The sequence below is a fragment of the Lonchura striata genome, chromosome 7, assembly GCF_050655825.1.
Source record: "Lonchura striata isolate lonStrDom1 chromosome 7, ASM5065582v1, whole genome shotgun sequence".
In the NCBI taxonomy this organism is placed as follows: Eukaryota; Metazoa; Chordata; class Aves; order Passeriformes; family Estrildidae; genus Lonchura; species Lonchura striata.
Genome location: NC_140709.1, coordinates 33,900,528 through 35,053,960, shown reverse-complemented (window position 1 = coordinate 35,053,960; position 1,153,433 = coordinate 33,900,528). Strand labels below are relative to the sequence as shown.

At 43.4% G+C, this 1,153,433-nt stretch overlaps 7 protein-coding genes, 5 long non-coding RNA genes and 1 pseudogene across 45 annotated transcripts; 7 read left to right on the top strand and 6 right to left on the bottom strand.

The window, feature by feature from the left end:
• Window positions 1-714: 714 nt before the first annotated feature.
• Window positions 715-118,847, top strand: IKZF2 (IKAROS family zinc finger 2). Of its 14 annotated transcripts, XM_085585475.1 has the most exons (10): window positions 718-1,408; window positions 2,257-2,334; window positions 2,759-2,794; window positions 4,081-4,129; window positions 4,833-4,937; window positions 63,074-63,340; window positions 73,178-73,345; window positions 96,165-96,302; window positions 103,785-103,928; window positions 108,830-118,847. In XM_085585475.1, the coding sequence occupies exons 4-10, from the start codon at window positions 4,096-4,098 to the stop codon at window positions 109,552-109,554; spliced, it is 1,581 nt and encodes a 526-aa protein (XP_085441601.1). In that variant the 5' UTR covers window positions 718-1,408; window positions 2,257-2,334; window positions 2,759-2,794; window positions 4,081-4,095; the 3' UTR covers window positions 109,555-118,847. The 14 variants fall into 14 exon arrangements, with proteins under 14 accessions (XP_021392890.1, XP_085441608.1, XP_085441601.1 ...); XM_077785191.2 differs by lacking the exon at window positions 2,257-2,334; XM_085585473.1 differs by lacking the exon at window positions 2,759-2,794 and having other exon boundaries at window positions 719-1,408.
• Window positions 118,848-131,396: 12,549 nt separating this feature from the next.
• On the top strand, window positions 131,397-168,475 carry LOC110474095 (uncharacterized). 3 transcript variants are annotated; one of them, XR_014956814.1, is made up of 9 exons: window positions 131,397-134,008; window positions 136,147-136,421; window positions 137,206-137,372; window positions 149,708-149,861; window positions 150,017-151,059; window positions 151,796-151,958; window positions 152,790-152,977; window positions 158,499-160,349; window positions 160,848-168,475. It is a non-coding gene; the product is annotated as an uncharacterized LOC110474095 (long non-coding RNA). The 3 variants fall into 3 exon arrangements; XR_014956815.1 differs by lacking the exon at window positions 131,397-134,008 and adding an exon at window positions 135,711-135,949; XR_014956816.1 differs by lacking the exons at window positions 131,397-134,008; window positions 136,147-136,421; window positions 137,206-137,372 and having other exon boundaries at window positions 149,070-149,861; window positions 150,017-150,088.
• On the bottom strand, window positions 134,570-148,435 carry LOC146766951 (uncharacterized). The gene is made up of 2 exons (XR_014956818.1): window positions 141,887-148,435; window positions 134,570-136,397 (listed from the first exon to the last, which is right to left on the bottom strand). It is a non-coding gene; the product is annotated as an uncharacterized LOC146766951 (long non-coding RNA).
• Window positions 168,476-171,819: 3,344 nt separating the features above from the next.
• LOC146766950 (uncharacterized) lies at window positions 171,820-176,841 on the top strand. The gene is made up of 3 exons (XR_014956817.1): window positions 171,820-171,967; window positions 175,145-176,012; window positions 176,596-176,841. It is a non-coding gene; the product is annotated as an uncharacterized LOC146766950 (long non-coding RNA).
• Window positions 176,842-209,280: 32,439 nt separating this feature from the next.
• On the top strand, window positions 209,281-804,321 carry ERBB4 (erb-b2 receptor tyrosine kinase 4). 9 transcript variants are annotated; one of them, XM_085584638.1, is made up of 28 exons: window positions 209,282-209,478; window positions 434,740-434,891; window positions 516,484-516,670; window positions 605,096-605,230; window positions 623,889-623,954; window positions 631,201-631,319; window positions 635,195-635,336; window positions 636,765-636,878; window positions 638,684-638,810; window positions 641,448-641,521; window positions 642,698-642,788; window positions 644,267-644,466; window positions 653,611-653,743; window positions 656,315-656,408; window positions 657,901-658,055; window positions 664,570-664,644; window positions 682,528-682,660; window positions 685,254-685,376; window positions 687,386-687,484; window positions 708,280-708,465; window positions 772,462-772,617; window positions 775,644-775,719; window positions 778,287-778,433; window positions 779,671-779,768; window positions 781,215-781,385; window positions 793,736-793,783; window positions 794,840-795,131; window positions 796,749-804,321. In XM_085584638.1, the coding sequence occupies exons 1-28, from the start codon at window positions 209,385-209,387 to the stop codon at window positions 797,183-797,185; spliced, it is 3,924 nt and encodes a 1,307-aa protein (XP_085440764.1). In that variant the 5' UTR covers window positions 209,282-209,384; the 3' UTR covers window positions 797,186-804,321. The 9 variants fall into 9 exon arrangements, with proteins under 9 accessions (XP_085440771.1, XP_085440764.1, XP_085440765.1 ...); XM_085584639.1 differs by lacking the exon at window positions 664,570-664,644 and adding an exon at window positions 664,412-664,456; XM_085584641.1 differs by lacking the exon at window positions 209,282-209,478 and adding an exon at window positions 212,088-213,176.
• LOC146766949 (uncharacterized) lies at window positions 281,004-290,304 on the bottom strand. The gene is made up of 2 exons (XR_014956612.1): window positions 284,254-290,304; window positions 281,004-284,101 (listed from the first exon to the last, which is right to left on the bottom strand). It is a non-coding gene; the product is annotated as an uncharacterized LOC146766949 (long non-coding RNA).
• On the bottom strand, window positions 729,912-733,352 carry LOC146766948 (carboxy-terminal kinesin 2-like; annotated as a pseudogene).
• Window positions 804,322-863,164: 58,843 nt separating the features above from the next.
• On the bottom strand, window positions 863,165-864,339 carry LOC146766947 (uncharacterized). The gene is made up of 2 exons (XR_014956813.1): window positions 863,402-864,339; window positions 863,165-863,255 (listed from the first exon to the last, which is right to left on the bottom strand). It is a non-coding gene; the product is annotated as an uncharacterized LOC146766947 (long non-coding RNA).
• Window positions 864,340-928,578: 64,239 nt separating this feature from the next.
• On the top strand, window positions 928,579-930,542 carry LOC146766946 (uncharacterized). Its single transcript, XM_085585470.1, has 4 exons — window positions 928,579-929,561; window positions 929,773-929,875; window positions 929,975-930,031; window positions 930,337-930,542. The coding sequence occupies exons 1-4, from the start codon at window positions 929,193-929,195 to the stop codon at window positions 930,540-930,542; spliced, it is 735 nt and encodes a 244-aa protein (XP_085441596.1). The 5' UTR covers window positions 928,579-929,192.
• A 31,194-nt stretch (window positions 930,543-961,736) lies between these two features.
• On the bottom strand, window positions 961,737-1,087,235 carry CPS1 (carbamoyl-phosphate synthase 1). 6 transcript variants are annotated; one of them, XM_085585462.1, is made up of 41 exons: window positions 1,087,075-1,087,235; window positions 1,085,955-1,086,246; window positions 1,074,546-1,074,678; window positions 1,065,579-1,065,723; window positions 1,059,244-1,059,353; window positions 1,055,211-1,055,355; window positions 1,054,535-1,054,624; window positions 1,054,076-1,054,132; window positions 1,051,637-1,051,729; window positions 1,046,160-1,046,249; window positions 1,044,971-1,045,099; window positions 1,044,310-1,044,416; window positions 1,043,790-1,043,931; window positions 1,041,517-1,041,594; window positions 1,039,944-1,040,042; window positions 1,039,152-1,039,247; window positions 1,035,169-1,035,358; window positions 1,033,971-1,034,128; window positions 1,033,081-1,033,209; window positions 1,030,412-1,030,556; window positions 1,029,834-1,030,044; window positions 1,028,567-1,028,765; window positions 1,026,324-1,026,500; window positions 1,021,851-1,021,969; window positions 1,009,348-1,009,489; window positions 1,007,543-1,007,608; window positions 1,006,932-1,006,995; window positions 1,003,444-1,003,625; window positions 997,547-997,741; window positions 996,921-996,988; window positions 994,660-994,735; window positions 991,724-991,801; window positions 990,651-990,758; window positions 989,410-989,499; window positions 987,938-988,108; window positions 985,215-985,289; window positions 982,338-982,436; window positions 976,447-976,506; window positions 975,416-975,528; window positions 974,711-974,840; window positions 961,737-973,428 (listed from the first exon to the last, which is right to left on the bottom strand). In XM_085585462.1, exons 3-41 carry the CDS (start codon window positions 1,074,557-1,074,559, stop codon window positions 973,330-973,332), a joined length of 4,539 nt encoding a protein of 1,512 aa, XP_085441588.1. In that variant the 5' UTR covers window positions 1,074,560-1,074,678; window positions 1,085,955-1,086,246; window positions 1,087,075-1,087,235; the 3' UTR covers window positions 961,737-973,329. The 6 variants fall into 6 exon arrangements, 5 of the variants coding, with proteins under 5 accessions (XP_085441588.1, XP_085441587.1, XP_085441590.1 ...); XM_085585461.1 differs by having other exon boundaries at window positions 1,085,955-1,087,235; XM_085585464.1 differs by having other exon boundaries at window positions 1,065,602-1,065,723; window positions 1,085,955-1,087,235.
• A 55-nt stretch (window positions 1,087,236-1,087,290) lies between these two features.
• On the top strand, window positions 1,087,291-1,106,673 carry LANCL1 (LanC like glutathione S-transferase 1). The gene is made up of 9 exons (XM_021532497.4): window positions 1,087,291-1,087,409; window positions 1,087,565-1,087,682; window positions 1,096,056-1,096,263; window positions 1,100,324-1,100,459; window positions 1,100,785-1,100,931; window positions 1,102,816-1,102,998; window positions 1,103,397-1,103,573; window positions 1,103,726-1,103,798; window positions 1,104,678-1,106,673. Exons 1-9 carry the CDS (start codon window positions 1,087,326-1,087,328, stop codon window positions 1,104,752-1,104,754), a joined length of 1,203 nt encoding a protein of 400 aa, XP_021388172.1. The 5' UTR covers window positions 1,087,291-1,087,325; the 3' UTR covers window positions 1,104,755-1,106,673.
• LOC146766945 (uncharacterized) lies at window positions 1,100,988-1,125,260 on the bottom strand. 4 transcript variants are annotated; one of them, XR_014956810.1, is made up of 5 exons: window positions 1,123,169-1,125,260; window positions 1,116,280-1,121,096; window positions 1,110,283-1,110,614; window positions 1,108,530-1,109,874; window positions 1,100,988-1,107,487 (listed from the first exon to the last, which is right to left on the bottom strand). XR_014956810.1 is itself a non-coding variant. In XM_085585468.1 (5 exons), the coding sequence occupies exons 2-5, from the start codon at window positions 1,110,412-1,110,414 to the stop codon at window positions 1,107,371-1,107,373; spliced, it is 366 nt and encodes a 121-aa protein (XP_085441594.1). In that variant the 5' UTR covers window positions 1,110,415-1,110,614; window positions 1,116,280-1,123,157; the 3' UTR covers window positions 1,100,988-1,107,370. The 4 variants fall into 4 exon arrangements, 1 of the variants encoding a protein (XP_085441594.1); XM_085585468.1 differs by lacking the exon at window positions 1,123,169-1,125,260 and having other exon boundaries at window positions 1,108,530-1,108,586; window positions 1,109,815-1,109,874; window positions 1,116,280-1,123,157; XR_014956811.1 differs by lacking the exon at window positions 1,116,280-1,121,096.
• A 1,293-nt stretch (window positions 1,125,261-1,126,553) lies between these two features.
• Window positions 1,126,554-1,144,962, top strand: MYL1 (myosin light chain 1). Of its 3 annotated transcripts, XM_021532500.3 has the most exons (8): window positions 1,136,340-1,136,411; window positions 1,137,227-1,137,251; window positions 1,137,493-1,137,520; window positions 1,140,643-1,140,786; window positions 1,142,447-1,142,620; window positions 1,143,138-1,143,215; window positions 1,143,694-1,143,746; window positions 1,144,519-1,144,962. In XM_021532500.3, exons 2-7 carry the CDS (start codon window positions 1,137,240-1,137,242, stop codon window positions 1,143,720-1,143,722), a joined length of 465 nt encoding a protein of 154 aa, XP_021388175.1. In that variant the 5' UTR covers window positions 1,136,340-1,136,411; window positions 1,137,227-1,137,239; the 3' UTR covers window positions 1,143,723-1,143,746; window positions 1,144,519-1,144,962. The 3 variants fall into 3 exon arrangements, with proteins under 3 accessions (XP_021388173.1, XP_085441593.1, XP_021388175.1); XM_021532498.4 differs by lacking the exons at window positions 1,136,340-1,136,411; window positions 1,137,227-1,137,251 and adding an exon at window positions 1,126,554-1,126,837; XM_085585467.1 differs by lacking the exons at window positions 1,136,340-1,136,411; window positions 1,137,227-1,137,251 and adding an exon at window positions 1,126,554-1,126,837 and having other exon boundaries at window positions 1,144,478-1,144,962.
• The last annotated feature ends 8,471 nt before the right edge of the window (window positions 1,144,963-1,153,433 follow it).

Sequence of the window (1,153,433 nt, the reverse complement as noted above, 5' to 3'; positions counted from 1 at the left end):
GAGCGGGACGATGCTGTGGCACTGGTCCAGGAGCTGCGGAAAGCAGGGAAAACTTCTGTGAGGAAGCACATCGAACATTCACCCTCGGACGAGAGTGCTGGGCTGGGGCAAGCCCCAGAGTGGGTCTGTGGGTGTTTCTCAGTGTGCCGATGTCCCCTCGCCGTGGGAAGCCCTCGGGGCCACTCCTTCGGCCGCGGCTGTAAGGCAGCGACAGGATTTCCCTCAGGGTATTAAGGCTCGTTTTTACACATTTCCCAGCACACCGTCTTCTCGGGACCGGGGTGGAATGCCGTATAGAGGCTTTACTTGCACCCGGGCCGTCTCCACGCGGAAACTCCGCTCATATCGTGAATGTTTAATTAAGTAACGAGCCGGGCCGCCCCCCCTCCGGGCGGTTATAAATAGAAGTGCTGAATCATGACTCCTCCGGTCCCTCCGGCCGGCCGGCGGGAGTCCCGGGGCGGCGGCCGCCGGCGAGCGAGGGGGGTGCCGCCCTGAGGGGCCGCGGCCGTGCCCTGAGGGGGCGCGCGCCCGCCCGCGTGAGGCGCGGGGCGCGCACCGTGGCGGCGGCCGCACTTGTCCTGTAATCGATTGCCGAGCGCGCTGAGCGGCCTCGCGCCGGCTGCGGGCACCCGCCCCCCGCCGCGCCGGCCCCGCGGGGGCTGAGGCGCTGCGGGGCGGGAAAGGGCCTGAGGGGGGCAGCGAGGGCGTGAGGGACCGAGCGTGAGTGTGAGTGCGTGTGTGTGAGGGACTGAGTGCGAGCGAGGCTGCGAGCGTGTCCGTGTGAGGGACTGTGAGGGAAGAGCTGAGTGTGGGGGAGTGCGTGTGCAGGGCTGAGTGGGAGTGAGGCGGTGAGAATGTGTGCGGGGCTGGCCGTGCGTGAGGGAGAGAGCGTGAGTCCGTGCGGGGGGGGGGGAAACTGAGTGTGAGGGAGTGAATGAACGTGTGTGGGTTTGAGCCTGAGGGAGGGACAGTGTGTGTGTGTGGAGGAGGAGGTGTGTATGAGTGTTCGCGTATCTGTGAGGGAGTGTGTGTGTGAGAGAGAGGCAGGGTGTGCGCGTATGTGTGTGTGAGGCAGGGAAGGGAGCGTGTGAAGGAGGGAGCGAATGAGTGTGTGTCTGTGTGTGTGTCTGTGGGAGGGAGCGAGGGAGGGAGGGAGAGCGGCCGCCGCCGCCGCCGCCGGATCGGTTTCTCGGGGTTTGACCAGCTGTCCCAGGCTAACCCTCTGCTCTCTGAAGATGGAGGAAGTAAAAACAGGATTACCCTTAGCTACGGCTCCTCCGCCGCCTTAGTCCCCCCACAGCCAACTGCCGTGCACAAACACACCTCCACTGGGCAGAGGGAGCCGACACTAATAAACACACAAACAAAAGGGGGATGGAACTGACTCACTGCCTGCGCGGCTGAGGTAAATCTGCGCCTGGCTTCTTATTATTTCTTTCTTTTTCTTTCCCCGCTCCCTTCCTCCCCTCCCCTCCTCTCCCTCCCTGGTGCCCCCTTCCCCGGCGGGAGGAGGGACAGCTCCGTTCCGGGGCCGGCGGGACGCGGGGCTCAGTCCGTGCGGGTCTGTGTGTGCCGAGGGTCCCCGAGCCGAGCGCGGCTCTGCAGCATCCCCGCGGGCGCCGATGACTTGTTGCTGTTAGCCCGAAATATACATATTAAAAAAAAATAATAATAAAAAAAACCCAAAAAAGCAGCCAAACGGAAAAGCCCCCAGGAAGACCAGAAGAAAGCAGGGGCAGAAGCCGCGGCGGGTCTCGCCGGTCCGTTACCCAGCCCGGCCCCGCTGCCATTTCCCTCAGCGCCCGCCGCCACCTGCGCGCCCCCGGGGGGCTGCGGCCTGCGGCGGGAGAAGGGGGAAAGGGAATGAAATGACAAGCGAGGCAGGACTTCCATGACTTTGACAGGTTGTGGCAGGGGCGGGGAGAGGCAGGATGAGCCGCGGAGCCCGGCGTCGCCCAGGGCCGGAGCGGCGCTCCGGGGAAGTTGGCCCGGGTTTGCTGCGCGGGGTGTGAGTGCGCCCACCGGGCCCCCCTCTTCCCATCCCGCCCCTCATTCCCTCTTCTCATCCCGCCCCGCAATCCCTCCGCTCCCCCCGATCCCGTGGAATCCGTAAGGAACCGGTGGATCAAGTTTTCCTCTCTCTCTCTCTCTCTCCGCGCTAGTTAATCGCATTGCTGTAGCACCGGCTGACCTCCCTCCCTCCCTCTCCCTCTTTTTTTTTTTTTTTTTTTCGTTCTTCATCTTCCTTCAAAGTATGTGCCATTCCTGAGCGAGTTTCCCCGCCGGCTCATCCCGGGGCTTCCCGGCTCCCCGGCTCCGCATGCCCCACCTGTAAGTGGCGGGGCGAGTTTCTCTCCCATATCCCGCTCCCCTTTCCCGTCTCTCTTTCTCCCCTTCTTCTCCCCCTGCCTTTTAAAAAAACCCGTTTTTTAAAACTTTCTCCATCTTTCCGTGTCTTCAGCTCGAGCAAAACTCTCTTCCTCCATTCCTTGTGGAGGGGCTCAGCAGCTGGGATTTGCCATCACCAGCCTAAAAATGGTGACCAACCTTTTTTTTCCCTCTCCTCTTCCTCTCCCCATTGAAGAAATAAAAAAAATAAAATTCAAGCTATGTTTTAATTTAGATTATGGATGTTTCTGTGTTTCTTTTTGTCTTCCCTTCTCTTCCTCCTCCCTTCCTCCCCTTTCTTTCCTTCCTCTTCATTGGCTGGGATGATCTTTCCCTGTTGCTTCTGATGTTTCTTTCTTTTTCTCAGTGTGTGCCTGCCTACCTGGACTAGGGGGAAGATAAGGTAATTTTGAAGGGCTTGAGGAAGTGGCTTACCTGTTCTGAAAACTTTTTTGCGGTTTTTTTTTTTTTTGGTTTTTTTTTTGAGATTTCTTTTTAAGAGTTGTGAAAATCAGTAATTGAAGAGAGTTTGGTAGCAGCTAGGCAGGTTGAAATTTAAGTGTTATGTGCTGAATGCCTTGGGAATTTGATCTGCTTTATACCAAAGAAGAGCACAGAGAAAAGTATTTATTTATTGGGGGAAAGGCAGAGAGTGTGTGGGGGGGAGGGAAGGAAAGAGGGTTAAGGGAGGGGGAGGGAAGTGGTTTTGGAGACAAGAAGTGAAGCTGCCTGTTTTCCAGTAAGTAATGGAGAAATTCCAGGAGCCAGGGCTAAATATACTTGGCGATCAATACAGAAATGGCTCATTGTGAATAATTTAGCTGCCTGGTGCAGTGAGAGTTTTGAAACTAAAGGCAAAAAAAGAGGCCATGGAGGGAGAGAGGAAATAAAATTTTCCTCTGGTCATGTCAGATTCTTAACTTTTCTACTTAAAAGAACATAGTTATGATTATTGATCTTTTTTTTTTTTTTTCACCCCCACAATATATATCAAATGATAGCTAGGGGGTGTCATTCTATACAGTTACTTGGGTTTCGGGAAAGTAATAGCTTGTTCTGTGTCAGCAAAGTGCTTCCAGAAACTTTAAGATTGCTTCACACCACAAAATGTGTGATCTGGGAGTATGAAAGTGATGTTTGGCCCTGTGCTGTGGCAGATAAGTAGGGTTAGAGTGAACAGGTGTGTGTACAGGTGTGTGTGCACACAGAGGTGCGAGACAAAGCTGCAACAACTGTGTCCAAGGGGAATGGACACGGGAGGGTTTATCTTGTTTAGACCAGGAGGCAGTCTCTTGTAGTGTGTGAAAAGAGCAATTGTTAGTAGTATCCATATCCTCAAAGTCTGTTCTGACTGCAGATAGAGCAGATAATTGATAAAGCATCCCAGCTTGAAGAAAGTTGGGGAAAAACTCTCAGATCAGGCAAAAATGTGAGTGGGGCACAGAGAGAGAGGTATGGTCAGACCAGGATGATCCACCTGGCCGGGAGGCAGCTGCATGTCTACTCACAGAATTTACAAGAAGAGTTCGGTGATTTGCAAACGAGCGCATGCAGTGCACTTGGGTGTTTCGCTAGGCAGTGGTTGCAACAGCAATAAAATGGGCAACTACTTAGGGCTTTAAGTAAGTTTAATCATTTAATGGTTGATACTGACAGGCGTCTCTGAGGGTGTACTTTTCTGCCTTGCAGCACTGCACTTTGACTATGGAAGCAGAAGCTGTTGATGGATATATTACATGTAAGTACTTATTTTGTTTGATTATTCTAAATTACTTTTCTTTCCCTACTCCTTTGAATAATGCAGAAACCTGAAAGTTTGGCTTCCTTGTGTGCAGTGTCTGCACTGACACTGAATTAGTAGCATTTAAAGTCTCTGTATGACTGAGAGATGTATGGGGATGGGTGTATGGGTGATTAGGTTTAAATATTTGCTGAGGGTGAATGAACTTTGCAAATGAGAGAGTTCCTCTCCAGAAATTCAAACTGCAGCCAAAAACTTTTTATGCCTTTCCCTATGTATTTCTCTTGTTTTCAGTGTGGGGGGGTTGTGCTTTGTTTAACTGTCAGTTAACCCAGAGGTTTTGGAGGAAGGTCTGTATGGTGAATTACTGTTCCAGTCTTCCCTTGCCCAGCCTGGATTGTCCCTGTCTGCTAATGGAAAAGGAATCCTAACTCGCTTAAAACCAAGCAGCTGGGACAAGGTTGGCCACAGGAGTGCGAGTAAAAGATTGGTGACAATAGCTTTGAGAGGACTCTTAAAATCAGCCAGATGTTTACAAGGGGCCACTGAGAGTCGAGATCTGACAGGCTCTGGAAGACCCCACCAGTAAAGGAGGGAAGGGCAGGGGCAAAGGGAGCAGGTGGGTTGTGGTTCTTAATCTTTGTGTATCTCTGCTGAAGAAGGGGACACAAACTTACGGGGACCTGTGTTGTGCTCGCAGGTGACAATGACTATTCGCCTGAAAGGGAGCACTGCGGCATGGCCATCGACCTCACCTCTAGCACTCCCAATGGGCAGCACACCTCCCCCTGTCACATGGCAGGCAGTAAGTCTCCTCTTAAGCCTGTTTCTCTCTAGCTGAGGGTTGGGTTGGTCTGGTCCTCCCTGGTCCTTGGTTTGCTTACCAGGTCTTAGCCACTGCTGTTGGCATTGCCAGTAACAGAGGAGGACAGGGAAGATTTTCTTTATTTTTTTGGTTCTTGTTTGTGCTGGTGTCTCATCTAAACATGAATGGGATTACTAGTCTGAACTATCCCAAGGTGGCATTTGAGAGCTGGTCCTTACCCGCTCCAGGTAGGAAAACGCTAGGCTTGACATGTGCTGGTTTTGTTTCCTCAGGTTCTGAAATCCAAATACAAATTGTTGTTATTATTATTGTTGCTATTACTTACTTTGCTTCCCAAAACAGCTTGAAGTAGCTTTATCTGAAAACAAACAAAATTATTTACAGAACTGTAGTTGATTTTAACAAACTGAAAGGAGTTTGGTTTAGAATGTTAGGCAGAAACTGAGAGTTTAGTGAGTCTGCACAGTAAGTCTCAAGAGCTGATAATACTTATAGAATTATTTTCCTGTTATATATGGGAGGTGGATAAATGTAGCTTACACAATTTCATAAAAACAGCAATCTTCATTTTCTGTGTGTGTGAGTGCCCTACCTTGTTTAAGTGTTGGTTACACTGTTACATCAAGATATTTACCTTAATGTAACCTCTGCACTTATAGTCCTGAAAAAATGTAGTGCACTTTTCTTTCAACATACTTAGTGTTTCTTTCTATGTGATACTAATTTTGTTTCTGTTTTTTGTATACTACAGATACATATTTATCTATTTAAACCAAGGGTTAGTAATATGCTCTCCTGAAATCTGTGAAAGAAAGAGAGCTTCTAGGATTACTTGCTTAAAAATGCACAGTGTATTGCCTTCAGAGCCTTTCTGAGAAAAAGATGTTACTTTCCTTTAGAATTCTTTCCTCGTGCAAATTACGGGTAAAGCGCAGTTTTATGAGCCTTTAAACTGAGGGTTATTATGAAGATCTCTCAATTATATACATGTTGCTGGAGAATATGATTTCTAATACCGTGGACTGAACTTTATATGACAACCACCCATAATTTAGCATCTTTAGACAATTCCAATTGTGCTGCACTGGGATTCTGATATACTTTATTATGTTGTAAAAGTTTTACTACTCACTTTCTTCGTTTTCTTTGTTTCCCTTTTATTAATGGGAAGGCTTCATTGGAAGGGGAAAAAGTATCTGTGTTTTAAATCTTCTTTATAATCTAGACTGAAAACCAAAGTCAAATTAGGAATTAAAAGATCTAGAATGAAGTCATGCAAAAGGCTTTAACACACTCAGTATTTTCATGTTCATGGTGTTAACATTTTCAATGGTTTTTAAGCTTCATTAGTTCTTTGCAACACATAGTATCTGCAGCCTTGATGAATATCTTAGGGTTTTTTTAAGAGGGGTTTTTTGGCCTGTCATAGGTGTCTCAAATGCTTTGAGATTAGGATGTGCTGCTGTTGAAAAATTAAGGGTTCTGCCTGGGTTTCCTAAGCCAAACAAAACTCAAGCTTCTTAAATTTATTGTAATTTATTTACTCTTTGCAGGCTTAGGATTGTTTTGCAGAGAGGAAGCTTGTACTGCCTTAAACATGGAAGATATTGATCAGAGGTTGTCGGCTTTTGTGGCAGCTGTTACATTGGTTCATTTAAGGTTTTTGGCCAAATCTTGAATCTGGCACGTGTAGGCTAAATCGCCAGGCTGGGCTTTTGAGCTGTCCACCTGTTTTGTGGGGCACAGGAAATCCTTTTAATGGTTTGGTAACTCAGGGGCCTGCACCTCTTTTTAAAAACTCTTTTGGGTTTGTTTTTTTTTTGTGTGTGTGTGTTTTAAAAGGAAAGATGGGGGTGGAATAGCCATTTGAAATATTTTGTATGAATTTAGTAGCTCCCAGTGGATTGACCCATCATCCATTGTTTTAGGTAGAGACAGTGGCTGTGTTGTATTTCAGACTGGATTGATTTCCAGTGGGTTGATGGAGATTAGGTGATGTTGGCTGCCATTACAGCAGCCATGTCATCCTGGCTGGGTAGGACTTGGGAATGGAGGAGTTGATGCAGGGAGCAGACCCAAAATATTTTATTTCCTGATTGGTTGCCAGTCACTGCCAGAAGCACATGTCCCTCTTTGGCTGTGTGCTCTGGATGTGCACCTGCAAGGCAGAGATCAAAGTTTTGACCTTTGTTCTTCTTGCCTTCTACTGAATTGTTTTGAACCACAGCTCTTAATTTAGTCAGAATTTGTGCCTGGCTCAGAAGGAGAAACACCAAAAGAAGGAAATTTCTTGGATCTGTGCTGAAATGACTGAGTAGTGCTCTCCCAGCAACAGCAAAATTATGTGCTGGGTAAAGAGTCTTCTATGTTCATTAGCCCCTGGCAATCTGTGTTAGTAGTTCTGTCTGGATTACTGATGTTTTCAGGTTCTATTCCAAAAGGGTTTGGGTCAAATATTTTGGCTGCTGCATCCTTTAACCTATTGTCATTTTCAAGTATCTAGATGGTATTTGTAGGTTATGGATGGGGATGACACTCAATTTTCCTCGTGAATGAGATGATCCTGAAAGATGAATCACACTAAATCACCTGTCATAGCTAACTGATGATCTTACATATACCTGCCTTTAGCAGAAACTGCATGTGTGTTGGCAGATGCTCTGTTCTAAAATACTTCACTGTAGTTTTATGTAAGCAAAGATTTAAAATACATGTAAATAGTCAAACCAAAGAGGTTGATAGATCATCTCACTTTTCTCTACAGCAAAAGATGAATTAGTGTTACACCTGCTGAGTACAGATGATATATTTACATAGCCCCAAATCTGGAAGTCCAGATTTTCTTTTGATCTTCCATAGGAAAACTCTTACAAAGGCTGACACCTAGGGCTGGGTGTCACAGGCTTGCTCAATTAACTCTGTGTTGGTACTAGAGAGTTCCCTGCGTGGCCCTAAGCCCCCCCACAGACCGCACTGAGTTCAAGGGAGTCTGTCTTGTTCCCGTCCGTGAATGTTGAACTGGGCTATAAGTGATCAGAAACCTCCGAATAGGAACTGGCATGCTAATTAAAGGCTAATGGGGAATCCTTATAAAAGAGGCTTTAAAAGGAAATAATTCCCAGTCACCTCCCCACAATGCCACACTGAGTTCTTACTACAGTTATTAGAGGTATTTTTCTCCTGTAGGTTAAAATGGACTTAGAGGAATGTCTGCTTTAGAAACTGCAGGGGCACAGTTGTTCAATTAGTTGACTCAATCATTGCTTTGTATAGGATGAAGGACACTTCTCTAAGATCACTGGCCTGGTATCATAGGGAAAATAGCAGCAGCAGCTATTAGCATCTGATAGTCAGTGACAAAGGCAATTTCCCCTTAAATTAGAGGCTTGACAGTGGGTGTCCCAGTTAACTTTCTTATCTTTGCTTTTATAGACAAAAGGAGCCCTTAAATGAAACAGAGTCAGAACAATCATAAATATCAAACCCAACATCTGATGTTTGAAACCGATTAAAATTGTGGTATGCTTTCAAGAGGTGTTTATAGTAGCTTGAAGCGTTAGTAAGTTATGAGAATTAATTCATTAAGAGAATAAGCCACGTCGGCTGACTCTGCTGCTGAAAATAATGAGGCGATCGCGTTTTCTGCGTGGTGGGGAACGATCGCGCTCTCTGACGAGATCACTAATTGGGACAGCAGCACTAAGTGGGAATGATTTCAGCAGTGGTGTTTAAAGAGAACTTGGGCAAAGTTTTATTATAATGTAGCCAATACTGTATTCCAAGTGATCAGGGTGGACTGTCGGTTGCACTTTTTTTTTGTGGCATAAGAGCCCCAAATCTTTCCTGATCACTTTCATTTTTCAAGCTGAGTTGTCATAGTACTCCTGTTTTGTCACAGTTGTGTTGTCCTGAGCAGAGATTTACATGTACCGCAGCTGTATTGGCAAATTGTAGGGATAAAGAAATGTAGTTTTGAAGCCTGACTTTTGGACTGAAACCACATAGAGTTAAAAAGTTGCTCCGTGCTTCAGTTCTATGGCAAACAAGTCTTTGCACACCCCGAAATTTACTCCCAGGCATGTGAGGCTGGACCTTGCTCTGGGATTCTTTCCTGGCTCAGTATGTGTTGTGGACTTTTTAGTAGGATGAGGTGATGGAGGCTTTCCTTTAGGGAGGGTGGTTGAAGCTGTCTGGGCTGGGCTGCAGAGGGGGACTGAATTAGTGCTTTGAGGCAGTTACTCCCCTGATGTGTGCACTGGGGCATGAAGAATTCTGGCAGCCAAACTGCTGTGCTCTGAACTGGGGATTCAGGTCTCCATTTCTTCCAAATATCTTGGAAAGTGCTAAAAACCGAGACCTGATCACCTTGAGATGCTGAGGAATCTTCCTTCCTCAGCAGCCTTTAAGGAGTATGGTAGGCAGCATTTATTGGTCTGGGTATCTTCTGTGTCAGTGCAGGGAGGTGGACTTTTGACAGTCACTTGAGATGCCCTCTAGTCCTTTGTGTCCGACTGCAGTCTTGATGCTTAGATTTTTTAGAGCTCAGCTATGGAATTGCTTGTTGATGCCCAATACAGATGTACCTGTGGTTTGGCAGGTTGAAGGACAGTGAAGATGGACTTTGCCAAGATGAGCTCAGACATGAGGGATGAGCTCAATAAAGTGTGGCAGGGAACTGTAAGAAGTGAGCTCCTTAGGCACTTACTAGAGCACGGTCTTTGCTTCAGTCTTTTATCCTCAGACTTCCTGAGAATTGCCAGGGCAGTAGTAGTAATCAAGGTTTTAGCCAATGCATTTTGCTTTCTTGGAGTTTAAGAAGAAAAATTATTAAATGGAAAGGCAATAATCAGGGTTTTAACATAAATAGAGGAGTTTTCCACACCTAAGAAACCAAAGCTCTGCAAAGTAGTGCTGCACTGTGTTTCTTGGAAAAAAAAACTCCAACCCAAACAGAGGAAAGGGTTAACTGGGAATTAAGCAATTCCTGGGATGTACCTTGAATTGTTATAGTTTTATCTGCATCAGCTCAGATTTTTCACACTGGTGTGGTTAAAATAATGAAATAGCTTCTCTGACATGAACTCTGTAAACCAACACAGAGTAGCCACTGAAATGAGTTGGTGTTTGAGTATCTGTGGCCCACACTGCAATGGTGAAGGGCTCCCCTGTGTGTTTTTCCTGTCTTCTGTCACAGTCCTGGCATTCCCTATGGAGCCACATACTTGGCCGAAAAAACATTCCTCCCTCTCAGTGAGTGCTATAACGTGGGTGGAGTGAAATGATCAGCTAATCTCATTAAATAGGTTTTTATTCATTCTGATGGAAGTCCCTTGAAAGGTCATCTGCCAGGGCTTTGTTGCAGCACACACCTTTCTTGGGAAGCTTCTGTTATTCTCTTGGACTGTCAGGTTCAGTTAACTTTCCCTGGTACACACCCTGTTACAACACTGTGCTCTTGCTAGCTTTGTAGTCAGCAAATTTTCAGTGTTTGCTTCTGGAATTTCAGTTCCTTTTCAGACATGCCAACGAAAAGAGAAATCCTCATCTTCCATGAAATATGACACTTTGATGGCAGCTGGATGACAAGATACCTGTTGGAGAGTGTTCTGTGTTTCCCATTCCTGAATCTGGGGGAAGGTGCAACTGTTGAAATCAATGGATACCTTCTCTCAGGAAATTGGTTCAAAGACTTGTTTCCAGTTCCTGTGGGTACAGACTCTGTCTAGTCCTTCAGCTAAGTGATGTAGGTTTCCAGGTTGGCAGGACTAAGTTTTAGAGGTGGAAATGCAGCTGCCTGTGCTACCTTTGTGCAGTACTGAGGATGAGCAGTGCTTGTCCTTCCAGTACCAAGAGGGCACCTCGAAGGAGTGATGCCATTCTATCTGGGAGGAAAAGGCAGAGCCTCCTTTTGTGCCTTTTGCTTCAGTAATGCCAGTGAATGAAAATCCTTGAAGAGCCCACCTTGAAACAGGTCTAAAATTGACCCGTTCTAAAAATTCTGTAGAAAATTGAAGAGAAGGCTGAGCCACTGCTCTGTGTAGTATCAAGACCTGTTACCAGCCCAGGTGAGGAGCCTGTGCTGCAGTGTGTTGTCCCTTCCCTAGGGTAGTGGGTGCTTGTTTGGAGTCCAGGCAACTGACTGCTGCATCCCAATGGAAGGAAGCAGAGCTGGATTATCACTGAGAAGCAAGGAACATGACAGATACGGCTCTGGGCTAAGTCACCAGAGGCCCAGTTTTTCTCCAAATTTTGGTCATTGTAGGGAGGCCCTTCATGTTTATGTATTTTTTTTCCCCTCTTGCCTTTTATTTTCTGAATCACAGAAGCCGTAGATCACTTAGGATGGACACTTGGATGGTACATGTTAGCCTTTGTCAAAAGCAGGATTTTTTTACAATATCTTCTTTGCTTAGGGGTTATTTTGCATTTAATTTTTGCAACCCCACAATGGGATGCATTCAGAAGTACCTTAATACCAGTGCAGCTTATTTCCTGTCCTGCACAGGAATAATTGTGGTGGTCCTAAGTACCCTGTTGTGTCGTGATTACATTACAGCAACCACGGAATTTTAACTCTTCTCACACCACTGAGCATTGCCAGGTCTGTGTGTGGACGAGCCCCTATTCACACTGCCCAGAAAAATGTGCCCTTGATCTGGAGCCAGGTCTATATTAGTGGCTTCTGCTGGCACTGCTGTGTCAGCCTGTGGCTTTCAAGAACTGTAATCCCTCACAGGCAGAGAGATGCTGGCATAAGCTCCAATTCTGAGCATAGCCCTGGCTGGCAGGGTCACCTGCAAGTGCTGTTACAGGTGTTACGTTGGAAAGGACCGTAAAACAGCAGACACTGTTCCTGGAAAAGCATGGGCTTGATTGATCCCCCTCATTTCTGTGCTGATAGGTCATGTCAACTTCTGTGAATTAGAATGTCTTTTTTGGGTTTTTAAACTGACTTTTGCTTTTTCTCTGCCTCTTACTTTCAAAAAATCTTTCCAGTTTGGGGGTTGATTCCTGTAGTGCTGTGTGGCCAAGGCATAGCACCACAGAGGTAGTGAGCTCTATGTGGATTGTATGAGCTCCATTAGCTCATGGTTGCTGTGTTTGTCCTGTCCAGAGAGGTCACAGGACTCTTGGTCTTCACTTTGGTGAAGCTCAGGTTGGTGGTCAGATCCCTGTGTCCTATGGGTGTAGGCACTCAGTTTGTGGTGATTGGGATGGGGCTGGGCTGTGGCACTCGGTGTGTGGGATTGGGATTGGGATGGGGCTGGGCTGTGGCACTCGGTGTGTGGGATTGGGATTGGGATGGGGCTGGGCTGTGGCACTCGGTGTGTGGGATTGGGATTGGGATGGGGCTGGGCTGTGGCACTCGGTGTGTGGGATTGGGATTGGGATGGGGCTGGGCTGTGGCACTCGGTGTGTGGGATTGGGATTGGGATGGGGCTGGGCTGTGGCACTCGGTGTGTGGGATTGGGATGGGGCTGCAGCCCAGCCTCATCCCCAGTGGGCTCAGCTGTGAGCAGCAGGTGAGCAGCACTGACAGCAATGAGCCAGGGAGTGCCCAGGGGCACTGAGCAACCTCCAAAGGGCACAGAGGGCACACAGGGGCACTGCAGCAACATCAGGGGATAAAAGGCTGGGCTGAAGGACAAGAAGGGCAAAACCTTGCAGCCTTCTGATGTGCCCTGATGTTGCTCTGTATGGGCAGGTGCCTGAAGCCTTCTGATGTGGTGAGGTGTTACTGTGTATGGGCAAATGCTTAAAGCCTTCTGAAATTGTGTGGTGATACTCTGTGTATTGTGGCCGTCTCAACTGTGGCATATGCTGCGACATATGGGGGGGAGGTCAGTCCTAGGGCCAAACCATGTTCCCACCCCCAGTGTGGATGGTGTGAATATCTGTGTCTACCAGCTGGTAGTGAAAAAAAAAGAGGAGCTGGAGTGTATCATTCTCCTACACAGGTAGGAGCCCCTCTTCTTAGCAGACTGTGGGTTTTACACAAGGCATGAGCCAAGGAATCTGATTCACTGCAGACCTGTCTGCTCTCCCCACCATGGTTTCATGTTACTTGGAGAAGCTGCACAGACTTTTTTTCTAGACTCTTTTCCTGCTGTGTTATTGGTACCTACCACCTGTGAGGTTGCTCTGGGCACAGGTGTAGTCAATGCAGTAGGGGAGAGAGAAAGGGAAGATCAGTGTGAATATTCAGGTCCGTGCCTTGTCTCTGACTTGGAGAAGGCTTTCGGAGGACTTGGTGCTAGTGTTCACCCTGAAACTTCATGTGGAGGGGTAGAAGATTCAGCTGCATCTTGGTGCTGCTGTTGTCAGGCCCTTTGTCCTGGGGGTTGGATGCCTCAAATGTTGTTCAAAGGTGGTAGGCCATCCTGAAGTACATAAACCTTGTTTATCCATTCACCTTGTTGCCTGTCCCACCTATCATATGTTTTTGTTATGAATCTTCTCGTGTGAGGAGGCAAAGGTGGGCTGTGTTTCCTCTCCAGCGGATGGAAGGGCTTACGGGAGAAATGCTCCGTTAGCAGTTAAACCGCATTCACGACAAAGCTTGACGTTCCGATGGGGGGATTTTCTTGTTTATCACCTCTGTTCCTCCACTTGAACAAAACAAGTATTAGACGAAAGATGCTGTGAACTTCAGCATCAGGCTGGAGTTTTCTCAGCTTTTTTTAGTGATGTTTTCCTTGCATTCCACCCCAGCCTTTAAAACCTCTCAGTTCCGTCAGAAGAAAGTGATGTTGTCCTGGTTTTTCTCAAGGGGCATGTGTTCCCTCAGACCATGAAAATTCATGTTGGTGAGTGTCACAGAATGCTGGCTGCAGAGCCCTATGATATGCTCAAGTCTATGGTAATTTTTCTCATAATTGCTCATGGATTTGGGAATGCCTATGTGCAATTCTATGACAATTCATACCTAATCTTTCCTAGACATCAACTCGGCTTTTGGACATTTCATGATTCCTTTTGCAAGCAAATTTCATTTTTTAGGTAATGATCTGGCCATAAAACACCAACTGAGAGAGTTTTTGGTAACTCTATCTGTGCATAATTTAAACTTCAGCAGTGTGAAGAACAACTGCTTTATTCCAAGGAGCGGCAAACAGGATGGTGTGAATTCCCTTATTTTGAAAATGAAAGAAGTTGCTTCTTTCTGTATGAAAACAGCAAGTCTTTTTACTCAGAAGAGATTAAGTTTATTCATTTGAGGAAGAGTAGCTGTTCTCTTAAAGTTGTGGATAGTTTTAAAGCTTCCAGGAAAGAGTGGCAGTAGATTGAAGACCTTGTTCTGGTTAGCATCCAGGTCTGTGATAGAGAGAGACAGCTCAGGCGAAGGAATAAAATGGTGTTTGGTTTTTAATCTTGCTTTTTGAGAAATTGATATCCTGCAGGGTTTTCCTTGTCAAGATAACGGCCCCTGAAGGAGAATAAATCTTACTAATTAGCAGTTTTGCATACTGCTTTTAATTGTTTTTTCCTAGGTACAGACTTTGTATTGCATGTGCACTGTTGTGGGGAGGGGCCTTTCTCCTGCAGTCCTGGAGGGACTACCTGAGTATAGAAATATTTCAGAATACACCATTGAGCCTTAAATTTACTCAGTGCCTTAATCCTCCTCACCTTTCAGATTTAGGCATGTCCTAAATGCAGTTGTAAGTAATAGTTTTACAGTTTAATCTCCCAAAATTGGGTCAAACTTACCAGTTGTTTTGACCTTGTTACCAGTACAGGTAGTTCCTGGGCGTGTCAAATGCATCTTCATGCAGCTGTGTGGAACAGTCTGGGGTATCAGCTTTACTTGAAACCCCCTATTTTAAATTTACCCCTACCTTAAATGCACAGGCCTCTCTCTCTATCACTATAGGGTATTATCCTTTGGATAATCTAGTCTTCTAGAGAGTAATATCACAATATTTCCTTGTTATTTTGTGCTTTTTCAGTTTTAAGAGCTTTACAAAGGATACCACTTGAAGAGATAAAATGAGTGGACAGAATTTTAGGCTGAAGAGGTGGAGAAAAAGTAGGGAAATTAATCTTAGAAGAAGTGAGCTCCTGTAGGTGGAAGACAGTCAGCTTCATAATTTGTGTATGTGACTGCAAATTGTCAGAGTATAGGTAGCTCTCAGGAGTTCAGAAGAATGATGTGCTAGTTGTGTATGTAAGGGTCAAGTAGTATCTAACGTTAGCAGACTGAGAGCTCTGTGAGTTTATTCTTGGCCTTCTTTTAAATTCGCATTCTACGAATTGCACAATTTATTTTGCCACAATCCCATGTACCAACATGTGAATCGCAGAGTGTTCTCATAGTCTAAATGCTATGACCCATCAGTTGCCCCCAAATTACCTAATATCAAGTAGAGAAGGTTGGCAGCCAAAGAAAATGATAGGAAAATGTGTCCAGCTCTGGTTTCTGACAAGCCTGTACATGTGTAGTTCAGGAATACAAATGGAAGGCACTTAGAGAGGGTTTCAGCCACATACAGCAGAGAAGTGCAGGCTTGAAAAATACTAGGAAAGTGCAATTCTTATGAAACGAGGAAGCCAGAAAGAGGAGAAATAGGTATGGGAATTGTGCCTTGGCTGAAGGAAAAACTATTTAGCACCACCCTTTTCAAATGTCAAATGCATGGGAAAAAGTTGTTGAAAGCCAGTCTCTGCTAAGTTTGCTGCTTGCAAAACCTACTTTTTGTGAGATGTTTGTGCAAAAGCACATCTCTGGTCTGCCTGTGAGACCAGACATGACTCAGGCTATCAGCATGTAACATGGTTTCAGGTTGCTGTCTTACTGCTCTTGGTCTAAAATGCTGGAAAGAAGCGTTTGCTTTTTTTCTCACTTTTCAAGTGCTTCATTCATTTAATGTCATTAGTGCTATTGTCACTTAAATTTACCTTCTGACTGGTAACCATTAAATATTTATAGAGAAATCAATAGTAGTGAGATTTTTGTTCAAGTAAATATATATCACATATGTACTCAAAACCAAAGCAAACTGCAGTGCATTCCAGGAAATAATCTATAGTGCTGCTCTGTAATGTTCTCACTCATCTTCATGTCAGGATGTTTTATATGTGTCCCAGCTCACCCATTCCTGCCCCAGAACTCTGGCTGTTCTTTTTAACAGCTAGAGCCTTAGGAAAAGAGTAGAAGTGTTTTCACAGTAGAAATGTGAATGATAATTGCCATAAAATTATCCAAGGTTCCTTAATGACTGGATGCAGGGAGATCCTTAGCTTTGATGTTGTATCTGGTGGACAGCGCCCCAGCCAGAGACTGCTGTACTGGAAGAAAAGAATGGAACTGGCTGGAGGCAAACCCAACCCTTCCCAGCATTTGGAAAGGGAAAAGTATTTTTGAGAGAAGGTGGTGATGTGGCAATGGAAGATGATGGTTTAAAACCATTTCAAACCAATGCCTCATTAAAAAAAAAAAAATAGGACTGGGCTTAAAGTGGCTTTGGAACCAGGCTTAAGTTCATTGGAGGGGAATAGACAAAGGTGTGATATGGACAACACAGCCAATGTGCACAGGGCAGTTTATTCTCCATATTGGGTCTCTGCAGCATTTTCTTGTGCAACTATAGATGGAATAAATCTTTGCATACCATCCAAGAGATGACCTTAATAAATTGTTCTGGCCAGGTGTTTTGGAAGAGGGAAAGCTTCCTTATGAGTCAGTGATGAAATTTCAATTTATAATTATGACTGTAGTTTATAATAATAATTCTAATTATATATATAAACAGTTTAACCTACTACAATGTAAAATGGTAACATTTGCTGAGCTTTGGCTGCTTTCAGATGGTGAAAATGTGCTGGTGGTTGTTGGCTGGATTTCAGAAATATTTGTCAAAATTTTGTGTGCTATGTGAACAACAAAATTTTGTGTGGATTAAGCAATTATTAATTCTCTCCCATTATCCGTCAGATAAAACTACAACTAGCTCATTAACTAAAATTAATTGTAAATAAAGCCGATCTGTTGTTGAGGAAACTAGTTAGAATGGTAATTGGATAATGATGATGCATTTAATTTTGAACTGCAGATTTAAAAGCTACTCCTTTTGGCAGTGATAGAGCAAGGTGTTCTGAAATGAAGCCCGGTGCTTGTCACTGTCATTGTCCTCTTAATTAATGCCACCAGGACTGCCTGTGTTTTGAATCTAATTAGTGTCCCCTGCAGAGCACTTGGAAATGTCCTGATTCTGCTCACACTGAAGCCTGTGGTTAAACTGTTTAGTGACCTCTGTGGGCAGGAGGTAACACAGGGGGCAGTGTGGAAGTGGTGGTGTAGGACATTGTGCACTGCTGGCTTTCCTCCTGCAGCAGCACAGCCTCATGTCTGAGCTCTGGGAATAGTGGCTGTGCTTTGGGATTTGCTACTCACTTGCCATGGAGATAGATCTGGAGTTTCAGGCCAACAAAACTGAATTGTGACTCAATGTTTTAAAAATGATTGAGTGAGTAATTTTCTATGCAGCTTTATTACAGTATCTTTTGCCCCAAGTATTATTTACTGTAGAGTAACTTCCAGCATGTTTTCACTGCTATTTGTAATGTTGAATTTTAATAAGAAAGGATTTGTTTAAATAGGATAATGTTTTTGTCCCAAATTGCCCAGTTCTAATGGTAAAATTGGCTTCATGAGTAAAATCAGCATTCATACCTACTAGCTTACATGCACAATTTCTTGATTATTTTTTCTCTGTTTTCAAAATTTATTAAATGCTATTACGAGATGAGCACAGTGTGTTTGAATTTAGCCAACTACAATTTCAATCATTAACAAAGAAAGGGCCATTGGGTACAGAATATATCATTCAGGAGAACACCAAGTAGTTCAGAGGGATGGAGCAACTCTGCCATGAGGAGAGGCTGAGAGAATTTGGATTGTTCAGCTGGGAGAAGAGAAGGATGTGGGGTGACCTAATTGTGGCAAGAAAAATGGAGAGAGACTATTTACAAGGGTCTGAAGTGACAGAACAATGGGGAATGGCTTCCCAGTGCCAGAGAGCAGGGTTAGATTGAACAGTAGAAACAAATTCCTGACTGTGAGGGTGGTGAGGTCCTGGCACAGGGTGCCCAGAGCAGCTGTGACTGACCCTGATCCCTGGAAGTGTCCAAAGCAGGTTGGAGAGTGCTTGGAGCAAGCTGGGATAGAGGAAGGTGTCCCTGCCCATGGAAGGGGCTGGGATGGGATGGGTTTTAAGGTCTCCTCCAACCCAAACTATTCTCCTATTCTCCTATTCTCCTTGTCCTGTCATTTATAATCACTCTACTGATTTTTTTTTTCCTTCTGACTTGCTTTAGAGGGAATTACAGAACTAAGGCATTGACTTAATCTTTAATGTTCCTACTTACCAGACATTAAGGGAATATAGAATAAATATATTTTACCTGTTTTATTTTTAACATTTTTCTCCGTGAGGTTTCTTTCTTTTGTGCTTCCTGGTCCATGGGGAGAAAAACCCTTCAAGCATGTTTTAGTTACATCACTAATATTAGAACTGAGTAATCGGGTGGCTTTGGCAGCAGTCTCGTTTATAAATTGTTGGTGAGCAGATGGCTCACCAAGTTGGCATGCCAGCTCCAAACTTTCACAATCATGAGTCAAGTTTTAAATCCCAAGATTGCCTTACATACCATGATTTTTTTTTTTTATTTTTAATGTGTGTTTGTTTAATAAATGTAACTCTCGATGTGTCTTCTCATTCCTGAGCTGTGTTTTGTACTGAAGCATGGCTTTTCAGCAGTCTCTGGCTTTGGGAAGGCCGTTTTTTCTTAATTTAATGAAAGTGGAGACTTTTTTTGTCACATATCTGAAAATCTTGCTGCTAAGAAAAACTAATAAATGGCAGTGTAAGGGACATAAAAGTGATACTTGTCAGTTCTGGCTAATGTCAAACAGTTCAAATGATTGAGATCATTCACAAATGAACGTATAACAACTTTTGGTTTGTATGCACAAGTATTTTTTAGGAATAATTTGCTGGCATTTGTTATCCTGGGTATGTAGTTCTATGCCAATTTGCTTGTTTTCTGAGTGCAGGGCTTAAGTCATTAGGCAGCATGGAGTACAAATGTTACATTTTGAAATGCAAGAGTGAATATTTTCTCTAAGCAAAATGTAGCAATAAGGAAACTGGGCCGAGCAAGAGTGTTCAGACATCCACCCTGTGAGCACAGTGAAGTTCCAAAAGGGTCGGCTCTTGATCCACTTGAGAATTTGGACTAATATTACTGGAAGGATTTCTGCTTTTTTCTTTTTCCTTTTCAAGCTATTCCTTTAAGTAAAATTAATATGCTATATGTGGGTTATAATGCATTGTGGGACCTGTTATGAAATGATAATTAGACCTTATTTCTAAATGATTCCACACAAAGTGTGCTGTTGTAAATGCTAAACAACTGTGTTTCATCCATAATCATGTAATTGGTGTGTGCAGCTAATTAGTGTGTGTTCAGTTTAGGCCCAGATTTTTTGGAAATGTCTCCTGTTCTGGTCCTGATTTAGCAAAGCTCTTAAACAGATGATTAACTTCCATTGGCTTTAATAGGACTTAAGCACATTCTTAATCAGGGCCATTGTGTCAAATCATGTCTCTTGGTGACAATCAGAACAACCTGCCAGAGCTGTAGTAAAAATATCTGTAGGTCCTTCTTAAATTTAGATTAATTATTTCTTTAATTCATGAAGCATTTTGTTTCAGAATCTGAAACTGTGTAGCTACCTTTCTCTCTCTCTCTTTTTAAGCAAATGGTTATTGCCACAATCTAATTGTATGTGTAAAGTTTAAAGATTTTAACTAGCTTGGCAGGCTGTTTACATCAAATCTGTTCAATACACCTTTGAGATGGAGAACAAGAAAATAGGCATCTGAGAGTGCCTCACTGGAATATAAATGTCAGTGCTGATAGATATCTATGATAGAAAATTTGTGTGGGAGTAATAATTTAGTAATAAAATAGGTCAAATTAATTTCTATGCTGAAGGGGATACCTTACAATAACCATTTTGTAATTTTATGTTTGACAGTTTGCTCTGCATTATGTGGATAGGTGGAGCTGAGATAATGTAATCCATTTCCAGTTGTAAACAAGATTGCTTTAAGAGCTGCAGTAGTAAGATGCATGTTGGCTGACTTTAAGCTGAAAGGTAATTGCCTCTGAATATTAATGTGCATGTGGGGATTTTGTTTTTAATTCTGGGATTTCATATTTGCCCTATAGCAGCTCTGAAGAGGCCCTTGTTTTCCCAAACCCCACTTTGTTGCTAATTGAAGCTCATGGCAAGTGTTGAATTTTGGGTCCTTTGCTTCTATTTGATATGGCCTGTGTTCCTTGGAGAACGCTGCTTCCCTTGGCTGTTACTTTTTTTTGTGTAACCACCTTTCAAGTTGAGGGTTTTTGGAGATGCTCTTGTCCTACAGCAGCTGTGAGTAGTTCCTGGGATGGAGGAGGAAGGATGGAATTGTAGGTTATGGAAAAGGGGGTAAGTTTTTGCACTAACTAAATTGGAGCCTCTTAAAGAAGTGAGAGTTAAGGTGCTGATCCATGTGCTCTGTAGCTGTCAGGCTTTCTCATCAGTAATTTAAGACCTATCCAAAGCCCACTGTACTCTGTGGGAGATTCTCTAATTCCACACACTTGTGGATCAGACCCCTATCATGGGGACAAGCTGTAGGTAGTGACAACCACAGGCTGGGGGAACATCAACTGGCTGTGTTTGTATTTGAAATAGTTTTAGGCATGGAAAGCTACAGCCAGATTACAAGCAAGCTGTACCTCAGCTTTCCATTTAAATTCCAGCCCTTGGCTTGTACAAGCTGTTCCATTACCACTGCTTACAGCAAGGCCCAGCACTGGGAACAGCAGGATTGGTGTTGAGCAGGGTGTAACTGCAGCTCTGCTCTGGAGCAATCTGCAGCTGAGCAGTGCTGCAGGAGCTTGGAAATCTGTTGTGTGCAGGGTTTTAACCTGCACACGTTTTAATTGCACCGGCTGTGTGGGCTGTCATTAGTTAGGACTGTTTAAAGGTGTTATAACTGGCAGGTGCCCCAGATGCCCTTCTAGCTGAGATGACTATTCCTGAGACAAGCATTCAAAGCAGAGTTCAGCATTCCTTGTTCTCTGTGGCAATGCCAGCATTTTCTTCTGGAAAAGAAAAGCCAAATAACAAAAAGAGGTATTTTTAGCTTGGATCGATTTGCTGATCCAGTTTAGTGCACGGTCTCACACAGTGAGAGGGTGGTGTCTGAGCAGGGATGGGAGCTCCTAGCTCTTTTTCTGTGTCTGCAGAGGAAAAGGCACTGAGCTGCACTGATACCTCACACGGGTCATCAACTGTGTGGTCAACAAGGCAGGCAGTTGGCTTTTCTGCTGCCTCTAACCCAGTGCAAAGGGTGGTTGCCTCTTGCAGAGGGATGGGGCCAGCAGCTCAGAGATGCTGGGTTCACAACCAGCCCTTTCACAGGTTGCCTTTATCTCACAGCTCACATTTGGACTGTAACCTCCTATAATACCTTTATTAAACAGTGGTGGTGGTATGAGTGGGAACCACTGAACAGAGATAGACTTGAATCTTTCACACTCCTGCACCTTGCATAAACTTTGGGGTATTGAGCTTTTTGGCTCAGAATGATTTTTAAATTTCCATAGTGCCCCGTCTCCAGTGATTTGGTCTGACACTTCCTGAAGTTATGGGGAGTCTTGGTGGTATTTCCGTCATTTTTGCAACATGATGCTTCTTGTAGCAAAGCTGTTCTATGGATGCATTTGCTAAAAAATTACTTAGCTACAGAAACATTTGACTGTAGGCTGGTAAGCAGAAAAAGTGAGGGTGTGTGGGTTTGTGAATGTATGTTGCCCATTAAGGAGTCTCACTCAATGCTGGGTGCTTCATTACAATGAGAAAAATAACATAAAAGGATTCTAATAGCTAATTAACTTGTTCCCTAATGGATCAGGCACTGTCTTAAGGGCAGTAGTTTAAAAGAGTCTGTTTAATGAAAGTTGACTGGAGGTATGTCCTGTGGCTATTACAAACTTTGTTTTATAATAGCATGTATTTTTCAGTAGCTCCTTGCCATGCTATAATGTGGTTGGAGTGGGAGAAATTAGAAAACTGACCATTTCCCGGCAGATAGCGATAAGTTTCTACTCAGTCAGAATGCTCTATACACTGTGATAGGTTTATAATTATTATCCTAAGATTGATGTTTTTAGGGAGGAGTGTAAATTTGTGCAGCAGTAATCCATTAAGAAATCAATAATCATTCCATCCTGAAATGCAGTTTCTCTACAACATTATAAATACACACCAAAGATTTGAAACTCTGCCGGTTTCCCCTTCTCCACCCCCTTCCTCCTGCTTCCCTGAACTCCAAGTTCAATGCCCTTTGTTGTGTTGGAGAAGCAATTCTGTGGTGGGACTCTTCTGTCAGGAAAAACAGGGCTAATGGTATCAGCAGGACCCTGAGAGCCAGTAATGCTTTTTAGTGCAAACTTGCTTTCCCACCAAAAGTACCCTTTTTATCTTAGGGAAATTCTCCCTCTCCTCTGCCAGGGTTTTATCCCTGCTAGATGGGGATGATGAAGATTCATACTTTGTTCCTCTGTAGAGAACAGTGGCGAGGAAGTATTGTAGAAGTGCAAAGTCGTTGTATGTGTACATTTCCTTTTCCTTATTCAGACTTGGTTCTTCATGTAACAGTTTAGAGGTTTAGCTATCACAGACCAGCACATCCTGCAGGACTTCCCTTTTTGCTCTTAATTCTCCCTAGCTGGGCAAACACATTTTTGAATTGCTTCTATAAGTTATCCCCTGATATAGAGAGCTGGAAACATACTTTATCTAGGAGTGAGGGTGATTATAACTGATAAATAGTAGCTGAGCGAGGAAGAGTGGGAGTATTATTTATGTTTCTTTGTGGAGGAATAAATTATATGGGGTGAGGTGCTGGGTCATCTTGGTTTTGATCGTGCAAGGAAAATTGTGGATGGAGCAGGGAGATGCTATTGCTGTAGCAAGAGCCACAAAACACAGAGTATATCTAATATTGCATTTCCATGTCTTTTACTTCCATTATTCCTCTACTTTCTTTTTATTAGAGCTGGTTGAAAAATAATTTATAATAAAAATCTCATTTTTCCATTTCAATTTAAATTACTATTATTTTTAGCCAGCTCTGCTGTTAGTTGAAAAGAAAGGTGCATTTGTTAATGACAGAGTTGTTTTTTAAACCCATCATAGTTGTTTAGGCCTAAATTCCCTCTTCCTCATCTGCCTCCCAAAAAGCATGATTGGCTTGGTATGGGTAACTCAGATATGTCTTTTCCTCCTCTGAGAACGCTGTTATCCAATTTATGGATGGTCACCAGCTCTTCAGCTTTGAGAGGGAGAAGAAACAGTATTTATCACACCTTTGCTTTTGAGATTTGAGAATCTCAGGTTATGTCCAGAGGTCTAACAGGTATAAAGTGTGAGTTTTGACTGTGATTTGGTACATGTGTGCCTTGGCTTATTTGTGAACACCCACATGGATAGAATCATACATGTGTTTTAGTGTTTGCAGACAGGGAGTGTGGGTGAGCTGGTGATGAACAAAACTGGACACCAAGAAGCCAAACACTGATTCTTACCTCTGTAAGTTGCTCTAGAAGAATCCAAGGCTATTGTCATGGTAAATTCTCTCACTGTGATCCTGTATGGAAAGAGCTTTCACACATACCTTGACTGTGGGGACACTTGCCTTTTACTGGTTCACACTGGAAAGTGCAAAGTTGGATGCTAACAGGAAAAGACCCAGATACCAGCAAAAGAAAGATCTTGTCAATTGTGTTCAGCAGATTTTCATTCAGCATTGACTTCTTGTCTGGTGAATTTGAGTTGGTTTTTTTTTTCTGTAAGGCCATGAGCCCTATACTGGGTACTTTCAATAAAGAACAGTTCTTCATTTACCTAAACTGTCCCTCTTGCTCAGATGCTGGTAGCATATGAGTTTAGCAAGTATTGACACTTCATGGGTTTTGACTCTTATTTCAGTACCTTGTACCTGGCTTCACTTCTTTGGTCTTCACACTAATTAATGCTTTTATACATCACTAATGCTTAATTTTGAAAAAAACCTTTTTTTCCTCTTTTCCATCAACTTGTGATACAGAGGCAGCAGCTGATTGACACCTGTTTTTTTCTGCAATGCTTTGCTAAAAGTTCGTGCCAGTGACATGTGGCTTTTCAGTGAAATAAAAAGACTTTATCACATCTTCTTGTTTTACCCATTACCTTTTTTTTCCAGTGGTTTGCAGAACAGTGAGTGCTAAAAGCCCAGTATCAGCTCACAGGATGCCGAGTTTAACAGATAGGGCTTTATTAGCTCTTGGTTGCATTTGTCTCTACTTCACAAGTCTCTATTTAGAATTACCTGTAAGTGGTTATTTTCCAGTGTGGTTTTCAAAGACAAACCACTTTTTTTCTTATTGTTGTTGCTGTTGGTTTCTTTAACTGCTAAAAGCTCATCACCATGTATATAACTCTTATGTGTCCACTGATTGAGTGGCAAGTTACAGAAATTGGTGTAAGTGGCTTTTTGGAAAGAAAATTCTTCAAAGAGAAATATTAAACAAACCGAACAATTAAGAGATGCCATCTCAATCAATAAGTTAGAGTTAACTGGCTGTGTACAAAGCATTTTTAAACAACTTCCCTGAAGAGTCTGTGTGTTGAGCTTAGAGTGCCTTTTTAGTGAGGCTATTTTCAAAGGCTGGTTTCTTCTGAAAAGGTGCTTATTTTCAATATTTTTTAAAATTTCCATACTGAATGCCATCTTGCATATGGGTCTCATTGAGTGAATATAAGACTATTTAATAACATATTTTCATTTCTTTCTTTGTGCGTGTGTGCCCCCCCAGGAGTATCCCATGTTCTAGTGACGGCAAACTGCTGGTCTAAAAAACAGTCAGCAGCTGCTCTCAGCCTGTGGGCAATAACAGCACTTCACATGTGCTGTATTCAGGCATCTGTGTTACCTCATTTTTCTATTTCTGTTAACTTTATCAAAGTCGCCCGAGTGTGAGACATTGGCCACAAGCCACATGTTGGGACAAACGGACTTAAACTGATAGTTAAACTTCATACTTGTAAGAGGTGTCATAAATCCTATTGGAATTAAAAGGAGAAAACTCCAAAACCCCCTTATTAGCACCCTCAGGTTATGATGCATTTCCAAAAGGTATTTTATGCCAAGCTTTCAAAATTCTCTTCGATGATGAACAGGTATCATTTGCTGAACCTTCAGAGACTGGAGGTGGAAGAAGAGCTTCCTCTCTCTTAGCAAGAGCCACCTGTGTCTTTGGAGTGCCTCCCTTGGGATGTTGTAGGCCTTTTAGAGATGGCAGAGATCGCTAGACCACGTCCGAGTGGATTGGGAATTTGTGCAGTTGGACATTGGAAGAGTTGCCTCAGTCAGTGTCACGCGGTGAGACAGCACCCAAGCCTCACACCTGCTGTAACGCCTGCCTTCTATCTAAAAGTTCATTTCACCAGACCCATGTTTCTTGCTTTGTGGGTTGTGTAAAGCTGTTAAATGTATATAATGAAGCTGCCTCCCTAATTTTTTTTCCTTGACCCAAATGTCACCTGTAAAAGTCAAGGTAAATGGTAAGAAAGGAAGAAATCGCTAGCATGAAATCTGGAGAAATAAGTAGTTCAAAGCAAAATACTTTCTTAATGCTTTTCCTGAAAATTGTTCTTCCCTTTTGACCCACAAAAGGTCCTCACTGTGACTTGCAAGCTAAAGGACTGTAATTCTGGGTAATAGTTCTCAAATAATTTGAGCAGTGCTGCATTCAGATGAAGAAATGTTAACAGGTCTTCTTCAAGCTGATTCTCCCTTGTGTGGTTGGGTAAAGGAGTGGGGAGTAAATCATTGAGTAGGTATATCTTCCATTCAGCAGGAGCTGCACATGATGAGATTATTAGTATTTCTAAACTAAAGCCCCTGACAGATCCTTGGATGCTTAAAGCTGTTGTGATGCTTTACCAGATGGTTCAGAAACTCAGACTAGAATATCTCATTGGCTGGTGCTAAACAATGACATTTCAAACCCACACGTTTGTTTGGATTTTAATTTTCAGGAGGATTAAAGCTTTTTGGGATATGGGCTGTCTCTTTCCATATATATGCTCAGCACCTTATGTAGTTTAGATGCTTTTGCAGTGTCTTTATAATTCATCATATTACAGATTATTTGGAACTGTTGCACATTTTTAGCCATGTGGTCCAGCAAAGTGCAGACAGGGATAAGTGTGCAAGTCATTTAATGCAATGAGTGTGATGACTGCGACTGCTTTGTCTTGAATCTGGTAATTGTGTGAGCAGGTGATTATGCTGAAATGCGCCACTTTTGATTCTGTATCCCTCTGTTCTTTTCACTTCTCAAATCTTGTCTTTGAAGCCTCTGTTCTGTAAATACTAATGTGTTTGCATAACTTGTATTCAGTGCAGTGTTGATGCTTATTCCTCTTAGAGGTTGAACTGTTCAGTCCTGACTCTACTAAATACATTGAATGAGACCCCGCTGCTCTTGGGGAGGAGATGAAAGGAAACTCGTTGGGTTTTATTCCCTTTCAGTCCTGTGACATTTTGAAAACTGGATGGAGTGTCCCTCTGGCAAAATCTAAAAAATTTTTAGGGCCTTCCAAATTAGGCAGTCCTCCCTGGCTGCCAACATGTCTGTCCTGGTTAAAACTACGATCTTTCTGCTATTTCCGAACTGCCTTGGAGCGGGAATGGAAATATTACTATGAAATTCCATTTTTAATTCCTTAGGGCAAAGATTGCTGTTTTGTTGTGTGCAGATAATACTGGGTAGAGGCAGGCTACTATGTGAAAATGTGTACAGATAATTTTGGGATCAGGGGAAGGATTTGAGATAAGTGTTTGAGGAATGGAGGACTCATTTATAATGCTTGTTTAAACAACAGTGTTGATGTACATTCTAGAGAGCAGTGAACCACGATGCTTTGTTGACAAGTCTGGGAGGTTTGGCCTTTTTTTGTCCCCCTCTTACCCTTGACAACTCAATTAAGAGAATAGCATCAGTGGGAAAAGAGTTCAGCTATGTTGAAATAAAGAATGAAGAAAAAGGACAGTTGACATAATTATTTTTGTGTTAGACTGGTACGTTCTATCCCACTGTTCTCCATATGATTCATTCTATTTGTGCATGATTGTTGCACAGTATTAAATAATGTGCTTTTTTTTCTGTTAAATAAGTATTCCCTAGCTTGTCTCAAAAGCTGACACATGTTCATTCTTCACTCAGGGAGTTCTGCATCTGTCGACACTTCAGACATAATCAGTTTAGATTTCAGCAGCTGATTAGTGCTCACCTCTAACCAAACTCAGAAGCTGTTCCTCCAAATGGTAACAAATAATATCCTAATTAGTCTGCTGCATAATGATAGCAGGGGCCGTAGCTGAAAGCTACTGCTCTCCGAGGCCTTCCTGTTCTAGTCCACTGGCCTTACAGGCTGTTGGATCAGCATTTATGCTGAGCTTTTCTTCCCCCACCTTAAAATGCCTTGCAGAGCAATTAATTTTGCACCTGAAGATAGGCATTCAGCACGCAAGAGTATTCCACACACAGCAATGAAGGTTTCATTAGAGGCAGGTGTAATTTCTGTGTGGTTATGAAAGCGGGAGCAGGAATGCCGGGCAGCACTCCAGGATTATCCTATAGCGCCTGGAGCCGGTGCGTGTCCCTGCGAACCTGTTTGACCTGGCCGGCTGATGGAGCCGAGCGCGGCTCACGCTGCCTTAAACACTGCCTTAAACACTGCCTTAAACACTGCCTTAAACACTGCCTTAAACACTGCCTTAAATACTGCCTTTAATACTGCCTCAAACGGGAGCCCGCCGAGTGCACGGAGCAGCAGCTGCGGAGGGGAGCACAGCGTGGAGAGACTCCTGGCTAGTTATGACAGCAACAAGCTTTACCAGGAAGTTTTATATGGGTTTATGCTTTTCTGAGTCTGATTAGCTAGTTAGCAAAACATGCCCGTCCCTGTCCATTAAACTCTTGTGTACTTCCTCTTAGCTAACACTTATTTTGCACAAGCCTGGGGATTTTTTTTAAATAAATCTATGTCTACAGAGGCGTAATTTAATAAGTACCACTCACCGGGATGGTACAGTAGCCACTGGCATCGCTCAGAACAAAAGTCATGTGAGCAACTATAGCTGGATTAGTGTGACCTCAATAGTACAGAGAATTGAGGAAAGAAAAGAGAGAGGATAAGGGGGAAAATGCCTTAAGATGCCTTCAGGAAGCTGTGCAACTAAAGTTGTCCGAAGGCAGGCTGAGCCAGCTGAATACCAGAGTACATAAATACCCGTTAGTTTAAAAAGGAAGTTTTAAAATGTCAATTGGATTTTCAGGTTTGATTCAATAACTTTTTTAAAACCTGCTTAACTTTGAAATTGAGAGGGTCTATTTTAAAACATAAATCAACAGTAACAGAAAAATCACTTAAATAACAGCAAAAGTGCTGCTTAAATATTTGCTGCTGAAATGTTAGAGTGTCTAGCTACTAAAATTGGGAATGTCACAAAATCAGCACCTAAAAGCAGAGCTTATTGCTGAAAGTGTTTTATTACTGTAGCTGTTGCTTTTTCTGTTGGTATGGGGATATTTTCTTCAGTTTATTCAGAGTTCAGTCAAAGTGGGTAAGGCGGCTAGTAGGTGGAAAAGCAAAAAGATTTGTTCTCCTCTGCAAGCTGGTGCATAAAAACTGGTTTGAGAGGTTGAGGCCAATTCCATTTTGCATTCAGGATAAGGCTGACATGAGTGATGAATTTAAAAATCACTTAGAAAATGAAGCTGTTAATTATCTTTAATGTATTAACATGTAAAACAAATGTGTGAATAAATGAATGTTAAGCTTTTTAAATAAGTGCACAGTCTATCCCCTGAGGTAATAAAAAGTGCCTAATCTACTATAAAGCTTTCATTTATTTGCAAAATCACTGGTTTCTGTGGCTAATAGTTTTTGTTTAGAAAGCAGCTGAGAAGTCCAAATACAAGATTTAGCTACAGTATTTAAACTGAAGTTTCCTGGTTGCTTTATTAAACTCCAACTTTAAAATACTATTACATCGCCTTGAGTCTGAATTGACTCAGCATGTCTTCCTCTTTTATAAAATATATTTATCTTGGAAACAAGGGCTAGAGTATACCTAATCTATCTGCTTTGGTGCTGTAGCTGCTATGCTTTCTTGAGAAAGTTATTAGCTTAACTAAGATAGAAATTGATACAGCTTTTTCAGAGTGCATGAGAAAATGTCTAAATGAAAGATTGTGGAAGGCTATAAAAGATGGGACTACAAGGAGGTGGCAAGCTCTTTCAGTCCCAAACCAGATTTGTTTCAAATATTCATTAAGGAATTGCCATTAAAAATGGGGAGGTACTTATGACTCTTCTAATTCACATCGAATGACAATATCAATGTGAAAAAAAGCAGAAAATTGTACAGGAAGAGTTGCCTCATTTGGGCTGGAACACTGAAAGTGAGATGAAACGTGAGAGTGTGTGATGCAGGGTCGGAGGCTGGGGACTGAATTTCCACTGTAACCTGCATGGCTGGAAATGACAGAGGAGGAATAGGCTGGGTTTAGGGGATGTGAGATGTCTCTCAGGCAGCATCACGATAAAGTTAGGAAAAAGGCACGTGTTATGACGTGATCTTGCAGGTAAAGTGTTTCCAGTGGAGAAGGGAAATATTGATGCTGTTTCACCAGCCTGAGCAGCAGGGTAGCTTGGCCCACGCAGAGGTCTGCGCTTCAGCCATGAGACATCTTCTGTTTCAGAAGCTCCCTTTTCAGACTAGTCTGGAAATCTCTGTCAGGAAATGAAGGTCTGTTCTGCCATGTCCAGTCCACCTGGTAAAGTAAACCTTTTGAAAGGGCATGGGATCAGACCCATTGAGCAGTACAGGAAGGGGTAAATACCAGGCAGGGTGGCAGGTTATTTAAATGTACAAAATTGTCACAAGAAGCAGCAGACTAGGAATGAAGCAGTTACCCTTTTGGTTGTGCCAGAATGTGGGCAGCAGTCTGACACATTTCTGAATGGGATCATATGGCACGATGGCCTGACAGTGGAGGGCTGAGAGTCACGTAGGGCAACGAGGCACCTTTTACCTCTATAGGGGTCACCAATTATGTGCCTATCTGAGCCCTAGGCAGCACCTTCCTCATCTTCTCATATTTGCACTCCAAGGCTTGTGGCAGCCCCTCCCTACTCTGAAGTCCAAGCCAAGGCCTGCAAAGGCTGTTCATGTACACCAGCACTCCCTTTGTGTGGATCACAGTGCGGTTGTGCAGCAGCAGAAATGTCTTTTCCATGTTCTTTTTGTGACTCTGTGGAGCTCCAGCTTGAGTTTGCTACCCTGTTGATTGGCATGAGCTTCAGTAGGAAAACCAAGATTTTCCTTGGCATGACCTATGCTAGGCCTATAGCAAGGAAACAGTTGCCTACAGGAAGTCCTGGGATGTGTGAAGGTATGGTTATGAACTCCCTTTAGTTGGATGAGCTGTTCTGTATTTTACTACAGAGTTGGGGTAACTTGGAGTTAGTGAGGACTAAAAGTTTGTTCTTCTTTGCATTTGCTTTGCCACAAGGCAGCACAAAAATGAAAGTCTTCAGACTGTCTGCACTTCAGATGAATGAGTAGCAGCAGCAATCAATGCTCAGACTTATGTCTGAACCACTGGAAATTTAACTCTCCCTTGGCTAACTGAAATTCTCACGGCTATGAGAGTTTTGGCTGAACCACTTACTGTTTTTCATAAAACCTCCTGCAAGTTTTGTGTAAGTATGCTGGCAAGTTTGCTTTGATTTTTATGGAAGATGCTTGTAGAGATCAAAACCCTTCAGCTGGTGCCAAATTTTCATTTGGCATAAAGTGCCATAAGTATGGATCTAATAAGGGCTTCTGATTTAGAGCATCTGATATTCTAGTTTGCTACTGGTTTTGGATTTTTTTAATATGTGCAATCATTTTTATTTAATGTAAAGCTCCATGATAAAACTTGGTTTTGTTTCCTTTCCCATGTGCTTATCATAAGAGGAAAACAAATGCTATTCTTCTGCAATACGATTGAAAGAATGAATTTACTCCAATGATCAAAATTCAGTTTGGTCATTCCTTCACTGTGAATTCTGTCAGACAAACAAGGTGTGTTGCCCGGGTAGAAGATGAGACAAGGGATTAATTGGAGCTGGCTACCTGGAATTTTCAGACAGTAGTTAGTAGAAAGAATAAGTTTTAATGTTTTTGAGATCTGTAAATTTGCCTGCTAATGCCAAAATAGTCTGGGATATATTTTAAAAGTGCAGTTCACTAATCCTGCTATCAAATAATGGGATTTATGCATGTACCTCCCATGAACTGCTTTGAAAACATACCTTTAAGTGTCAACAGTTTTCTGGATGCACATTTAAAACTTACTGAATTCTTTAATTGCTATGAGTAGGAATTTGCCAATGCTCTCAGCTTTGATCACATCTGAGGTACATACTGGAAGAAACTACTACAAGAGAATTTTTGGTATATATGGCCTAGAAAAGCTGGGCTTTTCTAGGAGATGTATTTCTGTAGATCTATCTATAGTGCTCTTCAGGAGAGGCCATTCCAACCACCCTTACCTCAAGATATCTTGTCTGTCAGACCTGAACAACATGAACTTGTTCGTGGATATATGCACTGAATATAATTTGGTGGTTTGGTGGGTTTTTGAGGGCATAAGATTTGCCACAGATTAGTACGTGCTCACCTTGAGATGGGTTCTTGGGATGTGATTATTCATTATCTTATGGATAGTGTGACAAATGGGAATCAGTCCTTCCAAATTAATTTCCATGACTACACCTATTTTGGCTGCTGGTTTACTATCACTGCAAGGGCTGCTTGGCAAGAGGAATGAAGAGTCTGGCTGAAAAAAATTGCTGACTTTTTACCTGCTTCCTTGGAATGGAATTTTGAGCATCACATATATTTTTTCTTCTTATCAAGGAATTTGTTTCCTGGAGGCAGTCTGAAAAATGGCACCTGGTATCCCTGTGTGCAAACAGACCTCAGTGTAAGGAAGCATCCTGTAAACACCACATTAGCAATACTGGGAAGACCTGGTGGCTTCAGGATTTTTCTGCAGTAAAACTGGAGGAAATAGAACAGTTGAGTCGGGAAAGATGTATTTAAAAGCCAGGAAACAGAGAAGTGTCTTCCTTTGTTCTCTTGATAGTTCTGTGGAATAATCACTTTGGAAGCAGCTGTAACAAATTAGAGGAGCTCATGATTGCTGTTTAGATACAGGATATTGTGAGAGACCAAGGGCTTCCCTAATATTTTGCTAGATATAGGACATGCTGTGTGATAAGAATGGTAAATTTCCTGTTTTTCTTAAACCCTCTCAGTGATCTGTAGCATTTGAGGTTCTTAGCTCAATGCAAATGAGCAAAGTTGATGGTTTTGTCTGCTTGATGGTGGTGTAACTAGCAAAATTGAGGACATTTTAGGGAAAGGAAGGCAGTCTTTGGAATAATTTTGTTTCTCACTTTTCTGAAAGGAGTATCAGGTGGCCTATGCTCACTGTCATTTACTCTTTCTGAGCTCCTGGATGTGGAATTTTTGCTGACTGTTGCTTTTCAGCAGCAACTGGTCCAACACAAACCACTAGATCCAGGAGCTTTGGCAGACTCATCCAGGACTGCCATTTAGTAAGTCTCCTCTAAGCTCAGTTAAAAACTTCAGTTTTCTTCTCCAAGTTACATTTGCCTGTGTTAACCAGGCAGTGAAACAAATCTGTGTACTTCTGTTCATTTTACACTGCTGCTTCATTTCTGGACCTTTTAGCCCTGTGAAACAGTTGGCGTGTGAACAATGTCTGTCCCTCCTCTACTGATTAAAAAAAACTCAAAAAGGTCTCCTCAAAATTGTCTCTGCTGCTGGGAATCAACCTGCCTCCTTCAGTTGTTCTTGATAATACGTAGGGTTTGGTATTTGGCATTTCCCTGATTGTTTTTCACTGGACTGTTTCTGGAATAGTAATAATATGGCCTTGAGAAAGTGAATTGGGACTTATACAAGTTCATCACTATTAGCAAATGGCTGAGATCTCATTTTGGAAACACAGTAAAAGCAGTGTGGGCAGAAGAGGTGGGGGGAGAATCTGTCCCTCTGCCCCTTCAGGTGAGACCCCACCTGCAGAGCTGCCTCCAGCCCTCGGGGCCCAGCACAGGAAGAACATGGCTCTGTTGAAGCCAGCCCAGAGGAAGCCACTGAGATGATCAGCGGGATGGAGCTGCTCTGCTGTGAGGGAAGGCTGGGAGAACGGGGATTGCTCAGCCTGAGAAAGGGAAGCTTTAAAGGAGACCTTTTTGCAGTCTTCCAGTACTAGAAGTGAGCTGACAAGGAAGATGGAGAGAGATTATTTACTAGGGCCTGGAGTGACATGACAAGGGGGAATGGCTTCAAACCTACAGGGGGCAAGGTTAGATGCGATATTGTGAAGACATTTTTCCCTGTGAGGGTGGTGATGTTCTGGCACAGGTTGCCCAGAGAAGCTGTGGCTGCCCCATACCTGGAAGTTTTCCAGGCCAGGCTGGGTGGAGCTTGGAGCACTCTGGGATAGTGGAAAGTGTCCCTGCCATGGCAGGGGGTTGGAGCCATATGGTCTTTAAGGACCCTTACAACACAAGCTGTTCTTTGAATATATGAACATTTATGTGCTTGTTTACCTTGGTGTAACACTCTCCTCGTTCCCCAGGGCTCTGAAGACACTAGCAAGCCCCTTGGGCTGGTACCAGACTTGAGTGTGCACGTAAGAGCGTTGTTGAATGATGCTTTCTAGATGTATTAACCCCATACTTTGCTTTTTTACTGGTTCCCATGTGTGGTACTGGCATATCTCAGCCACATTTCTGCCATGATCTGTGGTTAGGACTCTAATCCTGGAGGGGGCAATTCTGTCTCAGTTTCCTTAAACCCCATCTTAAACTTTGCTATATTTTTGTCCTCTTCTCTGCAGCTTTTCTATTGTTGTAGTTTGCAGAGCAAAGATCTTTAAGTGTGACCCTCATCTGGGTTTTTTGCTCTGTCTGGTGTGCTGAGCTGTGGTTTTGAGCACTTGTGCACACTAAACCCCAAGCATGAACAGTGTAGGCACATATAGCTGTAAACTGATGAAGCTATTTCAAACTCACATCTATCAAACATCACTTGACATATGATGGCTCTGTTCCTTCAGTGATCTAGTCCTCTTTCAATTTAATTTCATTACTTTGCTTTTTAGCAACTGTAAAATGATGTGCAAACGTTATACACTGAAGCATGGTGAGGAGAGAGTGGACCACAACCACATTTTGGTCTTGCTCAATACATAAATAGGCAAGAAGAGCTTTTATAAGTAAATAACTAACTATATATTTTTAAATAGAGGTTTAAACTGACTCCTGGAGTCATCTTGTTATTTCATTCCAACATGAAATATTTTCACTTTGGCACCCTTTGGCTCCAGCCCTTATCTCTATTTACTGTATAGGCTCCTCCTTAGAACTTTTTCCAAAACGTTTCACCTTAGCTGTTGCTGTCTGGTGCAGAATCTTCTGCTTTTTAGCACTCTGGGTATACAACATCCCGCGAAATTCCTTCATGTCGCTGCAGTACCATCCCTGGGAATTCCAGAGGCTTTGCTAAGCATGACCTCTTCTGCCTCGGTCCAGCTGCCGCAGTCTTAAGCACATTGCTGTCCACATTATGCTAGCATTTAATTCCTGTGGCATGCAGTTTCCAAAACTTTCCCACCACAGTTCATTTTCTGCATTAGTGCTAATAATATTACCTCTTATCTCTTTACCAGATGTAAAGTGATATTAAACTGAAGGCCTTTCTAACATAATTCACTGGAAATTAAGTCTGTGTTGTAGAAATTTTGGTAGAGGGTCATTTCTGTGACAGCGTAATTCTTGTGATAGATGAGAGTTAAGCTCCTTTCTATACAATAGGTTATATTCCTTGTAAAAGTTTGATGTGAATAAAAAAGGGTTTGGGTTTGTTATTCATGAGATGCAAGTTTGTGGCATTCCTTCTTTTTTTTTTTTTTTTTTTGATGGTATTATCTAAAAACAACGTAATAGGCTTATTTCTGGTTTGCAGAGAAAGCATTTTTAGTGCTAGCTGATAGTGAGCCAAAGTCTCTGAAACCTTAAAGTTGTGGTTAGCAGACAGCCAGTCTAGGAAATTAGGTCACCATTACCTCACTATTCGGTTTTCTCTTTTTTTTTTTTTTAAATTCTGTAGTATATCCTGTAGTTGACACTGCTGCTGTCTTTCCAGTGACACCCAATATGGATTGCATCCCAAGCTGGCAGCGAGAAGGGCCTGAAGGCAGAGTCTGAGGCATCACAGGGGTGAATTTGGAGTGTGAAATTGGTGCCAGGTGTGAAGAGCAGTGGGGGATGGCTGCCTTATTCCAGAAAAGTCTGGGCACAAACTAGGAGGAGTGTCAGTGTTGGGTCTGGGGGGTAACAGAGCTCAGGGCTGCAGTTGCTTCCCTGAGGACTGTGGCTTGGCCGGGAGGCTGGGTGTGGTCTGGCCCTTGGAGAGGCAGCTGTAGGTGCTCCTCCTGCCTGAGTGGGTATTTGCCCCTGCACTCTCAGCTGTTGCAGCCTCCACTGCAGCAGAATCATCCCTGTGTGGGTTGGTGGGATGAAGTGGGAGCCAAAGTAACTTGAAAACCCATACCTATTTATATAAATATAAAAAAATTTGATTTTTCTTCTCTTAGAAATGCTATTAGTGGAGTCTGGGAGTAGCTGAAAGCTTTATCCCCATCTGTTACACTATGCATGGCTCTTCTAAGGTGTGACCTTATCAAAGCTGGAATCAAAACACACAGTAAAACTCAAGGCAGGCTTGATCTAGTTGAGATTCCCTCCAGTAGACCATGGCAATGGGGAACAATGGATGTTCATTCTTTCCTTAAATGTGGTTTTATCAGCAATTAGTGTGTAAAAATAGTGCTTCCTGGCTTCAGGATCCATCTCCCTGCTTTCAAATTTGTATTTGTTCACTTAACCTAAAATAAGGAAGGTTTCTACGCCAACTTCAGTAGTGACTGAACCAGTGGAGTCACAGCAGCTACGTTAGAAGAGCAGGTATTTGTTCCTTGTCAGTGGGATTATTTGTTAAGTTCCAGCTGCAGATCTTTTACTGTTGAGTTTTCTTCACAGGCCAGCAGAAGAACAATTTATTGTTGGATTAGTCTTCCAGGCCCAGGGCAAAAAACCTTTCTAACATATCATTATACAGGGCTGGATTTTTTTTTTTTTTTTTTTTTTTTTTTTTTTTTTTGATTGCTTTTCAGGTGTGCTTTTCCTGCTTTGGGAGGGCTTTCATGAGTCAGTGGGAATATTGTGACTAACTCAGTTCAGGACATGTTACAGAGAGAGAAGAGACTGGAAAGGGGAAAGAGAGATCCAGTGGTCAGACTTTGTAGTTGTCTCTAAGCCCCAGACTCCAGCAGAGGAGCAGATGACTTGAGTAGATCAAAGCAAAACTGGCATCTCCCGCCTTAACCTGAGTCTCTTAGCCTGACTTAGTGCCTAGGGAGAATGTTCAACCATGAAGGTTTGGGTTTTTGGCAGGGGTGGTTGTTTTTGGGGGAGGCAGCTCCTGATGCAAGTTGAAAGGTGGGAACTGTAATTTATATATTGTTGAATTAGCTTGCAGGATTTTAATAAATACTACAGCATCAGTTTTGTTTTTTTTTTCCTCTCTCTCCTCCTTCACCTGTGAAAGCTTCAGTTTACAGACTGTTCTTCTTGTGGAAATTTTATTGTGTGACCGTTTCCTTGTTTAGTAATACAGTGGCTTGGGAGGAAGCAACTTCATACTTTTGATCTAATTTTAAAGCCTTAGAATAGGTCATTCACTCCTCCAAACAATTTCTGAAGATTTTTCAAATAAGGCATAACTTGATTTAGAAGGTGAGGAGTAAATTGTCAGGGCCAAAACTTTGAAGGAGCTTTTATGTGTAACCTTATTGGGATTTTTAATGGGCTAAATACAGCACTGTAGGCAGAAGCTGTAAGCTGAGAAGCCCTCCATCTCAGCAGATCCTTGGGGATATGCCCTTGGGAGGGTTTCAGACTGCAAGAAAATGTGGAAAAACAAGAAGATTGCTCTGCAGGGATGGACATAATGTAGGGAGAGGTTGGGAAAGATAAATCCTTCTGGCCCCCTTCATTATGAGAGTAAAACGACACTTTTGGCTAGAAGCCAGTGAAACCTGGGAGATCTAGGATGGTGCAGACAGGACTAGCAACAAGTTTTGTCAGGGAATGGATTGGATGAGTGCAGATCTGCCTCAGCTCTGTGGTTTTTGTTCTGAATACAGAGCATTAACCCCTCTGTTCCTGCTGCTTTCCAGAAGCAAAACATGGCTGAGCCACTCAACCCCTCAGAGCAGATGGGAAAAAAACTGCAGCGGATTTTAATTAAACTTGGAAAAACAAGCGGAGGTAGAGGAATGCTGTGACAGGAGGTGTAGGATTGCTGGAGGAGCATGTTGTTGTGATGCTGACCCGATGATACAGAGGTTAACAGCCGTCCCATTTTCCCCACGCAATCAAAATTCAGCTGTAGCGTGGAGAGGGAGGGGGCTGCCAGCCAGATTGGCTCCCTCGTAAGGAGCATTAAAACAAACAAAAACTGTACTTTTTAATCAAAAGAAACTGAAAATTATTTTCAGCAAGAAATGCTGCACTCTATTGTCCCAACAGGTGATTTTGAGTACAATCTGACATTTTGGTTGCACCTGTGTTGGCCCACCATGGGATATCTGAGACAGTGCTTTCAAGGAGACAGGAAAAATGCCAGTCATCTTGAAAGCCTTAACTCTTAAACAAACTGAAGTGCAGCACATTCCTTATTTCTGTAGAAACACATTTTTCTGTAACTGGTAATTTATCAGGTCTGTGATAAGCACAAAGTTTGACTTTGAAATTAGACTTCAAGGGCTAGTTTTTCAAAAGCTTTTGGGGTTGTTCTGCTCCTCTCAGAGTACATCTGCAGTGTGGTCAGAGACATGAATGAGGCTTCTGGGCTGGCTCAAAATGAGCTGTGTACAGGCAGGGAGGGCCAGCAGTGCACAGGTTTTGGCTATCAAGCCTCCCTGGCACCACGGCTGTGTCCCAGCACCCAGGAGAGCAAGGGAGCAGCAGATGCTGCTCAGAGGAACCTCCAGGCTGAACATGCTCAAGAGCCTTTGGGCACTTGCATAATCCCATGATCTTCAGTGGATGGTACTTAATTTTTTTTATGGAAGTTGCATGTAAACAAAACAGGGTAGAATTTTGACCTGTAAATAGGATCTATTTGAGAATAAGCCTTTTCCAGAGGTATATAATGATAGCTTTCATTTCTTCAGTTAGAAACAAATGAGGGCCACAATCCTAAAAAGGCTCATGTGGAGTCTTTATTTAAGATACACCAAGTACTGAAATTAGCCTGTAACTTCAGGGCTCTGAAGTTCAGTGTGCTCTTTTTGAGAGCCTCTGACCATGGTGTGTTTTACCTGGAAATTTCTGTGCTAACTGCTGTAAGTCTAGCCATGATATCTTTTTTGTTTCTAGAACCTACAATTTAGTGTCAAGTCCAACTTTTTACAGCCAGGAGTTAGCAAGGAGCATTACTTTATAATGATATGAGGTAGAGCTGTCAGGTTTATTAAAATATCCTTTTTCTAACGTGGAGAAATTAGCAGTTGTGTTTTAGAATAGGAGGTCAGAATGATGAAAACACCCACGAAGGGTAACTCTGAACAGCCTGATGTCACTGAAGCTTTCAGTAACCAAAACCCCTCAAAAATACTTTACAAGATTTAAGGACACCAGGCATTTAATTTTACATCCCTTGGGATTCTGTGCTGGCAATGCCCTAAGGAATGATACCATTGATAAAATTGGGATATTTTTGATGAAACTTATAACTAATCTTTTCCTGCGTAGGAGACAAAATATGGGAAAAGGGTGCTGAGGTGTTGACTGTTGTAGTACCAAGGAATCGTGAATGAAATCCAAATTGCCTTGTGTCTGAAGGCTTCTGAGGGCACTGGGGAAGTGTGAAAGGAGTTGCTGTTTGCAGTCAGGTCATCACACTTAGAACAGCATCTTAGATCCAGTTCTAATTTTATGCTCTTACTTTGCTTGCTTTCAAATATTATCAGCCTCTACCGTTCCCAGGGTGCTGGTTATAAATCACACCAAACCTTTGAATCCTCGAGTCCCTTTTCTCTATGACTTTTCCTCTGGGGTATGAAGTACATGAGTGTTATCTGCCCACCTGGAGCAGATCTGAGAGATGCTGTGGTCTGCAGGAATGAGAACTGGGTAGGAAGGCAGGAGGTGATGAAATCTACTTCTGGTTCACAGGGCAGACTTAAGCTGCTTTACCTTTGTGTTTTATTTTCCTCCCCAAGGAAGTAAAGGGTTAAGGATGTTTCCCTGCCTGCCTCCAGGATGGGTGGTAGGCAGACAGTTGATTAAATCCCACCTAAATCCAGGACAGGAATGTCCTTTAGAGGCAGTTAATAGTGGGCTGGTACAACCACAGTGGTCTTTCTATGTGGTTGCTCTGTGTGGTGTGTGTGTGATCTGTGCTTTCTGCATTCCTGACCGTGTTTACTTGTGGCTCTGGAGAAGGAGATGTCCCAAAGGTCAGCAGCCAGCTCTGTGCATTTTCACACAGGCGTCTCCAACCCCGGGTTTCTTGTGGGGTGCCCTGGTGCCCTGAGGACACTTCCTTGTTTAGACGTGGTCAAAAGCTGTGTGTCCACTGAACACCAAAAAGTCACTTACGGGAATCCTGCCTCTCGCTTTTGGCTTTTCTCCTGCAGGGTTACTTTATGAGCACCTTTCCTCCAGTTGGGGGAAAGGCTGGCAAACAAACACCCTCTCACCTGCCAGCAAGGACCACACCTTGGCCTTCCTGAGAGTCAGAGCAGTCAATAATTTATTGCAGGGAGTAAAAATCTGTTTTCCAGTTCTGCTCAGGCAGCAACCAAAGAACTCAAACCAATTGGTGATAATGTCTGTTGGAGTAACCTCTAACCTGAGAGCAGCTGTTCTTAATAAAAGCCAACTAGTCTTTTCTTTTTTGTATTTTTAAAAATTCCTTAAATAGTACAGAAAACCTGTTGATCCTTCACAGTTTTGCTGTAGGAAGAAGTGATTGTTTTTCTGTCCCTCAGGTAAGAATCCAGGCTCACATGGTGTGTTCCATTCCAGCAAGGAAAGGATAGGACCCTAATCCTTTGCCTGCTTGTTCTCATGTCCTTGCTACCACAGGCTGTGTGTTCCTCTTCTGGCTGAGTGCTGTGACCAGGCTGGGCTTCAAAAAACCTAGAGCTGTGAAAAACCAAGAATTCAAAAGCTAAAACAGTGTTTTCTGCAAGAGGATTTATTAATTTTCCAGTTTTTATGTGGCTGTTCTGATTTAAACATAACCAATACATCTCTCCTGAGCAGTAACTAGCTTTTATAAAAATTATTTAGTAAGAATCTTTTAAATTTAAGCAAGTGATTTTTTCCATTACTTTTCTTAAATTTTTTTTTAAAGTCCTAGAAAATTTCCAAGCGTGTGTTTCTTTAGTTTTTTTTTTTTCCTTTCAGCAAACCTGTAGGTTTTCTTTTCTGTTTTAGTTAATAGGTCTTCGAGAAGATTGTTTCTTTCAGGGCGGGTGGGGAACTGTGTGAGTCAGCCTCCAGGACTTCAGCCCTAGCAATATTTGTGGAGTGAGGAGCAACTCCAGTTTCTGTTAATCCCCTTTTTTCCAGCAGTATGCTCTCATGCACACTCATAACCTGGGATTAAACCTGGCCTTGCTCAGTGTCCTGGTTGGAAGCTTGATGGGAAGGAAGGCTTTGCGTGACGGATGACCAAGTGCAGCCCTGTGTCCTGGCATTTTCAGGGCAGATCACGACATGCCTGTAATGAGTTCTGAGTTAATTACTGTGGTCACACCATGGGAGCTCAAGCCTGCCCCCATAAGTGCAGGGTATGTAAGGGGCTGTTGTTTACTAGGCAGTGAAACAACCTGATTAGAAGCCTTCAAGCTCCCTGCCCTGTCTTCAGTGGAGAGAGCATCAGTGCTTTGGGAGAGGTAACAGCCAACAAGCTGTGGCTGCTGTGCAGGCATGGACAGGAGTCCATGGGGGTGGAATGGTCAGACCAGGAGATCCTAACAATCTTTCCTTGTCCTAATATGTCCAAATCCTGCCATTCTCTGGACTCCTTAAACCATCCTATCCCCTTTGTTAGTGGTGTTTTTCCATTTGCTGTTACAGGGAGTTAACAGTAGGTTCTGCCTTGCTGTAGAATGCTCTGCATGAATACACATAACCTTGTTGTAAAATTGTAGTCTATGTAAGCTTTCCTAGCTTAGTCTGTCTCTCCCTGTCTTTCCCCCTCCTGCTCTTTCTCGGTAGTTGTTTCTCTCATGGGAATGGGAGAAAGAAGAGGGTCAGTTTTTACCACTACAGAGCATAAGAGTGGATCTTGGGCATTATAAAACAGCATCAATGGAAAGATTTTGACTGTATGTGAAATACAAGTGCATGTTATCTTTCCTTTTTCCCAGCTTGAGTTTGTATTTTTTTTTCCCAAGAATCAATAAAGTAATTAAGATAAGTACAGGATTTTCTTCTCTCATAAATTAATCTGTAAAAGGGAATTTTCTATAAGCAATTCCAGTAACATAAAACACTCTTGACTAAAACTTTCTCAATGCCAGACAAGGCTTATAATATTGCAAGAACATGACTTGAACATCACGTGTAAAACATGGAAATGAAGGCACAGGTAAGACATGTGATTTTAGGATTTTTGAAGGACCAAAATAAGCAAGAAAGTAGAACAGGGGGGTAGTGGGCCATCTGAATGTCCCCTCACAAAACTGGGGAGTCATAGCAAATGGTCCAGCTTTACTTGTTATCTGCCAAGAATGACTTGCTCTGAAGATGATTAAGGACCAATGTCTTAGTAATAAATGGATTCAGCTGGAATGGCTGATAAAAGATTGTCCAGCTTCTATGTGGAAGGATCTGTGAAGTTTTGCACTGAATAATGCCATCCACGTGGAGTTCGTTTTGAGGAACTTCAGCTTTGCAGAGGTGAGGTATCTAGTCCAAACTAGTAATTGTAGGCTTTTCCAGAAACCATCATCTCACAGTACAAGTGGGATGAAGTTATTTGCCCTCTGGAGATGCTTATTTCTTTGGATTGACTTCACAGGCAACCTAGACAGTGCTAGCAGGGACTTGGATAACTAGCTGTTAGATCTGTAAAATTAGGTGGCATAAACTTGCCCTTGCAGCAGTAAATGGTGAAGTGATGGTTTAACTCCCGATGGGGAAGGACCAAGAGAGATGGGAATGTGTGCCTAAAACCATTTTGGAATTTGAGTATGGTGAGGCCACCTCTCATGTTGGTTACTTCAAATGCAGTGGTTGTTTTGATATATATGCTCATAACAGTAAGGATCTTTGTAGCAGTATCCAGGGTGCTGTCTGCTAGTGGAACTCTTGTGCTCTAGAGTGAGGAATTTGGTTAAATACACACACCGCCAGATGATTATGTCTGAGATTAAACTGGATAAAAATTACAGACTTCAGTATGTTTGCTCAAATAACAGAGATATAGTAACTGCTGTACAAGCTTGATAGTACTTTTTATTCCTTCTGGTATTACTGTGGTACCTGGAATCCTCACTGAGGAGCAAAGTCCTGAGAATATTTATGGAACTCATAAATATGAAACACTTTCACTTTCCTCTGCTTATTTTGCTGTTTTGACAAACTAAACTAACCAACTCTGCTGAAACATTAGCACTGCTTATGCAACACTCCACTCAGGCTTATTGCTTTCTGTCTCCCATTGCCCATCTCCCTTCTCATTACTTCATCTGTGGATTTTGTGGAGTTTTGTGTGACTTTTACGGAATGGAGAAAAGGATCTCAGTCTGGAAAGTACTTCAGCTTACATTATGGTCAGAATTATGTCAAGGATATTCCTTGTTCTTAGGTGGAAGAACACCTCCCTGAGTAGTAGTACCAGCTTGCATCTCCTTGAGGAAGTGACTGGACCAGCATCACACCCTTGGTTAGAACAGATACTCATCCACAGCTCAACTGAGTCACACTGGCTTTAAACTTTGAGGCTTCAGTGGCTGTCTCTGGACCCGTCCTTGGGCAGCACAGCTGCTAACAAAGGGCTGGCTTCACTCGAGAAGCCTTTGTGGGTTAAGAGCCAATTTAGCATTTCTGAGGTTGTCACAAGTGATAGTACAGCCTGACAAACAGCAAAGTGGATAAAAGGATGCAGTCCCTCTACTGCAGTTCTCTGCCCTAGATGAGGTGCAGAGTCCAATTTTGAAGTTACTAGGTCTGAAGCTTCTCTTGATCACATCTTGATCACATGATCATTCTTTTGAACAGCTCTTGCAAAAGAGCTGTTCAAAAAATGTAGAACGTATAAGGCTTTATTTAAATGCATCTCAGGCATTGCCTCAATCTTCCCCCTTTTCTGTTTATCCAAGAGGGATTTCCGAGTGTGATGTGTTCTCTTAATGATTGCTTGACTTGTGGGAGAGTATGGAATGCCAAAGGTGTGATGAACACCCCAATCCATTAAAAATGTGGCTAGCTTTTTCCCTGTCAATACAGAAAAACTGAAGACAGCAGGATGTAGGGGATGTGTAAGACCTGCCAGTGCCAAATCTGGGCTTGTGAGTGCTGTTCCTGAGTGTGAATGGTAGAGAGCTTGCTTTATATTAGCTCATAAAATAGTATCTTGCTTTCTGCTGCCCACAGCTATTATTTTTTTTGTTGTTGTTTTTTTTTTTTAACATGGATTTTTGTCTGAAAACATGAAAAGTTTGAATAAACACTGAAATATTAAGTCAGTCTGTTATATTCAGTGTGTTCCCCACTATCTATGTTGCATCTCCAGATACATAATATTGCAGGCTGACTAGACCTTTCCTCCCCCTGTGCCCCCTAATCCATCAAGTCACATCCAGACTGCTACAATTCTGAAGTTTTCTGTTATTGTTTGGTTTGTTGTTTTGGGGTTGTTTGTCTTTTTTTTTTTTAATATGAACAAGTCCATGTATTCAGTAACAAATGCCCTGACGCCCAGCCAACACAAGTATAGAGCCCTGGCTACTGGTTAGTTACCATTTCTTGTAAACTATTTTTTTGTAAAGTTTCTTCACTAGATCCACAGTTAATAGAGGAACTGGGTGTTAATCCAGTAAGCTGAAGGGTGCAGAGAAGCTGCTGCAGCCTTTGACCAGCAAGGAGCAGTCCTGATAGCATCTGTTGTGCGAGGATAAGGACTGGAAATGACAAGGCCAGTTTTGGAGCAAGCAATGGTATCCGTGTTTCTCTACCCTTGAGGACGAGGGGGACAAGTGCCTACATGTGTTGGATTTTGTTAGCTGGATCCAGTTGCTGTGTTGAGTTAATGAAGGTCATGCTATTCTGTGGAATGTTGGGAAAGCAGGAGAAGCCGAAACTGAGCTGGCCCATCCCCAGGCAAACTGGTTTTAACCAGGAAAAAGTCAGAGAATGCTAAGAAACTTCTTGTACATCACCTCAGGCAGTTATGTATTCTGTTTCCTAGTTACATTTTTTTTTTCCTGGTATCAATTCCAAAACAAACAAATGGAGAGAGAGAGAGAAGGGAGAAAGAGAAAAGCATTCCTTAAAATAACCCTTTAACATCTTGGGCCAAATTCTCTTCTCCTCGGGCCTGAAGATGCAGCCTGTCTGTGCTGATACTGATAGGGAGCACCCCAGATCTGTGCTGCAATGATTGTAAAATTAAACACTGATCCCATTTTCTTCATTCAGAAGTAGTGTCATAGGGCTGTAGCCCATCTTAGGCACTACAGTAAATAACAGCACAGATGAGTAGCCAGTGCAGGTACAGACTTCCTGACAGACCTTTCTTCTGTCTCTTGGGTAAAACAGCACTGGGCAAGAAGGAACCCTGGCACTGTTTAGGATCTGCAGGCACAGGCTTTAATGTTCTAGCAATAGCTTGGGTATTCAGAAGTAGTTGTTCAGCACTAGTGTTTCCTGTTGGGCTTACTGGGAGAAATGGCACGACCATAGGCCACTCCCAGAGTGCTGCAGTTTACTGCCCTGCCTTGGGAATGCTGAAACCTCAGGCTCCAGGGCTGACTGCACATTTTCACTTCACTGGGGCATTTGCATTGCATGATTGTCATACTGCAATGCTTGAATAAACCTTCTTTTTTTGTCTGTGGGTGAGCACATCCACTTCCACTCCTACTCTGTGTTATTCTAGTCTTTCAGCTACTTTTGCCTCCAAAAAGTTACGGAGTTGATCATGCCCCACTTTGGAACTGACCATTTGATCTGCTTGAGAGCAAAAGTAGAAGACATTTCTCAACTTCCCTGCACCGCTGCCCTCTGTGTCATCCTGTTTTGAGCTCCTCTATACAGCTCTTAAAGTGCTATATAAGGTTCTGAAAAGTATCACGTTGCTTGGCTGGGTGCTGGAGGCAGGAGGGCACACAGTCTCTTTGGCGTGCTCCAGCAGCCAGTGGAAACAAGGGTAAGCCAGCTCGTGTACGTCTTAGCTTTGGCAGGGATGATCAGAGCCGTAGCTCAGCAAGAAATCAGCATTCCCTCTGCAAGTGAAAGGTCAGGAATGCAGAAAGCTCACTGCCTTTTTAAGAAGGTTGAAAGTTTTGAAAGTTTGCCCTCTGTTTTTTGGTTTTTTTTTTTTTTCCAAAAAGAGAACGAATCCGAGGATAACAGTCCCATTTTCTGGTGTATGTTTGGCTGAGAATGTGTCATCTAATCTGCTTAAGAAATGGTTGCATGTAATATTTTGAAAAATTGGTAACCTCTGGATCAAATCCATTCCATTCAGCCCTGCTGTTTGCTTGATGATTGACCAGTGGCCAGTGATGTTTGGTATCTAGCTGACATGCAAGTCCTTTCCTGAATTCTCCTGCCAACAGTTAAAGGTACAGTAGAAACAAAAGCTATCAGCAGATATTTCCTCATTAAAACCTGTGCTGCTGGGCTCAGGGCAGACTGATGAGTTCAGGCTGCTGCAATGTTTTTCAATCAAGGACATCCAAACCCAAGCTAAGAAAAGAGCAGAGCTTCACCAGCAGCAGCACATGTATCTGCATTTATATATGTGTGTGTGTGTGTGTGTGTACCTCTTCTATCAAAAGCACTGGCACAAATGCACTGTTATCAGTCTTGCTGTGAGAGTGGGTGGGAAACTATTCAGAGCAGCTTTTTCCCACTGGAAGTCTTTGGTGTCTAGAAATCAAAGCTCTCTGCAGATGTGTGTGAGTCTTGATGAGATCTAAATTGAGAATTCTAAAATCCAGATGGAATTTGTGATGAAAACAGATGCGTGATCAACACCCTTGCCAGCTTAGAAGGCAGAGGCTGCAGCAGAGCCATGAAGAGCTTGGGCTCCATCAGCCTGAGTAAGTGCTCAAAGTGTCTGGCAGGTTCCAAGGGGAGGCAGAGGTTCTTCCTTCCACCTGAATCAGTGTCTGCTCATCTTCATGACTTTAACAATGTCAGCCTTGATATTTTCTGTTCATTCAACCTCTCTTTAAAGCTGGTGCTCGTCATGTTGTTTATAGAGAATAAAATGGATTGAATACTAGATAAGATTTTGTTCCCCGTCTCTTCAAAGAAATGCTACTTTAGTGGATATTGTTTCTTCTTCTTTCCAAATTACTATTAATTACCTATTTTGCCTTAAATCCTCATCCAGATTCTGTGTGCTTTAATCAATGCATTCTGTTTGCAATATAAGAAAAAATTACTGTAGTGTCACAAAATAATTTCCCTTCTTAGTATGGTACCCAGCCATACTTTTAACATTTGAAATAATGAGTCATGGAATCAACAACACGTGATGTGGTCTTTGTGAAAGACATCTCAACTGGCATGGGGTCATATTATAAGGCATCAGCCTTAGAAATTTCTTCCCACTTGCTCATACAATTTCTCTATTGAGCAAACATATGTGAAGTCCTGCCTGCCTTTCTCTTCCTTGCAGCCTGTGTTAAACTTCAGTTGTCACTTGGATTTATGTTCCAAGCTTTTCTTCATCAAATTCATTGAACCCAACAGTAGATAATTTAAAGGCTGTACAGAGATATTTTTTTCTGAAGGGCTCATAAAAGAGGCAGACTGCTACTTCTAGCTTGAGCCAAAATATATGGTGTGAATATTGTGCAAGTTTCTTTGTAAGCAGATGTATCTTGTCCGTGACAGAGAAGGTACTGGCTTTACAAATGCTGGGAGTCCTGTAAGTGCTCTATGTCACCCTGAATTAAGATTTCTTTCTGCTTCCATTGACTTAAGCACATGAACATTAATCTCCAATGTTAATCAATTTATTGTCTCTGAGCCCCCATAAGATAAAGAATTACAATCTCTATTTTGTAGATGAACTGAGTTGCAAGTGATTTAGATTCCTGTTTAAACATGTGTTTAGGCACCTAAGGATGCAACTAGATGCCAAGTGAGATTTATGAAAGTGTCTTAACTGATCTTGAGTGGAAGTTTAGAGAAGTGAAGGGATTTATAAATTCAGGAAGGCACTGGAGTGTTTTTAAGAGCCTCGTTCAGACTTCCCTGGTCTGACCTGTGTCTGGGAGCAGAGCTGGAGCGAGCCCAGGTAGGCAGGAAGCGCAGTAGGAGAGGGAAGCTGGATCCTGGAAGAGCCTGAGCACTGCTCACACAGACACTCAGCCGTTCTGTTTGTTCCAGCCTTGTCATTCCATCACTGTCCCCTTGCCACCCCAGGGTAGTTTTCAGATGCTTTCTTTCCAGGCACAGCAGAGGGTGCAGCTCCAGGACCATAGAGGTGTAGTGGCTGCAGAGCTGCTTTGTCCTGTTGTGCCTGGGCAGCCAGTGAAGGCCTCTGAATGAACCATCTGTGCTGAAGAACAGGATAGGTGGCTTAGCTGTATCACTCCCCAAAATATTATGTATATTATCACATATAGTATAGTTAAGGACGTGCAGAGGTTTCAAATGTTTGCTTGTTTAATTTTTTTAATTTTAAAAAAATTATTTAAACAATGCCCATTTCAGAAAGACTTCCTTTGCTCCTGATGCAAAAGACTGACTTGAGACTTTTTTGCATCCTTACAGCCTGCTGGGAATGAGCTTGTTGTGGAAACCACTAGGTGGAAATGACAAATAATAAATTTGTTGAAAAAGGCAGCTTGTAAGCAGGAACCAGAATGAAATATGAGTCAAGTAAGATGAAAACGTTGGGGGAGAAAATGCTTCAGCAACACTAAAATGGCTTTTGATGTTTGAAAGTAGAAAGCATTTCCATGTTTGTTTCAAAAATATGTATTTCAGCTCAAAAAGGCCAGCACTAGAAAGGGGGAGGTGACACAACTTCAGAAAGGTTTTATTTTCTTTTTGCCCAAACAAATTTCTTGAGTCAACTCAAATGATTTTCATAGCAAATCAAACATATCGGTTTGTTTGACCCATATGATTATTTCTTTGTGTTTGTAGTCATTGTGAAAACTCTGTTTTTCCTATGTCTCCTACCAGAACTGCAAGTTGGAGACTGGAATATTCCACCTCCGTGTGTGCGGGGTGCAGCTGCCTGAAATAAATCTCCAAGTTTTAAACATCTCAGGCTCTGCCTCTTGGTAGATGCTTTATTCTTACCCTGGAGTGAGAATCCCCTGTTGATGGTATCTTTAAGGAAGCTGCTGATCCCAAAGCCCCAGGCCAGAAACCTGGCAACAGAGTAGTAACAAGGCATTGTTACGTGAGCAAGTCACTTTGTGCAGAGTCTTTAGCATATATGCACGAATAAAAGTGGTTGTGAATGTTCCAGAACTTTAAAAGTAGTCGGTGAGCTCACTGTTCGTATGCAAGCAGATAAATGAAGCATGGCATGTGATATATAAAATTATATGTCCCTCCTGGGAGTACTCACACTGCCTTCCTGAACCCCTCAGATCAGATTTGGCACAGGGGTAGTTGAATCTAACATGGCTGTGACTGTAGCTTTCACAACCAGAATTGTGCAGGTACATACACTTGATGGGAACGTGACAAGGGAAAATTGAAGGTAAAGTCTGCTAGACAACCAATAAATTTCCTTTATATCTTTATCTTTTCCTTGCTTGGCAATTATTTCAGCAGGTGCTGAACTACTTTCTGCCTGCTGTAAATGAGGGGGACTCAAACGACCTACTGTAAATTCTTGATATTTCCTGTACTTATGAGAAGACATAATCATCTGAAGAACTTGTATATTTAGTGTGGAATTAGATGATTTTTAAATAATGCTTTTTTTTTAAAGCCCAAGATTGGTCATAACTAGTGTTAGGTTGCTTGGTACTATATAACTGAGATGTTTTCATATTGTCATGAAATAGGTAACAATCAGTTTTTAAAATGGCAGGGTGGAGTTGCTGCTCAGGTTGTTCCACATTATTTGTTGTAATTCAGTAGCCAGTTAATGACAGCATATCACTATTAGGTTATAGCCCTCCTAGGTTATGGTTTTTTAGAACCGTAAAGCAAGAGTTGCATGGTTTCAGGGGTTGATTACAGAGAGGTTTATTGTTATTTTTTACACTTAAATCTGCTAGGTAGGTTAAAACATCCAAGTAGGAGTTCTGGAATAGCAATGATGTGCAGTTAAACACTGAAAAATGCCTACATCTTCTACAGAGTAGAGCTATTAAAGTATTGCTTATTGTACAGTAGTATTCTGTATTCATTACCTGCAGAGCTGCTACAGGCAGTAGAGTGAGCAGGCTGTACCATTTGTGACTTCATGCTACAGCATTCTCGCTTACCTGCACAGTTGACCCGATCCTGTATGTCATCAGGGAGGAGATGTTTAACTTGTGACACTGCTAATCCTTTCCTGAAGGCTTTTCGTTCTTCCTGCACGTTGTCCTTTCGTTGCTTTTGTGAACTGGAACATGCTTGCTCAGCCCAGTGATGAATTCATGTAATTACCTATGGATGTACCCAAGTCCTGTTGACTTTAACATTAAAGATCAGTGATTGCCTAAGTATTGCACTGAATCAGGACCCCCAGGCATTTTCACATGCACAGGCTAACTTGGGAATTGGTGCACCTTATTGTAGTCCTCCACTGCTGGGAAGGGAGAGCATGTGGGGGACAGCCAGGAGCACAGCAGCCAACAGGGTGCTCATCTGCCCCAGGAAATCCCTAGTCCACACAAGTGGGATGCATGGAAACAAACTGTGATGGTAGACAAAGTTCAGAGTGTGTATTTGGTTAATCCAGTTTGAGAGAGTTGGGCTGCGTGCAGGTGGGAGTTCACAAAAGCACACGTCCCTGCAAGGAAGCTGCAGGGTACTGCTGTGTGTGTAGTGTGTACCTCTGCAGGACCCCCCTTTGCAGGAGCTCTGGGGGACAGAGCCCTTCCTGGCTCAGACAGGTTCTCATGCAAGGGTAGGGGTGATTTGTAGGTGCTCTTGGTAAATGTGCTTGTCTCCATGTTTTTATTTTGCTACTAGAAATGCAGCTAGTGAATGTATTGTGATAGTGCTGTGTTTTACAGGGAACATTTCAGTACTGTCAAGCCCAAAGAGTTTGGGTTGAACTTGGTATATGTGGAGGCATCAAGCCTTCAGAGAAGATGATTGTCCTCAGGTGGAATGACTGACATTCCTGGGAATCACAGTTACAAAAAACCTTGAGTCTCCAGTTCATGTATTGTTCCAACCCAGTAGACACATTATATATTCCCTGTAGGGGCTCATTTGTGATCCTTTCTGGTACAGTTTGCACCCACAGGAGTGCTCGCTCCTTAACAAGAGGGGAGATGTTGCTGTTAGAGCAGTGCCAGCCTGGGCTTCTGCTGAAGCTCTGTGGCATTGTTTTCCCAGGCTGGTGATGGAGGAGTGGACCTTTCTCTATCCCTTCAGAAACCATCCGTGCTGCTTCCTCAGTGCTTTGATATTCTGCCAGCTGAGGGAGGGAAGAGCCATTTATAAATATTTCTGGTAATACAGTAAGTACTCTCACATGTTTTGCTCACTCATTTTCCGTATCCAGAAATCTATCCGACCAGAATCAGTTCACTCTCTTTTATTAGCAGAAATAGATCCACAACAATTAAAATTGATTTAAAAAAAAAAAGAAGAAAAAAAAGAGAAGCAGTAGCAAGCACATAATATTGACTGTGTGTATATTCACACTGCCTTCCAATCCATGGATAATTACCCCTCAGAGATCGTGTACTATGTACAGTATGATGATGGAATTATGCACTTTAAAGAGCTTCAGTGAGCCTCTTAGGATGCCAATTTCTTTCCCCTTTTCTTCTTTTTTTTTTCCTTATTTTCATTGCAGAGAGTAATGATTTTTAAATGCACATGACCTGTCCTCAAAACCAAAGTCATGTCAGTGATGTTTTGTCTCTGGGTCTGACTTTCCTTGAACTGATGCAATAAAGGTGTACCCATGAGATGAAGTTGCATGGTCAGGGGATCTCTTGGGATTGCTGATCCTCATTAATGAGGGGAAAGGCGAGTGGAACTTAGCTGTACTCGTTCTGTTTGGCAGCAGGCACCCAAATTGCACTTCCTGGAAGGGAAGAGGGCTTGAATGAGGCTGTGGGTACAAATCCACAGGAAAGCAGGCTTTGTTATTTTGGCTGATTGTGGGCCACCTGACCTGAACACTAAGAACCAGGGGTAGTGGTTTCTCTGAACTGGTCGGAGCCAGTTCAACTGTTTTGATTTGCAGTTTCATGCACACTCACAAAATTAAAATATTGTCTATACATTTCAGCTTAACTTGTTTTTGGCAAAGTGATAAGCAAGTAAAAAACAGGGCCTCATCGTAGGAAGTGTCAAGCCATCTTAATTTTAGGCAGAAATACCAGCTCCTCCTAGAGGAAAAGAGCCAGTCCGTAAATAGCTCCCAACAGATCCTTTACCCAAGAAGACAAAAGGGTGTGACGTGCAGGAATTGCTGCTAATGCCAGATTTCATCTTTCCACTGGTAATGTGTCACCTGGGTTTGAGTTTGTCTAAGGTGTGACTTGGTGTTCAGGCAGGAGTGTTCATTGATACTTGGTGAACTGCTCCCCAAATCCTTGGGAGAACATCTCTAAAGGAGTTGAAAGGGGAGGTACCTATTGAACCATGGCCATGAGGACTGAGGTTGCAGGGCTGCTGGTCTCTGTTCTGTGACTGCAGCTCTATTTACAGATTTTTATCTTTTGTTGACATCTTTAATAAATGTTTGGTAACAGCAAGTGGTGCTGCATCCTGTTCCACCAGCCTGGACCAGTAGGCTCTTGTGTTAAAGGGAGAGCTCCCAGACACAGCTTATTGCCCAAAATGAGTCTTTTTAACTGGGACTAGAGCAGCTGTGATGTCCTCACAGCTGCCCTGCTCCTGTTCAAGGATGAATGAAGGGGAGCTTGGCAGTGCTCCCAGGAGTAGGCTGGTGTGTACAAGCAAGCCCTCTCCTGCCATCCCTCCTTCCTCAGGGCTCTGTGTCCCAGGAGGTGCAGTGTCCTTGCTGTCCCCCTGTAACTCTTGCTTCTTTCAGAAGCCAGAACTCCTTCCACCATCCACCAGAGCTTGTATGTGTGGCTCTGTGGGGTATTTGGACACGTGGTTCCCGTGGAGCAGCTGAGTTTATGGGACATGTTTGGGAAAGGCCTGAGGAAGTACCAGATGCTTTAGTCAACGCAGCTCTTATGTCTCTGACTTCCTGATTCCCCTGGGTAATGGTGAGTGGTGCTCAAAGGCACTGACAGCACCTTTCCATGTGCTTGGGGATGGCCTGAGCTCCTCAGCAGCCTGAGCTGTTCTGCCTCAGCCACCAGTCCTGCATTCCCTGCTCTGTCTGAGCACTACAGTCTGTGGGAAATCTGCTCAGGACTCCTGGGTGCTCTGTTGAAAATGGGGGGGGTGGGTGCTTTTTGTGCTTCAGTGGGCAATAGGAGAAAATGTCTGTTTGTGTCCCTGTTCTTGTTTTAATCTAACTTGGGGAGTCATTCATTACTCGTTAAAGATGTAAATTTTAGGTGCCTAATTACGTGTTTTACTTGCCAACTCTCTTCCATCCCCTTTCTTCCATGATCCCATTACCCTCTTCCCTTCTCATTCCTTTAAATGTATGTAGATGATGAATAGCAAATCTTCTCATAGAATTCTTCAGGAATCTTTAGTGTAGGGTTTTGCTTTTGTTTGCTTTTCTGGTGACTTGGAGATGGCATGGTGAGAAAAGAAACATGTGAGCTAAACCTGTTGGTTTGAACATTGTGTCAGAAAATATCCATAAATTGCAAGTTACTACACAGATGTATAGATTTAATGAGACTGTGTAATGCCATTTATTTATGCTAAAGAATCTGACACATACGGTACTGAAAAAAGTTAATACTCTAAGAGTTATTTTATATTTTTCCATTGCCATCTGTCACTGCCTACATAATAATGATACAGGTGAAAGCCTAGCACTGCTTTAAAAAAAATCAGAATGAATAGTCATTTAAATGTCTTGCTGCTTTAATAGCTGGTGTGTTTTAAGTTGTGGGAAGGAGGCAGCAGAGATACCCTCCCCCTGTTTTTAGTATATTAAAATTTGAGTTTAAACAGTTTTGGATTATTGAAGTGACTTATGAACATGGAAAATGACTATAAACTCTACTGTCCTTTACATTTGGAAAAGTTAAGGGACTAAACCAGATGCTGCCATCCTTGTAACATACCGTAAGTGCCTCTTGGAGCAGCCCTTTCATGTGCATCTTGAGATGTGGGTAAATTTTTATGCTCTAAGTTCTGCCTTAATGGGCTGAACTCAGTACTGCTGGGATCTCTGAACTGTGAGCAGGTATTTCCAGATCCCTAAATCCTCATCTTCCATCTCAAATAATTAAAAATTAAACCATGTAAGGACATACAATTTATTTCCTTTAGCTGCCTCAGGTAAAAATACATATTTCAAGGCAGCAGCAAGCTGACAGAAGTCAGCATTGACGAAGACACTGGCTTTTAAGAGGTCTCCTTGTATGTTGTGTAGTCATACTGTGGTTAGGCAAAGCTGCTTTCCCTTTTATTTCTTGGAGTCGCGCAGGACTCCAGCCCAGCAGTGGCTGTGAGGCGCACGGGGAGAAGTCCCTGTGCTCGGGCATCTGCAGAGATCCAGGGCTGCACATGGACCTGGGGACCTGCCCATTGCTTTGCAGCAGCCACCTGCCTCCCAGGGTGCAGACAAGGCTTGGGCTCCAACAAAAACAGGTTTTGTTGTTCGTCTGCTTTTTACAATATAGTGACAAAGACAGAAAATATTTTTGTGGCAGGTGCTTATCCTATAATTTTCCATGGGTTGATGAGTTGGGGAGGTGCCTTATTTAGAGGAGGGCATGGCTAGGTCAAGTTGCATTAAGATGATTTAGAGTTTATATAATGAGAAATAAATAAAACTTTTCCTGAAAGCTGTGAATGATGATGTATAACTTGATAATGAAAGCCTTTCACTGATTTAAGATAATGTCTTTAGTGGTAAAAATGCCAGAAAATGGAGCAAGGTCCTGACCCAGAGAAGTGGTTCCACTGGTTTCAAACAATTTCTTCAGGTGTATTTTCAAGTACAGTGTAGATTCCTGATGGAAAGTTCCTTATAAATGAAATAATCATTACTGTTATAATTAAGATCCTTTGTGTATGCTGGAAAGCATTTTAGGAAGTCCTGCACTTTTTAAGAAGCAGAGACAACAATGAGTGAGCCAATAAGGTTTTAGTCTCTTCAAATGGATGTTATCAATCACTTTATTTTTGTTTATAAGGGATGATCCATATATAGCTGTAGTTTGTCAGCATTTTCCATTACAAACTTCTTGTTTTTGTACCATATAGAGGTCTCATCAGCCTTTAGGGGTGAGTGTTGTGTCACTCCTCAGCGAGTGTTTCTTCTGCTCCCTCATCAGAATCTGAATTGGTCTTAAAAAAGTAGTCATGGTTTTATGTTTTGAGAGACAGCGTGGTTCATTACAGGACTGAGCCTTTATTTTTCCTCCCCTCTCTGCTTTTCTGTGTGCATCAGAAATAGCTCTACTGAAGTAAAGAAGAGCTGTGGTAGGAGAGGAGACTGACAGTATTTAACGTACATGGTGCAGGCAGTAAGAGACTTGCTTTCGGTCGGCGAGGGAAAGGCTGTGGGAGACCACCCACAGCACCAAACCTGCCTCCTGCACTGCACAGCCACTGGGACATGGAACTGCACAATGGAGGGGACCCTGGAGAAAAGCACCTCCTGGGCACCACCGCCCCCAGCATCACCTGCCCCTTGGAAACAAGTGGGAAATCATTCACATGAAGGCACAAGTCCCAATGGCTGCAGCATGCAGGAGGAGAGAGCAGGGGAGCACAAGGGCTTGGCAGGTCTTGTGTAAAGACAGAGTTTGCCAGATGACATTTCTCAAAAAAAACATGTCTTGTACAACAGCAAAAGGACAGGAAAAAGGAACATCCTTCTGCCTCTCTCCCCATCAAAACAGAAAAAAAAAAAAAAAAAAAAAAAGAACAATATGTTGGATATAAAGATATATCCAGCAATTGCTCTTAGTTTGACCTTAGGGAAAAATCTGAGTCCAAGACTATCATCTGAGTTAGCATAAGCATCTGTAGAGGGGGCAGCAGCTAGGAGCAGTCCTGCTGTATTCACTCATCTTGCATAGGGATCAGGTTCTGGCCCTGCAAAAGGGATGGGGGAATGGGAAAGGCAAACTCTCCCTTGCACCTATGGGGAATTGGCAGAAACCTTGTGTTATGTTAAGCACAACATTTGTTGCACTATATTGCTTTGTAAGTACAGGCACAAAGGGAGGGGGAGGCTGGGTCATCAGGAGTACTTTTCCTACCCTGGGATATGAATACATGACTCTGGCTTGTGTAAGTGCCGCTTGCGTAGATGCATTTGTGGGTGAAATTTGGCCTGAGGCCTTTCTGGAGAGGAATCTTGCGACACTGAGCAATCATATATATTCAATTAGGATTTCATACTCTTGCCAGATGGAGGTATGCAGCATGGGTGACTTGTGGTGAGCAAACAGTCATGCCTGAAGGCCGGGCACCTGGGGCAGATTCTGGGCTAGGTACTGCCATGCTTACTTACACCAGGGAACTCCTTACTCAATGTCCCAGCCTTTGGACTTCACCAAGAATCTCACTGAATGTGGCCTTGTGGGAGACTGGAAGGATTGCTGGCTCGAAACATTTCTGGCATGTGTGTCACTGAAACCATCAAAACTGGGCCCTGTGATAAAAAAAAGATCTCAGCCCTTAATGCTGCTCTTGCTGGGATGCTGTTTGCTTAAATCAGAGCCCTTCCAACTTTAACTGTGGTCTTTTCAGCTTCATATTTACATAAGCTTGTATGGCCATTTGAGCTTAAAAGTTATTTCATGCATTTTAGTACTGTAGTCTTCATTCCTTGTGTCTGGCCCTGGAGAGCTGCGTTGGGAGAAGCCACCTGGTGATTTAGAACCATTGCTGCTGAAAGTGTGTGGTGACATCAGGGGTGCTGCTCCACGTGAGCCAAAGCTGGTTGTTGTGATGGCACAGTGTGCCTGGTCAGGAGCCTGATCCAGCTGAAAAGGGTTGATTTTCCTCAGGAACACTGGTTTTCAACCAGCTTGGTGTAGCACCCAGTTCCATGATCACTGGTGCCAATGTAAAAGATGGAAGGGGTGGGGATTGAGGGAGGATGGCAACCACAGTTTGTGTCAGCTAAAACCTGACTGAAGCTTGGCTTAGCTATGCAACAGCATCCTAATTTAAACTAAACTTGGGTGTAACAGACCTGTTAGTCTACACTTACTGCACATACCACCTCCAGAAGATATGAAATAAGTCTTCTGTTGCATTTAGTGAGAGTTTAAATTGACTTCAGAGGTAGCAGGCTTAAACTGAGATTCTTCAATGTGAAAACTAAAAATTTCTAAGGATCCCTAAATAAGCCGATCAGTTCTCACTGAATTTCTGGCGCATTAAGCACCTCCTTGTGGGCTTGAAGAATCCCGTTTGTGGCATGCAGAAAAGGACTCAGCACAAAGTTTCTAAAACATTTCTTTCTCTTTTTTATTAGTTGTGAACTGTTTGGTTTGATTGAACTGTTGTGAATGAACATAACCCTGCAGAACCTGAACAGAACTCATGACAAGATGGTATCACCATCTACCATTGCCCTGGTTCAGTGGCCAAAAGCTAAAGTCTTTAGAGCTTTCAATAAAGAAATTTGACATCCAGCATTGGGAACGTCTGTGATCTTGCATTTTGGTACTTGAGTCAAGAAAAGAGTTAGGTAATTTCCCTGTTTTGCAGGTGACATTCACCCTCATTTGTTCCATCCAGAGTCAGCTTTACTTCTCTCTAAGCCTCCAGAAAGCTTCAATCTACTGTGAAAGCAAAACTGGCTCCCTTGAAATACATCTTTCTAACTCTTGACTGAAACATCTTCCATTTCAGTGTTGGAAGGACAGCACAGGTGCCATTGAAGAGATGTCTTCCTTTCTCCTGAGCAGCAGATGTGCTGCTGGTGCCTTGAGCAGATCGCACTATGCTTGTTCAGCCTCACAGCTTTGGAGTGATACCTGTTCCTCAGGAGAAGGGGGGACCTGCTTGTTTCTCAGGAACTAAATAGTATTTGCTAAAGCTATTTGTTTTTTAATGTCAACCTGTTAGCTAAGTACTCTGTGGCTATGAGGTGACAACAGAGCCAATTCTGTGCTCTGTTCTGCCGCTGCTTGGCTGGCATTCTCACCACTTGTGTGTGTGCCTTTTTAAAAAGGGGAGACTTGCTGGTGCTCCCTTGTTTACACATTTAATAGCTCACAATTAAACTGAAATGAACTTGAAAAGAGTCATTAACTATGGCCGAATTCTATCAGCAACAAGAAACTCAAAGATTAAGTTTTTTTTTCACCCAAGACTATTTTGTACTATTTCAGGAGGAAAGTGTGTTTGAACATGCATTAAAATCTCACTACACTTCTGGAGTGATGTAAACACCTTCTTTAAGGACCCTTTTTACTACCAGAGTGCTCTTAGATTGAACAAGAGCCAGGGATCATTGTTTCCAACTTCTGGTGTTCCCTGCCTTGAACTTTCAAAATCCATCAAGATAGAAGGGTTCTCCCCCCTCATCCTTTAATTTTCATCTTACAAAACACTCATCAGTTTGCCATGCTGGTTCTTAAAATTAATTGTATTACACTTACCCTTGCTGAGTGCTTTTGATAGTGTAGAAACAGGGAATTTAATAGTATAGGGACACACCAACTCCATGCCTTGTGATGTGTAAGAATTGGGTTCAAAACCTGTTAGAAACTGGGTCATTTTCTATTTGTCTGTAGCTGCCAATTAGCAATGTCATTAATCCACTGCCTAGGAGAAGTGCATGCTTAAAATAGACAGTGTCACTGGCCACTGACAGGATGATACGCACAAGGCTGTACTGTAGCTGCCTGTCATTGTGCTGCTGTAGGTAAGGCTCAGCCTTGTTTTCCAGAGGAAAGTAATGATTTCATAATTTCTTTGCATCTGGGTGTAAAGACAGATGCATCATCTGGACTTTGAATGCTGTTTTTTGTTGTGTTCTGGACAGGGAACCTGAGTCAGACCCTGGGATTGCTGGTGCCCCACCTGGCACCCACTCTCTGGCCACTTTGATTAGGGAACACATTGTGTCTGTGAATGTCCTTCGCCCACGGAGCCATCCAAGGCTCCTCGGGGGTGGCAGATTTGAATTTTGCCTCCTCAAGGATGAATATCTGAGGCTGGGCCAAATCTTTGTTTTCTGCTGGTGAGAGAAAGGGTGATGGGGGAAGAGGTGTGGGAGGCCTTGAGAGGTCTGGCTTGACTTGCTGCTGCTCTGGGTGCAGCAGGAAGGGGCTGGTGGTGCATGGCTGCTGCCAGGAAAGGCCAACCTCCAACTGGAGACCACAAACCCTCAGTGGCAGTGGCCAGCCTGGTTTTCCCAAGGCCACAGATAAAATAAGCATTGACCTAGGACAGCAGACAGTGGAGGAGGGTGTACAGTCCTGCTGCCTTCTCCCTGGTGTGTTGGATAGGAGGAATTTTGTTTCTTAGTGGGAACTGTGCTCTTGTTGCTTGCTTAAGATGTCCAGTGCTTTAATTTAAGCTCCACCTGAGGATCAAATCTCTCAGAAAGACAGAAGGGTTTTTTTCCCCCCATTTCACTTTTGAGGGAAAAACATTCCATGACAGAGGATGAAATACCAGGAATGTTTTTTTAGGTGAACCTTCCAACTTCTGGTTTGTAGCCACAATAATTTGTGGGTGAAGGAAATATTTTTATACTGAAAATTTCCCAGGAAACTGTTTAACAGGGAATTGGAGTTTAATTGGCACTTATGAGACATTAGCAATAATTGTATTCAATTTGGCCACTCAGCATAAAGTGTGATTCGGTATCAGCTGATTTATGTGCTGAACAAAAAGGGAAAAAAAAAGCCCCCAACCAACCCAAAAAAGTAAATAAAAATGAAAAAGAAAGCAAATTAAATGTGTGGACTGGCAAATATATGCCATTAGCTTTGTATTCCTAGGCAGAAGTCATATGTGGTGCTTGTCATATGTTTTTCCCCACAAGGTGTTTTGCCGGACTGGAAGAAGTAGAAGGAGCATATATTAGCTGGAGGGAAATGGTTTGGCTTCAAGTTCATGCTTTTGCAGTGAGCTGGCTTAGTTTTATCCCTGCTATCTCTTTTGCTGTAATTTTTTTTTTTTTAGGAATGTCCCAAAAACTTAAAAAGACCCCAACAAAATCCATTTACATGTTTATACTTTTACCATGCATGTGAACAAAAAATGCAAGGGAACATATTTGATGTGGGGTCTTGTGTATGATGCAGGATAGCAATCAACATCCCTTGAACATTTTTTTTTCCCTTTGCAGCAGAGTTCATTGTGCTCCCTCAGTGCTGTAGGTGAAAACAAAGGCAGTGGCACTACTAAATGATTGCAGCTTCCGAGGCTGGCTGAGAACAGAGAACACAAACTATATGCAATTTAAGTGCCTGTTTGTTTGCAAGCTGCCACACAGCCTAATATATACACACGAGTGATGTAAGGCAGAAGAGGTGACCTGATTAGCAAAACCTTTGCAATGAGCCAAGGAGATCCCTGCTCCCCTCCTTGGAGACCTGGTCCCAGCTGGAGGAAACCTTCCAGCAGCTACCAGAGGGTTTCTGAAATGGCAGTGCCAGTGCTCTGTGTGCATGAAGGTGAGGGAAGCAGGAAGAGCAAACAGCCTGCACAGCTCATGGAATAGCTGGGATGTTTTGAAGGATGTAGCTTGAATTCCTTGGGCTCTGTGAGCTCGGTGTGCATGGGGAGGATGCGCTCCAGCAAACGGCTCGCACCGCTTGGTTGTGCTGCTTATCCTGTTACGTGAAAGCATCATTCAGCAGAAAGAAGTGCTAGGGGAAGGAAGAAAAAGTAAGTGGTCTTCCCATTTGTAAGCTCTCCCAGCCTTGTTCTCATGTCTGCTGAGCAGGCACAGCTCCACAGCTGTGAATGTGATGATCAGCACTAATTGCACTCGTGTTTATTAATCCAAATCAGAGAAACAGATGAAATTTTATATAGGTAAGAAGACACGTTTGATCTGAGACTTTCTCTTGTGAGTACATGCACAGTTAGGATGTGGCTTTTGGATATTTTGTGCAGTACTGTGCCAGGACAGCATGCAGGCTCGTGGCAGCAACCTGGGATTTTAGATGAGGAGCCCAGGGCACTATTTCTGGCTCTGCTGTAGCTACTTGTGTGGCCGAGTGTATTAAATCCTGCTCCTAAAGCCAGCGAACCGTTTCTTTGGGCTTCATTCTTAGACTTGCTGAATGCCCCGAAAGGCTGCTATTATTAGAGGGAACTGCCATTCCTTTGCTCTGAAAGTGGGCTGTCCATAAATCACCAGTGTGTGTTTTCCATGGGGAGGTGGGTCTGGGACCTCAGCTCTCTCCCTGACAGCCCATGGAGCTGCCAGAGCTCTGCTCTTCCTCCTTTCTGCTCAGCCCCTCCACAAGGGTAGATTCTCCCGGTCAGAATGCTGTTGGCTGTGCCACTTGGGCTTGGCACCAGGACAGTATGGTTTCCCATGGCTTCTCTTGCTGCCCTGGTGGGGCCAGTCCCCTCCTGCTGCCCCATGCAAACTGCCTCCTCTTGACCTGTTTCTACCCCAGCGCACTGCCTGGGGCCACATCCGAGATGACCTCTCAGTTTGGGCTATTTTTTACTCTTTTAAGAACAATAAATGCATCTCTGTGGCAGCAAAGACATTAATTCCCTTCTGTAAGTGATGCACTCAAATGTTTTGTAGTTACAGACCATTTAGATGGCAGTGCTTGTGCTGATACTGGTCTGCTGTGATCTGATGCAGCAATGTCCTTGCTCTGGATGGGCCTTGCCATAATAGTACTTTTTTGTCATTTCTTAGCTCCCATTAGTGCCTTGATAAGTGGTGGAAGATGTTTCAACAGTTTTATGATTAAAAAGAAACATCTTACCATTGCTTGGTCTCTGGTTCCTTTACTCTGTTCATTATGCTTTCCTTGGTAGTAAAGCAGTGATTTAGAATTGCAGTGTCAACATCAGTCTCTGAGCCCTGTGTTTTCTGGGAAGGGGAAGAAGGGAAGATGAAGGAGGAACTCTAAATAGTAGAGTTTTTTCTTCTGACATTTCCAGGCCAGCTGTTTGAAACTGTGATTCCTCAGAGTGTTTACTTAAAATTCTGTCATTGGGTTCATGTATGGGGACCCCTGGGCAGTTGCCAAGGAGTACATGTGGCCAGAGTTTGGTGATGCTGGGCCAGGCCCAGGGCGCTGATTTGTGCTCCAGGTCCGCTGCAGTCACGGCACTCGTGCCAATGGCCTTAATACAGAGGTCAAAGACTGCTTAGATATGAAGGCTGAATCACCTCCTTGTTAAACCCCTCAGCAGGATCAAGGCTTAGGGAAGCAGACACGTGGGCTTGCCTTCTGGCTGACACTGTGGATGGAGGCTCTGACTCTGGGACAGGCCCTTCCGCAGGTTTGACCAACTCTTGAGGCGTTAAATTGAGGGCATTTGATGATTAAAACACCCCTGCACTGACACCCCTTTGTGAAAACCAGTACATTTGTTTCCTTTAAAGACTTACTGATCCCACAAGCTCTCAGTGGTTAGAGGAGGTTTATCCTGTCACCTGAGGATCTCAGAAATCAGTAGTGAGCCTGCCAGTCTCACCAGGCAGATGTGAAAGTTCTTCAACTGCACGTATTTCTCTTGCAAATATAAATAATCCAGCAATGTAGGCTTTGCTGCAGCCCTGTTTGCCTTGGCAGTGTCCCATTGACATGAATCAGAAGGTGGGAGCAAAAAAGCACTGGAAGCTCATCCTGAGACTCCCCTCCATCAGGGAACCTGTCTGTGCAGGCAGGGTGATTGGAAGATTACTGGCACAGCCCACAAGCCTGGTTTCACTAGATCTTTGCATTTGGAGCAGTCCTGCTTTGTTTCCTTGTGCTGTGCCTTTGGGAACCTTGCCTCTCAGGCACTGGGCAGGAGAGGCCTGGAAGGAGCAGCTCTGGCTTTGGCCTTTGCTCCTGTAGCTTTGGCTCTTTGAGAAGAAGGCAATTCTCGTAGTTCAAATTGAGAAGCAGGAGGTTGGTTCTTAATCCTGCTGCATCTCTGCAACTTTTGGCAGGTGTCTGGGTCACACTGTACCAGAGTTCTTAAGATTTAAAATAGGGATAGAAATTAGGAATTGAAAAAAACAAAAACAAAAAAAAATGAAAGGCTTAAATGAGACTCATGATGGTTTGATCTTCAAGGCTGTGATTTAATATTGATAACGATAAAAAGTTTATCGTGGTATTAGTAGTTGGGAATGTGGAAAATACATGGGTTTAACTTTTTTTTTTTTTCTTAATTTCAGCAAATTCAGTAAAGCTAGAAATGCAAAGTGATGAGGAATTTGACAGGAAGCCCCTGATTCATGAAGATATTATCAGAGCTCATGATGGAGGAAGCAGCCTGGAAGATCCCTTCATTGGGAGTAACGAGATGGTGGATAACAGAAAGATGCAGGAGCTATCAAGCGAGGGAGGAATCCGGCTTCCGAATGGTAAACTGAAATGTGACGTCTGTGGCATGGTTTGCATTGGGCCCAATGTGCTAATGGTACATAAAAGGAGCCACACTGGTAAGCAGCTGAAAGAAAATCTGTGGCGATGTTGATGTTACCTGACAACTCTTATCTCTTCCCTTTTCATTCTTGGGGTAGCAGGAGGCTGGGGAGGGGGGAAATGGGCTTCATTGGTTTTGTTTTTCTTCCTGTTTTCCACACTCTGGTGCTGCTCTCTTGCTGGCAAGCATGGTGCTTCCTTTACTTTGATTTCCAGCCTTCCATTCTTAAAAACAGTGCAAAAGTCTGGAAATTGCTTTTCTTACTGTTCTTGACTGGAGCAAGATGGTGGGAGTCATTCTCTGGCACGGTGTCGGGTGGGTCGTGTTGTTTGTGCGTGTGCAGTGCAAAGCTTTTGAGCTTTTAAGAGGAGTGTTAGATGTTCTTCCATTGGAGGTGCTCACAGGTGGACAAGACCAGCAGCTTCCTGGGGATCTCTCACTTCTTTTGGAAGTGGCTGGGCCTGGGATGAGCAAACCCTGGAGGGGACACTCATTACCCAGTGATCCTGATGCCAGGGTGGGCTTGCTGCTCACTGTGTGACAGCTCCCTCAGGGGGACCTCAGCTGAGCCCCTCTCCTGGCTCCCTCACACCATCTCAATACCATTCTGGAGGAAACTTTTAGTGCTTGGTCTCTCCCAGCACTTGTATTTTTATTACCATTTAGAGTCCCAAACAACAAGCTTGTAGGTTTGAGATCTTAAGAGGCAAAGGGAACTTCTGCAATATGCTGATTGGGCGGGTCTTTGTGGTTTGAAAAATGAGGCCCTGGGCTTAAACTGGGGTATTTCAGGGGACCTGTGGCTAATGTGGTAAAACAGTGTGCCCAGGAAGCTGGTACTCGCTCCTCTGTGCTGCCCACTCCTCAGGTGGGAGCAATAGTCACCTCCTACAGAAGTACAGGTGGTGCCAGAAGATGATGCTCTCTGGTCTTGCAGCAGTCTACCTTCGATTCAAAAAAGCACTTAAGCTTGTGCTTAACTTTTATGAGATTTAAGCACATGTAAGTCACCTGAAGGGCTTCAAGATATGCTTAACTTCGGATACACACTTAAATCTTATTACGGTTAAGCACAGGTTTTTGTGGTGGAGCCTCAGCAGGTGTTTGTTGTTTGAACTTTTTGGATAGTTTGCTTTTTATCTTTGCTGTTATTTAATGGGATGAGAGACTCACACTGGCTGAGATCTGTGAAAATATAAAAAGAAAGGTGGAGTTTTAGAGCAGAGTTAAGAGAGACTGTGTAATCCCTTTGTAAACCTGGTAGTTTGTAGTCCAGTAGTGTGCTCTTGATGGGCAAGAAATCAATAGAATTTCTGTACAGAGAAATAATAAATATATATTACATAGTTAATCTCCTGTATATGAGTTGTATTGATAAAAACTTGACCTAAGTGTGTAATGCAAAGCATGGCAGTATCATTTATGATGCACTCAGGATTTTAGACAGGAATTATGAGAGGGGAAAAGCATTAACTGGAGAATCAAAACCTTGATTAACAATTTGACGTGCTGTTACTAGAAGATGGGAAGAGAAACAAACATGTACCAGACTGAGTCTCCAGTTTTCAACCTCCCAAAAAGTTTTCGCTGGTGCTTGCATGTATCTGAGCATATGTATTGTAGGTGCATCGGAGTCCATGTATTTGAACTCGAGCAGCTAAGCTAGCTGTGCTAAATTTAGATTTAGGTACTTAATTAAACGGCCTGCATTTCTGAGATACTAAATAGCTGGTGCATCTTTTAAATGCAGGCAAGCTGCCTTTTTCATGTTAAAAGAAAGATGTGTAAATTCAAAGTGAAAGAAACAAAATCTCCTCTGCGTGCGGGCAAGAAGGCCGTCTGCGGGTGCATGGGCAGCAATTGCATAACTGGTAGCTTTTTCCTTCGGGCTACTGCTGGTTCCTCAGAGAGCTCTGACTCTTTTCCCATCAGAGCAGAGGAGCTGGGATGTGCTGTTCTATACAGATGATTTCAAGCATATAGAAATGGCATTTTTCTTAATGCACAACTCGGTGCTCTGTTCTCGGTAAACCAGTTGGGAAATTTTACAGAGGATTTTTTTCCCCTCCACTTTGTTTGTTTGTTTTTTAATACATGCTGCTACTTTGCTGTCCACAACAGAAGGAGAAGTTTGCTTGGATTTCCACATCCTGGATTTTGAGGCATATTTTTAACATACTGCTGGTATCTATCTTGTAAAGCACAGTATTTTAAAATATATTGCCACTTCCTCAGCAGCGGGGCGTGATGGGCTGGCCCCAGCTCTGGAATGAGCCCTGACCTGTGGGTAGTCTGGTTTTGCAGCCCGAGGGAGAATGGTGGAGAGAAGGGAGGTTGTCCCTAGTGAGTGGAAACAGATGACATTCTTTATCAGCTAATCCAACCGGCATGTACATCCCTACCTCTCAAAACCAATTTAAGTATGTTTTGGGAGCTGAATCCTGCTTTATTCTCCTCTTTAGCTGCACACAACCAGATCTGGCCAGTTGTTTACATTGGCAAAAACTGAAGTGCTTTTCCCTTCCCCGAAAACCTGTCAGCATTTTATGTAAATCACCCAAAATGCTGTGGTCCATAGCAGAAGCTGTAATTTGTGTGTGTGTGCTGGGATGAGTGCAGCTTTCCTTGCACTGGGGATTGAGTCTTGGCAAGAAGCTGTGCTGTGGGCTCTGGCTGTGCTATGCACAGAGAGGGGCATTTCTCCAGCATTATTCCTTTGTTCCTGAAGAGCAGTTGTCTTCCGTGCCAGATTATGGTAGTTCAGTCAGACAGATACAGGGATGGGGAAAATAATCTGTATCATGGATGAGGCCAGAGTAGGTGAGCTCAGTGTCCCATCTCTGATCCTGGTGTGCAGTCACCCCTTCCTGTGATAGATCAAGCTGGGGATTGTCCATTCATCCCTCAGATGGTGCTCCAAGTGATGCTCTGGTCTGCAACCCCTCCATCACGAGGCCCGTGGCACTGCTGATTGTGCCAAACACAGCATTTCTCTGAAAAACTGACAATTGAGGTGAAGTGGTTTTGTACTCTGCCTGGGCACCAGGAGAAGGCCTTTCTATTTATTTGCAATTGCTGACAGAAAATAAATTAAATGCTTGGTATGGGAATTAAGAGTGATGCAATCTCTGCATTAGTGAGCAGGTTAACCCTCTCCCTCATGTGCCACATCCTTGTGTCAGAAAAATAGCATAAGATGGATTCATTTCTCTCTTTTCCCATACTGTGTTCTTTTGGTCCAAATTTCATGCTCCACAGCCTATTCCTCAAGTTGCAGGATCTCTGTCAGTTTTTTGTTACTGCAGGCGATGGCTTGGTCATAGAATATTGCCATTGGATACTGAGATTTATTCTTAGGGATGGAGAGGGAAGAGGGGCAAGGAGAAGAAGCAAATAATCCAGGTTTTCTATGATCATGAGAAGGAATCTCAGTGATTTCTCACCTCTTTGTTTTCTGCTGTGGGCCTGAATTAAAATTTCCTTGCTCCTGGTTTCTGGTAAAGGAGGAACCATATTCTGCTACAGCTGTCCTGATACTTCTGTGCTCTGCAAGGCCCACATGTTGTTCTCCCTTTTGCTGTCAGTTGTGACCCTTTTTAAATTTTTTTTTCCTCTGCTGTAACATCCAGTCCCTTGTCTAGTTCACATCTAGATTTTTAAATGTTTTTTATTTCTAAGGGAAGGCTGGTATCACAGAATCATGGAATGGTTTGGGTGGGAAGGGACCTTAAAGTTCATCCCATTCCACCCTCTGCCATGGGCAGGGACACCTTACACAAGTCCAGGTTGCTCTAAGCCCCATGCAGCCTGGCCTTGAATGCCTCTGGAGACTGGGCTTCCACAGCTTCTCATCCTCATTGTTTTATGAAGCACAGAGGTTAAATGCTTTTTCTGTGTGGGAGCAGCAGCAGCACATGGCAAAGCACAGCCTGGGCAGAGGCAGTGGGGATCAGCCTTGCCCCACTCTTACCTTGGGCTGCTGGTATGTTGCTTTTAGGCTTTTTTTGGGGTGTTAACTACAGGACAGTCTCAGATCTTTGCTTGGGCTCCACAAGCAGTTTGATACCGTAAGTCAGTGAAATGTGTTGTGTGCCCATGAGGGGATGTTCAGCCTCTGCTTTAGCACCCTTAGTGTTACAACTGAACTTATGAACCCTGGAACTCTGAATGCAATTTAACTTTTTTTTCCCATGCAGAGTTCAAGTTTCTAGGACAGAAGTAATAAATGAGGAAAAACCCAGTTGTGTTGTTCCATAGGCTTAGGCATGTATGCCTAAGCAGCTAACCAGAAGCAAATTTAAACAAATGGTCATATAAACACATTTTGATCAATTCCACTGGACTGCCTCTCTCATTTTGCTGGCAGAAAGGTTGTTTTTTTTTTTTTTTTGTTTCATTTCTAATTTGTAACCTACTGCAGCCTTCCTGTCCCTAGCAATGTTAATAGATTTGGCATTGAATCAAAAAATGTAGGGCTGAATTTCTCAAAGACCAGTTTTCTACCTAGGTTCTGAAGTGTAACTTTCTGAAAAGTCATCTCTTTTCCTACTTAAGCATAAGAAAGAGAAGCTGAAATTTTGAAATTGCTCTGGGCATAAGGATGTGTTTTACTTACAGTTCTCAATAACCAAAATCTTCTGATAGTTTTGCCAAGTTCAATTACAAGATTTTTCTGTCTTAAGGATGCAGTCATAAATTTGTGCAGAGGACAATTAGAAATCACCCAGGATTTCCCAGGAATTTTTCACAAGAGATTTGTCACTACTGTTTTATAATAAACTGCCCTATCGGGAAGCAGGTTTTTTCCAAAAAAAAAAACCAAAAACAAACCCTACTAAAATCACTGATTTCATGTGATGTGCAGGCCGTTGAATGAATCAGATAGAACAGTAAGGAGGTAATTATGGTCCCTGGAATAACAGAGAAATGGAGCAAAGTCTGCTGCTTTGTGTCTCACTTAGGTAAATGCAGGTTGAAGCTGACTGCTGTCGCTGTGTTGGGAGCACTGCTGATAATTCCCTTGTGTTCTGGGACAGAGCAGAATCACAGCATTTGCAGCATCTGATGCATTGGGAGAAATGTTTCATTTTAACAAAGTGAATATTAACAAAAAGCCTATTGTGGAAGGGTGAAAATCGGTATTGTTAGTAAGAGCAAATACTTTCTGATGGCAGCATGGGCACAGTAATTTTGTATTAAGAGGCTAGAAAGGAAAAATCCCGTTTGAGAAGTACTTAAGCCGTACTTTGCATATCAAAAGTATCTGCCACACAAAAAAGGTTGAGTTCCCAGATATACATTTAACCAGAGAAGATGTTGAAGCCCCTGTGGACCTAGTTTTTATGTAGCAGGACTGCTGCTCTAGGAATGCCCTGTGTTATTGAGAACCAGTGCCTTAATTTGTGAGTCACTCCCCGTTTGATTTCAAAAAGACAACTGCTACCAGCCAAGGGCTAGGAAAATGGAAATCTCCTTGGCTGCCAGGTCTGTGGGCTCCACATCCTCAGACAAATTTCTGTTTTAATACAGAAAATATCCCAGCTTTACAGCGAAAAGATCAGTGTTTTACACTGGTTTGAGATTCAAAGAAGGTTAACTCATACTGAAACTTCTGCACAGCACTTCCGTGCCAAGGCGGGAAAAGAGTGCTGTTGTGCAGGGAAGCTTCCAATTAAGCAGAAGAAGGAGCTGGTTTGCTTTTTGAAACAACATTTGACATCTGTGAAATGTATTAGTAGGAAGTTCATCGGTTCATTTGCCTGGTTTCAGGTTGTATCAGCCTGCCAGCACTCGTAGCTCGTGCAGGAAAGTCTCCATCCAGCTGTCATGTCTGAAAGGTGCTGTGAAAGAAAGGCCCATGTCTAGTTTGTCCTGTCTTCAGGGGGCCACTTCACCATTTGTCCCAGGATTTGTTTACACGAGAGCAGGTTAACCTGTGCACTTCAGATACTTGTAACTCAAGAGCAGTAATATTTCATTGCTTTTGATTCATTATTAGTTTTCCTGGAGGAGGCACAGCAGTAATGGATGCATGTTAAACAGCGAACTGTGAGGTTTCAGCAGTATTTTACTGTAATTTCAAGGTAAATATTGAAATAATACCTTTTAATTAATATTTTATTTAACTATACAATGATAAAACTCTATGGATGATTTATTTATTTATTTATTTATTTAATTCTTCTCTAGCACAAGCCCTTCTTACAAAGCCTTTAGGAAAGATAATACTTGGCAGCTCTGGCTTATCTTGCTTTGTCCATTCCTGAAGTAACTTAGGTAATTAAATTCCCTCTGCTGGAGAGCAAGGGTTTTTAGACATTCCTGGTTTTGTCTGGCTTTAGACTCTAAATCTGGAGTTGAAAAGAAACATCTTTTTTGTTTGGTTGGCTCTCCCTCCCCCTCTTGCCTCTCTGAAAGTCACTGAGTTGGAGGCATTTCTACACTGGTTTAGCTCAATAATAGAGAAGAGGTTTAACACTTAAAGCAGACGAAAAGTTTTTTGTATTTACGTTGCAGTCGCATAGTTTCCAGTGCTGAAAAGCACAAAGCTTGCTTGTGCAAAATCACCTTTCAGCAGAGTTCTTTTTTTATTAAATCAGTGTAAGTACACAGAGTCAAGCAGGAAATACTTAGCTGTAAGTGATGAGGAAGTGCACGGTGCTTAAAATTGTCATTACTGTCTTGGAGTTGTGTGTGCTACCTTTAATAGGTCCATAGTTCTGGTTATGTCTGTGTTGCCATCACCCCCCAAAAACACTTTAAGCACAGTCAGGGACCATCATGTAGAGAAAAGCTGTGTTTAAAGACTTTTTGTGAGTGGATGTTTAGTTTGAAGTATGATTGATTTCAGCTTATGGATGAAACCTCCGAGTTTTCGCAGAAAAGTGAGGGGGGTGAATAAGGATGTCAAGGTTGTTATGTTGTTACTGGAAAGTAATAATTCTGGAGAACAGCTCACAAAACTACCAGGAAAAGGCAGCAGGAGAAGTAATTGGAACACAGTCTTTTTAAGGCATCGCAGTGATAAAAAAGGCTTGTTTGCTAGTATCTGGGGTGGGCATCAGACAGCACAGTTCTTGGAAAACCAAAAGAATCTTCTTGCTATGCAGTCCTTACTTCTCTTTGCACCCTTCTATTGGATAATGGCCTCTCAGATTAGCTGTGCTAAATGTAAAAGCTGCTAATCAATAGCACGAAGGTGTGACCAAAATTGCATCCCTCAAGCCTGCGGCTTAAACAAGGAGCTGGAATCGAGTGATTGGACAAAAGTGTAACAAACACATCAAAGCAGCTATTTACCCAGAATGAAGCCAGTAGGAGAAATGAATTCAGGCTGCCTTTAAATAGATCCAAAGGTTATTTAAGGTAAAGTGTGCTATTGGAGCGGATCTGTCTGCTGCAAGAGAGGAGCAGACTACGGGTGATTTTGTGGTGAGTGTTTTCATGTCGTCTTTGCCATCAAACTGTGGTGCAGTGGCTATTTGAATTCCTGACTGAAAGCTTTCAGCATCTCTAGAACAGACAGTTTTTGGAGGAGTAATACCTGCTCATATGTGGCCTCCAAAATGTCAGAGATAAGTGGGTGATGTGCTGGGTAAAATGCAGTAACTGCATAATTTTAAATACAGCAGGAGTAAAAGGAAAGACTTTAGACTTGGTAAGAAACGTGCAACCTTCTTTCATGTTGTCATCCTGAAACTGAAGCTATCATTCCAGAATACTCAGAAATGTGTCAAAGAAAAGGGTTTTGCCTGTTTTCTCAGACAGCGAAAGCAAAACAGAAAAAAAAAAACAAAAAACAACCCATGTATTTTTCTACTGCAGACTCTTTACAGATCTCTGTTATAGACATTTCGAAATTATAGAAAAGAAGATAATGGCTAATCAGATCATTTAAGTATAGTGTGGGAGTTTGAAAGGGAAACCACAAACTCTTTATCAATTCTAATGAGCTCGTGTTCAGTGTATTGGAAGAAGAGCTTTATGCTGTGATTTTTTTATTATTATTACTCCATAATGTTCTCAGTGAGACTGTAGGAACCTTAGTATCTCCTTGAGTACCTCTGTGGCGGCCTCAGATGTGATTTCCATCTCCCACGTGTGAAATAAAGTTGCAGAGTATGGCATATACGTGGCACACCTTGTGCTGCCCTCCTGGAACCATCGTAGTCCTGGCAGTGATTTGAACCACTAACACAAGAATTGCTTGTGGAAATCTGTAAGAGCTCTCTCCCTCCCTCTCCTTCCATTCGAATCTCCAGATGTGTTTTAGACTTCACCCTAGACAGACACATGAACTACTTTGATACAAAGGTAGCATTCATTTTGTCCAGCAAGGGAGTAATTGTTTTAAAGCAATTGTAAAAGGCTTTGAAGAGATGTGAGAGATCACAAAATGTGTTTGTTTTTCACAAGGTCTGTGCTTCAGGCTACTAAATTCAAACTCAGAAGGTCCCAGCAGGATTTGGCCAAGATTCTGTAATAGGTGATACACTGAAAAATGTGGATGAGGTTGCTTACATCTGAAATCTGATGATCAAGACCTTGTTGAGCTGTGGCCGTGCTTAGTGTAGACATTGGGTAATGCTTTAATTTGAAAGAGGGTTTTAAAATCAGGTATATATGGAAGAAATTCTTCCCTATGAAGGCAGAGAGACCCTGGCACAGGTTGCCCAGAGAAGCTGTGGCTGTCCCGTCCCTGAAAGTATTCAAAGTCAGGTTGGATGGGATTTAGTGCAATCTAGGATAGTAGAAGGTGTTCCTGGCTATATCAGGGGGTGGAGCTGGATGGGCTTTAACATCCCTTCCAACCCAAACTGTTCTGGAATTCTGTGATCTAAAATCCAGCTGCAGTAAGGCACTTGGATAAGTGACTAGCACAAGTATGTGTTTGTGTTCAATTGATCTGCTCAGCAGGACATAAGCAGGTGCTTAGAGCTGACTGCCTGTGCAAGGCTGCTGGAACACTCTGACTGTCCTCAACAAATGTTGATATAGAGTATGGTTTTGATAATGTTCCAGAAGGCCTGTGTGAGTTCATCAGGGGTTTTCCTCGAAATATTTTTTTTTTTTAAAAGGTGGGTTTTTTTAATGGACCCAATCCCTACTGTCTAAGGCAAATATGAAGGCTTAACATTAAAATAAGTTCTGGATGTGTGTGAGAGTGTGTGTGAACACACTGGATGAAGTCATAGGGTAAGGTCTAGGGTTTCTGTTAGTTTTTCATAAAATCAGTCTTTTTAATTTGTTTTATGTAGAATGCAAATTTGCTTGCTTTACAGTTGAATGGTATAAGATTTTTCTCCACTTTCAGTACTGCCCAGAGCTTGCAACCTTGATCCTCACTCGCATCCATGCCCTCCATGTCACTCTAGCAATGCAAAACAGCCTTTAAAAAGGACTGTCAGTTAAAGTATAACGCAAGCGAAAGGTTTGGTTTGAACCAAAGAACACCTTTGCTAAGGTCCAGTTGTTATGATGAGTTCTGAATACTTATATGGATTGGACCTATATTAAAAATAAGTGCAAAACCATAGAAGTAAATACTGCAAAACCACAGCTATGGATCTAAATTTTCAGCAGAGCTCATCTTTTATGAAGAATAGAAGCTCTGAGGTGAAGAACTTTCAAGAAAACCAGGAAGCATTTCTCACCTCAAGGAAAGAGCCTCAAATCACTATTGGAGGCTTTGCCCATTGTGCAAAAGAAACGGCCTCTGACTTTAGAAGTGCCGTGTGATGGTGGTGGTGGGGACTGTACCCATGTGCAATGGCACTGGTACAGAGTGGGAAAGTGGCCTCTGTGCATCCTCCGATGTGTGTTGACAGCTCTCTCCCTTCCCCTTCCCTTCCAGGTGAACGCCCCTTCCACTGTAACCAATGTGGAGCTTCTTTTACCCAGAAGGGGAACCTGCTGAGGCACATCAAGTTGCACTCTGGGGAGAAACCGTTCAAATGTCCCTTCTGTAGCTACGCCTGCCGGCGGAGGGACGCCCTCACAGGACACCTCAGGACACACTCTGGTGAGCCCACCTTGGCTTCTCCTCACACCTCTTCCTTCCTTTATCACTACAGTCCCAGTGCAGCAGGTAGTGAAAATAAAGTGTAGCTCTGGGTCTGTACCGTCCTCTTTAGAGAGTGCAGCTCTCAACTTTGGGAAAGCCTTGATGTGAATCAGAAAAGTTGTGGTTCAGCCACACCTCTCCTTTTGTGTAACTGAGCTCCTCTGCTGATGCTATCGCATTTCCCTCTCAGTGTCTCCTTGGGTGTATCCCGGCTTCGCTGGCAGATTGTTTTGACATTCTGGGCCCCAAAGTGGCTGTGAAATTCCAGAGATCACAAAGAATAACTGTGGGCTCTTGGAAGTCAGCTTTGCAGTTCATACCCATTTCTTCATCTAATAAATGCCATATGCTGGTTGAGTTCAAACTTGTTCATCTTTCAAAGCCCTCTAAATTGCATTTTTGATTCAGTTAGATCTTGCTGTAAAGTCCTAGCTCATGGCAGCCACGGCAATCGCCTTTAGAGCTGAAGTTGGTCAAGAGAGACTGGGTTTCCTTGTTAAGTCATAGGATCATGTCTGTACCAAGTCTACATGATACAGTTCCTTGAGAAGTTGTTCAGAAGTGCCTGTCTCATAGCTGCGTGCTGGTGGTCGTGTGGGAGCCCCAGCTGTGGTTTTAGTCCCTGTCCCTGCACCAGGGGGCTGCATTCTGCCCATTCACTCATCTGTGCAGGACTCCTGAGTAAGAGCTTCCCTTTCTGCGTTTGTATCTCATGAATGTTCAGCTTGTGTGTTTGGGCCATTTATAAGAGGCTGTGTGTTCAACTGTTGAATTAGCAGAGATAATTGGACTGGTTGCAAGTGGCAGCATTACAGATAAACTTCTTTGAGGTGTTAGCAAGTGTGTGACTACTGAAATACAGTGGTGGAAGTACAACTGCAGGCAGAAATCCTGCACGAGTTTCCTGACTCTTTATATGTATTCTTCTCCAGAGTCAGCCTCACTTCAGTAGGTGTTTCTGTTTTAGGAGCATTGAGTTGGTCTTAGGATACAGAGTTGCTTTTGGCATTTCCATGAGTAGGAAAGGGTAAGTTAGTAAGCTTCTTCAAGTAGATTTGGGAGCATGCAGGATGCTGTATTGATGGAAAATGCTGACAGAAAGCTTTCAACTTCCAGGGGAGTACAAGAGTCGGGACTAGGCTGTGAGAGAATTGCTGGAGCTGGATTTGATTTGTAGGGAAAATGTCAGTAAGGAAAATGTCTGTGGAACTGTGACATTTTCACACATCTGACAATAACTGTAGTTTCAACTGGAAATTTAAAAAGAAAACAGAACACAATGCAAATGTTCACAATTAAAACAAAAAGGGAGTTGTGACAAAAGCATATCCCATATTACCAAACACAAACATTGCAGCTGAAGACTTCACAATATGAATATAGATTTTGTTACCTAGATACTGCCATTGACAGAGATTGTTCTTCCTGTGGGAAGAATAAGTGTGTTCTGATGGTTCTGTCTTTTGTGTGAGGATGAAATGTAAAAGTGTGTGATTTTCAGAAGGCACCTAAGCAGCTTGGCACGAGTTCCCCTAGAGCTCCTTCCCTGACTTAGCCATGCTCAACTCTGCTGAGTTTGTAACTTTAGGCTTTGTTTTCAGTGGAGAAAGCGTCACCCCTCTAAGCACTCAGATACAGCAGGTTTCAGCACAGGGCCAGCAGGAACAGACAAGTGCTCTCACAATACTCTCTAAGGCAGTTCTTAGAATTCTTAGCATTCATAGGTGAAGAGTTAAAGCCTGCATTATTACCCTAAAACCTGGTATCCCCCTGCACAAAGGTGAAATGCCACTCTGACCACGGGCATGGAAGTTAAGGTGTCTGTCCCTGCCATGTAAGCACGTTGGGCTGGCTTATGCACACCTGGATCATGGAGAAGATGGGTAGATGTCCCCAAGGGACTTTAAACAGTTTGATATCAGTGTGCTAAACAAGCATTCTGTGCTTTCATAAAGTACACATCAAAGTCTGTATGTAGGCCTGGAAGGTGGAGCAGATCCAGCAGCTGTAGTGAAGATCTTTTCCAACCCAGATGATTCTATGACTCTGTCAATGTTTACATCTTCTGCTATTTCTGACAAGAAAAGAGGATATCTGATAAAATATAGAAAGAAGAGGTTGAAAACTGTTTTGAAATATGAGACTTCAAGACAGTTTCAATCTGGTACACTTAGTGTCTACATTGAGGTGAGTCTGAATATATTTTTGTAAGAGGAAAGCTCTTTAGATCACATCCTCAGCTGATGGAGATTGGAATTACAACCTCTAAGTAAGGAGAGTACTTCTGTTTTGCACCAGCTGAGAATCTGGTGCACAATTTCATAAATACAACACCAATTCCCTTTTTTGTTAATGTATGTATATTATTTTCCTACTTAAATAAGACTTCTTTTAATTAAAAGAAAACAACAAAAAAAAAAACAAACCAAACAAAACAAAAAAAAACAAGCAAAACCCCTTGATCTTTTCTCTTCCCAAGAAGGTTTAAAATACTATGGGAGGCAAATTATGCAATAAAGGAATTGAAGAATTCTGTCTTAGCTCTTTTTTTTTCTCAGTTAGTTTGACTTGTGGATTTCAGAGTACTTTTCTTGTGTCACCACTTAGTCAGTGACATCTTCTCACTGCTGCTTTTTAGTCAGTTCTTCCTGTGCTTAGTGAAGTTTTCAAACAGTACAACAGGAAAAGTAAAAAAAATAAGGAAATGTAGATGCAAATAGAAATTAGTTGAAGCATCTCTGAGATATCTGAAGTAGCCAATACTTACTAGTAAGTTAAAAATAATTACATTTTTTTTATTTGGATTGATGTTTGTTCATGATTTTTAATGTTATTTCCTGTTAGTTTGAAAATGTTTCTGAGCATCACAATCTACGTTTTACCTCCTCTTCTTGTGCAGAATCATCTTACCATGTAAGTGTTCCCAGGTTAACAAAATATTGCTTTGTATCTGTAATGTATCTGTAATGCTGCTACTGCTGTTTAGTCCTAAATAATTAAGGACTTATCTTGCAGTGATTTACTCCTGCAGTTATTTACCTTTTATGGACATACAGAGTTCTGATGAACTTTGTCTGTATTTTCCTCCCACATGCAGCTGCTTTGGTTTCAGGAATATAATGATGCCTTCAGGACATCAGTAGGATAATGCCTGGGGAGAGATTCATGTGCAGAATTACACTAAGAGTGGGCATGTACCTCAAGGTACTTACAGGACTTTCAGGTGTTTTCAGAATTAACTCCATAGTTCCACAACCTACCTAATGTAAGAGAAGTTCCAGAGAGAGCTTCCAGAATGGAAATGTAAGGCTGTGGAGTGCTGGGGCAGAAGTTGATAGCCCCTTCCTGCAGGATGCACTGGATAAATCAGCAGGGATTGGCTTCACCTTGCCTGGCTTTTACTATGTTAAAGGGAAAAACATCCAGGCAAAGCCAATCTGCTGATGGCATTCACAGAGTACCTGCTATCTCAGCCCGAGACATGCCTGTCTTCTCCATCCCCTCTGGAACTGCACATCAAAACAATAGCAAAGACAAACTATATGAGAAGAATTCTGCTGTAGGCAGTTAATGAGCAAGCTGTTTTAAGGAAGGCAGCTGAATCTGACAGGTCAATCTGATGGTTAAAACCATCCAGATGCTGACCTCTATACTTCGAAAGGTATGACAGCCTGATGCTGTTTACCCCCAAAAGCCAGGCATCCTCAGATGGGCACATAAACTTAGCAGTTAGGTTTTGGCATGGATTTCTCTTGTGTCTAAAATGGAGCTGAGTCGGCCCTCCCCTCATAATGCTATTGTAAACATAAATGTTCTGACAGGGCTTGAAAAAGTCAAGGCTGCAGTGATGAGCAATGTGGAAGAGCCCATAGCAAACACAGGCACCTGAGTTTTCAGAGCAGGACTTGGGCAGTAAGTGAGACATGGGGGATGGGATCACTTGCTAAGGAGAAAACAAAACTCGGAATCAGTTTTGAGTGAGTGAGAATCATCCATCCATTGCACTGTGTAAGGATGATCCTGTGTGCCAATTGTTTAGTGCTTAAAAGGCTGTCTCATCATGTTTGTCCACACAGACTGTCCACATGGACTTTAATTCTAGAATTTCCTGATTTTTCTTTTTAATTGGCAGCTTCAGTCATATTTGTTACTGTGGGAGTATGTAAGTGTTATTCATATATGAATGCAGTTTTACTGTCTGTTTCTTCCTAAAAAAATGGGTAGTCAGTTTATTTTTTTTCACAGAAGATTGTCCTCACAAAACATTTCAGAATTTGCTTTGAAGCTACTACTTCCCTGTTCAGAAAGTGTCCCCTCCAAACAATTTTTTTGCTTTTAAGAAATATTTTTCTTCCCCATCTTCCTCCTGCATTGCTGCTGCATGTTGTTTGTTTGCTCTCCAATAGCACTGAACTAATGGTACCCCTTTATTTGCAAAAGAAAAGCAGAAAGCCTTTGTTTTGAAAAGAAGAGCTTAGGCAAAAACTCAAAAAAGCACAATCTTACCAAACCACATACACTGTGCAAGATGAAAGGTACATATAATTAAACAGGAAAATGCCTCATTCATGGAAACTCTTTCTATATTTGTTAGTTAGCCAGTCCATCTTTATCATGTCTTCTTTTCCACAAGGACTTTCCTTTCAGCCCTGCTTGGGTGGCAGTGAGCCATCCCAGGTGTGCCCACACGCCTGGTGTTGGATGGCAGACCTGAGGAGTGCAATCTGTGTGTGCAGCTGTGACCAGAGGCAGAAGGAGCCTGTTCCTCAATCCTGATGACATGCCTGTGTCAATACATGTCTGGGGGAGCCCCACTTCTGAGCAGCTCATTTTGGCTGTCCATGAGTTCCCCCCTGTGAAAAGACTGTGAGAATTACTGAAACAGTAGCAAGCATGGTTATTAAGAGTAATTAAGTCAATGCTTTAAACTGCTCTTTTTCATCATGAGGGAACTTTTGCCACTATTAACATCTACACTCTTAAAAGGCCCAGTTTCTACTCTGTGACCATGTTTTTGAGGATGGGAATGTCATAATTATATTAATCTTGTGATCTCAAGTTCTCATTACAGTCTGAACTGGACTGACTCAAACACTTTGTGAATGGGGAAAAAATTCAAAGCAGACACACAGGATACTATCTGAAAAATCAAACATGTATGTGAAGAGGCAAGGGGCTATTCTGTATACAAATGTGATTTCTCCAAATAGGTTAGCAAACAGCATCTTCCCTCAGTTGTGATGAGCTGGTGGGTATTTATGCTGTTGATCTGGTACTTAGAGCTCTATTTAATCAGTCAGAGCTGCTCTTCCTCTCAGGTTTTCTTATGCTGTTTCAGTTAAACTCAGTGGAATTACCCTCGACACAAAATCATTTTGGGTTTTCCTTATCAGGCTGCAGGTTCCAAAGCGCTGTGAGCATGTGCACAATCCTGCAGCAGCCCTGCTTCTCATTACTGCTTCCAGCACCTAGAGGCCTTCACTGCATGCTGGAGAGAGTCTAAAATCTCTGATATTCTGCTTTGCTTTTATTTGTGTGTGCATTTTTAGAGGTAAGCTCAAAATATGTACGGGGTAGGAGTTTGCTATGCCAAGGTTTTATGCCCTGGGGATCCTTGTTTAAAATTGAATCCTCTGTGGAGCCTTCTTGTATCCCATGCATTGCTAGAGCCCCACCTGGACTTGATCCTTGGGGTGGAGGGGTCTTCATCTCCAGAGCAACTACTGTAATAAATAACTGGTATTGACTATATGGAATGATTATCTTTTATGCTCAGGATTATCTCAGTATAGAAGCTTGGTCTTTTCTACATAATTACCACTGAGAAATCATGAATCAAAGAAATCTTTAATTTAAAGATGCTGTAGGTTCTTGATCATTCCAGGAAAAGTACATTTGGTCTTTGTTTTCAGGGCAACTTGTGAAAAGATATGGTTCCACCCAGAGCAAGGAGTGTTCACTTTTATGTTTTGGTCTTGAAATTCCATGAAGATTCCCCCTTATCTGCTGTTGTTTAGGAATCAGTCTTTAACTCTTGATCTTCCTTCTATTCCAACAAGAGGCGTAAATTTGGGAAATCTGCTTTTGACAGATGAAACAGAGAAACAGGAGTGGTCCTGGCAAACAAAGGTAGATGGGCTGTGTACCAACCTCATGAATCCCTCTCTCTCTTAGGACTAGGTATCAACTTTTCTTCCATTCCCGTCTGGAGTGTGTGACTGAGACAGCAGGAGCAGGTGCCCTGCAGCTCTCTGTAACCTGTGGTGCTCCAGTGCAAGCAGATGAGGTGGTGGCACTTTCAGTGCCTCAGTGCTCCCTTGTAAATTGGCTCCTTAGGGACTTCCCCCTCTCCTAGAGATCACAGGCACCAGCTCCATGGAAGCATTCTTGTTCTTGGTGTCAGTTCACAGCAAGATCAGCGGGTGCTAGGGTTTGTCCTGATGTTTTTAAGACAGGTCCCTCCTGCTGCCTCTCTCAGTGGACCATAGCTTTGCCAGGTCTACCAGCAAGTCCTCTGCAGGGCTTGGAGGTAACCAGGCTCTTGTTTAGGCAGGAGCATCGCAGTGTAAGATTCACATGGGGTTCTCTCTCATCAGTTGTGACCGGTTCATTCCTGATGAATTACCCATGCAAGGATGGAAGCTTGTGTTTGGGATGAAACTGCTGACATCAGTTTTCTGTGTGTCTCCCATCTCCCCTCCATGTTAGCAATTCACATCCTGGCATCTTTACCCGGATTTGTCCCTCTCTGTGTTGCCTCAGGCTGCATGGAATGGAACAAAGCACCTGGTCCTGCACTTCTAGGGTACAATTTGGAGAGTGCACAGGCCTTTCTCTGCTGCTGCCAATTCCTAGGCCAGCCTTGCTGTTCTGGCACAGCAAAGAGAGTGCTTTCTTTTTCCTCTGGGCTTTTATTCTGCCACAGTACTATATGTGGGATTTCACTGGCATCAAAAAAGCATGAATGTGGTAAGACTTCTGCATATAGAGCAGCAATGCTTCTAAACACCATGCCTAACCTGTTTTTTAAACATCCAGAGAGACTGCTTCTGTTGCCTCCCTAGGGAGACAGTTCTACTTCCCATCTGCTTTTTATAACTGTGACTCTTGTCCTGATATTTGACCTTAACTATTCTTTATTTTGGTGCAGATTATTGCTCTTTCTAACACTGTCTTTTGTGACTCTTGAGTAATTCCTGTGCTCAGTTTGCACTATGATAGGCTGTAGTCATACATGTAGCATTGATTCTGTTCTAGTCTGTCTTTATCTTCTAATCCTCTAGTCTCTTTTTTATTACTAATTTTGAATGTTTTTGCTACCCTTATTCACTTGTTTATGAGGGAACTAAATTACAAAGTCATTTGATGCTTTGGAAACGGGGGCCAGTACAGATGCAGACCCCTTAACCTTATCTCTGCCTCAGTTGCCTGCCAGTAAAATGGAAATAAAGAGCATTTCTCCACCTAGCTGAGATGGTGAGAGGGCAGCACGTGGGAATTGTGGCAAGGCACAAATGTATGCTGCAATGAAGGTCATGTAAGTACATCGTAGAGTACTCAGTGGTGCTGGTGCCCCAGCTGCACAGTGCTGTACATGATCTCCTTAGGTTCACTTAGCCTTTGTGTAGTAGTGAAACGAGATAATTACAAAGTGGAAGGAATAATAACTTTGTATTGTTACCATAACCACTGAGGTATTAGACCCTGATACCAGTGTGATTATCTCAGACACAATAGTAAGGTGATTATTAATAATACTAAAGGACTTACTACTTAGCCTGCAATTTTTGCGTCATTTCTTTAAAAACCTCTATCTATTCCATCAGCCTCGGGCCTGTGTGAAGTTGGTATGAGTTGTTGCCTCCTTGTTATCTGTTTTTCAGTGATGAGAAAATGAAGCAGGAAAACCCCCATGAGACCCAATTTGCAAATTCAGGGACCTAAGCACCAAGGTAGCTTTGTGTGCATCACTTGTCTTTGTGCACCAGAACTGCTGCGGACAGGCTGGCAGGTGAGACTCTAGTAGCTCAGGTATTTAAAGATCTGTAGTCCTTTGCTCCTTTTAGTTCCAGCTAGAAACAGTTCCCTTGTTTTTCTTATCACCAGGGATTGTTTCAGAAATGCAGTATTTTTATGCTCAAGTTAGCACATGTACATACAAACCCAGGATTTAAGATGCAGGTGTTGCTTCTGCAAGGATTTGGGTGTCTCATTGTGTTAGGATAAGCTGGAGGGACATGATGCAGCACACCAGGAGCCCTCCTGGTCCAGAGCCAGCCACTGAGGTATCTGCAGTGGGTTTTGCAGAGATTCAAGAGGTGACAGAGAGTTTTCTCATGCAGTTGAGATGTAAACATGGTTTAGATGTGACTAAGGCACATCTCAGCAAAGCCTAGACCAGTTTTGAGCTGCAAATATCACAGCAGCTCTAAGGAGCAAATGCTTGTTGGGTTCTTTTTGCTCCCTGAGAAAATTATTTTCAAGGGCAACAGGCTTCTGCATATCGTCTGGGGGGAGAGGAGACACAGCATTTGGAGATGGCCTTTGTCAGTTACTGAAGGAGTTTGTGAAACCTTTCAGCTTGAGACTGTTTGAGCTTGGAACCCTGCAGTGGTGTGAGGCCTTCTTTCATTGATATCTTGGAGCAGTGTTACAGGGCAGTGTGACAGGGAGAACCACCCCTGACATTTTTGACGGCATATGTTTTAAGGTGTAAAGAGGTATTTTTGCCATCTGGAAAGGAACCCAAGAGAAACTAAAGGGGGACAAAAATAACCCATAACCCACGCCACAGCAGAGTTGAGGAAAGATGCTCCTGATATACTCTCCTGAGCTCTCAGCAGCCTGTAATTATGAATTGGCTTACAGCTAAGATATTGATGGATATCACTCAAGAAGGAAAATGAGAATGTCTAGATTTTTTTTAGAGTGAACCTGTACTGAACTCTGTGTGACTCTCCTCCTATTTATAACCCTGTGTGAAGTTCAAGGAAACTTGTCCTGGAGGTTTCCCATGAGAGGGAACTGTGTTTTTACCTGACTAAAGCTCTCTGGATATTTTCCCATTTTTTATTTGATCTAAGTGTGAACTTTCTCCACCCTCTGCCCCTCCTTCCCTTCTGGAGTGGTTAGAGAGGTTGATTGCAGCCAGGATTACACAAGAGATGCCAGTTGCACACATGTTTTGCATAACTGCACTGTGTTGATTTCAGACAGGGTGCCCCAAGTTCCCTCCCTGCCTTGCAACAGCAAGTCAAGATCTCTATCTTCATTCCTGAAGCTGGAGAAATGCTGGTGAGGCCCTGACTATTGAACCTTTGACAAAGAGCACCTGGATGGGACAGAGCTATCCCTGTGGAAGGGCCTCTACTTAGAATTTCTTTGGGCTCTTTGTGCAAGAGGTACTGCCACTGGGAAGGGCTGCAAGTGATCTGTGCCAGCTGCTCTGTGTTAAGGGAATGTGCTCCCCAAGCACATGTTCTTTCCTTCTATTCCAGCAAGAGGCATAAATGTTCTCATGTACTCCGAGAAGGCCAAGAACCTCTCCTGGGGAGAATCCTAACTGGAAAATTAAGACAGGCTCATCCCAGTGTTCATTTTGGGACGAGTTCAGATGTGGCTTTTATCTTTAGAAGCAGTGAGGTCTTCTTGGTTTCAGTGAGAATCAGGGGCTTTGACAGCCTAAGCCCTAACCTGTGTTCCTGTTCCTTTTGCCAGGAAATAGGTAGATACTTTCCTCCTCCTGCCTCATTTATTTGGAGTGTAAGTCAGGACCAAACTGGATGGGGCTTTGAGCAATCTGGTCTAGTGAAAGGTGTGCCTGCCCATGGCAGGGGGGTTGGAATGGGATGATTTTCCATCCCAAACCATTCTGTGATTCCGTGACAACAGCACAGCGTCCCCCCCCAGCCAAACAGAGCTGGGGACAGAGCTGGCCTTACAGCTGGCCAGAGCCCAGATGATTTAAGGGCTTCAAGGTCTTTCTAAAAAATAAATCACATGCAAAAAATACACTGTGGAGAATCCAATGTTGAGATTTTTGTATAGAAAAGTGACATGGGCCATAGACTCTCTCTCACTTGGATACCCTTCATGTGCCTGCTTTTTGCTTGTTTCCTTGGAGACAGTGTCTTGTCTGAGAGCAGTTAGCCTTGGCTAGGAAAGGCCTGACATTTCTGGTTTGTGGGATAAAGCTGTGCTGATGAATTTTCCAACAACCACAGAGGCAGGATTTAGTACAAACATAAGCAGTTCTCTGAGCAGGGTTATCATGTGGGCATCTCTAATACCCCTCTGGGGACACCACTGAAGTCCCTGGTGTGAAAGCAGGGTTCAAAGATCCTCGAGGAGAGCCCAGAGATTCCTGTCCCCCAGGTATCAGGAACGTTTGACAAATTTCTCCCTTCCCTTTCCTTCTTCCAAAGAGCTGAGTCAGCTGGACTGGCATGTCTGGAACTCTGTGGCAGCGGAGCAGGCAGTCTGCCAGCAGCATTACACACTGCATCCAAAGGAACACGTCACTCCTCTCTCTCTATTTTTTTTTTTCCCTTTGCAATCCCCACCCTCTCCCTTTTATTTTTCCTTGTTGATCCGTGTAGGTGAGTCAGAGAAACCTGCTCATCCACAGCCTGTTCCTTCTTGCCAAATCCTGGAGCAGCACTCCCAGTTCTTGTTGGGTGTCAGGAATAGGTTATGAAAACAAAAATTGATACAGTCAGTGTACTGGGTATGGAGCCCATAGTCTAAATTCACACTGAATGTGCCACTTAGAATAGCTTCCTAATCTTTTATAGGAGACACCTTATTCTGTAGTTCATATAAAATATTAGTTTTATTCCTATAAAGCACCAGGATGGAACAGGGAGATTATTTAAGGCATAAATTGGAGAACATCTGGGGAGAAAATCCATCTTAATTCTGAAGTTTGAAGCAATGGAAGAGTGGAAAATTTCAAGTAGGAAATCAGGTAGTTCATGGAACTGGTTTTCACTGATGTTTTGGTATCAATTGTAGTTTTACTAATCTGAAGAAATTCCATGGATAGTGCCACATTTCCTCAGAGTTTGCACTATTGGATGAGTTTCTGACCCCAGGAATTCAAACATCACGAATCTGGGTTCCCATATCAGATTCTTACAAATAAGAATGCAAGGTGATAAACTGCCTTTTTATTGACTTTACAATATTTATTTCATGAGTGGGAAGGGAGTGAGCAAGCAAACATGCAAGGTAACTTTTCCTCTTTGGTCAGCTGACTCAGGAGCCAGGTGTCTAACTTGGGGTGAAATTCCAGGTGTTGGTAAGGCTGTAGGGCCAGGTGTGTCTCACTATCCATAGCTACATTTCTATCAGGCAGCATCAAACCTTGATTTTTGGCATCTCGTGTTGGAATGAAGCTGTTCAGCTGCAGGAAAAGTGCTTTGTTGGACTTTTATGTGCCATAGTAAAATGTCCATGTTAGCTATATTGTGAAAAAGGTATCCATTATGTTCATATGGTCTTCTACAAGTAGGAAGTTTGTTCCAAGAGCTAAAAATGAGCCAACTTTGAGAGGCTGCAAGTACAGTTCTGGCTGAGACGCACAAGATTTCTGCCTTGATCAGCATGAAATGCTGGAGTGCAGGCCCTGGGACAGGATCACACCATGGTGAAGAGAAGGGAAAGGCCATTTTGTGTCAGGTCACCAAGATGACTTTGTGTCAGGTCACCAAGGTGACTCTTGGTGAGATGCAGTCATTTCTCTGCATTCCAACCCAAGAAAAGAGGAGAGGAAGGTTTACTGTCCAGCCACCTTCTGTAGGGGGAGGAACCCAGAGGGCCAGCAGAAAGGGACTTAACAAAGGCAAGACATCAGTGTCGCAGGTGGGAATGAACTTCTAAATTCCCGTCTGCTGACTCATAAGATTTTCCACACAAATTAAAATAATAGATGTAAAAAAGATTTTTTTTTTTCTTCTAGGTATTGAGGAACAGGAGAATTTACATATTTTCACTCTTGATTCAGACTTCTGGGTGAAATCACATATTTCAAAGAGCCTAGTGTAGCCTTCAGTTTGATTTTTTTTTCCTCATCAAATGTAGTTAAGTATATTCAAGAGTTTCCTAAATTCCCTGCTTTTGTAGGAAACCTTCTTAAAGTATTTTTGGATGCTTAGAAAGCTATTTTCTGTTGTCCAGCTTTTCTGTCTTTACTTTCAGCCTAAACAGCTACTTTTTCTTCCCTTCTTTTCTTTTTCTTCCTTTTTAATTTCACACCCATATTTAATTCCCTTACATTTTGTCAGCCTCCCTTTCAGTCACAATTAGTTTCTGAATCTATCCAGGACTTGTAGTGCAAAGCTAATTGCACCAAAAAGGAAACATCCTAAACCCCCAAATCTTTCCTTCCTTCCTCCCTTTCTACTCATTCTCTCTGCTGAACAAACCTAAAAAATCCTGGGTATTAAGAAGTACTCTGAAATTGTTGGTTTTTATTTTTTGTATCGGAACAAACAACTAACAACCCCCTCCCCCCAAAAAAAAACCAAAACCCACAAACAACAACACCATGTAGGAAAAATATTGAGACTAATGGGAATTGCAAAATTTTATTACTTAGAAAATATTAATCTAGCTGCAATATCAGACCTCGATACTTGATGTAGAGGTTTGTGCTAGAACAGAAGCTGTCCAGTATCTCAGATTCCTCTCCTAAAGGACCCCATCATCCTTTAACGGATACCTTTAATGTTTTTTTTGCTGTGCTGAGATCTGTTTTTACAAAATGGTCATGATTTCCTCCTGCCAAATACTGTGGTTAATTTTGACTGTGGAGCAGTAAAGACCACTGGAGTGGGTGAGAAAAGTCCCACCTTTATTTCAAGCAGCTCTTCATTGTTGGTGATAAACACACATGTTGTGAGGCAGAGAGCACGAGCAGGGGATGGGAAAGCTGCACAGGTGGAAGGAGAGAGTCAGCTCTCCTGCTGTTTGACCTCATTTGACCCTGGTGCAAGACATGGCCAAACTGCCTGCCTGAACAGCAGATCTTGATGAGGGTAGCATGAAGGCATGGGCCACACTGATTCCTGGGCAGCTAGAAAAGTGTGAATAACAATTTTCATGTCCCAAAGGAGCCCATTAGTTTCACAGCCTGACCTGCTTTTGGAAACAAGGTTTCCTTCAATGTTGGCCTTGATCAAAATAAATGAAAACTCCCAACATCAGTGGTGAGGAAAAGAAGAAGAGCTGTCAGTATTACTCTTCCCAAGTTGCTGTTATCTTCATGACAGCTTGGTCTTAATTGTCTGTTTCCAAAACTTTGTTTCTGACAGTGACAAGAAAAGGGAAAACTTGCAGGAAGGGAGTATGTTCTTCCTACCTGCTAATACAAGACATAAAACTGAAAGGTGCCAGGTGCTAAAAGATGCTTTTTCTCACACAGGAGCATGTAGGTGGAACAGGGGAAATCATTGCCACAGGATGAGAAGAAATGAGTTAAAGGGCTTGCTCAGAGATTTTATGCAGGAGAAAACTTACTTATTGTTATAGTGAAAGCCAAACATGATGTCTCTCTATCTCCTGTTGTTTATGTAGTATAGGATACCTGGTAGCACTCTGACACTGCCTGCTCCAAATAATTCTTAGATTCTGTTGGCTTTGTAATGCTCAGGGGTTTCTTCAGGATATGCAAAGGGGCTGCGCTTGGGATAAATGCAAACTGCACACAGCTGATAGGAATTGGCTTCAGGTTATTGCTTCCATAAAGAAATCTGGCCCAAAATCTACATTAGTTTTACCCAAAGAGGAAACAAAAACCCCCCCAAACAAAAGCTCTTGTGAAGGGAGTGTTTGTCCAGCAGCATTCCTGATCTGCACCGAGGTGCCCACACCCTGCGCTGTCCCTGGGAGCTGTTCCTCCCCACCTGCAGTGGCACTGGGCTTGTGATGGATGACGTGTGGATCTCCAGGCACCTCCTGACATTCCTGCTGAGCTGTGGCACTGACAGGGAGTGGACAGGACAGGGCAGAGAGGAGCAACAGGCCAACTTCACTTGTTTTCATTTTACCTGCTCACTTTGTTGCTGGGGCAGGGTTAAAATGAAGACTAACCAACAAGCACATTTTGGAAGGTTAGCCTTGTGAACCAATTAATACTCTTCTTTATCAAGTCAACTTTATATAATGTTAAAGGTTTGAAGTGGAATGGAAAGTCACAGAGTTAAGGTTTAACCTCTTTCTTCAGCCTGTTCCCACCCACATCCAGATAGCACGGAGACATTGCAGGGTGGACTTTCCAAAGTGACCTCTTGTATTCCGTGGAAGGCCTCTACCCCATTTAAAAGTTAATGATGATAAACCTGGCTGCTTGTAAGTCACTTCGAAGCCAACCATGTGATAAAACACCAATTATTTGGTGGACTTCCTGGTTTGTGTTAGTTCATCTCAGCACCAGAGTACAATCTAAACAGAGTCCTTTTCTGATGTTATTTAAACATTTCAGAATCCATGTAGAATTCCTAGCAACCCCATCAGTGCTGGGGTTCTGGACTTTCTGGGACATGTTGGTGTGGGACTTGGACAGTGCGTCTGGGTCAGTGGCCTCACAGCATTAAGTGCAGAGCATTTGCACTTGAAATGTCCAAATATATGTGGGGAGGGAAATTAGAATGCTTTGTTGACATTAATATAAACTAAAAATTGAGTGTTAGGTTCCTTTTGTCAGATGTGAATGAAGCAGTTAAACAATGAGAAATATATGAGAGCTTCTATGTAGTTCAATACGTGTTTCTTGAGCCATAGAATTGGAGCACGTATCCATGAATTTCATCTCTTTCAAAACTAAATGCAACATTATTGTCCCTATCTGTGTTTTCCTTGATTTGGTGCATAGTTTATTTACATGTTTTCACATAGACAGGTACATTTTCCTTTGTTTTTTGCACATACACAGATATAACATACAAACCTGCAAAGTGAACAGGTGCTGCAGGAAAAAAATGTGCTGCATCTTCTGTTCTGCAAAAGAAAAAAAAATAGAGTGTAAGATTCTTGATTTTTCTTGGTTTGAATGGGTGCTGCAAGATTGCAGCAGGAGCTGTGTGAATGTTTGGGCAATTTGGAAGATTTCAGTAATTCTGTGACTGTGCCAATGAAACAGGAGTTTGTTTGTTTGTTTATTTGTTAGACTTCTGGCACAAAAAGGGCACCTATTTATTTATAACTCTGGTGGCAGATTGAAACATTGTTTTATCTGTAAATTTCTGCAGATTAGTTAATAAGTAAATACAATCTAGTGAATCATATAACACAGCCACTAATAGCTGGAAAATAAATTAAAACATCTATTAAAGTAATAACAGGCAACGGGCAGAATCTCCTGAAGGTACAGATAAGGACCCAACCCTTTAAATGTTGTACCTGAGCACTGATATTTACAGATTTACTCTAGATTCTGGCTGTGTGGTTCCTATAGGAAGTGTATGGATAGGAAAAGTTTCTCCTGACTAGTGCATTTACTTCTAGCCAAGCTGTAGCTTGCATGAAGTCCTCAGGGTTTATGTATAATCTGGTGTTCAGCACTTGTTGTGGCAGATTGGGGGAGAGCTGAACACTGGTACAGTGCTCACTGCTTGCTGCTTATTTGACAGTGCTGTAAACAACTGGCAGGTGGATGCAGGTGTCAAGCTGCTGGTTTGTGCCCTGGAGGTGTTTACAGGAGAGGCAGGCGTGTCTGGAGAGCACCGGGGTTGGAGGTGCAATGTTTTGCCGTTGTTTCACTGGGTGCTGATGTCCCACGAGTATCCAGCTGTGTTTCACTGCCAGCTGCAATAGGATGTGGTAGCTGTCGACACAAATCAGTTATCATTGACTGCCACTCTGCAAAAACCTGCTTTTTGTTTGCTGAGAACCTCACAAAATGTTGTGGCTGTTGAACAGCCACGTATATATTAATTGCAATTGATAATAATGTTGACTGAGAGGCATTGGACCATGAGGTCATGAAGTCAGTTGAGTGCTCTGTTGTGAGCCCCAAGTCAAGACCTGTATGTAGGCTTCTCCTGTTGTACTGCTACCTTTTGGGTTTTGAACCTTTTGAGGTGTCCAGAAACCTTATTAAAAGCAAACCTACTTGTGTGATCTTCTCTACTGCATGATCTGGTGGTGACCCAGCCCTTTACCACATGGCCTCATGAACCCTAATACTTGGACCAAAATACATTCATCTAAAAGGTCCTTGTGAAATGGAGACATCAGAATTCCATGAGGTACAGAAATGTATCCGCATTACTTGAAACATACCCCAGGTATTGCTGCCTGTTCTTGGACTGGGAAAATTAATGTACAACTTTCATAATATGACTAGAGATTTTGTTCTTTATGAAAATTAGATTTTTTTAAGATGTTGCAGGTTGGGCTCTTATGAGAGGATGCACTTGACACTGTATGTCTCCAGTCCATGTGTTTGTGTCCTCTAGCCTTTATTTCAGATGTTTACGTGCTGTGACTTCTGCATGCAGGTTGCCTTGGACAATCTTGTCCTGACTGTGGGACTTGACCTTATTTCTGAAGTCCAGTATGTATGAGTATTGTGTGTGTGTGTAATCTCAAAGCATAAAAAAAAAAAAAGAAAAAGAAAAAAAAGGCAACGCATCAAAGAGCCCCCATGAATTTCAATTAACACATTTACAGTCATTAAGCACAGCAGTGAGATACAGCTTCAGAGTGGGAGGCAGTTCCCTTTGCAAAGCTACGTGCTGTTCAGAGCCAGCATGGGCTTAGGTCTCACTCTAATTTTTTTTTGTGATTAGCTCGTTCAGGGGTCTGTTATTCATGTAAATATTTTTGTGTGTGAGACTTTGAGCCAGGCAGCTCTAGACAAGCCGAGGTGCAGTGTTTAATTACAGTAGCGAGGCACAGCCACCGTGTAGCGTCTCCAGAGCCTCAGCCCTCCTGCTGCAGCCTCAGCTCTGCCTCGGCCCTCTCTGCCCCTCAGATCCTTGGCATGGGGAGCTGGAGGTGGCAAGGACAACAGCAGCTTTTCTTGCCACCTTCCTGCAGCTATTGCACCCTCTCTTTTTTGTCCCATGTGGGGTAAATGTCATCAAGCTCAGAGCATTTGACATCCCCCTGCGCTCAGTTTCCCAGTCTGAAAGGCCTCTGTGCCTCACCATGCCACATGTTGTTTCATTCCTGATTTGATTTTCTTATTGTTCCTCTGTTCTGTGCCATCCTAAGTATCTCCTCCCACTCTTTAATGTTCACTCCCATATCTAATATAATCACAGTGTATTATTAAGTCCTTCATTTCTCAGTAGAGGTACCAGTGCTATTTTTCTATGTCTCCCTACTTGTGAGTGCTCCGCAAAATTAGCCTCTGTGCATTTGGCAAAGTGCACAAGTTCATTTACACGCTGTGAAGAAGGGAATTATTACCTTAATCACACGTATGAATAATTGAAGCCCAGGAAATCAGAATAACTTGCCTGCAGTCACAAATTTGTAGTAACCAAGAGGTGAACTGTATGCTCCCTTGTCCCAACCCAGTGCCTTAAATCACATTTCCTACCTCTGTGTTAAAGCTGATTGTGCTCTGATAAGTCCCATGCAAGGCAAAGGGCTGCTTTGTAAGCCCTGTGTTACTGCAGAACAGTTCCCTTCACTTAGGCACCTTCCAGTTTGAGGGAAGAAAACAATTAGTGAATTAATAAAGTTGATGGAGGACTCACTGATATGCTGAGATGCTCAAATGCATCCAGGAAAGGGCGACAAGGCTGGTGAAGGGTCTAGAACACAACACCTGTGGAGAAGTGAGTGAAGGAACTGGGGTTGTTTAGCCTGGAAAAAAAGGAGGCTCAGGGGAGACCTAATTGCTCTCTAGAACTCCCTGAAAGGTGGCTGTAGTCAGGTGGGAATTGGTCTTCTCTCAGGCAACCACTGATGGGACAAGAGGACACAGCCTTAAGCTGTGCTAGGGGAAGTTCAGGCTGGACATCAAGAAAAAATTCTTCACAGAAGGAAGTGATTGAGCATTGGGATGCCCAGGGAGGTGGTGGAGTCGCTGACCCTGGAGGTGTTTAAGAAAAGATTGGACGTGGCACTCAGTGCCATGGTTTAGTTGATAAGGTGTTGTTAGGTCAAGAGGTTGGACTTGATGATCTCAAAGGTCTTTTCCAGCCTAGCTCATTCTGTGATTTTGTGATTCCATGAAGTATCAGCTCAAAAGAACATTTTAACACAGCTCCAGAAAGCTTCAGTCAGAGAATACTTGTGTTTGCTTCAGCTCTGGTGTGCTGGGAGCTGAGCAGAAGTTCAGATTTTACAGAAGTAAGTCCCACTCAGTGCACTGCTGTCAGAGGGTCTCTTGGTCTGAGCCAAAAGTAGCTGTGTTAGATGGTCATGGAGTGCAAAAATCCTGGCTGGCTCCACTTCCATGGTCTGGCTGGGGCAACAGAGCAAAAGTAATGGAAATCTGGGGCAAGCCTCTGCTCCTGGGACCGGGCCAGCCCACGTCACACGGGCAGCGGTGCCCAGCCCTGCCCGAACAGCACGTGTGAGTCCTCGAGCTGTGGCCATGGACCTCAGCAAATGGACAGGGAGGAATTCTGCTCTTCCTTGCTGCAGAGGACAGTGTGCTGCCCAAAACAGGGAGTGTAGTGTCAGTGCTCCTAAAGGGAGTCAGGATTTTAGCTCACTTAAGTGTACTGCAGCTCTGAACCCATTCCATAAGCCTTTCTTGCTCTTTATGCTTATGGCAAGGTGGTACCTGGGATGCCTTGTTGTTTTCCTTTGACTTACTTTATATTCTGCTATTCACTCCCATCTCTTTTGAGAGCAAAATGCTGTGTGAATGCCTTGCGGGCTCTTTCTCTTTCACTGACCTTTTTATGACTGTAAAGAAGTTTCCTTAGGCCCAAGTCTGCTTTCTGTCTTGAATATTGACCTTAGAGTTAAACCATCTCGTTGTCGCTGCATGCAGACTTCCCAGCTATCAAAGTTCACCCACAGGACTCAAAGTATTCCTAACTCAAAAACACCTAGCTTTTATGTCCTCCTCCTCTTTCCCCTCCTCCCTCCACATGAGCATTTTAATTTCACAAGCAAAATCCATTTTGCTGTGAATTTTGATGAGTGGTTCACCTGTTTCCAGGGTAAAAATTGTACTTCAAATTTAAATGTCTTTTTCACTGTGACTGTCATAATATTTTCCATTTGAGGCTGAGATTCCACCGTGGGTTTTCTGTGCCATGTTGTCATCTGTCCAAATCTGCGCTTAAATGTGTGGAAATTCTGACATTTCAGTAAGAAATATAAAGTGGGTTTTTTATGTTCTTCAAGTTAGCTGTTTCATAGGTGTGGCCGCTGGGTTTTGCCCAGCACTCTGGTCTTTCCCACTTCAACAACAGATCAAAGATTTGTCAGGTTTTTTGGGCTTGTTTGCATTGACTGTGCCGTGTCATTTTTGTGAGAATAAGTGACGGTGATTTTTTATCTGATTGTTGATCCTGAAAAGCTGATAACAGACTAATTACCCCAAACCAGGCATTTCCAGCCTGACTTCACTTGGCAGGAGATGGTTGCATGTGACGCCGAGTGTGGTGTCCCTGTACGTGAGGATGTTGGAGAAGGCAGTTTCAAATCCAGCAAACTTGGAGCCGTTTCCCAATGAAAATCACCCTGTGGTACAAAGCCCCATCTTTAGTGGGGGTTTTGAGAGGGGTTTAGTAGGTATAGTGCTGTTGGACTCCTTCCCCTCGAGTCAATGCCCTTTAGTCAGATCCTGCTTATGCCCAGTAGTTTGAGCTACGTGTTTTGGGGCAAATTTTGAATATCGCTGTTTACCTACACTCAAATAGTGGACAAAGGCTGAAATACTTTTCTTCAGTCATGTGGTTTCTTGTCAGGTTGTTTTGTGGAACAAAGTATGCTGTTGAGATTATCACTGAAATTGAATTCTCTAAAAGGCTTTTTGCAGCTTTCTATCAGGTAATATGAAATACATAGAAATATACACCCACTGGCAACATTCACTTCCTTTTTTTTTTTTGTTGTCATTAACTTCTTTGAGAATACAAGGGGATATTTGCAGCTGTTTCAGTGGCTTGACATTTGTCACAATGATACAATTTCTAAAATGTTGACTGTAATTGCTGCCTCAGCTCACTGAACCTCTTACCAAACGGGCTGTGAGAATTGCTGGTGACACAAACTCCTGCTGTCAGAACTGATTCCGTTGTGGTCTGACCTGATCAATTGCTCTTTAACGCAAGTCCCAGTCACTCTGTAATTTTATAGTGTAAATCCCTGTGTGATTTTATAATGTAATATTTTACACCTTCGGGGCTATGATGTGATTGCATCTCTAGAGCCAAGGGGAGCACAGTTGAGAAATTAACCCAAGGGAGTTGTGCTTGATGCTACTCAACTGGTGCTCACAAATGTCATTCTTCACAGCTGTGTATTAAGCAACATGACCAACACTTGCCACATGTTGTTTATTCTCTTATTTTCCCCCCACAGAAGGGAATGTGTGTACTGGGCCAATTTCTTTCCTTGAGGAATTATGTTCCTCAAATCCCATATTGTAGAAATCATGTCTTTATCATTAAATTTTATCCTGTCTATTAACCTTCAAATTTTATGGAATTTTGGTAGCTGACCATCACAGATATCGTTGGAAAAGCTCTGCCATTTTGTATGTGAATAGTTACTGAAATGGTTGCAATGCAGGGAGCACCCATTTGAAGAGGTCTAGTAAAACCTCTTTTTTGACTGTTAATTATTAATTTTTTATGATACGAGCTTGTAGCAGAATATTTCTCTCTTAAATGATAATAATGTAATTTATTGTAGCTGCCTAAAATAGCTATAAGCAATCACCCTTTTTCCTTGTGTCTTACAATTTATCTAAGTTGCTTGATAGCTTAGAATAGCCAAACTGGGTGGGCTAATTCAGCCCTGCTTCAGCTCAGTTAACATAATTCCTTCCATTGCACTGGATTTTTTTATTGTACACCACATTAGCTTCTAATGAAGGTGTCAGACTGACAGACATTGATGCCATCTAGATGCAAAATGAAGCATTGTAATGGTGATTATAGAAGCCTCTCCATCCTGGGGAACCTCTGGTGTGTTTTCCTAAAGGTGCCTCCAGAATGAGCTGGCTGGTTTATGTTTAAGAGCTGGGTCTTGATCCAGATCGTTCACATCAAGGGCAATTATTCTGGGAATGATAATGAGTCTCACACTGGGCCTCCACTGAGAATTCCATTACCAGCATCAGTTATGGCAGCAGTGTAAGCAAGCGAGCAAACTAAAAGGAAGGCCACAACCACTCTTTGGTCTAAGGCACACTTTCTTGAGGATAAACCTTACCTCAAAACAAAGAAATTCACAGTTTGGATAATTACTAACAGCAGGGTTTTTTTTTCCCTTGGTGGAAAACTTGGTTGTGCCACTAAAATGTGCATACAAACTTTTTGGGAAAACTCAAAACTTTCTGCAAGCATGTTCTTTTCATCAAATTCCTTTTTTCATGTTTGAGCCCTCTGCCCAGCTCATTTTGGCTGTGCCTGTCCCCCCACAGCTTCCCTGCGTTTCCCCATCCCAACAGTGACAATGCAGTTTGGCTTCAATTAGTACAGCTCAGATTTCATTTAGTAAATGACTGTGAAAAGCTTTCAATATTGGGACAAACCCAATAGAAACATGTAGATTACCCAACAGAGGATGTTCTCAATTGCTTTGGCCAGAAACTAAAAATCTTACTTAAGATTTTCAAACTCTGGAAGAAGTTTGACCTTCCCCTTCCTTCAACCAGCTCTGAAGTTTGCAGCTGATGGTGTTTTACTAGACTTGCAGCACTGACTTAATAGCTCTTTAGTTATTAGAGGATAAATGTTCATGTTCTACAAGTTTAAATTATATTAAAAGCCTTTATTAGCACCACTTGGCAAAATACCTTCTGGCTAGCTTTCTGGCCTTGGGCTAGGCCATTCTTGTGGTTTCTTAATGACATACTATGAAACGGATATAATTTATGAGAATTTGGTGCCAGGTTTTGCGTGTATTAAGAAGCATTTGCCGTTTGTGTTTAATGCTGCTGAGCAAAATGAGAAAGATTAAAAACTCGAGTTATGTCTTGCATTCATCTGGCTTGCTTTTCACTGTACATAGCCTTTTGTATTTTTATGTATATATATTTATACTATATATTTTTTATATTATCTGCTCTCTGAATTACTGGTGGATGTTCAGTTCTGGCACACAGCAGTGCTGTTACCAAAGTTACTTTCAATTTATTTTCCAACCTTCCCTGAGTAATTTTGGCAAAGTAATCTCAATGAAAGAACTCTGAGCCACGTAATAGGTTTCTCCACAGTTGGGAGAAGAATTAGGCCACTGGGGCAGCTCATTTTTGTGACAGCAGCTGTGCCATGGGCCAAAGGCCTCAGAAGTTTCTTTCCCACGAGACTTGGTGCTGGGGTGTGATTCAGCTGGTTGGTATTTTCCCCCTCTCAGCATCTGTTTATTTGCTTTGCCACCAAGGCCGCCTCCTTTTCCTTCTGCTGATAGAGCGTCAGTGTGAAAAACGGATGGGGCAAAGCAGCCAGCGGGTGGGAGGAGGCGTGTGCGGTGGGAAAATGGGCCTGGGAGGAAGACCTGGGGCTCGAGTAACCAGTAACCTTTCTTAGGTGTCTTTCCACCGCAAGAGTTGTTTGTGGCAGAGGTGTAAGCTTTGGTGATTGCAGAAACGGGCTGCCATGGATCTGACCCGATGCTCTCATTCTTTCCGCAGTGGGGAAGCCTCACAAGTGCAACTACTGTGGCCGGAGCTACAAGCAGCGCAGTTCTCTGGAGGAGCACAAGGAACGCTGCCACAACTATCTGCAGAATGTCAGTCTGGAGGCTGCCGGGCAGGTCATGAGTCACCATGGTGGGTGCAAACTGCCTCCAGAGCTCCCTTGGACTTGGAGTGTCTCACACAGCTTTCTTTCCATCTCCTTTTCCTCCTTCCTCTCGTCTTCGCATCGCTTCCATCTTAGAGGTTGTTTACACTCAGAGGGACAGGAGGAGAAAAGATGGGCTGAAGTCCTCACTCTGTCCAGTTTAACAGCCCTATTTGTGCATAACTCATTATTTCACTTTTTAGTATGTGTACATATGCAGACATGAAAATAAAGCCAAGTCACCTATACGGAATTACCCAAAAGGTCATGTCATAGAATCTTAGAATGGTTTGGGTTGGAAGGGTCCTTAAAGACTCTCCAGTTCCACCCCCTGCCTTCAGCAGGGACACCTTCCACTATCCCAGGTTGCTCCAAGCCCCATCCAATCTGGCCTTGGACACTCCCAGGAATGGGGCAGCCACAGCTTCTCTGGGAGACCTGTGCCAGGGCATCACCACCCTCACAGGGAACAATTCCTTCCCAACATCCCATCTGTCCCTGCCCTCTGGCAGTGGGAAGCCATTGTCCTTTGTCCTGTCCCTCCATCCCTTCTCCCAAGTTCCTCTCCAGCCCTTCTGGAGCTCCTTTAGGCACTGGAAGGGCTCTAAAGGTCTCCCTGGAGCCTTCTTTTCTCCAGGTGAGCACCCCCAGCTCTCCCAGTCTGGCTCCAGAGCAGAGGAGCTCCAGCCCTTGGAGTATCTCCAAGGCTTCCTCTGGACTCACTCCAAAAGCTCCATGCCTTTTTCATGTTGGGATCGAAGCCATGTATAAAATGTGTGATTCTCTTCCCCTTCCTTTCTGATAGTGAGTAATAATTAGAAAAAATAAGGATAGCAGAGGTATTCAGAAGTCATTATTTCTACACTCTGTAATACTATCTTATTCCTCCGAAAAAGGGAGGGATGGATGTAAAAATCTCTAGAGCAGTATGGAATTCAATAGTGTTGTAGAAAGTAATTATAACAAAAAAAAAAAAATGTTTGTATGCATTTACATTTGCTAGTATTAATATGTTAACTAACACTGCATGTGTTAATATACATAAGGGCTGAAGATTGCCAAAGAGATTGTTGAAAGCAAGAAATGTCAAACTCTGTGAATTTGTTTTCAGAAATTTCTGGAGTTATTAGTATGGATAATGAGCATAATGTCTCAGACTGCAGGGTTGAAGGCTTATCTGTAGCACTAAATGCTAAATGGTAGCTCTCCAAAAACAGTTATAATTTTATTCAAAGTTAGAGTCTCACAAGCTCTTCTAAAATGGAACTTCTTTTAACTTTTCAAAGTTGTCTTTAGATGTTTGATAGTTGAAGACTTCAATTTTTTTTACTATTCAGAAAATATAAAACTGGAATGTTTTCCATTTTGATTTAAAATTACCATATACCTACCAATACCAAAGAAAGTTTGTGGGTAAATGAAAAGGCAAAAGAACACTTCCAATTTTTTTTTTCAATTTTGCTTATCATGACTGAGTGGAGACATTCATCTGGGAATAATTTCTGTAAAACCATTTTTAAAACCCTGAAAATGCAAGCTGAAATAAAATCTATTCAGCATTGCTACTATAGGCTATATTTTGGTGACAGAAATCTCCAGAAAATTTTAAATAGTACTTTCCCATGACCAATTTAAGCCTATAAAGGCACATTAGACAGTTTTAGTACACATTGCCAAAATATTCATACAGCTCTATTAAGTAATTGCTCTCTTGTAGACACCCTGGAGACTAAAGTCAACATTTAAAATGTCATGGATGTTTCAAAGATATTGACACAAGTGATAATGTGCCTGAGGTGACTTTTTTCAGTGAAAAGGCAGATTTGAGGGCTTTGCTCTTTGGGAGGTACCTGTTGTGGGCTTGGTCAAGGAGTGGGAGGCTTAGGTAGAAATTGAATCTCTGAATTGATTCCCAACAAGATACCCACTCCTTGTGCCTCTCTTGTTAAGCAGGGAGGGATGCTTCAGTCAGCCTTTCTTTAGGGAATAAGAAGAGCCTGCCCATAGCTCTGACAGCCAGGATGTTTGAGATCCTGTTGTGGAGGAGCTTCCCAAATGCCGCTCAATGTCTGGCTTTATTAGACAGTTATTTATTAAAATAATAAATTAAATTAATTGAAATTTCTGAGGAAATCTAAAGCTTTTTCTAAGCTGCCTAATGCCATGACAGGGTAACTCCTTAACCTTGTCTGCCCAAAGAAGCAGCAGTGATTGACCTTGCATTGATTTTTCTACCACCTGAAGTTAAACCAGTGCAAATCCCATGTGGACAGTTCTTTTATTTACAGCCTGACTGACTTTGCTTGGGCTTAAAATAGAAGTGTTCACACAACCACTTCACTTTTCTCAACAAAATTAGCTTAAAGCAGCACTTTGAATTCAACTAGTGCCTCTTTCTCCTCCGGGCAAATATGTCTGTGCCTCCCCTGGTGAATGTTTAAGGGGATGTTTGATTCACTGTCTTCATTTAGTTCTTTAGTGAGGGAAGTGAGGACAGGCAGTGACAGGGAGCTCCAGATTCAGCTGGGACCAGACATAAATCTCAGCTCCCATCCCAGCACCACTCACACCAGTGAAGCTCAGCCTGAGGGTCAGGAGCACCAACCTCTGGAGGTCTGCAGCAAAGTCCTTTTTCCTGGCACTGAAAACACACCAGGGAAGAGTACAAAAATGGTTACTCAGCATAATGCTAGGCCTTTTACTAACCCTGAAAAAACTGTGTTCATTTCCTTGTCTCCCATGTCACACATGGAAATTATATTCCTGAGGATGACTAAGAGTATGTTTTGGAGACTTTTATTTTGCATCCCACTGGGGTGAGCTTTCCTAACTCTCTTTCCAAATACTTGGTGTTTTGTTTTTGCTGGGCATTTTGAAGCACTGGACTTCGTTTTGGTGTCTATCCTGCTCACAACTTCACCACTGCACACAGAACAGACGTGGGGATTTTCTGATCCCTACCAGCATCCTGCTCCTCTTGCTCTTAACAACACCAGCATTGGCCAACACTAAGCATTGATCCAAATTATTGCTGCAGAGACTAATTGTTCCAGAAAACTGGAAGCAGCCCCTAGAGGGTTTGGATTTTTTTCAAGCATTGTGCTCAAGCCCATCAGTTTACAGTCATGCTACAGACATCTACTTTGGTGCTTTCAATTATCTCTGTCTTGCAGATGGCTGGATCACCTGACTGAAGCCACAGGGGGAAACAAGAGAGGAGGAAGGAGGGCTTGTTTTTGGGGATGGGTAGGAATATACAAATCTCTGGGTCTTGCTCCATCCTCTTGCAGGGTGCCAGTTGCTTGTTGAGCTACCCCTCCTTGTGTTCCTGTTCCCTGCTCAGCAGGACAGATGCTGCAAGACAGATCCCATGATTTTGTTGTTGAATTTTTTCAGCTAAGCAGTGCTGGCTCTGGAAGGAGAAATTAGTCTCCAGTCTCCTAGCTCACAGTGTGCTGGGGGTGCAAAATGGACAGAACACGCCCTTTGCAGGAAAGAACAGGGAGAAATGTTGAAGGCTAGTTGTGATTTGCACCTAGTTATGTCTTCTCCTTCACTGCCACAAAGCCAAAAGTCCAGAGAGATTCTTCCAGGAATGGAGAAGGGTACTCTTTTCAGGAGAAGGAGAAAGAAGCCTAGCCCTAGGCTGTGTGAGGCTCAAAGGCCAGCTCCACATAAAACACACAATGGCCTTGTGTCTTTCCCTCTTACATAGTCGCTTAAAACATCGTTAAAATGCTGGTCCCACAGGACACTTCCCACCAGGGTCCATGGGAATATTTCCTGTCATTTCTCTGCACACACACACTTCTTTTAAATAGCAATATTGTGAGCCTTAGAAAGGAAATTGAGGTTGATGGAGTAATACTAATTTATACCAGCTGAGACTAAGCCTAGTGTCTGGTGTCTGCACACAAAATATTTATCAGCAAAACACACACTGGGTAGGTTTTTGCTTCTCTTTTTTCCCCTATTCTTTTCTCACTGGTACAGCATAAATTCTTTTAATAGTTCAATGTTGTTTCTTACAAATTAAGAAGTAAAAAGTTAAAGATATTCACTCTAATTGAAAAAACAATGTCTTCAGGAAAAGAAAGACCGTTCTGAAGATTATCCAAGTTTATGAATTGAGAGTTTAGCTCAGAAACAATACTTTGTATTAACTAAAATTTAAGTATTGACAGTGTCAGAGGCAGTGAACTCTTCCATGGGCAATCCAGGAGCACACCCTGACAGGTGATGAAGAACATCCCTGAACAGAAACATACTCAAGCGTGGGCTTTTCCTGGGCTGGAAGTTTGATTTTTTAGAATAAAAAAGTCTTCCTGAGCTGAGACTGTAAATGCTCAGCATAAAATGAGTTGCTGTATGTGAGCTAGTTATATCTTGTCAGCTGTTCAAGGTAATGAAGTAGGATGTACTACAACAAAAAAGGAATTGCATTTATTGCTGAGTAAATGTGTACACGAGCTTGTACTACAGAGCAGCTGGTTGTTGAGAACTGGTAGTTTTGTGTGATCAGTTTGGTTTCCCTCTTTCTTATTTTGTTTTTCCTTAAAAAAAAAAAAATACAGGCTGGGCTATGTGTCCTTTTTTTGTGTGTTTTTTAAATTGTAATGAGAACGAATGTACCTGGAATTGTCAATGTGATATTTAGCTTTTTGGGTTTCTGAAATGTGACATCTCATCTGTTTGGTCCAGTTTTGTGTACTGTTTAAATTATTTCAGAAAGTAGACAATTCTGTATAACAAAACACACTCTGGTAACATATTTCCATCATAACACAAATATTGGTGTGATTCAGTGATTCTGTTGCAAAAGACAAATGCCCTGGATTATAGACTTGGGTTCTGGGGTGTGGAAAAGTACCTTCAGCATGAAGGATGGAAAAGAAAATGCTTTTATTGTTGATGATTTTAGTTTTAAAATGAGTCCAAGCAGGATTTTTGTCTGACTTAGAGAAGAGCAGATGTCTTTTTTAGCACTATTCATTTTTCATGGAAGAAAGGTTTCAAATTATGTGTAGGAAATTTTACACACATATGCCCAGCAGCAGAATTATTTAATTATTACCTAATTGTTATGAGACCATACAAATGTCACTACATTTGGGGCTTATTCACATGGCTTTAAAAGTAATGAGGAGCTTTGAACTGTTTCAGGATGCTTTGCACAGGTGTTCCTAGGAGGGATTGAGCACCTTCTTAGTACCACACCACCAGCCTTGTGTGTCCTGTGCACCAAGGGCTGGAAATCCTTGAAATTGCACCCAGGTGGACATAGCCCATGGCAGTCACATCCCAGGATTCACACCCTGTGTGCATGCATCCACTGAGCCTTGGGAAGCCAAAAAAGACAGTCAGATGCCAGTTCCCAGTGAAAATCAGCAGACAGCATTTTTTATTTGTGCCCAAATCTCCTTGGTAAATACTTGAGTAGTGCAGATAGCTCCTGACCAAGTACAGTATTTAATTAACCTTAAAACTTTACCCTTAGCTATTGAAGTATTCCAAGCCTCCCAGTCTGCACTGGGCATTAATTAGGTCACTTGAACACTGCATCCCATTTTGTTGCAACATTAGATTCATTTCATATTTACGCTTTTTTCCCCTCCCTTTCAGTGATGCCAGCAGGACTGCCTTGTAAATGAGAAACCATTGTGTTTCTCAGGGGGAGCATCCTGTACAAATAAAAAAGCAGCAGAGTAAATCATTTTACAGCATATGGTAGATTCTAAGCTTCAAAGTACTCAAGCTTTCCATAGCAGCAGAGGCTCAAATGGAATCAAATGAATAAATTGCCATGTTTTCTTATTATGATGATGTCTGAATTGGGAAGTTCACCTGAGCAGATATTCTGTTTTGTAATTGCCTGGTATTTGCTCTTCCCTACTAGAAAGAAGGCAGAGACAAGGCTTTTATCCCCCCATTTTTGGTGTATTATGTGCTAGCAAACAGCTGTGTTTAGGAACAGGGGGGTGATTATTCCATGCCAGGATCCTGGAGGTAGTGCAGTTCCACGGGAGGAAGGTGGGCTGGTGGTGTTCATTTATGGCACTGTCTGGGAGAAGGTGTCTGTGACACAAAAGGCTGCCATGGTGAGAGACCGGAGGAGGGCTGGCAGAACACGAAGGTGCCAGGCATTCTCTGCCACCCCTGCAATATCCAGCACTTTGCTGGGAGCCTGATCTAAGACTCCGAATGCAATGGGTTCCTCACAGTTTACAACCTGTAGGAACTCTGTGCCCCAGCACCCCAGTTTCTGTTTTTCTGTCATCCATTTCATCCATTCTTTATACCCCAGCCATCCCATTAGCACATGGCCTAGTGGCTGATCCCTCTCAGGTTTTTCTTGCTACCTTCTGAGGATGAATGCAGGGACAATTAGGCCTGGTATTAAACTCATAACAGCAGAGCAGAGCTACACACTTGATAGATGTTACAAATGACTGGGACTCTCCAGGCCTGATCCACAGTCTGGTACCGCTGATTAGAAGAGGATGCTCAACAAAACCAAAGTACGTTGTAGGTGTTTAAGAATGGCTATATCAGCAAGTGGCATAAAACCCTGTGCAAGTGGCTCACTACCCTGGTTAGAAGTCTGTGGAATTCCTACATTTTAGTTTTATCACCTTATTCCCTAAACCAACAAATGAGAGGAGTGAAATGAGTAAGGACAGAAGTTACTGATGTTTTGGTTTTGTCTCAAATATAGTATATGAGCATTCCCCCTCCCTGATGTAGTTAGCACAGGAATGCTCCCTGCTGATCCCTGCTCCCTGATGTGAAGTAAGATGCAGAAAACCTCTGTTTGCAGACTGTTGGATCTGAGGGGATAAAATATTAATCAAAAAATGGGTAGTTTCTGGGTCTGATTCTGAAGGGAATTTCCATGTGATGTTAATCTTGTGATTCCAGTACAGTGTGTGTTGATTTTACAATCTTATTACAGTAAGAAGAGAGGAAATATGCTTCAGCAAACTGATCCTTCGAGAACCTTTGTCTTAGGGAACACACAGCCAGGCCCAGCAAACTGCTCATCAATGCCATGTGTTAAAAGATAATACTAAGAGTAATTATGTTGTGTGTGTGAAGGGAATACACAAAGAATGATTACTAAAGATCTACATTGGTGACAGGTGACCATTTTGAAGAGTAATTAATACAAAATGTCACCTACAGAGTGAGTTTTCTAAAGTTTTCCTCTCCTCACTGTTGATCTTGAGTGTCCAGAATAAAACAACTCCTTTTATAAATGCTAAAATTTGGGTTTCTGCTAAATAAGATGTCCCAGGGAAGGATGTTTTGTGGATGTGGCTCTGCTTACAGGTGACTGCTGTCTTGATGCCCAAAGTGTTCTCATACCTTGCTTTATGTTGTGTTGCACAATCAGCAGGGCTCAAATTATTTGTGTTGTCTGTGAAGTGTAGACCAGACCTGTCTGATGCCATTTTTTTGGTTTTCTGTAGTACCTCCTCTGGAAGATTGTAAGGAACAAGAGCCTGTGATGGACAACAATATTTCTGTGGTGCCTTTTGAGAGACCTGCTGTTATAGAGAAGCTGACGAGCAACATGGGAAAGCGTAAAAGCTCCACCCCACAGAAGTTTGTGGGTAAGCTGGAAATGAGCCTTTTATTCTTTTTTGTGCATGGGTGTAGGTTATGTGCTATTTGTAATAGCCAGAAGAACAAGGGGAAAAGTAGCACTCTCACAACTTGGTTCTGATACAGCAATGGAGGTGGTTGAATCACGGCAAGAAATCATGATAATTATTGAATTCATTTTACCAGTCCAGAGAATTCAAAAGTGAAATCCGCTATAATGAAAATGCCTCAGAAAACCTTTAGCTTTTTACTTAATGCTGTTTTGTTTGTGGTTTTTTTTAAACTTCTCTCTAGCCCTTTTGAGATTTAGACTTGTCATCTTTCCTCTCCTTGCTCCAGAAAAACAAAAACAAACTAAGACTGTCATATAATTATCTGTCTCCATATGTGTTAAAAAAATAAACAACAAGTATCTCAAGACTTCTAATTTGTATTAAATTCCTGGCACTTGGCAACAACTGGTCTGATAACACTGGAATGAGGAAGTAAATCACATCCCTTGTGTTGGAAGAAGAAGTTCTTGCTCCGAGTACAGCACTCTGTACACACAGTAAACTTATTAATCCATGAATATGAAACAGCATTGGGTGGCTTTTAGTTACTAGAGTTAGAATCCTAGGTCAATAATTCATATTTTGCTTTGTGTCTTGACATATTAAAATCACTCAGCTTGTAACAGGTGACAGTATGGGGTATTTTACTTGGTTTGAGCTGTAACTTAAAGCTTCTTTTTACTGCTACTGAAACAATGCAAAACTTCTTAGGAGGGAAGCTGAAACAGATTTTTTTGGGGTAAGTGTCAGACTCTGAAGTCACGTAATAGGTATTTTCCTTTCCATGCTGGGTCCCTGAAGGGCAGTCACACAGAACTTAAGGGTGTCTCATTCTGCCTACACTAAGGACCCTTACAGAGAGCATCACAGGACTGTAAGTAATTAGCACAGCCATTTAGAAAAAATGTTGCCCCTCAGCTAAATGGAGATTCAGATGGATTTGTTAAATCACCCCTGAAGGTGGCTGTAAGTAAGCTGCATGCCTTGGAATAGCAGGGGACCAGCAGTGTGCAGCAGCTCACCTGGGGGGACTGACACACTGACCTGGCTGCTCTCAGTCAGCTGACCATTCCCAAATATCAGTGCTGAGCCAAGGTTAGGCCAGCAATGATCCATCCCACATGGGGAACTCTGGGACATCAGTATTTCCTCTGTTGACCATATATTATTCTTGTGTTCAGAGATAAATTTACTGATTGGAAGTCTTTGCCCAAGAGATGCTATGCTACATTATTATTCTCTTCAGCAGGTTATACTACTTTTTTTTTAGATAAATCGGGGTTTTTCTATAGGTGTAACATATCACTGTCCATATGTAGGAAAAAACGTACCCCCTTTCACTTTTACCATATCTTAATTTTCTGATCTTTAGTGGCATTCCAGTGTTTAGATTGAATAACAGCAGTCTTCACTTGGCTGCCTTTCTTTTTTTTTTCTCCCCTCCACCATGACCTCACTTTTCTTCCCCTTTTCTCCCCAATTAAATATTGTTCAGCTCTATCAGGAAGAATGTGTAATGGTTTTGTTGCTTGCAGGAAATTTTCCTGTGCATACTGCAAGTATGGCACCTGTCCAAAACAACTTAATGGTGTTTATGAGAAGGTCATGTAAGCATAAGCTAAAATCTTTGCATGCTACATCTATCAGTGCCTTACTGCTCTTTCTGATCAGCAATCTCCAAGGGACTGTGGTTATGGACCACAGTCTCTCCTATGGCTGACTTTTCAGGAGGAAAGGAAGCAGCATACAGCAAATAGAATAAATTCATTTCTGAATGAGCAACTTGTTTATATATCTGCACTTGAGGTACTAGTCTTACCAAACCAGTTGAAACAGTGGAGGCAGAGAGTACAATTTGTGATGTGCAGCAGTGCGAGTACTTCATTTTGCTTCTTGTTCAATGAGAGAGAGGCAGACACCAGTTAAATTAAAAGCAGTCATCTTCAGGGAGGTCATGTGGAGCAGATTCACATATTTTCAGTTGGAATTTGGAGCTTCCTCTCAGAATGTCACCGAGGTTAAGAAGTGGCAGGATGCAAAAGGAGACATTTATGTGGCTTACGATAAGACCATGGTTGTTAGAGTAAGAATTAAAAATACACAGCGTCTCAGAACAGATGAAGATCAGCCGGCTGCCAAATTACACTCAGCTTCTGGTTAATGGGGGTCAGGGAGAAACTTCCCCAGGGGGAAATGCTGGAACAGCTTCCTCCAAGGTTTCTTGGAGCTCTCTCCCAAGCGTCCCGCATTGCAGCTGCTTTAGATACTCGATGAGATGAACTACAGGTATCACAGGACAGCTGTGTCTGTGCGCTTTGATCTAGCTTCAAATACCTGTTTTGGGGTTTATTTGAATGTCATATGGCCAGAGGGGAGGAAGTTTTTTCTTCTACTTCACTAATGTAGGGCAAGGATAAATAGACTTTGAGCATAGTTTAAATGAAAATTGAGGATGATTGGTCTAATTAGCTGATTTTAAGTATAGAATTGGCTGAAAAGGAATTTAATTTGGAAACCACATTGTACTGGTCTATTGGACTGTTTATTGGTTACTTCTGAGCTCTGCGTTTTACGCCCTCTCCTTCCCATGTTATAATTTATTTTGCTTTTTTATGTCACACTCCATTTCTCTGACTCTGACATCTTTGGAACTGGTTCATAATTAAAGGAATAAATAATTCAGGTCACTGGCAATTTACAGCTTTCTTTGCTGTCTGTGCTGGAGTAACTAAACATGGATGATGAAAGGAATCAAAATAAGGTTTGCATCATTTATCCAAGTAGCCCATAGAGGATGGGTAATATTTCTTCATCTGTAAAGCCTACAAAGGACTGACAGTGTGTTTGGCAGCTGGATCAGGCCCTCACCAGATCCACTTCTTTATCCAAACACAAGAATGACACAGGAGGCCAGAGCAGGTGACAGGTACCAGTAGGCACAAGACACACTTGCCTCCTAGAGCTGTTCTCCAGTCCTCCTTTGGCCCTACTTGGGAAGGAGCTGCTCTGTTTCACAGGAGGCTGGAGCCACGTCCAGTTGCAGAGCTGTCCATCCTGTCTGTGGCAGCACAGCCATCACAGGCAGCCAGACCACAGCACAACACTGAAAGGAGGATGTTTGATGGCAAGAATCATCCAGCAGTCGTGTCAGATTACCAGGACCATCGTTGAGTACACATCAGAGGTACACAAGCATGGTATGGTGTCCAGCCATGTGAACAGTATTGCTCAACAGAGGAGGAATATTCATGTGCTTCACTTTAGACTTACGTGTAATTACCTTAATAATCAGGGCTAAGTTACCCAGCAGAAGTGATGCATCATCATCTCTAAGGACATCATGGTTGCTCTCTATGCATCGCTTTAGAATAAGTCACGCTAAGTGGAATGAATTATTATAGTCAAAAATAAAATGCTGAGTGATAGCTGTGTTGAAATGTACTAATGCAATTTGGAAGAGATTTGGGATTACAGTTCTGTTTCTTATAGTGGTTTATACACATTGTGTTCCAAGCAATTTTGGCAAAAGGTGATAGAAAAAGCTTCTTGAGTAATTTAATTCTTGAGTAGCCAAACTACTTGTAAGTAGTGACTTCTTGAATATATTAACTACTGGAAAAAAAGTCTGGTTTTATGTACCAAGGAAGTGAAGTAACAAAGACAATGAAAACCAACCAATATTATTTATCAGACTTCATAAAATCAGCTTTAAACATTAGCTGTCAACAACCACATAATTGCATGTGTGAACACATAGGAGCATGTGCATCTTGTATCATACACATATAACCTTTCCTGTTTAAAAAGAAGTTATTCTATGAGCTTTGCCTCGCCTGACTCTCCAAAGCCACCACTGAAAATGCAGTGCTGCTGAGCTGAGCCCTGGTGTAAGCAGTGGTCAATTTGTTCACCTCCAAGGAGAGCTGTGATGTGTAATATAGTGCCTTGTGACTGCCATAATGTACCAGCATGTGGTTCTGGTTTTGCACATCTGTCATGGAATTGATGTTAAAAGGTTACAAGGATGTGAGTTAGGATTCACAGTGATGAACCAGCCAGCTTCAGCATCATTAGGTATAAATTTATGCTGTGTCAATGAAAGGTGCATTACTCTAATTTGTTTTCTTACCTAATTAGACACTGGGAAGGGAGTGGTGTGTATGTCTTTTTTTTTTTCTTAGTCCAAAAAGGATAGAATTTTTTTTTTTTTTTTTTGAGGGAGGAAAACTGCAAAGATCAGCCTCCACTGCTCCTGTAAATGGCTTCATTCTTGGCCACATGCTCTCATTCAATGTTTGGGGGTTTCTTCTGCTGGTTAAAAGGATTTACATATTGTGGCTCTAAAGGTGCCACCATAACAAGCCCTCCTACCTGTTGTTTGGGTTTCTCACTGTTCAGCCATGTTGTAAGGTAGGTGTGAGGCACCTCAGGCTGTGGGCCACTTGTGAAATGGTCCCTTGAATTTTGGGGAGAGTATGTCTAATGGTATACTCTGTCAGAACTTCAGTGGCCTCAATATTTCAATCCAGTTAACATGTACTTCCTAACTTGAAGTGTGGGCACAGTCAGGCTCAGTTGAAGATTTGGAATTGCTCTGGAAGTTTCTGCAGCCACATGTTTCACCTGTAATAAATTAAAAAAAAAAAAAGAAGAAAGCTCTCGGTGAGGTTACTGTTTTACCCACTACAGGACAGGAACTTTATAGGAGGTCAGTAATAAATTAGAAGGATGTTAACTTTAGACTCTAGAATAATTTCACCCAAGTCAGGGGGTTTCTGTCCCTCCCCACCCCTTTTGCAGTGAAACATTGCAGTGATTATGTTGATTTTGCTTATGGTTTTGCTTCTATCTCTTAGGTGAAAAGTTCATGAGATTTGGCTATCCAGATATCCCCTTTGATATGAACCTAAGCTATGACAAGGAGGCTGAGCTGATGCAGTCTCACATGATGGACCAAGCCATCACCAATGCAATCACCTACCTTGGAGCTGAGGCACTTCACCCCCTGATGCAGCACACACCGAGCACAATTGCAGAGGTGGCTCCGGTCATCAGCTCAGCTTACGCTCAGGTCTATCATCCCAGCAGGATAGAGAGGCCCATCAGCAGGGAAACGGCCGACAGCCACGAGAACAACATGGATGGCCCCATCTCCCTCATCAGACCAAAGAGTCGAATCCAGGATAGAGAGGGCTCCCCCAGCAATAGCTGCCTGGATTCTACTGACTCAGACAGCAGCCACGACGACCGCCAGTCCTACCCAGGAAACGCTGCCTTAACCCCCAAGATCAAGCCAAACCCGGCTTATGTGAAGGAAGAGGCCAAGCCTTTGGATGTCACAAAAGCTTCTAAGGGCTCTTTAAAGGATATGTACAAGGTGATCAACGGAGAAGGGGAGCAGATCAGGGCTTTCAAGTGCGAGCACTGTCGCGTCCTCTTCCTGGACCATGTCATGTACACCATCCACATGGGCTGCCATGGCTACCGGGACCCGCTGGAGTGCAACATCTGTGGCTACCGGAGCCAGGACCGCTATGAGTTCTCGTCGCACATAGTCCGGGGGGAGCACACATTCCGCTAGGCCTTCTCATCCAAAGGGGACTCGTATGAAGTAGAAGAACTGCACATGAAGAAATACTGCACTTACAATCCCACTTTTCTTCGGACATTGAGACGCCTATTTTGTTGTTGTTGCTGTTGTTGTTGTTGCCGTTGTTTAATTATTATTATTAACCTTATTTTTTGTGGACCCAACCTCATTTGCTCTGCCCAGCTTAAGAATGGAAAGAAGGAAGGGAATGGATAAAAGAGGGTTTTGTTGTGGCAATCAGTTTTTGGGGAGTGACCCGCCTTGCTCTCTGTGGGAATTGGAAGGCAGTCCGTGTCCGTCTCAGTCAGTTGTACACCATGTCCTCTTTTGGGATGTCGCTCAACCATACCAGGTGCTTTCAAGTCCCAACAAGATGCCACTCATTTGGAATTTCAGAGGAATAGGTAGAAACATTTCAGAGGAGAGCCTTTTTCTAATGTGAACATATGGTGTGAGCTTTTGGTGGCTGGAGGAAAGGGGGGGGAACTTTGTGCTGCAGAATGAACAATTATTTTTAAAGCAAAACTCGTAGGGAGTTAGGAGCATGAATCAAAGTCAATATTCCTCTCAAAACTACTTTCAAGGGTGAGCTGTTTTCCTGGGTTCAGTGTGTATTGCCCCTCTAGAATGTAAATAAATGAAAAAAAAAAAGAAATGTATGTCTTAACACTGTACCACATTACAGCAGTTTAGTTTCATAAGTCTGAGGGCCTTCTGTGGTAAGTTTGAGGCTTTGTGTTTTTATTTTTCTTAACTTATGAAGCACCTTTTTTTAGAATTGTTTATATTCTGTTACTCCATGCCTATGTGTTGTCTCACTGGCTTCTTAGAGACTCTTGGGAGCCTTATTTCTTTAGTTGCACCCTAAGTTTTAAGAAAGAACATTTAGAAATAACATTTAAACTTGCTTCTAGGACAGTAAGTGGCCTAGGAGTGGATGAGAGTCTGTAGTTTACTCAAGAGGTTCTGCTGCTCTTCAGAAATACTTTTGGGTTAAAATTATGGATTTAAAAATGACGAAAGTACTAGTAGCAAATTGTTCTTTAAATATAGGTATATATAGATACATAATTATGTAAATACTTTCTCATTCTACTATCACAGTGTTAACCTCTTGGCAGCAGCCTAAACTAAGACTTGCAGCTGGGAAGGCGTTAGGAGCCAGATCCTTGGCCAGCATTAATCCTCTTGGCTCCATTGGATTAAATGGAACTGCCCCAACTACTTCAGCTACATCAAGATCTGAATCTTGACTGTTTTTTCTCTTGTTGACTCCTTACTTGGTAATCTGCTGAACCACTGACTTCCTTTTGTTTGTATGTCATCAATTCTGCTTAATTTAGGGGTGAAAGTATTAGCAGGTTTTGCTGGATAGCCTTGGCTCCTGGGGAGCACAGAAGCCTGGTAAATCAACAGGTCACATACAACCATCCCTACTTCTTCAGAAAGAGATAAGTGGAGATGTAGGTGCTGTGTATTGATTGGACTTAAAGATTTCGTTTTTATTCCTAATTTAATAATTTCCCTGTAGGGAATGCAAATGGAGAAATACACTCTGGAGAGAGTCCTTGACCTACAGACTGGACAAGAAAGCAAGTCCACTGATACGTTTTTTTTCCTTTCTTTCTCTCTCAGTAAATAACAAAGCCAGCAACCACCCAGCAAGTTCCATCAGTAAAAACTGGGCTTAAACCTACAGGACAGATTGCAATTGAAACCCAACTGTTTGTACCAATCACAATTGAAATGTTGTTGTTTGGCAACAAGAGCACAGCTTGAGAATGGAAAGATCTGGATGGGTTTAACCCCCTCCACACACACGGTCTCCATGCGCTTGGGGAGACCTTTTCCAAAGGATAAAGTTACTAAAGTATAAAAGAGAGAGCAAGATCAGGCCATAATGAATTCCCATCTGCTCCCTCCAATCTGTGCACTTGATGCATATGCCAGTTTGCTGTTCGTTTTGAGGGTACTGGATTTTTTTTCTTCTTCTTCTCTTCCTAGACCTGGAGCATTTGAAAGTAGGAGCTGAAAGCTATTGATTGAAATCTTTTTATGGTGACATTCTTGGCAGCTAGAACCTGTGTTTAGAAAGAATACAGTAGATCATGGCCAGATTACCTGATGACTGCTTCCCAGCACTGCAATGCTATTAAGTAGGAGCTGGTAAAGTCTTGCAGTAGCCTATTAATTATAATACAATATGGAGAGAAATGTCATCTTGTGTAATGTGAGCCCTATCAAGGCTGGGAATATGAAGGCTTTGGAGAGACAGATTTAAAGATCTATTCCCAACATTGTTCTTAATGTCCTTGGGTTCTTCCCCCTCCTTCTTTCTTCACCCTAATGTAGAAGAAACTGGGGCAAACGAACCGGTGCCATCCTCTGGACCATTCTCATTGTCTTGTGCCTGGTGCAGTCAAGAGTTTGTGCAGGAGAAAAGCAGGGCGATGCTGGAGGGCATCGCTTTTATTCTGTGTGGCTGATTCTCTGCAGCAAGGGAGGCGGGCGGCCGTGCTTTGTGTCAGGATGTGCCTGGAAATTAAGAAAAGAAAAAGGTGGTGGTGATTTGCTGAGGCAGGAAAGGTCCTTTAAGAACAAGGTGGAAAGGGAAAGGTTCTTGTGCCTTGAGAGTTGCTGGGCTTTCCTGGGCCTCCAGAAAAACACATGCCCAAGCTATAGAGAAAGGTTGCCGGCAAATCCCTTCAGTCTCCGGGGGAAACACTCCGTTCTCCCCTCTGTGGTCAGTGAAAGACCATTGGGCTGTGGTTTCTTGGAATAGCTAGCACTAGGGAAAAAGTGTTTAAAATTTCTGCCTTTGTTTGGGAAAGCACCGGAATACGGGAAAGGTAGAGAATCTCTTGTGTATCCACAGATCAGTTGGCTGCAATTACATCTGCAGTTCGTTAGTGTGCACTTGGGTTCACTGATGACTCACTGATGCCTCCGGTAAGGTGTATTCTGTGGGAGAATAAAGGATCACATGGGGACGCCCACTGATTTTGGACCTGGCTTCAGTTAAATCCAGCTTCTTGATCTAATGGTAGCAGCTGAGGTCTGTATGTCCTGGTGTCACAGGCAGAGGGAACTGGGGAGGCACTGGGGAGTTACCTTAGAGAAACTACATTTTTTGGAGAGGAAGAAACTTGAGGGGTCACATTGATTTTTTTATTATCAATGTCCTTTTCTAAACATTCACAGAAGACTTTTATCCTAGAGTTAGGAAAAGAAGAAAGATTAAATTCTAGTTAAAATTTTGAACAAAATTTTGAATTATCACATACTTTTAAATTCACTTCCTACTGAAAATTATTAGAGAGCTTTATGTAATGCAGTTTGTTCCTTCAGAAAAGTGAGCAAAATGGGGCAGCAGAGATTTCTTTGGGTGTTTTTTCTTGCTTGCTCTCTGCAAGAATTGGATTTCTAAGAAAAGCTCTTGTATTTCATCAAGTTCATTAGTCATTCATAGTGTACTAGGAATTTCAGTAGTTAATCCTTGGCCTCTAAATCCGTTTGTTCTGAGTATTTGGTGCTGGAAATCAAATCTGGCTGATTTTTATTGGACTCTTTTGAAATTCTTGGAATCAGGTTTCCGGTTAGAAACATGCATTTGCAAATTTAGAGTTGGCTTCCTGTGAGCATTCCCCATTTTCATTAAAAAAAAAAACCTGTGCACTTCTCTGCCAGTAAACCCTTTTGCTTCTTTCACATCAAAAATGGCAATATTCTGACTCAGTTTAGAGGATTACAATCCTATTAATTTAAAAAGAAGTGTGACTGCTTATTCTGCTCTTGGTGTGATCCATATCCTTGGAGCAAAGGGCATTATCTATATATCTGTAGTTATGACTGATTAATTTTACAGCCACCTCTCTTTGTAATCTATTAGGAGTGCACATCAAAATATATTGCATTTTTCAGTAAAGCCTGCTCTTTACTCAGTAATTTATGGGATTAAAATAATTTTATTCTCTTTAAAAAGTGCTTTCATCTATGATGTGATGTGAAAGGTGTCTAGGCATTAACCTGTAGTGGTCTGTAGCAGAGAGGAAGATTTGAAATGGGTTAATGGGCTTGATTTTTAGTGGTACTGGTTTCTACAGTGTTAGGACACAGCTCACAAAGTAGCCACGTGGACCTAAAGTATGTTTACTGCAAGGTGAAGAAATTCTCAATTGTCAGAGTTTGCAAATTTCTTTCTGTTTACAAGGGCTTCCCTAAATTTGTGCTGTCAGGCAGGAGGTCAGTAATGAAACCCAACCCTTCAAAACTGTGCTTTCATGGGGCATTATTAGTGTTGCCCAGGCCCTGGGCTAGCTTGTTCTGATTTGAAAGAAGCCAGACAACAGACACTCCTTCCTCCAGAGAGAACCTTTGGAGACAACTGCAGCAAAGGTGCTTATTTCAGCCAAGGGCAGGAGCTACAGTAATGCAGCTCCTTCACTGGATAAATTCCTTTCCTTAACTCTTGCTGTGCTTTTTAATGTAATGAGAGGGGATGAGGGAGGCTGCCAGAGTCACCTGAAGTCAGTGTGGGATTTTAGGAAAAGGGTGATGAAATTGGCTTTTCTGCTAGTAATTCACATCTTAGCTTGGCTTAATAGCATTTAAAAACAAAAGTGGATGGCCTGCGGGGGCAGCTGGAGAGCTTGAGAAAGTACATTTATATATATATATATGGTATTGTGTAGTTAGAGATATGCTTTATTGTATATGTGCCTTTTCCAAATGCATTTTGGGAGATCCTGATGTCGTTTGTGATATCCTACCAGACCCTTTCAGAATGCACAACAAAAACCAACCCAAAGGAAACATCCCTTCTCTTGCTCTGCACCCTCCTTGGCAGCTTGACCCAGAGAGAGGACCCCATTCAGTACTTTGCTGTGAGATTTCTTGGAGTCACACAGCTTTTAGGAGTGGGAAGGGCTGAAAATTACCCCAGCAAAGCACATTCCAGCTATCCAGCCAGAGCTGGTCTGTAGCTAGTCCCAGGGAGCACAGCATCCCCAGCACAATGCCAAGGCTTGCCGTGGCAGCCCCCAGCTGATCCGTGCCCTGCGGAGAGCCAGGGAAGCGTCTCCTGTTTCCTCCCTCTCAGCGCTTTAAGTGAAGCACCTTTGGAAGTGGACTTTGCTCTGCTTTAGAGTTCCCACGTAGGTCTGGGAGCAGACTTTAAAGCACTTGCTTCTTGCTTCAGCCTGGGAAAACAAATGTGGTGAGTCCTTTGGAAGTGGTTTGCAAGTTTGCCTGTCCCGCTGCTGCCACCGCAGGAATTGGCATAGAGATGAGAAAAGCTCATCAGGAGGAGGCATTCAGGGGGCTCACGAGGTGGAGCACCGTGGTGACGAGCACAGTGCCGGTTCTGGGACTTTCCCAGCGGGTTGGTGACCTGGTTTCAGGTGCAGTTGTTCTCCCTGCAGGGCTGCAGAGCTGAGTGTGCCAGCACAGCCAAGGCAGGAGTGTCACCGTGGGCGAGGTGGCTGGGCCAGCAGGCTTTGGGCAGACCCTGTGCCCAGCCCAGAGCCACCCCCTTGGCAATGCTCTGCTGGGCCCAGGCCAGAGCAGCCAAAGAGGGGTGGTGAGGGGAGCAATTAGGTGGAAAAGAGCTAGCATTTCCTTCATTGTGAGTAGATTCCCGTATATCCAATTGATGTGTTCTGAGATAAAAGCAAAGGAGAACATCACTGGTTTCCAATTTAGTTTCTAATTTGACCTCCTACAACAGCACCTTAAAAGGTGGGTTGTGTCTTTCTCGTACCCAGCTCTGAAATGTGCAGAGGACAGTCAGGAGGAGGGCTGGGCTCAGGCTTTGCCATGCTGCATGCTTAACAGGCCAAGAAAACAGTAAAACCAGTGTCTGTTTAATTCACCTACCTTCACAGTTGATCATGCAGATTCCTGGTTCCTGTTTGCTTCCAGCCTTTGGAAAGGTATTTATCAGTGTGCACACTTGGGTCCTCATCTTGGAAGATAACTTCCCATGCTATCTCCTTCTTTACAAACTTCTCCTTTTCATCTTGGGGCCTAATTACTCAGTGGACAGAAACAACCATTTCAACAGAAACCTGCATAGTTGTAGTAAAACTAATATTTTTTTACCGTTGAAAAAAACCACAAAAAAACTGTGATATTTTAACTAGCAGTACGTGAAGTATTTCAACAGAGTGAATGACAGTGAAGCTAATCAGATCATGTCTTGAGAGAGGCTTGTACCATGTGGACCCTGTTGGGAGAAAGGGAGCAGCCTGGCCCAGAGCCGGGGCCAGCGCTTCCTTTCCATAGCAGGCGCTGGTTTAGGCGACTGCACTGCAGCCCAGGAAAACATTTGAGCACCATCAGCCTCGTGCCATCCCTTTGGCTGGATGTGGACATGCACAGGAGCCTTGCAGCTGACCATGTGTCTGATGACTCCCATCACCTGTGGGATCAGGGTGCAGCGCAGCAGCTCTGGGCAGGCCTGGCTGGCGGCACTGAAGGCGTTCCCTTATTCCGTGTAGCAGCCTTAATCCCTGGCCCTCGGCGGTACCTGGGCACCCACAGCCTCTGTCTCTGTCACCCGGCTGGCTAAAGGATGGGGGGAGCACGGCTCCTTACGGGCACAACGGGGCCAGTTTGCAGTAAATTGGCCCATTTAGTTTTACCTCAAATGACATCGAGTAAGAAAAGCTTCTTTGCAGGGGTGGAGGTCACTGAGTCCCTACTATGCACTTACTGGGATTTGACATTGCTTACTGGAAATGGATGTTCGTTCCTGAACACACTGTAACAAGGGAAGGACTTTTTTTGGCTGTTTTTGTAGTCATTCAGATTCTGAAACTGTGATCAATTATTTGACGAATTGTCAAGTGTCCTCAGAGCTTGAACACATTCAATTCCTCACCATGTAGCAGTCTCCTCTGGCTTTCTGTGCTTTTCTCTGTCCCCCTTTTCCTTCTCAGAGCTTTAAGTCTGGGCCTGCTCTTATCTCCTGTAGCTTTGGGCTGTCTAGGGGTTTGGGGGGGTGGTTTTTGGGGTTTTTTTTTTGTTCATTGGCTGTACAGTCTGTTTACATATTTTTGTACTCAAGTGTAGTTTTTTATTAAAAACAGAAAAAAGAAAAAAAAGTTGATTTGAGAAAAAAAATAAGGTACGTACTCTTTGTAATACTTTAAAGATCTAGGGTACCTTCGAGATGACTCTACAGTGATGTAATTATAATACTGTATATTTGCCTTCCTTTTTAGTTGGTTTTATTTTCTGTTTTGTTTTGGTTTTTTTTTCCTAAAATATATATCTTTTTATGAGAAACTGGAAACTTTTAATGCAAATGTTTAGAAAGATTTAAAATTGTAAAGTTAAAAAAAAAGGTCATATAATTTTTTTTTTCCTCTTGGAAGAAAATGCTTTAAAAAAAAATTTTACTACTGTTATATTCCAGGGTGGGGGTTACCAACCCCAAATTTGCTTCTTATGCTTCATTCTTGGATCCTGCTTTCTAAACGTGATCATTGCAGACATGGATGATTTGTTTGTATTAATTCTAAAAGCAAAAATCACCAACATTTGGGTTATTTTTCTGTTCAAGTGCAATACTTACCCTGACATCTTATTAATATACAGTGGTTTCTGTGTTCCTTCCTCAGTCCACACAAATCAGTGAAACAAAGTGCTCTGCCCTAAATGCATGTAAAGGTTCAAGTAAACTGATTGCGACTGACAAAAGATGAGAAACTGTAAATTAAGGCGAAAGCCCGTAATTTACCCCCTGCTTACCGTTGGCATTGAAACACATCCACATCCAGAATTAAGGACATAGCTGTTCTTGACTCTTCCTTCCTCTTCTTTTCTAATTGCAGCTTTTTTAAGAAAAGCACTTAATATTGGTGTTTATTTAAAATGACAAAAAAATAAAAAAGATCTTTTGGTCTGATCCAAAACCCACTCAGTGGAGACTCCTGTTGACTTTGACGATGGATTTTGGATTAGGCCTAATCTCTTAGCTAGGGCAAAACTGCCATTTACTCTAGGGAGAGATTTGCCTGCGTAAGAATTACAGGACTCATGTCCTTTATCTACCTGAGAGACCAGAAAAGCTTCTTTAGAGTTGTCCTTGTCTTATATAAGTTTAGATGGAACTTGTTTTACATACCATACGTATTTATATATAGTGTATTTTTAATGCCTTCCCTCCCGCCCCCCAGTAGACTGAAGCCGCTGTTGTGTAAATATGTATTTAGGTACGTCATAAAAAAAAGGAATAAAATCCCATTGAGATTTCTTGGAAAGGCAGTTACTGCGCATGCACAGTAGCCACTTTTGTCTTTTAAATTTGTATTTAAGAGATTTCTTTTTAATAATAACAAAGGCGAGGAGACTCTCCCCTTCTGATTGATTGCCAAAATCGTTGCCCAGCCCCGGTGTCCGAGCTGAAGAAGAACAACGCGTTCGGTGGGCGACTGTGGCGGTGCCCGCTGGTCTCACCCCCTGGGCCAGATTTTGGGAGCCTCCCATGGGTGGCCCGGCCGGGGAGCGGGGCTCAGCAGCGCCCGCTCGCCGGGCATCGCCCCGGCCGCTCTGGGGCTGCGCTCTGCCCACCTCACTGCTCTTCTCCTGGCCACAGCCGCCCGACTGACCTGGGAAATGACCCCAGTTTTCCTCCCAGGTGTGAGAATTTTTAGTTCTGTGATAGATCTTCTGAGCTCAAAATGAGGAATCTTTTAAATTTAAGAAAAATGCATAAAAAATTTACATCAGAGTTTACTCGAAAAGCCAGTGAAGGCACTGGGAATTGTCCCACTTTTTTATGTGTTCATTGGAAGGTGCTCTTATAAAAGGAGTTCAGAAACAATCCCTTTGACAGTGGTGCATGTGAGCAACCCTAATGTAAACCTGTATTCCCCTGCTAAAAAAGTTTTGCCGCTATAGACTGAACTATGGGACTTGTTGTTATTTTTATTTTCTTCTTAGCATACATGCATACATATGGTTGCACATCTGTATGTGTGTGCTCTGTACCTGTGTGAGTGTTGTACAGCCATGTGAGAGTGGGAGTCCGTGTGTGTGTGCGTGTATAAATAAAAGAAGCTGCAGAAACTTTGTAATACTTTGTGAAAAGGATTATATTATAAAGGTTTGTACTGTCTTGAGTGCACAGCTACTGGAATAAATGTAGGGAATCTCAGGAACAAGCATATAATTTGTCCAAGAATTATTTCTTCTCAGAAGTGTAAGTGCAGTTTTTAATTCTGTATATTATTTAATATTTTACCAATAAAAATAAACTTCTGACATGAAAGGGTTTTCCATTCAAGCTTTCTGGACACATTGGTGTGTGTGTACACTTTTCTTTCTTGCAGCAGGAAACACGTGGTGGTTTGGCCCCTCCCAGGAATCGTATTTCTACCTGCTCACTAATCCTGTTAATTACCTAGAGAGACTGGCTGTATTATGGGTTGGGGTTCTGAGCATGGGTTATGAGAGAGGGGAGTTGAGCACAGATCTGCTTTTAATATTCATTGGAGCTAAAGAAATGCCTTCTATTGGCTTCAGCATCCATAAGAGACGTGTCCACGGGGGTCCTACTGTGTCAAATGGTGGCACCGGTCACCTGCCAATGGCTCTGTCATGTTTTTGAAATCAATTAGTGGCCTAAGATTTTTCTGGAAACTCTTGGACTGCACACACATTTCCTTTGAACCCTTCCCTCAGCATGGGATTTTGGCTGAATTTGCTCTGTCATATCCAGAGATGGTGTTCCCAGTAGGGATTTGTTGGGCATTTCACATTGCCCAGCTTGTCCTTCCTTTCCTAATGCAGCTATCGACCTGGTAGCATCGCAGTACAAACTCTTCCGACTAAAAGGAAGATCTCATGAAGCTTCATAAATTGTTTGTTGTTTGTTTTACAAATCTCTTGTAAATTCTTGGTTAAAGATTAACCAGCCTCTCCTCGTAATAAAAGTGTTCATCATTCACATGAGAATGGAAATTCCTTAAGATATCATCTGAATAAAAGTTAACCTTCCTTTAAGTCATGTTTGATGTATGCTGTCTCCAAGGAATGTTTCTGTTCAGTGAACAGAATTTCCCAATTCCTTTCATACAGGATTGTTGGATTACTGATTTTGCTTCAAAAAGCCCTCAAAATTCAGCTAATGGGACAGTCTGAATCTATACTGCATGGAGCAGAAATCCCCTTATGCCATTGTAGGATGGAAATGACTGGCTTGATGGATTCAGGGTCCTGTCTCAAAACTTATTTGAGAAGGGTGATGCTCTTTTCATCAACTTCAGCTAAGGGTGTGAGATGATCAGGGGAGAGCTCATAGGCAGAAATTAAATGACTTTATAATCCTTAGGACTGCTGAGTCATTTTCAGGGGTGAGACTGTGCGTGGCCTCACATTATTAAGAGGCTCTTAGAAATCTCCAGGCCCTGATTCAGGGCCAGCATGGTGGTATGCCTTGTCTGGGCAAGAGTCACACCATGGGATGCCATTGCCTTTCCCTTTAGATCACCCTGTCAGCAGCTGCAAGCAGAGGGCAGCTTGACCTCACCCATTCATCTCTTATGTAAGCAACAGGGAATCATGTCTGATCCCTCCTCTGCATGGCTTTTGCTGGGAAACTCTTGCTGTATCAAAACCAGCCTCTTTATAGCAACAAATGCTTAAAAATTACTCCAGTGACCAGTGTCGGTGATGCTGCCGTCACCCAGTCTTCCTTTGGTCTGCTGAATTATTTTCTTTGTTGCCACATCAAATGATGCACCTTCAGCAGTCTTTGAACTGCATCATCACACCTCACATTGATAACTGGATCAGTCTTGCAGGCAGGTAAGTGTTTGTATTTCTCATCTCCCAGTCCAGCCCTGCATTCTGCCAGTTGGCCTTCTCCAGCTTTACCAAAACCTGTATCATTTTCCCAGTTAATAAAGGTTAAGCCTTGGTTTCTGGCTTTGGCTTCTATAGCACTAATATTTTTATTTTTATGCTGTACTTTCAAGAATTTACTGGAGTTTCTTCTGAGGGTGAGTTTGTTTTTAAAACGTGAGGAATCAAAGCACATTTTCCTCCATCTCTGTGCTCAAATGTCAAATCCCAGCCCTGCCATGAATCATTTCCCACCATGACACTGTGGAATATATAACAGAGCCTTTGTTAATGGGAGACAACGGCAAGGCCTCAAAATCCCATTATGAAACTTGCAATAATCGAGGGACTAAAAATAAATTTTGCTTGGATTGCAGTTTGAACATGCTTGGGTTGTTTTTTTCTTTCTTTTTAGTCGATTCTAATGTAGTTAGTCCTCAATAAACCCAGCTTTACCCTTGTGCCCTTCAGTGCTTATTTTTGTCTCCTCTTGGTGCATCATATAAACATTGTCATAACTTCCAGCATGCAATTATAACTGTTTGTTTTGGGTTTTTTCACTGCAGAGTACCTCAGGAGCCACAATGACTTCTGGATTCAATGAAATATGAGTTGAAAGGATTACTGTGTAAATGCAGAGTCGCCTAAAATTTTAGACTAAGAATGAAAGCTCTTTTCAAAGGAATATACTTGTGAAATAGCCTTTGTGTTTCCCGTTAATTCCTGGTACAAAGATTAGGAATGGAGTCCCAAAGTACAGTATTTTCCAGGGATTTCTGTCAGTGGAGAAACAGAGTTCTTGTAATGAGACTATAGAAGTGCTCAATATTATCTCATTATTTTTCATTAATCCGCGCACACCAGCCCGCCTCCGCATGCTGTAATTCCATGTTACCACCCATGTTCACATTAAAATAGGAACAGATTATTCAAGACTCCCACACAAATCGTGAACCTCTATCCCTTCTGATCTGTCACCGGCCATCCCTGAGACAGAGGAACCTCTTCCCTAGGCAAGGAGTCGTCTTTAAACCTGGCAACCCAGCCCTTCAGAGCTAAATGCCTATTTTTATTCCTGGCAAATGCTCCTGTGGTATCCAGCATCCAAGCCTGGATGAAACTAGCCTGTCAGAACTGATTTTTAACAGAAAATTGCTTTTCAATGAACCCATTCTCTATGGAAAGTGTATGCTTTTCATAGATTTGGGGGATTTGGGGATTTTTTTCCCTCAATAAGAAAGCCTGAAACTCTAAACCCTTGGAACGTTTCTGTGCAAATTTTTTTTTTTTTTTTTTTTTTTTTTTTTTTTTTGGTTTCAAGAGGAAATACTTCCCTGCCCTCAACTCCTGTTTTCATATCAGTTCAAATAATGTCAAGACACTCTTTGCTGCTCTTTCCCATTATTTTTGTTACTTTTCCTGTTTCAGGCTGCCTGCGTGTAGTTGATAGGGTGTGGTGAGGAATGTAAATTATTATTTTTATGTAGGTGTGGTAGCTATTCAGTTGTAAATCCTGTTTTCAATCCTTCTGACTATTTTATTTGTGATCTGTAATATTGATTTGTCTTCTGAGCAGAGAATGCTGCAATCTATCAGGAGCAGGGACATTTTATTCCTTGCTAAAATAATTCAAAGCACTCCCAGAAATCTGCAAGATAGGAAAAAAAGAGATCTTCCTTGAAGCCTTTTTTTTTTTTTCCCCTCTTTGAAATGAGTTGAGGAATTTGTTTCTGCGGTTGATTTGTTTTTATCAGTTAGTTGCAAAATCTGACCAGCCTCGCCTTTCAAACCCATCTCCCATGATAACCTGCCCCTGGCTGTCACTTGATAAGCGACTTAAAAAAAAAAAACAGTTAAAAGGTTTGCATCTGAACGCAGCTCAGGCTGGTGGAGGAACAGGGCTGAGCTACACCGGGCAGCTCTGCAGTCGCTGTTGGAGTCGAGTGAAGTTGTCAAGCTGTTCCCACTTCCACACAAGCCGTAGCAGCCGTGCCTGGAACACAGCTGTATTTTCCCACAAGCTGTGAGGCCTTTTGGCAGCTGCAGATGCTCGGGCTCTCCAAAGCCTTCCCAGCTGCTCCTGCCTTGGGAAGGAGGAGCTGCTGGGCCAGGCACCAGAGGTACCTCACCCGTGGAGCCAACCCTCTGCCCGAGCAGCCTGGGGGAAGCTAAGCTGATCTGCCCCATCTCTGCCAGTCATGCCTCAGGTTTTAGCTCTTACATTTGCCACATTCTGCACTACTTTAGTGTGTGGGTCTGCGCTTCATATTAGGGGATGGTGAGCTCTCTTCATCCCCTAATACAATTCCTTCTCTAGCTGGGGACCAAGGACAACCAATCCAAATCTCAGGCCCAAGAGCACAAGCAATGGTGTAAGGAATAGAGAAAAAACAAGGAGGATGGGACTTCATGGGCTAAAGCTGGAATTGGACAGTTAACTCCAATATGCAAATAGGCCAAAACTTATAAAACCGTGAGACCCCGTGACCAGTTGTCCATTTTGTGATCATTCTGGGTCCATCTTGGGTGTAGCCCTGGCTGGGCTCTTGTGCTGCCCAAGGTGGATCCATTGAGGCCTTTTCATAAATCCCTGCTTTATTCTGTAATTCTGTCTAGCCTCTGTTCTAGGTCAGCCTTCACAAGGCATCACCAGTGTTGTTTTTAGCCCCCAGGGCTGCTGTGTGAGTTCCTCTGGCTGTGCCCTCCTCTGTGCTCAGCCCCTCCTGAGTACCTGTCCAGGTAATAGCTATTATAGCCAAAACCATTGTTACAGCTTCTGCCTGTGTTAGTGCAACTTGGCTTCTACCTGTCAGTTCAACCTATCTCATTTTGGGATAAAGCTGGAACATAGGAGTAAAATCACTGCTGATTTTTTAAAAAAATATTTATATATTTATGTCTAGCTTTAGCCCTGTAGCATTCTTGTGCCTGAGGCTGACTAGCAAGAGTTGATGGTGTCTGTGAAAACTGAAGTTTAAGTGTCACACGCTGCACACCCAAAGCTGATGGCCTGTTCTGGCCAGTGTACTATGAAAAGCCTGGAGTACAGTTGTCCTTGGATATCTCTGCATATTGTTCTCTGTCAAAAAGATGTTTCGAAGGCTGACCTGAAAACAACCCATGTCCTTGCAGCTTGAAAGGCTTCTCCTTTCCCTGAAGTGGCAGAAGTGTTTGGGCACAGGTTGCATTTCCCAAGCAGTGAGTGCATGGTTGGGATGTCTGCAGCACATACCGAGTGCTATGCTGCTGCTGTGTGGCCATCAGGAGGCATTTAAAGTGCTTTTTCTTGGGAGTTCTTTTCAAAAATGTATTCCTTTGGTCAAGTGTTCTCCTTATTTGTCTTCAACTTTCCTCTCCATTTCTTCCAGTAAGAAAACAGAAGTTGTCGGTAGACATTAGAACACAACAAGGTTTAAGTCAAGGTGGGTTAATATTGATGTTTCTTTCTAGAAGCCCTTCTGAACTAGGTGGTGTTCTAGCACTGAGCAAAAATAAGTCCTGGCTCACACTAATTATAAAAAGAAAACAAGCTTCTTCTCATTTTCAGAAGTCCAAAGACCTTTCTGTAATGCTCCTTTCCTTTATTTGTCCGAGCCTGGTTAGCATATTTGGAGACAGTATTCCTGTAACGTCCCTCTGGCATTTTGCTGCTCCTTGAGACTATTCCCTTTGTAGCTCCATATGGCTGTACACAGAGCTGGATCTCCTTGTGTCCCCAGAGCAGCTCCACAGGATTTGTGGAGCAGTGGGCTGAGCTCCCAGCTGTGCCCTGTGGTAGCTGAGCTCAGAGCCTTGGCTCCATCCCTGCTCTCAGGGATGCTCCCTGCCCATAACCAGCATCACCTGGCTGCTGGATCTGAGGCTGGGATGTGCTGAAACACGTGCTGGTCAAATGAGCCCAGCTGCCCAGCAGATCCGGATGGCTTTGGATAACTGACATCCTGATCTTTATCAGGGCTGCCTCATCTCTGAACGTTATCTGCTCTGTTTCTCTGTTTTTTTTTTTTCTTAGATCTTTTGATAAGATATTAAATTATCTGAGTCTAAACCAGATCTGTGTTGCTCAGAACACTGCAGCTGGATGATGTCCTGGTTGTTGGTCCTGGGTGAAACTCACTGGTAGAAAGATGGGCTTTGATCCTTTTAATATGTGAGCACTGACTTTTTGTTTTCTGCAAAAGTAAAAGAGAGGGGGAATGCACTAACAGTGTCAAACAGATACAGGTTTTACCCTGGTCTTATCTGCTGGAAAGGCAATCTCAAAGCTGAAGCTGGTGTGATGCACCCTGTACGAGACACTTCAGCTGCTCTTAGGAGACAATTTTATGTAAGAGGAAATGTAAAGGACGTTCAGCGTTTGATACAGACTCAGTTATAGAAGAAACCCTAAGCTCTTAAGGAAGAGGAGGTTTTGAAGATAACATCCCTAGCCAGTTGGTTGAGCCTCACATGAAATTGCTGATATTTTAGTGATCTCTGGCTCACCTGTTCTGGCACATTGAGATGACAGTAAGACTGCTCACACACTTCATTTCATTGCATAAATGACTGCGATGCCAAGACTTCTTTGAGACCCAGGCTGCCAATAGAGAAACCTCTGCTGTTATTTCAGGCTAATCTGTGCATGTCTAGGCAAGGCTGAATAAACCACAGATAACCTCTGGTGTAATTTTTCCTTTAGTCATCTGCCCCATTCCACTGCCAAGCTTGCACACACAATCTCCAAACCTGGAGATTTTTTTAAGGGCAAAATAGTGGTGGAATGAGCCAAATGGGGATTTTCACAGCAAGGTAATTCTCACACTGCTGCCCTGACAGGGTATCCTCTGATTCATCATTCCCAGAGCCTTTGCACCACTTGGCTTATCCCTGAGCAGAGGGTTTAGTGCAGGCACTGCCTATCTGTGTCAGGAGGTATTTGGGTAGGAGTATTCCACAACAGCTATTTTGGGCTATTTCCCCACATTGAGAAGCTCTAGTGCTTATCTCAATGGAACGAAAGTCAAGCCTGTTCTTCTAGATAAAATGCTTTCTCCTCCAACTGCCTGATGCCTTATCTCTGGTCTTGCAGCATCACCCATAACCCCTCTCCTGACCCACTTAACTTTCTGCTTTCAGCAGAGCTGGGCTGGGGGCAGGGAGACTTGATTAATGAATAATATTCACTTTCTTCTAATGCGAAAACTCTTCAAATGGTCCATGCTCACATAATTAGGAGAGAAATCTCTATTCTTAATCAGCTGATAAATTATCTATGGGCAGACCTTTAAGAATGTAATTCAGGTAGCTTTGGTTCACATAAGTTATTGGGTTTTAAGTGTTTTTCAGAATCTCCTGATGAAGAAAAGAACTTTAATGATATTATTTGACACTCATCACCTTGTTTTTCTTTGCCTGTTTAAAAAACAAACCAGGACTGTGTTATCTCTTTTCCATAACCAAAATAATTTCTACAAAATCAATATTTTTGCAAGCATAGTAATAAGCTAATTCTTGCTTCTTGAGTTTCAAAAATTAGATAGAGGCTGAATATAGGCAGTCAAAGCAGCGAATGTGTTGACTCTTACATTCCAATTTCAGCAGCAGGTACAGCCAAGGCAAGCTTGTTTGTTAATTTATTTGGAATTAAGCTGATACTTTAAAACTGTTTCCTAGTGAATGATTATCTATCAAAATGTTTTTACCAGCTGGAACTGACTGATGTTCATTCAGATAGTTTCTTGGAGAACCAGCATGTGTGTAGTTAAACAGAATTCAGTCTAGTTTCTGTTTGATTTTTTTTTTTTATTGCCTCCATTCTTTGCAGTGTGACAGGGACTGCTCAGCAAATGCTCTTCTCGCTGAATGTCTATGCAAAGAAGCCCATTGGTGTGAGCAATCCTGTTCATTTGTTGTCACTGGATGGTCTGGTGAAACCAGGAAGGATAAAAATTCTGGCCGTTGTGAGTAAGTTTGCTAAATGTGGGGTCTCTGGACCTTCCAGGGTGGAGTTCTGGAGAGGACACCATGGACGCTGCAGTTGCAAATATGATCAGGAGGTGGGACTGACATAAGGGTCTCCCCCCTGCTCCCCACATCAATTTAGGGCACTGGTGAGTGCCTTAGAGAGGCTGAGCCCTGCCAAAGCACCGGTGACCAGACTCTTGTTTGACTTCATCATTTCAGCTCCAAGGAGAGTGAGAAAGGGGTGTGATCCCTTCCCCACATCCAGGAGTTGTCACTGGGTTCTGCTATGGGGAAATGGCAGAAGGAGCAAACAGAGTTAATGGAAGTCTTCACAGGGCACACAGCCTCTCGTGCTCATGCCTTTGCCTTCATTGCTGCCACTATGTGAGGTGTCACTGTCACATCTGCTGCTTCCCAAGGACAATTTCACCACATCACCTCTGGTTTTTGAATTTTTTTCCGTGCATTCATTCACAGGTGGGGAGGAAGAAAAGTCTGCCATACTTGGCCAGCGTGGAGCTTTGATTTCACTGTGCTGGCATATTGCGTTGCAGCCATGTGTCACAGATCTTTTGCTTGTCATCTCCCATGTTCTCACTATTCCCTGTCACTTTAAAATAAATTCATTGTTAATCACTTACTCCACCCAGATGATACCCATATTCTTCTACTTGCAAGGCACCACCTGATGCTTCATTTGGAGAGAATGGAGGGAGGGACAAACAAAGGCTGACAATTGTACTGTGAACCAGTAGAATTAATTTGTCCCATATGTAAAATGCATTTTGAACAGTATGAATAATTAAGTTCTTTGGTCAGAGCACTGCTTCTCTGGATACCACCGTGCAGTTTTTCTGTACAAGGGAACGGAAAGACAAAAGGAGTGAAATTTTCCTTTCCAAGTTTGTATGGGATACTGCACTCCCAGCTCTTGTTGGATGACTGGGGGAAATTGGCATTAACTGTGGTTATGTTCAAGGGTAACCATCTTCTCAGTGCCATTGCCTGAGTCACTTCTGGTAGAATCACAGAATCATGGCATGGTTTGGGTAGGAAGGGACCTTAAAGCCCATCCAGTTCCACCCCCCACCATGAGCAGGGACACCTTCCACCACACCAGGCTGCTCCAAGCCCTGTCCAACCTGGCACTGGACACTTCCAGAGAGGAGCAGCCACAGCTACTTTGGGCAACAGTTCCAATGCCTCACGCCCTGAGTAAAGAATTCCTTTCTACCATCTAATCTAAATCTCTTCTCTTTCTGTTTGAAACCATTCCCCCTTGTGTAAAAAGTCACTCTCCCTCTTTTTTTACAGCTGTGCTCTGAGTCAGGCAGGAGTTTTCTGAGTCACAGAATGCTTGAGGTTGGCAGGAACCTCAAAAGATCACCTGGGACAACTCCATCCTCAAGCAGGGCCACCTAGGGCAGGTTGCCCAGGGCTTTTGAATGCCTCCAAGTGTGGAGCCATTGCCACCTCCCTGAGCAGCCCGTGCTGGTGTGTGACCACCCCCAGAGTTGCAAACACGTTTTTTCTGGTGCAAAGCTCCCATTGGGAAACAGGATATCCGTGTGGAGCAGGGTGGATAAGATCAGGGCAGAGTTCTCCCCATCTTGGCCAGCCTCTGGGCTCTAAGGAACCACCTCATCAGCCAGCCCCCAGCAAGGAAGCCTCAAACCATGGCTGGGAACATTTTGAAACAGATTTTTGTCACCACAGCATCGTGGGGGGAGAATAGGCCCTTGTAGCTGTGAACTACCAATGACAAGACAAAGGCACCCAGCTCATCCTCTGTACCTGTCCAAGGAATTTCAATCCCTTCCTTTCAGGATGTGCTGGAGCTGGGCCATTTCTCTTTCACAGCTCTCCTCACTCTTTTGTTTCCTAATGTAATGTATATACACACCTATTTTTTAATGTATGTATATGTAGAGGGTCTGGCAAAGTGGGATGTGATAAAATGGTGATTTTTGGTGCACTGTTTGAGAAAACACAGCCATGAAAGTCTACAGAAGGATTCCTACTGCACCTTGTGGTTCATCTCGGGTACCATTAAGAGCCCAGAGCTTTGCTGGGCTTGGTTGATGTTTGACATCAAGCCAAATCCCTTTGTACCTTCACCAGCTCACAGGAGGCCTTCTGCTTGCAGAGGAGCTGCAGAAGAACACAAGAGTCACGAGGTGCCCAGAGAGTGCAAAGTGTGGTGCAGGAGGGGCTCTTCAGGTGGCAGCTTGGTGGTCTGGTGAGTGATCAGGTAACTCTGCCATCCTCCTTGAAAGAAGGAACTAAGTGTTAAATCCCTCTGGAGAACTGAAAAAAGGGAAGCCAGAAAATCCCCCACAGGTGGAATGAGATCATATAAAATGCTGCAGAATTCCAAATGAAATTGATTCACTTTGCTCCCAAATGAGCACCTGAATCAGTACGAATCAATACAAATGGCATCAATAAATGTATCTTGTTTTCTTCCAGTTTAACATCTGTTTCAGAGGGTTTCTCAGCATTTTGATACATCAGTGCATGAAATACTGCTGTCAGATAAATTCAGATTATCCTGGACCACTACAGGGTATTATATCACAGAATGAAAACAGGCAGCAGAGATATAAAAGCAAAGAAACTGTTAGTGCTGATTTCTTGGGAAATGTCAAAAATGCTGATTTGAGAGGTGGTGGTGTTTGAATCCCAGCACACACTAACATTAGTTTTGCTGCTGTTTGCCCTGAACTTCGGCAGCACTAGCAGAGAGAGCTCAGTCTCCAGCAATGCCAAATAATACTGTTTTATTCAATTTTGTGAATTTTTCCAATAAATAAGAAGTATGACTTGGTTTTTTTCAGAACTTAGTCAAGTCATCTCTGGCATACCTGGCACTACTTCTGTTTTGAAAAAGGTGGTATCATTACCCAAATTGTAATGACTCCTGAATTCTTTGAAACTTAATTGCGGAGTATGTTAATCTAGTTTTTAAGCTGTTTTCTAACATGAATTGGTGTTGGTACATGTTTCTACCCAATATGTGATGAGCGCCACCTAAAAAAACATGAAGTTAACATGAAAACCAACCAAAAGCTGGAGTAATGAAAAGGTCAAATACATTATTAAGCATTAAAATTCTAAGAAGTCCCTGTTGTGCAGGAGATCGTAACAAGAAGAGGAAACAGCACAACATGAGCGATCTCTCGTGATAAAGATCTGGTGGGCAGAGAAGAGCAGAGGAAGTGGAGCACGTGTGATGATTCCTCTTACAGGACGTGGCCCTCCTCCCCATCAGGTGGTGTGCTCAGGGCTTTGGCTGAAATATTCTGGAATTTGGTTAAGCTCTAGAAATAACGTTATATTTTTGTTTCTTTTGTCAAGCAAACGGGAACCTTTGTTTTTGTAGTTCTAGAAAGGCATCTGAGGTTGAAGTTGTCCCATCCCAGTAAAGAACCCTCTTCTCCTGTGCCTCTCAGGCCTGAGCTGGAAGGAGATGGTGCCACGTGTGCAGGGTCAATGTACCGTGCCTCGTGTGTAACTCAGAACCCTGTGCTCTGAGACCTGGGGTGGGCCTCACTGTCCCATTTTGACACCAAGCAGGTCCCCCATTGCTCGTGACAAGTAGCACTACAACAAAGACTCCTATTAAGCTCTTGTGAAAAGCTGGAAATGTTTTGATGCTTCCATTGCCATTTTAAAGGTTCTGTAGTGCTTGAGCAAGTCTGTGGTATAGAGATGCACCGTTGAAGGGATGAGCAAAAGTTGGTTAAATTTCCTCAATTATAAAGAAGTAAATGTTTGTTCCTGTCACTCAGGATAATCTGCTGTGTGCCTCCACCACGAAGGCTTGGTTTTTGTGTCTCTTAATCATTACCCTCTGCCTTCAGCCGCAGGTAAAGCCGCTGAAGAGGGGGAGGTGCCAGATGTTCCCCACGTCCCTTTGTGCCTCATCTGGAGCATCCCAATATCCCAGAGGACAAGAGTGAGAGGGCATCTCCTGGGATACCTGCCCCAGAGTGGCCCTGGGCATGGCTGTGCCCTGGAGGAGTCACTGGATGTGCTCCTCCCATGAGGACAGAGGGGCAGGGGCAGGGGCAGGGGCAGGGGCAGGGGCAGGGGCAGGAGAAGGGACAGGAGCAGGAGCAGAGCAGGGGCAGGGGCAGGAGCAGGGGCAGGGGCAGGATGGTTTTCCCCGTGCCTGCAGGTGCTGGCATTGCTGCTGGGCTCTTGCAGCACTGCTGAAATGCACAGCTGCAGAGGGGGCATCGGTGTTCCTTGGTTTTATCTCTAGTGTGGGCACACGAAGACAAAAAAAAGAGAATTGAGGAGAGGAGAAAAGCCGTCCAGTTTCCCAAAGCTCTCTGAAGAGCCGTGGGTGATTGAGAGCTGGGAGCGCTCAGGCAGATTGGGTGGGGTTTGTTAATTCAGCCATGAGTGCAGTCTCACCGGGGAGGGGGTGAGGACAGGTGATGGCATGGGAATGTGGCATGAAAGTCACTGAGGGAGCGAGGAGCCAGGGAAAAACCTGCTGTGAGCCGGGAGAGGACGGGCAGCACGTCAGACACTGCCTTTGGGAAGTGCTGCTGCATGCACAGAGATGCAGGCAGGAGCCCACGTTGGCTCCGGGGAGTTTTTGACTTAATTCACTCTATAATTCCATCAACCAAAAAATAAAAAGAAAAAAAACCCAAAAAAAACTTCACCAGCTTCACTCCCCACACAAGTTTTATCTAGCTCCACTAATAAGTTAGAAGCACAGAAGTACAGACCTGAAATGGGCTGTAGGAGACCAAGCAGTCTAAGAACACCACAGAGAGACAACAAGTTTAACTACCATGGTAAAGAAAAAAAAAAAAAAAGCTTAAATCAGGGTAATATTTATTGAAGTCTTCATGCAGATGATATTCACATATTAGTGTGCAAGGTAGGTGAGGCCCATCTCAGCCTGTCTGGCTCAGGTAAATTCTGGCCGTGTGTGGTTCATCTCCCCAGCACGCTGAAGAGCAGCTGGTCCCTGCTTTGTGTCTCCCCATCCTGCCCCAGCAAAGGCCAGGAGGGGTGGCAGGGCAGGAGGGGTGGCTCACCCACCTTTGTGTTAGAGCCAGCATGCAGAAGGCCTGGGATAACACAAACGGGCACTTTCGGTGCTGTCATGCTAATTAGTCAGCACTCATCAAGATAGCTGGAAAAATAATTTTGCAGATCGTATCAGACTAGTTTGTGGTTGGCTTGAACTGGTGCTTTATTCTGCAGATACAGAAATCTGCAGCATTTTTAAAAGGCCGGACTTTTTAAAAATGTTGACTTAGGAGTTTTCTTTTTTCCCATTCACCACCAAAAGGAACAAAAAAAAACAACCCAAAAGCCTAATCAGTGCCTGTTGATTTGCTTCCTTCCATCACTTTATTTCTCCTTTTTGCTTGTTACCTGGTGTTTTCCCTGCTTTTTGAGATCCCTGTGAATCAAAAGGGGCAATGAAACTGGCAATGCAATATTTTCTAGCTATGTCTATGCTTTGCTGTGCTGATGTGAAAAGGTAAAATGTAAATCCAGCCCTGAGATGTTCCTGTTTCAGGCCTCCAAATAATGTTCTAACCCTCTTGCAAGCACACCAGGACAGCAACTGCCTTGCTTTGTGTGTAGGTTGCAAAGAAATTATCCTTTGCTGACAGTACTGTGGGAACCCCTCAGTTGATGCTGTTCTACCCCTCACGCAGCTGGTTTGAAGATCCTTGGGATTTAATCTCGGGGAAAAAAAAAAAAAAATCATTCAAAAAACAAAGAGCTTCCTTTTCACTGCTTCTCACTCATTTCTAACAAGGGGCAGCGATGGAGCCATCCCAGCAGTCCCATCCAGCTCTGTTTCCTCTGTTTCTCCAAGCCCTCTGCTGTCGGCTGCCTGTTTCCTTCAAGTTTTTTTTCCCCCCTAGCCTCTGTTATTTTTTTTTCGCTCGGGGGATTATCTGTGGGTGACAGCGAATGGGGAAACTGAGGCATCTGGCTGCAGAGTGTGTCGTGTGAAATATGTCAGCGGGGCTTCAGTGCTAAACGGGGAGAAGATGCCACCAGGCTGGCAGCTCAGAAGGAGATCAGGGTGCTGATAGCACTCCCCTCTCTCCAAGCAGGAGAGATGGGCCGGGGCTAAAAATCTGACACAGCCCAAGGGACAATAGGGGTTTCTCCAAGGCTTTTGCACTTAGAGAAAAAAATCAGGGAGAAAGATGAGAAGCAGTGCTTAAGTTTGATTCTGGAGATAAACAAGGTTTAGGTGCTCAGAATCAGCTTCCCCCCAATAAATGGTACGTGTGAAGCTGAGGTGTCTGTTGAGCTGGCCCGTGTCTGTCGGTCTGGCTGCAGGCACAGGTCTGCAGAGACAATGCCAGGGGATGTGCCTGATCCAAGGCCTGATCCAAGCTCTGACAGCTCTGAAATCACCCTGTCAGCTGCACTGGGTGGGGGAGATGCAGCACAGACCTCGCAAGGAGATAATATTTTAGGTTGTTATCAAGGTAGGAGCTGGGCTCCAAACAGAGTCACTCATTTCTAATGTTGGCATGTTATTAGCATTGTCCTGTTTGGGCTTAGCAAGATTCAAAGTCTCTCTTGTGGCAGGAGTGATGGCAGGTGTGAATGGCCAAGGCTGGGGTCTGGCTTTGAAGGTAAAATATGGTGTGGTTCTCCCTGCTGGGGCTGGAGACTTCCCAAGGAGGGGAAGGAGGACATGGGGACATGGGGACATGACTGCAGAAGGGCCTGGACAAGGGATGGCAGTGCTGCAGTTTGGGCTGAGCACAGAGGAACATGGATGTGACAGGGAAGCTGTCATGACTATGCTGAAGAGGCCAAGCTTTGGTCCAGCCAGAAAACCATGCCTGGGTAAATGCCAGGCTGGTTAAAAAAAAAAAAAAAAAAAAAAAAAAAAAAAAAAAAAAAAAGCCAATTAAAGAAAAGGTAATAGGTCTTGGTGGGTGTGACTGGGGATTCTGCCACTTGTGGAGCATCTGGCTTTAAGTCACTTGGGATAGAATCCATCACACTTTTCCCTTGTAGAGAGAGGAAGATCTAGAGTCCATCAACACAAACTCTGCTGGATGGTCCCACACATGAAGTCTGAAGAGGAGTATCCTCAAGGCTTTTAGTGAAGCAGGTGGTTAAAATGCAGAGTGTTCATAGGCTGTGCTGATGGCATCCAGAGGGTATTTCCATTCTGGCATCCATAGGGTGTTCCTCTGAGAAGAGTGTCTAAGGGACTTGGCCACCAGAGTTTCACTTGGTTTTTTTCCTGACAACTTTGTGCTTCTCAGTTTCTGCAAACATTGCCATCATTTGTCTGGATGATGAGTGCTCATGTTCCATGTTAGATCACCCAGTCTCACTGAGGGATGGTGGCTCCACAGGAAAAGAAGCCTTTTCTCCTGGATGAGATAGTCCCAAGTGACAATTTCACTCTGCAGAAAAGATTCACCTCATCTTCAGAAAGAGGTTGAAATTAGGTCCCATGTTGGGTAAAAATACCTTAACCAATGAGATACTGAGTTAAGGCTTTTGATTTTACTTTCTCCTTCTCCTGTTTTTTTTTCTTTTTCAAAGGAGAAATTCTTCAGTACCCAAGTTCTTGATTTGAAAGATCAAAGTGCTGCACTGAGGAGCAAATTCAGACTTATGGGGAGGTGAGGTAAGGTAAAACATCTCCATCCTCATCATTCAGTGGTGGCTTCCTGGTCCTTTTGTTGAGCTGGGGACACTGCCACTCAGTGTGGTGCTTAAAATTACCTTGTCTTAAGATGTGCAGCTCTTCATACCTGTTCACAGCCCAGGGAATACTCCATCCACTCCATAGATTTCTGCTGTGGGGATCAGCCTTTTGGGAGCTCCAGTAAGTCTCAAGGCTGCAGCTGAAGCAGCCCTTCAGCCTCTTTTCAAGAGCCTGACCTAGTAAAGTCAATTAAAGTGTAGCCACGGCCCGTGAGAGCCTTTGGACTCACACAGATATAAAACAGAACTGTAAAAACTGATGCACTGAATAAAATATAATAGCACTCATTCTGGAATAGAAGCTGATTTATTTTAACTTGACTTAATACATTTTCTTATTCTAGCTTAAGAGCATCCAGAAAAGTTCCTCCAGTCAATTTTCAAGTGTCAACAAGCTGTTTTTCTTGGTCTCACACACTCATCTTTGAAATGGGAATAACTTAGTCTCCCATATGGTGTTGAAAGCTACTTCATAGCGGAAATCTCCTGTATATTCATACAGAATTTTAGAGGAGCAGGTGGAAATTATCTGGCAATTAAAGTTAGTGCTATGGAGCTAGGACTTGGAATGACATAGCCAATCTATTCAAAGACCTCATCTCCTACTGTCAGCAGTTGGTTACGTGACTGTTCGTGGTGCTGCTCCTCATGGGGGGGAAAAGCCCTTGAGGAGATGGAAAAAGATTTCAGCTGATTTCTGATAAGTGGGTTTGAGCTGATGGTGACATTTATCTGAAAGGAAATGGTTAAAAGAAGGTCTTTAGCAGCTCTGGTTCTGACATTGTTCTGCAGACTTATTGGGGTATTAATGAAGAAAAGTACCTTCTGTGAATGCAGGAAGTGGCCTCCAATAAAGTTTGAAAATTTCACAGAAAAAGGGACATAAAAAGGTCAAGACTCTCCTCCGACATTTTGTCTAATTTTATTTTGAGCAATAGATTTCTCTACTCACTTAAAATACTCAGGTCTGAGCAATAGCAGAGGATGGTGGCCACCATCCCAAGGGGAAGCGTTCAACACCCTCTTGCAGCAGCAGTCCAAGGTTTATCCCTCACCATTTTTCAGAATTGCTCAATATTTTTGTGACTGTTTGTAGCTGGCGTTAGATCACCAGCTTTTCCTCCATTGCAGAAATTCAAAACTTCAGAGCTTTTTTTTGTTTATTTCTCTGACTTTTTTCAAATTATGCAGAACTCTCCTACTTCCCTCAAAGGGTTTGCTCAAACGTTCTAAACTTGACTGGAAGACCTGAAGAACTACTTTACCTCCAGAGTGCATGGTAGGGAGGTATAGGCATGTGCAAACAGCTGTTTTGGCTGAAAACTGATTTGAAATGTTGTTTCAAATATATATAAAAATGAAACCCAGCACTTCATGGAGACACTGTCAATGGAGAGGAAGATTTGCAGCCTCTTTCTTTTAGACGCTGCTCCTGTTTAAATTTCCCTCTGATGTTAAGGTGAGGAGCATTGTGGCATTGCTGTGAAATCTCTGCTGTGCAGAGAATCCCAGGTGAGAGCAGTTCCCTGTGAAGGAGATGCCCAGGTGACATTCCAGAGCCATTGAGGGCCTGGTGCTCAGGGAGCTTTCTCCATCCTGCTGAGGCCAGGAGGTGAGCAGGGAATTCAGTGCTTGGCATCAGGAGTCTTGGAAGGGGAGTGAGCTCAGCTGCCTTAAAATTAAGCAATCAAAATTAAAAGGAAACACACTTGACCTCAGCTGGAAGTTGGTGCATTTAAAATAGGGGATGGTGCTTTTTTGCAGCCTGCCTAAGAAGTTTGCTAATGCCCCTGATTTATTATAGAGGCTGAGAGAAACAGCTTTGCACAGCAGGATAAGCATGCTTTTGACTTGGTTCCAGGTATGACAATAGCTGAGAGCCATCAAAAGTAGGAAGAAAATAGCTGCCAACAGTTCTGGCTGACTTGGATGATCCTGATTTTCCTCTTGCTGTGTCAAACCCTGCTCACTCAGTCCTTTCTGATGGAATTGAGGACAGAACATCCTTCTGAGAGCAGCTTTTGTTGCTATCAGCATTGAGCTGTGCTTTCCTTGTAGGATATGCAGAGTCCTGGGAAGAGAACTCTCTCCTCTGCCTTCCTGTGCTTCTCCAAGAGGGAGTGCTGGGTGCTGAGCACAGGCAGTGGGTTGCACCTCTGAGTTTCACAGGATGCCAGCAGACAGCAGCAATATTCACAGACAATATTCAGGAAAAAGGTTTGCCACTGGAACTTACTGAAGAAATATTGCCTCCTGCTCCCGACTATGGCAACTGGAATTAGCAGAGCAATCCTTTTCTTCCCTTCTCCCTGAAAAGGACAGTGGGAGGCCAGGTAAGCCTTCACCAGACCTTGGCAAGGAAATACCTGAGCTGGGGGAATTAGCTGGAAAATCATGCTAGAAAATGTGGAGTATCAGACTACAGGATTCTGGTCTGAAATAAAGCCAGAACCAGAGTTTTGGGGGTTTTGTGACACTGGAAAGGAGTATTTTTGCAATGTTTGTGAGGGGGGTGATGGGTGGGCTGTGCAGTTGTGGAGTTTTGTTTCACATGCTCACGTCCCATTGCAGCTTCAGCTTTACAGAGCTTGTCTTCTTCTGGGAGAGGTAAAGGACACATACCTGTTTGGATGACCAAACAGGTAAGGTGGTGTATAAAACAAGATTGAAAAATATGACCTTCTCACTGAAAAAATACAAACTTCAGGCATTTGGGCACTTTCCTAGTCCTTTTAGAAAACTTGGAAGCAAATGGTTAAAATTTGGCTAAGAATATTTACCTCTAGCCACAAATTAAACAAAACGTCAATTTTTTTGCCTGTTTTCCCCCATCATGCTCTTTAAACATGCTAAGAAAATAATTTTCCTATGAATTTCCTATGAATTTTCATGCATAATTTGGGTTGCACGCACAGGGGTTTTTTCCTTCTAGTATGTAAAAGAATTGGATTTTGAGCAATGTTGTATGTTTGAAGCTATTACTACGTGTAACTAATGGGTATGAAATTTGAAGGAGGGTGCAGCTCGTTCTTTGAAGGTAAAGATGCCACCATTTGCATAAGTTCAGTTCATGTACTTTGTCAGCTGCAGCTTTTGCTCTGTCCTTTGAATTTCCAGGACACCACCTTTATCTGAAGGCTTATATTGAAACTGAACAAGCAGTCCATGATTTTGAAGGAGAGGATGAGGGCTTTTTCCCTTACCTGAGGAATCTGCTCTGAACTGAAGACCACATCCTTCAAAAGCCTGGAGTGGTGATGTCTGTCTCTCAGAAATCTATGCAGGTGTGTAACTCATTACTTTTGTACCCAAAGGCATTTCTCCATGTATTTCTTCACTAGCACTCAAAAATTCCACACTGGAATGCAATCATATTGCTTAAAGAAACTGGAGATTGCCTTGCCTTGAAATAAATCCTGTCCCCTCGCTGCTAGAAGTGCCTGAAGGTGTGTGCACTCCCTGTCCTTAGAGTCATAAGCTATTTAATCATAAACCTTGGGTAGGGATGAGTAGCCATAAACAACTTGGATACACTAAAAACTGCAGAAGTGGAAAGGATTGAACGTTTCAGGAGGGCAGAAAGGGCCACATCTGCCCTGGTACCCCTGGACATGCTGGAGGGAAGAGGGAGCTGGGAGAGGAGCCCCAGCTGGGGGACGTGCTGCTGCCCCAGGCTGCTGTCCAGCTTCAGCAGGGCCCAGCTCATTTGCTGCTCTTGGAAGGTCTGTGTCTGTTTTGGAGGGGATTTTTCAAGGCAGTGCAGGGTGTGAGGGTGGCTGGTTTTTGCTGTTAAGGAGAGCAGTGTGTTTGTCCACAGCTGCTGACAGCTCTGTCAGGGCAAACGGAGGGGGACAGGGCGTGTGAGTTTGGGGATGAATCCCTTTCCAGACTATCCTGCCTTGGCCAGCAGTTTCTGTAGCTTTATAGCAGGTGTAGAGTGTGTGAAGGGGTGGGGATTTTTTTTTCCCTCCTCCCCAGCAAGATCCATCTGTCCCCAACTCCTTTCCCCTCCAAAATCCTTGTGCTGCACTCACCTGCCCTGCACTAGGGCACTTTGCAGCCCCTTACTTTTTCTTCCTCCACACCTTTCCAAGGGCTCTCAAGTTTGGGACATAGGTCTCTTTTTCCCCTCCCCTCCTCTCCTGTGGTGGATCCATCCCAGTTCAGACCTGGAGCTTGGGGTGGCACTGAGGTGGGCACAAGGAGATTGAACTCGTGGCGCTGTGGGTCAGCTTGGGCTGACAAATCTGAATCTGAAATCACACTGCACTGTGCTGGCTGGCAGGGAAGGGGGGACAGGTGATAAATGAGTCCCAAAAATTCTGTTCTGAGTGCACAGTAAAGTGCCACAGGGCTGCAGAGAGATCTGAAAACACAACCACTGGGTCCATGCAAGCTGTCTGTCCCGAGGCTGGGAGCAGCTCCTCCCTCTCTGGCAGCCCAGAAACAGCTGGGGAAGATGGAGTAGTCACAGTTATTATTTTATGGCACATCTGTAAAACTCCTGTGGGAACAGACAAGCAGGCTGCCCAGCTTTTCACCCATCAGTGCTTTTAAAAACACAACATCCTCTTCTGAGGCCCCAGCAAGAGGGTCTGCACACCTTTTCAGGTGCTTGCCATTGGTCTTGAAGATGCCAATTGGCAGCAAGTGAGGAGATTTTGTTTTTCCTGAGGTTGGAAGTGTTGTGTCAACTTTAAATTAAGACAGGTTTTGTCTGGGTGGTATCTGACACGCAGCTTGCCACTTGCTAAATCTGAAATTAAGATGTTTGGACCAAAACAAAATGCCCTTATATTAAGATATTTTAGCTCTGTTGTCTTCTGTAGGATACTGAATAGAAGCTGCTATTTAAAGGTATTTTAGTGGGAAGCATCCATGGATGCTGATGGCAGCTCTCTCCACTATCTGCTTATAGGATGCAGACATTCTTCTTCAGCTTCTAGACACTACATCTGTTTGTTAAAAAGACTGGGTTTTTCTCAAGCCTTTTCAGTCTGACTCACATTGCTCAGGGATCATGGTGCAAATGCTGCTGCTCTTGTGCAAGATCAGTGCAGGCAGGCCATGTGGTCTGGCTGTGCTCTGAAATGAGTGGTCACACTGCTCCTCCCTGAGTGTCACTGTCTCATGGCAGAGGTGCATTAGGCTCCTTTGGGTATTGGTGCTGACAGTCTGTGTTACCCAATGGCCACAAGGTTTGTGCAGGAGTGTTTCTTTGATATCTAACCACACTTTTAAGGAGAGGGCTTGCAGTTCATGCTTGATGTTTGCTTATTTTCAAATGCAACACTTCAGCACGAAGAGGAGACCCTTAATATGGAAAAAGTCAAATTCCAGTGAATGCAACAGTGGATCTGGCCCAGATTTCTGGCCAGAAACTCTGATCAGAGTGAAGTAGCAATCCTGAAGTTCCTTCTCTCCAATTAGGAAGATGTCAGGGCCAAGCAGCAAACTTAGGGATGTTTTTATTAAACAGCTTTGGGATGCAGAACTATTTACACTGACCTTGTTTTTCAACTCTTCAGAGGGCCAAGGAGGAAGCTGGAGGTTATGTAGGAAATAATCCTCCTTCATTATATTGCTTCCCATCTGTTGGGTTAGTTTTTAGGGTTTATATGTATTCATCTCTCAGGGAGCACTGGGAATTTCACAGGTAGGAAACTTTATCAGGGAAGTATCTCAGAGCACTTCTGTGTGGCATGGACAGGAGCTCAGTGCCAGGTGAGGGGTTCCTGGGGGGCCAGCAAGCTCACCCCAGTCCTGTGCTGTACCACACAGCCTGGGTGGATGGGGCAGGAGGGTGAAGTGGGGCCTCAGGTCCATGTGCAGGGAAGTCAAAGCCTTTGTGCTGCATGAGACAGGAGAGGTGAGCTGAGTTCTCTCCTCAGTGTCATGGTGATAGCTTCCCAAAACCATCATCTGCACTTGTGATTATCTGCAGTGCTGGAGAGGATGACAGGCAGTCAGAGCTCTGGTGGTGTCACCAGTCCTCAGCCAGGACAGAGGGTACAATTTCCCCAAGCACTTGAGAGACTCCTCATTTCCACTTCAATCCTATGATAGCTCAAGGGGATGTTTCCCATTTTCCTTTTTGGTGCCCAGTAAAATGGTCAGTGAGTTAAAGCAGGAGCACGCACCACATCTGAAATGCAGAGTGCCACATGTCCACAGCCACAAAGGGCTGTGAGTCAGCTCCTGACAGGATCAGGTGGGCAGAAGGCTGTGAGGAGCAACCTGGGCTCCCAAATCTGCTGTGGCACTAAGCAGGATGACTTGCAAGAGCTGAGGTGATGCCAGGCTTGACAAGCAAGCACCTGGTGGTTTGTGTGTGCTTTAATGGAACTATTTATAACCTTTTGGAAAATGTAATTAAAAGTGAAATCACCCATTTGACTTATGGTCCCATCTAATTCAAGTGGGAGAAGAATTTCCAGGAGAAAAGTGCTGCGGTGAGTGCAGGTGGGATCCAGTGAAACGGGATAAATGACACTGGCTGCAGGAAATGCTTGGAATGGTTTCCTGTCACACCCAGCATGCTTCTCCTCATTGCCACCCCCAGTGGATGGAGGCAGGGCTAGGGTAGTGCTGCACTCAGGATGTGATCCTTGGGCCATTCTTGGAGCTGGCAAACATGTTTTTGCCACCCTTCTGCTCAAGGGACAGTGACCTGTGTGTGCTGCAGGGTTCTTGACTTCTTTTATTGAAGGACCTTGAAATGAAGGCAGTGCTGAGTCCTTTAGCAGTAGACTGATGTGAGTTAGGAAATAGCCTCATAAAAGCAAAAAATCATATACATCCCATTCTGTAGTATTCCCTACTCAAATTGGAATACATTATAGGACTTCAAAGAAACATGGTGTGGAGCCATGGAAATTATGTTCATCAGCCTTTTCCTAAACAGACTTTGGCTATCTGGGCACAAATGCCATGGTCTTACAACAGGGGAACTGGGCATCACTAGGACAAACTAATTTTCATTTCAGAATTGCCCTCACAGGGTTTTTTCCTGTGAGGCTCTGCCAGTGCCTGGTGTTTCACCTAACACCTGGCTCCAGATAATTTATGGAGCCTGGAAGACTTCTGCTCCCATTTGGAAAGCTTGGGTTTGTTCAGGTGGCTGCAGGGTCACTTGGCACGAGTGGAAGCCTTGCTAAAGCAGGAGACAAGTCACCTCCCTTGCCTGGTTCATGAGTTTCAAGGCAGTGTTGGACTCGCTGAGGAACAAGGGGTTGTTAGCTCTTACAGGGAGTTATTCCATTCTGTGCCCATCTCCTCAGAGCCAAAGCAGCCACGGCACCTCATCCTCCAGTACCAAGCCCTGTTGAGTCTTTCCCATGGCTCTCCCCAGTTCTCCATGGCCAGGCTGCTCCAGGCTAAAGCAAAGCCTGGAAGGAGCGTGAGGGAGGGCTCTGCAAAGGCGCCGTGGCGGAGCAGGGAGAGCTTTCCTTGTGCTTGCTGCAGAGCTGGGCTCCTGGCACCCCCTCCATGAACCCCTGCTCTCACACCTGTTCTCGCTCAGGAGACACTTCTTGCACCTCCCACAAGTGCACATGCTTGGGCTCCAAGAGCCTCCCTGGATTTCGGACCTTCGTGTGATCAGAATGAATTAGACTTGGCTGAGGGATGGGATTATTGCAGACCTGTCACTTCACAGTATGTTCCTGTTACAGCCCACACTCGTGTCTGCTAGTATTTTAAAGTAAACTTTAATTAGCATTTTCCTAAGAGTGTGAATAAATTGTTTTATTGTTGTTTTGGTGTTGGTTTTGTTTTAAGGAAAAGAGTGTTTACTCACCAAGGACGTGTTTCCAAACTCTCCATCCGCACCAGTGCTGGTTTTTATTGTATCTCTGGAAAGCTCTCTGTGGGGCTGGTGCTGGGAGCAGGGCTCCTTGGTGGTGGGGTAAGATGTGCCCTGGAGGCCCATGCAAGTGCTGGAGTGTTTCTGAGTCGTGTTGGAGCAATGCTGTCAGACTCCTGATGGCCACGTGGCACACGTTTACAGCAGACTATTTCAGGAGAGTTTTTCCAATCTAAGTAAAGCTGTGTCTGCCATGGTTTGGTTACCTGTGGGCTCAGCTTGGGCTCAGTGACCTCAAAAGTCCTGATGAACTCCTGACTAACAGAATCCAGCAGCACTGAGCAGATCTCCTCTTATTGTAAATAATACCTGAGATGCTCTTTGCAGGGGATGTTGAGCAGGTTTTCCAGCCCTCAGTCCAGGAAGGCTGAAGCAGGTGCCTGATGTGCTCCAGAGATCTGCTCACAGACAGCAAAGCAATGGAAAGAACATTTTGTACATGGCTGAATTCCTGCAGAATTACTTTACTGCTGAAAATAAGCACACTAATAATGTGTGAAGGTTTCTACCCACCCAACCCATCTATTGGATGGAATTTGTGAAAGTGGTGGAATAAGGGATGAGCTACAGACCTGTTTGTCCTCTTTCTCAGGAGAGTGTTAATGAAGGGCTGGGAAATGGGGCTGGAGCTGGTTACCTGTGAGTGCTGGCACAGACTGGGATCCCCAGCCCATCCCACCAGTTTTAAAAGGTTCTGTGTTCTGTGAGGAAGGTAAAACCACTGCCTGGAATACTAGAGACAGGGAGAAGTAAATCAGCAGCTGGGTTAAAAAAAAAAAAAAAAAAAAAAAGAGTAGATTTAAAAGCCTGGGTGGTAAGGAAAATTTTTTTGGAGGGAAAAAGTGCTGCCTTGGGTGAGCCACGAGGACTCCACTGGCTTTTGCACTGCAGGAAAACACACTTGAGCAAATGTGCTGGTGTGAAGTGTTCAGGCACAGAGACTGACTCCTTTTAGCTTCACCCATGCATGGCTTCGGTTCCACCCATCTTGTTTAAACAAATACACTCCGTGGGGATGAGGCAAGGAAAATCCTGTTCTCCACTCGCATTTCTGCTTCCCTCTGCTCCTCCAGCAGGGACACTCAAAACACAGATGGAGATCAAGGCGTTAGGTTTTAACAGATCCAAATCAATTTGATGTGTCCTTAAAAAATCCCACAGTCATTCCCAGTGGCATCGGCAGAGCTGCTAACAGCTGAGCGTGTGCCCAGTCACTTGTTGCTGCATGTACTGGTTTTCTCACAATGAAACCATTCTTTCCCTGTCATGTGAAGACTCCAAGTGTGGCTTTTTGGTGGCAGCGACACAGGAGCATCTTTAGAAGTTACAAAGTGGGTTATCTGGAGTGTCACCATGGGAGCAGCAAAGCCGGGTTGTCATCTTGTGCTTCTGAGCAGGGCTTGTTCCCAGCTGCCTGGTGAGACCTCGGTCAGTGAGTGCCACATAAAAAGGCTCCATGCAGGTGATCAAAAAAAGGATAATGGGTAATGCCTGGGAATCAAAACACCCAAGTCTTTGACCTGTCAGTAGTGAAAATGGCCCTCCCAGCAGTTCTCCAGAAGGAACAATCTACTTATCAAAGGAGACCCCTGTGCCTACTGGGAAGGAGCTGGCCCCCATTGCTTCCTAACATGAGATAGGGGATGCAAGAGAACTGGGAGCCCACGCTGTACTTACCCACTGGTGTGTGGCAGTGTCCTCATTTGTGTGAAAAATACATACTTGGTGACTTGCAAAATCCCAACAGGCTTCAAAATAGGAAGGATTTTTCTTTTTATGCCATTTTTCCTTTATTCCTTCCCCTAGGGCCTCATAGGGGGATGGTGGGAGCAGAGCTCTGTATTCCAGCTTCCCGTCTGGAGCAGGACTGTCTCCAATACCAGATCACATCACTGCTGTGGGTGACCTGTTCCTGCTCTGTCTACCCTCCTAGTCCATTCTTTTTTTTCATAATATCCAATCTGAACCTCGTAAGCCACAATATGGGGTCATTGCCCTTACCTGACAATATCAAGAGCAGTGGCCCTCTCATCATCACAAACCCCTGTCAAACCTGTAGAATTTGCCACCAATTTCCCTTTTTTACTGGTTTTGTGTTCAGGAATCGCTCTTTTTACTCCTGGGCATTGCTACTGAAGGAGAAAGGGGTTTCCTGTGGCCATGATCTCCCCATCTGGGGAAAAGCAGTGTCAGGCTCAAGCCCTGAGGAGAGGTGGGAATGTCCAATCCATGCAAATCCATAGGGCAAACTGTTTCTTCGAAGAAGAGTTCATTTGCTTTTCCCTGTGGCTTAGTCTACCAAACTTGAAGAAAGAGAATTCAGAAGTTGTTTGCATCAATTTTTAGTATAAAAGATTACAAGGGACTGAGTGCTGATGCACATTCCAGGTCTCTCCTATTATCGTACCCTTCTCCTGACTCACCTGGTCTGGTTGCTTTGTGTTGCTCCATCCTGGGGGAAGCAAAGCACTCAACATGTTGCTCACCTCTCCTGTGACCTCTCTGATGCCACACCTTTGTTGGATGACAGCAACAAAAACAGCCCAGAGAATTCCCAAAAGGGTGAGGACTCCTTAATCCCTTCAGAAAACCAACCTGATACTTCGTGGGTGGGTCCCTGCTAGTCTCAGGGTAAATTAAAATCTCCTTCCTCATCCACAGCTCCCAGCCTTTCAGATCACACTAAATGTGAGGGCAAATCCCACATGCCTCTGGCCCTTTTTGCCCCCTTGTTTGCAGAGGTGGTGCCTCATGGGGACAAGGGTCTCACCCTCTTAAAATCCCAGCTGTCTTCCCTTTTCCTAATTCCACACGTGGCTGTCTAATCCATGGGTCAATGGTTTGCCTGGAAGCCAGCAAGACAGTCCCCTCATGGCCACTGGCTTAGCTCAGCTGACACTTTTGCAGCTTCTCCAGTGACCTCCCTCCATGTTTTCCACAGCTCTGTTTCTCTCTGGACTGAATTCTTTGTCTATTTATTTAGCATCTTTCTTCCATCCTGTGTTTTGCGCAGACACATCACCATGGTACCGAGGTTCCCTGTGGTCAGTATTAGATATTAATCATTGAGATGTTGGAGGATTTGTCTCCATTTTCACAGGAAAAATTCACAGGATAAAAGAATTCAGTTGTCTGTGTTCTGGGATAGATTGTGAGTGAGACCAGACTCTTGGACCCCATTCCTGTCTGGTCAGGCCATCCTTTCCATTTGGGGCTTAAAGAAAGACACGTTCCACAGGACAGACCCCAAACCCTGTGTTAGGAAATCTTGACATTTTCCTGCCTTCCCTGGACTTGTAAGGTTGTGATTTATCAAGCAAGAACACAGCAAACCAACACCTTGTTCTACAGCCTCACTGCAGGGATGATTCATATGGGCTGCTGATGGCAGGCACCTGAGACTGCATTTTGGCTGCTCTTCTGGAAACAGTGAGCCCTTTGTGGATATCTGGTCATTAGATGATGAATTTTTGTTTGCTCCCACCTGAGCTTACTTCAGGCTCAGATGCCACACATCTTCATTAATCCTCTTAGCCCTCCCTGATTTGGCTGCACCTTGTTACCTGAAAGAAAGGAATTTGATAATGCACCAGTGAAATGAGCTGCAGTGATCTGACATCCAAACCCAGAAGCAGACAACACTTTCTCCAGAGAAAAGCCCCACCAGTTTCTCTGTCAGTTGTATTTACCTGGTACAGTGCCAGACCACCCCAAGGCTGGGACGTGTGCTGGGCAGTGCCTGCTGGCTGCTGGGATGGACTGGGGGCACACAGAGGGGTTTCTGTGGGCTGCATGGGGCTGTGGCAATGCTGAGGAGCAAAGTCTCCAGCACACAGCAGCCACAAAATCTGTCTGAGCTCAGAAAAGCATATTCTGGAAGCTTGGGCTTGTTTAATGGGAAAAAAAAAATCAAAAATTTTAAAAAGGGAAGGAAAAAAAAAGAATGGAAGGGATAAAAAAAAGAAGGAACCTGCTGGAAAAGAGGAGTTTCCAGGCTCCATGGCTGTGGGAGGTGCAGACAGCCCAGATCCCATCATGTCATGGGATTCCCACAGGGATCCTTTCACCCTCAGCACACGGTCAGTGGTCAGGGCTGTGCCTCCACATGCAGCACCTCAGGGATTTCTGAGAGAGGCTTCACCCCTCTGAATCTGATGGCTTAATGGTTATGGCTTACTTATGGTTTCGTGATATATAATGATGTAATTCTTCTGTTTTAACAATTTTCCCTGAAAGGCCGGGGTGACAGTAAATACACTTTGCTCTCAGCTCCTGGGGCACGGCAGCTGTTTGTTTGCAGCCTGCATAATAAAGCCTGTCCCAGCCCTGTCTCCCAGGGCATGGCAGGGCCAGCCTGTGAATCCCCAGCAGGGAATTCCCTGCTGGTCCAAAGGAATTGGGGATTTCTGATGGATTTTAGGTCCATGTAAAAGGCGTATGCCCAAACAGGAATTCACTGAGGTTTTTCCTAGCAATCTCCTTAAACCTTTCAGGAAAAATAAAACTTTGGTGCAGCAATAGGAAAAATGCAACTTTTTAAAACTTTCTGCAAGCGTGGCAAAAATTTGTCCTTTCATAAAAAACCAGCTGCATCCTTAACTCTTGGAAAGTCTGTATCCCTCTGTTTTGGTAACTAATATCCCATCCCTGGTATGTTGTATCGATCTTCCCAGCTGCCCTGAAGCCAGGGCTGCTGCAGAGTCTGAGGGCCAAACCTTGGATCAGCTTGCCTTGGTATCATACACAGCAGACATGCAATGGCTTTTCCTCATCATGACTCATGAAAATGGGTGTGCCCTCAACTTCTTTTGGAGCACTTAACTGGAATAACTCAAATGGAGAGGGAACACCTTGTACCTTGCCTTGTGTGCTTGTGCTGGCCTTGCCACAGCCCTGGAGGAAACCAGGGATACTTGTCCTGCCTTAGAGAGGTCCTGGGCACAACATTTGTAGGTTTTCAAGGTGCCACACCCATGCCCTTCTGGATCATAGAAATAGAATATCTCGTGTTGGAAGGGACCCTCAAGGATCAGAGAAGTCCTGACTCTGATGTGGTGAATAGCAAAGTCCCCATGAAGCTGAGATTTCACAGGACTCTCCCAGAAATACAACTCATCAGATTTATGGTGTGCTTCTTTTCCTTTGGTGCAACGTTGTGGGGGGAGATTTCACTAAAAATTACCTTTTCCGTGTGCGCATCTGCCTTCTACCCCAGATCTTGGGATTTATGTATCAGGCTACTGACAAACAAGCTGTTCTGGCTGAAAACCAAAGTATTTTTGTGCAAAAAGCATTAGCATTTCCCACGGGAACTGTGGTTTTCCAGTACCTTCTGCTTTCATTCTCCTTTCAGGACCAACTTTGGTTGCAGACCAACCTGCAGCTCCCAGGGTGTGCTCCCAGCTTTCCCAGACAGAGAGTGGCTGTGCTAAGCTAGGAAAGTCTTTTGATTTCCAGGTCTTATGAATTTGGGTGAAAAAAACTTAGGCTGCAAAACAAAATGTGGAAAACATAAAGGCTTTAAAGGACAAAAACTGAAACCCAGTAGTACATTTTTGAGTCATGGTATTTTGCTGAATTTTTTTTTTTCTCCCGTGTGGAATTCTGATAAAACCAAAATTGCGTATCAGCACTTTCTGAAGGTAAATACCTTTTCCTCCTAATTTCAGTCTAGTCTACTCCTATAACAAGAAGGACGTTTTCACAGTAGTTGGCTTATGTGGGATTGTAACAACCTGACCAAATGCACCAAAAGCAACTTTTTAAAATTTAGGTTTTTTTAAAAAATATATTTGTTGCCACAGTAGTGGTTTTCTGGTATTAACTGAGTTTTGTAAATGATAGCACCTCTGCTGACTGATAATTGGGTGTATTCTAGTCCACCTCAGAAGAAAACGGGCTGTTTTGTTTTATTTTTTTTTTTTTCAATTGCAAAGTTCCTCCCGGAGTCAGAAAACAATGCACCCAGCTATGCCAATCCATGGAAATCACTGGTTGTGTTTATCCAGCAATTAAAGGGGGATTACAGCCGCTTCAGAGCTCGGCATCCCGTCCCCTCCCCTGCACACACCGGGAGCCTCAAAGCCGCATTGTTCCCGCAGCGCCGGCGGCAGCCCCGGGACAAGGATGGGAGAGGGCAGCTCCTGCCGGGAGCGGCTACGGAAAGCCAACAAACAGCGAAACGAAGGGCAAAGCGCGGGGCAAGGAACCAGGGGCACGCTCTCTTCTTCCAGAGGTGTTTCCCTGCCCATCCTCGCTACAGGGCGGCTGGAAGGGAAACGTCCCCGCCAAGCCCCCCTGGCAGTCGTCCCGCGGGGGATGTGCCGGGCAGGGCTGGCCCGGTGCTGGGAGCGCTGGTTTACCGGGAAGGATCCCTTTGGAAGTGGCATCCCCAGGGCCAGGGCCCCTGCTCTGCTCGGAGCTCCGGCTGGGACGAAGCAGGGGCAAACGCGTGTCCCTTTGAGAGGATCCCTTTGAGGGGATCCCTTTGAGAGGGTCCCTTTGGGAGGATCCCTTTGAGCAGGATCCCTTTGAGAGGGTCCCTTTGGGAGGATCCCTTTGAGCAGGATCCCTTTGAGAGGATCCCTTTGGGAGGATCCCTTTGAAGGGATCCCTTTGAAGGGATCCCTTTGGGAGGATCCTTTTGAAGGGATCCCTTTGGGAGGATCCCTTTGGGAGGATCCCTTTGAAGGGATCCCTTTGGGAGGATCCCTTTGGGAGGATCCTTTTGAAGGGATCCCTTTGAGGGGATCCATTTGTGGGGATCCCTTTGGGAGGATCCCTTTGGGAAGATCCCTTTGAGCAGGATCCCTTTGAGATTATCCCTTTGGGATGATCCCTTTGAAGGGATCCCTTTGGGAGGATCCCTTTGGGAGGATCCTTTTGAAGGGATCCCTTTGAGGGGATCCATTTGTGGGGATCCCTTTGGGAGGATCCCTTTGGGAAGATCCCTTTGAGCAGGATCCCTTTGAGATTATCCCTTTGAGATTATCCCTTTGAGAGGATCCCTTTGAGAGGATCCCTTTGAGCAGGATCCCTTTGAGATTATCCCTTTGAGAGGATCCCTTTGAGTAGGACCCTTTGAGCAGGATCCCTTTGGGAGGATCCCTTTGGGATGATCCCTTTGAAGGGATCCCTTTGGGAGGATCCCTTTGGGATGATCCTTTTGAAGGGATCCCTTTGGGAGGATCCCTTTGAGTGGCTCCGAGCGGCTCCGTGATTGGGATCCCCAGGCTCCTACGGCCACCAGCGGAGCCGGATTCCTGCTCCCCATGGAAACAGCCTCCCGTAGCGCCCATCCCTGCCCAGACACCCTAATCCTCTGCAGTCACCCTGAGCAGCCTCTGGCTCTCTTATCACGAGGATCTATTTTTGGCAAATATTTACATGAGGCTGTGTTGCGGAGGGGGCAGTGTGACAAGGAGGGTGACGGGGCCCACGGTGCTGGCAGGGACAGACTGGGGGGCATGGCGTGGGGTCCCTGTGGCGTGTCCCCTGCCACCCTCCTGTGTTGGGGAGACGTGGCCGTGCTCCCACAGGTAGCAGAGGACGAGGCACAAGGTGCTGGGGACAAGGACACAATGCACACACAGTGCCACCGAGTGCCACAGAGAGACTCCAGGCGTGGGACTGTGGGAAATGGATGCTCCGGCCAGGAGCAGCGTGGGCAGAGCAGGAGAGCCCAAGGGGATCAGGAGGTGCTTCCTGGCCAGCCCCTCCATGGAGCTGCAGCTCCTGGAACTCCCTCACTCCCAGGGCTCCCAGAAACCCATGCCTGCCCCACCCACAAGGACACGCAGGGTTTGGACAATCTCGGCAAGAAACAGAGACCTGCAAAGCCATTGAAGAAGAAAACAGCACCGCCGAAAAGATGAAACCCAAGCTCCCCACCAAAACAGGCTTTGTGAAGGTAACGTGTTCCATCCCTGCTCTTGGTTTGACCTTGGTCATGGCCACAGCTGCACCAAACCTGAGTGCCTCACTCCTCAAAGTGACAGCACCTAGGGCCAGAAGTACCTGTGCACACAGGTGTAAGCTTGCTTTTCCTTTCTTTTCCCTCTGTAGCGAGGAGCCAGTAATTCCTCATGAAGGAAAGATGAATGCAAAAGCTGAAGGGACTTCGTTACCCTGCTAATGGTACGTAAAATATATGGGGGCCTGAGAAGCATTGAGCTGGGAGCAATAATCAGCCCATGTGATGACATCCCACTCCCTGGGCAGAGCATCTGTGGGAATGGGTTGATGCTACACCATGCAAGAAAGGATATCTGAAGCCTTTTGCAGCATTTGTTGGATTTTTCTGTCTCCCTGTGTGGCTCTTCTGCACTGTAAAGTGGCCAGTGCAAAAGGAGATGTGCACTGGCACAGGGGCAGAGCAAGGCCCATTGGGTTTTGGGTTGGTTCCGAAGCCCTTTTGCACCCCCATGGAATCATGCATTAGTCTGTGCTGGAACAGACCTCTGAAGGCCATCTAGTCCAATACCATCTCCAACCAGACCGGGCTGCTCCGAGCCCAGTCCAACCTGACCGGGAATGATTCCAGGGATGAGGTGGTCGATGATGATGATGATGATGATGATGATGATGATGATGATGATGATGATGACGATGACGATGATGATGATCCATCACCACTCTGGGCCGTCCCGTGTCCCTTGCTATAACGCGGCAGTGCTGGTTACAGAGGTGACACTTGCTGCCAAAAGCCCTGGCAAGGAACAGACTCCATCTTTTCCTTGGGCTTTGCCTCAGCTTTGTCTCCTGCTGCGGCAGCCGGCGCTGCCCCGCAGACTGCGCGGCTTGCAGGGGCATCTAGTGGCCGAACGCTGCCGGAGAGATGGGGCAGCGCAGAGGTTCCCGTGCCCTCTCCCACACCGGGGACTGTCCCACAACCAGCTCCTGCAGAAATGCTGCCAGTAATCCGCTGTAAAAGAGACCCGTTTTCCCCCAGCCCTTCCCAAAATTCCTGTTTTGGAGAAGCAGGTGGCATCGATCCTCCTTGCGCTGGACACGTGGCACTGATGCTTAGTGGCAGTGGCACCCTGCACACATCACTGCGGCTTCCTGGGTGCAAGCAGCACTTCGGAGGGACCTGGACCACTCCACAGGTTTTGGTTGGGTGATTTCTTTAGCTCGGGCATAGCTTAAAAAGACCAAAGGAATCTCAGCGTTGGGTGGGAGGAAGAAAAGCCATTCCGTGCTGTTTTGCAGAGCCAGAATTTCCTAGCGTGGTACAGGTGACCAGAACTGAATCTGCTGCTGCCCAGGGGGATGTGGGCACAGCCTGGCCTCAGGAGTGGGAGGGGGACGGGGAGGAGCCAAGCACACTGCAGTGGCACCGAGTGCTGCTTTCACTGGCTTTAAATGTTCAGAGAATGATACCAAAAACTTTTGAATTATGGCAAAAACTCCCTGGAAGTAAAAGTGCAGTATGGTGTATTGGATGCTGATAAAAAAGGCTCTTTTTTAATGCCCTGTGACTCATTTCTCCTGGATTTTATAGGAAAATGCACATAAAAGCAATTACTGGGGTGTGAATTATTTAGTTTCTTAATGGCCTGACAGCTTTGACAGCTCCTAGCTTGTTATCTAAGCTGTTATCACAAACCCTCTTGATCTCCCAACTTTAACATGACTTTTAATTATGCTTTCATAAGAGTAAAAGGACAGACAATCTGCAGTCTGGTTTCCATTCAGTCAAACTTATTTAAACGAGAGAAACTTTTCCTCCTAGTGAGTAAAAAGGGTGATTTGGATGTGTAGAGAGGTTTAAATATGTGTCTGAAGAGATGTCTAAAAACAATTACACAGATAGGTTAGAGTCTGTTCCTTGTATGATTGCAGGCTGGAAAAAGAAGGAAAAGTCAATTTAAGAGAACTTGGAGAACTTGGCAGCAATGGTGATGGACATCATATACACTGAGAGATGTCAGCTGGAAATACAGTGTTCAAGTTAGGAAGATTAGACTAAAATTACAGTCAAAGAGACAATGAACAATGTTACAAAGTAAGTTTTCATTATTCTTCCAGATCTGTCATCAGACAGGTGGGAGGGACCAGGTCAGGGGTGTTTGTACAACCCATTTTCTTTCTCCCTGTGCATGTGCATTGAAACACGTTCCTTAATGCAAACATCATATATTTATTTTTCTATATGACCTATTATAAGCATGTCTTATTGGAAAAGAGCAGCCTATATGATCAGAAGGGCTCTGGAGTTGCAGAGGTATTAAATAGATCCCATACATCAGTTGTTTGTTGGTCTGTCCAGTGACAGGCTGCTGTTCATCTTAAGATAAAACAGCATGTTAGGGAAATGCCTCTCTCAACTGCATTTCTATGGAAAATGTTTTTGTAGAGGGAAAATATAAGGAAAAGGTAAGATGAGAAAAGGAAAAAAAAGTAACTTGAGAAATTCAGGGCAATAAATCAGCACACCAGATGGTATTCATCTGTGAATGCCGTGCAGAGCTACCAATTTGTAAAAACTGCACGGGAGTGTGCCATTAAAATGCAGACATAATATCTGCCCAGTCTCACTGCCCTTCTTTGTGGTGCCTGGGCAGGTGCAAGGTGACTTGGTTCTACCTGCCCAGGTGTCTTCAGAGTCCACTTGGCATCCCCACTGCAGCCTTGGAAAGTTTTATGTGTCTTGGAAAATATGTGTCTGTTTACTGACTAATTCACTTAATCGCAGCGAGGAAGTGCAACGAAGTTGTTCTGAATAATCTCCTCAAAATCCAAGAGACTGATTTGCAACGATCTTTCTGCCAGGTGACACTCCTGCAGAGGAAAATGCTTTGTGTTGAGCTCACATGCCTTTCATCCTGGGTTGTAGGTGGCTTTTGGATGCCTTGGCCCTGTGTAGAGCAGACAGCTCGTGATCCAGCTGCTCCTGGAGGTCAGCAGGGAAGTTTCACGGTGCTGTCAGGCTGTGATCCAGCAGTGTGTGATCCAGCAGAGGCTGCTCCTGCTGTCAGGACCCCACTGGAGACCATCCTGGCCATGCTGAGTGGGGCTCTACAGGTAATTCTCCAGGCTGGGGTGCACTGGGTGGGAAATAAATGGCTTGATCCAGTTTTGGGTCTGCAGCACAGGGGATCATCGTGAGAGAGCATTCCCAGCTGGCTGGAGGGAGCTGCTTGCACTCCCAGGGAAAAATGCCAAGTAAGGACCAAGCTGTGAAATACTGGGAAGGTGCACTCAGTGTGCCAGCTCTGAGGAAAACAACACCCTTTTGTCTAATTTGGGATTTTTAGCAATTCTTGGAAAGCAAAATAATAGGAACAGTGTGTGAAAAAAGGATAGCAGGTAGGTTACAAAACCCATATTGAGAGCTTGGGAAATTGCAGCCTGCACAAACTGGGAGGTCAGTGACATTAAGCAAACCCCCCTGAATCCTATTTTCACTCTTTCTTGCCTTGAGATTAAATTCTGCAAAAGTGTGAAGCTGTGGCAGGTACACAGGTGCATAAGACGGGACTTTTTTGGTTTGGGGATGAGCCACACATATTTCCCCTCTTTTAGATTAAATGGAGATGCTGACTGTGAGTCCTGCTTAGAATATATTCAGAGTGTGGGTACCTTTTTTTTTATACTTAATTAAAAAAAAAAATAGAGAGTGTTGTTTCATTCTCCAGTCTGAAAATTATGATTTGTAAAGAAAAGAAAATTGATTCAAAGGCCACAGAAACAAATTGAGGGGTCAATTTTGATTTTAATTCCAACAATTAATTAAAGAACTCTTCTGGAGAGGTTTGTAAAATTAATATTGATCTCAGATACCAGGCACTCTGCAGTCATGTCTCCGTCCTGGTTTCAGTCCTAGCCTTTTGATTAATGGATGGGCTTCAGCAGCAGCAGAGCTCTGTGACAGGGCAGCTCAGCAGTGCTGTGCTGGGACTCATCCCAGGAGCACAGAGCTCATCCTGACAGCAGAGCTGGCACATTTTAGCCACATTTAGCCACACCAGTGTCATGTTCAGTGGGTGCTTTGGTGGCCAGGTGTCAAATCCTGCTCTCCTGCCCCAGCTCATCCTCCTGGCTTCTAGTAAATGTCCATCTGAATAATATTTTTATCTGTACAGCAGTGCGAAGTGAACTAAATTCTTCATTTTTGGGAAGGCAAGAGCACATTTGATACTGGAAGAAGCAGCACTGGTTGGTGGCCACTTGGAAGGGCCTGGAGCACCAGTCTGATGAGGAAGGGCAGAGACAGCTGGGAGTGCTCACCATGGAGAACAGGGGGCTCCAGGTGGACCTACAGCTCTACAATTCCATGGAAGGAGGTCGCAGTGAGGTGGGGGTCGGTCTCTTCTCTGATGTGACAATAACAGGACATGAGGAGACAGCCCCAGGTTGCACCAGAGGAGGTTTGGATCAGATGTTAGAAAATATTTCTTCTCCCAAAGGGCTGTTGAGCACTCCAACAGGCTGTCCAGGGCAGTGGTGGAGTCACCATCCCTGGAGGGATTTGGAGGATGTGGCACTCAGGGTCCTGGGATCTCATTTGGCTCGGGAGGATCTTAGAGGCCCTTTCCAAATGTAACAATTCAATGATTTTAAAGGAAAATTGTCTGTAGAAGGATTGCCAAAATTGCTTCACGTTTTTGAGTTGTTTTGGGCAGCTGGGTTGGGATTCCCTCACGGGCAGGGGTTTTTTACCACCAGGTATCTGATGGCCAAAGAGGAGATGCTCAGTGTAGGTGCAGGGGCCAGAAAGGCTCCTCCTGCTAATAATGGGCTTTGTTCCATCTGGATGTCCTTTTCCACAGGCTGGGCACTGCAATGGGCAGAAGTACAGCCCTGAGGAATGTGCCTTAGCCTGCCAAGATCTCATCCTACCCTGTGGTAATACAAGGGAGGATACTGAAATACTTACAGAAAATTGAAAAAAAACAAAACAACTAGGTGATATTTTCCCTTTTGTTCTCTTTTCTTTATTCTCTCTTTTTCCCATTCCTTATGAACACTTGTTTTAAGCCAGCAGATTTCAGAGGCACAGAGATGGGTGAAGGGCATAGTTCTGTTTCTGACCTCTGCTGTGCCATAAACACAAAAATTTAGGAAGGGTCCAGCTGAACAGCTGCCTATAGCAGTCCCCCAGTTCCCCTTCTCCTTGCAGATGCTCTTTATACCAACTACAAACCACACGTTTCTCCAGCTGTGTGACAAAAGTTTGCCAGGAAAATCACCTCTGTCCTGGGAGTTTGGTGAGACAAAAGCCACCTCAGTATTTGCAATCCTACAGTGACAACAAATGGATTTCTAGTGTCACCTGGACCTAAACCAAGTAGCATCAGCTTAAACAACATTACTGAATGTACAAGCCTGGGAAGTGAATTTCCAGCCTCAGAAAATGTTTCTACCTGCTCAATATTAGTCACGTCCACTTTATGAGAGGGTAGTCACATTAACAGGTGAGAGGTATTTAGCATAACATTAAGAGATTAGGTGTAATTCTAGTCACAATGTAGCATGTAAAACAAAAATCAAGGTTTTCAATGTTGGGAATTGCTGCATGGCTGAAAAAGTATCCCTGACAATGAAATACAGCTGATATTTAGTACCTTATTGTTTTATTTACTACTGCCTTTACAGCACACCCAGCTAGTTAGCCAGCTACTTATAAAACATATTTAATGTTTGGAGACACTCAGTACAGCTATAAAATGATTTTTAAAGGCGTGCAAACATCATGTTTTAATGACTACAGGCACACTCAAGTTCCCTCTGAAAAAAAAAACCCAAATAAACCCCCATTTTCTGAGCAAACTCAATTGTGTCATCCTGAGTTTTGTAGATGAGCTACACATCTCAAACTGGTTGACTTCCCGGCACTTGATGGGAACCATTTAGAAGGATAAACGTGGAGAGATCAATACCCCTCACATCCTGTAAGTGATGCAGCACCGAGTACTCCAGGGCTGTTAAAACCCTGTCGTGAACGACTGCTCAGAAATCAAACAAGAGGGGGAAAAAATCAGCAAGGCTGCACTGTGGTTTTAGGGACTTAGTCCCATTTTGTTGCACGGGGGTTTTACTTGCAGAGCTGGTGGTAACCTTTCAGGCAGGTTTTCCTTGGTTTTACTCACAGATTACAGGAGATGGAAGGAAGAGAGTATCCTAGTGAGCAGGCAGAGATGGGAAGAGGCAGCCGTGTGTGTTTATCTGGTTGTGGGAATGGGGAATCCAGAGGCAAAGAGGCTCAGCAGTCCCTGGGTGCAGTAATTTAAAGTGAGTGCTGAAAGTGTTTCCTGCTCCAAGGGTTAATACTCTTCTGGGGCACTTAAGACCAAGCTCCTTGGAGAGCCTATCCCTACTGCCATTACTTTGTTTCTCCTTTCAGTAAGTTCTGATTATTTAGGACAGGATAGGTTGGGTTTTTTTGTTTGTTTGGTTGGTTTTTTTGGTTTTTTTTTTTTTTTTTTTTTTTTTTTTTCTCCGTGGCAGACTCATGCTGGCTCACCCTTTGCATATTATATTCATCAAGAGGTTTTACTGCATTCCCTAAGGATCTGTGCTTTTTCCTGGTAGTGTGAGGAGGGACTGGGAGTCTTGGGAGAACCATTAGTTCATTTTGAAAGGATTGATATGGATCTGGCCTTCTTCCAGTGCCTCCACTGTAGAAATTATAATTTATCATTGAAAAGCACGCATATTTTTTTTGTTAGCAGATCAGCTACTTCAGTCTCAACTTTTCTGGACGGGTGCCATGGAAACCCAAATGATTTATTATCATTTAGAGGTTGGGATTGAACAAGAACCTCTTTATCTCTCTCTGTACATCTCCACTGACTCTGAGCTGTCCTGTGGATGTAGGAACACTCCACGTGCTACACCAGGGAATTTATAAACCAGACTAATGCTACAGGTGTGCTGCTGCCTCTCACCTGCAGGTTCCTGTGGGCAGGTAATGTGTGGCACTTGTGAAGCTAGCTGCCTTATGTTATCAGCATGGTGGCCAAATAATACAGAACAGCAAACTTTCTCTCCTGTGATTATGTTACTGGTGTAGATACCAAGAATGATATTTAAAGGAGAAGATACATATCCCTGAGGCTGAACATAAAATATTTATATGAAGAGGCCGTGGACTAATAAATTTCAGTTATAAATGTTTACAGCTGAAGGTAGTAATAAATAACCTTCCAAAAGCAATATTTCAATTTGCACTTATTGGACTTTACTACACTTTATATTTTCAGGAAACAATAATAATTATAACAGGACATGGAATTAGCTTATGTTTAATGAATGTGTTTAACTGTGATCATGGTAACATCAGGGCACAATTAAAACTGGGAAATGCTGTTTATTCTGGAGAGACATGGAACAGTATCTCCATGTATACATCCAACTAATGCATAATCTGTTCATTAAGTTGGGATTGAGGTGGGTACACTTTAATAAATTTTTCAGATGACTCCCCAGCTTCAGCTGTGCAGGCTTCACATGGTCTTTAGAAACAGAGGGTTAAAGCCAGGATAGAATTTCATCCTCAGTGACCTCAGTGTCCATCTCCTCTGATTTCCTAGAACCCAGCATTCTACTCTGGTGTTCACTGCATCCAGCCTGGCTGCTCTCTCCTCATTCCTTAGGGCAATACTGTTGTCATCTTTAACCTGTGTGTGCCTTGTAGCTTTGCTTCGAGCTGTCACCTTGCAATTAAATGTTTGGGATGGGCTTCAAAGAGAAATACCTTACCTGGTGGCATGGATGGAAATGCTGCACTGACATCTCTGTTGGGTTGGTTCAGCCTGGAGTGGTGCAAGTGGAGTGGTTGATACTGCCTAAAAATGAGTCACTCGGTGCAAAGCAAGCACCTGCTAATAAATGTGATTGTCTCATCTTATGGTGACAACAGGGACCAGTGACAGGGACCAGGAAGATCTGTCCAGAAGGGGAGAGCTCCTGGGTTGTCTGTCTGGCACATCAGCCTCAGACAGGAGGGAGATAATAGTTACAAATAACTGGATGCTGCCTTGGCATGCAAGCTGGAGGACTCCTACCTAAGCCAAACCCCTGACAGATGGGCTTCACCTTGTCTTAGGAGGGGCAGCTGTACAAAATTGTTAAATACAAATTGTTAAATCCTGTGGGCAATGCAGAGACAGGGAGAGGCTTCTATTAAGGATGATTTCACAGAATGACAGAATATTTTGAGTGGGAAGGGGCTCATAAAGATCATCAAGTTCAACTCCTAATTGAACAGCCCATACAAAAATCAAGCCCACAACCTGCTATTCTTAGCACCCCTGTGGCTATTTACTCACCCTTGTCACAGGGAGCTGTGGCTCTCCTAGGGGGGCTTCTGGGGGCTTCTGACTTGTTGCTGACTGTGGCCAGCCCTCTCCAGTGGCCTCTGCTTGGCTTTCACTCAGCAGGCAGCTCTCATGTGGCTAAACATGGTGAGATGACATCTCTCTTCTCTAATGTTTCTGATGCCCTTCAAATGAGTGTCTGCTCTCTAGCTACACACCGTGTTAATTTTTCCTCTTCTGTTTTTTTTTCTGTCTTTCCTCTGTGTCTTTCTGCCTTTCTCCAGCCCACGTGCCTCTGTGGAAAAAAGACTGACCTTGGCAGGAAACATGTTCTTGGCCCTTCCCAGAGAGGACATGATGTACTGCAAGGATAGACTGGAGCTGCAGCCAGGCTGAACCACGGTGCAAGATGCCTCCAAAGCTCTCTACAGATAAGTCTCAGAAATGTTTTGGCCAGTGTGGTATTCAGGACACCCCTTGGAATATAGAGATGCCTGTGATGGGAATCACCTCTCTAACATCAAGGCATGGGTCTTGGTGGTGGTGCTGCCACTGTGCTGGGTGAAAGACCTGGCTGAGACAAGGGCTGCAAGGAGCAGGCAGTGAAATGAAGAGGCTGCCACAGCCAGCAGGAGAAAAGAGAGGAGCCTCGGGCCTTGCAAGCAGAGAGCAGAAACAGCTTGTCAATAAAACCTGCACCTCTCAGTGCTAAGTGCAAGCTGAGTTCCTCCATGTCTGGTTGGACGAGCTGAGGGAAAACAGGATGGGCACACGTACAGGAGAGGAGGCTGTTTCCTGAGGGAAAGGTGCCAGCCCTTTATAATCTTTGTACTGGACAATTCTGTACTGCTCTTTCCACTTAATAAATGAAAGGAGTGTTTCCCAGGCACTGTCTAGCCCCACTTGGGAGGTGTTGGACTGCTGCACCTGCCCCTCCTGAAGGCTGGCATCCACCAGAAAGCTGTCCAGAGATGGGATGGGGCAGCACTGGAAAAACATTGAGACAGAGTTCACTTTTCTTAGATTCTCCCTGGCCTCATGTGCTTGGTGAGCTTCCTTGTGTTATCCTTTTCTTTGCTAGGGGGGGGGTATGAGAAATCTGACAAATTTCTCATAGTTCTCAAACTCCCCTCATAGTTTGCAAATCCCTGAGATGAATTTAGCCGGGAAACCAAACCTGTCGGGTTGGCTTTTCAGGGAAAGCAGCCCATCTGGAGGCTTTGATCTCCACTGCAATGCTTGGAATGTGCAAGAGACAAAGAAAGAGAACTGGGCAAATACTTGAAGGCCCTCTGTGACAGCTCCCTTTAGCAGGCACTTCACCCAGGAGCCCTTTGGAGAGCTTGCAGCTGCCTTGTCTCAGGAGTGGCCCTGAAATGGGCAGGGGAAGACAGCAGAGGCAAGACTGAAATCAGGAGGTGGCTGCTAAGGATGCGCAGTGTTTGCACGCTCCCCTCTCCACTTCTGGACAAGCTCCTGTACGAGGTTGTGACCCTTGCACCCAAAAATCGTATTTCAGACAAATTTTTCCCATTGTGAAAGCAGGAGGAGTATTTCCCAAGGCACGTGGGCTGCTCTTGAAGTCAAGAGCACAGTTGAGCATTTCTGTGTGTTGGCACCTTGGAGTAGATTTGAGGCCCTGTGCTCTGCACCTGCCCGCAGGAAATGCATCACTTCAGGCCCCTGCTCACCTGCTTTGCAGGAGTTTTGTGCAGGACAGCCAGACAGATGGAAAAATGGGCAAAAATTATAAAAATATTCATACATATTAAGGTTCCCATTAATTATTGAATTACCAATTCACTTATTGAAGAGTAATTATTAATATTTATAGCATCCAGATTGCTGGTGATAGATTAACTCTGATGACATAATTTAGCAAATATTTTTAAAATAAAACATTTAACAAATAACATTTCCACCATTTTTCCATCTTAAAAAAAGTGTGAAGGCCTCATGAATATATGCAATCCTTTCTGATTTTAAAGCATGCTTTTGAATATTTTATTATTATTATGGATTGCCTTATTGCAGATTTTATCCTCAGGTTGTTTCCCAATGAACTTCTACACTCTAAGGCAGAAAGAAACCTATGGCAAAATAAGCTTATGGTAACAGCACTATAAATCCACTGTGTAAGTACGGTAGTAAGTAAATGCATTATATGACTATTTCATTCTACTGATTTATCTTTCTGAAATCTCTGTAGAACAATAATTGATGTATATAAAAACCATTTAGCACATATTAAACCGGGGAGTCAAAATATTATTTTTAAATTTTCCAAGATCCATTGATCCAAATTTATGTCAGAATCTCCAGAAAGGTTACATTGGCCCATGTTTTGCAGTATTCATTTTTCACTGTAGAAGTTCCTACGTGATATTGCAGCAAAATCTAACATATATACGGTTGCCAAAATGCAAAATTCCACAATTTTCAGAAACAAAACAACAAGGGAAATTTGCAGGTTTTGTAAATGTCAGATTTTATAAGGCTTGTTTGGGCTTCTTTTTTAAAAACTATTTGCTTGTATTTTTATACCTGAAAGGTTTATTTTATTGGAAAAATGGTATTGGGGCAGATCTTTCCACCTGATCTTACAACAAACCTATGCCTGCCATATTTTTCAGGCAGGATCTCTTCCACCAGATGTTTGCTGTGAGTGAAGCTGTAATGTTTTCTCAAAAGTACTTAACTGCAGTTCATCAGGAAAAATGATTCCTTGGCTTCCTTGACAAAAACATCGTGTCGAAAATAGATGTGAGATCTCGTTATTTATATTGCTGAAGTGCTGAACGGCCTTGCCTGAGAACAGTCTGTTCCTGCATCAGGAGCTAGGCTGGGAGATGGCCTTCCACTGAAGAACCAGCTCTTGAAGGAGACAAATGGAGCATCCTAAACTGCTGCACAGAAGTGCTGGTGGAATACCAGTGCTGTTTCCAAGAGAATCCCACCATTTTCTGTTCATTCATCTCTCCTCCCCATCCTTCCTCTCTGACAGACAGGATGGGCCTGGGACATGTTCCTGGTCAATAGAAATAGAAAATTCCTACTTTGCTTCAGTGTTTGTGCTGAAAAATGAGCTTTTTAAGGAAGCAGATCTAGAAATGTCCTGGGCTGTACCTTGTGGCTCAGCTGAAGATGAGCTGATAGGCAATGAGGATGACTAAATTTATTCAGTCAGTGGGTGGACATTCCTGTCTTGCAAAACCATGATGACTGATCCATCATAAAAAGTTGGGCTATCAAATTGCTATTTAGCAAATACAAAGTGAAAAATCCTCCTGTACATCTGAAAAGATGCCTCCCTGCAAGGTGCGAGGGTCCAGCTGCCCCACCTGCCTGTGGGATTGCTTTAGGTACCACTTCATAGGCCTGGCTACTGAGGCAGGTCATCCACCCTGAAGCTCAAAAAGGAAGCTGGCTTGCAGGTTCACATTGTTTAAATGTGTCTGTTGTAATTTATTTATTCAGGGTAAAAATAGGAAAAATAAAAAAGAAAAAAAAAAAAGGTGCAGTTTTTCCAAAGCACTGGAATATGATGGTAATTTCTTTGTTAGTGCCCTTTTCAAGGTGCAAGTACCACTCCATGAGACTGCTCTGGACATCAGTTTCTTCTGCCCAGGGTCATTTTGCAGCTGTAACCTCCCTTCCATTTTCTTTTTTCCTGGGGAATATGTAGAGTTTACAAATAATATTTCCTTGCCTAAAGACAAGACGGTGCTTCTTTAGTAGCTGCTGTTCTTTGAAGTGTGTGCAAGGGCTTTGCCATCAAGCAAGCTCTCCTTGGGATTCTGCTTCCTCGGGTGTGTCAGAGGCTATTTCTTGGCACGGAGTAATTGGAGGCGAGGCAGTTTTACAGCGGGAGGCAGGGGTTGCTCGCTGATGGCAGCCTCCTCCCCGCTCCAGTGCTGTGCCTGCTGACAAACCCTGCTTGCTGGAGGCACTTGTGTTTGCTGGGGCAAATCAGGTCAGCGGGATCTGCAGCTGCCTCGTGGCTAAAGCAATCAGCTGGAGCTCCAGGAGCCGGGAGCCAGGGCAGCGCTCAGCGCGGGGCAGTGCGGCACCCTGCGAGGCCGAGCTGGCCATTGCCTGCCCACCTGGCAGGGCTGGGAGCTGCTCTGCCACGCTGCTCATGCTTGTGCCCGTCCAGGTGTGAGGAGAGAATAGGGAGATCTTCTCTGGAGCAAAAGGCTTGGCAGCAGAGTTTAAAGGTAGGTGAACTTTCACAGTGCCCGAGCACCCGTGGAGGGGAAACAGCCACGCGAGGCTGGCACATGTTCCACGGACAGCACTGGCTTTCCTCAAACCACTGAGCATTTTAGAAACACCTCTGAATGACCAGGGTGGTGATTTCAAATCCTTTTACCCGTGAGTGTAAATGCAAATTGAGATCTCCGTTGTACAGGATGTAAGTGAAACTCAGACGTGATGCACTGAGTGTCTGAAAAGCCTGACCTATTTATCTCCCTCTGCAATTCAGGTCATGGTGATCTTCCAAAAGCAAAGCTCTTCTCATTCGGACACGCAGAGCTTGAAGCTGCTGCTTGTGTCAGGCACAGGACTAGGATGGGTCTGTGTCATGCAAAGAGCTTGTTTTCTGAGAAGTGGTTTCTGGGCACATACAGCTTCTCCAAAGGGACAGCAGCTCCCTTCCTCATCTTTGTCACCACAGCTGGAAGCCAAAACAGATTATTTCATTTTCTCCAAGTCTTAGGTTCCTGCAAAGGAGATTCAAGTGGAGCTTCACTTGGTAGGACCTCAGTGTCATTTTAGGTTTTCCATGGAGAAGCTGCTGGGCTTATCCTGCTTCCCTACTCACACCAAGGTTGCTGGTGCAGCACTTGGGCGTGGCTGATGGATGGAGCTGTCATTCAAGACCTGCAGTTCCTCAAAGGCTGCTGCTCAGGGGCAGATGCATGGCAAAACAGAAGTTTCCTTTGGAAATGGGGGAAGGGAGACAGGCAAACATGGTGGCAGTGGCATAGCAGGCTTTCCTGCTTGCACCTGTTCTTTTTCTCAAAGTTAAAATCTACCATCCTTGCAGGGGGGAGCAATGCAGGACTGAGCAGTGCCTTATCCTTTACTGGTGGAGTCACACCTGGTGAGGAAGGAAACCATCAACAAAATGGTTTTCCTGGAGAAAAGATGTCTTCCTGGAAGATGGCTTGGCCAGCCAGCAGGGATTACAAACCTCTCTGGGAACCTTTTCTTTATGGCTAGTGAGAAGGTGATATTGCTTGTGACAGCGCAGAAAGATTGGCTGAAATAAAATAAAGAGGTTTCCATGGTGATCCCTTCATATTGCAGTAAATTTTCATCTTGCAGTCAGCTGGGTTATACTTCTTCCCCCAGAGGAAGAGTCCTTGGCTCCCCCTGCATTATTAGTTCCTGCTGGTGCTAAGGGAAGGCTGGCAGGCCCTGAGCAGAGCCATTGACATGGACAGCTCTGTGGTGGCCTTGTTAATTATCCTAAAGAGGTGGGGCTGCCCAGACAGCCTGCAGGTGCTTCAGAAACAATCCTGCTTTCTGGCTTGAACTGCAAACAGATAAGGAAGAGATGTACAGATGTAGCTGTGGCTAAAGGCAACAGGAAGGAAGTAGGTTTCTTCCCATTTTACAGCTGGGGAAAGAACCACAGTCAAATTGGGCGACTGCCCCAAAACCAGAGCCCAGGTGCTGTTAGGGGAGGGAATTGAATGTCTAATTCCCAGATGGCACAGATGACACCTTTTCTCCTGAGGTTAATACTGGGGAAAGCACTGAGCTGCAGAGGGCTGGAAGGGAGGGCAAGAGAAAGGAAAGGGAAAGGGAAAGGGAAAGGGAAAGGGAAAGGGAAAGGGAAAGGGAAAGGGAAAGGGAAAGGGAAAGGGAAAGGGAAAGGAAGCTCTTTACAAGATCACATGTGGGAGCACCACAAAAGGAAAAGGCCAGGGATGCTCCCAGGCTGTGGCTGCCAGGGGTGCAAACTGCCCAGCAAAAGTGACCTTTCATTTCAGGAGACAGGGAAACCCCCTCAGCTGTGGAAGGCAGTGACTCACGGGTTCCCCATAAGTGTGATCTCTCCTGCCGTGCTGCAGAAATGAGCAGCAGCAAGACATGTCTCACTGTGGGTAGGCTCAGCAGAGACTTTCCCAGCTCCTTCCCGGGATGACGGCATCTTTCCATCTGCATCTGAACTTGAGAGTCATGCACACAGTGCTAGTCAAGCTCTGCCACCCAAAACATGCTTAATATGAAAAGCATTCCCTGAGAAGGTGTGTCATTGAATGCAAATGAATGCTGCCTTGAGATGGTGTTAATTTATGCTACAGAGCAAAACTCTCCTGTCTGCTTCATGCACCACAAAGCCAAAATAACCCTGACCCACTTGTGGCCTCACTCAAACCTCCGTGTCTTTGGGCTGTTGTTGTGTATTATATACAGCTCCTAATGGGCTGGAGACTTGAGAAGCAAAGAGGGATGTGCAGGAGGGATGCTCTGATTGTGGCTACCTGGAATGGTCCAGGGTGTGTGGGCACCCTTGGGAGAACAGAATGTGGGGATGAGTTGCTCCTAAACATCAAAATCGCTGGGGTCAGTCACCCGCTCCTGTTCTGCTGGGAACTCATCACACAGAATGATAAAATGAAGCCTCTGAAGACTCTCTCCTCATTTCCCTTGAAGTTATTATTTCTTCCAGAGCTTGGGAAAGCTGGGAATTTTTTTTGTCTTTTGGCAGGACACAGGACAAAAGGGAGCTTTGGTGGGGGAAAGGAGCAGGCATGAAGTAGCCACTCTGAGCAAGAAAGTCATCCTATTTCCTGCCACTGCAAACTTGGGCTCAAGCCTTTAGCTTGGTAACTGCAGTAGGACAGCTATTAAAGCCTGTTTGGCAGCCAGCTTTTAATGTGCAAGCAGTGAGGTTCTTGTTATGAAGTTAACAAAAAGCTGTGATTCTTTCTGTAAAGGAAGGAGATATTAATAAGAAAACAACAACCAAAAAAACCCCAAAAAACCCAAAACACAAGAATAAGGGGAAAAAAAACACAGAGAGAGATCACAAGCTGACTAACTCTGCAGGGAGAGGTTGAGAAAGTCTCATTTTAATAAGAAATAAAAAGACATGTAAGAAAATAGAAGACATACATTGGAGGCAGTGCTGTTGAGCTGCAGTGCATCAGGTCCCAGGTAATCTGTTTGGGGTGATTGCCCCCATCTTCCCAGGAGTAACACGTGGGTTTTGCCAGGGTAAATTTGCTTTGCAGATCTACCTTTGTGTCTTTGGATTAGCTTTATTTACTCAAGAATTCTGGAGATAATGTGGAGGAATATTCATGGTTCTATTAGTTAAAAATCTTGTCTTCTTGTTAACATCATTTCAGCATGTCATTCAAGGCAAGCACCTAAAGCAGATATTTTGGGGATTAGAAATGCATTTTCCCCCTTTTGTTTTGAAATAGTCTCTCTCCAAGTTAGGTATTTAGTTGCTTAGCTTTTCCAGAGAAGACTTGTAATGCTCTGCCACCATCCAGTTTTATTCCAGCAGAAAGGTTTATAGTATATTTCTTTATTTAAAGCAAAGTGGAAACTCCTTTCTGTAGGATTTTTTACCTCAGACCAGCCCTGCCTCACATCTGCTGCACGTCCAAATTACCCTGGACAGCCTAACAACATCAGCACCTTGCACCTTGTAAACAGCATTTTCCATCAAAGACCACAGGCACAGTCAAACACACTGAAGCTGCATGAAATGGTGACTCCAGATCTCAAAACTGTCTTTGGCTATGTGGCCAAAAGTCATCTTTTTTACCAGCAGCACTTGCTGAAGATGGACTAGAGCTCAGTTTCACCTGTTCTGCAGGTCACAGGCGCTCCAGGGCTCTGCTCCCTGTGGGATCCATCCAGCAGAAGGCACAAGGAACATGCTCAGAAATCTCATTGAGGCTGGCGGCCACCAACCCCAACGACATGGCAGCTGCAGGAATTTGTTACTCTTTATTAAAAAGAAACGGAGGAAGTTTTTTTTACAATCCCCGTTTGTTAAAAAGCGTTGGAGCACCTCATTAACTCTGATGGTGTGGTATTTTTGGCTGGATGCATTGCTGAGCATGTGTTAAGCGCCCATGAAGTGCAAGAAATTACCTTTGTAACAGCAGTGGTGTCTTCTGAATGCAGTTATCACCTCCCCAGCGCTGATAAGGTGTGAAAAATGATCTTCCCATCTACAGTTGTGTCAACTGAATGCAATTAGCACCTCTACATGTGTTTAAAATCATGACCGCAGGTTATAAGTTTGCAATACATTAGCACTTAGTCCCATCTTTGTGAATTGAGGGGGAAAAAAAATATCTCGGCAAAACTGGTGCAGTGAATACAACTAAGTACCACTAACATTCCATTAACTATTTTTAATGAAGTAAATCCAGCCCCAGATGAGTGAACGATAGGTTAGGGACCTTCCTTAGCCCAGGACAGGAGTTGCCTGCTATATAGACATGTGTCAGAGGAAAGTCTACTCCTGCTAGGTTAAACAGCTCTGTTGAGTGGACAAGCCGGGCTCTTCCCTTTGTTCTTAGGCTAGAGGCACACCAGGATGCTGCATGGAGTGCAGGATGTGCCTTCTTAAAATGCTGCCTTCTTTGAAGGGAAAAAGAGAGAGGAAGAGGCTGAAAAAACCCAAGTAACTAGTTTTTTTTCCTTTGCTGCAAGTAGCCAAGTCCCAGAGTATTGATCATTTATTACATCCTTCTCAGGATATTAATCTCTAACTGCACTAAAAGAGAGCCTGACTATGTCTCTGTATGGAAATCTCTTCTGGGGGAAATAATTGTTGCCAGCAGTCTCCAAACTTCTTGTCTTGCTGTTTTCCTTCCAAGTTTGACTGAATAAAACTTATTATATGGAGGCTCAGTGTGACTTACACAAGAGCTTCAGTAATTCTTTCATGGCATACAGAATGGTCATCTTCAGACACCAAACACTTGCACTTTGCAAAGGAATAATTGAAAGGTGCAGGTAAGAATCAGTGCAGACACCCCTCTCAATGGGACTGAAAGGTGTTCTTTGGTGATGTGGATGAGTCCAGACCAGTCTCTGTGCTTGGACTTGTCCAGCCTTCTTTGCCCAAAGCCATACTTTGCAAGAAGTTTCTCTGCTATCACTGACAATGCTCCACAACAGTGACAAATCCCCTTGTCGGGGCTTGGGATGGAAGATGGATGAAACAGCATCAGCTTCTCTACCTCACCTCTATTTATTTTTAAAAAACTATTGATTTTTAACTTTCCAGATGGATCTGGAACAGCTGTGACTTCTTATTTTTATTTATATTTAAATTTTATTTTCCTTTTTCACTAAATTTGTAATTGAAAGGGACAGATCCTCATCTGGGACACCTGGCAGTGGATGTGCAGGGCTCTTCCCATTGCTGGCAGCAGTCCCATGCTGGCACAGACCCTGTGTCTTATTAGGGTAGAAGGGAACCCCATGGCCATGTGTTTCTCCCCCCACATCACACAGGACATAAAGTTTTACTCAGTGATCCCTGCACAGAGCCAAATAACTTGTGGCTGAGCTAGGGCATATCTTTGAGAAAAAAATAATCTACTACTGACCTTGCCTTGTTTTCTCTGATTTCCACACTGCAGGGCAATCTGCACAACCATAACTGCTCTGAGAATGATGAGCACCTGCAGAGAGCTCTCTGACAGCGATGTTGGCCTGGTTCTTCACCAAAATCCAGTCCAAGGAAGCAGGAGAGATTGGCTCTCTTAGTGCATCAGTGGTTAGGTTTGGCTGGGGATGGCTTTGCTGTTGGTTTTTTTTTTTACTATCTGGTTATAGGAAATCTACAGGTCCCAGCATGAAAATTGTCTGTTGGGGATTCACACCTGTACTTTCTGTTTTATTAAATCATGTCTTCTAGTAGTTCCCATACTGCACGGGATAAATGCCTCTCTGCTATATATTGTCCACACGTAGCAATACCCTACAGTGCCTCAGCCCTGTTTTTCACTGGCCTGGCACTGATGAGAGCTGCAACATCAATCTGCTCCTTTTCTCGGGGCAATTCCTGCTGGCTCCAGGCTCCAGGAGTCACTGTGGTTGTCGCAGTGGGAGCTGCCAGCAGGAAACAGCATCCAGACAAGATGAGGATGCACCCCGTAGGCAGAGCAGAGCACAGACCCTGCCGGCTGTGGGGAAATCCGAGGGACAAAGGGGCTGTGCCGGGTGTTTGTCTCCTCTCCGAAAGGCACCGACACCTTGGTGGGCACCAAGGTGGGTCAGGAAGGAATGAATGTGTTTGAAGGAAAAGGCTGAAAGCTGGAGGTGAGAAGAGGCAAACCAGGGTAATTAGGAGTAAGTGGGTCTGGGGCCGGAGCCGGCGCGTCCTGCGGCGCTGACAGCCATCCATCCTGGAAATGAAATTCCACTCCCTCAGCCGGCCTGGCCTGCGGCCCCACGCTCCCGATGGAGCATTGCTGATGGTGCACATTGCTGCAGGCTGAGTCCCGAGCCTGGGAGATCAGCCAGAGAGGCTTCAGCAGCCCCGGGAAGGAGCTGGGGACTCCAGGAGTGGGGTTCAGCTCATGCGGACATGAGGGGTGCTGGAGCACTCGGTGTGTGGGGATTGGGATTGGGATTGGGATGGGCTGTGGCACTCAGTGTGTGGGATTGGGATTGGGATGGGGCTGGGCTGTGGCACTCGGTGTGTGGGATTGGGATTGGGATGGGGCTGGGCTGTGGCACTCAGTGTGTGGGATTGGGATTGGGATGGGGCTGGGCTGTGGCACTCGGTGTGTGGGATTGGGATTGGGATGGGGCTGGGCTGTGGCACTCGGTGTGTGGGATTGGGATTGGGATTGGGATGGGGCTGGGCTGTGGCACTCGGTGTGTGGGATTGGGATGGGGCTGCAGCCCAGCCTCATCCCCATGGGCTCAGCTGTGAGCAGCAGGTGAGCAGCACTGACAGCAATGAGCCAGGGAGTGCCCAGGGGCACTGAGCAACCACCAAAGGGCACAGAGGGCACACAGGGGCACTGCAGCAACATCAGGGGATAAAAGGTTGGGCTGAAGGACAAGAAGGGCAAAACCTTGCAGCCTTCTGAAGTGCCCTGATGTTGCTCTGTATGGGCAGGTGCCTGAAGCCTTCTGATGTGGTGAGGTGTTACTGTGTATGGGCAAATGCTAACAGCCTTCTGAAATTGTGTGGTGATACTCTGTGTATCGTGGCTGTCTCAACTGTGACAGGGTGGGGTGAAACTGAGGCCTTTCCTTGGCTGCTGGAGGGCTGCAGGTCAGCCTATAAACCATGGGATGTTGTGGGATGCAGGAGCTGATCCTAATGTCCTGCTGCTGTGAGGACAGGACAGGAAATATTTCCCTGGAGCCCGCCTGGCTTCTGTTTTCATTCATCCCAGCCTTTCCAAAAGGGCTGAACGAATGGACCACAGAGCCCAAAACATCTTGTTGAAGCAATGGGAGGGGGCTGTAATCAGCCATAGGGTGAAGTGTCCCTTCCTGAGCCAAGGTGCAAATCCTCACTACACTCTCCCATCTCTGTGAGCTGAGCTCCAGGTATCTGAGGGGAGGAGAGGAAAAGTGGCCAGTAAACTGAGGCTGGGAGAGCACCTCTGTGTCAGCAGGGTCCTCCTCCTCTGAGGACCTCCTGGCCTCAAGAAGCAGAAAATTCCAAAATCAAAAAGCGTGATCCTCACTTGGGAGTCCTGCTGGGTTTTCCAGTGGTACACTGGGGAAAACCAGTTCATTTAGGTTAATTGCACAGTGCGGATATTTATAAATGGTATCTGTTTAAACAGAGGAATGTGCCTCTGCCCGATGAGGTCTCTGCAAAAACAGCAGTGTGTCACTTGACCCAGGCCTTTAACTGGAACCGTCTTGGCAATTTAATGAAATTAAATGGGTGGACTGTGGGGAGTTCATTAGTAAGTAATCCAAAGGCTAAAGCTCTGTGAGCTAGTTCAGCTCTCAAGTGCTTATTTGTGTTTGCCAGATCCAGTAAAGTGAAACCCCTTAATAGGTACTGGCAGTATTTGTAACATACTCTCCTCTGGTCTGGAGACTGTCACACACAGGCACTAGTGTGATTTCATGTTTCTGTGTGATTTTTTTTTTTATAAAAAGCACCTCCAGGACAGCCACAGGGTCCCCTGTGTGTCAGGTGGCTTTGCAGAGGCACTTCTGTTCCTGATGGCAGGAACCTCTTTCTTCTGGCAAAGCGAGCAAGGGAATCTCATTTCTTTCCAAAAAAGCTTTCAGAGGTGGCTGCTGCTGCCAGCAGTGCAGTGCTGAACCTAGGAGGGGCTCAGGTTTCCTTGTCATGCTGGGCCATGGCTGGGATTACGGGCAGATTATTTTGTGCCATTTGCCCAAGGGTGGGGACCAGGGACGTAAAGTGACTCTGGGATTCTGGCAGGTTGTTTAAGAGGATGCTGAATTGCTGCTTATTTCTTGTGAGTGAGGATTTAGGGGAGTGAAGAGGGTATGGATCTTCCTCTTGCTGTGTAAAAGACTTCTGGGTTTCCAGAAGAGAAGTTACTAAAGTTTCACTCTTTAATTCACCAGATATAAGCAAGATTTACAAATGAGTGAATTGTGGCACCACTAAAAGTTGTTTGGCAGAATTCACTGAAGGATGTTTTAGATAATCAAAGGAAAAGCCTAACTCCAAGATACCTGAATTTATTTTTCATCTGAACTCTGTGCTGGCCCTTAAGGGGCACCCACCATGAAAGCCCTCAGGGAAGGTTCCTCTATCCCACATCCTAGAAGCATCACTTCATTTTTAAAAAACTGTTCAAAACTTCTTGGTGTGAATTTGGTACAAGTCCAACACCACCATGTGGTCAAGCACATGGGCTGGAGTTGAAGGGCTGTGGATTAGATCCATGGAGGAAAATTTCCCTGACCTGAAATCCTATGAAAACATGGGGTTTTCATTAATGAACTGCATTTTGTGTGAAAATTCCTGCTGGGATTTACTGTAGCTGCTGCATGAGTTCTTTTAAAAGTAAATAATGTGATTGGACAGGTGGTCCTACCAAAGAAAGGTATTAGTATTGAAAGGTATGAATATTATAAAGGGAAAAACCATCAATCTAAGCAATAGATATCCCAAACATTGTCAGATCAGCAGCACAGTTTTTGTCTTGGAGCATGTGAAGTGCCTATGGAAGCAAATAGATTTTGAAAGAATGGTCACTGCCACACATGCAGGAGACCTGTGTCTGGTTACTTACAGCATGGCAGTTCCAAAAAAGCTTCTGCTAAATTGGGCATTGCAAATGGAACTTAAATTTACACCACAGAAAAAGACTGGAGATTTTATCCACAGATGGATGTGAAAGGTCCCGTGGCAGCTACAGGAAACTTTAAGTTCAGCTTTAGCCCTTGTAACAATCCTGTCTTGTCTTCTCTTCTGCGGGCTTGGGCAGCTGCTGACCTTTGCAGGTACCTGTTCTCCTTCTCCTCCTGGCTCAGCGAGTTCAGGAGCTGATAAAGATCCAGAACCAGCCACAGCTGTGAAAATCTCCATTTCCAGCGTGGCTGGGAAGAGCGCCGCTGTGCCCCTCCCCAGCGGGGCTGCGGCTGGGGCTGTATTCCTGAGCGCTGCTTTCCACGTGGAGCAGCATCCCGGCACCGCATCCGAGCCCCTCTGCGCTGGGAGTGCTGCTCTCAGCAGGCAGGACCAGCTCCGTGGCACGGGGGCACCCACGAACACCCGCTCGCACACGGGGACAAGCAGAAGGTGGGTGCTTCCCTGCCAGGCTGGAGTTTCTTAGCGAGAGAAACGCGCCCAGAGCTGTCAGAGGAGGTGTGGAGCGCTCCCGCCGGGCTTGGGGTGGGAAAGGTGGAGCTCTTCCCAGCGAGGGAAGCAGGGATGGGCAGGAGGGACAAAAGCAGCACGGCAACGACACCTCGTGCTGCGCAGCGGCGGCTGCATGTGCCTGCGGGAGAGCCGGGTGCCGCTCCGGCAGCGCCTCGCTCCCCCTGCCAGCCGGGACACTCCCTGGGACGGACAGACAGAGGAGCCTGTCCACGGGACAAGGATTTTGGCAGCAGCCGATGAGGAGGGGGAGTGAAAAGGCTATGAAGGAAACTTCTGTGTATTGCGCTCCCTTTTTCCATTTTTCTTCGACCGTGGCATTGCTGCAAAGCAATGGGATATCCACTGAGTGCTCTTGTGGAAACCTGTGCCTCGCCCACCTGATGATATCAGGTACCCCAGCAACATTTCATTTTCTTACTGCAAGAAGCTTGTTAGTGCAAATATTCTGTCATATCTGAGGATCACTGTGGCTGAAGACCTATTTTGAAGATTCAGACTGGCATTTTATCCCAAACAAGGGCAGTAGTACCCATCCCTCACCACTTTGCACCAAAATTCCTCCAGACTTGCACCCTGGGACTCAAAATTCAAGGTTTCTAGTGGAGAGGGGGCAGCAAAGTCTGAGAGCAGGTTGGGTTGGTGCCTCACCCCTGCCCAAGAGAAGCCTCTGTGAGGTGCCAACCCAGCCCCCTAAATGGACAGTTCATTCTGAGACCCTTCAGTTGTAACCCTCGTTGAATTGTGACCGTGTTTATACTGAATTTATGCCAAATCAGCCAGTTTTGGAACAATGGTGGATGAATTTCTTTTTGAAGCTTTGTCTTTGCCCACACCGGTGCCTCTTTGCAGAGCTTTCCAGAGGGAGGCCATGCTCCAAGATGTGTCAGAAATATAAAAAATCCTGCAGCATCTAACTGCTGTGCTGAAGGTGGCCATGAGCAGAAAGCAGCTCCTGCCTGGCCTGTGCTTCTTTATGTCTCTGGGCAGGATTTTTGGAGACACCTGCAGCATGCAGCAGCAGAATGGCTGCCCAAAGTCAATGAGACTTTGTTCAGAACAGCCTCGGGTGCTTTTGAAAGTCTTGGCCTCTTGTGAGCCTCTTTAAAGAGTTGTAAATTACAGTTAATTCCTGTGGTTTAGGTGTATTAGTTGATACAGCCCAGGATTACATTCCTGTCCTCCTCAGGATCCCAATTTGACAGCCTGACTTGAAGGGTTGACAGGGTTCAGGAGCAGCAGCTCCTGCTTTTAACTTCAGTGTCCCATTCCCCAGCCTGAAGGGACAGGTCTGCCCGCTGCAGCTGGGACAGTGCTCCTCCTGCACTGCACTAGAACTGAAATTCATCTAACATAACTTACTGGGGAACAAAATAAAGTCCACCAAGATATGTTCATCATCCTCCAGGTCACCTCCAGCTGAGAAATGGGGCTACTGGCAGGGCATCTCTGCAGGAAAAATAAAAAGAGCAGCTGTGGTTTTATGTGGTTTGTGATGCCAGCTTCTCTCTTTCATGTGGAAGTGGAGTGCCTGTTGCACCCCTGCTGAAAGGAAAACCAGGATTGTACCCAGGCCACCTGCCCACAGAGCCACCATGCCATTACATGGGTGTGAGGGTTTTCTCACTGACTTTGATTTTTTTTTGTTAAGGAATATTGGTCCTTTTCATGCTATTTATAGACCCTCCCCCCCGCAAAATGAGTTAAAAAACTTGACAAGAGCCTATCTGACCTGTTATTCATTTTGGAGCAACTTCTGGAATTGGCTGTGGGTATTGAACCAGCTGCAAGGTTTAATCTACCCAATCACTGGGTTTTCCAAATTATTCTGATCACAAGGAGCTTGCTGCCTCCCATAGTCAAGGCTGTTGGCTTCAGGGGCAGATTAAATAATCCTGGCCTGTAGGTCAAGCAGGTCTGCAAGAAATAGTAGGGGACTCTAGAATATGGAAGGTGTGTCATAGAAATATTTTCAGAAAAGTCACTGGTTTTGTCCAAAAAGCAGTGTCACAGCTCAAAGAACCATAGACAAGGAATACTATTTTCCTCTGGGTGCTTGTGCAGCACCTTGCCTGTGGAGCCATGAGATTCCATGATTTTTGTTGTGGTGTTGGGCTTTGGTGCTGGACTCCATCAAAGAGGAGGCACAGTTGTGCCTGTCCTCTGGGTCTGATGGAAATGTTAATCTCCCAGTGATGGCACATCTCAATTCTGCTGAGATTTCACAGAAAATAAAAATAACTCAGAAGAACCTTGTCTGCTTCAATGTCTTCTCAGGCAGGTTCAAAATGGAGATCAGGGTTGTCCCCTTTGTGCATAGTACAATAAAAATTAAATTCAGAAATATATCCAGGTGGTTTGCTGCTCTGAATCTTCCTCTGCTGGACTGGGAAAAGGTATGTATAATTTAATTGCTGAGCAGAAGACAAGGGGCTCCTGTCTACATCCTGGGCTGTAGACCAACAGCCCTGAAGGTGACTTCAGGGAATTGTGTAATGGAGCTGTAAGTCAGCACTGCCATCAGATCCTGGTTTGGAAACTTCTTTGGAGGCTGCCTCAGCACTGCCTCGGCCAAAGCAGAGGGAGAGCAATGGCCATGGCTGCTCCCTCTTCTCTTTGGTTTTCACAGAGGATGTTTGAGAAGCTGTGGCTGCTCCATCCCTGGAACTATCCAAGGCCAGGTTGGATGGGGCTTGGGGCAACCTGGGCACATGGAAGATGTCCATGGCAGGGGTGCAGCTGGGTGGGCTTTAAGGTCCCTTCTCACCCAAACCATTCTGGGATTTTTTTGCTCACCCCAGAAAGCAGGTTGGCTGACATCATACTGGGGATGCAGCATATCAAAGGTTAGCTGTGTCACCTTCTCTTTCTGGATCTCTGCACACAAACAGCCTGGTGAATCAGGGAACAGTGACTGAGAGTGGAAATAGCTTTGCACCGAGAAGAAGCCAATACTGTCTTCACTTTGCCCACACTGAAGGCTAAAACATTTCCACTTAAACTGGGAATGATGGTTGGATTGCTCTTAGTCATCTCCAATGCCTGTGTAGGTGGGGGCAAGGATTTTTAATTATTTTTCTTTTTCCCTTTCACCTGCAGACTGAAGTGTCTGCAGTGTTGCTGCTCATAGCAGCTCAAGGGGCACCTCACAACAGTGCTGGATGGTCCACAAGTGCTCAGACTTGCTCTTGAGGCAGCAGGGAAATAAATGAAGGAAGGCAGGAGAGGAAGAAGCCAAGCTGTAAGTGCACAGGGTGTTGTGGAACAAAAGGGGGCTTGGCTGACCCTGGCATGCTTGTTGAGGAGATGCCTATGTTGGTGCAGTGTAAAAAACATTGTTAAATGAAGTACTTTTGAACTATTTTTAGGTGGTGGTGGCATTGTTCATCTTACAGTATAACTGAAGTGTGAAACCCCTTGAGTATTTTTAATCTTTTAAAGTTGCTCTTTAGGTGCTGGGTTTGCTGCTAATCAATTCAAAAAATGATGTTAACATATAATACATCAGCTAATATCAAAGAGAGGCTGTCTGTTGAGTATAGGATTTGGGCAACAGCTGCTGGTATGATTTTTGTGAACAAGAAGTCTTGTCTGTATGAAACCTCTCTGTCATTCTCTGGGCAGATGTGAGCTCCTTGGCTGATCTCTGTCCCATCTCGTGGTTCCTCCAGGCCTTATGAGGGGATGTTGGCAGAAGGAGCACTCCCCAGAGTAAATCCCCAGGGAGTGACCAGCTCCTGGTACAGGTTCACCTTTTATTAGTTTCCAACACTTTCAGCAGCGTGTTAAAGCAGAGGAGACTTCAGTTATTTTGCTGCTCATGGAACAGACTACTGAAACTGCCCAGGAGGACAAACCCTCTCACAGCTCTCTGCGCTGACTGACATCTATAAAAAGATCTTGACAACCTCTCCTGTGAAAAGCTCTCACACCTCCCCTCTGCAGCATGCCTTTGATGCTTGAGCAGGTGGGTAGTCCTCAGGATACTGAAGTGCCTTTCCTTTGTCTTCCATGCTGCTCTGTTCCTGCCCACCCACGAGTGGCTCTGTGAAGGTGGCAGGGGACCCTCTGGAAGTGTTGGAGCCCTCACTCTCAAGGAGCAGGAACAAGGAGGTGCTTGAGAAGTCCTTTTTTTGCTTGAATGCTACAGGTTTGTCACTGTGGTGAATATAATCTGTAGATCCTCAGGTTTCTGGGAAAAGGAAGAAGATACTTAGCACTGAAACTAAGCTTGGGTCAGATCCTCCATCCTTCCCCAGGCAGGAGTTCATGAGCACTCCCTTCTCCCCAGCTCCTGCTTCATATTTGACTGATATAAAGGAAAAATCATCCAGTGGTGTAATGGGATCACAGAAACCCAATGAGGCGTGAAATTATTTTCCTTCTTTCCCAAATAAATCCCTTGCTGTAAATTAAACAGTTTACCCATTTAACTACAGGTGGATCAATGTCTGTGTCAGTCTGCAGTTAATAAGGAGGGAGATTATCCAGGACAAACTTGCAGATCTCTTGGGTCTCTCTTGCTAATGATGAAGGAATGTTCTTCACAGGTTGTGTTACCACCGAGATCCTGGAGAAGCTGGGAAAGGAGCACAGCGTCAGCAGTTCTCAGAGTGGGGGATCTGCATGGAGCGAGATCCGCACACTTTGGGTTCTCCGTGCACAAAAAGAAGTTTCCATTCCAAAGAAACTTGGGGTTAGCACAGGATCAAGCTGTCCATGGTGGTAGACCTTGGAGCAGGTGGAAAGACAGCTACCCCGAGCCAACAGGAGTAACCTCTGTGCCCTCTGGGCAGGGACAAGGTATCCTTTCAGCAGCTTGGCACAGAGAGCTTTGTATTTGTGAACCTCCTCAGCAAAATCTGAAATTGCGTCCACACTATAGCAGAAGCAATCAAGTATAACTAAGCCAACTGAAAGACAGGACTCATCTGGATTTTCACTGAATTGTCTTTCCAAAATGATTTTGAAATACTGTTTGTTTCCACACTGTGGATATAAATTCTTTTTCAAAGGGCTTGAAGCATGGTGAGAGTTTTATTCCCATGCTTTACCCCCTGAGAAGGCATGACTGTGTGATAAAAGGAGTAGGTGATGGGAAACTTAAAAGTAAGAAGAAAAAGAGTTGAGCTTCTCAGACTGCTGAGTGCAGGAGTCACTGAAGGTTGGATGGGGTTTGGAGGAACCTGGTCTAGAGGAAGGTGTCCCTGCCCATGGCAGGGGGTTGGAACAAGATGATTTTTAAAGTCCCTTCCAACCCAAATAATTCTGTGACTCTATAAAAGCCATTTTGAGTCACAACAGGCCAGAAGAGGTCTGGGTACAGGAATAAAACATGAACCTGTTACTTCCATCACCCTACTGCTTGCATCTTCTTTGTTAGGATGCTGACCAGTCAGAATCACAGGGGAAAAAAAAATATTAGTTTGGGCTGGAAGGGACCTTGAATATCATCTTGTTCCACCCCTCTGCCATGACCATGGACACCTCCCACAAGACCAAATTGCTCCAAGCCTTGACCAGCCTGAGCTGGACACCTTCAAGGATGTGGCATCCACAATTTCCCTGGGCAGCCTGTGCCTCACTGCCCTCACAGTAAACAATTTTTCCTTTATATCTAATATAAACCTACTCTTTTTCAATTTTAACCCTATTTCCCCTTGCCCTGGCACTACAGGCTTTTGAGATAGTCTTGCCCCATTTTTCTTCTAGGTTCCCTTCAGGGACTGGAAGGCCACAATTGTGTCACCCCTGTACTGCCCTGTCCTGCTCGCTAGGTTGAGGGCAAGGTGGTTGGATTTACTCTGGGCAGTGTCAGGCAAAACAACAAAATTCTCAGAGTATTCAGAAGTATCATGCTCACAGGATGCCTAAATCACAGCCTTCTCAGGGGTCACCCACTCCCTCTCTGCTGAGGCACCATCTGTCAGATCAAACATCCACCAGGGATGGGTCCAAAGAAGGCTCCTCACCCTCCCCAGCCACCTGGTGTTTCTCACTCTCATCATCATCAATCTCCTTCTTGATCTAAGCTTAAACCTTTGGACACTTCCAACATTCATGAGCATCTTCAAGAAATCATTTATTTCCTGTCAATAGAAGTAATTTCTATATTGTCTCCTCTTCCTCTTGTCTGATCTTCCACTCTTCTCCTGGGTCCTATTTTCTGGACATGTTCTCTTGCCTGTGCTCTTCTGCAGTCTATACCTTTGCCTTGAAGTCAATGCAGCACTTATCCAAGGACTGCTTCATTTCTTAATGATGACATTTAAGCTGCAGTAATCCTGAAAGGGCTTCTTCTACCTCATATCAAAGGCAAATTGTTCAAATTTTGATCCTCTTGTTAGAACCAGCCTCCTCTTTCACAAAAGCTGCAGTCAGCACGAGATATTTAAGTTAAACACCACTTTTCCTATTACCTAACACATTTTAACTTTGGACTGGGAGTAGAATTAGTTCTGCAGTTATCACTAAAATAATGCAATCTTTCTGCCTAAGTTAGCAAAAAAATACCTGATTAGTGCTCTAAAAACTGGCTGAGTGCTTATAACTCATGGTCATGGTTGGCAGGGTTCAGATGCAGCTCTGTAACAAACTGCAGGGAAAACCCTGCCCCACTGCCTCTGACTGCTTTCAGATCATTCCCCACATCTCCAATTTCATTTGATCTAACTATAGCTCACTGGCAAATGACAATTCATAGCTAGGTGGTGTTCAAAGTCTAATTGCTCCACAGTTTTCTCAGTACTTCAGAATTTCTTAATTGCATTAGCCAAGGTGAGAATAATTGCTGCTTTCATATCCTTGAAACTTCTCATACAAAAGAGGCTTATGCAAGAATCTGCTCATTCTCTCCAATAAATGATCTCTCTGTTATTACAGAGAATGTTTTGCAGGACTGCTGGGAAGCATTCCACCACACCATTATGCACCTGAACAAAACCTGAAACTTGCAGGCACAAGACTAAATTATAGTCTGGGGCAATCATCAGAACACACTTTGGGTTTGAGTTTTTTTGGGGTTTTTTTCTTTCTTTTTTTTTTTTTTTTTCTGGAAGTTGCTTTTTCAGAAGAAGAGCAAAGCCCAAACCTAGAAATACCCAGTATTTTGCATTTGGGGATCTTCTGGCTAGAGGAAGTCTGCTATTTGCAGGTCACTGGTGCTCTGACATTGCTCCTGGTCACAGATGCTGATGTGGAACTCCTAGTCTGTGCCAGTCACTGTCCTTATTTTTCCTTTGTTCATGAAATCCTTGATGAGGGACCATTTCTCCCCCTGGTTTGTGCATCTTCAGGATCTTGAGCTGTATTCAAAGCTTCTAGATGTCTTGGTATTGTAGCTGTGTGGGTGTGCCTCGAGTGCAATAAAGCCACTCAGGCGGGGAATTAGACATAATGTTCTCTCTTAAGCTCCAGCAATTAAGTATAAACATAGGCATACACAATAAAATGTCATCCATCCCTTCTGAGGTTATGACTACCATCAGAACAAGAAAAAAGAACCATGTATTTCCTAACATGCCAATTGGATACACTTAGTGTGAGAAGAAAGTATTCAGTAAGCCAAGCACTTAATCCAAGAAGCAAGTTGTACACAAATTTCTGATAAGGTAGATGAATTTCACACCCTGTTCTGGGGAGAATATTACATTTCATGGTGCTTTACAGATGATGACAAATCCTATTAAAATCCTGAAAAAAAATGTATACAAGTTAAACATGGATATTTTAAATGATCCATTTTTCTGGATGCAGGAAAATAAGTGAAATGGGCATTTTGTAGGAATAACAGCAAGTACCATTTACACAGGGTCCTTGGCAAGAAGTAATCTGATTATAGCTACAGGGCCAATTTCTCTTGCACCACATGAAATAATGCTCAGAAATAGTCCTTCTTCCAGTTGCTAGACAAACTCAGAGGATAAATAGGATGCAGACTCTAATGGTGGGGTTTGAAGGACTGCAAGAATATCAAACCTTTCAGGTTTGCTCCAGGGCTGTAAATCAAGGTGGGTTATGCCATCATTCTGAGGCAGCTGAGCTATAATTTAGGAGCTTTTCCCAGCTACTGTGACTGGCTGAAGTACAGTGGCAGGAGCTTTGCAGTGGTTTAAGTGATTGATTGCTTTTTAAGATGAGATGCCAGAGCTGTGGGTGCAGACCAGAATGTGCTGTATGCCATGTCCATCCCATCTGGGCTGGGGCAGACCCACACCCCCTGGGACCCAGCAGCTCTGCCTTCTGTGTCAGTTTTGCTACAGGTGCTTCCAAATCCTCCACATGGATTCTGTCTCTCCAGGACTAGATGGGTCTCAAAGTAGCTCTAAAGGTCTGGGTAGCAATGTGACATCACGTTCCTGGGAGTTAGTGCCACGTAATGGCCCAAGAGAGAAGCTCTGATCCTGAAGGACAGAGGTTTGTGAAGCCACAGCCAACATCTTGGGGAACTTTCCCAGTGCTTTTTGACAACCAAGTGATACGGAGCAAGAAATTCTGCTCTAAGAGTGCGGCATGCTTTGGTAGGGAATACAAATATGGACCCAATCCAGATGTGCACTGTTTCCTTGCTATAAACCAGGTGATGCTGAATTCCTGAATTTCTCTGAGCTGTAGTGCTTAGAGAAAACAAAACATATTGCAAGACATGATTCCTAGTGGTGTGACAAAGACCCTGGCAGATGAGCTCAATGGCTCTATCTGCCATGTATCCAGGAGATCCTGGTTTCTCACAGGCTTGTCCTGCTCCTTGGCACCTCAGCATGTTCCTAAGTCCAACCAGGTGTCATTTCTTCCCTGTGACCTAATATGAAACCAATATTCTGGAACAATTTGTCTTGGAAACTTAATGACAACTTATTTACTGAACTTCAATAATGCCCATCATTTCTTCATGAGAGGTAAGTACTGGGAGGTGCTGAAATGGCCATAAGTGACCTTCTCTGGTGAAGGATGACAAATGATCACCTTGTGGGGACTGTGCTGGTTATCAAACACCCAGAAATATTTGAGGGGGAAAATTGCCTCCAAACACAGATTAGTTTACTAAAAATAGCATCAGGAATGACTCTTATGTCAGATGGTGTGAAATGATGTAAGAAACAAAGCCTTTTTGAGAGCCTCTATTACAAGGGATGTATGGGATGCTGCTAAAATAGTAATTTATATGGTTTCCTGCTAGCAGATCCATAAATTTGTTACCTACAAAGAGTATCCATGATCTTGGAGGGAAAAGACTGAAATTTTGTCAAAAACTTCTTTGGAAAAGACAGGAAAATTTGTTCTCAAATTCTGACAAAATAGGTTGTCCATTTCAGAAGGAGGGAGGGGCTCTCAAAGGAGAATTTTATTCCCAGTTGCTCCTTCTGTGAGGTTTCATGGGCCACATTGACTTTGGGAGTGGGAAGAGGACACAAGGTTTTCAATTCTGACTGTCAAGGTTTGGACATGAAATTCTGGTTGAACCAAAGGAGACGAGACAGGCAAGCTTACAGATGCAGCTCCAGGAGGGTGGGAAAGACATCCTGGAAGAACTGGAAAATCACCCCTGGAAATGAAAAGGAGACATGAAACAACTTTCAGAATTGATACTCGCTGTTCAGGTGTGAAAATGCAAGACTGCAGTGAAGATGCACTTTTTGATTAGTATTTTCAACTAAAAGCTAGCTGAATGATAAGTGGCAGGAGAAAGCAACATGATGTGGTTCCCAAGTCTGTGAACACACACTTAACATGCCCCTGGACACAAGGGGTAAAAGAAGATCAAGGCTGGCACGAAGTAGCAAGAAAACCAACACCTGCCTTTCGTCAAGGGAGCTGTTGCCATCATCATCAAACAGAAAATCCTAAGAATTGGTTTTGCTCTCAGGACATGTAGCGTTTGTTCTTATAAACATGCTCAGAAATATGTTTTAAGGTGTTCATATGAAGTGAAAGAGGCAACTGTGGGAGAAACTGGAAACCCACTTCACAACTCTTACTCCTGTTTTCAAAGGCAGCTGAGTGCAAACTGGGACCAGAGGAGATTTGTGGCTAATTTGGGATCCAAACGTGTGCTCAGGGCCAAAGGCTGGTATAATTTCCTGGCATTCACTGACTCAGTAGCAATGCACAAGGTATATGGAAACGCCCTTCCCTGCCATTTTTCTGGCAAACAGAAGGGATGGGTTCATTTTCCTGGGAATAAGACCCTAAATTTTCTGTGTCATTTCCCTGTAAGTATTGAGAAATTACTCAGGTGCAGTCCCCTGCTGGAGAGGCAGCCTTAGCTAAAAGACTAAGGAGGATAAAAGAGCTGCTTGTGTGATTTAAATGGGTTACAGCTTCCTTCCCTTCCAGGAATTTGGAAAAACCACATCCTCCTGCCAGGAGTGCTCCTGAGCCCCTTGCAGAGCTGCTGGAGAATTTCTGAGAGCCCAAAGCAGGGCTGACAGCCTTCCCACTGAAACTTCTCACGCTGAAGAAGCTGGGTTTGCTGCTCATCAACTCTGCCATTTCAGCAAATGACATTCTCAAGGGTTTCTTCTTTGGTCTTTCTCTTTTAATAGTATTTTTCCTACACCACCAGAGGTACTTTCTGTTCCCCGTTAAATCTCCTGAAATGTCGCTCTCCCCAGGGTGAAACAGGGAACCCATTAATGCTTCAGGAGGCTTCACATGGTCCTTGCTGATATGCCATGCAACAAGATGTGTGGATGTGGCACTTGGAGACCTGATTTAGTGGTGGACCTGGCAGAGATGGACTCAATGATCTCAAGGGACTCTCCCAAACTACATGATCTGTCATTCTAAGATGATGTGAGATCTCTGCTAGGAGAAGAGGGAAGGCCAGGACTCCTGACTGGGAGCTGGTTGTATGTGAAAGTGATTTGAAAATTACCTGATGGGAAATGTCATGTGAGGATAAAAGGAACAGGTGGGGCTACTTATTCTTTGTTGTCTGTGTGAGTTTTAAGCTGAGGGATCTTTCTGTGGCTTTGACCTAAGACTTTCAGTCTTTTTTTTTCTGTATGATCCTCTGAAATGTGTGTCCTTCAGCTCCTGAATTTTTGCCTTTCCATTGTATCTCTTCAGTAGAAGTGGATGAGCTGATACAGACCCGGCTTTTCCTGGCAGCCTGCTCAGAAGGTGCAGCTGTGAAAGAGGAAACATCTCCTTACCTGGTACAAGGTCTTATGCTATGGGGCTACAGACTTCCCTTCTGTTTCTTGTCAGCCTCAGAGGTGGGCAGAAATAGTGTGGTGTGGCCTGATGCTGTTGAGGGAACTGACCCCAAACCAGATTTTACAGAGGCACACTAACAAGGCTTGCAGGAGGACTGGGAGCTTGGGGATATGAGCAGCCCGAGTGCCTGCTCCCACCGCTGGGATTTGGGGTGTGTTGCAACACTTCCTGCAAGTGTTTAGATAACTTAATGGTGCCTTTATGGTGTCTGAGGAGACAGGATTTGACACACCTTAGCCAGTGCTTTGACGAGGAGAACGTTTGTATTTAATTAACTCTTCCCTACAGTACTGGGTGCAAGGCTGTGGAAGGCTGAGCAGGGAGAGGAACAATGTTGTCCAAGTCCAGAAATGCAGAAAGAAATTATGCGTTTAATGGGGCATGAAATTATCCATTCTGTTTTCTTCAGAGTTAATTGTAGTTCACTACATAGTCTGACAAAACCCTGTCAGAAACCCAAAAACATTTACCTCCAGTGCAGGATGCTGATGTGTAGCTCTGAGGGCTGTTAGCAAATTACTTGCCCCAGACGCCAAAAGCTCCCTGTTCCTCAGAAGAGTTACAGATGCAGATGGAAAACCTAGAACATGCTGAATTTCTGAGTGCCAGTGATGCAGGAAGTGAGAAATTCCATGGCTCTCTTAGAGCTGACAAATGTTAGTTATCAGGGAATTCATGGATGACAGTATGATGATCTAAGAAATTGGTTTTAATCCTTCCCAGGGAGGGGAATTTTGGGTCTGGGTTCCTGGGCTGCTTTGGATATACAGGTGTGAGCATGGGACAAGGATATTGCTCCAAATGCTAGGCAGACTTCTGTGTCTGCATCCTCATTTTGTCTTGTTCAAATGGTTGAACATTTGCTCAAATGCAGAACTGCTTCAGAATAAAATTCTTTATGTTCAAGAAGTCTTAAAATTTAGATGATCACATGAATGTTTGGAGGTCTAGTAGCAGGAGGGAAAAAGGAGTGAACAGAAATGCCCCCAGTCCAAACCATACCAGGATCTCAGACTCCTGCAGTCAATTTGTGTTTGAATATAAGCAAATAAAAAAACTTTACAAGTACTTACTTTTACCTCAGACTTGTTAACTGTCCCATTCCCAGCTCATTTGAAGCCCACACCAGCTATTCCTGGCCCAGCATCCTTTACCTCTGCTGCCTTCTCTTTGTCATTGGTGGGAAGTTCTTCAGGCTTAATGACAGAAAGATTTATTTCTTTTGCTGTTGTGCAGATGAAAAATTGGCTGCTCATCCAGTGTTATTTAGGTGTGGCTCAGTGGCAAGTGATCCCTTTCTGAAGTTCTGCCACAAAGAGAGACGCTGTTGAATGGGATAGAAAGGGGAAGAATGTTTAAAGCTAAAATATAAAGGTAAAACACTAGCAAATACATGTCAGTGGGCCGAAATGAAACCTGTTAATGGCTTTATATGGAGTGATTGAGAATCAACCCTTTGAGTATCAGTAATTGTTCTGTCACTGGTTTCCTGGGACCAGGAAAGAAGGCAAATATTTTCTATTTGCTGGAGACTGTAGCTGAACCATGAGCAGCTTTAAAAAGGAGGGAGTAAAACCCTGGGGCTGATCTGCCTGTGTTTTTACCTTGAATTTCACAGGGCAATACTGATTTCTGTCTGCATCTGTTACAGAGGCGTTGCCAGCTCTTATTTCTTCTATGCTTTTGTGGTCTCCAAACGAGGGGACTGTTTTATGAACAATGTCTTTAGACAAAAGTGACATGTCTGAGGGCTGTCCATGAGTTGCATCCTGTCCAAATTACACTGACTTTAGGGAGAAGTTTGAGGAGCAAATAGCCTGCAGTACACAAATCCATCCTGCTCTGCCTGGTAGCAGTAGCTGCAAACCAAAAGCTCATGGCTGATGTCTCAGTCACAAGTCTTGACAGCTTTGGGTCCTTCTTCTTTGGAGTGAGAGGCTGCCACAGTCACAGTTTTCCTTCAGCACCACTTTGTTCTGATGGGGCAATTTTTGATGTCTTTGGGAGCTGTGGCTGTGGCAAGCCACACACCAGGTGCTGACAAGTGCTCCTGACACAGTTTAAAAATAAACTTGTTGTGGATTGTTAGACTCTTGCAGTGCCTGTCTGCTGGCTCTCCTTTTTCTCCCAGTAAGATGAATTGGCTTTTCAACAGAGACCAGATTACACCACAACAAATTCATGTTTTGTCCTGTGCTTTAAATGTATTTTATAATTGATTGTGTGGTTTATTGCTTCCAGCCAATCAACAGTTGAAATGTCAATTTGTATTATCCTTCCTTCAAACCTGTATTAACAGTGACCCTCTGAGCCACTGTTAAAGCAGCAGAACAAAAGACATCTGGGAGACATCTCCAGTCACCTGCTGTGACAGTGGGACACTGGGCTCTGAAAGCTCTGAGCCACTGTGCTTTCCACCTATTTCTCTGGAGAAACCAGTGTGTGAAAAGGTGCTTAAATAAAAAGCTGTGCTTCATGTTAAAAAGGGAGGAAATTCCTGTTTCCTTGCTTGTGTGCCATCCTGGGTCTGCCTGACAGATGCATTCCTCCCTGAAAACCTCCCTGCTAATTGTGAGTAGCAGATGCCAGTCTTCCTCAGCACATGTTGGGATGTAATGTAGCCCACAGCGATAAGATTTGCTTTGACTCGTTCATACCACACTGATTCAACACAGATCCTTCAGGCTGAGGCAACACTAATGACTTTTCAACATATGGGATATGATGGATCATTAGATGGTCACTGATAGTTTCACTTTGGTTTTGTTGTTTTGTTTTGGTTTTTTTTCCATATTCTTCAGGAAATAGACCAGAAAATTGTGATTTTTTTTTTTTATTTTACCCAGGCTTTGTCTAAAAATAAGCCATAAATATATCATTGTATTTGGCTGTTTATTATTTGAAGTACAAAGGTCTTTGATTTATTCTTCTAGAGGGCAGCTTAGCCTTAGATTTTATTTAAATTAGAAGTGTATCCTCTTCCTTTTAGTAAAGTTTTATAATTTTCCAGACTTGTTTGGAATCTGTGTGATCTTTGCAACACTTCATTTATGAACAGTGACATGACATAACAAGATTAACACTGACATTTCCATAGCAAAAGCACCCCCTACCTTTCCCCCAAGACCCATAAGCTGCTGTTGGGTACAGCTACCACCTCATACTTGGAATTCCTTATTGGTTATAATGTGTAGGCAGACTGGAGGAAAAAAAAAGGAGGATTTACTTATTTTGTGGAGCACAATTTCTCATTCAATTAACATATGCAAAGCGAGATAGAGCTTATATGTAGAGTGATGGACAAAAGTCATCACAAAAACTACCCTTCAAGTTTGCAGATGGTGGTGTTCATCTTTCACTATGTTGGTTGGCTGTTTTAGTTGCTTCACTTTTTCTGATGTATGAATGCTCTGAAGGGCAAAGGAAAACATGCTGTGGTTGTCCAGCATGGAGCACCTGTGGGAATCAAAGAGGGAGTTGAGAGGATCCTCCCCTTCATCCCTGTGTTGGGGAAAAAATGGGAGCAAAGAGAGGAGAGGACCAGAAATGTGATATATCAGAGACAGGACCACCTGGAAGGCAAGGGGAGCTCCTAATCCCTGCAGTTACTGCTGTCTCAGGAGTTTGCATGGGCTAATTTAAACTGCATTTGTGCTACTTTAAATGATATTTAAATGATATTTTTAGAAGTGATTTGTGCACACAGACTGCATGCACAAGGAGTAGGGGTAGAACTGTATTTTGAACTATGTAATTTACTGTTAATCTGATATTGAGATGACAGTGGAATACAACAATCCTAGGTACAATTTTTCTTAATAGCTTCATTTGAGACATTTTTGATTTTTCTAATTCAAACCTAAAGTAGAGATGACACGAACCAAATGTTGAAGTTACCATCTTTAGTTCATGTTGTAAATATGTTTGATCCCGTTTTGTCACCTGAACTTAAAAGCAGTTTAAGAACTCAGTGAAATTGCTTCTGACAAAATTATGGGTTTTTTTCCCAATAGCTAAAAAAACCCCACATTTTCTCAGTTTCTTTTTCAGGATGAAATGTGTATTATACAGTGTAGAAAAAGTGGTTTCAAAGAAATGGGTGCATTTCCTTCTGAATATTAAAACTTCTTGGCCAGATCTGTTTGCAGCTCTTAGCAAACACAGGAATATTTTATATTATATAAAATACACTTATATAATATATGTATATCTCAAGGTACTTTTGGTATCATGCATGTGTTTGACTCAAACTGTTTCTGGGCATAAACAAACTGGGGAGAAGGGAAAGTTGACTTCCTTTTGGGCACCTGAGAGGAGGAGAGGTTGGGCTTTGGTACTGCAGATGCTTTACAGTGTTTATTTATTTATATATATATTTATTTATTGTTACTTCTGCATTCCCAGTGACTGGAAATTTCTGTAAATGTAGGTAAAACACTGACATCTAGTGCCCAGAACAAAGCAGCCAAACATGCTCCTAGGCTCCAGCTTTGGGCCGCCTGGGCTGGGTTTAGCTGCTCAGTAGTAATATGGACTGCAGTATATTATGGGTATTTTATTAATGTTTCTAAGTTGAGACTTAACACATTTGGGGCCATCTAGACTGACATACTCTCTTGCCCTTGCTAATCATGCCTTTCTCCAGGAGGCAGAAGGAGAAGTTGGGCTAAACACCAGCTGACAGAAGCAGCTCCTTCAAGTGAGCTGTCTCACCACGACTTTCAGTATTTTCCCATCTCCTCTGAAAAAAAAAAAAAAAAAGCCTCCTGATCGCTTTTGGGAGGTTTTTTGTCTTTTTTTGTAGCAGTCTCATGCTGGTGAGACTGCCTCATCCAGAGGCAGCCTACAGATCCTTGATGAGCCATCAGAAGCTTCCTTTTCTCAATTTTCATCTGATGGACTCCTGCTGTTAGCAGAGCTGCAAAGTAAGTTACTTATGATTTTATGCCTTTATTATTATACAGGTCCTTAGAATTATTTACTTCTTTCTGCTTCTGATGATCTGTTTTAATAATGACTTCCAGCAAATGCTTTCAAAGAATCTCAAAGACCCACATTGCCCAAAACCAAAAACTTAAAATAATTGGCAATTCCTGGCAATAGGACTGCTCTCTCTGATTTCATTCTATAGGCCGCCCTGAAGTACAAAAATCCCCCAACCAGCTAAACAAAAACCCATCCAAAAACCCCAAACTACAACCAAAAAACCCAACCTCTTTAAACACGGTTATCCCCCTAGATTTGACAATTTTTCCCCCACTACAAAGAAAGAAGTCTATGCAAAATCTGCTTAAAACAGTATTCTTGCCAAGTGGATTTTAAAAACTTCTTACTTTTCAATTTTTTATGCTTCTTTTTGTAATCTTAACCAGGACTGCCTACTGACTTTTAACTGGCATTTAAAATTATTATTATTTTTAGTAGTAATTTCTTGGCCGTTTTAAAGATGACAGAAGAAAACTCTGGTTTGCTTTGCTGTCACTGCCCCCTCATGCCCTTAACCCCAGTCCCCATTTTTTAAATGCTTAATCAGATTTTTTTTTTTAGTCATTCTGCAGGCTGAGTAGTGCAGACATGTTCAGCTAGGGCCATCAAGGGGGAGCAAAAATGCAATGAGTGCTACAGGGCTCATTTCTGTAGGTCAGGCTTTGGTGACTGGACCAGTTCAAAACACATTATTCTGCTCCAGATGATAAAGAAAACATTTGAAATTCACATTCAGACTGATAATGTACCAACTTAAATGTATTTAAACAAAGCAAAAAATGAAAAGCAAAAATATTTGTCTGGAATTTCCATGTGCAGCAGGGCAAATATGAATTTGTGTTATTTCTACAGGCGACTCTGGTGTTTTCAGGTATAAAAATAATGAAGCCAAGTTGGTTTTGGGTAGACACTTTCCTAAAAAAAGGTTTATCAGACTTCATAGATGCAGCACTACAAAGATCCTTCACTTTGCTCCTGCCATACTGTGCTGATGGGACAACAGAAGCAGAAATGCAAGCCCATAGCACAGGCTGGGAGCCACAGTGAGTGGGCTATTAAAACATGTATATATACACTAATGATTGGCTCTTCTTATTTCTCCAGAGGAGGCAGTTAAGCCTTTAAATCAGCTAAGAAACCAGCTCAACAGTGTGGAATAATTATAGGGCATTTCTTACTTATTTTTTTATAATCCATTAAGTATTTCCTAGATTTATCTTCCTATCTCTTCTGCTATATGTCATTTGCAGTTTCTAGTCTAAACAACTATATTTATGGGATTAGCTAGCAGACAGGCTGATGAGATTTGGTATCTGGGATCTAAACTCAGTATTTCTTTCGATCTACCATGACTAAACCTTTTTTTTTTTTTTTTGCATCGCTTGTTGTCTAAAATGAAAGAGTGAGTATGTTCTAGATAATTTTGCTTTATTCAGGCTGCTAAAATATAGGAATTACAGAATGAAGTTCTATGCCAACCTGTCTTTTAGAAAACCTGAAATCATATCTAAGCTATTAAAGTTTAATAGCTAGAAGGGGGGGAGAGAAGTAATTACTTCCCATAACATCTTTCTCTATCAAGAATTTCATTGTAACATTGATGCAAAATTATTCCACTGGCATTATAAACTGCCATGTAATGTCTGATAATGACACCTCTTACTACCACAGAGAAACCTTTGTTATGACTTAGATTACACATTCATACCCTGCACCAATATGAAGATGAATAAAATGAAAGTAGATAGCTAATATATCAAGGTGGCGTTTGAGCTGAGAGTTATCATTTTTTAAATACATATGTGAGAACATGGAATAAATTAGCCAGATTTTTGTCTTGCCAAAAAGGGGCAAAACTCAATTGTCTGCATAGGCATTTTAGCCAATTCCCATCAATAGGAACAGTGTTAGCAAAGCTCAAATTTCCTTTTGCCTTCACTGTTGGCTCTGTAGTGAATTTTCTGACATAGCTGCTGGTGATTTTCCTTATGCCATTTGTTTTGACAGGACAGGAAAAGGCTGAAGTTTGTTTTACCCTTCCTTTTTCAAACTGATAGACCCTAGTTTAAAGTCTCCCTCCATCCTTTGCTTTTCCACCCTTCCTCATACCACAGTGTCCAGTGCCATTCCTCTGGAATCAAGCCTAGCCAGGCATGAGTAGGATGGCAGTGAAGAGGTTCCCAGAAATTGTTTTGCTGGTGGAAAATATGGGCTTTGTTGAAATCTAACAAAATGAAGGAATGTAGATTCCTTCAGATGCAAATTTTTGTTACCTGTACACTCTAATATTGAAAAGCCTGGCTCGAACTTTCTGTAATTTAGTTTTGACTTTGTGCTTCCTTTTTGTTTTAACCTTAAATGTAGGATGTTGCAAAAATTTCATAACATAGGGAAATAGGATTTTATGTATAAAATTTCAGCTTTCTAATTAAAGAAATTATTTGGTATTTTTGAATTTGTGACCTTTCGTGTCCCTTTGGACCTTTGATATATCTTTAAATGCTATATTCTTGGGATGAAGAGTTAATTTATGACTTTTTCTGGTCAACCACACTTGTATGGGAGCTGAATTCTTCTAAGGGACTTGAAACACATCACCTCTAAATTCTTCAGATTTTCAGACTGAGCGTGGTTTTTCTCTCTGACAGCTAGAGCCTGAATTACTTTTTAAAATTTTTCAATTAAAATTTTAATTTTAATTTAATTTTTCTGATTTTTTTCTCAATCATATTACAGCAAGGTTGTTTTCCTTGCTAAAAGTTTCACTAATGCCCATCATCAGGGACAGGTTCCTAACACATGGGGTGCTTCTGCTGATGGTATTTCAAGTGACCCTTGTAGTCACTGAGCATCAATTGGCAGTGAAGTTTCAGCATTAAACTTTCGCTTGTTGAAAATCAACAAGTTGGGATCTTTATTGTGCTTTGAAATGTTTGATGATTTGGCTGACCTTTCTCTGGGTTAACTGAAGACTGAGATTTGTCTGCCAGGAGGGACCTGCTGAGGAGACCTTGGAGCCTAGCACTTGATTGGTGTCACTGAGACAGCTTGTTCTGGTATCTCCAGGGTTAAAAATACCTCTGAACTTGTTATGGGTTTTAACTGGAGCTATAGAAAAGGAAAATGTTTGGAATGCCAGGAATTTTACAAAGAGTAGGTGATGAGTATAAATTGAAGAGCCACTTTACATTAAATGCAGGGATTGGATGCTATAATCCCTTTTTGCATTTCCAAAGCATTTCTAACCCTTCCTTTCCCCATAGGAAATCTCCCAGGGGAGCAGTGAATTTCCCTATTAGTGGAAAAATCCAGCACTGCCATCGTTCCCAGGCTGCTTTCCTGCTGCCATGCAGCAAGGTCGCCCCAGGTAGGACTGGGGCAAGGCCTTTGCTCAAAATCCTCAGTTTGCACATTCCCCCTCTCCTGACTTGAAGCTATTCTGGAGATCTGCAGTTTTCACCAAAACTAGCAATTTAATCATTTTTTTCTTTAGGTCTGCTTCAATACTACATAGAGGGCCAGATGATGCCCACAATGAGTGCAGATACTGCATCTGCAGACTTTCTCCTGCCTCTGTGAATACTCCTGATTTCCAGGCTGGCCTTATGGCTCTGTGCTGACATTTGTTCAGCCAGTCCCTGTGGAACCTGGCACTGTGTCCTGAACCACCTGCCTCTCATCTCTATGTAATTAGTCTGAGAGCCACGAGACAGAAACCCTTTCTGGCCGTGTTTGTGCAGGAGGCCAAGGGCAATACCAAACTCAGAAGGTGAGCAGTGGGGCAGGGAGGTGAATTCAAGATCTTGAGGGATTTGGTGCGGTGTTTGCAGGGTGTTGGTGTCGGAGATGGGTTGGGGAAGGAGTTGTCTGGGAGGTGAGAGGTCTTTGCTGGAGTTTGAGTCCATTTGAAGGCAGCATCTGTAGTTTGGCACAGCCTTGGTTATGGGGTGCAGAAAGAATATCTGTGACTGTGTTAACGGTCCTGATTCTGCTGCAGGGAGAGAGCTGTACTTATTGGCCACTAAGATGTCTGTAGCAGGGGAAGGATTAGCCCTTTATCCATCTACTCATTTGTTTGGGCTACTTTTGTAAGAATGAGTAGACTTTAATTTCTTGAGAACTTTTATTCCTTAAGAGTATTAGGAGATTATAATACCTTCATTGAAAACTATTTGCAAATCAAAGGATGACCTTCTTTCTGCCTCTGTATAGTGCTATGTTTTGTAAAGTGACTTTCAATGGATGACATTACTGCAAATGAGTTGCTGCTTTTAGATGGAAGCAAACATCCAAACCATTCACAGTCTTAGGCCATCCCAATTAATTTGGGAAGTTTGCAAATTTTGGAACTTTATGAATTCAGCAATAGGAAGTGAAGGTTCCCTGAAGTGAGGATTCCTTAATGCCAGATTTTTCTGTGTCTTCACAGCAATGATGTTTTTGTGCTGCAGGGAATTACTTCAATGACACTGGAAAAGTCTGGGAGAGGAAGGTGCCTAGAAGGGGCTGCCTCCACAAAGCGCCCACATCCCCTCCAGGGATGCTGGGGAAAGGCCTGGACCTCTGTGAGTCACTCCTGGGAGAGGTTTGCTCCCCCTGCCTCAGGGCCTTGGTGCCTTTTTTCTCCTGACAGGGAGATGTGGCTCCCTTTGTGTTCTCGAAGTGTGATGAAACTGATTTGGGGCAGTGTGACTCATTTCAGGGGTCTGCAGTACCTACATGTCACACCAAAGAGACGAGCCATCCTTTGGACTGTTGCTCTTCAGCCTCTTTTCTTGATAGCAAAAGGGAATTTGGTGCCTGAAACAAGTCCTCTGCAGTAAGGCTCATCCCAGGCTGCAGACAAGTGTCCATATTCCCACCGTGAGTGCTCTCATTAGCAGGACCTGGGGGCTCTGGATCAGACCCTGGTAGGGAGGGTAGAGTGAGGAAGAACATAAGGGCCAGTTTCTTTCCAGCCTGTGGAAGAGGAATGTTGTTAGGAATGACAGGAGGGATATGGCACATTTTGACAGAGATTATGAAATCAACTGATATAAACCTATCATCTTTTCTGGGGCTCCCCAACAGTCCCACTCTCAGCATAGTATCCCCATGCATTTAAAAGCCTGTCCCCTTGGCTGATACCTTGTTAAATTCAGACTCCTACAATAATATTTTATCTTGTAATTATCATCCTAGACCATGCAAAAGAAATACCAAGATGAATACATGTTGCCATGTGAGACTGGCTCCGGGCGAGCACCGGCGGGACACGGCAGGAGGGGGGAGAGGCGGCGGCTGCTCTTCCCCTTCGGCTCTGCGAGGCTCAGTCCTAGCGCGGGAACAGATGAAATGGCGACACGGGGCTCGGGTGCAAACACGTGTTTATTATGGGAGCGTGTTCCCGAGACACGGGCACCGACTGGGGGTCTCCTCAGTGGTGGAAAATCGCGCTAAGATGAGGACGTATTCTTTCGCAGTTTGGCTCTCCCAGAGACCTGGGTGTTCCTGTTAACCCACAGTTCATCCCCTGAATCTCTGGGTTCAGCCACTGTCAGCCTCTGGTCTCCATTCAGATGCCATCCCCTGACAGGCCACTCTTCGAGCTCAGTCCATCGAGCCTCTGCCAAACTCTCCTCTTTGTCCTCGGGTAAGTCTACCCGGTTCCCGGCCCCTGCAGTCCGGCTGTCCCCGCAGCGCGGCTGCTCCCGGGCGGGTTAGAGAGTACGCGGCGAAGATGAAGAGGGTCTCGGAACTTCGGGTTTGTTTTCCGCCTGGTGTGTCAACTCCTTTCTCTCTCCCCCCTTTCACAAATCAATGGAAATAGCTATCCTCTGCTACCATTTGTTGCCGTGCGAGACCGGCTCCAGGCGAGCGCCGGTGGGACACAGCGGGAGGAGGGGAAAGGCGGCGGCCGCTTTTCCCCTTCGGCTCTGCGAGGCTCAGTTCTAGCGCGGGAACAGACGAAATGGCGACACGGGGCTGGGTGCAAACACGTGTTTATTATGGGAGCGTGTCCCCGAGACACCGGGGCACCGACCGGGGTTGGTTATATCCCGTGCTGGGGTGGGGGGAACCTGAGCTGCGGCCAATGGGACGGGAGGCAGGGGAGAGGGGCAGGGAAACCCTGGGGATAGCGATGGGAAAGGCGGTGGGGCAGGGACAGACCGCGTGGCAAGGGGGAGTGATAAGGGAACCCAGGAGAAAGAGGGGGAACACGTGGGAAGGGGGAATGGCGGGGGAAGAAGAGAAAATTACAGATCCCGCAAATATAGTCTATTACCTTACCTTCATCCTTTAGAGCATTGAGTTAACCCCAGCCACTGAATAATCGACCTGCAAAATAGGTTTTATTGGGAGAAACAAGAGCAGGAGGACTCTGCAGCCATGAGAGATCAAGACTGGTTGCCTCTGCAAAGCCATTTCAAGCCTCTTGGCTTGAGACTATGTCATTAGCTTCTGTCAGTGATTAATTTGAGAAGTATATATTCAGTAATGGACTATTTAGTGTACAAAGCTTAGTGCATAATCTATTTACTTACCACTGCCAGCACATCGCACAGTAGCATTGCAGCTAATATTGAACAAAACCCTGAGCAATGCAGTATCACCTTTTGATTTCTTCACATACCATTTATTTTTCTTACCAGGGGTAAGTCCTGCAGACCTTGGTCTCTCAGCAAACCCATGCTGGTAATTTTTCCTGCTTTGCCAGGCCTTGGCCCTCAGCTCACTGGTGATGCTCAGTTAAGACATGGTTTAAGCACCATCCAGTCAGGACCACTGAGGAGCACGACAGTGATAGAAGCTGAGGTGGAAAGGAACAGGGCTGGAGGCCAAAAGTCTGCAACAGGAAGGTAAATGTTGAGGGCCAAAATTGTTCAGTGAGATGCAGATCAGCAGAGAACTGGAGTGGATAGACTGAATCTTTCTGGGTTGCTGTTAGGCTGTCAGAATGTAAATGTAGCTCATGTTTGTACCAGCCAGTTGTATTTGCAGCTCAGGTGCATGAGCTCTGCAACAGAAAGTGGATGCATTGTCCATATTTAGTAGGATCTTGCATTTTTTTGTTGGGGGGTGGGGTAAGGAGGGCAGATAAAAATGCTTGAGGAGGCCAGGGTGTGTGAATTCAGAAGCTGCTTACATTGAACTGAAAATGCCTCATTTGGTACAGGCACAGTTGATATGCCTGGGCCAGAGGGCGTATCAGCTTCTGGGGAAGGGGAACGAGAAATGCCCTGGAGACCTCTCATCCCTCCTTAGTGCCAGACTGAAGGGACAGGGAGACCATCCTTCTTTATTTCCTTCCATCCCAACTGTGTCTGCTGCCTACACACCCTGAGCCATCTTCAAGGGTCTTGGGGCAGCATCGGCTTTTCCCAGTGTCTGCAGTGGCAAACCTGCTGCCTTGTCACCTATCGAGGACACCTGCTCTGGGCAACTATCTGCTTTACTGGGCTTAAAGTCATCTGGATGGCTTTTTTTCCATCTCGATGGAAATTCTTCCATGTTGAGAAGGAAAACAATCTCTTTCCAATGTCTGTGCCGAAGTCAAAACAAGGAGAACGCAAGGCGTCCGCAGCAGTCGATGTGCTGAGGTGCTCTTCTGGGATTTTCATGTGGGTGTAAACCTGGTGTGAAGGCGGCTCAGTGTGGACACAGGGTGCAGCCAGGGCTGGGTAATCGGCTCCCCTCTGATTCCAAGTCCCCCCGTGTCCGTGATGAGCGGCCCAGGGCAGGAACCCACCCCGGCTCCCCCAGCTCCAGCCGGGGTGCGGCTGGCCGGGTCCCCGCAGCGCTCCGCCGCCGTGGGACACGGGGCGCGCCCCAGCGACGTCGGGGCTGTGGCAGGGTGGAATGGGTGCCGTGGGTCGCGGCAGGAGCTGGCTGCGCGGCCCCGAGCAGCGGGGCTCCGGCAGCAGCGGGGTTCCGGCAGAGCGGGGCCGTGAGAGGGCGGTGTTGGACCGCGGCTGCGGCGGCCGCACGGGCAGCGCCGGGCTCCGGAGCGGCTCCGCTGCTGCTGGGGAGCTCCGGCCTTCGTATTTCGCAGCAGGGATTCGTTGCTACAAAATCTCCTTTCCTCCTTTCTCCTTTTTTCTTTTTAATTTTCTGCCTTTTTTTTTTTTTCTTTTCTACTCTTCTTTCCCATTTCTCTTTTTCTTTTGAGCTGTTTCCCACACCTTCCGAGCAGTGTTTGTGACATCTTTCCCAGACTTTCCCGCAGTTTATGAAGCATGCCAGCGCTGGAAGGGTGACTCTTTGCCAATTGAGCATCCCTGCAATCACAGGTGGGAAGCTGATGCAGCCAAGAGCTCCGTGATGCCCCACCACACCCGTCGTGTTCCTGAGAGGACTCCCAGCCAAAGCTCAGCATCACGGCCACCTCTGCCACATGCTCCCTAAGGTGACTCCACTTGATATCGAGCCCTGGAGGACAGGTTGCACCTCATGTTTTGTCTGGCTTGAAGAGAATAAAAAGCCCCGTTGGTGACAGCAACATCAACAGGTAAAAATCTGCCATGTTGTTTTGCTTTGCACAGTTTCCCTTTCCCTACACTGCTTTGTTTTATCTCATTTTTCATGGTTGCAAATTATCTTCTTTTCTTTCCCAAACTCCAAAACTTTCTCTAGATGCAAACTAGGGAGTGAGTGTGAAAGTGAGCTGCCTTCACCTTTACCTGCTGCTGTTGGACAGAGGAATCCACACTACAGCAGAGCACTTGCAGATTACTCTCCTTTTTCTGTGAAAGTTTGCCTATCAGTGTAAGCGGCATCTGGAGATGGGAAAACTGAACTTCAGGTACTCCACCTTTCTTTCACCAGGTCAACAAGGAGATTGATTTTTCTTCTGCTATGCTAGCAAAGCTACAGGCTTGTTTTTGATTCCTATTCTTTATGACAAGGACAGGAGCTGGGAGTAGGGGGGAAGGAAGAAAACTTTGAGGGACCAGCTCTGCCCCTTGCAGTCACTGAAGGGATGCCTACCAAGGGGGGTGAAGGGAGAGGTCTTGCCAAGGCAGACAGTGCAATCATCTCTTTGTCTCACATAGAATCAGTGGGTCATTAGTGTTTGAGCCAGCCTCTTATTTCACTGCAGTTGTCTGCATTGTCAAGGCTTTCCTCAATACATCAAAAACCTGAAGGATTTAACAGCCCCCAGCAATGGCTGGAACAGGAGTTATTCCTGATCTAAAGGAAACCCTGCTGATGGCCCCTCTTTCTGTGATATTTGTGACACTGAGCAAAGGTATTGACCAACAAGAGATGATTACTTTTCCTTTTGTGCTCCCTTAGGTTAAAGTTTTGAGAGGACAAGGATTACCTCCAGTTTAGAATCCTGCTTTTGAGCTGATGGATTCATTGCAGGCTCTGCTCCCTTTGCACCCTCAGCTTCCCCCAAAAGAGGAGTAGATGTGTGAGAGCCAGAAAACCAAGCATTGGCAGCCCTGTATTGTGTGAGATATTTTATTTACAAAGGTAAATAAAATACATTTTATTTACATTTACATTTGTACCATCACCTTCCTTTGATGGCTCCCCAAGTCTTGCTCTGCTAATAGAGCTCAATGCAGAGAGGTCATTAGGAAGACTAACGTGAATGCCTTGTGAAGGCCAGGAGACTCTTCTGAAGAAAGTCCCTTCCAGCACTGAATTTTGCAGTGGTCCAATGGGTTGGCAGGTGCAGTTTGTTTTACCTGGTTGCTAGGTTGCTTTGATCCTTAAAAAGTCTTGTAAATGCCTAAGAAGAAGAAAGTTGTTCACCTGTTCTGCATAGTGGGGAAAAAAAAAAACACCCCAAATTGCACAATGGAGGAAATATCTCTCTGTGTCAGTGATGCTAAACTGGCTCAGCCCTGGACAGGTTTTCCAGGTTAATTGAAAGGAATATGGTGATATCTGAAATGCTACTTGCTCCATGTGCTTGTGGCTTTGTTTAGCATGGAGATAACAGAAATGCATAGGTAACATCTCTCTTTACACCTGAGCCTGTGAAGAGAGGGTGAGCTACTTTAATGGCTCTCTATTTTTATTGAAATCTCTCTTTGTTGGGTATCCTGGGGTTTACACTGACTAGGACCTTTCCGTAAGACATCTCTCAATCAACAGAGACAACCAAGTTTACAGGACAACATTTTTCCCCTGCTTGTCAGCATGTCAAGCAGTACCAAAACACACAATCTCCTCCTGAATCCCACAGCAAATCATTCCTTTTTTAAAACTTCATCTACTGTCAGTAATGGTGTTGGAGATGGGTTAAGACAGCCACATTTCTGCTTCCTACCTATGGAGAGAGGAGAGCTTACAGCAGCTACCTGAGAGGAGCTGCTGTTTAGGAGGGAGACCCTTCTCGGCACTGTTCTGCTGTTTGGGTTTGTTCCTTGCAGTTAACTGTAGATACACTTGAAAAGGAAAACAGAAAAACCAAACCAGTGGGCTATTAATAAGTGAGTTTAATGTTGACAATGGCACTTTGCAGTGGGAGTGTGATCTGCTTAATGTTCCAGAGCAGAGCAGCCCATCAGTTCACGTCCCTTTCCTTGGCAGCGGTGGCAACGCTTCCCCCAGAAGTTAAAGCCATGTGTCTCATTTCTGAGAGAGGCTTATTCACAAAAAGGGAGGAAAAATTGATTGTCTGATCCACAGAAGGAAAAAACACACAAGAGGATAAATTATGAGAATTAAGATGGGCAGGCAGATTTCCACAACTTGTGTATGTAAAAATCTGATCCTGGTAGGCTTGAGCTGTGTCATTTTAGATGCATTTCTCTAACCCACGTAAATATTTCTGTCAAAAAGTCAAATCTGGAAAAGAAGGAAATCTCATTTTTCATCAAAGCTCTACAGTGATCTCATTATTAAAAACAGGAAAAAGATATATCAGGAAGGCAAAGCAGTTGCAGCCACATAGTTATTTTCAATAATCCAGTGAGTCACTACATAGAAGAGCCTTTCATTTCTCCCTGTGGTTCAGACAAAATAGTTTATTAAGATTTTGGTGCATTATTTAAAAGAAAAAAAAAAAAAGAAAGAGAAAATGGTACCTCTTTATTTTAAAAACTGTTGCAATAAAAATTCAGATTATTCAAATTTATTAAGTGCATTTTATAAGGCAGTATGCACAGCAATTTTTTCTTCATACCACAAGATATTCCCTGGCTTTTCCATCTCATTCATAGTCATATGTAAGGCGGCTGTTTACAAGGCATTGCTACAGCGAGAAAAAAATATTACAGAAATGAAAACTTGATCCAGCCAATGGCTGGATTTGTAATGAAAGACCTAAGTGGAAGATAAACAGAAGCCTAATGTAACACTTTAAAGGCAATTCTTTAAAAGTGATGTATAATAGATTCAAAGGGGATCTGTACTTCAGATTTTCACCCATGCAGAGGTGTGGAATAGAAGCTGATTGCATATGTAGCTATAATGCACACTGAGCAGCCAGAACAGACAGATGCAAATATTTAAGATATTTAACTTTTTCTAAAATCACAAGGTTGTGAACTTGCATTTTGTTTTGGTTTCTTTTTCTCCAGGAAATTGGACAGGAGGCTGGCTGAAAGTGTACCAGTGCTCTACAGGGATTTCTTGTGCATTTTCAAGAAAGGATTTGCGGTGTTCTAGAATGTGCAAATATTGTTTGGGGCTTGTTTTGTTTTGTTTTTTATCTCAAATGCTTGCCAAGGAAATCGAACTGTACAAACATAATTAGCCAGGGGCTGAACATTTAATCTTAAATTCTGAGTCTTCATTAAGTCTTAATTTAAAAACCCTACGAGGGAAGCTTGCAACCATTCCTGTTCATAAGGTTGGATGGAATTTGTGGCAGGTTTTATGGCAGAAGAGGAAAACAACTAAAATGGGGAAAGCTCAGCAAACTGTCTGAAGCCAGTTAGTGGTCAAGTGGTCGTGTCATGGATAATGGGACAAGATCTGGATTCAAGGCACCTCTTGTGTGGTCAAAGCTGGCCGTGGTGGATGTGGCTCTGGGCAGCCTGATCTGGTGGCAGGTGTCCGTGTTTGTGGGGTTGGGGTCAGATGGGCTTTCAGGTCCCTTCCAGCACAAACCATTCTGTGGCTAGGAATTTAAGAAGGCTGTGGGAGAACTGGATGGCTTGTGGGGTGAAAAAACAGAAGCTTTCCCTTTGTGTGAGAGTTACTCCAAATTAGAACGGGGTCTTGGGTGTTTGGGGATAATTTTTTTTCCATGGCTGATCTTCCAATGGCATTGTTATTTTAACCTGAAAAAGGGAGTATTTCTTAATTTGAATCACTTTTAGTCTATCAAGATAAAATAAACTGCAAGTACCTTTTATTTTTATCTCAATTTACTGAGAAAAACTTCTACACTAGGCATGATAGGGAAAAAAAAACTGGGAGGGAGAAAAATTAAATAAAACAAATCCTTTTATTCCTTCTACAAGTATTTTTATAAGCTGGGAAGCTGTGGAGAAAAGTGAAAGTGCTGTGATTTCTCCTACACCTTCCTTTGCCCTTTTTCAGTGAAAGAGCTATGAAATGACATCTTTGTGAGGAACATGCCAGACCCTCTGCACATCGAAAAAAGTCCAAAAAGCAGCAGCATTAATTCCTGTGAGTGTTCATACCAAAGCTGTTCTTTTGTTTAGTCTTCTCAGGGGGGTGGGACCTTTGTCATAATTTGAAGTAGTCGTCTTTTTTTTTTCTGATCACCAAATAGTCAGAAAAGCAGTAAAAGTATTTTTTAATTAAAAACTATTTTTTAATTTAAAAAAATAAATATGAAAATCTATCTTAAACCTTAATAAAAAGATTTATATAGTACCTAGTACTTCCTGAAAGTTTATTTTTCAAGTTCATACTTTCAAAACAACAACAACAAAAAAAAAGTAGTGCAAGAAGAGAGCATTCACCTTGCAAATGGCTAGATTCCAGCAAAGAATAAAAAAATTAAAAAGAAGAAGGCAAGAACAGGAAAATTCGGGCAGACTTGCATGGCTGCCCGCAGACAAGGCAGCCCACTGGCCTGCTGCCTGCTGCCAGCAGAAGTTTTGCCCTTGCCTTGGCAGCAGCACCCCGAAATGCTGCTCGGCTTCGTGCCGTGGTTCCTGGTGGGCTCTGGCCCCAGGGAAGGCAAGGAGGGGGTGTCCTGCAAGGAGAAGCACCTCCATGTGAGCCACCTGCCAAGCAGTGCCCACACCCCCAGATACCACCTCAGCCTCATCACTCCTGCTCTTGCCACTCGGGTGAGAGAAGTGAGTCCAGTCCCTGAGTTTATAACAAGTTGGGCTGTAAATCCTCTTTGCTGCAGTCTGCTGTTATTGAGTGCTTCTGCTCACCTCGGCAGCTTCACAACTCCTACAGCTACATGGGAAATTTAGAATAACAGAACTATTTCACATGGCAACAGCAACCTGGAAGGATCTGACTGGTGCATTCCTACAAATCAATCCAGTGTGAGCTTCTAAGCCAACGGGCTGGTCCCCTGTGAGCGACCGAACATCTCGTCCTGGGCGTGTTAACAGCAAAGCTTGAATCACGGTGACTTCTGGAAACCAGTTTTGATAAACAGACTCTATTTGTAAGGTATCTGGAGCTAATAAAGCTACTGTGGTCTTGGGAGTGTCCTTTTCCTTGAGCACAATGGGAAACTCTTCCTGTCAGGATTGCTATAGAAACAATGACTTATCAGGCAAACGGGACTATCCAGCAAATTGTGCCAGACAGGGGATGTGTGCTGATAACGCAGCAGCATTAATTTGATCTACTTTGTTATAAGCAGAGCTTGCAATGCCTATAGAAATGTAAAGAGGCAGGTGAGCTGGAGTGTCTATTATTTATAGACACAATTTGTGCTGTATAAATGAATTTTTCATAGGAAGACTTTTTAGGAAAAGAAACGCTTGAGAAACTGCTTCATAAATAATTATGACTGGGAGCTTCAAATGTGCTTTGAAGAATGGGTGGGTATCCTTTAGTCCCCCTTAACATTTTTCAGATGCAACCTTGAACATGTTGTAAAGAGGGGGGTGCTTTGACCATGTGTGAGGTATCCCAGCCCCATTACTGACAGCCTTTAGCACGATAATGCTGAACCATGGCTGCTATTGCCTTCTGTCATCTCACAAAACTGAGCCACCCATAAGCAAATGCAAATATTATTAGTATGTTGATGTGCTTGTACTGTGTGGCTTGAGAAGTCAGCACCAGTCTGAAGTATGATCCAACAACAACAACAAGAAAGAAAGAAGCAGAAACTCCTCAGTATCAAGTGGATCACATCTACATTTTCTTTATTGCATTTGTTCAATGCCACTTGGGAGGATGTTCTTCTATTTTTAAAAAGGAAGAAGGCATGAACTATGGCAGGAAATCATTGAGCTGAGGGGAGTTTGGCTACAGATGTGAGACACACCACCAGAATCACAGAGAAGGTAAGGGAGAGTGGGAAAGAAGGATGAGTGAGAGAGGACTAGGCAAGAGAATTCTGTGCTTGGATGTCATGTATGAGTTGGGAAGGAAACAAAAATGCCCATGTTTTTGCATGTGGGTAATGGGAAAAACACTGCATCTTGTACTGGGCTGAATGAATTAGGGTTGTGAGGCTCTGGCACAGGTTTCCCAGAGAGGTGGTGGACGCCCCAGCCCTGGAAACATTCAGGGTCAGGTTGGATGGGCTTCTGAGCAACCTGATCTAGTTGAAAATGTCCCTGCTCATTGCAGGGAGTTTGAAAGTACCTTTAAATCCAACCTAAACTATTCCATGATTCTGTGAAATAAGGCCCTTGGAAAAGGAGGTTGCCAAGGAGTTTGATATATAAAGGAGAAGGACCCAAAACAACAACAACAACAACAACAACAACAACAACAAAAACACCCAGAAAAGCGAATAGGATACTCTAATTCAGAGTGGACAACATAGACCTGTTTTAGGACTCTTACAATAACTGAGAGTGTACTTAAATCTTTTTGCTATGAATGAGATATAAACACCACTAAAACCCAAGTATGGTCTAAAATGTTTCTTGAGATCAGCCTTTAGTTACATAAAATACAATTACGAAACCTGTGTTGTATTGACAGTTTCTGCAATTTTGTCTTTTTAAGATATTTTTTTCTATTATCGAATTGGGTGGCTTCTTTCAGGTTCACAGAGTACTCTTCTTTGTGCTTCAGGGGAATTTTTGTTGCTCTTCAAACAATAATTCTGAAAAAAACCCCACAGACACAAAAGAAAAGACAAAGTAGTGCATTACACCACCCCACAACGGGCCCAGTGTTGCTGCTGGATTAACTGTCCCCAGTGAGTGGCTGAGCTCACATCTCCCTGCCTGCCTGGAGCTCGAGTCTGCTCTGCTCTGGGGTTATGATCTCATCTCTGAAGTGCTGCAAACACAGCTGAGCTCCACACTGCTCCCACTGTAGGTCCCACTTCTGGAAACGTGGAGCTGGGGACCTCGGCCACGCAGCAGAGAATCTCTGCAGGAGATGGAGGAGGTGGGCACCCCCATGCCACTCTTTCTCCCCACAGATGTTCACCACAGCTATCTGCAAAGGCCATGGACTTCCAAAGAGCTGCTCGCCCGGCTGTGCGTATATGGAGCCTGCTTTTTTCCTTCTGCTTCTCCAGGTGGGAACTGAAAAGCTTGCACCTATAAAGAAGCCCCCATCATTGTCCTGACATCAGTTTGAGGTGGGCTAGTAGGTATTTCCAAGGGTCTCAGCTGTTTGCAGGTGAGAATTCATTTTTTCCTGCACAAGCTTTCTTCTTGCATGGGCTTCTGGCTGCTTGTCACGTGTGAGGCTGTGCTGGCAGGCAAGAGGAGACCCAACTGAATATTTCTGTCACACCAAGTGTTTGTATTTGTTTCAGGGTGGCTCACTCTGTGCAGAGATGCCTGCTTCCAGCTTTGTGCACTCTGGCACGTGTTGCCTAATGGACCAGGGCTTCTCGTTCAGCACGGCTGACAAGGAGCATCTCTGTCACCACAGCTGACACACGTTTGCTTTGTTAAATGACATAAGATGCTGCAGTGCAAGGCACAAGTTCTCTCATGCTTTCAGCTAAACAATTTACTGCTGTGATGTATATACCCTTTGGTCCAACGAGGGAGGGCCCAGAGCTGGTCAGACGTGTCCCAGTGGCCAGCTCTGTCCCCCTTGACATTGCAAGGAGCAGTGGAAACCAAGTGACATGTTGACCTAATGTCCTACCTGTAGGGCATTCATACCTACCCTGCCTGACAGCTCCCAAACTGCCTGCTGAGGTTCAGCCCCACGTGGCATTTTCTGCTCTGCTACGTCCCAGCTTCTCCAGTCCTCCTGCCTCTGCACCATCCTGGGTGTAAGCAAAGCCAGGGCTTTGGAATGTGTGTTTCAGCTGCAAACTGAGGTATTTTCTGTGCATCAAATGCTCATCGGCAACTGGGAACACAACCAAGGAGGTTGTGGAGGAGAGGAGGAAGCCACACTTGATCCCACAGAAACCACAAACCTAATTTCACACCGCAGGCAATTAGCCAGCACACTTTTGGTTAGGGTGGCTGTGCTACTTTGTAAAACGTGACCTTGTAATGAGCTGGGGCAATGGATCTGAGTTTCAGCTAGTCTAGACTGGCAAAGGAGAACCACCAGCAGTTAAATATCATCAGGAGAGGGGAGCAGGGTGAAGTGGCCCTCAAAACCATCTCTGTGCACTTCCAAGTCCTGCTTTGCACGACGGGATCACATCCCTGACTCCATGCCGTCACACTCAGGCTCCCTCCTGAAGCCAGCAGGATGCTGCAGCATCCTTGGCTGGGCAGTGCTGACTCAGGCACAGGGTCCTGTGCCTGCTCCCTGGCACTGCTGTCCCCCAGATATTTCACCACTAGATATAAAAATCCCCGAGTCAGGCGCTTGCGGTTGCGCTCCCTGCAAGGGAAAGCAGTAAAAGGCTGATTTATGCTCTGAACCACAAAAGCCTTTTATTGCTGCTTTTTTTTTTTAATGTAACTCTCTTGCCCTTAAATGTGTAATCCCTTTCTAACAGTCTTGTGGAAGTGGCAGGGCTCTCCACGGGTTAAAGGCGGTGTTTTTCAAGAGGATCAAGTTGTCCACCAGGTCCCCGAAGCCACTCTTGCCCTGGCATAGCCAGTCCTCCCGTCAGCAAGGGAGGAGAGCAGCAGTAAGCTACGTGCTGCCAGCATGGTCCACCACATACCCCCAGCCCTCAGCTTCCTGGGGTTGTTGGAGAGTTATTCCATCACTTGGAGTATTCCCTGACAGTCTTGGGCACTGCTGCTCCTTCAGGGGAGAATAAAACCCCAAGCTGATCTAACAGCAACAGGGATTTAGGAATTTGACCCAAGGCATATACATTTAAAGACATTGCCCAATTATTTCTTCATTTTTATTAATTACTATTAGTCATTTATGGCCCCTTTTAAATTCAACTTCTCAAGAAAAATATTGCTTTAAAAAAAAAAAAAAAAGGTCAGTCATTAAATGAACAATTAGCAAAAGCTACAGCTGCACCATAAAAGAGAAATACTGGGGGGTGAGGAATATTTCAAATTGACTGGGGCATGCAAGTTGTTGAATGGCTGGAAAGCCAGCCGAGATCCTAAGGAAGGGGTGGATGCTGAAGAGGAGGAAAAGTACACCGTGTGGCATTGCTAGGTTCATTGTCAGGCCTGCTGTTAATTACTTGCTTTATTAATGATTTGGAAGCAATTATTGCTTCCAATTAATTGCATCAGCAAATGATGCTACATTGGGAAGAGCTGAAAGCAGAGGTGAGAGCAGAAGAAAGAACAGCGAGAGAGGCATGGAGGGCTGAGGGGTGTAAGAGGGATTTGGTTTCATTCAGGCTCTGGGGGCTTTTCTACAGTTTCCCCTAGTTAAAGAGCACCAATAATGTCTGTGGACAAGGAAAGGGCCCAAAGAGGTCAGACAGGAGGGTTTGGTTTGAAGCAGGAACCATGGAGACCCTTCCTGTCCCGCTCAAGGGAGGAACAGAGACTTAGACTTCCCTGTGGTGTGAGGCAGGCAGAGTCCCTGCACAGCAAAACTGATCAGCCTGGAGGGGCAGCTGACTTCAGAAGATCCCAGACTGTGTAGCAGGGCGTGTTTAAAAGAAAACACTAAACAGACAATACCTTGTTCTGCCTGCTTTGCAGCCTAACTGAAGGAAGGGGGAAAACAAAGCCCAGATTAATGTAGAAATTGCATTTAATGATCATCTTGAGAAGCCATAGGACAAAATCAAGGGAGTGAGCTGCCACAAGCTGTTAAGGAGGAAACCCTCTGCCCACCGGATGCCAGTGTTGCCCGACATTAAATCACATGGAGAAAACTCCTCTGGCAAGAGAATATTTGGTGCTTAAAGACACCCATCCCTCCAGCTACCCAAACACCACCACGTTCAAAAGCGCACTTGCAACTTACTTGGTGGCACAGTTAAATCTATTTGCAACTCATCATTCTGGAGGTAGGCAAAGGTGACAAAGCCAAGGACGAAGCACTGTGTAAAATTTTACTTTTACTGAGCGGACCCTAAAGAAGCCCAAGCAGAGTTTTATTGTGCGGCTCCTCGGGCTGACAGTCTCCATTAACCATCGGTTAATACTGCAGCGTCAGAGCAAACCCAGAGTCACAGCCCTGTGCTGTTAGAAAGTGTCCTTATCCCAGCAAGAGACCTCAGGGTGAGAATATTTTGCATGAAGAGCCACTGGTGTAAGAGCTGAGCCTCTCAGCTCTGCATTGCAGTCAGCGTGTCGTGTGCCATCCCTCCACGCCACAAATAAATCTACAATTTCTCAGCTGGGTGCCTTTGGAAGCCACATACTAATACGCTTATATGGGAAGAGAGACCAGACAAGGTTCCAATAAAGAGCTCATGTAATAAATAAACATGAGGTCAGTATGGGAACAGCAATAATTGCTTTGTATGACAAGATTTGCATAGCAAACATTCATGATTAATGTACAGCCGGTGTCAGGTAAGGAGCCTTCACTATCGTTGTTCCATCTGCACCTTCCAATCTAGAAGGTACAGCAACTCCAGCCAGAGCAATTAGTCACTGTTTACTGAGAGGCAGATCGAGCAAAATTTTTCTAGTTCAATATTTGAGCGAGTTTCGCCTCACAGCCTCTCGCTGGATCCATTTCTGCGCCAGGCAGGGATCACGCTTCTTTCCTGGGGGTGGCAAGGAGGGATGATCGCACTGCTGCTAATCTGCTCAGCAAGGGCACAGGCTGGCTCCCAGCCTCTCCCAGGTGGTGTTCTCAGGGAACACCTAAGAAAGGCTGAAGACCCTGCATGTCAGGGCTCTGCTTCCTGGCTGCCTTTTCTTTCACCTGCCTCTGCCTGCCAGTTTCACGGCCCCTTGGCCACCACTGATGCAGGCAGGGGGATGCAGCACCAAGGGCAACAACGCCTCCTTCTTTGCAGCCTCCTTTCTGCAAGGCCTGCCTAATAAGTTCCAGCTAAACTTCCAGATCTTTGGCCAAAGAGCAATAATCCCACTTGAAATACTGTCTTGATTTGGGGATATTTTTCTTTTTTTCTTAAAGGCATGCAAGCCTCTGGCTTCCCTGGAAAGGAGGCAGTTTGGCTGGAGGGACTGGGGTTATTCCTCTGAGGGTAATTCCTATGGGAAAACCATTCCACTGGAGCTGGTTGGAGGCAAGGCACTTGCTGCTGCAGTCTTCCACCTTAACTGCTTGGGGGTGCCAGGTAGAGCTGTTAGCATCACTGGGAAGTCACTCCGGGAAGTACTGCACAGAAGAGCTGGACAGGCATAAGGAGAGTTCCTTCATGTTTCCAGAAGGGCTTGATCGGGGTAAGCAGGCTTCAAAACCTAGGGCATGCATTTTGGGAACATGAAGTGAAGAACTGAAGGTGTTTTTCTCTTGTGCGCTCGCAGAATTCAGTTACGACTGAGGATGCCAATCAACTCCTCAAGAGTGATAAATGGCAGCTGCTGTCTCCCACCTGTGATGAGATGTTGAGATTTTCAGTGTCTGTCTTTCCAAGACAAGTCTTGATGAGACGCTGTTCCCCAGGATCTGTTAGGGGGGATGTCTGTGTTGGCATTTCACCCTTGTGCTGGGGTGGGTGGTGGTGAGGGGAGGTACTGGGCTGATGCTTGCAGGACCCTGGCACTGCAGCTGTCGCCAGAGCATCTAGGAGGTGCCACCAGGCTGGCAGGGGACATCAGGATGGGGAGTGCATTGGTGGGAGATGCCATTACACCTCTGTGCCCCTCAGAGCTGCAGGCAGGCTGGAAAACGCGGCTCTCATCAGCTACTTCAGCGCCAAGTCCACCCAGCAGCACAGTGAAGAGTGATCTCCGAGGTGCTGCCGACCCGCCCTGCTGCCCTGAAAACCTCTCTCCGTCCCTTGCAGCCCTTCCACCCTAAAGCTCCCCAGCTGCCTGGGCTGGGCGCTGGGAAGCCCTGCACTCGCCTTGGTGCTGAGAGCGCCGCTGGGGCGCTCATGGCCGCATGAGCGGCTGCGAGCATTCAGGGGAGCGGGTGTTCGGGGCAGAACCCAGGGAGGAGAGTGACACGCCCTGTCCTTGTCCGGATCAGGTGCACGGGGGCTCCCACGGCGGAGAGCTTCACGCTGCCCAGGATGCTCTTCACGTTTCGGCCGCGGCCGCCGGCGGGACGGGCTCGGCTGGGGCCGCTGCCGTTTCGGGGCTGTGTGGGGAGGTGTCCCCGGCCCGCCCGGGGCAGGGTCGCTCCCGGTGCCGCCTCCTCGGGGCCGCTCCCTCAGGCCGGGCGCGCGGGCACGGGCGCGCGCGGCTCCGCAGGTGCGGAGCGTCCGCGTGGGGAGGGGGGGGCGCGGGGCGGTCCCGCGCGGCGCCGGCCCCGCCCGCCCCTCGCTCCGGCCCGCCGCCCCTCCTCCCTCACCCCCTCGCTCCTTCCTCCTCCTCCTCCTCCTCCTCCTCGTCCTCGCCGCGCTCCCGCCGCTCCGCTCCGCGCGTGCTGGCGGCGCAGCGCCCCGCGGCCCGGCAGCGGCGCGGCCGCCCCGTCGGCGCCGCGGCGCGCCCGCGGAGGGGCGGCGCTGGGGGCGGCGGCTCGGCGGCGGCAACTTTTGGGAGCCGGCGGCGGCAGCGCGGAGGCTGCGCGGGGGATGGCGGCGGCCGGGCAGCGGCGGCGCTGAGGCAGCGGCGGCGGCGCGATGCCGGCGGCGGCCGGGGGGCTGCTGTGGTGGAGCTGCTGCGTGCTGGCGGCGGCGGCCGGGGCCCCGCGGGCCGCCGCGGCGGCGCAGGCAGGTGGGTGAGCGGCCGCGTCCGTCGGCAGCGGCCGGAGCGGCGCCTTCCCGACAACTTCTCCGCGTCCCGGTGCCCGGCGCGGGGTGCGGGAGTTCGTGCGGGTCCCGCGGAGCGGCGGCGGCCAGAGGGCGACAGTCCCCCGCGGGAAGCGGAGCGGGGCCGGCGGTCGCGGATCCGCCGCGCAGCAGCGCTCCGCGTCCCGCTCGCTGTCCCCGCCCGGCCCCGGGGCCGCCCTCGCCGCCGGGCGCCGTTCGTGTCCCCGCAGGTGCCGCCGCCGTCCCGACGGGGCCGCGCTCCCGGACTTGGCATCGCGGAGCGCCGGGCGGCCGGGGCGCCGCTCGTGCCCCGCACACCCGCGCGTCCGGCCCCGCGGCGCAAACACCGCGCCGAGCTGTCTGCGCTCGGGGGAGGGCGAGCGGGCGGCTTGGAAATTAACGCTGGAATCGGCGCTTCTTCCTCCGGCAGGGTCTGCCCGGAATTTTTAACTTTCTGGAGGGAAACTTGCAGCGCTGGCTTGAATTTTGTTTTCCTCTTGGCATCCGAGCAGCGCTTTCTGCCGCCGTAGTACGAGATGTGCCGGCTCAGTCGCCCGGGGAGGGCACGGGGAATCGCCCCCCGCTGCATCGCCCCTTTGCTGTGAATAAAACATTAAAAGGAAATTTCTTCAGTCTTTGTAACTTCGCTTTTTTTTCTTTTTCTTTCTTTTTTTTCTTTTTTTTTTTTTCCCTCCCTTCCCTCCCCGGTGATGCAAAATTTATGCTGTTTGGGCGGCATTGGTGCAACAGCTCCTCGTTGTCACAATTTAGTTTATATTTTGGGGCTTTATGTAACAGAGAGAAGGAAGGATGCGTTTTGTGAGAAGCGAAAGGAGCGTGTCCTGGCTTTGCCTGTCTGACTGGGCTTTGAAGGCGGTTTTTGATCTTGGGACGCAGTTTACTTTTTCGCTGTGTGATTGTTTCCTAACCCTCGAAATCGGGAGGGGTGAAATGCTGGGCTGCTGCTTTCTTTTGTATATTCTCTTCCTGCGGTTTGAATCGGTAAATCCCCGCTGAAGAAGAATGGCACTCCTCGTTTCACAGGCGCTGCTTCTCTGTATCTTTTTGCCTGCCTCCCTGTTTACAGGCAGCCGCTTTGCCTCACTTGATACTTTTCTGTCTCACACTTTTCCCGTAGCCTGCCCCGGTTTTGGGCAGCAGCCGTCCCCACTGGGATGCTCCCGTGCTCTCCAGCAATCCTTCCCACCGCTCGGACCGGGCTGTTGGCGTGGACGATCACAAAGACCCTTCATTGCTGGATTTATACCCCAGTGAAAATAAAAAGCATCGGTCCAGGGTTGCTCGCCTGCCTTCCTGTCTTCTCTGGGGAAGCCTCCTGGATCGGTGCTGCTGAAAAGCCTCTGTGCCCTGCACTGTGCAAAACAGAAAATCGGTTTATTAAAATAGAGGGGTTGGAGTGACATTTCCTATTTGGAGAGGTTCAGGCACTGCTGTGGGCACTGGCAGCTAGTAATGATTGAGCCTCGCTACTTGGTGCTTGCTGGAATAGCAGGGCAGGCTGGACAGGGAGCCATGATTTGCAAGTGTTTAGGATCCCCCGGAATGTGGGCTCTCTTGGCTTTTGGGGGGCAATAAGACGGTGCTCTGGCCGCTGCCTTCATTTTCAGTGCATCGAGAGAGATGGTGATGCCGTTGCTCGTGCAAGCAAGCTCTTGGCCAAACTTTTGATTTCATTATCCTGTGTGTAAATATGTAAACAGGTTGGGGTTTTCTGATTTCTTCTGTCTCCGTGCTTGGGCATATAATGTTTGCAGTGCACAGCTCAGGCGGGGTCACGTGAGCCAAACAGCTTGGGCTGTTACCTGGAAGCTGGCGAGTCTTTGTTCTGCTTGAAAATAGCTGATAAATTAACTCCATTTTCTGATATGTGGGGTTGGTGAGTTGTTAAATAATTACAGCCAAATTAACTTAGTCCTGTTTGAAGTATTCACTATTCAGCTGTTCTGAGAATAATTGTACTTCAAATATCTTTTCAGTTTTTTTTCTTTTTTAAAATGTCCATTTAAAAAAATTTTTTTTTTTTTTTTTTTTATTTCCCAGTGAGAAGCATGCTCAGGCTGATGTATGGGCAGTCTTTAATTTCATGCCTTTACTCCTCTCTGGGCCGTGTCGGATGGGACATGCTACACGCCTTCAGAGAGATGCAGCTCCTTTCCTTTGCTACAGCCCTCCTTGGCACCTCTCCCGTTTATTCTGCCACGATGTCTATTTGATGGTTAAAATTAGGCTGAGCTTGGAGTGCCTTTCCAAAGGCACGATAAATATTGCCTGGGAGTTTCAGCCCGTCACTGCCATCAGAGAACCTGGCCCTTGCACGAGGGTTCTCTGTCGCTCTGTCTGGGCCTTCTCACCAAAGGGGAGCGGGCGCTGCTGTGGGCTCAGCACGTCCTGGCTGTGCCTCCCGTGCCACACAGCCCTTCAGGTGTCTGCAGGGACATCTCTGCATGGTGGGCAGGGCAGCCTGCTGCTGTCCCTGCCTGTCCCCTGAGAGCACTGTGAGCCAGCGCTGCTGCAGGGCAGAGGAGCCTGGTTCTGGTGCCGCTCTTGGGGCATCCCCAGGGATCCTGGGGCAGCTCCAGCACGGGGCTGCACCACGCAGGCTCCGTGCCTGCACCTGCCCTGCTGAGAGCGGCACTGCTGCGTGCCCCAGTGACTGAGTTGTGACTTCGCTTTTAAAAAAAGAGATGGTAATTGATGTTTATGTGTATGGAATTTGGCACTAGGAGCTGTGCTTGTAATTAACATGAAAACAGTAATAATAAGGACCTGAAATACATGCCTTATGAGTAAAGCAAATGAGACTTGGCAGTAGCAGCTCATGAAGGGGAAAGCCTTTCTCCTGAGCCTGCACGGCAGTGAAGTGGGATGGGAAGCAAAGAAAGGCATGTTTGGTCCATGGCAACAAAGGGCCCAGCACCCTGTGGGTGCTCCTGGCTGAGCCCCAAGTGCTGCATTGCTCTCCTGACCGTAAGGTCAAGTTGTTCTGAAATGTGCCCTCAGTATTCTAGCAGGGCATTAGCCACACACCTTAATGGAATTAACTGTTTTATTCTAGTTTTCAGGAGGTTTTAGTTTGGTTGGGTTTTTTGTTGTTTTGTTTTTCAATTAAATTTAAGCAAACCGCAGCACGTTGACTCGCCCTGTATCTGGAAGCGCAGCCTGTGATCCAGAGCGTGCACATCTTCCAAAGGCTTTTTTGGAGAAACACCTTTCCGTGGGTCACTGGCCAGAGCCGGGGAGCTGCTGGGCTGGGAGCTGAGCCTTTCCTGGGCGGTGATGGTGGGGCTTGCAGAGTGGCCAGCCCGCAGCCTGGCTCTGTGAGCATCTCTAGGTGGCAGCAGCCCCCAGGAGCTCCCGGCATGAGGACGAACCGCCCGGAGCCGGGGCTGTGATTTCCCAGGCTCTGGTCCTCCTGCTCAGCTCTCCTCCACACCCCTTTCCCAGGCTGAGGAGCAGCTTTTTTAGGTGGCTAGTGGGGAATGAGCCGTCCCCGGAGTCCTGTCCCTACCTCTTGTGTCCCTGCATGTGTGACAGGGGAGGTCTAAGAGCGCACTGGGAGAGTGACCCAAACACTGAAGTGCTTAATATGAGCAACCAGAGGAGCTCAGGTGACTTGTTGTGGACGACTTGTTAAGATAAACAGTAAGTCAATACCAGACCAGTGACTGGGTGCTGAAGGTGAATGAGTTCAAGCTGGGAATAAAGTGCTTGGTCCTAATAGTATAGGAACTGTTGTGTTAAACTAGGAAAGAAAATAGGACATAGTCACTCAGCAGCACGGGCTCAGATCAGATGGTCCTTCTGCAGTATGTATTCTTGCTCAAAAAGATGATGTAGCCCATAGGTTTTATTTATTTTTTGTGGTGTTTTGCAAGACAACAACCCCTTTCTTATTTCCTTAGGACAGTAAGGGTGAGCCAGTATGTGGTGGGGCAATAGGATGGTTCCCTGGAAGCTTCTGAACTTTGTGTCCTGCCTGTGTAGGTTGGGGTTTAGTGCTGTGCAACCAGGCATTCATGCTCTTAAGTGACGGCAGCTCCGTGGAAAGAGCTAAGCCAGGTCTGCCTTGTGGGCTCTACACACTCTCAATGCACTGAGGCAATTTTGCTGGGAAAGGAGAGGGGGTTTGTTCCTGGGATTTGTTTTTTACTGTGGCAGGAGCGAAGGCAGGTGAGTGCAGCTGGGCTGTTTCCTGTGAATCACTTGTGTGCTGACAAGTCCTCAGGGTGTGCAACAGGCTCTGATTTTCACTGACTTGAAGGTTTTGCTTTTGCAAACAAGTGCAGGCTGCTGGTGGATTTTTTGTGTGCCCACGTAGCCAAAGCTGAATTATCCCATGGGGGTACACAATCTGCCAGAGAGATTCATCATTTCAGCAACTTTAGTTAATGTTTGTTTAGCGACTTCTTGTTTTGGAGGAGCAGTTTAAGCCGTGCTCGGTGGCAGCTCCCTTGTGATGAGCTGTGTGTCCACGTGATAAATGGTCTCATTTCTACTGTCCGCTACCTCTGCTGGGCATATGGGCACATGCCAAGCCTCCTGAAGTCTTTGAACAGCTGCTGCTATATATATCTCCTTATTTTCTTTTTTTCCCGGCCTGCCAGGGGAACTTGTCCTTCTTCCCACTTTGTATAAAGGGTGTGCAAAGTCCAGGGCAGATGAATATTTGCTCGTGCATCAGTGATTCGTGAGGGTCTGATGTTGGCTGATGTTTGGGCAGCAAAGTCAATAATTCAAACTGCAGGAGCACATACTGGTCATACCATAAGCTTGTGCTGAATACCAAGAATATAAATATATATGAGGAATAGAAATTCATACTGCAAAGAGTATCAAAAAATATTTTTCTTTTATGGTGGTAACTGCTTTTTGTTTCTATGCCTGAAGCCTATAAACTCCAGCTTCTGACAAAGGAGGTAGGAAAATCAAGTAAATAAAAGGCAAAGTAAGCCTCAGACTTGCAGCAGATACAGTTCTTTTTGAACTATAAAAAAATGATCAGTCATTGTATAAGTGTTCTTGTAAAGTCCTTTTTAGTGACTTCTAAGATTATACTCATGTTCAGCTCCTTTCTCTCCCAATGTCTGTGCAGCTACATGTACAATAGCTGAATGGGCATTTATAGCTTGATCTTCCCTAATCTCCTAATAAGTCAGCAGTGCAATGTGGGCTCTTGTCACATGGTGACATGCTCCTGTGTCTCATCACCAGCTGCTGTTGAGCTTACAGAAATACAGAGCTTGCAGAAATCTTCCAAAATCCCACTGGGAACCACACCAAGCTCAGAGCAGTGCTGGCTGGAGCTACCCCATGGCAGGCAGGTCTCCCTCCTAGGCTGTGTTCCCAGAGGAACTGAGGAGGAAGCTGGGCTGTGGGACGTGCTGCTGCTGGGCTTTAAATTCATGTGCAGAGGCTACTGTGGCACTGCAAGGCATTATGTGACCCTGCCTGCAGCTGCTTGACTAAACTGCCTAATAAATGTCTATTAAAGAGAGTTGTGATACCTGACCTCTCTCTTTCTCGCCCCTCCCGATTGTGATTCATGTAAGGAATGGATCCTGCCAGAGGAGGATTGGATAAAAAAAGCTTGCATGCTGTAAGAAACAAACTTCTGAACAAAATTGGGTTATGGAAAAGTTGTAAAAGCCCAAAACTGTGAAACAGTGGCCCAGCCTTCCCTGTTGCATTGCTGCAAGGGCAGGACACTCTTGTCCCAGGCTGGTGATGAGATGCTGTATAAAACTCTGAAACCTGTGCCTGTCTTACTGACTTGAGCTGTGGCTTGGCTCTTTCTGCTCTGCTGAGACTCTCCAAATGGTGCTTCCATCTCTTTGGCTCCTGTTTTTCCCAAGAAAGCCTCTCCTAGGGGCAGGCACCTCTCAATTGCTGCCTCTTGCTGAGGTCCCTGAGCAGATATTGCAGATGTGATTGCATGCTTTGCATTTCAGCATATGCTTAAATAACCTTGGTGTGCAGAGCTGAATGTGCAGGGAAGAGATTAGTGGAGGTGTTTGGCTCATTTGAAGCCCTGTGAGCTGCTGAGGACTTTCTCCTGTGGACATGGCTCCCGTGGCAGGAGCTGGTACGGGCAGGTTGGAGCTGCTTTGGTGCACGCACGGCAAGAAAAACCATTACACTTAACTTGATACATATCCCAGTGTTCAATTTCCATTAATTGAAATTACGTTGAAATATTGAACATTTTAAACATAAAAGTTTATGTACCGTGGTTAGTATGCTAATGGAATATTTTAGTAGTCTTTTAAGGTTAATGTCGCAGCCAGATGCAATGATAAGCATTTGTTCCTAAGAATTATTTTGCTTTAACCCCTTTTCCAGGATTGTCCGTATTCTGGTGAGTGCTCATCGGCTGCGCTGTGCGTGCCAGCCAGCTGTCATTTTAAGGTGGTCTTTTTGTCATCCAATCCACTATGCAAAGTTGAATTGTAGTTATTTTTGCTCATTATCTTTGGCAGTAAAAATGTATTTATCTAAATTTAAATTGCTGTTTGCTGAGGATATGTGGCAGTATTTAGAATTCAGTATTATTTTATTATATCTTTGAAAGGATAAAAGAGGCTCATTTATTTCAAGAGATATTTCTGCAAGCATGTAAAAATACCAGTGAAGTAGCTAACGTTTTCCAGTTGTTGTTCACTTCAAATTTAGCAACCATTGTCCCTGTTGATATATTTGATGCTCTAAAAATGTACTTGCCATTAAGTAGGAAGCTGAAGTGATTGGTAGGCAGATAATATTCTTCAGTAGCTATTAATAATGCTCAGAGGACATATGCATTGGAGTGTATGGAAAAAGCCATGGAACTGTGTAGGACGGAGGCAAAAATAATGCGTGTAGCTGTTTGATTTGAAAGCCATCCTTCTGTACGGCAGCGGCTGCTGCCTGAATGAGCAAGTTGTGAACAGCAGAAACCGATATGCAAACAGAATGGTGTGCAGCTAATTTGGTTTAGAAAATTGAGGTTCGATCCCTGCTCTTTCACTTCTTCCACGAGCTGACTCAGGCCCGGTGCAGCGTGTGGGGACCCCATTCTGTCGGGAGCTTTGGTGGTGGGAGCTGGGAGTTGTTCCTCTCAGAGCCAGCTTTGCTCATGGGAACAAGGGAGTTAATAGCCCATTAAGAGAAAATGGAAATTTTCAAAACAAATACAGAGTCATTGCCACTCTTCTCTCTTCCTTTGTCTGTTCCTTTAGCCACAGGAGGACTTCTGTGCCAGCGCTTCGAGTTTCTCCCTGGATTTCTCAGCATAGAGTATTTCTTTGTCTCCTGGAGTTTTGAACTGCTCTTAAAATCATTCATGCTTGGATCCTCTCGTGCAACATGTTTTAAACTGCTGCCAGCTCACGCAGCTGCGCAGCCCTGGTGTCACCTGGGGCTGCGCTGTGTATTGGGAAGATCATATTAGAAAAATGTGGAATTATTAGAGCCTATAAATAGTGGTGATAACTTGTACAGCATTTATGTTGCCCTCATGCTGCATAACACACTGAAATCCTGGGCTAGGTTTGCTTCTTGTGTTGCTTCACGTGCTGCTGTGAAACTTCATTATATCACGATATAACAAGCAGCTGCTGTGTGAGTAATGTGGTGCCTGCAGCACAGGTGGGGGGTTCTTTCTGGAGCAGCCAACAACTGTAGTGATGCTTCACATTTTCCCTGCCTTGGTCCAGCTTCTTAAAAAGGAAACAAAATCAGGTCTCTGCTGAATGTTTCTCCTGTCCGAGAGTTTTGGTGTTCAGCTTGAACTGTTAATAAAATTGCTAATAAAAGATTATTTGAGAAGCTTTCACTTTCTTGTGGTAGTCAGAGACTGGGGACAGGAAGAGACTCCTAATCTTCCAAAAACAGAAGGAAAAATAGCAAACAGATACACACAGTGTTATTTGCTGCAAATTTCTTCGTGTTAATTTAAATCAAATATCTTGGATTGTGAGACTTTCAGTCTTCATGAAAAGAAGAAGAAAAAATCTTTAGCTCCTCTGTATGCAGAGAAAAGTCAAAACTCATGCAGCTTAAGAAATGGGAGAAAAATTCCAGTGATTGTTTTTAAGCCATCTTTTTAAAACCCTTTGTAGTATTTTATACAGAGGCTGATTGAATTGTGGTTTTGCAGTGTCTTGCAAATATTGCTGGTGAAATTGGCGATGGAAACATGGGTTCATTAAGACTTAATAGCTTTGGTCCAATTGCTGCCACGACATGTGGTTAAGGCATTAAAATATGTGGGCTATTCCTCATGCTACAGTACAGTAATTACTGGGTAGGTGTCCTTTGATACTGGAAAACAGTCTTGCCAGATGTTGCTGTTGATTTGAATAACTCCACTCTTGCTGAAAGCCCATGGAAATGAGAAAAAACATGGCAAATAGTGACTTTTGCAAAAAAAAGACTGTAGAGCGTGTGTGATTTCTGTAGGTCCTCTCTGTCCCAGATGGATCTTGTCCTTGTGGGTGTAAACCTTCTGCTCCAACACTCTGTACCTTGGACTTTTCCTGTGTTAGAAGTGTCCAAATTGTTCCAGGCTTTGTGAGAATTGCTGTGACACTTGTTTCCTTTTGGGGTTTTTTGGCCCTAGTCTGATTTTTTCATTGATGTGACGAAATGACATCAACTCCTGGTACATTCCTGACATAGGCTTTTGGGTGTCCATCCTTTTTGACTTACTGGTGACTGGGTCCTTGTGTTGGGTAGCCCCTGTCAGGTTTAGATTTGTTTGTGTTGCTTTTTGGGGCCAGTGTCAGGTTTTCATTGTTTGTCCTGAGCTTTAATTCTGGTGTTTCCTTTGGGCACGGATGGTGTTTCAGTACTTTATGAGGCAGTGCTGCTGCAGGCTGGTGAAGGATGAGCACTGGAGCAATGCCAGCAAGGAGGAGGGATGCACTGCTACCTGCCTCGTTACTCCTCAATTTGGGTAGTGCTGATGTGAGCCAAAGTGCCAGGCTTTCTTGGGGTCCCAGCTGACTCTTGCAGAACATCACCGAAGCTCATCTTGTGTGTTCCTTAAACCAGCAGTTGAATAAATTCTCTGAGAACTAGTATGAACTGCAGCATGCCTGTTTTTCTAGGAATATCTGGAACAAACCCCCTGTTTATTTGGTGGCACAGTCTGAGGCTTATTCTGGTGGGTAAAATAAAGCTTTACTTGGGAGACATCAGTATGAGGTGCTACAGCAATATCATTTTTTGATGACATTTTACTGGCTTAGTAATATTAAGGAGGGTGTATCTGGATGCCACAACACAGGACTTTAGGATCTTGTGGAGATGTAATAAAGAAAACTGTCAGTGTAAATGATATGTAAATATAAATATAGAAAACTATCCAAAGTATCAGGGAAGGGCAGAGAGGAGCAAAGGCCACCTCAGAGCCTCTGTGGTTTGGGTATAGCTGTGGGGGATGAACTGCATAATGAAAATGCCTGAGGGACTTGGAGTTGCTTTTCCCTGGATCTCTGCAAGTGCCTGTGGCTCAGGGACTGTGATATCAGGTCATCCTGCTGGTGTTCTTCTTGAGTGAGGTGGCAGTGACTACTTCAGACTGGTAGTCTTTGTTTTTAACACTCTAGTTAGTTTCTTTCCCACTAAGTTTAGGTTTCCAGCAATATAATTACTTATGGATTTGTAAGTCAGAAATGGCTTGGTAATTTCTATGTTCCTCTGCCCCCAGTAGCAACAAGTATCTTAAATTTAATGCATCATCCGCACAGAAAATTGATATTTGGCCAAAACTCACAGGCTCTGACAGCTAATCTTACAGAGCTTTTGCTTGACATGTAAAATAGAGACTTGGGGTTGACATGCACAGGAAAATTGATGGTATTAAGGATTATTCCATAAAAGAAAAATACTCCTTACTATTGACTGAAAATAGTTGAGGATGATTAAATTTAGATAAAAACCTTTCCCTAGAGGTCAGCAACGCAAAGGCCTGGGACATCAACCACTTGGATCATGTGCAGAAAGCCCTGCAAAACCTCATAATTCAAAGCTGGATTTTCCTTTATCTTCAGGATTTGTCTAAAGAAACTGTACTCATGAGCTGCTGACCAGCTTGCTAAGAATAGGTTTCTTTTAATGTGTTTGTACTTTGATTTTCCTCCCTAGAATACATCCTGAATCGCAAGAAAGTCCCAGATGTCTTTCACTGAATTACAATAGGTAACTTCCTGGTGCTTCTGATGGAGATACCTCGCATGTTTGTATAGATATTTGGCTCTGAGTTGCAATTTAAAGGACTAAAGTTTCAGCAGAGAAACTTGTGGCTCAGTTTGATGGCCATTACGCATTACACGCAGGTTACATGGTGCTCTTTTTTGGGTAAATAACCATTTCAGCATCTTTCAATGTTTGGTTTAGAGGTCAGTAGGTCTGGATGACTGGGCTTCAAAACCACTCAATATATATTTATTAAATTGAGCATTTGTGTTCTGCAGGAAATGCAAGACCCAATTTAAAAATTAGGCCCACGCAATTATGCAGTCAGGTAATGCACATGTAATTGCTTGCACAAATGGTCAGTTGGATGTGTAGCTGTCCATTTGCATGCAAAATTAACCTGCTTTGCAGATTGGGCTTGGAATATTCATGGTAGAAAACGTGGCTTTCTGGAGATGGCTGTGTTGTCACACCTTACCCTTCCATTGGTGTCTTCCTTTTATGGGACTGGTGTGATTTAGTCTTCACCTGTGTTAGAAACAGGCTCCTGAGTAAGTCCAGTGCCCTTGGGCTCCACTTTTTTGTGCTTCAGATCTGTGCCAACTGTTGAAAAGATTGTGAGGGGAATGTGTGTATTACACCCATGCATGTCTTAAACTTAAGAACTGCTAACACACGTATGAGCAAATTGCTCTGGAATTTACTGTTTTGATGACATTTAATGTGATGCTTTCACAGTGGCAAAAGATGATAGTTTGATTTGTATATTTTTATGTGTGTATTTTCACATACACTTCAGAGTTACTTTTTATTTTCCTTTTTTATCTGGTGTGCTGTCAAAGCACTTCAATGAAAGAGTTCAAAGCAACAGCTGAAGAATCTGTAGAAATACAGTCATCACTTTGCAGTTAGTGCAAAGACTTGTTCCTCTGGTACAGCCCTTGGGTGCTCACATGGGCAAGGCTTTTTGTGTCTCTGTTGCCACTCCATGTGTTTGAACAGTAATTCTCCTTTTCCTTAAAATCCAGCATAATTGTGTAGCTGGCTCAAGGTGTGTGGGCTTTATCCTTCAGACAGAGGTGGTGGTGATTTTTTATCAAAATTTGGTGCTTTTTCTGAAGAGGGTGTACTTGTTTGTACCTTTAGAAAAAGGTGTGTGCTTGTTCTTCTCTCCAGACTAGGATGCAGGTAATATTGTTGTTCAAGTTGTTCTCATAGAGCAGAGAGCCTTGCTGCCACCCATGGCATCATCTAACTGTGCACATTTTAGGGCTTGGTCTGGCACCTTCTCATGCCTGAAAAATTAAATTTGGCAGAAACCTTCAGTTGTTGTTGTCTGGGACCTCAGAGTTTTGAAGCTCTGAACAGCTGAAACCACAGGCTAGACAAAGCCTTCAGGCCTGACCTGGGGCAGTGGAGAGGGGAGCGCAAGAGGGCATTATAAATTAAATCTCTCTTATTTAAGATGCTTTGAATGCAGTTTTTCCTCACAGCTTCAATGGCAGTGGTGTCGTGGGGCACTGCCTGTGTGGGTTCTGCTGAGCAAAGTGCCCACTGCTGCTGTGTCGGTGGGTAGAGGAGCAAAAGCGGTTTCTCAGCTGGCCCTGTGAGCCAAATCCTGCAGCTTTTCCCTGAGAATCAGCAGGCTGGAGTGGTTATCTGCACATCAGATCGGCTGCTGATGGTCCAGGTGTGGATGCAGTGTGCTGCTCCTGGTGGCTCTGCTCCTGCTGTGCTGCTGCTCCCTCCCAAGGAGGGATTTTCCACAAGCAGTGCCCCAGTGCACGTGTGGGGAGGATGCTGGTGCTGAAGGGCGAGGTGGCACCTTGCTTTCATGCTGGGCTGTCTCCCCAAAGCGATGGCACGCTGAGCCCAAGAAGGATTAAGCAGGAGCATATTGAGGTCACTTTTTATTCCTGAGCTAGAGGTTTATGTCCTCTGTGCATATTAATTTCACAGCTTGAGATACGGTAGAAAGGAGAGCAAATAAGAGTACAAGTGTGTTGGGTAGCCTCAGCAATTGAGCTGCAAGAGAGAGCAAAAGCTAACAAGCTGCTTTTCCTTTCCATGCTGCATTAGCATGAATGCTGTAAAAACGGTGGAAAGATCCAAGGCAAAACTCCAAAATTACTAGCATTATATTTTGATTTTGTTTGTGTCTGCGTGGCATTTAATTAATTTTGGCTAATGTTTGTGGGAGGTTATGGGGAGAAAGAACAGAGAGTTGCATGTTGCTGTATGCAAAACTAAAATCTTTTATGTCTTACATGCTCATAAAACAGAGGTTGCAAAACTCTTCCTTACACCTTCCCAGTAGCTTTGATGAGGGTTACACACCCACAGAGGGTGAGGGAGATGGTGTCAGAAAAGCACAGTTTGTAGTTGACCTGCAGCCAAAAACACAGGTGGAGGATTGCCCTGATGGGGTGCTTGAAAGAGGCAGCCGGGAGTGGGAGTGGTGTCAGAGCACAGGAGGCTCTTTGAGCTCTGTCCTGGCAGCTTTGATAAATTGAAAATCCTTTGACTTTTTGTGGGATGCACAGGCAGTCTTTTCAAATTCCAGTGTGAGTGATTGCATTTTCTTTATTCTTCTGTGTAGGACCCATCAGCCTTTGGGGAAGGTGGGAGGTGGATAGGGGGTTTATGGGCAGGACCTGCTGGCTCTGTGATGTTAAATGTGGGGTAGTCCTTGCTGGGCTTCCCAGTGCATTTAGATATTGCTGGGAAAGTTTTTGTGGCCATTGGTTACCACCTGCTCTCTTTTCTGCTGTGGGAAACATGGTTCTGAAGACCTGTATGCTCTCCAAAGCCATGGATTTCTAATCCATGGTGTCAGTTCAGCTTCATGAGATGATCAGCCTTCTGAGTAAAAGTATAAATCCATAAAGCATTCCAGGATAAGAAGGGATAACAAAATGTGCTGTGGAAATTATAATACTAATTATATTGCATTAGTGCAGAGGAGCTAATAGCTCTCCTTGCTCCATAGCAACTGCTGTGCTTTGTCACAGGTACTGCTGTGGGAAAAGGCAGATGAAGGGGTTAAATTGTGTTATCCAGGAGCAGCCAGACCTGCTCCCTTCCCAGTCTTGTTCTGGAGCTGTGTGACCTGAAGCACTGTGGGGTCAGTGGTTGGGCAGGCTTGACCCCACGGCTGGAGAGGGGCTGAAAGCCAGTCCCACTGTGGGCATCCAAAGCCTTTTTACACTCCTGTTGGGGTCCCTCTGCCTCCTCCTGAGTCACCACTACAACTTCCACAGCCTCCGGTACAGCCTGGTTTATCTCTTAATCTCCACATGTAATAAGATATTGCAGGTGAATTAAAAGATGCTTTTATTAGGGCAGTTTTGGCTTACTGTGAGCAACCTAAAAATAGACTGTGGATATTCTTGATCTTTAGAGACATTAGCCTATCTTTAAAAAACAAGTAAGGAATGAGGTATTTTATACACAGCTCTCAGAGCTGTATGAAAAAAAGCAGACTACAAAGCACAGCGCAGGAAAATTGATTCATCATCAATTTATTGCATGGAGCTCTAGGCAAGCTCATCTCAAGACAGAACAGAGATCTATAAAATCTTTTCATCTGAAACTATGAATTAAATTGGGAGGAACTGCTGATGATGAGAGGACAGAACCAACTCTTAAACCAGACATTCTTTTGGGAATGGGTCTTCTGCTGCAGCAAGATTTTCACCAGCCAGGGATGTGGGGCTTAATTCTTATTACCCTGTTTCTCTCCTTACAGTGAATCTAGCTAATGTGGGAGCAAACCTGTAATACTCCCCCTGTTCTCCTCACCTTTGATTTCAATATCAGTGAATTTCTTCATCAGTGTGTCTTCTTAATCTTGCAGTTTCTTTTCCTGACATGTTCTTCTCTTCTTCTGTTGTGTGTGTGGATTCTTTAAACCTCCTACTGATAAGGAAACTTGACTTTTTCAGCTGGAAGCTTCTGAAAACAAGCAGATGCATCTCCATTGTAAGATCACAAGATCACTATATCAATAAATTAAACTTCTTCATATATTCTCTTCAAAGAAGTGAGTGAGAAATGTTCAAGAAGTCCTGCCTGCTTTTTTTTTTTTTTTTTTTAGCATAGGGGAAAGCTGTATTATGTCAGCGACCTGTAATAAATAGCACTGCAATGAGAAGCGACAGCCTCATTCACTTTGCATCCATGCAGAAACAGCTAAGCTCTCTTCCCATGCCACGGGAAAGAAGAAAAACAAAAAGTGAGAAAGAAGGGACTTAAAGAAAATAATTGACCTTGACTTGCAGTTGCTCTGGTACTAGCAGGAAGCAGTCTACCGGTGAGACACCGAAGTTTTGTGGTCGCATTGCCTGTGTTACTGCAGACTGTGCAGCCCAGAGTGCAGCCTGTGTCTTCCTCCTGCTGCCTGGAAGTGTAGTTAGCCAAGCTCTTATCTGCCAGAAGACAGTGGTTTGGAAGGCTGAAGTATTTTGACAGAGGGTGGGGAGGGAAGGAGGAAGGACTTACACAAGAGTGAGGTGCGGTATAGTCAGGCCAACTCTCTGCAACTGGTTATTTTTTCGTCTCCTGGATTTGTCAGAATTTATGGTGATGTTATGCTAATTTGGAGGTTTTCTTGCAAATAATATATGCTAAATAGAAGGGGGATGTAAAAGGCCTTTAAGAGTACTGGTTGAAAGCAGACTTAAGGAAATGTACTTTTGTACATCTTTCTGTTTGTACCACTTGCTGTTAAATCTCTACATGGTTTTTGTTACTGCTTTCTCATTGGGGTGTTTGATTTTTGAAGTTTCTAAAACATCTACCAAAAAAACCCTACTTTTATTATGCCAGAAAGTTTCTGGAGATTTGGAACAGCAAGCTCCACTGGCTTTGGGGTGCTCTGGGTCTGGATCCAGCACTCCCCATCCCCTCTCCTGGTAGCTTTTCATGGGAGCTGCTCATCCCACTGTGGTAGCCTGGTTCTGCTGTGGGATCCAGCAGGTTGGGATGGCTAAAGCCCTCCTTTGCTTTGCCTGGGAGAGGGGAATGGCAGCTGGCACACTGTTTGTGTCAGGCTGCTGCTGAGCACAGTGCTGGTGTTCCTTTCAGTGTGTCTGTGTGTCCAGCTGTGTTGGCTGCTGTGTCTATGGGGCTTCACAGGCCTGCACTGGAGACATGGGAGAAGAGCTCTTGCCTGCAGAAGTGTGGTTTCCCATGGCAAGGTGAGGAAGGTGGAAGGATGCAGCAGGAAGAGGGCAACAGGGGAAAGAGAGTACCCAAACCAGTTTTGTTTGGTTACAGTTAAGGTTTTTTTATGGTGTTGTTTGTTTGTTTTGTTTGGTGTTTTTTTAGGAGTCCTTTCAGGCAAGCCTCACTTGCCCAACATCATCATCTGCTGGGGTCATCCTGCAGTAAATACAGTTATTGGCCCTGCCCCTTGCTGAGCAGGGGAGGTGTTGGTGAAATTGCACTCAGTTATCTCCTCCAGCAGTGTGCCTGGTCAAGGCTCCTCATGGTAAGAAAATGCAGGTCTTGTAGCAGGAAAAACTCACTTCCCACTTTTGGGAAGGGGTCTGGTCCCTGTGGGCTTGTCAGAAGAAACACATGTGCATTCCATTGGGGGCTGCATGCTTTGGTGAAGTACATCTTGTTCATGTGGAGGTGCCATGCCCCAAAAACCACACAAAACCTCCAGCTGGGATTTTGTATGGGCTGACCAGCCACATCATTTCCCACCGGCAAGGAGCAGAGATGCTCTCTGGACAGGAGTTGGCACCATCCCAAACTTCAGTGGGGGCAGCAGCAACACAGGGTGTCTGGTGAAAAGTGGGGAAGCAGGGTAGAAGACATGCTGGTGGCACTGCACCAGAGAGGCTTTGGGACAGAAATGCAGGGAGGAAAAGAGCTTGTTTTGTATTTAAGCCTCAATGTGAAGAGTGGGACACTTAACCCTTTCCTTCTGTACTTTCCAAGATCCAGGGAATGGGAAGATGTGCAGTAAAAGCAGTTGTGATGCTTCTGTTTCTTTGTGGGACAAAGTTTTCTTGCAGCTGTTTCTTTATTATAAATTAATTTGATATTCAGTGTATAAGCAGTAAAAATAATTAAGCCATTCAGTATTCCTGCAGATACCCTGTGTACTTTGGGAAGTATTTTGTTATATTTCAGCATTAGTTAATGGATGCTTACAATAAATTGTCACTTGGATTGCCTCTCATTTCTTTCTGCTGAGTATTTTTCTTCTAAAACATTGAGTGCCACCCAGTTGTAGTTGATGGTTAATGGATCAATACACATGTGTACTGCTGGCATGATGCTGCCTGCCCCTCTCTGTGACCAGGTTTAGGTTGGGATGAGGAGGTGGTCATTGCTGTCTCACCAGAGGGCCTGGGAAGAAGTTGCCCATGTTGTGCTGAACTCCCTGGCTGTGAAGATGATTGTTTCTCTGTTCTTGGCTTCATGGCTGGGCAGCCTCTCTGGGTATCTCTTCCTTTCTGCCTAGTTGGACCTGTGGTAACTTCAGTGTCAGGTTGAGCAGTTGAACTTGGCCCAGAAGTGCCAGGATTTGGAGCACTTAGACAGATAAAACCTGTTTTACAGCCATCCAAAATCCAGTTTCTGAAGGAACTTGGTGAAAAGTGAATAGGAGAGGTTGTCTGCCTGTGTTTGGTTTTTTTTGATATAGTGCTTTTAGGAGGTCAAGCCACTTTGTTTTGTTATCTAACTATTCTTTCCAGTGTTTCATTGTAAAGCTTTTGTTAATTGACATTTAATTACTGGTTATGATGGAACCATGGGAGTCTTATCTGAAAGCAAAGCAATTGGCATATGGATTCATTATGATCAGAGCAACCCTAATGAATGCCAAATTAATTCATAATAATGTGACACTAAAATGTTAGGCATATTGTTAATAATTACAGATGTGCTTTTACCTTATCCACTTTTAGTGTTATTGCTTTTTACTATGTATACCAGAGAGCCAGCTTTCCACTACCTATCTTTTTACACTGGTAATTCCACAGTCTGCTTTAGCTGCAAATAGCTTAATTATCTGTTCGTCTCTTTCACAGTAATTAGATACAGCATGAAAGCCAGGAAGTTGATGTAAATAAATGTAATTTATTTTGGAGATTCTGTAACTGTGGGTTGTTACATAAAAGTGACAATGTAAATAATGAGGATGGTCTGTTGCTTGCTGTCTTTCATGGGAGAAAGGGGAGGGGAAATATGTCAAACATTGTCACACTTGTGACTTGTACAATTTCTGTGGTTACTTGTAACTGTTATTTGAGAACACACAGTGATTAATTTTAAATAAAAATCTATATTTGATTCTTGGTTTTAACACAAAATACCTAAAACCAGTTTTCTGTGTTAAACATGGCTCTGAGTTTTCTAGCTTGTATTTTATGGCTTTGCAGCCATATTTATTTTATTGGTTTAATTTTCTTGCACTTTCAGAATAGGAATTCTTGAAATAAAAAAAATCACTGTCCTAATGTCTGTGCGATACAGTGGTGGGAGGACAACAGGCACATTTTCATAAGGTGTGATAGGAGGACAGTATAGTTTGTCAGGCTTTGTTTTTATTGCTTAAAAACACCTATTTCACCATGCTCCAGAATTCAAAGGTGTTTATTAATACTCGCTCACCTACCCAAATCACTTCAGTGTTCTCCTTTCCCTGGTCACAAAATACTTGCAGTGAGGCTGCAAGTGTGTAAAAATTTGCCATGTGAAAATTTGATGAAGATATCATGTTTGTGTTTCTCACCACTGCTCGCCCTACCTGCCTTAGAACTTGGAGTCTGGGGGATGTTTCTGGAACAACAAGAAAAATAAAATAAAACATTTCTAAAAAGTGGAATTTCAACCTGGCTAGAATGAGTGTAAAGTTACTGAGAGCCTCTGTGGGTATCTGTGCAGGGCTCAGGCTTCACTGCATCATCACGGATCTCACGCTTCGCTCTGCGTACAGATCTGTGTGGATGTGCAGGTTAGGTTGAACTGGTGGTAGTGCTGAGGCATGCCATGGTCCATTGCATCCTGCTGAAGCAGTAATGTCCCAGCATGGTTTTGTCTGGCTAAATAAAGTTGGTTTTGAGCAGAATGCATCACCCTTGGGTTGAGTTGCTGTGTCACAGCCGTGCTCCTCCACCGAGAGCAGCAGAAGTGGATTTTGTTCAGCTCAGTTTCAGCAAAAGGTTGTATTTTTTTTTTTTTTGTGCAGAAGAAAACAAACTGAATGCGTTTTGTGTTGGTGGAAAATAGTGATCAATTTTAATTAACTTGCACCATCTACTTTCTTTTCCCTCTGTGAGGAGTGCCTTACTATTGTTTTTGTGGAGCCGCGGGAGGTGCAGTGGTGCTGCTTCCTGCTCCAACAGTTCTTCACTCTTTGCTTTGGCAAAATAACCTCTGCCAAGAAGCTGGCTCGAAATCCCTTGAGTTCCAGGTGCTGCGAGGCAGCCCCTCGGAGGGATGTTTCTATTTTATCTTCTCTTTTCCCCGCTGCAAACAGTGGTGGTGTGGAAGCGAGAAGGAAGGTTTCCATGGGCTGCGCCTCCAAAGGTCATATAACACTTTATGTTTTCTCCAACATGACACAGCGTGACAGAACAAAGTATTTATCTTGTGTACTTGTCAGCTTCGTTCTGCCAGCTCCGAAATGATGAAATACTACCGAATATGCTGCTGCTTGTTTCCTTTAGGGACTTGTGCTGATTTGTTTAAAGTGTCGTCTGCACCCAGTAAATGCTTCATTTATTACAGCTGACACCTGAAAAATATCTGAGGGAAATAGATCAAGGCATCACACAGATATTATTTTCGTTATTTGTTGTTGTGTACTTATGTCTTATCACGAATAAAGTTCCCTAATGGTTAGTTGTGTTTTTTGAGGGTGCCACCTGTGTGTGTGTGTGCTGTGATGGGGTTTCTGGAGATGCGCTCCAGTTCCGTGACAAAAATACATTTTGACTCCTGACAGGGTCAGCTTAACTGTTAATTATTGTGGTGAGTCACTAATGAGCTCTCGCCTCAGGAACTTCGTACAGCCTCTCCTCAAACTTTTCCCCATTACTTGTTCTGATGCTTAAGCAAAATTAAAAATAGATCTCTTGCAAAAGGGGTGGGTGGGGAAGTGAATGTTTGAGATGGTTAAGTGACCCTTGTAATGGTAATATGTGATGCAAAGGCTTTCAGATATAGCTCTCAGTATCATATTAGGCTTTGTGGATGATTTTTTAGAATATTTTTGTTTTACATAAGTATTTCTCCATTGTCCCTGAAGAATAATGTGAAATTGAAATTCCTCTCTTAGCAAAACAATCAGTGTAAAAATAACAAACATCAAAGAGAGAGGAAAGCAGTTTGCTCACAGTACTAATTGCTAACATTATCATGTGTCAAAGTGAAGAATTAAAATGTGACTCTAAGTTCCAAAAAGTGCACTTGCTGTGAGTTCAAAGGCCATGTAAGGTTGAAGATGTATGGGCTAGCAGGGCTACAGACAGTATTAGGACCTCTTGCAGTTCACTGATGAGTGCAAATAGGAGCTTTGGTCATGCAGAGGAGCCCCTCTGATTGCTGCTTCAGCAGCACAGCTTTGCCTGGGTTTAGAAAATGCACAGCACAATGTGTTTGCAATTTCCTGCGTCCTGCTCTGCATGCAGGACATCTCTGCAGTCACTGTACAGCGTGTGTGTGCACCTATGCAACACCCAGTGCTGTGTATTGGCAGGGGAAGTGATGGGGTCTGGGTTTTGGATGTTTTATGCTATTGAGCCTGAGCCATCTGCACAGGGTGTGCCACAGAAGCTGTGATTGCACTGGAAAAATCCAAATCGAGGAGAAATATAAGGATATTTATAGGTTTTCCTTACCCCTAGGTAAATAAGCAATGCTGGGGAAAAAAAGCCTTCTCTATACAGTGGGAAGTTGTAAATGGCAAGTATATTGCATGCTTTAATGTTGTTTTGCTTCACAGCCATTGTAACAATTTTAGTTAGTGAAATTAGATTCCTTGCTTGAGTAGCATCCTAGTTTTAATTTACTGTGATGTGCTTTCTACTGGGTGCGTGCAGGTTGGAGAGGAAGAAGGGCCCCACTCCTCAGCTTTTTTTCTTACTGTGGCTCTGGACAGGGCAGCTGAAGAGAGCTTTGCAGTGATGCTCTAAGCTGGTCCTAGGGTTTACTGGCATAGCCCTGTGCCAGCCACTTCTTCCCTGCCTTGGTTTTCATTCCTTTCTCTGTTTTCTTCTTATGGAAAGATTGTTTTGGATGCAGGGACTGTTTTTTGTCCCCCATGTGGCTGTGCACAGTGGCACCTAGATTTTAATTTCAAGTGGGAGCATTAGGGAAACGGTTGCCATGATGGTTGTACAAGTCTCATGAAGATGGGGCTGAGGAGCTGAGCTGCTGTGTTATCTCCGTGTCGTGCTGAGCAGTGTTTGCTGCAGTTTTCTGCTTGGCAGTGTGATGTGCGTGCCCAAGGTTTTCCTGACTTCAGATGCTCCTTGTGTGTGTTTGCTTCCAGAGGTGTGAGGTGGTGGGGCTGACAGGTTGCTGCTGAAGTGGCCAAGTTTCTACCCCAGATGGGGAGGATTTGGCTTGAGTGGGAATTGCCAAAGGAAGCAGGTGATGCAGCCCTGATGCAGCCTTCTGATCTGACATAAAGCAGGGATGGTATTTCTGTCCCTGTCCTAGGTGAGCCAGGCAGAGCTTGTGACAGTTCCTTTCTCCACCAAAATTTGGCTAATCACAGTGAATTAAGAAGCTACCCTAGGTATGGGGCTGCATTTGTCATATGTGAAGCTGAACATCTTCCTGGAGAGGAGGATCTGAGTGCCCCTGCAGGAAGGATGAGTGCTTTCTTGAGGCAATGAGAACTGGTGCTGGTTCCATTAAATTGAATATGCTGGGGAAAACCATCACCAGTAAGCTACTGGTTTTATGCTGAGGAAAGTTTGGCTGCATCTCAGTCTTATCCCTTTCAAACAGAAATTGCCTCTCATTGCAGGGAGAGCTTCAGTGAGGTGGTGAAGTGTCTTCTGTGTAAAGGCAAACTCCTTAAAATCTAATTGGTGTCAGTCATTTCTATGCTGGTATTTCACTGCTGCTAATTTAGCAAACAGATGGTGGTCTATATTATGGCATATGAGTTGGGCTTTTCCCAGGGCCAAATTATTACCTCCCTGGTTTTCAATTAGGAGAGCTTGCCAGTTACCTGGAGTGGTTTTCCTTTTAATTATGCACCTATTAGGGCAGGTCGGTAGCCAGCCTAGGGGAAAAAGCAGAGAACTCAGTGGCATGAGCAAATTCTTATTGGGAAAAACCCATAAAACCAAACACAAAACTGAAAAGCCACATGATGGGAAAGAGGAGGAGGTGTACAACAGGGGCAGCATGATGCACAAGTATTTTTTTCTGCTACTGTGAGCATTGATAAATAGCTTTGAAATGCCTCTTTGGCAGGTTGTGGCACATAGGTGGCTGTAGCACATGGGAGGAAAGGTGAGGTCTGGAAGATGCTGTCTGCAGGCTGTATGCTTATTTTTAGCTCAACAGAGTTTGCTGGTTGAAGGAGACAAGCCAGGAGGAAAGGCAGCCCCTGAGCAACCTGCAGGAGCCTGCTGTCTCCCCGTGCTGGTGCAGGTGAGGGCAGATGTTTGTTTAATGCCAAGGAGCAGCAACACGTGGTGCTGACCCATTTATGAAGTCTCTGATTTTCATCTTGTTTCCTATCCCAGGTAATAACAGTCCAGGCAATGAAAAGATACTTCTCTCATAATTATGAATATCTCATTTTCCCTTTGAGTCTCGTGTTTAAATCATCAGGTCTCCTCTTAATCTGAATTGTTTCCTCAAGCTTATTTTCCTCTGTGGATCAGGCTTTTATTGTATTTTATTTTGACGAGACCATTCATCTTCCCTCTGCTCTGCTGCTACCCAAACCTGTTTCCTCATTGTCCTCAAGGACCAGGAAAGGAGATGAAAGAGGCTTTGGGCTTGAATTAGCCAGTGATGAAGTTTGGTGTCTTTTGGGATGGAGACATTAATACAGCATCATGAAATATGAGTTCTGTCTTCACTTTGGGTGACTCTGATAATGTAAGAACACAGTTAATCATATTTGGCTCTGCAGAGGGTGTCTAATCTGGGAAAAACACCTGCCCTGAAGATGGCAGGAATATGTGAGAGGAGCAACAAAATGGAAGGAGGAGCTCTAGCAGCACACACCACTTGTGTAGGAGGATGCAGCACTGCCTGGGGCAGCCCTAATTGACAGGATGTTGCAAATGTCACAGATTCTCCATTTGTTGATGTGTGCAGCTCTTGAGTGTGCACCTTCTTTGAAGTCTTCCTCAGATGAGCAAAACCTGCTACTTGGTGCAGTTTATGGCCTATTAAAAGGCAGCACTTTGTTGCTGAAGTGCAGCAAAGTGCTGGGTTTGAGCTTTGTTTGGCTTTATATTGTAAATGGGGAGCCACTCAGAACTCTCAACTTACTCAAAAGCAGTTGTTTTGGTTACTTGAGTAGCTGATTCAGGCCCCAAATAATTACCTTTTATTCATTAGCGTGTTAAAATGCCTTTAATTGGGTTTTATTGCAGTATCTTCAGTCTTTTAACTTGAAAGTTTTTTCTCAGTCATAACTCTGCAGTCAATCCTTTGGTGTGGTGTCACAGCTCTGCAGATAATGTGTGGAGGTAATTAAGTAATAACGATTGAGGTGCAGGGTATTTCCTTGGGATTAATGACTGTCTGGGAGGAGTTGATGGCCCAAGGTGTAGCCAAGGGCCATTAACACCAGCCAACTAATAATTGTAGGAAAATGCCATGTGCCAAGGTCATTACTGCTATTAGAAGTTGAGGGCAGTGAGGAGGTAGGTGTGGGGGGAGATGAAGTAACATAGGAAGTATATGGATTTTGGAAAATGTAATATGGTCTTAATGGGTATCTGCATGATGTACTTGTTGATTAGCCAGTCTGCTCCTTCCCTCCATTCCTCACTGTTCTGTCCAAAGCTTAATGGCGAGGAGCAGGGTGAGCAAGGATGATGCTTTTCTTGTCTGGTGCCCTTTTTCTTAATGGTGCCTCATATTTGGTCCACTTTAGAGGACGCTTTATGCATATTACTAATGTCATTTTTTTCCTCTAAGAGGAAGTTTTCAAAACCCAGCCTAGCAGCTGCCAAAAGCATTGGGAATACCATGGCTTAGTGGGATGAAATGCTGATTTGTCTGTATGAATAGAAGGGAGAAAATTGGTGCTTTTGAAAAACCTACGGGTTGCCCAAGTGCAAACGTTATAGTGTGCCAAAGCACTCAGGTTTTGTAGCAAAGGGACTGTGTTTTGAAGCTGAAGTGCAGCTGCAGTGTGGCAGACAGCATTTTGGGGGTTAGCTAAACCTAACTGCCCCCCAAAGGCTGTAGGACATAAAGATAAATCTTCAGATAACATATTGTGTATATAGTAAGTTAGAAGCTTAAGAGGTTGGGTGCACACAGCTTGAATTCTTGTTGTTGCTTGACTTCAGTTACGAACTTAAAATTTGTGACAGAGGAAGAGACCTGTTTTGCACAGATTATTTTCTTTAGCTTAATATTCCCAGCATCAGAGGAGTAGGGCTTTTGTTTACATGAGGCTGTTGTAGATAGTTGAATTTTCTCTGTGCTCTTCCCCTGAAGGGTAAGCTTTGATAGGACTACTTACTTTTTTCTCAGTCCTAATATATCACTGATCTCCAGCAACTGGCACTTGGATTTATGCTTTCAAAGGTTCAGAACCTTTTCCTGAGTGGTGGATCTCTCATGGTTGGAAGCATTCAACCATCTTTATCATGACATGGTGGTTTGTATGAGTGAGTAACTAAAAAAAATAAAATAGTGCAAGTAGAGTGCTGTAGGAAAACTCATTAGAGGGATCCATCTCAGGTGGTGAAGGATGGAGCCAGATATGTTGACATCCATGGTGGTATCCATATCCATATCTGGTATGTTGGTATCCATGGTGTAAACAACTGATTATTCCCTGCCAAACTGTGGTCTTTGCTGCAGCAATGTGCTTGCCACTGTTTAACAATGAGGTTCAGGATGCCTCTTCCAGTTGATTTCTCTGTTATTATTCACTGTGAATCCTGCACATTCTGTGTTTTCTCATTAGGTAGGACTTCAAGGTGTCCTTTTCAAAGGGGCTTTATTGAAAAAAATTATGGGATCCAAGCAGTCTTGTAATAGTTGAGCATGCTTCCTACCTTGGGAGAGGCTCCCAGCAGCTCAGGTGAGCAGCAATGCAAAAATCAGCTTTGGAAAACTTCCTATTGCTGACCTCTTTCCACAGTCTCTGGTCATGCCCCAAAATAGGTAGGTCTGGTTGATTAAATGGGTTTCTTTTTAGGTAGGTGGATTTTTTTTTTTTTTAACTCTTTAGTTAATATATCTAAGAAAAGTTTTGAACAGAGTGGGGGAATATGCAAATGAAAAATCATGTTTTTCTTAACTTCGTAATTTTCTTGCATATCATTGTAATCTTAATGATGAATAATCTGTTAAAATCAATTATGGCCTGAATAATAATCCTAACAATAAACACAATGTACTGTTTAATTTTGGTTGTTTTCAGCCATCTGGTTCCAGTCTTACTAATTGACTTAAAGCATAGCAACAATGTCAGCAACATACACTGTTCAATTCAGCTGAAGTTCCTGAGCAGGCATTCCTTACAGAAATCTACTGGGTTTTTTTTGAATAAAAAATAAATCAATACATCAAAATTATTGCTAGCTCTATAACAGCAGCACAGATCATGAATCCATCAGTACTGTCTTCCACTGAGCTCAAAAAACCTTTATTTATAATGATTTGATTGTGTATGGTTTCATTATATTCTAGTGAAACTGCAACTGAATGTATCCAGGGATCTAAATTCGTGCTGGCAGTTACTTCTGAAGCTGCCAGAATTGAAATGTTTTCAGTGTTGACTGGACTTAAGGTGTCTCTTAAAACTCAAGCTCTCCCTTTGGTTGGTTGCTATTTGCAGTTTGCGTTTTTTTTTTTTTTTGATTAATGCACATCATTGCTGAAATTTCCAAGGTTTTCACTCAAGACTTTTAGACCCCTCAGTTTAATGGGCCAAAATGAAGCTGTGTGCTTATCTTTGGTTTTTTTTTTTAAATATAATAGTTTGCCAACTTGGAGCTGGTTATTTTTTTTTCTTACTTACTGCAGAGGTGATTTTCTTCTATTTTTCCTAGCCAAAAGCGCAGAGTAGTGACTTTGTGGCTAGTTTGGCTCATTCTGGGTGCTTGAGGTCTGTTTTAATTACTGTGATGAAGTATTTATAACCATGCCAGTGCCCAGCTTCACCACTGCACCCTATCCCTGGGAATTAGGGTGCTTTGCAGTGGGTGGGCCTTTGTGGGGCAGGGAGTTAGTGAGAGGAGAGCTGAGTGCTGAGGTGGGATCAGCCTGTGGTTGCCCTGATGGAGTTTTTGGGTTTGGTTTTTTCAAAGCACTGCAGGCAGAGCTTTGGTGGGCCCCATGAGCAGAGCAGGGTCCCTGTTGGTCACGAGCCTGTCCTTCACATCACCGTGTCCTCCCCTTTCATCTGAGCCATGGCTGCCCTGTTAAGTGTCTGTTCTTGGGAGGACATGGATAATTGCCTGGATTTGCATAATGAAGCAAATACCCTGGTTTGCAATTCCAGCCACTAGCATTTTCTGCATAGTTGGCCAAATTTGCTTATGCCATTTGGACAAGTTCTTAGACTTACACACTCTTAGAACAATGGTTTCAAGAAGTGGAAAGATATGAATTGTAGATTGAGCCCTCAATTTTGTGGAATAAGCTGTGGTTAAAGGAATTACATGGCATACTGACTACTTGCTTGTTTATTTTCACCTATATTACTGTGTATAATCATAGCTGCACTCAAATACTGTCCCCTGTCCCTTGACATGTATCATTAGAATAACATTCACCTGTTTGAGGGGTTGGATTTGTTGTAAGCTTTCAGTAAATAATGATGTGAAGGGTTAGTAAGGCAGAAATGCAATTTCTGTGAGGTCTGGTAAGGATGCACTGGTAAAGACTTGAAGTTCAGAGGGACCTCTGCAGTCTGATCCATGTTTTTAGATGTCTGTTTATGGATCTAGATGAATTGGTGGCTAATCCCAAATTTTGTAGCCCTCTGAATAGGAGCAAAGAGCCCCTTTGGTTCAAGAAAAAACCTTTGGGTCAAAGCCATGTGTGGGATGTGTGCCAAATGAAAGTTGTCTCATTTTGGGCTGAGGCAATAAGATGCTCCCTGCCAGTATTTTTAGATGGTTTGTGAGTGAACCTGTCCTCCCTGCTGTGCAGAGAAGGTTGGATTCCAGTCAACATCTATTCTGGGTTTTGTGGAGGGTTTTTTTTTGATTGGGTTTTCTTTTTGTTGTTGTGTGGGGTTTTGGGTTTTTGTTTTGTTTTATTTGTTGTTTTTTGGTTTTTTTTTATTTTTTTTAGTACAATCTGCTAAATTATTCCCTGTTTGAGGAGCAGACTATATTGGTGTGGTTTTGATCAGTGTAAAACCAGAGATCTGCTGGGAATACTCTATTAAAGTGAATAATTTTTTTTTTTTAACTAAAAGCTGTATTTGCAGCGTGGGGCACTCAGTCTGTGCCTGACAGGGACATGTGAAAGCCCTTGCTTAGGTTGATTGCTTTATGATATGCTCGATCTGAGTTAACTTGTTTTCTGTACCCTCTACCATTTCATTTTGCAGTAGCAAATAAAGCTTGGATGTGGTAAATGTAATGTCTGCTGCTGCTTGATAATACAGGCCAGTGAATAAATGAACTTCCTCTGATATTCCATATCTTCTCTTAATAAACAGAAATGCTGCAGTGGGACTGTGTGTGAGTGACTTGGAATTACTTTATTCTACCTTCTCTCCTAAGAGTTGTTTTTCTCATGCACTTGCATGCTTTCAGTTTGCCAAGAAAATAACTTCTGACATAAGATTTAGGATTGGTGATTTAAAGCAGAATCAGGGTACTCCCTACATGATTGTTGACTTGGGGTCTGTGATTCTGCAGTGTTTCAGAATTTGAGAACTTTGGAAACGAAGTCATATGGATAATTGAATCTATTGAAACTAAAAATGAAGGAAGATATTTAGGAATTTTTTGTGTTGGAGAGCAAAGGGCGTAGCAACAACAGATTTTTAGATGGTTCTTGATGATGTACTGCTTCTTACAGTTTTCGGTTGTTTTCCAAACGTGCTTTTAAAAGATGTCAGTGTGGGAGGCAGTAGGGAGGCAGAGACTGTGAAGATTTTGGTACATTAAAACCCAGTCATCCTCCAGATGGATGCCTTCCCATTTGCTGCAGGTGAGGTCTGGGAGCAGGGCCTTTGCCTTGCACGGGAAGCGGAGCGATGCCCGGCGGTGCAGGTTTCCGGGAATGGCAGGATGCATTGCCATCATGCATTGGTAACACGTTCCCCATGCAATGCTGCAGCTCTCCCGTGCTTTCCACAGCGTGGGGGTCCCTGCTCACCACCTTGGTGCCCACGAGCTCCTCAGAGAACCCTTGGCGCCTGCTGCCTTGGGTCCTTCCCGGAGCAAAGAGCAGCAGTGTTCATCCTGGGTGCATCACCAACAACAGGATTTGGGGAGGAGCCTTTTGGGATTAATGCTAAAAATATTCAGGTAACCATCTGCGTGCTTGAAGTAGGTTAGTTTTGTTTTTTTTTTTTTCTTTCCCAAGGCATGGTGAGGAAGGAGATGAAGAGTCCTCATCTGTTTGCTGTCCTCATAGCACAGCCTGGCTGCTGAATAGCTGAGTGACAGGCAATCTGGCCTATCCATATGACCATATTGTTTTCCTCCCCTAATTAGCCTGGTCCTTACTGTGCTGATGAGGAAACAGATGCACTGAGCAGCAAATTACCTTCATCTTCGCTCCGCACAGAAAAGACACAGCACTTAATTGACTCATTTGATCTCCGGCAATTCAAAGCAAGTAAAGTGGAAATATTTAAAAGTGGCACTTCATTTTTGAATAGGGGGAAAGTATGTTGGGATGTATGCACTTGTGTATAATGTTGTTTTACAGTGTCAAATATGAGGGTGATGGTGAGGCCTGTGGTAGCACTGATTTTTTTAATAAGAGGCACAAGCAAAAACAGTGAAAAAGTACCCTATTACTTCCTTTGTCAACAGCAAAATATTTGCATACCTAACTGCACCAATATTTCTCTACAGATCCTTGGCTGTGAATGTTCTTTTTCTATGCTATGCTGCACATATGGCCAGCTGAAATGCCTCATTCCTGAATCTCTGAGCTCTAGTCTGTGCTCTTGCCTGGGCACTGGTGACAGTGCAAGGGTCCCCTGTTACCCCTCTTTTCTCTACTCATTTTTTCCTGCATTTACACAGATATATATGTATTTTTCCCTACTGTGGTTTGGTTTTGTTTTGGTTTTTTCCTTTTTTTGCTTGTTTTCCTTTGTTTCTAACGCAGATATATATGGGTACATTTTGAAGGTGCTGCTCAAGGGATTGAGGAGAGCCCTTGCTGGCTGTGTGTAGCTGGTGCCTGACATGTGCCCCAGCACTGGTGTGGGTGCTGTACCTGGCCACTTCCTTGTAGCCCTTGGGGTCACTGGGATGCTCTGAGCAAAGATGTACACTGCACATTTCAAAAATTCCAATGAGGACAAATAGGATGTGTCTGGCACAATGCAGTGTAGCCTTAAAGATGGGGGAGAAACTTGTTTTTTACTTTGTAGCCTGTGTGTATTTATGTCTTGGGTCCCCAGGGTGGAAGTCATCTGGTCAAGGTGAACAATCACTCCCTGAATTTACTAACTCAGTGTGGCTAAATGTTTGTAATGATGTCTCAGTCTTTCAAGGGGTGGTTTCTCCTGCTACTCTCTGCAGAAGGGAAATTGTTACCATGCTGACATTGTGGTGGCCATTCCCTTTGTTAGGACACTGTGCCTTAGGAGACCCTAAAGGATGTTTAAGGTGCAGATATTTCTTCTCCTTTGCCTCTGACCTAAGGTGGCCTTCACCATGCAGGATTGCACCACATGGATTTGCCCCTCTGCTGCACTTCAGAGAAAGTTCTTGTCTGCTTCATTTCCATTTAACCCCCGAATGTTTAGGCGGTAGCGTGAGTACTGTGAGAAGTGATATTCACTTCTAAAAGTTGTAAAAGGTTTATTAAAACCTCATCAAAAATACAACAGAATACTGAAAAGAGAAAATAATACGGTGCTGGGAGTAAAAGATTTTTTCTCACTATATGCTCATTTAGACAATGGATGTTTCACTTTTAAACTTTTTAGTTTCTCTTTAAGTTTTGCCAATAGACTCCTTCCCTCTCTAGCAGTGGAGATCACTGTTTTATATTCTGATTGGAGGTCAGGTGTTACTACAGTAACAAGCTGGCCTTCTTAAATCCCCTGACTACCCAGGCTATCCCGTGATAATGCAAGAGAGGGTAAAACATAACTATAAATCTGTAGAATTTTTCTTAACATATATGTAATATTTGTCTTTTAATTGTAAGAATCAGCTATTGCATTACTCATCTATCACAGTACCCCCCATGCTACCAGGGCATATATGGGTTTTATTCATATCAGCTTGCCTTTCTTACATGAGGGAGGTTATTTTTTAGAAATGCAATTAGAATTTAGAATACAATTTAGAAATGCTTAACTCAGTGGTCTGCATCTCATCTGCTTCTTCCCCTTTTCCTAAGCTTTCCACTTTCTGCATTTGTTACAGATGCCTGCTCAATAGAGTGCTGTTGCTGGTGGCTTTGAGATGGCTTTCAAAGACCTTTGGCTACTTGCTTTCCAGTTCTACTTAATGTTTTCATCCAGTTTATAAAGTGTAAGTGTGAAAGAAAACTTTTGGATTCCTTCAGGAAAGCTCCTGAGGGTGCACCAACCCAAAAGTGCAGTGCTAGTTCAGTAAGTAGTGACCATGCTATAAAGAAAGGCGGATGTAATTAGAAGGGATATTTTGGGAATTACAAATGCTAGATTTGCCATGGTAAGAATCCTGACATATATTAACATATATTATCTTGTAGGGCTTTTTTTTTGTTTTGTTTTGGTTTTGTTTTTGTTTTCTTTTGTAGCCATGAGGTAAGGGATACTTTTTGCAATGAAAATTACACGTGCTTATTCCAATTTACTTGAGCACAAACCTTCCACAGGAAAGAAGTGGGAGCAGGTTGTAGAGTCAAATACCTGTAAGCAGGTTTATTTTTAAAGTTTTTTTCCCCCCTCTGATTATATGATGCTGAATTTCTTACACTTGAACAAAGAAACTAGAAACAAACTGCCACAAAAGGCAGAAACTACAAAGGCAAAGACAAGGGTATCTGTAAAACAAGGGTACTGGAAACATAATTTTAATTAGTGATACAGTAAGTGGCACTATTTTACCTAGTGTGGTACTACTCTCATTTATGTCATTATCTGTTGCATTTAACATTGCACATACTATAACAGAACTGATTAAATGAGAAGTGTGTCTGCTGTCGAGTCAGACTGCTATGTTTGTGATGAGCTGTTCAGATTTAAAATAATTTATTGGAGTCCTGCAGTTCACACTAGTGTTTACATATTCTGGGTGGGAGACCATTTGAAATGCAGTTGGTGCATTATTCACCTGTGTGCTTACTGTGCATTCTTGTGAGAAAATTGGGAGTCAATGAAAGGACAGCTCTGCTAGTATCGGTTATTTTGGATTGTTTAATTTTAATTACTATTTTCCAGTGGCTGTGTTGTGCAGAATGTCCAAGGCTCGGGACTCCTGCTCTGGGGTGACATGCAGAGCACAGGAGAGGCTGTGCTGCCCTCACAGAAGGGGGATGTGTAGGGCAGTCCCTGCTGCCACATCCTGCCTGGATGATGAAACAGCTTCCCCAAGGTGCCACCCCACACCTGTGAGCATTTATGGATAATCACAGTGTAAGTGGGAAACGTGGACATGCCCTCCTGAAGTGGATGGGCTTGGTTTGTTTAGGCTCTCGGTGGGTGGTGTGCACTGCTGCTGCTCTCCAGATGTAATTGCAAGGACATCTTGAAAAGCACAGGTGAGTCAGGAACAGAGCAAAGCCACTGAAAGGTAAAGGGAGCTGCCTTGCTATGGTGCCTAAAGAAACCTATAAAACTCCTGTGGGTCTGAGCTGAGGAGGGCTGCTTATCTGAGTGGGAGTCAGAGCTGGGCTTGGAGTGCTACTCTGGGGCTCTTGTGCCTGAGAGAGGTTTTGCAGTGGGTCTGAATGTGGCTGGAGGTCTGGACTCTGCTGCTCAGAAAAATGTGGAAGGCGCTGGGGGATACAGTGGGAAACCTGTTATCTACAGGCACCAAGTGTTACCTGAGGGGCAGTCCATGAAGCCTGGACTTGAAGATTTACTCTGTTACAGCCTTTTTCAAGATATAGTCAGGATTGGATGGGTTTGGGTTTGTTTTGAGTGCGTTTTATGTTTGTTTGTTTTGTTTTGGGTTTCTTTGTTGCTTTTCTTTGTTTTCATTCTTGTTCTGCTTGGGCTGTCCTTGCTGATGGATAAACACATCTTGCCACTTCTAGGCAAGAGTTCTTTGGAAGTCTGCAAAATCGGGGCTGAGATTTCAGACCAAAGGAGCCCTTGAAATGTCTCAGATTCCTGAGTACTCAGAAATGTGTCCAATGCAGCAGAGTGTCAGAGACCCGGGGCAATGCTGGAGGCAGGTGCTGGTGCTTGGTGCCTGGCTGGGTCTGGAGCTGTATGGACAGGCAGAGTGAGCCTCCTGCAATGAGTCAGCAAAAGGGTTGAGAGCATCACTCCTAAGTTTGTTTTATGTTTATATTTATTGTCCTTCTGCTCCTCAGCCCAGGATGGAATGCCCTGAGCATCCCAAGTGGCTGATTTGTTGAAAAGCAGAGGTGTATGCTTCCCTCCCATCAAGAGAGATGTACAAAGGAAGAAGATTAAGAAGTTGTTTAACAATGTCACAAAACAATGAGAAAAAGAATTAAGAGTAGGAGGAAAAATACATTAGTCTGAAAAGAAGATTAGTGATTTTAAAATGTGGCAAAAAGGATGAGCTTTAGTGTGCAGCAGTTGCCACTCAGGGATTTTCAGGCGTTACTGACAGTGTTACTGAGGACTTGTTTTGGTGCTCTCCTGCCTGAGGTTTTGAGTGCTGATAGACAAGTATTTATGCATGTGCTGCACCACTGTGTCGGTCATCTCATCACAGAGTGGAGAATTAATTGTTCCACAATGGAGAAGATCTGAATACCAAGTGTCTTTCTCCTTCCCTCACCTCACTGCTTTTCTTCTTTCAATATTTAGCCAAGGCAGCTGAGCTTTAATATAGATTTCCCCATGTCTTTGCATACATCATTGAGGGACTGTAATTCCACAAACTAGCATAGGTCTCAAGTAATCACCTTTTGAGCTCAGTGGTGAAGCTAATTGAAGGAAACTTGCTGGGAAAGACACAAAATAATTTAGTTTGTGTCTTAGGTTGTCAGAGTGTGGCTATTGTAACAAAGTTTCATCTTCCCATCCCTCCTTTTTTATTCCCATGACTACAGTTTATGTATGTTTAAAGTATAATTAACAGGAGAGCCAAAAATGTTTTCTTTCTTGGTGGTGAAAGTGACTAATTGTTAGTTGTCAAGATAACAGGATTTCAGGAACAGGGAGATAAATACTGCATGTTTCATGGGGGGCATACTAAATGCATTTCCAGAGTGATCCAAAGGTGGGGCTTAGGGAGTGGTGAGGCTCCAGTGAGAGGGTGGCAAGATGGGGGAGACTTGGGCTAGAATTTTGTCTCATTTCTTGACCACTGGTGAGGGGGTTCCCCTCTACAAAATGAAATCTCTCCTTTGCACTTCCCAGTTTGCAAATATCATGATGGAAAGTGATAAAAATGAGGTTTCCTTGTGTTTGCAAAGTGTTTTGAGATTTATGTGTGAAACTCTTCATAACCCAAGTAGTACTCGTTAGAAATGTGGTCTAAGCTATAAGGCTTGTGGTCCTTACTTAAGTTAAATGCCTTTGATTCACTGGGAGCTGGACCCAGGAAAAAAAATGCATCGTGTTATGTGTGGCTCACATTTCTCAGTGTTTCATCCAACAGGAAAAAAATGTATAAAACTACTGAAATGATTTTTTTATTTAACTGATTGTCAGCTCCTGGTACATGCAGATCCCTTTGTGGTGCACACTGCTGCAGGGAAATCTTTGGGACATCTTCAGTGGGCAAAGCACCCCAGAGCATGAGGTGTTTTCACCTGTGTTGGTGGGGCTCTAAATGCAAATTCAAATTGAGGAAAGTGAGTTAGTGGTGATTCTTCCTACTGGCAAGGGAGATAACTGGTAGCTATTGTCAGTGCCTGTGGTAAGTTGCAGTGTTTGGAGATGGCAATTTTGCAGGACTATGGCAAGGACAGGTTTCTGTCTGGAGCCAGCCAGACGGAAATCCTCTGACAGGCTGCTCAGCTGGAGCTGGCTGCAGCCAGGGCTGCCCTGCCGACATTCCTTCCTGTCCAGCTGAAGCGTTTTCACTCACCATTCAATTCCTCTCCTCTTTTAGCAGCAAATAGATGTCATTTTGGGGACTGCCTGAACATGAGGGTGCACACAGCAAAGCTGAATGCACCATCCATCTCGCCGTGGCTGCGCTGTGCAGGTGTGCACCTGCAGGCTGGCTGCAGCAGAATAGAGACCAAGTCTGTCTAGGATGTTTCATCAATCTGAAATAGCTGCCTCTGCCAGGATCTGCCTTGCTGATTGATTTCTGGGTTTGCAGGGGTCCCAGGCCCCTCGCAGCGAGTGCTGTGTTTGCTTGTTTGCCTCCCAGCATTTTGGTCCCCTGCACCTTCTCTCAATAGCACTTTTCTTTGCAATGAAAGCTTTGCATGGTAAGGACCTCACAACAAGAGGGAGTGTTATTTCCTTTTCTTTTTTCCTTTTTTCCCCTCTCCCCGTTCTGCTGTCTGCATCCACAGATTTTGCTCTGTGCTGCTGGGTGGGAACTCCTTTGTTGTGTCAATAGGACTGGCTGAGCCCAGGGGCTGTAGCCCTCTTTCACCCATGACAGCTCACTAGCAATATGTGTGTGTTTGCCTGTATCCCTTTATTTTTTCCTCCTGTTTTCCTGTCAGAGTAATTAGCCTTGGCTTTATGGCTGAAATTGGTGAAGAGAGGAACAGTGAAATCTGTCTGCACTGAAGTGCAGCAAAGGCTTTCATTGACCTTATAATTGTGAAAAAAATCGAAATTAAGTAAGTCACGCACAGTAAGGAATGTCACAATTTGCTGCCCCTTTCGTTTTTGTAGGACAGGAGGCTGCAGGGAGGCTGAACTCTGTGGCTTGTTGTGCATTTCTAATCCTCAGCAATTTAGGGCTGCAAGGGAGTGGGGCTGCACCTTATGCTCCCATTTCCCTCTCTCCCACCACAAATCTCTATTTCCTCTCCAAAAATGAATTTGCGAAAGTTTTAGTTCAAAGTGGTGCACTTAGGAAACTGTTTTCAAATACTGTATGGGAGGTTGGGGGTCCTGTTAAAATGCATGTTTAGAAAAACTAAAGTTAGCATGATGAGAATGGACTTCTGGAAGATTTTGGCTCAGTCTCTTCATGTCTGAGAACTCATTCCTGTGAATGCCAGCTTTTCCCTTGTTGCTACCCCTGGATTTGAATACCAGTGTAATAGCCAGTTGACTTTATGCTTAGGTAACTTTCTTGTAAAATACTCAATTTTCATTAGCTTGCTTATTAGACTGCTTTTTTCCATGTGGAATTTTGTGTTATATTAATTGGACATTAGCTGAACAAATCTAAGTCAGCAGTTTTCAGCCTATGGAGTATTTTTTTTTCTTTTTTCTTTGACAGATGAAATGCTTTTTGATGAGAGGTGGTGGGTTGAATGCTAAAGGTGGTGAGCGTTCAGCTCCTGTATTTTTGTGGCTTTGAATAAATTAGTGTCAAAGATCAGAATTTAAATTCTGATTTCTCTGTTCATTCACTTAGACCAGTTATACCTGTTATATCTAGAGCTGGTCAAACTTTCTCACATTAATAACTTTCCATTAAGAATATGTTTGGTTACGTCAAAATTCTCTAGGAGAAAACTGCTCTTGTGTTTTTATTTTTATTTTTTTTCTCCTAACAGCTGGGTTTGCCTTAGTTTAAAGAAACTGTTAATTTTCTCTTCCCCACCCCCGCCCCCTTCTCATCTCCTTTCTTTGTATCTTTCTTTTTACATGAAAATGAAACATTTTAAGATCCTGAAATGGTCACGCAGAGGTTAGGAAGGGGTAACCATGTGAATACAGTTACTGCCCATGAGGAGGGAGGATGGTCAGTGTCTCCCGTGGTCCAGATTATACATCTCATGTGTTCTTTGGGGCGTCATACTCTGTATGTTTGAGCAAACAACTGCAGTTCTAACTGAGAATGACCTCGTTTGAGGTGTGTATTTAATAAGAAAATTTAAATGTCATGAGAATAGAATGCACTTTTTGTAAACAGGACTTTGAGTATTTGAATGCTTACACTTTGCTTTAAAATCTCCTATTTTGCTCATTATCCAGGGCCATATCTCTGGCATGGTATATGATTTTCAGTACTTCCCTTATAAGTGAGAACTTTTGTAAAAGAACAGGAGTTATTACAGCCCTAACTGTGTGCTAGTTAGAGAAAAAAGTAAATAAAAAGTCTAACAACCATCATCAGTCTGTAGGAGCTGGAATGAGAAGAGCTAACGATCGCTATCCAAGTGATAAATGGAGGAACCATCTGAGAGGGCTTTGGCAACAAGAGAAGACAGATGAAGGCAAAATGGCTTCTCTCTGCCTGCCTTTTGTTCTTTGAGGACTATTATGATTAAAGCTTATTTAGCAATCTAGCTCCTAACCTGGGTTTAAATGACATTGTGAGTTAGCTGGCACACAGTAATAAATTAGAGCAATTAGTGACTGCATATCGCTTTTTTCTATGGAAGTGGGTGCCCATGTGGAAAGGGAGAGCCTGATTTCAGGGCTGAGCATGTACCTGAGTGGGAAACACGTGCTGGGGTGTCTTCACTGAGGGCCTCTCCTGCCCTCTGCAGTGGGTGGACTCTGCATCATTGTCCATGGGGTTGGGATGCAGGATGTTGGAGACCAGCCTGTGTGGAGCACTCGTGCTACAAGGAGGTAAAAGGATTGAAATGGGATTTACCAAGTTCATTTTGGAAACAATTTTGATCAGATCTGAGTGCATTTGATTTGCTGTGTTTAGACTATTTTGAATGGTTCAACTAATGACAGTCCTTCTGGAGAGAAGCACTGTTCTTTTAATGCCAGACCAGCCCAGTTCAGCACGCTGGCAAGGACCAGGCTCTCCAGAGGTGCCTTAGAAAACTTCCATGGTACATAAGATGGTGCTTAAAGTTCATCATCAGTGCTTTAATGTGGAAAGATGAGCTTAAGTGTGTGTAGAAAGCTTTATGGGATTGGGCTGCAAGCAGGAGAGGGACGTGCTTTTGTCTCTGCGCTTCTGGAAAGGTCACTGACTTGGTGGGATCCTATCCTGACAGAAGCCACGGCTGTTTCCTTTGTCACATTTACCTGGAGCAGCGTTTCAGGAAGCAGGAGGTCAGGTTAGATGTGGTGGCAGGCTGCCTGCTCCTGTCAGTACCCATGAGGGGCTGCAGCCATCCCGGGGGAGAGCTGCGCGCTGTCTCACCGCTTTGTCACCACCTGGAAATGGCCTCTCGCAGGGCACGATGCTGCTGCCTCCAGTCTGAGCTGCCTGGCCTTTATGGGGCTCATTTCCCAGCTGCTCCACCCTTTAGGACATAAAGCCAAGTGCCTGTGGTGTGACTGTGGTCCTCTGGCTTTTCCCTTGCTCCCAGAGCCTGTAAAACTTCAATCCTGGAGAAGACACGTGAGTGTGAAGCTTTTAAACTGGTGGGAGTGAAACTCATTCAGTTACTCCCATATTTGCAGAAGGGTGTGCAGGGGAGCCCTGTGTGATTTTGTGCATCTCTAGGAGCGAGGACTTGAGGCAGATTTTTGTCTGGCTGTTTTTACCCAGACATTGCAATTTCTAAGCTTATTTACTGTACTGCCATACTGAGCAATAAAACTTGGAGCTGTACTGGAAAAACCCTTGTGCTCCTCTTGTATCATTGGGGCTGGAAATAGCAAAGCAAATTTGTCAGATGGAAACAGCCAGGTTTTGTTTCAACTTTTTACCATGTGAGGAGAGCACACACTAAACAGTTACACACCTTTTTTGTGTTCCTCCACAGCAGATGCAGCAGGAAGGGAGGTTTGGGCCATGGTGATGTTAGAAAAAAAGGATGTGAAGACAAAGTAAAAGCAATTGCATTCTAAGGATAGATCTTACTGGAGAGGTACCTCTGCTTTCCAAGAAGATAAAAGGCTTATATAAATAAGGTAGGCAGTGAAGTTTAACTAAGAAATGGAATACCAAATTAAAAATGCAAGTGCCAACTCACTCAACACAGTGTCAGCCCTTCTGATAATGTGCTGGTCTCTTGAACTTAGAATTGATTAATCAGTCAACTATTCCTTTCTTAAGCAAGCAGTTATACACTGGCAGGAGGAAGTATAGTGGGGTTTGATCCTGTACATCAGATAATTAACTATACATTCATATAGTGATATCTAGGCTACAATTTTATAAATCCACTGATAATAAGATCTTAAGTGCTAATTAGCTGACATCAATTTATTCTGTTAAGTTCTATAGCTGCTGCTTTGAGTGACTCATTTCCTTAGGTAGGCCTTAGTGCTGTGCTACTCTCTTGTCACAGTTCCCAATTTAGAAGTAGCTCAGTCTCACAAGATTGGCAGTGATTTGCTGTTCTCAAAGTAGGTATTTTGATGTCTTCCATAGAAAACAGAAGAGGAAAAAAGTGGCGTAAAAGGACATTTTAGAGTTATTAGTTAATACTGTGTAGTTTGATCTCCAGTGCAGTTACCAAAAGTGCTCGAGCTGCTGTAGGGGGAATGCTTTGATACTGACCATAGCCTTGGATGATCTCTCTCTGGTTTCCTCAGATTTTGTTTTGTATGTGCAGCAAGCTTCTTTCAAAGCTGTTTGTCAGCTGCTCATCACTTGTATGACCTGAGAGTATAAGGGATGTGCCATCCACCCAGCTGGCTTTGGATGCCTCTGTGTTCACAAGGATTCAAAGAAGTGGAGAATTAGGTTTGTTCTGTTGGGCATAGTAAATTAGAAAAGTGACTTGTTTTTTTGCCTCCTTTCAGGTTTCATAGGTGCTTGGTGAAGCCTTGTGGTAGCCTTGGTGTTTTTCAAATCTAGTTTATGAGAAACAGTGGAGATGCAGAGAGTGTCTGTGCTGTTTACTAACTTCAGAGATAAAAGTGCTTGACAGATGGGATCTCTGAACTGTTTACAAATTCACATTGTGCATCAGGGGACTCAGCCTGCTTAGTCTGGTGTCACATCCCTGAATTAGGTGCAGGATGCACTACTCCATCTTTGTGATTTTAGGGGAATTCACGCTTAAGAAAAATACCTAATTTTGTTACCAGAATGAACTTGTGCAAATAGGCAGTTGATTGTCCCATCAGGTGAGATGGTGCATTGTCGTGGTTTGACACTGGCCAAACACCAGGCACCCATGAAAGCCAGCTGTTTGCTTACCCTCTCCTGCTACAGCTGGGCAGAGGAGACAGAAAAAGAAATTAATGAAGGGCTCATGAGTTGATAAGAACTGTGAGAAAACGCTCTAAGGGCAAAACAGGTTCGAATTTAAGGTAAATTTATTTTTAGCAGAGTCAGAGGAGGATAATGAGAAGTAAAATAAGCCTTTAAAGCACCTTTCCCTCCAGCCCCTCCCTCTTTCCCACCGACAGCACAGGGACACACAGGGTGTGGGGGTTGGGGTCAGTTCATCACTTGAGGTTTTCTGGTTGTTCAGGGAGAGGAGTCTTTCCTCTGCTTTGCTGTGGGGTCCCTCCCATGGGACACAGCTCTCTGTGAACTGCTCCAGTGTGGATCCTCTCTGATGAGCAGCAGTCCTGCCAAAACTGCTGCAGTGCGAGTCCCTCCCACAGGCAAACTTCCCAAAACTGCTGCAGCATGGGTCACTTGTCCATGGGGTGGAGTCCTTAGAGGATAGGCTGCTCTAGTCTGGAAGCAAGGGCTTTTTCTCTCCATCTCTGGAAGGAGAGGCCTTCTCTCTCTGTTAGGTCTCCACGGCATCACAGCTTTCTGCAGCATCCACCTGCTCCAGTGTGAGCACTTCTCTCACGGGCTGCAAGTGGATCTCTGCATCCCCTATAGACTTCATGCATTACAGGGGCACAGCTGCTTCACCAGGGTCCTCACCACGGCCTGCAGAGAAATCTCAGCTCTGACACTTGAGCACCTTCTCTCCCTCCTTCTTTCCACTGACCTTGGTGCCTCCCTCTTGTTTCCCTCACATGTCCTCACTTCCTCCTCTGACTGGAAGAAAAACTGCTGCTCATGGGTACCGTTGCCAACAAGTTCCACTAATTCAAAGACTCTTGCAAGATTCCACAGTGCTGAGGAGTTGATCTCACCTAGGTTCTGTGTCAGGGAATTGCTCATCATGTTTCCACCACATTGCGCTGGCAGTGGCGTCTGTGGCAGCGCTGGCACTGTTTAATGCCTCTCCTCATGTGGGGTGCTGGGAAGGAGAAACCCCTGCCCCTGGAAAAAAATTGTCTGTGCTCTGTTTTGATTTTCTTCTTAAATATGTCATCACAGAGGAGTTACCAGCCTCTGTGCGTCCATCTTCAGAGCCATCGGAGATTGGCTCTGTCAAACATCTGGAAGCTTCCAGCAGCTTCTCACAGAAGCCACTTTTGTGGCCCTCCACCACTACCAAAAGCGAGGCTGTGCCAAATCAACACATGCATTTACTAACCAATTTTGGAGATAGACAGTAAATTCCCTTCCTTTCCACTTTTCTTTTGGAAAGGCCTGAAGTCTGGACCTAATCTTTTGCATTAATGTTATGTAATGAGTTGACTCCTCTGTTTTCTTTGAATTTCTTACCAGCCTGTTTTGGAAACCACTGCAGACTCTGAAGGTATTCTGTAGAAAAGGCATCAACCCCACTGTCACCATTAGTGACATTGCAGTGCCCTAGAACACAGATAAGTTCTCCACTCTTCAACCAAGAGGACAAATTCTCTGCCTGAAACGTAGTGTCATAAAAACAGATTCATGTCTGAGAAGGGTTGCAAGGAGGCACCAAGAAGGGGATAGTCAATTTGATCAAGAATACAGGTGAAGCTTTGGGGGAAAGTTCTGAAGGCCATGAGAGCTTGGTGACCTCCTCGAGGAGCAGGTGTGTAAGTGGCTGGCTGAAGAAGGGAGTGAGGGCACGTGGGCACAGCTGAGCACTGGCTAGGGGAACAAGAGGACTCTGCACAAGGAAAGACTTTGATGCTTGAGTATGTCTGGACAGCAAGAGGATAAGGTGCTGCTAGAAGGAAGGAGCCATAAGCCTTTGGGTTTTGAACCTATATTGTTCACATTTATTAACTCAATTTACTAAATAATCGGGGGGTGAATAATCGGGGTCAGAGATGACATTACATGGGCATAACCTTTCTGGTCCAATGGGTTGTGTACATATTGGTAAGTTGAATCACATAGTGTTTTTTTTCCTATCCTATGGTGTCCTCCTTAGCTCTCCAGCCAGAGGTGGGCTGCTCCCACTTCCCTGCAGTGGTAAGAGGCATTTGGTGAGCAGTTCTGAGTGTGGTTCTCAGCAGCCTTTTTGGGATCATGGCCTTCAGTGTGAGCAATTATCTCCTGAAGGGGGATGTTGTGAGATCTTAAATTAGAACATCTTATTAGCCACACTTCACGTACCAAGCATTCTCTATAAAAAGCTGCACCTTGCTGCTAAGACTGAGTGATTAATTTGCAAGCCAGCAAGTTGTTATTTTGTGCTAACAATTACCATATTTGATAGATTAAAGCCCACATGAGGGTATTGGTTACCTTGGGAATTTATTTACAGTTCCTGATCTGTGGCAGGCAAAGAATTTGTGGTGTGACAATGACTGTATCATATCTCAATGATCCCATCACATTTAAAAATTATGTCCAAGCTGAAAGTTCTGAAAAATGTGCCCATCTGTTTGTTATGCATGGACTCAGCCCTTTCCATTTTGAAGCTTGGCTTCTTCCTACAAGAAGCCATCAGCTGGATGTATGGTCTGTGGAGAATTTCCCTCCTGTGAAAATAAAATTAAGAATCAGGAAGCTTGTGTTTTGCCCCTAAAATGAAAATGTTACCTTTTAGACTAGAACTGTGTATATACTATGACCATCAGTCTATTTTTGTGTGTGTGTAAGCTATATGTAACTTATAGTTTGCACAAGAAGCTAAATTTTCTCTTGCTTTGGTGCCTTCAGTTTGGCACCAAAAGTGTTTAATTTTTTAGGCAGAGAAAGAACATGATTAACTTTGTGGTCCAGTGGTCTTAAAGTTTCACATTTTTCAAGGCACAGGTGAAAAAAATTGGTGGTGATGGTGGCAAAGACAAGGAGAAAGTCACTGCCTCAGTTCTTTTTCTGATCAGAAATGATGTCCTATAAAGTGATGAAATTCTCATTGTATTCTTTTTTTTTTCCAAATTGATATCCAAGCAACCAAGAGTTGTTGCACTCTTCAGGACTTGGTATGAGCATCGAAACTGATGTTAACAGCCCTCCTCTGCAGCAGTGGCACCTGGGAAGACAAAAATAGATGTGCCCCAAAACACCCATCCCTTCAGGAGATTTTTGACCTGCAACTTTGCTTATGTAAAGTTTTTTGTACCTTTTGTCTCTCTCTTTTCCAAGTGGTTTTATTCATTCTGACTTGTGATCAGGCCCTGTTTGAATAACTCCTGAGCTGCTGTTGTCCCCACGGAGCAGAGAGGAAGACTTTACACGTCAGAAACCTTCAGCGGTGGGCAGCACACAAAAGGTCATCCTCCAGCCAGTGAGATTCATGGGCCATGGCCAGCCTGGCTGCTCCCCTCCTCCTCATTCCCTGCATATCTCTGTGTCCATGTCATTGCTGGGCATTTTCCCTCTCTCCTCCCCTTGTATTTCCACTTTGTTATTTTTTTGAATGTTGACATGAATGATGGTAACCGCCTCCTGTAGAAAAGTTTTGGGGAAAAGCAGTGCTGTGAGCTCTGGCAGGCCAGGCAGTGCACTGGGAACAATGCTGCCCTTGTTCTGCTCACCCTTTTGGGCATCTGCAGCTCATCCAGCCCCGGAAGGCCGGCTCTGTCCCAGGGACACGGGACAGGCACGAGGACATGGCACGCTGTGCCAGCTTGGTGCTTGCAAAGGCTGGCATGGCCCTCTGCATCCTGCTGGTGTGGCACCTGGAACAGCACCACATCATCTGCACACGTTTAGTAGCTGTGGGGCTCAGATGAGTCACTTTTGGGTTTGTTTTTTCTTATTTGTTTGCTGTTCCAGGTCAGTCCTGCAGCCCAGTTAGATTTAACGATGCGGTTCATAGCCATTTAATCTCTGTCATCATCATGTTTATTCTGCAATTGTCACTCGGAGATCTCTTTTACTGTTTCTTTCCCTTGGCTTTTGGTAGATCTTCTGCTCCCGGTGAAGCCAGTAGCAGATAATAAAATGCTTTGAAATTATGTTAAAAGAACCACAGCTGGTATAAATAGATTTTACTTTGATGGATGTGATTTGATTTGTGTTACCTGAGGATCAGGCCCTAACTGCTTAATTCTGCTACTTTTGTTAAAAAATAGTACTCGGCAGTGGGTTCCTTTTCACTGTCAGAGCCATCTTCAGCTCAAGGTGTGAGGTAAGTGGCTGGCACTATGCCACAAAGGTGGCTCAGGTGACAGTGGTTTGGGGCTGCCCATGAGAAGGGTACAAACATGTGAGCAAAAACAACAGAGTGCTTGGCAGCATCTAAGGCATAACTGAACGAGTTCTCAATGAAACTCAGCATTTTGGTTGGAAGGGTTGATTTCTTAGGCAATGTTCATAGTCAGAATATTTGAACAGATTGGCCTGTGGTCCTTCTTCTTTCTGTTTAGATATGGGTTTTCTCCGAGGAGGACTGCCTGGTCTGTGAGAAAACCAGGTGCTTGACATAGCAGTAAGACCTGCCATGAATGATTTGTGCAGAAACCAAAAGGAAAACTGCCTAGAACAGGAAAGGAAATGGAAAATTGTGTGGGCGTTTTTCTTGGTGACAAGATGCAGAGTGGGGGCAAAAGAAGACAAGACTGTTGTTATTGCTAAGCTTCAGCATTAGTTAATTATTAGCAGTTAACAAACAGGGCAATGTTATTGACAGTAAATTGGTAGCAGACAACAAAAATCTGAGCACAAGTGCTAATTTTTCCTCCTTGCATCTGAACCCTCTGGTGGTGATACAGGCTTTGCACTTGTGTGTTGTGGCCATCCAGAGTAGTTAAGAGAAAAAAGGTGAAGATACAATCAGAGTTAGGACAGGAGAGATGCCTGCAGAGGGAAGTGTCATATAGATTTTGGTATTAAAAAAAGTTAAGGTAATTGGTCTAGACACAGAAGTGAAAGAGAGGCTATAACCTCAATGGCCATATGCTACAAAAAACAAGCAGGAGGAGGATCAGTGCAGTGCAATATGAACTGCAAACCCTCTCCAGTGCACTTAGCAGGACTTAAAATAAATGGGAAGAGAATAGTGTGCAGCAAGTACAACAGAAGGAAAAAAAAATACTCCAGTGCTACTGAAGAGATCAGCTAGTGTCTGCTTTAAAAGCTGTGATGAGCAGTGCCTCACTTTCTGAAACCATGGTCTGGAGTCCTTGGTTTGTGCCAGGATCCAGCACAGAGAGTGCACGAGCTGCTGAACTGAGACAGGAGTGCAGGAGCATTTAAAATCCCTCAGGAATGAGGGGCTGCTTGCATTGTCCACAAAGGGGAAACACTGGGAGGAAAAAAACCCTATAGCTCGACATCTGGGGGTTTACTGTTGCAAGCACGTGTGCCTCAGTTTCCCTATCTGTAAAATTACTAGAAGGGCTTCTTCATGTAATGTGTTTGGAGCTAGTTTCTCTAAAAAGCTGCAGTAAGGCTTGGGGAGATACCTGACTGTGCCCAGGAAACACTTGGGAGTTAAGCAAACATCCTCTTGAAAATTAAGCCAAATTTACATGCCTGCAAGAAAGTGGTTGTGCTTTTCCTAAAAGATTTCCTGATTTCCTGAAAGGCATTTCTGTTAATTCTCTGCAAGGGACGTGACAATGTTTGCATCATTAATGGAATTGTCTAACGGAGGAAATGTAGGACTGTTAATTGTGGGCCCTTTTTTTCTTTTGTATTTGCTTTGGTCCTTGACTGTTACATTGATATTTAGCATTTGTCTTAAGTCCATTTTAGTTCAGTCTCATTACATATACTTGTTACTTGTGATGCTGCTGATTTGAAAAGCACTCCCAAAATCCTGGGGATTTTTCTGGCTTTGTACCATTCTTTGAATTACGTGTTCTACAAGTTTTTCATGCATCACAGACTGTTTTGTTTTTTTTTTTTTTTTGGCTGTAAGTCAGAATAATGTTCCTGGGGATGATGAGAGTTCACTTTTTCACCCATTTGCTTGTCTCCAAAATGCAGCAAGATGCTTTTTTGTTGAGTGCTTGATTCCATCCTCCCACTCTTTTTCTGGCTTAAAAAGGGCAATTATCCAAAATTCACACTTGTCACCTGTAGACAAGGCATCTCTGGTGCCTGGTGCGAGCTGCTCCATCCTGTCTGACAGGCTGCTGGGCACTGAAGCTGGCATGGGGAATTTCCTGGGCTGGGAAGGAGCCCAGGAATGGACCAGGCTCCAGGACACTGAGGCAGTGTCACAACTGCAGGTGTGGGTGTGTACCTACAAATTAGGGGCTTGCAGGTTGATGGGATCCTCTGCAAAAGCTGGGCTAGAACCCTCTGTGAGGCCTCCCAGACCTGCTGGCACTGAAGCTTCCCAGCGCCTGCTGTCCTGATTGCTGCTTTGGGATTGAGGAAGGTGGGATATTAAACAGCAAATAGCACATCCAGGCTGCTCAGGAGGCTGGGAAGTCATGGTCTGTGGCTCCATGTTTGAGGAAGCCTTTCTGCTGAAGGCACTTTGGGTTTCACTTGCTGCAGCTTTGGTTCAGCTCTTCTGAACTAGAGGTCAGTGCACACCCTGAAGCACAAGAATTTGTGTTTCTTGCAAAGCTTTTAATCATAGCAGTGCTAACCCTGGTTGGTCTCCTTTTAATTTGTGAATTATTCACACGTGGTAGAAAAGGCAAAATGTGTTGAATGAGTTTTGCATGATTAATGGTTTTGTCCAGAATTATTGCTGGTGAAGATGCAGTATTTTATATTTTGGCTGTCATACAAAAGCAAGGGAGAGCTATTTTTTTTTTTTATTTGAGAGTTCTGAATGTCTGTCCCTTTATTGGCTTTATTTTTAGGGATATAGACGAAGCAGATTGTAAATTGTGAGTAATTTTAATTAGTGCTACTAAAAGCTTTATTACTCTTTCCTGTTCTCTTTCCATGAAAGTGATAGCACGGCAAATGTTTGTCATCCTGAGTGCTGTAAGAAGGTGCTGTTTTTTAGACCTCCTGGCACAGCTTGTCAGCATCTCTAAAATTCTTTGTAATCCCAAAAGCCTGCGCTTCTGAATTACTCAGCTCTGCCCAGAAAAGCTGTGACAAATGGTATCTGTGCCAGGGAGTGGGCTGAGGTTATTAAAGAATGTGCTGTTATGGTTATTTTAGCGAGTGAGTTGCTTGTTTGTAGGGGTTCCCTCCACCTCCCCCCAAGAAGCTTGTTAGATATAGATTAGCAGTGTCTGTTATCTGTAATGCTTTGAAGTTCTTCTTACCCGAAAATGAAGGAACTAAAAAGAAACAGCCAAACAATCAAAAACCTGAAAAAAAAAGAGAAGAAAACCAAAAAAATCCCCGACCCAGTGAAAGAGTAACTGCTGCCTGTTCTGAGGCAGATTTTTGTTGCTCTCCCAGCTGGTCCAGGCTCTGCTGGTGGAGGGTGGGAGAGAATGTAAACCCAGAGTTCAGCCACTTGCTCCTCTCCTTCATCTACTTTCATCAGCTTAAAATTTTGAAAATTGTCCTTCGTGGGACATCCTGCCTAAACCTCCCATTGCTGTTGTTTTATGCAGAAATTAATTTGCATTATACTAGAAAAATAGGGTACAAATTAACTCAGAAAGGAAATAGCTTTTAAAGTTGCAAGGCACAGTGATCCATGCTGGTCATTGGGCTGGCTCAGCTGGCTTGTTGAAGCCTTCTCTGGTCAGATCCTTCCAAAAAGTTGCCCCCTTTCCTGAATCTTACTGTATTTCTGTATTGCCTCCATTGCTGCTGGAGCACAGGGCAAGGACCAGGATGTGCCTGGGAACTGGTGGTGGTGCTGGAGGGCACCAGTGGTGCCTTTCCCAGGGGGCAAGGACAAACACACAGTTCTCTCTGAGCCTGCTGTGGCCCTCGGCTCCCCCTGACCAAGGTTTCCAGCTTGCCTTGAGGTTTTGTGCTGTATTTGGGTTAACCAGCAAAGGCTGTCAGATGTCCTTGCCACTGGAGAGCTGCTGCAAGGTCAGAGTTACCTCGTTTGTCACTGCTGCCCTCCACACCGTGGAATGTGCTCCCGAGGCAGCTCTGCATCCCTCACCCAGCCCTGGCCATGGAGACACCTCCTGAGGAGCTGCCCTTGGCTGGGCTGCACAACTTGTGCAGGTTGATGACTTCTGCTGGCCCTCCTGCACTTGTCCTGGCTCAGTCTGGCTCTTCCTGTGCCTTTCTCAGGGAAGACTTTGGCTGGGGCAGGTTTCTGTGTCCAAGTGATCTGTTGTGCATCCCGACATTTGGATCTCCCTGATTGCTGTGGGAGTGTTGGTTCACTCCCAGGGACGTTTGGCTTCCATTGCTGCTGCTGTTTACTTGTAGTGGCAACACAGCCAGTCTGTCTCTCTCTCACTGTTGTTGTTCCAGAAACTCATTTCCCCTTTGCTCCCCTCTCCCCTTTGCTCCCCTCTCCCCTTTGCTCCCCTCTCCTGCTCCCCTTCTCCCTTTGCTCCCCTTCCCTTTCATCTCTTTTCCCCTTTTCCCTTTCCTTTTCCTTTACATTATTTTTTTTTTCCTGGAAAAATATTATGTCCAGCCTGATCTGGCCTCCCTGGGCTCATTCTTCCTAAGCAGCACCAAAACCCACGCCCAGCTGACCAGCTGTGTGCCATGGACTTGGCTGCACAGCATGAAAATGCAGCTCAGCTGAGTGTGGTGATGGCTTTAGAAAAAAACGAGGAGGGGGAGGAAAAACCCAAATGGGATTCTCTCAGGTAATCTCACAGTGAAGCAATGTAAGTGTTAATTACTGCTCTGAGTGACAGCTGGAATTATCCAAGTGTAATGGTTGAAAAAAGAAAAAGAGCTATATTTACAAAAAGTAAGTTATTTAACACTCAACAGGGTGCATCTTGGCTAGCATTGCAATGCACCTATTAAATTTTTAGTGCCAGATTATTATTCACAGCCAGGGTACAGAAGTTGTGGAGCAGCATAACCCAAGCAACAATTATAAATTAATCAGGTGTTGTAAGTGCCTAAAGAGAGCAGTAGGCAAATGATAAGAGCCTCCCTGGGATACAATATACTTTTTTTTTTCCAGATTGCAAATTAGTTAAAGCATGTATAATAATGTGGTGTCCTCTTAGCAGATATTGCATCCATTATTCTTTCTACTCATATTAATAAACCCATTGATGAATACCCTCATTCTGTACACTGTTCCCAAAAATGATTTGCAGTTGTAAAACCTTTTAACTCTGCAACTGTTTGTACTGAAAGGCAACTTTGGGAGATACTGTAAATTATTTTGAGGGATTTGAAAATGCTGTTTATATCCATTAGTTGCTACAAATGCCAGGGTGCTGTGATTTAACTGCCTCATTCTTTCTTACCAGAAGGGGATGCGTTAGATAAATTTTGAAGTTGGTAAAGATTGAGGAAAAACTTCCTGTAAGAGAAAAACACCATGAAGTATGTGTGTAGTTTTAGTTTTCTCCCAGGTTTATAAATTAATTTTCCCTCTGGGAAGGGACTGGTGGGTCTCTGAGCATCTTGCAGAGCATGCAGTTTTGGGGAGGGAAGAGTTGCCTTTCCTATGGGAATGATGGAGGGATGGAGGGGTGGGAGAGCCAAGCCAGGGCTGCCAGAGCTTGGCATGCAAGGTGTATTATAAAGGCCATCAGTAATCCAAATGCAGGATTACTTTTGCAAAAGCAAATCAGATTTTTCAAGCTTCCCAGACTTATTTTAAGTGAGAAACTATGTGTTAGAGCTTATTATCGTGTCTTAAATGGTCATTTTTGGTGTCACACTGGCTCTGTATAGCTCATAGTTTTCAATGTAATTAGTTTGCTTTTTGGGAGCTCTAATGCATATGAATTTGAGCAGCTTGACCGCTCAATGTAATTTTCCTTTTTTTTTTTTTTTCTCCCTTTTTAATGCTGGCTGAAGAGTATATGTAGAAGGACAGAAGGACAAGGGGGGAAACCAGGACACTGAGGTAGAAAGTCCTGTTCCTGAAGAGCAAAGCAATATCTTTGCAGGGATATATTAAGCAGCAGCAGCACTGCTGATGCAGAGCATGGTGCTATTGCCACTCTCGCTGGGCACCAGTCAGGGGGTTTATGGCTATGTGTCATCCCTGTGGCCTGCACAGCCATTCCCCTTGCTGGAGGGTAAATGAGTTTGCAGGCAAGGCATGAAATGATCCCACCAAGTAAAAATATGCCTTTCTCTCCCCCCTCTATCTTTTTGTAGCCACAGTTGAGAGGGAGCAGCTCTGGGTGGGGAGGGATAACTCCATTAAATGCTCCCCATCACAGAGCTGGAGACTCTTCTCTGCCTGCCTTACCTATTAAAGTGGAACTTGGTTGTTAATTCCTGCCTAAAGAAGGACTCTCTGGTGTTATTCCTAGTACAAAGTCAGCATAATAGCTGCTGTTTAGCTAGAAGGCATCACTTAGCTCATGATGTTGGGATTAAAAACTGGGAGATGGGGCAGGGTTGGGTATTTCTGCCCTATGGTTGGTTTGGATGATGAGCCCCTCCTGATGCAGAGTTTTTGTTTTGCTTCCTCCTGCAGCTCTCTTGGGAAACCTGGGTCCTTTGGTGTGTGCCACAACTTAAGAAGGCAAATATAGGCCTTTTGTGGTGCAGTTCTTTTGTGACATTCATATTCTCTGGACAGAGAGGCATAATTCTGTCTCTCAGGATTTCTTGGAGAAGCACAGAGAGAAGAAGAGAAAACAATCTTTATCTCTGCTCCTTTGCTTTCCCCATGTGGAATGTGGTGTGGAGATTGTTTACCTGCAGTGATGGCTGGGCTGGATTCTGGTGAAGGGTGTTTGGGGTCAGTGACCAATGGATCCAGCTGTGGCTCGGGCTCTCAGCAGAGAGTCACAGGTTTGAGTCAGATAGGTGAGTAAGAAGTCAGTATGTAGAATAGGATAGTCTCTCTTTAAATAGTATATTAATGTAATATAGTATAGTTTTAATAAAGCAGATCCTTCAGCCTTCTGATCTGGAGCCAGACATCATAATTTCTTCCCTGAGCTGAAGTCCACCACATTTTTACTATAGTTCTTCAAGTAATTTCTTGTGATAGGTGAAATTTAGTTAGGAAACCTCCTATGCTGAGCTGGAAGCAGGCTGGGTGACACACTTGGTGTATCATAAGTCGATTTTTGGAGCCTTGCCGTGAAGTGGATGGTATTTGGAGCTGAGGAACTGTCTGGTTGTCTCATAACTGGGTATTCTGCGTGGGGGCCCTGGGAATGGCAATATGATCAATGGTCATATCTTCACCTTTCAGCTGTCATTCTTGCTTTTCATTTGCAAATGAAGATGTGGGTAACCTGCTTTTTAACATATGGCCCATTCCCTACCTCCTGCTATTCAGATGGTAATGTAGTGGACCAGTGGTGATTTAACACTCTGACTTGTATGGAAAGTAACAGATTGTTTACGCTGGTAATGACACTCATTTCCATATCAATTCCTCCTGCTAGACCAATGCCTTAAAATAAAAAAACTTACGGCAGGACAGCACTCAGACCAGCTAAAGGAAAAGCCTTGTGTTTTTCTTGGGTACTGCCTTGAATTGTTGAGGAACCAGACAAGAGGAGAAAAGGCTCTTGCAGAAAAATCATGTATATAATTCTTAGGGTGAGTTAAAAAATCCTAGCAGGAGCAATGGATGTGAGGAGTTTGAGGCTGAAACAAATAACGACTTTGAAGGATTAGTCAGAAAATACTGTTCTAGATTGCTAGCAGATAAACATCAGCAGGGGACTCTGGGGAATCTATCCATTTTTAATATGAACAGGGTTCAGATCTTCTGACTTCCCTGGACTGGCAGTGATTCCTACCAGTTGAGTATTTGAACAATTTCAATGAATGACTTGTTTTGTAGCCATACCAGCAGCATCTGAGATCTTCCTGCTGTGCTTGGTAGTCATCAAGAGATTGCCATGAAAACAGGAGCAGTTGTTTTGTTTGTTTTTTTAAAGGTTTGCGTGGCAGGTGGTTTGTGCCCATTGTTGGAGTTCTAGACATGAAGTGGCAGTGACAGGCTCGTGGACAATGCACCTGATGCTGCTCTTTGGGCAGAGACTGTCAGAAGAGAGGTTGTCAGAGTAGGTGCTTCAAAGAGGTCAGCATCAGCTGACAATTGGCAACATGAGTCCATCCAGCCCTTTCCTCCCTTGAACACTGTGACATGTGAAGTTAGTGAGCTCATGAATTAGTCAGACTCGTGTCAGCATGGCAGTGACAGATGGGACAGTCTGCCCACAGAGGTGCACCAGGACTGCTGCTGAGTATCAGCACTTGGACTGCTGAGTGTCAACACTTGCTCCAGAAACTTTGTTATATTTATTTGTTTGTTGGTGGTTTTTTTCCTTCTGATGAGGTCAACGTGTGGCAGGTGTCAGCCTGAGCACTGTTCTTGGATGGATGGTGAGTGTCCAGATGGGAAAGGGGAACTGGGCAGAGTGTGAATGGAGCAGCAAGAATAATTGGGAGCTTAGGGGACAAAGTAGTTGGTGGTTGCTGGTTGTTTAGCTTGCAGAGAAGGTAGACCTGGTGACAGCTTTGAGGTGGCAGGTTGCTGCAGAGAGAATGAGATATCCACATCAGGCAGGGTAAAGAGATATAGCCGGGAGCACTAGCAAGAGACTGTCAAGTTCCATACTAGGGGACACATTCTGTTGGAAGGAGTAGGGACATGTGGGAGACCCTGTGTTACATAGGTCCTTCAGATACTTTGCATTAGGCTTGTAGACACCGTTGGTCCTTCCACGTCTGTCTTACTCTGTGTTTTTGTTATTTTAAGCATAGAAGGGAATACCACAAAGAAAGGTGTATGTTTATTTTTAGGGAGTTGAGTACTGGTGTGAGAACAGAGAGCTTTGCAGAATTTTGGTATTACAATTGCATTCCCTTACACAGAAATAGAATGCAAATGAATAGAATAGTGAAGTGAATAGAATACATAGAATAGAATACATAGAATAGAGTAGAATGAAAGTGAATAGAATACACAGTTGCTTCCAGCATCTGAGGAAAGGTGAGACACTAAACTGGAGGGGTGAGTTGGTAACAGAGCAAGAAAGGACGCCAATATTAAGTGCAGTGAAAGAGGAATTGAGCTGGGGAGCGAGACATGTCTCAGGTTTGCTCTGAGCAAAGAACCATGTGGAGTTTTGCAGAGCTTCATGCACAGGACACCAGACACCACGTGTTTGCTTGTGCACGAGCTGCCAGGCAGGAAACTACTCGTGTCTCAGTCAGTGGAGCTGGCAGCAGTGCAGGAAAATTCACCATTATTTAACAGTAATTGATTGCAAATGGAACAAAGAAGCAAAGGGTAATAAAATGGGCCCCCCAAACCACAGAGTGGGCAGACCTGCTGCTGGGCAGGAGGTATGGGTAGGTAAGGTACAAGAGGCACAGGTTGTGGCTGTCACTTTGAAGTTCAGTTAGTTTCCTGAAGATGCCAGGTTGCCTTTACTACAAGTTGATACTTCTTACATTGTTTTTATGCAAAACATAGAAATTGCATATGTATATTCCATATGTGATGGGTGCATTATATTTTGAAATGAAAATGATCTAGAAGAGAAATAACAGAGAACAAATAGATATTACAGGACAGCTATTACAATTATTGTAAATGCTCTGCAGAACTCTTCCCTTTTCTTCCACATTTGGCTTCACAGCCATTTTCAGGAATGGAAGACAATTACTCAGGCTGAATGCTATTGTGAATAGAATAAAGACACTTGGTTAATAAGAAATCCAATAGACTACAGTTGAAATATCAGTAAGCATTTGTCCTGTGGTATTACAACACGGGTATATTTTTGAAGACATGTACAGAAATATTACTTGGCATTGCAAAGGCCAGGAGCATGTTTTTTGTTGTTAAACACTCCAAGATGTGCAACATCTGTCAGCAGGTTTTCTGTAGTAGAATATCTGATCATTTGTGGAACTTGTAGAAGACTTTACTCAAGGTATAGGAGTGCATAAACCAAATTTTTTGGACGTTAGCACGTTTTTGTTTTGAACGATATCTGTTGAGGTCTGATCTGAATTGTGTGAGACTGAAAAAGGCTGGCTATAAAACTCATCTTCACAGATTGGTTTGGGGTGATGGTTGATGTGTGGAGCATAGGGTGTGGGGGTTGCTTTAGCAAGTTGATGTGATGCTGGATGAAGAGCTGTAGATTCTTGCTTTATCTCCTCTTAAACAGGTGAATTTGAAGTTGTTGTTTCCCAGAACTGGGAAAGGGCTTTATATAAAGAGTTCCATTAACTACAGCTACTTAGATAGATATCCAACTGCAACTGCTGATGCTGCCTTGCACTATAAATTCTGAAGTCTAAAACAGAGGAGAGGAAGTAAATGCATTCCTTACAAGGAGTTGCTGAATACACATAAGTCTTAGTTGTCAGAAGGAGCTGAAAGTTGATTAATTTTTCTAAGAAATATTTTTCCACCTGTTAGTGTGCAGTTTTTATATGAGGAAAAAAGACAGCTAGAAATTTGGTGCTAGGAATATCTGGATTGTGCACTCTGTGGTAGCAGGATGCTGGAGAAAGATTAATTAAATAATTGTGCCAAAGAAGAAAAGGCAAATTGCACCATTTAATAAAAATGAAGATGGGTGATGAAAAACTCCAAAATGACAGCATGAACAGCTGCAGGCTGCCATGGAGAGCTGGTGCTAACTTACAGCATGAAGATGCAGTGAGGCATCTCACCTAGGATTTACTGTGACAGCTTTCACTTTCCTTCATCCCTGTCTCAACTCTGCTACTAAAAGCTTTCCCATAGTTACTGCTAAACTTATCTTGCCTTTCTGGAAGAAAGCCTTAGCTGCAGTTCCTTGTGAAAAGTGGGCGATTATAAATAACTTAAAGATAAGAAGTTTTAAACAACCTGGTACCCTGAATGTCTCTGTTCTTGAGACAGACGGGTTATATAGTGGAAAATGTGCAGTAAAGAAGAGGAAGGCATCAGTATCTCAATGGGAAAGCACAATCTGTGTGTAATAAAACCTGTGTATTCCATCGCCTTCTCGTCACTCACTCCTCTGGAGCAGCCTGGCAGTAAGGATTCACTTTCATGTGCATTTCCCCACTGCCAACTGTAGTAGCCAAATGTGATGCAAAAGTCACCTCGGTCTCAACAATCAGGCACTTGCAAGAGAGGAGGTATCCTTGGAGCTTGTTACAGGCCAGTTTGTGCGTTTCTGTGCACGTTCAATAGGTTTATGTAGAAACATCTTCCAAAAATAATTAGCTTGTACTTCCGTAAACCTTCTGCAGACATTAGGAGTGAGGCTGCTGTGTGTTCAGTCCTGTCAGACACTGAAGAAGAGATTCAGTCAGGTTTAATAATCCATGAATTGCCACTGTGTCTTTGTGCCTTTGCCTTGCTTGCCTTGCTCTTCTCGGGCTGAGGCCGGATGCCCGGCTGTGGCTGAGCAGGGGCCAGGCTCACGGGCTGGGAGCAGTGCCAGCCAGCAGGGCCACTTACAGCTCACATGTCTGCCTTTCCAGAGCCACAGGAGGAAGAAGAGAGGTACCCTTGGAGCTACTTTGGCTGGTTAAGCTACAAACAGAGCTCCCAACGCAATGCACAGCTCTTTGTGCCTCCCAGTAAGTCCTTTCAACATCATCATGTGAGAATTACAAGAGTTTTAATTTTCCTGGTAGCACAAGCAGTGCTGTAATTTTTTCCCCCCTGCAGCATTGCTTTCCCTGCAGGAAAAATAATCTGCGGTAAAATCTAATCAGGACTATTCCAAGCACTGCGTGGACTAAAGGAACCCAAAACAAATCCAGCTTATGGTTTCTGGTCGGAATCAGCAGAACTCAGAATGCCAATATGCTGATTTTTATCTTGGACATTAAAGAAACTGAGAAAGGCTGCTAAAAAGCACTCTTCTCCAGCTGTAATTTAGGAGCTGCATTTATTTCCACTGCAACTGTGCAGACTGGAGCTGTCTGGGGAGAGAGGCTCAAGGTTCACTACTTTGGGACCACGTTCTTCCACATCAGCCAGGCTCAAAGGGACAGAGCTTTTTCTTTGTGCTAAAGGCATAACACCAACAAGCATCCAAACTTGGCAATTTTTGTTCAGGAGCCAATAGCAGGGTGGGTTGTTGAGCCCTTTGCCTTTGGGCACTGGTTTGTGCTTGCCAAGTATTGGAAAACAGCATGATAATGGGTTAGTGGGATATTTTAAAGCCCATTGCATAGTGCACTTGGCAGGTGATTTCCTGCTGTTACATGGGTTTGTGTTCCTCAACCTAGCAGCTAATGTTAAGACTGCTGATCACATCTGAGAGGCAGTAGAATGGAAAGACAAATATTCAACACGAAATATTAGCTGCTCCACTATTGAAACCCTTTCCCAACACACATTTTCTAATTTTTTGGTTTCCCATGTCAGACTTTTGGTTTAGAGCTTGTTATGCTCTGCTCCTTTTTTAGGAGCCAAATATTTTCAACTAAACCTGAACTATTATGTTTTTCCCCTGTGTTTTATGAGAGTGCTTTTTAAGGATGAAAGGCTCACTGGAAATTTTTCTTTTCATTCAAGTACCTATATTTTATGGTAAATTAATACCTGCTGTAAGTTCCTTGCAGGTATTTATATAATCTGTATCAACAAAGGATTTTGGTATTTTTCCTGCTTTTAGCTTCATGCATGTAGATATTTCTGCTTGGGGCTTAGAATACATATGCGAAACTTGAAGGGAGGTTGAGGCTGGAGTGTTCCCTTGGCAGAGGGTCTGCCAGAAGCCTGACCTTCTGTAGAAGGTTTTGCTCAGGAAAATTGAATGTTCAGACAGAGCCAAAGGTCACTCCCAGCTTGTGGAGCTTTCTTCAGGCCATAGCTTTTGGCCTCTTTGTTTTTAAACTCGTTTTTCTAAAATGGAACAAAACAGGCACATGGGAGAACGGGCTGAGCACCGGGAAGGTTTGCCAGCAGCAGGACAACCACATAAAACCCTGCATCCTGGCTGTTAGCTGCGGCATCACAGCATCCCTGGGCAGCAATGTAAATCCATTCAGTATGCTTCTCGCTTCCCAGCCTTATGAAGTCGTCGGAAAATGAAGTGAAAAATGGTGCACTGATTTCTAGTAACTTTACTCTGCGGGAACCAATTTGGAAGCATTTGAGTGCACATTTGCAGGAGGATTTGGGCACGAGCGCCGCGAGGTCTCCAGCAGTACATTTCCTTTTAGAGACTGTAATTGGAGCCCTGAAATGTCTTTAAACGCTTTATTTTAGAAATAGCTGAGGGTTTGGAATGAAGTCATATAAAGTTATGGCAGCACTTCATGATTTTAGGAGACTTTTAGCCTGCCAAATTGGAGTGGCGGTATCGGTAGGCGCGAGCCTCTTGCTGTTGGTGGCAGTAATCAGGAGCGCTGTAAATCACAGCTGTCGGCCAGAGCAGCGCAGAGCAGAACGCAGAGCTTTATGACCTTTTCCGAGCAGGACAATGAGCGCGTCGCTTAGGAAGTTTTACGAAACATCCCCTAAAGGAAGGGAGTTTCGTTGGTGACATTTTATGTGAGCAGATATCATTAGTGAACTTGACTGCTGGTGGCTCGGGGAAACTCGCCACATTCCGTGTAGAACTGAATTTCCCAGATGTTGGCTTTTCCTCCTTACATCTTCCTTTCTTCTTTATGTAGGTGTGAATGCAGGAAAGTAGGGCATAAAGAGCTGGGCCTTCATTGGTCTCACATCACACTTTGTGATTCTTTTATGGGTATTACTTTTAACTGCTGGTTGCTTTTAACCCACTGCTTTCTTTTTTTTAGCTGATGGAGAACTATTATTTGCAGATAATTTTCCCTGATGTGGGCACCCCACCCAGTGCTGCAGGCTGAAACTCATTCTCAGGACTAGAATTGATATCAGCTCCCTGGGAGGTACCAGGGCAGATCTCAGCACCAAAAAGTACCTTCATATCTTTGGGTAAACACAAAGTAAAACCTTCGTATTCAGTTGTCATTTATACTTCTAGTAGTAATTTAAGGTCTTTATAAATTGACAACCCCCTCCCCGTGGAACCAAATCTTAGTTGACAACAAACAAATTAATGAAGTACATCAGTCGCATCCTTTGGTTGGGCTTCATGGGGAGCAGAATGGTGAAGAAAATGAAGTGAAGACCCAAGCTCGTGTGTGAGCTCCCTCCTACAGGTGTATTTGTATCCAGAGGGAATCTTTTTCTCTACAGGACCAGAAAACCAGAAATCAAATTTGAGGAAAAGCATCAGCAATTGAAATATGTTTCCAGTAAAACAAAAAAGCAAATATACCCTTTTAACCTAGAGAGTAATTTTGACTCTATCTTTCTGCTTTTTAAATGTGTTTAGGTGTCTAATGACTTAATGTGTGCAGCTGTAAATCTGTCTCAGCACTGTACTCTGATACCAGGCTTGGTTTTCCTTCTGTGCCATGGCTTTGGCAAAAACAATGCCTATGTCCCTGTAGTTCTTATTCCACTGGTGTGTAGGGGGGAGTGTTTGGTTTAGAGCAGTAGCACAGTTAGAGGGCAGATCCTCCCAGTGCCCTCACATGCATACACCAGTTTGGATCACAGCCTGTCCTTGGAGCAAGTATCCTAAATTTCCTTTCCAACAAGTAAAGTCTAATGCTTCACTTGAGGTGTGCACCAAATGCACCTCTGAGAGATCCTGAGGGTCTGAACCAGTCCTGCAGGCACTGCCAGTGCACTCATGGACTCTGGCTAGAGGGCTCATGGACCACCCTGGGCCCTCCCTCTAAAACTGTAACCAGTTCTGGTAGTAGATGGTTTTCACCTACCAATCTGCTCCTCCTCTTGCATCAAATTACTTTATTGTGTGGGTATAATTTCTGTCATTCAGTTTGGCTTTCCCAGGTTCCAGTTGCTGTGCTCTCCTGTCACATGGTCTGTTTAGCAGAATAAAAATAATGGTGAGGAGAAAAATAAAGCTCAGCATCTGTCCTGCCTCACATCTGTTTTACAAGGCAAAATGTTCTGTGTGTGCTGTTAGAATTTTTCAGAATTATTATAAATAGTAGAAAGCATTTAGAGCAGGCAAGGTTTTATCTGGAAGAGCCTTTTCTCCCTCCCAGGCGGCATTGGGCCAATGAGCTGTCACAGGGAGAGGAAACATCAACATTTTGTAACAAAAACTCTTCAGGACCTTTGTTCCAAGAAAATAATTAGATTAATTTGACATTGTTGTCTTGATCCAGGATATATGCCCTGTGTCTGGCTGGCTGGCTGCAGCACTTGGAATTTGAGAGCACCATATTCATGATCCAGTTCACACATCCTCTTAGTGTTTATAAACAGGGAGTTGAAGTCATGTGGCTGAATTTTTTTTTATTGATGAAAGTTTTCTGCTGCCAGGGTTACCCACAGTGGAAGAAATCAAATCTGAATTACACTTGACATCTTTTAAGAGTAGCCAGGAGGATGCCTCAACACATCATAATATCTCTGAAGTATTTTATTTCATGTCAGTGTTGTGGCTGATATTGTGTGTCTTCTTTTTTTTTTCCTTTGTACTCACCACTTGCTTTGCTGGTCAAAATGAAAATGATAGAAATACATTTCTGTAGCCCAAGTGACTTCAGGAACCTATAAAGCCATTGAAATTAAAAAAAAAAAAAAGGAAGAAAAGCATACTTGACTCTGACCTTCCCCCTCTTCAAGAAAAATAATAATCCTTTTTCTACATGCATTGGATTTTGAATGAAAGCTCTGATAACTTGTCCTTGAGGCTTTGGATGTTGGACACTGGGAGGGAGGTTCCTCCTTCTCCCAGGGGATATTTGGGAGTGAGTGACCCACTGCTTCCCATAGCATTATTCACAGACTTTCCTGAGTCTGAATTACCTGTTTATCTTGTCCAGTGCTGGCCCAAGCCCCTTCCTATACCTCTGTTGGTTTCAGCAGAATTTAATCTGTATCAATTTTAATCTCTAACGACCTTGTGAAGTCATTCACGCATTAACTCTGCTCCTCCTCCAACATAAATCTCATGTCCAGCTTTGTGGGGAAGGGGGGAAGGAGCACAGTGTACTCACTTCAAATGAACAGATGCCCTTGGGCAGAGGCTTTGGATCCTGGCCTGGTGCTGGGAAGCATTAGAGGAGGAAATTCCCAGTCCTTTTGGTGAGGGTGCAGTTGCACTGCTGGTTTGGGGATGTGCCTTCAGACACTGTGCCCTCTGCCCATAACTGATGCAGCAACCTGCCTGGAGAGCATCACTCTCTTTAGACCCTTAAAAAGGTCTTTGCATTCCTTGTTGTTCCTCATATATTTCTTCCTTCTACTAGCCTGTATTTTCAGTGTTTGTCAAACACAGAACAGGGCTAGTTTTTCCTGACTCAAACCCCCAGCTGGTTATATTTATTCAAAAATTCTGGCATATAAGGCGTAGGACTTGTGGAGGAATGTTGATTCTGCTCTGCAGCTTGTCTTTAGACATTAAACAAGACTTCGGAGTTGGAAAGGAAATGCAATATTTTAAAATTGTATGGAATGGCCAGTATTGAAAAAATAATTTAAAAATAATGAATCATCTCATGTGTATAAACAGAATGGCATTGAGTAAAATAAATAGAAATATAATTCAATTAATATACATGTCTAAATATAATGACAGAGTTGAAACACAGCTGCTCTGTGCTTATTGAACAGACATGTTTTGACAGTATTGAAGTGAAAAAGCAGAAGCAATTATCCTACATTTTTACCCATTACACTTTAGCTGATAATTATCTGTTCCATTTAAATACTCCTATTTTGGTGAAGGGGGATTTTGCAGTATAAACGATCTTTACTGAAAAAAACCTAAAACCCATAGTAGGATATTAGGCATTTGTGGCATGTTAAAATTCCTGCCACTAATAGGATAAAACAGTACAGGATAACCAGTGAGACTCTGCTGTTCTAAATAATGAAATACCTGTATCATTGTACCAACAGTGTCTTCTCAGGTTGAAAGAAGTGTTGGACATAAATGAAGACTTAGCTGAATGGTTGTGTTTTGGGGAATGGGGATCAAGATTCTCACCTGTCTCTTCATTGCTGCTCTCAATTACAAAAGAAGTTTCAGTGTGTTGAGGAGTCCAGCCATTCCTCAGTCAGGAATGTCATCAGAGAATCTCAGAATGGTTTGGGTTGGAAGTCACCTTTAAGGATTATCTAGTTCAGCTCCTCTGCAATGAGCAGGGACATGAGAGTTGCTCAGAGCCCTGCCCAATCTGACCTTGGATGTTTCCAGCCACTCCCTCTCTGGGCAATCTTTGCCAGTGTTTTAGCACCCTCATTGTACACAAAAAAAAAAAAAAAAAATCCAGTCCAGCTGCTGCTGGTGTGTCTTCAGATGGGGGAGCTGGTGCTGGTGAGCTTTGGAAAAGGACAGCATGTAGCAGCACATTTCAGCTTCTCCTTCAGTTCAGGGTACAAAGGCATTTCTGAGCTCCAGGGTTTAAGCCTGGAAGTAATCCGACTGGCAGTCCCTTAGTGAGCTTCCACTGGGAAACCCTGCTCTGCTTATGGCATTGGACTTTCTCTTTCTTTGAAGCCTGACTTTCATGGGATCAGTTAATGGTGAGTTAGAAAGCTGGTTGTTTTGCAAAGTCAATAAATGGAGCCAGTGTTTTGTTACAAACCTCTCATTCGTGCCCTGAGCAGACAACCCAACTTCCAGTCCTGATATTCGTTGGCAGCCAGGACCCATGGATGACCCAGTATCTTTTCCTCCTAATGTATCAGAGGAATAAATAAATCATGGGGCATGTATGAAATTATGCTGGCAGAGCTTGATAAACCTGACTGGAGGCAGCTTTTGAATGGAATATAGTAAATTAAAGTTCTGATTGCATTCGGTGATATTTGTCTTTCATGGCCACTCATTTTGGGAAAGAACCATTGGAGGACTCGAGCATGCCTAGGAGTTTGTGTGCAAGCACCTTTCACACTGCAGACTTCCATGACATAGCCACCTGTGAGTTAAATGTGTATGGCCATGTATACAGGTTCCATTTTACTGATGAGAAACAAATGCCACAGGTAAGTGCATGCTGGTGTGCAGGCCAGGGGATGACACATCTATTGCCACCTTCCTCTAGCAAGTCATTGCATCTGGTGATGTCAGGGTTGAGACCTATCCTGATCCACATTAGGAGAGGTCCATTGCATGAAAAGCAGTATTTGAAGGCTACTTTTGAAGTCTTAGGGTCTTCATACTCTTAGTTCTTCCTAAAAAGTACTGATAGTGCTATGTATTTGAAATCATAAAAACCTACAGATCCCATATCAAGGTGTTCATTAGAGAAGATCCACCATGCCTGCAGTTAGGCTTCCACCATTCCAGTCCTTATGCATCCTGTTGTCATCCCTCTGCAGCCCTCAGGGGTTTGAATTCCTGTTTTGTTTAGTTTGATAGATACATCATCCTGTGCATACTGTCAATTTTTGCATGCTGGGTGGTGGTGCGCTCTGTGATATATATGGAAATGCTTCAATAGAAAGAAAAAAGTCTCTGTACACAGGCATTAATTGCTATCAGAAACCTCATGGTTTGGGCCAAGTCATTCCTGAACAGGCACACATTTGTTTGCTCTGCTTAGGCACTAGTGAGATGCTTTAGTATCTGTCATTAATAGCAAAGGAAAATAGTTGGTTTAACTGGGGGAGAAAGCAACAGTGGGGGATGAAGGTCCAAGAGCAGTTGCCAAATTTCTTTCAACTAAATTGGCTGCCAGTGTATACTGTGAATGAAGAAAATTGAGAACGGCAGCTAAAGCTTAACTAATGCAATCCTATTTGGGGCTGCAAACAAAGGCTTTGGCCTCTGTCCACGGGATCTGACCTTTCCATTGTGGATTGAAAGTTAAAATGATGGCTGGATTCTGTTTGACTAAGAAGGTACGAGGAGAACGAGACGGAAGCAGAAACCTTGGCCAGGTGTTGCTGAAAAGTGCAATTTGTTCAATGCTGGAAAAGCAAAAAGCTCTGTCTTCATCTGCAGCTGTCACTTAGAAGCAGACTGAACAAAATCCTTCAGGATTTCAGAGGGTGATGGTGTCCATCCAATGGCACTGGCATGCTGGGCTGTTAAAATAATCCTCAGCCCTGCCAGCCTTGGGAGTTATTAACCATTGTCACAACTTGCCTCCAACTCTGTCTCTTGGGGCATCATTTTCCCATTTGCAGTTATTCATATGAAGAGCTCTTTGGGTCTTGTCCAGGCTTAGCTCTTCATTTCCCCTTTGTTGGATGTCCAGGGAAAGGCTCTCTGAGAGGAGCCTTTCATTGCTGCATTCACAGGCTGGTCTTGGCTGACTTGTTTGGAAATACACACACCAAAGAAGCAGGCCCAGCTGTTCCCTTAAAGCAAGTGATAGTAAAATTACTACTGCTGCAGCAAAGACCTGGTAAAACTAATGGTGATCTGCTGCACACACCTGTAAACCTGGGGGTGGTTCTGGGATCCCCAAACCTGCTGAGACCAGAGGGCAGCCCAGAACACCTTGGGGAAAGAGGTGGAAATAATCCTGTGGGCATGCCCTGGGTGCTGTGTCTGTCCAGGTTGGGGTGTCGCATGCACAGTAACATCAGAGGTGCTCTGGCTGGCCTTGGTGCTGCTGCTGGGTATCTAACAGCAGCATAGCTGACCTGAAACAGTGTAGGGGTTGGCTTTACCAAATATCTATGGGTTTTGAGTGCTTTTCTACGCCAGTATTTTGGATTTTTTTTACAAGGCTATGAAAGTCAGAAAATCTGGAGTTGTTTTAGAGTATTGCTCATAAAAATTGTTTTAAGAGCCCTATAACTGTAAATGCAAAAGTAGTTATTAGCAGGAATCTCTGTTAGATCCTTGCTCTAGCCAAAGCCTAAAATTGTCAAATGCAATGGCAATTAAAATATTAAAGCCAGCTTTATCTTTTTATTTCTTTAACCTTCCAGTGAGATTTTACACAGTCCACTACTGAATGTCTTTTAGTGCCATGTATGTGAGGCTTTGGGGAGGTACAGGCAGTCAGTACTTTGCTTTTCTATCAGTAATGCTGAGAAAGTGGTTTCCTTATCTGGTGACAGCACACTGCTACTTTGGTGGCACTTAGGTTGCCAAGAACCTCCCAGGCTAGTTAGGGATGAGCTGTCAGGCCATGAGCAGTTGTCTCCTTCCTGGAGGAGGTCCTTCTGTGGATCTACCTGTGCTGGGGTTGATGTTCCCTTGATGTTCCTCATCCCAGTGTGATGAGCTCCATGGCATGGCTGGCTAGCAGCTGGGAGGGCATCTCCATCAACACAAAGAATTAGGAAAGAATAATTACCTACAACAGAGTAACTGCCAGTAAACAGAAGTTATAAATAGGAGACATCCTGCTTGTAGTGAAAATCCATCTGCACGTTCAGCAACACAGCATCGTGTCCAGAGAGGATGAAACATCTTTCTCTGGTTTTTGAGAGAATGAAACATCTTTCTCTGTTTTTTTTTGCCCTAAAATGCACCATTTAAGTCAGCTTTGCAGCGTGCTGAGCGTCACAGCCATGGTACCTCTGGCAGCCTGTAGAGCTCCATGGCATTCCTGCAGAAACAGTGTGGAGGACAATTTCAGTTTGTGGGAGAGGTGATCTGCAGCTCCAGTGGGAAGATGAAACACTTGAAAGTGGAGCACTTTTTGACTCAGTTGAAGACTGACTCAGCAGGCTGTTCTTCCCTGCTGGCCCTGCCACTCCGAGGGACTCGCCTTGAGAAGAAACCATGAGGCATTGCAGCCCTACAGTGTGATCCCAATAGGGTTGGTTTTTGGGGGAGTTTTTATTCTTTTTTTTCAAAGAAAATGAACATTTTCTAGTGGGAAAACATACTCTCTTTCTGTCCAGAATGTTTTCCTTTAAAAATCAAAACAGAAGCAAAACGCAATCTGTTCTGACAGAAGCAGGGAGGGAGGGGGGAAGTACTGACTGGCTGTCTGTGTGCTATTTTTGGTTTAACTCATGGAAGATAAGTTTCTTGGAGTTTCCTTGGAATGCCTGCACATCACAGGAGGCTCCTGGGTAGAAGAGCACCCGTTCAGGGTGGAGGCAGTGGATACAGAGATGAAAGCAAGAGGAAATACTCTTGGGTCCTTGCTCAAGGAGGAGGGAAGAACAGTGGGGAAGGCTTCTTCAAGTCGTATCTGAACTCTTTCTGAGGAAAAGAGGCAAGGCTTTACTTCAAACAGAGTAGTTATGGGTTGCTTTTTTTTTTTTCCCCAATTGCTGTTTCTTTTGAAATTTCTTGGCAGTTTTAAGAATCAAAAATGTAAAAAAATCTTTAGAGTTACATTTTCTTGTTCTTTTTCCTCAGTGTTTTCCATTTTTCATTTTCCCAGAGATAAAATTAAGGAATGTTAATAGTGAGAAGAATAACTGCAAAACCCAAAACCAGTATTTGATTTTTTTTTTTCACATTGAAGAAAACCACTGAAAATTCCCTTTAGGTCCCCTTACATTTTAAGATATGATTTCACTAAACTACTCAGCATTTCTTAGCTCTTCCTCTAAAGATCTTGCTTTCCATGACATCACTGTATTTAGGAAGAGCATAAGATTGTATTGCATTCAGTGTTTCCTGATGGGTCTTGGAAATGAGATGTTTGTTTAACAGCACCACACTTCATCTGCTAATTGCTTGGGGTTTTTTTCCCTGTATGACTGAAGATCTGGGTTTTAAATGGCTGGTAAATACAAACATGCACGTGCACACCCAGACACTGGCAGGCCAATCTGCTTGCTACAAACTCACTTTTTAATGCCCCTTTTTTTTTTGGTTGTTTGAAAAATCATGTAAGCATAATAGGGATAATTAGCTTTGACTATGAGCAAATCTGGCAATAAAACACATTAGCTACAGCTTTAAATCAACATCTCAGCCTGCAGCCTTAACTCATAGTCCTGGTAAAATCTAATTAAAACTGAAATGATCATCTGGGCATTTGATTTTAATTGCATGTGCCTGTGTGTTTGGCTATTTGGCCTGCACAGCAGATTTTCGTGAAGCAGCCGAGTTTGCTGAGCGCTGCTTTGAAACCGATGCCATAATCACAGGGAAAAGACACAAAAACTTAACAGACACAGTTCAAAGCCCTCTGATGGGTGTTCTGAAAAAAATAGTCCTACAGGTAGCATGTCTGAGTTGTGCTATTAGATGCTGCCTAAGAATATTAGTCATGCATTGCAAGGAAAATACACCAGAAACTTGAGCTGAAATGTATAATAGCAGAGCTTCAGCTTTCCCCTCCCTTGAAAGAAGAGCTCTGCCTTGACTCCAGCCGTGAAAAGACATTTGTAATGCAGATTAAATCTGTTCACGTGGGCAATTTTTGGGGAATCACAGATGCATGTTGCTTTCACGCTTACAATGCCTTTGGAAGAGCACCTAAGGGTGACACCTCAGTGCTCCCTCCTGGGAATGTCACCTGGGCTCTCTAACAATAACACCAAGAGAACAAATAAAAACAATGCAAATTGTCTTGTGTATTGCAGGAAGAGCAACCCCTTTGGGATCAGGGGACCTTTCTGGGAGCATGATGGATCCTTGGGAACCTTGGAAATCTCCCAGGGTGTTCCTGGGCACCCTGAAGACAATGTAGGCTTAAATTGTGGTTGGGATTTATGCAAAATACAGCTTAAAACTGAAAGCAAGGATGTGCTACTTTGATGGGACATCACTGAATTTAAGTGAGGCTAAAGTTGAAGTGCGTTGCTCCTATTTTATTTCCCAGTGCTACCCAAAATGAGCACAAGAAACTTTCCATGTGCTTTGAAAACCCCATGCTGCAGTATTTTAATATGGAATGTCTACAATGGGCTGAGTGCACCCTGAATTGTGCAAGGTGACAAGGTCGAGGCAGTTCTGCAGAATGCAAAAAAGCCCTTTGATGCAATGGCCACAATGGTTGAAGATAAGGGGTTTTTTGAAGGTTCTCACTGATAGTAGTTTATAGGTGTGTGGAAGCTGCTGTGCTGCAAGGTGCAGTGTGAGCAGAGTGTTTGGGAAGGGCAGGAGCTCTAGGCTGAGCTTGTGCTGTGGTAGCAACCCTTACACTGAGTGAAGGTGGTTTTAGGTGTGGTGAGTGTTGGTTTGTTGGTTTAGTTTTTTTATTCATACAGGGCACTTTGTTAGGTTACTTATTCAGACAACCTGACAAACTTTAGATGTTTCTCAGGCATCCATAGGGTGTTGACCTTCTAGCTGAGGATGTGGGAGCTTTTGCCACTCACTGACTTCATCGTGGGCTCCAACCAAGATGATCCAGCTTTCGCTCTGCTGGTGAATGGCTGATCAACACAACTGACTGATTTGGCCAAGCCAAATGGCTCTGGCCTGTTTTTTCAAGACACAGTGTTGAGCTTGGGCCATAGCTCTCTCTTCTCTTGGCTGAGGGTAAGGAAGTTCTGTAGACACTCGGTGTGTGGGGATTGGGATGGGGCTGGGCTGTGGCACTCGGTGTGTGGGATTGGGATTGGGATTGGGATGGGGCTGGGCTGTGGCACTCGGTGTGTGGGATTGGGATTGGGATGGGGCTGGGCTGAGGCACTCGGTGTGTGGGATTGGGATTGGGATGGGGCTGGGCTGTGGCACTCGGTGTGTGGGATTGGGATTGGGATGGGGCTGGGCTGTGGCACTCGGTGTGTGGGATTGGGATTGGGATGGGGCTGGGCTGTGGCACTCGGTGTGTGGGATTGGGATTGGGATGGGGCTGGGCTGTGGCACTCGGTGTGTGGGATTGGGATTGGGATGGGGCTGGGCTGTGGCACTCGGTGTGTGGGATTGGGATTGGGATGGGGCTGGGCTGTGGCACTCGGTGTGTGGGATTGGGATTGGGATGGGGCTGGGCTGTGGCACTCGGTGTGTGGGATTGGGATTGGGATGGGGCTGGGCTGTGGCACTCGGTGTGTGGGATTGGGATGGGGCTGCAGCCCAGCCTCATCCCCAGTGGGCTCAGCTGTGAGCAGCAGGTGAGCAGCACTGACAGCAATGAGCCAGGGAGTGCCCAGGGGCACTGAGCAACCACCAAAGGGCACAGAGGGCACACAGGGGCACTGCAGCAACATGAGGGGATAAAAGGCTGGGCTGAAGGACAAGATGCCTGAAGCCTTCTGATGTGGTGAGGTGTTACTGTGTGGGCAAATGCTTACAGCCTTCTGAAATTGTGTGGGGATACTCTGTGTATCATGGCCATCTCAACTGTGACTTGTGTTGTAACAAAGTTCAGTCTAAATTAAGGGATAAGTGCTGGACTCAGCCCTGGAATTGGTGTTTGGTACTGCAGAGCAGGAGTTTGAAGAAGAAGGACAGGTATGGGGAGAGTTTGCTTGAGAGTTAATTTACCAGGGCAGACTGTTCAGAGCATTTCAGCTGGTGGTGCACGGTGTTCCCCAAAGACTGGTAACTCATTGCCTAAAGTCAGCTCCAGCTTGAATGCTAATGATTAATGCCTGGAGATCCCAGTGGTCTTGGAAGCAATATAGTTAAGTAAAAGGCAATGGGTTGGATAAAAGGTCTTAAATCAGACTAATGTTGGCAAATGTCGCTTGAAAGAGAGGGATTTTGGAGGGGAAAAAAAGAAAGAAAAAAGGAAAAGTAATTTAAGAATAAATTCAGAGGCGGGGAAGCAGACATTCCCACAAACTAATAAAATCTCTGCAAATGAGGAAATCAGCCTGCTCAGATTGAAATTTAATCACAGAAAGGATTTCATTGTAACAAGGAGAACTATAATTACCACTCAAGAAAGGAGAGGGCTTTCTGCCTCTCGGCTGGCATGCGGCTGCGGGAGAGATGATGTTGGGAAGGGAAGGCAGGCCCACAGCAGTTGTCCTACCAGTAACAAACACAATCCCTGCTGAAAACTGATGCAGATTTGTTACAGAGGCAGCTGTGGATGCTGCATGGGTAAGAACCCTGGAAGGATTGCTCCAGGAAGGAGCAGCCACGTTCCCCAGCACTGTGGGGCCGCCCGGGAATGCTCCTTGTTGGTTTTCATGGTGTTGTTCTTCCACCCCAGCTCCCACCTAGGCTTGACTTGGGGGGCACTTGGGCCACTGGAAATACCCATGGGGTTGTGCCACAGATGGAGTTACACTTCAGGCTCATTCAAGGCCACCTGAAAGGTCAATGAAACCAGAAATGAAGTGTGATATAAATACAGAAGTTTTTCTGTGGCCAAAAAAGGAAGTGGCGGTATGCACACCTTGTATTGCCTTTTGAAAATGAGCAGATGTTGTTATTTGTTTTTTAAGGATAAAAAATTATAAGAATCCCACCTGTTGCTCATAGTGCAGCAGCATGAATCCTTCCAGGAGCGGGCTGACCACACTGCTGGACTTTAAGCTTTATTTAGAAACAATTACAGCCTCCTCAGAGCTCAAAATATGTCCATAGTTTAACAAGTCAATATTTTCTCTGTTATTCCCCTGCTGAATAGGCTGTTGTTTCCTTCCTTGTTTTGTTATAGATGCAATTCAAGCTGGGTTGGTTTGATTGATATGTTCTGTTTCTTTTCTCTATTTATGGCATTGAGCTCCTGGAGTCTCCACTGACTTCATTAGAGTATTTTAGAAAATAAGTATCCTCAGCATTATTTTCTTTCCTTGGCCTAGTGGGGGAAGAAAAAAAGTACAATAGAAAAGCACATACTTTAAAACAGGGTATGTACTTTGGGCATACAGTAGAGTGGGGAATGATACCAACAATATTTAAAAAGTTCCCCTTCAGCGTTCTACCAACTGCAAGGTTTTTAAAAGAAATTAAGATTAACATATTTGACTGCTTTTGACCACATTTAAAATTGCTGCTGAAGTGCTTGCTGGGAAAAACTCATGTTCTGCTCCTTTAATTTGCTTTTAAAAAAATTATTTTGCATCCACCTCCTTCCTGCTGAATTTTAGAAGTGTTGTTTGCTTCATCTCAGATGCTTTCATGGCTGATCTTGTCAGGAGGAGGGGATGGATTTCAAGTGGCAGGGAGGAGAATTAGCATGTGTCTGTGCCAGCCACCTGACATGGTACAAGATAAGGAATTAATTACAGCCATTGCTGTCAAAATACATGTGGTCCCACATCAGTGGGTGCTCTGGGTCCTTCCCTGAATGTAGTGGGCCACCAGTGGATTGCTTGAAGAAAGTCCCATTAACTTTTAAAAAGGGAAACTTAATGGGAACAGATGTCTTTGTGTCAGCAGTGGAAGAGTTAATAAGATTAGGTGAAAGAAAAAAAAAATAGAACTCTTTAATTGGCCAGAATATGCAGTGCTACATCTCCAGCTCTCCATGCCAGCAGAGACATTTGACTAGTGGGAATTAAACAGAGAATTGTGCAAACATTGGGAAGTGTTGCTGAAATTATTCAGCAGTCTTTTTTTTTTTTTTTTTTTTTTTTGCTACTTTAGGATTAATTTGTAAATTTGCTCTTGATAATCATTTATAAAATAACCATAACCCTGGAATATTTTGGGTCACGTCAAGATAGTGGTTTAAACATGTTGAGCCTGGTAAAATGAAAAGTCAATCAGAATAGAAATATGACTCCTGTAGTATTTCATACTGCTTTGAAAAGACTGGTTCCAGGTAATTAAAAAAGAGAAGCGAGTCCCTGGTCTTCTACATTAATGCCTAGTGCTGCTGCTCTCAGTGAGCTGTACATCTAGGAACTGTCTAAGAACATAAATACTTGATTTTTTTTTTAATCTGTGAAAATACTGTCTTTTTTCTTAATTAACTCCACTATTAAACAAAGAGCAGTGAAACATGCTCTTATGGTGTGTATTTTTACAGCAAAGAATTTAAAGCATCCTGTTGGATAATTTCATGCTGCATTAAGTTCAGTAAGACCTTCTCATATGCATCATTTTTACTGCTTCCTATATCTTTGGCCATAAGCTTTTTAATTGCCATGCAAAGAAATATAAACCAAAATTCAGTAAGAAATATATTTTTGGCTGTTTGGCTCCATCTGAAGCAGTGTTTCTCAGATGATGGAGTGAACCTTGCTTGTGTGTTTTGTTTGGAAATCACTGGATCACCTTTGGAGTGCTGCCCTTGGCTCACCAAAGGCTCTAAAAGCAGCTGCCACATGAAGAGGAGAGGTTTCATTAGGGCAGAAGGCTCAGCCTCTGGAACAGAAGAGTGCTGGTAATTCCAGCACTCACAGCCATTTGTTAAATCTCTAGGATTTGGGAATGAGCATCCCAAAAGCACAGGGAACACACAGCTTAGATGTTGTCTCACCCACCTCATTTTCTGTCTGGGTCTTGAAACCCATAACCCAGATAAGTTTGTCTTATCCCATAATGCTTTTTGGCTTTCAAAGGCCAAAAATATCAGAGGTATTGAAATTATAGTCTTTTTTGAGCAAAGCTTTCCTCAAGACCAGCATGGTTGGGTTTTCGGGACGTGGCACTTGCAGCGAAGGAAAAATAAAACATTTTGCCAAAAAATGATTTCTGGCATGGTCTAATTTAGAGGTGCAGACTTAATCTGGGCAGGCCTGGTACACTTTCCTTGGAGGTGTTTTTGAGACTAGACCACTCCATAAATAAATACTTAGGATTACATTTCTAATGCTCACTTTCAGGGAGACTCTATGAATGCAAATACTGTGCTCATGATTGAACAACAGGTAAACTAAATAATGGAAGCTGATGTTGTATGTTTTAGACAGGGAAAGGAGAATAAAAGATGAAGACTTGGACATTTCTATCACTCCCTGAGTGCCTCAAGGCATTTCCCAGAGAGCTGCTGTCTGATGGGCCCAAGAGAGATGCTCTGAGGTTCACCCATGTGTGTTTTAGGTTGGATTGTGGCTCTGGCTTGGTGTTTTGGCATCAAATAGCTTCCACCCCATCTTTGAGATTTCTAACTTGATACTTGCCTACTGTTGCCTCATAGTGATTTTAATGTATGACAGCAAAGAGCTCCCATCTTAGCAATGTGTTTGCTAAGTGGCTGAGCTGATGGAAAAAGCAGCCTGAAAAGGCAAGATCCTCCCCAGCTTGGAACAGATCCAAGTTTAGTGTTCAATCTAGACTTTAGCTGCTGAAAGATTATATAAAAATTAGGCTTTTCTTATTGCTGTGCATTTTCTTTGCTATCTGTGAAAGGATTTTGTCAGACACACTGACCAAGAAGCTTGGGGGCTGTATTGGGTACGTGCATTTATTTGAACTCTCTGTGCTCTGGGGCTTAACCCAGTCATAGAGAACTACAGGGCTACTCCAGCACTGTCCCCTTCTCATCCTGAAATGCAGCCTATAGAGGAACTTGTGGCACTAGCTGTGGTTTGTCTTCCATGCTGAATATTAAAAATGAAGGGAGGAGAAGGGGGAGGTAGAAGTCCAGCTGTGTGAAATTGGGAGGATTGAGCTTGGAGGTCATCACCTGCAGCATGGGAAGACTGCACTGAGGCTGGAGGATTGGAGGTGGATCATTGTGCTCACTTTGGATTTTGGCCCTTTTGCATGGCTCAAAGGGCTGTGGGCTCTGTGTACACCCCAGGAGTGTAAATCTCTGCTGCTGGCTTTGTCTTTAGGATAATTATTGCAGTGTTTGGTTATATAGACTATCTGGTGATGGACAGAAATTGTTCTGTTTCCTCCTAGTGAGTTTATTATTTCTTTTTTCTTTTTTTTTTTTGTTCATTCTTTGAATTCTAGTTGAAGTAGGTGGAATATTCCTTATTTTCTTTCATTAGAAGGTAAACACAATTACTGTGATATAGCCTCTCCAATTTCTGTTATGACTGTGCTTTGAAACTATAACCTGTTTTTAGCTGAAAATCCTTAGAGGAAGTCTAAGGAGGCAGAAAATGCTTTAGTGGGAAAGCGATATGTTTAAATAAACCTTACAGAGATAGTGCTCACCCAGTAGATGAAAATATGAAGTCTGAGTATTGTTGGGTAGAAGAGTAGCTCTGAATCTCTCATTCCTTTCTATCTAAGGTAACTTGATTATCACTGTAATCTCTTTTGTTCTGTCACTTTGAAAAGACAGTATCATCTGTCATTCTGTGGGGAAAAAAAAACCCTGACAAATAATTGTAGGCAAAAGCAAATAGTCCTTATTTAAGCACTGGTTTAAAAATGAGAGTAATATTTATATAGCCAGAAGTGTACTTTATATATATGCATATATATATATATATATTATATATATTAAAAAAAAAAGGCACTGTTCTTTTGAGCCAAAGACATGGCACAAGGTTTGTGCTTCATATGGTTTCTGCAGGAGATATCTGGGTTGTTGGGACATTACCTATTAAAGGTTTTATTTTCTTAGCAGATGATCTTCTGCAAAGGGGCACTGGCACTACATGAGCATGCCAGCACATACATTTATCTTCCAGAAAGGGACTTTGGCCATCTGTAGGATTAAAGGAAATGGGAGATATTTTGTTCCACCAGCTAAGGTGCTTATGAAAATAAGATTCATTTGGGTTAAATAATAAATGAGAGGAATTCAATTATTTTTTGGTTTGTTGGTCCACCCTGTGAAAACTACCCCTAAGTCAGTAATAGTAAAATGATGTGATAGTGCATTGTGTTAATGAAGGATTTCTATGCTCAGCAAGACCAAAACCGGCGGAGTGCCTCTCCCATACCCAAGGGCTACATTAGCTGGGCAGCAGATGCACGCAGAGACACAGATTATTGTCCTGTGTGAACACCCAGCAGCTCCCAGGCCCCTCCTGATGCTCCTGGGCATCCCTGGAGCTGGATGAAGCTCTGGCTGTGCGCGAGGGTGCCCGGTTTGGGAGCGCGGGTTTTTGGCTGCGGCTGGCACAGCTGCTGCCCTTGCTGGCAGGCAGGGAGGCCACCTGTGTGCCCCTGTGAATGAAGGCAGCCTTCGCTCGGGGATGCTGCCGCGAGAGCCGTGCCCTGCGCGGAAGCGCGAAGAAAAGGCCGATGCTCTGTGCCACGCGTGCCCGGGCGCATACTAAGGAAGCGGCAGGGGAGGAATAAAAGGCACTGGCTCGTTGGCTGGCCTCGCTGCTATTCAGAGCTTGCCTGAATTAGCAAGGCTGGTGTAAAGCATTCTGCACACCACAGTAATATGGTAATCCTGGAAATGCAGGAAGGGAAATCCCCGCACTGTTAAATTCGTGGGAGCCTTTTGCGATGAGATCAGTGGAGCTTTCGTCTTGTCTGTTTAGAGTTTGGGAGAAGAAGTAGTTCCTCAGCATCTGAAACTGATTTTGTTGAAGTAAGAGTGTTATTTGTTTAAGAATGCACTATAAAAAAAACCTGTGACTTTCCAGTCTGAAACAAAACTAGGACAGTTTCTTAGTATTTCACTGCCTTTACAGCTGGTGTGAGCTCCTCTGGGCAATGCCTGTCACAGGGAGCTGGAGCACCTGGGAAAGGCTTTGAAAATCAATCAGGGCTCCCCTCTGCTCTCTCCCGCTGCTGTTTCCCCCTGGCTGGAGGAGCCTTATCCCGTTGGCAGAGGTTCAGTGGCAGAGCCCTGCTGATGTCCAGATGCGATTCGAGCGGCAGCTCCTGTGGCCACACTCAGCCCAGGTGGTTCCAGCTCTGCTCTTCGTGCTGGCCATACATTTGCCCTTGCATTCTCAGCACACACAGCAAAATATTCCAGCTGTGGCTGTCTCCAGCTAACACTGTCTGAACCTGCTTTATTCTCTTGCTGGAGAGACGTTTCCCATCAGACATTTTAAATAAGAATTTAGTATGAGTGATGTCTAGTGATCTCTTAGTAATTTCTTCAAATGCTTAATCATAGCTGTGTCCCTGAATATCTTCTTCATCTCAGACACAAGACTTTCAAACTGTGACAACTGCTTCAAGATAAGAGTAGTGTGTGTAGAATTTTTGTATTTCTTTTTACAAGAAAAAAATTATATATGTTTGCCTTATGCTTTGTTCTCTGTACTTTCCTATCTAGTGCAATTGGACCTGCAAGTGAACCACTAAACCTCTTAGATCTTTTTTTTCAGATGTTATCTGTTTTTCAAGTCATTGCTGTTCTTTCTTTGCATCACCTCAACAGAACCAAAGGATATCAGAGAGTGATAATAATCATAATTAAACAAAATCTAACTTACAGGAGCTTAAAAACCAAAGGATACTGTTCCTCAGGGGACAAGGGATTATAAATGGTTCCGTTTCCTCTTAGTGGTTGGTGTTGCTGGAGGTCTCTGTAGGCTGCAGATAATAGTGTCACAAATTTTGCTGGCAGGTGTTGATCTCTCAAGACAGAAAACAAACTCTCTCTGCCCGCCTTTGAGCCTCTGTAGTCCAGAAAATGGCTTTCAGCAACACTCTGGTGAAGCTTTCTTGCTTCATTCAAGCCTGAACTTCCTGTTAAACTGACTGTGTAAATGTCTGGATGACTGACTAGAGGGAATGAAATAGTGGGGAAAATATAATTTAAAAATTAAATATAAATACATATTTTTTTTACCTAACTGTATTTTTTCACCTTGCTTAACCACAAAGCAATTTCACAGGGTATTTCAGCAAATTAATTCTTCTGTCCTAATGGCGTACATGCATGCGTGAAGAGACTTGCCTGTTTGTAATGATATACAACAGGTACACTTACTTTCTGAAGGAATCCTCCTTACTTGGGGGGGTTTCTTGCCCTCTAGTTCTTAGCCCCAGTCCACAGGATTTGGGATTTGGCTGTTCTTTGTGCCTTCCATGACATGGACTTACTCCTGGGCTAAGTGGGATGTGTTATTTCTGGTCTCTGTTTAAAGAAGAACAACAAAAAAAAGGTTGCCTTTCCCAACATCATTGCACTTTAGCCAAATATTTGCATTGCAATTTGTGATGAATTATAAATGAATCAACAGTGTGCCATGAATTTAATATTCAAAAATATCCTGCATGTCACATTACCTTGATTTTCCCCTTTATTCCTAAAGCGTAGGCAGGCTGCTAAGATTGGCAGATTCAGAGTGTGAACGAGGTACTTTCTGAGTCAGTGGGTACAGCTCAAATTCCTTCATGAGGAATGGTGGCCCTCATTTCAAGCTGTCAAAACAGCACCTGATGGAGGCTGCAGTTGCACAAACACTGTGTGGAGAGTTGTGTGATTATTTGAGCTGTGTCTTCCTCCAGGGCTGGCTCCTCAAGGAGGATCACCTCCCTCCTCCCTCACCTGTGGACTTGCAGCAATGAGATGGCCAGCTCAGCTTGGGTGGCCCCGCCCAAGGAGGATGGAGGTGATCTGGGCCAGCCCTGGCCCCAGGTGAGGCTGACTTGGGCTTTGCTCAGGGTCCTGCTGATGAAGGCAGAGCTGGGATGCATCCAGCCCAAAGTGACCCCTCAGAAGGTGTAACAGAGAAGTCATCACTACCTGGTGCTGAGTAGTTTTCTACAAAAGTGAGTCTGGTTTTTATGCTGTCTCACAAATGATGGATGGCTTTAGGGTTGTTGGCTGGGGTGTGCAGTGGGAGCTGTCGGGCTGGTGCAGACCTTGCACTGGTGTTGTTAATAAGCAAAGGCACGTCGAGAGTCTCCGTGTAGCTCACCAAGGTCACGCTCAGGTAGTGAAATGTTTAGAGTGTCTGTGTAATTAAAAACTAGCTAAAGACAGAAATCCTGTACTGCTAATTCCAGTCTCTGCTGGAATACCCCAGTGATCAGTGCTCGGCTTTCTGAACAGTCTCAGATGATGAACTGCTGATCATGTCTTTTCTAAGCTCTCCATAGTTAGGTCTTTGTTTACCTGAACAATTCAGCTTCTATTTAATGTATTGTAAGCACAATCATTAGTTCCTGTGCTTTGCTAAGAGAAGTAAAGCAGCATGTTTTCTGCTTTGTTTTTTAATGCCATTAAGTGAGAGGTTGAGACTGGGCTTTAGGCTTTGCCCCAAGAATCAGGAAGCTCAGAAACTCGGAATACTGATATTTTTCTGTTATACAGGTTCATAACCAACATGATTTTGAAGGTGTGAAAGTTTTCAGGAGTTTTGCTGTGTACTTGGGGAGGAGGAAAGTGAAGCTTTTTTTAAGGGGTGCTGGGCTAACACTGATATCATCTGAGAGACTGTGATGTAGGAGCCTGCTTTGAAGTGGAAGTATCCTGGTACTGCTCCACAGCAGAGCAGACCTTGGTGTTCCCATGTCCATTTTTCCCTTCTGAATCATACCAGATGGATTAACTTACTTTCATAATTAATCAAAACCATGTTTTGCTGGCATTGTTGCTGAGTTGAATCCCAGTGTAACATTTCCACGGGTCCTGTTAAGTTACTGTGGAAAGATTAAAGCTCATTTAATTGTCCATTTTGTTACCATGACAGCTGTTCTAATTTTACCCTCTTGTGTCACCCACAAGATCTGCTTTCTGTTCTCAGATACCTGGGAGTCCTGAGAGTTCATATTTTTTTAGGTGCAAATGTTCTTGACTCTAAATTTCCATGCCTGTATGAAACCTATACCTCAACAGCTTTTAACCTGGGGAGTGTAACTTAAGTCTGAAGCCACAGGGCTTTGAAGGGATGCTCCAGATCAACACCAGGTATCAGACACTGATGATTCAAAGGAATCTGCCAACAAGGATCTTTTTGCTGCTGTTACTGCCAGAGCAGCCCTGTACATCACTTTGAAGGACTCTTGGTGACTTTCAGACAATTTGTGTTATAAGTGAATAGATTTTCCTGCATGAAACGAGTGATAAATACTCAATATTCAGTATGATAAGGGAGTAAGTTGATAGATACATAGAAACTGTTGGATATGTGAAGAGAGTGCTGTAGGAATATTTGAGATGGTGAAGAAAATGGAAAGTTGAAGGGGGAAAGGAAGGATAAACTGGTGCAGACTTTTTTTTTTTTCTTGTGGGTATTGTTTTCTACAAATGTACATCTTCCCCATACAGCTTTTAGAGTTCTTGACAAACGTATGTGCAGCCATGGAATCAGCAGACAGGCAGCTTTGAACTGTGCAGTGGATGCAGAAAGAATATTGATTCATCCAAGCTTTCACTGGCCTTGGTAATAAAAGACTTCAGAGTCCAGAATTTCAAATGGCCAAATTGTTCTTCAAACTTGTCTGCATTGTACTAATGACAAACTGGTTTTTGTTCAACAAAAGGCATCAGGACTTCTCTTTCCAGCAACCTTTTTAATTAAAAAGTTATGAATGTAGTAGCAAAATTCCCTCATTGTGATGAGGTTTGAGGTCTTTTCTATGTCCCTGTTTTGTCTAATGCTGTTTGTTTGGTTATCTGGGGTCCTTGGAGGGTAATTCCTGGGGAAAAAGACTCTAAAAAACCCATCTGGAGAACTAATGTAACTTGTTGCTGTTTTTCTTCTCCATTATAGCAACTATTGTGGGAATTAACTATCATTTAGATGATTTTTTTTTTTTTTTACACACAGAAGAAAGAGTTCTTTTCATTAAATCTCTCTGAGAAGAGACAATCATGATTGCAGGGCATTTTTGTGGGATTTGTTCATGCTCTTGACATTGCATCTGACAGGTGCAGTGATACAGTGAGAAAGTCATTTTTTCCTGAAGCAGTGTAGGAATTTCCCTCTTCCAGGTTTTAGGCTGGTACCCCATGCTTCTCATGCAAGGTGTGCACTCTGCTTTAGATGCAGCAGAGCAGAAGGAGAGGTAGCTGAGTAGACTTTTCTAGGTCAGAAATGTTCTGTGGTTCCACCCAAGCTTCAATATTGGCTGAAGGAATTGTGGGTTTTGCAACAGAAACACATGGAAAGGGTGATTTGTTCCATTCCTCAGCTTCACATGAGGAACTGGTAAGTACTTCTAGTAAACTTTTAGTTGTCAGCCAGCTCTGTGGCAGGAGGTTTTATCCAGGTTACCAGGGTGTATTTCAGTGTCAGAAAGGGATTGGGAAGACAGAGAAATGCAGTTGTGGTTAAAACACTGCAACATTTCCTGCCTTAAATTTTCTACTGCCACCAATGACTTTCCCAGTCATGCATCTCTCTGAAGGCTTGTTTTGGGGTGTTTGCCATGCTGTGCCACATTTGCAATGTTCTGTTGCATTTCTCTCTCCTTGGGTTGAGTTTGGACAGGGAAAACAGTCCTTGTTTTCTGGAGCGCCTGTGCACAGGAGTGTGCCTGGGTGGTGAGAGTGTGTACCTTCACCTTGGCAGCAGAAGTGAGCAAGTCTCCTTGCAGTTCTCACATTTCCTCAGCCTCTCTCATTGGGTTTCCCTGCCAGATGTTTCCCATTCAATCCATATTGGTTTCCATTACCACCTTGAAAATTGACCTGAGGTGGAAATGAATATTACAATTATACTGCTGACTTTTGCATAAATTAGTGTCATTTTCTCTTAAGTGTCCTGCCATTTTGGACAAGTGTAGTTTATCAAAAAATAATAGTAGCTGCTTGAAAGTGTTGTATATGTTCAGGGAAGGGCTTGGTTTTGTGTCCTTTAAGATGCCTGGCTCCCAAAGCAACATGCTGTTGTTGAGGCAAAAATCTGAGGAATTCCTGGCAGCACCTGGCAGGAGCAGTCCCTGGCCTGCTCCCCATGGGCATCCTGAGTGCCCCTCACATCCATGCTCCTGTGGCAGGGAAGGAGCAGCAGAGGCTGGGTGGAGGGTGCAGAAAGCAGAGGCACAGCTTTGTGTGGAGTTGTTGTTCATGGGAGCCTAATGGCAGCACACAAGAGTTAAATGGAACTCTGTAAAATCCTTAACACGGCACTTGATGTTCTCTTTAGGAATCACGAAGCATGTAACGTCCTTATGTTCTCCAAAGGGTTTATTTGGCAGCCTGTTAGCATCTCACTGTGACATGACTGAAGGGGGAGTAACCAAAATAACAAGGTGCAGGGAAAGGAGGCAGCAGGCACCAAACTGGAGTAGCAGTTTCATAGCCCAGTACCTTTGAACCTGGGACTCTTCTCCCCCTTTCCCTGCATGGGTAGCAGACTTTGATGATCTTAAAGACAACATTGTGCTGGTCAAATGGTGATGGGGACTCAGGTAATTTTCTCTAAGGTTCCCAGTTACTGCTGGATTCCAGTATGTGTGAGGATGAGTCTGTGTAATCCAACACAGATTTGCTCATTCACTTTGGTCTTCTGCAGTTACCCAGATTTTAGGCCCAGAAGTATTTTTCCAGCTAACCAAGAGCATTGTGAAGTTGCAAGGTGAATATTTCCACCATTGGGAAAGGAACTCTGCTATAGGTGGATGTGGCTGCTTATGAAGAGGCAGTAACTAATCGGGGTAGGAAAACAAAAGAAAAGGGGTGAACAAAGTAAAGGATTGGAGTATTCAAGTAGCTGTAGATTAATGGGGCACAGTGCATACCTTTGGGTCTTCACTTCTTTGATTTAAAAAACAAACCAGCTTCCAGCTCATCTGTAATATTACTTTTCATACAGATGCCTTTAATCCTACAGTTTCCATTTGCAGAGCAAACAAAGATGTGTTTATTTTCCTTATAAACCCTTTTTCCTGTCCTCAGTGCAGTATTTTTGAAGCTAATGACTGAGATAGAGAGCAGGAGTGAGTATGCAAATGACAAATTGTGTCAAAGGCAGCTTGGAACCACAGGCTGGGCAGCCCCAGCATCCCTGGGGCATCCCTGCTTGGTTCCAGCATGGTCCCTGCACCTCCAGACAGGGAGTCACTGGTGTGTGGGCTACCCCAGGCTGCACACTCTTGGACACACACACATGCATGTATTTATGTTCTACCAAGAAAGTGACTTTCTTAGCTTTGCTATCACTGTAGCAATTTTCCCCCAGGTGAGCATCTCACCCCATCTGAGCAGTCAAACCAATGCCTTGAGAGGCTGCCCTAGAACACAGGCTGGACAGAGTTAAAGAATAAAGCAGGGATTTATTAAAAGGATCTCCTCAATGGATCCACCTTGGGCAGCACAAGAGCCCAGCCAAGACTACACCCAAGATGAACCAACATGGTCACAAAATGGACAAGTGGTCACAGGGTCTCTCACTTTTATCAGTTCTGCTCCATTTTAATATTGGAGTTAATTGTCCAATTATAGCTTTAGGTTATGAGGTTCCATCCTCCTTGCTTTTCTCTCTTCAAATCACCATTGTTGATACTTTTTGGGCCTGGAGCTTGTAACAATTGTCCTTGGTTTCAAGCTGGAAAAGGATTGTTTTGTCTCCTTACCCTGTGAAGAGAGCTTGCTAACACTTAATATGAAGCTCAGAGCTACACACCAAAACATCACAGAATCTGAAAAATATGGAAGCCAAGACTTAAGGCATCACCATCCACCACACTTATTAACTTCCACACTGTCAATCTACTGGAGTTCCTTTCAGAACCACTCCATTTGGGGAAAGGTGTTGTGTGGAGTTGCGTTATGTATATGTTTTATTATCCCTGTATTATGTATTGGTTTATTCCTTTGTACCCCCGTGTGCAACTTGGTTTATCCCCAGTTTTCCCGCCTTGTCCGCCCTTCCCGCCTTCCCAGTATCTATCCATCACCCTGAAAGAGGCATTTTACCCCCCCCGGGTGCCTTGTCTGTCACTCGGTGCCCCTTCCCATCCATCCAGAAGCTTCTACTCAGGGCACCGGGTGATTGGGCGAGGACCTGGGGCTCCCCCCATATCCTTCCCCCATTGGACCCCACCATATCCCCCCATCCCGGAGCCACCCCCTATCCCTATCCCCATTGGTCGTTGGATACCCCTCCCTTACAGTTTATAAGCCAGTGCAAGCACCTTGTGCTTGTTCCTGTTGGCTGGCACCGTTCTAGGATATTTGGCCCTGTTGGCCACAATAAACTTGGACTTAGCCCCCAGCAGGATCCGCTCTTCATTTACCACCGCGAGGCTTGCCAGCGCTGCCCGGAACCCACAAAGGCACTCTCCAAACCCCAGCTGGGAGCGGCGGAGGGTGCCTCCATCGCCCGCCCTCGCCCCAGGATGAGAGCTAGCCGGGGCTGAGACAAAGGGAACCGGGGCGGGAGCGCGGCAGTGTTGCTTTGCAGAAAACCAAGAGAATTTTCCACTGTGCAGTGGAAGGGGTGCTACAATGTGAAAAATTGGTTTTGTAGGGTAACTCCAGAGAGAAGAAAGCTGTGGGAAACCTTGCAGTCCTTCCCTAATCTTCTGACCGTTCTCATTTAATTTAAATGTCTTTCCTTCCTCTCAGTTTGCTGTGGATTTGGACTGGGACAGCTTTCCCCTCATCCTGCTTCCTAGTTTTTCCTCTCCCCTTGCCCAAAGGAGTTAAGGGGCTGTAGACCTGGAAGGTCCATGTAAAACATGGCAGAGAATGACATCCCCCTTTTGTAAGCCTTTTTTGTCATCTGGGGTTTTCACAGTCTGCATCTTTTTATGCTTTTTTTTTTTTTTTTTTTTTTTTAAGGATCCCCAAAATTAATGCAGTGATTCAGTGTCTGTGTGCCTAAATATGTATGTGTGTGTGTCTTGGGGTGATTTTATGATAATGCTGTATTCCCCTATAGTCTGCTTCATGCCCAGAAATGGGTCCTGTAGCTTTCACCTGCCCAGTCAAAATAGTTCCCCAACACATCTATTGCTGAAAGAAATGACAGATGAGCTGTGTCTGAATTTCTCAGTATTTAATAATTCTATACATTATATAAAATGTATTAATATTTCATAATTATAATAGTGTATTATTTAATAATTTTAAATCTAAAAATTATAATATAATGTATAGAACTTGATAATTCTATACATTATATTGTATTATTATATACACCTGTTGTTCCAGACGAATCTTGGATTCCTTAGTGGAAGAACAAAAATCCAACTGTAGTCTCTGCAAATACTTAGGTTTGCAGTAATGTTTACAGCACAACAATTAACCAGCCCAATTTCCCCCCACTCAATTATTTTATACAGTGCCTCAGCTGATTTAATCAGCTCCCTTTCTAACAAGTTTGTTCCTTTTAAAACAAATGGATTTCCAGGAGGATCAGATTTTCTTCCCAACTCTTTTTATTGCTGGTTTCTTTAGAGATGATTTAATTGCTGTAAAAATGGTCTTCATACTTGCCATTCTTGATTATATTGCTACTTAACAAGCTGTATTAAATGCGTGAAAAAATCAAATCAGAAAATTGAGCACTAGGCAGTAACAAGGAAAGCTTTTTTTTTTTTTTTTTTTACTTCAGTACTGTTGCCACTGATGGGAAGTGTGTGTAATCAAGTTATTTTTGTGTTATCTTCAAGTTGGGAGGAAAAAGAAAACTTGGGATAATGAATGATTTGAAAGTAACTACACAGAAGTGCCACTAAAAATGATGGCTCATAAGTTGATCTTGTACAGCTCAGTCTCTGCCTCCTCAGCTGAACCATTTCCTTTACCTTGTGCTTGCAACAGGAACACGTTCATCTGGAGCCTGGCACAGTGTGGGGGTTCCCAGGTGTTTTCAATGGAGTTAGTGCTGGGGAAGGGGCCTCTCCTTGTGTCATCTTGGCAAAACTTCCCCAGACAGAGCAGTTTTAAGCAGCAGATCCACCCCACTGTGGGCACATGGGCTGCTGGGCAGCTGCCGGGGTAAGTTTTGGGTGGTTTCATGATCTAAAAAATTGCTATAAGTCCACAAAGAGCTGTGGCACATGGCTGCAGTGGTGTTCTCCAGAGAGGAGAGCCCTCCCATTCCCCTAGAATGGAAATCAGATGCCTCTGAGGTCCATAAGTGAACATCACCCTGATGTGGCTGAAGGCAATGGTGAAGCTCCAGGGGCTTCCTTGGCACATGGTTGGGGCTGGAGAGCCCCAGCCTCTTTGGCCAGCTGCTAAATATCAATAGTCCTAGCTGCCACCATGGTCTTTGTTATTCCCCCACTTTCTTTTCTGCAAGGGGAAAGACCTTGCAGGAGAGGTTGGAGCCTGACACTCCAGACTCCTCCCCTGTGGGAAACAGGAGCAAATCCCATGTGCCAGGTAGGATGCAGGTGATGGACAGCATGGGGCAAAAGTGTTGTTCTCCATCAGAAATGTGAGTGGCACCGTTGGGACCTAATAACTTGCTCATAAGGAAAAGTTTCTTTCTAATGTCCATCATTTAACGCTTGGCTTATGCCCTTGAAGTGAGATGTCTTACATCTGTAATACAGCCACGGTAATTTCATTCTAAAAGTACCCTATTTGATTAAGAACCAGCCATGAAGGCAAATATCAAATCTCCAGATGGAAACTTGGCCTGGCAGGAGAGGATGAGAAGCTGCCATTAAGCGAGGCCAAGCTGGGGCGTCCCCTCCGACCAGGGACACAGCGTGGCACGGCCCATTTCTCACAGCAGGGATATAAATTTGTTTTCTAGTACTGACATGTATTTGTCCTTTCCTTTATTGCAGCAATAATTTCTAAAAAATACCATTAGAAAAAAGACAAAAGGAAGTGTCGAGAGCATGAAACTTTGATCTTAATTTTGTCCTAACCTTTACAAAATGGATTAAATAACTCCTGCAGGTAACACCCAGCAGCATTTCTCACCTGAGTGTTGATGGCCCATCAAGGTGCTTTAGGAGCTCTTCACCTTGTGCTAGTTCTTAGAGCATGAAATGTCAGGTGCATTTAAAGAACAAAAAAAGATGATACCATGTGCTAGAAAAGCAGGGAAATGTTAAACCAGTCTTGTTGAACTTGAAATCTTTCTGCCACCGAGGTGGGTTTTCTTAACTTGTGAATTGTTATGCTACCTCTATAAAATTCTGAGATGCTCTTGTGGGATGGTCCAGCATCAAATTATCAGAGAAAGTGGAGGCAGGAAGGTGTTTTCTATTAGAGATGAAGAATTGCTTTTCCCAAAGGTTTATGGCAAAGCCTGGCAGCGTGCTGGCACCTAGGACAGAGCTCTGGGCAGGAGCCTGGGATTTAGAGAGCTTGTGTTGGTGGTTTGATGGAGCAACCTGTGCCTGTGAAATTGTGCCCCTGAAGCAGCTGGACACATTTTAAGCAAAGTGAGAACAACTGCACAGTTGTGGAAATGGCCTGGCTAAGGTGATTTTCATCCCAGCACACCTGGAGGATGTTTTTGCTCTTCCAGCTAATTAGACATTATTAAATTCAGGGAGGTGGTAGAAGGGTACAAGAATAAGATGGTTGTTTCTTGGAATGAACTCCCTTGGGTAGACCAGTGGCTTTTAAAATCAAATGAAACATTTACACCCTGTGTGTATCCACCCTAGTGACTCACAGGTCCCTCTTGAGGTGTGTCTTTTGATCTATGGAGTGGGGAACAAAGAGGGGAGGTGGGATACTGTGTGGAGAACATCATATTTATGTTTTCTGAAGCTACATAGGACTGCAATCAGGCTGATAGCTGCTAAATTGCTCCAAAAGGACTGGCCTCTCCAGTCTGGTGTGTCCTTGGCTGTATGGTCTGCTCTCAGCCTTGCCTTTATGGTCTTGGTGCCATTTCCATCCTGGAAGAAGCCACACCATGCTTCTGTCCCTGTTAAATGGCTGCAGCACATTTTGCTGTAATAAACTGGGGTGATGAACTAGTGGTGGAGAGGCTGATTTAATTGCCTTTGCAGGAAAAGAAAAAATAATTGGTTTTGTTGGTTCTGTTGTTTTCGTTCTTTTTGAAGGAGGGAAACGAAATACAAATACAATAAAATTCTGAAATACAAATACAGTTGACAAAGGGAGAATATGTATTTGTTCAGCAGCTTTTTTAGTTCTTCTCTGCAGTGTTTAGTCCCCACAAGCAGCCTGTCCTAGCCTGTGAGAGTGCTGATCAAGGATATTTTAGTAGCAAGAGGCTTGAGACAGAAGTGCATCATGTTGTTTTTAATGCATAAAACTAGGAGGGCCAATTGCAAACACCTGGGAAAGAGCATTTGTGCTTTTTTAGAAGCTCTTGGGCAGAACAGCCTGTACCTGGGAAGAGAACAGAGGCAGCAGTGCTGGGGGTGGCCTTGGGGGGGTCTCTGGGGATGCAGCAGCTCAGGCTGTTGTTTCTCAGCCCTCCAAGATGCTCCCAGGGACTTCCCTGACTCCTTTGCATTAGTCTCTGTGCATAGTTTAACTGTTCTAAGCATTTTCTGTATAAAGAGTCAAGTTGTGTGTGTGATCCTCTAAATCATTAAAAATGGGTCACTGAGCAGTTTAGCAGGAGCACGAACTGGAATCTCCCTTTTTTCTGTATATCATCATTCATCTCCACCTGCTTGCCTTCAGAAAAAAGGGCTCAGAGTAGCCCTCTGAGCTGTTCCTGCTGTTTTACTGAAACCTGCTGTGTATGGGCACTCAGACACGTGCCACCATGCTGCAGGAGAGGCAAAGGTACACATAATGCTCACACAGCTTCTGTTCAGGATTCACAAGCATCAAAACCACAATGGATGATATTTTGAAGCCCTCTATCACTGTGGTGTTCACCTGGTAAAAAGTTGTTTTGTTGTTGGCATCTCTAACAGGAGTAGGCACAACCCATTGCTGGAATCAATCACTCATTTATGGTGGTGACAGCTTTAAAGCCCAAGTTCCCAAGTTCATTTAAACACCACTAAAATCTTTGACACGTTTTAAAATACAGTGAGGAACGTGTTTGTTCCACAAGGAGTCATTAAATGCAGAGAAACAACCTGTGGCTGAGGAGGTCTGCTCCATGAGCTGCTAGGGACTGGGGCAGCATTCTGAGAAATATGGCAAAATGAATGATTGGTACCAACACATCCCTGGTGTACCTTCATCAGAACAGGATGAAACCAGCTCAGGTTTTTTGTGTGCCCTCTTGCTGCCTTTTCTGCTGATTTTGAAGCTCTGAGTGCCTCAGACTCATCTCCACACTCCTGAGTTCCCCCCCCAAAACCCTTTCTTTCAGCAGATTCCTTACCTGTTATCAAGGGAGTGTTTAGAACAGTTAAAGATCTCGAGCACCTTGTCTAGGAGACTTATGGTGATAATGAAAGCAGTGCTTTCCAGCCCTCTGCTGCTCATCCTTGGATTGCTGGAAAATGGGGAGCAGGGCTTGTGCCAGCCAAAAAAGAATCCTGGAAATCCATGTTCACTGATTGGAAATCCATGTTCACTGATCTGGTGTCTGTTATTTCTTTGGCTTGTTAGTGAGTCCTTGCTGATGGGTGCAGGTGCCTTGTGAAAACCTCCAGGTAGGGGGGGAGATTGCCCAACAATTGTAAGTCATATTTATTTTACCTTCTGTTATTAAAAAACCCCCATCATTATGTGATGTAATTGAATAAACATACTGTGAATTGATTTATTCAGTTATGGGGAAGGGAGTGGGATGTTATCTTTTGGGATTTAAAAAAATAAAGCCTACTGATTTGTCCTGTGCTACAGTAATGGATGAAGCAGCACAAAACATCCAGCTCAAAAGGCAGACACACAGGTCATGGCTGGTAATCACAGTGACACCAGAATGAGTTTTTCTAGACCAGCTGTGAAATTGTGCAGTAAATTACATTGCATGTGAGGTATTAGTCTCTGGTTTAGTAAATAAGCCTCCTGATAAAGGCCCAGCGAGGCAACTGCAGGGAGCTGTGCTGGACTTGGGTAGCCAAGTGCTCCAGGAGGTGCTGCTGAGGGCTGTGCTCACACAGCTGCAGCTGTCCTCTTTGCTGCCTCTTCCTTTATCATCCCTTCAGCTGGGTGTTTTCCCCCTCTTTTTCCATCTTATTGCAAGGCTGTTGTGTATTAAGGCTCAGCATTGCCTGTTTCTGCAGGTGAGCAAGGGCTGCTTGAGCACCACGTGCTGCCCTGTCTTCAGCTGGCTCATGGCCAGGGCATGGAGGATGCTTCACTCTCTGGTCCTTTCATCTGTCCATGGCATGGCTGATCCCAGCTCAGAACCACTCTGATCCCAGCTCAGAACCACTCTGATCCCTTCATGTGTCCATGGCATGGCTGATCCCTGCCCAGAACCACTACCCCTTCTGGGCAGAAAGAGCTGCTGCTCCTGGCCATGTCTGAGGCTGGATCCTAGGATTATCTTCATTTTTTAACCGCGGAAGCACAGAGTAACTCTCAAAGAAATTGAACTGAAGCCATCAGGGTCTGACCTCTGGATAGAAAGACAGTTTGTTGTGAAAGCAATAATGCGATGAGAACATCAAAGGCTCAGCTCGTGTGTGAAGCTATGAAGTGCATCAGGTGGCAGCTGTTTCTATAGAATGTTAACAAATCAGGTGTGCTCAGTGGTAACTTCTTCCTGCCTGGAGAGAAGGAGTGAGCAATCACCTGTCTGGAGCAGGTGTGTGCTGCTGTGGGGGTAATCACTCTGCACAGCACCTCCCTGGCAGTAGGTGCTCACCAGGAGCTGAGGAATGATATTGCAGTATCTTCAAGAGGTTTAATGACAGCATTAAAAGTGTGGTCAATATTCAGTCAACTTAAAATTTTAGCATTCAGTGATGGTTTTTGATTGCATGTAGCAGTTCTCTTCCCTGCAGTAGCTGTTAGGATTGTTGGCCAACTTTGTGGTATGGCACTGAAATCTTAGGCTGTAGTTTCTTCTCCAAATCCTATTTTCACTGAGATGCCCCCATAAGCAATGAATATAAATGTACTCATATGTTTATTTGGAGTCTTCCTTAATAAGGAGGTGTTTAATAAGCACCACCAATGGAAACAAATTGAGTTCCTTGAGTCACAGCTGGAGTTGCAACTTTTTCCCCCTTGATTATCAAGGGATATAGTCTGCGTGGAAGAATTCAGAGTTTACAATGACATCTGTTGCTAAATAATACAATTAAAGTAAATACAGCATAAGGGGGAACACTCCTGTGTTCCTAATGAACAGAAAGTAGAGTTTGGGTGAGGGGAATGCATTAGCTGATAGAGGGAAGGAAGAAGGGAAGAAAAAGAAAATATGTGGGGGAAGCCAGAGAGAAGGGGCAAAGTGAAGTGAGGAGATGAGGTGCCCTGTGCTGGAGCCTGCAGGAACACAACACCCAGGGACTGTTTGCTGCCAGGAGCAGATGATGCTGGTGCTGGAGGTAGCTGGTGATAAACAGCTGAGGGGGCACGTGGTCCCTCAGAACTTGTAGGACACTGTCTCATGAAGCATCTGGCTGCGTTACTCAAAGTTTAGAAGCTCTTTTTCTCCCTAAGTGACTGTATAAAGGGCATTTTTCTTCCTAAGTGACTGGCTTACTGTTTTTACTCCTTTACTAATTTAGAGAGCAGAAAGGCAACTTAACAGATCTGTGCACAATTCCTGTGTTCAGTTTTGGGAGACAAACTGCTTGTAAGAGCAGCCAGGTGGAAGCACTCAGCTGGGCTGACCTGCTTTTGCAAGCCTCAGTGTTGGAGCAACCACTTGGGGAAGCTCCAGAAGGGCTTTCCCACTCCTTCCAGTGGAGGACCAGCACAGAGGTAATGATGCCTTGAGCTCTCATCTCCTGATGGAATCTTTCCCAATAAGCAAAGCTCAGGTGCTTGTGGCAGGCACATTCTTCTCTCTCTCAGGATTTTTTCATAGAGGAGCACAGAGAGAAGAAAGAGAAAACAATTTCTATTTCTGCTCCTTGTTTTTCCCATGTGGAATGTGTTTGGAGAATTGTTTATCTGGGGTGAGTGCTTGATTGGATTCTGGTGAGCATTGTTTGAGCCTGATGGCCAATCCAACCCACCTGGGGCTGGATTCGAGAGAGAGGGCCAGGAGTTGTGAGTTGGTTAGATATGGTAGTTGGAAGAAGTAGGTTTGTAGTTTTAGTATGTCCTTTAAATAGTATATTAATATATTATAGTATAGTTATTGTAAAGAAATCATTCAGCCTTCTGGAGTTGGACATCATCATTTCTTCCTACTGGGTTTGCCTGCATTTACAGTAAGTGCTGCTGTTGTCTAATGCATGGGGAAGAAGGTGCCCCCTTTGCTCCATGACAAAGCCACTCTGGGAGGGGGTTCCTGTGGGGTCTCATCCCCAGGGCTTGGCTGTGTGAATATCCTGGCTGTGCTGTGTTTTGGATGTTGCTTTTGCTACCTAAGCATTGTTTTCTCGCTTGGCACCTGCAGAGTGCACAGTGGGGTCCTCTTCCTTCTTAGAATTCATCTGCACGATGATTTTCAAGAAGTATTCAGAAGTGGTTCCACTTTGGCTTTGTGTTTGCACACTGTTCAGGCATAAGGGGAAATCTGTAAGATTTGGAGGAGTCTTCAGGCCAGGGGTATTCTTCCTGCTCCATTGTAGACCTGGGTTGTTTAGGTAGAAAAACACGTTTGAGAGATCCTGGCAAGGCACAGTGTCCCGAGGATAATTTTTCAGGGGCGATGTGGAGAATCTCTGCTGAGATACTAAACCCCACGTGCATTTGCCTGCGAGCCTGTCACTGCCTGTTGGATCCTCGTTGTCTCCAGCATTGTGCCCAGCAGGAATTGAAGGCAGTTCTTACCTTGCTGTGCCAGTGGCATGCCCCTGATGATCCCAAAGAGGCTGCCCAAGGATGGAACCTCACGTTGCTGTGGAGAGTGAAGCGTGGAGAGGCCACCCCTCGGGGCTGCTGCAGGAGATGCAGCATGACAGGGATTGCTCATCTGTCCTCTCTACCTTCCACAGACAAATCACAGCCAAGGAAAGCGTGAGTGTGGGTTGGTCTTATTCTCTTATTCCCTTACTGCACTGCACCTCCTACAAAGCATTCTGTGTTTGTTATTCCTCTCCTCTTTGTTAGGAAACCACCCTGGGGTTAAGTGTTCTACCAGCTGGGAGAAAAGGTTGGGTGAGGTGATAGTGCCAGAACAAGGACTCTGGTTTTATAGAAAACAGGCAAGAACTGTCCTTATCTTTTATGCATCACTGCATGAACCTTTCATCTACTCTGCTCCAAGGAAGATTTTCCCATCTAGTACTCTGTTACTAAATATATTTTCAATGCAACCTGAAATTATATATTTCCTTACTTACTGTATGTTATTCTAATTTTTGTGTGTCTGGTTACAAGTAGTGCTGTGCTGTTTCGTGGGCACAGCATTGACATACGTGTTCTCTTGCACCAGCACTGTGCAGCTAGCAGATACAGAAATCTTTATAGTGAAACTCCCCTGTGAACTTCCAGTATGAAAGACAAAATGGCATCCAATTATCACCCAAAAAGTCTCATAGGGGGGCTTTGAGTTTTGTGCACTTTTTGAGCTGATACAAGATGGAAAGCTTTGCAAGGTCATCCTCTTTTCTCTGATACTTGTGTGATTTTTGAGCTGGTCAGACTGATGTAGGAGCAAGCAGAGATGTCTGTGTTTACAGTCACAAAATACTCAAAATACTGCCAGATAGCATCCTGGCATTCCTGGCTGCCACATTCCTCACTGTTGTGTTTTGCTGGTTCCCAAGAGGAGCAAACCTGCAGAATCAAGAAACTGAATCTTTTCTTACACATCTTTGACTGCACAGACCACAAATGGATTACATTTCCAATTACTGTAGTCCTGCATTGAAACCTTTGTGTGAGGAGCCGATTTATTTGCTGCTTAAACATGCAGAGCAGTAGCATATGTGAAAACACATGCAGGAAATGTAAGGTGCAGGTTTTGTGTTGGTTTATGTATGTTTTTTAAATGGGGTCAGTTGCCCTCATAATGGAGAACATTCGTTTACCTGGTGTTCTGGTAGCTCTGTGAGCTTCACAGGGAAAACAATTTCCCTTTGGGGACAAATGTCTAAGGATAAATTAATTTTTCAGGGTGTTCATGGCTGAGTCACAGAAGGGTAAAAATTCAGCACACTGCCTCCCAAAAACCACCCATGTGATGTCAGCTGTCTACTGCACAGATGGGGAAGAAACAATACTTTGCAAATCCCCAGCAAGGAGCTCTCTGAGCCTCTGGTGCTCACTTTATTAAATGGGCAGCCTTGCAAACCATCCAAACTTCCTGTTGGTATTGGTTTTGTAGTGTTAGGTGCCCTTTTTTGGTTTTGTTACTTTTTGTGAGGGTGTATTTTACAGGAAAATGGTGGGGATGGTTCTGACTGGGGCAGGCAAAGTGGAAGATAAGCCAGCAGCAATTGCTCTGCATGTCCAGGCAGTGTTAGCAACACTTTCTCTCACCTCTGTAGGATTTTCCAGTGCTCTTCAAAAGGCTAAGTTTGGGAAAAAGCGACACAAGAGCAATTTAAGGACTGCCGGAGGTTTTCAGTGGCATAGAGCATTGCTGTGAAGTGACATATAGAGAAAACACTGGTCCTGGAGCCAGTCTAAATTTATCACTGTGTCACAACAGATAGTTAAATTTAAATGTGTGTCCAGCAGTTGCCATTTCAGTAGGTTGCAATCAGCTTGAATTGATATTACCCAAATAAATCAAAGAGCTGAATAGTACATCCATTTCTGATACGGCAGTGCAGTGCACATTATCTGAGAGTAAAAGGACTTGGTGCAGCTCTGTTATTGTAACCCAGCTCAACACTGCAGAATAAAAGCACAAATTTTAGTGTATTCTGGACTCCTCCAAATGGCAAGTGCTTGCCACAGTGCAACTGTGCTTGCCACTGCTTGCTGCATGCCCAAGCTGGTAAATTACTGTGGTTGCTTGTACATGGATCAGTGTACAGTCTGCTGAATGGCTACATGTCATCATCTGCCCAGCCTGGTACTATTCACATGGCTGTGAATAAGGCATTCTTCATTGGAGTTAATTTACAGCCAGTTTTATGCAGCTGCATTTGGTCTTGGGACAGGTCAGCCCTGGGCAACATTCTGCAGTTGGGCATCCCTATGATGCATCTGTGCTTTTTCCTAGGGAGAAGGTTTTTCTTGTCACTATTCTAGGTCACATCACATCTGGAATGTGTTTTTGAAGAGACTTTTCTGTCCCCCCTTAGTGAGTTTGGGTTTTTGCTGTGGAATTGCCTCCAGGTACCTGTACTCAGGTACTTTCTTTGGGCTGAAACTCCACTGGCTTGCATGCTCCAAATCAGCTTTAGTTGCTCTCAACTAAAGCTCTCTAGTGGCTCAGAAGCCTTTAATCCACAGGTCTGGGTTGGATCTGGTCTGCTCTGAAATTCCCAGATGTGTGTGCTGTGGGTGTTGGGGCCTGGGTGCTGCTCTGTTTCATTTTCCAGCTCCCTCAGCTGACATGGGTGTAGGGCAGGGTGCTGTACACGTGGGAGGAAAGGAGTGACTCCAGCTGTCTCTGCTTTTCCTGCCCTGGGATGCTTCCATCCAATGGGATGTAGGATGTTGGATGTGGGAGGAGGTCTCCTTGCATGCTGGACAGCCTTTTACTGCCTGACTTCTTCTCTGAGATCCTGGGAAAACCTCCATACTAAATCCACCTGATTTGATTTTATTTGGGGTAACAAACTGCTTCCCATCTTATGGCTCCATCAGCTTTGTAAAGTCTTTAGTTTTGCTCAAGTTCAGTTCTTCTTGCAGACGTATGGAGAGATAATCACATCCCTGCTTTTCTTTCCTCTTTTCAACCCACCATGAACCTTCTGCTGCTGTCCTGCCTCATTTGTTTCTTCTTCTTATTTTCCTCATTAAATAAATTTCAGCTAGATTGTCCTGTCAGATGAACAGTAAATTAATATATTGTACCCCAAACTTCAAAAAGGAGAAAAAGATTTAATTGCAATGACTTGTGTTCTTATCTCAGCAGGGTCAGTTTTAAGATGGCTATTGACTTAATTGGGCACAAGGCATTGCTCCCTCCAATTTTGTGTTGCTTCTTAATTTTCATTAATAACTTCCTGTCCCAAATTTGTGTGGTGAGCAGTTGTGCCAGTTGCCCAAAATCTTCCCTCTTTGTTGGTAGAATGGTTAGGGGGCTGTGGGCCAGCAACCTCGCTGATTGAGCTGGTACAAGGAAGTACCACTTCCAGAAACTCTGCAATATAAGATAGGAAATAACCCAGTAAATGGCTATAAAATGCATTCATTTAGCTCTGACTTTTTTTTTTTTTTTGTTAAGTTCTGAATATAAAGCATATGGAGATTCTGGTTTATATATCGAAATACAGGAGCTCAGGGGCAGAAATGTGAATGGTGCAGTTATGAGTTTATTTTGCTACTCATAGGTATGTTTCCTTACCTTGTTATATGGCTGCTTCTAGGAATCAAATATTTGAGTTTGCATTGCACTGCTTTTGATGTCTGGAAGCCTTTGGTTTATTTTTAGATGACACTTTACATCAGGTTTACAGTTCTCCTGGTAGTTTAAAGGAAAGGGAGAATGTGATCTCACGACTCTCAACAAGGCCTTGAAAATTTGACACTCTTTTTTCCTGGAGGACAAGATACATTCTGGTCATCTACAAGCCTATGTTTTTCAATGGCAGCAGCTTTTGGTGCTGTGTGGAAAGCAAGGCTGCTCACTTTGATGGAGAGAGGGTTTCTGTTCTCCTTGACTTTTGGAGAAAGAAAGAAAACAGCACTTCATTTCTTCTTTCTTTTCCTTCAGCATATTCACTGTGTCATTATACAATAAACATATTATTCCCTTTTTCTCCTGAAAAACCTTTTCCTTTCAGTCACTTGATGCTGTGGGAGCATTTCTGGTACTGCACGCTGCAGCAACTTTGTTCTGCAGAAAGCAGTGAACCAGAGGCAACACTGGGGCTGGATTTGAAGTTCTACACTGGGAAAAGGAAAAGCCAAACTTTACACTTGTATTTTAATGTGTGAGGCATGATCTAAAGCACATCACAGACTGGATTTTTTTTTTTTTTTTTTTTTTTTTTTCCCAGTCATACATCCTAGCTCTGCCATGTTCCCATGACCTGATGGAGTAGAAATGAGTAATTTCTGTATCTGGAGGGCTTTTGCTCTAGCACCTCATTACCTGCCAGGAATGTCTTAACGCCTCTTGTGCCATTTCTGGCTTTCCAAGTGTGACTTGGAAAAGGCAGCTTTCTGCATTTCAGGGCATCAGAGGTCAGCCTGTGCTAAGGCAGGTGACATCCCACTGCTGGGGGACATGGAGTTCCCTCTGTCCTGGCTGCAGCTGGCTCCAGCAGAAGGCAGGTGCTTGCCTGCACCTCCTGGCCTTCCTCTGCACCTGAGGCATCCAGAGCTGGCTGATGTCTTTGTGCCTTGTTTGTCACCCTGAGACTAAGCCAAAGGAGGGAGAGGAAATTAATAAATGTTAATATATGCTGGTTTAATTGAGAAGCACTGTTTTCATCAACTGTTGTTTGAAGAACAGGCTTAAGTATGTTTGTAAGCCCAAACAAATGTTGGCTTTTTAAAGCTGTTGCACAAATACAGGGATCTTGCTGCTGCTGAGAGGTTTAGAGCTATGAGCCCAAACTCTATGGACGAATAATGTGGCTGGGATTCACTAAAGCCTATTAAAGATAATATTCTTCTATTCAGTAGCTTAAGCCAAGTCAGCCTTCAAATCCTGACTTGCCTTATTTTGTGTGTTGCTCCAGCACCACAGCACTCAGCATTCTGTGTTGTTTGGAACAAGCAGAAGTGATCTCCATCTTACTCTTGTTTTCAAGAGCTTGAATATGTTTTTCCTTCAGACCTTTCAGAGGGTTCACCTCTGGTTGAAGAGAAGAAATGAGATTGTTCTGCTGCTGACAGAGTTCAGTGGTTTCTCCTGTTCTTTTCACCATCTCCAAGGCAGAGGAGTCCTGGGGCAATGATTGTGACATGGGGGAGTAGGATCCCTGAAAGCAAAGTGAGACTTTTGTTCAAAACTCTTTGAGAGAAGTCTTTTTGCCTTCTTAGGAAAACCAGCTTGAGACATCCTTGCATCCTGAGGTTCACGTGACATCTGCCTTAGAAACATCTTTAGAATTGTTTTTAGGTGAAATGAAGGTCATTTCTGTAAATTAATTACACTTGAGACTTGGAGAGCACTGCAATTTAAAAGTTATAAACCAAAGCAGCCTTTTCAGATTGGTGGAAAAGCCTGAAGGCTGCAGACCTGTTTCTAAATGTAGTCATGGTTACTTGGTTCTGTCTTACAGAAAGATTTGTGCCTAATCCACCAGGCAGGTAGAAAAGATAGACGTAGAATTGACTACAATGTATAGCTGGAAGACCTTTAAGGAGTGTGCCTGGGGAGGGGATGCATATTAATAAATAAATGTTACTCCAGTAGGTGAGTTCATGCACAGCAACGTGCATGCAGAGCATGGCTGCCTTTCTCTGCATGCAGACCCAAAATAGGGTTGTTTTTTCAGAGGTGTGCTGCTCCAGGTACCAGAATTAGGATGTCTTTGACTTCAAAGTGAATTTCCTGCTTGAAAGCAGGTTATGAAGGTCTTTGTGTTCTGGTTGATTAATTCTTGTGGTCTCCTATGGAAATGGCCCTTCCTTTATTTCATCGATACCAAAATTAAAGCGTGGCCCCCACTCAGTAGCAAGAACAATGAGCTCACTGTGACACACCATATAGCACTGACCTTTCTGAAGCAGAACAGCAGATCCAGATCCATAATATTAGGCACAGCCTGCTGATTGTGCCCAGATCTCTGGGTTCCTCTAACTGAGACAAACCTGCAAAAAGTCCCTGCCGAGGATGCTCGGGCACTGCACACATTTGCGTGGTGCCCTCCACCCTCCTCGCTGCCTGAAGCAGGGTTTATTTTACCCTGCTCAGGGCTCAGTGGAGAGGGAAAAGCTTCCAGGACTGCAGCAGATGGCTGAGGCCAGGCTGGGCTGCAGTGACACGGGCTCTGTGTGCACACAGACCTCTATTGATCGGGGCGGCACAGACGCCGATTCACGGGGCAGGGCTGGCCAGCAGCACCCCTGGCTGGGGACTGCGCAGGGAACAATTTCTCCTCGGGAAAAATGGGCCAAAAGAAAGGCATTTGTGTGTCAAAGCCCAGCTGAGAGGCTGGGGAACAGAAACCCGAGTATGGGGACGTTTTTGTTTTAAAAGTGTACAAGAAGGGACTTTTTTGTGACTCTGGGCAGATTAATTTCACTTTTTTGTTGGTTTTTTTTTTTTGGTTTCCCCCCAACCACCCCTCTTACTAGTTCATTTGGCAGCATTAAATCAAAATGCAGGAAGCTGCTGGCTGTGCTCATGCTGTGTCAGGTGTTTCAGACGCCTCAGTTGTGACCACGAGCTGTTGCAAAAATCTAAACTGAGCAAAGCACTGCTGGAAGCCAGAGATTAATGGCATTTCCTGAGTAATTTTTGAGTAAATAATCCCATGTGTTTATTTTTTTTTATCACAAATAGCATCAGGAAACCTGAGAAGATATATCATCCTCATTTCCTAGGTGCTTTGATGTCCAGGTTACAGAAAAACAAGGAGGTGGAAAAGCAATCAGGTGTGCGTGTTCCTTTTAAAAGAACATTTTTTTTTTTCCTTTGGCTACATATTTTTGTTAAGGAAATATTCCTTGCACATAGGGCTCATAGTGCCAAAAGAAAATATTTCAAAAAAAAAGACAAGAGAACTATTTTCATAGATTCATCATAAGGTCACAGAATGGTCTGGGCTGGAAGGACCTTAAGGCTCATCCAGCTCCATCCCCTGCCTTGGCAGGGACACCTTCCACTGTCCCAGGCTGTTCCAAGCCCTGTCTAGACTGGCTTTGGACACTTCCAGGGATGGGACAGCCACAGTTCCCTGGGCAACCTCTGCTAGGACCTGTGCACTCTCACAGGAAGGATTTCTTTTCCATAGCTAATCTAAACCTGACCTCTGTCAGTTTGAAGCCATTCCCCTCTGTCCTGTCACTCCATGGACTTGACAGAGTCCTCCCTTGGCTTTACTGTAGTGCCCTGTAGGTACTGGAGGGTGCTCTAAGGGTATCTGAGATGGTTTGTTTATATTTGTGGATAACCAAAAACCACAATGCTCAGGTATTAATTTTGGCGTAAGTAGAGGTAAATTAAGAGTCTGGGAATGGCTTCTGTAAATGCATGGGGAAGATCTTGTTTTACTGCCTGAGGGTGATGGGGAATGGAAAGAAGTTGCTGCCTTAGGGAGATGCTGATGGTGCCTCCTGCAGTAGAAAGGATGCACAGGAGCTGCTGGAGAAGGTAGGATTTGCATTGCTCACTTTTAGGATTTGCATTGCTCATTGTCCACAACATTCAAGTCCTGAGAACAGGAGAGTAAGCACTGGCTTAAATGAAGCAAACAGCACAGTGTGGACCCTTGAACCAAAAAGTAATTAAAATTTGGAGGCTGGGAAAGATCATTTCCATTTAGGGCTGCCCTGAGAGCCTGTGTGGTCTGCTGGGCAGGAGTGGTGGTCAAAGGGGGGTGAGGGAGGAAAGGCCAGGAGGGGGAGAGAAGCAGCACTCTTGAGAGGAGTTTTAGGAAAACAGAGCAATGTGCAGTACTTGAGGGTTTGGGAATGAGGGAAGTGAACATTAGGACTATAAAACTCGATGCCTACTATGAGCCGCCTGCCACAAGTGCTCTGCAGAGAGCTGTGATGGTTATTTTCCCCGTCTGTTTTTTAATTTATTGTACCAGAAGCAGGAAGGCAATGCCCAAAGTCTAATGCAAAATAAAACAGAGCAGTTTTTGATTGTGCTGCACAGTCAAGTGGAAAAATGAGATAACTGGGACTCCAGTTTAAGGCCCCATCTGAGCCAAACCCAAGAGGAGCCTGGCTCCAGGTTGTGTGGTGGAGCCACTGGGGCTGCCTTCAGGAGGGGAGCTGGGTGAGGTTGCTCAGCAGCCTCTGACAAGGAGTGCTGATCAGAAAAAGTGAACTTTCTGTAGATTTCAGAGTGGCTGTGCTGTTTTGAATGTACCTTACGTGTCTGAAGTTCAGCTGCTTGTGATGGGCAGAGTCCTACAGCCTGGCCTTACAAGAACTGCTGGGGTTCATATAAGATTAATGGTGCTGCTGTCAGAGTTATTACCTAGGCAAAGAAAAATTGGCAGATGGAATACTGGATTATTTTAGAAAGGTTGGTAGAAAAGAAAAAAAATCCTTTGGTTTTTTTCCTTCCTCTAGGACTGAATTAGTCAGGATGCCTGGGAAATAAAACTGAGTCACGGTGTTTACTCTCTGTGAAAAGTAATGCTCTCTTTTCCCCTCCCTGAGGTTATGTTTTTACAAAGGGCAGTGCGTGAGCATTGCTCGCTCCTTTGGCATCTCCTGGTCCCGGGGGCGTGGGAATGTGCCAGCAGGAATGGGCTAGAGGAGGTGGGGCTGTTCTCCCCTCTGATGGCCTCCCATTGTGCTGCACCCTTGGCATCCAAGTGGGGAAGGAAGGATGGGAAGGGAAACTGCTGGCTGTGGCAGCTCCCCTTAGACTTGGAGTAACATGCTTTATTTATTGGTTTTGCTGATGAAATAGGCAGAAACAGAAGGTAAATAAATACCATCTTCCAGAATGTTAGAGATGCCTGTATCTGTCACTGGAAACCAGTTGTGCTCTTGGAGAGGCTTCTAGCAGGAGTGCCCAGGCCAGCCACCCACCCTCTGATATTCTGGTGAATGGCAGCACATCCCTCTTCATGAGGCAGTGCTGCATCAAGGTCTAAAACCTTGGTCACATGTGAAAAAATAGTTTTGGAAGTTGACAAGCACCAGCAACACCTGGGGAATTGTGTTAAATTCATGATTAAGAAATGGTATCAGAACTGGACTTTTGGAAGGATTTCTTTGTAAGAGAAGTGGTACAATTATCATAAAATTAATTCAGAGCAAAGGGGGAAGGTGCCCTGGCCAGGACTGGATGATTTGTGAATCTCTGACTTCCAAAAAGCTCTGGGCTCACTAGCCCCTGGAGAGAAACAGGGTGCTGTGCACGGAGGGCTTCTGACCACCATGGGCATTTATAGGTGATCCATGTGCTCTCCTTGCAGGAATCTTCCTCTGTCCCCAGGTTAAATTGGTACCAAGCTGTCTGCAGCACATCTTGGCCTCTCACATGTTGTGCAGCGTTAATTTAGTCTATGGACAAATTCACAGGAACAAAATGCTGTGTTTTTCCCGAGTTCTCCCTGAAAAAGTTATCTCTTCTTCTTTGGCAAGCCAGCTTGCAGAGATGCTGAATCCCAAGCAGTGTGAGGCAGGTATTCCCCAGAGATTTACACTTTTCAGTATCACTCCTATTCTGAGCACCCAAATGCAGAGAAACCTGAACACATTATGCAACTGCTGACCTTGATCAGGTTCAAAATTATCTTAAATGTTAATCAGTAGCAAGCACAACTTTTATTGTGGGAAGTATTTTATGTGGCATTCAAGCATGATTGTTGTAGTCTGGGGTCTGCCTTTGACTTTATTATGCTTCAGGTTTTCCCAGTTAATTTATCAAAATGACATGCAGCTCTGGGGGGCAGCTTTGTGGTATATGATTGACTAAATAACGCTCTGCATTTCTGAAAGGCTTTTAAAGTTACTGCTTTCACACCAGGTATATTTGTTGTTCTAATGCAGGTCACTTCCTCTCCTAGTTGTGCTATCCTCCAAGCAGAGCCCAGTAGAAATAGTTTCGAATGACAGAAGGTGGATTGCAGGGCTGGAGTGTCTGAAGAAGGTTGTTTTCTTACCCAAATGCTACTGAGCCAGTTGTTCAGTTTCCTTTTGACACACACATCCATTTTCAGATGCCATTAACAGATTAAATGGTGAATTTTGGTAAGAGGTTTGGAGGCAGCCATCATTTGTGAAGTGGCTGTGAGCATCATAATATTCTTCTCACTCAATTCGCAATTCCCCCATTGCTTTCAGTAGAAAACAACTTTTTAGACCGCTTAAGTATTACTCATGGCACAGCAGTTTTAATTGTTGTCAGTTCCTGGCTGCTAATGAAAGAACATGAAATTTGAGTGTCCTATATTTTTGTGTTTCAGAACAGTGGAGGAAGGATTGAAGAGGAGATGGAGCCTGGGCGGTTCTGATTAGTGCAGCAAAGCGAGGACGCTGATGCTGTTTCAGGATGGGGCTCATTTCTTTTTCTTTCCAGGGAACATTGGCATTTCTAGTTCATTAAGTTCCAAAATAGGATTTTAGGCAGAAATTCCAGTTTTTGACAAGTCATTTGTCTTTACACCTAGGAGAAGACCGTTTTCTTATTGTATTAGGAAATTTGGCAGGAGTGTATTCTCCTTCCCCAGTCATTCATAGTTGTTGCTGCGCTTTGCTATGTGATGATACAGTTGTATGTAGGGATTTCTTCCTTCCAAACATATTTTCTAATCTTTTTCTAGTAGCACACCTAAAAAGAAAATGATTATTTCAGGAATGTGCCAAGGGTTAGGTAAGGACTGAAAGGAGTAAGAAAGTCAGAGAAGAGGCATCTCAGTAACAAAAGAAGAGTCATCTCAGGAATAAAGTAGATTTTATTGGGAGAAGAAAGTGGAGTACGAAGGTTCAACGATGTGGAGAAGTGGAATTGCCTGAACCACAGATTCTTTTTCTCTCTGAGGTAAAACCCAGAGCCCAGCTCAGGTCACGTTGTGTGTTGTGTGATCTGTTGGCCAGCACTGGCTGTGTACCTTGGAAGGTCGACACAGCTTGATGACCGGGTGAAGAGCTGTATTACTGTAACCATTTCTATTTTAGAAAAGCTAATGAAGCAGTTGTGAAGGCCTGAGAACAAGGTTGAGAGGAGAGGCTGTTCAGGGAAAGCGATACACTGAACAATAAAGGAGCTCAGGGTATAGGGACACGCTGCTTTCAAAGCTGACCCAGAGCAGGAACGAAGTGCTGAGAGTGCTCGGCACTGGAACGTGATTGTTTCGGTTTGGAGGTCTGTGGTCATGGCTAAGGCAGCTTGGAAGTGAGACAAGGTGATGCAACACCATCCCTTCTTGAGTGAGTACTTCCCTCCTGTGTTTTGGAGGCTCAGCACATGCACAAACCCAGAGTTTGTGGGGCTCTGCTCTCAGTGGGATGTTACAAACATTAAATACCAGAAACTCCCTGGGCTGGATTTACGTGCCAATATCTGTCACCTACGTTGAACAGTGTGTCCCCAGCCTGAACCAACAGAAAAATGCCAACACCACAGTGAAACATGGAGGGCATGAAGAAGGAGAAAAAAGGACAAGGCACACCCAATTTCCTTCATCATGTCCTCTTTGAACCCCTTGTCTAGAATCCTAAAATTTTATTTTTGCACCCATGCCACACTTAATTATTACTTATATCAAACACTCAGAGCTGGTAATTCATCCTGTAAGATTTCAAACTCTTTTCCATGGCCAGAGATCACAGCCAGTGTCTCTGGGGGCTCTGTCCAGGGGGGTTCCTGACCCCTGCCAGGGTCCCAGGACAGCCAGAGGGAAGCCCTGGATTCCCACAAGAGTTGCTGACACTTTCAGACAAATACACTTACTAAAGGCAACAGGAAAATACAAGCTCAGAAAGAATTGTGGGAGTAGCTCTTGCAGACAGTGCACGGAGATTTAAGCTGGCTCCAGTTGACTTTAATAGGAGGGGTGTAGTAATTCTTTTCATCCCTTCTCTTAATTGCAGATGCTTTTTGCAAATCTCTCGAGGGTGACATCTGCTCCTGGTAGGAGGCTCTAAAATTGTAGGTTTTCTTTACTGCCACTGTGCACTCTGGAGTCTGCTGAATTTTTCTTGCCTAGTTGAAAATGGGAGATTATAATTCAGTGAGTGTAGGATTGGTGATGCAATGGGAGGAGCTGTACCTTGCAGGAGTCACACAAATTTCTGACCACTTTCAAGCAAACTTTTCAACATCTGTGCCTGCTGTAAATCTAAAAGTCAGTGCCCCGTGACATGCTCCACTTTGGCTCCTGTGGCATTTGTGCTGTCTGCAGCTGCTCTGGCAGAGGAGATTGTGTGACTCGAGTGGGGAGCGGGGCTGATCTGACAATAAATGTGTATTTTAATGGAGCTGTTGTGTTGCATTAACGTCGTTTATCTTGAGATGGTCGCCGTGTGTTGGCACATGACACGGGCAATGTTAATGATGTGGAAAAAGGCAGGGCTTCTGAAGGGGCTGTGCTGGTGCTAAGTCATGTGTAGTGTAATTGGAGTAGTATCTGGTCTGCTGATAAAATAAAGGCAGCTAATTGCCAGCACTTTTGTTTTCTTAGTCTTTCTTATGAAAGACTTTTCTCTGCTTAGTTAATATATTCCTTTCAGAAAGCTGTGTGCTTTCACATGCAAGGTAACTTGTGTGAAATCATTTGCAAGATTAATTTTCACTTGCTCTCAGGAGTATTGGGGAAGATAAAACAACCATGTACATTCCCATTATTTTTTGGGCTATATTTGCCCATTGGGCTCTTCCTGAGATGCAGAAGCTGTAGATAACAAAGCACGCAGCACGTTGTACAAAGTTAGCCTCTTCCCACGTACGAGGCCCATTAGGAAATTTTCAGTTATCGTTTATTGAGACAGGAGGTATGTTCTCCTTTTGCAATAATTTATTGGCCAATTTATAAAAGTTGCTAGTTAAATTAGTTGGTGTGGGAGGACTGAAAAATGGGGATGAGCAAGCAGCCAACTGAAAAGCCAGCCCTTCTTGCATGGGCCATGGTCCATCCCATTTTTCAAGCAGGAACATTAGTAAGAGTCAGTTATTTCTGTTGATTTTCTCTCATCTTGTTGGAAGTGACATGGTTCCTGTTCCACTTCACACACTTGGAGACTCCTGAATCATCTGCTAGTTAAATAAAAACTTGGAAGTCAGTTATTGTTTTAATAGAGAGGATTTGTAAGCTTGGGTTTGGAATCTCTTTAGACAGATTCATTTAGTAAGGTAAAGAAATAATTATTATGTATAGATGTGTGCTGTTATGTGGACCTCTATGAGTTTGTTATTTCTGAGGAAATAACCTGGCACTGTTAGCATCTTCCTCAAAGATTCATGCCAAGGTTCTGTTATTTATTAGATATTTTCCTTTCATTAAAAAAAAAAAAAAAAGGATTATAAGATTTTTGCCAGCCTGTATCACATTTAAGTCTGTTAAATCCCCTGTATCTCTGAGAGACAGAATACCAGAGGCTTGGAGGGAAGTGTTAAACCTGTGAAGCTGACGTAAAAGATAATATGGCCACGGGCTGCACCCCGAGCTCTAATAGTGAGAGACTGCCTTTGCCACCAAGGTTTGCAGTTTAATACTGCTCCTGAGACGTGCTGGCATTGCCCGTGCCTCTGGAACCAAATCCTGTGTCTTGTTCTAGCTTAGGGCCACTCTGAGGGCTTACAGTGTTTCTAGTGTGGAAAGCAGAGGTTTCATGGCATCATGGAGATTGCAGTTCCTTCAGTGCATTAATTCTCCTGCTCTGTCAGCTGCAGTGAGACGAGGCACAGCTCCTTCACTTGTCCTGCACTGCTGCTCTGTGAAACGCTAGAAAAACTGAGCAGAGCCTGCTCAGGATTGCTGAACTTGGGGGAAAATTACACTGCTTTTAATGGATGCTGCTTGAGTTGTTTCTGGAGGATGCAAGGTTTTGTCAGCTCCTTCTGTTACCTATCAGTGCCATAAAAATGATGCTGACTCCCTGGTAGTCCTTCCTTTATATTTTCTTCGTAACAGCCTGTGTACATTTTGCCCACTGCAGGCACCAAAGGAAGGAAGAAGGGTCACAGAGAACTCTGAAGTGGTATTTTCTGTGTTTGTGGAGCCCACACTACAAACCTCCTGTCCCTGATTAATGTCTATGAGTGCCATAAGAGTAAGAGCAAGGATCAAGTAATTTTGGAGTGTAAACCAGTTTTCAAGTTATGAAGACAACTTGCTAGGAGGCAAAAGAGAGGCAAAAGTTTAAATGACTTGAAAGTAGGGTTTAAGCTTCTGCCTGCTGTGGTTTGAGGACTTCTCTTGGGGAGGTAGCAGCCTCAATTGATGGCATCCCTCATTCTTTCTTTCTCCTGGAGAAGCTGTGCTTGTCCATGAGTGTTGTGGTCTGTGCTTCTGGGTCTAAGTCAAAACTGAAATTCTATTTACAGTCCCAACATAACTGAATAGGAGAGGCTGAAAAGCAAACCCTGGGTAGAGCTGAATGGAAATTTTGCATGTGGGATGTGGAGTTCTGCAGTGTTTAGTAATAATATAACAGGATGGAAATTAAAAAGAAGCAACTTGTGTAGGCTAGCACCTGTGACAGCTGTAGTTTTGCTCTGCTCATGAGATGATCACCGTGTAACAGGCCTTAACTCCACTTTCTAATTCTGTAATTCCTGAGCAGTTGTAGCTGTCAAGGGAGCTCGGTGTAAGCTGCTGCATAACCCTGGTAACAGGGCTGGCAAAGGCAGTGACAATGGAGGCTGGAAGCCCAGGGGATGTCTGACCCTGGCATCCCGTGTTTATATCTGCCTCAAGCCTCTTATTAACCTTCCCACGATGGATCTTCTGCCTTTCTTACTCAGGAATGTGCTTGGGCTGGTGCTCAGCTCTGAGAGTGTTTGCAAATCCAGCTGAGCCCTGTGGGAATTAACTCTTGCTGAACTGTGTGCTCAGCTGAGACCTGGATTCAAGGTCCACTCTTTTTGATCCACAAGTTTCTCTTCCACAGTCCAGAAGTTTCTCCTCTGCCATGATGTGGTGTCTGTGACTCCCACCCACAGCAAATGCCCTCTATCCCAGAATTGGTCTACCAGACTCTGCCTTTTCTCTCAGCCCAAAGAGGCTGTGGCCACTTGAGAAAAAGGAGGTTTTCCTTAGTCTTGGATCTTAGTGGTACCAGTGAGGAGCCCTCACTGCATGAAATATTTTTTGGCCACAAACTCTTGCTTTTGGCTGCCATCTGTGAAAATATAAATAGATACAGTTTACAAAAAAAAAATATTTATATTTGTTAAATTTATATTACTCATGTATTTATTATAGATAATTAGTTACATTTATGATATGTATATTTGTTTTGTTTATATATTTATGCACACATGCATATTATACATACATACTCTGTACATATATTGATTTGCACATATTCATCTATATAAACATATAAATACATATATATTGTTGCTTTTTGGTAAATAGCATTTCCTTCTTATGTTTCTGTGCACAAAGACAAGAAATGTCTACTCCAGGAGGTATCTACCTGAAGAGGATTAACATACAGAGGTCATAAATTATATAAAAAGTGTTTGTTGTTAAACTGTGATAGCCTTAGCCACAGGGAAGCAGCTGGCTTTATTGCCAGTGAGTTCCTTTGTGATCCCCTTAAGCTCCAGCCAGACAATAGCACATTTATAACTTTTTAAAAATTAAATGTAGAGTAGAAAGAGCCATGTTGGATTTGAGGTGTGAGGTGCTCTGGTGGGATTGCTCCAAAGCTACACAGCTGGTTATGCATCCAGTGGCAGCATCCTCCCTTTGTGGCTGATGAAACTGGGGGCAGTGGTAGGAATAAAAGCAGAACTTGATGAATCCTTTTCCTGGTCTCTTAGCTTTGCTCTCTATCAGCAATTAAATAGAAAACAAACCCCAGCAAATGAATCCAGCTTGCCTTGAACTACACATTTGCTATGGAATTACTTCATGGGCAGGTTTTTCTCTCCTGGAGAAAAGGCACTCAATTTGAAGTTTAGAGGCTCAAGTAATTTTTCTCTGCAGTGAGAAATGGCAGGCAATGCAGTAACCTTCAGAACATGTGAGTAACACCAGTTCTGTGTCAGGAAACCATGGAGCTGAAATGGCTTGGCCAAAGCACCTGGACTCAGAGTGCACACAAAATGTGCTTGGTCACAACTCACCTTTTATAGGTGTGTAAAAGGAATGGAGCTCCCTCTGAAGGGTTTTAAAGGCTGGTGGAGTGAGTTACTGACAAATCGTCTTGGTGCTACTAAGGCAAGTTGGAAAGTGTCTCTGGAAGGGGTGAGTGTCCTGGTTTCAGCTGGGATGGGGTTCATCATCTTGGCTGCTGGTATAGTGGTGTGTTTTGGATTTAGGGTAAGAGTAACTCATCCCAAAACTGATCTTTTAGTTGTTGCTGAGCAGTTCCTACATGAAGTCAGGGTCTTCTCAGCTTCTCATGTTGCCCTGCTGGTGAGGAGACTGGGGGGAGCACAGAGAGACAGGACAGCTGACCCAAGGGATATCCCACACCATGTAGTGCCATGCTCAGTGGATAAACCAGGAGGAAAGCTGGCCAAGGCCAATGCTTGGGCATCAATTGGTGGATAACTGCACTGTGCAACATTTGTTTTGAATATTATTATTTTATCTTTATTGTTATTATTATTTTCTGTGTCCCATTAAACTGTCTTTATCTCAGCCTACCAATTTTACTTTTTTCCCCCCAAGTTCTCTGTGCCATGCCACTGTGGGGCAGAGTGAGTGAGCAGCTGTGTGGTATTTCATTACCTGCCAGCTGCATGGGCCAGTGACTCTGAACTGAAGTATATTTGCATCTTGACCTGCTGTGACTGAGCCCCTGACTGTGGATGGGGAAGTGTGCTGTAGGAAAGCTTATCCTGAAGGCATGTTTAAGGAGAAGGAGCATGAGCAGTGAAGTGAGGGTTTCCACATTATGAAGCAGCATTGCCTTTTCTTTGAACAACACTGGGATGGTGGTGGTAGATGTGTTTATATTTGGAAAAATATGAGCTGTCACCTGATGGGGAGCAGAAGGCTGTCCAGTTTTCTCCTCAGTTCTAGCAAACTGTTGTATTGTGTAGTCCCTTCTGCAAAATTTCCTGTGCCTTGCTCTAGGGTGCTAGGTTGCCACTTTTGTTTTCCCTCTTGCTCTGGATTAAGAAACTCTCACTGCCAGTCTGAGTCTCCTCATTGCCCACATTTCTCTCACTCTGGTGCTAGCATTGTATTTAACAGGTTCAGTTTGGGGGGTTTTGTTTATTTGTTTTGTGGAAATTTATTCTATCCCTTTGGTAATGTATATGTAGGAAACAACTAAATGCCCTGCTAAACTTTACTTTCTAAATCCAAATAAGTTCCTGAGTCTACCTGCAGAACGTGGGCTCAGTGTTTACTCTGCAGACCTGTAGCTCAGCTTCTTTCTGTTTGAAACCATCCGTGGCTCCCTCACCAGACACTAACACAGGTCTTTCTTCATCTCTGGAGAGACCCTGCTTGCAAAACTGCCCAGCTGCCTCATGGTATTTGCACAAAACAAAAATCAACAAAACCAAAACTAAAACACTGCACAGCAACAAAACAGCAACAACAAAACCCCCAAACCAGAACAAAGCCAAAAAAAACCCAAATAACCAACACTCTCAAAACAAACACAAAACCTCCAAGCAAGCCCTGTTTCCTCACTTCTTCCTTGGGATTGTCTTTGCTTTCTCACTATGCTCTCTTGTGCAGCAAATTTATTCCTCCAATCAATTTCTAATTTCCTGGGTTGTTTTTCACTTTATTTTTGGTGCCATAGATGTATATTTTTTGTGTGAAACCTGCATGTAAGTGCCTGCAGGTCTCGAATCATCCACTCTGCCTCTCTGCTGTTACAGCCTTATTCCCTCTGGCTGAACTCCAGCACCTTTCCCAACACCTTCTCTAGTCTTTGTACCATTTTGATGCCAGTCTTCAAGGTGTACTTTGTGCATCATTTCTGTCAGATATTTACCCAGTGTGCATCCTATAGATCCTATATACTTTCATGTTTGTTGTAAATGTTTCCTCAACGCTGTAATCTTTTTTTCTCCTGTAGTGCTTGCTTATAGTCAGAGAGAAACGGAGCAAAATCATCAGATCTGTTTCCCTTAAGAAAATGTCCTGTTTTGCTTTCTGAAGAATCAAAACTTCTTAGGCCTAAGCCCTGTTTTTCTTGCCCTCCTGTTCCAGCACTTAAGCTCATGTCTCTGCCATAGCAGAGCTCAAAGGCAGGAGGGTGCCTTCACCTTCCACTCTTGATGTACGGCCACCACCCGAACGCACCAGCAATCCTCGAGCAGCAGAGCAGCCAAGCAGGCAGGAACCTGCTGCTGTTCATCCACACCAAAGGAATACAGAACAGGAAAGGAACAAATTCCAGGGAAGCTCCCTTGGTGATGTTGTTGTTGCTGTTCTCTGCTTTTTAACTTCTCAGCAGGGATACAGGCTTTTTGCATTCCTGCCTGGAAGCCGGCAAACCCACGCTGGTAGTTCAGGTTTCTGTTTGAGAGCCCCTCCGAGCTGGAGAGGAGCCCCGCAAATCCTGCAGACACCATCCTGGAGGCATGCATAGCTCTGTGTCTGAATTGATTTCAAACTGCCGTCCATAATCTGGGTAATAATCTACTATTCACAATTAGATGTAGTTCCAATTTCTCGAATGCTCAAGCAATCATTTTCTTTGGTAATTGAGTTCCCCGTAGAATTCTCTTATTCTGATCTCCTGCTCGGAAAACGAAGCATATTAATTTGAAAAGCTGCATCAGTGCTTGGCCAGGACAATGGCAGCAGAATAATTGCATGGAAATCTCTTACAACAGGTTTATTTTCATCTAATAAAGCTTTCCCTGGTGGTTATGCTGCATGCCATGAATATGATACAAACTCTAAGGTCTGCGTGTGTGTGCTTGCATGGGCAACTGGGTTTAGCATTTCAAGATATCTTTGTTATTTTTTTGTAAGTGTTTAAAGATTCATATTTTATGTATTTACCATTCTGTCTTTGTTTTTATGATGAATTTTGGGTAAGGGAAGGGGTCTGAGAGGAGAAGGGACTCCTTTTGCCTGCAGGATTTCTGCACATACAGTACACATCTACAACACTGGAATAAAAGTTATGTTCCAGCCTCTAAATGAAGATGTAGTTGAATTCTATGGGATGCAGAGCAAACAATTAGTAAGGGACTAGAGGTCCTTACAAAGAGCTTATAACTCAGCAGGGAAACAAAGGAAAGCAGGAAACAGGTGCAGAGGGGTGACTACCCCTAGTGTCAGGAGCTCAGCCCTGTGTCAGTGTGGTTGGGATTTGGTGACAGTATAAACCTTGATTGAGCTTGTCAGTGATCACTTTGTCTGATTTATGGTTTGTCTTGGATTTGTAGTTCTAGTTCTGCAGTTTAGGGTGTTGTCAAATACCCTTTTTTTTTTCTCCTAGGGGGTTTGCCCATGGGGAATATCTGTGTATGTTCAGACCAAGTAGCAGATGCCATTATCATGGGAGATGTGTCTAGAGAATGGTCTTCAGACATTATTAATTAGTGCTTGTCAGCTCTGGGCTGGAAGCTGGTGAATGGTGGGCCTACTGTATTTCAGATTTCATGGAGTTACTGTCAGTATTTATTATTACCATTATTATTCTGGTTATTGTTTGTTGTTTCACCTATTGAGGTATTTTGTGAATTGAATGTTTAAATAAGAGAGGATGTTAAGAAGATTTAATAATAGGTGATAGCAGGATCCCTCCCTCTTGTCTTATATTTCTAGGTAGGACTTCTGTTTTCTCCCATAACAGGGTCAAGTGGCATAGTCTGGCATTTTCAGAGGGTCTGTGTGGCCAGCTCTTTTTGAAGTTGACTGAGCTGTGTGAATCTTACACCTGAATCTTACACCTTGAGATCCCAAACACATTTTGTGCTTGCTTTCTTGCCATGTCTATTTAGTAGTTTGATGGACTTAATGAGGCCCAAGGATGCAATGGCTTGAATCAGCATAGGAGAAAAAAAAAAGAAAAAACATCAGAAATGTGTCCTACAGTGGGGCTGAAGTATTCTAGGGACGCAGAGCTAGTTATGAATGAAAGATCTTTCCATTTCAGACTTGAAGCCCCCCACTTTCCACAAAGGACAGCACAATCTGTAGATGAATGCCTCCATAAATATTCAGAATGTGTCAACAGTTATGGAGCACAGTGGTGTTAGTTTTTTGTTATTTACAAGGAGATGCTGTAGGGTTTTTACACAGTAGTCCTACAGCTGCACCATTTCATACAGAACCTTTACTTCCTGGCAATCAGATGTTTCAGATGTCAGATTTTCAAAGGAAAACTGGAAGTGCAAAGCCCTGTTCAGAACCTCTCCTTTTCTTTCCCACTAATACTGATCAGCTAAAAGTATTTCTAAAGAGGGTTTTATTTTCCTAGTGAAAACATTAAGAAATGCCAAAGAAAGATCTTCCTTATAATCTTAGCTGTATATGAATATATAAAACCAAGGAAAATACAATGTATGTGCCAAGCCACACCTTTGCAGTTACCTTTCCACTTGCTAGGTTGGATTAATGGGATGTAATGACAAGAGGATGAATATTGAGGCACTTTTGTTCTGCTTCTATCAGTGAAGTCACAGTTTCTGCATTGCCTCCCTTCCACCAGACATAAATGTCCTTGACAAAAGCACATTTAATATATATACAAAAAACAACCCATCCCTGGCATATTTATTTTCTTTTTCCTGCCTCAGTTTATTGGATAGTTAAAAAAGCTACCTGTGCCTTCCCAGGTATGTGTATAGATGTGGAATCATAAATGTTTACCTATTATTGAAGGTGGCATTTTATGTGAAGCAGAGGGTAAGCTGCAGAGGCCAAGCTGTTCTTTTTGCCAGTGGGTTTTCCCTTGTTCCTGCTGTCAGCAATGCTGATCTTCTTGGTATGTTCCACATCTCTTTCCTGTTGGTGTGTATGATCCATCCCTGCCAATCTTTACAAAACAATTTTGGAGGAGCACTTACAGTTTTCACTGCAGCAGCACCAGCAGCTTCCCTCCTTGCCCACTACTTCTCTTGGATGGATTAATTCTGTTCTCTGTGAATTGTAACGTTGTGCTCACCTGTGCAACGTGCACTTGTCTGTGTTTTTGACTCAGCAGTGGTCTCAAAACTGGATGAGTGTGGAGCAGTTCTCCTGACATGGCCCTCATGCTGGAATGAGAGTTGGCATCCTGTTTGGAGAAGCCGCCTTTGCTTTTATCTGATGGACTCCTGTGGCTCTATCCCCAAATTAATAGAGAAATGAAAAGGTTTGCACATTCTGGATTTGTGGAATCAGAGGGGATGATAGGTTAAAGAAAATTTACATTCCTTTCATCCCCTCTCTTATGTATTGGTCCCCAGAGGGTAGATGAGCTGTCCTTAGGGCTGGCAGCAGCATTCTTTCAAAGAAAAACCTGCCTTGTTCTTAGAAGAGAGACAAAGCATGTCAAGTAGGAAGGGGCACAACTGAGAGGGAGAAGAACAAATTACATGTGCAGAAATAAAAGTACTAACAAGTTCAATCAGGCCAGGCAATAATTCCTTGATGTCATCTATGGTTGTGTCAGGCCTCTGTATAAAACACTTGAACTTAACAATGGACTGTGAAGTTCAGCTGGCTGTTTGGCTTTTTTGTTGGATTTCTTTTCCCTTTCTGTTTTCTCTCTTGCTAACACAATGGTGGTGTTTTTTATAGAAAACACCAGAAACTGTGCATGTACCCTACACCAACAGAATATACTTGTTAATATATTTTGGCATTCAGAAGTAATCTGTGTCAAGTATTGAGTATCTGCTCCCCACTCTGCTGGCAAGTCCAGGGAGGTGGCAGGGCACTGGAGAAGCATTGATTTCTAGCGTATGTCATTAGGATTGCATTATCAAGCTTGGCACCAGGTCTGTCTTAATCCATCTTCTCACATCCTTTGGAGGAGAGAGAGAGAGAGAGAGATGAGGGCTGTCAAAGCACCAAGTGTTCAAAGCTCCTGCATCTGATGGCAGGAGTGCCAGGGCATGGCTGCTCTCCCCAGCCCAGCTCCGTGATCAAAAGCCAATTGAGACGCCATCCTTCCAGCCATCTGCTGCCTTTGGCACCTGCTGGGGTGAAGGATGGCCATGGACATTCTCTTCTCTCCCTCCTTGGATGCCAGGGAGTGTCACTGAGCTCCCTAACGACAGGTAGCTGTTGATTTAGCTGATGGCTCGCTTGCCATTTTCTACCATTGGGCACGCTAAGAGAGATGGAGAGGAATGCAGCAGTAAACCTGAAGGACAGGGTTGAGTGGGGGTTGGAAGACTGCTCATTACTCTTAAAAATTTGCTCATTTTGCTTTGGCTAAATGGGCTTTAGTGGGATGAATCTTGCAGGATTGAAGGAGGTAAATCCTCGTGGCTGCTCTCGTCCTGATGGTGCTGCCTGGAGTGAAGTGTGCAAACAAAACCCTGTTCAGTTTTCTGAGGTGACTCAGGGGGGTTTAAAATCAGGTTAGTTTCAGATTTGTTCTTTTTGCTTGCATTAGAAGTTATTCCACTCTATCCTTGTGTTTTACAGCTGTTCCTTAGAGGTCTGATGCTTTCGGTCATATCTTGCTCAATCTGTAGTTGTGTGTTTGTCTTTTCCAGCTTGAAGATGTATATAATGTTTAATTTCTGCCAGCATTTGTCTGCTTTACCAAAGACAACTCATTGTGCAGCCACCTTCTCAGTGGCAAGTAAGGATCAGTGGGATCCTGGCTATGAAGTGTTAATACTGATGATATAAAAATTGCCTTTACATGTGTGTGTGGATATATGTATAATATGGATATATCCATATTATACATATTATATATCCATATTATACATACATATATATATATGTATATATGGATGAATGAAGGGATGATTAAAAAGAAAAAAGTCAACTAACCAAATGTGTCTTGCAAGGGACCTAATTATAAATAGGCAACAAGCTGTTCCTAATAACACCAGATGACATGGTAACCTTAATTTTTAACACTCCTTGACTCTGTAGATCCTCAGCAGTTGTAACTTGGAGTTAATGCAAAACACACAGCTTTTGTCTTAGAATATAAGATTAGATCTAGGAGTTTCTGGAATGCCACAGTTAAAGAAGGCATATTCAAGCTACAAGAGCTATGCAACCTGTTAAACATCAACATCCACTTTCAAACAACAACAACAAAAAAAGATACCCTGCTCTTCATTAGAGAGAGAGGCCAAACTGGAATACTAAATAAAAAAATATTTTTTTACACTTATTTTTAAAACTAAACCCTCTGGGTCTGAATTAGTTCCTGACACCTAAAAATTAACCTGTTTTTGTCCAGACAAACTTTTTGCTCAGTTCCTGTCCATCATCTGACACTACATATTTCAAAGAGGGGATTTCTTCCAGCACTAAATTGACAAACCACTTTTATGGGAATGCCAGGGGTGGTGTGGGTACAGCTCTGGTCAAGAGTGATGGGGGCCCTGCTCAGTCCCCAGTCATGGGGGACTCAGGGGTAAATTTGCTGGAAAGCTTGTCTCAGCATGAGTGAGAGCTTCCAGCAGCTTGTGTACACTGAGAAGAGGAAATCTAAGGATGGGGGGCAGAGAGTGAAGTGGGAGTTGGAGTAGGTATTTGCTTGCTGCAGATCCACAGGGGTTGAGTGGTGAAAGGGTAACTCTGGGGGTGCTGGACATTTGTCACAGCAAGCCAGCCAGCTGTTTTCCCTGCACAGAAGTGGTGCTGGTGACCAAGTCATGTTTTCCTCAAAGGTGAGGCATGGTGAATTCTAAGTGCAATCCTTTGCTGAGAAAGGCTGTGAGAGCAGTGTTTGTCAGCAGATTTTGCTGGTCATGACAGTAAAAATAGGAATTAGAGACCCAAACTAGAGAAGTTGGATGCTAAAATATTCATAGAGGCCTTGGGGGACTTTGCATCTCTTGTAGAAGCTGAGGCCAGCTGGTTTGTGCAATTGGAGAGTTGATCCAGTTTGTTGCTGGCCAATGTACACAAGTGGCACAACGTTAGCAGGGTTAAATGCTATTTCCCAGGGCTCAGGCTGAGGACAGAGCTGAGCTTGATTTGACTTCAGGGTGCAGAGTTGAGATCAGCTTGGCCAGAGGCTCCCTGCTCTTGTGCAGGCTGGACAAGACATTGGGGTTGATCTCCTGTGTGATGGTTGTGCCTTGTCAGACTGGGCTGTGTAAGCACCAGGTACTACAGATAATCCTTTCTTCTCTTGGTCACATGGAAAAATGGCATTTGGGTTGGTCTTACGTACCTCCAATACCTGTTTAAATATTTTTGACTGAATAACAATTACAACTTCAGTGAGAGGGGAACCATACGGACGTCTTCCTTATTATACCAGATCAGCGTTATCACAGATATAGGGTCATTTATTAGCACTGAAGTATTTTATGTATGTGCATCTTTCTCTTCTAGAGATCTTGGGTAGCTGTTTTCCCAAAGATGTGCAAAAATACAGCATTTCAGAAAGAAATTGGTAGTGAATTTAGACACTAGACAATGGGAGTTCAGAGGTAGGACACAGGCGTTTTTTGGAAAAGTACATTTCTGTCAGTAGGTTTCATACCCACACTGAAGCCACCCAAAATAACTAGATACTGAAATGCAAATCTTGTTATTAATCTCAAAAGCAGTGGAACATCATCATCTCATCTAGAATTATGGCCCTTAACAGCTCCATCTAAGACTGCATTATTAACTGAATAGTCTCATTTTGCTGGACATTTAACCTTATATACATGTAATTTATGATGGATTAATTTAACAAGTTTTAAAACTTCCAGAGTAGAACAGAGGTTGTGATCCCAATCCTGAGTGTGAACCAGCTTTATTGCAATTTGCTGTGCTTCCCTCTCCTTTGTGCCAGTGTTGTGTGGCAGTTCACAGCACCTGGAAAAGCCAGCAGTGTATTTATTCTGTGCTCATCCCACACAGGTCCAGGCCATAGATCCACAGCAGACCTGCAGCTCATCTCAGTTACGTGGTTTCCTGCACACTGGGGTGGCCTTGATTGTTTTGGTTCTCCTTGAAATTCCCTGTGGTTTCGTGCATGTGTGATTTTTTTTGGTTGTTCTTGCTGTTTGATGCGCAGGAGGTATTCAGATAGGTGAACAGACAAGGAAAATCAGGGCTTAGTGGTGGTGGGAGGGAAGAAACACTCCAATGGAATCACTTTTGCTGTGCACCCAGCAGGGAAGTTTCATTTCTGGCAGTACTGCTTTGCATTGACTCCAGGTACTATCTGAGGCCCGTTGCCACAAAGAAAGTAGTTTTTGTGGCAGTGGGTGTCCACTGCCACAAAAGTGGCAATATCCAACCTAGTCTTTTCCCAAAAATTCCCATTTTCTCATTGGCATGCACGACTGTGTCCTGTGACAGAGCTGGAAGTCTGCAAGAACACCTCCAGCCATAAGTAACCCCTCAAAAACCTGTAAGAAATTAACTCAGATTTTCTATCTAACTTGGATCATTAATTAATTCTATCTCTGCCCCCATTACACAATTAGAAATATTGCCAGTGTCCAAATGTGCGATTGCTACATCTGTTAGGAAAGGGAAGAAACAAAAGAATTAATGTTGATGATAATTTATACTGACACACCAAGGATGGGGAAAGCACTCAAGGCACTGAAGACCTGGCTGGAGCTTTCAGCTGAGCATTTGGAACAATCTAATGATTTGGACATGGTTCTTCTTTCTTATCCTATTGTTTTTCCTTTAACCCTGCTACCTGGTGACCCAAAAGTCTTTTAAAGCACACTAGTGTACTGTCCACACATCAACACTGGAAAATGTTCCAGGGCTTTAGAAAAACTTGTTTAGCAAGGAGGTCTTTGAAATAGAAACATACAAATCTGTAACCTCTAAAAAATTATATTTGGGGTTTTTTTTTTTATTTAGCTTTTTGAAGGACCTTACAAGGTTCTTCAGTGTAGCATGTTGTGTTAATGTCACTGTGCCTGCTGGGTGAGAATCGTTTTCTGCCTCTTTGCCTTCCTGTCTGTTCTGCATGGCAGAAGGGACTGGTGCTTAGGGGGAGGAGGCAGCCTGGCCTCTCCTACAGCATCTCCCTCTACCCACAGCCCTTTTGGGGATGTGAGCTCCCTGCCTACCTATTGTCCATGAGTTATCTGGTGCCTTTTGAGTCCCCTGGTGCTGCCTGCCTCCCCAGCCCTGTGCCAGCAGCAAGTCTCAGGTATTCACCACCTCCTGTGCAAAATTTTTATTTTATCTCTTCTTAATCCTTCTCCTCCTAATTTTACCTGTCGCTCCTACTTCTTGTCCTGCAGCACTTGGCAAACTACACTTCTTTAAGCTTATCCACTGCCTCTATGTTTCTGCAAACCTTGGAACTGCAAACTCCTCAGCTTTCTGCCCACAAAGCTGGGTAGTCTGGGCCCTTGGGCAAGGTGGCAGCTACATCCCCTTATGGTGTTCCTTGGCTTTGCATAAGAACTTTGCAGCCTTCCCGAGACTGGCACTGCCCACGGGATGGGGACGTGCCAAGGGCTTGTGAAGCGGCAGAGCAGCACCTGTCCTTCTGACAGTGTTCTCCAGATGATTCACAGCTTTGTGGTGATTCTGTTCTTGGAGGCCACTGCACAATGAGCAAATGATTTCAGATAACTGTCAGTGAGGACTCCAAGATCTGAAGCTGTGGCTGCCACGATTTCAGCGTTGGGGTTTGGGTTATTTCCCTACATGTAAGCTCACCTAGTGAGGCTCAGCTGCCTCCTCCTTGCTTGCTCTCTTGACTTTTTGACTTTCTGCTGGTGTTCTTCACCGTTGCTGCAGCATTTGAGTTTCCCCCATTTAGTTTCACCTGCAGGCTCTGAGATTTCACTCTTTCTCCTTCTCCAGGCCTGTGAGGAAGGTACTGAATGAAATCTTCAAGAATATATACCCCTGGGGCACCCTGGTGCTGGCTTTTCTTGGTTCTCAACCCTTTTGCTTCCTAACCAGCTTTTAGTCCATAAAAGATACTTTTCTTCAGGCCCATGACAGCTTAGTTTCTTTAATAATCTTTTGCATGGGCTTTGTCAAAGGCTTTTTGAAAATCCAATTATTTTGAAAATCCCTTTTATTCACACACCAGTTGACTACCTTGCATGACTCCAGGTTATCAAGGCAGGATTTCTCTTTGTAGAAGACATGCTGGTTCTTTTTCAATGAGGTCTTTCTTATCCCTATGACCAGGGAGTTTTTTCTTCATAAGAAACTCTACAACTTGAGCGGGGCTGGCAATGGGACTTGGTGATCTCCAGCTCCCAGGACTTGGCCCATTTTACTGCAAAGGTGCTCCTGGTCCTTCTGGGGGTGGTGGCAGTGACCTAGCTGCTGTGAGGGGCAGTGAGATGGCTCTCTCACTGGGAAGCTGCCTCGGGGGTCTCCTCAGGAAATATTTTCAGCTGCAGATGCTGAGGGAGAGGTTTGAATCCTCTGGTGCTGCCAGACTGGCAGGTGATGTTTGTTTTGGGGTGGATTTCTGGGCAGCCCTGCAGGTGCTCACTGCTGCTTCAGCCACAACCACTAAAATGTCTGGACACAACCAGGACCCTCCACTACATTTGGGACCATTGATGGAGTTTTTTGGATCTCCTTCAGGTGTTTTCCATGTCCTTTCTCTTCTGTTTTTCCTGTGCAAGAGCTGCTCAGGGCAGTGGGACCTCAGAGGAAATGGTGGCCACTCTCCAGCTGGCTGCTCCCTTATCTCAGGGATGGGCTGCTCTGAAGGGATCTGGACAAAATGTCACCTTGGAGCGCCCTTCTCCTGAAGGGGAACATCAGTGCACCCACATGTTGCTGTCCCACAAAGGATCTGGCACTTTTGAGGCACTTCTGTCTTGAGAAGAACAGAGTGGCCATGGGTGGCCCTGGGCTGAGGCAGCTCTGAGGGGCTGGGTTTGCAACAGGCAGAGCTGGAGATCAACAAAACCACGTGTGTTTATCCACTGGGGAAAGAAACTTGTGAATCCATCCCTGAAGCCATACGTTCAATACATTGGAAAAAAAACTTAGAGATGTGGGAAGAAGAAACTTCCTGTGGCTCTGGGAAATTTGGGGTGCATGCAGAGCAGAAGGCACAGTGTCCATCAAACTTCATGGAGGCTCCAGTGATGCACCATCAGCTCTTTAGTGTGTGATGGCTGTCAGAAAAGAATTCAAATGTGTCAGGTCTCACATGTTAGCAGCTCAACAGATGCTACTGTAAACATGATGTCCCAACAAAACCATGTGATTAACGCTGCCTAACAGACTGGCACACAGAGAAATGCAAATTCAAAAAGCATTAAAATGGTGTTGTTATTGATGTACTCTGTTAATAGCAGCGGGTGGTGACTCCTGAGATTTCTGATGAGTTGTGCTCACGCACAGTTGGTACAAGAAGGTGCAGTGTGGGTAGATTTGCTGTGCTGCTCCCTTGTAGTCTTCTAAATATTTGGTAAGCAGAAGACGTATTTGTTTAGACCTTGGAGAGCAGGTTCCTGTTGTTCTGCTGCAGGCAGAGCATTTTGTTACCCTCCCATGAGTGATGGCTCATGGCATTGTGCTGGGCTGTGTGTGGTGTCCTTAATGCCACGCCTGTGGAATTTGTGGGCATGGTGGGAGAACCTGCCTGGGGTCATGCCTGTGCCCTGTGGCCTTTGTCTGAATGAGCAACTCTCCCTTTTCAATTTGGGAGCGTGGGGAGGGGAAAATCTTGATGATTAAAGATGCTGTGCTTTCCTTTTTGTCGGAATCTGTGGCATTGATGATTCCCAGATTGTAGAAAGTCTCTGTCTTTCTGCCCCGCTGCCAAAGCAGAAGCCATAATTGGTCTGTGCTGGTTTCCAGGTTGTTTATTCTGTTTATCTCTCACATGTTCTGCTGCCCTGCCCAGCTCTGTCCTGCAGGGCAGCGTGTGGGGCTCTGCCCTCAGTGGGATGTTACAAACATTAAATACCAGAAACTCCCTGGGCTGGATTTACAAGAACGTGCCAATATCTGTCACCTACGTTGGACAGTGTGTCCCCAGCCTGAACCAACAGAACAATGCCAACACCACAGTGAAACATGGAGGGCATGAAGAAGGAGAAAAAGGACAAGGTACACCCAATTTCCTCCATCTTGTCCCCTTTGGACCCCTAATCTAGAATCCTAAAATTTTACTTTTGCACCCATGCCACACTTAATTATTACTGATATCAAACACTCAGAGCTGGTAATTGATCCTGTAAGATTGCAAAGTCTTTTCCATGGGCAGAGATCACAGCCAGTGTCTCTGGGGGCTCTGTCCAGGGGGGTTCCTGACCCCTGCCAGGGTCCCAGGGCAGCCAGAGGGAAGTCTGGATTCCCACACCATTTGATTACTTCTTATCGATAACTGCTCATGATGCTGTGGCAATGTGTGTTCCCTGTGAAACATTCATGGCCACAGCTTCTCCTTACTGAGGCAGCCTTCTGATGCCTGCCAGGGGAGCCACGTACCAGCTGGCAGGCAGTGGAGCTGCAAGTCAGGATCAAGGTATTCCTGCAGATGCAGAGGATGGCTGGCCCTCTCGTGTTCTTGCATTTAATTCAGCACAACTTTAAAAAGCAGTATTGTGGATCCTTCCCAAGTCGGTCTGTGCATCAAAACCTTTTTTTGCTCCTTTAGTGAGTGTAGTTGAAGTGGTCCTTGTAAGGAGCCTGTCCAGTTTCAGGAGATGATGGAGGCTTTTGCACCGTGCTGGTCTCTGCTGCACGTGCCAGGCTGTGACTGTGCCATGCTCAGGACTGGGAGAAACTTTGCACTGATTTCAGCAGGGGCAGGATGTGCCTGATGTGTTCATACAAACTAGTGTGCTGTTCAAATGTGCCTTTTGGGTTGTGTGCATGTTCTTTGCCATTGCATATAGAGATATATAAATTAAATCAGCCATGTCAGCTTGTCAGGTGATGGTGCTGCGCTGTGACTGCTCAGGAGCTGAGTTGTTGCACTGACTTGTTATATAAGTGAATTTGCTACATGCACAGCTGTAATTGAGCTTATTGGACTAGATTTCATTGGGATAGCTTTCTTTTTTCCTTCCTTTCCTTGACTTCTTTCCAGAAAATCTGTAGTCATATGGTGAGATAAATGGGAATATTGACACTACGGAATACTTGTCTCAAGCTCTACCAGATCAAAGCTTTTAGGAGCCTCTTTCTTCCTTTTGAAACTGAGCCCGAAATTGATCTGCAAAGCTTGTTTCCTAAAATTGGAACAAAGATGGGTATCTTTATTCAAGCTGAAATTCTGATCCATAAAAATGTCCTTAATTTCAGATGGAATTTCATTGATTTTTGTATGGCAAAGTCCCAGTTGGTTCCCTAAGTTGACGGATGAAATGCAACTGAGGGAAAGTAGGCAAAACTCTAGGTTTTCAAGGACTAAGAAAATGTTTTCCCTTTTGCTGGTGCCTGTTTCCTTGTTCCCATGGTGATGGCTATTAGTGGATGGACCAGCTCTGAAGTTGTAGGACTAGTCAAGCTGTATGTTCTATGCTGCAAATTAAGAGTAATTTAGTAATACATTTTCAAAAGTATCTGCAATTTTTGGTGGCCAGCTGGAGCTACTAGAAGATTATTTTCTTTGCAGTGTCCTGAAAGGAAATTCCTTTAAAGCTTGTTATAAATCAGGTGTTCCAAACTTTCCTGCTTTAGATCTTGTAGAAGAGGTAAGCTTGCAAACAGAGATATTTGATGTCTTAAGTTTTGTTTTGATTTTTTTTAAAGTTCTCTTGCAAAAAGGCAGCTTTTGGGGGAAGTTAGTCAAAAGGAGGAATAATTTAGAGCAGATGTTTTGCACATCTATGGCTGTGTGTGCTGCTAGACAAAGTGGCTGTTTCAGAAAGGAAGCGTTTTATCAACAGATCTGCAATCTGTCAAACACAACTGACTGCTGGAGAGTCTGTCAGGAACAGCAATTTGACAACTGAGATGGACTTGCTGGATCTGTTGAAAGCAGCACCTGCTGTCAAAGGGGTAAGGAAATATTTGGGCATTGGTTAACATACAGAAATAGTGAATTTTTTCTTGGATCCTGGAGTACATATGCTCAAATTTAGAACAATCTTCATGTTCTGAAGTATCAGCATGCATCCCTCCTCCTCACATCTCCTGGCAGGTTGAAGAGCTGCATGTGGTGAATTAAGCACAGACTCTTTTTTGTTTGTTTGTTTCTAGAGGATCTGATATACAAGAATCCTGATTTCTTAATGAGCATTCATGGGGAAAAGGAACCTCATGGCTTTTTAGTTTCAGCCTGAAATTGGATAAAAATATTGACTTTCCTAATGTATGATTAATATTTTTTCTTAATGAAGAAAACAAGCAGTGAACTAAACATGGTAGGCCATAAGTGCAGCTGGCATTTCCAGTGCAGCAGGAGCAGGGGTGAGCTGGCCATGTAGGAAATGCTTTTTTGCAGAGTGGAAAGAAATCCTCCCTGCAGTGCTGGACCCAGGCAGGCACACACACATCCCCTGACACGCTGTGTGTGCTCTGGGCTGGCAGGAGGCAGGGCTCTGATGGATGGTTGCCTTGCTGGAGAAGTGGGTTGTGGATGCCCCTCACCCGTTTCATTATTTAATTACACAGCAATCTGAATGCTGGGCAGTAAAACTGCATTTTCACCCAGAGCTGATTTCCATTTAGTCTGTCATGTTAATAGTGAAATAAATTGCTCTAATTGCCTGCAAACTTCATCAAATTCATATTTCTTCCTTTTTTATTGAATATTTATTAAACTTCATGTCATGTCTTGCTTGGTTGGTAAAAGCGGTCCAGTCTGTGCATAACATTATGCTTTAAAATGCAGGGTGTCACATTTTCCCTCTTCCTCTTGAATTTTAATTCAGATTGTGAAGTTTTGCATTCATGTTGATATTAATCATGCAATTTGAAGAAAAAAGAGCCAGTGTGCAAAGCATCCTTGTCTCTACATCAGCTCTGATTCTGCTGAGCCTCTTATTTAAAGGAAGGAGCTCCACTGGGGCCAAACCTGAGGCTGGTGTGAGTTTTCCTGGCAGAGGAGTCTGCTCTTGGTGTGTATGGACTGGGAGAAGGAGGTTTTATCCAAAAATTCAGTCTACATTTTTGAAGTGCTCTTCCCCTTTGAGCTGTTCACATACTTTTCAACTGCAGACATGTGCACCAATGGTCGAGCAGTTTATGTGGGACAAAAAGAAACAACAACTGAATATTAGCATTAAGCTGTTAGTGTTTCCTATTCCAAATATCTCTTAGTTAGTCACTGACTCTTACTTACTCTTAGATAGTTTTGTCTGAGAATCTTTGTAGTTGGACTTTCTTTTCTTCCCATTTCTTGAAGGTAATTTCTGGACATCACATCCATGTAATAGAAGTAAAAAATGAAAGGCTCCAAAACCATGAGGTAAAGAAAAAAAAATGAAAGGACTAAACAGTATTTTCAGGGACTGATATTTATTTCACCATATCTCATTATTTTAGAGGGAATTGGATGGTTTTATTTATTTCTGGGCAATTGATTTGCATATTGTTTGTATCTGTGAGACTGACTTGTAAACCTCCAGGTAGTACCATACTTAAATACATAATGCTAAGCAACATGCACAAACCTTCCAAAGCCTGAGGAATTCAGATGAGATCAGGTATTTAGGGGCAGTTTTAGGTACTTTAATTGCCTGAGGAGGAAGGTAAATCACCTCAGCTCTGGTGAGTGTGGTGGAGAAACCTTGCAGTGGTTAAGAATCCTTCAGCTGCTCTGTAAAGTACCATTGGCTTTTAGCTCCTCTGGAGATTTTCTGTTTGGGTAAAGGGCCTCTGAAATTTGAGGTTGAGAACACTTCTCTGTCTCTTAGATCTTGGTCAGTGAGTGCTCACCAGCTCCTCTTGATCACCACCAGCAATGCTCTGGTGCTGCCCAGTGTTGGGCAGGTGGTGGCCATGCAGGGACATCTTCTTTCTCCTGCTTGCTTTTGTAGAAGATCTTGGAAACAATTGTAAGAGCAGTTGCATTTTTATTCTTTAGTTAAATGGTTGTGTTCAAATGCATACTTATATGGCTATATTTTGCCTCCCTTGTCAGCTCTGTCGGTTCCAAAACTCACAGGAGGTAACATTCAGCCTGTTCAGACTCCAAGGAAGGTGGTTTCATGCCAAGTGATCTTTTTTCCAAGTGCTTGTAGGTTCAAATTCCTGCATGGTCTCTTCCTTTTTCCTGCTCTTCCTTTTATCCATTGAAAACATTTCCCTTAAAAATTGTGATTAACTACCTTTTTCTTTGGTTTTTCTATTTTTTAGTTCTTTTTATTTCCTCCCCTTCCCAAGCTTTTAACCACACCAACTGGTATTATTTATAGCTATAATTAAAATACGGTACATGTACAAAATGCTGAATTGGGACTAAATCTGCATTTAAAAATATAGAGAATATAAGGAAGTATAGAAATATTGTATTATAGAAAATATTAAAAAATTAACAAGGCTATTGAAGAACCCAAGTGGCAAATGCACTGAAGTGGGTTTATCTCTATGTCAAATGCTTCTGTCAGAAGAACCCCAGTGGAATTGTATATAATGCCTTCATGCACCATTCATAGTCAGTGCTGGTGTTACAATGATACAGACTTGCTGAAGGAGTCTTAGGCCTCTTTAATTAAAAGAAAAAAAGAAAGAAAAATAGTTAAAAGTATGATTTGTATTCCAACTAAAGAAATGAACGGGTAAGTACTTATCAACAGGCACAGCTTTTGTGTTTATTCATCCGAGGACTAGAAGCACATATTTTAGCATCTGAATGATTATAAATATGTTTACTAGCTATCAAAATCAGAGCTGTTTAATTTGAGAATACCAATTCATATTCAGATGCATTTTGCTTTTCACTACTAGTATTAGATATCCTGTTCAGCATTCATAGTTCTGGCATTCATCACTTTTGGCTCACAAGATATTGAGCTGTAACTGAGGATGGGTGTCACAGTGGCTAAGGGACATGGTGTGTGTTTTGATTACTCCTACGTCAATGTGTCTTGTCAGAAGGACTGAATGGAGACATTAGGAATACATGCAGTATTACCCACTGCTTCAGGAAAGCAGCACTTTTTAATTTTTCTTGTTTCTAGTGGCGTACTTGTCCAAGGAAAAAATGAAGTACATAGTCAGTAAATAAGCCTGATGCAATTAAAAATGATTTGTGCCTGCCTTGAAATAGCCATCTCCAAAACACACCTTTTGTAGCTGGAACAAAGCTGTTGATCATCATGATCTAGCAACTACCAGGGCACACTTGTGTGATGCTGCATTTGATTCCTGTGCTGTCTCTTCCAAATAACAAAATGTTCATCTGCTGCATATCCCCAGTTTTGCTCCTTTTTAAAGTGCCTTTTCAATATGTCTTTCCCAAAAGTTCATCCAGATGGGACCTTGCATCAACAAAAAAATAAAAAGGGAAAAGGAAAGAGCACGTCATCAAGGGAGTCAGCCCAATGCTTCCATGTTCTGGATGGAGTCCTGACAGGCTTTGAGAGCAGCCTCTGATGCTGTAACCACTCCATTGAAAACAGTAGGAAGGAAACCCCTTCCTCATTTAGCATGGGTGGGTTTTGCTGTAAGACCTGTTAACAAGCTGCACTATCATTTTCAAAAGTTAGAGGCAAAACAATTATAAAAGGTCTTTTTGGGGTATAACTCCAACTTTCCTTCCTGTCTCTGTCCTAGCTGATCTCTCCTTTCTCCCTAACCCCTGTGACAGATATTGTAGTGGGTGTGATAATGGACACAGGGATGTAATAATAATAATAATGTTTAGCAGCTCACTTTCTCTAAAGCCCTTGGCTTGCCTCACAAACCAGAGCACAAATTGTACTCAGATGGTTGCACAGTGATTTGTGAACATCACTTCTCATTTCAGCAGCTCTGTCCTAGCCTCTGAGCCTGAGGGTCTTGGCAGTTCCTGTCACTCTGGTGCTGACTTTTCTAGGTCTTGGGCCTGCTGAAGTTGTAAAAATTCATGCCAGTGTTTTTGAAGTCTACCATGGGCTGCCCTTTTGGAATTGAAGGACAGCTGGAAAACAAACTGTCCCAGAGATATCATTGGACTCCAAAGAGTCACTCAAAATGCTTTGCTGGCAACTGTGAAGACCTGCTGATGTTTCATAGATGTCCTTGATGACTCACAATAATAAATATGAGCTAAATATAGGGGGTTTTATCAGGCTCTTCTACCTGTTTGGAAGTTTTTATTTTTTCTCTCCAGTTCTTTCCATGGGAGCATTCTGCTACTGAGTGGTGTGTTCATTGTTCTCTGCATGCTTACTCTGGTAGTGCCCTGCTTGCTAAGTATGGCAAAGTCTTTCTGTGCCACAGACAGTCCTTTGCTGTTCTTCCATTCCTTTCCTGGTAGTCCTTTCCAATTATTTGAGCTTTTGTTTTCTTGATGACTGATTTTTCTCTTGAAATCTTCTCCTTTAGTCAGCAGAAGTGGGCAGGGTTCTCCTCCATACATTAGACATAAAGCTGGGTCTCACTCAAACCCCTAAAGCAGGGCTTCAGATGAAATTCAAGTTTTCCTCATGTTGATGTTCTGTCTAGAATTGCCTGTCATGTTTCCAAGCTCCTTCTGGTTTCTTGCAGGTCTGGGAGATTACTCAAGGGATGCCTGTTCTCCTTCTGTACATCCACTCACAGGATAGGAAACAAAATAATGGGACTGTTTTCCTGTTGTGTAGTGAAAAGTCTGTAGCTCTATAATTTTTCTTCCTGGTAAGTTTGTTCTTACCTAGGTTGTGCATTAATCATTTTGTTTTCCAGTGTATAATGTCTTTCCTCAGGAGATTTCTCCCTTCTCCCCCATCCCTGCCTTGCATACACTCTGGTTTTGTGTGATGCCAGCAGTGGCTGAAGGCAAATACTATTCATTTGAAATCTGAGCATGCTGTGCAAAGGCTGAGGGGGGTTCCAATATGTTTGTTTTTGAAAAAAACATAGAGCTGTCTTGGGAAGTGGTGCCATGCTCTTGCGTTGCAGACTCCTCAGGGTTCACATTTTCAAGTGCCCTGTGGTTAAGAGATGGTTCTTAGGGGTGAGTGTCCAAAAGCACTTGACATCCCACAGCTCCTGTTGGCAACACTGTGGTCATGGAGGGTGACCCTTGCTGTGCTGGCAGGAGGATCACCAGGGCTTTCTCTTGCTGCCTTGGGTGTGGGGTATGTTAACCTCCTGCTGCAACATCTGTCTGGTGACATTTTGAGGAGATGGCTGATTTGATGCAAAACTCCACATGGGATAATCCATTTAAATTACCATAACTGCAGCAATGGTCTAAGTCCACTGAGTCAAAGCAAATTGTTTGTCCATTATAATTCCCACTAATTGCTATAATTTTGATACAGCAAGAAGTACATAAATTGAATAATTTTTGAAGAACCCTTGAGGTGAGCGAAGAGCTTACTGGGGGAGGGGAAGCCTTATCTTAGTAACGGATTTAATTCATAAGAATGATCGTTTTGCCAACAAAGCTTTCAGTATGCTTTGCAAGTTCCATCTGTCCTTTTAAAATCATATTCAAACACTGTTGCAGTGGTGATTTCCCAGAAACAAATCTGTTTCCTACCAGTTAACAGGAAAATTGCCCATAATGTTGGGTTTTATCTTCCTCCTCAGGTAAACCTGGTAGTTGGACCTAGTTAGTGTGTGAATAGTCACAAATGCTGCAACACCCAAATGTGGAGGCATCTACAAAGTACGTGCTCTATTTGTTTTGTAGGCAGGGGATCCTCAGCGCTTTCTGAAGATTGATCCTTTTTCTCTGTGTGGGTTTAAGTAGCAGAAGTGGTTGCTACTATAGGAAAAAATCATTTTCTTTGATATTGCCACTTGAAAGGCAAGTTACAGTATTGAGCTTAGTTATTCCCCACTTTATTTACTCTTGTATTTTTTTTTTTGATAGAAAATATGGGAGGAAAAATAATTCAGCATTTGTAGAGAGACACTTGTGTTCTTCTGCCAGATCCAGAGGCGTGAAAGAAAGCATTATGCATAACAAGATATTCTCAGGAGATCTGTTTAGCAGAAGGGCACAGTGTTAGATGTAATTTGTTTACTGACAGAGTTTCCAACAATGGTGCAATGGACCAGGAAACATCACTAAAGTAATGAGTCCTTTCCTTTTTTAAAGTGATTATGTTTGAAGAGTGCAAATTAACCCGCTTTTTGAAGCTGCTGCTTAGGTGAAACGATTTGCTGATGAAAAGGCATCCCCCAACTGGCTCCAGCAGCTGATGTGGATAAAAGGTGCAGAGGCCATGCACACATAGGAGAAAAGCTGTTTTCTGTAAATCAAATGTCACTAGCAACCAGGTTGATCTAATCCAGGACCTACTGTAGTGAAATTGTGGGGCTGAGAACAAAGGTGTTATATCCTGTCAGCAAAGTTGGCCTGACTGAAGATGAGCATAACTCCTGGGGGAAGGTAAGGATTGCCCAAATACTGCCTGATCTCCTCACCCAGCACAAGTGTCTGTCAGCTAACCCAGCTCATTGGTGCCTGGGCTGGGTGTTCCTGCAGTCCACTCTTCATCCTGGGGGCTTGCAAGGGATGGGGCACAGATATTATTGGGGATGTGATCTGAGAATAACGCAGGGTCATTATTGCTGTGTCTCAAACAGAGCACAAGTGTCTCTCTACAAATGCTGAATGCTTTCCTCCCATATTTTCTATCCCAAAAAAGAGTAAACAAAGCGGGGAATAACAATGACCCAGCTCACGTGGCTGGCAATGATCAGCCACAATCTGAGCTCTCCAGAGGAATCGCTCAGGACTCTGCAGAGCATGTGAAAATAAGTGAATGTTTCCTATGTTGTAGGCAGATGCTGTTGGTTATTCATGCCTGACAAAAGCAGAGGTGCACATTTACAGCACTTCCAGCCACCTGTGATTGTGAACTGTCCGTAGTGGCCTCTTTCCTTTCACGTCGTGTGCTTTTTGTTTGTAGCTCATGCAAGAACCACGTGCTCATCTGAAAACGAATGCACAAGCAGTATTTGGCAGTCCAGTGCAAAAAGTCATATGGGAGATTTCCATATGCCCTGCTGAGAATTAGGCTCAAGTAGCAGTGGGAACGCAGTGCCCAGCTGCCATTTGTCTCTGCTTTTAAAAGAAGTTTTTCCATAGAAACAGTGCTTTTATAGTAGATAAATCTAACATTGTTTTTAATTTGGTCGAGTGAAGGTATTTCTGGAGGAGGAATCCGGTTTGTCCTCTTAATAAATCATTACAAAATGATCTGGGCATATAGTTTTGATTTCCTTAAGTACTGGAGTTGGGCTTGAATGACTGAAACAAGCATACAGTGTTATCTGATGCACTTGAGACTCCTGACAGATAAATAATTCAGCCCTTCAACACTATGTTTTGTTAGAAATTAATGTGCCTACTGGGGATAAAGCAAATAGGTGCCATTCATAGTAATGCACACACCTCCCTGGGGTTATTGACTATTCTCAAGTGAGATCTGCTCACTTGAAATGATCACCTTTTTCAGAAAAACACATTTACTTTAATGGCTTTCAGTATCTCTAGCTTAGCTGTTTTGGTGACTGTTTCCATTTCAATGATTAATGCTGTTAATAACTATAATCAGAATTCTTTTTAATGCCATCCTCTGGTAAAATTAGTAATGCTGGAATTTCTATTTTCCATGGTTAAATGTATTTTCTGTAGAAAAATTACATGTATATCTATTTCTTTCTGAAGTAGAGCAAAGCTACCCAGGATTAATACTTGCCACAGCTTCTGCTAGAGTGTTAGAAAAGCCAAATATGAATGTGTCCCTTTTTCCTTCTCTTAGCTAAGTTGCACATGAAAAAACAGAAAGTAGATGTCAAATTCATGTTATGGAACCTTTAAAAATTGTTCTGCTTCAGGCTAAACCCAGTTTTATCCACCTCCTGGCACACTGAAGATGATGATGACCTCTCAGCAGCCTCTGAAGTATTCCATGATGTTTAATTCTCAATTAAAGACTTGGTGTTTGCCAGCAGATGATGTTCTCACGTATTTCCCTGCGTTTTGGCCTAGGTAGGGAATGCCAGGCAACATTGTGATGTTCTGCTCTGGAGTGATTTTTGGCAGTAGGTGTTGCAAGGCCATATGGATTTTACCTTTTCTAAACTCATCCTTCATCCCATTCCTCCAGTTTCATTTTTGCAGTTGTATTATTAGCTGGCAAAGAACTAGGGATTAGGTCTGTGAGAAAAACAGGAAGCTGTCAGAACAAGCACAGGAAGACAGAAAGATGGATTGAAAGTGCCTGTTCAGTGGTTCACTGCCCAGTCCAACACAAATAACACAAATTGTGGTTCTGATGCAAATAGCTCAAGCACAGGTGTAAAGAAAAAAATTAAAGAAAAAATAGCATGACTTTTCCACCACTAGTTAATAGATTTTGTGGCACTCATGTCTCTGACTTTCCCTTGGTCTTACTTTTTGGTAAGAAAACCATCTCAAGAATTGTTTTCTGAATTTCCTACTCCTTACTCTCAAGTCTGTGACTGAGAATTTCAGGGTTGGTTTGTTTGGTTTGTTTTCATTTAATATTTTTTTTTTTCTTTTGTGGCCCTATAATTTAGAAATACTTTATAAAAATCCTTAGGAATGGTTAACTCAATGAAAGTAACTTATTTTGCAGAAGAGAGTTTCACACAGGCTACAGAGCACTGTTTTGGTCACAGATAGAGTCGAGGACAACAGTGAATTAAGAATGCAATGGGTACCTGGAAAATGACCCTTGCTTCTTTTCCTAGTGGTGATGATGGTTTTGAAAAGCACCAGTTAAGTGCAATAATGATTTTTGTGTTTGTATTTTTCTTGCAATACAAGTACTGGAAAATGTTCAGAGATGTTGGTGCCATAATCTGTCTTCATTCAGACTTGTGAATTTAATAAGCAGGTGAATTCAGAAGCAGCTGAGCTGGAAAGAGGCTTTGAAGGAATCTTCCTCTTGTCTTTTTCTTTCTCACCAAAATGACAAAAGGTGCATTTATGGACCAATTTGAGATCTCATTGTGAAAATTGTCTCTCCAGAGTTCTTTCCCCAGCTCCACCTTCTTGCCCCATGGAAGCCCAACTCCCTGCAGGAGTTGGAATGTCCTTATGCAGATGATGCAGAAGATGGTTCAAGTTCAAAATGTGAGGGTTTTTTCCTTCTCCTTGGGCAACAGAGACTGCCTGATCTGTGGTGATTTGGTTCCCAGAAAAGATGTGATCAGAATCAGGAGGTGTTCATTGTAACTGAAAGTTTTCTTTTAATTTATTTTTTTTAACACTAGCATATTGTGTTTATTTTGATGTAAGTTAAATGGCTTCTCTGTAGAGATATCAAAACTTCTTCCAGTTACTGATGTTACTTCCCTTTAGCAGTAACTCATGGCAAAGCACCATAAAAGTGGTTTCTTGTAATAATCTGTAGCAGAGTTGTTTGGTTTCCATGGATCTAAGGAAGATGCCTGTGTTTGTTTGATCACTTCTCACTGCTGTATGCAGAAAGACAAGGACTAGGGAGCCAGTTACACAAGACACATCAAACTATTTCTTGCTGTTAAAAGACACTTAAGTAGCACAACAAACTTACTTTTGAACTCCTTTGTGTTGTTCTCTGATTTAAAAGGGGAAAGAGATTACACTGTGCTATCAGCAAATCAAACCAAAAATAAAGAAAAATAGACAGATTGGGTAACCGTGAGATATTCATACTTTCAATTTAAGAGTCATGGCTTTGGCCTACATTTTGTGGTACTGTTAATTTCAAGGAGAATGCCATAAAATGTAGCACATTCTCAATTTAAATTGAGATTGTTTGATTATCTATCTCAAGTACCATGCATGGCACGTAGCAATGTCTTGTTCCTTTATCCCACTCAGTAGCTGTTTATTAGGAGACTCTTCTAGAAATTGATTTCAGTGTTCAGTGTCTTCCCTTCTTTTTTGTTTGTGTTAGCACTCCAGGTGATTCCACGGGTGCAGGGTTTGTCTGCTCTGCAAGATCTGTGCATCGTATTACAGATACCACATTTCTGTGCTAGGGACTGGGTGGAAGGTGGTGATCACACACTTTCACATGGCCTTGTGAAAGGTATGTGCAAACCCACATCTGCCTCCAGAGGCTGGGATTTGTTGGGAGCTTCTGTGAAGGGAGAGGTGTTTGTGCATCTGCTCCAGCTGTGCCTGGCCTGCAGGCAGAGGCTGGGCTGCTGTCTAATGATGCTTTCAGCAGCTGGTGGTGATGCTCGACCTGCTGTCCCTGAGCTGCTGCACAGGGCTGTCTGACCTGTGTGATGGCCTGCACGGACTAAGCACTGCTGGAAGAACGTGATGGAGCCCGTGAGCTCTGGTACCTGAGTCTTGAGGCTGTCTGGGAGCTCACTGCCCACTGTTCCACCAAAATACCAGTTGTGAGAAGGCAGGATGTGAGTCTTTGGCTCTAAACTAGAGAGATGCAAAATGCTCAACCCAGTCTCTCAGAAGTATGACAAATACCGTAATGAAATCTGTTATAATTTGTTTTGCCATGAGTGCTTCTTTTTTCCCTTGTCCCAGGTAGTTAAGCGCAATACCAACTGGAACTGCTGAATGTATGTCAGTAAACTGTGGAACTGTTCACTTGTGAAGTTGTTCAGGCTGTTTTGGGGTTCTGTGTTTGTAGCTAATGACCTCTGTAGTGGTCATACTACCAAATGTCACACTCAAAAGGCTGGAAGTCAAAGAAGCATCCGGGCCACTCGATATATCAGTGTTTAATTGACAACGTGCAAGACCTGCTTTTGATTTACAGCCTGATAAAGGGACACACTTTTTATGTTCTGCCAACACAATTGGCAGAATATTTTAGGCACAGATGGCACATTAGCCTTGGACAGCTGGTTCCCTCTCTGCTGTCACATCCAAGGACCATCTAACTAATACTGTCACACATGACCCAGTTCACTGGGTAACCGAGAGGGGTTCTCACGCGTGGCTTCGTGTCAGCCTGAAGGCACATGAAAATCAATCTGCTAAAAGACTGCCTCGAAGAGGTTTCCAAGACTTAGCACCCCACCATGCCCTTCTGGCTGTTCACTTGCTGACCTCTCTCTTTCAGCTGCGTGAGCGTAACCAAGGAGTTGGTTTCTGGTGGTGGAGTGTGCACATGTGCAGCCTGCAGAGTGTGGTTCTCTCCTTGCAGTGCCCTCTACTCTGCATCTGCACAAACGTGGAGTTGAAAACACAGAAAGGCAGGAGGTAAAACACACATATGTAGCATGAATATCATTAAAGTGAGGCAAGAAGGGATCACTGGAAGGTGGCTATTTTGAAAGGTGTATCTTTAATACTTAGTAAAATGAAAAACATAATACATGGTAGAGAGACAGTATATAGTGACAGTATAAATTATGTGTAGATGATAGTGAGGATAAAAAGAACAGAGGATGAAGTAAAACTTCAAATGCTTTTGGAAAGAAAAAAATCCAAGCCCATTTTTTTTTCTAGAACACAGGCAGGAAAGGTCTGAGGTGGAAAGCTGAAAGCTATGTTTGTTGACAGACGAGACACATTTCTGAGATCAGAAACTTTGTATTTCAAGGTATGGTCCCAATAAAAATAAAACAGTTTTTCCATAATTTCTTGTTGAAATCCTATCAGAGCTTCACTGACTTTGCTGCAAACTGCTGTGCAGAAAGCCTTTAAAATGTGTTTTGGTTTACAGCATCAAATACAGAGTCCAAGAAGAGGTGATGGGATTAGTCTCAGCTTGTATTGATGCCAAGGTATTAGGCCAGAAACATTGGAGTTTTGTGTTTGTGTTTAAAGATACAGTTTTAATCAGGTAGAAGACAATTTGTCACAGGAACAGTCTTGGATTGTGGAGAGATAAACAACCAGGAGCTAGGATGGGAGGAAAGATCACCCTGCCAGGGGAGCACTCTGAAGTATCCACTTGCATTATCCCTGATCTCTTCTGTCAGCAAATTTTCACTGTCTGTGCCTGGAGAGCAGCTTGGTTTGTCTTGGAGCAAGGAACATGTGGATGGATGTCTGTGTACAACATGATGCTCACAATATGCAGGAGATGACAAAGATCCCAGTCATCCCAGATGTCTTGATCCCAGTCACATCTTGCAGAATTTCAGCTAACTGGGGCCCCAAATTGTCTAGGTGTGATTTATAGAAATTTTGTGCTGTTTTAGGGGTTAATGATAATAAAACATAGACTGAAGAACCATTCAAGTTCAGTTACTTTTCAAATTAGAACTAAGGTAAAGGCTTGGCTTTAGATTTTTCTTACAATGTTATCTGCTGTTTTCATTAGGGTTTGCCCCCAAAGGTGAGAATTTCATTGGGTTTAGTGGAGAAAACTGCCTAAACATATAATGAAGCTCTTCATTTAACATTAATGGAAGCAGACAGCAGTAGTTGAGCTCTGGTTTAAACAAAATCAGTATTAAAGTTCCTACCTCCAGGAGGAAAATCAACTCAAGACATCTCTCTGAGCTGTATATGAAATGCCATAGAAGTTGCAGACTTTCATTTTCATGGAATCTGGAATATTTCAGCATAGAATGTGTAGCTCTGGATGCGAGACCACAGTGTCAAATTTCATTTGCACTGAAGTCACTTGCAGGTGACATGTAAAAGTGGCTTTTAAATTTGCTTTCAGAGGCACTGGACTAGATTTGTAAGATTTCAAGTGTAGACTGTGTTGTGTGTATTTCTTGACTGACCATCTGTCTCTGAAGAATAGCATTTTTGAAGGCTGTGTCAGAGCCAGGTAACCTTTGAAAGGCTTTGTGCTGTAGTAACACACTGAAGTACATCACACTGATTTAGCCTCCCAAGGGATTTGGTGATCTATAATTAACAAATTAGTGCCAGTCACCAGCCTGTTTGGACATTAAGGATCGATTAGCATTGGGACTGACACTGATGTGCTCCAGAGTCCTGGTATTTCATTTAGCAGATGAAGACCTTTGTGCAGCAGAGGATGACAATCTGCTGTGGTCTCAGCATAGCGAGGAGAGTTGTTTAACCCCAGGTAGGAATTAAGAAGTAATTGGTTGTTCCCAAGCTGAGCAGGTGACTGTGGGGGCTGGAAGAGCCAGCTTTAGGGGGTGGCATGTGTTTGAGTCACCTGGGAATCCTGCAAGTGAATGACCTTCCCTCCCATTTCTTCTTTCCTTTTCACTTCTGCCTGTTGCCCTCAGTGGGGAAGTGCTGACCAGCTAGATCCATCGAATATGAGCTGTAACTTCAGGTCAGGCCATTATCTAAAATTAGAGGTTATGGTGGGGCAAAGAAATTTGCACTATGCGACAGAAAGACAGGTTTGTACCATACACCTGGAGGTGTTATTCTGCCTTTAGTCTTCTTGACTTCAAAATTAGGCTATGGGCAAAATAAGTGTGGACATGGGTGAAGAAGCATCTATTTGAGCTTGTTTGATTATTTATAATGTTGAAATCAAAAATTTTAGCCACGCTGAAACTATATATTCTATTTGGTGTAATTACAGATAGTACTTCTGATTACATACAAGCCATGGGCAAAATTATTAGCAAATGGGTACACTTCTTTGTGCTTACTGGCATGCTAGTAATTGTTTTAGTAATTGTTTTATCCTTTCAGATCATCTGTGTAATGAGAGATTGTGAAAGCCCTCGTCCTAAGCTTTTATTCCAGTAGAGGAGCTGTGCTTGATAAGGCATTATGGTTGATAAGAACCATGCAACTAAATGAGTACATGACAGTACCAAGTGGACAAGTGGATGAGTAATGGAATATCCATTCAGTGACTAAGGAAAAGCTTACTTCATTTTGAAGAGCAGGCTCTTTTCTGGTGCTTTGAATTTCCCCGTGCCTGTTCCTTATCTGTGCGAGCATTTTTATCTCTTGCTGCTGCTGAGTTTTGACTTGGAGCTTTTGCTGTGGTGTGAGAAGAGTGCCAACTGATGGAACCAGCTCTCCCAGACTGCTCTGGCAGGAGCAGTGTTGCTGTCTGGGCTTTGCACTTGTTGGGCAAGATTCCTCCATAAATGTGAGGCTCCAGGTTGCTGTCAGTGACCTGCACCAAGCATCCCTATGATTCTGGAAGGAGCCCTGGCTCACTTCGTGCTGGGTTAGACTGGCAGGGAGCACTGAGAGGCAGCTGCAGGTTGTGCAGGTGGTGGCCTCTGACAGTTTCAAAATATTGCTGCTGTTCCAGCCTGTAAAAGGGGAAATGGGAGTGACCAGGTTGGGTTTGGCACTTTTGGAATGCCCTGGGCTGCCCCGTGTGAGCTGGGAAGATTTCCTGGGGAAAAACTCAGTCAAGAGTTGACTCCATCTGAGCTGTTAAGGTTTTTGGCAAAAGAAAGATGGTATTTGGAGTGAAAGTTCACTCCAGGTGCAATTTCAAAACCTTTTTGATTACCTCCATGAGTTTCATGCAGACTTTTCTTTCCTCATGCTGTGGTAGCTAGCTTAGGAAGAAGAGGGATGTGTCAGAGTTTGTTTTGCTACAGTTGGACACTTTACCCAAGTATTGCTCTCAAACAAAAAAGTGAAGTGAAATCCAGTGTAGACATAGAACAACTCATAATGACAACTTTAAATCACTGCTCTAATTAGTTAGCACTTCCTGGGGACTCATTAGAATTATAAAAGCATTATTGTTGGTATGCAGTGGCTGGAACATGTCGAGTTTTGGGCAGTTCACCAATATTACCTTGAAGAAAAGAGTTTTGAAGCCTTTAAGAATTTTCTGTGGTTTGTGAGAAAGCCCAAATTGCAACGTCCTAGAAATCCTTTATGAATTAGGCTTTATGTTCACTCTTATAAATGAGGAGGGGTTTTGAGTTTATATGCCACAGTCTAATAGGTGTATAGTGACTGCTTAATGGGATTTACATTCGCTCAAACCAAATTAGGCTGGTAAAAGACAATGCAACACGCTGTAATGTAAATGGGACTGACGGCAGGATTAAATGTTTGTGGAAACACGGCAGCAGATCTATCAAGAGCTAATTAGACAGAGAGTTCAGAGACAGACTTGGGAGTAAACAGCACCAACAAAGAGAGAGGGAGAGCAAGAAAGAGAGAAAATGGGGTCTTTGTGCACCGATGAAAAGGAGTTATAAACAAGGTTATTTAAATTGGAAGGTCTGATGGAGCCTGTCCCGTGAGAAGGACTTGGTCTTATCTGAACCTGTTGATTAACACAAGTTGAATGGCAACTTTGATAAACCCTTTTATGTGCAAATAGTTCCTCTTTGTTGCACTTTGGTATTCATGGTATCTTCCTCTCCTACACTTTTTCCACAGGATAATGTTTCCATTTGAGCCTTTCTCTCAGGCACCAGTTTAAAAACAAGACTTTGGCCAAAATATTTCCAGCAGTGAGAGAGCAGCACCAGGGAAGAGCAGAGAATTTAGGTATGTCCTGTTCCCTGCAGGGGCATGTGCAGAGAGCCATCAGGTGAAAATGATGTGGTGGAATAAGGGCAGACTGGATGAAGTTGGCATGTAGAGGATGCTGCTTGCCTGCCATGCCATCAGCTGTGGTTTCCTTGCCATTATTGCACCATTTGGCACACCCACTGCCTTTTGCAGGCTCCTGTTGTCACATGAAGAAAGCAATATTTCTTTGAGTAGAACCCCGTGTATATTTACTTCACACACGTTCATCCATGAATTTAGCAGAAACAGGATTTGATCAATATAAATTTGTTGTAAGGAAACTTGTAGAATTGTTAATGCTGAAGTATTTAGATGGTTTTTGTTTAGTCTTCATAACTTCTTCAAACCTAGCTTAAGAAATTCTCTGGAATTAAGAAATTCAGAATAGGAAATAACATGGTAACTTTATGATTTAATATTTATCAAAGGCTTATTCAGGGCAGGCCATGGCATTTCCCTTATTACCATCTTTGGCAAGTCCCAGTTTGGGTTTGGTTGTTTTATTGTTTTTTTCTTTGAGCTGTAAATAGATGGGTCTTGCAGAATTTTGCTGGTGGGTGTTTCATGATGATATTTGTACTGGGAGGGGATCAGAAAAACCCTTGTGTTTTTGTTTTTTTTTTTTTTAATGGGAGAATTGTCCTTTCTATTTTAACAGCAGAGCTGTGATTATAAGCATGTGAGAGCTGGGATGAGAAGCTGTGCTGGTTTCTCTGACAGAAAGTGTCATTTTTTAGAGGAAACCATAAAGCCCTGCCAGGAGGGGTTGGTGAAGCAGGAGGAAGGCAGTGCCATGTTTAAGGGCCTTTCCCTGAAATTTGAGCTCAAATTTCTGTCTAAAACTAAACACACTGACTCTGAAAGCCAGATCAGATAGGAACACTCTGTGTGAAGTGTCTGACAACACAACTCTAGTTTCAACAGAAATACACCAAGTCTTGTCTTATTTGCTCAGAGATGCTGACTCTGCTGGGGACTATGATTTTATCTCTTGGGGAGTGTAATTTGATTAAAGACATCTGGGCTTGTGCCAGGAAGATGGAGCCTGTGCTGAGTCCTGGAGCTGTGGGATAGAGAAGGTGGCTCTTGCCATGCAGGCTTGGCTCAGGGTTACTCCAGCAAATCCTCCTGCATTCTCATTTTTGAAGTAATTTATGCTTTTGTTGGGATGCTGAAAATCCACCCTGCTTATAGTTTATTCCTTTCCCTGAAATAATATTCCTGCAAATATTAAAATAATCTGGGATTTTCTTTTTTATTTCATCTATGAAGAGGCATTCCCCAGGGAGAAAAAAACTGGCCTGGGTGTAGTAGTTACCCATCAGAAATCAATTACATTTTTCTTTTTTGCTTGCTTAGTGTTCTTACAAGTATAGGTCACAGTTTCTTTGCCTTTACTTCATCAGAGCAGCATCCTTGTGTTTGACAAGGTCTGTGGGAAACCATTGACTTTCATGTTCGTTTGATTGCAGTTTAAAAATGAAAGCTCTGCATTTTGGCACTGACAACAAAAGCACAGGGATATTTGGATCCCCTTTCTTTGGTGTCTCATGCAGAGAGGAAGGTGAGCTGGTGTGTTTGAGAGCTTTTTGTCAGGGATGTGATGTTTCTGCTGGGTGTGAGCTGGTGACTGAGGGGGAAGTCTCTGCAGCAGGGTGGTCAGAAAGGCACTTTTCCCAAGTCCTCAGGCAATACCCTCTGAAGAAACTTCATTTAGAAAAGATGCCCATGCTCAAATTACAGGGAAGAATCTACAGGTAAGAAGCCAAAACTTGCCATGTGGTGAATCTGAGAGATCTCTTGCTGTAATAATAATAATAATAATAGATTATAATGGCAGGCAGCACCAGTCGTGCAGTGTAAATGGCACGAGCTTTAGCATATGTTATTGCTTTGCTGGTAACTGTCACCAAGCTTGTGATTGAATGCAGAAGGATAAAACCACACACCCTTTTTACCTTGTTTCAGTCACACTAGAGCCCTTCACAAATTATATTCTTGTTTCTTGGGTTTCAGCTGAAAAACACAAAGCAACAACTCGAAATGTGTAAGGGTATTTCAGCACAATTGCACACACAGACCCCAAAGAGATCTCCTTTTGTTCTCTGGGGAAAAAAGACATAAAAAATATTAGTGCTAAACAAATATGGTTGGGTGCTTTTCCTTCCTGACTTTTAGGAAGAGTTTCCAATGACACTTTCTCAGAAGAAATGACCATTCTGAACTTGGTGCAGTGAATCCTTTGCTTGCCCACCCTGTGCTAGCCCTGGGTTCAGTTCAGTCTGGGAAATGGAAACAGAGGGGTTGCTTTGGCAGGGAGGTGCCAATTTGAGGTCTTGGGTCCAGTTTTGCTTACAGCCAGTGTCTGCAGTCACAGTCACTGGCTGTTGCAGGTTGCAGGGGACTCTCAGTTGGATTTATTATAATACTTTGAGGTTTTATGTGGATTTTTTTTCCTGTATAAAGCAAATATTTGTCCTAAAATTTCATCCCCCTCATTTTTTTTTGTACTTTTAGAACATCATAAAACGCATCAAATCATGTAATTTTGTTAATTTTGTGCTGTTACACACACTATATAATTTTAGTGCAGAGGTGTTCTTCCAACGGTTTCGTGTACAAGTTTCATTTTATTTCACAGTAGGAGAATTTCAAAAACTAAGAGTGAATTCTTGGCTGTAGAGCCCTGCCCCTTTGAAAAATCTGAGTTTCAGCTTCACAAGGCTGTGCTGAAAGCCTGGGTGGCTCTGCTGTTTTCTCTGTGGTGTTCTAGTAATACAAAAGTGTATTGATTGATTACAGTTGCCAGATGCAACTACTGTACAGGAGTAGTGTGGTTGAAAATTTCAGGTGTAAGCAGATTTCAGCCCGGGCTGCTCCTTGTCCACCCCCTCCCAGCCAGCATCCTTGCCTGCTCCCTCACGTGATAAATAACATTTCTCATCAAGGTCAGTGGGAAAGGCCCTTTTTACATATCTCATAAATTTGAGCCAGGTGCCACCGATGTGAGATTAATGTAATGGCACTCCAGCAAGCACTCAGGCTTGTCTTAATTATGCTAAGGTTGCCGGTTCACCGTTTCTCTTCATCTGTCTCCCGCTTTAGGGAACACTAAACACTATGTCATTAGATTGTCTGTTCCACAACATTGGCCCTTTGCATTTACAAAGTCATCAGATGGCTTATGACCTAGCTTTGCTAAGGTATTAAATTAAATAAATAGTGAAAACAACAACAAAAAAAAAATTAAGTAGAAAAGGAGCCTGGTGTTGGAAGGAGGGCAGGAGAGAGCTGAGGGGTTATAAATGCACCTTCATGTCTGGTTGCAGTGGAAAGGGCTGCAAGCTCGGGGGGGTTTCCTGTTTTATTATTAGGGTTTTCTTGTGGTGTTTTTTGTTTTTGGTTTTTTTTTTTTTTTGTTTTTGTTTTTTTGTTGGTGTGGGTTTTTTCCCCCTTAGGAATTAAAAAAAAATCCTCTACTGTACCTTTGGGGGGATCAGTTGAGAAGGGGTCTCTGAGGTTCAAACCAACCTTGGATGTTTTCCCTGAGCTCTGGGGACAGGGGACAGCAGGGTCCCTGAGCTCTGGAGACAGCAGTGCCATGGCAGCAAACCAGTGGTGGCTTTGCATCCTGCCATAATAAAACTCCTGTTGAGGCAAGGAGCCATTTCCTCCTACATCTGGGGCAGGATGAGTAATATTTCTTGGGCATTTGTTCCTTTCCATCTGCAGGCTCTGTTTAGCAGCCTGGAAAAAAGGCTGACCTTGATTTTTTGTTTTATTTATTTTGTGTTTTATGGCCACAATGAAAGAGACTTTTGTTTCTTGTCTGAGCGTCCTCTGCTGGCTTTGCAGGGAGGAGAGTTTGGAGATAACCAGCAAGGACTATCTGATGCACCAATTTTAATTTCTGTGAGAATAAATGCCTTGAAAGGGCCTGAACAAGGCTTGTGTTGGAGCTGCTTGGTGGCTGTACCCAGACTGGAGCAGTGTGAAACTTCCCCATGAGAAATGAGAAATGAGGGGTGTGGTATGTTCAGTGTCAGCTCTCTGTGATGTTCTAAGGTGGGTCACTCTTACTTTCTCCGGCAGTTCCTGAAAATTCACGTGGGAATTGCAGATGAGAGGAGTTTTTGTGTTGATTTGCATGCTCTGAATACGTCAGGTCCCAATTTCTGCAACCAAGGCTAAATTAGAGCGCCGTGCTCCCTTTACTACCTCATACTTCTAAAAATCTTTTAAAAAGGAAAGAAAAAGAATTCTTCACAAAGATGTGAGGCCCAGAAATCCAGGCAGCAGAGCAGAGCAGTCATGCTCTGAATAGCACACAGGGCCCGCTCTCTTCCCAGCTCAGCAAGCCAAGGGAAAGGACCCAGTGAAGAGGTGGTGAGAACAATCTGATTTTTTATCAGCCTTGTACACAAAGCTGCTGCCTTATGGCTGCTGCTGTGTGCAGGGACTTGTGTTCCAACATCTCCCTCTCTGCCTGGATTTCCTGAGCCACCACAGGACCCCGAGCTCCCTGCCTGGGTTTCCCTGCTGTTGGTAATTAATGCCACAGCCACACGTAACATGGGGTGTTTTCCTGCTGGGAGGGAAAGCACAGTTTGACCTTTTAAAAATCAAATGCAGAGGTGTAATGTTTTTAAATCCTGATCTATTCAGTCCATAGCTAAAATTGCTGAAGACAGTCCTAACGAGTCCTAAATCACTTACTGGTTACTCCACCAGCTGCTGGTGGCTCCAAGGCTCAGATCTGTCACTGGATGTCAAAGCATCAGATCAATAAAATAGGCATGGGATGTCAGCAATTACCAGTGACACAGGAATTACTGCTGCTGCTTTATTAACATAATTATGTTAACTTTTTTTTAGCCAATATACTTTCTATAGTTGACTATCCATGGAATAATTATTTTTTATAATTTATTTAATATTTATTTTTAGCCCCTAGACATTGTTTTAAATTCACCTGCAGTGTATGTGCAAACAACATATTTGAAAGCATTTTTAAAATAGTCTTAGCACCTCTGCACAGGTGTAATTCCAGTGGAAGCTTCTGTCTGCAGTAGAGTTTGCAGACACAATAACTGGAAATGTGCTTTCCAGTAATGATCTGTGCTGGTGCACTGTCACAGCATTAGAGTGAAAATAACTCCTGTCTCCACAGTAGGAAGCACACCTATGACTTCTTCTAAAATGTCTGTGAGAAGAAACATAGCCATGACAAACCCAGTCCTCATGGCACATTTCAGAGCATAGAAAGTCTTGCACCATCAGCTTCTCTTAATGGGACAAGATTTATTCCATAAAGTGATCTATTAAGCTGAAATTAATAAGCTTATACACAGCTTGGATTTTAGCTTTGTTTTGCTTGTCTACTAGACAAGAAGAAATGCTACTCTTGGTTTTGTGAGTAATGTTTTTGCAAAAATATTTTGGGGTTGGGTTTAGGTGACTGTTTTCTGGTAAGTGCTCCCACAGAAAGCAGACCCCTGTGCTTGACCACCAGAAATGTGAGCAGGATATATTGTTCTCCTCAAAACTCTTCACTTTACTGCAGGGACTATTGACAAGTGTGTGAACATCCATGCTGATAGCCCTTGGAGGAAGGCTGAAGCAAAAACATTGATTTTGTTGCCTGACTTATTCATATTTCTCAGAAGTAAAGGCAAAAGCTAGAGAGTGTAGATGTAAAATGAAATAGTGCATTGCCTTGTTTTGGTCAGGAGTGAAATGTTTAACAATCAAGTGGCAAATGTGCTTTTAAAACACCAATATTTTTCACTGAAATTTTTCAGCCTTCTGGGGGTTTTGTGTTTACCCAACTAATTTATTACTTTGATTGAGTGCAGTAATTGCATGTTTAACTGAAGAAAATTGCTTCATTTAAACTAAAGTTTTATCTCCGTGTCAAAAAGCTTGTGAGCAGTCTGGGTGGATCTGGCTCTTTTCCTTGCCCACCACCACGTTCCTGTGTTGACTGGGTTTTTTAGAGCTCCTTGCCCTTGCCAACAGGAAGAGCTCTCCCTGTTACCCAAGACCCAGGGGATCATGTAATCTTCTTTCCAGGTACCACATCCTTATTTCAAAAGGGAGACTGTGAGAAAACATTGGTGGAGAACCTGCCTAAACTTTTGCTGCAGACCATGGTGCATTGTTTTGGCCTTTGGAGTGAAAGATGTGTGTCTGAAGGAAAAGGGTGGGGTAAAAGGCAAGATGTGGAAAGCCCACCAGTGCCAATTCGAGCAGCAAGACAATTTTGGAAATGCTTTGTTCACTTAGAGGGTGCTGGAGTTAAAAAATGGAAATTGCTTTTGCAGCAAAGTGCACCATAAGGTCTGCAGGGACAGATTAGCACTTGGGCTCTGTGTAAATGCTGCTTCAGTGGTTACTCCAGGATAGGCTATGAAGGTGAGAGGAGTTAAGAATTGCTCGAGCCCCTGTGATTCACAGTTACCATCACATTAAAATATGGGGAAGCTCTGGTTTTATTAATTGGCAGAGACAGCAATGGATCAATCAGGCAGTTCAGTGCAGGGTTTTTGTGTTGCATGGCTTGTACCTTCACGAGCTATTTCTGTGCAGCTGTGACATGGGAAGCTTCCTTTTCCCCTGATAAGATGTTTTTATTCAAAACTGTCTGGATGATGGCCTGCTTTGATCCTTGCTGTACATGGGCAAAAGGAAGGGCAGGGGGGTTAATTTTGAACAGGCTGGAGAGGAGCAGAGGCAGCAGGGTTTTATCTGTGAATGCAAGATGCTGCATCTGTTATGGGCAGTGGTGGCACTGTATAATCTCCAGAGACTGAGGTTTAATTCACCCTGGTACTGAAAGTAAACCCTCAGACCATGAACAACTTGATAATCCCAAATTAGGGCCACACTATCACTATTGACTCCTTTGAGGAGATCAGAATTGCCCTTTTTGGCATACAGTGCATTTATTTATTTATTTGTGTTTGTTTTAGAGCTGCCTGAAGCATACATACCTGTGACTTGGATGGGAATTTTGCACTCAGCTTAGGAACATTGTTTATGTATTTTCTGTAAGCACTTTGTTGTCATCCCTGGTAACACAAATCTGATCTCCCTTTGATCCTAAAGCAAGAGATAGCTGAGGAATACCTATGAGAAGGCAAATCCACTTCAGGGTGTTGATGATTTGGTTTAGGCTAGCAAATAGAGAGGGTAAACTGGCAAGACAGCCAAGTGCTAGAACAGTTTCCTGCCAGGGGCACTGGGAAGAGGCATCCTGGCAGGTTTTTGTGTGAGCTAGGAAATGTGAAGCAGGTTGTGTAGCCTGATGATCTGCCATGCCAGGGGCTTGCCCAGAGGACTTGAGGGCCATTAACCCAGCTCCAGCCAGCTGCTGCCAGCTGGGAAGGTGTCTTTTGATTTTGTGCAAGTTATTCATGCAAATGCAGGTTATTCTTGGTGCAAGTTATCCAGGGTCCACGTGCTTCAGGTGGTCTAACAAGACTCTTCTCACTTCCCTGAGCTGAGGTGCAAGCACAGACCTGAGCAGGAGCCAAATCTTGGACATGAGTCAATGACCCACAGGTTTGTGCCCACCCACTTCAGCCTGCAGGCTGGCAGAGGAAAAGGGGATTTCTGCACATGCACTGGGGTCTGGGAAAATTGGGCAGCTGTGGGTCACTGCTCTGAGCTGGGGAAAGCCTGCTTGTTGAAGAATCCTATAAATGGGTTTGATACTATTAGCAGAAAGGTTATCAAAACCTATATGCAGAAGAGGAAAAGATCATAGCTGGATTTGCAGTCATAAATGAAGTGTAATTTCTTACACTGCATACGAAACAATCTTTTTCAGTAGGGAATATACTTTAACAAAGTATATTATAATATCACAGAAACCAAATATATATGTTTATATATTAAAAGAAAAAAAAAGTCCTTCTAATGTTTATTTACACTCTGTGGGTGCTGGGTGGGCCATGTTTATGGGCTGTCTCTTGCAGATTTTAGTGCCACAGAAACAAGCTGTCTCTGCTTAGGAATAGAATTTCTTGCATTTTCCAAGTCACAAAGACAGTGACTCAATATATGTTATAAATAATGAAAACTTGTACAGGATAAAATTGATGGTATGACTACAGTGTTGTCTGGAACATTCTGAAATAGGTAATTTTTTTAGTAAAAGAGACCCATCCTCTTGCAATTCTCTTCCTCTCACATTTTAGTGAGTGCCTAGTTCACTAAGCTCAGTGAGACCAGTTGCTGCCAGTTTGGCCAAGTCTGGCTTGTGCTTCATTGGCCAAATATGTGTCAAAAGTAAAGACTGACAGAGCTCTTGTCACAATGGGGACTTCTCATGAGGGTATGTAGTGACAGGACTACAAGGGGAAATGGCTTTAAGCTGAAGGAGGGCAGCTTTATATTCTATATCAGGAAGAAATTTTTTACTGTGGGGTTGGTAACACCTGGAACAGTTTTCCCAGGGAGGTTGTGGTCTTCCCATCCCTGGAAGTGTTCAAGGCCAGGTTGGATGGAGCAGCCTGGTCTAGTGAAAGGTGTCCCTGCCTGTGGTGGGGGTTGTAAGTGGAGGTTCCCTAAGGTCCCTTCCAACCCAAACTATTCTATGGTTAAATGCCTGAAGTTCTGCTATAGTGGACTTGGGGCGTGGAGGTGTAAACGGTGAATATATCAAACATCTGCCTGGAGAGACAGATTTGTTTCATTAAACAGTGAAGGAAAGTTCTTGGTACTGAGTTCTTGCCAACTTTATCCCAGTTAAATATTTGCCTCTCGTTTTAGAGAGTTTGTGTTTGCCTGCAGGTGCAGAAAAGGAAGAGAATTGCTTCATTTAAATGAACCTTTTGTTTTAAACTATAAATAGGAAGTCATCCTTGTTTCTCACTCCTTTAATCAGGCAACTTTTTATTAGTCTTATTTTGACATTTGTGTTGGAATTAATGTGATTGGCAGCAGAATCCAATAAATGAGAATTTCAGAGGTGTTTCTGTGCCGCTAAATGAACCTTTGCCTGCAGTTTGACTTGGCAGCACTTGCAGAGTTCTGCATCAGCTGGATTTTATTGTGTGGGGAGATAGATAATCAAGAAGGGAATCGTAGGTGCCTGCAAATTAAACCTTTTGCTCCGAGTGCTCGCTGCTGGTGGAGCAGCAGTGTGATGGCAGGGAGGGAGGTGGGGGAGCGCCAGCCCAGCGCTAAATGCCTCCTCGCACAAAAGCACAATGGCAAATGTTCAACAACGCACTCGTGTCAAAACAAATCAGATCATAAGCAGCACCAGCTTGCTTTGCTTTGTTTGCAGGGAACTTCTCATCCCTGCCTCGTGATGAATGGTGCTGATAAGCACAGGGGGAGTTGCTGTATATAGCTAATGTCTGCTTTAATACCTCTTTGAATATTAATTTCCTAGCAGAGATGTTCTTTACGTTTAGCCCTTTGCAAGCCTTCCAGAATAAGTCATGATACTGTTACACTAATGCTGTAATTGGTTGAATTGTGCCAGTATATGATTTTTTTTGTCTTGTTGCATTCATAAGGCTTTGCACTGTGCAGAGAATGGCAGCATCCAGCAGTGGACATGACCTCTCTCGTGCTGGGCCAGGAGTTTCAAAATCAATGGGTCACACTCTGCTTCTTAGGTACAGAGCCAGTCCTACTGAAGCACACAGTGCTAATTTGTCTGAATATTGATAATATGTTGGGAGAAGTCATCCCCTCTCACTCCCTTATCTCAATGGAACTATTGATCTTTTTGTTATGTTTCTGTAATGTATAGAATTTGGTCTGATGGTTAAAGAAAATTATCCATTGAGCAAGCTCATTTTCAATTGTGTGTGGTTGGATATGGCATAAGCCCTGTGGCTACCCAGTTGCAATAACTTTAAAGTATTTGTCTGAGTCACAGTTCCTGGAAACAAACAATATTTAAATTTTATAAAGAACTCCAGTGGTCCTTGGTGTCATTCTGGAACACTGTGTAAAAATGGAAATCATTGTTGTTGTTGCAGCTTTCCCCAGGACAGGACCAGAAGAGATGACTCACTGATTTAAGCTGGCAACAGTCAGTCTGTAACCAGGACTTTTTGCTGTATTTCTGGGAGACAGTACTTTTCCTAAAGACCCCACTTTTGCAGTCACCTTCCAGAGAAACCTGGTGCTTTTCTCCATGACGGGTGGGTCAGGAAATGGTGATGTATCCTGTAAACTTATGGTTTGGAATATTTGTGTGCTGCAAACTGGGACCACCATCCATGTTTTGGGACAGGGTGAGGAGCTTTGTGCTGTTGAAGCAAAGGAGGATTCAGATACAGAGCCTTAAAGTGCTTTGAGGTGACTGAGGGGCTTCAGGAGGTGCTGCAGGGGTAACAGGACTTGGCTGATAAAAGCAAAGTGCTGTCCTGCCCCCCTGCCCTTCACACTGATATACTGCCTGCCTGGGGGCAGCCCTGCTGGAGGCAAGACATGCCAGATGTGTTAGTTATAAATTATTAGGGTTGGTTATTAGATTATTAGGGTTGGTCCCACAGTATTCACTGAGCAGTCTTGAACCAGGGCTGAGGAGTCAACAAATGACACAGGATGGTTTTTGGTTGTTGTATTAATTGAGCAAACAGAAGGTATGGAATGGAACAAATACCCCTCACAAACCTTATTAAAAGAGCTTTATGGTGGTGGTGAGCATTTGGAAAGCACCTGAGGAACTGCACTGAGCAGGCACCTTTAAGTTGACCTTTTTTCAGATGCTCTGTGAGGCAGTCTTCAGCTACACTTTCTTTTCTCCTGAAAAAGGTTTTCCTTGGGCAGGCTCTGGTTCAGCTGGGCATTTAATGCAGTGGATTGGACATCAGTGTATGCATGTGTCTGCTGGAAGAGGGACACAAACATCCTAGTGACACTCAGGCTGCTTACACAGGGTCTGTGATGGAGAACATGGGGATAAGGGCTGTTTCCTCATTTATTTACATGTGCTGTCTATACACATACACACACATGCTTCTATTCCTTCATCAAACATCCAAAATAAACTTTATTAATCCTTTATCGAACCTGGGCTGGAAGGCATCTCCTGAGAGTTCCCAGGAAGGTTTGATCAGGCACATGGGAGATGGTTTTGATGGTGGTTTTGCTCATTACTTTGCCACAATGAGCACACTTCACAATGGGTGAAGCAAAATAAAGTAACAAAACATATGTCATGGCTTACCTTCAATAGTTTTGTTTATTTAAATAAACCCAAACCAACAAAACACTATCCTAGCCAATGTTTCAATCACATATGAGGCAGTAGGACTGAAGACTTTTCCTTACTGCCTTTTTTCTTTCAACTTACAACAAAAGCATAAATGGCAAGCAGCAAATAATGAACTGAAGCTGTGTATCCAAACAAGCAAAAAAAAAAAAAAACATCTCAAGAAAAGCCACAGGTTTGAAATCTGATTTTTGTAAATCATAAATAATGTATTTCATCTGGCTTTTCTGATCAGGTGTTTCAGCTCTAAAGGGCATGCTGGGCAGAGCTGATGGGCAGAACTGAAAAGATTAGACATGTAAATGACATGAGCTGCAAAGAGGATTTCATCTTTTCTGGAAGGTGGGGGGAATCCTTCATCAAATGTGTAAAATTTCTTTAATAACTAAACCTGGCAGGGAAATGCATGGAGTTCCAGCAGTGATAATCAGTGCTTCAAGTCTCTAGAATAGTCAGTGAACCAAAAGATTTGTGTTTACCTAATTCCTTCAGGACTTGAACAAGTGAATGTCATTGCATTAATGCCAAATAGGGGCACACAGGGAGAGAGAAAAAAAAAATCCCAAAATAAAGTAACCAAAGGGCTGGGTCTTGTCTATATATTTTGTGTGTGTGATTTAGGGACTGCTTTCTACAGCTCATTTTTAGTGCTAAGTCTGTCCAGCCCAGTGTCCCACTGCAGGCAGGGGTCAGCCTTGGATCCACTTGGGTAGTTGAAGCTGGTATTGAGCCCAAACTCCTGTTCTTTTCTCTCACTACACCAGCCCAAAATGCATGGAAGCATGCACTTACCTCCTGCATGCACCACACCCAGTGGCAGCCAGTTGAACTGGTATCTGCAGATCAGGGCTTAGAATTCTCACTCAGAGCTTGTGTTGGTTTTTTAATATGCAAACCTTTGCCAGAATTAGTCAAGATGGGCAGACCCATCCCATGAGGCAGCTCTGCTCTCTGGATGCTCCAGTTAAACACAGGGAAGTAGTTCTCCACCATCCCAGGGTGGGTCACCACCTCTGTTTTGAGGGTGCAGGTGAGGAGTGTGTCTTGGTCTTGGTTTGGAAAGACAGGAGTCTGTGAAGGAAGGCAAGAGCCTCCTGTGAAATGGAAAAGGTAAACCCCCTCCCTCTGAATTACCACAATTTTAAAAAAGGCTCTCAGGCAAAGATATGGGAATGGGAATGAATAACAGTTCTTTACTAAGAAAAAAACCTAAATAAAAATAATAATAACAAAACAAATGTAATTAGTACAAACGAAACTAGTGATGGAGTCAGAAACATGACACCCTGAGGAGTCAGGGTGTTGGTAATAATCCAGTTAAATGGTGGCTGCTCCTCCTGGAGTGGCAGATCAAATGCTGCTGAAGTGGTGATCCTGTAGAAGGGTGGGGTTTTCTCTGAAGGTCTGGTAGTAGTTGGGCCTGGTCTTCCTCTGGGAATCCAGCAGAGAAGAAGCTGCTCCTCTGGGAATTCAGCAAATTGGCTGCCAGTGTCCAAAAATGCTGATTTTATGCAGGTAGGAATGCTTGGCTCTTCCCTCTGGGTGGAGCATCTCACAATGGCATGATGGAACTTTCCCAGTCATGCAGTGAGTCATTCCATGGTCCATTAACAGAAGATATCTCCCCTAGGGAGACATTGTTCTTGGAAGAGATAAGAAAACTGCCCAACCTCCAACAGATGCAAATAGAATACATGCTTATCTTACAAACCAGGACAGAGTGCCTCTCTCAGAGTGGAGGTGTGTCCTTTTCTGTGCTTGGACACAGCATTTAGGAGGTCATGTGTCACTTGTCACCAGCTGTTTTCACCTGAGCTTGTGTTTCGCCAGACTGTGTAAATCCCAAGTTGTAAATCCCAGGTTGTGCCTCTTTTCTCTGTTTCCTTGGCTGTGGCTGCTGGCTTTATTGCTCTCCCTTTGGATGAGAGCAGTCAGGGTGAGGGAGCCTGATGTTCAAGCTGACCTGTGCTGCAGCTTTGGCACAAAGTACAGCCACCCTTCCTCCCCACTCTGCCAAAATCCACTCAAGGAGGCCTCAGCACAAAGGTTCATGCTCCAGCCTGAGAGTGTGTCAGAGCCCCGGCCTGGTTCAGGGGTTCTGTGGGGTGGAAAACCTTCTCCTCCACCCCGAGCTTCCAAAGAAAGGCTCAGCAGTCTCTGTTGTTGGGTCTCAAGGCAGTTTATTGCAAGTTATCTAAAAGATTTTCTTCTCTGCTGCTGTGGTTTGCTCAGAGCTCAGGCAGAGGCACACACACACCCTGACATCCTCTCTGACCCCGACTGCTTCTTCTCTCCCACCCAGGGCTGCTGCTGTCTTTTATATGGTACATTACGTGTTACATGGTTACAGTTTTTCCCCAATCCCTATTACCTATATTAAATGGTGCTTTTCTATCTTTTATATGATATATTACGTGTTACATGTTCACAGTTTTCCCCAATACCTACCACCTATATTAAATGGTGCTTTTCTACTCTAAACCAATCTGTGAGTGCCAACATCACCAAGAACATGGAGGTAAGGAAGAAGAAAGAGGAGGAACAGGACTGGCCTACATTCCTCCATCTTAAAACCTCTGACCCCCATGTACAAAGTAAAAACCCCCCTGTACAAACATTAAAACTCCCCTGTACAGCACTAAAAAATTCTCCCCTCTACTTTGTAACCACTTCTACTATAATATCTAAACTTTTGTGATTTCTTGTTCCACCTTCAAAGTTGGTAAATCATTCCGTGGCTCAAACCCCAAATCACAGCTGTTTCCAGCTGCCTGCCAGGGTCTCAAATGCTTCTGACCTGGGCCTGGAACCTGCAAAAATGTCTGAGGGACATTTTGACTTCCAACAAGAGTGCAGCAGAATTATCTGCTCTCTCTGCCGGGCTTGGGGGCCCTTAGCAAGAGCCATCAGGGAGAAAATGTGTGAGCTGCTGTGAGCAGCAAGAGGCTGCTCCTGAAAGGGGCCCAGGCTGAGCTGTGGTTGGGTTATTAATCAGGGCATTAATTGGGAGCAGTCTGACCTGGAAGCGAGCAGGAGCCCCTGCAGGCTCTGTGAGAAGCTGGTTTGCTGTGCACAGGATGGACTAAACCTCAGATTTAAAGGCAATTTAGAGCTCCATTGACTTGTTAAAGGGTGATGTAGGTTTGCTTCATTCCTCTCATGACTCGGACAGTGAACCAGTGCAGGGGAAATCCAAGCTGCCTTCACCAAGCACAGTCTTTACACAAAGTCTAAAGATGAGCCAGATCTTTGCAGTGCCCAAGGAAAATAGCCTTCTTTAACAGGGAGGCAAAATCTTTGTGGTAGGACCACAAAGCCTGGTCCAAGAAACCTGATGGAGGAAATGGTATTTTTTTTGCTGGAGAGTATTTTCTCTAGACTTCAAATAAAATTGTTAAGAGTAGGAAGGTGAAGGAAGAACTGCATATGCTCTGAAAAAGCTTTATGTTGTGCTCTGCCTGATGCTTCCCTCACTTTGGAGTTGGCAGAACTTGTCATGTTTCCTTCTGGTGATGTCACTATTTATTTTTTCCTCTTTCTTGAGGCAAATGGAAGTAAACCTCAGCAGTGTCTATAGAAGTTCTGGGTTACCTAATATCTAGTATCTCTGCTCTCCTAAAAACATGAGTAGCTTGGTTTTTAAAAAGTGGCACTGTTAAAAGCCAGGCAGTTTTGCATTTCTTAGAGCTGCACAAGAAGGAGTAGGAGCAGCTCATGATTGCACTTAGTTAGACAGCCTGGGGCTGGGATGGCTAAATTTGGGTGTGGTGGGTATCAACCTCAGCAGAAGGGTGTCTGCTTTTGTCCCCCTGGCAATGGCAGGGAAGGGGTTCCTTGTAGCAGTCACACTGCTGCTTCTGGTCAGCCAGCCTGCAAGATTCCATGTCAACTCTTCTTCTGCACCAGAGATGTAATGATTTGGGATTTTGCCACCAAATTATCCTGTGTGGCAGATTAACCTGCATTTGTGCTCTGGATCTGTGCAGCGCTGTGTAACCATTGCTTTTGCCTCTCGTGGAGGCTTGGGTTTTAGCTCATTTATCTTCATAATGAGTTCTGTTTCACACTTCTTCAGACAGGCACAAATGTAGAAATGAATACCATTAGGGAACGAGGAGGATCCTGGAGGCTGAACTCTCAGAGAAATCGGGTTTTTTACCTCTGGCAGTACATGGAGGGCCAGCATTTTAATACCTAGCAAGCAGCTGATGTCTTGGCTACCACAGAAGAGATGCAGCTTGTCCTCCTTCTGCTCTTCCAGACAATAGCAGTTGTCCACTGCTGGCCTGTGGGACATTGCCAGGGTAGGTCTGTTCTTCACAAAAGCTCAGCTGTTGTGTGAGATGGGGACCTGAAAGAGATGGAGTTCTCCCTCCAGTACAGGCTCAGTTTTGCAGTTTAAAGCAATGGCAGACACTGTGCTTTTTTTGCCTTTTGTCTTTTTGTTTCCTACAGCATTTCAGTAAGTCAAGTCTGAGGAAAAGAGGATTCCTCTGTGTAAAGTGTGTTGGCCTGTGCCCCCAGAAAGTGCTGTGAATCCAAAAGCTTGAGCTTTTTTTGTGAAATGAGCCAGATTGCTGCCGAGCATCTCCAGAGGACAGCTGCTGCTCCTGCTTTTCAGGGAAATTTTGTTGTGGGAGAGAGTGGCAGGAAGGGCTGGAACAAGCCCCTTGTTTACTCTTGGCACACACTCTCCTTTTGTCCTTCCCAGGCTGCAGGAGGAGGACAGGGGCTGCCAGGACAAGGCTTTGCAGAGAGCTGGCCATGGCCACCAGCCAGGGATTTGTGGCCTCAGAGGTGACTCCTTGGGAGGGTGCTCAGATTGGAGCTGCCATGTGGCTGTGGGAAAACCTTCTGCCTGCACTGGCTCTGAGATGGGTTTCCAGGAAACCTGGATTATGATTCCAGGTGTTATAATTTTATTAAAATTATAATTAATTAATTATTTTAACTATTATTGCACTCTTTGAGGCGTTCATTGATTTATTTATTTTTTTGGCACGAGACTCCTGTTGTATTATCTCGACTGGGTTGTGGTCCTGATGCCTGATGGGGCAGATTTTTGTTCAGGGGACTGATCCCTTCCTATCAAGGTCTTGCTTACAACCTGTCAGTCCCATAACTAGACTTTAGGCTATCCAAGGTAGGACTTAATGTATGTGTACTTGACACAGAAGAGCCATGATCTTCCATGGAGTGTGTAGCTGTTCCTGCAATGGAAATAACACTTTCCTTTCTCCTCTTGCATGAGCAAAGGCATGCAGAAGTGATACAGGGGTGGCCTCTCTGTGCAAAGAAGGACATGGAATCCTTGGGTATAGAAGGCTTCTCTCTTCTCTCTGTAAGCATTTTGGCCAAGCTGGTTTTTCTTGCACTTTTTGTAGTCTTCCAGGCAGTAGCACAGAGGAGGAAAAAAATAAAATTATGCTTTAAAAGAACCATGAATGTAAGGCAGAGCACTGATATCCTTTGAGCCTCAAACTGAGTAGCTGCAAGCTGAGCAGTTTGTGTTTTTTGTTTTTCTTTTTTTAAAAACCCCATCAAAATAGCACATTTTAAGTGTAAGGATACTATATATTCTGAGAGATTTTCCAGGGTTTAAGTGTATCTATTAGCTGCCTCCTTTTAAATGAGCCATTTCAGAGTGATAATCTCTCCCTATCAGATCATGATTTTGAGCAATTGCTATCTCTGATATTAGCTTTAACCTTTCCTGTGTAAGCTCATTAAGATGGAGAAAACATACACAGGGGAGACCACACAGAGCTCATCTTTCAGTGAGCAGTCCTTCCTCTTTAGCGAGGGAAACTGCTTAAAAACCAGTCAATAGAATGGTGTGGTTTTTCCCAGGAGAGCACCATGGAATAAATGAGATTGTGGAGTCATGAAAAATCATGTCACCAGTCTGTTCCAATGCTTTGGTCTGGGTTGTTGATCCCTCAGCAAAACCTGGGGGAGTGGAGCAGGTGAGAGAGTACACAGTAAGGAGGAGCAAGGAGCTTATTGGTGCTGCTGAAAGGCTGATTTTTCAGAAAAAAAACCACATATGGGGCTTGTTTCCTTTGTGCCGTGATCCCTGCAGCAGATCTGTTGCTGTTTACATTTCACCCTAATCTGTACAATGTTGATCTAGATGTTTAATGAGTGGATTGGTGTGAAATCAGGCTTTAGGCTCCCAGGCAGTGGCTTAGTAAATACAATAAGCAGCCACTGTTCTAGCCTGGAGGGGGTGTTATGAATTTTTTATCACTTTTTTTTATCACATACCATTCTGACAGCATTTGGATTCGTAGAAAGAAAATAACCCCAACCCCTCACTTTCCCAAGAAATCTCCATTTCAAATATTTACCCAGTGCAGCACAACTACTACCTAATTGTTGGTGAGTAAGCCCTTCATGTTGTTATGACAGTGGGGGAGACAGACACTTGAAAGAATCATTGCAGTATTTACTCTGACAGGCAGATTGAGACAGACCTGCTGTGAGAGGAGGGTGTCAGGAGCCCTGGGGACAGGCAGAACCTGCTGAAGGGGCTCATCAGTGTTTAACTCTCTGTCAGCTGAAGGCTGGATTTTGAGCAGTGGTGGTTTTGCCATCCCTCTCCTTTAACTATGCTCCAAATGCCTCCTGGGGATGATGGACTAGCTCTGTACAAGTGCCCCACTAGTACTCTTTCAAAACTGTTGTCTTGCTCTGACTCTCTTGCAAAGAGACTAAAAACCCACCAGAAGACTGAAAATTAAAAAAGCTCTGCTAAATCAGGAGGTGAAGCCTTTTGAGCAGGAAAGCTGAGGGCAGTGCAGGCAGCCCAGTTCTCCAACTTTTACGAGGAGATTACTTGCACTGCAGGGACACACGGTGCTGAGGGCTGAGCAAACACAGCCTTGGAGCACCAGAGTGCTCTGCAAACACAAGTGAAGGCAGAGCAGGGAGAAGGGGGTGCCCTGGCTCCCCAGAGCAGCACAGGAGGAGAGGGAACACCAAGACCTTGTGCTGGCACACCTGGGAAGGGCTGGGGGGCTGCCCTGCCAGTGGCCACCAGCTTGCAACCCTCCCCTGGGACCTGCCCTGGCCCACGGGATGTTGGTGAGGCTCCAGGTATAGTCACAGCTGTGCCAGGCTCACGGAAAATGCTTAAAACGCCCTTTGCGTTTTCACGGAATGAAATTTTCATTCCAATTTTCATTGGAATCTAGCAACGAGGGGACAGGACTCCAAAACACCTGTGCCCAGGTGTGCAGGCAGAGCCTCCTGGTTCTGTGCTGCTTGGAGATGTGGGGTTGGAGTGGCAGTGCCTGCTGCAGCACACACAGGCTGGAGAGACAGTGACTCCCTATTAAAAACAGGTAATGGGCCGTGACGTCCACTAAATGAGGTCTTGTGATAGTCACAACAAATGCAGTGTTTCAGGCAGATGAACATAATTCTGTCAGTGGGATTAAAAGGAAATGCTGCAAAATTACACAGATGGTTTTCAAGAAGTCATAAAAATTTAATTGAAATGGCTTTTTTGTTTGTTGTTGTTGTTTCTATTAGTTCTGTGCAATGTGTCCATAGAGCACGGGGTGTGTGGATTAAAAAGGGTTTTTAGGGAGGTTAGGTAAAGTGGGAAAGGATTTGATGGGAACTGCTCATAAAGAGCTCAGAGGAGGTTTCTTCTTGTCCTCTCCTGCAGCTTTGCATCTCCCCAAAAGGAGGGTCCTTCTCCTCATTCCTCCTAGCAAGGCACCTGAGGGGAAGAGGCAGGAGCAGTCCATGCAGGTGCACTCAGGGATGGGGTGGGCAGGGCTGCTGGGGTGCTCGAAGCACTGAGAGAACCTTCTCTCTTCAAGAGAAAGACCCATTTTAAATTGTTCTTTGTTGATTCTTGTCTGGGCAGTGCCATTTTGCTTGTGCTGAGGAGCTGGCCAAGCACACAGGCTGCCCTGGCAGCTTGTGCACAGAGTGGCAGTGTCCAGTTTGCCCAGCAGTCTGACTATGAAAAATGAGAGCAGTCCCAGGAACCCTCGGGTGCATATGGGCTTTCTCATCTGAGTACTTCAGCCCTTCCAACTGAGCTGCAGGCCTTGGCTTTCAGCCTTCACAGCCAATTTGGTTCCTTGAAAATTGAGTGTGTGGCCCAGATTACAACAGACTTCCATGGAGAGAGGTTTTTCCTACCTGCTGCTCCTTGCTGAGCTGGAACCTGGGCTTCTTCTTCATTGCAGAGCTGCTGATGGGTGGTGCCTGTCTGTAGAATTCACATATTTGGCAGTTTAACAAGTCAAAGGTGGCTTTGGCATTATGCTAAGATAAATCACAGAGTTCAAAATACAGTTTATTTCTCATCTGTTTTAAAAACAGCCCTGAGATGTGGGATCCTTGTGCAGGAGGAGATGTGGCAGCAACCGACAGAATGAGAGGACACAGTCTTAAGCTGTGCCAAGGGAAAATTAGGTTGGGTATTAGGAAAAAGTTTTCAAGAAAAGAGTGATAAAATTCTGGAATGGTCTGCCTGGGGAGGTGGTGGAATCACCATCCCTGGATGTGGCACTGGGTGTCAGGGTTTAGTTGAGGTGTTGGAGCTGGGTTGGACTCGATGATCTTCAAGGTCTCTTCCAACCCATTGTTTCTGTGATTCTGTGAATTCTGTGAGATGATCTCCATCCCAAACACATGCTGGGTTAGTTGGGACTTGAACCAAAAACCAGAGGCACAGAGTCCAGGCAATCTGGCTGATCCTGGGGGCAGATTCTGCTGGTAGTATTTGGGCTTCTGATGTCTGGGCTAGGGTTTTGGATACCCTGCAGATACTCACAGGGTGGTCAGTGCCCCACTGCTGTGCTGAGGGGACAGGATTGTGTGGAGGCTTCCAGCATCCCATGGGCTGTCTTGCCATGCCCTGGCCACCCTGCATGCACGATTCAGGGGGTCAGTGTCCCTGAGACATGTGACAATTGTGTGTTCTGTTCCTGTGCTGTGCCAGCACCTTTCCAGCTACCAAAGCACAGCACTGTGGGGGCTGCTATGGGCAAAGCTAACTCCAGCTCAGCCAGACCCAATGGAGTTAAAAAGAGGATTGGGAGAGCAACAGCATGGGCATGAACTGTGTACAGTGAGGGTTAGATGAAGGGGAATGCCAAAAATCATCACCTACACTTGCCAAGTGGCAAAACAGAGCTCTGGAAGTGCACTGTGTTGGCACCTCCCAGGCAGGGAGGCACTACAGGATGTTCTTGCTCTCCCAGCCCCAGGCAGGCACTGCTGCCATGGGTTTTGGCACAGACACCTCAGGTGTTCACGGGCTGGGGTGGCTCAGAGCTGCAGCATGGTGCAGATGGGGTCTGTGGAGCAGGCACTACCCAGCAGCTGTGTCTCAGCCAGAGGAAAAGGTACAAACAGACCCAACCCATGTGCCTGAGCAGGCTGGCTGAGGTGGGCAGCCTCTCCTGGAGCCTCTTTGTAAAAGTCAACACCTGAACCAGAGCAGAAATGCTTTTTCTGTAGAGATGTTACCATGAGGACAGGCTCTATCTCCATCCAGGCAGGTGAGACCTCTGCCAGGGTGCTCCTGAGCTCATCAGTGCCATGGGAAAGTTTAGTGCCACCAATGAAACACCTCCCACAACTGAAGAATTGTGTCTTTATTCAGCTTTGCACGCTGACCTCGTGTGTGGTATTCTCATCCACTCTTTGAATTCTTGTGTGGTATTTAAAGCTTAGTTCTTGGGGTGGGATTTCGGGCTCTAAAGACTTGGGTGGGGAAATGGGTTTGAAAGATTTCCAAAGGGTTACAGTGTTCTGTGCACTGTTGGAGAGTTAATTTCTCCTTTCAGTGCTCACCTGGTCTTGCTTTGCCTGTAGTTCAGCCTGTGGACAGTGCTGCAGAGATTTGCATGGGATTTGTTTGACCCTGCCATGTGGGGAGCAGGATCAGGTTTTAGTGGTTTTATCAGCCTGCCAGCATGCATCATTTTCTTTCGGGGGAAATAAGTGATCTGCTTGCCTTCCCTGCTTATTTCACATTTGACTTGATGCTCCCACTGTGGCAAAGATACCCTGAACTCTTTTAATGGTGCTCCTTTGGAGGCAGGGATAAAAGAATGTGTTCTCTGAAGACATTTCCTCTGCCTGTGGGCTAACTGGGGCCAGGGTGATTAGAAGTAAGCATCCTTGTGAATATGCCCTGACCAGGTTTTGCATTTCTGTGTCCCTAGTCTGTCCTTACCTTTTTGGGATTTTGGCCATGAAGATGAAGTCTGAGGCACCAGATCTCAGTCAGAGCTGTGCTTAAAGCAACTCCCTTCATCTCTCTAAAGCAAACTCTCTTAATTGTAAGCAAGTAAGGAGGATTAACACTTGTTAGCAATTTGTCTCTTGCTCTTTAATATGCTTGCAGCCCCATGGGGACAGGCACTGCCTCCAGTGCCTCAGAGGAGGCAAAGAGCTGGACAAACAAGGCAGCTGGAGGGCTCAAGTGGGCCTTAGGCAAGAAATAAATCTGTGCCTTTTGCTCAGGTATTCTCTCAGGCTTCCCTCTGGCTTGGTAGCTTGGAAATCTCCTTCTCCAGCAGCCCTGCAGCAGTTCTGCAGACAACTGTTGAAATCTATATCCAAACAGGAGGCAGAACTGTGCTGTTTTGTTGGAAATTCGTCCTTGAATGTTTCCTGCATCTGTGATGTACCTGGGGGATGTGTTTCAGATCTCCCACCGTAGGTTTGTCAAATTTGCTTTATGTGAACTGCTTTGAGACCGAAATGGAAGATGTGGCCTTGTCAGGCACCTTGCTTTGTGATTAGTGCTTGTTCCAGCCTCAGTCAGTAAGGAAAAACAATGGCATGAAAACACCCCACCTGAGTGAAAGCGTTTGAAAATGTGGGATGGGATGTTTCCTGCTGTACAGTGACATCCTGCTGCATGCTGGGACTTGCAGGGCCACTGGAGAGTTTTTCAGACGTTGCCTTGTGCAACCCTTTGAAGGCAGAACGTGATGCAGGAAAAGCATTCTCACCAAAAATCTTGGGAACGTCGCTGAATAAAAGGTTTAATCAAGACTGAAGAGGACTTCAGTGCTCTGAAACACTTCTGTAGAGCTTGGGTGAGTGGGGATAGACTGAAAGAAAGAACGCCTAAGGTTTTTTTTTTCTTCCTTGCACACAGACACGCAAAATCAATAGTTTCATCTTTACGGTAATTCAGGTGACAGTGTGCATAGGCACAATCAAAACACTTCACATGAAAAACTGCCACTGCTAATAGAAGCTTTTTAAACAGAGCAATTGGAAGCTACCTGCTTGGCTTGAATGAATTTATTAGAATAAATTAGCCATTTTTCTTTGTTTCCTCTACTACTGTGTTGCAGGTTTACACACAACCTCCTACGCCTTCCTGAGTATTTAAGGTGCATAAAACAGATGTGTAGAATCTGCCTCAATTCCTGGCAACTTGAGCAATTAGTTGCAATTTATTGGCAAAGAAGAGGCAACTTTCCTGTTTTCCTAGTGAGAATTTAGTTTACTGCCCTGTGTAATGGCACACAGAAGGTGCATCCCTCAGAAGTAATGTCTGTCTGGAGACTCCTCATCACTCAGACTGCTGCCACCAATCCACTGTGCTTTAGCTGTATGGGGTAAGAACCCTGCAGTGGGCCAAGGAATCCATGGAGCCTTGCTGCTTTTCTCCAAAGACTTGCAGGAGGATTTTTGGGCCAGGCAGGATGCATTGGGGTACCCATAACATAGGCAAATTTTGTGCTGGTTACATCTTGCTACTGGGAAGGGATGTGAACTGGTGGGGTTTTTGCACTGCACTCTACCAGGTGATGCCTCAGGTTGCAGCTTTTATATTTTCCAGATTCTGTGCTGCTTTAGTGTGTAAGTCTGTGCTTCATATTAGGGGATGGTGAGCTGTCTGCACAGAGCAGGGAGACAAAACAATTCCTTCTCTAGCTGGGGACCAAGGACAAATGATCCAAGTCTCAGGCCCAAAAGAATAAACAATGGTGGAACAAGGAGAGAAAAGCCAGAAGGATGGGGCTTCATAACCTAAAGCTGTAATTGAACAATGAACTCCAATATGCAAATGGAGCAGAACTTATAAAAGTGAGAGACCCTGTGACCAGTTGTCCATTTTGTGACCATTTTGGTTCATCTTTGGTGTAGCCCTGGCTGGGCTTTTGTGCTGCCCAATGTGGATCCATTGAGGCCTTTTAATAAATCCCTGCTTTATTCTTTAACTCTGTCTAGCCTCTGTTCTAGGTCAGCTTACACAAGGCACCACAGGTGCAAGAAGCCACACTGTTAATTTAGGAGAAAACCATCCTTCTGTTTAGTTTTCTTTTACCTTTATAAATCTTGTTGGTGTGTTTTGGTTTTTTTTTTTTTTCCCTCGATGCACTTCAACTTTACTGTCCTTTTTTCAGACAATTGTGGTATTTTCTGCTTTCCTCCATAGAGCCTTGGTCTCTTGCATAGCAGTGGCTGAGCAGTGAGAATGCTTGAACAGTTGCCAGGAAAGTTCAGTAACATTCAAAAGCAGCACAGAAGAAATTATTATGGATTCTGGGTGCTTCATTCCACTGCTTTCAGCACTGCTTGATCCTGTTGTTCTGCTGTGTTTTTTGGGATGACCCCGTTTTAGCTAAGATATAGTGGGATGGTGCTAGAGACCCCAGGAGATTGCAAACAGAACCTCCAACAGCTCAGGTGGGCTAATGTGTATTGAAGGAAGAACATCCAACCAACTGTAATTATCATGAAACAGCAATTAAGTTGTCTTGGTTCACTGTTGTGGGCCAGTGCTTTTTCAGATGTCAGAACAGGATTTGGGCAGCTACAACCTCAGGTTGTATTGCTGTGATAATTTTTCCTCCCTTTGTGCTGTCAGTTTTCATTTCAGGCTGTGTCATGTTCAGACAGGCAGGATGCCTTATGAAAATCCCTGTCCATGTACCTTGTTAGTGTCATTTACAGCTTGTGATTTTTTTGATGGCCTCTTCTTAATACACCCTGTAGCACAAAAGATGTTTGGTCACTTGAGCACCCTTCTCTGGTGCTTTTCTGGGCAGTCCACTGCCACGAGCATTCTGGGCTTCACCTGCATCACTGGCCTATGTGTCCAGCTGTTCCCCATCACAACTGGTATTTTTGGGAGGTACAACTTGCTGCTACATTTTCTGCTGCGGGTGGTGAAGCCCTCCACAGGGTGAGCAGAGCAGGAATGTGTCTGGTTCTGATGTAACATCTTTGGTGACAGTGTACTTGCCCTAACATTATTGTAAATGTGCTTGTTGATGCTTCATCCCTTGAACCTATGGTTGCTTGTCCTAAAACAAATCGAGGTTTTCCCTGCATTGGTGAAATGTGCACCAATTACAGCTAATGGTGGGCAATTAGTCTGAATCCAGCAGCTCTGCTGGCACAAATTGGCAGCTTAACTTTGATTCCTTTGGTTCTGCTGTCAAAGCTGTAATTGGGTCAAACACTTCAGCAAGGAATGCACTTCCATTGCCCACATCCCCCTTGGCAAAGCCTCTGTGCCACATCCAAGGTGCCAGAGAGCAGCTGGTGGCTGCCAAGCCCAGACAGGGCTGGGACTGCATGTGGCACTGCCCAGACCTACCCAGTGTGAATTGGTTTTATGACAGCCCGAGAAGCAGGAGGGAGAGGATGCAGCACCTGGCCCAGTGCTTTTTATCTTCTCTTCTCCCTGTGTGACATGGCACTGACAATGTGGAGAGGGTACCTGCCTTGTTTTAGGGCTGCTCTCTGTAATTTGAGCCCATCCCCTTTCTCAAAACTTCATGGGTTTACCTGCAGGAGCAGTAGAAATTGTTTCCATTTTTCCTGATGGGGGAACTGTGAGACAGAGCAGTGTTTGACCTCCCACATCACATTGCTGACATTTGGCACAGCTGAGTATTTTGAGCACAGATTTCTTGAATGTCAGGCCAGTGCCCTATAAACACAGGTTGCCTTTTGTTGTTTGCTGGGCACAACTGTGTGGGAGAAGCAATAAAGCCACTCCGTAGGCAGGGCACTGAGGAATGCTGCTCGATTTACATATGAAAACATTTATCCTAATACTCAGAGCTAACGGAGCTACCACTGAGGGGTTTCCATGGGCCCCGAAGTCTGGCAGAAAGAGGGTCACACCATCCTCTTCAAATGAACTGCTTTAAGTTTAATTAAGTCCACTACCTCCTGGGAAGTTGCAAGCTCCCAAATTTCTTAATTGCCTACTGTGCAACCGAAGCTCAATTGCAACGTAGGGCTTGGAGGTTTTCCCTTTCCTTCCTACTCGTAAACAGCAGCAGCGGCAGCAAGGAGCGCGTGGAGCGGTTGATGGCTGGCAGTGATGGATGAGCAGCCCATGGAGCCAGGGGTAACATGGCAGGTTGGATGTGGTTTTGGGCTGTCTGGGAAGGAGGCAGAGGTCCTGCCTGCACTCACCATCTGCATGAGGCACCGAGGGCTGCCGAGCTTCCCGCGAGCGCAGCAAGAAGAGGAGGGCGCTTTTCACTCGTCGGAGATCGGAGCTGACACTTGGATGTGCTCAGGGTGCCATCTACCCTGTCTAAATATTTATTTCTTGTGCTGTGCTCAGTCTAATGCAATCAGACTACAGTGTGGAGGGCTGCCATATCCTCTTAGCTCTGGATTTGTCTTGCAGGAAGAGGCTCTGCTGCCCCCAAAGCATGTGTGCGTATTGCAGGCGAGGAGGAAGGCTGGAGCCCAGCTCCCTTGCAGCAGCCTGGCCTTGCCTTTGCTGCTGCCAGTGGCATCCCACACTGCTGGCTCTGTGCACTGCCTTGGCCTTTGTCCCTTAGCCCACTTAGGGTCAGCCTGATGCCCTTTTCATTAGGAGGAGGATGAACGAGCCAGCGTTATCTCTTCGTTATAAATGAGAATTTATTCAGCCAGATTAAAAATAAAAAATAATTTTATTAGCGGTCAAATTCTATCTAGCCAGCCACAAGGAAAGAACAGAGCCAAGCCCGGGGTCAACCCTGGGTGTGCCACAAGGAGTCAGCCTCAGCAGAGGTTTCCCCTCATGCCCACACACCTCCATCCTGGCCCAAGCAGTTTTTATAGGGAAAATTCCGCTTGAGGCCAAGATTTTGGCAATCAGTCTTTTCTTCTATTCAGAGTCTATAGATTAATAAGATTTTCTTTTTTGGTGATGAGGAGGAATAATTCAGTGTCTGGAGTAGGTGAATCCCTGATGAGATTTACGGGAAGGCTGCATTCCCATGGATCTGTCTGAGGATTTCCATGAGATCCATCTTGGGCTGTTTATGTGATGATCAGCACCCAAGGATCAACACCTGGAGCCCCATGGAGTCTCACATGGCCCATCTTCTGGCCAAGCCACATCCTTTTACTTGTAAATCAGTTTCCAATATACACCCAGTCTCGCCTGGGAAGGTGGGAAGGAACTAATACAAACGGGCATAATCTAACAAGTATCCAATATTACATATTTCATACAAGGAATGGCATGAATTATATTTACTACACATAACATCTTGAAACATAAAAATGGACTTCTACCGGTGTTAGCTTGTTTTGCCATTTCCACAGAACAAAAATGCCCTCTGCACGTTTGCCAGGCACTCCCCCCAGCAGAAGAGCAGTGTGCTGTGGCAATGGCAGTCTGAGAACCTCTCTGCTGAGCAGAAACATGTTCACTTTGAGCCTGCTAATTCTCAGTTAAATTATCCATTGTGTGTGCACAGCGAGGGTGGGACGGAAATTCGGTTGTTTTTTTAAAAATCAGTGAGTCTCTTGGATCTGGGCAAGATACAGAGTTGAATTTGTTGAGCATAACACACCCACTGGAGCCTGTTGTCATCAGTCCTGCAGTTCCTGTGGCCTTGGTCTGCAGAGCTCTCTGTGACAGCCTTGTACAGAACTCATACACTCATTGCACAAACACACACTGATAAAGAGGGAGTAGAGTGTTTTACTTGAAAGAATGCTCATTCTGCTGACCTCAAGCATGACTGTGATAGTTTCATTTGGTTCTTTGTTCTTGCAGACTTAGTAAATTTTTTTAATGGAATGGTTAACTTGGACTCGCCACCCCATTGTGTCAGTAGTTCAGACTAAAACTGTTTCAGATCAATAACATGGAGAGCAATTGTTCAAGCTTCTCAGCATGGATGAGTTAAATCATCAAGGGTTGTTCTTGCAGCTCTGTGTTACAGCAGCATGTGGAGGGGAGAAGCTGAAGTACTGTTAAGGAGTGGCTTGACCCCTATGCAAGCAGTGCACTGTTAAGTATTCTGATTTTTTTTTAAGTAAAATTTACCTAATTTTGGCTTTATAACTCATTCTTAGTCTGTTGTAGTCATTTGATTTAATAAATTTAAAGCAGCAATGATGGATAAGAGACACCGTCCAGTTCAATAAAGGAACTACAGGAGCAATCCCTGAAAAAATTGTTTTTCATACATGCATTTACAAATCAATTTTCATGATCTTGTTTAATATGTGTATGACTGCATATGTTCACTGTGGGATTTATCGTATTTACTGAGTTGAACATCCTTTAAGTTGCTCTCACAGTTTAGTGCCAGATAAGTAAAAATGCTTGTGATTTACAGGCACCATTGGCTGAGTGAGAACTGGCGAGCCCAGCAAAGAGCAGAGGGGTGTCAGCTGTGCACTTGGTGTGTGAGTCTGTGAGTGGTGATAGATGAGGGGCATTGGGTTAAAGATTGTTGCCCTTTCAGCCAGCCATTCCCAGGAAACATTTTTTGAGATGCCATGTTGTGGTTTTTGGTTTTTTTTCCTTGTCTGAGAGAATGAATATTTTTTTAAAAAGGTTGGTGCTCTGTGTCAGGCTGGGACAGGCATCTGGAGGGGCTCAGACCCAGAGGCTCATGTGCTGCAGGACAGGCTTGACAAGCTGTGAGAGGACCTTGCCTCCTCATCCTGTGATGAGAATGAGGGTAAGAGACAGTGGAAGCAGTAGTAATACTTAATTAAAAGGTACACTGTTGTCCCCTGTGTATATTTGCAACTGTGGATAATGTAATTAACATTACTTTAAGGATGCATGGAAAAATACCTGGTCCTCTGGGGACTTGGTAAGCAGCTAAAGGACTTTGTGTGCAGTGCCACCTCCTTTCTGAAGTAGCTAAATGGAAAATCAGAGTTGAAGCAGAGCAGCAGGGCTCATTAGGTGTATAGCTGCATTACAAATTGGGCTGTATTTGTCTGAGCTGGGCTGGGGAGCAGTCTGTGCTCCTCTCCCTGCCTTGGATGCTCTGTTGGCCAGGCCAGGTCCCATGACCACGGTGCCACAGCAGATCTAGAGTCCCCTGGGTGCCAGCCCCATTGCAAGGGAGCCACAGCAACCCTCTGGCTCCTGTTGTTATTGGACATGAAATGAGTACACAGAAGCCTGGTAAGTTCAAAAGAGAAAAAGAGCCAATTTTATTTATGACTTTGCAATATATTGAACTCTAAAAGTGACAGTGGATTGGAGGATGAAATTCCCACCTCTCCAACCACACTGGTCAAGCCAACAGTCTATCAATTCTCTCTTCTCACAAAGAAGAATGCAAAACAATCATTATTTACATGAACAGTGTGTGAGAACTCCAGTAGAAATATGTAAACATTATCAGAAGGCTAAAGAAGTTTTATGAGAACTTTAAAACTTTCAAAAGAACTATAAAAGAAAACTTAATGTTTTTAAAAATCAGGGCAACACATCCTGCCTTGCCAGTGGCTCTGGGATGACAGGGTGAGATGCCCCAGCTCTTCCACTTGTCGAAAGATGGCACAGGAAACTTGCTGGATGCTCTCCCTCCCTTATCTTCAGCAGATAAACTAAAACACAGGGTGAAAGAGAGGGAATGGGGCTGCAGGAGAAGCAAGGGAAGCTTGCATGCTGCTGCTGCATGGACCTCGGGCTCTCCCTGTGGTGTCAACCTTCAGCTGTGTGGGTGGAAAAAGTATAGCAGTGATGGACAAGGTGTTCTGTGCTGTCTTTGTGGCTGAAAATTTACTGTGCTCCTTCTTTTTACGTTTGTAAAAGTTCTTAGAGAAGCCCTGACCCTGTCACCCCCCAGCAAACAAACTTTGATGCTCTTAGGATTTGCAACTAGAGCCTTTTGTAAAGCTCCCCAAAAAAAGGTGCTCTGCTTAAATGCATGTATTTTACCACTCCAATGTCTTTCTACTATCTTTGCTTAGTTTACCCCTCAGAGATTGTTTGTAATTCTTCACTTTGTTTACATGAGAGATATTTTAAAAAAAGGTGTTATTCCTAGCACTGTGTGAGATCGCCCTGTTTATGAAATCACACCAGCTTGAGACACAATTACCACAAATAATTGCCAAGAATGCTTGCTCTAAAAACAAAATCTTCTAATTATTGTTGGTAATGCTTTTTACAAGTGAAAGTTGGCTATTTAAGTCTGAATATTATATTTTAGTAATCGATTATCAGGCATTGAGACTGTGAACTCCAGTAAGATATCCTTATGTGGCATTTTTTTTTTTAACTGAAGGAATGAGAGGAGCAACGCTTTTGGTCCTTCAGGTGATGGGGACCAAGAATTTGGCAGTCATTTCATCATCATTTATATTGTCCCAGAGAGCTGCCACAGTGAACAAGAAAACCAAACACACACATCCAGAAAAACCCTGTCATTTCTGGCAAAGAAGACTTTAGAAAATATGATTCTGTAGCAGGAAACCATGTTTAGGTTATTTTTCAGCTGGACCTGGTGTTGCTGTGCTATGGGTGCCTTGTCCCTTTGCTGTGTGGTGGGTGACAAAATGGGCCCTCCACCCCGTGCCCCTGTGAAAGATTAAACTCTGCTTATTACATGGCAGAGTTGCTTTTGATTCCTTTAGTGTACTTCTCTTCAAAATCCTAATACACAAATAGACGCGTCTCAGACTTTTATCCAAGTAAGAATTAAATGGCTAAGGGCAAGCCAAAATTTCTTGGAATTGTTTTGGAAGAAAATTCTCAGGTTATACTGAAAGGCATAAACACATTCCTCTTTCATCAAGATAGATAGCAGGGCTGCAGGGAGGGGTGAGGGATAAGAAATGGAAACTGAAATAAAGGGCTTTTCATTACGCCTGCTCCCTTGAGAGACAAGGGAACATAGGAGAATCATGCTACTAATCATTGATAGTGTGGGGTCTTGCCTGTTTAATCCATCTGGTCAGATAAAAGACTGGCTTTGCTCTTTGCAGGGGTTGGGCAGAAAGGGCTGTTTCCTCTGCCATGATGAAAACTGGCAGGTTCTGGGTGGCTCTGCTGGGTGCTGCCCTTGCCCTGGGATGTTGAAACTCAAAATGTCCCTCAGACATTTTTGGAGGTTCCAGGCCCTGGTCAGAAGCATTTGAGACCCTGGCAGGCAGCTGGAAACAGCTGTGATTTTGGGTTTGAGCCATGGAATGATTTACCAACCTTGCAGGAAGAACAAGAAGTCACAAAAGCTTAGATGTTAGAGTAGAAGTAGTTACAAAGTAGAGGGAAGAATTTTTTAGTGCTGTACAGGGGGGTTTTAATGTTTGTACAGGGGGGTTTTACTTTGTACATGGGGGTCAGAGGTTTTAAAATGGAGGGATTTGGGCCTGTCCTGTTCCTCCTCTTTCTCCTTCCTTACCTCCATGTTCTTGGTGATGCTGGCACTTATGGATTGGTTTAGAGTAGAAAAGCACCATTTAATACAGGTGGTAGGCATTGGGGGAAAACTGTAACCGTGTCACACATAATGTACCATATAAAAGAAAGCAGCAGCCCTGGGCGGGGAGAGAAGAAGCAGTCGGGGTCAGAGAGGATGTCAGGGTGTGTGTGTGCCTCTGCCTGAGCTGTGAGCAAACCACAGAAGCCCCAGAAGAAAATCTTTTAGATAGCTTGCAACAAACTGCCTTGAGACCAAACAACAGAGACTGCTGAACCTTTCTTTGGAAGCATGGCTTGGAGGAGAGACTTTTCCACCACACGGAGCCACCCTGGTCCAGGGTGAGCTCAGGCACTGGGGAGCTCAGCAAAGGGCAGGATGATGCTGCACTGTGCTCCTGCACGGCTTCCTGCAGGCACTCAGCTGCTGCAAGGGTTCATGGCTTTAATCTCAATAGCATTTTGTTACTCTTTTACCCCCATCACTGGTGTGTGCTTTTATTTTTAGATATGGGTGCTGGAGGGGCCGTTTTCCCCACCCTTCCCTCAGGAAAGCCTTTCAGCCTGTCAAAATGTTAAAACCAAGTTGGACCATCTCCCTTGAAGGGAATCTGCCCTGAGCTGTATATGATGAGAGAAGTGGTCACTGGAAATGTAGGATTTTAGGAAGAATTCTGATGGAAATCAAGGCACTGGGAGAAATGCTGACCTCCAGAGATGGCTGGGTTGCTTTGATGTGTGAGGATCTGTCCCCTAGAAAAGGTGGCAAGTTTTGATCCTGCCAGTGCAGGAGCAGTGCTGACATGGTCATCTCATGGTCAGAAAAGCTCCTCGCTGTGCAAGGAAAGGTTTGGGTGCTGTAATGATAAAAGTTTCTGTGACTTCAAGCAACCACGAAGCAGAATAGCTACTTTTGTATCTTAAATTTATTTCCAAGATGCAGCGTATGAGCTCTTTTTTTAACTGTGCAAAATTATTGTGTAAGCTGTGATTTTGCCATACCAAAGCATCCAGACTAATATTCAGATGCTGAGTATCTCCAGATTCCCCTAATTCCATTTTTATTTCCTTTCAAAATCAATGTTGTAGTGTTTTGCATTCCTGAAACCCAAACTCCAGAATTGCTGTGATTTATAGGAATTTCAGCTTTGATAAAAAGAAAATTGCAGAACATAAACATTAAATGAATAAAACCAAGGAAAACTCTGAATATATATATACACACACACACACACACACAAAGATAGATATCTTGCATTCATATGTGTGTAACACAAATGATTCTGAGGAAGTCTATTCCATGGTGATGCGGATGTGGTTAAATTAAAAGCATTAAAAAAGTCACATTTGAAATGCAGTGTCTTCACTTTAGGAAATTTATTATCATGGATGCCTACAGATGTTTCACTGGGTGCAATTCCAGGTCAGAAGTTCTCTTCCTCTCACAAATACAGCATAGAGATGTAGCAGGATGTGCTTAAAAACAATTCATTTGTGGAGAATAACTAACTGAATTTACTGCAGAGAAAGCATTACTTACTGACAGAAATATGGCAGCGCTCTAGACGTGTGCTTTTGGTTGCTGAGCTAATTGAGAAAATTAAAGGATGATTCTCTTTGGCATGAAGTGCCTGCTCATGCATTGGGCTGGGAGCCTCATGCAGCCTTCTTGGAATTCCCTGGGAAGGGAAGGAGCTGGGGCTTCTGCAGGGCTGGACTCAGAATGTTTGTTTTTTTCTGTGCTGTTCTCACTGGAGTTCTTCTCTTTGAAACTGGAGAATCAGTTAACAAGTAATTTATTAACTAGACAGTTTTCTCCGTGTTTAAAAGCTTGCTCTATGCCTGTGCACGTCTTGCTCCTGCCAGCTCGGAGGCATTTGTGCATCTTAAAACATGTGAGCAGCTCCCAGAAGTCAAGGGCATTGCTCACATGCTTTGGGAGCTTACAGGACTGAGACCTCAAAGAAAACCTGGTCTAAATGTGAGACTGGCTCATCTGCCAGCCATCCTGTCACTCTGAGTAGGTGCTTTAGGTGAACTTCCTTGCGGGATGAGGCTCTAAAAAGTGGAAGGAAAGAGCCAAAGTGGTGTGCTCAAAAGCAGTATTTGATTTGGGATAAGTCCCATCTTTAGGATCCCCCCTTGGAGCTCCCCAATCTTATTGTGAGATAAATCTTCAGCCTTGTTGATGTGTGTGATCCTGAGGACTGTGAGTCAGTAGCCATTTCTGGAAGTGCTGGCTAAAAGAAAAAGGAGATGGGGAAGAAAAAGAAACAAATGGCAGGAATAAAGGGAGCAAAAGCTAGCATGAGTAAATGGTTTTAGTCAGAGAGTGAAATAAGTGATGGGCAGTTTTCCCTATTTTCATATAAGCTGCTCATCAGTGTAATAACATGACTGCTGTGGCATGGCCCTTAGCTGGAGTGGGCTGGCAGGGGGCCACTGGATCTCACTTGTTTTTTGCTTAGGCAGGGCATTGTCAAAGGACACAGAGGCCCCTCGCTGTAAATCTCACTGCTATTTATGCTGCAGTGCGTGAGCCCGGGCAGGACTCATCTTTCATCAGGATTTTTTTATCCACTGACCAATAATCCATAGGGTTTGAGCATGGTCTCTTCCCTCTCTAGTCAACATCAAAAGAAGATCCCAGTGTGCTGAATGGGGATTTTTCTCTCTGCTCTGTGGCTGGGGGTGCAAAGCAGAGCACAGTTCAAAGATCTGCGTTGCTGAAATTGCCTTGTAATGCTTTATTCATATCTTTGATACTGCCTGACAGAAGGCAAATTTATTCATTCTGTTGCCTGGCTGTGATAGAGAGCTTGAGTCCTAGAGTAAGTAAGATAAGTAGTTTGCAGAGATGCTGTTTAAAGCCTTTACCTGTTTTTGGGCTGCAGGAGGACAGGGAGGCCAGCAGAAGTGGCCCTTTGGAGATCACCCATGCTCCCCATGCCCTCCCTTCCCTAGGGATGGGGAGAAACCAGTCCTTCCCACATGTCTGGAACCTCCCACGGTCACCAGTTTTTCACAGGTGTTTTTCCAATTTTCAGTTTTACAGTTTGGATTTTTTTTTTTGTTGAGTAAGTGATGTGACACGTACACAGAGGAGATATTACAAGCTGTAAGGTTTTATGGTGTATCAGGAATGGAAGAAAGCAGATCTAGCTGTTGGCAGCAAGTATTAAAAATGAAGCAGGTTTAGAAAGGATTATTTCTGCCTTTTTATTTGGAGAAATAATCTCTCTTTAAAAGTTAGTTACTAATATGCCCCATGACTATACATTTATCTCTACCCCTAATAAAGGATTTTATCATTAATATGCATGAATTTTCACTTACATTATAATCCAATCAGAAACAAATCTCCCCCTTTAAATGCAAAGTGTTCAGCAGAACAGGGACTCTTGGATAATTTGTTGAGTAAGGTGGCTCCAACATAGCAGAGCGAGTTTAATTTTCACTCTGCTCTTTGGTGCAGCAGAAGTTGCCTTTTGCTGTGTAATTTGTGTTTTCATATGTACATTGTGGAGAGGTGGAAAAAAACTGCTGGAATACATTGGGCAGACTTGGAGGCTGAGGGGTTTGTTGGATGTGGGGAAGGAACTGATGGAGGAGCAGTGGGAAACAGGGAGGGCAGGCAGACCACAGCTGAGCCAGGCTTGTGCACAGGCGAGTGCTCTCTTGCCTTTGATATTTGGCTTATCTTTCCCTAGGGCTTCACCCATCAGAATTCAGTTTGCCAGCCTTATTTTTACTTACACTCAGCTGAATTTTGGTTTTTTTTTCAATAAATGCCAAATGATTCTGAAATTCACTTGTGCAATTTCAGAGTGGTATTTTTTCCCTCAATGTGACTCTGTTTCTCCCCACTGTTACAAATTTTAGCAAGTCAGTAAAAACAACTCCAGGATCCAGTTAATGACACAACAGCCTGAAACTGCTTTTCTTTTTTTTTTTTTTTTTTTTCTGTCACCTACCACTCTGGCCTTTCTGATGTTTGAAGTGCAGCTGCCAGAACAGACCAAGCCTGTGTGCCCACCCAGTTGGGAAGGTGAGGAAAATGCTGGGAGCAGAGTCCATCCCAAGCTATAATCGTGATACTGCTGTTTCTTACAGTTTCTAGCAGTTGAAGTGTAGTGGGCACTCAGGACCTGTGTAATGCTTCCCAGTCTCAATTGTGCCTCCTAAAGTGGTGACAGGGGAGAGGAGTAAATGCCACTCAAAGAAAGATCTCCTTTTATTAGGCCTGACCCAGGGGAATTAGGGGAATCCTTACAGAGCCCGGTTCCAAACTCTTCCCTTCCTGCATTGCCCACTGCTCATGGCAGCAGTGCAAGCATGGAGCAGATGTGGCAGCAAATCCACTAGCCCTCTCTGAAGCTCAGGAGGTCACAATTTCCCAAAGTGTGGCATTCTGGTGTACTCTAAAACCCCTGGAAGCTGAAGGGAAGAGCCGAGTGCTTTGCTTTCTGTCTACCTAGTGAAGCTCACAGGGCATCCCTCCACCACTGCTGCTTTGTTCATGAATCTGTAACTTCTTCCAAGGCAGGGATCTCCACCCATCCACCCATCCACCCATCTCCTTCCCTCCCCTTCCATCCCACCTCTCTCCATTGTTGCTGCCTCTCCTACCACCGCTGTTTGATTGGTGCCTCAGAGCTCTGTGCTGGGACTCTGCCAGCAGAATTTAAATCTCATTTTGCCTCATCTGTTTCCCTTTGGCAGAGGAAAATACTGGGGTGTCTGTTCCCCCCAGTTTTTGTGGCCTCTTGTGCTGAGCTGGAGATGTGAGGTCATTTTGGTTTTGTTTATACCTCGTGCATTGTCAGGGACTAGGGACTGGTGTAGGACTGGTGTTGCTCAGATCCTACAGGACCCTGATGCAGTAAGGGCTGTTCAGGGTGTATGTCTGGGTGTCCCATTTATTTCTTGCATTTAGGGTGTGCCTTAAAGCCTCTGGAGCCTAAAGAGGGCAACGGGATGCAAAGCAAACCTTGCCCATAAGCACTTGACTCTTCCTGCAGCTCCTCTCGAGGGTCCGTGCCTGGAGGAATGGTGGGGGTTGAAGGTCTCCATTCCTACAGAACCACTTGGAAAGGCAAAAGAAAACTAAATTTCCTGCTAAGGTTTTTGTGCACCAAAATAGCCCCAGTGGCACAGAAGTTCCAGGCAAGGATTAGAATTAGGGATTTGCCAGGTCACCTAACAGGCTCCTCCTTTTAAATTGCCTGTGCCACGCTGGTGCCTCTGGGTTTGCAGCATTTCAAAGGACCCTGGGGTGAGGGACAGTGACTTGCCAAAAGGTGAGCTGGGCTCAGGTCTGATGCTGTTTCACATAATGGGGGCAAAATTGCACGTGGGGAGAGCATTTAGAAGGAGGTAAAAATAAACCCGCTAAATATTTGGTAAACCTGTAGCTGCTCAAATTGCTGATGGCTTGATTATTTGTCTTTGTCTAGTTAAATGCTGGGTTTTTTTAATCTTTTGCTACCAAATGACTGATCTCAAAGAGGCTTACAGTAAAAAAAAATACATATTTAATTTGGAAAAAGTCTTGCAGGGAGGAATGTATTTTTGCTGGTTTGCACAATAAAAGAGCAAACCACTTTTCATTCTTGCCTGATTTCAAAGACAGAAAATTGTCATTTTGCCATGAAAGGCTGTTTTTGCTGACACAATTGGTAGTTTAGCTCTGCTTTGATTTCCTATTCTAAATATGTTGCAAGATTATAGGGTGCATCCCAAGAAATATTCAGCAATTTTTTTCCTTTTGAATTGCTTAAAAATTAAGATAATGATTATGAACATGGCATAAGTCTATGCAAGATGTATTTTGTTTCCCTCTCCTTGACACTCAGTGTGTGCACTCTTGGGATGATATTTTACTAAAGGACAGCAATTCTGGGAGGATATTTTGAGTCCATCAGTAATTAATTCAAAACTAAACCTGAGACTAGAGTCTCAACTGGTGTAAGTCAATGTCATTCCATAGAAGTCAGCAAAGCCATGCCAGTTTGTCCAAGATGGAGATGTGCCCTGTGGTTATTTTCTCCATCTGTCCATAGCACAGAGCTGGTTTTGCCACCACAGGTAAAATTTATATGTATGTGAGGAAGAGAAGAGGGGCTCAGTCATTTAAAATTGTGAGGGAGCTCTAAATTTAAATACTTGCCCCTCCAAAACAGGCAGAGACAGCTAATCGTGATTGAGATCATCTCATGTATTGATGGCTGTGTATTTCCTCAATGGTATCCCAGCTCTGGAAATCACCCATTTCTCCTTCAACTGGAGCTGGTTTGGGACAGGCTGAGCCTCTCAGTAGCTTCCCTCAAATCACTTTGTCAATGAGCACAGGTTGTGCTGCTCAGCATGGCCACAAGCATTTATTTTTTAATTGGAAAAGTGTTGCTGAGGCAGCAGGGACCACTCTGGTCTCCCTCCTCCCCAGTTGTAAGGACCTGTGACAGAAAGTGGACGCACTACACATTTTTTTTACTTTCCCAGTTTCTCAGTGAATCAGGAATAAGAATTATTTTTATAGATGAAAAACATATCTTTCTTAAATCTTATTTGTACCAATGATGAATCTGTTTTGGTATTTCCACCATGACCCTTGCAAAGGAAGAAAAGACAAGGACGTACATACAGTAAGGGAGATTGGGAGCCTGAGAAATGCTATTGGATTATAACAGGAAATGTAGAGTCAAGGTAGAGGTACAGGCCCATTGGAAATACCTCTGTTACCATGGCATTAAATTAACCTTGAGGTTTCACAAGTTCATTACATGTAGCTGTTTACATTGGCTTTTTATGAGAGGTTTTATTCAGGGTGAAATCCATAACTGTACTATTTATACAGGCAAGGAACCCCTCATGGTGAGGGTTGGGGTTTTTTGCCTACTTATTGATGGCAAATGCTTGAAAATGTGTTGCAGATCGAAAAGTAAAAAAAAAATACAGCTTTTGTTTATATGGAGTCGCTCTTGCAAATGTCATGTTTGCATATTTTGAAATTAAAAATCAATACACCATTACATATCAAGAAAGAATATTTCACAGCATCTGTTGTAAAAAGGTTATGGATTTCCTCATTAGCAGCTGGCTTGGAATGGAGTGAGAAGGAATGGGGCTGTTGGCAGGGCACTTTGGGGATGTGCTGCTGAGCCTGGGGTTGGGAAAACAAATACCCCTCTGCTTTTGGGAGGTTGGTCACTCTCTGAGTTGGTGCCTTGTATATCCCTTCTCAGGCCAAATCAGAACTGCTTGTTCTTGTTGTACTTCATGTATCAGGTGGGGGATTAGTATTTTTTTCTTGTAAGTAGCTACTGATGCTAATTTTCCAGGACAGAGCTAGAGGAATGAGTCTTAAATCCATTTTAAAAAAAGAAAAAAAAAGAAAGAAAGGTAAGACAGACAAGGAATTAAAATGATAAAACTTAAAGCATCTTTCTTTTCTTCTTGTCTTTGTTTAACCAGTCAAGGCAATTTAGTCATAAAAATGTGCTTTGCTTTATGTATTTTGCTTTCACAGAGTTTCCCTGTGTGTCAGTGGATAGGCTGGTGCAAATCAAATCCTACCTGCAGCTGTTCAGTGTGGTGGATGCAAGGGCATGTTTTTATTAAGAACAGACACCAACAACCCTTTTAGCAGAAAACCACAAATAACTGCTTGCTGGGGAATGAATTATTCTTCTTGAGTCAAAGCCAATGATAATGTATTGAAGTAAGAATTTCCTTGTTGTTACAAGAATAATGTTTTTTTGGTGGTCAGCATGTAAGATTTATGCTATGATTCACCTATTCATGTCTTTGATTTTTAGGAACACAAATTCTGTACGTGATGTGCCACTGAATACAGATTTGACTAGCCCTAAATTCCTTGTTGAATGAGTGTGTGTGACTAATTCACTGTCTGGGACAGAAGCAAACTGTTCTCTTCATTAATCATAGAGGCTCCTTATTGGCCACCAGTTCCAAGTGATCTCATTTTTGTGCATTTCTTTGAAGTTTCTGGAAGGAGCCAATGCATAGAGATATCTGTAGGCTGTGTTGGATTAGTTTAGCTGCTGGGCAGATAAGTTTGTGGCACAGCATCTTCTAGAACTGATCTGGGGTTGCAGTCTCACCTATCTTTCTTTCCAACCACTATGTATTTTATCAGCCTTCACCAATTTTATAAAATCTCCCAATCTCCTTCTTTTTATGTCTGTAGGAGATCATTGTGGAGATGAAATGAGAGAAAAGGAAAACCAATTAATTAAAATACTTGGGTAGTATCTTGGCACCCAGGCTTGAAGGTTGAGAACTTGTAGGATTTTATGTATTTTATCTCTAAAATTATTCAATGGGACTGTAAGAAAACATAAGGGTTTGAGCAGTTTGTGCTCTTCAGAAGGGTGACACCTCAGCATCATTTGGGCAGGGGTGTTTTTGGTTTGTCTGTTGAGTTTGGCCCTTGCTTTTGGTCCCTGGTCCTCAGGAGATGTGCTGGTAGCCAAAGGAGCAGGAGCAGCTACGCTGTCCTTTGGAGAGGTGATGGCAGTGAAGCCACACCTTCATAACAATGATAATAATAATAATAATAATAATAATAATAATAATAATAATAATAATAATAATAATAATAGTAATGGCTGTACCACAGCCATTATCCTGCCTTTCTGGGTTATTTACCCAACTCAATCATGTGCTTCCTTATCAGGCAGTTCCAACCAATAAATCCCTAAGCTCAGCTGTCATTAACTTTCTGCTTCTGGAAGATTAAAAAAAAAGGTACTAAAAAAAACCCCAAACATGAAAGAACAAGCACACAAATACATTTAAAACAATATATTAAAAAGAAAAAAAAAACCAACCCCTAAATGGAAAAGGGGAATTACTGCTTTTCTGCTGGAAGACAGTAAAAAGCATGGTCACACAAATGGTATTGTCAACCCCTTGAAGTAAGAGAGTTTGGTAAAATTCAAATGACCATTACTCAAAAAGCTGCTGGGAAGATAAAGTGACTGCATGTGCTGGGATAGATGGTCACTGGGTAAAGATCTGTTGTGCACTGAGTCGTGTGGCAATAAAAATAGACAGATAAATGCAGGTCAGCAGAGGAGATAAGACAGGCTATATAATGCCAAGCCACCTTCTGAGGGAATATATAAAACCACAAGAGCCTTTGCAACAGATGACATGAAAACTTACAGCACCGGTGTTTTCCACACAACAGCAGCGCAAATCTTTTTTTTATTAACTAAGTTGAACTTTAAAATTATGTTATGACCAAAAATCAATAAAGAGAAACTGATTTAAGTTCATCCAAGTGTGAAGGGGTTTATTACCAGTGCTACATCACTCTAATGATGTACTCTTAAAAATTTGGTTTTGTGATATATTACATCTATTATTGCTAAAAGGATAAAACTGCAAAGCAACAGTGGACATTAATAAATCAATTTAAAGAAAAATGGGCAGGTAGCCAGGGGAAAACGAAATCCAATTTGCAGTTTTTAAACACTGTGCAATTGTAATGTATGCAAATGACACCCACGCCAAGGCCCTGGGTTTTCAGTTGCTAATGGGATTCTCTCCTTTTGTTTGTTTGGCCTAGGATAATCCTCCTCTGAAGCTGTGCTGTGAGAGTGCACTGATATGTAATATTTCTGCAGCTAATTTTCTCACTTAACCTTCTAAATAGATCCACACTATCAAAACAGCCCTCAGGGCTTTGTTGATCAGGTTGCATGAAGCATTTCTCGGAGTTGTTAAAACACAAAACATCTGTCTTCCTGTCTCTGTTTCCATCCTTGTCCTGCCTTTCAGGCAGAGAGGTGCTGAAATTGTGCTCTCCTTCTTCTCGTTAGTTAATGCAAGAGCTAAAGTACAACCTGTGCTGGTCTGGTTTTGAACAGTAGCTAGGAAAATACTCAAAAACATACCAAAAAATGTCCTTGTTGTCTCCACCTAATTGATAACCAAGATGGACGTAGCAATGGGGTGTATTTTTGGCAAAGCAAACTTTGAATTCCTGTTGGGAAGCATTCATTGCCCCGTCCCCTGATGCTGTCTGCTTGCAGTCTGTGCTCTTCACAGAGAATTACAAAAGATCCTCTTTGCCCATGACCTTTCTTATTCTAATGGCATCTGACAGTGAAAAATGCTAGGATTTTTAAAGGAGCTTGGGAATTTAATTGGACATCCACCTCTTTAAAACTCCTTCAGCAAGCCAGGCTTATTTATTTTTGTTAATACGCTCACAACTCTAGGAGAGAGCAAGAGCCGAAGCCAACGCGCGTCCACGATGACAGAATTTGTGAAACGCAGGCACTGAAAGAAGGTGTTGGTGAATAAATGTGCTTTTGTCAGCCCTGCTCTAGCAACTCTTCAATCTGCATTTAGTCCAGGGCCTTCTTCAGTAGGGCACCGATGTAGGGGACAATGACATCCTGGCAGTGGCAGTGTCAAGCTCCACGTTGATTATTTCCTCACGATCACCGTGCCAAAAGTTCTCGGATACAGGAAGGGAGGAGTGAGGTTTCTACTCTGGTTCTGCTCCTCCTTAGAGGAGATGCTTCATCCCAGGTGGGTCAGCTCTGTCCTGCTCTCTTGTGCACATGCTCACCCTGCAGAGGTGGCGAAGATGAGGAGCTCTAAAAAAACATGTTTGCCTTTTTTTTAATGCCTGGGTTGCGAGACAGGTCTGTTGAGTATTTGTGTCTCTATTTCTTATTTGCTGAGCGCTGGCCAATATTGCGAGAGGACTCAGTGAAATTGAATTTTTAAGAGGTTGTTTGTGGGTCTTTTTAATAGCATGTAGTGCTCAAGGAATATGTATTCAAATTAGTTTCTGTAGTGTCCTCCAATTCTCCCTCTAAGCTCAGGGAAAGCGGAATAAAACGTAGATGCTTTTGGAAATTGTTTTCAGCACCAAATAGGACTGGGATGTTTGCTTTCTCTGATGTAACCTCGAGCTTGTTAGCAGCCACTTTAACTTCTTGTTAAATCAGTTTTTAATTTCTTATAAACTTGCACATTGCTAATGTGAAGTATGGACTCTGGGAATGGGAAAGTTAAGATGCTTCTATATTCAGGCATTGGCTCGAGTGGTGATTTTTGATAGCCAGAGGCTGAGGCTACAGCAGTGTGCAGATCACCTTCAGGAAGCTGGAAGGTAAAGGCAAGCCAGCAGTCAGCAGAGACGTGGCAAAGCTATTGCAGGAGGATCACTACAGTGATACTTGAGCGCACATCTTTATTAATATTGAAATGTCAATGGTATTTTTAGCCCAGCATTTATTACCCCTCTGAGCAGGGTGCCTAAATGAATCCAAATGTCTTGATAGATGTCTTTCCTTGATGCCTGCCCCAGAATAGTTGAGAACCAAACAATAATTACAATCACTTCTATACAGGCAAGAGAATCATAATCTTGAATCTTGCAATTTTCTTCTGTCTTTAGCTATCATACAAGTCTGTCATTCTTGCAAGTTTTAATTTCTGGCATCTGCTTGGCAGGGGTAAAATTAGCTTAATTGCTGTTAGATTTTTCAGGAAGTCTTCCAAGCGTTACTCCAGCAGACAAATTGTATTTGCCTCTCCACAAACAGCAGCAGTGCTAGTGCGTGTCCCAGAACGTATCACAGCCACTTACCAAGGGTTTCAAAGAGCCCTCACAGCCAGAGCACTGACAGCAGAGGTACCAAGCAGAAAATTTCCCTGTGAGTAGTGACCCCCATGATTATGGAGTCCTGGGAGGTGTTTGGATGGAGTAAAGAGGGATGACACCACAGGTGATGTAAGGGCTTTTTTATCAAAACTTGTCCTGTGAGACACTGGACTGCAGCTCGCAGGCAAGGATGAAAGATGAAGGATGAAGGTGGATCCAGTCTCTCCCAAACCTTTGGATTCTGAAGCCTTTCAGGAGCCCACTAGTGACCGCACAGCAAAGAGCAGAATGTGTCCATGTAGGAAAAGGCAAACACCCCACCTATCTACAAGAAATTGGAAGGAAATATTTATTGACTTCACACGAGTTAAGCTTTTGTGAGGAGGAACGCTTGTTGCCATTTCAGTTCAAATTACTGACATGGGTGTTGGTTTCAAAAAGGCATCTGAGTCCCCAAATCCTTGCTGTGGTCTTGGGTATGGGATAATTGAGGAACTAATACGAAGGGATGTTGTCACATGTAGGATTATTTGTGTGCTGCCAATTCTATCTGCTCTGGGAGGATTTAATAAGACAAAGAATGTGAAACTCAAGCCTAATCTATATTTTTTTTATACACCAAGGGAGAAATAGATCTAAAAGAGCATGAAGAAGTAATTTTATTTAACTTGTAATAAAGTAATGAAGTAATTTTATTTAACTTTATTTAACTAGTTTCTGTTTGCCTCTTGTGGCTGGATTGTTTATCCACAAAGGATTAATCTGTTAGTCTTTCTTAATGATGGAAATGTTTTGGTCACGAGTTTATTTAACAAGGTGTAATAAAAATAAAACCTGTGTTATTCAGTGGCATGGACAGGGCTTCAATATTTTCTTGTTTCTCATAATCTAGGGATTCAGTTTTGGGAAAACACAGTTGAACTGGGGAGAGTAAGACTTCTATAATCTCCCCTAAAGCTCAGCCTTTACACTTCATTCAATGCATCCACAGTCATGTGCTGTGTGGGTTTGCAACTGATTGATACATTTACTTTCATGTAGTGTTTTGCAAATACTGCAATACTGTTTGTACCAATGTCCTGCAGATGTATTTCAGGCACTGATTGAGCTTTTTCAGGTTTATGCATGGTGTTTCTTGTGCTGTGTTTCTTTTGGGCATTATTTCGAGTAAGTCATGTGATGCTGTCTGTCCAGCTCCTCTCACCAGGGAGCAAAATATGCTGCATTCCTCTCCTGATCCACGAGATTTTCAACTTCTTCTAAGACCTGTGTGTGAAACCTTATTTCAGTGAAAAAAAGGCAGCATTTCTGGTGTCTTCAGTGAGGCTACTCTTCATGCCATCTTAAAAAAAATCCAGATTCCAGGGAATTCAAGTGATTTTTATAGAATGTATTAAGTCAGTCCCTACTTCATCAGTCCTTCCTCTATAAGCAGAGCCTTTAAAATTGATGATAAAAGCCAAGTATCAAAAATGGTGAGATAATTAGCTTGAGCAAGCGAGGAGGAGAGTTGCTCTGCATTATGCAGGACTCCTACTTGATAAAGACTTCACTTTTATGTGTTTGTTTCTGTAAGGGCATATTGAGTGAGAATTAGATGGAGCCAGTTTGGCTGGATTTATATTGGCAGGAGATAACAACAGTAGATGAGAAACATGTTTGTCTGGGCCAGAAACCTGGTTTTGCAGAGAACAGGCCAACAATATTCACTGATGTCCAGTTTTCTTGGCATAAGCTGGTGCAATTCTTTCTTTTGAGGTACCTTCTGCTTCCCCTGGTAATTTAACATGATTGCATAATGATAGCAATTTAGTGTTAACAGACCCTTAAGTTCAAAGTCATTAGCTGCAATGAACTCGAGATGCAGTCAAGATTTATTTAATCTGCATTCTGCCAAAACTAGGAGGTAAAACCTAACATCAGTCAAATAAAGCATTGCCACTTGTCAGAATAAAACCCCCGTGGTTCTGGTTGATGGGTTAAACCAGGCTGCTGATTTGGTCACTTCTGAAAGGACGTGTCGTCTTGTACTTGAGGGATCAGAAAAGCTGTAGGTGTCATCCCTCCAAGCCATAAAGCTTTCTCCTGTCTCTTTTACAACCCCTCAAAAGCCCTTCAAAAGTTCCTCAAGCTTGTGTAGTTAGAAGTCTCTTTATCTGTCATTTTGTTTGAGTTGAAATACTTTGTGGAGCCGTCATATTTTCCACAAAGCGTTTGGGATGTAAATGTGTTTTTGTAACCTGGGATAGAAGGGACTGGAGTTCCAGTTTCTGGCTTGCCTGATATGGCAGCTTTTAATGGAGTTTTATTTCCCTGGGACTACACAGCTTGTCATTTCCCTAAGAAATTCCCAGGCTTCAACCTGTGATGTTTCAAGTGAACGTTTGGTCTTTGTTGAAGAAAGTCTGGCCAGCCTTAAGCAAAAATGGGGTCCTGCAAGTGGGCAGTTATTGTCCCAGCATTCTGGTGCAGTGCTTTATTGGTGAATATGGAGGAAGTAAGGAGTGGTGAGTGTATTGCAGCTCCCTGGGGAGATCCAGGCTGGAAGCACTCAGGACCTTTGGTGGGAAACTCCCAGCACTTGGGCAGCCCTTGGGCACTGACCTCCAGGCTGACCAGTGCTTTCCAGAGTGCCACAGATCCAATCCATACGCTGGTGTTGGTGCAAAGTACACAAAAGCTTCATCACTGGGATGATGAGAAATGGATTCTAAACCACCAAATAGCAGCACCTCCCACTGCTTGTCCTGACCCCCCATCTCACCTTCTACCCTCACCCCTCTGCAGTTTTACAGCACAACAAAGCAGATCTGCAACATACAGGGCCTGGCTACTGCTTTAAATATACTAAGATATTTTAAAGAATTTATAGTTACGTCTTTAATTACCTATTACCTTTCCCAGTCCATTATTTATTAATTTCCAAGCTTGCAAACTGGGAGGAGAAGAGCCAGCAATGTGTTTTCTGCCAGGCCTGGCGTTGCAGGAATGGCTTTGGTGTCTAACACACCGTGTCTGTTTGCATTTTCCATCTAATTTTTCTTCTCTCCATGTTGAGCAGATGATGCTGGTGTTGAAACTGATGTTGCTTTTTATTTTTCTTTGGGTTATAATGTGTTAGACCATCTCTCACAGGAGAGCTGTGTGGGAAGTTGTTTATACTTGTGAAGAAGTGTGCCTTCCCATTTAATGCCTGGTCCTTGAGTTCAGCAGCTCTTTAAGTGTAGTATTCGGTAAGTGGGACTGAATGTCACATTTAGCAAGGTAATTTCTGAAGAATGTTGTTGAAAACAAAAAAGAAATTGGCAAGAATTGTGCAGTCGGTTGCTTTTGGCCAAAGTCTGTCGACATAGATGACCTTGTTTTTGCTAAAAAGAGTAAGATTAAAAGAGCAAAACAGAAGGCAAAGTCTTTAATAATCTACACAAAGTCTCACATGGGATCTCCGTGGGCATTTTTCTCCTTTATATGTGTAAGAAAAAGACAGAAATTATGTCTGTGTGGGTATTTTTTTAACTGGTACTGCATGGCAGGAAAGCAGTTATCATTCTGCCTTGATCCTGGGGCTGTGTGATGCCTTGGCATCAAGCCAGAGCCAGTCTTGCCAAAATAACCTGGCTGGGACACCAAAGGCAAGGCTTGCAGCGTATCAGGAAACAAGGACCAGCTCAGAGATGATGGAGTGATGAGGACTCTGTGCTTGCAAACTTCTTGGCATGATTTACAGTTCCTATGTCATCTGTGCTCTTACTGGTTTCTATTGCTCTGCTTTGCTTTTGGCTCCATGCTTGTGGAGGCTGAGGTGGACTTGGCAGGGTGGCCTGGGGAAATTATCTGTGACCAGCCACTGGGCAGGCAGGCTGGGAGCAGGAGAGCTCCTGGGGGAAGCTTTGTCTGGCAGTTGGTGCTGCTTCTGGTGGTGTCTCTGCTGTAACTCTGTAAACTGGCCTGGGTTTAGTGCTCCTGGACAAGGCTCTGTTGCCACCTGAGCTCTGAGTTGCAGAAGTGGCAGCCCAGCACAGGAACTGTGTGATGGAGGTTCTCGTGCCTTACCTAATGAGGTCTGTGGTGACAGCTGATTAAATCACAAGCCTGGGGAAATAAAAATGTAATGGCTGCCTGTAAGCAACACCTTAGGTTAATTTAAATTTTTCTCCTAAGATAATCAGTGTTTATTAAAAAAAGACATAAGTAGCTGTCCCTAAGACCTTAGGGTTGTGCCAGTGTGTTCTGTGCCATGTCCACAACACTACTCTGTGGCTTTGTTGGGACAACAGAATGCAATATATGTTGTTGAGGTATATTAAGAAATCTCCATGGTTATATTCTTTTCATCAGATGGGCTTAGAAACATGGAACCTATGGCAATAACTGTGCTCTGGTTCTGATTAACAACCAGCAGTCTTGGAAAAATGCTTGGTTGGCATCTGCGTGCGTTTCTGCAGGTGAGTCAGATCATCTGATAGTGAATTGCAAACTCTAAAGGAAACCAGTCCTCAGATGCTGTGCTGTTTATTGATCTGGTACACTTGCTAGTTCTGGAATACAAAAGCAGTGAAGAAATGAGGAAATTCAGGGCTTTATCTCCAAGGATGTGTTTGACACCAGCCGTGTGTCTCATTCGAGCTTTGGTGAGCACAAGGCAGAGCCAGTCACGTGCTGGTGCCATTCTTTCCCTGAGACAGAGGGAAAGCTCTGGTATGTTAAGAAAAGTGCATGTTTACAGTTTTGTGCCTTCCATTTTTGCCTTGAAGATCACTGGTAGAAGGATTTTTTCAAAGCTGTCCCTTTGTCACATCAGAACCGTGTTCACAGAGCATACTGCATTGCTGAGCCCCACAAGGGAGTTGAAGGAGTCTTGAGTATTGCTTTCTCTTTTTTTATTTTTTTTGTAATCTTAATGTCATTTGAAACATGTCTCTGTATTTTGTCAGCTGTGTAAGAACATGTATTTATCACAAAATCCCATTAATATGAAAACCCTCCCTTTCCAGTTTGATAGAAGGCACTGCCAGCAAACTTCCAGTTTGAGTTGTGTTCCTTCTCTATTCCTGTGAGTTACTTAAAACACAACAGTTAACATAATAACTAATTTAGTTAAGGTCAGTTTATCTGATACCAAAATGAGGTCTGCAATGCTGCAGCTGCTTTGCAGCAAAACCACCTGGAAATTTGGTTGTTGTGTGTTTTGCTGTGAGTTTCCTGACATCAATGCATTTATTTCTCAATTACTTAATGGAAACACTTAAATCTGAACGATATGTATAATAACAGATCCTGTCTGGCTTCAGAGCTTAGCAAAAGAGAAAAGGAAGTCAGTCCAAAAAACTTGGTCCAATTACTTTTTTGCTCTTGAGAAGTTTGGTCCAAGGACTTCTAGAATCAAAATGAGTACTGTCAACCTCTGTGCTGAGCAGCCATCTCCTGTGTCTTCCATGGTTAGTCTGGCATTGTTCCTAAGTATGATTTCATACATTCTAATAGGGGAAAACAACACACACTGTTAATTTTTATCATTTTAAGGTAATTTGATGTAGTAGGAGCTGCGTGTTGATCAACTGATGATAAGGAGGGGAGTTAATCAACAGCCATTACGTACTTAAACATTATAACAAGTGAAGAGAGAACCTGTGGAGGAAATCAAGAGTTCTCTTTGTTGTCCTTTTTGATTTGTTTTAATTCTGGCTTCCTGTCGTTGCTTATTTGAGAGTAAAACAAACATTGTAGGTGAGACTAGTTTGATTTAAAATCATACAGCGCTGAAAATCGATTTTGTGCATATTGCAGAAAAATATTCCCCTTAACGCAACCCTCCATGAGCATTTAGTATTTACCAACGTGGAGCTCAGATTTTTCAGCTAATTTAATCCCAGAGAGAGGTTAGGTTTTTTCCCCATTTGTTTTTGTGGGGAAGCAGTGAGTGGCACAGGAGATGCCACAGTGGGCAGTCACTGTTCCAGGGGAGAGCTGGTGCTCTCTGCCACAGTCACCCCTGGCACCACAAAGGGTTTAATGCCCAACTGCCTGATCTGCAAACTGTGAACCCACCCAAACTCCTTATTTACTGCAGGTCCAGGAGGGTGGTGGAACTCCTGTTTTTGATGCCCTTTGAAATTGTAATCTACCATTTCTCTGTAGGTAATGCATGGTTTTAAAAAACACTCTTTGGTTTGTCATTTACTCAGTCTTGAGGGGAAATAACGGTGTTTTTAGATATTCAAACACTTTTGGGCTAGACCCTGCTTTATTCAAAGCTTGTTGAAAAAAAAAACAAGATGGTGCAATCAGCTAGCAGGGAGTAGGCAGGAGGAGAGAAGTAATTTTTGAGCTTTTGTGTGTTTTTGTTAATAAGAAACCTGTGATTTAACATGACCTAGAATCACATAGCATAAAAACAGATCAAGCAATCTTTTATTGGCTAAGTTATGTCGCTTTTGTTGCTTTCTTTAGCTCTGCATTTGTACAAAGATTTTGAATTGAGAAATTGAGTTTGAGTGACACTTTTCAGTGGTGTCGTTCTAAAGGGGGAAAATGAGAACTTTTGAAATGCCTTGAAGCACAACAGGCTTCACTGCTGTGAGGGTGGTGACATTGCAGCTGCTGGGGAAAGTCCCATTGGTCTCAGTGGCCTCTGGATTTCTCATGTGATTTACATCTTAGTGTAAGTGAAATTTATCTTTTAACCACTTGTTTTCTGTTTCTTTCTCTTCTTGTGTTTCTCTGTTTTTTCTCCCTCTCATATTTACTATAAAATAAAACCCATTCTATTGTCACTGGCATATGTTGTTGTTTGCACCTTAATTTGGGCAGAGGCATTTCCAAGAACTTTAACAACCGGATCATGACACAAGTGCAAGTAAGATTGGCACTATGTCCCTAAATTCAGAGGAGGATTCAAGGATGAAAAGTATTTGTCCTTTCATATACCCAAGACCCTAAAAACTCACGGGAGAGTGGGGTGAGGTGCTGGAGCTTTGTGCTTTCCAGACTTTGGTGAATGCCCTGCCTCCAGGAGATGCTGGGACTGCGCTGTGCTGTACAGAGTGCATTTCACTGAGTCCTCCATGGGTGCTGCTTTCTTGACGTAGACTTGTCTAAAAGCAATTTTGGAGACCTTTCTGAAGAGCTGGGAGGGGAGAGGAGCACCTCTAGGTATCCACGCTTGGCTGAATCATACTGGCAGCACGTTTTGGAAAAGGAGGGAAAGGCGAAGGAAGGACCAGTGGACCAAGGGACTTGTAGCCATGTGAGTGTTTATTGCCTGTTTCGGTTGGTTTCATGTTTCCAACATAGCCTGGTGGCTTGAGATCCACAGTGGCATGACACCTGTTGTGTCTGGGAGGGACTGGCAGAAAAATAGGATTTGTGAAGCAGGTAGAAAATCAGTCAGCTCGGGGCAGCCTCGGCTCCGAAGTGGGAACGCAGGACAGACACATGGCGTGACCAAGGAGAGACCCGGGGAGCACCCAGGGTCTGCTGAGCTTGGCTTTCAGTTCAAGGGGCACCAGAGGGCAAATGCAGAGTAAAATAATCTCATCGAGCTGATTTTTGTATGGAATAAATCAAAGTGCAGTTTTTAACGGAGGCTATGAAGTGAACTGTGGTGATTGAGGGCTGCAGTTGAAGCACGTCTTGTGGAAGAGGAGAATATTTCAAGGTAGACAGTACAGAGAAAATGAACATAGCTCTTTGGGGTTGTGCTTTCCTTTTCCAACTGCTTGTCTACCTTTTTTCCTGCTGCTAGGAGTCAGTCTATTAAAGGTACTGCTGTGTTTAGTATCGGGCAGAAGCTGAAAACCTCAGCACACAGTTCTGACTTCAGACTGAGCAGTTCCTCAGCTCCCCTTAGTTCACTTAAACAAGGGCTGGATTTTGAAAATTGCATGGCTCTCAGCGCTCTGTTAATAAGGATTTTTGAAATTAGAACTCTCTATTCTGCTGCCTGAACAGGCATTTATCTCATCTGAGAATGTTCCAAACGTTTTTTTCCCCAGCAGCATGCTACAGGAGGGAGTAAAAGCCTGTGGTTGCAATGGGTTTGAGTGGGACAAGTGGCTCAGACAGTGAGGGAGGTCCTGGTGGAGGCTGAGCTCTCCAGGCCTTGAACTGTGGCATTCTGCACAAGGGGATGAGCCATAAGCCCAGGGAGCTCCACAATTCCCGTGTCTGTAAAAGAACCTGTGAAACCACTGCTTGTGCTGATCTTGGAACGTGCCTGTCTCTGTGCCACCTCAACTACCAACCACGAGCACCTTTCAGCTCTGGAAGGAACACTCCTGGTTCTCCTTGGACAGTGAGTTTCTGTAGGACTGGATAGGGCAGAGCTGCTTCTGCCAGGGAAGGGAGCTCCCTGGGATGCGTTTGGATCCTGTCAGCTCCTGGAAGTGCCTGGAGGTCACCTCCCCAGCAAACCTCTGCTCCTGATTCTGACCCATCAGCCTTGTGTTCCATCCTGCAGGACTGTGGACTGTGTCTCAAGTCCTTTGCCTGTCATTGCTCTGCATTCCCAAATACTGAGCTGGCAGATTGGTTGTTCCCCGAAATATTAAGCCCTAAATCCCTCCTTACACCACTAAATGGGAAGCAATTACAATCTTTTCCCCTTCTCTGCTAATTATATTCGTTTGGAAGCAGACGTAGCAGTCTCCAAGGGCCAGCCTTTTAATTTCCCTTCCACGTGTAGCAATTAGCTGGGGGTTGTTGCTGGCTGAAACAATGAGTGCACTGAACAGGTTGGAGTATAAAGTACAGCAGGAGAGTTGTAGGACTCTAACAGGTGAACATCAGCCAGGGCTTGACATAAACATCTCATTGTCAGGTAATCAAAGCCTGGGCATGTCCAACCCCTGGGGCAAACAATGGTGGAATCCTCTTTTATTCAGATTTTAAAGGAAAAATGAATCTTTTTTTTTTTTTTTTCCCTTCACAATATATCAGATATGAGTGCTGGATTGCCCTGGGGAGACAGATGTCTGTTTTTTCAGGGCTGTACAGAGAATTCATATGGTGTAAGTAATTTTTGTATTGTCTGGACTGCTTGGTTTTTCATTGTAAAATGCACATCTCTAGCCTTTTCAATGCCTTTTTTTTTTTTTAAGTCTTTATCACTTGGCAGGGATGTAAAAAGTTAATAACAGATTTATAATTTTATTAGCATTTATGCTGCAAGTACTAGAGAGTTCCCCAACCCAAGTTTAATGCATCCTTAAAGTCCTTTTTATTAGCTTGTTAATTCCCAGCAGTACCATTTTATGGAAATGCGAATTAAATTTTTTTTCTAGGAGGAGAAACAGTGATTTAGATCCAGATGATGAAAACATGGAGGTGTGGTTTTTTTGTTTGTTTGTTTTTTTTTTTTTGGTGGGGGGGGAGGGAATGATTCTTCATTTTTATTTCTCCAAAAGTGTTTTATTGTAGCACTACAATTCCTTCTGACAGATAGAGGTGACACCACCAGGTGACAAGGAGTGGGCACCTGGTGTCATCCTTTCCAGCAGGGAGCCCTGACAGAGCCCTGGGCAGGCAGGAGCACTGTATGTGTACTGGGAGGGAATGACAAAAAGCCTCTTGGTGACCCAAACCTGCTCATTCCTTCTGCTTTCTGTCACACCTGGCCACTTCCAAACACAGGTTGGGTGGGATTTTCTTTTTTTTTTATTTTGTAGGTGTGTCTGTCAGAGATGAGGTCCCTTTCTAATATGTTTATTTTGATAAATGCCTTTTATGTTAACAAGATAGTTTTGACTGACTTTTTCCCTCTAAGGATAAGGAATTATTTTAAAAACAAAACTAATTTTCTCATTCTACTGGCGCACTAAAAATTAAATTACTTTGGAGGAGGAGCTGTGCATATATTTCAGTCTATTCAAACGGTAGTATTGTGCCCATGTTATTTTTATTTTTAGTTCATTTAATGGACAATATCGTGTAAAATAAAGATGTATGGTGGCTGTTGCACCCCATATAAGCCCTCTTCATTGCTTGTGTAGTCATCCATCCATGATTCCATGTGGGAGCGACTGAATTTGTGGTTATTGTTCTGCTCTGCACATAGCAGGAGCAGACTTGTGCAGTAAAATAGATTTCAATCGTTTCCTATATCACTAATTGTAATTTCCAGGGCTCCCTCTGTGACAGAGCGAACGAAATAGAGCTTTGAGAAAAACTATCATTAGCCTCGTGGATCAATATGGTTTAGGAAATACAAAACAACTTCAGTTGTTTAAAAATAGGAAGTGCCAGAGGGGGTTCCCACCACCCTGCTGGAAGCAAATCACAGCATTGATCTGTCTGCAGGGTAACTGCAAAATTTGCAGAAAACAGGTGAACCAGCTGGGAATATAAATGGAGGCTCTCTGCAAGCCATGCCTGCAGCAGGTCTGGCCCTCCAGGGATCAGCTGTAAGTGAGACAGTGGCTGGTTTTTGGGGGATGAGCAGGGAGGGAGGCAGTGGCAGCCCGAGGGTGCCTCTGCCAGCATAGCCTTGTAGTTCTCTTCCCATTAATATTTTCTTTTCATCTCGCTCCCTCTCTCAGATCAGAAAGATTTCTCAGGGAAGTCACAAGCCAGTTTCAAGAAGTCTACCCATGAGCACAGGACAAGTCATAAAAAGAGAGAAACCCCAGCTGAAATGACACCAGTAGCCTTAGCCCCAAGTCAAGAAAAATGGTGGGATAAAAACAGGACAGTGACCCTTTGACTGTTTAAAATATATGGAGCAGTTTTATGGGACTCATTAAAACGTTTCTTAGATAATTTGCTTAGAGGTTTCTGAAATAATCGCTGGCTGTTTCATTTCTTATTTACTTGTCAAGGTTAAACTTTTTACATCCTGCTAGGAAAGACATTTCCCCTTCTCTCCTTGCAAACTTCACCTCCAAAATGACTGTAGGGCATCGGTGCCTCTGCCAGCACATCCTCCCTGCTTTGATGGGAGGAGGGGTTGAGAAACTGGGAGCTGGTTTGGAGAAATGGAAATTTGGGAATTTGGAGAGCGTGAGCATTCATCTGTGGCAGAGCTGCCCTGTGAAGCTTTGTGGTGCCCAGCTGTGCTGGGTTTTGTGCACTCCTTGTGCACCCTGTGGGGAGAGCCCTCCCAGGATCACCCATGGCACTCGCCAGGCTTTGCAGGGATTAAGGTCTGCAGCTTTGCTTTCTGGTATTTATTAATCAATGATTTATGAGGGCAAGGCTTAGTCCTGCACTGTTAGCTCCAGATCGTGTTACACTAACGGGATCCCAGCCCCAGGGTTGGTTTGCAGGGAAAATGCAGGCAGGGGTAGGGCAGCAGCAGCACTGATTTTGCTGCATGAATTTTGCTCCTGAGAATGAATGTGAGCAGCTGTAGGTGTCTAAAGAAACTTGAATCACCGTGGGGTCCTGGGCTCTTATCTTTTCTTGACCCACTGGAACTGAAGTTTCTTTCCTATGTGTCATGTTGGTTCCAGGCAAGGAGGAATTTTTGACTGTTTGGTTTGTTCTATTTCTATCTCAGCTTGCCAGTACTGAATCTGCTACTTATTTTAACTGGTATTTTAGCTTGCCAGTAGAATCCCAAATTAAAACATCATCAGGGTTATGAAAGTCATCTTTGTCTTGACCAAGGAAGAAACTGTGGCATCCCAGGACTTAAAAAAGTAAATTTCTGTGGGCTGAGCACATGTCTGAAAGAGTTTATTTACTGAAGCAGTTGCTGGCCAGTCCTCTGAGCACAGGATTCCTCCCAGTCTGGCAATGAATGTCAAACCAGGGCGTTCAATCAGCTTCTGGGGAAACTGTCCTTGTTTGCTGCGAGTCCAGCTTGGAAAACCCCATTTGCAGGATACTAATTAATGGTTTTCACTGAGGGTGAAATCAATTACAAATTGCTGTAAAGCCCTGAGAAGCTCTTAAAGCAAAAGAACCGAAATCTAAGTAAGCCTGTATACAAAAACTACAGAGGTTGACTTCAATTAGGTTTCAACGATGCTGAAATGTAATTTTGCTTGAGTACTAAGATAGCATGCCAGGATCCTTCTTTTATAAATGGGTGCCTCTAAGGGTGATTTAATTCCAACAGGAGGAGTCATTTGCAGTAGAATTAAGTAGCCATTGCCCCTTTTTAGAAGCAGTCTCTGTCCCAGACTGCTGGCAGTACTGACTGGTGGCAAGATGTTGCATGTGTGGATGGCTAAAGATCCATAGGAGGAGCCCCACTCCTCCTTTTTTTAAGATCTCCCTATATTACTGCATTTTGAGAATCACTAGGCTAAAGACACACAAGTAAGCATGACTGCTTAATCCCTAATTAACCTCTTTACTGAATCTTCATAGGTTTTAACAATATATTAAAGCATTTCTGTGGTTTCTCAAGCTATACTTAAATATTGGATTCTCCTGCTATGTGTTCAGAGAGCTCCCTGGCATTTGTGCAATAGAGAATAGCTGAGGGAAATGCTCTTTTGTCAATTTAGAATAATTTGCTCGGAGCTGCCAGGATTTGCATCTGAAAAAGACATCTTACACAACTGTTTCTTTAAATATATGTTTTTTTTTTTTTTCTCATCTGTGCTTTGTCCATGCTGTCAGCACATTTTTGAATACTACAGCGTGGTATTTGAAGACAAAAAAGTCAGACTTTCCTACACCTCAGAAAGCTGCACAGTTAAGTTTTGCATGCCTTTCAGGAAAATACTGTATGTGTGGCAGGACTTCTATAAATGCCAGTGATGTCCCAAAGATCTGGGCTTTTGAAAATGCCTGATGTAAATCCTGAAGACTTAGTTTTCATAGAGTTGTGTTAAAACATGAAATGTTACTTTTTCCTGATCTTTCCTTTGTTACTAAAGGGCAGCCTAATAAATGATTGCTTAAATTTTTTTCTTTTCTTCTTCTAAAATTTGCATTTTCTCAGTTTGACCTGGGTTTTGCAGAGGAAACAACAAAAACACACCTTCAGTGCAAGCAGGTGGTAGAACACCTTGCTGTCCTGAAGGGTTCAACAACTGAGTCTGAGAGCTGCCTGCCCTTAGTGTTACATTGGGGTAGAAAATTCCTCATTTCTTTTGACCACTCTCTGTTTCTAGTGCCTGTAATGCAAAACTACAGCCCGGCAGGGAGGAAATAATAGCCCAGATTAAATGTTTAGAGGATGCTCTGCAGCTGGGAGGGTGGCAGATATTCCTGTTGGCAGGCTGATTATTGTAGCAGAGCACTGGAAGAGACAGGCGGTCCTGGTATTGTCACTGATGGCAGAGCATCATCTGAAATATTCAAAGAACAGCTGTGGTGTTTTGGCTGTTGCAATCTTGATTGTGTCAGCACAGATAGATTTCTCTCTGTTTTTCCTGGAGAACATAATAGTCAAATGAAACCTGGCTAACTACAGCCTTGGGGCTGAGTCGCTGTGCTCTACCTGGGATGTGATTGCAATTTTTGACAGGAAGACTAATGCGTGTTTTATTGTGTATTTAAATTTGATTTGGGGGTAGAGGGAGAGAACGTTTTATTAAAAAGAGAAGGAGAATAACTTCTTAAAATATTTCCTGTTGCTCCTCAGGCAGGCTGTGGAAGAGAAGACAGAGAACTAGGTGGTGCTTCTCTTTTCCAGGGGGTTTGGGTGCCACAGAAGTGCTTCTGTAATAATTCCAATACAATGCAGATGTAGATTAAACAAGGCAATGTAAGTAAGGGCTTAAATCAATCCTGCTTCAGCAATTCAATGAAGCTGTAAGCAAGCACTGGCTAAGTTACACCTATAATTTGCAGGAACGTTGTTTAAAATCATGGAATTCTCCCATGCAAGCATCTTGGCCCAGATGAAAGGGTGTGGTGATGCTAATCTCTTGCTCGTGATGTTTGTGGTGCTGATTTGCTGTGTTCAGTGGCAGCTGTGGCAAAAGCCCCTTTGAGCTCCTAATTTCTGAGCACACTTGCCCTCCTGGATGGGCAAAGGGAGCCTGAGATGCCCCTGGGTGCAGCAGGGAGTGTGGCACGTGCCCCTCCTCACTCTGCCTGACCCTTGGCATGGCCAGGTACAGTTTTGTGGCTCTCTTCTGCTGTGTGTAAATAAGGATGTGATTTACTCATGTGAAGAGTGAACAGGGAGAGGTTATTTCTCCCATGGAGATGGAGAAGTCCAAGATACCTTATGCTGTCACCACCCAATGTAGCTGTACCCAAAGCTGAGCTGCTGAATGAGCCAGGAAAATTCATGGGGATTTTGCAGAACAGCTTCTGAATTTGCTTATAGTTCTTTTCTTCTGCACAGCATCTGGCTTTGGAGAGAAAAGTGGGGTTTGGAGTCTTACATGCAAATAAACACTTTGCATCAAAGTTACATATGTGAGATACAGTCTGTATATCAGGGACTGGTAAACAGCTCAGGATCCCTCCAGCACAGGATTTTTAAATTGTGGTCTGTCATCTTAGGCTTCTCTGAGCATTTTGTGAGGAGGTCCATAAAACACAAGGAAAAGAAGAGCACTGACATCCATTTTCTGTACACAGTTACAAGCTTTCAGTGTGAAATTTCTGGACACCAGAAACTGAACAAGATTAAATCTGCTCTTCTGCCAGCTCTGCCAAACTTCTTATATTGCAAACCCTTGTGAGAGCCCCAGGCATGGAGGAAAAAAATATATATAATAAAAGGGAATAATGGGCAAAGTGATACCAGCTTCACAGTTTAGTTTGTATACATTTGGAGACAGACTGCCATGAACATATGTTGGCATCAGCCAAAATCATGGCAGGATTTTTATTTTTAGGTATGTGACCCTTCTGTTGATCCAGTAAAAATAAAATAAAAAAATCCTGTGTGGCTTTACACAGGCAATTTACAGCTCAGTTCAGCCACCAGTTGGGTCACCCTCAGGTGTGCAAGAAGCTCTGGAATTCTTGGTTTGGTGATTGCCACAGCACTGCAGGTGGCTCAGCTACTCTTTGTCTTGGTGTCTTAGAATTCTTTTTTTTTTTTTTTTTTTTTTTTTTTTTTTTATAATTAATGAGAAAAGGTGAATGTGGGTTGGCAGGAGGGGAGGACCTTGTGCTGTACTTGCCATTTCTATTTCACTTTCCAGAATTTTCTCAGGGCAGGGTGACCTTTAGCAGCCTCAAAATGAAGGCGTGTCGAATGAGTTTTTAATTTTTTAATTTTTTTCATTTTATATATAATACAGGTGGCTAATAAATATAATATTCTGGTGGATAAAGGACTCTCCCAGACGTAAGGCACATGAAGAACATCTTGCCAGTTGAAAACTGCTCTGTGGAGTTTGCTGTGGTTGTCAGCTGCTCCTTGTGTCAGCATGTCCATGTACGGTGGGGGAGCCAGTGGCTGAGTGAGATAAAATAGTTTCACTGCTGAAAATCATAAGGAGAGGAGAAATCGAGTGTAAACAACCCTGCAGGTTGTTCCTGTCTGTGCCATGTGGTCCTACCTGTCCCTGCCCTCGTGGTCCAGGTGCTGTGCTCAGAGTGACACGGGGAGAAGCTGTGGCAGTCATGGGTAAGAGCAGCATAAGCTCCGTAGTAAACTGCAAACAGAGAGGTGTTTGTGAGTGTATTCAGAATGAAAGGTGAGATCTGATCCCAGCTGTCTGCAGATTTGTGCATTCATTGTTTCAGCCATTGTAAAATCCTGCAGTTTCTCTGTAGATCCTCTTGGACTTAAAATTATGTTACCTGGGCATAAACTAGAGGATTTTTCACCTAAAAAACCCTCAGCAGTAGAGAGATGCACGGGTTAGTGAGAGGGATTCAGCTGTTTAGGTGCTCTGAGATCCCAGGGGAGTCCCGTGGGTGTACAGCCTCAGGTGAGTTGGAAATTGTCACTCTCCCCAAAGCTGGAGATGTCACAGAGGTGCCACCTGACAGGTCCAGAAATGAGACATTGCCATCCAATTAGTAGAACTACTTAGTGACCAGTTTTTGGGAGAAAATAAGTAGATACATGCTAGGGTTATTGCTGCAGATGGCAAAAGGGGTATCCCAGATCAAGCGTGCTTGCAGGTATAATGGGTTGGAAAAGGGAAGTGACCCCATTCTGCTTTAAATCTGGGTGCTGAGCTGATCTGACTTCTCCACATCCACTGACTTCAGGCTGCCTGTCTGCCCTTCTCTTCACTGCCTGCAGTTGTCAGCTTCTGGCAAAGCCTGTTGAAGTTGCTGGGAATTTTCTTTTTCCCTCCCGGCAAAAAAATTTTAAAGGCCTTATAAACTAAACTGGGGTCTGATGTAATTAAGTAAACATTCTCCCTAAACACCTGTTGTTTGTTTTGCCTGTTGTTTGAAAGCCTGATGGTGGTGTTTTCCTCCAGTCCTTTCTATTAGAAATGATTATGGATTCTCTTTTGATTTAGGCTGTTGTTGGGGTGGTGTACACTTGGTAGAAGTCTGACACCGTGAAAACTCCTCTATAGGGTGTCCCCTGCATTCAGCATTTTTCTTGTGTAATAATGATTAATGAATAGCACAACATTAAATTAGTTTTAGGCTTATTAGCAGAGCTGGTCGAGTGCAAAGATATTTAAAGGTGTATCATCATTAAAGAATCAAATTTGGGGCTGTAAACTGAACTTGTGTTGTCTTTAGAGTTACATGGACCTGCAGGGGCTGGTTCAGCACGAACAGCAGAGGACAGTCTTCTCTTCAGAAGGATACAGAGGAAAACAGCAGAAAAAATTCTGTTTGGGTTTTTCCTCCTTCCTTTCTTCCCCATCTCTTACCTTGGGAGCCTGCAGGCTTTCAAATGACTGTGGGCTCTAACTGGAAATTGACTCCCTTGCTTTTAAAATCTTTTCATAAGACTCTCTCCTACTTCATTAAATCATTAAATGAGTTTAGCAGGTATTAGTTTTGAGCTTTATTAATTGTGACTTGTTTTTCATTATGAGATAATTGTCAGTCACGAAACATAACTGCTGTAACATATCGAAGCAGACAAAAGTTTCCAGGAGGCAGGGAGATAAGAAATGCAGAAAGGTTGATTGTACAGAAACTTCTTGAAATAAATCCTTCCTAGAGGTATTTAAACATTCCTGGAGATACCTTGTTTGGTATGTTAAACCAGGAGCCTAGAAGCTCCAGGACTTCTGGCAAGAATTTGGTGAAGAAAGTGATGCATTTCTGGCTTGGGTTGACTGTGGATATAATATTTCCAATTTCCCAGCAGGGCAGAGATATCCAGCTTCTTGGAGGCTGTGAAAAATGAGGTTCACTCTCCTGGTAAAATTTAAAATTTTACTAAAGGCCAATAGGAGACAAAGATAATAAGTTTTAATGGCTGGGTGCTTGGCATTCAGCCAAAAGCACACCTGCCATTCTGGAGACACCCTGTACATATCTTTTGTATTGCATCAGCCTACTCCATATTCATAAGCAATTATGAATATATAAACTTTCCCCCAGACTAGCTTACGTGTTCCAAGAACTGTTTAGCACGCCTCCTCCTTGGGTCAGCCTTTTTAGAGCATGCCTGTTTCTTGGCTGTGATTTTAATACATCCTTGTTATCACCTCCAGCTTGGGCTTTGGTCCATAATTTCTATAGATAGGGAGGTGGGTGCTGAGAGTTGGCATGTCAGTACAGGAGTCTTCATCATGTGTCCATTGGATGTTACCCCAACCAAGCAGGCAGTTCAAGTACCACAAGCAGAAACATATCAGCTATTTCACTACTATGTCTAAGTTTTAATAGCAGAAATAAAAACTATATATTTATGGCAAAGTTACTTTAACATGATACATATAGAATCCATTGTTAATATTTGCAAAAAGCCAATATTATAATGTGTATTTATGACAGAGGCTCAGTGCATACTGCAGGGTGCTAATGGTGATTTGAGAAGGCAGACCTAGAACAGAGACTAGACAAAGCTAAAGAATAAAGTGGGGATTTATTAAAAGGCCTCAATGGATCAACCTTGGGCAGCACAACCCAAAATGGTCACAAAATGGACAACTGGTCATGGGGTCTTTCACTTTTATAAGTTCTGCTTCCAGCTTTAGCTTATGAAGTCCCATCCTGCTTGTTTTTCTCTCTTCAGTCCACCTTGTTTGTGCTCTTGGGTGTGAGATTTGGATCATTTGTCCTTGGTCCCCAGCTGGAGAAGGCATTGTTTTGTCTCCCTACTCTGTACAGAGAGCTCACCATCCCCTAATATGAAGCCCAGACCCACACACTAAAGCAGCACAGAATCTGGAAGATATAAAAGCTAAACCTGAGGCATCACCAAGGGAGACTTAGGCCTTCTTTCAGCCTGGGGCTGCTGGCAGCCAAAATTGCTCTTGATTTTCACAGGCTCCATGAATTGTGTGTGTTCCGTGGGTCCCCCTGAGCATCCCAAGTGCCGAGGGGGGATGAAGGCTCTGGAGTGATGCTCTGTGGGCTCGGGGCTGTCACTGGTGTGGCACAAGTGAGACTGGCACAGGGAGCACAGGGCCTGCCTGTGCTGTGCTGACAACAGCAGTGCAATTTATCTTCAGCTATTTTCCCAGAACTTCTGGGAAACAAACTATGCATCATTTTAAAGATGCTTTCATGAAACAATTAGGCTGCATTAAATTATTTCTACTTTAGTGTGTAGCACTTTCTCAGCATAGACAGACCTTGATGCACAACTCCAGGGACTGGAGAAAACATCCAAGCTGCATACACAGTTTGGAACTAATGCCTGGTAAATACATTTCAAAGTTTTTTTGGGCTAGCAGTTATTAATCTAAATGTATTTCATCCTTCCACTCAGAAGAAATTACCGTTGTAATGCCAACATTTGCAAGCAGTAGTGAGCGATACTAGTAGCCTACGAACACCCATTCTTTATTGAAAATAGATTTGCCATTGCCAAGCAATAAGATAAAATCTTTTCTGCAGATGATGGCTTCTGGAATATATATAAAAAAAAAAAATATACAGTTTCTGAGAATCCTGAGAATAAAAATTATGTGGTCTTTTAAGGGCTGTGTCTTAGAAATGACAGCACTGCTGTGATTCCAGGAGCCTGATATTTCATCTGTTGTTTAATGGGCTAACAGAGTAAAATATCACCCTGTAATGATTTTGAATGTGTGTGGGTTTCTTTATAGCCTTTCACGGAGACGCAGGCTTCAATTTTGTCCTGGAAAAGCTCCTGATAGAAATTGGTAAGAGATCAGTAAATCAGGCAGAGCTGCTGGAGGGCTGGTGCAGAGGAGAGGCCGTGCTGGTGGCTGCTTCTGCCTTCTCTTCCCTCTCCAGCTCTGGGAGCTGGTGGGCAACAGGGCACTTGTTGACTTTCCAGTGAGGCTGGAGTAAACAAATGCACCATCTCTAAACTGGGCAGCTCAAATTCACCTTTGGAGCACTCACAGGGGGATTCACCTGTTAAACTCTCTGTCTTCTGTTCTTTACTGCATTAATGGAAGTGGTTCGTTCAGGTAGTGCTGCTGCAAATGTAACCTGAAGCAAAAGCTATTACACAGAGCAAATTTCAGAATTGGAGTCTAATCCTGTGTATGGCAGGACCTTGCTGTAAAGCATTTAGCACGTTGTGTTGGAATGGATGCAGAAGCAAAGACTTTCCCTGTCACGGCCATCATTAATGCAGTGATTATGAGGATTGTAATCTGAAAGCCAGGCATGCGTTCCTGTGAAGGTAGTTAGCATAATACTTGGTGCCAGAAAATTACTATCTTCATGAGGGGATGTGAGGCTGCTCCTTGGCATTTTCCTCAGTTTTGGACAGAAAGAAAAAAGAGAGAAAGGTGAAAATTTGGTGTAGAAGAGGCCTGGGGCAGAGGAAGATCACTGGTGTCTGTGTATAAAAAGTGCTGCAGAGAAGGACATTGAGTGAGTCATGGTCTTAAATGCCAGCAGGGAGGAGAGAAGGCAGGAATTAGGGGGTATCTTTGTAGCACTGAGGATGACAAAGCATTGCAATAAATAAAATGGAGAGATCACGTTCTTCATCACGGGAAGGTGCTGGGGACAGAAATGGTTCCAGAGAGCTGTGTGTTTGTCTCAGAGATGCAGCATATCTGTGTCAGAAACCTGTAGAGGTAGAGGGGTATTAGGTATGGCTATATCTATACATAGCCTGAGCATCATGTGAGTTAGAAAAGACTTCTGCTCACTTCAGGCACAGTCCTTGAAGTGAGAAGCAGTCTCACCATTTTAAAGTTGCTTAAGAGTCACCACAAGGCAGTAAAATCATTTTGAGCATCTTCTAATGTAGCCAATGAACATTTTTGGATGACAGGATTTACTTCTCCTTCAGCTAGTTGGTGACAGAAGCTGAGTTACTAGGTTAGGATTTAAAAAAAAAAAAAAAAACCTTGCTTGTAATCTGTTCACATTCATAAACAGATGCAGTTTCTTCTTCTTCTTTGAGCTGATATATATCTTTTGCTTACAGCCCAGGAAAAGAAATAGATATTCTCCTGTGTGTACTTGCAAAGCTTCTACTACAGATTTCAATTCACTGCACTCAGTGGAGTTCAAGATTGTGCAAAGCCAAACAGCTCTTTTATGGAGTCAATGGAAATGTTTTTTAGGGCTTTTTTATCTAGCATCTTCCTAGGCAAAGTTGTAATTTTCCTTTCTGCTTACAGACTACACCAAAAGCTAAATGTTATGTGCAGGAGTTAATCAAAAGGCTGAACCTGATGGAGTTCCTGTCATCATCTTCAGCTCTCCCTAAATGATGAAGGCAGCTGGATTTAACTTAGCAGAGCGAGGAGAAGGAGCAAATACTGTGTTAGGGTTATTTTCCAAAAGATCTGTGCACCTTGGCAGGCTGATTTGTTTATAATCACCTTGCAAGAGTGCAAAGTGAGCTGTCTGGCTGCAGCACTGAAACCATTAGGAAGGAGGATTATTGTCATGGATGCAGGTTGACACGGAGAGCTCTCCCTTCCAGTCTCTTCACACAGCAACTGTGAGGGAACCCCCCAGAATATGTCTGCTTTTGGCTGGCTGTCAAATCCAAAATGAAACACCTGTGTGCAAGATAAATTCATGAGGATGAGTGCTAACTGGTCCTGACCACCTGCCAGGCTTTAGGAACTCGCAGTTCTTTGTGTGTGTGGATATTTATTACCTATTTGTGATTTGTTTGTTGTTTCTTTTTCCCTGGGTCATCTGTAGTAAGGGTCAGGCAGTCTGTGGCTATGTGATTTGTGCATAAGGTGGTGTGGCAGGGAATGGGAGTTGTAGTCATTCTTTGCTTGTTTACCTTTAATCTAGATCCCTCTGCTAATGTTTCAAGCAAGTACCTGTGGTAGTTTTGGACTTTGCAGCTTCATTTCTTATTTCAGTGAGCTTGAACTCCCCCTAAAAACCATTCCCCCCAAGAGGTACTTGGCTTACCTGGATGGCTCTCCTCCACACAGAGGGAAGGATTCAAGGTCACACTTGATGGTACTACTCCTTTTCTGCTAGTCCCATTAGCATTCACAACTGAGACTCTCTTGCATTTCAGTCTCCCTGCAGAAATATATGGGCTCTCCACGAAGAGAGGATTCCATATGCACTGCTTTTGGTGAAATCTGTTTATCCTCGCAGTTGGCCAAGAATAAATAAAACAGCCTTATGTTTCCCGTGAGTATACACTATATGCTTCAATTATTGGTGCATTATATTAGGAGCAGATGCTACATTCCCCCATATAAAAGGGAAGAAAATTTCTGAACAGTAAAACCAATTTTTTTGCTTATGCACTGTAATTATCACCATTTCTTAATTTCAAAGGCATCTGCCTGACGCACCCTCGTTGTGTTACCATTTGCATTACATTTTACTCATGAAAATAACAGTGACGGTGGTTGTTAAGGTTGGAGGGAGGATTCTGCTGTTTCAAGTACTTTGAACCTTGCCATAGCATGTATTTTTTTTAGCTTGGATCGCTTCAGGCATTTCTTCTGGGCAAGTCAAATTGCCAATTTGCCCTTAAGAGAGCTGGCATGGTACAGACCTGCTTGCTTAAGGCTCTGTGGTTTGTGCTGCTTGGGAGACGCCCAGGGCAAGGGGGTGGGCAGACAGAGCTGTGGTATCTCCAGACATCATTTGGTTTGCTTTTGCTTCTCTTTCTGCCATCTATTCTGTCTCTGTAAAGTACTTTGGTCAAGTGAACCTATGGACTCACTTCTCCTGAGACTATTCAACAGAAAAGTTTGCAGGGTGCAAAAAACCCCACAAAAGCTAGATTGGGATAGGCACTTTTGCTGATACTGGATACCTCCTGTAGACTATGGTATGAAACAAAATAGATAGTTTTCAATTATTTTTCCAGGCTTCCTTCTTAAAGAAAATAAAACTTCAGTGTTTGAGTCCTCAGCTCCAGTGTGCAGGAGTGTTACCTCTTCTCTCATGCAAAGCTGAACAGAGAGCTGCTCTGAAGCTTTGCCCTGCTTTCATTGTAGGTATTATGATGGTAACAACAAAAAAGGGAATATCAGCTGCCTTGCATTCTTGGACCTATAAAACTTTTCTAATGTATTTCTAGTTTCAGCACACTTCTAGGTGACATATTCTGGCCCCTAGGAGATCAGCTCTTGGTAATTTTTCACCTGTGTCCACTGTGAAATCGAATGTATTGCTTACCATTTGATTTTATCCGTGTTGCCTTTGGCAGATTGAACCTTACTGGAACAGGATGGCGTTTTCCCTCCTGTTTAGTGCACAACTGCATCCTGTTCTGCATCTATGAGAGCTGCTGTGACAGGGGCAGCTTGCAGGGGGACAGAACGAGGGCTGGACTATGTGAGTGGCCACAGCCCTTCCCAGAATTGCCACCTGAATTTGGCTTTCCTGGAAAAGCTCTTGTGAGCCTTTTTTAGGGTGTTTCACTCTAATTCTTGCCTCCCTGCAGTGTTCAGTCCTGCACAGGAGGCTGGCAAGCAGCAGAGCCCTCCTTGTCGGCAGTGGGAATGGGAACAGTAGCAGGCCCCGAGGTGTGTTTATACAGTCAGTCTCATTTCCTCCCTTCCCATGATATATTAACTGCTTTGGAAGGTTCCCAGCTGTTTCACAGGATAAATGATGGCAGTGGGAGCCCATATTTAACCTTCGCTGTTCAGGCTGCGTGCTTTGTACTTGTCGTCTTTTATCCGCCCGACTATCTGGGAGAGGCTTCAGACGTGTCCCTGCTGCTCCCCCTGTCCTCCTGCCGCCCTGCACACGGAGCACAGCCACTGTCTGTGTCCTTCAGAGCTCAGCCTCCATCCTCTGCATTCATGGATGCACCCCAGGCTCCCCCAGGGAGCTCCCAGAGGCTCCCCCAGCAACGCCGTGGCATCCTTTGGCTCCACGTTATTTGCTTAGTTGTGGCCTGTCACTCGCCTTTGTTGTCAGTTTGTCTTCTTGCAGCTCAAGCAGAGCTGATTGGAGCAGTTTTCCATCATTTCCGTGAACGATGGAGAGAGGTGGTTTGGGTAAATAGCAGTGAATGTCAGCTCTGAGATTCCCCACCCTTCGTACTCCCCAAAAAAGGTTCCAGCCTGGAAAAGTCCTTGTGTGAATGAATTTCAGGTATTACCTGTGACAGTTTTGCACCAGGCTGTATTGGGAGGCACATGCACCTATGCTGAGACATCTTGGTGATCCCTCCTTTAACCCCAAGTGTTATTTACCTGGGATTATTTTTCCTGATTTTCCATGGATAGAAGGGAAAGAAACGGATGAGCTGTTAGGGCAGGCTGAACTCGCCTTGGTGGTGACCCTGGGTAGGGCTGTCACTGAATGGCATATAAGCATTTAATTTAATTATTGTAGGTCTGAAACTATTAAATCCTAAACTATTTGAAAATAGACAGGAAAAAAGGGGGTTGTTCTGCACTATTTTGGACCACAGAACTGTCACTGCATATCTTGATGGACCCTAGAGCCATCAGAGGGCACTTGGGCATGTAGGGCTGGGTGTACAGTCTGCTGCTGTCACCTACCTCAAGCAGGGAGCTGGCCTTGACCCTGTAGAAGAGATTGTCCTGCTGAATGTTCAGCTGGGGTGGCTGCAGACAGGTGAGGGATGCTGTCACACACCATCAGTGAAAAGCATGTGGCACCTTTTGTCCTTAGCTGTTGTGTATGACCTGCAGTAATGAGTCACCTGGACAAAATCCAGGGGTGGGAGATGCAGGAGAAAGTTATTTTCTGACTGGTAAGATGTTATCTGTGTAAAAGCCATGAGGGGAAAAACAGGCAGTGTGTTCTTCACATTTCCAGAAGGAAAAGAATCAGTTTGGTTGCCATTCCTCTAAGTAAAAATTAAAACCTGATGGAAGGTGTCACAGGTGCTATGCAAATAATGTAGATAAAGTACAAGTCCTCAGGATCTCACAGATAGTATTTGGACAGCAACAAGTAAATAGGAACAAAGGAGACAGAAAAAGTGGCAGGATTCCAGCAGAAATTCATGGGCATAAATGTTTATTTTGACCAGGGTCTCAGTGGCTTCAGGAATTTGTGTGGCCATATAATACACCTGTATCCAATAGCTGTCTTAGTCTTTAGCAGTATGTGAGAGTACACAGAGAATTTGAAGTTCTATTAGGTAAGATTATGTGGCTGGGCAAAGAGAAGGGCTCTGTGGCCACCCAGGGCTTCCTCTAGACCTGCTGTTTTGATTCTGTGATGAAAAGTTTTCTAAGAGTATTTTGCTGCAGAATTCCCTGGTTTGTTTGTCTCGCTGCTTTACTTGCACTTCTTTAGGTTTAGTGCTGAGTGCCTCTGTCTACTCTGTTTTACCAAGGAACCAGCTCAAGGAGCCACAGGCTGGATATTCCTACTCTGGCAAAGTATGTGTGAACTTCAGGATCATTCAGAATACACAGCAAGCTTGCACATTGTTTTTTGTCTGAATCTAAATTTCAAAATGGAAAGGGTTTGTTCACAGCAGTTCAAGGGTGCTCACCTTTGTCACATTCCCAAACTGCAAACACATGCTGTTCCAAAACAAACTGACTGTCCTTGATGCAGAGATGAGTGAGGTACTGTTTTCTCGTGTCTCTGACTTGGAGGCTGTGGAATTATTGTTGCTGACTGTAAACTGTATCCTTGACTATAAATGGTGCGGGAGCATTTTGTTTTAAAGTACAAGAGAGATGGGAGATGTGCAGCTTATTCAAGACTAGCACTGCAGCCCTGCCTGGCAGTTCACAGTGGACATCTGCCAGCTAGATAGAGCCTTTTGCTTAATGAAGTTACAGGACAGGCAGTGGGAGTGTGATTTATGAGGAAATAGTCTGAAGCAAACCGATAGTGGAAAGTTTTTATGCACTTTGTGCTCTATTTGTTCTCACTCTGTCTCCCCTTAGACTCTCGGCAGTATCTGGGAAGGGGAGCTCATCTCCTGACTTGGGGTCAAGGTGCACGACCCAATTGCCCAGACAATTCAGCATGATTGTCTTCAGGCATTGCCCATTCCTAACTACATCAAAAAGATCTCTTCTCCCTCAGCTGGAAATGTACAGAGTAATGTGCACTTTCAGTTTGGGAGCAAGTTTTGACAAGCTTATTCCCTTATTTGAGTGTATTTGGTGTCCAGTCTTCCTTTAAAGCCTTAAACCAGCATCGTCACTGTCCCCAAATGATTTTGGTAACCATGTCTGAGCAATAAAGCAGTCACAATGTCTGTTCTTTTCCTTTCCACGTGCCCTCCTAAACAGGTGAGAGTTAGCAAGTGCTGCTAGATCTCTCCTTGAGTTGCTGCTTTTATTTGCCTCCAGAGGGACTGCAGTGGAGGGCACTTGCTCTGCTAATGAGTGGTGCTCAGAAGCCATGGAAGGCCCTTGGAAGCTCCACAGCTGAACAGGTATCTCCTGCTGAGGTCTGCCAGGCTGCTGCTGCCGCATCCTCCCTGCTGAGCCTGGTGATAAGGCACAGCTTGAATCTTCAAATGCCACTGGGAGGATGATCAATCTCAATCCAGCCCTTCCTCTCTCCCCCAGACGATTTCTGCCGAGGAAGAGAGGAAAACATAAAAGCTGTGGCTTTAGGGCGTGAGAATGTGGAAGTTGGTGGAGTTAAAAATCAATCGTGACCCGCAACAAAGGACTTGCAACTTCATCTGGGTCAGTGTTACTGCTGTGCCATGCCAAAAGCAAGGGAAAAACCATAAATGCAGACACCAGCAAAGATGAGAACTTTTGTATTCTTATTATTATCCTCAGTGGAGGAAAAACTGCTTATTCTATCCACTTACCAGGCAAACTGAAGTTAAAATAAAATAGGGGGGATCCTACTTATCTGATGTTTGCAGCAATGCTGTGCATACTGTAGACAACAGGGAACTGACACAACACAAAATAAAATCTAACATTAATCCCCAAGAAACATTTTACAGACCTGAACACAAGATGCTATGGTTTTTATGTAAGGAGGAAATGGAGTGTTTCCAGGAATGTATTTAATTCTGTTGCTTTCCTAAAAGAGAGTAACACTTAATGTCAGAAGGCTGTTTTTTTTTTAATTTTTATTTTTTGGGTTTTTTGTTTTGTTTTGTTTTTTCTTTTCTCACTTCAGGAATGTGTTGACACCCAGATTCTCTCAGAGGTCTTTTTCCTTTTGCGGAGATTTTCCATCACATGTGGAAAATGCTTGCACTTGTATAATGCTCTAAGATATGACCCTGTGAAGCAGATACTTTAAATATAGGATTAAAAATCCATATTTTGACATGCTTCATGTCAAAATGTTTTTTCAGGTAAGCAATGCTTCAATCTATGGGACTCAGTGCTTTGCAGTGCCTGAAATCCAGGCAGTGATTAAGTGCTTCCCTGGTCCTTAAGTACATGGGAAAAGGCTTGGAAGTTTTAAAATCAGGTGTGAATTCTTACAGGGAGGTTAATTTAGTTGATGTTGTTTAAAATAAGAAGAGAAACCCTGTTGCTCTTACTGATTGCCAGGCCTCTGAATTAAAGACTTCAAAAACAGTGATGAAAATGCTCTTATTTCAGACTTGGTGATGCCTTGTACCTTCCTGACTTTAAACCATTTTTCTTCCTTATCATGTGTTCCTCCACTGGCTTTTATTTTCCTCCTTCTTTTGGCACATCCCATATCTTTGGTTATCTGGGATTGAGAATCCCAGTTATCTCTGGACTCTTCCCCAGGTGATGGTTTAGGATCTGTGAGTCTCCCCTTTGCAGGAGCTTTGTCTCTTCTCTAGTATTTTTGAGACTGAAGGCAAAATGGACAGATATTGTAACACCCAGAATACACCTAAAATGAAAAGAAATTGTTGCCAGGGTTGCTTTCCCCTTAAGTTACAGATTCCTTCCGAATCAAGTGATCTAGCAATAGCTGGGGAAAGAAAGAAATAGCTCTGGGAAAGAAGGAGATGTCCGAGTTTCCAGTTAAGCTTCTTTTTAATGAAATGCAATGGCCTGCAAAACGTGGTAACTTCCCCTCCTCTTTGCTTTGACACCTTAGGGTTTGTTGTATGCTCCAGGTCTGCTCTTTGCAAGGTGATTTATTTGTGTCGAGTTTGATGCTTGTCTGTAACATCAGGAGCCCAGTTGGGTAAATTAGAACTGAGTGAAAAGTTTTTTTTTGTCTGGGGACCAACAAGATAAATTCACCAAACCAAACGAATCTGAATTTTTGCTGGGTAGCATTGCTTGATATTGCTTTACATTATTTCTTAGTTTGTGTGTGTGTGTGTATATATATATATATATATATATATATATATATATATGTATATGTATATGTATATATGTGTGTATATATGTGTATATATATATATATATATATATATATATATATATATATATATATATATATATATATATATATATAAGACCTTATAAGAGTCAGCTGGGAAAAAGATATTTCCCTGAGTTCATACATTTACTTTTTTTTTCCAAGTCCAACTGAACTTCTACAAATAATGGCATTACCTCCAGATCTGGAAATAGGTTTTTGTCTGCTATTCTTTGAGCTGTCACTTGCAGAGGTTTTATTTCAGGATGATGAAAAAGTACACATGCTTTCCTCCTGCACACCTGCTTTACATCTCTTGCATTGCCTCTCAAATCAAACACTGAAATGCATTTGGAGAATTTCACAGTGGAAATGCAAACCACAACTTTTGTTGTCAGTTTACTTCTGAGGTTTAAATAGGCATTTAATTAATTTCTTCCCTGAAGTTGGTCTTTGAAATGGTGCCCAAAAAAATTGATTCATTTTATCTCCTCTGATTTTTTTCAGCAACAATGAAATGTGTTGGGGAACTCCTCTGCTAATTTGTCTTTTTATGGCTGAGAATTCCATTGATTTTTGCAATTATGAGGTTGGAAAAATGTGACCAGTGTTTGCATACAACGTGGCAACAGCCTGTGAGAGGGAGGGAGGGATGGAGGGAGATGATATTGCAGAAAATCAATCCTTTCAGTCACAGTTCACTCCTCTCGCCAGAGTCCTGAGCACTTGCAGAGATTTTTCTGGACTTTGCTGAATCGCTGCCCCTGCCCCTGCCAGCACTGCAATCAGCCCAGGGCTGTTGGCATCTCCTCCTGAAGGAAGGGGCTGCTGCTCCCACCCCCAGGGCTGGGCTCTGGTGGCTCAGCTGCTGATGTTGGCAGGTTTCTCTCCCCTCCCCTGGCTGGTTTTGGCTCCCAGGAGGGGACAGGGGATGTGGCTGTAGGGATGGACCCGCTGCTGAGGCACTTCTGGGAGAGAGGGGCAGGAGGAGAGGTGATAAGGGAGAAGGAGAGATAAGGAAAGAGAAGCATTGCCAGGGGAAACCTTGAGGGCAAGGACCAGACTCTTCCCTGGTGAATGCCCCTCTCCCATGGGTGCTGTGCTCGGTGAACTCAGGCTATTGTGTGAATATATAACCAGGTAATCCAGGCCCATCAGCAGAAATTATTTACTGAACTGTCAGTGATAAGAAGATAAACCCTTGCAAGGCCTTCCGTTCCTGTGTGAATAATTCCACTTCTGTTCTGCCATCACTTTTTTTTGGTGGTGTTCTCCACCAGGTGGTACAGTAGGCACAACAGAAAGGAAATCAAAAAGACAGGACAATCCTCAAGGGTCTGTGTACAACCTTCATGCTTTAATGAAGCAAAAGTAATCTGTCTTTAAGAGAAAGATTTTATTTGTTCGGTTATACTGGACTGAAATATGTTAATATCTAATATTCTGTGTGCTGGGAATAGCTAGTGAAGGAGCTGCAGCCCCAGCCTTTTTTCAAATATGATTTCAGGGGTAGTTCTGAGACTCAGGTCCATTTCCTCAAGGAGAAGTAGCATGAGATGAGAAAGAATTTGATCAGTTTTCTTAAAGATCTATGAGAAGCCAGATTCTTGATTGAAATATGAAGTTAGTGCCTTACAGTAAATGGCAGAAGAAAATCCCAGATACCCTGGGATCAGGGAGATCTTTTCCTCTGGAAAAACCCCTGTTTGTGCTCAGACAGGCTCATTGTGGCACAGTGCTTTGCTGGAAGCAAGTTTCATGGATGTGAGAGTAAGGATGGGCCATGGCCACAGTTCTGGTTCTCAGCCTTTGTTTTCTGCCAAATATTCCTGGTACACTCAAGACTGAGATGTGCAAGTGCTGTAGTGAATTAGAGATGTTCTTGCTGTTTTGATAGAAAACGGGAGGTGTGAGTTGCAAACTGTGGGGTCCTCCATCTTCCTCTACACCCACACGACAGGTTACCTTTCTTAAAAGCATTTCTTGATTCTTCTGGTGGCCCAGAATTAGTGGGGGCAATTTGGGAGCCAGGAAAAAGAGATACAGGGAAAGGAAGGGATGTAACTGGAAGAACACAAGGAAAAGGATGAGCTGCCTGGTGCAATATCAGGTTGCATAAACTCTGTTTCTACCATGATGCATTCAGCTTTTGTTACGTGCAAATCCATGTGCTGACAACACCAGGGGAAGAACTTTTGGAAAGAAGCATCAATCTGACAGCAGGGGAGTGTGCACTGGCATCCCAGGTGGTCAGCTCTGTTAGTAAACAGGATGCAAAGAAGATGAAAAAGAAAGTAATTTTGGCACCATCATTTCTACTTCTCCCATTACAAAGAAATTACGAACAAGATGTGTTTTGAAATAAAAGTCAACCAGTTGTATAATTCTGCTACAAAGTACCTCAAGGAAGGATCATGATAGAATCAAACTGCCACAAAGAAAAGCAGTTGTGGCTGTGGAAAAATAATTTTGGTGCTTTTCCTACTCAAATACAGGTATGTGGAGGAGCATCACAGCATGACAATGAGGTGATACTTGTCATTTGTCTGACAGAGACAAATTAGAATCCAGCCATCTCAGGGTGGGAACGATTTTCTTGAAAATTAATGACTTGATTAGAAGGAGAAATGAAGCTTCTTCAAGGGGACATGCAAATAAAGGAGGAATCACTAAAACTGTCACCTGGTATAAAGCGAACATTACCCAAAGAAAGATTGGTGGGATAGTGTACAAAGACAAATTTGATGTGATATTAATCACGCAGCACCAGTGGGCACAGAGAGGAGAGGGAGAGGAAGGATTCAGCACGTGTGTGACTTGGAGAGGTGTTTCCTGCTGAAGCAGGGGGGACGAGGATCCCATTCCCCAGGTGGGTGCATCCCTGCACCCCCAGACTGGGGCAGAACACTCAGGTGAGTTTTCCAGGCCCTGTATTTTTCTGGGTGGTGCCGCCACTATCTCCAAGCCCAGTGGAAGAGGTTGGCCCCCTTTCATCTACAGACAAGGGTCACAGAGAACCATTAATTGCAGTAGGTGCTTATTGCTCCCCAGTGGCAAATCTGCAGTGTGGTGGGTACTGGGGATTTCTGCCACCTTCCAGGAGGAGTTGGTGCCTTGTGAAGGCTGCCCTAGAACATAGGCTGGACAGAGTTAAAGAATAAAATAGGGATTTACTAAAAGGATCTCCTCAATGGATCCACCTTGGGCAGCACAAGAGCCCAGCCAGGGCTACACCCAAGATGAATCAAAATGGTCACAAAATGGACAACTGGTCACAGGGTCTCTCACTTTTATCAGTTCTGCTCCATTTGCATATTGGAGTTCATTGTCCAATTCCAGCTTTAGGTTATGAAGTCCCATCCTCCTTGTTTTTCTCTCTTCAATTCACCATTTATACTTTCTGGGCCTGGAACTTTACAACAGTTGTCCTTGGTCTCAAGGAAAAGGATTGTTTTGTCTCCTTACCCTGTGAAGAGAACTTGCTAACACTTAATATGAAGCTCAAGAGTTACACACTAAAGCATCACAGAATCTGAAAAATATAAAAGCTGAAACTTAAAGCATCAGAGTGGGGCCATGAAGAACTAAATCTACAGGGGCAATTAGTTTGGAGTTCCAGCCCAACCTTACCTTCTTAGGGAAGGAACGTGACTGAGGACAACCAAGGCAACTAAACCAAAGTGGTGCTTTTCTAAAGCACAGGAATATTACCTGCATTAATGACTACAGATAAGTAGTGTGTTCACAGAAGGCTGTGGTTTGAGCTTGTTTTCTTAGGTTTTCACTGAGTCCAAGTGACCTGTAAGGTGTGTATTTTTGCGTTCTCTTCTTTCTGTGGCTGTGGAGAGTCACAGGCCTTTCAGCTCGATGTAGGTAAACACAGCAGGACCCAAAGCTGTTCATCAAACACTGTCTTGTGCAGCACTAACAAAGGGAAGGAGACTGACATCCGACTTAATTACATCAAATTTATCCAATGTAAGTTTGATGGAAATTTGTCATGGTCAAGTGAGGGATCTTGCAGAGGCTTGGGAGAAAATGAAAGTCTAGTACCATGCTCTAGCTGCAGCTGACAAAAGCAGGTATGAAGATAAGCTGGCAAACTCATGATGGGATGATTTCTCCTTCCTTGGCTGCTGAACATCAGCACCAGTGGTGCTGAGGCAGCCACGCGCTCTCCGGGTGGTGATGCCAGGGAGAAGCAGGGTGGATTTCTGCTGCTGGGAGAAGCAGATTTTTGGCCCATGTATCTGCAGGCTCTGCCAGAAGCCCTGGAAGAGTTTTCATACTTTCAGACATATTTTTACAACAAAATGGCTTAGATTTTGTAAATTATAAGAAAAGAGTGTGTTACTGAGCATATGATTTTCCTCTGGGAGGTAGGGCTCAGCTCAGGCAGGATTAAGGAAGTCTTAGGGGCAGGAGCAACTTGTTTTCATTTCCAGTGCTCACCCACATGTTCTTGGTCTGCCTACTTTAGAAAATGCCTGCTTACACTTGGTTTTCTAGCTGCATCGTACCTGTATCAGAACAATTTCCAAACATACTCCCTCCAGGTCAGGCATTACCACCTGGAATTCACTCTGCCTGCAACATGGCTGTGATATTTTCTCTTTTTTTTTTTTTGCCAGAAAATAAGTGTACTTTGCTGGTCCATATGGGACATTTATTTTCCTGAGATCAGGGTGATAGCTTCCTGCAAAGCCACAAGAAACCTTGTGAAAATCAACATCAGCGTGTGTGTGCGGTTTTCACTCTGATTGTCATGGGCTTGCACAAATGCCCTCATATGTTCACATTTCACATGCTGGGTGCACATTTCTATGCTTTTTCATGCTCTCAAAACATGATCTTGTACAGTCACTTCATGCTTTGTTTGCTTGTTTCAAGTAAGATGACACCAGGCTGGGAAAGACTGTTAACAGCAGGGCAATTTGTTCTCCAGCTAAGAATTCCTCTTGATTTCCAACAGAAAGTTTTGAAGCCTCCACCTTTTTGCTGTTGTTTGAAAACAGTCACTTGGACTGTCTTCTTATTACCCATGTATATTTGAACATAAATTACATCTGACTGCGGTGACACTAATTAAGGTGGAGGCACTCAGATGCAGCCCCCCTTGCGGGGAGCGTGGCCAATAATCCTGCCGTGACTGGCAGGTGTTTTGACCACTTTAGACAACAGCAATTTCATCAAGTGTCCTTCCCCTTCTCCTTGACAAGGAGGGGACAGCCAGGCCCCCTCTGAGGCATCCGCCACCAGGCAGGGACCAGGTGGCCTCAGGGAGCACAGAGCTGGCACCCAGCTTTTCGAGGGTGTTGCCTGCTGTCTTTTGTAATCACAGATTTCAACCCCACCCTTTCCTAAAATATAAAAGGATTTTGTATTATCTCAGTGGTTTTTTAATATCCCAGCGATGTGCACCTGAGGTATTTGACCAAATATTATTAAAACTCTGCAAGGGCTAATAATGCTGGAAGTAGTGCGACGCCTTCCTGTGACATTGCAATAATTCAGTAATTTTACAGTACATTTGAATTTTGGCATTGTTCAGCCGCTCAGTTTCCATTAACTTCGCCTGGAATTTCTTATGTCCGTGCACACAAGCAAAAGTGTCAAGTTTCTCCTTCATGCTCCAAAACGCCACCTGAATCACAATTGTGCTGCAGCTAATTGTTATTAATTAAGCTGTTCCTAGCGCTCCAAGCTGGATTGTGCTTTTCTCTGGATGTAATCAAAAGCGAAGGTATTTAGTAAGCACGGCATTTGGAGTGGAGGGGTAGAACAAGACAGCCCTGCTCTTGGGAATATCTCTGTGAGATGCTTTTGGGGAGGGTCTGGGTGTTTTTGAGGATGGGGCCACCAGCTCAGGCTCCATCACAGGAGCTCTGCTGACCTTGGCTGCCGTTTCCCCGGCACAGGCAGCAGCTCCAAGGACGTTTTGCAGCGGGTGAATTTGCACGGAGCCGCTCTGGCCGCACGTGCTCCCGCATCACTTAAGCACAAGGCCTTGGCCAGGGCCCCCAGCACAAGGTTTGCCCAGGAATCGCATGGCAGCTGCCCTGTGCCCCCCTCTGCCACCTGCCTCTGCTCTCCCAGCTTCAGCTGAAGGGGGATCGTGGAGTGGAGCAAGGGAGAGGAAGGGATTAATGAAGTGAGAACCCCAGGAGCAGCCTCTTCGCAGAGGGAAAATTGGGAAAATTGCTTCCTGGCTTTTCTTCTCAGTGAGGCTGCTGAGGAACACGCCTGCTGCTCTCTGCCCGGGCAGGAGCAGTGAGGCACCTGGCATTCATCTGCCTTCAGCGTTTGCCTGTGAAAATAAAGTCAGGTCAGGAGCACTTTGGGCAGAAATGTCATCTTCATGTGAGAGGCAGCAGTGGGAAGCTGCTTTTGGTCTGTGGGAAGGTGCCATCCGAAAAAAAACAGCAACCTGCCCTCTGCTGTGACTTCTCCTTTTGTCCCCCTTGCCTTGCATTAAGAACCAGAAAAGAGATGATTTTGGCAATCACTGCGGGCTGTTATTTTAACAGTGAGATAATGGTTACCCTGTGCAGGATGAGAGGTCAGGAATCGTCTTGGGACTTCTCCAAGTCCAAAAGGATGGGGAATGGTTTGTGTGCAGACCTTAGAAATAAGCCCAAGGGCACAGTCTGGTGGTTGCTCCAGATGATTCACTTAAAGCCTTGCTGGAGCAAGCAGGGTGGAAAGGAAGGATCCCTGGAGAATCATCACGGATAGGTGGGAGGGGGTGGGAGTCTTCTGCACCACGCTTAGTCATGGAAAGATTTTCTCCTGCCATGGTCTCCACATGCCACTGAACTGAAGCTTTCATCTGTGCACAGATCCTCCTGGTGCTGCCACCACTTTTCTGGGGTCAGCTGCAGAGTTTTATATATGGCATTAACGTTTCCTTCATCCCAACAAATTCCCTGGCATTTTGCTGCTACACATCTGTTCTTCTGCTGGTGGTGTTTGCACAAAAAATGACCAAATCTCAGCTAGCAGCCTGGGCAGGGACCTGTGAAGTCAGTGAAAGGCTTTATATGGCTGTTTGCAGGGTAAACCCCCTCACCCTGTACTTACAGCTTCCTCCCAGGACTGCTATTTGTGGCTCCAGTGATAAACTAGTGCTGCTGTTGCTGAGTGGAGGATTCTAAACTAATGGTGCTTCTGCTCCCGGGATTTACCATTTGGAAGATACTTTATTGCTATCTTGTGACATTTCCCTGCACTTTTATGCTCATTTATATAACTGATTTCTTTGATTTATGGCAGGTTTTCTTCATGTATAACAATGTCATAAATTGCACAGCACTCCTTTAAGTGGTTATGAATGTGAGATATTCAGTAAACTATGGCATAGGGGAAAGGGTAGATTCCTTTTGAAGAGGCTTTTGACCCCAATCCCAAATAAAATAACCTATTCTTCAAAAGAAATCAGAAGCAAGCATCAAAATAAGTTAGCATAGTCTGTTTGTTGACTAGCCAGCTGGTAGTGGGTTTTTTTAGCGCAAAATATGTTATTCATATAGATAAAAGAATTCATGAGGCCAAACCCACAGTGGTGGTGTTTGTGGGGTGATCCCTGGAGCTTTGTTATCCAGGATCTGTAGAGGCTTTCAGAGAAGCAGCAAATTAATGTTTCTCTTTCAATAAACCTTTCTCTTCCCTTTCTGTTGGTAAACCTGCTATTTCAGATGTTGCTATTTTTTAAGACCTTCAAACAAGCTCATATTTCCAAGGAGTGTTCAGTGGCCATCAGGGATCCAAAGCCTATCAAAGGCACTGGTCAGGCCTGTGAAATAAAGACCTTGGGTTTTGATTGTGTTGGCATCTTGCTTTGTAGAGGAACAGAAACAGCACATTTAAAAATTACTTTCTGAGTTCAGCTGTCAGAGAAGCTTTCTGTTGACCTTTACAAATTGATACCGTCACAATCAATGGACAGAATTTTAAGGGCAGCCTCTGGGGTGGGGAGGCGGGAATGAACCCAAACATTTATAAAATATATATGGAGTGTGTTTTAAAAAGCCTGAGAGAAATAACAGCAAGTATTAAAAGGGAGTATATTTGAACAAACTGCTTCATAAAGAATTTATAATACCTGGTTCTAAGTACGGTTAGTTAAAACTTAGCTATTGAGATGATTTCTGAAAGTATAGAAAACTAAAAATAAGAAATACATGTGCCTTAGGTTGGTGCAGTGCAGCAATAGGTGGGTGAGGGAAGAAGCAATTAGAGATGTTGCTTTGTGAGATTCAGTTGCAGGGATACTGCGTTTGAGGTGCAGCGTGGACTTCCTCATGCTCCCTCTGGCCTTGGGAGGCGAAAACATTTACCAAGGCTCAGGAGGAATTGTGTGAAGAGGGACAAGCCAGTCTGTGACTTCAGCTGCTGCCTTGCTAGTTTTTAAAGAATCTATGAGACGCACTGAGAAGCTCCTCGAATGCAAGCACGCAGTCCTCCTCCCCCAGGTAAAACAGGCAGAAGCTTCAGTGCTGCAGGAGCTTGCCCTGAATATTCTGCTCATGTACAGGGAGGTTATCAGCACACCAGGGACAGGCTGTGCAGAAGAGGCTGCCTCCACACTGGGGCTGCATGTTCTTATGCACAGCGCATAGAAGAAAGAAAAAAAGGTTCTTGCCTAGACTTTATGTACGGAAAGTTTGTTTTTCCTGCCTCTAAACTGCTATCTGAAAGCACCTGTTTTAATAAAACATATGGGGTTTATTACTTAGTGCAGCCACGGGCAATTAGGCAAATAGAACCTTTGGTGTAAGGAAGTCTTGTGTAAGAGAGCACATTAATTCTTTGACTTGATGACCATAGCATATACGACTCCCACAGACTCCAGGACGTGGTCTCTGTTCTTAGCCCAGAGTATTTTGGCTCTAGATGAGGTGTGGCATCCACCTGGGGGTCCAGAGAGCCTCAGCACAGCCCCTGCCTTCCCCTCATCTGCAGTACTTCCAAGTCTGAGTAATTACCATTTCAGCTGTCTTACGTGAGCTGGATTCTCCTGCCTGCTTGACAAGGTTATCGTGTTGCTTGAGAACCTGTTATTTTCATTAATGAAAAATAAACTGCATTCAGTCTCAGCTTAATAGATGTGTGTGTATTGGCTCAAATAGGGTATTTCTGTCATCACGTTCTCCTGTATTGCACAGTCACCTTGAAGCACTTGGGCAAAGCAGCTCTGAAAGTGTAGGCTCTGTTCTTGCCTGGTACTGGGGACACCCAAACCCTGTCTTGGCCATTTCAGGTGTGTCCCATGAGATACTGGTTTTCTTTAACTCCCAAGTATTTTTCCAGGCACTGTTTCAGTCCCCCTGCGGTTTTGCCTTGTCGGGTTGCCAGAAGCTGGGACGGTTGTTCTTTTCTTTAGGCGTTGAAATTTCACAAATTTCACAGTCACTTTAATCATTTTATTAGGTGGTGTTTGGGTTATGTGATAATTACTAATGTAATGCTAGGAAGATTTCTGTGGGTGATCCTGGGGAAATACCTTTTACATGTCACAAGTGGCTTGTGCTTAAGCTGTAATGAGGCGCCTCTTGCTGTGTGCTTTAGCGGTGACTAATTACCCGTGGTACAGTAGAGACATAAAAGCACCTGTCCCACCCACCCACTCCGGGCTGCATCTCTTACATAAGTGATGCTTAAATACTAGTAAGGGGGATCTGAGGGCTTTGTGAGCATCTTGCCAATCTATTTCCAATATTGTGCAGGCAGCGAGGGCTGCAATCCCTTTCCCAGCGCAGCGCTGTCGGCGCTCCCGACGGCTCTCCCAGGCTGAACGGATGCGCTCCCCCGCGCCCACACGAGCTCCGTGTGTTTGCACACTGGAATTAAAACACATCTCAGCTGAGTGAGTGCTCCTGGTATTTGGGGGCCCTCTGGGGAAGGCAGAAGCAGGGAGGGAGGCAGACAGGCCTGCGGCTGTCGGGGGCTGTGCGAGTGCCGTGCAGTGGCAGGAGCTGCCAGGGAACTGCAGCACCACTCAGCACTGCGCCAGCTGAGCACCCCTGGAGACCACTGCCAGGGGGGAAAGAGCCCTTTGTGTCCCTGCTTTGGGAGCTGGGAAATGGTTTTGGTCCAGCCTCACAGCAGATCTTACTCACTTGGCATCCCATGCCAAATTGATTTTTGTTGAATGTGTAAAAGACCAGACCAAGTGCCGGGTTCCCCTGTGCTCCTCCTGCTCCCACCTTTGGGTGTGCCCCCCTGGTGCTTGTGGGTTTGTTAGCATTCAGGAACACACATAATCACAGGATATGATTCCATGCAGGTGCTTTTATTGAGAGCTCTGGGAAGCAGGGGTACAGACCCAAATCTGACTCTGACACGGCTTTCGAGCTGAACGTATTTTATATTCTATCGTTATATGACTTACATATTAATTATTAAACTTATATTGTTCTATTGTATACATTGACATGAGTTTCTCGTGATCTTTCTTAGGTCCCTGACCACAGTTTCTCATGATTATTCTTATGATTAAACAGTAATTATATTTAATTACTAAACAATCATCGCATCTAACAATTATATAATTTCTCATGTACTAGCTACACAGGTGCAGTTCTAGTAAGTACAAGTTCTTCATGTGCTTAGGGTGTTTATTTTTCCACGGCCTACTAAGCTTATTTTTCCTGTTAACCCTAAATCCCCATGATTTTAAAACCCTTTCACTATCAGGTTCATGCTCCATCATCTTCCCCCCGCTCTTTCCCTTGGCATTGAAAAAACAATCCAAATCCTTCTCACTGCTGGGACCTGTAGAGATTTCCACCACTCTGCCCTGGTAGGGAGCCAGGGCATGCTGTGACACAGGGATAGAGGGAGACAGGCTGCCACTGCTGCTGCACTGGAGCTGCACTGGAGCAGTATTTGGATGCTCTTAGACCTTCAGCTTGGCACTGGGAAGAACGTGTGGCCTTGCATTATGGTCATTTATCTGCAGGCTTATTAGTCTTAGAAGGTATTGGTGATGGTCTGAATTTTGGTTCATGTTATTAAGGGTTAACGAAACACTTAATCTTGGGTGCTGCACTCAAGTGCCTGACTAGTGCAGGAAGAGTTAGTCTGTAATGTTCTTCTGCAGCTACATGGATGATTCCTCTACGTGGTGGTTTGGAGGAGCAATGTTTGCATGGACTAACTCTCACTCTGGAGTGGATTTCCTTGGAGAGGAAGCGTAGGTCAGGTGGAAAAAGGAAGTTGGAGATACTTCTTTTGTACTGGGAGGCCCACTAAGGAGCCCAGAATGGGATCCTGGTAAAAGGAGAAGAAGCTGGAGGACAGTGGAGACCAGTGTTGTATTTCAGAGCTGCTAGAAAATGATTTTGTTGTCTCAAAATGTGGCCTTACCTGAGCTAAGCCAGGGGCTGGGAGCAGAGACCACTCAAATCTTCTTTAGATAATATCTGCTAATTGCTTGTTTGGGCTATGTACTTCATTGGGAAGTAGCTTGCAATTTCTGAAGATATTTTGATAAACTAAGTTATTTTTTGCATCTGGTATGAAAATCCCACAGTCTCCCTAAGCTACTCCGCTGCATGAGTGGCTGTAAAAAAATGCTTTAATTTTAAATGTTTTCCTATCACAACACGTGTGCTGGTAATTTGCCAGTGTGACCACTGGAGCCACAAACATCTCCTCAAAGCCATCCTGATGGGAATGGTGGTCAGCAGCACGGGGCCACGTGTCACCCCCATGTCACCTCCATCCCTCGGCTTCCCCACCAGCTTGGAGGCTTATCTGCTGCCTCCTTGTCAGAGTGAGTGCTTCCAGATTCACAGCAAGACCTCAAGGAGAGACAGATGATAGAGCAGATGGTAGATGACTAATTTGGCAAAGTTAGATGAGTGGAAATTGTTTGCTTTAATTGCTTGTCAAGTCCAGTACCTACATTATAGTTAAGAAGTGACTATTTACCCTCAAACAGAACAAAATGTGGAGATGAGGTGTGTTTGTGTGTGTGTGTGTGTGTGTCGTGAAGAGGAGGGAGAAAAAGTGCAGAAGTACATAGACAAGAAAATTTGGTACCAAGGCTTAAGGCAGAAGAACCATTGTTAAAACTTCTTGTATTAATTTCTGCCTTTTTTCAGTGGTAGCTGTGTGATACAGGTCCTGCATATCATTATTCCTATTTATTCCTTTACAGTTGCTGTGCCATAATATAGATGTGATATAACTAGAAGAGAAACAATGCTGGAAATAATGGCATAAAACAAGCTGGTGATGATGGCTTGACACAGTCAGTACAAGTGAATATCCGTGAAATGTCTCTGTATAAATCTGATCAATGCTTTGATGGTGTTTCTTGGTTGGTATGAACAGAAAGGCACGTCAGTAAAATATGCTGTGTGCCATCCACCAAAGGGATTTGGAGAGTTTGGCACAAGGAGAAGGTTCCATCAGCTCACAAAAGCGTTATCACACATAGCTAATCCTTCTTGATGGAGTCACAGTCACTGTGGGTCTCTGCTGTGCCCAGCTGTTTCTGTTCATAAGATTTGGAATGAGCTTCCATTTGTCAGTGGCACATGATCAGCCTCTCTTGGAGGTGGGACCAGGCTGGTAACACACATCCTTGCAACTTTTCTGGAAGTGCTGGAAAGCTCTTACAAAGGCATATGAAATGATGTTTGAGATTTGAGGGACCAAATGTCAATAAATGAATGCTTTTTGTCCCTGGAACTGTCTCAGGCAGGGACTGCTTCTCCGTGCTGTGGAGAAGAAATGCTATGGGGGAAGTGTTGGTGCTGCCTGTGCTGTGTCACCTCATCCCAGTGACACCCTGACGGGCTGGGCAGCAGCTGGGTGGCCATGCTGAGCTCCTCTTGTGGCCATGTGGCTGTCCAGGGCTTCGTGGCACTCGGGTTGATTGCATGCAACTGGATTCAAATGGGATGATAATTTTCTAGTGCAGAGCAGACCTTGCGGAAGGAAAACACTTGTGCCAGGTGAGCTTTTAATTAGGAGTACAGAGAAAATGATGCTCTCCTTCATTACAGTCTCCCACCTAGGGAAAGAAAGCCTCCAATTCTAAAGCACTCTCCCAAAGCACTGGGAGATTTGCTGGTGACCTCCAGGAGTGTTTTGCCTTCTCACGGGAAACATCTGCAAGGCTCTAAGTGCAGACAACCCGCGCTTCATTAGGACGTGCCTAATTGCAAGAAAATTCAGGGCTTTTGCAGCTCATTCAAGGAGAACGGTAAAATAATAATGAAAGGATTAAAAGTGTGTTTCCCCTTCCTGTGTGCCTACGTGACAGGGTGCCCAGGCTGTTGCTGAGAGCGTGGAGCAGAAAGAAGTGAATGGGGATTGCTGGTAATTAGTTGTTCCTTAAGGGGCTCCAGTGTTCCCCCCATCTGGGGGTCTTAACAAATTGCCACGAGTGTTTGCAATTATTAATAAACAGTTCTGTTAGCTGCCTTTCAAGAAACCCTGATAATGGTGCTGTTTGTAAAAACACAGCTAATTAAGTAAACAAGTGGGAAGTATGGGAGAAGAATGTGTTAGAAAGAGATGATTGTTGTTGGGCTCATCTTTTATGGGGTGAAGGAACCTGTGATTATCCTTTTTATAAAGACATTCCTCAAACCAGTAAGTCCAAGAATTTAAGCCTCCCTTTGTGTTTTTGGCCCACTTGACAAACTGATTGACAAAGGGAGGTTGTGCTGCCTTCAGGCAGAGGCTGGTGCAGGGTAAAGGCACTGCTCTCCTGCATCCTTGCCAAAGAGATGATAATAAATGTTTTATGATTCAGAGGAAAATATATTCAGATGCTTGAGATAACTGCCTTGGAGTTGGAGACGAAGATGCCTCATCACTGCTTCTTTGAGTGTGTTTTAGGAGAGGAGTGAGACACTGGGATTTCAGGTGGGGGTGACCGTGGTGGAGATAATGGATTCCACTCTTCTTCAGTACTCCAGATGTAGGCTGATCTGGAAAGAGGTTGAAAAAGAAATTATCTCCTTCCAAAAGTTGAGCTGGGAGGATTATAAAATCCATTAGTATTAGAAGGAGCAGAACTAGATGGAGGCAAGTGTGATTTCTTAATTTAACGTATAGATTTATCATCAACAGAGCAGAGCAAAATAATGGGCTAAAAAGCAGAATCTAATGGACATTTTGAAATGTCTCCATTATTTGCCACCCTTAAGTGAGCATTTGAATGATTTGGCTATTTTATGAAAAAATGTCAATGGAAAATTAATTTCCAAGTCATGTGCATGAATATTGATGAAAAACATCATTTCAATACAGAGGATTATTATTGTTGTAATTGGGACCATTAGAAGCTGAAACACTGTCACTTGAGGTAGCTGGTGATAAGTAAACAACTGACTGTGAAGTGTGAATGTGTGAGTAGTGCCTGGAATCCACTTTTGTGATGACCAGGCAGTGCTCTGCTCCAGCACCCACCCAAAATCCCCCATGACTGGGGTGCAGGTGAGAAGTGGCCGCTGGCTTGTTGCCATCACTGCTGGTTTGGGATTTCCCAGATGGAAGAGGCATGTCCTTGAGCTTTGGGACAGCCTTAGTGGGTGACTCTGCCCATGAGCACTCTGTGAGGTTTGTTGTCAGAATGTGGGAAGAGCAGAAATGGCTGAACACATCTAGGGGGAGAGATGGGTTTGAGGGCTTGGTGGGGTGTCACTAAATCAGCTCAGACTGGACCTTCCCTCACAGACTAGGGCAAAATGTAGGGGAAGTCTGACTTTCCTGGGTGTGCATTGGAAGAGCACTGGAGGTTTCCCTCATGGAGGTTCTTCTGTAAGCACAGCAGAGTAGGTGACCAGAGATGCTCAATAATGAGAGCAGCTTCACACTGCTCCTCCTTGCCCTGTGTTAGAGACAGGGAATGAGTAATTTTTATTAACCAACAGAGGTTCTGCTGCTTGATTTTTTTTGTTTTTTTTTTTTTTTTTTTTTGCTGCTCATCCGTTCCTGGGGCTCTCGTAAGACTACACATCTAACAATATAAAACAAAGTGCTTTGAGTTCATGAAATACAGATTATGGTGGTTTTGCATGGCATGACAAGGAAATACATTTTGTTGTGCTTGTGTTTATGCCTCGAACATCCCTGCAAATATATATTATTTTGGCACTTAATTTTAAAGAGCTGCTACAACACATAGATGCCTGTTGCTGTTCCAGGAGAGGAGCAGGATGTGAGTAGGAAAAGTTCTTGCTCTGTGTTTTGCTCAGGGACAGAGGCATTGGGATTCTTGTGTGACTCTTGCTAGGTCCCACTTCACACACAGATACTTCAGTGCTTTTTAACTACCTTGGCAAATCAGACCCAGAACAATAATTTCTGCCCTGCAGTGGCTGGGAATTGCCTCATGGCTCAAAATGGGGCATAAAGCTTTTAAAGTAGGAGTTCACAGTCTGCTTGTGGCCAGTGTTCCTCCCAGGTTTGGCTCCCTGCTCTCAGTGGGCCAATATCGGAATCTGTGGCATTGATGATTCCAAAATTGCAAAAAGTCTCTGTCTTTCTGCCCCGCTGCCAAAGCAGAAGCCAGAATTGGTCTGTGCTGGTTTCCAGGTTGTTTATTCTGTTTATCTCTAACATGTTCTGCTGCCCTGCCCAGCTCTGTCCTGCAGGGCAGCGTGTGGGGCTCTGCCCTCAGTGGGATGTGACAAACATTAAATACCAGAAACTCCCTGGGCTGGATTTACAATAACGTGCCAATATCTGTCACCTATGTTGGACAGTGTGTCCCCAGCCTGAACCAACAGAACAATGCCAACACCACAGTGAAACATGGAGGGCATGAAGAAGGAGAAAAAGGACAAGACACACCCAATTTCCTCCATCTTGTCCTCTTTGGACCCCTAATCTAGAATCCTAAAATTTTACTTTTGCACCCATGCCACACTTAATTATTACTTATATCAAGCACTCAGAGCTTGTAATTCATCCTGTAAGATTGCAAACTCTTTTCCATGGGCAGAGATCACAGCCAGTGTCTCTGGGGGCTCTGTCCAGGGGGTTCCTGACCCCTGCCAGGGTCCCAGGGCAGCCAGAGGGAAGCCCTGGATTCCTACAGGCCAACAGGAGCACTTTTGTGATTGTCCATGGCAGCAGCACTTCTCTCTCATGGCAGGAATGCCTTTTTACCCCTTTAGCTGTTATTTGCCTTGAAAAACCTGCCAAGAGCATATGTTTTAAAGGATGTGATATACTTTCCCAGCCCTTCTTCCTGCAAGTGAAGGACCTAACCTGCTTTTCTTAAACACTGGCATAGTTTCCTCTTTTGTATTTTGAATGTGACATAATGATTAGGTGCATCAAAAGCATACATTGCAAAGCTGAGACAGAGAGATTAATGACTTATTGTAACAATGGATTATTAATGATCCATGATTATACCCACATTTGCTTTGTGACTTCAGCTTGTTGTGCAGGTCAGAGCTCTCTCGTGCTCTGAGTTCTGTTTCTGCATCAGCTTGCACTGCTGGTTGGGTACCATTGAAAAAAAATATGTGTACTTCTGTGCCCGTCAATTGATGTAGGATAATCACTTTTGGTGTGTGACTTCATTTGAGGCAATCTGTGACCAATTTTTTGTGGAAGGAAACTTCTCTTTTTAAGATGGACATTAAGGTTTTGGAATTGCTATGAGATAAATTTAAAGGATCAGAATGATTTATTCTAAATTAGCTTTAGAGTTTTTTTTTTGTTTGTTTGTTTTTGTTTTGTTTTTTTTTTTTTTTTTGTTTAATCCAAAAGAATTGATTACTAGCCATATCAAAAACTGGAAGAAGTCACTGCTGTGGTTTGGCTGTGCAAAATTAATCTCAGTCAAATAAAACTCATAGCCCTGGTTTACATCTGGGCTGGCTTCACCCCTGCAATCCTCTTGCAAGAACAGGCTCCAGGTGTTTCTGCCTCCTCACAGCAAACAAATTACTCCATTAGCTTTCAGGAAATGTTTGATGGGTGTGCAACATGGAATATCAGTGTTGCAGTGTATAGCTTTATTAGCTGAGCTGCAGGAATTGTTTTCTGAGCTGTGTTGGTCCTTAGCACGGATTGCAGAATGGAAAGGAAGGTATTTATTAGTCCTTGGGAGCCTTAAGACAGAATAATACTTACCTGTCTGGAAATATGATCAGTCTGTATTTAAGGAAGGAACACACCAAACCATTTTGTAACTGTTAATCAAGAATTTTTAGGTGCCCTGGCAGGCACAGGGATGTGTCTCCCTGAAGAGTTGGCACACAAGGGCAGGTCTCAATGGTTTTCTGAATAAAACTGTGCACATGAGCTAGGACAGGGCTTTGTATTTCAGAAAGAAAGGTGTGCCATCTCCTAGTTGCAATTCTTAATCCTTCCAGTGTCCCCAGTCCACCAGAGCTAAGTGAGGTCTCAATATGACCATGCCTTTCCATCTCCCAAAACAGCTGTTAAAAATATTATGAATAAAATCGTGTTTAGGTATGATTTACTCTAAGTGCTAAGATTTTACAGAAAACCTAAAAGTTGGAATGTTCACGCTTTTAAGTTAAGCCTCAAAATGAGGTGGCAACTTCTGTTTTAAAACCTGAGCAAACCAAGTAATTCTCTTTTTCTTCAGAATGATGAAGAAATGCATAATGAACATAGGTCAAATATTTCAAATTTTTAACTGTAGTAAGAACATTGAGATTTTACTTTTACCAGATCATAGAAAGAAATAATATTCCAGCATTTCCTATGGTGGGTAGACCCAAAACCTATTTGGAGAGTGGCCCTTGCAGTGCCTGTTCAGCTTTGGTCCATCCTCTTTAACCCCTGGAAACACAACCCAAAAATGATCTGATCAGCCCTTTACAGTGAATGGTTTGTGATGAAACCAGCCCATGGGAGCCAGCAGGAACTTCTACTGCCATTTTTGGGGCAGAGGGAGTTTCCTTGGAGAAAATTTTGAGTAGGTCATGGGCTTCTGACTGCCTCCTGAAGCCCTTTGCCAAGAGGCTGCTGGAAGCTCAAACTGCCCCAGCACAAGAGCAAATAATTCTGCAGCAGAGAGACCACAGAGGGAGCAGAGATTAGAATTGTTCCCATTTCTAGTGAGGAAAAGAAAAAAAAAAGAGGGGGGATGGGGGTATAGTAAATAAACAGTCAATAATTGTAGTACTCGGAAATCTAATTACTTTTGGTATTTATAAAATAGACCTGCATCATTCAAAAGAGTATGTTTTAGCCAATTTTACTGATTATGCCTCTGGTCCTGGAGAGTTTTGTTTGTATTGATCTGATCCAGAAGTGGGATTGGCTGCAGAAATGCCATTCTTGTCAGGCTCCTGTTTTGCATAATATAATGCCCATTTCAAAAGTTTAGGTATACCCAGATTAATTTTCTGACAGGTAAGAACAACTCACAAGCTGTTGATTAAGAGGAGAAATAAGTGCATTGAAACAGAAAAAACAAAACCAGCCCAGCCCCACACTTGGCCATTTCAGCAACATCTCTGTCTGAGCAGGCTGAGCAATGTGTGAAAAGCTGATCGTGTAAAATGCTGCTTCTGTATTTGTTTCACTCATTTTTCTTTTACTCATTGACAGCAGGCTGGTGCCCTGAGCTGAGCTGGGAATCTGGGTGGCTTTCAAATGGGCTTCAAAATGTAGAACAGAGCAGTGTAATATTAAAGGGTGTCCTTTGAAAACTGTGTCAAGATGGTGTTTCCTGACATATCTTTGCTGTGCATTCAGCCTGGGGACTTGTGGAAAGTCAATGTGCTTTTTGCTGTTGTTTTTCTCCTATTTAATTACCTAAAGCTGGGAAGAGCTGGGGTCTTAAGGAAAGTGATAGGGAAAGCAGTGTTGGGTGTAAGTCTTCTGCTCGGGTTGCTCTTGGCTTGTCCAAAATACTATTCAGAAGAGGGAATTTGTTGAATTATCCAGGTCAGCTTGGATGCACAGGTCTCTCCAGCCTTTTGTCCTTCAGCCCAGGGTGGGAGTGGCTCTGCCCAGTGTCTGATTCTGTCACTGGTGGAACTGGTGGGGGCTTGCTGAGGCCTGGCTTTGACCCTTTGGCTGCTGGGGTCAACCTGCTTGGCCTTTTTCCTGCATTTCTGCCTTTTCAGCTTTTCTGCATTTGGTGGTAAATACCAGCACCTCAGCCCATTTGGTGAGAGGTGTTCAAATTGCTGAGATGATCACAGGCTGTATTTCTATGTTCCTGTCTCTGCTGCTGGTATTCAAGTGTGACTTGTGTGACCCAGCCCTGTGAATCATTATAGATTTTTGTTGCAACTCCCTGTATCACTGCGTACAGACTTTACTGTGCTCCAGTGCCCCTCTTCCACAGTGGCCTGATGGATTGTGCTGTGGTTTTTTTGCAGTGTGTGCTGGCACTGAGAACAAGCTGAGCTCCCTGTCTGACCTGGAGCAGCAGTACCGGGCCCTGCGCAAGTACTATGAGAACTGTGAGGTGGTGATGGGCAACCTGGAGATCACCAGCATCGAGCACAACAGGGACCTCTCCTTCCTGAGGGTAAGCAGGCTGCTGTTATCCTTCCCTCCTCCTTCCTCCCTCCTTCCCTCTGCTTCTTTTTTGGGGGAGCAGCGATAGGTGCTGGGCTGGAAAAGACCAGGCTTCTCTCCCACCAGCTCTGCTCTGATGGAAGAGGATGATAAAATGCCAGGGATGTGCAGAGAACAAGAGCAATGTCATTGCTGTGGCAGGTGCTCTGAGTGTGAGTCATTTGGATTTATCCAGGACGTGGGGGAGAAAGCTGTGCCACTGGAAGGTGACACCTCGCAGGTCTCTCACTTTGTGTTGCCCCAGGGCAGGTTAGGTGGGGTTTAGGAAGGTCAGACAATCATGCAGATAAGCACTGGAGGACTGGCAAAGCTAATCCTAATATGTACTGATTTATAGACTAAGCAAGGGAAGAGCTCTGGGCAATGTTTGTGGAGCATTTAAGAGAAAGAAAAAAGTGATTGCTGAATCAACATGAAACGTCCTTTGGGTATGAGACTGGAGCTATGAGCCTAACAATCTCCAGCATCCAGGGGAAGTCTGTGATAGATGAAGGCTGTGCTGCTGTTGGGGAGCCTGGGTTGTGGATTCCCTCAGTCCTCTTTGCATCCAGTTTTGGATTTGTGAAGGAACATTCCAGTGTGGTTTGCAGATACCCTGTTGCCATGCTGGAGAGAGAACGGTGAACACCAAGTTCAAAGAACTTAAGCCTGTTGTTATTTGGCGTTTCATGTTCTTTATGTTTAAAGAAATATCCCCCTAAAGGAGTGATCCAGGTGGGCATCTGAGGATGCTGCAGGTGATGTGGCTGTAATATGGAAAGTAGGTCTGAGGGCTAGGGCAGAAAAAGCAGCCTGTGCCACTGTGGTTGCAGTCTGTGCTGCAATTGTACTCTCCATGGCACAGATAAGGTTTACACTGCTCATACTCTTGCCTGGACCTCTTAAAAATGCTGCTGTCATGTTGCAGGATGCGTGTCCGTGTGTCAGTGGCACGTTCACATGGCAGGAGTGGTGGAGTTTAAATGTGGCAGCAGGAAGAGGCGGTGGGAGGCAGCCCCAGCTGCTTGGCTTACCCTCACTCATTCCCTGTGCTGGGTCTCGGGTGAGCTGAGTGCTCAATTCCAGTCTGGAAAACTGTGAACTTTCCACCACGGGCTCTAGCAGAGGCAAAGCCGAGCAGCGTGTTTAGCTCTGCTTCACATTGAATTTGTTGGGGGTTTCACAGCCTTGCCACTCCATACATTGGTGTATATTTACTCGGCGTGTACACCAGATCTGTGAGCAAAATTCAGCTCCCAGACGTGTCTGGTGTAAGGTTTGGGGTGCTAATTGCACTCAGACTAACAGATTGCCTGTTAATTTGAGTGACGAATGCCTCGGAAGTGAATGCTATCCCTACATTTCACAGTTGTGACAGGTGGGGAAAACACATATGCCTTTGCTCTGAAATAGATACAGCCCTGCTGCAGCTGGAGCAGCGTTGGACAGGTGGCAGATACTCCTCCTGTGAGGGCAGGATCCCTGCTCTGACTGGGGCATCTCTGCAGTTTCAGATGCCTGCTGAAAGCCCCTGGCTGGAATTCATGGCAGGCAATCCTTCCGCTTCAGCTTTCCTTCCTCCTAACTCCTGCTGGGACGTGGGGTGCCGAAGCCCACCCTAGGTTGGAGGTGGCTCCGTGTGATGGAAAACCTTCTCCTCCAACCCGAGCTTCCAAAGAAAGGCTCAGCAGTCTCTGGTTGTTTATTGCAAGTTATCTAAAAGATTTTCTTCTCTGATGCTGCAGTTTGTTCAGCAGCTCAGGCAGAGGCACACACACACCCTGACATCCTCTCTGACTCCTGGCTGCTTCTTCTCTCCCACCCAGGGCTGCTGCTCTCTTTTATATGGTACATTACGTGTGACATAGTTACAGTTTTCCCCAATGCCTACTACCTATATTAAATGGTGCTTTTCTACTCTAAACCAATCTTGAGTGCCAACATCACCAAGAGCATGGAGGTAAGGAAGGAGAAAGAGGGAGGACAGGACAGGCCCAAATCTCTCCATCTTAAAACCTCTGACCCCCATGTACAAAACCAAAACCCCCCTGTACAGGACTTAAAACCCCCCTGTACAGCACTCAAAAATTCTTCCCTCTACTTTGTAACTACTTCTACTATAATATCTAAACTTTTGTGACTTCTTGTTCTTCCTGCAAGGTTGGTAACTCATTCCATGGCTCCAACCCAAAATCACAGCTGTTTCCAGCTGCCTGCCAGGGTCTCAAATGCTTCTGACCTGGACCCAGAACCTCCAAAAATGTCTGAGGGACATTTTGAGTTCCCACAGTGGGGAAAGCAAATGACTTGGGAATCAGGAATTAGCATTCCTCACAGAGTGCTGCCATAAGCAGCTTAAAATATTGGTGGAAAGGAGGCAGTAAAATCATCAAATGAGAACAAGAAGGAAAGGTCCTGTTTGGTAAATGAAGGGGTTTGGTCACCTGTGCTTTTTGGTGACAGCTACTATTGCTTTTTTATTAGTTTTATTACTTCTCTTACCTGCATCTGCTCCCTCACAGATGTCTCAGCAAAAAAGCAGAACTTGAAACAAAACTCAGCAAACTGAAAGGCCTAGTTAGTATGATGAATTGTAGTCATTAAAGTAGAAAACCAAACAGAAGAGAACATGTTCTCGGTGAGGCAAATAAATAAATAAATGTTGGCACATTTACGCCGATAATTCGACATTCATTAGTCAGGCAGTATTACTCCTTTTATCATATTAAAAATGGTTTTAATGGCCAAATGAAGGTGGCAGATGGGACATAACTAAGAGAAAGGCTGTTTGTCTCTCTCAGATTTAAACACGGTGAACTCTCCGTGCAGCATCACGCTCCTTCAGCCTGCTGTGGTGTTTTAGTCCCTGTTGCAGTAATTCCCCTCTTCCTCCACCAAAGCCACTTCAGGTGGATGCTGGTGCAGCCCTGGGTTATCTGTGTCCCCAGCTGATGACAACCATGGCTCTGTGTGCCCACCTGCCCTCTCTGCAGTGCTCAGCTTAGCTGGGCCACTTCGTGCTCCAGGACAGAGGGAAGACCTGGTAAGCTGTAGGCATGCTGAGCCTTTTCATCATGCAGTAATGAACAAATAGCATAAATGAATTGAAGTGAAAAAAACCCATAATTTTATTTACCCGGCGGAGGAACATTAAAAGATCAGCATCCCATCTCTCATATTTATTTAGACATTTATTCCCTAAGTAGATTTGCTTTATGTCTATGAGTTAGCTCTCTGGATATCTGCTGATGAAGACTAAAAGGGGCTGTCTGTCACCTGAATGAAGTGCTCAGCCACTTCAGCTTCCAGGCCTGCAGTCCATGAGGAGCTGGATTTCTGTAAGAAGGGATTGCACGTGCCAGTTGTTCCTTTTCCTGCTGTTCCTGTATGTGAGCAGAGCAGGAGGGCATATCACCTGTGTTACTTTAATCTATTTTGTTTTGGTTCCTGGTTGTGTTATAGTCTGGGTATTGCCTTCCTGTGAGCAACTGCAATATGAACTTGTGTTCTGCATGTGCTGCCCTCCAGCTCTGCCAGCTCTGCTCCTGCTGCTGTGCTGTGGCCACAAGGGAGTCGTGGCAGAGGAAAGGAGAACTCAGTAGCAGGAAAAATTGTGTCTAAGCCTGGGTGTTGGGTAAGGATAGATATTTGTGACATCTGTATGACAGCTGGCTTGCTTTGTCCTTCTTCTGAGGCTCAACCTACTCACAGAAAATGCACAAGGGGTCATTCAGCTTTTGAAGTCCTACCTCTGCCAGCTCTGGCAGTGAAAGGAGGCTGAGGTTAATGCAACTCATGGCTGCTGTAGTCCCACCTCCCTGTGGCAGCCAGGGCAGGCTCTCCACTGGCACAGGTGCTGCCAAGAGCGAGATTGAACTGAGCAGGGCAAATCAGAGGGTGGAAAGCAGCCCTGAGAGCTGCCTCGTGCCTGTGGGGCAGCCAGGCTCACCCAGGGAGTCAGCAGTGACAGTGTCAGGTCAGGCTCCATCTCCCACTGCTTCCCAAGCCACCAGCACGCCTCCCCTCATTGCACAGCCAGGTTTTTGCACTGGGATTTGCTCCATGAAAGCAGATAAGCTGCTGGAGCTGCTGCGTGTCTTGAGTCCTGTCCAGGCGAGAGCTGAGATTTACTTCCCTGCTTTGGACTTCAGAGAAAAAAAACCTTGAGAAAAGCTCAGGTTGTTCACTGGTTCATATTGCAAACAACTGTTTGAAGAACAGAATGGGGAACCTATTTTAGTTTAGTTTGGCAGAGCTGACAGTTCCTATTGTGGGCTGTTCTTATTTCTTAATAACATCTCCATATTCAAATTTCAAAATAATATGCACAATTAGTGTATCACATAACAATCTTCTGCAAGTACTTCTGTTAAACACATTTGGTAAATGAGAGTTATCTTTGACTAATCCCCTGGCTTTTAGCAATTCACAGTCAGTAAATTGTCTTCTCTTGCCCAGATTTTATTTAACCAATTCAGATTATTTATTTTTAAAGACATGATCAAAGTTCTGTGCTGTTCCCTGCCATAGCTCTCCCAAGTGATTATGAAACTCACTTTTAACCATGATCAACACTCTTCAAAAATTATCTCCCACTGCTTTGTGTTCTTTTTTCATTCACCTCAGCAGTGCTTGTGTAGCTCCTCCAGCCACACTTTCAGGGCAGCTAGCTGACATTGAACAGGGTGGATGTTTCATGGTGAATATTACATTTATTGCAGAGTTTAGGGCCCCATCTCCCCTCTGTCAGCACTTATAGACCTGTGCTTGGTGAGAACCCCTGCCAGCCCCACCTTAGCCTGTTCCTTGCAGTCACATCTGGATTCCTGGGGCAGGTGGGATTTGGCCATTTAGACTTTATGTTCTTTGTCATTGGTTGTGTCTGATGTTAGGAGGAAGTTTTGGTGAAGGAGACCCCTCTGCAGGGCAAGGACTGCCAGAGAGCCAGGAGAGCCAGAGAGCCAGGAGAAGAGTTGTGTTGCCAATGCTGCCTGGCCCTGTGGCATTTGGAGCTGCTGCTTGTTAAAAAAACAGAAGTAGGGGGAGGTTTTAAACCATTTTTGGTCTTATACAGCAAAACAGGGCAAAGAAGGTGGCAGAGCTGAGAGGAGATGTTGGCACAGAGAGTGTCTGCATGAGGAAGGGGTGTGCAGAGAAGGAGGCATTGCTTGGCAGAGCAGTGTGATGGTGTGTGTGGCTCCTGGAGGCCTGGCAGCACAGCTCTGCATCCCTTCTGCAGCAGAATGGGATCTGACTGCCCAGCTGACAGGCTTCAGCAATTCCCTGCTCAACAGAAAGGGCTGTGGAGCTCTGTGCCTGTCAGGAGTTCCCAGAAACAGGCTGTGGGGGTAGCAGTGTCTCTGGGGACAATCCCCAACATGTGCTAGGACAGCATTGCAGTGTGGCCCTAGCCCAGAATGGGGATCTCCAGAGTTGTGCAGTGAGTTGCAGCACTTGCCAGGGAGTGTTTTGTCCTTGGCTGGCAAGAGGCAAAGTGGCTCCCAGGTAATTACAGACATGGAAATGGAGCATGGGTATTTTTGTGTTCCTGATTGCCCTCCCAGGACCTTACCTGTTAGAAAACAGAACATAGACAGCAGAGGTGTGATGGTCAGAGCTGTGCATGCCACACTTGTGAAGGCTGGCCTAGAACAGAGACTAGATGGAGTTAAAGAATAAAGTGGGGATTTATTAAAAGGCTTCAATGGGGATCCACCTTGGGCAGCCCAAGAGCCCAGCCAGGGGTCTACCCAAGATGAACCAACATGGTCACAAAATGGACAATTGGTCACTGGGTCTCTCACTTTTATAAGTTCTGCTCCATTTTCATATTGGAGTTCCTTGTCCCATTCTAACTTTAGGTTATGAAGTCCCATCCTCCTTGTTTTTCTCTCTTCAGCCCACGTTGTTTGTGCTTTTGGGCCTGAGATTTGGATCATTTGTCCTTGATCCCCAGCTAGAGAAGGAATTGTTTTGTCTTCCTACTCTGTGCAGAGAGCCACCATCCCCTGATATGAAACTCAGACCCACATATTAATATAGCACAGAATCTGAAACATATCAAAGCTAAAACCTGAGGCATCAACACAGGGTGGAAAGAGGACACCTCCAGCTTGCTGTTGATCACAAGTGCTGTGCTGGGTGGGTTACAGGAGACCAGCTGGATGCCAGACCACGCTTCTGGCGTGGACAGAATGTTTCACACGGGCTGTGATCAGCTGCCAGCTGTGCTGGGTGAACCTGAGCTGAGTTTAAAGTGAGCTGCATCCCAGACTCAGAGGGTGGAGTGGGAGCAAAGGCTAATTGCAGAAGGCATATGTGATACAGCTCTGCTGCTCCAGGAATTAGGCTTCTTCTGCCGTTTCCCATTGCTTGTGTAGAAATAGCAGCTTAAAATGACCACAGCAGTCTCAACTCTTCTCAAAATGGCGAGGAAGCAAGGAAGGGAATGCCACAGATTTTCATGGTCCTGTTCTTGGAAGCAGGTACTGCAATGCTGCAGGCACAGTGAGTAGCTGAATACCAGGCACAGTTGTGGTAACTGGTGTTCCCATGGCCCTCATCCTTTATATTGACAGATACCATGCTCCATAGTCCCTAACATAGAGTCAACCAGCTCCATCCTGAGCCCACCACTCCCAGAGCCCCCCAGCTGCTAGGGAAAAGGCATCCAGCACTTTCTGACCTAAATGTCTTCAGAGGTGTTACATTACTTTTGTGCTGCTGTTGCTTATCCCCCTTTGTGCTATACTGACTTTCCTGTGCTGTCCCAGTCTCCACTGCAGGTATCTATAGCTCAGGCATGTCCCTGTAGCTCTGCAGGCTGGTCTTAGCAGCCCCTGTGCCTCCCTTTATGCTCAAAATCCCCTTTTTTAGCACAGCCTGTCATGGTTTCAACTCAATTTTGTAGACACAGGACATGGTGCTGTTCATCTTGTGCCAAATCCTCTGGTCTAAGCCTCAGGCTGCTGCTGCTGGATGCAGCTTGGTAGCCCAGGGTTACCTGCTCACACCTCCCCTTCCTTCTCCCTAAAAAGCTGGGTCAATATAAAATAAATCCTCAAGTTGAGTTTGCCAAGCTGTAACAAAAGATATGCTCATTAGCATATATTATTTAGCAATTATTTTTGGTGGCTTGGTATGAAAGGTACATTTGAAATGGCCAGTTGTGTTTAGGAGGAGAGTTGGTGCTGTGGGAATGCAGAGCTGGGTGCTGAGGAAATGCAGGCTCCTCTTTGGGTGCAGCAATGAACTGTGGGGTGAAAATTTGGGGTTTTTTTGGGGGGGAAGTTGTTATGGAGGATGGCTGCAGATTTCCAGGATAGCCTGAGTTTACTGGGGATGGCACTGGGCTGCTCCTCACATCCCACCTGCTGCAGGGTGAGTGCTGTAAAGCCACTGAGGCAGCAGCAGCCACATCCCCTCGTCCCCGTGGTTGATTTGCTGTATAAAACTCAGGTCATCATTCTCATGGGATGATGAGTAGGGGGTATCAGTCTGCCCCTTGCTGTGCATCCCCATGAAGAGGCAGTTCAGAGGCTCCCCTGCCAGAGCTCTTGGGGATTTTGGGGACTGATCCCACCATGGGGCTTGTTTTGCCCCTTCTCTGTGTTGGCAGTGGCCAAGAGCTTCCCCAGCTCTCCCCAGCCTTTCTTTCCCTGTGTCTCCTTTGATAAGCAGGAGCATCCTTCAGCTGCATCATGTGTAGAGAGGAGAGGTCAAGGTTTGAAGTCCAGGTTGATTAAGGAGTCTCTTTAAATTGTCTTTCAGCATTTTTCATTCAGCTCCTATTGTACAGCAGGCAGCCCATCCCCAGCTGCCTGGGAAGCCTGTCTGATTCATGTGCAAGGCAGCAGTAGCCACTCCAGATCAGGAGAGAGATCAAAGGAGCCTGACTTAAATAATTCAGAGTGGCTTAGACCCACACACATGCTCGAGATCAGCAATATCCTTTTCACTCCATCCCAGTTTTGTGTTGCAGTGAAGCTGCCCTTGGCTGGGCAGAGCAGAGCACTGGGGAGGTGATTCAGGGTGGCTCCCCCATGCCTGGGGGCTGCACCAGTCCTCCCTGTGATGTGAGGTGGAAGTCTGTCCTTCTCTCTGCTCCTCTTGAAGCTCACAGGCTCCTCTGGCAGCTTTTGGGTCTGGCAGGGGAGCCCAGGCAGGTGTGGGATGCCCACCTGGGAGTGCTCCTGTTGTGCCAGCGTGCCCTTGCACAGCACTCCCACCACCTGGCTGGGCAATTAGGAGGTGCAAGAGGCTCCAGGACAAAAACATGCCCAGGACATAAGGATCACTGCTCCAGGTGGAGTGTTACCCAGTTTTGCAGAGGTACATGCTGGATGGATCACGTGTGGAGGATGAAAATACAGACCAGGAGTCAAATATTGAACATGAACAAAACTGTTTGGATTTGTGGCTCTGTCTAGGCTTCTTACTTTTTAAAAAAAATTAAATACAGACTATCAATTTATTTCTTTTCCCATTGTTTAGTGCCTGATCAGAGTCTTCCTTCTGTCTATCCATGAAGGGTGATGCCTGGGTGTCTGTAAAATACATGTGGCTAAGCCAGAACACAGAAGCTGCAGGGATGAATACTACATATTAGTGGAGAGGAGGACATTATTAAAGATAAAACAGTGCAAACCTTCTTAATTAGGTGTTGTTTCTCTTCCAAGCTGATCTTCCCTCTAGGCCAGTAAAACCAATTATACCCTCTCTCAACCACCTTATGTTGTTAATGATCTTACTCTTTAAATGTAAACCTCTCCCCTACAAATGGGATTGGAAGTGTTGGCCTTATTGAAACTTAAGAAAAACAAACAGCAGTTTGTTAAACCAGCCACTGGAAAAAAAAAAAAACAAACCAAAAAAACAAACCACCCAAAACAACTGAAACAACTGTGATTGCAAACACTTTTAAATTATAAATGGATTTGTTGGGTTGTAAAGCAAATGAGGAGTTCTCTTTCAAGCATAGAAAGAAAGGTTATGTGGTGTAAGTGGTGAGTGCAATGAGATTTGAAGTCTTAACCCCAGCTAGAGTATGGCATAAACTCTACCATTTCACTCTGTTCACTGACAAGCTTTGCTCAGATGCCATTGAGCAAAGCTTGTTTATTCTTATTTATTCTCCTCTTTGTCCACCCACCCTCTGAAATCCTTCAGAGGAACAGGGATGCAAGCTGGGAGCACAGATGCGGTATGGAGAGGGATATAGCTACACACACACACACACACACACATATATATATATATATATATATATCAGCTATATACAGGTGTAGCAGCCTGTGCCAAGTGGAAGTGTGTTGCACTTTCCTTTGAGTAACATTTTCCTCTTTTCCTGAGCATTTAGGCAACACATTGCCAGCTTTTCCTCTAAACCTCCCTCCCTCCAATCCCATTTTACTATGGAATAAAATGAAATTAGACAAACCAACTGTGAGAGAGCTGAATAATCTTGCATTGTAATACACAGACTCAGAGTCCTGGATCAATGGGCTTGAATTACTGTTAAAATCCATATGAAAAGAAAAACAAAGTCTTTTGCTGTAAGCTGTGTCAAGGGGTGGAGGAGCAGAGGGATGGATTGAGGCTTAGCCAACAGTTTTTGTGCTAAACTGGATCAATTTGCAAGGTTTCCTCTGTAGATGCCAGCCGCAGGGCTTTTGTGGTTCCGAAATGTCAGCACAATTGTGCAGCCTGCAGAATTCAGCAACAGTGCTCCCACCCCAACCATGGCCACTAATTACAAATTGCAGCCCCACACTTGCGCAGGTCCTGGGTGCCCAGGAAGGCTGGGACAGAGGGAGAAGTCTGCCTTCCTGAGCATGCTCCTCAAAAATACCATGTCAGGGAGTGTTTTCATGGGTGTGAAAGCTGCTTCATTGCGTGGGGCTGCTCTGAGGAGCTGGGGGACTGGAGCTGGCCAGGCTGTGACACAGGATGTGTCTTTGTGGGACTGGGGACTGAGGATGGATTCACCCAACCCAACAAGCAGCCAGCAGGGATATCTCTGTTAAACACACATGAGCTGGTTCTGCAGCTCAGAATTCTGAGAAATTCTGAGACATGCTGAGACATTCTGAGAAATAAGAGCTGCAAAGTTCTGCAGCTCTTCATTCCTGCAGGGAATGAAACACTGACTTCTCAGGGGACATGTGCCCGGGGTCATACATCATCATGGGAAGGTGGAATGGGAAAAATTTGGTTAAAAAGTCAACAGTCTAGTCCTAGTTCAAGGCAGTACTTCCACAGGGTAAGCACAACCATTCTCATCCACTGGTACATGATGTTTGAAGTTAACTCAAAGGCTAATAGAGTCTGCATACTGTACTGAATGGCTTGCAGTGCTTCTTTTCCCCCTTTGGTGGTCATTAGTCCTTCCAGAGAGAAAGAATGAAGTGTTTTGAGGTATCGTCTGAACATAATAAACCTGAAAATGTCAAAAGGCAAGGCAGAAATATCACACTGATTTTGACAAACCTGCACTGTTTTGTGCAAGGAAAAATAATACTGGTAGCTTAATGCTGCTTACTGGAGAGTAGCTATACCAAAAATGAATTTTGTGAGAGAGTTTATGCTCATGCATTAAGAAAACAACTTTAATGAGCACAACATGGAGCTGAAACCCTCAAAGTAAATGCCATTCACTTTGAATATGGTAGAAGGGAGTTTTGTAGCCAAGTGATTCAAGGGCTTGAATGGTGGCCAGACCCTGATGTCACCACTTATTCAGATTTCTTATGTTTTGGGGTGCTCACTTCTGATTCTGCTGTTTTGGGATTGACTCAGATCCTAAAGTGCCAGCAAAAAACCCAGTATTACATATTGATATAATAATACAATATTACACTATGTGTAATAATGCAATATTTGACATGGGTGTCTAATTCAGGCTAACAATGGTGATGGTGGAAGTATCTGTATATTGCTGCCTCCAGACAGGGGAGCTTGAGATGTACAACAGGGTTGGCTTAAATTTTGTAAACCAAAAAACAACACCCTGGTGTAATACAACCCCAGGAATGATAATGACAGTTCAGCCTTCAGTTCAAATCTGTGGTGAAGAGTGACAGCTTAAGAAAGTAAAATCCATCCTGAATATCAGAGAAGCACATAAGATGATTAGGGGAAAAAAAAAACCAATGTTCTCCCTGTATTTCTGTCCCATTTGTGTTATGGTCTCATGAACACCTGCTACTTTAACCTAAAACAGGGAAATGTATTAAAAACATGCCTGGATTCATGTGGAAGGCACTGCGGGAAGGGACTTCAGTTCCAAATAATCATCAGCAGTATGCAAGCAGAGAGAAATGGTGTAAAAGAAAATCTTTGCAGGTATTTATGCTGTGTTATACCCACCTCAGAGAGTGGAGACAGCTGCTCAGCTTCAACCTACATCGTTTTTGCTGGTGCTGGTTGCAGTCCCAGCTCTCCAACTGGTGCTGGGCGTCCTCCCTGCCCGACTCCTCTGCCTGTTTTTTTTTTTTTCCCTGAAAATGCTGGCATTCAGAATTGAGGCCAGGTGAGGTCCAGCAGTTTAGGAAGTGGGAGCTGACCCCCCTGTGCTGTCAATTATCTCGGGTGCCTGGCAGCAGCGTGGCCGGAGGTCACGGCAGCGGTGCCCGGTAATGACAGCAGGTGCTGGAACACGCTCCCTTGTCAGCTCATCATTCCAGTGCCAAAGTAATAATTTGATCTCAGCAGAACAGCTGGTTTTAGACTACAGATTATCCACTATTTCATCTCCTCACGGAGCTGCAGAGCTGATTTGTTTCAGCTACAGATCAATTATGTCCCAAAACAACACTCAGTTCACTTGTATCGTGTGAAATGAAGATAAAATGGGTTCAGGCATTAAGGATAGATCTTGTATTACAGATCCTCTGTCCCTGCACATAAATACCCATCACCAGGGAGTGAGTATTCATTCATTCCTGGGGCCAGTCGTGCTCATTTCATTAGGAGGCAGTGAATTATTTTAGCAGAACAAAGCATAGATAAGAATGAACTGTGCTTAAAAGGGCATTTATTTCTTGCACTTCCTGTAAGTGTCCCTGGTTGGGGGATACCCTAATCACTCAAAGTGATCTAATGTGTAGTCAAATACATCTGCTTAGAGCCTGTTGGGAAGCACTGCATATTGCGTGGGAGGAGATCAGTCCTTGCAAAGTAAGTGTTTTCAGGTAGTCTTTTCCTTGATGTTATTGGCCTTTTAAGCAAAAGTTTCTCAGTGAAATTGAGAATTGTTGCTTCATTTGCAAGGAAGACCTCTCACCTTGCAAATCAATGTGGAGTGTTCTCAGCCAGCACACACCTGGACTATGCTAAGAAGCAGCAGTGTCCCAAAATCATGGAATAATGGCACAGCTAGTGGTATTCCTAGCTATGCCATTATTATGCCATCCTAGCTATTCCAGCATTTCCTTGAGCACAGTAGGTCCAGCACATGTAAATCTATACCAACATGGATATGTTGGCATCTTTCACAGCAGCCCTGCCATCTCCTGCTTGGGGATTGATTCAGCTCATGCTGGTGGCTAAATAGAGCTGGCTGCAAGTATTCACCAAGCAAATGCTGGTAAAATGTTAAAATATTGCTTTTGCTTTGGCTTTGTGAGCCCGGTGTTTGACCAAAACCTCTTCTATTTAATGGAAGAGGTAATCTGCACACACGTGCACAAACACGTTGGAGCCAGCCGAGCCTGCAGCCAGGAGTTATAAAAATCCTATTTATTTAAATGACTTTGAATAGAGTTCACCTACTCCCTGAGATTTCAGTTTAAAAATAAATCATTTTGGTTGTGTTTCTGCACCTCAGTTCCTCCCGTAAAAGGTCACCTTTCTCCAAATGTGCCTTCAGGTTGTGAGGCCTCATCATGGTTTTTCTTTTAAAGTTTCAGTTGTTGGTTAAAGCCCTTGCAGTACCTAAAGCGTTGGGTTGTTTCTTCTGGAAGGAAATTACATATCCTTTTACATCTAATAAGGGCTGAAATTTTGCTAGGTGAAGCAACTGGTAGTTTTACAATGTCTGCTGACTGAACTATCCCTGCAACTCTAAGAAGCCTAAACCCAACAGCTCCTTAAGCAATTTTCAATTTTTCTTTTCCTCCCATGAAATTTTAATGCTCCATGATGACATGAATTCATAGTGGATGCAAATGTTTATCAGATCTGCTGCAGACAACATCCACTGGATGTTAATTTGCCAGAAGCATGAATCCCATTGTGTGTGGTTAGCAGGGACTTCTCAGAAGCAAAAGGAGCCAGCCTTCATCTTGGCTTCAGGAGAGCTCCCAGTAAAGGTTTCTCTTGTTTCCCTAAATAAACATCTCCAGCTCCATCCTCCAGAGGCCTCTCGGAGTGCCCCTCTGGGGCTCTCATGAAACAGAAAGGACTCTTGTCTGATAGCACTCTTAAAAGGCAATGATTTTTCTTACCCCTCACTTAACTGTCAGGTAATCAGCCATCATCTGGTTCAATACAAGGCTTTGTTTCTATCTGTTTATTTTTTAATTGAGCTAAATGCCTCCTCTGCTTTCCCACTGCCTCTGATCTCTGCTGGAGAGAACAAACCGTAGCAGCCTGGAACATCACACATTTTCTTTTGTCTCCCATATGCTCTGCTTCAGTAACAGTTTTGGCTGATCACTGTGACAGCAAAACACCTTTTTTATTTAAGCTACAGCTTTCTAGAAATATGTCTTTGGGCTTAATCAACATAACCTTCAGCGGTTCTTTGAAACCCAGGATCTAAAAGCCATGAATGTCAGAAACACTTTATGGCTTGTGGGAGCCTTCAGTGCTTCTGACAGATAAAAGTGGAGGAGGAGGCCATCAAAAAACACACCCCATGCAGGCTGCAATGGGATCTTGCTGGTGGCTGACAGTTCTGCCCCTGCCTTGGAAAGGAAAGGCTACTGGAAGGAAAATGTATGACTAAAAGATGGGATATGCTCCACAAGACATCCGTGCGTGCCGAGCTTGGGCACTCTGCTGGCAGAAACAGTCCTCTGCCAAAAGGTCTTTTGGACATCAGAGCTGTTGGTTTATTATTAGGACAGTACTGTTGTTGTTATTTTTAAGAAGGAGAGGATAAAATGAGAATAAATTACAGTAAAATGTCAGCAACTGCTGAAAATAGAGGAATAGCAACAGTGTGTCTCTGGCATTTTTGCAGCCAGGCAAGCACACGCAGCAGGAACAGTGCCAGCGTGCAATTTCCATCAGCTCCAATTACTACCTTGGCCTGGTTTTAAATATTTAAAGTTTCATGTTTAATTTTGGATGATGTTGAATAACAAGAATCAAAATATGGAAATTCACTAAGGAGTATTGGTCGTAGCAAGTGGGTATCAATAATGTAAGCCGTGTGGGACTGAATGGCCCTGGTCTTCTAAGACTTTTCCATTTCTCTTGTGTTCCCTGTCTAAACGTGATTTATTAAACAATCCTCTGAAGGGATTGTCCTTCTCCACTATCTTTTATTGTTGGTGGGAGCCAATTTAAGGCTCACTGTGTTGTGCAAGGGACCGGCTCCCTGGTGTGATTGATGAGCCAGATGGGAAGTGATTAGACTTTTACAAGCCCATGCCGCTTGGAACAATATTACCAGGAGGGAAAAAAAAAAAAAATAGACTGTTGTTCAAATTTCAGATTCATAGGCTATTATTGTTTCTGAGGTTCTCCTTCCTTCTTTTCCGTGTCTCCTCATTTTTCGGGCTCGCTTTGCACCATCAGGAGAGCGCGTGGAGGAGCGGCCGGTGGAGGCAACCGTAGGAGGCAAAGCTGCCAGCTGCTGTGGGCAGCCACGCTTTTTTCCTTTATTGCTGCTATTTTTTACCAAGACCCATTGTGGTTTGTTCCTGATACGCTTCCCCAGAGGTTTGCCTTCAAAGAGAGGCAATAAACCAGGCAGGCTGTGGAACAAGGCTGGTAGGAGGAACAGGAGGACAGGTAGGATGTCCCTAAGCACCAGGAGGGGCAAACCACAGTCCTTTATACTGGGATTGTCAGTGTGAAACCTGTTTGCCCTCTGTCTAAGAGCATTTGCTGGATCACTCCATGGTTTGTGCAATCATGGCCAAGCAGACACTTCTCCCAGGGATCTGGTGCTGTATCATCATCTTTGCCCCTAAGGTTCCTAAATTAATTCCTCATGTTTTCATTCAGGGGTTTTCTCCTTGTTATTTTTTTTATTTTCAAAATCTTCCTCAGGAGATCTCATAAACTTTCCCACTGGAGCAATGGCAAATTGCAGCCAGCCAGCTGAAACACAGGCACTATTACAGCAGCCAGGTATTGCAGTGACTGGGGAATCCCACTCCCCTGCTACAAGTGAAATGGGTTATTCCATTTTAGCTTTAAAATTGTGCTTTTATGTACCCACCAGAGCCACGGGGGACTCTCCCCTGTCAGAGCTGTTCACTGAAGGTTAGCACTGAGGCCAGACTGAGGTGATGCCCAGCCCAGAACCTTTGGGGACAAACATGCTGGGGAGATGAGCAGGAGCACTGCTGCTGGTGGCTTCTTGGCATCTCAGTGGTGGGATTTCATCCTGGGCAGCTGGAGTGGAGCTTGGGCTGTGCCTGCTGCTGTGGTGGCACTGAAAGGATACTTGTCCTGCTGTCAATGATAAAGCTTTGCAGTAGGGGGGAAAAAAGGTAATGGGTGATGTTTTATGAGAGACCTGACAGTAGATCGCAGCACCTGGGTGAGAGAGGTGGGAAAGGAGGATTTGTGACCAAGAGAAGCAAGCTTCTGTAAAAGCCAGAGCTGTAGAAATATTTCACCCTTCAGCTGAACTGGGAAAGAATTAGAAAAGTCAGTTGGGGTTGCCCCAAGTGAGAAATCTTTTTATTTTACTCATCAAACCAAAATCCCTGCGAAGCATTTCTTTACAACAATTGAAATATTTTGTGTTCATCTCCAGGTTCCTAATTTGTTTTAAATAATGTGTGCTAGTAAACTTCAAAGCAATAAGCACCTTGATTTTTCAAGTGTGTTTTCCTTCCCCTTCCAAGGCAGAGCTATTTGCCACACTCAAGATTAATATGCATTTTACTTTGGTCAACCAAAAATTGATTTCCCCCCACCCCCTGTGCTGATACATTTATTCTTTGAAAACTTTCTCCAAACTAATAAGGATAGATTTTTCCATGGCATTTTATCAAATCTGCCTTCTCTTTTCTGGGTTAAAAATTGATAGAAACAGGTTATTCATAAAAATGGAGGTCAGATTTTGTTGTAACAAAGAGTTTTTGCCTCCATTAGAAATATTATAAATGAAAGAAAATTAAAATCATAGAAGTTGTAATAAAATTTATAAATGTGTGTATCATTGAACTTCATTGAAATTATTGTAAATGGTGCTGTTACATTGTTTAATTATGTACAATTATCCCAGGAACTGCTCAGTCCCTGCTGGAGCCTTTTCTCTTGGATTTACAATAGGTCATGTTAGAGTATTTTTCCCATTACTGTCACGGAAGCAGTAATTGAGCTGGATCTGATCTCCCACATTGACTGGCTTTATCCATAGAAGGATAATTTATATATGTACAACTAGTTGTCTTTGCCATTTTTAATGGGAGCCTGGAGCAGATATAGAAGAGATGGCAGAATTTATAGTCCACTAAGGCATTTTTCATCAAGAGTCATCTGTGAAAGCTGATTTGAGCATATAAAGCAGGAACAAGATAATTCTGGTAAGTCTTGAAAGTGCTTATCTTCTGGCTCACGGACTGGTGACTCCCTGGCCAGTGGGGTTAGGATTTGACTACCTACATGTATGCATTGGGAATCATTCTCCAGAAGAATCCAGTCCTTGCAAAGACTGATCTGGTGGTTGCAAGGATTTTGCCTTGCTAAGCATTTTCAGTGCATTTGGGGGTTTCTTCATATTGATCTGCTAAACCCGCTCAATAATATAATAAATAATTTATTTGCTGACACTTTGCCCAGCCTGCTCTCTGTGCACCTCAAAGAGAAGTGCTGTGAGAGCTGTCTGTGTTAGCTCTGCAGGCAGGGAGGGCAGTCAGAAACAAGCACAAAGTTCAGCTGAAGCCTCTCCTGTGAGCTCGGCACGTGCCAAGGAGAGAAGGATGGATCTGCTGCAGAGCCTGGAGAAGACTTTGGCTGCTGGGGAGACTGTTGGGTAAGAGATGCTGTGCAGGGGTACCAGCTCCTGCCTAGGCACAGCAGCTCCCTGTTGTGTTTGTTGGAGCTTGATCCAGATGGGACTTTGAGTTTTAGAAAAGGCCAAACCACTCAAAGCCTTTCTCTGCCCACCTGTGAGCACAGACTTGGTGCAGCTCAACGTGCACACGCCGTTCTCAGGGAGGGTAAAAGGAGTGGCTGCCTTGTGTCTCTGGACCAGGATGTCTCTTTGCCTCACCTGCTTTATGCAGCCTCCACTTTGCTCCTAAACCATCAGGCATTGCATCAGATGGAGCAACAGCACATCAGAACTCAGGCTGGCAGTTCCTGGCAGGCACGGTACCTGTGGATGGACTGGAGCTCCCTCAGCAAACACTGAGCCACATGCAAGTTTATTCAAAACTGTTTCCATCTAAGGAAGAGTACATTATTTATGATTCCATTTTCCTCTCTGTTTGGAGAGCATTTATCAAATCAATCAGAGAAATAATTAGGTCATTATTATCTTTTCATTATTTGCCTAAGCCTTGGTGTATTTACGCTACACAAATAGAAAGGCCACCAGTAAATGGGATCAGGAGCTTGAAATAACTGTTTTCTTTCCCATACTTCAGTGGAGGAGCCTGAGAGTGGCTCTACAGTATGACAGCTGGCAATGAAGTTGTGATATATAAGAAGCTATGGGATATTGTCAAATGTCATTTGTCATCTGTGTCCTGAATGAGATGGGCTCTGTTCTGTGCTGTTGGACAGGCAGAGTTGTTTTGGGCCCCATTTCACAACTGAGGCACCAAGCAGTTATAAATCAACACACGTGAAAGGCCCTGAGAGCTGTGACCCCCCCCCCCCACACACACAGCTTAACCCTTTTGCACAGGTTTCCCTGCATCTTTGTTAGCGTCCCCTCACACATCTGGTGTCACCTCCACCATCTTCTGGTTGTGGCTGGAGCTTCCCAGAGCAGTGCTAGCCACCATTCCTCTGGTCTCTCCTCAGAAACAGGTTTGTTTTTTTTATTGAGACAGACTCATTTGGTCAGCAAGAGAAGGGAGGTCATCCTTCCCCTGTGCTGGGCACTGGTGAGGGCACACCTCGAGTGCTGTGCCAGCTCTGGCCCCTCAGTTTGGGAAGGACATTGAGATGCTTGAGTGCATCCAGAGAAGGCAGCGAGGCTGGAGAGGAGCTGGGAACACAAACCCTGTGAGGAACCCCTGAGGGAGCTGGGGGTGCTCAGCCTGGAGAAAAGGAGACTCAGATGTGACCCTATCACTCTACAGCTCCTGAAAGGTGGCTGTGCTCAGGTGGGGTTGGGCTCTTTCTCCAGGCAGCACTGACAGAACCAGAGGACACAGCCTCAAACTGTGCCAAGGGAAATAGAAGTTGGATATTAGGAAAAAGTTTTCACAGAAAGAGTGATAAAGTTCTGGAGTGGCTGCCCAGGGAGGAGGTGGAGTCACCATCCCTGGATGTGTTTAAAACAAGCCTGGATGTGGCACTGGGTGCCAGGGTTGAGTTGAGGTGTTTGGGCTGGGTTGGACTTGATGATCTTGGAGGTCTCTTCCAACCCAGTGATTCTGTGAATTCTCTGGGTTTGGTGATTTTGCCCGGATGAGACCAGCAGTGGGTGGCCTGGCTGGCCACCAAGCATGGGGACTCAGAGAAGTGGGGACAGTGCTATTCCTGCCACCACTTTGCCATGGTGGCTGCACTTACAGACTCTCTGTAAGCACATGGGTTCTGTACTTTGGGATTTGCTGCTCGCTGCCCTGCATGAGAGGCAGAGAACATGTTCCTGCAGGGTGATGTTAGCTCAGGTTGACTTTAACTGCTGGACAAAACCCAGTGGTTCCAGATGTGTTTCAAGAGCATCCCAAGGAGAGGAGCCAGAATGACTGAGTGTTTTCCAAGACCCAAGCAGGATAAGGGGATGGTTGGGAATGTGATACTGCATGACCCCTGTGCCCCACCTCATCTACTCTGTGAGGCTTATTTTCTAGTAACTGTTGCATTTTGTCCTTACAGCTGCTTGGAGTGTTAATGAAAAAGCTTTGCAGTGCAATTTTCCTCCAGGTGAACCAGCTATTCTGAAAAGCACTAAGGGCCACTGAACAAAAGTGTATAATGTATAATTAATGCAATAATTGTATAATTTCATTCCCCTTTTCATCAAAGTTGCTGTACACAGTGCATGTATTAAATATGACTACAGTGCTGTTTCCCAAGACAACTGCTGAAGATGAGTTAGGAAGTTCTCAATAGGCTCTTCCATTTAAACATTTTCTTTGCAAAATAAATACAGGCTGTCTTGTGAATAAGAATGAGATTAGCTGAAGTTATTAATTAGTATGACTTTTTAAAAGGAAGCTGTAAATGGAATAATTTACCACATACAGCATCATAATTTTCTTAACTGTGAAATATTTTTCTTTTTTTATTACTTACTCTCTGATGCTGTTAAAATGTTGCTGTTCAAGGCATTTCAGAAGTTCTGAACTTTGTCTTTGGTGGTTTTGTAGCTTGTGATTTTTTTCAGCCAGTCACCCTGCTCCTGGGTTTTGGACAGAGGGAATATTATAATTGTGACCAAACCAGATTTGCCTCTCTCAGACCTTGTCCCTCTGGGAGTTTCCTATCACCAGAGGGTTCAGCTTGGTGACCAGAGCTCAGTGCCCAAGACAGTGAGTTTTGACCTGCAGCCAAATCTATTTTTCTAATAGATCAGAAAAAGAGATTACAGGGCTGGAGATCTCTGAAGGAAGGAGAGCTTGGTATGGCCATGATTGTCTCTTGGCACATGTGAGCATCATGTAAGCCCTGGCAAAGACCTGGAGACCTGAAATCCTGGAAAGGGACTCAGAAGAGCTTTGCATTAGTGTGCTGACCTCATGTTTTTTTTGTTTTCGTTATGTGGTTCAGTTTGGAAACTGTTAAGATGCATGCTGTAGGGAGATCAAAAATATCCTTTACGTTGGGTGGAAGGGGTTAAACTGAAGTTTAAAAATAAAACTTTTGAAGGGTTGTTTCATAAAGAAATTCAGAAAGATGAAATTAAGATCATTTCGTCTCAGAGCTTTTCCCTAATGCTTGGAGCAATTTGTTTAAACATTGATTTTAAGATTTATTTTCCTACTTTTTTTTTCCAGTGGTGTGATTTTCATTCCTTGTCTGGTGTGCCTGTTAATTTTGCACGCTATCACAAGCCTAATTCTTCTCTGTTTCAAGTGAATATCATATAAATTAATTGCCATATGATTACCATGTAATTACATTGTGACTCATGACAGTTTAGACAAAGTATCATAGCTGCATTTTAAGAAGTGATAAATGTTTGACTAATGTGTCAGAAAAATGTAAATATATTGTGATTATTGTGGCACTGTTAAACACATTAATTCTCTCCTGAGTTTCTGCAAGCTGTCAGTCATTCTGTGGCAAAGAGCAGTCAATCCAACTTCCTAAATTTATCTGTGTTTAGGCAACATTTAGCATTTGGGAAGATTTTTGCACTAAAGGCCATGGGGAGAGGGAGCTGGCCTGAATGGCACTGCAGGATCATGCATGGTGCTCTAGAGACACCTGTACTTCCCAAGTCAACTGCTTAATTAATAAATCTATCAAGTTCTATCTTTAGTTGAAAATTAGGAGCTTTTATCATCATATTAACTGAGTTGCTGTTCAGTAAGTTCTGTGGTCAGTGTAAATGGGCAAATCCTTTTACCAGGTGCTGTGAGGTGTCAGGCTCCTATTGATGGCAAAACCATGTTTAGCATTGAGTTCCTTAAAATAGTGTCTTTGGTTTAATTGGGTCTGAAGTTGTGGGAATTTGAAATGCAGGGAATTCTCAGAACTTTGGGCCTGTAAGCCAAAGCTTAGAATTAAGCACAGGATTTGATCTGAGACCTTGGGAAAGGCTTCCAAACTTTGGTGCTAGAAGAGAGAAAGTGGATTTATAGTTTACAGTAGAGACACATTAAGTTAAGAAGAGAAAAGTTTAGCGTTTTAGACTTTAAGATATAGAAAAAATAAAAGTAATTACAAAGGTAAACAAGAAGTTTAGAATACAGTACTACAGGTTTATATATCATAACATGATTGACTAAAAAAGTTTACGGTATCATATAAATCCATAAGATGAAATATTTAAGGATTGAATCAAAAGCATAATTAACATAAACATATTGACAGTGTTAACATTATTAACAATGTTTTATTAATCAATAAATCCTTAAAAAGGATTATAACTAAGAAGGTCTTATAACTAAGACTCCTGTAACCTGCTAAACCATACGATAAAGATGTGAGCCAAACTCACCCTTCCTGTCTATGTAGAAAAGAAGAAAATAAATCACATAATCTAAAAAACTCAGAAGTCCTGTCTCTAACACATTCAAAATTCCTTCAAAAATCCCCATATGAGGTCTTTAAAGTATTAGGAAGCTGAGCAGCCAGCCCAAGGAAGCTACTGAAAGCCAGATAGTGGGTGTTTGCTCTCAGTTATGAATGCCATCACCACTGATCTGGTCTTATCACTGAGAGTGGAGTGTCCCAAGCGAGACAGCAAGATTACAAAAGAGCACATTGCTGTTTTCCAGCTTTCTTTCATGCCTGGCTGTCAGCACCACACAGAAAGTGTGGGAAACATAGTAAAGGTGAGAAGACTTTCAGGGAGATGTGAAAGCAGGGCTTAGAAACAGAGCAGAGAACTTAGTGCTGCAAAGTCTGAAAGCAGAAAAAGTTACAATAGTACAGCAAGCAAGGACATGAAATTATAGCTTGTGTTTTAGGCTAAAATACTTTAATACTGCAGAAAAATATGATTAGCAAGATAACAGAAAGTTTTAAGCTTCATAATGAAGTATTGTGAGTTGTTAATAGAGAGCAGACAAGCATTGTGTGAAGCAGGTGTACCTGTGCTTTTAGTGAGTGGCTAGAACAACTGTGAGCTTTAGCAATGTGCTGTTGGCTAGAAAGTTTTTAAAATGCTCTGTAACAGAGAAATCTTTGGCTGCTGCTGGCTGTGCATGAGCTTTTGCCATATTTCAATTGTTTCAGCCATGCAATGAGGCTGATGCTGCTCAAGGGATGTACCCCAGCAGTCCCATCCTGTTTGTGATAAAGCACCACAAAAAGCTCAGGTAAAGCACAGTTACCCTGTCCCCCAGTGACTCAGAGAGCCTTCTGGGCTGCTGCAGGGATCTGGGCTGGGAGCTCACAAGTGCTTGTCTTGTCCTCTTTTGCTGCTCTGCCCCTGCTCCTGCCTTTACAGCATGTGCCTGTGGTACTTGAGACCCTTACCAAGGGTGTGGAAGGGCTTCAGGAGCAATTCCAGAGAGGATTTGATTCCAGATCTCATCATAGCCCCCCACCTTCCTCCCCCAAACCCTGCCTTGATACTGTGCCCTAGGGGTTTGGTATTGTCTGGATTAGCAGCATAGTTGCTGATGTTTTGCCAACTAAATTAAGCAGCCATCAGCTGAAATGGTTAATGGAACTGAGCCAGCAGGACAATGTCCTCTGCTCGTTTCAGGTCCTGCTAGAAGCAGGCTAGTAGCAGCTGACAGCAAATAAACAAGCAAATGCATTTAAAACAAAGCAAGCCGTGGAGCTGGTGAGGAGAGGGAGATATTTCTAGTGGATTTACAAGCTGGAAAATATCAGCCCTGTGGCTCAGGATCCCCTTCCTTGATGCTGAGTGACAACTGAGTCACTCATCCATCTCAGATGGGCTCTGAAAGGCAGGGACTACAGTTAGCAGGGCTGCAGGGAGCTACAGAGGATGCAGGCATTTCCCAGCCACCAATTTGCAGCTGTCCAGCTGGAAAACAGTGTCCCAATGCCCTATAAACCCACCTCTAGAGAAACTGCTTCTAGTCTGCAGCAGCAGTAAAATTGAAATGAAGCTGCCCTAATTCTGGGAAGGGTGAACTTCAAAAGCCTGCACAGAGCTTGGTTAAGTTTTAACAGCGTTGAACAGGGGAATTTTCTTTCCTCTTCTTCCTTGCTCTCCTTTATTAGCTGAGAAAAGTGAGGAAGAAAATAAATTGAAGGACTTGGTTAATGCAATGTGTGACATTAGAAATTACCTTAATAATGAAATGCATGATTAGACCAATTAGAGAAGTAGGATGGAAATGCTGTGTGTGTAGGTAGTGCATGCTTAGCATACACAACCCCTAAAACTAGGGCTGATAACAATCAGGGAGGCAAGAAAATCACTGTGTGTTTCCTCTGCTCCAGAACTCTGGTTTGATGGTCTTTTCTGTGGCCAAAGCCAGGTCACCTTTGTCCTTGATTTCAGTTATTTTTTTCTCTATGCCTTTGAGAAAAGGCATTGCTGTTTCAGTGAGTAGAGTGAAAATGAACATTTTCTGACAATTGCCAGTCTTTCCCACTAAATCTAAATGTGGTGTATAACTTTGGGAAGGTTAGAGCATATGTTGTGATTGATGCCACAGATATGTGACCACAACCATGTGTGCTTGAGCTATGTACAGCAATGGTTTGCTTGAAAATGGGAGTATTTACCTATTTGTAGAGTATATACATGTGAATCCTATAGGAAAGCAGGTTATCTGTTCCATCCTCACCCATCTCAGCAAATCACAAAAAGTTTTGTGTCTTTGCAAACTGAAAATTGATATTTTTTTTTTTTGTCTCTGAGGGGCCAAAATATAAAACCACTTTTTTTCCAGCCAAATCTTTTCACATTACCCTGTATGAACACAGCAGCACTAACATTGTGGTAAATGATGTTGAAATACAAGAAAAATCTGTAAAAGTTAATTCAGTGAGAAGTGCTGGGTAGATTTTTTAACATTGTTATTAGCATGCATGATATGAAAACCACCTACTTCTCACTATAGGAAAGACTACAAGTGGCTGACTGAGGAGGAGAATTGAAATCTGGGTTAGTTTTTCATATATCCCTTTGTATAAAATTTGAGTGTTCATGGTGTACAGCTAAGCATTTTTTCCAATGTTCCTTGAGAGACATATTTTCTGGCCTGCATTTCTCAGTATTACTTATTTCTTATCTGGCTGCCCCAGTTTCTGTGCAAATTTTGTTACTCTTCTCACAGTATGGGTGAGCTGAGAGTCAAGGCAAAGTTTTGCTTGCAGAGCTCTTTGTCCCCAGGAAAGCACGAGCATCACTTTTATTAGAAGCCCCACGCTGGTGGCAGAGGCAACATTTCTGCTGTGTTTCTCAGGGAAATATTCCTTAAATAGGATTCTTTAGGAAGAATTAAAGGGAAGAAATAGGATTCTTCCTCTTGCCTTGTGATATAGGGCACTGTCAGTTCTCCCTTTGTTTTCTGCTGCTGCAGTTTCAATCACAGGCCTGTGCTGGTATATTCTCCTTGAAGGCTGTTCTGCAGATAGCTGGGGTTTAAAAGTATAAACAGGCATAAACAAAGATGCTGTGTTGAATAATAGGGTATTCAAGGGCCTCATTTCAGATTGATGATGATGAATGAAAGAAGGGTTACAGAATAGAATAGGTAGGGGAGTCTGCTTATCCACAAGAAAATACTTGACACAGTAGAAAAGTAGGGAATTAAAAGTAATTTGCCTACCTCAAGTGCTGCACTTTCTGTATGAGCGCTACCAATTGTTTAAATAGAGGGAATTGAAATTATCCTATCTTTTGGCACAATAGGATTTAGTCTAATTTTATCAATTAGAGTATAAACTTGTCAGGAGGAATGCTGATTAGGGGCACTTGGGTTGGGGTGTGACCAGTCAGGTTCAAAGAGGTGCCAGGTGCCTGGCTGTTGGTTTTATTAAGTGGAATGTTTTGCTTAAAACATTGCCCAGAGGCTTTGAGGTTTAAAGTAAGTCCTGTGTGTGCACCTCTGGGAGTCCAAACACTCTTGCTTTAGGAGCTCTGGGTAAGAATTCAAGTCTGGCCATGGCAGAAAAACAAATATCCAACAAATACCATCACAGGCAAAGCACACTTGAGTTAGAGATATGAATTTAAGTTTTTACTAACAAAGAGCAGGATAATGAGAAGTAAAATAAACCTTAAAAACACCTTTCCCCCACTCCTCCCTCCTTCCAGCTCTGCCTCCTACCCCAGTGGAGCAGGGAGACAGGAATGGGGGTTATTACCTGTCAGTTTGTTACCTGTGGTTTCTCCTGCTGCTCAGGGAGGGGAGTTGTTCCCCTGCTTCATCATGGGCTTCCTCCCACAGGAGACAGTTCTCTGTGAGCTTCTCCAACACTAATCCATCCCATGTCAACAGTTTGCTTCAGCATGGTTCATTCTCCCGTGGGTGCAGTCCTTCAAGGACAGGCTACTCCAGGGTGGGCTTCTCTCTCCGTGGGTCTCCCACAGGGTCACAACCTCCTCTCAGGCACCCCCTGCTCTGCTGTGGGGCTCCTCCACAGGCTGGGGTGGATCTCTGCATCCCTGTAGATCCCCAGGGGATGCTCATGGATCTCTGCATCCCTGTGGATCCCCAGGGGCTGTTCATGGATCTCTGCATCCCTGTGGATCCCCAGGGGCTGTTCATGGATCTCTGCATCCCTGTGGATTCCCAGGGGCTGGTATCTGCAGAATTGTTCTTCTCACTCCATCCACTCTGGCCACAATTACAACTGTGCCATAACCTTTTGTGTTTTCTTCTTAAATCTGTTATCCCTGAGGCACCACCACCACTTGCAATTGGCCCAGCTTTGGCCAGCAGCTTGTTCATCTTTGGAGGCATCAGGGACTGGCTCTGCTGGACACAAAGGCAGCTTCCAGAGGCTTCTCAGAGAAGCCACCCCCATAGCCCATTGCCACCAGAGCTTGGCCATGGAGGCAGAGCAGTGCCTGTGCTTCAGAGCAAGCCCAGCTCTGCTGGCACGGGCAGCCTGGGCTGTGTCTGGGCGGGGAGCGTGGCTCTGTCACCTCCAAAGCCTCCAGCCACCGCTGCAACACTCGCCAGGGACCATCTGTCACTGCCCAGAGCCCTTTTCCTCTGAAGGCAGGAGGGATTTAAAAAACCAGAGGAGGAAATTGCTTTAGTTACTCTTCAAGCTGCAGCCAGCAGCCACAGCTCAGCCCAGCCGTGCTGGCCCTGCACGAGGGCCACTTTTCTCCAGCGATGGTGGCTCCTGTGTTTCTGCCCCTTCCCCTGTTTCTCTGGAGTCTTTGAACTGCCACGGCTGTTCCCCCCACACGCCAGGACATGGCCATGCCTTTGTTCCCGTGGCATCCGCCACGCTGCAGGCGCTGGCCCAGTGGCTTTTCCCATTTGTCCCAAAGGAGGGGCAGCCTTTGTCCCTGCTGCTTTCAGCATTTATCGGTTCCAGGCCTCCTGCAGGCCCTGCAGCAGGAGCTGGAAGCTCTGGCCAAGGTGTGCTGCCATGTGTGGAATGGTGGGGATGGAGAGAATTGCCTCTTTCTCCAGCCCTTGCAGCCTCACCGAGTGAGAGGGCCATGAATGCCTTTGCCTCAGAGAGCCATGCTGGTGAGGCCTTGATCTCACAGAAGTTGTGCTGGGGTGACTGTCAAACTGGTTGAGATTTTTTTAGTGTGTGTGATTTTTTTTTTTTTTTCTGTAAATGATGAGCTTTCTGCTTATTAAGACTATAGAGGTGTCGATGTGCTGTGAAAAAAATTCCCTTGGCATGGCAGGAGTGAGGAATCCCCCCCATTTCACCGTGTTGGTTATTGGAAGGAGTTGTGCACAAAGATTGGCAGTTTAACTTACTTCACTCCTCAGTTACAGCTTTACAATAAGAGGTAAAAGCCGTTTCAACACAACTTCTGGTTTTTTGTCTCAGGACTGATCATATGAATATGTGAACATGTCATCCTTAAAAACTGTAACTTATTTAATCTTGAAATGGGTCTGCCACAGTACTTTCTTGTGTGACAGTGGCCCATGTGAAAGAAATGGTGACATGACAAAAAACCCAATTAGCAGCTACAGCCCTTCCAGCTAAAGGAAGGAGTCATAGCCTGGTCACAAAAGGAGGAAGAATTGGCACAAGGATGCATTCCATTTTGCCAGTTTTCACATCTGGTGCAATTGCCAGCTAATGCAGGTGAAGCAGAGCAGGTGCAGGTATTGCATCCAGGGTGAAACCCACAAAAAGCCAAAAGTTTACCATTTTATCAGGATTCTTTTAGTATGAATCACAAGAATTTCTCTTAATTATTTTTCCTAATTTTATTGGGTGTCTAACAATTTCAGTCCCTAAACTAGCCATGTTAAGTTCATACAATCTAAAAGCTTTCTAGAACTACAAAATATGCATATCCTGATTTGTTTGGATGTCTTACAACTAGGGACACAAATTCTGTCCAAATGGAATGATTTCTGGAATTTCAGTAAATACCTTTAGGTGCTGAAGGCTCTATCTGCTGCCAGTGCAGTTGAGCTGAGCTTGACTGATGCTGTGCAAGGTTTATGTGCTAAGCAGCTGGTTTCCTTGGTGTTGGCATCCCACAAACACAACATTCAGTATGATTTCAGAGGGAACAGGGACCCTGTGCTGCTGTGAGTGTTGACAGTCTGTGCCCAAGTTTTCCCTAAGTGTTGTGTCAAAGGGTTAAGTAAATACAGAGGTGTATTTAATCCTGCAACCTGTGTATTTGAAGAGATCATCCTTGAAACTACCACCAAGTTCACCAGGAGCAAAATCCACAGCTTTGTGAAATTCAGTGGAAAATTGGCTTCAAGGAGCATTAACTCAGATTCTCAGTGAATGTCTTTCTTCTTGATTAAGAGAGAGTGGAAAAATAGGGAAAAAGAGCACCTTTAGATACTAAAGCCACTTTTTAACTTTCCCTACAAGTTTGAATTTGTTCACTACTAGGACAATTTTTATGATTTTATTTATTGATTCTGAGACAGAACTAGGTTTAGGCTTAATTCTAGGCTCCAGATGGTTTGTGAAGGCGATCACGTTTACAGTGCTGAGATTTGTGCATGGCTGTTTCCCCTTCCGTGCCTTACAGCTAAACCCCGCTCGCTCAGATGTGGAAATTCTGTGGAATTTCACAGTTTCTGTGAAGGAAAAGATCTTTTCCTGCAAAGCCTTTAGCTTGATTCCCAAGGGAGATGGCAGTGTACTTTTCCCCAGCACCCAGGGATGTATGGAGGGGTCATGGCCAGCTTTGCAGGGGCATTTTTCATCCTGTGGGGCCACAGTTCTCCCAGTCTGCCAGTGGGGCTGGGAGCCCAGAATCTCAGGCATTGTGTGGTGAACCCAAATGGCAGCTCTGCTGAGGCTTGGAAGTGATGAATGGTGCTTTTGAATCATTTGGCTTGTTTTATCAAATCATTCTGAATATTAAGTGGAGAATTCTTGCTGTTCCAGGTCTGTTCAGTGTGGGAAGGTCATGTAAAAACACCAAGGACCCTCTGGTTCCCCTCCTTGGAGCCCAGAGCTCCTGCATGGGTGCCTGCTGTATCCTCCTCCTACTATGGTGTGGGAGAGACAGGCTCTGCAGCTCCCTTCCTGCTCTGGATTGGACTTGATAGCACGTGTGATAATTTTATTTTAGGCACCATAGTATGGCCACGTGTTATTTTGTAGGAGCAGCACTGTGTCATCCAGCTGGTGGCTTTCTGTTTTGCTTTTTCTTTGCAAATACAAGCTTTAAACTCAGCTTTTACAGTAATGCAGGAGCATCAGCAAAGTGCACCAAGGCAGGATTTGCCCTTCTCATGCCCTGTTCCTGTAAACCACACTGCTAACTCTGTTTTTCATTAGGAACTAGAAGAAAATCTATCTTGTTTTAGCAAAAAGGTATGCAGGAGCTGTTTGCTTGAAGAGAGGTTTAGGCTACCAAACCCTTACTGAGTGTGGGTACCAGTGAAGGAGAAGAGCATGAGTAAACACTTGTTCCATCATTTCTTTGCATACTTGGTTTTCATCTCACTTGTGTTAAGCTTTTCAGCTTTTGCATCTGCTATGTCATTTTGCTTTCATTTTTTAAGTGTTCTGTGTACATCGAAACCCACGTGAGGATGATCTGTTTTCTCCTTTTTGATTCTTTCCAAGGCAATAAGACATCTGGCTGCTCCTAGTGTGAATTATCAAGTCTCATTCTTTTAACCCCCCTCATCACTTTATTTGTAAAGTGCTCACCCGCTGAGATACCAGGGGCCATGTGCAAACAGTTTGAAACAACACTGGGAAATAAATGGCATGGGCAAAAATGATGGGATGCTTTTTAAAGCAGAAAATCTGTGAGTGTTGGAAAAGGCATTTTGGGAAGTGGGAGAGAGAGGTCAGATCAGGCCAGCATTGCTGCAAAAGCTCAACGCTGACCCTTCTAAAAATCAAGTATAAAGTTCAGCTCTTCTCCCTGGGTGATGACTCCAGCAGGCACTGGGATGTGCCCTTAAATTTTCTTCTGGATTTGGCCAATGCTGTAAGAAAAGCCACATCCCTGACTATTTGGGAGACCAGGACCCCAGTGTTGCTGGGATGATGATCACCACACGAGGAGATTGGAAATCTTTCAAAAGCTGAGCTGCCATCCCTGGAAGTGCCCAAGGCCAGGTTGGATGGGGCTTGGAGCAACCTGGTCTAGTGAAAGGTGTCCCTGCCCAGGACAGGGGTGGGACGAGATGGGTTTTAAGGTTTCTTTCATCCAAACCCTTCTATAATTCCTCTGGAGGCAATTAGTGGGGAGTCTTTGCACGAAGGCACTGGGTGCCCTGGTGTTCAGATCTACCTGTGCCAGCTCCCTGTGCCAGGACAGTCTCCCTGGGAGCTCTGCCAGAAGTGCAATTGTGGTGTTAAAGCCTGCCTGAGCCACGTTTGTGGCTTGTGTGAAGTTCTTTGAGGGAGCTTAAGGATCGAGGCTGAGCAAATGAGCTGGCTGGCTCTGTTTGTGTGCCACACCTGCCAAATGGCTTTTTTTTTTGGGAAGAGCCCTGCCAAAAAAAAGGGCCCAAAACAGCATCATGCTGCCAAGATGTTCAACTTTCTGTGCTCGCTCCAGCAGATGGAGATACCCAGAAAGACAAAGCCCAGCTGTGATGTTCCTCCTGCCCCTCGTTCATGCATGAGGCAGCTTCCAGGTGCCCAGATGGCAGCACAAGCCTGTGGCTTCTTTGGGACTGGCATGGATGGGGTGACCTGCAAGTGCAGGGATGGGGCTTTGGGCAGATCAGAGGATGGGAAGGCATCAGCCCCACTTGCTTCTTTTCAGCAATTTGTGGCCTTTCAGCACTGTCCTGTGGTTTCACAGTATCTCTGCAAAGAATCTTGTGGAAAACAAATAGGAGCTTTCATGGAAAATAAGAGGGTGATAAAACAAATAACACGTCATTGATCTATGTAGTTTTAAAATAACTTAAATGCAAGAGAGTTGCCAGTAGATGAAAAGGAACATCCAGATCTGATCTCAGCTTTGAGTGGCTGCAGGAGCTGAGCAGTCTGTCCCTTTGCCTAGGATTAACTCAGTTCATCCTGAGCACTGTGGGAAGCAGCACTAGCATCAAAGAGGATAAAAACTGGTTTTCCTGGTGCTTTTCCATCTGACAAAGCCTTCAGACCCTCACACTCCACCCAGAAGTGTTAGGACTAATGCAAACAGGAGGGGGGTGAGCTCCAACCCTTCCTGGGAGCAGATTGCTCATGTGGAAATCTGTCCCTGCATTGGGGGTGAGGAGCTGGGGGGACAGGACTAAGCCAGGCTTTAGGAGACAGATGCCAAACACCAACAAGGGCATTATTGGTAGTGAGGTGGGTGCAGGTGTTGCAGAGATGGGGAGCCTTCAGCAAAGAGTCAAAGCAAATTTCTTTATGCCAAACTTCCATCCTCTGGATGTTTATTCAGATGCCATACATTTTTAGTAATCCTCACTGGGACAAATTTAGTCAGGTCTCCCAAGGTTTTCTTGGGTAGAGATGAAGGTAGGCACAGCCATGAGTGCTTCAAGGGCAGGTGCCTATGGGAAATGAGAAATTTTGACCAAGTAACAGCTTGAGCCTGAAGCTGAGAAATTTGGCTTTGCTGTGCTAGATGGGAATGAGAAGACTCAGTGGGTAGATCTGAAATTGAAGAATTTAATCAACATACCAAATGATGGGTTTGATTTTAAGCACTTGTCTTTGTCTTCAAATGGAAATGAAGGGTTTGTGGAGCTAAGAGAGATGGAAATAAACCCCTGAGTAAGGGAGGTGGATGTAGAAAGTCAGTGTTGTTTTGGGATAGACTTCTGGTCAGATGGCACCAGCAGGCTCTGCTGTGTGCTGTTTGTACTGAAGTGCTTTGCTGATATTTCTGTGTTACTGAATCAAAATGACTCTTTGATTACAAAGTGTTGATTGAAGAGCAGCAGCCATGGCAGGAAGGTGTGCCCGAGAGGAAGTAACAACCCCAGAATGGAAACCAGTGCCATCCAAACTGATGTGTCTGGTATTGCCACCGACACAGGGCCAGAGACATCTCACAACTACATTAAAAGGATTTCATCCAGGAGAGAGGCTGTACAGTAGTATGAGTTGCTTGAACTGATTGAAAATGAAATGGCCAATTTTCAGCCACAAAAATCAGGTGAGAGGACAAAGCAAATGAGTCCTACAAGACCGACTTATAATCAAGATAAATGCTGAAGTCTGCACAACATGATTGTGTACTGTGCAGTGTTTGTTAGATTTCCTAAATGCCATGAGAATTTCCTGGTGCTGCTGTCTAGATTGAGTCAGGCTTCTCAAATACTCACAGTGAGCATATTATCTATGCTTTCCTTTAAGGTGTTAAAGAAAAAAGTGCAAAAATGCTTCTGTTTTTTTCACTGAGATACCAAATAAATAAATAGGAGGATAACACTGATTTTGCGGGGTTTAGCCATTTCCTCCCTATTAGCAAAATCTTGTGCTATGGCTAAGAAGTGTTTCAAAGGAGTAATCCATTTATTTTTTACACAAAAGTTCCTCTAATACTTTCCTGTTCTTGTTAGCTTTTGGAAAACAAACTCAGTTTGAACTTGAGGGAAGTTTGAAATATTTTAAACAAATTAACTTCTCCTAGGACCTTAACTACCACGCTCTCTCAGAATTTTGAATTAAATCTGTTTGAATAAAGCATATGAGGTCCTTTTTTTTAAAATGGAGCAAACAAAACCCCAACCTCTGAAGCAGACCAGAGAAAAAGAAGACAATAGTGCTTGGAAAGCAACCTCTTGGCAAAGAGGAACAAGAGCAGTGGAATAATTTAATTGCTCATCAGCTAATTATACGGTATTATAATGTTAATGTGTCTTCATCATGACAATGTAATAGGTATAGATTGAAGCATATGAAAAAGAAAGTGTTGATGCAGTAATTATAACTAAGAGCAGAGCTGTTAGAGTAATTATAGCGCTTCATCAGGTAATTAACGTATTGTTCAACTTGAGATGGAGAACAAAGAGTGAAGAAGTTAAATATTGAAGGACATGCCTTCCCTGCTCCCCAGCTCCTGCTCTTGCTGCGGGAGGTGATGCTCAGTATCGATACTGTTATTTTCTTATTTCCTTGGACATCTTTTGTTGAGTGGGGGGAGCTGTGGGGTGCTTGCAGCCAAACAGGCCAACAGGCTGGCAATAGTTATTTTAAGCTGTTTATGCTTGTCTTGGTTTGAAATGACAGGTGTCTGCTAAGGAAGGCAGGAGCCTTCCTTGAAATGGAGAAATGTAAACCCCGTCCCTGCAAATTATTATAATTTTTGAAATTAAGGGGCTCACAGAAAAAGATATGGGAGTGGAAATAACAGGTTTTTATTAGGAAAATTAAAAATACAAATGCAATTGTACAAACAAACAAAAAGAACCACTGCCAGAGTCAGAACATGCCCTGACCCCCTGTGAGTCAGGGAGGTGGCAGCAGTCCCATCCCAGGGTGGCTCAGCCCTCCTGCAGTGCCAGCTGTGCTTCTGCTGGAGCAGGATCCTGCACAAGGGGGGAGTTTTCCTCTGGAGCTCCAGGGCTGGGGGAGATGGGCCTGGGCTCCCTCTGGGAATGCAGTGGGAAGAAAGCTGCTCCTCTGGGAATGCAGTGGGAAGAAAGCTGCTCCTCTGGGAATGCAGTGGGAAAAGGCTGCTGTGCTGTTCCCAGGTCAGAATATATCCAGGTAGGAATGCTTGGCACCTCCCCCTGGGCAGAGCATCTCCCCATGGGATGATGGAATTTTCTCAGCCATGCAGGGACACTCACTGACCCATGAACAGAACAGATCTCCTGGATGGAAGATTGGTTGTGGGAGAGATAAAGAAACCTGCCCCATTAACAGAAGAGAACTGCCCCACTTCTGACAATGGGAAATAGAAGAAATAGAATACATAGAATACTCCCAAACCATATCTTACAACCCAGGACAATGCTGAAGACCCTCTGGACCCTCCTTGCTCAAAGGCAGTCAGGGTGCAGCACTAAAGGGCAGCAGATGCTTCTGCAAACTGACCTGTGGTCAAAGACACTTCCTCAGCATGGGCAGAACTGATGCACAGGAGAAATCCTGGAGCAAAACATCCACCTGAAATTGAGATGGGCTTCTCCTGTCTGCCCACATGACTGTGGGGTGCCAAGGGCATCCCTGCCTGGGCACAAACAGCACTGCTCCTGTGCCCACCCCTCAGTCCCTGCAGAGAAGCAGCACTGGCCTGGCTCTCACAGGTCCCAGGTGGGGGGTTCTGCTTATTTGGGTCAAATGCAATGTGTCCTCCAGTCAGGTCTGCTGTGGGGAAGGTGCTGGGCTGCCCCTGGCACATCACACCTCCTGGCTGACAGCATCACTGGGGGAAACACTTAAAGGCTAATCAGGGTTTTCATACTGATCAGTGTTCCAAAGAGAGATGTGAGCTCTATCCAAACTGTGCAATTTGACTTATGCTGTAGGAAAAAAACCTGCTCAGGATCAAGGAACAGTGCTTGAGAGGGGGTGATATATATGGGTTTGATTTTTCATTTGCTGGTGAAGCAGACCAGGTTGTTTTCAGCTTTGTACAAAGCTGATAAGGAAGCCCTTGTATCTTGGGCAGCAAGTACTTGCAACATAAACATTACTTAAGTCGTGTTTCAATGACTTAAGTAATGTTAAGGAGTGGTTAAAGTTGCTAGACCAATGCTGTAAACATGTGGCTGCACTTAACCATGAACATATACTTCCATATATGCCTATACTGGTCTGTAAGATCTTATTCCCATCTTGCTGGGCAGATTTTGTCAGAATCAGTAACTTTTGTCAGGGTATCTCCCAGTCAAGCCTACACCTAAAGTGTGGCACGAGCACAGGGTGGGTTTGTTCCCTGTCCTTGCTCCATCAGGACATCTCAGCACTGCTGCCTTGTACCAGCCTGCACTCTGCACGCTGCCTGGAGAGCTCATGACACTGGTGGCAGCACTTTTTCATTTCTGGCTGAACTTCCCTCCTTCACCTCAACACAGTTTTCTACTGAAAATCAAACCAGCTCGCAGCTGATTGTATTGCCAACAGCATAATTTGGGATGAAATTTGGGCAACAGTGGGAGTGGGTTGGTGAGTTCATTGAGTGATGTGCTGATTTGCAGGTCAGTTTGATGCCTTGCTGCAGTTTATTTAAGCGTTGCATCCCATTGCAGGCTCTCTGGGTGCAATGTGTAGTCCTATACCCAGTCTAAGTGCTCAGAGTGTTTGCTCAGTTAGACTCAAATTGAATGTTAAAATGTTATTTTAAGGTAAATCATGTCATGCAGCAGGAAGGCGGAGGATGTTCTTCTGGTGAAAGGGGTGGAAACAGATACTGAATGGTAACAGAAAGGTGGGATCAGTGTAAGAAAATGGGATTTGGATGAGGTGAGCTGCAAGGAGCTTGGCTGCAAAGGCAGCCAATGCAGAGCCCTCAGGATCATGAGCTGAAATCACTGAAGTGCAGTAAAAGAGGGCTGAAAGGAAATTGGATTGCTGGTAGGCAAGGAATAAACCCAGAAGAGCAAAAAGAAGTATGATGGCTAAAAGGACAGAGTTAGATAAGGGTGAACTGAGTTCTAGGTTAAAAAAAGATGCCCAGGTATCAGAGCAGAAGCTTTGGAGCAGCCACATGATGATAAAGGCGAGTGGAATTTCAGGGTGGAGGTTGTTAAATTCAGAGGGGGGATTACATGCTGTAAGGCCAGCAAGAGCACCTCCCTCCACCTTCATCCTGAGCAACCTAAGTGCATCCTGCAGACAGTGGCTGAGGGTTTTGGAGGGGGATGAGAGAGGAGCTGGAGCTCTTGTGCCTCCAGTGACCATGCCCTGGCATATGTGGGTGCATTAAACTGACTCTGCCTCAGGAGTGAAGTAAAGAAGTGTGATTAAATATATATATATATATAAAGATATAAATCTCTTTTATCCTCATCTATGGAGTGCCATAGTTTAGGACCTCGATTCATTATTGTTTAGGAACAGTGTTACTCAGGTCATGGATTAGCAGCAGGCTGTGTCTCAGTGCAGCTAACCCAGTCTGCCTGAGTACAGCTTCAGTTACTCTTCAAAATGAATGAAAAACAGACACCTATGTATTTTGAATATCTCTGGAAAAAAATAGCCTTAAAATACAGTTATAATTACACACCTCATATGCAACCAACTGTAGGCAAAATGGAATAAAGCTATGGGATCAAAAAAAAGTACATTTTAATAAACTTTAATATTTTGTTAGATTGAATTTCCCATGTTCTGCAGAAGAAAAACCTTTTATTGAGCAGAACGATGTATTAAATTTGGTTGGCCCTTTGCTGTTAGAAGCTGGGGAAGTTTGTTCCCTGTTAAAAAGCACTTTTCTATGTCTTGAAAATATTTAATTGTATTTTCCATGTAGACCTCTGTCACAGGCATGGAAGATGTGTTCTCTCTTAACAAGTCTGTCTGCTTAGGCTCCAGAGTGTAATATCAATAGCACTGAGGAAAAGCTCCTTTCAGTGAAACAGGAGAGCTCAGTGTGATTGTGTGGCAGTGATGGATGCATGTGGAGTATCTCCTGCTGGATTGCAGCTGCCACTGTGCCAATAGCTCAGGACTTGCTCAGCACCCTGTTTCCAGCTCAAGGGAATCTGATCCAAATGGAGCCCCTCGAGAACTGGCACTGCTCAGCTCAGCTTGAGGATCTGCTCTTAGCCTGGGGGTCCCAAAATCCTGCCAGGGTGAAGCTGCCACAGCACAGCCAGTACGAGTGATCCTGTTAATCCACCCACAGTGGCTCCTTAGGCTTGGTGAGATTCCTTCTGGAGGGCTGGACTTGTTGGTTTTAAATACTCATCATTCAGCTTCTTTACTTCCACAGTTCTGGTTTTGGGCCAAACCTAGCACTTGAAATGTGGGAATGGAAGTAGGAGAGGTGGTTGCAGGAAGCAGCAGGAGCAGCAGAGGAAGTCAAAGGTGGTTCTCCAGGGGAAGTCAAAGGTGTGCCAGGCAGGCACTGACTCCTTCCCCCATCCTTCTTGGCCCTGATCACAGGCATAGCTCAGTGCCCCAGACCTGGCTGTTGTATTTACACCTTGAAAAGATTTGCTTTTATACCTGAGAATACTCTGCTCATCTCTTTGGGATCCTGGCTGGTCTCCTTTCCTAAATGCATGAATTCAATGATACCTTAGACTGGCAAGAGTCACAGATACCTGGGCCTTGGAATTAATATTTTAGATAAATTTACCAGGTTTAATTTGGTGGCTTTTGCATCTTTTTATTGTTGGTTGTGTTTGAAGTGGGGCTGAACAGGATTTTGCAATCCACCTCCTCTCCACCAATTAGTCTTGGAAATCTTTTTATCATTTCTCCTCTCTGTTTCAGTGGTCACCCTTTTATTGTGTTCTTCTTTATTTTTACTTTATCCTTGCTAGTTGTAACCACCATGTCCCATGTGGTTCTGGACTGCCTGCAGAGTGTGTTGCAGCATCCCTTTGGTATTCACTTGCCTGTTAATCCTCCTGATATTTTGCATTCTGTTCTAATGCACTTAGATCTGGGGTTTTGGCCAGGGCTGCCCTGCTCAGAAGTGCTTGGTTTACATTTGCAAAAGGGAATGAGACCCTGGGTCAGACACAGTGGCAGGTGGGAAGTGCTGCCTCTCTCCTCTGTAGGTAACCATGGGCCTGCCCCATGTCCCCTTGCCCCTCTGGAAAATGTCATCCAGCATCACCAGGGCCTAATGTTCATGTCCTCCTCCCCAGCACCATGCACCTTTTTAATTTCTCTTCTTTTCTTGGAAGTCATCCATTCAGATTTCCTGGGAGTGGAGAGTTATTGACTGTCTTCTCATGAGCTGTTATGAAGCAGTAAATAGAGGCAAAAGACAAATGCAGCCACATCCAGGAAAAGAAAAATTATAATTAATATCTCACTAGAATGAAGTGTCTTTATAAGGGCAGAAGGGGTAATGAAAGGAGAAAGAGATATTAGCTTGACATATATCAGTGTTTAGCTAGATATATATTCACTGCAGTTGTGACTAGCAAGTGATGGACTAATAAGGGAACACATACACAGCAATGAAATACACAGAAATGAAGCCTTTGAATGAACTAAAGAGTTTTCATTAATTGACAGAGATGAAAATAAATCTTGGATGTCAAAATCGTGGGAGTCACGCAGTTGCATTTCCTTGTGGTGGGGATGCTGTGAATACTTGGAAGCTGAGTTTTTAACTAACTGCTATTAAAAATACTATAAATGCAGTGTATTAAGTGCATGTATCACAATGCAATGGGTAGCTGTGGTCCTCTTGAAAAGGGTTGCTCTTTGCAAAAAAGAGTTGGCATTTATATCAATAACAAGAGTAACTCCATGTATGGTGGGCTCTGCTGAAAGAGAGGTCTCAGCCTTCAGCACATGTGTTAAAGGTGAGAAGGCACAGGACATATTCAAAAGCTGAGACATCTGCCCCTAATTTATGTAATCATTTGAGAATGTAGGCCTGAAGCCAAGAACAGATGAATTGCTCAGGCAGTACCCAATGAGTTACAGCTGATGTGTGACTACTAATAATTGTGGGGTCTTTTACAAGATCCATGTCTTGCACAAATACAATTGCTGTATTTTACAGCAGTCAGTGCAAATCACACATTTCCATATTGCATTCCAACGTTGTATTTGATTAGCACTAAATTCAATTTGTGTTAATAAGCCTAAGGCAAAATTAGCTCGAGACAGTGTCATTTAGCAGCACTTAGACATGAAAATCAAGTTGTTTTGTTTTGCTTTGTGTAGGTGTTCTGTGGTACTGCAAACAAGGGGATCCAGAGTGTTAGCCTGAAAGATTTTTCTCTCTAGGAAAGATGGTTTCTGTTACCAGAGAGGCTGGAGGTGTGAATGTTGACATTACAGAGGGTATGACAGTCACAAACTCAGGCCTCTGAGCTCTGAGGGAAGAGTTCAGTCAAAATAATATGAGAGTATCAATGGAATTTTTCTTAGGAGTCCAAGAAGCCCATGGTACAACTCAATCATACATTTCTAAATGCCAGCAGTAGTTGCCTTTGGTGGTGTGTTGGACTTAGGTACTTAAACCTTAACATGATTTAGGAAATATTATCAAAGTGTAGCCCACAACACAAAGTTGCTAGAGGGGACACTTTTCCTGCTCCTGAGCCCTGCAAAATGCTGTCTTTAATTGTACCTGAGAAACCCCATTGATGTTGGACATGATAGTTTTGTTTTGCCAAGTCAGCTGTTCCCAGCAGGATTAGCCATAGCTGCACCTGTGTTCACTAATACTGTGTGAAATGCCTTTTAAAAGGGTAATATTAATCCCTTTTAGTGGCAATTTTCATATGCAAATCCATTCGGAGTGCACAAATCCCTTGGCTGTTTGTGAACCCTCAGCACTCCTGTAAGGTTATTTTTTTCTTTTCCCTTTGAGCTGTCCCTCCTGATGCTTCCCAGTTTGCTGCTGTACCAAACCTGATATCCTCCCTAATTCTACTGGGGGGAAAAAAGTTTTTCACCGGAGCTGAGTCTTTGCTTGGCTTTCAGGAACCTGAAAAAATAACTTAATGTTGTGCCTCTCCATTTGTGTATGCACTTAATTAAAGATAATACACTGTTACCCCCATAGAAACTGTGAAGTGGCCCAAAATATTTTTTTTCCCTGTGTAATGAGCACGCTGCTCTGCTTGTTTTATTAGATATCTGCTGATTTACACTTGCTAAGGATTCAGCCTGGACCTCCTTCCAGTCAGATGGGTGTGAAACTGCCTGCAGGACCTTGATTGTCAGTAAAAAGCCAATGTTAGCAATTTTCATCAGGCAGCATGGAAATTAATTAGCCCAATTTTATGGAAATTAGCTCATTATAAATAATTTTAGTTGGCCCATTCACAAAGCACTTTACACATTAGGGAAAAAAAAAAAAAAAAGGAAAAAGGAAAAAGCAAAGCTTTGTGAATTGGATACCGAAAAAACCCTTTCTAAAAACAAATGCTCTTCAGCAGCTGTGCCATTGGCAGGGGAGGGGTGGCACCCACAGATTGAGCCTCTAGACTGCTTTTTTCCCACTCAGAGCCTGAAAGAGCAGCAGGGAGGGATTTGTTGGGGGCTGCAGATGTCCTTGCGCAGCCTGAGGTTGCACATTCTGCTTCTGCAGCCTTTGGGCTTGGCCGAGGGAGGAGGAGGAGGAGGAGGAAGCAGGGTGGAGATGGACATCTCTGGGGGATGCTGGTCCTGTGGCCAGAAAAAAATCAAACATTCAGACACAAATACATGATTACAGGGGTGAGAGCAGGTCCAGGTGCTGGAGGAGCTCTGCCATCTCCTCCCTTTGGCCTTTTAGGCTGTAGGGTGTCAGCAGGAAGGGCACCTGGGCTCTGAGTGATCTCGTGCCTGTCACAGCCCCAGAAGGTCCCATGGATCAGCTTGGCCCTGTGGCATCTCCAGGCACTCCAGACCAGACAGTCCTGGGGCTGCTGTGTTTTGCTCCCCATCTTTTTTGATGGTTTCTTGGTTCTGAGGAGTGGCTGGCACAACTTCTGTCTCCTGTTTCAGTTTTTACCACTTTGGAGCTTTTGTTGAGGGGGGTTTTTGATAAAACCTGTCTTCAGACTGCTCATGGAATACACAGGTCATGCAAAGGGACAAACACCTGCACCCCAAGTGAAGCATTGTCACTTTGCTTGAGAAGTTTTCAAGATTTGCTGTCTTCCAAAAGTTTGCCTGGGACTCATAATTTTCCCTTTTGATTTACAGAACAGCCAACATGGACCAGTTGTCCTGTTGAAAACCAGTTTTTCTTCCTGAAAGTGTTCTCCCTCAGCCCTGATTTCATTCTTCTCTCAGATCTCTGTGTTCTTTGAGCTGTTGTCTTCTCTCCCTTTGGGGATGGACAGGTACATCCCCACTAAGGTACATTGGTGGGTGCCTGGTTTAAAATCTCCAACAGCATTCTTGAAATGCCTGCAAAGAAGCTGGGGGGAAAAAAACCTCCTTATTTAGGGAATGATGTGTCCTGTGTTCCCAGTGAACCAGATGTGCTCAGTTCTGCCCTTGCTCAGCCACTGCCTTTCCTGCAAATACCAGTTACAGGAGTGGATCAGGGCATTGTGTCTTGGCAGGTAGATTCCCATTTGGTTTTTGTATCTCCCTGGGCATTTTCCTGGGAATAATTAGCATCCCACTGGAGCAGCCACAGAATTTTCTTTCCTTGCAGCTCCTTCCTTGTGTGTCTGGCATTGCAGGTGGGTGACAGAGGAGCAGAGCACCCCAAAAGGCTCCTTTCTCTACCAAGAGAAGCCCTTTGTGCAGCATGTGAGGATGCTCCCAAGTGTGTGGCAGCACACAAGAATCAGTCACTTCTATAATTCTCAATTTTCTCAACCCCTGCACATAAGGAATTATGGCACAAAAGATGTGGTTCACTTTAAAGTGTGAGCTTTAAATAAATTGAAGCTGAAGGGACGTTTTTGGAGGTGAGAAAAATCTTTCTGGCATGTGACAACATCAGAATTATTACTCCTTCACAATTTGCTTAAGCAGCCACTATAAACAGCTTCTAATCAGGCTCCCTTGGTGTTTAGAGATATCTGTGGATTGATTTTAATTAGATTGGCACCTCTTTGTTAATTCTATAATGTTTGTTTGCTTATAAGTTAAGAGTATTTGGATGCTGTGAAGCTGTTTAACTTCTTTAGTTAAATTTGAATGAGTGGGCTCTTAGACATGCTGTTTTCTCTGCTAGTGGGATTTTACAAGAAATAAGTGTGGGCATCTTTTTTTCTGACACCCCAACTGTAATTTGAAGCATCTTAGGCATCATCACTGAATTTACCAACATTACCAAATTGGTAATGGCACAGACACAGGAAAAATGTCAGTGGTTGGGTGTCTTACAAGGTAATTTCTTGGTGGTTATTGCAGAGCAACGGGTTTGTGGTGTTGGTAAAAACCAAGGGATGGAAAACATATTTACAAGGTGTTTCAGAGTCATTATTGCCCAGCACTGAGCTTTATCTGGAGCACCCCAGTTCAGCCCTCCCAGAGCCCCTGCCAGCTGCTGGAGCTGCCTCTGTTGGGCTGGAGACCTGAGCCAGCATTTTTCCAGACTGAGGAAGAGTTTAGATATCTGGCAGCTGTGAAGATGCTGAAGCCACATGAATTGAGGCTGAAAGTTGGGTTTTGCACTCCCTTCTTTCTTTCTTTAGTGTGAAATTGCTTCACTGGAAAAATAGCTGATTATCTCTAACCTGTGCCTTTTCCATTAATGTTTTTTGTTGATTTACCTTGATTTCAGTTTGTTTTTCATAGTTATTACGGACTTTAGCCTACTTCCCACAGATTGTCAGAGCTTTTCCTATGCTGAACCCATTTCTGTCTGATTATGCAAGGGTGCCCCTGATGTGATCCTGATGAAAAGTACGTAGGGGGCTTGTAAATTGAAAAATGAACTTTGAAACACACCCTCCCTCCTGCCCAAAATGGAGAGTATTCTCCATAAAAAGAACATTCAGCAATGAAATACCATTTGTGCTGAACTGCCTTTATAAATCTGGGCTCAGAAAATGTGCGACAGGGCATGTTTTATCACTGATGTTATCAGGTCTGCATAATTGTTTCTGCAGCATCCTGCTGCAGCCAGGCTGAATTTGCTTAAATTCACCAAAAGAAAATAACTTAGCAGTAAAAGCTGGGCCACAGAGAAAGTGGCTATGGATTCACAGTGACTGTGGGAGCGCAGAATTGTCACACAGAGGAGCCAAGGTGTGACACAGGAGAGGAGTGAGAAGGGGCTCCCAGAGTGGAGCAGGTCAGTCTGTCAGGAGACCCAAGACTTACCTGATGCACAGAAAAGTTTCCTAAATGAAAGAGGCTGAGATTTGCATTGGAAACATTGCTCAGGGTAAGTTTCCAAAGGACAGGGGAGGGCTGCATTTAGAAATATCCCCCAAAATCTACAAACCTCCAATTAGGATTAGGCACTGGGGATGTGTGAGTTTGCAAGAGAGTGGGCAACTGCCTGGGGGCTCCCCTGAGAGGGGAGACCCTCCTGGAGCAGTTCTGTGTCAGGAAAAGCAGACACACATTGGACTTTTTCAGACTTCAGCTGTTGTTTATTGATATCTTATCAAAACTTCAGCACACTGTCTGCACCAGACTCTGCGTGCAGGAAAAACAGCACGAAAATGGCCAACAATCTCTTGTTACAAGGCCTTTTAAGTCTAATAAAAAACTAAGCTACTCAATTAAGAAGTTACACCTAAATTAGTTTTATTTCTAACCCAGTAACTGACCCATAAAGACCCGTAATGCGGATTTTTCTACCCAAATACAAGATACATCCCAAACACAAGAAGAAAGAGGAAGACAGAAACTCAAGACAACACCCAGTATCCTCCATCTTGAACCCATCTATAACATACTAAAAGTCCTAAAACCTAAATTTCCCACGCATGTGACACACTCCACTACTTTCTACAATCTCTACAATCTATTTCACACGTTTGTGTTTTCTAGTTTACCTTGAGGCTTTAGAAGTTTTCTTCATGAATGAGGGTCAAAGTCAGTGCTCCCCTGGGGGTCAGGACACCCCAGGGAAGACAGAGAAATATTCCCAGTGCTCTGGGTTTCCACAGGGATGGGCATCCCCCACCCTGGGGGTGGTGGGCTCCATCCCAACCCACGCTGCACAGCCAACCCTCTGTCTCTGGTGTTTGTTTGCCTCCAGCACAAGGTACTGGGAGAATGTTTGGGCTGGGAGCAAGCCCAGCACCATGGTGTTATCCATGCTTTACTGCCAGCACCTTTGTGCAGTTATTTGAAATCCGTGGGTTTCAGTCCTTCATCTGGCATCTCTGCCTTTCATCCTAGATCATCTCATCTCTTCTTGATCTCAAATCTGATGACAAAAACAACCCAAACTTTCTATTGCTGCAACAAGTACTTAATTCAAAGACTATCTGAAGATCAAGAGAAGAAATTTCACTTTTTGCTGAACTAGTTGATCCAAGCAGCCAAACATGGCTCAGTATTTTCTTTTAAAAAGATTGATTATAACAAGCAAGATGATTCTTCTTGCCTGTGATAATTTTGATTCTTAAATTTGAAAAAAGCACAAAATTATGTCTCATGTCTAAAAATGCTTGCACAGTATTTGCATGATGACACAATCCAAAAAGACCCACCTGAGTATAATTACAGGAAAAAATATTTCAGAAGAAGGAGTTCTTCTCTGTGGTGTTTCAGTTCAAGCAGTCCAGGGGTTGGAGAGACTGTGAGGATGATGAAGCACTGACCCAGAGGAGCTCTGCCTGTCTCTAGTGGTTTTGGTTCATCCATTTGAGATTTTTGGGCTTTTTTGGACACATCCCTGGTAGTGTCCAAGGTCAGATTGGACAGGGCTTGGAGCAACCTGGGATAGTGGAAGGTGTCCCTGCCCATGGCAAGGTCTGGAAGTAGGTGATATTTAAGGTTCCCTCCAACCCAAGCCATTCTGTGATGACTGTGATTTAGGGTCAGGATGGACAGGTACATCCCCACTGAGGTAATTGGTGGGTGCCTGGCTTATAATTCCAACATTTTGGCCATTGTGGTGTTGGTGATGGTTTCTGTATGACATGCCAAGCAGCAACCAAGCCTCCTGTCTCAGGGAGGCTCTTTGCCATGTGCCTTCACCTCCACTTTCTTCTTTCCAGTGGCAGATTTGATTTCACTTCCCTCTGTAGTCTTCGCATTGAGCCACCAGCTTGGCATTAGCTTAAAAATCCAGTGCACGGCCCTGCCATGGAGCATTTGATGCCCACCAGCTTTAATATTCTCATTCCTCTGGTGAAGGAGAGCCCACAGCCACATAGCTCATGTTTCATGTGGGCTGAGCTCTCAAACGTGGTGATATTAACCATTAACTTTTAATTAGACACACAAAATCCTGCAGAATGGGGCTCTCAGTGCCTTGCTCCCGTAAACTTCAGCTTTGAATTTAGTGATGATTTCCAATCCCCTCTCTTTGAGAAATCCCCATAGCAGTTACTACATGTGTTTCTCTATCTGAGCAGGAGGTGAGTCCCTTGGGTCCTGACTTGCAGACTAAACTGCAAGTAGAAAACGGGGATATATTCATTAGGAAATATTCAGTAGAAAATGGGGAAAAGAGGAGTCTGGTCTCAGTGCAGATGTATCCAGTGATAAATGCAGGTGTGGGACTCCCTCCTACATGAGGAGATTACCTTAAAGACAGTTGTAATAGTCTGACTTAAACCTCTAAATGCAATTAAATCCTGAGTTAAGCCTGAAAAATGTGATCTGACATCCTGTCTTTGACTCACCGGGTTTCTGTGTTTCGGTATTACGGCGAACACGCTGTAATGGATCACACACTCCAACGAGTGTGCTGAAAGGGCTGGGGTAAATCAGGGACAGCACATCAGGCTGGATTTTCAGAGTCAACCATCAATTTCCTTTTTGTAATGTGTGCTAACGTCTGACAGCTGAATATGTATTTAATGAGATTTTGAAAACATAGACTTTTGATCTATTAGAACAACATTCCTTGTGAGAAGGTGCCTGTGCTGCTGCATAGCTGAATGCTTTAGGAAAATGAACTCACTTGAAAGCTAAATAAGGCTAAAAACCAGCTTGTTAGCAGAGGAGATGCCGTCCACTCTGTCCCAAAACATTGCCTCAGCTGAGGGGGAGCCTCAGCCTTTTTTAAAGGCTCAGAAATGTTTAATTAACCTCACACTTCCCATTAGTTTTCACTTTATTATGCCATGTAACCTACGAGCCCTTGTATCCAGATGTCCCTCAGATGCTGCTTCCCACCTCTTTGGCAGAAGAGCTCTTGATGAAAGCCCAGAAAACTTCAATTTGACCTTAATTTCAACTCCCTTGAACACTCGCCACTGCCAGATCAATTCTCTCAGCACAGTAAGTGTGAATGTGTTCTCTCCAGCTGATAATGCTTTTCAGCTTCATCCCTGAGCTCTCTGTTTGCTGCTCACAGGAGATTGCTGCATTTCATGGTTTTCTCATGCCTTGGGAGTTTGGCCAGGGGAGGGACTTGCCCTTTGGGTCAGTGTTGCCCCCAGCCTCTCTACTGCAGTGCAGGTAATAAGTAGCATCCAAGAGAAATACAGCATGCAGCAAGAGGATGAAGTGAAGGATTGTTTGGTTCATCTGCCCCTGTCAAAAATACCAGATATAGCAAAAAGTAGCAGAAGTACCAAAAATCTGTCAAAGATTGCTTGTGAAGAACTGCTGCTGCAGAAGAGGCCGGGGTGATTTAGGTAAGCATCTAAACCAGCGGGATTTCTTTGAACTTCAAGCCTTGCTGCAGCCTTCGTGCTATTCCTGTGAATCAGCCCACATCAGGTTTCAGTAGAGTAAACTCATCCCTGGTATGAGAGCAGTAGTTTAGGACTGGCTCTTTAAAGTTAAGATTAGCCCTGTTTGCTGGAGATTTGCAATTATTTCCAAAATCTGGAAGGATCCTAATTATTAGCATCCTCCTTTGTGGAAAAGCATGATAAAGTTGGCTATAGAGCAGTGCCTGGGCTATCAGTTTCCATAAATATTTAGAGGTGCTGGAATAAAGGAGAGCAGAGAGTGAGGTGATGTGCTCTTACTCTATCCCATTTCATGGTTATGATAAGGGCTGGTGTGGCACTTTCACCAGAGGAAATGTGGCAGTTGGAACCATCTGGAGGGATTACTCTATTAATTTCCATTGTGCCTTTAGATATCTTTTCCTTTTCTCTGCCTCTGCCTGTGACTGAGCCAGCTGAAATTAATTTACCTTTAGTGACAGGCTGGTACCTAAACAGGCATCTGCTTCCAGCCTGTTGCAAGTTTTTTTTTAAGCTGCACCAACAATGTTTTTGGGGGGGAAACGATCGATAGAAGCAATGACAAGCTTCAAGCTGCCCACATTGTGAGGCAGTAATGGAAGTGAATGGTAAATCGTGTTGCACTTCACCTGAAACACTGCCAGCTTAAATAACTCCTGGTGTTTTCCCTCTCTGATTGTTTGTGGATCTTTATTCGTTCTGCTGAGGTTGGGAGGGAGATCTGAGCTGAAAAGTTGGGAAGGGCTGTGAGCAGCCACTTGCTAAGTGGCCATTGCTACGAGTGGGGCGAGTGGGATTTCTCTTGCTTTGTGAAATGTTCCTTTGTCAGGGTTATGTCTTGCCAAACAGTATAAAACAAGAGCCCAGTAATTGCAGACAAGGTGCAATTTAAAATCTTGTGTTTTCCAAAGGCAGAAAGCTGAGTAACGTAGAAAACAGTCAGAAAAAACACTGTAGAGGTGTCATGTAATGAGATAATTTTATTTTTCTTTCAAGCACTTCTGTCTTGCCTTGGTGGGCAAAAAATATTTACTAAACACAATACATTTTATGTTTTTCTCAGATCCTGCAAGAGAACAGCAAGTAGTCACAAAAAGGGGGTCAGCTAAAGGCTCAGGGCAGCAGATCAAGCAAGTGCAAGTTCTCTGTCTGCAGAGGATGTACTTTGATGGAGAGGAGTTGGGAAAGGTGTCACAGGGTTTCATAGTGCAGGCAGCACTTTACAGTAATTATTATTTTTTGTATTTGATGCAAAATTTTTGCCATAGTCCTCACCCAAAGAGTAGGGAGCAGATTTCCAATTTTTCCCAGCTACAGGTCTCCCAGAGGTAGCTGGAGGGGTAGAAGGCAGCACCATCAACTGCAGCATAGCTCAGGGTCTCCAGAATAGCTCAGCTGATGTGCTTCAAAGCTGACCAAGTGATCTTGGCTTGGGTGAGCAAGATTGAAATAAGGAATACCCACTTGGATGATTTTTTTCCCTCCATGTTTCCAATGCAACTTTTTTTTTTTTTTTTTCCTTAACAAAGCAGAGGTTTCTAAAAGTGCCTCTATTATCAGATTTTGTGTTTGTTAAGGAAATACTGCAGTATTCCTTTGAAGGTCTTTGCCTTTCATAATTTTGTGTGTTGTTTCTAACATTGCTGTTTCCTGGCCAGCTGTGTTTCTGGCAGTGTCTCCTTTTCTCTGGTTGGATATTGCTCTCACCCTTCTGAAACCTTTTTCACATGGTGGGGTGAGGGAATTCCCACAATTCCTTATCAAATTGCCATGTTAGAAATTGTGATTCTGGCTAGCAAGAGGCATGAATCCCAGCCATTCCCTTGGCACAAAATCACATCACCTGAACTCAAGCCTGCCTTCAAACCCATAAAGAAATGTCTGTTCCAGGATGTAATACACTTTAACTTAATTTTAGGGACTCGACTTTCACGTTTCTCACTTTTTTGTATGCAAGCTTTGTGTAGGTACAAAAGGGTTTGTTTATAAATGCTGACAGTATATCTCTGTATCAGATCCATAGAGAAGCCTCTGTTATGGGGTGTAGGAAATATATCTGCTAGAGATAGGGGCACTGAAGGAGTCTCCAGTCTTTTTTTGAAGTCTCTGTCCTTGTAGGTGAGACAAAATCTCTGATAAAACAGTGCAGGACAGATTGGAACTTGTGCCAATTGTAGTGACTGGGGAGAGATTTCAGGGGAATCAGTTTGTGTCTACAAAGTCTTAAGTCCCACCTCAAAAAACCAAAAATAAACAAAAAAAACCCCATAAAAACCTTAGAAGTTTTACTACTCAAACTTCCACAGATTCTAAAGCCAAGAAGTATAAATAAAATCCCTCCCAGCTTTATCCAGTGTGGTTTTTTTTCTTTCATCTTTTAAAGTGTCTTGAAGATGCCCAAAGACCGTGATTTCTAAGGCAGGTAAAATTTTCTTGGAGCATAATAAAAATAGTTATTCAAAAACCTTCTTCAGCTATGGAAAAAACGGTTAGTGGATTTTTAAAAAAATAGTTCAAAGTTCTCTAATCCTTGCCTCAATATTTGTACCAAGTTTGTTGATGAGTTTTTGCAGAGGGTTCTGTGATGTCTGCTTCTGCCAATCCTACATTATTTTGGGAAGGATTTCCATGTCACTGACACTTTCCCTTTGCCTGAGCAAGCAGTTGAGCTGGCTTTGTGTTTGAGTTAAAAGGGTCCCAAAATGTGTTGTAGTTTCATGTACTCTGTCAGACTCAGTTTTGCTTGTGGAAGCCCAAGAGCTGCTTTTATTTTGTGTGTTTGTGTTCTGAGAAAACAGTGAGCAAGTCTTCAAGAAGCCCATGGGGAGATTTTAGCCACAGCAGAGGCTTCCAGAGCTGGATAAATGGAAGGCCAGGCCTTTCTAATCTGAGTACAAGCCAAACTTCTCCAGGGGATCCTGCAAGGGAGATTATTTACCCTCATATTGGTATCCTGGAAGTGACCCACCATGGTGAAAAGAAAACATTATGGTGCTTCAGTCAAGGTTTGAGGCTTAGAGGTCAGTCCCTTCAGAGATGAATGGGATGAGACACTTTGCCCTTGTGTCTCTTCTGAGAAAAGGCCTTGAGACCTAGAGAGTGTATTAATTTAAGCTTGAGAAAAAGCTCCCAATGTTCATGTTATATTCTTGTAATATGCTAACAAGACCACAGACAAAATAAAAATTCACTATAGGACACGTGAAAGCATGATGCGAGCCGCTGCTATTGCAAAGGTGAAAAAGAGGGAGTTTATTTCCTCACTCCAACATTTATACTTTTCCAAAGGTGACAGTGGATTGGAGGGTGAATGTGCCACCTCTCCAATGACACTGGACAAATTACCAGTACTTCAAGTTTCTCTGCCTCTATGGAGGAATGGTAAGCAATAGATTGTTTACAGAAAGTTGTGTGAGAAAGTTCTCTACAAGAATGTAAACTCAGAAGGCTTTAAAAAATCTTAAGAATCAGGGCAACAATAAAATGCAATTACCCCTGTTTGTTTCACAAACTAGTGAAGAATTTAGGAGGCTGTGAGAAGCAGCAGTGAATCATGCAAAAGTGTTTGTGGTTAAAATCAAATCTGCTCCTTTCCAAAGAAAAGGGCCTCTACACCTTAAGGCAAGACTCAGGGGAGAGAGCTTTGGTCTGGTGTCAGCAATGCTTAGGCTGATCCTGGGTGGGTGTAGGTCAGGACTTGGATTACATTTATATAATCATAAATCAACACAAATTAACCCAGATTGGCTTTTGGTTTATTTGTTGACTGGACCTAATTTTTGGCACTTGAAGGTGATTTAACCCTGAAGTGAGTGGTGGTGAGTGGTAGCCCTAAAAGTTTAAGAGGGGACTTGGATGTGCTGCTGACGTGACCTGCAGTGAAGCTTCAAAATGTGCGTCCTGGGGAAGTCATCTACCTCCTGATTTAGTCTTCTTCTCCAAGTGCCTCTCTTGGTGTGCCAAGATAACCTTCAAGAAGCATGAGTTTGAGGCATGGAGAGGATGATAACACTTAGCATGGATGATGCTCTCAAATCACTCCAAAGAGATTTGGCCTTTGGATGTTTCTTAAAAAGAGTATGACAAGCTGAAGTTTTTCTGGTAGGAATACATGGCTTGAGGGAAGACCACATATATCAAAAGCTTCACAGCACTGGCTTAGTTGTTGTGTCTTCTATTCAAAGCTTTCTCCGATCAAATTTGGCTTTGAATCCATGCCAGCCTCATAAATCTGGTTGGTGGTTCTCCCCTGCCCCTAAAATTAAAAATAAAAAAAAATTACAAAGATTTTCAAACTGTGCTATAATGACATGAATAAACAGTTCTTGTGTACTTAATATAAAAACAGTTAAGAGCTTTCTTTTTCCATAGATTAAAAAATAGCCAGAAAGGAAATTCATTGAGCAAATTTATTGCCTTGAAATATTTCAAGGAACTTGCAGGCTGTAAACATTTCCCCTGTTTATGCTGGTGACCCTTGTGATGCCTGAAGGAAATTTTAGTGTTGAGAGAAACTTTGAAGCATCGAAGAAATACTGTGGACTTAAGCAAGAGTCTCTAGTGGATTAAATTGTTAGGTCTTCATTCTTACTTGGAGATGGGCCCTATCCCAGAGATTTTGGGAATGTACAGTATGAAGTCATACTAGGCATTTTTAATACTATTCAAAATAAGCTTTTTAGTTCTTAGAAGATGAAATACTATTTTTAATACTATTCAAAATAAGCTATGTAGTTCTTAGAAGATGTAATACTTTTCTATTCACTTGCTTATTTTCCTAGGGAACATGTTCTCTAAAGCAAGAAAACTGCTGCTTAAACCTTCCTACTGAAAGTCAATGCCCTTTGTGAGACTTCTTGGAATGCTGCACAAAATCCCTCCTCTGGGCCAGGGATGCAGCAGACTGTGTAGATTGCCAAGAACTTGTCCAACACCTTTGACTTTTGAACACCATATTTGCATGCTGTTATCTCTTCTGAATGTCACTGTGTTGCTGTTTCCCATCACTGATCGTGCCTGGAGTCCTTCTTGTAGATGCATCAACCCTTCTTTCCTCCCTGTAGTCCATGGCTGACCATCCAGCAAAGCTTTCTGACTGGACCTAATTTTTTAAAGAGATTTTTTAAAGAGATTTTTTTAAAAAAACTCTTTAACTCAGAGCACGTGGGTAAATGTCTTTGGCTTGCAGGACTCAAGTACATGCTTCACTGTGCTAAATATAGATGAACTCTTAAGTATCTGCTTGTTTAAAGTGATAGTTTTCTAATGACGTGAGGTTTCTTCTCTTTATGTGGTTAACAAATTGCTGATGGCCAGTTTCATATTCTTCACACACATCTAATATTTGCAAGAATTTGCCATCTACTGTACTTTGGAAAAATGCCATGAGTTGGCACTGAACTATTCTGAGGGATATTTTTGCAAATAAGTTGTGTTCAAGCACATCAGTCTTCGTTACCATCCACATACATCACCCTTAATAATTTCTGTTCTCTTACTGAGGGACTGGCACTAATTTTTAAAATTATTTTCATGAGTTACCGAAGACAAATAATGTTTATCTTATGAATCATCAAATGGAGTTTTTGTGCTAAAACTATGTAACTATTAAATATGTAAATAGGTCTTTTGACAGAATTCAAATTCTCCTAAAACTTGACTCAATAAATGAAGGTGAATCAAACTTATGGTTATGATTCACGAAATTACGTGTGAACCTCATAATATGTATTTAAACTGTGCCTACTCTTAGGAATAGAAATCACAGAGCCAAGTTGCAAACTGGTTTCCAGAGAGCTGTGACCAGCTTCTCCTGTGCTTTGCCCTTCCTGCAGCTCCTGGTTTGGATGCCTGTGTCAGAAATCTGACACTGTGCATCAGTTTACCAGAATTTCTGACTTTGCCTTCAGTGGGAGCTCTGTCCTCATGTGGCTTTTATGTAGCTGTGCTTTGCACTGTGGCTGTGGATATTTTCTGCCATGTAAATATGCTGTTTTATTGGTGCCGGTGTGTGAAAGTCTGGTTTTTTGAGGAATCTGAATTGGCACAGTCACCACTACCAGTGCTCCCACAGGATGATTGATCTTGAGCCTCAAATATGAAATTGAGTAGCTTTTCAAATTGCTCCAGTCCTTAACATTTCAGTGACATTCTAGAGCCTGTAAATATAAATTCAAATACCTTGAATCATCTAATGCATTACAGACTCTGTATTGTTGGGCACAAGCTTGTCATTTTTCCCCAGAAAGTGCTGTCACAATTAGGTCGTATAAGCTTTTTCTGTAAATCAATCTGTTGAGCTCCATATTGAAGGGTGACATAAATAAATGCCTGGCATTCGCTTGTTGCTGCTTGGTAATATTGAACCTAAATCTTAGCATTCAAAAGATGAATAAATTATAGACCTGTTAGTTTTAGGGTTTTTTTCCAGCTTGCTGGTAGCAATCCCATCATCCTGCACAGCTGCTCTGCCTTTGTCTTGTTCCACCAATAGTGACATCCAGTGCCTTGGCTCATTGTCTTTTTTTCAGCCTTTCTCCCTCCAGCCCTGTCTTGGTTTGAAAGACAGGTGTCTGCCAAGGAAGGTTCCATTGGAACAGAAAATGTGAACCCCCCCTTCACCCCGAATTATTATGACTGTGAAATTACAGGGCTTTCATGCAAAGACGTGGGGAAAGGAATAACAGATCATTGCTAGAATGCATACATATAACAAGACAAAGAAAAAAAAGCAACAACAAGCAAGAACAGAAACCCCCAACCAAACCAGAAAAGCCCTTTTAAATTATTTCAATGTATTTTAACTAGTTGTGCAAAATTTTGTCTTCCTTATGCACTTGCCTCTTTTGAGATGCACCATTCCTCTGGCAGTGCATGGAACATTCACAGGGCTCTGGTCCAGGGCTCCCTGGTGAGTTCATCAAGAGCTCTCTTGAAGGACGATGGTGGAGGAAGGCTCAGTAATGGTGATTATATTTTTATTAGGCACTTACACATTTCTGGTGAGGAATCTGTTCACTGGGGAGCTGTTCTAAAGGAGGATGACAGAACATCCATGTGGTTGTCCTGGTTCCTTTTATAATGCCATTTCTGCTTCGTGGAAGGAGTCTAAAATCTGTTCATTTCCCAGAATCTCATTAAAGACTAATTTGAAAAGCTGGAAAAGAAAATACCTACTTTGGATTAATCTACCTACATTTAAAATAATTGCAGTTGTTGAAGTGACCAAAAGCTCTTCACTTCAGGTAGTTCATTGGCACTTTCTGTTTCCAGAGATTCAGCAGTCAGGGTGAGGAAAGAGAGGAGACAAGAAGGGAATTACTATTCCTTCTGTTATAATAAGGCCTTGATTATTCTTGCATGAAACAGATTTTATTTATCTCCTTGAGCATTTCATAGATTTCCTTTTATAAGGTTAGTAGAGGTGCTTTTTCATCTTGTCACAGCTCATTCCTCCCACCCTTCTTGGTGTTGATTTTCGCTAGCTGCAGGGTCAGTGAGTCCAAGTGTATTTTGTCTTTCAACTCTTTGATCATTCAATCTTGGCAGAGTTATTTTGAAGGTTTGGGGCTTTTTTAATATATTTTAAGTCATTGCCAAATGATTTTGGATAATGAGCTATTGAAGAGCAGCAGAAGACTTCCTCACCACTACCAGCAGCAGGATAAAACAAAGATAAATGCAGCCTTGATATTCCTGCCTTTTGGGAAAGTTCTGCTCCTCCAACGTTTGTGGTAACCCTGATATGGGATGACAAGTTAAAGTATCCAGAAATTCAGCAGAATTAAATGCCCAAAATGCAGAAACATATTGACAGTGACAGAGGGAATTGTGCTGGGAGATGTGACGGCACGAGCTCGCCACCGCGTTGTCTGAGCTGCAAGCTCAGCTTCGAAATCTGCAAAGGGATAAACCAAAAGTGCCACAAAGAAACACGTTGGCAAGCTGAGGATGAACTGAACTGAATCTGGTCATTCCACTCAGCTCCTCAGAAATATTTCAATCTGAGCTCACAGAAATGTTCTGCATTCTTTCAGGATTTTCAAAGTATTTGCAAAGGGGAAAAAAAACCACAACATTAGGGAAAAAGAAAATATTATCAGTTAAATAAATGAATAAAAGGAAGAGCAAGAGGCACTGCCGGGAAGCTGGGCTTGGATCAGTGGAGCATTTCTGGCTCAAAGCTTGAAATCCATCTCTGTTGCCTTTCCCTCCTTTAGAAAAGCTGTGACTGTCATTTCTGGGCTGAACAACTGTGAAATGGTTGCTGCAATTTCAGGGTATGAGGTTTTTGTCATCATTCTTGTCCTATTTTATGTAATCTGTAACAGAGCAGGTATGGATTTTATTCATCCTTATTGTTCAGAGGAACATTTAGGTGGGAACCAAAACTGAGCAGAAACAGGTAAGAAATGGTAGGTGACATCATCATTCATTCCCCCATCAGGACAAGAGACAAGCACATTGCCAGGGTTTTCTATGGCTCCTAAGGAGGGCAGTGGGAATAATGAAAAAGTCTGAAACATGTGCAACAAAAGGCAATGGATTTTCTCAAACTGCCTGCTTTCGTGGTGGCTTAGTTCAAATATGCCCAGAATTCCAGGTTATGCCTATCACAAATCATCAAACAAATCCTTTGGGGTGTGAATTTCTGTGTAATAGATCAGGGATCACTGGCAAAGTCCTCCAGGGCTACTCTTCTGCAAATAACAAGTGGTTTTCAGGAGGAGACAACCTTTTGAAAACATCTTATGTCCAAGGGAACTGTTACCAAGTGCTGACCGCTGGACATAAGCATAAGGAAGGTTTGAGAAAAGCAGTGAAAGATTTACAATTCTGTTGAAAGAATGATCTGGTAGGAAAAGCAATTCCCAGAGCAATTATAATTCACCTCTGGGGTGTCCAAAGTTCACAGAGAGGCAAAGACAGCCCTAGATCTTGGCAACAGATAGAAATATGTCTTGTGTTGACAATGAAAAAGTAGCAGCTTGAAAACCAACGTTTAGAATATACAAAATTCCATAATAAAAAAGGTTAGTAAGGTGGAACAGTTAAAAAGAAGATATCTGTTCATAAATCTTTCTGATGTCCCCACCACAGGAGCTAAATTTGGTGTTCAGTTTGCTTTGAATTTAGACATCCTGCTTCATCCTACAGGGCCAGGTCCATGGTGTGCCTGGGGTCGGGTTTGGATGCTGTTGTTCAGACCACCTTCTTCAGTGAGATACTTGCCTTAGGAGTGTTCATGGTACGATGCAGAGGAGCTCCCAGGGGTGGATTCCTGTTGGTTTTCCATAGTCTAGAAGATTCCTCAGGATGCATGGTTTAGGTAGCAAAGGTTGTGTGCAGATCTAAGAGCAGCCTTCCAGTATCTCAAGGGGGCCTGCAAGGCCAAGGACTCTTCCTCAGCAGCTGCAGTGGTAGAACAAGGAGTAATGGGTTCAAACTGATTGAAACAGAGAAAATTTGGGTTAGATATGCAGAAGAAATTATTCTCTGTGAGAGTGCTGAGGCCATGGTGCAGGTTGCCCAGAGAAGCTGTGGCTGCCCCATCCCTGGAAGCTTCCAAGGCCAGGCTGGATGGAGCTTGGAACAACACGGGATAGTGGAAGGTGTCGCTGCCATGGCAGGGGGTAGAACAAGATGGGCTTTAAGGTCCCTTCCAATTCCAACCATTCAGTGATTATAAAGGCTATAAAATCTGTTCTGCTCCACTTCACATCCACCAGCAGCAAAATCTCTCTCAGATGCTGCACTGCCTCAGAAAGAGATTCTCAAATGGAAGCCTGGCAACCCTTGAGTGCCTGCTGTGCAGGGTCTATCCCTGTGTTTGACACTGTGTTAAGACCCTTATGCACTTCACAGGGATGTGTGCTTGTGTTGCCACGATTCTTAAGATTTTCTAAAGCCTTCTGAGTTTGCATTCTTGTAGACAACTTTCTCACACAACTTTCTGTAAACAATCTATTGCTTACCATTCCTCCATAGAGGCAGAGAAACTTGAAGTACTGGTAATTTGTCCAGTGTCATTGGAGAGGTGGCACATTCACCCTCCAATCCACTGTCACCTTTGGAAAAGTATAAATGTTGGAGTGAGGAAATAAACTCCCTCTTTTTCACCTTTGCAATAGCAGCGGCTCACGTCGTGCTTCCACGTGTCCTGTAGTGACATGCTTGATTTGAGGATTTCACAGTAAAAGAGAAGTGTGAGGTACTGGGAATGGGGAAAAAAATCCTTAATTTTATAGAGTGTGCATGACACTCCCAGTAGGCAAATTATTATAGCTTAAGACTATAATTAAATTAAAATGCAACATCTTAGTATTTCCTAGGCAGCACCTCCATGAAACACCAAACTATTTATTTTAGGGAGAGGTTGTGTAAATTGCGTGGTGATGACTGGATAGAGATGCATGAATAATCTGGGGTGATGAAGGAGTGATTGGAATTCTAAACCCTGTTCCCGGAGGCACTGGGATGAGGGGACACCCTCTGTGGACACCCTGAAAAAGAAGCATTGCTGTTTTACCTCTCCTGCCCTAAGGGCATGGCTTCTGACTGGTACAGAATGACAGCTGAAGGAAAAATTACATATGCTAATTACTCCAAAATGAATTAATTGCTATCAATTATTTTATCACAAAATCAATTAATATTGTACTGCAACCCATTTTTAATTAAAGGAGTCGATAAAAATCAGATAAATGGTGGACACAGAAAAATTGTGGCAAAACTCCAAAGTTAGTCCCTAATAAGAAATGAAGCCCCAAAGAGCTCAGCACTGAGATTGAATTAGATGTTATTTTTATTAAAAAATAAGAGCCCAAAGCAAAAACATGAAAGCAGAAGCTTCTTTGTGAGGGAAGATAAAGCTTTTTGTGGTCATGAATGAAGCTGAAAAGGACACGAGTAGCTATGGGTTTTTGTAACTGTCTACATGCTTCTGAGGTAATTTTAATCTTCATTTAAAGGGAAAAAAAAGAAGAATCACTGTGTTCTAGTGTTTAAGTTATTGTGCTTAAAGTGATGCTTGAAAAGGAATAGATCTTCAATACTTAATCACTCCTTGAATAAAAGCATGCTTTATATTCTGCACCTCCAGTTAAACAAACTCTCAGTAGTTTTGGTCCTAGTCTCAGCTTAAGGAGGTTTCTAAGGGTAAGAAAATAAATGCAAAAAAAAAACCAAAAACACCTTGGTTCTGTGGAAGTATCTGGGTAGAAATGTGACTGAAGGGATTGTATGTAATAAATTCCAGGCCAGGTCTCATGGTGATGAAACTCAGCACTGCTCTGTTGGCATTCCTGGGGTTTGTGCTGTGCCCATCTGAGAGCCACAGCTGAAAAAGGCTTCTGGGAATTCAGGGACACCAATCATTCACAACTGGATAATGGCAAGAACAAAACCTGGAGAACATCAGAGGCATGATTAATCCACTGCCTTTGCTTTTGAGTCATTATGTGGGGTATGTGAGTGGGTGGAAGTTTGCATTAGAAAGGAAGATGCTATACTGCTGTCTAGAAAAGGATGTGGATGTCTGGTGTGTGGCAAAAACATGCAGGTGTTTGGATGCTGGTATCTTATTTTTGGAATGATTTCCTGGCTGGTTAATGATGGCAGCCAGGAGAAATGGGTACGGGCTTCCAGAGGATGGGTGGGTTTTGTGGGGAGATGCAGGGGTGCTGTAATGTGTGTGCCTAATAGAGATAAAAGTTATCTGGCCTAAATTTTTCAAACTCATGAGCAGAATTTAATGTTTGGGTCTTCGTTGACTAATGCACAAAGCAATTTGAGTAATGAAAAACTGCTCTTTGTCAAGCAAAAGCAAGAGGCATTGATGGAAAAGCTAATTTATTTACTCTTTTATGGAGAGAACATGCTTAGCTGAAGTTCAAAACTGACTGTGCAGCTATTGATGACTATTCCTGTGAGTAAAATGGCTAATGAAAGCACTGACACTCTCCCTGTGCCTCTCTTTTGAAACCTGAAAGTTGCAGCTTTGCTGAACATTTGTAAAGGAAGGACTCACAAGTGTTCGTTGTTGTTGTGTGGTTAAAACTTGAATTTTTCAAGCATTAAGTGCTAGAAATGGTTTGTTTCAGAGCACTGAATTGCTGGAAGGCTTTGGTTATTGATGGGGCTGTCCTGGCTGCCCATCCTTACCCACAGCAATCTGCCCTCTCCTAAAGCCCTCTGTGGTCCACAGCTTGGGGGCAAAGGAAAACTTGCTCACTTTCCCTCCAGCTGAAAGAAGAGGGTCATTGTCAAAATTCACCCTGCCCCACGTTTCATCAGCAGTCCTGGCATTGTTGTGTATTTATGAGTCCCTATCTGATGTGCTGTTTAGGAGCACTTTGGTTCATAATTCCTGATTCTAGAGTCTCGTACAATTTTACCAGTTGTAACACCCATGTGGGGAATTGCCGGGTGAGTTCTTTACTTCATCTGACTAAAGACAAGTCCATCTTCCTCCCTAAGGCTGTGTCCATAACTTGCTTACACCAGGCTGGTTGCCTGACCATAGGAGTGCTGTGTGTTGCTGTCAATTTGAAGTCAAAGTATGAATCAGGAATTTTGCTAAAGCTTGATTGAGAAGCTGTGGTTTTGCTCTTCTCTGTGCCACGAGTCTGAACTGAGATTTTAAGCTGCAGCTTTTGCCCAAAGCCATTAAATGGGAGATGTTGGGGGCCTGTTTGCTTAAAGGAAGGGAAATAGTGTTTGGAAGATGGAAGGAGAGAAGGGGAGGAGCTGAGATTTGGGTACTTTAGTGTCTGCTCTGACAAATTAACCCCCTTAATGAATGGGGATTTGAATCCTCACGTGATAATTCTCTTAGACTCACTGTATCACATCCCTGAGGTCTTGTTGTTGTAAAGCTTAAGAAGTTCTGTTGTATGACAACGATATTGCAGTGTGTGTTAAAAGGTATCAGCTTTTTATAAAGACAGAGAGGCCTTTGAGTAAAAAATGTTAAAAGTCTGACAATCCTTTCTCTTGAAATCAGGGGGCGATTTGCCTGAGGAGACTTTTGCCTATGGTCCTGTAAAATTAACTTCCCCCTGTACAAACTCCTACGTCCACGTTCAAAAATGGAATGCCAGCTGAACAGTGCACACACACACACAAAAGTATGCTGGAATGGCACGAGTGCCTACAGTCTAAACTATGTCAATCCCACAGACATTTTTGGTGGAATTGTATCCCAGTGACCTGTGGTGGTTTTGTGCCCACACTGGAAAGCCACACTCATGTTTGGTGTGGGGAAAGCCTGTCCAGACTCCCACACACCACGCAGTGCCAGGCAGCTGACTGGATTGAAAGGAAACTATGGGAACATACCAGTGTAAAACATACCTTGTAATGTTAATATTCTTTTTCTATTGACCTCCTAAAAATAAAGTTGCCACCTGAGCTAACAAATATGGATTTTAATGATGTGCCTTAAAACCAATAGCAAAATGTGTTATTTTCATGTCACCCACACAGAAGTCAGTAATGTCTCCCTGTCTGGATACTCCAAGATATGGGCTTTTTGCAAAAAACTGTGCAATTTTTAAAAGAAAGATATGTCTAGAGCTTTCTCATTCTGTTTTACACTTCATGTAGTTATCAGTGTGTTGTTCCTTCCTGTTGCGTAGCATGATGTAAGAGGACAAGTGCAGTTATGTGCTCACTGTGTAGATGGTGAATCTGAAGAGATGGAAGGTGGCTGGGCTTCAGTCATGGATTTTTTTAAAGATTTTTTTTCATGCTTCACTTTCTGCAAAGGTCAGTCTGTCTGCAGAAAAGTGACATTTCTATGAGAAACACAATCTGGCAGACATGTACAGAAAAAATGAAATGCAGACCACACCACATCCTCTTTGTTAGTGCTCTTGAGTATACACACTCAGCTTTGAAGGTCTCCAAATCACATTCCTGATGATAGGGGTTGCTTCAGAGGAGTCGGGATCCTGCTTGGCACATGCTGAAGCATCCCTTATCCAAGGGTCTCAGATGTTAGGCAGAATCCTAAGGTGTTAGGCAGAATGTTACAGAGAGTAAACAAGCAGAGATGAAATGTTCTGACTGACCATTTGATGAAGGTGAGGCCATGAAGTACCAGTTCAGCTTTCTGGCTTTCAGACATTTTCTTGCTCTGCTGTCTCGAACGTGTTTGTGTGCCCTGGCCTCCTCCTCCTCCTTGCCTTTGATCGATTTTTCATGAGCTTTGTGCAGAGGGTGACTCATGTCCAAAACATGAGCACAGCTGTTTACTACTGAGACCTGTGTGTACTTCACAGAGGGGTGTTTTCTCTATTTCTATAAATCTGGCAGAGCTTCCTTTTATCCATGGCAATGTTTGTTCAGAAGATGGAAGGTTATTTAGAGAAAGCAATCAAGGGACATAACCTTTTTTCCCCCCTTATTATCAGAGGTTTATGCAACATGACTTTGAGAGTCTTTATGACAGTTTTCTGCATTTAATCCACTTAGGTTGGAAGGAAGCAACCAGGAGAGGAGCAAGTGCTGCACAGTATCCCAGAGATTCTAGTGAAACCAGAGATTGTCCCCAGAGCAGGATGTCTCCTGGTGCTTTATCTCCCTTCAAAATAATGCTGACTTTAAGTATAGGGCAACAGGCAGGGAGTGGAGGTGATGTGCTGGCTGTTCCTTGGATTTGAGGGAGGAGGTATTTGTGGTAGGGTGCCCAAGGTAGGTACTCTTAGGACCTCTTTTTTCACCTGGGGTTTAGCACCTGGTGAAAAATAGGTCCTGGTTTTGGTGTGTGTATGTGTGATCAAATGGTGGCTCTGAAAAATACCAGCACATTTCCTATAAATTCCAAAGATCCTGTGCTTTCCACGTGCATTGATGTGACTTATGGAAAAGCTGTGAGTGTTGATGCCACAGCACCTAAGCTGTGGTCCATGGACCTTGGTGGTCACTGGCCTCATTATTCTTGAGGGCATCCTGGTTTTGAGTATTAATTACAAACAGGTGAATATTCCCCTGCATTCTGATTCTCACCTGCCCTTCAGCGGGGTGGCTCAGCGAGGCAGCCTGGCAGGGCTTCTGACCATTTCATGGGGGCTTCTGGTCAGAGCTACCCAGCAAGACTGCTCCGTATCTCCTGCCTGGTGCTGCCCATGGAGTGATATCCTTAGGGACACCTTCCTGTGGGTCTGTTAGTCCAGGGACCAGGTGCTGTCCCCTGCCACATGCCTGGGGACAGGGGGAGAGCAGCAGCAGAAGCTGACAGGCCGTGCTTTGCGCTGGCCCAGACGGCCAGTCTCGGCAGCCGTGCTTGTAAAGCACTTCCTAATGAAGGGAAAAGAAGCCAGAGAGTTATTTTCTAAGAATAAAAATCCCTTTATGGTTTTTTGAAAACTACTTCACACTTTGCACAAATGATCGCCTAGCATCTGGCAGGCTGGGTTTTTGCCATGTGTGGCAGAGGATACAGTTTGTGTAGTTGCAAGCAATCAACTCAAAAAGCTTTTGTGTGGTCCTGGAGCCCAGGAACTTGTTAATTTTGAGCAGTCGTTTTCTGCATTTAGCCCATTAGAGACTCTATTTTTGGTGACCTAGTTTGAGCTCTTTAAAAAATAATCAAGCAGCATTTTTCAGATCTGATTTGTAATGGGACTGTGGATTGGTTTTGCAGCTTGAAATGAAAGTTAGGGGAGGGGGTAGAACTTTTATCTGCTTGGTCCTTCAGAGCCAACATTTGCAATTGATTTTAGAGGCCCTCTAGGAAGGTTAATCTGACAAAGACTGTGGCTTGGCTTCACCACTTCAAGGGTTATTGTTTGACTTGCCGCTGGGAAAATAATAAAGTAGCCAGGTTTAAATAATACTTTCTGTGCAATAACCTCCAGGAGTGCTAGCAAGTATTACTGGGCATCATCCAAACACTGTCAGAGGCTGTGGATTTGCCTGCTCCCCAGCGTGTAGATGGGGTTTGGGCTGGAGAGCAGCAATTGGAGCACATGGCAGAATGTCTAGCCGTGGGTTTCAGGCTGACTGCCGTGGCAGAGCTGGGGTCAGGGCTTGCACACAGAGATGCTGTGCTCTGCTCAGCTCTGGGAATTAGTGCCCTGCAGGAGAACTGCTGGCCTCTGCCTGCCTCTGGCTGCAGGGGGTCCCTGGGCACCACAGACTTTCAGTTCCTGTGAGAGGAGAGGGATGCTCACAGCTGAGAGCAGCCCAGGACGGGTGACAGCGCTTTCAGGTGTGCCCTTGGGACAATTCCAGGGGAATCTAAAGCAAAGAAAAAGACCTACAAATAAATCTCACTTTCTGACTTTATTTATGAATTGTTTTTGCATTTTCTGGCCATTCAAGACTATGTTCCCAAATACCAGGTTGCCTGGAGTGGCATTGCAGTGGAAACATACTTTTTTAACTTGTTTGTTTTTCAGTTTCTCTGGATACCCCTTTTCCTCACTGTGCCAGGAAGCTGCTTGGGGAGCAGATCCCAATTTCAGGCTCCCTTCTGAGGGAGAGCAGCCTGGTGAAACTGGCATTGCAAACACAGGCACAGAGTGATCCTCTGAATCCCCATGAAGAGTCTCTGTGGTATTTCTAAGGATCTGCAAATTAGAGATTAAATCTTCCAGCTCTGAAGGAAGGGAGAAGACAGCTCCCCCTCTCTTGGAGAGCCAGCAGTCCCTGGTGTGGAAAGGTTCCCAGGCTGTTGAGGTGCCTACAGGACAAATGTGATGCATGTGTGCACCTCATGGCCATTGTCCTCTGAAAATCCTTCATTGGGGCACAGGGAATAATGGGAAGGGTAGAGCTGAAACATGCAGAATTACACCAAAGCTTTGGAGCAGCTGTGAAACTCTTGCTTGGGCCAGCTGAGCCTTCTTGTTATTTGGGTTAGAACTCATCCTTTGTCCTTCTTGATCCCTGCTCAAAGGCCAGGTTGTGTGGGGCAGAGTACAAGTCTGGTTTAAATTGGAGTTTCTTCCTGTTGAATGCTCCGTGCCTCTCTTTTCTCAGCATAAATATTCTTCCAGGGGCCACAAATTGTCAAAGATGAGAGTATAATTCAGTTGACATTGGATTGTAATTAAAAATGTTTGGCCTATTAGAAATATGAAAATCCTATATTTAATTTATATTTGATTTTTTCTTAAAAGAAGAAAATCAGTAATTTACCGTTTCCATGGCCATTTTTCTGTTTCTGTAGCTCAAAAGTGTCTTGATCCAGCAAACAAGATGTGGCAAATGTTCTAAATAGTGTTCAATTTTATTTTTTTTTACTGAAAAAATATGTAAATGCCTGAGAAATTATACTTTGAAAAGTGGCTACTGCAAATTAACAGCATTTCACATGGATCTTACTTTGCATTTTTAATGCCCATAATGGGTGTCCCAAATTACATGATTTGCATTATAAACCAGAACAACTCCTGTGTCGCTGCTGCTGTCCAACAGTTGAATAACAAGGCTTTTCTTTCCAAACTGTATAAATACATATTTACCCAAATGATGCAATTTAGGGCTCTGTTATTTACGTTTTCCTGGTCAGTCAATCACGCTGACATCTTTAATTGCCAATGCTTTTTAAATGCATCTGAGTGAGTCTGGTGTTTGAGGAATGGAAGTGCCAGGCATAGGCTGGGGGTGATAATTTTGTTATTACACTGACATTTTTGCTCTTGGGTTGGTGCCTTCTCTTTCTCTGCCTTTGTCTTTTGGGAACTGCTGGGTTATTGTGTTGTTCCATGTTCAGCAGTGATGGTTTTACCTTTCCCCACTGGGCCCATGGCATTAAGGGAAGGGCTGGGGACATGCTGGCTCCTTGGGCCACTCCTGTCCCAGGCTTTGTTCTGCAGGTGGGTTTTCCCATGTTTCATCAGAAACCCAGGATGCAATGTCCAGCTACTTAAGGCAGGAGCACCTTTGATGTCTTTGTCCTCCTCGTCCTGCTTTGTTTCTCCAGGTTCCTGCTGTCTGAAGCCTCTGGAGAAAGAGTTGAATGATCTCCATCACATAATCCTGCCATCATCAATGTTATTGATTGTTCAAAGTCCTAGCTTGGGTCATCTGCACCTGCCTTCAGTAGTTTTTTGGGATTGCTGATCCTCTTTGTCCACGGAGATTCAATGTAATTTGGTTCCTGCATCATTAGTGTGGTGCCCCCAGTGCTTGAATTTCACTCCAGGTTGGTGGCCAGAATCATAAATGAGTGAACTCTTTCCAGTCAGCTTGAGCCAGCATGTGTTGACTTCTGGCTCAGATATCAGGAGGGAGCAGGTAAATGGATGGATAAATTTAGTTTCTTTAGTGATGTCTCCCTTACCCAGACAGGTTCCTGAAGCATCCAAGAGTTGTGTGTACCTGTTACTCAGTGACTTTCCCTGATGACTGTCATTTTCTGGTTTCAAACAGATTTATCAGGTTCCAGTGCCAGCAGATTCCAGCAAGGATTGGAAAGTGATCAGAGGGTAGATGGCAGGGACCCAAATTAATTGATATCTGATGGGATATCTTGTGGCCTCCCCACAGAGATTTACTGGAATTCATCTTCACCACATGGTCTGAAGACCATTTCCCCAAGAAAGCATTAGGAGAAACCAGCAGCTGTGCTTTTTTTGTTGTTCATGAACCTGCTGCTCTCCCCCACCTCTGGGCCCTGCAGTCTCCCCAGCTTTTCTTGTCCGTCCCTGTGCCACTCACAGAAGAGGTTTGTTGTGGTGGGCGAGGGGGGTGATGCCAATGGAACAGTTTAAATAGATTTTACTTCAATGAAATAAACCCTGGAGAAAGGTAGGAGTTGTGTGTTGTGCCTTAGTACCTCATAAGCAGGTGTGATATCTGCTGTTGGAGTCAATCCTGTAGCTCTGCAGCTTGTGAACTGATGTTCACTGACAAATGGGCTTCAGGAGGAGGGGGAAAGGCCAGTGCCACAAATCTAGCCATTGCTGAAACACCCAGGATCTGAGGCTTTTCAGAGAAAGAAATGTGATTATGATGAATGATGGAGGCAACAGCACTTTGTGCTGTTCTAATAATACCTAGCCAAGTGAAAAAAATCCAATAAATGCCTGTGGTTCCCTGGCTGTGCAGGAGCTGTGCTGGTGCCAGGCAGTGTCAAACACAGCCCTTTCAGCCCGTGGGGGATCAGGGAGGAGAGCTGGTTGATGTGTTGGGGGCTCAGGGGATCATTTCCCACGCAGGAGCTGTGGGTGCAGGAGCTGTCACGGCACCCAGCAAACACCATTGCCTCCAGAGGGCTGGGGGAAAGCAGCTGCTTTGTGTCAGCCTTTGTCCTCCATCAGAGGTCTGAGTGCCTCACAGAAGAAAGCTGCTAAAACCTCTGGGTTTTCCAGGAGCTGCCACGCTGAGCCTCAGGAGAGCTGAAGGTGGAAGGAAGGGAGTTGTGGTGGCTCCAGCAGTGAGGGCTGTGCTGGACAGTCTCACCTGGGGATTGCCAGGTGAGCTGCCAGCTTCAGGGGATGCTCATCAGTGACACAGCACAGGATCAAAGGTTTTCCAGAACTTTTCTTCTGCACTTGCCTGCATTATGAAAACAGGCATATTCTTGACTCACTCCCTGACACCACTGGGTTTTGTTTTTAGTTTTTTGGTTTTTTTTTTTTTTTTTTTTTTTTTTTTTCACAAAGAGAAGCAATGTTCTGCTTTCAATCAACATTTTCCTGGCATCCTGTTTCTTGTGCTGACCTCAGTGCAGCAGTGCAGAATGGAGGGCTCATTCTGCCTGGCTGTCATTTGCTATTTCCATATTACATGGGCCTGACCTCCTTCCCCTGTGTCCCAGTCCCTGATGATGTTTGACACCTTGCAGCAATTCCAGACCTCTGGTAAAAGGCTGTGCACTGCATTTCATGCATCTGTGGAAGGCTGTGTCCTTTTGGAGTGTGTAATTAAATCCAGAGCTGCCAAAGGTGTCACTGTGAGCCACATTGCTGATTACAATGGAGGAACTGCAGGAACTGCCCATGGTGTCCCAGACTTTGTCCCCAGCCTGTGCCCATGGCCTGGTGAGCAGGAGCTTACCTGCTGAGCAAAATGCTCAAGTATAAAGGATATAAAGGAGCAGAGCTGCAAGCTGCATCGGCAGCAGCACACGTGCACTATTGTAAATGCAGACGAACCCAGTGGGAAGAAATGACCATGTCTGACTCAATTCAGAAGGCTAAATGATTTCTTTATTATAACTATGCTAAAATACTATATAAAAGGAGGATACTAAAACTAAATACTACTTTATCTGATTCTAACTCTCCACAACTTGTGACCCTCTCTCAAGAGCCCAGCCCCAGGTGGGTTGGATTGGCCTCCAGGCTCAAACAATCCTCACCAGAATCCAATCAAGCACTCACCCCAGGTAAACAATTCTCCAAATACATTCCACATGGGAAAAACAAGGAGCATAAATAGAAATTGTTTTCTCTTTCATTTCTCTCTGTGCACCTCTATGAAAGTCCTGAGAGGGAGAGAAATGTGCTTGCCACAGTGCACCTCTAAGGTATGGAGAGGGTGGGAATAGCAGCAGTGGGATTCAGACAGATCAGGAACTGAAGATACATAACATAAACAGCACATATGCCAGATGAAAACCCAGCAGGATGATGATAAAGTGCACAATGTTTATTGATATCTGAATGACTATTTGTGTTAAAAAAAAAATGCATTTTAGAACTTAGCATAAACTCTGTTATTTGATTCTAGCACAGCTTACTATTTATTAGGAAATATATCGGGGTTTTATAGCCATAGTTCACCCTAGGGAGAAAATAAAAAAAAAAAAAAGAGAGAGACTTTTATATATAGTACTGACTATATATATATATATATATAGTCAGTACTATCTAAAAAATATAATAATAGTAATAGTATTATTATAAGTATTATTATAATAATAGTACTGACTTCTAATCTAAGCACTCTTAGCAGCTTGGCTGCAGAGTGAAAAGAAATGGTGGATATTTCCACTTATCCTTTGTTATGGAACACTATCACCTCTCTCTATCTCCATCAGCAGAGCTAGGTAATAATTTACTGCAGTGGACACTGAGGGATATCAGCTCCAAGCCGCTCCAGTCCAGGTAGTTTGTCATCATGAGCTTTCAAGAAGTTAAATTAAGTTGATTAAGGGAGAAGATCTGTCATGTCAGCATTTTTGCCCACCTAGAAGGCAGCACTCCTTCCCTCCCTCCTTATCCCAGCCTGTCTTCCTTCTGCTGAGTTTCCTTGTGTATGGAAGTAGCTTTGAAGAGCTGCTTTCTTAGCTGTGCCTCAGAAATAGCAAATGTTGTATATATGGAAATGTAAATGATGCTGATTAGCCAAGTGTTGTAGTTTGAGGCAAAAAGTTCAATGAGAACATGAAGAGCAGGAAGGGTATTTGGCCACTATGCATGATCAGCCCTTCAGCAGCTGCCAGAGACATTCATCCTAAAGCTTAGGAAAGCAGGGCCTAGGAAAGGCAGTCAGTAGCTGTAAAAGATGAACACACATGCCTGGTATAACACTGTCTTTCTGGAAATATTAACATCTTGACCCACAGCAAAATTCCATCGTCCATCCTTGATCTGCTTCAGGAGCCTGTTGGGTGGTGACCCAGCACAATGTTTGGTGCTGAATCAGAGTTCAGAGCCCTCAGTGGCTGCCTCACTGAAGTCCTCAGGCTGTGGATGACTTTTCCTGTGGCTCTTTGTCCTCCTGCCCCCACCAAGGCTGAGCCTCGGCCAGGGACGATGGACATCACGGAGGAGGACGTGGCTATGGCAGTGACAAGTACAGCAAAGCCTCTGGTGACATCAAAGGGAGTTCCTGGTCTTAACCCAGCACTTCAGGAACTCTCCAGATTAGTCCTGAGCTTGTTTTTTTTTTTTCTCTGATAGGAAAATATTTCCTTTTTCTTGACTTGTCGCATAACTGCTAATATTAAAATAAACATTCGGTGTTTTTGGTACAGCTGAAGTTAATCCCAGCACAACTTCCCTAGAAGGAAAATACCTGTTGTGAGGAGCCCTGGAATAAGGCAAATATTTTTGTCTGTCCTCCTGTGGGCACACACACATGCAATCCCACCAGCAGCTCTATCCAGTCCCATTCCCTGTGTGTCCTGCAGTGCAGGAAGGGATGACTTGCTGGCAAAGATACTTCCAGTTCCATGACAGAATACAGCATGAAGATAATTAATTAAAACTATTGGGAGTTCCTGTGAAACAGCCTGTGATTAAACATAAGGATTTCTCGTGGAACAATTAGATGAATTTGGCCTCAGGTGTCTCCCCCGAATTCATGGCCACTGGTGAGCAATACTGAAATTGTTGGAGTTCTGTCTGTTTTAATGGATTGAGCTTTAGTTATGAATCTCATCAAGAACAGCCAAAGCAAAGGACACTTTAATTTAATTTAATTTGTAGGTGTCCTGTGAGTTAACTTTGACTACAACAGAAAAGGAAAATGCAGTTTGCCTTGCTTTTGGCAACACCAACATGTGAAGAGACATGAGGATGAGCCTCCAGTGCCTTCCAGATCCTTGTCTCACACCTGTGTCTCCAGTCTCATACTTGCAGGGAGAGTGGCAAAGGCTGTGATAGTGAAGTTCCTCAAGCAAACATTATCCCTTAGAGCCAAAGCTGGGTCAGGAGCCAATTCTTTGTTCCCTGCAGTTTGCTGTGAAGACAGCCATTGGGATTTTTGGGGTTCTATTGTAGCCATTGTCCCATTCTGATCGATATTCTGGCAAGGGAAAGCATCGGAGTACCAGGGCTGCAGTGATCTCTTTAGCCAGGGAATGCCAGGGCTGTAGTGATCTCTTTAGCCAGAGGAATGCCAGTGCCAGGGCTGTAGTGATCTCTTTAGCCAGAGGGATGCCTTCTGACAGTTTGGTGCTGGTGAGACACACAGATTTTGGCTCAGTGCAAGTCAAATGGGATCTGCTGGCAAGGGAAGCACGCCTAGGCCAGTGAAGCTTGCCTGGAAATGGCACAGACCTTACCATCAGCTCTGTTTTAATGAGTAATTTGAAAGTAATGCTTGAATGGAGCAGCGACTTTCAGCTCTTTTCACTAAGCCCTTAGCATTGGCTTGCAATAACCATGGCTGTTTCTCTGCAACTACAGATAATTTGTGTTTTCCTCTTGACTTTTCAACTTCATTTCAGTTAAAAATTCCATTACACAGTGTGAGGGCACTGTGTGACACAGACCTTTCCCTTTTCTGGAAAGCATGCAGTCTAAATGCACAAGAGATGGCAAGAAGGCTGGCAGTTTTCTGAAAGCAAAGGAAAATTTGCTAAATCCTTTCTTGGGGACCAGAGAAGGAGAGAGATGAACTGATGGGCTGGTGGAAAGGGAACAGAGTCTCTAAAGGTGGAGGAAAGAGAAGAGCTGAGCTTGGCTTGTTTTGTGTAGAGAACAAAAGCTTAAATGGACTACTAATTGCTGCCAATACCTGGGAGGAGTTCCAGCTGAAGGATAGTGGCAGCACTCACGCACATGCCAAGTAAAATAAACCCCCCTGGCTTTTGAGAAGGCTTGGGCAGGTGATAGTTCCGTTCTTTCTCAAGCTCTGGTTCAACAGAAGCCAAACCCCACAGCTCTTGCAGTGTCAGGTCTTTAACATTCACACCACCAAATGTAATTAAGCTCTGCGAGGGCTGCACTCTGGGTAGAATTTATCTCTTGGTTTGTAATGCTTTAATTTAGTATCAAATATTCATGGACTGGCAGGGTCAAGTGAGGATAGAAAAGTACTGTAACAGGCATAGGCAAAGTAGGATGAGAAAGAATTCAGCTTAAAGGTTAGTCATCCATGGAAACCCATTAGGAAAAATACTGTAAATAACTTCCTGCATCTGTGAGTCTCAGAGCTAAACATGAGCCACTCCTGCCCCCACCCATGGAACTGCCAGAGCATGGGGTGTGCCAGCTCACACACAGAATTCAAAGCAGAATTATATAGTTATATTTCCAAACTCTTCCAAATCCTGAAGCACGTTGGGTGTGCTCTGCACTGAACAAGTCTGTTGCATGTCACAGGTTTGAGACATCTTGTAAATATCTATGAAGGGTTTTTGTGAGACCAAATGATTTTTTTGGGAATACCCTGCCTGTTTAAGGACATGGTTCAAAGCCTGTAAAATTATGCTTATTGGATTCAAAGGATCAGGATCGACACTGTCCAATTTAATATTCACAAAACTAATTTATTCAACAAATGAAATCACTGAATTGAGAAAAATGAATGGATTTCTTCATTCAGGAAGATGTTTATGGGGCCTGAAAGGTGTGTTTGGTGTGTCTGGTAGGGAGTTCTCAGGTGGGGCAGACTGGGTTGGGAGGAAGGACAAGCACCTGAATCCATGGGACCATGCAGGGAAATAACTGAAATTCAGAGCAGCTGGGAATAAATAATGAGCTGGTCGAAACCTAAGTGCCTTCTTTTGTCTGGCACCAGGTGAGAAAAGAGGGAGGAGAAAAATAACTGGGTGAGCAGGTCATGGAGCAATGTGGAAAGAGGAGCTGCAACATCTGGAAGCTGTGGGACTTTAGGGAGTGTGTGGACACAGGGAGCTGCTGCTGAGTACAGAGTGGATGCTCCATCTCCAGCAGTGAAACACCCATGCTATCTTCTGCTTTCCCAATTGCCTCTCCAAAGCACTGGTAGCTACAAGCAGAAGAGAATTGGGTAAAAAAAGAAAAGTAATTTCGTGCCAGAAATGCCTGCAACTTAAACCTGGTGCTGGAGCTGCCAATTTGAGCTTTCTAGCCAGGCAGGGTGCTGGGAGAATGAGAACTGAGAAAAACCTGTCATTTGAGCCAGGATTTCCCCCTTATCTCACAGCAGCATGCAGTGAGGAAACTACCTAAGGACTGCATTTCTAGACACCCAAAAAATCCAAAGGCAAGAAATGCTGCAAGAATACAGCACGCAAACAGACTTTTAAAAAACATATGTGTATCTGTAAATATGTAAAAAACCATCTATAGCTCAACTCACACACCTGCGTTGTGCAGAAGGTTTGAAATTTCTGAAAACTCCACAGGTGCTAAACTTAATTCTGCAAAATCCTCAGGCACCTTTTAGAGTTAAATTAATACTGATGTAATTAAAATGGTAATACTGTTTGTTAAAAAAAAAAAAAAAGGGTATTTAAATAATTCATTTTCCTATTGGTTCTGTGGAGTGTGCTTAGGTTTAGCAATTATATGCTAACTAAAATCAGCCTCTCCTGTAATGATTTCATGATAATCTGACCTTTGATGGTCCTGGCTCACAGCAGCTGGCACTTTCTGCAGAGTTTACAGACTGTAAAGTAATTAATAGCAATGAAATACCACTGCTGGTCCTTTGATGTGTTTGGGTCCTTGAACACTCCCTTTTCTCTCTCTCTTGAGCATTTTTTTTTCCCTGATGTCCCTGACTCTTGGGAGTCTGGCCACTGGAGTGCTCCTGGTGAAGGGCACATCCCAGCTGAGGGGTGCACTGCTGAGCACCCTCTCTTTTGGGGTTCAGAAGGCATAACTGACAATATGCCAGGTTTAATTTGATTTAATATTAAGCACAATAATAGCTCTTGAAAAGCTGTCTTTCAGGGAAAGGTAATAAGGGTATTAATAAAAACAGGTGAGGAGAGATGCCCTGGTTTTAGCTTTCTGCATTATTTCATTACTGTCAGTCAGCACAGAACTCCCTTGAGATTATTCCTGTGTAGTTAATAACATTGTTTCTGTGATAACTTTAATGACTGAGCCTTTCTTCCGTCCTTAGCTGTGACAATAACCACTCTGCTTTCTTTCCTTCAACAAGCTATTGTGTGGGATTCAGCATATTAAGAAACATTTTTGACTATAGAGGTTTCCTCTAATTAAGTTATTGGCAAAAGATTGCTTGTCCACTCATTTGCTGGTGATGAGTACTGAAAGAAATTATATCTTGTAGAGAGTATTACACTTTTCCTGCCATATTTTCCCTAAAAAAAGAACAAAATGGTATTAAAATAAACAGTAAGATTGCAAACTCAGGCACTCAGAAATTAGTGCCAGCATGATGGGTGTCTGGATCTGTCCTTCCCCACTCCTGATCATGAGCTTTTCCTCTTTCTTCTCTTATCTCTTGCCCTGTACCCCATTTTTTTTTCCCTTTCATAAAATCACCATTTCTCCAAAAGTCTTAATTCTTAACCTTTTTAGAATTTTTATGTCAAGACCAAATGTCTTTTTCTGCCTCTTGTGTCTTAGAAATAATTTTCCTCTACAACTTTTGCAACACCGCTCTCCCTAAACTCACCTGTAATTAAAAAAAAAAAAAAAAAAGTGTTTGCACACCTTGAGGGAGCCACTGTTTGTTCGTTGGTGCAGTAATTGTATGTAGTAATAATGCTACATTTAAGTTGTCTGGTCATTCTGGGCATGAGTTAAAAGTTCCTGTTTCCTATAAGATTGTGCATCCAGCTTGGTTCAGAAACCACACAGAAAGTGCAATGAGTGGGAGAAGTTTTAATGTGCCCCCTTGAAGAAAAGTAGTGGAATTAATGCAGAGAAAAATCTTATTTTAGGGTTAGTGCAGTCACTGCAGATTTATGATGGTTCCCCTGGTTGGTGGCACCCTGCATAACCTCAAAAAGTGGAGTTTACATTTCTTTCTTAAAGTAAACCTCTGCATTTGAAAATCAGATCATTTGCTAATTGCTCACATCTTATAAATTATGAATCTATCCTTGAAGGAGATTTTAACAATCTATTAAAGCCTGAGTAACAGAGTTACTCTCCAGCTTCCAGATAAACAAAACAAAAACACAGCTTTGAAAACAAGAAGCCTCTTCACTTTTTATCTAAATGGAAATAAAGCCAGCCAGCCTAATCAAAAGCCAGCGATTAATGAATCTCTTCAGGGTTTCTATTCTTGAAGAGATTAGAGTTTAAAAGGCTGAAATTGTTTCAATAGGTAGGTGTAATGTGGAGCTCAGATGTTGTATTTATATATATATGCTCAGCTAGAAATAAGAGTTGCTAAAATTCAGTTATCTGGATGCAGATTCTTTTCTTCGGTGGAACCAGACAAACAGTTAAGAACTCCAATATTCACTAATTTCCGTGTGCAAAAATGTCCTAGAGCACCAATAAAATAGTTTCCTACAAGGAAATGCTTATAAAATACTCATTAAAAAGTGGATGTTACATGTATGAAACAAACTGAAAGTGGGGTTTTAGGAAACTTATTTTCTTGGAAAAGGGAAGCAAAGCTCTCCAAAAATAATCAAGCTGTTTTTCCAGGATTGGACAGCCAGCTATTTGCTTCTTGCAAAAATGCAGACTGAGAATGTTGAGCTGAAATTTGGCAAGGTTAACACATTTTCACTGTGTGTAGTAAGTTCCTGTGTCCAGAAATAGAAACAGCCTTTTGCTTGCAGGAGTGGTGGGGCACCTTCACCTGCAATTTAAGTAGAAAAAAATAGAAAAGTCCTGTTGTTCAGCTCCACCTCTGTACCAGATCTCTGGGATGTTTAATTCAATCTGCATTATTCCAAAGAGTAGGAATTACGACAGCCAAGAGCTCCCATTGCTTCCACAGTAGAGACTGAAAAAATGTTAATAAATGCATTTAATTTACTTGTCTAACTATAGATTTTCCTGTAATTCATACCAACTGGCCTGGCTGTGTAGTAGGAAAAAAGCAATCACAATATCTGATGTACAAAGCCTGTCACTCACCATATATCAAATGAACAAATAAAGGTCCCTTGTTCCATTAAATAACCACAAAACATTCCTGGGGTCTTCACAGGCACCTTGCTTCCCATGGCATGCACTTCTGGACACCCTTAGAGCTTGCACTGCTTTTGTCATGAGTCCTCTCCCATCTGACTTCTGGTCAGACACTTGACCTCTCAAACCCATGGTGGGGAAGGCATCCTTCTTCACCTCTGCTCTTTGTGGGGTTTTTGTGAGTTTTGTTCCTCTTCAGCCACGGGCTGTAAGCTGGAGAAGCTGGGAGTGCTTCTGAGCTGTGAGAGACTATGAATTCATCCTCTTCCTCCTCCCTTTCTTCCATTTTCTCCCCTTGGGAATGGATAGATGGGCTCCCTGAGGTGCTCCAACCAGCCTCGTGAGCCAGATGACCAAGTAAGCAGCCTGCTAGTTCAGCTTAGCCATGAGCAAAAACATGAGGGGACAGTGGAGAATTTAATGCTCTCTTCTTCTTTGGTACGGGATGCCTCGTTCTGCCAAAATAAATGCATCACCATGGTCCAGCCCACTGCCATCTCAGGATGCCTGTGGCAGTGCAGCCAGTGTAAATGTGACCGTGGAGTTCTGACAGCACAGCCCTCATATTGGCTTTTCCACTGGAAGTGTCATGAGACCCTTGAATGCACTCAGCTCCTCATGGGCTGTGGTTCTCAGAGGGAAATTGATAAAAAAGGATGTCTTTGCAAACGGTTATTACTTTCCTAAAATCCTTCCAGAGTGTTGATATTATTTAGTTTATGAAGGAGCAGTTTGTGCAATTTTACGTCGCCCGGAAAGAAGCCGCGATTTACTCGATTTGAAGCTCCCAAAAGCAGAAGAGGCAAAAGGCATCAATCTGTGCTGTTGGAAATTCTCTAACTGGGCACCTATAAGCTGCTGTGCTTCGAGTGGCTGCAAAATGCAGCATCCACTGAACGGCCTGAGTGCTAAAGCATTTTGTAACAGCATAATGCTCTCATTGTAGTCTTTGCAATCTCATTTAGGACTAAGCTTTCCCTTGGGAGATGATACAATAAACTCCTGAAAACCGTGCTGCAAATACATCAAAGACAATCAGGGAATGCAGTGTAATGTCAAAAGTCTTACTGGCTGGCTAAACATTCATATTGCACAGCATTCCGCAGGACAGACAGATGTGAGCTGTGAAGGTGGGCTTCTTACAGAGTGCAGCCTTTGTCTAGGTCATAATGTTGCTCAAATAAACAGTTCAGGGTTTATTGTGTCCTCTCAGCCAGCCTGGGCACCTCAAACTTCTCAGCAGACACTTCTAAGCAGATATACAAACAGGAATTGTGTATTAGACTGGAAACATTGGGAAGACTCTCAGATACTGATGTAACCCTGCTCATTTTCTCTGTTCAGAGGATGTTTTCATCTGAAAAGTCGTCAGAGGCACAGGGGGCAAGCTGACACCTGAGCTTCATTTGAAGAAGTATTAGGCAGGCAGAATATTTGTGTACATCATCAAAAACTGTATTTCAAAATTTGAAAGCAAAAGGATTTGGGTTTTTGGTCCTGTTATTTGCCTATTTCTACCTAATGTTCCCATTCCCACATTATTTTATTATTTTGTTATTATTTTGTTTTTCAAGTCCCAAATTGTTTTCTCATCACTACTTTAAAAATGAATCAATATACGTATTTCAAAGGCTCCCCATGATTTTACTCCTCACCTTTCTTTCCAAATGCCAGATTTGGACACTGTCCTGCAGTTTAAAGGTTTCTAGACTGGTATTTGTTTTTCTTCCAAGACCTCCCTAGACCCTGCTGTAATGTACATGAGCTCAGACACAGCCAAACTTACCTCAGATCAGCAACGTGTTTCCTACATCAAGCTCAGTAAATAAATAACTACACAGCTAATCCTTCTTTTTTTTTTTTTTTTTTTTTTGATGTATGAAAAGTTCCACTCTTGGAATAATGCAATATAAAGACCAGCCATTCAGAAAACAGAGCTTTAGTTCAACAACTCCCAAGGTGGGTTCTGTAAATTATGTAGCAAAATCTGTACAAATTTCCAGTGGCCTTAAGAAAAGATGCATCTGACTAACTGCTGCTTCAGAGGGAATTGAGTGCTGTGTTCAGTTCACTGATCTCTGCTGCTCAGGATGTTTTGTAAGCATATTACCAAAGAAGACCAGATGTCTGTGAGGAAAAGAGTATGAGTTAAAAGTTCCTACCAACCGAATAATAGTAACTGAAAATCCTGCAGCATGCAGCAGTGCAAGTACAGCTCTTAACAACATTAAATCCAAGCTTTTCCTTTGCTGTTAATGCAAAGTGAAAGACTACTACAAGATCCTCTTTCTTTATTAACCAATTTGAATAAAAACTGCATCTTTAGTGCTGTGGACAGTAATCTTTCTGCAGCTGCCAGGGCAGCTCTAGTTAGGACACACTGCTTGCTCCTGACCAGGCACTAGAAAAGGTTTTCTACAAGCTGTGTTCTGGTATTGATCAGCATGCTCAAACTTAAGGGAATTTTACTGAAGCTTGTATGGAGTACCTGGGAAACCACTGGAGGGCTTAACATCACAATTCCTTACACAAGTGTTGATGTAATTAAAGGATGCACAGTGTGGAAGGAGGTAAGACATGAGCTTGTAGTGGGACAAAATTCCTTACATGCATGCCATGTTAGCTCTGACATAGTCTCAAGCAGGAGAAATGTCAGTGTGTGCCACATACTTCTCATCTGAGAGAAGCTGGCAAAGGCTGGATCCCCTCCATACCTGAACTGCTTTGAAAAATCTCAGCTTCTCGTGTCATTAGAAATTCAGAACTCTCAATGAGCAATGCATGGAACAGCTAATTGGGCTCCATAAATTGCTGTTTCCACATTTTGGTTGCTATTGTTTCTCCCAGAGTTAGAATTGCAAGTGACGTAGCTGCTTAGAGACTACTTTATGGTAATTCAGTAAACATTAATTTTTTTAATTGTGACTGTGACAGGTGTGGTGCACTGCATGGGTAAAAAGGTATGGGGAAAAATTAATTGATGGCTACCAGCATGCTCATAAACGTGCCTGACTGAATTTTTGAACTTATTTAAAGTTAGGCAGGTGTTGACTTTGCTGTACTGTAGGTTTTTTTGGTGTAATAACATTTGTTTCCTCAAAATTTGGCCAGTCGGATGTTGGGCAGGTCTCAGCAGATATAAATGCATACTTTGTAAGTGATAAAAAAAGGAAAATGGGAGATACTCTGATCAAGTCTGCTTGAGATGTGAAGAGTTCTTCCTTTTTTTAATGTTTGTGAATTAAACACACTTATTCTTCAGGTGATCCTCCCCTCCTGCTCTAGTGTTTTCAAGTGAGATGGAAGCGGATCAAAAAGTTCTTAGCTTTTATGGAAAAAGTAAAAAAAAACACCCTAGAAGAGAATTAATTGTCAGTGGTCCCAGAGGTGTGAGCTGAGCCCTGTGACAGGTTTTTGTTGCTCTGACTCCGTGCTGGGGACGGTGTCTGATCAGCCGAGGCAGCAGGGACGTTACCAGATCAGGCTCAGCTCCTGGATAAATGTGTGTGCAGCTGAAATAAACCCCAAATAGAGTTCTCTTTGGTGCCTCTGCTGCAGCCCAGCCTTCCTGATGGATGTTAAGAAGCCTTAGTAGTGTTTATAAGAAACATCAGCTTCCCTAATCGTTCATTGATCTGTTGTTCTGGGTGGAATGATGAAGCTTTCGCTGTTATTTTGCTCTGCTTCACTCAGATTCCCTTGATCCGAACCAAAGGACGATTTAAGATGGCAGGGCACAATTTTACTCTCATTTACTCCCAGCTGACAGGATAATTCTGGTTTTGCTGTTGGGAGCTTCAAGTGCTTCATCTGTGCTCAGCTAGTATTAGTTGTAATTAAGGGAATGGGCTGTCTAAAGCTCATTTTTATAGTTCATCACCTGAAAAAGAACCTCCAAAAAGAATCCTTTTGCTTTCAGTGTCATTTTGAGTTTCTTCCTCGCCCTCTGCAGGACTGCCCATCTTGGGGCAGACCTCTGGGGAGGGCAACACCTTCACTGACTCTGTTCTTATCTCAGGGTAGCTATTTGTAGGTTTAAAAACAAAAAAATTGGCTATGTTTGGGCTCATAGAGTCTGTTAGGAGACTGGTTTATAGACTGACATGGCTCTTCCTGGGGTGCAGGACACTGCTGGACACAGGGACAGCAAAATGTGGAGTACAAGTGCTCATCTCCTGTCTGAGAAGGGGGATAAAAGGCTTTTTTCCTGGTAAATATATCAGAACCCTGTGGTTTGGGGTGTTTTTTAAGCAGTTTGTGAGGCATTAGATATGTCAAGTGTATGTACACGGTGTGTGGGGATTGGGATTGGGATGGGGCTGGGCCATGGCTCCACTGCCAATCCCTACAAACTGTGTGCCACGGCCCAGCCCCATCCCCAGTGGGTTCAGCTGTGCAGGACAGGTGAATGATATTGAAGGTAACGAGCCATGGAGTGCCCAGGAGCACTGAGCAACCTCCAAAGGGCACAGAGGCACACAGGTGCCATGCATCAACATGAGGGGATAAAAGGTTGGGCTGAAGAATGAGAAGGGCAGATGCTGCAGCTTTCTGAAGTGGTAAGGTATTACTGTGTATGGGTTGAAGCTTTCTGAAATTGTCATATTCTGTGTATTGTGGCCATCTCAACTGTGTTGTATGCTGTGACAGTCAAGGATTGATACTTTTCCCCTGACCTTCCTTTTGTTTCTGCTGGAATCTTGTTCTTACCCAGGGGCTGATGCCTGATAGTCTCAATTCCCTTTTTGTTCTTCCTGAGGGACAGACTCATGGGAAATGTGTTTTTGCAAGTGCCTGCAAGCCCTAGCAGGAGAATCAGGCTGGGAGATGGCACTCATTGTTGTGAGCCACTCCACCTTGCTGGGAACACAGATGGAAGCTGGAGCAAAACAGCTCAAACAGAGCATTAGGATAGCTGAGTCCAGGATACGTGCCCAGGAAAATGTCCGACCTCAAGTTCAAGGGATGAGAAGGTTAAATCATGCCTGACCTTGGCACGAGGTGCAGGGGAGGAGAAGTGCTGGTCCCTTCTGGCACGAGGATTGGTGAGTCGGAAGCCAGCAGGCACCTTTGCAGTGACTGCAGCAGGGCTGGGAGTGAGCTCCAAGTGGGCAGGTGTCCATTTTCAGTGACAGCCACGTTAAAACTTGCAGTGCCTAGCCAAGTGACAGTGTTGGCTGGGAGTGGCTGAAGCTTGAGATGCCTTCTGCCTTCCCAGTGTATCTCCTTCAAGATGGACTGGTCAGAAAACACCCTGCAAACCAGAAACCATCCTGCAAAGCAGCTTTTTGTCCTGCATTTTTCATTCCTATTTGAATTTAAACCCAAATGAAGCCCTGTCTTAATATATCAAACCACTAGATTTGGTTCATCAGGTGGTTGTTTCCTAGGAAATTAGAAACCCTTTGGGGTTCATTTTCATAATTTTGTCTTGCAAGCACGAATATGGCAGTGTCTCCAGAAAATGAATGTGTGTTGCAATATGGTGGCAGCCATGGGACTGCAAAGAAGCTTGTGATTTGTCAAAATACTTGCCATAATTTGCTATTTCGGTTGGTTAAGCCTGACAAAGTGCAGGGCTTCTGAGGCAATTCACAATTACCAGCAACAGGACTTTGTCGTTTTCTCTGGTGGGCTAGTGTTTTGTTTTGGACTTTTTTTGCCTTTTTTTCTCCCCCAAGTTTAGAATGAAGACTTGCTGCTCTGTGTGTGTGTGACATTTCAGTCCTGTTCTGAATTGCAGCCCTTTCAGGTGGAATTGCTATTTGGCAGTAAGACATACCCTAAAAATAGAAAATGTGGTTATAAGTGACAACAATTGGCAGGGAGGACCTATTCAGATGCAATTTTGGAACCGCTTTTAATTTTTTCCACTCAATTCCAAGTTAAACATCCATTTAAATTAATTAGAGCAATCATAGTATCCCTAGAATATCAGTGGAGAAACTGAAGCCACGAGTGTAATTTAAGTATTTCTTGAATTCTGAGGAGATGCTAAAAAAGGCTGCTTAACAAAATTTTTGCATATGATGAAAAGCAAATTCCTGACCAAACTGGCTAAGCTCAAATATCTGAAGGCAAAGAGTTATGATGAAAGTGCTGTAAAGCTTCTGATTATAATGGAATCGGTGTCCCAGGGTATAATGCAGATCTACACTTAATCCTTAGCTGCTGAACCCTACTTCTCAACCTGCCTCCACTCACTGGGCTCTCATCAGAGTCCTGTCAGGATGCTGGGCTTTGTTTAGATGCCAAGCCAGTCTGCAAATGGCTTTTTCAGCAGCTTCAGCTGAGTACAAACGCTTGACATCAGAAGGACAGCTAGTACCTAGATTCTGTGGCCCAGAAACCATTCCTTATGTACACTGCCACACGTATTAATAACCTCACAGGCTTTTATAAGCCTAATTAAAAGGCTTGTGCACACTTAAATGTGAAATCATGGCAGAGTGCTGAAGCAGCAAAGCAAGAATCCTGTCCTTGGTGCTGCAAATCCATTGCTGCCTTTCTTTATTAATGATCTGTACATGACAAGTTGAATTCTCTGCCTGCTGTTGCTTGTCGGGCTGTTTTTATTACAGTATCGACTGGAGTCCCCCTCATGTTGGTTGTAGTCTGGGCACGTTACTCCGAGCAGAATTTTTCTTTCAGTGTTTTGTTTAAGGTATTGACTTTGCCAAAGGGAAGGGAAAAGTGTGTGCAGCCACTTAAGTACACAAGTAGTGGTATCAATTTCCATCCATTAAAATATGCACATGCACACAAACTCACGGCTCTGTGCAGTGGTCACAGGCACGGGCTGAGGTGAGCTTTGAAAAACAGACTCAAGAGACCCTCTCCAATATTGAGATTCTGCTGCCAGGAGCATCCTTCAGCCTGTGCCAAGTCCTGCTGAGGATGGTGGGGTTGTTGTGAGTGTTGGAATGACATTTTTCAAAGGCATTTGTGTATTTCATGTAGGCCATTTCTTTCAATTCCTTAGAATGAACTTTATTTTCTAAGGGAGCATATTTCTATTTTTTTTTTTTTTTTTTTTTTTTTTTTTTTTCCCTATCCACTTCTTAGTTCAGTTAATCTTTCGGACTTTGAAAAAGTATTTTTAGTTATTGGGTTTTGGGGGTTTTTTTCCCTTTCCAGCCCAGGCAATCAATTCCAGAATATGAGCAGGAGGGTTACTGAACTGTTCCTCTAGAGCCAGCAAAGATTTCAGCCAACTCAAAGGTGCAGCAATCATTTTGCTAAAGTTTGGTTTGCAGTTTTGATCCAAGACTGGGATATATGTGCATGGATGGTTCCAGCACTGCCAGATGAAACTTGGAGATGAATCTTTGCAAATATTCAGTGATCAGTTGCATTTGAAAATACACAAAATGGGTGTTAGTACAGATGTGTGTTATCTTTGTTTTCCCTTCCAAAGTGGCCCCCCGTCTTCTATCCATTCCTGTTTGATGGTGAGCTCTTTCAGAGGTGTTTTCCATGTAATGTCCCTGCAGTCCCACCCTGAAATACACTGTACAACACAGTGTTACTTGCAGACAGACAAATCTCATCTGAACTGTGGCATTGCCCCAGTGGATTCTGTTCATGTACTGCAAAGGCCTTTGACCTGCTCTCTGCTTTGAGTCGTGCAAAGTCATCCTTTTGTGAATCCTTAGTACCTTACAGTGAATTTCTGTTTGAGTTTCAATAAACTGATAAAAATGGCTACCTCTTTATTTTCTACCTTTTAAACAACTATGTCCAGTAAACTCACTAAAATGAAAACAGAAATGTGCTTGAAATCATTAAGTTGAAACAGAATTTGTTTTTCACATGATCTGGGTTTTTTTTTTTTGTCTTGGGTAGCAGTGTCTTGTCCTAAAGCACCCACCGTCTGGGAAATTGAGGACAATTCAAGATGGGCCATGTCTGATGTGTTTGTTTCATTTGTGCCTTTCAGTCTATCCGAGAAGTGACGGGCTACGTGCTGGTGGCTTTGAACCAGTTTGAGTACCTGCCCCTGGAGAACCTGCGCATCGTCCGCGGCACCAAGCTCTACGAGGAGCGCTACGCCCTGGCCATATTCCTCAACTACAGGAAGGATGGCAACTTCGGGCTCAGGGAACTTGGCTTGAGGAACCTGACAGGTAAGCCAGACTTGGGAATGTGGTGTATTAGTCGCAAGGAAAAAAATGAGCCTGTTGAGTATGTCCCCAGTGCCATCGGTCACTTGCATTCCGCAGGAGATTGAGGTACCACAGGAGCCTGGCAGCTGTGTGTTCATTCTTTTTTTGGTTCACAAAACTACTTCTCTCCATAATGATCCATGAGATGTGTGGCAAGAGCATATTTGAAACAAAAACAGTTATTGAAAGAGTATGTGAACTTTTTTGTGTGTTGATATCACGAGCATGTTGGTGATCCTTGATTACTGCACACGTGTTCCTTCAGGTGCTGGCTATTTTCTGCCAGATAACCTTAGCTTTAGCATCCCCTGTGCCTCTGTATCTTTGGTTTATTCAATTTTAGAACTCCCTTTTCTAAGCAAAAATAGTGCAAACAGTGAGAAAAGTGCTTTTTTTTTTTTTTTTTTTTTTTTTTTAGCCAAAAATGTAAGCAAAATCCACAGCTTCATGTTTACCTGTAAATTCAGGGCTGGATCATGCTGTGGAATAGATCAACCATTCATTTACTGCATCTGAGGATCCAAAGTCAGTGCTTTGGGAGATTAAAACTTGCTGAATATCAATGAGCTGTAACTTAATAAAGAGCAGGCAGTGGCTCTTAGGAACTTCACTAAAAGTATTTTATTTATACCTTGTTCTTCATCACCTGTGATAATTTCTACACTAAATTTTGGTAATTTTGATGTGGCTTTGTATCTGCTAGTGGCTGAAAGCTGACTTAAAATCACAGAGCTGGCTGTGGAGATTGATCCTTAGTATGGAGAGGTGGGAGACTTCTGAGCTATGTTTAGGCACCCTTCCCTCTCTGCTTCTTTTGTCTGTCAGTATTTAGAGTAGCACAAGTGCTTACAGTTCCCTGTTCAGCCTCACTAGGCTGCACAGCAAGGCTTTTAAAACCAGGAGAGAAAAGGTCTGAAATATTTTACAAAAAAAAACAAATTTTGGATGACTCTGATTGGGCTCTTTGCTCTGGTCATATTTTTGACAATTTTCTCTACTGAGAGCATCATGCCAATATCAGAGTGCTTCCCAAATGTCTCTAAATCCCTGCCATCTACTACTCTTCACTCTGTCACTGTCATAATCCAATTTCTTCCTCTTCTGTTCCCATATTTCTTCCCACCTTTCTGATATAGGGAGTTCATTGTGACTGTCTATGCCTTCACATCATATAGAGCCACAGCACTGGGTGATATACAAAGAAAAAGACAATGCTGTTTTCTGGTCTTTGAGTCTCAAAATGCCTTGCCAAGACACTAGGCTGGGTAAAACTGAGACAGAGAGGTGAGGTGAGGCCAAGGCCAGAAAAGGATGGAAGTCTTTCCTCTTGGGTTTGAGGTGTTTGTGCCAGGGGAGTGTTTTACTCCTAGGGCTCGTTTAGCCAGCTTAGCTGCTCAGTAGGGTAAAAACACTTATCCTGTATGCTTTTGCTCCAGTTTTGGTCATGAAACAGCTTCCCTGTGCTATTTGGCAGCTCCTCAGACTCCAGAGATGCCCTCTGGGAGCTGTTGTGATGTGACAGACACAGCACCAAAACTGCCCAGCAAGTGGTTTCATTTTCTTTTGAAAGGTCTTAAGAAAACTGGCCTTAGCTCAGCCTGTGAATCTCTCCCAATATGAGATCATCACAGCCACTTCTTCTGATTTAGGTGTTTACAAAGGCCTCTGATAGGATTATTTGACTTGAAATGAATTGTTGTCTTCTGGAAGAAAAGTGCCCTAATAACACCAGCTTGTCTCCAGGGAGCATTTAAAATAGCTTCTGGGTGCTGAACGTGAGCCAGTGTGTGCTTGAAAATGCTCTTAATGTTTTCTAGACACCATGCCAGGGCCTCATGAGTCTCTCCAGCAGCTGTTCTCTGGCTGTTTTGTGCACTGGTGAAGATGCACTGGGCTATTTTAACCCCCAGCCCACCTCTTGTTGTGCATGTTCATCTTTCATGAATTTTCCTGACACATCCTTAGCACCAGCAGCTGCATAAATAGAACTGCTGGATGTGGGAGTCGGTGGTGTTGCAAGGCAGTGATGGATCAGCAGTATCTGAACCAATTCTTTAGTTTTACCCCAGAAACCATGGGTGAGCTGCTAAACTGAAGAAGAAGCAGCCCCCATGGGCTCACATTCTTCAAGTCCACTGCAGATTTGAAGAGAATCTGGCTTTGAATCGTGCATCCCTTCCACTTGAGTAAAATATTACATGGCTCTTGTCTTGCATGTGACGAATTGTCATTCCAGGGCTTATGCCTTGTTCTTGAGAGTCTGGGAAATTCTGGTTTTATTTGTGCAGTGCTGGATTGATAGGGTCCTGAGGGTATTTCTGCCTAGTGCTGTGCAGTATACAAACACAAGCCCTACTCCCTGTGTTAAATAAATGAGGAAGCTGCTCTCACCTGCAGCTTCTCCTCAAGACACAGAATTTCCATCTCCTGTGCTGTACCACTGCAGCATTTTCTGTGTGCTGTTAACAGCTGTGTTTTTATTGCCAGATATGTCTATCAAGTTTTCATATTTAAATGTTACTTTAAATGCTTGAATTTCCTCCCTTGCACTATAAAAAAAATGACAGCTGTGAAGGCAGTAAGTTTTATCTCACACAGAAAACATGATCTAATTCTCACTCATGATGTCTGTCAAACCACAAGGGAGTTTTGTTTGTATAGCTCAGCCCAGGACTATGTCCTAAAATGCATGTGACAGTTGCAAAAAATCTTAGCTATAAAAATTCTGTTCTCACTTTCTACAAAAACTTAGTAAGTCCACAAATGTGTCAAAACTGAACTGACACTGAACTAATGAAGTGGCTGCTGCCATCTCAGCTGGACTCGTCTCAGTGTGCAGCTTCAGCTGCCAAGGAACCTCTCGGTGAAAAGGAGGGTTTGACATCCTGGCTGTGTTCTTCAGCCTGAGATGAGCAGAGTTGGTGGTGCTGAGGGAGGTGCTGAGCCAGCTTCTTCCAGCCATTGCCCAGGAGTCACTGAAGGTCACCAGGCAGTCAACCTCAGCTTGCCCAGGGAAAGGAAACCATTGGTACTCACATTTGGAGCCCTCCAAACAGAGAGGGAACCTGATGGCTGCATTGCATTTCTGCCTGAGAGGGGAAAGAGGGATAACTCACAAGTGCCAGAACCATTTAGGAAGTGTCTTGGTTAGAAAAGACAGGTGTCTGCTAAGGAAGGCAGAAGCCTCCCCTGAAATGGAAAATGTAAACCCCCTCCCTATGACTTATTATAATTTTGAAATTAAGGGGCTCTTGGGCAAAGATATGGGAGTAAGAATAACAGTTCTTTGTTAGGGAAGAAAATAAAAATAAAATTTAAAAATGCAGTAATACAAAACAACACTGCCAGAGTGTGACTATGACCTGGCACCCTGTGGGTCAGGGAGGTGGCAGCAGTCCCATCCCAGGGTGGCTCAGCCCTCCTGCGGTGCCAGCTGTGCTTCTGCTGGAGCAGGATCCTGCACAAGGGGGGAGTTTTCCTCTGGAGCTCCAGGGCTGGGCGAGATGGGCCTGGGCTCCCTCTGGGAATGCAGTGGGGAAGAAAGCTGCTCCTCTGGGAATGCAGTGGGGAAGAAAGCTGCTCCTCTGGGAATGCAGTGGGCAAAGGCTGCTGTGGGGCTTCCAAAAGTCAGATTGTATCCAGGTAGGAATGCTTGGCACCTCCCCCTGGGCAGAGCATCTCCCCATGGGATGATGGAATTTTCTCAGCCATGCAGGGACACTCACTGGCCATGAACAGAAGAGATCTCCTGGAGAGAGGATTGGTTGTGGAAGAGAGAAAAAAACTGTCCCACTTCTAACAGATGGGAAACAGAATACACAGCCCCAGACCACATATCACAAGTCAGGAGAGAATTATCCCATATTTTCCTCTGTGAAGATGAGTAAGAGAGATCTACAGCAAATTGTGGTTTTGAGCAGTGTCAACCTCATCTTCCCTTTTGCCTTGGGGACAGCAGGTTCCGTGCATCCCTTGAATTCTTTGTATATATTAGAATGAAGTCAACTTAGCAGTGAGAAGTGCAGTAACACAAACAAGAAACAAGCCCACAGCAAAATACTTAGGAGTTTTCATTGTTTGTTTTTTGGGAATGCAGATGGATGATAAATTAAGGTAACTGAGGTTCAAGTGAGGAATAGATACTGGAGGCTAAAGGATTTGATCAGTGGTAGCCATACACAGGGAATCTAATTTGATGAGCAGGAGAATCATAAAGAAAGGACCATTTTCTCAGGTGTAGAAAGTAAAATTTGCAAAATTGTAAATTTCCCCTTCAACAGATGTTTGCAATTTATTTTCTACCTTTTAATTTTTGATTAAATTTTGTATTTATTTTTCTGCAGAGCAAAATTTTAATATTTGATGCTTATAGTATTTTTCCCCCACCACAGGAAACTAAAAATTTTAAATGGTACCTTGGAGTAGCATCACTCCTTAAAAAGGCTGCTTTTCAAGCAGTTTTTTTTTTTTTTCCTTTTGGTTTTTTCCTTAAGAAGCTCATTTACTGGAATTATAATGCAGCTCAGTCAGGTTGGAGGGAAGGACATGGGAGGAGTTTTGTTCAGTGCACCTTTGAACTTAAAATTCTTTTGGAAGTCGTGCTTGGAGGACTGCGCAGGACCCGAGTGATGGCAGGTTTTTGTGGCAGGGATGGCACATTTTTGTGGCAGGGATGAAGGCCACCCCCTTTTTCTTGCCTTGATCACAAAGCCCTTTCCTCAGAGGACATGCAGGAGCCAGTCCTGGTGTCCAGGGGTGCCTGTGTGGCACGTTCCTGCATTCCTTAACAGGGATGAGCTGGGAAGAAAGCCACGTGTGACTTGCCTCAGGCTGGCTGTGCAACAGGTGGGCGAGGCACAGCATCTGTAACCTCGGAGAGGGGTTGCTAGGATACCTGGAGGTGTGAGAAATTGGTTTAAACATCCCCGTGGTCCCTTTGTAGGAGTTCCCCCTAGGAGAAGCTGCAGTGGCTCTGGGGCTGCCCAGGCATGCTCCCCTCCTGGATCCTGCCCACCCAGGCATCTGGATCCCAGCACAGCTTTGTGGCTGGCCAGTGGGGAGGAGAAGAGGGAGGAACACCTCCTTTCCCAAGGGAAGTGTGGCTGTGGAGGATTCTCTGTGTGCTACTAATTCCTCAGGTTTAGCTTTTATATTTTTCAGACTCTGTGCTGCTTTAGTGTGCACTTCTGAGCTTCATATTAGGGGATGGTGAGCTCTCTGCACAGAATAGGGAGACAAAACAATTCCTTCTCTAGCTGGGGACCAAGGACAAATGATCCAAATCTCAGGCCCAAGAGCACAAACAGTGGTGAATTGAAGAGAGATAAACAAGGAGGATGGGAGTTCATGGGCTAAAGCTGGAACTGGACAATGAACTCCAATATGCAAATGGAGCAGAACTGATAAAAGTGAGAGACCCCATGACCAGTTGTCCATTTTGTGACCATGCTGGTTCATCTTGGGTGCAGCCCTGGCTGGGCTCTTGTGCTGCCCAAGGTGGATCCATGGAGGCCTTTTAATAAATCCCTGCTTTATTCTTTAGCTCCATCCAGCCTCTGTTATAGGTAAGCCTTCATAAAGCACCAGTACCACAGACTTCAGGGGCATGCAGAGAACCAACCCTGAGTCCCCCTGGCTCATCCTGTCCCTATGGAGAGAGGGAAGGAGGCTTGTGGCTGCCTCCAGGCTCATAAATGCAAGTGTGCCTGCTAGAGCATGTCTGTCTTTTCTTCCCCTGTTAGACTCTTTCCAAAGGGGGAAAAAACCCCCATCCAATTCCAGCTGCTGCTCTCCTCAGACAACACAGGTGTGATCTAACAGCTGGGAGAGCCCAGGTCCCATCCCTGGTGGCAGTGGGAGCATGGGCTCACTTGGCATCAATGCCTGGGAATGCTTCCAGGCTGCAGATGTGGCCCTGAGGAATCCCAGATAAGGAACCTGCAGCCTGAGGAGCAACTGCCTCCAGCTGGCAGAAAATTGCTCTCAGGGCTTAGCAAGGCAAAAAACTGTGTTTTATACAGCCAGAAATAAATACTGATTTTGAGCTTTGTGAGATTTATATTCATGAGTTTTTTTTTTGTCCAGTAACAAAGGTGGGACATTGGTTTTTAAATTTCAGCAATGCTAGAATTTTGCACAGCGTCTCTGAAGGGTTTTGGATATGCCTTTTTCATGCTAAGTAGTATAACTAATGTCTGTGGTTCTTTTCAACTCATTGATCAACAAATTATACTCAGTTTTCTTTATTTCAGAGCACTTCACTGTTTTCAAATCTGTAGTGTTAGAAATGTGCAACCTGGTTTGGAATGACTATGGCAAGGATTTAAGCAAAAAGCTCATCTTTATAATGATATACTGGTAAATGTTTTTAACTGGAAATTCAAAGGATCCCCCATGTATGTTGTTCCCCTTCCCACCAGTGCTATCACATGATCAAGGAATCACATCTATTGCAAATGGTCTAAATCAGCTTGCTGAAAGTAATGCACAGAATTATTGATGTGAGCCAGTACTGTCTCATGCAGCAGGATAACTTCATGTCACACAGCCTCTCCTGCAACAAAACAGGGCTTAAAATCAAGGGAAAGAGAAACGCGGCCTTATCCTTATCTGGTGTAAATTGGCTTACTTGCTTTGACTTTGTAACGAACTGAAATTTAAATTGCCATTTACTTCCTCCAGTGGATAATTTAATTCATACTTTAATCTATGAGTTAACTAGTGCCTAACATCCACTTAAGACCTCTTAAGGATGTTGTGTAGAGGGTGCTCTGCCAGGATTAATGACAGCTGACTCGAGGCATGTCTGCCCTGGGAGCTCTGGGCAGGGATCCTTGAGCCAGCATCCAGACTTGCTGGCTTTGGGAATGGTGCTGGCCACAGCACTTGGGCCCTGTGCTTGCTCTGAATAACCCAGCAGATCATTCCTGCTGAACTATGGACTCTGCAGACAGAAGCACATTTCCCTGGGCTTTCAGGGTTTTAATTATGTGGCTGCTGGGTAAAGAAGGGTCTGCAGGTAAAGACTTGCCTCTAGGGTAGATGGAGAAAATCCTTCCTAGCCCTGCAGTAATCTCCACATCTGCTGCTTTATTTTGTGAATCATACCACTTGTACAACAGAGCAAATAATGCTTGCCTGCTTTAATTAGACCAATTTTGAGGGTGTCATTGAAAATGGTATTCAGAGAGGATCTGGTACGATGTGGGATTCAACTTTAACACTGTCAAACATTAGTTTAAATGTCATTAAAAATGCATCCAGGTATGTTGCCATTGTTACCTGATAATGCCATGTAAAATAATAACACCACTCGTTCTATTTTTCCTTGGCAATTTTTCTCTTTCACCTCTCTGCAGTAGTTCTATCTGTGCATTTTTCAATTATGAAGCACGAAATTCTCCCAGTTCTGGAGGTGTGAAACACCCTTTAGCTTTCTGGAAATGTGGGCAATCGAGATAAATCCAGTAATACTGAAGCCTTGTGGTAATGGAGTAGCTTTGCCTGGTTTCTGTGACTGGAGAGCTTCAGCAGCATGGGGATTTGTCTGTCTGCATGCTTTGCAGGGAGTTAAACATCTGAACAGAGTAATCCCTCCATTTCAGTCACACAGGTCAGGAATGGGAGACATTGCAAAATATCCAGCTTGGACAGACAGAGCTGTTCTGAGCTGCACTATAACTTAAGTAAAGAGCAGTAAGTGTTACAGTCAGGAAGGGTCTTGCAGTTTATAGTGACAGCACTGCTGAACAAATGGATATCCCAGCCTCCCACTGGCTTGGGAGAGAAAGGAACAGCTGGGCTGTTCTCCCCAGCCTAGATTAAGTCTTGACTAGGTGTTCTAGACATTTAAAGCCTTCCTGCTCCAGTACTATATCTTCTTCAGATGAATGAAAGAAGCATCAATTTCAGTGTTTGTTGTTTGAGTTTTTTATTTTTTATGTTTTCCCCCCCTTTCTCTCTACGGTCTTCTGAATATATTGATTTTCTCATTTCCTTTTGACAGGCTACAGCTGACAAGGAATTCTGTGCTTTTGTAAAGTAATTAAAGTCTTGTGTTACATGGGGAATGTAATCTATCTGCACTCCCTGGCCAAAGACAAGTTGCTGAGCACGATAGTCCAGTTGTCACCATCCACAGTGGGGACATGAGCTGTGAGCCACTGGTGGGGCAGAGGGGCCAGCCTCCAGCCCTGTGGAGCTGCTGACTTCTAGGGCTCAAAATGGCACAAAACTGTAGGGATCAGGTGTCAATCCAGTGCCACAACCTAAAGCTCAGCAGAGGCATTGCAGTGACCTGGCACACAGGTCTGGAAAGTGGCATATGCTCACAGACCTGCATTTTAACCCAAGTCCAAGAATGAGCTCCTTTTGTTCCTTTTTCTACCTTTTCTTGCCTACAGAAATAACAAGGTTGTTTTTTTTCTTTTTTTAAACCTATAGAAATAACAAGTTTGTGTTTAGGTCACTATTCATTTAAAAAAAAAAAAAAAAAAAATCCTGAGTTCAAAGAAGGATGGATCAAACCCCTACTTTTGCATATTGGAAGTAGTTGGTGTCCCTAGGATATGTTCATGCTGTTCATTTTCATGTCATTTGCTGCAGAGGGAAATTCCCTAGAAACCCTATATGGAGGGACTTTGAGGGGCAATGAACCAAAAAACTTTCCTTTGCTGCATTTAGCTCCAGGAAAGCCCCTGCAGACAGGGGAGGCAGGGCAGCCCCCAAACACTCAGCACAGGGGTGAGCATCACGTAGGCTGGTGGAGGCAAGGCTCCAGCACAGCCTGCTTGTTCCTTGGGCTATCTGCAGCTTGGGTTGGTCTGCAGCAGCCTGGAGATGTGCAGCAATGCAAGGTTAGCACTGAGCAGCAAGTCAGGGCTTACCTGAAACAGAGTTTGATCACACAAGCTGTGTCCACTGGGATGTGACAAGGATCCACTGCTGCCTCCAGCATGTGTTGGGTGTTAGTCTGTAAAAAAAAGGTTGCAACAGGCTCGGCCCCTCTGCAGTGCTGCACTGACAGGTCCTGCCTGTAGTGTCCAGGGTGAGGAGAACTCTCGGTAGCTTTGCACGCAGGTAAGAGCAGTCCCCGGTGGGGAGGAAGGGGTTTGCTGTCAGGAGCTTCTTTCTGTGACTGGGAAAAGCAAAGGGAGCTGCAATTACAATTGTCAATTGGCTGGCAAGTGCAATCGACCCTTCCTGACCCGACTCTGCATCCGAGGGCAGCAGGTCCAGGCAGCTGGTTGGGAGTGTGCTCCTGAAACTGGGAAAACACAGGAGGCATCTGCCCTGCCCCTCTGCAAAGACACCGGGGAAGGCACGGATGGGCAGGAAAAGGCAACCTCGAGGGCAAACAGAAAGAGAAAAACAAAACCGCAACCTTGTCGGAGGAAAATCAGAGGTGGGGGAGTGGGGAAGAGCCTCGCAGGCGCCCCAGGAGGAGCGGCAGAAGAGCAGGGCTCAGCTGGGCTGTACCTGCACAGGGGATGGAGGAGCAGGCAGCTGCAGCTCTCCGGGGCTCCGGGCTCATGCCTGGGACGGTGCAGTGCCAGCAGGAGGGAGGCAGGCAATGTGTGGACACGGAGCTGAGCTGTCCGGGGGCTGCAGGAGCCTTTTGTGCACCGCCAGGAAGATGCCCGCGGGCGTGGAGTGGGGGAACAAAGGTATCAGATGAGGAGAACACGCTGGAGGCCTTTTTCTTTGATGTTTGGAAATCGCTCAAGGGGCTGTCTTCTCTGAAACCCCTTTGCCTTGTCTTTTTTTTTCTTCTTTTCTATTTTATTTTATTTTTTTTTTTTCTCCTTGGTGAAACTTTCATAGATGTACTCTCGTTTCTTTAAGGCTTAGAAGTGAAAGCACATCCATCCATCCATCCAGCCCTTGTACAAATGCTGTGCTCACGCTGGAATTCCTTGGGGAGCTGACTTCTGCTTCTGCCTGTCAGAAATAGCAGAGCCACGTGCTTTGGGTTTGAAACTCTTGATTTTTGCGGGGAGGGTGCACAGAAGGAAGGGCAGCATCAAAGGCATCCCCGTCTGCCACACTGTGGAGAGAGGAGAGTGATGCTTTGGGGCTTTTTTTTTCTGTTGGTGTTTTTTAACTGGTCAGCTGGACATGCATCCAGATCGATGCTACAGGCTGTGAAAACTTTGGGTGCTTGTCCCATCAGAAGGGAGGTGGGTCACCTTCCAAAATGACTCTGGGGTATGGGTACCCAAGGGCAGGATGAGTTTATGTGGGGAGGTTCAAGATGTTCTTGCTTAAACTGCTGCTCTTCCCCTCCAGCCTCATGTGTGTAGACTTAGGGTGAGTGGAAGATTCATAGGGAGCTTTTTTAAAATTGAAAAGTGTCTGACAGGAGAATCTTCTGTGAGAAAGGAACAGTTGGAAAAACAAGGGGGAATGTGCTGAAAGTGCTAGGCACCACCTTTCTTTTAAAAATGAAAAGGTATGGCTTATTGAAGAGCTTTTCATGCTTTCTCCTAACAATTAACTTGTATTTTCAATCAAACAAATCATGTTAATTGAACAATAATAATTGAATCAGGTTTAGATTTTATAAAAGCATGCTGCTTCCTTTTTGTCAAGCCAAAGCAACGTCAAATAAGTGCACCTGAACTAGTGGTGAACTTTAGGTCATGACTGAGTTCATTCCCTGGCTTGAGGGCCCAGGCCAAATCCTGCTGAAATTACTAGCAATGTACACGAAACAGAGTGGGTGTGTAGCCCAGGAGATGGCTTTCTCATCTCTGATGGAGGTAACTGAGTTTTCATTAAATAGTCATCTTCTCCTAATATTCTTTACAAACCTCAGCCAGTTAAAGATCCATTATCCTGAGCACAGTGTTGCAAACACTAATAAAAAAAATGTAATATGGAGGTGAGTAAACCATTAATAATAGCAACAAAAAAGTCAGAGTGCAGAAAAGGATAAAACAAATACAGGGAGGATGAAGGCAAAGCACCCTGTCCCAAATGTGGTTGTTGGGGAAGCTGGGCTGGACACAGCTGAATGTGTCCTAGGCTGTGGAAGGAGTCCACAAGGGCTGATAAAAGATTTTCCTTCCTGTTGAATCAATAGGTACAAGCTGTGTTTTGGGAGAGTTGGACATTGATTGGATTGGCAGGCCATCCAAAGCCTGGAGTATCAATAGCATGGCTATGTCCTGCCAATCTCACCACGATCAAGCAGGAATTAATTGTGTTTTGCTCTGAAGTGGTGATACCACACTCCCTAATCTTTTTAAATTCCCCTCCATGGCACTCTTCAGCTGGAAGTGCAAGCCCCCATTGCAGCAGGGCTGCCTCTGGCTGGCATTTGCTGCTCTCTGGGGTGCTGACCCAGGTGTGCTCTGCAGGGCTGCTCTCACTGAAGGTGGCACTCCTGAAACACTTCAGCACCAGCCAGGCTCAGAGCCTCTCCTGCTTTAGGGAGTGCTGGTCTGTGAGTGAGGTTTGATGTCTTAAAAGCAGGCACAGAGCTCAAGTGTGCACAGGGTGAGGCTGCAAGGGCAGCATCCTCCTCTTTGTGTGTCACAGAAGAGCTGAGAGGGATATTTTAATGGCTTTGAATGAATAACAGCTTAATCCCATGGGCTGTGCAGTTAGCTCTGTGCCAGCTCCATAAACCTCACTGCAGCCCCCACCTCATCCTCAAGGAACAAGACTTGTAGATGTTCAGAGCTAGTGGTTTTGATTTAATATTCAGAAGCATTCAGCTGCCCAAATAAAGATAATAGTTTTGCTAGTTGAGAGATTTATTAATATGTTAACATGGCCTTAGTTTTAAGCCTTCTATTCCTCCCTTTCTAGAAAAATGTCTTGCCACAAACCAGCCTTGAAGTTTGGAAAAGTAATCAAAGCTCTGCTGAGCAAATTTGATGGCACTGATGGGTTGAATGAGCTATGACCTTTTCTGACCTCATTCTGCTCCATTTCTCCTTCAGGTTGGTAGCAGTGGCTGGAAGTAAATATTAATCTGCTAATTTACCCTCTGGTATAAATAGAAAAAAACCTGTTTTGTCAGTGGCCTGTCCAACCTCACTGTTTTGCTTCTGAGGATGAAGTGGCAGTGCTGCCTGTGTTTCTCTGCTTTCTCTCAGAGATACTTGGAAGGGTTGTTTCCTCTCTACTTTCTTAGGTGGGTAATTAGAGGTGTAATCTAGGGTTCAAGGATAGCCAACAAAGAAACCTTGCTCGGGTTTAAATAAAATTGCTCCTTAACGTGACTTGTTAAATTGAAACAAACCCCACATGAATGTTCTTTAAAATCCATTTACAAGTGCCTCGTATTGATTTAGCCTACTTCAGTAACTCAGATGAGCTAAATTGATGTCTGTGTGCTAAGTTAAGTACATTCTCCTGGGATTTCATACCTGGCAAACTGACTTGACTTCAAAACTGATTGCAGTTAAACCAGTGCACGCTGTGTGTGAAGAATAGACCTTTCTTATTTGTTGCTACTGGTTTGGCCAAGAGCAATGTGACACCCTGGGGGAAAAGGTGTCTTTGCCCTGTTAAGTGTGATGCTGGGGGGCCCTACTCACCCTACCCCTAAATTTGCCTTTTAAGTGATACTACCATTGCCTAAAAATCTTAGTAGCAGCCTTCCTTCTGCAAGGCAACTGTTGGAAAAAGACTGTTTAATCCTTTTTTTTCCCCCCCAAGGTGCTCTGTCCTTTGGTATCTGGAGAAGGCAAGAGAAACAAAAGGCTTGCAGACCTACTTCTCTACCTTCCTGCCTAATGCCCCCCAGCCAGACAGCAGCTAGGAGCCCTCAAGCAAAGGTTTCTTTCCATTTCTAGACAGCCCCTCTCAGCTTTGGCTAATCTTGGTGTCTCTTTGTGCCACATACCAGAGTCCCTTCAACCACTAAACTGACAGGCTCTTTTTATCTCAGCCACCTAGAGCTAATCTGAAGTGCCCAAACTGACACTTGTGGCCAAACCTCTGCTTCACTTGACAGTGTGGAAAGGATTTGAAGCCTAACCCACCATCCTGCTGAGCATGGCAGCGAGGGCCATGGTTTCCCTTTATTCCTCACAAAGACAGGACGTGGGATGTGGTTCAGGTGTGCCAGTCACCACAGATCTGTGAGCTATTTATTCTCAAATTGTCACTCAGCATTGGAGCTGTGATAGCTGGTGCTGTGTAACCCCTTTGTGCCCTAAATGGATTAAAGAAATGTGGTTTGCCTGATTTTTACATAGGGTTATTGGACCTATTACCAAGGTTTAGATGGTGAGACAGTATTAAACTGCAACAGCAAAATCTCCTCAATAAACATTGAGCTTTCTTTTACTTGTTATGAAAAGTGTTTCTGCATAGACACCTCAAAAGCAGGGGCTTTGCTTCTGTTTTAGGTAATGATTTTGCAAGTAAATCTAAACTTCTGTAAATGGTAATGTATAGACCTAAGCTAACCCCTTCTAGAGCATAAGGGTAAGCAGCACTTTCCAGTTGGAGCTCAAACTCATAGGAGAAGACTGAAAAAAAATAGCCCCTGTGCTAAATAGCACAATGTGATCAAGCAGGGGGCCACCAGCGGAGCCAGGGAGAGGAGTAAAGCAAGGACAGGGAGACAGAGCAGCTTCTCATGGAGCAGCAGTTCTGCACATCCAGAGCTCCCGAGACAGCCAAGTTTCACTTCTGTTTGAAGGCAAAGGGGGTTTGAGGGGAAGGATTTGAAAGGTCAATGTGATAACTTGCTGGATGTCCACGTCTTTGAGCTACAGCGGAGAAGAAAGAACAAAAGATGTTTGAAAATGTAGCTGGTGTTTGATGAAAGATGGCATGAGGGTCCTATTGAAGGTGGGAGAAGGCATAAATACTTTATAAGAGAATGATAGGCTCTGGAAGATCCTGAAAGTGAATAAAATTTGCTTTTATTTGATGTGATGAGGAGACATGAGATGTGAAGAGAAGGAAAAAAGATTGTTTTGAGTGGTGAGCTAGGGAAGTAGTCACACAGTGGAATTCAGATGGAAACAGAGAAGGGTGAAATTGCTTCTCTAAATGAGAGGTGCTGTCATCAAGACATGAGAAGAGCCTGGACAGGAACTGAGGATTCAGTGATAAGAAAAGAAAGGCTGTGTTAGAGAGAACAGGGGTGGCATAAATGTGTCACATAGATTGAGACTCAGAAGAAGAGGTGGGAGGAGGAGGGCTGCGGGTGGCATTGGCTGGGGCTGAAGGAGATGCTGAGTTTGTTCTCTATGCCAAAGTTACCTGCCTGGCACTTAGAAGGGTATTGTCTAGCTCTGATCTGCAGCTGCCATCTCCAGGAGTGTCTCCAAGGACCTCCTGAGAGATTTTGTCAGGAGTGGTGGATGCTGAGCAGCTGGGGAGGATTGTCCAGCCTCCCCTGCCACCGGAGGCTGTGCTTTCTTATGGCTCAGGGATGTCACCAGAAACAAACAGTGGCTTTTGTAGCACAGCCCCATTCTGAAGGAGAGCTAGGGATCCCAGAAGGGAGAGTTTCAGTAAATGCACAAGGAAGCTGCAGTGGTTGAAGTTTGCACCGTGTTTTTCTTACTATCACGTTTGGTGTAATATCTAAAGGGATCTGTGAGTGAGGTGGTAAAACAGAGCTTTTTTAATTGTACATCACCCAGCAAACTGATAAGGCAAACAAAGCAGCCAACCAAATAGCACAGGCATGAGCCACTTCAAAATAATAATGTAGCAAGAACAATAGGGGAGTAATTCACAGCTCCCTAAGAAATTTTTGCAGTTCAGAGGAGGTGAGATAGCAAGCAGCTATTGACTGTTTTCCTTTCATGTTTTCCACCTGTCTGCCATGTGCTTGGGAAATATATTACCTGAATCCTTGTGGGAGTTTTCCCAGTATTGTTTTAAAAGCCTTGCTCTGCAAGAAATAATCCTAGTGGAAACCAGGATGTGGGTATGAAATGAATGCAGAGAATGGAAGGAGAGCGACAACTGATTTAAACTAGAGTTTAAATTCTTTGTAACTTGAGTGACATGCAGATGTACAGGAGCAGCTCCAGCATTTCCCTAGCCCCTCTGGGGTGCTCTGGCCTGGCACGGTGGAAAGTGGCAACCTCAGCAGGTGAAGAATTTGGTAATTCTGCAGCCTGGTTGTGAGCCCTGCCTTGTGCACAGAGCCCAGGGATGGAAATGCCAGCTGCCTCCTGGCTCAGCTGCCCTTGGAGGTGGAGTGAGGGAACCTGGCATGAGCCACAAAGGCTTCCCCAGGCACTGAGCAAACATTTGGGCTGCTGGCCAGGAACGTTCCCCACGCTGCCAAAGTCACACTGGTGACAGGGTGAGAGCTGAGTGGCCTGAAGCCAGCCCAGAACTCCCACTTGAGACACCATGGTTGCAACACGGGTAACCTTAGGGAAAACAGACATGCTGAAACCCTGACCTGATCCAGAGCCTTGCAGCAATGCACACTTGAGCTGCTGTCCAAAACAAGGAGTAGAACAGCAAGTGAAGAACTAAAGGAATCAACCCACAGCTAGATTTCTTCTCCTTCCATTTTAGCATCTTTATTCCTAAAGGAGCCCTTACATGCTGAACAGATTTAGTAGACATACTCACTAAAAGAAATAAGATGAGAAAAAATGTTTTCTGCTTTGTTGCTTCTCTGCACGTGTCTGTCTATCCCTTCAGCTTACCATTTTTTTTTGTTGTGGCAATATTATAAGGGTCACTTTCTATAGCCAAAGATCTAAAATAATAACCCCTCTTTTAAGAAGGTGGTGATGGCCACATATTTAAAAATAGAGAAGCATGTAACTGACATTGGTAGGAGTTAGCTGTCTAAGAACATTTTAAAGGGGTATGGACTAGGAACACAAATCCAGTTTGGAAAGGGCAGGCCACAGTCCTGGAGTCTCAGGTTCCTGTGCTATTCTGAAAAAGAGATTGAACATCTTAAGTTGCATAGGCAGGTTTGTGAAAGTCAGTTTGAGGATTCTTCTGAAAACCTTAGAGGCTCAAATTTTGTGATGGCCAAAGAATTTCAGCTTCCTTTTAAAACAAAATAAATCCATTTCCAGACATCCCAAAGGCAGAGCAGAAGTGAAAAATATTAATCCTAAATTCTGAGAAGATGGACTGCACATACAAAAAATAACTGATTATTTTTAACATCTCAACATTTTTTAGTCATGATGTCTCGTGGGCTGGCCAAGATTCTGGAATGCTGGGGGCTGGTTTATCCCCCTTTTGTAAAAATAGCACATGCAAAAAAGCATGTCTAGCAAATGCAAAAAAGCTGAAGAACTTTCCACACCACCTTTTATTGTGTGCTCGCGGGGTGGGAGAGTGTAACATACTTTTGGTTTACTTTTGGAAGGTCCTCATTGGGACTTACTGACAAATGTACAAGTCATTTCTATTTCTGTGAATGCAGTGTAGAAGAGGAACCTTTCTGTTGCTGGCCACTTTCCAGGCAGCACTCTCTGTTTACTACAGGCCACGTGTGGAAATGGAGTCATAAACAACCGCTTACTCTGGCAAAACCAGAACACTAATCACTTTTGTATTAGCTCAAATAAATCCCCAAAGAAGTAAATGCTGTGGATTAAAAAGATAATAATGTGCTAATCCTTTCTGTGGTCAGTAACCATTTTAAGCTGTTCCATCTCTCATGCCTGAAGGATAAATCCTCTGGCTCTTGATGAAAGGCTAGATAGGGAAGTACGTCCGCACATCAAACACTGCACTTGTTATCAACAAACACATTTTTCTCACTCCTGCAGATAATTTTTGATCCACTTTTACCTTCAGAGATCTCTCTTTTCCTCTCCCACCCCCACCCTGGTCCCCTGTCACCAGGAGTCCTGACTGATCAGAAAGGGCCTTACAGAATGACCTTCCTGAGCTCCTGACTGGTGATGGGGTTCAGAGTTATTTCTGGCAGAAACTCTCCCCTGTGGGAACAAACAGCTGAAATTTCTGTACAATCAAAGAGACTGACAGACTTGTAGCAGTCACATCCAGACAGCCCATTTTATAGTTCAAGGGAATCAAAAAATTAACAACAGAATTGTTATGGGTGTACTCTGACACCAGTTAAAGTCAGGGAAGTGGTTTTGCAGCTTTTAAGGGGCCATTTGGCAATGGAAGTGCCCTGAGCTAGAGCCAGAAGAGGGGGCAAGGGAAGCAAAACAGCTGAAGGCTTGGAGGGGCTGCACACAGCATTCAGTTTATTTCTGCTTTTAAATAAGTTTTAAAAAAATCACAGCTCGAAAAGCTCCTGACTCCAGGAAATGCAGTAGCTGGTTGTAGCAGTTTCAGGTGCACACACCAAACTGAGACACGAAGGCAAAAACATCCTTCAGATCAGTTCCTGCTCCTAATCTCCAATAAATATTTTTAGTAGGTATATCAAACAAAGCCACAGCAAGTGCCAGCACAGCTTGTAAGCCAGTTACAGGGTTGTTCACATCATACAGCCATCAACATGCTGCTGATTTTTCATTTTTGGCACTGGAAGTTGTGTTTTTCTGTTGTAAAGTGAATATTGTTCCTTACCCAGAAATGCAGGGACCTCATTGTATGTGGAACAAGCAGTTGATTAGAGATTGGAATAGTAATGAATGTATTAAAGTGCAATGTACTTGGGTAATTGATTAATTGGTGCAGTCTAAGCTACTTGCAGAGCATTGCATTCACTCTCTGTTAAATCAATTTTTGTCTTTTGTCCAAGCCTTGTGACTGGGAGCTGCAAAGCACGAACAACTATTGAAATCATCCAGACTGGTTCTGTGGGAGCTGGGAAGTGCCCAGGATCCCATTTGCAGCCTGTTGCTTGCCTTGGATCTCTTACATTTCATTAGTATCTCAGGACTGCAGGCAGGTGGAAGATGTAATTAGTAATGCTCTTACCTTCCCACAGCCCACTTGTGCATTTCTCCCACCTTGTGCTGCATTCTTAAAATGAAAAACCCATGGTTTCATGGACAAAGAAATGGCACAGTGACATTTTAATTAATGTGTTCATCCAAGGGAATATAGGATTGTGCTGAGAAACTTCAGCCTGGGATAGGAACTACACATTCCTTAGCAACACAGGGGATACCAGAAAGGACTCCATGATTACATTTAAAAATCACAGAGTACCTGAAAGCCAGAGATTGATGTCTCTGGGCTAACACCAGAACAAGTTCTGCAAAGCAGGACTGTGTTCAGAACTAGTTATTGAGGACCAGGGAGAAGAACAAGACTGGACAGGACAAACTTCCAAGAGCCTGCTTTATGAAAAGCTTCAGTTTCCTACTTTTAACAACTGTTTGGCTATTGGTAAAGAATGATATTTTAGCATACAATTCAGTGAACTGATGGAGCACTTAAAATGTACAGCAGACCTTGTGCCTTTTATGGGCTTTCTTCTGGGCTTTTCAAGGTCTGTGCTGCCTTCTGCCATTCCGTGGCCGTGGCATTTCTGCTCTCAGCTAGAGAGTGACACAAAAACTGACACAAGGAGTGTCAGCTCTGGCACAGGGTATGCTCAGAGGATGCTGGGGCAGTCAGCAGCCCCTCAGGGATTTTGTTCTGTCAGATGTTCTAGAGAGGTGGAAAGCCCCTCTCCCAGGAATTCTCCTCCCCGATGTGCTTCTGACCACTGTGAAGAACTGCAGCTCTGTGTGCCGCCCTCCTCCCTTGTTGCTCTGTCTCTGATGGATGTTTCAGGCATCAAATCTGTTCTTCTCCCTCACAGTTTGTTGAAAACAATGAGTGAGGCTTTTAAAAACATTTGACAAACAGAAGCTGGAGGAAGGTGAACCTTTAGATTCATTCACAGGGCACAGACCCATCCCCAGAGTAACTAGCTTACCCTTGTTTTGTTTTGTTTTGTTTTGTTTTTGTTTTTTTTTGTTTTTTTTTTTTGTTTGGTTTTTTTTTGCTTAGGAGTATTTCAACAGGCTTTGAGTCTGGCGTTTAGAAAAATGCTGAAAGTGAAGCACTGACATAAAAGAGTAATTAGTAAATTAGTAACATACTGATCTCGCAGTTAGAGAAGCATATGTATAAACATTTGCAGAATTAGGGCCTAGAGTGTTTTGTTTGCTTCTAAACCCTCCAAGTATGCAGTTGTTTGAATGTCTTTCATTTTGATGCCTAAATATTCCCTTTTTAAGAGCCTTTCCTTCCAGTTGCTACTTTAAAGAAGGTTTGTATGTCTAGCTTTTTATTTCTCATACAACCTAAAGGCTCTACCAAAAGCCAGTAACACTAAACATCAGCTACTGTTGGCATCTGAAAATTAGGGCTTAATTCTCTAGCATGAATATTCAGAGTTGGGAGTCCCTAACACAGCAATATAAAAAAGACTGCAGGCTGCCTCATTCACTTGCATAGGAACTCTTTATTATCAGCAAACATGGTTGTGACAACCACTCTGAGGCAACACAGCTCTCTATCAAATATCCACAGAATTTACATGAGTTTTCCTGTTAATTGCTGGAGTGCACTGTGCTGTGTGATGGCCAGGGAATGCAGCAGGGAGGCCTGAGCTTTGCCAGTCACTTGCAAGGTAGGATTCAGCTAATGGGAGTTTATTAGCCCTGAGGAACAGCATTTAATGAGCTGCTGCCCTCACGCCAGGCCTGCTTTCCAAATGGTGAATGGTGCCTGCCACCTCATAAGAGATGTGTGAGAGAGGAGGGCACCACAAGAGGTTTCTGGTATTCTTTAAGCAAGCTCACAGAAATCCCAAATGGCAAAGTGGGTGAGCCCTTGATAATCTCTTAGAAATAGAAATAAAAGGCGTATTCCTCTGACTGGCTCTTGGTGAGTTACACTCAACAACAGTCTTAACCAAAATGCATGGGAAGGGGATGTAAACATCTGTGGGTTTAAGCTCCTGTTTTCTTCATTAGCCTTTAAAAACTTTATGATTGTGGTGTTCATTAATAGCACCATTAAAAAACGGGTGTTTCCATGCATGTATACTCTTCTGTCATAGTGGGGTAATTGTAAATTATTATATCAAACATTCATGTTATTTTGAATGTAACTGGAAAAGAAAAATCCTTGATGGTGTGCTTTCCCTCATCATTGTAATGTAAATACGTTTAATAGCATCACTGTAAAACATGATTCTCAACAGTACTTGGTGTAACATTGAGTGTAAACTGTTCCTTAATTAGTGCTGCTGTTACTTTGATTTATTCCTGTAGGATGGTTGCTAGTCTTGACAGCATACCCGCCTCTCCACTCTCTGAATTGATCATTGTGCTGGCTTATTATTTTAATCAGAACTCAGACCTGCCCTGAAAAATGAAACTAGGCCCATTTTGCAGAGTCAAATCTCTTGTCTCTGCTTCCTTTAGGTGACTCTCTGTAAGTCTCTCTGATACTGCGACACTGATTGGCAAGAACCATTTACCACTAAGGCATAATAAGGGAAAATGTAATAAAATGTCACCAGACGCTGCTCATTTACAGTTGTTTGGCTAAAAAATAGGTTTCATAAAGCTTAGGTGAACTTGGAAAGCACCTGAACACATGGCTTCCTGGATTTATGCCTCAATAAGCCTCGATAGATGCTCAGAACCACTTCAGAGTGCTGTGCCTGTTTGTCTCACCTGCAGTCCAAAATTGTGCAGAGGGTTGTACAGATCAAACGTGGCAGGGAACATCTTCCAGGTGGCAGACACTGGCCTGGAGATGTGGCTGCAGGTACAGGCACCCCATCCCTGAATGACCTTTGGGATGCTGCCCCTCTTATTGTGCTGTCCACACAGTGGAATAAAATTAGCCTACAAGTCACTAAAAGCAAGTTTCCTGGGAGTACCTAAAGCAAAGAGGGTATCAGCCTCTTGTGAGCCCTGCCCACCCTCCTGCAGGGCAAGTATTTAATGACAGTTTAATGTATTTAAAAAGTATTTAATGCCATTACTTGATGGCACTCCTGAACTCATGCTGCTATGCCTATTCCTGCAAGCACGTTAATTAATGAATTACCAAAGCAGCATGAAGAAAAGAAAAAATACTGCACTCTCAAAGGGATTACAAATTCACAAGTGGCCCCAAACTGGTTCAGTCCAGTGCTGCCCTGTGGCCCTGCATAATGTATTTTGATGCTGATATTTCAGAGCATGGACTTATCTTCAAAAGAGGGACAAAAGTGGCATCCCTGCTCAAACAGAGATTGCTCAGATTACTGCCATGGAGTCATTTCCTGCATGTCACCAGCACCCAGCAGTTCACTCTGTCCCAGAATAGCACTGAAGCTGCTCAGAAGAAATTTAAGTCTCTTGCTTCTCTTGCAATTCCAGACACCTGTAGCCCTGTCCTTACCATTTCCCTTTCCTCCTCTTCTCTGGAAAGGCAGCTCCTCACTCCTGGTCTCCTGGAGTGGAATGTTGTCCTGGCTGTGGGAGGAGGAAGGCAACAGCAGTCCCTGACAGGATAAGAAATTGAGTCATACGACAGTATTTCATTATCATTACTGATTACAGAATTCGTGTTTGAGAAGAGCTTGCTTTTCAACTTTCACTTAGTATAAAACAGATTGTTTGCACACTTTCCAACCTGGCATCGTGTGGATATTGAGAGGGAAGGAGGTGTTCTGTGGTCACAGATGTGATTTTCTTCTGATACTGTCTAAAGACAGACTATTTCTGTGTTTAGTGTAGTAAATCTGTATCTAGTTGCCCCCAGCACTTCTGTGTTCAAAGGACTTCCTTGCTTTCAAGATTCTTTGCACCTATTACTTTAAACTTCCCCCTGCTTTTATAGGGTTCTGTATGATCCTACATTCTCTGGGACTCTGTCCTGACTTACATGTGAGCTCCTTACCTTACAGGTTGCTGGTTTTACAGTTGCTTTCCTCTGGAGAAACCAGTTTGAGCTGTGTCAGGTTCTGTGTCAGGAACCTGCTCCCTTGGCAGCAGGAATTGCCTGAATCCAGTTGACAATTCCTTCCACGAGACCTGGGCTGGTCTTGTTGCCCCAGTGTTGCCCTGCCCTCTGCTCCTTTCTTTGTGGCAAGGCAGTTTAATGTCTGAGATAAAGCCAAAATAAAATTATTGGCTTTTCCTACTTGTTATCTTCTTTTGGATGAGACCTTCTGTCATTAGTCTGTGATATATTTTAATTTTTAAATTGTTTTACATTTCCCATGACAAAAGAATGATTTAAAGTGAAGATGAGAGATTTCCTTACGCAATATCACATCCTTCAGGGCTTGGCTCCAAGAAAATTGCACATTATTACAGCGTGAATCGGGTTAGATGAGCATTTGCCCAAAGGAAAGGTTTATGTCTGTGTACCCGCACACACAACCTAAAGTTTGCTTTAAAACTCTTTTCCTTACTGATCATACTTGAATTTTGAAAAGTGTATTTTTCTTAAAAGCATATGTTTGCTTTATATGCAGTACATCCCCTGGAATCTTTGCTGAAAGCCACAGATATATTGCATTCAAGATAAAGACCTGCTCAGAAAGGGTGTCTACCTGAAGTTTCCAAGGCTGAAGTGCCCCACAGCTGCCTGGTATCCTCATCACTTCTTCTTGCTGCTATCTTTCTCATCAAATCTCCCGTGAGGAAGCTGCTTCCCCTGATTTTCTGGGTGCTGTGCAGGGCTGGGGTGGGAGCTGTAGGGTGGGATGTACCTGGGAATGCACATACCATGAAGCTGTGCCTCCCCTGGTGCCAGCTTGTAAACCCCCCAGTTCAAAAAGGCCTGTGTAAAATGTGATCATAGGAAGGGAAGCATTTCTTTGAGACTATTCCTGGGAAGGTATTTTAAAAGAGTCTCTAAGCATACCGTTCCACTATATTTAATATGAAGAGCCAGGAGGGCAGAGAAGATGGAGTGCTGCAGGCACAGGCTAGGGTTGCTCTCACTACAGGCTGAAGGGAGTTGGGTTCAGCTGCTTGGCCAAGTGGCACCGTGTGAGTGACAGGAATTCTGAGGGTGTGAGGCTGGGAGATGCTTCCTGTTGGCTCCCACCTTGGCTGGATGCACTTGTGTGTGTAACTGTACACACAGAGCAGCTCGGCTGGAAAAGTGATCCCAGCGCCTGACACTGAGCTCGGAAGTGAAATTTCTCAGAACAGCAGCCAGCATGACTTGGATTGTCAGAATCTGAGGTATTGATGATTCTGAGACTGTAGAAAGTCTCTGTCTTTCTGCCCCCTGCCAAAGAAGAAGCCATAATTGGTCTGTGCTGGTTTCCAGGTTGTTTATTCTGTTTATCTCTAACATGTTCTGCTGCCCTGCCCAGCTCTGTCCTGCAGGGCAGCGTGTGGGGCTCTGCCCTCAGTGGGATGTTACAAACATTAAATACCAGAAACTCCCTGGGCTGGATTTACAATAACGTGCCAGTATCTGTCACCTACGTTGGACAGTGTGTCCCCAGCCTGAACCAACAGAACAATGCCAGCAACACAGTGAAACATGGAGGGCATGGAGAAGGAGAAAAAGGACAAGGCACACCCAATTTCCTCCATCTTGTCCCCTTTGGACCCCTAATCTAGAATCCTAAAATTTTACTTTTGCACCCATGCCACGCTTAATTATTACTCATATCAAACACTCAGAGCTGGTCATTCATCCTGTAAGATTGCAAACTCTTTTCCATGGGCAGAGATCACAGCCAGTGTCTCTGGGGGCTCTGTCCAGGGGGGTTCCTGACCCCTGCCAGGGTCCCAGGGCAGCCAGAGGGAAGCTCTGGATTCCCACATTGGATGAACTTTTAAATCTTTGAGGACAGATTTGTGTAAGGCTCGTACCATCATTTAAATTTCAGTAGGAGAGTTTGTTTAAAGATGAAAACTTTCCCTGATTTCTCAAGCATGCAGTGTGAGGCTGCATCCATACCTGTGTAAGACCATCCCCAGAGGTGCTGATGTGGTCTGACTGCACCACCTTAAATCCACACCTTAGTGGTGCTATCACAACGTGTGTGTACAAGCCCTTGGTCAGGATGCTGCCCTTGCTGAATTTGCTGTAGTGCAGCTCCCCTGAGTGTCAGTTTTTAAAGCAGGTAACACCTCCTGCTTGTAAACAGGGATTACAGACAAATGCTTGGTGTTAGAGCCACAGCTTAAAACAACTGCAAAGTTCAGTAGAGGGTGAATGGAAGTTCCTGTGGGCTTCAAACACAAGGACATTTTCCTGCTGCTCTCACAGGTTCAGAAGTGAGTGGGGGACCACTGCAATTGGTGTTGCTATGGCATTGTAATAAAATAAATTGGGGATTTGATTCCAGGACTCCAGCACTGGGATAGTTACTTGGGTACAGACTGAGGGCTGGGTGGGGGCGACACTTCTGAAGTCATGCTACATGGAGATATTCCTGATCCTTTCATTCCTCTTTAGAATTTGCTAAATAATTGTCTTTTTTGATCTAGGAATAGCAGTTAGAGTTTGCTGCTGGTCAGGGAACAGTTAAGCCTTCCTCCAGGGCTATTTTTAAATGTGGCAACAACTGTCTTCAGTGTTTGTAATCTGCCCAGAAATAGACACCACTTAACAAGAACTCAAAGCAAAGAGAAGAGCCTTTTTCAGGAATTCCCACTCTTCACAGTGGTTTTGTTTGGAGATCACTTTCAGTCCAAGGACACTTGTGGCTGCCAGCAGTCAACTCCATGCTCCTCAAGCAGGTGAGAGCAGCAGCAGGAGGGGACAGCACAAACCCACACTCGTAAAACCCAAAGTCTGTGCAGGCCAGGAGAGGGAGAACCCCCAAGGCCAGCTGGAGGTAATCCTGCATGGTTTGGCTGTGTGGACATCCCTGCCACCATGGAGTGTGCATCTTGTCGTAGTTTGTGTATGCATTTTATCACTCACGCTTAGCCTAATGGCTTATCAGCAATTCTAGTGTGAACAGCAGTTGTGTACTTCAGTGGTAGGTCCTGGTAAATTCAGACCAGCCAGGCCACACTTGTTATTCTGGGGAGAAGGGGAAAAAAATCTCCACAATTGTAAGACTTTCCCCAGCTTTCTCCCCTGCTTCAAAGCAGTTCATTCTCTGGGGGGTGGATGGCATTTGCAGGAAATGCATCTGCCTTCCCTATGCCTCATCACATGTATTGGGCTGTTCTTTATATTTTTCTATATATTTTATATTTTCATGCTGCATTGCATGCAAGAATCAAAACTAGCCTCTGGGAAATGTGTAAGTCAGCAAAGCCTGGCTCCCTTGGTCAGTGCCTGTGGTGGGCAGTGTCTGCCCCACTGCTTGCAGTAGCTGCTACCACGGAGGGAAGAGCCACTCTTCTTGTCTTCTGTATCCCTGTGTCTGTGTCACACTGTGCCCAGGAAGCTGAGCTCTGGACCTGTAATTTTAGGCAACCCAGACAGCTTTTTATGCCTGCAAGGCTGAATTAGGTTTGAAAGAGTTGAGTCTGAAAGTGGAATCAGTTGTCTTTGTAAAACCACGTGAGAATGGGAAGGTGCTCGAGTGTAACTGGAACACTGTCAGTGGAACTGAAGGGCCTGCAGCATTCAGGGAGCCTGGCAGGTTTTCAGGCTTCAGACTACAAAAAACCTGAGGTATCCATCCATAGTTACATCCCCAGGCAAAATATAAACCTGAATATTACAGGTGTGTTCTTGACTTGCTGAATCCAATGTACATTTTTGTGGGTCTCAGATTCAGTCAAAGAAAGAAACTGAGAGTTTCTAGCCAGGCAAAAAGCCTGGGAAAGTGCTGGGAAAGAATGTAAATAATTCTTTATCTCTCTTATTTTTCACATTGTTTATAGTTAAGTTCTATCACTGTGCATCAAGCACTCTGAACCAATAGTGTAAGTTGTTTTCACTTCAAAACAAATAGATTTAGTCCTTACAAAACTCTGCATAAAAGAGCGGTATATTTTAAATAAATTAAAGTTTTTAGTATTACAACCTTCTGAGTCCGTCTCTTCATTCCCGTCCTGCCTTGACAGCGACACATTTTGCCTTACTTGGGCAGGATAGAGCCCTTTAAAGTGTTATTTTTTCACTGGAGACTGGAAAATTATTATTTTAAAATAGAATAGAAAGCAGCTCTGTATAGGCAAGCCACTGTCACTTGCCAGAGACATTTCTGGTATAAGAGCAAGAAGTAGTACTTTAAGCAGGAATTGAAAATGTGGTTTTCTGTGCCAGGGGTTGAAGATTATAGCTGCCTGTGATTTCTGTGTCTGATAGTTCCGAGCTGTGAAGGGAACATTTCATTCTCAGCCAGCTCTGATACGTGAGAATCCTGAGATCTGTTCTAGAATACCCCTGAAAGTTAATACCACAGTTGCAGCAGCTTGTGAACAGCTCAGGAGGTAGAGCCAGACCTGAACTGCACACCTCATGGGACACACCAGCATTTACTGCTCTTAGCAGGAAGGCAAAGAAGTCACTTTGCAAAGTGGTGACTTACTTTTGATTAAGCAGACTAGCATATAATAGTAATTTAAAGACGAGTTTGTGACAGCGTTTCTCCCTTATGTTGCCTGTCAGCGTTCGTCCTAGTGTGTTTTTTTTATTTTAATCACTAGATACAAGTGAAAAGACTGACCTTCAAAGGAACTGAGCTTCAAAACAAGGTTATGGGAAGTGCCAGGGACTGATAAGATATCTATGAGTGTACTGCACCTTTGCATTGAGGCTCTGTGTAAAAAAAACAAAATAGAGAACCCTGCCAGGATTCTCTTGAGGGCAGGAATTTAAACCACAGGTGTGTAATGAAGATGACAGTGAATGGCTCTGTGTTGAATAAGTACAAAATAAGAAAATTGAAGGTACTTAAAAATTCTAATTGTTGCAATAGAAAGGTATAAACTATGGAATTATTTACTTATCTCATGATAGACAGATAGACAGATAGACAGATAGATAGATAGATAGATATAGAGCCTAAAAGAATTTTTAGCCAAATTGAGATGAAAAACTAGCACCCCAAAGGCTGTTAAAGGGAGTTCAGTTCAGCTGTTTGCTGGCTCCAGCCAAAGGACTAAACAAGGACAGGAGAAGTAAGTTGAGATGAAAACATTACTTTTGTTAGGTCAATATGCTACGCTATCTGTTTTTAATTAGGCCATGACAGTGAATCTCTGCCTCTCTTGCACTGCTCCTATATTCAAAGATCATCCAGAATATGCTAATGTAAGGCTTTTAGTATCCTTTTAGGGATACATTTAGCATATTAAAAGCATACTCCGGGCATTAGCAAGACATACTGAACTGGTGGTTCACAGTCAGCCAGGCCTGGAGTTTACTGAGGCCAGAGGATGCTCTGTGTCCTGTAAATTATTACTGTGTATACTTTTTAAATTGAAAAGAGGTCACTGTTTTACTTAGTAATTAAGGCTGGAAGTTTATTCCACTGTGCCCATCTGCTTTAATGTGCTGCTTAATAAAATCTCTTAAATGATTTATGCAAAATATGTAAATATTTCTTAGATTCTTTTCCATCAAGACAATAATGACCAAGTAACCATAAATGACGAGTTCATAATGTAGCCACTGTTAGTCAGAATTTGGACTTCATAGAAATTCAGACCAGAGGGAGTTGCTATGTCCACTGGACTCTAGCTATGAGGTGTTGTGTTATTAAGACCTATCATTCAGAATTGCAGCAGACTGGGGGGTCCTCATTCATTCCTCCTCCTTCCCTGAAAGCAGCCAAGCATTTTCCCTCCTCTCTGAATGAGTGGCACTCCCTTAGGATTTCCATGGCTCCCCTGTGCTGTTTCACTGCTCCCCAAGAACAGGCCACGCTTGGATGAACAATGGCCAAGAGCAAACCTGTCTGAAAGCAGGAGGAACCCTTTGACAGGATGTCCAGGGATGGGAACTATGACATGTAAACAGGAAATATCCCATATCAGAAATGGCAAAAAGCTTTGTTTGCAGGTAGATCCCATTGCAGTGTTTTAACCAGTTTCCTACACACCTCCTTCTGGGGTACCTGTTGTGTCATGAAATCTGGTTTGAGGAAAGTAGAGGAGCAAACTTTTGTTATTCACTGACTTCCAGTCCAAATTAGGAAATGGTGAATTTGGTTCTCCAGAGGAGCTAGGAAATTAATGGAAGGAGGTGCAGAAAAATTTTGCATCTCTAAGAGCTGTTAGAGATGCAGCTGGGTGGGTGGACTGCACTCCTCACTCATGTGAGGAGTGCAGTCACTGAGCCCCAAGTGCTTCTGTCCCTCTTCATTCCTCAAGTACTTCTAATGAGGAGATTCTGCCTCCTGTCCTCTGAAAATGCTTTGGGCTTCTTTGGAGGTGTGTGCTTCCTTCCCTTGTGCTTCTGTGACATTATGAGAAAGACAGTTGTTCCACCTTTGCTTGTTCACACCTCTGAGGGATTGTTTCAAGAGCCAGCTTGGAACAGGACACTAAAAACTGCAGGCGCATTATATAGAATTAAGTAATTTCAAAATTACCATAGCAATTTGCATAAATTTCAGTGCAATCACTTTAATACATTTTCAGGCTCCCCAAGGCAATGTTTTAAGGCATGTTACATAGCAAAAGTGGGATGAAACAAATGAATGCTCGTGCACGTAGGGCAGGATTTTCCGAAGCGGTGGTGGTGGTGGTGTTCCGGCAGGATTTTGCATCACTGAAGTCCTTGATGAAAAATCTCCCCAGATCCCTGCTGAAAGCCCTGCCCATGCAGAGTGGGGCTGCAGAGGGGCTGACCCCAGAGCCCTGCAGGGCAGGAGCACAGTCTAGTCAAGAGTCTCCTCTAGAAGCAGTCTATAGACTTCAGTGTTATCATTTGCATGTTTTAGTTTCAAATGTTCAGGTTCTTAGAGGGCTGAGCCTCATGTGACCCCACAGTTTCCAAAGACCATCTCACTGTGAAACCTGGGAAGGGTGTGGTTTGTGCCCAAAAATGGCCATAGACTGGTGTGCACTGGCAATGCTGTTTGGTTTCTGAAGGAAGACCTCCACAAAGGAGCTTTGCCTCAGCCCTGGCCATTTGCTGGGCTGGCTGGTATCTTTTCCCATTCAGAGCACATGGAGTATTCTTCCCTGAACTCCTGTAGTCTTACTGGTCATGTCCAGAATATTGGTCTACTAAAGTGATGAGCCTATTCCTACCCACAGTCTCTTCCCTGTCATGGTATTGGGTGGATTGTAATCAAGCCAGCACTTAACTCTATTTCAGAAAAAAAAGTGGATAGAGATTCAGAAGCCTTTCACAATAAATCATGCTTTCCAGTCATTATGGCTCATTTCTGAACCACATTCAGTACATTTTATTCAGGTTTTGTCAGTAAAACCAGACACAACACTCCAGGGTGCCACATTGGGTAGCCATGCTGAGAATCCCCTTTACACAGAGTCCTGCTCCTTGACACTTTGACAGCTCTGGCACTACTGAAACTGTTTCCTGAACCATCTTATAGGTTGTGTTGGCTCTTCAGGAGGGGTTCAGCACTTGGCAACCCCACAATTAGCATTTTCTTTTGGTTATTCCCAAGTTTAGTGTAGCTTTAGCAGGAGGGCAGAGAGAGCTCCATGCAGGTGTCTGTACACTTGGTCAGTGCCTCAAGAAATGCATCATGAGCACTGCAAAGAACCTTTTCTATGCAAATCTGGAAGTGACTTTGCTGTGCATCACAAGAGTTACTGAAGATGATCAACATCACACTAAGTGTTAGAGGAGACTACAACAATTATTTCTTTATTTCATGTGTCAGTCTCTTATTGTTCTTTGTTCTAGGCTGTTTTATTTTAAATCTCTACATTTCCAAAATGGTTTCGCTGTTCTGTCACTAAAGATTCCTCTTTCTTAGTGAAACATCAAAGAATCAGTTTCTGACTGACTTTCTGTCTTGGCAGACAAAGTGTTTACCTTTCATCTTCTTCTCAGTATAAGAAATCTACTTCATTTTCCCTTTGTTAGGATTAAAAAGAGTACAGGTTGGTAGGACCTACTGTGCAGTAAATTAATTTCAAGTCTGACACCGATAACACTTTCAACAGGAAATAAATTTTAAGAGATACACATCTGGGTATGCACTTTTTTTTTTTTTTTTTTTTTTTTTTGGATAATTAAGGTAGGCATGAATTGGCCTCAGCATTAGGTGGTTATTTCTGTTGTAGTTTCAATAGGAATTTATGTAAAATAAACTTTGTAGGCACCCAGAAATGCACACACATGGCAAGTAATTTTATGGATACTTACAAGAAGTCCTATTTAAGTTTAAAAGTGTTCATTGTAAAAGCCAGAAATGCATTTCTTCAATGATGGGTAGATCTCACTTGAAATGTAACTTGCTGCTTTCCTTATTTGAGTAAGTTTAAGACTCCTGTGCTAGTTGTTGAAAAAATTTATATTATAGCTTCAGAAGAAATTTAATTCAGCTGATTGAATAATCTCATCTTTTTGTTTATCCACGGAAGAGTTACCACTTTGTGTAGCATTGAATTTAAGGTGAGGTTTGCATATTGGCGAGGTGGTTCCACCACAGTGATCTGTGCTGTAGAAGTTTTGCTCAAATCCTCCCAGCAACCCTCCATTAACACCCACAGGCACTTTCATTTTTCTTCCAAACAAAACAGAGGAAGTGTGTGTGGGAAACTGGAGAAGTAATTAAAATGCCAAGACATAGGAAGCAATAGCATCATCAAAGCTTTACTTTATAGAATTCTCCAATTTAAAGCTGGCGCTTGCAAAGGTATAACACCGAGGTAATTAAACTTGTTTTGTAGTTTGGTCACTTTGCCTGTTATCCTGCTTATTTGGGTGGTATTTTATTAATGATCTCTCAAGGGAAAACTACTCTAGCTGGCAAATTAATGAAATATTAATAACAACCAAAGTGACGTGTGAGTGCACTCTGGAGAAGCCTGACCTGGATGTGCTCAGCACTCCTTGAGCAGGACAGGCAGCGCAGAGCCTGCCGCGAGCCCGGCGTCCCCAGGGACACTCCTGGGTGAGCAGGTGAGGATGCACAGGAAATCAGAGCCAGGGCTGGGCAGTGGAGCAGCAGCCACACACCTGCTGAGCTGGAAAGGTGAAGAATCAGCTAGAAGAGTGTTGGAACCCTGGCCTGGGTCAGGGGCTCTGTGTGGTGGAAAAGTCTCTCCTCCACCCCGAGCTTCCAAAGAAAGGCTCAGCAGTCTCTGTTGTTTGGTCTCAAGGCAGTTTGTTGCAAGTTATCTAAAAGATTTTCTTCTGGGGCTTCTGTGGTTTGCTCACAGCTCAGGCAGAGGCACACACACACCCTGACATCCTCTCTGACCCCGACTGCTTCTTCTCTCCCCGCCCAGGGCTGCTGCTGTCTTTTATATGGGACATTACGTGTTACATGGTTACAGTTTTCCCCAATGCCTATTACCTATATTAAATGGTGCTTTTCTATCTTTTTTATGGTACATTACGTGTTACATGGTTACAGTTTTTCCCCAATGCCTATTACCTATATTAAATGGTGCTTTTCTACTCTAAACCAATCTGTGAGTGCCAACATCACCAAGAACATGGAGGTAAGGAAGGAGAAAGAGTAGAAACAGGAGCGGCCTACATTCTTCCATCTTAAAACTTCTGATCCCCATGTACAAAATTAAAATCCCCCTGTACAGGTGTTAAAACCCCCCTTGTACAATACTAAAAAATTCTTCCCTCTACTTTGTAACTACTTCTACTATAATATCTAAATTTTTGTGACTTCTTGTTCCTCCTGCAAGGTTGGTAAATCATTCCATGGTTCAAATCCAAAATCACAGCTGTTTCCAGCTGCCTGCCAGGGTCTCAAATGCTTCTGACCTGGGCCTGGAACCTCCAAAAATGTCTGAGGGACATTTTGACTTCCAACAGAAGAGCACGCCTGAAAAGCATAAGTGAACAAAATCTCTGTGGAGGTCCAGAGGCAAAGAAACAGGACACAGCTGTAAACATGATTCCTGAGACTCTGGCAGAGAAGAGGAAGTGACAGAGAAGCTCATCTTGGTCCTGGGACAACAAAAGTATCCCAGTGCAGCAGATACCCCTGCAAGCACCTTTTTTAAAAAGTCCATCCCCTGTTGCTTCAGGGGAAGAGTTGCTGTGTGGTAATAAATCATATGAGACTCCTATTTCTTCATGGTGGAAAAAGCCCATTCTTTATTCACATAACTCCTTTGTATACAGTTTTACAGACCTGTGTGTGACTCCAATTGGTTAGCAGCTTTCTTGCCAATTACTTAATTGGTAAGTAACAAGTTACCCTCTATTGATTGTGTGTACATGCAGGAAACGTGAGAGATAGTTTTCATTTTTCTGTCTAAGGGTATAAAAACAGTTTATACAGGTGGTTTTTCACCCAGGAATAGATTTTTATGCTAATGAACTTCTTTCATTAGGATTGCTTTCACATGGGAACTTGCAAAGTGCTAGCCTGACAAGGCCAGCCATTGATTTGGGAGAGTAGGCTCAATTTTAAGAGGCCTTTCTTTATAATTTTTCTACCTTACTTCAGCATTGCTGTTCTGCATTAACTGGCAGATCTCCTTTCCCTGGTGTATTTATCACAAGACATCTTTGACTTTGGCCACTTCAGGTAAATTGAGGTGAAAGCTGTTCCTGGAGTTCTTTTCCATTGCAAACCTTAGTTTGTTTGCCCTGGTCATGAGAAACACAGGTAAAGAACCTGCAGCTTTCCTGGAGCAGGCTTGAGGCAGAGGTGTAATACAGTAGCAGTTAAAATAGCTCAAACAGGGTTTGTGAAACTTGCTAGTTAAATTTTTTGCAAGGCCTCTGGTAATACAAGAGCTTTTTGGAGTCGTTCAACCTTATTAGCTCTGCAACTGTTTATGTACCTCCATGTACTTAAAACGCCAACTGTTTAAAAATAACAGCATTGGGAGGATGGCCCAGATTTTTGAAGAATAACAAGTCATTTCCAATCCCTCTGAACCCTTCTCCTCTTTCCCTGAGTGTGCAGCATTTCCTTAGTTTAGAAGCTTTTTGATCATTTCAGAAATTAACATTGCAGCGGGTTCTGAAGGGATGTGCTCATCAAGGAAACCAATTCAGATAACAAAAAGGCACAATTGTTCATTGTCTCTCTCATTATGGGGGGGGAAAGACCCTGCAGGCAGATCAGAGTCCACAGCTTCCACATAGTGCCTTCAGTCCTCTTCCCTGATGGAAAAACTTCACTTCCAGCTGGCCAGATTACCTATAGGTGAGGGTCTGAGGAAGGGGCATCAGAGAGGGAATGAAAGTGCTTGTTCTGGAGGGGTTTTCCATGCTAGATGGTTAGATTAGTAATGAAGTGAAAGGGGTCATGCAGCCTAATAGGTTGGGAGATCTTGGGCTCCCACCTTACTTCTGGCATGGGTGAGTTATGTCTACTGCTCTTCCCTTGTTTCTCCATCTGTAAAGCCGGCCAGCAGTAATCCTTTTAGGATTTCTCTTTTCTTTTTCAGTGGTAGCACTCCTCTTTGGATTTCCCTTTTCTTGTCCTTGTGCCCACACAAGTTTGGGATCAAAGGCTGTCCCTCCCCTTGGAGCTCCTGTGGTGGCTGAAGCCTTGGGTTTTCCCCAAAACAGCCTCAAGGCTGAGTGGTTGGCTTTTCCCCAGTTCTGAATATGAAGCCACAAGACAAAAGGCATTTTAGCAAGGGATATATTTGTTCAGGTACTTATGCACACACCCCAGTGGGGCAGGGAGTGAAGCTGCTGAAAAATAAGCTGTTGCCAGTACGGGCTCTTCACTTGTCTTACACCCAAGTGCACACAGCAGCGTTAGTGACTGCTGATGTGGAAATGTTCTTTCAAACCAGGCATTCATAATTAAACTCAGATCAAATACTCAGCCTTCACTCTGCTGCTAATGATGTGCAATATCTTCCTTTCCTTGTATTATTTTTTCATGTTTGTCTCTGTGTGCGTGTGTGTATTTTTGCAGCAAGCTGGAAACTATATTTTTAGTCAAGAGGACTAATTAATAATTCATTCATGAATAATGATGAAAGTAGCTGATTAAAATGTATGTATAGCTTCAAAAGGAATAATCTTCAGAAGTTATAAGTGTTTATAAAGTCCATCTCACCGCCAATCTTCTCTTCCCAGCCTCTGTGCAACAGCTGTTGCTATTCCCATTCACAGGTATCAGGTGGTAATTATACTAGGGAATGGGATCCACAGTAATAAAGTTGCATTTACAAGAGGTGGAATATGAGAGAAATCAGCTGCAAACCTTCCTTTAGCCATGTGTATTTTGGTTCAGGGGCACAGTATTGGATGGTGTTCTACCTACTAGTTCTCAGTGTCTGTATTTACTCTTTCTTTGGAAGGCAAAGAAACGAAACCCTGAAAATATAACACAAGGATAAAAACTGAAAAGAGGAGATCAAAGTCTTTAATGAACATAGTGTGTGTAAAACCACCCGCAGGGGCAGATTTCTCATGGTACGTTTTTGCAAAAATCATTAACTTGTCATGGCAAAATGGAAAAAAATAATAAAACAGCAGTGAAAACAAGTTAAATTCTGAGCCTGGAGAATCAGCTTGTCTAAAAAAATGACACTTTTTTAGGGGTCAGCTCATACTTTCTCCAATTCTGTGTGACCATGGTCCTTTCCCTTTTAGCCTAGCCCTTTTCCAGACCTTAACATTTCTGTAGTGTTTTGTATTTGACATGTTAAAGAACACTCATTATTACCCTTTCCCCTCTAGATGATCCTTTTTTTTTCTCCATCCTGGTGGTTGTACATAAAATTATAGGTTATCCCACTGTCCTAGTCCTTTTAGCTACTCTCAGCTTATATCCTCAGCTCAAAAGTACTTGAAAAAGTCCCAACAAGTTTTTAGAAGCCCTCTCCTGTTGTATCATGTCTCTGTGAGCTGCGAGTCCTTATTTTTTGTTAGTTTGGATAAGGTTATTACTCCTTGTGAAACAAAGTCACATTACATGCACAATTGGCAGTGTTCACCTCCTAATAACTCATCTGTGTTTGCATTCTGAACTAAATGACCTGAAAAATTGTGGGTTAAAATGGAAAGGAGAAGGAGGAGAGGGTAGGCACATTAGAAAGAAGAGAGGTTCAGGAATGCATCCAAAACTGAAAAATCTTAATTTTCCAGATCATCTAAAATGGGAAAGCCATTGAAATGGTAGGACTAGATGTTCATCTGGTGTAAATAGACATGGTTCACTGGTTATAAGGGAGCTATGTAAATATCTATCTGCTAAGGATGCAGGCCACAATTTTTTTAAAGGCATTTAGAAACCAAAGGAAATGTAAGAGAGCAGTTTACTTCTAGAAGCTGTGCTGGGTTCATCCCGGATGAGCAGGAGCAGGACATCAGTGCTGATGCCCTGTGAATGCAGACCTAGAACAGAGGCTAGACAGAGTTAAAGAATAAAGTAGAGATTTATTAAAAGGCCTCAATGGATCCACCTTGGGCAGCACAAGAGCCCAGCCAGGGCTACACCCAAGATGAACCAAAATGGTCACAAAATGGACAACTGGTCACGGGGTCTCTCACTTTCATAAGTTTTGGTCCATTTGCATATTGGAGTAAACTGTGCAATTACAGCTTTAGCCTGTGAAGTCCCATCCTTGTTTTTACTCTCTTCAAGTCACCATTGTTTGTGCTGTTGAGCTGAGATTTAGATCATTTGTCCTTGGTCTCCAGCTAGAGAAGGAATTGTTTTGCCTCCCTACTCTGTACAGAGAGCTCACCATCCTCTAATATGAAGCTCAGACCCACACACTAAAGCAGTACAGAATCTGAAAAATAGAAAAGCTGAAACCTGAGGCATCACCCCATTCAGCCAAACCTCTCCATTAGAATTTTCTCCTGCAGGAAGGTCCCTGCTGGCATCACTTGTGCCACAAACAACACCTTTGGTGGCTTGGACAAGTCACCGTGGAGGCAGTGGTGGCATCTTCTGCTTCTCAGCTTGGTGGGTCTCATACACTCCATCCTGCCTGGGACTCATTTCTTCCTGGAGCTCATTAAAAAACATGTGGGAAAAATGGCAGTGAGTAGCACTACAGGCATTTAGCTGGAGTAGTGAAGCATTACAAGTTAGAGTTGCTCTTGTTTATTAACTGGCTGGTTTTTTTTTTCCCCTTTTTGAAATATAACAATTTCTGTTGGTGAGAGAGCAGCAAGCAGGTAGTATGATATGACAGAGCTGCTAATGAGCTCAGGAGCCCACAGACATTAACACACACAAAATCTATTGGCTCTCTTCAGAAACAAAGTGTTCTTTTGGTTTTGATTTTTTTTTTTTTTTTTTTTTTTTTTTTTTTTTTTTTGCTAATTTGTGCCCCAGGGGTGAAGCTCCCAATTGTACTCTTATAAGTGTAAGTTCCACGTCCATTAAATTCCATTGCAAAACTTCCATTTGGTGCTGAAGGATTAAATGTTGCCTCTGCATTTCTGGTTTTAGCCCCTCTGGTGCCATGAGATCTATCCTGCACATTTCACTCCATGTGTGATGTGACAAGGTGAATGTCTTTTAAACATATATTGTGGTTTTCATCTACCAGAACCCTGAATTGCATCAAGAAAGCTTTTTGAAAAGCTCAGGAGCAACAGAAATATGTTTGTTGTGCTTGGGGGTTTTGTTAGTCCATGTAATGCAGTTTTCTTTGAACCACTTTTTTCTTGGTGGTTCCTCTGGTCCATGCTGGCTGTCCTGGGCACAGAGACAGCGTGGACTCTTCTTCAGGATGAGGAGCCTTGCAGAGACCTGAGCTACCAGGGACCAAAAAGCTGCTTTAGGACACAGGTGGTGATTCTCACATGCATGCATAGATTTTGAAATGCTAAGGTGACATTACTGTGGAAGATGCTCTTTAGCACTGTGGGTGGGAATGAATTTGGCTAATTTGATTCTGTGCCCCAAATTCCAAAATTATGTACCCCAAAATTCCAGACTGTTAGCTGATGAGAGCAGCACTTTACTAACAGTAGTAGACTAATACTTGACATCCGTGGTAGCCACTGTTTTTCTACTGCTGGTTTGACTATTTTTTATTTTCTTCTTTGATTATCAGGCCTGACTTCAATCCTCATGAGCATCCTGCCCATCTCCTACTCCTCAAACTAGCTAATCTTAGCCTCTGCCAGTTTTTCAGTAAAGATAGTGCTGCTTCCATTTCCAGCTCTTCTCTCTTTTGGCTTCAGCACCTCTTGCCCTTCAGGCACATTTATTTTCATCTCTTCTTGATCTCTCTGATGGAACAGTCCTTGTTGTTGCAATAGTCCAGGGGTCAGAGGTGGTTTTGATCTGTCATTCCAACATCTTTCTTAGTTAAAACCATGACCTGCAATATATTGCAGTTACTCTTTCTGTGAGAAATAAAGCTTTAGGGAGAGTACCAAAAGAAGGCCTGCCCTCATGGTTTAGAGTGTTTAAAGCAATACTGAAACATTCTTTGTATCAAATCAGCTCTTCTTGTTCTCCTTCAATCACACTGCCAGATTTTACTTTTATTACCTCAAAGCAATTTTTTCCTCCTTTCTTAACTTCTCCACCCTTTTTATTTTCAAAGCTTTGCTTATGTCCAAGCTTCTGCTCAAACCTCCTTCTAATTGGTGATGATCCACAGGTGGCCATAATCTGGAAAATGCTCCCATTGCTTTTTATTCTTTTAATTATTAATATTTCAGTTGCTAATATTCAATAGCATCTCATTATGCAAAGCTTATGTCATCCTGAAGAGCCACAGCTTTAGCAGGGTCCAAAGCACCAGAGTTTTCTTCTGAGAAGATGAAAATTTGTGGTATTTACTGTCAAATAAACTTGTAAGATAAAATTGTATCAGCAAGGGAGCAGAAAAGCAGAAAATTGCAGATATGTGAAGAGCTTACAGAATAAAGAATTAGTTAATTATTTTTCTAAGATGGGTAGGACAGTGTAAAATCCACAGTTAACAGTAATTGGGGTGGCTCATTCCATGTTTACTTTCTTAACCCTTAAAAAGAATAATATTTTTTAAATTGAAAGGAGCACACAAACTGGTTCCATTGGTTTCACGTAGAAGAGAGAAAACAAAAAGTGATGAGCTCAGCTGTTTTCTCCTGCTTATTTCCTGCATGCAAGATTTAATGGACATGATAGAAAAAGTTCTTCACAGAAAGGGTGATGGGGCTTGGGAACTGGCTGCCAGGGAGGTGGTGGAGTCACTGTCCCTGGAGGTGTTTAAAGACAGCCTGGATGTGGCACTCAGTGCCACAGTCTGGTGGACAGGATGGTGTTGGAGCATAGATTGGACTTGATGACCTCAAAGGTCTTTTCCAAGCCAGTTGATTCTTTAATTCTGTGATTCAGGCCTCACTGGGACTCTCTGAATCAGAACATTGCCTGGTGACTCTAAAGCAAGCAGCACCCAGCCCAGGAGGTAATTTAGGTAGTGAGGAGAAAAGCGTGATGCTCATCGAGTGACAAAGATGCTGGGAAAGGAAAGCCACAGTGCTTTTGTCCACAGCAATAAATCCCTCAGCTCTGGATCCTTATTGCCTGCAAAGGCTTCTGGTGACAGGGCTGTGATGCCCAGCACCATTGGCCTGTGGCTCCATGTTAGCTGCAATAGGGATCCTAATTGGTTTTTGACAAATCCTTAGGAAGGCTGCCAGAAGTCTTCTGGCACACACTGACAACTGGTTTATGGTTCTGCACAAATGTACAAACTCCTGATAGAGGTTAAATGCACTGCATCAGAAATTGTATTCTCTTTGATTATGTCACAGGAAGAGAGATGTGATGATTTAGTGATTCGCTTGGGAGCAGTTTGAAAATATTGCATGCTTGACAGATGGCAAAAAGATAGCTTAGCAATGTTGCATTATTCCTATGGTGTTTTAGTTTCTAACACCTGTGCTCGTTCCATGCTAAAACAAAAGCACTAGACCAGCACCTGGCATGGCTCTTTGTTGCAGATTTATCAAAGACACGGTTTCTCACCTGGGAAGGCCTTACCTTCATTTCCGTACTAGAAATCACAACATTGCCTTTCTGTGACAAACCAGGAGTGCAAGCAGGACATTCAGCTCCACTGAGTTCAAAGTGCCAGAGGAGCCCAAGTGCTGCTTGGTTTCTTTGTACTCCCCACAGGAGCTGAAATGAAAATGTGGGTGGTGGCACACAAAGCTGGTTTGTCTCACAGCCCTTCCTGCCTCTTTTCATGTGCAAGGCTTTGAAGATCTGCTAGGGGAACAGGCAGTCACAAAAACACATGCTTTCATGCAGGATCCCACCACAGAAGAGTACTAAATACTCAAGTCTCATTACTGTCGGAACTCAAAATGTCCCTCAGACATTTTTGGAGGTTCCAGGCCCAGGTCAGAAGCATTTGAGACCCTGGCAGGCAGCTGCAAACAGCTGTGATTTTGGGTTGGAGCCATGGAATGAGTTACCAACCTTGCAGGAAGAACAAGAAGTCACAAAAGTTTAGATATTAGAGTAGAAGTAGTTACAAAGCAGAGGGAAGAATTTTTTAGTATTGTACAAGGGGATTTAAACACCTGTGCAGGGGGGTTTCTGTTTTGTACATGGGGGTCACAAGTTTTAAGATGGAGGGATTTGGGCCGGTCCTGTTCCTCCTCTTTCTTCTTCCTTACCTCCATGCTCTTGGTGATGTTGGCACTCACAGATTGGTTTAGAGTAGAAAAGCACCATTTAATATAGGTGGTAGGTATTGGGGGAAAACTATAAACATGTAACACATAATGTACCATATAAAAGATAGCAGCAGCCAGGGGCTGGGGGAGAGAAGTCAAGGGACAGAGAGGATGTCAGGGTGTGTGTGTGCCTCTGTCTGAGCTGCTGAGCAAACTGCAGCAGCTCGAGGAGAAAATCTTTTAGATAACTTGCAATAAACTGCCTTAAAACCAAACAACAAGAGACTGCTGAGCCTTTCTTTGGAAGCACGGCTTGGAGGAGAAGTTTTTTCACCACATGGAGCCACCCCACAACCCAGGGTGGTCTTGGGCACATTACAAACAGCCTTAAGGTAAAGAAATAAGGAATGTGAGATCCCAGGCTGGCCCCAGCACAAGCAGGACAGCAGAGAGGCTGGCTGGGGCGCTGCTCTCAGTCCTGCTCCAAGCAGGAGGCAGTTCAGGCAGCACAGCCCTGTGGATGAGGGTCATGGGCTCACTCTTGGTCTCTCTGCCCATGCGGCTCAGCCTGGTGCCCAAAGCAAAGAGGGGAAGGGGCAGGGTTAAAACTATCCCCACATTTCTGCTCAAGGCTTTCTCTCTTTCTGGGACTCCTTACCTCCCTGTCCAGTGCAGCTGTGAACATCCCAGGCAGAGCAGGAGCCTGAGAGAGCATGGTTCAGCCCCCACAACCACCTGTGAGCCTCCAAACTCTTCATTCTTGCGTGTGGAACTGGACAAAACCCTTGGCAGATTGCCATTTCTAAAGCTACCAACGTCCATAACCTGTGTAACCACACCTGCTATGTCACAATGTGAGGTGTGTCATTCATCTTTTTCTTGGTATTTGCACTTAGTCTTGGTTGTGCCAAAAGAAACATTTTCTTTTCTCCCACCTGCAGAGTTTTTTGTCCTCTTTGCCTCCCTTTTTAAATTCTTTACACTTTCCATCTTATGAGGCAATGTTTGTAGTCTTTTCATTTTAAAAAATACGTTAAAAAAAAAAAAAGGAAAAAAATAACAAAACATGTTTTGAGGAAATTTGTGTTATTCTTCAGGGATAGTATATTTTATCCATTAAGGAAGATAATAACTTTCACACAGAGGCTTGCAAGCTTCTGTGGGATGATGGAACAAGCAGTTTCAGATATGGTAAAATCACCCATGTGAAAAACCAAACTGTTAAACGTTCCAGACAAGATAGCTTTTCAAACCCTGGCACAGAGACCAGTAAATATCCAGTAATTCTGTGACCACCAGTTGTTTGACTGAAGGCAAATGTAATCAACCTGTTGCCTTAAAGGGCCATTGTGTCACACAGGTGTCTGATTAAGATATTCTCTATTACAGGGAGCTGCTGGGAAGTGCCAGGCACTGCAGGGTGCTGGGTGAGGGTCCCCAACAGTTCCAGCAGCAAGACAGAGAGCCTCTGTTCTGTCTTCATCCTGGTTACCCAAAGCTCCGAAGGAAAGGTGGCTCAGCTGAGTCTTGTGGGAAGTGATGGAGGGAAAGGGTTTGTGGTGGCTGTGCCCATTGTCCTTTCCAGTGCTTGTTGGGGAGGAAGATTCAGAGGCCTGGAGGGAAAGGTGATGTGAATTCAGTGTTGTCTTGACAGTTAGACAACACCTGTGAGCTGTGGTGGGAAGATGGAAGGGGTCTGCTCTAGGGTGTGTTTGATGGGCTCTGGGGAAAATTGAGCTTTTCTGCTTTTTTGTTCTCGTGCATTTGCCTTATCTTCTGAAAGGCTGTGGTGACAGGAAGTGGGAGGTGATAACTCTGAGGGTGTTTTGAGTAATGATGGGGTGCTACATGGTTTTTCAGAGAAGAATGGCTCAGTCTCCTTTCTGCCTGGTGTTTCAGTGAAGGAGTGCCAGAGGATTAATCAGACGTGACTCCTCTGGAGGAGATGTGCTTCCACTGCTAACTGCAGGGTGGCTGCAGTTCTGTCTGCAGCCTTTGGCAGGTCTGGTGGGTTTGCTCTGCTCAAGCCCACAGCTGGGGCTGGGCTGTCTCTGTTCAGTAACACCCTGTGTCAGAATGCATTAGCCCAGGTCCAGCACTCACTGAAGCACATCCAGAGCTCTTGGAGCACAGATGAAGCTTGCTCATGTCTAAGAGAGTAGTATCTGTGTAGAAAGGTGCCTAACCATCTCCAAGTGAGCCAGCTCAGCCACCAAGCACAGCCCAGCAGTGCAGCACAGTAAATTGCCCCACTTGGAATGCCTGTGTGTGTGTGTGTGCCAGCCCACAGCATCCCCAAGCTGGTCCCTGCTCCTTTGGCCACCAGCCCGCAGGAGGAGTGGGGCTCTCTGTGCTTCAGGGCCAAGGAATCCTTCCTGATGCTGTGTGACAGAGCAAAACCTTTTGGTCTGCAGATGCCTGAGATGGGTATTTGGGGAAGGGGGCTCAGCTGGGTTTTGCTGGGTGTGTTTGAGAGGCTCCCTGGGTCACAGGTTAAGGCCTCACATTCAAAGGCTGTGGTGTCCCCATACCTGGTGGTGGTGTCCCCACTCTGCCCCACTCCCCTTTGTGTTTCCTTGCCTTTATTTCACCTGCCTTGTCCATCCTCTGTGCCACCTGCCCAGGGCAGAGGCAGTCACGCATACTCTGTATGCAGGAATTCTTTATGGGATGCAGAGGAGGTGGTTTTATGCTATCGTTGATAGTAAACAACATTACAAGAAAGCAACAAATTGATTTTTTAATAATTTCATCTTCTTCCCCTACTATTACATGGGATTATTCTGTTTGTTAACCTTTCAAGCTATGGTGCTAATTTGCTTTATTGCTTAAAACCCAATGTGAATTCCCCTCAGGCTGTTCCAGAAATTGCTTGCTTTGTTATCAAAGGATCAACAATTCACTGAAGACATCTGCTTTTTTTTTTCCCCCCTCAAGCTATTTTAAGAAGTATATGTACAAGATGTGTAAAAGGGAGAACTATTGAAATAGTTTAGAAAGTACTGCCCCTCCTGTAACAAGCTGTTCATGGTGCTGTGCAACAGTTGTACCATCCCAAAATGCTCATTCATCCCTGGAATGGTGTGCTGTCCCAGGCACACAATACAAATCCTGGCACGGAGACTGAAGATTTGTATTTTATTCCCTTTTGTACTATAAACTGAGCAGGAAGGAAAAGGTGAAAAGGTGCTGAGGGAGATTTCCAGTGAGTACTGGGTTGGTTGGTGGATCTGGTGATGGCATCTGTGAGCAGGCACACTAATGCTCACTGTAACTCCCCTCCTCACAGGCTCTCATCACACAGATGAGAAGGACTAACAGCACAAGCATGAAACAAGGAATAATAAATACATTTTCAGACTGCTGGCTGGTCTGTGGAAGTCCCTGCTGCAGCCAGGAATGTAGCAGGCAGCAGTAATGTTGGTGCTTTCACCTCCTCCAAGCATGAATCTGCTGCAACTCCCCACTGGCAGGAATGCATTTCCTTGAAAATCAGGCACTTCTTTCCAACAGAAAGGGAAGGACATAGGAAGAAACCCAGTCTGAGCTGTGTTGACTGTTGCTGTGCTCCTTTACTGCTCATCTTTTGTGACTGAAGCATTTTGCATTTGCTTGAGTTTCAGCTTTCAGAGTGCCCCTTTGACTGGGGGCTGGGTTTTGGGTACAAGCTATTCTTCCTGCCTTTAGATTTATGTTAGACATAGAGTTTTTCTGCCATGAAATCCTACCCAGGGTTCACTGGAGACATGTTGTAATTAGTTCATTTGTTTGACATGGTACTTTGAAACGACCTTCCATGAGAGCAGCAGTGTGCAATTGTCACCTGCTCAGGTCTGCTTTGGTTGTGTTGCTCTTCTCTTTGTTCTCACTCGTCATTATGATCTAATTGGAATTCAGCAACGACCCTGACGGAAATGAAGAGAAGGATTCAGGCAGGAGAAAGCAAGGAATGTGAAAACCAAGCATAGTATAAAGGAAGCTTTTGTAAATTGGATGCCACAGAAGGTGAAATCTAAGCAAGTTGTGTTTCCTGGGAGCATCTGATTTCATTCTTCATCTGCTTACTGAACTTAATGAGTACCACTCTTATTAAAACCAAGGCAACTTTCCATGACCCATTCTGTCTGTCTAATACCTCTGAACTGTGTAAACATCTCTGCCAGGGAAATGGGGCTGTTGGAGACCAGCTTCTGAGGGCATGGGAGAATCATTTTTCCCACCTGGTCTTTATGGCCACAACAACTCATCTGACCTTACTGCTACTCTCCTGCTTCTCATTCAGTGACTTTGGATGGCAGGGAATTAAGCAAACCCTTATCTCCCTGAAAAATTTAATAAAGATTTGAAATCACTTGCGATTTCACAAGTGATCCACCAACCTAATTGAAAAGCCCTAATGAGATCTTCATGTTCCTGACAGACTACTTTACATACAGTTTTCCAAAGTCTATAACCTTCTTCAGTTAAATTCATGAGATATTTTAATTTTCTAATTTTAAAAAAAATCACTACTTTTGCAAGGGAATTTTTAGAAGTAAGAAGTATTTTCCTGTGTCTATAAACCAGGAATAGCCCTTTCCATGTGTGACAGTAATAACCTAGCAGCTGAAAAAGCTAAAATTTTCATCATGGGGAAAGAACTCAGGCTCTGAGCTATTGGTTTTAGCTACATGGAACCATTTTATCAAAGAACTCTTTCTGTATTTAGGAGATTTTATATATGTTCTGTTTTACACTTACAAACATGCAGGAATCAATATATATATATATATATTTATTACAAATTTTCCTGAATTTTGCTTGCACTGCTGCTGATACATCTGTGTTGGAAAGGAGGCATTCTCCTTCTTCTCTATGTATGATTTCAGCTATGATATAAAAAAAGTGGTTTTATTAAACTCATTGTAGAACTATTTGCTTGGAGACCTAAGGTCTCCTTCTGATTCAGTGTTTTTGCAAACAAAAGGAAAACAGAAGAGAATTACAGAACAGCAGTAGTTTCTTTAACTGGAAGCAATGTACCAGTTATTCCATCTGGCTATGTTGACACCTTTTTATGGTTTGTAGCTCATTTGGAAATGATAGTCACAATTCCCTGTGCAGAATGCTCTCATCCTTCTCATCAGAAGAGCTGACAAGAAAGCCCAGATCTCACAGGGCTTCGGGGCAGCTCTGGGCTGGGTTGGCTCCTCTATGCCCCTTCTCTGCAGCCAGGAGAGAAATGTGTTGGAACAGAGAGCCACAGTGGCCCTGCACCCCCCAAAATTGTCAGTGCCACCAAATCAAATTTTTTATGTAGATTGGGGCTGATGTTGATGGATTTCTTTCATTTAATGGAGGGAATTGGATCATTGTCAACAAATACTTTAAACTAAGGAAATGAACATCACCCAAAATTACCTTTATTTCCAAATAAGTTGTTCTAGGAGATGGAATGGAAATGCCAATACTCTCAATTCAAGCTAACAAAACACTTGATATGATACCATATCATTATCTCAAAAAATATTTTTTTTTTCAAAATTAACCTTCCAGTTGGCTTTAACTTTATTAATATGTACTGTTGGGAAAACTCTAAAACCTTCAGAAATCTCTCTTCCAACATTCCCAGCTGGTGGTGTGTTGCAGTAGACAGCCCAGGAAGAGAAATGCAGTTGTGTCAGCTGGAAGAGGGTGCATCAGTGAGCCTCTGAGGCGTTGAAAATCTGACTTTGTAGGTTTTGAAGACCCTTGAAGGACACTAAGAGCCTTTAAGGTGGCTGATGCCCTGTGCCTGCAAACTGGGGACGGGAACACTGCTGGAAGTGGAAGGAGTTTGGTGCTCAGACACAGCTGCTTCACACAGATCCCACTCCCTTCCACACTTCCAAGCTCTGGTGTTCCAGCCACTGGATGGTGACAGCTGTCAGACAAACTCAGCTGAGTGCCAGCTGGCAAAATGCCACTGTACACTGCTGCTTGTAGCAGTACAGAACTGTGCCCAATTTTCATAAAAGACAGCAAATTTAAAGCATCTCACAGAAAAGAAGAAATGGTGGGGATGATGCCTCCTGAAGGCTGACCCAGAACAGAGGCTAGACGGAGTTAAAGAATAAAGCAGGGATTTATTAAAAGGCCTCCATGGATCCACCTTGGGCAGCACAAGAGCCCAGCCAGGGCTACACCCAAGATGGACCAAAATGATCACAAAATGGACAACTGGTCATGAGGTCTGTCACTTCTACAAGTTCTGCTCCATTTGCATATTGGAGTTCATTGTCCAATTCCAGCTTTAGCCCATGAAGTCCCATCCTCCTTGTTTTTCTTTCTTAAGTCACCATTGTTTGTGCTCTTGGGCCTGAGATTTGGATCATTTGTCCTTGGTCCCCAGCTAGAGAAGGAATTGTTTTGTCTCCCTGCTCTGTGCAGAGAGCTCACCATCCCCTAATATGAAGCCCAGACTCACACACTTAAGCAGCACAGAATCTGAAAAATATAAAAGCTGAAACCTGAGGCATCAGGGAGAGCAGTGTACAGGGCTATGAAGGCTTGGTTAGTTATTGCCTCTGCACCACGGAGCAACCCAGATCATCATGGAATTCTTCATGTATTTGCAGGGGAAATCCCACTCATGCTCTGCTTGATGCTGTCCAAGCCAGTCCTAAAAACAGGAGGAGTGGGGGGAGAAAAGGGGGTGTGTTATTGTCCCTTACCCCCCAAGAAAAGATGCATTTTCTCAAGAAGTTCTGGTTTAAACGGGCTGGCATTCTCCCAAGAAACATCCATTGGGTTCAAAATTTTCCAGAGATCTCTGGTGCAAAACAAGGTGATTACATTTCAGAACTCCTTTGAAACTGCAGGATGGGGGGAAATGCTCACACAGAGGTGCAGGCAGACACATGGAGTTGCTTTGGAAAGGGAATTCAAGAAGGAACTCACTTGACAACTACTTATTAAAGCCATAGCTGCGGAATCTTCAATTCTGAAATTAGCCTCCCTGTTCCAGTAGAAATGTCTTTGCTCCCTGTCTTATTTGTCTTTTTGTCTCCACAGGAGTGGTCTTGTGCAGGAATTTCTAACCAGCTATCTCCCACCATGTTTTGTGTATGTTTTGGGCAAAAGGACTTTAGCCTAGGGATCAGATGATTTACAGAGTGGAAAAATACTGCTTTATAATAAAAGGAGGATATTGAATAAACCCTAGATTTAATACCTGACCTAACAGAACACCCTGATGAATGTAATTGCATTTTAAGCATTCTGATTGAATTTTTGATCCATATTGCATTTGTTTTGCTTGTGAATCTTTTATGGGGGGAAAAAAGTGTCTGGAGATTAAAGGATTACCGAGTTCTTAAGAAGCCAAGGCAGCTGCTAAAGCATCTGAATATTCTTGCCAAAATTTGGTGGGAAAGCTTTATTAATACCTTCTATTCTAGCAAGCCCAAATAGCCCAAGGGAAGGGGGACAAGGGAGAAGAGCTGTAAGGGACAATTGCTTCTACAGGTGAACAAACTGCAGGGTATTAGCAAGAGCTGGAAGAAAACAGTGCTGTAATTGAAATAAGAACTCATCTGAAATGATTATGGGGGAGGATGAGGCTTTTCTTTTTTTCTCTCTAATTTTCTGATGAGGTGGAAAGAGTGAGCAGTACACTCAGTTTATAAGAGTTACTCATTTCTGTTCTCTCTTAGTGGCAGGGAGTGTGGGCAAAGTGCTGCAGCCTTTAACCCCTAGAAGTTAGGTTCCTCCTGCAGGAGACATGGAGGCAACAGGAATGTTTAAAAAAGGGGTTTCAGCAGGAGATAAGGCTCCAGCAGCCACCTTCAGCACAGAGTGTGAGTGCCAGGTTTACCCAGAGGACATGATTAAAGTCTTTTAGGGTCAGGCTGTGTCTTCAGGCAGGCAGAGCACAACATGGCTTTGCTGTATATAGACACACAGAGCTATGGGCAGCTGTGAAACTCTGGCTGTGCAGAACACCCCTAATTATTAGGGCCAAATGGCCACTGCATGGGCATGTAAAATGAAGCCAATATGCTACGTTGATTTGGCTGCACACAGGAGCAAAGTCATCATCTCCCAAGGACAGATAAAAGCCTACTGTGAGATCCAGGGGGGACTTCCAGGCTTTAGTGGGCTCTCCCAAATTTATGGTGTGTTTTAGCAAATGCTGCCTCTTGAAAGCTGCTTCTAGCTTTCAACATTTCAAGATTTTCAAAGCAAATCTTAAGAAGCCTGATCACGGCACACGATAAGCAAAAGGCAAACTCAGCAGTGCTGATGGGGAATGACTTTTGGCTGGTGGTTTTTAATCTGTGAGAACAAGAGATCACCTCGTCTGTTGCAGCTGAATTTGTTAACAGAGTGTCATAGTTGCTCTGAAATGATACCAGCAGTATTATTTTTAGTGTTCCAAAACTGTAGGTTTCATATTTTATTGGTGGCACCACTTTAAAATATGCTTAGCATAATTTCTGTGCCAGTCAAATCTTCACAAAACATTGAAAGTGAGGCCAGAACTAAGGAGCTGAACAACAAAAGGAGCATTGGGGGAAAAAAAATGCCTAGGGAAAGAACTTTTAAATTTCTTCTGTCTAGTGCTTTTGATTGGACACACAACTTGGGGCTGGGGGGAGGGTTTTTCTCCAAGTCTGGAGCAGGTGGATGAGGTTTGCAGATATTTCTAAATGCCAGACTTTCCAAATCAATTGGAGGCGGGTAAATCCCCTGAGAATATTGTAAAGTCCCAAGTGGTTTTGTTCAGGACAAAAAAACCCCTTAGGCAAGAGGACAGGGGTAAAAATCTGCATTAAACCTAGAGAGCAGTGAAACATTTCTAGAGGAAAACTGATGCCTTGGTGAACCTCTGGCTTGGATTAAAGCCAACCTGAAGTAAAGCATTTTGAGTCTTCTGCACAGTTCATGTTAGGCAAAACCCATAACCAGAGCTGCAGCTTCATGTCTGTTCCACCTTTTTTTTTTTGCCTTAAAAATCCTGTGAGGTGTTTAGGGTTGAAGTTTCAGCTGCACAGTGTATAGTGGAGGTATCTGAAGTAGTTATTCCATATACACTGACCTTTGGGCATATTTTATAAATATAATAAATTTTAATAAATATAAATATAATAAATTAGAATAAATTTTATATTCCCAGGCACATTGTTTAGGCTTGTTTTTCATTTTCTGGCAGCAGAAAGATAGACATGACCTTTAAAAATGAACTGCCTGCTTTGGTTGTAACTGGAATCTGAAATTCTCAAACCATGTGGCACTCTTGCTTTTGGTTAACTTTCCATGCCAAGTGCAGGAATTTAAAAAGTCTTTTTGTGTGTGCTGGAAATGTATTTCAGGTGTGGTTATGCCTACCCAAATCACTTGGGTTTGATAAAGTGCACTGGCACTTGGATTTGTTATTTTATCTAAATACATCTGAGAGTGCTGGGTGCCTTTACAACTCCTCACAGCAAACCCTGCACCAAATGGGAGGAGTAAGAGGCCTGGCTGCTGTGCCAGTCTCACCCACAGCTGATGGCCTAAGAGCTGCCACCTTCTAATCCCATTTCTTCCATCTCAACTCTCTTGGTTCCCATTGGATGTGCAGGAGGATCCCGTTCCAGCAGTACTCCGGGTGCATTTATGGTCTTCTTTTTTGAGGTTGTTGATGGATGGAAGCAATCAGCTTTGAAAAATTTGGCTGTCACATCTAAAGGACAACAACTGAGTGGCAAAAATGTCATTCCATCCATTCCAGGACCAGTGGGAACACCTGGATAAACCCTTTTAGCCTCCTGCATGATTCTTTCCAATGCCCAAATGGGGCAAAGGTTTTAAAAGGGGGGGGGGGGGGGGAAGAAAAAAGTGGTATCTTCTTTCATTACTTTTTTCCTCCTCATTATACATCCTTCCAACAGAGGAGTGAAGCTGTCTTGTTTTTACTGACCAGTCTGCAAATAAAGGCAGTGTGGAGTCAAAGCTCTACAAGTTATTGGGAATGCAATTGAGAATAGCCACAGTCCTCTGCTGGCTCTAGTAATTCTTAGTTGAATTTGCTTGTGTCTGTCTTTGCTTTGCTTATGATTATAATGCTTATGGAAATGGAGCTTAGCATCTCTTTTTTTTTTTTTTTGTTGGAAGAAAAAGATCCTTAAGCCCCATGTATTGAAATGAACTCGTGTAATTCATAGGAGCTAAAGGATGAAATAATACAGGATCATAGTTATTTTTGCCAAGAAAAAAAAAAGTTACATTAATCCTGCCATCCCTTCACTGCTAGCAGGAGTCACAAAAGGAAATCTCCTGGGTCCTTTGGCAGTAAATCTGTAGCGACCTTTTTGTGCTGGGAAGGGAAGGGCAGGAATGGGAGATGGCTGAGGCTGTTCCCCCACACTGGGCAGTCAGAATGAGAGACCCAAGCTGTCCCTGTCACACTCAGAGCAAAGCCAGCTCAGAGATTCCCCTTCTAAAGGCTGGAGCTGCTCCTTGGCTTCACTCTGCAGCAGTGGCATGGAGGAAACCAAACCAGCTCATGGCCTGATTCTGATGGGTCAGACTTGTTTGCTTTTCAAATAACCAACTCCTCCAGCACCACTCATAAGCAATTTACAACATCTAGTGATCAAATTAACTGTTTTGCCATTCAAAATAATGCTGCTGATCCTACTGTAGATATTAGTGGTGGGTGAAATAATCATTATTAGGTTCAGAATTCACAGTGTGACATCTTATTAAAAGCCAAGATCTGCCCAGGCTAATGTTCTAATGTTAAACTTTTTCTCAATATAATTAGATGTTTGTGTTAAACCAAGAAGCAAATCTGATGTATAATTTGTGGTCACAGATCACTGAAGTCAGTGAATGCACTTTATTAATTTCATATGGAAACTTAGAGGTCAGGCAAAGAGCATGGGAAGGGTGCCCAAATAATGCAGTTAAAAAAAACCTGTGATATATATTCAAGTCCAAATTTACTGTAAGAGAAATGTGGACTGGGGTCTCAAAATGCTTGTGAAAGCTCTCCCCCTTCTTGTTGCCTGGACCATGTGATTTTACACAAGTATAAATTGGGAGGCTGGTCAGCGAAGCCCAGGCAGCAGTGGTGGGGCTCAAGTGGTGATGCTCAGCTTTTGGATTAAAAGAAAAGGTTTTTTGGTACAGAAGGAACACAACAACATATATCTCAAAGGCTCAAAAACCAGGAGAGAAACAGAACCAATCTTCAGTGAAAAGACAAAAGGGACAAAGCCAAACCCTTCAAATTTTTGAACCATTCATGGGAGTTTGGGGGCCTTTTATACCAAAGAGTCAAGCTTGGCCTTGCTAACCCTGTTAATGGGTGTTGTTGCTCCCTGGGCTTATCTTGTTCAGCAGGAAGGGAGGAAGTGAAGCAGGCCAGAGGAGCAGCTCTGTAGGAAAAGGGATGGAAGCCACGGCCTCTCTAGGAAGGGAGGAGGTAGCAGTGCCTATCAGGTCTCTGCAGATTTCAGCCTACCCTCAAATGTAGTCTGAATTGCTCAAAATGTCAGCTTTGCAAAACAACTTCCCTCCAACTTTCCTATTCCTCAGCTGTGGCAGGCAGTGCAGCATTTGTCCTTTCCACGTCTTTTTGCGCCACAAGTTATAAAACAGTTAGGGTGAAAAGAAGGAAAAGTATTTAATTACTGGGAAATAATGAATGTCCAGGAATCAGAATATTTTAAGAGTCCCAGTCACTGTTTACAGGAAACTGGTTCTCTTTTAAAGCTTATGCTGCTTCTCATAGATACAATTAATCAGACATCTTATGTTCAGGTTCCTTTTGCCTTAATGCAAAATGGGCTTGTAAGAGCTCCACAAGTAGTATATTTTAGTCCTAAATGTAATTCAGTTTGCAGGAAAGATAAAGTGCTACAGGGAGAGGAGTTCTTGGAGCTGAGCCCAAGTTTTTTGAGGATATAACCTTGATTCTCTAAAAAGGTTCATTGCAAACTATTGAAAAGCAAATACTTGTGAGTAAAAAATTCTGTATGATTTGATTTAATTACTCTCCCTCAATCTTATTGTGATATTGTTTGATACTGTTGGCTGTGGCCCCACTTATCCTAAGGTTGCTTGTTCAAAGGCACAATTGCCAAAGTGTGATTTTCAAATTGTTAGACATGGATTATCATCTGCTCATCATTCAGGATAGCAGATTGTAGGATATTTCCTGTCTTGTTTAAGCTTATAAATAACAGTTATTCTTTTCAGAAACATTCAGCAAACTTCTGCTGTCATGAAACAGAAAATATGTCCTTTCAAATAGCTTAACACAATGACCTACTTCAGGCTTCTGTTTTCATAAGGTACTTTAATTTTTGGAGGTCAGAATTGACATTCCTCGAAGTAGTTTGTGTTTCCAAGAGCAGAGGCTATTTTCCTCACTAGAAATAGACCCCTTCTCAGCATGTCTACTTACCCCCTTCTGGTACTGTTTATTGCTCCTGAAAAATCTTGGCCCAACAACATAAATAAGAATTCTTTTGAAACCTTGGCTCTAATAAAGGTCCCCTTCCTCCTTCTGCTGCAGCTCCATGTCTGTTCAGCATGGTCAGGGAAGGAGATTATTCCCTCTGTCTATGAAGGAAAGACTTTTATCACTTTCCTCCTCCATCCTCTTCTACTTAGACCAAGCAACCCTATTTCTACCTGTCTTTATAGGTCTGCTCACCTCTGATTTTTTTTCTCTTTGGGTTTTTTCTCTGGCTTCCCCTTGTTTTGAAGTGCAGTGCTGAAACTCAGCTGCTGACTTGCCACAGCTGAGCAGTGTGAAAGGATTATCTCAGCCACTGCAGCCTCCATGCCCCTCTGCACACTGCAGAGGGCTGTTCACCTCTTCTTGTGACAAGTGCCACAGCTCGTGATGATATCTTAAGGCTGAGGATCAAAATGCTTTCCTCAAGAACTCTCTCCTTCTCCTCTTTCTCCTCCAGTGTTTGTGCAGCGGATTATTTCTGTTTAAGGATAGTCCTTGGCACTTGTCCCTGTGAATATTTTTCTTTTTAGACTATTTTTTGGATATGTCAGGACCATTGGAACTCTATTTTTATCCTCCTGTATATTTGAGGGGGTTTTACACCTCCACATTGTCAGAAAACATATGAGCATGCGTTCTTGTCTGTCCCTCAGGCAGTGGTTGCAGAGAATCAGAGTAAGGATCCTTGCAGGGCTCCATTTGGACCTCAAGACATCAGAACTGTGTTCTGTTCTGTGTTTTGACCTCAAGACATCAGCAGCTGTTCCCTGCACACAGCTACTCAACCAGCTGCCACCCACCCCCAAGGTATTCCCAAGACTGTCTTTCCATAGTTCGCTTTTAAGAATATTAGGCAGTACAACCTGATGTTCCATCTTGAGTAGAAGAATGTGTATTTGCTAAAAAGATGTGGATTTTTTTTTTGTTTTTTGGTTATTTTTTCCTGAAGTGTTGGCCTTCTGCAGGGAGCCAGAGGCTCCTGATGTGAGCACCTCTGTGAAGTTCCAGCTCTCCTGCTGGGCTGGCTGGTGGGAGGCAGCAGTCCAGGCCCAGCAGCTCTTCCCACAGGCACCTGCAGAGAACAGAAGTGCTTTAATCAGGGTTGGAGAAGGGAGTGAGTTATGGATTCTGGACTGGCACTTCTGATCTCCCACAGAGCAGCTGTTCTAACTGAGGTGGCAGTGGGGTTGGACAGACCTGCTGTTCCTCAAAAGGGGCTGGTGTTGGGGTCTGTGTGCCAAGCAGAGCTGCGGGTGTGGGGAGGGACACATGGAGCTGGACACCAGGCTTCTCCAGAGGGATTGTGCTGAGAGCTGTGAGGCACCTCTGCAAGCATGGATCCAGGCTGCAGCACTCAGGGCAGCATAAACCCACCTCATGTTGTTTTCACATGGTGGCTTCTTCTCCAGAGTAAATATTTCTGTCATACAGAAGGTTAAGGACCACAAAATGAAAGACTGGCTAACCTCACAAGGCTGTGAGTATCTGTCAGAAAATCAAGATGCTGGCTCTGCATTCGAAGTGGCACTTCAGGTTGTGTGAGCACAGGGAATCATCAGTCCGCTATTGCACTTATTCCTAGTAGGAAAAATGAGCTGTTTTGGGGTGGATGGTTGTCTTGGTTTGAAAAGACAGGTGTCTGCTAAGGAAGGCTCCTCTTGAAATGGAAAATGTAAACCCCTCCCTCCAAATTACTACTATTTTGAAATTAAGGAGCTCTCAGGCAAAGATATGGGAATAGGAATAATAGTTCTTTACTAGGAAAACTAAAATAAAAAGTGCAGTAATACAGAACAACACTGTCAGAGTGTGACTATGACCTGGCACCCTGTGGGTCAGGGAGGTGGCAGCAGCCCCATCCCAGGGTGGCTGAGCCCTCCTGCAGTGCCAGCTGTGCTTCTGCTGGAGCAGGATCCTGCACAAGGGGGGAGTTTTCCTCTGGAACTCCAGGGCTGGTGGAGATGGGCCTGGGCTCCCTCTGGGAATGCAGTGGGGAAGAAAGCTGCTCCTCTGGGAATGCAGTGGGGAGAAAGCTGCTCCTCTGGGAATGCAGTGGGCAAAGGCTGCTGTGGTGTTCCAAATTTCAGATTATATCCAGGTAGGAATGTTGGCTCCTCCCCCTGGCTTGAGCATCTCCCAATGAGATGATGGAATTTTCTCAGCCATGCAGGGACACTCACTGGCCATGAACAGAAGAGATCTCCTGGACGGAGGATTGGCTGTGGGAGAGATAAAGAAACCTGCCCCACCTGGTTTTAACAGCTGGCCCATTAACAGAAGATGTCCTCTGGACTTAGGAGGGATGAACCATGGAAAAGATATAGAACACTGCCCCAGCTGGTAATAGAATCCACACTTGTGGTTCCATCTTGCACTGCACCTCAGACAATGGTGCATTGCTAACTTCACCATCTGGGTATAACTGTTAGAAGAAAATGTTTGCAGCTGAAAATATTGGATCTGTGAAATTCCTGCTTTTGCCAACTGTTTGCTTACTTTGGGGGGGAAGTTATCAGTGCTGCATTTCTTTAGAGGAACAAAATGTGGTATTTCCCCATGAGGGTCCAGCCCCGCTGAGAGATGTGAAGCAGGCCTCTACATTTACACTGTCCTTTCCCAGTACATCCCAGCTGATAAATATTTCCACAGAATGGTGTGGGAATTGTGACTGCCACAGGTCTGGGTGCTGTGTCCCTTTGCCTTGCTGACAGTGAACTGTCACCTCCTGCAGTCTGTCCTTTGGTCACTTTTTGTGATACATCCTGTATTGAGGGATTTCCAAAGACACTGTAGGTCTCTGTGTTGCTTTGGGACAGAGTCTGTGCTCCTGAGAGCTCCTGACTCTCCAAGTTCAGTTTCACAGCCCAAAATACTGGGCTTGGAGCAAAACCCACCCCACCATGGGCAGAGGTTAAACACAGAGTGGTGTGCTGAGCAGGTGGGAAGGAGTGGTGGCCTGTTTTTATGTGGAAGGGCCAGAATAATTTTAGGAAAAACCATCCCATTCCAAGAGCAGTGGATTTTTTTTTCCATGTTTAATCTTGTGTATGAAAATGTTATTTGTCAACTGCAAGTTAAAGGAAACAATATACTCAGGGAGCTGCTGAGCAAGGAAACTGGAAAGTAGTGATGGAGATCAGCCAGTAGTTAGAGTTTGCTGCCTCAAGTGTTTCGACATGCTGCAGCTGCCATCTGAAATGGTTTATTTATCTAGAACACAATCACTCTTTTTTATTATTACTTCTTTTTTTCATCCTTGGACCAGTAATTTCAATGTCTGTGGAATCACATCCCTGATTTGGGAAGCAGGGATTGCTCCTAGGCAGGTGCTGGTGAAGCTTTTTTCACTGATGGTGTGGATCTCTGCTGGATGGCATGGTGCAGCAGAGCCATTCTCAACAGGACCTCAAGATCCATCTCTCATGGATCAAGGAATTATTCTGGAGCCTCCAGCATGTGCTGCCTTCCCTTCCCTGGCCTGATGCTGAAATATGATGGCCAGCCTTCACTCTAGAGGCTTTTCCCTTTCAAAAATCCACCCTTCCCCCTTATTCAAGTTTGTTTAGCTTTTCTTTCTAGTTTCTTTTCTCGTCTTTCTAGTTTCTACTTTTCTTTCTCTAGTTTTGAGGAGCTTTTGTAATTTTCTGTTTGTGTTTATTCTTGGTTTACTGAAAAAGCAGCAGAGGATTTTGTGTATACAGCAGCAGAGTTAAAACAATCAAAACAACAGGACTTAATTACAGGTTGGCAAGTCAATAATGTTATTTATAACACAGGTGTTGTATGAGTAATTTCTATTTGTTAGTCTAATGCTCTTTTCCTACCTGTCTGAGAGTCATTCCTGTATTTCCAAATTCTGGTTTAGCTCACTGATGATAAGTTTAGCAGTTTTTATTTGAAGGTTACACCAATATAGGAGTTCTCATTTCTTTCTTCTTTTGCAGGCATGAAAATAATAGTAATAAAAACATTTTAGCTTTACAGTGTTAAGGATGTTGGTTCATTTCTTCTGTGAGAACTGGAGAAAAATAGACAAAAGCATCAATTTCAAACTCTAGCCCCTAGGATAGCTACAGAATATTGTCTTCAATTTAAGAAGAAAAATTTTTGAAATTCCCAAGGGAGATGTCTGTATTTTTTGGACTGATTCATTGAAGTGGGAATATCAGAGTCATCATTCTGTTTTTATATTTTTAAATAAAAGAGCTCAAAAGCTTCAAGGAAATAAAACCTGTTCAATGTAGAAGAGAGTGGGGAATGCTGTAAACACAGCAGCTCTAATTTAAACCCAACTTTATACAAAGAATATTTTCTTGTGTATTTTTATTCCATTGCCTCTTGCTGCAGTAAATACTGCATTTCTCCATGTCTTGTACCAAAGTTTTCAGAAACCAAATGTTTATGCATATAGTGGATTGCAGCCTGCTTTGAGGTGTAAATCAGCTTTTGAGTAAGCCTGTGCAACACTGAATGTCTGTTTGGTGGATGAAGCTATAGGGGCATTGCTTGTTAACTGAAAGTGCAAGAAGTGCATTATTTCTCATTTTTGGCATTAGGAAGGAGCTGTGTCTGCTACTTTGTGGTAACCTTTTTTTTCTCTCTTTTTTTTTTTTTTTTTGAAAGATAGTGACTGCTTTTTTTGCCTTTGATTTTTAAGATTTGATGAAACTTTTACCAAGAGGAAATACATATTTATTTTTGAAAATATCTTGCTGTTACTCTTCTTAAGCTGCTGTTACTCTTCTTAGGCTGTGCACACAGATGACTAATCAACATATTAAAAAAAAAACAAAAACAAAACCTCAGTGATTTTTCCATAATCATAGCTAGCTTTAATCAAAACTTCAAACATTAATGTTATATTAAAAGCAATCACATTTGCCTTCCACAGGACAATGTGGGTATGAATAAACCAATTTCTTAGGGAGCTGAAGACAGCAGGATCCCTCCTGGGGCGAGGAGCCAATGCGCATATTAGCTGTTTGGCCAATGAGCAAATGTGCCAGTTAATAAAAGCACTTAGTAATTCTGTTTTGGTGGCGAAGCTGTGCTGCAGTGGTGGGAAGCCCAAGGTCTCTGTCCCTGGGCAGAGCAGGCAGCAGTGAGATGAAAGCTCCTCCCCAGAGCCGCTGCGACGAGCGCCGCCGGATCGGGGACACGGAATGATTCCTGCCCTGCACTGTCCAAGATTGGAGCACCAAGATGTTTCCTATCCCCATCCGAGCAGGAAATGCCTCTGGGCAGTTTTCCTTATCTCTTGTTAATAGGCCCATCAATGTCTTGCCACATGACTCGGATATAACACTCCCCAGGTGTCGGAATCAGAATCTGTGCTATTGATGATTCCAAGATTGTAGAAAGTCTCTGTCTTTCTGCCCCGCTGCCAAAGCAGAAGCCATAATTGGTCTGTGCTGGTTCCAAGGTTGTTTATTCTGTTTATCTCTAACATGTTCTGCTGCCCTGCCACAGCTCTGTCCTGGATGTTACAAACATTAAATACCAGAAACATCCTGTGCTGGATTTACAATAACGTGCCAATATCTGTCACCTACGTTGGACAGTGTGTCCCCAGCCTGAACCAACAGAACAATGCCAACACCACAGTGAAACATGGAGGGCATGAAGGAGGAGAAAAAGGACAAGGCACACCCAATTTCCTCCATCTTGTCCCCTTTGGACCCTCATCTAGAATCCTAAAATTTGACTTTTGCACCCATGCCACACTTAATTATTACTTATATCAAACACTCAGAGCTGGTAATTCATCCTGTAAGATTGAAAACTCTTTTCCATGGACAGAGATCACAGCCAGTGTCTCTGGGGGCTCTGTCCAGGGGGGTTCCTGACCCCTGCCAGAATCCCAGACCTGCCAGGGCAGCCAGAGGGAAGCTCTGGATTCCCACATCCAGGAGCCATTTCTGTTTAACAAGTGATTAAGAACACACCTCGTGACTCAGAATAACATCAGCCCATTGTGAGATGCTCCACCCAGGGGGAGGAGCTAGGCATTCCCACCTGGATAAATCCGAGAATTTCTAGACAGAGAGGCAGGATTTCCACAAGTTTCCAAAAAGACACAGCAACCACATCTGCCATTCCAAGAGGACTACAGCCACTCCAATTTAGACTGCTACCAACACGTTAACCAAAGAAGTGTCAAGTTATATTCTAACTTTGTCAGTAGTCTTCCTTTTATATCATTGCATGTATTTTTGTCTTTTTTCCCTTTTCCCGAAAAATTATATTTCTAACTTAGAGTCTCTCACTAATTTTGCTTTCAAACCTGAATATGCACACATCTCCCCGTGCTTCCCAGAGAACACCAGATGCTTTCTGTTCCCTGCTGCACCACCAAGTACACAGCAAATACCTTGGGCCTCAGCTCTGCGGGTTCTGGGAGATTTAACTTTGCAGACTCCTCTCAATAAGGTGAAAAGTGGTGCAAGTTCATCACTGGTGATTCCTAAAATTCCCCAAAAAAGCTGCTGTAAATCTTGTAAATTGTTGACATTGGTTCTGAGTTGTATTCTCTGCGGCCTAATTGTTTGCTCTGTGATTCTCCATCCCATGTATTTCCATGGTGAGACTTCTGGAACTTTTGATGCAGAGACTTCCAGTCCTGTGTTTTGAACTTCTGCAATCACACTATCATGAGCCTCTTTGTCTTGGTTTGAAAAGACAGGAGTCTGTGAAGGAAGTCAAGAGCCTCCTGTGAAATGGAAAAGGTAAACTCCCTCCCTCCAAATTACCACAATTTTTAAAAAGGCTCTCAGGCAAAGATATGGGAATGGGAATAACAGTTCTTTACTAGGAAAAAACTAAATTTAAAAAAATGTAATTAGTACAAACAAAACTAGTCATAGAGTCAGAAACCTGACACCCTGAGGAGTCAGGGTGTTGGGAATAGTCCAGTTAAATAGTGGCTGTTCCTCCTGGAGTGGCAGATGAAATGCTGCTGAAGTGGTGATCTGTACAAGGGTGGGGTTTTCTCTGAAGGTCTGGCGATGGAGTAGATGAGCCTGGTCTTCCTCTGGGGATCCAGCAGAGAAGAAGCTGCTCCTCAGGGAATCCAGTGAAGGGCTGCTCTGGTGTCCCAAAAATGCTGATTTTATGCAGGTAGGGCTGCTTGGCTCCTCCCTGTTGGTGGAGCATCTCACCATGGGCTGATGGAACTTTCCCAGCCATGCAGTGAGTCATTAATGGCCCATTAACAGAAGATCTCTCCCCTAGGGAGACATTGTTCTTGGAAGAGATAAGAAAACTGCCCAACCTCCAACAGATGGCAAATAGAATACATGCCTATCTTACAAGCCAGGACAGCCTCTTGCATTTCTTTGCATGTTGGCGCTGCAAAAACAGCACCCAGTAAATACCACACTCACAGGCAGCAGCTGGTTATCTAAGCAGAGGCAGGGTAAGGGTCTTTGTGTAGGTTTCCAGTGGGAATTTGTTCCACCTACACACTGGAAAGAGTCCAGGGACAAAGACAGGGAGAGCTGGAGGATGCAGGATTATACACTGGTGTAAAGAGGTGGCACCAACAGCAACAACCAAGAAGAGAAACTGTGGGTGGGAAAAGGATTGCAGTGACCAATAGGAACACACAAGGGTAAACAGAAGTACAGGCCAAGGAGGGTGCAAAGAACAAAGAAACTTCTAGAACCGTGACCATATATGGTTAGCAGGCGGTTGAGCAGCCAGCAGTGGGAGTGGCACTGGGCTTGGTTGACAGCATGTCACAGGAGCCCACGGGAGAGGTTAAAGTCTCCCAGGGGACATTCCTCCAGGGCAGAGCCCCAGGAAGTCCCCCAGCAGGCACACAGGCCTCCACGATTCCCTCCCACCATCCCCCGCAGGGTGAGGTGTTGTTCTTCCTCCGGCTCCACGGTAGCCTGTGGAACAGCCCTTCCCCAGCCACAATGTAAAGCAATACCTTGTGGTTTGAGGTTAAGATAATGTTTTTTGTTCTGCTGGCCCCAGGGAGCCTTTGACAAAGCATTTAAAGTGGAAGCCTTCAAGACTTCCCCCGCTTGCCCAATGCAGCAGCTGCTGTTGTTCTGTCTGCTGGTTTTGGCTGAGAGAGGATCTCATATTGTCAGTGTCTGTAGCTGTGCAGCACCCTCAGGAGTCAGAGACTTGCTGCTGTGTCTGCAGTGCCAATGGAGGCAAGGATAGGGATAACCTGCCCAAGGGACCAGAAAATTTTGTGGCACAGCAAGAAAATTACACCTGGGTCTTCCAGGTCCCAGATCTTGCTGCGGTCGCCAACAAATTCTGCTCTCAGAATTATTGCTCTCCCTTCCTTTTGTAGCATAGTGTCCAAAGTTACTGCATTGCCAGGTGTGTGGTAAGGTAAATTAAAAATAAAAAAACAATCCAAAAGAGACCATTACCTTGCTTTGGCAGAAGTGTTGCAGTTGCCCAGGTAAGGAGCAGGAGGTACCACCAAGTGTCTCAGGTGACCCAGCTAACCTCAGGTGGCTCCACATGTTGTTTGAGTAAAATGGAGGTGAATTTAGTAACAGTGAGAACAAATTACTGTACAAGTTATTAGAGATAATAGTTACTGTGGTCAATAAACCACAGGGCTTCTGTAAAAACTGGAGTTTTAACTTGGGAAATGAGGTTCTCTTTATCAGGTGAAGATCAGACATGGTTTGGCTTTAGCAGATGAAGACCGGGAATGCAGGAAACATGTTATTTATTTCTCTTTGAGAGATGTTCCATGATACACTTTTTGCAGTACTTTTTCAAAGGCAAGTTAGTTCAGCTGGACTATTTAGAGCTATAATTAAGAACACAAATCTGTGCTACTGGTCTTACATCCAAAGAAGGCTGTTGTAGAATTACAGCAGGTATTGAGAAAGGCAAATTATCCAGATGCATGGAGCTGCTGCTTTATAAGGAGTGTGTAAAAAGTCTGAGACTTTGGACAGTTGAAAGCTGTGTGATTATCATCTGAAAAATCAGGAAGGCAATGGATGAGTTGAATTTAGAATTACTGATCACTAAACGCTGTGATGCTAGAGCAAGAGGCACTCAGTGAAATAAGAACAAGATTGATTTCTAGGAGATAAAGGGTTTCTTTGCACAGGAGGTGGTGAATACTCACTGTCTTGTGAGTCTGGAAAGACAGGTACTGCCAGCAGGCTCAAAAGGGTTTGGCCAAGCTCAGTGAGGACAGGTTCATAAATGGCTGGAAAGGGACTGGATATCCCCAAAGCAACATCTGTGGATAGAGGGGGTCTGAAAGGAGAAGCCAGGTCACCTCCTAAAGACCATCCCTTTTGCCATATGGACTGGACTGCCAGGCTACTGGCAATGTCCCAGCTGGACATTTCTGGTACTTAATAGGCACACTGGACCCCTTCCACAAGTGCCCTATCCCCATGCAGTTAGTGTTACAAATATATGCACCTCTGCCCATGGCATTTTCATAGTGAGGGATTTGTTTTGCAGTGGGAAGGAGACAGAAGCTGCTGAGAATGCTGAAAGTTTTCTGCTTTTCTGAGTAAATCCTTATCCATTCCACAATCCATCACAAAGCCTCTTGCCCATTACCCTGCTTTTGCAGCTGCCCAGGCAGGGAGCAGGAGGTGTCTCCAAGTGTCTCAGGTGACTCAGCTGTCTCAGGTGGCTCCAGATGCTCTTTTGGTGAAATGGAGGTGAATTCAGTGAGAGTGAGAACAAATTACTCTCTAAGTTATTAGGGCCAGAAAGGCATCATCGTATTAGGAGCTTTTCTTAGCTGCCCTGACAGCTATTTTGTCTTGTCTCCTTAAAAACTTGGAAGCTTGCTGTGTAAAATTGTTGTGTATTATCTTTAACAAGTGGCTTGGAACTCACTCAGAGTGAACATGCCAAACTTCCTAAAGATTTGAAAGTTTCAGGCAAATATCATGAAAATAAGTATTCATCACACAGTGCTGTCATCCCTTGTCTTAAAGACATCAGGAAGCCCTTTCATGACCTTTCTTGTGAAAAGGTAATGAGGAAAACATTTCTTGGTTTTTTATGCATTTCTAATCAAAATGATAATGAGAAAAAGCAGTTCACTCTCTCATTGTATGTTTTATTTCAGTCCTCTCTGCTAGTTTTGTGCAGCTGCTAATATCTTGTTATCATCATATTCTCCTGTCAAGATTTCAAGGCAGGAGGGAGCTTTCTGACAGGACAACCTAACTATTGCCTGGGGAAGCATATTTTTAGTTTCCCAAGATAATGCACACTTTCTTTTTAGATTCTGCACATTTTGAGAAAAGATCTTAATTAAGAGTTAGTTATGAACATGAGGAAAATGTAAAACCTGTTTGTTTCAGTTTTCATGCACTCCACTTTTTGCAAGACATTTTGAGTACTGTAAGCTATCAAGAAAGAGCAGAAAATCCTCTTCTAATTAAGTAATATACTAAATATTCTCTTTGCAGTAATGCTCCTAGTTTAGCAGCTATCCCTTTTTCTCACTCCAAGCTGGGAACATGCTCTTCTGTTCTTCATTATGCCCTAGAGAGTGTTTTGAGCCTAATTGGTGGAAGGACAGATCATTTCAGGGCTTGTCCTCTGGGCTTTTTTTGGGCCATGAGACTGTCTAAGTGGGACCCTGGCAAAGCTGCAAGTGAATCATGTTCAGTGGCAATATGTGCTTCCCTCAGAACTGGATTGATTTTGTAGGGGAGGCTGTTTCAGCACAAGTTACTTTGGGGATTTCCTGACTCTCCCATGATAGTTCTGCTGATGCACTATCTCAGCTTTTTATTTAAAAAATATGTTTTGCTTTGAATATTTTCCTTTGTAATACATATTAAATTTTTCTCAGGCCAAATCAAAGGGAAATATTTACATTTGCTGAAATGAAATGTTTCAAGTGATCTGAAAAAGGGATCTTTTCTTTGCTAGAGGAATTTTAATTTTTGACTTTCAGCTTAAAAGACAATGAAATCAGACTTAAGAATTTCCAATCTCCTGAAAACAGGACTGGCAGGCTTCCCCTAACATGGTTATGAAACCATTTCCCATGTTTTCTCTCTGTAGCAGCTTTACAGCTGGATTATTTTCTCATCTACAACAACATGTCTTCACTTACTGGTTCAGGAAACTAGGCCAGATAATACTAATGATTTAATCCCAAATCAAAATATCACTTACAAATTTATCTCTCTCCTGCAGCAATTCAGCCCTGGGTGGTGGAGATATTTCATTGGCCAAAGCAGTCAGTGCAGAAAACAGTGTTGGGCCAGCAGAACTAGCATAGCTATTTTGGCACTCTCTGGATGCAGCAGGATTTGCCAGAGGAGCCTGTAAATACATAATAATGATAAAATCTTCCCTTCCTTTGAGGCTGTGGTCCTCATACTGCACCACTGATGTTTGCTGGGGCTTCAGCCAAAAAACAATGTTTCCTATTGTTTTTAAATGGGGTGAGCCCTAGGCAGTTGCCCTGCAGTAGTGATAGTAAAACTAAAAAAATTCTCATTTTTCTTGCTGGTTAGTGGCCAGACTGGGAGTCCCTGGAAATACTGCCTTATCTGCCTCCATTTTTTGGTTTAGGAGAGACATTCTCTTCTAAAAGAGATTCAAGATTTTTTTTTCTTTTCCCAGTGTTATAATTGATTTCAGGAATTAGTCATCTCAAGGTGGCTTGTCATTGGAGTGGTTTGTTAGATCTGAGCTTTCTGTGATGTCGCACTGGAAAATTTAATGAGGAATGTGCTGCTTCTGCTGTGAGAAGTGAGAGCACCAAGTGCTCAGTGATGGCGAAACCTTCTCTTCCATGGGGATCTGCAGCACTGGAGCCTGGGCAGGCCTGGGACAGACCATCAGATCCAAGCCTGCACCTCCCAGTGCTTTAGCAGGATTTTGCTAAATTCCATGAGAACCCAAGAAAAGCATTTTTCTAATGCCAGGCCCTTGACTTTTACCACAGCCTCCTCAACCCACTCACCCAGAAGAAGCTGCAGCTGGGCACAAGATACGGCATTCTCAAGGGATGCTCATCAGTTCCTTTGACTCTCAAAAGGCCAAAACTCTGCACTCTGCACACATCCCTTCTACCAGCTGTTACAATCTAAATTAATACAGGAGAATAAAGGAAATGAAGCCTCTGTGAATCAAATGGATTGAACCCAGAAAGGTTTGAAAGACACCCAAAAACATGATGAAAATGAAATGAGGTTAGATGTTGGTGCCAAAACACTGATATATTTTATTTAACAGTAAAAGAGGTGAGAAAGAAGGAAAGAGGGAGGAGGGAGAGGAGAGGAGAGGAGAGGAGAGGAGAGGAGAGGAGAGGAGAGGAGAGGAGAGGAGAGGAGAGGAGAGGAGAGGAGAGGAGAGGAGAGGAGAGGAGAGGAGAGGAGAGGAGAGGAGAGGAGAGGAGAGGAGAGGAGAGGAGAGGAGAGGAGAGGAGAGGAGAGGAGAGGAGAGGAGAGGAGAGGAGAGGAGAGGAGAGGAGAGGAGAGGAGAGGAGAGGAGAGGAGAGGAGAGGAGAGGAGAGGAGAGGAGAGGAGAGGAGAGGAGAGGAGAGGAGAGGAGAGGAGAGGAGAGGAGGGGAGGGGAGGGGAGGGGAGGGGAGGGGAGGGGAGGGGAGGGGAGGGGAGGGGAGGGGAGGGGAGGGGAGGGGAGGGGAGGGGAGGGGAGGGGAGGGGAGGGGAGGAGAGGAGAGGAGAGGAGCAGGTGTTGGGGGTGACAGGGGTTCAGTATCAACATGCAGTCCAGGACCCCATTCAGTGTTTTGGTGGTTTTCTCTACAGTTTTGCTATAACAGGCAAAAGTCCTTCATGAAGATGTTTAAGCTATAAATTATAAGATTTCAGTCTCCAGCAGCCTCAATTCACCTCAGATTTCACCTTGTTCTTCCTGAACTTGGCAGGGACGGGTACAGCTTTCCCTCTGCTTGGTCCTTGTTAGAGCTGAAGCATCCTGCAGCACTAAAATTGGGTGTTTGTGATGACTTGACAGGCGCAATCTCTCTGCTGGTTTATTTCTGACACCGTGTCATCAAAGCTCTCCTGAAACAATGTGCACTCACATGGGAACAGAGCATGTCACCAGTACATGGGCACACTTCTATTCCTGACATGCTCTGAGGTTTGTTCTGCCTTGTTAGAATGAACTACAAAGCAAGCAACCTGCCATTACAGAAAGGGGGTGGCAGCAGGGAATATTAGTAACTGGTTCCTGTTGGTAGGATTTTTCCAACTAAGAAAGAATCCAGATTTGGAAGGTCTTCAGTTTTTCATGAGATACTGTGGAGGAGGGCAGGGAATGCTGCAGCAACAAAAACCTAACTTCTTTCTTTGCTTTAATTCTAAAAGACAAAGCCCAGACATGGGGAATGAGCTGTTACTAGAAGTAACACACTTAACTGACCATAGAAAAAAAATTATAGGAACATTTTTCCAATAATAATGCTGCAGACTTCAGAAGTGTCAAAAATTCTTTGTCCTGATCTACTTGAATTTGCCCAGAGAAAGCAGTTGAGGAAGGGACTGTTCAGATTATTTTGCAGGTGTCAGTGTTATGCCAGCTCCATCTTCTAGATGGCCTTTCTCTGCAAACTTGCATACACAGCCTGTTCCAGAGCAGAAAAATTCATGTTCAGTTATGCTGAACAGTTAATGTTTGTTCTCTAGGAAAGTGCTTTCATGAACCATTAAGTTGACATTTCCTTTATGTAGCCCATCCGATTTTTTTTTTAAACCCTCCCAATACCCAGAAATCAAAAGCTCTGTTCCAAGCAGAATGTACTGAAAATGACCATGGTTTCACACTGCCTTTGTGCCCAGGTGTGGCATCAGGCAGTCCTGCAGCAGAGCCCACTTCCAGAGGGAACCCAGGGACCATCCAGCACAAAAGCACCTTTGCTGCAAGTATCCCTAAAGGGCAGTTGGCATTTATCCTGAAGGAGCCTCTTTATCCTGAGTGCTGACTTGTGATCTCTCACAGAAAGGTTCAGTACACAGGAAGGCAGAAATAACATGTCTGAAGGGCAGAGCTGAAGATTTGGGCAGGACTTTCAAATGCTGTAAATAAGCCCATCTCCTCATGATGCCTTGTGAAGGCAGACCTAGAGCAGAGGCTGGACAGAGTTAAAGTGGGGATTTATTAAAAGGCCTCAATGGATCCACCTTGGGCAGCACAAGAGCCCAGCCAGGGCTACACCCAAGATGAACCAACATGGTCACAAAATGGACAACTGGTCACGGGGTCTCTCACTTTTATAAGTTCTGCTCCATTTGCATATTGGAGTTCATTGTCCAATTCCAGCTTTAGCCCATGAAGTCCCATCCTCCTTGTTTTTCTCTCTGCAGCCCAAATTGTTTGTGCTCTTAGGCCTGAGATTTGGATCATTTGTCCTTGGTCCCCAGCTGGAGCAGGAATTGTTTTGTCTCCCTGCTCTGTGCAGAGAGCTCACCATCCCCTAATATGAAGCTCAGACCCACACTCTAAAGCAGCACAGAATCTGAAAAATAGAAAAGCTCAAACCTGAGGCATCACTAGGGCTGGAGTGTCATACTAAGGCCTCAGCACTGATAAAATAAGGCACTCAGGTGCTTCTGATTTCAAAGATGCTCTGATTTAAGCTGCTGGCCTCCAGTTGGCCAGATGTAGCCAAACCCCAGTGAGCCACCAGAGCTGTCTCCCCAACCCTGTTACTTGGTGATAACCCTTGGCAAGCTTATGGAAAGTTAAATTACAAACACAGAATCACTGGGTTGGAAGAGACCTCCAAGATCATCAAGTCCAACCCAGCCCCAACACCTCAATTCAACCCTGGCACCCAGTGCCACATCCAGGCTTGTTTTAAACACATCCAGGGATGGTGACTCCACCACCTCCCTGGGCAGCCATTCCAGAACTTTATCACTCTTTCTGTAAAAACTTTTTCCTAATATCCAACCTCTATTTCCCTTGGAACAGTTTGAGGCTGTGTCCTCTGGTTCTGTCAGTGCTGCCTGGAGAAAAGGACCAACCCCACCTGAGCACAGCCACCTTTCAGGAGCTGTAGAGTGATAAGGTCACCTCTGAGTCTCCTTTTCTCCAGGCTGAGCACCCCCAGCTCCCTCAGGGGTTCCTCACAGGGTTTGTGTTCCCAGCTCCTCTCCAGCCTTGCTGCCTTCTCTGGATGTGCTCGAGTGTCTCAACGTCCTTCCCAAACTGAGAAGGGTAGGGCTGCCCTGGGAATGTTGCACCACCTGAGAAATCCCTGTGAAACAGGCATCTGCTGTGAGATAATCACCTCCATGGCACAGCCCTGTAGGCACAAGTGTTCAAGGGTGCCCTAGACACAGACCAGAAGGTCTTAAAATAACTCCCTGGGCTTTGCAAGCCAAAGTTCATTGCTCCCCGACCTCATGGTGTCAGGAGCACAAAGTGTCACCTGTGACTGGAGTGCAGAGGAAGACTGAGGTTTGGAGAAAAACTCAGTCTGTTACTGGTACCTAATGATCCTTTTCCAATGCTTGGGGAATGAATAAGGGATGGGGCCTTTGTTCTGTTTGATTTGAATTTCCTTTCACATTGGAAAGTGTCACTTTTGAATCCGGGTGTATTTTCTGGGAGCAACTTAAAAACACTGTGACCCTTGGAGGAAAAGAAACCTCAATTAGAATCAGCAATATCAACAGAGGAAATTGAGAATGCAGTATCACATCTTCCAAGTGGCAAAGCATTGAGACCAGATGGCTTCAACTCAGTTTTGCAAGTATTCACGAGAACATCTGGTTCCTTGAATGCATCAGCTGTTTTACCTCCTTCTGAGCTGCAGTAAGTTACTCATTTCTCATGTTGCCACCCCTTACACAGAGTCCTAAAGAAAGGCTAAAATCAGTGTGCAATCCATGACTACTTAGGCCTGTGATTTGTCAAGAAACCAAATCTTACAAGTAACAATCAGCTTTACTTCCTTCAGTCAGTGATAGCATCAGGAAAATGCTGTACCTCAGCTGTTGGGAAAACTTTGTAAGAGCTTGGCTTTGATGAGATGAGTTCCTGGCTATAGACCCCCTCTCCCACATTCATTGGCACTGTTGACATTTCAGGAGGCTTTTTAAATTTTTAAATTGCCTTGGAGTATAAAATTCAATCTGAATTTTAAGGGGAAGAAGGGAAATCCTGTGTAGAAGCTACTTTTTGTATATCTACAGCATTTTCTCATGATGTCTGCCTTCTTTCATTGTTCATCATTGTGTACTATGCAATGAAGAGAATGCTGAGCGAGCTGGTGGTACTAGGAATTGCCTTGGATTGGTTCTCATGACCAAATGCCTTTTCTTTGTGGCCTCTGCACCAGAAATATCATGGCAGATTACTGCCAATTTTGTTTTCTGGCCTAGAAACCTCACGGGTGTGCCAAAATCAGTATGAAGCAAAAAGCCTTGGAGTGTCATGCACTACAGTTGTAGCTTTCTGTTTTAGATGTGCCATCCTGGGTGGTAATGGGATGGATTGCAGATTGCCCTGGGCTGAAGCAAGAACACACTCATTTTGCAAAATGAGTGTATATACAAGGGAGAAGGAAGAAATGGGATGTTTTATGGGGTTTTTATTACTTAAGAACCTCCAGTCATAAATAATGGGTATGGTATTTGATCCAGCAGTGCGTAGGAAGTAGGAATCAATGTGAACTTCATTCTGGAACTGCAGCCTGTGGGTTTTCCCTCTCTGTGCTATATAAATACAGAGTATTTCAGAACTCTGAGTTCCCTGCACAACTGCCCTTTTCTCTCCTTTCTCTTTTGGTAGATGTGAGTTGCTCTTTCTGCTTCTTGATATAAATAAACCAAAGAAAATGGTAACAATGGATTTGAAAGGCTTGTAAACTGTCATATTTGATTTACATATTTGATAGAAGGCAGGGGCTTGCATCCTTTGGACAATACACTTTTAGCAGAGCTTATGATGTTCTGGGTAGTGGGGGTGTTTTGAGCAGTTTTGAGGGTGTTTTGATTTACTCTTGGAATAAAGCAGAGCACATATTGTTCATACAGCCAGGAATTTATTAAGGTAGCAACACTGGCATGTGTAAGCGCATTTCACCCAGTCCTTTTGTTACAGCTACAGTGACATCTTAAACTGGAGAGGTTTTGGCAGAGGCTCCCAAGCACTGGGTGTTTATTTTGTTGTTATTTCTCCATTTGTTTTTAATGACAACCTCTGGCACTCTGACAGATGCCTTCTGTTTGCTACTCCAGAGAGCAGGCATGGCCCCTTGAGAGCTTGGCACGACAAGAAAGGGGGTCTGTGACAGGTGCTGCAGCAAAGGACATCATATCTGTACTGAGATTATCTCTACAGTATCAATCCCCTAGAGAAGCAAAGCTTTGGAAAAGACCACTTGCCTGCCTTAACCAAAAATGGGCATTTAAGCCCATGCCAGAGGCTTCTCATGTCATTTTGCATTCCCAACAACTTTTAAATTAGGTCCAATCTATTTATCTTTTTTTTTTTTTTCCCAGCTTAGACTTTTTAGAGGAATGATTTTTCATTCTTCTCAGACAGCTCAGTTGGAAATGGACTTTTGAGGATGATGGTCCTGTCAGTGATGGAGAAATATGGAGTGTCAGGGTATGATGAAATATCTTCCAGTTACCCTGGCTTTCTCTGTGGGAAGCTGGCTAAAGGCCAATTGCAGTAAGCCCTGGAATATTCTGTAATTAATGAGTGAAAGCTCCCACCCCTGAGAAGAGGCACCAGGGTAGCACGTCAGCAGGTGTGGCTTAAAATCCATCAGAAATGAAAATACTGTGTGCTTCCATGGGATTGTGGATGTGCAGAGGGGTCAGAAAAGAGAACTTGAACTCACTGAGAAGTGGGGAGACTTTCTAGTGACCTCAATTTGACTTCTAAACCCAGCAGTGCATTCTCCATCTGCCCCAGAGCCGAGGGGTTCTGAAATTCTGGATTGCCAACTGATTGCCACTAAATACAGCAATGGCTTCTAGGGAGAGGCAGCTGAAATGTCTTGCAAGTTCTGTGTCCTATAAACTTGCAAATTCTCTGGGATTGATCACCTGCCATTCTGACTGCTGTGTGTATAAAGAGATGAAATCCCTATAAAAAAGAACCCTGTTTAGTAAACTCAGGCAAACTGAAATCCAAAGAAACCAGCTCTTTGGTGGTATGATGTTGAGAATTTTGATCTTGCTGTGCTAAAGGACACAGACCCACAATAAAATACTATATTTAACATGAGGCTGTAAAAAAAACTCCCAAAATTAATTAAGAATACTAAGATTACAAATATGCAGTTTAATTTAAAGTGTGTAATATCACAAAGCAAAAAACTTAAAGTTTAAAGTTTTAGAACATAATATATAGAGAGCATAATAAAAGTTGTAGAACAGTAACTAATTATTCTTCTTCACCTTCTTCATGAGTTTAAGTAGTATTTTGTAATTAGACAAAAAAATCTACATTACAGACTTCAAGTGATCAGTTATTAAGTTATAAGTAAAAATAATTTGTGTCATTTCTTAATTAGATAGTTTAGTATTAAAAAACCTTGTAACAAAAAATAGTTAACCATTTTGTAGCTTATTAGTAAAATACTGTAAAACTCACAACTTGTAATATAAATAAAAATAATAAGCATCTAAACCTAAATACAAAATACCATCTTTCTCTCTCTATATAGTATAATATATAGTATATAGTGTGTGTGTGTATATATATATATATATATATATATATAAAGATATATATATATATAAAGATGGTATTCACTGAGACCCTTTCTAGGTTTTTCTCATTGATTACAAGTGTTATCTGCTTCATTAATTAAGTACTGTATTGTATTGTATCAATCAGGTATTTTTTCAGTTCCTAATTGCCAGGCTGGGAGCTGATAACTAAGTTATCTTGACCAAGAAACCATTCAGGAGTGCCACTTATTTGGGTATTAATTGATTTTCCTAAAGGCCTTGATTAATTTAAAATCGACATAAGTCTCTCGTATTTATATTTGTCTTTTTAAGTATTTGATTGACCTTTAAATGGGTCACTCCATTTTGTACTAGTAATATATTCATAATATACATGAGCACTGATTTTCCACAAATATAAAGTTCAGTAGTGATAGAAATATTTTCAGGTTACCCAGGATGATTTTAGGTTTGTTTCAAGTGAAAATATTTTAAAGAGCAATTCAATCAAATAAACACAGTAAGTATTTCTGCAGAAGGTGCTGATAAAAGCATTGCAGTGGAGTTCAATCTAGTTGTTATTTGAAGGGCTGCTTGTGCTGCTCATGGCATTCATTTCTGGTCCTTGGGAGAAACTCTCATAGGCCATAGGAGGTACTGAAAGACATTTCAGGTCATCCACATGGATTTTTCTGGTTTTAAGTGATACACAAGGAATTCACAGGTGCAAACACATGAAAACATTTGAGAGCAACAGCAAAACTTATTTGTAGTCTTTGAGAAATCTCACTTGCATGGAGAGTGAAGAAACTCAACGCCTAAAGTTAATTTTTCATTACAACTTTCACCCCTTACACATAACAACTGTGTGGCACCACCAAGAGCCACACTCAAACCAAAATATTGACTGTAATAATTTGTATAATTAGGCTTTGGTTGTTACAGCTGTTAAATCAGTACCATGTAAGAAGACTGAATGTGTTTTATTTAGAAGGATGCTGACACATACACAGGGTTTTCCAGAAATTCTTCAGTCAAAGGTTAATTGCACAACGTTTCAACAGGCAAACAGAAACTTCTCAAGTCAGTGCATCCTTCTGCAAATTCAGAGCTGAGTTAAAAACTCTTCTCTCTATTTAATATGTATTTTTCCAAGCAGTGAGAGAGAAGCACAGAAGAAGTTCCTGTTGACATTCCATCCAGTTTCTGCCTGTCTGACCCAACGTGCTCTTCACAAAATCCAGGCAATGCATTCACCCTGCAGCATAACCTGCAACCAGGAGAGGCACTGAAAGCTCTCAGGGCACGTCTGCTTTTTAGTTTAGTGTCTTGCTTGCTCAGGCAAAGAGTATTGGATATTTAATGAACAGTTGAAAATTATTGGGAAAAAATTCAGAGGGAAAGAACAGCATGTTTTTGGTATCCCTTATTTATATATATATCCCTATCTGCTCTCCAGCTTCTCTGCATCCAGGATACTTGCATTGAATTAATTTCTGAGCTAGATGTTACTGGAGGAATAATAATAATAATAATAATAATAATAATAATAATAATAATAATAATAATAATAATAATAATAGTAAAGCATAGTGTACCTCAGAGGGAAAAAATTCACCTTGAAGTTACCTGTATGGAACACAGTTCTTTGTTTGTGGGATAGTGGCACATGCTGCTGATAATCAAAACTTCCCTCCATCAGTGGGACGTGGGTTTATAATTTTCTGATAGGCACAGTCAGTTGTGTATATCTGTGTTCATGGCTGATTGATGGGCCACTTCAACAGCTGTATCAAGGGAAATGCTTTTGCCTATGGTGGCTTCTTCTTTATTGGATTTTTAAGATACAAATTTAATAAATCTCAGTTTTAATTAACAAAGTAAATATAAAACTGAGTTATGGGTTTAAAGGGAAAATGTACAGGAACACAATGACTACACAGATTTGATTTTTTTTTTCAGCCTTGAGACACATTTAGTCTTCTGTTTATTCTTGTCTGGCAGAAACATTTCACGTGCTAGGAAAGCTTAATTATTTCTGAAAAGAAATCAAAACCATTGAAAAAAAACCCTTAATTTTTAATTATAGGTGGTTGTTTATCAGCTTAAGGTTGTTCTCCTGTGTATTTGATATGTGGCCACATTTTTCTTCTGTCTTATTTTAAGAGAGTGCAGTGAGTCCCTTTATGGAGCTTTTTTCTTAACAGAGATTTCTTTAGATCCCTCTGAGTCCCTAATATGCATCTGGTAGGTTTAATTTGAATTTACAGTGAGGGTGCTACCTGTGGCTTGCTGGGGAGAAGCAGCTGATGGCTGGTGATTGCATTCCTCTTGACCAGCTATCATCTGTGTCTCAGAGCTGGGCAACTGAACTCAAAGTTCATATTGAAGCTTGTTTGGACTTAAAGCACCTCTTCCATAACTCAGGAGCAGGTGCAGAAGAGCAACTGCAAGAGAGGTGTCAGCACCTGTGGCAGGGTATTGTAAATGCAGGTGAAGCCAGTGGGAAGAGATGATGATGTCTGACTCAATTCAGAAGGCTGAATGATTTCTTTATTATAACTATGCTAAAATACATTAATATGCTATATAAGAGGAGGATACTAAAACTACATACTACTTTCTCTAACACAATTTGTGACCCTCTCAAGAGTCCAGCCCCAGGTGGGCTGGATTGGCCATCAGGCTCAAACAATCCTCACCAGAATCCAATCAAGCACTCACTCCAGGTAAACAATTCTCCAAACACATTCCACATGGCAAAAACAAGGAGCAGAAATAGAAATTGTTTTCTCATTCATTTCTCTCTGTGCACCTCTATGAAAATCCTGAGAGGGAGAAAAATGTGCTTGCCACAGCAGGGTCCACTGGGTCCTGGCAACACTGCCAGGGCACTCTTAGATAATATTTTGCATCCCAGACTGGTAAAAGTGTGACTCCAGAGCTCTCAGAGTGACTGCTGGAGCCCTGGGCACTTTGTGCCTCTTGTGCCAAGTGCTGGCAGGCAGTCAGGGATATTTATCCTTTTAAGCAAAGGGCTGGAGTGAGGTGCCACTCCTGCCAGTGGAAGGGTTTGGACACAGGGAGGAGCCTGAGCTGGGCTTCCTTATCCAAATTCTTGCTGTCACCCAATCCTTCTTCCCTGGTGAAGCAGCCTACCCCTTCCCAGAGAGTTTCACAGCTGGCAAATTCACTGGAGAGATGGATCCAGGGGGAGGTGGTACCCTCAGCTGAACACTGAGCCCCATCCCAAAGTGCTGCTTCTCCAGCCTTGGGAAAGGCACAGGAGGAACATTGCTTGTCACCTGCCAAAATTCCTCAGCTCCCCTGGGAAGTACCTGGCAGGTTTTGGGTGAAAAATAACCAAACATCTAAAAAATCTAAAAACTGCAGACTGGAGTTGGCAGCACATGCACCTTGTGCAGTGGCCCAGTGGGAGTTTTGTTGAACCACTGAGGGGTGTTAAGCTAAAAGGGTTAGAAGGGTTAGCTTTGCTTTCAAAAAAAAAAACCTAAAAAAAGTGTCTTGCAAACACCCAAACCTGTAATTAAGTCCATAATTACTAGGATGGTTTTTAAGTGGATGTTGGTCCAATTAATGTGAGAAAATGAGCTCTTCCCAAAATGCACATGTACCAGCACTGTCGTTTCCAGAGATCACTCAGCCAAAAATGAGGAGACAGCCTCTAAGAAGGTGTGGGGAGGGTGGTTTGGGAGCCTTTTTATTTTGCTCTCCTGTCACTGTGCTCATGGAATTGGTTATTTCCTCTGAGCACCCACCCAGGTGCTCAGCGTGTGTGGGACTGTGTCTGGGAGACTGGCTGGTAAATTTGACAGGCTTTTTATTATCTTTATTTTCATTTAAACATTGACATCACATCTCATTGCCTTCTCTTGGCTGTAATTAAAGATCCTGTGGAATTAAGAAGCATTAAATGCCTTGAGATTCCAGCCTTGGGAATTTGCCCAGAGGCACACAGCTTACAGGCCTTCACTGGGCTTCACTTTCCTGGAGTACCTCCCCCTCCCCTGCTTCATCCAAGCCTTTGTACAAAGGAACCATCTTTTCAATTTTGCTAATTAATTGCTCTTGCCAGCCAACAGATGTTTTGTAGCCTTTGAAGATCAGGCATAGCAAGGTTTATAAGTTCTGCAGCATTACACTGCCTATGCAATTTGAACAAGGACACCTGAAGCTGAAGAGAAATACAGGTTATTAAAGACAATAATTCCAAAACCACCATCCCTCCCTATAATGGATTGGATGAATATTCCCATCCCTTTACCAATATTTTTTAAGTTCTGGGCATGGTGCTCCATGGGCTGAGAATGACATTATCATTCAGGAGATCTTGTAGAATGATTTATTTGTTTATAATTTGTGATCTTAAAGGCTATGGTAAGAGAAACCACAAAGGTAACCTTGGGCAGTGCAGGGGAAGAGATTGAGGATTGAATCTGACTTGGCTGGGCCCTGAGGCTGGGAGAAGAGTTGCTTTGGTTCCCCCTCAGCAGCTCTGCTCACATCCCATGGGCTGTTCAACTGCTCCCTCTCTCTCGTGTGGGGTTATTTGGGAAGGGCTTTGGCAAAAAAATGACTAAGACTTGTTCTTCTTGCTAAGGATAGCAGTTAGTACAGCAGAATTGGTGGGTCAGGGCACTTGATCTTCCCTCCTGTTGTCTACATTATTAAAAATGGTCTCACTGAAACAAACACCATCAATCAGTGCCAGCTGCAGTTTAGCAGGGGTGTAGACAAGGACAAACCACACATTTGCTGCCTGCAGAGAGAGACTGTTTGGGCTGGTTTAACTGCAGTAAAACACTGGAAGCAAACTGATCCTTCTGCCAGGAAGAATATATATTCTGCTATCAAATATGGCCAGGAAGGCAGCCCACACTTCTGGATACTGAGCAGGAGTGGGTCAGAAAATGCCACTGCTGAGAGCTGAGGATGTCCTGTTGTTGGAGACAGATCTCACTGCAGTTTGATTTGTGTCACAACAGCATCTCTCCTGATTTCTGTGATCTCTCCTGATCTGCTGCAGCATCACTGAGAGCACTTTGGGTTCACTGCAATTCCTCTGCTGGGGGAAGAAAGGGGTGTCTTAGGAGAAGGTTTGTTACCATCAAAAGATGTGGCTGGGCCTGATCCCCAACAGGCTGCAGCTGTGAGATGACAGCAATGAGCCAGGGAGTGCCCAGGGGCACTGAGCAACCACCAAAGGGCACAGAGGGCACACAGGGGCACTACAGCAACATCAGGGGATAAAAGGTTGGGCTGAAGGACAAGAAGGACAGACCCTTGCAGCCTTCTGAAGTGCCCTGATGTTGCTCTGTATGGGCAGGTGCCTGAAGCCTTCTGATGTGGTGAGGTGTTACTGTGTATGGGCAAATGCTTAAAGTCTTCTGAAATTGTGTGGTGATACTCTGTGTATCGTGGCTGTCTCAACTGTGATATGTGCTGTGACAGGTTTTTATTGCTGCTTTTAAAAAGCCAGAATGGAGGGTGAGACATTGTTAAAATTAGGATTGGTAGAGGATGAGAAGGGCTCCTACTTAAGAACAGCTGGAAGAACTAGGGGACACTTGAGGAGAGTGATGGTGGTCTTAAAACAGGGAATGCACTCACCCTGAACTATCTCTTGTGCTTAGCACTTTGTCACCCACTGCTTAAGTTCCCTGTATCCAAAGTGGTTATTTTGGCATGAATTCACATGTGCTTATTTTCCTCACCTGAGTACCTGGTTCAAGGTTAATAGTTTGTCATGGTTTGACACTGGGCAAACTTTCAGGCACCCATGAAAGTTGTTCAGTCACCCTTCCTGCTACAGCAGGGCAGAGGAGAGGGGAAAAAATGAACAAGGTGCTTGTGAGTTGAGATAAGGACTGGGAGAAAACACTTCAAGGGCAAAACAGGCTTCACTTGAAGTTGCAAAGTGAATTTATTATTCACAGAATCAGAGGAGGAGAATGAGAAGTAAAATAAGCCTTGAAAACATCTTTGCTTTCCACAGCTCGGGGTGGATCTCTGCATCCCTGTAGATCCCCAGGGGCTGTTCATGGATCTCTGCATCCCTGTGGATGCCCAGGGGTTGTTCATGGATCTCTGCATCCCTGTGGATCCCCGGGGGCTGTTCATGGATCTCTGCATCCCTGTGGATCCCCAGGGGCTGTTCATGGATCTCTGCATCCCTGTGGATCCCCAGGGTCTGTTCATGGATCTCTGCATCCCTGTGGATGCCCAGGGGCTGTTCATGGATCTCTGCATCCCTGTGGATCCCCAGGGGCCGCAGGGGCACAGCTGCCTCACCATGCTCTCACCACAGCCTGCAGAGGAATCTCAGCTCTGGCCCCTGGAGCAGCTCCTGCCCCTCCTCTCCACTGACCTTGGTGTCTCCAGGCTGTTTCCCTCACATGTTCTCACCTCCTCCTCTTCTCTGGCTAGGAGAACAACTGTGCCCCACTTTGTTTTGATTTTCTTCTTAAATATGTTATTCCTGAGGCTTTACCATCTCTCTAATTGGCCCAGTTTTGGCCAGCAGCAGGTCCATCTTTGGAGCAATCAGGGATTGGCTCTGTCAGACATGGTGGAAACTTCCAGCAGCTTCTCACAGAAGTCACCTCTCTGGCCTCCCCCACTGCCAAAAACCAGACTGTGCAAAACCAACACATAGTTTAAAGAAAATTAGCCTGAAATCTGAATGTTTTTTTCAGTCACATTGTATTGGTTTCCACTGTTTCACTGTTACCTTATGACAGATGCACAGAAAATGGCCATAATAAGATCAAAAAGGTGTGGTCAAATGTGACATCACAGAAAGCACATGAGTTCTGGGGGCAGAGAACTGTTAGCAGGAACACATTATCTGTGTTACCACAGAGCCTGTGGCTCAGGCACACAGACAGGCTCCCTGACACCCCATCAGATCTGAAACCTGATGGAAATGTGCCTTCAAAAGCAAGCAGCAGGACTGACAGAGACCTCTTAGCAATTATGGCAGTTGAAGGGGGAAAAATAGGAGCTGGGGTAGTAGAGACTCAGACTTTCTCAAATCTATGAATTTACAAAGGAGGCCTTACTGCTGACTGTGATTAACATGCATGTGCCTCACTGTACAGGCCTTCTTTTGGTTAGCTGGCTGTCCCCAGCCACAGCTCTGGGAGGGCAAGTGCAATCTAAGGTCTTAGAGATGCCAGGAGGAGGATTTCCATGTCATTTGTCTAGTTTCAGCACAGGAGAGCCAGGGAAAGGCAGAGGCACCTCCTACCTTAGACAAATTTCAATTAAAATTCCTTTTTGAAGAGTCAGCACTGTATCTCAGGAGAGGTTAACAGCGTGGCATAGAAATGTGAGAGCATACTTGAACAGATCCCATCCAGAAATTTGAAGCTCAGCAGACACAGACTCCTCTCCTCACGGAGCCCAGAGAAAAGATGAGTTGGGTTATGCAATTGCTGGAGCTGGCATAAAACCAGCTGCATGCCAATTACTAGCCTGTATGCAAATACTTGTACTGAAATTCAGGATGCAGCTGGACGTGGGTCTGGGCACCCTTCCAGGATTATTCCCAGCCACATTATGGCAGTTTTGAAAGAGAAGGGCTCTATGGAGGCAGTAATTTTTTACAGCCTTTTAGAAAACGGAGGAAAGTATCACTACATCCAGATCTTGACTGTTTTTTTCCAAAGAGAGAAGGAATTTCTGCCTGTTGATGCCAATCAGGATGTACTTGAGGCACTGGCACTCCAAGACAGGAGGCCATCAGTCTGGTTGCCAAGTTGAAGGCCTGAGTGCCAGATGTGCTTGGGATGGAAAGCAGCCTGCTTGCTTTGTCAGGAAAGAGCTGGAGAATGCACCACCAGATAATGCCAGGGCTGAAGCTCTTGGGGGTGCTGCAGGGAAGCCCTGCTGAGGTTTCTGTTCCTGCTGCTGCTTGACTTAGTGAAAAACGCCAATCACTTGGTTTTCAAAATTTTAAAAGTTTAATAATAATAAAATGGTTATAAAAATAATAATACAATTAGAGTAATAAAGTTTAGAGTTAGGACAATTAAAAGACAATAAAAAGCAAAGAATTATGGACATCCAGATACTCTTGAACACTAAAATCATGACTTGTGAACAAAGGAATCACCCTTAAACCAATACACTTTTTGCATATTCATACATCCTTCATGATTATGCATACATTCTATTCTAAACAAGAAACTCTGTCTGTTGTATGTCAACTATTTCCTTTAATCCCCTGGCATCTTCGAGTCTGAGCAAGGCCTGAAGAAATTAGCTTCTTCTGATAAGAAGCCATAAATTCCTTTTCTCTGGAAGATTTAGGTGTTCCTCAAAGTCAGTATCTCATTCCTAAAAAAAAACTTCCCCACATACATAGTCTCTATTTTAACATTATGTTAAACCTAAAACTATATTTAACACAATACTTAAGAGAATTAATACAGCATAACTTTCTAACATTACACATATAATATTCATTGTAACATTTGCGAAAAGCCAATCATAAAATATGTATTTTTCACAACTTCCATGTGGAAAGCTGGCCTGGATGCAGCAGCCATGCCAGACAAGCTGCCCTGCAGCATTTACTCACCTGGAAAGAGCTGATGCCAGGAGAAAAGGGGTGTGGCAGCCTCACAGTTCCATATCTCAGCTGATGGAAGGGATAGATTGAGAGCTGCCACCAGGACACATCAAACATGATGTGATCATTTGATCAAAATATTATATAGCAAATGTCCTGGCAAGGAGGGCTTTTAAATGCTTGGTTCTGTCTTGGCAATACTAAAGTGAATCAGTCAAAGAATGCAGCCTCATCCTGGCTGAAGAAATGAGATGAATATCCTGTGAGCAGAGAACTTTGTGAAAACTTCAGGGGAAAAAGTAAAAGTAAGTTCTCTCAGTGCTATTTGTCAAATTTGGCCCACAGAGATGATGTGAAATGTCAGATACTCTTCAGTGGGGAGGTGGTTTCTTTCCAGGTTGTGTTTGGCTCAATGGACCTCGTATCTATTACATGAACTTGAGCATCAGTTTCCTCTTTTTCTGCCCTGAGTAGGACCCTCTCTCCAGTGCTTCCCCATATTTCTTCAGATTCTCTTGAATGTTGTCTGCCTGCCCTTGACATCAGGGAAGGAAGGAGGTGGAGTGAGTCCCTGTTGGAGCAGAGGGACAGTAAGGTTTAGGCTCCTGTGTCTTCCACCAGAACTCTGAGCTGTCAGAGGTGAAGGAGGATGGTTGAAGAATGCACCTGCAGTCTTGACACCTGGACTGGTGGCTCACTGAAGAGTTTGTGGAATAATCTGCAGCTGGTGGAAATGCCCTGGAAGCCCTAGGAAGCTCTGCTGGCAGTACCTCGTGTTGTTGTGGGGCCACTCACCTGGAGAAGCATTCCAGTCACAACAAAAGCTCTGGAGAAATGATGAGCAAAGAGTCAGGAGAGGTGGTTTGGTCATGTCTCAGCTGATCAGTGTGATGCTGTAGGGCATTTCAGGAGGGCGCACAAAGTGACACTGAGGTTTGTTCAGCCTTCACTGAACAAATTTGGAGGGTGCATGATGCAGAAAACAAGGGTTGTGTTGTGAAAGACACAGGCCAAGCAAGTGCTGATACAGCTGCTTTGGGTCATTACACCAGAGTATGTCCTGTAGGATGCTCACTGGTAAAGATAACCAGGCAGCAGGAATAAATTCCAGCACTGTCAGAGCCTCCAGGTTTTCTGGAGCCTGTTGGGATACCAAGGAGACTTTGCCCTGTTGGTGCACCCAGTGCACAACACACCATCACGTCCTGTGCTCCTTCTGTGAAAAGGGCAGGGAAAGATGGTTTGGTTTGGCTTCAGAAGGTTTTAATAATGTTTGAATACTTGGGTGTCCTGGCTGAAATCCATGCTCAGAAGTGTGGTTTTTGGAACAGCTGGAAGGAAAGCACTGCCCAGGAGTGTGTGCCATCAGAAGAGGCACACAGCAGTAGCAGCTCCCCTCTTCATCAGTGTGCTCCTGTAACTGGGACACAGGTATCCCCATCAGGGAGGGCTGAGACACCTGGGGATGAAGTCATGACTGCTGTGAAGGAGATGAGTGCTCATTCCTGTTGGCATATTGCTGCTCTCACTGGGCACAAGAGTGTCTTCTGGGGTGAGCCAGCCATGTGTCACTCTCTCCCTAGACAGTAATCTGAAATAAATCACTGATTCTCTCCAGTGACTTAAATTAATGCAATTTTCTTTTTGCTCACCAAAAATCAGAAGATTGAATGGCAGCAGTTTTGTCATTCTTAGTCCACGCGTCCCCTTTGCATGAAATGGGGGACAGTGACACAGGTTCTGTATTTCAAATGCTGGAGCATTTCTTTATACATGCACATGGTGTGCTTTTAAATACATGTCGTCTTCCAGGTGGGTGGTTTGTATCACCAAATGCTTACTAGCAGGTAAAATTTTAAAATGAAGTATGCTTTGATAAAAATTGAGGGAATTGCTAATGGAGTGTTGTGAGTACTGTGGTAGTAGATGATTAATAACTGTAGAAGGAAAAAATAATTTGGGTTGGAAGTAATATCTGGAGGTCATCTGGTCCAATCTTCTGCTCAAAGCAAGGTAACTTGAGACAAGAATCAGGTTGTTCATTGTTTATTAGACTCTCTAGAGATGGAGATAGCACCAATTCTCTGATAGGTCTGCTCCAGTGCTTAACCACACTCTAGCTGGGAACAATACTTTTCTCAATTCTAATCAGTGTTTCCCATGTTGCAGCTGGTGCCTCTTGTCCTTGGGCATTCTGAGAAGTCTGTGTTCCCTTGTAGTCTTTCTTTAGGTAGAAGCTGGCTGTAACTAGAGGTCCCCCTCCCCAGTCATCACTTCTTCAGGCTTGTTCTGCCTCTTTCCCTGACTTGGAGCAGCCCACAGGAAGCCCCTTGGATTGTTCCAGTTGTAAGGTTTATAACTGTAAGGTTTATACCTGTCAACCCCATGAATTATATTGAGCAAACAGTAAATCAAGGCACTTGGCTTCTAACACCAGGTTCAGAATTTGACTGGACAGAGTGAGGCAATTAGCATCTCATCCTGAAAATTAATATCCCTGTAACAGAGCCAGTATATTACAGGAAAGCTCCTCCTGCAAAGTCAACAGGGTCAAACAGCTTTTGAAAAGCTCATGATGGGAAAAGAATGAGGTGGGTAAAGCTGTAAACAGGTAGTGCTGCTCCTGCAGTTACCATCTGCAAAGGAAAAGGCAGGGCTGGGGCTGGTCAGACAGTGTCTGCCTGGTTATTTAGCATCAAGGACATGTAATGCTGATGGCAGGGATGTGGTTAACAAAGGGAACCTTGATTTGAAGCTCCCTCGTCAAAGCACAGTAATTACCACGGAGCAGAAAGCCTCCTGCAGAGTGGAGGGGAAGGAAATGATTTAAATGTAAAGCTGGGCCTGGGTACTCCAGGGAATCAAGATCCAAGTAGGCAGAAGCTGCTGTGCTCACTGGGAATAAAGGGAGAAACCACTAAGATCAGTGAATCTGGCAGGATTAGGGACAGAGACCATTTCCTTTAGCACAAGCCATGTGTACTGAGTGAAAAAAAACTACACTTCAGGACAGGACTGTTTCTGAGGAGCACAAGCATTGTAAAGGCAGGTGAACCCAATGGGAAGAAATGACCATGTCTGACTCAATTCAGAAGGCTGAATGATTTCTTTATTATAACTATGCTAAAATACATTAATATACTATATAAAAAGGAAGATACTAAAACTACATACTACTTTCTCTAACTCTCCACAACTCATGACCCTCTCTGAGAGCCCAGCCCCAGGTGGGTTGGATTGGCCATCAGGCTCAAACAATCCTCACCAGAATCCAATCAAGCACTCACCGCAGGTAAACAATTCTCCAAACACATTCCACATAGGAAAAACAAGGAGCAGAAATAGAAATTGTTTTCTCATTCATTTCTCCCTGTGCACCTCTATGAAAAATCCTGAGAGGGAGAAAAATGTGCTTGCCACACAGAAGCACATCTTAAACTGAGTTCACACCCAAGTGCTTTCTTCCCTTTTGGATGGGTTTGGGGCTTTTGTGTTCCTCGTTGGATTCAGATGTTGCTATTCTCTTCTGTAGTATTTTGGATCACTTTGTCCATGCACAGAACCCTCTGGGGCCATGTGTCTGACCCTCTGTGCCCAGGGGGTGCAGGGTGAAACCGTGTCCAGGAGCCTGGCACAGACTTGCACACACGTACAGGCAGTTCCCAAAGGAAAATGTGATCATGGAACATAGCTTGTAACTCTGGGATGTTCATCCCTAAGGGATGGATATTTTGCAGTGTTTTTTCCTTTTACAAAGTTAACCAGGCAAAACCAGGACACCAGGTAGATGATTTGGTGTCTTATTTTAATAAGGCATGAATCTGAGGCATGCACGCACAGAGGAATAATCCAAGTACAAATGCCTTCTCTGGCTGAACCTGTTCATGAAATAGATATTCCCTTTGGGGAGATGGCTACAGAAGAGTGGCCCAGAGCCTGTTGTCCTCTAATGAAGTGGCTGAATGGTTGCAAGAACCCTGTGAGCCTGTCTCCACACACCTCTGTGGTGAGAAGGGCACCCCATCCAACTCAGTGAAAGGTAATCATATAATCCATTTTTTATTTAAGCAGTAAAGCAGGTGGCTAGGATTAGAAGATTTATGCTCAGGCTCTACAATAAGTGGAAATAAATATTACGCTCAGGCTCTACAACCCAGTGTTCTTAGTTATTGAGCAGTTGGAAGTACAAACCCACAGGCTGCACATAACACTGATTGCTTCTGATAGAAATAAAGAATATCTTGCTGTTACCGTCAAGCCTTGAAACTGACTTCCAGCTAATGACCCAAATAAACTGTACTTGAAATTGTATAATTGAGATCGAAGGCTGTCTGGGGCTTCTGGCTTGGGATATAGATTCCACATCCATGAGCTTTTCAGTATGGTCATTGAGCTGAAATGGAGAAGGTTAAAACTCTCATTTTCATTACCAAACACCCCCATCTCCCAATACAAATGTGACATTTCAATTTTGCACAGTCCAACTCTTCTTAAATCATCTGTATAAAAACTTCAGATCTTGATTGATGATGGATGAGCTATTGTCTCCTAAAGCACCCAGTTCTCATTACCCTTTAAGACAGGGCTTATTAATGATGGACCTGAAGTGCTTTCCCAGTGGATCATCAGCAGTGAACTGTGCTGAGGGATCAAAAGACTTGGTTTGGCATGAAATTTCCAGGCCTAAGCTGTTTTCAGATGATGCATTCAGCATCTTGGGTGTGATAGCAGAAGAGATCCCCATCATCACTGGGATGTTTATGTAAAGATGCAGCACTGTCAACCTGCAAAGGTGCTTCAGCCCTAGTGAGGCTGACCTTGGAAATTCAGGTGTCATCAGCATGTGGTATATAATACATACATGCAGGATATACCTGTATATGGTGGGGTGTAAAAGACAGCTGCTTCCTTCATAGCCAGCTTGAAAGGTGTAAGATATAGTCTGGTTTGTTTTGAAGTGGTTAGAGTGGACTTACCCCAGTTTTTCCTAATTAACTCCCTCCCCTTTGCCTGCCCACTTCAGAACTAGCTCCTTTCCCTCTCACCATGCCATCTTCCAGTTCCTAGTGCCAGCTGATTTTGCAGCACCAGAGAAGAGCTTTTAATTTGCAACCTGGAATAGCAATAGCCATTTTATAACCATTTTTGCAACAATTTTAGAAACGGATTCTACAGCTAAATAGATGTTTACAACCCCCACTGCACAGACACATACATGAGTAACTTTCACTCTAGGATACATTACAGAAGGAGAACATGTTTTGCCAATTTAACCCACGTTAGAAATTGGATAGCAGAATATAAGGGATTATGCTGTACACCAAAAAAAGGTCAGCTCAATAAATTGCCCTTTTAAAAGGTGGAAGAAGAAAAGTGGTTTCCCTCTCTGATCTAAGCAGATGCCACCCTTGTAGAACCACTGTCCCCTTGCAGTGATTGTGTGCCTCGGGTGGCTGAGAATGTGTTTCCATCAAACTCTGAGTCCCTTTCTGAGCTTGGCAGCCTAAGCATGAGCTGGGTGTGGTGTACCTGTCTGTGTTCCTGGCACTTCATGTGAGGTGCTTGTGTCTCTTGCTTGCCAGAAACATTTCCATCCCTCCTGTTAGTATTGTGTTGTAGGTTACCAAAGTCTGTGGGAATGTTTCTCCAGCTAATGAAAGCAAGAAAATAGCAACAGGTAATACAGTTCTGATTTGGCTTCCTGAGTAAATAACCATTTAAGAGAATTTTAATAATATGCAGATATAAGTTCCCCACAATAATTTGAGAGTAATAAGCAAAATAATGACAGAATTCAGTGGCAAGGACACATGCTGATTTCTTTTCGTGTAACTTTGGTTGCAGAATTATACTGCTTTTAAGCCAGTAGAATAGTTCTAATAAGGAAGGTGATAAGATTTGTCATTCACTTCAGAATCAAGTGGCAGAAGCCCTTGATGCTGCTCCTTTGTAGGGGCTGCAGCCCTGGTGCCAAACCAGGAGAATGTGGTACTCTGAAGTGTTACACTTTCCAAATATGTTCAAAGTTGTCTGGCACTTCTAGGAACTCTTTTCCCTAGTGAGTCTTGTGCTTAGAAATCCCTCTTTTGTACCTTGATGTCCCTGAGCAGGGTGGATGCCCAGGGGTAGGTAGCACTTGCTGCTAGCGGGGTCAACATTTTTCCAGTGTCACAAAAAATTGTTTTAGAAGACAAAAATACTCACCCCTAAATGGTATTTAAAGTATGTTTCACTGTGAGCATTCTGGTTTGGGGCTTCTCTGGCAGGAACTGGCTTCTTTGTTTACAAAATTCACTCAGGGACTTGGCATTTTTTTCTTCTGCTCCAGCTTTGGAAAGAGTTGAGCAGAGAGGCACCTCAGGTGCTGCACACAGGAGAAGAAACCTCTTTTTGCCTGGCTTCCACTGCTGCCTGCACAGGCAGAGATCCTGCCTTCCTCCTCCCGTTCATTGTTTAACTTTATCTCTCACTTTCAGGGCTGTAAATTAAAATGAGATTATGACTTTATGATGATGAGTTCATTATACAGCAGCTCTATTGTATATTGATTACAGTTGTGCTTCATTTGCTTAACATGTAACAGAGTTTATTAGCTCTTCCCAGGCATTGTTCTTGCTAAGAGAGGGCAAAGAAGTGCAAAATGCATTTTGAGTTGAAGTCAGTGAAGCCAATGCATCTGTGCTGATTTACACACACCGAGGACTTGGTGTAAAGAAAAGGAGGTTGGGTTGGGAAGGTGGAGTGGAAATGAATCTGGGGCCCAGAGAGCAGGAAAAGTCAACCACAAGTGCTCTAAAGATTGTGCTAAACCTAAAGTTTGAATCTAAATGTTGATCTCAGTGTTACTTAATATCCACAAGAACCCACCCTGGATATTACTCAGGTGGGCTGGCACCTCAAAGCATCAATAACCCGGAAACTTTAATTCTGTCACTGGTGAAAAATGGTGCAGTGCAGGGAAATTGGGGGGACTGTATCCCATTTTTGGGAAAAAGCAGCAGAAACAGCGCTTGCTATTCAGTGATGAGGCAAGTCAGAGCATTTTTAGGCTATTTTTAGTAAACCACAGTTAAATATGTTTGTTTCCCTGAAGTATAGTGTATGATACGCTTCCTGGTCACCTTATCCTGAAAAAAAAAGTCTTTCTCCACAAATTAAAACTATTAGAATTACTTTTAGATAGAGATCCTGCTATACAAGAATGTGTCAAAGTTCCTAGCAGGAAAGAAACTTGGATAGGTATTGTCATGAGGGGGTGCTCTTGAAACCCAGAAATTATTCCAGTTCTGTGTGCCAGCTGACAGAGGAGCCAGGCAGAGTTCTGTGTGGGAAATGGACTTGTAGAGAATTTTCAAAGCTTATAATATTGTATATAATATGCATTGTAATTACAAAACAGTTGGCTTCTGATTGCAATAGCATGAATTATAGCATCTGTATTGTCTCACCCTTCACATGAGACTGAAAATAGAATAAAAATTTTTAAAACACCTCTCAGTTACCCCATGTCTAAGACAAAAAAAAGTGCTTAATCCAACAACTGTGTGTCTGTTTAAGAAGATATAAATGCAGATTTTACTGTTTTACACTGTTTTTATGTTATTTTTAATCAAAATCTGGGTCATAATAGATTAGGTAATCCAGTGTAGCTGGGACAACACAGAGAAATCATCACTAATCATGATTTTAGGTGTTTTGCTAAGTCCCTCTTCTCCCCAGAGCAAAATTGTTAACAGATGCTGTATGGTTTTTTCTGTGATCATAAGAATATTATACAGACAGATCATTGCAAGATCTCTAATCTGGACTGATTTTCTGTATCAGATTATTATCATTGTTCTCATTTATAAGCCCCTTTTCAATGAAAAGCCAAGCTTTTAAACCAGAGGTTTCTAAGAAATAGTAACACTGATTAATATGATGTATTTACAGATGATCCTTTATTTAATATATTCCTTGATTGGGGGCTGCTTCATTTGCATGCTGTGACCTGTAAACCCTGAAATTTAAAAAAGAAGCAAAACAGAGTCGTTCTTTTCATGGTGTGCGTGTAAAGGTTTGCATTCCCACTACAGCTTTTAAAGGTTTTCCTGGCAGATGAGGGTTATCAGACTACCTTAATCAGGAATTATTCTTCATGTCTCTGTGAGAAGTGTGGCACTCCTGGCTCTACAGCACCACTTCATGTCATTCCAAGGTGTCATTAGTAACTAACCTTCAGCATTTCTCTGCTGAGGCTTGAAGCTCTGACACTGAAGGTTTTAGACTCACATTTCCTGTTAACTTTCATGAAAGTCACAGATATTGTCTCCTGCTTTGGAAATAAAAGAGACAGGTTAAGTAGAGGAATTGTGAATTTGAGCAAGGGTTTAAGGGGTAAAAAATAAAAAAGCTTTTGCTCAAGAGGAAACTCTGGTGCTACAACCAATGACTGTAAAATCATTTTCATGTTGAGATTAGATGAATTTAATCTTTAGAAACAGGGCAACAGAGTGGGTTTTTAAACAAACTGCTATAAATATGAAAATAAAAAGAAAACCCAAGAACCCCAACAAAAAGCACAAAAGCCCCACAGCCAAGAAGAATCCCAGAACTTTTGCCTGTTTAAAAACCATCTCTAACACAAAGCTTCCAGCATGGCATGTCCATAGGAGTTTTGCACCACAGTGATTGAGATTTGGATCGTTGCTTGGAGTGTTTGGGTGTTTTGGATGATGGTATTACAGCAGCACAGGCTGTAACACAACATCTTCCCCAGACCTTGTGCTGAGTGGCCCCTTCTCGTGTCCCGTGGGCTCATCACAGCACAGCTCCTTATTGTAAGTTTTAAGCCTTTCTGCAAATGAATGAAATGCAGTATAGTGTGATTGATTGCTTGTGGCTTTAAAGTCATTTAAGTGTTGAAGGTTATTTTACCCACAAAATACAGAACTGTTCCATACGTGATCACACTGGAGCAAGAAGGAAACAACTGTGTGTCAGTCTTCATCAGGTTTCTTCTGAATGTGAATAAAGGGTTCCTGTTTACAAATCATGTAAGCTGCTTGTCCTCCAGTTTTCAGATTATTAAATGAGAATTTTTTTTGCATTTAAATTTCATGCTCCCTCTCCAACACATGTTTAGCAATAGATTGAATCAGCTGCCTGAAAGTCTTACAAGTACATTGTTCTCTTGTTCTTCTGCACAGAGATACTGAATGGAGGGGTCTATGTTGGCCAGAACAAATTTCTCTGCTTTGCAGACACCATCCATTGGCAAGACATCGTGCGTAACCCCTGGGCCTCCAACTTCACCCTGGTTCCAACCAACGGCAGCTCAGGATGTAAGTACTGCTTTTATTCTCAGCCTTGTCATCATGGAACTGGAGAAATATGGCCACAAGTTTTCCCTGATCCTCTGGTGGTATGGAGAATTATGTTGGTAAATTTTCCTTTCATTGTTCCCCACATTTTTCTGAGTTTGTCCACTGCTTGAAGGACCACTTAGTCTGCTCTCAAAAACAGTGTCTGTAAAGGGTATTTGTGAACATCATACATTTTCTGAATTTTCTCTCATCTGTTTTCTCTCTCCTGCATTTTCTTTTTTTTTTCCTTTATTGCTGAAGCCACTGTGGTGCTGTGGAAGCACAGACATTGATGTTTGCTTTGCATTTGTTCCTGCTGCTCAGTCTGCTCCTTGAGCCACAATGGTCTGTCTGTGGCACCATAATTAGCTGCTGGAGTAATTATGGTGAATGCTCATGGATATTCTGACTTTAGATGAGAAGTGAACCTCAAAAAATAGTTAGCCTGTTGTCTTGTGTGTATATTGTTGAAGAGAGAGAGAGAGAGAATTTGCAGAGGATGGGGTGTTCTTCACAATATAAGCAAACATTTTCTGTTCTTTACTATATTTTCTTTATTTTAATGCTTTCCATTCCAAACTTGAAATATCTGTGTGCTTAGGGTTTCTCTATTTCCTTTCCCAAGAATTATTTGCCTTCAGTGAATCATTCTTAGGATTCTTGCAGCAATAATGAGTTGTAGTGAATGGTGGTGACAGGATACAGTGTTTAAGCAAAATATTCCATAATGGAGTGAAGTGCATTCAGAATGAATGCTGTGCTGTTAAACAGTTCCAATACTGAAATTCAGAGACAGGCTGGGAAGAAGTTTATGTCACGTGTCAAAGGTGGCACCACAGTAGACATTTTGTTCTGAGCATTCCAGATTTGGGGACATTCTGGATTGCTTTCCATATCTGAAGGTGTCCCTCAAGGATGTATAAATGAAACATGGCCTCTCTAAATTTCACTACAGCCAGGAAACATTTCATTTCTTCTGTTGTATGTTGGCAACTCAGAAAAAAAAAATGTTCAGACTCTGGGTAGGGACCATTTGATGAGTCCCCATAATTTCTAAGCAGCAACTTGTTTTTAACCAGGTGCTTTGTGGTGTCATTGATTTTCTAGAAGGCTGGCTTGCTTTTGTATATCTCATCTGCTCCCCTTAATACCAGAGCACAGGTACTTGTGATGAAGCTTCCTCCAGGAGCCTGCCAGGCTGCACTGCTCCTGGACATCCCAGCTCCAGAGCTGAGCCTCCTCACTTCTGCCTTCTGCCTGGAAACTTGGGAAAAAAATAGTCTTATTTGTATCTTAAAAACCCTTATCACTGCTGATAATCAGTTCTAGGTAGAGCTGATGAAACCTTTGAAGGTGAGGGAATGCCTGTCCCCTTTTAAGAGTCATCGCTTCAAGAAAAAGTCTTGGTTCTTACTCTGTTTTGTTCTGTTATTGGGTTTTTCTTTTAACCTTTCCCAGTTCTTCAAGACAAATGCTTTTGCTCTTTTAAAAAAGCAACAAACATCAATAATATCTTTTTGGGTAACAGAAGTTTAACAGATGATTTCAGAAGAACTGGAACAAGATCCATTCTGAGTACTTTTAGAAACACACCCTTAAAGCAAAAGTGGCAGATATTAGTGCCCACACACAGCTAGATGAAAGAATGTATGGAGCAAAATCCAGTTTTCTTCAAACTTTTTTTCTTTTTAATTCCTTTTGAGTTGTTTTGAAATATAGGGAAGGAACTATTTGTGCTTTGCCATTTATACTTGATAAATAAGATAAACAGCATTATTTTGATTATCATTATAATGATTGAGAGCTATGTACCAAGTCAGCTTCATTAAGATAGCCTCCCAAATTTTACTCTGTTTTTCCTTACTTGGGATGGAGCAGTGCACAACTGGACTGTAATTTAATAAACATAAGTCTCTTCTGAGAAACCTGTTTTTATTATATCATGCATGTTTTTTATACATTCTTACAAAACTCCTAAGTTTACACTTTACTTGTTGGTCACAAGACACAAACACAAAGTGCTCATTGGAATAGGCAGTTGCAGGTTTCTCTTATTTTCCCTTCTTTCCCTCTTGGTTTCTATGTCAACGACCTAGGTAGAAAATTCTTTCAGGGGTAAACATGGATCCTCTTATCAAACGTCTCTCTGGCTCCCAGAAGTGGCTGTAAAACCTCTTGCACAGCTGGCAGTGAATGTGTGCAGGGACAGAGGCTGTGACCTGCCCTGGGTGTCAGCATCTGGCACCTCATCCAAACGCAGCACCCGGCACAGTTTGGTGCTCTGGTATGGCTGGCATTGTTTCCAGCCATCAGCAGAGGACAAAAAAACACCCCCAGAAGTGTCTACATGTCCAAAAGAGGAGTGCCCAGCCTGAGAGATGCCTGTGCTTGCTGGGCTTTGGCCATGGCCAGAGTGGCTGCAGCAGGTTGGTGTGAATGCAGTGCCACACCAGGCACAGCTGGGCACAGCCCTGCCAGGGAGCTGCCACTGCAGGTGCCCGTGCTGTCCCCGTCCCCAGCCAGCTGGGAAAGCTGATCATGCTCTGACTTTAGGGATAATTTCACTTGAACCCTCCCTCGCTGCTCCACTGCAATCAGCAGAGGAAGACAAAAGGCTGGGATGAAAGGAAGAGGCTCCCAAGTAAAATCAGTCCCCTGCCTCTGTGCCTGTGTCATGCCTTGGAGCTGGCAATCCTGGCAATCTCCTTCATTCACATCAGTGCTAGGCAGAGGAGAATATGGCCAGTGCACCCTGGGAATAAAGCTCCTCTGATTCCCTTCCTCACAGGCTTTCATTGTCACATCAGTGCTAAGGAGCCAGCTGAAAAGGCCATGGTGTCTTAAACACTGACAGAAATACTGCAGCCATGTGAATCCTGAGTGCTGCTTCTCCTTTTTTCTTCAGGTTCTGATCAAATGCATGCAGAAGAGCTGGTGCTGGAGGCCCCTGAGTGACATGGTGTCACCGTGCACAGAGGTAGTGGCTGCTGGCACAGCACTGGATAAACAAACCCTGCACCAGGGGCCACACGTGCTTCCTCTCTCCGAGGACACAGCCTCTGTGCCTGGCATTTTGACTCACACACACTGAAATATTTACTGCTTGCACAGTAAATATTATAAATATAAATATATTTCTATAAATTATATATATTTCTATAAATTATATATATTTATATATAAAACAATATATATTTATATATAAATATATTTGTATATTTATCTAGATATAAATAAAAATATATGAAATACCCACACTGGTATCTCGTAGCTGACACTTTTGGAATTAGTTGTAACTTGAAAGCAGCCTTCTTTTCTGTTTGTTGAATTCTGCACTGCCAGCCTGGGGTTTTAGGCTGAGCACATCACAGTGGGAATCTCAAAAGCACTTAACTCTCCAAGGAACAAAATTTTCCCCTTTAGGTTTGCGTTATTGAAATTGTTGCTGCAACAACGCTGAAAATCTATTTTCTCTCCTTCCAAAAATCAGCCATGAATTCAAGCATTGGCCAAACATGCTGAAGCCTTGCTTTGCAAGAGCCTATTCCCCTGTTAGCACATCCACTTTTTGGATTCAGTCCCTTAATAGAAGAGCTGGAACTCAGCTCTTCAGAGGTAGAAACCCAGGGTGCAGCTCCCAGCAGGGAAAATAAATAAAGCAGGGGAAAAAGAATGAGGCTTCTTGCCTGAAATGCCTCCAGATTAGCAGAGCTCTTTCAGCAGCTTTTGGGAGAGTCCAGTGAAAATCTGTCTGCTTTCATCTGTGTCTTCAATATTCTCCTCGGTTTTGTTTTTAGCAGGAGCTGGACAAGCCTTACATTTTGTCAGGTGATTTCTTTTACAGCATTTGACAAAGACCATAGTATTAAATCAGAATTTTCAGAGGAACTTTACTTGGATCTTTTGTTTTACAGAAAAGCTTGTAGAGTTTGAATTATTGCATTGAGGTCACTTCCATAGCCAATAGCATGTGCTCAAATCAGTCAGTAATGCTCTTATAAATATTAGAACTATGGATGTGTGTTCATCATAGAGCTGGTAACTGTTTGGGTAATACAGATGCAAAAATCACGCTAAAATTTTCAAGTTTTAAAAAAATTAAGTTGCTTCTCAAGGAGTTATTTTAAAAAATGCTGGACTTTCTTGAAATTTGATTCAAGTATTTTCTTGACACCAAGTTTCTGCTCAGACTGAAGTGTAGTGAGTTCACTGGAAAAAATTCCCTTTGTCAGTCTGGCTTTTCATCTGAGTGCCTGTCAGCTGTGAATAAAGCTGGAATTTTTTGGCAAGGTACTTTTTCAGGCAGAACAACTTCAGTTCCTTGCTCTTCACAGCGTGGTGCTCCTCTGCCATTGCTTTGTGTCTAATTGCAGCCTGTGGTGTGAGAACAGCCCTGGTCTGAGCTGTGCAGAAGCACTGCTGCAGAGTTACAGGGGGAAAAGTCTTGTTCTTCAGGGGTGTGTCATAAATCCCATGGTGTACTCCAGAGAAACGCTGCTTGAAAACTCCTCTCTTCCAAAACTTGGCTCCTTTTTTGCCTATTGGTTCACAGATTTTTCAACAGCAAAAGGAGCCTTGAAACATCATGAGCTCATATGCAGAGGCCTGGAGTATCAGCAGCTTGCCTGGTGTGGAGCTCAGTGGCTTCCCTGACCACAGCTGGCTTTGAGGGCTCTGGTGCCCTGTGCACTCTCCTGGCACTGCCCTGGAGCTTTGCAGAAGTGCAGCTGTCCCTCCAGTATTAAAAGGAATAATAGCAGCTGCCTTTATCTCCAATCTGAGCACAATTTTAAAGAACAGATGTTGCATCTTGCACTTTTGTCTAGCTAGCTCAAAGAGCTCTCCTTGCCAGCTTTTTCTCTCTGTGTACTGTGTCATCAGCTCACCTCCTGATCTTCTTCCAAAAGCTGGACAGATGGAGGCTCTCCCATCTCTCTCAAGGAGGAATTTCTTTGCAGCCCCAGAGGAATTTTCATTGCTCATCAATGTAAACTGTGTATTTTTCAGTTTGCTTTTAGAAGGCTGAAGCCAAAGTGTGCGCGGCATTTCATTCCTCATATAACCAACAGAATTAAAAATTATACCCTTTGTGTTTCAGCTTTGTGTGAGGAATTTGGTGTTCAGGATGTTCTGAGATCTGGGTGCTTTAGTGACTCCCTTTTTTCCCCCAGCAAAAACAGCCTGTGTGTTCTGGTCTGAAATCTGCAATCTTATGTTTGGCTCTATAAAAATCATTTGGTGTGAGTGACTCCATATTAGCTGCCAGCCTGGCTCACTCTCTGATACTGGCTGCTCCTCACTGTAATTTGCTGGGATTTCACTCTTCTTGTCATCTGTACACTTTATTGCCTGGCATATTTTAATAATTTCTAAACCTTTGTCTGGAATATTGAGAAGTGTCAGTCCTGGGCATCCCTAGAGAGCAACACCCCAATTGTATTATAATTGCTCATTTACAGCTACTTTTGGAGAGTCCCCAATTAGCTGGGTCTTAATGCATTTTTCATGTGTTTTATTAATATTGAAACATAGAGACAAATCTAATTAAATGTTTACCATTTAGCCAGTGCTTTGCATTTTAATTAAAGGAACAAAAAATGGACTTCCCAGCTGTGTAGCTGCTTATGAAGCCAGCCCTCAGTGCTCTTGGCAATCCAAGCTGTCAGTGACCTTACCTGGGAGCAGGGGTCTTTGGAAGCATTGCAGCTCAGTTTGACATACTTATCCCTCTGTTTGGTTGATGGGAGTCAGTGCTAGCTCTGTAAATTTTGTCTTTTTTTTTTTTTTTTTTTTTCCCCTTTCTTAATTTCTTCTGTCTCACTGTCAGTTGCTTTTTCAGGTTGACTTGCCCCCAGCCCTGGTAACTGAGCATTTGTTGGGCCATGTTCTACTGGCAGTTTTCCACATGCTAGCAAAAGGAGTAATAGGGTTTCTAAAAGAGACTTCTTTCAAATATTACAGAAATTGGAACAGTCTGGTAGAAACTAAGTTTAGCAGATGTGTCTTTATGTCAAACTAATTTAAGGCCAGAAGCTCCTTACATTTTTTTTTTAATTGTTATAGGAGAAAAATCTCACATGTGGGTATATGTATATTCTTCTCAGCATATGTACTATATTCTTGTACTGTGTTTCACAAGAAGTATGAGTTAATATTTGCATGGAATTTTCTATAAGTGATAAGCTTTATATTCTCCCTTGGGTATTAGAAGTCTCTGTTTGGAGTTGCCAGCAAGGGATGGGGGTGAATTTGTGTACAGGTGTTCATTGCAGCTACAGAATGAGGCCTGACAGGTGGGCAGCGCCTTGATTTAATGTTCAGCAGTGACCTTGTACCTCTTCACAGAGCACAGTAACTCAGCTTTTGTACCAGAAGTTGCAATATTAGAAAAGGATCATTTTTACACTCATCTGGAAATTTATACTCAGCTCAGACCACTGGGTGTTTAACTCTGAAGTAATGATGTGATAGCTATGAAGAATAGGGGTTTGTCAGATCCTTGCCATCTCTCCCAAAGCTCCTGACCTTGCACCAGTTTCAGGTGTGCTGAACTGTGCCTGAACTGGATAAAAATGCTGTTCATGCCCACCCCAGTGTTTTCAAGTGGGCCACCCAAAACAGGTTCCTGCTCAGGACCAGTCCTGCTGCCCTTGGGAAGCCACAGCCACACTGGTGAAGAAATATGGAATCTTGGATCACAGCAGGAAAAGGATGGAGTCCTTTCTCTCAGATGTAAAAAAGCCATTGTTAGTAAGGATTGAGGGAGGTGAATGCAGCAAAACTAAAAGTACAAGGAAAGCTTTCCTTCAGAGTAGTGGATGCTTCTGTAACAGGAGACAATTACATGTAAATCCTGAGTATTTGTAAACCAACCCCCCCAGCCCTCAGTACCAGGACACAGGTGAGATAGCCACATTTTGTCCAGTTATTCCTGCAAGGTATTTTGTGTTTTTTCCAAGCACGAGGATTTTGCTCTGCAGAAGGCCAGAGTAACAGCAATATATTTATGTATGCTGCTGAAAAGAAGAGAGGGAAGTGACTAATTCATGCTTAAAGCCACCTTTCAGAATAGCTAGTGTATCATTTTTGGTGTACATCTAAATTGGAAACTACCTACAGAGAAAATGGCATTGCAGAAAGTACACCCTGAAGACATTTGTTATTGCAGAGTTTGTTAAATTATAGCCTTTCATTGAGGTTATTACTTGGAGTTCAATTAACATTTTAAATGTATGTTTGGAGACCAGCAAACGGGGCCTCAGCAGACCAGAACAGTTCCCAGCCACGAGCATCACCATGGCAAAGCAAAGCCAGGAGGAGAAGCTGTTCTTTTCCACAAAAAGCCACAAACATTTTGTCAAAGCTCCTTCCATGTGGCTTCAAGCAGTGGGCTTAAAGCGCTGCACTTCAGCAGTTATGGTTTCATGGACATCTCAGCTGGAAAGAAAAATTTTATCAGACAGGAAATCCCACATCTGCCTTTTGTCCAGGCTACATGGAGGCTGCTTTTCCTTCCATTAAGGAATCTCTAGTCCAGACATCATTTATTTATTTACCTGGAACTGAAAGGCAAATACAATAACAGAAAAATTTGATTTTAAAGACTATTTTTTGCCAAGCAGATGTATCTGAAGGTGGAAGAATACATGAAATCGAGTGGTACAATAACCTTGATTTGCATTAGAGTGGCAAGCTGAACTGCTTGAAGTTGCCTGTAATGGTTTTTCCTCAGCCCAGAACAGTGTGTTTTAAATAAAGGGAATCAGTTTAGCTTTCTAGTAAATACCTTCAGCCAGCATTTTCAGAAGGGATTTCTCAATTGGTGACTGCCCTTGAAACAGATTTGAAAGGCAAGTGGACGTGGCATCTAATGGAAATACGATGCCTCTCACAGCTGAGTTACTGAATAAAAAGTAAGTAATGAACACAAATAAGAAAAAAATAATGCTGACAGAACTCCTTATGCTGCCAGACCCCAGCAAAGTAACTGCTACAGACATGGGGATTTCCAGAAATCATGGGCAGAGAGAGGAGGGCATGGAGAAAACCAGCATGAACAGTTTCTGATGAATCTTAGGCTTGGGCATCTGTTGGCACTGAGAAATGTATTTTGCAAAAATATAAACAAAAAATACTCATCTGCAGATCAACCCCATCCCTGCCACAGTGCTGAGCAGTTTCACTGAGTGCCCTCCTTCCTTCTTTTAGCAGTTGCAGGGTGAAAGTCACCCTGTGGCAGAGGTTACCATGCTGATGTATAAAATATTCCAGTGGTTCTGTAGGTACAGGACTGAAGGAGGGCTCCACGTAGTGGTGTGTAGCAACTCTTGGCAAATGCTCATCTGTTAATGGCAACCTGTGTGTGCACCATGTATTAGTGATTTGATGAGCAGATTGGTGTTTAAGCAGTGTATTGCACAAGGGATGAATGAAAGCTTTCCTCTCCCTTACAGGCAGTGTTTCTTGAAAGTGGGAAACAACCCCCAAACAGTCAGAATATTTAAAATAACCTAATTGCACGGTGATTGCCAGGTTTGTAGTGAGTACGTGGGTTGGATTGGTCTCTCACAGCAAGCTTCAGCAACCTGCCTTCAAAGAGCTGCTTAGGGAAAGGGGAAGGAAAGAAAGTATAAAATCAGCTGCTGAATGAAGAGTCTGCAGGATCTGGAAGCTGCTCCCACCCTGCATGTCCTCAGGTGGGCTCCGTTGGTGCCTCACAGGGTGGGTGTATCAAACTCAAACCCACCCCAAGCCTTTGTTGCTATCACATCTGTGGCTTTGAAGGATTTTGTTAGCTCTGTCTGTTCTGGCAGAAGCTCTCTGAACTGTCATGGGAGTTGCTGTCCTGTGGACAGCCTGGCTGAAGGGCTCTGGCCTCAGGGTCTTCCTTCTGGTCCCTTCACACCTTTGCAGCATTACACCTCTGTGACAGTCCCATCATGCCCAAAGCATCACCTCCTAGCAGATCTCTGATAACTGAAAATTGGCCAGGAAATTGCAGTTTGAAATTTGCATGATTATTTTCATTAAATTTTTGTGTATAGCAAACCCTAAATCTAAATATCAGAATATATGTCCAACCATTGTTTTCCAACAGAGAAAGGGCTTCTGTGCTCCAAGTATTGCTTTGAAATAATCAGTTTTGTTTCAAATAGCCAGAAATACATTTTGGATAAGCACATTAAGAGGCTTATCCAAACTTAAAAAGCTGACCTAAAACTGGACTCCAGATTTCATGGGAATGAGGAATTCCTTTCTAGTATGCCCATATAATTGAGTCAGAAGTTGATTGATACATTAGCAGTTCTAAATACTCCCTGCCAGACTCTAGAAATACTACATGGGATCAAGAAAGAACAAAGTGATTTTTAAAAGCCAATTCAATTTCAAGTTTTGATTTCCTTTCTTTGAGGTTATTATTTTGTTTAAAAAATGAAAACTGTATGTCCATCTGTTGGAACTTTATTACTGCTTTGGCTGCATTACAGGAACATCATAACAGGACAGGATTTTGACTGATGTGGCATTGACTTGACCTGTTTGAGGAGCTGCTGTTAAACCCACCCAAAAACTCTGAGCTCTGTGTTTGAGTTTGTTGAGAGCCTCCTCTGAAAATCTCATCCAATGGTGAAGGAATTTTTCTCCTACATCCTGTCCCCCCACTAAAAAAGCAACGTGTATGTGCATCCTTCTTTTCTCAGCTGAGCTGTGCATCAGGCAGTGAGTGCTGCTGCTCTTCTGGACAGAGACCTGGCTCCAGATTTACTGCAGGCTCTGCCACAGGTGCCCGTGTGCTCCCCTGCTGTTGGCTCCTTTGTGGGTTTGGATTTCCTGTGCTACCACCCCAGCAAAGTGCCAGGTCTGAGAGGCAGTGGGCAGTGAGGGATGCAGGGCCAGTGCTGGGCATCGCAGTCACTGCTGCTAAGGCAGGAAATGTGGGCACTGCCAGACACCCCCAAGCAGAGGGACATGCTGAAAGCATATAGAATATGTTGGCTTTCTGTGCTCTCTGCTGGAATCTGCAGTGCCTTCCTCTCACAGACCTGTCTCCTGCTCACCCTCAGATTTCCTCTGCAAGACTGACTTTTCTCCCCTTTTTCTCCACATTATCAGCTCAGGGACTCTTCAGGGTGTGGGGGAGCAGGGTTCAGTTTCCTACCTTGCATCAAGGTATTGAAATCTGTACATCCTGGCTCTCACCTCCCACTGGAAACTGCCCCAGGCTGGTCTTAGTTAGGATCTTTTCTACTTTATCTGTAGAAGTTCTGAGTGTTAAGTAACCATTAAATTAAATGCAGCAATAACCCTAGGGCTGCTCTGCTCCATGGCTCTCATTGATCCCAGGCACCGAGCTGCAGGCACAGCCCAGGGATGGCTGTGTGCTGTGCCCAGCTCTCTCCCTTTGCTCTGAGGAGTTCCCTGTGCCAGGAGAGGTGTCCTGGGGAGGGCTGGCTGCCAGCTCTGTGCTCTCCCCTTCCAGAGAGCAGCCCCAGACTGCTTCTAGCCCTGCTGACCCCAGAGGAGAGAGCCTTCATCACAGCGAGCAAAGGAGAGGAGCTGTGGCACCCTGGGTGAGAGGCCACGTACAGGTGATGGAGTAGCACCCTCTCCTTCCCCACAGAGGAAAGAGGAAAGAAGAGCGACTCCAGGGTTTGGAAGGGGGCTGGGGCTGTGATCTGTGTGCTTTGGGGATGGTTCACTAGAGGGAATGTGTTTCCCTCTGACCCCAGCGTGCAGGCACCAGGCTGCTCCTCTGCTCCTGCTGCGCTGGGGGAGGAGGGGCAGTTACCTGGGGATGGTTTTTTTAACAACAATGATTACAACGGAAGGATTCCTGAGGCTTTGTTATTCTTGATGAGCCTGCCAAGCAGCAGGTATGGCTTGACCTATCCTTTTAGCCTTCTGGCTGTGTCTCCCCATTTGCTCAGCATCCCTGTGTGCATGTTCAGGAAGGCATTTGATGCTGATTGGAACTAATTCGCCATCGCAGTGGGGGGAATTCACTTACATTGCTCTGTGCTAACAGCTATAAGCAGTGATAATTAATAGCTCCTAATTGCTTAATCAGTGTAAAGTTTTAGACTATGTCATATGTGAAGGCTTTTATTTTGTGTGGATGACTAAACCCCCAATTAATGCATCGAGTCACACAGCCTTACCAGCGCTGTCTGCTCCAGACAGAGAAAAATAACCAGTGTCTTCATTACCCCCCTCAGGTCCCTTTCTGTAGTCATTACTGTGGCCTGAAGACATTTTTCTGTAGCAGCTGCAGTAATGTTACAGTGAGCTCCCTATCAGCTCAGAGCTGTCAGCAGCAGATATGAATCCACCAGCCCGAGCCCGCTCGGTGCTGCTGACATGCTCTTCTTGACTTTCCATTTATTCCTTTACCCCTGGTGGCCAATCTCTCTTAAAATCAAAACTGTCTGCCACCAGCCTATCTGGCAATACTCTGTGATTTCGCAGCTCTCAACAGACAGCCTGTCCCTGTGCACACACAAGGCTTGTCTCCATCCCACATTACTCAGGGTAATGCATCCCTCTTTGGCATTCAGTTTTTGTTTTATTTAGTGCTGGCTAAGTTTTATCTCTGCTCCCTCTCCCTGCTCCCCTTCACGCTGTCCCTGTATCTCTTTCCATGCCTGTCTTTCAAGGCAAATCTCTTGGATTGTTTTCTTTTCCCAGATCTGTTTCCCAGGCCACTTTATTTTCAGCTGCTTGTCCCCGAGTCCCTATCCATTTGTGTTTGTCTCTTTTCTTATCTGCTGAGGAGGATGTAGGGGAGATAGAGGTGTTGACTGGCAGAACTGGAACTCCCTGTTGGAAGTGATCCTGAGCAGGAGTTTGCTCCCACCCTTACAGAGCTCCTGGCTGGATACATCCTCCTGGCTGGTAGAGTTGTGTCTGATTAGGCCATCCTTTAAAACTTATTTCTAGTTCTATTTCTCTCCCAACAATGCCTGTCTTATTCTATAACATTTCTAAGTCAGCATGTCTTATCTCAAGGCTTACATACAGATACATACTGTGTAAGTCTTCTGTCAAACCTTGAGAATTCTCTACAAATTAATTTCTCACAGGGTTGGGATGGATGGATGGATGGATGGATGGATGATGGATGGATGATGGATGGATGGATGGATGGATGGATGGATGGATGGATGGATGGATGGATGATGGATGGATGGATGGATGGATGGATGGATGGATGGATGATGGATGGATGGATGGATGGATGGATGGATGGATGGATGGATGATGGATGGATGATGGATGGATGGATGGATGGATGGATGGATGGATGGATGGATGATGGATGGATGGATGGATGGATGGATGGATGGATGGATGGATGGATCCACAACAGCTGCTGTGCTTTTCCACAGTGTAGGTGCTTGTTTATGAACCCTATGTGAGTTTTCTCTGTAAAGGGATGCCATCAATATTTGTGCAGGGTGTCTCCACTGGGCATGGAGACTTCAGGGGAGAAGCAACAATACAGAGAGGAGACAGAAAAGTCAGTTGCTGCCATTTACCACAATAAAAGTAACAATACCAGTGCAGGTACAGCTTGTTAAAAAAAAATTCTGAATTTTATGGGACTAATCCTACATTGGAAAACTATTTGGTGATAGATTATTAGGTGAATTCATCTGACATGAGTGAAATCATATAGTTTGTTAGCAGTAGAGGAACTGACCCTTAGATTTCTTCATCCCATAATGCTTCTACAGAGGAAGAGAAAATGAGTACTAGATATTTCTATAACACATTTTCTTCTTTTATGGGAAGTTTTACTTTTTCTTGCAATATGTGTCTCTCCTGCCATTAGGGAAGGAGATCCTGGGAAGTGTGAGACTCTCTTAGGTAATTAACTTTCAAATCAATAGGAGAGATCTGAAGGCTAGCACAGGGTGGGTAGGAAATGCAGAATTATTTTTACCTACCAAAGAAGTGTGAATGAATGAATGAACATGTGACAATAGGAATAGTCAGACAAGGGCAGGGAAAGCATTATGGCCTGATAAAGGCAGAACAATCCATCACAACAATAGTATCTTTAATTCCCCTTAATGCTGTGTGGCAGTGTTTGAATTACAGTTTGGTTTTGTTATCTGTGCATACATAGAACTAAGGAGTTTAGCTGCCTAGAAAAACAACACACAGGCCTATAAAAACCTTCTGTCTCACCTGAGCCATGCAAAGAACAGCCTGGGACTCTTAGCACAGAGTAAACCTGGAATTTCTTGGACTTTAGGGCTTGTTATGTCTAGAAACAGCTCTATGGCATCTCTAGCATTTTTGCAGGAATGATTTTTTTTAGGCAAAGGATGAGTTTACAAGCAGCTTACAGAGGCTAATAAATGGTTTATAGCTGTTTTGATACTTAATCAACTATTTTAGATTGTTAGGTAAGCGAAGAGGCTGCTTAAAACTGGCTTGTAACCATCTAAGTTTTTTATTTTGTCTGTGTTTATTTGCACTTCAGTATCAGTGTGTTGCAGGTGTCCTAACACTGAATGATGATTTATTAACCAGATAGAAACCATCTGTAAATGTAAGCTTTGTGCAAAGTGAGACATTTCTTCTCTTATTTCTGTTTTCCTTCTCCTACTGAGAGGGGTCTGCTCGAGGCAGCTGGCATAGCTGCTGGGCAAGAAGCAGGGTTTCTTTTCTGTATAAACTGAGCTTAGAGCTGAGAGGAGGACTTCATTTTTCTTGTCTCTTCAGTAACTTAATCCTTTGTGGTTTTACTGTTTCTGAAATAATAAAGTCAGTCTGGAGTCAAAGGAAAGCCCTTCTCAATTCTCAGGAAAACACAAGGATGAAGTAACCTTGTTCTTTCCCAAACTAGCGAGCAAACATTTTCTGCTGGTGACTTTCCCTGGCTGGGAAAGCAGAAGCATTTCCTACAAATAAAACTCTATTCTGGAAATGACAAGGAAGGTGAGAGCTCTGCCCAGAGTGCAGAATCCAGAATCTGGGAAGATCTTAGTCAAGAGCCAAGATAATTGGCCAAGAGAAGACAGCCCAGGAGACAAAACATTGGTTTTCTGTGTGCAATTTGCCAAAGCTAAATTAATTCTCGTGTTCCAGTGGGAATCTGTCTTTTCTTAACCTAGATTTCATTACAAAACCTGTGAAAATTATGGGAGCCTCCAAACTGGCACTGTGTGTGCAAAACTGCTACTGCTCAGGAACAGAAATGTACTCCAGTGTCCCAGCTGTAATAGGGAGGAGACTTTTGTGGGGTCTTTCTTTCCTTATCTTGCTTGGAAAAGGAAAACGTGCCTTCACTAACCTGGAGAATCAAGTGAATGGGCTAAGGCTGTGCCCTGCAGAGAGGTTTTTTTGTTTGTTTGTTTGTTTGTTTTGGCTTGTTGGTTTTTTTTTGTTTGTTTTTTTTTTTTTTTTTTGCCAAATTCTTTCTGCTGTGTGTTTAGAATACTTTAGACAAGGAATAACAGGAATGATTTATACCACAAATTGTTTCATAGTTTTTTCTTTTCAAATCTGTTGCCTCACAGTCTGAAAATCTTAAGAAATACATACAGGAAGATCTGTGAGGAGCAGTATAATTCCTCCAAGGGCCTTGTCAACCTTAGGGCCAATATATTTATTATTACTTAAGCCTGACATACAGATTTCATTGTGAGACCTGCTCCTCACTTGAGTGCTTGTTATGCTCCTGAGTGTGTATGTTGACTTTCACAGGACTGTGTTTCTGTCTTAATTTTGCAGAGCTGATATTTAATGGGTTTCAATCTCTCCTTATTACAGGACAGATTTTCCCTTAGTGGAGAAAACCTGGTGAAATACAGAAGGATGTGAAGGCAGAATCTGGACCAGCTCATATTGAGAGCACGGAAAGTTATTTTTCTCTTTAAACAACCAAGCCAATATAGGAGGGAGTTTGGTTTTTAATTCTCAGTATATCTGACCTTCAAAAGGACAAAAAACAATGCAATTCAGAGGTGTGCTGCCTACAAGCTCAGCTCCTGGTTGTGTCTGTACAGCTGAGAAAAGTGAAAACAATGAAACAGACACTTTTGAGTTCCCAGTGAGAAAAAAGAAAACTGGCAGCCTTTTCTTGCTTTATTGTTAAATATCTCTATTTAAATGCAAATCATCATCTGACACTGCCAAACAAAGTCATGTACCAGGCAGCAGGCATGCAAGTTAAAAAAATTTTTTAAAATGATGTTTTGAAGATGCTGAATTGCTTTTATTTCCAGGAGGAATAGAGGTGGCTGAATAAATTTTTGGCTGCATACCGAGGATCAGCTCAGCACCTAGGCGCTTCAGATATGAAGATTTGTATTTTAAGTACAGCTTTTACAGAGGTGTGGGCAGACTCTCTAGTTAGGGATCACTTGGAGGTATCACTTGGAAGTCCCTTCTGTGTTATTCCACAGCAGGTATTACAGTGGAAAGCCCAGTGTTTACAGAATGCTTTGGTAGGGGGTGGAATCCAGGGACAAAAAGGGGAAGGAGCAGCCAAATTGCTGCCTTACTGTGCCCTAGAAATGTGCTTTATGGAGCTGGATGCAGGACCTCCAGCTTCCTCCCTGAGCTCCAGAGCTCTGAGTCTGGAGAGGGATGAGACTGGACCTGGAGGAAGGGTTGGGGTAGAGGAGAGTTCTGCACGAGGAGCCCACGTTGTGGGTGGGTTGTGGCTCCTGAGCTGCCCCAGCAGGGATGCTCCAGCTCAGGGGAGGGGAGGTTCTCTGAGCATGCATCCATCCTGCTGAGCAGGAGTAGCTAGTTAATAAAACCCACCTCCAGGGGAGCATTTCTATTCAGTGCAGCAAGTCCCAAAATCAGCTAACAACCTGTATCTTATCAAGCCTCATCTGCTAAAATTCTTCCTTTAATTTGCTGTTTACCTCATCATTTTAAACTTTCATTCTTATAAATCAGTGTGGGTATATTTGCTTTCTGTGCAGGGTTCCAGTAGTCTCTTAATAATCATAATAATCGTTATTACTGATTAAAGTTGCATTATTCATGCCAGATGGAGTGCCCTCCCTGTCAGCCGGAATGAGTTTGCATTTATGTAGTTATAGTACATTTGTGATCTAAATAAACAGATGGTAGAAGGTGACAGAGAATTATGTGCTGGTGATATCAGCAACAATGTTTCCCGAGTATAATTGCTTTAAATGAGCATGAATGCAACAAGGAGCTGGTAGTTTTAACAAGGTAGTTGGCATTCAGTGTGGTAATTACCAGGCAGCATCATCAATAGCACCAGGAATGCCAAGGGAGGAATGCTGGCTTTGAAAAATTAGTGACAGACTTCACAGGACCATCAGGGTGGGTTTGCTGAGCTCTGTAACATCTCACAGGTGTGAGCACGCTGCTAGCAGAGGAGCAGTGTTTGTTTTTGGGGTGATCCAGCCTCAGCTGAGAGACATTTTGCACTTCCTCCAAGGCCGTCTCCCATCAGGGCATGTGGCAAGTATTTGATTTAGTGTAATGGAGCAGTGTTAGCAGCAGCAGCTGTTAATACACGATTGAAAGGATTGAACCTGGATCGGGTTCAAAGGGGAAATTCACTTAACAGAATCTCAGCAGTACTCAGCGATGTATAAAAGTTTAATCAAACACAAGGCTGGGTTCCTGCGATCAAAAGCGCAGCGATGAGGGCTGTGCACAATCTTCCACGAGATTTACACTGGGTGTCTCAGCTCATCCCATCAGCTCTGGCTTTGTGTCCCTCAGGCACTGCTGCTCCTGGGAATGTGCCTGCACTTTGGCCATGTCCAGGTGGCTGTGGGAATCCAGGGCTTCCCTCTGGCTGCCCTGGCAGGTCTGGGACCCTGGCAGGGGATTGGGAACCCCCCTGGACAGAGCCCCCAGAGACACTGTCTGTGATTTCTGTCCATGGAAAAGAGTTTGCAATCTTACAGGATGAATTACCAGCTCTGAGTGTTTGATATGAGTAATAATTAAGTGTGGCACAGGTGCAAAAGTAAAATTTTAGGATTCTAGATTAGGGGTCCAAAGGGGACAAGATGGAGGAAATTGAGTGTGCCTTGTCCTTTTTCTCCTTCTTCATGCCCTCCATGTCTCACTGTGGTGTTGGCATTGTTCTGTTGGTTCAGGCTGGGGACACACTGTCCAACGTAGGTGACAGATATTGGCACGTTCTTGTAAATCCAGCCCAGGGAGTTTCTGGTATTTAATGTTTGTAACATCCCACTGAGGGCAGAGCCCCACACGCTGCCCTGCAGGACAGAGCTGGGCAGGGCAGCAGAACATGTTAGAGATAAACAGAATAAACAACCTTGGAACCAGCACAGACCAATTATGGCTTCTGCTTTGGCAGCAGGGCTGACAGACAGAAACTTTCTACAGTCTCAGAATCATCAATACCTCAGATTCCAACCCTGGGTAGCCATAGGTTGGGGTCTGTCTTGCCTCACAGCCCAGACTGGCGTGGCACTGTCCAAGTGCTCTCTCCTCTGGTGCTGAAGTGCAGCCAGAGCAGAACATTCCAGCTCTCCTCCTTGCTTGCCAATCCCTCTCACATGGGTCAGTGTCTTACCATGACATGGACATGTGAACTGAACTCCCACCTCAGTCCAAGTGGATTTCAATCACTAATTACTAGGTAATTTATAAAAACCTACCATTGCTAATACTTCAGGGACTAAACCTAACAGTGTAAGCACTGAGTTTGTGGGGATTGGGATGGGGCTGGGCTGTGGCACTCGGTGTGTGGGATTGGGATTGGGATGGGGCTGGGCTGAGGCACTCGGTGTGTGGGATTGGGATTGGGATGGGGCTGGGCTGTGGCACTCGGTGTGTGGGATTGGGATTGGGATGGGGCTGGGCTGTGGCACTCGGTGTGTGGGATTGGGATGGGGCTGCAGCCCAGCCTCATCCCCAGTGGGCTCAGCTGTGAGCAGCAGGTGAGCAGCACTGACAGCAATGAGCCATGGAGTGCCCAGGGGCACTGAGCAACCACCAAAGGGCACAGAGGGCACACAGGGGCACTGCAGCAACATGAGGGGATAAAAGGCTGGGCTGAAGGACAAGAAGGGCAGACCCTTGCAGCCTTCTGAAGTGCCCTGATGTTGCTCTGTATGGGCAGGTGCCTGAAGCCTTCTGATGTGGTGAGGTGTTACTGTGCATGGGTAAATGCTTAAATCCTCCTGAAATTGTGTGATGATACTCTGTGTATTGTGGTTGTCTTGACTGTGACATGTGCTGTGAGAATTGTTCAGATGAAATTGTATAGGTACCTGTATAGCCTTTTTAGCATAGCCATCTATTCTGTGAAGGAATCAGCAGGTCTTACATAGGCTGTGGAAAGCAATAGTGATGATATTGCTCCTCAGTCCTCCAGACTTGCTCATACATCTTCTTGCTTTAAAACATCCTGGCCATTATGCATAGCAAAAAAGTATTTAGGGCATAAAGCATTTAGATAAGTACTTGTATTTCATGTAAGTTTGACACCAGGTCTGGTTATTTAGTTGAGTCTTTTTTTATAGGCACTGTTTCAACCTTGCTAAAGTAGGAAAACCTTCCAAAGACAAGATGGACTCTCATCTTTTGTGGCTGCTGGCTGTTAAAGGAATGAAAGGAAGGCACATTTACAATCTCTGTCTTTCTGTCTGTCCTGCAGGTGGTCGTTGCCACAAGTCCTGCACAGGACGGTGCTGGGGACCAACAGAGAATCACTGCCAGACCTGTAAGTGTGTGAGAGTGAGAAACAAAGGACTGCAAAACATGTAGCAGAGATCCTACTTGTTTTTTTTTTTTTTTTCCTTTCAGTTGTGAAGGGATACTATAAATTCTGGGTTCAGTGTGTATAACTCTAAAATATACAAGGGCTTATTTTTTTCTCCACGTTTGTATCAATAGCTGATTTGCTTTTTTCCCCCACCCATGTGAATGATATTTTTCTTTCCTCCCTTGTGCTTTCTAAAACTCTTTATGGTAACTTGAATTTTCTTTTCACTCATGTGGCAGTATGGAGCATGGCTCTGGAGAATATTGATGGTATATTTGGAGATCTTTAATGACCACCTAACACTGCAAAGTTTCTCACGCCAAAATACTCTGTTAATTTCGATGGTAGACTGGGAATATTAGTTATCTTGCACAAGTGTTTTCTTTATAATAACTTCAGAATATATTTGAGTTGTACTGAAAGAGAGAATAATAAGTCTTTGTGAAGAAAGTAGTAAGTGAAGGGTCACTCATAATGTTTTTCTGTCCTTGTGAATTTAGAGAGCATGAAAATTAGTTTCTTCCTTCCTGAAGGAGCTTTAAGCTCCTTCACATAGGCACAAAAGAGCCAGTCACAATATTAGCACATAATAATAAAAGAGGAGAAAATTGAGGGCTGTTTTTCCTAAATGTTTTTTTTCTTTTTCCTGCTTCCAAGAGGGTGAAAACCAGTTGCCTTTACTGGAATCACTCTTCCTGGGAAATGAAGTGGTCAGCCCAGGGTCACCTGCCTCTTTCCTGGGACTTGGTAGGAACAGTGCAGAGATGCTGCGTTTTGCTAGGGTTTTTGAGGGGGCTTTTTGAGGTTTTTGTGGGGGGGGGGGTGGGTTTGGTTTTTTTTGTTTTTTGGGGAGTTTTTTGGGGTTTTTTTTGTGGCTTTTTGGTTGGGTTTTTTTTTCTTTACTACTTGGGAGTGAGGGATAGGAGGATAAGATGGAGTTAGAACTGGCAGACAGCCTATGGTGAATGTTTCATGAGTCTGAGCAGGAAATCCAAGGGACATCTCCTTCCTTTGCTGGCAGTCTTTATGAAGGTACTGACGAAGTCAGTGCTGCTTACCAGGAAAAGAAGTAAATTCTGAGTTGTGTGCTTAAGTAGATAAAGGAAAGGGACTTAAATCCTAGCTGACCAAATTATTTTATATCATGATTAGAGTTAATGAATGTTTTTTTTTTTTTTTCCTCTGGACTAAGGAGAAGCTTGTTTGTTTAGTAAAACTAGTAACTTCATAAGAAGCTATCAAAGCCTCTCACCCATCAAACAAGTAGATTTATTCAGGCCTTTTGTGGTTATCTTATCCAAGAATAGTTTAAAATCTTGGCAGCTATGTTCTGTAGGGAACCTAAGATGCTGGTTCAGGCTGTGTCTCCAGCCTCATGGACTTTGCAGGTGCACAGCTGGACTTGCCATGTGGCAGGATCAGCTCCCATGGTCTCAGCCTCTACAACACACTGCTCTCAGATCAGGGAACTGATGTGGTGGATTAATGGAGAATTACCAGGGAGAGAAGGGCTTATCTGCAGGGCTGTGAAGGCAGGAGCTCAGCAGGGCTGCACAGAAGGCTGGTTCCAGGACTGACAGCTCTGTCCTGCCACAGGGGCTGCCCTTGCAAATCCAAACAGTGGGGACAGGCTAAGGCACAAGCAGGAGTAAAATAATAAACTAGAAAAGCTATAACCCATCCAAGTGTCAGGGAGATACACGGATCTCACTCTTCTACTTGAGTAGCTGCTCCACATCTTCTTACCTTCAAGCCCACTCTGATGGTCAGGGACAGGAATTAGTTTTACATCACAGATTTCTTCTTTGCCTCCACGATCTCGCTGCACCTTGGACAAGCAGCAGGCTTGAAGGGAAAGGCTGGCAAAGGGTGTTTCTTCGTTGGATTTTTGCACAATATGTTTCCTTCAAACTGAGTGAAGCCAAGAGGGAGAATTTGTGTAGGGACTCAAAACATAAAAATGCAAGTGGGACTATGCTTTTGCTGCCTTCATGTATGATTTTAAAAGACACGCCTGGCTTTTGGGCTCACAAATGTTGTTAGATACAAGCTGTGCTGTGCACATTGTGTCTGCCTTGACCCCATGACCTTGGATGAGCATCTTTCCAACACTCCAATATTCCAGCAGTGCTACATCCATTTTTTAAATTTTGATTCTAGAAACAACTCAGAGCTTCATTTTGATATTTTTTTTTATTGAGGATTGAAGCAAAATATTTTAATGAGCCCCCCTCCCAAGATAGGATTTAAATTATTTTCCTGGGAAAGGATAAAAAATGAAAGATCTTAATCCGTGTCTTTCATTTCAAATTACATATGGAAAAAAACCCAAATCCCTTTGTTTTTTTCATGAATATCATCTACCTAGCTGCTTCTTATGTTGCCTTCCAGCAATGTCTTTGTTGCTAACTCTGTCTGAAACACCACCTGCATCTAACTCTGTTCTAATGTCTCTCTAAATGTGACAAGAAAATTCATGTATTTAAGAAGACAATCGGAAATCTAAACCAAGCTGTTCTGTTAGGAGATGGAGAAGATAAAATTCCAGGGTACTGTTTTACACAGTTAGCATTCCTTTTTATTTTTATAATTAAACTATTAATAGTGTTAATAGGAATGAATTGAGATTATATAACTTGTTTCAGTGTCAGGAAAGGCTAATATGAAAATGCTTTTAAAAAGACACTTTTTTGAATTTATTGGGCACACACTGAATAGAATGTAACCACTTTAAGTAAAATAATAATAACAAACGTCTTTGGAAGTCACTAATAAAATTTGAAAATCTACGGTTAAGTAGTTAAAATTTTTGCTGTTCATATCTGTTAGGATTTTCATGCAGAAATGAAAACTTTTGCTATTCAATACATTATTAAAGTGACAGATTATGCACTTTTTCCCAAAGGAATGTAACTGAAAAGACAACAATCTAAATCAGAATATAGATCCTATTAAGGGAATGCAAAAAAGGCAAATATAACCCATAAATCAAACCTGAAACACAAAACATTTAGCAAATGAAAAGTGCTCCTTGACTCTGTGTGTGTACAGGAGTGTGGTCAGAGCACAACTGTATTTACACTGTCCTTATGCAGCTGGTGTTGCTGAGGAGGTGCCAAATTAGAGCAGCAAAAGACAAGCAGGAGCCTGGTGGGGCACACAGAAAGAGCTGAACCAGCAGCTGGGATCAATCAGGGAAACCCACATTTCTGCTTGCAGCCAGCATCATTAATTAAAACCCTTGTACTGTTCTAATAACTTTGCATGTTGGGAGCACTTTCATTGATTTCAGTTACTTCCCATTTTTTCCTTCATGGATTGATAGTGTCCTGACACAATTAAAGATGAAGGGAAAACATAAAGGAGACTGATAATTTGCACATGTACATGAAGTGGTCATTTCATCACAGCTTATTGCTATGAAATACTGGTAGAAGTTGACAGTCTCACCCAGAAATACATCTCAATGCAAAGCACATTTTTCAGGACTTTGGGGTTTGTCCTTTGGGGTCCTGGCCCTGACTCTGATAGTTGTGTATAGTTGAACCCTCCAAATTCTTGGGATCACACACAGGATCTGTAGGAATCCAGGCAGGTGGTTGTGCTGACCCTCAAAAGGTCTGCTTTGAAGCTTGGGGTCTCAGCTGGGATTAGTGAGGCTCTCTTCACAGTTGTGTTGGGTGAAGGTATGAGTACCTGAAATGCCATATAGTTTGACATTTTGGACAATATTTATAATTCACTCTTTCAGCTAGGTCTTGAGTTACAGTTATAAAAGCAATTGATTGTGCTTGGGGGGAAAAAGCTTGTTATCTTTTTAAACCAGTGCAGCTAGGTGTATTTTCTGTGGGGTTACCCCTGAGAAGGATTGCAGGAAGCTGAACTGGTGATGTTTTTTGACATCTGAGCAATCAGATTGTTTCAGGCCTTCAGACAATACACAGCATTGCCTTGTGGGAAAGGCGATTCTTTTCTGGGGAAAAACCTTCCTTTTAATGAAGTGCCTTAAATATGAGTCCTTAAGATCCAGAGCCCGCTAAGCTCATTAATGTCTCGGTGTGTTGGTGCCACTAAAGACACTTGACAGGTTCTCCACAGACCTGGGCCTTCAGCAGCAGCTATAATGTAAATATGGCATACAGTGAAGCATATGATATGTCCTGGCCTCTTCCTAGACCAACACGTTGGCATTGTTTGTTTTCCCTGAAAAATAAACAACTGGGGAAGAGCAGCAACAAATATTTTCTGTAATTATTAATTTTGCTTCAGGAAAACGCACAGTGTTCCCTATCCTGAGCAGTGTGGTAGAGAGCCTCCTCAAGCTGGTGTCTAACCAGAAGCAAAATATGCTTTTTGATGACATCCAGTTCAAGTATTGTGCTGAAGAGAGGACCATGTTTCTCCAGATCAGCCGTGAAGTGGATGGCCCATGCCAAGATCAACCCCAAAACCTTGGAGTTATCAGCACCATGCTCCAGCCAGCTGAGCTGCTCCTTCACCAGGAGCCAGTGGCTCTGTGGACATCATGGCCCACACCCACCAGCAGCTGGTTCTGGGGTAAATAAATCAGAGGTGGCTCACACTGATTACCCACACAGAAGGGCTTTGCACCAAAACTTCCTGGGGTTTAAGCAAAATGTCCCAGAGCTGTGGGGCAGCAGCTAGGAGTGCATTTAACACCGTGCATGGCCTCGAGGCACAGCCACAAGGCAGAGCTGGCCGTGGCCATGACAAAACACAAGGTGCCATGGGGAAGGGGAAGCAGAGCCTTTGGGTGGTGCCCCTTGGCTCCAGGATCAGCTCCCTGTGGCTCAGGAGAACACAGAGGGTTTGAGTTGTAGGGGGAATTGAGACACACACACAGAGGGTTTGGGTTGTAGGGTGAGCTGAGACACACAGAGGGTTTGGGTTGTAGAGGAAACTGAGACACACACACAGAGGGTTTGGGTTGTAGGGGGAACTGAAGCACAAACACAGAGGGTTTGGGTTGTAGGGTGAACTGAGACACAAACACAGAGGTTTTGGGTTGTAGGGTGAGCTGAGGCACAAATACAGAGGGTTTGGGTTGTAGGGGGAACTGAAACTCAAACACAGGGGGTTTGGGTTGTAGGGGGAACTGAGGCACAAATACAGAGGGTTTGGGTTGTAGAGGAAACTGAGACACACACACAGAGGGTTTGGGTTGTAGGGTGCACTGAAACTCAAACACAGAGGGTTTGGGTTGTAGGGTGAACTGAAACTCAAACACAGAGGGTTTGGGTTGTAGGGGGAACTGAATGGCCTCTGTGCCCTCCAGTGGGAATTGGGGCCCTCCCTCAAGCCAGGGTAAGGCTGGGCTGTGCCTCTCTGTCAGGCAGACAGTACAAATCCTGAGCTGCTGGAAAACAAGACATTCCCAGGCTAGGGAAGGAATTTGTTCATTTTCATGAGCCAAGACTGTCACCACAGTGTGCTGGTGGCACGTAGCCACAGGTGCCATTGTTTCACATTTGTCTTCACATTTATCAATACTGTCACTTAAATAAACAAATCTTTTTAATGTTCTTTTCAGGCAGTGTTGACAGTAAGTGCCTTCACCGAATTTCCCAAATTTCTCAAATTAGATTGCACGAGCCACAAAAGCCTTTGCTTTCTCTCTGGGGGTTTTCCTTTGGTATCAGCAAGATGAAAATGCTCTAAAAGTGCACTGTTTTATTCTGTAGATTACAAGCAATCACTTCTCTTTAGTTATTTACATTTTGATGTCCTAAATAAATACTGTATGTAGCAAGAACCTTCAGCATTACTGGCAAGTAGTGAAGGGATTTTGGATCAGAATGCACTTATAAAGGTGTTAGCTATACATTAAAATAGTAGAATCAAGCAGATAGTTGGATGGAATTTTGTTTTCTCTTGCTTCCTGAAAAGTATTTTTCATAAATAAGTAATTAAATGCTTTTAAAAAATAGAAGTTGAAGGTTAATTGCAGAAGTGCATCATCCCAGCTTTTATCAACAGACAGCTGACAGCACGGTGGGCAGTGGTGGCTGGTATAGTTTGGCTTATGCTAATTTATTTTTCCATAAAATAAAGATAAAGGTTACATCTGAGGGAGGGAGGGGAGGTGGATGGGCCACTGGGTGACCATTCTTTGCACAAGGTTAAGCCTCCAGAGGTGTGGAACAACAACCCAGCTGGTAGGTCTCATTGTTTCATTCTGTGAATGAAGGCAGGTTTCTGTAATTTAGAAATAGCAAGTGGTGTTTTCAAACATGTTCCAAGGTTGCAGTCTGCTTTGTTCCCATCTGCCAAATGGATTGCCATCGAGGGCAGAATTTCGCTGTGACATTGGTGGTCTCACTCTGAATTTCACTCATTTACTCTGTGTTGCTGTTCTTGGTGGGGAAAACTCACATTCAACTGGTGGGCTCTTCTGTTATTTTCAGGGGAGCGGGGATGAGGGTGTCATATCCTCTTTAAAAAACCTAATAACTTGAAAGTAACATTCCCCATTGGTTTTCAAGGGTAAGAGGGCACACTAAAAATTGTTTCTCCACAATCCTTGAGCAACATGTGTGCTCCTAAAGAGGGGATCATGCAGGTATTCTGGATACAGGTATTGTGCAGGTATTCTGTATGCAGGTGCCCTGCAGATATTCTGGATAAAGGTGTTATGCAGGCATTGTGGGTACAGGTGTCCTGCAGATGTTCAGGATACAAGTGCCTGGCAGGCATTCTGGATACAGATGTGCAGATGTTCTGGATGCAGGTGTCCTGCAGGCGTTCTGGATACAGCTGTGCAGGCATTCTGGATACAGCTGTGCAGGTGTCCTGCAGGCACTCTGGATACAGTTGTGCAGGCGTCCTGCAGGCATTCTGGACACAGTTGTGCAGGTGTCCTGCAGGCATTCTGCACACAGTTGTGCAAGTGTCCTGCTGGCGTTCTGGATACAGCTGTGCAGGCATTCTGGATACAGCTGTGCAGGTGTCCTGCAGGCGTTCTGGATACAGCTGTGCAGGTGTCCTTCAGGCGTTCTGGACACAGCTGTGCAGGCACTCTGGACACAGCTGTGCAGGTGTCCTGCAGGCGTTCTGGATCCGATCTCCAGCCCCTCTGAGGCCGTTCCCTGCCTGTCTGGGGCCTTTCCCAGGCTCTGCTGGGGGAGCAGCCAGGAGCTCCGTGCCTGGCCCCGCGTGTGACGCTGTCCCTTTCCTGCCCCTGCAGTGACCAAGACCGTGTGTGCGGAGCAGTGCGACGGACGCTGCTACGGGCCCTACGTCAGCGACTGCTGCCACCGCGAGTGCGCCGGGGGCTGCTCCGGACCCAAGGACACCGACTGCTTCGTACGTGCCCGTCTCCTTATCCTTCCTGCCACTCACCCTGCAGCTTCTTAATGCTCTCACCCATGAAATTCACTCTTTCGCCTCTTCTGATGTACCGCACGCACGCTCGCGGATTCAGGATGCGTTTAGGGTTTTTCGTGTTCTATTTATCTACTTAGTATTACTCATTAACAGATCTGTGAGATTTGCAAATACAGATTGGGAGCCATTAATATGCTTATCTCTGTGATTTTTTATCTTTTTCTTTTCCAAAATTAGAGGTGATAGCGGGTTTTTAAAAGTACTCGTCGCTATATTTGAACGTGGTTTTTATTAGTGCTCTGTGTGCTTTTCATATGAAAGTCAAGAATACAATTTAGATTCTCTGTGCAAGGCGTTCCCTGTTTCTGCCAGATTTAATTTATTTCCAGTTTTTTTAGTGGATGTGCTTCTTTGTGGAGATGGAAGGAAAGTTGTTCCCAAAACCCTCTCCCTCAAATGCAGGTTACTACATGTGTGCTTCAGATGGAAAGAAATAGATTTTTCTTTAAAGAAATAGACAATCTAAACATCTAGGCCTTTAGAAAATCTGTCTTGTTTTCTAAGAGTTTTAGCACCCTTAGAGCCCAAAACTGAGCTCAAAAAAATGTGTAGCTCATCACACTGGGTCAATGAGACAAGTTTTGCTAATGGTTTCAGGGGAATCAAACCTAGGTCTAAAGAAGCCTAGACCTAGAAACTGCACAGAGAGGTGAGTTTTCAAAGGCACCCACGTGTTTGAAGATACAAATACCTGTGAAGTTGACTGCCAGGTGGAGTTGGGAGGAAGGTGTGGAAAATTGCATATATTTTGAAACTGTGGGCAAGTGACTCATAATGAACTGGCAAAAATGCCTCTTTCCCTGGCTGGCCCTGGCTGCTTGATAGTGATAGCTTTTGTGCTTTAAAACCACACTCTGAATTCTGTTCTTTGGCTGCTACTGAACAACAGGATTTGCTAAAGCTGTTCTCTGTGGCTTTTCACTCAGCACCTATGGTATGGGCAATCCAACAGACATATCATATAGAAGTTCTCTGTTGGCTTTGAACTAGAGGGACAGGAAAATACCAGTCTTTCTTGTGTCATGGACAATATAAATAGGTAAAAGGAAGAGGAAAAATGCAGTCATTGTTCCCAAATGAGTGTTGAGGAGCATCCTCGCAGCTGATGTGTTGATGTAACCATTTTCAAAGGTTAAGGGCCTTTACTAAATAAAACTTTACAAAAAGGAAGGCCTTGTAAAATAATGGCTCAGGCCTATTACCTTTAGCTAAGTAGAAAAGGACTGTGGGAAAGAGACTCAGCTGAATTAGGGGTAGAAAAACAAGTTCTATAATTACCTGTTCCCATTGTGATGTATGGTGGTTGGTTGGATTTGTTATGATTTAAAACTATGTAACTGATAAAGGTCTAACTGCTTAAAAAGGCCTGGTTTTTGCAATAAGCTCTCCTTTGCACCTGCCTGGGGACTCTGCATCCCTTTGGACCCTCACCCACAAAGGACAAATTTTTGGCAGCACAATTTGGTGCTGCTTCAGCCTTAAAGTTACACTTTCTGAATTGTGGCAGCTGTGGAAATACACGTGCTAAAAATCAACTGGTATGTTTTTTCTGGTACAGCAGAGAGGCATCCAGGGTTTATTCTCATTCCCTTCTGGCCCCAGAGCAATGTAAAAGAAATTCAGCAGGGGTCTGGCAATTTTCAGGCCTAGTCATTACTTGCTTAGACACAGTGGGTGAAAAGTGTAACCCTTTAGGCTGTAGACAACTGTGCTTAGCTTTCAGCTGAGACACGTAACTTTGCTTTTTCCCTGTGCGTTTCCTGTGCTTTTATTCACAAATTAGCAGTATTTAGCACAAAGTGCTAGAAATTTGCATATATTATCAAAGCAATTACAAATGTATATAAAACATTTCAGTCATAAATTAAAAGTTTCCAGATCTTCTAGATTAATTTTTCCTGAGAATTGCCTTGTCTCCAAGGAGTATTGGTGTGCTTTGCTTTATGCATTTGCTAAACTGTTATCAGAGAATTGTCATGTACATGATGGAGTACCTTTGAAGTCAACATGTAAGAAATGGGTTGAGGAAACAAACTAAATTAGTATTTATTAATAAGCAAAAGTACAGCTTATGAAGCATTACAAATCCTTTAGAGCATTATGGGATCTTGCAGCAGCATCCTGTTCTAAATACGGTTTTAATATCTGTAGATAAAATTCATCCATCCTCCTCCATCTGCTGCCGTGCACTCATTTACATATTCAGTTCCAAAAGCAAGACAGTAATCATCATCTGACATAAATGCCAGCAAACACGCTCAAGCAAAGTTTTACTGATGCTTTTATCTTGGATTCAAAGTGGGTCTAGAACCTGAAATGCATAGGAGGGCCTGGCTGACTCCCTAGTGGAACCAGAAAAATTACACAACCCTTTTCCTCGAGTGGACTTGCAATCCAGTTCTGAGTAAAGTGTTTATCTCTGTAAGGGAGAAAAATAAAAAAATCTGTTTCTATGAAAGAAACTGTCAGGTTTTATAATAGACATTTTACAGGACCAGGCAAGGCAGGATCAGCAGTTTTGCTCAGCACATGCTCCATGTAGGACAGTGCTTTTATCACAGATCTCCCTGCTTCTTCCTTTCAGCAGCAGATTTTGTCCTTGGATAGATTATTAGCCTCTCCTTTCCAAAATCTTCTGGTATGACAGGTCCCAAGGTCCTGTTGGTCCTGCTCCAAATGGAGATGAAGACTGCTAGTAAAATCAGAAGAGGGAAATCTTTTCCTCTTTTCTCTCAGTCCCAGCCCAGCCCAGGAGGCAAGGGGACAGGACACGTATTTTATTGTTATACATGTTGACTCTTTCAAGATGCAGCACCATATGTGTTTTAACAAAGAAAAATGGAAAAAGACCAGAAGGATTCACTCCTAGACTAACAGTTGTAAAGCAGCCTGGATTACAGGTTAATGAGGAGGCAATACCCAGTAACAGTGGCTGCTTAAACTGCTAGAGGGATCCAAGCCAGGCTACAGCTTTCATATTCATACAGATTTTTCATTCATGGTATGCTCTGTGAAAATTACTCCAACAGTTTTCTTATGATCTGTAGTTAAAACCACAGACATGATGTATGCTGATAAGGAATGTCAAAAATCGGTGGGGCTTTCTACTCCTAATTACCAACCTTGCATGGTCAATTGTTTTCCCTGCATCCTATTACTTTTGTTATCCTGTCCTCTGTCAGCTGTGCAAGGCAGAGCCTGAATGCTAAGTGGGACAAAGTCCTGTTTTCCTCCCTCAGCATGGGAAGCAACTGACCTTGTTAAACTGCCACTGAGGGAAATGGCCCCCTCCTGTGCTAGCTTAAAATAAATTCTTATCCCTCTTGCCTCCTAATTGGGAATTGCAGTTTTCAGCTGGATGATGTACTTATGCTGTAAGAAATACAAAGGGTTGGACCTCTGAAAAAGTCATTAGCATTTGCTTAGACGGTGATAAATAGCTGCTCACTCTTGGCAGTTTTAGAATGCCCTATCAAGTTGAGAATTGGTTGATTGTGAGTAGTTATGAAACAAATTACTGCGTTTGTTTTGGTTTTGTAGGAAGTGTTGTAACAGGCAACTGTTGCTAATTAAAGGGGCTCACCAAACTGCCTAATTAAAAAAGTCACGTATTTGCCAAGATCCTAGCAAAAATCCAAGTAGCCAAAACGAATGTTAGAGAGCTCTGTACCACATTCCTCACTGCCACAGCAAGTCTGAACAATCAAGGCCATCTTTTGCACCAAAAAACCCACAAAACCCTAAAGCAGCTGTACGATTAAATTCCATATTATTTTTGCTCCCTTGTTTTGCAGGCCTGCATGAATTTCAATGACAGTGGTGCCTGTGTCACACAGTGCCCCCAGACCTTTGTGTACAACCCCACCACCTTCCAGCTGGAGCACAATCACAACGCCAAGTACACCTACGGGGCTTTCTGCGTCAAGAAGTGCCCGCGTGAGTGCTCTGCTGCCTGTCCTGCTATCTGCCTCCTCCTGCAGCCATGGGGGGCTGCACTGCATCCCAGCAGCCTTAAAAACATTGGGAGAATGAGAGTGCAGAGCACAATCACTCACATGTGCTTGCAGCCTGTAATAACTCAGGTGATGGCCAACGGCAGCGACATTCTGTGCTGCTGGCGGTTCCCAAGGATCCTATTGTGATTTTCCTAAAGAAAGGTGGTTTCTGGTTTCGTGGTCAACTGCTTGTTGCATTCATGCTTTAGATCAGTATTTGTAAATTCCAAAATTGTGGAAATAAGTAGTTAAAATAGCGGGGTTGCAGAAGGGTATGAATTTTTGTTTCGGAAAAATAACAGTCCACCGCCCACACCTGGAACCAAATGCTTTCATGGTGTTGATGTCCCCAACTTGGAGTAATGATGATATGACAAAAAGTTACCCTGAGAAGTTCTGTCCCAATGAGGAATAAACTTGTAATACTGACAGGAATGCAGTCTTAAAACTCCAGAGTAAAATTAGAGGGGAAGAGGGAGTTAAAAAAAGAAGAATCCCGTGCATGTAAAACCCACATGCTTCTGAGATACCAGCCAGATGATGACAAGAAACTGAAAAAATTATAGTGTCATCACTTGCACAGTCTTTGAATCTGCTGGTTTAATTGGAAAGAATAATAAAGGAGATAGTGTTCTTGCTCTCCCTTTCATTCCATGAAGGTTTGCAGTTGTGCATTAATTACTTTATCCATAAATTACATGTAAGAAGGATGGGTGATCTATATTAAATGGAGCCATAATTCAACCCAACTCAAAATCCCAATTTTGAATCTCTGTGGAGGACTGACAGCAGCCAGGGGCTGTGACTCCCAGGGCATAGTTCTGCCTGTAATAGTGGTGGATTTGTTGAAGCAACATTGGTTTGTTAAGAACCTCCTATCATGCACTACAAGAGATATAATTATTTGCCCAAATGCTTCATTGAACACTTACCATTTTTTTCCCCTTTCTTATCAGTATTAAGCATTTAGTTAAGTAGGGACAGTCTATATTACCTTTGGCTGTTGTTTTACAGGATAAAAAATTGAAATAATTGTCATTGTCCTGTTCAGATGTATATTGTATGCATTAAAAAGACAGGACAGACCATCTTGGTTTATTTCTGTCCAATTAATCTAACTTTTTTTATCCCCCCTGCAAGTAATAATAAAGCCAAAAGGGGGAGAAAGAGGGATCAGGCCTGACAACTCGTGGATTTTTATGAGTCACTGATAATGTGCCTGTTTTGCTTATACACTTCTGAAAACACAGAACTTTGAACATTAATGTCACTGGGAAAGTGCTAAGGTAACAATAGGTATTAACACAGAGTTCAAAAACATGTTCCAACTTTTATTCACTTGCTGCCAACATCTCCTTTTTCTTTTCAGACAACTTTGTGGTAGATTCCAGCTCTTGTGTCCGGGCATGTCCGAGCTCCAAGATGGAGGTTGAAGAAAATGGAATTAAGATGTGCAAGCCCTGCACTGACATTTGTCCTAAAGGTAGGCAGTGGTTCAGTATAAATCTGCTTGAAAGTAGTCTACACGGGGTTTTATTTTGGCATGAATTGCCCTACATGAGTGTGCTGTAGAATACGAATAGCCTTTGAATACCCACAAAAGTTTGAGCTATGTAGGTTGTATGTCAAGCACATACAATAGAGTGAAAATTTATTAAGTTGTAATGGTAATATAATCAAACCAATTACTTTCTATTAGATACAAATGAAGGGGATCTCTTGTTGGTTTTAGAGAAATCTGAAAGATTTCTTTGTTGTGTTATTTTAATGGCAAGTATTTCCTGGAGGCATTTTAGCATTGTCCTTTTGTCATTCCAAAGGGGGCCATAAAAAAATCTCTGACTTCAATGTCTGGGATATCTCACATTTGTCAATACAACATCAGTTTCCATTTCCTTGCTCTGTCTCTGCTTTCCCAGAATCTTCTACCTCCTTTCTCAGTGTCTCAAACACAGACCAGTGATGGTTCTGTTGAGAAGACTGAAATCTGTAGGTTACTTTGCTGTTCTAGACTCCAGCAAGGAGACTTTCTGCTCCCTCCTTGAAGCTCTGTGGTGCAAAGCATCATAGGTTTTCCTACATGGGCCTATGCCACTTCTCAGTCCTAATGGAAGCCACATTTGGCTTAATTGTGATAAATAATTTTTGTTGTTGTTGAATAGATAGTTTTATACACAGGTATGGAGTTCCTCAATTTCTCAGGAGGAAAGCTATCACATGTTTGTAAAAGCTTCTGCTGGTAGTTGTTGTTAGAGGAGCCCAGTCAGACAGAATGCATTATATGGTTGAAGTCATGAGGGATTTGTTCCTGGATGCATCCTGTGTCCCAGAAAATGCAGCTAAATTACACAGACAGACTACACAGAGATGTTTCCTCACTGGTTGCCTGTTTCTCCAGGTACCAAGCCTGCTGATTGAGCTGATAAATAAAAAGTTACTTATACAAGCTTTTAAAGGGTCTTATGGCATGGATCCATGTCCACAAATCTACCAGAGAAGGGGACCTCTCTGGTGCCTTGTATAGGCTGGCCTAGAACAGAGACTAGACAGAAATAAAGAATAAAGTGGGGATTTATTAAAAGGCCTCAATGGATCCACCTTGGGCAGCACAAGAGCCCAGCCAGGGCTACACCCAAGATGAACCAAAATGGTCACAAAATGGATGACCAGTCACGGGGTCTCTCACTTTTATAAATTCTGCTCCATTTGCATATTGGAGTTAATTGTTCAATTACAGCTTTAGCTTATGAAGTCCCATTCTGCTTGTTTTTGTCCAGTTCATGTTCTTTATGCTCTTGGGCCTGAGATTTGGATTGGTTGTCCTTGGTCCCCAGCTAGAGAAGGAATTGTTTTGTCTCCCTACTCTGTGAGGAGAGCTTACCAACCCCTAAAATGTCAGAACTACACACTAAAGCATCACGGAATCTGAAAAATATAAAAGCTATGTTAGCTTTATATTTTAAAATATAGCAATGTTAGGGCCCCTCAGTTTCTGTAGTGTATGCTGCACCAAGAAATGGCAAGACTCGGCTGAGTGGGATTTTATGTGGTTGATACTCACCCTTATATGCCATGTGAAATACCTTCACCTGTGTGCCAGGGTGCTGTGGCAGGTGCTGTAGCTCTTGTTTGGTTTAAATTGGGATGTGCTGCTTTGGGAATATGGGTCCAGGATGCTGCTTGAACACCTCTCTGCTGAATGAGCTGAAGACTCGTGTCTGTAGGGCCAATGTCTTCTGATTCAGGAATTGTTTTCCAGTTCTTTACACAAGCTCCTTGTTTTGGCAGCATGTGATGGCATTGGGACAGGCAGTTTGGTGTCGGCTCAGACAGTGGATTCCAGCAACATTGACAAGTTTGTAAACTGTACCAAGATCAATGGCAACCTTATCTTCCTTGTCACTGGGATTCATGGGTAAGTGACAAAATATTATGGTGTGGTGCCAGCTGAAACCAGTTGCATCCACCTCTTAATCATGGCTGCAGGCTTCTTTTATGCAATACCAGATCCAGAATAAATTAGTTTTCTGCCTTCCATTGTGAAGAAAACCATTGCCTTGATTCTTAAGATTCAACCTCTAGGAAAAGAAAAGGTGGATTAATTGTTTGCACTAAAAAGAGAAAAGACAACCATGATTCTCTGGTTGCTTTATGAGGTCCTCAATACTGGCTTATAATAAAGGCTGATCAGAGAATAGTAGGGAGAAAAGGAAGTTGCCTTCCATGAGTTTGTTTAAATTTTGTATGGCTGGAAGAACAATATGTAGATTATAATATGCAATAATAATATGCAGAGAGGCAGCCTCTCTTAGCATAGCTTGTCACAGTCTGGGTGGCTGCCAGTACACACACATGCACAAAAGCTGCCCTCCTGTCAATCAGTTTTGAAGAATCTATTCAAGTTTCGGTTGCAGAGGCACACAGAATTCACTGGTGTAAAAATCCAGTATTTTGGTTTAAATTTTACTCATTGTAATAGGTCCTGAAAAACCTCAGAGTATCACATGGCTCTGCTCTGGCCAAATGACCACTAAAGAGGCTGGATGGAAACCTGTTAAATCTCACAGGACAGGAAAAAATAAAGTAAATGCACAACAAGGAACTAGGGCCCATGTGCAAACTTGTGTGGATTAATCCAGTGCATTACATGAAATTTAACTTTGAGTAGGAGAACTGCCTTTGCAGGAAAAATTGTATTAGCTCATTTAATAATCTGTCTACATTAAAAGAACCAAGCCCAACCTTGAATCAAATTGTACTTGCCTGAAAAATAGCTAAATTTGTACTATAAGCAGAAAGTAAAAATATTTTATATTACAGAAGAGTAGGACATGTAATGTTGAAACTGTGTAGCACTTTGTGCCTCATTCTTGATGAAGCAAACTCACTTCAGCAAGCCTGAAATATCAGGGTGCTGAGTTCTGCAACACTAAATTTTTCTACAGCATGGATTACATTAGTAGAGGTTAAAAGAAGAGAAGATTTGAGAATGAAAGAAAATAGCTAGACTTCTGGAACAGCTTTTTTAGTTAAAATTTCAATTACATTTTGTAAATCAGCAATATGAAAGGGAAATATAAAAAATTACACTGACTACACAAGTAGTTTGTTATATAAATGGACAGTACAGAGAAACAACAATCTTACTTATTTCCTCTCCAAGTTTTACTTCACTTCTGTCATAAATTCATGTATTCACAGTGAACTGCAAATTTTAGAGTATGAATTTTTAGTGTTTTAGGGACTTAAAGTCTGGTTCTCTGTGGACTTGGAAGATTTTTGGTAGTGGCAGAAAATAATTTTCATGAAAGATGCACGATTTGTTGTTGTTTCCATTGGAAACTATGCTGCTGAAATTGATCCTGTCCTATTTTTTGATCCTGTGGTTCTGTAGCCTAGTTCTTTTCTGAACACATGAACTTCCAGTCTTTGTGAATTTGTTATAATTTATGTAAATATACATAGAATTATGAATGTTTTATGCATATCTATTTAAAGTCATTAAGATATATATACTATTCTATAGTTTTATATGTTGATAAAACAGCAGGTGTTTTGCTCTTTAAGGGGTTTATATCTGCATCTTTAAAGCTATTTTATCTTCAAAATTTAGAGGTGAAATTCAGCTGCTTCATGTTTATTGCAGGCAAGGGTTTTTCCTTTTTTTGATGGTAATGCAATTTGAAAGCAAAGTGCTGTGTTTGTGTTAGGCAGTCAACACTTGTTTTTTAGTTTTCTGAGAGCTCCACATTGTTAAAATGTGTTTGATGCCTCTGTGGCCCACTGGGCTTTTTTGTTAACGTTCTAGAACTCCTTTGTTGCTGCTCAGGGTGGTTAGAGGTGACCCCATCAGTGTGTCACCTCACAGGTTTGTCAAAGCACACAAGAAATACCATAACATACCATTGCAGAGGAATTTTGGTTTGCTTTAAACTTATGGTTGACTTTTTAAATAGGGGAGGAAAGTAACATATTTACTAAATAGTGGCACTCTCAAAATTGAGGTCAGCTTCATCTTTTTATACTATGGCATATCTAAGTTTAAAATTTTAATTTTTGGAGGTTATTTCATTTCACATTGACAAACTAGCTTGACAAGGATCCATACTTTTAGAGGTTCCTTATTCCACACCTTCTAAAAAGTGTGCCCTTTAAATGCCATGTGTCAGGAACTGTGGGCATGTTTTTAACTTAATTTTGCTTATAGCTTGTCACTCCTTTTAGGAGCAGATTTGTTATTCCTGGTATATATTCCTGGGAAAAAACACTGAAAATTCATCTTTCCTTTTGGAAGGGGACTCACGGTTGTTTAGAATTCCTTAATTTTCCATAGCTTTTGCTAAAACATCAATGGGTTGAGCCTTTATGTTCCTTCAAGTTGAGGTGGGAGAATTTTGACACATATCTGCAGGAACAACAGGCTGCAGCTTGGTGCATATCCTCATAAGAGCAAAGTTTGGAGCACCTTAATGCTGTTTCCTGCATGGAATGGCTTTGAGAACCTGATCTTTTCTTATTTAGAGTGTCACATTGTGTGATTTTAATCTTTCAGAGACCCGTATCACACGATCGCTGCCATCAATCCAGAGAAATTAAATATCTTCCAAACAGTGAGAGAGATAACAGGTAACACACTTCTGATCTCCTATAGCCTGTATTAATTAATGAATTCATTCTCACTCTGCCCTTACAGTTGTCATGTGTTGGGTTTTCTGAAGAACACAAGGTACTTTGTTTCATTAAGCTCATCATGCTGTCATTTTTATGAAAGCTTAATACAGAAAACTTCATTATCAGTTGATTTTCACAACTGTGTTGTCCTTTGAACGCAGGATACCCATTATGGCAGATGCTAAGTGGACAAAGGATCTTGGTCCCGTGTTAGCAAAGTAGGACAATTGTTGCAAGGGAAACGTGAGGAAAATGGTGCTGAAATGTAGGAAACCATTTCCTTCACCTGAAAGCATTTGAAAGTTCTAATCTGCTTTTACAGTTCATTCCCTTGGTGTAACAGAAGATGCTGCTGCAAGTTAGCTTTTGTAATTTAAAGACAGATGTATAATGTGGTGGTGAGTGGTGTGTCCTATTTTTTGTGACTTTTCAATGGGGTCATAGAACTGGGTACTCAGTACTTTGTTTTCTTGTTTCACCATGTGGGGGATAAGGAGGGAGTTACTACAGCTCTGAATTCTCATTTGGTTTCTTGATTATGTAGAGGTAGGGAAATGCAAAAGAATTGTTCTGTTTCATGCACAGAAAACCCCACCAAAATATCAAAACAAGCGCCACAGATTGTTTGTAGCTGTATAGGCTCAGCATGCTTGACCTCTGAAAAATTGTGAATTTCAGCAAACCAATGGGATTAAAAATGAAAGTAAACTCTTAATCTCTTCCTAATGAATATCAAAGATAATCTGGCACCTGGGTTATTTGTTATTCCTAAATACAGTAATTGACAGTCTCAGCCCTGCGGCTGAAGTGGAATTACCCCTGTTTGTAATTATGTGTACTGCATTTCAGCCCAGTGTTGGGGCAGAGTCCTGGGGAATTGCCCTCTCTGGAGGTTTGGGCAGCACAGAACAACTTGAGCAGAGAGTGAACAGCCCTCACCCTGGAAATCAGGACAAGTTTTCCTTCTCTTTTTTGGTGGAGATGGTGGTGAGCAGCCTGAGGGTCTGCAACTTGCCTTATTTATTGCTTTTCCTCAAACTGGCACTGTCTTTCCTTTATAAGCTAAGCCTGTCCTAGCTCACACATGGCTGAAATAATTTGTGTTCATGTGTTTGCCTTTTTTTTCCTCAGGGTATTTGAACATACAGTCATGGCCTGAGAATATGACAGACTTCAGGGTGTTTTCTAACTTGGTTACCATCGGTGGGAGAGCTCTCTATAGGTAAGGTACTTTACTGCTCTGTTGGTGGAATAATTTTTATTAGTGTTCTGTGGTTGTTCACTAGCAGAGAATGCAGCATCCTTTGGGAAGGACATAGTAAATATTTTTTTCCTCCATTACCAAGGTGTTCATTATATCAGTATCTTTGCTAATTAGTTGTTTATAATGGATAATACCTTCTCAACATAATTATTTTAAAAAACTAGTCTTGGTTCATGGCTGTAGCTATTTTATCATTGACTGGAACTTAACATTTATGGTTTAAAATACCTTGTGAAGAAACATAGTTTAAAAGGAATGAATAATAGAACTAAGACTCATTATTAGGAGTTTATATGGTTGTGATAAGGCATGCAGGCTCATGTGCCCAAACAACAAAGTGGTTTTAAGAACAGGTAAAAGGTGGAAGAACACTGAAATCACTGAGGCACCTTGCAGGTGATGTGTTTGTGAGCCCTGTAGTGCCGTTTTTGCCAGACATGTTTCATATTTCTGTGTGGAAACTCGGATGGAGAAATTGGTTTGATGAGAAGAAAGCACGGTGAGAAATGCTGGGGGAAGCACAGGGAGGTACCTGAGCAATTATACAGCACTCCCTGGATTCCCACTTTGGAGATGGAGTAAATCAGGCACGGGATTCTGCTGGCATCTTAAACAGCAGCCTGAGCAGAATGTGAAAGCAGTGAAACCTTGAGGTTGAATTACAGCCCTAAACTCTGTTCCAAGGCAGCATTTTTTATTTGGAACAGCTGGAAAACAATTATCATCATTAAAATACAATAACTTAAAGGATGCCCAGAAACTGATATTGTCTTCACTAATCTTCAGACATAAAATATGTGCAGTCATTTTCGTGTTGTGCAGACAATCATTTACTGTTCCTTTGATGAAGAAAGGTGATAACCACATCTTACAACCAAAGAAAAATGAAATGTAGAAAGTGGGCTGGGAAAAAAATCCATGAAAATAACAATTTCTTCCTGTAATACTTAAAATAACATTCATTTGATGCCTGACAGAAGATGTTTTAATACATTCTCCTTAGCATATAAACTACCATAGTATTAATAATATCATTATTATAATAAAGTATCATAGTATTAATGCTGTTGAAAGAAAAATCTGAATTTTATTCAGTTTTCCTGACAGCACATTATCTTAAAAAAAACTGTTAATGGATGAAATGAAACTGGTTGAGGAGTTCTGCTGACTTACTTGGCCTAGTGCTATGAGCATCACAGCTTCTGGTATCTCACTACTGACAGAACTCATCATTTCCTAGCCAGTAGTACTGGATTTTGACTCACAAAATATTTGTGTTATCACAAAATGAAAGTTTTCTGATCAATTTTCAGTTTTTCTAGAAAGATCATCTTGACACTTGGAACTAATTCCAGTTGGCAACTCCCTGGCAGATATAATAAGTTGTTCCTTCTGAAGCTAATTGCTATTCTCTCTCACTTTTGTCCTCATCCCAGTGGCCTTTCCTTGCTCATCCTAAAGCAACAAGGCATCACCTCCCTGCAGTTCCAGTCCTTGAAGCAGATCAGTGCTGGCAACATCTACATCACAGACAACAGCAATTTGTGCTACTACCACACTGTCAACTGGAGCAGCCTGTTCAGCACCCCCAGCCAAAAGACAGTGATCCACAGGAACAAAAGGGCAGAGAACTGCAGTAAGTACCTGCTGCGCACTGCCACCAGCTCACCTGGGGGCTCACTTACAGCATCCAGGGATTTGGTCCAGTCTGAGCAGGAAAATGAATTTTTTAAAAATTTTTCTTGGACAAAGGAAAGGGAGCAGAGAGAGAGCTGCTGCAATGATGGGAATTTTCCAGCTTCACAAATATGAAATCCAAAGGCTGTCAGTGGAGTGTTCATGACTTTACAGCCCTTTCCTTATGGAGTGGGATTAGCATCTTCTGCTTCCCCCACCCTAAGTGGCCCTATCTTAATCCAGAATGGTGCTTTTGGGACTGTTTTAGGTCACCAAGTTCTCCCTTTTCATATTTGACTTATCCGATAAAAAATACTACTTCAAGAAAGCTTACATGCCAGTACCTAGGCTGAGCTCATAGTACTGAAAAACCAAATAAAGCTCTGTAGCAGATAAAATAACTTGTTTATATAGAAATCAGACAGCAAATTGCATCAATACAGACATGTTGTAGCAGCAATGCAGTTCATTTTAAGCATCTGTTAGACTGCTTGCAGGAGAGGAGATTCATTAAATTGCTGTATGTTTAAGTGATATTGCTGATTTTTGTACTCTGACCAGCCAAAAATGTTTGCTTTGGGTTTTTTCGAGCCATGGTCCTATTTTTGAGTTGCAATTTAGTAGTTTCTTTCTGTTGGTTTGAGGACTTTTTTGTTTGCTATTTTTGAGGGATTTTATTTCTTTTTTTTTCCTCGTCCCTCCCTTTGAAGTGCTGTTCTGCTCTGTCTTGAGACAGTGAATGGCTGTGCTTATCAGTGTAGTGCAAGTGTACGTTCAGTGTTAGTGAAATACAGCTGGAGCTTTCTCTCTGCTGCTCAGTGACTTTTCTAATCTCTCCTACCATGGAAAAGCCATAAGAAGTACAAAGTCTTGTTTGGTTGATCTCCACATGGTTTTGGTTGTGTGGCATTTTGGTTATTATTATTATTATTATTAATTTTATTAGGCTATTTCTTTACATGCAAGTTAAAAAAGTGAAGTTTAAGAAAATGCTGTTACTGTGCCTAAACATGTAGGATTTTTCTTCTGCCCCTACATAGAAAGCCAGCTACAAAAATGGAGTATTTATTGGAAAATAGAGGTGCTGCCAAGAAGAAGGTCACATCTGCCCAGGGATGGAGCAGTGCTTTTTGCTTTCCCCTGCAGTGTAACAGGATCATGTGGTGAGGAACCACCTAGTTCTGCACTAGTGCTCTAGTAACAACTGTGTCTTGTATGGCAGGAAGAAAGAATTAGCCCTTCTGAGATCTCCCATATGGAATTTCTGGGCTGACAGAACAGAAAAAGGAAGAAGCTCAAGGTTTTGTTGACCACGAAAGAGTCACTAAGGTTATATTCCCAGATCTGAGTAGGTCCCATCTTTCCAGGAGATACATGATCTTGTGAACCTTCTGGAGAGCACAGGTTTCCTCCCTGCCAGATGAAAAACTGCTTACTGTGGGAGAAAAATCATGCTCTGATGTTTTCTTACACCAGATTGACTCTAGCTGTCTGATTATCATGCAGTATTTAATGAAAGAACAATCAACTACCTTCATTCCCAGACATACAAAAGGAAATGAAGCAGTTATAAGGTGGAGCCCAGGCCTCATGTCTCACATAGTAATGATTCCTATTTGCTTCAAGCTTTCTGTAACTTCTCTCCTCTGTAACATGTTAGGAGACAGTGGGAAATCACTCAGGTGAATCTTGTAAGGTGCTTTTTCCCTTCATGGAGTAGTTTCCCATTTGTTTTTGAGAGCTTTGGGACACAGCTGAACACAGCAGTTTGCAGCATCATCTTGCATTAGTTGTCAGGGTTCCTTTGTCAAATACCTCTTTGCCCTTTCCTGGGATCACTCAGTTTGAATCCCTTTGAAGCTGCCACAGCTACTGAAACATGAGATTCCATAGCAAATGGAAACTGGGATGTGCTGTCACATCATCTCTCACATGGAATGTCTTGTCACTACATTTGCACACAAAGAGAAAATGTAAACTTCATTTCACCTCTAGCTTGGTGAGGATTTGTTATAATAGACACTTATCATTTTTTCCAGGAAGAAAAATACTCCTAAAGAAGTTTTAGGAGATTTAACACTGTGGGAATCTTAAAGAGGAAAACAAATCTCATTCATTTATTTTTTTAAGCAGTCACAATATAAACTCCAGTACTAAGGGGCTGGTTTTAAAAATGGACTCTGACCTGTGTTCATTAAATGGACAGTGTATAATGAACATAAGCCAGGGGTTAAGTGGCTCCAACTGGGAGGCAGCACAGAAGCAGTGGCTTTTTCTCTCCAGCTGGGAGGCAGTGCAATCCCAACAGGAGCAGTGGATTCTTCTCTCCAGTTGGAGGCCAATGCAATCCCAACAGGAGCAGTGGTTCCCTCTCTCCAGTTGGGAGGCAGTGCAATCCCAACAGCAGCAGTGGTCTCCTCTCTTGGCACATCTGTGTGAGTGGATTGATTAATGTTTTGTGCCCTTTTGAGAGCCAGCATTAGCTGAGAAGAGCTTTGCTGCTGCTTCAGCTCTGCCTGTTGGCCAGCACCTCTCTGGGGTTTAATGGGTTTCTGCTCTCACTAAACTCTGCAGGATCACTTGGGGCAAGGCAGCCCTGGCCCATGGAGATAGATGCAATTCTCCAACACCCTCTGGAGCATCTGAGAGGATTGAGCCTTCCATTAGTGAATGTGCAGGTGACCCTGAGCTAGAGGGTGTGTCCATCTGCTGGAGGGCAGGAGGGCTCTGCAGGGAGACCTGGAATGGTTGGAGGGATGGGCAGAGTCCAATGGGATGAAATTTAATAAGTCCAAGTGCCCAGTCCTGCATTTTGGCCACAATAACCCCTGCACTGCTGTAGGCTGGGGATGGTGTGGCTGGACAGTGCCAGGCAGAAAGGGACCTGGGACACTGATGGACAGCAGCTGGACATGAGCCAGCAGTGTGCCCTGGTGGCCAAAAGCCAATGGCTCCTGGCCTGGGTCAGGAATGGTGTGGCCAGCAGGAGCAGGGAGCTCATCCTTCCCCTGTGCTGGGCACTGGTGAGGGCACACCTCGAGTGCTGTGCCAGCTCTGGCCCCTCAGTTTGGGAAGGACATTGAGATGCCCAGAGGAGGCAGCGAGGCTGGAGAGGGGCTGGGAACACAAACCCTGTGAGGAACCCCTGAGGGAGCTGGTGGAGCTCAGCCGGAGAAAAGGAGACTCAGAGGTGACCTTATCACTCTACAACTCCTGAAAGGTGGCTGTGCTCAGGTGGGGTTGGGCTCTTTCTCCAGGCAGCACTGACAGAACCAGAGGACACAGCCTCAAACTGTGCCAAGGGAAATAGAGGTTGGCTATTAGGAAAAAGTTTTCTACAGAAAGAGTGATAAACTTCTGGAATGGCTCCCCAGGGAGATGATGGAGTCACCATCCCTGGATGTGTTTAAAACAAGCCTGGATGTGGCACTGGGTGCCAGGTTTGAGTTGAGGTGTTTGGGCTGGGTTGGACTTGATGATCTTGGAGGTCTCTTCCAACCCAGTGTTTCTGTGAATCTGTCATTTCCAGGATAGACAGGCTGGAGTTCAGGAGGGTTTTCCCTGCACCTTCCAGCCCCTGACAGTGTGGGATGTGAGGGTGAGCCTCCAGGGTTTCCATTTCTGCCTTTCCCTTATTTTGCCTGTCCTGGACACTGCTCCTGCAGATGTTTGGGCACATGCCCACACCTCTTGAGTGCCAAATGAACCTCACCAGAACAGGGAAGGAGATGTGTAAGTAAATATTTAGAGGATCAGAATCCATGCTGTGCAGCAGATATTCTGTTTGCTTGCATGGTAACCGGCAGGGTGTGACTTGTTAATAAAAATATCCACCAAAGTTTGTTTTGTTTTGTTTTGTTTTTTTTTTAATGCGGCTTTCATTCAAGAAACTAGTCTAAAAAATGTTAGTTATTCCAGACATTCACTGGTATTTATTATTACTTCTTTTTGTATTTTGAGCCACTATTAGCTTGGAATTTTTTTCCTTTCTACTCAGTTATAGTTAATGGCTTAAAGCAAATTATAGCAAACTTTTTTCTATCAATGTGTAGCTTTTCTGAAAACTCATGTAAGAGCTACCAAGATCTTCTAGCCACCAATGTATTTAAGTGGCTTTTATGACCTGTCACATTTTGTTATCTTTTCCATGCTGTTTAATGCTGTGTGTTCAGCTGACTCTACATCACTGAGGAAATACTCAGAAGTTGCAGGGGGAGGAAAATTTTGTGGAAAAGTTCAGTCTGTGTTAATGCTTTATCTTTGAGATAATACTGTCAAGACAGAGTTTGGGAAAACTCTGAGATTGATAGATATATGTATATAACATTTTTTTTTTAATGAAGATAAAGACAACAGACTTCAGCAAGTGGAAAATGCTACATTTTCCAGCATGCAAAATATACTTTATATTACTCATATCCTCAATTACTTCATTTTGCTATTTACACCACTTCTTAACAACATTAAAATAGTTCCCAGTATTTCACTGCCTCCAAGATGCGACTTTATTTTTTTTTAGTAGATTAAAAGTCTAAACAGATTTCTGGTTTTTGTGGAATACTGAAAATACAGGAGCAATATATGTGTGTGTGTCTGTTTTTAATTAAAAAAAAAAAAGAAATCCATAACCCCCCAGGATATCAGGATATTTTAGTGCTTTGTGTTGTCTTTCTAAGATGGTGCCAGGCAGTGCCAGAAAGGAGGTGTACATGGAAGGGATGTGACCTCTCCCTTCTCCACTTCCCTGCTCACTTTCGGGGATAGAAATGTCCAAGCTCATGCACACAGGGAATGGAACCAACCACCAAGGAAAGGGTAGGTAGGTTTTACCTTTGCTCCATGCTGAAGTGAAAAAAAACCTGCCTTTTTTGGGTTTTTTTTTGTTTTTTTGGAACAGTCAGATGTGAGTCATGTGAAATATGAGTGCACACAAAATAAATGCAGGAAAAAAATGTTCTTTTATCCAAAGTTACTTGAACAATTCTCTCAGCTTTAGTGGCACCTGCAGTGTAAGGTGAAACCCTTCTGGGCAAAGGTTGTTAGAGATGTGATTATTATGAATTGTATCAATCTAGCCACCAATTAACAACTTGACTAAATGATTACATTAATTATCGGGCATGATGTAAAGCTAATTGAAGTCTGCAGGAGTTTTTCTATCCAGTTTATGTAGCTTTGGATCAGGCTCAGAAGCATATAACCAAATAAAAATAATATTTATTTTTTTAGGTGGTAAATTTCTTGTGTTCTATTTAAGTTGGGGAAACACATTGAACATATTGTTTCTAACCTGTGTGGCCCCAGTAATAAAGAATGAGCCTTTCTCCTAAAACTCCTGACAAAATCCAGTTCCTGCCAAGAACATTACTGTTTTTTCTTTACATACAAGGCCATGGGAGGTGCTGGAGCTGCAGAACATGCTCAGCCCATGGAATTGCCAAATAATGTCTCAAAAATTGAAATGTTCCTTTAGCCATCCCCACAATTAAAGAAGAGAAAGGCGAGAGAAATGAGTTTTTATAAGTTGTCAAAACAACCACTCCCTCCTTGCCAAGATTCTTTTATGAAACCATTTCAGGAGGAAATCATAATTTTTTTGTTTCTGTTGCCTTTTTCATAAGACTATGGGCACTGTGTTGGCTACATTTCAATGGGGTAATAATGATTTTCTTTACTGAAAACTCTCTTTTTATTTGTATACAGTTACTCACTGTATTTTTGGAGCTATCTTGTAATAATATCTCTTGTTGTTCTGACAGATATTTTATTGAAATACTGATAAATTCTGATCCCAGAGTAGTTTGAAGGGTGGAAAGAGTGAAAAGAAAGGAAATCTTTAGTAGTAATTTCAGGTTACAAAGAAGGTGAGAAAGCAAACAGGGAACTGCCTTTCTGTCATGAATATGGAAAAACAAAATCAGAAGAGCCAGCAATATTCTTAAAATTAAAAATGAGAAATAAATGGATCTCCAAACCAGGTTCAGTTTTTCTTTGTTGCATGACAAAGATTTAAAATGAGTAATTGATTAGAAAATAAAAACTATATAAAAAGTTTGTCAAATTGTGACTAGGATAGTTTCTGGGTTTGTGTTTTTTGTTGGTTTGTGGGTTTTTTTGTTTTGGGGTTTTTTTTGTTTGTTTTTGGTTTGGTTTTTTGGGGCTTTTTTGCAGGTTCAGGCAGTGGCAGCATAGTGGAACTACTGACATCTGATAGTTATTCTAAAAATGTTTCTCTGCTTAAAAGGAAGTCAGGGCAGTAATGAGAAGCTGAATTTTGTGTCTGTTCTGGTCTGGCTCATTTGACTACAGCAGCAGAGCTCAGGGAAGGAGGACAAAGCATCTCTCTGAAATGGCCCCCTGAGTCCCTCTTGCTGTGCTGGAATCTGTGATAATTAATAACTTTAAAGCACACTGAGCACCTGGAATGACTCTGAAATGAAATAACTTTGTATTTGGCTGTACCTGGTTTGAGCTTTGAGGCAAAAGAAAAACCAAAAAGATACTTCTGAATGCCTTTTGGACATCAGCATTAAAAATCATATGTGGTATAGAAAGGAAAAAAAAACTAAATCCCAACCTTGATAAAACGTGTTCAGGCTTCTCATGCCTGAGGTTATTTGTGGTGTATTGAGTAAGGAAGTATTGGAGAGGGAGGTAGAACTCAAGCAGCACATCTCCTTTTCATTTATTATTCCTCTTAAGTTGTTCCTGATGGCTTAAAAAGCAAGTGTCAGTATTGTTGCCATCTCTGATATTTCAGGTCCTTGGTGGGTTTAATTTCCTCAGTCCAGTGTGTAATCCATTCGTGTAAATCACTGCATTGTGCAAAAATAAATTCAAATAATTTCTGTCCTTTCACATGCCAGGGTTAGGTTGAAAGTGCATGCAGATCTCCTTCAGATGCTCAAGAAAATGTGTTTCCTTTTGCTCTTTGATCATTTTCTCCATCTGTCACATCATCTAGATATTTACCCAGAGAATGATTTACATACAATAGAAATACAGACTTACACTGATTGAAACAAACTTTCCCCTCTAACCCTTAGTTCATTGTATATTTTCGTGTGGGCTTTAGGGTTTTAATACAAAGGCTTTTTGGCTCTTCAGGTGCTTTTGCAGTAAATAATTTTAAAATCACAATTAATGGTGTATTTCTTCACTTATTTTCCTGTGATCCATAAGTTTTATTTCAGGGAGTCCTCAATTCATAGGTAGTATTTTATATTTTAGCTTAATAGAACTTTAGTGGATTCAGACAGTTGATTTTTTGAATCCTTTAAATTTTTGGCATTTACCGTGTCATGTGTCAGGGAATTTCACAGGTTGATCTTAACTTTCCATGAAGAAAAATCTCAGATTTTAACCCAATTGGATTCCTGTCTCTTTGAATGCCCATGAGGGACTGGGAAGAAGCAGTGAACAATTGTTTCATGCTTACTCACCTCCTCCTTGCCATGCAGGATTTTAGAAGCTTAATCGTGTCCTTTCTCCCCCACCTCTCTGGTTATTCCTGGTTCAGCAGCTCTTCTCTGGTTTTGATCACCCTTGCAGCACTTTCTTAAATCTTTTTCCTGCTCAGTTTTTCCTGAAAGGAGCACACCAGGAGTGTGTACAACACTCCAGCTGAGTGCTCTGTGTATTTGTGTTGTGGCACAATTGTGATTTGAGGCCTTTTTTTCTGTCCTGTGATTTGTGGAAAAAACTTTTTATAAAAAACCTGTAGAAGTTAGAATTAGGCATATATTTTTATTTAGTGCTGGGTGCATTCAGGGATAGTTCTTTAAAGAATGTGTGTGCCCTCTGGGGGTCTAGTTTATTTTTTTTGTCTCTTAATTTGTTGTATATGTATTAAGTTTCACAATAGGTTTATATATATTTATATTATTTATATCATTTATATAATTTTACATAAAATACAATATATATTCATATTATATTTTATATAAATAGAAACATAAAGAATAAATATATAATTATATATGTTATTAAAATAAATATATTAAATATTTTAATCTATAATAAATATAGCTATGTCAGGGAAGGTTTAGGTTGGATATTAGGAAAAAAAATTTCACTGAAAGAATAATAAAATACTGGAATTGTCTTCCCAGGGAGGTGTTGGAATCACCATCTCTGGATGTGTTTAAAAAAGACTGGACTTGGCACTCAGTGCTATAGTTTAGTTGTGGTGTTAGGGCATAGGTTGGACTTGATGATCTTAGAGGTCTCTTCCAACCTCATTATTCTGTGATTCTATAAATATATTCTATATGTATATATTTTATATAAACATAATATTTATTTAATTTCTATTATTTTATATTTATTTGCTAATTTCACATTACAATTTATTCTTTTCTTGTACAGAGAGAGCTCTTTAGTTGTCTGTTTCTTGTAGTTTCAGTTTTGGTTTGCTTTCTGTTTCAAGGTCTAAGGGACTCTTATCTTCTTCCTGTTTGAAAGTTTACATTCTTTTTATTTTGCTCGAGATAATTTTGTAAGTTACAGGTTTTTCACGATCGCAGTAAGTTAGACTAAACAAGTTAAACAATTGGAAACAGCAGACTTCACTTAAATCTGAAATGGATTTCTAACCTAAGTGAACCCTAAACTTCATGTCTCACCTGCTCCTGGGAAATGGGGACACCCCGGGTACTGTGACATTTGCATTCTTGGAGAGAGAGACAGAATTCTGTTTCTCAGGAGAAGCACAGAGAGAAGAAGAGAAAACAATCTTTATCTCTGCTCCTTTGCTTTCCCCATGTGGAAATTGTTTACCTGAGGAATGTGGTATGGAGATTGTTTACCTGCAGTGATTGCTGGGTTGGGTTCTGGTGAAGGGTGTTTGGGGTCAGTGACCAATGGATCCAGCTGTGGCTCGGGCTCTCAGCAGAGAATCACAAGTTTGAGTTAGATAGGTAGGTACAGTATAGTTTAATAAAGCAGATCCTCCAGCCTTCTGATCTGGAGCAGACCTCATCATTCCTTCCCTGAGCCGAGGCCACCGCATTTGGCTCCAAGTTGCATTTCCCAGTGCTGCTGGCATGTTCTCCCTGCTCTCGGGGAGCTGAGTGCACTCCTGACAGCTCCCCTGTCTCTGCAGCTGCTGATGGCATGGTGTGCAACGAGCTGTGCTCCAGTGACGGCTGCTGGGGGCCAGGGCCAGACCAGTGCCTGTCCTGCAAGCGCTTCCTCCGGGGCAGGACCTGCATCGACTCCTGCAACCTCTACGACGGGTAAGACTCTCCCCTTAGGCCTCTCCCCAAAGCTGCTCATTAGCATTCTTGAGGGGTAAGATTTAAGGATTTCTTAATCTGAACTTGTGTGGAACACTTTCTCTGGGAACTCAAAATGTCCCTCAGACATTTTTGGAGGTTCCAGGCCTTGGTCAGAAGCATTTTAGACCCCGGCAGGCAGCTGGAAACAGCTGTGATTTTGAGTTTGAGGCCGTGGAATGAGTTACCAACTTTGAAGGTGGAACAAGCAGTCACAAAGGGTTAGATAGTATAGTAAAAGTAATTACAAAATAGAGGGAAAATTTTTTTAGTATTGTACAGGGGAGTTTTAGCACATGTAGAGGTGGGGTTTTCCTTTGTACATGGGGGTCGGAAGTTCTAAGATGGAGGAAAGTGGGCTGACCCTGTTCTTCCTCCTTCTTCTTCCTTGCCTCCATGTTCTTGGTGATGTTGGCACTCACAGATTGGTTTAGAGTAGAAAAGCACTTGGTAATATAGGTAGTAGGTATTGGGGAATTATTGTAAACATGTAATACGTAATATATCTTATAAAAGCTAGCAGCAGCCCTGGGCGGGGAGAGAGAAGAAGAAGACAGCAGACAGAGAGGATGTCAGGGTGTGTGTGTGCCTCTGTCTGGGCTGCTAACCATACAGCAGCAGCTTGAGAAGAAAATCTTTTAGATAACTCACAATAAACTGCCTTGAGACCCAACAGCAAGAGCCTGCGCAGTTTTTCATTGGAAGCACGGGTTGGAGGAGAGACTTTACCACCATACGAGACCCCAAACCAAACCCGGGGTTCTCACAACTTTCCCTGGTTTTCTGCTGACCAAAGTTTTCATGCAGCATCATCACCTTGCACCTTTTGCATTGCTGGTAATGTGGAGAATTTGATTTAGGTGAAAAGTTACAGGAAAACCCTCATCATTTTCCCCTGCTTGATACCTTTATTGAGAACCATACAATTAAATTCTTTCAGATGAGTTGGATTCAGGCATCTGATAAAGAAACTCTCTAAATAAGGACCCCAAAGGAGAAAAACTCACTCCCTTTTTCATAATGCACCGTGTAATTAATTGTACACAGAAATACAAATTTAGAAACCCAACAGGAGTTCTTGCCCCTTTTCCTGTTGCTGTTTATACTGGAGGAATACCTCCACAACACAAGGTGGTTGAATCTGCCTTCTGACAGAAAGATAAAGCTGAACTGAACCAAATGAACTCTCACAAATGCATGAAAATATTCTCGTCTTTCCAGCTGGAAAAGGCTTGCAGAAATTACTTTTTCAGAGCAGAGTTTTATGTGCTTAAAAGCTCCTCTTCTCCCCCTTCGCCCCCCCAGTAAGGAGAGTTGCAGACCCCAGCTGTGTTGTCAGGGCATTGGAATAAGTTGGTTCTGTCATTTCTGTCCTAAATATGTGAAAATATTTATAACCTGGGATAAGGAAGAACTTTTTTTGTTTGTGGGAGAGCTCTGCATGTTGATGTTGTAGGGCAGTAACAAGGTGGGGGTCAAGCTGTATTTGACATCTCTTTTAGTCCTCAGCAGGAAAAATCCACTCCCAGAGCCAGGGAAGGGTGAGCTCCCCTGCAGCACTCAAGTGAGGTTTTCTTCAGCTCCATCCTGATGTCCTCAGCAATCCTAATGGTTGTAGAGGAATGGAGGGTGAGCAGGCACCACCTGAGCTCAGGATCTTCACCTTTTACCTGAATAAAGGTTCTGAAGCCCTCTAACATGAGTGTGCAGCACATCTGCAGCTGGTTAATGCAGCAAGATGAGATCCCCCTTCAAAGCTTGGCTTGGTCCACTCTAAACCTACTACAAAGATGCAGTCTGTCTTTAGTGGGAGAGAAACAATTTGCTCAGATGTGAATTCTTCTTAGCCTAGAAGAAGGTGGGATGGATTGTGCTGGGAGAGTGCTGGAGGTTTGTGGTGGGGGATAACTGGCAGCTGAAATGTTTGAAGGAAGAAATTCAACCAGCCATCACTACCTTTTTACCCCTTTAAAAATGGTTTTAAAAAAAAAAAAGTCGCTTGAGTGGTAGTTTCTTGTGGATCCATGAAATAAATGAGCTAAAGGATTTGTTTGGACATTTTATAGATTGAGACCTCAGTCCAGCATTATTGCTGGAAACATTATGAGCCTTTTGGAGCATGGGCTTTAAAAACATGTGTTCATAGAGCCCTACCTGCAGCAAGGGCAACTCTGTCATCAGTGCTCACATGTGGCCAGTGGCTTCCTGAATCTGAGCCATGATCCTGTAGGTGAAAATCAAGAAGCCAGCAGTTTTGTCCTGTTAATGAAGTCTATTTCTGAATGAGAGGAAGGCCTGAGGGCTATCATATAACTATAAATAAATAGCTATCATATAACTGTAAATATATGTAATATATAAATAGCTATAAATAAGTATATAGTTTTATGTTGGTGAGGAAGGTGTTTCTGCTTCACCTGGCTGTGGATGAGGTGGTGGCCTCAGTGGCCCTGAGATCACTTCCAGCCAGGTGAGCTCCGTTTTGTCCTGGAGTCAGATTTCTCCTAACCTGCCTGGGAAATATTTCCTCAGGGAATTCCGAGAGTTTGCCAATGGCTCGGTGTGTGTGGAGTGTGATCCCCAGTGTGAGAAGATGGAGGAAAACATGATCACCTGCTACGGGCCGGTAAGGACAGAGCCTGCTGTGTTTGTAGGGCTTTGCTTTGGTTTGCTTTGTTGTGGTTCAGGGTAACTTGCAAAAAATGTGCTGAAGGACAGGGTTTTCCTGCTTACAGACTGGAAAGCAGCTACTGCAAATTGGTGAAACAAAACCAGAAAAACAGAAAACGCACATATTCTGTATGTAGGGAAGGAATTCTGCTCGTGCTAAGTTGATGCTGGGATCTGCCTTGGATCTGCCTCCTTAAGAAAGTGATTTTGAAAGATCTCCTTTTCTTTTCAAGTTGTCTTAATGCTTTAGTGGTACAGAGGCACACAAGTTTTACAGACAGCATGCAGTTGGGATTTGAGTGCCCCCTTTTATCCCTATTTTCATTCTTATTACACCCCCCACCCCCCCCAACCCCCCGCCAAAAAAAATAAAAGTCTGGGAATTTGTCTCAGTCCCTCAGTTTGAACAATATGCTGGGAGGTTTTTTGTATTTAGATAGCCTTTAGGTTCTTTTGATAGATAACGTTTTTCATGCATCCTAAATGATGGTTAACTCTTTCTCACCTTTATAATGGCCACTAACTTTTCTTTCAAAGATCATGGCTCATTTTGAAGGTAGTTGTCTCTTTCTTCTAGTTTCCTGTGTATTGCCAAGATTAAAAGTCACAAATATGCTGGAATTGAGGAGTTGTATTTTAAACTCTTTGTAATTGATAAAATATAACCTTTAATTTATTTCCTTATTTCTGTGACTTACTTACTGAATGAAAAAAAGAAAGACATCATAATTTTTTCTTACAATACTGTGTTTTTCTGCAATACAGCCATAAGGCAAGAAGCTAATGTTTCAAGTGTTCAGCCTGTCGGGGAAATTTGGATTTGTAGCAGGCCTTATGGACATAAAATCCTAGGCCAATGCTCAGCCTGGACACCAGATTTAGTTATACACTGGCTTATCATCACAGCTTTAAAGTTTTACTTTTACATTGTCCAGGAGTCTTGGTTTGTTGTTCTTAACAATGTGGTCTTGGTACGTATTATGAAGAAGGAGGACTTTGTAGACATTTATCTTGTAGAATGCAGGACCTTGTAGTCCTCCTTTCTTGCTGTGACCAGATGCCATTTGGAGAATGCTTGTGGAAAGTAGTTTTGGGGTGCAGAGGTAGGAGACCCCACGGAAGGCTTTGCAAAGGTGGCTCAGTGCTGAGTAGTGCAGCAGAAAGTTTCTCAGCATTAAAGTGGGCGCTGACTTCACTGCACTAAGCACACCAATAATATTAAGAAGCTCATCAAGAAGCTGGTATTTAGTCTTGCACTCTACAGAAGAAGCTAGTGGCCAAAAGCAGCAGGATTTATCTGTCTGCAGCTCCCTGACAGAGGCTGGAACCATGCAGGGGATTCAGTGATCCTTGGGAGGAGAAGCTGCTGCAGGTGCTGCTGAGTGTGTGCTGGTGCAAAGGACAGAGTAACTTCAATGCACTGCATTTCTTTCCTCCGTGCTCTCCAGGGACCTGACCACTGCACAAAGTGTTTCCATTTTAAGGATGGTCCAAATTGTGTGGAAAAATGTCCTGATGGCTTGCAGGGGGCCAACAGCTTCATTTTCAAGTACGCCGACGAGGATCGGGAGTGCCATCCGTGTCATCCCAACTGCACCCAAGGGTGAGTGCCAGCTCTGCAGGGAGCCATCCAATCCACGTGCTGCTCCCAGCACAGGGTGCTTTATAGCTAGTTTGGCTTAGTAAACCACTTGTCCCATTCCTGAAAAGAGAGTGTGCAGTAGGAATTTAACCTTTGATTTTCAGGTCTCTCATGACGTTCAGGTTTAGTCATGAACGCCCAGCAGTTTCTCACAAAAAAACCCTTTTGAAGACCACAGAGAAGAACTTTCCACAGCAATGCTCTCAGCTTTCCTTCTACACTGGTTTGTAGCAAATGCTGCTCTTTCACTTAATTTCAGGCCTGTAAAATGACTTTTTTTTTAGTATTGCTACTTGGTATTGGTGAACTAAGCCTGCAGCACTACTGTGAGACAGAAGTGTTACTGCTCTCCTTTTCCTACAGGTACTGATGCACAGGGTTTGAAACCAGATTTTGTACAGGAGCCTGAGACTGAGCATCAGTTTCTGAAGTACCATTGAAGTGCCTATAATAATTTGCTACACTTGGAATTTGTTACACTTGGAATAATACAGCCCACGGATCAGAGCCAGAATTAAGAACCTGTACAACACAACAGCAATAGTCACATGCACACCTCTAGTTTTGCACAGGCCACATAAGTTATTCCTGCCTTTTCCATGGGGCAATTCAGAGTGTCCAACATACAAAGAGAGGAAGAGGCAGCAATGGGAAAAGGAGAAATCACCAGCCAGTGAAATAATCTTCAACAAGAGGCTCTTATTGTTTAGCAGCTAAAATTAAACCAGTAAATTATTCAATGTAATCTTGATGTCAACAGCTGTTGCCATTCAAAATGAGACCTTTTGCTGGTTTTGCAAATCTAATTACAATAGAGCCATTAGGGAAATGAGAGGGAGATCACAGAGACACAGCCAGGATCTGTTACCCATTTGTCTCCCCACAGACCATTTAAATCAGTTATGCAATAAGAAAAATGCTGCTACTGTGGAAGAAGAGGGTAAGAAGAAATGATATTTGAAGACAAGCTCACTCCAGGAGCTCTGGTCCTGGCTTTCATAGATGGAGAAGGTGCCAGTGCTGATCTAATCTGACAAAACCACAGATGTATGATGGATTTACTGTCTGCCCAGCACAGGAAGTGCCTTGCAGCTCTCCTGGCCTCCAGAGGGAAGCACTTCTCCCTATTCCCTCCTCTTTCCTGACTGTTCTAACTGTTCCAGTTGTTTCTAGTGTTTGTGGCCCAGCTGTGCTTCTCCTAGACCAGGAAGAGAGCAGAAGGTTTTCCATGCCATTCCACTTCTCCATAGGCATTCGTATTTTGCGAGTGGTTGCTTAATTTTATTTGCCTGGATTGAGAAGGGAGGTTTTTATGTCTTGTGCTGAAAATGTGACATTCTAGTTCATGCACAAATAGGAAGGGCATTAGGCAGTTCTAGCTGACCTTGGCAGTCCTCACTGGCAGCTGTTGCTGACACAGGGTTCCCTTATGCCAAGTGCTGTTGTCCTTTTAATCCTTGGACTTTGTTGTCCCTCCTTTCTGTTTTCTCCTTCTGATGAGGTGAAAGAATGTTCCACAGTGTGCCCATCCCCAGAGAAAATACAAGTAAAAGGGCCAAAGTGTCTCCCCCAGTTACATACACAAAGGCCATGATGCTCCCATCTCCCAGATGAGGAACCATCCCTCTTCCATGACACTAATTTCCCTGTGGAAATCTTTATCTTCTTTATTAAAGAGTTGATGTGTCTATTCTTAGGTATTTTATTCTTTTATTATTATTTACCTTAAAACAATGCTCTCTTCCCCCCAAGTCTGGGTAAGCATGGCTTACTGTTCTTTTTTAGTGCTCCTAGAGACTTGGTGGCATGTGATTATGTTAATGAAGCTATTACTGACTGCCCAAGATGTCTGGGGTTTGCACATTGTCCATCTTCTTGCCAACATTGTCAGGGGCTCAATATGCCCATAGAGAGAAGGGAAGTCAGTTACTCTCTCCTTTCCTCCTTCAAGGCTGAATTCTCTGATTTCATACCCTTCCCTTAGAAAGTAGTATTTAAATTCCCCTTTGTCATGATTCTTCACTGAAATAGGTTGTGGAGAGAGCACAGCTTGCTGTTTGGCTCATGGCTGAAAGGTAGAGAGAAAACTTAATTCTGCTTCATCCCTCACATCTGCTCTCCTGGCTGCCAGATCACGTGCTGGAATTACAGCAGTGCCCTCTCAGTACAGCTGGGATACCCATCCAAATGGGCTGAGCTGCTGCAGAGCAGTGTTTCCCACTGTGGTATGGTCTCATTCCTGCAGTGCTGCTCTCTATCAGCCAGGCTCCTTGATAAAATAGGTTATTAGTGACATTTACAGTCATCCCCACCAATTGTCACCAAGGCAGCATCTGTCTCACCTCTGTTTCCTGTGTTTTGCCACAAATTGTATCTTGGCATTTGCAGAGGACTGCTTTAGTGATGTTTGCTAGCACCATTCTCCTCCCTTATTCAAGTGTAATGACTGTTTCTCCTAACAGGTGGGTGATTATCCAGCCCTGTTAATGATCTTGCTTTGACCAGAAGAACTCTCAGACAGGGAATTCCTTGGGTGCAGCAACAGTGCTCCTGCCCTTGTATCCCTGTGATAAGCATCAGCTACTTGCAGCCAGTTTGGAGCAGATCTGAGGCACGTGGGACAGCTATCTCACTTAATTCAAGAGAGTTGGAAAGCTCTTCTTGCAGAGCCAGCCAAAACTGAACACTTCCACAGGAATAAAATGCTAATTACACAGCAGCAAGTGACAGCCTGCTTCCTTGCTGGGCAGGACACAAATGGGAGGTCTCACTGGACACTTCCCCTCACCATACAAACACGTTTTGTCACACAGCTTTTTGAAGAGAGGGCACTGCTCCTCACCAAAATTCTCTTTTCCTTCTAAGCCATGACCAGAGAAGTCAGGGGAGCTCCAGCAACACCGTGTGGCCCTGAAGGGATTTGAGGGCAGAATCACTGTGCTGCCTCTAAAGCTTAGGTGTATTTTTAGGAAGAAAGTTTGAATTCCAAATGAAAGAATATTGCAAACACACTCTGCTCCAGTTCAACTTTGTTCTTCTCACGTGAGTTAGTTCCTCTCACCTGTTAGCTCAGTAGTCCTTGGGTAGAGTTCTCTGACCTTATCCATGACAACAGCTGGTGACCTCCACAAAAAAAGGTTTTCTCCTGCCCAGAGATAATGCACTTACACCATTGTAAAATCAGTTTTGTTTGTTTCCAGTGACTGAGATTTTTGAGAATTCATCTGGCATGGAATGGCTTTGCTGCCTCATATCTGTGCAGTTAAAACCCCACCTTTCAATCTCATAGAAAGCTGATAAACTGCAATATTTCTGGATTGTTTCTGGGGAAAAAAAAAAAACAAAAAAACCCAGTTGTTACTGCAATTTTCACAACCCCAAATTTCCTTTCAGGGGATGATTATCCATTAAGGTAGGATGAGCTCCAAGTGTAATTTTCTGGATAAGCTGTATTGAACTTTTGTAAGGTACTACTGAATATACTGATTATATAATTAATGAATTGGCATGTATCAACTAACCACTTCATTTTACAGAGGCAACTTGGAAAAGAAAATACCATCCAGGCTCCAAGCAGCAGGAACACTGGGTGTGAACAGCGTGATGTATGATTGTGTCAGGCTTAGATGGGTCAAAAAGCCTGAAATGAGGGGAGTTCCCTTCTGGGGAAAAATACCTGATGACCTGTGGTACAAAATACCCTGTTAATAAGTATTGCCATGGCTCACACAGTGTTGTGCTTCACTGCATGTAATCAGGACAGCCACTCAGGGAACTGCTTAACTAGGAGTAAGTAATGGAATTGCACCTGGACAGAGTTTTCTCTTTGGGGAAGCCAAGTCCACTGAAGATGACACTTGAAATAAAAATCAAGGATACTTCAACTTGCACTGGGTGAGGTCCAACAGTCCCAGTTTGGATTCAGTCCTGTTCTCCAAATGAATGTGTGAAGTGACTCCAAGACACAGTCTGCCAGTTCTCTAAACCAGTGGCAGGAGCTCTCAGATGTCTAAGTTGAAGGTGCCCTTCTTTTTATTTACAGCAAGAGTCTGAGCTCAGCTTTTCTAGGCATGGTAGGAAATGGACAATTAGAGCAATTCTTCAGCCTCCTTCATTGCTGAGCTTGTTTTCTCCAAATTGCTGAGAATGCCATGAAAGGAGGAAACATTTGATGTGTTTGAGATGGATTAGAATTCAGACAGTCCTGAATTCTGAAGTGCTGATGCTCAGGACAGCTGAAATTCCAAGAGTTCTCTCTATTAAGTTTTTGAAATGTGTTTAAATCAACTCTCACATTTATGCATTATCTGGATTTTTAACACATCTGTTTTTATGTCTGCACGTATGCTGGAGGAAGTAATCATTGAGGAAATCCTTGCAGTTCGTGTTTGCATGTCAGAGTAAATGTCTTATGTGAAAATACGAATTCAAGTAAACAAACAAAGGGTAAGGTTTACTAGCTCTGCTCTCCCTGATGAGCAGGTAAGGGGAAATTGAATTCAGACTTCATTTTATAATGGCAGAGTGATACCAATTTAAATGCAGCAAAAGCTGAGGAGTGGCAAGTCATGGTGAAGCAGAAAGAAGATCTCGTGGGAGCTTATTTGAACTCTCAGATTTTTTGACATGCATATCCTTCCATCAAAACCAACCTGAAAACACAGCAAACTTTAAAAGAGTTTGGGATCACACCTTAAATTTAAAATGCCTCAACAGAAGTAAGTTGCAGTCTAGTGATGTGTCAGATCACTTCTGCTGCCTGTAGTAGATGTACAGCCAAAGGGCCTGTTAATAAAATGGCTCTGAGATCTTGTTAAAGAGTTCAAATAAATGGTTTGGTTTCCTTAAATGCCGAGGGCTAGATACTCCCCATGGCTAGAATGCCTAGCTGGGTGTGCAGCACCGAAGGGGGTCTGGTGGTTTTAACCCCAAAAAGCTCAACTTTAGGTCTCTGAGAAGCCTGACTGCTGTGTAAATGTATATTTGACTTGCTGTTTGAATGCAGGGGACCAGGAAACCAGTCGTGCTCTTCATGGGAGCAAGGGAAATTCACACATGCCACACATGTGTTCTGCAAACTCTTTTCCATGGCTGTGTTTTTTGTGGTGCTGCATTTAGTGATTCCTTGCATTGCCAGTGCCTTTGGTGGGCACCTTCTGATTGTGCAGGTGGAGGACTTCTGGCAGCATCTAAGGAAAGCAGAATAAAATGTCTGAATCAGCAGACACCTTTTTGCTGTGGTTTTTGTTGCTGGAAGTTGATCTTTGAGCTTCCCTGTTAAAAAAGGATCTTCAGCTTCCAAAATATTTCTCCAGTTACCCTGGCTGGGAACTTAGAACAAAAACAAACAATTACATCAATTACAGAAAGAAAAGCAAGTTCTGGATTGTGCTCCTGGAAATCTCGACTTGTAAATTAACAGCTTTTGTGCAGTAATCACAGGTTTGATGACTCATAAAAACACGCAGGAAAAACAACCCTGTTGTAAGGGCTCCCACGTACACAGGTGAAACCTGCCTTAAAGTGTTGTTTGAGCCAAGATATTGTAGGAATCCAGGGCTTCCCTCTGGCTGCCCTGGCAGGTTTGGGACCCTGGCAGGGGTCAGGAACCCCCTGGACAGAGCCCCCAGAGACACTGGCTGTGATCTCTGCCCATGGAAAAGAGTTTTCAATCTTACAGGATGAATTACAAGCTCTGAGGGTTTGATATAAGTAATAATTAAGTGTGGCACGAGTGCAAAAGTAAAATTTTAGGATTCTAGATTAGGGGTCCAAAGGGGACATGATGGAGGAAATTGGGTGTATCTTGTCCTTTTTCTCCTTCTTCATGCCCTCCATGTCTCACTGTGGTGTTGGCATTGTTCTGTTGGTTCAGGCTGGGGACACACTGTCCAACGTAGGTGACAGATATTGGCACTAGGTTATTGTAAATCCAGCCCAGGGAGTTTCTGGTATTTAATGTTTGTAACATCCCACTGAGGGCAGAGCCCCACACGCTGCCCTGCAGGACAGAGCTGCGGCAGGGCAGCAGAACATGTTATAAATAAGCAAAAATAAACAACCTTTAAGAACCAGCAAAAAGACAAAAACTTTTTACAATCTCAGAATCATCAATACAACAAATTCCAACATATATGGCCTGCCTTGGGATGCTGTTGCTATTGTTCTTGCCACAAGCTGTAATTTTGGGTGATATAGGCCATCCTTAGCGAGAGAAGAGCTGGAATGAAGAACGCAAAGGGGATTCCTGCTGGTCGGGTGTGTCAATAACAGCTGTCTCTCTTTCTCTCCCTGTTTCCACTCTGGATTTGCTGCAGGTGCATAGGGCCACACCTGGAGGACTGCATCGGGCTGATGGATAGGTACTGGCTGGGTGCTGGCTGCCTGTGTGTCTCCATCCTGCACGTGTGGACAAGGGCGCATGAGCGTGCATGTCCTGGTGGTTTGACGTGGTTTGTTCTGTAATTGCCTGCAGGTGTAGAGGCCCAGCTAGTCATGACTGCATTTTCTATCCATGGACACGGCAGTCCACGCTGCCACAGCACGCTAGGTAACATCCCCACCCCATCCTGCCCACCTGCCTGCCCCAGGAACGTCATAGCAGCCAGTTTGAACACACAGCTTCAGGGAGATCTGCCTCTCTGCATCCAACTTTGCCTCCTGTTTGAAGGCTAAATCAATACTCGTGCCTTTTTAAAAATTGTTTTTATTTTTGGCTTGAATCCTTACTTAAGCTTTAATTGTTAAATCAGTAAGGATTAAATTCTGAAATTTCCCGCAGATGTTCATATTTCCAGATTAAATTGTATTAGATGGTAAAAATTCTGGTAAAATTGGGATGCACTTGTTTTCTCTTTATTGGGTTTTTTGCTATTATTGTTATTGGTTTTTTGTTTACGACAAAATTTAAAAGCAAATTAATCTCTTTCTTCCATACGCCTTCCCTTAAAAAAGTTAATGTTACAGCAAAACAAAATTTCTTCCTTACTTCAAAGAAAACTATTATTTTATTTTTTGTCATTTTCTGTTTAAAAGAAAAATTGTAACCTTGCAGCAATTTTATTTTTTGGTAATGACAATTGAAACAAATTAACGTGGGCTTTATTCTGCATTCATTTTTTATGAAAGCCCTACATTGCCATTGAGTTTGTTCATTCTTAAATTCAAACTGGTTAATATGACTTCTAGTCTTTGGGATTACTCTCCTGAGCTAAGACTAGATGAAAAATACATAAATTCAATCAAACCCACCTCATTGAGATTTTCAGTCTGAGTTTTTTTGTTGTCTTTTTCATAAGGTTTTGAGGTTGCCTTTCCTTCCTAATTGTGTACATACAATGTGAATATGCCTATTTCTAGCTTATGAGGGAGAATATATTTGGACTTGAAAAACAGCGCACTATAAATGCTACCAAATGGTACATTTGTTTATTAAATGGGTATCGGTTCTGACTTAATTCATTAACCAATGAATAAGCAACAGGAGATTAATTTTTCAATATTTCCGTGTTTCAATATTTCAATCTTTCTGATCTGGGCACTTTGAGACCTCATTTTCAGGTGGACTCCTCCAAACAGAGCTGCCCCAGTTTTAAGGGCCCAAATTTCATCAACTCTACTCAAAGCACAAATACAGAAAATGTATTTTTATGATTATTACTATTTCTTTAAGGGCCTTATCAAACTACAGAAATGAGAGGAATTGTTTTATTGTGTTCAGTGGTTTTACTCCTGCTCCATTCAGTCTGAGGGGGAAGGCCCTCAAATATTTCCTGTTTCCTTTGGATCTGATGGATATTTTTTTGTTTGTTTGTTTCAGCCTTGCTGAATTTATTTTAGGGAACTTACTGCCCTGTGTTTAAATGTCAGTATGTATTCTTTCACTTTAAAGGCAAAGAAGGAAACTTCATACCTCTATATTGGATATGTGAAATTGTACCTTTTTTTTTTTTTTTATTGTGAAAATGGTTCATTCTGTTTGGGCTAAAAATGGGCAAAACTGCACTGGCAAAGTGACACTTTTTTTGTTACAGTAGGGTTGTAAATCTAAAATAGATGTGTTTAAATTTAGCTACAACCTTCTTCATGTCCCTTTAACAACTGTACACCCTCCTGAGACTTGTAAATCTTAAATTAATTAATAATCAGTCTGACCCTTATCTATTGACTTGAGTTTTTTCCATTGATGTGAATTATCAGGGAGTAGAAGGGGACAGAGTTTTCTGCTGAAAGTGAGAGCAGAGCTTTAACCCAAACAAGATTTTCCTCATCTTCTCTATTTCCATTTTCATAGCAGTGTTGCTTTCCTTTCCAGTTTTTTAGTTTGCAAATTGTTTATGCCATGATCCATTGACTTGAAGGCTTTTGCAAGAGTGTGGTAGAATAGCAAAAGAATTCTTTCTGTCATCTTTAATCAAGATGAATCAGATGTGCATCACGTGCCTTGTTTTCCAAATGGCTGGTAAAACTTCAGTTTTTCTGCTTATCTTTAGTCCTTTCAAGTTTGTGGGAAAACAGCCTTGCTTTTGGCATTGCATTTCTTTCTGTATAGTTTGGTTTTGGTTTTTTAACCCTTAGGTTCAATAGAGTTCAGTCCAAAAGAACAGCTCCTCATGCAGCTTCCTGTATGGATTATTCCTGTAGGGCTTTGGTTTTGGTTCCACCTTCCATACCAGTCTTTTCTAGAAATTGCCAAAGCAAAGATGAAAAGCAGAACAAACCTGGAATTTTCCACGATGCCCAAAGGAGTTATCCATCCTCCTTTGCTGCCTCTTATTACAAGGGCACTCCTCCTTTTGCTACTTTCTGGCAGTTGCATTCAGGTTTTTTTTTTTTTTTTTGTGGTTGGATTAGCACACAATAGAACATTCCAGCATATTCTGGAACAATCAGCAAAAAGATGAGTATGTCTGCTCCCAAGATTGGGATGACTGTTGTCTAAAAGGATGATTCAAAAGCTGTAAAAATAATGCTCTGCTGTTCATTAAGAAAATACTCCAGAGAGTCAGGAAAGGCTGGTTCCTTTCAAGTTCACCGGAAAAATTTGGCTAGTGCAGTTATTGGAGCAAGGCTGTGGAGAAAGCTCTTACCTAAAGTATGAATTTTAATTGGTTTATCCTTACTAGGCTTCATTCAAGTTAATCCTAGGAGAGATCATCAAAGGAGGAGTGAAGTTTTTGTTTTCTGGTGTGTGTGTGATTGTATATCTAAAGATGTGATCAGGAACATGTGTTGGATGTGATAGCAAAGAACCAGCACCAGCACTGATGTTCCTGGTCTGAGTAAGCTGGTGTCTGTTTATGCCTCAAGAAAATTTCATTTACATTTCCCCTTTAACTAACAGAAACTAATTAGCCAGGCTGACTATTGTCAAGTGCTTCAATAGAATGTTGTGTAGATGTTAACTCTAATTACAATGCTATTGCTAGTTTTGTATCCAAAAAGGATGTCCTCTCAACAAATCATCACTTCCTCAAAAAAAAAAAAAAAAAAAAAGCTGGTTTTATCTCCTGCTTATGTGTACAAGAGCTAATTAGCAGTAAACCCTGTGTAATGCAGGCAAATCCTTTCATAGCTGTTTTGTACCCTGCCACAGTATGACTTCAACAGAATTTCACAGCAGCTCTCAGTAGTTGGTGGGGAAGGGAAACCACCTCTAATAAACTGCTTATGTTCATGGTTTTCATGGTGCTCAGCTCCATTGCTTGGAGGAAAGCACTCCATATGCTCTCTGCTTTTATGGAATAATTATGTTATTCTGGAGGGGCAGAGGATCTCTGTATAAAATAAGAGGGAAAATAAGATCTGTGAGTAGAAGCTAAGCTATGTTACTTGGTTGGTAAAAGATGCTACTCTCAAGAGACTCTTAATATGGAGCTTTTTGAAGCTGTATCGGAGCAGAGCAGTTGAAGAAACAGGTTTATTTTTTTAAGAATCCAGACTAGAAAACCAGACCATTTCAGATCCTTCCCCAATGGGTTGCATAGATCTTACACATCATCAAAAAGGACAAATTCACAGAATCACAGAATGAGCTAGTTTGGAAAAGACCTTTGAGATCATCAAGTCCAGCCTATGACCTTAACAACACCTCATCAACTAAACCATGGCACTGAGTGCCATATCCAGTCTTTTCTTAAACACTTGCAGGGATGGTGACTCCACCACCTCCCTGGGCAGCCCATTCACCCTTTCTGTGAAGAACTTCCAAAGCCCAACCTAAACCTCCCCTGTGTCCTCCTGTCCCATTGCTTGTCTGCCTGGGAGAAGAGACCGGCCCCCATCTGGCCACAACATCCTTTGAGGTTTGTGCAAGAGATTGACAGAGAAATCCCAATTCTGTGGGTGAACATGCCTTGCTGAGCTGGTTCTGAAGCCAGACCTTTGCTGAGGTTACTTTAATTCCTGCCATGGCATTTCCCTGCCTGGAGCTTTAGGAGGAGTACATTTGGAGTACCCCTGTGGCATGAATGAAAATCACTGCGGTCAGTGATCTTGTGAGCTCCTCCATTTTGTTACCACTTCCACATTTTAAGACTGGTCTTCTTGTGAGAGGGTGTAAATGGGTATTCCTTCTTTCCTGTTGTACAGGTACAATCCTAGAAGGGTTTGGGTTGGAAATGTTATTCCTTCTTGCCTGTTGTACAGATACAATCCTAGAAGGGTTTGGGTTGGAAAGGTTATTCCTTCTTTCCTGTTGTACAGATACAATCCTAGAAGGGTTTGGGTTGAAAAGGACCTTAAAGTTCATCCAGTTCCAGCCCTCCCTGCCATAGGCTGGGACACCTTCCACTACCTGAGGTTGTTCCAAGCCCCATCTAACCTGGTCTTGAACTTTTCCAAGGATGGAGGAGCCACAGCTTCTCTGGACAACCTGTGCCAGGGCCTCACCACCCTCACAGAGAAGAATTTCTTTCTCATATCTGACCTAAATTTCCCCTCTTTCAGTCTGAGGTCTGACCACAGTTAATAAATGCTCAATGTGTTAAACTTCTGTTCTGTACCATGTTCAGAAAGATTTATCTGTGATCAGTGAGGGTTTGTGTTTCATCTGCTTTTCTCAGCAGGGTTGGCTGGCATGGACTCACGGTGTGGAAGGACTTAGTAGGGTATGCTACTATAAAGAAAAATACTCTGGTAAGGTCAGGAGAGTGAGAGAACTGGAAGCAATTCTCTCACAGTGCTGTTTGAAATCTGTTCTGTGGCTCCAGTGGTTTGAGGATCCTTTTGAGAGAGCATAGGATAGAGTAAGATCAGAAATCTGATGTTCCTAGAAGTTTGTTATACAAGGAGCAGAATGTGAGCGATAAACTTTTGCAGGATTTTGGTACTGTTGATACTCATTGACCAAGTTTCTCAGCAGCTGTGCTCATTTTTTGGTAAGAAAATTCTTTGTTTGGAAAATTGACTAAATTATCTTTACTGTAACTGTGAGCAGAAAAAATTATGAGTGATGAAGGCCAAATGTGATAGGTCACTTCTGGAAAAAAAAAGAAGCAATAGGCAATGCAAATTAATAAATGGTTTGTTAGAATGGAAAACAACACACAGTGCCATTGCAGAGGTGATTTCTTTGGTTTCTCATCACTCTTGTGTTGTGGGTTTGTATTGATTTGGCTACACATATAATACGTGATGCAGAAATAAAATTTTGTCATGGAGAAGTGACCTTATTATAAAGCAACAGTATATATATCTCACCACTCTCCAATGGGTTTCTCTCATGGCTGGAAATAAGGATTTAATTTAGATTTAATGTTTTTATAAATTAATTATCTATTATTAAATATACATTTGTAGAGCTTTAGAAATATGGAAGATGTAGGGTTGTTTAAATCTCAGTGAATGGTTCCTTAATAATTCATTAATATTTAATGCATAATAAATCAGAACTAAAGCTTGTGGTCTTACTTCCAATCTACCTGTGCAGTGTAGGATTGGTTACTCTTTCTTAGTTAGAAAAGTTTACATGACAAATGTATTTGAGTTGAGAGCCCAGCCTGGATTTAATTCTCTGCAATTTGGCTTACTCCTTGTGGCCTTACTCAGGTGTGAAGGAACTGCATGAAGCAGGAAGCTCTTGGCTGGGGTGGTTTAGAGCATTTTGCTTTTCATTGCCTTTTTAACACCACTTTTCAGAATGATGGAGCATAGACTATGTAATGCAGATGAGAATTTGTATATTGACATTACCTTTTTTGTTTGTTTTATACACCAAAATGTATGTTTACTTCTCAGTTAAATTGTTACAGCTTTTCCAGCATTGGATCAAAACTAACTCATGATGATAGTATAGTTGTCTGTCAGTCCTTTTCATTTGTTTTTGCAGGAATGGAAATACCAGTATTCAATTTGATACTTTACTAGTGTGTAGCAAACACAATGGTAAAGGAGTTAAAGTAATTAAACAAGCTTATTACTTTTAAAGAAGTTAAAGTAATTAAACAACCTTGTAGGTTTCAAGGAATTAACGAAGTCCTGACTTTGTGCTATGAGGGGTAAGTTGTACCTCAGCATTTACCAAAGGTGGAAGCATCACCACAAATACCAGCAATCATTCAGAAAGAGAGCATTAGGAAATCAAGCCATCAGACCAAATTACTTAATCTTACTATGATTTTTTTCCATATTGTAAAGTAAAGTAACAGGCTGGGAAAATGTCATGTAAATTATCTGTACCTTTGGGTAGTAGTTTCAAAAAACTAAATTCAGTTTCTAATGGGAAAGGGGGGCTAATACTAAACTCATTCGCCATGCCTTACCCTCTCTTTGTTAGTTCATCTTCCTTTGCATCTCCTTTCTGTAAATTAGAGGTATTTTTCCTCTTTTCTCCCTGGTTACAGTGGTAGTGGAGAGAGTTGAACAAGAATGTAGATCCTGTACCTTCAGAGAGAGTGGCTGTTTTCCCAGCAATGTGTGCTAGAGAGGCTTTAGAGAAGAGCCATTGGAAATAGTACCTTGTGTCTTGGAATGAAGTGTAGGAACTCAAACACCTAAAGCTTATTTTGGCTGAAAGTGAAGGTGTAGAGCCAGATTCTCCTCTAGAAGTACACAGGTAAGAAGACAAAGTTTGGTTGAGGATGGCACTGAGTCTAGCAGACTGAAAAGGAAAGTCGGGTGTCTGTGAGGTATAAAATGGGTGAAATCTGACAGACATTCAAAGCAGCAAAATGCCAGTGCATTTCTCATGAAGGTTATTAATCCCTGGAATGATTTTCTGTGATGATGTTCTGTTCTCCAGAATTAGAACTTGTGAGATCAAGACTGGGGATCTTTTCTCCAAGCAAGATGAGTTTGTGCTGAGCTTGGAGGCAGAGGGTGGTGTGGCTCCTCCTGCCGTGTGACAGGACACTTCAATGGCTGTGACAGTATCTTCCAGCTGTGATCAGCTCCTGGCTCACGTTCTAGAGCTGTCCTAGCTAGAAAGTCCTTTGAATTTTGATTCAGAGCACTGAGCTGGACACAGACCAGCAAATCCAGCTGCTGAGTCCTGGGCTTTGGCTCCTGTCAGCTGTGGGTGAGGCATAGAGTGAGAGTTCCACGTGACTTTACACAAGATTTCTGTTCTGTTCACATATGCTTGCTCATCAGCAGTTAGGTCAGGTAAAATTCTGTGTCTTCATACTGTCCTTTGCTAGGAGAGATGAGAAACTCATTTAGATCTTATCTGTTCTTTTGTCAAAAAGCCTCATGCTTTTTTTTCCAATCTGATGTAAATTTTTAATGACACCATCTTCACTTGCTGGTGAACAAGCTCTTTTACAGATGTATTGGCTGTTTCATCAATAGAAGATAATGTAGAAAATCATTTCTGTAGTTATCTGAGATTGAACAAATGATAAAACAGGCAAGGAAAGATTATGGGATAATGTGAAGAGCATGTGCTGGCTAGTTCTGGTTGAGCTTTTCTTTGGCAGAGGGTTGTGAGGAGGTAACTCTGTATTTGCCTGATGTGGTACATTTCTCAGCAGAGCTGGTAGTTTCTCATACTAGAGAGTTGTGGCATTTATGCAGAAATCTGAGAACAAATACAACCTCATCATCAGGACAAGGGCCAAGCTTTGGTTAAACATGGCCCAGTCATGATTTTTCAACGATACAAAGTTTTCTAGTAATGCCTAAAGGAAAATTCTCTGAAATGCAATCAACCTTTTTAATGAAAAGTGTGAACTTCTTCCTCATACAATTTGTCTTGGACTCCCAATACTCTGCCTGTGACATAGTGTGTCCTTTGGAAACACAGGATTTCAAAGTGATACACCAGTGTTGGACACCTCTTAAAATGCTCACTTGGATTTTTGTTACATGTTCCTATTGTATTCACTGTTCCATTTTAACTCATAGTTCCCTACATGTAAATCCAATAACGTTTACATGTGTCACTGAAATTAGGTAGTACAGATATGTCTTAGAAGGCACAGAAGCTGTAAAGCAACATAACATGAGGGAAAAGAAGTGATGACAGCAGAAAAGTAGAAACAAACAAAAGGATGGAAGATGTAGTTTTATTTGTTGCCATTTCTTTTGCTCAAGTTAATCCTGCACGGTTAGAATCTGTAGGCCTGATGTCAGAGTAGGTCTAAAGGCTGAAGAGGAGACAAAATAAAGTATGTTAATTTTCAAATTGGTCAGAAAATAATGTTGGGAACATGGACCAGGGTATGCAAATCCTGGAGGCTGGTTGGTCAGAAGCAGAGAAACTGCAGTGGTGTGGGGACTGGAGGGAAGATGTGTAATTCCAGAATTGCACATGTAATTTAGCAGCATGGCAGTGGCTAAACACATCTCCTCCAAGTTCCCAGCTGGCTTGAATCAGTCCTGGGGATATTTTCAGTTCTTGCCTGTGGTATCTGTATCCATGGGCATTACTCTGCTTGAGTGAACAGCCTTCCTTAAAAAATATGTGCAAATTTCAGCAGTAAATCACATCTTTCCCTGCCCCTAATGGACCGATGAAGGGAAAAAATTAAAAGGTAAAAAGTATTCCTGCATTAAAATGGACCACTAGTTGTTAATCTGCATAGTCTCAATCACAGCAGGGATAATAGACAAAGAACAGATTGAAGAGATAATATCCTTGCTTTAAAACTGTCCCATCTCCCATAGATCTGCTTTCCCCTCCCTCGTGGCAGTGATGTCCTCTGCATGTGAATAACTTGGATGCAGGCTAAGCTCAGCTCTGAGTGAATTCTCTCTACTTTCAGTTCCTGGATCAACCAGTGGATCAGGGCTGCAAATTCCGAACTTGGGGATGTTTGAGTCAACTTCTAATGAACAGATTTGTAAAATAGGAAAAAATTTCCTTCAGAAAACTTTCTATTTCCTTCAGGAAACTTCCAGTGAGAAGGGTATCACTCAGAAAGCAAGCAAAAACCTACAGCTGTATCAGTACGGTTGGATGTACTCTCTCAAGCTTTCATCAGCCTTTTTGTGCTGCTTAAGTATTTCAAATACATACATTTTTGAAGTGGAATGAGAAGTCATCCCTTTCTCCCTCATGACAGAGATAGGGGGAAAAAGGTTATTGAAGCCTTCTCTCTTCTTGTTTATTTTTTACTTTCTTGACCTCTAATGAGCTTCAGACTCTGTGAGACCTAAAAGGCACAAAATGTCAGCAGGATCCACTGCTGGTATTTAGGTTTGAGGATTTGCTGGAATGGGGAAAGGAAGGGGGTTGTGACTGATAGAGGAAAAAGAGATTTTTAAGCTGGATCACCGTTTCCCCAGATGCTTGGCCTGTTCTGTTCTGGAATTTTAGCAGCTGTCAGAAGATGAGTTTAGAGGAGAGCAGTGACAGTGGGTGAGTTTGGTGCTTCTGTGCTGAACTTTTTTTCTTAGAATGGCCTTTGGGGAAATGCTGGCAGTGGGATGATGACTAGAATTAAGAGGAGTTGCAAGATACTCCAGAGTTTCTCTCTGCTTCATTTGGTAACATAAGAATGACTGATAAATTATTAACATAGAAGAACATCTGGGCACAGTATCATATAAAAGATAATCCTGTATAAACTTGTGTCAGAAACAGGATATCAGTTTTATATGAGCTTTTTCCCAAGTAAGCAAATGGGGCTTTCCAATGATTGATGTAATTTGTGTAGGATGTTTAGACAGTATGCTGTTCCAGTAAAATAATAGTGATAAATCCAAAAGCAGCATCAAGCATACTCAAATAAATTCCTTATACCCTGCTCTTTATCTGCCTTCAATTTTCCTCTACATTTATGAGCATTGGCTGCATTTCTTCCCTGCTATGCCCCACAAAGATAAATTCTACATATTTAGAACTCAAGTGATGAGTAGCTAAAATCTATGTTGAAGTTAACAGCATCATGGCCATTGCTAGTGTTCTAATAAATGTATCAAATGCTGTATTTATATAAACATGTCAGTGCAGAGTGAAGTGTGACTGTTTTCATTTAGGCTTTGAAGGAAAGATTTTTAACTGTAGGTGTGCATGAATGTACATAATACATGAAAGATATAGATGCATATTTCCAAACACCCTGCTACAAATCCTCTGTGCACTCTCATCTCAAACAGGTTCAAAAGATGCTTTAATGGCACCACTTGTTAAAAAACCTCAGCTGAAACCTGCGTAAGATCTTAGTGCAGAACAAATTATTGGATATGATAAGAAACTTGAAGATGGGAACACAGTGTGATAGCTCTGTTCTCATCTGTTTGTCATGTCCCGTCTTGTTAGAGAATCAAAGAATGGTTTGGGTTGGAAGGGACCTGAAAGATCACCTTGTGGATCACCTTCCACACCTGCCATGGGTAGGGACACATTCCACTATCCCAGACTGCTCCAAGCCCTGTCCAGCCTGGCCTTGGACACTTCCAGGGATCCAGGGGCAGCCACAGCTGCTCTGGGCACCTGTGCCAGGACCACAGCACTCCCACAGGGAGGAATTTCTTCCATATATATAATCTAAATTTCCCCCCTTTCAGGTTTGATGTCCAGTGTCCATTGCTGAACCTTAGTCTGACTGTTCCCTCCTGTGCAGGGGCTTGTTCCCCTTGGAAAGGTGCTTGGGCAGAGGCTGGGGCTCTGGTCAATGTGCAGAATTTTTTCTTCATAAAGGAGAAACATAAAGTCATAAAGAATTCAGAGGAAAGAATCTGTTTCAGAATATCAGACTTGGTCCCCAAGTATGGTCTTTGGAGGCTCTGTACTGTGAAATACTCCTGGAGCTTGGCAAAGTAAATGCTTGCTGTCCCAAATGACTCAAAGCTGGAACAGGAAGCAGTTCAGTGTTCTCAACCACAAACAAAATATCTGCTCTGTGCTCCTAAAATCTTCTGAATGAGTACTTTCAGGAAAACCTGGCATTCCAAAAAAGCAGGCAGGTATAAAAAGAGAGATAAATGCATTTTTCTGAAGAAAGATTTTGATTTGGGAAATAAAGTAAAAATTAAGGACATGAGGTAGAGAAACCTTCTTGCATCTCCTTAGAGATAGACAATCATCTGTGCAGTCTACAGGCACAATCATGTGTGGGTTTGGATATTTCTTCTGTTGAATAGCTCAATTTCAGCAAACACTTAACTGAACTTAAGTGAATTATAAGCACTTTCCACCAGTGGAATTCAAAAAGTGCTTTAAAAAAAACATAATAAAAGAAGGAGCACAATATTCAAACAGTTTTTCTCCTGATAGTTATTCAAAATACTACTGAACATTCCTTCATATTCTCTATTTTTTTTTTTTTTTTTTTCATAAAAACCTATTGCAGAGCAAAATGTTCCAGTTTTGAGCTTGTCTTGGTTAGAAAAGACAGGTGTATTCTAAGGAAGGCAGGAGCCTACCTTGAAATGGAAAATGTAAACCCCTTCCCTCTGAATGATTATAATTTTGAAATTAAGGGACTCTCAGGCAAAGATATGGGAGTAGGAATAGCAGTTCTTTAATAGGAAAATTAAAAATACAAATAGAATTGTACAAACAAATCACTGCCAGAATCAGAACAGGAGCTGACACCCTGTGGGTCAGGGTGGTGGCAGCAGTCCCATCCCAGGGTTGCTCAGCCCTCCTGCAGTGCCAGCTGTGCTTTTGCTGGAGCAGGATCCTGCACAAGGGGGGAGTTTTCCTCTGGAGCTCCAGGGCTGGGGGAGATATGTTGCCCTAATTTTTCAAAGTGTCAAGTTTTCTTTTATAGTTCTTTTGAAAGTTTTAAAGTTCTCATAAAACTTCTTTAGCCTTCTGATAATATTTACATATTTCTACTGGAGTTTCTCACGCAGTGTTCATGTAAATAACGATTGTTTTGCATTCTTCTTTGTGAGGAGAATTGATAGACTGTTAGTTTGACCAGTGTGGTTGGAGAGGTGGCAATTACATCCTCCAATCCACTGTCACTTTTAGAATTCTATATATTGCAAAGTCATAAATAAAATTGGCTCTTTTTCTCGTTCGAACTTACCAAGCTTCTGTGTACTCAGTTCATGTCCAATAGCGACATAGATGGGCCTGGTCTTCCTCTGGGAATGTAGTGGAGAAGAAAGCTGCTCCTCTGGGAATGCAGTGGGAAGAAAGCTGCTCCTCTGGGAATGCAGTGGGCAAAGGCTGCTGTGGGGTCCCAAAAGTCAGATTATATCCAGGTAGGAATGCTTGGCTCCTCCCCTGGGCAGAGCATCTCCCAATGGATGATGGAATTTTCTCAGCCATGCAGGGACACTCACTGGCCATGACCAGAAGAGATCTCCTGGAGGGAGGATTGGCTGTGGGAGAGATAAAGAAACCTGCCCCGTTAGCAGCAGAGAACTGCCCCACCTATAACAGATGGTGATAGAACACACAGCCCCAGCCACATCTTCCAACCTCAGACAGAGCTACAGTGTATATTTTCCATGTGACCCAGCTGCCACTGGATGTTTTGGTTCAGATTTGATTTGGGTTCAGATTTCACGTGTTTCCCAAGCAATGTAACACGCCCTGCCACGGGTTGTGCTGCTCCCTGGTGCTCCTGGATCTGACAGTGAACGAACAGCAAACAGTGCCAGCAAGGCAGGCTGTGTTTCCACTGGAGAAAAGTGTGTTTTCTGGATGAATATTTTCATGTGCACAGGCATGATGTGGACTGCCACTGGTTGCAGAGCAGCAGGCTGAGTTGATTGCTTCTAATAGGAATTTTTTATGCAGAGAGAAACTCCTGGAGTTAATGCTGATAGTTTTGGTTTCAGAGCAGTCCATCAGCATCCGTGGTCATTACAGCTCTAGTTTCCTTATTTAATGCAAAATATTATTGTTTCCAAAGAAAATGGGAACTAATACAACTTTATGAAGCAGATTGCTCTTTTACTTGCTTTACTGGCTTCACCTGTGAGTCCAATCTAGTGGTTTTAACTGGCTTTGTGTCACAGATAAATCAATCTGCATTATATGGGGCCTGACTTGGCATATTTTAAAAAGAATGCTAGTCTGGTTATTTAAAGCACAAGCTTCAAAACACAGTCACTGTGCAAGCTCTTAACAATACCATTCCTTTTTTAAGTTGAGGCAGAAAAGAAAAATCTCAGCCTAAAAATGGCAGGGATGCAAGAGATTTTATTGGGACTTTTCAATTTTAGAGGAGGAGAAGCCCATAAAAAGCCTTGATATTGATGCTGTAATCCCTGAGATTTCGGTAATTATTCCTAGTCAGATGTATTAACAGGGAGTTAAAATTGAGAGTTCTTAGTCATTTATAGTGAAAATGTAACAGAGTGGTAGTTGTAAATTATGCCGTTCAGATTTAAAACCAGTTTTAAAGAAATCCATTGTTCTCTGTGTGTGGTAATAAAAATACCACAGATTTTGGATCAATACATATTAATGTGTAGAATCTTGGGCTGCAATAATTTTTAAAGCTATACTTAGTATTTTTTTTTTCCTTTATCCTCATTTACTTTGCTGAGTGAAATAGGGACTCCTGAGGTGTGAGTAGAACATGCCTTCACAGGTATCGATACAAGAACCAGCAAGAAAAAGCAGTTTTGTCAACAGGTTCATGTTTGTCCACATGAGCCTTGGCCAAAGTGAAAGCTGTGTCTGCTCTTTAGTGATGTTTAACTGCTGAGTGGACCCAGACACAGACTGCAACCCTCAGGTCATTTTACATATTGAAAATTTGATAGTTTGCCCACATTGAATCTCTGGATTAAATGTGGAATTGGTAGTAGTTGCCTAACTGTGAGATCACTGTGAGTTAAAATTTGTGTTTACTCATGATAAAAACTCTCAGTCTGCACATAAATAGGGCCACGTATCAGTATTCAAACACCCTCCAGTTAGGAGGGGAGAGGGGGAAGGGTGCCTTGTTCTTGAAAAGGAATATAAAGCAAAGCAGTCTTGGTGAGAATAACATCAGATGAATCCTTGCCACCCTTGGGGTGAACACCAGGCACTCTGGACCTTGTGGCTGCAACTGTTGAAACATCCAAAATTTGCTTCCCAGCCTGGTTGTTTATCTTGTATGTTAAAAATACTAAGATTATCTCTACAGGATTAGTAGAATCCATCAGATCTCTGAAAGGGCAGCTTTAAAGTTGGCTGAACCCCCACTGATGGAAGGGGTGAGGAATGCAGAGTGTGGGAAGCATCCATCAGGAAAAAATAATGCCTTGGTAACAAGGATTTGTGAGAAGGAACTGCTTAGCAAACACTCAAGGTTGTAATAAATCCTGTTTGGATATACAGATAAAAATTCCAAGCAGGAGAAAGTTGGTACAGGAACTTGGAGCCTTCTAACAGCTTGGCTCCAAAGCTGAGTTTCTTTACATCTCAGAACAGGTGGGTCAATGCCAAGGGTGGAGGAGCAGGTGGTGTTTGTCAGCTTTACTCCATGAGACACAACTCGATTTCCTCTCCCCTTTCTGCTCCACTCTGCAGTCAAGAGTATGAGACCAACCCTGTACTCATCTAAATCAGTAATTAGACTTTAATACCTGCACTCAGGGCACTGTGGGAATTGCAGATATCCTGATCTTTTGGAGTGGATGCAATGGTGTGAGCCCTGCTGCTGAGCATCTTTGTTCATCCTGGAATACTGACTTTGAACTCAATGTCAGTTTTGGTGTGTGGGAGTGAGTGTTACGTGTTTCTAAATGTGAAACACAGTACCCTTTAAAAAAGAAATACATATATATTATTCATTTCTCCTAAGGGGATACTGGAATCTTTCTTTCAACTTTTAGCCACAGATACACAGTTTCTAGTTTAAGAGGCAGGATTTTTATGTTGTGGGTTTTTTTTCCCCTCCCACAGCTCCCCTCAGCTGATGCCTTTTCCACTTATTAATTGGGTATTCTGTCCTCAGTTGAGGGAGAGATGTGGGATAGCAAATTAATTATATGGGGCTGAACTATGATTCAGGGCCATGTTTCTTGGACTGCTAAGCCTGTTTTGATGAGCATGAAAATCCAGAAACACCTAACAGAGATTGTTTCCATCCTCTGGAGTAGATTTCCAGTGTAAAGGAAATTTAAAAGTAGATTTCCAGTAAAGGAAAGCAGTGGCTATAGCAGGAGTTTCCTGTTGGTGGGTTAGTGGTGGAGCTGTAAGAAATGTGAGCCAGGATTGACTTTTGGCTGTCCATGAATTATGCTGGACAGGCAGGACTGGCATGGAACTTTTCTGAGACCTTTCAGTCCTCCGTGCTTTTAAAAATTACTTTAACATGATGGGGGCTTTTGATAGTGCATTTTTTGTCTTTTCATCAGCATTGCTCATGGAATTAGTTTTAAGTGAGGAATAGTCTGAGGGGGGCAAATGTCAGGAATTGCAGTCATGGAGGTGGCTGTGGGACAGTAATGTAACAAAAGTAAGTGGATTAAGCCCTTAATGCCACTAGAGAAAAGGAGATTTGTGTGTCCAGCTGCCTGTGAAGCCGAACAATTTGTTAGGTGCATATGCAAAAAAGGATTGGATTAAAAAAAAAACAACAAACAAAATGGGAGAAGGTTTTGAAACTTCAGCAGCAGCTCTGGTCAGTGCCACCTTGCAGGGATCCGTGTTGAACAGCCCCAGCAATGGCCCAGCAGAAAGGTAAACAGCTTAATGGAATCCATCAGGGTATTAAAGGTAAGGCTCTGCAAGCATGAAAATAAGCAGAGAACTGAGGCAGGAGAGCTGGTATTAGCAGAACAGAGAGAAAAAGCAAAGCCAACCCAACAAACCCAAGTGAAAATAACCCCAGTGATGGTGTAGCAGCCTGAAAACTGGGTTAAGGAAATAATCCATGTGTGCTTGAAAGCAGTGGGAAGTGGTAATGGAGCTGTGGCTGCAGGGACTTGGCATCTGGTCCTGGAGCAAATAAACCACAGGGCTGTTGACTTTGAGGCTTAGCTCAGCAGCAGAGAGAGGAGAAGCTGCTGGGTATGTGACCAAATCCAAGAGTTTGTGATTTACAGGATTTCATGCAAGGGTGGTGGATTTGGGAGTCAAGGCAGCTGATCGCCGTTTGAGTGGAAAATACAGGTTTTTTCTGTATTTCACTGATTTGTTTAGCATTTAAATGCATTAGTTTATTGCACATTGTACTATCCCTTTCATGCTTCCTTTTTAAGCTTACCTGATAATATTTTTAGGTGGTACCTCCTGAAAATTCAGGTATAATATAGGATATTTCACATTAGCAACTAAAATGCTTGTTTGGTGAAGTCATTGAAAATTATTTCCTTTTTTTCAATTACCTACTAAAATTGAGGACATTTTTTCAAAGTCAGTGAGAGTTCACATGAGGAATCATAAAGATACATTTTGAACCCCCTTGTACTCTGTAACAGTAGAAGGGCTACAAAATTCATTTTATTTTCTTCATTACTTATTATATCCCCTCTAGAACCATTTCTTTATTATAGTCTATCATGTAAATATTATTTGGACTACTTTTAAAGTACACAGTACTATAAAACTTCAATTACTTACTTTGACAACTGTTATGCTAGCTGTTAATAGGCACTTTAAAGCTGAGAGTTCTCCTGCCTGTTGAGTCACTCTGTGGTTTGGTGGTGTTTGTTAAAAATTATATGACTGCTCATACAGCATAAAAATGAATTTTAAAAATTCCTCTGCTCAAGAGCATTAGGCAGTGCAAGCTCCACAGGAGGCTTTTGGTGGCCAGTGTTTTTCATAATTGCCTGTTAAAGAGTTTCTTGCAATGTGGAAAGAGATGTAAATAAAGAGCAGCGTTGTTTGGGGTGGATGTGCCAGATTCTTTAAGCTCTGCACTCAAAATCACAGAGTAACCACTGGGGTGAGAAAGGGCAATGTGCTTTAAGGAGGAGGAGGTGGTACTCAACTCATGTTCCCCAAACACCACAACCCATTTCCCAGCCAGACAATATTCCCCTTCCTTTATTTGCAAGTTTGGAGTTTCCATCATAAAGTCTGTGAACTGCAATAGGCCTTTGTGCTAATGTGTTTGCCCTGGGAAAACATGGATATAAATACATTTAAATACTGGATGTGGGAGTATGAGGCTTTCTCAGAGGTGATGTAGACACGCCTTCATGCACCATACCAGGTGAGATGGCACTGCTTCAGGAAAGGTTGTAAAAACAAGAATAAAGAAAGGGTTGTATAAAACAATTCCGTATTTCTGAGGGAGACTAAAATTTTCCATAGCTGTGTGGTACATTTTTATTAATGGGCTGTAATGTACCTTTCATCATCATTCAAATGTAACTGAAGGAGGCTTTTAGAGCACAGCAGTGATGTTTCCACAATCCTGAAAACAGTTAATCTGTTTTCTGGGCTTACCAGGCAATGGTTTCAGCACCATTGTACTCTGAAGTTGTCCTGCTGTGGTTTTACCCATCTTTTCAGCAACTCTCCAGCCACTGTTGGAGGGATGTTAAATGCTCTGAGTGTGGTAAGTTGTTGGTATGCTGTGAAGATGCCTAATTTAAGGTACTGCTTTGAGTTTTTCTCTGGAGGGAGCCTGATTTCTCTATTGCCTGTGTAGATGATCTCCATATCTTGCCTGTGAAGTGAAGTTCCCTCTCACATCCTCCATACTCAGGAACACATTGTGTTTTTAATCTTGGGATTTTTCACGGGCTTGTTTTCCTCTGAATGCAGGAGCCCAGGAGTTGATAGGGGTGGAACCAAAGCCAGCACAGGCAGATCTCTTGCAGGAACCTGCAGATTCCTGTGTCCTCATTTTGCCATTGCAGATTTGCATTTGCCATCAAAGTGCATGTTGTGTTTCCTTGTCCACACAACTCCTCACACGTGCATGGGGGTTTGTAAACAAAAAAATGGAATTGGCATAATGGTTAAAAGCAAGCAAATTCCTACCATGTGTCCATGTGTTTGCCCTGACTTCCCATCTGGGCTGGAATTCATGAGGCAGTTAATGAGCTTTCCACGTGGCTGTGTTTTATACACCCAAGCATTCTTTGGTCTCTCACCCCTGGCTGAGGAAGTAAAGTCTCTGCTTCTGATTGCCAGAACCCCCCTGATTGCTGCAGGAGTCATTGGTGGCCTCTTCATCATCGTCATCATGGGCCTGACGTTCGCCGTGTACGTTCGGCGCAAAAGCATCAAGAAGAAGAGAGCACTCAGAAGGTTCCTGGAGACTGAGGTGAGCCCGGGCTGCCTCTCACAGCCTGTCTGGAGGGAAATGAAGGCTGCTCTGCTCCTATATTAGAGATGTTCAGCTCTTCCCTTACCTGTAGAAATCCTTCTGCTGACCTGTGCAGACTAAACTGGTGAAAATAACAAAGTTGTTTCAGGGTGCTGGCTTTCTGCACAGCTGTGGATTTGTGGCTTCTGAAGACCAGGAAAAGTTCCCTATGGTCACTAGAAGGTGTGTCCCACCAGATTTCTCAGCTTCCATTCTGCAATTCACTGAACTTCTGTTCCAGTTCTTCAGTACATTTAGCAGCTCTCATGGTTAACTATTACAGGGTTTCATTCTGGCCATGTTTCCATGTTAAGTTGGCTTTTAAGCCTAAAGTAAGTTCCTTCAGCAAGCTGTGCTGCAAACTTCATGCTTAAAGGCAGATGTTGTAACTTACTGTTGTTCCTAGTGCCTACAATACCTTTGTAGTCCAGATTTTGTACCTTCAGATTTTGTAGTGCAGATTTTGTCAAAGGCTGTAGTAATGATCAGTAATAATAATGTATTTTATTAAGCTGAGATATTCCACAGAGCTTAACCAACTGAAGTTCACAGTTCTGCTGGCAAGAACATGTAGCAGAGCTATAGCAGAGTGCTGTGACAGCTCCATCCTGCTCTTTGAAGTGTCATTAGTGAAAGGGGCAATCTAGGAAGTATGTTTAAATGTAACTTTAAATGTATATCTATCAGCTACTGCAGTGGTGATTACTGTCATCTCCTCAGTCCTATACTTGAGACACTTTGCAAATGATGGTACTTTTAAATTAGACTGCACCTTTGTGAGATAATAAAGCTTGGAAATGCTGTTAGCTAGTGACTCTTTGATAAGGCATTATTAACAGTGCAGTTTTCTCTTCTGTTCCAAGGGTTCTGCTCCCACTCAGCTCCACTCTAGAGCCTGGGAGTAAATGATTTATGCATCCCCAGTCTGTTTGCATGAGTATCCTGTTTGGCTAGAATTTGTGTTGCTTGTTAAACACTGTTCAGCTGAATAGAAAGCTTAACAATACTCAGTGCCTTTACATGAATAAATCTTGCCACTGTATCAACCCATACTTAAGCATAAATTATTTTAAGCAGGTGGTTCTCCTTGCATTGGCTTTGAAATCCAGATTTCATTTTTCACTGGGTCAGATAAAAGCTGTGGCTGGCAATAGTCCTGAGGGACCAGGGCCTCCTACTGAACATGTGGGGAAGCTGCTGCCTTGGGTGAGAAACTGAAGATTAAATCAGCAGCATCCTGAAATAAACACACAAGCAATTAGCTTTAGTTGAAGTCTCTCTTTCTAGCTGGAGGCTTCAACAGGACTTACTCTTTCTGTAGATCATTCTCTATAAAACCCTACAAGCCTGGTTTTAGACCCCCACAACACATCCCCTCTTCTCCCTGCCATGACTGTGGCACAGAACCTCTTTTCATCCTTCACAAACTGAAAATACAGAAGTGTGCTGCCAGTTTGCCTAATTTTCTTCTAAAACAAACCTTTTTTTCATGGTATAAATACTGAACATCTAAAGTAGGATGGAGGAAAGAGAAATCACTCAACTTGTTGCTGTTTGGATTTGTTATGTTTTCTTCCCCGTTAATTGCCAGATACTGGTATTTTCACCTGAACAAAACTAATTAGTCTGGTCAACTAATTAAGTAGTTCATGGTGCCCAAAGAGCTATAGAAGTAGATCTCAAACTGCAGAGCATGATGTGTTTAGCCTTGTAAACAGGCAGCTTTGAAGTGCTGCATTGTTTTCAAACCAATTTGAGTAGGAGAAGCTCTGAATTATTTTCCTCATCCTGTAAAGGAACAAAATGTTTTTCATGTGTTGTATTGAGTATTGTTCTCTATGTGTATTTTTAATTTATTTTTAAAGAAGCATTGTTTTTCTGGCAGAGATGGTATGAGATCTATGAGCATTTTTATCTGAATGTGCCATTGTGGCTCATTTACAAAGTTTCTTGGGACATCTTGGGCAAATTGTTTAATTGTAGTAAATTAGTTGCTGTTATAAATTAGTTGCCTGCTCTAAGGTGTTTTCTCCCTAAAGCTGTCTTCCTATGTGGTAAAACAGAATTTCAGAAAATCGTCCGTTCCTCAAAACAGAATAAGAATGTGATGAGCCGTTTAGTCCAGGCCATTAAAAAGAAATATGGCCAACTTAAAAGACACTAAAACGGGCAAAAATAGGATGTGGTACACTGATAATAAATGCTATATTTCTGTCATGTAGAAAATATTTATACTGCCTCCATTATCAGAAGTCCTTGGATGTGTTACTCTGACACCAATTCAATTTCCAGTTCATAATTCCATCACGCAGTTTCTGGTGGAAATTACTGCATTTTAGTGAGGACTTGCTTTATCAGGTCTCTTGGTTTCGTGGCGTTGCTCGTTTGCTTTTGAAGATGAAAAATCCCTCCAAGAGTTGACAGGGCAGGGGTCAATAGATCCCCACCAGTGTCTGGTTCCAGTATTTCCTTGGGTTGGTTGCTCTCAGCACAAACTCCGGATGGGTCTCCTTGCTCAGCAATGTTTGGGACTGTTGGGTTTTCCCTGCAGCTGGTGGAGCCCCTGACCCCGAGCGGCACGGCGCCCAACCAAGCCCAGCTCCGCATCCTGAAGGAGACAGAGCTGAAGAGAGTCAAGGTGCTGGGCTCTGGAGCCTTTGGAACAGTGTACAAGGTGAGAGCCTTCCCCACACAGCCCTGAGTCCCCTCTTTCACCTCTGGAGCAGGCAACTTGTGCATTGCAGCACAGCAGCCTTGTGGGGATCCAGGGCTTCCCTCTGGCTGCCCTGGGACCCTGGCAGGGGTCAGGAACCCCCCTGGACAGAGCCCCCAGAGACACTGGCTGTGATCTCTGCCCATGGAAAAGAGTTTTCAATCTTACAGGATGAATTACCAGCTCTGAGTGTTTGATATAAGTAATAATTAAGTGTGGCACGGGTGCAAAAGTCAAATTTTAGGATTCTAGATTAGGGGTCCAAAGGGGACAAGATGGAGGAAATTGGGTGTGCCTTGTCCTTTTTCTCCTTCTTCATGCCCTCCATGTCTCACTGTGGTGCTGGCATTGTTCTGTTGGTTCAGGCTGGGGACACACTGTCCAACGTAGGTGACAGATATTGGCACGTTATTGTAAATCCAGCCCAGGGAGTTTCTGGTATTGAATGTTTGTAACATCCCACTGAGGGCAGAGCCCCACACGCTGCCCTGCAGGACAGAGCTGGGCAGGGCAGCAGAACATGTTAGAGATAAACAGAATAAACAACCTGGAAACCAGCACAGACCAATTATGGCTTCTGCTTTGGCAGCGGGGCAGAAAGACAGAGAATTTCTACAGTCTCAGAATCGTCAATACCACAGATTCCAACACAGCCTGTCCCAGGGGTGGTTCCTGAGCCCTGGGAGAGAAAGGGCTCTGGAATTGTGTGCAAGGAACACATCCTCAGGATTGAGTTCAAATTGCAAATATTCTTTCTTGGTGAGCAAAAACATGTCAGCCCCAGTCATTTTTATGTGCAAGAGGGCTACACAAACTGGATTGTCCTGCTGGCAAAGTGAAGCACCAAGATTTGCCCTTCTGCTCTTACCTAAAGCATCTTTTATCATATTCCATCTTTTGGAAAGATGGATAAACGCTGTCTGTCATTTCACAAGTGTCACATGGGTCTTGCACCAGCAATAATACCTAGTAAAAGCAATGCCATCACCTAAACTGTAGCACTTCTGATTTTTTCCACTTAAAAAAAAAAGATGAGTTACTTCAGAGCATACTTGAACAACTGGGATGTGAGGGTGGAACCCAAAAAGGAGAAAGTACTTCATTTAAAGAAGTATTTATTTTTTAAGACCTGTTGGCCATGTCCAGATCTCAAAGGCATGAAGTGGGGCTTAGTGGGCATATCAAATCAATTCCCCAATCCTTTGGGAGCACCAGGTGGTAGATCAGAGCACCTGCGTGTGTCCTCAAAGAAGGGGGAAAAGAAGGAAGCACAGACCAGGTCGCTGTAGCTACAAGGTCACGGGAATAGATTTATGAATTACGAGTTTGAATGTACTTAGAATGTGCCATGAGATTGACAAGAACACAGCAGTAGTCAAGAATGATGGAAAAGTAGCCCAAGACAGTTTGTGAATTTTAATTTTAAATTTCCTATTTAGCCACCTAAGTTTTTTATTCTCAGGTATTAAGTAATTATACAAACTACAAACAGCCCCTAAATGCTTCATTCTAAATGTACTATCCTCAGGGTTTTCTGTTCCTGCATGATGTTATGATCTGGTGATAATCAGTTTTGAGAGTTTACCGATGGCTTCAAATTTGAGCATCAGAATCCAGACAGAAAATACAGATTTTTGTTTAATTATATCCGAATCAGTATCAGAATTGTATCTGAGTCACTAGAAAATGTGCATCATGTCCATGCTGCTATTACTCTTTAGAAACCCTGTTGTGGACAAGAAAATCAAGGATGTTCACTGATACAAAATGTTTCATTTTAAATCAGAGTTTAGTTTTGATGTTAGAAGCAGTTTTATGGAATTCTTTTATTTTGTAATTTTGTGTATTCTCTGTTATGAGTCCCATAACAGATCTGTATAACATGACAGAATGTGTCAAAAAGAACTGTAACTCTGAATCAAGTTTTTTCTGATTATTGTCTTCTTAGTCTTCTTTTTTTCTTTTTCTAGGGGATCTGGGTCCCTGAGGGAGAAACAGTAAAGATTCCTGTGGCCATCAAGATCCTTAATGAGACCACTGGTCCAAAAGCCAACGTGGAGTTTATGGATGTAAGTAAAACACAAGCAATGTCTTTGGATTTTGGCATGGGTGGTACCTTTCTGTAGCCCATAGAGGTTGTAAAGGGAAATTCTTGCCAGTTTTCTTTCTTTATATTTAAATAGCAGAAGGAGGCTTGTTCACAGCACCTGGTGGGGCTGGGTTTTCCACTGCATGTGCCCCAAGATACTTGGAGTTTTCTAAGAATTTGTTTTTCTGTCAGTGTAAGACTAAAACTCCTCTGTCTCATGGGCCAGATATTGTATCTTTCTGTGGCAGAAAAGCTATGGAAGAGAGAACAGGAGTTGCAGGGGAGGATCTTACCATTCATGCAGGTCTGTATTGGTGTAGAAGTCACAGGAACAGAAATTCAGCTCATTTCCCCCCACTTTGGTGTTCCAAGACTCTGGAAGCTGGCAGCAGCTGCAAAGCATAACAGGGAGAAGGGGAAAAATAAAATATGCTGGATTTAAAAGCCCTTTTGCTCTACAAATCTGAAATGCCATGGATAAGAGGTCAAGATGGTAATGTCCATGAATGGTCTATGATCACAGAGGCTTTACACTTAGTTTTCAGCTCTGTGTCAAGATCAAGGCTTACTGACACCATGAATCTCCATTTCTTATTCAGTGACAATTTTTGATAAGTCATAGAAATTTGCACTTTTTTTGTAGGTCACTCTTGTGAACTTGAAAATTGCATATGGCTTTTAAGTCTTGCTGACCTGTTCTGTGTGTAGGCCTGATTTCTTAGCATTAATGAGACTGTAAGCCACAAGGAGAAGGTACTCCCATTATATAGTCTATTCTTCCACCTAGAAGTGAACAGGAATGTGCAGCTATGGATTTAGGTGCTCCAGACAGCTGTTTTATGTCTGAGTTCTTAGGCAGTTGAAGGAAGGCTGTGTAGAGGAAGGGATTTCCTGTGTTTTTTACAGAGCACTACACATTTATGTTGGTTAGATAATTTCCAACCTCGATTATTTTATCATTCTATGGTTCTGTTGCATTCAGTAATCATTTTGCACAAACAATAAATAATAAAAAAAAGGCAGTTTTGGCACTGTTTAAAAGGAATTAATTGCACTAAAGGGATAACAAGTATTAGATATCTTTGCTTAATGGACAAATAATCTTGCTAATAATTGAGCTGCCCCAAGAGGAGAGGTGAGATCCAGTGAACTGGGTGTCAGTGGTCAGTCAGTGACACAGATTCCAGCCTAAAAGTGAGGGAATTGTTATCACTGTGTGGAACTGAGAAATTTGTGCCAGATCAGGATCTGACCCCTGATCTGATAGAGAAATAGTAGCAATAGCTCCTCCTCTGATACTGATTAACCTCGAAGCAAAGAAAACATAAGGTCCTTGACAAAAGGCAGAGTTGCTTGTGTGAGGTTTCACAGCTCAGCTCAGGTCAGTTTGGTTCACTGGACCAAACTTCCCCCCAGTGTTTGCATCAAAACATCTGATAAATGGCTCAGAAATGAAGAGCCTTTTGGGAATTCTGGAGATTTTTGGCTGTAGAGTTACAGTAGGGAAGGTTTCCCTTTAAATTAATACTTTCTCCTGAGTTTTTGACCCAGTGGCTGCAAGATGAAAGAAAAATTAAAGATGCTTTTAGTTCTTGAGGTTAAAAATAGCCCTTAGATTCTTTTTAATAACAATAAAAAAAATTAGACTTCATCATTAATTAATACAAGTGGCAATAAGGAGAAATAATGTTTTCTGTCAGTGCTGGTTTTGATATATGTGCAGTGATTTGTAATCCTTTCCCGTACTGCATTGATGAAGATAATTAAATTTCATTCTTGTGAAATAATTGCTAATCCAATTATACAGAGGTTTCTTGCCATCCATACCACCTAAACCAGTTGTTTAGCTCCTGAAACAATGCACTTTCAAAGAGAATGACCTAAGCATTATTTATGGCCTTAATGTGACTACTTCTACTTGTCCCAAAAAAGGCATAAACATTTAAAGCATTTAAGCCAAAATTTAAATTGTGAGGAGATAACCTAAATATCTTTTACTGAAATGTACATGAGAGTAAAAAAAAGTGTTTTACTGTTTTACTTATTGTCACTTCAAGACTTTAGTCAGTATGCCTATCCTGATAAAACTGAACACTGTTTACTCATTTTATGAGGAAATATTCAAATGTGCATCTGAAAGCAAAATGCATCAGTTGCACTTCAGTAAAAAGTGTTACGAATAATGGCTGTTGGTTAAAAGCACTTGTGTCAGATTTTGAAAGGAATAGAGGTGGCTAAATGCCACAGTGAACATGGTGGGGTTAATTCTTTGTTAAAAAGGGTCTGCCAGTGTTGGTAGTGAATGGAAGAGGAGGTTAGTGGGAAGGTGCCATTATATGTGTCACACCCTTGACTTTGTAGGTGTGCTTTTTGTCAGCAATTACTTCTTCCTGGGAAAGTCCTTATATCTGTAAGTAAAAATCGGCATTCCTTTTAGAAAGGCTCTGGAAAATGGAAAGGCTTTGGAAAGCAGCAGTTTGTGTGCAGAGGGAGTACTTGGGTCACTTCAGTGTCCACAGAATTGCTGCTGTGGGTATTAGTGGCACTGCCCATAGATCAGGTGAAAACTTCTGATGCTGGCAGAATGGGAGTCTAAAAGGGCTCTGCCAGCTCCTGAAATTCTGCTAAACCTTATGCTGAAGGAGTAAAGAAAATCACTTTTGGCTCCTGGGCTGTCGTTTCAGCAGCCTGGAGCCCTGCTAATGGAGCAGTAATGACTGTCATGATATAATGCCTGATGTCAGCTCTGCTGCTCTGGCCAAGCACCTCCCATCAGGAGAGGATGGATTGGCCACCATCCAAAAGCACAGCCCTTATTTGGGATTTTTCTTGAGGGAGCCGCGGCAGAGTTTGTTTTCCAGGCTTTCTCCACCCATTCCCAGCTAGCCCTTTCCCTTTGCTCCCTGTGTTTGTCCCTAGATTTGTCACTGCAGTAGGTCTGTGTCTGCTACAGCAATACAAGCTGGGATCTGCAAAGGAGCCTGGACCAGGGCAGAGCCAGGCTGCACAGGAAGCCTTGTGTGGATTTATTTTCACCACACACAGGTTGCTGTTGCTGTTCTGTCCATGAAGGTTTACCCCATTTCCCCACATCCTTGTGGGTGTGTATTGTGTATTACAAAGTCTAAAGGATATTCCCCTCAGCATGGCCATGGGTTTAAGTTGCAGGGCAGAGTTTCTGCTCTGGCAGGTGCCCAAAAGGGGGCTGGAGTTTGAATTCAGAGTGCAAGTGCTCTGCCTGCACCATCAAGACCCATGGGCACCAGCAGGGAGCTCAGTCCTGCTCCTCACCCTGAGCCTGGAACAGAATATATGATGGTTCTGAGTTTTATGGAGAGAAGAGAATATTGTGGCAAGGAAAACAGGCAAATGTGCAGCTGAGAGGCTCCTTGATAGTAGAACAGGGACTTACAGTTTCACTTGGGAAAGCAATTTCACCTCTTCAGCCTCAATTTGTTTGGCTCTTACCATGGTCTGATAAGTCAAGTAGCTATTGGTGTGGTCAGATGGTTTAACATCAGCCCAGATACTCAGCTGACAATGTAATAAATTCTAGAGACATGCTGCAGTTGGAAAGTACAGCAGTCTTTGAGGCTGAAAACATATTCTTAAAAAACTTATCATGGAGCAACAGAGAGTTGATGAGAGCCTTTCCTCCAAGCTTGATGTTTCCAGGAAGTAATCCTATGAGCTGTGGTTGTGTCCAGGATTTTGATCCACTTACAAGTTTAATCTGTCCTCCCTGAGTTTAAATGCTCCATTATCTGTTAGAATATAATTAGAGGCTGCAAGCACGAGTCAGCATACACAGAGTTCCTTGGGAGTCCCTGAGCTCATTGAGATGAAGACAGTTTGACTGATGGTGGTCAGCTGATATTGGGCCAGAAGCTAATAATAGAAGGCAGTGCTGCTTAGCTAGGTGAGAAAGTTAACTTGGGAAAAATTAAACTGAAGGCTTTGGGATTTATGGCTGGAAATAAATTTCCCATTCTCATTTGTTTCCTAGTAAGAGAGCTTCAGAGGCAGTTGGTTTCTTTTATGGTTTTATAATTAAGATCTAGAGGCTTCCTGGCTGGGTCTGTGCTCGCTGCAGTTGCTGCTTGGAGTGTGGGAGGACATTTGTCACGCCAAGTGCAGAGGTGGGGAGTGACAGTGACCTCCACCAGGCATGGAGCAAGCAAATTAAAGCTGCATGGAGGGGACTGACACCCACATCTTTTATTTATGTCCGGCCTAATGAACTAAATGAATAAATCACTCAGATGTGCTGCGGAAACAGCTTTTTCTAAATTGTATGCCTGTCTTACAGCAAAGACAAGCTCTCAGCTAGAGGATATCAATATCAAACTTATCTTCAGTTGAGAGGATTGAAGACAAAAAAAATCATGTAGCTGACTAGAGAATTCTTTCTCCTGTTCAGCTGAAACCCTGCAGATATATGGATAGGCCTAGATGCTTTCTTTGTTTCCTCAAGTATGTCTAGGTGGCAAGTACAGCTAGCCAGCTATTCAGGTGAAGAAGGTGAGAGAAGATTTACCTTTTCTTGATTTCCTTTGTTGGCTTCAATAGAAAGGTTCTAGGCTGAAGCTTTTTTTGATTTTTTGCTTGCCCCACAGTGGCATTCACAGAGCCATTGAGGCTACAGACACACTCTGTGATACACAATTCCTCAGCTGAGGAGTTGTACATTGGCCTCAGGTGCATTTGCCCTCAGCCATCTTGTGTGTCTGCTTTATGTGACTATGTGGATGACTGGTTAAATATGTTTCAATATTTTATTTATTTAAATATTATTTATTAATATTTTTAAATATTTTTAATTCCTTGTACACTTCATGCTCCTGCCCAGCCCCGTGTTTGACCCAGGTCTTCAACAGACCATGTAGATGCTCCTGAAAGTCTGAAAAGACATTGCTGCTAGCAGTGGTTGCATCCAGACACTCCACAGTCCACAGTCATTCCACTTGGGAAATACAAGAGTTAATCCTGGATCTCAGTTGAAAGGACAGGTTTAGGATCAAATGAAATCCTTTATGGCAGCTGTGAGATATTTTTCCTTATGAAGATAAGAGGTTTTGCTGTCATTTCCTTGCACATCCTCCTTTCCAGCTGCCATGAGGGGTCTGTGAGCACTGCCTGGCTCTGTGCTCCACTGCAGCTCAAACAGGTTTGCACTCCATCATGTCAAACTGCAGGAGGTGGGGGACAAGGGGTGACATGACCCCTGTGACTGTAGGAGTTAAGGACATGATCCTGTGATTGCAGGAGTTAAGGACATGACCCCTGTGACTGTAGACCTCCTTCTGTGCAGCCTCCCCCTCCTCCCCACTCGTGCACACTGTGAGTGTGAGCAGACACTCAGAGGGGAACTCTGCCTCTCAGTCCCAGGCACAGGAGCTCATTTTGATGGCAATTACAATTTCCAACTTGTCCAGAGATGCCAGAAATCCAGTTGTCCTTGAGAACAAGCAAAGGCCCCCAGAGCACTCAGCCTCTGCAGTAGCTGGAAATCTGATCTCTGATGAAGGTGAACTGCTTTTAGTCATCTGGAGATTAACTGTTTCAAGGCTACCTTTCTGTTATTTACACCTGAAGCCATGATTTTCCTTTAAATGCTGGCTTCAGTAATTTTCCCTTCAGCAGGGTGTGAGGGTAAGGTGTGTGTGTATGTGCAGGGGGGTTAATTTTCCATATGCAGGAGCACGTGGCTGTGGTGAAAGTATACACATAGAAAGGACAAGCACAGGCAGACAAGCCAGGCTGCTTGGAAACAATTCTGCTGGCATAACACTCTAACTGGAAAATGCAGTGAGGGAAAGTGAGTTTGCCTGCTGCTGGTGATGGGGGATGTCTGAGTCCTACTGAATTCAGGGGAGCTGTGAATTGGCCAGAGAATTCAGCAGAGCCAGGACCTGAATACTGAAATTTAGGGGAGCTGGGAATTGGCCAGTGAATTCAGCAGGGCCAGGACCTCACCTCTAGAGTAATCCTTCCAAGTCTGCCCCAGGTTTGAGGAAGAATCCCATGCTTTAGTGAGGGACTGACATTAGGAGTTACTCCTAAATGAATCAGGAAGTACATTCAGATGCTTTTTGTTATGGCTGTTGCAGAACTCCTTATTTCAGCTTTGCAATGCTTTATGATGTGGAAACCCTGCATAAAGCTGGGTAAATCTGTGCATGGGAAGAAGATCAGGTGGGAGTGTTCATTTATTCACAGGGAAATATAGCTGTGGATTAACTGAAAGTATTAAAGAGTCGAATCAAATTCAAATATTGAATTTGCAATATCAAATGCAAATATTCTAGCTGTAAAGTATATATAAAGGAAACATTTTTAACCGAGATCTTGTGTTACACTCTCTATTTCAATGTATATGGTAGCCCAATAACAGGGTTGATACTTGTCTCCTTGGCATGTACTTTTGGGCTTGGTTACTGGAACATGAAGTGGGTTATTTGCTTGGCTGTATATGTAATTGTTCTGAAGGTCAGGATCCCAGAGTTGCCAGTGTTTTATCAGGACACAGTAGGAGAGAGGTCTGTTGAAAAACTGTTTAGAAATTGAGCAGGTAAAGGATGGGAATACTAAAAAAAAAAAAAAAAAAAAAAAAGCTGCTGAGAGGTGGTGCTAGGAGTATCAAAAGTGGTACACAATAGTTTTATTAGGGGACTTATCAGGAGCTTATGGGATTTGTATTTCCATAATGAGTTTTCTGTTGCTCTCAGTACCATGGGGTTTTTTTCTCTTGGCACTGTGCTATATGTTTCCACCCTATACCATGGGTTAGATCTGGGTCTGGGACAGAATGCTCTCCTCCAGCTTCTTGCCTTCCCTGGATCTGCATGCTTGTATTTGGATGTGGGCTTTTAGGAGAGTAATCTTAGAGACTTCAGTAAAAATTCCTGTTGGATGCTGTAAAGCCATGAATTCTGGGGACTCATCCCAAGAGGATATAGTGCCTGCAGGTGTGGGTCTTTCCATCTGCACAGCCAGGAGTTGGTGGTATTTAAGGCAGAGGGGAGATGTTCCTCTGTAGGCACACATCCTGCTGCAGTGGAAAACTGTAGTTCAGTTTGTCCTTACAAACAGGAGAAAGTTTTCCTTAAACAGCAGCAAAGTGGCTGGGGGTACTGGGATTCTTCTCACAGTCTTGCTGGGATTCAGATGCAAAGTGCAGAAATAAAAGTGACAAAACTTGGTAAAATTATTAAATTATACAAAATAAGGTTCTTTAGTAATGCTTGATGTGTTATGAGAAGAAGGTGACACAGATATCCAGTTGTAAAGCAGAGTTTGGCACTGAAAACAGGGTGACAAGTGTTGCCTTATCACTAAAACTGAAAACCTGTAGTTAAGAAATAGCTTTGCATTTTTTGTCTGTGCCTCCAGCTCCTATTAGCAATATAAACCAGGCACATGTTAATGTTTAAGTTCCTAAAGGGCACTGTGAATGCCAGAATGTTGCCAAACTGCTTAAAAATGCAGGGTTTTATGGGACCCCTGTTAATAAAAGAGAGGTACTGTTTCCACAAGCTTAACTGTAATGCATCCCAAACAAGCCATCACTGCTTTGAGGTTAATGGCAGATCTAATGAGGTGCCAAGTCAACTTAAAGTTAAGGGACAACAAGGCTTTTTGTGTTGTAAGGAGAAAAAAAAAATCCATATATACATACAAATGATCATGCTGTGACTGTTTTTTAATAGGAATGCAAGGGTACAAAAGCACAGGATATAGGAGCTGAATTTCAAGTATCACTGTCAAAGTACATTTTACCTCCAAATATTGTAGTTTGCAGTGCTTCTCCCTCAGTACTTTGTTGCAAATAACCCCTGAAAAATTGTTTTCTGTGCCTCAGTACTGATCCAGACACCTCTGATACATCAGCAACTGTCAGAGACTTATAAAAATAATTAACATCTGTTTACATTAACACTGTACCTACTGTTTACAAGTGACAATCAGATATTCCTACTGCTGCTCATGATGGAAGAAATGAGACAGGGAAAGGTGGTTCCTGACTGGCTTGCTGGTAATATTCTGCCAAGACTTTTTGGCTATCAGTGCAATAATTGGAATAAGCAGATCCATTTGAGGTCACACTGGGGCTGGCAGTCCACAGAGCAGCAGATGCTGGTTGGAAATGCCTGGGTCCTTCTATACTGAAGCTGGAGCTCCAAAAATAAGGAGATGTTGCAGAGCAATATTTCCCACACTAACTATGATAGTGTTGTTTCTTGTTTTGGTAATACAGCATCTCTTGGACCTGTTGAAAGTGCAGTGAGATTGTCCTTGCCCTGAAAGGTGTTCAGTCAGGACAGACACAACAGATGAAGAGGAGAGGAATAATTATCACTGTAGCAGTTTATAGATGGAATTCTGAATTGCAACACAGATCCCATCACCTCTGAGAAAATTACTTAATTTTTAAAATTGATTTTTAGTCATCTTCAGGTTTTAAATTACCTCAGGATGTTTATGTAGACAAATACTTATTGTTGTTGAGGCAGGGCGGGAATGAAGTAAACTTTGATTCAGAAGGCTTGAGAGTAAAACTCCTGTTTATTTAAAATGCCCCTCTCTTTTATACAGAGCTGCACAAGGACCAAATCCATTGGTTCTGAAGTGAAAACAACCCACCACCATTGGTGCAGAGTGCTTGACACACAGTGATAGAACTGAACTATAAGCAATGTGAAAAACAAGAGAGATAAAGAATTATTTACATTCTTTCTTAGCACTTTCCCAGGCTTTTGCCTGGCTAGAAGCTCTCAGTTTCTTCCTTTGACTGAATCTGAGTCCCACAAATACTATATAAGGTTTCTTCAGACAAAGCTGTTTTATCTACTTATCTGTTCAGAATGTGTCTAAAGTGTTGATTTATTAGCTTTTTCTCAGGGTAGGTGTTGGAAAGATGCTGAATGGCACTTGATATATAAAGCAAATTGCGTATTAGCAGCAGGAGAAGGAGAATAGGTATTCTTCCCTCTTAGTTACTTGCAAGGTGATTACAAGTGTATCCTGAAGGTTTCTGCTTCATATAGAACACCAGGCTTTTAATTACAGGGGCTAATATGCATTGTTCAAAATAGAATTGCATGGGTTTCTCATAGGCCAGGGCTTGTTTTTATATTCATGTTTTACATGACAAAGGACACAGAAATGTTTAAGGAGGTATGGCTATGTGGATTTTTGAGCTGTGCTGACAAATGGAGCTTTGAAGGCTTTCTTTGATGAGCTTGCTCAGGTAAATTCTGAGATGTGGAGCAGTGCAAAGGTAGGAAACAGCTGAGGTACAAAGAACCTTTGATTATCTGAGTTATATTATCTGATTATCTGAGAGGTAATCTGAGTTTATCTGATGGAAATGTAAGCTCTCAAGGAGGCAGAGGAATGTGGGACAGGACCTGGCTGCAGGCACTTCCCAGGGTTTGATTGCCTGAGCCATGTCAGTGGATAGGCAGCCCCTGGGATGGATCCACTTGGAAACATTCCTCAGGGTCAAGGATGCTTTTGCTGACTGGGCAGTGCCCTTTGAAAGAGTTAAGTGGGATTTTTAGCATGCATAGAAGCAGAATTTAGCTTCTTGTTTTCTAAAGCCATGCAAATAGTTTTGTTTTTTTTTTAAATGCATCCTTGTTGGTTTAGATCAACAGCTAGAGTCACCAGCTAAAAACACAAGTCTGTCTGAAAAGCTATTTTAGTAACCAGAGCATTTGTAAAAAATGGTATTTAGGCTGAGGAGAGAAAATAAGTTTCCTTGTTGGAATTGTTTTCTTGGCAAAATAATGAACAAATATTTCCTGATAAAACATCTATTAACTTGCTGAAACTCAAAGGAGGAGTTTCTGCTGAAGCTTTTCAATGGGAGATGTATTCCAGTGAATTCCATAGCCAGAAGATGTGTTTTGAAATATGCTAGTGATTGAAGCACGTGGTTTTATCACTTTCTGAATGAACTCTGGTGAATCCCTCTTTTGAAGTATTTGTTGTTTCAAAATTCAGACTATGTTCATTAGGCAAGAATGCTGTCAAATCCAAATTAGAATGTTAAACACTTTGTGCATGGGGTTAAGTTGTGCACTAGAACTAGGCCATTTCTGAGGATCTGAATTCTGTGTCCTGCCTAGTTTTGAGCAGGGGTGGGAGATGTGACTGGTTGCTCTGTGACAAATCTCTTCTTCATCAGCTGAGGGGCACAGATGGGATGAAACTCCAGACCAAAAGCAACATTATTGATGTCAGAGTTAATGTGACTGCTTGGCAAGCTTTCAAAGTGTTCTGGAGCTCCAGAAAACACTTTAAACCACATTGTGTCACCTTCTAAATGTTTGTAGCTCCACTCAAACTTGCAGATCAGGCAGCCCTCTGCAAAAAAAAGTGTCTGGTACTCCTCTCAGTGACATGCTGCAGTTTTCTGGGGCTTTGGCATTTCACTGGCACAGAAGTCCTCTAGAAGTGACCCAGGAGCTGACAAGTGATGGTGTTTTGAGGTGTCCCTCAAAGGTGCAGCATCATCTTTGATCCCAGTAATGTGATCACACCATGGTGATGTTAGGTCTTATAAAGAAACAAAAATGTGAAGGCATGCAACAGGGAATAGATGGATTAATTATATGTAACCAAACTTCTGCTCTATAAAAGTCATGTCAAATAGTCTTTGTGTTGGTTAGGAAGGCTGATGGTGGAACAGCTATGGGTCCTTTTTCCTGCTTTTTATTAAATATCAGCCTCTTGGCTGCTGACCTTGGCAGTAAGATGCAAAATAGGTGCTGGCAGACAAAAGTCCCCACAGTGTGGATGGGGTTACTGCTCTGCAATCAGGCTGCAAATGGACCTGAAAGTCAGCTTTGCATGGCCCATGCACACAGCTGCTCTGGATATGTCTCTAGCACTGGCTTTGACACAGTGGCAGTGCCTTCAGCTTCCAGGTTTCCTAACAGTTCAAATGAGCTAGGTTGGAAAAGACCTTTGAGGTCAACAAGTCCAATCTGTGGTCTAACACCACATCATCAACTAAACCACGGCACTGAGTGCCATGTCCAATCTTGTTTGAAACCCCTCCAGGGACAGTGACTCCACCACCTCCCTGGGCAGCCCATTCCAATGCCCAATCACTTTTCAGTGAATGTTTTCCCCATGTCCAGCCTGAACTTCTCCTGGCACAGTTTGAGGCTGTGTCTTCTGGTTCCGTCAGTGCTGCCTGGAGAAAGAGCCCAACCCCACCTGAGCACAGCCACCTTTCAGGAGTTGTAGAGTGATAGGGTCACCTCTGAGTCTCCTTTTCTCCAGGCTGAGCACCCCCAGCTCCCTCAGGGGTTCCTCACAGGGTTTGTGTTCCCAGCTCCTCTCCAGCCTCGCTGCCTCCTCTGGGCATCTCAATGTCCTTCCCAAACTGAGGGGCCAGAGCTGGCACAGCACTCGAGGTGTGCCCTCACCAGTGCCCAGCACAGGGGCAGAACGAGCTCCCTTCTCCTGCTGGCTGCACCATTCCTGACCCAGGCCAGGAGCCATTGGCCTCCTTGGCCACCAGGGCACACTGCTGGCTCATGTCCAGCTGCTGTCCATCAGTGTCCCAGGTCCCTTCCTGCCTGGCACTGTCCAGCCACACCATCCCCAGCCTACAGCAGTGCAGGGGTTATTGTGGCCAAAATGCAGGACTGGGCACTTGGACTGATTAAATTTCATCCCATTGGATTCTGCCCATCCCTCCAACCATTCCAGGTCTCCCTGCAGAGCCCTCCTGCCCTCCAGCAGATGGACACATGCTCCAGCTCAGTGTCATCTGCACATTCACTAATGGAAGGCTCAAACCCCTCATCCAGATCATCAGGGAAGAAACTAAACAGGACTGACCCCAGCACTGATCCCTGGGGAACACCACTGGTTCTTCCTGTGCCTGGAGTTTCCCTGGCAGTCTCACTTAAAAAGAGCCTTTTTCACTTTTTTTCCTGGACAGCTGCAAGGCTGTTGAAAAGCAGATTCACTCCAGTTGGCCTTGTCAAAGTTTGCTGTAGGAAATGCTAGGAAAAAAATGTTTGGGTTTTCATTTCTAGAGTCCTATTAGTTGGATAGTTCCTTTGGAAATGTGGGATCTGTGATACCAGGCTGTCTTATGAACATAATTAATGATCTTGATATTGTGGTAATTCACAAAAGAGGATAAAAACATGACATAAATTATTATTTTGCCCTCTTTGTAGCATCTCCAAATTAGATGACTTATAAAATAGACATTTCCTCCTGCAGTACTGCAAGTTTGAACAGTGTGTATCTACAACTTCCTGCTTGAGTTTTTTAAATTCAGTGAGATTTTTCCTTTTCGAGAGCATCCACACAGGCAGAAATAAAACCTATTAAATAGAATTGTTTTTATGGATTCAACTGAGGTGTGTTTGTGTTGGTAGCAGGCAGGCACTCATTGAAACATGTTTGGTTTGGGAGTTGTTTGGCTTGCCCTGACTGATGCCAGGACCTGAGCATGGCCATACGTAAAAGACCTGATGTTGTATTTCTTCTTTCTGGGGGTTATTGCAGATACCAACAATTTATCAACATGAAAAAAAGAGTCATTATGATTATAATGTTACATATATATTACCCTGACAGCAGGCTGCCTAAATCTTGTGGAAACCCAGGGGGGAATTTAGCTGAATTTATTGCCAAGGAACATAAATATTTCGGAGCTGACCAGTTGTTAGCAATCCCACCCACACCTGCATGAGGCGTGGGCAGCCCCAGCCCCTCCCTGCCACACCCAGTCTTTTTAAAAAGTCTTTTTAAAGAGGATCTAAGCTTATCTTCAGGAGAGGAGTAGGTCAGCAGGATGTTAAAGTAGGGAAGGAAAGGTGGGAGGCAGAGCTGTAGGAAGTTAGGAGGAAAGCACAGGCAGAGCAGTGTGGATGTGACACAGGGAGCAGGACTTGGAGGACTTGGTGGCTCACTGATGCCAGCTTGGTCAGGAGAATAAAAACCCAACAGTGAGCCAAGCAGTCCAATGAAACTTGCCATGTTCAAATACCATCCCTTTGCAGTACCCAGGTCCTGAGGGTGAGGTCCTTGTGCAGCTGAATACAGATGAGGGAAAGATGGAGATGAGTCTGATTTGAATTCTCCATTGTGAGAAATTAAATACCAGGCAAAAATGTAGCTTTGATTAAAACAATTCTTAGCGTTGATTATACACTTGATGAAATTAGGCTTTAATCTGATGCTATCCCTTTAAATTTATCCTGAAGAAGGAAGGGGCTTTGAGTGTGTGATTATAAAGTCAAGCTTTTCAGTGATACCAGAAAATACCAAAGCAATGCCTGAAGACTGTTCAGAAAGGAGTGAGAACACAATAGATTTTTTTTTTTTTCATTCTAGAGACCTTACCATCACTCATCCTAAATCAAAAATCAAAGCAATAACTCCCTCCTTTGGAAAGGTATGTGCAGCCAAGGCTGACAAGACGTGTGAGCTGCTCAGTGATGTCTGTTTACCCTCCTCTTTGAGCACCACTGAAACGATTGCTTTGTTACTGCATGGTTACAACTTCAAATATTTTTGCTAGTTGCATCAAAATTGTAAGAAACAAATCACTTTGGACAGACTGCTCTGAAATAATGATGTGTGTCAAAGGCTGTAAGTAAAACATTTGTCACAATGACACAATATTTTTCTGTTAAACCACCTACTCCTCATCTCCAAAGGGGGATCCCCAGAATGAAGCCCACTGTTACTTGTCCTGACAACTTTCAATGGGAACAATTCTGGTTGCTGAGGTCCTTGGCTTCTATGCATAAAAGTGAACTGAAAATGGGCTAGATTTTGCTTTCTCATCACCATGATGATTTTTTCAGGGCAAAATTCACAGGAAATGCTGGTGGGAGCTGTCCCTGATCAGAGGTTTGATGGAAAAATCTACACTTGGTTTCTTGTGTAACAGAGTCCTGTCGCTTTTTTTTTTTTTTTTTTTTTTTTTTTCTTTTCTTTTTTGTTAGCAGAGGAAGTTTCTCCTCTGCTAACTCAGGCTCTGATGAATTGGGAGACTTAATTGGCACAAAGCATGGAGAAGGAACAACTATGTGGTGTGGGGGTCCTACAAAATTTTTCTCCTATGCTTCCAAGCATTTCAGCAATAATTCTCAGCACCTGAGCCCTGTTGGAGTCAGCACAGTGTTTGCAGGACAGGGATCACAGTACTGATTTTTGTTCCTAGTTTATTTTATGTTGCTCCAACATGCACAGTGAGCCAGCAGTGCTTCTGTAAGTGCATGGAGGTGTTTATTCCTGCATGAACAGGACCTACTGCTTCTCTGAGGTGGGCAGGAAGGTTTCACCCAGCAGTCTGCAAGTATGACCTTGAAGAAGGAGGGCTTTCACATCCCTGATTTGTGCTGGTTTTGGGTGTTTGGAGGAAAGTGGGGCATCTCTCTAATGCATTTGAGTCACATGGGACAATGGCTGGTTTTTGAATTCAGTGTCAACAAGGCAGGCAGTGCCTGTGAGGTGCCCTGTGTGCTGTGCCAGTGCTGTGCCAGGCAGGGCAGTCTCAGGGGGTTTGCCTGCTCTGAGAGATGCAGCACATTTAAAGACATATCACAGCTCCAGAAAAGGCTCTCAGCAGTGAGAGAGCAGCCTATTGTGAATGCAGGCAAACCGAATGGGAAGAGATGACCATGTCTGACTCAATTCAGAAGGCTGAATGATTTCTTTATTATAACTATGCTAAAATACATCAATATACTATATAAAAGGAGGATGCTAAAACTAAATACTACTTTCTCTGATTCTAACTCTCCACAACTCGTGACCCTCTCTGAGAGTCCAGCCCCAGGTGGGTTGGATTGGCCTCCAGGCTCAAACAATCCTCACCAGAATCCAATCAAGCACTCACCCCAGGTAAACAATTCTCCAAACACATTCCACATAGGAAAATCAAGGAGCAGAAAGAGAATTTGTTTTCTCTTTCATTTCTCTCTGTGCACCTCTATGAAAAATCCTGAGAGGGAGAGAAATGTGCTTGCCACAGCAGCCAGAGAGCAGCTCTGATGGTGGGCATGGTGGAGCACAGTGCTCCAGTGCTGTGCCATGCCTGGCTCCTCACCAGGCTGCAGGACACTGGCCTGGGGCCATCTTCTCCTGGTGGCACTGGCTTGGTAGGAGTCAAGTGAGTGGCACTTGTCTGGTGCTATTTCCATCTAATTTGTGTGTGAACAGGCTGCAGGGTGTGGTCCCTGAAATGGAATTTTAATTTTTTTTTTATTCTTAGGTTTAATTCTAGAGTAGTGGCTCACTTGACAGGTGGGTTTTCAGAACTTTCTGAACTAAGGTAGTCCCAGCATTTAATGGTGCAGCACATTGTGCTCCAGTGTAAGCATGCAGTGACTCCAGTGACTACCCAGTGAACCTCTGCTTGAGGTCCTCATTGAAAACTGAACTAAAAAAAGCTCAAATCTCTTACATCCAAAAAATATGACATCCAAAACCACCCCTTCAAAACCTGCAGCGTCCTTAATCCTAGCAGTTTGTCCTGGCTCTGAGGAAACACATGCAAACAAGACTCACAGTGTGACCTTCTCTCTTTGGTTCCACAGAGAGGTTCCCTAATGAGTCTTCCTAAAGCCAAGAGGGAGTTTCAAGGAGATGGTGTTAGTGCAAAACTCTGCCTAACAGCTCATTAAACCCCCTCAATGGCAGGGCTTTGGGGCCTCTAGTTATTTCCTGCTGTGCCAGCCAAATTCAGCATTTCCCTGTAGAAAAAGCAGCTGGCCAGGTGCGTGTGAATGCAGCATCTGGATGTGCAACCTCTGATGAACCTGAGCTTCTGTAAGCGTCCACCTTACTCTGTGTTTGGAGCATGGAGGTGGATGTGCAGACAGATTATTAATTTCTTTTAATACCTCTGTTCATTTGCTGCTGAGTCCTGCTTCTCCAGAGAGCAGCTGAGAGAATGTTGTGCACAAACCTGGGGGTGTCCCAGGAGGGTGCAGTCACTGAAACCTGTTTCCTCAGGAATACTGGCCCAAACCAGGCTTGGGTGTATAAATATAAACATAAAGATGAATAAAAATAAAATTATAAATATAAATATAAATATAAATATAAATATAAATATAAATATAAATATAAATATAAATATAAATACAAACATACAGGAGTTTAACTTAATGGAGCAGAAATACACCCAGATTGAGAAGGGGACGAAGAGAGGGATGATCAATGTGACATGATTTCCATGTCTGAGAAGGGTAGGACTGAGCTGAATGTGGAAGGCTCAGCTGAAATCACCTGTGGTGACACAGCCACAGCCCTGCCAAGCTGCCTGCAGGTTTAGCTGCCTTCTGAAAAATTGCTAAAAGCACAACACTGCTGGAAAACCATGCAAGCCCCATCCTGCATAGGCACTAGAGGGGAAATACAGCAGTGGGTGTCACTGTCCTAGCACCAGTGAGGCAATGTGTGTTGTTAAATGTGTATTTGTGCTGTCTCCCAGCCTCAGTTGTTCTGCAGACTGCACAGGCTGAGTCAGCTGCCACCTAAACAATTTGTGAGACCTAGCAGACAAACAAAAGGCTTTGAAATGTATTAAATGCTGGGCTGTTATTGGATCTGCCCTGCAGCAGGTCAAAGGTGCATTCCAGACAGGTGCTTGCCCCAGCCAGTAGAAGAATTAATATAAAATTAATGTAAAAAGCAGTGTATTCAGTGTAGTATCTCTCCTGTTAGCTCAGTTGTCCTTTCAGAAAAATGCACAGTGCACTATGAAGTCAGCTTTTAAGTACATTCATTTACTCTGCAATTAGGGAAAACATCTGAGTTGTTCTTTTCTGGCATCTTTTGTTTTGTTTTGTTTGACAGTGTTTTATGGCAGGAACATTTAGAAGCAGAAGGCCAGGAAAACAGATTTTTCAGATTTTTTGCTTACTTAACTCTTTATCAGGTGAATATCTTCATCCCATAAGATGTTCTGAAGGTGTACTCAGAGCACTCTTTCTTCTCACAGTCTTAAGAATTGAGACTTTTTTTTTCCCCATCCTGGAAGGTGAAAATAAAAACCGTGTTTTAGCTGGATTTTGAATTAGTTTTCAGATACAGCAGCCAAATTTAAGATATTTCAAACATGACTGCAGAGTATGGATAGATCAGGAAGCAGGTGCGATTTCCAAATTGCAATTGCACCTCCCTAGACCCCTTTTGACATGGCTCTGCTGACAGAAACCAGTAATAGCTTTGGTGATTGCTCACTGGGACCTGCAAACTCAACCTTCTGTGGGCTGCTGTCTTCTTCCTTAGTGCACACAGCAGGCAGATAAGTGTGAGCCATTAACATCACATTTATGTGATTGTTTAATGCTACTGCTTAATACAGGCTTGTGTGTATAAATCACAGGAGTTGAGCTTAATGGAGTAATAATGTAATAATCACATTAAGGGATGAAGAGAGGAATGATGGACGTGAATTTTTTCAGGAGAGAAAAGTAGAGTCATCTGGGCCACTGTCTCCACTTGTGCTGCAGTCTTCCCATGTGGCTTTGGTACCCTTTTGGTACCTCTGTTTCTTCTCCATTAAATTAGAATTCCAAAGTCATTCCTGTAATTTTGCCAGTTGAGTGTAGAGACGAGAGCTGGAGACCCACAGCTACCAAAAGGCCCAGAAAATTTCAAAGGCTGGTTTTGAGAGTGCCACCAGCCAAGTTTGTGAGTTTAGGTGCCTCACCTGCTTTAAATGTTTTAGACAATTATATTAGGAATTATAATAGATAAATATATTATATTATATTATATTATATTATATTATATTATATTATATTATATTATATTAATTATATTATATTGGACAATTTTATTAGTTGAGTGTCAAACTGCCACAAAGATTACAGCTCTAGGGTCTTTCATGTCCAAACAAGTTTGAAACTGGGGACTCGTATTCCTTATTTGCTGAACAGATTCTTAAAATGATGCTAAGTCATAATGCTTCTGTTGTTGTTGTTTGTTTTGTCTAATTAAGCTCTAGCAGAACAATTGCAATCTTTTACTTTGTGGTTTGCTGTGCTGGATACACAGCCCTGATTTTAGTTCTTCTCTAGAGGGAAGTTCAATAAAAATAACAATAGTTTTGCTAATGAGGATAACTGTGTGAAGCCAGGATTCATGCTAAATTAGTGTCTGTTAGTGGCTTAAATCTATGGTGAAAATTTCCTTGCCCTCTGTGTGTGTCTTAATTCATCACAGAGAAGTCCATAATATTTTATTAAAAAAAAAAACATTTTTGACTTTTTTTCCTGAAACTCTAGCCCAAAACTCTTGGAAAAGCAGGTGCTTTCCTGTACCATCAGAATGAGACAAATTTGCTTTTATTGTTGCACAGAAGTGGTTTTCCTTTGGAAACAGATAGACTTGGCAATGGAAAGTAGCTGGAGACTAATGGACACAAGTTTTAAAGCTTCCTGCGTGGGCCCCTGGAAGACAGAAAAAAAATAAAATAAACACCTCATTTCTGTTCTAATCAGTCTGGGATATAAAGAAAAGTGCTCCAGCTCCAGGCTCATGGGGAACCTCTTGCCTTTCCACAGAGGCAGAGTGGGCAGCAAGTGCTGTCCCTGTATGCCTCTGAAGGAGCAAAATGAATGGGGTAAAAAGGAAAAAAAAAATGAGGCAGAGTAGTTTTGTGCTCTGGAGACTGAGTAATTCACCTGTCTACAGGTATTTATTCTGGTGGCCTTTAGGGACATTTTCAAGACACAGCAGAAGAAAGGCTAGAATTGTTTAAATTGTTTCAAGAGTCCCCACATTTTAGAGTTAAGCAAGTGGGAACTGTATTATTTTGAATGTGAGTAAAACTAGTTAAATTCAGATCCCTTTCTGATTTGTTGCATCAAAATCTTTCTCAGATCTGCTCCTCCATTATCCCATCAAATAGCCCCTATTTATTCATTTATTTATTTCTTCACATACATTGAGGAAGACAAGGGAAGGAGTCACTCCCCCCAGTAAGGACCATCTGCTCTTTTCTTATTGGGAAGGAAAAAACCCTACAATTAGTGTCTTGTTCATCTTTTTGTTTTACCAAGAAAAAAAAAAAAAAAAAAAAAGTGGGAAAGAAAGTAAAAGAACTATTATGCAAATATCTGCAATTTGGTTTCAAATATTCTTTGTACTATGATGAGCAATTTCCTTTAGCACAAACTCAGCCTACTTGCCAGAACCTTTTTTTTTATTTTGCATTAATATAGGGAAGAGAAACCCCCCCAACCCCCCCCCCCCCACCCCCAGCTTTTATGTTCTTCTGGTGGCAAATTTGTCTCATCCTTCTTTTTTTCCTTCCTTTCTTTCTTTCTTTCTTTTCCTGGCACTATTACAGCTGCTATTCTGTAAGTTGTCAGATGTCATATTGGGATTTTCTGAGGAAAAAAAAAAAAAAGAAGACAGCCAAAATAGCCTTACAGAGCCACAATTCCATCTCACTTTTCGTTGTTCCGTTGCCATAATGAAATGGTCTTGAAACGGAGGACTCAGTGAATGAGAGAGGAAAGCTTTCTCCTTGCTAGATTTGAATGCCAGGTGCTTGTGATGGCAGCATTACCTCTAAGAACTATTATTTAGGGTTTTCATAAGGAGCTCCTGTGCTACTGGTCAGAGGTGTGAACTTTAGGGTCAAATAGCATAGCCAAGATTGAACCTTCTGGTCCTTGGTCCTGGACCAGCTTGGTCCAGCTGAAAACTTCTTATAGTCTGGAAAAGGGAAATAAAGTCTTTTCTGTGTGAAAAGCTAAAGTGTGGGAAAAACCTAAATAAACTCATCCAAGATCTGATGGCAGAGGTGATGGAACAATCAGATGCTAAGAGGCTCAGATTTAGAAAGCAAACTTGGGATAAATTACTTCATTACCTGAAGCTGTAATTGGAAGATTAAGTCCCAATATGCAAATGGATCACACTTATAAAAGTGTGAAAACCCATGAGCTATCATCCAGTTTTTGGGGGTAGCCCCTGGGTGGGTTTCCTCTGCCCTAAATGTACCTGAAGGTACTTCAATAAATATAACTGCTTTTTATTCCCTTAATTTTGTCTGGCCTCTGTTTGTAGGTAGTCCCAAAAAGGCATTAAAACAAGAGACAAAGGAGATTGTAAGTGGAGCGTGTCACACCTGCATTGTTGTTTCTGTGGCTGCTACAGGACAGGGAATGTGGGGCAGTGCAGAATTTTAGATTTGTGCACACTCCTGGTTTTGGGACTCAGAACATCAAGTGGACATTGCTTCAGCCTGGAGGTTCCCTAGGAATGCCTAGCACTGGACAGACAGGAATTCATGTTGCTGAGGGGACACTGATCCCCTTTAGCCACTGGAGTATTTCCTTCCTGGTGGGAAAAGCTCATTCTTTATTCACATAACTCCTTTTTATACAGTTTTATAGACTTTGTGTGTAACTCCAGTTGGTTAGCAGCTTTCTTGCCAATTATTTTATGGGTTAGTAAAGTTGTATTGATTGTGTGTATGTGCAGGAAATGTTGTTTTTGAGAGATAGTTTTCATTTTTCTATCTAAGGGTGTAAAAACAGTTTATACAGGTGCTAGCTGATTTTTCACCCAGGAATAGATTGTTATGTTAACGAACTGCTTTTATCAGGATTGCTTTCACATGGGAACTTGCCAAGGGCTGATAAGGAGAGCAGGCTTGATTTTATGCAGCCTTTCCCTATGGTTTTCCTGCCTTACAGCAACACCTCGAGTGCCTGGAGTCTTTGGGCATGCTGGGTAACCTTTGGGTCACTCTTGTTGTTGCAGGAAGCTCTGATCATGGCCAGCATGGACCACCCACACCTGGTGAGGCTCCTGGGTGTCTGCCTGAGCCCCACCATCCAGCTGGTCACCCAGCTGATGCCTCACGGCTGCCTCCTGGATTATGTCCATGAACATAAGGACAACATCGGCTCCCAGCTCCTGCTCAACTGGTGTGTCCAAATTGCTAAGGTATGTGGTGAACTGCTGGGCTTTTGGAATCATTTCTTATTGTTTTCCCAGCTAACTTGAAAACATGGCTTTTTATTTGTGCTGGGTTTTTTTTTTTTTTTTCAGGCCTGTTTTTGTTTCCAAGAAGGTTGGGTAGTTCTTGAAATACACACTGTTTTGGCTGCTTTACAGTATTATATGTGAGCCAAAATGCTTTTCTTAACTGTCTTTCCAACTCATTGTTAATAAGGGGTTGTTTTTTGGGGCAAGAAGTGAGGGAAGAAGCCCCCATGTGAAATCTGGGGCTGGACACAGGGTGATTTTTCAGCCCCTTCTGTTGTTCACTCTTAATGTATATACTGGTTTTCAGCCCTTCTGGATCTGCATTGCCAGCCATGTCATCAATTCTCTGCCCCCACACTGCCAGGAAGATAAACATGTCCTTCATGCCACTCCTGGGGTGTGACATGTTTTACAGCTGGTTTTAGGCATGTTTAGGTATTCGGTGTTGTACTAAGAAGAAGTATTCAGTACTAAGAAAATTGTTTGCAAAGAATAAGATCTTGCAGTGTAGAAGGCCATAACTTGCCCATTTTAAAGGTGCTTTTGAACAGCTAGGGTTGTTTACTGCAAGTGGCAATTTGGAGCCTGCCTTTTGCATTGGGTTATTTGGAAGTTGTTTAAAGTTTTAGATTATTTTGGAGAAAATGCTTGTTATAAACACATGCCCACAGACTATCTTACATTAAATCTGCAACCTTAAGTGTATTTCCTACAACATCTATTACAAAATGTTAATTCAAGTTGTAATGTTGATCTTTTAGCAGTGAGGAGAAACCTGAAGATTCAGCAGTTGTTTTGCTGGACTCAATATTAAGTAAACATTTGCCTCTTTTAACAACTTAAATACAAAAAAAAAAAGTTCTTACAAAAGTAAGAAAACATGGAAATTCAGCTAGCTCTGTGTTGTTCTTCATCATGAGGAGCATCATGAATAGGGACTGTTTTCTTTCCAGAATCAGATCTGTTGTTACACCTTCCTGAAGAAGAGAGTAGATAAAGTGACTGTAGGGCTGGGTAGAGGTGGGGGAACCCAAACTCCACAATCTGCCATTGCAGCATTTTGTAGATGTGTGACTATGCTGTGCTGTGGTGGTAAAGCAGCCAGAGCTGCTGGGAGCACTGGAGCACACCAGTGGGAATTGCCTCTATGGAGATGTGCAAAGGTTCATTTAGGGCTGACAGCAGACTAGAGGAGGTGGGAGACAAAATCCATATTCCTGTTTAAGTCCTTTCCCTCAACACAGCCTCCTCCCCATCTGTTCTCCACTCTTTTGATTGATAGTGGCTGTTATTATTTAATGCAAAACATTGACTTGGTGCCATCCTGCAGAGGCAATCCTCCGTGATTGTCACTCTGGGTGTGCCTACGGCCCTTGGCTCCTTGGAGCAGGGCTGTGCTGGCTTTGCTCTGAGCCTTGCAGTGGAGCAGAGAGGCTGAGCAGAGCTTACAGAGCTGACAGATCTCTGGGAGGGCCTGTGCAAGGCAGGTCATGGCTTTCCCGTGGTGATTCTTGCCAGAGTGTGTGTTGGTGGTTTATCACAAACAGGACGGGACTGCTGGGGTACATCCCTTGAGCTTTACTGCAGCATCAGCCTCATTGCACGGCTGAAACAACTGAAATATGGCAAAAGCTCATTCACAGCCAGCAGCAGCCAAAGATTTCTCTGTTACAGAGCATTTTAAAAACTTTCTAGCCAACAGCACATTGCTAAAGCTCACAGACGGTTGTTCTAGCCAGTCACTAAAAGCACAGGTACACCTGCTTCACACAATGCTTGTCTGCTCTCTATTAACAACTCACAATACTTCATTATGAAGCTTAAAACCTTCTACTATCTCACTAAGCATATTTTTCTGCAGTCTTAAAGTTTATCTTAGCCAAGCCTAAAACTCGAGCTATAGTTTCATGTCCTTGCTTGCTGTACTATTGTAACCTTTTCTACTGTCAAACTTTACAGCTGCAGCTAGCTCTAAGTTTTCTATTATTTCTGTTCCTAAACCGTACTTTTACAGCTTTCTAGAAATCTTTTTACCTCTACTATTTCCCACATTGGGAAGCAGCTTCTAAACTGATTGCCACTGTAGATGGCTTCAGCTTAATGTGGGGTTTGGATTTAGGGATATTCCCTGGAAAATTGTTGCCTGCTGCTTCTCTTGATCCCCCCTGTGGTGTGGGAGGAGAAGATGAGGTATCACAGCCACCTGAGGTCTGAGGTGGTAACCAAGCAGTGCAAAGAAGTGAGGTCATACATGTAATACAGTGTCAGGAAGAGAAAGGGAGTTCCTTTATATATAAAAGGTGGTCTATTATTGAGAGGATTTAGTGAAGTTTAGCTAGTTTATTGAAATTTAATTATATGTATGTTCTTTCACATTACAGTAATTAAGTCGATTGTTGTTAGAGGATGTGCACAAAAAATTGTTTCAGCTATGGTAAGTGGAAAAACCTTTGAGATCAGCAGACAAGGAGTCCCCTTATCCCAAAAAGTAGAATTAAAGTAATACTCACTTTCATTTAGCAGTGACTAGGAATCAGTCTGCTGCCTGCAAACAGGAAAGGTACCATTTGCCTTGAAGCAGACTGGTCTGCAGAGGAATGAGGGCAGCAGCAGGCACAAATTCCCATTTCCTGCAGGAAGGTGCACGTGAGTGTCCCACACTCCTGTACCCACTGTGCCCGTGGTTCAGGCACTGCCACACAGCTTGGGAGTGTCTCTCCACGTGTTGCTTTTCTAGGCCGTGGGGAATGATTGCTTGTGTCTTTCTGAAAGGTACCAAAAGCATGATTAGCAGAGTAGTAAGAGGCAAAAATCATCAGTGACTTCCCAGTGCTGCTCTCTGCTCCCTGCAGCAGCTCCTGCTATCTTTTGCTAGATGCATTGTTCTACCTTCCCTGATTTCACAGAGAGGATTTTCCCCAGCAAGAACAGCACTGAAGGCACTGGAAATGGCTCAGATCCGAAGTTCAGGCTGATTTTTAGGAATTGTTTAAAATCAAGTTGCTGCTGTGACACAGTCCCTCCCTAACTGTGCTTTTCTCCATCTGCCAGTGTGCAGGCACTTATTTATGGAAGCCATTGCTTCAGAGCCCACTTGTTCTGCCAGGCTGTTCATTTCCATATGTCTCCACTTCTGTACAGCTAGATGCAAAGCTAGTTAGCCACTGTGCCTGGTTGCCAACCCACATATGGCTCTGGAGATAGCTTCTGAAGGCTGATGACAGGGCAGTTATAAAGTATTATCTACTGCCAACTGGAAAAAGCTTGGGTGCTTTTTCTCTTTGCTTATACAGATTGTGTTGAATTTATTCTGATGTTACATCATTGTAGGGTAATTGTGTTCTCCTTCCAGAAGCTTTAGCTTCTTATTTTATGGATGAAAGCTATAAAAATAGAGTAGCCCCCAAGCATTCTGCATAAAACATGGTTGTTAGACAGCAGCTGTGTCTAAGGGGGCTCTTCCCTTCTGCTCTGCAGTTTCACAAGGCATCTCCTGGTGTCTCACTTCCATGGGGACTGTCTTCCTTGGAAATGAATATTTAACCTTTTAGCTCTGAGATCAGCACAGCAATTTTATGTGGAGTTTGCTGTCCAGTAAAGCCGTGAATTGTGCCCATGTGTCAAGGAATTTTTAGTGGGAGCAAGATTGTCCACTTTGGTGACCTCAGGGTATGGGAGGAGGGAATAATACTTCATGAACACCCATAGTGTTGGCTCCTTGAGAAGTGGATTGAAACTCCAATTCGGTATGGAGGGCACAAGCCTGGAAGTGAATTCTCAGTAGGGTGAATCTTTCTCAGCCAGGGTGTGACAGGTACAGCAAGTCAGGAAGATTCCACAAACACACAAAAAAGTGCTGTGTGCATTGATATTTCACTGTGTTTGATGCAGCTTCTCTCAGCCAGGACTGCCCCAGCACACCCACAGCACAGCTTGGAGGTGTGAGGGTGAGGACATTCTCATGGAAGTGCCTTCAAGAAGAGAAGTCACATCTGGGGGGTCTTAGTCAGGAAAGGTCCCTTAGATAACCTCACCCAGTCACCCTCTGCCACTGGGACCTCTATTTGAGGCTGTGTTTTCTCTCTGTTACTCTAGCTGAAAATAGCCCTGGCTGGAGTTCTGGAATTATGACTGTGGGCTTTTGTGCTGTGCTAAACTCTCTGTCTCTCTCAGGGGTTTACAGAAATGCAGTTTTGTTTCTGTAATGTTGCATACAACACATGCTAACTTCCACATAGACCTGGGCAGTCCCATCTCCTATTTTACTGGTTTTTGTTGGGTTTTTTTTCCTGTTACAATTATGGTTTCTTTCTGCTGCTGTTGATTTGCATTACATCTGCACTCATTTTGCTAAGCACTATTCAAGGGCAGAGGAACTTTTCCTGCCTCAAAGAATTCAAGGCAGAGGAAGAATCAGGAAGAAAACTTCCTAATAGGAGGCAGCTAGGCTGTGGTGGAAAGCTCAGCTCTTCTGAGTCTTAGCCCCATCCTGTTCTGCCCTGTACCCCTCAGGGGCTTCCAGACCTGTTTTTTGTGTTCTGAACTATAAGAATTCTTTAATAACCCCTCAGAATACTGTCGAGCTAAAGCAGTAGTAGGTGGTTACAATGGAATGTCGTGGAAGGAAAACCAAGTACTTCAGGGGATTACTTTTTATACTTTTTCAATGTAAAAGAATTCTCAAATTACCTTAACTAAAGCCCTGCACAGCATCAGTTATCCAGGTACGCAGGAAAACAATGTTTGAAAACACTCTAGGAAGGAAAAAGAGAGAACAACTTTGGGAATCCAATTTTAATGAGGCAGATGAACATCTTCAGCTCTGCCGAGTGCTACTGCAGCACACATTGCTGTGTCTAAGGATTCCCTTCCAGAGGCACAGAGCTGCAGCTGGAAGCCTCCAGGAGCCACCAAGCCAAAGTTTCTTGCAAAGCCTCCTTGCTGCTTCCTTCTGTCCCCTTTGGCTGCTGTGGGTCCCAGGGCTCTGTGCCCTCCTGCAGCTCTCCTGCCCAAGGAGGGCTTGTCCTGAAGGGGCCTCTCTCCATGCCAGGCTTTTTGGGAAGGCATATTTATCCCTGCACTTGTCAGCTGGGTGTAAACCCACAGGCTGGGTGAAGTTCAAAGGATCTATGTTGATTTTTGCAGCTGAGAAGCTGATCCAGAAGCATCCTAAATCCAGTGGGTTTGGGCCTGCACTCATTTTTGGAGACAGGGAGGCTTTGAGCAGGGAGGGCCTGTGGGGTTGCACTGTGAATTTAGGAGTCTTTCTTCTCCAGCAAGACTTGATGGATTAGCAATAACTTGTTAGACAAAGCCTTTGTTGCTCTGCTACAGGTGGGATGGGAGAGAAGCTGTGAGAAACGAGAGGAGTCAGGGGTGACTGGACAGGCTGGGGAGGAGTGGAGGACAGTGGCTGTGCTTCAAGGTCTTTCTTTTCCATGAAAGAAGCCTGCTCTGCAGCTCAGTGGCCATTTCATCCTGGAGTGAGCAGAGGAGCTTAATGACAGTCATCTCTCAGCTTCAAGATATCTTTGTTCCCACCTTGCCATGACCAGGCTGACTGTGGAGTGGCAGTGCCCTTCCAGCCCCTCCTGCCACGCTGGCCCTGGCCAGGACCAGGGCTGTGATAGTTATCACTGCAAGCAGGTCCATTAGCAGAAATTTCCTTTGCTAATGGGGCTGCTCCATGAGGAAGTGCAGTGTGCAGAAGAGAAGGCTCTAAACCAAGGGCTAATTGAAATTAAAACCATATTGAAACAAGGCTTTAATTTTGTAGAGGAGCAAAATCGAAATGCATGGGGAAAGTGTAGTTTTCCTCTCTTGAATCTCTCTACAGTTTCCTTTTTCTGAGCTGGAGAGCTTGGGTATTCCCAGATGGAAGGGAAGGATCCTTTCCTGGTGTCACTGGAGAGCTCTCACTCTCAGAAAACATTATGCCAACGAGTCTCAGAGGGGGATTACCCAACCTTGCCCATACCAGGGGCTTTTTGGTACCTGCTGGCTGGCTCCAGAGTTCAGATAAGCTTGAGAAGCCCTTGCAGCAAACTTCAAGTGGATCTTGCCAAGTTCTTCATCCCAGCTTTTAATTTGTCAGTGGTGGAAGAGTTCATATTTCTTTCCTGCTGTGATGAACTGGGCTGTCTTGGGTTTATGTGGGACAATGAGGAAGTTTCTTTTGATCCTCTCAGATATTATTTTTTTCCATGCAAGGCATGGTTGTCTGCATAACTACGTACCTATTTATAAAGAATTCTGTGCAGTTTTCTTCCCCTTTGTTCACCAGTCATTTCTTCTGGAGTATTGAACTGGTTTAGTAATTTTTTAACAAATCCAGTAGCCCACAGAGTAAACAGAGGTTTCCTATGGAAAGTATTAAAATGAAGGCAAGCATGAGAAAATTAATCAGCTTAAAGGCTGACCAAGTTCTTCTCATTTCCCTTTCTCCTTTCATCTCAGATGGACTGTCCACTCACTATGTTCCCAGTCTTCCTTTTGCTGTAATTCTCTTTTACTTTCTTTACTTCTGTCTTTCCCCTGCTTTCACAGTGCTTTGTGTCAGCACCTGTTTCTTGCTTTTTCTGCAGTGTCACCATTTCTCCTTTGCTCTCAGTCCCTGGCTGCTGGGCTCCCTTCAGCAGCACCATGTCTGCCACCCATCAGAGTTCTTATGGTGCCCTGTCTCACTCCAGGGTTTGGAAAGGACTCAGTCCCTTCATTTCTCTCATAATCATAAAGCTTTGGGTTTTGAAGGTTTTATAGTGGGGGGCAGGACGGGTTTATAATAGTTTATAATCCTAATTTCTCCGTTCTTAATCTGACTCACAGATTATGTAGGTTTCCTCTTCCCTTCTCTCTAAAAATCCAGTGATGCCAGAAGCGTGGTTCATGATTGTTAGGGGAGAAAAAAACCAAAGCAGAATTTCCAGTCATTTACAAATCACATCAGGCCTTGTGGAGGCACAGAAATGAGCGATTTATTGCACAGAGACAGACAATTTATTGTTTTGTTAAATGAAAGGTGCACTTAGCCCTGACATTTATGGGGTTTCTGATATTAGAGACCTGACAGCCCCAGGCTACAGCAGCTCTGGAGGCTTTCCTGGATGCCCTAGGGTTCTCATCAAGCACACTGAGCTGCGTTTGGGGACATGGGACACACTCAACATTCCATTTTCCCCAGCAGTCCCCAGCAGACTGGCTTGGGAAAGCATTATTGAAAACCACTCTTAAATCAAATTCAAGATATTACAGGAGCCCCTGTGAGGGTCTGTCAGGATTTCCATTATAAGCACATATTTTTCAGGTTTATAACTCAGCCATAAAATTCTGCAGGACTGTGACGTGGCATAAAATGTCTCAGCCCAAAGCTTTTATTATTATTCCAGAAATATATGTATTTGGCTATTTTTAAGTTGAAGAACTTCAGAAACAAAAGCTAGATTATTCTCTCTATATACCCATAAATTAAAATGCATTTTTCCCTAGTGAGTACCATTCTCTCAACATTGTATTTTATAACAAAACTTATGCTGCTTGGATAACTACAAAAAACAAGGGCCAAGGAACACACACACACAAATATATATATATATATATAGTGATCTAGTTGTGTGTGTTATTATTATATAAGATTATTGGATAGATTGTCATTATATATGATATGTGTTACTATATACGATATGTATTATTGTATAATAATTTATTAATATATACTATTATTATATTATGACACATCTCTCTCTCTCTCTCTCTCTCTCTCTCTCTCTCTCTCTATATATATATATATATATATATAGTCCATGGGCCAGAATAAAATCCTTGCTGCTTCTGTTTTTGTTCACTGTCTGTGTTTGCAGAGGGGATCATATTCCACACTCCTGCAACACATTAATATCTCCTGATTAGAGGGGAAATAAAACTGGGTTATGTGTCCCATGGAAAATATCAAGCATTAAGAGAATGCATTACCCTGAACTGAAACAGTTCGGAGCAGTTCCAGGTTTTCCAAATGAAGTTTTTTTTTTTTTGAGACTTTTGAAAAGTCTTTGGATTTGTATGACCCTTTTTTAAGAGCTAATGCTTAAAATTGTTTAGAAAGAGAAAAATACAGCTGTCTTTCAGAAGCAATTTGAGCTGGTTTTTTTTCCAAAACAGTATTTTTGTCAAGTTGTTTCATATGAATAAACCAGATCCCTTTTAGAAAAATAAGGTTTATTTATTTTAGAAAATAAGATTGCCTTCATTTTCCACAGCTTAGGGTTAATTTCCTAGCCATTGAACAACTTCTTCCGTCCACAAGGCCAAGACAAATGGAAAATTTGGTGTTTCTGAACTGGAGAGTGACTCTTTCTGCAGTGACTTTGTTTTGGTTTTTTTTGGTTGTTTTGGGGGATTTTTTCCACCTTTTTGGACTTAAATACAAACTTTGTAGTCTCACATAGAGGTAACTATAGGTCTAAAATACACCAGAAAGGTGTGTGGTCATCAAAACATAAAGCTCTGACTTTAGCTCATCTAGATAACAGTGAAAAGCATCCACTTATACCCAAAAAAGGAAGCCAGACTGTGAAAGGTGCAGTGGTTTGGGGGTATGTGAGGGTCACCACAAGAGAGTTTAAATGTTTGGGTGTATTTAGTCGAGCTAAATGCAGTTTTGTATGCTGAGTGCTAGCTATAGATTTAGCATGGTTAAATACCCAAGAGGAGAACAAGTGTGTAAGGTAAAAATCAGCAGTGGCATGAGAATGAATGAGTCTTAATTGGCTAGGAATAAATTTACAGTGATATTGGAAGAAAGTTATTAGCCACTGTAAGTGGTAAGGTGCTCAAACCCAGTAAAAATAATGCAAATTAGTGACTTTTAAGGTGGAGCTTGGTTTATGAGGCAAGTGTGGACTGAATGGTGCAGTGTCTTTTGAGAGGCACAATTTGATGGCACAGTTGCTTTTATTTCCCTGCTTTAAAGCTGAGCAGTGACAGGACAAGAATAAACAATGAAGGAATGTATACCCACACTCTGCTCAGAGACAGCCCAGGTCTGAAATCTGGAGCTTCAGGAGACAGAGATCAAGCTGTGCTTTGCACTTTGGATCGTTTCCTGTTTTTTCTGTTTCTCACTTTCTCACCTTACTCCTTCTTAATTCAAATTAAATCAGATTCTCATTCTGTTAGCTGAACTGAATAATGCATCACTCAGTTTTTATTGAAATCAACCAGAGTATTCATGCAATGATGATGCTCTTCTTGTGAGTAAACACATCAGAATCAATCTTGTGTGTTCAGTAGACTTCACCCTAAGAAAGAAAATGAAGCTTTCACTTCATCTCTGTTTTCCTCTTGCCTTTGCCTAGGGCTTGCTATCAGTAATTCATAAGTATGTGTACAGTAGGTGGAAAAAAAAACACATAATGGAATTATTTAATGAAGACTTTATTACATTTAAACATAAAGGTTCTAGTTTGTGTTGGAGACTACTGACTCAAAACACTCTGCAAAACTGGCAGCTCAGAGAAAAGATAAAATAACAGTGTCTCCAATTTTTGCTTCATTTAAAACCACTTCATTATAGTCCAGAGCTCACCCACCTGGGCAATATTTTAGTGAAGAGGGAATTTATTCTGTTTTCTCAGTCTCTCCCTATCTATCTTGCCTTCCAACTCTCATTGTTTCTGGTGAGATAGTCAGACCTACACATCTTTTTGGATTACCAGTATTCACAGGATAATGTCTCACTTTGTCTGTCACCATTGTTGCATCCCTCCCATTAGTTATGAATTCTTTTCTACTCTGCTTTGTACAAGTACAGCTTGTTACCTCCTTCTCTGTAATCTTTTCAATTTTGCTCTTCTTGACTTTCTTTCCTGTACTGTTCTGTCTTTCTGAGACTAAAATCTTAATAATGGTGTTATGCTCTGTACAGTTCTGTGTATCTTGAAGTATAAGACTAAGACTAATAATAAACCTTTTTACATCTCATTTTAAAACCATGAATGTCAGAAAGAAAGGAAGTTTAATCATGGAGATGATGATAGGAAAACTTTGTTTTGACAGCTCTATATTGGGGCTGTGTTGTGGGTTTGTTTTTTTTGCTTTGCCTCCCAACTGAGATAAGCATAGATTTAATTTGTGGCATTTTATTTTGGTCATGGAAAACTGCAAATTGATTTAGAACTGTGATTTCTCAAGGACCATGGCAGAGACAAGTGGTGGTCAGCCAAGAATTGCAAGAAACGCACTTATTGTAGGGTTAATTTGCAGAAAATTACAATAAATAAATGATCTGTAAAGTGAGCAGGTTTTTGGCCCTTTCTCTGTACAGTCTAACATGATGCACATTTTCTGTGCTGTCTCCTCCACACAAGTTAGGAAGGCTTCCTCTACAGGGCAGAATCATGTCCAAGATTTTGGGTGTTTTTATGTAAACTGTGGTTTAGCCGAGTTTGCCTGGTGATTTGTACTTTTGTTTGCATTTTGTTTGGCCTTCCTTGGAGCAGGTTTCAGCTTGACTGCCAGTCTTTACCTTGACTGTTGCATGAATGGGATTAAAAATAACTGATGTAAAACATATGAGGAAGCTCCTTCTGCCTGACAGAGCTGGCCACTGATCAGAACTTTAACATTTGGATAGAGAGCAAGATTATACTTTCCAAACAAAGCTGCAAAAATGCACTTGGCATATTTCATCTAGAAGTAAAATCAAGAAAGTTAGTTTTAAACACATCCATAATTTTTACTTTATTTCCTGGAAGGTGTACTGTGGAATGTCAGGTAGATCATATTATATCTTTTTCTGACAGAATATATATTGGTAAATAAAATATAAAGGCTTTTGAAGATACTCCTTAGTGCCTGTTTCATTGCAACAGCGACCAGGAGATGCTCTCAAAAAAGGAAATAAGTTGTGTCACTTTTCTTTAAGTAGTAGATGCTCTTAATGCTTGTTAATACTGCAAAATTTTGCACAAAAGAAACTGATACTACCACTATGTATTTTATTATGATATGATGTCACATTGTGATTACAGGATGTCATAAAAATTTAAAATAATGTACAGTTCCCTAAGGAAAGGGAGAAAAATTTTAAGAGAAAAGGTAAAAGACCTTTTTTTAATACATGCACGTGCTTGTTTTTGTGTTGGCAGCAAAGCATTAGGGCTCTTGGTAAAAAGACAGAACCTATATGTGGCATTCTTCAATTTGTTTTCTTGGTAAGCTCCAATGTTGTGTTGCTTCCCGTGATGAATGTATCTAAAGTGGGAATCCACAAAATGAGAAGCAGAAAAGCAGAAGCATCGCAGGGAATATTGCAGGAGTGCCCAGGGCCTGTCTCCTGCTCACACAGTGCAGCAGGGTGGGGGATTGTAGCTGAAGAGTGAAGCTTGTGAAGTCACCTGGCACTTTCACTGGAGGTGCCTGGGAGGGTTTTTCACTTCACAGCCAGTCTGTGTGCCAGACTGGCAGGAGCTGCCTTCTGCTTCCACACGGTGGCCGTGAACTGATGGCCTTGCTCTCCATCTGGGCTACACACAGGTAAAACAGGCACAGTTTTTAATCTGGAGTTTTTGCCCCAGAACAAATTAAGGTGAAGAAAAGATCACTTACAGCAAAATGCCACTGATTCCTAAGCTCAAACCTTCCTTAGCCTAACATGCCTTCTTCAGTGGCACCTGCACCCAGTGTCAGTTCAGAAGGCAGTGATTTAAATGAGACTCTGTCTTTATGGTAAAAGAAAAGATACAAGGCTAGAAAGGGCTGGATTTTATTCCTGGCTGTTTCAAATAATTTTTTATTTCTTTTTTTTAATCACATTTAGACACGTGAGGTAAACTCTTTTCAGCAAATGGGCTTGGACTCTTAATGAAGCAAAGCATTTGGAGGATCTAGTGAAAGGCACTACACACATGCCAAGTGTTACTGCTCAGCTGCTTCTAATTGAATTTCATAAGATCATGTATTCCAGACCTGTCACAGGTTTGTTTATTTACATCAGCCTGAAGTGCAGGAGTCAGATTCCAATTTCCAGGCACAGCACTCCACTTGGTTTCCTGGGAGTGTGCAAATTGATAAATGCAGCTGTATGTTACAGCTTTCTTGGCTTGCACCAACAGGGTGCTTATGGGAGCTCCCTTTTAGGTGAACTTTTTGCATGGAGCTGGTTTATGTTAACCATTCTGCTGGGCACTCACAGGGGGTGCAGCAGGCACGTATCAAATCAGAGCTGGCAGGTGGCAAATCAGAGGTGTGACAATGCCTGTCCCTATACATGTGGAATATGCATTAAAGTCAGGATGAAATCTTTGTGTTGAATACACTATGTGGCTGGTTTTCTCAAGTTACATGGGCATGCTTTTATTTTCTATTGGTTTTCTCAAGTTGCGTGGGTATGCTTTTATTTCCACCTCAACTATTTAAAAAATCATTCTCTATTTACACCAGGAGGAACGTAACTTGGCAAAGTCGAAAGCATTTGAGCCAGTTAAAATAGTCACAAACACCATGAGAAAGAATGATTAGGAACACAGATATGTCTGTGGACTTGCACTGTGTAATTTAAATCCTTGGTTTTCCAGATTCAGCTGACACGACAATCACATCATTTATGGCCCATAGTTGGTTTATGAAGCCAAAACTTACCAGAAATGGATAGCAGAGACTTACAAGTAGTCTTCTTTTTATAATTGATAACATGAGCTTTCACTGCCCTGAACAGAGGCAGCTAATGGTATTTTGAGCCCATCAGCAATTGGAGATTGTTAAAAACAGCAGGTATTTTAACCTCAGCAGATCTGTAACACACTGCTTTTTCTAATGTTTCTAATAGTCGGTTCAATAACAGAAAAGACAACTCTGTAGGTGTTTTCTGTACAGTTTCTAAAACACAGTCCCTAGCTTATTGCCAAGTACTTCCTGTGATTCTTTAGGAATAAAGAGAAAAAAACCCAAACAAACAAGTGAAAACCCAAAGGAAAGCCAGCCCTTCGTGTGGAACATCAGCAGTCTCCAGAAGAGTCACACTTTTTGCTAAGCCATATAATGAGTCAGGTAATTCTGCCTCAAGGGTGCTAATGTACTTGGGAACCATATGGAGCTGGATGCTCTTCTCTTCATTCCAATTAGCACTCAGAGGAAAACTTCCTCTGAATGTTTACATACCCAAAGCTTTTCCCATTCCAGCAGACAGATTTTCCTGGCCAGCTACAATCTTTTGAAAGTGTCTGGGCTTAAGCATGGTGATCTAATAGAAGGACTGGAACACAAGAGCCCAGGTAAATGTTATGTAATTGAATCTGTCTCTACAGTCAGATGTCTGACTGCAGAGTACATTCCCTTTTTCATCCATCACCTTGTTGATGCTCATTTACCTTGGCATTTGGAAAGGCTTCTTCTCAGATAACATCACAATTAAAGAATGAGTTCTGAAATGAAGCTAGCCTTAGTGGAAACTAGTAAAAGGCACGTAAAACCATTTCATTTATTAGGACAGCGTGCCATTTACAAGGAAAACTATAGATGGCTTTCCAAAGCTGCCATGTCTCATTAGGTTCAGCGTGGTTCAGACTGCAGTCTCTTGGCTCGTATTGTCATAGAAGCTTGAGCTGAAATTGCAACCCACAATACTAGTCCCCACAGGGACTAATTTATGTTTGCTGCAGTAACAAGCTGTATTAATATTGCCCAAATGTGTCATTATTGGCCACTGGTGTGTGTAGGTGATGCTAGCGTGTGAGTGACACTTCTGTAACATAGTTGTTGGAATATCAACAAAGTTTTAGTGCCTAAGTAACTCAGACTTTTGTGAAAACCTCAGCCTGGAGTAAGAGAAAATGTGGTGTTCTCAAATGTTGCCTTGGTGCAGCCAGTTATTTCAGTGTTCAGTTTTATTTTGAGCAGACTGCGGTAGGAAAACCTTGACTGCAAGTGGGAGTGTTATTTTTTCATGCTCAATGTAAGGTGAATAACAACTGGTCACCTCATAGATCCAGTGAAAGGCCAGCTGGAGAGAGATGTAGGATGTCTTTGTACCTCCAGGGATGGTTTAATTCACAGATCTTTACTCATTACCCATGAAGAAAGGAATCATTTAGAAAACACAATATTTGCCAATTGCTGGTTTGTTTTAAAAACACACTAAATATTTAAACAGACTCAGCACTGGTGATAGCCTTGCTTTGAGAAGGAGGTTGGAGTAGTGATCTTGAGAGGTCCTGACATTTCTGTGTCTGTTCACAGCTCTTCCCAGAGAACTTGTGGGCTGGTATAAGTTTTTCTGTTGTCTAACTTCTGTATTCCAAGCCCGGGTAATGTCCAGTAACAACCAAAGTAATATTCTGTACAGGGTTTTTCTAAGTGTTGGGTCTTTGTTCATTGTGACTTGCAACAGGCATTATTCTCTACTACTATTATAAAATATTATTAATACGGTTATTTGAGATGAGCTAAAGAAAGGTAAGAAAGTGGAGTTCCAGGCTGAGTAATTCTGACTGTTTAGTAAAGGGCAAGCAAATTACTTCTATGATCAGCACCATTAGAAATAAAAATTAGAAACTTCCAATTCATGGAAATGGTGAGGCACATTGTCAGAACTACAAAATAAAGTCGAAAAAGTACTCCTGTACTTTCATGCCTTATGCTGGCCCTGCATACTGAGCTTTACTTTGTCTGACAGCAGCCATGTGCAGAGCACAAATCTCAAAGTGAAAATTAGGAAAGGAGCAGGTGTGAGGTGAGGAACACCCAAAACATTTAAAGGGCTGAATACAGAGTTTCAAAGGAAATGTGATTTGCTTGGTAGCAGTTTGAATTCCAAGGACCAGCTCATAACACCTCTACTTGCACATGTGCAGTGTGTCCTAACCTGGCTGTTAGTGGTTTTGCCCCAATGGAAAAAAGGGGTCCAAATCCACAATTCTTCAGGGATTTTACCATTGTTCAACTTCTGCAGAGCACAGTGCCAGCTCCCAGGCAAGATGCTCTTCATTTTCTTCTCCTGCCTCCTCCATTCACTGTCCAGCCTCTCAAGCAGAGACAGAGCACAGGGAAAGTAACCTCCCCCATCTGTACTCTTGGCACTGTGGTTGCAGATGCCTCCTACGCTGTGTACAAAGGCAGGATGGCATTGCAAAGGGTGGATAAAGAGTCCTCAAGCCATGCAGAGCCAGTTAAGTACAGGTCATCTGCCATTCCAGATGTACTTGAACAGATAATGGCCATAAACAGATTTTTTCTGAATTCTCCTAACTAATAACTAGTGGGATCTGTGAGACAGGAAAGCCAGTCCATTGCAGTGAAGCACCAGTAAATTCTCTGCTGCCTCAATTGTCTTCTGCCCATACTTGACAAAAAACACATGTGCACATTTATTTCAGCTTTAGAAAGAAAAATGCACAATTCCTTTTTTTTATGCATTTGCCTACCTTCTCCCAGAGTTATTTTAAGAGGACTGTGTACTTGGGGAGTCAGAGGAGCATTTGTGAGCTCCCAGAGGCTCATGTGCTGCTGGAAGGTGGCACTTTGGGAGGAGCTAAAGCATTGGCATATTTGGACACTGAGAGGAGTTTGAATTACAGCCAAGACTGGGAGCCTTCTGGGGAGAACTGAGCAAAGAATTCAGTGTATAGCCTATTAGATTAATTAGGGGCTTTCTCCCCCCGCCCCCAGCTTCGTGAATGAAGAAAAATAAGAAAATTCTGTGCAGCTGTCTTGTTTTCATCACTGTGGTGCTGCAAAGAAAGCCTGGAGTTCCTCTTTGCTCCAGGCAGCTCTCTAGGGTGCAGGGGTTTGGAATGAATATTCCTGGGGCTGTACTGTGGGAGGGGCTTGGCTGCTGGAAAATTTGCTGGAATATTCATCCCGTGCTGGGCAGTGCATAAATGTCAGTTGGTTTATCACCGCATGGCACTGAAGGCTATTGGACTGCTAATGTTTCAAAAGTGGTGTTTGCTTTTGGTCAGAGTCCTTGACTCTTTAGGCAGAAAGGGGGTCTCTGTAAGGTAGCAAACCTTAAATCATCCTCTTCCATCTGCTTTTTCAGGCAGTTCAGTAATGGCTGCTTCAGACAGGTCCACAAAATAGCTATTTCCCGTTTAATTTTATTCAGCCCATCCTTGTAAACATATCTGAACAGAGGGCAGAATCTGTCCTGTCGTTTTTATTTATTTTGTGAGTTTTAATTTACTTTCTGCTGGCATTCAGGTCACCAAAACAGTGTTATGTTTCTTGTTCTATTTTTCATCATATAAAAATAAATGTCAGGATAATAATTTGAATAATCTTTCCTTTTTTTTTTTAATCCTGAAAGGCTAGGTACTTTCTTTCTTTAGTCTCCTGTGTGTCTTCTTTCTGTTTAATGTAACCTTTCATAGATTAAAAAGGCAATGATGTTAATAGAATTGCATAATTGTCAGGAGATAATGTTCTCACAGTGAAATATTGCCATTGAGGCTTAGCTAAGGCATTTAGAGCAAACAAGCATGCAGATAACAAAACAAAGATGTTTATTTTCAAAGTGACACATCTTTGCCATCACTGGTGTATAAATCCTCAGATTTCTCATTCAGCCTCTGTGGGACTGGGACTCCAACATTCCCAGAGCAGCACTTCCTGCTGGGAAGTGCTCACATCCTCAGTCATGACCAAAGAGGAGCAGGAATTTCAGAAATCCAACCCAAATCCAGCCATCCCAGAGATCCAAGCATGTTTGGGGGCTTGGTTATAGTGGCCACCTTGTATTTCAATTCCATATCAGTTCAACCTGTGCCAGTGCAATTACACAGGTGGGGAAAAAAGGGTAAAATAGGAGCAAATGGACTCGCACCTCATCCCTGCAAAAAACCTCCTTCCTACAAGGTTAGATTTCAAAGGTATTTGGGGCAGAGACCAGTCACTGCCAACCTAATTTCTGAAGGTTAAGTGCAGAGTGTTAGTGGATGATGGAAGTGAATTGTACAGTGTTTATGAAAATATTTTGCTAAATATTTGGATATTGGTAGCAACAGAGGAAAGGTCTGTTTGGAACTGAGCAGAGGACTGATGGCATGAAGCAGCATGATCTGTAAGGAGAGGGAGCAGAAGATGCTAAAGGCTGTACATTTGTGGAAAACCAAGGTCCAGCAATAAGAAAAAAAAAACAAGTATTGTCTCTGAAAATGCTTTTGAAAGCACTCCTAGGTTTCTCCTTTCTGGATCAAAGTATGTAGCTGAGAAGCAATTCAAGCTACTGCCAGTATCTAAGCAACAATTTAACATATAAAAGTTTACATTTTATATAAAGACATCCTTAATATTGCAGAAATATTAATCTCAGAATCTGTGAAAGTCTGAGAAAAACTGCTTCAGTTTCCTGTTGGCAGTTTCATGAGTGAAGCCATGAAATGAACGTTGAAGTGGTTAATGGGCATCTTTTATTGTACCTTCTGTGGTTGTGTTTGAGACACCGTGCACAAATGACATTAAGAAATTGGAGCTGGGAATCCATCTCAAATGCAAGTTTCCAGGTGGATGTGTGTGTAATAGAAGAGGTGATGCCAAGTGCAAGGGTTGTCCCCCCACCTTCTATTAGAGGGATTTTGAATTTCAGACAAAGCCAAACAATCATAATATAAGGTTGCATGAAGGTTAATGTTGTTTAGGCAGATGGTGAATTGCAGAGTCAACCTGTTGTCACAATAATGAATGTGTTTGAAAAGATGTTCATGTGGCAAATGGGAGAAAAATGAAACAGAATATGCACATGCTTGCACACACAGACTTAGCATTGCTGCCTGCCACTCATATCCAAACCTATACATATATGTACTTTTTTAGGGATTCTGTATTGACCCTTTGCCACAAATCAATATGAAAAGTAGGACTACAGATTCAGAAACATGCACTGTTAATACTGATGCCATAATTTTGTCTGACAGCAATGACAGAAGCATTTGATCTGAGTCAGGTGAAATTTTATATCCCTATTAAATGTAATTTCTCCCCCTTCTCCACCATGTCCATTTTTTACCCTTCTCTCTTTTCCCATTTTACAGCTTCACAGCAAAGTAGCTTACAAAAGAAGTGTTTTACAGGGGCCTGGATGCTCAGCCAGGTGTTTTGCCAGTGCTTTGAAACTGTGGCTCTTTCTCCTTAGAAGCCCTGTTAGAATATGGAGTGGCTTTTTGATGAAGCTGTATCTCCCCATTCACTCAGGTATTTAGCTAAAATAGTGTCCTAGTTTAGGGCAAATTTGGGAGAAAAAACTCTGGAAGGAGCCCCCAGAAAACAATCCCCCACAGCCCCTCCGGACTCACCTGGTTCGGGAAGAATTTTCTCAGAGAGAAGTGGAAAAGAACCTGTTTATTTAACAAACAAAACCCTTCCCAGCACTAAAAAAAATGAACAACACCAGATGACAACAAAACTCTTTCAGCACTCTGAAGAGATGACAAATCCAGAAAGTCTCTCGTGGGGGTGGTCGCCCGGGTCTTGGCGCTGGGGATTTCTCTGGCACTGGGGATGGCTGCTGCAGATCACAGAGTGCAGGCTCTGGGTGTTCCTTGTTGTTTCCCAGGTCCCAGTCCAGAGCAGGTTGGATGGTATTCAGGAAAAGGAAAGGAAAAAAAAAAAAAAAACAGTCCAGGGAAAGTGTTGGACTGCTTAGCTAAACTAACTAACAAGCAAAGGCAAAAGCAGAAGCAAGCAAGCAAAGCAAGCAAGCAAAAGTCCCATTGTCTCACTCAATCCTCTCAGGGGTACCATGCCCCCAAAGGACCTGTTTCTCAAGGCCCAGGATGGTGTTATAGGCTGTAGCATGAGACACAGGGTAGGTTTCCAACCATCCAGTGGTGGCATCTACCATGGTGAGCACGTAGTGCTTGCCATGGTGTGTCTGGGGCAGTGTGATGTAGTCAATCTGCCAGGCCTCCCCATAGCTGTACTTGGACCCCTGCCCACCATACCAGAGGGGCTTCACCCACTTGGCCTGTTTGATGGCAGCACAGGTCTCACAGTCATGGATCACTTGAGAAATACTGTCCATGGTTAGATCTACCCCTTGGTTTCATGCCCACTTATAGGCGGCATCTCTGCCCTGATGGCCTGAGGCATCATGAGCCCACCCATGGGCTAGGAACAACTCTCCCTTGTGTTCCCAATCGAGGTCTATCTTTGACACCCCTATCTTTGCAGCCATCTACCTGCTGATTGTTTTGCTGCTCTTCATTAGCTCTGCTTCTGGGGACATGGGCATCTACATGGCGAACCTTCATAGGTAGCTTCTCTACCCAGGTACCCATATCTTTCCCCTCTTCAGCAGCCCAAATAGGTTTTTCTCTACACTGCCCGTTAGCCTCTTCCTACCTCTCCAGCCACCCCCACAGAGCACTGGCTACCATCCATGAATCAGTGTAGAGGTAGAGCTTTGGCCAATTTTCCCTTTCTGCACTGTCTAGGGCCAGTTGAATGGCTTTGAGTTCAGCAAGCTGGCATGATCCACCTTCTCCTTCAGTGGCCTCTGCAACCTGTTGTGTGGGACTCCATACAGCTGCTTTCCACTTCCGATTCATCCCTACAATGTGACAGGAACCGTCGGTGAAGATAGCGTAACAGTTTCCTCTGCTGGCAGTTGGTTGTATGGTGGAGCTTCTTCAGCCTGTGTCACTGGTCCTTCTTCATCTGTAACACCAAAATTTTTACCTTCGGGCCAATTTGTAATTATTTCCAAAATCCCAGGGCGATTCAGTTTACCAATACGGGCATGCTGCATGATGAGAGCAATCCACTTGCTCCGTGTAGCACTGGTGGCATGGCAGGTGGAGGGAACCTCTCCTCTGAACATCCACCCCAGCACCGGCAGTCGGGGTGCCAGGAGGAGTTGTGCTTCCGTGCCAATCACCTCTGAGGCGGCCTGGACTCCCTCGTAGGCGGCCAAGATTTCCTTCTCTGTGGGAGTGTAGTTGGCTTCAGACCCTCTGTAGCTCCAACTCCAAAATCCCAGTGGTCAGCCTTGAGTCTCACCAGGAACCTTCTGCCAAAGGCTCCAGGACAAACCATGGTTCCCGGCTGCAGAGTAGAGCACGATCTTCACATCTGGTCCCATCCTGACCTGGCCAAGAGCTACTGCATGAGCCATTTCCTGCTTTATCTGGGTGAAATCTTGCTGCTGCTCAGGGCCCCAGTGGAAATAATTCTTCTTTCGGGTAACCAGGTAAAGACGGCTCACGATCTGACTGTACTCAGGAATATGCATTCTCCAAAAACCCATGGCTCCTACAAAAGCTTGTGTCTCCTTCTTGTTGGTTGGTGGGGACATAGCTGTGATCTTCTTGATGACATCTGTAGGCATCTGTTGCTGTCCATCTTGCCACTTCACTCCCAGGAACTGGATCTCTCGAGCAGGTCCCTTCACTTTACTCTTCCTGATGGCCAAACCAGCTTCCAGGAGGATTCCGATAATTTTCTCACCCTTCTTGAACACTTCTGCTGCTGTGTTCCTCCACACAATGATATCATCAATATATTGTAGATGTTCTGGAGCCTCACCCTTTTCTAATGCAGTCTGGATCAGTCCATGGCAGATGGTGGGGCTGTGTTTCCACCCCTGGGGCAGTTGGTTCCAGGTGTACTGCACGCCCCTCCATGTAAAGGCAAACTGAGGCCTGCATTCTGCTGCCAGAGGAATGGAGAAAAATGCATTAGCAATGTCAATAGTGGTGTACCACTTCGCTGCCTTGGACTCCAGCTCGTACTGGAGTTCCAGCATGTCCAGCACAGCAGTGCTCAGCAGTGGAGTCACTTCATTCCATGCACGGTAGTCTACTGCCCATCTCCATTCTCCTTCAGATTTACGCACAGGCCAGATGGGGCTGTTGAAGGGTGAGTGGGTTTTGCTGACCACCCCTTGGCTCTCCAGCTCTCGGATCATCTTATGGATGGGAACCACAGCATCTCGAGTTGTTCTGCACTGTCAACGATGCACTGTTGAAATGGCAATTGGTACCTGTTGCTCATCTCCCTTCAGAAGTCCTAATCTAGATGGATTCTCGGACACTCCAGGCAAGGTGTTCAATTGCTGGATGCCCTCTGTCACTACAGCTGCTATCCCAAATGCCCACCTGAGTCCCTTTGGGTCTTTAAAATATCCCCTTCGAAGGTAATCTATGCCCAAAATACATGGGGCCTCTGGGCCAGTCACAATAGGGTGTTTCTTCCACTCATTTCCTGTCAGACTTACATCAGCTTCCACCAAGGTAAAGTCCTATCATTCACCTGTCACACCAGCAATAGAGACAGATTCTGCCCCTACATGTCTCGATGGAATTAATGTGCACTCTGCACCAGTATCAACCAAAGCCTTTTATCTTTGTGGTTCCGATGTGCCAGGCCAGCGAATCCACACAGTCCCTCGCGTCTACCCGGCTAGAGGCAGGGCCCCTCTAAGCCTGGTTATCCTTCTTTCCTTGGGCACGTGTCTTAGAGGTTCCTTCAAGGGGATTGGACATGTCATCGTCATAACATCATGCCTGGAGGTTTGGCTACGGGCAACTGGAGCTTGTCTCCTTTTGGTGGCACTTCCTCTCTGAGTCTTGCCTTCCTTCAATTCATGCACCCGTTGTGCCAGAGCAGCAGTAGATTTTTCCATCCCATTTCCTCATGTTTTCTCCGCAATCGCGCAGGAAGAACCACAGCTTGTCTCCCCATCTGAGGAATGTCTGCGTTGGATACCAGAACCTCTGATCTGTACTGCCAAGATTTGGAGAAGGTCCTCTTTAATCTCCTCCCTGAGTCCCCTATGCAGATGTGTTTCCACTGCTACAATTCTGGCATGGGTTGAGCCATGTACAGCATCTGCATATGCTTGGAGTTTCTTCGCCATATCGAGCACAGTCTCATCCCGCTTCATTATTGCTAAAGCAGAAGCATATTCATGTGGCCCAAGCCGTACAAGTTTTCACCACATCACAGATGTACATGGTACCAAGCCTGGATTCCTAGTTGTTATTTCATCTGAGAAGATAATCTCTGCCACTGCCATTTGTCTCAGGCATTGGATTCCTTGTTCTGTAGTCTTCCACTGACTCTGCTGCATATAAAGATCATCTGCACACAGGTATCTTTGTGCTACGCTTTCCAGAACCCATGCCCAGAGGCTGTGAGGGTTAGCCCCCCTCATCATTCCTTGATCAATGATGGGATCATGTGACAGAGATCCCAAATGTCTTGCTTCACTACCATCCAGAACTGTAGCCTTGCCTGCAGCATCCCAAAGACGGACCAACCAACTAATTACAGACTCATCAGGTTGTCGAGTGTAATCCTTTCTTAGGCCATGAAGATCCCTTAGGGAAAAGGACTCAATATTGGCCTCTGATACTGTACCAGTTGCTTTGACTCCTGATTTTATGTCAGCAGGCATTGAGGGTCCTTCTCCTGCATTATCATCATCATCATCATCCACTGGTCGATCGGTCTTTTCTGTGCACTTTGGTGTGCCCCCCAGGCAGTTCTGCAACTAGAAGGTCAGTTTGCTGTTTCTGTATGGAATGTGTGGCTCCTTATTGCAGAGGGCACTGATGACCAGCCCCAGGGTGCTCAGGCTGGAGTTGATGCTCTGTGTGTCCCAGAGCCGGCTCCCCACAGATTCCGACTTCTCCAGGTGCTCTGAGTGCGTGCGTGATGAGCGCTCGGTGAGCCCTGTGCGTGCCACCGAGCACTGCAAGCCCGCCTGCAGCAGCAGCTCCAGCACCTGCTCCTCGCTCTCCCCGGGCACCCAGCTGAGGTTGGACACGTGCAGCTCATCGCTGCTGGGAGCCAGGCACCGGATCTCCAGCTTGGAGCTGCGCTGGCTACGGGCCAGCAGCAGGTCATGCAGGGCCTCGTTGTAGATCTCCAGGAAGCTGGCAGAGAAGCCGTGCCGCCAGCCCTTGGCTGCCAGGAACAGGTGGCGCACAGCCCACGGGATTATCCCACACGACTCCGGCACACCCTCTGGCACCGGCCCCTCCATGGTGAATGTCTTGTCACCCATAAGCGAAGACACACACCGGGTACCCGTTCAGGGCCGACTGGACCAGGAGCTGAATCTCCCAGAAGATCTCTTGCTGAGAGGCCATGGGTGGGAAGATGCAGTCAAAGCTGAAGTTATAGCGCAGCTCCCGGCCCTGCTGCGAGTCGTCTGGGCTGCAGGTGTCCTGAGGAGGGAAGTGCAGGCAGGGCATGGCCCGCTGGCACTCCCGCTCCTCAGGCAGCAGCGGCCACACGTGGTAGAACACACGGATGTTCCCCTGAGCTCCTGGATCTCATTGTGTGTCGATGTGTGTGCAGGCGGTGCCGCTCCATCTCCAGCAGGTGGATGTGCTGCTTGTGCTCGGCCAGCAGCATTCGCTGCGACGCCTCCAGCTCGCGCAGTGCCTGCAGCTCCTGCAGCTGCTCCTCAGCATTCTCCAGCTGCTCCAACAGCACCTCTGCCCAGCCCTGAGCCTTGTCCCTCTCCTGCCGCCACTGCTGCTCCTCTGCCTTCAGTTGCTGTTCCTCCGCTTTCAGAGCCTTCACCTGGCACCGGCTCTGCTCCAGCTTCTCCCGGACCTGCGACACTTCCAGCTCCAGAGAGCCAACCTGGAGCAGAGGCTGCTCTCCTGGCAGCTGCTGCAGGGCTCCCTCAGCTCCCGTTTCTCGAGCCACGAGAGCCCCAAGTGTGGCCCCAGGAGCTCGACTCACCAGATCGTCGATTGTAATCCTTTCTTAGGCCACGAAGGTCCTTTAGGGAAAAGGACTCAATATTGGTCTCTTTAACATTCAGGGGAAACTGATCATTCTCTAATAGGGAGGTAACAGATTCGGAGGAGAAGGAAAGCAAAGGCTGAAAAGCCTCGTCCCCTGCTTCCCCTCTAACAAACTGGCTGCACAACCATGACTATGAGCCCTGCATTCCTGGAACAGCCTTCAGCACCCTTATAAACCCCCTGCAAGCCATTACACCCAAGCCCAGCCCAATGGATATTCTGGTCAGTGCCCTTCTACTGCAAAAACGACCTATTAGGGACAATACTAGAGCTATTCCTGGATAAGAAAATAAACCTAGGGACTATAGAGGGATTAAGATCTCAAAAAATCCCTAGGGACCAGAAACACATGCAGGCCTCCACCCCAAGAGACACTATGAATCCAAACAACCTAGCCAGTAACTGTTCCATACCAATACAAAGTAATTGGAACCAAAATATGGTTACAACAGGGTCTTTTTCCATTCTCTCGAGCCTCACATTGGGCGCCAAAATATTTGTCCTAGTTTGGGGCAAATCTGGGAGAAAAACCTCTGGAAGGAGCCCCCAGAAAACAATCCCCCACAGCCCCTCCTGACTCACCTGGTTCGGGAAGAATTTTCTCAGAGAGAAGTGGAAAAGAACCTGTTTATTTAACAAACAAAACACTCCCCAGCACTAGAAAATTAACAAACCAGATGACAACAAAACTCTTTCAGCACTCTGAAGAGATGACAAATCCAGAAAGTCTCTCCTGGGAGTGGCTGCCCGGGTCTGGGCGCTGGGGGTGGCTGCTGCAGATCACAGAGCGCAGGCTCTGGGTGTTCCTTGGTGCTTCCCAGGTCCCAGTCCAGAGCAGGTTGGATGGTATTCAGGAAAAGGAAAAAATTGGACTGTTCAGCTAAACTAACTAACAAGCAAAAGCAGGAGCAAGAGCAAGCAAGCAAAGCCAAGCAAGCCAGCCAGCACCAGCCTCTTCTAGACAGCAGACCATCGGGGGAGGTGAACCAGCTGATAACCAGGCAAAACAAACCTTCACTTTCAGAGTCAGTTCTGAAAGCACAGAACATAATATCAAACATAAACTGAACACACGACTGGGGATACCAGCATCATTACGTCACCCCATGGCAAATAGTATAGACCCAAAGCTTTGTGTTTTGCTGTAAATCCCTTTGAAAACAGGTGAGAAAATCCCCTCTAGTTGCAGAAAAATCCTTTGGAGTTAAAGCATCTGTGGGGATTTGTTCAAACTAAATAAAAATAATATGGGAGGTCAGCTGTAGCAGGAGTGATAAATCATTTTATGAGGGACACAGCTTTCAAAAAGGATTCCTGGCCAGCCATACTTGATAAGTAGTCATCCAAATTATCTGAGCTTGTTGCTAACACCTAGTTCAGGACCCTTGCACACAAGATTAATATAAATGAGCAGGAAGGGGCATAGCCCACTGCTGCAGAATTTATTCTGTACCTGGAATCAAAAGGAAATTTAGGATGCTTGCAGCTTTTGCAGGCTGTATCAGTTACACATCACTATAATACTTCTATTTTTCTGCAGCTTTTGCTCTGAAAGAAAGACCTAGGGACATCATTACTGAAAGTTTAGGACTCATGTAGAAAATTCTCTTTGTATTTGTACAAACCAACCAATCGCTAGCTGACAAAAAATGTATTTGCTGTAGAAAGAGGCAAAGAAGAGATACAGAGGAAGCCAAAACTCTTAATATAGCCTTTGCAAGAATTGCAACTTTATCAGGCTAGGTTATGTGTCTGCTGCAGAGGTAATTCTCCATTTGGACTTTTAACAGACCTTAATGTTTTTTAGTATTTTTAGTGTAAAAATTAAAAATACTTCTCCCTTCCTCCAAAAGCCATTAAAAAACCCTTATTTTTCCACCCTTCTTTCTGCCCGTGGGGAGTTGTCATTTTCCATCAATTCCATTTTCTCCAAACTGTGTATTCAGCTCTTCTTAAATATTCATTTTTCCATTATATTTTTAACCTTACTGTGATCATCTTTTGCCTAATTACTTACCTGATTGGTTTCAGCTATATCCTGAGGGGGAATGCCAGACTAAAACCAGCAGTGTCACTAGATAATGTCTGGAAATTGGGAAGCTAGACATAGTTAACAGGGATCCAGCAGGCTCTTTTGGAGAATGACAGTCACTAGAACCAGTGGAGGCTGGAAAATGGGGGTGGTGATAATAATAATATTATTAATAATAAATATTTATTTATATTATATATATATTGTTTTATATAATATATATATTATATACTATATATAATTATGTATTGTTGTTGTTATTATTGTTATCATTATATCATGTATTACTTTTTCATGGCATCAACATTCTATGTATAATCCTACTTTCAGAAAAAATTGCTGAGGATCTCAGGACACATTAATGTGTGCTGTGTTTGTTTGTGCCAAAAGGTGGTACTGACCAGGTGTTGTGCTGGCAGCTGCAAACCCTCAGTAGGGAACCTGGGCCTTTAGCACTGTGTAACCCAAAAAACACCTTTTGGATGAAAGCTTTTTGTCTTAACCCTTCCATTGTGGCAGAAAAAAATCAGTTGGAATAAATATAAATAGCAATAGCTGTGTTTAAATTCTCGACTGTCTACTTTCCAGCTGCAAATATTTACTTCCAGTACAATCCAAATGTTCAGTGAATTGGAGAATCAAAGGTGTGTTAGCTGTGTAGACACAACTGCTTAATTTCAGAGAGCAGAGTAAACAACCTGGAATGAAATTTTGGGGAAGGAAGAAAGTATTTGAATTGATCAGCCTCATTAGCAGACTGCTGCAATAACCCTTTTTCCTCTGAAATCTTTGCTGTGTAATTAATCACACCTTGTGAGAGGGGATTGCTGATATTTATACAGGTACAGCTGTGACAAGCAAGATGTGTTTTGGCTCTCATGCATTTCCAGTGGTCGACACCATGGAGGCAGGGCCAGAAAGAATGGCAGGGCTGTTTAGAGTTTCCTCAAGAACTCCTGGCATTGCTGTCTGGCAGTGTGTACTCCTTGCTCCCCAGCAGTGTGGAACTCTCTGAAAAACCTTTTTTTTCTGTCTGTCAGTCAGAAAACTGCTTTTCACAGCCATTAAGATATCTCAGGGTCTGTATTGCTGGGATGACCCCAAGATTGTAAAAGCCCTCGTTTCCCAGCCCATGCAGCCAAAGGAGTCTGAATGCGTTGGATTGGCTTCTCAAGGGTTGTTTATTCTTCCTTCTCTATAACATTCTTTCTCTGACCAGCTGAGCTCTGTCCAGCAGGGCAGCCATGGCATTCTGCATGCTGCCTCAGGCAGCATTTACATTTTATATCAAAAATTACGTGCACTATGTTTACAATATTGTGCCAATACAATCATTTATGTTGGACAGTGTGTCTCTACCCTAAACCAATAGAAAAGTGTCACCATCACAGCAAGACATGGAGGGCAAGGAGAAGGAGAAGAAGGCCAGGACACACCCAAATCCCTCGATCTTGTACCCCCTGAACCACATTCTAAAAACCCCAAAATTCTACTTTTTCACCCTGTGTTAACTCAACTATCACATTATTCAAACCCTTGTGGCTTGTAATTCCTCTCACAGACTTGGCAATTTTTTCCACAGGCTAAAATCAAATTAAAATTAATATTGTATCTGTTATGTTGGAAAGTTATGCTGTATTCAGCTCTTTTAAGTAGTGTGGTAAATATACTTTTTTAGGCTGTAGCATAATATTAAAATAGAAACTATGTGATGGAAGGTAGTTTTTGCAACTTGCACAAGGAATGGATAAGATAACCAAGAAGTTCTTCCCATACAGATAACAGCAACAAGACACCAAAATCCAGAGAATTATTGCCTCCTTATCGGGACTGGTCAGACTTCTTCCAGACTTCTAAGAGCCCAGAAATAGATTTACAAGATTTGGGGCAGGGGGGAAGAAACTAAGCAGAAGACATCCTTTGTTTGAAAAGAATTTTTGAATCATGTATGAGATATATGGATATGCAACAGGCTGTTGCTTTTAAGGGTTAATCCTTTGTTAGCAAGGTGTGCTTTTGTGGCAGAGTGCCCAAGAGCATCTGGACGTCAGTAATTCTTTGCTTTTTATTGTCCTTTATTGTCTTAACTCTGTCCAAATTCTTATTGCCCTAATCTTTATTACTGTTTTTATAACTATTTTATTGCTATTAAACTTTTAAAATATTAAAACAAGCAATTGGTGTTTTTTACACAGACATTCCTGTAAAAACTTGCTCTTTGTGCAAGCTTTTGCAGGAAGTTTGAGTTTACATGAGTTTATAAGATTTTACTTGCCTTGTACCTGGTGCTCAGCTTCCAAATAGTCTTTATTGCAGGGATGCCCAGTGCAGATGTGGCTTCCCCAGTAATACAGATTTTGGGAGGGCCTGCACTCACTTCTAAATGCAGCTTTGTCTCAGCTCAGCCAGCACAGCTTTGTTTGGGTTGGTGTGTGACAAAGGGAAGAACAAAAGCCTCGAGTTGTAACTCGTTTTATTCCCCACCAAAACAAAGAGGAGAGAGAGAGAACAGGGCTGTTATGGAGATTATCATCATTCTTTTGAGACACGCTGGTATTTTCCCAAGGAGGCAATGACATTTCTTAATTACTCTCTTCATGGGTAGCCATGTGTAGAGATTACTGGGGGCTCAGCAGGGCATTGTTGAGCGCAGCCTCGGAGGAGGAGATTGCTGACAGCACAGGCTGCACCATGCACTGCTCCTCTCCTTCCCTCTCTCTTCATTACACCAGCTAATTACTGCAGCTCCTGCTGCCTGAGCAGCGTGGCTCAGCCCCTCTCCCCCAGCAGCCCTTGGCTGCCAGGGTAATTTGCAGGAGCAGGGCTGCTCCAGAGATGCTGTCATCCTCCTGTCAAGCTTGGCTGCCAGACCAGCAGCCTCAGAGAGGGGGTGAGCTGTGCTCTGAGCTGGGAAATTATTATATTTTTATTTATTAATATATATACATTTATTTATTTATTATATATATAAATATATATACACACATATATACACATACACACACACAGATAGATATAGATATAGATATATTATATAGATATAGATATAGATATATTATATAGATAGATATAGATATAGATAGATATAGATATAGATATAGATATAGATATAGATATAGATATAGATATAGATATAGATAGATATAGATTAGATATAGATATAGATAGATATAATAATGCTGGGAGCTCCTTAGAGCTGCCATGTCCCAAAGGGACATCTTCAAAGACTTTGACTTAAAATGCACATATAACATATTTAGGTTCGTTTCTGCTCTCGGATGTTCTTCTCCATGTCCAGAGTAGAATAAGAACAGGCAAATTTTTTTCAACTTAGCTACCTTGGTTTAATTTCCAAGGAGAAAAGTTTGAACGTGCTCGTGGGAAATGAAAAGATAGAAACTTCCACAGATACAGGAGGGTTTGATCTGAAGCCTTGGAAGGAGCTTGGATTGATGTAAAAATAAAGTACATAGATACTAAGTAGAAAAACCATAAACTAATGTTTCTACAGTTGTAAGTAAGAATATGCCCAAAGTGAGAAACTGTGTTGATAAAATAGTGAAGGGTTTATAATGTAGGGGTGTGGTTGTACAGAGTTGCCAGTGCAAGTGTTACAGATAGCTTTTTATTCAATTATGTGTATATTTATCTCTAAAACACTGAAGTTCATAGGTATGTTTTCACCTTATATAATATGTAATTATATATTATCTAATCAGCAGAAATTAATCTTCATACCTTTGAAAAACCTCACTTCCCTCCCTCCCTCCCTGTCCCACAGATACATATTTCTGTGGCTGTGTGTGGTTAGAGAGCATGAAAATAAATCCTACTGCTCTCTAGCAGTGAATTCACATTTTGATTCCACTGACAGCACACTGTGATGCTATCGTGAGATATTAAACTTCCAGTTGATAAGAAGTCTGAACACTGGTAACAGCTCTGTGTGAAATATGGTTGATTCTGGGTGTACACCAGAAAAACTGAAAATAAACTTGCTTTGAGCCACGGCCTTAACAGCTTGATAGCTGCAGACACAAAACCAAAGTCTAAAGAACTTGGCAGCTGTGACACCCACCATCAGAGTCCATCAGACATTATATTAATAGAAAAAGCAATTTTCAATATATGTAAAAAGGCAAGTCAGTCTCCTTGGTTTAAATAAACTAAAGTTAGGCTGTTGTAACAGATTTGTAAACAAAATGCCTATAGGTTTTAAGTACACAAATACTTACATAACTGGTTGTAATTATATATATATTTTCACTTACAAACTGAACATAAAATAAGCAAAATGGTTTCTTGAATGTATTCCCTGCTTAGAACCATGTTTAAGTAGCCTGTGATCCTTTGCTGAAAGTAATCTTGTAAATCTGGGGTGCAAAATTTGCTTTACAATTAAGTGATCCATCTTTGTCCTGCCATTCTTGAAGATGGGAATGGTGTCCCAGCTGTCCCCTTTGGAGTCCAGGACACGTCCCCCTTTCCTCATGTATTGAGCTGTTGCATTCAGGGGTCAATCAGATCTATTAAACACAGGCAAATGACATTTGATATATTCAGTGTATCCTGGGTACAGTTTTGCAGGCCTGCCAAGCTTCTTGTTACTGGCCTAGAGACTGTGACTCTAAATTAATATTGCCCTGGTTTTTGGCTGTTGTAGGAGACAGCCTTGTCCCAGTACCTGTGCCCTGTGCATTTATTGTTCACATTTATCAATGAATGATCTGTCAGAGATGTACATTTTAAGGCATTTCTGTTAAAGCTCTGTTCTGGAAGGAATGGCATGTCTAACAGAAGAAAGAGCTGGGAATAAGTCATTACTGGCCTGGAAGCTGTGGTGTTAGAGAGTTAACTGTCCTTAGGCTCTAATCAGCAGACTTGGTGGTAATGAGTGATTTCATGGGGCCTATTGCTTAATTCCAAAACATGGAGCTATTTAAACAGCTCTGCAGTTCATTACAAAGTTAAATGTGTTTTGCTGTTTAAATGGACAGAGGTGACTGTGAAATATAAGTGTTTCTATTTATTTCAACTAAATATGCTGTATGTAGCGAGATGAAGGAACATTGAATAATTGAAGCTCAGGATTCATCTTGGTCAGTGTTTATTTGGTGCCTGGGCTTTTTTTAGCTCACAGTTTTGTTCTGTTTGGTTTGGTTTTAATCTGATGCCGTGAGGAGAGCAGTAGTCAGGCAAGAAGAGTACAACCTTATTTCTTAATATAAAAATTTGGAGATGTAACTCTAGTTGAAGAGGAGTTTGAATAGTAAAGCGATAGAGGAATTAAAAAATAAAGAGACAAATAAGTTTACAGTTGAATTCATAATTGAAATCCCCTGAAAATAGTATATATGACTCCTATTAAATACTGTGGAGTCAGGGAGCATGCTGTGAAAGCATACTAAAAAGTAACTAAAAAGTTAAGTTGCGAAGAGTTACTAATGTTACTAAAAAGGAAACTACAGTGTAAATCAAAACCAAGGATCGCATTATTTGTTATTTACTTGTTGTAGAGGCTGTTTGGCAGAACGTGCTGTTGGTCTCAGAGGGGTTTTCCATGAAGCTGCTCTTTTCATTTTTTCTTTTCAGAAGTGCAGGAATGAAGCCCTAGGACTGCTTGGATGTGTGTCTGTGTGTGCACGCCACAGTATGGGAGCCTGGAGAGCTGCACCAAGGTGTTCAAAGCTGTGCAAGGTCCCAAAAATTCCAGGAGGTGTCAGGAAAGGGAACTTAAGCTGAGGCCCGTAGCTCTCTTGCTCCTGTTTAGTCAACAGAGATGATAATTCCAGAGGGGCAAGAAGAAGACAGAGCTCTGAACAATGCCTGTCCCTTCTGGCAGAGGAGAGCAGAGACAAAAATCACTTTAAGGTATTGTCAGTGAGTCTCCTGCTAAGTCAAGAGAACACAGAGAACCATGTGGTGCTGAGGAATAAGCCATGATCTCCCCAGGCTGGGAATGGCACTCAGAACAGCCCAAACACACCTGTGGGACAGAGGAGATCTGGTGGGATGCCATGGATGTGAGGACAAGCATTTTACAGCTTGTGTGATCTGTTTGGGGCATGCTGAGGGTGAGTGTCAAATACCCCTTGACCATGGTGAGAGCATAGAAGTGATGTTTTCGTCAAAACATCATCACCACTGGCAGAATTTCTCATGCAGAGCACTCCAGGGAACATCTGTCCTGTAGGAGTGTCCTCTTGAACTGAGTTCTTGTGGCCAGACTGGACAGGGAAAGTTAAATTGTCATGATGTTGATGCTTAAAAGGGCTATCTCATCTTTCCAGTGCAGTTTTTGGTTTGCATTTTGATTGCTTAGTTTTGCTGTAGTGCATGAATTAATTAACTATATCCAGGGGAAGGAAACAACCTTATGGTAGAACAGGGAGAACATGGCACATTAGCAAAAATAAGCAGAGCCAGAAAGGACATGAGAATGGGAACTGAGGGGTTTATTTTCATAGTGTGCACTAAAAAGCATGTACTAGGTCTGCTAACTTAGTTAAGTCTTTCAGGCTGAGCAAAGAGTGAGATTCCCTGTTCCCTCCTCTATTTCAAGTCATTTTGCAATGCTGCTAATGGAAGTAAAAGGATCTCACTCAGCACGTTAAAAAGTCCCTCTGCATCCTTTCCCTTCCTCAAGCATTTTCTAGCCTAAACTCTTGATGACTCTTCATCCTACTGCCTTTGAAGATTTTGGACAGAGGAACTTCATGAGAAGGTGCCAGGGCTTTGGAGCCCTTGTCAGCAGGGTCAGTGTGAGTGCCCTGCAGCACAGCCTTAGGGTTTTGATGGAGAAAACAGAGTCCTGGCCATCATCTTCCTTTCTGTTCTAGTACACTGTCTTTCTCCAAATTACAGCATGAAATACCCATTGATTTTGTCAGAATTATCATAATCCTCATACAGATCCTACTCACCACAAGCATGAGGCTATAAAATAATTCTTTATTTTTTTATTTCTCTTTTTTTAAATTGTTGCACAGTGACTGATTTTAATTGAGGCACACAAAGTAATGCCAATGAGGTAGTTTCCTTTACAAATCTGCATGCCACCAGCATCTCCACTCGATGCTGACTGGCAGTACTGCCTTTCCTAAGGATTTAATGTGCCTTCAAGTGGTGTTTTTGTGTCATTACTTTGCAATGCCATGGGAGAGATCACATGTCAGAACAGATAAAGCCCCAAATCACACCTGTGAATATTATAAAAATAATAAACTGTGTGTTCCTTCTCTTTCTCTGTCTCATATTGATGCTCTCCAGGTCTATGCAGATGTGTGTGTTTTAATATACATCTCTGTGTTTATTAATGCCACCTATGTGGGGGTGGTACAGCCATGCTGCAAAACACCCTCTTCTGCATTGCTGCCAGAAAGGAAGGTGACAATTCCAGGCTCATGGAATTCCAGTATGGATCAGGCTGGAAGGGCTCATCTGGTCCCACCTCCTGCTCCAGCAGGGTTACACAGGATTGTGTCCAGATGTGTTTTCCAGTGAGGAAGCACCACACCCTCTCTGGTCTCTGTTTCAGGGCTCAGTCCCTGCACAGGAGAAGTTCTTCTTCCTGTCCAGGTGGAAGTTCCTGAACATCAGTCCCTGCCCTTCCCTGGTGTGCCATTGCTGGGCCCTGCTCTGCCCCTCCCTGCACACAGGGACAGCCAGGGGTGAGGGTCCCTCCCAGCTGGGCTCCTCCCCAGGCTGAGCAGCCCCAAGCAGGGACAGCCAGGGGTGAGGGTCCCTCCCAGCTGGGCTCCTCCCCAGGCTGAGCAGCCCCAAGCAGGGACAGCCAGGGGTGAGGGTCCCTCCCAGCTGGGCTCCTCCCCAGGCTGAGCAGCCCCAAGCAGGGACAGCCAGGGCTGAGGGTCCCTCCCAGCTGGGCTCCTCCCCAGGCTGAGCAGCCCCAGCTCCCTCAGCCCCAGCAGGGAGATGCTCCAGTCACAGCTGCCACCACAGCCTCATTTGCTGGGTTGCCTCACCTGCTGGGAGGTCATGAAAAGTCTCCATCTTCCTTCAGAGCCTTTTTGGGAGAGCACTGGCAGGAGCAGGATTAAGGATTGATTGCGTTTGCTGTGTTCAGTTGTGTCAAGTGCCTGTGTTTGGTGTAGTGGTGTAGTTCCACAAGGAATGCAAGAGGTCTGCTACATGGGTACCAATTAATGCAGAATTAGACAAACCCAATGGAGTATTGCAACTGCTATATTTGCTCCTTTTTTCTTTATTTTTATTTTAATTTAATGAGGCCTAATATTCTCAGCTAGCCTGGTGCACAAGACCTTCAGCTAAAACTGTCAGTTAATGAGGATTTTCCAGTGTGCTTAACCTGAGGCATAAAAGAGGAGCACAGATATGTCAGTATTTCCTTGATGTGGCTGTCTGTTCCCTGGATTTTCTAGTAACTTGGAGTGCAGGTTGTTTTTTTTTAAAAGTATAATAAATATAATATAATATAATATAATATAATATAATATAATATAATATAATATAATATAATATAATATAATATAATATAATATAATATAATATAATATAATATAATATAATATAATATATGTAATATGTATCTATAATATATAAAATATATATTAAAATTAATATAACATACTATATGATATATAATTGAACGATAGTAATGTAATATAGTAATAGTTTAATAAATATAATAATGTATAAAAATTATAATAATATATGAATAATTATAAATAGGATAATATTATAATAATATTTAATATAATAATATTTTAATATATAATATTTTTTTATAATATACTTGAATGCATTTCTGGCAAGCAGAGCCCGGGGGTTGTGGTTCCCCTGCTCCCAGCACATTTTGGCTGTGTGAGTGGCAGGGGCAGAGGTGGGGCTCTGCACAGCCCCTCTGCAGAGCTGGCAGCTTGCTGCTCCCCGCCAACCTGCCCATGCAGCACATGAAGCTGTGGAGCACAGAGCTCTGCCACCTTAAGGCTTCTGGCTTTTTCTTCTTTGCCCCTCTGCTTGGTTTTTTCCTCTATTTTTTTTGCCAAGAGAATTGTTTTCTAGAGGAAAACAGCCTGCTTCTTATTCAGCTGCAGGTTGTAAATTACCTAAAGCTTACAAATCAAATTGGTTTTAGTAATAAATCCCCTGGTGCATTATCTGTGTTTTGCAATGTTTCACGTACGCAAGCTATTCAGCTTTCTTTTTTATAAATCTAATTTTTAATCAGTCAGTCACTAGCCTTGACCTTCCTAGTCAATTGGTGTATACTGATAACTTCTTACAGGATTCTCTTTTAACAATGCCTATCATAGATACCCCTTCTGTCCAACAAATAACCACAAAAGCAGACATCCTTATGCTCCTTCACACCTAGGAAGTGCTAGTGCTGACAACCAGGCACCTGAAGCTGTTGTTGCTATTATTATTATTGTTATTGTTATTTGGGGAGTACTTTCTGCTTTTCATACAAAATGCCTACCAACACAATGCTTCTTATTGTCAAAATAACCTTATTATTTGAACATCTTCTCATATCGTGGCAGGAATCCCACTCACAACAGGGCATTCTCTGATCCTGTTGTCATCTTTTTGTCTATTCTCACAGGCAAACATTTCATCTCTACTTCTAAAGCTGAATGGTTTTCAGCAGTACTGCAGGGTTGTTTTCTGTCATTCCTGGTTTTTCTGAGTTTTGTCCTCTGGGACAAAAAATGTGTGTGCTGTGTATGCTCCTGTGGATATTTGTGGTTTGCTGCATATTTCCTATGTGCAGCTAACTAGAATTAATAGCCCTTTGTCTCTCTCTGGGAAGTCTGGTCTGCTGTGCATCACCTGAGTTGCTAACAGACAACTTATTAAGCTACACTCTATTAAACTACAATTTATGTAGTTTAGGCAAACTCTTTACTAGGCAAGTTATTCTGTGGGTGTTTGCAAAAGTTCAGGGTACATGGGACCTGAGTACAAGAATTAAGAAGAGAGGGGAAAGCAAAATGTAGAAATGTAGATGCTGTCTACACTGTAGCTTTGCAGAACTAATTACTTAAATTACTCAGATTTCTAGAAGCAAAAGTCCAAAACTGTTTAGGATTAGTCAGCTGTTCAGAGAGCCAACTTCTGCCCAGAAAAAGGACAAGCTATTATAATGTTATAGTTATTATAATGCTATACCACATTTTTACTGAAAGTTTATAGAGAGGATATGAGCTAAAAAAGCACTCTTCTCCTCCTAAGTGTACATGTGATAAGAGCTTAAATATCTCAGCCTCTCCCTTTCCTGATGATGAAAATTGAGGGATCTTTATCAATTATTTTTAATGTAGAAACAGAACAAAAATTGCTGAGAAAGAGAAGGTGAAATCAAATGTCTGTCACTGCCAAGGAGGTGATGTCTCATAGGCAGGCAAGAGGCAGAGCTGGCAGCAGCACAGCTCTGTTCTCTGCCTCAGCATCCTCAGCCCCAGCTGAGAGGAGCTCCTGGAGCCCAGGGAGCTGCAGACACAGCATTTCCCTCCCCAGGCTGTGGCTGAGCTCCTTCAGAGCTGCATCACAGCTGCACATGGAGTGCAGCACATAAAACCACCCGTGTGCCATTGCAGGCAGGTGTTTTCCAGCTGAAATGTTTGATCTACTCAGCTCCTCTCAATGCTGGGTGACACTTTTTTACCTCTCACAGGAGGACTGCTGACCCTCAGCTCATGCTAAGTGGAGGCCATTGTGTTAAACAACGCTGACTTACAGAGGGAAAACAATTCTGTGTAAAGGTTTTATAAAATATTTCCCAAGCGCTGCTAAACCTGCCTTGTTGCAATGTTGGGTTGGTCTTTTTTTTTTTTTTTTTTTTGTTCATGGAAAGATTGGAAGTAACCCACACACACTCACAATTTCTCATGCTCTTGTACAGGACTTGCAGCTTTTAGTCTTTAGACAAATATAATGAAAAGCACTTTTGCTCAGGTCAGTACTTCTGTGGGGCAGGGTTCCTGAGAAAATGGGATCATCCTTTACTGTCTGAAGCTGGATTTGTAAACAGTAAAGTCTGAAATTGTCATGAGAGGACCTTCATTTGATACTGCTTTTTGGAGATCCCCGTTGCTCTTTAGAATATTCACATATCAAAAAAATCTTCTTCCTCAGAGGCAGAAAACTGAAGTGCACTGCAGAGTTCACATCTTCTTGGAACAGGCCATCATCTGACCACTCCAGTAACACTTTAACAGGTCCAGCTCTCTAAAAGCTTCTCTCTGAAGTATTTAATTCCTGTTCACTGATTAAAATGTAATCTTTCTGTTCATTTTCAGTAGTAGCATGCGACTTAAAAGTGGGAAGTGGGTGTTTGGCTGATAGTAAGAATGATAAGCTGATGCTTTGGAGGTTCATGTTGCCTGTCACTGCCTTGTGTCAGAAGTTTTTGTTTATCTGCAGTTTCCTCACATGCAATGGTTTGGGCATTGCAGTATTTCTCTTTTTGTAATTCAAGTGATATCAAAGTCAGCCTCTTGTTTCAGCCTAAGGATGATGTTCTGTTCTAATGGCAGCTGGTGAGTAAACACAGAATTCTGGGGTGGGTTTAAGCACAAAGAAACCTGCATGAGCCCTTGTCCATGACAGCTCAAACATGTCAGCATGTTTGACAGCCAGAACAACCAGGGATGCTTCAGAGAAAATGTCCATGATGGCTTAAATTACAAACAGAGACGTTTGGGGAGGTATAGGAATACCAATTTATTCTAAATCACCTGAAAAACTTGTTAAAAACAGGTAGCCCTGCAGGTAAGAAGAATGCCTCTCAGGGCTCTGCTGCCAGCTGGCAGCACTGTGCCATACCTTGCATTGGTGTGGGGGACAAACATGCACAGCCTGGCCCAGAAATGAGGACAGGTTCTTTCCTCACTCCATGGTAGTCATATACCTGAGGGCCATGCTCTGCATGTTTCTCTGTTTTTTGGTTTTTGGTTTTTTTTTTTTTCCTGCTGTCATTTTCTGATGGACATTCTGTTGATAAGAAAACTATATTGCCTATATTAAACATTTCAGCCCCTCTCATCTCACCAATAAAGCAATGTATAAGGGGAAGGTGGCACAGGATTGCAGCAGGGTGCCTCCTTCTGCACAGTGACAATTCCCCATCTTGCCACTTGCATGGTTTGACACTGGCACAATGTCAGCACCCCCATGAAAATACAACCCCCAGATGATTTGGTGTGAAATACAATCAGGAACAGAGCAGAGCAGGCCCAAGCTTAATAACAAAGAAGAAACTTTATTAAACTATTATTACCATAAAAGGGAAAAGAAAGAAAGAAAAAAAACTAAATCCAAAGAAATGAAAACATTCTAAAACATGCCTTCTCGCCCCACCCAATTCCAACAAACCACAGTGAGACACAACTGTGACCTCCAATCAGTTCCCACCCTCCAGATAATCAATACTCAGTCCATCAAGGGAGAGAGGAGTCTCTCCCGTGCCACAGACCCCCAAGAAACACAGCTGGAACATCCTGTGTTTCCATGTCACACGTGGGCACCACCCAGAGAAAATCTGCCAGTGTGACACTCTCTTTTCCATGTCACAGTGCCCTCACCACTGCTCTTAGGATTTTTCTTTTCAAGGATGCTTTGCCAAGAGGGAAAAACACAACAGTTCAGTTTCTCATTTTTGGGACCAGAGTCCCCCCCATTTTCTTCCTCCCCTGGGGCCGAGGGTCTCAAGAACAGAGATCATCTTCTTCCTGAAGACAGAGGGCATCACCACACCCTCCTCAGCTCTTCTCTGTTCACTCCACTCCTGTGCTGGTAGTAACTGAAGCAGGTCTCTTGTCTCATCAGACATCCCCCTAAAATGGTCTCTCTCTCGGAGAGTCTATGTTAGTCTATGGCTAACAAGAGAAAGTCCAGCCAAAAAGCCACTCCATCATCTCCTCCCACCTAGAATTTCTCCTTCTAACATCTCGGGTCCCAGACTGTCTCTCTTCTTCTCTTTCAAACCAAGGAGGAGTAATATTTCACAAAGCTTTTATCATCCAAGGAAGGGTTAAAAGTCCCAATTCCCTGGATGGCTCACTGCCCAGACTCCAGGTCCCACGCTGGACATGGACTGCCTCCTCTCCAGGATGGACAAACCCCATTTCCTCACCCTCCCCTTGTATTTTGTCTGGTTCTTTCCCCTCCCTAATCATCTTCTCTGTCCTCTCTGGGCTCTCTTTGGCCTGCTGACACCTCTCTTTTACTGCTACATATGCAATTTCAAATGAACAGGGGGGAATAATATCTTCTGAAGATGATTTCTGCTGGTTATTTCTTGCTGTACAGCTCAGGATGGGACCAGTCTTCAGGACAGCAAGAGTGCACTGCTGACTGCTGGTCAGCATTGTCCTGAAACACACTCTATGCATTCCTACCACCTGAATTGAGTATTTTCCCAAAACCCAACTATTTTACAACTTGGCATTTCTTTGCAGTGGGAATTTCCCTTCAGGTGAGAATGTGGGAAGGACTGTGAATTCGTGGCTGAAGGCTGTATCTGCTCTCCTTTCATCTGGAGCAGAGAACATCAACGATGATGGAGCATAAATAATGTTGGGACACATTATTTATGCTGACAATGAAACTGTACTGGCAGCACATTCATTTTCTGAATTCCTGTCTCCATCTGATGCTTTGCTAAGGAGCACAAAAGGGAGAAGTGAGATTAACTGTGCTTTGGCACATGTTCCTATGGCAGAGGGAGTGAGAATCCAAAGAGATTGGGATTGCTAGAGCTTGAATATTCACCCTCTGGCTAGAGCTACAGGAGTGCCTGTGATTCTGGCTGGTGATCCCTGTCTGTCTGTCCAGTCCCCTGGAGTCCCAGTCAGCACAGATCTCACAGGAGAATGCAGTGTAGGACAACAAGGAAATCTCCAGCTCTGTGGGCAACACTGTACAGAGCTTATTATTTCTGAATAATTGCATAATGAAAAAACATGCAAACTTCACTCCCATCATAAAAATTTAGCATGAGTACTAAATGGAATATATGCCAGGGATCACAGGTTATGTATTTCCATGCTAAACTCTGACAACGTGCCAAACGCCACAGAGCCAGCTCTGTCTGAAACATCTTGCAAACCTTCAAAATCAATGTCCTGGCTTGTTTATTCATTAGTCTTGATCTCTCCATCTCCTGAAACAATGTGGTAGATTTGCTGTCTTTTGAGTGGGCCTTCGAGTGGCTGTTGTGCTGATTGTTGGAGAGGGGGACTGAACTCCCAGTGCCTTGGAAGTCCAGTGTCCCTGCTGCTGATTTGATGTTGTTAACATCTCTCTGTATCAAGAGCAGGGAAGGGTGGGATGGCCTCAGACAGTGACAACAGCACAAGATTGGGGGCAGTGTTTGTGATAAACCCGTGGACTTTCTGTCCCACCTTTTGCAGGCCTCCTAATTCTGCTGCATTTCACACTCTCTGCTGTGCAGTGCCAGTGGAAATCCTAACCTAATTAGTGTATATAAGCATAAAGAAAGTGATTCATTACCTGTTTTTTTTCATATTCTCCGAGTTCATTTGTGGAGGACAATATAGGAATAGAGTGTTGCTGCCAGGATGAATTATCTGCTATCCTTTCATTCAGATTGCCCCACACTGTTCAATTAGTGCACAGGTCAGACTTGAATGTGCATTTCTGTCCCCTCCTGTGGCCAATGTCTGGCTGGCAAGGTGGCTTTAAAGAGCAGGAAGAGTTCCAGTCCCAGTCCTGCACAAAGGCAGGAGTTTGGAGTGTGTTAGGAGGGTTCACATTGCTGGTGCAGGGGGCACAGTGCTATAATTATCTTAGAGGTGCAGGTGGTCTGGGGGTGAGTGGCTGTTAGCAGTGTGATATTTTAAAATAGATACTTTCCTCCTATTATTTTTGGTCAAAAATGAGAAATAGAAATAGGGAGCAATTTTTCTTTTCAAGCCTACCACTGTCACTTGGGTTTTTGTTGATTCAAATGCTCTTCCTCAGTGACCTTCATCTCCCATGCCTGTGAGATGTGAAAGATGCTGTTGACACAAGCAAAGGCTCAAGCTCCCTCAGCTCATATCCCAGACAACACTTTAACATGGCATGTTTGATGCTGCATATTTCTGTCTTGCTGACAAAGTGGCAGTGAAAGTTATTGCATTCATCTGGGAAAGGGAATGGAGCAGAAAGAAAGCCACAGCAAACAGTGCTACCTTTCCTTTCTTCTCTGTCCTTGGCCACTAAAACCTCTGAATGTAGGAGGCAAAACAGAGGGGTCTGGGCACTTGAAACAAGGTTTAGAAAAGCACTCCATGAAAAATTAAGGCCTAAAATTAAATTATCAGGTGCATAAGAGGAAAACAATCCCAAGTCTTTATTTGCAGCAGCAGTGACTTCTGCATTTGCATTAAGAAATCAGCTTATACACACTAAAATGTGATTGCAGGTACTAGAGGTAGCACTAACCCTCCCCACCCCAATTTGTCTCACTGGACTTTCCTCAAGTGCATTACACTGCCAGAGAAATCTGGAGGAAGAAGAATCCAGCCTGTGTTGCTTCATCCACATCAGGACCACTACAAATCTCTGCAACACATTTGTTGCCAAATCAGCACAAACTAAAGCAATGAGGTTTGAAAAGGCAGTACTAGGAAAAGCACAGAATAAAGTGTTATTTTTTTTTTAATTGCAGATTTGGGTCTTTTCATTCTTTGCTTAATACTAGGCCTGCCTCCCAAAGTGGCCAGTGCTTGCTGTGCCATGGTGGTTTGTGGTTTGGATGTACCCAACAGACAAATGCTGTGCAGCAGCACATTGTCATTTCTGTGTCAGTGCAAGTGAGAGCTCATCTTCATTCTTCTGCAGCCTTTTCTTCCATCCTTCTCTATTTCTGAGCCTTTGGTGTTGGGGCACACAGTCCCATTTGGCTGTTTGTGCTCTTTGAAGAGCTCCCTGCCTCTGGGACTGTCACTGCTGCTTGTGCTGGTTTTAGGCTAAATGAGCCAAGGCATTTGGAACTGTTCAGGAAGGTGGTGGGTACTCTTCTTGCAACCTGAGAGAAATTTGGGAGCATCTGTGTGAGTAATACAGCTGTAGCAGGCTGGAGATGCAGCTGGCAGCTGGAAGGGAAGTGTCTGAGAGAGAATTGAAACCTTTCAGAGAGGATAGAGAGGGCCTTTAAAGTAAATATCAGGGAAAAAAAATCTTCCCTGTGAGTGAAGCCCTTGCACAGGTTGCCCAGGGAAGTTGTGGATGTCCCATCCCTGAAACTGTCCAAGGTCAGGTTGGATGGGGCTTGGAGCAACCTGGAATAGTGGAAGGTGTTCCTGCCCATGGCAGGGGGTTGAAGATACATGATCTTCAAGGTCTCTTCCAACCCAAACCTTTCTGTGGTCTGTGAGGAGACACGGAGTTGGTACAGAGGGAAACCTGCCCTGTTCTCTGCCGTCCACGAGTAATGGGACATCTCTCTGCCAGAGTGGGAGAATAATAAAGATAACATATGCTGTGCTCTCAGTTTTCAAAGCCAAGAATAGTTGCCTAGAGCTCATTCTGATGCCTTAAGTTTTAGCTTTTTTATTTTTCAGATTCTGTGCTGCTTTACTGTGCAGTTCTGAGCTTTATATTAAGTGTTGGTAAGCTCTCTTCACAGAGTGGGGAGACAAAACAATGCCTTCTCCAGCTGGATACCAAGGACAAATGATCCAAATTTTAGGCCCAAGAGCATAAACAATGTGGACTGAAGAGAGAAAAACAAGAAGGATGGGACTTCATAAACTAAGCTGTAATTGGACAATTATTACAATCCATATGGAAATGGACTAGAACTTATAAAAGTGAGAGACCCTGTGACCAGTTGTCCATTTTGTGACCATTTTGGGTTCATTTTGGGTGTAGCCCTGGCTGGGCTCTAGCACTGCCCAAGGTGGATCCATTGAGGCCTTTTAATAAATCCCTGCTTTATTCCTTAACTCTGTTCTAGGTCAGCCTTCACAAGGCATCAGGGCATAGGGCAAGACTTTTGGAAGGAAATTGAGGTTATTACAACCAGGGATAGGACAGGGAAAGAGGAGGACATCACCACTGTGGGTAGTGAGTGGAAATGCAGTAAGACCACAGAAGCTGGGCTTGGTCAGCTGGAAGTTTCAGAGTTTTGGGTGCTGCCATCTACTGTGGAAACCTGCCCTGGCTGGAGCTGCAGCATTCCTGCCTTCCCAGCCCTGGGACTGCAATCCTAGGGTGCATTTCTGTCTGTGTGCTCTGAGGAACAGCTCTGCCTGTGAAGTACTGCCATCATTTCCCAGGCCAGCTGGTAGGAAATCATGGTTATAAGTCTATCAGGGAATTACAGTTTAATGGCAGCCCGTAGCAGAAAGGCTGCACGGGAGTTGAGTATTTTACATGAAAGGCTGCTATTGAGAAAATGTTACCCTGCACTTGGACAGATCTGTGCTGCCAGCTGCGAGCTGCTTCAGCTCTGCTCAGCTGGCAGAGTTCAGTGATGACAGGCTGAGAACTGGCAATAAAATGTGTGCCAGTGCAGAAAGGTATTGTAAATGCAGGCGAACCCAGTGGGAAGAAATGACCATGTCTGACTCAGTTCAGAAGGCTGAATGATTTTTTTATTATAACTATGCTAAAATACGTTAATATACTATATAAAAGGAGGATACTAAAACTACATCCTACTTTCTCTAACACAACTCGTGACCCTCTCTGAGAGCCCAGCCCCAGGTGGGTTGGATTGGCCATCAGGCTCAAACAATCCTCACCAGAATCCAATCAAGCACTCACCCCAGGTAAACAATTCTCCAAACACATTCCACATGAGAAAAACAAGGAGCAGAAATAGAAATTGTTTTCTTTCATTTCTCTCTGTGCACCTCTATGAAAATCCTGAGAGGGAGAGAAATGTGCTTGCCACAGAAAGGCAACACAACAGAGGGGGTTTTAAAAGAGTCCAGGAGAGGCAGGTAGACAAGTGAGCAGGCAGGAGAGCTGGATCCTGCTAAGAGTCTGGGCTGGCAGGGGAGAGGTGAGAGAGCCATGATTGTTCACCTTTGGAAAAATGGTTTCTAGGCAGTGAGCAAACATTGATGGATTCTTCTGCCAGCCAGTCAGCAAATGCTTAAGCAAAGGAAGGGGACAGAGCAGCTCATGTGGGGCTACAAGCCCTGGGAGAACTGGTAGCTGGTTTTGTTTGCCTAACAGCTAAAGTGATTACTTCTTCCAGTCACCATGAAAAAGTTCCCAGGGCTCCTGAGGACCCCTTTCCACTAAATAATGGTAATTACCATGGTCCTGATCAAAGAGGGGCAAAGACAGAAGAGGATGCTGTTTGAGAGGAGTACGTAATTCCTGGTACATCACTTTTGCTTGGCCTTCAAAGTCTTCCTATCCATGTTCATTGGCAGCTCAAAATCAGAAAAAAGGAAAAGGAAAAAGGAAAGGGGACCAACCACTGTTCTTTGTAAGTATTCTTTGTGTTGCAAAAATTGGTCATGAATATTCTTTATATTGCAAAAATTTGTCAAGGGCCCTGAGATGTTAAATACAAAATCAGAAAGAAAAACCTAATTCACAGGAGAAAGGTGAAAAGAGAGTCAGCGTTTCTCCTGACTTGTTGTACTTTAGTAAATACAGCATAAATAAGGTCATGGCAGGCTCTTCTGCTGATTTTCTCTGTGGCTGCAAAACAGTGGGATTTTTGTAATTGAGTCTCTGAAATAAGTCCTTTCCTTTTGGTACTTCAGGGTTTCTGTAGTAGTCTTCTTTTAAATTGTGTTCCCTGCTAGCTTTTCCAGTTGCTGCTTATTTGTGAGCAGCCTTACTGGATTTGGTGAAGGAGGCTGCCCATGGAAAGAGGTGAGCAGCTGCTTGAAATACAGGAGAGCAGGTAGACAGCTCTCCAGGGCCAGAAGAAGGTTATTTCTATAAAGGAATTATTTCTCTCCTAGTGAGGTGGCCTCATTGTACAAACTCGTGCACTTTATGGAGTAAATATCTATACCAACTCCATCATCCACCTTCTATGAAAAGTAATGAGTCTGGGCTGCAGAATTGTGTTCTCTGTCCAGCAGGGGATGGATTTTGTTCCATGATTTCAGCTGGTGCTCTATTCCATGCTAGAAATGCAGTTGCATGTATTCTTTTGGAGTCTCAGGAGTTGGGTCTGATCAGCCTCTTGATCACAGCACCACTGCACAGAATTGGGATGAGGATGGAGGGTAAAGCTGAACCTGATAATTATGCAGTGTCTGAAGGTGTGCAGGATGTGAAGGTACATTATGCTCCCTCTCAGCAGCTCTCTGTCATTCTCACTTTATTCCAAAAGCCATAGAAGTTGAAAAGGTTTCATTGCTGACAGGTCAGGTTCTCAGGAAATTTTCTGTGTCAGAGTAACCATTTCATATTTGCTTTTTTGGCATGTGTGTGTATGAAAATAATTATTCAGTAAGTTGTTTGCATTGGCCACTGTTGCTCCAGTTGTTACTGTTAGAATCTGTTAATCAGGAAAGATGCATGCAAGAAGCTTTTCCCTTTCTGTAGAAGATTGTACTACTTCTAATAACATACCTGCTAGATCTTTCAGTAGTTGAACTGAATGCAATGTGACCAGGATGTGAACAAATTAAGTCCTGGTACAAGGAGTCATTAGGTATAAAAATGAATAATAGAAGAAATAATTATTTCTTTTAGTAGAAGAATCTATTTCTCTGGTTCTGGATTTATTTTAACTTGCGTATTGATTTTGCTTCATTATTAGCTTGAACTCCAGGTGTTCTTGTTGTCCTCTTTGCTTCTGTTAATACTCTTTCAAAATAGTCCTGAGTAAGCAGGAAACTTTGACCATTAACAAGATCCCTAGAGTTTCTTATCTATTTGTCTAATCAAATCTATTTCCCAGTATTGGAAGACTTAGTGCTTGGAAGCAAATGAATTTGAGTCAGGCACAGCTCTCAGACAGAAAGTTTTGGGTCTGGATTAGGAATTGGCACAAAAATCCTGACAGTTCACATCTCTTGGGTGCTGACTGTGGTCATTTGTGTTGCCTCAGAAATGCAACCAAAATGTATTTCTTTATCAAAAATATTTATCAAAATCTCAACCTGGAGGAATACTTAGATTTCATTGTAGGGTTGTAGTTTACATTTAGATTTCACTGTAAGGTTTTGCTTTACATTTGGATTTTATCCCTCACTTTATCTCCTTTTAGCTAATTTTCACTAGTTTGAAATGTGAAATATCACAGTTTATATCACTGATTACTAAAATTAAAACAAACAAAAAATACCTTTCAGCCTTTCAGTCATATACATATATATGGAGTGCACTCATCCACATCACCTCAGGCTTCCGGAATTTCCTAGTTTACATGCAAACTTGTTATATCTGAGGTGCCACATATGGCTGGACTCCAAATATTCCATTCTGGGAACATGGACATGCAATTTTTTGTTGTATCACTTGTCTCATGCTTCAGTTTGAGATCCAAAAGCCGTGGGGTCGAAATGTCCTAAATTAAGGCTGTTCATCCCTTTGAAAATCCCATCCATCATAGATCTGTATTCCTGTGGATGAGCTCTGGGTTTATTGATTCAGCTTCTGTTGTGAAAGTAGCTGAAGAAACCAGCCCAAACTAGAAATGAGACAAAGTTTGCATCTTCATCGAAACTTTCCCCACCTTGAAGAACTGTTTGGGATTAGAATCCCAGTTCATGCTCATTATAGAAATAGTTCTTTTTTAAATGCTCAGAGCTGACATCTCCCTGAACTTCTTCAAATTAGGATATGGGGATGTGCTTTGAACTCATTGTTAGGACAGTTTTAAGGGCTTCGTTCTTATGCAGACAGATGTGATGCAGTGAATTTCAGTGCGTTTAGAGCAACATAAGACCAGCTTGACAAAGGGAAAAATTAATTTCCTACCAAATCTGATCTTTACCAGAACCTGACTTTAGCAGCTGACTTGTCTGGTTTGTACCTTGTAGCTTTGTGTTAAGATTTGTATTTACAGTGTCATTAGGCACAAACTCTTCCAGAGAGAATGTTTTTGTTGGTTTTTTTCCTCGTAATTAAAACAGTGAGAATTAATGATGGACTGGGGAGGCTTGCTGTTTCTGCAGTAATTAAATGGACTGCTTTCTGTAGCTAAGGAAAAAAAGTTAATATAGTGATTATTTTGGTCTGAGCTAAGTCCTGTTGTAAAAGATAGCAGTATTAAAATTGTATTAGACATCATTGTATTAAACATCACAACCCAGAACAGTAAACATACTGCAACTAAGTAGTATAGCTTTGATTTTAATGCTCAGCTAATTACATGAGAAAATATGACAATTTCTTTCAAAATTTATCTTTCCCTGGTTTTATTATTTTTCTTTTTTTTTTTTTTTTTTTAACCTAAGAATATTTAAAGAAAAGTTACAGTCACTTCTGCTGGCTTTGCTGAGCCACATCCCTCTGCCCAAACCAGCAAATTCTGCCCATCCCTGCCTTTCCTGTGCAGTTCTTCACTGCCACCCTTCCCAGAGGGGCTGGGGCACCTCTCAGGAGTTATCCCAGCACTTATGGCAGAGCAGAGCCAGGAGAGGAGCTGGGCAAAGGGGCAGAGATTGCCCTGCTCACCCCATCAGGGAACAGCACTCGCTGAGAGTCTGGCTTTGTGCTTGAGAAACCCCATAAATGCTGGCAGCTCAGGCTGTTTGTGGGTAATCTTTTGTCCCTTTTGCTCCTGAAAAGTCTCAGTGCCTCACTCTCCCTGTCTCTTACTGTGTCACATTGCTTTGGAAGCACAGGGACACGGAGGGGTGGGAAATCAGTAACATCTGATTGACATGATCAGCCAAAAAGTGAGATCTCTTGTGCTGTTTTCATGAGCCTGGCAGATGGATCATGTGTTACAAATTTTTCTATAACGATTTGTAGTTAATTTAAGAATATATGGAAAAGTCCTTCTCCTCTGGAGACAGATCCTGACTTCCCTGTGCCTTGGATTCAATGCAGCAGCCATCACTCTCGGGTTTTCCTACAAGTCATGCTGGAAGTTCTGCTCTACTTTGGTCCCTCCTGCATGGCATTGTGCAGTCTCCTGGACATCCAGCTGGCTTTATGTCCTTCCCCTTCTCCATGGCTGTGTTTTCACCCCACTGGAGACATCTGGGCTACCTGGCTGGCCTCCTGGGGGTGAAACCTCCCCCTTTCTTCAGCCACCTAATCCATTCAGCAGACTGAATGCCTTCTCACTGAATGAAAACTGCTTTTCACTCCCATCTGGTCCCTTGTTGTCTCACACAGCTTCTGGAATAATATTCGTCATTCTCCTTTGCCGCTGTTAATTCTTTCATAAGACATGTGCAACCCAAATTCCTACTTAAAATATATGCACTGAGAAGTTTCCAAAACATTTGGTGCTTGCTAGGCCAGCTGCTTATTGTGAGGTACCTGTTTGTTCAACACATGCCAAGACTCTGCTGTCTGGGTGTTGCAAATGTAAACACAAACATTAATATTGCTCTGGGACCCTGTTTTCCTTGGCAGATGAAGGCAGCCTGGCACCGTGGGGCCAGGAGATATAAATTATCCATTGACACTGTGAATAGTGTAGCAGATATTAGAATAGATTTCAAAGATGAAATAAACATTTAGATCTGTCAGGAGCAAGTCAGATATTTGGGGAATGTTTTGAGAGTCAGATATTTGGGGAATGTTTAAGTCTTCTTGCCCCTCTATCCCATTGCCCATGGTTGTGTTGTAACCCCCATTCCTCAGGGTGTTCTGAGGTCTCCAGCTCCACGAGCTCTTCAGATTTCATTTGAAGCAAAATCAAAGATTAGGTGAGCATGCACACAGAGTTAAAGCATGCTCTGATGTCTGGAAGGCCACAAGGCAAATAAGAACAGAAGCCAGTAAGTATTTATAACTTTTTCTCTTTTTTTTCTTTTTTTTTCTTTTTTATTTTTTTCTTTTTACTTTTTTCTTTTTTTCTTTTTCTCTTTTTTCTCTTTTTTTTCTTTTTTCTTTTTTCTTTTTTCTTTTTTTTTCTTTTTTTCTCTTTTTCTCTTTTTCTCTTTTTCTCTTTTTCTCTTTTTTCTTTTTTTCTTTTTTTCTTCTTTTTCTCTTTTTCTCTTTTTTTTTCTTTCTTCTTTTCTTTTCTTCTTTTCTTCTTTTCTTCTTTTCTTCTTTTCTTCTTTTCTTCTTTTCTTCTTTTCTTCTTTTCTTCTTTTCTTCTTTTTTCTTCTTTTTTCTTCTTTTTTCTTCTTTTTTCTTCTTTTTTCTTCTTTTTTCTTCTTTTTTCTTCTTTTTTCTTTTTTTTTAAGAAAGATACTTTGGCCTTGATTGTTTCAGTGTTCAACATTGGCAATATTGTGTCTGTTATATTGGCTGCAATCCCAGTTCATCCCAAGACAAAGACATGAAATGGAGCTGTATGATAAGTGTCAAGGTGAACTTTCTGGAGTACTGAGGGCCTGACTTCTGTGGCAGTCTGCCTTCTGGGGGTTACAGCATTGCTGCTCTTACAGAAAATATCAAAAGCTTTGCCAGGCTTGCTGCCTTGGGTGTGCCAGAGTGGTCCAGTTTGTGGTGTGAAGGTGCTCCAGTGTCGTCTGTCTCCTGAGCAGCAGCTCACACCTCAGCAGAAGCAGGTGGCAGCTGTCAGAGCTATGTCAGCTTTGTCATCCATAAAATAAAGCCCAAAGTGGATTTATGTAGTGCAGGGTTTTTCCCCCTCAGGACAGGGCCGGATAGTTACTTAAATTTCCTTTAAAAACTGGAAAGGAAGCTATTTCCTGTAAAAGAAAGATATGTGTAAGGGCTTGAGTTTTCTTAGAACTTTCTGGACTTAGGCTGGTTTTCTATGGAAATTACCCTCATTGCAATCTCTGTGTCTCTCTTCAGCTTCCCTTGCAATAGCTTTTCAAAATGTTGGTTGAATTTATTCAGATTGGACAGGGGAGAAAAGGTCTCAAAGATATTATCTTTGTATGAGTTTCATAAAAAGAGGCATCTAGATAGATGAGCCTGTGATTAGTGTTCCCACTAAAGGCAAAAAAGGCACTGTAGGCTCAAGACATTATTAAACAGCTGTGAGTCCATGGGGGAGACTGCCAGGGAAAACCTGCCTTCAGGCTGTCCTGGGGAGTCCTGTTTGCATTCCCTTTGCCACACAGATTGCCCAGCACTGGGAGCAGCAGAACAAAAAGGGCCTGTGCCTTTTGTCACCCATAAAATAAAGCCCTTTTGTCCTGCAGGTTTAGAGCAGGATAGCAGTGCACCTGCAGTATCACCATGGCACAGCAGGTACCTTCAGAGTGCTGGAAAGGGATGTAAATCCCTCAAAACCAGCCCTCCACAGTTCACAGGAGACTTCTGGTGCGTTTTGGTAGAGATTCTTGAAGAGGAGTAAGTTGATTTCTGGTAGGCTTTTCTTGTGGCTGGGGACATCATCATTGCTACAAGGTCAGTTCTGCAGCTCAGTGAGCCCTGCAGATGGAAGGGGACACAGGGGTGTCCAGGGTATTGTAAATGCAGGTGAACCTGGTGGGAAGAAATGATGATGAACTCCTGTTCAGAAGGCTGAATGATTTCTTTATCATAACTATGCTATAATACATTAATATCTATTGAAAGGAGATACTAAAACTACAAACCTACTTTTTCTAACTATCATATCTAACTCACTCACAACTCGTGACCCTCTCTGAGAGCCCAGCCCCAGGTGGGTTGGATTGGCCATCAGGCTCAAACAATCCTCACCAGAATCCAACCAAGCAATCACCCCAGATAAACAATTCTCCAAATACATTCCACATGGGAAAAACAAGGAGCAGAAACAGAAATTGTTTTCTCTTTCTTTCCTCTGTGCTTCTCTATGAAAAATCCTGAAAGAAAGGAGAATGTGTCTGTGACATCCAGGGGACCTGTGGGACTCTGCAGTGCCCAGCCAGGAGTGAGAGCTGGCTGCAGATCCAGGGTCTGCCTTGCTCCTGGTGCTCCCAGGCTGAGGAGGCTGACACATCTGTTCTGCATCCAACCTTTGTAGCCACCTTAGGCTTTCCTAAGATGCATGACCCACCCTGTATTTCCCTCACTTTTAGAGAGGGAAAACTTCTCTGGTTTTGCTTTAAGTGAAATCAGGAGAGCTCATGGAGCTGGAGACCTCAGAACACCCCAAGGAATGGGGGGTTACAACACAACCATGGGCAATGGGATAGAGGGGCAAGAAGACTTAGAGATAAACATTCCCCAAATATCTGACTCTCAAACTTGCTCCTGACAGATCTAAATGTTTATTTCATCTTTGAAATCTATTCTAATATCTGCTACACTATTCACAGTGTCAATGGATAATTTATATCTCCTGGCCCCACGGTGCCAGGCTGCCTTCATCTGCCAAGGAAAACAGGGTCCCAGAGCAATATTAATGTTTGTGTTTACATTTGCAACACCCAGACAGCAGAGTCTTGGCATGTGTTGAACAAACAGGTACCTCACAATAAGCAGCTGGCCTAGCAAGCACCAATCTTCCCATTCCTGAGCACCTTCTGCCCCTCGGGGACCATGGCTACCACAAATTTGAGGCCAGGAGATTTTTAGCCTGTCTGAGGCACTGTCACAGGAATTCCCACGGAATTTCCCACAGAAATTCCCACTCTCAGTAGTTTTCCTGAAGGCAGGGTCTCTCTGACCCCTTTAGCAGCACCACGTTCAGCATTTCAAGCAAAGAGGATCCATCACCTCATGGGCAGTGGTGTGCTGGTCTGCAGCTCCCCACAGCAGGTGCAGGAAACCCTAATTTTTGTTGAGGATAAGTGGATGTAAATAGGGCTGCATTCTTTCTTCCAGGAGAACTTCATGAATTTGTGATCAACAAGGCCCCCTGGAGCTCTTTGGAAAACCAGTTCTGTGAGCAGTAGAGCTGCTGAGAGCTGGTTGCCTGTGATTTATATCTCATAATTAGGTTATCTGGAATTTAATATGTTCCTAGTACTAGTTAAAGTATCCTCAATAATGTCTCTCTCTCACATGCACTCTCTTGTGCCCAAGAAAGACTGTGATCACAATAGCAGGAAAATAATACAGCTTACTCCTCTCCTTGCCTCCCTGCTTTCAGGAAACTTAAAGGAACACAAAACTTTTGAGGCAAGTGTAGTGCCAAATCAGGTTGCAAACACTCATAAACTCTCAGAGATAGAAAAATAAATATGCATGTCACAGCTGCATCAGCCTGATTTCTTAAGGAGCCAAGCGTAGCAATGGAGTGGAAAAGGAAAATAAATGTCAATTCCAGTGCAAACAGTAATGGCCACGTATGAGCAGATGAGGTACAGCTTCTGAGAAGCTCTCACTGCCATTCATTCTGCCTGTGCTTGGCTAGGAATTTATCAATGAATATTTCTGGAATCTGGGGCTGGAAGTTCAGTGTGTCCTTGTGTGCCCAAAGTAATTGTATTATGGTGAGATTTGAAGAGGTTGTGCAAGTTAACTGGAGAGGCAGAGGCAGAATTACATGTGTGTGTGTGTTATAATCCAGTCATAATAATCTCATAGGAGTCCATGAGAGATCCCAGGCTTTCTCACCCACCTCAGTACCCCTAGAAAAGCTCTCTCCATCACAGTCTAACACCTGCTGACTGATGGGCAGCTTTTATTGACCTGGTTGTTTTATCCTGTCCTCAGAGACAACTTGATTTTCCCTGCCTTGCTCCTAAAGAACCCTTACTGTAAATACCTCCTTAAAGATATTTCTGTTGGGGGGTCGTGTTGTGCCTCTGCCTATGTTTTAATCAATGTGGTTCAGTCAAGGCAGAGAAATATTTTGAAGCTGGTGCATGTTAGTTTTAATTGGAGAGGAGAAAAAGCACAGCAAGATTGGGTCCTTGGGGAAATGGTGAATTTCTACAGCTGATCCTTTGAAAGATCTCAGCAGTTTTAAAGAGAGAGAGAAGAATTGTGAAGGAAGGAGCCAAGAGATGGAGGAACAGCTGAAAAAATGCCAGCCAAGAGAGAGTGGGAGCTGTGCTCGGGGAGTTCTCATGTTTGGATCTGATCCAAATGAACCAAAAGCAGTGTGAGACTTTTCTACTCTCCACAATGGTTTTGCTATTAGCAGACCCTTTTAGGAATCTTCTCATTTCAGTACTAAGAGGAGGGCTTCTGTGTCTGTGTGGCAGTTTTGCCAAAACCAGTTTTGGAGCATTGGCAGTGCTGGAGCAATAGTCTGAAGCATGGAAATGCTGCTTCAGGGTCACAGGAGGAACAGGGACACCTTCTTAGCCAGGGTGTTGGTGGCTGATCCACAGAAGGTCTTGGTCACAGGTCAGAGGACGAGGCTGAATCCTCTTCAAAGCCCTTTGGCCACTCCAAGCCATGTCCTGTGTGAATTCCATAGCCAGGGCTAGCACTTTGACATGGCAAATCTTAGAAAAAATCATGGCTATAGATTAGAGTGAGAGGCAAAAGGTGATGGGGTCATAGCTGGGGAGAAAGCTCCAGTGTGAGTCTTCTCAAAAAGGACTTGGGGTTCTAGAGGAGCCCAGGGATGCTGGGTTTCCTCTTCTTCTCCAGTGAAAATTCAATTTCCATTTGATTTGTATGTTCCATCTGGGTGCTGTGCAGTGGGAGCAGCACTGACCCAAGGCTGAGCCTGTCTCAGTTGTAAATAATGGAAAAAACTCCCTTCAAATTCAGAAAATCAGGAATGGAGTGTTAAGATAGTTAAAATGTTGCTATCAGTGGAAATACACCTGCCCTGATTGCTCTGTGTACCACTCAGGTCACATGTTTCACCTCAGCAGCTCTCAAAATATCCAATGTATTCACCACCCACATGCTCAGATCTCGAGATGTCAAAGTCATGAGTATTTTTCTTTTCAAATAAGTCATGGCAAAAGAAGCTGTAACTAAAGTATTTACTGTAGCTGGGAACTGTACAGAGATCAATTAGAACAGCCACTTCATGCTCACTGAGGGGTTTCTCAGGTCTGGGAACTAAATCCTCCAATGCTGGGATTCACCTCAGAATAAATGGATTTCAAAAGCTGGAGCCAAACCTCAGATATTTCTGCGATCTAGGAAAAAAAAATGTTTAGAGGTCATGATGGAAGTTTTTATTTAGATGTTTACTATATCAGAAGTAGCTTCTCCCCTGTGTGGGACTGTGGTCCTTTTTACAGAAGGTGAACCAATATATGGCACAAAATATCACTGCAATCAATGCTCCAGACCTCAAGGGATAGAATTCTACTTTATTTTCTGTGAGTATCCTGTAACAAAGGATTGTTTAAATTGCCTTGGGTGTGTTGCCCTCATATCTCCATGGGGTCGGTGTCTGAGTGGGGACAGAGGAGCAGGGGAGGGGACAGACCATGCACCCCAGTGCTCTGCTGTCCTTTGCCTTGCCCTGCCTGTGGTTTGCATTCCCAGCACCCTGAAGTGGCCAGGGGAGGGTGGCAGATGATGAAAAAAGTGATGAAACACCAGGGAAAGGTGTTTGATGATCCCACACCATGGGGTGGAAGGAGGCTCAGTCCAAAGGCAGGGAGCTCATGGGGCATGGTGGCAGCTTGACTTCCCCTCTGTGGGCTCTCACTGGCAGCACAGCAATGCTCTGGACCATTCAGAATAATGGGATGGTTTAGCTGGGGGGAAATGGGTGTCTCCTGAAAGCACATTTCTGCCTTCCACACCCCATTCCAGCACTCATCTGTATTTATTGAATAAGGTTAATGGATTATTTAGTGGGTTTCTCCAGCCAGTATCAGAGTGCAATCTCTGTTTATGTGGCTGGCCTCTCCTGTTCTGTCCCTGTCATAAGCTACTCAATTAGAAAAGCGAAAAAAAAAATTGTATGTAATGGGTAACTATGGTTACCTGTGATGTGGGTTTTTAAGAAGTGCTCAGAAACCTAGTGGCAACAGAGTTTGGGAGTTCAAAGCTGTAATTTATTCAAGAACTGTCTTGAATCAGAGTATCAGAAGCATTTAGAATAGATTCAGAACATTTTCTTTTGTGGAACAGTGTTGCAGTCCTAAGCAGAAGCCCATGTACAGCCCAGCTGCTTGCTCTGCTCAGGTGAGAAGCAAATATGAGAGGGACAGGGTGAATGTGCCTTTGTTCCACTTTTCTCCTGCAGAGCCTGGTAGCCCTGGCACGGCAACAGCTTTGTGAAAGTGGTGGTTTCTGAAAGCAGTGCTTCCATTGCCTTGTTGTTTCCCTATTTACCCTGAAATGGTGATTTTAAAAGTGGTGAAAATACAGAGCCCCAAAGCTGCCTGAGCTGCAGGGGCATCTTTCAAATAGAGGTGCCTGCCTCAGAAATTCAACCCCAGTCATGCTGTTTGCTCAGAAAAAAAAACATAAAATCCTCCATGCTTAATTTAATGAGGACACAGGATAGTGCTAACAGCTTTTAATTGGACTGAGAGTGCCCTATGAAACACATCTTGAGGTAATAAAAATCACCTCTCAAGTGTTTCAGTGGAATTCTGTACCTTTTTACTTTTTGCAAAACAGGGAGCTGTTGTGGGCTCTTCCTATGGGATTTTTGTCTGAGCACACAAAACAGGGCCACCAGTGTTCCCTGTCTGCCCCCTGGGCACTGCCCAAGAGAAGGGCAGTGTCATTTCAGCTGTCCAAAAACACTGTCCCAGCCAAAGCAGCCAAGTACACAGGGGACAGGAAAGACCTGTTTTGTCACATATTTTATTCTCATAGCATGCAACTACATCAGATGGATGCTGGAAAACCATGCATCCAGTGCATGGCATGCCAGTTTATCAACACATTTCCAGTGGAAAATTATCTGCTGCAGGGTCAGGAGTCATTTCTCAAGAAAGCTGTCTAAAAAAAAAATTGTAATTAAGAGAAGACATTGGACTGGACCCTCTGTTAGATACTTGCTGGATGCCACCTTCACACAGGTGGTTTTGCTTTGCCCTAAATTCATTTCCAGCTTAATTTCTCTGCTGCAGTAGGCCAGCAGAGAAACTCTGGAGGCTTTCCCCCAATTCCTCCTGTTTAGCCCCCTGGAAACACACAGCATGGAATAATTTGTTAAGGGTGCATCAAGTTGGGGATATTGCAGCTCAGCCAGGTGCAGGGCATGGCCATGAAAGGTCAGGGTAAGGTATGGTTGGAGTGCTGGAGAGTTTCCAGTGTTTGTTCTGAACCTGGGAGAAGGCTGTGCTTGTATCTGTTAATCTGGAGGTTCCTTATTAATAGGCTGCACACTTCATTGATTTTTAATTAATTTCTGAAGAGACACAGAGGATAAGTGCTGCAGCCCACAGACATCTCTGTACTTATTGCAGTCCACATCTCTATTGATTGCCTGCCTAAGGAGCAGAAGTAATCCATTTTAAATACACTTTCTTGGAGAGACTGAATGCACTGCACAATACTCTCTCCTGACTGTAATTGCATTGGCAAGAGGTCAGGGGCTGGCTGGGGGAGCAGCAGCCCATTGTTCCAGTGTGCTGCTGTGGGCTGCCTTCCAGGAAAGCCAAGTGATCTCCCTGCTGGGAGTTTGGAGCTGCAGGATCAGGAAAGTCACAGCTCCCCCAGTACAGCTGAAATGTAAACTTTATGGAATTTAGAAGTTTTAGAGGAGCTAAGATTTTAGTTAGAAATAAGCCTTACTAGAGTTAATTAAAATAATAATAATAAATGAGTGGGTCTTGATGAAGTTAGGAGTTAGTAGTTAACTAGTAATTGATTGCTTGTCAGCACAATGTTTGGTTAGCTGGGTTTATAATGAAGAATACACAAACTGACAAATAGCTTTTAGGAACATAAGACAATTGTGGGCCTCCTCTGTTCTGAAACCAATTGAAGACAAGGAATGGGAGTTCTACCAAGAGTTCATTTGTCATATTTGCATTGAAAAGGTAGAAAGGTCAGAACGAGGAAGACTTCATTGACTTCCTCATTTTGGGACCCCTCCCCATGAAAGGAACAGTGACCCATGTCAAGGGACAAACTTCATGCTTAATAGCTTTTGGAGTGATTAGCATACGAAGTGAGGAATGGGATGTACCAAAATGATGAATATGTATTTGTATTTTGTGTATTCAATACTTGTATGGATAAAAAGACTCTGTAATCACCTGGAAAGTGTGGTGTGTATTTGGGAGCGATCCTGCACACTGCCCGGCGTCAAATAAACATAAAACACGCACTTTCTAACTTTAAACTGTTAGAGAGTTTTTGTCTGTCACAGTTGGATATCGGTACTAGATCAATATCCATATTTTTTCAATAAATCACAGCTGCACTGGGAACTTCTTTCTAGGCTGCTTTTGGCCTTCCTGCCTCTTCAGAGGGAGGAGCTGGAGTTGGGCTCACTGAAGCAATTAATGGAATGGTATTCAGAGAGCCTGTTCAATTAATAGCTCTCTATGGTTGCCACTTTGAAAAGCATCAAACATTTTCCAGGAGTTTGTGATCCACTGGGGGCTGTAAACCTGAAGTCTCTGAGTACTCCCCAAATGAGAGGACAGGTGTGTTCCTTCTGCTGGCACGAGTAGCACAGATTACTATGATTTGCTTTTGAAACAGCAATTTGAAACAGCCTTTTTGTCATCAGGACTGTGATCCTGCCAGTCTCTAAACTGTAGCTGCTTTGCAGTAAATGTTATTGCCCAGCAAGGAGGGTTTTGCAGTGATAAGTTTGTTATTTAGGCATTTAGTTCTTGTTTAAAGGCCTCTTTCACAGAAAAAGGTGTTGTTGGTGCAGTTGCAGCCAGAACTGCACTGCTGATACACTTATTGTGTACAAGCTGCAATTTCTCTCTCCTCCTTGGGCTGAGCTGTGGTTTTCTTCAGAGCTAATGGGAGAACATCCCTGTGTTTTTCAGCAATTTGGGAATGAGGGTGAAGGGGTATGACAGCCAGTGTGACCCAGTTTGCCCACGGGATGGAGAATGGGGCTGACACAGGAGAGCACCTTGCACCCAGCTGGCTGAAGAAAGCACCTGAGTGAATTGCAAAATGGAGATTAGACCCACTCCACAGCTCCCTCCTTCAGCAATCCCTTGGGAGTGAACTTCGTAGATGTGCCTGCAGGTGGGACCACAATCAGAGCCACGTCCAGTATGGCCAGTACTGAAATAAAAACCCAGCCTGCATCTCATTGCTTATACTATTTGATAGATTTATGTAACATCTTCCATCAGAAGAATGTGAAGTGCTTCACAGACTCTTTATATTCAGCACCACCTAATCCAGAAAGCTGCATAATTTCAGGGAGTCTGGGAGACAGCTCATCTTTCCCCAGGAGCTCAGACAAAGGGCGTGTTTGATGGTGCAGTGGAACAAACTCCCCTCCTGGTGCTGCCCGAGGAGCTTCAGCACCTCCCCAGCATAAAAAGTTTTATTTCAAGGGCCCCACAAGCTCAGAATTGAGAACCAGTCAATTCAGCAGTGACCCATTTATCTGTGCCATGAGGGGGTGGGATGACATTCCCAAGATGTTAATTTAAGATTGGAGTGGGTCTGGGCCCATCAAAATGTCTGCTCAGTCCAGTCAATTAAGCATTGAAATGTCATAAGCTTATGAAATTGCTTCTCCTCTCATTTCTCTCCACTCTTTCTCCCTTTATGAATCACCTGTCATTTTGGAATAGACTGCATTTTTCCTGTAATTCTCATCTAATCAGCCTCATAGCCTCTTTCCCTTCACTTTGGCTTCTTGAGTTTGTTTTGACCTGTTGTGCTTTAGCAACATCTTTATTTTGTGTCCTGGGATGGAGTTCAGCAGTGTAGTAAATCAGGCTTTTGGACTCCTATTTCTGGAACAGATAAACTGCAGCTGCCACATGGGTGCAAAGTAAATATCAGGTGCTGACTTCTTCTTATCCAGACTTGCTCTTTTGATGTTCAGCTGGCACTCCTGTATTGCCACAGATCGTGTGTGTCCTCCTGTGGTCAGGATGGAGCCAACTCATCCCAATTTTGTGCTGCAGCTGAGCCAGCCCATGTGTGAGCAGGCAGAATTTGTACTTCTGGTGAGCCACACATGGAAAGAGTTAAAGCTGACCTAAGTTCAAAGCATCACTGCTCTTTTCCCAGCAGAACTAGCTCGAGTTACCTGTGCAGGAGTTGGCTTTTCACTGCTTGCCTTTCCATAGGGACAATAATGCAGCTGCACTGGGATCCCATCTCTTGAGTCAAGTACAGAGGTCTTGGTCTTGCTTCTGTGTACTCTGAACTGTTTAGTCTGAAAAGATTTAGCAAAGTCACAGCAGGACAGTGAGGAAAACATTATCAGCAGGGTCCCCTCTGCTCGTGTCACACCTGCTCAGATGGCAGAGCTGGCAAAGCTTCTGTCACCTGGTCCTGCTCAGGTGGACAGGACCAAAGCAACCGCAGGCAAATCCAGATAGTTGTATCAACTTGGTGCATCTGAATTTGAGATAAAAGCACTTTTACCCTGAGATACAGCTTGTTGCACATTAATGGCACATTGCTTCAAACTCAAACTGAAGATAAGTGAAACCTTGCGAGCTTGTCAAGTGAGCAGGAGATGGGAAGAAATACATGGCTATCAGATAAGCTTTCTTTGAGACAGATATTAGCTCATCCCCTATAATTGAATTGAACTCCTAAATATTTGAGCTTGCAGGGCTGGCTCTTCCTTGCCAGCTTCACCAGGGCTGGCAGAGCTGCAGACATTTTCAGGAGCCCTTGGCAGGTGAGCTGGTGGAGGGGTGAGAGAGTCCCCAGCTGGGGCTGGCAGCGTCCCCCTTCCCTCCCCTTGCCTGTGAGGTGACCTCCAGTGCCAGCTCCCAGGCCAGCCCACCCAGGGCATCCCTCTGTGGGAAACAGTAAAGGTGAGATGATTTCCAGAAAGCTGTAAAACAGGCCTTAGGAATAGAGAGAGCAGAGAAACTTAGAATCAGCTGCAGCTGCAAAGTCTGAAGGTAGAAAAAATTACAATAGTACAGCAAGCAAGCATATGAAACTATAGCTTGAGTTTTAGGCTTGGCCAAGATAGACCTTGAGACTGCAAAAAATATGCTTAGTGAGATATTAGAAGGTTTTAATACTGGAGTATTGTGAGTTGTTAATAGAGAGAAGACAAGCATTGTGTGAAGCAGGTGTACCTGTGCTTTTAGTGAGTGGCTAGAACAACTGTCTGTGAGCTTTAGCAATGTGCTGTTGGCTAGAAAGTTTTTAAAATGCTCTGTAACAGAGAAATCTTTGTCTGCTGCTGGCTGTGCATGAGCTTTTGCCATCTTTCAATTGTCTCAGCCATGCAATGAGGCTGATGCTGCTCAAGGAATGTACCCCAGCAGTCCCATCCTGTTTGTGAAAGGAAAAAACTCCACAAGCCAGCACAAATTGGTGCCCCAAATTGGTGAGGATTAATTTTAGAATGTGTGCCTAGCACGAGGTGAGTGAGTCCCCAGCTCGGTCTGGCAGCATCCCCTTCATGGGGCAGGTGAAGGCCTTGATACTTACTTTTAAAATTGGATTTGTTCTTGCAAAATGATGTCTTGTGTCATGCAAGACCGAAGACATATGTTAAACTTTAGTTAGTGATTCAACACACTTCAGTTCATCTCCAGCAATTATCCCAAAAGGACTTTGCATTTAATGACTTACATACCTGTTTGAATTCTGTCCTGAGTAATGAATATCTTTTTTCTTTTTTTTTTTTTCTGGAGATGAAATCCAGGCACTTGAATGAAGGAGCTTTCAGGCAAATTACAGCAATAGCAGGAAGTAGCACTGGTTATACTAAAGTAAAGGAACAGCAAATTATGGCCACAACTTCAAGGCAGATCTCAAACCCCTGATTTGCCAGAAAAACTTCATTTTCCATTTTTAAAAAATCCTTTTATTCTCCTGTTTTCTTCACCAGCTTAGCTTTGCTGATACTTCCACAGCACTGGAAATCCTAATTCTTTATGAACCTAATTTGATGTTTTCTCCACTGAAGTTCAGCACTTGGAAAGATCAGAAAGCTGTCCCAGATCATTGTCTTCTCTTGTGCCGTGGATTTTTTTATACAAATTCTCCTTTCCACTGTCCCACTTCCATTTATTGCCAGCACATTTTCTCATTTTCAGGTCTGATATTTTTCTTGTGAAAAGAGCAAACCTGACTGTACCTGAAGTGACCATTCCAAAGCTATCACGGTGCCAGAGAATTTATAAACACTCCTTAATAAAATTGCAAAAGATCTTTTTTCATAGCTCTTAATGAATAACTTTTAGTCTGTTCAACTCATAAAGTGTCCTCCTGGTATTCTCTCATGGGTTTTTTGGGTGGGGATGCCACCAACTGTGTATTTTTATCATACTTCTGTATCATATTAAAATATTAAATATTCATATAGAGATTTTTTTCTCCTGCCAGGTTCAAAAATGTCTTCAGATAGTGGTCCTCTGCATTAATATATGTTTAGAGAGTATTGCTGCAGTGAATACTGTAGGATTCTCTTTTTTTACATTCTTTTCCTTTCACTTGTATAGCCTCATTTGAAAAATGAGACTATTTGAAAAATATACCTACATATATATATGTATATGTATATTTTCAATATTTATATTGAAATATATAACTACATATATATAATATTTTATATATATATATTCTTTTTTACTTCTGCATCCACATTTAAAGCTTGTTGATAGGGCATCAGGAAAATCAAACGTGGTTCCACTGGGTATTCCCAAGAGGATTTACATTCCTGCAGACCATGGACTCTGCAGAGGATTTTGTAGCTGCCAACCAACCCTACAGGGGCTGATGTTGGCTTTTAGATAACACAGGTGGGAGGCAGCCCCAAGAAGGTTGTTTGACAGGGGTGTAGCAAACTGCAGTGATCCACAGACAGTTATTTTTGCCCTCTTTCTGGACAGAAAAGAAAAGAAAAGAAAACCAGCTGTGGTATTGCTGAGCAGCAATGCCAGGTGTTGGTGATTACACATATTTCTAGTTCTTGAGAGAGTGTGGGGTGAGGATGAATGAAATAGAATCTTACTAAAATGATACTATATAATAGCACAAAATTGGAAAAAAATGGAAGTGAATTAATAGAATAAAGAGTGAAATGTCCTAAAGCTTTAGCCTATAGGCTTAAAAAAAATGCTTGAAATTAGAGACAGTAAAATAAGACCAAAGAGGCGTGGTTTAGAATTTGGTTGTGTAATTCTTTCAACAAAGGATGTGTTTGCACACCTTCCCATCCATTCCTGCCATCATCAACTAGAAACAGGAGGCTAAAGCCTTGGTACAGGTCATCTGTTCTGATTTTCACAAGACAAATTCTGTATTTTCATTTTGGCCAAAAGCCATCTGCAACATTTTCATATTGTTTCAGTGCTGATAGGTACAAGTCAATCTGTTACAGATTATAATTTTATTTGGGTCTGATATATTGTGATGCCAGCAGAATTCCCTCATCAGCTGGTATCATGGTGTGATTCTTGTGTGACTCACAATTTAGCCCATGAGATTTATTTGTCTCTTTGTCTAGCACCTTTAATTTGATGTCAAAAACATTGATGTCAAAAAACATGATTCTTTTAAAGACTTACGATTCTGATGGTCAAAAGCCAAAAATACTGATTTGCACTTGGCAGGAGGGTGTGTTTACCTCAAATAGCAGTGCTTCTAAAAAATAACTTCAGTTGCTTTATGCCAAAGAGTCCCTGTGTCCTCTTTAAAAGCCCTTCATGTTGGCTGCATGAAATACTGTTTATGCCAAACATTCCCCCACCTATTTTCAGAGCTTTTTACTGGTGTTTGCACTGAAATTTTCCCCCTAAAACCAGTTAAGGGCTCCATTTGATGCTTTCATAGAATCCTAGAGGTGGAATGGACCTTAAAGCCCATCCAGTCTCACCCCCTGCCACGGGCAGGGACATCTTCCACTATCCCAGGCTGCTCCAAGCCTATTTTGATGTTTTGTGCTCCAAGCCCCATCCAGCCTGGCCTTGGGCACTTCCAGGGATGGAGCAGCCACAGCTTCCCTGGCATCCTGTGCCAGGGCTGGGGCCAGAGACCATGGGAGGCAGCTTTTGTGGGCACAGGTACCTGTGAGCTCCTCAGGCTGTGGAGGGATAATAAAATCTGGCCCATGGCACTGAGTAATCTGGTTATTTTAATCACTACATGTGACTCTCTGAATGATCATCTGTATTATGGGATAATATGATCTCTTTGGTATTCAGAAATGGCTTTTTAAAAATTATCATATATATTATACAGAGCTAATATATTAAGAGATACCTTAAAGGCAATTGTCAAGTGTGTGATTTCATTTCTAAGTTCTAATAATGGTGGTTAATGTCATAAATGCCTTTTAATGAAATTATAGGCTTGTAACCCTGCCCAACTATCCTTTGTGTGTTATATAATTAATAAGACCAAGCCTTGGTGTTGATCTCAGTGTCACAAAGCATGGTGCAAATTTCCATACTGCTGGTGGATGGTTAGTCTCCCATCAGAATAAGAATAAGGTTAAGGCCAGGCAGTTTGAGTATATGTTGCCTTATCTTTAAAGGCAGCTGGATGGGCTTGTTAACAGAATATGCTTCTAACAGAATACATATGCTCATAAAAAAGGGCCATTGATCTAATGCCTTATTATAATACTACAGGCAATATTTTCAGGGAGTGAAAAGGTGAGGGAGTTGCAGCACTTGGGATAAAGAATTGTTTTCCTTCTAATCCACTGAGGATAGTGAGAATTGAGAATTTGTGACCATCTTAAAAACCATTTGAGGATGGACAAGAATCTTTGTCTTGAATTAAAGACGCTTGTCTGGAATGTGACAGAGCTGGGATTGTTTCCCAGTGTGGTCTAATTTCGGGGGGCTTTAGCTAAATTGATTATTTTTTATGGTCATCACATTTCCTGTCTGAAGAACAAGGACCATAATATTTCTTTTCTTTGTCTCACATTTCCAGATCTTAAGCTTGATGAAGCAAAAGAGCTATCTATATGTTACTTTGTTGTTTTTTTTCTCTTTGGTAATTGAATCTTATAGAATCATTCACACTGGACTAACTCAAGGTCATCTAATCCTGCCTCTGTTCAGAGCAAGAGCAATGTTGAACTTCTGCCCTCTAAACCATTTTCTCATTGTAAATACTCAGAACAGAACCAGCCATTTTATAAGTCACCAGTGAAAGTTAGCTCTGCAGAACCATGTAAGACTTATTAGCATTATTGTACTGTTCTTATTCCTTCAGGGCATGATGTACCTGGAAGAGAGGAGACTCGTGCACCGGGACCTGGCAGCCCGAAATGTCCTGGTGAAATCACCAAACCACGTGAAAATCACTGACTTTGGCTTGGCCAGGCTTCTGGAAGGGGATGAAAAGGAGTACAATGCTGACGGGGGAAAGGTGAGCACTGAACATGTCTGGAGGTAAATCTGCCATGCTGTGACAAACCTCCTGAAGTTACTCCTTGGGTTGGTGTGGCCCTGTGGGATTTTTGTCTGTGTGAGTTTGTCAGTGACTGAGCAAAGCCCTGCCTTGCAGAAGAACTCAGTTGTGAAAGCACACATGAAGGCTGCTCGTTTTTTGCACAGTGAGCTTCTCCAGGCATTGAAATATAATTGTATGAGCAGTTTTCACACTCAGAATTAGCATTTTTTCACATGCTCCAATTTGTGTTTTGTTTTGATCACTTTGGTTCAATGAGTGCTGGATGTTCTGGGGCATTCCTGCCCAACCCCTTTCTCTGGCCAGTATACAACTCAATAACGTGCAGTCCCATTTTCCCAGACAAGTCATTTTTGTGAAAACAAAAGGGAAAACCACAGAACTTGAGAATTCAACTCTTTTATCACACTGGAAGAGCCTGCATATGTTATGTCATGTGTCCACCTCTCCAGTACCATGCTGAATGCCAGGCCAGTAAAACCCAGCCTGAGGATAATTTTGAAACCACATCTTTTCCCCTATTACTATCCAGCCAACCACACCATGGCCGTGTAGTGCCTTACCTCATATCTGCCAATTTCACATTAATGCATGATAAAATTCAGAAGGCAGTAAGTACGTGGTGCTTCCTAAACATCTTAAAATTCCCCATTTCAGTCTGTCACAGAATCCCAAAGGATTTGCTTCACCTGTCATTCCTTTTCCTGGATGTTCACTCTGCTTGCTGTCTCCTTGCTATCTGTGGTTTTTTTGTGCTCACTCGTGCCCTTGCCTGGGACAAGCAGCTGTTGCCAGCGTGTGCTGTTCTCTGGGATGAGCTGCTGCCTTGTTTGTGTGGCTGCTGCCCCTGCATCACCTGGCCAGGGCACTCAGGGAGGTGAAGAGCTTGAGAGGAGCCACCAGTGCTTTCCTATTTCCCCATGGACAGGGAAGATGGGCTTTTGGCAGCTTCTTCCTGGTTCCCTCATTTCTGTAATCCTCTTCTTGGTAAGCCCTCAGCCCCTTCCCTCCATCTGACAGTGAATGACAGAAAAAGAGTTGATCCTTGCAAACCAGCTCTTCCCTGGCAGCTGTGTCTTGGACTTGTTACCCTGCTGAGAGCTCTGGAGAAGGATTTATGGCAGATGTGTCACTCCCCAGGTCCAGAAAAGCATCCTGTGAAGCCAGTATTGAGAGCATGCTAAGGGAGGTTCAGACTGGACAATCAAGTGGTTGTCAACAGAGGTGATGCTGTTTCCATCCTGGAAGATTTTCAAGTCCAGTCTGGGTAGCTCGGCCTAATCTCCTAGGTAGCTGAACCTGCTCTGAACCTGAGGTGGGACTAGAGGCCTCCTGAATCTCTTCCAACCTGAGTTATCCCATAGTGAACAAGGCAGCTTTGCTCCTTCAGCAGCTGTTCACATCTGGGATGCGATGGGAATGAAAGCAGTGCACTTCTGCAGAGTTTAGTGGGGGAGGAGGAACTGTCTTTGCAAGAGTTAAGGCAGCCTTTATTAAAGGTGCTATTTTTGCCATAACTCTATATTTTGTGTTCATTAGTGAACTTCATGGAAGGTAGTTTCATAAGGCTTTGAATGAAGACACATCCTCTGCTTTTACACCCACCATCTGTTCAGATTTTGCCTGCAGTTACTCATCCCTTTGGTTTATTCCAGTACTTCTTCCACAGTTCCAAATTGAAGGCAACCCGTACGAGTCCCTCCCTGCCAGGTAAAAATCTCCTAAGTGCTTGTCCATGAGGAATTCACAGACTGCAAGGTGATGCCTTGTGAAGGCTGGCCTAGAACAGAGGCTGCACAGAGTTAAAGAATAAAGCAGGGATTTATTAGAAGGATCTCCTCAATGGATCCACCTTGGGCAGCACAAGAGCCCAGCCAGGGCTACACCCAAGATGAACCAACATGGTCACAAAATGGACAACTGGTCACAGGGGCTCTCACCTTTATAAGTTTTGGTCCATTTGCATATTGGAGTTAATTGTGCAATTACAGCTTTAGCCTGTGAAGTCCCATCTTGCTTGTTTTTCTCTCTTTGATTCACCATTGTTTGTGCTCTTGGGCCTGAGATTTGGATCATTTGTCCTTGGCTCCAAGCTAGAGAAGGAATTGTTTTGTTTCTACTCTGTACAGAGAGCTCACCATCCCCTGATATGAAGTCCATACCCACACACTAAAGCAGCAGAGAATCTGAAAAATAGAAAAGCTCAAACCTGAGGCATCAGCTGTGCCTGCTGGGCCCAGCTCAGGAATGGGAAACACCATGAATCCCATTTTAACAGGAACTCAAGAGGATGGGCTGGAATGCAGGAAGGAGGTTTGGTTTGCCTGCACACCCTTCTCTGCCAGGAGAGATGATTCCCTGACAGGGGAATGAAAGTGGGGCTGCTGGCTTAGTTTGGGGAGCAACTTTTCCCACTGCTGTGCTGATGCAGAGAACTGGGATGGCTAAGTTTCTAACAAATATTAGGAGTTAACAAAAAAGCACAGCAAATTCTCCTCACTGCTTGTTCACCCTGATGATGATGGGGATGGTGACGTGTTTTGGTCACTGCATTGAAACCTGGCCTCATTAGAGGACAGCTGAGATATCAGTGTTGCTATCCCAGATTGCAGAGATTGCAAACTGTGAAGGAAGAAAAGCTCCTGCATTCCACCTTCTCTGCTGCACTTCAGATTTAGGGGAATTATATGCAATTTTGTGTTGGTCCCTCTTTACAAAGGTTTGATGAAAACATGGGTTGTTCTATTACTTTCTGAATCAGTAAATATCACAACTTCTGCAGGTAACTGGTTCATCTGTCCCACCTCCAAGTTTTATGAGGCACAGCCCCATTCTAGAGGGCAGGAAAAGCCATTTCTTCTGTTTTTTTTTTTCAATCTCACCACTGAAGGAGGCAAGGAGAAAGTTGTTGTCTTCATAGAGGATTTGTTTGTATTGTTTTAATTATGTATTTCTAAGGTCACATTTCTCTTGTCCTTCCCTAGATGCCAATTAAGTGGATGGCTCTGGAGTGCATACACTACAGGAAATTTACCCATCAGAGTGATGTGTGGAGCTATGGTAAATCTTCTCATTATTCATTCAAAAATTTGTGTCTTTTAAAGCATTAAACCAAGTTGTGTTCAACTATGTTAAATATATCCTCTTTTCCCAAAGGAGTTAATTCCAGAGGCATTTGCTCTTCAGGTTTTTTGGGGTTTTTTGTTGGTTTTTTTTTTTTTTCCCTTTAAATGTGTAACTCTAAGCAGCAATTGTTACTCTCTCCTGTGTTACTTCCCTGCTCACTGAAATATATTATCATGATGTTCCCCGCTGGGGTGAGTGCCTCCAGGTCTGGTCTGGTTGCAGTTTGGCTGATTATGATGACAGAAGAAGACCTCTTTCAGCTTAGCCATGGATTCATAAAAATACAGCTGCAGGTCACAATTTTCAGCAGTCTTTGAAAAGCTCAACTCTAAAAGCCATGAATGTCAAAAAATATTTTCAGGCTTATGGGACTTTCTCTACCTAGAGTCAGATAAAAGGGAATTTGTCATAATACAGAGCAAATATGGTAAGAGAAAGAAAAGGAAGAGACAAGCTCTCCAAACTAACTAGAACAAGCATCTATTTAATTTCACAGATAACTTGGGAATTGGTGAGCTAAACACGCTGAGAAAAAGTGATATTTGAGAAATGAGGTGTTCGTTCAGTGTTGCTAATGGTTATTCAGACGAGCTGTCTGCCACATCTGCTAAGGTCTCTGCCTGTTTATCTGCTATAGCTATTACTAATAAAATCATGTATACCTTTGTAAATGGAAATTTGCAGCAATATCTGGGGCTATGGAGTCCTATTTGCATTTCCTGTTGCCATATCATTTTGAACCAGAAGGGTGTACGGCTCTATTCATTACTCATTTTTACCTGTGGGTAGCAGCAAAAGACACTGTTTGCTGTGGCTGGGTTGCTGCCCTCTTCTTGTCAGCTGAAAAGAGTCTGGGAGAGTTCAACTGATCTTGTAAAGCTGCTCTTTCTCTTCAAATTCTGTACACCCTGGATCACTCAGGAAAAAACATGTCTTCATTTATGAAATTCATTTTAAATGCAGGAAGCCCAGAACATCTATAATCAGAAAGGAAAAGACCATAAGCATTTGACAGTAGTTAACAATATTAACAACAGTTATTTCATATCAGCAAGGAGATGAATGAGGGTGAAATAAATGTGGTTTACTCATGTGGTAATTTTGCCCATCACTTTTCACATTAGCATGACAGTTGTCAAAATATAGTACTGATCTGAGGCGTGCTTAGAATGACCTTTGCAACAGAAATAAAAGTTAAACAAAACAGTGTGAGAGCAGCATTTTCAACATGTAAGATTCTGTTTGAGCACAAATTCTTTTGCTTGTGATATATGATCTTAATTTCCAGCTCTGAAGCCAAAACAAATCCTATGGCTTTTCTGCAAGAGAATCTTGGGTTTGTAGTGCAGCACTATGATAAACTCAGATCCATAAGGTGATTTAAGGGAAAAATGATAGCAGTGGCTGTGAATGGCTTCCAAGGCAAAGCCAGTGACCTAATGTTACTCAGTGCTGTACCTTTGTGGGAAATTGATGGTCTAGTTTAGGGAACATCTGTGCTTTCCCCCTTAAAATAATAGAGTACATCAGGCACTCATTTCCCTTTTTGGTAAAAGATGCATTCTTTTGTTATTGCACCCATGTGCCTCAGGTCTATCACGCCATTTCTTACACCAATAAAAATGAGGGAAGCTGCTTTTGGACATTGCCACAAAGTGCTGTTTCACCATTTTCCAGAGTTTTTAAGTGGCAGACTGTCCTGGTTTAAGCCCAGATGGCAGCTAGGCACTGCACACCCACTTGCTCATCTCTCTTGATCCAAACTTCAGTATTTTTCCAGGCACTGGTGAAGAAGAAGAGATTGCAGTGCAGACCTGGGCCAGGCTACTCTGCTGTGAGGGAATCTGAGCAGTGTGACCCTGTGGGAATCCAGAGCTTCCCTCTGGCTGCCCTGGGACCCTGGCAGGGGTCAGGAACCCCCTGGACAGAGCCCCCAGAGACACTGGCTGTGATCTCTGGCCATGGAAAAGAGTTTGCAATCTTACAGGATGAATTACAAGCTCTGAGTGTTTGATATCAGTAATAATTAAGTGTGGCACGGGTGCAAAAGTCAAATTTTAGGATTCTAGATGAGGGGTCCAAAGGGGACAAGCTGGAGGAAATTGGGTGTGCCTTGTCCTTTTTCTCCTTCTTCATGCCCTCCATGTTTCACTGTGGTGTTGGCATTGTTCTGTTGGTTCAGGCTGGGGACACACTGTCCAACGTAGGTGACAGATATTGGCACGTTATTGTAAATCCAGCCCAGGGAGTTTCTGGTATTTAATGTTTGTAACATCCCACTGAGGGCAGAGCCCCACACGCTGCCCTGCAGGACAGAGCTGGGCAGGGCAGCAGAACATGTTAGAGATAAACAGAATAAACAACCTTGAAACCAGCACAGACCAATTAAGGCTTCTGCTTTGGCAGCGGGGCAGAGAGACAGAGACTTTTACAATCTCAGAATCATCAATGCCACAGATTCCAACATGGCCCCAAACACTGACACTCTTTCTCCTTCCTAGGAGTGACCATCTGGGAGCTGATGACCTTTGGTGGGAAGCCCTACGATGGAATCCCAACCCGAGAGATCCCCGACCTGCTGGAGAAGGGAGAGCGCCTGCCCCAGCCCCCAATCTGCACCATTGATGTTTACATGGTGATGGTGAAGTGTAAGGAATTGGCACTTTTGATACCCCTGTGCTGGCTGCAAGAGGGACCCTGGTGTAGAACATCTGCATGGGTAGTCTCTGACAGAGCTGGGAAACAGGGCAAGATGCTGCTGCAAAACAAAAGCCTGCCAAGACTCTGTAAATTCCATTTAAACACTGTCTGCACATCTTCTGCAGTTTTGCAATTGTTAGCTCTGAAGGGCCGAGTTAGCTCAGCCTCTCATTACTGTCAGATGTTATCTCACATTCTTGCTGTGAAGTCAAAATTGTATGATTGTTATTGTAAACCCTTGTCATTTCCATGACAATGGAGTCTGATGTAAAAAAGATAGTATTTAAAATAATTATGGCACATGGATACCCAGCCAGAGAAGGTTGTGAGGAGAAACCCCGTTTCCAAATATTGAGGAAAGAAATCACAAAGGTTTTATTGTTAGTAGCAAGAATGATGGTTGCAATAGTAATAATAAAAAGTAAAATTAATAGAAGAAATGCTAGAGAGAGGATTATTTTTTATCACTCTTAGTCCAGTACAAAAATTTATGAATATTTTTACTCTAGTAAAAAAGGAAAAAAAGTCTGCACATGGTTCCTTCCAACTTTTTTATCTCCAAGATACCCCCTCTAATGACAGTATCCTCCAAGGTTATGCTTCTAATTTAAAAAGAATTAGAAATATCTGTCTGATATTTCTGGCTTAATTTAGGTGAGATTAACATACAGACATCTCATCCATCATATATATATTCCTTTCCCTTTTGCTTTGTACACAAAAGCCCTGGGAAAAAAAAAAGGGAAAGGACAACTACAAGTAAATTAAGTATTTTCTGAAAACTGTTGTACTGTGCACAGAGGTGGAAATTAAATTATGTAAGGGCTTTGTTGAGTGCAAAAATGTCCCATGTGGTGAGACTCATCCTTAATAAAAGTCAGTCAGTGCTGATATCCAAGTGTGCAAGATGGGGAAAATTGCAAAGTGGTGTTGCTGTCTTTGGGACAGAGAGGAGCCCAGAAAATTAAGGAAAATTCCATGTAATAAGGAACAACCTAGTCTGGCCAAAACCAGGTGTTTCCCCTTTTATGCATCATAGAATTCTGACTTTCCATTTTTCTGGGTTCTTGATTGCAACTTTTCTTTGGGCCAGAGCCATCAAGCAGTTCAACCTTGTGCATTTAAAAAACCAGAATGATTTCCACCCTTGACACTTAACTGTTTTCTTTCTCATCTTTCATCCAGGCTGGATGATTGATGCTGACAGTCGGCCAAAATTCAAGGAGCTGGCTGCTGAATTCTCCAGAATGGCTCGAGACCCTCAGAGATACCTGGTAATTCAGGTGAGCAACCCTGCAGCATCACAGGGCTGGGAAAAACATTTTTTTTTCTGCAACACCCATCTCTTAGGGGTGTTGGCTTTGAATGTTTTGAAATTCAAGGTGCTCTTGAACCTAAAGCAAACAGTGACCACAAGGTTATACCAGCATGAAGTAGAATGGACAGTGTCAGTATAAAAATAATAATAATAATAATAATAATAATAATAATAATAATAATAATAATAATAATAATAAATAAAATCTGAAATTGATTTCCTAAGCTCATGTTTATGAGCACATATACAGTCTCTGCCTTCACAAGCTGCTCAGTGCTTTGCATTCCCTCATGAACGAATTACAGATTTTGTCCACTGGCAGACAGTGGATCTATTTTTAGAGCAAGGACTTCCTCGGTTCCCTGCACTGCTGAGATCACAAGCAGGATTCTTTTCACAGCCTAAACATGAAAGTTTCTTAGAAGACAGGGAGTTGTGTCACACTGGTAGCTCTAATGCTAGGGAGGAACTTTCAGTTCTCATTACACTCTGAGGGCTCTGGAGGCTTCACATCCCCGTGACAGGGCTGGAAAAGGTTCATCCTTCATGGGTTCATCCCATGAAACTGCCCTGTGGCAGTAGGAATAACAGTTCTTTGTTAGGGAAAAAAACAAAAATAAAAATAAAATGAAAAAATAAATAAAAATAAAAATAAAAATAAAATGAAAAAATAAATAAAAATAAAAATAAAAATAAAAATAAAAATAAAAATAAAAATAAAAATAAAAATAAAAATAAAAATTGAGTAAAAGAAAATAACGTGCCAGAGTGAGAACAGGAGCTGACCCCCTGTGGGTCAGGGTGGTGGCAGCAGTCCCATTCCAGGGTGGCTCAGCCCTCCTGCAGTGCCAGCTGTGCTTCTGCTGGAGCAGGATCCTGCACAAGGGGGGAGTTTTCCTCTGGAGCTGCAGGGCTGGTGGAGATGGGCCTGGTCTTAAGTCCCTTAAAGTGCCATTTAAAATAAAGCAAACATCCAGACACAACAGTTTCCTTGTTATTCCCCACCCTTCCTATTTGAGCCTAAATGGCTGAGATATTTCACAAAATATGTCAGAACTTGGGTCAGAAGCTGATCTTGTATGGGAAAAAGAGAGAGGAAAGAATAAAAGCTCAATCACAAGAATGCCAAAAAATCATGGTTTTGCTCAATTTGTGCAGTTACTCCCTTTTTGTCATCATGTTCCCAGTAAAAAAAAAAAAAAAACAAAAAAAAACCCAAACAAACAAACAAAAAAAAAAACCACAACAAAACAAACCCACAAATTATGTGGATATAGTGCTTTTGAACAAACAAAGCAGCATGCGTGGTCCCTGCAGCCTGGCTGCCAGGGCATTAGGAAGGCTGAAATTCTCTCTTTGGGAAGTTAATCCATCTTTTGATGTTTTTCCTCTCTCAATACAATCTGTTCAGGGAGATGATCGTATGAAGCTCCCAAGCCCAAATGACAGCAAGTTCTTCCAAAATCTTCTCGATGAGGAAGACCTGGAAGATATGATGGATGCTGAAGAGTATCTTGTTCCTCAAGCCTTCAACATTCCTCCTCCCATCTACACCTCCAGGACAAGAATTGATTCCAACAGGGTAAGAGCAAGCTCTGACAGAAAATATTGGTTATTATAAAAGCACAGGTGGAGATTTAAGTACAGCAATCAAACAGAGGCCAGCACTGCCTTGGGAATTACAAGCTCCCATTGTAAGGAGAGTGGCTATAAAAATGTTGTCACTGGGCTCCCTGTTCATTGTGCCTCAGTGAATTCTGAATTAATAGCCCAGCCTTGAGTGAACAAAGGCTCAGCTTGAGCTGCCTGTCCTAGAGCACAGCTGAGGCTGCTGAAGTCAAGCAGTGTTGCATCTGCACTGTGCTGTGGCCAGGAAGTGCTCAGCCCTGCTGCTGCCATCCTGTTGTCTTGGCAGGGCTGGCACTGAAGTAACTGAGGGCACCTGGAATATGCAGATAATGCAGCTTTTGTGAGTGGAGGCAGATTTCCAGGCCAGCCCCTTTTCCTGTTTGCACGTGATGCTTTCACAGCCCTCCTTCCCAAATGTGTGCTTGTGCTGGCAGATGCTGGCAGGGGAGGAAATGCTCTTCATTTTCCTTGGGGTTTGAGGCTCAGAGAGTGTTCAGGGGAATTCAGCTCACAGAGCTCCAGCCATCTGAGGGAGAGGGATAAATCTGAGCTCTTCCCCCAGACTTCATTCCATGGTACTGGGGCAGCGTGGGGGAATATTGCTGCCTCCATAAGATAAGTTCCTTTCTGGAACTTCCTTTACCCACCAAGGCCTGAGAGCTGCAGAGGAGTCCCAGCCCTGCTGTGGGAGCTCTGGGGTGTTGAATCCTGTCCTGCATGTGTGTGCCCTGCTGCAGGTGAGGAGCTCAGTCAGATGTCTGGGATCTGTTTTCCCTCCTCTGCCTGTTCCTGTGCTTGGCTCAGTTCATTGCCACCCCTTCTCACATAAGTAAGAGATGCTGAAAGCCATGAGTAATGTGAGGGCATTCACACAGGCATCAGGTGGGTTTTGACCAGGGACTTGTTTTCTCTGCAGCCTCCTTTTGGTCCAGAGTCACAGTTTAAATACTAAGTATAGTCCCTTTGAAATGCTGTTGTTTGTTCCTCATGGTTTAGACACCTTTTGGACATTTATCCTTAGCTGAGGTAGTTCCAGATTCATACCCAGGTGTGAACTGACTACAGCATGTGAGACAGGGAAGAGGTTGAGTGAAAGAGCCAAGTGTGTGACCTGAGCCAGTGTCCATGCTCTGGCCATGCCATACCCTGCAGGAAGCTCCTTATCCTCTCCTGAGGAAATCAGTGTTTCCTGGGAGTAAGGAAGACAAAATCTGATCTCAATAGCCAGTTTGGAAGGAAATTGCTGCTGTTTTTAAGGCAAGGAAACTGGAGATGTCTGGATTAATGTGGCATTTCTCCTGCATCACTGAATGACAGCAAAGTAGGGATGATGCACAATTTAGCAATAAGTGAGAAACTTTCTTTTTGTAGCTACAAGAGTTAATTGGTGGTGATCTGAATTAAGTCAGGTTTACTACTAGCTGTTTCTGGAGAGGTTGTTTCTTTTTCTGCCAACTTCTGAGGAAAGAAGGGAAGGACAGCAGTTACCTTTGGAAGGTCCTCACTGTCACAGGGATGTCAGTCACTGCAGCTGAGTTTGCCATTTACACCAACACAGGGCTGAGAGGGCAGGGTCTGACACAGTGGGTTTGTTATCTTCATCCCACTCCCACATTTGCTGGAAACATTGGGACACACTTAAAGAAGCAAGGCTTAGTAGAAAAATGTACTTTGTTTGAAAAATGTTGGTTTTTTGAAAGCTCCCTTTGCCCTCTATCTTTGGTGCCAGCCCAGTTGAGGAGCCCACTAGAGCTGAGGGGATCCCAATAAAAATCCTAGAGTTAATATTCTGAAAGATTTATTTACAGAGAGTTATTTGAGCAGCCAGCATGGTCACTGGGATATTCGTGGAATGAAAACAGAGGCATTTATTTTTAATATTATCATTAGGGGTGGCAGTGTTATTTTATGAAAATTTAAATAACTTTCACAAAGCCTTTTCCCAGCTTCAAAGCACACCATTGCAGCTGCTTGCACACATGTGATCTTGAACTCAGCAGAGCTGCAGAAAAAGACCCCAGGCCTTATTTTTGCCATACAGAGAGACTCCATCACATTCTTGATGTGATATCTCCTTTCCTCAGCTCACAATTTCCCATCTTGGTTTGAAACTATGGTCTTGTACCACTAAGGACAGTGGGAGCTTTGCTTTGCAATTCAATTTTATGACAGTAGCAAGACTGTATCCTCTTTTCAGTGACTTGCTGGGAGTTTTTCTCTGGCATTGTACGACAATCTAACATTTATACAAAGCTGGAATTACCTTTTGCCAAAAGTTTGCAGTTTGTGAGCCAAGTTGTCTGACCCAGATCAGACAGAGAGGTCAGAGAGGGCTGAGCTGGAAGCCCTGCACTCCTGGTTTCCTTTGCAGAGGTGTTTTCTGGAGGTAATACATGTGTGCAGAAAGCCACACACATGTCTCTGTGAAGCAGTCAGTTTCTTGGTGCATTCACTATTCTTTTGGTGAGGATTGATTTAAACATAACACAATCACTCCTTTAAGGTAATAGTGCATCTGCTGTGCATAGCTCAGTACAGATGGATGTCAGCTACAGGAATCACATGGAACTGAAATGCTGTCAGAGCTCTCTACCTGCGCTTGTCTGATTCTGTCTTGGTGATTCCTTTGGATGTCTCTGATTTATGCTTGTTTAGCACAGTGCATATTGGCATTGCACAAACTCATTATGGTGCTGCTGCAGCCGTGGACACCAAATGAAAGGATGCAGCTTAGGCAGTTTGTGTTCAGTGTGCCTGGCAAATTGCATTTTATGGGAGATTGTGAGGCAGTGTGGTGAAGGAAAACACGCAGACAAGAGCTACATGAACTCCATGTCATTTTCAGGGAATAAGCAGCATGAATAATACTGTACTTCCCACCTTAGCTGTTCCAGTGGCAGCTTTAGTGGCCAAGGAGCCCATCAGGGCTCCTTCTCTGTGCTGGCAGCGTTGGTTGAACATTCCAGCAGCACAGCTCCATGGGGACAGAAGTGGGCAGGAGGAAAGCAAGGAGCTCACAAACCTTCTCACACGTAGGCTTTGAAGTTGAGGAATATCATCATTGCTGCTAGTAATGAGGGGATGGGAAGGTGTTCAGGCTAAGAACCATTTATTGCTCAGATTAACATCAGTCTCAGAGGCCCTGAGATTTTAAGGGAGCAAGGAGTTGGCCATAGCTCAGAGTAGTCACAAGTTCTTTGTTAGGAGACAATATAGAACTTTCTGATCTAATGAACACTTGCCACAAGGTTTATTTTGCTTTTCTAACCTATCACCTTTTCTTATTCCTACTGCACTGTGGATACTTTTGTCTGATAGGCATTTGTTACACTTATACAGTTTTGTTATACTTTTGTTACACATGTGCTTCTATTATAACTTCTGAACTCTTAGCTACTCTACACAACCACACCCCTACATTATGAACCCTTCACCATCTTACCAATGCAGTTTCTTATTTACTTAAGGTATATTCTTACTTACAATCATAGAAACCTAAGTTTATGATTTTTCTACTCAATATTTGTGTACTTTATTTTTCCATCACTCCAAGCTCCTTCCAAGGCTGCAGATGAAACTCTTTGGTGTCTGTAGAAGTTTCTGTTTTTCCAATTCCCACAAAGGAACAAAGAACAGGAGCATTTACTTTCTCATGAAAGCCCTCAAGTTTCCCTGTGGTGGTCTCAGGTCTAAATCCTTGCAACTTCTTGGTGGGAGAGGCAGCACTGGAGGAGGCTGGAGTAAGCCACTCCCAGCCATGGGAAGAAAAGAGCTATTTGGATGTGCATTAATACCACAGTGCTGCAGCCTGTGGATAGAAGACTGGAGAGAGGGAAGGCTTCTGGGAAGTTGCCAGCTCCCCAGCAAGTCTCACATCCTTCTTCCTCCAGGGGTTACAGAGATTTATGAAGCTACAAGGCTCAGAGAGAGCTCCAGCATTTCCATCACATCCATGCTGGCTCCCTGCTGGCATGTCCTTGGGACCTACCTGTGCACAGGCTCTGACCCTGGCCTCTCTTGTGAAGTCCACCCTGAGACTGCTGCAGCTTTTAAATAAAAATTAGCGTCCTAAGCTAAATTTAATTCTTTCACAGGATCTGAAACTCTTCAGCTGCAATTTTGTCTCTGGCTTTTTCCACTTTTTATTTTCCGCTGTCCAGAGATACCCCAGAAAAACAGAGTTTTAGAAGCTCTGTGCTTCTGAGAGATAAACTGAATCCTCAGCAGTGTTTCCATGAGCACAGGACCCCAGCTTGTGCTCGAGTGTCCTGATTTCCAACCATTAGGTGATTCATTCAGGTATTTCTAACTAGTGCTGTCCTGTGTGTGCAGAGATAATGCTAATACAGCATTATTACAATACTCTGTGTGCCCCACAATGATTTTTGCTCTAAATCCTTGGCTAATTCCAGACTAAAACTGTCTATACTGTTTATTGATGCTGTTCCTGGAATTTTATTCTACACACTGTACATCATGGAAGCACCTGCCAACCCTGTAATTAAATACCTAGCAATTTTTTTTTTTTCCAGAGATGTCTAATCCATATGTCCATGGAGACCCTGCTGCTTGGCTGAAGCAGACTGTGGGACACTGGGGGTCAGTTTTCAGTTCTCTGAGCAGGATCTGGTGTGCCACTGCAATGCTCCTGGCATGGCCTTAGGTCTGGTGGTGCAGCATCCTTGCCCCTTGGCAAAGCCAGGAGGGAGTGGTGGTCTGACCATGGTTCCTCTTGTGTCCAGGGTTTAGCATCACCTGGTCCCATCTCCTTTCCTGGAAGAGAAGGAAATCAGGTGTTCCTGCCCAGGTCATTTCTCCAGGTGTGTCCTGGCCACATGGGACTGGTGGCAGTAAAACTGCTTCATCTTGAAGTCAATCCAAAATGTATGTGAAGAGACCTCCAGGCTGTGTGGGGCCATCAAAAGCATTTTTGTCCAACCTTCTGGCATAGCATAGACAAGTGCTGAAATTCTGTTTGAGGTGGAGTTTGTCATAGAAAGATTGCCTTGATTGTGTCATGTAGGATGGAAAATACAGCCCAGTCTCGCTGGGCAATTAATGCTGACTCTTTAGCAGGGTTTGGATCCTGTTCCTGCCTGCCATGCACATTTTTTTGTGCTGGATTTAAGGAGCTGCCAGCTATCAGAAATCTCTGGTTCTCATGGTGTGATTCTTGGGGTGCCTTGTGCAGGGCCAGGAGCTGCACTTGATCCTTGTGGGTCCCTTCCAGTTCAGGATATTCTGTGATTCTCTGATTCTTCTGCTTAAAAGGCTAAAGAGGATATTAACATTTGTGTTTGCTGTTCAATGGTGACAACACAGATGTCCTTTTTCTGGTTTGTTTGTGGTGTTTGCCACCTTTCTGCTTCTGCAGAATCTTCCCAAAAAATAATATGACCAAATCTTCTCCAAAATTTGATACCTTTTTAGGGCAGTCTGTCAAGTTGTGGTCTTCTTTAGTTATTTCTATCCCTTTTCTTTAATTGCTGCTCCTTAAAAAGTGATTAAAAACTTTCTGAAAATCTTAGTAGTCATTTTTTTGCCTCTGTCACTTCCTTATGCAAGTGTGGGAATAAAGTCTCCAACGCCAGAACAGGTGGTCTTGTAAATGAACTAGACCTTGATTCAAAGCATTTCACAGTGTTTCAGATGATTACACTGAGTAACTCTGTATTTGCTCTCTTGCTTCTTTAAAACTGCATGATTACTTGCAGAAGTTTGTATGAAGCCCTTCTGTGTGTCTTTTGCTGAACACTACATTTTGTGTATTTCCCCAGGAGAGTCTAAGCCTGCATTTACTGCCTTCAGACCATCAGGGTAATTCTGAAAGTCCACCAAGCCCCCTTTCAAGAGCTTCAGTTCCTATTTTCTACTTTCCTAAGTTTTACAGATATTCTGGTGGTAGGAGGCTCCTGTCTGTTCTGCTCTGCTTTTTGCATTAAGCACTTCCCAAGAGCTCTTAGTCTTTAGTTGGTGTCTGGCACACCATCACAAGTATTTTACCTACTTACTTTTCTCTTCTAGAAAATTCTTCTGAGTCTGTTTCTAGCCTTTGTTGAAAGTGTGGATAGCACCAGGCCAACCCTGTCCATGAAAAGCAGGAGATGAACCCAGGCTAGTCAGCCTAATTTCATTGCTCAGGGTGAAGAGGTACTGAGAATAAGCATGCAAAAATACTCTCTAAAATATATTACATGAAAAATTATTTTTATAAAAAAGGAAAGCTTCTTATAAAATATGTCTATCTATAACAGGTATTTAAATACTTTTTATTTAAATATGTATTTTAATACCTTTTTAAAATGCGCTAGTCTTGCTAGAGGAGAAAGGAAGAAAATTCCTATGGAGGACTCAAATGGAATAGATAATTCCTGGGTCTTCAGAGAGAATTCTTTGAAAGTGCTTTATTGCAATTAGTTTCTTGCTGTGCAGCCAGGCTGGCTGAAATCAGTGATACCTCTCAAGGAGTAAACACTTCTCAGCCTGAACTGATCATCAGGATCAACTGGCCAAATTAACTCATGATTTTGCAGGGAAGCACCTTAAAACAAGGGTTTTTAAATGCATTAGCTATTTTCTGTCACATTCAGGCTTCTGTATTCAAGCATACAGCTTTAGAGTCAGAGGAGAGTATAAAGAGTTAAAAGGCCTAAAGAGTTGGATACTTTCCTAAAGAATTGGATGGTATTTTGGCTTTACAAATTGTAAGATGGGTTAATAACAAAACCACCACCTCACAGTACCTTCTGCAAGCTCAGTGGAACTGGTGGGAGAGGCTGGAGCTGTGCATTGCTTCCATCCTTGATGTGTGACATGTAAATTCATTGAGCTTTAATATAAACTGGTTTAAAATCAGGCAACATCTGCTTGATCCATGAATAGCTGCTGGCTGTGTTCACAGTAAAGAGAGCTCACAGCTGATCCATTTTCTTTTCTATCCTGAAAAGAAAAAGTCAATAGATAAAAAAAGAGTAAGTAATAAATATTTTTACACTGCACTGATGAGGCATTCTTGGAAAACAGCAAGCTAAACAACTCTACATAATTCAGTAGATGGAAAAGTGGACTGAGAGTCAGGAAATAATTATGAGAGCCGGGAGAAATTTTTTTTTTCTTTTGTGACGAGACATGAAGCAGAAATTGTAAGTGAAAAACATCCATTTGTGAGGAACACTATTTGTGGTTTTCTTAAAATAGTAAAAACACCTGAAAAATACAAGGGGGCATGATTTGCAAGTGCACCAGGCAGAGCTGCAGGGAGCTGCAGCTTAACAACTTAAACACCAGTCTGGCCCCCAAGGTGGGGAGTGCAGGGCAGTGGGGCTCCTGGAGTGATGCTTTGGCAGGACTCCCAGGTGGCAGGAGGGCTAGAGAGCATCCTGTGAAACCAATACTAAATACTGTACTTAGCTGCAGTGGAGCTAAATGCCAGCACAGGCTAAAAAATGCCCTTTGTTAGCCAGGGTAAAGAGTCTGTCTTTCTTGTTGAATGCTGCGGGAGGGGAGGGGAAAATAATTTTCAAAGCTATAAAAAGACTCTCCAAAAGATGCAGTTGGGAGAAGTGGGAGGAGGCACAGATGAAGTGTAGATTTAGAATGTTGAAAAATGATTATTTTATCCAAATCAGCTGGATGGTTAGTTCTTTTAGACTATTATTGCCACCAGAACCTCAGCCCTGCTCTAAATCAACTCAGCATTTCATCAAGAAGCCTATTCTTTGCTTTAAGAGACCAGGAGTGCACAATTATGGGTTTCTTTTCCCCCTTGCATAATAAAATTGGGAGATTATCATCAAGTTTCTATTCAGATTTTAGGAAGGCTTTTTATTTTATTTTTAAAACTCATCTTTGTCTGTAAAAGCTCCCTGTTCAGGCCAGCATGTGGCAATGATTACTGCTGTAAAGGCTTCGATGGAGATGTGCTCTATTTCATTCTCAATGAGGGTTGATGGCATTTTGAGAGGCTCAGAATATCCTTTGATTACTGTATAAAAAAGGCTGGGGAAGATGGCAGTGCAGCATGCACATAGGAGGGGGCTGCTGCTGCTCCCAGGATCACTCATCAACTTTCTTTTGTGCCTTTTTTTTTTTTTTTTGTCTTCCATGTCATAATCAAAAATCATGAGCATGTTGTGGTTCTGGTCTTATTCTCCATCCTTTCCCTGTTTTGGGATTTGAGGCTTGAGGTTTGTACAGAAAAGGAGATGCTGCTGGTCCTGTGTTTTGGACAGCCCAGGAGCAGGAGCAGTGCTGAGCCCTCTGTCCCACAGGGAAGTGCTGGAACAGGTGGGAAATGGTTCCTTATCCCTTTCAAATAATGAGGAATTGGCTCAGTGTTAAAAGGTGTCATTTACTGTCTTGGAGAGTGTATTAAAGAAGAGAGTGACAGAAAGCTAGTCATGGGTGACAGGAAGGATGTGGGAGTCAAGGAGATTGAAAGGAAAAGACAGGCAATGCCAGCTGTCTCTGTTCTCTCTGACACTCAGATGCATTAACACAAGGTAAAAGGCAAAGGGAATCCTTGCACCTCCATTCCTGTGTCATGCTTAGATCAAAGTGCAAATTGTGCCAGCTGAAATCTGTTTTCCAGCCCCTCTGAAGGTAGGATGGAGGATGGGTGCAGGTTTCTGAGCTCCAGAGATCAGCTGGGTTTCCAAGCCTTTGGTGCCACACAGCTGAATGCTTTTATTTCCAGCCTGGGTATCAGGCTCAAAGAGATGAGGCTACAGAAAAGCATTTTTTCTACCTTTTCCTGTCAGTGTAGCTGGATGCTGAGTTTTTTGCCCAAATTGGGCATCTCTTAAGAGATTGTTTTCATTGGTGGTGTTGTCATCTTTGACTTCTCTACTTGGTGAAGTGCTAGACTGAAAATATATGGTTTATATCTGGTATTTTCCAGTAACAGCACAGGAAATACTCTGTGCTATGTATGGGTATGTTGTTTCTCATGCCAAGGTCTTGTTTGTGATGTATGCCATTTACTGTTCACAGTCCAGACTAAATTACTCCTAGAAGGCAGTTTGGATATCCCAGTCCATGTGGAGTGCTCTAAAAGATTTAACAAGTATGAGAACAGGCAGTTGTTATGAGAGAAAATGATGCAAGAGAAAGTGGTGATGACTTATCTGAAGCTAAGTTGGTCAGTACTGAGCTGAACCCAGGGGGCAAAGTGAAAAACCCAAAATTATTTTGGACAGCTTCAGGGATGTCTTAAATCCACCATTCTGCCAGGACATGGGCTGGCATATCTCAATCTATGGGAAGTGAGTTAGAGCCCAGGCTGCCTGCAAATCCTACCTGTCCTCTGGCAAACAGCAACAAGAAAACAAACTGAAACAAAGAAAAAGACTTAATCTTTGTTTCTTCTGTGTATTTTTTTCCCTGGAGGATCTAAGCTGGATGTTTCGATGGTGGAAAGCAGCAGTTGTTGGAGACTGGAGCAAACTGATGCTTATATTGTTTCTGTACTCATGATCAACATTTAAGTTAAAACATGTGTCACATTCTGAGAAAAGGTACTGCTGGAAAAAGGGCTGGGATCTCATAATTTCCTATAAAGATTCCCCAGTCCCCACCTTTATGGCCAGGGAATGCCAGACTCGTGTCAGACACTGTGAGCTGTGGGGATGGATATGCTTGAACCTTAACAGCCCAGGGAGGTGTCAAATCCTTTCTATTTATATATGGCCTTTCTCTGAGCAGGGGCTGGGACCAGAAATGCCCAGAGGTCTGCAAAGCCTTCCAGTAACTACTATACAAACAGCATTCCATTTCTATTGAACATGACACAGGGATCTCATGGGGCGTGCTTTTCCCTTGGATTTTCCTCTCAGAAATATTTGCTGTCTGTGGCAGGGCGGAGAAATCTGCAAATTCTGTGGAAGTAGGACTGCAGCCAAGAAGAGGTGGCTGTTCTCCTGGAATGGTCTTTCCAGTTGTGAAATGCCAGGCTGCTCCCTTGGAATGTAGCTGGAATTTGCCTGGGGGCTGGCTGGACACTGCACTGTGTGCTCTGCAGACCATCCCTCATTTTATTCAGATCCACTCCCATAAATCAGAAATTGTGGTGCTTGCAGCAAGGTCTCATGTCTTAGGATGCTTTGGTTTGGTGACTGGAGCCTGGATACTCCCTTGGTTTGCAATTAGGTCAAGAGATTTTAGGGGAAGGAGGAGAACGAGTTGTTTCTGGGGGCACGCAGCCCAGGACTGAGGAATGGCACAAAGAAGTGTTGCCAGTTTTTGCTCAAAGCAGGGAATTATTGAGTTGCCTGAGGTCTGGAGCACAGGATGCCCCTGAACAGGATTTGGGAGCAGCATCCCAGTGGCAAGGCTGGAGTGTTTTATTCCTGTTTGGTGCTTTTTGTGTGTGAGAGCAGAAAGAGAGGAAAAGGGAGCTGAGTTTTGAGCAGTGTCAGAGTGGGTTCAAACGTGTGTACGTTCATGTCCTCGCTTCAGAGAGAAATCTTTCAGTCCTGTGAGTTTAGCAGGCTGCTTAAGAGCAAGAAACAGCAGTGATTGTGCAACCCTATCAATATTTCTGTGGCTGGCCAGGAAAACCAACTCTGCAGCAGCAAGGGGGCTGGACCCAACAAGGCTTAGATTTCATTGCAGTTTAAGATGCAGCCAGAAAATATTGTGTCCCTGCTATAAAGCAGGAGATATTTACCTTTAGGAGATTTTAGAAGCAAGGAATTGGAAAATGAAATTAATAAATAGAAAGCAATAACACTAGCCAATATTCACAGAAATGTTATTTACCGCTCTTGGATCAGGGCTCATTTTACACAAATATTGGCTGCTACAACAGCTGATGTGTCACTGGTATTTTGTACCTCGGAAAAAGGCTTTAGGAGACATTTTCTTGGCTTTTATTCTTTCTCCTCGTTGTCATGTTTTTGCCTAAAATTCAATCATGTGGTGTACAGAATGAAATCTTGGGCATTTCTGAGGAGGGCTGCTCGTGGGCAGTTGAAGAAGTGAGGCTCCTTCTGGAGTGTGATGAGTTCCACTGTGGATGGATGTGCACTCCACAGCTAATGGCTATAACTCACATTACAGCATCAAAAGGAGCTAGTATTGATTTTTTTTTTTTTTTTTTTTTTTTTTTTTGTGTACAAGCTGAGACTTCTTAAGTAGGCTTATGTAGTGAGGTCTTCAAGCAACCAGCCCACTAAGGTCTCTGTCTATCTCAAAAAGACAGATATGATCATTCCAGTGAGACTTTTAAGATCAAAAATTCAAAATTCTAGAGCTTTTCGCTAAAGGAACATCCTCGGATTTCAGGATAGTATTTAAAATACAAAAATAACACCACCACACCACCCCCAGCAAAAATCAACAAAGTAAATTGCATTTCACATACAAAACAAACTATGTTTTACCTGGTAAAATCCAAACATATTTTCTTCTCACATGTCCTGACCAGTAAGAATTGTTTGAGGGTAATCTTGGAAGCCTACAAAATTATGACCTCACATTGCAATTACTAGTCAATTTAAGGATACTTACACATTTATATTAATTTTTTTTATATTACATTTTTATATTAATTTTTAAAGCCAACTAAATGGCACGACAGCTGTTTTCTTTGCCTCCTGTTCTAATGGAGCAGTGGCCACAGGTTATCAGCCCATGGGGAAAAACAGTAAAGAACTAAAAAAATGTGCAGAGAGCAGTGGTGGAGAAGAGCCATGTGTAAGGTTCTGTGGTAAGGGGTGTTGCAAGACAGATATGTTTAGTACAGCACTAAAGGGGAGGCATGAAAAAAACACAATTATAGTGATCTTAGTTGGCAGGCCACTGACTGGAGAGGCTCTTGTCAGCAAAAACAGCAATAACCACATTAATGGCAGTCCATTGCCTGATGACATCTTGGGACAGGGCTGTGCTGTTATAGTTACAGAATATGTATTTAAATATTACAATCACAGCCCAGAAGAGCTAAAGATAGGACAGTGCCTTTAGCCTTTTGTGCTGGGGGTGGAGCAGAGCCCACAGACACATAATGCCATCCTGGAACAGTATTTTTTTAAGTTGCTGATCTTCTAAACTTTTACTGGCAGAAGGGTATAGCAGGAGTATGTGCAGGAGTCAAGCCTGTTGGCAAAAGCCTTGCTTTTCTAAGACACACAGCTTGTTGTTGGGGGTGAGACATTTGCCCTGACTGAATTTGAATTGTGGGTCCAGTTAGGAAATCTGCCTGGTGTGCATGTTTCTCCCAGTCAGCTCATGCAGCTCATGTGACTTGTTTCATTCATGTGGCCTCTTGTTACCTATCCATCATTCATTTTTCTTTCCTATTAGAGTGAAATTGGACACAGCCCTCCTCCTGCCTACACCCCTATGTCAGGAGTAAGTATTTCACATTCAGCCTTCATCCTTCAGGCTTTCCTCCTTTTTTCACTATTTTTTTTCCTTTTTCAAACTCCTTTTCCCTGGATAAATGACTCGAAACCAGGTAATGAAGTGTTTATATAAGGAATCAAATGGTTAAAGATATCCAGATTCAGCCTGGATTCATGTGCAAACTCTAAGGACCCACACACAAAACTCTGGCAAGTTTTCTGAAAAAGAATTTAGGTGAAAGGCTTGGATGGATCTGTACATCTTTCCTTCCTATCTGCAGGTCATGATGATGAAAGTTCCTTGCATGTCTGTGCTGACAAGCAAAATGGTAGGTTGAGTTAAACCACTGAGTTGAGGTATGAACAAACACAGTTCACCAGCCTGAAATGCAGTTCCTGATGGAATTCCACATGGCATGGGTGACCCTGAAATGTACTTCCTGATGGAATTCCACATGGTGTGGGGTGACCCTGAAATGCAGTTCCTGATGGAATTCCACATGGTGGGGTGACCCTGAAATGCAGTTCCTGATAAAATTCCACATGGCGTGGGTGACCCTGAAATGCAGTTCTTGATGGAATTCCACATGGTGTAGGTGACCCTGAAATGCAGTTCCTGATGGAATTCCACATGGTGTAGGTGACCCTGAAATGCAGTTCCTGATGGAATTCCACCTGGTGTGGTGACCCCACAATTCCCACCACAGCACACACTAGAAATATCACCCAGAATAAACAGAGGTGATAGTGGTTTCTATCCCCAGTCAGGAGATTTCCCACACGTGAGGTTTAAAGGTCTCTGATCAGAAGTCAGGGCAGGTTGCCAGAGTAATAGAGGAGGAACCACCACCTTCACCTCTTGCAGCTGTGTGTGTCCAGCCTCCACGTGCTGACCAGGAGACAAGTTTTCCTGCCCCATTTCCATCTCCACTGGGCAGAAGGATGCTCTGTGGCTCCACACCAAAGCCTGGAAGCTCAGGATGGGCAGGGCGGGCACGGGAGGCACACCACGACTTGCTGTTGAAGCTTCTCCTTTCCCATGCCGTGCTCTTTGTCCCAGCAGAACCAGTTTGTGTACCGGGACGGCGGCTACGCGGCTGAGGTGCCGATGCCCTACAGGGCTCCTGGCTGCATCCTTCCAGAAGCCCCAGCTGCTCAAGGGGCCACAGCAGAGATCTTTGAAGATGCTTGCTGCAATGGCACGATGCAGAAGCAGGTGGCAACCCTGGCAAAAGAGGACAGCAGCACCCAGAGGTACAGCGCTGACCCCACCGTCTTCATGCCCGAGCGGGTCGTGCGGGGAGAGCTGGATGAGGACGGGTACATGACACCGATGAGAGACAAACCCAAAACAGGTAAAATATTGCCTTTCCAGAGAGCCTCCTGCTCTAGCCTGGCTGCATTTCTGCTCTTTGTACGACAGCAGCTTTTCATCAAAAATGGCTTTATTTAGTTACCCGTCAGGTTGAAGCGTTCTGACTAGGATAATATTCCTTTACACGGGGATTTGGTTTTCTCTCCTTAATTTTCTACTTTGAGATGCTCAAATGTGCCAGTATGTCAAAGCTGGTAAGTCCCCCTTTTACTTTTTTTTTTTGAGAAATAACAAGAGGAATGAAAAAAAGCCAAGCCCCCTTCTTACCCAAACACAAATCTTCAGTTATTTCCAAGGAAAGGATCTATATTCAGCCAGCCATAGTCCCAACTTTGCTGTGTTTATTGATCTTCTTATTCTTGGCATTGTGCTTGGTAAATGTCATGTTGAACCTATCACGGAACTGATACACACAGCTGGCATTTTATACCCAAGAGAAGTCTAGGACTGAAAGAATAAGATGTGCTTTAAAGAGAGCATCACTGCAAGGGGAAGATTGCCTAAATCTGTTCCTGCTCAGCAATGTTGCACTTCCCAGTTTGCCCTCATTCATTTCTTCCTCTTTATATAATGATAGCAGCCATTTAGATATAAGGGGATGTGCCATTATTAATTTGCTTCCAAAGCTTTGCATTAGCTTTAAAGAAATTAATAAATGCAATTGTATTGCAAGTGACTAGTCACAAGTCACTAGTGTGTTTCTAAGAATTTGGGAGCCACTTGTCCTTTGTGTTCCATGATGGAGGAATGGAGGGAGCCCTGGGGCTGGACCCATGGCAGTAGCAGTTGTGGGGGTCTCCCTTGCAGTGATTCACCTTCAGTATGACCCCACAGTTATGTACAGGTGCACCCCGGGGACCCTCAGAGTTCTGCAGGAGCCACCTGAGCCCTCAGGGATGTGGCAGTAGCAGCTCAGGAGAGAAAGCAGCTCCTTTCTGATGCCCTGGGCACACACACAGGGCTGTCACCATGTGGCCACACGCTGTGTGTTCCATGCCAGCTGCAGGGCTCAAATCAAAGCACTGCTTGGCTGTCAACACTAAAAAAACAAATGTCCTGCTATTCAGCTCATATTCAGTGACAGCTGAGGGTTCAAAGGTGTTCACTGGGTCTTGAACTTTTGCCTTTCATAGTTTTGGCCCCGTCCAGGATAAAACCAGATGACCCCTTGCACCAGGACTCTCTGTGGAGGTGTGTGCAGAGCCCTTGAGCAGCACTGTGCTGCTGGGAATGGGATGTTAATCCACAACAAGTGCTTTGAGGCAGCTGTAGCCTGCTCCAAGTCCCGTTTTGCAGCTGATCTAAGGCTCTCTTGTTCCCTTTCTAGGAGTCATTTGTACAACCTTTTTTTCATAATGCTTCAAGGCCTTTGGAAGGTTTTTTAATCAGGCAAATAGTTCTCTTAGAAATGAAGCTGTCTTAAAAGTTAGCCCTTGGGGATAGGCTTTGTGCAGAGAGCCTAAATAAGGTTCCTGTAGAGTTTTCTGGATGGAAGGACTGCAGGGCAGAGGGTTTGCTAATAGGTCCGGGGTAGCAGGGTGCTGTGGTCCAAGTGCTTCTACACGGATAGGCTGACTTATTTTTTGTCTTTCCTTAGATTACCTAAACCCAGTGGAAGAGAACCCATTTGTTTCCCGACGAAAGAATGGAGATCTCCAAGCTGTGGACAACCCAGAGTACCACAAGGCTCCCAACGGGCAGCCCAAAGCCGAGGACGAGTACGTGAACGAGCCGTTGTACCTCAACACCTTCGCCAGCACCTTGGAAAACGCCGAGTACCTGAAGAACAATTTGCCAGAGAAAGCCAAGAAGGCCTTTGACAACCCAGACTACTGGAACCACAGCCTGCCCCCACGGAGCACCCTCCAGCACCCGGACTACCTGCAAGAGTACAGCACAAAATACTTTTACAAACAGAACGGACGGATCCGGCCCATAGTGGCAGAGAATCCTGAATACCTCTCCGAGTTCTCCCTGAAGCCTGGCACTGTGCTGCCCCCGCCGCCCTACAGACACCGGAACACCGTGGTGTAGTGGCTGTGCTCTCACTGAAGTGGAAAGGCAACCCCCTTCTAGCTGCCTCACTCATCCTCTCTCACTCCCCCCTTCTCCCTGCCCTTGCCCGTCCTTCCTCCCTCCCTTCCCTCTCTTTCTCCCACGAGCTTCCTCTTCTTGCCAGTTCACTCATTTTTGATATTTCTAAGTGAAAGGATGTCTCGGAGTTGGTTGCAGATTGGGTTGGGGAGCCTGGAAGGAAGAGACTGAAAGAAGGAGTGTCCAACCTGGCCTTCCCCACTTTTGGCAGACGCAGGGTTGGATGCCCAGAGAAGCCAGGTGGTGCTTCGAGCTCGTTCTCAGTGATCCAACTGTAGGAAATGCCACAGAAAGGCTGATTCTTTCAGCAGGAGCTGATGGGAGTCTGTACAGCATTCCTGGAAATCTCCATGCAATTTCCATCAGGGTGAAAAATGGACAATTTTTATATCCTGTGTGATAGCGTAGTAATTGAGATTGAGAATCCAATTTCTTTCTCTAACACTTTCTATCCCAGCAACTGAAAATGGCTAACATAGCTTTTCAAAAACATTCAGATCTTCATTGTGGCTTTCCAAGAAATGATTATGTGACTCCCACATACAGCTAAACACCTCTTCTGAGCCACACCGTGATTTTGTGCCAATTCCCAGCCACAGAGACTCCTGCTCAGAGCTGGTACTTGACACGACCATTTTTATATGTGTGCCAACACAGCGATCACTTTAAACACAAAATACCCTTCAGAAGAGAGTAACAAAACCACACCTTCAATATGTTCATTTGAAGCTAAAAACCAGGCCAAGAAATGAAGATTTGTATGCCAAAAGTTTTGCTTTTCTTGTTTTATACATGCTGACTGTAAACACTGCAAAAGATTGTCACTAATTCTTCCCTCTTTTTCTTCTTCATGGTCATGAAGGGAGCTGGGGATGCTGTCAGGCAGCACTGAGGACAAGACAGAGAACTGAAGAGTTTGATGTTCTGTGGGGTGGGGTGGGAAGGGTCCTTTAAACTGGAAGACAGACACTGGACTGGAGAAAACGCACATAGCGGTTCACTGGAAAGTTAGTTTGCACTTAACCTCTGATTTTATTTGAACTGTTTTCTGGATTTTGAATGAAGCAATATGGAAGTGACCAGCAAAATGCAAAATAATAATTTTAAATTAAAAAAGAAATATAAATTATTTGTAAAGGATGACTGTGGAAATGCCAAAATGAAGCAAATCAAGTCTTTGGAACAATGCCTGCCACTTCTGAGAGGCCGATGCAGTGACTGCTTCAGAGAATACAGTGACAGAGCAGCCAGCTCTTCTGCTGCTCTGTGAAGGACAGCAGAGCAAGCCCTGGAAAGGATCAGGGGAGGAAAATGTCCTCCTCTGGCTTGCAGCATAGTACAGAATACCATTTTTTCAAAAAGGAGGATTACTCTGGCACAGAAGACAGTGCATATGAGGTTTGAGAAGTCAAAATGCATGATTCGCAGAGCTTTCTGTCAAAAATGTAAATAAGTATGAGTCAGTCTCCTTGCACTTAGTTCTGCTTTTATCAACCTCAGTTTTTAGGTAGACATCCCCTGACCTGCTCCTCTTTGGAAATCTCTTTCAAAGCAGAGTTCTGGATGGTTTTAGTGATCTGGGGCAGATGGAGCTGGGAAAGGAGGCGCAAGGGCCAGAGACACCAAGGCTTGCTCCTGGCACACCAGCACCGTGTGTGTAAGAGCATTTGTGAGCCTACTTCCCACCAAACATCTTTAGGAACTGTGAGGTACCTTTGGAGATCTGCCTGTCTCTATCCACTAAGGCTTTTAAAGGGAAGAGACAATACCTGGTGGATGGCAATCCTGGGTGATGCAACAGTATTTCAGTTTATGTGCTTCAGCTCTGTTAGGGCTGGGATCTTTAGGGTGACCTAACCTGGCAACAAAACCAACAGCAAGCAGTGGTCTGGAAATGGCATCACCCTCCTCTAAATTCCTGCCATTCCATCAGCTTGCCACCTTTAATCTTAGAGAAGCAGAGGAAGGGAGTAAGAAACAAGCAACGGCTACCTGAAGCTTAGTAGGTCAGCTTGATAAAGGTTGAAAAGATGTTAAAGCTGGCTTGGTTGTTACCCTTGTAGATGGAAAACACCCTGTGATCACAAGGCTGGTTCAGCCAGCGAGCTGTTGGTGTACCAGGTGTGTCCAGATGTGCATCAGGTACACAGCTGAAGGTTCTGGAAGCAGCAACAGGCACAGAGCTTCGAGCTGGTAAAAGGAGACCTTGGGTCAAGTGGTACCAAGGTGGTTTGTGGTGACACAACCAAATGGCCACTGCCAGGGGGTAGGTGGATACCATCTGCACTGAGGGGCCTCTCCTGGTGCCTCTGGTAGCTCCTCACCATGCTGGTGGGGCAGGAGCACACAGTGGGCAGGGGCTGGGGCACAGAGGGTGGCTGCTCCAGGGAAGATTTGCCCACAGCAGTGCTCACCTGCTGTGAGGTCTGCCAGGCTGGGACAATGCTGCCAAGCTGCCTGTGGCAGGGAGCAGAGCAGGAATGTGGGTGTTCAGCACAGCAGCTGCCTGCAGGACCATAGGTAGGTGGAGAAAGGTTGATTTGTCCCTGAATAGTTCTTATAACAGAGTAACTCCTAATGGAGAAAAAATAAAAAATGAAATGCTGGCACAGCTGACGTGTTTGGATTCAGAGATGAGCTCAGAGGCTGCTGGGGCAGAGGCAGGCACACCTCCAGAGCCAGGCACGGGGATGGAGCTGCTCACACAAGGTGAGCCTGTTTGTTCCTCTGGCAAGGAAGTAGTGCTCATCTTAGAAACCAGCCCGTGGAGTAATCCAAGTGTAAATACTGGCGGGGTTTAACAGTTTAACCTTTTATTTCTTACAAGGCTTGAATTATTTATTAATTTTATTTGTTGACTGTGGGTGTGCTGTAATATATTAAGTAGCATGGAAATGCAGAGGCTCCTGCAGGTGGGGCAGCAGGAAAGCTGGAACAGGGGCTCTGCCTGGCAGCCAGGATGAGCCGTGCAGAGCCATGCTAGTGGGGTCTGGGATAACAGAGGACAGGCAGAGGCTTCATGAGCACAGTGATTTGGGATGAGGGAGAGCTCCACACGCTGCAGCTTTTCAATTTTTTTTTTTTTATTATTATTTTCTGAGCTTCTGGTTTGAGTTGCAGTTGCCAAAACTGGCCCTTGGGTTCCGTGAGCTTAGCTGGCAGGTTTGCCTCTTTGCAACAGATAGTTTAATCATGGCTAAAGAAGAAAAGAAAGGGAAACTGAGAGCAGAACTGTTTGGCTGTTTTAATTCCAGCAGAAATGCCTGGCTGTCCCTAACTCACATCTTTGTCTTTCTGGGTGTTGCTGCTGGCTTGGGGAAAGAACTTGGGCAAGTGCACATGGCAAAATCATGGCAAGCATTCCACTGGGATTCATATGGGATGAAAGATGAGGGCCAAGGTCTTTGATGGATAATGACAGGTTTGGGGGAAGAGCATACACACACACACAAACTGCATTTTGTCAGCACAAAGCAGCAGGAGAGCAGATCAGCAGAAGTACTTTGGGTGTGATTCACTCTAGTGCTACAGAGGGGTCTGGCTGGGTTTTGTGGGTTTTAGAATGCAGTTTACAAATGTTCTGTTTCCTCCTGTCACAGCCTGTGCCACAGGAGAGCAATGACCACCTTTTCAAGAGCACGTTTTTATCTGAGTGTGGCTCAGCCATTATCCAAGGCACAAAGCATCCTGCTAAAGGAAAGAGAACAACATTTATTATTGTCTCCTGATCTCTTTCAGTGTTACTTGTCCTAGCTGTCATTACCTACCTGAGGGTTATTGCAAGCAGATGCTGGGGCAGATTGACTCACTGTAGCATAATTGGCTGAAACCAACTACTTTTAACATTTACTTCTTCAGATCTTTTCAGATTTTCCTTTTTCTGCAAAACAGCCAGGAGGAATTTTTTACATGGCCATTGGCTCAGATGTAGCAGAGTATTTACAGCTATATTTCAAACAGCTTGTCTCTCTCAGGTAGCAAGTTATGGAAATAAATCTGCAATAGGAGCCACCATGTAGATCTGTTTGAGGTACCCTGAAATCCTTTTCTGTGTACAAAGAAATGTTGTATTACTCCTGGATGTACCACATACTTGGTAGAAAATGTGTTTCTTGACTGCAAGGCTCATTTGCCAGTTTCCACTGAAGATGTCACCCTCAGCCACCACTAATCCCAGCCCAGCAGGAAGGAAGTGGCAGCTCTAGAAGAGCAGCTCAGCCCCGACTCTGTGGATCCATTCTTTCCATAGCTTTAGGTAGAGCTGGGCAGCACAGGGAAGAAGTATGAGTTGTGAGGTGAGTCAGTCTAGAAATATAGCTTGGTTTTGGGGATGAAAAATCAAATATTAAAGAAAAAAAAAATCTGTTTTTGTCTGTTTAGATGTTGGGCATCATGGTGGCAGCTAACAGAACGATGGAATTGTTTGAGTTCCTTGATTCCATCTGGGAGATCAAGAGACAAGGCACAATGAGGCTGTTCATTTCATCAAACAGGGAGCTGCAGTTGTCCCACAGAGTAGCCTCAGTGAAGCACCACTGTCTGTGCAGGATTCCCTTTTTTTTTTTTTTTTTTTTTTTCTGCCTGTTGCTATAAAGGTGGAAACAGTCACTGTTACAAATGGGGCTTTCAGACTGGGAACAAATAACAAAACTAAAGCTATGTGGTTAGAAGCACCACTCTAAAATGTCCAAAAATCATGTCTCCAAGTCAGTTCTAATGTTATTTTATTTTGCCACTGTGTGGAATAGTGGTTTGTTCCAAGGAATTCACAGGCAGGTGAGGCTGTTGGTGGTGCTGCTGCAGTGATGGCTGGGATCTGCCTGCAGGTTTGGACAATGCAGAGCACTTTTTAGGGATTTTTGTGGTTGTTCAGGGCTGACTGATGGACTCAGTGGGGCTTGAACTGTAGCCAGTCTCCTCTCCTAACCAGAGCCAGAGGGACACTTCTGCCCAGGGTGTCCTCCAGCTGGGCTCTGTGGCAGCAATACAAGAAAAAGTGTGAGGGGGAAGCCCAAGGACATCCCAATGGGAAACAAGAGGCATCAAAGTCATTGTTTGGGGTTTTTTGCTCCTTTTTTATGATTCAATTGTAGAAGCGAGCTCTGTGGACCGTGGCAGAGAGAGGTTTTAAGCGGAGTTTCATGAGGCGTTAGGCAGCGTGAGTAGTTTTGTCCCAGCTCTTCTCCCCCCACCAACGAAAAAGCCATGAAATCACACTCCAGAGGTGTTGTGGATGAATCCTTCACCTGCTGGGAAGGTGCATCCTGCCCTTCAGCATCAGGCTGCTGGCTCAGGTGTGACCACAGGAGCCAGCCCTTTGGTTCCCAGCCCCACCTTGCAGCTCTCCTAGGGGGAAACACTGCATTGTCCATAGCACTCTGAAGACTAAACCCTTTTGGGATAACCACAGTAGGGAACTGTGAGTGGTATTTTCTAAGTGTAGATAGGTCTGCTGTTCTTTCGAGGTAAGGTACTCTGACATATGTAGCATAAACTGGTCCTGCTGTTAAATGGGTCGATTATTAACTGAGCAGCTGTGTAGGGGGTAGCTAACTTTGAATGCATGAAATCACTGCTCCTCTGGATTTGGGATGGGAGGTAGGTACTGGCTGCTTGTGGGGGTACTTATGGTGGGTTAATGCAAGAGGGAAAAGCAGGTGAATGAGAAAACTGGGAATTTTTTACAGCATTTTAAAGATGGAAATGGATACCCATTCAATACATTGTTCACAATTGGTTTCAATCCCTTCTTTTGCCCAGTTTTTGCTACTTCCCCAGTATTGTAAGCTGGAATTGCTAAATGGGTATCAGGGAAGGGAAACTGAAGGGAAAAGAAGTCTCTTTCTAAGAACAGAGATAGCCAAATTTCATTTCCTGACCTGGTGGTCTTGAACCACTGACTTTTCAGATGAGGCTCAAATTCAGGCCCTGGGTATGACATTACTGTCCCCTGGGAATCAGAGCCTCCCACCTGGCAGGTGACACTGGGGTAGCACCGAGCTCCTGGTGACTCCTGATCACAGTGCCAGCATGGGCCAGCCCAGAGGGACCAGCAGCACACACAGGTGGGGTGGTCTGGGTTTCTGTCAATCCTCCACGCTCTGAAAGAGCCACAGCATAAAACAACAATACTTCTGCCTTATGAAGTACCTTCAGAAGAAGAGAAGTGTCAGCAGGTTGGGGAAGACACTCATTTCTTGCAAAGTGATGCATTCAGAGTTAGCTGCCTTTCTGAAACAAAAATAAAAAGAAATTCAATACCTACTGTATGTTACTTTGAAAATGTGAATAGTATTTTTATAGCTTGTTAAAGACACAGCTAGTTGCATTTGTAAATAAGGATAATGTTGCTTTTATTTTCCTTGTGGACACCATTGTTTGGAACATAATTGTCCTTAGGGTTGATTTGTATATAGGTAATTTGCTTGTGATTTAAGCCGCTCCTCCCCTTTGCTTTCTGTCCCTTCCCACCCTCTGGTTTTGGTTAGAGGTACCATTTTCAGCATTCTGTGTGATTCTGTGTTTTAGCACTGTTGTGGTGTGTTCAGACTTTCTGCACTTGCTTACACAGTAGGGTATGCCAATCGTGTGTGGCGTAATGTTACTTTAACCTTTTGTTTCTCATACTTTAGCTGTTGAGAATAATACAATGTTAAAATACTTACAGACCTGGGTTAATATTAGGTACATATTTTAGCATAATTTCCCTTCTTTTCACGGTTTCTCGGGGTTTTTATTTTTTTTTCTTTCTTTTTTTTCTTTTTTTTTTTTTTTCCCCTTCCTTTCCCTTCCCTTTTGTCTTGTTTGGAAGCTGGGAAGAAACCTGTGGATCTTCTCTTTGTGTGGTTCTATTCCCCACTCCCGTGTGCAGCCCGGAGTTTCTCCTCATGGTCCTTGGGGTAGAGCTTTATCTGTTTGTTAAGGCAAATGTAGACTGCGACCCACCTTGCATCAACCCACGCTCATCCCAGCTGAACAATTTGAAAACTGTTCTGCCTTTTTGTTACATGAATCTGTCAGAAATATATTTTTAATTTAATATAAATGAAATTCAATAAAATACGAAACAAACTCTCTGTGCGCAAGTGAAATCTCTTGGAAGGTGGGCTTGAGTGCAGCTACAGAATCCCTGTGTCCATGGAAAGCCCTGGAAAGGGCCTGGCATGTTGGAGATGCTTCCTATGCTCAAAGTGAGTTAAAATATTCCCTCCCCAGGAGCTGCCAGGTGCCCTCAGTGCAATGCCCACTCTGTGGCTCATTTAAAACCCATGTGAGATTTGGCTGAGCCATTCCCTGCCAGTGCCACAGCTTAATTCCCATGGGGTCTGGCACACAGCCTAACTCAAGCTGGTCCCACTGCCCCCAGTCTGCCTCACTGGCTGCTGAGCACTGCCCCACATTGCCAGGCCCTTGGAAAGAATTTTAAATTTACCTAGAAACCTGTAAAGGGCATTTGGCTCTCTGAGCCACATTTTAAAACACTCCAGCCTCCCTGGACTGCAACTCTTTGTTTCACAAATGGTCTCTCCATTTTCTCCCCAGCAGCCTGGAAAGGTCATTGCAGACACACAATTCTCAGGGTTGGAATCCTGGAGCATTCCCTACAGAATTCTTGGGGTTGGAATCCTGGAGCATTCCCCACACAGTTCTGAGTGCTGGAATCCTGGAACAATCCCCACACAATTCTCAATCCTGGAATCCTGGAACAATCCCCACACAGGAGCATTCCCCACAAAATTCTCAGTGCTGGAATCCTGGAGCTTTCCTCACAGTCCTCAGTGCTGGAATCCTGGAGCTTTCCCCACACAATTCCCAGTGCTGCAATCCTGGAGCATTCCCCACACAGTTCTGAGTGCTGAAATCCTGGAGCTTTCCCCACACAATTCCCAGTGCTGCAATCCTGGAGCATTCCCCACACAGTTCTGAGTGCTGGAATCCTGGAGCATTCCCCACACAATTCCCAGTATTTTAAGACACATGCAAACACACACCTCTTTTCCCCAAGTGGGTTTTACTTAACTGCCCAAAATATGAAGGAAAGAGTAAATCAATCACCTATTTTCTAGTGAAATCCATACATTTAAAGCCCTTTGCTACTCACTCAGAGTGGCTTGGCAAAGGCCCTGTGGTTGAGAAGTTTGAAGTGGCATGGAAAGCACAGTGTAGCTTTTGCAAGCAGTTTTGTGCTGCGTTACCAGAGGTGGAGTTCTGTTCCACATCCTCACACACCAGGCTGGCCCGTGGCTGCTCAGTGCTCAGCTCACTGAGGTTTGCAGGGGCAATACTGCCCAGCTGGCACATTTTGTCCCACTGCAACGAGCCTGTGCCCTGAGCACTGGGGAAATTGGTTTTGCTCCTTCCAAATGCAAAACCAGCAGCTATTGGTAGCACTGCAACACTTCTGGGACCTTCCCAGCAGGAGAGGCTGCTTGAGCAACTTCAGTCAGAGCCCAAATCTAAAGCTTGCACTCAGTTTGCAAACCACACAAGGACTGTGAAGCTACTGAAGAGGCCAAATGAGCCCCTCATTTCCAACATGCTCTCCGATGCACTGACATGAAGTAAAACAGGAGAGCAGCAGGTAAAAATCAGCTCAGCTCCACTGATGAGGCTGAGGCTATTGCAAGGTTCAGGAGCCTTTCCTGCATAATCTCTCAGCAACTGGGCCAGCAACTATTTGGATGCTGCTGCCAGAAGCCAGGAAAAGTCAGGAGAGAGAAAAACCAAGCTTCCCTTTGGTTCCTTTAACCTGCCTATAACACCCTGCTAAGCCTAATTTCTCTGCCAGCTTTCATTGGGGTTTTTTCTTTAGCTTTTAGTTTTTTCTTTATTCCCCCCAAGCATGTTCCTAGGGATGCTTTGGAGTGTTGGTACAGCACCAGTGCATTCCCTGCTCCCTCCAGCCTGTCCCAAGTAGATAATCTGCTTTCCTGCAGTCAAAGATTCTTTCTCCCTGGGGTGAAAATGATTTTAAAAATTGACCAGAAAGGAGGCAAAGCCATCAAACAACAGCTCAGACCTTTGCTCCTCACTCACCTGAGGTGCTGCTGTTTGAGTCTGAGCCCTCTCCAGCCTCCAGTGCAGCCACCAAGGAGATGTCCCAGTCCATGGCCACCACATAACACCCAGGTTGTCTCAGCAGCCACAGAGAAAACTGACATGGGACATGGTGGTTATGACACATAAAGACAAATTGTGTGGGCAGTCATGGATACCTGTGACAAAAATTTGCCCCTAGAAGAGCCCCTGAAACCACAGGGAGCCTCCACATCCTCCAAGAGATGATACTGCTGGGAACAGCTGGGTGAAGTCCCCAGCATGGCCGCAGCCCAGCTCAGGAAGCTGGCATGAATCTTTGCAGGTGACTATTTAGAAAAAAAGAAATTAAATTATTATACTTAGAAAACTCTTTCCATGCTGTCTGCAGCTCTCCATTCCAGCCCATCTGGGCTGGCTGCATTGTTGGGTTTTTAACCCTGACCACACAAGTCTTTCCAAAGCCTTTGCTCAAGGGCACGGCCAGCAATTCCAAAGGGGCAACCACTCCAGACTCCAACCTGTCATGCCTGCTCACTGCTCCAGAAGGAGCAGCTGACAAACAGCCAGCACAACTGCAAAATTCTTCTCCCCGTGATAAATCCTCGCCACTACTCTGCTTTTTCACACCAAGAAAAGCCTTTGCTGTCATGCAAAGAAAATCTGTATGAGTTGCTTTGTGCAATACACTGGCAAGTCAACAAGATTGTGGCAACAAGGGAAGAAGTCATATTTTCCTTTCAGCCAGATTTCAGAAACCTGCTTTGTCCCTGTCACACAGGCACTGGCTGCTGTGCACCCTGCAAGGGCCTTGCACTGAGCTGCACAAAGGAGGAACAACAAAGGAAATATTTTTTCCCTACAGAATAGAAATCACCATGATTTTTCAGACCTCTTTACCAGCGTGTGTTCCTGGCAAAGCAAGGACCAAATGAGGGAGGGGATGGCCCAGGGGAGGGGAGGAGGGATGAACAAATAACTCCATGAGAAGCATCTGAACATTCTGTGCCCTGCTGCTTTGGCACCTGTGACCTCCCCTGTGTCCCTGCCTCTGACCCTGGCACAGGGAGCCAGCCTGGGAAGCCACAGCACACAGCTCCAGGGAAATCCAGCTTGCCAGCAGCAATCCAGCTCAGTCAGCAGCGAGTGCTCCTGTGCCTCTGAGAGACACAAAGCAGCACCTGGGGATGGAAACACCTGCCCTTTGCTCCTCCTTTGCCAGGGAGAGTAGCAGCTTTCCACGGAGGGGTTATTTCCCTATTCTATTACCTTCTAACATGGCAAATGGCACATTTGGGTGCCCCAGCTGTGCTGAATGCCACACCATTGCTTTCTGTTTGAATCCTGCCAAAGCAAGGGAAACAAACTTTAGTTAGGGATAGGCAGCCAAAATGACTGAACACTGAGGCCACCCTGCCTGCACTGCTGTCTGTGAGATGTGATTTACACACGAGGAGAAACCCAGCAGGAGCCTGTCCCTGCCACTGCTGCCTGTGTGAACCAGGTGTTTCTGGAAGCCCTGACTACATGGACAAAAAGCCAGAGGCGGGGGCACCTGCCCAGGAACAAAGCCATTTACCCCAGCACTGCCATGCTGTGCAGTTTGGTCTGAGTGACCTGAACAGAGCAGGGAAGCAGGAAAGGAATTGAGAAATATTTTCTTGACTGAATTTGCTGCTTTGCTAAACCAGTGTTTGGTGGGGCTGTGGTGGCTTCCAACAAGGAGCCAGGAGTTATAGAAGGAATTGGGGACCACAAAGCCTCTGAGGACCCCAGCAAATATGGTATCAGCCAGACTTAAATGGAGTGGTTTGCATGTCATGCCATTAGATGTATTGTCTTGGCCAGAAGAGAAAAATGAGGCAAGAACTTTCTTTCTCTGCTGTTTTATCTGCTCTATGCAGAATTTTCAGATTATGCAAAAGTACCAAGCATCAGCCAGTGAAATGTTTGCACTGCATTTGCATTGTTTCCAGAGCAGAGTAAAACATTCTCATTTTGATTGAAGGTATCCCTTAACCTCAAGGGAGAAAATGATTCTGCATGGAAGGCAGGACTGGTGACTGAGTAGGTTTCCAGTGCTGGTCCAGAGCTCAGTTTCCATGGCCTGAGCTGGCTCCCAAGTCCTCAGGGGCAGCAGAACCAGGAGCTGAGCCTGCCAGGCCCTGGTGTGTCAGCACCAACACCCCCATGTGCTCCCTGGCCTCAGGGGATGGGCACAGGGGATAAGGCTCACCCAGCCTGCTGTGGCAGTGCTCATTGAGGCACAGTGCACAGCTGTGCACACCAGTGGGGCTGGAGAGGTGGCTCACTTGTCTGAAGAGACCTCAGGTGTGCTGCCACTCCCCTCCCCACAGTCCTGTGCTCTCCAGCTGTTTTTAGCCCTGTTTCTGTACCAATGCCACAGTGGCCATGTGAACGCTTCAGCACACTGGGGTATGTGACATGGAAAAATAACTCAGTGTCAGGGGTTTTACTGCTCCTGCTGCTTTTCTGTTCTTTGAGCTGCACCCAGTGGCAACCAAAATCTGTGAGCAAGGAGTTTCTGATGGGTCTGATGTCACACAAAGAAGACTGCAGGTGGGTCAAAGCCAGGCATTTGTCATGTAAATGATTAAGAGCAGCTATTTGTGTCCCAGCACAGAGGCTGAAACACCCGAGGCTGCAAACCCCAGTGCTGCAGGGGTCTGCCTCCATCCCCTGCATCCAACCACCAAATGTGGGAGACATGATGGAAACATTAATCTCACAAATGATTCAGCTGATTTAATTGTGTATTTCTTTGGAATCCAAATGCTGTGCTGGGCTCTCTCTTTGTAAGTGGGGCAAAACCCCACTGAGCTTTAATGACATGGAAGAACTTTACTAGGTGGCTCTCTGAAACTGCAATAGTTAAAATAAGTTAGGCTCCAAAATTATCAGAGCTCAGAAAAGCGAATTATTCCGTGGGTACCTTTGTGCAGGGAAGCTGCTTCACTTCAGTCAAACAGAATGGAGAAACAATGGAGCATGTTTCCTGTCACATTAGAAATAGTCTTTAGCTTTTAATAAAGACAAAAAGAGGAGGAGTAGGTGGATATTTTAGAAGCTATTATTCAATAGTTTCTAATGGCATCTACAGTAATTTGAGAATAATCTTGAGGAATGACATCCATAACACAGGAGATGGGCTATGTCTCCTGCTGCTTCTTGCAGGAAGATGAGGAAACCTTGGACAGCACAATGGGCTTGGCCATCCCAGGCTTCAGTGCCTTTCTGAATGACAGATTTAAAATGCTTTTGAACTTACCAGGAGAATGAAGACTTTGGATTAAAGCCACAAGGCAGGCGAAGGATAGCAGGAGATGTTTTTCCTAAGTGCTAGAGCCAACAAACAAACCCTGATCTCCTAATTCCTGCTGAGCAGGTGAGCACCTTGTATTGAGGACCAGCATGGGCACCTAGGGCTGGGAGAGGACAAGGGACCCCAGCCAACCCAACAGATATCCCAGCCCATATGACCAGCTCACATTCAGTATATAAAACAGGGGGGTGGAAGGAGGAACACTCAGAGTGTTTTGTCTTTCCAAGTTACTGGTACATGTGAAGGGACCCTGCTCTCCTAGAGATGGCTGAACACTGCCTGCCCATGGGAAGGAGAGAATTAAGTCCTTGTTTTGTTTGTGGCAGCTTTTGCTTTAGCTGTTAAACTGCCTTTGCCTCAACTCCCAGATTTCCTCACTATTACTGTTCTGATTCTCTGCCCTGTCCCATCATGAGCAGCTGAGTTTGGGTTAAATTGTGACACACTGTTGGCAGCTGGGTGAGAAGGTATGTGGGTCTACCCTGAATTACATTACCTTTTAACTCACTGAAGAGGTGATATCTTTTGGGTTTTCATACCATCCTTTCAAAACCCACCTGCTGTGCTTGGCAAGCTGGCAGTGAGACGCCGGAAAAGTGCGTTGGGATGGCAGACAGCAAACCCAGACATCAACGTGCCACAGATCCTGCAAAGAAAGGACTTAGACCTTAACCCCAGCATGGTTTTGTTGTGTGCTAGCTCTGGAGAAAGCAGGGAGGTGCTGGTACAGCCCTGCCACCTCATATGTGGAGACAGGAGGTGCTCACAGCCACAGCTGCCTTGCAAGTCCAGCTGGAGGCCAGAGCATTGCTCCCTTGAGGAAAAGGAAAATATTTGTTCTTCACGTGTACCACCAATGACAACAGAGACTTTGGATTTACCATACCTTCCTTTGGGTGTAGACAGCCTTTGAAACCATCAGATCACACAGCTCTTCTTGTGGGTGTGACTGGCCCCAGTTTCACCATGTCTGCAAAACACATCATGGTAAATTCATTTCCTGCCCTGCCTCATTTGTGACAGGAGGCTGGGACTGCTGTGAAGAACTAACACAGGGACGTCAAATCACTTTTCAAGGGCATCAGTGCATGGGATGTTACCCCAAATGAGAACTCGTGCAAGGTGCAGTGCCTTGTGTACTGGAGGACCCCCAGGTTGAGCTGGAGTGGAATCTCTCCCCAGAGGAAAAGCCACAGTGCCTGGATTCATGCAGCAGCAGTGGAAGATCATGCAGTCTGCACTGTGTGTGCTTGTCCCACAGCAGGCTGCCATCCCCAAAAGTCACTGCAGGGTGCCACAGGGGCTGTGCAGGGATTATTGCACAGACAGGGCATCTCCTGACACTCTGGACTGGCCCTTTTTCATTAACAGCTGGACTCTGTACAAGTAGCTGCAATATTCTCATTTCCTTCTGGAGCCTGACCTGAAGGAATCAGACACATTTAGGACATCTGACATAACACTAGAAACTTTCTGATCACATGAGGGCACTGACAACTCAGTAGAAGAGGAGACAAGAGAGAAAATGTTCTTGTTCAGAAAGACTTTGTGCCCTCTTGCTGTGCTTGTGTGGTCCCACAGTGCCCATAGGGATCCCTTGATCAACAGCCACTTTTCCTTTAAAGTAACTCCAGAATTACCCTGTCAGGACACTTCCCCACCATGAGGTTAATGAAGGGTCCACCAGATGGGCAAAACAGGGGAAGTCTCAGTCTTAAAGTTCATCACTCAAATATCTCTTCACTGGAAAGCACTGATTGTTGAATAGGGAAAAAAAATTGAGTCTGCTGGGAAGTGAAGTGCCATCTATTACATTAGTTATTCCTCCCCATGCTCATTAACCAGGACACCAGAAGGAAAAGCTAGTGACATTTATATCAGCAAAAAAAAAAGCGGAGGTGTCTCTTTTCCTTTGCCCCACAGAACCGAACCTGAAAAAGAGAGAAGGATGATGACTTTTCAACTTGATTAATAATGCAAAACCTGAGGAAGGGGTGAGCTGGGCAGAATCCTGAAGAGAGATTGCAAAAAGATGGATTTGCTGATAGTACACTTCTGGCTCCTGCTATTCCTCTCTTGACACAGCGTCTGCTGCCTACCAGAGCAATCATATCCAAGTGTAATTGTCTAACAATTTTTCCACACTGAGGAAATAGTTCTGATTACAGACATTAACAAGTTTAGGCATTAAGCTTCCTCACTGTAATTACCCTTGAGCTTAGTCTCACAAATGAATTAATGTGCTGATCGCTTGGACTAATAGAACAAGCAAAAGGGTGATGAATTGCTTCCAAATCAGTTAAAATCAAGCGTGACATCATTTAATTAATTTCAAAGCTCGAGGGGAGGAGAAAGGGGGTCAGCACCATGCTGAAAAGAGAGGTCTCTCTCCCTCAGCCATTTCTCTGGAGACAGAAATATGCAAACAGGGGAGGATGGAGCTGGGGAAAGGGAAAAGGTGTGCCAGGTGAGAAGGAGGATGCTGAAGATAGAACTGTACAATTTCTGTGTTTGAGCAGGCAGACCCAGGGGCTGCATGACCAATTCAGGACAGCTGACAAAGGTGCAATGCATGGATTTCTCCTGGCTGTGAACAGATGCATTGGTCACCTCTCTCTGAATTTTAGTCACTCCTGAATTCATACACAAGCCCACTCCTGGCCTTCCCAAGGGTCCCAGCTCCTCTGTGAGTGCTGAGTGTCTGATGACAGCACTGACGAAACTCCTCACCGTGGTTGTGGATTCTGGCAGGGGATCATTTGCCAGGCTGTCAGCACAAGGCTTGGCTGGCCACTGCTACCAAAAACAGACTATTACCCTCCTTGACTTCTCCTCCCAGTCAGGTTTTTTTACAAGGGAAGAAAAGGAGTCAATGGAAAGGACCAGTTTGGCCCAGCAAAAACAAAACTGAACACTGCAACCAAATGGGGGCAGAGGTTCAAATGCTTGGCACTGATGTCTTTTGGAAACCTGGCCATGCACTGCTGGAGACCCAGATCTGCACTAGGGCTCTAGAGAACTGGAAGGGAAAGCAAAAAAAAAGTGGTCTGGTTGAGATCTGATTTTGAAGGGTAACTAAACTTCCAGCACAACCCCCCTGTCAATCACTTCCTGAAAGTCTGGTGGGCTGAACTTCTAACTCAGAGGGAATTATTCACCTGAGCACCATAGGGGATCTGGGCCTATTTTTGTATTTCTGTTCTCCAGGTTCAAAAGGTAGGAATAAAAAAAAAAACACTCATCTCTGAGGGATGAAAGGTTCACAAAATGCTCACAAACAGGGGGAGGTGCTCTCCTAAGCATCTTGCAGGGACTCCTTGGCAGCATGACAATGCCATGGTATTCTAATGGCAAGAGAGGGATTTGCTTTTACAATATGACATTTGCCAGACAATTAAGGTGAAGAGCTTGTGTGCTATAATAATTTTTAGTATTAAACACACACAGTAAAAATAAATGTTTGAAGGCACTTTTTTTTAATATAGGACACGATGCTTTGCTCATTATTGAAAGAATCCTTACTCCTACCAAATGGTTCGGTTCAAACTGTGTAATTATTTCACAGAACTTTTTTTCTCCCTTAACTGCACCTAAGAGATGCAGAAATGAAATATCTGATCTTTCCTAACTTAATTCTTGGAGAATCTGCTCCGTGTGATCCTTCTTTAACTTCTGTCATAATCAATGATGGTCTGAGAGACTAATAAAAACAAATATCTGAAATAATAAATATCTGAAACAGATAAATATCAAAAATCTAAAACATAAGAGAAACATCTGAGAGAAGTGACAGAAGAGAAATATAAGATAAATATCTGAATCAGATAAACAAATGTGTGTTATGCACTTATTGTCCAGTGTCACAGAAAGTTGCATTACATTCACAAGCTACAGGGAGAGACATGAAATCATATAATGATTCACAACTATTTTTTCAGCTTCCACAGGACTCCTCTCATCACTTCCCAGACTGGATGTAAGGTTTTGGAATTGTCATCCTGCAGCCCACAAACATCAAACAGGAGGCATCCAGGAAGATGCAGCCAAACCTGACACAGAGGCCCTCCCTTTCTATATTCAGAGGGTGTTCTTGTATTCATGTTAATTTTTTAGATCACCTCAATGCCAACAAGATTGCAGAGAGGATGTTTCGTGTACTTCCTTTTTTCAATCATATAAAACCAAAATCCTTGATGCCCTGGTCCTGATCCCAAATGAAAACCTCACCTCCTCTCCTATAAAAAGTAGCTTCCCAAGAGAAGTCCTGCTGGGAGCACAGGCTTTGGCATAGCACCAGAACTGTGGGGGTGAGATGCTGGACCTGCCATGCAGGAGTTATGTGACTTTAACCTGGTCTTTGGCTCAAATCACATGGAAGGCTGATAATCTGGATTTCTAGTTAATCTGGACCTGCAGTCATGTCCTAATGTGCAAACCCTGCCTTAGGAGGTTTAGAAGGAAATGCTCCCCAAGAGAAGAAAGCCCTTGGAGCTGGTGTCACATGGAATGCAGGAATCCTATCCCAGCAGCCATCCCCACATGTCTTCATTTCTAATTTAATATTCATGGCTAGGCAAACAAATTCCTCTAACTTCAGCTTCAGCCCAGCCAAGGTGACTGACCTTCTTCATTAAGTGCTTCCAAATTTCCAATCTAGCCAGGATGTGAAAGAGCTGTGCTAATTATAGGTTTGTTGGGAGGTCAGAAGTGCAGAGGGGAGATAAGGGGGTTTCTGATAGTTATTTAAAGGCACAGCATTAACTTCAACCGGGCTTTGGGCTTACACTGATGCACTGTGCTGATCTCTGTTATTCAGGTTGGGTTATCCAAAAGCAGAGCTAAAAATCTGGGAGGGCTTCAGATAATAGGACTTGCCACTGATTCAGATCACCGAGGTGAAGCTCAGTAGTTTCAGGGACACCCTCTCTGTGCCTCCCCCTGATTTTTGTCCCAGGCCATTCTAAATTCTGAACATCTGGGACCCTTGTAGACACCATAATTCCATCCCAAACTGTGTGTACAGCACCGACAAACAGTGCTAAAAACATAATGGCTTGTTAATATAACACATGTCACCAGAGCAATATGAGTTCTTTCCCTTTTATATCCCTTTCAGTAAAGTACATTTTGAAACTCACTGACCTTTATTCTTTCCTTCCTTTTTTTTAAGTTCCCTGGCATTATGTAGGAAAAAACCATCAGTGTGAAGAGGAATATAATGCACCTTATTACCACTAACAAGGGAATGGCCCATAATTCTAAAGGGACAGAGCCTCAAGTGAGCTATGAAGGTCATCTTGTTGCATCCAGAAGGAAAATGCAATTGTGCTACGCTTCCCATCTCAGACACATTGCAGTCTGTTTTCAGTTTTGTTGCAATAAATAGTACAAATAAAAGGTTTTTCTTTCAGATAGTGTTTCACATGGTAAGTCCTCCCCACTTTGAGGGGACTGAAGGTAAATATGCGTCTGGATTTTCCAGCACTATTTATATTCCTCTGGATTTGCTGTTTAGATTGTTCATGAATCTTCAGGACCTGACTTCATATCCAGCCACTACTTCTCCCTGCTGGAAATACTCAAACCCCTCAGTGGGTAAAGGCACAAACAGCAAACTTACAGGCTTGACCTGGGTTACCTCCAGAGCTCTCCAATAATATCTTGTTTAATTCTTGGCAGTCAGCCTCTGCTGTGATCCCCCAGTGCTTCCTGAGCCTCGGGGCCATGTGAAAGATGACAGAGCTGTGTTAAAGCCAGTGTGGCATGAACAGGTCACTGGAGGGACCAAGCTGTAGATTATCTGCTGGACAAATACTCAAGGCTGAGGAAGACATTTGAAGCCTCAGGCCATGGATGAAGATAAACAGCAGTTTACCCTCCCAGCCCTTGCTGCATCAGTGATGTGCCAGAGCCCTGCTGTGGGTGAGCACAGGGGAAGAGCATCTGTAAGAATAGAGGTTTTCTTTTTTTCCTTGCCACAAACGCATCAGAGCAGTGCTGCAGTCGCTGGTAACTGGGCTATAACTGGTATGAGACACCTTTTTCCATATCCCCCTTCCCTGGTCCACCTTTCTACAGCCCTCAGAGCCTGGGGGAGGGAAGCTGAGCTGAACTTTCCTCCTCTGTCTCAGTGCTGAGATGTTTCTATTGGACATGAAATGAGTACACAGAAGCCTGGTAAGTTCAAAAGAGAAAAAGAGCCAATTTTATTCCTAACCTAGCAATATATAGAATTCCAAAAGTGACAGTGGATTGGAGGATGAAATTCCCACTTCTCCAACCACACTTGTCAAACCAACAGTCCATCAATTCTCTCTTCCCACAAAGAAGAATGCAAAACAATCATTATTTACATGAACAGTGCATGAGGACTCCAGTAGAAATATGTAAACATCAGAAGGCATAAAAACTTAAAGGAACTTTAAAACTTTCGAAAGAACTATAAAAGAAAACTTAACACTTTTAAAAATCAGGGCAACACTGAGAAAATGTAATTTTGGCCTTGCTAAATGGCTCAGGATTTGTGCTCTACAGCTGTAGCAATATTTTTCTTGATTGTTTTCAAGAGGAACATCTTCTTTGGGTGGGATGATGTGGAAAAGTAAAAGCCAGTATTTTTCCTCACATCACTATCCTCCTTTCCAGTTGTAAACCATGTAAAACAGTGTCAGGAAGAGTTGTGGCACTACCAAAACTTCATTTTCAAAATGATAATGGAACATTAAGAAAATCCTGATCCCACTGTTTCATTCAGTCAAAGAAGGGGCACATATAAATCCATGGTCATGTTCGGGCTTGAAAGAGAAAAGAACACAGCAAAAAATATTGGACCATGACGGGCCACATATCTGAACATCAACTCCTTATCACTAACTAGTTCCTCACTGATTGATGAACAGTTGCTTTTAATTGGTTTTTTTTTTTTTTTTTAGCAGCTTTGCCAAACATTTGACCCTCCAAGTAGGAAAGACAAATTGCAATGCTGCATAAGTGACAAAACCCAGGGAGCATCCTCAAGGCTGATTTAATGATGCAGAAAGCCAAAGAAGCCAGAAGAGAAACTGTAGTGGAGCAGCATTCCTGTCCATTCCCAGAAGACCTGAGCTAATTCTTCTTGTGAGAGGGCTGGCAAGTGGCAAAACACAGCTCCAGCCTCTGAACAACAACCCTGCATGTCCCAGCCCAGAGCCACAAAATGCTTTTGGCTGAGGAGGGAAATGCTGCCAGTGGTGCTAATTATACAGCAGCTTGGACAAAAGCCAGTCCTGCTGAAGGCAGTGGCTCTGCTCTAGAAAGGTGAGCAGCAGAAAGCTCTGCCAAATCCAAAACTTTGGCCCTTTTTCCTGTTTGGCCACATCCCTCACTCACTGGTCTGAACAGTGACAGAAGGAGATGGCTAGAGAAACTGCTTCAATTTTTGAAATAACAAGCAACAATGCCAATGAGTAAAAAAATGTAATTGTGTTTCTGGTGTATGGAGATACCTTCTCCTTTCAAAAAATCACTATCTCTTCCTAGGTATTCTCCAGATGTCAGTGTTCTGTGTCAGTCCTGGCAGGGATGAAGTCTTGCAACAATATAATAGAGGAAAAAAAAAGACTTTTAGTCTCTATTAAATGGATGGATCAATTAAATCTGTTAAGATGGTTTCTAATCTGCCACCACTCTGAGACAGACAGAGGAAATGTTTCCAGTACAAACTAACAACACCAGCACTCACTCTATTCTTATTAAAGGTGTATATTTCATATGCTTAGCTTCATTTGCTGATGGATGCACTAATTTTTTATACTTATTCTATACTCATATCTCTATCTACCTGAAATATTGATCCATTACAGAAAATCTGTGCTTTTGCTCTCAGTTTTCCTTCTTCCTTAGTCAGGAACTGAACTGATTACTTCTGGGGATCACAGGGATATCTAAGCTACAAATCTGAAGGGAAAAGGCAACAGTTCCTATCCCTGCTTCACATACAGCTAGCCCCACAAATGCTCCCATGCCAGCTGGTCCAGCCTCCTGCTGCTTTTCATTTTAATTCTTTTAAATTACAGCTAAGCAACCATGCAAATTGTCCGATGCCAAGTTCCTCCCTTTCCTCTTAGAGAAGCCAGCACAGTTTTCACTGGTGCAGCTCTCAAAGGAGAGCAGAAATGGGATATCACACTAAGCACTGAGTGCTCCCTGGCTTGACAGGCCACGTTCCCTTAGAGCAAAAGAAGCAGCCAAAAAACCCCAGAGAGCATCTGCATTTGGGTTTCTGCACAGCTAAACTGTTTGAAGAGGAAAGAGCAGTTCAGCTTCCTCATCACCCTTTCAGACTTGCCTGCCCTCTCCTCTCCATAAATGTGAGCTGTGTGGAATTCTCCTCCTTTTGCTGGCACTGCAGTGGCCCACTGCAGTCTGAGCAGAGCCTCTTGGCCTTCAGCTCTGCTGCACTTCCCCAAAGACTTTGTCTAAGACATCCCCAGATGCCTAATATTCATTTTATGCACAATTGTCATTTTTTTAAAATTCAGTCTTGTTGGAAGTTTGTAGCCACGTAGGATTCTGCACCCAAATATAGACTTTGTTCTGTTATCTGGGGAAATGTCCCATATCCAAACAAAAGAAGAAACTTAAATGCCTCTGTGAGAGGCAAAGCAGCTTTTATTAAAATGTGTAACAGCCCCCCATTTTTGTGTTAGCGGGCTGAGAATGGGGCCCAGATGCTATAAATCCAGCTTTATTTGCTTACACATGGCATTTCCCTCACTGCTACCATTCTGAACCAGCCAAATCTGTCAATCTAATGGAGATACATGGGCAGTAAAAACATGCACTGGAAAACTACTGGCACGTTGTACAAAATGATCAGATTTAATCAGCTGATAAATTATTCACTTCAATGGAGAGTCAAACCTATGACTTGAATCTATTTATGGATGTCTGATTAGTGTGAGTAATTTTCCATTGCTTTATTATGTTTGCTAATACATTATGAAAACCATGTTGTGATCATACTCTTGCTTAAGTCATTTTGCTGGAGGAGCACACACCAGAAAGCTCATTCCAGCCAAGGCCAGGGACATGTTCCAGTGGGCACCACTTAGTTACACACCACTGTGCTCTTTCCAGGGGCTTCTGCAGAGCCAAGTTGCCAAGAGAGTGGGAATTTCATTTAAGGGAAGCTATTACACTGCCAGGCTCTCTAAGTGGCACTGCTCTCTTTTCAGACCCAGCTGCCACTGTGACAAAGTGCAGGAGGAGGGCTGTCCTGGCTGCCCCCCAGCCATGATGGATGTCTCTGGTGCCTGGAGGGGGAGCACAGCAGTAAATTGCATCTCACCATTGAGGGTTTGTGTCGTAGCACAAGGACACGAGAAGCAGCAGCACTGATGCAACAGAGCTTGGCAAATCAAGCCCTTGAGGCTGCAGGAGGGCCTGGGAGCCAAAGGAGTCTTAGGACTGTCACATCTAACTCCCACCTGAGAGTGGCCTGAGCATTTCATCCCATTCCACAGCTGCTTGCAGGTACAAAACAGGCACAGGCACAAGGCAGCATGATGGAGAAAAGCCTTGACCCCATCACTTCTTCTCTGCTGCTCCAGACTCACCACACATTCAGAAACAAGGCTTGCACCCCAGAAGGCCTCAAATAATTTTTCTGGCTTTAGGGAGGACTGAAAGGACTGCAGTAGCACGTGTCACACCTGCAGAGCCCCAGGTACTTTGCCCTGGTCACTTTTGAAAAAGACCAAGAAGGAAAGAAGCCAGAACTGAAGAAAGAGCTGGATGGCACACACAGGTCTGCCACCAAGACCATCCTGGGCTGTGATTTTGGAGAATGTTCATCTCAACAACCCATGGGAAAAGTCCATGGCACCAGAGCACCCTGCCACCAGCCTGACTCTTCCCTGCCCTACTGTGCTCTTCCCCATGGCACAGAGCCCCCAGCTCCAGTCCCCTCATGCCACTGTCTTTTTATTTTACACAAAGTGTAGCTCTCCCTTTCCTGCAGCCCATGGAAAGCATTGCTTGCTGAAACTGCAAGAATTGTGCTTGAAAGGAACAGGTAATAGTTATAAATGAGAGCAACAGGAGCAAGCAGAACAGGAGGAGCCCGAATTGAGCAGGCTCCTAGGTCAATCCTTCTCTGCCATAGGACAGGGAAAATTCTCCTCAAGAGGTTACCTATTTTTTACCTCTCTTCTGTGAATGCCAAGCAGGTCAGACCATCCAAGGCTTAACCTTGCAGTGACACCACAGCACTGAGAAGCCCCAGGCAGGACTGGGCTGATGCTTGAGCAGGAACAGGCCATGAGGTTCACATCCCAGAGCCAGCTGCAGGCACTGGCATGGCAGGGACCTGAACATTCTCAAATTCCTTGGCTGTTTCTGGCATTGTTTAATTTCTGGCAGTTTTTCCTTATTCTCTGTACTTTTTGACTTTTGCCAGCGTGCTGATGCAGAGGGATCCAGCTGTGCCAGGACCCAGGGTGGGGCTGTACAGCTCTCCTGTCATCCACAGGGCAATTCTGGCTGGCACTACCTCAGGTGGGCACTGCCCCCCTTTTCCCAGCCACATTGTTAGTGTTCAGGAACACACATAATCATGGGATATGATTATATGCAGGTGCTTTTATTGAGAGCTCTGGGAATCAGGGGTGCAGACCCAAATCTGACCCCAACATGGCTTTCAATCTGAACATATTTTATATTCTATCGTTATATGACTTACATATTAATTATTAAACTTATATTGTTCTATTGTATACATTGACATGAGTTTCTCGTGATCTTTCTTAGGTCCCTGACCACAGTTTCTCATGATTATCCTTATGATTAAACATTAATTATATTTAATTACTAAACAATCATCACATCTAACAATTATATCATTTATCATGTACTAGCTACACAGGTGCAGTTCCAGCAAGTACAAGTTCTTAATGTGCTTAGGGTGTTTATTTTTCCAGGGCCTACTAAGCTTATTTTTCTTGTTAACCCTAAATCCCCATGATTTAAAAACCCTTTTACTAGCAACATCACTGATACAGGGCTGTGTTTATTGACCTGGCTTAGGGTTAGCAACTGAGAAGTGCCAGATGACACTCACCCTTTTCAGACAGAGGGAACTGATCCCTACACCCCACACACTTCATCCACTGAAGATGTGAAGCAGCTCAGCTGCTGGGTGAGAAATGAGGCAAAAGCATGGCAGGGTCTATAGCTAATGGAGGTTAACTCCACACTCAACAAGCACATTGCCTCCAGCAACAGCTTCCAGCTGCAAAAAGCCCAGGATGCCTGGAAACGTGGTCTCCCAACAGCTATGCTGCCGTCTGGGGCATGGGTCCCTCTCTTAATACTACATAAATGACATTAGAGGGAGGCAGCTGGGAGTGAGGAGGCAGGGGAGAACCTTTTGTTGAGACTGCGGAAATTTTCAGTCAAATGAAAACAAATTGCTCTAAATAAACCATTTGTCACAGTCTGATTACTCTGCTGCCACTCTGGGAACACCAATTTGTCATGCTAGATCAGGATAACAGCAGGCTGACTGTAGGAGATGGCATCCGGCCGTCTGGCTTTCCTTCCTGCAACTCCTGAGAGCAGCGGGGATCTCCTGCTCTCCTTCCCAGTGCCCATCCCTCCCCATGGAGCAGCCAGATCCACACTGAGGACAGACCTTCCTCCCAGCAGCCTCTTCCATCTCCTGCTGCTGCAGCCTGAGATCTGTCCAGTATTCTGCTTTTATCTAGCCCAGTGTGTTTGCCTGGATATCTCAGGTTGCAAATGCAAGATGTGGCTGGGGGTGTGTGTTCTATTGCCATCTGTCAGAGCTGGGGCAGGTCTCTGCTGTTCATGGGGCAGGTTTCTTTATCTCTCCCTCCAGGAGATCTCTGCTCTTCATGGCCAGTGAGTGTCCCTGCATGGCTGAGAAAATTCCATCATCCCATTGGGAGATGCTCTGCCCAGGGAAGGAGCCAAGCATTCCTACCTGGATATAATCTGACTTTTGGGACACCACAGCAACCTTTGCCTACTGCATTCCCAGAGGAGCAGCTTTCTTCCCCACTGCATTCCCAGAGGAGCAGCTTTCTTCCCCACTGCATTCCCAGAGGAGCCCAGGCCCATCTCCCCCAGCCCTGGAGCTCCAGAGGAAAACTCCCCCCTTGTGCAGGATCCTGCTCCAGCAGAAGCACAGCTGGCACCGCAGGAGGGTTCAGACACCCTGGGATGGGACTGCTGCCACCTCCCTGACCCACAGGGTGTCAGCTCCTGTTCTGACTCTGTCACACTGTTTTGTATTACTACATTTTTATTTTTTTTTCCTAGTAAAGAGCTGTTATTCCTACTCCCATATCTTTGCCTGAGAGCCCCTTCATTTCCAAACTATAATAATTCAGAGGGAGGGGATTTACGTTTTCCATTTCAGGGGAAGCTCCTGCCTTCCTTAGCAGACACCTGTCTTTTCTAACCAAGACACTGGACTACAAGGTGCCCACGGCAGGGATTGCTTCTGGCACCAGTGGTTGGCATAAAATTGCCCTGGACTGAATTTTGGCACTGAAGTGACCTAGCAATACACTTATTCGTCATTATTTCCCTTTAAAAGTCCATGCCTCTTGTTAGCTACACCTTCAGGATGCTGCAGCTGAGCCTGGCCCAGTCCTGATCCACATTTCCCAATCCTTGGTAATACCTTATTAGCTTCAATATTCTGTAGGTGGAACAATTAAAAAAGAACAAATAAACAGTGGGGAAAAAAAAAATAAACTAACAAAATGCTGCCAGACTCACATTTAAAGACATGCTTAAAGAAAGAAGATTAATGTAAGCAGGCAGCAAGTAAGGATTAGCCAAAATTCATAAAGCATGGGAAAACAGCATAAAAAAATTCCAAGTCCAAGAATTAATTCCCTTAGCATCACTGTCCATAGCTAATAAACAATAATTTGAGTCCCCCCTGTCTGTATCACCCTGAAATGATGCAGCAGTTTGTAATGCTGAAACAAAACAACTCCAGTCCAAGTAAAAATATCTTTCAGCCAATAAAAAGAAGGACAAAACCCCTCAAAATGTAATTTTGGGTAAATGCTCTATTCACTCCAAAACAAAATGCTTCATCTCAGATTATTGATCCTTTTTCTAAACCTCTTCTCCTTTTAAAATGGTAAGTCAATATTTAAATTTAAAAAATGCCTCTCTGAGAGAAAAGGTAAAGAAGTTTTCTTTGCAAACCATAGGAATGACCTAGCTGAGAATTTCCTTTTATCTTCTTTTCCATTTAGGGACTATTAGGGTTTGCCAGATCTCCACTGAGCCATCAAATTATGTCTTTTCTTTTTTCTTTACTGATATATTTACTATGTTCTCAGCTTTTCCCACTGCTCCTCTGGCCAGCAGCAGATGGGGATGCCTGGACCTGTCACTCACCGCACAGTCGTGGTCCAACTCCTCCACTGAAAGTCACAAAATCTGGGAGGAAGAGGCAAGGAGAGATTCCAGAACATATCACCCCCACAGAACAGCAGAAATCAAAGCATTCAGTACTCACTGAAAGAACTGTGGGGTATTTTAAGGAATATTCCATGGCAAGGAAAGACAAAATGTTCCTGAATTATATAAATGTCTCCTTGCTCTCAGTCCCTGCTCCCAGAGCCTCAGGAATGGCCCTCGAGCTGTGAGCACAGCAATCTGCTGTGCCACATGGGTCCCCAGAAGCAGAGCTGGCAATGCCAAGTGAAGCATTTCATGGAAACTTGCTCACCACACACGCTGCTGGCCACTCTATCCCCTTTGATTTTAGAGACTGCAACATACCTTCAATATTAGCAATTTCTGTTTTAACTGAAAGGATTCCAACCCCAGGGCACCAGAAACATTATCTTGAGTGGTAAGCACAAGGAGGGAAGTGTGAGGCTGAGCAGAGAGCAGAGATGAGGCAGAATTCCCTCAGAGCCCTGGTGATGTTCTGGGGCTTTCATGTCGAGTGCTTTTTTGACTTGGGCAGCCTTTTATTTATCCACAGAGATCCAGAGCTAATTAGACATGCAACAGGTCTCTGCTGGAGCTGATATTGTTGTACAGGGTGTGATTGCTGCCAGAACATTTTTGGATTCAAGGCAGGCAGTGTGGGCACAGTACATTTATCTAAGGGCTTCCAGGGGTTGTAAACATCAGCATTATCTTTAATAAGGATGGCAGGAAGATGCAAATTCTTACCTTGTTCTAGGAAAACACCTGACAGCAGCTCTTAACAATGTAAGGTGTTGAGGAGGGCAAGAGGAAGAGCTCAGCCCATTTCACTGCTTCAGAAGGAGCCTGAGGCACAATTCAGTATTCATACATCTGCCTTCCCCATGTTTTAAAAGTATGGTTGAATCTGCTGGGGTGAACATTGCATCCTAAAGAATAAAGCAAGAAAATATCAGCTACTCTGAAAGTTAAACAGAGTAGTAACTGTGCTTTTGTTTTGTTGCTATCTAAGTGGTTTGATTTCATAGCAGAGAAAAACACTGATGCAGCAGCAAATACAGACTAAGAGTTGCATATCTGAAAAACATTTAACAGAAACGGACAGATCTGTATGTATGAGTTTCAGCTAAATGTTGTATAGCAGGCATGATAATAAAATACTGTGCCCTTCTTATGGCAATTATATAAAATATGTTCCTATGCATGTTCCAAGGACAACAAGTGAAGAAGTTCTAAGGATACTTCTAACAGACCAGAAGTAAGGAAGGGGGAAAAGGGCATACTATCAACATCCTTGTCTTTTCCAGATGGGCCACATTTCATATTAGATCAAATGTTCAGGGCTCAACAAGAAATAAACCCCTACTGCTATAAGCATTGATATTGCTGCCCGGAAAGCTGTAATACCTACAAGGAAATCATAATTTCTTAACTATTCATATTTGTCTTAATCTACTTTTATAGAGCTTTAAGTAGCTGCTTCCCAGGGATGAACATGAGTGGTTACTGCAGTTGAGAGAAAAAGTTCTATGGGGAGGAAGCTGCCTGATTATCAATATTATTTTAGGTCCTAATACAACAGCAAGAGTTGGTATCATCATCCCATCTTTGCATCAGTCCCAGACCACCACACATGCAAACCAACACAAGTGAAGTGGGAGATCAAGGTGTAAAGGGTGTCAAAATCTGAGGCATTGATGATTCCCAGATTGTAGAAAGTCTCTGTCTTTCTGCCCCGCTGCCAAAGCAGAAGCCATAATTGGTCTGTGCTGGTTCCAAGGTTGTTTATTCTGTTTATCTCTCACATGTTCTGCTGCCCTGCCCAGCTCTGTCCTGCAGGGCAGCGTGTGGGGCTCTGCCCTCAGTGGGATGTGACAAACATTAAATACCAGAAACTCCCTGGGCTGGATTTACAAGAACGTGCCAATATCTGTCACCTACGTTGGACAGTGTGTCCCCAGCCTGAACCAACAGAACAATGCCAACACCACAGTGAGACATGGAGGGCATGGAGAAGGAGAAAAAGGACAAGACACACCCAATTTCCTCCAGCTTGTCCCCTTTGGACGCCTAATCTAGAATCCTAAAATTTGACTTTTGCACCCGTGCCACACTTAATTATTACTGATATCAAACACTCAGAGCTGGTAATTCATCCTGTAAGATTGCAAACTCTTTTCCATGGACAGAGATCACAGCCAGTGTCTCTGGGGGCTCTGTCCAAGGGGGTTTCTGACCCCTGCCAGGGTCCCAGGGCAGCCAGAGGGAAGCTCTGGATTCCCACAAAGGGGATTTCTTTTTCTCTGCAAACCAACACAAGTGAAGTGGGAGATCAAGGTGCAAAGGGGATTTATTTTCCCCCAGAGACCATTTAGGTCTGTCTGGTCACTCACCAGCCTTAAGTCCCCAATTTCCCTTCAACAGCACCTGTGAATGGTGAGCCAGGGTAATGCAGAGAAAAGTGCTGGGAATTTAAAAGGCACGTTGAGCCTGTGCTTCTCCAATTCAAAGAGCACTGAGACTTTCCTTTTCACTGTGGCCCTGCAAATTCCAATTGATCCGAAACCAACTTGCATTTTCTAAACGTTGCTGCTGAGTCTGAGCTTCGGAGAGAAATCCAGTTGCTAGAAATTAAAGTTGCCAATTAAAAATCAACCTATTTATGTGGCTTAGGGGAGCTGAGAAGGAGAAAGGGAGGGAAAGGAAAAGCCAAATAACTCATTAAGTGATCTATATTGTGCCAGTACGGTTGGCAATTATAATTATCCTAATAAGACTTTCCCACTTATATAAGTCCTTCCATTCAGGGATCTCAAAACACTTTGCAACCATTAATGATGTTGGATTCATAACATTCCTGACCTCATTTACAGGAGAGGGAATTGAGGAAAAGAGAATAAACACGATTTTCTGCAACAGAGAGCTTTCATTTTATAACTGCCTGTAAAGTTTACACTTGAAACTAAATCACTCTTAAAAATCAGTGTCTGTTCTGAGTTCTTCAGCAGGCAGAAGTCCCAGACTCACCATGTGAGTGCAAAAAGCCTCCCAGAAGAATAATGAGAATTGTGTGAATTGGGACAGGCTGTCTGCAAACCTTCTGCAAAGAGCCTTTGGTCACCAGCATTTATCACCCTGGATTATGCAGAGAACTTCTTTCTGCCTCTGCTCCACACACAGAAGCATCTCTGCCCCTGCCTGAAAGAGGAGTCACATGTGGGATGGGTGGTGTCAGTGTCCACGTCTGCACACTTGGGGTTGGCTCCTCTGGAAGGAAAAATGAAAAAGAAGCAAAATTAAATCCTGGGAAAAGAAAAAAGAAATAAAAGTGGAACATTGTCTTGGTTTGAAAGACAGGTGTCTGCCAAGGAAGGCAGGGATCTCCCTTGGAATGGAAAATATGACCCACTTCCCTTCAAATTATTATAAGTGAAATCAAAGGGTATTTCAGGCAAAGATATATATATGTATAACAAGGCAAACAACACCAAGCAGAGCATAAACCCAGTTCCAGCCTCTCCTGGCTGTCAGGAACTGGTGAGGCACAACATTCAGGCTCTGCATTTCAGAAAAATCAGATGCCATGACCTTAGATTGGAGCACTGAACAGAATCAGAGATCCAGCAAAAAAAAAAAAAAATCTTCTGTGGAAAACACTAAAAGAATTTGAATAACCTGAAAGAAGAAAACTGAGATGAGAAAGAATGGCATCCTTTGGCTATGGTAAAAATTCTGTTTTCTGCTTCTGTGATAGCCAGAATAGAACTGTCAGAGGAGGGCTCAGGGCACAGGAGAGGCTCTTGCCCTGCACTAACACAATAACTATTATTCCAACAATCCACTCCCCTGGGAAAGAGCTTCTCTCTGTGGACCATACATCAGTCTCCCAGTGAGATCAGCCTTTTAAACATAAAGTTGACCTTTAGAAATAATTTACCTGTAAATAATAACTCACCTGTAAATAATAATTCACCTGTTTGTGCTTGCTGCAGGGTTTGTGTTAGAGGAAAAAGGTTTGTTCAGTAGCCTTGGAACCAGAAAAGGCTCAAAATTAAGGGAGAATTGCAGAATTGCAGCTCCCATTTTGGGGCTGCAAACTGTTGCCAGCACCATTCACCCCAGGGCTCTGAGAGCCTACAAAACAAGCTTACGCTGGCAGCCCACATTTTAGGGTTAACAGAATAAGGATGTTACTTTTAAGGCAGGGAGGAGCTCCTAAAACTATTTTCTGCAAAAATAAAAGAATTTTACTCATTGCAGACCACGCACGTATCTGCTAGAGAGGAGTCTTCATATGAATTCTCCTTTGTGTGGCTCTTCTCCACTCAGTAATCTTCATCTAAAAATGAAATTAACTTTCTTTCTCCCATCACTGAAATTCCCTGTCCAAACAGATAGCCAAATAATGTTAATACTGATTTTAATTCTGAAAAGTACACAAAAAAAGGGAATTTTTCTGATTATTAATGGAAGAAAAGCTCTATTTAGCATATCTAAATGTAAAGTGTAAGATTGATAACCCATACAATAGCAATCATGAAAAAGTTACAAGATGGAATTATTCTCTCAGGGCTTTTATCAAGGTACTTACCATAAGTTAAATGTGAAATTCACACAGAAATCATTCAGAGAATTTGGCATTCACATACTTCTCTACTCTAAATAATTCCCCATGCAAGAGTAAAATTCTCTCTTTATGACTACATAATTCTGGTTGTGTCAGCAATTAGCACGGGGAGTTTTAGGAGTGTGCTGAGACTTTTGAAGAGTTAGAGGGAAATGTGCATTGCAGGCAGGCAGGATGCTCTGGACATGCTGGATTTGCTGCCTCCTGGAGACACAGGGAAAGGGGATGTGGGGGACACCACACCCACCCCAAACCTCTCCCCTCCTCCAAGAGTGAGGTTCTCCTCCAAGTGAAGCTGCTCCCCACACTGGAAATGCTGCAGGAGATTTGAAATTCAGATTAAACTCTATCCCTGGGCAACACCTTTGTGTCAGGAGGATGGGAAGCATCAGGCCCTTCATTCTTTCTGTTCCAAAAGCACCCCTAATTAGGTATTAATACTATTAGGTATTATTATTGGGTATTAATCCATCCTTTTCATTGTGGAGATGCTGTTTTAGTTACTCCTGACAGTGGCTGGGGGGAATTCCTGCTGTGCACAGAGCAGAGCAGAGCCTCATACCCACGACAGGAAAAATGCAGTGTTCCATATAGCTAAAAGTACATTCTGATAAAAGTATTTATCAGCTGGTCTTCAGCAAGTAAAATAAGGTCCACCAAATAGGAAAATAACCCCCTTTGTCCTTTCAGCTCTTGATAAATAAGTATTTTCTGGAGGCAACACGCAGCATTAAAAGCGACAGGAGCAAATCTTCATTTGTTTCCCTTCCTCTCTCTGCCTCTTACTCAATTTTGTTGCACACCTGGACTCTGGATCTGTGCAGGGAACGTGCTGGGGAATGAGGTGAGCAATTGTATGTGATTTAAAATTTGTCTGACTCGTCCGTGTCCAGCACTAAGCTATATTTCCTAAGAGATGAATACTGAAGGCCATATATTTCTGTGTGCCCAAATTTTAATCTACTGTGGCCATTTTAAAATCACAGAAGTGGAGGGAGGGGAAAAAAAGCACTTTTAAAATGCCACGCTGGAAAATATGAGAAACAAGCCTCCACAAACAGAAGCTCAAGCCTTACTTAATGGAGCCAGAGGCAAAACCCAGAATTTAGGAATATCTGAACAGGAATAGGACTTGACTAACTCCAAAGGTGGTACCACAGACAGGAACCTTCCTTCAAATGCTGTTTTTTTGCATTAGCAGATGAGACAATGTGAGTGCAGTGGGAGGGATGCTCTCATACCCCTGGAAATGTCTGTGGGGTGCTGGCAATGCCAAACACCTCCAATATTCAGCTTTGCCTTAAGGGACAGCCAGAGGCTGTTCCAATCTTTTGTGACTGAGATTTACCAGAGAAGCCAGAAGAGTGGGAAATGGAAGTGTTTGTAAATGAAAAACTAATTTTTTTTAGAAAAAGTTTCCAAGTCTGGCACCAGACATCCCCATTAAATACATTTGTTTCTTTCCATATTCATTAACACAATTTGCTATTTTCATCACACTAATTATATGAATTCATTACCACTGCACAGGGTCTGTACATATCCTTATGAATTCATTTTAGGCATTGTGTCAAGGTTTCTTTGCATAGGCAGATGGGTTTTTTTGTTTGGTTAGGTTTTTTTTTTTTTCTTCATTTTCCTTAGCCTTTGTGGTTCAAAATTTTTTGCTAGTTTTCTTTCTATTTTAATTGTTTCTGGGAAGGTTAGTTGGAGCCATTTGGAGAAAGACACTTTAAAGAAATCTCACTAAGGGAATGAAAAAGGTTCTTTCTTCTTCCATTTCTAAGCCATACTTCAAAAGAGGAACACGGGGCACTTGGTGCTGGTTTGGAGTCAGAAGAATTAAAACCCTCTGCACACAAACAAAACACTGAATATTTGAGTCACCTGTGACAATGTGTCCACAGGATTCTGACAGCTGTAGGAAAAGCTGCTCTGGACACAAATGAGGACTTTATAGTGTCCCTTTAAAAGATAAAATTTATCCCCAGTTTTGTAGTGTGCTCCAGCAGTCACAGTAAAAAAAAAAAAATCCCATTTGGATTCAGACAATAAAATTATATTTATCGCAGAGATGGCTCCCTTAGGCTGCTTCTATATTATTTTTGATGGGGGATTTTTTATTTTATTTCATTTTAAGCTGGATGAATGGGACAAGAGCAAAAGATATTCAACCAAGCCAAGTGGCAGGTCCTGGACTGGGGTCACAACAATCCTGGGCAGGCTGGGGAAAGGCCCTGGGGGTGCTGGACCTTGATATCAGCATCAAAACACTGCATTTGAAAATGTTTTGGTGTCACTGTGGCAGTCTGGATGTGGTCACTGGTGTGCAGCTCTCTGCTAACCCCACACAGTTCCAAATTACAAGTGGCATGAAAGATTTTCAGAATTGTCTAAATATATCTAACCCACAGGTTGTTAATTGCAGCATGTCAAGCCTCAACTTTTCACGAGGATAAATTTCCTTGCTCAAGGAAGAAAAACAGAACAAACACTAAAACTTACCAAAAGAAAAAAAAAAAAAAAAAAAAAAAAAAGGAAAAGCCTCATAAAATGAAGTCAGAATATCCTTTCCCAAAACTTGCTTACAGCTGAGGTACCAGTGTAACCTTGAAGTCCAGGGAGTGAGGAATTGGAAACTTTTTGACTTTTTGTGAGTTTCAAGCTGGGCACAAATTTGAGACTATGCATACAAAAATACTAAATATAAAATACTATATATAAAATACATAAAGGCACGGGTGTACATTTCTGTCTGTATTATGAATTAACAATTATTCAGATTAATAACACCATGTTGCTTTCTTCAATTCAGCCTTCTGCCTGCACCTACCATGATTCAAACTTCAGCATCCAGCTTGTGGAGGCAGAACCAAGCTTCCAGGCTCTCCCAGCCTTCCTGGCAGCATCCTTTCCCCCCAAACCACAGCACCCAGAAGAACATCCCCAAAACAGACCTGCAAGGGGCTGGAGGGGGTGCAGTGTGTGCAATGTGCTGGACCAGGCACACCAGGACTTCAGCCTGCCTAAGAAAGTTGTTCTTCAGCTCCTTCCTTCTCAAGAAATTTGCTAAAATCCTGCCTGGGACTCCTGGTGGAAGAGCACAGCTGAGTGCAGCAAATGCATTTCACTGTTGTGCATTTGTTACTGTGCCCTGCCATGTGGATCAACACTAGATGCATTTCAATGTCCATGTGGATGATGATTCCCAGCCTAAATTAACTAACTTCCAATCAATGAATCAATATTTCTCTCACAAAGAAGAAAATAGAGAGTGTGCATAAAAATACCGTATAAATGAATTGAATAGTCCAAAGATAATATGTCCAGAGACTGCAGGTATTTAAAAGCCCTCAAATGTAATTTTGAAAATTGCTTTACCAAGCTAATAAAAAGGAAACCAATGTAAAACCCCAGAAAGATACATATTTATTAAGATATTTTTCTTCATTTTTCACAATTACCGAAGGTTAGAATTATTTCTTATTTGCCAATAAATGATTTTCTAGGACTCTTCAGGTACACATTACAGAGCAGTTACCCAAATTATCATAACCAAATGAGACTACTTGGAAATAAACTGGCTGTATGTGTAACTAATACATTCAGCACTATGTGTAAGTTTCCAGGTTTTCAAAAAACAGCTAAAAGAGTTATCCATCCAGACATAAAAAATATTTTCCCCTACAAAAAGACTGGCTGAGATCATATATGCTGGTAGATGTGGAGTCTTGACATAGCAGAGCATCACCTGTGTTTGCCCTGGAGAAGGCTCAGAGCAAAACAACTCAGGACAAAGTGTCCCCAGGCTCCCCACATGGGGACAATGGAGAGCTTTGCTGAGGGAAGGTTCTCCTTGGAGTTACCAGCTCACTGGCCAGCAGGACTCTGAGCTATTGTCTTTCAGATTTGTCTTTGGCCTAAAAAAAAAGCCATTTTAAAGGGCTTTGCACCCAGAAAAGCCACAAGGTGATTTCCAGCTCTGTGGAGAAAGTACAAGCATGAATATCTTTTCTTTCCATGTTGCTCTATAGCCTCAGAGGAGGGACTTCATTTCACACAAGTGTGATTTTACAAAATCCTCGCAGTCTCAAAAGCAATAGAACACAAATATTATTATCCAATATAACATCCAACCTCTATATCAAACCAACTGCAGCAGCTACACAAAATCACAAACACGTTTAGATGACTTGCTCATGTGTTGTTGGAACAGCCCTTGCAAATTGCCATTAAAATGCACAAAATCAGAAGAAAGGAACGTAGTTTATTAAGATTGCACAAGCATTCAGCAATTTTGTGACCCTTAAATGGGCTACAGTGCAGGGCTAACAGGATTTTCCAGGTGTGATGAGGAAGGAGGGAGCACTGCAGGGGTGAGAAGCTCAGCTCAGGACAGGCTGTGTTTCCCTCTGACAGGGAGGCACGACCTCCAGAAGGAGCACAGCACCTTCTACAGAGGCTGGGAGGCAGAAATGCAGCAGGAAGCAGAAATGCAGCTCCTGTGGCATGAGATTTTTCCCTGTGGAGGATCAAAAGCCTTCAGAGTCCCCACACCAGGCACATCCCAGCCCCAGGTTTTGGCAGCATCCCCCCTGGGCTCTTGCAGACTCTCTGGGAGATATTTTGCCTCTCAACTCCTCCCTCACATTTCTCCCCTTGGAGGTATTTCGCAGTGCTCTTTGAGCCTTGCCAGCCAGTGTAATGAAGTGCTTTGGACAGGGTGTTTTAGGCAGGCTCCAGGGCACTGCCTCCCTCCATCCTCAGGGATTTCTCTGACTCCAAGGGCCGTGCTGAGAGCTCTGGACTCAGCCTGCCCATTTCTGAGTGCCACATGCTCTGCATAGGGCTGCCAGTCTCCAGCACACCCCAGCTGTCCCTGCACTCTGAGGGATTTATTCCTCCCCTTCCCTGGCACAGCAGCCCTGCTGAATGGCTCTGTGTGTGCTTTAATTTCTGCAAAACTCAACCATCAACTTGTCTCTAGGGAGTCTTTTCCAAAGGGGAAACTGTTGTCATTTTCTTCAGCAACAGAGCTGAAGAATTACCTGGTTAACACAAGTTTTCTTGGAAAAGACAAGCTGTGATGGAACCAGGCTCCAGCATCTCCTATTGCAAACAGGTCCCAGGCGTGAGAGCCCAGAGACCCCAGGCTCTGTCCCCTGTCTGCCTTCTCTGAGTCAATTGACTATTAATACATTTTTCCATATACTCTTTAAAAGCTTAAAGCCTGCTTTACTTTTCTCCTAATCCTACCTCACAACAAAAAAGAAATGCACTATTAACCAACACTAAACCCACCACACTCATTAATACATTAACCGAGAAATCTCAAAATTAGAAAAATCTAAAATTAACAAACCAAACCACCACACAGAGTTAAAGAATAAAGTAGGGATTTATTGAAGGCCTCCATGGATCCACCTTGGGCAGTGCAAGAGCCCAGCCAGGGCTACACCCAAGATGAATGAAAATGGTCACAAAACGGACAACTGGTCACAGGGTCTCTCACTTTTATAAATTCTGCTCCATTTGCATATTGGAGTTAATTATGCTATTACAGCTTTAGGTTATGAAGTCCCATCCTTCTGGTTTTTCTCTCTTCAGTCCACGTTGTTGGTGCTCTTGGGCCTGATATTTGGGAGATCCTTGGTCCCCAGCTGGAGAAGGAACTGTTTTGTCTCCCTGCTCTGTGCAGAGTTATTCCCTAATATGCAGCTCAGAACTGCACACTAAAACAGCACAGAATGTGAAAAATAGAAAAGCTAAAACCTGAGGCAACAACAGGGCACTCAGAGCTGAGCTGTTTGTGTCACTTCAGGGCTCCTCCATGACAGAGCAACCCCCTCCAGCCTGTTGAGAAAGACCCAGGACAGACACCTGCAATGGGAGCCCTGTGTCTCATTTCAGAGCAGAGCTTGGCATTTTGGGGTCCAGTGTTTCTTATTTTTTCACGTGCCTTAGCTGCCCAGCCTACAGAGACTCCAGAGAGTGTGAAGCACAACATCATTTCCCTGGAAGCTTTTACCTCTCTTACTTTTGCTTTTTCTCTCCAAAGTCCTCTGTCTCATCTAGATGGCAGATCAGAAAACAGCAGGGGGATTGTGAGACTTGCACAAAAGCATTTGCTCCTAGAAAACCTTCTGCTCCAAACCCAGCAGAATCAAAAGAAAGCTGCTCTCCTGATTGATCTTTTTGGAAACCAAATCAACCCAAATCAAGAGAGCTTGTGTAAATCCCATTCTTCTGACACAGCAGAAACAGTGGAGGATCACTCTCCTGAGTGCTTTCTGCCAGGAAACCATGCCCCAGTGTCCCCTGTGATAGCTGCTGGGCAAGAACCCATAGCCAGGCAAGCACTGAAACAAATCTGAGGCCACTTGCTCCTGCCAAACACCATTCTTCTTCTTAACCTCAAAATAATCAGTAGGAAACTGCATGCCTCATTGCTTTCTTTTTAAATCCCTGGCAACACCCCACACATAGGTAAGAGCTGCCTACACAAAACAGTTCTAGAAAGGTATTTGCCTCTATCAGGACTGTTCTCTAAACAGCACCAGAACAGAAAACTGTTCTGCACATTGCTTGCCTTAAAAAAAACCAAACTGGTAATATCTCTATCTAGACCAGTGGAATATTTATTTGGCCTTGTTGAAAATATGTTGAAAAGAATGTGATCTGATTTCATTCTAACTACAACCCCAGGAAAACCTACATCTGGTTTGGCAGTACCTCTACATAAATATACAAGAAGTCATTCACTTCCATATTTTTCACATTATTGCCAGTACAGGCATCACTGGAAACCCTCCTTGTGCCTTTCTAGAGGGTAAACTCTACCCTTAATCCTCACCTGCAAATACACCACGATAACCAGGCCAGAATGCTCCTTCTCATTGAAATTATAAAGGGTCAATGTACACCTATAAATGTATATTTCTATAGGTTTGAAATACTTGTTTTTATATGCACATGAGCCTCCCCATGGAGATACATACAGACATGTGTATACTTATGGAGAAAAAGACCTTCTCTCCCTTTGGAATCCTATCTCTAACCCTTGACACCAGCCCTGGCCCTGGGCTGGGACATGACTACAAAAAGTCCATACATCAAAGGATGTACCCCAGACCAAAGTTTTCCCCACCTCAAACTTGTGCTGCCTTGATAGACCCAAGGGAACCCTACAAACTGACATCAGGAACCTGGATGGTGAGTTTTCTTTCCCAGGGAAAATGGCCAGAGTATGTGCCCAGGGGCCCCTGGCCCTAGGTTGGGACGTGAATGCGATTTCCCAGGGCAGCTTTTAAGGCCAGCAAAAAAGTATTGAAAAAATTGTTTTCCGATTACTTCCTTTCACAAAGCCTAGCATTCAATAATCAACAATATGGGAGACTGGTGTAACCCTAGAAAAAGCTTGTCTCTCCTTATTGCTCATGAAGTATCCAGAAGCAAACTACTTTCTTCACTCCTTATCTTCTGAAATCCTAAATTTTCCATGCCTAATCTGATGTATCCTGGCAATCTATTTTCCATTGCAATGTTGATCTTGAAAGATTTCCCCTAGCAGGAATTCAGCATTATTTCAGGTTTGCTAGACCTATACAGTACAGTGGGAACTTTTTTCCTGAAACCCAGCTTGAATGGAGAGTAAAGTGAGCCAGCCAAGTGCTACACTTCCCCCAAAACTGGCCCCAGAGCTATTCCTTTAATCCTCTCCCTAGTGTTCCTTATCCTTTCTCACCTCCTGGCAGTGATCAGGACCAAACCACTATGAGCGCTTCAAAATTAATATAATTAATAAGATTAATATAATTATCATTGTCTGGTGGTACATTGAATGTGAGCCAACCATCTACTGACACCTGCCCAGTGCCACCTGAAGAAGGCTGGAAACTCACACCCAGGGTTTGCTGTCAGGAGGAGGCAGCCAGAAACCCTCCTAGGAAAGCACCTGGGAAATCTGAGACACACCAGTCTTATCAGAGGTTTCCTGTTAAAACAGCTCTCCCTTTGATTCCCATACTGTGAGTGAGATTAAGAAAAATTTGTTTCTTGCATGAGTTCAAATGCCTCTGTGACTATAAGCACAGGTGAATTCCTGCTGCATGTAAGTAATTTATGGGATTCAAACATCCTGCCAACACCAAAACTTGAATTAATTATTTGAAATAATCAAGATTTTTTTATTTGCTTGGGATTTCTTTCCTTTTCTCTGAAGAGGAGTGAAGCACTCTGAGAGATCACATTCTTTCTTATTTTCCTCCAAATTAATTAGAATAAAATAGAAAAAAAAAAATCAGACAAACTAAGCCCATAATTCTTCACTAAGTTTTTTCAGTTTTCCAGGACTACAGTCTGGTTGCAATCACTCTTTCATGCTCTGTGAATAAGGGGTCAAGTGTGTATTTGAAGAACTGGTTTGAGTATGTAAGTTAATTTTCAGAGGTAATAGGGTTGTATCCCACCACAGCAAATCCAGTTTGCCAGTCCCAGCTAAGAGAAAATCTTATACTAAAAGCCTAAAATGCCATGGCTCCATGTTTTGTGATTAGATTTTTGAAACCTAAGAAGAAAAATGCTCTCTCCTGAGCTTTTCTTATGGTTCCCAACTTCTGGATGGGTATGAGGAAGAGTGCGCTACAACCTCTTTATTTGTAGTGGGCAAATAGTTTTACACTCTTTCTACTTTATCCAGCTGTTTATATTCATTATGTTCATGGGAATATTGTATTTTGAGGCTTCTGATTTCTTGTGGAAGTTAGAATAAACAGCTTCAAAAGTTGCTGTGGAAAGAAAGACAGACTATCCCCTCCAGAGACAAATTTTATATCTGAAGCCAGGCTAAAAGAGCAGGAAGAGATTTGGTATGGCTTCACATAAAACTTGAAAGTAGAGTTAAGGAATCTGACTTCAAGATCCTACTTGAATCCTTACAGAATCTGGATCCAGCAGTTCAAATCTGGGCCCCATCTGAACACAGAAAGCCCCAACCATGGCTCATCCCAGTCCAATTTCCACTGGGGACATTTCTGTTTTGGAATTTTCTCTTTTGTGTGCTGCTTCACTGGAGCCTGATGAAAAATCAGACACAAAACAGTCACACTTAACTGAAGACTAAGCAAAAAAGGCAACAGTATGTACTGACTTTACAGTCAATTAATATGTGAATATTAAATGTGTTTCCCCTCTTCAGCCCTCCTGTTTTCTCAAGAGCTCTGCCAAGGGGCGTTGTGCTTTGGATATTCAGATACTTCTCAATTCTGTAATGGTTTTCTAGTTGAAGTCATGCATAAAGGGATGGAAAACACAGCCTGCTTTACTGAAAGCAGACCCTGTGAGCACTGATGAGCTATTTTTAATATTCCTAACACATGAAGCCTCTGCTCCATGGCATTTATGTAACTTTTCTTTGTTTAGTACCACCTCCATCATAACGTAAGTATTTGCAGATCACTGAAAGAAGATGTCTTTAAAAGCATAAGCTGCCTTGAACACATTAAATCAGTAAAAATTATCAGGTTTATAAAGAAATAATTGAGTTATAGGGCCTTATTTGAAACAAATGGAAAAATTACCTCAATTTAAATTATTTGTCGTTACCAGAATTTAAGTTCTTCAGCTCCTCCTCAATAAATTCCTTGGCTTTCACTACAGCTGCCTGAAATGTTTCTATCTGAGACAGGCAGACATTCTTAGACACCCAAAATAGCTAGTTTAAATTTTTCTTATATTAGCAAGTAGGTATAAATCTTTCTTTTAACTTATTCAATGCAACAAGGCCAGCACCAGGCAGGGACTTCTGCCAGAGTGTCATCTCAAAAGACTCATCTGGGACAGGGAACCTGCTCATTTGGTCCTGTGTACCACAGATCTTGGGGCCACAAGTGTGGGTGAACTCGTGGCTTGCTGAGTTTCCAGGGAGTCTAAAGCCTGCCTGTGATGGGCTGTGCAAAACTCTGTTCCAGAAATCACATTAATACTCACACCCTGCCTCAATTTGATAAATTGAACATTTGACATGTAAAGTCAGGATGCAATCTGGTGACCTTTCAGTGCCCATCACCCTCCACACCTGGCAAAGGATGGAGTGGCCACATATTCTTCTTTAGAAATTCTCCTTGTCAGACAATGACAGATAAAGCCTCCCCTGGCTGATGGGCTGTAGATCAGATTACCACAGAGGGACTTTCACAATCACACTAGATTCCAATATTTTTTTTCTCTCTTTATTCTGGCTAAGAATTCAATTTTCTTTTATATGAAAAAATATGGCCAGCATATTTTTCTCATCTAAGCTGAAGGTAACTTCACTTAGAATAGCTTTGCTAGAAGCCCTTCTCCTAAATGCAGTACAATGAACTTTGCAGCTTCTTTCCAAGTTGCAGAATGCCCTCCATTTTCACTGGCTTGTCCTGATTAGACCTTTATATTTCTGACTGATTTCCTCTGTGGTTCATGTCCATGCAATAAAGCGGAAATTTTAATAACACAGTTTTGGGTGCAATGTTATTCACAGGTCTGCATCAACTTCTATGGCTACACTCCTGAAATTATCCTCTTCAGTTATATATATTAATTTTCCATGAAGTTTAAGAGTTCTCTATATGTTGTACCCCTAACCTGGAGCCACATCACATTGGTTTTCTAAGCAGCTTCTACTTCATTTCATCTCAAAATTCAAACAAACTATTTCTTATAATGTATTCCAGTTTTCAGGTTTTTCTTGCTGGTATCATGGCCAGGCAGCAGTTAATTTTTTTTTAGAGTGTTCTCTTGCAAGTAGAGTCAGACTCACTTATGAGATTCAAGCAGTACAAGGAACTCTTTTTATGAGCCTGATCTGAATTTTGATTCTCTAATAAAAGTTGGAACAGGAGACAAAATTGGTGTGATTTAATTTATAATCTCTGAACCATGCCGTAAATGTAGCCCTCCTTCTCTGCTTTCAAACCAGCTCCAATTTATTCCCCTGTATTATTTACACAGATCAATTTACTGAATAGTTTATTAAGAGATTTTCAGGTTGGTCTCACTGCTTGGAGTTATTTTACATAAATTGAGAACAGCTACTGGTTTGTTACCCTGTTTAGTATACATGCAGCAAAGAGGAAGATCATCTAAAACACACAGTGTTGTTTCTGCTCCACCAGGGCCTCACAGAAGACACTTGTACTGTCTGCAGAAAAATGTATAGCAAGCAATGAAATCCCAGAAAATAATCAAGGAGTCGTAGCTGAGTTTGTGAAGCTTGTCTCAGCTGCCTGTGCTCAGAAAATTCCATATTGTGAGCTAGGAAAGAGGGCTGAAATAAAAATCAAGAATAAGGGCATTGGGCACTTTGAAGGGGCAGTCTGAGGAATTCAGAATTCAGGAATTCTGTCCATCTGAGGAACTCAGCACTTCAGCTGGCAAAATGCTGGACGTGACCATGCAGGCACGTGGGGCAATCTGCTTGCTGAAACCAGGAGAGGCCAAGCCCCCCTCAGCACCTACAGTCCTGGGCACTTGGCAGTAATGATGCTTTAAGTTTTAGCTTTTCTATTTTTCAGACTCTGTGCTGCTTTACTGTGCACTTCTGAGCTTCATATGAGGGGATGGCGAGCTCTCTTCACAGAGCAGGGAGACAAAACAATTCCTTATCCAGCTGGGGACCAAGGACAAATGATCCAAATCTCAGGCCCAAGAGCAAAAACAACATGGATTGGAGAGAGAAAAACAAGGATGGGACTGCCTGGGCTAAAGCTGGAATTGGAAAATGAACTCCAAGGTGCAAATGGAGCAGAATTTATAAAAATGTGACACCCTGTGACCAATAATCCATTTTGTGACCATTTTGGTTCATCTTGGGTGCAGCCCTGGCTGGGCTCTTTTGCTGCCCAACGTGGATCCATGGAGGCCTTTTAATAAATCCCTGCTTTATTCTTTAGCTCCATCCAGCCTCTGTTCTAGGCCAGCCTTCACAAGGCATCAGTAAAGCACTGCTAAATTCCAGAATGTACCAGCCTCTCCCAGGATCAAGAGCAGACAGAAGTCTCTTTACAGAATATTTCCATCTCCAAGACAACTCCTGGAGAGCTCCAGAAAGGAAAAGCACAACCTTTCTGAGAGCTGTTAACCTAAGGATGCTATTTTAATTACTCAAACTGCAATAAATACTACAGGTAACATACAGCAGAGGTGACTCAAAAATGATTCTGGGATATGCAGTATGATCATTACCATAATAAGCTCTGAGGAAATACAATGAAAACTATTACAGCTCCAGGAAAGACACATAAAATGAGTATAACAATATCTGCCTGACAGAGAAAAAGGAAGAAAGGTACATAATTTCGAGTACTGCTGTTCCTGCCATTAAGACAGATATAAAATGAGGAGTACTGCAGTTACCTAATTCTGGCAGACACACAGTGAAAGTCATTAGTTATCTACCTTTAAGGAGGATGTGTAATATGGAGTATTATTGTTACCTGTCCCTAAAAGACAGCAAGGAAGAGGGGGAGAGAGTGGTGATGAAAACCTGGACTGTTACCTGGCTCCAGAAAGTAGAAATTATGGGAAGATTTGCTGCTGCCCATAGCTGTGCTTTACAGCTACTAATTCATGGAAGGAGGGCTGGGGAAAATTGAATGGTCTGAATTATGCCATGGCTGGCTGGTACAAGGCCAGACTTCCAGCTGGGTGCAGCTGATAAAACTTACTCCCTTTACTGTGTGGAAAATGAGGGGATGGAGAGGCAGGAGCACCACAGCTCTCCTGGAGCCAGGACAGACTGTGCCAGTGATGCCTTGGACTGGCTACCTGGAAAAGAGGCTGGACAGAGTTAAAAAATAAAATCAGTATTTATTAAAGGCCTTTAACAGATACAACTTGGGCAGTGCAGGAGCCTGGCAGAGGCTATACACAAGATGGATGATGGTCATGAGTTTTTCTAAGATATAAGTTTGGCCTGTTTGCATGTCAGGGGTTAATTGTTCAATTGCAGCTTCAGGTAATGAGGTCACATTCCCCCAGTTTGCTCTCCCCAATTTACTTTTTTTTATAGTTTCAGGCCTGGGTCTGTGATGATGACCTTGGTTCTCAGGCCTGAGCACGCTGAGATGAGAGCTTGCTGACACTCTACACAGAATTCAGAGTCACACACTGATCCAGGACAGCACCTGAAAAATAGAAAAGCAAAAATTTAAGGCATCAGCAGGTGTCCTGGGGGCTGGGCTCCCCTGGATCCCCACCTGGATGCTCAGCTGCAGCAGCCTCCAAGCAGGCATCACTTCTCCACACACTCCCAGGAGCAGGTAGGAAGCTGTGGGTAAGAGCAAAGGTCCAGAGAAAGGGATGGCAGAAATGTCCTTTTTGAGAGCTCTGTGATACAGGTTGTAGAGGTGCAATACATTTACATTTCTGCAAGGAAAATAGAATGCTTGAAGTTTTCTGTAGCCTTCAGGGTCTATCCCTTCCCTGGATGAATGATGCCTACTTGCCTACCTTCAGACCAAAGGGGCAACTGGGAAAAAAAGGTTGTTGTTTTGTTTTCTATGCCTTTATCACAAGATACAGTCATGGCTCAGATGGCACAGATGCTAAATGGAATACCTCTCCAGTTCCTATCACACTCCTCTGTATTCTCCTCATACTCAGGCTCTGAATTTCTTTTCCAAGGGCATAACACTGACAACACTTAAGGTCCAGTGAAGTGTTTCATTTTAGCTCACTCAGTTTTAAGGGTCACATCCCTTATTAAATTCCAGCCCAAGGAACACAAAAGAAACTCCACCGCTGCTCAGATGAATCCTTTTTTTCCTGTTTTGACCACTCTTTGCTGTCCATCAGATGAAAAGACCTGAAGTTCAGCTGAAACAAGTGAATCTTGTGATTCATTTGTGATATTGAAGAAGAAAGGCAGTGCAGAGGGCGAGGGAGGGAGCACTGAGTGGGCACGGAGCACTTGCCTTGCATCCACAATAATGCCATCCCCTCCTCTGGCACCATCATTGCATCTCCTCTCCTCCAGGCAGTAAAACAGACCCCACACCACCCTGAGACTTTCAGGCAGAAGCTGTGAGCCCACAAACACCCTCCAGCAATGCCCCTTCCCAGCAGCTATAGCCAGCACGAAGTAAAGGTGCTGTTCTCACCAGCTGCTCATTGGCACATCAGAGGTCACAGCCTGAAACTGCATCCCACTGGATGCACAGCCTCTTCCAAGCTGGAAAAGGCTCCTGAGTTCTTCCCTCTGAGGGCAAAACCAGGCAGAAATCAGCACAAAGTTTTGCTCCTGTACCTGCCACGTGGACACATTCCACTGAGCAGGGGGAAGCTCCTTGTGGCAGAGCCATCCACTTCTCTTTAATGAGGACAACTGGATACAAGAAGTCAATTTGTAAATGACTTCAATTTTCTCTCCAAACTCTGAAACTAAAAAAAGAGCAGCTATCTTTACTTTAATTTGGTTATTCTGTGAGTCCTTACATTGACCTGAACTGGAAAGGATGACCTGCTGACAGGGTGAAGCCTCTGAGAACATCTCGTGGGGACACTTTGAGACCTTGAGCCATGCAGACCCCAAACTCCAATCTTGGACACTGAATTCCTGCCCTTAATACTGTTTTACACTCTTTGTTAGGCAATAGAACCTTGGTCTTAGACCATGTCTAAAGCTGCTAATCCTCAGTCATTTTTTTTGGGTCCCAAATTATTATTACCAAAAAATTAGTGGTGTTAGAAGTGGATCTAAGTTATGCAAAGTTATGCAAAGCTTTGCTCTCCTGGGTTGATCTTAGAGTCAGCAAGAAGACACTTCAGAATGCTGTTCACTTGGTGAGAGTGGCACAATCCTGACATCATTAATTAATAAAAAAAATAATATGAATTGTAAATACCTAGTTTGATAATTGTATGAAAAGATACAATACCCAGAACTGAACTTCTGATTCCTGGGATCAGTTATCTAATATCAGGGACATGGTATTCTGGGAATAACATGTTGTTCTTTCATTGACTTGCCTAAGTCTGAAAATAATAAAAAAAAAAAAAAATACCTGTCACCTCTTTCTCATCTTTCCCCAGATTTTGTTTTTTTTCTCAATCTCTTTTTCTTTCTAATTTTTCTCTTTTGCTGTCATTTTTAATGAGTACACTTGGCTAGATGACAGGATTTCTGCAGAAATATGTCAACATTTGTCTTCTTTCCAATACACACAGGCAAAATGCATTCAAAGACTTTGAGTTTCAGAGTACCATGCTTCTCTCTCACTTTCATATTTATATGTGCATTCCACAAAACATGCATGACAATATTTTAGTGGGAAAAAATTATACACTATATAAATAATATTTTAAAAAATTGGGCAGCTACTATTAAATATTTCAATTATCACTAAATTTCAATTCTCTGAGGAGAGTGGATATAAAAATATACCAATTCTATTACATTATGACACGACGTAAACTATCTAAGAAACATGCAAGAAATAAATTCAAGAAAAGTCTCAAGCCCAGCCCTCATATTAACATTCACTGCCAATGTCTGGGCATGGCTCCTGCAGGAATATGAGGAATCACTGACACTTCATGGGGAAATGGGTTTGTGAACACTTCAACTTTGTACCTTTTTAGCTCCATAGCTTGAGAGACTGCTAGTGGTTTTGTGGTTTCCCCTAAACATTTCTCCACCTCTTTGGCACCAAAAAGTTATTAGAAGTGGTTGTTTCAATGGAAAATACTTGATTGCAAGGGAAGAAAAAATCCCACCATTTTCTCTCCAGTTCACTCCAGCAAGAATTACACATCTCTGTAATGATCAAGCAGCTGTCTGTTCACTCATACATAGAGGAAAGGAAAAAAAAAAAGGGGGTGGGGGGGAACTAAATGACCATGTAGAAAAAAGGAAAACAAAGAAATTTAAATAATTTTTGCAGATTTGAAATATAAGAACAACCTTAGCTCTGGAGGCAATTGAATTAATTCAGACCTAAATGTTCTTTTTGCATCTTTGTTTTCATTTATTTCCTGCTTGGTACCAGCAACAGCAATGCTGCAAAGTTGTGCATGACAACACAATCAGATGAGATATTTGTTGCAGTGGCTAATTTGTACTCAGTAAATCACCCTTACAAATGCTGTGAACTCTCCTTCCTGCTTTACTGATGCTTTTTATCCCTTTGAGAGTACAGCTAAAGAAAATTCCCAGGATGCTGGAGGGGGATATTGGCTCTATGACTCCCAAACATAAAAGGTGATAAACTTATTTTCAGGTTGCTTTGACAGAGAGACGACCAGAACATGTTTTATTCTATACTTGGCCTTGCCTGGGCACAAACAGGGAGATAATGAGACAGGTTTGGGGCACAGGGGATGCCCTGGTGTGTGGCAGGTTTTGGGGCAGGGGACCTGAACTCAGGAAGGCTGGGCAAGGAACTCCAGGAGAAACAAAATCCCACATGACTGCTCTGATTTGGAGCCTAACTCAGCAACAGCATGAACCTTCCCTTTGAAAAGTCTTTGAAATCACTTGAAAGAAGGCAACAAAAGGCACACTCCTGAAAAAATAAGCTATGTGATTTTCTGCACCCCACAGTTCCTTCAGTGTGGGTTTAACTATCAGTTTAATTACATCTGATTCAATTTTTTTTTTTTCATTTTATACTGGTTGCACTGGAAATTCATGCAGATTATGAATGCTTCCCTCAGCGAGCTACCTGAATAAAGATTCAATAATAATACCTCAAACCTGTGAGGATGTCACTGCTAACCTCAGCACAAAGCACACGCTGCACTCCAACAACTCAGACTGCTGCTGCCTCAGACCCAGAATCCTTTGGCTTTCAGCTGTACTTTGGTCAAAGAAATTCAACGAGAAAAGGAGGAATAAAGTCAAAGTGTAAATTCACACACTTTCATGCACAACAAACCCAGCTTTATAGTGGCAAGGGTTAATGAAGATCTAATTAAGACTGGCTGATGTCACTGTCGAGACAGGACAGGAATGAGAAGACGGACTCCAAAGGCTGCTGAGAGTAAAACTCTGGTGTTTTCAAAATACAGCTCTTTTATACAGAGCTTTGTGAGGATCAATTCCATTGCTCCTGAAGTGAAAACAACCCACCCCATTGGTGCAGAGTGCTTGACACACAGTGATAGAACTGAACTATAAACAATGTGAACAACACGAGAGATAAAGAATTATTTACATTCTTTTCCAACTCTTTCCCAGGCTTCTGCCTGGCAAGAAACTCTCAGTTTCTCTCTTTGACTGAATCTGAGACCCACAGGCTGAGCTCCCCCTCTTGCCCAGAGGAGTGGCGATGTCTCCTGAGAGCCCAGACCATGCAGGGGGAGAGGGGACAAGAGGGACAAGTGGGACACAGCCCAAGGCTTTGCCCACCCACCCACAGTCTTTCCAAGCAGAGCCATGAAGGGAATTCTTTGGAATGCTCTAGGGAATGCATGCCTCTTCCCTTGCACTTCATATCTTGCTTACCCCTGTCCTTTGGATGAGAATGTTGAAGAAAACTTGTTCACAGTAAAGCAGAAGGGACTGCTTACTTTTTTCTTTCTTTCTTTTTTTTTAGCAATTTTGTCAGTTTTTTAACTCTGTTTGACTGACTCAGTTGTAACACTAACACAGATTTCTGGGTGGGTAAAGAGACTATTCTGCATTACAGCAATTATTTCAAACGCTCTGAGCTCAGTCTAGTCACTGTTAGAGATTAAGACAAAGTTCTAGGGGAGCAGGTGATATATTTTGTCCTTAAATTTACCTCCCTCTGCAGCTGTCCCTGGGGTGGTATGATGACAAACACTTTAAACCAACCTGTTATTTGCTGCCAAGAAAAGCAGAGAACTCCCAGAGGCATGAGGCCAGGGCAGGGTGTTCCTGGTCCCACCAGGATCCAGAGTTCAGGGCTTATTACCCACTTGTTCCTCCTTGTGGAGAGCTCTGGGTTCTGACTCTCCCTTGGTGTCTCATTCAGACATCCACAGTATTTGCTCTCAAATTTCCATTTCAAGGGCAACACTACTTCTCATCAGGTTTTTGCCAATGGATGTTCCAAAGGTTCCTAGATGAGATAAAGTGACTTTTAGTTAAAAGCACAACAAAAATACTGTAGTTCATTAACACAAGGTAGAAATGCCACATACATCACCAATAAACAAAAATTAATTTGATTTGCTAGCCTATTTTAGCCCTTTAAAATACACCATAGCCCACAGGATTATTTCATGCATTGCACACACCTGCAGAGTGAAATAAGAACTGAAAGACCCTTTTCATGGAAGGTGAACTGAGAGGAACTTTGCTGCAGACATGTATTCCTTGAACCACCCTGTTTTCCAACCAGAGTCATCTGCAGTGGGAAAGACAAGAAAGCTTTTTGGGGCTATAATATAATAAGATTTTTTTGTTGTCTGTACATCTTTAAATCCCAAAGAAATGTCCTGGAGTACATGGATAGCAACTGTAGCACATCTGCACAATGCTCAGGCAGTTCCTCAAAAAAATGGTTTTGGATGTAGTAATTACATGTTTAACAATGCTTTAATAAATGTTTAATTCATTTTTTAGACCAGAAGATTGCTTAAATCCCTTCCATTCTCAGATCTGTTGAACAGAGGGTAAGAAAGAACAGTGCATTAGAAATACTGGTTTTCAGTGAAAAATTCAGCACAGTCAGTGTCTCCCCACCCAATTTATGCTTATTTGGGAAGCTCAAAGGAACACTGAAATCCTGATCCACCTTCTGCATGCTGGTTCTAGTGGTGCTGAGGGTGCCATCCTTGTTTTATATTCCAAGGGGAGAGCATTAGTCTTGGGCCTATTTCTGGTATTGTTTTACTTTGGCTAAATAATTCCTTCTCAATTCTGTGGCCAGTTTTATCCATCAATCCCCATGAGAGGTTTACAAACTGTATCACAGAAAACAAATTTATTCCCTCCCTGATATTTAGCTTTTTTTTTTTTTTCCCTGTTCACACTCACCTGAAGTTTTCTGATAAAGGCATGGGTATCTTGCAGGCCATGCAAACTCTAACCTGAGGCAGGATCCTTAGTCAGAAAAGACAGTGCCACTGTTTGTGTCATTTCCCAGGGGATATATGGGAAATTCCAGGCTGCCTGGCAGGAAACGCAGCAATGAACCCACCCACAATTCAGTGTGGCAAGCACAGAACAGCAGAAAGTTGCAAAAAAGGACTTGTGCTGAGTATATGCATGAGCTGTAGATTTGAACATCTCACAAATCCCTTTCACCCGTTAAAATCGACGCTGCATTTTCCATCTCAGCATTTTTTGTGAATTTTCTCATCTTAACTTTTTTGCTTCATACTCCTGCAGTCTTGTGCAGTGCATTCCTCCTGCCCAGCCTGCTGATGTGGTAGGAATGCCTTCAGGAGGAAGCTGTGCCAGCAGAGCTGCCAATTCACCACCCCTCTTGTGCTTTCCAATTTAATTCTAGTTAGCAACAAATGATGATCCTTTGTGCTGGAGCTTCCCTTTTCCTGATCCCTGCTAATGCACTTAATCCCTTTCTTGTTGCTGCTATCTGGAGGTCTTAATGTCTTTAATACATTTATTTTTTAAGCACTCCACAGAAGTGGGAGTTACATAATGCCCAGATCACAGCTGCCTGCATATCTCTGACTGTCTGGGTCCACATGATGTGCCCCAGGTCAAAGAGGAGGAAGAATATTATCTGCTCACCCAAGTCAGGCTGTAATACCCAAATCACTAATGGCTTGCTATCTTCTCAGCCCAGGCTCTCTGGTCTTAGTCTTTGAATCCTCATGGTGTTAACATTCAGGAACACACATAATCACAGGATGTGATTATATGCAGGTGCTTTTATTAAGAGCTCTGGGAGTTGGGGTACAAACCCAAATCTGACTCTGACACGGCTTTCGAGCCGAATGTATTTTATATTCTATTGTTATATAGCTAACATATTCATCATTAAACTTATATTGTTCTATTGTATGCATTGACATGAGTTTCTCGTGATCTTTCTTAGGTCCCTGACCACAGTTTCTAATGATTATTCTTATGATTAAACATTAATTATATTTAATTACTAAACAATCATCACATCTAACAATTATATAATTTCTCATGTACTAGCTACACAGTTCTAGCAAGTACTAGTTCTTCATGTGCTTAAGGTATTTATTTTTCCAGGGCCTACTAAGTTTATTTTCCTGTTAATACCCTAAATCCCCATGATTTTAAAACCCTTTTACTATCAGTTGCAGAGATTTCTCTTATGCCAGGAGAGCATTTCAGCTTCTGCCACAACAAAGCCTGTGCTTGTAAAACAGCTGTACTGCTAGAGCTCAGAGAATCAGAGAAGTTCTGGAGAAGGCTGAGTTTGGCAAAGAACAAAGGCCTGAAGGGAAAAAGGAAATAGGATGAAAATTTTGAATGTCACGAAAAATTTTGGAGAAAATCGCCCTAGTTCCTGGGAAACTGCCCATTATTGGGGTATTTAGAAATAAAGTAGCTTGTAAGCACATATTACATGAGTCAAATAACATTAGTTCCTATTTTTCCTGCCAATGGATGCCAACATATTGTATTGGCAGGACTCCTCCGTTTTCAGCATGGAAATTCAAAGTGGCCAGCAGGGATCTCTCTCCCACTGTGTCAGTTCCCTTTCAAATGAGCAGAACGTGGCCATCTGAGCTTGCCCTCGAGGCAGCACTTTCCAGGGTCCCAAAAAGATTTCCCAACCTAAAACAGTGGAGAGTTTCTGCAGCAGCCCTGGTCCCAGCACTGGGTGCCAACCCTGCTCCAGCAGAGAAGAGCAGCTCTGGTAGGAGGTGTGACAAGAGGGGACACTGGTGCTCCTCTGGGACACCTCAGGACACTTGAAGGAGCTTGTGGAGGAGCTGGATAAAATTTTATCACAGCCTGGCCAGGAGTGTGGGCTGAATTGCTGAATTGTGTGGGCTAAGGACAGACAGAGAGCCAAAGGGCTTTCCTCAAATACCTTCTCTAATGAAGAGGCTTGCTTTGAGAATTGAAATTCTTTTGCCACCATGAAATAGGTAAAAAAAGAAAACAAAAAGACAGATATTATTATATGTTATATATAGAAATTATATTCTATTATATGCTATATATAGAAACTAAATTCAGATATTCCACAAAGGATTATACAAACTGTCACAGGAACATCCAGCATTTCACCAGACACCTTTAGCCAGCAGAACTTCTTTTATGTGCATTCACACAGGGAATAAAAGTGATCTTTCCCTTGACTGTCTGCCATTTGCAGTGTGTCAGTAGCTCCTGCTGGATGAGCATCTGTGTCAGAATATTTTTATTCCAGCATCAAACATTTTGACTGAAGTTCCCCATCAAACCAAGCTGCAACATGGGGGCAACTTGCATCACCCTATGCAGAGCAAGAATGTCAGAGGTGTTTTCACCCAGTATCTCCTGCCTTTAGCCCCAGGATTTTTGGCAGCCTGAGCCTGCCCATCACACTGTGGGGACCGACCAAAAAGGCATTTTGTGCCAACAGCACTTGCTGATGTAAAGAAGAAAACAAGAAGATTTGTCTGACTGGACCCTCCACCTGGAGCAAGCGGCAATGACAACCCTAAACCAAGCATGTTGATATTGCTAGAACTCTGTCCATGGAGTTTTTTATTACAAACATCTGGCTGAGCACTTTGCACCCATAGAGAGGCCTGTAAGCTAAAGCAAAGTCTGGTGGGAACTCTGTCTACCTTCACTGAGGCTGAGTTCAACTTTGTTTTTAAATCCTGAAAAAGGATTTGAACACATAAATCTCTAGGAACTATAAGAACCAGCATGGAATGAGACTGATTTGGGGCAGCCTGTACACTTGTCTTGAGTGGTGCCCATAGTGTTCAATCCGCAGATAACCCTGATGTGCTGGAGCTGTTTTAATTGAGAATTTAATAATTGATCATTTAATTTTTTAATTGATAATTTTATAGAGTTAACCATGGCATTTCAAGGGAGCACATGTTGTAAGTTAAACACATTGTAAGCAGTTTGTAGCCCCAAGCCTGCAGCCCCTTGTTTTCAGTTGAGGAGAGGTACTCATCTGTAGTAACAGTGAAAGTGAAGGTTTTTTCAACTTCAAGGGAGTTAAACCAGGGGTAGGAATAAGTTATTTCTGATGGTGCAACACACTGCCTCTGCCCCAGCTCCCCCTGGGCACCTGCCAGCTCCTGGCAGAGCCCACCAGACCTGCAATTCCCATCAGAAACAGAACCAGTGCAGCACAACTGCTGTGCCTGTGAGGAATGCCAAGCGTGGCATTAAGCATCATCACTTCTCCAGGGTAGTTTGCTGAAAAGGAAAGGGCCAGGACTGCTTAATTGTGACCTGGATCCACACACATATGTTTAGGCTCCTCCAGACTGTTTGGTATGCAGGTTTTAGCATATGATCTGCACAATTCAGCAATGACCCGTGGCCACAGAGCTCTACAACTGCAGGGAAGTAGGGAGGGGGATTTTTTTACAGGGGAAAAAAACATATTTACCCAGAGTTATCTCCAGAAAGCTGGCACAGACCTGTGAGTGGCGGGCTAATTGATAAGAAAAATCTCACTGCACACCAGAAGCTGCAGAGCTTATTGCTTCTGCCACATCGAGCCTGTGCTGTCCTTGATAAGGTTTCTAACACAAAATCCCTGCTTCTGACATCTGCTGCTCTCACCCAACAGATCAGATGCCAGGGGAATGAAGAAGACTAACCATCACTAGATAAAGCAATCAAGAAAATGCACATATGTCTGTATATGCAGACAGTGGAAGTGCAAACAGGACTGGAAACAGTCTCTTCTTGGCACAACAGTGCACACTTCATGCATGATCCCATAAGGAAAGGCTGCAGACTCTGCAAGGGCCTCTTCCTCAGCTCCATGCTTTCCATGGACAGGGATTTTTATTTTTTTTTTCCTCCAGACTTCTCAATCTGCTATATTGCAACAGAGCAAATCTGGACTCTTATTTCCTGCAGGTGCAGCTCCCCTGCAAACGGGAGTGCAGAAGGCACTGGGCCATGGCACAGAACAGTGTGTGGTCCTTAGAGATTATTCCTCACCTATTCTTCATTTCCTTAACAACTGAATCTTTTACACTGCTTAAAGACTTCACTAATTGAATCTTTTCAAAAATGTTGTGCTGAAGCAGTACCATTATGGCTAAATGACATAAGAATCTTTATGAACAACAAAAAAGGTAAAAGCAGAAGGAGCCTGTGGGTTTTCATAAATGGTATTTAATCTGTTAAACAGCTTAATGTCACCTACATTTGACTACAATGTATAGATCTAATCAGCATTTTTGTTCTCTTCCTTTTATCCCTTAGAGACAGAGGAACATTGTACTTCATAAGGGGTTACAGATTTCCAGCAAAATGGTGTTTGAGAGGTGTATTTATGAATGTTTTATTTGAAATTCAAATACTTATGATTGTCACCCTATTTCTTCTGTCTACCTCTTTAGAGACAACAGATTTTTAGTAACATTTCTGCATGTATGCTGCTCCAGTAACAGACTTGAAACACCCTGATAACTAGATGGTGGTGGCAGCATTTATTGAGTGGAAAGCTGCATTAAATTCAGTCCACAGAGGAGAGAACTGACACGTGCAGTTCTGAAGTGCTGTTACCCTGCACAACAATCCACAGGAGCTACAAACTGCACTCATCAGCAGTTGCTGAGTCTGGGCAACCAGAGGCAAATCACACCACCACTAACACCACTGACATTTGGAGTTGCTTAAAATGACCAAAACATAACTGAGAATTTTACTACTTTGCTTTTTCGGATGTTCTGAGACCTTCACTTCAGAAGCTTTTAAAATAGTAGAGCTGAGAGGACAGATGGAGGGCAGTTTTGTCAATTTAGTGATTACACCACTCAGAAAGTAGGGCACCAACAGAGCTTCTTAGCAAAACCATAGGTCTGAACACCCTAAAAGACTCCAAGTTTGCTTTTAGTCCCTATATGAGTTTATATGCCAGGCCTCACCTCAGTTTAAGCCAATCTATATTTTATTACCAATAATCTCTCTCTGGCAGCTCGCAGGGGACCTAACTCCTAGAACAGATAGAGCAGGAGAGCCTCCATGCAGACAGGAAGGTGTTACATGGCTAAATCCACCCACAGCTTCAACCAGATGCCAGGAAAGATTTCTCTGAAGAAAATTCAGCCACACCAGTTCTTGGTTTGCCTGGGGACAACTTCATTCTTTAAAACAAACTACAACCAGAAGAGAAAGTTCACCTGCTGCTCACAGAGGCCCCCTCTCTCTCTCAAGGTTTCAAACCAAATTTTCCCAAGAGTCACACCTTGCTCATACACTCAGAAAACCCAAAAGAAAACCAAAACATAAACATCAGTTTGTGATACACACCCAGATAACAATCCTCCTATGCCACACAGTACACATGTTTGGAAGCTGCTCGACATTTTGGCTTCCTGCTTGTAGAATTAATATTTTTTTCTTCCCAAAAAGTCATTTTGAGTGCAAGAGGATGATCTGAGTGAGAGTGGAGGGATGTTGCTGCAGAGCCCAGATGCCTCCCACCCTTTGTGTCCACCCCACCATGCTCATGTGTCACCAAACTCTCATTTTCAATTACTGACTTTTCCCCATTTTTACACTTGCCTGTAGCATTCTCCAAAAGGCACAGTATTTGTTTTTCAAGTCATTACTCACACCCCAGATGGATGAAGCATCACTCAGATCCTGCAGCACAAAAAGTCACTTTGCACAAAGTTCCCCTTCCAGCATTCCCCCAGCCCCAGAGAACTGCAGCCCTCACAGGAACCTCTGCTCTGCCCAGCCCACCCAACATCACACCCTCCCAATTGTCATGTCTGCAATATCTGAGCCAGCAGATCCTGTAGCTCAGCTTAGCTCCAAGCTTTTTAAATCTATAGAATTGAGAGAAAACTATTTGCCTCTTTAATGAGCTGATCTCAGGGGTAAATCACAAAACAGAGCCAAAAGTTTTCAGGCCCAGAGCATGGCAGAACCTCAACACCATTTAGGATGTCCATGGGTTGTCACAGAGCCCTCAGGTTTTATGTCTATTCCCAACATTATGGGTCCTGCTACTGCAGAAAATCCCAAAAACTACTACATCACCTACTGAACTTTGAGTTTCCAGTCCGTATAGGGAAAAAAAAAATATCTAATTTCATTCATCTCCAAATTTTTCTTGCAAGATGCTGTTGAATTACTTCCATTTTTTTTTCAGTGATACCGGTCTTTGAATCACAACTGCAAGAAGAAATAAAATCAGAAGATATTTTATTAAAAACATATGGACAAGCAAGCACATATTTAGCTAAGATTTTTTTAGTGAGTCAGATCTCGGGTCAAGAATAGATGCTTCCCTCTGTCTTTACTAAATTGTGTTCTTCTGCACATTACTCTGAGGTACTCACCACGGTTTCCTCTCTTACCTGAACTTCCATTCTCCATTGCTTTTTCATCTCATACTTGTAGGGTCTCCAGAAGCTGAGGTGTTCTCATTTTGCTGAGGAAAGCCTAAGCAATATCTCCTATAGTTTTGTTCTCCATGGATTACCTTGCTACCACAGAATTTTAAAAGGTTCTTTCATGTTTCTAAACATGACCACTTATTTCAAATGTTCTTCCAGTGCTGGATCCTATGATCTGGGTTTGGGGTTTTTTTTTTGTTTTTTTTTTTCCTTAAATGTTTAAATATGTTGTGGAAAACATTTCATTACTCTTTTTAAGTAAACACATTGATTAGACTAGCAATTAAAATTAAAATATAGAAGAGCAGTAAAATCTTTCAGAAAGGTAATCTGCTTTCTTACTGTATTTTATAATCACAGAAGAGCAAATTCCCATAGAGAGACAATTGCTTGAAAACCTTTACACAGTTCTCACTAACAATTTAATTTTCTCAAGAGGGGGCTCCTCTTTCTTCATTATCAATTACTTTTGCCATCTTTCTTTTTAATGGAGGTCTTTAAAGACTTTCTGAGGAAGCACAGTTTTGAGAGGCTTCTTTAAAAACAGGTATTTAGTTGCAATTAAAATAATATCCTTTGACTTATAAGGGATTAAATATCTGATCAATGCTGAGGAAACTAATTTCCATATGTCAGGAGCAAGATTGCCTTTCTGCAAAGTGAACCACCTCTTTTCTAAACAACAGGACAGATGCTACATGGAGCACATAAATCGGGAATACTCTTGCTCCTCTTTCCCAAACTGCAAACTGAGGTTTGGGAAAGCTTCACAACAACTCCCTTCCCAGACCTGTGTTACACAGGGACATCATCTAGGGGCAGAAATCTGAAAGCAGCTGCTCTTTAGATAATGCTAAATTTTTGTATAGAATTGGACTTAGTGCAATTGGAGCCAAATTTTACAGCAGGGGTGAAGGAAATGCAAGTATTGCACTGTAGGAGACTGGGAAAAATTCAGGGGTAAAAGGAAAAGACAGCACCAGAAAGCCTGAGGCATTCCTGTTTTAAAGGTCTGAGGGAATCTGTAGATCAATTAGAAGGGGCCAGGAGCATTCAGAGTTCTCATTGGCACTGGATAAAAGTAGCTGTAAATGCATCCTTGATGCTGTTGCCCTCTGCCACTTGTTCAGGTGAGTCTCCAAACCACAATCCTTACCACTCCAAATCAAATTAATACAGCAGAGAGGGAAAGTGCAGAGAGAAAAGTCATTCCCTCATCAGGCATCCCTACAGGATAAAAAGGTGGCCTTCAAACCTTTTTTTTAATCCATATATACTGCTGCCCCAGTGCATGAAAGTGAGAAGTCCCACTCCCCTGCAGGAGGTCTGCACATTGGACAGGCAGAGTGTGATAAACTCTACCCTAAAGCTTCAAACAGCTCCTTTTCCCCTTTTCCACTGCCTTTGACAGCTTTATTTTGCAGGAAGCAAAAGCTTTAAAAAAGGAGGTGAATGGAACTCCAGTTTGATTCACATTGAGACAGAATGTCTCAGAGAGAGGTTCCTGGGAAAGAAGAAATTTAATTCTTCTGTGATGCTTAAGTTCCTGCCCCACCTGCTATCACTGACAATAAATAGGATATTGGTTTATGAACAAGATGCAAAACATTGGCTTTTCCCCCACCTCAAACACCAAAGAAAGAACACTTGCAGAATTCCAGGATTCATTCAGGCAGACCCACACACTCATGTTCAGAGGTATTTACATAATTATGATTCTGTTTACCAGTGAAGACACATCATTTCTTGTTTCTCTTTTCTGTGGTCATTTGAGTTGAAGAAAATCAAATGTTTCTTTTTCCATTAGCTCACACATCTGCCCTAGTAAGAATAAACTTTGGGAAACAATGAATTCTCCTTGCTGGCAGATGCCCATTGAAGTTCTCTGTGTGAACACAAGCAACAAGTGCCAAATAATTTCTGATTTTTCTTTTCTTTAACTAGAGGAAGGCACCAGTGTAAAGGACATAAAATGACAAGATCCTGGAGAAGAACAAAAAGTGGCCCTCCAGTTTTGGCAGCTGCCAGAACAAACCCACTGGCAACATTCAGGGAGAGGGGTGAGATCCTCTTTTGGACAGAGCAATGGGTCAATTTTTAAAACTGTGCTTCTTGCTGATGCCATGCTTTAGAAGTTTATCTGTGATGTCTACATCCCAAAATGAGTTTAAATTACCATGATCAGTCATTTGTATTCCTGTCACCTATAAGTCATGTCTAGTCCTGACCAGGGGGAGCTAAACAGCTTTGTTGTAGGGAAAGTAGATGCTCAGGTCTCACTTTGGGATCCAGACTGACTCCAAAATAAAGGTCTGCAAAATAACTTCTCCTCAGGTTCACACACTGCATGCCACCCATGCCCCTAGGTCACATACTCATGGAGTTACTGCCTAGCGAGTTATTATATTTACCATCCTATGCTGCCTTCAAGCATCTTCCCCAGCTGTTGCAAAAGATGATCCCAGGATGATCCTCACTCTTTCTCCAGCTGTTTTTTCCTGCAATTTGATACCAACACCATGAGCACCAATTTAGCTAACCCTTGGACCAGAGATTAACTAAAGAGCAGCCACTACAGAGGAGAAAAAACACACATAAGAGGAGAAGAACAAGCAGCTAACATTGAATCCACAGGGTCTTGATGGACCAGCTTTTGTTGTCCCTAAGACACACCAGGGATGGATTATATTTGCTGCTGTTATCCTGCAGTGCTGTGACCTTAAGGCTTCCTGAAAATACAAAGGGTAGGGAGGGAGGGCTAGATAAAGGAAGAAGCAGCACAGAAGATCTAAATGAACTTCCCCACAAAACTCCAAGAAAATTAGAGCAAGTTTGGGGTTTTTGGGAAGCAGTGAGAAGAGAATGTCCTACTTGCAAGGGCCACAGGAGAGGGAAGGGGGAGCAGAAGGTGATTGTGGAGTGGCACTGCAGAGTTCCTCACTGCTGAGGAGGAAGGCAGCGAGGGGGCCTTGAAAAGGACATCTGACTCTTTGGCACCAGCAGTGACAGGAAAATCCTTCACAAGTGATTGAAAGAAAAGCCTCAGTCCTGAAGGACACAGAAACAGCTAGAAAAGAATGGCCTTATTAAGGAGCATAAAATATGCATATTCAACAATAACAACAACAAAAATCAATAAAAAGATTACTCCGTTTATTATAACATCAAAGCTATAGTTCCTTAAGTACACAGAACTTACAAAGATTATTTCATTGATACAGTACTTGATCAGTAATTCAATTACCATGCACATGCCTACATTAAACAGCTACACATTCAGAAGATCTCTTTGGCATATTTCCCAAAAGTGAACCTTCATGCATCTTTCATGTGGCCACTGTAATCAAATTTGTGTGTACACGAAGCAGAACAAGCACTTTAAGTAATAGGACATAATCCTAACAGTTTTTCTTAAAAAAAAAAAAAAAAGAAAAAGCCACCCCACTCCATGATAACAAAGAAAGCATGGAAGGAGAGAAGAAAATACAGGAGTGAGAATAGACAATGCTCTGGCAGTAATGCAGGTCAAAGCCTGCAATGCAGTGTGCATCTCCTCACACTGATCTGGGGTAAGTTTTTCTAGCCCACCAAGAAGTCTGTGAGAACCAAAGGTCCTGTGTCCCCCTGTGACAGTGCCAGGTCCTGGCAGATGTGTAAAACAGCTTTTCCCTGAAGCCTGGCTTTGCACAGCCCCACCCTCCCCTGCTCCCAGGCATGTTCCAGCCATGCACATGCTTTGCACATGGCTCCTCAGGACAACATGGAAAAAGGAGCACAGAGGAGTAAATTCAAGGTTCCAGTTATTACCAATTCCATCCTCAAAATACCAGTGCAACATATTTCAACAGCACTTTATCTCACATTCTTGACTAAGTTAAATTCTGCTAAGAAAACCATTTGATTTCACATCTAGCTGCAGTGAATAGAGATTTATTTCACACATATTTTATTTTAGCAATGCTGCATTTAGGCAGTTAAAATTTAATGGGAATATCCTCCTTCAAATCCTTCCCTTCTGGATTATATAATCTTTACTACCAAGCTTTAGTCTGCCAATCTGTAGACCTGAAACTGAGTTCACTACTATCATTCAATGAACTAAATCTTCTCTTTCCCTTTTATTTAATGTTCATTTCCTGTCTTTTCCCCCACATAAGGCAAAGGGTGAGCCGAGGGTTAACAATAATGAAAATCTGCATTTAATACTAATAACAACCCTTGATTTTAAAGGCCACACTGGATAAAATTTATAAGGGCTAAAGTGCTCATAAATTTTACAGCCTACTACACACTCACAGATTTATGCACACAGAAAGGAGCCAGTCATCCACAGAGCTGTAGCAGTTTCAGATGTACAGTCCCTGTTAAGCAGATTACTTGTTCAACACTGCCTGTTGCTGCAATAAGGTAGAAAATTTACAAAGAAAGGCCTTATAAAATCAGGCCTGCTCTGTTAAAATCAGTGGTTAGCCTTGTCAGGCTAGCCCTTTGCAAGTTCCCATGTGAAAGCAATCCTGGTGTGAGCAGCTCATTAATATAACAATCTATTCTTGGGTGAAAAAACAATTAGCACCTGTATAAACTGTTTCTACACCTTTAGATAGAAAAATGAGAAGTATCTCTCACAAACAACCTTTCCTGCACATACACACAATCAACACAGGGTAACAACTTGTTAGTAACCAATAAAGTAATTGGCAAGAAAACTCTAACCAATTGGAGTCAAACATGAGGACTGTAAAACTGTATAAAAAGGAGTCATGTGAATAAAGAATGGGCTTTTTCCACCATGAAGAAAATTGGGTCTGTGTGATTTATTCCAACAGTCTGTGACTATGGGAGGTGTCTATAATCATATTTGTTTCTAGGTAATTACATGTGCTAGGACAGTCATGGGCCTGAAGCACTAAGAGCCCCTTTTCCTCTGTCTTGCTTCCATGAGTTTATTCATTAAAGACAATGAAGGAAAAAGGACTGGGCTGTAAGTAAGGATTGTGGTGATCTTCCATGCTGAGAGACAACGCCCCCTTTCCTGGCAAGCCATGGCTGTTCTTGTCTGGACAGAGCTGTCTGAAGGGAATCATCAACAGCTACATTGTCGGAACTCAAAATGTCCCTCAGACATTTTTGGAGGTTCCAGGCCCTGGTCAGAAGCATTTGAGACCCTGGCAGGCAGCTGGAAACAGCTGGGATTTTGGGTTTGAGCCATGGAATGAGTTACCAACCTTGCAGGAAGAACAAAAAGTCACAAAAGCTTAGATATTATAGTAGAAGTAGTTAAAAAGTAGAGGGAAGAATTTTTTAGTATTGTACAGGGGGATTTTAACACCTGTACAGTGGGTTTTTTACTTTGTACATGGGGGTCACAAGTTTTAAGATGGAGGAATGTAGGCTGGTCCTGTTCCTCTTTCTTCTTCCTTGCCTCCATGTTCTTGGTGATGTTGGCACTCACAGATTGGTTTAGAGTAGAAAAGAACCGTTTAATATAGGTGGTAGGTATCGGGGAAAAACTGTAACCATGTAACACATAATGTAGCATATAAAAGATAGAAAAGCACCATTTAATATAGGTAATAGGAATTGGGGAAAACTGCAACCATGTAACACGTAATGTACCATATAAAAGACAGCAGCAGCCCTGGGTGGGAGAGAAGAAGCAGTCGGAGTCAGAGAGGATGTCAGGGTGTGTGTGTGCCTCTGCCTGAGCTGTGAGCAAACCACAGCAGCAGAGAAGAAAATCTTTTAGATAACTTGCAATAAACTGCCTTGAGACTGAACAACAGAGACTGCTGAGCCTTTCTTTGGAAGCACGGGTTGGAGGAGAGATTTTTCCACCACACGGAGCCCCTGAACCAGGCCGGGGTTCCGACACTACACTAGGACTTTTAAACATCCTGGTTGTCCAAAGCAACGGCTACTCTGCATTTCTCAGTGACAGACTATCGTTTCTCTTTTTACTTTGCAGAGGTCTTTGACAATATTAAATCTGGGGGTCACATTTGAGTGTGTGCCATGGACTGTTCTCCTCCAGGGAAGTCTCTCATGGGCTCTAAGGACAACCCTTCAAGGCTTTGACAGGGAGCACAACTGAGACTTCAAACAAAAGCTTCTCCAAAGCAAAGCAAAAGAAGTGCTCCAGAGAAAGATTCCTCAAGGAAGTTTTCTTCCTTACTAAAGAACTCTCTTCCTTTGCTAAATTGTTCTGTTGCCTAAATTATGAACACTGTCCCTCCAAAATCTCTCTAGGCCCTCCCATTTTCTCTACTAAGCACTTTCTTACTTATACAAAAATGTTAAAAGCTGATTCTTCTTATGTTGCTATGCACGTGCTAGCCAAGAGACCTGATGGCCCTGAGTTCTGCCAGGTAACTCTAAGATGGCATATAATATTTACATATTAAAAATAAATTGCAGAAGAATTATTTCAAAATTTATATTGCACCACAACCTGTTAAAACTCTGCTTTAAGGGAACTTTTGTTCCTGAGAAGAAAGTGGCTTCAGGAAGCACAAAGTACTCGGAAGTGGCAAACCAGGCATTTGAGGCCATCTCTCCACGGGCATGGAGGGATGCCATCACAGCCTGGCATCACTGACTGAAGAGCCTAAGAAGATCCAGTACATGCTCAGACCAAAGATTTGCTTCCAAGTCCCTTTCTTCAGCAGAGGCCACAGAACTTCAAGCAGGGAGAAAATAAATAAGCCTGTCACAACACTCTCCATGCTCCATCAAATATTTTCTTCAGATGGCAGCTCCACCTTCCATGGATGGTGCTGACCACGAGGACTGCAGGAGCCTGTGCTCTCCATCCTCACCTCCAGCACATCATGCAGCTGGAGTGCTCATGCAGCTGTGCTGTAAAACACAGGGAAGAAATGTCCCTCCACAAGGAAACAAAGAGCCAAGGAAAAGTAGGGTGTGTTATTGTAAATGCAGGCGAACCCAATGGGAAGAAATGACGATGCCTGACTCAATTCAGAAGGCTGAATGATTTCTTTATTATAACTATGCTAAAATACAATAATATACTATATACAGAAAGATAGTAAAACTACATAATACTTTCTCTTAACTCTGTATCTCTAACACAACTAGTGACTCTCTCTGAGAGTCCAGCCCCAGGTGGGTTGGATTGGCCATCAGGCTCAAACAATCCTCTCCAGAATCCAATCAAGCACTCACTCCAGGTAAACAATTCTCCAAACACATTCCACATGGAAAAAACAAGGAGCAGAAATAGAAATTGTTTTCTCTTTCATTTCTCTCTGTGCACCTCCATGAAAATCCTGAGAGGGAGAGAAATGTGTTTGCCACAGTGTGTTATTTGCATTTTACTGCAGCCTTTGTGCTTTTGCACCCCAGCTTGGTCTGCAGTGGGGTGTCACACATGCTTGTGCCAGAAAACCTGAGCCCACTGTGGCAAAGGTGATGGAAATGGAGTGGGACCCAGCAGGAATTCTCCAGGTTAATATGATCCCTGTACATTCTGAATTATGCAATTAAAGCCCTCTTTCAGCAAATAAAATCAGTGACATGGTAGCAGGATAAAGGAGAGGACACACAGTCTATGGCAGTGATAACTGCACCTGCCAAAGTCACACCACAGCAACAAAACATTGCCTCTGCTTCTGGAAGCTGCTGGAAACACAAATGGTGTCACTGGATAAGAAATCCCAGACATGGGAGCTGATAGCTCACCTCCTGTCAATGTTACCTCCTTCCCTCAGAAAGGCAGCACACCTCTCAAGGAAATCAACCCAACAATTGTAAAAATAAAATAAATGTTCTCTCCTGGATTTTTAAAGGGTTTACTGCAATGTGACTCAGATTTAATCCAAAAAATGTCTAGCTGATACTTAATTTCAGGCTTCCTCTGTGAGCTACTCGCCTCGCTCAGTGTGGCAGCTGCTGCACATGGATTTGCAGGGCAGTGTTGAGCTTTTCATGGCACTCCAGTTTACTCTTGCATGGGAAATAAAACTTTACATGACAAGAAAACTTTGCTCAGCAGGTCCACATTGCAGGACATGTTCCCAAGATGACAGCACCAAGCTTCCTCACATGAACGGGGCATTTCTGAGCCTTATTACATCTCCCAGAAGAGGACCCAAGGAAGTGCCACTTCTGCAAAAATAACAAATAACCCCTCAGTCTTTTCCTGTTAACAAGGCAAAACCAAAACCCCACAAAATTGAAGTTTCCTTCTCCTGCCAGGCCCTGTATCTCTGCATCCTGTAGCACACTGGGACTCAGGACCTCTCTTGTACCTTGAAACAGAAAAGAAAAGGAAAGGAAAAGTGGAGGGATCACTGGAGGGGATGTGTGGGAATCCAGGGCTTCCCTCTGGCTGCCCTGGGACCCTGGCAGGGGTCAGGAACCCCCCTGGACAGAGCCCCCAGAGACACTGGCTGTGATCTCTGTCCATGGAAAAGAGTTTCCAATCTTACAGGATGAATTACCAGCTCTGAGTATTTGATATAAGTAATAATTAAGTGTGGCATGGGTGCAAAAGTAAAATTTTAGGATTCTAGATAAGGGGTCCAGAGGGGACAAGAAGGAGGAAATTGGGTGTGCCTTGTCCTTTTTCTCCTTCTCCATGCCCTCCATGTCTCACTGTGGTGTTGGCATTTTTCTGTTGGTTCAGGCTGGGGACACACTGTCCAACGTAGGTGACAGATATTGGCACGTTATTGTAAATCCAGCCCAGGGAGTTTCTGGTATTTAATGTTTGTAACATCCCACTGAGGGCAGAGCCCCACACACTGCCCTGCAGGACAGAGCTGGGCAGGGCAGCAGAACATGTTAGAGTTAAACAGAATAAACAACCTGGAAACCAGCACAGACCAATTATGGCTTCTGCTTTGGCAGGGGGCTGACAGACAGAGACTTTCTACAATCTGGGAATCATCAATGCCACAGATTCCGACAGGGATGTGCTGGAATCAGCCTTTGGAAGCAGGCTGCTGAGAGACAGCCACGCCAGCCACAGGACAGCCACCCAGCTGCCCTGCTTGCTGACCTTTCCAAGCAAACCTGGCCCTGCAATTTGCACAGCTGGCTGTGCAGCTTTCAGCACTCACCTGCCTGTGGCACTGAGCCCCACTGTGCCCTAGAGTCACTCCATTTGCAGGAGGGCAGACCTCAGCTAGCTATCAGCTTGCACATTATGCTCAGAGCTGGGGCTGTGACAGCACCTCTCTCTAGGGCTGTTAACTGAGTGGCCAGATTCCCAGTAAGGAGAACATGCTCCTGCAAAGCCTTACAGCCAGGAGAGGCTGCTCCATAGGATGCTCAGCAAAGCATGCTGCCTTATATTAACATCCTCGCCAGCTGCCAGGCCCCTCAGCTGGTTTTCCTTTGCTGAAGGAGCAGGAGTCAGTCACTTCATTTCCTCAAGGCACGCAGGGGTGTGAGGCTGCTCACTCAGCACCACAGCCACACCTGCAGGACAAGCGTGGGGCCAGCAGCTTCATCAACTCAAACTTCTGCCAAGCAGGAGGTGCTGCTACAAAAACCAAGGAGCAGGTAAGATGGGGAAACAATGCAAAGAGAGTGCCATGAGCCAAGCTGGCAGGCAGCCTGGTCGCACTGGTGTTGTGGGTACCACCAAAGGCAATTTCTTTATATTTAGGAATAAATACTGAATACTAATTTAGGGATGAGCAGGAACTTAAATTGTTGTTGTCCTTGAGATTGGATCTAATACCACATTGGTTTTTTGTAGGTATCTAAACTAATGATGCTTGAAAAACCCACTTCCCGGGGCAGCCCATTGCAATGCAGAGCAGTGCCTGGGAAACCACCCTGCCTACCACAGCTCTGCCTCCCTGAGCCCACCACGAAATTAGCAGTCCCATGAGCACCCAGATTTGCATAAAAGAAGCAGTTATCAGCAATTAGGCTTGCCAAGGCAAAATTCTTCGAGGCCGCTTCACAACTAGTGACAGATGCAGCATTCCCATGTTTAAGCTATAATTTATTGTTAGGCTGGGCAGGAATATAAGGAAAACACGCTGTGCATTTTGCCAAGTCTCTCATTTAGGCATCTGAAAAATAACAGAAAAAAAGGGGAAGGGGGGAAGATGAACAGTGACTGTAAGACAGAATAAACTGCAGGCACAGGGCCAGAAGTTAATACTCAGCAATGGTAAGAAATATCCAGGCTATTTTGCTGCTGAATAAATCCATTTACCTGTTGTTTACATCAGAAAATTTCATATTTCCCAGCTGTCCTGCTCCTTCAGGGTTAAATCCCAGGTAACAACCACAGTGTGCAGGCTTTAGCCCAGCTGCATTACAAATATCAGACCAAATTGCCGAGAGGAGCAGGAAGAAGAGGTTGTACTGAAGAGCAAATCCACTCCCAGCTAGGACATTAACAGTGGTGTCTTCCCATGGTTCCCCCAGATTTGCACTAGAAGGAAGCCCAGGCTGAAGAATGACCACAGTTTGCTGGAAATTCCTGTGGTTCTGGGTGCCAGGACATCCAGGACCTGGTGGAAGTCCCTTTCCTGAAATTCCAGCTGTCCTCGGTACGATTCCATCTCTGTATGCAAAACCCATGGCAGAAAAGGTGAGTGAACTGTGCCAAAAATTTCTGAAGCAGCTGGTGCATGTAGTGATCATGGGATAATTAAGTCTGGAAGGGACCTGAGGAGGTCTTGAGTGCAAGTACTGCACAGGCAGGTCAGCAACAGCTGATGATGAACTTGCTCAGTTCAGCCCATCCATGCTGTTTGCATTCCAGGTGCCAGTTAACTTTCTCTTTCCTTACGAGATGAAACAAAGCTGGGATGGGTTTTGTCTCATCATATCTGGAGAAATGGGGACCCTTGTTGGCTGCCCCTGGGGCAAAGACTTCCTCCTGGTCTACAGAGCTGGGGGAAGCAAAGTGTAAATCTTAAATATTGGTATAAAGAGAGGAGCTATGAGATGGGTAAGTGCCTCTCCTCACAGGGCAGCAGGCAGTGATCCTCCTCTCTCCACAGCAACTTCTCAACCCATGCCCTGGATTATAATTTACATATAACCCAGGAGGGTTTCTTTAAGGAGGGTTTGCTTTAAGGAGGGTTTCCAGATTCAGAAATGGTGAGGCCACTGCTCAATTCAACCAGCTGATGTGGAACAACCAGACATCAGCTGGGTGCACACAGCAGGAAGTCCCAAACTCATCCCAGGGCAGGCATGTGGCACTTGGGACACAGCACAAGGCTGACAGAGAGGTCAGGCAGTGTTAATAAGCAAATAAATAACAAATGGAAGCAAAAATACAGAGAATCTGGCCACCTTTCTGAAGTCTTTAGAAGCAAGCAAATTTGTGTCCAGGATCTTTCCTGGGGACTTAGAAGCCATTCTGATCTGATGATACACAAAGGTAACAGCAATGGGTTCATCTGTTTCTGCAGGATTTGAACATCTATAACTCAAAATAAATGGCATATATTTCAAATAGTTTTTCTATTTGATACAAAGGAATCCTTCTGCAACTGAAACTTTTTTCTGATACTGTGGTAGACAGTCCTTTTCCTAGCACCAGCACCAGGTTCCTTTAAATAGGAACCTCAGCACCATTGATAAACAACAACAGCATAACTCTGTGCACAAGCTCCAAATCTTGCTAAATTCCATTATTGGTACTGTAACATCACATTCACAGAAGACCAGCAGTACAGATTCATTTTTATGACCCCCCCATCCAGTCTGCATTTGAACAGGACAGGCCCCCTGCCAGCCCTGTCCAAACAGGAGGATAAATGAAAATAAATAAAATAAATGCAAAAAAAAATTAAAAAAAAAAAACAACAAAAAAACAACAAAACAAAAACCAAACTCACACAGTGATAGAGGTGTGAGCAGAAAGCTGCTCAGACTTGGACCCATCAGTCACTGCTAGAGGATGGCACATGCTCCAAGACTTTCAACTTACTGGAGGTTTTTCCCCCATAAAACCAAGAGTACATAATGTACAAACCTTTTCCCTCAAACACCTCACCAACCTTAGTCTAGCTTGGCAGAGCAAAAAACCATGTGTTAAATGCAATAGCCACTGCTGCTCAAACACTTGAGGAAGAGTTTTTCAGAGTTTTTAGCACCTACAGATCAAAGCAGCATTCTCCATTCCTGGTTTTCAAAAACAGGTGAATGGGCTTGGCTAAAATAGTAGCAATTTTACAATGTCAGCCTTACAGCTGTGTTTGTACAGAAGATGAACCCAAGCAATTAAAGACCGAAAAAATTATCAGCAATTAAATACAGCCTTGCAATTTCCAGGAAACCGAGGTAAAGAAAACACTATCTGACACATCTATTGTAATCCACACACAGCTGTTCACAGTGTTCTGGATAAATACCAAAGCTATTTTTGCTCACAGGTTTTGTTACCTAGCTGTGGCTGTCTCATTTTGCAATGAAAACAAGAAAACAGCTTCCTTACACATCAGATCTCCCGGAGCTTAATTGCGTAGCTTGTAAATGCAATTTTTCCTGACACAAGGACAGTTGTGTAGCTTTACAATGGGAAAAAGCAGTCCTTAAACCTTGGTGTCAAAGAAAGGAGGAGAGCTATGAAAGGGGCAGTACCTCTCTCCTCCTCCTTGCTCCATAGCTACTTCCCAACATATTCCCTGGCACCTACAGCTTCCCAGACTACACTGCTGCCTAAGCAACAGCCTAATCTTTCCTCTCCCTCTTTGTAAGGCTTTTTCTTACTGCCTTTATCTGCACCCTTCAGAAAAAGCAGGAGCCAAGTCCCTAATGAGTTTAGAGCAGCCCTGATCCTCTCTTGCAGGGTCGAGCCCCGCACAGGATCAAAGCTGTTTAATTTGTCTCTGCAAGCACAAGGCAGGAGCCTTGGGAATCAGCTGTGGGACTAAGAGGTCACTTGATGTGGGCAGATTTTCCCCAGGGGGATGGTTCTGCACCCTCCTCTCATGGTGCAATCTGATCCCATTTCAATAAATTTTCTTTTTCCCTGGGCTCTGTTTTTCTCCTCATATTTCCAGCTGATATGCTGATAACACACTTTTAACTGAAACAGGCACAATCTGGCAAGGTCTTCAGAGCCACCTCTCCTCCTCTTGTACTTCCACCACTTGTACTTTTCCCACTAAGCTTGTCTATTCAAATTTCACCTCCCTTTCCATCTGGCCTTATTAGGGCTCATTTTTGCTAGCACAGTAAATACATCCTTAACCACTTAACAGGAAGGAAAACATGGTTCAAAAATATTTTGTTACTTACATAAATACCCATGTGCATGGCTTCATACACCCAACACATGAATTGTGTGTAGATAGTCGATTCAGGGCTTGCCACAGGATGAAACCACTGATTAATTACATTGCTTTTGTAAGCAATGAGAGGGAAGGACTGCCCTTGAACTTCTGCTTTACAGGAGTATGACCAATGCAGGCCATGGGACATGAAGCATTTCTCTGCCTAAAACACAAGGATGTGTGTGGCTCTGCTTTCCAGCTTCATACAATCTCAAAAAGTGCTTGTCCTCCAGAAATAGAAGACCATGAAAGGGACTATGAATTATAATGGCAAGCTACAAACAAAAGAAGCACCAAAGGATGATGTGCTTTCAGTGGGAATTTAGAGAGAAAGGAATAATGGCTGAGACACAATAACCACTGATCCAGTAAAACCAGGGAAAAAGGGAGGTACACAGTCACTGAGGCTGAGGCAAGCCATTCAGAAGAACTGTGTTTTTAGTATCCATTTGCAACCATCCCTGTCCTGATGTTCTTGTTTTGCACATAATGAGTGACACACTGCAGTATCATCTTCTGCTTAGTTGCATTCACTGGACCAGCAAGGAGGAGCTGACTTCAAACCTAGCACAAAATCAGAAAAGTTGTATTACCATTTCAGTAAGAAAACTGGTCAGACTAATGATTTGGGAGGATATTTTGGGGTAACAGATAATCCCTCCTCCTGCAACGATCAGGTATTTACTTGGGACACTGAAATGAGATTTCATTCCCAAAACACTAATTACTCATCTGAAACTTCTAAGCAGTATTCTTTTTCTCTGAATCCTTGAAAACTTCAGCCCACCCTCAACCTTAGCTTATTCCTCGCTGTTCTCTCTGTGTCTATGACTTCTAAAGTGACAACAGGCTGCACCTCAGTCAGCATGATACTGATGACTTCTAAGCTCTTCAGCCACACTCACACAGAGAAAAAAAATCCCATAGTCAAGCATCTGCCAGAATAAGGGTCTCCAGTCAAGAGGGAGGAAGGAGGGCAAGAAGGTTCCATCATCTGTTACCAGTTAGTGAACACCTTGTTTAATCCTTCCAACAAAGTTGTTCGCCAAAATCTCTGATGCTGCCAGTTATCTATCTGTCTCATAAAAAGGGATGGATTTGTATAGATTTTTCAACAAAGTCCCTAAAATAAAGAACTTCTTTCCCCACTTTAGCTGGTTCTAATGCTGAAAATTGGACTGGAATTGAGTCAGGGAATATAGAGGATAAGCATCAGAAAGCCATTGTGCAACTCACATCTCCCAGATCTATTGCAGTGCCTCTCAGAGCAGGAAAAGCCCTGAATTTTGTCTTAAACACTACAGCAAAAAATATTTGTCTGCAGTGGCCAGGAACCATGCTGAGATACATCTTCACCATTAGCCAGTGTCACTAGAACAGAACAGTTTGCTTTTTCCCCACTGAACATGCCAAATTACATGCTCAGGCACAATTAAAATTACTCCTTTTCTGTAAAAAAAAATTGTTGATTCACTCTGATTTGGTCCTTTTTTAACATCTGCCAGGATTCTGGATCTGCTGCCAAGCTTCTGTTCCACCGTTCCACTTTGCTTATTGATCTTGGCACCAGAAGGAATGATTCTGTAACCCCACACCCCAACTACCAAGCTGCTGGAGCATTCCACTTTTCAATATGGGGATCTAGTATTTGTCACATGTTCCAAACCACATTTATCATGAAAAGCTTTTCACCTTCTAACACATGCACACGTTCCTATGTAATTTATCCATGGCTAAAGGTGGCAAATGTAGGTGACAGCACGGAGCTGTGTGGGGCTGGCAAACTCCCAGCCTCAGCACAGGTTTCTGCATGTGATGTGTAGTTGTTGGACAAGCCTGGTACTGGACCTGCACGTGGCCAAAAGGGTTAATTTACCACACAAAGGTTTTCAGAAGACACCTTGTTCTTTACAATACTCTGTGTAGCTGTTATGTGCCCCCCTGACCAAAAGCACTGTTGAATGATTCCCTACTGAAACTGGGAGAAAGGCTGCATGTGATAAAGGGGAGTGACAAAGCATATCTTCAAAGCAAGCTATGAATTTGGAAAGATTTACACAAACCTGTGTTCTTATTTCCTCCAGGAGGCAAATCCTGCCCAAAGCAAGCTCACAGTGAGAATGCATGCCTGACAGTACCAATAGTCTTTGATGTCACACATTAACGTTCCTGTGCAAGTTATGAGGCCATTTCCAAAACTCACACTTTATCCTGGTGTCTGCTGTTGTTGAACAATTCAGCTTTCTGTCAGCAGCTGTCTGTGCTCAGTCACTGAATGGCTCCTAGCTGGCACAGAAAAGTCATTATTTATAGCCCAGCATGTTTTTGGGACAGCTTCTTCACGTTCCTTTTGATAAACAATTGCAAGCAGAGCACAGAGAGGTGATCAGAGCCTGAACACACAGCCACAGTGTGCTCAGAACCATTTCCAGCAGGGTGGGCATCTTTGGGCTGCTATGGAGTTTAAGTTTCCCAATAGAATCTTCCAACCCCTGATTCTGGTGGGGCAGGGAAAGGCTGAATGCCCCTCTCCCACCCAAGCATGTGCACAGCCCAACATGGGCATACATCTGGGGAAAAACAGTCGCTTGGAATGCAGTCCAACAAGCAGCTGAGCTAGGCTGGCCTTTTCCCTTCCACCCCACCCAGCCAAAGTCAGAAGGCCAAGAGGGATCTCTTCTCCTCCTGGCAACTGGGATTTCTCAGAAGGTGTCCCCACATACACAATCACATGTAGCACAAAATGCACAACAAAATAGTCCGTTTTAGATAAAAAGTATGCCAAAGATGTTCTATACTTCAGTCTTTTCAAGTACTTCAGTAATTGGAACACAGCAGAGTGTTTAAGGGCAGTAAGAACCTTGATGGATATAAAGAAAACTTACAGTTTCTGCTATTTTCAACCAAATAAAGGAGGCCAACAAGCTGCAAAGAGAGGCTTTCCCTCTGGACTAAGTGGTTTCTGCAATCCAGTTGCAGTGAGCTATTCTTTTTATTCTCCAAGTTGCAAGCTAACATAACAAAATGCTACTACATATCACAATAGTCAAAAATAATACTGGTAGGTGCAATTCCAAGACTTTTCTTCATTTTAAGGAAAAAATAACTTTGGTTGTTATCCAAAAGAACAATAGAGATATAGGGGAAACTCCTTGACAGCGTCTATCCCCACCCAAGCAGGTTCATTCATGATTCCACCACCCTGCATTTCCCTGCCAGCACATGGAAAAGCAGAGCTGCAAAAGACTTTTCTAGCAGGGACACCAGTGAAACTCCCCTGGCCATGACAAGGTGCTGCCCAGCAGTGACCCCACGACTTGCTCCAGGGGGTGTGAGAGGTTATTCCTCTGCCCAGCTGACTGTGAGGACACTTTTGGCAAAGGGAAGGCAAGTGGCATCTCCTCTAACTGAGCAGGACAGCTGAGGGATCACACGGGCTGGTCAGAGACACTGTACCAGTGAAGGCACCCACCTCTGTCACTCAGGGGCACTTGGTGTTTAATTGTGCTGCTTTAAGGGGACAGGTCATTCATCCTTAGATTTTCTGTCCCTTGCACAGGTATTTTTCGCATCAAGCTTTTCCAGTATTTCAAAGCAGAATGGCTTCAATCAGTGCAAGATCCTGGGGATCTTCACAGGCCAACCCTGTGCTTGGGTTGGGACCCCACTTTCCCAGGCTCCCCTTAACAAAAGCTGGTGATTTCAATTTCTTTAGAAAGTTACAGCCCCCACTGTACCAGCTGTTGGCCACAGCCTTCCAAGTTAAAGCAAATCATGTGGAAAGCATGGTTAATGCTGGATTTCCTCATGTGATAGAAAGGCCACTGAATCTCATAAGTCACATACACAACAGCCATGCACATCTCAACACAAAATCTCATTCTTCTTCCAGGTATGAAAAACAAGCCCAAGTCTCAGTGCATATATGTGCACTTCAAGTCTCTGGAGCATCCTTCAAGTCTCTGGAATAAACTCACATTTTATGAGTCATGTACAGTCAGTCCTTATGACTCAACCCTATTATTTGTAAGCATCATTGTTATGCTTTTTCATCTGGGTATAAAAAGAGAGGAGAGATAACACTGCTGCCTCTCTAGATGACATTACTGAGCTTTCTTTTCTGAAAAAAGAAAGGTGGGGTTTGTCTTTGCTCACTATGAGTGAAATCTGCTCCCCAAATGTGTACTCTGGGGCCTCAATCAGGCTAAAGGTGAGCTTGTAAAAGCAATTTGTTTTAATAAGAATTTAATGGGATGCATCTTTGGTACCTCTGTTGCCAGATCTGTACCTCAGCCTACTCCTTTCAGAGGCAGGATCTGGTGGTGGGACTCGTGCTGAGTAAATCAGAGAGGGACTCATCTGCTTGATGGCTGCCACAAATGTTTAATACCAGCCATGGAGCTCCAGTCCAGGGGGAGACAAAGGCACAAGGAGACCAGAAGATAACTGAGAAGCAGCAAAAGGAACAAGCACAGCCCAGAAGCCTGGATGTGCAGGAGGATGCCAGCAGGTTGGTGAGGATTTGGCTCTGTGTCCATGAGAGAAGGACAACCCAGCTCTGAATCCCAGGCTGCCCCTAAGACCTGGGATTGCCCATCCACAAGACCTCTCAAGCTGTCTGCCCTCCCTCCAGGTTACAGATTGCCTACAAATCCTGTACATCTTTTCTGTCACCTGCACAGGCCATGAAGAAAACACATATTTTGTTTTCATTTGAATTAGAGGAGCCCCACTGCCCTCTGAATGATTTCCTGCATGTGACTAATGAAAAAGCTCCAAAAAAGTGCTTCTCTGAGGCATGTATCTTCCCTCCTTTATATGCTAGCTACCTGTCAGATTACAACGACAGCTCCGTTAGTTTGAGATTTTTTTGGATGAAAGAGGAACAAATGCCTTGAACAGCAGAAACCTCCAGTGGTCTGCATGCAGTGAGGGTGATCCATTATTGCAGTCTACTTCACATAAAGCTGTAAACCACATACATCTTTTGATACAGGTGGAGTAAACTCCAGCCATTTATGCCTAAAATACCACATAGCCTTTCCCCAAAAAACAATTTTGCAGTTTACACTAAAAAATAATCCCATGTGACCTTTGCAGACAGACTTTCCTAAGAATCTCTAGTCATTCATGCACTCAGTTATTAGGGCTTTAAATGAGGCTGATCATAATTTACATACTGAGACTGTCTTTTACAGCACCTCAACCTCCTAAAATGACACTTTTTCCCCTAGGAAGGGGCATGTTATGTTAGCCAAGTTATTTAGGAGATGATCGTGCTACAGTCAGCATCAGGAATTACATTAGCAAAGAAAATGCACATAGAAGAGCAGGATTTGGCTCTTCTAACGGCTCAAATTTTGGTTTCATTATAAGATATGACATTTTAAGTTTATTAACAAGTACTCCCTTCTTTCCTTCTTCTAGCACATAATACAGACCTTTTATTACTTCCAAGTGTCCTGCCTTTGCTTGCATTAAAAACCCTCTCTCCTCTCCCTGGCCTTGAATAGTTATTAGGCTGCAAAATCAGTTTTATGAATAGGTGTGACTTTGAATGCCTACCCCGCAGATGTGACCTCGGGGTAAAATGGAAATGCAATGTCATCTGCTGGGAAGTGGGCAAAGAGGAGAGCTGGTGGGCAGGGAAGGGGTATTTGAAACACAGACATGACTAAAGCCTTTTCTGCTCAATTTGTTTCCACCAGGCCGTTTGAAAAATGCTATCCCCTGCCTTTATATTCAGAGCACACTGGCCAGATTTACAGACACCTCTCACTACAGGTACCAATTCCATCTGACACTCCTGGATTTTGAGAGGTCCCTCAGCACTGACACTGCAGGTTTTTATTTCCTGGACAATTTATGCACGCAGCCCCTAGTGAGTGCTTTATGTACCCACGTTAATACAGCACCTGCAATTTGCAACCTTTTTATTTCCAGGTTGGGATTTCTGCAAGATACTTACTTCATTAATGTGCTACAGATTACCATGCAGTTGTAGCCTAATTGTCCCTAGGTTTCTCAGCACAGTCCCTCTGGAACTAAGGGCACAGGGATCCCAGCACTGACAGCTAGGACTTGGATTTTTGGATTTTGGAGGAGTAACAGATGTCCTGAACACCCCATGGCCTGGGAAACACCAACATATGCTGCAGCCATTAGTGACTGCTGAGCAACAAGGGAGTCTGGCACGTCAGATTTGCTTTACCTTTGGCAGCAAGAGCAACCCTGGCTCTTCAAAAGACACCGAGCAACATGCTCAACAAAAACAATGGAATAAATGGCATCAGAAAACTGCAAAACCCCCCTGTTGCTCCTTCTCGGTCACACAGACCCTTTGTTCAGAGCCAAAACCAAAAGGCAAGAGCCAGCATGTAAACATCTTGGAGGCACTATAAAAAATACACAAAATAAAGGGCAACGCACCTGTGACCACTGCCAGGGTTGGCACATCCTAAGGTGAGGCCAGCTGCAATCTCTGTCCAGTGTCAGCTGGAAGGCCCTGCTACCAGCCAAGCTCCTTTCAGCTCTATGGGGGTTTTTGAAGGATTTTGTAATGAATTAGACAGGGAACTTCTGAGTTTTTAGATTATGTGACTCATTTTTATTATTATCTTCTGCATAGACAGGAAGGGTGAGTTTGGCTCACATCTTCACTGTATGGTTCAGAAGGTCACAAGATCCCTTGTTACAAGACCTTTTAATGATTTATTGACCAATAAAACACTGCCAACAAGAATATTTATATTTTTGACCCAATCCTTAAATATTTCATCATATGGACTCATGCTACAGTGTAAGCATTCTTAGCCAATCATGAAGTAGTGCATTCTAAACTTCTTCTTTACCTTTGTAACTACTTTTATTTTTCTGTATCTTAAACTCTAAACCTCTAAACTTTCCTCTTAACGTGTTTCTGCTTTAAACTATAAATCTAAATTCTCTCTTCTAGTGCCAAAATTTGGAAGCCTTTTCCAAGGTCAGAGATCAAGTCCTGTGTTTAATTCTAAGTTTTGGCTTACAGGCCAAATGCTATGAGAATTCCCTGCATTTCAGATTCCAACAAGCTCTGCTGCAACGTGTGCTGTGTCTGACCTGTGTCTCAGGTGTGGGGCTGCATTCTCCCAAGGGTCACAGTCTGCAAAAAACCACAAAAACAGGGGTCTCCCATTGCACTCTCTGATAAATGTTCCTTGCAGAAAACAGAGAAGATTGTGCTCCTGTAAATGACAAATGGCATTAGGAGAAACTGCTTCTGTTCCTTTAACCTTGTCTCTCTATACCCAATGTACCTCTCCTTAATTTCAGCTCTCTGGCTGTGACACCAACTCTGTGGTTTAGAGAAAACACAGCTGAAAATGGGTGGCTTTTCTCTTCTTTTAGCTTTGCTGACAATTAGCAGAACTGAAAACCAGAGTACTTTGAGCAGTATTAATGGACTAGAGGATTTGATGGTTGTTTAATGAACACAAGAACATATTAGAGGGCTGAACTTTTGTTTTGCAATGCAACACTATCATATTTCTTCATAGCTTTATTTCATATTTTTCCTACCTCTGATTGACTTTAAGCACAAAAGAAGAGAGAGAAAAGGAAAAAAAAATATTTTGTGCACCCTTATGACAAATTAAATGAGAATATTTTTCTTCTTCCTTTCCAGATATTTAATGTTAAGCAGAGACTGCTCCAAAAGTGCAATATTTTTAGAATAAAGCTCACAGCATTTTTTTCTATTATGATCAGACTTGACACCCCAGATGCTCTCTTCTAAACTAAGCCCTTAATACTTACAATGACAGTGTACTTACAAAATTATGAAAAAGAAAAGAAAATTACAATAGAAAATGAAGATATCAGTGGGCTTTGGATGAGCCCAATTGTGGTCAAAATCAAGGATTAAGTGAAACATCTTGTACAGGTTCATGTTGCACCACTTTAATAAGCATCTGTCCAGAAGGAGATAGGCTTTGCACAGTCAAGAAAACCCAGATGAATTCCTGGTCTGCAAGAGGTGTTTCCCCAGTGGGCCTGAAACAAATGCATTTGCTTTGTTAAGCCTCAGCTTCCAGCTACCACGACCTGCAACTCAGCACATCCTCCCTCTGCCACCAGCACCCCTGCATCCACACGTGCTTGTCCTGTACCAAGCAGAACTGTGATCAGCCCCCACAGTGGGAGGGCTTGGATCCCTGCTAGAAACAACACTGACAGCTTGCTTTTTCTCTCACACACAAACCCCCGTGGTTTGCAGTTCCACACCAGCTAATTCCTGGCGATGCTCTCAACACCAACGTGATAGCCCAGTGTCGTGGTTTGACACGGAAAAAGAATTTTCTCAGAAGGAAGAGGTCAATTTGGATATTGACCAATTGAAGGTGGACACGCCTCTGAGGGGTTAAAAGCAGAAATCCCAGGGGAACTGGCTCTCTTTGGTTCCGGTCAGCGCGCAGTGCAGCCTCTCCCCTGCCTAGCCCGTGGCTGGGTGGGGAGGGGGAGGCCCATGGCCTGACTGAGGTAGGCTCAAGGGTGGAGGGATTGAAACCCCCTGCAGATGGAAGGGTGGAGAAATTTGGGATGTCTCCATTCCCCCCCTTCCCCCCCCCCGCCCAGAGTCTCTCTCTCGTGAGAGAGAGAAAGAGACAGCGGCGATTTTGTCAGCAATACACCACGAGGAAGGAGAAGAGCGAGGGGGGCCACAAGGTGCCCAGCTGCCCGTGGGAGCTGGAGTCTGGGCATCGAGCCATCCTGGGAGTCGGGACTTTTAACCCTTCCTGAGAAATGAAAGCTTTGTGAAAGTTTCCTCCTCCTCGGTTTGAAAGAGAGGAAGAGAGACAGCTTGGACCCTGGGATGTTGGAAGGAGAAATTCTAGGTGGGAGGAGATGATGGATTGGCTTTTGGCTGGACTTTTTCTTGGTAGCCACAGACTGAACCGATCTTCTCCTCCAAGAGAGATTGTGTTTTGGGAGGATTCCAGTGAGCCAAGAGACCTGCTTCAGCTGGGAAAAGACAAAAGTGGAGCGAACAGAGAAAAGTTAGGGGGTTTGTGGTGGTGCCCCCATCCTCAGAGAAGGAGAAGAGAAGAAGATCTCTGTTCTTGGACCCTTGGCCCCAGGGGGAAATGAGGGGGACTGTGGTCCCAAAAATGAAAAACTGAATTGTTGTTTTTTCCCTCTTGGCAGAGTATCCTTGAAAGGAAAAATCCTAAAAGCAGTCTGTCCATCCATGCATTGGTGATGAGAGCACTGTGCATGGAAAGGAGAGGGTCACCATGGCAAACTTTTTCTCCGGGCGGTGCCATGTGTGACATGGAAACACAGGATGTGGCAGCTGTGTTTCTTTGGGGGTCTGTGGCACGGGAGGGACTCCTCTCTCTCTCAATGGACTGAGTATTGATTGTCTGGAGAGTGGGAACCTGATTAAGGTCCAGGTTGTGTCTCGCTGTGGTTTGTTAGAGTTGGGTGGGGCGAGGAGGAATGTTTTGAAAGGTTTTCATTTTGAATTCTGTGTGTGGTTTTTTTTTCTTTCTTTTTTCTTTTATAGTAGTATAGTAGTAGTAGCTTAATAAAGTTTTTTTCCTTTTTATTAAGCTTGAACCTGCTCTGCTCTGTTCCTGATCTCATTTCACAGCATTCAATTGAGAAGTTACATTTGCATGGGGATGCTGGCATTGTGCCAGTGCCAAACCATGACCCCAAGCTATGTCTCAGCTTGGATCAGACACTGACCCCTGCCAGGCACTTTGTTTGTGGCACTTGGACTCTGGCAGCAAAGCAAGGTACACAGCTCTGTGTGGTTTTTTACACACGTACCCACACCCATCCTTTCCTACATTTTTATCAGTGTTCAACAGAGAATTGTTTGGCTTTGCGTTCTTTATGGACAAACAATTAACACCTAAGTTCATTTTGTAGACAAAAGGATTTTGTATTAATTTTGTTGACAAACTGTCTTGAAATCACAGAGGAGACTCTGTTTGACAGTCCCGGCACATACTTGATTCAGTGGAGAAAATGCATTCAGTTAACTGTCCAATCAGTTATGTAGACAAAATGAATTTCATCATAATTCTGTCAACTAAATGCTAACTTGCTTAAATTATTCTCTCAACAAAATAAATTAACTTAAAGTCCTTTTGTCCACAAAACAGATTTAAGTGTTTAGAGAAGCCTTGTAAATACCAAAGGCTGTTAGCTGAGCATGTGCCACTCAAACATTTGGCTCTGCAGGGTCACCAGGCCTTGTTTTATCAGGCAAGGCTGGTCTTGACTCTTTCAGCTCCTCCTGAATTTCTGTGAGGCCAGTCCAATAAGACCACCAATCACCTGGGCTGTAACACATGGAATCAGCCAAAACCCCAACAAGGACTCTTTTCCTTTTTTTTTTAAATTTAATCACTAGCAACGAGCAGGAAGAATTTGCAGTTAAGTACAGCATGGCTAAACAAATCAGTCTGTTCCTCAAAAGGGAGCCTTCATCCTTAGAGCTGAAGTTGACGTGGAGTTTCCATGACAAAACTCCTGATAAAATAGCAACTTAATGAGGGCCTGCAGCTGAGATACCTCAGTAGATTTCATATTGTGACCATGAAACTGTAATTACTGTGCTTTAGATATCATGTGTCTAAAGTCTATTACACCTACAGAAAATTCCCTTCTGCCTTTTCTGTGGTGCTTCAAATTCAAGTTTAAGTTCACATATTCACATCCTGCTCAGAGGATGGAAAGCAATCAGAGCACAGGCACTGCTGCAGGGGGCAAAATGCACCAAGTTCTGCCCAAGACAGTGTAAGGGCAAAAAAAAAAAAAGTGTCCCCCTAAACAAATACATGTCCCAGCCTGCAGAAATGTCAGGGGTGACACCTTGCAGCTCAAGTCAAAAATGTCACTGTCATATGGATTCACCTCTGGAGAATTAAACCCCCTAAGAATTAAACCTCCTAAGATAAGTCTTTTATCTGTTTTTAATAAGTTTCTTCTCTGTTTTTAATAAGTTTCTTCTTTACCAACCACTGCATCCCCTATTGTTCAGCTGCATTTTAACAACAAACAAACATAGAGAGAATCGTGCCTATGTTTTTAGAGATGCCAGTCAAGGAATTTTTCAGGCTGGTGGAAAAATGAAACCCTTCCATATTCCTTCACTAATATAAACAGGGTTTTTGTCCTTTGTTGGGAGTTATTTTGGTTAAAATGGAACTAAATTCCAGGAGTCTGGAAGGTGTACACTAAAACAAGGAAAATACCATATTAATCTAACACTTTTTATGAGCATGAAAAGAATAAAATACATTCAAATGCAAATGCAGCTGCAAGAATGGACAAAGCTCTATGTTTTTCCATCAACATCTTCATTTTGGTAAAGACCAGCCTGGTCTTGAGCAAGATGAGTGCCTCTGTGTGTTCAGGTCCAGACCCTGAAAAGCCTGCTTGTGGCCAAAGTCTTACTCAGTATTTGAGCCACTTCTGCATTACCCCCTTGTTTCAGCCCTCACTGAAGGACAGAGTGTTTATTAATCCCTTCAGAACCACATGTTGTAGCCCCAGAGGGATGAAACCTGCTGCAGTGTCTATCCTGACTTACTGGAATTTAACAGAGTATCTAAAACTGTGGGATTGTTCCCTACACCTCTTATGGGCAACTATTTTTTTTCCTGTGACTTTATCCAAATATACCAAGCATAGCAAAAGGTCTAGCAGGGGATTTTCAATGAGATTTCTATGTGCTAGACAACTGGTCCTCCTGAATTTCAGTAGATCTGTGTCTCTAGCTGCCACAAAACTCTTTTGACGTTACCAGCCTAAAAGAATGCATTCTGCTGACTATATTTCAAGAAAAAAATAACAGTAACCAACTAGGGAAGCTTGCAAAGAAATCCCTGCAAAGAAAGCCTAGAAAATAAGCACAAGCATCAGCCTAGTTAGAGGATTCCCTGGCAAGCAGTAGGAGAGCTTTTTTTAGGGAGCATGTGGCAGGGAAATTAGGTGTTCTTTTACTGGTGTCACTTCTGACTGTCATGAGAGTGCTCTTGACCCAGCACTGGCCAAGGCCACACCACTGAATAAAGCTTGAGCATGTCTGAAGTTATTTGAGACCAATTTCTTCCTTTGTAATGGCTCTGCATCATGTGTGTCACTACCTTGTCTCCCAAATGGGTCCAGAAGGGGTAATGCATTAGAGTGAAAGAAATAACCCTGCAGGCAAAGCCAGGCACCATGACTGCCAAGTTTCTTTTTGTAGGTAGAATCAGAGAATATTCTGAGTTGGAAGGGACCCACAAGAATCATCGAACCCAGCTCTTAAGGGAATGGTCCCTTCAAGACCTGAGAGCAGAACATACACAGGAGTTAATTGAATAGAATTTTAAAAGAATTTTTAATAGAGTTTTTTAAGAATTTTTAAAGCTTGATAGAAGGTTTACATAGTATGTATTTGTATGTCAATACTTCCTTATACACAGCAAACAAGACCATGAAAAAGGTTTTTTCTGTTCAAGAGAGGGGGAAATGTGGGAAATGGCTCTCACAAGGAGACCCAGCATGGGCAGAGCAAGGAAATGTGGGAGTGGAGAGCTGAAAGGCACATGGCTCTGTTTGTTTGTTTATTCTTTAACTCAAGTGTCTCAAACTCTCCAACACCTTAACTTGGAATTCCCCTTTGTGAAGGAGAACTTTGGAGGACAGAAATGGAAATTTATATATAAAATATACATGTGGAAGGGAGGGGAGGGAAAGGAGTGATTCATTATTATGGCTTACATATCATTACACATTCAAAAATTCCAAGGTAATATATTTTTCTTCGTTGCTTGGATAATAAATCATCATTCGATTACAAAAGGGGAGGTCCTGGATGGACCAGCAGCATTTCTGAAAAATACTCCTGGCAGATGAATGACAGGAAAATTTATGGATAATTCAGTTGCCTGACTGTCCTGCCTCCAGGAGAGAAGTCTGTGCCAATATCTAAACCTTTCCAGACAATTCACACAGCAGACACTGTACTTGATAGAGCGAGGTTTTTAGACCTCCCTTGGCTTGATTTTTGTTGTTCCTCCCTTGGCAGCCTGCAGAATATGTCATAGCAATGCAAAAGGTTTAGGAAAAAGCTATCAAAGATGCTACTGAGCCTGTACTAGCAGGACTGTCTCTAGAACATGTCCATATGAAAAAAACACTGCTGTGTTCCCCACTTAGCCAGAGTTGTCCAATCAGTCAGAGATCTTTCAAGGGTCACTGGTATTTATAAGAGTTTTCAAGTACAAAAAATGACCATCCAGTCTCTTTCAAGGGTCACTGGTATTTATAAGAGTTTTCAAGTACAAAAAATGACCATCCAGTCTACCATCAGCTTGTTGTTTTCCAGTTTATCTTCATTTCATCTCCCAGGTTTATTTTTTTGAGCCAACTCTTAATATTTTTCCCCTGTATAAGCAGAGTTATTTCACTCTTCAGCTGGGGCCTTTAAGTCATTCTTCATTTTTCTCCCATTAGACTCATAGCTAGGTGTAAGCCTGAAAATCTGGCAAGATGTTGCAGGAGAGGGGTGAGGCAGAAGGCAGCCAGCTGCAGAGGCAATCCTTACTGCAATAAGGGCAGACAGGCAGGAGTCAAGACTCAGTTTTGAAAGGAAATTGCTGCCCTCTTTTATGAGCAGCCAAAAGGAACCCACATCTCACCAAGACTGGCATCCAGCCTTGGAAAAATGTAACTCACCCCTTGCAGAGTCCCCTGCTTTTGGTGGAAGGGCATCAACAAGCACTGCTTCCAACAGGAGGACAGAGGTTTTCATCTGGGAATTGCCTGTTCTAAGCTGGAGGACGAATTACATCTCTGCACCAGGCTTTGCGTTTTTGCACCACTCAGCTGCCAAAAACCACAGTTTGACTCAGAAAAAGTCTTGTGGGAATCCAGGGCTTCCCTCTGGCTGCCCTGGCAGGTCTGGGACCCTGGCAGGGGTCAGGAACCCCCCTGGACAGAGCCCCCAGAGACACTGGCTGTGATCTCTGCCCATGGAAAAGAGTTTTCAATCTTACAGGATGAATTACCAGCCCTGAGTGTTTGATATCAATAATAACTAAGTGTGGCACGGGTGCAAAAGTCAAATTTTAGGATTCTAGATGAGGGGTCCAAAGGGGACAAGATGGAGGAAATTGGGTGTGCCTTGTCCTTTTTCTCCTTCTTCATGCCCTCCATGTCTCACTGTGGTGTTGGCATTTTTCTGTTGGTTCAGGCTGGGGACACACTGTCCAACGTAGGTGACAGATATTGGCACGTTATTGTAAATCCAGCCCAGGGAGTTTCTGGTATTTAATGTTTGTAACATCCCACTGAGGGCAGAGCCCCACACGCTGCCCTGCAGGACAGAGCTGGGCAGGGCAGCAGAACATGTGAGAGATAAACAGAATAAACAACCTGGAAACCAGAACAGACCAATTATGGCTTCTGCTTTGGCAGGGGGGCTGACAGACAGAGACTTTCTACAATCTCAGAATCATCAATGCCACAGATTCCAACAAAGTCTTTTTCTTTAGGAGGGCCAACTAAGACAATCAAGAGAGCAGCTGAACATATGGGCTAGGTTCTCTGACAGTGAAAATGAGACACCAACTTCTGAAGCAGACACAGAAAGCCTCTCCTTGCAGGTGGCAGAGTGAAGCAATGCATCCCACCTCCTCCTCGTGCCAGCATGTGAAGCAGCTCACAGGAATAATGCTCTAGGAATGCCCCTGCCCTAGCAGGGATTACGAGGAGGGCCTGGATGAGCAGCTCATCCGCTGCCATCTGAAGTAGAAGGAAATGGATTCATTACTCTGAAAGCAGAAATAGAAGGCTTTATTTCCTGCTGGTTTCCTGTTTCTGGTGGCAGTACAGAAAGAACAAAGCCAATAAAGCCAGCATGGTCTCTGAATTTCTCTCTGGGAGATGTTTTATCTCCTACACCAGTGCCCAGATTTCAAGGGTTACACAAGACACGATGCTGTGAAAAATCAAACTGAAGCTTCCTTCCAAACTGCATTCCTATTGGGCATGAGCCAGTACTATACATCCAAAACATTAAAGACCCTCCCCCAAGACTCCCTGCACAAAGGCATGTGAAGTGTTTTCCAAATGCAGTACAGTATCTTCAGCAATGACATGAGCACAACACTCTGATGGGTCACATTGTTTTTGGGAAAATCTCAGTCTTCCGGACATGTTGCCATACAGGAGATATGTTCTCCAGGGCTATTTTCCTCACTAACTCTTTCAGTATCTTCCCCCAAAATTTAATAGCCATAATTACACTGGGACATGAAATCATTTATGTCAGCTTGAACATCTCTTATCAAGCCCCCCACCACTGAGATTCATTAGGTGTTGTTGAATTCTCTGGACTGTCTTCATCAAGGAGACCAGCAGGGCTGGGAAGAAATCAGGAACTTATCCTTTACCACCCTGTACTGTGTTTGGACCATAAAATCTACATTCCCTAGGTGCCAAACAATACAATACTAATTTCTGTAGAAAAAAACAGAGCCATTAAACATCAGTCCTGGAATTCCCTTCCTCTCAAACACAATGCAAAATCCTCAATGCACTTTACCTTTCCTAATTATCGAGTAATTTCCAAAAAAGGGCATCTTCTATTACACTTCTAACCCTTCTATTTAGACAGAGCAGTATGTGAATGTTTTAATCCCTCAGAGTAAAGCAATGGTGCTAATGCCCTGTGGAGTAAACCAAGAGTGGTTTGCACTGCTCCTTACTATTAGTGCTAATAATTACTTCTTTGTACATGAACTAGTAAAAACAAGCTTCCCAAAGCAAAAAGGTGACATTGCCATAGAGAAATATCTTCTCAACAGAGTCCTTAAGAACAAGCATGACACTTGAAGTTTAAACAAATTAAATTAACATGTGCTAAAGGGTTCTACCAAAGCTTACAGAAGATGTTCTACACACAGTTTAAAGTAAATACATAATCCCAGCCACTTTGGCCTTATTGCAATTGCCTGTACCTTAAGAATATATACTTCCCTTATATATGCCCTCATCTCCAGCTGAAATATCTTCTGTGGAATAAACAAGCATTTTACACATCTCTCCATTACCTTTGGCAGGATTAGGATGTGAGGGTGTTTCACACCTGGTGCAGAAAAGTACTTTGAGTTTTCAGCCAGGCATGGTCTGTCAGTGGATAGCAATCTCATCTCTGAAGCCCTGGGGCCTCGGCCTGAGCGAGGTAATATAACAGATTTTATTAGCAGTTTCAGAAAGGTAATCTAACACTAGATTAGCATTAAATGGTCCAGCAAAGTAGACACATGAAGGTATCTGCAAACATCATCCCTTGCCCTTGATTGCAGGAATATATGTTTTTTTAGGCAAAGAGGCAGTATTTTATTTCAATTTTTTTTATATTTTAGATGTTTTTATTTTGTTTAGATGCTTTGAGGGACCGATTTGCTCTGTATACAAACTACTGCGTGCTTAATGTCTTGGTAAGCTCTTTCCCTCATCAAAGCAAAAATGACTGGATATATCATATGACTTGCTAATAGATGACTAGATAAAGCTAAATTGTAAAATGATCACTGCTGTCTCATGGCTTTACTAATATGAGAAATGTGATCAGAAAATAATCTGCTACTGAGAAGGCAGTCCGAATCCCCTTTGGGGAACAGGCTGCAAGAATACAGCACTGAGGATGATATATTAGCATTTCAATAAGAGCCTGGAATCAGTACAGAGAGTGCCACAGAGGAATAGCTAAAATTTCTTTACCTTTATCTGCTAATATTTCTGGGAAAATTGTAATATTGGGAAATTGCAGAAAAACCTAGCACCTTGCTTAAATTGAATTAGACCTGCAACTGTGTATGACCTGCTCAAAGCCTACAGTATATGATTTTCCCAAATTAAAAGCAGAAATTTCAGCCCTGGGTAGGGTTCCTTTGTCAGTGCTACTTGTATATTTTTGGGGTAAAGATTAATACTGAGGTCAGTATTTTCAGAAGTGAGCATTATGCCCAAGTGACCCACTGGAGACACCTTAGACTGGTTTAATTTACTACAGATGGGGCATCCACCACTTACCCACCATATCTTGGAGGGATGGAATAGCCTCAGAAGCTTTGTCAGAAGATGCCACAAGGTTTTTTGGTTTGGTGTTGTTATTTTTGTTGTTGTTGTTGTTTTTTAGTTGTTTTTTTTTAATGTGCAATATTTATCCTTCATGTAATACCTCAAAAGTTTGTTCCATGAAAACTGAGCAAGCAATTGCAGGGATCTGCACCTGTGTTTCATAATAATAAGGAGTTGTAGGGATTTTATATATAGAATGAAATACTGCATAGTAGAGAATTTTAAGATAGTAAACAAAGGAACTTAGGCAACTTTCTAATGAGCTTGAATGATTTATGGCTTCTCAGGCTCTAGAGACATACTTGAAACTCCAATGACTTTCTGCCGTGGGCACAGTTAATAAAACTTGAATTTCTAATCTTACATTTTCCCCAAATGAAAGTTTTAGCTAATCAAAACATCCAGCTGATGTACCAAAGCAAGCACCATTGAGTGCTCCGAGTACCTACAAAATAACAGACAGCTCAGGTTACACAGAACCTTCTGAAAGACACATCAAAAGCATGTACCAAACTGTTCCCAATTCCCTCCTGAGTTCCAGTCATCTGGCATATGAGCAAGCCTCTTGGATGCTGTGCAATGAGGAAAATTATCAAATACACACATAGTGTCTTTTAAAGGGGAACAAGCATTAAGAACGAATAATTTTGGGGGGAAAAAAATGAAAGTTTTTCAATACTTTTTAAAGGCATTGTCTGTGTTTTCCACCATGGGACTGCATTATGTCCCCGTGCTGAACGCTGAGTGAGCTTTGGCATTTGCAAGAGGTGAGATGTGGTCCCTGGAACAGGTGAAGAGTTCCTGCCCCATTCTGGGCACCACCATGCCATGCACATTGTAGAGCCCCAGCCTGGTGCTCCCTACCCCCATCCTTGGCTCTCAGCATCTCCCTGGAGCTCTCAGGGAGCACACACAGCACTGCATCCCCTTTAAACAATTATTTCCCAACTTGCCAAAGCTCTCCTGTACAGAACCTTCCAACCCCTCCCAACATCCTACCCTACTGCATATGCAGTAGCTCTGCCCCTCTCTCTCAAAGGCACATACCTCTTTCTACAGGAAAAAAAATGAGATTTATTACTTTAGCTTTATGGAAAGCTACCATAACAGGTCAGTGAAAATAGCTAAAGTTGTAGCCACTTTGCCTAGCAATTACACATGTGACAAATTCATTTATCTGCTAGTCCAGCAGCTTAATTTACATCCCCACTTAACTGTTAAATCTGGAAGTGCACTTCACTGCAACAGAAGCAGGGACAGCAAAGGCTGGACCCTCTTGAAAGGAAACCCCCTTTAAGAAATACCTCTGCAATTAATTGTGCGACAAAATCAGCCATCAGCAAGCAACAAGAGGGAAAACATCACAGTATTTAAATGTGGAAACAAAACATCAGTGTAGTAAGAGGCAGATGATGTAGCAGAGTGAAACAGAGACCAAGCTAATATTCACAGGAATTCAGGTGAAGGAGATTTAAAACATCACTTACTAGGAGAACACTGATGAAAATTAATTGGAAGAGATGGAAGCACTATTTCTGCATCAGGAGAGCAGAATTTTTCAATGTCTGTAATAAAATGATGATTTATAACTCTTCAGTGAAGAGAATTTACACACTGGTAAGACTCTGGTAAGGTTTAGATCAGGTCAGGGATTTCCTGATCGTATTTTGCTTTTGTCAGAAAGTGTTGACTCATCAAAACCATGTCTGTTATTTACCACTAAAAGTTTGAATGGTGTTTATTTTTGTCTGGATTCCTCAGGTCCTGAATGAAACCTCTGGTCAAGAACAAGAGGAGAGCAGAGTAGAACCAGCAGCTAAAGCACTTGCCTGCTGTGTAAGAGACAAGAATGCTGAGCCCAGGCTGACCCAGGCAAGAAGGAAAGCTGAATTTCAGTGTGTAACATGCAGGCAAAGGACACTGTCACAGTGCCACAGTGGCATCTTGCTCAGGGTCTAAGTGAAAAAAGGCACAGTGTCCCACTTGCTCTCTGCATGCAGAATTAGAGGGTTTCCTAAATCCTAGTAAGTCACAAAGAATGGAAAATAGTCCCTGGTGTGGTGTTCTTATGCAGAGAGGGACCAAAACCCAAAAACAACAGCAAACTTACTTGTCCAGTAATTTTAACAAATCAAAGGAGGGAGTCCCCACTTTATTATTTCTTTTTAAATTAAAGCACAGTTCCCATTTTTGGAGGGCATCCAGTAACAACCACTATAGTGGTTTTCTGTAGTTTGTTTGGCTGCTGTGGCTCATAATTCACTGGGCATGGTGCTGGGATATCCTTCAAACAAGCCAAGGGCAATAGCCAGAAGATTTTCAGCACAAAGGCAGCATGTTTTTGGCATATGGATGAACCACCATGAGTTCAAAATAAGCATTGAAAATTATTGCCCTGCATTCTACATGACAAAAAATAATGTGGTTTAGCACACATGTAGGTGGCTGTGGTTTCCCTCAATCAATTAAGATATAAACACATGGCATCACATGATATTGCACAGATACCACACCTCATCCCATCAGAGATTGATGCAGAAGTGATCAGACCTGTTGTTTCTACCAAATTTGAGAAGCTTGGGGAGTGGGCTGAAGGATTCCACACAAAGCTCAACAAGGAAGTAAGAAACATGCTTAAACTGTTGCATGAATATTAAATTTCCTGATGCTATCTAGACACCTTATCACTTCTGGGGCTAATCACACTTCACCTGTTACTGAGAGACAATTTTAAAGAGAGACACAGTAAAAGGGTCTGAAAGGTGGCCTGATATGGCTAAGCCCAACAACTGCCTCTGAAAAAGAGAAATATTTGGCCATGATGCTGGGGACAGGACAGTGCAGATACTCCCCTGGAAGTTTTAGCACAAAATCAAAGCCTTCTTGGGAACAGGAACAACAGGAGCACAAGGTTTCTTTATTTCATGATCCAGAACATGTGGTATCTCAGCATTGCCCTTGTTATTCTGATTTTGTACTGCCTAAGGATAACTTTTGCCAGACATATAAATCCTTTCCTGAATGACTCACAATCTCTCAAGGTATAATTACTGTAACTGAAAAAAAAAAATAATTTTCAATCTTACAAGAAGAATGTTCAAGCTGAGATAAACATATAGAGAAAAAAGTTGAAATCACAAGACCCAAATCCTCCCATGCAGCCAGGTTTGACAGACATCATGTGAGATAAGGTCATAGAAAAGGGAATTATCAGAGGAATTTTGTCAACCAACTGGAAATTAATTCCATCGGAAATCATTTAAATTGGCTGTTTTAATGGTAAAACAATAAACATGTTAGGGGGAACCTGGATTTAAACCAAAAATGATAATTTATTTAGTCTATATAGATTTGCTCAGCTGTAAATCACTGATGCATCAGATAATACTTTGCATTTTGTCTTGAAAAACCACACCAAGTAGAAAATACAATTTTCCTGTGTTATCAGGAGTGGCAGAGGCAGCTGGCTCTCTCCTTGTAATCCTCACTAACATAACTGCATAATCACCTCACTGAGGACTGAACCTCAGCTCTGAGGGCTCTGTCTTCTAGTTGTTAGTTTCTGAAAGCACAGGGAAGATCCTCCCCAAGTGGAATTTGCATCACTAATTATTATGGAATAATTAGGCAGAACAGATGCTGACTTTTGAACTCAGTAAGCCTTGTAAAATTCCCAAGGGCTCAGAGTTTTGGTATCACTGAAATTTTGCTTTCTTTCATGTGGGAGCTGGAGTGCTGTCATCAAGAAGGATGTGATGGTATCAGGATTACAGTGACCCACCACGTAACCCCAGTTACACTGACCTATCTAAATACCCTGAACAAATGGATATGTCCTGGTGATTTTTTTTTTTTTAAGACAGCCTCTACAGTTTAATATTTTAATAGAGAATACCTATGAGTCAATAATAGGGCTTTCAAAGCATTATAAATTACAAGAGTATTCTTCTAAAATACAGTGCAATTTTTAAGAGATGGATTTGACTTTTTTTCCAGTTTAGACAGACACAAATGAAAGGTTTTAAAAGAACAAAATCCTTTTGTAAGTTAAGGAAGACCTGCCTACAGTGAGTTTTGCTGTACTTAGAAATACTCTATTGCATTAAGTATATCTTGCAAGCAGGAAATACTTTTACAGATGTCAAAAATTGTGCTGGAATACTTAATTAAAGAAGCATTTTTAGACTCAGATGTAAAACCTAATTCAAGTTCCTTTACAAGCCACCTGTCTATGACACCAGCAGAGTTTTGTGTTTTCCTCAGATGCAGAATTCTAGAATCATGGAATGATTTGGGCTGGAAGGGAGTTTAAAGCCCATCCAGTCTCACTCCTGCCATGGGCAGGGACACTTCCCACTGTCCCAGGCTGCTCCAGCCCTGTCCAACCTGGCCTTGGGCACTGCCAGGGATCCAGGGGCAGCCACAGCTGCTCTGGGCACCCTGTGCCAGGGCCTCACCACCTTCACAGGGAACAATTTATTCCTAATTTCTAATTTACACCTACTCTCTCTTATTTTGAAGCCATGCCCCTCATTTCCTGTCACTACATGCCCTTGTGAAAACTTCCTCTCCATCTTTTTTTCTCTCCTTTCAGCTTCTCAGCTTCAGCTGGGAGCTATGCTCAATTATTTGCTCAAGTTTTCATTTCTTGGAAAAGAAGAGGGGGAAGTTCTGCTGAACTCACAACCCCACACCCAGTGACACTTCCTGAAGATCTCTGCCAACTGGCCACTTTTGTTCAATGCACAAAAGAGGGGACTAAACTAAGGGTAAATCTCATTTTCTGTGCAGTTTTGGGATCAACAAGCATTGAATGATGTAATAAAGAAATTGACACAGGGTGGAAAAGTAGAATTTTGGGATTTTTTAGAATGAAATTCAGGGGGTACAAGATGGAGGAACCTGGGCGTGCCCTAGCTTCTTCTTCCTTCTCCTTGTCCTCTGTGTCTTGGTGTGATGGTGACACTTCTCTATTGGTTTAGGATAGGGACACCTTGTCCAAAGTAGATTTTATGTATTGGTATGGGAATTGTAAACATGGTAATTTTGGGTATATAATGTGGGAGCTACCTGGGGCAGGGGGGAGACTGCCATGGCTTCTGTGCTAGCTGGACCTCGGCAGGTCAGAAAGAAACTATTATAGGTAAGGAAAAATAAACACCCTTGAAAACTCAGCTTCACACATTCCAGACCTTTTCTTCAGCAGCCAGGCTGGGGAAAAGGACTTTCACACTGCCAAGTGACCCCAACACTTGCTAGCATAAGCAAAATATGCTGGTAACTGCAGCACTAGTAAAGCTGCCCCAGATGAGGAGAAAGAATGCGAATTTCCAAACTGAAGAGGCAGGAAAGACACCTTGAACCTTGAAAAAGACAGGGCAGAGTGACCCAGGAGTTCTTGCTGTACTTTCTGACCAAAAAACTGGGTACAAGTGTAACTAGCTCTAAGAGTAACACGAAATCAGCAAAATGAATATGCATGAAGCTATTGTGAGATGCCATGCATATGTAAATTAGTAAAGGGTAATAAAAAAGGATGGAGAGTTCTCAGGGGTGTGCAAGTCCTTTGAAGGGGAATGATCCCCCACATGTGTCCAGCGCTGCAATAAACATAACATCCCTACAAATCTGTATTGGAATTGTGGGGTTTGGATTTTTCATCCATGTTTCAACACACAGTGGTCACAGCTAATAATCAGTGGGCCTTATTGCCACAGTTTTAATGATAGCTCTCAAAAAGTTGTGAAACTTCAGCTCATAGACTCACAGCATTAGGAAATTAGGTTTTCATTAAAAAGTCATTTCTAACATCCACGATGGTGAAGGAAAACCTAGAAATGTAATTATCTTTTATCCCAAGGAGTTCACCAAAAGGCAATGAAAGCAACTTGATCCCACAAACCACCTCACAGTATGCACAGCACATCACCAGCACTCAGAATTCTTCTTGGCAGCCTTGTCTCCTGATCAAACCTCTCACACAGAGAAAGTTCCCTGAATTCCTAAAGTGCACACACAAAGCTCAGAAAAATCAGGAACTCAGAATATTTATATTATTTATATTTATAACTTTCTTCTCCTGCACACACACACACACATTTCATGTCTGCCTGCTCCAGCAGCTGAAGCTAACCTCTGGATAACATGTGACTTACACATTAATGTCCTATCTATTTCTCATTATATCTCCTCACTGTGTGTTCTTCTATTCACAGCAATTATTCGGATCATTTTGTCTTGTTTTACCAGCCCTCCCTGTGCATGCAAACAAACCAAAGAAATTAGCAATTCCACGAGGTGTTTTGAAAGTCTTATCTCAGCCTCCTCCTCAGATTTGCCCACTATTGTCTTATGGCACTTTGCTGCATGAAGGTGCACAAAAACCTGGGAGCATTGTCTTTATTTTCCATTGTTACTGATCCTTCAGTAGTGAGAAATTAGAGGGCACATTCAGCCAATTCTTGACATGCTCACAATTGTACAATTGCTCATTTGAACCACAAAAGAGCACATTTGGAAGGTGCTTTTGTTCTATGCAATATTAAGATCACTACATAGTATTTTTTTCATAATGTGCTAAAAAAAACATCTTTCCAGGACACTGAGACTTCAGTAGTAATTTTGTGATGCAGTATTTTCTCAGAAAATAAATTAAGTTCTTTTTTTAAAGAAAGAAGTTTCAGAAAAACATTTCCTACAATTCCTCTTTACAGAAAGCATTTAATTCCTCTCTACACACAGCTTTGAGGTCAACAAATCAAATTGCTCTGACAACATGTGAGGCAGTGTTGAAATTTCTGTTCCTTGTAAGTGGCACAAGACGAGTAAAAAGTTTTTATTACATATATACGAATTTGAAATTGCATTAAGTCATTTAGAGAAAACCTATTAGTAATGTGTAAATAACTACTAAACTTTACAAGCAGTGCATATCTTAATGAAAGAAAAAGCAAAACCTATTAAAAAAGAAAATAGAGAGAAGAGGGAAAAGAGAGAGAAACAAAAGAGAAAAGAAAAAAAAAGTTTAAAAAAGTAAAGTAAAACACAACCCCATCCCATTAAATCACTGCAGGTTTCACAGAGTTCTGTTTGCTCCAGAGGATGGGTTCCTCCTGAAAAACTTTAAATGAAACAAACCACTGCTACCAAACTCCACTGCTCAAGAGTGAAAGGGGTACAAATACCAAACTTCTTTCCCTGCATTAAATTCTGCACACCTTGGGTTATTTCCACATTCAAACTAAAAGGGAACAACTTTGTCTTCACAAGAGCCTTCATAAGAGGGGGCAAAGAAGCACTTTCCTAACATTTTTTTTTTTCTGGCAACTTTCCTGTTCTCAGGTCAAATTCAAAGCAGAAAACCCATCTGAATAAACAGCATGGCATAGGATGAACTAATACAAATGATTGTTTATTACATTTTTCTCTCTCCTCCCTTTTTGATATGTTTTTAAAGCTAATAATCAATATCCTCATTAAATAGCTGCACATCTGACCCAAATACAATATCAAGTGAAATATATATGCAATAAAGTCTAAATGATCATACAGTTTTGAGAGCTTATGAAGACCTAGGCTGACAAAAGCTTCCACCCCACCCATCTCAGACCCCTACATATTGATATCCATTAGCCCTCACAAACATTACCAGACAAGAGCAGAGTGAAAAGTTGTACAACAGAAAACCAGCATCTTGCTCAATATTTCCAATTAAAATCACTGGTAAAAAAATAAAATGTATAACTGTAATGTGAATATACAAACTTGGATATGTTGCTTTATAGGAAATTATAGCTACAGATTAAAAGATAAATATGTCTCCAGATGCAAAACCGGAGCAATTGCTAGTATTATTTCCACAAGATCAATACCAATCATGCACTGCAGCCAACCAGGAATAGCTGATAACAATCAGGAAACACTCAATTCTGCTTTAGTGACAGCAGTGGTAAGCCAATAACTTCAAATGGCAGTTTTTAAAAAATCTAATATTTAGAGAGGCATATAATATGAAATAATTTGTAAGTCAAGATTTTAAGCAGATATGAAAACAGAGCATGGCCCTAGTTACCCTTCAAAAGATATTTTTGCTTGGGTATAGCTCAGCACCAGGAGAGAAAAATCTGTGTCTGTCCATCAAGCCCTACCTGGCATTTGCTGATGCAAAAGCTCTCCAATATGGGAACTCTCCAATGTGGGAACTCAGACATTTTTGGAGGTTCCAGGCCCTGGTCAGAAGCATTTGAGACCCTGGCAGGCAGCTGCAAACAGCTGTGATTTAGGGTTTGAGCCATGGAATGATTTACCAACCTTGCAGGAAGAAGAAGAAGTCACAAAAGTTTAGATATTAGAGTAGAAGTAGTCACGAAGTAGAGGGAAGAATTTTGGAGTGCTGTACAGGGGGGTTTCTGTTTTGTACATGGGGGTCAGAGGTTTTAAGATGGAGGAATGAAGGCTGGTCCTGTTCCTCCTCTTTCTTCTTCCTTACCTCCATGTTCTTGGTGATGTTGGCACTCACAGATTGGTTTAGAGTAGAAAAGAACCATTTAATATAGGTAGTAGGTATTGGAGAAAAACTATAAACATGTAACACATAATGTACCATATAAAAGACAGCAGCAGCCCTGGGTGGGAGAGAAGAAGCAGTCGGAGTCAGAGAGGATGTCAGGGTGTGTGTGTGCCTCTGCCTGAGCTGTGAGCAAACCACAGCAGCAGAGAAGAAAATCTTTTAGATAACTTGCAATAAACTGCCTTGAGACCCAACAACAGAGACTGCTGAGCCTTTCTTTGGAAGCTCGGGTTGGAGGAGAGACTTTTCCACCCCATGGAGCCATCCCTGGCCTAGGGTGGGCTTCAACACTCCAAAACTAGAAACACTGAAAGAATTAAAAAGAAAAGTTCTCCATGGAAGGTACATTTCTGCAAATGTGCCATGGACAGCTGTGGGGAAGCCGTGTCCTCAAAGGAGCAGTCAGAGCTCTCTGTGCTCTGGTGGTCTCTGTCCAGCAGCTTTGGGAGGAAGCAAAAGTGGCAGGAGGGGTACGAGCTGCAGTACCAGACTCCTGAGCACTGGGGTTTTGGTGTGCCCCAGAAAAAACCCAGAGGACAAGGAAGATGCAGTGGAAAGCTGAACATCTTGTGGTTGCTGTTCCAACACACAATTTCTACAAGTTTCTGTGCTCACCCCAAGCATAGATAAGATCTGGTCCCTGGTCATGTACAAATAAAGATGGAATGAGTGACATTAATGTGGGGAGAGTGGCAAAGATCAAGGCAAAAGAACTCTTACATACATATTTGCACATGCTTGGGATGTCTTTCACTCATTACCCTCCCTCTGTATCTCTGGTTTCTAATGCTCAGAATTTCTCAAAAATATGACAACAAAAGTATTTGAAGGGATTTCTTTTGAGAGGCCAAAAAAGCAACTAAAAAGTATTCCAGTTTTTGACCACAAATCTGTGTAGGCAATATTCACTGATCATTACTGTTACTCAAAATTTTCCCTCTTTATGATGATGTTCAGGTTTGGGTTTTGTTCTGTCAGACTACCCCCAATTCAGACTGACATCTTCTGTGAGAGCTGTTGTACACAGCCTCTTTGTCTGGAGGAAAAGAGGGACTGCAGTTTAAATGGTGTGGTTATTTTCAAAACTAAGTGTGGTGGGGATAGGAGGAAAACTTTTTTTAAAGATTGAAAAGTAATAGCAATTAGTGGGGAGATGGTTCTCTTCCCTGCCAAAAATTCTGTCATCACCATACCAAAGATTCAACATCCTGCAAAACACCACTATGGCAGGGACATACAGCCCACTTAAACTTTTCAAAGATATATGAAGTTTTGGAAATAAAGCACAGTGATTTCAGAGTAATCTAACTTCTAAATCCTGAGCCACTCTGATTAAAAAAAACCTAACTAGCTACATTAGAGACCCATGTCCAACAGAAATTTTAAAAATAATTTTATGCTGTTGATACTGTAACATGAATGATGGCTGTGCTAATTAATCTCATCTCAAACATTTGATGGAGAGTTTAATTTGCTAAAGCCCAAAGACAGGGGCTTTAGACAGAGCGTGTGTGTTTCCTCAGCCAGCCCTCACTGCAATATGCAGTCACAACCATGTAAAACCTGCCATCAGGACAATTACATTTAGACTAAAATATATTTCTGAGTTCACACCTGACTGCCTTCTGGACTCTTAACTATTCTGTGGCTTTCAGGCTTTTCTTTGTAGCCCAGAGATTTTGTCTCCTTTTGTTCCCAGCCTGAAGTTTGAACATTGATCACTTGTCTCTGGGAGCTGAGATGCACAAAAAAGTCTCTAACAAGACTTTGCACATATGAATGTACAAAACCACTCTAAAAATATGCATAAAAAAAAACTATTGAGGCATCAGCTTTCCCATACAGCTGCAGATTAAACTTCTCAACATAAAAGCCACTTTAGCCATGTTTTTTGGCAGCAGAGACACAACACTTGGCTTTCAAATACTCCAAGAGGTGAGTGCTGACATGGTGCATATTCCAATCATCCATTCCACACTGGGCACAAAACACCTCAGCCCTACCAAGGGCTGCAGGGGCATCATCCTGTGAGAGCCTCTCCACATCTCCTGGGTGCACGTGGGATCGCCCCATGGGCAATGATGCAAACCACAATTCAAGTGTTTACATACAGATGGAATACCAGCAGTGAAATCAAGAGATTTAATATGTCTGGGCAGCATTGCTACCCAGTCAGTTGGCAATATGAACCATTTCTGAGGCATAAAATGCCCAACTGACCTTGATTTATGGACAGGAAGCAACCCAGAACACCTCACACTGGCTGAATTTTATTTTGACTCTTGGAAAGTATGGCAGATCCCTCACATATGATAGCTGCTGCCTCCATTAAGTGCTGCAACAGCAAACAAATTGTTTGGCCTGCCATGAAAACCCAGAGAGAACAGCCATAAAATAATAGATGTCCATTTAATTGTCAGTGATTTGCAATATCATCAGGTTTTGAATGAGTCGTTTCTCCATGTTGTAGCTGGTACAGGACACAAGATGATATAAAAGTGATCTGGAAGGCCCAAGATAAGAGGGATAAGGGTTGTCCAGAGGGACTGGACAACCAGCCACTGGTGGCTCCAGGCATTGGTTCCCAAGGGCTGTGCAGACACCCCAGAAAATAAACATCTCCCATCAGTGCCCTGCAGACTGGGGAGCAGCAAGCACACGGCCAGCAGTGCTCCAACCCTCGCTGAACACCTGGAAAACCCTGAGGAAAAGCACTGGGAACTGAACAGTGCATGCAAAACCCCTCTCCTGCTGCAGTGGGAGAGGGGCAACCAGCAGTGTGAGATTTCTACCACTGTGTCATCGATGCTGCCATTTCCTTACAAGGGGGTTACATCCACCCCAAGAAAACACTGATGACAAGACAGCTTCCTCCCTCTCTCTCCACAAGTGTCTTCCTAGGAAGTACTGCAGCCAATTCAGTACTTAATTGGCATGGGGAGATAGCAGAGAGAGAAAAAAAAAAATGGCTGCAGATTGAAGCTGTTGAAAGCCCTTTGAAGATAAATCTCAGAAAGAACAAAAGTCCGGAAAACAAAACTACCTTCAAGAGCAGTAAAGGGAAAGGTTCTGAGCAATTTCCATATTATTTCTCATTGTTTACTGAAACCATCCCAAAGCCAGAACTGCTGAACTATTTATTCAGCTGCAAGAAGAGCTGTTCCAGCTGAAGACTGCAGGGAGCCCACCACAGGGACATGCATCGGGCACCGGGTAAGCCCAGGAAGGCAGTGCCATCTGCAGGCTCAGGGAACACTCACGACTCTCAATTTGTTGAAAAGCAGTAAAACAGTTGCTGCTGGAGGAGTGGTGAAATTTGCCCAACAAATAAAGCACATCACATCTTCTGGAGGAAATTACTACTAACCCTAACCTGATAAAAGCTCTTTCAGCAGCAAAAAACAAGATAAGACATGTCACTGCACAAGCAGCAAGACACCTTTCAAAGGACTCAAGTGAGAGGAATGAGTTAATTTTGACGTCAGATCATCTGGTAAGGCACATCATCAGCATTTAGGGAAAGCAGGACATGGCACTTGTATGTTAAAAGGGGGGAAACATCTCTGGGGTTGAAGCAGCAAAGATCTGGAATGACCTCACAGGGAGGGTCAAATCAGAAACCTCCAGGATGAGGGACTGCAAAACACAGGGCTTTGTCACTGTCCAGGCAGGACGGGAATGAGAAGACGGACTCCAAAGGCTGCTGAGAGTAAAACTCTGGTGTTTTCAAAATACACAGCTCTTTTATACAGAGCTTTGTGATGATCAATTCCATTGCTCCTGAAGTGAAAACAACCCACAACATTGGCGCAGAGTGCTTGACACACAGTGATAGAACTGAACTATAAACAATGTGAACAACACGAGAGATAAAGAGTTATTTACATTCTTTTCCAACTCTTTCCCAGGCTTCTGTCTGGCAAGAAACTCTCAGTTTCTCTCTTTGACTGAATCTGAGACCCACAGGGCTTGTATTAACAAAAAGCTTTATTTGATGACCCAAAACATCTTCATGAGTTCCCTATCTGTTTACATGCAATGTGTGCATCATAGAACAGATTTGGGAAGAGAAGGCATTCCCTGGAAAGGGGAGATTCACTTACTAGGCAGTGTTAGCATTGGAAAAAAACTGGCTACATGGCTTCCACACCATGAGCATGGACCAGGAGATATTTACTCACATGCTTTTTTCCTGCATTAACACACAGCTTTAAAATATTTGTCTTCCACCAGGCTTTTGTTAAAGCTAATTACCAAACAGTTTTTCAGCCTGTTGTGTATTTAGATGCAGTGTATGTAGAGCCTAACCCCAAAAGAACAGGTCTTCTGATGCTTTCCCATCTAAATAGAAAAATACATCTGCTGCCATGTTGTTATCAGGAATATATATATATATATATATATATATATATATATATATATATATGTATATATTCATTTTGTATTCTGCTATCCTGTTCAATTTTGCATTTCATCTTTTCAGGGAATGCCTGAGATTCAGAGATCTTGGTATAGTGAATCAGGGTAGGGAAACATTTCAGTACGCAAATTCACCCAGCTGAAAGCAGTGCCGAGGTTACAGATTGATCTATAGGGCTGGAACAGTCAGTGTTCTCCAACTGCAAGGGCTTGAAAAAGACCTCTCTATTAATTGCAGATAAGTACATTATGATTGGCTCCACACTGGGTTGTCTACCAGGCAGGTTACTGAGTAACTGGTAAGATAAATGAACCACAGACCTCTCATCATTCGAAGCTTTGCCCATTCATAAAATCCAGTCCAACATTTTTTAATATACTTCTGTGCAAAAACAATTTACTGTTAACTCAAGAACAGGGGCTTAGCTGCAAACCAGCAATGAAACAGGTCTATTGCTGTGCACCAACACCCCACAGTAACACGAGCTTATTAATTCTAGCCTACCAAGCTCTTTGAATTTGCAGAAAACCATTGCCTGAAAACGCTATTATTTTCCTGAAATCAGCATCTGTTGTTTTCAGTGTGAGCTATTCACTGTCAGAAACAGCATCTGAGCATCCCTGCTCTCTGTTTCTGGGAGAATCACTGCCTCCACAATAACATTTGTTTATTCCCTGTGCCAGAGCAAACTGAGGTCAGTACCCTGCCACATCACCTTACCCCATTACCTTCGAATCATGCGAGGAGGTGCAAATTATAGCTGGCCCCTCACATGTGCTTGACTAAACACAGCCTCCTGAAAGCAAATGTTGATCTCCACGGGCAATTAACAGCATCTCCCTCGAGTGATGGGCTCTCCATGGGCTGGCAGGATGCACTCTGAGCACTGCACAGGAGCTGAGGTTTAATTGCAGGGCCAGGCTGCTGCTTCCACAGCCCTGGCACTCAGCTGGAGGGCTGGGGACAGAGGTAGGGGGGTGACACAAAGTTCCTTGGGCTCCTGGTGCCCGTTCCCACCATCCCACTGAAATACTCCCTTCCCGTCCTGCACTCCAGCTGTCCTGCAGAATGGGAAAGAGACATCGGCTGTTGATGATTTCAGAAAGAAAAGCCATTGTGAAAAATGCCAATCACTTGGTTTTTAAAAGTTTAATAATAAAATGGTTATAAAAATAATAATACAATTAGAGTAATCAAGTTTGGAGTTAGGACAATTACAAGACAATAAAATATCTGGGTAGTCTCGGACACTAAGTCAGGAAAAGCATGACTTGTGAACAAAGGAATCACCCTTAAACCAATACACTTGTTGCATATTCATACATCCTTCATGGTTATGCATACATTCTATTCTAAACAAGAAACTCTGTGTGTTGTATGTCAACTATTTCCTTTAATCCCCTGGCATCTTCGAGTCTGAGCAAGGCCTGAAGAAATTAGCTTCTTCTGATAAGAAGCCATAAATTCCTTTTCTCTGGAAGATTTAGGTGTTCCTCAAAGTCAGTATCTCATCCCTAAAAAAAAAAAAAAAAAAAAAAAAACAGAAAAAAAAACTTTCCCCCCCACATACATAGTCTTTACTACTAAAATCTTCATTTTAACTACAAAAGCACAACTAATCAATATAACATAATACATATAGTAACTATCTGTGTAGAGCCATATAATATGCATTTTTCGCAACTCCCATGACAGAGGTCCAAGAACAGTCAGCAAGCATGACAGGCAGGACAACAGAAATTCCAGACAACAGGACTGGAATTCAATTTTCACAGAGTGAGTAAAGTGGACAACATGAAGTTGAAGTTTTCTGGAGGGTCTTTCATATAAAATTAAAAAAAAAAAATAAAGAAAAAAAGTAGTAACATGGAATGGGAAAAAACCAAAACAAAAGAAAAAAAAACCTGAAAAAACAGAGCTCTGTGCTAACTGCAAATATTTACCACTAGTGAGAGACTTTTCCATGGTGATTAAACTAGCAATGACCATCATATTAGCACAGTAAAAGTCAGAATTATTACTTTATTTAATTATGTTACTATTGCCAATGTAGAGGGCAAAGTTAATATTTTACCATGCAAAAGAAGACATAGGCTCTGTGACAAGATCACACACATTCTGCTGTGTATTGGGAATATTAGAGATTGTAAAAAGAGGGCTGATGGGAGGGAAGGCAAGGAGGAGGAAGATGGAAGTAAATTAGAATGAGGTTAAAATATATTAACCAATGCTGGAAAATAATTTTGGATCTATAATATCTCCTCATATTAACAGTTTTCAGGGTAGTTATTTTGCCCAGCCTCAGGCAGCAGTGATGAAGGGAAAAGAGGCTATTAAAAGAAAAAAGGCAATGGAACCCCATTCAATACTTGGTCAGAATATAGGGAAAATGACAGGAAACATCCTTGGAGTCATGCCCAGCAACAAAGAGCTGAAAGGGAGGCAGGCATGGCCTCTCATGAACATCCACCTGCTCAGATCTCTTCTCTGAATGCTGCTGGGAGTGTTCTCCACAAAAAAAACACTAGTGTAGGCAGGAGCCACTTAACCCACAGCACCATTTTGAGATGCTCTGCAGAGTCAGCACCCTCTGTCCCTAGGGCTGTCAAGAGAGAAAGCAACAAAAAAAAAACCCCAAAAACTCCCAGAATTTGGCCCTGAACCACAATATATTAAAAAATAAATAGATTGTTTTAATAGGTATCCCATAATACAGCAATAGATAAAAAGCTTCATTCTGTTTCCAGTTGCACAAAATTAACACTTTTGGCATTTGTGGAGTAACAAGAGTCTTAAACTCACAGACTCTAACAAAAGATTCAACCCAGAACCTTAATTCAACCCAGGGTCTTAAGCTCACAGACTCAAAGGATTCAACCCAGAATCCAAGGTAGTTTTTTCAAATTAAGAGGAAAGGAGGGGGGAAAACATGACCAAGAAGAAGTCATATTCACACTTATAAGATGCTATGTGTAAGAAAATTCATGAGGTAAAGACAAACTGGCAACAAGAGGGAGAGAATTGACTGACAATACCCCCTGCATCCAAATGCCCCCTCTGCACACCAAGAGAATTAATTGCTAGCCTGAAATCCCCTTAGTTTACTGTACTAGGAAGAAAATCACCACAGTGCTCAGATCTGCACAGGGGAAGTGTGGGAATCCAGGGCTTCCCTCTGGCTGCACTGGGACCCTGGCAGGGGTCAGGAACCCCCTGGACAGAGCCCCCAGAGACACTGGCTGTGATCTCTGCCCATGGAAAAGAGTTTGCAATCTTACAGGATGAATTACCAGCCCTGAGTGTTTGATATGAGTAATAATTAAGTGTGGCACAGGTGCAAAAGTAAAATTTTAGGATTCTAGATGAGGGGTCCAAAGGGGACAAGATGGAGGAAATTGGGTGTGCCTTGTCCTTTTTCTCCTTCTTCATGCCCTCCATGTCTCACTGTGGTGTTGGCATTGTTCTGTTGGTTCAGGCTGGGGACACACTGTCCAACGTAGGTGACAGATATTGGCACGTTATTGTAAATCCAGCCCAGGGAGTTTCTGGTATTTAATGTTTGTAACATCCCACTGAGGGCAGAGCCCCACACGCTGCCCTGCAGGACAGAGCTGGGCAGGGCAGCAGAACATGTTAGAGATAAACAGAATAAACAACCTTGAAACCAGCACAGACCAATTATGGCTTCTGCTTTGGCAGCGGGGCAGAAAGACAGAGACTTTCTACAATCTGGGAATCATCAATACCTCAGATTCTGACAGGGAAGGACCAGGATCTGAAACATCTCTTTTTTGATCCCTGCTAGAGAGCTGTGTCCTCTCTGGTACCTAAGCAGCTCCCTCCATTCCTCATTGCCTCCTCGAGCTGCTGGCTGGACTTGGACCTGAAACACTTGGCAAAAAAGACAGGCAAAACCACACCAAGGTGCAAAGTCATGCAAAGAACCCAAATATGGGTAAAGTCCAAGAAACATTTGGTCTAAAAAGTGATTTCTTTTTTTCCCTCTTGAATGCAGGACTGGACATAGCTGTCACAAGCACTCTTGCTGCCCATAACACCCATCCTTACCAGAGAGCCCTGAGGGGCACCAGGGACTGGCCACGGAGTGGGTGTGACACCATTCCCACCACTCTGGTCCCAGACACCCAGCCAGGTTTTCAAGCAGCAAACAATGCATCTGTCAAAGCCATGAGCAGTCACTTTCTCCAGGAGAATTCCACGTGACACAGTGTCAAAGGCTTTACTGAAGTCTAGGTAAATAACATCCACAAACTGAGCTGCAGAAGTCAACCCTCTGCTTTTCTGGCCAACTCTCCCATCCACAGCTTTGTTGAGATTATAGATTTCACCATATTTTTAGACTAAAGCTGTCATTTCTTTGTAAAAAATCAATTAAACATCTGTTTCATTCCAGCACATGTGTAACTCTAAATAACACAATGACCCAGAAGAATCAGAAATACCTTAGCCATCAGTTACCCTGGTTTTGCTGTATCTCACCTAGGTCTTCATCATCTAAGGCTTGGGGATTTTAAAAAATAAATTACGTATGTTAAAACGTTCATCATAGTAAACTGAAAAAAACCCAAAAAAATACTGACACGAAAAAACTAAGCAATATGACTCATGACAGACACCAGATGCAGCCTTATCACACTTCTTTAGCACTGGGGTAAACACACTGACAGCTGTAGAGACTCTGATGATCCATATTTATGTCAGCAATATCCAGACAGAATGGAACATGTGCAGTTTGTGAGCTGAAATTTTCAGCCAGCTCCTCCCAGCTGCCTTTAGCTGGATCCAGAATTAAGCGTTGTCAGACATGATGCACAGGAAATTCACTCTTCTGAAGGTGTGCTAACACTAAAGAAAGATTACAAGCTTCTAAATGGCTTAAAGATGCATTTATGGGCTCTTCCTTATCTATCAAAATGTTTGGGAAGGCCTCTCCCCCCTGCATGAGGTTCATACAAACACTACCACACCTCAGCAAATTTACTTTCAGCACTAGCTCTAATAAAGCCAATAGTGCACTCAAATTCCCAGCAGTGCTCTCATTTACAGGATCATAAGCTTCAAGAGCCTTTTAATTTTTTACCAGAGGGGGATGAAAATCAAGAAAAGTTAGTTTCCCTGGAGCTGCTTACCTTAGCCCTGGAATTCAACATGGAAACAGAAAAAACCAGCTCAAGATCCAGGGTCAAAAGCTGACCCTCACTGCCTGCTGAAATCACCCAAGCACACCAAGGTCGACTGTTCATGCTGAGAACCATGTTTGAGGAGAAGACAATATTTTTGCCACTTTTGTCCTGACAGAGGGTCACCATAGTCATTAACAAAGACAGAACATGCAAACTTTACTCTGCAGAAACCTGTCATTAACTCAGCAGTGCTGAGGGTTAACAGTCTCATCATCAGCATCCAGAGCAGAGGAATGCACAACCAACACTTAACTTTTTTTTTTACCTCAACATCAGAGCTTGAGGGCTCTGCACAGGACATATGCACATGCTTTGCTGTCAGCTTTTCACTGCTGCACCTGGCAGAGGCAGGAAAAAAGGAACACAGATCCACGTCACTACTTCTCCAGCTCTTGGCACAAGAGCTACTTGGGCTATTAATCAACTTGCCATCTGGCCAAGCAGCAGCTAAGAAACTGTGCAGAGATAAAGGGGTAGAAGATGGTTTCAAACTCGTGCAAATTTCTGAAGCTGGCATGCTCTTGTCTGAATAACCAGCTTCTTTTGTTACTTCCTTCACTGTCCTTAGTAAACTGGGACTTTGCATTTCAGTAGAATTCCCAAGGACATCCTTATAAATCCTCCAAGGGGTGAGCCCAGGGCAGGGCCATCTCCCTGCTCAGTGTGGAGTAATAGGAAAATCTCCTTTGGCATAAACACTGTGGGAAATCTGGAAATCTGAAAGTTATATCTTTGATAAGCATCAAAGGCCCCCACAGATGTTGGAGGCCACATAACAGGAACACTCTCCAGCTGCAATGCACTGACCAGGAAACATAAACCCCACAACTGGCAATGCTGGATTCTGAGGCAGTGGGGACTGACCTAACAGTCCAGAGGAAGCACAAAAAATGATGCACATCTCATAGATCACTTGATCTACTCGAGATGCCAGCCTGTGATCCAGCATCACTCTTCTGCCTTTAAAAGCCACGCTGTGTAGGATCTGAAGGTGTTGTTCTGCCATGCCCACAGGTGGGTTGTGCACACACAGCACCCTGACACTGTCTGCACACAGAAAATGCTGTTTCACCTGCTTCCTCAGCCTCAGCTGCACAGGCACACGTGTCATGCTAACAGCTGGCAGATCTGCTTTTTTTCTCTTGCTCTTAGCTCATCTAGTTCACCTTCAGAGCCTGCTAATGAGTAGTGCCACGCTATCATAGAGACACTCTCCTGTGGGGCATTAAAATCACCCAGGGGCAGCCTCTCAACAGCTTCCTGCAGGGTCTGAAACTACCACAGATGTCTGAAGACATGAGACTTGATTCCAGATTCATTCACATTAGATTTACTCTATTTAAACTAAGTTTACTGATGTTGATAAGTGTTGCTCCAGATTCACATGGCATACAAAGTGAAGCTTTTCAGGTAGTGTTTCACACTGAGTGAGTCCACTTAGCTATGAAAAAATCTATTTTAAATTTCTAATTTCCGTGACAAATTAAAAACTGTTCATCATATCACATCCAGGCTGAAGAACCATCAAGGCATAAGAGCAGAAGCCTCTTTTTAAGAGCCTTGTTCCTTAAAACTGACATGCAAAAGATTAGGAAAGAGCCTCACCCATGAGAGGCTGCCTGCATTGTGAGATGTTTGAAATTAAGGTCTTTTCCCTGTAAAGGTTTGAACTCTTTATGACAGACCATAAGCCACATCCTTCATCTTCTGCAGCTGCAGAACGTCCCCTCAGGATTGAGGGGCTGCCAGGGAATTCAGCAAGCTGAACTACAAAGGTCAGATGCTCAGCTGGGATAACTCATAGCTCAGCTAACATCCATGGAAGTGCAGGTGAAGCCTTTGTTGGAAGAGATGCCATTAGCATTGCAAAGAGAGGTGCCCAGGAAGAAAAATGTCAGCTGGCTAAAACCAAATTTCTTCCACTGCAATCCCAGCCACGATGGCAAAGCAGCCAGCGACTGGCACAGGCATGCTCTGCCCCCAGCCTGCTCTGCTTGCAGAAAGGAATTTTGTTTTGGACCACCTCTTGCTGAGTGGCAGTTTGTGATTTACTTCCTCCAGCTTCTGGGATGGCAGAGGAACAACAGCAGAGCAGGAAACAAACACACATGGGAGTTTATGTGATTGATATGCTTGACAAGAGCACAAACACTCCTAAATAAGAGGACCAAAGCTGCATTTAACCAAGCTCAGCTCTGATTTCTGCAGGATCCTTGCCTGCCTGTGTGCTGCCACCAACATCCACCCTGTCCCTGGGTCACCCTCCCCTCACTTGCCCCTGGCATCAAGGAGGCAGATCCACAGGAGATGCATTGGAGCTCCCCAATTACTTTACAGCCCCAAAGGTAAATTCAAACCCATGGCACTGCTTCCACCTGACACCACCTTGCCTGATATAGAATCTTGCTTTAAAATACCACTACAAAGCAGTGGTGCTTGGCCAGGAGTTCTGTGTAGCCAGCTAGAAAATACTGAGATTTTAATAGTGGGTGTCATGGGACTTTCTGAAAATCAGCCCTTTTGAACATGTCAAACTGAGCACCCAGAATTTAAAGCACTCAATATTTATCAGCCACTTTAAAATGCTGGCCCTTGATTATGAAGGAGTACAGCTGTACAAGAAGAGACAGAAGCTCCTCATGGGAATGATTTGATCTTCAGATTAAAAAGGCAAGAGCCCAGCAATATTTACTTATTTGGCTTTTAAACAAAGTTAAGGGGGCGGGGGGGGGGCAGGGGGGGGGGGGGCGGTGGGAAGAAGCTGTGGCTAGCAGCAGCAAAGAATAAACTTCTCATTAGTGGGTTGTGCCAGATTCTTCATCTAAAAATAGTTTGTTCAGCAGCTTTTGAAAAAAAACACCTTCGTGTTTAATTGAGATGCCACAATATATGCAAAAAGCACAATCAGGAATATTATGCCTCTCTTCTGCAATAGCCATATTTCACATGCTGCTTACTGAATCTGATCTTGGAGTAAAACTACTTTACAACATTAGAACAAATGGGCTAAATTGAGCACAGAATTAAGGGGTTTCTGCCACTCCCTTCTTTTCTGGGTATGTCTCAATAAAAAGTAGAATTGGCACCAGTTAATATTAATTTACACAATTAAAGAAGGAATAAGGTAATAGACATAGAAGATGACAACACAAAAATCTTAAAAGAGCACTTGGCAATGATTTAATAAATCCAGCTTTGTACCTATAAAACACAAACAAAGAAACCTCCCATTTTCTTTCCTAGAGCTACTCCAGTGGAGATTGACACAGACCTTCTCCAGCTCTTAGAGGTGAAAATTGCTGCAGGAGACGGTTGTTTCTGTGTTAAAGTTATTTTTAAATGATGGCTTCATTTGTGGGAACAGAGGTTGATACTGTAAAATAAAAAGAAAATGCTCTTTAACTGCACCTTTCTGAGGGCATCAATAGTTTGCATCACAAGTGTCTCATCCATTCAAGAAAAACTGCAGGTCATGTTTCAGCTAAGCTGCCTTTTGCTGACATTTCCCAGCTGAAGGCTCTAATAGACCAAGTGGAGGGAATTTTCATATATTTGTTGCCAGAGTGAGCTTTTGTATAGAGGATTTCGGGATGTCACATAAATATTGCAGGTTCTTATTGATTTGTAGCACAGGAACAATTCATGCAGAGAGCAAAGCGAGTCCCTTTACACCAATACAACCTGGCATTGTTTCTTAGCTGGATTAAAGTGGAATCACTCAAAGGAGGAGAAGCTATTTCATTCTTTACTGATAAAAACAGCTTAAGGAAATTATCTGTTTTATCATGCATCCACACCAGCCTGAATCTCTGGCAACTCTGTCAAGGTGCACTCAGCATCACCCTGCACAGCCCAGCTCTGGTGGGTCTGACCACACCTCTGTGGCTCTGAGGAGAGGCACTGCTTAACACTTCTCTCAGAATTAGGACACTCTCCATGGTCATTTCTGGTACAGTGACCATTTCCCTGCCTTTATTCTCTCCTATCCAAGTCCTGTGATTTCCTGGCTCTGTATTCTGTCAGGCTGATGGACAAGGGACGTCATCAGCTGGTGGACTACCAGCTTTACCAGAGGAACTTCCTGAAAGAATCCCTCTCCTGTGCCCCTTGCCCATGAGGTTTCCTAGAGGAAATGGCAGCATGGCCCATTACAAACACACATCAGCCGTGTCAGCATTTCTCAGCTAATCAAATTAACCTCTTAGAACAACTAAAACAGCTTCACAAGAGTATTTGCATTCTCAGGAAAACCTGAGCTCAACTTCAGCTGTCTGGAGCTTATGTGATTTTACAGGCATTCCTCAGGTGACTTGGATCATAAGGCTTTATCATGAAGAGGGGGAAAAAAAAATCAATTTTCTTTTGTAAATTCTAACAACAAGGGTGGCCTGGGACAAGTAACAGTTGAAAAGAGATGGGACGAGGGGAAGTAAGAGAATACCTGATAAACATCCCAAATGCATTTGTGCTATTATTAAGCTTCAGGAATGTCTTCTATGTCCTGTCTGCTTTTATAACACTCCTGAGGAAATCAGATTTACCCTTTTGGCAGCAACACAGCAGTGCTAAAGCTGTCCTGCTATACCCCACAGCAGGTGAAGCACTATCCACAGCAAGGGAGGCAGGGATGCACCAAAGGCAAGGACAGGTAACATCCACAGCAATAAAGCACTCTGTAAACATTTGCAGATGTGCTTTGTCGTGTGGAAAAGAATGACCAGAATGGGGTTTAAAATGCCAGGCTGATTTCTGGCACTGCACCAAGCTGGCACCTCTCCCAGTCCTGTTCAATCTGGATGTTTATTAGGCCATAGCTGTACTGTAATTAGTGATTATATGAGATACTATCTGCTTCAATCCCCCAGCCCCTGTTTTCTGCGTTTGCCACATTCTTGATGTTTCTTCTGCCCAAATGAGCATCCTTTTTGATAGCCACCCAAACAGGGCTGACACCCAGCTTGTGGCTTGGTGACCTGGGATCAAGTCTCTGCCCCATCCCTGATCTGCCTGTACTCAGGCCCCCACATTCCCCTGCACAGGAGATATTCACACCACTGCAGCATCTGCCTCAGCTTGGGTGGGGAAGACCAGTTTACCTAAAGCACAGTTAAACACTGAGATTCTTTACCAAATTAGCTGCAAAGGGGAGAAAAAAAAAAAACAAAACTATTTCTTTTCTCCTTACTTATACAGAGATACAATCACAGAGCAATATTTTACTGTAGAAATACTGATGGAAATTTGAAGACCCCTTGAAACAATCACCACCCATAACTAGGGGTAGTTGGATGCTAAAATTACTTATTCCAAGTGTCACACAATTTTTTTTAAAGCTCTCCAGGACTGAACATGCTTAAACCAAAATATTTATGAGAACAAAGAGCCTGAACCTAGCCTATCAGAGACTGAAGCATTCCTCACCATGTAATTAATACACATCAAAGTCACAAGGCACAGGGAGGCCACCACATCATGTTGCTGACCCTCTCTAGCTGCTCTTAACCAGAGCACAGCTATTGGGAGTCCCAGCTCAGGACAGGTTCTGGTTTTCCTTGCAGAGAAGAGATGCCAAAACTGTTCTAGCCTGAGCTTGAACATGTGTAAAAAGTAATACAGTAAAAAAAAAAAAAAAAAAATTAAAAACCACCAAGAATGAAGCTGCCAAACAAATGCTTACCTCACTGGAAAAGTTTTACGTCGCATATATTTTAGGATGCTGGCATAATTTCAGGGTCAGAGTGTCAGGACACCAGTGAAGGCACAACCATCACCAAACAAGACTTCAAGCATCTGCCCTTCTTGTCCTTCAGTCCAGCCTTTTATCCCCTCATATTGCTGCAGTGTCCCTGTGTGCCCTCTGTGCTCTTTGGAGGTTGCTCAGTGCCCCTGGGCACTCCCTGGCTCATTGCTGTCAGTGCTGCTCACCTGCTGCTCACAGCTGAGCCCACTGGGGATGAGGCTGGGCTGCAGCCCCATCCCAATAAACACAAATTCTGTGCCTACAACATCACAGTGTATCTTTTTTGCAATTTACTTGGATATGTTTCAGCAACCTAAAAAGCAGAGAGGAAGGCACACACTTTCTTAAAGTCAAGCTTTTTGGAAGACTCCAATATTTATTAAAAACACACGCCGTTGTAAATTCTCCTTGTTACAACTTATCTGTGTGTGCTGGTAAGATGAAGAATAAGCAATAACAGAAAATGGGCAAAGAATTTTGGATAGGTGCCAATCAGAGGCTTTGTATCCCTGGTTATCTTTTCAGTGTTTTAATACAACTGATGTCTAATGACCTTCAGAGATAGCACTCCAAGAACATGGTCCCATTCCTCTCATATACCACATTTAAATACAAACATGCTGAAAGAATTATAATTACACTACTGCGGAACAGTGCTTTCAGAAATAACCAGATTTACTATTCCTTTTTGAGGACACGTGTAGAGAAAAGAGCTAACTATATACCCACCCATCTGAATGCTGACTTGGGAGTTTATACATCCTGGCTGCAAAAATCATAAATAGAACAGGAAGGTGAATCAGAGGGTACAGTTTTATGGCTATAATTTTGCTTCCTTCTTCAGATCAGATGGCTGAGCTAGAAGAATTAAAGCCCATCATACATCATACCACATGCCTGCTCAAAAGGTTCATTAGGGATAATACCCAAAATATGGTGAACCAAATATTTAAAGGAAGATTTCTTTAGGTTACTCTTTCTTATGCATATAACCATGTTAAGGAGCTGATTTGAAGAACAAATCCCAGTGAAAAGAATTCCTGATTTAAATGCTTAATGATACAGCTTAAAAATTTTATCTTCTTGAGTTGAGTTTAACTGGTTTCACTGAACTTCACAGCTCATGTTTGCTTTCACCTGAATTTCAAAAAAAAAAAAAAATGTTAAGAGCATAAGGAAGAATCACTAGTTTTGCTCTCTCAGTGATTCACTCAGGAGAAAGCACACAGCAAAATCAGATTCACCAGCAGGCTGAGATTGCCTGTTACTTGACAGGCGGGTTTATTACCAGACATGGCAATTTACAGACACAACCTGACATTTTGAAATGCCTGTTCTCATACTCCTATAAATTTCTCACTGCAACTTACATTACATTTAGGAAACAATTCAGAAAGGTCTAAAAAAAATCACCTGACTCCAGCTGCTTCAATATCTCTTAAATCAAGACTATTTCATGTTAAGCAAAGCACCGATGAAGCTGAAGAGTTGGTATTTGGAGTAGGAGCAGTTTCTCTCACACCCTATAGAAAGGAGGGAGGGAAGCAGGTTGCAGACTTTCCTTCCAGCTCTCAGTTCCTTCAGGTCTCTGCACAGAAACCATTGCAGATCTCAGCCCCCTGAAAGTATCAGGGGTGAAATCTCAGCATCAGCACTTACGGTCTCACTAACTGCAGTGGAGCAAAATTCCACACCAAGGAATGCGGAAGAGGAAAGGGGATGATGGCTAGATGCTTCTTGCTGGAAGAACCTAAGTATACCATTATTTGGGGGTAAAAAAAGGCTGGAGAATCATGAATTAATCTTTACCTTCTACTGCATGACTCAATCATTGATTATATGAACTATTATTTGCATAACATTCATAGTTTACTGTCATACTAATACTATCCTTCTGCATTCATTTCCAATGTCTGGCAAGTGCCTACAAAATACCACCAGGAACTGGTGCAAGAGGCAGCAAGCTGGTATATTTTTTCATTTCATAGTTTTGGATCACTGCACACATTGCCTTCTCCTCTCCTGAAGAAGGAGGTGCTCAGAAAGCATCTTCAGCTGGGGCAGTGGTAAGATTCAGCTTTTCATTTGCCCAGCATCCAGTGAAACAAGGCCTTGATGCTTGGGAGGGTTTTATGAGGCACAAAATCCACAATTACTGCCCATGTGGTATATTTTATTAGGAGTTCTATGGGAGCCAGCATAGCTTACCTCACCTGGCATAAGCAAACACATTATTGAACACACAAGGAGTATCTGCCAGACCCATCACCTGCTTTGGCTCACTGCTAGGCACCTCCTGGCTGTCCTTGGGACAGGGGGAGGCACAGGAGCTCCCCAGGCTTGAGGAGAGGCTGAAGGACTCCTCTGAACCTTGGGCAGAACCTGCAGCTCTAATTCTATTACAGGCTCCCATCAAGATCAAGGAGATCAGTTCACATCCCTTTTTCCCCCTCTATAAACCCACCAGAGCATTTCCCTCCCATGCACTTTCTATCTCACCTACTTTACAAGTCTGATTCCTCAGAAAAGGGGAACTCCTCGATGTGACGTTTGTAGCACCACTGAATCCAAGCTGGGGCTGATACTTTAAAACAAATACCAATACAAATATTTCCTAACATTTGGCTGAACATCCCTGCCCCCTTCCCCCCAGCCAGGTATCAGGAATGTGCTGCAGCTATTCCCCAGTGCTCCCTAGACTTCCCCAGCAAGGTCAGAGAAGATGAAATACTCTAAGCAGAAAGCAACCATTTTTATTTCAAGGCAAAAGCCAAGATGCCAAAATTTGCCTTCCTGCCAAATGAAGAGATACATTTGCACATTTTTTTCTGAAAGAACGTGCATGAAGATCTGCAGTTTGCAAAGGCCAAAGGACTGCAAGTTAAAAGGCTTTTTTTTTCCTTTTCTTGCTTTCTCTTGACTGAAAAAAGGACTTTAACACAAGTTCTTTGCAGCAGAGGTCAGTGCATAAAATGCTGCTTTCTGCCGCAGACCCAAGAGTCCCCAGCAAGAAGATCCTAGAAATAAATATGCCTCTGCAAAACCCTCCAGCTTTGATAAAATAACATTTTGACTGAATAGCTATTTTACCTACAGTGTGCTCTCTAACTTCATTCCAACTACAATTAAGTTAAGAAATACTGCATCTCCAATCCTTTCTCTTCTGTAACCATCCTAAAGGATTTAAAACAAAAAGACACAGCTTTTTTTTTTTTCTTTCATAGAACGCTATTAAACCTGCATTCTCACTTTACAGTACAGTTAGAAGCAATTCTATTAAACTATTTATGATTGTGGAGGGCATAATATGAAAATGATCCACGTCTCCTTTTTTCTACTGATTCATAATACGAGGAGTTTGAGCAATGAAATTACCAGCATGCCAATGTCAAATAAATGAAAGATGCCACTTCACACAGCACGTGGGCATCTTACGGAACTTCCTATTGCAAAAAGCCTAAACGTCAGGCAGGATTGAATGGAAAGGCACAGTTATGAATGGTAAGAGTGCTGCACATGAAGATGCCATTTCTGCACTGAGATACTTGTGTATTTTCCCAGCTGTAAGGGAGAGGATGGACCTGCAGCCCCCATCCATTCCTACAGCAGCATGGCCATCGTGGCATCCTTAGAAAACTGCCCATGTTTTCATGCATGTGCCATTTTCCTCCTCATCATTTCCACAGTGTAAAACTGAACTTGTGTGGCCAGATTCCAGAGCTCCTATCTTGGAATGCTTATTACACTGGATATTACTGCTAGCAGCACACCAGCAGGTAATGAGCAATGAATGTGCAATCAAATCTGGACGAGAGGGAGTTTTGCAAGCCTTTAAACCTCAAGATATTTAACAAACAGAAGCAAAATCCCAATCAGAAATGCAAGACACAATCTAAGACAGCATTCCCTAGTTTCACATGCAAGTAGATGCTACTGTTCCCTAGGTACACCCCTGGGTCCCCAGGCAGGGAAGGTGAGGCCAGGCTTGTATTTGAACAACAGATTTTGAAGTGGTTTTTCATGTCCCCTGTGTCACAGTGCAGGTCACAGGCACAAGCTGGACACACAAGCCTGGCTTGGTCAATAAACACACCAGACAGCCAGCATGAAATCAGGGCTTCTATCTCATTTTAAAATTCTTGGAGTACTTTGCTTTCCCTGAAACGCAGAAAGGAGAAATGATCGAGTTGATTTCCTCTTGTACATTTGATTACAAAGGATGTAATTTACTTCCTTCAGAAATAGCTATGAGGAGTGCTAAAGAGCCTCAAAACTTCAGGCCAGAAGCCACAGCACCATCTGGGCTGTGAATTTAGGGACAACAGCCCCCCTGGATGGCAGCTGCAGTGAAATGAAGAATCATTATGGTTGTTACACAGCTTTTCACAATTTCTTCTCTCCTGCTGATTGCTCAGAAACCCATTGAAGACAAGGTGGCAAGCTGAAGTTTTCACCATGCCCTCCAAAACAGGGGAAGGAAAGGGAGCTTTATGGTCTGTGCTGACAAAACTCAGGACAAAATATATCAGAAAACAGGTGAATCTGCAAAGAAGGAATCCCTTAATTTTGCTTCAATTTATTGGTATCTGATAGAAACTGGGAAAAAAAATGCAACTAGCTCAGATGAAAAATCAACCACACAAAGCTTTTTTCATTCCTTTAACAAATAAGATATGTTCAGCTTCCATATCATATTAGGTATTTTAGGAATTTGCACTCCGGAGAAAAAACACAATGAGTTCCTACAGTATTCACGCCAATAGGCTTACATAGGAAAAAAAATCCCAACAAAACAAAACACAACAAATTACAAACCTAGTATCAAAGTGTCTATGTGGTAATACTTCGATTTTTATGCTTTTTGCCTTTTTTTTTTTGTTAACATGTACTTATGCACACTAAAGATTACATGAAAGTCATTTGGCAAAGATAACACAGAGTAGGATTTGGGAATGTGAAATCAAATAATCCCATCAGCTTTGTATTTAGTACTCAGCTAGAAAAAAGGGACAAGATCTACCACATCCCTTCTTGTTTACCTAGTGTAATTGCTTTTGAGCTTCCTTGCAAGTGGATTTGCTGAGCAACATTGTATTTTCTTCAGTAAGGTCAGCTTTCATCCTAATGCACAAAGTTCTGTGACTGCAGACAATAAGAAGGATTGACTAAGATAACCTTAAAGGCCAGTGGCTCTTCTGTTTCTTTCCCTGTACAAAACAAAGCCTGAGTTTCTGACCATCTTCATAAAACAAATGAGCAACATTTTGCTGAATAAATGCAAACTGTGAGCCTACAGGCTCACAAAGCACTGAGCTGATGTCCTGCAAAGAGGCCTCGGGAGAGTAGAACAGGGGAAGAAAAAGGAAAAAATAAAACAAGGAAGGATCAATATCTCAAGAACCAACTGACAAAGAGAAGCAGAGAAAAAGGAGGCAGAAACAGATACTAAAGTCAATTCTATGTGAAATCATTCTGTCAAGAGTACCTAGTCTGGCAACAGTTTTGAGGTGCTCATGGTCATAGAAACCAGGAACTTCTGACCATTTCTGCTGTGCCTGGCAGATGGACTCTCCTGCTTTTTTATCTTTGGAAAATCCAGCTTCTGCCAACAAATTGTACCTGTGTTCAGCAGCACAAGTGATTCCTCCTCCTCCAGCCAGCTGCCAGGATGCCTGCACAGATGACATCCCAGCCCCACCAGATTCTGGGACTAGCTCAGGCAAAGGTTCTCCCTGTGGACATGGTTAAAGCAAGAGGGAAGGTCCCAGACAGCAGCAATTGAAAACATGCTAAGAGCATTTCATGGCTCCTCTATCTGGAAAGCAGCCAACTGCAAACAAATCACATGGGTATTTTATAATAAAGCCACATCAGAAAGCTACATAAAAGCTGTATCTGGCTATATTTTCCCAGACAAGTAAACTGCATTTGTTCCTCAGACTATTGCCCCTCAGGATTTTTTTCCAAGGTTTTCAAATTACACAAGTAACTACATTATTTAAGTCTTTGCATCCTCTTCCTGAATAAAACAGCACTCAGAATTATCAAAGCACATATATTAGTGTAGTGGGCTAGCTACCTTTCATTCCTAACAGTTCTCTACATACACAGATAGAAACAGGAAAATAACAAAAAGAAAAAAACAAAACCAAAAAACTTTAAAATGACAGGGAGATAGGCTGCATCCTTTATATCAAATCCAATTTGCTTTAGCAGGTCTTTTCTGAGCTACTCCATCCTTATTGGCCAGCACACTATTTTACAAAGCTGTCACTGCATGTGAGATACTTTGCTTCAGGGAGGAAATTATCAAGATGAAAGAATTACTTACTCCACTTCCACCAACCTTGTGAATCATTCATGTTCCTTACCTGAATCACAGCCAGCTGCAGTATCTGTCACATCCTGGACCTAAGCCACATACAGTGTAACATTTACCAGTGATCATTCAAAATATTTTAATAATCCTCTTTGAAATACAACTATTGTGCATTGGCACACACCACAGGAAAAAACAGTTTATTGTACTGTTCAGTATCTTGCTAAAGCACCACAATTTTAGCTGAAAGCTAAGTAGCTTTCTCTATAAGGCAAGGAGGCACTTTATTTATTATTTTTCTAAAGCTCCATCTAAGTCTAAGGCACATTTTCCCCTGGGCTTTAGTAACAGCAGGTTTTAGATTCTCAAATGACAACTGAAGCAGGTGAAATCCAGTAGCAAGGATGCCTGTGCCTATCATCAGGCTAAATCTTACCAAGGATACTGTACCAACAAGCACTTGTCACCTGTGCCAAATCTCATCTAAAGCTCCCAAATATTGCTAGGAATGCTCCAGGTTCACCTTGCAGACTATTTAAACTGAATTTTCAGCAGCATCTGGATGAAGTCTTATGTTGTATAACAGGAAAATCAGTATTGTAGTATGCTACACACACTTCAGTGTCTCCCTTTAAAAACCAGGTGTCTATCCTCAGACCCACAGTATTCTCTCTGCAAACAGCCACTCCGGAGTGGCTAATTAAGATGTTTCATTGTTGCAGTAGATCTCTCATTAGGGGTAGAAATAAGACACAGACTCTTATTTAACAACATGAAAAGAGCTTACTTTCCTTTACAGCTTAGCCATCCTGACTCTGACAACAATTAACTCCCCTGTTCTGGGTGGAACAGCAAACTCCTGTTGTTGGCTTCTCAGACAGGCTCTGACTGCTCCTGCTGGAACATCACTGCAAGTATTTCCTCTGATCACAGGTTTTACCTGGCTCCAGCAGCAGCCTCCAACTCCATCAGAGCCAGGCTAACCTCACAGCAGATCTTCTGCAGCAGCAACTCTCTCTCTCTCCCTTGTTTTATTCTTCTTTTTGTCTCTCTGGATTGTTCCTCCTTTCCCTAGGTCCTCCTTATCCAGGCTCTCCCTGGCCTGCCAGCCCCTCCCTTTTATCACACTTATCTTTATTAATCACAGCTGCAACCCATTAAGGGCAAGGCTGTCCTTTGGTAATTGGTACCAATAAACTGTGACTTTTTGGGCCTAGGCCACTTGCAATCCCTTCTTCTACACCTACATTTTATAACCAAGTTGCTGTCACATTTACATGTGACAGGTCAATTCTGTCCTGAAGCTTTTGTATTGCTTGTGGCAGCCCAGGTCTCACCAATGTAGAGCAAAGGCAGCACACACTGAGCTCCCCAAATGTCTCCTGCAGTAATGGGATTACAGTGAGGATTGCTTTAAAGCCTTCATTTAAAGCCATTAAAAATAGTCACTTTGCTGTCAGATTATTAATTGCCTGTCATAATATTCTTAGAGGTGATTATAAAAAGTATATTTCTGTGTAGTCAGAACGCCCTCCTGTCAGACAGAGCGGGGAGTGAAGAGGCAGCAGCAGGAAGGGAGCCTTGGCACAGGAACACTGCCACCTCCTGATCTCCTGCCAGGCACACACCCAGCTGCATGGGAGCAGGATGTCAGAGACTTCTTCTGACTCACCTCTGGGTACAGTCACACGCTGTTCAGCTAGCACAGGATAATTCATGAAGCTGCACTAAGCCCCCTTTGAGCCTGAGCTCAGTCGAGCCAGATCTCTTTTCTCTCGGGCACACGATTTGGGTGTAGCACCAGACACATCAGCAGCTGCTCCTGCCACCAGCCATAAAAACAAAGCACATTTCGTTCAGGGAGACCACAGAGAGATGCTCCAGAGCTTAACATGTTTTCTTCACACAGAACTTGCTGCTAAATTTCACACAGAAACACAAAGGGCAGAGCAGCACATCCTGAGACAGTTCTGGGGCCCACAGCTGCTGAGGACCAAGCCACCATGCCCAGCCCTGCCTGCCAAAAAGCTTTCACATGCAGGTAAGAGTTGGGCAGCTGCAACCATGGTGACTGTGGAGAGCACAAAAGAGTTTTGTTGTGAAAACTCAAGCATCTCACTCACTGGAAATGAGTAATTTCTTTCATAGTCTTTGCGACTCAGTTAATAGCTTCTTTTCCTTCTGATTAATACCAATATGATCATGGTAAGGGCAAGAGTACATTTTATGCTTGGGCTGGTTAATTTTCATGATTATTTTGCAAGGCATCAGGGTCTCCTACTGAGGCATCCATGTATTCATTACACTTCAGCAGCACAGAATGAAATTGTAAATGAATACTGCAAATTTGGGCATTCTGGTTCAGTGGGAATAAGAAATTGTGTCAATGGAACAAGTGATCTGTTCCAAATTTCTGGGTATGATATATGGGATAAAATGTAAAATAAAGTAAGGAGCATTACAGACAACAGATATCTTAAAATAATATGTCCTTGAAATAGAGGATAATACAAAAATATTCTCTCACTTTAGGTTAGATTTCCACTCTATCAAATAAAGACTATGTTAAACTTCCAAAAGTAGATTTAAATCAACAGCACAGGTTCAGCTTCTGGAAGTCCACACATATTTGATGTGCCTTGTCATACCCCATTTGCGCTGGAAGCTGCTCTTAAAAATTGTCCCTAACACCTCACCATGGGCCATAAATTTATCAATAGTCTGATTCCCAAATACTCCCAAACATGCAGATCTGGCTCTTTGGAAAAATGGTTGGGTTAAAATGGTTTTTCTTAGGGAGGATACTTCCCTTCCAGTTTCAAGCAGACTGATTCAAACAAAATTTGGAAGAAAAATAAAGATTGCTGACAGCAAAGCATCCAACATCCACTTTTCTGCTTCAGGTAGGAAACCACACAAAAGTGAGGGACTCTCACCTCCTCCAATGGAGACACATCCTCTGCCAAGAATGGAATCAGTCCCCAGCTGGCTGTCCCCTAAAGGGGCCCTGGCTGTTCCCTAAAAGAGCCCTGGCTGTCCCCTAAGGGAGCCCACTCCACGTCTCTGGAGCAGGTCATGAGCATGGTTGGCAAAGCTGCTCCCTCACTCCAACAGAAGAAACATGAGAGCTTGAATGATGTGCATTTATTATGCTTGTCTCTGGTGTTTCTCTGCAGCCACATTTTACTTCAGGAAGCACACTATTTTTTGTCATCCTAGACTACAATTAGCTACAAAAAAAAAAAACAAAAAAAAAACAAAAAAACAAACATTTTTTAATCTCATCTTTTCTGTCACATCTTAACCTCCTTAAGACACATGTAATTCTTATCTCCCTCCTGCACTTTGATTGTCTGGCACTGCAGCAACCACAGAGAATCCTCAGCCTTTTCCCCCATCCTGCAAACATCTCTGACACCCTGGAGCTGCCCCGTGAGTCCAGCAAGCCCACCCTGAGACAGGGACCCTCCAGGAAGGGACAGATTTCAGTGCCATCACAAAGTGGTGAATTTCATCCTGTGCAGAGCCTCACCTACAGAAATCCATAAATATGCTTCTTCTTGTCTCAAATTAACCTATTGCTTGCCTGGATCATTTCTCCCGGTGTTGACTACATTAGTATTAGAAAAAAGAATAACTGAGAGAAAAGACAAGCACATGCTGATGGCTGTTACACCAGGTTCCTGTTATTAGTCAATTTAGCAATCAAATAGCTCATGGAGCTCTGCTTGCCTTCCCTGAACAAACCAGAGTTTGAGCCTCTTCTGCACATCAGTGGTTTGAGGGATCACTTCATCATCTTGCAGGCTGAAGCTGATGAAGGTCAAACCACTTCTTTCATGGAAAAACAATGTTATGACCTGTAACCTTAGAGGGTTTGGGTTCTCAAAAAAACTTTGGGCTGGTGGGATGTGGCATAATGACTTCCAGTGACACTGGTCTCGAAATCAAATACAATTTAAAAATAATTGGCATGTTGTGGTATTCTTCAGGCAAGTAATAGGTTAATTTGAGACAAGAAGAATAATTTTTATGGATTTCTGTAGGTGAGGCTCCACACAGGATAAAATTCAGCAACTGCAGTTAGAGACAGTAAATGGTGTTTACTACTGGCTGCAGGAGCCATGCCCTCACATCACAGAAGCCCTAAAAGGTTTGGGTTGCAGGGAACCATTAAAGGTCATCTAGTCCAACCTCCCTGCCATGGGCAGGGACAAATGCACATGTACCCAAAATCACTTTCAGAGTGGAAATGAATTAGAACTGGGTGAATTAGTCTCTGTGAATAATTTAGCAGCTACATCTTACATTAATTGTTGAATAATTTATTCACAAATACATTTTCTCAATTATATGACCTCTGCTGCAAAGTAATGAATGTTATTTGGCAAATAATTTACTGTAGAATATTTATATGAACACATTAATTCTGAATAAATTTCGCTGTTACCTCATTACTTCCAAATTCAGTGTTTGAGTGATCTCAGCATAGACAGCAGCCATCTTTTGTAAGTAACTTCTATTGCCTGGTCTGGTTCATCCTAATTCGAATGTCTCAGTACATATTCCAAAATATTTCAGCTTGTTCTGGACACATTCCTTCTGGATAAAGACTGAAGAGCTTCTGGAATAAATACAGTGGCGTGCAGGCAGGTGCAGATACAGGTAGATAGACCAAGGGGGAACAGCAAACCTGGAAATTATTCAGGCAGAAGTTTTGGGGGGTTTTTGAAATGTATCTGCAAGTATTCAAAGTCTCACTGAGATTTGAAAGGGCTAAACACATAATCCCAAGGCTCTCAAGAAAACCACAGCCTTTGCTGAAATAGGTTTTATCTCTGTAGTACAGTGACTTAAACTAGTTCTTATTTAAGCACCAGGGCATCAAACTGGGCATGGCTGGAGTCACAGTCCAAATAATGGAAAACACCCGGGCTGCTTTCCAGACATCATGTACCTTGGCCTTTAGGTGAAGCAGGGGGGAAACACAAAATTAGCCTGAAATATAGATAGCCAACACAGCCTCGGGAACCTTTCTGAAAACAACGTTTGCTCTCTCTTCTTGGGCATGAGCAGCATCCCAACACCCTGCCCAAGGGCTGTGCTGGATTTAACCCTGCCTTCAGGCCAGGCACAGCAATAGAGAAGCTGCAAGGTCCTGCTCTGCACCTGCAAGTGCAATTGAGCAGCATTAAAACACCTGGACAATACTTGAAAGGATGTTTGGTTCATTGATTTATGGCAAACATATAAAACTTAATTTCTTCTAACCATGCTCTCATGGCTTTGAGTCCAGTAGTTCTCCTAGCCAAGAGCTCCAGAAGAACATGAGACACGCAGGCATTCTGGCTGGAGGGCTCCAAAAGAACATTTTACTTCAATTGGTAGAAAAAAGCAATGCAGCAGCAAAGCCAGGGACAAGTTTGCAGGATTTCATCACCCTTCACTTGCCATTTTTAATGAAAAGCTGACATCTTAGAAAAAAATTACTGCTGAATTTGCTTAACCAAATTGACAGTTAAAAGAAGAGTCCTCTGCTATTTTCAATCACACTGACAGCTGATTTTTTTTTTTTTTAGAAAAGGATAGCATATTTAACAAAAAAAAAAAATCCCGGTAAACATAAAGACTGATAATTTTGAGCTTCTTCTATTTTTAACCAAACAAACTACTTGTTGGGCTGTCACTGGAGGACTAGTGATTTCCTATGTCCATAAATCAATCAACCATCTGGGACAAAGAATATAAGCAAAGGGATTCACTGCCTTCTGAGTCCCTTTCCAGCAGCATTACGTGTGGATATTATGGGTGTTTGAAGCAACCTATTTGATGGCTGCTGCTCTCTGCTGGGGAAGGAAAATAGGGTAATTCTGTGCCACCACTGCAGCTTGGAGCACCTCAGGTAATGAGCATAAAGAAGAGAAACAGCACTGTGTACACTGGGGATGATTTAATCTCCTTCATCCACAGAGCAAATGTTGACCGAGACAAGACCTTTATCCTGCAGGGATCATATGTATGCTCTGCCTTTCTTGTCCTGAACAGAGAAAATCAATCTTTTCTTCCCTGGATTTTGAGCTTCTCTTGCCCTGAGTTTGAATAGAAACAACAGCCAAGACTGCTCAGGAACCGAAGAGCTTCTCCTGTCTTATTTCAATTTCTTTCTTTTTGTTTGTTTGTTTGGTTGGTTGGTTGGTTGGTTGGTTGGTTTTTTCCAAATGTAACTGCTTAAAATTATTTTTCACTTTCCTGTGTCAACCTTTCAATGAGTCTGGAGAAGGTTTGCTCATACATTGTCTAGAGCCACAGAGGAGAAAGTGACCCATAAAAGCTGTAGACTGTTACTGCAGTTCAAGCTAAATGATTTCTCATTCCTGTGAATCCCCTTCTATTCTAATAATAGCTTATACAATTTGTTCAATATATATGGAAAAGAAAAGGTTATCTGTCCCACATACACTCAGGGATGGACTTGGACTTTTAATACCTCATGTCTGTAATTCCCTTCTAAACAATTTATTGTGTAACTGATCTGCAGCTGGAGGAAACTGAGGAGAGACTGGGAGATTTGCCACTTTCATTTTACACCTGCTTGGTTACACCTACAGGGTGCTCCTTTTTCATGCTCATTCTCTTCATGTCTCTTTCAATTATAGGCAATCCTCTTCAAAATATCATGTCTAAGTAGCTTCCCAAGGAGAGACTAGCTTATTTTTCTTCCTTGCATTTGTCTCTCCATAAGATACCATTAATAGTGTCCCTTGGCATATTTTAGGATCACCTTAGGATGGTCTTCCCCCACTATTTTAATCCATTTTCTCTAAATCTTACTCCCTATATTTGGCTTCTATGGCATTCCCCAGAATTTTTTTTTCTAAATTATAATAAAGCTGGCTCTGTTAGAAAATTTGCACCAGTGCAAAGACCACAAAAGAAGTGGTACTTTAAATATACATAGATCTTGAGACACTCCACTAAAAGGGGACACAATCCACTGACAATTCATTTCTTACAGTTGTTTAGTTCCATTTGCTCCCAGTAATGGCTAAAAATGATGTTGATCTCAGTTCTGGATCTTTTAAAAGAACTCATCACCATTCCCCACAGTGGAATGTGACATCTGCTTTTTCACCAAATTCCGGACTAGGAGCATCATTTAGTATACAGTCAGAATAACTCAGCCCTCATTTTTAGTGTCTGGCTCTTTTTCAGCTTTGGTTTTTGAAGAGCCTGAGGACAAATCTCCTGGGAAGGTCAGGATGCCCTTGGTCCCAGCTGGATTGATGCAGGAAGCTTCAAAACACTCAGCACCTATTTTTCCCTCCCATATTTGTCTACATCTTTCCTTGTTCTCCCAAAACTCTATCACCTGAGATGGTTTTGACATGCTCAATCTGATTTAGTTTCCTTGTATTTCCCCAGGGACATGAATTGCTCTTCACAACCCATTTAGTTTTCCTTTAGAGAGAACACCATTTGGTGTAAATGTAGTGTCCCCAGCCTCGGGAACAAAAAGAGGAGTATGGAGCAATTTCAAGGCTGCTCAACTTCTTTGGCCCTTACTTTGCTCCTTTCCATCCATGCAGGATCCCCCACTAGAGCGAAAGAGTTTTCATGGAGCAGCTATTTAATTTCTCTCATTTAATCCATAATTTGCAATGTCTGCTTGAAAACATGGCCCAGACACAGCTTTTGTCCTTCATGCCCAGCAGTGAGATGTCATGCATTCTCAACCACACAATCTCACACTGCAAAAAGGAAAAGGAAAAAATAAGAAAATATGAAAAAAGAAAGGAGAAAAAGTCTTCAGGCAAGTAATGACTATAAAGTCCTTAAAAAACACAGGCTCTGCTTCTTAATCACCACCTGCTACCTGCGAGAGCAGTATTTTCTTTTCTACTTTTAGGAAACACTAGTTTTATTTCCCTTTTTCCCAGCTCAGCTGACAGGACAGCAGTGTTTCCTCATTACCTTCAGGGAGACAGGCAGACACCCCCAAAGCAGTAAGAGCAAATCACAGAATCACACAGAATCACAGAATAATGAGGTTGGAAGAGACCTCTAAGATCATCAAGTCCAACCTGTGCCCTAACAGCACAACCAGACTATAGCACCAAGTGCCAAGTCCAGTCTTTTTTTAAACATATCCAGAGATGGTGATTCCACCACCTCCCTGAGAAGACAATTCCAGCATTTTATTATTCTTTCAGTGAAAATTTTTTTCCTAATGTCCAACCTAACCCTTCCCTGACGTAGCTTGAGACTGTGTCCTCTTGTTCTGCCAGTTGCTGTCCGGTGGAAGAGATCGACCCCCACCTGTCTACAACCTCCCTTCAGGAAGCTGTAGAGAGCAAAAAGGTCACCTCTGAGCCTCCTCTTCTCCAGGCTAAATCCCCTCCAGTTCCCTCTGGATTTTCAGCTACAGCAGCTCCCCTTGTTCTGTGCTGTGGCCTTTTCCTTTCAGCTCTGCCTGATCTGCTGTGCATTTGCTGCTATGACACAGCAAACACCTGGAGGCCCACACAATACATGGCATTAAAGAGCCTTATCTATAAATGCACACCCTTTCCCAGATGAAATTTCCTGATCCAAGATGGAAAACTGGGTGAAGCCTTATAATAAATATCAAGTGAGTAACTCTGGAGAGTTCCCAGTCGAGGCCAATCCCTCACTGCTCTGCTGGGCTGCTTTGCCAACACCACAAACTGTGTGTCGAGGCAGGATGGGAATGAGAAGACGGACTCCAAAGGCTACTGAGAGTAAAACTCTGGTGTTTTCAAAATACAGCTCTTTTATACAGAGCTTTGTGAGGATCAATTCCATTGCTCCTGAAGTGAAAACAACCCACAACATTGGCGCAGAGTGCTTGACACACAGTGATAGAACTGAACTATAAACAATATGAACAACACGAGAGATAAAGAATTATTTACATTCTTCTCCAAATCTTTCCCAGGCTTATGTCTGGCAAGAAACTCTCTGTTTCTCTCTTTGACTGAATCTGAGACCCACAGGAGCGGGCATGAAAAGCGCTGCGTGCACAGCGGAGAGGTCTGGAAGGTGCAGGCAAGAGCGTCCTGCGGGAGCAGGGCTCTGGGCTCTGGCTGGGAGCAGCCTGGTCTTGGTGCCGGGAGCGCAGGCAGGAGTTGAGGCAGGTGAAGAGGCAGTGAGCAGCTGGTGTTTGTAGAGGGCCTGGGGCTGCACGTCTGAGCCTCCACCTGGAAAAGCACTTGGGGGAATACCAGCTAGAGCTGGAGTGCCTGTCCTGAAAGGACATGAAGTCCTTCAGCCTTGCCAGCGTTTCTCGAGGGTGTGTTGGTGTTGAGCAGAAAAGCTGCACATTTGGGGTAATGCATTTGGACAGGGGCTTGCTTCTCAAGGAAAGTGCTTCCCAGGGAGCTCCCAGTGAGGCAGGTGCAAGTGTCCCCCTTTGGCTCTCTGTGCTCCTTTCTGTCCTTGAGGCCCGCTGGACTTGGCAGAGGGGCAGGGGAAGGGAGAAGCATGTGAAGAGCAGGTTTGGCATCCACCTGGACCTGCAGAGACCAACCCAAGCACCTGCAGCAGCGTGTGTCATCCCCCTTTGGACAGAGGGGTGAGCAGAACCATCTCTGTCCATCTGTGAGCCCCAACGCTCTCTGTGGGAGCTGTGAATTAAAAGGCCTTTACACGCTCACTTTTCACATCTTCCCTGTCTGCTGTGTTGCATCTCTTGGCAAGATGCATTTGCCTCCTGCTTGCTGGGAGCTGCTGTGGCCCAGGGCCAGCACAGAGCTGGGCTGGGTGGGCCAGGCAGTGTGGTGGAGAGTCTTGGCTGATCTTGGTGTGTGCCTGGCCTCAGAAAAGGCTTGGAAGGTTTGCCTGCCAAGGTGTCCTGCTCCTTGGCTCTCCCTGTGCATCTTGGAGAGCACAAGGTAGGCATTTCTGGCAGCTGGGCATCAGCAGGCCTTCCAAGGGGGGCATGTGGTGGAGCGAGCCCAGCTGAGATAGCCCGAGAGGAGCCCAGGGCTCCTTGCTCCTCTCTGCTGGCCCGTGAGTGTCTGTCTGCTCTCGGGATGGCCCTGGCTGTGTCAGGGCTGCTGCGTGGGCACGAGACAGCCGGTCCTGTCCCGCTGGGTCCCAGCAGTGCCTGGCAGCCGTCCTGCATCCGCGTCAGGATGCTGGCCAAGAGAGGCCCTGGAAGCTGAGGCAGCTGATTTGAAGCTTTTGCAGGTGCCCACAGGTCAAGGCCAACAGTGTTCCCTCAGGATACAGCATTCCTGAGGGGCTTCCCCTGAGCTGCCTGATGCCACCCACTCCTTGTGGCACCAGTTGCTTTCCCGTGGAATGTTCTACCTTCCCCAAGAGCACAGAGGGAGCTGGAGAAAGAGCTTGCCAGGCTGCTCTCCATCCTTTCCCAGCAGCCCTGGGTGAGCGGAGTAGTCCCAGCTGAGCGCAGGTGTGCCAATGGAAGAGCCGTGCCAATGGAAGGCTCGGTGGGAAGGATGACCCAGGATCCATAGGCCTGGCAGCCTGAGCTTGCTGCCAGGGAAGGCCTTGGAGCAGATCCTCCTGAGTGCCATCCCACGGCACGTGCGGGGAACCAGGGGGTCTGCTGGAGGGAGGGAAAGCTCAGTGGAGGGATGGGGACAGCTGGGGGTCCTGGCGGGCTGTTGAGGGCTTTGGTGCGGTGTTTGCAGGGTGTTAGTGTTGGAGATGGGTTGGGGAAGGAATTGTCTGGGAGGTGAGAGGTCTTTGCTGGAATTTGAGTCCATTTGAAGGCAGCATCTGTAGTTTGGCACAGCCTTGGTTATGGGGTGCAGAAAGAATAGCTGTGACTGTGTTCATGGTCCTGATTGTGCTGCAGGGAACAAGAGGGGAGAGCTGTACTTTATTGGCCACTTAGATCTCTATACCGGGGCAGAGTTAACCATTTTGCCATCTGCTCATTGTTGCCCGCAGTTGCTCCAGGTTCTCTTGCCAACAGCCCCTGGAGGCAGGAGCACAGCCCCCAGTGCACGTGGGTGTGGCCCCCTCTGGCACAGAAGGCCCCAGGGGCACAGGTCTCTGGGGCAGGAGACGGGCACCAGCCCTGCCAGGGCTCGGGGGCTGGCAGGTCTGCTTGGGCAGGGACTCTGCCACAGCTGCTGGTGTCAGTGTTCCCAGGCCCCAGGGCTCAGAGCAGCATTCCTGCCCTGGCCCACAGTTCCTTGTGCGTGCCACACCCGCGGGTTTAGGATGGCCACAGGCCGGGATGCGTCCCGAGGAGGCCATGGCATCTTCCATGGAATGTCCCGTGCCCTTCCCAGCGCGGCTGCGTCGGCAGCCCTGGGGGCTCCTTCTGCTGCCCTGAGCCCGCAGAGCAGGGCAGCGTTTGCTGATGGTCTGAGCCCTTCCTAAAGATCCTGTTGGGCTGTCTCAGACACTTGGGGCCAGGGATTCCTGCCAACCTGGGCCACTTTGGCTGGGCAGGGGGTGGCCCCAGGGCAGGCGGCAGTGTGTGCAAAGGGCCCCTTTGTGACATGGTGCAGCACGGTCACTATGGCATAGACCGGGACAGGATGGCCTTTGTGACACGTGCTGACATAGGAGCTGGCAGTGACCAGAGCACGCCACTCTGCTCGGAGCAGGCGACCGGAGAGGACGGGACAGAGCGGTGCCGTGAGGAGCCACGTGCAGCGCCCTTGTTCATTGCTGACCTGGAGTTTTTCCTTGACCTGACATTTGCAGGTGACCTCGAGGCCAGACCACAGGACTTGGTGACCTGTGGCCTTCTCGAGACTTCTCTTTTACAGGTCCCCTTGAGGGCAGACCGCGGGACTGGGTGACTTGCAGCTTTTCCGAGGCATCTCCCTTCCTTGCGGCCAGTGCCCTTGAGGCCTGACTGTTGTACTTGTCAACTCAGAGCTCTTCCAAGGCCTGTCCTTTGCAGGTGCTCTCAACACTAGATTTTGGGAGAATGGCAGAGAAACGCCAAGGCATGTCCATGGGGAAGAAGAACAAAGGCTCTTCAGCTACCCCAGTAAAGCAGCGTAATGTGACACCACGGTCCCAGCCACTGGAGGACAGTGAGTGGCACAGCTGGGCCACAGGGCTGATGGCTGCGGCCAGCTTGATCCCATCTCCATCCCCATCCCCATCCCCATCCCATCCCCTGGGGACGTGCCCATGGACAGGAGGGAAGAGGGCCCGGGCAGACACCCCGCAGTGGCCGTGCTCCATCCCCTGGGGCATCCTGGGCTGTCCCTGCCTGGGCAGCGCAGGGCTGGGCTGTGTTCTCCTCAGCTCTGGCTGCGCTCACTCTTTCCAGATGCAGGGAAGAAGCAGGACCGCGCTCATGGTGGCTTCAGCAAGACCGTGAAGGTACCTGCAGCCATCCCCACCTGGGCTGGGCCTGCTGTCACTGATCAGCTGAGCACTCTGGAGCGCTCCATGGAACATCCCTCTCTTCTCTGCTCTTCTGCAGAAGTTCTTTTCGTGTGGAAAGACTACAGATACGGAGAATGCAGACAAATTTGGCTACAGGCCAACTGATGTTAGCACAGCATTAATTGAATGTGCAGAAATGAGTAATTACGTAGTGAAGGCTGACCAGGTAACAACTGAGGCCAATTGAGACACCTGCATGACTGAGGTCATAAAAAACACTGATACTACCCCCACTTTAACTGTCATTTATGCTCATGATTTATTATCCATGGATAATCGTGGTTTTTATCAAAAGTAAGAAGCAGCCAATGCCCATGGCTGGAGGCCTCCCAGGATCATGCGGCCCATCAAGCCACGTCCACTTGCCTGCCTCAGCCTTTGAGGCCAGCACAGTGTGGGGGGAAGGGAAGCACTTCTTTGAGGTAGCTGAAAACCTCCTCTCAGGAAGCACTCCAAGTTTTCCCCACACCTCTTCCAGGTGCCAGAAATGGTGAGGATTATGCACCAGAGACTTCAGTCCCCTGTGACTGCCAATGTCAGGCTATTCATGAACATCCTGAGGATGGCAGAAGAACACCCTGCTGGTGTGGTGCTGACCCTTCTGCGCTGCGCCCCAACGTGTGACAGGTACGGGGCCCACGAGCCTTGAGAGCTCAGGGCTCAGCAGCCCTTAGGGCCCACGGCCCTGCACAGCCTGTCCAATGGGCTCTGCCAGACAGGCAGAGAGGCCCAGGAGCCTTGGGCCCCTCTGTTTGCTGAGCCTGCTGCCAGTACTCCCCCCCTGCCCTTCAAGGCTCTGTCACCTGGGCCCCCACGGGTGCACAGGGCATGGTGCTGTGACTGAGATGTCCCTGACACAGAGCTCTGATCCCACAGAGCTGCTGCAATGATGTGGAGAACCATAGGCTCATCGAGTCCCACAGTGGAAAAGGTGCTGCCAGTGCTGCTCGGCGTGATGGATGATTGGCCTCTGCACAGCATGTTCACCTCTGATGGGGACGGCACAGATGTCTTTGCCCTGGCTGTGAGTTTCTGGAACTGGCCTTTGCTCACCCCCAGGTTGCCAGCAGCTCTCCATCCTCTCCATGCCGCAGTTGCTGGGCTGAAACCTGGGCTAGGGGCAGGCTCAGGGGGCACCAGGCCCGCTGCTCCCCCTGTGCCGGCTCTTGGGCCCTGCCCCATGGACACCTCGGCACTGAGCGCTGCCTTGGGCTGCTTCTTTTGCAGGCAACTCTGGTGCTCTGGGTGATTGTCCAGGTGCCCAAGTGCCATGAGGCAATGAACACTTTTGCTCCCCAACTGCTCGTGGCTCTGGTAGTTCAAATTTGCGACAGCACAGCGAATACTTCTGAGGAGGTCGATGCCTTTTGGAAGCAATGCCAGGAAGAACACCACCTTAACACAAACCCCAGCAGGTGCTCCATCCCAGCTCTTCCATGCCTCCCATGTCTCCAGGGCAGGAGGCAGAGATCACAGCATGATCTGGGCTTTGCTCTGCACACAGGTTTGCAGTGCAGACTATGAAGGCTCTGTTCTGCCGGCTGCAGTGTGACCATGTGGTCATGAAAATGGGACGCAAGCATGGCTGGGACACACTGTTGTGTGCTGACACCCAGCACTATGCTGTGGGTCTGCTGGCCAGGTGAGACCCCCTGCTCCCCACGGTCCCCAATACTTGTGCCCTGTGCCCAGGTGCCCCTCACAGTCCCTGCGGTCATGGGCCAGAGGGCCTTTTCACTGAGGGACGGCCAAGCAGACTGGAAAAGGCTGGGAGAGGAGGATGTCTAGAAGGAGCTGCCTCTCAGAGGGCCCACATCCCCTCCAGGGATGCTGGGGAAAGATCTTTGTGAGCCAGATCTGGGAGATGCTTGGTCTCCCCACCTCAGGGTCTTGGTGCCCTTTTCTTCATGCTAGGGAGATGCGCTGTGACTTGATCCCCTTGTGTTCTCGCATTGCACTCCACCTGCTTGGGCTGCTCAGAACAGAAGGGCATCGCTGCGATCTGCCCTTCCTGGCATTCCTGGTGGAGGTGAGCCTGTTGGCCAGCACTGCCTGGCTCTGCTGCCTCCCAGCTCTCTGCCCTCTCGCAGCCGCAGCTGCCTGGGACGGTGCCCACGCCCTGTGCTGCTGCCTGGGCCCGCCCTGTGCGGTTCTGGGCTCCTGCCAGCCGGGTCCCCTGTCACTGCCCTGTGCCTTTCAGGTCCTCGGGTGCCTGGACTTGAGTGAATGCGGTGGCAGCATTCTGGAGATGATGTCAAGGTACCTGCAGAGTGAGTGCAGGGAGCGGCGTCGCCTGGCGCTCCGAGGCCTCATGGTGCTCACCAAGGATCCCTCGATGGTGAGAAGGAGGCAGCGGCTGAAGCTGCGCTGGGCAAAGCAGCCCCTTGGGCTGGCAGGGCTTCAGGAGCTGAGGCAGCTGCTCCCAGCTCTCCTGCCTCACCTGCCCCAGTGCTTTGGGACAGGCCTTTGGCCTGTGGGCCCTGCAGCAGCGGCGTGGGCTTGCAGTGCCAGGGCGGTGTTAGCCGTGCAGCCGGCCATGGCTTCCCAGCCCTGCCTTGTGTTCCTCACAGGCCAGAAGAATAGGCATCCTGTCTCAACTGCTTGTGGATGTTCTGCGCGATGCGGATGGAGAGGTGGTCAGCATGTCCCTCTCTGTCTTCATGAATGTTCTCCAGAACAAGGATATCTTGATATCCAGCACTACTGCCCCAAAGCTAGCTGAGGCACTCCTAGAACTCTTTGACCATGTAAGGCTCATGGCCCCAGGCATAGGACTGGCTGCTGCCCATAAACTTTGCACCCTGTGGATTTTTAGTCTTTTACTCAGGTGGGCTCGAGAAGTTGTTTCTGAGGACTTTTCTGCTTCCTTTCCTCCAGGACAGCAGCCATGTGCAGCTGCTCTCCATTCAACTTTTTGAAAAGGTGATGGACTTCATAGTGGATGAGGGGAAAAAGCCCCTGAAGAGAATTGTGAACCAGAGCCTGCTCCCGCTCTTCTTGCACTGCCACGAGGACAACCAGCGTGTGGCGAAGGTGAGGTTTTGTGTGATGCTGCTGGATCTCTGGGAGGGGCCTTGGCTGCCTCCTGCCCTGGCGCCTGGCGGGCTGCAGCCTCCTCCAGGCCTTGGCACAGGGACGCGGGTCCTGTGCCCTGGGCTGTGGAGCCATCTCTGGGTCCCTGCTGCTCTCCAGGCTTCTCGGGAAACGCTGCTTTGTGCTGCTGGGTTCCTGAAGAAGAAGGGTATGAAGCAGATGGTAAAGAAGGAGCAGCTGTCAAAGTTCGCCAACTGCCTGGTAAGGAGGGCCGGGAAGCCGCAGCCCCAGCCTGGAGCAGCCCCTGAGCGCGGTGCTCGGTGTGCGGGCTGGCAGCTGTGCCCCTGCCCGCTGCTGCAGCCCGAGGCCGCGCGGGCTCTGCTCCAGGCTCCTGCGGCCCCAGCCGGGTGCCCATGGAGCCCCGGCCCGGGGGGCTGCGGGGCCAACCCTTCCCTCCTGTCTCTCTCTGCAGCTGGCAGAGGACAGCAGCAGCGTGGCCGAGCTCCTGCGCCGGGCCCTGCCCTACCTGCAGAGCCCACAGGAGCCCCTGCGAGAGGCGGCCGTCAGGTTCATAGGTGAGCCACGAGCCGGGCCAGGAGGGCGTGTGCGCACAGGGCTGGCAGCGCCGCTGGCAGGAGCTGTGCCGCTGGGCCTGACAGGCTCTGTGTTCCCAGGGACGGCCGGGCGCTACCTGAAGGGACAGCCAGCAGAGCTTCATGTTCTCACTCAGGGTGAGTCAGGGCAGCGGGCAGTCAGCAGGGGCTGACCGGGAGAGCTGCAGTGCCGGCCAGGGAGCTGCAATGCCTGTCCCGGCTGCAGCCAGCTTCGCTCCTTGTGTGGACGAGGCCTGCTGTGGGCAGGGCACAGAGAGATTTCAGGGACACCAGTGGGGGGATTCGTGACCAGCGCCTTGCGGCTGTTCCCCTTGGTTCCTCATCTCTGTTAGGCATGGCAAGAGCTGGGAGAGATGGCCTTAGCAGAAGAATCACCGGGTGGCCCTCTGGGCTCTGACTGTGCCAGTTTATCTGTCTTCCAGCCCTTGAAGCCATGAGCGAGGATGACAGCCCATCGTCCACTAACCTGGAAATTCAGGCAATTTTTGGACGAAGATGTGCAGAACTGAGGTCAGCTGCTGGATTCAGAGAACCACGATCCCAAGACGAGTACCAGGACACAGTGAAGAGAGCACCAGGACTCAATGTCACTGGAGCTCCAGGCACAGCTGATGCTGGCCACAGCTGAGCCTGTGGGAAGCTCCCGTAGCTTCTGCCTTCCCCCTCCCTGTTGACAGCTCCCTCCCTCCAGCCCTCAGACCCTGCCCATCCCCTTTTCTTTTGCCCCCATCTCATCCCTTCCCTTTCCCTTCCATTAATAAAGTTTGGTTTCTCCCCCTTACCTGCATCTCTGTGGAGCTGAATTGGCACAAATCCCGGGCCCTGGGACACGCAGGCCCCTGCTGCTGTTCTCTTCCACGCCGTGTTCTGTGCACCCACACACAGAGGAACGAGGGCAGATCAGGCTGGAAAGGTGCCTGTGCTGAAGGTGCAGTTCCACAACTCTGTGGAGTTGCAGATCCTGCTGAGCAGCCTGGAGCCCCTGGAATTTGGAAGAGCCAACCTGAGTATGCTCGGAAGCCAGCTGTGAGGGATTCCATGGCAAGCTTCCATGGAGGGCAAAGGAGCTTGGAATGCTGGAAGTTTTCAGGAATAGCTTCCTGAAAGCTCAGCAGTGCTCCATCCCTGCACAGGATCAGGGAGAGGGCAGAACCAGCGACCATCCGGGCTTAGCAGGGAGCTTTGGGTGTGCCCGAGGGCAAACGAAGCAGCAGAGCGGTGCCCGAGACTGGGACGCACGACCCTGCCAGTGCCCGGAGCGCTGTTAGGCAGTGCCGGGATCCCGGCTGTGGTTCTGGTCCCCACAAGTGAGGAATGGCCGCCCCAGGCTCGGAGCCAGTCAGCAAGCCAACCAAGTGAGTGCAGAGTGAGGGCACCCTTGCAGTCTCTCTTGGGCATGGCCGCAAAACAGCCCCTGCTGCTTCTTCCTCCGCCTGTGTTTGGGGCGTGCTGGTGGCAGAGGCAGCCAGGCTGTGCTCTGCCTTCCACAGCCTGTTGGGAGTGTGTCGCTGTCAAGGCAGGACAGGAATGAGAAGACGGACTCCAAAGGCTACTGAGAGTAAAACTCTGGTGTTTTCAAAATACAGCTCTTTTATACAGAGCTTTGTGAGGATCAATTCCATTGCTCCTGAAGTGAAAACAACCCACCCCATTGGTGCAGAGTGCTTGACACACAGTGATAGAACTGAACTATAAACAATGTGAACAACACGAGAGATAAAGAATTATTTACATTCTTTTCCAACTCTTTCCCAGGCTTCTGCCTGGATAGAAACTCTCAGTTTCTCTCTTTGACTGAATCTGAGACCCACAATAAACTACCAGAGTGAAGGAGTTGGATGGGAGCATCTTGAAGAAGTACACGCTTGTCTCCCAGGCAGGCTTTAGAAATGTAAACCCATGTAGGAGGATCTATGCTTGAGGCTGGCTCCCCTAAAGTGAACAACTTCTAATTAATTTTTTTTTAAATACTGCTACAGGCTCCTCTTAAATTAAGGCAAAGTGTCTTCTACTTTCCCTTACAGAAAGGCATTTTAAATTATATTTAATCTCATTAGGAAGGGAAAAATAGACCAGCTATACTTCTAAGAGCTTTAAATATGTCTTTTTAAGCAGCATTTGAAAGAACACTATATCAACTCACTTTAACATGAGGTAAAGCACATTTAAACAGTCAGTTTGAAATACCACACAATTATAATATTATTGCAGACCCCTTGTTAGGAGGACACCTTACATAGGGAAAAATATTTGGGAAAAAAACGTTGTCACCAAGTTGTAATTTACTGACTCTGAAGGGGTTAAAAGATTAGACCAATAGAAATTTAAGATTATCCATCAAGGAAATGAGCCTTGAAATCTGTACCACAATGTATTTAGTTAGAATTTAATTTCTGAAAGAAATTATATTTTTAAAAAGTCACATAAATATTTTCAAATAAGGAAAGATGTACTGGGGAATCAGGAAGGGATTATGTCTCCTGGCCATTTCCTCCATCCAGAGGACTTTCTTTTGCAAAGCAGATGAATCGCCATTGCTCACCACATGAGCAATGAAAAGTCAATTCATCATTTTAAATCAATGGTCTCAGCTGATTCTGTTGAGCCTTGGAAAAGGCCTCAGGTGCTGGATGTGATGGTGAAGGCTGCCCTGGATAATGTGTGGGCAGAGCAAGGAGCAGAACCTCAGCCTCTTTCTCCATTTTATTATATCACACCTGTGCTAACAGAAGAAGGTATGAACATGAAGACTGGTACTTATGAAAGAGGTGAAATTGTAACCCAGCCTTGTGGTTTGTTCCATGTACACAAAACCAAACCCAACATTTAACTCATGACTGGTGTGACCTCCCTCCTCAGAGGTCAGGACCAGAAGCACAAGGAGATGTTAAAAAGAAGGTTCAAACTGACAAAGAGCTACAAGTAAACACAAGTGTTTAGCAGAATCCCACTCTGTGACCAAGGTGTGTGTGTCATAGCAGGGCTGAAACGAAAAAAAAAGAGAGATTGTCATTTGTGTAGGTAATATGCTTAAGTGAACAACAGAGCTGGAATAATTTGTTATAGGATTTACAGAGATCCAAGAGAATATGAAACACAAGCATGCCATGCTGAGGAGAATCCTTAATTTTTGAAAATGGCTGGACAGTGGCATTCAGAAGTATTTTGCCAGCTCTATTATTTTTTTCTTCCTGGCCTTTTGACACCTGATATTGAAAAAACTAAAGTAAGGTTATGTTTGTTACTGCTTTCATGTTGTTCCTTCCTTATTAATTTCTGAGCCTCAAGACCTAAGGCAACTTTTTGGGGTAATGGGTGTCAGCTGGGGAACTCTGAAGATAGCTGTTGCTGCTAAATGAAGAAAATCTGGACCCTTTTCTACATTCTCAGTCCCACCCAAGCTCTTAAGAGAGAATTTAGCCCATGGCTCTAAATGGCAGGCACAGCACAGCTGAGAAATCAGTGCTGTGGAGATCAGATCACCTCAGAAAGGAGGATGTCTGTCATTCACAATAATTCTGTATTGCTATATACTTTACCCAGTGCAAAATGACCCATAAAACTTCATCATCTGTAATCCAAAACCAGGTAGGAAATGAAGGTAACAAGGAGCAATAACAGAAGTCTCCCTTCCTGGAAAAGTATGGCGCTTCTTTCACTCTAATCAGTATTGGTACACAAAAATCTACTTGACCCTGCTCATTTGGGCAGATCTGATCAGAGACCCAGCAACCAACTCCTACCTCTTAGGGAAGGCTATTGATTCTTGTTACAGAAGCATACTACCTTCTAAACCCATACAAAGAACAGTTTCATCCTCCACACTAATGATTGCCAGAGTTTTAACCAGTTCCATTCTGAAATTCAAAATAGACATAACACTTGGGCACCTGTAATTATCTTTACAGAAGTGAAGATTTCCATTAGGTTGTGGCACTTTACATAGATGAGGCACAGAAATTACAGGATTCAGGGACCAAAATTTGAAAATGCACAGGATCTAATGTAAAACAGGATTCACATTTCTGGTGGTAAAGACAATTAACCACAGGAACACAGGAAGGTGATAGATTCACCTCCTCTGTAAGTGAAGATTGGATGACTTCCCCAGTGGTTTACTGTAGCTCACAGATGAGACAGTAGAAAAACAGTAGTTCTTTTCCACTTTGTGTTATATGTGATGTCCTAACAATGGCAATGAATCTTCTGCCTTTACTGTTAACAAAATTTGCAGTTGTTACCTGTCCACATTTGGACACTTTATCATCTAATAAACTTTTAAAAATGAAATGATATTATTAAACTCTAGAGGCTCAGCTGAAAACACTAGTGCATGGCATGCAGCTACTACTAAAATTAAGTTGTAAAATTGGTATGTAAATATCATTCATGATTCAAAAACCAGCCAGGAGAACAGAAACCAAAATAACAAAAGGTATGAGCTCTAATTGTATCACTAGGCATCCTTGATGCCTCTAATAAAGTACTGGAGCTTAGTTGCTGCTGAGAGGAGGAAAAGCTGATAGTACCCTGGTTGATGTTGCAGTACTAAGGAAGCAGAGAATCCTCATCTGCAGATAAAAGAGACATAAGCACTAATGAAGACATGATTAAAAAAAAAAACCTCCCTCCCAGTCTAGTAGCCTGAAGGCATCTTAAGTGAAACATCTGAGAATGAAAACCAATCTGTTTAATTAATGCTGAACACTAATCATTAACACCAATTACATAACAAAAACTATCTCAAGACAGGGATTAATGCAGTAGGAAACCAGATACAGTAGACAATACAATAATTAAAGAGCTGAACATACTTGGTTCTCTGACAAGTTCTAGTACATTTACACTTGTGTAAATACAGGATTGTATCACTCAGCTGTGACCCAAGCTTTTCTCATAACTGGTTTGGCTTAACTGGCCCCTGAGTCAGCATTTTGTGAGTAGAAGGAGCCAGAGCAAAAACAGCAGCTGCTCACAGTCTCTTCTTAAGCAGCAGTGAGGTGGCATCAAATCATCAAATCATCAAATGAGGACAGGAAATTACAAGTTCAGAATACATGAAGGAAGTTACCTATTTCAAATACTGCAAAAGATTGCAGATGCTACAAAATATAGCGATTCCAAAAGTGAAGAAATACCAGCATCGTGGGTGCAAAAGGAAATAAAACTCTACTGAGTTGGAAATTGGAACTGCAAATGTCAGAACACAGTGTAAAATCTGAGGAAATGGGGAATGATTTGCTTGTTCATCCAGTCTTTCCCATTCCTGTTACCTGAGGCTGGCTGTGGCTGGACATGAGACAGTCCTTTCAAGGCCATCCTTTTACTTGGAGACTCTGAAATTGCATCTGTCTTTTTTTCTTTTTCCTCTATTAGGAACCTATAGTGACTTCTACTGTGAATGCTAAGGATACTATAGGATTTTCAAACTGTGCAGCAGGGTTACTTGGTGTACACATATAATTGCAGGTCAAATGGCAAAAACAAGGCTGGTTGCCTTGTCTGTGGTGTGCTTCCATTTTAATTGCACCTTGAGCTCTTTGCCTTCTGCTGCTGCAAAGCTGAGAGATCCTTTTAAGATGGAAAAGATGCCTCAACAGCTGCAGCCAGCTCTGCTCTCCCATAGGGCTGGAACTGCTGCCTGCCCACAGGTAAAATAAGCACAGCTCATCCCTCCACCAGGCAGGTTGTGAGTTCTGATTGCTGAGTCCTCCCAGCTTCACTTTCCAAGGGGCTCTCAAAGGAGCATTTCTGTCTCTGGTACAGCAATCTTCACTTCCAAATACCTGCAGGGATCCCTTGCTGTGCCCTTTGCTCCCAGCACCCTCCTTCCCAGGTGCTCTCCTTTTTCCTTTAAATCTAACAGAAAAAGCTGAGGTACCTAAAAGCAAACAACCCAAATGGATCATTTTCTTGTCTGATCTTTGCACTGTGCGAAGCTCACACCTCCTGCTGGTGGACATAAAAGCTCAGCAGTGCCTCCAAGAGATGTAATAGTTGGTGTTATCGAGAAACTACTGAGCTGCTGTGTCTGATACACTGCCCACCAAGCAGCCAGGCAACACACCACCCTTCATCACCTGCTCACTCCCTTTGCAGCTCTGAGAGATGCTCACTCAGTTTAAGTCATTTGGCCAGAATTGGTTGTCTCAGGGCACTGTGCAAAGCTGAAGCCCTTTCTCTCCTTCCCTCTCTGGTTAGTTTCCTCTACCTTCCCCCTAAAAGAATCAGAGCAGAATTTTGCTCAGTCCATCCACTCCCTTCTGTTCCTGCTCCCCATTAACAGGGAAAAAGCTTTCCTTCGTCAGATTTGTTGGTCTGTGACTGACAAGCAATTACAATAAGTAATTTCATTTCAGTGGAAGATAATAAAACGTGATACCATAACTACCCACAGAGCCCCCAAAGTATTCATGTTCACTTTAATAACCTGGTGAGATGCTGTTAATCTTGACAGAGGCTGCCCAGCAGGTGCTGGGGAGCTGAATCTTCATATTCTTTCCCTGTTTGATGATCCTTCTACAGGGAAAGCTTCAAGCTGTTAAAATGCAATGGTTCTGCTCTATTTTTTAATTACATTCAGTTTATTAGAGATACAATCAGATGCATAACTAATTCTGGAGCCTGCCCTACCTTATTGAGAGGGAAAGGGACATCTGACTCATTTGGGCTCTCACAATCTTGGACATGTGGAGCTGTTGCCCTCTGGGAGACAGAGGCATTGAAAGGAAATTCACAGCAGAGGGGGAATTCTGTTGTTTTCAAAAGCGCATGATTTTTACTGATATTTCCCTGCCATGCACAGGGACCTCTTTGACAATAGTTGCCTTTTTTATCAGATGTTCCTCTTAAAGCCAAGATGTGCCAAGGAGATCTGGGTGCCTGTTTGCCATTTAGAATTCAGTCTGCCTGTTTCCTCAGAGAGTAAACGAGCTGTGTAAGGGGGAGGGGATAGATGCACCTGGTGCCAAAAAATATAGGCCTCCCACCTTTAGAAAATCTGTCTTTACCAGCACTGCAGAAACATGAGCTTCCCTTGAAATGACACTCCTGGGTGCCTGAGATGAGGAGTAGGGAGAAAGCAGAATTTACACCAGCAGCACATTGGTGTTTCAACAGTGAAATGGGACTGCTTTGAAAGCATCTTTGAAAGCCTGGGAATTTCTCAGCACATGCATCACCTCGGTGTACACCTGACCCTTCTGACCCAAGCTCCTGCTCCTGAGCAAGCAGAATCCCATCCTGCTACGAGAGCAGAGACAAAACCAACCCCTCAACATCCTGCCAGCACTCCAGAGGGGATCACCAAACATAGGATTTGCTGAGCCCAGAGAGGAGCTCAAGGCTGGAGCATGGCACCCTGAGCTGTGCCCATGGCAGAGAGGAGCCTGCTGCCTGATCTGTGCAGAGGAAACAGGGAGAGGGAGCAGGGCCCAATCAGCATCAACGGCCCTTTTTGTGACAAACCTATTTTTAAAACTTCTTTAGCCATAAACACACAATAGTGGAGGCGACAAAGCAGAGACCTTCCTTGGAGAGGGCCAGTTCAGGGGCTGAAATGTGAGGGTGTTCCTTTTAAATTAAATGGAGAAAGCCAAAAGAGCTGCTTCCAGCCAAGGCAAATGAGGCTATTGCTGCTAAAACTTCCACTTGGGAAGCCAGAGTCTAGCTATAAGATAAACTGGAAGGCCAGCATGTTCTTCATCAAAACCACAAGCTGCTCTTCAATAGCATCTTGCTCATGTTAAATCCACAACTGTGATTAAATTGTTTTCCAAGTTCTTGAGAAGTAACTGAAATGATCCAAGGAAATTACAACAATAATTGTTATGGCTGTCTCCCTCTTGCACAGGTAATATGCAGATTTCCATCCCCCAGCAGGTGGCTTCCTGATATGACCTCTTCCTGATATGATTTATCAGAAAGGAGGGTGTACATGGCTCAGATCTCATTCTGCTGCAAACTGAGAGATGGGAAAGTGTTGTGTTTGACACTGGCCAAACACCAGGTACCCACAAAAGTTACTCACACACCCTCCCTGCCACAACAGGGCAGAGGGGAAGGAAAAAATTAATCAAGGATTCATGAGTTGAAATAAGGAGCAGCAGAAAACACTCCAAGGGCAAAACAGGCTCAACTTAAAGTATTACTAACAAAATCAGAGGAAGAAAATGGGGAGTAAAATAAGCCCTTAAAACACCTTTTCTTCCCCCAGCCCCTCTGTCCTTCCCCCCTACAGCTCAGGGAGACAGGCATGGGGGTTTGGTCAGTTTGTCACCTGAGGTTTTCTCCTGCTGCTCTGGGAGAGGAGCCCTTCCCCTGTGAGACCCTGGGGTCCCTCCCACGGGACACAGCTCCCCGTGAGTTCCCAGCGTGGATGGATCCTCCCTGCTGAGCAGCAGAGCTGCCAGAGCTGCTGCAGTGTGAGTGCCCCCAGGGCAGACAGCGCTGCCCAGACTGCTGGGCCTGGGTCCCCCTGCCACGGCTGCAGACCTGCAGGGCCAGGCTGCTCCAGCCTGGGAGCTGGGCCCCTCTCTGCACTGGGAATCTGCCCTGGAGCAGAGCATCCTCCAGGGATCTGCCCCTGGAGCAGAGCCTCCTCCAGAGATCTGCCCTGGAGCACAGGGATCTGCCCCTGGAGCAGAGCCTCCTCCAGGGATCTGCCCCTGGAGCAGAGCATCCTCCAGGGATCTGCCCCTGGAGCAGAGCCTCCTCCAGAGATCTGCCCTGGAGCACAGGGATCTGCCCCTGGAGCAGAGCATCCTCCAGGGATCTTCCACAGGGTCACAGCTTCCCCCAGGCACCCTCCTGCTCCAGCCTGGGCACCTCCCCAGGGGCTGTCCATGGATCCCTGTGGATCCCTGGGGGCTGTTCATGGATCTCTGCATCCCTGTGGATCCCCAGGGGCTGTTCATGGATCTCTGCATCCCTGTGGATGCCCAGGGGCTGCAGGGGCACAGCTGCCTCACCATGCTCTCACCACAACCTGCAGAGGAATCTCAGCTCTGGCCCCTGGAGCAGCTCCTGCCCCTCCTCTCCACTGACCTTGGTGTCTCCAGGCTGTTTCCCTCACATATTCTCACCTCCTCCTCTTCTCTGGCTAGGAGAAAAATTGTGCCCCACTTTGTTTTGATTTTCTTCTCAAATATGTTATCCCAGAGGCTTTCCCATCTCTCTCACTGGCCCAGTTTTGGCCAGCAGCAGATCCATCTTTGGAGCAATCAGGGATTGGCTCTGTCAGACATGGTGGCAGCTTCCAGCAGCTTCTCACAGAAGTCACCTCTCTGGCCTTCCCCACTGCCAAAAACCAGACTGTGCAAAACCAACACAGAAAGGCATGAGCATCATTTCAGTCTTCTATTCTTCAACCGATATACAACCAAATCCTGTGGAATTTCAAGGGAACTCATTATTTGTGGTGAATGAACACTGCTCTGAAACACACTACATACTTGTCTCAGGGAGTTAATTCCCCTGCATTTCTGTCATTTCTTTACAGAAAATGAAGTTTTAGAAGAGAAGAGTAATAGATCTGTTCAAGATAGCTGAGCTGTGTTTTTCTCCAAACATTTCTCAAAGAAAAACTACAAAACGTTCCTGGTATTGTCTAGAAATCTACTTATGTTACATCATTAAATATACTTCCCCTTATTCCAGAGGGTCTTCTTCAGTTTGCATAATGAAAATGGAAAAAATAAACTTCTGTATTTCCTTCATATCGAAAACCTGGGAAATAAATAACCTTGGGCTTTCTGTCTTTCAGGAAGAGAGGTGATGCAAGAACAAGCTAAGTGCAGCTGACTTACCTCAGTCCAAACCAAAGAGAGAGCCTCTTGCATAAAATAAAAAGGTCAAGAGTATAAAGATGTGATCTCAATGGGGAAGAGAGCCAAGAAAACAGTTCAGTATTTAAATAGCTGATTAAATAAAATATAATTAGGGCTAAGTTGGCCCCTTTCCCAGAGTTCATAAACGCACGCAAGGAATCTCCTCTGGGGGCATGCAGCCTGCCACGTGCCCTGGTTAAATCAGGCCATTTAAACTGCTGACCTTTTCTAGTGTCAGCTTCTGTTTGTTCACCCCCTCAGCCCTCTCTGGAGCTACCCTTTCATACTGCTTGCCTCACGTCTCCCCCACCTTTAGATATGTCAGGAGACAATTTAAATAAACCAGAGCTACAACAGAATGAGCAGTTACAGAAAGCCTTGGTTGTAATTTATTTCCCAGGTTTGTGGAGCAGCAGCCTGACTCGTATGGCCTCAGAAGGTTTGGTGAGCCCAGCTCCCTAGAGTTTGGAAAGCCCAAATTGTAGAAGACAAAGGTGTTTTATTTCCCAGGTTTTATTTATTTCCCAGGTTTGTGGAGCAGCAGCCTGACTCACATGGCCTCAGAAGGTTTGGTGAGCCCAGCTCCCTAGAATTTGGAAAGCCCAAATTGTAGAAGACAAAGGTGTTTTGAGGGAAGCACTGCACAGAACTAACCCAGGTATGTGTTTGACCTGTTCTCATCAAGCTCCCAGGTACACCAAAGCCTCATTTGGCATAACTCCAGTCAACTGATGTGCTCTCTGCTTGACTGGCACCAGTACCCCACTGCTCTGCTAAGCCTGAGGAACAGATTTTTAGCAGCAAATTAAATCACCTGAGCACAGGCCACCCCAACCTGTTTCACAACTTCTAGACAGGTGTGTTTTATTGCATTAGTCCATTCCTCAGGCAGAGAGTTGGCTTCCTGTGTTGACACTGACCATATGGACATATGGTCCATATGGTATGGAGCACAGGGAGTCCCACATTTAGAAAGAAAAATTCGCACCAATAAAGGACCTGCAGATGCCCAGAGAAAAAACAGGTGAAGAGTGGGATGCAGAGGTTGCAACTGCATTTCTCTCTGCTTAAAAAGACTAAAATCTGATTGAAAAAAAACTTGAAGTCAATGAGAGTCTTTGCAGTGCCAACAGGAAACGTTTAATTCCAATTTGATTTGGGAAGAAGGGGGAGAATTGCAGCGATCACTTTTTTCTCTGAAGTGAAACAATGACTCGGGCTCTAGAGCTAGAGATAATGAAAGGACAAATTATGCTGCACTGCTCAAATAGATACACAAATTTACCCTGCACAGTGTGTTGTGCAGGAGGCATCTCCCTTCCAGGTTGCTTGGATATTTTTGATTAATTCTGATTCCTGTCAAAGTTCATTTGAAGGAGAATAATACAAATTCAGAACATAACCTCCCATCTCCATATGTGGAAAATGTGTCCAAATTCTAGTCAAACATCGCCTCCCAGTTATTTCCAATGCTACAAATATTGATTAAATATATACATTCATACTGATTTTAGTCTTAATTGATGCTCCACATAATTTGCACATGTGGCTGTTTTCACACTCATCAGAGGAATATAGTATCAAACATTTTGAGAGGAGCAGAGTCCTAAACAAACAGACAAATTCTAAGTGTCGAATGAGGGTAACAGAGAGGATTTTGTATGTTTTGTATCAGAGACCCCGAGAAATGTCTCAGGAGTCTTTATTATCCCCATTACAGCAGTAAAGATGAATCTGTGAGATGGAAGGCCATGAACAAAATGAACATAAATATTGTGGAGCTACCTAAGGTCAAATAACTCACAGGAGCCTTTCCAGACCTGCTGGGTTTACCGTGCGTTTCTCCATCCATCCCGTGTAACATTTCTTTAAATTGTATCTACTGAATGTCAGCACCAGGCTGCCCACATGAAAACTGACCCTCCTGGCTGGTAGTTTTGCACCCACTTAGTTTTCCTTTCAGACCATTATGGCCCCAAGCTGGAAAGATCAGAAGAAACTGCTTGGAGATTTCAGCCCATTACTTTAAAGGTAAGGAGTGAGACGAATGGAAACTCCCTCTCAGTGGCTAACTGGGGCTGCCTCAGGACCTGTGAGCAGGCAATGTCATTTGCCAGCCTTATTTACAGCCCTGTCCTTCTGCAATAAAATGATGGAGCTCATCCTTCAATGCTGAGAGCACGGAGAGCAGCAGGACTGCCTCTCAGCTCACAAAGCATTCTCCTACTGCTTGCCCTGAACACAGTCCTGGGGATGGTCTCACAAGTGTCCCTCACAGCCCCCAGGGCTATGACATGAAGACTCTGATTCAGAAGGAAACTGCTCAAAAAAAAAAGTGCTGTCTGAGCAGCTCCACACACCCTATTGTGATATAAATCCTCTTGCTCACCACCACCACCCCAGATCAGACACTCTGGACATAAGAACCTGGCAGAAAAGGAATTAAGTAATCTATAAAAGCTAATTGATCAACTATTTAGACAGCCTAAACTCTTTTAAAGGATGAAAACGTACCTACTTCCACTGACATCAGGGTGCTGGTACTGACTGTGTCGTGTCTGCAATGTTCCAAGTCTGCTAGAGCCCAAAGAAATGATTTTGCTCTCCCAGTGACTGGCACAATCTCAAGGTTTGGCAAAATCATGCTGAAATCTCTGACTTTTTCCATCCTCTTGAGTTAGAGAGCTTGTGGGTTAAGAGGAAATCCTCCAGTTGTCTAAGCACAAAAAAAGGCTCAGACCACAGCAGTGTAAAGGAAGACACAACCACCCATCTTGCTCCAGGCTTTAGCCACCAGCCAGCCTGTTGGCTAACATATGAAGATATTCTTTTGAATGTCCAGCTGTGCCAGACATGAAAAAATGACCACATGGATCTTTTTGTGCTAATTCCCTTACTCATTTAGATTCTTTCTGCTCATCCTTCCTTCTGCTTGGTTATTCTGATATGTTTTTCAAATGTCTCACCATTAGCAACATTTTCTCTGTGACTGACCTCTCCTATACTCCCACTTTTTTTTTTTTTTTTTTTTTTTTTGGCACTCTTCTTTGCCTTGTGATGCTTTGTAAGGGAAGGGTTTTTGTGGAACTGTTGTCTAGGTCTAATAACCTAGAGACTCAAATGTTCTTATGAACACTCAGCTCCTCCAGGGTTGCAGGAGATTCTGATTTCACTGGGGAAGAGGAGCTATCCTGAACATGAACAGGCCAAAATAATTCATTCACGACCATCCTGATTATCTTCAGTTTCCATGGTTCCCCGCTCCAGTATATTTCCTTTGTCCTGGTACCCTGTGGCACTGGAAGGAGGGAAGCTGGTATCAGAAGCACAGAAGATGAGGTGGGTATTCTCCATCTCCAGTACAAGCCACACCTTTGCCAAGCTCCTGCTCCCACTGCGGGGCAGTGCCACCTCTGACACCTGGCCCTTTCTGAGAGGAGGGCAGGTTACAAACCCACTCAAAACACCTGACAGCAGGCTGACCCAGTTTTCAATGTCTGACAAAGAAAGAAACCAAGACACACTGCTTTCACCTTCCCTACTTGTGATGGAGGTAACCCTGTCTCTGTCTCTGTGTCTCTCCCCACCAAGAAAACACCACATTCCCAACCCTGGCAATGACAGACTGCAAAATGTAGATTCAGCACATTTTCAAATATATCTTGACTTACACATCAGCATAATGGTACTCCTCCTCCTCTCAGGAAAATATTCTGATTGCCCAGATCAATCTATTCACAAAGGTGAAGAGAACTTCCTCTTAGCCCTTTAACAAAATTATCTCGGTCATCACAAGATCAGAAGCAGGCATCGGTTCATTCCTTGCAAATTTGCAGAGTTTGCTCCTTTTTTTTTTTTTTTTTTTTTTTTGCATGTGTGGTTTGCTTTAAACCTTACTTATATAAGGCTTATTTATCACAGCCACACGGTCTAATTCATGTATATGTATTTAGTATAAAAGCATTTGAATTAATGTTCCCAGCTTGTTTACTTTGAAGGACTGAGTGCCCCCTCAGGAAGACATATTGATCTTAAAGGAGGCCATTCTCTGATGAACACTGGTTCCTGCAATATTTATGGCATCTGAAGCCTTTTCTCTCCTCTTGATCTTTTGAAAAGAGATCCCAAAGGAGAGTGACAAAGCTTGGAGAGTGGAGGAGGGAGAAGAAGTACAAGAGGGGTCCCTTTGCTCTGAGTACAACATCAAAATGTAAACAGGAAGGTGATCAAGGACTGTGGTCGTTTCTAAATTAAGCATTTAAAATGTATATTAATAAATATAAGAGGAAAAAACCCATTGGGCCAACTTTGTATAGAATGTTAAAATGGAGGAAAAATAAATAAAGATCTGTAGCTTTGTTCAGTTCTGAAGCTCAGTTCTGCTAATTTAGGGCATATCAGCTGTGGTTTTGAGGCCAGCCAGAAGAACAGATGCCAATGGAAACAGCAGAAAGCAACTCCTTTACAGTCTAGCACTTGCCATCTTTTTAGTTACTCCACACAGCCATATTTCTTATTAAAAATAAAATATTAAATACTTTTCTGGCTTCTTCAGAACTGAGTTTGCAGTCCATATGAGCTGAGAGATAGAGGAATGCCCACTCCATATCCATGTGGTGTTCTCCCTCCTCCTATATGCTGACGGGGAATCACAGTTCCTGGCTTGGATTCTGTTTTCATGGCATGGTAAGGAACAGAAAAGGCAAAACACAAGCTGAAAGAACTAAAGGCCAGATCCAGCACTCTAAAGGCTAAGTCTAAATATGTCACTGAGCCACTGTTTTATCCATACTCATTTATTGTCTCAAGCCTTCTCCTTCCTCACCATAAACAGAGGGAATGCCTTCTCCTTTTTATCCCGAAATTATAATTCACCAGGAGCAGGTGTCTCTGCCCATGTGGACAAAGAGCAAAGACCAAGGGAGAGAGCAAGCAGCTTTGCTGCTGTGGTGGTCCCCACTGCCCGGGGAAGCTGCCTCCACACTTAACTTGCTTTATTCTGTCTGGATGCAATCCTAGGGCTGACCCACCTCATCCAGACACGTCACCTATGGACACAGAGGGCAAACTCTGCTGCTCCACCACCAGCCCATTCCCACATGGCACGTGGGAGTGCACGTAATGAGTAGGAAAACATCCGTTTCTCCCATTTTGGGAGGAGGTGCTGTGATATTTCACAAAGCAGGTCACAAGCAGATTCGTTTGCACAGCTCTGCTGAATGGATGAGGTGTGTGAAGCTTCCAGCTCTGAGCTGTGCCTGCCCCCCACCCTTCCCTTAACTGAGAATTTCTCTTTCACAGAAGTCCATGTGAACATCAGAAACCAAGGCTGACCCATGGATGGGAAAAGATGAGGCCAGGGCCTCACTGTAAAATGTGCCATTTTCAATCAGAGGGATGTGTTGCACCTGGCTAAAAAGCAATTTGATGGGAGATTTGACTAAACCAAATTATTCGTAGGTGTAATATTATGGAAAAGGCAAATATTCGGGGAAAGAAAAGGAATTAAAAGCATTAGCTTTGAAACAGGTGTGGGAATTTTGACTCTTCAAAGTGACCTGCATCTGATTCCTCCTTGTAGGAACAGGGGATGCAGATGGGATATACAAAGGGGACAATGAGGGAATAACAATGTTCTGAAGATCCAGTGTAGAATAAAGATGCTGATGATGGCACATAAGCTCTTCTTTGCCCCTTTTCCAATTTCCAGGAGATGTACCTGCCTGCTCCAAAGATTCTCACAGTGGATTTACCCAGTGGAACAGATTGCCCCAAGATTTCTTTGGAGGCCAATGGCAAAAACATTTTAGGAAGCTGTGACAAAACCTGTTGACACTTCTGTGGGTGATTGCAGGCTGTGTGCACTCACAGCAATATCTGTCTTCAGCTACAAACCCTCAGGTGAGCCTTGCTAAAGAAATCCCTCTAATTAGACACCCAGAGATGTAATTTGCCACATGCCCTGTGCTGACCCACCAGCCCCAAGAGGGGGCTATAAAATGTGTACCCAAGTCCTCTGTACATGAAAGGCTTCTCTCAGCTGGGCAAAACAACACAGATCTCTGTGGCTGAAGACCAAGGGGTATGGCAAAAAAACAGAAGCTGCAAGAGCAGAGACTGATGCCTGTCAAAGTCAGCACAGACACTCTCCCTGATTTTGGCAGAGCTGGGATTTCTGCATTCATTTTGTTTCAACGTCAACATGAGGGGCAGTGTAGAAATGTGTTGTCAAGGATTTTACTGGAGGAATTAAAATAGCCAATTTCAGGTTAGCTTTTTGTTTAGTTACTCGTGTCATCCTGTCACCAAAGGCCCTCTCTTGGCTGGATAAGGCACTTCCTTGGCTCAGTCACGTGCAACATAGATGTGGCAGCACTTCTCTCATCAAAATGTTTGTTTTGAGGGGAGACCAGAAAACTGAACCGTGGCAGAGGCTCAAGAGGAGAGATGGGAAAAGGAATGTTTACCAAACACTTCAGCACTGGAGAGATAAACGGACATTTGAGCTCATTTCACTACATAATGTTATTAGTTATATGAAATTAGACTGTCAAATACAGCTCTATAAAATGCACAGGAAAAGCAAGAGGGCAAAAAGGAGAATGAACACACAGGGGACAAATCACTGTCACTCACAAAGGAGTGCTTGGCAGACTAAGAATTAAGTTCACTCCTCAGGGCAAGCCATCCCCAGCTGTTATATAAATACATTTTAATGCCCCTGTCGAGAGTAGAGCAAGAAAAAGCCAGCGTTCCCCAACACAGCATGTCAGGTGTTCTCTGTCACTCACAGAGCTTCAAAGAGCCACATTTATATTGCAGTTTTGTCACTTCTCCCTGCAGCAGTGCTCGGGCACGGGGCAGCAGCAGCAGGAGCTGCTCAGTGGGGCTGGTGCCACGTTCCCCTGGCACTGCTCATGCAAACGGGGAATCTCTTGGCTTCCTTCACCCCCTCTGGGCTGCACTGCAAAGCTGGCATTTGCCAGGCTGCTTGGCTATTCCTCACGGGCCTGGCAGGGCAGGAGAGGGCAGGGGAGAGCTTGAATAAGCCAGACTGCAGCTCACCTCGCTCAGCCTCCAGCAGGAGCTCTTGCTTCCCAGCAGAGCCATTCCCAAGGGAAGAGGTGAAGCTCAACCTCACGTCCTGAAAAGAAATGATGAAGAAGAAAATGATGGTCCCAACCCCCAGAGTATGCAGTTATATCCTCTTCCCATTAGTCCAGGTCCTACTGCCTTCCCTAAGATGCAGCTTGGTTACAAAGAATTTTGGGGTGTCTGTGAGCTAGGCTGGAGCCAACCTCTGCCTAAGCTACTACTTTATTTTTCATTTTGAAGAGTCCTGCAGCATTCTTCAGAAATAAATGCCATGAGGTGACTTTTCCCTTTGCCATCACACAGCTGACAGTGCTACAGCTGTCAGTCCTAAACACCTTCTCCAGCAAAATCAGAATCATTACTCCAAAATTGGCTCTATTTGAGATGAGCAGCTCTCAGACACAGTTCCATCAGCTCAAGAGGAGCACAATCACATCCCACCTTGTAAATGCACTTTTGGATTTCTGCTTCCTCTCCCTCTGAAATATGAATTTGGCCCAGCTAGTCTGTGACTGAGCAGGTGGGAAATACATGGTGTTTAGCACACAGGAGACCAAGCAGAAGGATATAATATGATACAGCCATGAATAAACAACTCGAATGGGAGACTATAAAAGAGGAGCTAATTTCAAATGCAAGCATTATTATGGGGGCTAATGCAAGGCAACCCACAGCCACTGCAATCCAAGGACCCAGGTTTACAGCGGGAGACAGATTTGGTGCTTAACCCTTTGGGCACAAACCAGTAATTCGTTCTCCTGGCATCAGGCCACAGGAGGACATGGCACACACATCCCTGTACCCCCAAGTCGTACCAGTACAAGAGTTTGCAAAGCTTTGCTTTAGCCAGAACACTGAACAAAAACAAAATCACAAAACCACCAAGGCTGTGAAAGTCACTGAAACCCTTCTCATGGCACCAACCGGACAGTGCAGCCCAAACAATTTCTCAGGTAACAACAAGCAGGAGGTAGCAAACATCACTTTTACTGCCAGCATCAGCACAAGGCACAGGTTCAGAGCCACAGCCCGTTCCTTGGCAGGCAGGTGTTGCCAAGGTCCCACTAATTCACTGCTGAAAACGATAATAGTGGCTGCTCTTGCCTTGTGACTTCTGTTTGCTGATGTGGATATCTGGCCTGGTACAGACTGGCATCACCTGCTGCAGAGATGGACAACAATACCAGCTACTGACCCAATCCACAGGGCTGCCAGGGCTGAGGCATCCTTTTGAATCAGAAAGGTTTTTCTTCTATGATTTGTTTCATCCTCATTTTGTTCCTGGTTTCCTGCAATGGCTTCAGCAATAGCTCACGTGCAGTTACATGCCAAGCTCCCACAAAACACGCTGGCAAGAGCTGTTTCCCTGGGCTCAGCAGCCCCTGGAGGGAAGCATCTGCTGCTGGGTGCTGTGCTCACCCCCCAGTGATGCATGGGCCTGTCTGGGCACCCCCTGCCAGGGGCACCTTCCATCAGCATCCCTGCAGCAGCACTTTACCAGACACGGTGGGATATCGTATTTCTGGAAGCACATGCACGAATTTACAACCTCCTAGCCAGCAGCAGCACAACACAGATTGCTTAATCCATCATCCCCAGGAGGGGAAGGCAGAAGGAGGTTTCAGCTGGGTGAGACTTGGTCGTAAGTCTGCTCCAGACAACACACAAAGCTTTGGCCAGGAGCAAAACTGCATCCCCCAAATCTGAGGGCTCCTGCTGTCCCTTCCTTACCTACACACAGCTGAAGAGTTCCATCAGAAATACAACACCAGCAATCCCACTTACAGCACACAGAGGCACCTGGTGAGTTGGCCTTTTCTTCCTGAACCGAGGCACCAAAGCCCCACGTTACAAAAGAGAAGATTTCCTGCTCTCAGCCACGTGCCATTTTACTGCCACAGAACCACAGAATCATTTAGGTCGCAAAAAACCTCTAGGGCTGTCAATCCAGCTGTTCCCCAGCATTGCCAAGCCCAGCACTGAGCCATTTCCTGCGTGTGCCACATCACCACAGCTGTTAAACCCCTCCAGAGGTGGTTACACCAACACTGTGCCAGGGCTTGATAAGCCTTTCAGTGAATAAATCTTTCCTAATATCCAGTCGAAAGTAGCCACCACTGAAGATGGCATAACAGCCTAAATGATTTCAAATTGCATCTCCATTTGCTATGAATATTAACCAGCAGCACAATGAGAGGAAGAAAAGTGTTTTCTAGAGATATATTTTTACTTGAGAGACCTGGCCACGAGGCTGTTGAAATGCAGGATGGAGGGAAGAAAGGGAGAGAGATCATGATTAGCCTGACTCTGTCCATATCTTTCAGCATATCAGTGAAGAGCTTAATGGAATCATAATGAACATGTTCCTGGGTACATGTGCTTTTTGCATTGCAGCTCTTGTGTAAGACAAACAGCTCCCTCTCCTGGGATATAGCTCAGTCCCTGGAACATTAGCAGAGACCTTGGAAGGGCTCATCTTTTTATTCTATTTTTTCTACTTTCCCCTGTGAAAGTATTTGGTGATTGTGTGGGAATAGGGGGAAGGAGAACATATTTTACTGTTTAGATGGCAGTCCTATGGAAATGTCTAACACAACAGTGCCAACAACCAGCTTGCAGGCTTGGAGTTTAGAAAGACCATAATTCATTGGTTCATTCCAGTGTACTCTAATTTTTGGCCCTCGAGTTCCCACTCCTGAGGGCACTTTTAGGCAGCCAAATCTCTATCCTTTCCCTGAAGGAAGTCAGCACTATGCTGAGATGGTACTTCTGCTCCCTGGGAAGTTCCCCTTTTAGTCTCTACTCAGACTGGGGCTCCTGGTGGGGGTTTCTCACATAAAATCAGAAAAAAAAAAAAAAAAAAAAAAATCAAGTGGATGCCAAACTGGAAGCTTCTGGGACTTTATCACTTATGCTGCAACACTCCAAGTCACTTGGCTCCTGAATCTGGGAATTGACACAAGGATCACAATAAAAACACAGGGCTTGGCTAAGAATTTTTGGCTGAAATCACAATGTCAATCCAAATATGCAGGTCATACAAATGTGAAAGTCAAAATAACTTAAGAAAATACATTACAAGAGTTAAAAGCAAAAATTTATGACAAACTATGGAAATGGTCTAAAAATACTTGCTGCAAGTTCTTGTAATGAAATAATGACAAGACAGAACTGCAGCTCTTTTTATTAGACAATATTACTGAGTCCTTATGAGGACAGTGTCTAGTAGCTTTATTTAGGGCAGGACTCAGTCCAGGAGATGCACATTACACAGGGTACATAAATTCCCACTCCAGGCTCTGTCTTTGGGGTTATGGCCTGAAGGGCTTTGCCAAGGAAAATCTGTTGCTCAGTGCTGCTGAGGACCTGCTGAGCAAAGCTGGGAACACTGTGAAGCTGGGAACACTGTGCCACTGAGGTGTGACACTCTACCCCAGAGCCCAAGCCCCTCCAACCACTCCAGGAGCTGCCTTTCAGTATTTAGAGGGCTGCAGCATGTCAGCCCACGCTGGAGCTAATGGATGAGCAAAGGCACAATGCTGGAGGACATGAAAAGGCAAATCATAAAAAAATAAAATCGCTCTATAGCTTTACAATAAAAATGGGCATATAAAAGAAGTTCAGAAGAGATTGCTACTTTGTTCTAAACCAAGTCTGAAATTAGGTAGAATTTATCAGGCAGCTTTTGGGGCAGAGATACAATAAATTCTGATGTCGTTGTTATATCGAGTCTCTTATCTATTGTTTGCAATAGAAAACATAAGCTTATCTACACTGTATCTTTTCCCTTGTTTTTTGTTTCTGCTGCTTTTCTCTTTGCTTTCAACAATTAAATGATGCTATAGATAATGTCCTCTTTATAAAGTGGAGTGGTGGTGCTCTGAACTTGGCAAGAAAAAGCCATTATATGCTGCAGAGGGGTTATCAGCTCATGCCAACAAAGGGCAGTGACATGCTTGGGTGACAGAAATTGCCCTTAAATAGTCTTAACTATCTGGGGAAGGAGAGCAGAAGGTAAGAGGAAAGTGTGCCAATGTGCAAGAAAAGAAATTTATTGCTTTCTCCAGGAAGAAACTTACCACATCTCTAACAGCTAATGAACAGCTTGCTATTTTCTTCTGCTGCAGTTATATTTTTAGTGGGATAAGAATTTATGTCTACCCGCTTATTAAGCAATATTTTTAAAAAGTGAACTCCTCTTTCTCATTTCAGAGACAAAGGAGGGTAGAACACAGAAGCTCCAGAGCGAGGTTCTCCAAAAGTTCTCACCACTGTCACCTCTCTGGTCTTGGTGGCAAAGTCACAGCTGACCCCTGGTCTGTGCATGGCTGCTCCTGGGACAGGTCAGGGCCTATTACCTGTCTGTGCAGGATGAGCAAAGGAAAGAGCAATCCAACCACACAGCAAGGTGAAGTGCTACCCAGGAGCAACATTAATTTGGCCAAGACCATGCTAGCTAATGTGGATTCCCTAATGACTCCTAGTGTTCACAAAGGAAGAGTAACCCTTTAATTTCAAGGGTCTGTTCAAGATGATACTTGGCAGTTTAGCATATGGCCTAGAAGCCAAGTGCAGTCCTGGGTTGGAAAATGTGGATTTAGAGCAAAGGTTTAAACCATTGTGTTTAAATTAATATGCATAAAACAAGTGTTTAAATGAATTGTGAAATTCTTTTACCCCTTTCTTAAATAAATTGCAAGACTTTTTCAAAACAAGGAGCTGTGAATAGTGGCAATATGGACAAACATGTCTCTAACAAGAAACCCCTGTGGGTGTAGTCAACCTGGGCAGTCTATTATGTGGTAGCCTTAAATATGAACAGAGCAGCTCCTTTACACTCTTGGCTTGCACAATCCATCAGTGTCTGCACAACCCTGCCTCCCTGTGGGCTTCTACCACAGCTCATTTCCCATGGCACCAGCTATTGCTTCAAACACAGCACCAGGAATGAAAAATGGATGAAGAAATTGGATTTGCCAGTGCTTCTTATGCCAAGCAAAAGAATAGGAAAGAGGAAGGGAAGGGAAAACCTTCCTCCATTGTCAGGGTGTTTGCTGGAGGGGAGAGCAGCCAATATATCTCTTTTTATTTCCTTGGGAAGGCAGGAGTTAAGGGAGAGTGCCAAGACACCGTGTGGAAGGGGATCCCTGCTGACGTCGGGTTGGAATCACTGCTGCTCTGCCTTGCCAATGCCCCCCACATTTCCTGCCTGCAGAGACAGAACCAAACCACACGAGATGGAGTCTAATTAAATTACTCTGTGGTTTCTGAAATATGAGCACATCCTAGGACTTGAGCAGTGTATCACAGAATGAAAGAATGGTTTTGGCTGGAAGGGAAAATAAAGGTCATCTTGTCCCAACCCCCGCCCCGGGCAGGGATACCTCCCACTTGACCAGAGCCTTGTTCAACCTGGCCTTAAACTTCCAGGAATGAGGCATCCATGGCTTCTCCAGGTAACCTGTGCCAGTGCCTCACCAGCCTCACAGGGAAGAACTTTCTCCTCATATCTTAATCTAAACCTACTCTTAGTTTGAATCCATTCCCATTTGTGCTGTGACTACATGCTCCTGTAAATAGGCCCTCTCCAACTTCCTTGTAGCTCCTCCACATGCTGGAACACCACAGTTAGGACACCCCAGAGCCTTCTCTTTTCCAGGCTGAACAATCCCAATTCTTTCAGCTTTTTTTTCCTTGTGGGAGCAAAGACTGCCTTGCACTCATAACAAAACCCACCAGCACAGCTTGTGACAGAAAACAATAAAAATTGGACCTTGATCAACCAGGAAACTACCCAAATGTAAAGAGAGGTTAGAGTTTGGAAAAGAGACCCCAGCAGACACATCTCAGTTGATCCAACACCAATAGATCACCAATTGGTGTTGGAATTGGTGATCTATTCCAACACCAAGGGAAGGTGTTGGAATAGATTAACTCCCTTCCAATCCAAACTATTCTATCACTTATGCCATGGGCTCTGAGGTGTCTTTGCACTGAGCCACGAGCAAAAGACCAGGGGAAAAAATCTTCAGCAGTATATAAGAGCAAAAAAGCCATCTGGAACATCAAGTCTATTGCACCTTGCTTCAAGGAACTCTGGACATTATATAGAGCTATTTTAGAGGATTAGGCCAGCTCACCTCACCCATGGGCACACCCATGGATCAAAAGACTCCATCCCTTCCCAGCTCAGCCTTTCTAATAGGAGCTGGAAGTCTTTTCCCTTTGCACTGTTCTTCAGCCCCTGTACACGACTCAGTACAGTGAGGACAGATATCAAAACCTGCAGCCCTAAAGATGTAGCAAATCATGTACCAAAGAGCAGTTTACACCTTAAAATCACAAGTGACTTCTGAAAGCACTGGCTACTATTTTTGGAAGGCAATTCCCTTCTTTGAAGTACCTTTTTTAAAAAAATACCAGTTTTTCCTCCTTTCTGCTGACACTTGTGGCAGTAGGATCTCAAGGTCTCAATTACTCCACTGTGCTGAATCCTTGGAGATACTGTGTTGCAGTCACCCTGAAACGAGACACTTAATGAGATGACTGAAAAGAGTAATCAGGCACTAGGTGAAACACAAATCTCTGGATATTTGGGATTACTGACTCTAAAGGACAAGTTGAATTATATTTCTGTTTGCATTTATTCACAAATCCATACGAGCCTTTTATCCTTCAAAAATATATAAGCAGTGTGCTTTGGAGAATGACATTCCCTGTCACAGCTGAGACTGCAGGTCACTGTGGCTGAAGCTGGGGATACCAACACCCCAAGAGTGGAGTGGTGAACATGGACAACTTTCCCTTTCCTTCCTTGAATTCGTCCTCTCCAAGTCAGTTCAAGTGGGGGTGGTATGTTCACAGACACTACTGAGCAGCAGCAACATCCCCATATTTTCCATGCTGGTGCTTTCCACGCTGGTATTTTCCCTGGTGGGAGCAGCTGGATTTGTATTTACAGGGAAACTGCCACAATCCCAAAGTGCCCTGTGCTCACAGAGGCAGGGAGCACTCAGTGCCCATCAGTAGAAGAGCTCTTTACACTGGTGGAGGCAGATGAGAACAAACCTAACAAGAGGGCAACAGGACCTGCAAGACAAGGACTCTCACCCAGAAGCTTTCACAGTCAGCCAGTGAGAAAAGGGAAATCCAATGGAAAACCTCAAACTGACCTGTACGGTGGAAGATGTTTCTCCTATCCCTTTAGCATCAAATATATGGCCATAAAGGAGTACAAGTAAGAAGATACATGGTCTCTAGAAGCCTTGAGAAGAGCAGCAAGTAGAGGAGTCTCCATCTTGGGCTGAGGGGAAGCTGAGAGCGAGAGGCAAAGGTCTGTCTTTGATCTATCTTGCCTGTATCACAGCTCCTGCACCTGATGGGTCTGCTCCCTCCACAGTTTTCCTTTTACAGAAACAAGAACCACCACCAGGCAGATAAGCACTTCATTATAGTACATAAATAAGAACCAAAAGCAACCAGAACAGTTTTCCCATTAGATGTATATTGTCCCCATGAGCCTGAAATGAAGGCCTGGGTCTGAATGTATTGTTGACAGGAATCCATTTGCAGAGGCATCAATTATTATGACTGCAATAAATCATTTACAAAGCTCTATAAATCCCAAACAGAGTTGAACAAACACAAGGCTTCATCATTACCCATTTCTCTTACAGCCAGAGCTGGGCGCGGAAGAGGTGCCTATCTTAAACAGGATTGATTGGAGGAATTGTACTCAGGGACCTCTACTCTGAAAAAGGGCTAAACTTTGTAAAATAAAGGGTAAATCAAGGTTAAACCTCATTCAGGCAGTTACAGGGCTGCAGCGTTAACCTGAGGCAATGCAGGAATTTGGAATTTAGAGCTGGCTTGAGAATGCCTGAAGGGGAGGTGCAGATCCACCTCCTTTGCCATGGGGATATGTGTGTACAGAAGAGACTCTCACACCTCTGGAGATGAGCAGAAAACACTCCATGGCATCTTCTGCCTGGCTCCAGAGAGTCCCTGTGCTAACCAGTGGCTATTTCAAATCACCTGCATAGGGATGGCTCTGGTCACTGGCAGTTTCTCCACCAATATTAGGACTCAGGATTTCTCACTGCATCCTTTTAGAACCAAAATTTGGGACAGATTCTGTGAGCAATGCTGTGTGAAGGTTTCACAGGTATTCATCATTAAGGAGTGAGAGCCTGCCCTGCATCCCTGAGCCACGAGTGACACTGCAGGCAGCTCACATGAGAGCAAATCCTGCTCCTGCTGCTCCAGTGCTCCTCTGCCTCATCCAGCTGCTGGGACCCATTGCTGTGAGCAGGCTTTGCAGACTCTGGGAGCTTCTATAGCTCAGACATTATTTTGCAAATCCTTTCCTTACAAATAGAAATATAAAGCAATAGGTAGATGGCACTAACACAAGAGAGCAGCAAAATCAGCTCACCCACTTAAGTCAGTTGCTCTTTGGGATATATTTTCTCTGCCAGACTCTTCTTTTGAGTCCTGGGGTTCACTTTCCCTTTCTCTTCCTGGCCTAAAAAGCTGCTACTGATTTCTCTGAGTCTGAGCACTGCCAACTCCTTTGTCTGAGCCAGCCAGATTTGGAGGTAATTTCTGCCAGTTTTATCCACTGCAAGATCCACAGAGGCATTTAAAATTTTGCAGCAAGCCACAAAGGCCTGGTTGATCATTTGGCCAAAGCCAGGGCTCTCTGCCCTTACCCACATCAGAACAGAGTGACCCCAGCAAGGTGAAAGGTGACGTGACTCTGAGGTGGGTGCAGCCCCCTGTCAGTGAGACTGCAGCCTGACCTGCAGCTTTCAGAGGCCATCTGGCCCAAGCATGGGCTCTGGACTCAATTTCTCTTCACAGGGGTATCACTGGCAGCATAACAGAGCCTTTTGGAAGCAATGAAAGCCGAGATCCAAAGTCACAGGACTTGGCATTGGTGCTTAATCGCTGAGCCAGCAGTGATTTTCTCATACAGACATACCTTGAAATCATCCCCAGAATGTTGGCAGGGACCTGGAGAGACATGCTGATATATTCTGCAGTATGCCATATATCATAATTCTGTGCAATTTAAAGAATTGCTATATCAGCCAAATCTCCAGAGAATATTAAAAATAGAAAAGAATTTATAAATATTTTACATTCAAATTGTCTAAGAGTTTGCAAATGTCCTGATGTAGCATAATCCAGTTGATGGGTGATTCATCTTCCTCAGTTTTGGGGTACATTTATCAAGTTGTGTCATTGCCCAAGTGTTGTGGGCAGGAATGGTTTTCTTTGGGGTCCATGTATGGCACGTAGCCCAGCAGATTCCTGGCCCACAATCCACCTCTGATGCTTGGTCATTTGGCTTATTACAGATAATGGATGATGGGGAAAAAACATGGAAAAGAGCAATGCAAGGGTGGACTTTCATGATGAACAAAGGCTACTGAAGACATCAAGAAATTATTCCCTTTCTCCCTTTCATTGCCTCATGGGAAACTTCTGCCATGAATTACTTCCAGCCAGGCTGTCAATCCATGTTGCACACATGGTCCCCTGGCTAAACTGTGAGCCTTGGGCCATGCATCCAGTCTGGATGCCAAGGAGCTCCACCTTGTCACTGTGCTTCCAGCCAAAACGAGGAAACTCTGCTCTTCTAGCATGGACAACGAGGGGGGCTGCAAGGGGGCTGGAGTTTTCCCAACAAAGGACAACAAATGATGCTGTTTTTACCAGAAAAGACACAAGGACAATCAATTTTCTGTCTGAATCACATGAAGGCGTGTGAAAGACGTTTTGTTTCCCCATTTTCTTTCTGTTCTGCTGGATTTGAAATCATGTCTTTGCATCTCGCCAGCTGGTTTCTTTTCTTGGGTATGTTTAGGTTATTTGTGAAGGAAAAAAAAAAATACACAATTCGCCTTGCTTCCCTAACCCAAAATAAATTCTACACACATCAGACCCACTCTCACTGGCTGCACCTGGCACAGGGTGAGACAGTGGAGAGGGTTGGTACTGGCCTGGCTTGGAGCTACACAGCTCATTTGGCATCTGTGGTCTTGTCACCCTTTCCCCGAGATCTCCACATGTCACAGAGCTCAGGGAAGTCTGAAGGCAAGCAGTAACAAGGACATTCTTGCCCCTTTCCCTGCCAGGCTCAGCTTTAAAGGTCAGGCAAACACAGCTGACCAAATTACTCACACAAAGAGCTCGAGAAAGAGGAATTCTTTACTCAGCACACGTTAGCTCTGGGATCAATACCTGCAGAAGGGAACTGCCAGCTGCACCATGTTCAGCACCACTCCTCACTCCAGCTGCACTGGGGTCAGAGCTAGATTTTGGTAACCCAGCACTTCCAAATACCACCAAATTTAGTAGGATTTTGGCAATTCTTACAATGCAAGCTGCTGCTGTGTTTGCCTACACAATTTGCTGCTGCCTGCCAGCTGGTGGCAAAGCTTTTGGCTGCTCCTTGTGAGAACCTCTCACTTGTCCTCCAGCACATCCCAGCCCTGGATCCCCAGGCTGCCTGAACTTGGAGCAGCTTAAATGGACCCCAATCATCTTACAAGAGAAAAGTGCACACCTAGGGCAAGAAGGGGCCCATGGAATTACCTGCAGACAGCACTCCATCAGACACGACCCGAGGTATATTTCCTGTTTCCAATCCTACCCAGACACAAACCTTCTCATTTTCCACAAGCCTTTTGAAAGCGTGTCCCTTCAAGCTTGTGAAAAAGTCTAAAAGTACAGAAAACTTCTATCCAGCTCAATCAGTGGGAACCCCTACAACAGAAAGAAGTAAACCAAAGCTCTTGCCCACAGGTTGGGAATTTTCCAATTCAGGCTTTTGTGACTCCCACCCATCTGCACTAATACAATAGCAGGGCCACGCTTGGCTCTGTGGCAAACTCAAATGCAGTTGGCAGAAACGGGGAGAGAGACATGATTGTGTTTCTCCAGGGAAAGTTGGTCATTAGGAGGGTATTATCCAGATAGTGGTTATATAAACTGTGGCTGAATGGGCTTTATTTACAATAAGAAAAATTGCCAGAAAGTGATCAGGACATATGCGGTCTGATGAAAAGGCTGCACTTGAGCAACATGAAAAGCCAATAATCTGTGAGGAAGTAGCTGTTTGATAGCTAGGAATTTTAAACAGGGATAGTGCTTGGGGGAAGGGTATTTCAAATCTATCCAAAACATCAGCTTCGAAATTTCTCAGCAGTCCCAAACCTTGTGTGAAATTAGGAGCACAAACAGGGAGGAGGCTGCAGCCCATGGGCCAGGTTCAGACCTGCTTTAGACTTTCTACAAACACACAGTGTTTATAGTAATGCACCCCCTGCCCTCTGGCATGTGACCATTTCATACAGGCAAATATTATCCTCACAGATTGCTACCAAGGAGGTCATACACACCTGAAGGAAGGGATCTGCATTTATGATGCACTGGATTTCTTTTTCATGAGCATATTCCAAGTCTCTTTGAGTATGTATGGAACTTGGGGTAACCATGTGATTCCCATTCTTTCTCTCTTTCTCCACACAAGTTTTTAGACTCCACCACAGAAAGCTTTCTTGCTTATTCAGTATATGAAAATTAACTCTTGATAAGCCTTTTTTCCTTTTCCTTTCTCCTAGGTGCTTTATCTGATGTTGAGATGAGAACTGCCTACAGGCTTCACTGTGTGGGCCATCCATGGATTTGTACAGCTTCACTGACCCCTACTGCTTTCCCCGTTCTGCCAGTATTTTGGGGTTTTTGCTAAGCATTGGCCCACATTTTCATGAGACTTTCCATTGCAGCCCTCATCTCTTCACTGGTAATTGACAAGTCAAAACTCACTATTTCCCACAAGATCTGAGGTTTCTTTTTTTTCTTAATGGCATTATGCTGCACTGTGTTGTACCTCACACTTCACTACTTGGTCACTTCCTCTCCTGAAGATGTTCAAGGCTTCATCTCCCACCCTGAAGAACTCTGTACCACCAGAACAGAGAGACTCCAAAGAGAAACTGGTACCTACCCAAGACAGACATTTCAGATAAGCAAGCTGTGGAAGTTTCTTTTCTCCAAAAGATGTGTGACTTCTAGACAGCAAAAATTAAGCAGGATGAATCCTCTAATCCCTGAATTCACAAAAGTCTAAGGCATAAGAAAGCTTCTGTGAAGTTAAGCCCCTCTATATAGCCAGTTAGAAAAGTGCCACTTTTCACTGGCAGAGTTAGTTTTAGAATTATATTGGAGAAGAATTTAAAAAGCACAAGTTTCAGTCCTTTATCACCACAGATTTTCCCTTCTCCTCCCTCATTGTTACAACTACAAACACCAACAAGAGGCAGTACAGCATCTTCTGCAAACACAGCTATTTACTGACACCAGCTCAGTGACTGCAGAGCTGCCACTTCTGCTTGCAGGATAGGTATACACCTTCTGGGGTTTAGTTTCAGTCTCTTCCTGCTCCTAAATTCAAGCCTCAAATTTAAGGACTGAGAAATTTCTTCCTTGTAGATCACAGGCCCTTCCCACACCATAATGATCACCTGCAACGTTACACAGAGCATATGGAGGGGGGATGGTTGTGTTTGTTCCAGCCTTGCTCCTTCAGCATGATGAATCCTGCATCTTCCAGGGCAGGTGCTGACACATATGGCCACTCTATTCATCCTGCTCTTCAAACACACAAGACCAACTTGCTCCTAACTTTCAGCTTTAGAGTGTTTACACATTGACAGGACTTATGCTAGTTTCCCTGATAATTTTTCTTCTCCGTTCAGCTGGACAAATGAACACTTCACTTCCTGAAGAGAAAAGCACATGGATTGTTCATTAGGAAATGAGTGCTTTATTTTATGCATTGTTCTGTAAAAAAAAAAAAAAATCTTCCAACTGCCCCACAATTACATAAGGTCGTAGTTACTCAATATTTAGATAGGTGATTTTTAAGGAAAAGATGGGTTTTGAATAAAGTGCCTCCTTTCCTTTCAGGGTTAATGGTGAGCAACATCCAGTTCTGGAGTTGGCTGGAGATTGGTTTTGGAAAGGTGACAGTGACATGGTCCAGCTCTTCTGCCTATTTGTATTGTTTGACAATCTGATGCCAAAGCACTCAGCACAAAGGAAATTATCTTTATAAAGCTGTTTGAAATTGTCTTTAATTTACCAGCTTTCAAAATGGTCTCTTTTATTTTTTTTTAACACTCTCACAGCATTCAGAGATTTAAGGGCTTTTCTGCTGTATTTGAAAAAACAAAACCATTTTGAAGGCCCTTCTTGAAGTTAAATGAAATCAGCAGTTTCTTTTCAAAATAGAAGAACAGTCATGTGCAGTTTCTAAGATATTGCCAAAACTAGACCAAAAAAACCCCAATCTCAAAACATATCTATCAGCCATTTGGATGCTGAAGCATTCTGGTAAAAACCTGCTTAGCATAATTCCACCCTGTACAAAGTTCCCCACCAGCTCAACCTCAAGGAATTGAGTGCTGTTTGTCCTGTCTTAGCAAAGAGATGTCTGGTGGCATGGCCACATCTTTAAGTGGAAGCCTTCTTCATCAGTGCTACTTGGTTCTTAGCAAAACACACAGAACACCTACTGTGCCATTCATGAATGCATCACATTCCCAGGACAGCTGGCAGGCATTTCTTGCTTCCTAAAATATTAGGAGAGATGTATTCTTGCTTCTTTCCCCAGATGCAAACAGTGAAAAGGGAATCAGCCTATGGAGAGATGAGGATAAGCTTCAAATCTCTTTGATCCTTTCATATCTGGGGAAATAATCCTCTGGGATCTCCATAACCCCCAAGAAAGTAATGGAAAGTCTCCCAAGAGGATTGAGGCCTCAAGTCACAAACTCCATCCCCATCATGGATATTCACAGGTGTATTCTTACAGTACTCTAATAGAGCAGGGCATATTTCCTTTGTTTTGGGGAGGGACTGAGATAACAGGCAAGGTTTGACTTTGATCAAGACCACTAATACAAAATATGACTCACAAAAACACACAGCCATGAGATTTCACCAGATCTGCATCTTTATGTATTTAATTTCCTAAAAAAAGCTGATCCTAGGTGACTGCTGCTCTGACTGCTACCTGCTTTCCACAGCTCATTTTCCTGTTTAGGTGAAGGGCCAGCAGATAATAGCTAAGACACCAGGGTCACAGAGATGCTCCAGGGCACACCAGCTACCCACAGCAGACTCCCAGCTCCCACTAAGGCTGGGGCTTTCCTCCAGAACAACTGTTATTGAAGATTAGGCATAAAAAAGCAAGGAAACCAGCAGGACCTTGGCAACGTAGGGTAGATTTGTAGGATTGCCAGCAGAGGAGGAGGGCGAGGACAGAAGGGAAGCACAATGAAAAAATAGTCAGTAAAACCTTTCTTCTTGCAAGCAGAGCACGTTTTTGGTTGTGTGACTGAACAGAAATAAACAGAGAGCCAGAGACAATAACCACAAGGACATTTTCACAGAGCTTCTTGTCAGGTTAAACTCAATTTCCCACTAGCTTGTCATTACTTTGATTATGGGGCTGTTATTGTTGGTGTATCATAGCCTAGGGTGTAATGCTGCCAACACACAAGTGCATCCCAACCCCTGGCCAGGCAGCATTCCTGGGAAGTGCACTGCTCCTACTGGAAGCCTGCTAGAAAACAGCTCCAGCCTGAAGAGGCCACTTTGGGAGCAGGAAATTGCATCAGAACTTCACTCAGAGAAAACCATGATGGAGCTCGGTGGTGGTAGAATGGGACTCAAAATCCCCAGGGTTAAGTCTTGGCTTTGCAGGCTGGGGAAGCTGTCCAGGCCTTTTTGTCCATTCTCTGGGGTGTGCCCACCTCAGACACCAAGGGGAACAAGGGGCAGAAGACAGGGATGCCATCAGCTTGCTGGTCTGTTTTCACACCCCAGGGACCTGGGATGTTCCAGGGAGATCCATGGAAACATCCACAAATCACAATATCTACTTTGAACAAGCCACAAAGGACTTGGCCAGGCCAGCACTGTAACATTCCAGAGTACCTGCTGCCAAACAGCTTCTGTCTGCCTATAAATCTGGGTCTGACATATGCATATGCCATGTTTTCCAGCTTTCTGGCTTTCAAGCCTTTATTTTTTTATTCCAGAATGATTACAGTTAAGGAATAACTATCTCATCAAAATGCCTATCAGCACACTAGCTTGTAAACACTCATAATAAGAATAGCTAATAAAATACAGTTTATTAGCCAACCTTGTACAGTATTTTTACAGCTTTTTCCCACTCATCATTGAGGAAAAATAAATCCTTTGCAGCTGTTCTCAAGCTGGCATTGCTACCAGCCTCCCTTGGTCTCACTTGTAACGAGCTGAGTAATTAAAGTCCTTATAGGAGCACCAGGGTTTTTTATTGCTCATGACAATCCAGTCCTCCGCTCTCTGACTGACTCAGAGAGGAACTGCCACAAATATTGTTTCCTAAACAGATCAGCAACAAAACTTGCTTCTGTTGTGTTCAATGATGGAAAAATTCAGCAGCTCAGCTGCTTGAGAGTCCTTGCTTCCTGTGCCAGAATGCCAAGGAAAAATCCAGTGACCCCTCAGAAGCCTAGCAGATCAAAAAATCCCTGGTCAGGATTGTGGAAGAGCTGCCCATAAATCACTGGTGTTAAAAGGGTAACAAGCAAATATCTGGAAGTAGGGTAGGGGGAAGGCTTCACTACAGGAAGTTTTTAGCAATCAGACTGGAGTGATGGTGGATAAGTGATTATTTGTTTAGGGTTTAAGCAAACTATAAACATTTTGCTTATATTTATGCCATGATTTTGGTTGTTCTCAGCCACCAACTGAGCAAATGAACCACTAGGTAGAAACATTTTAAAAAGCTTAAACCATTGATTCAAAAGAAAATGTTTTCCTTAGTGGAAAACCATGCATAGGTTTCTCTAGAACAAGATGCTTTTTTGTAGCAAAGTCTGTTTTTTCAAGGGTACTTGGTAAAGTCAATTATCATGATATATGGAGTTACATTCCATGAGGTAAACATAAAACCAAATGCTTGGCTGTAAACATAAACCTCCCAAGTTTTCCTCCTCCTTCTGTCCTTTTTATCGCTTTTTATTGCTACATTTAGAAGTATAAATTGGTAATTTATTGAAAAATTAACAGCAACATTTACCAAAGTGGCACTATTCACTACTCATTTTACTGTGAAGAGTCTAGTTTTAGGAGCTTTTTCTTTGTGTTTTTTAACACAAGCATAAACAAAAATAATCCTGAAAATATGACCAAAATTATTTTCCCCTCTTAAAAAAAAAATGAAGCACTTAAATAAAGCCACAGAAAGGAATAAGGTTTCTTTGCTGAAATACTTTTCCTTATCAAGTTCTCAGTGTGGCAATCCAGCACTGCAGCCTGGAGGAGGTACTACAGGTAAAGAGATGTGCTCAGAACACCTGGGAACCAGCCAGCAAAAATCCTCAGCAGCTTCAGTCTGAGATCCTTATCTAGAATAACAAAAATCCCTTTGACTTCAGGTACTAATTTAGACCATGACCTGGCTAAGGCAGCCAGATCATCAAAGGGATTACCCTTCCTTAGCACCCAAGCCTAGGGTACATTTACTACAGTAAATGTATGACTACAGCAAATCACTGCTTCGGACACTGTCACAGCATATGTCACATCTGAGATGGCCATGATACACAGAGTAAAAAAATTACACTCTGTTCTTCACTTGATAAGTTATTTCCCATTATGTCCCTAGCAGCTCATCTGTACCCCAGGTGTCCAAATCAGTCTGGTCTGGACCAGGCAGTGTCTCCCTGCTGGGCTCCATCACCAACCTCACAGCCCAATCTCAAATCACATTGGGATCACCAAACATCACATCAGATGTCACACTTGAGACAGCCATGATGTTGCTATAGGACACGTGAAAGCACAATGCAAGCCACTGCTATTTACAAGGTAAAGAACATTTATTTTCTGACACCAGCTTTTATACTTTTCCGAAGGTGACAGTGGATTGGAGAGTGAATGGGCCACCTCTCCAAAGACATTGGACAAATTACTAGTACATCAAGTTTCTCCACCCCTATGAAGGAATGCAAAACAATATGTTGTTTATAGAAATTGTGTGAGAACATTTTCTAACAGAATGTAAACTCAGGAGGTTTTAGAAAATCTTAAGAATCAGGCTGACACCATGATACAGAGTATCACCATACACTATCAGAAGGCTTGCTCTTCAGCCCAACCTTTTATCCCCTGATGTTTCTGCAGTGCCCCTGTGTGCCCTCTGTGCCCTTTGGTGGTTGCTCAGTGCCCCTGGGCACTCCCTGGCTCATTGCTGTCAGTGCTGCTCACCTGCTGCTCACAGCTGAGCCCACTGGGGATGAGGCTGGGCTGCAGCCCCATCCCAATCCCACACACCGAGTGCCACAGCCCAGCCCCATCCCAATCCCAATCCCACACACCGAGTGCCACAGCCCAGCCCCATCCCAATCCCAATCCCACACACCGAGTGCCACAGCCCAGCCCCATCCCAATCCCAATCCCACACACCGAGTGCCACAGCCCAGCCCCATCCCAATCCCACACACCGAGTGCCACAGTCCAGCCCCATCCCAATCCCAATCCCACACACCGAGTGCCACAGCCCAGCCCCATCCCAATCCCACACACCGAGTGCCACAGCCCGGCCCCATCCCAATCCCAATCCCACACACCGAGTGCCACAGTCCAGCCCCATCCCCACACACCAAGTGCCTACAAGACACTGCCAACAGTCCTTAGCCCAGGGAAGGTGCATCACTACTAGTGGCACAATTTACATCCCTAACAAAAAGAAATAATCCTTCCTTATGGTATAAAGCAGTCCCTGTGCTTGGGAGCACATCAGAAAAGCTCTGCGCAGCCGTTTTGGTTAGATGGCCAGGCTGGTTGCCCAGCTTCCCCTGAAGGTTGCCCTGCAGAGGGGGTAACACATCCTTGAGGAGGAGCTCCAGGCTGTCACTCTCCAGCACAGATCACAGTGATATGTGGTGCTGCTTATTGCAGAATGCTGTAGCTATGGTTTCTAACATAGTGAAGCTTTCAAGATTCACCACAAAGCAAAACCTTGGTCTTCCCAAGGCTCTTTCTTCCCCAAGCACCTATTAGAGACTGGACTGAGCAACTGAGGCATTCATTAATTAAACCCATTATATTAATAATTTCATATATGTGAAGTAATTCATCTGGACTGGAAGCTGTCCACGCAAGTAATCTGTGACTACACTCCCTTATATTTTAATTCTTCCATTTCTACAGGGAAAATCACTCCTACCTTCTGCTATGTCCTGGAACTGAATAGACAGTGATAACTTTCTGTGGGATAGATAATTCAATTAAATCCATTCAGTTCCAGAAGTCATCAGAATTCAGAAGGAGGAAGTTTTTGTCAGCTGAACTTTCACAGTGCATAACAAAGGGCCTAATATACTCTATATAATTTATATAATGACAAGTATGTGAAAATTGTATAGGATTTTTTTCTCCAAGAGCAGCATCCTGCATTGAGAGAAAACATCTCATTATAAATACATCCTCTGGAGCACTCTAACAATCTAAAAATACAGCCTAAGAGTGAAGTCACACTGTATTTAGTACCATAGTTTTCTATTTTATACAGTACTTATGCAACCCCATTCACCAGATGCTTTAGGCAGTGCCCTTGAAGGACTCGGGCATCGTCTAAGTCATCCTCTCAGCAGTGGACAGCCACATATGAGTGGAAATGCAGGATTTGGATTAGGTTCTCTGCATTTAAGTGGATTTTATGCTGCTGCCCATTGCTCTGGGTTAATATCAGAGATGAAAAGCCAAACACTGTGCATGACATAGAAAGGCTGAAGGATTTGTTTCAGAGAACGACCCACAAAAAACCATGAGGCAACGAACCCTACTCCTCAGCTGAGCCCCAGGGGCACTGCTGCTGAGCACAGTCCTCAGCCTGCAGCTCTTGGAAACTCCAGAGAGGCCCTTGGAGAACACAGCTGTTAAAGGGATGTATGATACTGCAGGTCTAGAGATCAGGAGCTTTGCTGGGGAGATGCCACTGGCAAGGGATGGACAGAGAATGAGGTGTGGCTGGTCTCCAGGAAGGTGTACTTTAGCTCTTTAAGAAGTCTGTAGGAATTCCAAGCACCAAGCCAATGCTTCCAAATCAAGCTTAATATAAGCCACAGCAAAAATAACTGAATTCAAATTCAAACCAAGCAAATGGGTGAGAAAAGGGTCTTCAGCCAGCATAACAGCAGCTACAGACAACTCCCATTATTGATGGGGTAAATCTGTAATATCTCCTCCCCTCCAACAGGATGAGTTCTCAGATTGGCACCAGAAAATAATTAAAAATATATATATATATACAGTACTGCCCATTAATACATGGGTTTGAAAATCTAACCAGGGTGGAAGAGGCTTTCTCTAGACCCCATTTCTGTTTCATCACTGGGAGAAGCCCTTCTGTTGAGTTAATCCTGATCTGCTGAAGATGATACATTAAATCAACACCTTTCAGTTTTCAGTAATTTCTCAAAGGAAACAGCCTTTGTGATGGATTTTCTCTGGCGAGGAATGCAACAGAAAGGAATTGTGGTAAACGAAGGAATTCTGCTGAAAAGCCACTCCCAATTTAAAGTAGATAATAAGCACCAGAGCTATTGTGAAAGCAATTAATTCTAATCACTTACCAGACAATAGAATTTAATTATGGGTTCTTTGAAAACTAAAAACCCAACAATTATTCTTAATAGTCTTTTCTTGATGGCAGATAGGGAGCAGAATTTGTTGAGGCTGGTTTTCCCCGCAGTTAATTTTTTAAAAAATCAGCTTTCAGTTAAGGATGCCTAGGCTTACATTAATATATAAACCAGAGCTATTGTGCTAAGTTGAGATCCCACAAGACAGAAAAACAATCTTCAAGGAACTCCTCAAAATGCTTTTTATATAATTGGCATTCTTCTCTCTGCTAAGGTCTCAGATCTCTATTATCTGTTCAGGGGTGCTTGCAGCTCAGAGCAGCTGGATGTCTCCAGCTTCAATTCAGGTACATTCTTGGTGGTAAGAATGGAAATTGCAAGTGTTTGTTTTACCATGAAACCATTTATGTGCTGTTCAGGTGAGGAGTACCAGTGGTGTAGCCCAGACCACAGCATAAGCTGGGGTGACTCCTGCTCTGTGCCAGTGTGGCTGTGGCTCACATCCACTTTCTTCCTGCACCAGGTGCTGCTGCAATTTCAAACAAACCTACTCTCCTCCAGTCTAGCAGCCTGTCTCACCCAGCCTGAATTACATGAGGACAGAGTGAAGGTGGAGAAGGATCATCCCTGGTATTTCTCATTTTGATGTCCTGCTCATCTGTTTCTCTCCCAACCCTCTCCCAACAGAGCACAACTGCTCTTGCACCTGAAATAGCTTCCAACCCCTTCAAAATCTAACAGGATGTGAGGCAATCCTGTGTGCAAGGAGTTACTGCAAAGACTTTACTAGAAACAAAAGCTAAAAACTTTAGAATTTCCCTAATGTCAATCCCTGTAGACACTCTGTGCCCTTTGGGGCTCACACCCAAGTGTCCTCAGAGTCTGCTTTTTCTTTGTTTCAGATGTGAATGGCATTACAACCCTGTGTGTCACTGATGTCTAGGATAACACCTCAGCACCATGGCAGGACTTCTTTGCTTACCCTGCTAAGCTCACAGCCATGTTTTGTTTTCTGTGTAAAAACTGCACAGGGACTCTCTCACGCACCACTGCTCCTGAGGCACCAGGTGCTTGGGGATCCAAATGAGCTAAGCTGCAAACCAGACAAATACTGGCATCTTTATAGCTCTAGGAAAAGCACTAAAAATATCTCAATGCCTGTTTCAGGATATACTAAGAAGTCAGCCCTGCTGGCAGTAAGAACACACTATTTATGTTCTTTCAGCTGGCCACATCAATGAATTCAAAATTTGGCTAAAGGCTCAGGTTTGACCCTCAGCAAAGGTCACATTTTGATCACTTCATGTCCACCATTTGGTCTTCCATGAATCCTGACAGGCAGCAAACACTTCAACCCATGCCCTGTGATGCTTAGTCAGAACATAACCCACTTTTCTAAGAGTTGTTTCCAGTGCTTCTGTCAGAAGGGGGTGGATTGTAATGCCTCTCAAAGGCAGTGAATAGCAGAGGGACACTTTAAGCTAGAATGAGGTCTCATTAGTAGAAGAGATCTTGAAGGAGAAGAGCTTGGCAGCATTTAGTAATGCTCAGGAAGTCAGAAAAAAGAACAAGATTATCTAGAGCTAGAAGAGCAAATATTTTTCCTGAAAAGGCACCTGATTCTCCATATTAATATCTTGGTGATCATTTACCCCAGAGGCTAAAAGCAGTGTAAAATCAGCACAGCAACATTATGCTGGCTTTGCACTAGTGCAAGCAACTCCATAGAGACTACCAAAATCCCATATCCATAAGGAACTTCAAGGTATACAAGTAAAAAAACTGGCCTTTAATAACAGGAAACGTTCCCTGGAAAGATGAATTCTGACAGAACTACAAACCCTTGGCACTCCTTGCAGCTCCTTGCAAAACAGCTGCAATTGCCACCCTTGGATATTGTTTGAGACAATCCAGAGCATTCATCCAAGATTATGGTAATCCCAAAGCAATAGCATTACTCCCTAGCAATTGCAATAGCATTACTCCCTAGCAATTATTCATTGTTTCCCAAAAGTTCATTATCATAAAGCTTGAACATGATTTGCAACAAATGCTTTTGTCTTTCAGTTTCATCGTTACAAACTTCCCTAAATTAAAAGGGTTTATCTCAAGTGGTACTATCAGCCTGCAGAATTCAATATATTTTAATTATGAGGATGAGTGAGAGTTGAGCCTTCCTAGATAATGACAAAATGTTCTCAATTTAATTATGCCACATCAAAAGGTTCATATTTAAATCCTCTTCAATGTAAAGGTGAAACAAATGTTACAGCATAACTAGATTATTTCTTATAAATTACATTATGCTCTGGTAGATGCTGAGATGCAGAAGGAAGTAAAACAGAGGGTTTGGGAAGGGTTTGGCAGGTGACTGTTGTAGCAGAGCAGATTTCCATGTCCTGCAGATGGCTCATGCAGTAGTGTTCATGTGCTTGACATGGCATGGCAGCACCTCCTGGCCAGGCAGAGATGGCAGCAGCACCGTGTGGTGGGAGCTTCCCTGGGTTCGGGCTGCTCTGACTGTGGCTTGGTGCTAGAAACACTGTGAGCAGAAGGAGCCAGAGGTCTTCTCTCATTTACCACCTGATGTGGGCTGTGGCATGAGCCCACCCTCCTGGCATGAGCTGGTGTTTGTTGGCTCAGCCCGGGACACAGGCAGCGGGTGTGCATCAAGGCTTGGCACAGCACACGCTGCAGCTGTGGGTCTTAGTGCTGTGACAACTGCCAGTCCTTCCCTACTTTTATAGATCCCTTTATTACAAAGATACAGAGGTGCTGAGCTCCCAGACAGACTCCTAGATGCCTCTGATGCAAGCACAAATAGACTTTTAAACCTTAAGAGAGCAAAATATGCGTGGTATGTGGCGGAAGGAAAAGAAGATGCCTTAAAGGCTGGTGGCAACATCCAGACCAGGAAATCCAGCGACCTCCAAGTCAAGCAAGATTCATTTCTCTGCTCTCTGCCAAGAGCTCTTTCAGATCATGGAGTCATTTCTACTTGGTTTCTTCCTAGGACTGTCACAAACCTGACTTAGACTGTTTAAAATGGCCTCAGAGCAAAGAGGTTTCCTAAAGTTTTTCAGAAGTTTTTTTCTTTTATTTATATAAAGAATACACTTTCATCTTGCTGTGCTTTAAGAGCTCTATCAGGAAAGCAGAAAGTGGTACTGCTAAATTGTCTAATCTCTTGCAGTCTTTTCTTTTTTGCTTTCACCAAGCCAAACTATCCCAGCCTTGCTACTAACCTGTGCAGGGGCTGCCTGAACAATCCCCAAGTGATTTAAAGCTGCTAACTTCAGAAGAGTAAAGCCAGGAAGGTGATCAACTGGAGAAAGAGCCTGACTTCAATATTCAACAGTGTCTCCTGGGAAATCAAGCCTCCAGAGCTTCCCATCATTCAGCACACTTGGAGAGCCACCCTCCAAAGTCTGCTCAGCAGACTGACTTACTGAGAAAAAAAAAAAAAAAACACTGTTCCTAAAAATTAGTTCCCTTTATATTTCATCACGGCTCTTGTCACCATTTCTTGTGCTTATCTCAAAAGTTGTGCTTTGTACTGTCTCTTATACCTTCATGAATCTCTTTTATCAGCTCTCTTTTAAGACAGTAAAAAAGAGTAAAATTATTTGAGTGCTCGTAGATTAGGATATTTCTTAACTCTGAACAGCCTCCTCTTTCATCTGTCATTGTCAACCTCCCCAAGATTAATAAGAAAAAGACATTTGTAAGAGAGAATCCGTTGAGAGCAGAGATGAGCTTGGTACAAAGGATACTAATTGTAACTTTTTTTTAGCTCTGAATTGATCCCAACAGCTGTAGATACTTAAAAATCTTTTCCTATAGTGTCTGCACAAAAAAAAAAAGAAAGGCATAGCAAGAAAAAATTCAGCCAAGCATCCCTGTCGGCCTGCAGTAAGCTTGAGGATGATTTCTTGACTTCTTCTGACCATGACAGAAGTTGGAGTTTCATCTTGCATCAGTCAGAGCAACAGGGAGGGAGGGGAGGAGACACCAAAAGGAGATGGAGCAAAGGCAGCAGAGGGGATGGTGTGTGTACAGAGGGGGGGAAAGGGCCCAGTGTTTAGCACCAGCAGCAAAATATTAACATTACTGCATAATTACAGAGTACTCAGAGTGTGTTCAGCCCTGGTGTGTTTTTCTACAGGATTCCACTCCAGCTGTATGGCCACCAAAAAAGCTGTGGATTAAGTACCTGCAGCTGCTGCAGCAACAGGAATGTATGTACAAGTACACATAGACACACCCACACTGCCAGCTAACTGGCACAGGAATACTTGTTTACAAAGTTGAATTAATAGCAAAGTTTTCCTATTTTACCAGAACTGGCAGCCCCTTTATAGAAGTTCCCATCTCTCTAATATTTGTTAGCCCACTGCTCCATCCTCTGTCCCCTCACTTGTATTTCACAGGTAAAGAAGACTTAAAAAAAGAAGGGCAGAATCCTGGCCATGCAGAATTTAAGAATGAGTAGCTGTCCAATCCAGGCATTTTTTTCATTTTCAACTCATAAGGTGAATGACAAAATAAAAGAAGAAGAACAAGAGAATACAGATGTTTTAAGATATTGCTTTTTTCTCTACTAGAGGTGAAATCAGGGTGGGTGGATGTGAGATGACACCAGCTGTTAACGGGATTTTTGCCACTGAAAAAACATGTGCAGGTTGCCTTTAGACTGTTGCTTCATTAACCACCATTAGTCACTCATTTCACAACTGAAAGGGTGAACAATTGATGCCTTTGGGCTCTCCTGGAGTTTTGGTTGGTTTGGGGGTTGCTGTTGTGAGTTTTTCTAATAACATTTCTACTCTACAAGTGCAAAGCTCTCCCTGTGCACAGCAGGGTTGTGTTCATCACAAAATATAGTACTGAAGAAATATCATGAAAAGAGCACTTGGGATGGCAACTAGAAATAAAGTCTGGCTCAAAAAATTGGTCTTGGCAGTTGACACCTAGGGGTCAGAGTGTCCCTGAGTAACTAAAGGTATCACAGACTCTGCTCATACCTTTGCTCATATCAGTAACAGCTCTCATCAGATTTTATATCCTTCCTGATATGTTTCAGCATTAATTAAAAAAAAAAAAAAAGAAAAAACAAACAGAAAACCTCCACACCCTGATTCTCTCTCCACACTCAAAGCTTCTTGGGACTCAAGGGAACTTGGGAGCACACACAGGAAGCAGCCCAAGTGTGCTCATCTCATCCACACCACCCTAAGGGCAATATTTGCAGCAGTGGAGTGATAGCTTCAAAAAGCACTGCTAGGTGGCAGCCAGCTCCACCACCAGATATCCAGCACCAGAGGAAGCAGTACTTCTTGGCAGGGCCTGCAGGTATTGAGGGATATATAAGAAGTAGGTACCTAAATCTAGCAGATTTGGAATCCCAGGCAGGCAGAGTGTGGCTGGAAGAAAACATTCCACTTCAGTTTTGCAAATATCAGAGAAGTTGTCCATCTTTGGACACTCCCAGCTCCTGGGGGTGCTGTGTACACACTGCAGCACAGGCAGAGCATGACTGACACGTGTTCCTTTGTGGGAATCCAGGGCTTCCCTCTGGCTGCCCTGGCAGGTCTGGGACTCTGGCAGGGGTCAGGAACCCCCCTGGACAGAGCCCCCAGAGACACTGGCTGTGATCTCTGCCCATGGAAAAGAGTTTTCAATCTTACAGGATGAATTACCAGCTCTGAGTGTTTGATATAAGTAATAATTAAGTGTGGCACGGGTGCAAAAGTAAAATTTTAGGATTCTAGATAAGGGGTCCAAAGGGGACATGATGAAGGAAATTGGGTGTGCCTTGTCCTTTTTCTCCTTCTCCATGCCCTCCATGTTTCACTGTGGTGTTGGCATTTTTCTGTTGGTTCAGGCTGGGGACACACTGTCCAACGTAGGTGACAGATATTGGCACGTTATTGTAAATGCAGCCCAGGGAGTTTCTGGTATTTAATGTTTGTAACATCCCACTGAGGGCAGAGCCCCACACGCTGCCCTGCAGGACAGAGCTGGGCAGGGCAGCAGAACATGTTAGAGATAAACAGAATAAATAACCTTGGAACCAGCACAGACCAATTATGGGTCCTTCTCTGGCAGCGGGGCAGAGAGACAGAGACTTTCTACAGTCTCAGAATCATCAATGCCACAGATTCCAACATTCCTTAGCTAGTCCAGGTTTAGAGAAAGCACTGCATGTGCTGCTGGCCACAGAGCTGCTGAGGTCTTTTACCATGCAGACAGCCAAGGATAACACATCCCACATGTTACAGTGGAGATCTACTCCACAGACAGCAGCTGGAGGTGAAAAAGCAGAAGAGAAGGTGGAATGGAAACTAAAGGGTCATTTAACTAGGAGGGGGTAAAGCACTGCAACACTTTCACTTCATTTTCAAAGGATTTGATTTTAATGCCCACAATCAAGGCACAAAGTGTTGGACAGCAACATGTGGGAAGTCTTTGGGGAGTTCTCCCCTTTTGAAGGCAGAAGCAAGGCTGAGAAAGAGTCTTTATGATACAGGGAGAGCCACCTGAATTCACAATATTGAATAAGAATGTAAAAAATAGTAATGATAATAGCCTGAAGGACTGAGCAGAACTTGGAAGCAATTCTAGGACACACACATGCAGCCTTTTTCTCCCATCAAATCTGAAGGCTGAAAAAGACCAAACAAAAGCAAAAGACATGGAAAGATGGTGAGGTGGATGATCTAAAATTCATTCTCTTCTGAGGCACCAGAAGCAGTAAGACTGCAGGCTGGAGAGAGTTCTATGCAGCGTTTCCATTGTCAGTCTGTCTGTAGTGAAAGAGACTCCTGGAGTCCAATTTTCCAGAGTATTTGAGAGTTTCAGCAAAAAGCTTTGTCACCTGTCAATACAAAGCAGAGCAGGAGTGAGCATTGCAAAGGCTGCATGACAGAGCAGGCTCCACACTTCTGCTCTGCCACCCTGAAACTTCCTGGTGCAGGTGCAGCCCTTGAGTTCGTCCAAATCAATACCAATTTCAAGGTGGCTGGGCACAGGAGCTGACTCCAGCCCTCTGGAGCCTGAGTGTCCAGCTGCAGAGATGTACATGTGCCCAGGCTTCCTTTGCAAGACAGCTCTGTCCCATGAGAGCTGTTGTTTCTGCTGCAGCCCAAATGGAAAGAGAACCAGGGTTGTTTTCCTCTCTCAAACACAGAGATTAAAAGCCTACAATCCAAACAGTTCAGTGAAAGGCATCAAGCAGGTGTGATAATAAATTTTGGATGGGGACCCTTGTTGTGGTTGTCAGAACGTGTTTTGCTAGTAGGCAAAGGATGCATCTGCAATGCCCCATTCCTGCTAATCATGCCTGGCCATTATCCTGTGAACCCTCAGCTTGTCATTTTCCCTGCCCTCCACTCACTCCAATCACAGCAGAAGATTTTGAACAGCTGGACACAAGTTCAAGTCACTGGGTTCCATGTCAGTGCCCACCCAAATCAGTGGGAGTTTGGCTGCTGTGCTTAATGAGAAGCAGATGAGGCTCTTTTGTGACAGTCAGAGCCACTTGCAAAGGAAGGCAAGGTACTGCTGGCAGCAGGAGTCCCCCTTTGCATTACCTAATATCTGCTCCCCATCAGTGTGTGAAGGGCTTTGTCAGGAACTACAAACCCATCATAACTGGCAACTGGGACTACAGGAGAACACCCAGCAATTCCACTTGGATGGCACTTCTGAACTGGACTGACCCAAGGATCATTCAAGAAAGCACAGCTACATCCTGCTGTAAGGTCTGAGGACCATACCAGGATAATATTCTACTAAAAGGTGCTTCCCATGCCTAATTTAAAGATGTTACATGCAATCCTGTGTGAGGTGTTTGCTCTGAAGTGAAAATGATGCAGCAAAAATTTCACCTGCACAGTGCAGGACTAAGGACTTCAGATTTTTTTTTTTTTTTTTTTTTTTTTTTGATTTGATTTGGTTTGGTTTTGTTTTACTCAGAGCAATGTTATTTTATATAGTAGCAAAAAGAAGGTGTATTTAAACCACGGTGTGTCATGATTTTCAGATACATTATCTGTCAGAGATAATGAGGGTCCAAACAGACTGGAACCTAGTCACAAGGGCTTGGAAGCTCTGCAGGCTCCTGTGTTTAAGAGGAGAAAGAACAATATGGGAAGTACCTTGAAGTTAGTGAGCAGAGCAATGCCACTGTCAATAGCCATCCTCCGGATCACATAATTATCATGGACAAACCTGGTGTTGCTGTTGGGTAGGTTAATCACCAGATCTATTTTCCCATCCCTCAGCAGCCTGGAGAGACAATGCACAAGACAGAATGACAGTGTCCTTCCTAATAAAAACCTCAAATTAATAGCACAGGCAAGCAGCTAAACAACACCGAAAAATGTCATTTGAGCTTAGTCTTTGCTCAAGAAACAAGGGTTGAGGGGTTAAGGCACTAAGCTTTATTCAGGATTTTGGATTTATTTCAGTTCTAACCAGCAGTGCAAAGCAATATTCAGCCTTGTTACACCTCAGCAAAAGTGAGATGTTTATTTAGCCTTTTAATGACAGCCAGTCATACCTCAGTTAAAGGCATGACTGACTGTCATTTAAAGGTTAAATATTTAGCTTTCATGTATCCTTGTATGAAAATATAACATGGAGTAATACATCTAAGCCATACTAAACAGGACTGTTCAATGAGATTTTCATTAAGCTGAAACCTCCCTGCTGTTGCAACTCCAGACAGAATCAGATAAACCAAAACCTTTGAATTCAAAGTCCCATTAAATCCCTACCATTGATCTCAACAGGACCAGCAATTTGCCCCTTGCATTTGCTGTTCTGGATTGCAAACACACATTTGACAAGGTGGGTCTTACCTCCTGACTGAAGGGAGGCTCAGACTCTGGCTCTCCTGTGATGGCCACGCCACAGGATTTGCTGGGATGCCATTAGCACTGAGCCAGGCTGAGGTTGCTTCTGTGGCATAAAGCTGTCCCAGGAAGAAAAGGGATATTTACTATGTACTTCACAACACCAAAACTCTTCACTGAACTCATGTGGGCCTGACCCAACACATAGCCTTGTTGTCAGAGATGATTTTGGAGAGCATTTTTCATAAAAAGGGTGTCTCTCCATATAGAGAGACACACAGAGAACAGAATAACCTTCCCAACTTTCTGTTATCTGTGGTTTCCTGATGGATGATAGTCAGTGAATGCTAGTAGCACTTCCAGAAGCAGTGAAATGGCTTAGGAAAACCTAAATCCATGTGGCTTTCAGTAGGGCTTAAGTTCAATCACTTGTAATTTTTCTGCCATGTTTATTTTCTTTTTAACTATTTATTTTCTTTTTAACTTTTCTTTTTAACTATTTATTTTCTTTTTAACTTAGCCTAGTGCTAAGTTTTGAAAAGCAGAGCTCTCACCAATCTTCTGGGGCTGTGCTGCTTTTTCACAGAGATGTGGATGCAAAATAATACAGAGGAGTTACAAGAGTGATGCAAACACCACAAAGTTCATGTATCTGCAGCTTGTATCACTGAAAATGCAGCACTATACAGATATACTCCATACAAAAGGTCTTGCCTTCCTTGTCTCCTGCCATACAAGGCATCCCATTGGCATTTTTACTTCTTGGAGAAGCTAGGGGAGTGTGTTTTGCCATCTCAGCTGCAGGCTGATAACAGAGCCAGGGTTGTTCCTGCCCTCATGACGGACCCATATGCTCAATTAAACAAACATCAAAACTTTTAATTGGGTGGTACCTGCTGACTTCACAGATCACTCAGCTAAAAATCCCTGTTGTACATTGAAAACACCCTCCAAAGAAACTCCAACATTCCTGTAGCAGGCTGAGGACATTTGAGATTTTGAAAACTCTCCAGCTTTAACTAAGTGGAACCACCTACCTTGAAGCCTTGCTCATGCAGTAGTTCTGCTACACTGAGGAATCTGGGGCGGAAGGACTTCTGAAAAAGGAAATTTTTTGATATAGCACCAAAGGCAGGATTTGGAACAGTACATTTTTGGGAAACATGAAACTCATCCACACTGCTAAGAGGTAGATACACCTTTCTGTGCTGAAATGTCTGCATGTGCATGTACAGCACCATTCCCAAGAAAACTGGATCCTGAAGCCCAAGTGACTCTGAACTAAGACATACTGTATTACACTAGAACAAGTGTTCCCATACTAAGTCAGACTGCAACCACTAAAGAGTTACTATTCTATATTAAATGAAATTGCCTTCTCAAATACACCAACTAGAGTCTCCTCAGTTCTTAATTAAATATATTTTCAATCATTGCTCAAACACTTGTCTTCTCTTCTGGCAGATAACATATATGGATGGCTTTGGGTTGCCTGTGGTGCTCTGTTTGCACATTCACACAAATAAGAGCTTGTGTATGTGTGAGTTCATCTCTAAGTCCTATGGGTATCTGGAAATGGAGTAAGGACCCTGGGATGCCATATTCCCATGAGGACCTGAATGCCTGACTTACAGCACCTTTGAAAGCTTGTCTTATAATGCATTATCCAGACTCAACATCATTTAGATGGGTACAACCACCTCCTGTAGACATCTGCACTGGAACAAGCTGTTTTAGAGTAACAGGTGAGGGAAAGTATCAGCCTAAGTATCTTTGGGATGTTGAACAGCAAATATCAGATGCAACAAATGCCCCTCACTCCCAAGGCAAGCCAAACTTTGCTTTTAACCTTAGCCTGGTCTGGTCTTACACACATTTGCAAGTAAGATTATTAAAAGCTCTCTTGTTCCTGCTGGAGCTACTGATAGCTTAACCTTTATGGATGAGAGAGCAATATCCTGAAGGGTCAACAATTTCCTAAGAAGAAAAGGACTAAGCAGGGTTTTTTTTTTTCCTGAGCACTCATTCTGAAAGCCATCTCATTCTGTACATTAGCTGGAAAATATAAATATATAGTGTGACAGGGTTGGCAGCTTCCCAGTCAGAGAGAATGGTTCTGCCTTCTGGTCAGGGGTGTTGGCTTTCACAACAGCATTATAAACTTCTATCAAACATGTACTGAACACTTGTGACACATAAAACAGCCTCTCTGTGAAAAGAAATTACAGCTGTCAGCTTGCATTGGAGCAGCCTCAGATTTACAAGCTGGCTGAAATAACCTGTGCAAGAAACCATTAGTTACTAAAGGTGAAAAGTACAAGCAGATTTACTTAGTCAAAGGTATTTATTGTAGGAGAATTGCATTTTTTTTCCTTTATCTGAAAAGTTCCATTTCTTATAACCCCTCATGCTTTCCAGCAAGCATTGCTATTTGTAAAGGACTACATCCTTAGTTCATTCAATACAGCTACATCAGCTCTCACTGAGATCCAGCTCAAAATTAAACCAACTCATCTCCTGTGATAGTTTTGAATTCTCTATCCAAATCCACAATGGAGGATGCAAAAATTCTGGTATGTAAGGAACCAAGCCAGAAGGTTACCTTGAAACAACAGACTTGAAGTGCCAGGATTTAAAAATAAAATACTCTATTAATGCTTTCTGCATCTTGTGGTCACTAGCATAAATTTAAGACAGATGCACTCTATCCCAGAGATATCACCGAATAGGCCAATCAGAAAAGAAAAAAACCCCTAACTTTTCAACTCCTTTTGCATAAAATATAAATTATTTAATGGCCAACTCAGGGTTTCAGCATCACAGATTTCTCCAGACTATGGGAAGAGGTAGGTTATCAGGTGACATAAACTGACAGAGTTTCATTTGTCTAACATGGAAGTCACACTCCATCTACCCTGGAAGAGCATCAGACCTCTCAGACCCTGGGGACCTGAGCAGTGTCACTGTGCAGTGACCCTGTGCAGTGTCACTGAGTGCTCTCAGCTGAAGGACAGCAGGCTCACAGTCCCCAGCAGCTGCCCAGCCTGCCTTGTGCTGTCCCCTGGATGTCAAGGAGCACTCCCCTGCCTGACCTTGGGATGGTAGCTTGGCTCCCTCCAGCATGGCAGCAGGAGGATTCCCTCTGGAACTGCACACCAGTCTGGCAGCTCCCAGCAAGGTGGGGTCATTGCTGGGCGTCCTGGGCTCACTTTGGACTGCAGATCACAGCAGTACCATTTGACTCTTGATTTGCAAAACACCCCAGAAACATTTGCAAGGAAAGCAAGATCTCCCTCTCTACTCCTGTTAACTATATCCATTCGACTTTTACCTTCAAGAAGGTAGTGTCCTCTAACCTCAACATGATTAATAGCAAAGGTATAAATGTGCAGCATACCAAATCACTGAAATATGAGCCTAGCTGCTTTGGAGAGAAGCAGAATTCAAGACCATTTTGCTTCTTATTTCTCTCTCTGCAACAGATAAAAATCCAGTCTAAAACTCAGAGCAAGGTGCTAGTCATGAAGCAATGAAGCCTTCAAAATTGGGGTGTGCTTTGAGCTCACCATCTACTGCAGGTGAATCACAGCATCTTCCTCAGGGACAACCAGGGGAGCTTGTGTGTGTGCTCTGTGCACCAGAACAGGTTGCAGAAATCATCCTGTCGTTTGGAAACACTTAGTGATGGTTGAGAGAGGCCATGTGCTATTTTTCCTTCTGAGACTCTGTTTCCCTGTGAGGATACCCCAGCAGTTTTGCCTGTACAAGGCAGGTGGGCTCATGATTGTGATTGAAACAAGGACAGTGCTGGGGCTCACAGCTGGCCTGATGCCTCATTCCTTGTGCCTCTTATTTCTGCAGTGAGGGGCTCCCCTTTTTTCCAGCCAAATACTCATAGACTTAGAGTCTACATGCCAGGTGAAGGTCAACACTTCAACCTTCCCTTCCCACAGGGCTTTATTTCCCCTCTGTTTCAAAGCAGACCATTGAAAAGTACATAGGTGACAATCTCCAGACTGGGGAGGGGGCAATACCTGGTTCTCAGAATCAGCTTTATGCCTCTTGATTTGGAGTTTAATTATAGAAGAAATAAGCTGAGATGCAGAGAGATCTTAAAGTGATTGATCTGTTGTTTTTAAGTTTCTTTTGCAAGAAAATAAACTGTAAACCACTCATTAAAAAGACAGAATCTTATTACTTTTAAAAGGTTTGTGGAGTTGAGCTTTGGGCTTTGTTTTATCTTTTCCTTTTCCCTTCTTTTTTATTCCTAACACCTTTGTAGAAAGAACATTTGGCTCAGTTAAACAGCTACTGACACAGAACTTGCATAAATGCTTTCTACAGCTAAAATGACTTTCTTTTCTGCCCATTCCACTTTAGCTGGTATCTGGAAAATACACTTAAATTTTAAACACTGGTCTCCCTCCTTTTTTCTCCTCCTGGCTTTGCTTTTCTCCTTTTTAAAATGCTGTTTTAAAATATGCAGTATATACAATAGACATACAGTATCAACTGCACAGAGTTTCATAATGAACTTCTAAACTTTGCCTAGGTAGCAAGCAATTTTTCTGCTAATTAGAGGTAACTTTGAGCAACTGCCTCCATCCCCAGATGTGTGTATATATGTTGACATTTAAGGACTCAGCAGTAATCCTTGTTAGCAGAAGTCATGTTCCTCTCTGGCCACTTTTCACACGCTTCCCTCACATCATCTGCTGGCACAAACAGCCAAAGACATTTTTCACACCCCAGCTGACAGGAAAATTCATCTATTCTATGTTTTTTGTTTTATCAGCTTTATGCAATCATGTAGAGCATCAGCTTATTGCAAGCACAATGTGAAAATGGCAGGAAGCAATCAGATGGTTTTCTGGGGCCCAAGAATGTTCTAGTTGTATTGGAAGTGCATGAATTTTTGAGGAACATGCATACATCCCAAAGTTTACAAGTGTCTCTGATTTCAGCACCTCATGCAGTCAGTTATTCTTTGATAAAGAACCAAAACCTTTTTTCCTTTTCTGCCTAGCTCCCTGTTCATCCTGAAACACACAACCTCCTTGCTGATCCAGGCCTGTAAAAAGGGCAGGGCTGTTCCTAGGGAAAATCCACCAGGAACTTCCTCACATAAAGGCTCTTTGCAGAGCCCAATGCACTGGAGAGCATTCCCATAATGAATCATTTAAAATCTGTCACACTGAGCAGCTAAACCCTAAAACCCAGTGGACCTGCAGAGTCTGCATCCAAGAGACAATCCCTTTGAGGAGGTAGCTCTGGCAAAGTGTGGAAACCAGAAACATCACTGCTAAAATGTAGAATTGGCTCTTTTCTGAGTTACTTCTGGCTCACAGGAGCTGTAGGGTAGGCAACAAGACTGGCTGTGCACACTCATCAAACAGGCAAAGGATGATGGCAGAAAAGTGGGGGCAAGGGTGAAGGCTTGTCAGAAATGATACAACTCCTAAATTTTTAAAGGAACTTCAGTCAAGGGTTTGTCTGCTTTTGACAAAGGGATAGGGAATTGGGGTTTCTCTTCAAAATACTTCACCAGGGGTTTGAGTTTCACTGTGTGAGATCTGATGGGCTTCAATCAACAAAAATAAGATTCCTAAGTTCTGAGAGTTTAACGCCTACAGACTGGAAGTAGCAAGAAGATACAGAGAAGATTAATGGACATTAATAGACATTACCCCCTGATGTGGCTGGAGACACCTGGTCTGGGAAGAGATTGATAAGAGAACCAAAGAATGAGAACTAGATTAGCATTGAAGGGGAAGGAATCAATAACAAATAGAAGACTGGATTCTAAAGATTCTGTAATGTAGAACCAATGAACAAGAATTTCTTGGGGGTTTTTATGTGAAAAGTCTGGTAAAGAACTCTGTGTAATGGAATGATTTCCACTGCACAACCTGGGCAAGTGTGGATGGAATGATTTCTATAGCACATCCTAGCCAGAATAAAAACATGGCCAGAATAAAGTACTGCCTGATTCTCATTAAAAGATGTTGTTGGAGAATTTCTTCTATTGCCACAGATTTGGTGGCAGACTGATGTCCTTTAACCCCTTGCCCCACTGCACTTGAGTCCATTCCCATTGTGACTCCAGTGAGGAGAGGGATGTGACAATGCCATACCTGAGGAGGCCTCTCAGGCCAACAGTTTACACCAATAACCAGCCCAACAACATCAGCTTTTCTGCACTGTCAATGATGCTACAGCTCTGCTGGAAGGAAACTTGTGCCTTCATGGGGAAAGCCTAGCAGATCCAACTTTGCAGCACGGAGACTGTCTCCCTGTTTGGGAGGTTTGGAGGAGAATGGGTTTGAAAAGGGCAAGAAGCAATGCACAGATGAAGGGAGTTCATATGATTGGAAAGTCACATAGCCAGGGCTCCCACTGTGGGGGAGCACAGAGTACAACTGGGTTCTGGTTGAGATGTTTCTCTGAACTGACCATCTACAGCCTTTGCTCCCCCAGAAGCATCTCTTAGAGCTCTCTGATCCCAAGTCTCTGCTTGCAGCCATCCCCAAGGGCTTCCCACAGCAAACTTCTGGTTCTTCTATCTCCTCAGAGGGATTGCCTCTCAGATGCAGATTCTGCAGGTGCCCTGACTCCATGCTAGACTAAAGCTTGCATTTTAGGGTTTCACCTCTTGCTATCAGCACTGAAAGTTGCTCTCTGTGACAGAAAAAACTTCTGTAGTTGTCAGTAGAAACTATCAGGAGATAGAGGGAAAACCCACCAGACCAGCCTTGTTGAATCCAGTAAAGATCTCCCCATGGTGTTTGTTCCTCACTGTCACACTGCACTTCAGGATGAAATGCAGAAAAACACATTTAAGCCATAAAGCCACATGAATTAAAACAAGGCTAAAGCAACTGAGTTCCTCTGTGTTGGTCCTTTCTAAGCTCTGACTTTTAGGACTCACCTGGATTCCAATCAAAATTCCTTCCTTAGGAAATGTAAACCCTGTGGCAAGCAGAGCCTTCTGGAAGGCAGAGTACACGTCCTCCCCGAAGCATGCAACCTGCAGAAAGGCACAAAGAATGCATGAGGGGAAAACCAAAAACATTGCTTTAAAAAGAAACAGGAATGACATTTTCAAAGAGGATCTTTTGTTTCTGTGTTAAGAAGACAGACTGCTTTGCATGGAGCCTGCAGGCACAGGGAACAGAACAAATCATTGCAGACAAATCTCATAATTTTAATGAAGCAATAATGGAGGAATAAGCAACACTTGTTTCAAACAGCACACCAAGGAGTAACAATTGATTCTGCTAAGTTATTGGGATGCTGTACACAGACTGCTCCAATGTTTGGGATTGCACTGCAAATTATTTAACATTATAGAATTCTTGGACCCAGTGAGAGCTGTGCACAGAGGCACGTTCTTCTGTGTGCCTGCAAAGCAGGGTAAGGCAGTGTTTGTGCTCTTGTGTACTCCTGGCATTTCTTGCGAAGGAAAACTACAAGATATAAAGATGCTTTTCCATTAAAAGGCCACAGATGACCAAAATTCAAGTAAAATTTTAGTATTTACTTAAGAACAAAGCAATCAGGCCAATTCATAATAACTTACTTTAAATAAATTGTAATTCTAAAGAAACAGTTGAGGAAGAAAACAGCAAGAATCATTTAGCAGCTCTCCAGCTTCCAGAACTGGATGTGGAGCTCAAGTGCTTACTGACTATCATATGATAACAATCTTCTGAAAGAGCTCAACTGTTCCCAACCAAAATTTGGAATTCTGGTGACAAAAAGAGGAATGCATGAGCTTTTGTGAAAGTTTAAAAAAATAAAAACCAACCAACCAATGTTCACTTTTTCTGGTCAGCTCCACACTTGTTGAAAAACAATCAGAACAGAAATTGTCACTGATTTTTCACTGTGAAATAACAAATCTACCAACATATAGAAATGGGATAAATGAGCTGCTTGAGAATTGCTCTCCCATTTTCCCCTTATGATCCCTTCCCATCTCAGAGTGAGCCCTCATATTCATGGTCTCACCATGGTGAGCAGAAACCAGTATTTCATTAAAAATAAATTTTGATTTGCCACATCTACTGAAATAAAATAAAAAGAGCAACTAAACAAACAAAAATCCCCAAAGGAAGGGATAAAAAAAGTCATGACAACATGATATATTCTATGTGTTTCTACATATTTTATATTCCTGGACTTTTTAGGGTGACAGACAGACCCTCCCTTGTAGGCTCTCCAGCCGGCCAGGAGAGGTTTATCATTATGGCATGGTCCACAGACACAATACTCAAAGGGACCCCCAGCACTGTCTTCTCCTATTGTGTGAACCATGGCTTCCAGCAAAATAAATCTTTGCCAGACATATGTGACAAATTCATGCCCAGATCAAGCCATGTGTGTGAAAAATGTCTGTGAGGAATAACTGAGCTTTTTACCCAAAGCAAGTTATTATCCTTACTTCACTATAAGAAAGACTTTCATAACTGTCACACTTTATGGCATTTGTGAATATGGATCTTTCCAACTCATAAAAGTTAATAATCCCTCCTTTATGACTATGGTAATCTCTAACTCTGTATAAAGCCCAGAAAGATAATTCTTGTCCCTAGTTACATTTTTATTCTTTTTTTGGTGAAGAGATTGTCTCTGTGTTCTATTTTGTTCTGAAAATCAAGGAGTCACAGAAGTCACTTGACTTATTTCTGCCCATTAACTATACTGAAAGGAAATCTTCTGTAATACTGATTTCCAGCATATTATGAAGAGTAAAATAAAGTCATTCTGTCTGGAAAGATGTAGGAGAGCTAAGGCTCTTCTTACTTTCTATCTGGGTACTTTTCCATGCTAAAATGGTGTTTCCTAATGAAAGCAGCTCTTTTGGAGACACCCAAGCTCACATCCAACAGAGCAGCCCAGGATCTACCACCTGCCTAATGATGGTACAGCAGACTTAAGTCTGATCAAATTACCCCAGTGTTTAATCACTTTCCAAGAGGGTATTCTGGCCCAGAAGAAGATTATGCTACTGCAAGTCATTCAAGAAGTAACAGAACACATAACATTTAAATACCACTTGGTATCTATGGACACCCTTGATAGCTCAGCAATAACTCATGAAGAAACCTTTTGTGCCGCGTGGGTCAGGTGATATGGATGGAAACCTGTGCCTGTGAGGCTGCTGGGCCTGGGCAGGAAGATGCCCAGCCCTGTGCCCTCACAGCATGCCAGAACCACAGCAGCAGCCATTCCAGCAGCACCTCACAGCCTGGCTACACAGAGAGTGGGGACTGCCCACCGACCCTGCAGCCATCACATTTTATTGTCTCTTTCTTTCATCTTGCACCTCAGGACATGCCTTGATGGTTATCAGCAGCAAGAGAACACCACACATTTTTGCTGCCTTTAAGCAACTGGCACGTCCCAAGTCCAAGCACTCATGCCCAGGGGTCTCCACGTCACTGCTGCAGCAAGTGTCCATGGGGCCTGGGAGCTGTCACCACCTGTTTTTCAGAAGCACGAGTCATAAAACAGCCACCCAGAAGCCAAGAACTCTCAAATAAACTCATTTCAGGCTATCACACCAACCAGGTCCTACTCAGGGAGCTGACATGCAGGTGAACAGGGACATCCAGTGGCTGAAAAAACTGGGTTTTCCAGGACATTGTGGGTTTTACAGCTAAGAAAGATGCTTTCAATTTTCTGAAGAAGCAGCAGATGCCATCATGATTCAGGCAGTAATAAGATCACTTTCAAAGATTCATGATGTTTAAAGTCAACTTGGTTTAAAAAATAAAAGAATAAAAGCAAATCTAAAAGATACCTCCCCAGTAGAGGCCATTTCACACCGGAGAACAGGGTCAGCATCTCTCAGCCTGGACCAGGAAAACATTGGGGCCTGGTGAAAGAAAGAGGCAGGAGTGAGAAAGAATAAAAATTGAATCATTTAAAAAATATATAAAAATTCCAGCTATGCTTAGAAATGACAGAAAGAGATGTGAATTTATCCAAAAAAAGCAGTGGTCAAGGCTGATAAGCAATGAACTATTTGGCAAAGTAGCTCAGCATCTCAGTGATGGACTGGAACAAATATTCCATGTATTCCACCAATAAATCAATCATCTGTCTCTTGCATCCTGCTCACATTCCAGTGGTAGATTTTCAGTCAGTAGTAGCCAACTATCAGTATGATTTTAAGGGCACATTTTTAAATAAAAAGGCTGTGAAGCACTTAAGTCACAGAACAAGGATAGATACTATTGAATCCAGTTGTTTTTTCAGAGAATGCTGTTCTCTATTAAATGTTTCATTTGCAGAAATAAAACTATTCCACAAGAATGCAATTTTTTGGTACAAACAAGATGAAACTTTGCAAATTATTTCATATCTTCCCCCTCTCCCCATCCAGAAATACACATTTGTAATTTTTTCTCTTTATATGTTAATGTTAAGCCCCCGATCACTGTTTATTATTATAATTGCTATTATTATTATCATCTGAGGACTTAATTCACAGTTCTCTTGTCTCATTTGATCTTAAAATAAACATGGAGGGGAGGGAGGAAAAGAAAGTCTCTGTTAAAGAACCAATGACCATATGTAACAAACATTGAACAAATTTCTTACTACCGAGTAATTTTCTGGGAGGTTTCTCCACATCTTCAGCTACTAATGGCATTTGCATAAAGGCAGCAAGATTTCTGCTTAGAAACAAATCTATTTTAAAATTTGAAGCCATAATTCTGTCCCTGGAGGTCTCCAAGGGTACCACTGAAGATAATACAGCTGCTGCTTCATGACACCTAACAATGACCAGTTAAAATAAGACAGGAGAAATTCAAAAGGTTTCTCAAAAAATGTCATGTGCCTTTGTGACTTTTAGATCAGTTCTATTTCCACTTTTAGTAAAGAAAAACTTTTTACAGTGGCCAACTCAAGCAGAGATACGGCACTCAAGATGGATTATTTTAATACATTTAATACATGAATTATTGTGGTAAGGTAAAAAGCAGCAAAGCCTTACACCACCTCCCCTAATTTTTATCTACCATGAACGTGAAAATGCATCATCATGAGCAGACTCTGGTACTGCAACTAAACCCTATTTAAAACTTAGTCATTCTCTACCTAGGATTTAATCTTGGTCAGGCCCTGATACTTGCACCAGTCTGGAAGGAAACATGGCAAGACAATATTTGTCACTAAAGCTTAAACAGGGGTACTCAAATCCACAAAGGAGCAGCTATGCTGACAAAGAAAAAAGGAGTTTTGTATCTTCTCTTAAGAACTGCTGAAGAAAAAAGATCCTGTGTCCATGCAAATACTCCTAGCAATAAATTGCAAGAGGATAGAAAATACGATGCATGAATAACAACAAACTGGGATGTTTGTCAAAGTTGAACATTTCCAAAGGTGTTAGCAAGTTTTATATTTGACAAATCCACACAGAACACAAGCAGTATAAAAAGCTTTGTAGGGAAGTTTTCAAGAATAAAGCTGGGTTTTCTGCTCTGTAGCCAGCATTCCCAGGAGACACAAAACTCTTTGCAGTTCAGCTAACAACAGTATAGAAGCCCCAGGTCTAAATAGTAGAAATGGACATAAATAAATTAGGCTCACAAAAAAAAAACAAAAAAAAAAACCACCCCACACACAAAAAAAAACAACAACAACAAAAAAAAAACCTAACAGCAAAAAAAACTCCACAAACAACCTCAAGTTTGCATTTTGGATAATGCCTATCTGTGGCATCAAAATAAAATGTAAATATATATCTCTACTGGCTGGCTTGGGACATAATTTTGGCTTGTATTTTAATAGTTCTGAACATTTTACTAGTAGAAAGATGTTAGGCATTTTCTGCTTCCTCAGTTTTCACTTGCTATGGAAGCTATTAAAGCTTGAAAGTTTCTGTATAAAAATTTCTCATTATCCTTTGGATTTTCTGCACCACTGTTCTAGATTTTTTTATGATTACCTGATTTTTTTTCTTCAACTAAGCATTCAAAAATATCTACCATATATTTTTTTATGTTGGGTCCTATACAAGCTTAGTAATTATGGAAAGTAAAATCTTGGCCTTACTGAAATCAAAGGATGCAAGGCTTTCATCCCTATTTTAACCAGTCGTGTATATAAAGGGGATTATGTGGATTTAACAGCCCATGTTCCAGGTCCTGCAGATAAAATGTGGGGGGCACCCACAACAAAAAGTTGTGCATGTCCAGACATGTATTACATAGTATTATGAAATAGCCTGAACTTCAGTGTTCAGCTGTGGAAGTGTAAATTTATTATGCAGTTCATAAACAGGATTCAGAGTAGGCTAGATACTAAAAATAAAGACTTGGTTTCACTGGATAATTATCATCTGATTTTTCTCTAAAGTTTCCAAACAGATTATCTTGACAGAAACTACAAAAGGTCAGTTTGACCTTTGGCCAATGAGTAAATTGTTTTCTCTGGGCATTAAAGTACTAATTGTATATTAATGTGTTATGTGCTGGCTCTGTGGTGGGGTTTCTGTGACTCTTTTGGAAACCATACCTTAATCCCAACATATCTGGATGGAAAAATGGGATGTTCCATTGTGGGGAGGGATGACTCATTAACCTGCTTCCCAATCATCACTTTAGTGGCCACATCAATGAAATCCACACCCAGACTCTTGGATACAAAGGGGAAGGACCGTGAGGCCCTCAAATTGCATTCTATCACCTGGTGGGATTGAAAAAAGAGAAATATCAGGGTCAGGCACTGTGTAGGGAAAAAATACATTGATTCATATTTTTTTTAAATCAGCCCTGAGTCCTCTTGGCAGACTTATTCTTCAGACTGTCAAATAAGAAACACAGAAATTGGGATCATTATTAAAACAGGGAAGAGGGGTGGGGAATGGTCAGATCTACAAGCAGCTGAGATCCCTCTCTGTTGTCTGAATATTAGAGGGGAGCCAGACTTCACTCAGAAAACGTGTTCTACTATATCCTAAGTTAATGTGCAAGAGGAAACAGATACACAGGCAGTAGGAACAACCTCTAGAGGTCCAACCTGTTCTTTTCCCATGGGGGTGGCACCTCCTGAATGACAGGACTGTCCTTACCGACTTCCCTCACCCACTTGTGGCAGCCATCCAGTCAGGCAAGGAGGCACCAAAGAAGTTCTGAGACATGCTGAGAAGCCACCTCGGAGTTCAAGAGCAGAAGAGGAATTGCTGCAAGTGACAATGGAGTGAAAGAGGGTAGAATAGTGAAGGTACAACTGAAAAGAAGAGGCTGTACAGAGAAAGACAGGCAATGTTGTGGGAAAGCAAGGAAGGAAAAACTCTGGTCTTTCCCTCTGGGGAGTTTTTGAATAACCATGTGTGAAACAGAGAAAAGGTGAAGAACAGTATGCACATTTAACTCAACTCATAGCCCAAACAGGATTTTTTACCAATAATGCATCTCTTCTGTTTCCTGACAGGTTTTCTTCCTATTCACTGTATCCTCAGTCATACTCTGCTCACACTCTGACCTCCTTCCATTAGCAACAGAAAGCCAGCTGTTACCCAGAAAGGCTCACACATCTGCTATACTTCTGTTCCTAATAGCTATTAGGACTATTCAGATAACCATCCTAATAGCTTATAGTAAAGGTTTAAAACACTTACATTGTCTTGCTTTCTTTTCAATCCCTTTGAAGGCTTGATTCAACATCAGCATAGTTAAAGATGAGAGAAGACATTGGAGATCTAAAGGCTATGATATGCAGTACATGGGATGAAGTGCAGGACCCAGTGCTGCCCATCCTATTCCAAACTGGGAAGGGCAGCAGCCCACAGTGAAACAAAGCTGACAGACAAGCAAGCAGGCTCTCTTCACCCTCAGTGTGACCATGGGTGGCACCAGCAAGCCCACAGCCTCTGCCAAGGCAGGTTATGTGCCCTGGCTGCCACTGCCACCATGTCCCCAGCAGAGATGCAGGACCCACACACCCCAGCACAGCATGGGCCCTGCCACACTCACAGCAGCTCTTACCAGCACATTGCTGCCCTGCACCAAGAACTGGATGTTGAATGGACCAGAGATGGCAAAAGCCGTTGCAATCTTTTTTGTAGCAGCTTTTACCTGTTAAAAAAACAAATTTATAAAGTGTTAATGTGTGTATATAGAATAAATAATTAAGTTCCACAGAATAGAGAGCATCATGACAGTAAATCATTAGACTTGTGGATTTCTTTACACATCATCTCTCTCTGCCTTGTTTTTTTCTCTATACCCACATTTTGACAATAGCACTATTTTAGAAGCAAACATGTTTAATTTCCCTAGTAACCAGGAGCCTGAAGTGACATTTGAGGGCAGAAATAAAAATCAGGATTTTGTGTGTGTGAGAAAGCAGAGGGGAGAAGGAGAAAAACAAAGAATCAAAGCCTTGCCCTGTAGTAATTCCTACACTGCACACTGGAGTCTTTATACCTTTCTTGGTGACATAATGAATGATGGTTTGTTATTTGAGAATAACTAATCAGTTTTATAAGTGTCCTGACAGTCTTTCACCTACATGCCTGTCCCATCACAGATCAGTGGGAGGTATCTGAGCAGGTACATTCTGGAGCAAACTGGGAGGAAAGCTTTATTTCCCAGGTGGGTCAATACAAGGGTTTGAATAGCATTGCTCCAGGAGATGGCTATTTTCAGAAACAAGACTCTGGACATTCTTGGAAACAGAGCTGGAGCACAGATCAGTGCATTACAGCTTTTGCTGGCTTCCAAGCAAACCCCTATCAGGATGACATAAAGGGGCATGGCACATTTCATTTAAAAAATGCATCTTAACAACTAACTCTGTATCACAAGGTTTATTCTTGAAAGGGGAAAAAGTCAAGATTAGGTGAGGTTCATTCATCCTGATATTATTTTTGGAAAAGCAGACAGCTCAAAAGTCATACATCTGACATAATCATTTAAGTATTGTGGGAGAAAAGGAAGTGGAAAGAGAACCATGGATTATGTATGAATTAGACAATAATCTACTGCTACAGAAGCTGGTTCTAAACCAAGGAAACAAAAAAATCCTGTGGGTCTAAAAGTGTGCACTTCTACTGCTTAAATTCCTGGGATGCAGTTCAGATAATCAAGCCAATCATTCTTCACTTGCACACCACACTGGCCTTAGAAAAATCATTGGTGATTTGATTTCTCCACTGGTGGTTAGAGGGAAAGCAGAGTCAAACTCTCATTTCCTTTTCTCTTTTCAGTGCTAGAGCAACACTTACCTTCTCCAAGGCTTCCTGGCTGATGGTCTGTGTGGGGAACACGAGGGTGGCATCCCCTGAGTGCACGCCTGCATCCTCCACGTGCTCGGAAACGGCGTGGGAGATGACCTGCACACAGCAGGGAGAGAGTCCTGCTCACTGCACCCACCCAAACCTGCTCCTTCCTCCCCAGCAGAGCCCAGCCTCCTCAGCACAGCTGGAGCTGAAAAAGGATACCCACGAGGAGGGACAAAAAGTGAATTTCCCAAAATTCTCAGGAGAATACGTCTGAAGTAGACACTGAACAAGGAGACCACGTCAGTGTCTTTGCTATTATGGTTAAGCAAATCATAAATATGATAAAACCTACCACAGCCTGGAGATCCTAAGGCTTCCTTCCTCTCTCTAACACATGTGGGCTCAGAAGATAAAAGCTAAGGAGGCTTTAAAGCAGCTTTTTAATTTCTGCTTGCCAGAACACAAAAAAGTCATCATTCCCCAACAGGAACAAGCATGAACTAACATCACTGGTATATAATTTTATGCCCACTCTTTTCTGGGAAATCTGGAAATCAAGACCTAAAGATTTAAATTGAATTAATTGCATCAAGGCATACAACCTCAATACCAAAAAAGTGATTGTGTCTTCTGGTTAAAAATTAAAATTGAAAAAAAAATATTTCTGTTAATTGTGAACTTTGTGATTTTTTTTGCCTTTGCTGAGTAATGAAAGGCAAGACAAAATTGAAAAAAAAAAAATTGAATAACTGCGGTAATTCCATAAACCATGATAAAATTCTGAAGAAAGTACTTTCTGAAGGCAGTGATTTGCAAATCTGGTAAAAACTATATTCAAAAGGTTTCATTTACATGGATAAGCAAGGCTTAAAAAAATAACTGGTTAGATGCATATATAAAGAGAGGTGGAGCTTTTCAGGTACAATAGCTTTGAGCCTAAGATGAATTCCTCTTGTTCCTTCACTCTCCTCAGCATGAATCCATGGCTCTATAGTAAATCATTCAAATTACACATTTTTGTAGATCTCAGATCTTGAAGAAAGAAGTCTAATGCTGAAGAAAAGTAAAGTACTTACTCTTCCTGCCTTGGCTACAGCATCCATTTCCACCTCACGGGCATCTTCAATAAATTTAGTGAGTACCACAGGGTAATCCTGCCATCAAGACAAGAAAAAATTAGAAAGATTTTGTAAGAGAGTATTTGTAGACCACATAGGACCCTTTGGAAGCAAAAGACCAGAAGACCAATCTATTAATATCCTCATTTCCACAGATAAGTGAACTTTGCAAAGATATAATGGGGGAAATTTGGCACGATTTGCCTAAAACCACTGATGCAAAAAAGTTTGAGCTCTCCACATCACCAGGACAGGGAAATTTCGGGCAAAACCATAGAAGTCATGGCTCAAAGAAGATGGCAAGAAATTCATGGATCCAATGACTTCTAATCTCATCTCCTAAAGACAGCCCTTAACTCCAAGGTCATCAATTCTCTCTTGGCCTGAGCCTCCGAGCCAGCTCACTGGACGTGGTGCTTCACAAAGGAACTGATCCTTGGTATTCTCAATGACTTTGTAGGGTGGTTGGTTGCTATTTTACAGTCATATATTTTATCCAACTGATCCATTCCTTCCTAATTTCTCTGCCTGGTTTCCTAAGTCTCCCAGCGAGAGGTTGCCACTAATTATAGCTGGCCAGGAACAGCCCATCCTTGGCTCTCACTACCTTCCCTTGGTGTACATTGTTTTCCTTCCTCTTCTTCCTGTCTGTCTCTGGGATGCCAGCACACACCTCTACTCTCCTCTAATATTTTCTCCTTCCAGACACTTGCTCAAAAAAACTCTAATCTGCATTCTTCCTGGCCAGCTTTGTGTCTCAACACTTTACCTGTCCCATTCACTATTAAATGCCTATTATTTATTAGAGAATAAAATGAAATAAATGACAGCTCGTGCATGTTTTAAAGGCTCCTCTTGAAAAAATACCAAGCAACTACAAAAGTTACAAGACACAATTCCATCCATTTATCAGTGCAAGGGTAAATTCACAGGCAAGGACAATGCTGAAGCCCACAGTTTCATAAATTTAGTGGCTCGTGTCCTGTTACTTTCTGTCTTGCTGCAGTTTTTCAGCTGAAGATTTTATATGTGCACACAACCTTGTTTACTTCCATCTGTCTCAACCTGCATTAGAAGTTTTGAACATCATTGACAACATAAATGCCATAATGACACAACATTGAAACAGCAAAGCCATTAAAACAACAGAACAAGAACTAGACAGGGCCTTTACCTGGAGAAGTTTTGCTGGATGAAGCAGAACTAGGTAAGGTTTTGGAACTAGAAAAACTGAGCCTGTGTCCCACAAAGGATGCTCACAACTAATACTGGGAGCTTCTGTGGAATCACTCACAGGCCACAAAGCCTTGACAAGACTGAAAAATACTCCCTAATGTAGTAACAGAACATTATGGTTTTGTTCTGGTTTTGTTTTTGTTAGTTTGGCTTCGACTATACCATAGCTTTTGTCAATAATACAACAATATTGGATGAAGGAAGACGTTCTTCCCTTGGCAGTCTGGCTACACTAGGAAAAAAATAGCAGATAAATCTGGGGTAAGTGTCTTCAGGATCAGAACCAGAGCACCCAAAACCTCAAGGTGTGAACTGGTCATTTTTGCAGTGAGCAGCAGTGCCTTGTGCGTGTAGCAGAACTGGGTATCATAAGGATAACCCATGGGAACACCCTCTCTTTCCCCTAGGAATATGTCATGTACTGGCTAGACTCTACAAATGCAGCTCCCAGAAAAGCCTCCTGCACCAGGGATGAGAGTCTCAGAAACAAAGAACACCACTGCCCAATTCAAGTCAGTCAAGCTGTGACAAATTAAGCTGACCAGGGGTCTTTTCTGGGCTAGATCCTCCTATGGGGCATCCACTGCCATCACAAAGTCACCCAGCAGCATGACAAAATGATCTGTCCCACTGAGTGGGGCTTAAGGCTGCTGCCTGCTCTGTTTCTGTGGGTGCAAACACAAAGCAGAGTGCTTCAGATGAATTGCAGAGGGAAGTCTGGCATTTTGGGAGGCCCAGCACTGCTAAGAACCTGCACACCACCACAGGCTGACCCTATAGTCTTCTGAGAATAGTTAAAGAATTCCTTCTGATGGAAGTAATAGTTGCACTACCCCTCTAAAACTTGTTCAAAGATGGTAATAAGTGGTGTCCTTGCCTCCACACTAACCTATCCTTCAGGATATTATTACTCTGAAAAGTATCTCACTTCCATTCCACCATTTCTTGCTGACAAGTTAAATTTGCACCATTTGCCTCATACTCTTAAAAAGCTCATGGTTTTGTTCAAGTTTTAACCACCTAAGAATCCTGAGAAAGCAGTAATTTGTCTGACTTCCCCAGCCAGTTGTGTTTTCAGAGTTCCTCTTTGATTCATTAATTTTTAACTCCAAGATTCCTGGAACAGCAGTGTTTATGGTGCCACAGTCCTGTTCTGAACAGTGACCATTAAAAAAAAAAACAACAACAACAACAAGAAAAACACACAAAAAAAAAAACCTTCAGAAGAGATGCCAAGATGAAGTATTTAGTTGTTCAATGAAGCCAGGCAAAACAATTAAGAAAGTAAGTGAAAAATGCCCCCATTTCTATGCTGGTTGGTATAACCTGCCACTGGAAAGCCTGGAAGGGTTCAGCTCAGTTAATTATTTACATAATTAAATTTTATTTTTTATTTTTAAATTATTTACATAATTAACTGGTTCCTACTCCATGTAGGAAGCTGTTCCTACTCCATGCAGGCATCCTGAGGGGGGCGGTCAGTAAAGATATTTGATATTATCTGTTAGGTAACAAACTCAGGAGTCAAACTGTCTCCTCCCCAGGCAAGGAAGGGAAAGAGCTAGGAAGATATGATAAGGAAACAAAGAGATAGAAACCACAGCAGAGATGAAGCAAATAAGGGGAACACAAAAGGAAGTGGCAGCACAAAGAGGTACCTGAGAGACTCTGGTGGCTTCTGCTAAGAACTTCTTCATTTCCTTTTCAGTGAATACTACATTCATTGCAGACCCACTTGAGAATAGAAAAGAAGAGAACCCAGGTCAGCTTCTCTTGTGAATTCTAGGGAGAGATCAGTGTTAGGCACGGGGTTCACAAGGTCACCAACTACCTCTGCATGACACACTAGCCAAGGAAGCTCCTGACTCCAGCCACTTGCTCTGCTCTTGACTCAGAGAGAGGCAGAGGTGGTACCCAATTACCCTCTATTATCTTTCCCAGAGAAGACAGGAAACCTCCAGAACCACAGTGGTGAAACAAAGGAAAAACTGTGTTTTCACAGCCTTAGCACTCCTGCCAAATGCCCTTCCTGAGCCAAGCCCTTGAAGGTCCCCCTAAGCTGGGGAATGGCTCCTCAGCCACCCAGCCCCAGTAAGGCCCAGCCTTTCCCCAGGAGCTCAGACAAACGCACTTGGCTACCTCTAGCCCAATTTGTCCTCAGGGACAGATGAAGTGAGGCTTGCCTGGGTCACTGGCAATGGTTGTGACAGTGGAAACCCAGATGCAAAGAGGCTGCTCTTGGCTGTCCATTTCACTGTGCTCCTCCCCTAAGACACAGTAGACCAGATATCTGAAAGCTGCTTTAATTGTAATTGCCAGGAATATCAGAGAAGGGGATCTGGGAGAACATGGGTCCAGAGTATGTGATTCAAGTCCTTTTTAAAGAGAAGAATCTTATTAAAAAAAAAAAAGATGTTACACTTCCCATTTCTACCGCTGATGCCCAGCTTCCCCTTTGCTTTGTTGGATAAGAGGCTGTGGAGAAAAGTGGAAGAAGGATCTATCCCACAAATCAGTCACTTTGTCCTAAGATAAATAGACACAGCTACCTAGGTGATTATATTTACCTCTTGGACTGATGTAAATCAATAGAGTTCAATAAATCCATGAACTTGTGTCAGTAGTACCACTGAGGATGTGAGCTGGTGTACACAGTGCCCAGCTGGTGGGGAAAGGCATTTAGCTTTCCAAGGAAACTGGCCAATATTAAAGGTCATATCTGCTCAGAGAATGAAGAAATCTAACTGTTGCTCTGTAGACAGAGGCAGGCAGAAGACTCTGATAGGGCTTTTCACACTCTCCTTCCTCAAGTTTTACATCCTACCTAGAGTCCCCCTACCCTGCACTAACGCACATTAGCAAATACTTAACACAGGAGGGACCTATAATGGTGTTAATACAGATGGAAACAACAGGCTAAAGGAAGCGTTCCTTAACAATCTGGAGAATTACATCAGGAGCAATTGTTACTTTATACTTAACTGTACTCAACTTTACACCTGACAGGAGGGCTGTTTTCTAACTATGCTTGAAATCCTATTGCAAGCCTTGGATACCAGATAGAAAAATCACATTCAGGAGTTGCTTCTAAAGGTTATTTCCTTCAGGGATGAAGAAACCTTTCTCCTTTTCTTATTTTATAATAAAAATTGTGCTTGTCCTCCAGCCGCAAAAACTGATATTGAGCTTCTTCATTTTGATATGTGTGTCTTTCATATGAAAAGGATCCTGTCTCCAATTTATTTTCACTTGTAAACTGTGCCCAGAAAACTACCTCTCTGTGCTGAGTCATCCAGGTATGAAGAAAATTCTCACAGAGAAGAGCAATCATTCACAACTTGTGAGTTTGCTGTGTGCATGTGCTGGTGTAACCTCCACAAAAAGTCTGTCTGGCTGTTGGAAATGAGGGACTCTGTATAATGTCTGTTTAATGAGGAGCAGCTGCCACAGTGTAGGGACATAAAACATGCCTGTAAGCAGAGAAGCTTGGCAAATAAGAAGCTGAATTCAAAAGATGCACTGTCATTTTCTGAAAACAGATGCCTATCTCAATAAACAGCCTCAGCAGGTTCCCTTATCTTTTTCCTGGTGGCAAACAATCTTCTGACTTAATTGTAAAGGTAACAATCTCAGGAACCTGAAAGAATATCCCAGATGGTTTGTTGTTTTGGCCTTGAGATACGCAAAAGGTAATACAGAGATTCTTATGACTATGTTCTACATTTGATCTGTGCCTGATGGACTTCAGGGATCCACTGGCTTTATTAGTTGGTTGGAGCAGTTATCTCATGGGCAGCTTAATGCCACGTACATCTAGCACAGAGTTTGCCACACATTCCCTGAAGCTGCTCTCCCTTGTCTCAGAGAGGTTTTTGGAGCTCATACCCAACATTGCTGAGCTCTGCCAGCTGAGCCTTACCTCAGAACGTAGGAGGGCCTCAGCAAGCATGGATAACCCACAGACTTTGCAAATTCAACTGCATCTCTCTAAAGAAAGGGAGGGAAAACATGCTGTAAACAAGAAAATATTTTAAAGTCATTCCAGAATTGCAATTCTAACTGCATTTGCACTTTACTAGCAGTTAAGATGAGAGGAAAGAAGATGGAGACTGCAGGCTGCACTGAGTGTAACACACAACTTCCTGCTTTCAGAGCTTCACAGAGCTTTGCCTTCAGACCTCCCTGTCCATAGAGCTTCACTGGGAAAAAAGAGCAATGCCAACACATCTCTATTCCTTTGCAATCTCCACCCGCTGGAACATCTCTCAAGCCCAGTAGGATACCTGGACTAGCCTGTCAATGGTGCTAACTTCTGCTGGGTATTCACCATAGGTTGTTGAGGTGATTTAAAGACAGCTTCCACCCACTGCCCCTGCTGCTGCAGCATCACTTTACAGGGATCAAAAAGTTCTTGAACACGGGCACTAAAAACTATCAAATGCCTTCAGAATCTCAAAATGTATCAGTGACTCAGTCCTTCCTGAGCAGATGCACATCCCAACCCCCAGCTGCTTCAGCATTTCCCAGATGCACATCCCAATTTACCAGGGTGCTGACTGCCTTCCAGGGAGCCTGGGCCACGTGCAGCTCATCCAGCACAGCTGAGAACATGGAACGATCTTCTGCCTGGTCAATCTTTAAAGGATCTGTGCCAAGAATCTTCACTCCACTCTGGTGCAGTGGTACTGCCAGGTTGTTGGGAATCTGCCCACCTACAGAAACAATGCAGCCACTGCATCCCTGTTGGAAGGCAGAAAGGAGCACGGTCATGTCCAAGTTGTCTCAATTAGGAATAGCTGTCACGACAAAAAATCCAATATTTAGATTATGTCCCTTCAGATTGCTGTGAACAAAGACAGATCACAGGGCCACAGAGATGATCAGAGAGCTGAAGCACCTCTCCTACAAAGACAGGCTGAGAGACATGGGGTTGTTCAGCCTGGAGAAGAGAAGCTCCATGAAGTCCTTATTGCAGACTTCCAGAGCCTAAATAGAATTTACTAAAAAGAGCAGAGCAACTTCCTACGTGGGCAGATAGTGATAGGACAAGGATAAATGGTTTTAAAGTGAAAGACGAGAGACTTAGGTTATATGTTAGGAAGAAATACTTTATTTTTAGGGTGGTGAGGCCCTGGGAAAGGCTGCTCAGAGAAGCTGTGGCTGTCCCATCCCTGGAAGTGTCCAAAGACAGGTTGAACACACCTTGGAGCAACCTGGGATAGTGGAAGGTGTCCCTGCCCATGGCAGGGGGGTGGAGCTAGATGATTTTTAAGGCCCCTTCCAACTCAAGCCATTCTATGATTTTACCATAATTGTGCTGATCCAGATGCACCCAGGCTGCTGTGATTAGCAGTGTGAATCCTCCCTAAACCAGAAATATCCTCCTCAATATCACTCAAAACCCAGCAATAACTGGAGGTCAAATTCCCTAGGGAACCAGAGAAGTTTGCATCTTTCACATCAACCCATGAGTCCCTAAGTCCTGCTTGAGCCACAGGCTGCCACTTTGTTTGCATGTCAGGTTTAGGTACTTCTGATTTCCCTTTGGGCCCAGCAGCACAAACAAACAAGATGCTGAGGTCTTCTTTCTTTTTCAGTCTAGCTCTTGGAGGAAACAGCCTCTCCCATGCTCATGGTCAGAGATTTTCAGAGGAGCAGACGTTTGTGCAAAATCTTTTTTATTCCAGAGATGCAAGGCAGTAACCTCCAGCAGAGAGGCAATGGGAAACAACTGGAATTTATGGGGTTTTTTTCCTGCCAGCACTGCTACTCAGTAAGCAAACCACCTTTCCTAGACCCAGAAGCCAGTCTTTTAGGAGTGTAAAAAAGCTAAGGAGAGTATAAATCAACAGAGCCCAACACTTCATACAGTCTGCAAAGCTATGGATACACAGCCCTTTGTTTTAATCAATGCTCCTTGTCCCTGACTAGCTTCTCATTTCTGGCAGTGCCCTGGATGGTAGCAAGTATTTCAGCAGACTGTCATAGGTGCTCATTTCCACACAGGTTATTTGTAAGCACTCCAGAGGTAGATGGGGCAGAACAGCTGGCCCAGCATCCTCCAGTCACAGTGGAGCATTTCAAGTCTGTCACTAGGCAGCATCTCATTTTAAGTGAGAGAACAATAAACAGTAAATAACAACAGACAGGTGATCTTGCTTGCTAACACACACCTTTCTATGGGTGCAAATATGGGCTTTTTTTCTTTTATACATAAAATCCCTAATGCTTTCAAGTATAATCTAGTCAGGTGTGAAAATTTTCAATAGAAGAAAAGGCCTTAGAGTACCTACAACAAAGAACACTTTACTTTCAAATTAAAGATGGTGAAACTTTGCCCAAAGGACAATCTGGCCCACAGAACAGCTCCAGTGAAGGGCTCATTTGAGTCAAATGTGTTTTACAGTTTTACCCACTTCTAACAAATGAGAAACATAAAGCAAGTGATCCATGGTTTGGCTCTTAAGGATAGACACACAATGTTCTTTTAATTAAGAAATGTTTTTCCTGAAGAAGGTCAGTCTCACTGGCCTTCCTGGAAGACAAATTCCTTCATCAGGGACTTAAAGGGATTTGGAGTGGCAAAACTGTAAACTGAGAGCAGAACAGACTATAAGTGACTGGGCAAAAATAGATGATAAATGCTAGTATAGTCCCCGCTCAGCATTGATGTGGGAATTTCCTACCTTAATAAAGATCCAAAAGTCTGGCATTTAAGCAGCATTTACTATCCCAAGGTTATTTGCTCAGCAGGCTAATACACAGCATAAGATGATTATTTTCTTCCTCTCCTTTTTTTTTCCTTTTTTCCTATGCAGTCACCTATGGGATGCCATGATGCTGCTGGCCAACAGCAACCATCTGAAAGAGCTGAGTACAGGCAGTGAAAAAGGACAGGGACTGTTTTGTGCCCAAAAGCAGTTGTTTCATGACATCAGAGCTCACCATCTCCAGCTTGGAAGAGAAATCTATGCCTTCAAAACAGAGTAACTCCCTCTAGTCCCTGGGCCCTTTATCATCCCACAAGGATAAGAACCAGAGTGTGAATTAGCAAACCCTCCTTGCAGCTTGGAAGGAGGGTAACAAGTCAAAGTAGCTTTGCTTCCAAGGCTAACCAACATCTTAGTCTATCCCTGACATATGCAAAATGTGAAGTATCCCAGCTAACAGCTTCTCCTCAGCTGCTGCTCATTTCTGCCCTTAAAACAATTCTAGTTACTGCACATTTAAATCCAAATACTGCCTACATCAAGGTTGGGATAGAATTAGGGACTTCAGCCATAAGGAGACAGAGGAGATTCCTTTTTCAAGCAGATGGCAAAGAATCATATACTCATTTTTACTCAGGAAGAACCATAAATTGAATCTAGCTGCTGCTTACTTCTTTACTTCAAAATTCTGCTGTTTGTTTCCCAAAGCATGTTCCCACCCAAAGAGAACAGGGACACAACTGCTCCACTGAGAAATGTGGGCAGGCAGAAAGGGACCCCACTGCATATGACTTTGTCATCAGCCATATTTTAATTGTAAAGAAAATTAATAACATCCTTGCCATTAGATATCATTAAAATACACACAATACATAATCTAGTGAAAGAAGCCTAGAGAGAATTATTTTCCCCTTTATAACAAAAATCGCTCTTTTTATTACTATCTTGCTGTTATGTCATTAGTAATAGAGCTGGGGTTTCTTTTTCCCTGAGTTTAAAAACAAATTAGACCATTAAAATTGTACCTAGGAGCCTCCTTTACTTTTATGAATTGTTTCAGAATAATCTCCAAAACAGAAAAAAGAATCAGTAGAGGCCCTCAAGCAGATAGAGATTAAAATAAAAAGGAACATCTTCTCTGGAAACAAAAAGCCAATAAATCTGAGGGAAGGAATTTTATTTATTTTTTTAAATTATTGTCCTCACAGACTACCACCTAACTCTGCACATTCACAGTAAATTAAACTTTCCTCCAATGAACATCTCTGTTATGCAGAGCTCAGACTCTGGTGAGTCACTTCAGCTGTGAATATCAGCTGGAGGTGAAAGAGGACACAAGGAAGAGAAAGAGGAGGGGACAGCTGAGTCCATCCCTGGGAGAGGGCTGTGGGAAGCTGTGAGCATTTCTTGGTGGGCAGCCTGCAGCTGTCTCGGTGCTGTTGGTAAAGTGGCTCCTTGATGCAGCCAAATTTATCTAATCAGAAAAGCAGGGACAAATCAGTGCACCCATTCACTAGGGCCTAACAGCTGCCCAAACTCTGCTGCTAATCCTAACAATGCTTAGGGAGCTGAAATATCATCTCTACTAAGGGTTCAGGGTTGTGTCCACTGTTTGCTGATGTTTTTACATATAGTTTGCCAACGATCCATGACTTTTCAGTTATTTCCAACAGTTCATTGTCCATTGAAACGCCAGAGGAGGCAAATGACCAGGAGAGGTTAAAAGAACAGTCTGAAATCATGACACTGTTCATGCTCTGTATATGAAGATGGGAGAGATGGCTATCTACGGGATTGGTGAAGGATCTCAGAATCAGACTAATTTTTCATTTGATCTTTTCCTTAGAGGCTGAATTCCAGCTGCATTTGCCTAAGGAAGTATTCTGTTAACAGGACATTAGCATTTGGCTCACACATTTTTCTAAAGAAATGAAATATAACAATAATGTATCTTAGACTACACTTAGCTGGAGGTCTGGCCTCTGTCCCCAGCTCTGCCCAAGTTATTGTGCAGGCCTATCTACTCCTCAGTTTCCCTACTTGCAAATGAGGCATAATAATATCATTACCTTATGTCATTGCTGAAGAAAAATGGTTTTTACTATTTGTATTTACTATCCACCTTGGGAATTATTAGACAGTACAACACTGATTTTGGATGTTTAGGCTCAGACTCTGATGGCTTTCACACCTCCAGCACAAACATCAAGTTTGTTTTCACACCCATGCCAGAGTAGCAGAATTCTCTGCAAACAAACTCTGGGTACAACAGAATGCTGCTATTAGACCTGGAGATCTGCATTGCTTCCCACCAAACTGGCCAAGCCTTGCTCTGTCAAGCAGAATAATGCAAGTTTCAATACATATTCAGTATTCTTTTCACATATTTTTCTTACCCAACTTGCTAATTACCAGCACTCCGTGTGGAAATGAGCTCCCTCATCACCTAGCTCTACCTTCTCTTTGATCTTGCAGTAATTAGATGTTGTATTTCATCAGTGTTATTTGTCTGACAAACTGTCACATCAGATTCCTCCACACCCCTGCTCAGAAGTTCATTCTGTTAAGTAAACAAGAGTTCAGTGCTTTTAGAGCTGAGCCTCATGGATAATCCTAAAGCATCCAAAAATCAGCCTTATAAAGTCCAGAGAGCCACCAGAGTCTTTTGGCCTTTGAGAATGTATACTTTCCAGTAGTAGTATCTGTTTTTACAAAAAATTAAAGAGGTAAAACAGCCTGTACAAACAGGAAAGTATGAACATGCAATCTAAAAATGGTCCTAAACAGTATTTTGCAAATGGCTGAAGAACAGAGCCTGGATTTTGGGACTAAATTTCTGATGTGCTTTGGCCTGGTTTCAAATTTGGGAATGAGCAAAACATGGCCAGATTATAAAACCGTTTTAGAAATTTACACCCGTTCACAAAGGAGATGAGCTCAGATCCTCATATACTAGGAAATAGGCTCAAGAAAAATCACAATTATAACATGATTTGGGTTCTGCAAAGTTGCTTCAGCAAGTTACATGGCCAGTTCATGCTGAATTTCAAGGTAGATGAAGTTCCTGAAAGCACCTTTAAAAGCCTCAGCAACAAATACGAGATGAGTGCGTTGTTCACATTACATACCCCCTCATCATCAAATATGTCAGGGACTTTCCTCCATCTCTTAGACCAGCACTTCTGAACACTTGAAAATTGCTAAAAGACCAGTGCAATGTCCAGATCAGAAGCTGGAACATTTTATGGTTTGACAGCAATTCCAATGCCCCTCCCTGGTCTGCCTGCCTGTATGCTGGACCACATCCACTTGCCAAGTGTACTGCAAAGCCAAACCTACAAGTTCTTGAGCACACACTGGTGTGATGCACAGAACTCCTCAACTGCTCCAGGTGGAGGACTTGTGCTTCAAATCAAGGGTGTGCTTAACTGCTAAAGCCCAGCAGTGCAAGGACAGAACAATTTGTGCGATAAATGTCTGTGCAGCAAATAAAGCCTGCTTGTAAATATTGCACAATATGGCATCTTGCAAAATAATTTCATATTTATTTGGCATTCTTTATTGAGCAGCCTGCTAGGAGGATCAGCGATGTGTAAAATGCAACATCAGGATTCAAAGCAAACAGCTTTTGCTCTCTCCCCTCAGCCCCAGCTGCTTCGCAAGCTAGTGACAGGAATTTTGAAAAGTTTGGGTTGCTTCATGGCTTTTTATAGTGCTTCTGCTTTTCTTTACCTCATATTGGTAGATGTCCAGGATCCTTTCCAGTGACAGCTCCTCAAAGTACAGTCTGTCACACTCATCAAAATCTGTGCTCACCGTCTCTGGGTTGCAATTCACGACCACGGTCTTGTTGCCAAGCTGACGCAACGTGCGGATACTGGAGACAGCACACCAGTCAAACTCCACACTGCTGCCTGCCAGGAGACAGAAAAGTGGGCAAGGAAAGGAAGGATGCAGAGAAGAAAACATAAATAGATATTCTCAGCACTCCAGCTTAAAGAAGAAAAAAAAAAAAAAAAAAAAAAGAAAACCAGCGTTGCCTCCTGTCAGCTCAGAGCCAGAAATGTAATTGTCCTCCCACGGAAATTAATCATCCACAAAGCGTGAAGCTCCAAGCACAACAGGTAAGTTGGCTCAGCTGCTCAGGAGTGACAGACCTCTCTAACATGCCTGTCATCCTGTGCTCATAAACACCTCAGTGTGCTCTTGCTTTCCATCCAATCACTGCTGCCTCCCAACCAATGCACTCCACAATAAACTAACCAGTGGGATAAACTGAGTTCCTGTTATTATAAGACAATGCTGCTTACTCCAGGAAACACAAAGCATTTGCATAGATGTGGTGTAAAGAACAGAGGACTGAGGTGGTTTTTTACCTTCCAGAAGAGCTAAACCAACAAGAAAAGAATTACTTCTCAGTGGGTTTGAGATTACTGTGAACTGACTCCAGGTAAGGCAGATCAGAAGAACGACACTCCCACAGCCACTCAGTGATCCTTGGATTTTGCTTTAAAGGCTACAGTGACTATGGCAACACTGTGGGACGAGCACATCCTACTGTCCAAACCCTGAGTAAGCACTTGTGGCCATCTTGAAAGGAAAGAGGCACAGAGGGGGCTTGGGTGAGCACCAGGACTTGGTGCTTGGCCTTGGGCAAGCTGCAGCTCTCAGGACTTGGGCAGTGCTGCTGGCTCCAGGGAAAGCTTGAATCAAGGCTTGTGCAAACAGCTACTACCCCATATATTTCCATGCCTAAACATCTAAAACAGGTACCACAAACAGAGAATTATGCATAAAGAACATCATTAAATGGTTATGCTTACAGTCTACAAGAAAACCTTGCATTCAGTCATTACATGATTGTTAACCACTGATATTACTTTTATATTTAATTGTGTGACATGATACGTTAGAAATTCAGTCTGTGCTTAATTGCTCCTCCACCACCCAGTCACAAACTGATGGCTGGCACTCCCTGACAGGCACATAAGTTGTTTCCCCACTTCTGTCAAACAAGAACCTCAAAACATGTCTAAATTTCAGTTAAAACCCCACAGAAAAGAGAGGAAAATCAAATCTGATCCTGGATGTTTCCCAGAAAGGACACCAGATGCTCATTCAGTTTTTGTATTCCACTTCCATTACACAGGTATTTTTACATGCATAAGAAACCTCAACTTTGGAACACAATGGTCATCTGGACCCTCATCTGACTGCTTCAGATACAACTTGGGAAAACAGCTGAACAGCTGTTAAGTGTATTCCAGGCACATCCAGTCATGATCATATCCAAACATGGGAAGAAGGGAGACAGAAAATAAATAGTATTACTAGTAATTACAGTTGCAACACAACAGACACTGCTCCTCAGGAGACAATTGCTACATCAATACATGCATGTTTTTGAACTCACTTTCACGTTTCAATCATGTTGAGTCTACATGCACACCTTAAAACTTACAGAGCATTCTGCTGGTCCATGCCAGTGGTGGAAATATATTTATACTGCTTTTAGGGCTGACACACAAACAAACCCCTTTCCAGGACAGAAGATCCTCTCCTGGAAGCAGGTGAAGAGTGAGGATTGCCAAGTTCACATGTGCAGGAGAGATGTGCCAAACCAATCACTGAAGTTCAAGAGTGCGTAACTGCATTGACTCACATCATCTTTCTATTTGGCATATTAATTTACAAGAAACTTCAAAAAGCACACTTTGGTTTGAATAATTTTCCTTCTAAACACAGAATACAGCATGACTTTTGAAATGGCCTCACTTCCCTCAAGTATTTTTATTTCTTTGCAGAAGTGTGAATGTATAATTTATATGCAATATATTTTCAACTATTTTTAAATAAAATTCATAAGGGTTGTTCTGTTTCTTTTTAACTTAAAACTTAGCTTTCACAAAGGAAATAAGAAAAATAAAGTCACATATTTAACTTCCATCCAAATCATTTAGCCTCTTCTCTTCTCTGGAAGAGAACACTGAGTTGATTCCACTGAATTCTGATTACAATACTGAAAGCATAAAGGAAAAGAATACTGCTTACTTGTCTTCAAAGGATTAAAAAAGTAAAAAAAAAAAAAAAAAAAAAAAAAACAACTTGGCTATTGCATCTAGGAAAAAAAATATTTTACAACTACAAGCAATAGTTTCCTCTAGCAGCCTTTATTTAGTTACAACCTCTTCCAAAGATGGTCTTGATGAATCTAATCAAAGGTGCAGAGCAGATGAGACCAAGAACAGACCTGTATGTCTATTCTAAGCAATGAGGAGTTTTAGGTGAACAGTGCAAAATATATTCACATACATTCAATCAACTGTGAAATACCACTGCCATCCTTTTCATTTTTTTCTAGCCATTCCACACAGCCTGTTGAACAGCAGAATCATTCACAAAAAATAAGCCTAATCATGGAGTGTTGCTCCTGATTTCAGTCATCTCAACATTCACGCTGGAAGTGGAGTTCAAAAAGACAAACAGCAACAGGAGTGCAGCATATGACCTCTCCAATGTAAGCAAAGCAAATGGATGAAGTTTTCAATTCCAGCTTTCATAGCCCATCACCAGTTCTGGGTGATGCAGAGCAGAAATATTTCTGAACAACAAGCAATTTTTTCCTTGTCAATAATTGCAAGCTATTTGGAGAGATCCACAGAAAGGAAAAGTGAAAGTCATCATATCCAGAATTCAGCAGTCTGTCTATCCAATACTCACAGCCACAAAGAAACTGTTACTCTATAATGATCTGAGTGGGTTGAAAGGAAAAACAACATACATAGAATTGTTCACACAAAAGCGGCTGAAGAGATCAAAATATTTTCAGAGTCACCTACACTTACAGCTGTAAAATGCATAGTGACAATATCATCATGAGCTGGCAATAAACATATAAGATAGGCATGGGAGCAACAAACTTCTATACAAGGTTCTCAAGAATTCAACATGTGAAAAAAGATTTTAAAAACTCTGTAAAATTTTGTGGAAATCACAACTAAGTACCAAATGAAAAGTAATAAAATTCTCCTGCTTTTTTCAGGGCATAAAATGACATCTCCAAGTATAAAATGCAAATCTTCTGTTAGGAATTGATGTCCTGTGCACTGTGCTCTGGAGGGTTTTTTCACCATATGAGAAGAGGAACAAAGGAACCAGAAGAATATCTGAAGAAGGCTTGAGGGGACAAGGAGAACAGAGGTGTTGTAAGAAAGATTTACCTATGTGGTATGGTCCACAACCCAACACCATCACTCCACAGTCATCAAATTTTACATCGTGTTCCTGGGAAGGGAGACAAAAAAGTCATTAGGATCTGTACTCCACAGCACCTAACTCTGTGCTTCTCAGAATAAACAGTTTCTGGTGTTCAGCCCAAATCCAACAATCTGATCCTTCAGGGCTCCAGTCTGATTTTGCTCACTGCAGTGTAAATCAAGTGCAGCTCTCCTGGAATTAGTAGTGCTGCACTCAGACAGCACCTCTAATATGGGCTATTCAAGCAGCCTAAGGACGTGTGAAGTTTCATATAAAAATAATGTTAGGATGAGACAAGTGAAATATAACTTCTGCATTCCCAGCACCTACCTGTGCATGTACAGGTGATATGTGACAGGCAGTTAACTACACAGGGGCATTAACACTAAATGCACTGGATCAGGATTGGAGCGACAGAAAGTTCCAGGCCTGCTGTAAGGGGATTTTATGTAAAACCATCCAAAAGAATTGCTATGGACACCGAGGCATCTGCAAGATTTCCAGAAATAACATGGCACGGGGAAAAGAGATCAAACCAGACAGCAATGAGACTGTTGTTTCTGAGGGTGCCCACCTGCCCGTTGTACGAGACGTAGAGGTAATTAGTCACTGCTGGGTATTCTGCTGCCAGGGTGTCAATCTGTACAAGAAAAAAAAGGGGGGGATTATGACTTGGCCAGTGCAAGATCTTTCCTACATGCAGATTTTTGGTGTTTTTTCTTTTGCCCCTTTCCCTTTCTAATGCTGTTTCACTCCTATTATTTTCCCACCATATCTTTCCTCAAAAGGAGGTGACCTGAACTGTCCTATGCTCTTAACACAGCATATGCCTGGCCTTGCCCTGACCCTACAGTTCAGTCAACACAACACTCTACCATCTCTTTCTAAGCTGCAGTTTTAGCTCTGCACCTCTTGGGTGAAACACCTACACAGCCCAGGAACTTTCCCCTTCTTGCCAAGGCCCTCATTCTCTAGTTTGTTCTGTGGATTACACAGATTCCTCCAGGTCTTCTGTCCTTTATAACTAAGATGTCTGGAATCTTCATACTCTACTCTTGACCCCATCTTACTCCCACGCTGAATACAAACACACATCATATCACTTGGAAATCATGTGGAGTGGCAGCACAGTTACTATGTGTTTATGTTACAATATAACTCATGTTTTGACAATTAAATGTTACACAAAGCAAGAGTGATTTTAAGCCACCCTTTATATGTAGTTTTCAACAATTTCTTATGTAATTAGTCACCAGACAGCCCAGAAGAATAATTTGCTCATGAGGCTGTTCACAAACTATTTGTGTCAACTACTCATGGCATGTTATACTTGGTAACCAGTCCATCTGGGTCACCAGCAACTGCTGAAGTATCCTGAATGAACATCTGAAACATTTCTACAGAGAATACTGAACAGTGAACAATATGCAAGCAGTCTTGATGTGAATTTTTATGTGCTATACCATTTAAAAATCTGTCCAAACTTCAAGCACTTCCAGGAATCCCCACTGCCTGTCCAAACCCTTGTGAACCACGGAGAGTGTGACCTTACATAATTAGCACCGTGTGTCTGCTGCTCATTACTGTTGCTAATACTGTGACTTGTACTTCATGGCTCAAGAAGAAACATATGTTTTGAAGGCACACCAGCAGGCACAAGTAGAGTGACCTTATTAAGTGAACCTTGGCACAAAAATCAATCCAGCACTGCAGTGCCATATGCAGCTGAAAGAACACAGTGCAAGACCAGGCACGTTTCTGTGGCCAGGTGAGCCACAGAAGAAAAACAGCAGCTGGAGAACAGAAAGAGACTTGGCACCTCGAACTGGGACTGAGGATGCAAATGAACTCTTTCAGAAACATTCAGTAGTTTGGGTTTGGTTTCTTTTACCATCTTTAAGGACAGAAGACCAGCTGGTGGCAGTTTAATACCAACATACCTTAAAAGCACTTAGTGACACTGCCATGAATGCCAGATGAGCTCATTAGGCTCATGCTATCACAATGAATAGCAAATGAACTCATAACAATAGCACATTTCAAATAAAGTATTAGCCTGTAAAAATTTACTACCAAGAGAGAAGAGAGATGCTCTCCATGGTCCTGCCATGGTGGGCCAGCATTTTCAGCCTTTTCCTGAAGCCACATGCATTTCCCCCTCAGCCACAAAGAATTTGAACAAGAATATTCTGAGTCTCTTTGGGAATTTCATGGCATTACATTGATGCCTGCAGTGCAGGAGCAGTTACATGGGTGAACTCTGTTCTCCTCATATCAACATCTAAACTCCTGAGGATGTTAACAGAGGCAGGGCTTTCTAAAGGCACAGAGGTCTCCTGGCACTCGTGGAAGCTCCCACCAGTGATGTTTCTCACATACCTGTTTCACCCAGGGCACTATATTCTTCCCCAGCCTCAGCTCACGGCACTGGACTTCGGTCAGCCTCAGGCATTTCCCAATCTGCTTGTCAGAGAACCCCATCTGTTTGGCTGTCCTCAGTGTCTCCTCTGGAATTGTTTTGCTGGGATCAAATAAAAAAAAACACCTCTGAATGAGGCTTTACAAGAATAACTAGAAGATACATGAGAGCTTTTGTCCCTGCATTGCATAGAGTGGCTATAGGACCATGCATGTGAAGGCAAGAAAAGGAAGAAGACTCAACATAAAACATCTTTATTGCCCTTGGTGCCCCACACAAACACCACACAAACTGTGGTAAAGTCTGCAGGCAGACTGCAAGCAGTAGGAAGGAGAAAATTTACTTCCCCTGCATTTTTGAGGCAGGAATCAGTGTCTCATGATGAGATCCATCAGGCTAGTACAGGCTGACTCTACCCCCGTGCTAGTTGAACACCACCTGGGTTTTTGGGTTTTAGGGGGGGCAGAGGAAGCCACAGAGGCTGCTTCTGAGAGAGAAGTTCCTCAAAATTTCCACTGTACCCAGCAGAGCTAATCCAGAAGGCTCTATAACAATTGCCATGTTGGCTGGCCCAATTTCATCATCATCAACTGATGAAATTTGAGAACCAACCAACCTGCAGACACCAATTGTCACCTGAGTCAGAGAAAAGGAAAAGGTGAAGATACTGAGGAGAACAACAAGGTGACAATAAGGTCAGTTCAAAGGAGGGAGTGAGAGGAGGAGGTGCTCCAGGTGTTGAAGCTGAGATTTTTCTGCAAGCTGTGGTCTTTGTGTCATTTATAGCTCTCTTACCAGGTGTAAAAAACATGCCCCTGTTTTAAAGATCTATTCTCCTCACACACCAGTCCTACTGTTCACAAATTCTAAAAGATAAAAAAGAGTGATGATCTGCTTGTGAAACAGCTACAAGACAAACATGAACCCATTTTTGAAGACTACCTTCTCCTTGGTGGTGAGGTACAACACCTAACAGTCATTTCTTACTGTAGGCTTTCCTTAGTGCTGTATCCTGAAGATGTTGAAGCACCAGGAAAGGGATTTATCACGTAATGACTAATCCAAAATCACTTTTTTGAGGGGAGAAGTTGTCATTGCATGCACAAGATAAAGATGTCTAGGAAAGACTGAGGACTGTAATGTAACAAACTGATTTTCCCTGTAATTCATAAAGTGGATAGGGGGATGCAAAAGTCCACCCACAGGCTGTGAGAAAAGATGCTCACACTAGAGCATGTGGATGTTGAAAAGCTGCAATCTAGTGATAAACTCGAACAGAAAGAGAAGACCCTTGCTTCCAAACTAGAACAGCCCATTCTTGAAAGACTACACCCCATGAGCTAAAGACCCATGAAAAAAAACAGTTGTGGGAAGACTGCTTGGCCTGTGGGAGGGATCCACATTATAGCAGGTTGGGTGGGACTCGTAAAAATTAGAACCATGCTGAAGAAGTTCATAGAGAACTGTCTCCTGTGGGGAAAACCCCATGGCAAAACAAAAGAGACTCCTCTCCTTAATCAAACTGAAGAATATTTTTTTTTAAAAAGTGACAAACTGACTAAAAACCCCATGTTTTGTCTCCTTGCACTGTCAGTGAGAAAGAAAGAAGGACTGGGGGGTTGGGGGTGGGGAGAAAGGTGTTCTAAATGTTTATTTTGGTTCTCATTATCCTCCTTTAATTCTTTAAATAAACTTTTCTTTATCCCTTTTATGTTTTTAGCCTGATTTGCCCTTAGAGTGTTCTCTCCTAATCCTTATCTCACACATGAGCCTCTTAATTTTTCTTTCCTCCTCTGCTCAACTATAGCAAAGGAAAGTGGATGGTTGGCTTCTAGCCAGTGTCAAACCACAACTCTATGGTCATTTACCATTTCAGCCTCCACAGAGGACCCACAGTGATTCCTTTTTGGATTCAGTATCCCTACAACTCCATGCCAAAACCTTAATATCTCCCTTACATTCACGTATTCATTGATGTTTTACAAGATTTTCAACATATTTTAAACCTAGGCCTCACCAGACTGGGCTGGAGCAATCATTATGTACGTGCTTCCACCTGCTGCCTCTCATTGCAGCTGCCCACTCCACTCAAAGGCGTGAAATTCTTGAAGCTCTGGGATGAGCCATCCAGGGACATAACTGTGCCCTGACCCTGTGACCACTGTGCTGAGCTGGGAGACACATCTACAATTTGTCCCAACCAAGTTTTCTTTCTGTTGTTGAAGATGTCCTGCCTGCCTCCTGAAATGGCCAGTCTTTGGGAAAAGCATCTCACTTCAGAGATGGGGAGCAGAAATTACCTTTAGAGGCTCACACACAAGGTAGGTTTTTTCATGTAACAGTCCCTATATAGCCTTTCCATATATAGCTTTTTCCATATCTTAGTGTTGCCTTTTCTATATCTTAGTGTTGCCTTTTCCATATCTTAGTGTTGCTTCTTGCATTAGGAAAATGGAGAGGGGGCATTGACCAGGTAAAACAGGGGTACCTTTTTGATTTCATATTTACAACCAGGGTCTCTCAATACATTCTTGTTCTCCTGGTTTTGTTTTTCAGAGGTCCTAGTTTTTGCTGTTTATTTCAAACACATTGCTTCCCCCCTGCCATTTCTGAAGATCAACATTTACCTATCCATTTTAGTCTTCATTTTTTTAATCTTCTCCATTCCCTCTTCATTTACTCTACTCTTTTCACTTCTACTCTTCATCCCACTTTGATTTGACTCCACCCTTACAGTTTCTGTCTCCCTCTCTTTCTAAGCTACCTTTTCTAAGCTTAGCTTTTGCAAAAACATAAAAAAGCCTGTATTTTTATCAGTACTACTTCTTTACATTTCATTGCCAAGAGCATTCTTGCCTGCCCAATAAATCAATATTTTATGAACAAGCAAGTTCTGAATAATGAAAAAAAGAATGATTAACAGACAAGCAATTTTCCTAAATCCGAGTTTTTGAATTATGTACTTTACTCAACAGTATTTTAAAATAAATACTATTATTTTATTTGCATGGGAGAATACTGGTAAGACCATTTTATTGGAACATGCCAGGAAGCTAAAGGATGAGAAAGAGTAATTGGACTGGATTTTCCACTCTGGCTTAGGCATGGAGCAGCCCTGCTGCCCCCTCAGGAGAGTCACACGAGTGTCAAACCAGCTGTTCTGAGAGCAGCACTGGGAAGCAGAAACTCAGATCCCTGGATAGATGGGATTTGTCCAATTTCCCAATGCCACCTCCCTCCTTGCCCTGGAGTATGTGAAGAGAGCATTCCACCTTCCTGCCACCGGCACAGGAGAAAGGGAAAGTTGGTGAAAACTTGCAGGAAAGAAGCACTCACAGTAATTCCTCTCCCCTCCACAGAGTCCCAGCTTGCTCTCCTGGAGTGGACTCCAGGCAAGTGCACCAGCACCACCCTAGATCTTCTCTACAACCACATCACCCTCCTTACTCCAGCAAAGTCTCCTCTTCCTTAGTGTCAGAAGGGAAATTGTGGCTGCCACATCCCTGGAAGCATTCAAGGCCAGGATAGATTGGGCTCAGAGTAACCTGGGCAGGTGGGAAGTGCCCCTGCCCATGGGATGACCTTTAAGATCTCTTTCAACCCAAACCATTCTATGATTCAGTGAAAAAAGTCCTGCCTAATCCAGCAGGCTGAGCTTCCCAGGTTTTGGATTTCCCAAAGTAAGACCCACTTTGTGGCACTACACTGTATTCAAACTCATGGTTTCCATGCTCCAATACCTCCACCAGAAACTCCTCTGCTTCTCCTCAGCCCATTCTGCATTCTGATCTCAGCTCAGAGCCAGAACATCCTGCACAAATCACGAACACCAGAACTGAAGGCATAGATGTGTGTTTTACAGAAGCAAATACAGCAAACTCCACCAATTGTCTGTCAAAAATGATGCTAGCAGTCACTGGCTATTAAGGACTCAGCCTCCTTAGAATGAGTGAGTAGACCTGATGACCCCAAGAAAATGAGACTCTTTCAGAACCGTTTACTCCCTTGCCCTCCCTCCCTTCTGCCTTAGGAACACACATAGCTGGTTGTCATTTGATTACTGTCAGAGACAGCAAATTGCCTTCATTTGCAGCTTGTTTTCATTCCATTTCTTGTATCTCATTATAACAATATCATTCACTGTCACCCTCCCTCCCAGATGCCAGGGTAGAACAAAAGCAGTGATTATTTTGCACCATGATTCATTTGCCTTGGGCTAGCAGCTTAAATTAGGTTAGGCCACTTACTAATCCATGCAAAAAGGTAACTAGCTTTTTACAGGAAAACCAGCATGCTAAAGAGAAAAGACAAGTTCCTAGAGGGGAAATGGAGCCATGCATTTTTTTTCCATGCACTTTTTCATCTGCTACTCCTAAATTATGATAGAAGAAACAAGCAGCATTGGTCCATCTTGTTTAATGGGAACTGAATCAGAGAATTGCAAATCCTCAGCACTGGTATGGAAATCAGGCTGCCTCTCTACATGTGCTGGATACACATTTTCATAACTGAATAATTTCCATTTACTAATCATGGTAATTTTTAGCATTTATGTCTCAACTTTCATGGAAATAATATAAAGAAACACGCAAACAGTATTGTAGGGTGATGCTTATTTTACAGACAGCAAAACAGACGTGCAGAGGGGTTAAGGGCTAACAATTTTTAAGGGGCAATTCCCACTGCCTTTGCTCAGAGACATCCCTTTAGACAAGCTAGAGACACTAAAGCTAGCAAGAGCAGAATCAGGGTGATCTCTTTGAATGAATATTTGACAGCAAATAACCCTTCAAGCTCACCAGAAATCCAGCACTAAAAGACAAAACAAAAAATTTCAGTCCTGAATACACTAAATCACATGACCCAGTCTTACATCACTGCCTCCCACTTTCCCCTGGAGCATCACTCTCTTTTCCTACACAGAGGAAAAAGTCTTCCAAAGACCCCTTACTGCTTAGAATCAATTCTGAAATGAGGGAAGACTAAGTGACATGAGTTCAAACTTCTATCATGCTACTCTTCCTAATGTTTGCATTTGCAAAATGAAAGTCAGGAGTTTTAGAGCTTCAAATCCAGACAATTATTATTTGCACACTGCCACAATTATTAAATGGTTGTTCACCTCCTCTAAAAACTGTTCATAAAGAAAACAATCCTTTCCCCAACCCAGTTGTGACTCTTTCAGCTTCCAGTGTTGATTTGTAGTTGCTTTGAATTCAAAATCCCACCCTATCATCTTTGGAACTCCATCCACTCACTTCTTTGATAATGAATGGTAAGACAAAATGGAATAAATTCTGCTTAATGAGGAAATTTTCACCTGGCACAGAGAACCTGGAGAAATCTATTAACTGACTGGAGCAACACTGACAGCATTGAAATTATCAGGAGACCCTGCTCACTTCAGCAGAGCCCTCTCTTCCACTTGACCAGCTTTCACCTGACCCACCAATAAATATGCCAGCAGAAGAAGCACTCTTTTTGTCTCCCAAATCAGCCCTTGATTCTTTTTAGCTATGTTGTCAAGTTTATGCCCATCCACACTTTACTTAGGCACACGTAAATGGGTCTTGATCAAAAGGATCAGGAATATTTTTTGAGCTGAGGGCATTTGGGACACGGCTACTGCGTGAACCCTGTAAACTCACAGGCTCCTCCCTGCCTCATCTCAGAAGCTACAGATGTGGCTTGGATATGCACAGAGGAGCTGCAAAGGTGGCTCATTCTGGCTCAGCCCATGGGTCTTGAACTCAGCTCTTCCTAAGTTTGAAGTGATTTAAGCCTGGACTAAACTTTAAGCCCAGTTTCACTATGACAAGGAAAGTGGATCAAAAATAAGAAGTGATGGAAGCAAAATGCATTACACCCAGTCCTGAGAGAGCTCTTCCTTTCTCAGTAGTCATAGGCCTGCAGGGTTTCAAAAACCTGCTGTATTTCAGGCTGAATAATGTACAAAAGCATATTCTTTCTTGTTTCCTCACTGTCCTGCTCTGCTTCAAGGTTCCTAGTGGTTTCCTTGATTACTTCTGATGTTTTACAAGATTTTCAACATGCTACAATTAAAATAATGAGATCATGGTATAAATTCTCTCCCTGCTCCTCTTCTCAAGGAGACAGGTTGTTATCAGCTTTCCCCTCCTACAAAACTCATGAGATGACTGACAAAAAGCTGTCAAAGGAGCGTTTAAGGAAGCAGGACTTGTAAACCAACAAATCTCACTCACAGACAATTGTCACTCCAGCTCCCTGCACCTTTAACATTCTGGTCCCTGGGCTAATAAATCTCATTGTGGACATCCTGATTTAAGTAACATGAACCTCACCCTGTGCCCTAAGACCTGGATGACTCACTTACAAGATTAAGTGAGCTAAAGCAGCAGCTCGCACCAAAACACAGCCAAGAAATGGGTTGTAGGTGTTTTCTGAAAGCCTATTTTCTATCCCTGGTAAAAGTGAGCTTTGAGGTCTCTGCTGGGATGCCATGGTACAGACTGCCCTGCTCTTAGCATTGTACATACTGGTTACAGAGGGTCCCCAATGTTTTTTTTAAGGCAATGCCTGTATAAGCCTCTGCATCAAGGAAAACATACATATGGCATTTTCACAAATGTTCAGATGCTTTAGAAGAAAATGCAGCTGCAAAATTATTACCAGTGGCTCTACAAGACAAATAGAAAGTATCTTATGTTAGATCCACATAAAGCACAAACAACAGTGCTGAATAGCTACTTGTATTTTATTCTCCTCATGCGCTGCATTCTGAACTTCCTCCCAAGCCTTTCCTGCCCTACAGTTCACAAAGAAGACAAAAGTAACTTTTCCAGTTAGCTAGGGAGGAGCACTACAAATATGTCAGTGACAACTCCTCAAACTGTATAAATCTGCACAGCCTCATTTCCTATCACTGCACCTGGTCTGCTTGATGCCCACACGAGCCCTGCGTGCCACACTCTGACCTGTCCCAAAAGCATCAGCAGAAACTGCTGCTGAGAAAAGTGGGGGTGCAGCAGGTCCTGCCACAGAGCACAGGTTATTGATGGCCTACCTGAGCTGCTCTCCCTGCAGTGCTTCTCAGCTCACCTGCTGGTGCCAGGTTTTCATTCCAGCACCTGTATTTCTCTGCCTGCTCCACCACAGTCATGCTTCCAACAAACAGCTTCCAAAGCACACCTTGCAGTAGCCAAGGGACATGGGCTCCCAAAAGGCCTTTGCAATAAACTTCTCCCATGGGTAACTGAGCAGAGCACCCAGCTACAAATGCTGGGCTCAAGTAGGTTTTGTCTTTCCCCTTCATTAACCCATATATTTTTGAGTTCGTGATAGTCAGGACTGCACTTACTCCTGTCAAGCACACAACAGGCCAGGAGTTGTTTTCTCACAGCACCCCCAGACATATTTTCCTTCAAAGCAAAGCTCCAAATCATAAAATTATCAAAATATGATTAGTGCCATCATTTCCCCCTGTTAGCAGGCTAGCTAGTTCAGTATCTGCCAAAAAGATGATTTGTTGTTTCCATTAAGGTTAATTTGAAGAGTTGAGATTTCAGGTGACTGAGTTCAAGCCACTGCACTGCCAGATTGTCTTTGAGACTTTGGGCAAGCTCAACATCTCTGTGCTTTGCTCCTCACAATGGTGGCTTCTTATGCTCCTCTTTCCTCAACTGAGTTCTACTTTACAGTCTTTAATCAATATTGAAATGTTCCTCTTTGGGCAATATGCAACACTTCTGTCAGCTGCAAGATAGCTTTCCTGGGTTTAACTTGGATTTTCTCCAGCAGTGAACCTGACCCCACTACCTATTCCCTCATCTCTAGGAGCTCTCAAGTAATGGCAAATACAACCAATTGCAATTCCATTGCTACAGAGACACCTAAGTGACTTAGGAATACAAGTCCTATTGATTTGCAGCAAGGCTTTTGTCCCCATGTCACTTGGGCCTAAGTGATGATTTCACCATAGCTGCCTACCTCTTTACCTCTATTTAATCATGTCTGTTGTACATTCTCCTTACATACAGCCACTGTTTTCAGTGATCCCAAAATTAGGAACGACAAAAAAAAAATCATGACTACATGCAAACAAATCTTCACTACAAACAGTCAAATAATAGATGTAAATTCCAAAAGAGGTTTTCCCTTGCACCTAGGCCTAGGCAAGTATGCCTTAGATGTTATTTCTAAGCCTGGGTTTCAGCTGTCCTCCTGGGGATGCTTGGTATCACTGGACCCTGCTTCAAATCTGATTTGCTCAGGACTGGGTCTATAGCCCTGGCCTAAAACTCCTTGCTGCCTCAGACAGCTGAGCATGGTCTGTCCAAATTTCCACCTCCATCATGAGCTGTCAGTGGGATTAAAAGCCAGTGGGGTCTCTCCAGGCCCTTCTTCCCATTTTCACTCACAGGACTAGCAAGGCCAAAGCTAGGGAAATAATTCCCAGATAATAGCACATCCTATTGCACTGCCACTGCTTCAAACACCATCACCTATTAATGGATGGACAGCACAGGATGGTGCTTCCTCTTTCCATGTGAGTGTGTGCAGCTGGTTTTATTTATTTATGTGCATGGTGGGGAAGGTTGAAGTTAAAATTATACTCCAGGTACAAAGGTAATTGGTCAGACAACAACAAAAAAACCCTCAAATGTAAGTTTCCAAAATAAAAAATATGTAAGGTCACAGGAGAAACAGCAGAGGCACATATTTGACATGTCTGTGATATTACTTGTTACTCTCACAAGTATGCTCAAAATGGCTTTCTTTTCCCAATTCAACTCGGGCCATTTGCTTTCCTGCAGCCAAATCACGTATCTGAAACTTCTACTTCTCCATCCTGGAGGGCCCAGAGGCAGAAATGGAACCACTGCTGCAGCATGACAAAGCTATACAGTCCCACCCAGCACCAGCTCCAATCTTCTTTAGAAAAAGTTCAACGGGACAAAGGTAAATGGGGCAGAGGGTGCTCTTCCCAGTCCCTACAAATGGCTGTCTTTGCCTCTACACCCCAGAGAATGCACATTATAGGTCAGAAGTTTTTCCCTCAGCACTGCATTATCCCACAGAGCCTTTCACATGTGCAAGCAGATCCATTTCATGGATCAGTGCAATTTTCTGCTCACCTCTGAATCCCTGCATGTGGCAAGGATGCAAGGCAGCATGTGGTGTGTGAGAACTGCTTCCTGAACTGCTCTCAAAGGTCTCCACCTGCCTCTGATCCCCCTTCCCCATCTGTCACACCCACTTGTTCTACCTCAATTTCCTCTTGGCAGAGACCATCTCCTTGTTACCAGTCTCTACAACAGCTCTGCAGGGGCCAAATCAAGACTTTTGTTAGTCCAACTGCATCCAAAACCTCACTGCAAAGAACCCCCAAACCAACACAGAGACAGAAAGGAAGGGGTGGATCCATCCAAACAGCCTGTAACCAGCAGCAATGCCCAGAACAGGGCAACTGCTTCTGGTTCTGGTAACTGTACTCCAAGAGAAAGATTTAAAGCAGTGATGGCATCACCCCTCATTATTTTCAATTGGGAATTATCCTGTAGCACAGGTAGGACTTGTGCCAGGCATGCTGGGGACTGGAAACAGCTGGCTGCAGGAAGAGCACACATGTGCCAAGTCTCATCTGCATCACTCAATTAGCTTTCCCTTGGCTGTTTCCTGATGTGGCTCACTGGACTGGCCTCTTAGTTCAAGTCCCAAGTGTTTTTCCCTGGCTCTTTGCCTTTGTGCCTTCAGTGTAATGCAGCTGGACAGTCCATCCCCTCCCTCCAGTGCTGGCTGAGAGGTAAGACAGGTTTTTAGCAAAAGTGTGAGCAATTATAGTGGAGTGAAAATCTGCACTGGTAAGTGAATGAGGGTAAGATCATTTATATGTTCAGCCTGGAAAAGAGAAGGCTTCAGGGTGACCTAACTGTGGACTTCCAATGCCTGAAGGGAACCAACAAGAAAGATGGAGAGAGACTGTTTTAAAGAGCATGGAGTGACAGTAATGCCAAATTGATTTTTGCCTTTTTTATTTTATATATTTTCTATATTCTTCACACATTTATTAGTAGCTCTGTAGCCAATCATAGTATTTGTAGCTAGCATTTTACCTACTCTATTAGACAGAAAGACAAAATAAATTTCCCAGCAGCTCTAAGCTGGGTCTAAGGTTAGATTCTCTGCAAAGCCACAGTTGAAAGTATCTCTGAGGCATTTTAATGAACATAGTTTAGCTCCTATCAAAAAGAGGGGGAATTCAAAGAGAGTTAAACCAGGGGGGAACAACCTGACTACTCATGTCTCTAACTGGAGATTCTTGTGAGATATGCTAACTTGCAAAACCTATAAAAATGTATACACATTATGCTGGGTGTGCATCTTTGGTGTTTTCCACCTGGTGAATTGTGCACCTAAGGATCCTTATAAAGAGAACCCCTTTTATCACCTAACTGTGTCTGGCTCGTGATTTTAGGACCAGCGAAAAGGCATCAACAGGATGAGGGGGAACAGGTTCACACTCTCAGAGAGAAGATTTAGATTAGCTATTACAAAAATATGTGAAGGTGGGAGGCCCTGGCACAGGTTGCCCAGAGCAGCTGGGGCTGCCCCTGGATCCCTGAAGTGTCAAGACCAGGCTGCACAAAGCTTGGAGCAACCTGGTGTAGTGGAAAGTATCCCTACCCATGGCAGGGAGTTAGAACTAGATGATCTTTAAGGACCCTTCCAACCTAAAGAATTCTGTGATTCTCTGATACCACCCACAATCTGATTTGAATTGCAAGAATCCACTTCCAAGGGACACATGTCTGATGGAAATGCAAGGCTGGATACTGTGCAAGGGCTCTCTGCAGCAGGCTGCCTGTACAGCCTGCTGCCTGGGCACCACAAGGATAAAAGCTATGTAGGGTGGTACCACCTACTGCTCACCTGCCACCCATTGCAGAGAAAGGGGAAGCAACCTTAGGGATATCGGGGGGTTCAGGAAGATTAACCACAGAAGTTAAAACCACATACAACTCATACCAATACTCAAGCAGCTCAGACCCAAACTATACTTGAACCTCAAAAATATGAAATAGGCCCATACATAGTGAGAAATATGGGTCAACAACAACTATTGTTCAATCCAGAGTGGTCTCTCAAACATGTTAAATTGTTAATGCAAATTAACATCTCAAAAGTCCAGCCAGCCTGCACCTTTTTCCTAAAAACATCCTTGGAGGGCTGGACAATGTGGTTACAAAGACAAATACAGCTCAGGAGCAAAATAAAAAGGGATCTAACTGTGATATTAGGGACAGGATTAGGAGTTTTAAATTGAATTGATTCTATTTAAAACTATATTTATAACTATATTTATTCTATTTAAGGGATCTATTGATCCCTTCCCTCTGTGCAGTGATGCTGGGTTTATACCAGCTGAGGATGCAGCCAGCCTCTGGGCCCTCATTCCAGAGCATGCCACTCCAACAGTGTCTGCATATGTTGGCTTTTTTCCTCAGGAGCTGCACATACATGTTTAAGAGGCCAGCTACAAATGCCATGTGACATAGGGGACAAAAAACTTCTGCAGCCAAACAAGAGATTCCTGCAAATAATCAAGTTGCTCCTTTTCTTCCACATCTCTCACCACATTTATTTTTGTTTAGCTGCAGACCGTGGCCGCTGCGGGTGCAAGGGAGAGCAGGAGCTGCTCCATTAAAAGGTCACAAAGCAGAGATGAGGCCGGGGAAGCCAGCAGCGCTCAGCCTCGCTGCCTCCGCTGCGCTCCCAGTGCCATCGCGTGGTGACATGAGCACAACGGGTACCACAGGCACAAAAGCCACCAGCACTCGGCCAAGAACTCAGCAAGGAGCCTCTCCCAGCCTCGTAAAACATGAAGGGAAAGCTCAAGTCAGCAAGAGTCCGAACTGAAATATAGCTCGCTCCTTTAATTTAGTGCTATCTTTCTTGTTGGCTTTTATATGGTCATTTTTCTTGAAGGAAGAAGATTTATATTTAAATAGGTCTGGAAGCATAGATGTTTGAAAGCATGGTTCAAAAGCAATACTCGCACATGCTGCATGATCACAGCAAAGCAGAAAAGCTTAAAAATAAATAGTGAAGGCTGGAAATAAAATGCAGTATATGTGACCTCAAAGTGCAGTAAGTCAGAGCAAGTCCAGTGCTGAGTTAGAAAGGTAACTCTGTCCTAGGTACGTGAGTTACTCATCACAGGCCATCCAAATTCCCAGTCTTAGCCTCAGAGATAACTGAGGATTTTCCAAAATAAACCATAACTTCCATAATCCAAGGAGCTATTTTACCAAAACGAGTGTGCTCAGAAATTTCTGCTGAGACAGTGAATTGGGTTTAAGACAAGGACTTTATTCCAAGGACTTGAATAAACTTCTCAGCATTGACTGCATCTGTGCTTACCATAGGTTTCTGAGCAGGATTCCCAGAAGAATTGTTGTATTCTAGGACAAGGCTTTTTTACCTGTTCATTTCCTTTAGGATCTTCTCCATGTTTCTGATGCTGCGCATCCTGTACAGGAACCACTTGTCAATGGCTGTGAGCTGGTGAATGACATCCACGGGGACTTCATCATCCAAGGCCTGCCAAAAACAGGACAGCACCAAACAGCCTTTAAACACATTGCACAAATACAGATCTAATCTGCAAACAGCTAGCACCAAGTATATATATCATAAAGAAAAAAAGTTATGTAGATCAAGTTCTGCAAATGAAATGTTCATCTTCCTTGACCCTGTCTCCTGCAGCAAGAGAAATGGTGCCCCATGAGGAGCAGCACAGAGGGGCCCCAAGCCACTTCTCCCTGTGCTCTGGTTCCAAAAGCTGGCTTCTGTTTCAGTGAGAGAGGAAATTTGCTTTGCACAGAGCCAGCAGCCAGACAAGCTGATGGCAACTAGGCTGGGTGGCCACTGAGAACATGCTCAGCTGACTACAGGGAGCCACAGTCAGGGTACAGTGACCAGTGCTCCATCTGCACCTCTTACCACTCAAGTTGCCTAAAAATCTCAGGCCCACTGCCAACCTCCTAGCTGCAAAAGTAAAACAGGAGGTTCCAGATTCTCAGATCTGAAGGAATGTTTTGCTTTGGAGCATAGATCTTGATATACCCTTGGAATACAGGACTGAATCAAAGCATGTGGCCTTGCATTACCTCTGGAGCAAGCCAAAGTCAGGTCCTGGGTGATGCTTGCAGCTACAGCATAGCTCTAGCTTCTCTCACTCTACCTCAATGTCAAGACCATTCTATTTTCCCTTCTTTCTTGCTGGAGTTATTGACAGAGTTTTTAAAATCAATTGTTTATGGCTATAGGGAATAAAGGAATCCCACAAAGGTATTATTCATAAGACAATGGGTTACAAAACATCATAATATTAAAAAACCCCAGCACCTCAGAGAGCCCTCAATATGATGTATTTTATATCAGTGCAATTGCTTGGGTCTCACCAGTGGTGTACAGTTACAACTCTCCTGACAAAGCAACTCTCCTGACAATCAACCATCATGATAATGCCAGCACGGTATCTTTGCTGAGCTAAAGTAATCAGGCTCATTACTTTCTTACCATGCTTAATTGTCTTCTTGCAGGGCAACATCCCTGGAACAAAGCCAGAGCAATGCCATTGAAGAAAATTCCAGAATTAATCCAGGAATGAGCTTGGTCCACTGCACCCCTGCATTATTCTCCTGAGCTACAGAACTTGGGCACAATGTTGGCATCATCGCCTTGGGCTTCAGCCATGGTGAGACCTTCTGGCAGCTCAGAGAAATGGGTCACTTCAGGGAGGCACCACCCACATGGACAAGGGATGGGTGGTAGCTCTCTGCAAACTACTGTCACCACCTTCTGTCTTTCCTAAAGAATTCCCAGTCAGCTTGCCTGTATCTCCCTCTTGCAATTATCCTCTTGTTCTGAGGGGTAACAAATGCTCCCTGCAATTTCCTGTGTGCTCACAAGCAGGGGTGAAAACACATTTTTCTCCTTTAGAGTGCCCAGTCTTCAGTTCATATTTGGCATCCAACAGCCCCTGCTCTTCCCAGTGCCTGCAGTGACAAGGGGCTCTCACAGCAGTCCCTGAGCACTGGCAGTGACAAAGCTGGGCTTCTCAGACATTTCTGGGTACACCACTGGTCTGAGGCAACTGATAAGGAGTCCTTCCCATCCTGATTCTGTAGTGCTTGGAGGGTGAGGTCACATTGCCACATTACTGGGATGTGAGCAGGTCTTTTTTCCTGTCAGTCTATTTTTACAAAACACATGCAGGCTTGCACATCTTCAGGACCTCCAACTCTCAGTCAGTGGTCCCTGAGCCACACATACACACACAGGCAACATGACCACATGCTCTTAAGCTGGTTAGGACACTATTTAAAAAGTCTCAGGGATCTTCAAAGAAAACTGAAAAAATGTATCCCTTACACTCATTCATCAGAGGAGGGGCAGAGAAAATCAACCATCTTCATCCCCGTTGCATAAATCTGGAGACTAGGAGAGAAGACTGAGTTTGCAGAAATTTCTTGTTCCCTATCACCACACTCCAGGGGCAAATCAGGTTTCCAGGCAACTGTGTAGAATTTGTTCAGGGAGGCCCTGAACCCCAGTGGCTTTCCTCTCTTCAAACCTACCTGAAGGAGTACAGCTAAAACACACCATGGAAGCAGGAGGAGAGAGACACAGCAGCACAGTGTGACTTTAGAGCCCTGCTCAACTTCAAGAGCATCCCAATCCAGCAGGGACTGGGGTTTACAGGACTGCCTTCACACCAAGAGCCATGGAGCAAGCTTGGCCTCCAGGACAAGCAATGAAGGGTAGCTCACCTGCCTTTGCTTTCTAGGGACAGCACCCTTGTTGCTGCTGTTCCATCCTGGCTCCTCACCAAGGAAAGTATTTAGCTGCCTATAGGCAGCAACACAAGTGCAAACTGCACATCTGCAGTGTGGACAGCCAGGAGACCAGGGCCCTGATGTGAAACAGAGCATGCACCAACTCCACAGCCTCAGCCTTCTGAGGCCACTTGCACACAACCTTTAGAGGAGCAGAAAACACCTGACACAAGCTGAGCATCCCTGCTCATCAGGCTGTTGCATCCTTGCAGCACTCCCACTCTGGCCAAGGAACAAGTCTCATCTATGTCAGCCTCTCTCCTGTGCCCTCTTTTACATGACAGCAGGGAGCCCCATTACAGCAGCAATAGCTCTGAATGGCAGCTGAACTCCCTTTCCTTGCACCTGAACAGTTGCTGTTGTCATCATCCAACAGGCAAAGAAGAAAGTAAAAAAAGTAAAAAGTCTCAGAGGGTTGACTAGTGGGGAGGAGAGGAGAAAACATAAAATATAACAAAGGTCCATCCTGTTTCAAATAGAGCTGATGGCTAATGGGGACTTAACGTGGGTTTTTCAAGGTCAACAAGCTGGGAAGGGATTTCCATGCAGACAGCCCCAGGTGCCAGAAGCACCTCTTACTTGTACTGCTTGCCTCTGTTATTAATGGGGATGAAATCATGCACTGTGTTGGGTAGAGGCAAATCTTTACAAGGAGGGACTAAGTTTTTTCTTGCTTTTTCCAACAGATCCCAGTGCAAATACCAGTGTGCAGTGGGACCCAAACTCACCTTTATCTCCTCAGATACCCTGTGTTAATATGGATCTAATTTTAATCTTTCATAAAATCTCTCTGAACTACTCAGAGACTCAAGAAATAAGATTTTTCTCTCAGTCACAAGCAAAAGGCTGTTATAAAGAAAAAACACAGCTGCTGGAGGATGAAGACATGCACTTCCCAGCTTGAAAAGCAAGAGGGAACAGCTGGACAAGCCAACCCATTTATAAAACATTTTGTGATTTTTCTTAGGCCATTTATAAGAGGAACAGCTATGTGAAACCCTTTGACTAACACAACACAGGCTCAGCTCCTCACTCATGTGGAGGTGTAACGAGATGTACCTACACATGAGCACAAAGGGCTTAAAGACTCCGCCACACAAAGTCAGGGGCACAAAAAAGAGTAATTGGGCATTCCCTGCCAGGAAGGTTTGCAATCTTAAAAAAAAAAAAAAAAAAAAAAAAAAAAAAAAAAAAAAGCCATCCAAGTAAGCAGAAGCTGGAAAAGACAGCTCTGCCCTCCTCTTCACAGAGGGTATGGACAGATGGACATGTAACCTGCAGCAAAACCAAAGTGTGAAATTGAACCTACCTTCTGAAGTAACTAAGCCCACATTTACCACATGATATACACAGGCAACCACTGAAACGATGAAAGAAGAAATAAATTTGTACCCTAGTCCCCTTACAATATCACTCCCTGTTACACAGGCACCTTCAAGGCTGAAGTGATTTGACCAGTTTGACAGGAGAGAGGTCAAAAAAATGCTAAGGAAGATAAACTGGTTTTGAAGAACAGGGGATTTCTTGTCTGTAAAATTTAACATAGTTGTGTAGTTCTTTTAGTTTCAAGCCCATACCAATGCAACCATTGCAAGAAGACAGTGCTCTCACGCACTGCAGTTTGCTATTCTTTATCATCCTTTTTTTCAGTTCTCAAAAGGATCTTCATTTATTCCTTTGTAATCTGCAAAACTGACCCATTTTGACTGACACGCTAGTATAAATCAGAGCTGAACAGTAGCCAATATTTAGCAGACAAATTTAATCTCATAGGAGAGGAAAGTAACCCAGGTGTCCATCAGCACCCAGCTACAAACTAAAGTAACAGGACACCATACTGCACCTGATGCTGAATGCAGTGAGCACGGGCTAAGATTTTACCATCAAAAGACAAACACATTGCCTGAACATGGAAGATGCAGAAAGCATAAGCAAGAATCCTGCTCAAAGCACTCCCAGTGAGCTTGACAGAGGGAAGCAAGGGAATGAAGAATACTCAGCTGACCCAATCCTGTAGCTCCAATTCAGGTCGAGGTCTTTCTCCCTTTTGTTACCTTGGCTATTGAATATATCCGAGTGCTGGATGGCTCAGAGAGCTCCTTCTGGAGATCCACAGTGGCTGGCCAGGCTTTATTCATAGGCAGCTGTGAAACAAAGCCATCCACTGAGGGGTGGCACATCCTCAGGGCCTTCTGGAAGCTCTCCTCAAACGTGCGTCCGATGGCCATGACCTGTAAGGGAGAGCAGGGCCACGTGAGCCACAGTGAGCCAAGCCTGGCTGTGCCCTGGCTGACAGGGTGGGCACAATTCCAGCCACAGAGACAAGCACACACAGAGATGGGAGCCTTTGGACTCCTCCCTAAGACAGTCCTGCTGACTGAACCTTGGTAGCCCCACTTCTGGATCTGACTCTGCTCATGGTATCAATGGGGAGCTCCAGACAAGCAATTAGTGGCTTTTTGGTTTGGTGGACTGCACTTTTGGTTTCCATCTCCCTGTCTGTAACACACAGGAGGATGCTGCTCTCCCTCTGTAAACTGCTTTAAGGGAAGCACTTTGGTAGAGGGAAACATTATGCAGCAGCATGGGTATAGTAATATAAAAGAATATTTCTGTTTAACAGCCTGTTAGAGATAGAAATTCACAGTGTGAATTTTAAGGTTCAGGAGAAACAATCTCCTGCTTCCTTTAAATTACATTTAACAGTAACTCTCCCCTGTGAGGGTTCTCTTAAATGATTACTCCTCCTTGGCATAGCAGCACTGGGTTTTCCCTCCTTCAGTCTTGACACCATATCTAATAAGAAAACAAGCCTTTCTGTCTAGAAATCTGTGAGGTAACAGAGCTCTTTCTCAAACTTTTACATTTTTATTTCCCAGTGCAGTGAAACCTTAACAGCATAAAAATCTCAAACACAATGCTGAAAAATGTCAAAAGAAAAAATAACATCACTTTCTCTTTTCTCACAGCTCCGGGCCCACTGCCCAGCACAACAGAGCTCAGAAAAAGCCAGGCAAGACTGTTCAATTAATAAAAATGCAGTAGGTACTGCAATCTGGCTTCAAGTTCAGGCCTGGGGAGATGACTGCTCCATACTAATAGAGACACAGTGGCAAAAAACTCTTTGCTTCAAAGACTCCATTTCCTACCCACAGGTCCTGCAGATTAACCTTGCTCAGTTCCCCCAACAGCTGCAAGCTGCATCCCTTGGGCTTCTCCATCCCTGCTTCAGCTCACCTGCCCTGTTAGAGCACTGACTCTCCCTGTATCTCTGTCCTGCCTGGAAAAGGACACCGGCTCAGACTCTTCTGTGACATATGGAAAGACTGGAAGGACTCAACATCTCCTCCTGCAAATACGTAAGGCCAGGAAGTTCCACAGCTGATAGTGCAACTGCATTTAGGAACTCTAGTTCTACAGAGCAGTCCTAAAACCCCTAAGCAGAGAGGGTTAATAACAGGAAGCATCATCTCACTGAAAACAAAAACCCACCTCATTATCATTAAAATCCAAAACTCCCAATGGAAGATCAAATTTTAATTAATCTTTCTAGTTTTGATGAAGGTTTCTTGTTCAATGACAACAATGATATTAGGAACATCTTGCATATCAAAATAACTTAATAAAATAACTATTTGAAAAGACAAGTGAAAAATTACATAAATAATTATTTTGCTTTGGTAGCTGATATGTAATTAGCTAATTAAGTGGGTAATTTGGGTAATTTAATGATTTTGTCTCATTTCCCCCCTTCTTAAAACATGGTCTGAAAATACTGTTTCTGTCCAGACATCTTAAAATCTGATGCAAGAGACTTCATCTCTAAAAGAAGTCAAAACTTGAGAGCAAGATGACAATTGGTGTTTGTATTTCAAGACTGAGATCTGGTATATAGTTTTAACACAGAGGACAAATAACTTGTGAAGAACTGAAAGCTGATAGGCACCACTGAACATCTTAACACAATACTACTCCTGAAATTGTACTGTAATTAACCACCACTACAGAACCTCAAACTAAAAAATAACTCTGAGAGCCCTGGAGTGAGTGTTGGGAATGAAGTCAACCCCAAGTGATCCACAGTGATCTCTTCCTTTAGGAGACAAACCATACAGTGATATCCAACATTACACAGTCCTAACTAATTTCCATTAATTATAGAACTGGATAAAAATCATTTGAGCTTAATAGATATCCTCCAATTCATTAGGTCCTTGAAGATAGACACTCAGAGTTTCCAAGCAGGAGAAATGGCTTTCCCAAGTGGTGGAATGGAAGGTGAGAGTCTTGCACTTGCCTCTCCCACACTCTTCATGGAGCTCCCAATCCGGTTGGAAGTGTGCTGGAAACGGTCCAGGTCCCAGCGGGGTATCTTGGTCACAACGTAATCCAGGCTGGGCTCAAAGCAAGCAGAGGTTTTTCCTGTCACCACATTCTTGATTTCTGGCAAGGGAATCCCCAAGGCGATTTTGGCAGCAATGAATGCTAATGGATACCTGTCAGAGAGAAGTAGAGAACAGTAGAGTGGAAAGAATTTTGTGTTTGCAAATCCCAGGAGTGGATCCAGTGGATCCAGATGTGACATGATCATCCCTCCTCACACAACAGAAGGCTCCTGTGCTCAAGCACAGCAGGACCCACCCAGCCTCCTACCTCAACACATTGCAGAGCTACCTCCCTAGATCTGGGACTTGCTTTTTTATCCACCATGCCACCCCTTTCAGTAGCTGTCACATCCACTGTGAGCCCACTCTAACAGATGTGCTTCACTGCAAGACTGTCATTGAAAAAGAAAACAATCAAACACCCACTGTCCAACAACATGGCTTATCTCCAGCCTGCTATGGGTCTTAAATAACCATAAGAGTTGTTGAGAACTGCAAATTAGAGATTAATTTGTGCCTTTCAACAGCATCTGCAAAGTGCAATTAAGAAGCCAATTTTTAAACAGCCTGCTTTGACCATCCTTATCTTGATTAGTTTATGATTAGCCAACAAAACAAAGGCAGCTAGCAATGCCATTTGCATCAATCTGACAGACAGCTCATTAATAACTCTGCCCTCTGGGTCCCAGAGATGATTTGCAGCCAACATATGGATAGAGTGGATGTGCTTTGCAAGGATTAGGCTCCCACATACGTGCCTCCTGGGAGCTTTCCCATTTGTAGTAACAGCATCAGCAGGCTGGAATGACCTGGAGGGCTCACTAACCCCACCCTCCATCTCCCAGCAGGACCAACTCTCCACGGGTCAAACCTAACAGATGCTGACAAGAGCTGCCCTTAGAAGCTGCCCATGCAGAAATCTGTACCTTACTGACCTGACTGCTCCAGAATTCTCTCTACAGACAACTTCAGTCTTGATGAAAATGTGGGCTACAGCTCCATGTTTTAACTACATGGAAGGCAGATGCTGCAACTCTTTTTCCTTGTAGCCGTCACCTACTTATTTAAATAATACATTGATCCAAATCCCTTCTTCTCTCTTTCTGTTCTGCTCTGCTCAATTTTTTGCTTATTCATTTGTTTGCTCTGTAACATTTTGGTTTTTCAAAATAATCTTACCCTGTTGCCTTGGAGGCCAGAGCTGAACTTCTCGAGAGCCTGGCATTAACTTCAATGATGTAGTACTCCAGGGAAGTTGGATGCAGAGCAAACTGGATATTACACTCTCCCACAATGCCCAAATGTCGGACAACTTTGATGGCACGATCCCTCAGCATCTGAAACTCCTCATTATTGAGTGTCTGGCTTGGAGCCACCACAATAGAGTCTCCTGTTTGTCACAAGGTAGCAGAGAAGGAAAATGAGAAGCAGCTCAGCAGCAGTAAATTGTGGCCACACAAGTCACTGTCTTTGCTAACCCACTACTAGCAATGACATTACCAGAGATTACAATTTGTGCATGCACAGCAGGTGAAAAGCACAGATAGAAGCCCAGAGCTGGAGTCAGGCTAGGGAACCTTATACCAAACACAATCACAGGTGTAGGTTCAGTCTGTTTCACACCCTATCTGGCTGTATTCAGGACCTGAACAGTATTTTTCTCGCCCACTTTATCAATCACAAAGCTCTGTCAATAACATCAAGCAGAACAGCACTGCATAAACAAAGTCACTGAGCCAGCCTTTGCTCAAGCCTACCTGTGTGGACTCCCATAGCATCAATGTTTTCCATGTTGCAGACAGCAATACAGTTATCAGCAGCATCTCTCACAACTTCATACTCTATCTCCTTCCAGCCAACAACTGACTTTTCCACCAGGATTTGGTTAGTCATTGCAAATGCCTGGGAATAGGTTAGGGAAAATAAACACCAAAAAAAAAAAACCAAAACAAAAAAACAAAAAAAAAAAAAAAAAAAAAAAAAAAAAAAACCCAGTCCCCCTAAACCTGCATCAAACCCCTTATTAGACCATATTGCACATTTAAGACTTATCTCCAGACATCCCACACCAAATGAAAGATGAAAATAAGTTAATTACATTGATAACAGGCACTTTCTATTTCTCTCTTCTTTCTTAAAAATTGCTTTACTGTGATTCAAAAGGCCCATTTGAAAATATGTGTGTGATACAACGGGGAAAAAAGGGTTGGACATGTGTGTTTGCAACAGTATATAAATAACAAAGAGCAATATAAAAACATCTAAGGCTTCAATCATGCAACAGACACACTTTTATGTAGGCAGCCCCAAGGACTTCAATAGGAGAGCAGTGCAAAAAGCAAAATGACTGAGTGATGGGAGCGTAGGTGCCAGCAAACACTACGTAATTAATAGCATTAATAATACTGCTCATCATTGGCATACTAACCAGAGGCAAGGGTCATGATTTATTCTTAAACTAATCTTGAAAGTATTCCTCAGCACATGAGGCAAAAATGAAAAATACAGTTTGTTGGTAAATGAGAATCATCTAAGGGAATACATGACTTTAATATTAGGAGATAGAAAACATTAATCAATACTTGCTTAAAACCCTAGAAAGTGATGGGCACATTATCAATCCATCCTTTAGCAAAGCTTCTTGTTATAATGCTGCCCATGAATTGGATCTTCAGCCTGCTCCCATCTGTCATTATCTCAAGCTGTTCCTTAAACGCTGCCCTTAGCTCAGTTGCCAAAATCACACATAAAAAAAGACAAAAGGTGAGAGGAACGGCACTTCACAATGGCTTAAGCAGGCACTGACTTGGTGGGGATGTAGCAGGAACACCTAACCACTCCTGCAAACCAGTCCTGGATGCTCCTGTATCCTTCTCCCACTCAATGAGCAGACCTGGGAGACACAACCTCAAGGCCAGGTTACCTGAACTAGCTGAGCTATCAAGCACCCAGTGCTCAGTTATCTGAATTGTAAATAATTCAGTCCAGTGCCTGAAAATCCAGTTCACTGAATTACTACAAATCACAACTGCTGGGCTGGAAATGAGCATCCAGATTTGAGTTAATTCAACAAGACCCAAATTGGTTTTCACAGTAAATTTTGAACTATCAATACTGAACTGCGAGGTGCTGTAAACTCTCTGAGGGACAGGAGGCCTTGCAGAGAGATCCAGATCAATTTTAGCATTAAGCCATGATTAATGGCATGACATTTAACAAGTAGAAATGCCAGACTTCAAACTTAGGATGAAGTACCACCTGGCAGAAGTAGTAACTGGGAACAGCCCTGCAGACAGGAATCTGAGGGTGCTGATAGGCAGCAGGCTTACTTTTAAAAAAACCACCACCATGTGCTGATTAAAATTAGGTTACCCTGCTGAAAAAAAACAGGGTTTTCCTACTGAAAAAGGTCTTGATACAAACCTGTCAAACAGTTGCACTCCCAGGCTTTATGGGTGAATTTCTGCTTCCTCTAAGCAGAGCCCACAAGTGAGCCTGAGTAAGCGACATGTTCCCAGCCTCACCATGGATCTGCAAGATGGAATTCCTGCCCCCCTGCCTCCCCCACGAGTGCAAGTCCTGTCCCCTGAGCCTGCCACAGCTGACACTACCCAAGCAGAGTTTATTCAGCACTGAGCACACCAGTGCAAAGTCTGTTTGCATGACAGCAGAGGTGGGGAACACAAAAGTCATTTGCACATATAGCTCTCAGCCACATCTGCAGTATTTCATTCTAGAAATAAGTGAAAGATTAAGAGGCTCAGCAAACCAGGGAAAGACAAACCTAAGAATTCAAGAGAGCCATAGGGATGGAATTTTATTTCCTGAAATTCTGCATTTTTGACAAGGAAAAATGCTTTTGATTTGTTTTCCCCAATTATCTGTTTACTTTTCACAGCAAGTGTTTAAACAATCCCAGATTTCCTAAAGAAAAAGATCTGTCTTCATAGCCAGAGACAGCTGGTAGTTGTCAAATTATGAAGTGTCATCCTGCTAAATGAGCTTTTGACCTAGGAGAATTGCCATCTTTAGACAAAAACAGAAGAGGCCCAAGCCTCCCAGCCTTCTGTCCCTAAGACCACACTATCACTCAGCATTTCAAATGTTTCCACTTCCTTAACAGTGTTCATAATAATTTACTCTTAAAAGTATGTGAATGTAGACCAAGGTATTTCTTTTCAGACTAAAACTGCTGAAAAACTTGCTCAAATTATGTCTTGTCATGAATTTAAAAGACCTGTCATTGAGCCATTTTCATTATCTGTCAGCAGGAATGATGAAAAGAGGGCAGTTTCTAATCAGGGCAACATTTTACAGGTAAGATGAAATGTAAGGTATGTACAAATCCAGAGTCTATGACATTAGAATTAGTATTTAATAAAATCAGACGTTCATATATTCCCCAAGTTTGCAGTACCACACACACCTTTGTACCAAGGTCCAGCAAACTTTCCTTATCAGGACATATTCCAGACCCCAGACCACCAAGGGCATAGGCAGAACGGATCATGACAGGGTAGCAAATCTTTTCAGCTGCCTTCAGAGCATCTTCAACCTTAAAGGAGAGGGGAATACATTTCAGAAATAGATAGCAATTCAGATAAATAGTCTTCAACTCTGGTTACGAGGTTAACTGGAAATCCCATCAGTAAGACACTAAACTGTCTGAAGATAAAATTAAAATAATAGAAGTTCACTTTTTAATGTTCCCTTTTTCAGCCAAATAGCAGAAAACTGGAACATGCACTCAAGGAGGTGATTTCTGTCCTTAGCTGTATGTGGACTTCCTTGCTGACCTGCCATGGACAATGTCCTTACATGATATATCTTCAGAGATTTCAGCATGAAATAACCCCTCCTAAAGACATCCCAGTTTAAGACCAGTTTGATTTCCTCCAAACTGGAACAGACTTTTCCACCAAACAAAATTTTATGTTTTCATACTCCCATCCTCAAGAAAGATTTCCGTCATGCTAATTTTGGGTCTCTCCAATCCTAACTCTAAATGGCTTGTATAAGATGTAAGAAAAGTACATCTGACATGTTGTGCCTGACTTTTGTGCTGCAGCACAGGAGTCACCCCAATATAATTTACTTTTCTTGTCAATTGGCACATTAGGTTAGGTTTTTCCAGAGCTTAACTGCATTTTCACTCATTTTAAATAATGGTGACCCAGCATTTATCACCAAGGAGTGCTATACATTCTACAGCATACACAGCTGCATTCAGCTTTCACTCTACAAAATGAGAATATTTTCACTAAGTCAAATGGGCAACAGTAATAGCAATCACATCTTCCGATTTATCTGATTTACCGATTCCACTGCGAGGCTAGGAGCAATCTTTTCATTTAGCTCAGTTAGTTTAGCAGAAAAAAGCTTTCTATCCTCTGTAGCCATGATGGATTCAACTGAGGTACCCAGGACCTTCACACCATACTGCTGCAGTACTCCTTGCTTGAAGAGTTCCACTCCTGCAGAGGAAACAAAGACACAGTTCAGAGGATTGATAGTAAATGAGGAGTCACAGAATTAAAGAAGGACAGAATGGTTTGGGTTGGAAAAAACATAAAGCTCATCTCATTCCCATGGGCAAGAACACCTTCCACTATCCCAAGGGGCTCCAAACCCCATCCAGCCTGGCTTTGGACACTTCCAGGGATCCAGGGGCAGCCACAGCTTCTCTGGGCACCCTGTGCCAGGACCTCACCACCCTCACAGAGAAGAATTTAGAAAATTTAGAACAAAGAAAATATTCAAAAGATATCTGATTAGCTGACAACTTGTCTGGCCTCATCCACAACTGATTTTATTATTTTTGTCAGAACTCAAAACCATAACATGAAATTTTCCATCCTCAAATCTATGAAACCTAGAATAATACTACAGTTAACACTTGGCCATCATCTGCATCACAGAGCAGTACAGCACAGATGAATATTGGTGCAAGAAGTTATCTGGAGGTAACTTTTTCTTTTGATCTCTGCCTCAAGGTGGTCAAAATATCCCAAATCCAACTATGATAAGTAAGATTTAAGATAAAAAGCAGGACATATGAATAACTTTCAAGTACCAAACCCAGTAATTAGATGCTAAATTCACAGTTTAATTAGGAATTACTCACTCCCCCATGGTTGGTGTCTCTATCCCTCAGTAACCTGGCCAATGTGTGAGGCACGTGGGGCTTGGATGCCTGCAGAAATAAATCTGCAGAACATGTGGTAGAATCATAGAACCATCCAGCCTGGAAAAGACCTCTAAGATCCACAAGTCCAATGTTAACCTAGTAGCACTATGTACACCATTAAATCATGTCCCAGGTGCCAAAACCATGCACCTTTTGAGTACTTTAGGACTGTTTCAATGCCTGACCATCCTTTTAGTGAAGAAATTTCTCCTAATATCCAATCTAAACCTCCCCTGGTGCAACTGGAGGTTATTTCCTCTGGTCCTGTCCCTTATTACTTTACTTGTCTGGTAAAAGACGTGATTTGGCCTGCATGGCCACACTCACCACAGTTGAGAGCAGTCTGGCCACCCATGCCCAAGATTAATCCATCAGGGCGTTCTGCCTTGATGACCTCAATAACAAAATGAGGAGTGATGGGGAGGAAGTAGACAGCATCAGCCTGCTTTAAGCCAGTCTCATTGGTCTGCACTGAAGCAATATTGGGATTCATGAGGACAATTTTCACATTTTCTTCCTGAAAAAATTAAATCTGTATTAAAAATAGGAACATGTTGGGGAAAAAAGTTAACAGCAGCAAGCAGCAATAAGAGATAGGATTCATCAAGCAGTTTAACAACAGCAGAATTAAAAAAATTATGTACTGTCCTATAAAAGACTTTTGGTCTGAAGGCTGAGCCAATGCCAATTCTTTACTTACAAGCCAGTGAATCTTGATGAAATGGAGATTCCCACATGACTCAGAAATTTGATTGAAATTGTTTAACACATTTAGGAGTTATATAGGAGAGACAGGTACAAACTGCAGCATACTCATGTCTGTCTGCCTTTGGAAGTCAGATTAAAGGTGACAAAGCAAAAAAAATTAATCAAAAGCTAATCTTTTATTGCCAAGCAGTAGGTCTTTGAAGTGCTCAGATTTTTGTACAAACTAGTAATAGTAACAAAACCACTTTTTTTTTCTTTGATTTTCCATAGAAATACTTCATTGTCCTGGTATTATCAGTTTAAAGATCTCATCCCGTAATTTTTTTTTATTTGATACTGTACACATTAAAAGACAAACTCTGCCTTTCTATGCAAGATGAAGGTTAGCCAAAAATTTACACTGCTCTTTCTCTGTCACAGATGAGAAACTGAGATAGAGTGATAATAGATAATAAAGTTTATCTGCTTTCTGCTATAACAATCTTGCTGCTCTTTAGCTACAGACAGAAATGCAGTAGTTTGCTCATTAATAGCAAATTCTGAGTTAGAGCTGGGCAAGTCAATCCTCCTCACTCTTGAAATATCAGCACATAATGAGGAAACCAACCAAGTTTTGCTAAAAGTGATGAGTGTGGCCAAGTTTAAAAAAACCCCACATCAACCACATGCAGTAGACATGCAGATACAGAAAACTGTTCTACTGCTTTGTTGCAAAGGTGGACTGGAAAGTGCAAAGGCCAGGGCCTTATTTTTACAGGAGGTCATTCTAATCTCCATCAACTTCATGCAAGGCTGAAAAACTACAAACAAACATCATTTGCAAAAAATGCTAGTTATAGATGCAAGTTACATTTCCAAATGTAATTTTGAATATATATTTGTGGAAGTCATTAAAAGGTGCTAGTTATAGATGCAAATTGCATTTCCAAATGTAATTTTGAATATATATATATGGAAGTTATTAAAAGGTTAAAAAAATGATAATTCCCATTGAAAAGAGGAATAGTAACAATATTTTCAAAATATTATAAAGAAACAGACTGAAGAAAATGCTATGGAATTGTTGCTAGGATCAGTACAAAAAGGGCTATTCTCCCTCAATTCACAGTAAGCATGAAAATGCCATAGGATTTTTCTGTGTTTAAAATTTGTGATTGTCTCACTGCTTTGGGGGAACAAAAAAATAACTCACCTGGAGCAGTGGGACACTCACTCAGACCTCTCAGTGTTCAGGGGTTGGATAACATTTCCTCTCCTTTCTTTGATAACTTAAAATACTGCCTTAAAGACTGGCTGTAAATTTCTGCTGACCTTTTTTCCCTGTCAAAAGTTGGATTTTTTTGTCCACTGAAGCACACTTTCCTTGGAAATATGTGGAACAGGGGAGGGAAAGAATATATAAAATCCACATGGAAAGTATTTTGGATTTAGACAAATGATCCTTAACTGGATAGTTTTCATGGTGATGGTGAGGGAAAAGATCAAAACATTCCTCCCTAATAAATGTATTCAAAAATGCATGGCCGTTGAAACAAATGGGGGAGGGAAACATTTATTACTTTTCAACATGCTGGACTATCTGCACATCTAATCTCTTTCTTCCCTGCTTATCTGGGACAAGGTATTTTAAAGATCAACTAGCAGTGATGATGAGGACAATTAATGAGAAAATTAATGCTCTTTGTGCTGAGAGATAAATTTAATTGATATCACATCATTCTGGCCCAGTTACTTAGTATGTTGGATTTTAATCCACATGCTTTTTCCTCTTGCAATCTTTTCCTTTAACTTCTGGCTTTTTTAGTTTTTTAAAAGCATACAGAACTCTGTCATGGCCACCCACTCTGCTGGAGACATTTGTTACAACTTAATTAAAGCAATGGATTAGTAATACTCCAGGAGGGCTCAATTTCTCTTTTTGTGTAATATACACCTGTATTCAGCTGAGTTGGGATAATCCCCACAGAAAGTTATCCAGAAGATTCTCCAGGTGACCACAAGCCAGTCTGTTGATCACAGATGCTTCCAGGCCTTGCTCTTCAGGGGATTTTCTTGCCTTTGATGAGTATTTTTTTTCAGACACAAATTTAATGACTGTAGAAGTCCCATCTCCACAAGACTTTTTAGTCTTTAAAAGAAGCACCAATTTAACTGTCTAGGACTAAATATTAGTATCACCTTCTTATAATGAATCAGCATCCAGGAGCCAAGTAAGAGCAGGACCACACAGCAGAATGAATCAGAACATCAGCACTGAGAATTAATTAGCGCTGATTCATTAAAAAAAAAATCAAACAAAATGAACAAGTCTAAGGAAAAAAAATCTCTCCTATCTCCTGTTAACGGTCCATTCTCTCCCAGCATCTTTCCCTGGCAGGGCTGACCAGCCACTCCTCTCTCACATGCAGCCCTGAATGCCTCTGCCAGAGGCAAGGTCAGGAAGGACAAGCTCTGCCTCTGGACCAGCCTAGAGATCACAGCAGCTCTTCCCATGTGAAGGGGAAGGACTCTGTGGGAGGTCAGACTGAGGATATTTATCACTAAAAAAAATCCATTTACCTCCACAATCCCAAGCTGAGTTTAAAGGACAAGAGAGGGAAAAAACGAAAAAAAAAATGAAAAAAGGAGATACCTCTTTTCCAAATGGGTCATTATTGACATTCCCCAACTCTTGGATCCTCCACTCCTGGCCTGTACTTGTCTTCTCATGATGTGGTCAGTTTGAACTAGTAGCCAGCAACAGCAGTACAGTATACAAACAACACACATGCAATACAAGATGTGTTGCAACATGGGGACGAACCACAGCAGCCCAGATTATATTTAACATTACTAAAACTGGTTTTTCCATTCCTTCACTCCACGGTCAGCACAGGAACAGGATGTTTGTGGCATCAGGACAGCCTGAGAACCACTCACAACCATCACCTCACCTGAAGGCAGCTCCTACTTTTGCTCTGACTCTGTCAGGCTTTTGCAAGCTCCCTCTTCCTTCTTCACATGAGGTTAGACATGAACTTGGGGCTTGGGTAACTCTTACATTACCTGTAATAACCCCACTACAGGACATTCTACCCTTCTATACCTTCTAGCATGAACTTTTGCCCTAGTAACCTTTCTAGGACCTGTTCTGGAAACAAAACCTGACATATTTGACCTTTAAAACTCCTCCCATTTAAAAGAAATATCATTTATAAAACCTGCCTTGATGAGGTGTTCTTTTGTACAGTAGTAGCCAACTGTTCAGCTGTTATTGCTTGTCTACATTGCAGTGCGTTAACAGACCACAAAAGTTCCAGGTTTTCAGCTCAGGTACATCTGACCATATTCCTCCTCCTCCATTTCCATTCAGTTTAACAAGCCAGGAACACATCACAAATAACAAACTGCTTGAAGGCTGTGATGGAAACCCCAAGAACATCTCTCTTTGGAAGATAACTCTGAATGGTTAACTCACTCACTCAACCAGCAAGTTCACCAACAAAAATTGCTTATTTTCCCTGTGGTCATTCATCCTCACCAGCTTCCTTGCCCCAGCTGGAGGATCAGTTTGGCTGTGAGAAGGGAAAGATGAGGTTAGTATTTTCACAGTATCTCCTCACCTTCAAGGCTTTCACAGCCTGTGATCCAGAGTAATCAAATTCCCCTGCCTGACCAATGGACAGACCCCCGGATCCTAGAATGAGAACTTTGGAGACCTGCAAGTGTCAAATGGCATGAAAACAATCAGTCCCAGTGTGGTGGATGTTGAAATGAACAGAGACTGTGCAGCACTGAACAGTCTTAAATTACAAAACATGAGTTTTCAAAAGAGAAAAAGTTGCTTTCAAAATCACACCAGTTTTAAGGGTTTTAATACTTCTTAAGAGTACTTCTACTGGAATTCTCCCATATATCTCCATTTAGAGAAACGTGTGACTCATAGATAAAGCATACAATAAACATGTTAATTGTATAATGTGGTTATAGACAACAATGCCTTACTTTGGCTACCCACAAAATCCTGCTGCCTCTAAGACAGCAAAACTGTATGAAATTCAGCTCACGTTAGGAATTTCAGACTTATTTGCTAAGCAACCAAGCACCAACATTATACTGCTGGCGTGAAATCTCATGGCCAGATTATCCCAGGGCACCTCATTATACTGCTATGAGAGTATCTTTCTCAGGAGAACTGCAAAGAAAATACATGAAACATCAGAACTTTAAATTCTTTCAAAGAAAAGAGAGTTAATAACACAAGAGAGGCCAGATGACTGTGAGATAAGCAGCTGTCAGGACTTTTATAAGAGAAGCCTCCTTTGACTTCCATGTGCTATTTCATTCCATGGGTTCAGTAGGAATTAACTTGCTCCCAGCCTCACTGATAGGCATGAAAATATCTGTACACTGACCTCCACTCGAGAAGCTGTCACTCCAGCCTTGGGAAGGACCGAGGGAATGGTGGTGCCTTTCCCTCTCTTAACCAGGGAAATAAATGAATCAAATAGGAACTAGGAAAAACAAACACATGTATTTACTGCCAAAGCTGAACTAAATACATACCAAGCAAAGAAGGAAAAGCCAGGTCATTTGTGAATTCATGCAATCAGCTCTGCTCTGCTGCCTTCAGCAGGCAGATTTACACCATTTCAGAAGAGGAAATCATTATTTGAAATGTATATAACAACTTTGACATATCTGACAAAGCTGCATTGAAGAAAGTGAGGTCATAATCAGGAAGAAAACACACATCAATCATGCCTTGTGTGCTGTGTTTCTCTGTGGCTGCCAGTGCAAGGAGTGAACGTGCACCAAAAGCTAAAACACAGAGGAGCATACACTGAACTAGCTCAGGGAAGCTCTGCAATGGTGCCTAGCACAGAGCAGGGCTCTGAGCAGGGATAGCCAAACACCACTTGTGTGAAATCAGCATGCCCTTCCAGAGGAGGTCCCAGGGCAGCTGCCAGAAAAGTGCTCTGATCACTGGGATCAGGCAGCTCCAGGCAGTGGGACAGGCTTCCCACTCACCCCACAGCTGCCAGGTTCTGCCACACAGCCCCTGAGGCTGCCTGGCTGCTGGAATTGCCTGTGGAAGGAGCATGATGGCTCCTGCAAGCCTACCAGGATAGGCTCTGTGTTATCAAACCATCCCAGCACTGGGAGTGCACAGACTTGGAGAAGACACACAGCTGAGATTTTTGAGTTCTCTAATATACACTAGTCAATCAGATCTCTATGAAAGTTCCTGATATCAAGAGATTTATTTTCAGATTTAATCAACATCATCAAATTAAGATTAATGTAAGCATTTCTAGGTATTCTTCCATCTTTGTCTCTCAGGAAATGCTAAATAGTTTATTTATGTTCAGACATGCTTCCTCTGCCTTCCACATCCCCTGATGCTGCTTAGTCATATTCTGTGACTATGCAACCAGTTGTTACAAAATTTGTGTGAAGTCACAGATGGGGGATTAAAATTTCATTTTGCTTAGGAGAACCAGAGTGAGGAAGTATGAATCCATTTACATAACTCTACAGTAATTATAAAATTTGAAAGTGGAACTAAAGTATATTAGAAAGTTAATGATTTTATTACAAAGCATCTGGCTAGTATTTTTTGCTGTTAAGGTAAAATGCTATTGCTTTTTCAGCCTCTTTTGCAAGAGATTTCAGCCTGATCCTGCAAAGGCTTAAGCACTTTAGTAACTTCCAACACAGCTAATCCCACCAGGACTGAATACATACACATCATATGAATGGAATCACTGATCCAAAGCACTAAGAAGTCAATAGACCTCTTGCTGCTGATTGTAATTAGCTCCAGATCAAGCTAAGCAGACACAAGCCTATGCATGACTGGGCTCTTTGCTAGGAACCTGACACTTCCAGACCCAAGGTTTAAGACCACCACCAACTGGTACACCAGCTGATAAACATTTGCACTCACAAAGACAGAAAGCAAGCCCAGATCAGCTCACACATTACCTCTGTGTCCCTGGGCCCAGGATTTGCATCTGGATAGAACTGCGCCGTGAAAATCGATTTGGTCTCATGCATAATTCCCTGCAGGAATAAAATGGACTATCTTAGACACCTCCTGACAAGCAAGTGAACAGAAAGCCACACCTTATCCCTGTAAGCACTGAAGGCCAAAGGACAGAAGTGGTTCTAGGGGCTGTCAAATTGACACCCATTTCATTCCCAGTCTCTTGCTCTGCTGTTAGCCCTGCAGGGGCTGTGCAACCCTCAGCTGTCCATGGACTGGGGGGCTCAGTGGAGACAGAGCTTCCACTGCAACACCAAACACTGATAAGCTGTGAGCATCTGACAGAGCAGGTACACGGGGCAGAGAAGAAAAATATACCTGGCAAGAAAGGATCACCTGGGACAAGGATGTTATGGAATGAATGGTTTAACCATTCCAAGCTGATTGGTTCTGTCATAGGAAAAATGGATTTTGGTCACACTCTTGATTTCCATAATCCACTTTAAATGCTGACTGAGGGCCTTGATCTCTGCCCTGGCTTGGGCAGAGTAATGAAGGGGACCACTGCTGTGGACAAACAACACCTATGGAGCATCTAAATTGAGTTTAGAAACACTGTTGTAGTTTCAGTTGGAGCCAGAAAGAAATTATTTCTCATCTGGCCTCATAGCACCAAGAAGCATGACCCACTGGGAGACCACCCTGTAGGTGCCATTGCTCAGGTCCCCAATTCCAGACAGGAGTAAAGAAGTTCCTCAAGAGGAAATTCAGGGAAAAGCAGCTCTGATACAACCTGCTTCCCTTAGGAATGGACAAAGGAGCCCAAACAGTCTCATGTAGAGCCACAGTGCCATCCAGAGCCTTAGGGTGGTATGCCAGCATAGGAGAGGGATGAGAGATGAGCTACTGACCTCAACATCATGCTATGAGTTTCTGCTCTCAGAGTAAAGAATTCCATCAGTCTGTCACATTTTCCTTGAATGCTCACGCTCCTTGTAGTTACACAAACGTTCATAAAAACTTTTTTAAATGAAAGAATGTAAAAAAAATAAAAAACTTTTAAAAATGGTTACTCTATGCCTTGTTAGAGTGTGGAAATCTGTGCTGGCCCTGTCCAGCTGTGATAGTCAGTCACAAGAAATGCTTTTTCTTTTTCAAGCAGAGGAATGCAACAGACTGCACATAACAGCCCTGACCCTGTTTTTGCATGCTAAACCAACACAGTCCTTGTCCCTCTCCATCTATGAAGTTTAGGAGACTGTTGCTGCTTTGGGGCTCACAGAAATGTTTTTTTAGCTCACATGAAAGAATGACATTCTACTAGATCCAGGAGACTCATGTCCAGCCTTATCACCTTTGTCTCCCAATTCCAGCTAAAGCAAACATGAAAGGCCTGGGAATGAATGGGTTTAGTTTGTCAACAGTGAAAATAAACTAATTTCAAAAACTGATGAGCTGTAAATTCTTGTGTATCAATGTTTTGTTTGGTAAAACATGTCCATGTTTAGATACCTTTCTGTGTTTAGATATCCTTCTGTAAGGATAAAGAAAACAGCAAATGACAAACCAAACTTATTCCAAAATCATCAGATGGATAGCTCAGAGCAGCACTGTTCAATCTGCCAGACTTGATATTGGGCATTCATACAAAACAAGAGGAGGCATATTTCCATTAGGGAAACTGCTTTTGAAAATACCTTCTTTTCATTTATTTCCTGATAATTAACAGGATTTTACTAACTTTCACAACACTGGGCATGATGGAAAAGATTTGATGTGGACAATTACAAGCCTGAGATCTCAAACATGGATGCCACTTGACACTGGACTTCATTTTGGATCATGTAAACTATTCTCTATGGGCAGCCCCTCTTCCTCATGCCTTTAGCCATTGGAATTATATTTACAATAACAGATCAAATTGGATAGCAATGATATCCCTTTTCTGTGCTGGGCAATGCAGGAACAACACAACAAACTGGTGATACGGGCTTGCACTGCTGTGGCACAAACCCTAAGAGAATGGTAGCCAAGTGAGCAACACCAGCAGTAGGGAAATAATGGAAATTAATAAGGCTTCTGTCCAGGGAAAGGATAAAATCACTGTTGTAATCCAGGGCAGTGGGGCTGGTACAGTGGTTATAAAGCAGGGTTCCAAGTACAGTAGATGATGAAATCAACAAATTTAGCCTTGATAACGTGAGAGCAGGCTTACAGGTGGTGAAATAAAGCTCACAGGAGGTGAAATAGAGGCTTCTCTGTCAAAGCTCACCTCATTAGTTTGGTCGTTGGCGTTCACAAAGAGAGGCTTCCAGCCGGGAGGGAGGGTGGAGCCATCGATGGCATAGCCATGGTTCTGGGCAGTGATGACAGCCTGTCCACTCACTGCATTCAGGACAGGCTGGTTCTGGCCTCTGGAAGGAAGAGGGATCAGAGGACAGAAGTGACAAATGTGTTCGAGTGCCACAATTAGGAGGAACTGATAACTCTGGGGCTATACATAACAGTTCAATAGCAGCAGTAAAATACTGGCAGCGAATCTCAAAAAGATAAATCCTAAGAGAAACTTTGCTGTTCTTCAGCTTGATAGGGATAAATTACTTTCAAAAACCACTCCAAAAAGTAGAGCATGACACAGCAGTTTAAATGGAAGGCAAGGAGAATGGCTGGGATGAAGGAGCAATGTTACTGAGATGCCAGCTGCTCCTAAGGCAGCTCAGCAGCAGAGCACTGCTGTTCCACAGCCCTTTCCAATGCTGAGCTGCTCTGCCTGGGAAGAAGAGCTGCCCCACCTGTTGGCCATCTGCATCTTGTAGGAAGTGGCTCCAGCTGCTATTCCAGTGATTAGATGCCCCATGCTAATTCCAAACAGGGGCTCTGGGCGATTGCTCTCCAGGACCTAAAATGAAAAGGTTTTCAACAGATATTGGAGTGTCTCTGCCCAGTAATTCCAGCATAAACCATGCCAGTTCCCTCACAGACTTGGGAAAAAGCTCAGTGCCAGAGTGCCAACAGCCTATGAAGGGAAGTTTCCTCCTTCCCTCTGGTTCAGAGAGAAGCCTCAGAGCACAGCTTGGTGTCAGACTACTGGCAGGGAATAAGCAATGGCACTGCATTACAGCCATTTAGTGCCTGACATTATCCCAAGTGGGAGCTCTTAAACCAGTGCTGTTCTTTCCTACAGAGGACCTGAAAGAGCACAGGGTGCTTCAAGGCTTTGGTATGGCAATTGTGATCACCATGTTTGCCATGTGTTGTTCCCCAAAGTCTATAAAGCCTGGTAGTAACTATTGGGCTGGAGACAAATCCCACCAGACCAACATGAGGAATATTCCAGGCAGCTGAAATGTCTGAACATTTGGCCCATAACAGGTTAGTACAATCAACTGCTACTTCAAGCACTTGAAAAGAAGGCAAATCGAAAAGTATAATAGTATAGGCATTGCACTGTACCTTTCTGACATTCTGAATCACTTCCTGGGCCTTCATGGGATCCCCTGGACCTCCAGAAATTATGAGTCCATCATAATCCATGCCAGTGAAATCATGGTCCCATGGAACCAAGTGCACTTCAGCACCTCGCTAAAAAAAAAAAAAAAAAAAAAAAAAAAAAAAAAAAGTAAGAAATGAAGGAAAGAAGGAAACAAATTAATTTTTGTAAGGAGGTTCTTCCTATGCTCTCATGTCCCAGAGCCTGAGGTTGTATTTCGGTGATCAGTTATCTCCTTTGCCCATGATCAGCTTCTCTCCACAGTCTGACCATATTACTTTCACAAAATTGGAATACTTGACCCCTGTGAGCCACCTTGGTGTTTGTCAAGTTACTCTGAAATTCACTGACGAGATCAAAACTTACTAATGGAAAGCAAAATAAGTGTGTATGTGCACATGTAACATATGTTCACTTTTACACAGTGCATTCATCTGACTGCTATGACATGCCAGTAGTAGTCCTACACATCAAAACTGAGACAAATATCCACACTAAAAAATGGAATCAGGGAAATCCTGTGCGTCTAGAGAATATGAGGACATTGCCTTCCATCCTCCTGTGTTCTTAAAGAAGCAAGAACTGCTACATCACTGTACTAAAAACAGGAAAAGCTTTTCATAGAATTCTAGAATCAAAGAATAACTTGGGATGCATGAGCCTCATAAGGCCATCAGGTCCAATCCTTGCACAAAGCAGGGGTAATTTCCACATTAAGGCAGGTTGCTGAGGGCCTGAGGAAGCTGTGTTTTTAATATCTTCAATGAAGAACATTCCACAATTACTTTGGGCCTGTTTCAACCATTCACCATCATTGCATTTATCCCCCTCCCATTTATTTATTTTTAATAATGTTGGCTTCACCTTCCGTCACTGTTCTTTAGAGAGTTTTTCCTTATTTTTTAAAAACTCATCTTCTGGGGTTCTTCCCATGGCTGAGAGGCTGTTGTACAGGTCCTCTTCCTCAATACACTGTACCAAGTGCAAAAAACACCTCCCAGTGCATAAAAATCATCCTAAAAATTTTGCCTCACTTCAGGATGGCAACTACCTTTAAAATGTATGTGTCCAGGTGGAAGAAAGGCTTGTGAGTACAGGTGAGGCTCTTGCCAAAGCAAAACAAGTGACAAGGGACATCAAGCACTGACCTACCTTTACTAGCAGACGGATAACGTTGTGCTTCAACCCACAGTCAACAGCTACAACTTTAATTGGATTCCCTCTGCCATAAATCTTGACTTCCTATAAAAATACAGACCATGCTGTAAATGACAGATCACACGCTGTCCCCAAAACACAGATAGGATGGACAGCAGAATAACTTTTCACCAAATGCAGCAACTGGTGCTTAACAATCAGTGTATGTGGAAACCTCCAGGAATACTGCAGACAAAAGTGCTTCCTTCACCTTTCTGTGAAAGCAGAAATTATAATACTGCTTTATACACTGTTGATTATAGTGATACCTTAGGTTTCAAGCTTTCCTGTTCTGTTTTGGTGTGCAGCTTTTAGCTTTATGTTAAGTGTTACTAGGATCTTTTCAGAGGGTGGTGAAGACAAAACAATCCTAGTCTAGCTGGAGAGTCAAGGACAATCTCTTCAAACTTCAGGCCCAAAGCATAAACAACGTGAAAAGAGGAGAGTGAGAAAGCAAGCAAGGAGGATGAAATCTCATCATTTTAAGCTATTAATTGGACAGTTAAGTCCTATATGCAAATGGTCTAAAACTTATAAAAAAATGTGTGAGATCTTGTGACCAAACCCTCTTTTGCTTCCATCTTGGAGCATCTTGGAATGTGCCAGGGTGTGACCTTTGAAGGCACTTCAATAAATAGCCACCTCTTAACTATGTCTAGCCTCTGTTCCACCTCCTTAAGGCATCAACAGCAGTAATGCAATTCCTAAGCAATCACTCATTTCCATAGCTCATGACAAGCTTTTTTCCTGTGTGTCACCTCATTAGCAGTGAAGCAAAAAGCCAGTTCTCACAGATCATTGGAGCCCAAGAGAAACGGGAGATTCCCAGCAAGAGACTTTCAGCTAAAGTGCAGCCATCCTGCTGATGCCAGTGGAGCTGGCAGATCCATCTAAAAAGCTACAGATCCATCACATGAAATACCACGCCAGCCCTCCAGTCCCAGTCAGAGCAAAGCACAGCACAGCTGGGGACAGCCTGAGAGTGACCTTCTGTGCATGATGGCACCAGGCCAGGCCTGTCACCAAGCATGGCTTCTGTTTGTAAGGACCTGGCAGTTTTATCTCACAACTCCTCTTCCAGATACAAAATAAATTGTCACCAGTCCCAAATCTGGACCATCATGCTTTGTACACCCAGTTATCTACTGGTCACAGCCAGAATGGGAGAAAGTGAAGTCAAACCCTTGTATGTTATATGGCCTTGGCACTGTGCCATTGCAGACTCGCTGTCAGACACCTCTAGCACTAATGTAAAGTTATTTATGGACATCATCTTTCTGAAGCTTGCTAAATTATTTTACTTGCTACATGACTGGAGGTAGCAGTTATTGATGTTATTCATCAATAAGCACATAAGGCTGCCGTCTTCCTCCTAAAAACAAACTCTGCTTATCTTCAGTTACACTCAGCTACTGAAAGCTGATATTGACAAATGTATTTTGCCCAAAGTGGCTTTTCTCTTGGGTGTCATAGAAGAAACAAGTTTTGGGTTTTTTTGGGGTTTTTTGGGGGTTTTCTGGGTTTTTTTTTTCTCTTTTACACCAAGTAATTAGCTTTTAATCAGCTTCCCTGGCATCTGTACTTCACATCTGGACCTCCTTATGAAAAGAGACTAAAATCCATGTCCAATATGGGCTGGTGCAGGGTGGCAAAATTAATTTTTCAAAAGGAGAAATATGGCCAGCCAGAAGGAAAGACATCCCCTCAGCAGATAATTCAAGATTAAGTTTGTTAGCAGAATATTGCAACTCCTCCCTGTATGTTACCCTAACTCAGCTCTTGTTTGAACTTTTATCTTTGGAGAGATTGAAATGCAGAGGTTTCTCAGGATTCAGCTTTTATATTTTTCAGATCCTGTACTGCTTTAGTGTATAACTCTAAAACTCCATAGCCTGTCAGCTACTGTTCTCCTGTTTTATTCAGACAAAACAATTCCTCTCTAGACCTATATCTCAAGAACACCTTACTTCCTCAGGTCCTGAGAAGTATAAATAAAAGTGAGTTGTGGGGGAGCAAACTGGGGGTAAATTACTTCATTACCTGAAGCTGTAATTGGAGGATTAACCCCTGATATGTAAATGGACCAAACTTTTATCTGTATGAAAAACTCAGGACCACAAGGCTTCAAGCTGCCACACATGAATCCCAAATCCCTCCTCCACCCCTGAGGATGTGACTTGGCCTGAGACAGCAATGTTAACACAGAATGGAGATTTTTGTATGGGAACACACCTTGTAGTTCACATTACATAAGCAGATGGCAAAGTATCCTACAATCCTTTTTCAGAATGAGTAGAACCATACTGAACCTGGGTCTTGTTAGATCACTTCAGGCTTCTGATAAGCAGCCATGCCTGGCAACATCAATGGTATCTTCCCAATTACTGATACACAAGTGGATTCAGGTTCAAACAGTCCACAGAGGAATTGTATCACTCCACAGGGATTTTATGGGTCCTCTACACACTGTCCTTCAAGCTTCTGGGTAGTGAGTTTCAAAAATCCCAAGAACATTAAGGTGTTCATTTCTCACAGAAACTAGTTTAGTGTCCTGTATCAGAGACCCCTAAGAAAAGCTCACTGTCCTTTTCAAAAGGGGCTTTTGAAGATCCCTCAATTTCTCACAGTATCCATACATTCAAGGAGGTCTTTACTTCATAATATTATGCTATTTTTTAAAGGTTCTCTTTAGCTATTCTCATAACCAGAGGAAGTTGTGGGGCAACACTACTTCAAGGTACTTTAAAACCTTACTTTTAAAACTCTTCCCACTCAAATTAATTAGCTGTGATTTGTTACAACACTTCCTTCAGCAGCAAGCCTGATTTTAGATGTTGCTGTCTCCACAACCCACTTGTCACACTCCGTCCTGCAGAGACCTGACCTGTCCCCTGCATCTGGCCAAGAGTGCGTCCAGACAGAAACTAGACTGGGAGCTTGATCAGAGAATGGTTAAAATACATTCCTTCTAAAGCCAGAGGATTTCCCTTACCTGTTCACAGCACAGTCCATAAAAAACTGTCCCAGTCTGAAAGGATTACGTGAGAGGGCTGCAAACCAGTGGTTAGGGAGAGTAAAATGTCCTGGTGGTACTAGTGCTGAGAACAAAAACACTGTGTGGACCTGCATGTGTGGAGAGATGTGACCTCCGTGCTTGGACTGGTTACCTATCTCTCATCTGTTCTGCAGCCCTGACAATCATATGCACCAAAAAATACTCCAACAAGAGTGCTTGCAGAATACTGACAGTTTTCCACACTCCCTGCCCTGGACAGGCAATGTTAGCAAACACAGTCTATATCAGTAGCATTTAATCAAGGTGGCAGGGGGTGGGTAGGCTTTAATAAGAAAATCAATCACTCCTAGTGTACAATAGATAAGCAGACTCTGGATCATACTGTATGGTGATTTACATGAAAATCACCATTTGGCAACAGATGGATTATCATGTCCAGTAATTACCAACATTAAACATCTTACCTCATTTACAGCTTTATATGTGATGTTGTTTTTTAAGCCTATAAAATAAAGTTATAAACATAACAAGACCACCAAAGTACTTTTAATCTTATTGTATCTCCCTTTAAGAAGCTCTTTTCAGCATCTTGACAGTAATTCTGTCTTAGTAATTGCAGAGTTTAGCATCAGCAATCTTACCTGTTTCTGAGATACTGACATGAAATGGCTCCACCTGCACCTTGCAATCCTAAATCACAACCCAGGTAAGCAATTGCCATCCTTCTGTGTAGCAGCAAGGCCCTGACTCAAAATACAGTGGAGGTGTTGGCATGAGCTGGGGAGATCCCCCACGGTGAGATTTGCAAGGGAGCCTTTGTATTGCAATGGCATCACAGGATACCAGTTACTACTGTAAACCCAGGCCTGGATGGAGAGTGCTTCAAACTCCCCCTTGATTGCTGACCATTCTGTTCAGGATGCTTTTCCCACACACCATGAACACACTAGCTTGTGTGCAGAACAGTACACAAGCAACTCTTTGCAGAGCTCTTCCAGAGCTTCACTGATCTTGAAGGAACTGCAAACACCATAATGAGCATGGAATTTGCAAAAGGGACTCATACATACACTCAGTTCTCACTTCTTCATGGGACTGAGCATCCAGGGCACTCCATATCTCCCAGTTAAATCTCCAAAGGGGCCACAGTTTAAGACATTGGGACTTACTTGGTACAAGAATGATTACTGTTTTTAGTACGGGCCTGGTTTTTTGCATCCCTGTCACAGCATATGTCACAGATGAGACAGCCATGATACACAGAGGATCATCACACAATTTCAGGAGGATTTAAGCATTTGCCCACACACAGTAACACCTCACCACATCAGAAGGCTTCAGGCACCTGCCCATACAGAGCAACATCAGGGCACTTAAGAAGGCTGCAAGGTTCTGCCCTTCTTGCTCTTCAGCCCAGCCTTTTATCCCCTGATGTTGCTGCAGTGCCCCTGTGTGCCCTCTGTGCCCTTTGGAGGTTGCTCAGTGCCCCTGGGCACTCCCTGGCTCATTGCTGTCAGTGCTGCTCACCTGCTGCTCACAGCTGAGCCCACTGGGGATGAGGCTGGGCTGCAGCCCCATCCCAATCCCACACACCGAGTGCCACAGCCCAGCCCCATCCCAATCCCAATCCCACACACCGAGTGCCACAGCCCAGCCCCATCCCAATCCCAATCCCACACACCGAGTGCCACAGCCCAGCCCCATCCCAATCCCACACACCGAGTGCCACAGCCCAGCCCCATCCCAATCCCAATCCCACACACCGAGTGTCACAGCCCGGTCCCATCCCAATCACCACAAACTGAGTGCCTACACATCCCCATGATTTCTAGTATTATTCTCATCTTGTAGTTGAACACAGTTTGCATGCCTAGCTAACAAAGTAAAAACGTCACTGCAATCTATCCATATCTATGGGTACAGCACCTAATTCCAGTAATATTAGATGCAGGGGATTCCTAATGTGGTCCGGTTTTGACATCTAGAAAACTCTTCTGTAATCACCCCAACAAAATTAGGCCTGAACACAGATTATCAAATTGTATTGTGATGTTTCCTAATTTTTTTTTTAAGGAAAGTAAACATACTTTTTATTAATTTTTTTTGTTTGAAAAAATCCACCATATACCAGGACTAACTGTATCCCAAATATATCTCTGTCTTTATAACACACAATCCTCTGATCAGAGTGTGGTTCAGACCACATTCAGCTCAACACAAACCATTTTTTATCTCTAACACTGCACCTAAGGAGCCACAAGGATATTGAGAAAACAATCCATCAAAGGTCTAGAAAAGTGTATGTTTTAAAAAACATCTCCAAATTGTTTGTTTAGAAAAACTGGTTGATCCCCAGAGCAAATGAGAAGTTACTATCTCAAATGTACAGCCCTAATACTGTGGAAGAACTTCTCACCTTTGTTGAAACTTCTGCAATTAAGTTTTGCTTATTTGGGTCTACAAACTCCACAGGTTGACCTTCAAACTCAATCTTCCCAAGTACTGTACCCTGTGGAAATGCACCAGAAAAAAAACAAAGCATAAGCAAAGAAGAAGCTGTGAACACTGGGACGAGGTGTTGACAGGCCCAACAACCAGAGCAGATGTTTAAATATGGGGGTTTTGGCAGCTTATAACCATTTTTAGCATTTTCAGAAGTTTATGAGCCTTCCTCAGTATAAAAAAAAATCTGTTTAAACCCCTTCCTTCAGGGGAAAGACATTAGCAGCAGTAATACTTGTTAATAGGCAGTCTGGCAAGCTGTGTTGTGACATGAAATTGAGTTGTCTTCCAAGAAGATCAGAATTCAGATCCCCACACAACTGTCATGTAGATCTGGGAGTAATCCATAAAGCAGTTTGAAGATTTTTTTGGTTTTGGAAACCCACTGTGAGGTTTTCAGCTGCCTCCTGTAGATAGCTACAAGGCAGCAGAACTGGTGTAAGGCAAAGCTATGTAGGAGGCAGGTCAGCCCAGCTGTTTTCTGAATTAGCTATTAAAAATAAAAGTCACCTCTAGCAAGCCCTACTCTGTGTTGCTGTTACCCCCTGGCTGAAGCTAGGACATTCTTGTTCTGCCAGCAGCATATCCTCCTTCTCACTGAAGTTCTCAGTGGAAAAAGAACCTGCTTTGGTTTTGCCCCACTCCTGAAGTAAGTGGGATTAATCTAGGGTTAACCTCTCTTCTCAACATGGGAACAGGGTGTGCATTACAGAACTTTTCAAGGATGGAAGGGGAAAGTAAAACAGAGGAATCAATGTTTTGTGGTAAGTTTATCACATCCCACTTTCATGATCAAACATATTAAACTCAGCTTGCTCTCTGGATATTACACCAGTATTCACACTGGGATTGCTCCTCGGATTTAGTGATTCTCCTTTGAGATACTTCCCTGGCTTGCCATACCTGAAGCATCCTTGCCATTTCTCTAGGGCAAGCAATAGCCAATATCTTGCATTGCCATGCACACTAATAAGGACAAGCTTTAAGGACAGAGTTTTGCCCCTAACAGTGGCTGATATCATATGTCTTCTTTCTTACATCAAAAGCTGCTCCAAGCTGCTTTACGTGAAGCAGAAGAAAATAATAATCTTCAACAAGTCCTGTTCTTGGAAATGAGGGTCCCGAGTGATGCTTGAGAGCCATGGTTCTGAGTCCACCATGCAGTGAGTTCCATAAATGCTGATGACAAAGCTCCTTGTTCTCAGCTAAATGGTACCCTGCATTTACTTTCAGTACAGTGTAACCAGGCATTGCTTATTTCTGCATTTATCATAAGGAGGCCCTGTTCTCACCCCCAGTTTTTACAGAGACAGGGAGTGAAATACTGAGTAAATTTTTTTCAACCTGAGAAAAATGGGTAAAGAGACGAGATTATGCACTTTAAGAGCCATACAGCAATACCACTCAAAGTCATGGTATAATGGGATGCACTACCATACAGTGCTAAGTTACAGGACAAACACTGAAAGTATTAACTTTGGATAAAAGAAATGGTGATCTATTATGTCTTAAAGCAGAAACTATACTGCCATTTTCTGTTGTATTAAATTGTACTTGTATGCTATCTGTAAGAGCAGGACAATGCCAAATCTTCCTACAATAATTCATTTCTACAAATATTCCTCCATTCAAGCTGAGCCATTCCTGTTTTGTTCTGTGGAATGAAAGGGGGCATAGGGCTGGGCTGCAGACTGAAAACTGATCACCTAAAGAAAAGAGCAGCTTCAAATAATCCATTAGAAAATAAGAGCCTCCAAGGCAAATTTACATTCAGACTGGCTTTGATCACCATTTCAGCCAGTGTGAAGTGTACCTTCACATTAACCTTCACTGCATAACATAATTCTAACTCATGACCTTCAATTGTCAGCTCTTGAGAAAACAGAGAAAAGTAATGACTACTGAAAATAATAGCAGGCTTCAGCCAAAGAAAACCAGGTTAGGAGTACATCTTGGATGACTGTAGGCAGTCCTCTGTCTCAAAGGAGCAGGACAATTTCCACTGACCAAAGGTGCCACTGTCTGTGAACAAATATCCACAGTATCTCACAGATTTGATGCTCTCTTTGACTGTTTCTGAGTTAAGATGTGTTTGATATTATCACCTGTTGTTCTGACACTACCTGAGCCTTTCATTTACATCAGCTTGTGCTGGCTCACTTGTGCAGGGCAGGAAACCCAGAGCAGAGCCAGGGAGAAGGGGCTCCTTGAGACCAGAAGCCTCCGGAAGAGCACATGGATCTGAGCAGCATCTGAAGTCAAGGCAGCCCAGCAGTACAATGGTACTCCAGGTTTGGAAAGGGCTCAGCATTAGCAAGGTTAAGGCAACTGGATCAAGGGAAGCAGATCATACCTTGTCACGAATTAATTTGGACAACATTCTGGTATCAATCCCGTATAGTGCAGGCACCTGAAGAAAACCCAAGGATAAGTCAGAGAACAAGCAGCTAAAAACAAAATGGGAAGAAGGCAGCAGCCAGATCACTTTTTGAGGACATGTCACAGAATCATAGAACAGTTTGGATTGGCAGACACCTTAAAGCTCATCTCATTCCCAACCCCTGCCATGGACAGGGAAACCTTCCACTAGACCAGGCTGCTCACAGCCCCATCCAGCCTGGCCTTGTGTTAGGAGCTCAGGCTCTCAACAGCAGTTTTACCATGGCTGCCTCATGGCAGCTTTTCACTTCTCCTCTTTATTATCATTCATAAATAGCTGAGATGTTCAAATCTAGTTTCTTCTCTAAAAATAAAGAGCTTGTCTTTCCACCCAGGTCAGTTCTCACCATGCTGTTACATCTAGACTACTCACCTGTTCTTCTTGCAACCACTCTCCCAGGCTCCTAGTAGCCTGCCAGTGGCTGTACTCATTGCTGTAATCCAGCACCAGTAAACCTGAAACCTGTAGACAGAAGAAACATAATTTTGCACTGTAGGATCACCTTTGTACTTATCCCATACCTTCAATTTGCACTATTCATTCACCATAAACCATATCATGGACAGACTTCAGGCTAGCTCATGACTGTACCTGGGCATTTTGACCAGGAAATCCATAGAAGAATGTGGCTTGGTAACCAAAGCTGCAAATCACACTGAGCTGACAAAACACTTCTTGTCAAAAGAAAGAAATGGAAATTTAAAACAAGACAAAATGTGTTGTTTTGTTTTTTTTTTAATAAGAAAACTTTTCACTTTTAAGTAACCTTTCATTTCAAAAGTCAGCTCCATTTGTCAATGGAGTTAGTGTATAAAACAGTTATTTCACCTCAGAATAGATACTTCCAGAAGGCACATGCCTTAGTACAGAAATCAAGATGGAGTATTTTTTGCCACCATTCCTCCAAAGGACAATATCCAGAAGGAGAAAAAGCAAGGCTGGATATCACTGATTCCTTCTAGGAGGGAGCCAGTAAACTCTTAGACACTCAGAGCACATTAGCTGCTGGCCATAACCCTTTGGTCAACACTGCTTCTCCCACTATTACCTTGATCCCATCAGACTCCAGAAATCTCCTGAGGCCCATTTCATCCAAAGCAGCCGTGTCAGGCACTCCACCATTCCCAACTATGGGGTTAGCCAGGGTAAGAATCTGTCCTTTGTAGCTGGGATCTGTCAAAGCTTCAGTGTATCTAGGTGAGGAAACGGTAGAAGAAAAATAAATTGGTCTGGAGTCAAAAGGAAAACAAAAGAACCAGTGAAAACACGCAGGTCTGAATTCCCACATGACAAGAAGACAGAAATGGTATTCGTGTGAAGATAGTCTCAGAATAAAAGCAAACACATCTGTGAATATGCCCTGACTTAGCCATTTGTGATTAAACATTTCACATGGAGAACAAGGAAAGACTTTGGCTTCTCATGTCTCATTTAAGAGAAGCACAGAAGCTATCAACAAACTCAGAGTCCTTTGATTTACCATGAGAAACAAGTACAGGGAGGGCAGGGAGATGTCAGCTCTGCACAGAGTATCACTGGACCCTGTGATAACAGCTTGGCCTGGCCTCTCCCTGGGCAGTGCTGTGCCCTGCCCTCCACGTGCTCTAAGAGCTTTCCCCTCTCAGGGGCAGCAGAAGGCTCCAAATGAAAAACCAGCAGACAGCAGAGCTGTTTGCCCAGGCTTTGTCCCTGCCACACTCTGGAGCTTGTCTTGGGATGCTCAGGGCTGTAACTGCTCTTTTTGTGGGAGAGGACACAGACAAGTCCTTGGGATTCCTCATCACTGCTCTGGGTCCTTCTCTGCCACCTGCTCTGTCAACAAACCCTGCCATGGTTCCACTCCTGTAGTTTCTCCCAGCAGAAGGCTGGCATCTCTTCTAGGCAATCTCCACTTTCCCACCCACAGAGCACCATTCATTTCACCTGACAAGACTCCCAAGTGCTTGGAAGCTGGTTTGTGTATCCCTGAAGAAGGAAAGTTGAAGACAATGCTTTGGGATTCAGCATTCCACCCCTGGTCACAAGGCCCCAGAGCACATCCTGTCATTAGCCCAGGCAGAAGCCTGGCAGTTTGTCAAGCAGCTGCCTGAATGCCCTTCTCAGCAAGGACAGATCTAAAAGCACACTGGGACATTATTCTGCAGCAGAGGATCTAGGATTCCACAAAGTATTACCTCTGGACCTAGTAGGTCCAGCCCCACTTTCAACAACATATAGGGGCACAGGGTAGATGTGGTCTATATGCTCCTATTCTTCAGCTCCAAATTAACAGACAGTCCTTCACTTTCTCCCTTATACTGTAGTATATTGTTGCAAATATCCCTTTAATAATTACTGTCTTTCAACCCAAAACCAGCTGCAATTTAGCAACAGATGAAGTTATCCCCACAAATATTGAGGCAAATGCATAAAGACACTTCAGGACAAATCTACCCTATACAAAATATAATAAATTATTGTCATTATTGTTTGAACAATACATAATTGGCAACTCCAGCCGTCTACCAGATATCAGCAAGTCACAAGAGACATTTTTATGGAACACCAGACTTACTGCCAGAAGATTAATTGTCAAACATTGGGAAACTCTTCACAGAAGCAGGACTGGCTGTTGGCAGATACAGACAATAAACACACCAGCCAGCTCTGAGAAATGACAGGTCGAAGAAACAATGGCCAGGAAATGTTTTCAGGTAAGCCTGTCCTGATGTTCAAATCTACATTTGCAGCTGCAGGTAACCAACCATACAAAGTGCAGTGTGATCCCAAAACTGCAGTAGGTACCAGGCATGTGGCACATGCATGCTGGGCATCGTTCCCTCCTTCTGAGCTAATTGGTTATGCCTCTAAAAGACTACTTGTTACTGACAAAGCTGATGTCATTAACTTTTGCATGTCATTTGTGATCAGCAAACAAGGACAGAGAGCCATTGGGTCTGGGTGGGGTGTGCAGGCAGAGCTCAGACAATGCCCAGGAGCAATGCCATGTGGAGCACAGAGGAGCAGATGGGCACACCAGCTCCAAACGTGCTGCAAGGTCTAATCCTTGCTGTGCCTGCCCAAAGGTCTGCCTGATTTCAGTAAACTCCTGTCAACCCATTCTCTCACTAGAATATCATGGGAAATACACATTTATTAGAGATAAACACCTTTATGGAGCCATTTCAAACATGGGACATTTTATGGGTTGTAACTCTTCTTTCTTAATTGGAAATCTCATCTTTTTGTTCCTATGCCAAATACATGGCTGCAATCGTAGCCTTATTTTTTTCAGCAAATACTTCTGAGAAGTTCATTCTCATGCTTTTCTATCAAAAATGCAACATCTCACCCACAAAAAAGTGTTCTTTGCCTTCTATTCCAGAGTAATATGTCAACATTTCAGCAAGCTTCAGCCTCTCTCAAGCCTGACAGCTGCATACACATAGAGTGCTTTGCCTCCTGTTTCTATAGCATGAATCAGAATGTGAGAGTCCAGTTGAGCACACACAGTGCAGAGCAGCCTATTAACCACCCCAGGACAGAGCCCATGCTGACCCCACTCAGCAACCAGAAACACACACTTCACAGAAAGCAGCTCTGAGGCTTATCAGCACCCCTGCACTCACCCCTTGCTCCCTATCTTGCCAAACTGCTGCATGCCCCAGCAGCACCTCCTTTACCCTGGCACAGCTCTCCCTGTGTCAGGGAGAAGGGACAGCTGGGTTCCTCTGGATTCACAGATCTTGATCTCTGAGCAGGAGCAGGAGGTACAGCTACAGGGCTCCTTTCAATGGACAGCAATCCCTGGACTGGTAAGGGAATCTGCCACCTTTATGTTCTGCAAAAATGCTGCAAAATCTTGTCTTCCATTTCTCTGAGTTAATCAAGGTCATATTCTGTATAGGGGGCTCTGAAGATCCTACCTTACATTTTGATTGTTTTCTCCATGCCCATATGCTTCCCAGCACAGAAGAGAGCTCTGTCACAGCATTCTCTCCAAAAGATTAGACAATGAACAAACACAACTTCTACTGCCACAGTAACATGTGGAGAGGAAATTAATCCTTCAGGTCCTCCTTGACTTTTGTGATGTGCCAAGATTTATGGCCCATAATCTATCAATGAGAAGAGAATTCTGGTGCCCTCCATCATTCTGATCTATTTTAAACAGTGGTTTGTTGGCAGGTATATTAACACAGCCGGTAATTAGTGCTGTCAAAATGCTTAAATAATTGTCTCCTAATGCAAAACTGCAAACTGATTCCCCTCTGCAGCAATTTAACATTCTCACCAATGGTATAATTTTAAAACTCAACCTGTGAGTACTGAGATCTCCAAAGGAGAGCATAAATTGAGAGAACACAAAGCAGATGAGCAAAGACAGCAATGAATGACTGCAGAAGAAGCTCAAGCATCAACAACTTCAGAGATCTGAGAGATATCCCCAGGGATATGTCCCTGTCCTTACCAAAAGCCCCATTCCTCTGCACAAGCAGTCTAACAAAAGCACTGGCAGCATCTGGCTGCCAACCTAAGTGAGCCATAGGTTTCTACCACTCAAGAAGACAGAAAATCATACTAGGTTAGGCATGAATCTGATCCTTCCCTTTAGCTGGAAAGGCACAGAATGCAAAAGCTTGCTTACCTGTGGTATGAGCCAACAAATTACATAAAAGATGGGTCATAAAAGTGACCAACCTGGGGTTTAAAAATTTTGCACTCAGAAGCCAAGTTCCATTACCAAGAAGACTGCAGTTGCTTCAAACCTCTATACTCATTTGGGCACTGGAGGGAGAACAGATATCTTCTCTGCTCTGACTCAGCAGTTCATTAGGAAGTGATCAAACCCTATCAATCTCATTATTATTAGATCAGCCTTTAAAGGGGCTTATCACCACAAATGCTTCGGGCACAAGAGGTCTGCCTGAGACATCTTCATTAATTCTCTCCCTCTCTGTACCTCTGGACCACAATGTAGCCTTATATAGAAAACTACTTGCTTGGATCAGGAACCTACGAGCTTGGAAAAAGCAGCTTTCACACTTCAACAAGCTTCCAGAGAAGTACTGATGCTCATATGTCATTTGCAGTTGCCTTACCCAGAGAGCCCCGTGTTGAACACAACTTCCCCTGCTGTGGAGGATGGATGGCCAAAAGAATAGCCCTTCATCTTCATCCCATCTTCCAGCACCAAGTTCGCTGTCTGCACCTAGGGAAAGGCACATGAAGAGACTCAGACACAGGAGGAAAGGCTTGATGTTTATATAGGTAACACCTAGGATGCCTGCCTTTCATGCAGATATTACCTCTTTCACTAGTCTGATGCCTTTTTTCTTTCTAACACTTAGGAAATATTGTTATCCTAATGAGCTGGCAAACCTCACTGCAAGCAGAGCATGTGCTGCTATTACTGTGGGATCACCCTTTCCTATGCCTTAGCTCATTTTTTCCACGTATGAAATCTTGCAATTTCCCAACATCATAACCCTGTAGGGAAAGGATCACTTGCCTCCTCAATGTTTGCTCAAGGCCTGCTGCTGGCTCCCATCCAGCTCTGACCTTTGATAGGTGCTTAACTTCTGGTGCAACCATACAGCAATGCCACTAAAAATAGGTGTGTGCTTAGTTGAACTGGTGTCAGACAGCAAAGTTCAAAATAGCAGTCTATTCTGCTGTAGGACACTAGACCAGAGGAATTCATGGATCAGATGGATGTTCATGGACTCAGTTACCTCAGGGATAGGCATAAATTGTCCCAGAAGAAGAAGCTATGAAACAAGCAGCCTAGAGGAAATCATACCTCTTCCAGAGAGGGTTCAGCAGAACTGAGTCCCACACTAACTGAGGGATCCCTTCCAGGCTTCATCACTATTTTACGGCCAAGGCAAGTAGGCGAGGAAGTTTTACAGGAGTCCTTACAAGATTCATTGTCACAACTGGGTCTTTGTTTCAGATTAAATGTACTACCCTTTTGGGCCCCACTTGGAAACTAAATCTTTCTTACCCTGTCCAGGCACTGGATGGGAAACCACTAGAGAACTCCACCTTCTAATAAATAATGACTACATGCACAGCAGAAATTACAGAATGATTTGGGAGATTCCCTCAAACAGCAAGATCACTGGTGACATGCAGAGGAAGAGAAAGAGTAAACAAAGCTGCAAATAAATTTGCCAATGAATTCCTGGCTTAAAAGATTTTGGGTTATGAACTTTCAGGACCCTGATAAATCTCCACTTCCGGAAAGCAGAAGCACAGCTGTCTCCTAGGCACAGCCAGAGTGACCACCAGTGCAAAATCCAAGTGGTCTGTGCCACAGAAAACGTGCCAAGCACGTCCACAGGAAGCAGCTCTCACCATGATTTAGCTTCATATTAGTTTCTTTTACAGAACTATTCCTCTTACTGGGATTTTGAAAAGAAAAATCAAGATCAATTTGCTGCAGAAAGGAGCTGGAGAGCTATTTTCCATTAGCTGTAAATCAGATGAACAATCACAGCAAGGAGAAATTTAATTCTCAGTATTGAACATTTTGTAACAATCATGACAAACATTCATTTAGAGCCCCTCTGCAGTTACAAATACCACACAGATCAATTACTAATGTACTGCAAAATGCACTAAAAATCAAACTGCACTGCCAAGTAATTGAATTCTGTGCATCTGGGATGCTTTTAGCCTTGCCATTTTTTCCCCATTAATGTCAAACACCCAGTCATTGTCCAAAGATTTAGCCATAACTTCTGGAACATTCCCACACCATTGGACAGTTTAGCCAGCAACACCCAAATCTCCTCCCTCCCCAGTTATAAACAGAATTTTTGTGGCTAAATCCCCTGGGTTTAGAACAAATTAAAAGGACAGGTTCGTGGGCTCCCTAATCTCCCTGTGCCTCTCACTGCAGAGAACTGCCAGACACTCAAAGCACAGCACAGAGTGGGGTGTGGGTGCCTCCAGCTGGGCTTTGGACAGACCTCTGCTCTTTTGAAAAGCCCAACCTACTCTGCCCACATGGAACACTGACTACTGGATATAGTTTCTGCCAGCCTTGGTGTTAAAAGCTGGATGCCTTCCCCAGCAGGCCACAGTTTGGACTCCACACAAACAGCAACTCCACTTCAAGTAGGTCCCACCACTGGGCACACCTTGGGGCAGTTGCCTGAATTGTGGTCCTGCCACCAACCCTGGCAGAATCCTTCAGGAAACAAAGTCCACAATGGTGGAATGACCAGAAAATTTAAGATTCATCCAAGTGGTGAAGGCCAAACTCCAGAGCAATCACTGTGAGCTTCAGAACCTCACCCTCACTATAGTACTTGGCAGGGATCTGCATGGCCTTCCTCCCATCACTGCCCACCTCCCTTCTAAATCAGACAGCACAGAAATCATTTCTGTTGAACAGAAGCCCTTATTATACTAGTAGAGCCCCTACACAGTATTCAAGTAATGCAGAAAAATGTCCCTGAGCAACACATAACCTACCTGCAAGTTCAGCTGTAGCAGGGGATAGATGTTCAAATGTTTCCCTCCCTTCCTTGATTTATTATTCTTAATTAAGTGGTTGGTTCATTGAGCATTCTCAAAGCAATTATTCTTGTTTACATTTCCAGTGGAGGTGTTACCATATCCCTAAGCTGCCAGCCTACCTTATTTTTTCAGTTTTGTTTTTAAGGTGAAAATGATTTACAGGCTACAGAGAAAGCCTGTTGGCTCAATCAGGGATCAAGTGGGAGAAATACTTACTTTCAAAAAAAGAATAAGCAAGAAATACACAACCCCCAAAAGCTTCCATAAGGTCCTTCTGTTTTCACCCTTCTCAAAAGCATCCCCACATAGCCTCAGATAAATTTCTGTTGTAATCTCAACTAAATTGTTTCTGCCACACACCCCCAGTGTAAGATATGCTATTTGCAATCTGATTTGTTCTTCCTACACATTAGTAGCTTCACCTTTAGCAGAGAGCCTTGTGCTCTAGAGAGGCTGCAGTACTCTTCAAGAGCTTTGAGGATGAAGATGGCTAACAGAAAGGGTCATGCTGATGTCACATTGATAGATTTTGTGTATTTTGTCAAAGCAGCTTGAAGAGTCAACTAGTTCAGGTCCCACTTCACCAAGCACTTCACACATCCAGCAAAGAAAGCACTTAAGAAGTTAAAAGAAAAACAAACTGAAACCCAGTAAGAAAGTAAGAAAGCAGATGGAATCAGTTCCAGTTAGTTCCCTGCTGTAGCAGCCCTCCCCATCTAAAAAGTGGATTATAAAGATCTGCAAAATCTCAAAAGATCTACAGTACCATTCCATGCAGCACAACTTCTCTGCCACATTTCTTGGCTCACCTGTGGCTGGCTACAGAACAGCTGACATACCAGAAGCAGAAAAGAGTCCAAAAGCTCTAAGATTGCTTCTACAATAGCTGGTGCCAAGACTGAGCTACATTTGTCTCTGCCAAGATCAAATAGCCAGCAACAAAGGAGTAGTTTAATCTTTGATAGAAAAATCAAACTAATTCTTACTCTCCTTGTACTATGCCATCACAGGCTGGAAATCTATCTGGGCATGGCTGTCATGACTTTCTTTGCCAACCCTGTGTATATATATCTGTATCTATCTGATTTTGCTCTAGCACATTTGTTTCTGGCTAACATTGAGAGAAGAAGACAGGGCAAGAAAAAAGAATGAGTCAAGGTGAGTGTTTTGGGATACACCAAAGAAGCTCCACACTTAGGATATTTTTTGGGGGAGAAGCACTGGATTAATTATTTTATCATCCAAGACAAAGGCAAAGAAAAGCAACACAAGTACCATGGTAGCAAAGTCACAGTTCCTACAACTTGAACTCTTGTCATGGCTGTTCACAACAATGCCTCAAATATTTTGTCCATAACAAAACTCAAAGGAGAAGAGTGAACCAAGCCAGATGAGATACCTAGCACAAGTCACTGAGGACCCATGGAAATGAGCATGGAAATTGCCTTTCCCCAACCACAGTAGCAGTTCACTAAGTTCCCCCCATCTGTATGGGAATGGGCCCCATTCTACCTCCCCTTCATGTCCAAAACAAGGAATGGACTCATTGTCACTCCTTGTGACTCATCTTTAGCTTCCTAACCTACCTCTCTACTCCCCTTGCAGTCACTGTTCCATTTCTTTCCACCTGCCTCAAATACATTTGTCTTAGATTGTTTTAGTGCAATACAACACATTTGAAGAGTCCTTTTGCAGTAATCTAAAGTAATTTCTAAAGCCAGCACTCTACAAAATCTTGCTCATCTCCCTCTCATTTCTGACTACATTTTTAGCTCATTCCTGGTGGTTTTTATAGCTCTCCCAAGTCTCTCCTCAGTGAGCCAGCTGTACTGTTACAAGCCACCTATTTATTGCTCCTACTACCTTTACATGCCCGTTTAACTACATTGGCCTCAGAGGAGCATTAAACAATAAGAGCTTCAACCAGCAGTCTCTCTGCCTATTCCTGAATTTTAAACAGGCTTGATTAACCTGAAACCAGTGATGCTAAACACCCCTGCTGAGAGTCCTGAGGGGTCTCTGGTCTGCTCTCTGCCCCTCTTTCGCTCATGGATGCCCATCTCTTCTTTAGAACGGAAGGATGGGATGTAACAGAAAAATATGGACCTGTGAGATCCCAAATCTAACACTACTCACCTACATGGTGTTTCCCCACAGAGGGTGAGTTTAAACTGGACAGAATACAGACTTGGGAGAAACATTTTTAGGCATTTTTCTAAAACTACCACCTCTCCCTCATGCTGTCTAATACTTAATTTATGCACAGGTTAGATGTTTTCATTGTATTTTTTTATGTTTGCTAAAATAGCCCAGCAAGAAAAAGCAATTAAAGGCAACTAAATTCTCATTTAAGCCTCCAATAATGGAAGAATGAGACCATTACCTAATACTGCCATTAGTCCACACACAGCATCATGGATCATAGATTATCCTGAGTTGAAAAGGATCTACAAGGCTCATCAAGTTCATCCAGCTCCTGTCCCTGCACAGGACAACCCCAAGAATCCCATCATGTGCCTGAGTATTGTCTAAATGTTTCTTTAACTCCAGCATGCTTACATTGCATTTCACCCTTTCCTCAAATTTCTCAAAAATACCCATTCCCTCTAAGGCTGGTTGGAACACCAAACCCAGCCATGGGTCACTGCTTGGTCACTTGCCTCACAACTAGACTTAGCTTCCACACTCTGATGCAAAGAAACTGGGAACTCATGTGCTGAAAGAAGGTGTATAAACAGGAATACTTCTTGCCTTATCCTGAATTCTTCTGCATAGAATCATAGAATCGTTTGGGTTGGAAGGGACCTTAAAGATCACCGTGTTCCAATCCCTTGCCATGAGCAGAGACACCTTCCACTGGAAGGTTGCTCAGAGCCCTGTCTAACCTGGCCTTGATCACCTCCAGGGACATGGCTGCCACAGCTTCTCTGTGCAGCCTGTTTCCAGTGCCTCACCACCTTTGCAATAAAGAATTTATTGCTAATTCTCTGTCAGTTTGAATCCATTCCCCTTTTGTCCTGCCAAGTAACTGGTCTGTTGCAATGAGCTCAAAGAACTCCCAGAAAATGAGTGGCTGTGGGACAGGTAAGAGAAACCCTAGTCCTCAGTGGACAGAAGTGATAATGATCAGCCCTCTGGAACACCCTGCCAGGTAAGGCAGCAGCTGCAGTCCAAGTCTCTCTATGCTCTTCCCTACCACTCTCTGAAACACCACTCCCCCAGTTACTAATTCTATTGCACTGTTCATTCAACACAGCACCTGTGCAAAAGTGCCTTTTCAATGCAAAGTGCATGCAGAACTCACAGCACTGCAGTGCTACAGAACCCCCCACAGAAAGTCCCATTCCACCCATTTACTCCAGCTCCTGTAGCAAAGAGCACTAGAAAACTGGGGAAATCAACGGAGTACTCCAGCTCCTATAAATCAAGAGCTGATACACTGATGCATTCACAAGAGCTGTCTACCTCTCCAGTTAACCTCAGAGCCACTGTAGTTTCTAATACATTGAAAATGGATTCTGTATGGATTCAGTAGGATTCATTATATGCTTCAAGTGATGCACAATTTTAAATATTCAGCCAATTCATTCTCATATGGATTGAAACATCTGTTCTGTTAGCTATCAGTCCTGTAGAAGGGTGAGGTGTTTCTAAAGAAAATACCATATAATAATTAACTGAAACCCTGAACCTACACCTTTTGGTGTAATTTACCCTATAACTTCCATTCCAGACTAGACAAAAAGTATGTTTGCTTAGCTAATAAGACCATTTAGCCAAGCAACCCCCTTGCTTAGGGTTCAGACAAATTTTCTCTGGTTCATGTCTCTAGGTAAGCCCTGTTATCTCCAGCAAGTTATCACTGCATGCCAAACTCGTCTATTAAACAACAGTAGTTCACTGTTACCTTGATGTTCAACAGTCTGGTACCTGTCCTTGAGAAACTCCAGTGATCAGCAGACACATTGCAAAACTCCAATCTGCCTTTCAAAGTCTTCATCACTTTGCAAGCTGTCAAAATTCTTGTCATCTTGAAAGCTGCCGATGGGTAACTAAAGTTTAAAGAACAGAAGAGAAAACAAAAATCTGCTTGTATGTATTTCTTCAAGATTTGGTGCTGACAATATACTCCTGTAGATCACAGGGGAAGAGCACAGAGGCACAGCAGGAGCACTGAACTGACTGTACAGCACTGCCCTCCACCTCCCATTTATTCTGCCATTAAAAGTCCCAGGTGCAGCCCCACCTCTTCCCACCCCTCCTCAGAGGGGTGCTTGCTCAGGCATCCTTACAACATTTCTCCTCAGGCTGGTCTCTGAGCACTGTCACAGGGGTTTGAACACCATCTGGAAGACAGCAAAGCCTGAAGGAGAAATCACCCCAAGAATACAAGAGCATGTAGTGGCAGGACAAGGGGAAGTGGGTTCAAACTAAAAGAGAGCAGGTTTAAATTAAATATCAGCAAGGAATTCTTCCCTGGTGGGTGCTGAGGCCCTGGCACAGGTTGCCCAGAGAAGCTGTGGCTGCTCCATCCCTGGATGTGTCCAAGGCCACATTGGACAGGGCTTGGAGGAACTTGGGATAGTGGAAGGTGTCCCTGCCTGTGGCAGGGGGTGGCACTGGATGATCTTCAGCATTCCCTTCCAACTCAAACCACTCCATGATTCTGAGCAGCACAGGGGCCAGCTCTCAACATGGGGTCTGCATGCTGGCTGTGTGACAGCCTGTGGCTGCTACAAGCATACTTGTACTAAAGGATGTGAAGCAGGAAAATCAAATTCCATGGAAAGATGAAATCTTGCTTCTGTGTTTGGAGAGCATGTTCTAGCACAGATTCCAAAGTACTGTCTGTCCACAAATTAATGAAAAAGAAATTTTTTTACAACAAAAAACAAATGGTTGCAAAAGAAGAACATATTTTTGTAATACTTCATGGTCAACACATGGAATAAAGTGAAAAATTCCATATATTATTCCCCAACTACACATCTTTATGACTAAAATATTTTGCCTATAACACTGTACTCTTCATAAAGAATACTACTCCTCATTAGACAGAGATGAAAATGCCTCATTAAGACAAAAGCAGGGAGAGAAGTATGCCCATTTATTATTCTTCAAGAACTAAAAAGAAGAGACATCTTTTGAAACCCAGGTGATCAAAGTTTTAATAGGCTTGAAGCAATATACACCCAGATTTTTTTGTGCAGCTGGACACATTCTGCTGTAAAGGATTTAGGTGACTAAATCCTTTTCAGTCATGGTGGCAGTTATAGTCATGACTTCTTTTTATGCAGTGATTTGAGATTAGTCTAAATTGACACCACTACCACATAAAAATAAAAATAAAAATATTTCCTGTGCAGTTCATTATATATTCACCAGGTTGAACAGTCATGAACATCATAAAAGATAGAGAGAAGAGGGGGCAATGGGTTTGGTTACCCTGCATGGCATGAAAAGCTTTCTGGATATTTGAAAGAGAAACACATACAAAAGGCCAGAATCCAGATGATTGAAAGAGATAGACACAGATAGGGTAGAAAACAGACTGGATATACAGAAGCTCACTGCTTCAACATGGACTTTACAGGTGTGCAGAGCCAGGAGAACCGAGCCTGATAACTTCACTTTGGTTTAGGGCATTATAATTTTTCCTACAAGAAGATATCTGGCAATCATTCTGATTTGTTGGAGGAGCTCAAGAGAGACAGATTTTGCTTTTTGCAAACAAATAAATAAATACGGAGGACTGATAAATATTTTTGTTAGCTCTTCCTTAATTTTCTTGGCTCTAGTCTGTAGTGAACCAGAAGTCAAAGCCCTGCTTACAAGTGACTGGAGTGTAAAAACCTTTGCTTTGAACAAGAAAGGTCATCTTAATATCCAAACACGTTAGCTCACACATGCAGTTCAGAAGAACTTTCTTCCAAAGTCACATTTCACATTATGCTAGCTTTAAATTGCCATGAGTGCAATACACAGCTTTTGGAAGATTACTTGTTATGGCTGTACTGAACAGGAAATTCTACACTCCATTTTACTCTCTGCCAACATCAGGGAGTGATTTTGGGCCCTGGGATCCATGTTTGAACCAGAATCAAATGATATTTCAGCACCCTAACTGCTAATTCCTAACTTCCCTCTTCCTCCATGAGAGTTGTAGTGAGGACACACCATAAAACCTCACCTCTTCCTTGCACCACGAGGCCATTCATGAACACAGGGCATAAGGAATGAGCAGAAAATGGACCATACCTTTTGGCAGAGTGGCACCTTGCAAGTGCAAAGAGCTGCATAACCACATACGCCCTGTGTTCAGTGTGCCAGGGATCTGCTGTACACATACAGACCTAATGTGGAAGCTGTGGTAAGGATTAAATGCTATAGGGGTGACCCACAGGCAAAAAAATTAGTTTCCTCTATCACCTACAGAGCAAGGATGTTCCACTGACTACTTCTGTATATTTGAGCCTGCTGTCTTCCCTATTTTCTTGCAAGTTTTATTATCAAAATTGATTAAGCCCACCTCAGACCTTCTGAGGTTAGGAAGGTTATACCTCCAGTAAGAGTCTTAAAGCCTCCCTCATGATAAAGTAAATTCCCTCTGCCAAAACCAGGAGAAAACCTCCAAGCTATTTGTCTCACTGCCAACATGCTAAAAAAAGGTCACAAACTATTGACACCTTAAGGCCAGAAAATTTATAATGTATTGCCTAAAGAAGCCTCAGCCCTGAAAAACCTGTAAACACACAAACATACCTTCTGTGATTTGGATAGATTTTAAGTATGCTTCTTGCTTAACATAAAGAGCAGAAAAAGCAGAATCAGTAAGAGATCGAATCAAGAAGGAAAAAGAAACCAACCATAGAACAGTGGAAAAAGAGCAGAGACCCATGGATATATGAAAATGCAACCAAACTGCCTAAACTTAGAACTTGCCAGCCAGTACATGGCTTCCAATTGTAGCACCCCTACAGAAAGAAAGTTTGGGCAGGGGCTCTGGAGGAAGGATGTCAGTCAGAGAAATCAGGAATGGCAGAAGATTCACTAAGACAAGAACAGCTCAAGTACTGGGGGAGAAAAGTGGGAAATGGCAATTCGGGCTTACAGAAAGGCAGAACACCTTTTGCTTCATATTCAGTTACACTACTGCACAGAGAGAGGGATTGGGAGAAGGAGAGCAAAATGCTCAGTAAAATGAGGAACTTTTTGTTACTATTTACAAGTGGAAAACCCCAGAAACAAAATTCATCAGACAGCCCCACTGGACCATAAAAATGTAAAAAAATCAGTGGTCTGCGGTTTTGCAAATCCCCAGGGACAAGAGATTCAAAGAATTCTAGGTACCTATATTTTCAGAGGTTTAAAACAAAGTGCTTGACCTTCAGAAGTGCTCAGAGCAGATGGGGCCCTGCTTAGATGCCCCAGAAGTGATGCCCCAAAATGGGAGCACCTAAAGCCCTTTGTCACAGCTGGGAAGCTCTGCTTTAAGCAACCAAGCTAAGCAGGATTTCTCATTTTCAAGTTTTCTGTAAAAAGCACAAGATAGTTCAATCTTGCTTGAGAGACAAGAGCTCAGGGCCAATTTGTGAGCATGTTGGGCCAGATTCACATCAGTGCAAGTCCCAAGTAATTGCCTTCAGTTCAGTGGAGCTTCAAGTAGCATAAGTCTCCCCTGGATTGGGACAAATGTAACAAGCAGCCCACATGAATTGATTGGACTCTATTGCTTATGGGTGAGATCAGAGAAAAGCTTTTTTCCCTCCATATGTCCTTCAGATACTTTTGGAAATGTCTCCTGCCATATGTCAGATTGTGTCTAATTTCTGACCTCCTTGTCTTGTCTCCATTAAATTACATTTGAAAAATATTGACTGAAAAAGCAGAATAGTTGAAAGTTCCAGCAAAATTGCAATTCTCTGCCACCACTGGGAAGAAGATAAATATTCTCCTCCACCTCTACAGCTCATACAAAATCCCTCAAGGTGATTTTGAAACCCTCTTTCCATTTCAAGGCAAGCTCCACTTGCTTCCCAAAAACTGATAATGAAGAGTTTTGAGAGCACCTGAAAAATATTGAGATTTCCCATATATTTCCTAATCAGGTGTTAGTTTATCAAGAGAGACCACTGCAGAACTAGGTAGCAATTTTTGATCAAACCCTATTACCTCAGAGACAAAAACTTTTTCTGCAGTATGTAGTGGGGGAATAAATAAAGTTCTCTTGGTCACATGCAAATGAAGTAACAGAATCCAGATATCCCCAGTCTTCCTGGACTGCTGCAGGAGAGAAAGATGCTTTGATCCAATCTCAGATCAAATGAAACATTTCAAGAAAACCCTACAATGTTTAGAAAATGGCAAAGCAACACAAACTGAGAATTTCAAAACTAAGGCTGATCTTCACCTGTGTTTATAGAGAGAAATTGAATGGAATAAGAACTAAGTACAAGTCTTACCCTCAGCTTTCCTGAATTCTGTTGTTTAAAGCTACAGCCAGAACATGGGGTCTTTTCCATTGAGTTTATTCTATTTTAGAGTGATGCCTCAGGTTTTAGTTTTATATTTTTTCAGATTCTGTGCTGCTTTAGTGTGTAGTTCTGAGCTTCATATGAGGGGATGGTGAGCTCTCTTCACAGAGCAGCGAGACAATTCCTTCCTCTAGCTGGGGACCAAGGACAAATGATCCAAATCTCAGCCCAAGAGCATAAACAATGTGGACTGAAGAGAGAAAAACAAGAAGAATGGGACTCCATGGGCTGGAACTGTAATTGCACAATTAACTCCAATATGCAAATGGAGCAGAACTTATAAAAGTGAGAGACCCCGTGACCAGTTGTCCATTTTGTGACCATTTTGGTTCAGCTCGGGTGTAGCCCTGGCTGGGCTCTTGTGCTGCCCAAGATGGATCCATTGAGGCCTTTTAATAAATCCCTGCTTTATTCTTTAGCTCTGTCTGATCTCTGTCCTAGGCCTGCCTTCACAAGGCATCAAGAGGAGGTCTGAAGAAAAGGGTATTTCAAATTTCAACAGGAGAGGTTCTTGGCAGATCTTCAGATTCAGGTGCTGCTTTTTGCTTCAGTCTTACTAACTCACATGATTGTGCCAGGAATGATTCAATATAAACTCAGATGATTTTTTTTTTTTCAGATGGAAACAATTCCAAGTGACAAAGCAAAAACAGTAACTAAAAATGGACTGCTCCTAGCTACCCTCTGTACTTGTGCTTGCAGCTTGTTTTCCATCCAACTCATTGACTCCCTGAGATACAAAGTGCTCAGTTCTCTTCAGTCCCAAGTCCTTTCTACCCCTGCTATCTGGCTTTTTGCTCTTTTTGCTTCTTTCCGCAGTTTCTCTGCATGAGTAACAGGCTCCCAGCTCCTTGAAGTGACTCTCCACCCCACTCCATGGGTCCTGAGAGCTGCTGTCCCTTGAGCACACTTCACAGCACAGAAACCACCCTCCAGTCTACACAAGTTCAGTTTGTGACTGCTCCTCATTTATAAATAGCAAGACTCCTACAAAACCTTAACTATTTCTTGCAGAAGGCAATAATCCATATGAAAACCAGTATGAAATGTGTTTTTAACAGCACAATTTAAACTTTATTTAAAAGTCCCAACCTCACAGCTCTCATTTGTAGAAAACAAGTGTTTCCGGGAAAAGGAGAACACACAAACCTGAGCCCTGAGCCAATGTAAATTTATCAAAAACACAAGGTGCTTTGAACAGGACATGCAAACTTCATGTTGGTGAGGGCCTGAGAAACAAAATTCCAAAATTCAGTCTGTCCTCCTCATGATCTTTGGCTAACAAAGGCCCAGTCTGAAGAAAAGATGGATATATTCATAGTTAGGGATGGAAAACACAGTACCTATAACTTGAAACATTTTCCTAATTCTGATTGAATGGCACTTTTTGTTTGGGAGTCCAGACAAACAAAAAAGTATAAAGAAATGTTTTAAATTGAGTTGCTCAAAATCTGATTTTATGAAGTACTGCAAGTAGTTATTTTCACCCCTACAGAACATTTTTTTAGAGAGAGACTATATTTTTCCTCTTTTAAATAATAATAAAAAAATCCTTCTGTTTGGTTTTTTTTCTTAAACAAACCAACAATGTTTTCAAAACAAACTGAAAAGCAAATTTCAGTTAGCAATAAGTGAAAAGTTTCATATTGATATTTTAAATGAAATGCCAAAAAGCATCAGAATCAAACTGAGATGCCGTGTCATTTTCCTTCAACAACATTAGTTCAGTCTAGCTGACAGCTAAGAGCAATTCAGTTCTGTGAGATAAAGAGTTTGCTCTGGAAACAGACCCTCATGCCCTATTCACAGTTTCATAAAATGAAAGAAACATGCCTCAAAACAACTGAAGTATCCAGGGGTGGTAGCAAATCCCACAGGAATTCAGGATACAAAAGTGTTTGCAATCAGTCAACAGGCCCTGTGACAGTTTCAATTAACATCCTATGTGATAGCTGTAAAAGCTAATAAAAACTTACACTTTTATAAGGAAAAATAATGTAACAACGTCATTGGAAATCTCAAACCAATGCCATGTGAAAGAGCTTTCTAAAAGAATAGCAAATTTCTTTCTAATTCTGGATTTCCTAATTCGGCACCTCTCTTATTTTCCAGATTTTGTCATTGAGCAAAAATCAAAACAGCCTTTTAATGAGTAAAGGAAGTTTATAAAATGCTTAACAATAACTATTCCCACATTAGAGAAAATCTATTTTCAAAGAGATTATACTTTTTATTAAAGCTTGAATAGCCCAGGGTACACTCCTCTGTCTGGGATACAGAGCCCACGCTTCACCCAAACTTGACAAAGATAAGACTCTTATCTTCAGTAAAAGAAAAAGAATCAACATCTTGAGAACAGGTCAAATTTCATTGCTGCTGAGATTAGCAGCTCCTCTTGGATCAGCTGACTTGGAAGAAACAGAGAAAACCCTTGCAGTGTCTGGAAACGACTGACATTACTCCAACAGGTCAATTTGAGAAAGTCCTTAGCCAGCAAAAGCCCAGAGCTGGCAGAAGAGCTCTGCCAGAGGGTGCTAAGGATAACCCAAACACAGTTTGCCTCCAGAGCCACAAGGAGCACCTTGAACACAACTCTTATCTCCATGGTGATGCCACCAAGGGAGACTGGTGCCAGGAATCCCAGAGATGCCCAGAAGGTGTCTGCAATGTTTGACTTCAGGCTGGACTCCATTTACTAGAGGATGTTTAGAGGGAGCAATATTTCTCATTCCCTGACATTTTCTAAAAAGGCATTTTTCCAAAAGAGGGCCAGGACTGGCAGTCATTCCTTTCCCCCCTGTGACTCTAGAGGATCATACATTTCACTGGCTTGTTACTGTGGATCATTAAAAAGATCAAACTGGCTTTAGGAAAAGGCTTATACAAATCCAGTCTTCCCCACGACACATTCTTTAAAGAATCTAAAAATAATATGATCTTACAATGCAAGATTAGCTACATTTGCTCAAGATTCCTGTTACACTTCCTCCTGTAGCAGCCCTGTCATGGGTGAATATATGGTAGGTTATACCCCAGTGTGTTTGGTGTATCTAGGAAAACAAAATTCACTTGCCATTGATTATATGATAAATAGATAAGCTTTTATCTAAGATGAAGACTACAACATACATTGTCCACAAGCTGCTAATTTATGCATGTAACTGTTCATGTGCATTTGCACAGGCACATACAGTGTTCATTGGGCATCTTTGTCTTTTTTCTTTGACTTGATTATCGTCCTTTCCCCAGTTACATATAATTTCATTGAAATCAAAAATTCCAATCATTTTCATGGATATTTGGCCTGGAACAGACCACTTGGTCCAGCCTCCTTGGTGGACATATACAGAAGACCATGGCCAGAACATCACACAGATGTGATCTGTTCTCTTGGGTCTATGACCAGGGCAACCCAGAAGGGAAATAAGGAAATGAGTAGAGAGAAAGAAAGCATCCATCAGAAGAGATAAGCACCACAACAGAAATATGTGTTATAGACACTTTATTTCCTAGAACAAGAGGTGCTCACAGCATTCTGAAATGTGATTCACAGGACCTGCCACTGGTAGGACAGCTACCTGTTGCCTAGACTACAACAAAACACATATAAAACAGGTTTCTTGTTCCCCACACATTAGTGGGTCAGGCCTAAAGCTGACCTGAATTTAAGGAAAAAAAAAGCAGCTCTATTGAAATGGTGTAACACATGATCAGCCTCAATGATTAGCTTATGGGCTTGTACTTCAAGTATCTGGGTAAACTGTCCCCTTCCAGCCTTATCTGAGCAAGAAATACTCTCTTAATAATATGCCCTAATATCCCTTTTACCACAACAGATGTCATACCCAGTGACAGGACAGGCTCACAGCTGCCCCTGGAGAGATTCAGACTTGACATTAAGGAAGCCTTTCTTTACTGAGAGGGTGGCCAAACACTGGAACAGGCTTCCCAGAGGTGGTTGCTGCCCCAAGCCTGTCAGTGTTCAAAAAGCACTTGGACAATGCCCTTAATATCACACTAGAACTTCTGGCTAGCCCTGTAGTGGTCAGGCAGTTGGGCTGGATGATCCTTGTATGTCCCTTCCAACTGAAATATGCTACATGAGAAGAAACAGAAAGTTTTCTACAGAAAGCTTCTTCCCTAATTTCCTGAGAATAAAAGTGAATTAATCATCCCCGCAGTATAAAAATATTTACCCTTTGGAAAGGATATACACAACAAATCTCTCCAGTCCAGTTGCTTAGCCTTTAGTACCTGGGCAGTGTTAGGTGTCCCCAGTCTTGGTGGGAGGGAGAGTTAACATTTCATAGGCGTTACTTAATGTGGCCTTGGCCTCTCACCTTATATACAGCATCTGTGATCAATCAGCATTTTCCTTGTTGCTTCATGCCTGGTGCTCCAGGTTGGAAGGATTTGCAAAAGTTGTCTCAATCTTTTCCTCGCTCCTACTTTTTTTTTCTTCCTGTAGATACCCTGGGGAGAAAAAATAAAAAGCTTTGACTGTTGCACACAGGGCTATGCACTGAAGCTTTTTCTTTAACTTACATATAGATACAAGATTAGGCAGAAACACACAAGAGGATACAGATCTCTCTTCAAACAGCACAGCAAAGTCTTGCTATATGGATCTGCAATGTCATTTGAGAAGGGATATGATATTGGCTGATTAAAAACATTTTTAGGGCTAGAGAGAAATGGGGTTTGAAGAAGTAATTGATGCTGTCAGGTAAGCATTCAGGACTTCAACACCAGAACTCCAGTCTATCCAGATAGCATTGCTGTAATAGCAAGGGAGTTTTATGACCTAGTCAGTCATAAGACTGTATCATATTCCATGGGGATGACAGACACTAGATAAAGCTTTGTACCCAGCAATACACAGAATCCAAGGACGGGTCAGGCTGGAAGGGACCACACTGGGTCATCCGGTCCAGCCTTCTTGCTCAAGCAGGGTCAACCCAGAGCACATGGCACAGGATTGTGTCCAGTTGGTCTTGGAATATCCCCTTAAGGGAAGACTCCATGCCTCCAGATACATTACAGCTGAGATTGCCGTGATGCACAGAGTATCACAATACAATTTCAGAAAGTTTCAACCCACACAGAGTAACACCTTACCTCTTCAGAAGGCTGCAAGGGTCTGCCCTTCTTGTCCTTCAGCCCAGCCTTTTATCCCCTGATGTTGCTGCAGTGCCCCTGTGTGCCCTCTGTGCCCTTTGGAGGTTGCTCAGTGCCCCTGGGCACTCCATGGCTCATTGCTGTCAGTGCTGCTCACCTGCTGCTCACAGCTGAGCCCATGGGGATGAGGCTGGGCTGCAGCCCCATCCCAATCCCACACACCGAGTGCCACAGCCCAGCCCCATCCCAATCCCAATCCCACACACCGAGTGCCACAGCCCAGCCCCATCCCAATCCCAATCCCACACACCGAGTGCCACAGCCCAGCCCCATCCCAATCCCAATCCCAATCCCACACACCGAGTGCCACAGCCCAGCCCCATCCCAATCCCACACACCGAGTGCCACAGCCCGGCCCCATCCCAATCCCAATCCCACACACCGAGTGCCACAGCCCGGCCCCATCCCAATCCCAATCCCAATCCCAATCCCAATCCCAATCCCAATCCCAATCCCACACACCGATTCCACAGCCCAGCCCCATCCCAATCCCCACAAACTGAGTGCCTACATTAATTCTTCATTCATTTGAAGAGGACAGGATATCAAATACTGAACTGTTTTGTCTCTTTCAGTTTCAGGAAAGGCAAAGCAGGTGATCATTGAGGAAAACCAGGGAGCTCCAGGTCACACTGAAAAGGCCAAGGGGACACAAGATGCTTCTCCTTCTTCCTCTAAGCATGCAGACCTCCACCTCAAAGAGCATAGGAATTTACCACAGAGCTGGAGACACTAAAAAGGCCTGTCTAGGTAACGCTCTGACAACTGCACTCTGAACTTCCTGGATCAAGTTCCTTGCACTGCCACAGTTAGGAGGTACAGTAGTATCAGAAAAAACATCCAAAACACACATTGACTTAGCCCCACAACAGTCAAAGCTGTGGCCTGAATATATCAAATATATGTCGAGTGTTTTAAGCCTACTTTGACTAAGAGCCTACTTTGACTAAACACAGGGTTTAGTTTTCAGATAGTTTACTTTGTGAACAAATGTGTTTATTATATCATATATTATAATTATATCTGATTTTAGTAAAATGAGAAATCAAATTGTAAAGCAGAGTGTTCTAATGGTAGCTTGTTCACTTTTCTGTATTGATTAAAATAATTTAAATACTCACTTTTTCATCTTTATCCACTGCCATAAATAAAGAAAAATAAATTAATTTATTTCTACTTCCTATGGATTCCATCACACTACAATCCATTGTAACCAAAGCAACCATAAACTACCTCATCCAGTCCAGTGTGACAAAAACCCTGACAAAAATCCACAAGAGCTAAGTTCTGCTGGGAAATTTTCCTTTCCTTACTCTGATCACAGAGATCTCAGCAACAGCGTTTGCTTCAGAGACCTCAGCAAAGATGAGGAGTTGATTTATACCGGCCACACATGGGCAAGAAGAGCTTCAGTTTGTCACTTCTGACTTGAGGGAAGAAATATGGCTTGAAAAAATAAATACTGGTATAATGGAAAGCAAATATTGCCTGGTGAAAAGGGTGAATGGAAAAGTGTAGAGACACAGACCCCAAGAATGCTTTACCCAAGCGTTGCCTCTTTCCTCTTCCAGCCAGAGTGCCAGCCAGTCACACACTCCTGCAATCACATTTAACAGTAACATTTCTATAGAGCTGAATTCTCTCCTTCCCTTCTGCCCCTAACAATCCCCTGCAGCTGTGGCACACTCAGGAGTGGGCTTCAAAGAGTTTAGATGCTCATTTTGGGTAGCTTGGGTCTGATTTCCAGCATCAACAGCAGAAGAAATTGGTCTTGAGCCATGACTTTGGAATAGGCTTTGAAAAAGACTCAAACTTTTTATTCTTTTGATTCCTGTGAAGCTTAAAGCCTTTATCCATACAAATTTCTGGCTTTGCCCTAGCCCTCCTTCTCTCCTAACCATTACCACATTACTTTACCCTGGCCAATACAGGTTTTTTCAGCAGACTCTGACCCTAATATATTTACCTGTGCAATCCAGCAGGTAGAACAGCAGTGTTGACACATTGTGAATGTTTCCAGTTTTCTGTTTACCACCATCCTCTCATTATCATCTTCCTGCAACAGATGGACTGTAATTCTACAGGCACAAGAAGAGTCAGTAACTAGGTGGGAGAGTCAGGAAAAGGCTGCTGAGAACCCAGGGGGAAAAATAAAGGCAGAATGTTGTGGAAGAAATATGGAGGCCTATGTTTAAGCAGTATAAGCCATGAGCATAGCTTCAACTGGGGCAATTAGGACTGCCTTCTCTTGCCAGTTCTGCCTTTTTTCCAGGGAAGTGTGTTTCAAGAGATGCAACTAAAGACATAAATAAATCTGTTTGAATCTATTATGCTCCTTTTGTTGGGGCAGCACCCGTTTTGGTAGCATCAGCCACAGTCCTCTCTAGTACAGGTCCCTAACAACATTTCTATCCATACTTCCAGTCAGCTAACATATAGTCTTTCCAAATTTGCAAAGGATCATGTGAGATTAAATTTCATCTTTTCATTGCTTGTATCCCCCAGGAAAAGTCACAATGAACCTCTTTTAGGTTTCTCCAAAGGGCAAATAAACAATAACTAAAAATAACCCAAGCAAAATAATGAATGATAAATGGTATATGTTTTGACAGTTGCCAGCTTTCGAGCTCACCACACTGGAAGTGCTATTGTGCTCTGCATTCCCTTACCCCCCCCTCCATGTACCTGTAATAATGCACAGGGAAGCTAGGAAGCCATGAGGCTGAGAAAGCAGTGAAGAAACTGCCCCTTTGCTTTGAGCAACATTCTGAGTTAGAAAAACATTTTCAATCCCTAATGGCTAAGCTTTAAAAAGCCCTTCTGAAACCAAAACCAGGGCAAAATAGCTCAGATGCAAGAAGAGCAGGAAGCTCTCAGAGACACAGCAAGCTCTGTTCCTGTGTTCCAGGCAGTGACCCATCAAAAGATGTCACTCCCCAGAGAAGAAAGAGTGGTGCTGTGTCCTGGCAGGGCCAGCATGGCTTGTGGCTGAGTGGCAGGCAGCTGTGCTGGCCCTGTGCCAGGTGGGATGAGCCCTCCTTTCAAAAGCCTCAGCACAGCAGCTGGCTTTTTTAAGAGAAAAATTAAACCTATGGGGTTAGGGTATTTAATCTGATGTACGAAATAATATTCTCAGGTACATATCCAAGTCTGCCTTTCTGCAGCATTTTAGGGCAGTTCTTTTGGCAGGGTCTGTGAGTTCTCTCTTTGCTTTTTCTACCTCTGTTGAGGTCAGGATTGAAGGCACTTGAGATGGTGTTTCATGTTCAGACTCAGGTGTTTATTGTTTCTTATCAGTGAAACAGCCTCACAGCCATGAGTTCTGCAGTTTTTCATTAGCAAGGCATAAAATGGTTAACCATCTCTTGTTATAAGATTTTTTAAAACTAAACTATCCAATTAAGAAATGACATCTAGATTATTTTCCCTTTAACCCAATAACTGATCCCTTGAAGCCCACAATGCAGACTTTTCTGCCCAATTACAAAACATCACTCAACCCCATGAAGAAGAAAGAAGGTAAAGAAGAACAACCTGTCTCCACCGTAAAACCTCCATCTTGCTTCATATTTATTTCTATATTCTAAAACCCCAAACTCTAAGTTTTTCACCTTGTGCAATTTTACACTTCTAACTAACTACACACCTGCAATCCCAGTGCTATTAATCAATTTTTGAAGTCTTCTCCACAGCCTAAGGTCAAATGCAGTGCTATCTTGCAAGTCTGTCTTTCAGCACAGAAAGTTTAAAATTCTCAGCACCCAGGATTCCAACAGGGGTCAGTGAAGTCCAGTCTCAGCAGAGCTCGCTGAGGGTCATCTGGGAAAAGCCCTGCTGATCCATTTTCTTTTTTTTTGCTGTGCCTAAACCTCAGGGGAGCATATAGCAGCACCAAACCCAGCACCACAGCTGAAGAAAAGGACCTTCACCACACCTGCCTGTTGAGATACCACGAGCTCCAAAGGTTCTTTACCTCCACTTCAGCTTTCTTATGTTAATAACTATTAACTCTCCAGTCCCTGCTCAGTCATAAAACTGTCAACACAATTAAACCTGTGTCAGAAAGGACAGTCTGATCCATCCTCTGCATTCAAGGTAACTCCAAACCCAGTTTCACTCCAAGAAGCAACAACTGCCTCTGGGGCATTGTAGACATCCAAAGTCTTTGCAAACAGCTCTTCTGGACATCTGAACCATGAGAGAATTGAGCATAAGTTTACAGCCTCTATTCCACAAGAGACAAGAGTCTATAAAGAAATTGGACTGATTACATTGCATCAGACATTTATGGGGGCAGGATTTAAAGTCGTTTATTTAGATGTCACAGGGCATATGAGCACTGACACTGTTAATTACAGTTATTAGCAGCACAGGGGCTGTGCTAGATGATGCTAATGAATGCATACCTGTGTCTTGTAGGTGTGTGACTTACTGACTACCTGCAGGAGGAGAAAGTGGTTGGAAGGGGAACTGTAAGCTACAGGAAGACTTGTAGGACACTAGTTGCAAGAAAACACTTTGGGTTGAATTTGAGCCACAGATTTTATCACAGCCAATCTCTGAGAAGAAGGAGGCTGTGGATTATCTGCTGTGACTGGCTTTGCATCAGAATGAGAATCTGTGCTTCCTTACCAGCTGACTTCCTTTTGGGATCTAAAGGCTGAAAATTCTGGTTAGGGCACCAAGCCTGACAGAGCTGAAGAAGTGTTTGGACAATACCCTCGGGCACATGGTATGGCTCTTGGGGAGTGGGACTCGATGATCCTTGTGGGTCTCTTCCAACTCAGATTCTTCTGTGATTTGTAATTTCCCTGAAGGAGATGAGAAGTTCTAAATAAGTTCCACCTCAGAGCCATCAACTAATTGCCTCTCCAGTGATGGGAAGGGCCACAGAAACAGAAGTCAGACAAAGCCTAGCAAGACCAAGGGACAGGAACCAAGGTGAGCAAACTCGATGGAAAATCCAGGAGGAGTGATCTTCTGAGAATTGCCATTACAGGATCTCTGAGAAACAGCAGACACCTCAATCCTACCAGGATGGCAAACCTAGGACTTAATGGCACATATTTACTGACCAAGACAAATATAGACAAAACTATTACCATAAAGGTGGATGTAGATGATAAATATCATGATACTGGTGCCAAATCACTGCTGGATCAGGACAGACTTTGCAATGCTGCCTGGTGTCCCTATTGTTGATGTTATAAACACTTGGGATTAAAGGTCCTTTAAAAACATGACCATGACACTCAATACTTTTCCACAAAAAAAGAATTGTACACTCTGAGCAACAGCAGTTTCCATTTTGAAGAAGGGGTAAAAGGTGCCAAATGAAAAATAAGGTTCTCTCAGTGCCCCTCAGAGTACCTGTAAAGCCTAACTGCATTGCTCAGTGTCACAGAGACCCTGGTCACTGCCACCCCAAACTGTTCACACAGCTAGGCAAACAAGGCAGCAGTCATAATTACCACAGGTCATCCTGTACATATGCAAAGATGAATGGGGGTTCAGACAGATGTCAAACACAGAGTCAGGGCGAGCAATCAGTCACATCCACACATTGGCAATCACATCCAACCCTCTCCCTGAACTTTAAAGAGAGTACCAGTATGAAAATGCCCTACACAGAACTGCTTTAGTCATTATAACACAGCAAAAGAAATCTGACTTGATGTCAGTCCTATGCAGGGATCAAATTCTATCAAAGTTTCAGCAATCCCTACTGTCTTCCAAATTACCTCATCACAAAACAAAGTCCTTTGTCCAGTTTTTAGCAGTTTCCTAACTAGTTTTCTTTGCTCCTGACCATATGTAGCCTTTACTGAGCCCCTCTTCTCAACCAGGTCTGCTCTCCAACTTCTCTCTTTCATTGGCTAAAATAGGATGGGTTCCCACTGCTTTGGGGGATATTGATATCTTACGATTCACAAGGAGAAAATTATAAAATGTCACAGAGGATTGCTAGGTGTAGAACCACTGCTCTCCACTCCTTACACAGCAACTAACCCCCTCCCGTCCCACAGTGAGCAGGGCATGGATGCCTTCCCGGTGTCCCAGGCTGAGGACACTGGCACAGACTCCGGCTCCTTCCTTGTGGGACAGAGGCATCTAGTGGCTGAGCGCTGAAAGATCGCCTAAAGCCACCCTACTCCAATCAAAGATGTGTTTGTAGTTTAAGTGGGATGCTGCAGGTTGCTACAAAGCTGTTCAGCTGTTAACTGCCCTGCCCAGGTTCGCATGCCATAAAGCAGAATAGAAACACATGGCAGCAGGCGCAGCAGCCCAGAGCAAACCCTCCTAGAGCCCAGGCTGTGTTGGATGCTCGGGCAGTGTGCCAGCCAAACTCTCAGCAGTGGCAGGCTCAGCCCCTCCCGTGCCCAGGCCCAGCTGTGTCTTTGGACTTGACAACCTGCAATAACCTTCACCTCTGAGAGCTGCTGCAGCTGATGCCTGCTAGCTTTGAGAGCCAGCGGGTCATCCTCCACTGCTCATACTTGTGACACTAATCAAGGCTTTACAGATATCCCCCACAGCCTTTTCAGATACCTCCTTTCCAGCCTGAATAGTCCTGGCCTAGTGTGAAGAATGCATATTTTATGATTGGCTTTTCGCAAATATTAAAAGGAATATTATATGTGTAATGTTAGAAAGTTATGCTGTATTAATTCTCTTAAGTAGTGTGTTAAATATAGTTTTAGGTTATAACATAATGTTAAGATAGAAACTCTGTGATGTAAGATTTTTTTACTAGCTCAAGAAAAGGGATAATCAAGAAACTCTTCGCTGAGTGACAGGACACATAAAGAGTTACAGCCTCCTTATCAGAAAAGACAACATCCTTCCACCTTCTCTTCATCTTTATGGAACCACCAGGATTAAGGGGAAGAAGTTGACAAAAACCAGAAAAATTCCTAATTTGCAAGGAATTTATGCATCATGTATGAGATATATGAATATGCAACGGGCTGTTGCTTTTAAGGGTTATTCCTTTGTTCACAAGGCATGTTTTTGGCAGCTTAGTGCCCAAAAACATCCGGATATCTGTAGTTCTATGCTTTTTATTGTCTCATAGTGTCCTAATCCTCATTGTCCAAATTTTTATTACTATTTTAATAACTATTTTATTACTAATAAACTTCTAAGATTTAAAAAAAAAACAAGTGACTGGTGTTTTTCACACCTAGCTACTTAGTCCTTGCATTAAGTCATTCCATGCAGCTGATGATCTCTTTTCTGGCCTTATCAGTCCTATGACTTGTATGTCCTGCTTCTAGTTTTGCTGTCTTGTTTGAGAGGAGATCAGGACATAACACAGAATGTGAGATGCAGGTGAGCCACAGACACATGTAAGAGCACTCCTAGTTTTGTGCTCTTTTACCTTCCTCCTTTTAATTTTTTTTCTTTTGCCTTGTGAGTAGTGTTTTCCCAGAAGTACCTACTACAGCTCTGAGTGGGAACCACCACTGTGTTTGTGCATGGAGTCAGAATTCTCCGTACTGAATGCTTGATGTAATAACCTAACCACAATAAGTGCAGGCAGGACACAGGTAAGCTCTGCTCTCCAGAAGTGTTATCAATAGAATCAACTAGAACAGGTCAAAATCTGTGATCAATACTTAGCCTTTGATCTCTTCATATAACCTGCTAAAAGAAAAACAATCAATGCCATCTGTAAAATGGGAAAAAATACAGTTAAAAAAAAAAATGCTTTTCCCTTCTCCTAGATGTCCCTCTAAAAGGAAAAAAAAATCCACTTATAATACTGAGATATAACACTTGCCTCACCTTCCAAAGTCAAGCTGCTTAGCTTCAGTATGGCATTAAGATCTTCAATTTCTTGATGTAGGTTTGCATTTTAACTGAGATCAAATATGGGGAGCTGTGGCTCTAATATTAAATGGCAAAGTTTCTAGAGTTATCTCTAGTTTATACATAGCACCATTGCAGAAACAATATCTGATGTTCAAAATTGTTATTTAAAATGAAGAAAAGGGCAACTTTGATTTTGATCTGTTGTATGTCCTAGGACACTTTGGACATCAATCTTAAGTATATCGTATCTTCAGCTATGCTGCTGATGAATAAATAATGTGTAAGAGAGGCTAATGAATACAGCTGGGAAGCTTCTCAGTTTTACTCTGTGCTGCCTGAAACAGGAACACAAAGAAGCCAACACTAAAAAGAAACAAACCAAAGCAGAGATGGGGAGATAAATGCCACAACTTGGATTACATCTCTTAAATATCCACAAAAATCTTGTCTTGCAGTAGTTCTGTGATGTAGAATTCTGCTGAGACATCCCCTGGGCAATTTTTCAGCAGATGAAACCCCTCCCACCTCCCACATACTTTGCCAGTACGTTTTTTCAGGACATTCTCACACACCTTGAGGATAACCATGCTCTGTGCAGCATTTCCACACAGCCTCTCAAATTCCTTTTTCTAGCTGACAAGGCTGCAAAGGACACTCTACCCTTGCTCACTGCACTCCCTCCCTCACATATCACATGCAACAGCAAAGGAGAACAAGCAAGCCTCACATTTGCTGTTGTGGGGTTACCATGCCAAGCCCATCTGGTTCACAGCGTGGAGCCTGCTGTGTGAGGTCACTCTGACCCTGAGAGGAGGCTGTGGAAGCGGGGCAGTTGGCAAACTACCATTTTGGAAAGGCCACTTGCAAGTCTGCAATTCCACTGCCCACATCGGGCACGTGCTGCATGGGGATTCGCTGCAGGTGAGTTTGCAGAACTGACAGACCCTACAGCAGTGAAGGACGGTCTCCAGCAGGAGACAGCTCCTCCCAGGAAGATGTTTCAGCATGCCCTCAGGCATGATGCCACGGACCATGCAAGCAGCTGTAACATCTGTCAGAGATTTTGGTTTCAAATCCTCACTGGAATGAGGAGGGAGCAGACACCCAGGCACGCTGAAGTTTTGTTCAAGGAGGACTTTGAAACATCCATTTCATTCACGTAATCCACAAATATGCTACGAGTGCAGTTGGGACCACTAACAGCCAGGATTCTTATGTTGCTAAAATTTAGTAAGGATTTGTCTTTTAGACAATGTTGTGGAGCAAAAAGTATTACATCCTTCAGTTTTGTCACAGGTAGAAAGATTTAGGGACATTTATTCAAGCATTGATTGCAAGTCACTTCAGAGACAGATTTTCTGGGGCTAACTGTGACAGGACGGCCAGGAAGGCTACTAGAGGTTGCTTTCTCACCATTTTTCCTGTGCTCTCATAGCTGCATCCACACACAGTTCCTCTGTAGATGTGTTCTGAACAGATCTGCTTTAACAGCTTTTAATTTTTTTGTTTTTTCAGAGAATGCTACATGACCCTTTTCAGACAAAGCAAACAAACAGGCCCACCACTCCCAAACAGCCTAAAGTGACTGGGATTGCAAGAACACAGGAGCAGCTTTCCCCTCAAGATCACTTCCTTCTTTCATTCCCCATTCTGCATGGGCAGGCTACTAAGGATGCATCATGATTCTCTTACCTGGGCTCTGAGTGACAGCTAAAGCCTGGATTTTTGGGTTCATCCTGGGCAGCAAAGCCAAAGTGACCATGACCAATTAAAAAACTATATACTGCAACGTAACTCCTTGGCAGGGTAGTGAAGAGAACAGGCAGGATAGTTTGGGAAAACCATCTTTTTCTTTAAGTGATAAGAAAAAAAACCTAATATGAGGAATCAAAGAAAGACTCTGAAGCTGAAATGCTGGAAGTTAATACTGAACTGTGCCTGAGAGATGGAGGGCAGTGAATACTGCTTTAACCTGCAGATGGAAGACCATAATATAGGGCTATGAGTCTGGCCTTAAGCAGAAGACCCCACATTATTTTTTGCTGATGCTATAGCCAGCTCCCTGAATACTAGAACTGCAGTCCATCTCTCTACCTTGAATGCAAGGCAATGTTTACATGATTGAAATTCACTAAACAAGCAACAGCTGAGTGAAAAAAGAACTGAAAGCAAACATAATTGCAATTCCCTCTTTTATGCTTGTTTCACGCCATATCGTGAAATAATTTACTTTTTTAAATTTGAGGTCTAATTTTATTGATTGTAATAAAGAATGGACATATGGACGGAAAACCAGAATCCCTTGCATAATACAATTGTCACAGGCATGAATGCAGCAGCCTAATGAATTCTCAGGGTGTTCACAGTCACTGATGTGTAAATTCTTACAGCAGCAGTTTCCCCTAAACCCACCCAGCTGAATTCAGCTCCTACAAGGCACAGTGTCACTGCACTTGGACCTTGACAAGCCATCAACATCTTCAAGCTCAGCCACATCCCTTTGAGCTTCCCCAACAGACACACACGCAAGCCTGCAGTGCTACAAGTGCTGGGGAGCCCCAAAGCTGCACATGTCACACACTTCAGCAAGCCACACCTCAAGCAGGGACATCATAACTCATCCCAGGTCCACAGGGTCAGAAGAAAGAGAGCTGGGCACAGTGTTACACCACGCAGCAAGGCCTGGATTGAGGAATACAGCACACAAGGACATGTGAGCCCAATGAATGCTACAGGCAGCATAAAGTACACTGTACCTGAGTGGCTGCACAGGGGCACTCTGCCCTACGATGACAACAAGGAGACCCTCAGCAGCAGGGCAGCACAGTTATGTTGCACTTGGGAGGAAAAGCACTGCTCGGGTCTGTGAGTCACAGGGACCTAACCTCTTCATGAGGCAGATGTGGCTCAGCCAGCACAGGTGAGATGCAGCAGCTCAGCACAGAGACCCTGTTCCCCATCCAGGCTGGGTCCCACCCCAAGTGAGGAAACCCTGCTGGGGGGTGCAGGATTCAGCACATTCTCCTTGGACTGACCCTCTGTCAGGACCTGTGTAATAAATAAAAAGGTCTTTGTTCATCAAAATGAGCATTGAAGTAGATAAGAATTTGAACTGAGTAGGGAATCTCAAGATGTGGGGAAAGAAGGAGGAGAGGAGGAGGGGGCCTGGGTAAACAGCTTGTATTCTAAGAATTGTGCAGGTGCAACATAGAAAACTGTATAACTAACTATATACAAGTTAACTTTTGGGCCAAGGATTGCAATTGTGCAGGTGCAACTAACATAGAAAAGTATATAACTAACTATATACAAGTTAACTTTTAGGCCAAGGACAATCTGCAAAGAAGGAGCCTTCATTCCTATGACCACAAAGGGCAGAGGAAAAAAAAAAAAAAAAAAAAAAAGACCCCCTAACAACCACCTACACTGGCACAGAGTGCACCGAGAGAAAATACAACCAGGAAAAAAAAAGGGGACTATAAATACAAAAAGGTCAAAGGGGAAGGTGTGCCATGGCAGAGCAGAGGCTCCCTGGCCGCCCAGCGCTGTTCTTTTGCTTAATACCGCTTGCTTAATAAATTCTTGTTAATTGATTTATCTATAATTAGCCTCCCCAATTGAATTTGTCCGTAACACCTGCACCAGGTTAATGCCAAACCCCCATGGTGTCCATCCACTCCCTAATCCCACATGGCCTCCAAGCTTCATGCAGCCAACTGAACCAAATCCCACAGGGACCCCCACATGAGCCTTAAACACAAAAAACTCTGCCAGGTCTCCCTAGAAAGGAGCTACCCTCAGCCTACAGCGTCCCACAGCCCCACAAGAGCAGCTGCGAGCGACCTCAGGCTCCACAGCGCTCCCTAAAGCACACACCCCGGCAGCCCCGGGCCGGCTGCAATCGGCCCTCGGCGAAGCGCTGCGTGGAGCCCCGAGCTGCCCCTCAGCTCCACGGGGCTCGCTAGGGCAGACACCGAGCTGCGACACGCCCCGAGCCCCGGGGCTGCCCGAGCCCGCCCCGAGCGAGCGGCGGCAGCGGCCCCGAGCCCGCCCCGAGCGAGCGGCGGCAGCGGCGCCTTCCGGGGCGGAGCCGAGCCGAGCCGAGCCGAGCCGAGCCGAGCGGGACAATGATGGCGCAGCGAGCCCTCCCGAACCCCTACGCGGACTACGACAAGTCCTTGGCCACCAGCTACTTCGACGCGGCCGGGCGGGTGAGCGGGGCTGGGTGAGGGGCTCTGGGGATCTCCCCGGCCGTGTAGCGCCCAGAGCTGTGGGTACAGGCGCGGCTCCGCCGGGGATGCCCGCTGTACCGCTGCCCACAGCCTGCTGGCCTTGCCCTCACGTTGGGTGCGCTTTCTCTCCGCAGCTGACCCCCGAATTCACGCAGCGGCTGAATAACAAAGTCAGGGAGCTGCTGCAGCAGATGGAGAAGGGCCTCAAGTCGGCCGACCCGCACGACTGCACCGCGTACACTGGCTGGACAGGTAGGGCGGGTCCCATGGAGCAGGAGCTCCCTGCAGCACACCTCTGCATCAGCTCCTGGCAGACCGCGGGGCTTTGGCCACTGGAACGGTCACGGTAGATCCGTGTCAATAGTGGCGCTTCTTCTGCATGTTTTAGTCCATTTGAGCAAGGGGATGGCGTTCTCTGGACTCCTGTTTTTGAAGCAGGTTTCATGCTGCAGAGGGAAGACCACAGTGTCATAGGGCAGGATGGGTCTAGTCTTGGTTAATAGTGTTGGACTTACACAACAGAGAAAGCTGGCACTTGCTTGAGAGTAGGCATGGAAGCTTTCAAAGGGATGGGCTCCAAATCTAGCCATGGTGAGGATGATGACAACAAAACCAGTGCTTCATCTGGTGCTCCATGCAGTAGGCAGGTGTACATGGTAAGTCATTTACTTGCAAGGAGCCCTTGCATCTGGCAGCAGTGAGCTTCACGGCCTGAGATAATGTCTATCTTTTTTCTTCGGGCTATATTTTATCTGATGACCTTGTCTGATTGGAAGACTGCTCCATTCCTGTTCCCCAGGTAGTGCCACTCCACTTAATGAGTGCTGGCTTTGCTCCAGTGCCTGCCAGAAGGAGCAGAAATACTAATGTGAGTATAACAAAGTGTGGAAGCCTTCCTCGTACTAACTCGTGTGCAAAGCTTCCAGGAGCTTGTCTTTCTCCGAGTCTGCATTTTCAGCCTGGTTTTCCTTCCTTGGAAGTGTGCTCTGTTGTTGCCTCCCTGTTTCTACCCACTGATGCCAGGGAGGACACAGCTTTCTCTGGGCCCCAGCTTTAGCTGCTGCTGTGTGCTTTGACATCTCTCCTGCCTTCTGTAGCGTGCCAGGCCCTATTCAGGGACCCTAGCATAGCTGAAATCAATCTCATGCTTGCTGCAAGACTTTTTTTGGTGCTGCTTCTTTTTGCAGTATACTGTAATCTTAAATGGCAACTTTCTACAGTACAATCTGGGTGTGGCTGGCTTGTGTGTGGGTGCTGTGGAACTTAATGCCAACAGTTTGCTTATGAGAGTGGTGTTCACTGTGTTGGTGCTAAACTAATGTTGCAGCTTGATGACAGCAGTGCTAGAAATGCATTTTTCAAAATTTTAGTAAGGCAGGCAGACATTGAGAGCACTGAAGAGCAGTTCATAAGAAATGCTAGGATGCCAGTATTAAATTCCAGCGTGGGAGAACATTGATTTCATCAGCTGCTGTCTTGGCAGCACTCTGCTTCTGCTGCCAGTGAATTTATACGTTTCTGCTGAGTGCTGGCTGATTTCACCTTAGCAGACATGTTCAGTTTTCCAGTCTGTGTGACCCTGTGCTGAGGTCCCCTCTGATGAGAGGCACTGCTTGGGTAAAGGTGGTCTTCAGTCATGATTGCCGAGTCTGCCTCTGGCCAGAAAAGTGAGGAGACAAAGCAGGAGGATAGTGGACATTACAAGCATGCTCAAAGTCTTTGGGGAGAAGCAAAACACTTTTCCCCAGATGCCATGTTCCCTTTCTTAAGGTGATCCTAAGGTACTTTGTGTTAGAAAGTGACTGCAGTTATGAAAAAGTGGTTGAGACCTCTGTTTCAGGATTTCAGTTTGTTTTCATTTGGAAGGGAGTTTCTCAGGAAGAATTCTTTTCTTCCAAGAGATCATTCCTCAGTGGGCACACAGCTTACTTGCCTTGGCTAATAGGAAAAAAATCCATGGACAGATTTCCTGGAAGTTACAGCCAGCATGGTGAAGTTTGCAGATGCTACACTATAACTTTGTCACCCTACCTTCTTTCCCAATTCTAGCTATATTAATTTATTCAGAGCTTGTTTCCAGAGACAAAATTAATTGGGCCAAGACAGCAGCTCTTTCTTGTAATTGCTTATGTAGGAAAGGCTTGTTGAGTATCTCCTGATGTGAATCATTGCCCAGCAGTCTGAAATCAACCCTCACTCTTGTGGCTGCTAATGAGGGAGATTTGAAACATGGCTCTCTTGGCACAAACTCTGTGTGAAATGTAACATACTTGAGTGTACTATATTACACTCAGTAACACACAGCATATGCTGGCATTTTACTTTGGGGTTCCTTTCTTTCCCAACACACTTGACAGAGCCCTGTTCCCCCAGCGTGCACTCGTGCCAGGAAAGCCACAGCTTCTTGGCATGTGAAGCTGTAGCAGAGGGAGGGAAGGACTCAGATTTTCAGCTCAGAGGCAGTGAAAACACACTTGGATCAAGATTCTCCAGTGTATGGCTGAATGCCATCAAAACATATTTGAATCACCTTGTTACATTTTCATTCAGTTCCCCATAGAGATCAGGGCCCCATAGGCAGCACCTGGTACGTGCCTGGGTACAGACCAGCCTCAGCTATTGTGTTGTGCTTTGGCTTTTCATCAGTTTAGGGAGACTGCTAGAAGAGTTTTTTCCCTAATCTGTTTCACTAGTATCACAGTGAAGACTGAGGGAAGCTAAACTGCTCTAAGCTAATTCCGAGTCAGAAGCAGTTCAGATCCTGGCAGAAGCACAGAGGCCTCACCCATTTCCAAACAGATTAGCCTGGGGATACTGAGGGATACCTGTATGCCTCTTGGTGTTTGTGATAATGCAAAAGGCCTTGCTCCAAAGACTGTCTTGACTGGGAGCACAGATGATGGCAAGGGAGCAGAAGGAAATTTACTCCTGTCACCAGCTGACTGCAGGTGGGATTCTTCTGAGCCCAGTGTCTACCAGACTGTTCCCTCCTTCCGAAGTGATGAGGTATATAATATATATTCCTCCACACTATGGTAGATTTGTTTCCCATTAAACCATCCCCTTCTCTGGCAATGTCTTAGTCACAGAGGGCCTCTGAAACTGTCCAGTGAGTTCAGCTGGCCTGCTTCATCCACAGTTTTTGGCTGGCCCACTGACAAGTAGGGACAAGGAGTAAGGCTCAGTTGTCTTTTGAAAGGAAAGCCATGGAAGAATGAAATTAAACCTGAACTAGTTCAGGAAAACTTTTGGAAAAATACTTTTCACTTCAGTGCAATATTTTGTGTTTTAACCTCAAAATGCAGAGAATTCACATCCCTTTCAGTCCTGTTCAGAAAAATGTAAATCCTCAGGTAATCCCTGCAGAACAAGAGAAAGTGAGGCTGCATTTGCTGAGAGATAATAGAGTGCCTTGGGTCACTCACATAAACCACATTCCTGCCAAATGCTTGGCAGGTAGTTTTTGTGAATTTTCTGTTCTTGGAGATAGTGTTTGCCTGGACAAGGCCCAGAGCAATGGCATGCAAATTTGAGGTTGACGTTCCTTTCAGAGGGCTGGAGCAGATCACCACTGATCCCTGCTAACCTAACCTCTTGTAGGATTTTGTGATGGGGTAAAAAGTTTTACAGAAGAAGCTCTGTTACCCAGGTTTTAAGGCAGGATAAATGCTGGATAATCCTGGATAATCAATTGTGCAGTCGGAAGAGAAGCTGCAAACTGGCTCCCCAATAAATTCTGAACATGAACGTCCAGAGATGTCTCACTGCTGCATGCAGTGTGACTTTGGCATGCATTTAGGAGGGCAAGGTAGCATCCCATGTGTCTGCACCAGGAAAGATGCTAATTATCCTTTGAGCTGGGTAATAAAGCTGGGCCATCTGTGCAATTTTACCCCATGCCTGACTTAATAAAATGGCATCAGCTGTCTCACTAGAAACCATCAGGCTTCATCACTGCGCAGGGATAGGTTCTGCTTCTTCCCTCTATGTTTGACATCTTGCTTTGAGGCTGCTGGCTGATTTACTGCCCTGGGTCAATGCAAGATCTCTATAAAGAGATCTTTAAAACTCTAGATGGTCGATTTGGAACAAAATATCCTCTTGCAGCAACCTCCTTTCCTTGGTAGAAGCACAGCTCAGCTGCTGCTGGGCAAGGAGGCATGTTCAGAACAGTCTAAGGGCATAACTTGCTTGCAAAGCAAACTGCTTGCAGTCCAACAAAAGAGCAAGTTTAAACTTGTGGAGAAGTTGAGCCACAACTTCTCTTCAATCAACAGAACAGTCATATGGATGAGATACTTTTTCTGCCTACTGCAGAGCTTTAGCTCACGTTTCTGCCTACTGCAGAGCTTTAGCTCACAGGCAAGACCTTACCTGGTATTTCCAGAGTGCCTGCTCTGTTGAGAGCAATGGCTGCTGAAGTCGGGGCATCAGCACAAGCTGGCTGTAATTAACTCTGGAACAACTGGCATAACTCCACTGCCCCGCCCTGAAGAAATACCTAGTGCAGAGTAGCCCCCTGCACCTACCCTGCAGAAGGGCGAGAAGAGAGAGGTGCTGTTTACTGTCCTTTTGAAGGTGGTGACTAAGCAGGCTTCGTGAGGCACGCAGAATTGACTTTGGCTTCCTGATTCCGTGCAGTGAGCAAGCATCTTGGGCATCAACACTCAGCTCCCATGTATTGGCTTTCTGCATGCTGGAGGTGGCCATTTCAGTCAGCAGCAGCCCTGTACCCTCAAGGACTCTCTGATGCATTCCCCATCTCACTCGTCTCTGCAGCAGGGTCAAGAAGCAAAAAACTTGGACTTCTGAGAAACTACAGAGAAAAAGATCCGGTGGTAAACAATCAACAGAACAAAGCCCGGACATCTTTGGTGGTAGCAGGCCACCACAGCCACTGTATGGCAGTTCTGCTTGGAAACACTCAGAGGTCACAAAATTAGGCCACATTTCCAACTGGGACACTGAACACCAGGCCTCCAGGGCACACAGAAATGGAGCAGATCCACAGCCTACCTAGCTCCATGCATTTGGTGATGCCATGTTTGTGTACCATGTAAAGCATGCCAAACAAACACCCAGTCAGTCACAAACCTACCCAGTCAGTTGGGCTGAGGAGGATATTGGAGAGGGAGTGAGGCAGAGCTTTGGAAGAGCTTTTGCAAAGCAACACTGCCTTAACTGAACCAAAGTCACCATGTGGATACCCTTGTCTCTGACCTGCACTGCCTCTGAAATACACTGCCTGCACCTTGGCACACAGGCATACCAGGTTGCACCCTTCTGAGTAATTTGGGAATAAGGAGTTCCTTGAGGAGTTGTGTTGATTTGGCATGGCCTGGTTTTTGGTAGCAGGGGAGGGCCACAGGGGTACCTTCTGTGAGAAGCTGCTGGAAGCTCCCACCATTTGACAGAGCCAATCTCTGATGGCTCTGAAGGTGGGCATGCTGCTGGCCCAATGAGAGAGGCTGGTAACTCCTCTGTGATGACACAGTTAAGAAGAAAATCAAAACAGTACACACACAGTTTTTTTCCCAGGGCTGGGGAGGCACCGCTGCTGCTGCCATGCTGGCACGGCCCAGGGCAATACACTGGCTGGAAGGTCAGGGCTGGGGTGGTGCTTCTCCTTCCCTGCACCCCACATGAACAGAGACATGAGCTGAACAAAGAGACTACAGATCACACCTTTTGTACCTGTGGAACCTGCAAACCTTGATTTTATTTTTTAACACCTTTGCACATGAGGAGAGGCGTTAAACAACCCCAGCGCCACTGCAGCCACCACTGCCCACGCGATGGTGGCAGGGCTGCCTGGCTGGCAGCAGAAACAGGATGGGCAATTCCCTGACCCAGAACCTAAATGAGATCAACTTCTTGGCGCTACAGGATCCTGCAGGAATCTTTGAATTGCTGGAACTTGTTGACAGTGGTACCTACAAGCAGCAGTTTTTCTTCTAGTTAGACAAAAGAAGGAAGGGCATGTGGGCAAAAACATAGCAGCACCAAGGTCAGTGGAAAGAAGGAGGGAGAGAAGGTGCTCAAGCATCAGAGCTGAGAGTTCTCTGCAGGCCGTGGTGAGGACCCTGGTGAAGCAGCTGTGCCCCTGTAATGCATGAAGTCCATAGGGGATGCAGAGATCCACTTGCAGCCCGTGAGAGAAGTGCTCACACTGGAGCGGGTGGATGCTGCAGAAAGCTGTGATCCAGTGGGAGACCCAAATAGAGCAAGAGGTCTCCTGCTTCCAGAGATAGAGAAGGCTTCCAGACTAGTGCAGCATGTCCTTAAAAGACTATACCCTGTGGACAAGTGACCAACGCCACAACAGATTTGGAATGGCTGTTTGCCTGTGGGAGGGACCCCACGGCATAGCTGAGAAAGGACTCCTCTCGCTGAGCAAACAGAAGAATATCAGGGGTGACAAACTGACCAAAACCCTCATGCCCTGTCTCCCTGTGCTGTCAGAGGGAAGGAGGAAGGGGCTGGGGGGAAAAAATGTATTTTAAAGGCTTATTTCACTTTTCATTATCTTCCTCTGACTCTGTTAATAATAAATTTACTTTATACCTTTAAATTTGGACCTGTTTGCCCTTAGAGTGTTTTTTTCTCCCAATGCTTGTCTCAACACATGAGCCCTTCGTAATTTTTTTCCCCTCTCCTTTGCCCAACTATAACAGAAGAGGGCGAGTGAACAGCTTTTGTGGGTACCTGGAGTATTGCCAGTATCAAATGATAACAGGAATGAATTGAGAAAACTGGCTTTGGATGCAGTTTGTAAGACCTTTCAGTTTTAAATAAAAAGGAAAAGTGAATGTTTTGGGAAAGCAGCTTCATCCTTTAGTACAGGTCAGTAGTTTTTTGGAGTCTTTCCAAAGATTCTTGGGCCTGAAAGGATAGGGGGTGAGAAATGTTTTAAAAGAGGAGAGGCAAAGAAATCAGAGGAAAACAATGCTGAGATTTATTTTCTAATAATTCAATCCTTGCAGTGGTCTTGGCAGGGTACTGATGTGCTTAATTACAGTGGCACGATGGCAATGGGAATAGAAACTACTTACAAAGCTAAAAGTTGTATATTAAAGCAGATAAATCAAGGGTGCAAGTTGTGCTCAGACAGCTATCAGGCTAATAGAGTCTAGATGATGTGCTAGGTACTAAATAAATCAAGGAGAGTCACTTGACATTTTCTAGCTGGAAAAGGAGGGTTCCCCTTTAAAGAAGGGCTTCATATGCACATCCTTATAGGCTTGAGTGAAGGCACTGTACATCTGAGCTCTCTCTAGAATTGCTAGCACTGAATTGCTTAGAGAGAGGACAAGGTTATTAGCTTCAGCAGGAAATGGAAATTTTATACATAAAGTACACGTGGAATTGGATTGTCTGTAACGTGAAGCTTTGGAGATTATCCATGCAAAATGAGAAAATTATCCAAGTTTGAAATTGTCCTCAGTGCCTTGGACTGTAATTTTGCAGCACGCTTGCCCCCTTGACCTTAACACATCAAAATCTGCAGAGATTGGCTCTATTAATTTAGGCTTAGTGCAGGACCTGAGTCTTTTAGAAATGGTTATTGTTAAGGGGAGAAAAAAGCTCTTCTCAAAGTGATGTAGGCCAGTAGCTGTCTTAAGTGCAGGTTTAAGGATGTCTTCCAGATCAGAAGGATGGTTCAAGTGTGACAGACCAGTCAGGCACAGACTAACTGAGAACTCCTCATTTACCTACTGAAAGCTTCAAGAGCTGGGTGAAGACAAGGCAGACAGGCAAAGGACAGCAGTTGATGTGACTGCTGAGTAGCAGAACTGTTTTTGTAGCTGGCCAGTCCATTGGAAACCTCTATTGAGGACCATGCAGCCTTCTCTAGTATTCTAGGCAGCTGTTTGTGTTTCAGACAGGCTGATCTCATAAGTGGTGTGCTGCAGAGGAGCATTGGGCAGTCCCTTTTTTCTAGGATGCACCAGCCCTTGCTGTAGGGCTTGGGACTTGCTCAGCAGCAGGAGATAATGTCCAGGGAACTGCAACAACCTTGCAGGTGCTTCCCAGTGAAAAGGAATTTAAAAAGAATAATAGAAGTAAATTTTTAAAAAGGGTCAACTAGGATGTCTGGATGTCCTAAGGATGCTGTTTCTCAGTGTTGATGGTGTGTCATTTTTTTTAAAAATCCAATCCAAGCTAAGTGACTCAACGCTTACCCCCTAAGCATGGGGAAAAAATAGAAGGTGGAAATTCAGTTCTGCTCTGTCACATCTGCCCAAAGATTAATTTTTTCCCCTTTCACTGTTGAGCAGAAATCACAGGTACAGTGTATGGATTTAGGTGGGTTTATCTAGTTCTCATCTTTTGCTTCATGCTACTAAAATTGTATGTAATTGTATATAAAATGTTATGCAATTCTCTGCTGTTCTCCAAACCTTCCTTGGTCAGACCCTGCTGTTGTCTTGACCTGCCATCCACTCAGAAGCAGCATCAAGTTACAGGGAGATGACAAAGCAGGAAAGGAGCTGTGGGTTATGTCCCTGAGGAGCTGGTCTGTCAGGCTGATGGCCTAGATGAGGGCCAGGCCAGACTTATAGCTTCATTAAAGTAACAGAGCAAACATTTCTAGTGGATGCAACCTTTCTGTTCCTTCTGCAGGCATTGCTTTGCTGTATTTGCATCTGTTTGATGTGTATGGAGACCCAGCCTACCTTCAGGTGGCCCATGAGTACGTGAAGAAGAGCCTGAGGTGCTTGACCAGGCGATCCATCACTTTCCTGTGTGGTGATGCCGGGCCACTGGCAGTGGCTGCTGTTGTCTACCACAAGCTGCAGAACCAGAAGCAGGCAGAAGACTGCATCATCCGGTAAAATACTTGGTTATGGCTTTGACCTGACCTTCCTCTTGCTCGTAGAGCTGGTCTGGGCTTGTATGAGGGACTCTCTGACAAATGTGAATACATTTTGTTGCAGTCTTGTGTGAGAAATAATCCAGTAAGTTAGCAAGGCAGCACAAACCTTTCCTGCCCTGGTAAAAGAGGTGGTTTAAGGACAAACACGTTTGCATGGCAGCCTGCAGGCTGGGGAGCAAGGATATTGTTCAGCTGGTATTGCCATCTTAAAAATAATTCTGATAAACACAAGAAGAAAAAAGTGCCAAAATTAAAAACAAAAAAAAACCAGAAGGTGGGGTTTAGTGGTTTTAATTTAGCTTTACAGTCATTTTGATGAAAAGGAAAAATGTGGTAAGATTATTAGATTTAATTTTGGTACTTGCTTCCACTTGCTCTTTATTAGTTGTCTTTGACTTAAACCTAAGATTGACAGCATCCCTTTCAACTGCAGAATGCAGCTGGTTATGATTCATTTATTTATATTTCCTGCCTTTCCTCGACTGTTCTCACATGTATTTCTGTTGGTTACTTAAGAAAAGGACAACAAGCTGTCATAGATCAGCATGTGGCAGAGGAAGGAAAATAGTTAAGGAGATGTAGGTGCAATCATTTCCCAGCTAAGGGAGATGGGTTTTAGGAAGGAGAGAAACAGCCCTGTAGAGAGTTTCCCCTCATACGTGATCAGCACAAAGAAAGACAAAACCCCTCATGCTTCAGAACACTGACTGCCCTTAAACAGCCATGAGCAAGTGATGCATACTAGCAATTTTAAAAAGCCACAGGTGGGAATCAGAGGTGTCTGTATGGTTTGGACACCCAGTTCCACTCCCTTAACTAAGAATAGCTTCTGGTTTATGTAGATACAATCATCTGAGGACAGAATTCTTTCTTTGCTCTAATAATAATCTGTGGGTTGGATTTTGCTTTGACAGTGTGGCAAATCTCACTATGATTAACATATTTGTTAACAAAAAGGGAATTAACCTGTCAAACAATACTGGTCAACTGTGGTCAATGCATAAGTCCCAGGTTGTAAAAACAATCCCTAATTCATGTTTTCTTGCTCAGGTCTCCCCTCCCTGTATCTCTCTTGCTCTGCCTATGGTCTGGTGGTAGAATGGAATCTTGTGATTAATTTTGCACTGCCATCTAATGGTATAATAAAGTCAAAACACTGGAAATTGGTTTCTTCACATCTGCAAGAGGAAAACAGAAAAATGTGGCTTTCTCAAATGAACAGCTATACTGTCCTTACTGTGGCACCAATTCCCAAAGCAGTTAGCCTAACCATGTTCCTTTACAATAGAATATTTCTTTGAGAAGTAGCTCCCTTAATGACAACTCTTAAATGGTTTTTGAGTATGCTGTTTAGTTACAGAAAATTGCTAAGCTGTGCAGTGCAAGTGCATAGAAAGAGCACTTTTATCAGAGCTGTGGAGAAGAAAGGCCTCTCTGCATTTTGTCCTCTGTCTCTTAAAGCATCTCATCTTTACAGAGCCAGTGGAGAGAATCCATCAGCCAGGTTTTATGTGCAGTGGAAGAGACAGAAGCTTGCTTTTTCCTAAATGAGTTCATGACCAAAAAATGTGCTTTTATGCTCTAGAGAGACTGATTTCGGGGCAGCCTATTTTCCAAGAGCCTTTGAAAATCTGAGGCATGTTCTAGGAGCCCTCTTTTTCCTGTCACCTCTCACCAATTCAGAAGGTCAAAGCTTTGCTTTTAGAGCCAATGGTGTAAAAAAACCCATTTTGCTCTACAGCTGCCTTGGTTTCCCTCTGTCCAGAAACTGCTGATTGTTGACAGTTGAGGTGATAGCCTGATAATGTGAATAGGAGTGGCTCTTCCTTCCAGAGAGCACAATTTACCCCACATACCTGAGAAGTGCATTCTGCATGCATTCAGTCCAGCAGCATCCCAGGCATCTCTTTTTGAAGGTATGACCACGTTTCAAAAACAGCAGAAACTCCTGGCAGGCTTCCTCTCATGATGATCCTGCTTGAAAAGCGGTTAGAGGTAAAGCAGTAATGCACAAAGAACAGAAAAGTGGTCCAGTTGCTCCAGATTTCCCAATAAAAAGAAGGTATCACATCCAGAACTGAGAAAATCCCTAACACTTGTATTACAATTCACACATCAATCCATTCCTTCTATGTCATCTGACATCTCAGAACTGAGCAACATCACCAGCCAGCTTCTCTTCTGGCCAGCCTGCTGCCAGACAGAGTCTATTTGTCCAACCACCTCCTTGGAAACCCTCTTAATTTGCCTTCCTTGGACTCTGTGACAGGCACCACAAGGAGGCACAGGCCTTTCCTTTCAGCTTGAGATAAGAACCCATGCCTTGGGTGTAAACTCTGTCTCTTTGGTTTAATCTGTGAGAAAGAAATCTCCCCCATGGGGCAGTCCACATGTCAAGTGGTACAACAGCAAATCCACCTTGAGACATTCCCCCTCCTTTCTCCTTCAAAATCACTTGGAGTCCAGTGCCAAAGAAGAAAGTTTCCTGTCATGAGGAGTCATAGCCCAGCATCCTCTCTACTTGAGGCATTTGGTTGCTTCTTTACTTTGCAATATGTTGTTGCCAAGTCTGTGGAGCCCAGGGAGCCAAGGCTCCTTTTCTGTTCTTCACACTGCTGTGGCAGGGGAGCTCATCACACACAAAGCTTTTCCTGGCTGGTTTCACAGCAGGAAACAGGGAACAACCTTAAAGCCACTTAACACTGGTATTTTAAAAGTGATGGCACTTTTCAGATTGCTGTCTTACAGGTGAACAGAAAAATAAAGTCAAATCCAATCACACTGCTACCTGCTGCCCTGACAGGAAAGGACATCCAGTCTTTCTGGAAGTGTGATGAGAGGTAAAACAAAGGAAAAATTGCATCAAGAGTGAATTGGGCTACAAAGCACCAGTGTGAAGTGCTGTCAGTCTCTGTTAGAACTACAGGAATATCACCAGCTTTGCAATATCATAATAGAATCATAGAATAATGAGGTTGGAAGAGACCTCTAAGATCATCAAGTCCAACCTATGTCCTAACACCTCAACTAAACTATAGCACTGAGTTCTATGTCCAGTCTTTTTTTAAACACATCCAGAGATGGTGATTCCACCACCTCCCTGGGAAGACAGTTCCAGTATTTTATTATTCTTTCAGTGAAATTTTTTTTTATAATATCCAACCTATACCTTCCCTGATGTAGCTTGAGAAGAATAGAAAATAGAGAAGTGGCAAAGCAAATACTTGACTGCAGACCTCACTCTGCACTTGTGGGCTAAAGCCTGGTGCCAGGCAAGCTGTCCTCAGACAGCCACAGCACTCCCACTTTGCTAAGCTGTTCTCACTGCTGCTCAGTTTTCCCTAGAGGATATTTCTTCCTTGTGCCACAGCATGTGTAGCTCCACCTCTTACTTAGACTTAGCTCAGGGAGACACCTCTTTCCCACCTGACAGCATAGCCCAGGCTATTTGTAGGCATGGAGAGAAAGGGGCTTCTCCATTGGGCCTTTAGAGCATTAGGGGTGAGATTTTTTTCCACATACCATTAGCACTAGTTTGACTTTCAAATATTCCTTAGCCAGCCAAATTAAAAGGATAGCCCTGTAATCTGAAAGTGATGGTTTTTGGCAGTGTCCACCTTGCCAGTAACATCACAAGGAGATAATGACAGCCTTTCCTGAGCAGTCAGCAGCTTTATGCTGACCATTTCTTTTAGCCCAGGTTTCCCCCTCATGTAGCTTCCCAAGCTGGTGCTCTAAAATCCAAGCATGTAGTATGAGTGCATTGTGAAGAGCAGAGCAGACTGAAGTAATCAGCCAAACAAAAGGCAGATGGGAGGGGGTGATTCCACCTTCCCACCTTGTGCAGCTGGAAGGCTGAGAACCAGAGCCTGGCCTGACAACTCCTAGGGCACAGCAGCATGAAGGAATGAACCATGGTTTTGAGCTCCAGTCTTAGTGCTTATTTACATGGCTTTGAGTGGAATGTTTGAGTGCATTTCCCTCTCATCTCCCCCATGGGAATTTTTCATTGCAGTTTGCTGGACCTCCACAAGGCTGACCCACGAGTGCCAGATGAACTCCTCTACGGGCGCATGGGCTATCTCTCTGCACTGATATTTGTGAATAAGCACTTTGGAGAGGAGAAGATCCCTCACAGTCACATTCAGCAGGTACTGTGCCTTTTGCTGATTTGTTACCTATCTCTTCCCATGTAACTCATCTTGGGGCAGGTACAAATCAATGCTGTATGTAAGAAACTCTGGCAATAAGGGAGAAACCACATCATGGTATACCTGCTTTTCTTCCAAAGGGACAAAGCACCACTGTCCATGTAGATCTGTAGGCAGTACTGGACTGGCATACATTTCATGGCATACATTTCATTCCACCCTCTGCTTGGGCAGAAAAACAAACGTTCTGTGTCAGAATACTCACTGGGCTGTGTCCAAGTCAGCAGCATTTTCCTAACCCACATTTGTTCCCATCCCTTCACAGGTCTGTGAAGCAGTTGTAGCCTCAGGAGAGAGCTTAGCCAAAAAGAGGAATTTCACAGCCAAGAGCCCACTGATGTTTGAGTGGTACCAGGAGTACTATGTAGGAGCAGCCCATGGTTTGGCTGGGATCTACTACTATCTCATGCAGGTAAGAGCCATGAGGGGAGGGGTCCTTAGCAGCTGTTTCACATTTCTTTGAACAAGGAACAGCATTTGAATTGGCTCTTGGGAATGTCAGACTGGGAAAGATACCTTGTCTGATGGACTTATGTATTTATCATGCATTTCCAATTGTAAAGGTTTTCTTCAAATCTAAGATGGAATCTTTGACCTTGGAGATGTGGAAAAATATGACCTACATTCACCAGCAGTGTCACATAATGAAGGCCTGTAGCTTAGCTGGCTCTGTTCCCCCTCATGTTAATTGTTTCTAAATTACTCACATTTGTTGGTATCTGCTGGCTCCCTGCATTTTCTGAGGTGGTTACTTGGAGCAGAGTGAGAATCTCTGAGAGAAAAGCATGGTGAAAGAAACTTTGCTCATAGTAGGAAAGTGGGAAATGCCTTTGTATCCAAAGCAGAACCTGCTTCCAACTGTGAAAGAGGTGGGACTTTGATAAAGGAACTGAGTTCTGCAGTGCCTGCAGCAGGCAGAGCAAGGTAAGAGGCTGGGAGATGCAGAACCCCTTTGCTTTGATGCCTTTTCACTATTTTGCACAACTCACTGGAGCTCTGACAGTATTCCCTATTCTGGCTCTGAAAAAAATGAGGGTGGTAATTCCCCTATGTGTGTCCCTTCATGCATGTACTTACAGTGCTCAAGCACTTAGAAAAATAACAGCAATAAATAATATTGAAATTTGAAAGCATTAAGAGCACCCATGAGCAATGCAAATTATTTTGGTCTAGAAATAGTTTGTAATATTTTATTGGATGTAACTCTCAGAGCAGGTGGAAAAGGAAGCCACCAGGTGTCAAGCATTTGAGCTTTCCTTCAGGACTGTCAAAGTTAAAGCCCATATACAGCATCAGTAGAAGTTCTGTGAATATAAGTCTTCTGTGGCTCAGAGAGGAAGACATGATTGGTGGATTTTAAGAAGATTTGGCAAGAGTGGGATGCAAGGTGGTTATTGCCCAGGAGCACAGAATAGCAAGCTAGGAGCAGGGGAGACAGCCATGTCCTGTGAGCCTAAATTTGTATCAAGTCCCTAAGATTGTTCCCAAGTGGCTGTTTTAAATAATTTTAAGTCTCCCATAAAATACTGCATGGGCTTTATGCTTCTCTGCTATATGAAGTATAAGGAGCCTAGATCAGCCAAGCATGATGCACAGAAAGCCTTGGGAGAAGCAAGCATGTGAAATATGGAGAGGAAAACATCTTTTATCTCGAATGGTTTTACAGCACAAGTATCGATTTTTAATTTTCCACTTACCAACCTGGGAACAATCTGATCCTTAGTTGAGAGGGTTCATTGCAGTCTGCCATGGGAAATTGGAACTGCACAGATTTCACTTGGGGCAGTGGAAGAAGACACTGAAGCCTCTCCCTTGTTTCTCTCTGAGGTCAACAGTGAAGTCAGCCTCTTGAAATTACCCAGCAACATCTGTGACGATTCAGAATTACAGCCTGCCAGCTGGGCTGGCTCAGCAGCTAAGGGCTGAGATGCTCTAGATGCTAGGAATCATCCTTAATACTGATTTTAGACCTGAAGCTATTTCTGCTCGTCTTTAGGAAAAGCAGCAGCAAGCTCTCTTGCTTAGAGGACCAGGTGACATGTTAGGAACAGTGTTTGTTTCTGGGATGTAAGGGTAGGACTGGAAATAACTCTCTACCAAAAGGCACAGCAGCCAGGGACTGAGTAGGTAATTGTGTAGTGTGAAAGCCCAAACCAAAGAAATTACTTAATTTACAAGGAGCAAGAGGGAATGTAACCATTGTTGACTTTATTTCCATCTTTTGGGCAGACCTTGGGTCTCTTAGGGACAGACAGAATGGTAATTCCCCCTGATTGGAATGTTTTCTCTCTCTTAGCCTGGCTTTGGAGTGAGCCAAGTAAAGCTGCACAACACAGTGAAGCCCAGCGTGGACTATGTCTGCCAGCTCAAGTTCCCGTCTGGGAATTACCCTCCGTGCATCGGTGACACCAGAGACCTCCTCGTCCACTGGTGCCATGGAGCACCAGGTGTCATCTACATGCTTCTCCAGGCATACAAGGTACCAGACACCTTGCAAAGACCCTGTAGAGACCCCTAAATGTGAAACTTCCTCTGGAGATGTTTGGAGACCCCCCCTTGCTTGGAAGTTGCATGTCTTGTTACAGTGAAATCACCCCACAGGAGCCACTGACGGATACAGAAATTAGTCTTTTAAACAAATATTTCTGAAAATGTCCATCAGTTATGTGGGTTGCCCTCTTGCAGGTGATGCATGGAGACAACTAGTTGTGTGTGAAGTAATGGTCTTACATCTCCACTCATGATATCAAAAATATCCCTTAAAAAGTAAACAGCAGACACACTTCAGCAGGACACCCAAGCCTCTGTATCCCACAGGGATGCTCTTTGTTTGAAGGACATTGCCTCAGCAAGGACAGCAGTTTCTTGTCTCCACAGGTTTTTGGGGAGCAGCAGTACCTGAATGATGCCCTGCAGTGTGCAGAAGTGATCTGGCAGCATGGGTTACTGAAGAAAGGCTACGGGCTGTGCCATGGCACAGCTGGCAATGCTTATGCCTTCCTGGCACTGTACAACCTCACTCAGAACATGAAATACCTCTACAGGGCCTGCAAGGTAAGAGTGAGGCAGGAGAGGGGCTTATTCACTTCTGCCTTCTACATGACTGCTTTTGCAACCCAGTTTATAGTGGGGCAGACATGCAAGTAGAAACTTGAGAAGAAAATACTTTAACCAAATTTGAGCAGTTTTTGTACCTCTTTTCTCAGTTTGCAGAGTGGTGTTTAAGCTATGGGCAGCATGGGTGCCGGACTCCAGACACACCGTTCTCTCTCTTTGAAGGTAATCTCAGTCTCTGGCCTTGGGTTTTATTCCTGGATCTAAGCTGTTCTAGCACCAAGGAAAACAGAATATAAGCTCCACTGGAGTCTTTGCAAAACTCAGTGTAGGGGATGGAAAGGAGCTTGTACCCACTGGATTTTTCTGTCCTTTCCCAGAAGGAGTCTCCCTGTAGCACAGGCTAATGTCTTAGCTGGAGCATCTTGTCCTCTTAGGCCTCCCACACAGATTTTGCATACAGATCTCAAAGGGAATTCTTTCATGGCTACAGACTTCTTTTTGGTTATTTGTAGCCTGGCTTCTCAGACAGTCTCTTTTCTGTACATTTTTAAGGATTGAAATCCTTCTTGAGTGTTCCAGTTTGATTCTAAAGGTGAGGAACAAAGGGGCTGCTTTTATGGGCCTTGTTGGCTCCTGCGGCACTTTGTGCCTCCTGCTAACAGCTCCCCCCAAATCTGCCATCAGTGGGTATTTGCTGAAGGAGCCAGCCCCCCAGCTAACCCTAATCTCCCCAAGCCTGCTGCAGGCCAAGAGACAGCAGAAGTTCCATCAGTCAGGACCTCGGGCAGCAATGTCTTAAGGACCAGAGTTTGACAGAGCTGCCCAGTGTTAAACTTGTAGATGGGTAAAGCCAAAAGGAGGGAGCTGGAGTGGGGAGAAGACCCATGGCATTTTGCCAGGTGCTTTTCAACATTTGATTAACTTCAAAGTGCTTTTCCCCACTGAGGTACCAAAGTTACTCGAGAAACCTGGGCTCAGACCTTGAAAAATATTTAGGACGTTTTCTTCTGTCTTCATAACTGATTCACTCCCTGGATAACTGAGAAAAACGATGCCCAAAGGGAATTTCTCTGAAGCACGGTGTGTTCTTTTCATCCTCAGGAATGGCTGGAACAATTTACTTTCTTGCTGACCTGCTGGTGCCTACCAAGGCCAAGTTCCCTGCATTTGAACTCTAAGTGTGAATCCTGCTTGGCAGTTTGCTGCCCTGTATCCTTCTGCACTTGGAAACGCAGTTCAAGGCTGCTTTCTCCCTTTTCCAGACTCATTGTTGTTCGCCTAACTGAACGTCAATCCATCCTCCTGAGGGCATGCTGAGTTCTCTAACATTTCTAGTTGTCTCATTACATTGTTTCGTTTAAAAGACAGAATGCAGATTTTGCTGGTGTCCCTTAAAAACTCAGGGCTGCAGGTAGGAGCAGGGAGAACTGTACAGTATTTTGTTGGCTACAGAGTTTTGCTATTTCCTGTATCCCATTTCCTGGGAAGAAGTTTTCTATTGAATGTAACCTGGGCTATTTAACTTCTTTTTGTGCTAAGAGATTGTTGCAGGAATTTAGCTGCCTTTGGAGAACAACACATGGAAAACTGAGACTATTGCCCTGGAAGTTGTTTTCAAGTGTTTTCTTTCTGAGCACCCAGAGAGCAGATGGTTCAGTATCTGGTCTGTGCCACGTGAAGTGAATGTGATGGACTGTGCAGTCTTATGTATATTTTTAATATCTTCTTACAACTGGCAGAGCTGGAACTGACATGCCAAAGGCTTGTCCTGAGTTGCACCTTATCTGCTCTAAAGGCAAAGGCTCTCTGTGCACTTGTTCCAGTGACAGACAAGTAATCCACTGCCATCTTACATGAAACCTTGCTAGTCCATTGGTCATCCAGTGGCAAACTCCAGTCCAAAAGTGAGCTAAGCATGCTTGCTTTTGTGGTCTCTTCTTGTTAGCTTTGAGAGTTTATTTTGCAGTCTTTATTTAAATTTGTGTATTAGGTGGTGCCAGGTGCCCACCAGCAGCAACAAGGGAAAAGAAATGTATGCCACTGAGTTCTGACCTATCAGCTTGTATAGATGTTATTTACATGTTTCCTTTTATAAGCTTTCCAAAACCTGGGTAATTTGAGTCACTTGTTTGCCTTGCTACTGCTTGTTGTAGTTTAATTTGCAACCACTCATCTACCCAACTGGAAAATCTTCACTAGATTAACTGGCTTTGATGTGTCAGGCAGATCAGGTATTTGCAGGGAGTAAATCTGCTTTTCCATCCTTAGTTGATGCTGCACCAGTTCACAGAAATTTGGGACCTGACTCTGTAAACCACTTTCTTAGCACTGAGCATGAGCTAAACACTGAGCTCAGGGAGGTTTACAGATGTAGCCACAGCTTTGTGCTGTTTGAGAGCAGCTCCTCAGCCTGCACCACTGTGGCCATGAGTTTTGATCTTTCAAGGGCTGAGCTGCGGAGTGCCTCGAGTCCCAGAAGGGCAGGGGAGAAATAGAAGGGCAGCACAGCCACTCTCCTGGAACAGCAGTGGCAAAGCAAGACCACCAAAGCTGGCAGGGTTACATTCACACGTGCCTGAACACAGGGCAGCTGAGCCCCAGTGGCACAGGGGGCTCCATGAGAGCCACCTGGGTAAGCAAGGAGCAGAAACCAGCCCTGGAAGGCTCATTTGTTTCCTCAAAGCCCATGCTCCTGCTGCCCTCATAGGTTTCTGAAAGTCCATCAGAAGACAGCCTGGGTGGCATCCCTGTCAGAAGCCTCAGGCTTATGGGGACACAGCAGCAGGCATACCCTGTCATTCACAGGAGCCAAGCAGCACAGGGAGGTGACTGGGAAGCAGAGAGGAGTTGCCTAATCAAACAGCACTTGAAGTTACCTCCCAGCTTGGGTGGTGTGATGGCAGTGCAGGGACACTGCTCTGAGCCCGGGTTTCTCCTGGGCACCACTTCTGTAAAAGGGCATGGTTTGTGCAGTCTGGGTCATGGTGGCCTGAGAGCATAATGTTCCAAGGTTTGTGCACTGATTAGGGGAGCATCAGGGCCATGTGTACAACTGCTGAGTGGAGCACTGTCTAATAAAAATGCTGAAACAACCAAACTTTGGGTTATTTCTACCTCCCGCCATGTGACCAGGATTCATAGCTGAAGAGATCAACATAAAAAACAACAGCTGTGCTGTGCTGGCAGCTCCTGGAGGCTCAGTGGCCTTCCACCCCACCTGGAGTGTTAAGGGTATTTCACATTTTTCCCTCATCTCCAATCCATCAAGGCAAGTCCTGGGCTTTCCCTTTCAGGCTGTGCTTTCATCCCAGTACATCCTTTTGCACTGGTGTCTCCATCCAAGGCTGCATCCTCCCATCCATTGGAGAACAGAGTCCTGCAGGTTACTGTTGCTTGCACCAAAATACACCTGTGTGCAGTCCTGGCCACCAAAAGGAAGAGGTGGATCCTCCTAAAAAAGTACCTCCTGCTCAGTGGAAGGAGGAACAGGACACCTCTGGGAGGCTGTGACTGTCCAGCAGCAAAGGTGTTAAGACCAAGCTGTCAGCAGTGCTATGGATAGAGGTGGTCCTGCCCTCCAGCACAAGCACATATTAAGTTCCTTGAGGTCCTAGACAACCTGGTTTTCTATAGTTTCTATTAGTGTTTGTGGTAAAGGTCTTGAGGAGGGGAGTCCAGCAATGAGGAGGAGAAAGCAGCATAGTGCAGTTTCTCTGGTTACCCTTCCTTTCTCATACAGGGGATTGGTGTGGTGCTGCTCACTTCACCCGTGTGCCAAGGAGAGGGAGCAGAGCCTACACAAGGTTTGAAAATTCAACTGTTCCTGTTTCAACAAGGCACCTGAGAAGGACTTTATCAGAAGTGTAGATACTTGACACTTGTTGCTGGTTGTGTTTGTCCATGGTGGTGGTCTGTTTAAAAACACAAGTAAAAAAAAAAAAATAACCTATATTCCCAAGAAACAAGTAAAAAAACATATTTTGAATGCTTCATCATCTGGCTTAGTTTGTGTTCACCTCCTGTGTATACGAGTGTGAACAGCAAGATGAAAAACATCCCAAAGACTGTTAACCAAATGCCATCTGTATGTCTGCATGTCCCCTGAGAGCCCAGCATGGTTTCAGCTCTCAGGAGCTGACAGCAGCCTCAGCTGTCAAAGATGTGTCATACACAGAGATAGTGCTGTGTCTGCCTAAATTACTTCATTTCTCATTCCCACATACTAACTTTTTAAATGCCCAATAACAGCTGTCAGCACGCACACTAAATCAGTGGCTAACATTATTTAAAGTTTTTTGCCAAAAAATCCTGCCATGAGCTGTCCTCAGCCCCTGTAGCCTTCGCAGTCAGACACAAGGAGCTGATAAATCCATTTATGAACTACCACTGCAGGGATCTGATGCACACTGGTTTCCCTTTGAAACCACTTTGGAGTAGGCTGCTGGCTTGTGGTGTGGCAGATGCTCTCCCAGAGTTAACAGGGAAAAAGCACAGCAGAAGAGATCTCAGCCTCCACAAACTCATCCCCCTGCCCCAGAACAGACTGCTTCTACCTGAGAGGCTTGGAGCTGAGACAGGTGGAGAATAAGAGTGGCACATCCCACAAAAGCAGGTCTGGGGGAAGTGGGACCAGTGGGGCCTGAACCTGCCTGAACCTGCTGGTTTACACAAGTTAGCCAGATCTCACTGCATCACTGTCTCATCTTTCTGACTTCCCCTATTTTATTTTGTCCATGTTTTTGCACCTCAGTGTAATAACTTGGCCAAATCTGAGTGGGGTTTTTGATGGCAACACCCAAGGGAACGTGGCTGGGTCCCAGCAAGTCCACAAGTCCTGCTCCAGGCCAGTTCCCAGCACATACACATAATTTGTGGCAAGAGTTTTGGGGGTCTTGTTTTAATTACTTTTTTTTTCTTTTTTTTACATTGAGACGAACAATGCAGATTTCTCACCTGTTCCTTCCCAGAATGTCTGCAAGTCCTTTGGTCAAAGTGTCCCTTTGGATGTACCTATGAAAGAAACCCAAACCAGGAAATTTAAACCCCCGGAGTTACAACTTGCACGTTACTAGTGCCTGAAGACAAACTCCAACAAAGCAGGAGGCAGCAGATCAGCTCAAAATAAGCCCCTGAGGTAAAAGGCTGGAGGCCAGCCAGGCTCACCCCGCAGGGCAGGGTTTGGGGACCCTCGCAGAAGGGCGTTGTTGTCCCCAGCAGGTGGCAATGCAGCAGCGGCCGTCCTGTCCCTTCAACATACCCGCACTCCTCAGCTGCTCAGTCCTACCTCGGGACAGCTCGGGTTCAGCCCCTGAGAAAGGTACTCAGACCAAAAAAAGCCCACACTAGAGGTTGTATTTGTGTGCTGTGTGGGATGACACGTGTGGGAACCATGCATGGCCTCGGTCATATACACCCCTGAGGGACAGAAAAAAAAAGGAAATCTTTCCCAGTCCTGCCTGAAGCCATTCAAGCTCCCCATAGGGGAGGACAGCTCATGCTCAGGTTATCAAGCAATCAAGGAAACACTCCACAAACTGCGTGACAATCTCCCCACATCAGCTTTGCAGGTATTACACAAGCCCTGCCACCAACCACTCCCAACCTGCAGGAAATAGAGAGCCAAATACTCCCTTTTCCACAGGTGTTGCCCTTCACTCTTTGAAGTCTGCTGCACCAAACATACCTTCCCTTAGAATGCCATAAGGATAGGGGCCATCCCAGAAGGGCAAGAGCATCAAGAAAATCCAACTGGGCACATGTGTAAGGGCACCAAGGCTCACCACTGGGGTATTTGTCAAGGGAAAAACCCAGTTTAGGTAGAGCTGAAACGGCTCCTGTAGATGGGCTTGCAGTGCTATCTGCCCAGCAGGGCCAGAGCAGCCTTGGTCTCCCTCACCTGCTGCTTGCCTTGGGAATTTCCAGACAATCCCCCTGCTTCAGCAGCGAATGAGGACAGAGAAGCACAAGGCAAGGAAATGGGCCTTAAAGAGTGTGGGAGGGTCTCAGGCCATGCTTTGTTTCAGGTTTTCAGTGGGATCTCTGTGTCAGCTGGGGTGCAGTGTTACCATGCAAACTCACTCTTCATGCAGCAGGAACCAGATAAGCCCAGGCCAATATAGACTTACACCCCCAAATTCAGCATCACAGCTGGTGTGAATGGATACTGCAGCATCTCCATAGCTGTGCCTCTCAACTTACCCAGCATAGTTTAATAACCTTGGCAAAAGGTATTTTTTACCTTTACGTGGGCCAGTTCTGGAGCTGCAACTGACTGAGGGCAGTTTAGGATCCAGCTCCTCTGCAACAGGAGTCAGGGGAATTATTTAACTTTGAACAGTTGGTCAAATATCAGACTTAGCTAATAAGCTTGTTTGTGCCTGACCTTAAAAGCAAGTCTTGGTTGGTTCCCAGCAATATCTGACAGGTAGATTTTTGTTGCTTCATTCTTCTTTTTGTATTTGTTTGGGTTGGGGGGCCAGTGGTGGGGGGGGGGGGGTCGGGTGGGGGAGAGGGTTTGTTTGTTTGTGGTTTTTTGAAAGAACAAGCAAACTCTTCCAAGACTGAGGATGCCACTCATCAAACATCCCCTCAACATGAACTGGAAACAGATACACCAGCACTCAGCACTCTCCCTTTAGGACAAATGTATTTGCATTCCTCCTATACTCCCTGTCTTTGCCAAAGATTACAATATATCACAACATACCAGCTGGGCCTCAGAGGGCTCCTTCCCAGCTCTGAAGGAAGGATCAGGGATGTTGCTCGTGCAGAAATGATGCTGCATGACTTGGGTAATGCTCTGCAAGCCCATAAAGGCTGCTGGCACTACTGCAAACATGGAATCTGGAGTCTGGGGATGAGCATTGCCCTTCAGCCTCCTGCCACCCCACTGGCACAAATAACCTTTCAAAGCAGAGGATGAGCACGAAGATCTCTGTCTCCTGGGCAGCAATGTGTGGCAGCTCAGACCCAGAGAGAACTATCTTTGAGTCCTGCAGTATTATTCCTGTGTCAGCATCAAACTCACTTCCTCAAAAGCTGTTGGGGAAAAGCAGAACAAAACAATTCTCAATATAGCTGCTGATTCAAGACAGTCTGCTATTGCCTTACCCACAAAGCTTTGTATTCCCACGTGTTCCCCAAGCCAGCTGTCACCCTTAGCATGGTGGTCCCTGCCACTTCCTTCTGCTGCAGACACTTGTGCTTTGCCTCTCTCCCCACCTCTGTCACCCACTTGTTTCTGCCTCCATGCTGCCCCTTTTGGGGAATAAGGGTGGTAGCTTTTACTTTGGATCATTTCACAAATACAGTTTACAGCCACACAGCAAGGGGGAGGCAAAATGCAATGTGAGGGGGAAGGAAAAACCAAGGAAACACAAGGAAACTGAACCCTTCCTTCCTTAACACAAGGAAACTTGAACCCTCCTTCAGCTCACAGGGAGGAAGTCCAGCACCTCCCAAGAACAACCCCATTCCCAATATTTGGACATTCTGGATGCTAAGAGTACCAGCAAAAATGAAATGAGAGAATAAAGTTATTTTTCATGTATCCCTCAACTTCAGAGGCACAAAAGCCATTTGGTTTTGCCACCCTCTTTTCTGGACAGAACAACTTGCAGCCACCCTACACCCTCAGATGCCCTGCAATGCCTACACTTTCCCAGAGGGAGAAAGATGAAAAATGTGGCCAAAAAAGTACAATAGATCCTCTAACGACTGGCCACCCTTGAAGCCTGAGTATGACAGTACACTGCTCTGCTTGCTCTGTGTCAAGGAAGACAGAAATGGCACAGAGGCAGCAGTAAAACCAACTTGGAAGCCTTAAGAAGGGAAAAAAAGAGCAGGACTGTGAGGAGCCATTTAACTCCATCTCCTCATGGCTGGGGAATTTCTTGCTAGCAGGACACGTGTCAGGCAGCCCTTGTGGAAAGCTCATTTTGCAGCAGTTGCAATTTGCTGCAGCATTTGCAGCGTTCGCAGGCGGTAATCGAATCCACTGGGAGTATTTTGCTTGCCATAAATCCCTTTGGAGCCAGGCCCATAAATAGTTACACCGTAGTGTAGAGCTGCATACAAGGCAAGAGCAAATGTTCCACATAATGACTGCTGGCCTTAATCACACTGAGGGGTGGATCATATTGCCACCATTTTGTCAAGTTTTATTATAGATCCCCCTCTTTAAGGATACCCCTATGTGGTGAGGAGGAGACCACAGTAGTGCTAAATAGCTTCCTCACAGTGGACACACAAAGCAGCCCTTAATTGCAGGGGTTTCCCCTATTCCCAGAAGATATTTGGAATTATTTTCTCTGGAAATGAGGTGTTCCACCTCCATCCTGACACTCCCAGTAGTGGACAGCAATTGATTGATCAGATTTTTATAAGTGGCTGAAAAAATAAAGAGAGACACGCCTCCAGAAATAAACTTTAAGACACTCCAGGAAAATCACCATAAAATACAAACTTTGAATGAAAGTATATCCTACATTCAGGGATACGCTTGCTGGAAATTCATAGCACATTTATCACCATGGGAAGGAGAACAAACCCCACCTGGGTGACAGCTACAGCAGATGGCAATTAGGTGACAGCCACCCCCAAAAACAGCACAGCAGTTCCCAGACTTGGGCTCAGCACCCCATTAGACTGCAGTGCTTAATACCTGCAAGCCTGACAAATTCATCTGCAAGAAGCTGGGCTCCAGACCAGAAGGGTTGCCAGTGGAAGCTTTTGGGAACCCCTGGTGGTTCACCATCACAGGGGATAAATCCAAGGTGTTTATACCCCTCCAAGGCTGGGAAATATCCTGTTCCAGCAGGGCTGACCCCAGGCTTTACAAGCATATGGAGAAGACAGTCTAATGTAGGGATCCCAATAGTACACGTGAATCTAGGGTTTGGTAACACACAGACCCTTTTTAAAACAGAACAATCATCATTGATCATCCTCTTTTATTATATTCACAATGCCAGTTGCCTGGTTTTCAGCAGCAGTAATCTCATTGACTTATTCCAGTAATCACTTAGCCTTCCACGAAACAGTCTGTGCATTCAAGTGTGGAATTACTATCTTGTAAACCCCAGGAGAATTATATTAGCACTTACTCCCTATACCCCAGATTTGGGACAGGTGGTGTCAGCAAGGGGGAAATGGACTTTCTCTGTAATAATAGAAATATGGTCTGACAAGCTTTTAATGGTTTAAATATGATAGGTATTTTACTTCAAGAGGGCCTGATTTGGGACTCATCCCAGCTAAAATTGTCACAAAACCTATAAAGAAGACAATCATCTTCCTACAAATTTTCCTCCTTCTATTTTTCCCGGATTTAGAGGAAAAAAAAAAAAAAGAAAAATAAGTAAAAGATATCACTGAGAGAATACAGAAATATGGACAAGGAAGGCAAATACCAGAGCCTCACCTTCTTAGGAAACCAGGCCAAGAAGAGTGAATCACATTACTCAGACTATGGAGGTTACAGTCAAAGTATTCAGTTAGAAAATAGATTAGATATACCTGAACAAAACTCTTTAATCCATCTGCAGCTTGGATCTTCCTTAGATAGATGATAGATAAATTCCCCAATGAATTGCACTATTTGGAAAAAAGAAAATCCTACTACATCACTGACCTCAACACATTTTCCACTGTAAATGGTTCATGCTGTGCCCATGCAGAGTTGAGTCCTTTAAAAATTTCAGCTGATGGAAGTTCCACGTGCCATCCTGCCACCACTTCTGTTCTGAGAGACAGGTCACAGAATCCCAGGATGGTTTGGGTTGAAAGAGACCTTAAAGCCTATCTTGTTCCAACCCCTGACGTGGGCAGGGACACCTCCCACTAGACCAGGTTTCTCAAAAGCCCCATCCAGACACATCATTTCCAGATGGAGTCCCACTGCCTCCTCTGTCCAATCAGCTCAAGACAGTACCCCCACACCACTTTTGAAGGCAGCTTTGAGAACTCCACTAGGAATTAGGAGAAAGTCTCCATCCACTTAGGGTGCCTGGTGGTCTAACCCACTAAAGGTTAGACTCAAACTTATAACATCTCTACATAACACTCTGACAATTCCCTAAACATTGTAATTTCATCAAAAGGAATGAAATTTAGATAAGCGGTCTGGAGGTGGTTTGAAAGGTGCCCAGATGAGACAGCCTTGCCTTGGACTCAGCAGACAATTCTTCCTCTGACTGCAAATGAACAGAAGAACCAAGCTGGGGCTCTTCCAATGAGTCATTTGGCTGCTCTCTGCTATGGTTTTCTCTCATTTCTTCTGTTCATTTTCCAGCATCTCTGATGCAGAGTTTCTCATTATTTCTGGACATGATACATCACAGAGAGACCCCAAATAGAGCTTGAAATCTGAAGATGCTTCTTTTGCATTTGTCACACTTGTGAAGAGTAACATTTTTACTACACTTAGAAAATGCTTAAAAGCTGCTGAGGAAGAAATCAGTACCTAAAACCCCAAATATAGAAATATAGAACAAAGCAATGCAAAATTAATGCTATGATGCCAATATTATGGTTTTCTGAGTCATATGAAAGAGAGTCTGGGAAATGAAAAGTCTTCACAGAAGTGCTTCATTTCCCAAATGAAGAAATGTGTGAATAATTTCTCATCTGATTAACCCATTATCATCATGCTCTGCCAGTGATTATTCCCTGTAATAAAGTCAGGCGAGTACTACCATGGCAAGAAGATGAGCTCTGGCTGGATTCACAGTGACCAGGAGGAAAGTAGCATCCCACATCTCAGAAAGCTGCCAGCCCTCTAGCTGGCCAGCCTCTAGAACTTTAGTCAGCCCTTTAGAACCCTTCTCTCCTTGCCTCTGGCCAGGCCTGCCAGTTCAGCTAGAGAGGGAAGAATGGGCAGAAAACTTCACTGCTCCCAGCCAGCAATACCCAGCCCTGGAAGCTTGCAGGAGATGTGCTGTGTGAAGGTAGGAGCTAGGCTGAGTATTTGTCTGGATGTCCTCTGCACACATGCAAGGCCATGCTGTATGAACCCCAAGGAATGCACAGCCCACCAGCACAGAAACTCTCACCAGCTCCTTAAAAGGAGCATGCAAGTTTGAGATGCTTTACTTAACTGCTGCAAAGGTCATTCACCTTTGTGGAAACTGAGTTACAATTAAGAGTACCACAAAGACTGGCCAAGACTCTCCGAGAGCTGTTAAAAACAGCAAGGATCTCTTGGCCATCTGTTCTACAGCAGGCCAGGCACCCCATTTCTTCATTTGGGACATGAAGCACTTCTGGGAAGATTTTCAGTTTCCCATTGCTGTTGGGCACCTATGTTGTAATAAATCAGCTGAGACTTAATTTTCTTCATGCAGGGAAAGGCAATTCTTTTTTCACACAACTTATTTTGTACAGTTTTTACAAACGTCACATGGAACTTTAATTGGTTCAAGACTTTCTTGCCAATTACTCTATTGGTTAGTAAAAAGTATTTTACTAACTTGTCCATCAAATCTCCCTATTCTTGAATTATTTACATATTTTCTTCACTGATTCTCATGGGACAGTTCTTATTGTTTATACAGCTTTTCACCCTAGAAATAGATTGTTATGTTAATGAACTCTGATTTTCAAGATGTTTTCATCTTGATGAAAAGCTCATGAGAACTTGCAAAGTACTTAGCTGCACTCAGAAGTGTCAGGCCAGCTATTATTTTAGCAGAGCAGGCCTGATTTTATGACACCTGTCTTTCATAATTTTTCTACCTGTCTGTGACACAGCTAAATCACTGGACACAACCTTTAGACACAGTGATACAGGGCTGGAAGCCTTGCATGGGCACAAATTTAGGGCTGGAAGAAAAGACAAGACACAAAAATCCAACTGGCAGTTTGCAAAGGCCATAGAAAGGTGAAAAGCACCATCCTTCATCTGGGTCTAAAGAAAAAACAAAAGCATACTAGAAGAATTTTCAAACCCTGGAAGAAGAACTGGAAAACAAACTGAACTGTGATCTTCTTAAAGTGGAAGTAATGAAATTCCCCATATCTTTGCTTTCCACAGGAGTTGAGCACCTTTTTTTATCTCATGGGATGGAGATTCACACCCCATGAGCTGGCCATTGTGCAGGCTGGAATTGCCCCCAAAACTCAGAACAGAAAAAGTTGTGCCAGACCCTTGTTTAACTGTTCCCATCAATTCAGCATCCCAGTATTTGCAGACAATATAATTTCAAGGTACGGGGTACCAAAATTCTGTGTTTACACATTTTCCTAGCTCTCCCTTGAGCCCACTTACTAGACTGCCTGCCTGTATTTGTGCCTGCTTCTAATTTTCTCTCACCACTGTTTCCCATTAGGATCTTTTCCTCCTTAGCTTAAATCCTAACCATGCAACACACAATGTACAGCATAATTCATGTCCTTGGGGTTCCAGAGACATTATTAGAAAAAGACTTAGCCATCATTTGCTCTTTAGAAATCCACCTGTAGTAAATGATTTTCAAAATAAAGTGAGTGGAGACACTTTGATTTGGAGGATGTTCACCTTAAAAATCCGTGAAAGGAGGCCACAGAGTGGTTTATTTTGTTATAAATAACTTTCTGAAAACCCCAGACAAAGTCTCTCAAAAGCATTTGTGACTGCTGAAATCCTTGTCCAATAAATAAGTTACCATCCTCATTACTGAGCAAAGGCTGACAGGGAAAGCAGGTCTGCATCAGAGGGAAAACAAACCTTCAGTGGCTGAAGCTGCCAACAACACATTCCTCCTGGCAGATATCTTCTCCCGGGAGCAGCCCCTGCCACTTTCTGCTGGACTGTTTTTCTTCAGCTGTTTAATCCCTCTGCTGCAAACACATTGCTCCTCCCCTCCCAGCAGCAGACAGAACACAAGGGTTCACAACTGTGATGTGTTTTCAGATTTCTCCTTCCTTTTGAAAGGACAGGACTTGGGATGAGAAAGACTTGTCAACTTAATTAGGAACTGAGGAATGTTACTTTTGAACTCTGCTGTGAAGCAAGCAGATCTGCTGAATTGCATGCACTGGGGGTGGGGGCAAGGTGCTTTTCAGCATTCACCACCCTCAGAGAAGCAAACATGCTACCCAGGATTACCAGCATACTTGTATTAAGTGTTAAAACCCACAGCAGACAGAGTTGATTATGGTTTTTAAATTACTGCTAAAATATAAGAATACTAGACAAAATCTTTGTAAAAATTGCAAATATCCTTTCCAAGGGATAGATAAAAATTCTGCCTCCATAATGGCAACAAAAGGGAACTGCAACTGCAAGAAGATTAAAAAACTGAAAAGAAAAGTAAAAGGTGATCCAAAGAGAAAATGGAAGAGATTACAGAGATGCTCTGAAGAAACATAAGTTTTACATAATTTTACAAGAAACTGAGAGTCTTCATTCCTTTCAGATCATAAAAACCACAACTGGAAGACAGATACCCCCAACAGCAGCAGGCACAAATGTGATATTCCAGCCTCACACCTCTCAGGCTGGTTATTATGACATTATTAAATGTAGAACAGCCCCCCACTTCAAGGTACCCTATAAAGGCTGTGCTAAACTGACATTCAACTCAGGAAGAGGGAGAAGAGAGGCACTGGCAGGAGGCTGCTAACGTTACAATACTTCCCATCATTTGGAAGACACATCCAACAAGGGAAAAGTTAGATAGCCACAGCCACATCAGCCACATTCCCAGATGCTTTGATTCTCACATCCCCCAGTTATCTCAATATGATTTTACTGTAATAAAAAATCTGCACACCTATTGCAGGGAACAGCATAGAAGATGACATCTCTTTAAAACTGCTATGCAAATACTAAGTCCCCAGAAATTCGCAATTTAAATCTGACTAATCATTTTTGTCCCTGCCAACTCACTTAAACACAGTAAGAATAAAAGAACTGAATCAGTCATTACCTGTAATATTCACAAGGACAAATCAAAAATGAACCCATATGAAACAATTTCACAAATTATTCTGAAGGAGAGGGACTGGCTTGCAGCACAATTAATTTGAAGAAGCTATGACATTGGGTTTTCTGTTAGACAACTCCTGCATGGCAGCATAACCTTTCAGGACCCAATCTCCCACCTATTCTACAGCCCCCAAAACTACAGAAGTGAAGCTGCCTTCCAGTGTACTTACCACTGTGACTTAAACTGTCTTTACTATAAGCAATCACCCAAATCAGCTTTTAGGGTTCAGCTGCACTTCCTGTTCCTACTTCTAGGATCTAATAGTTCTCAAACAGAAAGGTAGAAGTAACCTACTAATCAAAGTGCTGAAAACCTGCACATACACACAGAGCAACCCACAGCCAACTGTTGCAGTTCTATCAGCTTAATGGAGTTGCTTGGGATGATGAGTTTGGGGAAAAGTATTCAATAACAATACCAGGCATTTTTGAACTACTTTTGGGAGTAACAGTCTTCTAAAATATGTCATCAGCCTCGTGGTGGCAGCTCTGAAGCATCTCATATTGCAAATATCTGACACTGACAGAAGTTTAACAAGCAGGAGAAAAGCTCTCAGGGATAGCTATTCCAACAGAAGCGGCTGCTATATAAGTCTGTTTTATATTGCACTCTAGAAGACCAACAAAAACCTGATTATACGTGTCTTATATGAAATTGCAACTTTAGAGATAATAACTGCAAGGGCTGTAGGCAGAGCATAGACAGCCTGCGCTGGCTGCCAAAGTCCAGGCAGTACAAACAAAGCTTTTATAGGGTGTACAAGGTGCTCAGTCACTCCCTACAGCCAGAGACCCTCCCAGAGGGTCCTTTATCCCTTGTGTTCTGACATCTTGCCCAGCCCAGAGGATTTCCACTTCCTGTATCCAGAAGCACTTTCTGCAAGAGTCACTGTGTATCTCCTAAAGACCTCTGATCTCATAGGTCACACAAGAAGCAAAGTGACATTCCTGAGCTTTACCATGTCACTTGCCTGCCTACAGCTAAATTAGGAGTGCAGCAGCAGCAATCTATTTAGAGCCAGCACAGCTTCTTGACAGACCCTGAAGGAAAGACATTTCTTACATCTACATCACTGCTCCCCAAAAAACCAGGCTTGCACTGAGGGGCAATTTCATTGGGAAGACTTTGCACTGCTTCACCAAGTTTGTTTTCACACACAGAGTGAACACACAAACATTAAGAGCACAGCACAAGTGGCTAAGCTCCATCACAGCTGGTTTTCAACAGCTTGGCCAGGTTCATCATTGTATGGCTGGCTGCAGTGAGACCTTCCTGCCTCCATGAAAAAGAGGAAGTTCACTGTGTGCTCTCTCACCTTGGACTGCAGCATGAGTGGTTTCTGAGTCTCCCCTCTCCCACTAAAAGCATTAAGGAACTCACATTGTCATCTTGTCACATTTTTGAAAAGAGGCTCTTTGCCCCTGCCTGGTTGGAGAAGTGCAAGAAAAGCCTGCCAGGGCCTGCCTGCAGCCTCCTTTGCCTGCTGGGTGGAAGACACCTCTCCAGCCATGGCTGAGCACTGGGAATGAACATCCTGCTGGGACAAGAGGGCACAGTGCCACCAGAAAGCACCTGATAATGGTACAGAAGAAGGTCAGTTCAGAGCATTGAGTTGGGAAGGCTGGGAGGCTGGACCAAAGGAACAGCATCAAGTATAGAGGGATGCCAGAGCTGGGAGTGCCACAGGGAACACTGCCACCAGACACAAAAACCTCAAACTCCCAAACTTCCAGCCCAAACTGTTAGCTCCATCTTTCCATGTCAATTCTCTAAATACAGACACTGTTTACACAGGATGCTTAGAAATATTATCATAGTGATTAATGAGAAAAGGGGAGCTCATCAAATGCCTTATGTTCATTTGTGTTCTCTCAGACAACTGTGGTACAGATACATTCTAGATATTTGTGGGGACCTCTATCAGGGCTTAATAAACCTTGACAATGCTACTTACATTCTTAAAACAGCTTTCTGAGATACATGTAATGTAAATGATTATATGATAATGTAGTTATTGCCATCTCTCCCCAAAGATTATAATTTTCATGGGTGCGACTTAAAATGCACAAATATTATCTGAAATCTACACAGGTTTCATAAATCCAAAGTGTTTACTGCTAAACATGGAAATAGCTGAAATATTTTGGTTCCTACAGCTTCATTCTTGCTGGGCCATTCAAGGTTTGTATAAGATTGAGCTATATACCACTGAAAGTCTAACACAACAGCAAGAATCATGCAGGTAATTAGAACACAGGGTGTTCCAGTGTATTAAACACATTTTGGAGTGTCTGGGCTTTTAGCAGTATTTAAGCAAATGCAGACTATGTGCTTGGCAAAGACAGGATTCCAGTGACAAGGACAGAGAACATATAATCTCAGAGACTGATGCTCATAGCACCAAGCTCCATGTCTTGAAAGCTATCCATACTTCATTGAGAAGTCTTACTAATGACTGGAGCAAAAATGACGTCTAGATTGTAAAAGCAACAGATTTCCTAAAAACAATATGACCTTGGAGTTTTGTTAGATTTCAAGCCCACTTGATCCCTCACAGAAATCAGCAAAACTTAAACCACATCACATTAAGCCATTTAGTTCTTTAGTTCCTGGTCTGACTCAAGACCTGGAGCATTTCATGTCAAAAGAGAGAGGGAGAAGAGAAAAAGTGAAAGAGGCTGATGCCCCATAAGTCACAATAAAATCTTGCAGGCAATGCAGGTATGTGGGGAGTCTGGGCCAGACACTGAGCTATCTTTCAATGCCCTTCCCAAGCCTGAAGTCACTCCATCTCCTAGTAGAGTAATATGGGATCCAAGAAAGACAGATTATTCTAAATGGCAGTAATTTAAATCGTCTGCTGCATGCTCCAGGGAAAAGAGAGGAAGGAAAAGGCAAAGGAATCTCTGCAGCTCACATTTAGGCTGTGAAGCTCTGAAGACACAGGAAGCCCAGTTGCCCAAAGCAGCACCAAGGGAATTCTACCCTGTGCAGTGTGAGAGAGCATGCAGAATTTCACATCTTATCCAATGCCTGATGGTTATGTTTCGAACGACACGGCACCCCTCCAGGCCTGCCAGCTAGTGCTCTCCTTGGTAGAGAGTCCTGCCTGGTGGGATTGGATCTCACATTCTGCCTCCATCGCCCTCTGTCCATGCACCCTGTTGTTACATTTAGCCAGGCACTCGCATTTCAGAGCCTGGTTGCTCAGTGATCTATAAACTGGTGCTCATGCCGAGGAAACTGTGGTGCCAAGAAAATGACTGGAAGCTTTACAGGACAGTGGAAAGCAAAGAGCACTCGGGTGACACTTTCTTCCACAGGGAAGGATGGCATGAGGAAGATGAGCTGCCCAAAGGTGAGGTTGAAGAGACCCCCAGGTCACCTGGGCAAGGCTGAGAAACAGACACACCTTCAGGAAGCTGCTGCCCCTGCAGGCAGCTCTCCTGGGCAGGGGCTGACAGACGCTCACCAGCTCTCCAGGGAATGCCTTGTATGTGCTGCTGCCAGTTGCTGGGGGATGCTGACATCGTCTGGGACAGAATTAGAAAACCTTGAGCAGAAGGACACAAGTGCTAAGTCAGCCATGTGCTATATGTGGCGCACCAGTTGGTGCCTTCTTTACCCTTCTTTAGATGCTCATTCCTTTGCCTGCTCCTTCAGCAAGGTTTGACTTCAGCCTACACTGTCCTGTGACTGCTACGTGCCCCTGGCTGCATTCAGGCTAGCAACACCTTACGAGCACCTAAAGGAGCCAGTAGACAAATCTTCCCTGGAGCCAATGGAGCCCTTCATTTGTACATGCAATCCAATCTTTGTGCCATTATCACTGCCCTGTTTCCCACCACCTGCAATTCCCATGGGGCTGCTCCTGGCTGTCTGCTGGTGACACCCCTGCAGTTGGCTTGAGATCTGCACCCATGCTGCACCCTGCTCCCAGACCACCTTCCTGACAGGCTCCTATGACCAGGATCTGTAAAACACGCTGACCAGGAAATTTTTCAGGCTTGACTCTCTTCTACACAAGTTTCTATAGCTTATCAGGATGTTCTGCAGCTCTGAGCATCCTGGATAACAAGAGGCTTTGCTATTTCATTGAAAGTGGTTTCCATGTTGTGAGTAGTGAAAAGCCAAATCATTAGCAGATTGTGGCATTCACATTCTCTGGACAGAAAGACATAATTCTGTTTCTTAGGAAAAGCACAGAGAGAAGAGAAAACAATCTTTATCTCTGCTCCTTTGCTTTCCCCATGTGGAATGTGTGGTGTGGAGATTGTTTACTTGAAGTGAAATGTGGTATGGAGATTGTTTACCTGCAGTGATTGCTGGATTGGGTTCTGGTGAAGGTTGTTTGGGTTCAGTGACCAATTGGATCCAGCTGTGGCTCGGGCTCTCAGCAGAGAATCACGAGTTTGAGTTAGATAGGTAAGCAAGAAGTATGTATGTAGAATAATATAATATCTCTTTAAATAGTATATTAATGTAATATAGTATAGTTTTAATAAAGCAGATCCTTCAGCCTTCTGATCTGGAGCCAGACATCATTTCTTCCCTGAATGCAGGGTTCGCTGCATTTTTACTACACCAGATTAATTAACCACTCTGTCCCACACAGCCAGCATTACAACTAAAGCTGAGACCTTAAAGTTTGCTGGAAGTGGATCCCTGGCTTAATACTTATAGCCAGTGATGAACGTGCAGGAATCAAACCAGACAAGCAGTCCCTCTCTCTTGTGGCAAAAATCACACATTGAAGAGAGCACAAGGAACTCTGCAGCATCTTGGTGTGAAAAATGCACCCAGTATCTATCAGGTCATGAACTGCTCAAGCACAATAAATAGAATAGATTATATATCCTTTCTAAATTTGTTGTTAATTATGGTAAGTCATATATTCCAGATAACTGCCTAAATATGCAGTTCCTTTCTGGACCTTATTAGGTTCTTGGCTTCAAACAGTCTTCCAAAATGTATGACTAAACTAGTGTTGGAAAAAATATCATTTGCATATATTAATGTTAAATTTCACTGAACCTCCCTCCTTGTTTATGTTCAGTAGACTCCTCCATTAATATCTTTGTATTTACATTGGAAAATGAAACCACTTCTCACTTATAGGCTGAATAAAATATGTGTTTGTACCATGGGACAGCTCCAGACCACTGCAATCTTTCTGAGATTGCTGCCTGCCCAATGGTACATGCACACTTGTAATTTTTCCTGCTGATATTGCAGCCACCCAGCCCTCAGAAGAGGAACACAGCAAATATTTAACAGCAACAGGTGTCAGATCACAGGAAAGAGAAAAACCTTAGCTGAAATTATAGCAAGTAAGTGTGCATGAGACAGGAGAAAGTCTCCAGGAAAAGAGTGGAATATGCTGACTGCACTTAGGTGTTTGTAAATAGTCTGTATTCTCACATCTTGTCTGAAAGCAAACTCCCATCAGAGCAACCAACATTTCCCCTGGTGCTTGATCTGGTATACTGCCATGCACTCACTAACAATTCCACTAAACAAATAGGAAGCTAATTGCATTCTCAGGTATTTTAGACAGCAAAAAGCAATAGTCTCAAAGAGAGTTCATTATGAAAGAGAGCAGGAGCAACAGCACTCAGCACTCACCTTTTCTTCCAACAGCTCCAGGGCTTGCAATCCCCTGAAATAGAGAACATCCTGTCTTCTACTTCACAATATGCAATTAAGCCATCAGCTCCCTCCTCCTGAAGAAGGGCCTGACTCCCCCAGCTACAGGAAGCCCAAAACAGAGCTCTCCTTTTAAAACTGACCAGAAAGACCGAGATCTCAGAGCAAACACACAGGGAGTGCAGCCCAGGTATTCCCATTTCCATTCTGGTGCTGCAATTGATACCACCTCTCTATGACTTTAGCCTGACAAAAGGAACATATTCCACTTCAGAAGTGTCAGAACGAACCACTTCAATGATCTGGATGTAAAGCACATTTCCCTTATGTTAGTTAAACTAAATCCAGCCTAAATGCACAGAAGTTTTGCATTGGCCAGAACTGTATCCTCATCAATTAAACCAATAAAAACCAGGCAAGCCCCTAGCAAGCCCCCTGTGGGAGTAGCAGGGCTAACAGGACATGGCTTCCAACCATCACCTTTCTCACTACTGAATTTTTTGAGTCCTTGGGAAAGCTGAAGCTTCATCACTGCTCATTCCCTGAACTCCTCTGTGGGAGAGAAGCATCCATGCACTGTCCAGGAGCTGTGCACCCAAGAAGGCAGATGCCCATGAATTCTCATTCCCAGCTGCTGCTGTTTTCCCTTGAACATGGATCTGGGAAAGTCCTAACAAGGGAGATCCTGGATTTTGTTCTGGCAATCCTGCTTGCAAAAAGTGGCTGCTAAAAGTGAAAGAGGAGCCTTTCTGCTGCAGCCCCTGGAACCCACAGCTTAGGGTGAGATGGAACAGCACTGCCAGAGAACTACAAACCTCAGTTCCCATGCAAAATCACAGAATCACAGAGCTGGAAGGGACCCACAAAGATCATTGAGTCCAACTCCTGGCCCTGCACAAAATCACACCCTGTGCCCAAAAGCATTGACCAAACATTTCTTGAGCTCTGTCAGGCTTGGTGCTGTGACCACTACCCTGGAGAGCCTGTTCCAGTGCTTGACCACCCCTTGAATGAAAATCCTTTTCCTAACACCCAACCTAATCCTCTCCTGACACAGCTGCATGCCACAGGGACACATCTCTGCATCACCCGGAATGACTTTGCTCCCTAGGCACATACCTGATGTGTGCCCAGAGATGTCTTGGGACACATTCAAGCTTGCCAGGCAGATAAACCTGTGGTCCCAGCACCAGAGAACTGACTGGATCCAAATCCTTAACCCAGGAATTGAAATAAGGACTTGCTAACCTCCTCCTCCCCCATACCTGTTTTACCTTCTCATCCAATCAATATAAAACTCTTTTGGGTTAGGACATCACAAAACCACCTTTAGTGGCAGAATGAAGCATATCCAGACACATCTGCATAATTACACATGCCACAGTTTTCAAAAAACCCACTAAGCTTGTTCTTCATTCCTGAAATCCTTTCTTCCTTTAAAAAATACATTTGGTGGTGGTTTTCAGGCTTATTTTATTGCAAATCACAGGTGATCATAGAAATTACTAGATCATCACCAAAGAAAGTTCTCACAGATGTAGTGATGCATAAAAATTGGTTTAGATTATTTCCATCCATGTCTGGGATTCATTCTACTGATGGATTCACTGAAGTTTGGTTTGTGCAGTATAAAACACCAGAATCACTAGAGAAGCCCACATCAGGCCCCTTGGGGATGACAGTCCACAGGCCCCTGCTGGTCAGCAGCAGTGCAGAGTCCATGCTAACACTTTCCCAGACAGTTTAGCAGAGCAGGAATCCTTCCATAAAGCATCTTGGAGGCAGTCAGCAGAGCTCATATATTACAGGCTTAAAGGCAGATAAATAGGAAATAAAGTCCTTCCTAGTCTGTGTTCCCTAAAGCAGAGACTGAGCCAAGACTTCAAATTATATCCATCAGTACAGGTTTACTGATTCAAAAGGGATGACTCAACTTCCAACAAGTCCCTTGCTCAAGGTCATGGGCTGTAGAAAAGAAGAGATCTGAGCATGATCCTACAAGAAAGTACACCTTTAGCCACTCTCCATCCCTCTTCTTGGTATACATATTTTTGGTAAGTTTACCTAGGAAAGTAAACTTACCAAAATAACACATTAATTGAAAAGGCAAGTGATTGGATAGCCTGCCAGATTTTGCATGTGCAGGCCTTCAAGCTTTTAACTTCTAAGTACAAAACACTCTACCTGTAGTTCATGAGACAGAAACATGGGCCCCATCAAAATCCTTGCACTTACTAGCAGAAAACTTCAGGAGTCTGGAGAGTAAACAGGACAGGGATTCCTAAACAAGGGAGGAACAATCAGTACTCCGGGATTTTTCTGTGCAAAATCTCAATCGTTTGGACTCAGGGAAATCATCAAGTTTAAATACTTAGAAGCTCTTTTGCTGCCATGTAATAAGTCTAGAGAAAACACAAAAGCCACCTTCTCCTGAAAGCTGTGTGTCTTGGAGAGCAGGGACATCCATCAGGAGACTGAGGGATAGAAAGATAAACAAAGGGCAAGGATGGTAGGTGAAACAGGTGAAAACAGAAGTGCCTCCATTGCCTGATGGCTAGTTTACAATAATAAATACATTACAAAGGGACACCTTTCAGTGTGGGAAGATAACATCCAGCTGATCTCTGTTCCATTAGAGCACAGCTTAATCCTAGAAGAGGAAAAAGAAGATCAAGGAAAAAGATTAAAGGAAGTAATTTTCAATTTTAAACACAGTCTTAATGTGATGGAAAGGAAAAGTAAGAACAGCTGAAAGACACCCAGGGTCAGGTCAGGGAGAGATGCCTTGGCTGAAGGTACTGCAGTGTTTTCCGTATTTGTCTGCTTTATTTTTAAACACCCAGAGCCTTTGCTTGAGCAACACTTCCTTGAACAAAAAGGAAGCAGAGGAGGAGAGAAGGGCTGTAAAGAGAGAGGCAAATGGAGTTGAAAAAATATGATCTCCCCAGCCATGAAAGTCAAAATTGCTGTTTGAAACTGAATCCTCCTGGAGTACTACACAGGCATGGGGGAAAAGGGGAAGGGAGGGGAGGAAAGAATGATTTATTACTTAAGCAGAACTAAAATTCTCATGAGAAAAAGGACCGTTCAATCCATATCCAAATTTCAGATCAACAGCAGATCTGAAACTGGGCTTGTTATATTTCCCTCTCCTTTGCATGCATAAAAAAGACAGGGAGGTTGACTGTGTTTTAAAGGGGAAAAAAGTCCCTTGATCTCATGAAGCTCTGAACTCTTATATTCCATTTATAGCTCTAGCTAGAATGACATCCCCCTTGATTATCAGGCTGTCCAATCCAGCTGCATGTGTCAAGACTGTATGAGGCACTAAGTGAAATATATATATGCCCTCACAGGGTTTAGCACATCGGGTCCACCTCCAGGGCACAGGCTGTAGCTCATTCTGACCACTGCTCCTCTCCCAAGAATCACTTGTTAAGTGGTTTTTGTTTGGGTTGGTTTTTTTTTTTTAAACCTTTTTTTTTTTAGGGCACTTTTACTTTCCAGTTTAAGCAACACAAAATGGCACCAAAGAAGGATGTAAAGAAACCAGCAGCGGCCGCGGCACCGGCGCCTGCGCCAGCACCAGCACCTGCAGCTGCACCAGCCAAGCCCAAAGAACCTGCCATCGACCTCAAGAGCATCAAGGTAACTGGGTGAGCCTGTGCTGAGGGGGGCACAGGGGCCAGGGGGCAGATCCTGCCTGGGAGCTGCACTGAAGCGTGGCGTGAGCTTGGTTCCGGTTTGGGGACTGCGAGGAAATGAATGAGTAACCTCAGCCCATGGATTTGCTCACCCGCCTGAGCTTTTGAACATTTCAGTAGCTGTAGGGTGCAAGGCATGGTGCATGATTTAACAAAGGAGTGAAGTCTGGGGATGACAAAAGTATGTTGGAGTGTGGGCCTCAGAACTTTTTACCCAATTGGTACCAATCTCACCTGTTTGGTAAAGATAAATTCAAAATAAACACAATACAAAAAAACCCAAAAACCCCTGAAGTAGGTACATGAGGACAGGAATGGGGTTACTTATATGAAATACAATGTTTTCCCATAGTACTGTACAAAAACCCATCTTTTATAGTTTAAAATTATTTTTCAAATTTTTGAACTGCCTGATGACCCTTTGGTCATGTGTTTTGAGATCATTATGATTTATCTTTAAAAGAAACAAAACAAAACAGTTTAAAGCAGAGAGATTTGGCAATTTTGACCATTTTCTTTTAATTTGCACTGTACAACTAACATTGGTGAGACCACGAGCAAGAAAGCCATGGATGGAAACATTTCAAGTGATTGTCTCTTATCCTTATATGTTTGCTGAGAATTTGTAATTTGCTGCAAATTAAAAGCAACAAAGAGAAGAAGTCTTTTGGAGGTTTCCTTCTGACTGCACTGTCATTTGTTCTCACAATGTCTTTAGATTTTGCATGTCAACCAACATCACTAACTGTTGCCCTGATCCTTTAAAGAAAACTCCTCTGATTTGGAAGATTATTTACTTAGGAAAGAGGAGAGGGAAGCTAAGAAGTTAAGAGATGAAGACACAGACTAGTTTCTCTGACTAGGACTATAAATAGTTATTCTGTACCTACCTGGCAAGCTGATTGGTCCCAGGACCAATTTGCTAAATTCTACATAAAGAATCATGCCTATTATGGGTAAAAAAAGGACAAAGACTACTAATAGGACCTATACATGATGAATTATATTTCAGATACATTAATACATATAGTCCTGAGATGTTAAAACTTCTCTAAGTTTACTTTAATTTTCCCAATCTACAGTCAGTATTTTTCTAAAAAAGTATGTGTCTTCTCATAAGAATGAAGCTGAAACCATTGAGAAGAGGAAAAAAAAAAGGCATTTTGAAATACTTGGAATTTCAAATAATATATCAAAAACCCACTAGTTTTGAGCATACTGTCTGAAAATTAGATTAGGCCTCACTTTCCACTGGATAATGTGGAACCAAGCTAGATTTCCTGCTAAATAACTTAATATTATTTGATAGCTTTCTACCTCCAGTTAATCAGGAGATTAGCCATTGAACCTAGCTAATCAATCTTTACATAAATAAATATTACCAGCTAAAATATGTCAGATTGCATTCCGAGGTATCTTTGCAGTTCACTTCTTTCCTAAAGGAAATAGCAGCAAGAAATATACACTGGTAGAACAGAGAGAACTCTCCAGGTTTTGTCATATTCAGACTGATTAAAAAAGATACAAATTAGGGAAACTTTCTTTTGAAAGATACCAGACAGAATATTTTATTCCAGGGTCTCAACCAGCCACCATGGGTTATTACCTATTTTCCCCTTTTGAGAGTTCAGGCAGTGAAGGAAAACAATTCCAGGTTATAAGTAATTTGTCTAGACTATGTGGCAGAGTCAGGAATCAGTTTTCTGAGTCTTAGCCCAGTCCCTCAATTATTTCTCAGTCTTTCCATTCAATCACCAAAGTCTCAGCATGATAAAAGTTACAGCACCATTTCCAGCAAAACTTTGGAGGCAGGGAGCACCTAAGGTTTTGTCTGGGACTCACTGAACAATCCTGACCCAGGGCTCTTTATAGTGATTTACCAGACACAGAGACAAAACCCACATCACTTTAAACAAGGTGATCCACTGGGCTGTGCTTCACTCCTCAGAGAATTAGGGAATTAGCAGCTATGCCAGAGTTTGCCACTCTAGAGAGGTGACTGGGAATGCCAGGCTACACTGCCACGAAGGTTTAGGGAGCCACACAGCAGGAAAACACACACAAAGCCCCTTATTACAGCTGGAGAGGGTAAAGGGGAGAGGTGCCCAACCAGGGCTTACAGCAGCCCAATAAGCCACATTTGGCTGTGCACTTCATTCTTAGTTGGCATCAGAAGTCATAAGAGTCTCCAAAAACAAACATGGTGGTTTTACAAACAAGAGTTGTGATTCTTTTGGAGGTAACCTCCCTACTCAGATGCTCTTCTTGGCCCATCTTCAGGGAATCTGATTTTCTGGACTTTCTGGAGGATGCATTTTGCAAGTTTGGTGCTTATTCTCCTCCTTCCTTAAGAGAACTCAAGTTGGGTTTGTCTATCACCATCAGAAGCTGTGATAAATTGTGACAGGCCATTGACTCTTCCCTGTTCTTTATTGATCTCTTGAAGCTGACCAAATTAGAGCAAATATTTGGTGATTTGCTAGTGCAAACAGCAGCTATTATGTTCTATTTTTCAGCAACATCTACTGACTATAAAACTGAGTAACAGGAATACCCAACTGGTAGATTCACATCTCTAAACTCAGCCCTTTCAGCTCACCTTGGGCTACAGTATAACAACCACAGGAAGAGAGTGAAGGCAGGGATGAAGAACTTGCTTTTTAATGAGAATCTGAAGACTTACTTCCCTCTACTCTGGCAACAGCATAAAAACCTCAATCTTTGCACAGGCCCTTCCAGACCAAATGTATTTTCCTTATTACTAACATGTCTTGGATTTGCATAGGCACAAAAGTTAAAGATTAAATAATACATGAGAAGAGAACAGGGCAGTGGAAGCAGCTGAGAGCCATCACTAAGAACCAGCCATGATTAAAATCAAAATGACCATATAGATAATTTTTCTTAAGAGACCCCCAAGAATTCTGCAATTAAAACTGTGGCCCAGTACACTCCTAAAAACACAGCTTATGTGTTTTATCAACCTTCTTCTCCCACACAAGCCTGAGTGAGAAGAAATGTTTAACTCATGAAAAGCACTACTGTGGGTCTATTTCTGCAACAACTGGGATGAAACATGAATGATGTCTCATGCTTAGTTTTGCAACTAAGACAGTGGGAAATGGATGAATTTCCCATTGCACAAATCTGTATAACTTAGTTCCTATTACCAACAAGAAAAGTATGTTGGTTTTCTGGTTGAAGTCTAAGGGTCCTTCCCAGCACATGTAACCAACCCTTGGACAGAGGCTAGGCTCATAAAATCAAATAGGATGTTTTGGGATGCAAATGCTGAAGATGCTGAGGGCAGTGTTTCACAGGCTTCCACTCTGCAGATGGTGATCTGAATGTCTAGTGCCCTGACCTGCTGTCACACTAGGTCCTTCAAGGATACAGCTGAGTATCTTCTCTTGAGTAGAGACAGAGAGTGGGCAAGTGTCCACCCTGGAAGTGAGGTTCAGGGGTACACAAGGGTTCCTCAACCTGCATTTTCAAGACTGAAATCCCAGGACAACAATTATGCCATGCCCAACTGCAGATCAGCCACCCAAATGTTTAGGGGGAAAAAAAAAGCAATTAAAAGCTACCAACTAGTAAAGACTTGCTAAAATCTTGTTTAACTGTGTGATGCACGATGATGATGCCTGTTGCATGGAAGCAAGCCTGTGATTGTTTTTAACTGCAGAGCTCTTAAGGCAGTAAAAAGTGTTTCTGCAAGCAACCTTATTTCTTGTTACATTCACTACTTGAGTAGGTCATCTCCGAAGAGATATTGCTTTGGATACAACCAGAGAGAGATAAACTCACTAAAATGCACTGACAGAAAGCTCCCGGGCTAGAGGGCAAGCAGCACTGCAAATGTCAGCTGAAGCACTTGGAGAGCTGTTGTGCTGCAGACAAACTCCACATGAAGCCATGGAGTGAGAGCTGGAATGTCAACAGCGGCTTTGCTCAGAAGTGCTAAGGGCTTTCCTAGGAAACAGCAGTTTTTTACTTGAAACTTTTGGCTCAGGTCTTCAAATTATGAAATTATGCCTGATCTATCTCCAGCTATGACTCCAGAAGGATTCCCTAGGACAGGTGATCTGTTGGACAAAGTCACCAGTCCCAAGTGTCCTTACAGGTAGGAAGGGGACAAATGTCAATATGAATTCAGTCTTAAGAGATGTAAAGGTGCCTCTCTGATGCTATCCAGACCAGCTTCCTGCTACTGCTTTGACCCAGCACCATCCAGGCTCCAGCCCAGAACAGCCCCAGGCTCTGTGAACCTCACCACTGACACATCCCAGCCCACGCTGCTGACAAACCCAGGACAGGAAAGGCAGGGCATAAAGGTGTCCCAGGACAGGCCACTTGGACAAGGACTGCTGCACACCCCCTAGGGACACTGTCAGAAATATCACACAAACCCTGCAGCTTAGTTTTGTTTACGAAGTTTTCAGAAGAACTTTGCCTTCCTAAACTGCTACTAAGCAAGGAGTCCATCAAAAGTAGAGACTACCCACATATATTAGTAGACACTTTTCCTTAATGTTGCTAACTTGAAAAATTGTTTGAAAAAGAATGGGTTTTTTTTCTTTAAACAAGATCCATTCTTAGTAATTCACAGCTTTAGCAGCATTTAAAAAAGAATACCTATAGCCTTTGGAGTCTCTGGTGAATGGCAGACTTTGGAAAAAGCAGTGGAAACCAAATTACACAAAATGTAACATTTTAAGAGCTCACAGGGTAACTCCAACTGTTAACAGGAGTTATGTGACAGACCCTTAGCCCCATCAAAACAACCCTAACAATATTTCTAAAATACTGTTTTAAGCCCCCTTAGAGCACAGACATTGTAAAAGACAGTAACAGGATACTTGAGTTAATCTTACATAAGGCAAGAAGAAGACAAATTTAGCCAATGACAAGCAGAGAAAGAAGTTGTCTGTAAGGAGATCTGAAACAAGCAACCTGGAAATTTGCCCTTGTTTCACTAAGACTCTATTACATCTTATACCCACTGCCAAGTAGCACTTTCAGCTGGCTGGTTTTCCACAGAGCACTTAAATGTCAAGTAGCAAGGGTTTAAATTACGTTAATACTCTAACAGTACCACTGGGAGGCATTTTAAAACAAGAAATCTCTCCAAAAGCAGGGCTCCAGAACCTCACATCCTGTGTGTCCCCTTGATTATACACATTCCAGCACAAAAGCAATTAGAAAGGAGACATGTTTACAAATGAGCACAGCTGAAGGCACTTTCCCCCCTGAAGCTAAAGAAATGTGTTGAAAAGGATGTGATCAGGAGTACAGCTAGAGCACATGTCACACCCAGACATTTCAGAAGGGCACATTAGTTAAACGTCAAAGCTCATCCAAAAGTTTTTGCACAGCTGCAAAGTAACTGTGACGATTTAAAAATCTATAAACTGGAAAGTTACAAAAAACGCTTAGGAAAAAGGTCAAATTAATCTGCAGTGAAGTCATTTAAACTCAGAGATATTTCTGAAGTATTCTTTCAATCTTCATAGTGTCTCACACATGCAATTTTCTCTCCTGTATTAATGGAGCTTGTTATTATTCCTTCTTCAATTGTGTCTCTAGGCAGCTCTGTCTGTAAAACAGACCTCAGTTTCTCAAGAGCTCTTCTTCTTCTAATGTTTTTCTGCCTCATACAGCAAGAAGCTAAATCCATCAGGCTTTTAATTCTTACTTAACTGAGAAGCAGCCTCTCTAAAACCTGTGGAATTTGATTGCATAAATTACATAACTGAGGTGAGGGATGAGAAAAGGACAACCTGCTTTTCAGAGGGGTTTGGAAGCTCTGTAATCCTGCACTCAGTGATGTCTACTAGAAAATATGTGCAGCTGTATTAATCAAGGAGCAGACATTAATAGTGAACAGGTATCATACAAACTACTGAAGGCACAATCCTATCTTAACTTCATAAAAAAAAAAAAAATAAAATCCCCTCCATCCTGAATAGAAGGCTAAATATACAATGAGTATCTTAGGAGAAACTCAATTTTTCTCCTCTCTGATTTTCCAAGATATCCAATATGTCTTAGTCTCTTTTAAAGAGACAGATTTTTTATTTAAATAGCTGGTAATTCTCAAACAAACTTCTAAGATTATTCACTTCCTGTCATTCATCCAAAAGGTAATAAACAAATGGAACAGCTTAAAGCTTTAACTCCCAGCAGCACCTTCTCCCAGGGCTTTTCACCTTGTCCAGACCTTTCCTGAGTTACAGTGAGCACAAGGCAGCTGCCCCTCAGCACAGCTGTGCTCAGTCCCAGTGCCCACCAGCCTAAAGAGGTGAGCACAGCATCCCACTGCAAAGCCTGGGGCCCTAAGGCACATAAATCAATGACTTGTGGGAAATTAGAAACTTTGCTAATAATTTGGAATTTTTTGTGGATTGAGCCTCCATTTAGCTGGTGAAAATGAGTTGCATACAACCCCATCAGCTTCACCCTTTAACTGGGACCTGTTCAAGATACCTCTGGCAACAGAAGTACTAGGAAGTAGTCACAGATAATGCAAGGAACAAAACAAATAAACAAAAAAAAACCCAAACTCAAAACACACCACCTTTTTCTTTGGCACAGATAGCCTTCTGGGTAACTCTGCCCATAAATAAGGGTTATATGAAGTTAGAGAAATCCAAGTCATTCTGGTCTTTCCCAAGTGTTGCCATTGCTTCAACCTTTCATTCTCTTTGGTAGGGGTGGGGCATTCAGTTTTTGTTAAAAACTCCCTGAAATATCAAAATCATCCCTAAAGCCTCAAGACTCAGTGTCCTCTGACAATGCAGAGAACACTGCCAGGATCAGAACAAAGACCAAATCACTGCAAAATAGTTTTTTGTCCCTTTTGAATTTTCTGAAAGCCCCTTTTAGAATTGGAAATCTCACCTTTAATTTCTTTTAAAGGAGTATTTGAAATATTTTTCATCTAGGCCATTTTGTAGCTGCTCTTACTGAAAGCAAATACACTTTAACCCCCCAACAGACCTATTGTCTTAGAGCAGGGTGATTCTTTATTTAAGTGAATGCAACATGCCCATGCTAGAATATTCCTCCCCAGTAAAACTCTGTCTAGAGAGATTTTATACAAGGATCAATACTAAAATGAAGGGCTGATATGGTACACTAGTTTTTCCTCATCTGAACTCTGAGCCAAACTCTCATATGATCAAAAGACAATCATCTTATGTGTAGAGCCCTCTCAGCTAATAATATTTGATAACCCATTTAAGACAGATGACTAATCCAGGTATCTATGTTTTCTACGCCTAAAACAAATTCACTCCAATTATTTTCTGCTTGGCATCTTTTGGAATGAGTTTTGTTGTAGCCAAACACAGAGCCTACCTGTTCAAGGAAAAGAGTCTAGGTTTTCCCTAAAACAAGAACAAAAAAACCAAAACAAAACCAAAAATAACACCCAAAATGAAACACATAAAAAAAATTCAAATCTGTTTTCAGGGGAACATTTCCTAGTTGCCAGCACTGGAGAACAAGATGCTGAAGGCAGAAAGAAAATTCCATAAAAAGCAACATACTGCATTGTCTCAGACACCATTTTCAGCTCTGCCAAAGTCTTTCAAAAGCTCCTCTTTTAATGCATGGGGACTGATGGCCAAGATCTTGAAGAGTTTTCTCACTTGCCTGAATTCCAGCCCCAGCCAGTGTAAATCAGGAACTCTGAACTCTGCTAAAGCCATGGCAGCAAACCCAGGGTAAAACTATCAGCCCTCTTTCTATGCAACCACACCTGATTGTGGCTACACCACCCTGTTCCCACAGACTAATAGATTATAAACAGCAAAAAACACCAAAACCCAGCAACAAACCAACCAAAAGAAAAGAATTGTCTGTATCACTTTTTCATACTCTGTATTGCCAGATATTTCTAAAAAATTGCAAATAATTTATTTGACCAGAGTATTTTCCAGCTAAAATGGCAAGCTCAGAAAAATCCTTGCAGTTGCATTTTTATTTTTTTGAATAGGAGGTATGATGTTAGTATCTCAAATTTGCTTATTTTGATTGCTCAGTTTAGAAACAACAATAAAATAATCTGATTGAATTAGATTCTCTCATTCAGAGGATTCAACATACTGAAAAGACACAATCATAAAGGTTATGCTTCTCTTCAGGGTAACTAAGCAAGCTACAGGAGAAAGTTTTTCTCACTAATCACATTTCATCATTAGAAAACCATGAGCAGTGACTGAGAGGCAACCAATAGAAATTAAAAGGGGGGATTGGAGTTCAGAACTGGGAGTCTGTTGTTGTCACACAACTATTCCCACCCTGGCATCATGACACTCTTGATCTGGTTGAGGCAATAGGGAATGGAAGAAGCTTGGAGCAAAGTTTGCCAATCTTTTTACATGTCATAACATCATTCAGATATTTGACCTCATCTTGGGGGATGCTACATGGTGGGCCTTGGTCTTTGCTGCTAAAGAAGTTGCAGCCTGTACCTCCTGCTCCATGTCTGTAGGCCCACCCTGCCCACCCTGAAACCCAAAAAGCAAGTACCTTTTCCCCACTGTGAACAGTTATCCTTCCAACTCACAAAGGCTTTTGGGGTCCTTAGCTTCTATCACAGCTTCTCCTTTGCCTCACCTCACAAACACCTGAGCAGCACCACTTCTGTACACACCTGTGAGCTCTAAACCCAGCACCCTGGTGCCCTGCATAACCAAACCCCAGAGGAAAAGTATCCTAGAGATCCCAGGCTACAATAAATACAGATTTCCCACTGCCCTGCAGGGTGCATTTACACGTCAGCCACTAACTTAATACAATTGGCTCCAAACTACACAGATGATTTTTCCCTTTAAAATGTTAAAAATTTGGAAAACATGTTGAGAGTGTGCAGAGGAAGAGCTTCACAGCAGGATACCACCTCTGTTGACAGATAAATTTCTGCTCAGTGTCAAAAACTGGATTCCCTTGAGCAGACTGGCAGCAGTACTACTCATCTAATGTTGGGCACTGGATTATCCATGTAAGGGGTTGAGCAAAGCCCAGCAAAGATATGAGGACCATTCAGGTGCATCTCACACACCCTGCAAGCCACGTGTGGAACCAGCCAGCTCCTCACCCTCACTGCTCCTTGCTCACTGACTCTACAGCTTATCAGAGAAATAGAATCCTTCCCTATAAGGAAGTCTCGGTAGGTCCGGACAAGGAATATCTCCTCCTGATGGTATGGACCCAGAAAGTGCTGACATGAATCAAACTTATTGCTTGTCACTCCCTGCCCCTCTCCAGCCCCCTAAAAATAGCCATCCTAAGATGTCTATCAAGACATGGAGCCTCCTGTCACTTTGCCCTAAGAAAGCTAAAGAACTCGCCAAGGGGAGGGACCTCTTCCTTCTGACACCTAATCCAGGCAATGCCGTCAGCACTACCGGATAAATAAGGGGAAGAAAGGCAAGGAAAGCAGGACCACTCTCAAGACCTCTCAGCTAATCTTTCCTGCCTGTCTGCTGCTCTGCATTTCCAACTCAAACATGGTGGGTGCACTGGAAAGCTAATAGTTAGCAGCCAGCCAGTGTATTTTACATAAGAAAATAGGGCTTCTTGCCCAAGTTCAGTCTTGGGGGGTGGGGGAAGGATAGTCCAGGAGGCAGTTTAGGTTTGCTTGGTTTTCCTGTTAAAATCTAAAGGATTATGCAAGGTTTTCCAGTTAGCCTCCAGTTCTGGACCTGGTAACAGTAGTGGTACAGCTCCCACAGCTTCTGACAGAAGGGTTACAATTTCCTAAGCTTTTTTAAATCAAATGCAACCAGATAAAGGAAAAATCATATTTTTATATAAGCAAATGCAACCAGCTAAAGCGGCAAGGAAAAATCGTATTTTTATATAAGCAAATATCATATATTAGTACTTTATGAAACAGCGTGCAATCAAAAACTCATTTGAGACATAAACTTTAAGGGAATAATTTCATTTCTTTGTTAATGAAAAAAAGCTGCTTGTTTAGAAACATTACTTCAAATTGCATAACTAAAATAGATCTATGCTAAAACAGTAAATGGACCTGATTGTATCTAGTTAGGGTTTTTTAGTTAAGAGACTTTCTATTTTTGTTGCTTCTTGCCACAGCTCTGTCTTTCCCTGGGATATAGATTTTAATGAAAACTTTAAGAATAGACTTGCTGGTGCATTTTTACACAGGAGGTTGCTAGATTAGGTTGCTATGGCCTAACTACATTAGGCAAGACAGAAGTGAAAGCACTCAGGTACTTCGTGCTATTTGCTTTCTCTCAGTGCATTTTCAGCAGTACTAGTTCTCTTTTTTTCTCTCTCTTTTTCTCCCCATCTGCAGTCCTTCTCTGCTGATGAAATCAATGGTAAGTGAAATCAAAGTTAAACTTTAACAGGGGGCAGGAGGGGGAACAAATTGGCTACCAAATGCTAAATATTCACTAGCCTTAACAGCTCTTTTGCTATCTGCATTACTTCTGCACATTTGACAGGCCACTTTTTTGCTCTTCTGGAAGATGACTCATGGATTGAGCTTTAGAAAACACACAGCTTCTCCCCCAGCCCCCCTTCCTAAGCTATTTTTTGTGATTGATTTCCTTCCAACAGATCGAGTTCTCCAAGGAGCAACAGGATGGTAAGTTACAAGAGAGCTGATGCGTTTTACATGTGTGTGGGGTCAAAAAGAGCTGCAAGCTCAGAAATTAATTTTTATAAAACAATGAGCTAAGACTTCACCTGATATAAATCATCTTGCCTTCAGAGCAGTGATGACTTAGGCTGAACAAGAAGGTGACTGTAGATCTACGTGTAATTTACCTGGATGTTTGTTTACACGCTATCTGAATTGAGAAGTTTATACCATGGTACAAAGAGGAAATACACTGTCTCTACCTACTGAACATTCTTCACTTGTGCTCCTGTTCTGGCTCTTCACAAGGATGCCGAAAATAAATCTTGAACTTGACAGTCCCAGGGGAAATAGGCAGAAGGAGGACAACAGAAGGAGGAAGTGGGCTGAAAATTAACTTAGCTCCAGTAACTTTGCAATCTCACATGAACAGAAGATGCAAGAGTTCTATATGTCACTTTTGTCAGGAGGTGTTCAGGAAGGGGAGAAACAAAGGCTGTTTTACTGTAAAAATATTCTTAAAGCGTGGAAATAGTCAGCAAATAAGTGATTTGAGTAAACTGCTGCTTAACAATAGTGTGGATATACTGCAAATCTTGAGCATCTTGCTGTATTCTTTCATTCATAAGCAACTTGCAGCTTCCAAATTTTTTGTTTCAATCTTCTAGGAAGAGATGAAAAATTTGGCATGAACAATAGTTCTCACTGAAGTTCTGGAAATATAATTTTAAGTGTTTAAAATAGCCTAAGAGATCCATGTTTTAAAATGTAAAAAAATCAGTAGCACATACAATAGACTGAATAAAGTGTTTAGAAAGGAAAATACAAGGATTTCCTAGAAATTCAGAGGGAGTGGAATATCTAAAAACAGGTCTTGAGAGAGTCCTAAACTTTGTGAAGATGAGCCTGCTCTTGGTAACACCATCAAAGCAATAAGGAGAGGTACAGTTCAGCAAGTGAGACTGGTAACAATTCCCTTCTTGCAGTCCAAACTCTCTTGGTCACAAAAGAAGTCATCTGGACTCTACCTTTCTTCTTAATTCTGAAAATTTTACAAAAAGATTGGGTGGGTTTATGGAAAAATGTCCTCAATTCAAAGCTGCTGGCAATATTTTGAAAGCAAAACATTTCTTTCAGCTTCCCTATGTATTTCAGATCATCCAGCTGCTGTAACTTTACAATGGCTGAACCAAGCAGCAGAGCAAATAGAAACTACTTGAGAGAGAGAACATTTCCCAGGAGCAGATATGCCCACCCTCAGTAACTACTTCTATCTGCATAGGCTGATGCACCAGCAGCTGGGTAGTACTATCCTCAGAGAGGCTTTAAAAATGCTTGCTCCAGCAGAGGTATAAACTAGGACTGGCCCTTAAAATTGTTTTTTTTTAAATTAAAAATAAAAACTGAAAACTAAAATCCCACAGCAAAGATATATTGCAGTGAAATGCATGCCTGAGAGACAAAATCAATCAGTCCTTTTTTCCAAGCTAGGGAGCTGTGTTCAGAACCCAGTGAACATAAAACTTCATGGGATTTACAAAATGAAGAAACTCTCCTGATGACTTTGTTATTAGCACACTGGCATTGTTTTATACCTCACTGCAGCTAAATGTCATTGATTTAACAGATGAAAGATCAGATCATATGGTATAAATCACTACAGCTCCATCCATCTCAGCTGCTGGAGCTGACATCAGGAAGCTCTGCACTGGTCCAGAAGGCCATAATTTCATACCCTGCAATAAAAGCTGGAAGGAAAGAGAGGAAGCAGCAAAGGGCTATAGGTGTCTCACATGAGACAGTAAGAGGATTAGTTTCAGATGTATTAGATTACAGCCTAGCAGGCTGACACTGTGTATCAGCACTTTTACTGGGTGCCAGCAACAACTCCAAGGTGGTATAAGGAAAACTAAACCAAAAACATAAATACCTCTGCATCACATCTCCAGCACAAGTTGAATGAAGACAAGATCGGAAATGTGGCTCCTTACTCCTAAACCTGCCCCAAGGCAGAATGAACATTACACAGCCTGTGGAACACAAAGCCTGTGTGGCTGCTGGATGAGAATCACTGCCAAGGAAAAGACATTTTACTTGATTTACTTGGAGCTAAAGCACAGCATCATCAGACACTGCAGTGCAGAAGAAATCAACAGCACAAACCAAGGTGGTTGTGGCATATGGGGCTCAAATATAGCTTTTTAGCCACATATTTGACCTTTTTCCTCTCCTCTTTTTTTAAAGACACATTTCTTTATTCAAATTCTCTAAAAAGCCAAAAAATCGAGTAATATGATTGACATGGAACTTCACAACAGAAGATGAAGTCTGGTAATGCAATGAAGGCAACTATCTGTGCTGATTTTTGTAGGAGAAATGCCTGTACCCAAAGGCCTTATCCAACAAGGGGAAATAAGTGAACACTGATTGCTTGGCAGCATTGAAAGAAGTGAAGTTGCAAACTGAACACACCGGAAATGCACAGGAAAAAGCACCACATGAGTACTTCCACTGGAAAGGTGGAATATTCATGCCTCTGTAAGAAGCACGGATAAACTACAAAGAATAGGAAAAAAAGGGGGGACAAACATGTTTGGAAATCACATTGTAAGGCAATTTTAAGAGAAAACAACAGTAAAAGCATTTGAAATCCACCTTCAAGTTTCCTATTAGCACTGTGTAATTGAGATGCTGGGATTGCAGGCAGAACCCAATGAAGCAGGCAAAGGTTTTGCACTGCTAAGCACTTGACAGTCCCAGTTCTCTGGAGAGATAAGGTGGAGTGGATAACAACATTTTTACCATCTGCTGCTACATCATGTGAAGGAACTTGTTCTTGAATGACAGTGTTGGTAGAGAACTTATCTTTCCCTGTGCTTGAAATAAGTACAGGGTCAATCAAAAAGCTATTGATGGCTATTAGAGCCAGGAAAGATATGAAAGGTAGATATAAATGTTTAAAAATAGCGAAACCAAAATGTCAGAGGGGAGGAGCTTTTCTTGGGACTATGGGCCAAAGATTCCCCTGGCTAACTCCCCTGGAGTCAGTGGAACAGTGCCAGGAGACAACAGGCTCACATCTTTGTCAATAGGGAGCTGCCTGGCTCAATGTTGCTCTTCTCTTGCAGACTTCAAGGAGGCCTTCCTCCTCTTTGACAGGACTGGTGATGCCAAGATCACCCTCAGCCAGGTTGGCGATATCATCCGGGCACTGGGGCAGAACCCGACAAATGCAGAGGTCAACAAAATTCTGGGAAATCCCAGCAAAGAGGGTAAGTGCACTACAGTCTTTTGGGCTGTTCCTGAGATTGGGGAACAGCAATTAGGCAACACCAATAGTCACAGCAGGAGAGAGGGGAGCTTTTGCTCTCATGGGGAGCAAGGGGGACTATACAACAATTCAAGGTATTTCACTCCCTCCTTTGGGAGAGAATGATGCCGATGGGGAATAGAGGAAAACCTTCTGCTTAAGACATAGAGAATTCTCTGTAGGGATCGTTTTGGTGTCAATTCAGTGTAGGTATAACACACACTCATTGTTGCTCACAGTCCATTAGGACTCCAGCCTTTGCTTGGAGAGCTGTGAGTCCATTTCTAACAATTGATACTCAGCTCTTCAGGTCTTTCCACTGCAAGGACTTCTTGCAGTGGAGCCAAGCCAACACATGCCCTGGGACTGGAAACCTACCTGTATATTTCAGCTGACCGGAATGGTCTTCCCAAAGCTCCTATAAACCTGGGCACACTGAAGCATATATTGGTCATTTATTATTGCAACCATTTTTTATTTCTTTTTCCTCCCTCTTAGAGATAAAAAAAGGTAAATACTATAGTCGCCTCATTTTAACAAGGACCTAGAAGCAGGTCCCTGATTTCAGTCATGCAGAACCATATTAAGACAGGCGAAATTATATTCACAATGCCTGGTAAAGACAACTCTGAGGAATAATTCAGAAAGCTTTGGTACCAGCAGGAAGCATTGAGGACTAACACAGAGGGGAAATCATACCAGGACTTTCAGTGATTCCAGCAATAACTGACAAGGACTTTGATACAGCTACATAGTAAAAGAGGTTTTGTAACAAGTGTGTAATGAAAAATATCTGTCCATCTATTTCCATCTATTATATTTTATAGCTGCCCAGATGAAGGCTGGCAATGGAAAGATCTAGAAGGGAAGAAGAAAGAATAAAAAAAGATTATTTTATTTAGTAGCCTTGCTCAAAAGAAAAAAAAACAAACAAACAAAAAAAAAGAAAACCAAAACAACCCAAAACAAACCAAAATGAGAAACACCTGGGGAAGTTCTCACTGAGGGTTACAAGTTTTGGCTCATGAGAGGAAAGGGGTTTGATGGACTAAGCTCGGGAGGTCTTAAACCTCCATTGTGGACATGCCCAAATTTACTACTGGCAACTCCCAACAATATACTTTCCTAGTTTTACTTAGTTTATTCTTTTGCTAATAACCTCTGCCACCACATCAAAGAGACCCTGAAGAGGTCAGTAATATGTGAGTAACCTCAGCATCTTGTCTAAGTCACCTCATCCCACTCTGGTTACCTTTTCTCCATTGCTCAGGCTCAAGACTTTTGTTTGACTGTATTCTGCAGTTCCCTCACTCCCCAAATCTTTTCAAATATTAACTCCTACAGCAAATTTCATTTCTGAAAGAAAAATATAGCATGCACACAAGCATACAAAGCTATGTGAGAAGGATCCTGGACGTGAAAAATCAGATGTATGTAAAAAGTAACTCATCGGATAAGAGAATCCAAATTCTGCAAAGGAACTGTCCATTTCTGAGGCAAAGACTAGAGTAAAGGCTACAAAGAGCTGAGAAAAGGAGAGTTTTCCCACATTTGAGGGCAAATATGCCTAAGTAAAACACATACAAACACCTAGCATGTAACAACTGGTGTTTTTTTCCCAGAGATGAATGCCAAGAAGATTACTTTTGAAGAGTTCCTGCCCATGCTGCAAGCAGCTGCCAACAACAAGGAACAGGGCACCTTTGAAGACTTCGTTGAAGGTCTGCGTGTCTTTGACAAGGAAGGCAATGGCACAGTCATGGGCGCTGAGCTCCGCCATGTGCTGGCTACTCTGGGTAAGGGATCATCCTCTCTGCAAGCACTTTGAAAAATGCTGCTGTTTGGAGGCATGAGAGAGGAAGCAAAGGCAGTCCAAACAGTTTGAAGAGATAGGAGGCTACCAAGTCAGACAAGACTCTGGGTTTCCTGACTTGAATGCACACAGAAAGCAAACAGAGCTTTGGGGTTCCTACTAAAGACTAAAGGAAAAGGCTAGGCTTAGGACATCTAAATTCAGATAAGATATTAAGAGTGACTGTTACTCGATGAATAGAGAGAAAAGTCTGTATGTCTCAGTGACATAACACAAATGGACAAAAGTAGAGGATTTGCTGTATATAAATGTCTTTACTCTGTAGGAATGACTAGACTCCCTATGCATATGTCTCTGTCTTCTAAAGAAAGTTAAAATTAATTAAGCTCATGTCATATATAGGCATTTTCACTAACTCAGAAAATAAGAAAAGCCTTTGGAAAAGCTGTTTCAGCCTCAGTTCTGTGTGGAAGAATGAAACAAGTTCTCTCCACTCTCAGGTGAGAAGATGACAGAAGAAGAAGTAGACGAGCTCATGAAAGGGCAGGAGGACTCAAATGGCTGCATCAACTACGAGGGTAGGTGCAAGAGTTCAACATCCATCCTGCATTTCTCCTTTCTCTTACAGTTTCATTACAGTGGACTTTTAGCTTTTCAGGCAAATTAGACAAAGCTTCATTGAGTTAGGTCAAAGGACTTATGTGTGAAAACAACTGTGGCAACATGCTCATCCTGCAGTCACACCATGCAAAAGACCCTATTCAGCCACAGCAGAGGAGGCTGTTTTGGTCAACACCAAATCTCTACACTGACTTTCTGTAGAACAGTTGCAGTGATTGTATCCAATAGCTACTGTCTTGTCACATTTAAGCAAGAAGAGAGCTTGATTTGTACAACATTAAACACTTAAAACTTTTCTATCACCGTATCAGATCAAATCCAACCAGGTACATATTTTTAATGCTATCAGCTCACAAACAGCTGTTAATTTTAGAGTTACTTCCCAAGGTAACATTTGCTGCTCCTTCTAACTAGCATATGTGTATTTTTCCACAGCATTTGTAAAGCACATCCTGTCAGTCTAAGAGGAATTCTCCAGGTACCAAATGGTATGTTCTTCTCATTTGTACACTTCATCTGCTTGCTATCCATAAAGGCTTCTATAGACCCATGGCCAACAGAGGCTACAAAATCATTACACCAACATTTCCCCAACAATGTGAAAAGAATAAAATGAGACTGTTGTCCAAAAGCAAAGATAGCAGGAGTGCAGGTTTCTTGCTCTTGTTCTCAGCCCTGTAACTCATCGGTGTTTAGTAGATTTTTCAAACACAATGTAAATTGACAACCTGAGACATTTATCCTCATTTTTTTTTTTTTAATGGAAATCAAAGCAACACCTTCCAATCATTTGTAGATTTCTGTTAAGACAGAGTGGCCTGAATACTCACATGAGCTACTGAGAATCAAATAATCTTCAAACAAAAAAATCATTTGAAGAAGAATATTGTCACAGAAGAATATTGATCAATAGCCAAAAGAGGCCTTTAAAAGTATCTAATTATTTAGCACTTCTCCTACAAGAGAGGAAAATAAAAACAACCCCTCACCCCACTCCCCTAGCCTTTACATGCTACTATTTTGTCCAGAGGATGGGAAAAAATTCCCAAAAATCAAACCCCAAAACAGCAGCTGTTTTAAAATGCAAACAAACTTTTGTGGGGTTATGTGAACTGTCAGTTATTCTATCCAAGGAAATACACATTCCCAACTGTATGAAACAAACACTTCAAAACAGAAACTAAGGGCTCAGCTTGTCTTTTTGCAATTGTTTCTTCAGCCAACATTGACTTCAAATACAACTCTCCCATTCCTTCCCAGAACAAGCCAAAATTAGAAAGACCAGATGGCACTCAAGATTTGCCTGAAATTCTTGCTCAGTCTGTCACCATCAACATGGAAACTGCCTAGAACTGGATGATATGACTCCAACCCCACAATTTTTTTACCAGCACATCCATGGGCATCACCTTTGGTCACTACATTTTCATTGAAAAAACCTGAGCTTTTACCAAAGCAAACTACATGGAATAAACTCTACCATCCAGGGTCTATCCATCCTAAGCATCTCTTTCCATGTTATTTGCATTGAAACAATGTAATTTATTGGAAAAATAAAGCATCCATAAATCCTGGTGGTCACTTTGAGGCTATGAAGTCCTTTTTTCCCCCATCTGTTCAAACCCACTCAAAACAGCATTCAGCAGTTAATTCATTTTCTCTGTACATTGTGTACCACAAAATAAAGTTTTATAAAAATATAAATATGGACATTTCCAGTATCACTTCACTTGATCTTAATGAAAAATTCTTTCTTTGGGGTCTGAGAGGAGGAGTAATTAATTAGGGCACTATCACCAGCATCAGCATTTACAACATTTTTGGGAGAAGGAGACCTGGTATCAGTTGTCAGAACAGCTCCAATGATGGCAAGATCCAAAACCAGGCAGGGTGGCCCTGCTGCAGGGAACCTTGCACAGCCACTGTTCCCAGCAAAATCTCCTCCATAGTGCTCCAACAGCAGGTAAACAGCACTCTTAGGAAAGAATCCTACCTGATGCCTTTATTTACAGCTTTATGGACAACTAGAAAGAGCAATCAGAAGTTACAGCCATCCTGAAATGCTCTGTAACTGGGAACAGGCTCAGTGCCAGGCAAGAAGAAGCCAACTACTCCTGCTGCAGCAACAGTGGGAATAGCCATTGCTCAGGGCAGTATTGTTACCTGCCCTTAAATGTTGCTTCTCTCTCTTCCTTAAGTGTTCATGAAACTGCCTTAATTCCCATCTGGGTATTAGCCTGTTCTATTAAAATCCCACCTTGCCTTATTGAGCTGCTATGCACGAAATGACCATAATTCAAGTGCCAACAGGTGCAGTGGGGGTGGCTGGCACCAGAATAAACCACAGCCGTTCAAACAACAGCTGCCTCTTTTCTGAGGCTTCCCAAAGAATCTCCCTCCCATTTAAACCCTCACCATGCTGGTACATAGGGCCAAATGAACCTGGGAATTACACCCTGCCCAGAGACTTCTGCCAGCAGATAGCTTACAAAGGCTTCCAGTTGTTACATTCAAAATGCAAAAAACCCTGGATAGAAGCAAGAAGTAAAAAGAAGTTATTAAACTTCATCCTAAAAGGGCAATTTAAAAAAGTGCAGGATACATAAGCAGACTCAAAGCACTGCTGTATATCATAATGTTCCTCAACATCCTGCCTATACACCCATGCTCCAGGATGTGGACTGTGGATCTCAGTTGTTGGGAAAGCAAAAAACTGAAAATCAAGCCAACATTTTGATGATATGGATATGGATATGGATATGGATATGGATATGGATATGGATATGCTGTGAGCCTCTTTTTCACACTGCCTTGTCAACACTGCACTGACTTATGGTCACAGAACCTGCCTAGTCCAAGGCTGGACAGGGCCCTGAAAGAAAGGCTTGGGTTTTTTTTATTAACTTCTAAAATATTTGGGACTCAAGCAAATAACAAACTCAGATGACTTCTCATCACTGTAGAAGCAGACAGATTTTTAAACTCAGTAGTTTTTAAAAAATCACATTCAAATTTTTATTTAAGACAAAAGGCCTTATTATGAGACATAATGAGGCTGACAGTATTTCTCTGGATTCTAATTGTAAGGAATCAAGGTAATACTAGTCACACTACTCTCACTCCTCAAAAATTAAAGTACAAATAATTGTTGCGGACAAAATCAATGAAAACAAAGAGAATACTCCTTTCCTACCAAACTGAGGTCAAGCCTCAGAGTATTTAGTAGAGCTGTACAGGGACTGGATTTTTATGCTATCTAAAAGTTTTAGTAATTTTAAAAAAATTCCACCCTAAATTGACACAAATATCTGAAGAAATTGTTCACATTCTCATAAGATCTTAAATAACTCATTCATAAATAAAAGCAAATACTTTATATAATACTAGCCTCTTTCAACTAGTGACAGATTTATTTATACATTTTGAAAATGAAGAAACAAGATCATTTGGAAACCTAATGACAAGGGATTTTTTGGGCTTTTTGAGAAACACACAAAACTGTCTTAAAATCAGCTTTGATTAAATCAATTAATCCCACTGAAATCATACCCAATCTGAAAGCATAGTTTGGAAATGTATAAACAGCTTTGGTGCCTCATCTGTAGGAGAGCAGAGAAACCTCTTACTTTGAATCAAAAGCATTTAAAGATTGACCTTTTATCAACCTACTGTCTCCATACTAGTAAAACAAGCATCACTCAGAGCTCTGTTCCTGGGGAGTACTCCTCACAAAAGGCTGCTTTCTGTTATATTTTGTGTTCACCTAAGGAAAAAAATACTCTGCACAATCAACCCCTCCAAGAGTGACTGAAGACCCCAGCAGCTGAGGAAGGAAAGCCAGCCTGCATCTGTTCAGGCTTTGAACAGAAAAAGCAATTCTCAGTCTCTGTCATCTGATATCTCTTGCCATCACTACATTTGCTTTGTATTTTAAATAGAACGTGGTTAATGAACATACTTTCCACTACTCCACCCAAGTGACAGTTTAACTCCTTTGGGACCAAGGCTAAATTCCCAGAGGAAGGTCAAGTTGTGAATCACCAGTCCTTGGTACACAGCACTAGATCTAGCACAGGGAGCAGAGCAGCCTACAAAACTGAGGTGGAAGTGTCAGAAAGTTTGATGAGAAGTGGTTCCAAGGATTGGCTCCAACGATGTAATTGTGCTCTTGGCAGAAACTGTATTCATTGAGTTAGCCACTATCACACATCTCCACAGCTGTTTCTGCCAGGCCAGAGATAGCCAAGAGACCCCTCAAAGAAGGGGATTCAGTTGCACAGAGCAGAATGGATTTTAGACAGCAGGGAACTGCAAGAGAAGCAAGTCCCTCAATCTAGCACTGCTCAAGGGTCCAGGTCCCTGTCTAAGAAAAGGCTGTTTTCTACAACTCACAGTGCTTTTCTCTGAAGAAATCCTAGACCCAAAAGTGTCAACCATGTTATCAACAGAAAGATCTCTTACATGTAGGAGCTGAGTATAAGAAATGCAGATGCTACTCTTAAAAGGAACAACTGCTTCTGCACTCTATCAACACTCTCCCTAGTCTTGGGCTGTATTTTAATTTATTTTAGAAGAATGGTTTTCAGCCTGTGGGTGATGCAGCTCTGTGCAGAAACAGACACCATATGGACAGAATGGAGCATTTCTCCAGGACAACACACAGCAGGTCAGGTGCACCTGATGTGCCGAGACAGCAGTGGAGTGTTCAACACAGTGAGCTCCACCCACTGCCCCAAATTCATTTGGGCAAAGATTGTTCAGACATGTCTCCTCAAAACCCTCTCAGTGTGGCTCTCCGTTCTCATTTCCAGGAGCTGCTAGGCACTGGCCATTTGTCCCTCCCATCTACAGACCAAGAAACTGAGGAACCACAACAGCTTCGAACATCACCTGTGTCCTTCACACAGATCTGCTAGCCCTGACCTTCATGGTGGCAAGGGCAAACCCAGGAGAGAAAAGTTTAGCAAAGACATCTTTCTGGCAGACAAACTTGGCTGTTCACATCACTAAGAGCTTTCAGCCTTCCAATCTGTCTTCTTTACACTACTATGGCACTGCACACCATTATTATAAGAACCATTGTTCCATGACAGCATGTTCTCAGCCAAATCTCAGACTTAAAACACAACACGTTTAAGCATTCTTCTGAGTTGTTCCAGTTTTGCTTGCAGGTCTCCAGAAGTGGGTTGAGCTGAGAGTGAAGTGTGTGTGACCAGGTTGCTATTCTATACCATTCAAATCAGTCAGAGGGAAAAAAAGGTGAACATGTGCCATTTCGTTCTGTTTCTTCCTCAGGGAAATTGCCAATGACCACCACTCTAGACTCTGACTCTGTTTAAATCACCCTCTCTTTTGCATACTTTTGTTATTAATACTGTTGCTTGTTATTTTTTCATCCTATCTCAATCGATACTCTCTACCTTTGTCCCTCTCTCACCAGAGAGGCCAGGGGGGGAGCGGAGCAGCTTATTTGGAATTTAATTCCCAGATGTTTTAAACCACCGCACAAGTATTATCTTATTGTCAATGCAATCCTTCCACAGATTTAAATCTACTCCCTTATGCCAGGAATGCTGACTTTTACAGGGATACAAAGAAATGCTCAAGCATTTAACAGAGAAATGATACTTCTTTAGTAACCTGTTATTTCTCATTTATTTTGTAACAAAAAATTGCAACACTTTCATTTACCCAGGCACTTACATTTACTTTAAAATGAAGTACCAAATGTTGCTGAAAATATCAAATTTCACACACATCTACCTTCTAAACTAATTGGCACAGTACCTATCAGACCATGGTTCATTAGAGCATTAAACTGAATTTTCCATTTTCAAAATCTATGGTTTAGGAGGATGCTATAGATTAGTTCATAAACTATAATTTCTCCACCAATATAGTAATAATGGGTAGCACCACTCCTAAATCAAACTGTTTGTTGTAAAAGAAAGGCTTTTGCCAGCCCTCTGGAAAGGCCTTACACTAAGAAATTAATGAGGCAGATTGATAAAAGCCATAAAAAACATCCATGTATTTCCTCAGCAGCATGAAAAGTATTTCAGGAGGGATAATTCACACTGGTTAAAAGAAATAGAAACAATAACAGTTATTTGTGATTATACTTTTAAACAGAAAAATTCCCTTTCACCATGCCTTCTTAGTTTCCATGCAACATTTATTTTGTTGGAGAATACAGTCTCATGCTGGATGAAAGGCATTTAGGCACAGAGAAATGTCACAGGATGAATTGTAGCCAGTGGCTGCAAGGTATTCAGCTCATGCTCAACCTCACAAACATCCTTTGAAGCTCACTTGGCCTCTTCATGGTCTTGTGAGTAAAACTGGTCAATGAGGAACACATGAGAGAGACCAGGACAGGCAGACAGCACAAAGTCTTGAGAAAGCCAATGCTAATAGCAGCACCTCACACTGGCTCAGCAGTTATGTTCTCCATGGCCATTTGGAACACTTCTCCTTGGTGACTTTTCCCTGTGCTGACCTTTTTCCTTCTCAGCTCCCTGTTGTCTGCTAGGCAGCAAAAGGAACTTGTTGTGCCTTTAGTGTACATCAGAGCATGTAGGTTGGAACAACTTCCAACCTCATTTGATCTTACCTAGCAGGACAGGGCTATGTAGCACATTTTCCATGAAGGCAGATCCTTAAGAAAACCAGAAGTGAGGAAGAGTGCCTAACATGCTTCTACTTCACCACAATGGAGGTTGTTTTTCTATGGCTCAGCTACAAGAACCAAGAAATCACAAGTAAACCCCATGCACCACATGGAATAATACGAGTAAATGTCTCTCTTGCAGTTGCCATGAGATTTATGAAGCAGGCTTGAATGTGAAAATGTGAAGAAAAAAGCACCTATAATTTGTTGCAGTTGGGGAAGAAAAAGTCTAATGCACTTAAGCCAATCACATTTTGAGGGTTTTGGTCTCGAAATTTGATTCACACTTCATGCAAATTTGCAGTTGGCAGCCACAGAATGCCTGCACTGAAGGGAAGGCCCTGCAATACAACCTGTTTAAAATAGAGTTAGTTTTCATGATAAAAGTGTTACTGAATTCAAAGCCCTTCTGGAATTGGCAGAGTTGCACAAACACCTTTTTAAAAAATCTCAAGAGCACAGCCATGCTTAACTTTTCATAGCTAGATATAAAGGAAGAGAAAATAATGAAGAAACCCTGTAGTCAGGTATGCCTTGTAGGAAGGTCAGTACAGCACAGAGTTCACAACATCAGAAAGTGTAACTTTATTGTCACATAAAACCCCACTGGATGTCTCCTTCAGTCACATCTTCTATATACATTGCATGACAGTGATGGCCTCTGCCCACAGCTATGGTGAGGATAGTGGTATTTAATTTCCTAGAGCCTAACTAATTAGCCAGTCCTAAGAACATAACCCTCATCCACCCTGCAGAACATCAGTTGTGTCTGAGGCCACCACCACTTGGCATTAAATGCTTTGAGCGGAGGCTACAGAGAGCCTATGAGAAAATTTTTAATCTTTACAAGAAATTATGACTGAAGAAAGCTTTAAAATAGCTGCTAAAAAGGAATTGCCATCCACCCCATCATTAACATGTAGAGGTCCAGTAAGCAAACAAAGTTTCCAGATTGTTTTCCATAGTTCCTGGTACTTAGGAAGAAGTCTCTCTTCTCATTAAGAAGTCTATCTTCTCTGAAGAGAAGCAGCTCTTTCCAATTGCAATAACTGAGCTCTTTTCTAAGGCTCAAGAAAACCCTGGAATTTTTTTAATTCCAAAACCAGCAAAAATAAGAGAAACACCTCCTTCCAGGTAAAAGGGATTAATTGCTTCCTATGGTTTTGTTACCCAGTTTAGAATTTTGCATCATTCAAGGAACAACAAGAACATTCTGTATGTTATCATGCCATACACACCTGAAACCATAGGCTGGACATCTTGGGCTATTGCACCCCTCAGCTTTACCAACTCACAGACACAAAACCAAAAAGTTTTCTCTTTTGTGTGTTTCTAAGTATCAGCTCTCCAGACTATTTTCTCAGGAAAGTATTTTCTTTGGCTCCTTGTGACACAAAAGCAGACATATTTTTTACTCCATGCTATACTGAACACTACCATTTTTTAAATTGTTCTCCTTCATGCAAATGATAGTGCTTATTAACTGCTTCATTAGTTTAAAAAGTGGTTTCAGTTCAGAGTTTCTCATCTGTAACCATCCTGTCTATTTCAAAAGCTAAGTCAATTTTTAGAAGACAACAAATAAAACACTTCTGCCTTTACTTAACTTAAAAGGTTTCTTCTGGTCTGCCCCTGAAGCCATCCAGGAGTGTACCCAATCTTCAGAGCAAAGGTTGATGTTCTTAGTGTACCTCTTGTTCATCTCTGAAAGGATAAAAACCAGCAGTTAATTGAACATGTATATGGTATTGTTACAAACAAAACAGCCTGGCTGGGACACTTGGCTCGAACTAAGTACTGACATTGAAATGTTAATTGGCTAATTGCTCCTGGGAATCACCTACCACCCCACCCTCACTACCATTCTAGGACTGGCATGCAAAACAGGGAGACCAGTGGAATAATGGGAGGGGGTTTTGGGGATGAAAACACCCTTAAATGGAAGGCTGGGCACAGTGGAGGGGGCTGGATTGGGGAAAAGGAACCCCATTCCTAGTCTGTGTTTGACCTGTCACTATAACCTGCAGAGGACCAGACTGGACTGGGCTGTGGGAAGCAGGAACAAAGAAGCAACTCCTCTTGGTATTACCAGGAGGGAAGGAGAGGGATAGCTGCTGCTGGACTCGGCATCAGGCTCTGCACATCCCCTCACCCTTCCGCTACCAGTGTGCCAGGAGGAAAGGAGAGAGGACGGAGACTGGGACTTCAGATACAGACTCCACACCTCTTCGCCTCCAGCTATCAGTGTGCCACGGAGAATTTTTTTCATAAGAGCAGGACTTTTTTACCTTCTTAGAAAGTCTGCTAAGGCTGTGAAACAAGGTATGCAAGGAAGGCAGGCCAGGCAGGCTGAGTACAACCCCACAATCACAAAGGACCCTGGCTAATCACCACAGCAGGAGTACAGACCCCCCAGCATGTCTTCCTACATTCTCTGAGCTCAATACCTACGCTGCACAAGGGAGGTGCTTCCCTAATTCTGCTGCTTGAAAGCAGCATAGCACCTGTTAAAGAAATCCTTCCTCCCTCAGTGAAGATAAGATTAAACCCTTTACATTAATTTACAGTTTGGTGATAGCTCCCTGGCAAATTTGGTACTACTTTCTTAGCAACAAATTCTCAACCTCTTGCTAAATGGGGGATAAGAAAACATATTTTTCTATATGCCTGGACTAATAGGCCCAGCCACAGCTGATAAACAGCTATCAGTCTCAGTATCTAACACAATTATTGCAAAACATGGGAATGAGTCCACACCATGAGTTTAAATACAGACTTCTCAATCTCCTTTCACACCACTGACACGGGGTGATTTTGTGATGATACTTGATTCCCTAATCATCTGCTGTAAGCCCAGAAATGTCTGTGGTATCTTTAAGATGAAGCGAAGGGGGAGGCTGGACCTGGGAACACCAGGCACAGGCTCTGTTCAGTCTCTCTCTCTCCAGTGGGCTCTGGAAAGCATGGATAGGGTATGCTCATTGTTCCTTTTGTTGGATTGGGGTCTTTTTACTAGCTTGAAGAATTTTTTCCCTTCCCCTAGCCTGGAGGCTGTACTGGAAACCCTCTTGGTGGCTTTTTGGGGTTTTTTTCTCTTTCAGCTTGGCCTGTTTTTTCTTTTTAGCCCATCTGGGGAGCCCAACAGGACCGCCCTGAACCCATGACTTCGGAGGAGCTGAACCAACACAAGAAAGGACGTTAAACTCCACCAACTTTGGCTGCTGTGAGGAGGATACCCACACCAGAAATTCAAGAGGTTTCCCATCTGCTCTGCTCCAGACTGCTACATGAACTCCTCTTCCCCTTCCTGGACACAAAACAGACAAGTTGCCATTTCGTTTTCCAGGCCATATTGTCAGCCCATGTATTTTTCTTCCCAAGGCATTTTTTGAGTGGTTTTTTTGTTGTTTTTCTGCTGTGGGTAGATGTGTGGATGTGTGGGCATAGGGGAAGTTTCCAAGAGTTCATATCTAGCATTTATTCCAGCCTTTTCTGTGCCTTGCAG

Coding starts and splice junctions, on each gene's coding strand:
- IKZF2 (XM_085585471.1), top strand. CDS start 1,895: ATGACTTTGACAGGTTGTGGCAGGGGCGGGGAGAGGCAGGATGAGCCG. Junction 4,938..63,073: donor CCCCTGTCACATGGCAGGCA/GTAAGTCTCCTC, acceptor TCTTAATTTCAG/CAAATTCAGTAAAGCTAGAA. Junction 103,929..108,829: donor CACCCCACAGAAGTTTGTGG/GTAAGCTGGAAA, acceptor TCTATCTCTTAG/GTGAAAAGTTCATGAGATTT.
- ERBB4 (XM_085584638.1), top strand. CDS start 209,385: ATGCCGGCGGCGGCCGGGGGGCTGCTGTGGTGGAGCTGCTGCGTGCTG. Junction 664,645..682,527: donor ACGCTGCCACAGCACGCTAG/GTAACATCCCCA, acceptor TCTGATTGCCAG/AACCCCCCTGATTGCTGCAG. Junction 772,618..775,643: donor ACAATGCTGACGGGGGAAAG/GTGAGCACTGAA, acceptor GTCCTTCCCTAG/ATGCCAATTAAGTGGATGGC.
- LOC146766946 (XM_085585470.1), top strand. CDS start 929,193: ATGGACTTCATAGTGGATGAGGGGAAAAAGCCCCTGAAGAGAATTGTG. Junction 929,876..929,974: donor GGCGGCCGTCAGGTTCATAG/GTGAGCCACGAG, acceptor CTGTGTTCCCAG/GGACGGCCGGGCGCTACCTG. Junction 930,032..930,336: donor GCTTCATGTTCTCACTCAGG/GTGAGTCAGGGC, acceptor TCTGTCTTCCAG/CCCTTGAAGCCATGAGCGAG.
- CPS1 (XM_085585461.1), bottom strand. Junction 1,021,970..1,026,323: donor GGATATATTCAATAGCCAAG/GTAACAAAAGGG, acceptor TGTTTTTGGCAG/GCCTTGGATGATGAAGTCCC. Junction 990,759..991,723: donor CTGTAGCCAAGGCAGGAAGA/GTAAGTACTTTA, acceptor TGCTGTGTGCAG/GTCATCTCCCACGCCGTTTC.
- LANCL1 (XM_021532497.4), top strand. CDS start 1,087,326: ATGATGGCGCAGCGAGCCCTCCCGAACCCCTACGCGGACTACGACAAG. Junction 1,087,410..1,087,564: donor ACTTCGACGCGGCCGGGCGG/GTGAGCGGGGCT, acceptor TTCTCTCCGCAG/CTGACCCCCGAATTCACGCA. Junction 1,100,932..1,102,815: donor TCTACTACTATCTCATGCAG/GTAAGAGCCATG, acceptor TCTCTCTCTTAG/CCTGGCTTTGGAGTGAGCCA.
- LOC146766945 (XM_085585468.1), bottom strand. CDS start 1,110,414: ATGTTTGCAGTAGTGCCAGCAGCCTTTATGGGCTTGCAGAGCATTACC. Junction 1,109,875..1,110,282: donor AGCCCTCTGAGGCCCAGCTG/GTATGTTGTGAT, acceptor CTCCTGTTGCAG/AGGAGCTGGATCCTAAACTG. Junction 1,108,587..1,109,814: donor CAGAACTGGCCCACGTAAAG/GTAAAAAATACC, acceptor TTTCTTTCATAG/GTACATCCAAAGGGACACTT.
- MYL1 (XM_021532498.4), top strand. CDS start 1,126,712: ATGGCACCAAAGAAGGATGTAAAGAAACCAGCAGCGGCCGCGGCACCG. Junction 1,126,838..1,137,492: donor TCGACCTCAAGAGCATCAAG/GTAACTGGGTGA, acceptor TCCTTCCAACAG/ATCGAGTTCTCCAAGGAGCA. Junction 1,140,787..1,142,446: donor GGGAAATCCCAGCAAAGAGG/GTAAGTGCACTA, acceptor TTTTTTTCCCAG/AGATGAATGCCAAGAAGATT.